The 1,153,433-nt window shown below is 43.4% G+C and overlaps 9 protein-coding genes, 8 long non-coding RNA genes, 2 other non-coding genes and 6 pseudogenes across 63 annotated transcripts in view, besides 15 other annotated features; 10 read left to right on the top strand and 15 right to left on the bottom strand.

Moving 5' to 3' along the window:
* Brip1 (BRCA1 interacting protein C-terminal helicase 1) overlaps positions 1 to 28,349 on the top strand; it is a 143,080-nt gene extending 114,731 nt beyond the window's left edge. Inside the window, exons 17-20 of one of the 2 annotated variants that reach the window (NM_178309.2) lie at positions 8,516 to 8,628; positions 12,124 to 12,206; positions 21,384 to 21,707; positions 24,440 to 28,349. In NM_178309.2, coding sequence (NP_840094.1) covers positions 8,516 to 8,628; positions 12,124 to 12,206; positions 21,384 to 21,707; positions 24,440 to 25,056 — 1,137 coding nt within the window. In that variant the 3' untranslated portion in view covers positions 25,057 to 28,349. Of the gene's footprint in view, positions 1 to 8,515; positions 8,629 to 12,123; positions 12,207 to 21,383; positions 21,708 to 24,439 lie in introns of those variants that run through there. The other variant, XR_879647.2, reaches the window with a different exon arrangement.
* A 33,785-nt stretch (positions 28,350 to 62,134) lies between these two features.
* Positions 62,135 to 83,827, top strand: Gm20759 (predicted gene, 20759). Its single transcript, NR_046030.1, has 5 exons — positions 62,135 to 62,297; positions 63,969 to 64,134; positions 80,921 to 81,014; positions 81,717 to 81,810; positions 83,466 to 83,827. It is a non-coding gene; the product is annotated as a predicted gene, 20759 (long non-coding RNA).
* Positions 122,079 to 125,547: an enhancer, noted in NCBI's record as "pDBM45". NCBI's record gives its function as "enhancer in hindlimb, umbilical cord, genital tubercle" and the evidence as "EXISTENCE:transgenic organism evidence [ECO:0001131][PMID:18579682]".
* Positions 122,442 to 123,095: an enhancer, noted in NCBI's record as "pDBM5". NCBI's record gives its function as "enhancer in hindlimb, genital tubercle" and the evidence as "EXISTENCE:transgenic organism evidence [ECO:0001131][PMID:18579682]".
* Positions 135,512 to 136,017, bottom strand: Gm11443 (annotated as a pseudogene).
* Positions 136,018 to 170,387: 34,370 nt separating this feature from the next.
* On the bottom strand, positions 170,388 to 200,118 carry Tbx4 (T-box 4). 2 transcript variants are annotated; one of them, NM_011536.3, is made up of 9 exons: positions 199,923 to 200,118; positions 196,222 to 196,425; positions 195,534 to 195,628; positions 187,873 to 187,992; positions 186,588 to 186,735; positions 175,226 to 175,378; positions 174,461 to 174,549; positions 174,144 to 174,379; positions 170,388 to 172,356 (listed from the first exon to the last, which is right to left on the bottom strand). In NM_011536.3, the coding sequence occupies exons 2-9, from the start codon at positions 196,420 to 196,422 to the stop codon at positions 171,740 to 171,742; spliced, it is 1,659 nt and encodes a 552-aa protein (NP_035666.2). In that variant the 5' UTR covers positions 196,423 to 196,425; positions 199,923 to 200,118; the 3' UTR covers positions 170,388 to 171,739. The 2 variants fall into 2 exon arrangements, with proteins under 2 accessions (NP_035666.2, NP_766386.1); NM_172798.1 differs by lacking the exons at positions 195,534 to 195,628; positions 196,222 to 196,425; positions 199,923 to 200,118 and adding an exon at positions 189,475 to 189,720.
* Positions 189,602 to 195,146: an enhancer, noted in NCBI's record as "pDBM3". NCBI's record gives its function as "enhancer in lung and trachea" and the evidence as "EXISTENCE:transgenic organism evidence [ECO:0001131][PMID:18579682]".
* Positions 209,363 to 210,435: an enhancer, noted in NCBI's record as "pDBM7". NCBI's record gives its function as "enhancer in hindlimb" and the evidence as "EXISTENCE:transgenic organism evidence [ECO:0001131][PMID:18579682]".
* Positions 226,231 to 229,256: an enhancer, noted in NCBI's record as "VISTA enhancer mm1583". NCBI's record gives its function as "enhancer in: midbrain (mesencephalon)[4/9]" and the evidence as "EXISTENCE:transgenic organism evidence [ECO:0001131][PMID:17130149]".
* On the bottom strand, positions 244,537 to 253,870 carry Tbx2 (T-box 2). The gene is made up of 7 exons (NM_009324.2): positions 252,984 to 253,870; positions 251,598 to 251,865; positions 250,544 to 250,690; positions 249,356 to 249,432; positions 249,096 to 249,259; positions 248,004 to 248,641; positions 244,537 to 245,917 (listed from the first exon to the last, which is right to left on the bottom strand). The coding sequence occupies exons 1-7, from the start codon at positions 253,376 to 253,378 to the stop codon at positions 245,471 to 245,473; spliced, it is 2,136 nt and encodes a 711-aa protein (NP_033350.2). The 5' UTR covers positions 253,379 to 253,870; the 3' UTR covers positions 244,537 to 245,470.
* Positions 253,345 to 254,335: a promoter, noted in NCBI's record as "-859 to +121 promoter; NcoI fragment". NCBI's record gives the evidence for it as "EXISTENCE:reporter gene assay evidence [ECO:0000049][PMID:10770922]".
* Positions 253,345 to 256,350: a biological region, named in NCBI's record as "Tbx2 5' regulatory region". NCBI's record gives its function as "regulatory_interactions: Tbx2".
* Positions 253,641 to 253,660: a response element, noted in NCBI's record as "RARE". NCBI's record gives its function as "mediates induction by retinoic acid" and the evidence as "EXISTENCE:reporter gene assay evidence [ECO:0000049][PMID:15093729]".
* Positions 253,641 to 253,660: a protein binding site, noted in NCBI's record as "RARE". NCBI's record gives the evidence for it as "EXISTENCE:protein binding evidence [ECO:0000024][PMID:15093729]".
* Positions 253,672 to 253,700: a protein binding site, noted in NCBI's record as "E box". NCBI's record gives the evidence for it as "EXISTENCE:protein binding evidence [ECO:0000024][PMID:10770922]".
* Positions 253,672 to 253,700: a protein binding site, noted in NCBI's record as "E box". NCBI's record gives the evidence for it as "EXISTENCE:protein binding evidence [ECO:0000024][PMID:10770922]".
* 2610027K06Rik (RIKEN cDNA 2610027K06 gene) lies at positions 254,097 to 294,825 on the top strand. The gene is made up of 5 exons (NR_077059.1): positions 254,097 to 254,317; positions 280,923 to 281,094; positions 284,472 to 284,696; positions 290,201 to 290,331; positions 293,249 to 294,825. It is a non-coding gene; the product is annotated as an RIKEN cDNA 2610027K06 gene (long non-coding RNA).
* Positions 255,965 to 256,350: an enhancer, noted in NCBI's record as "-2.7 to -2.3 fragment". NCBI's record gives its function as "enhancer in atrioventricular canal, outflow tract" and the evidence as "EXISTENCE:transgenic organism evidence [ECO:0001131][PMID:19661464]".
* Positions 260,427 to 733,375, bottom strand: Bcas3 (breast carcinoma amplified sequence 3). Of its 26 annotated transcripts, none has more exons than XM_030245679.1 (29): positions 733,252 to 733,375; positions 731,806 to 731,891; positions 731,510 to 731,597; positions 726,806 to 726,860; positions 725,423 to 725,461; positions 720,858 to 720,933; positions 715,322 to 715,428; positions 691,065 to 691,146; positions 670,761 to 670,833; positions 634,717 to 634,824; positions 628,541 to 628,617; positions 620,250 to 620,326; positions 615,650 to 615,733; positions 609,677 to 609,847; positions 603,749 to 603,842; positions 590,524 to 590,657; positions 576,793 to 577,057; positions 554,542 to 554,692; positions 542,513 to 542,557; positions 532,171 to 532,295; positions 528,997 to 529,162; positions 527,314 to 527,414; positions 509,603 to 509,703; positions 505,247 to 505,443; positions 502,491 to 502,588; positions 284,533 to 284,700; positions 272,420 to 272,485; positions 264,373 to 264,709; positions 260,427 to 261,283 (listed from the first exon to the last, which is right to left on the bottom strand). In XM_030245679.1, exons 3-29 carry the CDS (start codon positions 731,590 to 731,592, stop codon positions 261,247 to 261,249), a joined length of 3,117 nt encoding a protein of 1,038 aa, XP_030101539.1. In that variant the 5' UTR covers positions 731,593 to 731,597; positions 731,806 to 731,891; positions 733,252 to 733,375; the 3' UTR covers positions 260,427 to 261,246. The 26 variants fall into 26 exon arrangements, 25 of the variants coding, with proteins under 25 accessions (XP_030101539.1, XP_030101540.1, XP_030101538.1 ...); XM_030245680.1 differs by having other exon boundaries at positions 731,824 to 731,891; XM_030245678.1 differs by lacking the exon at positions 731,806 to 731,891.
* On the top strand, positions 310,805 to 319,652 carry Bcas3os2 (breast carcinoma amplified sequence 3 opposite strand 2). Its single transcript, NR_046194.1, has 3 exons — positions 310,805 to 310,950; positions 318,652 to 318,922; positions 319,412 to 319,652. It is a non-coding gene; the product is annotated as a breast carcinoma amplified sequence 3 opposite strand 2 (long non-coding RNA).
* Positions 325,783 to 325,869, top strand: Mir5110 (microRNA 5110). The gene has a single exon (NR_039570.1). It is a non-coding gene; the product is annotated as a microRNA 5110 (primary transcript).
* Positions 362,197 to 368,414: an enhancer, noted in NCBI's record as "pDBM59". NCBI's record gives its function as "enhancer in forelimb/hindlimb" and the evidence as "EXISTENCE:transgenic organism evidence [ECO:0001131][PMID:23201014]".
* Positions 362,197 to 377,990: a biological region, named in NCBI's record as "limb enhancer upstream of Tbx2".
* Positions 366,741 to 384,285, top strand: Bcas3os1 (breast carcinoma amplified sequence 3, opposite strand 1). The gene is made up of 6 exons (NR_045875.1): positions 366,741 to 366,788; positions 377,270 to 379,748; positions 380,205 to 380,290; positions 381,667 to 381,753; positions 381,893 to 382,027; positions 383,983 to 384,285. It is a non-coding gene; the product is annotated as a breast carcinoma amplified sequence 3, opposite strand 1 (long non-coding RNA).
* Positions 370,103 to 377,990: an enhancer, noted in NCBI's record as "pDBM54". NCBI's record gives its function as "enhancer in hindlimb" and the evidence as "EXISTENCE:transgenic organism evidence [ECO:0001131][PMID:23201014]".
* A 6,038-nt stretch (positions 733,376 to 739,413) lies between the features above and the next one.
* Ppm1d (protein phosphatase 1D magnesium-dependent, delta isoform) lies at positions 739,414 to 775,231 on the bottom strand. Its single transcript, NM_016910.3, has 6 exons — positions 774,562 to 775,231; positions 759,393 to 759,621; positions 754,110 to 754,234; positions 749,230 to 749,420; positions 746,689 to 746,931; positions 739,414 to 740,849 (listed from the first exon to the last, which is right to left on the bottom strand). The coding sequence occupies exons 1-6, from the start codon at positions 775,010 to 775,012 to the stop codon at positions 740,292 to 740,294; spliced, it is 1,797 nt and encodes a 598-aa protein (NP_058606.3). The 5' UTR covers positions 775,013 to 775,231; the 3' UTR covers positions 739,414 to 740,291.
* Positions 775,232 to 848,180: 72,949 nt separating this feature from the next.
* On the bottom strand, positions 848,181 to 851,319 carry Appbp2os (amyloid beta precursor protein (cytoplasmic tail) binding protein 2, opposite strand). The gene is made up of 4 exons (NR_028329.1): positions 851,153 to 851,319; positions 849,238 to 849,345; positions 848,971 to 849,074; positions 848,181 to 848,441 (listed from the first exon to the last, which is right to left on the bottom strand). It is a non-coding gene; the product is annotated as an amyloid beta precursor protein (cytoplasmic tail) binding protein 2, opposite strand (long non-coding RNA).
* Positions 851,320 to 851,364: 45 nt separating this feature from the next.
* On the top strand, positions 851,365 to 895,177 carry Appbp2 (amyloid beta precursor protein (cytoplasmic tail) binding protein 2). Its single transcript, NM_025825.3, has 13 exons — positions 851,365 to 851,813; positions 869,961 to 870,049; positions 871,224 to 871,375; positions 872,126 to 872,249; positions 876,377 to 876,545; positions 882,162 to 882,251; positions 884,815 to 884,882; positions 884,964 to 885,069; positions 886,067 to 886,191; positions 888,334 to 888,419; positions 890,229 to 890,419; positions 891,745 to 891,910; positions 894,586 to 895,177. The coding sequence occupies exons 1-13, from the start codon at positions 851,676 to 851,678 to the stop codon at positions 894,837 to 894,839; spliced, it is 1,758 nt and encodes a 585-aa protein (NP_080101.1). The 5' UTR covers positions 851,365 to 851,675; the 3' UTR covers positions 894,840 to 895,177.
* Gm38935 lies at positions 853,763 to 887,588 on the bottom strand. Of its 4 annotated transcripts, XR_003949582.1 has the most exons (4): positions 886,203 to 887,588; positions 881,898 to 881,981; positions 875,965 to 876,091; positions 853,763 to 854,927 (listed from the first exon to the last, which is right to left on the bottom strand). It is a non-coding gene; the product is annotated as a predicted gene, 38935 (long non-coding RNA). The 4 variants fall into 4 exon arrangements; XR_001780282.2 differs by lacking the exon at positions 886,203 to 887,588 and having other exon boundaries at positions 881,898 to 882,162; XR_001780283.2 differs by lacking the exons at positions 853,763 to 854,927; positions 886,203 to 887,588 and adding an exon at positions 855,615 to 855,750 and having other exon boundaries at positions 881,898 to 882,162.
* Gm51947 lies at positions 890,345 to 890,474 on the bottom strand (annotated as a pseudogene).
* Positions 895,178 to 905,330: 10,153 nt separating the features above from the next.
* On the bottom strand, positions 905,331 to 946,312 carry 1700125H20Rik (RIKEN cDNA 1700125H20 gene). 9 transcript variants are annotated; one of them, NM_028589.1, is made up of 6 exons: positions 915,258 to 915,389; positions 913,550 to 913,651; positions 913,122 to 913,297; positions 912,369 to 912,468; positions 908,033 to 908,228; positions 905,331 to 905,599 (listed from the first exon to the last, which is right to left on the bottom strand). In NM_028589.1, the coding sequence occupies exons 1-6, from the start codon at positions 915,306 to 915,308 to the stop codon at positions 905,514 to 905,516; spliced, it is 711 nt and encodes a 236-aa protein (NP_082865.1). In that variant the 5' UTR covers positions 915,309 to 915,389; the 3' UTR covers positions 905,331 to 905,513. The 9 variants fall into 9 exon arrangements, with proteins under 9 accessions (NP_082865.1, XP_006534404.1, XP_011247583.1 ...); XM_006534341.4 differs by having other exon boundaries at positions 905,345 to 905,599; positions 913,122 to 913,324; positions 915,376 to 915,516; XM_011249281.3 differs by lacking the exon at positions 915,258 to 915,389 and adding an exon at positions 946,126 to 946,186 and having other exon boundaries at positions 905,345 to 908,228; positions 913,122 to 913,324.
* Gm23506 lies at positions 923,302 to 923,408 on the bottom strand. The gene has a single exon (XR_003949972.1). It is a non-coding gene; the product is annotated as a U6 spliceosomal RNA (small nuclear RNA).
* Positions 946,204 to 1,102,048, top strand: Usp32 (ubiquitin specific peptidase 32). Of its 5 annotated transcripts, none has more exons than XM_030245970.1 (34): positions 946,204 to 946,382; positions 982,459 to 982,586; positions 1,002,591 to 1,002,696; positions 1,005,236 to 1,005,354; positions 1,009,061 to 1,009,220; positions 1,027,226 to 1,027,357; positions 1,030,612 to 1,030,719; positions 1,032,436 to 1,032,551; positions 1,032,775 to 1,032,837; positions 1,035,211 to 1,035,294; positions 1,036,037 to 1,036,098; positions 1,041,673 to 1,041,775; positions 1,043,805 to 1,043,997; positions 1,046,315 to 1,046,490; positions 1,047,144 to 1,047,284; positions 1,049,846 to 1,049,963; positions 1,054,262 to 1,054,416; positions 1,055,921 to 1,056,002; positions 1,057,350 to 1,057,424; positions 1,059,246 to 1,059,384; positions 1,059,604 to 1,059,709; positions 1,060,793 to 1,060,966; positions 1,063,580 to 1,063,754; positions 1,064,178 to 1,064,329; positions 1,066,609 to 1,066,720; positions 1,068,644 to 1,068,855; positions 1,076,342 to 1,076,526; positions 1,079,406 to 1,079,492; positions 1,080,557 to 1,080,677; positions 1,091,908 to 1,092,099; positions 1,093,744 to 1,094,032; positions 1,097,727 to 1,098,151; positions 1,099,124 to 1,099,216; positions 1,099,902 to 1,102,048. In XM_030245970.1, the coding sequence occupies exons 2-34, from the start codon at positions 982,524 to 982,526 to the stop codon at positions 1,100,073 to 1,100,075; spliced, it is 4,692 nt and encodes a 1,563-aa protein (XP_030101830.1). In that variant the 5' UTR covers positions 946,204 to 946,382; positions 982,459 to 982,523; the 3' UTR covers positions 1,100,076 to 1,102,048. The 5 variants fall into 5 exon arrangements, with proteins under 5 accessions (XP_030101830.1, XP_030101829.1, XP_011247292.1 ...); XM_030245969.1 differs by having other exon boundaries at positions 1,049,846 to 1,050,005; XM_011248990.1 differs by lacking the exon at positions 946,204 to 946,382 and adding an exon at positions 946,443 to 946,774 and having other exon boundaries at positions 1,049,846 to 1,050,005.
* Positions 974,656 to 975,397, top strand: Rpl13-ps1 (ribosomal protein L13, pseudogene 1; annotated as a pseudogene).
* Gm18157 (predicted gene, 18157) lies at positions 974,656 to 975,397 on the bottom strand (annotated as a pseudogene).
* Gm51870 lies at positions 989,203 to 991,467 on the bottom strand (annotated as a pseudogene).
* On the bottom strand, positions 1,013,445 to 1,014,043 carry Gm9365 (predicted gene 9365; annotated as a pseudogene).
* Positions 1,102,049 to 1,120,430: 18,382 nt separating the features above from the next.
* Car4 (carbonic anhydrase 4) lies at positions 1,120,431 to 1,128,731 on the bottom strand. Of its 2 annotated transcripts, none has more exons than NM_007607.2 (8): positions 1,128,544 to 1,128,731; positions 1,124,046 to 1,124,099; positions 1,122,992 to 1,123,147; positions 1,122,247 to 1,122,392; positions 1,122,057 to 1,122,137; positions 1,121,884 to 1,121,950; positions 1,121,609 to 1,121,772; positions 1,120,431 to 1,120,874 (listed from the first exon to the last, which is right to left on the bottom strand). In NM_007607.2, the coding sequence occupies exons 1-8, from the start codon at positions 1,128,596 to 1,128,598 to the stop codon at positions 1,120,680 to 1,120,682; spliced, it is 918 nt and encodes a 305-aa protein (NP_031633.1). In that variant the 5' UTR covers positions 1,128,599 to 1,128,731; the 3' UTR covers positions 1,120,431 to 1,120,679. The 2 variants fall into 2 exon arrangements, with proteins under 2 accessions (NP_031633.1, XP_006532158.1); XM_006532095.4 differs by having other exon boundaries at positions 1,120,441 to 1,120,874; positions 1,128,212 to 1,128,713.
* Positions 1,128,732 to 1,135,421: 6,690 nt separating this feature from the next.
* On the top strand, positions 1,135,422 to 1,142,594 carry Gm32917. The gene is made up of 5 exons (XR_003949581.1): positions 1,135,422 to 1,135,788; positions 1,139,045 to 1,139,226; positions 1,139,496 to 1,141,425; positions 1,142,006 to 1,142,090; positions 1,142,265 to 1,142,594. It is a non-coding gene; the product is annotated as a predicted gene, 32917 (long non-coding RNA).
* A 35-nt stretch (positions 1,142,595 to 1,142,629) lies between these two features.
* Gm33028 lies at positions 1,142,630 to 1,146,777 on the bottom strand. Of its 2 annotated transcripts, none has more exons than XR_388934.3 (3): positions 1,146,083 to 1,146,777; positions 1,145,869 to 1,145,954; positions 1,142,630 to 1,143,382 (listed from the first exon to the last, which is right to left on the bottom strand). It is a non-coding gene; the product is annotated as a predicted gene, 33028 (long non-coding RNA). The 2 variants fall into 2 exon arrangements; XR_388935.2 differs by having other exon boundaries at positions 1,145,869 to 1,145,957; positions 1,146,083 to 1,146,224.
* Between the last annotated feature and the right edge of the window lie 6,656 nt (positions 1,146,778 to 1,153,433).

Below are 1,153,433 nucleotides of genomic sequence, written 5' to 3'. Positions count from 1 at the left end.
GTAGGTACCTTCACTTGCCATTAAATCTGCAGCCGCCTCCTTGCTGTTTTCTTGCTTATATCAGTTAACGTTTGAGGACATACATACATCATTTTAGATACATTTTATTTCTCTAGAAACTACCAAAATAAGGATGCCTTTCGTTTTGAGTGAATTGTGAAATCTGGTAACAATAAAAATGATGTTTTGACAGACCTGTGCAGCATCTGATCCTTGCGTGGTGCACACGTGCTCAGCTGTGATAAACAGGGCGATTTAAATGACTGGGCAAGCTGAGGGAAACAATGAAAAAGCCAAGTATTTAGATGATGGTGAAAGTCCTTCTTTTTCTAAGCCATGACTAAGAGGCACGTCGAGCATGTCCTTGGCTTTCATTTGTATCTTTTGATAAAGGAACTGCCCTCTCACTTCTGTTTACACACTTTTCCAAAATTACACATACAATAAGTAATTTATTACGAATGTGGAGTGGATGGTTTACACTTTTCCCAGATAGCATAGCTGATTATAGTTTTCAATTTGAGGGAAGGCTTGTAAAAAGTATTTGAAAAGTTATGGTAGATGATCTAAAAGATCATCTTTCCAGACCATCTTGAGCCCAGTTTATGGTGTTTACTTGCTGTCAAAACTTAGAAGAAACATTCAGTGTTAACATCCATGATGTAAAATGTCTGTCTTGTTAGGCATTCAAGACGCATTGGTCAACAGGTATAATGTTATTCAACTGATGTGTGTAGCTGATGTGCACGTGGGCATGACCTCCCAAATAGATGAAAGACTAATGGCTTTGACAGTTACTAGATGGCAGAGCTAGCCTTGGGCCCTTTGCTGCTTCATATCCAAACTGTTTGTTTGGAAAGCATGCCTGGGGAATAAGAATGTTTATAAGGATGAGCAGGTAGAAGTAAAAAGGTTGTCTTTTGACATTTCAGTAATCCCTTCCAGCCCTGGCTTTACTTAGCATTTAGGCTATTTGCTGGCAGGAGAAACTGGCTTTTTCACATATGCTATGTGTCATTTTAAATTGAGCATTGGTTTTCATGGCTGATGATCATTGTACATACAGTGAAATTCTAGAACCATTTCTCATCTAATTTAGTTTCCCCGACTCCTGTTTTTAAATAGAAAAAATAATGCAACAGACTTGACCTACCTAATTACATTAGCGAGGGTCATTCAGAAAAGCTATGCAAGTGTTCAGCTCTGCAGCTTTCAGTCCTTAAGAAAGCTAGCTCTGAACTCAAGACTTGATCCAAATCCCAGCGCTACTTTAGTCTTTTCACTCCCCAATTTTCTAGTCTGTAATATAATGTAATATCTTCCTTGGAAAATTATTAGGAAAATTATGTTATTACGGCTAAGCAATATAGATCTATAAAGAAACTCACTGGATATTCTATACTAAAAACTTTGGTTCTCAGGTTTTCCAATTTTGAGATTTCTAGCTAATTCTTAATCTCAATTTTATTTCAAAAACTTTTTTTCCTTGTTTTTCTTGGTTTGAGACAGGGGATTGTTATTTTGGCAGGCTGTCCTTAAACTCCTAGCTATCCTGCTGCTACACCCCCAGCTTAGATCACAGGTATGCACTGCTGTGCCTGGCTTATTGTCAACTTTTACTTTTAGTTTAGACTCTAACCTGGGCTAAGTCAATTTTATCTTTTTCTTTAAATGTACTTATCTTCTCTGGTGCCTGCTGGGCCCCTCTCTAGCTGGAAAGTTCGAGAGCGCTTGGGCATTTTCCATCACTTGTACTCGGTGACTCAGTCCTGTAGGTTGATGCTGTTACAAGCTGGACTCTTCTGTTCCTTTCCTTCTCCAAGCCTGGCCCTCGCTATTTTTGTACTACATTCACAGACTAGCTTCATTTTTAACTATGCTCCCTCCCATACCCTGTAGCTGACATTAATTTTGTAACATTATTTATGTTGTAATAACATAACATTTATTTGATAGCCATTCATACTTACAATCTTTTCTGTTTATTTAAATTCTTGTGAGGCAGAAAACATCTTTACCTCACCTTTATACTCCTATTCTCTAGAAAAACAGCTACAGCTAGTCCAGACTGCTTATGTTTAACTGAATTCAGTGTTTCAGTTTCCATAATTTTTCTGCACTGTTTCGATTCTCATACTCTTAATGCTTTTTAAAAAATATTTTCTGTGGCATTCTTAAGAGCTACTTCAGACTAGCTCCTTCCTTTTTTTCTACACTCAATTAGTATAAAAATTCTGAAATTGTAATCCAGTCAGTCACCTGTCAGCATCTGTGGCAGATTGAATCCAGAAAACACGGAGAAAAGACCGTATTCAGATGGTCAGTTTCCTGTGTAAAATAGTGTAGTGTTGCATCTAATCTATGCCTATTCTCCAGTGCACTTTAAATCATCTCTAAATTATTCATAATACCTAGTATAATGTAAATGCTATAGAGCTGTTTTACTGCATGACTTAGGAAATAATGACAAAAAGTTATAAATGTTCAGGATAGCCCAAGGTGGGGGGTGGGTCTCCTCACTCCGATATTTTCCATCAGTGGTTGGTTAACTCCACTTTCTTAGAACATATTAGAATGGAGGAACAGCTGTCCACTAGAATATTTTGAACTTGAATTATTTTAAGGAGAATTTTTTGTTATGTAAAAAAGCAGTTCATTCTTAGGATGATATAGAGATTGAACTACAAAGACTTATGAGGCTCTTGGGAGTGGGAATAATAGTACTGGGAATTGAATAGACAGCCTCACACATCCCAGCTAAGCACTCCACACTGAGCTGCCCTCTGCCAGCCCATGCATAGTAAATGCCTTGGTGCTATCTTTAACTCTGGCTTGTTTAGACTGCCACTGAGTGACAGGCTTGGAATCTGTTACAGTGTCTTTTCGGCATCCGTGCATTTACTCTGTTCTTCCTGAGGTGCTTGCTGACCATTGCCTCGCTCTCTTACTATATTTTTCACTTGTACCATCCCCATTTGAATTTGTAAAATTTCTACTTCCAGGGTTAAAGAGATGGCTCACTGAGTAAGAGTGCTTGTTCTGTAAGCATGGGATCCTAAGTTTGAATCCCCAGATCCATCTAAAAAGCTGGGCATGGACACGTATAGCTGTAATCTCAACATTGTGGGGCTATAGACAGACAAGAGCTATATGGCCAGCTAGTGTAGCCTGAATGGCAAACTTCAGTTCAGTAAGAGGCCCTGTCCCAAGGCAATAATGCATAGAGAGCTAGAGGAAGACTCTGCCTGTTTGCAACACATGTACAACACAAACACAAATTTTAAAATAAAATAAAAATGTTCACTTCTGCCAAGATTATCCTGAGTTTAGACATTAAACTGTGTGTCTTTTTTCTTAAGATTTGTGGTGTGTGTGTGTGTTTGTGTGTGTGTGCACTCACACACACAGAGGTTTATTTGAACCACATGTATGCAGGTGCTTGACATAAGGGAGGTAGGTTCCCTGAAATTGGTACTACAGGAGGTTATGAGCCACCTGATATAGGTGCTGAAAACTGAACCCAGTTTCTCTGGAAGAACAGTAAGTGCTTTTTAAACTAATGTGCCACCATCCCCCTGAACTATGTGTTTTTGTGTTACTTAAATACATTTTCAATGGCTGCTTTAAAGTCCTTGTCTGTCATTCTCAAAACTGCCGTCATGCTTCCCAACTGGTGTGTTGTTGCTGACTGCCTATTTTTCCTCTTTCCTTAATGTGTGCCATGCCTTCTTAGTAACTTTTAATTGTATATAACACATTATGGTACATTATAGAGATGTTAAGGCCTATCTCTTCTGTGGATTATTGAATTTTGTTTTTATAGGCAATTCAGTTAACATCTGGTCATCTTGAGCTTGTGTAGGTGTGGTTTGATTTGTTATTGAGATCTCAGGAAAACCATCTTTATATTGTTTCCTCAAGGTCGAGTCAGAGTTTGTCTTAATTCTTTGTTGGGGTTGATTGAGAATAGGCCTTACTTTGAATTGCCTTTATTGATAACATAGCACATGGCCTTTTTGATATCTTAAAAGCCTGTCAGGGAGTTATACCAGTACTTATAGCTATCACCAGTCTGGCAATTACAACATCCGTAAGCATTCTTTGACCGTTTATTTGCTGTTTTTATTCTTAACCTGAGTTGGGTGCTGTCTGGTAAACCATGGGTGCATCACTCCAAACACTCACTGTTGAACTTCAACCAGTGGCTGGCAAGCTTGCCCAGCCGGCTGAGACTTCCCCTGCGGCCTCTGTGTTGTAGGCTTGCTAGGATTAGGATGACCTTTCCCACCTGGGATTATAAATAATTCATTGTTTTCCTGAGGATATGTATAGGGATAGGGTTTGAATTGTCTTAAGTGTGTCTATATAAATGATACAAGGACTGTAACTTTATTACGTGTTTCTTCACGTTTCCAAAAGCTGTTCCTAACAGTATTTAATAGCTTATCCTTTCTCCGCTGACTTAAAATTGCCCCTCATTATGCCAACTGTTAGACAATGGTCTGTTTCAGATCCTGTTCTATATCCTGGTGTTCGAGTTTTCAGGTCCTGTTTTGGTATGTTCGCTGACCAAATCACTAGTGCCATTGTAGAGTAATATAAAGTGGCTAAATAACTGCAATTAGAGTCTAAGAAGAGGAAAAGGTGTGGAAGCAGAAAACAATTATAGTAATGGTTAAAAGTTTTTCAAATGTTCTGAAAACCATAAACCCACAGATCCTCCAGCCTACACTCAGAAGACACATACAGGTACACTACAGTTTGACACAGAGCTAGAAAATAGCAAGGCATCATACAGAGGACAAGAACAGCAGCAGACGTCTAAACCTGCACCAGTCCGAGAGTAACTTAGTGCTGTCTTCACATACTGAAAGAAAGAATGTCAGCATGGAATTCCTTGCTCAAAAATGAAGACATAGCTTATAATCCAGCACTTAGGAGGCTGAGGCAAAAAGCGTGAGTGAGGCTAGCCTGAGCTACAGATTAAAGGGCCCTGTGCCAAAATACACACACACACACACACACACACAAACAGGGATGGCTAGCTAAAGTTAATTGCCAGCTAACCTGTTATGAGCAATGTTTATCTCCCTTTAAGTTTATTTACTTATGTAGAGGTAGGGTCTCACAATGTAGACCTGGCTGGTCTGCCTCTGCCTCCCTAGCGCTGGAATTAAAGGCACATACCACCACTTATGGGCAGAATCCTTTTTAAAATAGTCTAGTTTCACACAGAGTAATAGATTTCCCCCATGGTGTCTTCACACACGAGTCATTATGTTTTGTTGTCATTTGAAAATTAAATCTATAGAAGAAAACAAGAAGTTCCAGAAACTTTAAATCTGTGAGTAATCATTTAAAGATACACACATACACACACACGATATTTATTACTGCAAAGGGTAAAAAATGAGTAAAGCACATAGACTAAAGTAATATTCCAATACTTGTTTCTGATTTTGAAGTATGTGCCATAGTAATGTGAGAAATTTAGTACATTGGGAGAAATTTAGTACAAAGCATATGAAATTTCTGTACTTTTTTTTTAACTTTTATGTAAATATAAACATTCAAAAATTTAAAAATAACTTACAATAAGTGGTATTGTTTAAAATAAGAATGTGTTATGGTTTTATAGTATTTGTCAAAGTAAAATGGCATAAAATATATAAAAAGAAATTAAATTCTACTGTGTCCTCATGCCATTTGTGAAGCAGTATAATAGTATTTTAAGGTAGATTGTGTTGTTAAGATGTGTGTTGTAAATTCTAGAGCAGTGGTTCTCAACCTATGGACCACAACCCTTCCCCCTTCTAGGGTTGTATATCAGATATCCTGCAAATCAGGTCTTTACACTGCAGTTCAAATCAGTAGCAACACTACAGTTGGGTGAAACAATGACACAGTTTTATGGCTGGGGTGTCACCTCAGTATGAGGAACTGTATTAAAAGGTCACAGCATTCAGAAGGTTGAGAACCACTGGTCTAGAGCAATCTATAAAAACAAAATGGAAACACTAAATGCTGGAGATATGGCTCAGCAGTTAAGAGCACTGGCTGCTCCTTCAGAGCACCTGGGTTCAGTTCCCAGCACTGACATGGTGGCTTACAATATCTGTAACTTCAATTCCAGGGAATCGAACGCCCTCTTATGGCCTCCAAGGGCACTGTAAATACTCATACACATAAAATTTAAAAGTAAAGAGAAAATTAGAGATGAAAACACTAGAAAAAAATTTTGATACAAAAAAACTGGAATCACAGGTGGGACAATAGGAAAAAATAGCAATATAGTAATTTTAAGTCTGATTATAGCAGTAACTGCATTAATATGAGTGGCATAACCATTCCATTTCAAAAGCAAGGTTCATGGCAGGGCCCAGACATTCCAGGAAACACTGAACTGACACCATAGGCTGCATGCCCGGCCCTCGCCAGGCTGGATGCAGAAGCAAGCAAGAATGGCAGAGTGATGGGAGAGAAAGTGAGCAAATAGGTGGTGGAGGGAAGAAAAACAAAGAAAAGCCAAGTGGTTTGTGTGCTCTGAAAAGAGACGAAGCTGGAGTGGAGACACAAAGGTAGTTGCTGTTCTTGCTTCTTGAGAAACAGTGAATTATACTGCCCATCAATAAATCCAGCAACAAATGCAAGTGCCAGTGGACCTCTGCCTTCTTTCTTTGAGAAAACTGACTGTTCTGTGAGTCACAGTGACTCCCAGGAGGAGGAGTACCTGCAGAGTGAAGATCCACAACTTAATACATTAATCTACTCACTTCTAGAGCTGACATAAGTGAGCCTCCCTGCGGGCATGAGAGGAGAACTGACCCCACCCCTCATCCTGGAAGTGAGAGAGTTGACCCTGGTAGAAGGGGCATATGTGAGCCAGTCCTGCCCCTTGCTGGTTGCCACAGACACAGTGTTGGCCTCACCCCTCATCTGGGCAATGTGGAAGAGCTGGCCCTCACAGCAATGGGTACAAGAGAGCCGGTGGACAGACCAGCTCAGCTACCACCTAGGCCCAGATCCAGGACTTTGAGTTAGCCTATCCCTACATCTCCATCTATGAACTGCACATGGAGGGGATAGTCTTAATGCTGCAAGATCTCTGTGACACAGGACAACAGAATATTCAGAGGAGTCCCAGTAAAGATCTAGTATAGAAAGTGTAGCAGAAGCTAGAGGCCTTGAACCAGACCAATGACTCACTGCAGTGAACAGTTACAAGTGAAGCTGTGTGGACAGAAGTGTGTATTTTGTGACACTGCAGCTACCACAGAAGAGATGGGTTTTTTATTTTGTTTTGTTCTGTCTATTTAGAGAGGTTACAGAGGTGGAAGACAGACATGGGGGGTCAGAGAAATGAGCGGGATTGGGGTACATGATGTAAAATTCACAAAGAATTAAGAAATGTGGTTTTTTTAAATTACGTATTTTCCTCAATTACATTTCCAATGCTATCCCAAAAGTCCCCCCCACCCTCGTCCCCCCCCCCCACTCCCCTACTCACCCACTCCCATTTTTTGGCCCTGGCGTTCCCCTGTACTGGGACATATAAAGTTTGCCTGTCCAATGGGCCTCTCTTTCCAGTGATGGCCGACTAGGCCATCGAAATGTGGTTTTTTAAAAGCAATAATCATGAAACTAAACTAAAACTTAATAAGTAACATAGGTGTGTATATTAGTCACTGATCTTTCGCTGTGAAGAGATTGTGACCAGTGCAGCTCTTTTAAAAGAAAACATTTACCTGGGGTCCTGCTTACTGTTTTAAAGGTTTAGTCCATTATCATGGCAGCAGGCTGCTGTGCCCCTGGGGAAGGAGCTGAGAGTTGATGCACAAGCAGAGAGTGGGTCTGGTGTGGGCTTTTGAAACCTCAACGCCCACACTTTTGTGATACAGCTTTCCAACAAGGCCACACCTACCCTAACAAAGTCATACCTCCTAATCTATCTAAATGTTTCAAACAGCCCCACTCCCTGGTGAGGAAGCATTCAAATATATGAGCCTATGAGGGCTATTCTCATTCAAACCACCACTGTATATACTGGGTATATAAATAAATGGAATATGTGTTTCATTTATGTATTTTAATATGGACAAGTCCCCAAAGTAATATGTGGTCTCTGTAGACACAAACAAATATATACTGTCCAATAGCGTTTATTTGAGATTTCAGAAAAGGCAAACCAAGCAAGTCTGTGGCTGCCACAGTCAATCAAGGCGATCGGCTGACGAGATAGCAGTGCTGAGGGTGTCTGTGGTATCTGGATGGCGGCAGACTGCAGTTGCCAGGGCTTACGTTATACTCTGAGGATGTGTGGGTCTTACTGTGTGGAAGTGCTCTCAGCCACACGAGAGAACTGTGGAAATGTAAGAATGAACAAGACTTAAATAAGCTGAAACACTCACACGTGCAAAACAAGATACCCTAAATCAAATGTAGAATGTTAGATATTCATATGATGTTTAAAATAAGCTTTACTCATCTACCACACTTTTAATGTTTAAATTACTAGGTGGAGCTAAAACGACAATACAATGACCACCACTCAAAATCGAGAGGTCTTCTGCCTGGCCGTCAGTGGTATGAAATTCAAGCATACCGAGCCTTGAATCAGGCTCTAGGCAGGTGAGTAAATTAAAGTGGATTACGGTATTACTGTCTGTGGTTTTGTCTGTGCCCAAGGAGAGGAAGTCACATTTGCTACTTTTAAAAAATCAATGTGGTAAAATTATATTTATAGATCAGAAGTGGGAGTTGAAAACTGTGGCAAGCACTTTGCCAACTGAGACATCCTAGCCTGTGGAATAACAAAAATTACTGTCTCAAAAATGAGTTTTATTGTAGGACATAAGATTCCAGTTTATAAACACAAAGTAGATTTGTGCAAACTGGTTTAAAAATTAGTACGCTCTGTTTGTGACATTACAGTTATCCACGCAAGCTTTCCTTTTCCAGTGGAGCTATAAGATGTTCAGGTAATTCAAATAAAAGAAACAGAGTCCTGACAGGAGGACACTGTAACATATTTAGGGTTCATCAGGAGATCTGTAATTAACCCTTATCTGAACCAAACAGATCCGGAAAAGATTTTTCTCAGGTGTTGTGTGCACTCACATTGCACAAAATTGACAAGATTGTGTTTGCATTCATTTACATGAAGCCAATGACATAGGACATTGGGTAGGACATTCCTGGAACACATTTCTCATGCCACTCACAGTGCCAGGACTTTGTGTGTACTCTTCAGACCAATTACATTGTGAAGCTGCTGCACGGCTGCCTTCCTAGCTGGACGGTCTGTCTCCTTGGCACCCAGTCACACTGCACGTTTTTACACTGTGACGTTGCTGCACGGCTGCCTTCCTAGCTGGACGGTCCGTCTCCTTGGCACCTAGTCACTGCATGTTTTTATTGAAGGCTCTCACTTTCTCTTCCTGATGACTGCCTGTTTTCATTTGAAATTACAATATTCAGCTAATAGTTTTTAGGAAAGCTTGAATATAGATTTTTAAATTCTTAACTTTCACTTGTTACACTTATTTTTATAAAAATAGGTGTTCTTACCTCCATTGATTTTTCTTTTACTTTAATATACATAACACCTGAGCTTCAAGAAAACTTGTGAAGTCCAGGTTCCCTTTGCCTTCTTTATGATTTATAAACTCTTTGTACATATTATCACATTTGGTTCTTCAGTTGATAACACTAATAACAATGCAAGTTTAATTTTCTTGGTTTCTTTTATTTTTTTTATAGATTTATTTATTTATTTATGTGGTTGCTGGAAATTGAACTCAGGACCTCTGGAAGAGCAGTCAGTGCTGAGCCATCTCTCCAGCCCGGTTTGTTTTCAAACTGAAACTGAAACTGAATTACGTTGCTGAGCTCACCTAGTTATCAAGTGGTCCTTCACATATTAGCCCCAGCGGCACTTTTGAAACTACAGACTTGCTTTTTCATCCATAACCCCTACCTCTATCCTCGAACGCTTTCACCATTCCACATACATATATTATCATAAACCTATCATATTCTGCCATGACTTTACAGTTGAAGTCATGTCCTGTGTGGGTGCCTTCTGTTTCTTCCCCTGGAGCTATCTATACCTATATCTAGCAAACACATGAGACTGTATGTTTTCCTGTTGTAGCATATCCCATCATCAGACAGTAGCTTGTTTATGTGTCCCTTCCCAGCATGCGTTCACACTTGCGTTCTCAGCAACCTCCTGGGTCTCAGTGTGACCTGGATGCTCCAGATTTGCTCTGCACATGATGGGGATGTAAGGTTTGCTGCTTTGCCACTGAGCTGCAAAGGACCACAAAAGTCATGCATTTGAGTATCAACATACAGTACTGTGCCGTTTTTCATAAAGAGCATATACTTTTAATAATAAAAGCTTTTAAGGGTTGGCAAGATGGCTCAGTGGGTAAGAGCACTGACTGCTCTTCTGAAGGTCCCGAGTTCAAATCCCAGCAACCACATGGTGGCTCACAACCATCCATAATGAGATCTGATGCCCTCTTCTGGTGGATCAGAAGTCAGCTACAATGTACTTAATAATAAATAAATCTTTGGAGCAGAGCAAGCAGGGCCGACCAGAGCGAGCAGAGGTCTTAAAAATTCAATTCCTAACACCACATGAAGGTTCACAACCATCTCACATACATTTAAAAAAAAAAAAAAAAAAAGCTTTTTAATGAAAAAATAACTATCAAATGAATGTTTTGTGTCATTTCATAAAGCTCATGTGTGCTAACTGATGTAGCAATGCACTCTTATGAGACACATAGAAAAACCAAAGTAGCTGGAGAGATAGATGCCTGAGAGGTTAGGAATGCTGGCTGCTCTTCCAGGGGTCCTGAGTTCAATTCTCAGCAACCACATGGTGGCTCACAACCATCTGTGATGATATCTGGCGCCCTCTTCTGGCATGCAAGCATACATACAGGCAGAATGCTGTATACATAATAAATCAAAAAGAAAAAGAAAACAAGAACCACCAACCCCCCCCCCCCAAAAGAAAAACTGAAGTAAAGAGAAACCAATTGTGTTAATGCTGTGTGTGCATATGGGGGAGGAATATGGGTTATGTGCCCATGTGGAGGCAAAGATTGACACTGGGTGTCTTCCTCTGTCACTCTCCACTGTATGTTTTAGATGGGGGGTGTCTCTCATTAAATTTGGAGCATAACTTGGAGTTATTTAGACCTACTAGCCAGAGAACTCCAGGATGTTCTTGGCTCTGCCCAGCCCAGCCCAGCCCTGGGGTTACAGGAATATGCTACCATCCTGGCTTTTATGTAGGTCCTGGGAATATCAGCTTAGGTTCTCATGCTTGCCCCATAAACATTTTACCATCAGAGTTATCTCCCCAACCCCTTCTTGTTACCTTTTTTAACGGCTACAATGGACATTATAATTATCTGGAGTAATAAAGTCTGAGTATAACAATTCTGAAATATACCATATGGTTTAACAAGCAAGTCACAGGTAAGCATTTTCTCACTCGTCTGCTTCCCTTAAAGTATAATATCATTTTTCAAGTGGTCATGATTCATTTGAGCAAGGCCATATGAAAACAATGGAAAAAATGAAATCTTCTTTCTCTTAAATGTTTTGTTAACTTAAATACCTCTACCGAAAGCCACTTTAGACATAAAGTGAACCCAAAATGGATTTCCCTGGCTTCCTGTTGGATTGTCACCACCATTCTGTAGTGGTGACAGTATAGAACTTCTTCCTGCCCTGCCTTATATTATATGATCTGTTGTCCTGGAACCTGTAGCTTACTTTAAAATAATGTGAAAGAAGAATGTCATGGATTAAAAATTTTTAACTGCAAAAGTTAAACATTTATTATCTTCATTCTCTCAACAACCTCATCTCGGTGAAGGAGTAAAAACATCATATAACAAAGAGTGAGGGGAGAGTGGCAGTCAGAAATGTCATCACCCTTCTAATACTGAAAATCAGTTGAGCGACTAGATGCTTAACAGACTAAATTGATTAGTGACACATAGCTAATACACCATTTTCTTAATTATTAATTAATGTTCTTAATTTTCTCCCCAGAAATCTGGCTTTATTTTCAGTATTTTATTTTCCCCCTTTTTATAGATGTATTCGGCACAAAAATGATTGGGGAGCTCTTATTCTAGTGGACGATCGCTTCAATAACAATCCAAACCGCTATATATCAGGTAAGAATTTCAGTTTAAAGTAAAAGTGGCTAATAGGCTTTTTTTTCCTTAGTGGTTTAAAAAGAAACAGCTATATGAGATCTGCTTATTTGTATAATACATATAGTGTCTGTAATATAATACTAACTGTAAATAATATTGTACATTAAATCTGTAGAACTTGAAATCTTATACCTGAAACTTTACACTGATTGGCCATTTCGCCCTCCCCCATACAGTAGCAACTGCCATTTCTCCTTTGAGTTCAGCAACTTCAGTGGCTCATGCAAAGTTGAGTCCTGCAGTATTTGTGCTGCTGTGACTATCATGCTTCACTTAGTATACCTTCCTCAAGGTTCTTTCCATCTTGAAGTATCCAGTTGGACTTTGTCATTGTCTCTGGCTGCATTGTACAGTGTGTGCAGGGTGCATTTCTGTCCATCTCTAAGTGGGCATGTAGGTTGCTTCTACCTCTGACATACTGGGGACTACAGCAAACATGGGCAAGTGGATACTTTATCATATTTAAGAATGAGGTCACTAGATCCCATATAAGCTCTAGATCAACAGATATCTATGAAGAGCAATATTTTGAAGATTTCTTCTTTTTCTCCTATGATTTTTACAGTGTCAGACTTAGGCTTAATTAGAATACATTTTAAGTAAATTTTTGTGAGTGGTTAAGAATAAAGATCTAGTGGTGATGCACGCCTTTAATCCCAGCACTAGGGAGGCAGAGGCAGGCGGATCTCTGTGAGTTTAAGAACAGCCTGATCTACAAGGGTAGTTCCAGGACAGCCAGGGCTACATAGGAAACCTGTCTTGAAAAAACAAAGAAAAAAAAGAAAAGAATAAAGCCCCAATCTCACTTGTATATGCATGTCCTGTTTTCTCAGCATCTTTTCACCTCTTTCTTTTTGGTTTGTGTTGAGGTGCCCCCGACCAACCGCCAGCATAGCTGTAGCCATTTTGTTCCATGCCCACCAGCTATTTCATATTGTTTCTATATATGCCCGTCATTAATGCAGAAAAATAACTTGATTCAGAGGAGGGTCATGCTGACTATATGACCATCTGAGGTTTGTTACTCTTAAATTCTACAACTATAAGCTTCACATAGGACCCATCAAATTAAAGGTCAACATGAACTGTTATGTTGAAAATAGCTTGAATCAGGGCCGACCACCAGGCACCTCATTGTGCTCATTGTGGGTTTTGCAGTTTAGCCTTTATAAGCTGGCCCTGAGAAATGTCCAGCACAACCTTTGCGCTCTTGAGCCTGAGCTGTTGCCCTGGTGGATCAGTTGTTTAGTATGTGTTCAATACCATCCCTGTCTGACTGAGATCAGTGTTCATGTGGTCTGTGGAATGACTCCTGAACCCCAACAGTTTTTTGAGTCAGTGCCTTTTTAGGGAGCCAAAGTTGGCCTGAAACTTATATATAACCCAGCCTGACCTAAACTTGAGTTTCTCTTGCCTGAACCTCCTCATGCTGTGATTATAGGTGTGCTGTACCATTGGGCCTCACCAGAAATCTTTATTTTATTTTGGGTTTTTTGTTTGCTTGTTTGTTTGTTTGAGATAGGATCTTACTATGTAACTCAGACTGGTCTAGAATTTACTATATATAATTTAGGCTGGCCTGAAATTCTTGCCTTTCTACCTCTGTCCTTGGTGTACAGGGCTTATAACCATTTTGTTACTGGCATAAGGAAAAGCTATGGTTTTTTTATATGTTAATTATGTATCCTACTGTTGTGTGACACTATTCCTAGGAAGACATGAACAAAAATCTACTCACTCAGCCAGACACAGTGGCACACGCCTTTAATCCCAGCACTTGGGAGGCAGAGGCAGGCGGATTTCTGAGTTCAAGGCCAGCCTGGTCTACAGAGTGAGTTCCAGGACAGCCGGAGCTACACAGAGAAACCCTGACTCGGAAAAAAAAAAATCTACTCACTCCAGATAGGGAGCCAACAATAGGCCAAAGTAAGGATGCTACCAAAGCCCAACCTAGTGAGCCACAGGGTTTACTTAGGTTATTTACAGGAGTGGGAATGACCCAAAGACTGCTGCCTCACCAAAAGCCCACCCCTGCATGGGTGATAGTTCACAAAGGCTGGAAACCAGGCTCACTGCTCAGCCTGCAGGCACTCAACAGACTGCAGAATACATTTTCCAGGTGGCTCAGTTGGTCTGAACCTCTTCCAAGCTGATTGGCTGGAATCTGTCTCTTTGGGCAGCTCAGGCAGTCTCTGCCCCTTCCAGGCAGCTTGCCTGGTCTGAGAGTATTTTTCAATAGTTGTTACTGCTTATATACACTTGGAGGAGGAGGAAACTGGTATATCCAGTCAGTTTTGGGAACTTCAGAAGCCTTTGAGCTCTGCTTCTAGAGTAGATAGGAATGCTTTACCTCTCTTTAAAACAGTGGTCCTCAACCTGTGGGGCACTTTGGGGGTCCAAAGACCCTTTTGCAGGGGTCGAATATCAGATAACCCTGCACATCAGGTATTTACAATTCATAACAATAGCACTGAGAATATTTTTATGGTTGGGGGTCACCACAACATTAGGAACTATGTTAAAGGGAAGGTTGAGAACCATTGTTTTAGAACATTTCTGTATGTTAGTGAGCTTCCCTCTAAGATGGAAGGTTTTTATCTCAGAGGAAAATGCTACACAACACTTGCCACTCTACTAAACATTTGTGTGTATGTGTGTACAGTGTGTATGGAGGAGGGTGATGTGTTCCTGTGTGAATGTGGGCACTCACATGACATGCATGTGTAGAGGTTAGAGTACACCCTGGGATATCTGTTCTCACCTCTACCTTGTTTAAAGCAAGGTCTCCATTATCCCACTGTGTGCACCAGTTTAGCTGGACCAAGGACTCCAGGGGATTCTCCTATCTCTGCCTGCCATTATTGCTGTAGGAGTACAGGGATTGCTCATCTGCTTTTCACATGGGTTCTGAGAATTAAAACTCAGTTCCTCACTGTTGTATGGTAAGTGTGTTTACCCACTGAACCATCTCCCCAACCCAAAAATTTACTTCCCTTTCACCAATGTTTATTTTAAAGTTGAAAATCATCCCTTTTAGATGGACAGTGGTGGGGCACGCCTTTAATTTCAGCATTCAGGAAATAGAGGCAGGAGGATCTCTGAGTTTGAGGCTAGCCTACTTTACTGAGTGAGATCCAGGACAGTCAGGGCTATACAGAGAAATCCTGTCTTGAGAAAGGGGAAAAAAGGGAAGGAAGGAAAGAAGGAAGGAAGGAAGGACAAGACAGATAGACACAGACAGACAGACAGACAGACAGAAAGAAAGAAAGAAAGAAAGAAAGAAAGAAAGAAAGAAAGAACAAATTCCCCCTTTTAAAATTATGTATATATCTATATATTTTATACTAATTATTTTTTATACTTTTAGATTCTGTGCCAAAATTGAGTGATTTGTGATGCTTGGATATAGCTCAATGGTCAACTATTTACCTAGCATAAATGGGTCCTGGGTTCAGGGGGAGGAGGTGTCATTACTATACTTAGGTATTTGCTAACCACCTACATTTACCTTCATTGGCAAGCTGTACTTGAATGCACGACTGTGTTTCTTTTACCAGTTAAGAAGAAGATCTAGTCATGAACTCTCTCAGCCTTTGTTAATCTGGGAAGGCCTTTATCTCACCTGCAGTTTGATGGACAGTTTTGTCAGATACAGCGTTGCTAGTCAGTGGTTAGAGCTTTTCTTTCCAGCACTTTGAATGTGTCATGTCCTTCCCTTGTAGCCTGTGATCTTTCTCCTGGGAAATCGAGGCAGTCTTTGGAAGCTTACTTGCTTTTCTCATGCTGCTTTTAAGTTTTCTTTTGCTTTGTCCTTAGACAATTTGATTATATTTTATTTTATTGCTCCTTTTAAGAGAGAGCCTTACTCTGTGTACCAAGCTGGCCTAGAACTCGGTGTGTACTCCAAGGTGGCCCTGGACTTGTGGCAGTTTGTCTACCGTGGCTTTCCAAGTACTGGCATTACAAGCACGAAGCCATTTTGCCTCACTAAACTGTTTTGTTTTTGTTGTTTTGAGACAGCCTCTTACTCTACCGCCCAAGCTGGCCTAGAATTCACTATGTAGACCAGGCTGGACTCAAACTCAGAGATCTATTTACCTCTACATCTAGAATGTTCTCATTAAAGGCATGTACGTGTGTTTTGCTTTGCTTTGCTTTGCTTTGCTTTGCTTTGCTTTGCTTTGCTTTGCTTTGCTTTGCTTTGCTTTGCTTTGCTTTGAGGGCTTCACACAGCTTAGACTGGCTGTAAACCTATGGGTTTACAAGTCAAGGTTGTTAGACTCAAATTCCTGATCCTTTCATCTTGCTATAAATGGACTTCTAACTGTTACACCTTTCCCAAGAGTCCCGAAGTACGTGCTCTCCTCTGCTGCTTTTTTCTCTCTCCGTCTCTGTGATGATTAATTCTCACGTGCTCTCTCTAACTCCCTCCCTCCTCTCATCCTTTTCATGGGTAGCTTGCTCCTGTAATGGAGCTATGCCCATGTGTCTTTGTAATGTTGTATTGGTCTCTTCACTTTTGATTAAAAACAGTCAGCCACCTCTCAGTTCTTAATCCACCAGCTTCACACAGAAAGACCTTCACTCATCAGCCCCGCTAGGCATCTAGTAGTAGCCCTTGGATCTTTTGTTTGGATCTACTGTCTCTGGACTCGCCTGTGTGCATGCCTGATCAGATGACTAGTTTCTTAGCCCTCTTCTCTTCTCTTCTCTTCTCTTCTCTTCTCTTCTCTTCTCTTCTCTTCTCTTCTCTTCTCTTCTCTTCTCTTCTCTTCTCTTCTTTCTCTTCTCTTCCTTCTCTTCTCTTCCTTCCTTCCTTTCTTTCTTTCTTTCTTTGAGACAGGGTTTCTCTGTGTAGCCCTGGCTGTCCTGGAACTCACTCTGTAAACCAGGTTGGCCTTGAACTCAGAAATCCACCTGCCTCTGCCTCCCGAGTGCTGGGATCCAAGGCGTGCGCCACCACTGCCCGGCTTCTTAGCCCTTTTCATCTCCCTGGATATCAGAACCTCTTGTACATGCTTGTCTGCCTCTTGTGTTGTGAGGCCTCTTAAGCAGCAGCGTGCTCCCCAACCAACTCCTTTGTTCTCAGTGGCCTCTGTGTTATGTACTGTCTGTGCTCCCTAATGACTACGACCATCTAGTCCTAGGCAGTTCTCTAAAAGCCAGCATCCCTGATACACCAGTCTCTTTCCTGAGGTACTGCTGGGCTGGACAGCCTGTCTCCTATACTGTCGTTCTGGAGCAGCCGCCTGCTGTCAGCTCTTTTGTTCTTAGTTGTCTCCAGGCCTGAGTCTGCCTGTTCATGTCAGCATTTCAAGACAGAACAGAAGCAAACGCTTCAGAACTTTGGGGCTCGTCCAGTCTTCTTCCCAGGGACGTCACTCCTAGCCTCCTGGCTCTGTTCCAGGAGAGGGGCTATGGTGAGAAGGTTCCATACATTTTCCTGCTTGTGTTGATGCAGCTGGTTTTGCACTAGCCTGGGTTCCAGAACTTTTTAACTTGTTTCTGGATTTCTCATAAAGGGATTTAGTCCATGAATTATTGAATCCATAGGAGGAACGTGGGATCTGGGGTTTCCTGTTCTGCCATCATAAATCTTTTGTATTTTATGGCTTCTATTTTTATTACTTGCGTGCGTGAGTAGGTGCATGTACATGGGGATACAAATGCACATGTGTATGGGGATACAAATGCACATGCCTCAGCTGTGGTTTCTCAGAAGCCATCAGCTTGATTTTGAAATAGGATTTCTTTCACTGGCCCGGGGCTTGCTCATCAGGCTAGACTAGCCAGCCACCGCGTGCCAGGGATCTGCCTGTTTCCACGTCCCCAGCACTGGAATTACAAGTGTGTGCCATCACTTCCAGCTTTGTTATATGAGTTCTGAGGACCACATTCAGGTCTCTGCATTTGTCAGGAAGCACTGTATTGACTGAGCCGTCTCTCCAGACCTCTATAGCTTCATTTTTAAAGATTAATAGTTGGAGTGAGCATTGAATCACGAGATCAAACATGTATAATTCCCACTAACTGGAAGACTAATCTTTGAACTTTTAGAGTCATCAACTATTAAACCAATTATTATTTTTCAGCTTATAAAATGTGATATATAATTTAATGTAGCAATATTTTGTTTACCATTGTCAAAGAAAAGATTCTTCCTCAAAAATGAATTGTTCAAAAAATTCTAAATTTTTTCATTTATGTAAGTACATCTCTTTTGGTTTCTTGATTGATTTTTTTCCAAGTTTTCTATTATATTTATTTGCTTGTTTCTTTAAATATGTTCCATTATTCAGAAGTTGACTTAGAGGCTAGGGAGATAGCTCAGTTGGTAAGTGCTTGTAATGCACTTTAGCACCAGAGTTTAAGTCTCCAGCACCCACATAAAAGCCTGATGCAGGGGACACTTCTGAAACTTCTGTGCTGCAGGGAAAGAGGCAGGCAGATTGCTACAGCCTAGCGCTTGATGGCCATGCGAGATAACCAAACTGGGAAGCTTTTGATTCAGGGAGAGACCCTGTCTCAAAAACATAAAATGGAGAACAATCTCCAGTGTCCACATATATAGTCATACATGCAGTTGTGCACACACATATACCATACACAGGAAATGAAGTTCATGTTAATCAGAGCAAGTATTTCCTAGAGGGAGATACAGAGCATACGGGCAGAGAAGCGGGTGTTACTTAACCGATATTCCATGCCCATGGTTTTCATCCAGCTGTGACAGTCTTTCAGTCGACGTCAGAAACGCGCTGTTGTCGGAGCTGTGGTGCTTTTAGGGTTTTTTTTCCCTCCTGTTTTGTGTCTTAACCAAAGCAGCACCTCAGACTAAGCATAAGAAGAGAAACACAAAGTACTCGTGCTTAGTCAGTAGGTGGAGCTCAGACTCTGCAAGTGTTCAGAGACCAGCAAAGCTAGCTTGTGCTGAAAAGACTGTCTTTGATTATAAAAAGGTCAAAATGAAGAAACTATAGTACTAAAATTTTCCAGTTTCAGAGAATTTCACATTTTCATTTTATATCATTTTTTCAAAATAAAGTTAATGTGAATGCTTTTTTAAAAATACTCGCATTTTTATTTCATAGCTCAGATTTGTTAATGTTTTAGAATCAAATCTTTCCCAATTTCTAGATTATTTTAATTTCTTTTTTAGACATTCATAAATTATAAAGTGTTTTCATAGTTTAGTAATATTAACATGATAAATAAATTTAATGGCAAATTTTGTTTAAATTCAGTTTTCATAAATAGATAACTCAGAAAAATTCTGTTCTAAGAACACAAATACACATAAGGACTAGAGAGATGGCTCAGCGGTTAAGAGCACTGGTTGCTCTTCCAGAGGTCCTGAGTTCAAATCCCAGCACCCACATGGTGGCTCAGAACCATCTGTAATGGGATCTGATGCCCTCCCTGTTCTGTCTTTCAGACATACAGGAGGGCAGAGCACTCATGTACATAAATAAATAATTTTTAAAAAAAGAAATATACTTGAGATTACAATATAGTAATTTAGGTTACATGGGGCCTTGTTTTATCTTTCTGAAGTTTATAAACCCATGGTGACGTTTTAAGCAATTTGTTGCAGGGCCAGGGAGATGGCTCAGTGGATAACATGCTTGCTGTTCAAGCCTGTGGAGCGAGGGTGCGGATTCTCAGCACACGTGTAAAAGCCAGCTTCAGTTGTGCACAGTTGTGAGACAGAGCAGGGAAGGGGATGAGCAGATCTTGGGGACTTGCTTGGCTAACCAATGTAGCCAAAACTGTGACCTCAAGGTTCAGTGAGGAGAGACCTTGTTTCAAAAACCCAACCGCCTTGGACCTTCATGAGCACACTAGCCACATTCACATGTGTATAGCACATGTGTATAGCACATGTGAATAGCACATGTGAATAGACAGACAGACAGACAGACAGATAGATTTTAGAAGCCTAATTGTTAAAAAGGCAGTGCCTTTTTTTTTAGCATTATCCAAGGAACATTTATTTTATGATAATCTGGGCATTTTTTTTAATCCAAATAATTTTTATTTTGGTGTAAAACTAACCACACTACAAAACACCTTAAGCTCTTAATATGGTTCACTCTATATCTTATAGATACCATTATAACATCCCTGATCAAGTCATATCTCTTTCATTCACTATTGGGTAAATAAATAACAGTGTACATAGACATGATTTTTCCAGGACAGTGTTGCTTCTTCACTTCCACAGTAGTTTAAGGAGTGAGTAGAAGAAAGGACAAAAAAAGAAGAAAAAACCAAACAAACAAACAAAAAATAAGCTTTGAGACTGGCATCTGGAATTCATTTCTAGAAAAGAAACCAAATTTTGATAGATGACATGGAAAGTTGTGTTACTTACAACTGCTTACCCTGCATGGTATTGATAGGCAGAATTTGAGGGGTTTGAACTTTTATTCTGCTCATCATTACTGTTTAGGAGCATGAATGGTGTAGTGTTAGTGAGGGTGCCATGCTACATGTGTGGATGCCAGGGCACAACTTGGTAGAGTCGGTTCTTTTCTGTCCTTACATGGGTTCCAGGGGTTGAACTCAGGCTACCGGGCTTGCACAGAACTTATACAGAGTCATATTGCCGACCCAGTTCTGATAGGACTAAATGTGTCATGTTCCCCAGCTGTCCTCACCTGAGCAGTACAGACAATTCCCAATCTACAGTGATTCAGCTTTGCAGTACTGTGAAAATAACACACATTCAGAAGTAAGGGCACTTCAGAGCGGTTAGCCCTTTTTCTGGCTGGTGATCAGTGTGTCCTGAGATGCCAGCACCAGCAATGAGCTGCAGGTCGCCGTGTGTCCCTTGATCACAGCAGCAAACAGCTGGTGCTCTGCAGTGCACTGTGTGGTTAAGCTCCGACTGTGGCTTACGAACACTGCCTGCATTTTCAACTTTCAATACTTTGAAACTAATGATTTATTTATCAGGCTATAATCCCTTCATAACTCTTGTGCATGAAAAATATCATATCAAAAGATTGGAAGCTATTCCATATGTTGAAATGCAAATGAGGTTGTTTCACTAGAAAAGGTAAAGTTCGTCTTTACTACATGAATGTTTTGGTAACTGAGTAACGAGTGTCCCCCTTGGACCTGCTGTTTCAGGACTTTCTAAATGGGTGAGGCAGCAGATTCAGCACCACTCAAGCTTTGCAAGTGCCCTGGAGTCGCTGACCGAGTTCTCCAGAAGACACCAGAAAGTTACTAATAGATCCAAAAAAGACGAAAAATGTACAAAAGACAATGAGCCTACTCTGGAAGTGGCCTGTTTGGAGGATAGCACTTTTACAAGTGTGTCAGAATCAAGTCATCAGTCACCAGAAAACTCGACAGAAGAAGCAGAAGTGTGTGTCCAGGAGCTTCAGTGTCCCCAGGTGGCTACTAAAAGCCCCTCAGTAGCAAGCCACGGTGTTTCCAGAAGGAAGAAAAGTATGTTGAATTCTGCCCATTTACAGTAGACAGAAAAATCTTCTATTATGTAACAGTGAAATGATAATGGCTTAGGTGCACATTAATTTCCTGAAATATATGGGTTTATGACATGAAGTGTTCACAAAGTAATACTAGGTATGCTTGAATGAGAACAGATTTTTTTTTTTAGGATACCAAAGTATATTTTTGTGGTTTCCATTGGCTTTGCCACTTATCTAGTGAGATTGTCAACACCACTTAACCCTTTAAGTTATAATAGAAAAGTGGATATCCCACCTACTTGTCCCTCTGAGCTCTAAACCATCTAAACAGTCCCATAACCCCTAGAGAAATAGCCACAGTCATTAAAAGTCTCCCAACCATAAAAAGCCCAGGACCAGATGGTTTTAATGCAGAATTCTATCAGACCTTCAAAGAAGACCTAATAACAATTCTCTTCAAACTATTCCACAACATAGAAACAGAAGGAACACTACCCAGTTCATTCTATGAAGCCACAATTACACCTGTACCTAAACCGCACAAAGACCCAACAAAGAAAGATAACTTCAGACCAATTTCCCTTATGAATATCAATGCAAAAATACTCAATAAAATTCTCACAAACTGAATCCAAAAGCACATCAAAACAATCATCCATCGTGATTAAGTAGGCTTTATCCCAGGAATGCCAGGATGGTTCAATATACGGAAATCCATCAATGTAATCCACTATATAAACAAACTCAAAGAAAAAAAACAACAACACATGATCATCTCATTAGATGCGAGAAAGCATTTGACAAAATTCAACACCCCTTCATGGTTAAAGTCTTGGAAAGATCAGGAATTCAAAGCCCACACCTAAACACAGAAAAAGTAATATACAACAAACCAGTAGGCAAACTGACTAAATGGAGAGAAACTTGAAGCATCTCACTAAAATCAGGGACTAGACAAGGCTGCCCACTCTCTCCCTACCAATTCAATATAGTACTCGAAGTCCTAGCCAGAGCAATTAGACAACAAAGTGTGGAGCAGAAACTGAAGGAAAGGCCATCCAGAGACTGCCCCACTTGGGGATCCTTCCCATATACAGTCACCAAATCCAGACACTATCGTAGAGGCCAAGAGGTGCATGCTGACAGGAGCCTGATGTAGTTGTCTCCTGAGAAGCTCTGCCAGAGCCTGACATATACAGAGGCAGATGCTTACAGCCATCCATTGAACTGAGCACATAGTCCCAATGGAGGGAGAAGTTAGAGAAAGGACTGAAAGAGCTAAACGAGTTTGCAATCCCATAGGAAGAACAACAATATCAACCAACCAGAGCTCCTAGGGTCTAAACCACCAACCAAAGAGTACACATAGAGGGACCCATGGCTCCAGCTGTATATGTAGCAGAGGATGGCCTTGTTGGGCATCAATAGGAGAAGAGGCCTTGGTTCCATGAAGGCTTGATGCCCTAGTGTAGGGGAATTTGAGGGCGGGGAGGCGGGAGTGAGTAGGTGGGGTGGGGCAGGAGGACGGGGTGGGGGGGGATAGAGGGTTTCTGTGGGGGAAATGGAGAAAGGGGATAGTATTTGAAATGTAAAAAAACAAAATATCCAATAAAATGTAAAAAAAAAAAAAAAAAGGAAAAAATAATGTTACAAAGCATTAGAAATCATGGTCTGTACCAGGGGTTGATGAACCCTGGCCCATCCTGTTGGCTTGTGTTGTGTTTGAAGCTTAGTGCAACTATTCATTTGCTTTTACATAAAAAAAAAAAAAAAACTAACAAAGTTAAGTAATTGTATTTTAATTCTAGAATAACCTACTTTAATAGTTGAAGCAGACATAATATGGACCACAAAGCCTAAAATATTTGCTATCTGACTTGTAACAACAACAACAGCAAAATCAAAACCTGCCATATATGGATATAATTTTAATTTGTGTATCAATGTAGCTTAACATACCTATTCAAATAATCTGTGCTATGTGCCTTTAAATAAGTATCAGAGTGACTTCAAGGCTATTACAGTGGTGGTCTGGAAACCTAGGGTCCACTTCTAGTCTTGCATGCTGACCAGCTCTGTAATTTGACAAATAGCACACATAACTTCACAAGTATCAGTGCCCTTATTTTTTTAACTAAGAAGGTTACCCTTGGGCAGATTTTCTTGGTCACTAATGAGTGGATTTTTGAGGCAGATTTGTCCTTTTTCTCTTCCCTCCTTCAGTGCTGAGGTCTGGCACACGCTAAGGCATTGCTCTACACTGAAGAGCTTTCCCATTCTTCACTGGGTCATCTTCCTCTTTTTATCCTTCCTCTTCTTGTGCAGCGTTGTGGTCTCCATTGTGTTTATATGATCATTTGCAAATAGCATTATAACTCAGGACAGGAAAGACTGGAGAGCCACTGTTCTCTTCAGGGTTAACATTCTCTCCTTTAAATTCTAAGATGAAAGTGGTGGTAGGTATTGAACTATTGCTATTTAAAAATATTTCTAATAAAAAACACCTTGGGCCTGGCGGTGGTGGTGCGTTCATGCCTTTAATCCCAGCACTTAGGAGGCAGGAACAGGTGGATCTCTGAGTTTGAGACCAGCCTTGTCTACAAAGCAAGTTCTAGGATGGCCAGGACTACATAGTGAGCCTGTCTCAAACAAAAATAAAATGAAATAAATACACTTAAAATAATAGTTACTGTTACTATTATAATAGCAGCAGCACAGAGTTGACAATTTAAAATTTTGTATTCTTAGGTGATCCAGGACTAAGAGGAGAGTCTCTTCAGACAATGAAAACAGAAAAAAATGAGATTTCCCGATCTTCAAGCCCAACTTTTGGAAAGCAAACAGAGCCAGTCAACTGGCCTATCTTTAATTCTCTAAGACGGCATTTCAATAGTAAAGTAAAAAATTGCACACCAGTACTCAAGTCATCAAAGAACCGTGCCCCTGGTTCTTCCACTTTCAATAAAACTGCTTTGCCACTCACAGGTAACTGTGTGCCCTCAAACGAAACAGCAGACACATCACTGGGACCTTGCCTTCAGTCAGAAGTCATAATTTCACCAGTGAAGATTGAAGCTACTCCTGCTACGAATTATTCCAAACAGGTGTTCTGCTGTGAGAAAGACCTACTCCCGGATACTGAATTGTCGCCAGGAACTGAAGAAGCCAAGTGTCCCAGCTCAAACAAAGCTGCTGAAACAGAAGTGGATGATGACTCTGAGTGTTTTACACCTGAACTTTTTGATCCTGTCGATACCAACGAAGAAAACGGTGAACTGGTTGAAACTGATAGATCAAGTCATAGTTCAGATTGTTTTTCAGCGGAAGAGCTTTTTGAAACTGCAACTGGATTTGGGCAGAAGTGAAAGTCGAAGGTTGCACAGACACATAGTTGAATGGAGTCACACCAGTGGAAGAGAGCAGCGCTGGCAACTTGTATAAGTGAATTAGATCTGGGGAAACTCTTGAATAGACACGAGGGCCTGTAAGCAGTGGGGGCTCCCTGGGATTAGCTGATGCTGGCGGGCTTTTGTTAAGCCTTGTGTAAATAATAATTTGTATACTGGATAAATGTTATCATTTTAACTTTTAAGATATATTCTTCATTGGAATTCATTATCGGATTTTAAGTATGTTATTTCAGAAATACAGGTTTTATTCTAGAGTTTTAAGTAATCTATACAAAGTACTTTCCTCTGATACTTAGTTGCCTGGGACACTGATATTCTCACACAATTACTCATATTTTGAAGTTCACTTAATGTAGTTTCATACTGATACAGGAAAATTAATCTCAGTTAAATTGAGGATGGAGAGATGGCTCAGTGGTTAAGAGCACTGACTGCTCTTCCAAAGGTCTGGAGTTCAAATTCCAGCAACTACATGGTAGCTCACAACCATCTGTAACAAGATCTGACACCCTCTTCTGGAGTGTCTGAAGACAGCTACAGTGCACCTACATATTATAAATAAATCTTTTAAAAAAGATCTCATTTAAATCTAGCCACACTTTAGCCATATGTCACTGTGTATTTTAATTCACCGGCTATGCTTTATAAAAATCGTAGTTTGTCTCAAAAAAATTGTTGTCTCATTAACCTTCCTTAGATCAGGCATAGAGCACACAGCTACTATCCCAGCACGAGGAAGACTGGTTTACAGCCAGCCAGGGCTGTGAAATGAAACTGTTTTAAAGTCAAAAGAAAAAAAATGTTTAAAATTAGTTTACTAGAAAAATTAAAGGAAAGAACATTCATATTTAATTGAAGTTGGGGTTTTGTTGATGTAGTTTGTTTGCTAAGACTAAAATATCAGAAACAAAATTATATGCAGTTATAGAATACCATTTGGAATATTCTAAATAGCAGTTCTAATAATTTCACTTTACTGTCCTCATAGAAAGTGATGTGCCTCAACCTCTGGCCTCCATACGCAAATACACAGATCCTAGCAGTACCAAAGACATACTGTACTGGCTGGTTTTGTGTGTCAATTTGACACAAGCTAGAGTTATCACAGAGAAAGGAGCCTCCCTTGAGGAAATGACTCCATGAGATCCAGCTGTAAGGCATTTTTTTCTCAATTAGTGATCAAAGGTGGGAAGGCCCATTGTGGGTGGTGCCATCCCTGGGCTGGAAGTCTTGGGTTCTAAAAGCAAGCTGAGCAAGCTAGGGAAAGCAAGCCAGTAACATCCCTCCATGACCTCTGCATCAGCTCCTGCTTCCTGACCTGCTTGAGTTCCAGTCCTGACTTCCTTTGGTGATGAACAGCAATGTGGAAGTGTAAGCTGAATAAACCCTTTCCTCCCCTACTTGCTTCTTGGTCATGGTGTTTGTGCAGGAATAGAAACCCTGACTAAGACACATACATTCTAGTATAAAGTTTTAGTTCCATAATGATTAAGATAGAAAACTTGCCGGGTGGTGGTGGCACATGCCTTTAATCTCAGCACTTAGGGCAGAGGCAGCTCTCTATGTGTTTCAGGCCATCCTGGTCTACATAGTAAGTTCTAAGACAGCCAGGACTACTCAGAGAAACTCTGTCTTGAGAAACCAAAAAAGGAAAAGGAACATTTGGTATGTACATTTAAAAAATAAGTAAATGTTGCATACACACACACATATAAAACGGACCCTGAAATAATGGTCCATTAAAAAACAAGAATCTACTGTGAATTTTGAGTGCATGTTTTAGAGAGTGAAACAATGTCTGATCAAAAATGTTTATAAATGATGGTCATCTCTGACATTCCAAAACTACACTGATTTACCCACCCCCAAAGAATGGACATTTAGACTTTTTATATGGTGATTTGAATTGAGAGTGTGGTGTGGTGTGTAAATGCAACTTTTATTGTTGTCTCGGAGGCTTACAGCCTTTGGCTGCTATCCTAAGCGTTTAGCTTCCGTACAATCTTATCTAGGCCTAGAATGTCTTCAGCCTCTGAGACTCACTGCTGAATAAGCTCACCCCTTCCGAGTTCTTTCTGACCTCTGGCTGGCTGAGTCAACTCAGCTTTTCTGGCTCAAACTCCTCTCCAAGCTGATTTAATCAGGCTTCTCACTCTGAGTCTCTCCTGAATTGCTCTGTTTGACCTCATATTAACTTTGGCAATATGTTCTAACCTTCTGGCCCTTCATTTTCTAGCTCATTCTATCTTTACCTGTGTCTAGCTTGTTCTTTCTTCAACCTGTTTCTGTAAAACTTTCCTGGTAAAACCGCCTGGCTGCTTCTTCCTCACCACACTGTTCTGGTAAGTAGTTTCCCTTTCTTCTCTCATGAGAGTTCTGCATATCCTATTCTATCAAATGTTTCTCTGATTCATAACTTTGTCTGCCACTCAATTAGACATCACTTTCAAACATGGGTGCCTCCTTCTACAAACTAACTTTCATTATTTATGACTAAAGGTGTATGCTAAGGCCATGTCTGTATTCCAGCCAGAAGAATTAAAGGTGTGTACTAAGGGCTGAGCCACACCAGAACTAAAAATAGGGCTTTTTAGTAAATTACACAATCTCAGGGTTCAAATTTGGTTAAATATCCTACAACATGTGTGTATGTGTAGCTGGAGATCAAGCCCAGGGCTTTGTATGCTAAGTAGGGGTTCTAACTTTAAGCTGTCTCCAGACTCTACTGAAATTTTGTAAGCTGTTTAACTACTCATGTTTTATTATCAAGTCAAAATTCCCAGTAATTCTATTTCTATATTCATTTGAATAAGTGAATTGTTAAGTCTGCACATGTTTGCTTTCATTTTAATAGCATTTAGATTTGACACATGAAATTTGAATTAATGGATTACCAAGTAAAGGATGTTTCTGTGGATTTAGAAGGTGATTTCTAAATTGTTTTGAAAAAGAGAAACCATTTTTCCTATTATGCATCTTAAATCTTAGATAGGGGTAGTAGGTTGGTCCTGGAACAAATTTGTGGTAGAAGAGGAAACACAGCCTCTGTCCCTGGTTGTACCTCTGACTTGCTATTTATATCACAGTACCATGCCTTTCATGGAATTGGTTTCATTTATAAAATACAGACTTTAATAATATAAAGATTTGCAAATCTCTTTAGGCAATTTAAAGAAAATATTTTGGTATTTCTTTTTCTGAGTCAGTTTTTGTTCCAAAATACTTACAATAAAGTGAATCATTATGTGAAAAAGGTCCGATGACTTATCTACATTCTGGGAAGATAAGTATGTGCAGTAACTTAGGAAGCTGAGTATTTATTTTAACTGATACAGCTTAAACATTTTTTTATATCTTTGGAGCCCCCCCCCCCCCCCACACACACACACTTTTATTGTTTGGGTGCTCTGGCTTCGGTTTTGAGGTTGGGTCTCATAGATTCCACTCTGGCCTTGAGTTCCCAGTCCTCCCGTGTTCCCCTCCCTGTGTGCTATCTTATACCAGCTTGAAATTGCCTTTAGAAGAATCACTAAACTACACGAAAACATCAAGCAAATCATTTTACAGCCAGGCACCCAACTTAATCACAAATACCACTAGTGCTGGAAGTAACATGATGACCACAGCAACTCCTATAAAGGACAACATTTAATTGGGGCTGGCTTACAAGTTCAGAGGTTCACTATATTGTCATGTAGGAAGCATGGCAGCATGCAGGCAGACATGGTGCTGCAAGAGCCGAGAGATCTACATCTTGATCCACAGGCAACAGAGAGAGACTCTGTACCACACTGGCATAGCTTGAGCATAGGAGACCTCAAAGCCCACCCTGACAGTGGCTCACTTCTTCCAACAATACCACACCTCTTAATAGTGCCACTCGAACACATGAGTCTACGGAGGACATTCCTATTCAAACCACCAGACAATCTTCTTCCCTACATTATTTTTTTCCAAAAGCTAATACTCTCTGCATATTATTAAATAGTTCGCAGAGATGTTCCACAAGGTCTCAGTATTTCAAAAATGTCTAAACTTTTTAATACAATAGATCAAGGAGTCTCCTCAGACCGTCATTCTGAACAAGGTAATCACCCAAATAAACCACTGGCCTTTTGAGAGTAAGAAACAGATCGTTCTCACTAGTGATAAAAAGATGAAAGTTTTGAGTTAAAATCGAAACATAGAAAGTCCCTTAAGGGAGCAGGAGAGATGGCTCGACAGTTAAGAGCACTGACTGCTCTTCCAGAGAGGTCCTGGCTTCAATTCCCAGCACCTACATGGCTGCTCACAACTGTCTGTGACTCCAGTTCCAAGGGTTCTGACTCCCTCTCAGACATGCAGGCAGGCAAAACACCAGCGTAAATAAATTAAAAGAAATGAGACAAGAAAGTCATGTAAAAGTGTACCTAGCACATGGTCAGTCATAGTCATTACTGAGGTCACCCAGGCCTCTGCAGTGCACCCTGGCTTCTATGATGCCTTCCCTAACTATGGACAGATCAACTGGCAATAAAGATCTGCTAGAGACCAAAGGGAAGGGTCTTTGGCTGGTTTATTTTTCAAACTTGATATATGTAGTAGAAAGTACCACACAGTTTGTCTTAAATGTTTAATACATGTAAAGTGGTTATTTACCATTGCATTTATCCAAAGATTGAAAGTATATACAGCACATAGCCATGCGCCATGGAGAATGGAGAATGGAGAATGGCCTTTGTTCATGAAAGGTAGAATTTAAAGAGTAGATTCATGATTCAATAGCTGAAGAATCACAAAAAGTTTTCTCAAATTGTGTAGACCTCTTACCTATTTCCCTACTGTTCATTTTATTATTGGTTTTGAAATTGGGTATTGTTGTGGGAAATATTTTTTAAAAGCCGGCTTGTCCCTGTACTAGTGCCACTAACTCTGTCCCAGCGGCCTGGCCTGCCATGCATTGGCAGGCAGTGGCCGACTTGTTTTTATCTCATGGAGACTCTGACTCAGGGCTCCAAAATCTCTCCACCCAGCTTGCTAGGTTCCCACTGGCGGGTCACTACCACGCCAGCACCATGCTTCAAATCCCCCCACAGCCTTTGTGGTGCACCTCAGGTAAACCCTTGCTTTGCCACTGTATCTTTCTCTCTTGGACCCGGACGAGCTGCCACGTGAAGGAAGACACAACATAAACTTAGTTCTGAAACAACAGTAACTCAATCGCTGGGCACAACAAGTAAAATCCTAACTTGTAAGCCTTATTAAATCTAAGTCCTCTGGTGGCGAATCCTGACGGATCCTCCATTGAAACCGGGAGACACTAGTGATTACATCTTGTCCTCAGGCTATCCCCAGCCAAAATGAACCTCACTCTCTCCTGCTTCCTCTCTTCCTCCATCCAACCCAGAAGTCCCTCCTACTCGCCCAGTGATTGGCTCCTTTATTCATTAGGGATTGGTTCACATGAACAGCACCGGGCCATCCACAACAAGGTACTGTTTCTGTGTTTTCCCAAAACTTTATTACTCTTCTTTCGATCTTTATTTTCAATACATTAATTATTTAAAAGGAGCCATTCCCACATTTTTTTTTCTGAAATAGGGCTTTGCCATGTTTTCTGCTTATAATAAAGCACGTTCAAAGTATTTAATCTTTCATGATTCCTTATAAATGTCTCTACAAAGTGCTTGCTGTGCAATCACTTGAAGGTCTGGCTGTTGTAGCTATCAGAAATTAATGGTGTGATTTTTATATTGGATTGCCACACAATTCTCTTTAATCTTGGCTTTCTCAGTGAGATACACAGAAATTTGATTTTTATGAATTTTTGGTAGTCTTGGGTATCTGCATAGGGAAAGGCACTGGTATCTTTTGCAAAGAAGTATTTATAATGAAATATTAAGGTCATATCAGACAGTGCATGCTTAAGGAAGCTAAAGCCTTCTTGTGAAATATCCATACTATGAAACAACATCACAGAAAGGGTACTTAGGACAAAAGTGGTATGATCCACTCAACCTAAATGATTTCATTTTATTTTCTAAAATTTTGTATTTATTTATATTTTTTTGTGGTTTTTCAAGACAGTGTTTGTATAATAGCCCTGGTTGTCCTGGACTTGCTTTGTAGACCAGAATGACCTCAAACTCACAGAACTCTGTCTGCCTCTGCCTCTAGGGGATTAAAGACATGTGCCACCATGCCTGGCTTGCCAGGACTTTTTTTAAAGAGTTGTTTAGCAAGGTTTCATTTGATAGCACAAATAGTAAGCCTGCCTTGCTGTGTCTCATTTTGGAGCTTTGCTATAATGTCAATAAGATTTGAGCTATTGGATCATCTTATTGATAAAGCCACCGTTTAATAACTCAGTGTACTTGGAGTAGATCCAAATAACCCATCTTAAAACAAAGTCCACTCTAATAAACAAGTTTCATTGCATTAGAAAGAAAAAAATTACATGAAATTTGCTTTTTTTCCAGATACAAATAATTGAAAATCTAACAGACATAATGACTAAAGGAATATTTTTAACAATTAATACTTTTTAGCTTATTTATTTATTTATTTATTGAGACATAGTATCACTAAATTGTTGGGTTCAGTCTCTAGCAATGGAAAACAGTAAGAGTTATGCATATAGATACAGACAGACAGGCAGGCAGGCAGGCAGGCAGGCAGACATAGGTGCTAGAACTAGAACTTGGATCCTGTGGAAGTACAGCCAGTGCTATTAGCCACTGAGCCATCTCTCCAGCCCAAGATTTTATTCATTACTGTTGTCAACGTTTTTGTTTTCCCTAATGTTATAGTTGCTGACTAAATGGATTGGAGGGAGTCTTTTCTGTTGTTTTGCTGTTTTGTGGTTTTGGGCACGGTCTCATGCAGCTCAGGCTGGCTTTAAGTTTGATACATAGTTGAAACTGGTCTCGAACACCTGAGCTGCCACTGCTTTGTACCAAGTGCAGGAGTGAGAGGCGTGTGTTGCCACACCCAGCTTGAGAGGAGCACTCTCATATAATGCATTGCTTGGCCCTCACTTGGGCTCACTTCATTTGGCTGGCTTCTGGACTCTTAACTTTCTTTTTCCTAAATTCTTTTCCTAACATTTAATTCTTCTACTCTTTCTCAAGTCATATTATTAGACTTTTATCTCTTTAATGTGGGCCAGAATTTTCTTTACAATGAAGAATGTATCTTTATCAAATTTAAATATGAAAGAATTCTGGGTTCTTGCAATTTTTTTGGAGAAAAGCAGCATTGGTCTGATGTAGTTGAATTCTAAAATATGAATTGTATTTCAACTAATTGATTAGCTATGATATCAGCCTTTTGGTAAATCTCATTACTATCCTGCAACAAAATTAATTATCTTGTTTACTTACATCCAAAGAAAGAATTTATTTGTCATATCTTGTATATTTAAACTATATGATATACAATTCATTATTTAATTTATGATATACAATTAATTGTCCTATATATTGTGACAGTTCAAAAATAAGAATAGCTCTATGCTGGGTAGTGGTGGTACATTTAATTCCAGCACTCAGGAAGCAGAGGCAGGCTCTATGAGTTTGAGGCCAGCCTGGTCTACAGATTGAGTTCCAGGACAGCCAGTTACACAGAGAAACCCTGTCTTGAAAAACAAAACCAACAACAACAAAATAGCTTTCCATATGACTGCCATGGATCTATCCACTCATCCAGCTAACATACTTTGTCTCCTTTGCATCTAGAGCTGTGCTGCACACAGGATATCAAAGCTATCTCCACCAGGAATTCACATCGTAGCTCACACAGAAGTGAACATGGTGAAGGCTGTAATGGGAACACGGCACAGAACACTGTTTTGTTGAGTGTGGGCATATATCAATATGTATGTACTAAGATTATGCTAGATCTGTAGACAAATTTTTTGGCGTAGGAAACATCTTAGCAAATTTTCTATTTTAATTACTTTGCTACATGTTTTATCTGTGTGTGTCCAGTCAGGAGTAGAGCGGTTCCAGGACAACTTACAGGAGTTAACTCTAGCCTTCCACCACACCGGTCCTGGGATCAAACTTGGGTTGTCAGTTGGTAACAAGTGCCTTCACCTACTGAGCCATCTCACCAGCCCTTGACTTATTTCCTGTATTTTAAAAATTGACTACAGTGCTTACAGCCTTGCAGTATGTTCTCGAATCCAATACAAGATGCACTGTTTTTCCTGATTCTGCCTTCAGATCTTGTAGGCCCTCTCCAGGAAGAGTTTGTGTAACTTACGAATGGGAAAGCATGAGACGGAATCCTCCCCAGGAGCTGCTGAGCCGTGAGTGCAGCCATGCTGTAGAACTTTCCCGACCTTGGCTTGTTTGGTTATCTCAGCAGCCTGACAGAGCCAGTAACACACGTGAGACTTTGTTATATTAAATGTTACTTTGTTATATTAAATGATACTTTGTACCAAGGCCCAGAGAGACTCATGCTTCGAGCAGAGTCAGATCATAGCAATGCCCTACATTGTTTTTAGTGTAGTTGACCTCATGCTGACTTTCTCAAGCCACTGTTGGGGGAAAGTTACAACTGCAGATAACTCAAAAGTGAAAGAGCTAATAAGCTAATTAGAAAGACACAGTCACAGTTTTTGGAATGGCATATAGCAGGAAGTTATTGTGGCAAGCAATAGACTGTTAACAATAAATTTTAGTGATATTGTGTCTGCCTGTTTTACTGTTATCACGATAGGATTATCTTCTGATTAATTAGCAAACATCTACAAACATAACTTAACAGATTACTGTGGGGTACAAAGGTACCTGCTTATTTTGCTAACTGCTTAGGAGCCTGAGGCAACAAACAAACAAACAAAACAAAACAACACTTGAACCCTGGAATTAAGGCCAGCCTGTCTCATAACAAAAAACCTATGTGCAATCAGGACTACTTTTAAAGAAAATTAACATGATTATTTCTGTGATATGCCTTCTCTAAATCATATTTAACCTTATTTTCAGGAATAGTCTTAAAGCTTTGTCTGAGACTATTGGGCTGATAAAAATCTAAAGTGTTCCTAAATGCTAGTTAGATTAGATTTAACAAAATCCCTTTGTCAGAGCTTAAGTGAGTCAGTACGGAGCAGAAACAAAAATGTGTGTTCTCTATGATAGTTCTGCTTACACTCTCCCAAATGACAGCAGCTCGCTGGGCTTTCCTAAAGATTGAACGTAAGTTAGTTGCTAAATTGCTTACGGTTTTCTGAAATTTTTAAGTGAATAAGTCTTCTTTTTCATTTTCATGGGAATTCTGAACTGAAAAGCAATATTGAAATTATTTTTTTTAAATAATTTCACTGGTCTGGAGCTGGGTTTCAAGCACTGGCTGCTCTTCCGGAGGACCTGGGTTCGATTCCCAGCACCCACATGGCAGCTCAAAGCTGTCTGTAACTTCAGTTCCAAGGGAACCAACACCCTCTTCTGCCTCCTCAAGAACCAAGCATATACATGGTACACAGAGGGAAAATCACATCTCTTAAAGAAAATTCTCACCATCCTAAAAATTTCGAATTAAAAACCAAGCCAGAACCTCAAGTTCAGTTTATTCCAAAACAAAGAACTGTGCAAATATCCACACCATGCTGGCACAGACAAGGCATTGATCCATCTGTTTCTGATCACCACTGCAAAGAGAACTGCGGCAAAGGTTTGGGAATCCACTCCTGTGTTAGCAGGCTCAGCCTGTGAGGAGGATGGGCAGTAACTCATGGGGACAGCTCACGGGATAAAAGGGAGGGGGCTTTAGCAGCTGTTCTGAAAAGACAATAGCGGTGCCTGTATACAAATGACCTCATCCCCTTTGTGTGGACTTACCACATTGCTTACCACCTGTTGTGCTTTCCCAACTGATTCCCAGAAGGTTCATCATGTTCCTTTCTATCCTGCTAATATCTGTCTCTAATGTTGGCTAGCAGTGACTAGTATGTATTTACCCCAGACCTCGAGCGTACCCTGAAATACACGGCTACATTCCATGCATTTCTGGCAGCTATTATGTCCCTGTTTTCAAAACTCAGTAGATCCACTTAAACTCTCTTTGCCTGTTTAAAACAAACATAGCAAGTTCTATGATAATATCCACCAATTGACACTTTATATGAAAGACTCAGCTAAAACATGAAGTTTTCCCTGCTGCCTTTCCTCTCAAAAGTGACCCATTCAGGACAAATTTCAATGTTTACTTTGCTTACAAATGCCTGCAGGAACATATGGTCAGATCATATGGTTCTAATCATTTTTCCCTCTCGTACTTTGCAGCTTTGCCCAATTTCAATATTTTTTCTGGAGTTGGGAATTCTTTCTTGTGGTAATGTACTCATTTATCAAAAAATGAATATGTGGTTGTAAGGAATTTCGGGCTTATTGCAATATGGGAGATTGTAAGACGTTCTTCTGAGAACTCCAACTTTGCTCAGTCTCATGGTTGTACACAATCCAGTCCATGTTCAGCTGAGTACCCTTGAGGTTGAAGTGAAGGGCCGTGTTGTTACTTCTTCTCTGAGTGGCCTTGTTAGTGTCTTCTCGGTTATGGGTCTCCACTTCTCTTTGTAATCAATGCATGGTGACTTCCAGCATAACAGTTCCATCCTAGATAAAGCGGAGGCGATGGGAAGCCAAGATAAGTGAGAGAGGTTTCCTTTTGGCCTGCTGTCTCTTCCAGGCCAAGAGCACTAATGTTCTACACTCCACTGATTACTCTGGAAGGCTGGATCACTGAGTCATCTGGCATCTGCAGCTCTCACGTCCTCCATAAAAACTTGTAATTGAGGCTAGAGAGATGACTCAGGTTAAAAGCACTCTGAGCCCTTTTAGGGAACCTAATTTGGTTTCCAGCACTTGAGGTAGGTGGTTCACAACATCCTATAAGTATACTCTAGGGAAGCCAAGCTTAGTGGTACATGCAGAGGCAGGAAGAGCTCTGTGAGTTCAAGGCCAACCTGCTCTGCATAGTGAATACCAGGGCTGCAAAGCTACATAGTTAAGACCCTGTCATGATGATGATAATGATGATGATAATTTAATATTAAACCTTCTGGACTCTTTTGGGTACCTGCTTTCACATACATATACCCCTACACACGTGTACACAACTACACACAAATAATATCTTTTTTTTTTTAAGATAACACTTTAGCAGGGCATGCCTGTAATCCTAGCTCTCTTGAGGCTAAGGTAGGAGCTACAGTGTACTTATGTATAATAATAAATACATCTTTGGGCTTGAGCAAGCAGGGACTGAGTGAGTGGGGCCGACTGGAGCAAGCAGAGGTCCTAAAAAAATTCAATTTCCAACAACCACAATGAAGGCTCACAACATCTGCACAGCTACAGTATACTCACATACATAAATAAATAAATCTTTAAAAAATAATTCATAGAGCAACTGTGGGGATAAAATTTATACATCAGGCATTTTTAAGAACCCATCTATAATCTTTTGTACCATGTTAAACTCCAGACTCTTACAGCTTTTCACCAAAATAGATCAAGCTGCTGCTTTTCAAAAGGTGTTTCACAGTCTTCACATCCAATTCCACTTTTTATCAGACACTCCCAAATGGAACTGAGATGTTGAATCTAGTATGAAAAGTTTTAAAATATTTTGTAGGCATGGAGACAGGTTTATCTTTAAATGGCACCTGGAATAGCCAGCCACTTACAGTGTAGAAATTGCATAAACCAGCTCATATTTATGTATCCTGTATCTTTTCATTGGGGCTGAAATAACTGGCCTTAGACACTACTGACTCAAGGGTGAGTTTATATATGTTTGCGTTCAAAATCGCGTATGTAACTGTTTATATATAGCTATTTTATACAATAGCAAGGTATAAACGTATCTCTATGCTGTGGGCTAGCATGGCCTAATTCTCTTATTGGTACAATATACAATATGGTATAATATGCAAAGAAAGAGGAGTTATTATGAGCTACAGTACTTCAGTAAATATATAATTAAATCGTAACTATCATAACTAAAAAGGAACCTTATGAAGCAACATCAAACGCCTAGATGTGTGCACTGCACTGCAGTGAAACCACACTCAAAAAACTTGCACTGGTAATTTAGACATCTTCTCCTGTGTGTTGTTAGCCTGCTCCTTTAAACCGAATTGGGATTGAATACACATCAAAGACAAAGATGTGATCTCATGATTAGCTCAGTAAAATAAGAGTCAGATTTTTGACTCAGTATGTATTTAGATCTAAAGTAATAGCAGTAATGCAAACTCTTTGGTTATAAGTGTAGACACATCAGACAATATTTTCTATGGATAAAAATGGGTCTATTCTTAGAGTCCTATAAATGATGACACTAAATCAAGTTAAGGGTTTTTTTTTATTTAAAACAATTATGTGTATAGTTATTTTTCCTGCATACATTTTATGCACCATCAGTGTGCCTGGTGCCCAAAAAGGCAAGAAGAGGGTGTCAGATTTTCTGGAACTATATAACAGTTGGCTGTGAGCTGCCATGTTAGTGCTAGGATTCAAATCTGCATCCTCTGGAAGAGCAGCCAGTACTCTTACTCTCTGAGCCATCTCTCCAGCTACCACCAGTCCCTGTGTGTGTGTGTGTGTGTATGTGACAGAGAGAGAGAGAGAGAGAGAGAGAGAGAGAGAGAGAGAGAGAGAGAGAGAGAGAGAGAGAGAGAATGGTGTGACATCTAACAATGTGAACAGTGCAGTAAGACTGGCTGGATGTAAATGCTCACCTATGCCATTTAAATCAATCACAAGACTTTGGGGAAGGCTGCTAACTTTTTCTGCCTCATTTTTGTGCAAATTATGGAAATTACGCCTAAGCAGAATTGTTATGTGGATTTCAAGAGCTCATCCACGCAAGCCCCTTAGAGCAGTCCTGGTGCGCAGCCATTGTAATAGCAGTAATGCAAACTCTTTGGTTATAAGTGTAGACCCATCAGACAATATTTTCTATGGATAAAAATGGGTCTATTCTTAGAGTCCTATAAATTATGACACTAAATCAAGTTAAGGGTTTTTTTTTATTTAAAACAATTATGTGTATAGTTATTTTTCTCTGTAGTTATTAGCAGCAGTGATTATACTGACAGGCCGTTCCTTCTCACCACCGACACTACCTTAAACTACCTTTTAGTTCTAAGAATTAGAATTCTTATTTGTCCCAGCATTAAACATTCTAAAGTTTAGAACATTTTATTGTTTGATGTTTAAATCGTCTCCTGATAACAAGATGTATGAACAATTCAAAGTATAATTCTCCTATTTTAACCTCGTGCACGACGACGTCATAGTCCCTGAGCAACAGGAAAGGCTCTGCCTCGGGGACATTTTATAAGGTGAATTTCAGTACACAGTTGGGGGAAATGCTGCTCACAAGCATATTAATTGAGTGCTCATAAGGAAGAGCATAATTAAATACTATTCCTTTGTGGGCTGATGAATTATACATTACAATTAATACCTCTCTGTGGGGAAAAAAAATAGAACTTGTCTTTCTTCCCAGGAAGGAAAAATTGGCAGTGTGGGATGTTTAAAAGCTCTCCTAGTGCTGCGTGTTTTATTCTCCAAAATTTACCCTTCCCAATTGGAAATGTAATAAAGATTCCACACTAGGGTTTTGTTCTATTGTCTTGCCTGGTATAAAATTTGGATCTTAGGGTAAACATAACCTTTTCTACATGAAAATGGGTGAGAGTTGCCTTTCAATTGTGGCTTTCTCTTATTCCACTTTAAACTCACTGTTTCCTAGTTTGCTAGCTAGCGTTTGTAGAACAAATCGGCAGAGACCCGATCTCTTCTGTAATAGGCACTCTTTCTCACGGTTGCTGAAGGTAAAGGTCTGTGATAACGTTTGGGTGGGGCTGGTTTCTTCAGAGGCGTCTTTCCTGCTGTGGGATGCTACCTTTTTCCTGTGCTCTACTGAGCCCAACCCTTGATGAGACTGCATATGTCTAGGAGTTCTTCCATATCCCAGTTTCCTCTCATAAAGACATTGGATTAGGTCAATGACCCCAGTTTAGCTTAACTAATTCCAAAGGTCCTGTGTCTGATTTCAGTCACATTCTAAGGCACTGTACATCAGGAATTCACACAGAAATTTTGCGAGCACAATTCAACATTAATTTACATCCTTTTATTCTTTCTAAAGAGTTCCTTGCCAGGTCAGTGTCCTGGAGACAAGTTCCTTCATTTCTTATTTATCTCAGGAAGAATTTATTTATCCTTTATTTGAAAAATAATTTAGCTGGATATAGAATTCTAAGTTGGGAGTTTTTCTTTGAGCAATTTAGATATGTCTTCTTACTTGCATGCTTTCTGAAGAGAAATTCCCATTGCCTTTAGCAATGTACACCCTTCTCCCGGCTTCTTCGAGGGTTGTTCGACTGTTTTGATTTTCTGTAATTTGGATACATTTTGTCTTAATGTACAGAGTGTACAGTTTGGATACATTATGTCTTCTGTAGAAAGGGTACAGGTTGGATACATTATGTCTTCATGTATACACAGTGTGCGGCTGAGATAGGTTATGTCTTAGATATAGAACTTTCCATGGTACCTCAGTTATCCTCTCCTACCTACCTGCATCTATCCTTCAGTTGGGAAAGGTCTCAATCATTGAAGATCTCATTGTATCAAAGATTTCTTCTATTTCTTTTTTTTAAAGAGTTTTTAATTTAATGTATGAGTATCTATATGTATACTTACATGCCAGAAGAGGGTCCAAGATTTCACTATATATGCTTGTTAGCCACCATGTGGTTGCTGGGAATTGAACTCAGGACCTCTGGAAGGGCAGCCAGTGCTCTTAACCACTGAGCCATCTCTCCAGCCCTCTTCTATTTCTTTTTCTCTTTATTTTTTCCATGTCCTCATCATATCAATATTATATCTTTTGTAGTTGTTCCATAGTTTTCGTTCCTTTATTTATTTATTTATTTATTTATTTATTTATTTATTTATTATTAGCTTTTTGCATTTTTGGCACTCAGGATTGAACCCAGGCTGCTTCACACGGTAGGTGAGCACCCTTGGCCCCTTAGCTAAATTTGAATCCCTGATTCATTCTTATCTTTGTATTTCAGGGATTTATATTTAGGATTAACACTTCTTGAGACTCGCTGATTATTTCCTCAGCTCTGTATATTGGTGAATCAAATAAAAGCATTTTTAAGTCACACTGTTCTGGGTGTCAATCATTTCCCTTTTTTCTTTAGAACATCCATCTGCATATTTTCTATCCTCACACAGTTTACTCTCCACACTACAGACATTAGTTATGCTTTTGTTATCTTATTTTATTTTATGCAGATAGCTATTTTTTTATATGTATGTGCACCATGTGAGCGCCTGGTGTCCAGGGAGAGCAGAAGAGAATACTGGATCCTCTGGAAATTATATTACAGATACTGTGTAATGCTGGGAATTGAACCTGGGTCCTCTGGAAGAATAGCCAGTATATTTTCTGACTTATTATTATTATTTATTATTATTACTATTATTACTAACCCAATGATTTCAACATCTCTCCCACATCTGAATCCTCTTTTGATACTTTTCTGTGTGTTTTTATCATTTATCACTTTTTATTGTTTAATATTCTTTGTGATACTTTTATTACAAATTACATGTAGTATCTCCTCCTTAGGTTTTTAAATTTTTGACTCTCACTAAGTTGCAGGCTAGCCTTGATATTCCTGGATATCCCAGACAGTCTTCACACTCGGGATCTCCCTGCCTCAGCTTGAGTAGTTGCTATTCCAAGCGCGTGTCCCCATGCCTGGCTTCAGACTTCTTAAATGATACATGGGATCTTTCGTTCCTATTTCCCTGTTATCAAACAGGAACTCTACAAGTGTAGCGGTAAGGTCTGTAGGAGGAAAATAACTCTGTAGTTTTATGAGTCTTCATCTCTTAATAAGCCTGAGCCTCTGAGATGTATGTAACCTTTACAACTGCTCTTCAGTGTGACTTTGTTTTGTTTTCCCCAGCAGGTTAGCCAGGAAGGCTAGACCAAGTTACAGTCCAATATTTCCTCCCCATAGATCAGTTAGGCTCTAATAAAACTCCCCATGCTTTGTGCATTAAGTTACGTTCTCTATAGAAGAGAACCAATGTGTGCATTATAAAAGTGACTTACTGTGTTGGCTTACACGATAGGTAACCCTGCTAATGGCTGCCTCCACACAGGACAGGCAAAGAACTAGGTGGCTGTACATTCTAAGAAACTGGGCATCTCAGCTATCCTAACCTAGCCCCGAAGGCCTGGAGGCTCCCTGGAGAGTCCCTAGTGTGAGTCTATGCTGAAGAGTTGAAGAAGCTGGAGTCTGATGTCTTGGGACCATAGAAGCAGGTGTATATGCTGTCACTTAGCTGAGAAAGGGGCTCACTAGTCGCATGTTCACTGCCTTCCCAGAACTTCTTTTCACTCAGGTCGCCAGCCAGCTTGTGGGAGGCACTGCTCACGTTCAGGGTGCGTCTCCCCGACCCCCATTACTGTGCCACACATCAATCCTTTCTGGAAGGGATTCACTGGCACAGAGGTGTGTTTCTCTTGTAGAATTAAAAATGCTTTTATTTGACTCACCAATAGACAGAGCTGAGGAAATAATCAGCGAGTCTCAAGAAGTGTTAATCCCAAATATAAATCCCTGAGAGAAACACACAACCAACCAACCAACCAACCAACCAACCAACACAGACTGATAAAGCGTAACGTTAGACCCTAAGAGCAGACTCCCTGAGCCTACTTCATAATGACTGTTTTCCCCTTCATCACTTGAAAACAATAGGAGTTTATCCTAATTTTAAAACCAAAAAAACTCAAACTTACTGTGTCAGCCAAGCTGATCTCAAACTTGCAATCCTGCCACAGCTTTCCAATATGCTAGGATTACAGGTATGTAATCCTAGAGCATTGTTCACCTTCATTTCTGAAGAAATTTTCAGTCTATAAAGTTCTAGATTGATGGGACATTTTCCCCTTAGCACTTTTTTTTAACTCTTTTTTTTTTTAATTTTTATTTATTTATTTATTTATTTAATGTAAGTACACTGTAGCTGTCTTCAGATGCACCAGAAGAGGGCATCAGGATCTCGGGTGGTTGTGAGCCACCATGTGGTTGCTGGGATTTGAACTTCGGACCTTCGGAAGAGCAGTCGGGTGCTCTTACCCACTGAACCATCTCACCAGCCCCCTTCTTTTAAACTCTTATAAGGACATCATTTAACTGGGGCTGGCTTACAGGTTCAGAGGTTTAGTCTATTATCATCAAGGTGGGAGCATGGCAGCTAGGATGAGGGCTTGTTTGTTTGTTTGTAGAACATGATTTTAATATTTTCAGCTGTTAACATTCAACAGACAGAATAATTATTTTAAGATATATTTCGTTGCTATGTCTCCCTTTTCTTTGTTTGTTTGTTTGTTTGTTTGTTTGTTTTTCGAGACAGGGTTTCTCTGTATAGCCCTGGCTGTCCTGGAACTCACTTTGTAGATGAGGCCGGCCGCGAACTCAGAAATCCGCCTGCCTCTGCCTCCCCAGTGCTGGGATTAAAGGCGTGCGCCACCACGCCCAGCTATGTCTCCCTTTTCATTTCTGATTTTATTAATTGGGATACTGTCTCTGAGTCCTTTGCTTAGTCTGGCTAAGGGTTTATCTACCTTGGTGATTTTCTCAAAGAACCAACTTCTGGCTTTGTTGATTCTTTATATAGTTCTTTTTGTTTCTATTTGGTTGATTTCAACCCTGGGTTTGATTATTTTCTGCCATCTACTCCTCTTGGGTGTATTTGCTTCTTTTTGTTCTAGAGCTTTCAGGTGTGCTGTCAAGCTGCAGTATAAGCTCTCTTCAGTTTTCTTTTGGAAACACTTAGAGCTATGAGTTTTCCTCTTACCAGTGATTTCATTGTGTCCCATAAGTTTTGGTTTGATGTGTCTTCATTTCCATTAAATTCTAAAAAGCCTTTAATTTCTTTCTTTCTCTCTCTCTCTCTCTCTCTCTCTCTCTTTCTTTCTTTCTTTCTTTCTTTCTTGACCAAGTAATCATTGAGTAGAGCATTGTTCTGCTTTCATGTGTATATATGCTTTCCGTATTTAAGATCAGCCTTAGTCCATGGTGATCTGATAGGGTGCATGGGATTATTTCAATATTCTTGTATCTGTTGAGGCCTATTTTGTGACCAATTATATGGTTAATTTGGAGAAGGTACCCTGAGGTGCTGAGAAGCAGGTATATTCTTTTGCTTTAGGATGAAATGTTCTATACATATCTGTTAGATCCATTTGGTTCATAACTTTTATTAGTTTCTCTGTGTTTCTGTTTAGTTCTGTTTCCATGATCTGCCCGTTGGTGAGAGAGCGTGTTGAAGTCTCCCACTATTATTGTGTGAGATGCAATGTGTGAGTGGGGGTGCCCTTGCATTTGGAACATAGATGTTCAGAATTGAGAGTTCATCTTGGTAGATTTTTCCTTTGACCAGTATGAAGTGTCCTTCTTTATCTTTTTTTAAAACTTTCGGTTGAAAGTCAATTTTATTCGATATTAGAATGGCTGCTCCAGCTTATTTCTTGGGACCATTTGCTTGGAAAATTCTTTTCCAACCTTTTACTCTGAGGTAGTGTCTGTCTTTGCCACTTATGTCATTTCCTGTATGCAGTAAAATGCTGGGTCCTGTTTACATATCCAGTCTGTTAGTCTATGTCTTTTTGGGGGAGTTGAGTCCATTGATATTAAGAGATATTAAGAAAAAGTGATTGTTACTTCCTGTTATTTTTGTTGTTAGAGATGGAATCATGTTTGTGTGGCTATCTTCCTTTGGGTTTGTTGAAAGATTACTTTCTTGCTTTTACTAGGGTGTAGTTTCCCTCCTTGTGTTGATGTTTTCCATCTATTATCCTTTGTAGGGCTGGATTTACGGAAAGATTGTGTAAATTTGTTTTGTCATGAAATATCTTGTTTTCTCCTTATATGGGAATTGAGAGTTTTGCTGGGTATAGTAGCCTGGGCTGGCATTTGTGTTCCCTTAGGATCTGTATGACATCTGCCCAGGATCTTCTAGCCTTTACCTGCTGAATCATCTCACCATCCCTGGTCCAAAAGATTTGTTCCGTTTTGTTTTTCTTTTTTGAGTTTTTCAAGATGGGATTTCACTGTGTAGTCCCAGCTGTCCTGGAACTCACTCTGTAGACCAGGCTGGCCTTGAACTCAGATCTCCCTACCTTTCCCTCTCAAATGCTGGGATTAAAGGTGTGAGCCACCACTGCTCGACTTGGGCCTAGGTTTTATGAAAGGTCTATAGTTGTTCCTATGCTCTGTATGTTGTATGTTATATATTTTCCTGCCTAGAAATATTTTGTCTTTGATTTTTGTTAGTTTGGCTCTGATGTTTCTAGGTATGATTTTCTATGCAATCTTCTGTGGGACTGACTGGATTTCTTGGGTCTGAGGGTAGATATCTTACATGAAATTTGAAATTATTATTTTTTCTTATTTAATCTCTCCTCCCCGCCCCTTGAAGCTCTAGTTGTGTGTGTTGGGCCAGTTGCTATCAGCCTACGGGTCACTAAAGCCTGTTTATTTTCCCTCAGTGAGTTTTCTCTTGGAATCTCTATTACTTTGTCTTCTGATTTGCTGATTGCCAGTTTTGCTGTGCTGTCAAAGACCACCCAATACCATGAGCACTGCAGATATTATTCATCCCTGTGGGGTGAATATTTGTTTTCTCCAAGTCTCAAATATTTCCTAAAAGTCCCCTGTCAGTTTGCTCATTATATCTATCCTTTCCTGTAAAATCTTTAACTCGTTTACAGGTGTTAATTTAATGCCTTTGTCAGGTAATTCTGACATTTGGTCACCCATGGGCCCCTTTCACTTTGGAGCTCATTTTCATGTTTTTATTTTATACTGAAAGTTTGGGTAATAAATTATAAGACTCTGTTCTGCTATCTTTCCCTCTGAAGAGTTTGGTTTTCATTTTGAAAGGCAGTTAATTGCTGGAGGACACACTAATATAGAAGTTTGGTTTCTAACAGGATTTCCTTCCCTTACCGTTAGTAGCTTTCATCACTTCACATAAAGGAATCTGGATGCTGTTTCTTTTCAGAGTCTCTAAATGCAGCATCACTACCTATGAGCTCTGGGACCACTAAGGAAAGGAAAGGCTACTGGAACTCAGGTTCCAGGGGATCCAATGCCCTCTCCTGACTTCTGCAGGCATCAGCCATGCACAGGGTACATGGACATACAATCAGACAGAGCATTCATATCTATAAAATAAATAAAGGCAAAACAGCTTTTAATCTAAAATAAAACAAAAACTCAAATTGTACTTAGTCACTACTTAATATAAACACATTGAGGAATTGTTATGGTTTGTCTTTGAACACAAAATGGGAATCAAAGGCACGAATGGCACTTTCATCAGGAAAATGCAAATTAAAGTCATGATACATCACTTTCCACCCACCAAAATAGCTAAACTAAAAGCAGGCTATTCTAAGAAATTCATAAGAATATAGAAGAATGGAATTCTCAGTACTCTGTTAATAGCAATGTGAATTTGTATAATCATTTTAGAAAACTATTTCAAACTACCTACTACAACTAGCACATGTGAATCCATGCCCTATCAATATTTTTGAATATACCTAATAGAAATACACACACATACATACACAGACACAGACACACACACACACACACACACATACACAGAGACATAAACATACACACACACATGCATGCACATACAATTGTAGCAGCACAATTCATAATAGCAAGAAAGAAGAAACAATAATTGAAAAGCTAAGTAATAAAAAATTTATTATCACAAGTATGCAAAAATTATGGTATATTGACACAGAGAATAGATGAACTATGCTTACATTCAAAAATACATATGAACCTCACAAACATAATGTTGAGAAGAGTAATGGAAATGTAAAAATAGACAAAACCATGTATAGTATTTAAAGTTGGGCTAGTGGGCTGTTGGGTGGGAATCTGGTGATCGGAAATGGTTTGCAGGACACTGTGAGTGCTATTTTATTTATCTGATTATACATTAAGGGGTAAGCTCACTGAAAAAAAATCTATTGAATTCTTAAAATTATTTCTATACTTTGAAATGTATTTATTTTTATTTCTGTATTTGAGTGTTTTGGCTGCATTGTATGCCAGTGCACCGTGTGCCTGCAGAGGCCAGAAGAGGGCATAAGAACCCGGGGAACTAAGAATCCGACTGATTATGAACTAAGACGTAGGTGTTGGGAACCAAACCCATGTCCTCTACAAGAGCAGTAAGTGCCCTTAACTGCTTCACCATCTATCTGTTTTCTGTAAAGTGTGATTAAAGTACATGTCATAGTCTCACTTAACTAGTTCTGTACCTTATTAAGCAGTGTTTATTTATAATAAGAAACCATTCTCAAATCCCATCAGACCCAGAGCACTCTAGGAATATAAGGAACACGGTCCTTCCAAGTTGCACACAATGTGCCATTGATGGGAAGTCTGGAGCGACGAATCTGCTCTGTGACATGGTATCACCACGCTCTCCGTGTTTGGAGATCAAGTCAAGCTATTTTAAAACTACTTTAACAGTTAAATGCATGCAGCTCGTAGGAAACGTTTAGTCTGTAAACTTCACATCTGCTCAGGCATGTTAGTTACAGAAGGCAGCCCTTCTGGAGCGCTGTCCAGGTTCCTGGGGGATCCGCGCTAACACATTTGATGACCTTTAATACGCCTTCATGGAATTCCAGCCTGACCCGAATCTGAACAAAGCCTTAGTTGATGGTGTTTGCAGGAGGCTGGCTCCGTCATTTTCTCCGCCTGTGTGTTTATTATTGAGTGTTAATCAGATTCATCATTAGAGATTTCATCTGCCTCACAAATGCATAATTGGCTCTGTCTGAGAGACCATCCTTTGTCCTGGGCAGATTGCTAAAACTGCCTTAAGCATCATTAGACCAAAATGATGACCGTATTAATTTGTCTTTTGCTTGGTTTTCAACAGATTAGGCCTCATTATTATGCAAGCCCACTATGGAGAATTGTCTGCAGGAAGGCTTTTATGCTGACGGATATGTGAAATGATAACTGTTTATCATTAAACCATCCCAATTATTCTATGTATTATAAAACAGCATTAGAGGTTAGAAGTGGAAATGTGAGGAATTTGCAAGCTGGGGATTGCTTTTCCATTTTATTCTGTTACCATCTACTTAAAGGGGGAAACGTCTAAATATATTACTTGTTGGTTTTCTCATAAGATGAATCAGCGAGATTGATAATCATGGAAGTATAACTTTAAGCAGTGCATCTGTTAAGTGCTCCGTCTCCTTACGTGTGTTTTTATTAAGGTCACGTTTGCTGAGCTGCTTCAGATACGAACCTCACAGCTAAATACTCCTGGCTGAATGCTCACGTAAGGTTTGAGTTTCCCCACGAAGTTGACCTGTGACGACAACTTTCTTGCTTTATTTCTTTTGCCGCAGTTATGCAAGTTTGGTGGAAATGTAATACACAAAATTGGCTGTCACCTGCTATCTAACAATATCTAGCGTAATTGGTTTGAGCAGAACATGCTTTGTGGTGACCGCCAGAACGTCTCAGCAATCTGTCTGCCCTGAGCTGAGGCTTGGCCGCAGATGAAGTTATTGCAGCCTTAGCCATGAAATCCTCGCCCAGTAAGGGTTCAGGTGGGCTTAGCTTTATAATCTGACTTAAAAGCCCTGAGTAGACAGATTTAATGTTTATCCTTCTTTCCTGACCAGTAAGCCTCAAGGAAAGAAAAGGTATTTATGATTTTATACTTTATCAAGGAGCCAAATCCCCTCTCAAGCACCACAGATAAGATTTTGTCAAGAATCTTATAAAGTCTGACTGTGGGGTGTGCAATCAATCACTGTTACAGTATCCACTTAAGCGAGACTACTCACTCTCGGGATGAATTTTTTATTTAATTATTTTTTATTTTGGTAGTATCTGAACCAAACATTCCCAGAACTGTGTTCAACAGAGCTGATGTGTGGATGCTGTGTTTGGTATTCTAAGTGAGATAGATTAGTTGTTAAAGTGCAGGAAGAGCTCATTGTGGGTTAGGAAAAGGTATACGATTAAAACAAAACAAGTGTGATTCACTATAGCCTAAACAAATACCATTCAACAAAGCTAACTTGTTTCCTTTTACAGGTTTTTGGGTGTGTGATTGTTTTTGTGTAAGTTTGTCTCTGGGTTATACCTTTCCTTCCATTTTGACTCTCTTGCTTTTCCTGTGGTGATGGTAAATTTCTTATTATTTAACTTTTTGATTATTGTTTCCTCTTTCATGCTACTATGAATTGTGCTGCTACAATTGTACATCCCCCTGTCTCTTTCTGTGTGTGTGTGTGTGTGTGTGTGTGTGTGTGTGTATTAGGAACACCCAAGAATAGATTCACCTATATCTAATTATAGTAGGTAGCTTGGATTCATCTCCTTTGTGATTTCTGCACATTTAGTAACTTAATCATGTGTAGCCTTGTATTCACCGTTTAAATGGCTTTCTACTTCCCTTGAGAAATGGGTTCAGAAACAACTACTTGAGAATGGATGGATAAATAGGTGGGTAGGTGAGTACATGGATAGATGAAAGAGTGGGTGGATATGTGGATGGATGAATAGATAGACAGACAGATAGATGATGGTTGGTAGGTAGGTAGATAGATAGATAGATAGATAGATAGATAGATAGATAGATAGATAATACTCAGCATGCATCAAGGTAAATTTCATACCCACTGTAAAAGTTCAGTCCTGGTTCTTTCTCCCAGCCCCATGCTCCCCAAAATAAGACTCAGACTCAAAATATATTTACAAAGCACATTTAAAACACAAATTTACCTTGGCCATATAGCTAAGCTCTTCTCTTGCTAGAATAATAACTCATGATAAACCACCCATTTATTTTAATTCTGCCATGTGGCTGGTTACCTGTGCTCAGGTACCATGTGTCTGTCTCCTCACATCTTCAAGGGCAAATCTCCCCACGCCTGGCTCTATCCCAGAATTCTCTCTGCCTCTTGGATGTCCCACCTCCCATATCCTGTCTAAGCCATAGACCATAAGCTTTTTAATTGAAAGGCGATGCAACCATACAAACATAAGATATTCTCTCTACCCCCTACAACATCTCTAAATTAGCTAGACCTCAAACCTCTCATTATTTCTGGTCTTATTTCTTGGGGTTTCTTGGTTTTGTTTTTACTGACTTGCCCAACTTGACCTCAAGCTTTGGGGTTAAAGCAAGTTTCCTACTTTAGCCTTCTGAGTAGCTAGGACTATGTGTCCATGGCACTGAACCTATATTTTACTGCTTAAAATGATATTTGCAAGTATAAATGTCAATCAGGTATAGGTGGAAACTTGTATATAATATGTACACAATGTATTAGTTCACTTCTAAATGGTCCTGACATTCAATGGTGTAATTTTGTGCATAATATTTAGTGGGTAGACAACTAGCAAGTAATGTCTGATTTTTTTTTAATCTTCATTATTGTGTGTATAGGTGTTTTGTATGCATGGGAGTCTGTACACCAAGTACATTTTAGATATACTTTCTATAGACTTTGGCTTTTAATATATTTTTCAAATTTTCTATATGGGTATTTATGTCTACGGGTATGCCTGTGCATCGCCTGTGTGCCTTGTGCCTGCGGAGGTCAGAAGAGGGTGTTAGACCCCCTGGAACTGGAGAGTTACATGTGGTTGTGAGCTACTATCTGGGTACTGGGTACTGGGAACCAAATTAGTTCTCTGCAAGAGCGTAAGTGCTCTTAATATCCAGCCTACCTCTCCAGCTCCTTTGTACACCTTCTTTATGAAAAACAAATACATCAAAATCCCGTATCTAACCGCCAGGAGAGTCAGCTCTAACCTGTGCTCCAGAACTGGCGAGCTTGCTAGTCCAGACCATCTACATTAACAATTCCAAGTTATTGAGAAATACTGAGATGTCAAGCATTGTCAAAATACTAAATCAGCAGAGTATAATATTTTAGAACTATTTAAAATACAAATATTGGAATGTTCTAAATAATTACATTTCTCAGCTTAAGAACTCTAGTTTTGAAGAACTAGGCCAATTCATGGAGATTTTGATATGCTATTTTTTTTTTGTCTTTTAAGAAACTTAAAGCAAATTTTGTAATATATCTCTCACTGTACAGATGTTGACAACTGAAGCTAAGAGGACTAAAATAATTTATTGATACTCTAAATATTCATTACTGTCTAAACAATCTTTACTGTATATACTCTATATCCCAGGCATCAACACTTTTGACCAGAATTCAAAATCCTGGCAAGATCCTTTAAACGTAGATAAGTTAGGAATATGCATCAACTTGTTTGGGATTGCGAGGTAAATAGGTGAATATTAAACAACTTTTCTAACACAATAGGTATGTAATTTCTTTGATCATTATGTCCTAGCTGAAACTTTTTGGTTTAATTTTTTTTTAGCTAACATATACATCGTTGTACTTGGGGCCACCACTTGGCTTCAGCCATTAAAAATACATTTATATATAACATTTTTTATAAACTGCTCTAATGGCTCAGTGGTCAAGAGCACTGGCTGCTCTTGCAAAGGACCTGGGTTCAATTCTCAGCACCCACATGGCAGCTTGCAACTGCCTGTAGCTCCAGTTCCAGGGGATCCATGGCACCAGGCAGGCATGCATGTGGTACATATATCTATGTATGCAGGCAAAATACTCATACACATAAAATAAAATAAAATAAAATAAAATAAAAAAAGAAATCTTTCTTAAAAAAATAAAGAATGAACCATATGTATTTTTGTCTTTTATTATTTAATTTTTTTACACTCCAGATTTTATCCCCCCCATCTACCCTCCCCTCTGACTATTCCACATCCCATACCTCCTCCCTATGCCCCCACCCCCATCTCCACGAGGATGTCCCCCTCCCACCCCCCTACCCAAACAGACCTCTAAATTCCCTGGGGCCTCCAGTCTCTTGAGGGTTAGGTACCTCTTTTCTAACTGAACCCAGACCTGGCAGTCCTCTGCTGTATATGTGATGGAGGCCTCATATCAGCTGGTGTACGCTGCCTCTTTGATGGTCCTGTGTTTGAGAGATCTCCGGGGTCCAGGTTGAGACTGCTGGTCCTCCTACAGGGTCAACCTCCTCCTCTGCTTCTTCCAGCCTTTCCCTAATTCAACCACAGGGGTCAGCAGCTTCTGTCCATTGGTTGGGTGCAAATATCTGCATCTGACTCTTTCAGCGCTTGTTGGGTCTTCCAGAGTGCGGTCATGTCAGGTCCCTTTTTGTAAGCGCTCTAAACCTCAGTAGTAGTGTCAGACCTTGGAGCCTCCCCTTGAACTGGATCCCACTTTGGACCTGTCGCTGGACCTTCTTTTCCTCAGGCTCCTCTCCATTTCCATCCCTGCAGTTCTTCAGAGGTTTGACTGTGGGATGGCAGCCCCTTCCCTCACTTGATGCCCTGTCTTCCTGCTGGAGGTGGGCTCTATAAGTTCCCTCTCCCTACTGTCTGGCATTTCATCAAAGGTCCCTCCCTTTGAGTCCTGAGAGTCTCTCACCTCCCAGGTCTCTGGAGGGTCCCCCCAACCTCCTACCTCCTGGGGTTCTGTTCCTGTTCTTTCTGCTGGCCCTCATGGTTTCAGCGCTTTTCCCTTGCCCAATACCAGATCAGGTTCTCCTCTCTCCCCTCACCCCTGTTCACTTTCCCTCCCAGGTCCCTCCCTCCCTCCCTACTTGTGATTGCTTTCTTCTCTCTCCCTAGTGGGACTGAGGCGTCCTCACTTGGGCCCTTCAGCTTGTTAACCTTTTTGAGTCCTATGGATTGTATCTTGGGTATTCTGTACTTTTTTTTTTTTTTTGACTAATATCCACTTATTAGTGAGTACTTACAATGCACGTCCTTTTGGGTCTGAGTTACCTCACTCAGGATGATATTTTTGCATTTGCTTTAAAAAATTAAATAAACTGCTTGAAAATAAAGCTGATAAATTTTGCCTTGTAATAACTTCTTAAGTTGTGATATGATCCACTTTCAATGGATCCAAAAAGAAAGCTCTTTTTGTCTTCAAATTTCATTATACGTAATTGTCACATGCAAGTTGCAACAGAGTGCTAAAAAATTAGCATAATGTTTTTAGAAGTATTATCCCATATCTGCCATCCTGAACTGAGATGTAGGGTTCTGTGGTCCTAAGCAAACTTTAAAAAAAGAAAAAAAATTAGGAAATTAGGATATAGTTAAATATTATAAAACAGCTGGAAAAATTAGGAATTGAACAGCCTGGTGTGCATAGTGCTGCATTCCCATAAATCTGAGCACTAAGGAATCGGAGGGAAATGGGGAATATGACCATATTTCATCTGATGCATATATGAAATACACACACACATTTAGAGTAAAGTAAATAGCAACACAAAGTTGAGGCTAGCCTGGTCTACATAGTGAGACCTTGTTAGAAGGAGAAAAATTAAGTCGAGTTAAAAATGTAAACACAGAGTTGTTGTGTATGCTAACAAGTGTGGATCGGCCGGTGCTAAATCAGCGGGGAGTTTCCATGGCCTCCCTTAAGTAGGGTTATTCTGAGGCTGGGAGACATAGCTAGAAGGATCACATGGAACAGTGTTCACACTGATGGCAGTCAGAGAAAGATTAGAGGTGGCGTAGGATGGAGAAGACATCTGAAGGCAGAGGGAAGTCTACTCCATCCGAAGGTTGATCAGTAAGTGATCAGAGGGATCTCTAAGAACGGCATGTGCCACCATACCCAGCTTTTACATCAGTCAGGAGACCTGAGCCACCCTTACAGACTCTGCTCTCTTGTTTTTAATTGATACATAACTGTCTCATATAACCTTATGTTTAAATATGAAAGGAATTAAATATAGTTTCAGGCTTTTAAAAGTAGATAATAGGTTTATCCCAAGAATATTTGTTAATACTACACCCAAAAAACAAATCACTTGTGTGTGTGTGTGTCTGTGTGTGTGTGTGTGTGTGTGTGTGTGTGTGTGTGTGTGTGTGTGTGTGTGTCTGTGTGTGTGTGTGTGACAGACTGGTACTTGTATGCCTCAGGATCTGTATGGAGGTCAGAGGACAACTCTAAGGAGTCTGCTACCGTGTAGGATGTGGGATCAAACACAAGCAGTCAGGGCTGGTGTTAGCACCTCTACCCAGTGAGACGTCTCACCGCCTATGAATCACTTTTAACAGCAGTTTGAATGATTCACCAAGTCAAATAGCCCCATCTGTTGACATTTCATGATAAAGGACAACTGCCACTATTTTACAGACATGCTTTCTACTACCCAGGTGTCAATGCTCCACACACCTCCTTGCCCTAGGGACATCCTTCCTCTACTTATGTCCCCGTGGACTGCTATCCTGCCTTGTTTTCTAGTCCCTTATGGGGATAGTGAGGCCCACTTTCCATTTTCTCCAACAGATGAGATGCCCCAGTTCCCACCTGCTAAGAGTTCCTGAAGGACCAAGATCACTGCTACACACTACATATCTTATTCCCTAAGTCCAGGGGCAGGGGGTGGGGGGTGATCAAGCACACTGTGTGCAGGATTGCTGAGGTAACCAGCCACCTTCACTTTGTGAGCTAGTGTTGCTCCACTCTTGCCTGCAGCCAGCCCAGAGACTTCTTGGAACACTTCAGTAAGACCTGCTTTTCAAGCCCCCACTCTGGACCCAACAGTCACACCGCCTTTGAGAGTTAGCTTGCTCCTTACCTCACAGAGAATTTTGTCAGTCTGAGGTTTCCATCAGCTGCCTCCAAACCTCCACCAATTGCTTTCTAGGCAGATTCAGCAGGATTTACCCATGTCCAGTCTTTCTCACCTGTCTTGGCATCAAGGGTTTTGTTTGAAAACAGTGGCTTGGTTTTGTGCAAGGTCTTGGGTTATAACCACAAGGGACTTGAGGATGAGAATTCTCTTTGGGTTTTGTATATTTGTGTGTTGTAGTAACAAACAACAATGGAGTCAGAGGTAACTATTTAAAGACGAGGAGGGAGCAGCAGCAGCAGCAGAAGGGTGACAAATGACAAGAGGCAGAGTTGCAATGGTTGGTGTGACTGTCAGCTGCCCTGGATTGGGGATATTCAGATGGCTGAGGAGTCGTTGCTGGTTTCCGGTGTTTCAGCAGGCCTTGTGACCACCTCTCTTCCACTGGAAAGGAAATGCAGATTTGCTTTAAGTGACAGCTGTCAGGATGCTCTGGGGAGGCGGTCTCCAATGTAGATTGGTATGTAACAGATCTGCCCTCATCGGAAACCAGTACTGTCCAAAGGGTGAGCCCGGATGAAGTGAAATGGTGGAGAGTGAGTGTTATCTCTTCCTTCAGGAGTTCAGACACCTTCTCCTTTTGCAGTTGGACATCAGAACTCCAGGCTCTCTGCCCTTTGGATTTTAGGACTCACAGAAAATGGCCTCCCAGGCTCTTAAGCCTTTGACTCAGACTGAGAACCGGCATCAGCTTCCTTGTTATGCGGAGGCCACTGTTTCCATACCACTGAGCCACCGTGCTCCAGCTGAGCCACTGTACACCTGCTGAGCCACCGGGCAGCTCCTATTCCCAGATGGAGCCTGTGAGACTTCCTCTCTGTATACATATATGTGGATATGCACATGAGTGTGTGTACATATGTATACATATAAGTGTATTATATAAACATATGTATCCCTTCATTGATGTATTTATTGTGCATGTGTGTCATTGGTTCTGTCTCCCTGGAGAGCCTTAAGTAAAACACACACTACGTGAGTCTGTTTCTATGATGCTCTAGGAATGACAAAAACACGAATTTTTTAAACAATTTTTTAGAGGTCTTTGGAAGTTAGAGTTGGTAGCAAGGAAGGCTATAAACAGGTAGCATAAAGGAGTCCTCTGTAGAATAGTTCTGTGTCTTTGTTGTAATAGCAATGGTTACATGAATCTATGGAAACATCTCATGGGCCTATATTCACACTTTAAGACCATTCTCAACTTCTTGGTTTTGATATTTGTGTTAGTTAGCTTTCTATCACTATAACAAATACTTGAGATAACCAGGTATTTCTCCTGATAAATAAAAAGGTTCTTTGGGCTCACAGTTTAGAGATCACAGTGTACCATTTGACCCTATGGCATTCGACAGGGTGGCACATCACTGCTGAGGAAGCACCCAGTGGAAGCAAAATGGATTCCTTGAAGGTCAAGGAAGTAAAGAAAGAAGGGGGCCAGGGATCCACAGTGGCTTTTGAGGATATGCTTAGGGTGATCTGAAGTCCCTCCACTAGACTGTCACCTCCCAGAGGCGCTACCACACCTCCCGAGAGCTCCAAGTTAGGCACCAAGCCTTTAACATGTAGAGGGAGGGATGCCAGGTTGGAATGCAGCAATAGTGCACTGTAATTATATACCCAGGACCACTGTGTATTGGTTTAGCAATTTGCACACATCTTTAACTATGTTCTTTCAGATTTTTTATTGGGTAATTTATTTATTTACATTTCAAATGTTATCCCATTTTCCGATCCTTCCCCCAGAAACTCCCTATCCCATCTTCCCTCCCCCTGCTTCTATGAGGGTGTTCCCCCACCCACCCACCCACCCACATACTCCAGCCTCCCCACCCTCACATTCCCCTTCACTGGGGCATCGAGCCTTCACAGGACCAAGGGCCTCTTCTCCCACTGATACCCAACAAGGCCATCCTCTGCTACATATGTGGCTGGAGCCATGGGTCCCTCCATGTGCATATTCTTTCAGTTTTTAAATGTTTAATTAATAAAATCATATATAGCATGGAAATATATTAAGAAAAGTCATTTGGGCAGGGCAGTAATGGCGCATGCCTTTAATCCCAGCGCTTGGGAGGCAGAGGCAGGTGAATTTCTGAGTTTGAGGCCAGCCTGGTCTACAGAGTGAGTTCCAGGACAACCAGGGCTATAAAAAAAAAAAAAAACAAAAAAAAAAAAACAAAAAACAAAAACCTGTCTTGAAAACAAACAAACAAACAAAACAAAACAAAAAGTCATTTGGAAAATGTACCATCCACTTACTTTCAACAAGTCAGGAAAAGGAATCTATGAACCCACAGCTAAGAACATGTTTAGTTATGGTAGAAGAGTGTATGCTTCCTCATAGCAGAAAGAATGAGAGCACTTTCCTAGCTACTTCTCTTCATTATTGTATGGAATGTTCTAGCCAGGGCAACAAGGGAAGAAAACAATAAGGAAAGGCTTAGTTACAGACAATATGGCCACCTATGTAGAAAATTACAACAGACACCCCACACATACACAAAAGCAAAAGCAAAACAAAAACAATAAAAAAAATCTATTCGAACTAGCAAGTGTCTTTACAAAGGTTATAGCATGTGAGATCAAAGTCTGTAGAAAGAAGACCTTGTGTCTGCATGGATGTGATACCTGTTGTTTAAAAAAACAGTGGTCTATAGGAAAGGGTAGAATAGAAGGTGGGACATCTGGGAGGCAGAAAGGATTGTGGGATAGAGTGAGGTGGGGAGATTCCCCCAGGAAGATGGTGAGTAACAAGACAGACACATGATACCTGCGCACAGTTAACCAGCCACATGGCAGAATGTAGATTAGAATAAATGGGATATTTTGTTATGATCTCACCAGAAAAGAGCCTAGCTGTATGATCAAGGTATTTGTAGATATATTTTGAGGCTGTCTTATTTCTGGAAGCATGGAGTTGGGAGGGAAAAACCAGACCTAACTTCTACAAAACCCCAAAAGTAAATGATATTTTATAACAATGCTTTAATATTAAATTGCTGGTCATGAATTCTTTCAGTGTTTAATTGTATTTTTAAAAGTCTTTATTATGTTCATTTTTTTAAAAAAGAATATTTTCACTTAGTATAAAAGTCTAGAGTAGCATGGGGGAGGAGACTGAAGGGATGGCTCAGAGGTTAAGAGTACTTCTTGTTCTTGCAGAGGTCCTGGGTTCAATCCCCAGACCCACATGGTGGCTCACAGCTGTCCATAAGTCCAGTTCCAGGGGATCCAGTGTCCTCTTCAGACCTCCACAGGCACCAGGCACACACACATATATATGCATATAAATATAAATATATATATAAATATATATATACATATATATATATACACACACACACACATACATACATACAACATATATTTGTCAGTGCTGGGAATGGAGCAAGCCCAGATCCTTGAACAGGCTAGATAACCACTTTCCTAGGAAACAGTGCCCCCAGCTCTTGGAGCGATTCTCTTGACTTTGAACGTCCTCCAGCCATGGCCAACTTCCGTTGCTTTCATTGGAATGTCAAGTGACCTGTCTTCCAGCTACTCACATCTTTTTCTCTTTGCTTTTGGTTTTCAGTCCTTTTACCGTGATGTTATGACTGTCATTTATTGGTGTTTATTGCTCCTGGGGAATATAATTCCTCCTGGCTGTCTACCTTGATATCTCCACTTCCAGGGGAGTCTCCGGCTTTCTTTCGCCACCACCCCCCCCCACACACACACACACACTGCTTCTGACACATCCACAGTTCCCTCTTCTTCTGGAATTTCAACATGAGTCCCCAAACTTTGCACACACCCCACGCACACTAGAACAACCCATCTCACGGGTCCTTTGCCTCTCCGTATTAATGCTCTAGACCATTATATCATGGCTATGTTGCATATCATAAAGGAAGCAAGCCTTTACTCAAGGACGGACCCAAAGTTTCTGTACAGGAATTACAAAATTTCTTTCAAGGAATTAGTGTACAGCCTCTTTATTTGATTTTTTACCTTCTCGGGAATTAAATGTATGCTTCTGCTTTAAAAAGACGAGAAGCATCAACCCCAAATGCTGCTTTCATACTTAAACTGTACTTTACAAGCACTAGCCTCTACTCACCCACACTGACGGAAAGTCTGTATCCTCCATTTATTGCCGACAGCCAGACATCTACGGTTGTGGATGCAGATTTTCTGTTTCAGCCTTTGTTTGGACAGCTTCCAAAACATCATCCTATAGGTTTTTGGAATCTGTGCCAAGTTCAGCTCGGATTAAGTTTCTTTGTTGGAATTGCTTTTTAAAGCATCTGGACCAGAAATCATACACTGCGCTGCACAGCCGAGGAACATTTGGAAACCATCAGAGACATCATGATGAGGGGTGACTACTATTGTGTGCTGTCCTTAGGGTAGGTAAAGACTGTCTCTCACACACACACACATACACACACACACACACACACACACACACACACACTGATCTCATTAAGAATTTAAGGAATGCTAGGCTCTTAGCATTTAGAAATGAAGCCCCTCATGACTTTACTTGAAAGTGATATTATTCTACAGTATTATTTGTTTCTAAAGTCATCATGAAAGACTTCAGAGTAAAAAGGAGGATGTCTTTTTAAACCTCCTCTCAGCAGCATGCACGCAGGTTGCCGGCAAGATTTAGATTGTGTAAGTTAATATCATCATTTTTATTTTGTTTTCTTTTTTAAACTTCAGGTTGCATCATTTGGATAAAGAGGTTGGCTTAGATCTCTAGCCAGTAATAATCTACCCACTTTCTGAAAGATGAAGGGTCATTCTTTAACTTAAAGAAAAAAAAGGAAACAACTCTCATTTCTCGTGTGATAACTGTGTCACACTCAGAAGGCCAAGCCAGACATTCACCATGAGCCTCTGGGCTCTTGTGCTCCTGAAAGGAACCTCGGCTATGAGTTTTAGGCTTTTCAATAGTTTCCACAGTGATTGATGGGTCTTGGAGAGATCATTTGATTATCCCGTATATCACCACAAGGAGAGACATTTTAGGTTGACATCCAAGTGATTTAGTGGCTAAGCTTTAGACCCAGAAACCAAAAGAAAAGAGTTCTTTTTCTGTTTGGAGGGCGGCCTTTGTCATTCTCTCTTTTGGGTTACTCTTGCATTTAGAAATAACTCTCCTCTCCATGTTCACTTCAAAAAGATAGTGTGACCCTATGAGCTCGTATTTCAACCTGAGTGGACCTTCTCATGCCGCATATGGAGTAATCCAAGAATCCCTTCAAAGTCCCTTCTACCAGGAAATCATCCATTGACCATTTGAGTATTAATTAAAATGTTTATAGGTTGTGTGTGCATGCCTCTCTGTATGTATATGTACGTATGCATACACACATATGTGTGTCTATGTGTAGGTATGTGTATATTAGATCCCTCATATGGAGGTAGTTTTTTTCTTTCAAAATCCATAGTATATGTTTATTTTTCATCATCTCATAAGCAAGAAAATATTACTGAAAAGGGAAGATGGACAGATCCTTCAGAAAATGAGGAAATAGATTTCTGTGTCTTCACAGCCTCCCTTATCTCTGCCTCAAAGTGTGACCCTGAGCTGTATGCTGCAATGAAGTTTTTATAGATGGATGTCTATTTGGCTTTGTTCAGCCGAATGCCACTGGTAGGAGTTCCTGGAGTATGTAATACATTATCTTATTACACTCATTTTTATGGAAGCTGATCCTGAAGGGACAGTGGAAAGAGAGCTTACTCCAGCTTTCTGGAAAAGCAATTAATGCTGCCGCTCCTGCAGCAGCCACGGCCTGGCTGGGGCCAGCGTGCTGGCGCCCTCTCTCCTTTTATTAAAGCCGAGCTGCAGCTGCTGAGCAGAGGGGCAGCTCCAAGTGGTACTTTCATCGCTGCTAAGAGATTCCTACCCAGGGCTGACATCATTTCAGTTGTGGCCTTCTCATTATTAGAGTTTGGGGCTTCTAGTTTGTTTATTGAAGATTTAAAGCTATAGGTTAAATCACCAAATTGAAATCTACTTATTTTCCTCTACTACAGTAAGTGGATAAGGTGTGTTGGGAAATGTAGTGTTCAAATCTTAGCGCCAGCTGAAGTCCTTCCGTGGAGAAAATACTTGTACCAAAAAGAGGTGGAAGGCCCCATCTCTCTTTAGTGTTTCTTCACTGTAAGGAATGCTCACACCGTCTATTTTATATCCATTTTAGCAAATGCTTTAAGGCTGTTGACTATTAAATGTTAGTAAAAATAGTGGCCCGGACTTTTATTTAGCCCTTGTGGCAACTTTACTGTGTGCCTCATCTGTTTCTTATCAGCCTCTAAAATCGCTAATTCTTTAAGACGCACGGAATCCACGGTGTTTATGAAGACTTTTAATTCTCCCTATCGTCTTGTCTTCAGTGTCTCTTCACGTATGAGTCAACCTTTATCATGGTTGTGCATCTTATATAGAAAAAACATAAACTAGGACAATACTTTTTTGTCTATGTTCTAATGTAAATTCTATTTTAAGTAGAATCAACATGGCATCTGTCACAAAGACTTTTATAATGACATTAATGAAACAAGAAGTTCCTAATTTAAAACACCTCCCTCTGGGGGATTAGAGCTTTTGTCTTCTTATTACATCATAGTAGTCTGTTCTGTTGGGCTTAATAAATTATTATTGTCCAATGGCTCTGTGTGTGTGTGTGTTCCTGTCCAGTGCACTCTTCATTTGTTGTAGCTAAATGGAATTTGTTTTTGATAATTATTAATTGATAAAAACTGATTAAAGTTAATAACTATTCATTAAATGTGAGAAAAACATTTAGGAAAAATGGATTAGGGACTGTGACATCAAACTGATTTATTTAAAAGCCATTGCAATGTTCAGTCACCCTTCTGCTGGCCTCCCTTCATGTGCTTAACCTCCTTCAGACTCGTGTGAGACCTGGGACTTCCGTCCTTAACTGGAGGCAGAAGGAAGTCAATCCAAGCGCTCACAGTTCTTCCGTACAAGCCCTGCCGCTGCATTGCATCCCCCAACTGTGTCTCACTACAGGGCACTCAGTAGGCCCGTGCAATTCTGCTGCCCTTAATGAATGTGTGGGCTCCCCTCCTACTCAGCTGTGTTGACAAATAAGCCATCAGCGCTAGCAGTAGCCAGGAAGTTTTATTAAAGACCCAACAAGCGACGGTGAGGAGAGCGCGTACTGTAAAAGCACCTTCCCCCTGAGCAGGGCTTGGGTTTGTTTTTTTACAACTGCTTGGATGTCAGGCCATGTGGACACTAGCACTGACTGAAGCTTCTTACAGGAAGGGAGGGATCAGAATAACGACCTCGTCTTTTCCCCCGTGTGAGCATGCTCAGATCTGTCAAGGCACTGGTGGGTGTGGCTTTCACCATTATAACAAGCCCTGGGTCGTCTGGGGTATAAACATGAGGTCCAGACAAGATTGAGCCAGTCTGGAGCTCCCTTAGCATTTGGAAATATGTGATGGGTTGATGGGGAGGAGCTGGGGTGTAAAGTTTTCACTACCCACCATAACTTCCTGTAAGCAGGCAAACAGCCCGCAGAACAACGAATGGTTAGTAATCTCAGCTGGCAACAAACCCCTCCTCTCTCTTGGAGGGTCATTGGGCAGTGATGGCCCATCTTCTGCTGGTTACCATCCTTTCCCAGTTAGATGACCAAAACCTCCCCCTGACTGATTGTAGGCAGGTGTGTCACCAGGCTGTAGCTCCAGCTGTTTGTTTAGGGACATCAGTAGTGAATGATGGCCAATTGCCTGGACTATCTCCCAGATGAGCAACATGCAGCCTAACGGGCTAAGACTATGCAGGTAAGTGCTCTACAGCTGAGCTGTTTCTCCACACCTGAGAGAAATATAAAGAAATAGTTAAGGGTGGAAGTCCCAGGCGGCACACAAGCCTGAAGGAAGCTAAGCACAGCAGTGGAGGCCAGCAGAAGGGTATTTCCCAAAACTGAGGTGAGATCTGGCCAACTATTGGGAAAGGGGCGGGTATGGAGGTGAGCATAGACTCCCTGTCTGCATTCCAAGCGTTGGGATTTATTTCAAACACTGAGGCATGAGGTGGGCTCACAGGTGAAAGGCCTTTTCTCTATGAGCAAGGCTTAGGTGAAGCACCCGCAAGCCTCATGCAGGTCACCTGATGTCCTGCTGACCTACAAATGATACCAGCATGCAACACAGGAAGCCAGAGACTCTCCTAATGGCGGCCAGGCTGCTTGAGTGGCACTTTCAATGCAGGTCAGGAATCTCGTCCATCTGGAAAAAGCTTCCGTAATTGCCAGAAGGTCCCTGGGGTTTCTGGGGACCCAGGACACAGAAGTTCAAAGTCAATTTGACAGTCTTCTCCTAGGTAAGGCCTCCTTCTCTGGACAGTGAGGGTTGGTAACTGGTTTGGTATAAAGGGCAGCTCTCTGAAGCCCGTTGTACTATTTCAGATGGGTTAAGGGCTGTCATAGGTGTGTCACTTGGGGGTTCATGTCTTTTCCATACCAAGTGTTCTGTGCTGCCTTGGTAACCTGGGTAGCTGTTGCTTAAACCCCTCACCCATGCTGGTCTTCAAACCATCCTGGGCATTGGCTGTTCCTTTAAGTCCCTGGATAGCTCTTCTTTCTTTTTCAGAACATACTCACTACTTCATAGGTCAAAGGACTCAGAGGTATAGGAACACACATACCACCAGAAAACTTTTTTTCTGGGTAGTGTTGGCACACACCTTTAGTTCCAGCACTTGGGAGGCAGAAGCAAGAAGATCTCTGAGATCAGGCCAGCCTGGTCTACAGATTGAGTTCCAGGACAGCTCGGGCTGTGCAGGCCCTTTGCAGGGCATGGTCAGCTGTTTCCCGGGAAGCTGCACCAACTCTAACCATGTTAGTACAAGAGGGAGCTGTTGTTTTCCGATACCAGCACTCCTCATCCAGATGGGCCTGTTGCGTGCACATCAGAGAGGAGCCCATTAATGCTTTAGTGTGAAGGTCTCCATGGGGAGGCCTGGCTTCAGCCGTTTCCTCCAGCGCCACACCCCATATTCAGCCATCTTTGTTCTACAACATAGCTACTCCCATCTGTGACTCAGGCATCCTGCATGAATTGGTAGGCTGTTTAAAAGATGAGGCCTATACAAACAGATTTACCCAGTAACCTCCAGGCACCTGCAAGCCACCTGGGAGAACCTAACAGGCAGTGAAGGGCTAGGTTTAGCATTGCCCAGGTCATTAAGGTCATCTCTGGGTTATTCAAAAGCATTTAATTCTAGCTTTCGGAGGTTGGCGGATAGGACCCCCTCTAAACGATGCATGTAGGTTCTTAAGTGGCTAGGGCAGGACAATCCTACAGAGATGATGCTTTTGGGTGAGAATGCTGAATCCTGAGAGTGAGCGTCAGGCCACAGTTTCTTTTCTCTATCTATCTATCTATCTATCTATCTATCTATCTACCTACCTACCCACCTACCTATCTACCTATCTATCTATCTATCTATCTATCTACCTACCTACCTATCTACCTACCTACCTATCTATCTATCTATCTATCTATCTATCTACCTACCTACCTACCTACCTATCTATCTATCATTCCTGTCGTTTGCATCTCAAATGACATCCCCCTTCCCTGTTACCCCTCCACAACCCCCCTCCCCATCCCATCAGGCCACACAGTTTCAACAGCATGTTTTGAGCTCGATGAAGGGTCTCAAATGTAAGGAGTTAGCCAAACATTGCTTCATGGCCCTCTTGTAGTGGGTGTTTGGTAGGAGCAGCAGCTGCTGCAGCCTTGAGAAGCAAGCAGGCCTGGCTGTCTGGCCCAGTTCCTTTGGGAATTATGCTGCTATCCAGTCTCACAGTGCTGTTAGAGGAAGCACTCTTGCACAGTGGCTTGTCTCTCAAGACTGGGTGGGTCAAGTAGTTCAGGGAACTCAACCCCCTCCCCCAGTGCAGCTCCCTGCAGGAGCCGATGATTCAGCTTTTGGAAAGCTGCTTTCATACCCCAGTCCACAGCCAGGCTCACGGTCTTTTTCCTTCAGATATTCATATGGAGTTTCTGTCATCGAGCCAAAATGGAGAACTGTGTGTTGTAATCGTGCAGGGCCTGGAAACTGCTGCAGCCACTTTAGAAGGGGCTGCTGAACTGCAAACGGCCTCAGTCTATTCCACGGGACACCTCTTCGTTCTGTCTCTGAGGAACCCCAAGTGAGTGACGACTTTTTGAAATCTAGGCTTTTTAAAAGGTAGTTTATATTGACCACGCATGAGTTTGCATTTGTGAAGGTGAGAGGCCACCTTGCAGGAGTCAGTTCTCTGTGTCCGTCATGCATGTTCTGGAGATCATTAGCTCAGGTAGTCAGCCTTGGTAACAAGTGTCTTTACCAGCAGCACTGTCTCAAAAGCCCTGGGACCATGCCGCCCGCCGCCAACTCCTCCTCCTCCTCTTCCATAACCTACCTTTCAGCTGCCAAGTAGTTAAAGGTGGATAATATGTTCAAATCTGACAGTTCTTTTGATGGACTAACAGTAAGTATAGGATCACTATATCACAAGATCCTGACTTGGTTATGGGTTTCCGGCGACACAGATGAGTAGATCCTTACAGCCCTGCTACACAAGTGTGCATCAGCGCTACGGCTACTACCTCAGAATGAACAGAGTTCGGACCAAGTCCTTTTCTGCGCTCATCTTACATCTAGGATGTTATCAGTCAGATGCAAACTGGGGCTCCGCTGCCGCCACTGGTAACTCCCTTGCAATCTATAGTTCGCTAGAATAACTCATAAAACTCAGGAAAGCCTTGCCCTTGAAAGTAGTACAGTGTTCTAGTGAGTACAAATAAACCATTAATGAAAGAGAAGAGATGCTTGGAACGGAGGCTAGCAGGGTCCTGACACAGGAGCTTCTGTTCCTGTGGAATCAGGGTGGGTCACTGGCACCTCTGTGAACTCACAGGCTAGAAAACCCACCTCTCTCAAGACTGAACCATTATGAGGGCATTGTGGAACCTGTTGGCTCCAGCTCACCTCCACAACTCCCCTATGGCTGGGCTGGTTCAAAGCTTCAGCTCCTTTTGCGACAGCATCTCCGTCTGTATCCCGGGAGTTGGCCTCTAATGGGGGATGTTCCTGCCTCCGTTACAATCACAGGCATCTGCCACCATGTAGGCGTAGCTTTTGAGCCCAGTGGTTAGTCTCTCTACCACCCCTCATCCTGACGCTTCCCAGCAGTCACCATATGAACACGAAGTATAGTCTATGCCTTCTGGGGGGGGGGGGCGGTCAGAACTAGAAATTGGGAGGGGGACAGTGTACATGCATTCCCTCCCACACACATTTCAAAACCATAATTTGTTGTAACAATGGCTACAGTTAGAAATACTTATTTTGGAAGAAATAAAGAGACACTATGTTTATCTATAATGCAAGGAAATTTTATATGCACTGGTTATCACTAAACTAATGGTAGATGCACTGGATAAGTCTGGAGTGAGAGATGCAATGTTTTCTACGTTAAAAGTAGGTTTAAAGATCCATAAACCCAGGGCTACGCAGAGAAACCCTGTCTCAACCCCCCCCAATCCATAAAAAAATACTTTTTTGAAGTGGAAATGGCATTTTGAGCCCCATTTCTGTTTTTTAAGACCTTAAATTTACAATAGTCACAAAACACCATTTAGGATACTTCTGTCTACTGGAAGATTTATTTATCTGTAGCCAGATCACAGCTAGGGTGTGATATTTTGAATGATAATGGCCCCCATAAACTCATGTATTTGAATATTTAGTCCCCCATTGGTAGAACTATTTAGTGATTAGGAGGTGTGGCCTTGTTGGGGGGGGGGATGTATCACTGGGGATAGGCTTTCATCTTTCAAAATCTCACAGTATTCGCTGGTAGCTCTCTCTCTGCCTTGTGGTAACTGTCTCAAGATGTGAGCTCTTGGCTCTTGTTCCAGCGCCATGCCTACCTGTCTGCTGCCATGTTCTTTATCAAGATAATCATATACTTTACTCTTTGGAACTATAAACCCCAAATAAACTCTTTCTTCTAAAAGTAGCCTTGACTTCATAGTACCAAAAAAAAGGAAAAAAAAAAAAAAAGTAACCAAAGCATAGTTTTCTCACTGCAGTTTGCTAATGTAAGGTCTTGTGTTTCTTCAGGCACACACTGCTGGTGCCAGTGCCATGGTGTGAAAATTGAGTGTCCCTTCCCTCCAAGGCATGTAAGTCAAAGGCTTGGTTCCCAGGATGCCACTATGGGGAGGTAGTGGAACTTTTGAGACATGAGTCCTAGAGGCAAGTGTTCCAGTCACTGGGCCTTGTCAGGATTATGTGGCTTTCTTTTTGACTGTGTTTCCTGGTCATGAGAGGGACAGCTGTATTCTTTACAGCCTCCTGCTGTGATGTAGCCTTACTACAGGCCCCAAACAGGAAAAAACCAGCTGTGGACTGAAACCTCCAAAGCTGTGACCCCAAATGAACCTCTCTTCTCGTTAAGATCACTATCTCAGGTCTTTTGTTACACTGACAGAAAGCCATTTAATGCAACCCAAAACTTGGATCAGAAGACCACATTGTATCAGCTTACCTAAAAAGAGTTTATCAATAGGACAGTTTCAATTTCAGAAACAATTTCAAAATATGTTTATGCTCAAATTATAGCATGATAGATTAGTGGTTTCCAGGCAGTATTTGTTTGCTAATATGACAACCACCACAATATATTTCTTTTTTAATCGTGAATGAATGATAGTATCCAATATTTTAGCTGCAGAAACTGAGCAACCAGGTAGGTTTTTTACTTAGGCTTATTTACCATGTGCGTCTCTGTCATGTCACAGCATGCATATGGAGGTCAGGGGACAGTTTATGGAAGTTGGTTCTTGTGTTGGTTTCTTTGATAATGATTTCGTAAAACACGGCGATCAAGGCAATGCATAAAACAACTCATTTAATTGGGCTTACAGTTCCAGAGGGTTGGAGTTTATAATGGCGGGCAAAGACACGGTGCCAGGTGGCTGGAACAGCAGATGAGAGCTCACATCTTGATCTACAACCAGAAGGCAAGGGACATAATGGAAATGGCAGGAGCCTTCTGAAACCTCAACCCCACCCCACCCCACTCCGCCCAGCGATACACCACCTCTAACAAGGCCACTTCCTAATCCTCCCTGAACATTTCAACCAACTAGGGACCAAGTGTTCAAACATATGGGCCTATGGGAATCCATCTCATTCAAACCACCAGAGTGTTCTTCCACTCACAGGAGAGGCATGGGTTCTACTGATTGAACACAGGTTCTCAGGTCTGACAGCAGGTTGTTATTTTCCACTATCTCAGCAGCCCACAATTCTAGGTTTAATATTGTAAAAGTATGTGTTGAATTTAGATTCCTCGAGTCCTAAGTCTCCATATCAATTTTTAGGTTAGATATGTTTTCCAAATAATCGGGAATCTCAAGTCCTGTGTTACGTGAGGGATGGCCTGAGGTTCACATAAGATTGCTAGCACCACTAGTAAGAAGATGAAATAAAGAACTTTTCTTTTTCGAGATAGGGTTTCTGTGTAGCCCTGGCTTTCCTGGAACTCTTTGTAGACCAGGCTGGCCTCAAACTCACAGAAATCCACCTGCCTCTGCCTCCCAAGTGCTGGGATCAAAGGTGTGCACCACCACACCCGGCTCGAAATAAAGAACTTTTCATTTTTTTAAATTGTAGTTTAACTTGATAGCTCATCCCTGTAATTCTGGCACTCAAGAGGCTGGGGGAGGGGGAGAGATTCCATGAGTTGAGGCCAATATGGGTTCAAAAGTGAGACTGTCTCAAAACAAAACAAAGAGGAAAATCCTCATGTTAGAATCAACTGGTTCTCTTCAATGGAATTGGCAAACACATCAGCACATACTTGACAAAGAACTAATAATATTAGACATTTTGAGTAAGCAAAGTGGCATTGATAGAATCATTGTTATGGTCTGGGATATGTAGAATAACCGTCAGAAGAAAAGATCCTCTATTTTAGGGGTGAAAATGAATTTAAGATAGCCCCCAAATAATTTGTTTAGTACTTTAAATTTCTTCTAAAGTAGCAAAAGCAAAATATGCTCAGTGTTTATATATAAAGGCAATAATCAACTATATTGATTATATCTTAACTAATTTTGTAAGTATGTCATACTTGATTGTGTGTGTGTGTGTGTGTGTGTGTGTGTGTGTGTGTATGAAGAGAAAGAAAAAGGACAAAGACTATGATACAGGAAAAGACAGGCACACTTAGACAATTGGTGTATGAGAGTGGCCACATATCTAGGTTTTCAAGTAGATTTATGGCAGCAGCCTCACACTAGGCACACTCTGTGCTTAGCATGGCACTGATATGGGGACTGAAGGGAGTCTAAGGCCTGAGCCTCACTTTCCAAGAATGTAAGGTGAGTAGATAGATCTGACCAGACTAACAACTAGGAAGCAAGAGGACTGAGTTCCATAGTGCTGGGCACAGTGAGCCACATTTCAAATGAGGTACACTTGGCACACAGCTGTTCTATAATCTGCTCCTTTCTGCATCCATTAGAACATTTTAAGCCTTTTGCTTAACAAGGGTGATGCGTTACAACTCCTTGTATGGAGAAGCAAGTCTGTTCCAAGGCTCTGACATCACTCTGTCATGTTTCCTGCCATGGAACACCTAAAGATCTGTGTATCCCTACTGGCATGTACTCTCAGAACCAGAATGGGAAAATGAGCCTGGTGTTGTGATTCGAGCCCTGGAAGAGGAATAGACACCCTTGGTCTTTTTTCCCATATATCCATGTACATTGGACAAAGAAAAAAATATTAACAGAGAGGAAGATAAATTTGCAGGGAAATTTTCCTCGAGTCACTGCAATACTATTAACATCAGACGTATACAAAGACTCAAATTAGCATCTTGATGAATGCCACTGCTTCTAGGACTGTTTAGACCAGGATTGTCTTACAACAGGGAAGTCATTTGCGGTCAGTGGTGTATGAAATGTGGGTTTCCATGCCAAAGTGTAATGAAGTCAAATTTATGTCACACTCCTTTTCTCCCTAAGAACTACCATGAATCTAATATGTTGCTTGAGTTCACATAACAGCGGGTGCTGATGAAAAGACACTGGTCTTAATATATAGTAAGGATAGTTATATAGACCCAGTACAATATGCTGAAAATGTTTATGATCCAATTCGTAATGTACATGTGAACTTGTCAAAAGAAATCAATATTTTAGTGAGAGTAAATTGGGTGGAGGAACGTTCTGAGCCAGGATGTATTATTCTTTCATTTTTTAAAAAAAAGAATGTTAAAATTATATGAAGACTACATTTGTATACGTCTAACTGTTGTTTCGCTTGCTTAGCAAACAAACACAAAAATTCCTTCTTAGTAACCTTGCCCCAGTCAGATGGTTCTATATGTTTAAAAAATTAGGTATGATGATATTAATTTACTGTTAACTAATGTCGTACAATGTTGCTAAATGACACTCCATCTGTCACATTAACGTCACGACCTTCTACTTGTTGTTTTAATATGCTATGAGGATGAAATGTGGTTTTTAGATATGTTTTACATTTGCACTAAGTAATGGAAAGTACAATATATTATGTGCCTGCGCCCTGAGGAAAGTTTTTAACCAAAATAATTGAAGGCAATAAATCTTCCCCACCCCTTCCCCCATGTGCCCCTCCTCCAGCATCCTTTCTGGAGTTTTTATCTTCTAAACCCAGCAAGCCTCTTAGGTAGTAACTAAGGCTGGGCATTACTGTTCCAGAACAAAGCCGACTTTACCTGATGAAGGTTTTTGTTGCCCCGGAATGTTGATTTAACCTTCTCTATGCCACGCTGGGGGCTGACCGGGTTCCCTTTCCTAAGATCGAAGTGCATTCTCGAATGATGTTGGGAGTGAACCTGAGACAAGTTTTTCAAATAATTAGGAACATCTCCTTGCTAATAAATCTCTCGTACAGCTTTAATTTGATTGTGCACTCGGTAGGTGTTTGACTTAAGAGAGTGTGGACGGAGTGGGTGATTTATAATGTGTTTGGGGGTTTTGTGTTGAGATTGTCATAGGCAGCGGTGGTAAAATTTGGTGCAGAGAAATGAGGCAATTCGTGTTTGATATATAACTTACTGTCTTTAATTACTCCTCGCACATGCCGCCATTCCCCAGTGTGGATTTGTCAGGTTGGGAGATGGTTCTCTTTCAGACATATTCCTGAGCAGTCTCCCTCAGAGGGTTCGTTTGCCCATCTGAATCTGCCACGCATTTGGTTTTTTACGTAGCTTTTCAGACACGATGGTGGGGTCTTGGAGTCTTGTGTTACACTATGCAAAGCGTTCTCCTTCTGTGACAATATATTGTGCAAATTGAATTTTCAACTAAATGGAATGCTTTTCAACAAGAATGATGATGAGGATGTAAGCTAATGCGATATATATGAGCGTAGCCCGGGCTTGCAATATTGGTTTATCCATTAATTTTCCTAGCCCAGGTGTTTGTTTAGTGGGATGTCACCTCGAGACTCGATGATAGATGTGTTTGACTTGGGGCGGTTATATTAGTCCCACATCTTGTACTTCTTATGCTCAGACTTGTTTGCTTAAGAACTATTGCCCATAAAGCCTAAAAATCGCCATTCAAGAACATTATTCGTAGCCTTTCAGTAGAAGAAACTCTGTCTAAAAGCTTTCAGTGAACAAAATAGACCATTTAAAACCCTCGGCATGAATGAATTTTACTGAAAAATTCTTATTGGATATATTAAGCCAGATTTTTTACCCCAAAATGAATTCATCTACTAACTTTTCACACTTAAAAATGATACTTTTTTTTTTCATAAAACTCATATGTTGCAGAAACTTCAAGAGTGGAAATTCCATATGCAATCTCACCATGGTTAACCCTTTGCTGTACATCCTGGATAAGATTTTAATTTTTTTTCACAAAATAGTTTTCAAATTTCATTATTCTCCTGCATTATACCTGTTTTTTTGAGCCAAGATCTCTTTATATACATAGCCCTGGCTGTCCTGGAACTCACTGTGCAGACCAGGTTGGCCTTAACTCACAGCGATCCTCCTGCCATTGCCCCCACAAGTGGCACGAGCCATGATGCCTGGCTAGTGGTACATTTTATGTACTTTTTAAGTCTATTTTATGTGTATGGGTGTTTTGTCTGCATGTATGTCTGTTCACCATATGTGTGCCTCGTCCCTGCAGAGGTCATAAGAGGGCAGCAGATCCCCTGAGACTGTTCTGAGCCATGAGGTGCTGGACAGTGCACTGTGTCCTCTGGTCCTCTGGAGACCAGGCAGAGCTCCTAAACACTGCACCATCTCTTCAGTCCCTCCCTCCCCCCCAGCGCCTTTTAAACTATGATTTAGCACTTAATGGCTGTCTTTCCATGTCAATGTGTGCAGATCTCAATTTTCTTTCTTTGTTTTGCTCTTCTTTCCTGTGCTGGGAGCTGAACCGAGGCCTGGTGCATGTAAGGCAAGTGGCCCACCACTAAACCGAAATCCTAGCCTGGGGCTCAGTAACTTTTCACGAAGTCATGGTAGTTCAATCAAGATTAAACCACATATAAATAGCCACAATTTTCTTAATGAATATTTGTATTGATAGGCATTTAGCCCCCCCCCCTTCTTTAAAAAAAACTTGTATTTGGTCAGGTGTAGTGGCTCAAGCTTCCCCCCACCCCCACCCCCGGAACTCTGGAGGCAGAGGCAGGCAGAGCTCTTGTGAGTTCAAGGCCAGCCTGATCTACATAGTGAGTTTCAGGTCAGCCAAGTGCCCTTCTGTCTGGAAACAAAACATACAACAAAACCTTTGTATTTAATGATTTCCTTTAAGAAAAGTTTGTGAAAATTCAAATTACTTGATTTAAGTGTTGAACTATCTAAAATGTTTATAAGGCTGGATATGTAGCTGACTTGGTACAGTGCTTCGCACATACGAAGCTTGGCTTCTCCACATAGCAGTGCACAGGTGGGGCGGTGCACGAGTGCAGTCCCAGCCCTTAGGAGATGTAGCCTGCAGAACTGGGAGTTCAAGGTCATCTGTTGCTACTTGAGACTTTGTCTCTGAGCACCAAGCTGTCTCTCCAGCCCTCCTTTCAAAACATTGTACACAGAGACCTTAAAATGCATGTATTTATATATTTTAAATACTTTTTTAAAAACTAGAGTGGGCATGGTGGCTCACACCTGAAATTTCAACACTCATGTGGCTGAGGCAGGAGGATTATTGTGAGTACAAAACCAGCCTGGGCTATGGAATGAGACTCAGTCTCAAAACAAAACAAACTGTCTGGGAGAGATGGCTCACTGAGTACAGGTGCTAGCTGTAAAAATCCTACATGGCTGCACATGCCTGTAAGCCCTGTGCTTCTGGCAGAAGACAGGCTGACTCTAAGAGCTCACTAGCCAGCCAGCCTGGCCAAACAGTGAACTCCCAGCATCGAGCCAGCTTCCATTTCAATAATATGGCAGACAGTGATAAAGAGAGTTCCCCACTGTCCTCCTCTGACTTCCATATAGACACATATACCTATACACTCATGTGCATGCACACACATGCAGGCACACACACACACAAATACAACTACAGAGTTTCACCATACATAACATTCCCCTTGATATGTAAGTCTGATACTTTCCATGTCGGTTTACAAATGAATATTCATCATAACCCAGTAAATTGATTTAATGACCAATAGTGGATTACCGTTCTTGAAAAAGGCTGTGCACGGATAATAGGCTGAGGGATTGAGGACCTCACTAAGTGGAGGAGTGGTGGGAAAGGGCTTGCCTGTCATGTGTAAGACTGATAGCGGTTGCTCCCCAGCACCACAGAAACGAAGGTGGGATTAGAGGTGACGTCAGAGTAGCTGTTTGGAAAGAGAATCAGATATATTTCCGAAGTGGGATGAACTGAACCAAGGCATGGAGAAAGGGGATAAAGAAATGGCTGTTGAATTACTTATTCTTCATTCAGCAAGATACAAAACCAACTCAACTCACAGGAACAAATCAGGGATTTTTTTTTTATAGAAGGAAATGAGAAAAGTCAAAAATTAAATGAAAATGTCTGAGAAGCCTGACTGGAAATGACTGAGAGCTGCTTCAGGCCATCACCATGGGGATGGAAGAAGTCCAGCTGATTATCCCTGTCTCCATCTACTTAGCGTTCAAGTGGGGAGGAAGGTGAGGGTTTATAGTGTAGCAAGGAAAAAAGCTGAGTCATGACTTCTCTGGGCAGAACACAGGAAAATACTTTATAGACGTAAAGTCACTAGGATGTTGAAATTAATAGTTTTTGAAGCAGGATTTCACTATGTAGCTCCTGACTGGCCTAGATCTTGCTGTGTAGACCAGACTGGCCTCAAACACACAGGGATCTGCCTGCTCCTGCCTCTCCAGTGCTGAGATTAAATGGGCATATACCCAGAAGAAGTTCCAACTGGTAATAAGAACACATGGTCCACTATGTTCATAGCAGCCTTATTTATAATAGCCAGAAGCTGGAAAGAACCCAGATGTCCCTCAACAGAAGAATGGATACAGAAAATGTGGTACATTTACATAGTGGGGTACTACTCAGCTATTAAAAACAATGGATTTATGAAATTCTTGGACAAATGGATGTATCTGGAGGATATCATTCTTAGTGAGGTAACCCAATCACAAAAGAAGTCATTAGATATGCACTCACTGATAAGTGGATATTAGCCCAGAAACATAGAACACCCAAGATACAATTTGCAAAACACAAGAAAATCAAGAAGAGGGAAGACCAATGGGTGGATACTTCATTCCTTCTTAGAAGATGGAAAAAAATACCCAAGAAAGGAGTTACAGAGACAAAGTTTGGAGCTGAGACGAAAGGATGGACTATCCAGAGACTACCCCACCCGGGGATCCATCCCATAATCAGCCACGAAAGCCAGACACTATTGCATATGCCAGAAAGATTTTGCTGAAGGGACCCTGTTATAGCTGTCTCATATGAGGCTATGCCAGTGCCTGGCAAATACAGAAGTGGATGCTCACAGTCATCTATAGGATGGAACACAGGGCTCCCAATAGAGGCACTAGAGAAAGTACCCAAGGAGCTGAAGGGATCTGCAACTCTATAGGTGGAACAACAATATGAACTAACCAGTACCCCCAGAGCTGTGTCTCTAGCTGCATATGTAGCAGAAGATGGCCTAGTCGACCATCATTGGGAAGAGAGGCCCCCTTGGTCTTGCAAACTTTATATGCCCCAGTACAGGGGAATGCCAGGGCCAAGAAGCGGGAGTGGGTGGGTAGGGGAGCAGGGCAGGGGGAGGGTATAGGGAACTTTCAGGATAGCATTTGAAATGTATATAAAGAAAATATCTAATAAAAAAATAAATTAAAAAAAATACTTGCACCACCACACTTGGCTGAAGTTCAGGTCTGGATGATCTTTCTCATTCTCTCACACTGGAGACTCAGAGATCATCACAGCAGAGGCGGTAGTGGGCCTGTGCGGGTGGTGGGCATGTACAGTGACAGGGCCATTCCCACATGCACTTAGAAGCAGTGACTACATGTACAAGGCTTGTACAAGATCAAGTCAGCTAATATCCCAGCATGGGTGGGGGAAGGGTTCGTGATATCCCGCCTCTTCCTGAAGAGGAGCTCTTGGGAATTGATGGCTACTTGGGAAAGGGAGAGTCGGTTTTCTGCGTAGTTGTGGGCCTCTGAGAGCCTGCCCACACACACACACACACACACACACACACACTCTGGCAGCACTAAGTGGACTCAATAGGTTTAAAACCAAGCAAAATGCATGAAATTAGGAGGGAAATGAAGAGTATGGGAATTTGATCAAAACACATTATATTCATAAGTGGAATTCAAGCCCAGCAAGAATTCTACCAAGCAAAGGACAGGGGAATTGTCTTAGGTAGAGTGTTACTGTGAACAGACACCATGACCAAGGCAACTCTTATAAGGATGACATTTAATTGGGACTGGCTTACAGTTCAGAGGTTCAGTCCATTATCATCAAGATGGGAACATGGCAGCATCCAGGCAAATGTGGGACTGGAGAAGCTGAGAGTTCTACCTCTTGTTCCAAAGGCAGCTAGGAGAAGACTGGCTTCCAAGCAGCTAGGAGGAGGGTATTAGAACCCATGCCTACAGTGACACACCTAATCTAACAAGGCCACACCTACTAATAGTGCCACTCCCTGGGCCAAGCATGTATAAACCATCATAGGAATCAGCTGTTAAAACTTGGAAAACCGCTGGGCGGTGGTGATGCACGCCTTTGATCCCAGCACTTGGGAGGTAGAAGCAGGCGGATTTCTGAGTTTGAGGCCAGCCTGGTCTACAAAGTAAGTTCCAGGATAGCCAAGACTATACAGAGAAACCCTGTCTTGGAAAAACAAAAACAAAAACAAAAACAAAGAAAAACCCAAAACAAAACAAAAAAACAACTTGGAAAAACATGGAATATTATACAAAAGAATTGCACTCCATAAACAAAAATAGCTAAATTGCCAGCAAATATAATATTTTTGATAGTAAAAGAGTTGAGTTGTAGAGGAAGCATTCTAGCTGCCCAACATCGACTCACATAGTTGGACAGCAATGGTCGAGTTTATGGAAGGGATGTCAAGCCACAACCAGAATCACTGTCTTTTGTAAATGTAACTTTTATTCTCCTGTTGTATATCTCATGCTGCTATCCTAGGCGTAGACCTGGAAGCATTTAGCTTCTGTAAAATCTTATCTAGGCCTAGAATGTCTTCAGCCTCTGAGACTTACTGCTGAATGAGCTCACCCTTTCCGAGTTCTGAGCTCTGGCTGGCTGAGTCAGTTCAGCTTTTCTGGCTCAAACTCCTCTCCAATCTGACTGACTGAATCTGGCTTCTCTTAGCTTCTCTTGAATTTCTCTGCCTGGCTTTATATACTAACTCTGGCAATTTGTTCTAACCTCCTGGCTCCCGCTCATTCGCTGGCTCTTTCTGTCTTTCCCTGTGTCTAGCTTGTTCTCTCTCTCCAACATGTCTCTCTATAACTGTCCTAGTAAAACTGCCTTCTTCCTCTCCCTTTCCCTCTCCCTCTCCCTTTCCCTCTACCCTTCCCCCTCCCCCTCTCCTTCCCTCTTCCCCTGTTCCTTAAGTGTGCTTCCATTTTCATGCTACTTCAGTGAGCTCAGGTCTTAACCTCACTGGGCTGGTGAGATGGCTCAGTTGTCAGAAGTGCTTCCTACATAAGCCAGACAAGAGAGGGACAGACCTGACTCCTTAAAGTTGTCCTCTGCCTGCTACATGCCGTGGCATGCCCCTACCTATTCCCGCACATAACTGATAGTAATTAATAAAATAAAACTCAAAAATAAATCCATTAATTTTATCATTAATACTATTGTTTGTCCATTTTATTAAGATTTTTCTTATTTTGTATATATGAGTACACTGTAACTGTCTTCAGACACACCAGAAAACATCATTGATTCCCGTTACAGATGGTTGTGAGCCACCATGTGCTTGCTGGGAATTGAACTCAGGAGCTCTAGAAGAGCAATCATTGCTCTTAACGATTGAGCCCTCTCTTCAGGCCCTTTGTCTGTCCATTTTTATTATTTTGTGGTTACTCTTTTCTGGTCCCCACCATCTGACCAGGACACCCATATGGTCTTTTCTGTCATCACCCTTTGTCTATAATATGATGAACAAATTTAGTGTCTCAAAATTTTATAGGCAGATCTGAAAGAGGCCAATATTGACAACTTCCCACTGGGTGGAGTAGGAAAGGGTGGGGGTGGGGTGGAGTAGGGTGGGGTGGGGTGTGCTGTCACCATAATTAAACAGGATTGTTAAAGGATGCAGCATCTAAAAGGTGCTGTGGACATAAAGCAAACATCACAAGAGTTAGATTGAAGCTTGAGTAACAGCAGGCATTGCACGGTGCTGGGTCTTAGGTGCTCCTCTGAGTACTTACACAGTCTGACTCAGATCTAAGGACGCTAATAAACCTGCAGCTGGGCCGGGCGTGGTGGCGCACGCCTTTAATCCCAGCACTTGGGAGGCAGAGACAGGCGAATTTCTGAGTTCGAGGCCAGCCTGGTCTCCAGAGTGAGTTCCAGGACAGCCAGGGCTATACAGAGAAACCCTGTCTCAAAAAAAAAAAAACTAAAATAAGCAAACAAACAAAAAAACTAAAACAAACAAACAAACAAAAAAAAAAACAAAAAAAAACCTTCATCTGAAATCACAACACAAACCTGTAATCCCAGCACCTGTGAGGCTAAGACAGAAGAACCACAAGTTCAAAGCCATTTTAGGAGAGAGAGATGCCTCACACACACCCCAAAACAGAGCCTAAAGTGGGGGGATTAATAACATCTAATCTATAACAAAGGGACTATCATAAGTCACACAAAAGCCTCACTTATAAATTCTCATCTGTAAGAAAGAAGATTGAATGAATACTATTTCACTGTCAAATATGATCAGAAAAGGAATCAAGATTAGACTTGCTGGAGTGATTTCAACTACCTACAGTTATCAGCCAAAACTTATTTTTGACCAGTGTGGACCAATCATAGGTGACTTTTCCCATTCAAAGGAGATAAATTCTTCCAGGAACGTGGCTGCTTCTCTAGACACAAGGCACATACAAGGGAAGAGAAGAGACGCTTTCCCCCTCATGGAAACGGGAGGGCCTAAGCCCTTGACTAGCGACAAAGCAGGAGCGGAGCCTCTGTGGCAGATTCAGGAGCAGCATAATCTCTCCATGGAGACGTGGGAAAGACCCGGCACTTGGCCATCTTACCCAAAATCCATAAGGACCTGGCACTGGTCCATGGGTTTGATGTGACTTAACCGCATTGATCAGATGTATTTGTAATAGCCTTGCAGGTAGCTAAGGCAGCAAGAGGTAGAATAATTACTGTTAATTGTGGTTAATTTCAAATGACCTCTAACTAAGGAAACTGTCCTTTGAAAATTGGTGACAGCCTTTCCATTTACAGTGCTGTGAGTCCCTGTGGTGCACCAATTAAAACCAGAGGTGGATGGATATCTCTTTGGGACCACTTACATGAAATGACTAATAGGGTTAAATTAAAAAAAAAATCCAAAGACGTTTCCCAGAAGTTATGCATAAGCCTTCATTAGGTACAGTTTCCATTTTGGATTCTTGTGTTTGAGCCAATGGGCTGGCAAAGCTAGCATCACATACTGTAACATACTCAGTACTTGAATGCGAAGTGTTTGAATCTTGGGCTTTTCTGGCTGGGCATAAAGTAATGCCATTCTAGCCAAGTTTGAGTAATAAAAGAAAGGAAGCTTTATGGGGAGCAAAATACTTCCCCAATTCTAATAAGATGGACCAATCTCTGAACGCTTTGGTACCCGACCCAAAGTTTTTATGGCATGGAAAGATACTTTTCTTTGATGGCTTTTGTTTCTGTTCTTAAGCCTTCAGCCCTAAGTATTTTAGTAAAGAAGACAATAGAATTAACCCATACTTACAGTAGCTGAAAGGCTAGTTGAGAAAAACAGTGACAGGAACTAGGATGGATACAAGCTGGCTGTGTGATGGCTTTCCTTTTGCTTTTCTGTGGCTCCTTCTGAGAAACTGATGCCCGCAGAATGTTAGAGACCAAAGGTGAGCGGGACAGAAATCTTGTTATTCTTAGCCAGATATCAAGACACAAGCAAAGAGAATACATGCTCTTTGTTTCCAGCTGTCTGTCCAATCTCCTCCCCTCAGAGCCCCTTATTTCTCTTCAATGGTCTCAGTGAGAGAAAAAGTGTGATATTGTAGGTATACTCCAGACCTTCATTAAGTCAGACTAGGTAGTGATTGAAAATACTGACAAATTTTTGTAGAGCAAAAGAGACAAGGAATTTTTTAGATTGAAGAGATTCTCAAATGCAGATAGGTCTTGATGAGATTTAAGAACTAGAAAGAGCTGGCTCAGTGGTTAAGAGCACTGACTGCTCTTTCAGAGGTCCCGAGTTCAATTCCCAGCAACCACATGGTGGCTCACAACCATCTATAATGGGATTTGATGCTGTCTTCTGTGTGTCTGAAGACAGTGACAGTGTACCCACATACAAGAACTAGAAAAGAGCCCTTTCCAAGAACGTAGCCCTTCCTGGGGACACAGCCCTTCCTGGGGACACTCAGAGCATCTTGAAGCTCTCTGCCCCCAACAAATACAAGACTTTGCTGAACCCTGACCCCTTTAACTGAAATTCCTGGCACAATTTTAGATTTAGCAATTGGGAGTAATTATAGATTCATGCTCATTGCCATTAGAAAACTTTGTTTCTCTGTGAAGCACAGAATTTATGTTTATCCAGAATTACAATATTCCCAACCATGAGCCAATTTGCCCTCATTACATGGAAATCAAGATGTATGCATAAACCACATACTTCTAGTTTGAATACAGATTCCGTCCATGACTCAAATCTCACTTCTCAAAAGATGATGGTACCGTTCAGCTTCTGCTCCTAGGTCTGAAACAGGAAACCAGGCTTCATTCTGATCGCTGCAAAACTTCGGCATTTTAGCTTCTGGCCATTGTAGCCCAGGGGAAGGCAACCCTGACTTGCAGGAAGAAGAGAGAACAGGCATCCAAGATGCATCTACATCTCATCCAGAGGTGGTCACTAACCAAGTGTCCTCGGGCATATTCTGTAGCCTTCCAAACCTCAGTTGTTCTGTGTGCCTCTGTGTGTGTGTGTGTGTGTGTAGACCAGAGGTCTCATTCTCTGTTGCTCTCCACCTTTTGTTTCAGACCAAGTCTCTTACTAAGCCTAGAGCTTGCTCGTTTGGCTAGCCTGGGTGGACAAATAGCTTCAGGCCTCCTCCTAGCTCTGCCTCTCTATAGCTGGAGCTGTGCCCACCCACATTCAAATAGAGTTTTAAAAGTCTATTTAAAGTTCAGATGAAGTAGATAATAATACCATAGCCATCATAGCTGACTGTGATACAAAACAAGTAATGAGGTTGAAGTTCCGTCCCACAGAACCATCTGAGTAAAGAATCAGTCCAAAGGAAAAGGGTCGCTCCCATGCTCAAGGTACCAGACACATTCCTTGCTGCCCAAAATGTAACCTACAAATTCAATAGCGCTATTTCCCTATTTGTTAATTCTCAGCGACTCCCTGATGACTCTAAGCCTGAAACCACGCCTCATGGCATTAAAAGAGAAACTTTAAACCAATCTGATGGCTTACTCTCCATTCTTCGACTCATCAGCCCCAGTGACCTTGGTTCTGCAAGCCAGCCAGCTTTCTCCCTGCAGAGTCTTTGCAGTGCTTTTTCCTCTGTCTGCCAGGGTGTATTCTCCCTGTCATGACTCAAAACAGGAGGCGAGAGAGAGCAACGCTATCTAAAGCTGGAATAAAACCGACAAGGAGGCTACCGTTAGTCCCAGCATTTGGGAGGCAGAGGCAGGTGGATCTCTGTGAGTTTGAGGCCACCATAGCCTTCATAAGGAGGGACAGCCAGAGCTATGTAATAGAGAAATCCTGTTTCAAGAAAAATTAGTAAAAATAAAACAAAGGCAGATTCTGGATCCTGGTATGTGTCCTCGAGACTGTAACACTGAGAAAGTAAATCATGTCTCCAGGCCTCCAATTCTGTCGCAAACAGGAAATGAAATGTGTATCTCATTGAACTGCAAAAATTAAGCTAAAAGCAGATTACAATGTCAGTGACATAGGAATAACTAGCTGCCATTCATTTATTACTATTTCATAATTTTGTTTATATGCGTGTGCAGGTTCACATGTGTATAGAGGCTGGAGGGACAGCCTTGGGTATCAGGCACTGCGCACCTTTCTTCCTTTTCTTTTAAATACAGGACTTCCTTGACCTGGAGCTCACTAAGTAGGCTGGCCTGGCAGCCCTAGGGAGCCCTGTCTCCACCCCCTCAGCACCTGACTACCTTTTTTTTCCCCAGTTAACCAGCCCTGGCTGTCCTGGACTTTGTAGAGGAGAGGCTGGCCTTGAACCGAGGTTTGCCTGCCTCTGCCTCCTGAGTGCTTAGATTAAAGGTAAGCGCCACCATGCTGTGCTTTAATTCTTTCTTTCTTTCTTTTTTTTTTTTTAAAGCATAGACTCTGGGGTGGAACTTGAGTACTTGTGCTTACAAGACAAGCACTTTACCAAGTGAGCCCTCTTCTCAGCCTGCTATTGTTAGCTGTTTCCTGTTCCATGAACTCTTTCCTGACACTCTCAGAGAGCGTTGAGGATATATCTTCACAGTGCTTTTCTCACACTCTCATAGCATAAGTAGTTAATAGAAGTAGTTAGAGTTGTCCTTTGGTCTCTACACATGCATACAACACACACACACACACACACACACACACACACACACACACAAGCAGCCACAGCTTGGTAAGAGCCACTGTGGCTCCTGCAGTCCCCAGCAGCTCTGTGGCAGTCATCCTTAGCTTCCCGGCTGTCATCTCTGCCTCTGTCCTTGTGGCTGTCTTCTAAGCACTCCCTGGAGCTGTCTGTTTTCACCATCACTCTCCTCTGGGTGTGTATTTGTTTGTTTGTTTTTTGTTTGTCTTTCTCATAATTGAGGCTGGTCTCAAATTTGCCTCCCTTCTTGTTCAGCCTCCAAAGTACTACAAGTGCAGGTGAGCGCCATCGCGCCTGCTTCCGTCCTAGAGTTTTATTTAACAGCTTCCCTCCCTCTCCACTCTTTTTCATTTCCTCTGTAACTCTGTTTCCTTTCCTCTGCATAGGTTTCTCTCTGAGGTGGTTGTGGTCCTGGAACTCACCTGGCCTCAAACTAGCAACAATCCTCCTGCCTCGGCATTCCAAATGCTGGAACCACAGGTATGGACCACTACATTCAGCTTGCACATGTTTGCTCTGTGTGTGTGTGTGTGTGTGTGCGTTCGTGTACAGGTGAGTTCCAGGTCATGTATGACCCACTCTAATCTCCCACTGTCTCCCTAAGAGCTATAGTCGCATGTCACTCATGTCTGTCCTGTAATACCCGAGACTCTCTGCTCTGATATTAACATTAGAGTTTCTTCAGGGATGCTCTCCTCATCCTCAGACCAGCTTAGCTCTCTCCCTGAGAGAAATTCCTTTTGAGGCTCTTTTTGACAACTGCTCATTTATTGTTTGACTTCCTAACTGGATGAAGCCTCACTTGAGTGTGTACCCTACACACCTTGAGATCAAGTAAGGTTTCCAGTAGACGGGCACTGGACAAAGGTGAGTCAATAAAGTTGTTTGCGAGAACAAATTGCCAATAACTAGTTCTGTCATTCAGTTCTGTTGAATGAACAGTCTAAGGAACAAACAGACTCTACTTGCAGCCCACAGGACACCTTACTGCCATGGGGATCCGATTCTGGTATCTAAGGTTCTACAATTCTCTGTGGGACTGTCCCCAGAATATGTGATATCCTCTTCCACATCCTCTGGATAGTGGCAAGTGGGTCTCATTTTCAGGTTGGGTTGTTTTCTGGAAATAGCAAAACCATTACTTAGCCAAGGGAGGTGGGGTGGGGGATAAAAGTGCGTCATACTATCAGAAGTGAAAAATGGAGTCTGACTGTAAATAAGTCTGGCTCTTCATACAGCTCATAAACTGGCAATCCCTCTGGAGAAACTCCAGGATGTCCTGAGCCGTGGCCGGATTGCTAGCATGTTTAACTTCCCAAGGGAATGTCTTCATTCAGTTGGTCATGGTCAGGAATCGGTTAAGAATTCCTTTCCCACTCTAATCTTATGTGCATTCTCTGTGTACGCGTGAGCGATTCCCGAAGCTTTGGGAATAGTATAATATAGTAGACAGAACCCAGAAATCAGTGAAAACTTGTGAAATTCAAATTAACATCATTGTAATTTGTCCAAATAGCACTACAAAGCATAGTTAACTCTAGTCTGGCCTCCCTGGACAAAGGCATGAGATAGAGACTGATCCTCTGCCAAGAACATGTTCCCTGCGGCGTAAACCTCTGTGGCATGGAATTGGTCAGCTCACTGAAGCTAATGAGAGCCCGGGGTTCACTACCCAGATGGTGCCCTTCAACTGGTCAGCTATCTCAAAATATGTCTTGTGGGTCACAAGGGAAATGATATTGGGAACAGAACTACAGAACGATCGAGCTTTCCCATTAAGAACAACAATAATAGACGTCATTTAGATCCCCTGCTGTAGTCCAGAAAGCATGCTAAGTACTTAACGCACAAGTGTTATTTTTATAGTTTGAAGCCAAAGCTCGAGAAGGTTAATGGACTTGGCTATGGTCACACAGCTAGCAGGTGGGAGAGGCAGACTGAGCGCATGTTAGGGACATGAATCCAAAACCCTGTTCTTCCTAAGTCACTCCAAGCACTTGACCCAGAGCCATGCCATCAGCTGACAAAGATGGAAGGACAGGTCAGACCACATCTGGATTGCTTTCCATGGTATCTTGGTGGTCCTGAGAGTCGCCCTTCAACAGTTTTCAGTTATCTTCAACTTCTTGTTACAGAATTGAGTGTTTTCCAGATCTTACCTTGTTGTCCAAAAAAGTTGTTCTGGGACTAAGATGGACCCCGTCTTGGTCATGTGACCTGCCCTATGACTGCCAGCTTACCATGACCTTTGCTCCTTGTATCATGATGGCACCACTGGGAAAATTTGTTGTCTGGTTGTTTTGTTGCTTGCTGAGTCTGGCCTGGGAAAGGACAGAAAATGTCTGCTACTAACTCTGATGCCTGTGAGGGGCTGGATTTTGCTGCAAGGTGATGCTGGTCCCCAGGGATCACAACATTTGCCATACCAGCTCCATCATGTCTTTATGGATGTGATACCATATTATCATATGTAATAAACCATATTATGCTATTGTTGATTTGTTTAACTTTGTGTCCTTTCTGAGGATATATATAGAGCGCCTGAGGTGTGATCTTTCTCCTAGGACCCTTTGTACCCAACATCAGGAGATTTCCATGTAGATTCCCTGGTTCTCAGCCTTCCTCAAGCTGTGACCCTCATGTTGTAGTGACTCCCACATCATACAGTTATTTTCACTACTACTTCATAAGTGTAAATTTGCTACTTTGTAAGTTGCAATGTAAATGTCCAATATGCAGGGTATTTGATATGTGACCCTGTAAAAGGATTGAGACCTCTCCCCCAAAAGGAGTCACAACCCACAGGTTGAGAGCCACTGATGTAAAGGAAATGAATGAGGGGGAATCAGTAGTTTGGTTCACACAAATTAGCACTATGGGTTTGTTTTGTTTGTTTTGTTGTTTGAGGCAGAGTCTCATGTATCTCAGCTGGCTCGAACTTGCTGTGTGGCTAAGGACAACCTCATCCTCCTGCCTCTACCTCCAAAGTTCTGGGATTTTAGGGCTATTGCACCTCTATTTCTATTTATGCAGTGCTGGGATCGAACCTAGGGCTTCAGGCAGTCAGGCAAGCACCCTACCTACTAAACTAAAGCCCCAGCTCAAGCGATGCTTGTAAATATATACGAAACCACGAACCTGTTTCTTTCTACCAAATTACAAGCAGTGCACCCCAATCTGGTCTCTCTTGTAAATCTTTTCTGTGTTTATTCTTGATGAGTTTCTGGTGTTTGCTTTAAGGTCAGTGGATTGATTCTGTTTCCGGGTTATCATACATTTTAGCTCTTCATCTATTCCTTACCACCTGCCACTTTAAGTATCTCTCGGGTTGGTTGCCTTTGTCCACAGGGCTTTGGGGTGGGGGAGGGGAGCCCTAAGCTATGCTCCAGACTCTGTAGGAGCCCCCTATACCTCACTGAGAAGACGGAGCACACTCAGAACAAAACTTACCTAAGAGAGATGCTGCCAAGGATACAGGAAACCATCGGAGGGAAACCTTCCTGAGGAGAAGTCACTGAAGTCTTGTGCCCTGGCAGGTCTCTCTCCATCCATCTATACATTTAGCCATCATGCCACTCAGATCAGACTAAAAAGTACTGTTAATCTGCTAATATCAATTTCCCAAGCATTCTAGAGCATAACTTGGAAGCAAGAATTGCTGTTCTCATCAAGTGTACACGGGAAGGAAATCACAAAGAGCTTGCACAGTGGTATTTAGGCGTCTTGAAGTTGACATTTAGAGATGCTCAGTTCACAGGTTCCTTTCTTCTCGGCGAGTGTGAGCACTGGAAACTGAATTTCATGATAGGAGAGGGTTGAGGAACCAAGGGTTGCCAAGAAATGAACAAAAAAGGAGAAATATATATAGGCAAATGTTGAACAAGTTAGAAATAATTTTGGCAGTTGTTCTAATCTTAAATCATTGCCTTTCAGACATTCAGTCACTGTTGGTAATAACAAATATGCTTTGGTAAAGGTGCAGACACACACCTGTGATTCCACACTGGGGGAAGTAGAGGCAGGAGGACCAGGAGCTTTAGGTCATCTTTGACAATATGGCAAGGTCAAGACTAGGCTAAGATACACGAGACTTCGTCTTAATTTTTTTTTTTTTTTTTGCCTTACCATTAGAAGTAGACTTTGCCTTACATAGTAGTTGTCCAAGACAATGTATGGCATGCCTTATATACATAGTCTAGTTCACTTCTTAAATTTTTAGTTAGAATCGAAAAAGAATGAGTAATAAGTCATAATTTAAAAAAAAAATCTGCTGGAGAGATGGCTCAGAGGTTAAGAGCACTGGCTGCTCTGCTAGAGGTCCTGAGTTCAATTCTCAACAACCACATGGTGGCTCACAACCATCTGGAATGGGATTCCATGCCCTCTTCTGGTGTGCAGGCATACATGCAGGCGGAACACTGGATACATAGTAAGTAAATCTTTTTTTTTTAATTCTCATTTAAATTATTAACAGCTTTTTGTTTGTTTTGTCTTTGAGACAGGATCTTAAACAGTGACCCTAAACTTCTGCCCCCTCCCCCTCTGCCTCATAAGTGCTAGAATTACAGGTGTCCACCACCATCCACACCCACTTTTAACATGCTCAAACCTGGGCCTTGGCACATGCTAAGCAAGCTCTATACCAACAGAGCCACATGAATACATGTTAGTGATGACACAGACTGGACCAAGCCAACCTTAATAAGAGAGAGATTTACCATGATCTAAATGTGCACATTTTCTTTAAAAAGAAAACTAGTGTTCTTTGCTTAATATTTTATTATTAGACTCATCTGAGAACTGAGAGCATCTTGTTTGGCATTTATGGATCAGACAAGAAGCATCCTTTCTTAGTTTTACGCCCACTTTTAAACAAAGGAAATGGTGCGGGTGGTATTCTAATTGCTTTTTAAAACTTTCTCAAAGGAAGGGAGCCGCATGCGCTCAGCATTGCAGCAAAGATGTGTTTATTGTTGTTGTTTAATTATTAGCCCATATGGATCTTAACAGCGGAGTCTGCTTTCTCAAATACATCACTTGTATCAAATTCATGAAACCTTCTTGCATGGGACAGCCCAGGCCACACACACGTGGGGTACAGCTGGCTGCATTACTAACAAGAACTTGGACTTTACTAACAGCCTCACTGAAAGATCCCTGCCCACTCTGGGGGCTTCTTCACCACAGTACACACTGAACATGGCTTTTGCACAATTATTTAAAGCTCTCTCAATTAGAAATTGCAAGATAGCTGTCATCAGACTTATATATTTTAGACTCGCCAAGTGTCTGACAGAATTCATATGTGCAACAGATTTAAAACATAGATTGTGTTCTCATCTTGAAGCAAATACATTGCTTTTATAGCTAACAGAAAAGTCAGAAGTATTTCCATTATCTTGGTCTTAAAAATAGACACACAAAAGACCGAATATCAAAGTCAAATGTATGGTGTTTTCTTTTTTTAGAAAAAAAAAATCACACTTAGAGAGTGGATAAAGTGGCTTTGTTTCCAACTGAGTGAAATTTATCATCAATTTTAAAACATAAAATAAAAATTACGAGGGATAGGCGGCTTTTGAGAGAGTAGCATAATGACCTTGCCTGTCTGGAAAGACCATTTAAAATTCACTCTTCTTTTAAACAATATTATGTCATATATTAGAAGCTACCCGGGGAGGTAGAAAGGGCCTGGAGTCTGGGCTCAGCTCAGCAGTTCACTGAAGGTGTAACCTCGGGTGATTTAATTAACCTTTCTAGGTCTTGGGTTCCTAAGTTTAAGAATGAAGACATGGAGTCGTATGATTTTTCAATCCAAAGTATCTTGGGAATGGTCAGCTTCAAGACCATTCGTGACTTAGTGTATGAATGTCGGCAAACAAGAATTCTCCAAAAATATTCAGTCATCCAGGGGGAAGGGCCAGAGGTATTGAACCATATCAGAGGGGAATACAAGAAAGTTTGAAACATTGTTTTTACATCTCTAAGCTGTCCTAGAGACAAATCAAAATGAGGTCCCCACCAGTCAGTCGGTGTTGGTTTTACATGTGATGGCTTTTCTGAAAGAGTGAATCACACAGAAAAATACATCCGCAAATACTGAAGATAGCAATGTGCTCCTCTGCCCTTAGTGGGAAACGGCAATGTGTTTTTGTACAATTGAATTGAATGAAAATTATGCTCGCTTACGGATTCTAGTACTTCCAGAGGGAGGGGATGGTCGCCATCTGGAGCTAAGAAGTTTCTTCTTCATATAATCACAGTGATGACATCATTCACGAGAGGCAGAACATAGGAAAGCGGTTATCTTTCATTCCGCAAGGTGGTGTGTTTTATGTAGACGCTCGCTGCCGGCGTGGTGTTTTTCTTCTGACTCTAATGGTGTGCTTTTTAAATGGTTCCCTTATTTTTGCCTTGTTTGTACATCACTTACAATCCTGCCTCAGGGTCCAACAAACTGTCTGATACTGACGCAGATCCACGTACTTGCTCACAAATGGGTAGCAGATGCCGAGATATTCTGTATTGTCTTCAAGAAACTCAACCTGGGCATGTTGTGGATCCTGGTCCCAGTGAGGACTCCAAATGTGTCCCTTTCTGCAAGATCAGCTTCCTTTGTGGTTTTCCAAATGTGCTGAAGGTTTAAAAAAAAACACAACTAAAACACATAGAAAAATAATATGCTCTTTTCCCTGTGACTAGTATTTGCATGGACAGAATAGGACTTCTATAGGAAAATACTGCAAAATTATTTGAAACAAAAGTTTAAAATTCACTGGAAATTTACAAACTCAAAGAATCTACCTAAGGGGGCTCGGGGGCTGGAGAGATAGCTTAGTGGTTAGGCTCACACACATACAAATAGAAAATAAAATTGACTTAAATCTACCTAGGGCTTTTTAATTGTGTGTGTGTGTGTGTGTGTGTGTGTGTGTGTGTGTGTGTAATATGCATGTGTGGCAGTCAGAGGACAACCTCAAGGTGTTGGCCCCACCTTCTACCTTGTTGAGACAGAGTCTCTTGTTTGTTGCTGTTAGTACCAAGCTAGCTGGCCTGTGAGTTTTGAGGGATGCTCCTGAGCCTACACACCCTCTCTGTGGAGGAAGAGTGGGTCACAGATGAGTACTTCTGTGTCCACCCAACTTCAGTGAGTGCTGGGAATTCAAACCAGGGCCTCATGCTTCATGGCTTTTACCCACTGGGCCATCTCCCCCAGCCCAGGCCTTTTCAGATACCTAAGGATCTGTCCTTCCCTCTCCCCTACTCAGCAGTTGTCCATCCATTCTCTCTCTCATTTGTCAGATATCCCAATACCTTGTCTTGCTGAGGGCTAGCAACACAAAGGGGCTGACCACTGATGCTTAAGTCAACAAGCTGAATGAATCAGAGAGAGGTCCCTATCTCCTGTAAGGTTCTTGTTTTCTATTTCTGAGATGGGTTGGCATTTCTTTTCTTTCTACTTCTTTGTGTCACTATAGCATAAGTTCCTTGTATCTCATGGGCTACCTCTTCCCAGGGCCAGGAACCACGGTAAATACATTGCAAAATGTTTTATGGGTTTCACTGTCACACCATCCTAATTACTTCTATTAAAACATTTTATATTCTTGGTGTAGGCTTAAAGAATTTATTAAAAAAAAATGGAGGGGATGGGAAATGGCTTTCCCCACAGGTCCTTTGGGAACAGAGCTTGGCATTGTTTATTTAGAGGATTGTAGGAGGTAGAGCTCAGAGATCAAACTACAAGAGCAAACACACTAATAGTAATGGTAATGGAAGGTTTCACTGTGTCTACAGCAGACATAAGCAGTCATCGTCCACTCTGAGAATGGCTGATGTTCCTATTCCTGTTGAAATCAGTGCTCAAATCCTCTCCTAACCTGGAGATTAGCCCAACGGCCTTTCTACCCAGAACATGAAAGATGGCATGTTAGGATGAAAGGGCTGCTCTTTGTAGGGGAGGAAACAAACTGCTAAATGGAAGAGTAAATCTTATTCAGACTGAAAATGTCTGTCTCTCACTCAAATTGAGTCATCAAAATGTATTAGGCTTAAGCCAATAAAAGGAAGAAAGAATAAGGTTCTCAGAAGAAAAACATGTCCATACTTTGACAGCTTCAAGTTTGAAACAGTTGAATTATCTTATTCAGTTGTGATCCACTGTCATGCTCTGCGCAAAAACAGTGCACAAAATGACTTATAACACTCTCCAGTGTGTGTGGCTGCTGAGTTCTCAAGGGCGGAAATCCTCTGATCATTCGTGTGAGTGGCCTGGAAGACCTCCAGCAAGGTCAAGAGAAACTCATTCACTAGCCGGCCCTGTTCTAGAGGTGAACACATACTTTGGAACAATGGAAGAATAGCTCAAGATGGGGTCTCATGATTACAAAACACAATAGACCAGCAGAAAGTGGCTGGAATCTGGATCCAAGCTCCATCTTGCTGCAAAGAACTATTTTTTTTTTAATTTTTTTGTGGGTTGGAGTAGGGAGACTGGGTCTCAGATAGCCCAGGTTGGCCTTGAACTTGAACTGGACATGTAGCCAAGAATGACCTTCCTGTCTCTGCCTCCTTAGTGCTGGGATTACGGGTACACACACCACAGCAGGGCCAGGATTAAACCCAGGCCATGTAACTGCCGAGCTCCACCCCAGACTGTGTTTTGCTTCTCAGGGAACAGAAGGTCTCAGTGGGCTGCATTTCCTCCTATACCCTAACTACCCCATGGTTATGTGGAGATCACAGGAAGGCAGGTACTTTCCTCTGCTGACTCTGAGTACATCTGTAACTATAACAAACTATACTTTGTACTGGGAGAGCCATTGCTTCAGCATCTGAGATCAGGGAGCAACTGAGATGGGTGGACCCTGTGTATCTTTCCTCAAAGTTAAAAAAAACCATCCACCCTCCAGGAGCAGATCTCCTTTTTAAACCAATGTTGCTCATCCATCCGATTTCTAATGCATTTTTGGACATCTGGTGCAGAGCATAAAGGTACTGGATTTATTTCTGGGAAAAGGAAACTGATTCAAACAGTCCCTCTGAAATTATTCAGCGATGTCAGAAGTCAGAACTTCTTTTTGTCACTCTGGATTCGCAAAATTGCCTCAGGGGAAGACAGACGCTGAGCTGATTGCTCCCAGGCACACATTTCTCTCTTGCGCCGAGGGTCTGAAATCATACAAAGACGGAAACCTTCATTCTTGCGGTTGCAGTGGCTCTCTTCCAGAAAGGGTTCCCGTGGACTGTTGAGCCCGTGAGATGGTAAGAACACATCCTAACACCATGCACGTTCTGTCTAGCACCTACCACCTCAAGTAGCTCTGCGGTGAAGACAACCGGCTCTCTTGTGTTGCTTGTACCTGGTGAGGATTGGAAGGGTGAGCAGGGAAATGTGGGCACGAACATATGAAAAAAAATCAAAAGGACGAACAGTCAAAATTGCTCAATAATAGACCGGTTCTGATACCACAGAGAATGGGATTCTTGTGTGTTGGGATGAGCAGGGCAAGATGTAAAGCGCACTGTAAATTGAATAGAGAGAAAGCCCACGCTGGACCGCTGCCAAGTGCCGCGGAGGACGAAGTCCAGGAAGAGTCCCTCCCACGTGCATGCGTTAGCCATGCAATTAAGCAGCAGGAGACACTGTTGCACTGTGTTTGGATCCCGGCAAGAGAGGCCTGGGGATGAAATCAGAGATCGGCTGCTTGTGAATACGGGGGAGGATCCCATTTTTACTGCCCGGATTTAAAGTGATGTGATGGTGAGTGACGTGGTCACTGAAAGCAGATGCCATCTGGAGTCTCGCTGATTGATGCGCAAATCTCTGACAGCAGAAACTCGGGCTTGTCAGTTTGCCTTCATGCTTGTCTCATTTAGACCTGGTCAGGAAAGGGTCCTTCGGCATTTCAAATTCGGGAGCCTGAGCCATGCTGACAGCAACAGCGTGTTCTTCTCTCGGGCCTTATTATATTGCAAAGTGTACGCAGTAGAGGGACTTCCTCCAAAGGTGAGAGGCAGCGATGTGAAATTCCCCGTGAAAAATTTTCAAGTACATGAAGACCATTTTGGCTTAAAAGTTCAAGGGACCTTGTTTTCTTGGTCAGAGTAGTGTTTTATTAATACTTTAGACAATTCAAGGTGTTTGCTGTCATTACACACGAGGAGTGTGACCACCTCATTTAGTATGGGGTTTTGTGGAAGGGAGGAGCTGTGGCCCTTCCTACTGTTGTGTGAGTTTAAATGCTGCCACAGCACAGGAACAAAACGTGGCTGACTTAAATTAGGAAAGCCTCAGCTGGGGCGGCCCCTCTACCTGAACTGAGTTTGGGAGACGTATGCAGCTTGCTTTTAGTTGGTACTTGCCAACGAAGCAAACCAAAGGAATTACGGATGTATTTATAAGCACAGGAGGGAATGGTATTCTGTAGGCTCTCAAAGAACTTTGTATCACCCGAGGTCTCAATCGTACCTGATTCTGTAAAGAGAAGCCTTTAGCGGCATGATGAGAAATGATGGTGTTCAGTGTGCTGTACAGAGTCCTGAAGCCTATGTGGTTATAGTTTCAGTTTTGTTGTTTTGTTTTATGGACTAGCTGGTTCTATGTTTGCTTCAGTAATAAAATTTTATTATAAATGTTTCTATTACCAAACCAATATATAGCCGGGCAGTGGTGGTGCATGTCTTTAATCCCAGCACTTGGGAGGCAGAGGCAAGTGGACTTCTGAGTTCAAGGCCAGCCTGGTCTACAGAGTGAGTTCTAGGACAGCCAGGACTAAAGCAATATATATTTCCCATCAATAAAGGAGCTATAACAAAACTCACTCCTATTTTGATATCCTAAAACAACTACTATATTTTCCTATGTATGTTTTTACATTAAGAAAAGCACACCATGTAAATAATTTGAACATAAGTCTATAGCACACAAATTTTGTATTAAAGTCTTATTTGCTGGAATAATTTCTATGGTGTTCATAACTATTCCTTTATTTACCAAACTTTATCATAGTAAATGCTGCCGTGAGAATTTGTTTGCAGAATTCTATTTATGGATCTTAGTTTATATTGACATAATCGGTTCCCAGACAAAATTTCTGGGTTAAACTATAAACATGTTTTCAATGGCTTTAGATAGCAAGTGTGGATTTTTTTCCCCCACAACGTTCCTTTTCTTCTGATTCACACTCTGTGGCGTTCTGTAGTACTGTTCGTTTCCCATCCAGTTCACATGGCTGAGTTTTGCGACTCTGGATTTATGTGGGCGGTAAACTCTGGGAGCAAATGTGGCTGCTATCTGACCCTTTTCCTCAACCCCTCCCTCTAATCCCAAGTCCAATTGTATTGTGAAATTAATTACCAAATATCTCATGAAACTCCTGCATGAGCAAAAAGGTTTTTTTAAATGGAAAATGACTTACAATATTTTACATTAAAAGCACCTGTTGGACACGAAGTGATACTATATATAGTTTGTAAATTGAGAATGTCTAATGTTTTTATTGCAACACATGAAAGTCTAGAGAAGGGGTTCTCAACCTGGTGGTCGAACGACCCTCTCACAGGGCTCACCTAAGACCATCAGAAAAGACAGATATTTACATTATGATTCATAACAGTAGTAAAATTACAGTTATGAAGTAGCAACAAAAGTAATTTTATGTTTGGGGGTCAGCACAACATGAGGGACAGTTTAAAGGTCACAGCTTTAGGAAAGTAGAAAGCCACTGCTCTGGAAATTGAAAGACTGAAAAGCCAGGAAAAGTCAGGAAACAAGAGGCCTCCCATCTCATTCCTTCATAACTTGTGACCTTCAGCAAACTACTTAGCCTGTTTGGAGTTTATTTCTTTACCAAGAAGGACGTTGGATTTAACTAGATCATCCCTGACTCTAACTCCCTGATCCTATCAGAACCATTTTTCCAGAATGGAATAATTCTTCTATGTGCTCCCTTTAAACTCCAAGTGGACACTGCCTGCAACTCTTATTCCAGGAGCTGTCATTTAGTCTAAATCTCTTCTGTGGTATTCGGTGACTCCCATTTCTATATTATGATGAGGCCATAACCTTCACCCAGTCCTTTTGTCGGTTAAACAGAAGCAGATGAATGTCACGACAAGAAATCCTTCAAAAATATAGCTATAAGGCAGATTGGACCAAATGATAGCCTGAGCTTTGCAGCGGATGGCTCTCTGGTTTCAGTGGGAATTTTCACACAAATATTTAGGATCAAGATTGGAGCTTTGTAATTACAGGTCAGAGGACTCACTGCTGTAAACAGATAGTGTCATCTCCTCTGGCTGCAATGAACACTTGTTTATTTCCCTTTTGAATATACTCTTAAATACGGTGTTAGCAAGGGGAAAATTATACGCTATTTTTCTAACAGGATTTTAGTTAGATATGTTCTTAAAAATAGTCCTATTGAGACATAGTTCCCCTATCATAAAATTCCCCCCTGCAAGAGTATAATTCCATGGCCTTTGGCCTCTTCACACCACTGAAGATATATTTTTAAAACACAAAATGAAAAGTCTAGACAATGCTCCAAGTGTCTGCTTTGTTTGTTGAACTTAGCTCCATACGTGGGTTGTTTTCCATTTAAGAGCTTGTTTGGTTGTCAACTGTTCAGGGTTAGGGAAATAACTGGGTCTTCATACAGGCATTCGGGTCTCACTGCAAATCTACCACCTACCAAATCTTGCCTGGAAGTCTTTGCCACTTACATAAAAAATCAGAAATTAATGTCCGTGGTTAAGATGAGCAAGATACTGAGGAGAGCTTGTGTATTGCTGAACACATTTTAAATACAATTTAAGTAAATTTACTTGAAAGAGCTATTTGAAATTTTTGGGTTTTCTTATTATTTTAATGGATAGTTTAAAAAAAACAAAACAAAACAAAAAGCATATCCAGGGTGGGGTGATAGGAAGCGAAGCAGCAGAGCTCGCATCTAGGATCTGTGAGGCACCAGGTTCTACCCTCAGCACAGAAAAAGAAAATCCTATCTTGGTAAAACCACCCCACAGACAAGCATCTGGGCTAAGAAGGATGCTAATTACATTTTCTCTTGAAGCCTTGCAAAGTAAAAGCAAAAACAAAAAAACAAAAAAAAAAAAAAACCTGCTCATGTCTTGAAAAGCACAGAGATGATTTAAAATGTAATAACTGCTGAAATATTTATATGCTATTCTAAGTATTTTATAAGATACTAATGAAAGCAGTAGCCGGATTGTTCTACTTTGCATTAAAGTTGCCAGCAAACATGTCCTTGGCGCTTTCCTTCACAGGCAAATAATTTGTATACTAAATGTCTGCCTCATAATAGATACTTTGTATTTTAAAATGGAACAATTTTAAAATTAGACAAGACCCTTTCTCTTAATGCCAAGTAAACTGCTCAGTATATATCTCATTTTCTTATGACCATGAATGGATGCTCATAAGCTGCTTTCATTGTTCCAATGTGAGAAAATATTAGCCACTTTATAACAGATGATAGTCTGATACTCTTGATAGGAGCTAAGTACAGCCCAGAGGTGTACCTCTGCCCTTAGGTGTTCCCGCAGAGCACCTGAGATGGCTATGAGGAAACTATGTAACCCATCCCTGTCTTGTCTTATTTTCTCTCAAAGATGCATAGGCCCATGTTACATACATGTTTGCTCCAGATAGCAAACACGTGTAACATGTGTAACATCTTGTCACTACAAACATCAGTGAGCTCGGGGGTGGTGGGGGGGGGTCTTTTTGTAAATTTTCTGAGATCTTTATCTGAGTTTTAAAAGGTAGTCACTTTAAAAAAACAAAACAAAAGGAAAAAAATTCTGGTTGTGCTTGAGTGCATTCGTGTGTGCGTGCCTGTGTTTGTTTGTGTGTGTGTACACCAGCTCATGTGCAAGCATATGTGCATTCATGCATGCGTGCAGGTCAGAGGACAACTTTGGGTGTCAGGCCTTGCCTGTTATCTTGTTTGTGACTGGGTCTCTTTTTTGTTCCCAGCTGTGGACACCAGGCTAGAAGTTCGTGGGGTTTCTCCATCTTGGAGGAGCTCTGGGATGCAAGCTACCACATCCAGTTTTGTATGGATTTGGGGGTTCTGACCTCTGGTCCTCATGCCCCCGGTGCGTTAGCCACTGACTGAGCCATCTCCCTCTTAGTCTAAGACACACAGGCACAAATGAGCTGGCCCAAATGGTGGTGCTCTGCAGAGATCATAAACACTAACTTTTGTTATTCTTCAGTGAGCAGAGAGATGTATGAGAAGCAGACTTCGCATGAAGAAAATAAGATGACCCACAGTGAGGCGGAGGAGAGACTGTAGATGTGGACTAGGAAATTTAAGTATGATAATTAAATTTATACAAAAAATAAAATAATTAGTAATAATAAGATAAAATACACAGGCGGCGGAGCAGAGGAGAATGGACCGGAAGCAGAGGGAATAAGTCAGAGGCTAGAAATAATAGGCATGTTATTTCTGAAAGTGTTCTGTTTCATGCATGTGATTGACAGGTCAGTCTTGTGCTCACCACTGAAGTAGCATGGCCCTCTAGAACAGTGGCAAGGCTCTCTGCTGTCCTCTTTTCCTCTGCTTGCTGTCAATTTAAGAACGGGAAAAGCTAAAACCGATGTCCAGGGAGTCGGGGATAAATTCTGGCCCATGGGTGCGTCACCTGACGGTACGTGACTCTTCTGTGACTGCACTCCAGCAGAAGCTACCACACAGGCTTAGCAGTGGTGTTTGTGGTCACACACCTGAGGTGACCGCATCCTCCTGGGGTTTTCCTTACAGGGAAGTTCAGATAGTACTAGGGAATTCAGCTCCCCCACCCCCAACCCGCCACACATACACACACACACAAAATCCCTCTGCGAGGACTAATGAGATTAAATCTGATGCTGACTGGACAGGCAGAGGAGTGTTGCTTCTTTTTGTTGTTGATTTATCAAGGCTGTAGATGGCAGCCTCGCACTAAGGCATCCTTCCTAAAACCCCTCCCTTCCCCTCCCCTCGCCTCGCCTCACCTCGCCTCCCCTCCCCTCCCTGGCACTTTTGTAAGAAGGAAACTAAAAGCTCTATGGTGCCTGGGGACTTTGCTCACTCACTAGAAAACAGCCAGCTTGTCTTTGTTGGGAGTGAAACTTGTCGGCCCTGCGGTCCAGCACCTCTAAACCCACCTCAATCAGACATCCCCCCACCATACCCATCCTCCTCTGAGTTTTATTAGCGCTCCCGAAAATGCCCACTGTAGGGCTTTGAAAACACGACTTTGTCGGCTCCTCACATTAATGGGCCTTTTTATTTGTTTGTTTTTCTTCCTGATTTATAGACAGCACCCCATTATGCAGGCGGTCTATCTTCCTTTAAATAACTCTCCGGTTATTTATGACTAGCACTGACTTTGAGGCGGGAGCAGGTCACTTTATTTGCTTATGTTAACGGATTCATTCTAGGGCTGTTGCTAACAGTGAGTGGAGCCTGAAAGAAAAGTGGAAGCTCTCAACCGGCCAGAATAATCTGAATTAACTGCAGGGCAGATCCCAAATGCTCATGGGAAGGTTTTGGTTTTTTTTGTTCTTTCGTTTCTGGGGATAGTCTAATGGAATGTTTATAACAACAACAAAATGAGTAATTAATAAATGAAGACTCAATGAATGGCAGGATAGATGAAGCTAGTTTCTGTATTACTTCATTTCACCCCCACTACACGTTCACTGTTGCTCTTGTTTTGTACCTGAAAAAAGCAAGAGCAGAGAAACTCAAAGGCTCACACACAATGATAAAAATTAATAGCAATATAATGTGAAGCTCGATAGAGGAAGATACTTCCTGCTGACTTCTAACCTCCACACATATACACATGGGCACTCATGCAAGCATGCGTGTGTACCAACACACACACACAATCCAAAGACTTGCCTACCCTCTTCTGGTGTGTCTGAAAATAGCTACAGTGTACTCATATACATGGAATAAATAAATAAGTAAATCTTAATAAATAAGTAAATCTTTTTTTTTTTTAATCATCCCCTATCTGCTTGGGTTCCATTCGCACCTCCTGCTCTATACTCTCATGAAAGTAACCCTGACTTTATTTGTGTACTTAACCATTTTTTAAACCAACATAAAACTTTATTTAAAGAAACAGATGAAGCTAGCCAGGCCCTTATCTTAGAGGATTAACTGGCCAGAAGGAATTAGTGTTACGCACACATTCAGGAGCGTCCTCCTGGCTGCGTTTGCCTGAGCTCTGGGTGAAGTGCACACTCAGGAACTGCTAGGGAGCACACAGGAGAACGTCCATGCACACCACACTCAGGAACTGTTAGGGAGCACACAGGAGAACGTCCATGCACACCACACTTAGGTGTTCGCCAGATGCTTGCACAGAGTACACATTTCACAGCGAACTGGAGAGAGTTAGCTGACCGTGTGCTTGTTTTTGTTGGTGTTTTAGAAGAGGGTGTCTAACGAGAGGAGTTTGGGCTTCAGGCTCACAGACTGTGCAGTGAGCCCAGTCTGGACTCTGTTAGATGCATATTATACTCTCTTCTACCAAACATCACAAGATTTCGGGGACTGACTGCTCTGGAAGATTCAACCAACACTTGTTGGAGTTCTTGCCTGAGGAATAGATCTGCTCAGAGTAGAGTTCATCAGGCCTCACGACAGTGTCCAGCTGAGGTAATGACAGTACAGAGACTGTCGTGTTCTTTGACCTTGAGCGGTGCGCATCCACACCTTTTCAGTGTTCAGCTTGGGGTATGAAAGTCACGAGCAGTTGCTTATAAACAACCAAGGTGGACACAGAATGCTTGTGGAGTGAATACAGGACAGCTCTCTGAATCCACAGAGGCATCAAAGACAGTGAGCTAGACCGGGCACAGTGATGCGATGCGCACCCATAAACCTAAGCACTCCAGAGTCAGGAGGATCCTGAGTTCAAGTCCACCCTGGGCTATGTAGTAAGACCATGTCTCAAAAAGGAGAGGGAGAAAATGTGATTTCATGTTGTGATAGACATACTGAATAGAGCAAAACACAACAGCTCTCAGTAAGCGAAAGCTAACAAAGGAGGGTAAATGTTGGGCAGTGGTGGAGCACACCTGAAACCCCAGCACTTGGGAGGCAAAGAAAGGCAGATCCCTTGAGTTTGAGGCCAGCCTGGCTACAGAGCAAGTTCCAGAAGAGCCAGGACTCCACTGAGAAACACTGCCTCAGAAAAACAAAACAAGTAAAATGTAAATAATTTAAAATTCCATCTAGAGTTACTTATAAGAAAGTCAAGCATCCTGTTTGGTTAGATGGACTCTGAGGTGGCTCTAGATACTACACATCCAATATGATGCTGACAACCACCACCCTGTGTCATGATGAAAGAATGTACAGTTTGTTCTATACAGCCTATTTACCTATATGTACAGTGCTTCAGTAAAGGTACAGGCCAACACAGTCCAGATGATGCAATATATGTATGTATGTTTAAATATATTTATTAATATAACTATTAATATTTGTACTATATTACATGTCAAATGTATTTAAGTAAATATATTTATATTTAAATATTTAGCATATTTAATTTTTACTATATAACTAGTAGTACGGTTCAGTGTGGTTTTAAATTCTTTAATGAAAGGTATCTTAGCTATGCCACTGCAGTTCACTTTTTTCACCCAATATTTTAAGTATATTATAAATTTCATTATGCAGTTTTAAAATAACAAAAGCCTCAAAAGTTGCAGGAAAGATTGCTCAGTCAGTAAAGTGGATGTTATAAAACCTGAATACCTGCTCTGGAGAGATGGCTCAGCGGTTAAGAGCACTAACTGCTCTTCCAGAGGTCCTGAGTTCAAATCCCAGCAACTACATGGTGGCTCACAACCAGCAATATCAGGATCTGATGCCCTCTTCTGGTGTGTCTGAAGGCAGCAACAGTGTAGTCATGTACAACAAATAAATAAATTTTTAAAAAAACGAGGCCCCCAAGTAAGATCTGCAGCATTCCTGTAAAAAGCTCAGCATGACGATGGGTGCTCACAACCCACAGTTCCAGCGCTCAGGAGGCAGAGGCAGGAGAATTGCTAGAGCTTTGCTAGGGGCTGGATTAGCTGAGTCAAGTTCTAGATGCAGTGAGAGACACTGTTTCAAAAACAAGGTAGAATAGCAGTTGAAGAAGGCACCTGATGTTGATCTCTGGCCCTATTTGTATGTCTCCGAACACATTTGTACTTTTACGCGTACACACACACATGTGCACAAGCACACACAAAAATCCATCCCAACTGTAGGATGTACTCCTGCCTGTAGTGCTCAGATAGCTACAGTGCAGCTCTGGTTCCCTACGCAGCAGGCAAAGCTTACAGTTGATACATGGTTGCTTTTCATAACCTGTATGCTTATCAAAGACTTTGACATAGAGTAGCCGTTGCTCTGATGTGAGATGGGATGTGTCTCCCTGGTCTTCCTGTGTTCACACTGTCAGCAGTAAGAACTCAGAGGTTTGGCAGGAATCCCTGTCGCCTGGCACCTGCACCATTAGGCTGGCGATTGGCTTATCCACTGTTCTGGCTCTCTCTTCCCCATGCTCTCATGCCCGCTGTGGCAGTGGTGCTAAAATGCAGGCTTCTTATTTTTCCTGAGTCACTGTGTCAACACGGGTGCGGTTGGTTCAGAGAGAAATGAAGTTCACCTGAACCTGTTGAGACACTCTCGTCTTGATGCTTAGAGAAATGACTTGCACACTTCTTTTGTTAATTAAACACGTTCTATGACAACTTCATGCATGTCTACAACACATTTGGATTCTCTCACCGCCTACCTTTCCTACGCCCCTCCCACCCCTGAAGCTTGGTGAGGGCGATCTCTCCAGAGGGTACACCTGAAGGCAAGGACACATCTTCCCCTCCCCCACACTCCTTTCCCTGAATCCTCCAGTAGCTTACGTGGGATGGGATGGGAAGCCCTCCATCATCTACGACTGATGTTGCACATTTTAATGGGTTTTTTTTTCTGGCTCTTTTTCCATGTATTAACTATAGATGTTATTTTGAAGTTTCAGAGGTGGTTTGGGGGTAGTTGGGAGTGTTTCCCATCTCTAGTTCAAGACAGCAGAAAAGAGGTTTAGCCTTTGAGTAATAAGAAAAGTGTGTATTAAACCCTTAAAACAAAAGGCTAGGGGTTTGACTCAATTGTCACACTCCTAGGGTTCTTGGATAGCATGCAGCCAGCACAGGGTCTGATCTCCAGCACTGCATGAACCTGGCTTCAGAGTACATGTGACTTCATAGTATATCCCAGCAAAGAGGTGCTAGAGTCTGAGGATCTGAAATTAAAGGTTATCACTGGCTAAATAGTTTGATGCCAGCCTGGGCTACATAAGACCTTGCCTAAAACAAAACAAAACCAGATATCCAGTAGGTCTCAGGCAGATTTGTCAGTAAAACTGCGTAATCATTCGCTGAATGTCCTGTCTCTTTGGACAGTGGATGAAATCTGTGTTAATTATGATGCTTTTTCTTGGAAAATCAACAGGCCAGTCAAAACTGGGTAGGGAACTCAGCCTCAGCGCAAATCTGGGGTGTCTGGAACACTCTTAACTTTGAAGGGCTTTTAAAGTCTCCAGTCTCTTGGCTCCATGGAACAAAGGTGTTTGTTGAGGAAGACAAACTTTTATTACAGACTCACTGCACATTTTCATACAGATAATAATCCCTAGAGATAATTGTTCCCAGTGAACAGGCCTTTTAATGTGTGTTTGAATGAACCCAAGCCATCCACAGTTACTATAGAGTGTGCTCCTATTCAGAGTAAGGGTACACCCTTACTCACCCTCCACTCGGTCTGGCCATTGTTGACATAGGTACAAGATCAATGACTTAGCCTGACAATGCTTTGCACTTTCAAGTGTGTTTCTTGTTGGCTTACCTGCTTTTAACGTGACGGAATCATAGCCCAAGAGAAAGAAGATCCCCGACGCCCCCATTCTGGGTTACACCCATGAACACAAAAGTTGTAATGTTTTCTGAAACATCTTCATCCAATTACCACGTACCCATCAGTGTGAGTCACTAAAGTGAATGCAACTGGGTGTAGATGAGGACAAAAGACAGAGACAGAAGATCCAGCCTCCGGGGCAAACGGGGGATTTTTCAAAAGGCACAAAGAAGTCACCTTTTATTGACTCCCTATGCTAGAAGAGAAGAGCATCAGAAAAGCACGGGAGTGCTGCGCCCTGCGAGCAGATGTGGAAAACAAACAACCCAACAGGTGTGTACAGCTTTGTTCCTTCATCCCAGCCACCCTTTGCTGAGTCTCTGAAAAGGCTTTTCTTCCCGGACAGCATCACGATGATTTCCCTTAAAGGTACAGGGCATCAAATATGACCCATTGGTATCTATGGCTGCCTGGCCTTCTATGTGGTGCTGGGTAGGCCAGGTTTCAGCATCACAGACAAGAAGCCCAGAACAGGCGCATTGGGGCCACGGAATCAGCAAAGAGGAGGCCACACGCTGGTTCCAGCAGGAGTATGACGGGATCGTCCTTCCTGGAAAATAAATTGTATCCAAAAGGCCAATAAAATTTTCTCAGAAGAAAAAAAAGAAAGGGTACAGTATCCTTTCCTGGAATGTCTTGGCATCCTTATTCCTTTTTGTCTTCTGGATTTAAAACCTCCATTAACAAGATTTGGGAAGTAGTCACCAGCCGTGGTGAGAATATTTGCTTTTCAAATTTCTCCTATTTGCCACTTCTGCCATGAGTCTGCCATAAGCCAATAGAAAGCAATGTCACGGTCAGAATTATACGATCATAGCATATTAATATCACCAAGGTTCACAAAGCAGCAAGTATTTATAGCATGCCTAATATCCAAGACAGGGCTATGAATTGTTACATAAACAAAAGGAAAGGTACCACCTCTAAGTGTTTTAAGGCCACAGTATCAGAGAGAGAGAGAGGGAGAGAGAGAGAGGGAGAGAGAGAGAGGGAGAATGAGAGAGAGGATGAGAGAGAGAGAAAGAGAGAATGAGAGAGAGAGAGAGAATGGTAGATAAAATAGTTGTCAACAAATAGAAAAGCTTGTCTAGGCAAGCTGGCAGTATATTACTGTGTTTGAAGGCAGTTTCCATTACAGACTATTTGCCTTCCTCTGGTTTGGAGCTGAGTATAGATGGTTGTGAGCCACCGTGTGGTTGCTGCGAATTGAACTCATGACCTCTGGAAGAGCTCTTAACCAGAGAGCCATCTCTCCAGCCCCTATCACTGAGTTTTTTTAAGAGATGTATCATATAGTCTGGGCTAGCCTCAAACTTATAATGCTCCTGCCTCCGCCTCCCGAGTACTGGAACTACAAGTGTTCTTCATTACATTGCCATGCCTCACGAAATATTTCTGGCAGTTTTACAGGTTCTGAGTGTCCTGTGGCCACAGCCTAAGCACAGACCTCTCCATCTCTACTATGAGCCTGTATCCTAGCCTCTCCTGTGGATAGCCAGGCTCTTACTTCCCTTTCAGTCTGCCACCTCTGTGTCACCAAGCTATATTCAGCAACCTGCCTAAATCATCTCACAATTCTTTAGAGGGGTCTGGAGAGATGGCTCAGTGGTTAGGAGCAATGGCTGCTCCTCCATGAGGTGGACTTCCATCCCGGTAACAGCAACTCATAACCATCTGTAACTGTAGTTCCAGATCCGATGCCCTCTTCTGGCCTGTGAAGGCATCAGGAATGCCTGTGGTACACAGACACATATCTAGCCAAAAACCCATACACACACACACACACACACACACACACACACACACATACACACACACACACCAAACAACCACAGTGCTGACTGATTAAAATCCCAAGTACTTTCATGTCAAAGAACTTGTGTGTGTCATGGGACATGTGCAGAGGTCAGAAGACAACTTACAAGAGTCTGTTCTCTCCTTCCGTTGTGTTAGTCCCAGAGATCAAACTCAGGTCTTGGGCTCAGCAGCAAATACCTTTACCTGCTGAGCCATCCTGATGGCCCTGTACCAGTCAGTAATTTTTTGCTAATCCCCCCCCTCCAGAACCGCCCTTCCCATCCTTGCTTGGAGTTTTACCCATCATTCTAGAATCCATTCAGGTGTCATTGCTCCCTAGGGTTTTAGGGTGAACTTTGAAGGCCCTTTCTCTGCAATCCTATAGCAATCTCTGCAAACCTCTTTCTAGCATTATATTGAAGCTACTGATGTGTATTTAGAGAGCACGTCTTCATTTTGTACCCTTAGAAGATTTGTACATCTTGGGGGCAAAGCATGCTAAATATTTTTCCCTTTTTTCTTAGCTATGTGCTCTTGGGCTAATTACTTACCTCTTTTTAAAATTATTTTTTAATTTTATGCACATTAGTGCATATGTGTCTGTATGAGGGTGTTGGATCCCCTGAAACAGGACTTACAGACAGTTGGGAGCTGCCATGTGGTTGCTGGGAATTGAACCTGAGTCCTTTAGAAGAGCAGCCAGTGCTCTTAACTGCTGAGCCATCTCTCTAGCTCCCAATCACTTGCCTCTTTAAAAGTTGTGTTGCGGGCTGGAGAGATGGCTCAGCGGTTAAGAGCACTGACTGCTCTTCTGAAGGTCCTGAATTCAAATCCCAGAAACCACATGGTGGCTCACAACCATCCGTAAGGAGATCTGATGCCCTCTTCTGGAGTGTCCGAAGACAGCTACAGTGTACTTACATATAAATAAATAAGTCTTTAAAAAAAAAAAAGTTGTGTTGCATCTTTGTGTGCATGTGTGTGGAGGTGAGTGTTTATGCTGTGGGTGGGTGGAGGTCAGAGGTCAACATTGGATGTCTATCAATCACTCTGCACCTTATTTTCTGAGACAGAGTCTCACTGAGCCTGGAACTTACCAAATAGCTAGGCTGGGTAAGCAGCAAGCTCCTTAGCATATTCTTTGTCACCTCCCAGCCTTTATTGGCTGCTGAAATCTAAACTCAGGTCTTGTGTTTGCACAACTATCTCCCCAAGTTCATTCATATATATATATGAATATATATGGGAGGTAATGAGAGTTAATATTTTTTTCAGACACCTTCTATGTTAATAAATACTGGTCTAGGTACTTTTCCTATTCACAGCATAGTGTTCTGAGATAGGCAGACACTATTCCCACCTGCCTTCTAGCTAAGAAACTAATTCATGAGAAAAGAGAAAAAAAAGTAGCCACTTAGCAAGGATTGGAGGTCATGCTGCCATCAGCTGTGCTACACTAAATCTCAGGATGGAGAGACACTCAGGACACTTGGAAGCACAGAGTGCCATAAGGCTGGGAGTGGCCATCTTGGAAGGCTGGTATTTTGGGCACAATATGCGTGGTAGTTCCCACGTGTGTATTCATTTACTCCTCCGAAGTCACAGTCAGCCAGCCAGCCAAGTCAGTGTCTGCGTGGCAAGAGTTGACAGAGCCAAAACTCAAACACAGCAGAAGGGGCCTACCACCAACACAGAACTGTGAGGCTGTCCCACACCCTCCTTAGGGATGCTTTCTGTCCCCAAAACCTTGTCACTCACACTGTGTACCTAAAACTATACATGCTTTGATCAAAGTGGTTCGAATTCGTTGAGAAACAAAAGAAATGCACCTGACACGCCAGTAAGGACAATTGGCTGGAGATCTGTAAATAACCCATTGGCTTCCTTAGTACACAGAAATTTAAAGGGAGACATACACTCACTCATATGTTATCAGGCAAGAACATTTCTGTTGTGTAGGAGCCAACGCGAAGTTATAACTCCTTAAATAGGAAACAACAAGCCAGGCAGTGGTGGCGGTGGATCTCTGAGTTCGAGGCCAGCCTGGTCTACAGAGTGAGTTCCAGGACAGCCAGGGCTACACAGAGAAAGTCTATCCTGAGAAGGAAGGAAGGGAAGAAGGAAAGAAAAGGAACAAACTACCTGTTTTTCTGAGTCACAGCATTCAAAGCAGATCGATATCTTTTTAAAATCTTAGCCTGAGACCCATAGCTCAGCGGAGACCGGGTATTGTGAACTTCACACACTCCAACTGTGGACCGGTCGGGTGAGAATAGCAGAGTGCCTGTACTTCGCTGTTGGTTTTAACACTTGATTTCCTTTTCTAAGAAGTAGTTTGACCTTTGTGGAACCTAGGGAATGTGGAAAAGCTGGGGAGATTGGGAATCCAAGATGTCCCTCCCATCCTTCTAGAACATCTCCTCCCAAGACCCTGGGAGCAGCTCGTAGGCTTTAGTCTGCGGCCCTCAGGCAGTGAGGCTTGTGTGTCTCGCAGCAGAGATGCTTCCTGGATCTCTGACCCTGCAGGATGACCTGCTTTTCAGCAGCCCCTATCCCTGACACACACACAGAGCGGCATGTCTCCCTAAGAACTCTGTGTGCTTAGGCTGCAAGGTTATTTTTTTTTCATGGCTGTTTGTTTCTGTTGGACTGTATGTGTTTAAAAATAATATAAGGTCAAATTCCATAAGGAAGTATGGTTCTGATTGAATTTCCAGTCTCCAAATCTGGATCCGCGCCAGTGAGACCCGGCCGGGACTGTGGCAAAGATGGCGTGCTTTCCGCCAGCCGAGTTTAGGAGTGGCCGCTCAGGTTGATTAACTAGGGCTGGGGATTGGCTTGGAAAGGCATTTCAACCAGGCTAATTAGAAGCGGTCAGACATGACAGAAAAGGGGGTAAAATATATGCGCCCTCTGGAAGTGAGCCCAAAGAGTGTGCTGGGCAAAGATGGAAGTGAGGCAGATAAGCCTCAAAGCTGAGGAAGAAAAGCTGGCATCGTTTGGAGCTTTCTGCCACTGGTGAATAAAATCGAGGTCCGTTAGTTCTTTTAAAATTTACACGTATGTGCGAGTGCATGCCACAGTGTGCCTGTGGAGGTCAGAGGGCAACTTTACTTGGAGTAGTTTTCTTTCCTTTCACCCGGTTTAAGACAGGGTCTCTCTTACTGTTCCTGCCTCTTCCAAGCTAGATGGCCTTGAACTTCAGGATGATTCTCCAGTTCCCGCTCTCTGGAGGAGTTGTTGAGGTGACTGCTGTGCACCTCTGCATCCGTCTTGGTATGTGGGTTCCAGGAACCAACCTCAGGTTTTTAGGCTTACATTCACACATATGCAAACACATGCAGACACCACACAAAAACAGGAAAACAGGATGAAGAGGGCTATCACTGATAAGTAGCCTGCTAGCCCTGAACTTGTGATCCTCCTGCCTCAGCCTCCTTCCCGAGTGCTGGGATTGCAGGCGTGTACCAGCACACCTGATCCAAACTAGATTTTTAGCTGCAGGGTCTATGGGTCAATTCATTATATGTAATGATGCCTATTTTAGGACACAAAAATATAAAATGTGTTTTCTAAAGCTATCTGATGCCCCCAAACTACTTTAGTCTACAGTTAAGCTATGTAAGGATCAGTTGCTAGACTTTTAGTTTCCTTTGTAAAGCATGCAGCAAGATAAACAAACCTGCGCTGACTCTGGGAAGCAACCTTGAGGTTTGACAGTTAACCCATCAACACCACCTCCTACGCGGTAGGTTAGTGAAGGTGGCCCCTCTCCTTGTCTGGCTCAAACAGTTAAGAGTTTAACCATTGCTTAGTCACTATTCTCCTCAGCGTTTACTAATTGGACTTAATTCTCCTTCATAATTTCATTATAGATCACTTTTTTTTTCCAGTCATCCACCTGGATCCTATGCTTGTATTGCTTAATGAATCCTAGTCCTCGGTCAACATGTAGGTTAAATGTTGTCTCCTGTGGACAGACAGTCTCTGTCCCCCGCCCTCCTTGGGCCCAGCCAGTCATTCCTTTAAATGAGGGTCCAACGGCACTTCTATTGAGTTCTGATTAGATCCTAAATAGTTTGTCAGTGTCTCTGGCTCTATGCTGGTATTTATTTATTTATTTATTTATTTATTTATTTATTTATTGGCCAACTTTACATTAGCCGGAGTTCTCAGGAACCTCAGTTAGGAAACCACCTCCATCAGATTGGCCTGTAGGTAAGTGAGTCTGTAGAGGACATCTTCTTGATTACTGATGGAGATGGAGAAGCACTTTGGGTGGTTCCATCCCATGGCAGATGATCCTGGGTGGTATATAAAAAGCAGGCTGAGCAAACCTTGGGGAAAGCACATAGTTTGTGAAACTTGTCTGTCACTGAGTCAAGAGATCTTGACAAGAATATCCTTTGTCTAACCTGGATATTGCTATGAGTTCACCTACCTGTTAGGACTGCCTTTGAGCTCCAACTAACTTCAATGAATAATGTTGAATTTTAGATTATCGGGTCTCTATGGAATGTGAGAGATCACCTTCCTACTACAGGTCAAGTACACCAGCGTGAGGAAGAGATGCACAGACATGGCCTCTATGCCAGGCACTCTTCATGGATAGCAGAGTGAAAACTGAAATAGCCTTTGTCTTCTGGATCCTAGTTCTGTGTTCTAGCTGCTACCTGGCTACCTCTGGGCACAGTTTGAATATAATACTCTCCATTTTTATTGGTTTTTTTTTTTTTTTTGAGAAACCCTGTTTACTCACACTGTAAAAGAGACCTGATTAATTAGCATAACACTGGTTTTGTCCATATTGTGATTTGTGTATTTATATATTCTCTCTCTCTCTCTCTCTCTCTCACTCTCTCTCTCTTGTTTGGTTGTTTCACCAATTAGCCCAGGCTGGCCTTGAACTTTAGACCCTCTTGAGTGTGGGATTGCAGGCATGTGGCCCCTTATTCTCCTGTTCTGTTTTCCTTTGTCTGCCTTTGATTTCTGAAATGGGTTCACACCCACGCGCGCTCGCGCGCACACACACACACACACACACACACACACACACACATCCCCATGATGACATCATTTCTGTGTGATTTCTCTGGAAGATTTTTATCTGTCTCGTTTGTTAATATCAAGTTTTTAAGTTTCCTGGTTTGAATATTCAGAGTCAGCTGGGCAGTCTCATGGTGTTTATTCCTGGTCTGATGAGAGCCCTGGGTGAGGCATGCAGACCATCAGTTGGAAAAACTGGGGATTTTCCACTGAAATGACTTCTTAGAGACACTTGGTGGTGTCACTGTTTTATGCATGAGGAAAATGAGCTGGGGTCAGGGAGAGGCTGTGTGTGACTGCACTGTTACACAGCACAAGCACAAACCCAGGGCTTGCACAGTGGTTTTCCCCTTTGGCATGTTTCTCTACTGTGTGGGAGTAAGATCTCTGACTGAGGAGCTGGAGAGATAACTCAGTGGCGTAGAATGCTGTCTGCTCTTTCAGTGGACCCGGGTTTGATTCCCAGCATCAGCATGGCAGATCACAACCATCTGTAACTCCAGTTTCAGTCTCCTGGCCTCCTGGGCCACAAGGCACACACCTGATGCAAATACATACATGTAGGAAAAACACCCATACATATTAAATAATAATAGCTAAAAAAAAAAAAAAATCAAAACTGGAGGCATGCTTAAAGTGGCATCAAACTAAAACCAGAACCAAAGCAAAACAAACCCCCTCCGGACAACAAGTGTTTTGCTGATTATGGAGAAGGGAACCAAAGACTTCATTGGCTGTGAAGGCCCCAAACTTCATCATCCCAACTGGTCAAACTTTTAAATAATTGGAGAATTCTGGCCATAAAAGCTGACCTTAATTTGCAACAAACCCTAGACAAGTCTTTCGAAAGCCCCAACAAGCCTTCGATCCTGTTCCAATTTACCAGATTACTCCAAAATGTATAAATTTTTTTTCCTTAAGGAAAATGATTTTTATGTGACAATTTCCTGGCACTTTCTGCCATTTTATGTTGAAATGGCCGTTTTCCTCTCTTCCTGGTTCACTGTGGGGAATCTGGTGGTGCCTCACCCAACACCAGCTGAACTCACACATACCCTGTGAACTCTTTGTAATTTATTAACAAGACCCCCGCCCACAGCCCGGGTTTTCTAAAGCTGGGTTCTGTGGAGCAGAGTCTTTTGCCTTGATTTAAGATGCCTACCTTCACAGGCTGAAACTTTCCAGGCTTGGGGGTGCTCACATTTTCAGAGCTTAATTGTAAATCATCTCTCATTGGGAAGATTTAAAGACAGACACAGGCCTAAATCTTTTCTAGTCACCTTTCCTGACTGGGAACAGCCCCTCCACGAATCGCCCTATGTTTTTCCCAGTGGATAAGAACCAAGGGCCCCGACAGTGTTCAGGTGGGACAGATACAGCAGCAGGAGTGTAAAGTGTGACGTCATCGTTGGGCATTTGGAAGACATCTTGCGTTGCCTACGCAGGCCAATCCACCCGACTGTGGTGGGCGGTAAATCAGAACCCGAAGGCCGGCGGGCAAGGCTTGTTGTGGGCTGTTTGTTTTGCCTCGTTCTGCTTGATTATTTTGGCAAGGGCTAGCTGAACCATGGATGCACCGAAGTTCTCTGTAAACGTAGGCTTTTCATTAGGTAAAAAGAGTCCGGCGCAGCCCTGGTCAGAGCGCTCGCTTTGTGCCTGGGATGCTATATTGCATTCTTGGCTCCGTTCTGAAAACACTTGTGGTACCCTAAACCTCAAGTAGCCATAAAACCCCTCCAGCGTCATCTACCTGGCTGTGGTCCTGATGCGCCTGACGCATGTGAACATCGCTTGGATTTCTCTGTTCATAGATCATGATAAAAAGAAGCCAAATGCTACTTCCTAAAGCTAATAATTCCAAGTTTTTCATTTCACATAAACAGTCTTTTTTTTTTTTAAGGCTTTCTCTCCCTGCCCCCTGACCCCCATAAAGTCAGTATTTTCAATTCTTCTGCTAGTATTTTCTGAAATTTAGTTGACATTTGTTTTTGTAAGTGCGGTTCAAACTAACATACATATACATAAAAAAAAGTTGTCAAATGATACTGCAAAGAAGAGAGCTAGATGTATTAAAAAAAAAGTTTGACAGTCTTGAAATCGGTCTCCCATTTGCATGAGTCGATCTCTAGTGCTGGAGACTGCAGATGTGGACCTAAGCGATGCACAGTTTGGGAAGGAAGCAATGATAGGACGTAATAAATAGAACAATCTCTCTGTAACCCCCAGTCACGTGTGCGGTTCATTCTAGCTGCGGAAGTCTTTAAACCAACCTCCTTCTGAAATAGTAAGTGCTTATTTATGAATCAGTAGCCAGAGTTAGAGGGTACTCTGCTTGTTAGAAGCTCGTCTGCTTTTTAAGCCTGGAATATAACATTATATACATTAGATAAAATGCAGCTACTCTTACGCAGATGAGCCCCGAAATATCTGCATTAATGTTCAAATAAAACAACCCCACCTCCCTCCCGCCCCAGGTAGTGTCTGCTCACTGCTGTAAACATGCCTCAGCTGATTGGTGAGGTTTTTTTTTTTCCAGTGTTCTATTTGTCAGGGTTTAGTTTCCTGCCACACAGATGTTCTCTTGTTTCGAGATTTGTGTGATTAGATGCACGAAATGACAAACATGGCTGGCTGGCACTTGTCTTCCCTCCTTAAGCAATGAGGTACCTTTGGATTCTGAGCTCTGTTGGTGATCAAGTCTTCCATGGTATGCTGTATCTTAGCAGCCTCAGTCTTGGGTTGAGATATCTCAGAGGATGAGTTTAGTCCGGATTTGTGATGCTAATGTATACAGTTCCCCTGGTCCATAAGAGCGTCTTTCTTCCTACACAGCTCTACATCACAATCCTAACCCCACTGTGTGGTCAAGATGTAGAGCTTCAGGAGAGCCAAGTGGGCCAATGCCCATCTTCTCAGAGCAGTGATGTTACTTAGAATCCAGAGCCAGTTATTCTTTAAAGAAAATGTCCACAAAGAGTACCTGAGGCGCATAGTCACCCACACCAGAGTCATTTTACATACTCCTATGTGGCTTTGTGACATGCTGAAGGGAATGTGCATTTTTTAGCAGCTGTCTTCCAGGGGATGTCTGCTCCCTGGGGCTGCTGCCATCCTTATGGGAAAGGTGACTACGATCTGCGCCACACTGTTTCAAGAAAGAATGTAGCATTTGGTGTTCAGAGTCTCCTCCCTTTTGGATACAAGCCTGACTTGTCTAAAACATCTGGGTAGGAAAACTGCATTCCCAAAGCCTGCCCGAGGTGAGGTCTCTGAGACTCACTAGAAGTGTGGTTTCAGTCTCTGGTCGCTTGCTGTTGTTCCTCTACCTGGTAACCCTTCGATTCCTGGTGCTGCCCCCACTTTGCTGCTCTCAGGCCAGCACACATGGGCAGGACCATGGTAACCACACACTCCCAACAGTAGAAATAAAGGCTCCTGAGCTCACTTGAGTTCATAGTGTTCACTACATGTGTTTGACATGTTTTGTTGCTGTTGTTAAATAACAACAGGATAACCTGTGTCCTTCAAGTGAGGTTCCAGAGCTGTGGACTTTTTGGTTAGAGTACCTATGGTTCCACGCAGTGGGTGTGGCTGGCTGGTCTAGGCAAGAGGCAGGCTCCTTGGTGTTTGGACTTTCAGGTTCTCTCGATTTCAGCTCTCATAGGCTCTTTTCCTTCATCATGCCCTGGTCCGCACTCACGATCCACATACGATTGTCTAGTTGACCAGACCTTGGTAGAAAATTAGTTTTGTCTTTGACATCCAAGCTGCTAATGCCTGATTCCTTTTGTAAGTAGGTGCCCTAATTTGAGCATTTGTTGTTGTTGTTAAAAAACAAAAACAAAGACAAGAATTGGTTTGCCTTACACTTCTCTTGAATATGTGTTGTTACTAAGTAACCCCATGTATTTTCTTTTCTTTTATCTTATTTTGACAGGGTCTCATAGCCCTGGCTGGTCTTGAACTCCTGATCCGCCTGCCTCCACCTCCCTAGGGCTACAGACTTGCACCATCACACCTGTCCTAAACATATTTTTAAACACAGATCTCTCTCACGTTGAATGTATTATTTCATGTGTTCGTTATTATGTAAAGAGAAAGGAAGAGCAGAAAAAACAAACTCATTGAGCATTAATTTAATGCCATGCTCTCTGCATGTTTTCACAAACCCACTTTATCTAAGCCCCATAAACCCGTCAAGATAAATATTATTTTCCATGATTTGAACAGAGATGATAATAGTGAGTCAGAGAAACTAAGCAACTTAACACAGTCCCTTGCAATCAGCTGATAAATGGCAGAGCCCAAATCTGAGCCTAGTGTCTCTGGCAATTATTAGCCAGACTCTAGCTGGAGAGGCTCATGGGTCAACCTAATGGCCATTAACGAGCATCGTGGGAAACCTGAGCCATTTAGTTTCCTTTAAGGCATATGCTCACTGTATAGAGAGCCAGGCCTGTGAAGATACTAAACACAAACACAAAATAAATATAAATCTCTCCAGCCCTGTACCCGGTGGCATTTGAGACAAGCTTCTCCCAGAGACACGCCCTGCCCTTTTTAAGGAAACTACACCACAATGTCTGAGCTAACTGGAAGTAAACAAGGAGAATGCCTGTCCCTGGCTTACAGGCTCGGCAGACTCAGGCATCTTTTGGATTCAGAAGTTGTAGGAACATCTCATTATCATCTTAGGATCTATATTGAGTTTTGTTTCTTTTGTTTTAAACAACAGAAAATGGGAGTGTTTCCATTAGCCAGTTCTGGGCACTAATCATCACAAACAGAACTATTCTCTGTAAGTTGTAAGTAGACAGATAAAACATAGTTAAATAGTTATATGTATTGCTGGGCAGTGGTGGCACTCATCTTTGATCCCAGCACTTGGTAGGCAGAAGCAGGCAGATCTCTGTGAGTTCAAGGCCAGCCTGGTCTACAGAGTGAGTTTAGGACAGCCAGGGCTACACAGAGAAACCCTGTCTCACCCGCCTACCCCCCAAAAGTATTACATTTATTGTGCATGCAGGTGCCACAGCACTGTGTAGAGGTTAGCGGATAACTTGTAAGATTCTCTCCTTCCACCAAGTGGATCCAGGCGTCACATCATACCATCAGGCTTGGTGGCGAGTGCCTTCCCTTAGTGACCTTCCCGCTGGCCCTTTTGCTTACTTGCTTTCATTCTTTCTTTTTGAGACCATCTCAAGTAGCCCAGGCTGACCTCGAACTGTTTGCATAGCCAAGGATAACCTAAAACTTCTAGTTCTCCTGCCTCCATTTCCCCAGCGCTGGAGTTACAAACTTATATCCTCACACCTGGCTTAGGTGGCAGTCAGGATACGATGCATGTTAGGTAAGCACTCTACTAGCTAAGTACAGCCCTGGTCCCAAACACTTCCTTTCTAAACATATCTAAGCATAAATGAGAGGGCAGTAGCTACTATTATCTCCAACCCTCATCCATAAATTTAAATTCTGTTAATGTTCAATTGTCTTATGCGTATACTGCAAAAGAGCCTCAGAAACGCTTTCGATATCAGACCAAATAAAGACTCGAGCACGAGAGAGCTGTGGACACTGGTCACCTGCAGTGAGTAAACTGAGGGGTAATAGAGACTAAACCTTGTTTTCTTAGCATCTCCAAACAGGCTCTGTTAAAATGCTAGGCGGTGTGCCTCTGAGACTATTTCTGGAGGCGAGCAGCTGGCTCCTGCCTGATTCACCCTTACTGCGGAGCTGTTCTCCTTCTCTCCAGTAGGGGGCCTCGGTGCCACAGTTCTTCAGAGAGACTGAAACATTCTGCCCAGAGTTATTGGGCACTTAGGCTGCTTTAAGGAACTTAAGTCATTTTATGGGTACAGTTGTCTGTTTTCTGTCATTAAAAATAATAATAATAAAATAAAGCTGTTAGTCCTCATTGTCTGATCTTGGCCTAAAATTTCACAATCTTCCATAACATCTGAAATAATGTGTCAAAAATGAGTTGAGTCAACAGAGGAATATTTGAGGGAAAAAAAATGTATAAGCCATTCTCTTAAAATTTAGAATAAAAAGCCCATGAGAGAACATGTAGAGACGATTTAAAAGCTTCTTGGGATAGAGAAAAACAATGGAGGGGAGGGCTGGTCCGTTCTGGTTTTCTGGAAATGGACAATTTACTTATTGTCTATTGTATTTTGAACTACAGAGCTACAACAAGACATGTATGATTTTTTTTCTCCTTTGGCTTTGTTTTATTTCTTGCTTTTGTTTATGGTGCTTTTATTTGACGTTTCTGTCTCCAAACACAATTTACTAAGACCATCTTCATTTTCTCCCTTCTCTTCTTTAACAAAATATGAGATTGTCCTGAATATGCCCATGTCTCTTACCCCTCACCCCAACTTTCATTAGTAGGACCTCCTATGTGCTGTGTGCACAGTCCCCGTCCTTTAAGTTGTGTGTGTGTGTGTGTTATACATTATAACATTTTCTCAGTGTCCAGGTTCAGTCTACACCATCCATCATGTATTTGCAAGATGGCCTTTCTTTTCTGTTTGTTTTCTTACTTTTTTTTTCTTCTCACTTTGGCCCCGCTTGTTCGAGCCCAAAGATTGATTTATTTATTATAAATAAGTACACTGTAGCTGTCTTCAGACACACCAGAAGAGGGCGTTAGATCTCATTACAGATGGTTGTGAGCCACCATGTGGTTGCTGGGATTTGAACTCAGGACCTTCGGAAAGACAGTCAATGCTCTTCGCGGAGCCATCTCTCCAACCCCAAGATGGCCTTTCATAAAGCACCCCACTTAGTGCTTCCAGTGTGTTGCCATTACTACTGAATGAAGCACACAGTTTTTTAAAATTCATTCATTCATTCATTCATTCATTCACTCATTTGTTTATTTATATTTGGGTTTTTCAAGACAGAGTTTCTCTGTGTAGCCCTGGATGTCCTGGAAGTCACTCTTCAGACCAGACAGGTCTTGAACCCAGAGAGTTGGCCTGCACTGGGATCAAAGGGCTCATTTCCTTGTTTGGCCTACAGATTTCTTTACAGCCTCGTCCCTAACTGCCCTTTAGCTAAGGCGTTTCTTTGCCCTTTTATCTCAGCCTTCAGCTCTTCTCCGACCACATGGATAAGTGTCCGAATCTCACCCATTTTGTCTTTTTTTCATCTTAGCATACTATTTTTCACTTAGATACCATTGTTCTTTCCTGTCCCTGTCCCTGTCCTTGTCTATCTGACAAACACCTTAACTGTTTCCTAAGACACAGGCCAAGTATCTTCAGCTTTATTATACACAGGCTTCCGCAAAGAAATCATTGCTTTCTCTGTGTGGGCACTGTACTGTGCATACAGTCTGGCCCCTCCCACTTTGCCCCTCCCGACCCCCAATGCACTCTCCACACCACACCCCCACCCTGCTGTCATTCAGTCCATGGTATGCTGTTTATCCTAACAGACCAGTGGCTCTCCATGACAGAACAGGTTACTAAGGAAGTGTGGTCGTGCCCATGCAGAGACATTTGGCAATAGGGGCTGGGCATTTGTTGTCCTCATGGTCAGTGCTTATCACTAGTGGTTTTTAGGATTTATCCTTTTAGCCATGATATCCATGTGGAGATTAGAAGATAGTTTGTAGTAGCTGGTTCTCTCCTCCTACCATGTAGGTTCTGGGGCTGGAACCTGGGTTATCAGGCTCTGTGGCAAGCATCTTTACCCACTGAGTCATCCCCCGTGTGCAGAGATGCTAAGCATACTAACAATCCCCATGACAATCTCCATAGCAAGGAAGTATCTGGACAAAAGTACCAGCAGAGCTCAACACTTCAAACTTGTTCCTGATCACTCAAGTTGGACTCTCAAGAGCTAGAATATGATGCCAAAAAGTAATTTGACACTACATGAATTCTGACTAAGTGAAAACATTTCCATAAGTTTCTATGAATGGAAGCCATCCAGCGTTAGAAAAATAAGATCTTTGGGGAGGAAAAAAAAAAAGCAAAAATAAAACAGGAACTGAATTCATTCAATCATATTCAAGGGTGTAATTTAAAATCTATTTTTAGATGTCCTTAATATTGGATGGAGGGATTTGATCAAAATTATAAACTGATTATATGACTAATCCTCATCCCCCCAATCCATAAAATGTCATAAAACCAGAAAAGGTTAACGAGATTATATACTTTGAATCACTCCTGAAAGCTCAGAGGATACGACAGAAGAAATAATCAAAGAAACAATAGAAGAAAATTTCCATGAGCTAAGGGAACACAGAAGATTTCAGAGTATAAGGACCAACAGCATAAGCATACTTGAGAATATTGAAAGAGAAAAACAAAGTATAAAATAAGATGTATTACACTGGTCGTAAATGTCTCCTTACTAAGACTAGGTACCAAAATTATATTGAAATTAAAAAAATATCAATATAATGAAATATTTTAAAACTATAACCTTACTCATGGTTAACATTTAGCTTATACTTTATTTTATACTTAATATTTAAGTAGTGAGGCAAGATTAAGACATTTTCAGACACAGCAAGATTTGGAAGCTTGTCACACATAATCCTTGTATATAGAGAATCCCCCAAATCTCTCACTCCCAAAAGCCAGAGGAGTGCAAGAGAAAAGAAACAAATGACATGCAAAGAAACAGTCCAGGGATGCCCTGTGTCCTGAAGAGTAACCACCTACTACTAAAGGACCAGGTGCACAATAACCACCTGCTACTAAAGGACCAGGTGCACAATAACCACCTGCTACAGAAACACCAGGTGTAGCAGACAGGGTAAAAGGACCGGTGAGAACAGAATGATCGTGGAAGTGTTCTTACCTACACCGCTGTGTTGGGATGGAAAGTGATGAGGACACATATGGATTATGAGAAATAGGATAGAATAAAGACTAGAAATCAACTTGAGAAATAACAGTGGGGCAGAGGTGTAGAGTATTGGTCTGGTTTGTGCAAAGCCCTGAGTTTGTTCTCCAGCCCTGGGTGAGGAAAAAGTGAAAGCAACTGAGAGAAAAACCGAATACATTATTTTCTTTGTGTGTGTGTTTGAGGCACAGTCTTTTCATGTAGCCCTAGTTGTCCTGGAGCTCTCTATGTAGACCAGGCTGGCCTTGAATTCACAGAGATTCTCCTGCCTCTGCTTCCCAAGTACTGGGATTAACGGCATGGACAATCACAGCTGGCTAGCATACAACATTTTCGTGACAATAAATAAAGGGAGAACTGAATTCAGCAAAAAAGAAAAAAGAAAAAAAGAAAGAAAAAGGAAACAAGAAATCATAATAAATTTAAAAAACAGGTGGTACCAGTGAGTCTAAATATACCAATTATTCCAATAAACATACATAGTTTAAGTTTTTTCACTTGGAGAGTAGAACACCTAATTGAGGTTTCAAAAAAACTTTTGTCATGTGCTGTTTACAAAAGACATTCATATGTAAAAAATTTAAGTGAAAAAATAGATCCCATGAAAATATTAAAAATATAAATTAGATAAAAGCCTTAATAAAATATCAGTTTCATTCTAAAATGTTTTGTTAAAAGCAACAAAAAAAATGTTTTTTTCAATTTGATAAAAGACACAGATCACCAAAGGAAATAAAGCTTTGGGAAACAAGAATGTGGCTTTCAAAAGTTCAGCCTTCACTAAGTGGATTCAAGTAGTTGACAAATTTATAATTAGAGTATGGTGGGTTATTTTAAATTTTTACCTTTTAAATCACACACTCACACAAAGATACAGGATCTCTGTGGGTTCAAAGCCAGCATGTTCTACATAGCAAGTTCCAGGTCAACCAGAACTATAGAGTGAGATCCTAACTAGCAAAAGATGGGCAGAGGGAGGGAGAAAGAAAGAAATTGAATCAACGATGAATGCATTCCAAACAGAAGCCAACATTTCTAAACAAGTCCATGGGCGAGTTCTAGACATTACTGTGTGAGTGAGGTTTGCACTGCTTTAACAAATGTCTGCAATCAACCCACTGAAGGTTTCTGTTGGCCCGCAGCTTTGACAGTTTCATTCCATGGTTGGTCGGTTAGTTTCTATGCCTGTGGAGTTATGGTAGTGCATGCTGGAGGGAGGGCATGCCAGAGGAAGGACGGGACTGGGTTCTGTTGCCTCCTTTTAGAGTACACCTCTAATGACCACTCAGCCCTACTTTTTAAAGACATCTACCACTTACTTACAGTGGCTGACTTTAAGATCTCACAGCCAACATCTTACTTAATGGTGAGAAAGCCAGAGCCTTCCCATTAAGATTCGGAGTCAAGCAAGGGATGACTGACCAAAACAATTTCCAATGCCAGGAAATGATTATAGCAGAATGTGCAGTTGCAGAATGTGACATTAAATACAAAAGCAAGTTGATTTCTTACATACTAGCAACAAGCTAGTGAAACTTAGAATTTAAAACACAATGCCATTTGTATTAGCATCCTCAAAAGGATGTACTTTGGTATAAATATAACAAAGTATAAACCAATTCTATGTAGCTGTAATGTGAAGAAGGAAAAAACATAAATAAGTGGAGAGGGGAGTCCATTCCATGAACAGGAAGATCAATGTTATGATGACAGCAATTCTTCTCACATGACTTACCGACTAAGTATGATCCCAGTTATAACTGATCCCAGCCAGTTGGGACTCGGGAAATGGCTAACTCTGAAAAGTGTTAGCTGTACAAAATAAGGACTTTCATCTAGACCCCCAACACCCATACACAAGCCAGGCATGGTAGTGTGTGTTCATAAGCCCAGCACTGAAGAGGCAAAGACTGGTGGGTCCCTGGAATTCCCCAGCTAGCCTATCCAGTCAGTTGGTGAACTTAACTTTTGGTGAGAGATCTCACCTCAAAAAAAAAAAGAGTAGGGGGCAATTGAGAGAGCACACCCAATGCCAACCTCTGGCCTCTACACACACATACACACACTAATTCCAGAAAGTAATTTTGTGGCTGTGGTAGTTTGAATGAGATGTCTTCCATAGTCTAGGATATTTGAATGCTTCGTCCCAAGTTGGTGGTACTGTTTGGAGACGCTTAGGGAGTATGGCCTTGTTGGGGGATTCTGTCACTGCAGAGTGGGTTTTAAGACTTCAAAGTTAAATGCTTTCTCGGTGGGCTTTCTCTGCTCTGTTTTTGTGGCTGAAGTCATGAGCCCTCAGCTTCCTGCTCCTGTCACCCACCATGCCCGCTTCCCAGCCGTGATGGACGCTCTGTAACCATGGGCCCAAATGAGCTCCCCTTCTCTAAGTTACGTTTGTCAATGCGTTTTATCACAACAATAGAAAACAACTGACCTAGTGATAAGTCAGACTGATTGTAAAGTTTGTATGAAGAAGCAAAGACCCAGAATCGTTAACCAAATAGTGACTGAGAACGAAGTTGGAGGTCTCACGGTTCTTAAGCTCAAAGTCTATTATACAGCTAGACAACAGCAGTTGGCAAAGGACAACGTTGGCAAAGGACAGGGAATCCGTCAGTGGGATAGACTGGAAAGTCCAGACATGAGAGAGCCACAGAAATATAGCCAACCCACCCCTGATGAAGGTTCAAAAGCAAGAAATGGATGGCTCATGCAGACTACGAGATCTACATGCAAGCCCACTCCACTCAAGCCAATCCACTCTAAAACACCAGACCATAATTCCTGGTTAAGAGAAAATCTACAACTTGGAACTGGCACTAACTTCTTAAATGTGACAGATGCATGACAGTTTGCTGCTTTGTGCTCTGGACAGACAGCTGGACAAACTTGCCCTTAGCGGTTAGGGATGATGTGGTGCGGGATCAAAGTCTCAGACTCTGGAAGCAGGTAAGAACTCAGCAGCAAGTTCATTTATTAAGTCTCTAGGAGCACCCTTTATACCCTCCACCTGTGTCCCATTGGTCCTAAGCAAGACTGTCTTCCAAGTGGCAGTTCCCAATTGGCTGTCATTGTCTGCGTCATCAATCTCTAGGCTCTCAGACAGGCTTCAGTTTGGCCCTGAGGCAGAAGTTTCCTCAGCAGGAGGTGGTCACCACTTTGTCAGTGAGGCCTGACGGTGGGTCCTCCTACAACGGTTAAAAGAATTGTTTGATTGGGTGGCATTAAAACTGAACTTTTCTGTGTTGTGAAAAACACTGTCAAGAAAGAAAAGAGGCAAATCAGAGTGAAAACACTTATCAAAAACTTATCATAAAGGACTGTCGTTCAAAGTCGGGAAAGAACTCACGACACTCACTCAGAAAGCAACCAGATTTTTAGAAAAGAGGCCATAGCAGACAGCTCAGCAAACAGGATGTAGAAGCGCTGGTTACACACATCACAAAAAAAATATTCAGAATACATGAGCAGGGGAGGACCAGGAGTGTAGTGCAGGTCCATAGCCTCAGTGCTTAGGAGCAGAAGCAGGGGGCTTGCTGCAAGTTCGAGGCTAGCCTGGGCCACATAGCAAGTTCTATGTCAGCCAGGGCTGCATATCAGAGACCCTATCTCTGAAAACCAACACACATGGAAAACACAGGGAAGTGCAACCCTTTCAGAGAAGATTTGTATCAGCACTCATCTGTAATCTCAACACTCCAGTGGCTGAAGCAGGAGGATCAAGAGTTTGAGGCCAGCCTGGGCAACAGTAAGACCCTGTCTCAACAAATAACAGCAAAAAGTATATAGAGAAGAGTGAGGCTCGGTTGATAAAGTATCGGGTGCCTTGCAAGTACACAAACCTGGTTTGATCTCAGAACGCGTGTAAAAAGGTGCGTTGGGATATTTATTTATTTATTTATTTATTTATTTATTTATTGTTCTTTTTATTTTGCGTTGGGATTCTTAATCCTAACACTGGGAAAGCAGAAACTGCAGAATCCCCAGGGCTCACTGGCCCAGCATGATTGGTGAATTCAAGGCCAATAGGAGATCCTTTTCTCACAGGAGGTAGACAGCTCTCAAGGTTGTCCTGTGTTCTCCACAGGCACACATAGATGTCTCACCTCATATGTGCACTTGCACACACTATTGTATATTAAACACAGAGAGAGGGGTTGCTGGAGATATAGCTTCATAGAAGAGTGCTTTACCTAGTTAGTATGCTCAAGGCCCTGGGTCCTACCCCTAAGACAAAGGAAGTGTTCATTCATTTTGCTCACTCAATATTGGGAATTCCATTGTGAATGTAAGCTCAATGGGTTCTATTGTCTATTGTGGTCTCTTTTAATTTTTCTCAATATTTCACTAGTAGATTCAGTGTGGAAATGTCCCCATAACTAAATGCTAGTCATGGTCGTTGCCCGAGATGAGAGCCCTCTATTGCTGGCATTGCTCTTGCTGGGTCCAAGATATTGTGCTTTTTCTAAGTCTTTGATATAAATATTGGTATTTTGTTTTCAAAAGTGCTTTTTAAAATTGTTTTTAGGGCTGGGTGGTGGTGGCACACGCCTTTAATCCCAGCACTTGGGAGGCAGAGGCAGGCGGATTTCTGAGTTCGAGGCCAGCCTGGTCTACAGAGTGAGTTCCAGGACAGCCAGGGCTACACAGAGAAACCTTGTCTCGAAAAACCAAAAAAAAAAAAAAAATTGCTATTAGGGCTAGAGGGACAGTTCTTGGGGTTTGGTTCCTAGCACATACCTGTAGCTCACAATCATCTATAACTCCAGTGCCAGGGGATCGGATGCTCTCTTTTAACCTCCAAGAACACCAGGGATGCACATGGTGCACAAACATGCAGGTAAAATATTCCAATGAAATGCAGAGATTGCTGCTGAGCATGGTGGTATGTGATTTAATCCCAGCAGTTGGGAGACAGAGGCAGATCTCTGAGTTTGAGCAAGCCTGAGCTACAAAATGAGTGCCAGGCTAGCCAGGGCTAAGTAGTGTGAAACTGTCTCAAGAGAAAAATAAAATGAATAACTACTGAGCACCCACCATCAGTGGCTTAGAGCACTGGCTCCCCATCACTCTGGCCAGTAATAAATGTTTTTAAAACTCGAATTTGAAAAAAAAGTCAAATCTGAAATTCTATTTTTGCCACTGAAGTTTTTAATTCTTGAATCGCAAAGGAGGTTTAAATGAAAGGTATTGACCCTTTGACAACACGTTGCAAATACAAATCGATTTTCCCAGTCCCCGATAGTACACTGAAGTTATGTCTGATTGGTTTTGGGTTCTGTGTGGTGCTAGTTACATAGGCATGCTACCGAGCATGGGTTGTGTGCTCTGCATTCGCATGAGACATAACACCGTGTACACACACACACACACACACACACACACACACACACACACAAATTCCTGTCATATTTTCTTGTGAGAAAATTGATTTATTTTCAATCTATTATTGATACCTTAAAAAGTGAAAAATCTTGAAAACCCCATTTTTTTTTTTGAGAAAGAGCTTTCTTTGTGAGAAATTAAAACCTGCTTTAGCATTTTCTGTGGATTAAGTTTTAAATTAACATAGAAGAATAACAATATGAATCAATATGATCAAAGAAAGAGTGTCAGTAATCATTTAAACAAGACACTTAGAGCAGGGGTTTAAAGGCGGAGAGACGGATTTCCCTTGCATGTGGATCGAATCAGAAGTATCCCATAATTGACTCTTTACAAGACCCCGCTTTAGCATAATGGACTAGATATTAAAGCTTTAAGTATTTAAAGCGAGTTTCCGTCCCTCTCTAAACGGAGACCGCCACTAAGAGCTATTTTACAAGCCTGACACATTAGCTGCATCCAGGGGAAATACACGGCCTGGCTTCCCTGGCCGGGAATTTGAAGTGCTTTCAATAGTTAACTGGTGTGAAATGGGTGACATTGAACCTGTGAGAAGCAATGAGTGTCTTAAAAAATAAATTCCAGATGGGAGAGTTGATAGGAAGGGATATGGATACTGTGATGATTCTTTTCAACAAATTAATTCCAAAAAGAGCTCATACCTCATTCATATATATATATATATATATATATATATATATATATAGTCTCCTGAGCCAACTTATTTGTGTGACTTTGTGAGGGAAAATGCCATTTTTCCCCTCCTCTGATTATTTAACACGATTTGGGAACAAAGGAAGTTTTGTAAACTGTAGCTGTCAGATCAAACACAGGGGCAGAATAAGAGGCGTATACAGAATATTTTATAACTTTGTTACCACAGTGAGTCACCAGGTCAAGGCAATACCACAGATCTCCCTAACAGTGTATATTAGACTAAACAGCCTCTTTTCTCATACTCTTGCTGCTAATGGAATTTCTGATTCCTGCCACTATAGTGATTGTGTGGGGGAACATAACTGGCCTCACCGTATCCAAATGCCTCGCCCTCCCAGTATCTTCAGATGTTCACATAGCAAACTACTCTGATGAAGTATTATAGTGTAGTAAAAAGGGCTTTAATGTTTGGCCAGATGTCAGTTCTAATCCCAAGTCTGCTTTGTGCATGTGTGGACCTGGAGCAAGTCACTAAGTCTCTGGAGACCTTGGTTCCCCCATTGAGAAAACGGGGGTTGTGTTCAAACCAGCGGGAGCAATAAGAGGGTGGGAATCACAAAAAAAAAATCTGCAAAGACCAAATGGGCATCTATTTGGTAAGCTCTTGGAGATTACTGAGTGTAGTTTCTTGTTATTTTTCTTCCCAACAATCCTAATATTAGGCTAAAGGATACAAAAAGAGGCCCTGAGTTGTGCGTGGTTCAGTGGATGAGGATGCTTGTTGCTAAACCTAATAACCTGGGTTTAATTTCTGGGTACCGCATGCTCTCTATCTATATTTCTATACCCATTTCTATGTCTATATCTATCTCTCATACACACACATAAGTAAATATAATATTTTAAAAAAGAGTCCAACACCCAAACACAGACTGCTCGTTCCTTTTCTGCTATGAAATTGCATGTTAGGTACTAAAATCCTCTGCTCCCTTTAATGAGAACAAATAGAACTGGGGGTTAGCTCACCCCCAGATGGGATCTCTGCTCCCCGTCTTCATACCCCCATATGCCACCCCATCAACTAATATCTCTAAGACACAGCAGCATCCCTCATGAATGATGCTCCCACTGTCACTGGGGAGTGGGTCAGTGATGGCTGGTTTCTTAGAGCAGGGACTGTGCTGGGTAAAAGGTACCCAGGTCTCCAGCTAGTGTCCGCTGTGGTTTTCTAACATGTTCTTTACTTTATTCTTCTTAAGGGTTCCCTCCCAGCGATGCCTCTCACACATCTAAAAGCAGCTTTTAGCCTTGACTAGCAGTGAAGCTGCCTGCAGATGCATTTTTCTTAAAATGAGCATAGAAATGGTTTAAAAAAAAAAAAAAAACAACAACAAACCTGTCAGGCGTCAAGCAGCCTCACAAATCATTTTTACATGGCTTCCTGCATCTTTGTTTCTAGCAAATCCCTTAACGGGAGGGTGACTCATTGTGTATTTCTTCAAAGAAACGATTTTGCAGGTAGTTGACGTGATTGGGAGAAAGAGTTTTAAATGAGTCGTGTGTTTATTCTGGGGGAGTTGTTGTTTGTTACCTGTGGCCATTAGCTTGATATCTAAACTGCTGGCAATCTCTGGAGTTAGCATCTGTCTGGGCAGCCCTGTAAACCCGGCCCCACGGCCTGACTGCTCAGTGCCTGGCTGCTGTCGCAGCGCCCCATTAGCTGTTCATAAATGCCCTTGCTCCCACTAACCCAAGAACTGATCGCACCTTAGTTTACAAACAGGAACTCTGTGGCACCACATCAGCTTCAAAAGCAGAAACCCCACAGACACCACAAAATTATTTATCTTCCCTCCATGTTGTACTTTTGAAATAAACCCATGTAGGTGACATTTTGATGGCGAGTGCCTCCGAGTTAAAACATAAACAGATCTACACAGCCAAAAACCTCACATTTATCCTCATTTTATTAGGCAGGTGGTGTACACAGCAGCCGATTCCCGCTCAGGTTTTACACGTACTTCATGTGTGTTTCTCCAAAAAACAGGAGTTCCTCTGTCAGAAGTGTGGAGGTGGACGCTGGGTGACGGGGATACTGCAATTTCTGCTCCCGGCAGATGTGATTTACAGGTCCTTAAGATGCCAGGGTTCTCTTTGTCTTTTACATTGCAATTTATAGCCAAGGAATTTCCGAGTTTCCCTTCCTCTTGCTGAACAGTCTGAACAAACAAACGGTGTGCACTCGGGGTCTGTTTCCCAGCCCACTTTCCAGGCACTGGTCTTATTTTTCCTCCCCTGACCTCACGTGTGACATAAACTGGGTTCTGCGTTGAGTTGTTTGAACCCAGAAGGCAGGCACATCGTGGAAAACTTAACTGGTGAGAATGAGCTTTTGTGTTGTTGGGTTTTTTTTTGTTGTTGTTGTTTTTCTTAAAACTATGCCTCAGAGTGACCGGTCTGATAAAACCCAATATTCTCAATACAAGGGGCAAGGAGGGACTCTTAGTGCCCCACACATGCCCCACTTCCCAATACATCTTTGATACACTTAAAGAATGAAGATTTTCCTTTTTTTTTTTTTTAGATGTTTGCCCTTGAAGTTAAAAATAAACTATATCACAACATGAAGAAAACTGTGTGGAAAAATAATAGAATGGAGGCCTCTTGCTACTGTCTAGGTGCGGGAACCCAGTAGTTCCCATTTCCAGCTGCTTCTGTATATTGTACTGTATGCATACTTTAACAATATGGACTTTCAATATGTATTTTTTATCTGAACGGTACAATGCTACGCATATTCTCACGAAGCTTGCTTTGTTTCTCTCCATATTCCAACCCATGCAGATTCGACTCCTTCACTTCCTCTCTGAGACAGTATCATGTCCAGCCACCCTATGAGAACCCATGTATGAACTTCCTGTTGGTGAGGACAGCCTCCTTGCTGCCCCTTGCTACTGTGAACATTCCTGTGCCTGTGTTTCATACACACATTGTAAACATTTCTCTGGGCCGTATCCTGACCAGAGACCGAATGTTCACTGCTTCAATTATCAGTGGAGTCTCCAAGGGGGAGGGACAAAGTTACTGTCCATCCTGAGGGCCTGTTTCATTATCTTCCCAACACTCTGGTTACAAGGCCTTTTTATGTTAGCTAATCTGATGCAGGACGAGTACCTCATTTCCCTGTTTACTTAGTGAGGTTTGGTGTCTATTTCTTTATTGACCACTGTGGTTTTCATCTTTTGTGAAGTTTACGTTTGTAACTCTGTGTCTAGGCGGCATGGCCTTTTTCGGCCTTGTCTGTAGAGATTCTCTGTAAAACCTGAGCCCTTGTTCTTGACTGGGTCTCTGTGTTTCAGATATCTTTCCCTAGGTTCCTTTTCCTCTTTCCTGTGGTGTGTCACTGATAAACTTGAGCCTTTCAAAGCAGTCAAGTAATCTCTTTCTCATCTGTGTACGCATTTGTGTCTTAATGACTTTGACTTTATGCTATGTCATCACTTCAGGTGGGACAGATGTCCCTTCCTTGTTTCCTTCAAAATGATGATGCCCTTGGATTTATGGATGTATTTCTTATTCTTGCTCCTGGCTTTTCTAGTTAGATGCCTTGGCTTTGAATATCAGTTTCTAGACATCTGATGATTTCCACAGACACACTGAAGATCTTTCTGGAGTGCAGACTGCAGCAGCCATCTCTCCCCTGACCCTGCCTCTCTTCCCTCTGTATAGTTCAGCCCCACTTTGGCCATTTCTGACTTTCAGAGTGTATCCCTCCACATAGCTGGCTAAATAACTGGTCAGAGAAAAATATCAAAGAACTTCAACTCTGTGTGGTTGATTTTCAGTACTAGGAATCAAACCCTCTAGCCTTGAAGAGTAGGCACACACTCTACCAACCAAGCTCAACCAGCCCGAAAACTGGACAAGAGACAAAGAGTGCTTTAAGACAGCAGAGCTTGCCAGCTGTCTCCAGGTGTCAGGGTCCCCACCTGTAGCCTATTAGGGTTTTTATAAGGGTTACAGGGTAAGTATCTCTATGTCAATAGTAAGCACCATGCTAGAGAAATCTAGGCTTTGTGGATTGGGGACAGCTTCCCAGAGCAGGAGAGGCCTTGGCTGAGACTTTGAGATCACATAGCAGGTAAGGGTAATGAAGAGAGATGTGGGGTCTGGACAAGGAATAGGGACTGGGAGCTGCTTAATAATTATGGAATGACGCCCCTTAGGTTGTTTGCTATGGTGTCTTGTTGGCTTGGTATTTGTCTGTCTTGCATTGTTTTGCAAACAGGGTCTCCCTAGGTGTTCCAGACTAGCCTGGGACTTTAGATCCTCCTGTCTCAGCTCCTTGGTATTGGGAATACATGTGTGTGCCACCAATCCCAGCTGGGGCTGTCCTAGGCTTTGAGCTTGGATTTCAGTCCCCCAAGACCCTCTCAGGGTCCCCCAAGGGCAACCCGATTTCCTTTGTAATACTATGGTGTGTTTGGCCCTCCTCAGCCTTTTAACCTTTGCCTTCATGGTTGAAGAACAAAAGCAGATATGTTATCGCCACCAAATTATAACAGTGGCCACTGAGTTCTTCCCCACTAACTTGGGAAAACTATCAACAAAGGAGCAAACACTGCAACCGGTTTCCCTGCAGTGTGTCTCTGACAAAGAAGTCACAATTAGCTTAGTAAATCTCAACTCTTGCTACAAGATATTCACTTTCACTCTAAGGGCTGGAGCCAGGGCTTCCTGCATGCTAAGCTAGCCCTGGATTGGAGCCACACCACTATAGCTGTCATCTGTGACAGGATGGGAAATCCACGCATGCATCTTCAGTCACACACCAAAGTGCACAGCCTGTGCATGGCCTCTCAAGGAAAGTATCTCGGCAAAGACTTGAATTGTCAGCTTCTCACAGCTTTCTTCACAAGCAAGGGGGTGGGGCTGGAGAGAGAGAGGCGCTTGCTGCTCTTACAGAAGGCCCAGGTTTGGTTCCCTGAGCTCACAACCATTCATGACTTTATTCCAGGGGATCGGACCCCTTCTTTTGGCCCCCACAGATGCTGAGGACAACATGACATACTTATGCACTCACAGGCAGAACTCTCATGCACGCTTAAAACCAACACTTTAACATGAAAGACAGATGGATGACAGACAGGTTATGTTTATTCAGTTTGGGCCACAGTTTCTCAGGATGGAAGCCTGTCACTTTGTCAGCTACCGTCATATTTGGTGCTTGGTGCTGATGATGAGAGTTCTCCATCTGTGTGCAATAGAATTTTGAAAACCTTTATGGATTTTTTTTCTTAATCACATCAGTGGTCATATTACAAATTTAAATTTTCAATGAGAAATGAAGTGTGATGGGCCAGGGTTTATAGGAATATTTAGTTTGGGTTCTGTAACCAGCATTCTGAGTAGTAGCTTTCGTTAAGACATTTTCATATATGTTTTGTTTGGGTTGAGCCTCCACCCCTGCTCCTGCCTCCACTCCCTGCTTGAACCCCCCTGCCCTCAACATTCCCTATTCTGGACCAGTGAGATGGGTTTGTAGGTAGAAGCATTTGCCACACAAATCTGACATACTCTGAGTTCAGTCCTCAGGATGTACATGGGAGGACAGCCCACTTGGTATGCGTGTGCTCGTGTATGTGTGCGCACACACACACAAATTAATAAAACAAACTTAAAATATTTTCCTTCCCACTGCATGTCATATGCTGAACCAGAACTTTCCAATGATTTTCTTTTCCCACTGCTGGGTATCGAACCTGAGACCACATGCATACTAAGCCAGTAATCTCCCACTGAGCTACATCCCTAGCAAAGCACTATTTTCCAAATTACTAATGAATGAAGTTGTGAAACCATTCATGAGTGAAAAACCCACTCAGAGTGCTTGAGAGAGCAGTGATCTTAAAGTCAAACAGCACAAGACGCCCTTTCATAAGATTTTAGAGTCTACACTGTAATTAACCTTTTAGACAGTACTTGACAGGTTTTTAAAAGAGCAAAACCATCCATGGCTTTCTCCCACAGCTGCTTAGAAAATACTCTCTGCCTTTGAGCCCCACCTCTGTAGGAAGCTGCTTTCTCTTGGCACACTCCAACCAAAACCATGTTTCAAAAACAGATAAAAATGCAGAAGTGGCTATCAGAATCTAATTATTTTTCTTCAGTTATAGTTTCTAGTATTAAAAAAATAATAATGCTGGTAGCTCTAAGTCCATATAAAAGAATCTTTTGAGAGGGCTGAGGATATTCTTCAATGATAAAATCCCTGTCTGGTACTCGGAAGGCTTGAAACCCAATTTCTAGCAACATGCAAAAAAAAAAAAAAAAAGAAGTTAAAAAAAATAAAACCTCCACCTCTTTGTTTATAAAACTAAGGGTCAGGAGACAGAAAAGGTTGATTCTGCTGTTTCAGAGGGAGGAATAACTGAGCTCTAAAAAGAAAGATCGACTGAGAACGGTGGGATTAGATGTGGATGGATGGATGGAGAGGGTACTAAAGTTATGAAGGAGCAGAGCTATCAGGACCGTGTTCAGATGAGGATGGGCATGGGTTTTACAGGTCAGACGCAGAGTCAGGATGCTGCTGGACAGAGAGTCGATGGCTCCTCTCTCCTACGGTTCAGCTTCAAGTCAAGTAGCTGGAAGGCACTTCCTTTCAGAGTTGCCAGGTTCAGCAAATAAAAGTATAGGGCACCCATTAAATTAGAATTCCAGATAAACAAGGAAGCGTTCGTTAGTGTGCCTCAGATACTGCATGGGATTCGGCTTTCACAGCACGTCCGTTATTTTATCTGGCAACCCCACTTCCCCTTGCAGGTCTTAATCTTCTCATGGTAAAGGCTTGGGCAGATTCCTATATGTTTACCTTGTCCTGCTGCAGGCCTGGGATGCCAAAAGGGAGAAATTAGGAAAACACAGTATATTCGTGCGTATGCCTTAATAGCAGGCTGCAGCTGGATCGCTGTAGATGGGCATCTATCCTGGTATCCACCTCTGGCACTAACTGCCTCCTCTTTTGTGAGATGGCAGTGCTTTTGTCTAATGTCCTTTCCTGGGTGACATCTGTAACTCTTAAAATTGTTTGGAAATCTGACTTACAAATGAAGTCAGTGCCTGGAAAAGGAAGCTCTAGGTGGTGTCTAAGTTGTCTCCCAACTTCCACACGCCATGGCCTTTCCGGAGCAGAGGACACAGGACACCCGGAGACTCTTTGACCTGGTGTCCTGTGTGACACTAACAGAATTTCCTCCCTGGGCACGCTCTCTCCATAGAGTGCAAACCCTGCTCTTCTCTCTGGCTATTGGAGAGCAAATGAAGTCACGTCTGGAAAACAGGGCTGAACTCTTCAGAGGAGGACCTGAAGCGGAGGGAAGAGTGGCTGCCCAGACCTTTCAGGAATACCCGGGCTTTGGGACGAGCCTAAAGGCGGATGGGATGTTTAAAGTATTGTTTTTGATTTGCACATCTTTAGTTTGATCCCTAACAACATGTTTGCTCGGGTTCCAGGAATTTTGTGATCTTGGTTCAGTGTTGACATTTTACATCCTTCCCAGCACGCTAAGTACTCTTTCAGGAATGTGCGGTTAATGTTGTAGAGAGAAAAAAAAATCCAAAATTACACTGCAGCTCTGAGCCAGAGAGTCGCAGCCTGTTCGCTGGCTTCCAATGCCAACCTTAAATAAACACGACTCCTCTTCCTGGAAACACCTGTCAGCTCACGGCGTTGGAGGAGGACAAAGCCAAAATCTTCGAGGTTTGCTGAAGAGCTAAGTCAGACATCATTTCTGTTCTTCCAAATGGTGTAACTATTATTTTTTTCATCCAGTTTCTCAGGCTAACATTTTACCAAGATTAAATGCACCCTGTGATACCCCATGGACAGAAAGCCTTTGGTCCAAAAACCCCACAGATTACCCTACAAATGCTGTATTCTCAACCAAAATAGACTTCTTTTTAAAGAGAATCCAATTTCCAATGGGTTTAACCTAGAAAAACAGCACAAAGCTAATAAAAGCTCAAAGGAAGGTCCAAGAAAAGCACATGGCGGCGGCTGCAGGCGTGGAGCCCCGGTCCAGAGCAGGGGTTTGGAAGCTCTGCCGGCTACTCTGGTGAGTGCGCTGGTCCTGGGCTGTGGACGAGGATACTCCTGGCTAATAGATGATCCTTGGTTCCTCCCCTAGCTGCCAAAGCTTAGGCTGTAGAGATAGGAAGTCTACGGCCCTCATCTTTGGCAAGAGAGATTGAGTTCAGGATAAAGCCAGCTTCCTCCTCCTCCTCATTCTTCGGCACCCTAGTTAAAGTTGGGTTCAGACTTCATGGTGCCTCTGACAACCACGTTTCTTTAAATGCTTGGAATCAGGCCTGCCCTGCCCCTATTTCTTCCCTGCTTTGATATTCCATAGTCTTGGGCTATTTTTCTAAGAAGCAGAACCTGTCACCCCATTCCATCCTAAAACGATTCTTCTGGTACCTGGATAACCTGAGCAACCTCCAGACAAGCTTTTTTCTCTTGAGAATATGTCATCTCTGCTGCTGGGTAGTGGTGGTGCAAGGCTTTAATCCCATGCAGAAGCAGGCGGATCTATTGAGTTAGAGGCCAGCCTGGTCTGCAGAGTGAGTTCCAGGACAGCCATGGCTGTATAGAGGAACCCCCCCCCCCAAAAAAAAACCCCTCTCATCCCACCATTGTCACAAGCTTTGTAGAACTTATATCTACACAAATTCTGTGTTATACAGTGCAGGGAGTTGAACTCAGGGTCTCAGGCCTGCCAGTCCAGTGCTCTAGGCCTGAGCTCAGCCACCACCCTCCCCTGCTGAGGGATGCAGCCCTTCATAGCTACCTAAGTTGTGTGGTAAGTTTTATAACAACATTCGTGAATATATCTCATGATCTGATTTATAATTTCTTCCTCCCGCTGGGTTTCAAGTCCTTGTATTGGGGGGGGGGATACTCATAATCTTAGCACTCATAAAGCTGAGGCAGGGGGATTGCACAATCTACCTTATTTTCCTATTGTCCAACTGTATTCACTAAAGACATAGCCATGTGCAATTGATGTCAACTCAAGATTGAGGGAGTCTGGGGAAACTGGCTTTGGGGATCTCACATGTACCAATACTTCATTAGTATCAGGTTTCTTTGGCTGCTTGTCCATACTTTGGGAGTCAGGTCATATACAGTGGTGGAAGAAAGAAGTTCTCAATACCAAGGAGCTATAAAGCAAACAGTTATGGAGCACAGGACCCTAAGAGTATCACTTGGTTAAAAATCGCACTGTGTTGGGTGATGTGGTGGTGTTGATCTCAACACAGACTGGAAGGTCAGGGGTTCAAAGTCAGCCTCTACTATCCAGTGAGCCCAGGGTGAATTACCTGAGACCCTATCTTAGAAAGCAAGACAACAAAACTCCATTGAAGCTCTGACTGAGGCTATCTCAAGATGCTCTGCTTTAGTGTCTGGTACCTTTGGATTCTAAGATCATCTGGGGGCCTTAGAGCTGAAAGTCAGACAAGAGAAGTTCTTGGCCTCCTGGCTTAATGTTGGTCCTTAATTACTTAGACATGTGTTTAAACAGCTTGAGAAACCTTACCTGTACTGTCGGGGTGAATCTGCCGGTCTCTCCAACAATGGCAGCCATCTTCTTCTAAAACCAAATGGAAAAGGAGCCTGGTTCTTGAGAGACTCCACACAACAGTAATTAGCATGTGCTGTTCTGGCTTCTCTCTCTCTCTCTCTTTCTTTCTTTCTTTCTTTCTTTCTTTCTTTCTTTCTTTCTTTCTTCCTTTCTTTCTTTCGAGATGTAAATGTTTAATTCAAGTGTATGACTATTTTGGCTTTGTGTATATATGTAGAGTGTGTACAGTGTGCCTAGTGACTGGCAGGGCTAGAAGAGAACATTGGATGCCCTAGAACTGGAGTTAGAGATGTTTTGCCAGCTGTCCGCTGGGTGATGGGAGTCAATCCTGGCTTCTCTGGTAGAGCCGACATTGCTTTTGACTGGTAAGCCACCTCTCAGACTCCCAGGCCATTCATTCTTAACTGAAAACTACAGTGTGTGGATTCCTGTTTTAAAGATAAACTTTGCTTCAGAGAGATTAAGGGATTTATTCCAGCTAGTGGGAAAATTTAGAGAATAAACCCATTGCTGTGGCCTTAGAAGTCTGCTGATCTAAACTAGCCCCTTGTCTACAGATAGGCACAGTGAGTCACAGAGGGCAAATGGGCTTTCCCAAGCCACGTTGTGACCAGTGACTCATCACCAGACACCAAGCACGTCATCTTAGGATCTTCATAATCTGTAGGTCAAAATAGGACCGGGATAACCACTCACCCATAAATAAACAATGCATGTTAAAGGGTAAAGATAACACAGAATATTCTACCATAATGAAATGAAATTAGCAAGCAGGGAAAATTAGAAACTGATGTGTTTAAAAATCTATGAGACAAGATTAGAAGATACTTTGAAATGAACGAAAATGAAGGCACAGCCTACTGAATCTTGTGGGATGTAAATGAAGAAATGTTCTGGGGGGGGGCCATTTTTAGCCCATATTTTTAAACGATCACAAAGCCATAAACACTCATCTAAAGATACTAGATGAAAGAGGAAATCAACGTTCCTCACATTGGCCCATGTGACTATCACATGCATGCCTTGGCACGTGTACTCATACTTTCATGTATGCATGAATAAATAGAAGGGTTTTTTTTTAATTTCCAAAATAAAAAATAAACCTTTGCTGGGCATGGTGGTACACACCTTTAATCCCAGCACTCAAGAGGCAGAGACAGGCAGATCTCTGTGAGTACCAGGACAACCTGGTCTACATACATACATAGAGTTTCAGAACAGGCAGGGCAACACAGAGAAACCCTGTCTCAAACTAACAAACAAACAAATAAACCTTTATCTTGATTGACTAAGGAAAAAAAAGACCCAAATTAGGAGAATCATAAATGAAAAGAGGGGGTTTATAAAGGAATACTATTAATAATTTTACACCATGAAATTAGATAACCTAAATAAAATGAAAGAATCCCCAAAGACACTAAAATTATCAACACTGAGTCAAGGTGAAATCAACAATTGGAAAGAAAGAGAGAAAGAGAGAGAGAAAGAGAGAAAGAGAGGAAGGAAGGAAGGAAGGAAGGAAGGAAGAAAGAAAGAAAGAAAGAAAGAAAGAAAGAAAGAAAGAAAGAAAGAGAAAATCAAAACTATGACAAATACAAAATGAATAATTTTATAAAATTACTAACAAATTATCCGGGACCTGTTGTCTTTACTGGAGAATCCCACAAAGGTATAAAGAACTAACCTAAATTCCTTTTAGAAAACTGAAGAGAGAAGAAAGAAATCTGTGTTTGCTATTGGTCTGTGTAAAAAATTCTAAGAAACTCCTTACGATAGAATTAGAACTGACAGATGGGTCCAAGGTGTTGAGCTACTCAGTGAAAAGGAACCACGCAGGCTTCCAAAGGAGAGAAGCAAGCAACATCCCTCCCCAGATCTGATGCCCATGAGCCGCAATAATGATTCGAGAGGCACTGTAACCCAGGGGTGCACGAGTGGCACGCACGCACGCCTTGGTGGTAACCAACAGCTCTCTAACTGGAGGTATGGCTTGCTCAACAGGAAGACAAGCATGCCAAGACCTGGAAACCTAGCCAACTCCCCAGGGCTAACACAGTCATGGATCAGTACTTACAACCACCACTGTACTGAGCCAGCATGTTACCTAAGTACATTTTAAATACTTACCATTATACCCACAGATATGGGTAGTGTTTGTCCCTCATCAAGGAAACTTAGGATTTTTTGCAACAGATGTAGGCCATTACAGAATGTCATAACTGATTCAAATTCAGAGTTGTGGAGCCCAGCCCCAACAGACACATCACAGTTCCTGCACTTAAGGCTCAGGGATCTTTACAGAAAAGAGGGAGGGAAGACTCTAAGAGCCGGAAGATCAGGAAGTTTCTTGTGAGACTGTGTCTCATGGAAATATCAGAAGCTACCCTCATAGAAGTCTCACCAATATGGCTGCCTAAAGACCTGAACAAGGCTGATACTAACAGACCTGATAAAACGAACAGAGGAAAGTGCACGGGGCCTCAGCCCTACAAAGAACTACCAGCAACTGATGACTGCTAGGAGCAGGAGAGATTGTCTTCCTCAGGGAAGAGCGTGGCAATACCGAATGTCAGCCAGCCCTGAAAACATGCTCACACAGGCAATACTACAGACTAAGATGTAGATGTAAATATACATGTATATATGAATATATTTTTTAAGTCCATGAATTTGAGAGAGGGCAGGGGAGGTACATGGGTGGGATTGGAGGGAGGAAAAGGAAGGACATGATGTAAATATATATATATATATATATTACAGTCTTGGTCCTTTATTTCTTTGTGTACATTAGGCCATGAATTCCTATGGAGTGGGCTCCAACAGCTCAGGCTCTTTTCTGTTAGTCCTCACAAAGTGTGCTTCTCTGGGTGGCACAGGCTGGGGCTTCAGCTGCACCCAGGTGCCCTTCTCTTTGGCTTCCTTTTTCTTCTGATCATTCTCCTTCACCCGCTTCCGGAAGCTCTCCCTGCTCTTTGAGTGCTTGATGTGCTCAGTCTGCTCATTGATCCTCTTGGCCGGAACCTTGCCCTGATTTGCTTGTTTACAATGCCCACGGCATGCTGGGTGACATTGTAGACTCTTCCGGTTTTGCCACGGTAGCACTTATGGGGCATTCCTTTTTGAACAGTGCCCATTCCCTCGATGTCCACAATATCACCCTTCTTGTAGATTTGAATGTATGTGGCCAAAGGAAGAACTCTATGTTTCCTAAAAGGCCTAGAGAACATATACCGGGTGCCTTTCCTCTTTCCCTTTGTGTTCGTCATTTTGGCGAGTTAGTGGAAGATGGCTGCGGTGGCCCGTAATTATATTATAATCTCAAAAACTTAAAGTGTAAAAGAAAAGTGAACTAACACAGTCGATAAACAATGTGAAAAAAGAGAATTTGTCAAGTGTTCTAAAATAGTCATTCAGCACAGGATGTGGTAGTGTTTGGTCACAATCCCAGCACAGGGGAGATAGAGGAAGGAGAAAGAAGCATTTAAAGCCAACTTCAACCACACAGGTAGTGCAAGGTCAGCATGGGCTCCATGAGACCCTGCCTTAAAAAAAGAGACTATTCAGAACTTCCTGGTCCAGTACTTGCCCACAGGATCTCCCTGTGTTGTCTAGGCAATCCTTAAACTGTCACCGTTTCCCAAGTAGCTAGGATTTCAGGCAAGTGTTACTAGGTTTGGATTGCAGGGCCCAGGTTTGATCTCCATACACCACCCCCACCAAAGACATAAAAATAAAATAAAGACATAAGGGAACACCCAGCGATTCAGAACCAATGTAAAGTGTCTCAGAAGTCATAGCACTGCACTGCCCCCTAGATTCTTGATGGAAAACCACAAACTGACTCTAAATTTCATAGAGAATGTTGACAGACTTTAAAGTAACCAACACAATGTTGAAAAAAAGAAGTCCAGACATAAACCTGCACTAACAAATTTTCAACAGAAGCCCCAAGTCCATCCCCCAGGGAGAGTTGACTTTTCAACAATGGAAGTGTAAGGCTGAGTTGTCTGGCATGTTCACCACCCTGAGTTCCATCTCCTGCCCAGGGTGAGGGGTGTGGTTCCTGCCTGAGACCTCAGCATTCAGAACCAACGCAGGACAGTTGCAAGTTAGAAGCCGGCCTGGGCACACGGTGACATCCTGTCTCCATAAAATAAAATAAAAGCCCATTTGCTTCAAAGGACACTGTCAAAGACAACCCAGTTATAATTGTATTTCTGACTTGTACTTAGGATATGGGAAGAATTCTAATATCTCTGGGATAAAGTGAGCAACAGCCCAGTTTTTAAGGGGGTAAATGATCCAGAGATTTCTACAAAGAAAATGGACAAATGACTGACAGAAATACTCAGCATCCTTCATTTTCAAGTAAACAGTCAAATGCTCATGTGCATTTGTGTACACACACACACATGCACACACATGTACACGCACACACATGCACACATAAACACATGCACGCGCACACACACACACGCACACACATAAACACACACCAAGAGACTAGAATCGGATACCAGTCAGATACCAGTAAGTCTCAGGCTGTGGGGGTTGTGCCAAATCAGTTCGGCCCCAGGCCTCTGGGAGAGTGGAAAACGTGCAGCCAGTTTTGGCTGACACTCTGGAAGTTCCTCAGGCAGTTGCCATAGCTAACATACAGCCGAGCAACTCCACTCTTAGATATCTACCCAACAGCAACAAAAACATGTCCACACAGAACTTATGCTTGGCTGAGAAAGTGGCTCGAGAGCAGAGCACATGCCTGGCACGTGCACGGCCCCTAAGCTCGCACCCCAGCACACAGGCATGCACATGTGCACAGTACACAGGCATATGCATGCACACATGCACACAGGCATGAGCATGTGCACACACTAGAGTTTTAAAACTTGGACTTGAATATTCAAAACTATCACTCATCAGAGATGAAATGTGAAAGCCGGCTCGGGTCAGGTTTATGATGCTCGCTCTGGGAGTTCAGTGCCTGCCGCCCAAGCAGGAAGAGTTGAGCTGGGAACCCCAGCAGCCATGTTTGTCTCCAAGCTCAGCTTCTAGACCTATGACCCCAGTTCTGGGGGTAGGGCAGCACAGAGAGCCCCAGAGATCGCTGGCCAAATTCTCAATGAGCTCTGGATTCACTGAGAGTCCCTGTCTCAACAGCTACGGCAGAGAGTGATAGAAGAAACCCAATATCAACCTCTGGCCTCCATGTCACATGCATGTGTGCACATGCATGCGAGCACACACACACACGGCATATGATAACCAGTATTACAGTTACAGCTATTAATATTAAGTACTACAGCACCCAATAGGGAGCTGTCAACTAGAAGTTCTTTGAAGGTGAAGAAGAGGGGCAGAGAGAGGAGAAGGGGAAGGGAAAAGAAGGAAGGGTGAGACTTTTCTTCCTTCAGGCTCTGTCCTTTGAAGTTCATCTTTCCTTGTGTTTCAGCATCTTGGGGCTGACGCCACGTGTGCTGGGTCACACCTGTAATCCTAGCTCCCAGGAGGCTGAAGAAAGAGGATAGCTAGTTAGATAGAGGTCAGCCTGGTGTGTAGTATGCATGCAGTGATGGGCAGAGGCTATGAGGGGGTAGAGTAGAGTGTGTGTGTATGTGTGTGCATGTGGTAGAGGTATAGAAGTGTGTGGTATGTGAGTATGGTATGGGGGGCTCAAGGGCTGTATAGATGTGTGAGTCCGTGGTGTGTGTTTGGTAGGGGTATTGGGCTGTGTGTGTATGTGAGTGTGGTATGGAGGGCTCAGGGGCTGTGTGTGTGTGGGGGGGTGAAGTTATTTAACGGTAACTATGAAAGAAGAGGGAGATAGACGCCTTCTGTGAGATTCCTATATGGTTTTGTGCTAGATTCTATAGTGAGAATAAAGGCGAGTAACCTAATACTTTTGCTCATAAAGGACGTACAGACTCTAGGATACATTTACTAGAGCATTGGGGCTGGAGAGAAAAATATCTACCATGATATTTCCTGGCAAACAAACCTCCAAGGTTTAGGAAGGAAAAATCACTGAGTGGGGTGTTCAGCTTCCAGCTCAGGACAACCTAAACTTTCCGTTTAGACTTGAAGAGGAAGAGGAGCAAAAGGAGGAGGAGGAAGAAGAGGAAGAGGAGGAGGGGAGGAGGAAGAAGAGGAGGAAAAAGAAGAGGAGGAGGGAGAAGAAGAGGAGGAAAAAGAAGAGGAGGAAAAAGAAGAGGAGAAGAAGAAATCCACTGTGTAGATTCTCCTCTAGGCCCAATCTTTTTCTTCATCTTGCACATCTAAAGGGCCTCGGGCATCCTGTAGATGCTATGGAGGCCTGTCTGCATACCCAGCCATGGATAACCCCTGGGAACCTCAAATTGGTGACTTGTTACTCTCAGGGTTTCTGTTGCTGCTTTTTTCTCTTGTTAACGGGGCCTGCGATGCTCTGATGACCCTGCGGTTAGCTCTGGACTGCCTCTGAATCTCAGTAGTTTTATTAGCTGTGTGTTTGGTTCTGGGATATTCTCTGTAGCTATTGTCGTTGTTAAGATGACTAGTGTCTCCAGTGGATGTCTCCTAAATCCCTGGTTGTTATCTGTCCCGGGTATGAGTGTCTACCAGAAGGCTACATTCTTGTCTGAGACATGTCCTGACTCTGATAGCAGCCACGGCTGACCCGACTTTACTGGGGCCTCAGATTGATATGATTAAGTTTAATGAGGTCCACTTTCTGCCCTGAACCTATTCAAGGATAAACTTGTAAATCCAATGAATTCTGAAGATGACAAGCATCTGCTTACCCTTCAACCTTTAAGGGATTTGAGGGACGATTTATAACCAGCCCTCCTTACAGTATCATTAGGAAGGGCTCCAGAAAGCCAACTGCTATTGCAGCCCACAGCTTCTTATTCATAACAAGGGTGATCTTAGGAGTAAAGTTCATGTATTTGTGCGGATCTTTCTAAAGAAGTCCTGGCCACCAAAGCAGACAGCGTGCACACACACACACACACACACACACACACACACACACACGTTGTTCAAGTACTGTGAGATCCTTCCCAATGGATTTTCTTCCAACTGTGCTCCCAGACAACATGTAAGAGTATCTATAAGAAAAATACATGAAAATGATGTAACTATACCAGAGAAGGAAAGGTGTCGGGTCTAGGTTTATTAACCAGATCCCATCTTCCTGAGCATCTGATTGTTGTGGGCAGCCAAGGTGTCTCTGGGCTGGCCACTGAGGCTCACTTCCTTTCAATTCAACCAAAGCAATTGCCCTGGTTCCTCACACAGTCCTCCGTTATCTTCCTTTAATGACCCAGAGCCATCTCTGTAGATGTGAGGACTCCGCTACCCTCGTGGGAACATGCTGGCTCTGGAGTCAGCAAGCCTGCCCCTTAGTCCTGGTTCCCACTGTTAAGAGCGTGTGATCCTGGGCAAACAGCTTAACGCTCCAGTTTCTCATCTATAAAATGGGAATGGCAGATCATACTCGCCCATGCTGGCTCCAAGATGATATGACTGCTAATCCTGTTGTTGTTGTTGGGTTTTTTGTTTTGTTTTGTTTTAAGGGCTTTTCCTCCCAAACATCCTGATCAATGATATCTGCAAAGCCTCCTTGTGAATAAGTGGAAGCCCTGGCTTTTTCTGTTCCATCCGGGCGGAACACAATAGTTGGTATCTAAGCACCATCCTCCTCTGACTTCAGCTTTGCTCTACTCATCCTGTGACTTCAGTCTGACAGCTGCTTTTTAGCATGGTTCTCAGCAATACTTCCAAGCTCTCCTCTGTCCATTCTCTATAACCAGTACCCTCGTTCACAGAATGCCTCTCCCATCTTTGGGTTTCGGTTATTGGGCTTTCCTCCCTGTTTTTGTTTCGCATGCCTTTGGCAGTTCCTAGGGTCGAACCAGGACCTTGGTTTGAGCTAGGCGAATGCTCTCCCACTAAACTACACCCCGGGCAACCCTGTCTTTAGTGTGTGCCTCTTAGAAACAGACAGCACATCTCAGAATTAAGTGTAAAGTAAGAGCAGCCATGTTCCACTCAGTCCATGAACAGTGTTCAGACAGCACCCCCATCTAACCATTTCCAACTGGTCGATGATGGGAAAGCCCTCTGCACCCACTAGAAACTTCAAATTTTGAAGTTTGACCTTTTCTCAGGGTGGCGAAATATAGTTCAGTATTAGCTCAGGATTCTGTCACCTAGTCACAAGGGGAAAGGGTATTCTAGAGTGGACCATGTGGCTAGCATGCATTGGACAGATACTCCGTAAAATTACCAGGGAGAGCTGATACTCCCTTGATCATTGGCTCCATCAGATGAATTTACTCAAGTGTTCTCAGCATCTTTGCAGACAGCTGTGCTGAGCTAGGGTGTTGGTAGCTTTGCAGTTTTGACTTAGATCTTTTCAAACCACAATAGTCCCATTATATCTTAAGGGATGTCTCTGCACATGACCGACATTTTGAATTATTCGTGTAATGGGAATCTTAGCTATTCTGAGACCTTATGTGGAAGACAGTGTGACATGGTGCGATGAGCCTGAGTTTTGCAGGCAGAGCTAAGTCTGAGTTTCCATTCCTGCGCTTGTTCACTGTGAGACTTAGGACTTGACCACCCAGGTCTGCAAACTCATCATCTGTAAATAGAGAAAATAAACTCGGTATCACAGAATCACAACGGTTAAGTGAACAGATCAGTGCGATGAAGCAACATAAAAAATAAAGGGTAGAATGGAGCCCTGGATGCATAGCCAGTGTCAGGGACCTCCACTCCCTCTTAGTCAGCCTTCATATTTTCCTTTCCTCCTGGTTTTGAGTCTGTTTTTGGATAGAGTAAGATACTTGCCAGCTCTGGTGAGATTCGTAAATAAATGGGATAAATTATGGACTGTATTTAGAAAGGAGTAGCGATAATATAAGAATAGACTAACCTCAAGACAGGGTCTCATTATGTAATCTTGGCTGGCCTAGAACTCACTGTGGCAACCATTCTGGCCTTGAACTTGCAGCAATCCCCTGCCTCAGCCTCAAGATGCTGGAATTACCACATTCAGCTTGAGCTGTTTATATCATCGGGGGTTCAAGACAGGGTTTCTCTGTATAGCCCTGGCTGTCCTGGAACTCGATCTGTAGACCAGGCTGGTCTCAAACTCAGACATCCACCTGTGTCTGCCTCCCAAGTGCTGGGATTAAAGGTGTGTGCCACCACTGCCCAGCTATCTGCTAACTTTTAACATCTAAACCTTGTCTGTCACTGAGCTCGAAGCTATCAATAGAGTAATTTGTCTGTCTGAACTCAAGGTTTCATAAAGACTCTTAAAGAATGGGACTAATCCTTTTAATGAATGGGCTAGAGATGTGACAACTGACTATAGATCATAGCATAAGGTATACTTTATCAAATAGCTAATTTGAATGAATCTATAAGCATAGCTATGACAATAGTAACTATCACACCTCTGAAGCCCCTGCCAGTCCCCTCACTCTGAGGCTCTGTGCTTTTGTCTCCTGGACCCTGTTGACCATCTTGGTCCCCTGGATCTTACACTCCCCACTGGTCCACTTTGTCCAAATGTGTTTCAGTGTTTGCAGTAAATTAGCTTCTCTGTTAACTGTTGTTCAATGTTACTACTTCATTCTGGTCCTCTTGAGCTGTAGTTCCGCAATACCAGTGGTGCTACTGCCCTCTGCCTCTGAGCTGATCTCTTGGAGGTAGGATATACAATGTTCTCGGTTGTGCATCCTGCAAGATGCAAGGTGTGCCCTGACTTTCTACCTTGCATGGCACTGGCTGTCTACTTTTAATGATCTTATTTCTGGTTCTTGGTTTTTGTCTGGTTTGTTTGTTTGTTTGTTCGTTTGATTGTTTGTTTGTTTAAAAAATAACATTTATTTGGGCATGGCGCTGTGTACCCACACTGCCAACACTAGAACAGCGGAGGAGAATCTCAAATCAAAGTCGGTCTGGACTGCAGAGTGAATCTGCCTCGTGTCAGGGGAGCAGGGAGATGGGAGGAGGGAGAAAAGGCGGCAATGAAAATGAATATACAAGGTAGCAATGAAAATGAATACACATGAGAAAACAAAGACAATTTCCAATTTCTGTAGCAATGTACAAAATTCTCCATGTTACAGAAGACATGATGACCCCCGAATGACTCCATGTCTTCCTTTGAGATTCCAGCACACAAACACTGTTATTCTCCAGTTACATTCTGACCATGGCCTAAAGGATTTCTAAGATAACCTCAGAGAGAAAGGTAATCTCTAAAACTAACATTTGAGAAAACATAAAAGAAATGAAGCTCAGAAAAACTAGATATAATTTCTTTTTCAAACTAATACACTGACCTGGTATGTAGCTCAGAGAGAGACCATTCACTTAGCATGTGGGAGGCTCTGAATGAATTTAATCCTTAGAATAGAAAAAAAAAAAAAAAAAAGCTGGAGGCCGGGGGGTGAGGGGAGCTTATTTTCTGAATTCTCAGAGATAAAGAAAATGTGATATACTCTTTTTAGGTAGAGAGCCATTTTTAAAGGTATAAGAATCGGTTTTGTGGGGCTTAGGCTGTGGCTCCTTTGGTAGGGTACTTACTTAACATGCATGAAGACCACCATTTGACTCTCAGCACTGCATAAACAGGGGCATGGTGAGGACGGTGGTGCACGTCGACATACCCGGCCCTGGGGAGGGAGAGGGGGGTGAAGGCAGGAAGAGTAACAGTTCAAGTTCATTCCTCACTATATAGCAAGTTCCAGATCAACCAAGGCTGGGTAAGACCCTGTCTATAATTAATTCATGCATTTTTAGCCTAAGTCTGTACATTAAGGAGTCATCAGGCAATCAGAACTCCAGCATCCTCACCAGCCTCTGCTTGGTGCCCTGTGGAATCTGTGAATCAGTAGAGTGCCAGCCTCGGTGCCCGGGTGCTCAGTTCTAGCCTGGGCTCCCCATTTCCTCCCCTTTTGTCCTTGGCCAGGTCACTTAGCTCCTCAGAGCCATACTCTTTAAAGTAGAGATTAAACTCACCTCCCAGAGATGTTGGGATGCAATGGCTCCAACTGTAAACTGTAAAGCACCATGCAAACAAAACTGCTCTCTGCAGTCATCAGTGTCCAGTCCTCCCGTCCCTCTCCCTCTTGACTTCCCTCACGGGCAGGTCCCCAAGACCTGACCCCTTCAGCTCCTGTCCCTTCCTCTCCCCTCCCTTCAGCTCCTGCCCCATCCTGCCTCTGGTTTCCAAGAGAAAAGGGCCTTCCTCATCCAGGTCTTCCTAGGGAATGCCAAGCCTTTTGCCTAAATTGAACAGTAGTCCCATGAGGTTAGGTAGTGAGGTTTTGAATCTGGGCAGTATGACTCAGTCTCCATGCTTGGAGCCTGGCTAGCGCTGAGTAACTTTTCAGACAGCAGTCATTACAGATCTCTTTGTTGCCATGAGAGAGAAAGCTTTTGATACACACTTGCCTTCTAGAGGGACACTAACTCAGTTCCAGCCAGGAGCCATTAGTGAGCCCAGCCTGGATACTTTAGAGATGGCTGCTTCCTCCGCCACAGAAGAGCCTCAGAGGAAAAGTGCTGACTGGTCCTAGAAAGAGCATAGATCTGCAACGTGCCTTGGAAGGCTTCAGGTTCAAAGCGGCTGGGGCCCAGCCAGTCAGGGCAGCACCAGGGAGCCTGGAAACCAGAGAGGCCCCAGCAGGCTGGGCTCTGCAGCCTGGCGGGGCCTCACCCTGAGCATCTCCAGATGGGCCTGGATCTGAGCTGCCTTTTCCAGCCAGGCCACAGTGGGGCTGGGGAGGTCTGAGAAGAGAATCAGAGGCCCCAAAGCTGGACAGGAAGTTTCCTCCTGCTGCAAGGGACTTCCCCACCCCCCACTTCCCTACAGCAGGAAGCAGAAAGCTCTGCCCCCACGGGTCCTTGACATTCTAAGACGTGCAGATTGTGTCAGCATTTCCATTTTAAACCCCTAATTTCATAGGTTTACAGCTTGAGTCGTAAAAACTCACTCTGGGCTGAAGTTTGGCACCCAGTCTCTGAGCTGTTTTTAAGCTGGGCACTCAGAAAATTGATACATTTTGGTTTTTTTGTTTTTGTTTTTTGTTTTTTTAGTTTCAGACATTCTTTTTAGTTTCAGACATTCGGGGGACTTCTCTGTAAATACTCCCAAAGCTTTGTTGGGTTAAAATGAGTTTCTAAATCATTGGTGGACAACGCCACAAAGATCTGCCTCGGAAGTCTCAGTCAATGTGTTTTGAGAGAATAGTGTCTGCTCACCAGAAAGATGGATGGCTCCCCAGAAAGATGGATTCCCACTACACAAAGCCAAGGCAGTACAGACCAGCAGGACCAGTGTAATTGCAGAGCAGGGTACTTTGTAACTGGCCTGCCCCACTTCCAGGGCCTCCAGCTGCTCAGCCTTGAACCACATCTAGATTCTCAACTTCAGGCACCCTGACAGGGATGCTCAACTGATTCCAAGGCTTTTACTGTTGTTTAGTTTTCATGTGTTTTATTTTTGAGATGGAGTCTCACTATGTAGCCCCGGGCTGGGCTCAGATTCGTAATCCTCCTGATTCAGTCTCTAGAGTGCTGGGATGACAGGCATGCAACACCAAGCTTGGGCCTCTAAATCAAGTGTCACAGCTTATGTAGCCTGGACCAGTATAGACTCAAATCTCCATTTCCCTTTTTAAAAATAAAGTAGGGATAATTATCCTTTCTTGGAAGTTTAGTGTAAACAGCAAAGATTTATTCATTTACACAGCCCCTGTGCTAGACTGACGACACAGCCCCTGTGCTAGACTGACGACGGGGTTTGGTGCCAAGGTGTAAGCATCAGGGAACAAGGAGGACATTTCTGCAGTAGATAGTCAGGAAAGGATCCCGAAACACTTCAGTTAAGATTTCCACTGCTAAGCCCCGCATGGTGGCACATGTCTTTAACCCCAGCGCTTGGGAGGCAGAGGCAGGAGGATCACTGTGAATTCGAGGCCAGCCTGGTCTACAAAGTAAGCCCAGGACTGCTAGGGCCAGGGCTGATTACACGGAGAAACCTTGTTTTGGAAAAACAAAACAAAACAAAACAAAAACAAAACAAAACAACAATCCACTGCAGATCTCTGTGAGTTCAAGGCCTGCCTGGTGTACATAGTTCTACTATAAGCATAGCCAGACTGGCTTTCTCTGTGTAGCCCTGGCTGTCCTAGAATTCACTCTGTAGACCAGGCTGGCCTCAAACTCAGAGATCTGCCTGCTTCTGCCTCTTGAGTGCTGGAATTAAAGGCATTCACCAGGACTACCCTTCAAAACCCTGCCTTTTAAAAATAAAATAAAATAATATTCCCTCTAGCAACTCTCTGGCCACTGAAACCATTAAAGACTTTCAAAGCACCAGCTTACTTAAAAACAAATTGCTTATTTATTTATCTCTCTGTTTATTTATCTCTCTGTGTTCCCTCAAACTGTCCTGGACCCCTCAATACGTAGTCTATGTTGACCCTGGATTGATGCTCCTGCTGCCTTGACTTTTTGAGTACTGGAATTACATCAGTGCCACCAGACCCAACTTGGAAGAAGTCTTTTCTTCCTCCTTTTGTGTCCTCACATACAAGGCAAATGCTTAGCATGCGGCTGAACCCATTCCTCCAAGGGCCTTTGAAAATCCCAGCATAACAAGGAGCTAGTGAACGTTTAGCTATGGCAGGGTGCCTGCGGGTGTGAGAGCTGAGGGACACACACACACACACACACACACACACACACACACACACACACACATATCTCTTCGCAGTTAATGCACCCTCAGACGACCTGGGTCTCGCAGTCAGCCACCTCAGCTCAAGGCCACTGAAAGAATACCATCTCCTCAAAGGTCTCAAAGGTGGCATTGTCAACTTAGGTCAGCAGGTGCCCATCGCAGACAGGAGGGACATCCAGGTTGGATGCCCACCCAGGGCCACCAACATGATCTGTTTCTGGGGAGAACATTCCAGCCAGGAAAGAGACTCTTAGGAACAACGCCATCAGTCCATGGACTTCAGACTGCACAGAGGACAGTCCAACCTCAGAGTCCCCTTTGGATAATTCCCCAGAGAAATGCAAACCTACCAGCTGCTGCTGACTGTGTGTTTGCTCCGTGGCCTCCGAAATCCCTCCGAAAAGAATAAAGACAAAGTATTGGATGAACATGAACTGACTAGGGAGAACACGAGAGAGGATCCCGTTAAAGTCAGTCCTTGTGAACCCTGGATATGACTTTTGTTTGTTTGTTTTTCGAGACAGGGTCTCTCTGTGTAGCCCTGGCTGTCCTGGAACTCACTCTGTAGACCAGGCTGGCCTCGAATTTAGAAATCTGCCTGCCTCTGCCTCCCGAGTGCTGGGATTAAAGGTGTGCTCCACCACTGCCCGGCTTGGATATGACTTTCTAATTGAGCTTTTAAATTCATATCCAAAGGGATACGCCAATGGCACAGGTCTATAATCCTAACACTTGGGTAACTGAGGCAGGGAGGACCTTGGGTTCCAGAACAGCTGATGCTACATAATGATCCCCTATCTCTACATAAACAAACAACCAAGGAACATAAATAATGCATCTATTAGGTGAAAGGCTGAGGAGATAAACACACATGTTCCCCAAACAAAGGCTTAAAAAAAATTGTCGCCCATTATCACCAAAGAGTCCTGAGCACCCGCCCCATTCCTCTTTCCTAGTGACCTGAATCCTGTTCATTTACTTCGCATGTCAGCCCCCAGCAGCCCCCCACCATAGAAGTACATATCCCTAGCCTGCGCCTGCGCTGTTCTGAGTTTTGTTTGGAGTTTCCTAAAATGATGCCATGCTGAACATGTCCTGAAATTTCTCCATGCCTGTGGTACCCATCCCCTCGGACATGAGCAGTTAGAGTTCACTTGTTTTTGCGGCTGTGCGGAGTTCCATTAGTCAACAATGCTGACGTTTATTTAACCATTGTCCATGCCCCTGCTAATCCGCATTTGGATAAATCTGTTTTTTTTTGTTTTTTTTTGTTTTTTTTAACCACTGCAGATAATCCTGCTCTGAGAAGTTGCCTACCTGTCCCCCTGGCAGGCACATCAAGAGCATCTCTAGAGACGTCTTCCCACTGGATCATAGAGCCTGCCCATTAGCTTCCCAGACAGCACCACATTGGTTTCCAGTAGGTCTCAGGCAGTCGCTAGCAGCATAAGAGTGTATCCGTTGTCTTCATTCATGTGAGTCACAGCTTCTTTTGTTCTGGGTCTGACCTGGCACTTCAGGCCCTGGTGGTCTAAGGGATATGAAATGGCCCTGTGGCTCTCAGTTGTGTATCCGTGATTTTCTACCTTTCGCATTTCTTGGTCAGTTCTACTTGCTCTTCAGAGTCTGATTTCAATTCTCCCGGCTTCCCTTCAGATGTGATTTTTATTTATCGATTTATAGATGTCTTTGCATATTCTCCACCTTGACCAGTGCTTCCCCCTGACAGTGCTGCATCTTCTCTAACTTGCGTCTTGTTTATCTGTGCTGACCTCTGCAAAGCAGAAACCTGAGTACAGTTGTTCCGACTGCCTGCATCCTTTCCTTACATACCCACTGCTCAAGGAACAAAAAGGAGGCTGGAATTTAGTGACCCTGAATAAGCTGCTTCTCTGCTCCCTCTAAGATACAGTCGACTGGGAGGAATCTGGAGTTGATTCTGTTTATTTTACGCATTTCTTTCTCCAAAGCTGGAGTCTTGTCTCTAGAGGCCCCCCAAAAAGTACGGGTTTTGGTTGATAACTTTCACCTGTTCTAAAGGAAATTCTGGTTAGTATCAGGTAACCAACAGAGCCCCCAAGTTGGTTTTTTTTTTTTTCCTAAGAGTCAGTAGGAAATTGTAAAAAGGAATGCCTAGCTTTCCTTAGGATGGTGGGCAAGTGAAAACCAGAGCTGTAAAAAGCTGGCGTCTATCTTTTTTGTGCACTTTTGAGTGTATAGTCTATGTATGACAAGCCAGAGGAGGACATTTGGGGCCCTCCTGTATCATTCTCTGCCTTATCTCTTTAACACAATCTTTTACTGAACCTAGAGCTTGCTGGTTTGGGGTAGGCCAGTTGTCCAACAATCCCCAGCCATCCTCCTATCTCTACACCCCCTCCCCACCAGTGTCAGGCTTATAAGCATAAGCAGCCATGTCTGCCTTTTTAGGTGGATGCTGGGGATTTGAACTCAAGCCATCATGCTTGCACAGAAAAAAAAAAAAAAAAAAGGCTTTAACCACTGAGCCATCCTCCCAGCATCATAAACCTAGTGTGTAAACCACACCTCAGTTGTGATATACAAGCTCTTAGGCCCGTGATTGGACCTGTCTTCCTCCCTTAGGAAACCCGTACAGATGATTCAGAAAGTGATCTAGTGCTCACACGGAACCCAGCTCTCCAGTCGTCCGTTCTGATCAGGTAGGAGAGGTGAGCCCTGAGCTGCAGTCACAGCTCAGGCCACCTGTGCGCTTGGCCTTCCTTCCACCATGATCCCAGACTTGGGCTGCTCGCCACTCGTCGTATGTGAAGGCTGTTATGTAGCAGCAGAGGAGTTGTAGCCACAGCTTACTGATGCTTTTCTTTAAGCAGTGAAACATTTTGAACACTTAAAGGAAGCTGTTCTAACTCAGCACACCACGTGTCGTGTGCGTGTCCTATGAAACCCTGGCTTGTTTTTTATTTTTTTGTTTTTTTGTTTTTGGGGTTTTTTTCCCCCAGCAAACCTTAGGGAAGATCTCTTATGGCAAAGTACAGGAGAGCATTCTGACTCACAGACTCCACTCACAAATAGCATATAGATTCTCTCTCCCTGTCATGCATAGCATACTACCAAGTACACACACACAAGTACACACACATGAGAGAGAGAGAGACAGACAGACAGACAGACAGACAGACAGACAGACAGAAACAGACCCTTGCATGGTTGGTACCACAATCTACTCTTCAATGGTGGCTGAGAATGAACTAGACTCTTTTCAGAGCTTTTAGTTCAGAGCCTCCAGCTCCACCTTCCCTACACTTTATTGCAGGCTCTGAGGGCCTTTTCCCCTGCCTCAGTCTTTTCCCCCTGCCTCAGCCGCTACCACAACTGCTGATTTTTGTTGTTGTTCGTGTGTCGGGTTCAGCTTCGCAAGAGCTGGGATTCCAGCCTGGTACCACCATATCTCCCAGATTTCCGGTCTTAGCACAGTACTTACATCCACCTAGGTTCTTTGGTGTTCATTATTGAGCGTTTTCCCCAGGTCTCAAATTCTCTCCTCAAGTCATTTGTTTCTTATTTTATTCTCTCCCGCTTGGTCTGTGACATCTGTTCATTTATCAGGTCCCCATTCCAAGTTACTTTAACAAATTCTTCATTCATTAGTTAGCAAATACTGAGCATAAGTTGGGCTTTTGTTTTGAGATAGAGCCTTGCTGCTCAGTCTAGACAGACCTCACACCCTTGGTCCTTCTGCCTCCAGTATGCTAAGATTACAGGTGGGCACCATGGCAACCGGCTAAGCCTTTTACAAAAGCAGAGCTTGAGGGATGGTGGAGATAGCTCAGCAGGTAAAGTGCTCACCATGCAAACATGAGGATATGAGTTCAAATCCTCAGCACATGCATAAATACCAGTTAGACCTGCCTATGATTCCACATTCAGAAGACAGAAAGGAATTCCCTAGAGCAAGCTAACTTCCATAACTGCCTGATACAGTCATTTCTACTCACCGGAGACTCCACCTCAATGAACAGAGATGAAAGAGAGAAGAGAAAGATTCCTGTCAGCCTCTGACCTCTACAAGCATGCGCATAAACATTTGTATGCACCTCCTCGTCACATGCACCCATATATACACATACATACACACACACACACACACACACACACACACACACACACACACACACACAAAACCTCCCATGTTGGTCTGTAGGCATTATGCACTATACTTTTTCTCATATGTGGTGGTTTTCATGTACTTCAATTTCATTTTATTTTTATTACTATTAATACTCTTTCCTGACACAGTGACTTGGTGAGCTACTATCCTCTGCATAAGCCACCCATCCCATGGTGCTTGGCGGTAAACTTCTGCTCTGCCTCCACCTCAAGCCCCGCCCCAACCACAGTCCTGTTCCTTGAGGAAAGGACTGGGTCCTGAGCTGTCCTTCTTGGGCTCTGGGTTGCCGCCAGACCTGCAGCCTCAAGGGAGGTGAGAGAGGTGATGTGAGGAGACCACACTTCGTTTTATTGCCTTCACCCTCAGTTTCCTTCAGCGCCACCACACCAGGCAGTTCTGCATAGTATACTTTTATGAGGGTCCCTGGGGAGCGACCTACACCGCTCCAGCAGCAGCAGAGGCGGAAGCGAGCATGGGGTGTCAATGTCCTAATGTCCCCACTACAGAGGAGGTTTCCAAGAGAAAGAGCCTTTCTCTGTTCTGGTCTGGGTTTCTGACATCTTCTGCCTTCATCTTTCTTTCCTTTCCCATGGCAACACCAACTTCCAGGTCACCCCATCCTCCATTTCTCCTGATTCTCTGCCCAATGCAGGTCTTCTAACTTTATCACAGACAAAGTCAGCTCTACCAAACCTTTCACAGGGAGAAAACAATTCTGCCAATAAGCAATGTTACAATGTTACTGTCTGCTCTGAAAGCCACCTTTGCTACTTCCTTGTGGTATAATGTCTGTACTTAGTTTTGTTGGTTTTATTTCTGTCTGGGTTGTTTTGTTTTGTTGTTTGTAGTCATTTGTTTTGCTTCTGAGACGAAGTCTGCCGTAAGTCAGGCTGACTTTGAACTCACGGTGGCACAGATAAGCTTGATTTTTAGACCCCTTTGCCTCTACATCCGAAATGTTAGGATTTCAGGCTTGCATCACCATACCCAGTTTTTGGGGGTGCTGGGGATTGAACCCAGGGTCTCACACATGCTAAGAAAGCACTCTACCAAATGAGCTGCATCTCCAGCCCTGGTTTCTGTTTTGAACTGTATTTTCTCTTTTTCTGGTTTGATTTTTTTTCAAGGCAGGGTTTCTCTGTGTAACAGAGCCCTTTGCTGTCCTGGAACTTGATTTGTAGACCAGGCTAGCCTTGAACTCACAGAGATCTGCCTGCCGCTGCCTCCCGAGTGCTGGGATTAAAGGCGTGCGCCACCACGCCTGGCTTGGACTGTATTTTTGCTCTTGTTCCGATGTGTGTTGGGACCGTGTCACCTCCATGCCATTCATAGTGACTTACACATGAGGAGTTCTGGTTCTGTTCTCCTCAAGCTTTAGTCTTGCATAAAAGCACTTCCTTGTCAAACTGTGTGAGGAGAGGGGAGAGACAGAGAGAGACAAAGATGATCAGGTTCCTGACTCCGATTGGCCAGGGTTAGTAAGTACATCATCAGAGGTAGCCTAGAACCTACAAGGGGAGTGACTTCCTTTGACAGGGACTGAGTTTAGCTTTGAAGGCATCCACTGTGAATTATCTACAGCATCTACAGCACAGGGTAACAGGAATGCAGGCGTCTACACTCAGGAGAATAGAGGTCTCTTTATTGGACGTGGACGTCATGCAAGCACAGGGTATTGGTTTAGCCATAAACAAAATCATACAGAAAGGCAAGACAAAGGAACAGTGAGGGGAGATGGACTTTAGACAACAAGCAAATGGAAACAGATGTAATAACCAAAGATGCAGTAAATGAAGGCGGAAAGATAAAGCCCTGGGAGGGAGGGGGCTGAGAGATGAGCACCTATGTCTCTAGCACCATCGAAGAGCCAGGAATGGTAGCATTCCTCTGTAGCCCCAATGCTGGGTGCAGAGAGATGGGGGCATCCCTGCGTCTTATTAGTCAGCCTAGCTGAATCAATGAGCTCCAAGTTCAGTGAGAGACCCTGTCTCAAGAGGTATGATGGAGAGTGATCAAGGAAGACACGCTATGTTGACCTTTTGCCTCCACATATGTGCTCACACACCAACACGAACACACGCATGCATACCACATATGTGCACAGAGAAGAAAGCACCAGAAGGATTTCAATGTAAAAGTCAGGACAAAGGACTGGAGAGCTTTGCTCAGTGGTTAAGAACACTCACTGGCTGGTCTTCCAGAGGACCCAGGTTCAATTCCCACCTACACGACAGCTTACTGACGATCTGTAATCGCAGTTCCAAGAGTTCTAATTCTCTCTTCTGGTCTCCATGGGTACCAGGCACACACATGGTGTACATGCATGCATGCAGTCAAAGTATCCTGCACACAAAAAGTTTAATGGAAAAAGTCAGAATGCACAGTCTATTACTATTATTACGCTTGGTTATCATTGTGGTCAAAGTCATTTTTTTTTCTAGCAACAAAAATTAGGGGAAAAATGAAGGGAGACAAGTGGAGCAGAGAAAGAGGGTTGTATTAACCTCATAACCAATGTTGTATTGTTTAATTGGAAAGGTCAAGAAAACCAAATAAGCCAGGTCTGGTGACTCATGTCTTTCAACCCAAGACTAGGAAGGTCGAGGCAGGTGGCTCTACACAGTGGCTCCCATCTCAAGAAGAAAGAAGTAAAAGAAGAAAGAGGATAGAAAATGACCACCACCAAATAAAAGCTGCTGGACCTAAAGATGAATGCGTAGCCACGTTAAACTAGAAAGTGCGGTCCCACTCCATCTCAGAAACACTCACTTAGAAAACCAGAAAGGGAGCATAGTCAAAGAAAAGCTTTGCACAACTTAAGCACAAATATGAAAGCATTAGGTTTTCAGACACGTGGCCAGGGACTCACGGACACTCCTCTCTTGTGGCCCACGCTGTGGGAGATGATCATCCTGAAGGTTTGGCTTTGGTGGCACATGTGACAAAGCCCCTAGGCTGCGGACCTGTGCCCACCTTGCTTCTTGGAGCGCAGAGGAAGAAGCTGCAGCTATTTTTTCCTGGGTTTATGCATTTCTCTCTCAATGTCACCAAAGCATAGAGTCCAAACAGTAGGGAGGCAGTCATTCTGTAGAATAATGAGAAGAGGATATCAAAAGCATTAATGTAGCTCCCCACCCCAGCCTGAGACCTAACTGTTGCACACCACACCACGTGGTGTCTGCTTTCCTGTTACATTTCTTTCCTTCAACTAAGTGCATGTTATTTTTTAAAAGAAAGAAAAAAAATCTCTTCAGGCGTGAATGCGGAGTTTTTAAGCCTTTGCAGGGTCATTGAAGCACCTGAGTTCTGCCTCCAGCTCTCTGTTCTGCCTCCAGGTCTCTGTTCTGCCTCCAGGTCTCTGTTCTACCTCCAGGTCTCTGCATGTGGAAACCCCTCCTTCTTGTCTGTGATCCACTGCAGCAACCACTGAAACTTTGATGTGGACATCAGAACAAGTTAGTCAAATCGAATTTCCGTTGTTTGCCTATGTTGTGATCAAAATGCTAAAATATTTGGTGCCCTGGGAGTACAAAGTGGTCACTCTTAACTGTCAACTTGATGGGACCGAGACTCACCATAGGATCAGGGCTCTGGGGATATCTGCAAGGGCATTTCTAAATCAGGGTTAATTGAGGTATGAAGAGCCACCCAAAGTGTGAGCCGCCATTCCAAGGACTGGAGACCCTGAACTCTATAAAGTGAGAGATCAAGCTATCCTCAGCATCTCTCAGCTTCCCGACAGACTCGATGGGACCAGCTCCCCCAGGCTCCTGCTGCCCGTGTCTCTCTGCCACAGTGGACTGCACCCTCAAACAGTGAACCCAAATAAACTCTCCCTTCCTTAAGTTGCAAAACTCAAGTACAGCAATGAAAAAGGTAACCAATCCAGAATTTCATCCACACCTGGGGAAATTTTACCATTTTAAACCATGTTCTTTCTACTGAAGTATTAGAAATGTGTACCACAGTGTGACCTTCTCAAACCAAAGAAGGGAAGATGGAGGAAATATTTATCGTGAGAGAGTCTGAAGATGAAAATATCTAAGAACAACAAAACCACCACTAACATCCAGGATATTAGTGAGTGAGAGAATTTCCAAGTCAGTGTAGTGAATGTCCACATTCTTAAAGGACCTCAGTAGTGCCTGAACCTTCTTACCTTCCTTGTCCTCAGAGATGGCTGTGGGGTGTTGGACTGGTCATGGTCTAAAGAGTAGATGTCATGATTGGTTGAGTTTGTTGAGCATGGCTACTGTAGGCCAATGTAAGAAGTTCTCAATGTTTTATCAAGACAGTGTGGACTCCACATCTGAATGGGTGATGTGTGGTATCTGGTCACATACTTACAGAGATAGGTGTGGCAAGGACTCTGAAGTGACAAGTGACAGGAGAAAGACCCGCCCACTGGGGCACTGCAGAATGTAGAGAACGGAAGGAAGCGGGCAAGCAGGAGTGTTCCCAAGAGGTGGCCTGGTGACACTCGTCCAGATTTCCCTAAGGATGCAGTTACAGATTTTAAAAGTTTGTATGTACTTTTATTAATGAAAGATATTGGGGAAATTGGAAATACCTTCTTGTCCAGTCCCAGAACTGAGGGATGGCTGTTCAAAGGTTTAAAGATACATAGGTAGAGTCCCAGAGCTACTTTGAGGAGGCAGATGTATTCAGATTGCAAGCTACAGCCGCAAGTCCCGTGCTAGACATCAGTGCTTGGAAACTGAATATGTTGTTTGAATTGGCAGAGAGCAACCAACAGTTGCCTGGAGGCTCTGGAAATGGATCAACCAAAGTGCTATACACAAAATTCAAGGATGGCAAGGAGTAAATGAATCTGACCAGGACTGGAAAGATGGCTCAGTGGTTAAGAGCACTGGTTGCTCTTCCAGGTTCATCTCCTAGCACCCACATGGCAGCTCACAACTGTGTGTAACTCCAGTTTCAGGAAATCCATGGTGTGCTAGGTGCACATATATGTACATGCAGGCAAAATACCCAAACATGAACTATATCCTTTTTTTAAAAAGTTTAAATGAGTCTGACCGAGGAACTGGGGACACAGTTCAGTAGGTAAAACATCTTCTGTGTATGCCTGAGGTTCTGAGTTTAAATTTCAAACACGGATTTCAGGTTCAGAGAAGAGTAGCCCTGTCTAAGAACAAATATGGTGGACAGGGTGGGGGCAGAGGGGTTGGTGGTGGGGAAAAACACTAGCTATGTAAGTCCTGATGCCTGGAGCCCATGTACAACTGAGCTTGATGACTCCTATGTGTAATCCTGGTTATCCCACTGCAAAATGCAAAATGGGAGGGAGAGAATTCCCTTGATGCTCAAGGTCTAGCTTGGAGTACACAGTGGCAGACAACAAGGGAGACTCTGCCTCAAACATAGCAGAGGGAAGGACTGACATTCTAGATTTCCTTCAACTTCCACAAACACATCACGGTGTGCCTATATTCTCACATACAGGTATACACACATGAATAGGTAATAAAGTAGAGAATCAATTGAAGACATCCCAAAATCTATCATCAATTACCAATGGCATGTATGAGTCTTTTACTATTCTTTTGCATTCATTCTAGATTTGACTGTAAAGACATGTGTATATGAATAAACATATATGTATATGAATAAACATGTGTGTTTGAATAAGCATGTATGTGTATGTGTATAAGAGTAAACATACATGTGTGTTTTATGAATAAACATGTGTACACGTATGCATGTATAACATCTTAATTGTCTTTTGTTCTGCTCTGAGCTCCTTGTTGTGTTAGTGGCATGTTTTAAAACACATAGTATTGTAGTTGATTATGTGTCAGTCTTTTATGGTGGTTAGTGGACTTTGTGTGACTAAGCTCAAGATCACAGAGATGTCTTCCAAGTCTTTAAACATGCTGTTGTTTCATATCTGGACCACATCAATCGGAAATGAATGCACACAGTGTGAGTCAGGCCTCACACTTTATTTAGTTTCTTACGAGTACCCATGGGCACAGCACCATCCTTCCCCCACTGTGACACTGTCCTTCTGTAGTCCAGATATCACCCGTGTGGAGCTGTGTCTGAGTCTGCTCCATGCAGCACATGGTACTATGCCATCTGTCACCGCAGACTTCTGACGGTTTCTCACCTTGTGTGTAAGTCTCCACTTCTGTCTTCAGGAAGGCCAGGAGCTTGAACGCTGACTGAGGTAAGCCTAGTAGAAGACTGACTTGTCAGAATGGCTAAACCAAAACCAAAAACTCCTACCCACAACAAGGAAAATCATTTTTTGCAAGTTTATCAGATTTGTGGGCTTGTGTACATGTTGGGGGGTGGGGCAGTGACTACCAGAGGACAACATGCAGGACTCAGCTCTCTCCTACCACCATTCATGCCTGATTGTGTGGGTCTGGGGAGTGAGCTCAGATTCTCAGGCTTGGACACAAATGCCATAGTTGTCATCTCAGGACAAAGAAAGTGTGCCCTTCATTATGTTTATGCTTTATACAAAATGAGGAGTCTAATAATCTCCAAGCTGAAAAATCAACAGAAAAGGTTTTTGTTTTATAGCAGCAGCAGCAGCAGCCCCAGCAGCAGCCTCTGAGGCCCAGGCTAGCCTTTCCTTTGCCTCCCAAGGCTGTGATTACGGGCAGGTGCCACTACACTAACAACTTTTAGTTTTTCTAATGAAATTGTTCTGAAACAAACTAGCTGTAGGTAAAATCTGGCTTAGGATGAGGTTCTATAAAACTCATATAAAATAGTAGAAGGAAATATTCTGTTGCGTAGTGTCTTTTGACTCAGTAAATAGCAGACTCAGTAGTGCCCCTCCCCCCCCCAGAGCCTGACAGAGTAATTAGTGTCTACAGATCGTTTTAAAGTATGTTTAAGAATAATTAAATGCAAAAAGGGAGAGATCGTGAACATCAGAAAAAGTGATTTTTTTTTTTAAAGGTTGAGCTGTCTTTAAAAGAAATCAAACTGAATTTCAGGGGTTGAAACAATATTTCTTGAAATGAAAGTAACCATTGAGTGCATGGGAATGGAAAGTCTTAGTTAAATAAATGGCTGGCTTTAACCATAGACACATGAACTTGAGTCCTCATTAACGATCCCTTCCTACTGCAGGCTTTGAGCTGCTTCCTTCCGTCTTTGCCTAATGCCAGCAGACATGAAGCAGGGAGTGCTCTCCTAAGCTCCACATCTTTGCCCAGGGATATGGTCCTAAACGTTAAAAGTGGTATTTTTAATGAAACGCCATGGAGACAGTAATGCTCAAAAATGATCCAGTAAAGTCAAAAGCGAAAGAGAGATTTCTAGTGGTCAAGCGGGTTAGCCTGGGAAGGGTGGTGATGGTGATGCCACCCAAATAGGATGAGGGGCGGAGTCCATCTGAAGCTGCACGACAGAGGCTGGGTTCATGTCAACATAGCCCTGATATGGACAGTAGAGCCTGCCTAGCTTTAGAGCAGATCTAAGTTCCCACTGCTGTTCTACAGCTTACAGTTGCACATGGCTCACATCCTGACTCAGTGCTGGGGCCTCCCATCCCCCAAACCCTGGGCCCTATCTAGAAGCAGCATAAGGTGATGGCTCTCCTTCTGCACGTCAGAGTCCTGAAGTACCTCCTGAAGGAGGGAGGTCTTTGTGATGTATCAACACTAGCACCAGTCACTGAGTCCTCCTGCTGGTTGGTTGGTTTGGTTTGGTTTGGTTTGGTTTGGTTTTCAGTCAAGAGATCAAACCCAGGACCCTGCTCATGCCGGGCAAGGACTGAATGTTTATATATACCAAAGGAGTCCTTAAGATTTTGGTAACAACAGTGCAATATATTCACATGTAACTTTTCTTCATATTTTATCTTATTTAATTTTTAAATATTTTTATTAATTATACAAAACAAAGGATTTCATCCCAACATTTTCATCTAAATATAATCACTCTACTCTGCTTATCTTTGCCCCAACACTATTTTCTCCATAAATATTTGTTTATTGAGATGAGGTTTCACATACCCCAGGCTGGCCTTGAATTCCCTATGTAGGAGAGAATGACCTTAAGCTAGTGCTATCCCTGCGTGCAGCTCCTGAATACTGGCATAGGCGTGTGCTATCGCACCTAATCGTATGTGATGCAGGGGAACAAACCCAAAGCTTTATGCATCAGAGGCCAGCACTGTATCAACTGAGCTACACTCCCAACCCTAAAATTCTTTTCATTTTTGAATGAAGAAACTGGGATTGGGTTTTGTTGCCATCATCTGTCTTGAGGTTTGTGCATATGTGCGTGTGTTTTTGTGTGTGCACATGAGTGTGCGTGCATGCTCACATGCGCACACTTGTATACATGTATGTGTTGTCTTTCACAGAGTAACCTAACCTGTGACTTCCTGTATGGCCTAAATTGAGCTTCCATGTCCAAAACAACAATATATTTTCATCAACCCTTAAACACTGTCACAGAAACATAGAGCTCAGCTGATTTCCTTCTTGAGGTTTCCATGGTCTTCAGACATCCATCTTCCTTAAGCAGGTCCAGTTGCTGTCTCCCACAGCTCTTCTGTAAACTCCACCTCCAGGGTGCACTTTATGGATGACATCTTCAAAGCCAAGGCAACCGCCTGAGAGGTCAGAAGTAAAAGATGGCGTTGTGGGGAGCCATCCCAGGTAGGCTATGTTTTTATGTCCTGGCACATTTGTGGGGCAAACTCGTCGCCCTGAGAAGGGCAGTTAATGAATAGAGAGTTCAGTTCAGTCCTAGTGTAAGCAAGAAAGAGGGCCCGTGTCTGTAATTCTGACAGCATCAGGGTCACTTCAGAGCTGGTGGGGCTCTATTTGTCTTAGGAAATCTCGAAAACTTTTATAGGGAATTTGGAAAATATTTTTGGCCAGCAGGAAAGATAAAAATCCCTGCACACAAAGTACAGGCATGGGCCCAGAGACTGCACAGACAGACTGCTGTAAAACCCCTGTTTAATAAGGCATTAAAATGCCATCGACCTGGACACATTAAAAAAAAGAGAGGGAGAGAAAGAGAGAGCTATGAAAACAAATACCATTCAAATAATTAGGATCTTATGCCTGAGGCCAGCCTCGATGCCAAGCAGGGACTCCCCTGCAGGAATCAGAGACCAGCCCGATCCCAAAAGGAGCACTGGGCCAAGACAAAGGCAGCTCAGGCAGGGCCCTTCCCCTTCCCGGGGAGGAAGTCGTGAGAGCACAGAACCCAAGGGTGGGCACCGCTCCTTTCGGCTCGGCAAGGACAAGGAGGCATTTGAAAGCCTGCTCTAGTTGGGCAAATAGGTGCCAAATTGGGTTGAGAGTTGGCAAGTACCCGTTTGTTTTGTTTACGAACGTAGCGGCAAGGCGAGGGGAAAAGATGTCTTTTCACAAGCTCATACAGGTACGGAAGCTGCTACGGAGAGATTTCCGCTGGGCTGCTGAGCCTTTGGAGGCCAGGTGCCTGGCAGCCCAGTTTCGGCCCCTCCTCCACCCCGCCCCCAGGTTAGTTTCCAAGGACTCAACTCTTATGGTCTGAAAAATTAAGAATTTGTACTCATTATGTCTGTAGGATCACCAGTGTTGTGTAGGCTTGGAAGGTCCGACAGACCTGATTGAAAAGTACATTCATAAGTTGGAATTTTAAATCGGAATGAGTCTCAGGTGCCACTCGCTTTGCAGTTCTGTTGTGGTGTTTGCTTTCTCAGTCTCTCTTAAAATTTGTAACAGTGCTCAGTAACACTCCTTAAGGGATCCCACAGAGAAGTTTGTACCCGATCAGAGTACGCGGCTTCATCCTTTTCTTCAAAGAGAGATTGTAATCCAGTGAAATTTGAAAACGAGAATGTGAAAAGGGGGAGAAAGAGAGAAAGAGAGAAAGGAAGGAAGAAAGGAAGGAAAAGAAAGAAAGAAAGAAAGAAAGAAAGGAAGAAAGAGAAAGAAAAAGAAAGAAAGAAAGAAAGAAAGAAAGAAAGAAAGAAAGAAAGAAAGAAAGAAAGAAAGAAAGAAAATTAAAAATCTATGGGGTTTTTTTCCTGGGGTTAATTTGAATTGGGCCAGTTGGTTTCGTTTTGTAATACAAAAGAAAAATTCAGGCCTTAGGGCCCATGATTTTCATTAAGTTCAGCTTTAGTGAGCTCTAATAATACGGTGGTTTATTAAAAGCGTGAAAAATGTCATCGCGGAGGCCTTCCCTCAACAGCAGCCGCGCCTCCGCCTCTGACTCACGCTTCCTCCGTGGCAGGCTGGGCTGTAAATTTGTGGTCAGGATATTTAAGGTCCACTGAACAGGCTCCTTGAAATCTTTCTTGCCATTTGGCTGAGCTCACGTCCCAATTAGCCATCTATACGGCAGTACGGCAGTACGGGGCAGTAGCTGGACAGCAAACTTGAGCAAGTGGCTGGGTGCTCAGGGCTGTGGTGAATGATTGGTCTGAGAGAGTAGCAGAGAACTCAGAACCCAGTGCCCCGGCAGGAGCCCGCTGGAGGAAATGAAAGGATCAACAGCAGGCAGGGAGCGCACTGTGGCCGATTGTTCCCTGCCACAGCCGTGGGCTTTCTTGTGTGTGCCGGAAATTGACCTCCTCAGAAGCCAAGGATGCAGGCGGCTCAAGGATAACGATAAGGCAGGTGATGATGCTAAATCATCTGCCTCTTATAGCCAATGAGATTGGCCCGCACCTCGGTAATCGTTTCCCTGCCTTAAGCTTATTATAAAAAGCCACATTTTGGGTTGGGTTTGGTTTTCCTCCCATGGAAATGTAGAAATGAGCTGGTGCTAACGGGCCAGGAAGTGCCATGGTTACCGCTCTTTTGCTTATTGTTGTTTTATTTAGAAGCAACTCATTTGGCCCTTAAATGAAGTCTAGAAGGTTGGCTGTTTAAAATGGAAGAAACTAAGAACAAGAAAAATTTGCCTAAGGTTTCCGATCACACCGTGGTAAAGCTGGGAAGCACTTTAGCAAGGGTCGGGAGTGAGGGTGGGGGAATATGGGAGGAGCTTGTATTTTAATGCAAGATCCCAGACAGCCCAGGCTGATCTCCAGCTTGGTCTATAGTCAAGACTAACCTTGAACTTCTTGATCCTCTTCCCTCTACCTCTAGAGTGCTGGAGTTATAGTTGTGTGCCACCGCACCCAGCCTTCCTTAACAACCGATTTATTCCCAGTGTCATCTAGTTTGCCGTGGATTTTGAATGAGAAGCAAACTTTCAAGCCGTCCCTTTCTCTCAGAAGCCTTGAAGAGGATTGGTTAGAAGCAGACCCCTCCCTTCAATATCCTGTGCCACTGAGCCCAAAGGCCCAGGTAGGGAGAGGTGCTCAGGGTACTGAAAAGACCAGGTGTGAGTCTTCCTTCTCAGGCTCCCCTGTCTGCTGCCTGCATTTGGCATTGTACACCTACCTACACATGGGTCCAGGTCTTGGCATCTGGTACAGCAGGCTTAACTGTGGCAGCCTCCAATAAAGCCCCCAAAAGCAATAAATAGAATTTCCCTGAAAAAAAAAAAGAGTCCCACATCTTTTAAGCATCTAAAAGCAAACTGCTGTAGACTGGTGTCCCCGGTTGGGGGAAGGGCAGCAACTTGGATTGTGCACATGTTTTATCTGCATTATTTCAGTGTAAGCCTAAGAGATGGACCGTATTTATTACCCCTAATTAGCATGCCTAGCGACTGACTCACAGAGACTAGGCTCGTGCCTACTAAGTGGCAGATTTCAGCTCATCCTCTGTCCCCTGCCTGGCCAGGCCTCTCCACCCAAAGCTCTGGTAAACCATCCCTGGGAGGATGGCAAAGAGTCCAGAGTATCACAGTAGTGGCAGAGAGCCTGGCCTTTGCACAGAGCCCCAACTTTGCTTGCTGGTCCCTCTGCACTTTGGCTCTCGGCTCCCCTGAGGAGGGAAAATCACCTCCTATCAATATAGGACTTATACATTCATCTACAATCCAGATGTGGTGGTGAACTCCTGTAAGGGCCAGCACTCCAGAGGACAAAGGGACAATCGTGTCAGGGTAGCCTGGGCAACATATGGAGACAGTCAAATATACAAACTAAAATAAACAAGCTTTTAAGATAGACAGCCGTCCTAACAAACATTAGCTATTTGAAAAGAATGAAGTAAAATTCAAAACGCAAGTTCAGTCTTTACTTTGGAAAGCCCTACCAGGTCATGGTGAAGAAATGCATCACTGCAGATATTCTTCATAGGATTGAACTCCCGAACTGCTACAAGGGGTGGAAGAAGGAAGGTGGCTCAGGGAAAGGACAAGTCCCGCAGCCACTAACTAGCCTCATACCCGGTGTCAAGCTCTTTTTACTGCCTCATACTGATGATATAAAAAGGATGGGGAATGACATTCAGGTCTCCAGTCTACCAGGCCAGAGCTTAGGGCCTGAGTTGGCCATGCTGAGTCTTGAGTAGATTGAAGTCCACTCAGCTACTCTGAGGAAACACCAAAACTCTTGATCCAGGCAGCTGAGCATGTGGAGCCTAGAGAGAGGGAAGGCTGTGCCAAGCTGCATTAAATGCTATTAAATGCGGCTCACATAGTTTCCACTATCCCTAATGGAGCCATGTCATTTTACAGACCCAGCCCTTGCTCCAGGCATCTGGCTAGGAATTATGGGTATTTAAGAGAAGCAATTCCCAAACAAGTCTCTTTCAGGTCACTCTAAGGAAGTATGCTGCATCCAGACATGGAAAAGGCACGAGAAGGCCACCCTAGCTCTGCTACTAAAGGCGCATGGCTTTGAAGCCTTCTCCCAAGAATACCCAGTTGTTTGGAGGCATCTCGATAATTTGTCAAGTCTGCCAGTGACATCTCTGTGGAGAGAGTAATACAGCATCAGATACCTGTATATGTCCGTTGGGAGCTTCGGGAATAGGCAACCCCATAGGCTGGTTGGTAGCTGAGGTTTGAGGAGGTTGCTGTAAGTCATCAGCCCCTAAAAGGGTAAGTTTCTGCCGCTTTGGACACTTTAAGTCATAGAACTAGATATGTGTGTTTATTTCCCTGATCGTTAATGTGAAAGCCATGGAAGTATGCACCTTTTGGACCCAGCAACCTCAGAGGAAAGATGGCAGAGTCTCGGGTAGTAACAGTCCTGCTGCTAAAAGTGGCAGAAGCTTCCCAACGCTGGGACCCTTTAACACCATTCCTCATGTTATGGCGGCCCCCCACCCATAAGTTATTTTTGTTGCTATTCATTGCTACTGTAATTTTTGCTATGGTTATGAATGCATGTAAGAGATATCTGATATGTGACCTCAGAGAGATTGCAACCAGTTGGGGCCCCAAAGCCCAGAGCCTACGGGCTGATGATTAACAAACTAAGTGGCGATTTCAGTTTTCTTCTCTCACAATACAGATGAGAACGATAAATCACTTTCCATCATCCAACTCCACAAAGCAAAAGGGTTGTCCTTCCCTTAAGGGAAGCAGAGAAGTGAGACACAGGGTTGACATCTTTCCTCCATGAACGTCAGGGGTCAGGGTCTATGCGAGGTGCTTTCACACAATGAAAACCACCAGCAGGGTGATTTTAAGTTCAAGGCTAATCTGAGCTACATGGTGGAACTCTTTCACAGAGGAGAAGGAAGGGAGAGGAAGGGAAGAAACCCTCCACAATCCTAAGAAACAGGTGTACTTAGACATTATCTCCAAATCCCTAACATAAACAAAGAAATGCCCTTGTTCCTTAAAAACATAAGCAGAAGGTGACAGGGCCAGTCTTAAGCCCGGGATATTTGACTCACAGGTGGCAGTGTTTCTAAGGATGCACTGTCTTTAGAATAGAAACACAGAGAGCAGAGTCCTCCAGGGTAGAAAGGCTCAAAAACCACCTGGCTCAGTTGTCCACAAGCTGGATGCTCAGAAGGACCTTCTACAGATCGGCCATCTGTGCCAACAAAGACCACTGAGCTTGATGGCTCAGGCCCATAACCATCATACTTGAGAGGCTGAAGCAGAAAGATTGCTGTGAGTTTGAGACCAGCCTTGACTACATAGCAAGTCCCAGACCAACACTCCCCCACACCCCCACCAGACCCTGTCACAACTAAAGAAAAGAAAAGAAAAACCAAAAGCCGTTGGTCTCTGAACTCCTGCTCATCCCAGTTCTGAACAATACCACTAGACACAGTCCTACTTGGAATGACCTGCTGGAATCCCCAGACCCAGGAGACCTCAAGCAGCCCCAAGGCCAAGCTCTACCCCCTGCTGCTCTTTCTGCCGCAGGTATTTTGTCCAATCAAAACTCAGAACCTCACTTTCCACTTTCCACTTTCCAAACAGCGGCGAAGCTTGGGGTCTCAGAGTACTCGTGAGATTTTGTTGGAAAAGTCTTCCAATTCCTTCAACCCAAAAGGTCTAGACGAGAGCCTCCTGGGCTGGGATCCATGTAGCCGCCAGCCTGTCTGAGGGAGGATGGTGGGTGACGCTTGGGCTGTTACCCCACCCCCACCCCCACCCCCGTCCTGCACAAGAACAGGAAAGACACCAGTCTGTGAAGGAATGATGGAGGGAAAATGATGGCATTTTCTGAGCATGATCCCTTACATGGGGAGCCATGTTTGAATGTGTCTTGTCTTTGGTAAGCATGGATTGAGTGTGGTTCCTGCAGAATTGCCTCCTCTAAGAGAGCAGACTACTTGACACGTCCGAGGGATGAGAGGTGTCCAGGCATAGAGGATAGATACGGGAAACATCCCTGATTGAGTCTTCCTGGGCCTACTTGCCTCTAGGAAACAAGGAAGAATAGACTGACAGCTGTCATTATGCACACCATACTCTAGTTGGAGGCCTGTTAGGCAGGAAAGTGCTCAAATAGCCCATAATAATCCTATGGGTAGCCTGTGATCAGAAACCTGGGCTCTCTTGCTTCCTATGGGATGCTAACCCTGGCTGAAGGCAGGGACAGCCATGAAGGTAGCACTCCCATCTCTGACAGCAAGTTCCCTGGCTTCACAGGTCTCGGTGGCCATTACACATGGATGACACGTACAGGTCACTCAACAATAATCCCAAAGCTCTAACTGAAGGGAGACGATAGCCCAGATGGAGGTATTTGCCAGTGGATGGAGACACTGTTAGGCCTGATGGACGGAGAGAAAGGCTCACATGGAAGAGAGCTTTGGGAGGCAGATTCTGCATCATTTAGCATGGGCTTGAAGGGAGCACAAGGACTGGGTACCATGCCCAAAACATGGATAGGAAGGTGCACTGTGCTGGCTTGGGTCAGAACAGGGTGGGGTGGAATGCCCTTTGAGTGCTTAGTAGAAACAACCCAGGAGTTGATATCAGGAGAGGAGAATGAGGTGGGACTTTAAGGTTCATGGGCATGTTTGGTGGGAGGAGCTATACACATAGATGGTGTTGGACCAAATACTCAATGAGCTAGAAGGTTGTAGCCCTAGGCATCACCCAACAGCAGCACTGAAGGCCTGAGTGAGTTAGAAGAAAGGACGTGGGGCAGTCCCCCAAGGCAGCCTGTCCAGTTGAGTCTCCAGCAGGGGCCTTTTCCTGCGACTATTGCTCCCAGCATTTGGGCAGTTTGTTTTAGTTCTGCAAGGAATTCTATAATTACCTTACTTTTCTTTTGTTTGTTTGTTTTTTGTTATATTTGTAATTGCAGGGGTGCTTGTGTGCTTTTTGTAACAGAAAGATGGATGAGAACTCTGAAATGGGTCCTTTCTGCATCATCTACCTCTGACTCGTGCTCGTTCATGTGGATGCCACGCCCACAAAAGTGCATGTGCGCACACATAGGTCTGATCTGGGTTCTGTGCTGTATAAAAATGGGAGACCACATCATCACTCACTTTTTTCACCTAAGAAAAGAAGCCCAGCCAGGCAGTGGTGGTGCATGCCTTTAATCCCAGCACTTGGGAGGCAGAGGCAGAGGCAGAGGCAGAGGCAGAGGCAGAGGCAGAGGCAGAGGCAGAGGCAGAGGCAGAGGCAGAGGCAGGCAGATTTTTGAGTTCTACAGCCTCAGCCTGGTCTACAGAGTGAGTTCCAGGACAGCCAGGGCTACACAGAGAAACCCAGTCTCGGGAAAAGAAAAAAAGAAAGAAAGAAAGAAAAGAAAAAGGAAAAGGAAAAGAAAAGAAAAGTGTGTTTTATTCACTTATTAATTACTACATAATGATACAGTTTGGCTACCCCAATTTTTTTTATAACCTAAATATTCTGGAGACCATATTCTATTACGCCTCTCCTATTTACTTAATTATTCTGTTCTGGAGACCATATTCTATTATGCCTCTCCTATTTACTTAATTATCAGTCCATTCCCGTGCCATTAAAGACTTTGTGATTATAATTCCATTGGCAGCATCATATCCCAGAATACGAAGCAATCATTATTTACCAATTTGTTTTCTGCCGGTGGGGACATTTAAAAAAATTGATAGTACAATGAACAGTATCCGACATCCCGCTGTGAACTCATCTCCAGCTATTCTCTCAAGCTGCGAATACTTTTAGAGTCATTGTCCAGGCTACCAAATTGCTTTTTCCAGAAAAACTAGCAGTCTATTATAATGGTTATTAAACTATAAAAACTAGTTTAATAACCATTAAAGGCTCCCCTTTCTTTTCTTTCTTTTACTAATTGTTAGACAGGAGTGGCAATCTGCCACTCTGTGCATTTTGCATTGCTATGAGGTTGGTTTAATCATCTTTGTAATTCTTGTTGTAAGAGCTGGCACCTCTCTTTCTGGTTCTCTATGTCAGCCCTTTCTCCCTCATCCCCAGCCCAGCCGAGAGCTCTCCGTTCTAACATTGCCTCCAGATTGGCCCCTCCCCTCCTATTTCTGCATCCCAGTGTCCTTGCTCACTAGCTTCATCCATTTCTCTATAGCCCTACACTGGCTGCTCTCTCCTGGCTTCTGTGCCTACGGGCATCCCTTGTTCTGTGTCCAGAGGTCCCCATAGCAGAGACTAGAGCAACCAAATCTGAACCTAGAATTTTGCTGCTGGCTGCCATCAGGCTAGGATTAGTGTTGATAGGCAGCAGATGCAATAGAGGAGTCTGGCGGCTCTGACCTTGGTCCAGGAAAAGTGGGAGTGGGCACTTCCTGTGTCCTACCTGCTGAGCTCCACACAACCCTCCCATCTTTTTCTCCTCCGTGTCCCTCTCCGCCTCATTATTCTAGCGCAGGCTTTAATTTTCACAAATGATACAGTTTGGAGTTTCTGCAAGAGAATGCCTGTGATCCTCAGAGCCCTGGGGCCTGTTTGCCATTGTTGGAGAAAAGGGACCCTGGATGCTCTGCAGGCCCCATCAGACTGCGGTAATCGGCAGGGGCTGGTGGGCTGCTGTATAAAGTCGGTCCTTCGCAGTGAGACGTTGCAGAAATCCCGCTGGAGCTTTTTCTGCTCTTGCCCTGTCTACTTTCCTTCATAATGATGAATGGCTGAAAAGAAAACTATCTAATCTCCAAACTGCTGGCTTTTTTCCCCCTTCTCTTTCTTCAAGGAAAGGAGGAAGAACACGGTCACATAAAACAGAGTCCTTCATCGCAGGCTCCTCAGGAGACGTCCATTCCCTTTTCATCCCGGGGCCTGTTTCTGATCTGTGATGGGCTTGCATTGAAAGCTCCAGGCTGGCCTTCTCTAATCGGCAGCGACAGACGCTGCAGTTGCGAGGGCTGCCCATTGAAATTGAATTGATTACCCGGGCCCCTCTGCCATTTTGTTCTGCGCGCGATTGCTTAATAGCTGTCACCTTGGCTTTCAGTCCCAGCCGGCTTGGGGCTGACTGGTTCCCATTACTCAGGATAGCCAGTGCAAGTTCACCACCCTTGACAGGATGTCCCTGATTGATTCCGTATGCCTTGGAGACCTGTGAGAGATTTGCATAGGGGTTGCTTTGGGGGTGGGGGTGGAGTAGGAACCTCTGGGCCACAGAGGCTGCCAGGTTTTGGCTGTGGGGCTCACCATATTTGAATCATTACCTGAATTGAGTCTGGCCTCTGCTGACATAACTGCTAATGAATTTGTAAATTTTGCAAAACTAGAAAACTTAGCCTGTTCTAACCTTGGCTGTCACCACCTGCCCCTTCCCTACACACACACACACACACCCCGCCCCGGCCCCACCTCCATCATTGGGGGCCACAAGCAGTGCTTTTCTGGCCTGAGCTCTTTGAAATGACAATCTCTCCCTCCCTGCCACCCCTGCCCTAGCAGGCAGGAGAGCCAGGCTTGGAGGGAGACATCTTTCAAGTAAAATCCTTTGCACTGGGAACTCCTTCAATTAGACAGCAGGCGGAATGTTAACATGCCCTCCGGCCTTTTAAGTGGGTTTTAATTTTATGTTGTAAGATAAGACACTGCATGGCTACTCCTCTAGCAGGCTCCATTAGAGGAGCCAGTAGAGGCCTCTTGACCCCCCGAGGCCCTGCTGAGGCAAGAAATCGCTTTGGTTTTTTAACAATTTGTCAGTCTGACCCAACTTCTTCTTTGTGATTCTAGGACCTTCCGTTGCAGAGGGTTGTGGGGTAGCTGCCCGAGGCCGAGGCCTTGAGCCCTTGGCTATAGTGGAACCCTGGGATTACTGGCCACAGAATGGAGCAGTAATCGGCTATTTTTTTCCTCCCCAAGCAGGGCACAGCAGAAGCAGGCAGTGTCATGTGGCAGGCTTCTGAGCCGATGATGTATGGCCTGCTGGTGCTACTGAATGGTGCCCTTTGTTCCACGGGGTCCCATGTGCACCCTTTTTATTGAGTTGTTGATTCAGAGGGGCAGGAAAAGTTCCACAAATCCCACTGCAGGCCCTGCTCTTGCCATGCCCAGGTGGGGCAGCCAGGGTAGCTTATGCTTCCCAGAAAGTCAGGAGGACTCTGTGGGCTGCTCAAAGCTGAACACCTCTTTTGAGACGATTCTCTTACTGAGCCGAGTAGGTGCTTAGAGAGAATCTAGGAACGCACACCCAGCCCTCCGAGTTCCAGGGGGGGGGGGGGGGGCGGGGAGCATCCTGGCAGGGTACCATCTTTGGAAAGATACAGGCAGGGACCTGGGAGTGAAGAGCCATCTTCCCTGTCCCTGAGCCAAATCCAGGTTTTGTCTGTGAGGGAGTAATACAAAGCTGCCGACCAGAGGTCCCACAGAGCCACAAGGCAGAGCCAGGGCAAGAGGCCTTAAAAGCATCCCTCTTCTGGCCTCTCTGAGTTTCATGACCATCTTAAGTGGAGACCATGGTGCTGGAGAGAACATTTTAGGGGATGGACGAGCGTGTGGGTGAGAGTCACATAGACACTTGTCCATGCATGGCTGTCACCTCTCTGCGGGTTCCTTTTCTTCACCTGATGTGGCAAAAGCCCAAGTTGGAGTTCCTCTCCCTCAATCCCTCCATCCTGAGGCCAGGGTTTCTCTTCATATTTATGAGGATGAAGTTGGCTGACAGCTTCGCACAGCCAGCTGCCCCAGGAAGTGCCAGACCGAGGCTCAAAGCTACAGTTACTCTTCAGAAACAAGTGCACAAAGAGCATCAGAGGCTCTCTACTTAGGAGACGGTCCCCCCCCCCAACTGCAGGCTTGTGCTGATGTTAACAGAGATGAGAGCCACACTGCCTGCCTGTTCTGCTTTTCAGGGGTCTTTGTGAACCTAGCCCCGTAACCCAGGGAGGAACACGAGATGGAGGAGACTTTGAACGAACTTCACTCTGAGGGCCCATGGTTACAAACAGAGAGGCACCGAGGCCCCACCCACTTGAAAGGAAAGGCAGACACTATTGCCAGGCAACGGCAAGATGTTAACAAAGGACAAACACACACTTCACAGTTGTAAGATGGCTTTATGTTCCAATATGCAAAACAAAATGTCCATGCTATATATCAAAAACACTTGAAGTTTCATACCGCCTGTCAGCTAGTGTGTTTTCTAATAAAGCTTTATCTGCAGTGTGCATTTATAATATATATATATGTTTTATCTTTAACATCAAACGTAATAAAAATTTAAATAGATGTCTTTCCAAATACTTCCTTCAGCATTTGTTTTCAGTAAGTTTATTTGTAAAAAAAGCAAAGCTGAATTTGACATGTGGCCCGCATTTGTGAGATATATATTTATTTATATATTTATTTATTTATATAATATATAAATAGCTATTCAGCATGCAAAGAGTTTAGTGATCTCCAGAGTTCATACCGGCCGCCCTGACGTTCTGGTGACGTGTGATGCTGATGGACCAAGGATACTCCCCTCCCTACTCTGAAGGGATGATATGCTCCTCTGAGCTTGAACACTCAAGTACTTTCTCTCAGCTGTCCATCTTCTGCCAGCCGGCATCCTCGCTCCAGGCATGTATGTAGGTTTTCTGGGAGCAGAGCCAGTCCAGCGGATATGTGACATCAGTCCAGTGAGATCTCCAAGGGACACTGCCGGGTAAGGGGCGTCTGACTGCCCATCCTGGGATGCAGACGGTGTCTCCCAGGCTGAGAGGGAGGCCACATGCTAGCACTGGGAGGGGAGGGACTCTGTACGAATCATGAGGTGATGGCGCATGACTCCTTTTTGAAAGTCATGCTTCAGACCCTGGGGCTTCAAGAATCCAAGTCCAGGCCAACTCCACTCTCAAAACACTCTAAGGCTCAGGTAGTATCAACACAATCTCCAGAAGCTAAGGGAAGGGGGTGCTTCTGTTCCCCAAAGTGGCAGCTCCCCGTGCTGGTGGAAGACCAGGGAGTCTATGGTAAGCATGGATACCCCACCCCTACCCAGGCAAAAGAAAGGCCCTCCCTGTGCCAGAGATCTCACTTGGCCCCTGAGTAAAACCAAAGTACATTTCAGAAAGCTCCAGGTGACTCCTGAGCCCTCTACTTCTATCCCACCCAGGGCATGCCAAGAGATGTCAGCTAATGGTGGACTCGGCTCCTGTAGCCAAAGTCACTTCTTAGATAATTGCATTTTTTTCTTGTTTTGGCCTTAGTTGCATGTCAGAAGACAGATGCTCTCTGACCACATGTGTGTAGAAGTTCAAGCACGCGCACACACCACACACACACACACACACACACACACACATTCTGAAATACCTTTCCATGTTTCTTGGCAGTGCTGGCCACCCACAGAGATTAACACTGGATTGACATGGCCCTGGGGCTGTTAAGGATACAGGTAGTCTCGTCATCCATCGGTCCAGTTCTCCACAGTCCCCATCCCTGAATGATACTGTAAGGATGACTCCCGGGTCAAGGAGAAGCTCTGTGAGTAGAGGAACTCGTTGGCAGTGTTCAGGTGAGGTGAGGGTGGCTTCCTCTCACACATCCCAGGGAGGCCACGCTCTCTAGGGAAGGAAGCAGAGGGCCCCCGCTCTCGGACCTGAGACTGGGATAGCTGATTGTACACACTAAAGTGGGCATTTCCTGGTGGCTGGGCGCTCTGGGCGGCGATGGTGGGCAGCCGAGGCATCACTGTGGTGGCAGTAAAGTGTGCGGGGAAGGGCTGGTAAGGCACAGTCTCCATGGTCTGAACGCTGTAGCTGGTGTATGGCGACACCGACGTCCACATGTTACAGCTCAGTGGGGGTGGGGGCAGGTCGTCCACGGCTGACACCCCTGCGATCTCAGGCCCCGAACTCGAGTACATACAGGCTTCTCTGGGGGTCACCTCACTGCAATAAGAAGGGCTCAGCATCTGCTGGTCGTAGGGAGGGGGAGAACGGAAATAGTGATCGTCCCCCACTGAAGAGGGGGTTTCCAGGTAGGATCGCTTGCAGGGCAAGTCCAGGTGGCGGGCACTGTCTGCCGAAAGAGAGAGAAGTGCTCAGAAAGAGGCCGTTCCCGCCAGCCCAGGGCCTGGTGTCCTCCCCAGCCCCACCCCCACATGCCAGGACATCCTGCCCTTTTCACTCAGCACCCACCCTGGTCCCCCATGTTGCCTGGCACTCCCAGAACCATTTGAATAAGCTGCAGCTTTTATAAGGTGGCAATGACCAAGAAGCGGTCAATTTATGGACCCTTGCCAAAGGCCAAGGGGGACACCACATCCCTGGACACCGAGGGATGTGCTGCATCGGGCAGCACTCGGCTCTGATCCTTTGCCAACCGGACTCTCGGGATGCAGAGCGGCCCTTGTTCACACTGGCATTTCTCAGACTAGTGCAACCTTGGCCCAGGAAAGCAGAAACAACTGCCAGGTCGAACCAGGCCCAGAGACCACATCTGTCAGAACTAGCCAGCAAATTAAGGCCAAGATGTTACTGCCTCAACCCTCAGTGCCTGTGGAGAGCCTCAGGAAGTGGGAGGTGGGCCAAAGAGCTTGTAAGCAAGCTTTTGCTGTTTTGAGAAGAGCAGTTTAACCCTACTATGTTCAAAGAAGACACATCAGCTGCTGTCAGGCCAATCCCCACATAACAAGTGAAAAGGCTTATATGTGCAGGCTACTTTGATGCTCTCTGGAAAGATGCCACCAGCCAACACAAACCACCCCTCTGCATCTTCCCCCAACTGTGTGGGCTCAACTCTCTAGAGTGGCATGTCTTCTCCTGGAACCTAGGATATCGGAGGCTTGAGGGCTAGGGCGGCAGCCCTCTCAACAAATTTAAGAACACTTTCCTCTTGGCTTTTCTTGGCCGCCCTCCTGTGCTTTCTCTAGGGATCCATTCAGGGAGCCATGTATACAGAGATGGACAGCCTAGAGGAGGGAGGGGCTGAGCACCTAACCCTGCTGCAGATTGATTCAAGGCTGCCTGGGGACACCAACTCTCCTTTCTCCAACATCCGCCCCTGAGCTACATTCCTGTAGTTGGCAGGTGACCTAGCACTCTGGGTCAGGGAAGGCCAGACAGGTAGTATATAGGCCTTAAGGCCACCCAGTTTGTACCACAATTACTCACTTTTGTTGCCGGATTATGACAATGACTGTAGAACAAATACAGGTATGGCTAAACTCCAACAAAGCCTTATTTATAGATGCTAAAATATGAATTTTATATAATAACATGAGAAGCCCCCATTTTTAATATCTAGCAGCATCCGGCCTAACTAGGCCCAAGGGCCAGTCTTATGTCTAAGAGTGGGCTGAGAGAACATTCTGGACGATGAGCAAGAGTCTCCAGACTCACTCCCAAGAGGATCTTGAGGACCCACGAAGAACCTTTGGCAAGGTAACATGAGTCAAACCCAAATCTGTCTGTGGAAAACACAGGGCTGGCAGCTGAGCCTTGGACACACTGGTCCCAGGTCAGTGTTGTAGAGAAGCCAAGTGCCCAGGGTGTGGTCACCTGAAATCTGTTTCCAATCACTCATTTTGGCACCCAAGAACCTGTGTGCATCCTTAAGGGACCGGTAGAGAGCACCACCCACGGCACTGTGGGTGCCCCCTGCTCTGGGGCTGAGACTACCAACCATCCAGCTTCCCCCTACCTCCCAACAGGAGCAACACTACTCATGGAGAACCCCAAATCAACCCCTGGGGCTGGCCAGCATACCAGGAACACCAAGGGCTGTTGGGGGGCTGTCGGGGGCCACAGGAATCAGAACCAGCATGCCTGCAGGTCAGACACTCGTGTATCATCCCAGAACCCTACCTCTACGCTTCAGGCAGTGGTAGAAGAGGCTGGAGTCCCTCTGAGTTGGGAAGGTGTTGAGGGGCAGGTCCTGGGGCTCTGCAGCAGCAAACTGCATGTGGGCCCCATTCTCATACTGGTAGTGCTGCAGGGCCTGGTGTGCGCTGTGCAGGGGGCTGACATCTGGCTTAGCCGAGAGTTGGCTGGAAACGAGCCTCTGCCTCATGATGCTTTTGGAGATCACGGGATACTCCTTGCTGGAGGAGCAGGGAGAAAGTGAAGATGCTTTGAGGGTCCCTGGGTCTTCCCTGTCCCACCCCTGGCCAGAGCAGCCCCACCTCTGCAACCGGGCCACACGCAGGTCACTGTCATCGCTGCCCCGGAATCCCTTGGCAAAAGGGTTGTTCTCAATTTTCAGCTGGGTGATCTGTTAGAAAAGGACACACAAAGTCATGGGAGGAGGGAGGACAAGGTGACTAGTAGCCCTCTTTCCCTAGCTCAGGTCTAATGATAACTTAGAACAGCCTGGAAAAGCTACATCCCCCTCTTAAGTCAGCTCAGAGCCAGGACCAACTTGGGTCTTCCTTGATCTGGGTGCTTGCTGGGAGCTTGTCTTTGGCTCAGTTCTACTGTTTCAGACCTTCTAGTGCTTTCTCCAGAACCCTGTGACAGCTTCCTTCCTGTGCATGTCAACCCCTTTACAGATCGTGAAAGACTGTAATCTGACTTGGGGGCTTGGCCTATAATCAGGGGTAAGAAGCAAACAGGCAGGAAAGTGATGTGGGCAGGGGATTTAGCAAACACCTCCTAATTGACAGGACCCAGGTGGCTCTCCTGGATAGGCCAGACCTGTACCTACAGGAAGATGCTAGAAGAAAAGAGTCCCGTCCCAAGGAAGACTCCATGTCTCCAGGTTTCCGTTGCTGGCCATGGGCTCTGCCCTTACCAGTTAAACTGCTGTTCAGTTTAACTCGCTGGCTCTGTTTCCCAGTATGGCAGTTTCTCTGTTTATCTGGACTACTCTGCTTTTCTGTTCCTCGCTTAATGTACCCTGGGGTCATCAGGCAGGTATGGTGGTGTTCCAGTGTGGGTTGAGGTTATACCTTGTGGTTCTGGTAGGAGGTCACAGAGATGAAGGAGGTCTCTGGGAACACGTGGGTGCAAAAGGCTGTGTTTTTGGAGCCAAAAGCATTGTTCTCGTCGGCCTTAACGATGTGCAGCCTTGGCTGGTACTTATGCATGGAGTTGAGGATGATCTGTGAGAGACGGACTCAGTCAGAGCTCCAGGCCCTGCCCAGCTTCATCCTGAAAGCCTAGGGCCCAAGCCTGAGCCCAGAAATGTCTCAAAGCTCCCAAGGAAAGGAAATGGGGTCCCAACTCCCATCTCTCACGTCCCCACCTGGCCTCTTGTTCTAGAGACACCTTACCACAGCTTCTGTGGTATGGGAGTGTTTCCCTGTGACAGTGTGCCCGTCCTACACCTTCTTGGGACTTCCTCTAAGAGATGCTAATATGTAGCCTTCCCTTAAGCCTACAGGTACCCTGCCTTTCCTAGAACCGCTGCTGTAAGTGTTCAGCCACTGCCTCTCATATCTTCCAGTAACTGCAGGGCAGAAGAAAGTGGGGAAGCTATGAGGGACATGTCCTACTGTCGCTTGGGACCTGAGGGGAGACGAGCTGCTTGCTTCCCTTAAAGCTGTTCAAGGCACTTCCTAGCCTGAGGGGAACATCACCACGACATGGGGGAGCCCCTGTGCCACTGCCTGGGCCCACAGGAGACCTTGAGCACCCAAGAGCAGTCGGGCTGGGGAGGCAGGTCAGCCCAGCTGACACGAGTTCAGGGAAGAGCAGACGCTTGGTCATCAGAGCCCAGGCAGAAACACACAGTAGTTGTTGCCCCAGACCTGCTTCATGTGGCTGTGCCCCCACAGTAGTGGCTGCATCACGTGCCATTAAAATGTATTTTTTATCGTTGACATTTGCCAGACGCCCTCTCATTGGAGGCCCAACCAGGAATTTGGGGCATTTTATCAGCGCTGCTCCATCTGTTAACCCTTTGCTTTCTATGTCAGCTGCTGGCCCTCAACTCCTCTTCTCCTAATGCTTCCCTCTGCCCCGGGTGCCCCTTCCAGGCTAGGCTTGCTGCTGCCTCTGCAGAATGAAATATTTAACCCTTAGGTTGCCACGGCGCCAAGAGAATAAGGCCCAGCGTGAAAGCTCTTTCCTGGAAAGCCTTGCTGAGTTCTGAGTCCCAGAAGGTTCCACACTTATCCTGTGCCTGGCCAGAGGTTAGCTGTAGGCTTTAGCCTGCTCTGTCCTGCCTTCCAAAGTTCACCTTGGTGGCTTCTGGTCTCAGCCTTTCTGTCTTGTAGACCAGGCTTTACCCCTTGTGGGGAGGTGTGACCTCCCTTGTGACCCTGGACTGGAGCTCAACGAGGCTGAAGAACACAGTCCTTTCCCAGGAGCCAGGAGGGTCCTGAGACAGCACCTCCGGATTCTGTCATTATGTACAAGTCATCAAGACACACGTATTCACTGAGGGCCACTATTTCCTGAACTCAGCAAGTGGCTCCCCAAGAGGCAGCCTGGGTGTTGCAGGAGGGCTGGGCTCTCTCACCTGCAGTTCCTGCTGCTCTCCCTTCTGCAAGGACCCACCTCTGCCTTGCCCATGCCATGTGGCTTCCTGTTTTGTTTTGGGTTTTTTTTTTTTTTTTTTTTTTTTTTTTGACTCTTCAAACTACAAACTCACCCAGGGCTGGAAATAGGGGCTCAGTTCCCAATACCACTAAAATAAGCAAACTTCCGCAAAGGGCCCTATCTTCTGTTTTTCCGCACCTTGGGCTTCTTGAGTACAGAGTCAGGCTAGGCCTCTGTGCCTCTTCTCTGTAAGATCTTGCTTCGCTCACTAGAGACAAGTTAAGCTGGGCATTTATTTCCAGGCAGAATTTAAAAGTGAACATGTATACACTCTTTCTATGGGCACTCATGTGCTGCAGCTCCCCGCAAATGCTGGCTAGACCCAGGCTTTCTGGTTCTCCTAAGCTGGCATTACAAAGGCAGACCAGCCAGAACCCTAAACCACAGCCCTTGTACCCACACCCCAGGGACAGACTGCAGCAGCCACAGGCTATTCATGAGTACAGGTTCCTTCTTTCCCTCCTCCCAGGGCCACTTCTAGCAGCTACTTGACTCTTATGTTCAGAATGCCACCACTTCAGCCTACAAGACAGTGTTCTGGATGACTTGGGTTGAGACTGCCAAAGACACCTTCCAAAGAACAGAACCTGCCGTATCTGCAGAGGCAGGTAGGAACTGCCACGAGAGTAGTGGTTCTCAACTTGTGGGTTGTGATGCCTTTAGGGATCTCACCACTCTTTCACAGAGGTCTTCTAGGGCCATTGGAAAAATAGCCAATCTTTATGATTCATAACAGTAGCAAAATTATAGTTATGAAGTAGAAACAATAATTTTATGGTGGGGGTCACCACAGCTTGAGGGACTGTGTTAAAGGGTCGCAGCATTAGGAAGCTTGAGAACCACTGCGCTAGAGGGTACAACCAAGGCCATAGAGAAGTCCAGAAGAGTGAAGACGTCTCCACGGTCTCCACCATACCCCAAGTCCTGAGCAAGCTCTTCTCTAGACACGGGAGTCTGCATCTGTTGAAGGACAGCCCTCAACCAGGTGGTCCCAAACACCCTTCAAGCTCCTGACAGTCTGGCACCTGTCTAGAGGGAAACCCACCCATCAAACCAATGCCCGTGTAAACCTGAACCCTGGTCCTACCAGCCTGAGAGAAGATGAACGCAACTAAGTGGCTCACACACCTGGCTTTGGTCACAAGTTCCACGGGCACCATGTTCAACTAATCTGCCAGAGTCTCACGTTTACATCTGTTACAGAGTGATACTGTGCCAAATGGGCTAGCCATGTCAGCCACCCTACTACATGACGAGTCCCATCATCATCATCGTTCCACAGAAATGGGATTCATTATGTCCTGGCCACAATTCAGAAGCCTGCTCTGTTTTAACAGTTGTAATAGCGCCAAGCATCCGTCTCCCCGCAAGCTTGCCAGGGCATGCTTTGCCACCGAGGTCCAGATTTATCCCCGTTAGAATCCAAGAACTGAAAGACAGAGTGCAGGGAGTACTTTGACCCAGCCCCCTGGATCCGGATCGACAATGAGGAACAGAAGGTCTGGAGTGGGAATGTGACTCGCCCAAGGACACACAGCTGGATGAAGACAGGCAGCCCGGCGGAAACCAGATGGCCTTGGAAGAGGCGACCCTGCTCTCAATGAACTTCATGGCTAATACTAAGGTGTCCGCTAGACACTGCAAGGGACATGGACTTCTATGCGTGTCTGGACACTAGCCACACAATGGTAGGCTAACGTTCGTATGGTAAAACCAGATCTGCCCAGCATCAGGCTCTCACTAAGGACACTTCCTCCACCCTGTCGAAATTAGAATAGAACAGAGGTGGCATCTGCAGCAGAGTGGACGTGGTACCTCGCACCTGTAACCCCAGGACTTGGGAGTCTGGGGCAAGAGGGACCCCAGAAAAATCAAGGCCAGCCTAGGCTGCAGAATGAAATACCATCAAAAAGAAAGGGAAGAGAAATGGAAGGACAGGAGAGAGAACTGAATAGAGTCAGGCAAATCTCCAGCCCATTCAAGAAGCCTTGGACCTCACTCCCTGGACAGCAACCTGGGTCTCTCATACATAGCCAGGAACATTTTGTTTGTTTGTTTGTTGCTTTTTGTTTTTGCCTTCTTCCATGGCAACAGCACTGGCAGTCAAGGGTCAGAAGAACAGAAGAATTCATGCCAGGCCTGGCCTAGGTATTTTACATACATCATAATCAATCTTAGCAATGTCTTTACAAAGTCAATATCAAGGCCGCTCACTCTCATTTTAACAGACCATGGGTTGAATGTCGGAAGACATCTGACAGCAATCTGAGGCAGAGGCAGAGGCAGTACTAACTCCTAAGCTGACGCCCCTTTATACAGGCTGTGGGGGGTGACCTGATCGGGGAGTGCTGAGGTCCGCTATTAGTCAGGAAATGGGGGCCACAAAGAGGGGACACAGAGCTATGGGGGAGGGGAGGGCAGCAGCTGCTGGCACAGAAAAGGCTGCCTGTCTAAACACCACCCCTCGTGTGGGTTCACTACTCGCGTGCTGTCTACCAGCACCCACTGGCTTTCCAGGCGTCCGGACACAATGCGAGTCAGGCCATCACCAATACTCAAATGAAAATAAGCATCGAGAAATGGTGGAAGAAGCCTGCAGTAATGGTGGCGGTGGCGGCTGCACAAGAATGTGTAGTGCCTTCAGGAGGACACCTGAACCTGAATGTGTAGTGCTCCAGAGGGCAGAGAGGTGACTCCAGCAAAGAAGAGGGCATCCCTTGCAATCTTCCCAAAGCCAGTTTATAATTTAGAGAAATTACAGTAGAAACACAAGTTTCTTTTTCAGCTCTACATGCTGAGCCTACAGTTCAAATGAAACACACATACACAACTCACCAAGAAAACTGAATTAAGCAGAGCCAAGAGGACAAGCCCTGCCAAACACTAAATGCATCGAGAAGTCTCAGCAGTTAAAGCAACTGGCACGTGAACAGACAAATTCACCTGGGGACCAGAACGCAGAAGGCATCCTACCACAGGAAAAGAGGGCTCTCTACTGATGTTGGAATAACTGGGTAGCTCTCTCAAAAACAGAAAAAAGTCAAGATTGACACCTCCCATCAAATGCCAGAATAGTTCTAAAAGGATCCCCGTTTTATATTTAAAAATAAATCAAGGGGCTAGCAAGATGGCTCAGTGGTTAAAGGCTTCTGCCGACAAGCCTGACCACCTGAGTGATCATGAGAGTCCACATAATGCATAAAACAGACTCCTCAAGGCACTGGGGAAGCTGAAGCAGAAGGGTCATGAGTTTGAGGTTAACCTGGGCCATTCAGAAAAATTCTGAAAAGCACTGTTCCCGCTCAAAGAAGAAATGACTGAGGCCCTTCCAGAACCTATAAAGGAAGAAAGGATAAATTCAATCAAAAACTTCTTCCAAGGAAAACCACTACTACCGTGGGCCAGATCAAGTGACAAACTGGCAAACACATTAGACAAGGCCTAAATCTTCCAAATTTATAAAGGTTCCTAAAAATGATGAACTCAAAAGTCTGAGAGGAAAATGAAGAATCACAACGGTTCACAGAAAAGGAGATTTGTGTGAAAAGATGTGCGTGCTCCCAGGGAAGGAGACGTGAATTAAAACTAAAATTGGTATCTGCAGTTCACTGTCAAACTATCTGGAATCTGACAAGCTGGAGTCGGGGGGTGGCTCCATCAGTGCAACCCTGAGGACCCACGTTTAACCCCCAGTACACATGCTAAAAGCCAGGCACGCCCAATGCTCATGATCTCCAAGCCAAGGCAGAGACAGGAGGATCCCTGAGGTTGGCAGCCAGGCTTAGCCAGACCAATGAGCTCCAGGACCAGTGAGAGCCAGTCTCGGCCAAAAAGGCAGATGGGTTCTAAGGGACAACAACCTAGACCAGCTGACCTCTGACCTCCACATGCATGTGTGCACACAGGTGTAAATATACCACAAAAAAAAAGTTAGAGAACAAAGTCTGCCATCCCACCCTGCTGGTCAGGTCAGGGTGGGCACACACATCTCTATGATGCCCCTCAGAAGAGGGGTGACTTTTTAAAACTCTCAATTCCAACTGTGAACAGGTCATTTACTACAGACACACACACACATTTGGCACAGTGCAAAATGAAACCCACCTAAGCTGAATCAAAAGAATGAAAAGAGTCTGAGGACATCCTGGTCTATATAGCAAAGACCAGGCTAGCCAAAGCTAGAGTGAAGGCAGGAGGATCCCAAGTTCAAGACCAGCCTGGGCTACCATATCTCAGAAAACAAAAACAAAAACAAAAAACCCTGAAACACATGATAACAAAATGCCCAATCCTTTCAGTAAAGACCAGCAAAGCAAATCATAGAACAACAAAAAAGTGGAACTCCACTAGGGAGAGGAAGCTCTCTCTGAGTGAAAGGCTTCCAGGCTACCTTGTTCCCAGGGCAAGGTCTAAAAGGTGTTGCTGTAGCAGCCTATTCGACCTGCGTGCGCCAACGAGAGTGGCTGACCACATCCCAGCAAAGACACTTTAATTCAGTGACTAATTCCTTGTGTGCTGTGCTGTGCTGTATGAGTGTGTGTGTGTGTGTGTGCAGTATCCAGTGTTGACCTCGGTTCTTCTCCACCTTACTCTGAGACAGGGTCCCTCACTGAAAATGAACAAATGAATGAATGAATGAATGACTCTGGAGCTCATTCATCTGGTAATTATCCAGTGAGTTCCAGGGGCCCACCTGTCTCTACACCATAGCACTGGGGCTGACTGATACATGGCACTGTGCAGGGCTTTTGAGATGAATGCTGTGGACCTAGAGCAGGTCCTCAGGCTTACGGGGGTGGGGGAAGGGGAGAGTTGAGCCATCTCCCCAGTCTACTTGGTGGCTTATTTTTAAACCATGTGAGTGTATTTCTGATTCAAAAATTAATTGTAGCGGTATAAATAAATACTCAGTTATAACTTTGTAAGCAGAGGATGGAAAGATGAGTGCCAAAAGCACACAGAGAACCCGCACTTCTGTCCCCAGAGGGACTGCATTTGACCTCAGAACCAAGAATAAGAAATGACTAAGGGTGAAGGGATGGGACAGTCATCCAAGCCTGGGGTGGTGGTAGTGGTGGTTTGAATAGGTTTGGCCCCCATAGATTCATGTGTTTGAATGTTTGGCACTATTAGGAGTTGTGTCCTTATTGGAGTTGGTATGGCCTTGTTGAAGGAAGTGTGTCCCTGTGGAGGTGGGCTTTGAGGTCTTAGATATCCTCAAGGTCTATGTGGCACAGTCTCCTGCTGCCTGAGGATCAAGATCTCGGCTCCTCTAGCACCACATCTGCCTACACTCTGCCGTGCTTCCTGCCATGAAGATAATGAACTGAACCTCTGAAACTATAAGCCAGCCCCAATTAAATGGTGTCCTTTATAAGAATTTCCCTGGTCATGGTGTCGCATCACAGCAATAGAAACCCTAAGACAGGGTGGCAGGATGTTAGGCAGGCACAGTGCTGTATAGGACTGCCCTCTGAGCCAAACTGCCACCATCTTCATGGGCTCAGCTGTGTCTGCTTGCAAAAGATCCTGGCTGGGTTTGTTGACTGTTGAGTCATGGGACCCCCAGCCAGCTGTATGCAATTCCGTCCTAACTGCATGTGGCCTCTGGGGGTGGGGGGTAGGGAGGGAGAGAGAAGATTCCATCTATGAAGCTATGGGGAAGCCATCATCCTGATTGAGTATAGATTTTTCCAGGTGTTCTGGGAGTGCAGCACCCACATTCCTGTCAGTAATCCACATCTGCTAAGTAAACCAATAATCTCACTTTCTCCTGGGAGGGTGAGAAGAGGGGAAGACATCATTGATGCTTCCATCCTTCGCCCCCAGTGTATCCTGTCTCCTTAAGAAACCCAGATGAGGGCTAACTCAGTCCCTCTAGTCAGATTTACCCTGTGAGATGGCCCTTTCTCCTCAGCCAGCTGAAAGGCCTGGCACACAGATGACACTAACCATCTTCCTGACACATATGGATACACAACCTACACGTCTGCTTCCTGCCTCCAGATGAGCAGAAAAGGCAGACCCGAGTGCCAGCCATTGAGGACCTAGTTCAGCCCTATTTGACTTCTTGAAGCCCAAGTATTGCTAGACTCTTCGGAGACTAGAAAAGAGGGGGAGAGGCCTCTTTCTGCCATGTGGTCACCTAACGCGAGCTGCTGGAGGGTCAGGGGTAGGAAGGGAGACGGACAGTTCTGATGTCATCAGATTGACTGGAGCGGGGCTGAAGGTATGCCATGCTGATGCAGTGGCTGTCCTGCTTCCCTCCCATGATCCTTTCTGTTCCTGCTGCCTGTTCTTCCTCTAACAAAAATCCATACCCTGCACCTGCACCTGCCCTGCCCTCCTAAGCCGCCGCCTCCACTGTTCTTATGAGAAATTTCCTTGTGGGATATTACTGCAGATCCCTACAACTTGAGACTGGAGAGTCAGCAGCAATTAACATGGCACTCGCTGCTCTTCCAGAAGATTTGGGTTCCGTTCCCAGCACCCACATGACAGCTTACAATAATTTGTAATTTCAGTTCTGGGAGATCTAACACCTTTTAAAAAAAGATTTATTTATTTATTTATTAAACATAAGTACACTATAGCTGTCTTCAGACACCCCAGAAGAGGGCATCAGATCTCATTATGGATGAGATGATGTGAGATGGTGTGAGCCACCAGTGGTTGCTGGGATATGAACTCAGGACCTTCGTAGGAAGAGCAGTCAGTGCTCTTAACTGCTGAGCCATCTCTTCAGCCCCCCCCCCACACCTTTTTTTAAGCTCCTCTGGTACCAGGCATGTACCCTCAACACCCACATACATTTTTTTAAGTTTTTTTTTAAACCCCACAGGTCCTCCAACCCTAAATTTGGAAGCATGTAGCCACATGGTCTGAGAGAGAGTCCTGTTTTCAATTCCATCTGCTACGTAAGACCACTGCCAAACCCAAACCCTCACACCTGGTCCTAGTCCCCTTTCTTGGTCCTCAGAGAATTAAGAATTGGGGGCATGGGTAAAATGATTGCCCATCACATACAATGCCCTTCATCCCATTTGAAGAGGAAGAAGAAGAGGGGGAAGAAAGGGGAAGGAGGGGAAGGGAAAAGGGGGAAAGGAGGAAGAGGAGGAGAAAGAAGAGGAAGAGGAGGAGGAAGATGGAAAGGTGAGGAAAGAGGAGGGAAGATGGGGGGAAGGAAAGAAAAGAGGAGGGGGGAGAAGATACCAAAATGAGCATCATGGAGGGAGGAAGCCCCGAAGATGAAGGATCTAAATAAAACAGATAACCCAAAATGGCTGCTGAACGCTTCCTACACTCGCAACTCTCTTCTTGCTTTTATGCAATGGCAGACATGTGCCCAACCAGTTGGCCACTTCTGAAGTGAGGGGATGGGGTAGGTTGGCCCAGAGGCTTTCTAAGCTAGAGTTCCTAAACCCACATCAAGGTCCCCAGGGTAATTCACAACACTGGCACTAGCTGTGACCACTTCTAAGACAGGGCAGTCCCATCTTGTTGTCCTTTCCCAAGAAGAGGTGCCAGCCACGTTGGTGACAGTGGAAAAGACTAAGTAGACCTGCTAGAGGTCTGAGAATCTCAGGGATAAGTCTCCCAGGTCCATTGGGCTGGGGAAAGTTCCTTCGGGACTGGAAGCTTTTAAGTTTGAGTGTGTGAGTTTTGCAGAACAAAGGGCATGTTTGAGGCAAATTCATAGTACAAGATGGCTTTCCCAGGCTCCCAGACTGAGAAGCCAAGAACGATGACTTCTCCTTTCCTGGAAGCTCACAACTCCCTCCCTCGGGCACAAGTCAAGGTTAGAAATCTATAGTCATAAGAGATGCCCTGCCCTAAGGCAGCCAGAAAGTGAGCCTGCGTAGCACACCCCGTGTCTTCACGGCCACAGCCTGCTCCCTCTACAGCAATACTACCAATACCAAAGAAAGATGGCCCGAGCCCTGGATCCAAGCACCTACCCTCTCTACTCTTGGCTCCTCATTCTCATCTCCTTGGGACTAACAGTGTAAGGGGTGTGGTAGCCAATGAAGTGCCAAGTGCTGGGCACAAGACAGACATAAGGTAGACAGATGTACTTCATCTATCCCTAGGGGGGTGAAAGCTTAAGTACACAGGTAAAATTTCTATTGCCAAAGAAATAAACCTCAGTGGGCAGGACCAGTGGATCCAGGAGCCCCCACAGCCTTACAACCCTGCAAAGTAGCCCTACTGACCCTAACTTTAAAAAGTATGCAGGGTTACAGAGCTTGAAGAACTACCAGGAAGACAGGTGGAGAAAACACAGTACTCTCTCCTACTTATAAAGAAGGCCCACCTCGGGCACCCTCTCCTCTCACCTTCTGCAGGGACAAGAGAGGCAGAAATGTCTTGGCAAGCATCCTTGCATCTGGAAGCCATGGTAACAATCAAGTGCACCCAAAATCCCATCCAAACTCTTAATCTCAAGGTACTTTCACCTGCCAAGCTCTGGACTCACCCCACCCTGCCAGGGCAGCACAATACTGCAGGTGCAGTTAGAGGCTGCCTGTCTCTCCATCCCCCCCGCTGGCCTCAGAAGCCTCATGAGCCTGATACCACAATCCAGCCAGGCAAAGTCCAGCAGGAGTCAAGTGTGGGCAGAGACCTGGCTAAGATTTGCTCTAGGAGCTGGGGCTTGTCTGCCCCTCTCTCTCACGGGGATCTTCATGCCCTGCGTGAGAAACTTGTGAAACAGAGAAGGGTTAGTCATATTGGCATTCTAGGTACAAATTCCCATCACCAATAGCCAAGAAGGAAACCGAACAGATGCAGAAGCTGAAACCAAGAGCTTGATTGATCAGGATGGAGTGCTTCTGGCATTTTTGCATAGGGAACTTCTCAGAAAAGTTCTGACTAGTCCACAGCCTCCTGCCCGGGGGGCTCATCTATGCCATCAAGCCACACCTACACACTCGTCCCTGTCTTCACCCTCAGTGTTGGGTGTGCAGCATATTGAGCACCTGGCAGCCCTGCTGGGCTCCCCAGCACCCCTGCCCTAAACTACCAAAGACTCACAGGAGTCCTTGGAGGCAGGGTGGAAGCCCTGGAAGAAAATACCAGCTGCTAGGCTTCTGTTTACAACACATTTGAGCTCAAGATTTCCACATGAAAAGCTCCTTTTTGTGGGCCTGCTAGAACCAGATGGGGAAAGAATGATCCTGGGAAGCTGGAGTTAGGATGCTCACAGTGTCTACCACTGCCACCTCCTACCACTGTCCTGAGCTGTGAACAAGACCCCAGGAAGCCAGGCAGAGGCTGAGTTAGGAGGCAGAGAGAATGCTCCCTTCCAGAGGTCAGAAGGGCAGACCATGCAAAAAGGGACTTCAGAATTCACATCAGTAGAGCCTACCAGGCTTTGGAGAACCAGACATGAGAGATTTAATCTGCCATCCCCATGATCCTGTTTATCACCAGTGTGGTTCTAACCATCCCCATCCCCATTTTCATCTCCATTGACATCACCATCAAAGTTATCATCAGCATCATTTTCAGTCAATGCTCTCCAATCCCCCTCATCCCCATCAGCATCTCCATTGCCACATCTGCCCTCACTTAGCTCCTCTCTGTAAGGTACTTCCTGTATAGTCTCTCATCTAGGCTTCACAGCCACAAAGTTTACTAGTCAACTCCATTCTCTATACAAGGAAAGGGGGACTGAAGATGCTTGCCCAGGCTCATTAGCTAGTGGGAGAGGGGTGCATACAGCTGATCTGCAGGATCAGCTCCCACCACTAACACCCCCGTTCTTACATGGCCAAAGGGGTCCAGGTGGTTGTTTGTCAGCTTCAGCTTCTGGAAAGAGACCAACTGCCGCATCCAGTGAGCCCCGGTGGCAGGAGAATCCGGGTGCACATAAAGTCTTCCTGGCATGGCCGGCTCAGCCTTCCCTGCGACCATCCTGCCAACGAAGTAGACAGCAGGAACAGGTGAGTACACCGGGGTCCGGGGTCCGTCCCCTCTGAGAGCAAACCAAGCCCCACTGGAATAATAGCTGGTTTTCTATCCAGTATTAATGCAGAGAGGAGGGAAGGAGAGAGGAAGGGAGGGGAGGGGGGGGAGGGGAGGGGGGGGAGGGGAGGGGAGGGGAGGGGAGAGGAGGAGTCGCACTTCTCAGCTTCTTCCCTGGAAGGCAAGAGGGAGATGCAGGAAAGCAAGAGCGTCAACTTCCCAGACTGAGGCTGTTTGTGAAGATGCTCCAGGGAGAGTCGGGCACTTCTGCAGGTTTTACTTACGAGTTGTATTTATTTACTGTTGGTGCTTTAACCCCTGAGCTACCGCCACCCCATGCGTGTGTGCGTGTGTGTGTGTGTGTGTGTGTGTGTGTGTATGTATATATGTGTGTATATATACATACATATATGTGTGTGTATATATATGTGTGTGTGTATATATATATATACATATACATATACATATACATATATATATATATATATGCTCTAAATGTGTCAGCTGGAACTTCTCAAAGGACCTAAACAACTTTTCCAACCCAGAGCTTGTTCTGGCTTCTAATTTAGCTTCTGCTTCTATGACCTCCACCACGGAGCCCAGGGTCCCAGCCCCATGTGTGAGGGACAAGTACAGTTCTAAGGTGTGATACCCACTTGTCCCTCCAACCTGCCCATCTCTTCCCCAGACCCTTTAGCAAACCCCTCAGTCTGAGAGGGTCAGACTCTGAAGCCAGGCAGAGAAACAAAAGAGCCTCAAACCAAGTAAGATCACCAAACTATTAATTTCTCAAGAAAAAAAAAAAAAAGGTTGCCACTTTGCACCCCAGTGAGGCATTGCCAGTGTTACTACTAGATGTTAGTGTTCCTGCCACCAGACAGCACCAGGCTGCCCGTGACTGAGTGAGTATGGCCCCTCGAGGTCCAGCAAGCCTGCGTGTCTGCTATAGACAGTGCTGATGCTAAAAGCATCTGGGTCCGGTCTCAGCCCCTGCCCAGGTGCAGGCAGGGGACCAGCGAAGCAGAAGCAGAGTGGCTGGGGACAGGAGTACCAATAGCAGCTGAGGAGGAACAGGCCCGGCTCTCACCATTTGTTGTCACAGAACTTGTAGCGATGGTCATCTGCGGGGACGATGTCGATGAGAAGTATGTACTTGGTCTTGGGGTTCATGCCTGTGACTTTTACCTTGTAGCTGGGGAACATCCTCCTGAAGGAGTCAAGAGTTGAAGTGGTACACCAGGAGAAGTGTCAAGAGTACAGCAAGGGCAGACAGCGGAGCCCTTTGACCCATAGGTCCTGACCCATTTCTCTCTTGTCCTCGCTATACCACAGGACAGAGCTATACCGGACTCCACCAGCTCTCAATCGACATCCAGAAAGACAATTTATGCCTTTTCCCAAATTTCCAGCCCTAGAAATCCCCCCAAGATTAGGAGACAGGGTGGTGAGGGAGGAAACCAGTAGCCATCTGCTCTCTTTAAATCGCCCCCAGTCCTTGGTCAGTTTACAATGTGCAGCTAAAATTCTGAGATGCCACCATAGGGTGCTAGGGCAGCTGACCTGGAAGTCCCAGTCAGCTACTCCCATAATCAGTAAGATGCCTCTCTCATGGAAAAGAGAGCTTCCTTGACTAGGAATCAAGGAAGTCAGTGGAGAAGCCTCGTGGATGAGAAATCAGCCTGCCATCCGTAGTTCATAGCCAGGTCCACCAGGGACCACCTAAGGCCTCAGGCCTGGGTCTCCTGCCTGGGTCTCCTGTGCCTTGGTGTCTCCACCTCTCAAGCGAGGATAAATTAACCCCACTGCCTCCAGCTCCTCCTCTGTCCCACCTTCCACAGGCCAGTGGTGTGGCCTATTTCTAGGAAAGCAGACCCAACAAAAATAGTCTTCTGGTTCCCGTAGCTTGTGATGAAGCTGTCTAGAACATTCTAGAGAAGAACTTCCCACGGCCCTCAGCACATACACGCAAGCCTGCAGTGCATAAGTCCCTTGGCTCCTGCTTAACCAGAGGCAGGCAGAGAGAATAGCCACACACACCCCACACCCCACTCCCACGCAGGTGCCTCTGGTCTCTCCCCAGCTGACTTCCAACACATAATGGCTGGAGATGGAAGCTCAGATGTAGACCATTTGCCTAGCCTGTGCTGGGTTAGATCACCAATTATACAAGTCACTCAGTTTAAACTGTTTAAACTCAGTAAGACCATACTGACTTATAATTCTAGTGCTCAGGGAGGCTGAAGCAGGATTGTTGGTTTGAGGCCAATCTAGACTACATATCAAAACCTTGTCTAAAAAAAAAAAATGCAAAAACAAAACCAAAAATGGCAGAGTGATGGTGGTGCACACCTTTAACTTGGGAGGCAGAAGCAGGCTGACCTCTGAGTTCGAGGCCAGACTAGTCTACAGAGTGAATTCTGGGGCAGCCAGGACTACACAACGAAACCCTGTCTCTTAAAACAAAACAAAACAAAAACAAAACCAAAAACACACTCCAGAAGAGAAGCAGGGTCCAAAGCTGTCTGAAGCTATAAAGAGGGGGGAGCCTCAATCTGCCCTCCACTGTTAGTACTGCAAATCAAGTCAACACTGAGCCAAAGTAGGACAGAGAACCTCACAAGAAGCTGCTCTGAACATATTAAACACTTTGGACGCCTCCTCCCCCGTTTTGTTATCAATATTAGCTTACCTGGGTAGGGCAGGACTTCCTGAAAGAATAAAGGTCTCCACAAGCTGGCAGACCCCACAGCAAGTTGGGACCCTGAGCAGAAGGGTTCCGGAAAGCTTGGTTCCCTCCAGGACCTGCCTAGCCCGACCAAACCCCTCTCCCACTACAGGAGAGCCTGGTACACACAGTGTAGAAAGAAAGGGCCGCTATGCTGGCCCAAGCACCAGGCGCATGTGCATGAGCATGTGGGGGGAGTGCGCATGTGTGCCTGTATGCGTGCCTGGAGGGCGGGGGGGGGGGGGGGAGGGGGGGGTCCGGCACAGTTTTAGCTGCAAGTCTAGGGACTTATAAACCGTGTGGAAGAATTTGTCTCAGATGTCAATTGAAAGCGTTTTTCAAATATCCACCCCACCCCCTCTCCAAGGATGAGGAGGAAAGCCAGAGGACTCAGGAAGCCAACCCAGCCTCCTCCTTCCACCAAGCCCTCTGCTCAGCATAGGGGCACAGCTGGCGTGGGCGCCACCCTGTTTCCTGGCCCTGCCTCACTCCTAGTGGGCCTAAAAACTAAAGGAGGAGGGCAGCAGCTGCTTGGCCTCACCCTCCCTGGGGGAAGGCCAAGAACCCTGTCCCCCTTCAGGCCATTTCACAACCGCTAGAGAAACAGCAACAAAATGGGGGCAGCCCTGCTGAATTTGGGCTAGCTAGGCCCAGGTAGTAGCTACAGGTGGCAACAGCAGAGGTCTGGCCCTAGCCTCCTTCCAGGGCCAGTGCTCACATAAAAGGACCAGGAAGAAATGCCTAACTTCCACTACAACCTTGTGTAGAGCCTGGGCAGAAAAATGGACTGAAGGGCCCTGACCATCCAATTCTCCTCTGTGTCGCACTGGGCCTCAACAGCTCAGAGAGCCAGGCAGACACTGAGTGCTCCTCAGAACCCCCCCCCCCCCCAGATGCTCAGGGCCTGGGTCTATCCCCTTCCAGAGGGTGACCATGGAGAAGCCACTTTAGGGAGGTCTTGAGGCCCTGGTGTAGGGAAAGAAGAATATCCCCTGTCCTCTGCCTCTTCTGACCACTGATGCCCCTCTTCTGAGGGCAGCCAGGATATCTGGGGTGGGTCCCTCAGCCAACCAAGCCTCTTAGGGCTTGCTTGCTTCAAGCACCTGAAGTTCTGGGGGAGGGGGGAGGGGGAGGGCCTAAATGCTGCCACTCATCCTATCCCCGGCACCCAGTAGTCTGTCCAAGGTGAAAATACTGCTGCATGAGAAGAGGAAGGTATACATACCATCCCCAAATGCAAAAGGCTAATGATGGAACCCAAAGGTCCAGCTCACCCGCCTGGTCATCAGGAGAGCAGGCCTCCAAGCAGAGGCCAGACTGAGTTTGGGAGCTATGACTTCCTCTACTGGCAAAGTAAAGATCCTCCCTAATCAAACACAGGGGCCGATCCGATCGAGTGAGCTATAAGTTATTTCTGACTTACAACATTAAAAAACATGAAACGTACCTGAAAACCAACACCCTATAGTGGGTGGGGGCCTGAGGAGGGCGGAGCAGGAGGGGAGGTCGTCACTAGCTCTAGCTCTCACAGCACCCCACTCGGCCGGCTCCCTTGGCTCCCTTCCACGCCCTTCTGCACTTGCCCCGGCGTCTTCTCTGTCCCCACTGCCCCGGGTCCCCACACCCGCTCAGTCCCCAGACAACTGCGGCGGCCAGCACGCTCGGAAGCGGCTCCGCCAGGGGAATAAACACGCCGGCCGCCTGGCCGCCCGCCGGGAGCAGATGAAAGCCGGGACCTCCCCTCTGGTCAGCAGCCGGCTCTGAGAGGGTACAGGCTCCGAGCCTTTATCTGCTTCATACTCGGAAATGGCTTTAGAATGAGCTGCTAGGATAAGCTTCCTCCATGGTGCAGGCCCGAGGCTTGCGGGGCGTTGAGAATTTGGCCACAGATCTGTAACCGTGAACTCCGTGCCGGGAGGGGACGCATTGAGGATGACTGGACTCTTAGATCTCAAGGTTGTCAATCCAAGGAGCCTAATTAGTGCACAACCCCTATCCCGAGGACGAGGACGGAGTGGAAATCAAGATCTTAGAACCCACCAGCCTCTCCCTACCTAGCTGGATCCCATAGCAGCCCCAGCTTCCCTGATGGAGGCCTGAAGCAGTTCCGTGTGCCTTCGCTTAAACACAGGCGTTAGAACCACCGCGGCAGGCGGGAAGTGTGGAAAGTGGTTTTCAGGGTGGCAGCCGTGGTGACTGACCTGCAGGGCATGCATGAGGAATGCTAAGGAGGTTCTCCCTCATCTGGATGGTGGCTACGCCCTGGGCTCCTGTTTTCTATAGGGCTGTAAACTTCAGTTGCCCAGTATTCTCTTACAGAAATATTTCACTTCAAAGAAGAAATCTATATTTAAATGACGTAAGCTTTTACTTACACACACACACACACACACACACACACACAGAGAGAGAGAGAGAGAGAGAGAGAGACAGAGAGAGAGAGAGAGAGATCCTACCTTATAACCTTCAAGGGAAACAAAGTGCAAAATGAGTTTCAGGGGAAAGGGGGGATCACTCGAGAACCCACCAATCATTCTGTTCTTAAAATCTTAAAATTCTGGGGTCTTGCTGGGAAGGGGTGGGCAGCAACCAAAGCTGGGGCACTGCCTCAATTCAGCTTTTGGAGCCAAATGATTTCTGAAAACACAACTAAGAGACTCACTCAGTCAACTTGAGAGAGAGAGAGAGAGAGAGATTGAGCCTTTTTAATATATCCAAAGCATTTTTAAAGACGTGTTCTCCCAGAGGGGAGGGTAGCTGAAATGGATGCTGTTTGGGTCCGAGTTTTTGCCTTTTTTTTAAGGCACTTCCTTCTGATAGACTTTTGCTTTCAGAAAATACTTTAAGAAGAGATCAAAGCGCTCTCTCTCCGACCCACTTTCCCAGTGTCTTCAACCCTTACTTCTCTTATCATCCACGCCACTGGGCTCTGACGCTCTGTATACAGAGCAAAGGCAATTGGCTTTGAAGCCCGGGATTAAGCCGGGCCAAATCCTTGCCTCAGAATAACAAACAATACAGGTTCAACAGGAGTTCTCATCGGTAGTTCATTTTTCAAACGCAAATTCACTGTCACTAACACAAGCAACATTGAACTCCACAGGCTGTGAAGGCTGATAGTGGAGATTTATCTGGTGGCAAAACCGCGACCCAAGCGTAGGGCAGTCGGATGGGTAGGAAATGTTCATTTTAGGAAGGTTTATATTTAAATTTTTGTGAAGCTCACTTTTATCTGTGTTTGGGAGAAAAATGCAGTTTCTCACATGTATCAAGCTTAGAAAAGACAGAAATCTGTTCTCTGCCAACAAGAGCACTCTGGGTACAAGGGTCTGAGAGGAATTGAAACTGCCCAGGGAGGATTTGGCTCTCCTGTGACAGACACCTGGCATCACAGGTTCTTGAGCATTTTAGTCAAAGCCACCATCCAATGAGGCTGATTCTCTTTTTCCTTTGGCCTTCCTATTTTTTCAAGAACCCAATGAGCAGGAGACTTGGGAAACCACGACCTCAAACAGACTTGAGAACATTCTGGTTCCCTTCATTCCCTTCCCTTCACTCCCTGACTAGACAGCAGTTACCATGCCCTAAGCTCACACTGCACAGGACCTCCGTTTAAAGGGATTAAAACAAAAAACAAACAAAAACCAAAACAAAACAAAACAAAAAAAAAAAAAACACTGAAAAATTTCAAAGTTAGGGTCTTGTTCTGGAGGGTGGGAGGATATATGAGTTGCTTGGCTTGCACAATCCTGGCAATTCCCTTCTCTAGGGGGTTGGTTTGTTCTTTCTGGTTTTTGTTTTTGTTTTCCAATTTTTACATCTATGATGCAGAGGTCAGGAAAAAGTACCAGGCCATCTGCTGAGAACTGTACACATCCCAGGAAGGGTACTAGGTAGACTTGCAGAGTTAGGGAAGCACCGACTAAGTGGAGTGCCAAAGAGTCCTGAGCTCACACTACCTGGGCACAGTGAGCTGGCAATGAAGGTGGTCTCTGACGACAGTGGGGGTCGAGGAGTGTAGCTCAGCGCCTTAGCAGCCTGTTTACCATGTTCAGGATGGGGGTGGTGGATCCTAGCACCCTAGGATCCTAGTGGCTGAAGCTAGTGCGTTTTCCCAATTATACTTCGCATATGCTTTCACTGGAGAAATGAAAGGATGTGAGAACTGACCAGCATCCTCACAGTCATTTTTAAACTCTCAGCACCATCCCCAAGCTCCACCCCTGGCTGGGAGGAGGGAAGGAGGAGGACCCAGGCAGGTATAGAAAGCCTGCTGAACACCACAAACTCACATACCCAGCGGTATATGTTTCCAAGATGCTAAAAACTACAAATGTCAATTCTGGAGTGTTCCTTATTTTTTTTTTACTCCCCTCCATATCAGCAGGCACAAAGGAACAACCCCCCTTCCTCCACTCCTGTAATGCACCTGACATTTTTACCAGCACCATTCACAGGAACCCCTGGTTTGAGTCCCATAGTTAAGGAGGACAGCAGGTACACATACGGTTACCTGCTTCAAACAGCTGGTACCACAGAGCCGCAGGACAGTAGTTACTCAGTGAAGTGCACCCAGCTGGAAAAGGATATGACTAGCCCACAAGGTCACTCTGCCAGGAATACTAAAGTGTCCTTTTTTCCATCCCCCAAATGCAGCAAACTTGGGCCCTAAAAACAGCCTTCCCCCTCCCCTGATAGAAGCCCTAGGTGACCACGACATTTTTTTTTTTTTTTTTTGACGAAGACAAGAGGGTGGCCAAGTGTTCACGTTTCCATGTTCAACAGCGAACCAAGTTCACAATGCCTGCCAGGGACCCCCTGCACCTGTGCACCGTGCACACAACACAAAACAAGCCCTGGTTTCTTTTGAAACGAAATTTTGTCAAGTGCTTTATGGGCAGCTGAGTGATGTGGGACCTTTTCTCTTGTGGGTGAAATGGAAGCAGGTAGAGACCGCTATGGCTCTTATCTGAGGGTTGCACAGATGGAAACAGTTGAGTTGGTAAGAGAACACTCTTCCTACATTCTAGTCTGACTTCATAACTCTGTTCCTTGATGGTTTACCATCTTCTTTCTCCAAACAACAATTCTGAGGGAATGGACGTTTCTCATCTAACTTGTCCCTAGAGACCAAAACCAAGTGTATGGATGCAGAAAGGGCTGAGGACCAACAAGTTTCCTAAACCTTAACTCTCCTGTGTCTGTAGCCTTCTCCTTCACCTGACAACTGCTCTATTGGGCCACTACTGTCCCATGTCAGAAACTGCAGCACAGCCAATGTCTGCTTTACACACACTCACAGGCATGTGACTACTGGAGCATAGCATACACATACACACACACACACACACACACACACACACACACACACTGCTCTGTCTTTCTCTTCTCACCCTCTCCTCCCTCTTCTCTCCCACAGACACTAGTGCATTTTAAAGATGTTTCCACTTTATAAATCACCCTTCCCTGGCAGCCGCTGAGAGCTAGGGAGGTTCCCCAGCAACACACAGAACCGCCGGCGCCTTCCCCTAGGCTGAGGAGGGTGTTGCCCTGGGATAAGTATATTGGGGTTCACGCAGCTACCAAAAAGTTAGGGCAATTGAGACACACAACCTCATCATCCCTTCTATCAGCGGAAAGCAGATCAGGCCAGAGAAATTCACCGGAGGGCAAGCATCCCAGCAGGTGGCCCCTGGGCTGTGGCTGCCCTTATTTGCATCAGCTTTTGCCATCAGCATAATATAGCCTTTCTTTTTGAGCCTTCACAACCTCCTCCCCACTCCCGGGTCCTCAGAAGGTGTAAAAACACTTGAGGGCCCTGACCGCTGCTGTAGGGTGTGGTGCGGGGATTCCAGTGGCAGATAAATTTCCCAGTGATCCCCAGACCAGCAACCCGGAGGACCCCAGCCCCTTCAGATCCTCCTGGCTCCCACCTCCGCCCTCCACCTCCGCCCTGCCTGTGTCACTCTCCCCGGGTGACCTGCCCACCTGCCGCCCTCCCCACGGCACGCTCCCCGGCTGACCTGCCGGCCTTGGTGATGATCATCTCCGTGCCTGCCTCGTGGAACTTCTTCCACAGCTCCTTCTCATGCAGCCCCACCTTGATGTTCTCGATGGTCTGGGGATGGGAGGGAGGGAAACTGGTCTGTCTAGCTGGCCCACGGCTGGGCTCCACGCGGAGCCTGCATAGACCAACCAAGCGTGCAGATCTTGCCTGCCCCAGAGCCCACTCCTCAAGATTTCGTTTCACAAAATTATTTTGAACCGTTGGCGAATTGGAAGTCAGATTCAAACTCCCTCCTTTGGGGCTTCACCTACGGATAGGCCTACAGAGGAGTAGAGGCGACACTGCTGGCCCGAGGGACACCGAAAAAGGCTCGGAAGGTGTAGGTTGTGGTCGTGTGCAGGGTAGCGGCTCCAAAGCCGCCTCGGTGCCGCTTCTATGGCCTTCCTGTCTGTCTCCCTCCCTGGCTTTCGCCCTCTCGGGGTCCTCAGAGCTGGACATTGGTTTGGGTTCGTCCCCTGAAGCAAAGATCTCCCTACCTGGGCTGCGGCAGAGTCAGCCCCGAGGGTTGGAGGTGAGAAGGGCTCTCCCTCGAAAGCAAGACCCATGCCCCGTAGAGAATTTAAGAGCCAATAGACTCTGACCCCAGGAGTCCAGTCTGCGATCCAGGACGGGTCCAGCACAAGCAGACAGCCCAATGGCCTTACCTGCTCCGCGGCGGCAGCGGCGGCGGCGGCGACGTCGGCGCCCTGGCCCGGTGGGCTGCTGAGCGCTGCTCCACTAAGGCCCGGCGTGGCCAGCGCGGGTTCGGGGGCGTTGGTGGTGCTAGTGTTGCTGGCCTCCCCGAGAGCTGGGCCCGGGGCCCTGAAGGCCTCCTCGCTCTCGGACAGGCCCTTATCCTGCAGCATCTCCTGCGGGCACAGCACACGCCGAGTTACTCGGCCAGATCCACACTGGCTAGAGGCCCTGTGGCCCTGTGAAGAGTCCCCCAGGCTTTGAGTGGGCACCCCTGCACACGTGGACCCCGCCCCCTTCTGAGCTGGGGGAGGGAGCATGCTGGAGGGCAGGACACTAGCCTCCTCCCTTCAGGTTCTGGACCGGGGAGGGTCTACGTGCAGTTTAAGGTCTGACTGCCCCCAAGGCTTGGGGCTGTATGAGGAGTAGGTCTTGAAGAAAGACCGCCTTCTAGGCATGGTCTCAGCTCGTTCGGGGTCCCTCCCTCTTTCAACTACAGTCTAAGGCCTGGGTCTTCTTGTCCATTCAGAAATAGCTAGGGTCTCACTTTTGGCCCAGGGTATCCAGGACACTCCTGGGACTTACAGGAGAGGAGACCTAGGCCTGAAATTAGGAACCGGGTTCCTGCAGCCCCATATCCGAGGGCCCCAACCCCAAACTGTGGTGCTTCAGGCCTGCTTATTCCAGGTTCTCGGAATAAGGCTTCTAACCTCACACCACATTCTCCTCAGCCAAGAAGCGCCCTCTCTCTTGGGGTCCCTCTGATCCAGACCCTGAACTCTGCCAGGGGGCTCCCCAACCTGTCCTCACATTCGCACAAGCTGGCTCACACATTCCCTCTTTAATTCCAAAAAAGAAATCTTCCTTGGGCCAAAGGATTCAAAACCTTGTTAGCTAACCACTAGTCCAGTAAGGCAGGTCCATTTCACAGAGTCTGGCCTTGCCTCAGGGCACAGCTAAAATTTCCCCTAGGTATCCCTGCCTCTTCACCTGCCTGCCCATGTGCACAGTATGATCTTGGGAGCACCAAAGGTGAACTCTAGCTTACAAGAACCAGCCAGTCCTGTATCCCTCGGGGTCCAGCCATGTACTGTTCTGCGTTTCCCTTCCCTTCCCGCCACCCTCTACTCTTCCTCCAGGATCTGGCCAAGTTTTAGTAGGTTTTGTGTATCTTGGCTAACTAAATCTCTCCCCTTTCTCCTCCCACAAGCTTTCTGTTCTACCCCAGATCTCTTTGGCTATCCCCAGACTCAGGCCTCTTGCCTACCCAGCTCACCAGCCTCTGCGCCCAGGTTTAGACTCCCAGGGCCTCCAAAGTAAACAAGCCAAGTGCAACTGAGGAGATAAAAGGGGGCCGGGGCCAGCCAGGGCTGGGAAAAGCCCATAAAGATAAGGCTGACAGCCCAGCCGGTCTCGGCCACAGCCCGCCTTGAACAAGCCAGACTCGATGGACATGGCCTGCCCCTGCACCCGCCTTGAGCCACGTGCTGGTTCCCCAGCGAGCTTCGAAAATCCAGGATTCTCACAAACGGGGACGCTGCAAGGTCCCGGCAAATGCACCGGCTTCCACCCTGTTTGGGCGCCAACCAACGCCCGCCCCAGGTGCGGAGGCTTGTGGGACCAGGAGCAGGGTCTGCCTGCTGCTCTACGGAGGTCTCCCATCACCCAGAGCCTAGCAGCGGCCTTGCAACTCTTCACCCTGCCTGCGCTGAGCGGGCTGCCCTCCTGCGCCCGCTGGCAGAGTTACTCTGCGCTTTCCTTTCCGACCATCCCTTTCCTCTGCCTATGAGCTGACCTACCACTGAGAGAAGCCCCTAGATTCCCCTTTTTTTACTTGCTCCTCTGGGCGCTCCTCTACGTCCCTGAAGGCTCCAATACTGGGATATTGGGTCCCATGCTCGCCCCCGGCCCTTCACGTCTACCCTTTGCAGAGTGGCCCGCGGGCGAGCTCCGCTGCCTCTAAGCCTAGGATGGTCGCTTTGAGCTACTTAATTTTCCGAAGGGGAACAAAAGGGCGTAGCGTTTTTCTTTTCATATTTGTTACTAGTGATTTTTTTCCTTACACTAAGGGAGTTTTTAATTTGTCTTTTTGTGTGTGTGTGTGTGCTTTGACTGTTATTATTTAAGTAAAACTCTGGTCAGTTTAGTAATTTTGTCCCTAGTTCTGGGATTATTCGTGACTTTAACACTGTAAGGGTAAAGCGGAAGGTTTGATTATCATTGTAGACTATGCTGTTGCTTTGCTGTTACTGTTTCGCCCTTCAGGGCTCCCCTGGCACATTAGTAACACTGTTACCAATATCTAGACAATTGGATGCAGTGTTCAGTTAGTCCTGGTAATCAAACATTGTTTTACATCCCATTCCTGTTCCCACTTCTAGCTCTTCAGACTATCTAAATTTTCAAACGATGTTATTTAGCTTAGTTGTAATATTACTGTCCCAGATATCTCTCAGGTTAATTTTCTTTATATCATTATAATCGTTCTTGTTATCTTACCACAATTCGTTTTGTTAGGATTGTTTATGATATTCTAGGCATCATCATTATTCATCGTATCTCCCCGTAACTCTGTCATTATTTGCCACGGTATGGATCTTAATTTGCCTGCTATTTTTTTTTTTCATCACAAATGGCTGCTTGCTACTTTGTCACCATCTGTGATACTGCCGTAGCCTTTAATATTCTGGTTATTTCTCAGCGCATTGGTATAATACTTATTACTTGGGCATTATTTACAATGTTATGACTACTAATACTTGCTCATAAATTGTCATTACTCCAGCAATCCTCATCAATGTGTCTCTACAAGCATTAAGGTTACTTGTTAATGTTCTGGTTAACATAATATTGATAGGAGATCAACAATGCATCATGTGATAGTCTCGCAATGATACCGAAGGAACTTCCCATGATATATATGTTGTTCATCTTTTCCCTAGCTCATTTCCTACAGTACTTCAGTTCAGTATTTTGCTATATCAGTATTATTTCTTATATACTATGGATAGTGACTTTACGGTTACTTTTTCTCCGTACTGAAGTTATTTTGACTTCAACCCTTTTCAAATTGTTATTACTATTTTCATTTGATTCTGAAAAAAAAAACTATTGTTCTAACAAAAATCCTAAGGATTTCATCAGTTAACGGTTTCGTTCTTTCTTTGGTAATTGTTCACATTGTGGTCATTTTGAGCTACTGTTACATTACTGTTACTTAAGTAACGGCCACTGATTTAAATCTGAGGAGCCTGTGGTATCAAACAGCCCACAGTTCTGATTACCCACATTTCTGCGTGGATTTTCAGTGTGCACCGCTAGTCCCAAGACTTTTTTTTTTCCCTTTCTTATTCTGTAAATTCGAATTTCAAGGCCACAGCTCTTGTCCTTAGAAAGCCATCTCTTAAGCGATAATACTCTTAGGTCCCTAGACCCATTTAGTCCCATTACTCTAGATTATGGGGCTTGTGCCCTTGCTACTGGGTGTCGCCGGGGCAAGTACCTGGCTACCGAGGCACGGTCGCGATCCTCCTGCGACTTTTGACTACCCCAGGCCCTTACCCTAGTTGCCCGCTATTTAGCTCATCCCTCTGGATCCTGCTGCTTAAACCTGAGCTGAATGACCCCAGCCCCGCACCCTGCTCACCGGCGACGGGCTGGAGCCCACACTCACCCTAACTGCGCCGCAGCATGCGGAGGCTCCTGCGGCCCCAGGTCTGCAACCAGCTCAGGTCCTAGAGGAACGGGACCGCAGGGAGTCTGCCTGGGCCTCTGGGTCACCGTCCGGCTGCCTGCTGCGCCCTCGGGGCCCAGCACATCCCGGGTGTAGAGCGGGCCCTTGATCTCCGAGGCTGCACTTTGGGGCCTCTGCTCCCTCCTCCTGGTCCTCCCTCCCTCCGGGGCCGCCCCCCCCTCCGTGCTGACGTCGCAGCTGTCAATCAGTTCTCGCCTGCCGCCCCCCCCCCCCGGAGAGGGGGAATTCTAGGGTCCTGGGACTCTTCGGTCCTCCCAGACCCCAAGCCTCAATTGGGCTGCGGGATTCTCAGCAGTACAAAAGGGTGTCCTCGCCTTGGTCCTAGGGCTGGGCAGGGGCCTGGAGCCCCGCATGGTTTAGATTAGAGAGGAGGGAAGAGGGGACGGGCAGCTGGGTCGCTGTGCCCTGTTCCCACTGAGGCTGGACAGCCCGGCCTACTCCTAGGCCTGGGCCTGGCTACTTGCCGGGTCACCTCCCTGCACCGGCTCTCCCACAGCCCCGCCTGCACGCAGTGGACTTAGGAGCCCTGTGACCGAGGACATATATGCCCTGTACGGCCCCTGATCACCCGTGCTTACATCTACAGCCCTGTGCCCTAGATCTGGCCAGAGGATCACGGGCTGCCGGCAGGCCTATGAGTCCATGGCAGGGGAGTGCAAGGAGGAGGTTGGATGGCTGGACCTGGCCTGATATCAGAGAGAGATGCTTAACTAGCCTCAGTGGGAGCTTGGCCCCTAACCTAGCCACAGCTGGATTTGAGGGTGCGGGAATAGCTGAACCCTTTGAGGAAACTGCAGCTGAGAGGCAGGCTTGGGCCAGGAGGTCCCCAAGATCCAACTCAATGCATACTTCAGCTTGCAGCACTGAGATGGCAGATGGTGCCTTCTGCTCGGAGCCAGAAAAAGTGAGGCCTGCTTAGTAGTCTAGACCTTGAGACTGCCTGCCTCCCTCTTGATCCACTTACCTTTCTTTTTCTTTACATCTATGTACACCTCCTACAGCCTCTGAGGTCCAGACTCCTGTGGCCTTGGCCCCATCCCTGTCTGGACTTCATAGCCTGCCACATGCCCAGGAAACTTGGTCAAGAATATACCTATCCAATCATCTCCAACGGTCCCCCAAATCTGTTAGTAGGGATCCCCGCCATTAGTTTTCAGTTCTCAGCAGGGTCCGTGTCCCTTGACCGACTGGGTCATCACCTGATCATCACCTTCCCAATCCGTTTAGGATTTGTCCTCAGAAGCAGATTGAAGGCACGCTACTACCAAGAAGATTTCCTGAAGGGACTTGCCCCCTTTTCAAAGTTGAAAGGCAAGCCAGCATCTGTATCTTCTTGGCTCAAAAAAGAAGCAAAACAGGGGTCTTGGGAAAAACAAACTGTAGAGAGTATATCTTATGTCTGTATGGACAGGACTGGGAGGAAGAGCCAGACTTAACTCCTACAACCAACCAACCAACACCCACTGCTGTTAGGAGCCAGTGGCCCAGCTTAGGAGTGGTCTATTATCATCTATGGATGCAATCCTTCCCCCCATAAGCCAGACCCTCTTGGCTCACCTTTAATCCCACCACTCCAGGAGGCAGAGACAGCAGATACATGGGAATTAAAGGCTAACCTGGTCTACAGAGCCAGTTCCAGGACAGCCAGGGCTACACGGAGAAACCTTGTCTCAAAAAACAAAACAACAACAAAAATTCCTCCCATAGAATCCCAAACTAAGGAGAGGAAGCAAGCTCTAAGAGGGCCAGAGATGCTTTGTTCCAGCACTCTGTCTCCTGGAGTGAAGAAAGAAAAGGCCCTGGTGTTTCAGAGTATGCCCGGGAGCCATGTTTCCTGTGCTAGAGAAAACTGGATGACAGTCCGAAGCTTCCGCCCCCAGGCCCACACTTGTCTTCTTCAACAGCTTGCCTGTAGGGAAATCTTTCCCATGTCCATAGGCAGGCTGACCAAGCAACTGTGTGGGATAGGCAAACAGTGCTGGTGGTGAATTAGCAGGGACTGTAGGAAGAACAGAGTTAGGCCAGACCCTGGAAAGAATTTGTTGACAGTCACCGGAGGAAGTTCCTAATGACACACCGTGTAGTGAGGCTCTTAAATAATTAGGCTGTGGTCTTCCTATAAGTGCATGTCTTTCTGGAGACTCATGGGAAATGGTCTAAATCAGTATCAACTGGTTCATGATGATGTGGAGACATGAGATATGGAAGAGACAGGCAAGGTTTTGGCACTGAAAATAAAGCAGCAAACTAGCCAGCAAGTAAGTGACTGAGTGGGAAAGAAAAAGCTCTCTCTCTCTCTCTCACACACACACACACACACACACACACACATCATTATCATCATCATCATCAAAAGAATAGAATAATTCCTACACACACTTTTTTTTTATATTACTGTGAAACTGGGATGTTCCTTAGAGTCAATGTTGTGTGATATTTAGTGAACTGTGTGGGTTCACAAATATGTTAGCCTATAGCAGATGAAGTACAGTACTCATCAATGAACGTACAGAAAGTGTCTTTCCCTTCTCTTTTCTTCTAAATCAGCTTTCAGAAGTTCCAAATACAGGCAAACACACACACACACACACACACACACACACACACACACACTACACCTCAACTAACTAAACAATATCATTATATCCAACAAACATTAGCACACTGGTTTGGACTGGCTTAGGGGAAAGCTCTCAGGTTTGGTGTTAGGCTAGCCTTGGTTTTGAGCCAGGCTTGAATCTTGAACCAGCAATTAGCAGCTGTGTGACCTTCGGCAAGTCTCTAAACACCCACATCAATGGGGAGATCATGGCCTACCAGCTATGGCAAAGACTAGCTGAATCTGTACATGTAGATGACTGACCTGTGATAGGCGGGCGCTTCATAAAGTGCCCGATTTCTAAATTTTACCTCATTCCCTCTTTTTCAAAAGCCCAAGGTGTTTTATAACAAACATAAGCCAGTGAAAATACAAATAGGAAGACAAATTAGGACCAAGGCAAAGGAGAAAGTGTGTGTGCTCTCTTAAGGGCAGGAGAGCCATAATTAAAGCCAAATCTAGTGTACCAGCAGAGAAGACCAGGCAAGAATGGGGTTACTCCACTGCAGAAATGTATGAGCAATACTTCCTTTCTCATTTTTATTTTTTATTTTGTATATGTGCCTGTGTGTGTGTGTGTGTGTGTGTGTGACTGTGAGTGTGAGAGTGTAGGTATAGTGTGAATAAGAGCACATGTGTGAGAATGTGTGTGTGTAAGTTTGTGTATGTGTATATGAATGTATATGTATGTGTGTGTGTGAGTGTATGTGTATGCATGTGTGTGTGAGTGTTCTGTATGAGTGTGTGTGAGTGTGTATGTATGTGTGTGTTAGTGTGTGCATTAGTGTGTATGTATATGTGTATATGTGAGTGGGTATGTGAGGATGTGTGTGTGTGTGTATATGTGTAAGTATGTATGTATGTGTGTTAGTATGTATGTATATGTGTGTAAGTGTGTGTGTGAGTGTGTAAGTGGGTATGTATGTGTGTGTTAGTGTGTATGTATATGTGTGTAAGTGAGTGTGTGTCTGTGTATGTGTGTGTGTGGTCACTGTGTCTGTTTGTTGTTTGTTTTGCAACAGGATCTCTCACCGCCCTGGGCTCTTCACATAGGCTAGGCTGGTTGGCCATGGAGCTCCAGGGATTCTCTGTCTCTAGCACTGGGATTACAAATATGTCAGGATCCCAGCTTTTTTGCATGGATTCTGGAGCTGAAATTCAGTTCCTCAGGTGTGCAAGGCAGACACTCACTGACAGGGCTCTCCCAGCCCAGAGGCAGCAATTCTCTGGTGAAGGATGTAGGAACAGATTTTTTTTCCAGCCCTACCTAACTTTTGAAAGCAGTTATTTCCCATAAAAATGTTTATTCTTCTATTTGCACAGAATTTGGTTAAAAAGTGGTTGGTGGCTGCACTCTCATTTGATGCTGGTTTAGGACTCCATTTTTAATGTTTATTCTATGAATTTACTCTAAATATTTACCCGGTGCTTAATGTGTGCCACGTTCATAAATAAGAACGAAGGCTAAGCCACTGTCCTATTTGCCAGCCAGCTAATTACCTGCAAATCATTAAGAAATAGCCCATAAGCTCAGTCATCCCTGTATCAAAACTTGTGGCGGGTGTGGGACTCCAGGAAGGGTAGGGGAGCCTCGGCTGGCATTCTACGGTGACCTGCCTAAAACCTGAGGTAGATGTGGTCATGGCTGACTACTTGAGCCTGCAGTGTGGTGTAGTTGTTATAATTTTCCGTTTTGTTTACTTTACGGGTCTGGGGGTTTTGCCTGCATGTATGTCTGTGAACCATGGCTGTGCCCAAGGAACCCTGAAGAGGGCATTGGATTCCCTAGAACTGGCCTTTCAGACAACATAAACCACCATGTGTATGTCGGGAACCTAACCCTCTGGGAAAGCATTTGATGTTCTTAACAACTGAGCCATCTCTCTAGTCCCTTATTTTGCTTAAAAAAAAAAAAAAAAGAGTCCTATGTAGCCATGGCTGATCTTGAACGAATCCTTCTGCCTTCACCTCCCAAGTGATGGGATTATACTATGTGCACTACACCCAGTTAGCTAGCCACTGCAACTTAAAAAAAAAATCTGGGCTGGGTTGTAGCTCAGTTAGTAAAGTGCCTGAGTAGCCTGCAGGAAAGCCTGGGTTCTGTAACCTCAGAAGTCTATAGGTAAAGACAGGATGACCAGGATTCAAAGTCATCCTCTTATACACGAGGAATTTAAAGGCAGCATGAGCTACGCAAGACCCCACCTCAAAAAGAAAAGTGGTTTGGGCAACATTTAATAAATGCCTAAGACCAACCGAGTCACATTCTGTGAGCAAAGTCCAAGTGGGAACTGTCCCTCTAAGCCAGGAGGTTCTGATGTCCACTCTCCTCTGATACCCTGCAGCTGGAAATGACACATACATGACCCCCTCGCTGGCCAAGGACACCTAAGCAGAAGACTGGAGGAATGACTATTATGAAAATCATTTATTTTTCCTTTACAGCAGGGAACAAAGTGAAGCCACTCAGTTGCCCTCATTGCTCAACCCCCTCCGCCCCATTCCTTGTGGGTGAGACCCTCAGAGCTCCCATACTTCAGAGAAGGATGAACACTGTTCCGCTGAGGATGTCAGAGCTAATTCAGTGGGTGACTGTGGCATCCCTAACGGGGAATCCTGATCTAGTTGCCACTTGTGATGAGAGAGACCTAAGCCCCGTTTCTTTCCATCATTGTTCATCTGGATCTGTATTTTTTGGCCAAAGAAACTTGTAAGACCCGTAACTAGGTCCCAGGGCAGTGCTGAGCTGTTAGGCACTGTACAGGGAAAGACCCGTCTGAAGGTCTGAGTGGCCCTTACATAACATGCCTTCCCACCCAAGACCAGGAAAACAAAGCCCTCCTACCCCACCCCCACCCCTCTCAGTCACCTCAAGTTGTGTGTGCTGGGATCCAAGGACTGGGATCCTTATCAAGTCTCTCAAGGGAAAGGATGGGTGAAGTCATGGGGCTTTACCTGTCCCCTGAAGTTTTAGTATCTCCTAGTGGCCCAGGCTCTTGGTTCCAGGTTCCTCAGCCCACCTCCCATTGGGGATAGCAAACTCCCGCAGCTGTGTGGGGGCAGGGATTTGAGCCCACTCTAGAGGGTGGGGGATGGGGGACAGGAGAAGGTGGCAGCGGCTGGGGCTGCAGGTGCTTCCCCTTGCTTCCCAGATGAGGGCTGCTCACTGACCTCTCACCCCAGTCTCCCCAGGGCCTTCTTCCACTAGAGAGAATTAGGAAACTTCCAGTTAGAAGAAAGGGAGGCCTGGATGGCTGGATCCCTGAGCCGGTATGTCAGGCTAGGCGGTCCTCTCGGGAGTGAGGTGGTAGTGGTATCTTCCACAGATGCATTGCAAAGCCAAAGCCCAATGTGGATTGTGCTATGTGGACCTCAGCTTCCTATGTCCACAGTACCCCACTCACCTAAAATGCCACTTCCTTCTGTTTGCACCAAAAAGGCTTCTCTGAAATACAAGAGCCTTTCACTGTCTGAGGAACGTTTGGGTACTAGGCTTGGGTGAGTTTACAGGTATTCTGAGTTAGAGAAATTAATTAATTAGTTAATTAATTAACTTTTGTTTTTCACAACAAGGTCTCACTATGTAACTCTGACTGTCCTAGAACTCACTATGCGAATCAGGCTACTCACAGGAATCCACCTGCCTCTGCCTCCAGAGTGTTAGGATTAAAGGCAATGAGCCGCCAAGGCCAGAAGGCTGCATAATTCTTTTCCATTCCATTTTTCTTAAGCACGAATAATCCAAAAAGCCCTCGGGCTCAGAAATGCAAAACACTCAGAATACAGAGCTGTCCGGTTAAAAGCCCTGAGCTCAATTCCTAACGGTGCAATAAATAAATAAATAAATAAATAGTAGGTAAAACCCAGGATTTAGAGCTGAACATGGTGGCATGCCTTTAGCCCTAGCCTAAGAAAGACTGAGGCAGGGAGATCACTTGAGCAGAGGGGTTCAAGCCCAGCCTGGGCCATAGAGTAAGACCCAATTTCAGAACAAAGAAATCCAGCCTGATTTAATGCCCTCTGCCCTGTTTGCAGAGCCGGGGAGCCAGAACACCTTTGAGGGCATTCCTCATTCACAGAATGAATTTGATAACCAGGTCCCAGAACAGCTGAAGGGAAACAATGACGTCCCACAAAGGTGCTTTGAGGTCTCATCAAATAGTTTGCATGTCCTGGGCACCTACAGCATGACATCCGAATTCAGGGTGCAGTGTCTCCGTTCACCCCTATCATCCTATCAGGTGGGTGCCATCATTAACCTCATTTTACAGATAAAGAAACTGAGGTCAGATAACTTGCGGAAGGTCAGACAGGCAGGAAATGAATTCAGGATTGGAAGTCAATGAGTCTGAATCTCCAGCACCACGCTCTTAGACATATTGCTCCGAGCTCACTTTTACGATTTGCATGGGAAGTATCTCCCCCAGAAAGGCCCACACATTGAGGACTACCCCCTCCCCAGCTGGTGAGATTATCATTACAAGGTGAGCTGCCCAGGATGGCTCTGTCCTGATGAACGGATGGATCGCTGATGAATTCATAATTTAATAGAGTTTGAAGTGGAGGATGGCTAGACAATCGTTAGGGCATGTCCTTGGGGTCTACATCTTGTCCCAGGAACCTCTCTGTTTCTCTTCTTTTCTGCAACCTGGCTGCTATCTGGTGACCAGCTCTGCTCCATTAAACCCTCTCCACTATATGTCCTTTCTTACCATAGGCCTAGAAAAAATAGAGCCAGTGACCATGGTCTTAAGCCCTTGAGACCATGAGTCAAAAGAAAAGAAAAAAAAAAAAACCCAACAAACAAACAAAACTCTCCCTTTTTCAAATAATTTCTCTTGACTAAGTTGTCATAGCAGCAAAAAGCAAAACATTAACACAGCCACTTAACACAGTTGTTTTACTTATTAGCAGAGGACAAAAGTACCTTTTTCACACTCCTGCTGTCAGAGTAACAGGCATGGCACCCTCTACCTTGAGTGAGTCCCAATTACTCAGGAATCCAAGGCAGGAGAATCACTTGAACACTGGAGTTTAGAGCCTTTCTGGACAGCACAGGGAGGCTTTACCACTGGGGGTGGGGGGAGTGACTGTGCCTTACACACAGGAACCCTCTGGGACTGCTATCTCCATTACAAGTAAGACTTGCCCAGGGTCTATGTGAAGGACCATTAGAGTAATAGAACTCAAGAAACAACAACTTAACCTACCAAACTGTTTCATGGTTCATTTTGTTTGAAGTGTTGGGTATCAAACCCAGATTTTTGTAGATACTACATTTTCTTTCTTTTCTTTCTTTCTTTCCCTTTTGATGTTTGAGACAAGGTCTCACTTTATAAGTCAGGCTTGCCTGGAACTCACTATGTAGCCCAGGTTATCCTCAAGCACTTAGTGACCCTCTCTACCTCAGCCTTCCATGTGCTGTTATTACAGGCATAGTAAGTCTCACACCTAGATATACTAAATTCTCTAATTAAAAAAAAAAATCTACCCAGAGACCAAAAACTTAATTTCCTCTCCTGTTAGACTCCCAGAAGAGAGCCACCTCTTGGGACTGTCAAGGTGGTTTCAGCAGGTAAAGACGTGTTTGCTACAAAAGCCTGCAGGCACAAGGTTCGATTCTCAGAACCCATGTAGGTGGGGAAGGAGGGGAGTTCACAAAGCTGTCCTCTGACATCCACATGACCATGAAAAAAGTAAGTGGGGAGACAGAGAGAGAGGCAAATAGAGAGGGAGAAAGCGGGAGAGGTAGGGGGAGGGGAAGGGAGAGAGAGAGAGAGAGAGAGAGAGAGAGAGAGAGAGAGAGAGAATATGAATCCTTCATGGGCCCAAAAGTATCATGTTCTGTAACCATGCTGATGCCACCAAGCCAGCTGTTCAAGAAAACGGACTGTTCTGTCTCTGGGCCCTGTTGTTGGCAGGAGGAGAGGTTAACACACACGTGCTCTATAGCAAAGTTGCGTGAGGAGAGATGACGTAGAGGGGCCCTTTCTAGTGGGACATTAGCCTTGACTCAGAAGTTAAAATTGTATTGTACCAAACACAAGCAAGGGAAGATGTGCCCCCATTGGGTTGAATCCATTACAGGCCATTGAGGGCCACACCCTATATCCTTGGGCCCAGACCTGATACCCCAGAGGAAATCCATCTCTGGACCCAGAGGGACTCAGAAGGTTTGCAAAGAGCTCTGATCGCCCCCTCTTCTAATATGATTGGCTAGCACAAAGACACCATAGCTATTCAACCAAGGAAAGTGTCTGAGCCTCATTCTAGAAAAGAGTACTTAAGAATGCCTGATGTAGACATTGATGGGAAGAGTTGGAAGAAACTGGAAACGGGCGCTTGCTCAGTGTTCAGTGAAGGACAGCTTTTTCTAGCATATTACCTGATGAGAAGATGTTGGGCTGGAAGCCTAGTTGAGAAAATGGACCTTGCCTCCAAGACCCATAGGTGTATCCATCTAATGTTTGGGGAAACGCCTTCTAACATCCAGCCCCAACCCACTCGCTGCCGTTAGTCTTTTCCCTAAGGAATCAAGAGGCAAGCTGCAGTTCGGTTAACAGGTTAGACTTCCACAATAAGAGTTTCCATTCCCTCATTCTATCCCAGAGCCGGGGGTGGGGGTGGGAGGAATGGAGCTGTCCGAGGAATGCCATGCCTCAAAGCTAAGCCAATGCTGGCACAGCAAAGGGTACAGATTCTGGGTTGCAGGCTAGAACTGTGACTTCTCCAAGAGTCAACAGGCCCTAGACTGGACTCTGCCTCTTTGCATTTTCTGAAGCTCGTTCAGAAACATGTCCTTTTATTTATTGGGCTTCATTTAACCTCAGCCATGTCCTTCTGGGATCATTTATCTGGTAACTGTCACTCAGACGGCTCTGGCATTAACCTCATAATCCTATCGATTTCCTCCAGGATAGTTGGAGGTTTTCCCATCTTCTCGATGGTCTGGCTAGAGATTAAATCCCAGTTCAGATCACAATCGTAGCAGACACCCCAGGTTAAGAAAGGCATCTGCCCAGAAGATATCTGGGGGTCCCTGCCTTCACGTTTGCTCTTCCCAGCCTCAGAAGGCCTCAGTTGCTTACGTCCAAGAGTAGGTGGGTGAGTTTACAGCCACCTCCGCAGCTGCCCACCGCCATCACTAGGAGTGCCCTGAGTGGCTGCTGAGTCTGTCCTTCAGTCAGAGGGACCTAGATTCACCAATCACAGCACTAATCTTTCAGGAAGGTTGAGAGAGCCAATCACTGATAAAAAAAAAGGCAGAGCGGGTGGAGCGGAGGCCCAGGCATGCGCCACCACGTGGCCTCAGGCCCGTGTCTTCCCGCCACCTGCGGCTGGTAGTCTGGCCCCTGTCGAGCTGCAGCTGCAACTCCCAGACGCCACCCCAGCCCGTCGCCAGGGGATTAGTGCCCGTCTGTTGGTGGGGACAGCCTCAGTGGGGGTTGTCCCGGCCAGACAAGGGTCGCCATTTCGCCCTTCCATAGACTTCCTTCTTTCAGACCAGTATGGAGCAGGGGGATTGCTTTGAGGAGGAAGAGGAGGGTCTCACTGACTGGGGGTGGGAGGTGCAGATCACTTCTAGAGTGGGGGTGACTGGAGACCCCCACCCTCCCTGTCACGCCTGGGCCACATGTGCTGGGAAGTTCATTTCCCCTTGTCTTGCAGCACAGGCTCTGGGATTGACCCTGCGAGTGACCCCGGTGTCAGGAGGCATTAATGATCTCCATACGGGCAATAAACAGGCAGCCCGGCTGGCTTGGTGTGGAGGGACCCTGCAATGGGGCCGCCTTATTAGCCTCACATTCGCTTGTGGGTATAGGCTTAATTAGCTGGGTTCCCTCTCTTCGGCCTCCTCCCCCAAGCAGCCTGGAGCTCCATGGGAATATAGCTGGAGACCAGGAGTCTTCAGCCAGGTTCCTCTGCTCCTGGTGGACTCCCTCAAAAGGCAATGTCTCCCCAGCTTGGCTCAGCCATTTGCCTACCTCGAATAGAACCTGAAAGTCTCCCGGATAGACACCATCTTGGGTTTTAAAGCCTCCAGTGAGCCAAGTCCTCAGGCATTTCAAGTCAACACCCTTTTGTCTACCAGACCCAGGAACAAGACGCTCTTCCTCATAGTTAAATGAAAGTCCTCCTCCCACCTGGGTTTTTGAGTCAGCTGAACCTTATTTTTCCCACTAAGAAGGTGGCTGGTGACCACCCTTCCCCTCCAGGGTCTACCAACTGCCCAGGCTATTACATAGCACAATCTGATTTATCACTACCTTTTCAGAATCCATTTCCACGTATGAAGTGGCTGGTCCCTAAGTGTGTGACTTGACCTCTTAGGGCTCCAGTTTCCTTGTCTGGACAGCTCATTGGACCTACAAGCTACTCACAGTGCTAAATACTAGAAGCTGGGGAAGGCTGAGAAAACAGGCTGCACAGTCAGGGGAGTCCCCCATCTCCAGAAGGAGCCGGATTCCTTGTGAGCGTATGCTGCTCAAGGCTAAAATCAAATCCATACTGAAGAGAGTAAGGGAGAAGGACTAGCCAGTTCATCCTGGCTGGCTGAAGCGGGTTTCTTGAGAGAAGATCCTTTGAATAGAATCCTGTGAGGCAGAGAATAGTGAAGGACATTGGCAGGAAGACTGTGTGCAAACCAGGGAGAGTCACGTTTAAGGAGCAGGGGGGAGCCAGGAAGAAGAGGCAAAGACTTGAGAAGATTTGTGTTTTAGAAGACCTCTGTTGGTGAGGAAGGTCTGTGTGTTCGTAGGGACTGGAGCTGTGAAAGCAGGAAATCACTAGACAGATGTTTAAAGTAGAGTATTAAGCGGCAGGAAATAAGGATGTCTCTGGACTTGTAGGATGGATTGTGGCATTCAGAGTCTGTTCCCCTTCTTCAGGTTCCAGACCCCGTGTAGGTAGTGGTTTGAAGGAGGATGGGCCTCTGTCTGGCTAGTTTTATGTAAACCTGACACAAGCTAAAGTCATCTGAGAGGAGGGAACTTCAATGGAAAAAACAAAACAAAACACCTCTTATGAAGGCTGCAGGCAAGCCTATAGGCATTTTCTTAAGTAGTGATTCACAGGGATGGGCCTGGCCCATTGTGGGTGGCGCCATCCTTAGGCTGGTGGTCCTAGGTTCTATAAGACTGAACCAAAGCCATGTGAAACAAGACAGTAAGTGACACCCCTCCATAGCTTCTGTATCAGCTCCTGCCTCCAGGTTCCTGCCCTGTTTGAGTTCTTTCAATAATGAACAGTAATGTGGAAGTGTAAGCCAAATAAGCCCTTTCCTCCCCAACTTCTTTAGATTATGGTATTCCATCACAGCAATAGTAATCCTAAATAGGATACCCCCATAGGTTCATATGTTTGAATACTTGGTCTCCAGTGAGTGGAACTCTTTGGGAAGGATTAGGAGGTGTGGTCTAGTTGGTGGGGGGTGTGCCACTGCAAGGTGGGGGCTTTGAGATTTCAAGACTCCTGTGATTCCTAGATGCCTCTCTGCCTCCTACTTGCAGATCAAGATGTGAATTCTTAGCAGTTCCTGCTGCCGTGCCTTTTCTGGATCATCACAGTCTATAAGCTTGTAAAAACGTAAATCCAATTAAATGCTTTCTTTTATAAGTTGCCTTGGTCGTGAGGTTTTGTCACAGCAATAGAAAAATAGCTAAGTCACCTAGTATAGTTTTAAGAGAGAAAATTGTTCCTAATGAGTACAATTTAGTCAAACCATCAATGCTGGAGGTCTGCCTGGCCTCAGCCAAGACACGTGACTCACATGCTCCCTTCCTAGAATTCTGATCTTGCTCATCATGAAAGAAAGAAGTTGAGCCATCCTCCTTTGGCTAAGCCGATACAGTTTATCTTAGACTCAGCAAAAACACTACACCGTTAGTAGCATTCTTTTACTGTATTCTCTGTGTCCTAAAGAAGCTGTATGGGTGTGCCCAGTGCTCAGCTCTCCCTTTCTAGGCCTGAATCCTCATCTTTCCAATAAGTCCCTCCCTGGTAAGGTCAACCAAGGACATCTGCACAGCTTTGACAACAAAACCCTACCTAGACATGGAAACTTTAAGTGAGACAGTGAGTGTAGGCAAAAAAGGTAAGTTTCACGTTGGTCACGGTGCCAACTAAAGTTAGAACTGTCAGAGCTGTGGATCCTGATTTAAGGCACTTAAGTACATGGTAGGATCTTATACTGGTCATGGAGAGGCCGCTACGGGAGAATTCATAGAAAGAGGAAAAGAACACCAAGAATAGATCCTTTGGAGATGTGGAAAAGGAAAACAGAAGAAAAGTTAAGGTGAGCCAAGAAAGAATGCAGTCCTGCAGAGCGAGGGAGTCAACCCTGTAAACTACGGATAGGATGTGAAGGAGGGAAGTGGATCCAATTAGGGGAGGGGGCCATTGGAGGCCAGTCGGAGCAGACTGCAGGCAGGAGGATCACAGTTCATTGCCTTCCCACACGGCTGGTCCAAGTGCAGTTGCTAGCAAACATTAGGATCAGCCACCATCAGAAAGGCTCCAACTCTTGATTTCCTTGGACTTCTGGATAGCCCCTTCCCTTGTGGGCAGTGGCTGAGACTTAGCAACAGACTCCTGCAGATCTCTGGAGTCCTCACCTGCCCCAGAGGGGTTCTATACCATGAGCCCAATAGAGAAACTAAGATAAAGCTAAGAAGAAAACTAGACATCCACACAAAAGAAAGAAACCAGACCACCATACTCCAGCCTGTATAAAACTAATTCAAGGGGCTGATGGGATGAGTCAACAGGTGAGAGCGCTTGCCACCAAGACTGGTGACCTGAGTTCAATCCTGGGACCCACAGAGTAGAGAAAACTGAGTCCCAAAATTACCCTCTGATCTCCATACATGTACCATAGTGTGCCCACCCCCATGCCCGACACAATGAATAAATGTAATAAGAAGCTTTAAAGTAACTTAAGAATGTAAAGTAAAGTAAGAATGGATTAAATTCATAAATATGAGATATGAAACCAAAGATAGCCTAGAAGTTAACCCAGGAGAAATCTTTGATACTGGCAACAGTTTCTTTGGAAGGCCCCACCAAATGCAGAGGCAACCAACGCTAAAAGAAACAAATAGAACTCTCTCAAGTTAAGCCCTCTACACAACAAAGGAGACAATAAAAATGAAAAGGGAAGCCCGAAGAGTGGGAGAAAATATTTGCAAACCATGTAAGGGAGTTAGGAGGTTAATAAACAAATATAATAAACTCACACCACACAATAGCAAGGTTTGAAACATAAGGCAAAAGGACTGTTTGCTTGTTTGGCTGGTTTTGCTGCTGTTGGTTTTTGTTTTGTTTTGTTTTAGTTGTTCAAGACAGGGGGCTTCTCTGTGTAGACATTTTTATAAAGAAGATATACAGAGGGCCAGCAAGATGGCCCAGCGGGTAAAAGCGCTTGCCCTGTGCCTCGCTTTGATCACGGGAACCCATATAAAAGTTCAAATGAAGTGGCTCCCATCTGTAATCCCAGCCAGATGAGAGAGGAATCGTCCAGACGGTCACATTGGCAGAAAGGAGGAAAGAGACCCTTCCTCAGAAACAAGGTAGCAGGAGAGCTCCCACAAAGTGTCCCCAGCCAAAAGTGCACATAATCTTTTTGAAAAAGAAGATAAATGAATAATGACTACATTGCTTAACATGAGTAATCAGAGGAATGCAAATCAAAGTCACAATTAGGAACTCCCTCACACCTTGAGAACTGCTTTCTTTATTTGCTTAGGGGCTTGTTTTTGAGACAGTGTCTCCTGAGCCCAGGCTGGCCTTGAACTCACGGTTATAGCTAAGAATGACCTTGAACTCCTGTTTGTTTGTTTGTTTGTTTTTGTTTGTTGAGACAGGGTTTCTCTGTGTAGCCTTGGCTGTCCCAGAATTAGCTCTGTAGACCAGGCTGGCCTCCAACTTGGAGATAAATCTGTCTCTGCCTCTGCCTCTGCCTCTGAGTGCTGGGATTAAAGGCATGCAACACCACACCCAATTTACAGTACTTTTTTTTTTTTTTTTGGTTTTTCAAGACAGGGATTCTCTGTATAGCCCTGCCTGTCCTGGAGCTCACTTTATAGACAGTACTTTTTTTTTTTTTAAATATCAAGCTAGGCGGGTGGTGGCTCACACCTTAATATTACCACAGTAGTAATATTAAGCACTCAGGAGGCAGAGGCAGGCAGATCTCTGTGAGTTCAAGGCCAGCCAGCCTGGTGTCTGGTTTTGTGTGTGTGTGTGTGTATGTATTGTGTTGCTGAGGATATAGAAAGGGGAAATTTTATGCCACATGGGAATATGAATCGATTCAGCTGCTATGCAAAGTAGTATGGAGGTGCCTCAGTAATTAATGGAACTACCGGCAATCTCACTTCTGAATCCAAAGAAGTTGAAATCAGATTTTTTGCTTTGTTTTGTTTTCAAGATAGGATTTCTCTGTGTAGCCCTCACTGTCCAGGAACTCAACTGTAGACCAGACTGACCTTGAACTCAGAGATCTGCCTGCCTCTGTCTCCTGTGTTTAATATTACTGCTGCCACCACCCAGCGGAAATCAGATATGAAAGTGAATCCTGCTGGAATAGTCTCCATGAGAGACTACTAATGGTTTGAATATGCTTGGCCCAGGAAGTGGTACTATTAAGAGGTGTGGTCTTGTTAGAGTAGATGTGGCCTTGGCAGAGGAAGTGTGTCACTTTGGGGGGTGGGCTAAGAGACCCTTCTAGCTGCCTGGAAGACAGTCTTCTCCTTCAGATCAAGATATAGAACTTTCAGCTCCTTCTGAGGTGTGCCTGTCTGGACATTGCCATGCTCCCACCTTGACGTTAAAGGAGTGAACCTCTGAACCTGTAAGCCAGGCCCAATTAAATCTCCTTTATAAGAGTTGCTGTGGTCATGGTGTCTCTTCATAGCATTGGAAACTCTAACTAAGACAACCACTGTGGTAATATTAAAAAGTAGGTCTCCACCTGAAACCTCACCTCTCTAGTATAGCTGAGGCAGAAGAAAAACAAGTGGGGACCTAGGGGAATCGATTAAATCCTAAAGGGTCAGCTGCCACAGGTGGCTCCCATCAAAGGCTGGCTCTCTGCTCTTCTTTCACTACTTGAGGCTAGTGTTTGTTTCCCCCCACCCCCACCTTCTGTTCTATATACTGTTAATGGACCTTACAGTGACTCTGCTGGCACCTTGACCTCAGATATCCAGCCTCCAGGACTGTGACAGAAACCTTTCTGTTCTTTGTCACCCAGTCTCAAGGGTTTTGTTGTAGGAAGCACAAACAAGGGAAAACAGGAGCAGCCCTGTGCTCACGGTGGCATTTGCCACCAACAACCTAAGTGTTCATCAATAGATTGGTAGATTAAATCAGATGTGATCGTGTGCATGTGGATGTATAAGCACAATAAAATAGTTCTTAGCTTTAAGAGACGAAAACCACGCCAGTCACAACAGGATGACGGACCTGGAGGACATGATGCCAAGCAGAACAAGACAGGCACAGAAAGACGTGAACTATATCCTCTCACTTAACGAGTGGAATTTGAAATGGTCAAACTTACTGAAGCAGAGAATGGACTCTAGAGGAGAGGAAACAGGGAGGTTTTGGTCAAGTAGTTAGAAAATGTAGCTAGCTATGCCAGAGGAATATATTCTGGAGCTCTAGTGTGTATTGTGATTTGGAAACAATACTGTATTATGTAGTAGTTGACATTTATAAAGAAGGTAGATCTTCAGTATTCTCTCTTTCACACACACACAAGTAATGGCTATGTAAGATGACAAATATGTTAATTAGATTTACTGTGGTGATTTCCATTATATAGAATATATGTCACATAGTCATATAATATATAATACATGTCATATATTTAATATATATTTGTATATATACACATATATGTATACATGTATGCCTTCCATACACACCATTCTATTCTAAAAGATAAACTGGGAACAGCACTCTGTGAGTTCAAGGCCAGCCTGGTCTACAGAGGATTAAAGAATTCCAGGACAGCCAAAATTATTCAGAGAAACCCTGTCTTTAAAAATATATATATATATATATATATATATATATATATATATATATAGAAGTCGAGGTGGAGGAAAAGAAAATGAAGAAGGAAGATGACAGTGGCTTGAAAAGATGGCTCAGTAGTTAAAAGCACTTGTTGCCCTCTTGAAGGACTGACAACTGCCTGTGACTCCAGTTCCGTGGAATCTGACACCATCTTCTGAATCTCTGCAGGCACAAAGCACACACACGGGTCACACCCACACACACAGGCAAAACACTAATATACATCAAATAAATAACTCCCGTTTCGGTGTGCACCTACATAATCTCAGGACTCAATAGGTTTAGAAAGGAAAATCCCTGCAAGTTCAAGGCTACCCTGGGACACACAGTGAGATCTAAGCCAGTCTGGGCCTGGGCCACACAGTGAAATCAAGGTCTGCCTGGGATACAGAACCTATCCTAGAGACAAGTAAACAAAACGGTGTAATGCCTAGAGATACAAGATAAAATGACACCTTAAAATAAATAAATATGGCTGTGGGTGTGGCCAGTGCACTTGCCTGGGACACAGAAAAGAAAATAATTACAAAAGAATGCACAAGTAGGAAGAAAAGCCCACACAATTCCTCCACTGAGCAGTTTCATGTCTTTCCCACAATCCTCACCATCAGTGAAATGAAGTGGTCATTTTCTGAAAAAGACTCTGCAGGCAAAGGCCTTGCCATCCAGCCCGAGGGCCTGATGTTCCCCAGGACCCACATGGTGGAAGGGGAGAACCAACTCCAGCAAGTTGTCCTCTGACCTCTGGTGGCATACTTGAGTGTCCATGTGTGTATGCGCACATGAACAAAATAAGTATATTTTAAAACTTATGATTCTATTTTTTTAAGATTTATTTTATGTATAATTACAGATGGATGTGAGCCACCATGTTGTTGCTGGGAACTGAGCTCAGAAAGCAGTCAGTGCTCTTACCTGCTGGGCCATCTCTCCAGCCCAGATTCTATATTATTTTTCTTTACTCTTGTTTTGTTTTGTTTTGTTTTGTTTTGTTTTGTTTTGTTTCAAGACAAGGTCGCTCTGTGCAGCCCTGGCTGTCCTGGAACTCAGTTTGTAAACCAGGCTGGCTTCAAACTCAGAAATCTGCCTGCCTCTGCTTCCCAAGAACTGGGACTAAAGGTGTGTGCCAGCAAAAGTATTTTCTTAAATATTAGACAGAATTGGTACAGGTCATGGTGGTGGCGCACGCCTTTAACCCCAGCACTCAGGAGGCAGAGGCAGGCAGATCTCTGAGTTCAAGGCCAGCTTGGTTTATAGAGTTCCAGGATAGCCAGAACTACACAGAGAAACCCTGTCTCAAAAAAAAACAAAACTAAGCCGGGTGTGGTGGCACACGCCTTTAATCCTAGCACTCAGGAGGCAGAGGCAGGCATATTTCTGAGTTGCTATACAGAGAAACTCCGTCTCAAAAAAAAAAACCAAAAAAAAAAACAAACAAAAAAACCTAAACTAAAAGTACATTTACTCTTTCTGAACCTGGCTATTCAGAAAGCCTCGTAAGGAGAATTTCATCATGGGGACACGGATGGAGAGACTTTAGTGCTTACACAAAGAACTACCCCCGAGTTGTTGGCCAATCTGCTCAAGGTCCGGCCAGATGAACCAGCCCCATCTTCAACCACATTGTTTGGGAGAGATTGTCTGTGTGTCACATCAACCTACCAACTGCAGTTCTGTTCCAGATAACCCCAAAGGAGAGACTCTGTGTCCCTGAATTAAAATTGCTGTGGGTCAGTGACGGTGTACAGATCAGGAGGAGCCCAGACAGCAGGAATGGTCCTGTACCCGGCATCGTTAAGGGCTGGACAGCTCAGCTTCACCAACTGCTTGTGGAGTTTCCCCCAGGCCTGAGGGACCACCCAGCTCTGACAAAGTGTTGATGCCACTGTCCTGCAGCAGACAAAAATGTATGGGCAAGACTCATGGGAGAAGAGTCAAATGCATCTGTCTGTGAGCTCAGATGATTCACACAGCACCCCTACGTGGGACGGGAGGAATTATTATAAGAGCAAGGCAACCTTATTCTATAAAATCCCCAGGAGACCTTGAAAGAGCTAAGAGGTGAGTGACTCTGCATTTCAGCAAGGCCCCAGTGTTTGGCACAGCCATGGCAATCCCTATATCCACTCAAAGGCTGGAAGTTCTAAATTCAGGCTACCTAGCTAACAGCAGCTAAAAAATCTAGCTGGGGGCTTTACACTAAAAGATGACTGGCAGGCTAGCAAGATGGTGTGGCAGGTAAAGGTGCTTGCCACACAAGCCTGGCCACCTGAGTTTGATTCCTGGAACTCACACAGGTGGAAGAAGAAAGCAGATTTACAGAGTTGTCCCCTAACTTCTACATGGCGCGCACACACACACAGATAGAACTTCATGATAGTAAAGATTTGGGGATGCTAAAAATAAATCTTCTAATTTAAAAATAAATTATAGATCATACACAGAATTAACCATGCTTCTTCTTTCTGGGGTCCTAACCAAGCTAGCACATACTTAGTCACCGTGTCTCCTTAGGCTCCTCTCCTCTGTAACAGTTTCTCAGTATGGGTGAGAATGATCTTGACAATTTATTTTCTTTTATTTATTTATTATTTTATATGCATCGATGGTGTGCCTGTATTTGTCGGTATGAGGGTATCCAATTCCTCGGAACTGTAGTTACAGTCAGTTGTGGTTGCTGGGAATTGAACCTGGGTCCTCTTGAAGGGCAGCCAGTGCTCTTAACCACTGAGCCATCTCTCCAGCCCCGACCTGACAATTTTAAAGAGGGCTAGCCACATATTTTGGAGAATGTCCCTTGGTTGGGGATTTTGTTTGATTTCTGTTGTTTTTATGATTAGATTGGGGTTGTGGTAGAGGGAAGAAGACCCCAGAAGAGATGCATCATTTCCCCTTGTAGCAGAAGTCTGATAGCCTGGCTGTGCTGTCCTCTGCTGGCTCGTTTGTACCTGCCTAGACACTGATGTTATCCGGAAGACTCACTGTTGCACAGCCTCACAGGTGAGGGGGAGAGTTGCTCTCTGCCTCATGTGACAGAGGCCTGTGCAAACACCTGGGATTCTCCCCATCACAATGTCTTCTCAGTCACTTATTTACACCAGTGTAGCCTTGGATACTTTTTTAATCTTTAGCTTAAAATCCAGTACCATGATTTTGTTATCCAAGGATTCTACTTTGTCCATTAAGTGCTCTTCTGGGTGACTTCTGCCTCCTTTGTATAAAATGTCACTATCATCCTCCTTTTACAGATGACAGCAGCAGGTGTGACCACTGTAGACACTGCTCCTTCTAACACACACACACGGCCATGAAAAGGAAATCACAGTCAAAGATTAGGGATTAAAATAAATTATAAGAACCAGAAGTAGCTTAGCTGGTAGAATGCTTGGTTAGCATGCATAACACTATTGATACTTGATACAGACAGGCAGATAGCCAGACAGATAGAAAGAAAACAAGGCTGAGGGTCTTATAGCCCAAGGATAGAATACTTGCCTAACATATACCTAGAATCACAAAGCAAATCTTTTGAGTAAATAATTAAAAAGTTAGTTTCAAACTGGGCTGGAGAGATGGCTTAGTGGTTAAAAGCACTGACTGCTCTTCCCAGGTTCCTGAGTTCAAATCCCAGCAATCACATGGTGGCTCACAACCATCCATAATGAGATCTGACACCCTCTTCTGGTGTGTCTGAAGACAGCTACGTGTACTTACATATAATAAATAAATAAATCTTTGGGCCAGAATGAGCAGGGCTGTTGCAAAAAGAAAAAAAATTAAAAAAACAAAACAAACAAAAAACCCAAGGTTTCAAACTCCTGAGATATTAAAAATATGGTAGTGTGTGTATGTGTGTGTGTTTGTGCGCGTGCATGTGCACGAGCACTGTATTCCTGCAAATCTTCACTATTGGTTATTTCATTTTGTTCCAACAGTCTTTTTATTTTTAGGTTTTTTTTTTGTTGTTTTGTTTTTGGTTTTTCGAGACAGGGTTTCTCTGTATAGCCCTGGCTGTGCTGGACCTCACTTTGTAGACCAGGCTGGCCTCGAACTCAGAAATCCACCTGCCTCTGCCTCTGCTTCCCGAGTGCTGGGATTAAAGGCGTACGCCACCACGCCCGGCTAGCATTTTTAAAAAAAGATTTATTTATTATTATACATAAGTTCACTGTAGCTGACTTCAGATGCACCAGAAGGGGGCATCAGATCTCATTGCTGGTGGTGTGAGCCATCCATCATGTGGTTGTGGGGATTTGAACTCAGGACCTATTAGAAGAGCATTCAGACCCACTGAGCCATCTCACCAGTTCTCAACAAAGTCTTAATTCCTGGTCAGGGTTGTATTTTATAAAACTGCAGTATAGTGTGGCAGGAGGGAACACCTCAGCGGGCCTAACCAAGGAGTTTCTCTGACGAATCATCACCTAGCACAAAAGGAAGTTTACCAGGGGAAGGGAAGGGGACTTGGAGAAGGGGTAGAAGCAGAGAAAGGAGGGGGCCTGAGAAGGACAGACAGAGACAGGGGTGGGGAGGTTGGGGGGGGGAGAGGGGAAAGAGGAGTTGATGGAGGGAGACTGAGAGAGGGAAGAAGGAAGGGGGAAGGGGGAGAGTATACTGTGTGCAAGTATGCACTGCCCTTCTTAAATGCCATGTTGGTTCACACCTGGCAGGTGGCTACCAAAGCTGTTGCTAGGTAACTGTTGGGCAGAGCCTAGAGGAATGCCAACAGTCAGTCCAAGTTTTTGCTAATTTACACAAAAGAATTAAAAAAGATTAAGAAAAATCGCCTGGCAGTGGTGGCACACACCTTTAATCCCAGCACTTGGGAGGCAGAGGCAGGCAGATTTCTGAGTTTGAGGCCAGCCTGGTCTACAAAGTGAGTTCCAGGACAGCCAGGGCTATACAGAGAAACCCTATCTCCAAAAAAACCAAACCAAAACAAACAAACAAAAAAATAGGGGTCCATCTTTAATTCCAGTATTTATTAGACAGAGGCAGGTTGGAGCTCTGTGATTTCAAACCAGCATGCTTTACACAGAGAGTTCAGACCAGCCAAGACTGCATAGTGAGACCCTGACTCAACCACCACCACCAAAAACAACAAACTGGGGCAGGTGGGGTGGGGTGGGGTTGGAGCTTTGGGGAGGTTTAAAAACATTTAAGTGTTTAAGAACATTTCTTGCCCTTCCAGTAGACCTAAGTTTGGTTCCGAGGACCCAGGTCAGGCTGCGTCCAGGGCCTCAGACGCCCTCTTCTGGCCTCTACTGGAACTTGCGCACATATGGCATACAGTCACAAAGACATGCATATACAAAAATAAAAATATTTTTAAACGTTAAAATGTGTTTTAAAGCCGGGTATTGGTGGCAAACACCTTTAATCCCAACACTTGAGAGGCAGAGGCAGGCGGGTTTCTGAGTTTGAGGCCAGCCTGGTCTACAGAATGAGTTCCAGGACAGCCAGGGCTATACAAAGAAACCCTGTCTTGAAAACACCAAAAATAATTTTAAAAAAAATGTGTTTTAAACACCTTGAAAATGTAAAAAGAAATAGTTAAAGGCACACAAAGAACCCCTTTTATAGGAAACTTAAAGTATCAATACTTTCAAAACCATAGCTGAAAGTATCTCTGTGGTTTCCCAGGTCCCACGCGATTTATCAGTCAGCATGTAGCCATGGATACAGGTTCGGACTGCTCCAGCCTCTCTCTGCAACTCTCACCTCCGCAGGGGAGCTACCTTGATCCTGCACCTCAGCTCCCTGTGTCCCCGGCTAGCAAGTAAAGCAACCTCCTTAAGCACAAGGCTCCACCTGCTGCCCAGCCATGGACAGCCTGCCACTCCTCTCTGCACAGCTCAAACCGGGCGGTTGGTTAAGTCTCTGGAACTACAGAAGGAACACAGAATGGATTATGGTATCTATTCTGATCAAAATGACCTTCCTGCCAGCCAACCCACCGGGGAAACTTCTGCCAGCATTGCCCGCTACGCTTGGTAACTGTTGCTTCCCAGTCTCCGCGCTTTCTGCCTCCCTGTCACAGGCCTCATCTCCCCTAAGCTCCACTAGCCTATGAGGCAGGCAGGGAGCCTCTACACTAAAACACAAAGGAGGCATCTGAGTTAGAGATTAAATGGGCAGATAGAAGCAGCCAGCCTTTCCCTCTGATCTGGCAGTCTTCCTATAGCAGCCAGTATCCAGTGTCTTCTGGGGAGTATGTTCTCTCAGCACCTCTTTCCAGGCTTGGCTTAAGACCTGGGAACCTCTTTTGGGGCAGTTCTCTTTGCACCTGCCTATAGAGGAAGGAGCTGTGGGCCTGGGGATGCAGCTAGTGGGTAGTGGGGTTGTGTAGTTGGTGCAAAAACTGGGGGTAGGTCAAGGAGAAGAGGAGGAGAGGGAGGAGAGGGAAAGGAGGAAGGAGGGAGGAATAAAGAGGCCCAAGCTCCTTTCCACTAATGGCAACAGCAAGGCCAAGCCCACTACAGATGCAAGGAAAAGTCCGCCCGAGACTGACACCCAGAGGCCCATGCAGCACCCACGCGCCAGAGGGTCTCAAGCTCACCGCTGTCAGTCTTGACCCCACTAGGAATTTGGGGTGCTGACCCTAGGTGGTGGGGGCACCCTGTGTATTACAGTAGGTTCAGCATGATCCCTCTGCCCCCTAGATGGCAGAGGCAGCCTCCACCCCAGGTTATGAAAAAGACATAGGTCTCCAAACACTGTCAAATGTCCCCAAACCACCCCCAGTTAGACCAGTCCATTGTAGGTTGTCTGGTGTGGTATCTATCTTACTTGTGTTCCTTTCCAGGAATGGGAATTCATTAATATATACTTCATTGATATATAGGCTGAGGGGTTTATAGCCCAGGGATAGAATACTTGCCTAGCATATACTTGGCCCCAGATTCTATCTCTCCCTAGAATCACAAAGCAAATCTTTGAGTAAACAAATAATGAGGAAGCTTCAAGGGCTGGAGAGATGGCTCAGTGGTTAAGAGCACTAACTGCTCTTCCGGAGGTCCTGAGTTCAAATCCCAGCAACCACATGGTGGCTCACAACCATCCATAATGAGGAACAAATAAAAAAGCCTATGGGCTGGAGGGAGTGGGGACCTAGAGAGAGAGAGAGAGGGAAAAAGGAAAAGGGGGAGGGGAGAGAAAGTTTCAAACTCCCGAGGTATTGTATCAGACTATATACAGCTATCCCTTTTTATCTGCTGCGGACTATTGAGCAAACTGCTTTCCCAGAAAGGTGTAAGCAATACCTACCCACTCCTCATAAGGCTCCAGGGATAAACCAAAGTACAATCCCACCAAAGTTCATTTTAAGGAACTAATGCGTCAATGGTGATTCTCACAGACTGTGGGTGAGATGAGGTAGGTGATCCCAGAGCTGCCACACTGGAAAGTCTTCACCCCACGCAGACGACGGCTTCCTCATAGCTGCATAGACGCCGTCTCCTTCAAGTACCTTCCCCAGCTTTTGTTCCCTAACACCTCCAGAGACACCTACCTGTCCCCACCTCCACCTCCACCCCACCCCCACCTGTGCAATTGCGGCAGAGTAACCTACAAATGCCTGGGGGTGGGGGTGGCTGGATTCTCACATGTGGATCCAAGAGTCATGTTGCTACTCTAGAGAATGTCAACGGAACAGTCAAGAAGCCATCATGGACGCCTGAGAGTGGACAGAGCTGCTGAGGAAGCCAACAGCTGTTTTACCAGGAAGGCTGCATTCAGCAAGAGGAGCTTACCCCAGGGTCTCAAAGATATCCAGATCTGCAAGTGTCCAGTGTCTCATATAAAATGGGGCCACGTTTGCATAGGCCCTGCATCTATCTGTATGCACCTCTGATCATCTCTGTATTGCTTATACCACCTATGGCAGATAGTGGCTATGCATGTTCTTACATTGTGAGGTCTTGGGATTTTTTATTTACTTTATTTTCTATGTATGTGTGAGCTTGCACGTGCACATGTATATGTGGGCAACCACACAGTCCAGAGGTGGCCATCAGATCCTTTGGATCTGGAGTTAACTGCCCCACGTGGTTGCTGGAATCTCCGGTCCCATGGCAGAGTAGCAGGCACTCTTAACTGCGGTCTCTCTAGCCCCTCTGATTGCTTTCATTTTGCTTTTTGAGATAGGTTCTTACCGTGCAGCTCAGACTGACCTTAAAGTCGCCATTTCCTTCCTTGGCCCCTCAATTTCTGGTTTTGCAAACGTACACTGCCATGCCCAGCTTTCTTACCCTGTTTAGGGAATAATGATAAGAGGAAAGTCTGCATATATTCAGTGTAGACACATTCTTCATTGGGTGATATATTAGTTAGGGTCTTACTGTTGTGAACAGACACCATGACCAAGGCAACTCTTACAAGGACAACATTTAATTGGGGCTGGCTTACAGGTTCAGTCCATTATCATCAAAGCAGGAGCTTGGCAGCATCCAGGCAGTTGTGGTGCAGGAGGAGCTGAGAGTTCTACATCTTCATCTGAAGGCTGCTAGGAGAAGACTGGCTCCCATGTGGTTAGGAGGAGGGTCTTAAAGTCCACGCCCACAGTGACACACTTCCTCCAACAAAGCCACACCTCCAAATAGTGCCACTCCCTGGACCAAGCCTATTTGAACCACTCAGGTGATGCTCTAACTTGTGATATTAAAATCTGGTCTCATGACATATACATAGAGCACAGTTGTCCACTTCTATGGAAGAGGAGGGCATCAAAGACATGAAACCATGGGTTAAGGGAAGCCCCTTGATCCAATGCCTGGCTTGTAGAATGTCCCAAATTCAATCCCTAGTACTCAAGCATGGGGAGGGTAGCTACTGGAAAATCTGAGTACTTGTCCCCCAGCCAAAGCCTGTTGTGCGTCTGCGGTGCTCTCTCCCAGTCTTCGCAGAGGACTTAGCTGCTGACTCTGCAGTGCCCTGGCTAAGGGACACTCTTTCCCTCACCGTCTCTCCATCATCAACACGTCTTCCTTGTGGAGGAGTTTAACTCATGAGAACAAAATGGCTGCCTGCAGTGCAAGAGGTGCCATGGTCCCCTTTATCTCCAGTAAACAAAAGCTAGTTTCCCTAAATACCCATATACTCACCATTCTCATCCCGTGCACTTTCTAGATGAGCCTGGAGTCCTCAGGTCAAGGGAGCAAAAGCTTGGTCAACTCAAAGGATCCCCATGGGAGCCAGTTCTACAGAGCCACTTCCTTGACCTTTGCCCTCTGAAGACAAGGAGGGATGAAGAGGGAGGGCTCTGTTCTAGCTGAGCATGGACTCAGGGTGTGAGTGTTCCCTGAAGGAAATTTAAGTAGCCTGGGCAGCTCTTGGCAGCCAGGGTATGAGGCTATGATTGTGGAGAGAAGAGATGTTGGATTCCTGTTGGTGGAGTGTGGATGCATGACCCTGACCACGCGAAAGGTTCGAAGGTCTCTCTTTGACTTTGGACAATGACCGTGATCTAGGCCAGAGTTGGAGACACAGCCACGCCCTTCCTGACTCTGTTGGTCTAGGGAGGAGCCCAGGTGCTTCAGTTACTGTAACTAGCACCCTGGGCAAGATTGAAAACATGGAGGACACAGTTCAACCTTTGGCTTTGCCATGTCCTCCTCACCTCAGCTCCCCTGACTCTGAGAACTTGGCATGTTCTGCTGCAGTGTTGGCCCTTCTGAGACCACCTGTGTTACCACCACCCCGCTATACCAACCAGAGCTTGCCTTGAACTGTGCTTAATGCATAAGTGTTGGTAAAACGGGTTGTCAGATAGCTTGCCAAATGCTCGTCCTTTTGAAAAGAAAAAAAAATTTTTTTTGTTTGTTTGTTTTTTTGGAGACAAGGGTCTCATGTGTCCCACACTGGCTTCCAACTTACTGTGTGGCTAATAGCCGTGAACTTCTGATTCTCCTGCTTCCACGTTCCAAGTACAGAGATTATGAGCATGTGCCACTGAGCCCAGTTTATATTGTGCTGGGGAATATACCCAGGGTTTTGTATATGCTAAGCAAGCACGTTACCAACTGAAGTGCACCCCCAGTGTTTTATTATAAATAATATGTATGTATAAAATGTTTAGTGGATTTCTGAGTTTGAGCCCAGCCTGGTCTACAAAGTGAGTTCCAGGACAGCCAGGGCTATACAGAGAAACCCTGTCTTGAAAAAAAAACCCTCAAAAAAGTTTATATAATAATAATAATAATGCTTATAAGTATATACATGTGAGTACACTGTCACTATCTTCAGATGCACCAGAAGAGGGCACCGGATCCCATTACAGATGGTTGTGAGCCACCATGTGGTTGCTGAGAATTGAACTCAGAACCTTTGGAAGAGCAGTCAGTGCTCTTAACTGCTGAGCCATCTTTCCAGCCCTTACACCACCAGTTTCAAGTTGATACCAAATGAAAGAAAAATGCAGACACGCCTTCCCAATCATCAGTGTCAATCACCACAATCATGTCCTATTTGTACTGAAATGGCAGGCAGAGTATGCAGAGTCTATGGGTTTACAGGGTTTTTCGTTTTTAATAATAATAATGGCGACACCATTATTTGTGTGTGGTATATGCACATGTTTATGTGTGCACATATGTATGTGTTCATGTGTGTCTACCTTGATCACTACTTTTTTAAAAAAAGATTTATTTATTAACATTGTAGCTGACTTCAGACGCACCAGATGAGGGCATAAGATCTCATTACGGGTGGTTGTGAGCCACAATGTGGTTGCTGGGATTTGAACTCAGGACCTTTGGAAGGGCAGTCAGTGCTCTTACCCGCTGAGCCATCTTGCCAGCCCCCTTGATCACTAACTTACCTTACTCTTTGAGACAGGGTGTCTCAGTGAGCCTGGCATTCATAGACTTAGCTGGATTAGCCAAATGAGCTCTCTGGGTCTGCCTGTCTCTGCCCTCCATTCTCCAGTGCAGAGCTTCAGGTGTGCATTGCCGTGCCCAGCTTTTTCTCCAGTGCAGGGCTTGGGTCTTGACTGACTGAGCCATCTCACCAGCCCCTTCTTCATTTAAAAAATAGCCTTTACTTCAGGTTAACCATATTCATTGGTATCAATTGAATGAGTTTTGAGAAATGTATTACCTGGTATAACCATGATTCCATTGGTGACAGAATATTCCCATCTTCCCCGGGAGCCCCATGTCCCTTTGCTGTCACTCCCTACTTCCCAAATCCCCAGACAGCCTCTGATTTTTGTTGTAGCCTAATTTGCATGTTGGAGAACTTCAGGCAAACAGCCTCACCGTGGTGGTATGTGTTTCTTTGTGTCTGTCTGGTTCCTGAGCACTTCTGCATAATGACTTCAGCTTTCATTCCTCCTTCGGGGCAGAGCTGTCCTTCCCCCCCTGACGTGCAGTATTCCACTGTGCAGAGACACTGAATATTTGTTCATTCACCTGTTGGTGGCCTTCTATAAACATCTGTGTCCCAGTTTTCTTGTGGACCTATATTTTCAATTTTCACAGAATTTTCTAGACCAAGGACCAGGACTGGCACATCAGGAAAAACAAAACAACAGCCCTCCATGAAACTCGCTTAGTAAGTCAATAAATATTCATTAGGACAAGTGGGCGTGAGGCTTGCAGTTCAGGCTACAGAAAGCCAGAACAAAGCCAGCTCTCATCATGGCTGCCTGTGTGGTCAGCCTGGCTGAAGAGCTGCTGCCCTCTGTGGTGGAGCCTGCCTAACCAGGGAGACCACCAGGGAGTCAGGAATCTTCACTTTCCACTCCACCAGCTCCACATTCTGAAGACAGGTGTGAGGGAAAGGTTTTAGTGGCTCCAAAGGAGAGAACCTAAATTACCTAAATTCTCTCTCTCTCTCTGTCTGTCTGTCTGTCTGTCTCTCTCTCTCTCTCTCTCTCTCTCTCTCTCTCTCTCACACACACACACACACACACACACACACACACACACACACACACACCTCTTAAGCCCAAGGTTGGCTTCTCTGAGCATGGGACCTCCCATTGTGGGGAAGGGAGCTATGTGGGCCTAACGGAGAAGGCTGTAAATACAGACTGAGCCTGGGTCCTTTCCTCAGGCACCCAGAACACATCATCAAAATAGGGTGGTGGGAGTCACTTGGCAGCTGGTTATTCTCATGATCTGAAGCTGGGCGCTGAAGGCTCCAACTCACCCACACTCTGCTAAAGACTGAGGGAGGGGCTGGTGAGATGGCTCAGCAGGTAAGAGCACCCGACTGCTCTTCCGAAGGTCCGGAGTTCAAATCCCAGCAACCACATGGTGGCTCACAACCATCCGTAACGAGATCTGACTCCCTCTTCTGGAGTGTCTGAAGACAGCTACAGTGGACTTACTTAAATAATAAATAAATCTTAAAAAAAAAAAAACTTTAAAAAAAAAAAAAAAAGACTGAGGGAGACTCCTTCTACCCCCAGGTGGCTGTTGGCAGCTTCAGCAGGTCTTTGGTTGGCAAAACCATCACTTCCAGCTCTGCCTGTGTCCCCCCAGTGCCTCCTGTGTGTGGGGTCTCTCTTTGTGGCCTTCAAAGGACATTGTCATTAGCTCTGAGGCCCACTTTAATCCCAGGGTGGCGTCACCTTGAGGTCTGTAGTTAGTTATGATCACATCTACAGAAGTCCCTACTTGTAAATAAGGTCACACTCGCAGGTCGTAAGATTTGGGGACACTGGTATTCATTGTGTATCAGTTGGGGACCCTGTATCAATTGTGTTCAAAAGGACACAATTCAACTGATTCCAACAGGAGAGTGAATATGAATGTGGGAAAGATTCTGAAACAGATGTGTCAATAAAAAACCAATATCAAGGCTGAAGGTATAGATCAGTGAGAATTTATGAGGCTGTGCATTCAATCCTCAGCAATACATGAATGCATACACACAGAGACACACACGTATACACACTGATACACAGACATATACATGGACACATACACACAGACACCACCCCCCCCACAGAGTTTCTTCTCAGCAGTTCAAAGGTAGGCTGGGTCCATTTGACAAGGAAGTGTCTCTCAGTCCTTAGCTTTGCTGGGTGTCCTGTTGCCCAGCTGCTGTGTCTAAGAAATTGCCTTCCACTGTTCCCTCAGGTTTTATGTGTTGGAAGCTTTCTCCTCAGAGGCGATTGGAGACATGGTATGGGAACCAGTTGGAGTTTGAAGGGTGAGCCTTGCTTGGGGTCACTGGGGACAGACTCCCAGAAGGGACTAAAGTATTTCTTCTGGGAGACCAATCACAGGTGGGTTGCTTTAAAACCTTGGCTCTAGCCCCTACTCAGCCTCTCTCTCACTTCCTATTGGAGATTTTCCTGTCTTGTATATGTTCCCATCTTGTATATGTCAGCCATGAGGCCTCATGAGAGGTAAGCCAATATCCACACCATTCCCGGTGAACCTTCAAATCTGTGAATTCGGTAAACCTCTTTTCTTTATAAAATTAGCCTGCCTGCGTATTTCATTATAGCAATGAAAACTGGACTGAGCCAACAGTCACTAGGCAGGCCTGTCCTAAAACCACCCCATTGTCTCACTGAGTAGGGTGCACAGAGAGGTGTCTTCTGGTACAAGCACTACCCTGAAGTTCTGGGAAGCTTTGGACTTCATCTTCCTTCAGGGTCTTGGGGAGCTCAGATCTGAAGCTCTCCACTGAGGCAGAAGTTCTGAGACACCAGGCAAGGCCCACAACCTGGACACAAGAAGCTGAGGCAACATTCAGTTTTGAAAATGAGACCAAGGGCAGGACTGAGAGCCTACCTCTGAGGAACTCAGGGACAAGTCAGCCTGAGGGGAGCCCTGATGAGCTACTGTGGTAGCCTCACCCATTCCTCCATTCATCTGAGGCAAAGGTTTGCCCTGCCTTGTTGTCAGAGATAGGCTATAGGCCCTACCACACTGAGTATACAGCAAGTGTCCAGGAGGACAAAGAGAGAAAGTGGTAGAGGCTCCCCTCCCAGTGCTTACCATTCCTGCCTTCCACTGGACAGATGCCATCCATCGCTTCTCCCAACTCAGCCTCAGTTAATCAACCCACTTCTTTCAGATAAGCCGTTCTGAGCCATACTTACCACATTGATCAGGCCAGTAAACCTCCCTTTACCAACATGTACATTGGTCATTCACTCTATGAACTACTTAGAAAAGCAGCTGGGACAGTCTCACTTAGTAGGCTTGTTCATAGAAGGATCAAGATCTGGGGACTAGCCTGGTGGCACCCACCAGTAATCCCAGCACTCAGGAGTCAGAGACAAAAGGATCCCACGTTCAAGGGCAGCCCAGGCTATAGAGCAAGATCATGTCTAGGGAAATAACAAAAGGGGCTAGAGAGATGGCTCAGTGGTTAAGATCGCTGGCTGCTCTTCCAGAAATCCTGGGTTTGATTGTCAGCAACCACAGGGCAGCTCAGAACCATCTGTAACTCCAGTTCCAGGGGACCTGATGTCCCACCTCCATGAGTGCCATCAACACAAGTGGTACATAGAAATTCATGCAGACAAAACACCCTTATACATAAAATAAAATAAGATAAGATAAAATAAAATAAAATAAAATAAATAGTCAAGATATGGTAGCACATGTTTGTACAATCCTTGTACTCTGGAGAATGAATTAGGAGGGTTGTTTAGAGTTTGAGGGCACCCTGAACTACACAGTGAGCACCAGGCCCTCCAGAGTTATATAGCAAGACCCTGTTTTCAAAATATAGAGTCAAAACAGAACAACAAAAGACAAATAGGTCACACGTGGGGGTAGCGCAGTTGGTGGAATATTTACCTAGCATCCACAAAGGCCAGGCTCAGTTCCCAACACTGCATAAGCCAGGCACGATGGTGCACACCTACAATCCCAGCACTCCTGAGAAGGCGGCTTTGGCCTTCCAACCTTAACCGAAGATCAGCTCACTAGCAATCCGCTGGCCTTCAGGACCAGTTGGCAATACTTGATATCCTCAAGGATGGAGCAGTTACTGGGGTCTCAGCCCTGCTCAGTAAGGGCAGCTATTGTTACACTCCCAAGACAGCATCATGCAAGCTGGTCGGTAAATCCCTCTAGGATGTGTATCAGTCCATGGGCCTTGCTCCTCTAGAGACTCCTGACTAATATAGAATTTTACTTTTAATGTTTGTACATCATATAAGGTGAGGCTCCAACTTCATTCTTTGGCATATACAGTTTTCCCAGAACCATTTGTTGAAAGGGGTGTCTGTCCTTTCCTCCATGGGATATTTTTGTCACTACTGCCAAAAACCAAACCCCAGGGATGGAGAGAAGGCTCAGTTATTAAGAAAACAAATTGCTCTTCCACAGGACTGAGTTTGGCTCCAGCACCCACATTGCAACTCATAACCAACCATTACTCCGATCCCAGGGAATCCAATGCCCTCTTCTGGCCTCTGTGAGGATTTATACACACATGGTATATATATACTTACATTCTCATTCTCTCTCTCTCTCTCTCTCTCTCTCTCTCTCTCTCTCTCTCTCTCTCTCTTACACACACACACACACACACACACACACACACACACACAGAGAGAGAGAGAGAGAGAGAGAGAGAGAGAGAGAGAGAGAGAGAGAGAGAGACAAACTAAATCTTTAAAATTATATAACCAGAGAGCAGTTCAGTAGTTAAGAGCATTTACTGCAGGGGACCCAGGTTCAATTCCAATCATACTCACAGTGGCTCACAACTGTCTATAACTCCAGTTCCAGGGGATCCAAGGTGCTCTTCTGGACCCCACAGGCACCATGTGGTACATATACATACATGCAGACAAAACACTTATACATATAAAAAATTAACAAATCTTTAAAAAAAAGTTTTAAGTACTCAAGTCTCTAAAATTAAAAAAAAAAAAAGATCAAATCCTGTAATCTTAGAAGTTAGAGAGCCGAGGAAGGAGGGTAATAAGTCACGGCTATCCTGGGCTATATAGCATGATTGTGTGTGTGTGTGTGCCTGTGCGTGAGGGTAATAAGTCACGGCTAGCCTGGGCTATATAGCATGATTTTGTGTGTGTGTGCCTGTGCGTGAGGGTAATAAGTCACGGCTAGCCTGGGCTATATAGCATGATTGTGTGTGTGTGTGTGTGTGTGTGTGTGTGTGTGTGTGTGTGCCTGTGCATGTGTGCATGTACCTGCGTGTAAAATCAGTGTGCAGTGATAGACCACTGAGTAAGAGCCTTGCTGAGTATGGAGCTCAGCATCCGGGTAAATAGCCCAGTGTGGACAGGTGCACTTAGAACCCCAGCACTTTGTGGGGTAGAGACAGGAGGATTGCCGGGGCTACCAGGCTGCCAGCCTAGCTCCAGGTTCAGTGAGAGACCCTGTCCCAAATGAATAACGCAAAAAGTGATCAAGTGGGACACCAAATGTTCTTCTCCAGCCTCCATAGGCACACATGAGCATGCACACACACACACACACACACACACACACACACACACACAGAGACACATATATACATACATACATACATACATACATACATACATACATACATAGACACAGACACTCATACAGACACACACGCACACAAAACATTGTGTAGATTATTAGTTCAAATGGACAGTGGAGTCAGTAGCCTTAAAGACCCTTTCTGGGGCTGGTGAGATGGCTCAGTGGGTAAGAGCACCTGACTGCTCTTCCAAAAGTCCGGAGTTCAAACCCCAGCAACCACATGGTGGCTCACAACCATCCATAATGAGATCTGACTCCCTCTTCTGGAGTGTCTGAAGACAGCTACAGTGTACTTATGTATAATAAATAAATAAATAAATAAATAAATCTTTTAAAAAAGACCTCCTCTTCTGGAGTGTCTGAAGACAGCTACAGTGTACTTATGTATAATAAATAAATAAACAAACAAACAAATCTTTTGAAGAAGACCCTTTCTGTCACAGAGAAGAACTGACAGGACCTTTGGGAGACCATCCTTTCTGTGACAAGGGGCCGAGTAATGTGGCTTGACTGAGAAGTGTCCCCCAGAGGCTCACTTGTTTGAACACCCGGAGCCCGAATGCTTGCTGTTTTAGAGGTTGTGGAACTTTTAGGAGGCAGGGCCTTGCTGGAAAAAGTGGCTCATGGGAGCCCTGCCTTGAAGTTTTATAGCCCAACCTCATTTCCTGTCCACTCTCTGCTTCCTGACTGCAGATGCGTGTGATCGGCCGCTTCACACTCAGGCTGCCAGGCCTTCCCCACCATGAGTGACTGCGTTCCTTCTTAAAGTGCGGGCCAAAACAAACCCCTCTCTCCTTAAAATATGACATTATAAATGTATTTAAATGTAAATGTCTCCTTAAAATAAAATATAATAAATGAATAGAAGTAAAGGCAAGCAAGGCAGAGTTCTGGGAGGAGCCGGTGGACCTGCATTTAAGGTTCCGTCACTCTGTGCCTCAGCAAGTGACCTAGCTCTTTGTACTACATTCTCCAGGCCTGGAGAAGAAAATTCAGGCCAGCTAGAGATGGCCATATGCCATCTGTCTGTCCCTTCCCTGCTCTGGCAGCCAACCCCCCACAGCCTGTTTCTCAGCCTCTTGCCTGAAGGGTGGATAGATGACCCAGCCTGACCAATTTTCCTGTCTCTCAAGGGAATATATGACCCTCACTGGGGCCAACAAGTCCTCAAGTGATTTGTTCTATTCACAGAGAGCAGGGGACTTTCTCACCCCATGAGAATGTGCCTGAAAACCAAGTATATATGTGTGTGTGTTTGTATATGTATGTATATGTATGTGTATGTATATGTGTGTATACACACACACACACACACACACACACACACACATATATATATAGATATATATATACTCTTGCTTTTCTCATTCATGTAGAAGAACACATTCCACTTTTGACTTAGGTTCATTTGAGTTGGGCTTTGATGACCAGGAATCCACCCACCCCTGTGACCAGTATATCTCTCTAGTGACACTGTGGAATATCTGGCTCTGACCAAACCTGGCTTTGTGGCATAGCCATCCCTGACCGCAGTGATGGATAGGGGGTTGTTTGTGTGGAAGTAGGTGGGATGTAGGCATGTGACTACAGAGGGGCCATCGCTCTGGGATTGTCAAGGTGGGGCTAGAGAGAGATCCCCTTCCCTCTCAGCCCTTCAGCTGAGTTCCATAGCTCCCAACTGTCTGCAGCCAGACTCCCTGTCCCGAGAGGCTCATCTGGGGTTGGAGAGAGTGATACCAAAACAGAAAAGAAGGCATGAAGGAGAAGGCATGAAGGTCAGAGCCCAGGACAGATGTGGCTGGGCCCCCAGCCCTCTGCAGGCCACTCCCCCTCCCAGCCACTCCTCCTCCCAGCCACTCCTCCCAGGGGTGTGAATGATGCCCTGGATCGTCTCAATAGCTGGGACTTTCTGTCCTGGTGCATGACATGGAAAAGGCCAGCATCCCTCTGGCCACATGGCTCTCGATGCCAGGTGTCTGAAGAAGACCAAGTCTTCAACAGAAAGAGGTAAAGCTGAAGTGCATTTGGGACCCTTCTCTGCCACCTTACTGAGCACTTACTATGTACCAAGCTCTGTCACATGAGTAGACAAAGTAATGCTAGCGTTGTGGTGGGGGAGGCGTGCAAACAAGCAAATAGAGCACAACATGACTAAACCGGAAGGCAGGGCAGGCATGCAGATGCTGAAGTGATGATCAAGGACACCATCCCCAAGAGACAAAGCGGGGACCAAGGAGGAGTGTGCATTCCTGGCAGGATCAGGAAGTGCAGGGTTGGAAAAATCACAGTGGTTCCTCCCAGGAAGCGAATCCCAGGGGGTGGAGAGATGGCTCAGTGGGGAAGACCCAGGTTCCCTGCCCAGTACCCACACGGCTGCTCACACACACCATCTGCAAACACTCCGAAGCTTTAGCGGCTCTGACGCCCCCTTCTGGCCTCCTCAGGCTCCTGCATGTCTGTGGTACATGCAGATTAACTCCTGAAGGGTTCCTGCATACATACACCAAAAACAAAACAAAAATCTTCTTACAAGCTTTAAAAAAAAAAAAAAAAGCATAGGAAAGAAAAGGGCCTCTGGGAGAGAATGTGCACTCTTGGTGTAGCTGCATCAGGGCCTATGGTGGTCCTTTGGTGGTGGTAATACACAGCCAGCCTGTTACCATGGGAATAGAGAACCATGGAAAAGGGGCTGCCTCTGGGTGAGGCAGGCACATGAATCCTTCCACTTAGATGTACGTGAGCCTGAGTCTTCATCAAGGACACCCGACATGAAGGAACAATCCCAGGGGCCTTCCCTGTTCCCCAACACTACCACCACTTCCCTCGAGTCACCCTTTATAGAACCCCCCTGGATCTGGGTTTTCCCTGCCTGGAATAGGGAGAAGGAGAGACCCGAGCACTGGCCCAGGGTATCACAGAGAACCATTGCCCTGGCAGTGGGAGAGGGCCTAGAAACATTCTGAGCTTCTAGAATGTTGTCAGGAACCCAGACAAGAGTCTGATCGCCATGGGCACTGGTGGGAGCCAGAAGGCGAGCACCTGGAAAGAACATATATCAATGAAGAGAAGGGATCCCTTTATCAGCAAGACCTGGAGAACTGGGTTGTTGATAGGTCAGTGTGCCCCAGCAAAGGACAGGATAGGATAGGAAGGTTCCAAAAAAGGTCCGCAGGGAGTGCAGGGCACAGAAAAGGACACAGGCCATCCAGAGGTTGAGCCCAGCAGAAAGACAGCTGCCCTGTGAAGGTGACAGTGGAGGACCGGGTACACCTGGGACACTGCAGGGAACAGCACAGAGATCTCTCAGACTTAGCTGTCTGCCCCACAGCCGAAGGACACAGCATCCTGATGAAGCCAAGTGGTTGCTTCACTATCTACACCCTAGCAGACTTCTCCATTGGCCCTCTTCAAACTAAGGAGATATAGTCTATTCCCAGACAAGAACACTTTTTGAGGCTCAAGACAGTTAAGACACAAGTTGGGTGTGGTGTTAGTCCCATCACTTAAGAGACAGAGACAGGAGGATCTCTGTGAGTTCAAGGTCAGCCTGATCTACAATTCCTGGACAACCAGAGTTACATAAGCAGACCTTATCCCCCCCCCCCCAAAAAAAAAGAAAGAAAAGAAAAAAAAAGAAAAGAAAAAAGAAAGGAAGGAGAGAGAGGGAGAGAGAGGGAGAGGGAGAAAGAGAGAAAGAAAGAAAGAAAGAGAGAGAGAAAGAGAGAGAGAGAGAGAGAGAGAGAGAGAGAAGGAAGGAAGGAAGGAAGGAAGGAAGGAAGGAAGGAAGGAAGGAAGGAAAGAAAGAAAGAAAGAAAGAAAGAAAGAAAGAAAGAAAGAAAGAAAGAAAGAAAAGGAGGAGGAGGAGGAGGAGGAGGAGGAGGAGGAAGGGATTTGAACCAGGGGCTCACTGGCTGCCGCACAAGGCCCGTGCACTTAGTCACGTCCTGCAGCACTGCTAAGCAGAATGTGGAGGGAGGCACCTAGAGAGGGCCAGACCAGAGAAGGCAAGGAAACCTTGGTTTTTGCCTGTGACAAGACAGATAGCGACTGTCTGGACGACCCTAGATCCCCACCTAGTGGTCGGAAAGAGCCATTGTTTTTAACGGCTGGCGTTACCGATCCAAGCAGGTCATTTCACCCACTGGCAAAGGAACACATCGGTCTGAGCCAGAGTTCAGGAGAAAGAAGAGTTCCGCCAGCCGGCGCAGGCGCACACGCACTAACACTCGTAACCTTCCTCCGGGGAGGTGGCGAGGAATTTATTAACTCCTAGATTTTGTCCCCGAGTCTTCCACGCTGGCTTGCCCTTCACGAGAGGCAGTGCGCCCCCAGGCATTATACACAGAATCGCCTGATCTAATGTGATCTCTGCTGAAGTAACTGGGGATGGTAAAATGACACAGTCAATGACAGCTATCTGCAAAACATTGTGCTAGGTATCCATCCAGCTCAGAACAAAGGTGACCAGAACAACCCTGGAGGAACCAGAGGGCCCAGTTTTGAAGGAAGACAGCCCAGCACTTTGCAGAAGAAGGCCCTGAGACAAGGTCACTAAGAGTAGGCTAGAGCAGAGCCTGGAACACGGTTCTGGGAGTAGGCAGGACCCACAAGGACCCCATTGCTAGGCTAAAGGGCCGGGACCACCCTGAAAATTCTATAGCCTTTGAAGGGCTTCCTCATCTCAGGATATGCAGGGAAGGCTTAACCAGCAGACAGCAGGGAAGCTTCCCAAAGGTGGCCTGCAAAGACACATGCCCTGGGTGGCAGGAGCAAAGTTTTTGCTCCAAAACACATAGGGTACCAAACTCCCAGGGGACAAAGAATTATCAGCCTTGCCGGAGAGCACAGTTGAAAGGCTAGTCGTACATGTAGATAGCCTGGAACCTTCTATAGCAAAAAGACGTCCTCTGGGAAGACACTTATTCCCACGTGCGCGCGCACGCATGCACACTCACGCGCAATCACCCAACCTGAGCCTTGGTTCTGAGGAGGCCTTGTCTGGCTAGGACTGAAGCTGAAGGCCAACAGGAATTCTCTACAACTTACTCCAAGTGGGCTTGGAAGACGACCTTTGGTCCAGGGCTTGAGCAGGACTGTCCTGTAGGCCCTGCTTCCAGATGGTAAAATTCATTCATTGGTTCATTCACTCATTCATTTCTTCTTCGAATGCTTTCTGTAGCCCTCTTCTTTGTTTGAGCAGTTTTCAGTCTGGGGTCCGAGCAATGAGCAAAAGAAACACCAACTTGGGCTGGAAAGATGGCTCAGCGGGTAAGAGCACCGACTGCTCTTCCAACGGTCCTGAGTTCAAATCCCAGCAACCACATGGTGGCTCACAACCATCCCTCGTAACAAATCTGACTCCTGGAGTGTCTGAAGATGGCTACAGTGTTCTTACACATAATAAGTAAGTAAATCTTTAAAAAAAAAATAGAAAACAAAAAAAAAAAAAAAAAAAAGAAACACCAACCATGCCAACTATGCCTTAAGGAAGTCAATGACCTTGTAGGTCACAGAGATTTGATGAAATATCTACCCTCCCCAGAGGAGACATGGCAGACATGGGGTCTGGTAGAAAAGACTGAGCCCCAGAAGGCAGGGGCAGGAGAGAGCCCACCTGTCTGTCTTTAAGACAGGATATCATTATATTGTACAGGGTAGCCCAGTGCTCCCCCCCCCCGCCCCGGTCTCTCTCTCTCTCTCTCTCTCTCTCTCTCTCTGTGTGTGTGTGTGTGTGTGTGTGTGTGTGTGTGTATTGTTGTTGTTGTTGGAAGAGGGAGTTTGTTCTTCGAGATAGGAATGTCACTGTGTAACCAGTATAACCAGGAATGTCACCGAGTAACCAGGCTTTCATCTATTGGCAGTCCTCCTGCCTCAGCCTCCTAAATGCTGGGATTACTGGCATGAGGCACCACACACAACTAACCTCAAACCCTGTCCTTTCCTGTCTCTGCTTCCTCTATGCCTAAGTGTATGCAAACAAGACTGTGTTTGCACGTGGTCCAGCGGGAAGGGGCACCTGTACAGATATATACTTATGGCTATTGGTGTGCATGCGGTCTCTCCACGCGCCTGTGTGCACAGGTGACTGTGGTGGTGTGGGGGATGGGTGAGGGATGACCTAAGAGGTGTCTATTGCACAGGATATCAGTGATGCGACCAGCAATCTTATGGGCAAACCCAGAAAGCCTAAGGGCAGACACAGCTGCTCTGAGAAGGGAGGAAGACCCTGGGTGGGGACAAGAAGGAAGGACTGTGCATGTGCTCTGCGACTAGATAAAAATTACCCAATGGCATCTCTCATGTCCAGAGACCACAGAGCAGGAACCCTCGAGGCTCTGGGAAAGAACACTGGCTTGGGAAGATTCTGTGACCTCTCTTCAACCGGAACAGGTCTAAGCCTTGGTTTTTCTCTCTGGAACGGAAGTTCCCATTCCAAGAATGAGAAGGAAATGTGTTTGGCATGGGGTGGTGGCCCACAGCTCCTCTTGTCAAGCTGAGGAGCAGCTGCCATGGAGCCAGAGGACATCCTGTTCTCAAGAAATAAAAACAAGAGTGAAGACGGGCCGTGGCTACGTTCCCCTGCTAGACTGATGTGAAGCCAGCAGCCATCTTGGTCTCCTGGGCTTGTCTCTAAATCAGGCTACTTCTCCCACAGCCAGACCCTGGCCAGGACACCAGGGCTCAGCATCCGGCAGTCAGCAGAGGTCATGCACCCAGCCCTTTTGTCCCTTCCCAGCTGGGAGCCTGACTTATACCCACCATCACCTCATTAGCTGCTGCTGCCAAGGGCCCTGCTCACTGAATTGTGAAAGAGCCTTTTCCTTTATTTACTGGAAATCCTGGAACCCTTCATTTCTCTGAACCCCAATGTCATCCTCCGCGGTTCATGGTCACTATACTGCCCCTGACTTAGCCTTCACTGAGAGCGAGCCCTCATGAGAAAGTACTCTGAATACCATCAAGCCTTCAGTTCAGGGAAGGATTGAGCCCATGTAAATAGCCCAGATCTAGGGGATACCCTTTAGGAAGGGGCCTCAGAAGACCCTCCACTGGTACCGTTTTCTCTCCTTGGGGAGAACCTGCATTCAGTCTGTCAGCAACCCCATGGTGCTGGAGGCCAGAGTCACCTCACAACCCATAGGATGTGCCCCCTCCCAACTGTGCTTGGTGGGAAGGTTGAACTGTGACAGCCACATCCCACAGGGACTGGAGGCAGCTGGAGCCAGCTGGTTCCCCGAGGGTTTCAGAACCTGGAATGCTATTTCCTAATCGGGAATTCATCCAGGCCACCAATCCTGACCCCAGTCCAAGAAGCTTAGCAACAGTCAAAGTTCCCAAGGTCTGTGAGTGGCTCTGCCTATGTCTCAGGCCCAGGTTCCTCAAGGGTTAGGTCCTTGTTCAGGAGCCTTTGATGTCGGGGAGGGGAACGTTTCAACTAGTCTCTCACATATCACTTTGGGTTTGGTCCACACCATTTACTTTGCCAACCGGGATCCTGGAGCTCAGAAAAGAGAGTCGTACTGTTCAGGATCTCATGGCTAGAGGCAAAGGTTGGCTTTGAACTTCTCATTCAGTTTTCCTACTGAACATCTGCTTTGCAATAGATGGGCATCAAGTGACTGTTAGATTACCAAAGGTCTCATCCTATCCTCTGGTATGCCTTGAAGGTGCCGAGACTCTGGCTGGGGGGAGGCAACAAGTTGCTGGCTAAGGAAGAGATGCAAGACTGATGGGAACTGGGCAGGTTTCTATCCGTGTGCTCTTAAAAAGCGTATGTAGACTTATTCTGCCCGTTTGTCGAGCTGCTGGCATCTTTGGTACTTAGCTCCCCCAAATTTTCCCCACTCTGAGTGTGCCATTTGTTAGTGATCAGGTTTCCCCTCTTTACCCACGAGCATCCGACTCAAACCTGACTCAAACTCTGGTGGCTCACTTCTGAGTCCTTCTTACTTAGCATCTTCGGGAACTACTGAAGACCCAAAGCCTCCTCAAGACCTTTGGTTGTCTTGTAAGATTTAACCCTTGGTCCTCAAGTGCACTGGTCCCTGGTGCATACCTAACAGTCTCTTCGTGTGACCTTGAGGAGCTGAGGAGGTGGAGGTAGGAGCTGAGGAATGTCTTAGCCAACACTTACACCCAAGCTTGCATGGTTCAGTGGAGCTTCACACTCCAAAAGGGCCAGAGGCGTGTTTTCCAGTGCTCATAGATCCCAGCCCTGACTGTGTTTCCAAGAGGCCAGGAAAGCCAGAGGCAAGCGCCTTCCCTGTCCCAAGAAGAATCTGAGTCCAGCCAGGCACATCGAAGACCATAGCTTCTAGGAGCTGGCACTGCAGGGCAGCTCCAAGAGAAAAACCCACATTAAGTTTTGAGCTCCCTCGTCGGTGCCCGCAGTCGGCAGCCCACTCAAGTCCCTGGGCCTGGACCTACAGTGGATCTGAGATCCCTCTCCGTGCCCATTTCTCTGGACTCACTGCACCTTGGGCTCTGGCAGGGAGTGCTGGCCGGCTGCTTGACCGGGCCCTGTCCTGGAGCGCCATCTCGTGGGAACGTGGGGAGTTCCTGAGGCCTGGGACCTGGGAAGGCTCCCGAGTCCGGAGCAGCCAAGTGAGTTCGGGGTCCTTAGCCCATCAAACCCGATGGACAGACACGCACCCCAAGGGAGCCTAAAAGAAACTCGGAGGGGAAAACAGTCATCCGGGCACCAACACTTTCCCTGGTGGGTAACTTGTCTGCTCTCCAGAGGACGCGACACAATGCCCTGAGATCACCCGGAGCGCCCAGCCCCCTCCAACGCACGGGGTCGTTCTCCCCGCTGACTCTTGATCGTTGGCTGGACTCAGCCTACCGGGAGAGTGTTCCAAACTTCTCGGTCAAGGGCGGAGAGGCGGAAGGAGAATGGGAAAAGGAAACGAAGTTGGATTTAGGGTCGCTCCCAAGGTAGGAAGGAGGGCTCAGAGTTGCAATTCTGATCTCTCCCAAACCGTTCCCTCCGCGGCGGCCTTCACCTAGAGAAGCGGGGGGCGGGGCCAGAGCCCAGGCGGGGCGGGGCCCGAGCTCAGGCGGGACGGGATCGCTGTCGCGCCGCGGCGTGCTCCTCCCCGCGTCAGTGAATCCACAGTGGGCTGGGGAGGCTGAACCCGGTTCAACGCCCTCCAGGAGGACAGGGCCTTCTGCCGAGGCTCAGAAGCTCTGCACCGCAGCGGGAAGTTTGGAAGGAAGAAATGGCTCGAGGGTTCGGAAGCCTCGGATTAACCGCGTGGAAAATGCAGTGTCCAACATCTCGGAATCTATTCAGTTGCGCTGCTAGGGGTCTCACGAAGGCTCCAAATGCTGAATCTTCGAGTTCTCGGGTGTTATCACACCCAGTCCTAAACCAGCACAGTTCTCTAAGACCCCACACTCCCCATTGAGTCTCTTGGCGACACGCTTGGTCACCCACTTAACAGACCTCAGAGGCCCCTTGGTCACCCACTTAACAGACCTCAGAGGCCCCTTGGTCACCCACTTAACAGACCTCAGAAGCCCCTCGATACCCATCGCTCACACACTCCTCTCTGCTGACGGATTTGCCATCCAATGGCCCTGGTTGGGCAGGTCCTGAAGGGTTAAGGCAGCGGGTACACGGGCGCTTGAGCTAATTGGCGACCCCCAGAGACAATGAAGACTGGAAGGCTGGGAAGGCTGGTGGCTTAATTGGGCCTGGGAGTGGCCAGGCCTTTGTCTGGGACAAGGCCCAGCCCGTCAGCTGCAGGATTCCCCAAGCCGCACTTGGCCTTGCAGCTGGGGCCCAGCGGAGCACTGTAGTGGCAATCCCGGGAGGGGGGTGTGTACGGCCGAAAGCAGGGGAGCGGGAGGATTCTCCAAGCCGCGCTGCAGGCTCGGAAATAACACCAGACCCGAGTTGCTGCGGCCCTGCCCACCACCGCGTGTGCTGCCCCCTGGTGTCCGCAGGCCGAGGGGGCCCCACAGCCAAACTCTCGGCATTCTTTCCTGGTTGAAAGCGAGAGGCAGCAAGATGCCAGTGCACACGTTGCTTTGGGATTTTTTATTTTTATTTTTTACGGGGAGTTTCAACCCAAAGTGACCTCAAATAAACGTAGAGATAGGGAGAGACTCTATGCGAAGTAGGGAGGGACTTTCCTTGTTCCTGCTTGGTTCGTGAACCACATTGCCTAATCAGTCCAGGCGGAGCAGAACAGGGGAGCCATAGCTCACCTACGGTTGGGATGAGACCATCTACACACAGGCACGCACACGCACGCGCGCGCACACTCCACACTCTCTACCCAGGGAAACTTGAGGCAGCCCTGTCTCAGAGGAGTTGGACAAAGTTTTTTCCTTGTAAGTGTGTCAGCCCAGGAAGGTGTTCGGAGCATTAGGAGTTCCTGAAACTTTCAAGTCTACCTACATCTTCACTCTGCCCTTCAAATCATTGCTGATGTCCCCGGGCGAGTGGAAAGTCATACACGCCCCAGAGGTTCACAATGTCTAACAAGGCAATCTTTTGGGGTTGGACGTCAAAACCTCCTGGACTTAAAGGGATGAAGACGGGGTGCTCAACGACCACAAATCCAGAGACATGTAATCAGCTCCCGGAGGCACCTGCCAGCTGGATGAGGTTACTAGCTGTGGCCTTCTGGAGCGGCGTGGATGGGAGCTCTCCTTAACAGAGGGGGTCTTAGGGAAGCACCAGCCCAATGGGGCCAGTGGGACACAGTGGGACTCCCTTGAAAGTCGCCAGCAAGTTGATGCAAGGAGGGGATCGAAGATAAACAAGCTGTAAGGAGGGATTTTTAGGCCAGATTTTCCCAGCACCCCAAGCACCGAGTGATTCCAGAAGGCAGAGTGATGGGACAGAATTCTGGAGTTGGTGGTACTGAAGAAAGTTGGCCACTACCTCCTCCCCAACACACACACACACACACACACACACACACACACACACACACACACACACACACACGAAAGGAGAAAGAGAAGAGAGCAGGGCCCCGTTTCCCAGATCATGTACCCAGGAAGGTTGAAAGGAGGGGTGAGGAGCAGGTCCACAGTGTCCTAGAAAGGGAGTCGGGAGTCCAGGCCACTCTGTGCGTTTTGCGTTAATCCTGTGACTAGGTGCGGGGAGTGGCAGGAGCTGCGGTCACACAGAGTGGCCAGCAGGGGGAGCCCGGGCCGCGGGCCTGGGTCGCGGGGGCTGCGGAGCGGAGTGGCGCCTCCAGGCCTGGCCTGAGCCGGGCGCCGACGTCGGCGCCTCGGAGCCTCGCGGATCTGCTCGAGGCCGGGCTGCCGGGCCGCCATCGCCGAGGTGCAGCTGAGGGCCAGAAAGGGGCGCCCGTGTCCCCGCCTCAGTCCCTTCTTCAGAGCCCCAGCCCCGCGCGGCCCACAGAGCGCACAGCGCGGGTCAAATCGCATGATAGCGTTTTTATTATTTTCTCGCTTCGTTCTCCCTCTGGAGCAAAAAGTGAAAACCTGAGGTGGGGCCCGTGGGCCGGGCGGGCAAAACCGGGGTGCAGAGGCTGAGGGGTCCGCAGGGTGGGCCTTCCCTGGGGTTCGGTGCCTCCCCTTCCCCAGCAGCCAAGGATCCTGGGGCCCTGTACAATATAGATGCTCATGTAAAATGAAAAAAAAATTAAATGCTATGAGTTAATCTCTAAATATATGTACACAGCAATGTACACCTTCGAATAAATTAATACGAATTTGTATCCTCTGGGAACCTTAAAGCTTATTTACACAAATTACCATTTATTTCATAAATATCTTTTGCCCCCTGGGGACTCAAAGAAGAAGTGCAACTTCCTCCGCTGATCCAGAAGTGGACATAGGAATGGCGCCTGTCTTTTGTGGGGTAGAGGTGGGAAGACCAAGCGGACATGACTCCTCCTAGCTCAAGTCTACGCTGACTTCAGGCTCCCCTGGCTCCAGCATCCTCCACACCAGTTTCTCAATGACACTCAAGCCCAAGGCCAGAGATCCTGGGATGCTTTCCGAAGGAACACCTCTACCCTATGCACCTTCTGGCTTCCAATGGGACCACTGGAAGGAGGCCACCCCCACAGTGTTGAAAGAAGGAGGTGCCCTGGTAGTTGACTCTCGAACAGAAATTTGCATCAAATCCAGGGATTCCAGAGTGACTTGTGTTCTGGATAGACTGACTCCTCGTTTAGACCCCAGACCCCCGACCTGCCACGCGAGGCTCTATTCTGACCGCTGAAGCCTGCTTTTGCTTCTTTATTTAAATAAATACCCATTCTGTGCTGTACACGTCCTAGACAGCCGAGGCAGAGAGCCCAGCCCGGGAGGCTCGTGTGGCAGCGCAGCAGCCAAGCAGCCCCTCACTTGGGCGACTCCCGGCCGGGGGAGAGGGCTCGCTGGCTCTCTAGCCCACTCACCAGTCTCTGGATGCTCTGCAGTTCACTGGCCGCCTCTTTGGCTGAGCCGCTGGGCGATAGGGCCCCGCGGGATGGGCCCCCCACTTTTCGGAGAGCCAGCTCAGGCAGCGGACTGGGCTCACGGCTATTTCCGCCCTTGGAGCCCTCCGCCGCCAGCCCGGTGGTAAGGAGGCTAGTGCTAGGTGGGATGGTGACAGGGATCTGGTAAGGACTGAAGCGCAGACGGGGCCGGGCACTGCCCAGAAATGGGCTCCGTGATAATGAACCAGCGGCTGCGGCGGCGGCAGCTGCAGCGCTGGTGGCGGGTAAAGCGGAGGCGGCGGCGGCCGCTGCTGCCATGTAAGTGTACGGGTAGGGAAAGAGGCCTCCGAAAGTGGGCATTGGGATTCCCTGGAAGAAACAGAAGGCAAGAAGGGTTAGACATCTGTCCGAAGTGTCTTTAAAGGTGGTAGCCTGAATACTGCAGATAACCTTTGCCTTACACCTTTAGGCTATAAAGCCAGAATTCACATAGCTATAAAACCTCATGCTCACATGAGGAGATAAATGAGCCAGCGTGCCAGGGCCAAATCCAGCGAGTGTGTCCATCACCTAGGGTGAGATGCAAAGGCCTGGTGTCTCCCTGCTCTGCGCTGTTTGGTTCGGTAGGGATAAGGGAACGAGCAGCAGTTGGCTGAACTAGTATGGGCCTAGAGAGAAAAACCAAGACAGGCTTGGGGCCAGGTGGCAAGCAAGTAGCTGGGACTATCATATGAGGTCCTGCTCATTTAGGACAGTAGTTCTTCCATGCCTTCTGTTTGCAGGCCGGAGTTGTGGCTTAGAACACAGGCTTAGAAAAAAGGATGATCGAGTCTCTTGCTTGCTCGCCTGCCCAGGGGTCTCCTGCCTTAGCTGGGATCAAGTCACAAGTGACAACCAGTTCATAAACTGGCCTGAACGTTTGACAGAGAACTGGCAGGGCTTCTGTGGCAGCTGAGGACGGAATGCAGGCTTTACTGGTGGATAGCAGAGCAGCCAGGACACCCTGGACACAGGACACTCAGTTCATAAGGCCCCGATTGCTATGGTCTGACCTTTGAGATAATGGCTTATATTCTAGCGTGTGCGCCTGTGGAATGGGTGATACCCCTCCACCCCCAACAGTGCTAGAGACAGAGGAAGCCCAAGTCCTGGTTCAAGCAGGGAGAGCCCAAGAAGCAGCTTAGTCTGTAGGAATAGAAAGGCTTGCAAGCCCCACTGTGCACTTCAGACCTGGCACCTCAGGTTGGAAGGAGGGGAGGAAACGTCAACTTTCCCAAAATTTGGCTTTACCTGACATACAACTATGGCCTTATCACCTAACAATTATACCAATTGATTTCTCATGAGTTCTGGGGTACTCTTTCCCTGGATTTCTGCCTATTGGCCAGGCCAGAAGCCCCAGGCTTCCCCATGTCCTCTGTAATGACTATGGTTTATTGGGAAAGAGGCATTCACATCCACAGAAAGCCAGAGCTGCAGCTCAACCCTCCAGCCCAGAGTCATGGGGATTCGTGTATCACAGGCATTGCACAGACCCAGATGATAAGCTCTGTTCAAAACTCATTTCAGACTCCCCCTTACACACATATTCACTTCTGAACCAAAGCCATTTTCTCAAAAAAAAAAAAAAATCTAAACTCCTGTTTTCCTTCCCTGAAGATATGATCTCAAGGGTTCAATTTGCCAGAAACCTCAGAGGGAAGAAACCGAATGAAGGAATTCCAAATCTTTCCGCAGGGGATATTCCACCCAAGTAACTAAAGAGGTTGCTGTGCGCATCCGATCTCCTTATGCCTCTGGCCACATTTTCATAAACTCTCCCCTGGGAATTTAGAATTTCAGTAGGAGGTTGTGGGGGAGCTAAGGCCCCTTCCCTGGATGTGGCGGGAGAGTTAGGGACTCAGAGTAGGGCAAAGACCAGGCTTGTCACTTGTCACTGGCGACTTCCTAGAGGACCTCAAAGGGGCCAGAAATATCTGAGAGGTGAGTCATTTGGGGAGTCAACTGTCCAGAAAATAACTCAAAATTCCCTCCTTCGTTCGTTCGTCCAGCCTACAGTTTTTCAGAGCCGATCATGAGATAAAGATTTTTCTTTCTCAAAAATTTCCTAAGACCAGAAAAGTGAACCCCATAAAATCCAGGAGCAACCCTCATTGGTCATTCAGAAGAGTTTTTGAAATGTGCTCTCTCACTTCTTGCTGGGGTTATGGAGGAGCAAACAGGTCCAGAGAGGACGAGGAACATTCTTAAGGTCACACAGGGTTCAGAAGCAATGTCTTGGTTAGATCATGGGCAGTTTTAACCTTTCAGGTCTAGATGGCTTTCCTGCCTATAGGTTTTGGTTTCTCGGAGGATCTGAGTACCTATAACCTCTCTCAAGTTCTCCCGCGCACCTCAGCCACCAACAAGCCGCTGCGCCCCCCTCCTTTGGCTGCCGGCAAATCACAGGCCTTACCTGAGATGCCAGCATATGCTGGGAGAGGTGGAACGGGAAGGGAGCCGCGGTGCTTGCTGCGCTGGCTGCGGGACCTAGCCCGCCTGCGTCCAGCCCCGCCGCGGTTCCGGGACCGGCGCCTCCGCTACTGCCACTGCCGCCTGCCACCGAGGCTAGCAGATGACCCATGCCCATGGCGGAGAAGGCTCCGGGGCCCATGGCGAATTGTCCTGGGTGCAGGAAGAGGGGCTGGCCAGCTCCCAGCGGCCCAAAGAACTGCTGCCCATGCAGGTGGCTGGAGAAGGCCAGGCCAGGCAGATGGCCCGCACCCAGGGGGGACGCACTGTCTGTCTGCACCACCAGCGGCGCCAGGCTGGGCTCCTTGCCCTCACCCACGTCCTTGCGCCCCTCGTCCTTCCTCCGGGCCTCGGGACGCTCCTTCTCCAGGCTCCGCAGGCTAAACGGGCCGTCCCCACCGCCCTCCGTCGGTTCCTTGCTGCACCTCTCCGGGCTGCGCCGCTCCCGGGAGCGTTCGGGTTCGGTCAAGCGAGCGGGGCTGGCGTCCCGCGAAGGGCTGCGGCCCAGGGGCGCTGCGGAGCGCTCCTCCCCCGTCCGCTCCGGCTCAGGATCGCTGTCGGCTGCGCCCGGCTTCTCCTCGGCTACGGGGAGAGAGGGAGGGAGCACGGGTTATCCGGACGCCGCCGGAGACAGACGTGGCGCCCAGTCCCCGGGAACCTGGACCTGGTCACCGACACTTCAGACAGACCAGCTGTTAGGAAGGTCAAGTTGAGAGAGCTTCTAGGGGCAGCTGCAGGTCACATAAATCAAGACCCCATTCTTACACTGGAAGAAAATGAGCCCTGGAGGAGAAAGCTTATTTCCGACCACATATCCCACAAGGGGTCCAGCTCAAAATTCTACCAAATGTCCTGGCTGCCAGGGACAGTCCTTATATGGGAGTACCAGATTGGAAGTCCTAGCCACATTCCGGTAACTTTTATCCAGGACTTTGAGATTAGCCGATCACTGAGCAAAAGACCGACTTTATGGTGCACCCTAAGGGGACACTTCCTTGGTCCTTCCCTCCAGACTCGGATCAACTATGCCGCTCACCTCGGGCCCGGTGTAGGCGCAGAGGGCTGGGCGCTGCGCTGGGGGAGGGCGGTGGTTCTCGCGCAGGCGGAGGGTCGCAGGACGAGGCATCGGATTCAGCGCCATCACGCTCCGGCTTACAGTGCTCCTCATACAAACGGAGAGTGGGCAGCGTTAGCTGCTTCCTGTGGGTGAGCAGAGGGAGCGGTCAGCCACCATTGCATCCTCCCTGCTTCCTGCGACCAGGGGTACGCACAACAGGCCATCGGCTCCTGTCTCACCTTTTCTCCCGACGGCCGTTCCCAGTGTCCCGGAAGCCCTTGGCAAAGGGGTTGTTGTCGATCTTCAGCTGTGTAATCTGCGGGGCCGAGGAAGCGGTACTAAGTCAAGACCTGATTCTTCAAGGCTGGCCGGGGGCACCCCGAGGTCAGCGGCTACAAGCTACACAGTAGAGAGCCGGGGTTGGGGGTTGGGTCGTGCCACCCGCCTGGGGTAGTACGCAGAGAGGTGAGGCCGGCAGGCAAGCATCTAGGAAAATGACGGGATCTTTGCATCTCCAAAAGCCTTATTCAAGAAATAATCCCTCAACACGCACATACAGGCCGGAGCAAGCATAAAGGCTCACATAGTCACAAAGGTTAAACTATTCCTCACTGAACACAGACAAACCCAGTGCCCGCACACCCAAGTCCGCAGGTCTAGGCAAAGTCAAGTCATTGCACCACTCACAGGCCCAGAAGGGCAAGTTCGCAAAAAATTAAAAATAAACAAACAAGCTTGTATAGAATTCAACGAATTCACTTGCTTCCACATAGAGCTAATACACTCCATACAATGTACCTGGCCAGGCAGACCCCTGGTTTACAAAGACACAACCAAAGACACTGGGACCCTCTCATTTAATCTATGGTGATCTACGAGACCATTTCACTTGAAGGAGAATTCTCTCAGCCTCCCCCAAAGGGCCTAGGGCCTGGATGGACCCAGACAAGTGGCTTAGAGGAGCTCGCCAGGGTTGTGCCACCTGTCCCACTCTTTGGCTCCCTTGGAGAGTAAAATTTGGACCCTGCGTTCCTAGCATCTGTAGAGCTTGGGCAGATTGCCCCAGGCGCCCTCTTTTCATTTAGATTCCCAGTCCTGAGCCAAGAAACGAAGGAATAAAATGTAAAAATGTCAGCGGGAGCCTGAGTCTCTACTAATTGCTAAGTAAACATCTCCACTCCAACTATGGCCCAGCTGTGTTGAGTGCCTCGGGGGAGTATGTGTGTCTGTGTGGGTATGAGGGGGAGCCGGGGGATTTATGTGGGTGCTGCTCTTCTGAATCTGAGTGGGTGGTGAGTTCTTGAAGCTCTCTGCAATGCTGCTGCTATCAGGTGGGTTTGAATGGAGGGTTGGTGTCTGTAAATGTTGGGGGGATAGAGACGGAGGGGAGGTAGGGGCCAAGTCCACTCCCCACTCCCACAGCACACCTTGTCATTCTGGTAGGCAGTGACAGCGATGAAGTCGGTCTCTGGGAAGACATAGGTGCGGAAGGTGCTGTATGGGAGCTTCAAGATGTCATTGGCTCGCACGATGTGGAATCGCGGCTGGTACTTGTGCATGGAGTTCAGGATGGTCTGTGAGGAGCAAGGATTCAGCCAGCAGTTCCCTGCTATTGGACCAACAGCTCTCTCTCTCTCTCTCTCTCTCTCTCTCTCTCTCTCTCTCTCTCGTTTTTTTTTGTTGGTTCACTTGCACTTCATTTTATATTTTCTCATGCTCCCCCCCTTCTTCACAGCTATTCTTTCTTTCTTTGACGCTGCCCAGTTGGAAAAAGAAATGAAACAAAACGGAAGAAGACAAATAACACCGTCTCCATTCTTTCACTTCACTGTCCCCTGGCATTTCTGGGTCCTGAGATACAAGGGAAGAAAACTGTGTGTGTGGAGGGGTGCTCGAGGACTAGCTATAATGCACTGGGAGGCTCTCTTTGTCCAATGAACCCCCCATCATTCGCTAGGAGCTTGGCTCAGGTAGAAATGAGGAGTTCCTCATTATGTTCCCTGGCTGGACATCTGCCTTAATAGAGCAGAGATCTCCAGAAGGCTGGAGGAGAGCAGATTTAATGTCTGGATTCCCTCACCATAGGGTAAGGGTTAGCTACAGGAGACAAGCAGGTGTCCAAGCTGCATATCTCCAAGTCCTTAGCAGGGTGACCTCCACAGGACTCGGGCGGCTTGACCCATTCCTTACAGCACCTGCTTCACCCTTGATTCTAGGAGGGGCTCTCAAAATTCTGTTAGAAAGAAACTGAGATTGAGAGCAGCCTGGAGCTTTCCACAAACAGTCGACATACTTTTCCTCAGGCTTGCAGAACAGGGCTCTGGAAGCCTAGGCCCAGTTTGCCTGGGCCACAGACAGGGGCACTGTGGGTGGGGGGTGTTCAACTAATGCTCCCCTCTAGAAATCCTCTAGCTTCCTTCTACCCACTCGACTGTGGGGGCCCCTGGGCTCTCAACACCTTCCCAACCTGCCCACACTCACAAAGCCATGCTTGTCAGAAATGTTGTTGGTCAGCTTCAGTTTGTGGAAGGCCACAGGCTTGGCCATCCACTGTTCCCCTGTGGCCGGACTGTCCGGGTGGATGTACATGCGTTTAGGCATCTCGGGGTCGGCTTTGCCTGCCACCATCCAGCGGGAGTTGTGAAACTTATAGCGGCAGTCATCGGCAGCCACGATGTCCATTAGCAGGATGTATTTGGCTTTCTTGTCCAGGCCGCTGACTCGCACCTTGAAGGGGGGGAACATCCGCCTCGGAGGGAGGGAAGGGGGACATGCCATTGGGACCCGGCTCTTTTTTGTCCCTTTACCTTCCCGACAATGACATGACATCCTACTTGAAGCTTCCCTATCTACATAATTTGTCACAATGTCCTCCACTTGTGCTGTGTTGCTACCTGGAAAGACCCAGCCTGTGCTTCTTACTCCCAAGACATCCTATTTCTGCCGGCCAGAGCCTGTTTTGTAAAGCTTTGGATGCGTTTTGCACTCAGTCTGGAGACCTTTCCTCCACTCTGATCTAAGATGAGGGTTGATGCCCAGGAAAGGAAACTAGGCCCTTTAGAGATACACTAGGCTTTTCTGAATTGCCTTGAAATTCGTAGAGAGGAAATAAACTCTTGGGACAGGGCTTGAAGAAATAAACTATCAAGGTCTTTGTCTGGGAGAAACGATTTAGAGGCTTAATCAGGGAACCCTAGCCTAGAATTTCGGGGGAACAGGGTGAACCTGAGGCCTGGACTTTCAGAGACTGGAGTGCTGGGAAGATTGGGGATTTTATTTTTCTTCTGGCTTTAAGGCCTCAAGAGGTGGCTGGTCCAGTGCTCCAAGCTCCAAGGACAAGCAAGACTCTCTCCAAGGCCTAGCTGTGGGCTGGACAACTCTCTGCCGGAACCAAGTGGTCAGCCTGGAGCTAGCAGGAGGCGGGATGCTAGTCCCACTATGGACTCCAGTGATCAGAGCGGAGAATCCGGGAAAGATCCCTTTTCTTAGGAACTTCCAGACCGTCCAGGAGACGGAAAAAACAAAAACAAAAACAAAACAAAACAAAACAAAACAAAACAAAAAAAAAACAGTGAGACCGCAAGGGGCTGTGGAGACCCGCCAGAGTCTCCGGGGCTTTGAGACTCAGAACAGTTGGGACTATTCTTTAGGAACGTGTTTTCGTTTTATTTCAATCGAGAGATGTTTGCTTTTCTTTTTCTTTTTTAATTCGCTCCGGAGCCAAACGGAAAAAAAAAAAAGTCAGCTTGCTTGTCTGTGGAAAGGAGTGTGGCGCCAGGGCCGGAGCGGGGGCAATCCGAGAGAGCATCGACCCAGTGGTGGTGGGTGCTGTGCGGTCCCCGAGCCCGCCCGCCCGGCCCGTCCTACCTCCCGGACTTGGTGATGACCATCTCGGTGCCCAGCTTGTGGAACTGGTCCCACAGCTCCTTGGCCTCCAGCGTCACCTTGGGGTCGTCCTCCACCTCGTCCTCGGGTTCCAGGCTCTTGAGCGAGCGCAGATGCGCGGCGGGCGGGTGCGGGCCGAGTGCCGAGACGTGCAGCCCCGCCTCGGCCGCCGCCGCCGCCGCTGCTGCCGCGGCCGCCGCCCCCGCCAGGCCCGGGTCCGGCAGAGGCTTGCCTAGCGCGCCGGGCGGCAGCGCTAGCGCCGGGAAGAAGGAGGGCTGCGCTGCCGCCAGGAAGGCGGACATGGGGAAGTCGGCGGGCCGTGGCGCGTGGAACGGGTGGTAAGCCATGGCGCTGGCTGCCAGCGCCGGCTCTCTCATCGGGACATCCGGCCCAGGCTCCTGGGAGCCGGGGCCGGGGCCGGGGGCGCGCGCCTCGGACCCCCGGCCCGGGCGGCGGCGCGCGCGGAGGACGGACGGCCCGGGCGGCGGGCGCGGCAGCGGCTTCTCCCGGCTCCCCGTCCCGCGCACCTCAAGGGGCGCAGGGCTCTGGACGCGGGGGCGGAGGGGGCGCTGCGCGGGGCTGGGCTGGGCTGGGCTGGGCTGGGCTGGCCGGCTCCGGCGCCGGGGACCACGCGCGACTGGTTAGATCTTGTCCTGATCTCTGGAAAACTGTGACTATCTCACATGTCCTGCCCTGTTCGGATCCCCTGCGCTAACGAGCCAGGCCCCCCTTGATTGCTGATTTTACGCTTTTTGGACCAATTGTGGGTCTCCGGGGGCGGGGTTTTGACAGCTCAGGCCAAGCTCTGGACGGGAGGGGAGGCCAGGGAGAAGGTGTCGGAAGCCTCAGCAGTAAGAAAACATGTCAACAGAATAAAATATTAACCAATGACGGGCCAGCGGGCCCCGAGACCCCTCCCCCTGGCCTGGCCCCCACCTCGCCGCCCGCGCCCGCCGCTGCCTGGGCGAGGGCTGGAAAGCGCAGAGGACCGATCTGACCCGCCGTAAGGGCCTGAGGCAGGGGGCGCCCGGGTCCCGGGGCCTTGGGGAAGGACCCCCTAGCCGCATGCCGGCCCCAAGTGCAAAGCATTGACACGTTCCGGAGAGGAGAGGGGGCGCCCTTTCCCTCCCGCGCCGGGAGGCCCGGCCGCTCTTGCCTGCGACCCAGCCTGGCCTCCCACCCCACTCCCGGTCACCGCCCCGGGTCCATGCACTTCAGAGGGAGGCTGCGGGCACTGGAAAGCGAGGCCGGTGGGCGGGCAAATCAGGAGGCTCGGGCGGCCGAGGTCCCGGAGCCGAATCAGGTGTCCGGAGCCGGTGAGTGGGGAGCCATGGCAGAACCCTGATGGGGCCGGCACGGGCGGGAACGGGACGCCGCCTTGCGCTGGGGAAACGAAGGGTCCCCACCCCCACCTGCTCCTCCCCTCGTAGACTCAGGAACCTGGGGTTCCAGAAGGGCCGGGCATTTAGCCTAAAGAAGGTCTGTGTCAGGTCACTAAGCCAAAACCTTCTGGCGAGTAGGAAAATGGATCCTTGGGACCAGGTAGGTGAGCGCACCTTCTACAGAGCCCAAGGCGGTGCCGCGCTAGTTGATCCTAGAACTCAGATTCTCCACACGCGCCAGAAGGAATTTTCGCCGCATCCGGTACTGGAGATGCAAGCCCATCTATCTCTTCCTAAACTCTGGCATCTTTTCTTCTCAGTCACTTCTCTAGAGATTGTTTCCGTCCCTTGGAAGCTCAAGGCTCCCTAGTTCAGGAAAGCTGAGTAATGCGGATGGGAATCGAGGTGTTTGCCAGCAAGTGTGAACACCCCCTTCGACGATCAGTCTTCGTTATCTCTCTGGCAACAGCCCCAATGCATCTTCCTCTCTCTCTCTCTCTCTCTCTCTCTCTCTCTCTCTCTCTCTCTCTCTCTCTCTCTCTCTCTCTTTCTCTCTCTCTCTCTCTCTCTCTGTGTGTGTGTGTGTGTAAAACCATAATCAGGTGTGCCCAGAGTAAAACGATCATACACTTGCCTGTTTAGGGTTGAGGCTCACACCCTTGTGCTTGTTGGGGAGGGGAAGCAGGGTGTGAACTAGCCACAGTGGATACTCCCACCCTCCCAACCAGTATAAGCGAATTCTGCCGCTCCAGCCCTATGTCCCCGTGGTAGGCACCTACCACGTAAGTGGCCCAGGCAGCTTGCCCCTCCGCTGCATACACCAGGTCTTCAGGCACTTGGTAGCTGACCGCCCAGAAAGGCGTTTAAAAGCTAGTTGCCCCCGGCAGTACGGGGTTGAGACCAGCAGGAGTCGTTTGGCCTCCACGACCTTTTTTCCTATACATCTGAGCCAACACCAGGCGCTTGTAATTCTTCATAACCCTGTGCGCGCCTGCCCCACTGGGTTTTTCTTCAGGACCTTACTCCTAGGTCGCTTTTCTCACTCTTTTCTCTGCCCACAGTGAACCTTCAGCTCTAGCTTCGCGGTGTTCGCAGCCGGTGAGAGATCCATTGCAGCTTTGCACTGCTTCCAATTCAGACAGGATGTGGCTCCTCCAGGAGAGATGTGTCTGAACACACTTGGACAGTTAGTGAGGTGAACAAGAAGTAGTCAGTTCAGCTTTCCGAGTTGGCAGGACATTTGCTAAGTTGTGTGTATGGGGACAGGCACTTTAGTACCTTGTAAAAATGTGTATGTATCGAAGTATGTATTTTGGTCATTTTCCTGGGTAGCATACAGTAGCTGGTCTACCCGTTTAGGCCTGAGAGTTAAAACATGAAGGTCTGAGTTATTGGTCCACGAAATCGGACAGCTGTCGCCCAGTGGCTACATTAGGGGATCTGAATCCCACCTATAGAGCTAAGGACCTGCGACTGGTCAGAGACGTTTTCAGGGCAGGTTGGGTTTCCACCAACAGCTCCAGCCACCCCCCCACCCCCACCCCCATCACGTAGTCACCTGGATGACCTGCTTTAGCCGCTCTTAAGATTCTTTATCGACCCATCCCCAACAAAATTTTCTTAGAATATCCTTGTAGCATCGAAAACTGGTGCTGGGGCGGCCTAAGCAGCCTCTCGAGCGGCGCCTTGCGGCTCGCAACTCCTGCTTCGCCCTACCCCCGCCTGGGTCTACCCCCACTCATCTCCCCTTCCCAGGAACAGGCGCCCCTGGGGGAGTCCCCTGGGCAGAGTGTGCGTGTCTCTTTAAGAGGCCCCGGGGGGCGCCTCGCGGGCCGCCCGGGGCTGGAGGGGGAGGGCACGGACGAGGGCGCCTGGCGCCAGGCGGCCGAGGCTCCACAACAAAGCTCCGGCCCCTGTCACTTCGCATCGGCCGGGACCCGCAGACGGGTGGGGGACGCGCGCTCAGCCGCCCCTCCCTCTCCCAGGCAGTTCTGGGCGGGGGCGTCGGGCAGGCGCTGGCTTCGTGGTCCCAGGCCCCTTTCACGTGGTCTGTAGTCTTAGCTTCCCGCAACAATCAAATCCAGCACCAGTAGCCTGGGCCGGAGGGGACTGCCCTCCCAAGCCTGGCAGGGCTGCCGGGTCCGTCTTTTGGCCGAGTTACATCGAGAATGGTCAAGAGATAAGGCTAAGTCCTCTCTCAAGAGTTGATCTCTAAATAGCATAGGTCCCTGCGGATGTCTGCATGCGTGAAGATTTGCCTGAGCCCTCATAGAATGGATGCGGGAAGGCTGGGGAATGTGTAGTCCTGTGGCAGAGTTGAGTGAGGGCACGTGAGCACCAATAACTGGGTACTAAGCGCGCCTTGACTTATAAATGTGCCCGGGAAAAGCTGGGGTGACATGTGTGGCCCTATGCTTAGGAAAAGTGGTCGGTAGAAGACACTAGGTGCATTCGTTGTTCCCATCCATGGCTTCTCCACCGGACCCGCGCCTTCCAGAGCCTTGGCGCCAGCTAGCCCGGTTAAGCAGTAGGGCTGGGCTCCCCCGCGGTCCTGGGTCTGGCCAGGCTGGGGGCCGCGGCCTCGGTGACCCCAGCCCCCGGCGGCCCAGCCTGTCCCGTCCACTTAAACAAATTGTGGCTGACAGGCTTGCAGTCTCCCTGGAGCCGCTCGCCGGCCGGCTCTCTTCGTCCCAATTACCCAGCGCAGGGTCTGGCCAACAGGCTGGGGTGCGGCAGGCGGCGCGGGAAGAGTGGGCTGCCCGACCTTCTTTCTGGTGACGCTGTGCCCCTAGTCTGGTGCCAGGACCAGCCGCGGGACCACTTCCTCATCAGGTTATGGGAAGTATTGGAACAGTTACCTCCTGTATGGCCACTGCCTTCCAGGTTAATGCAAAGGCGAGGCCCAACCAAACTGTCTCTGTCAGGGACACACTTGCTCCGGTGGGCGGGCATTTCTTTGCATAGTGAGAGATCACGCGGTTAGGAAGATAGGTTATAGTCGATTTGGGGGAGCTTTAGGAATCGTATAACTCCTAAAAAACTGCTAAATACTTGCTACCCTGAGCCTTGGTCCCAGGAGGTGCAGCTGTCGCTCTTGGTACACACTGGGTGGCAAAAGTGAGGTGCCAGTCTTGAACTTGAGCCTGGACGTGGTGCGTGTTTGGGATCTCACAAGAGCGAACCGACTTGAGAAGGGTCCCCAATATAGGCCTACCGACAACAGTGGGGCGGGGCTGGTCTGTGGGCACTGCAGGCTGGTTCTCAAGAGTACCTGGGGTACAGCGCGGTCACAATCTGTGGGTGTCCCCGCAGTCCCACCCCTACCAAAGAGCTACGGGGCAGTAGCCTCTAAGCACCTTTCTGACCCACAGCGGTCCCTTTTCGTCTGCCATGCCAGTCTCTGCTGCTCTTCACAGTCCCTCTCCTTACAGATGAGAATCAGAAGCCTACCTAGAGGCTAATTTGCCTAAGGTCACATGGCTCCAGGTGGAAAAGCCAGAATGGAATCCCACATCCACTCCTTAGAAAGGTGGTATTGCTGTCCTGCTCAGAGAGCAAAGCCACACTGGCATCCCAGAAACTCCACTGGTTCTGGCTTTACAGACCAGGTCTGCGGGAGGGTCTGCAGGTGTGTGTGTGTGTGTGTGTGTGTGTGTGTGTGTGTGTGTGTGTGAAGTCTGGGAATGTCCTGGGGGCACGAGAGAGAGAGAGAGAGAGAGAGAGAGAGAGAGAGAGAGAGAGAGAGAGAGAGAGAGAGGGAGGGAGGGAGAGAGAGAGAGAGAGAGAGAGAGAGAGAGAGAGAGAGAGAGAGAGATCAGCTGGGCTTCAGGTGGCTGAACAGGAACAAGACACAGCTCACAGGGTAGCAAGGTGCAGACAGGGGTCAGCTGACTAGCTGTGACTCCATGACCTTGGCAAAGTCCCTGCCCTTCTTGGGGGCTCAGGCTTGTCATCAATAAAAGGAGGGTGGAATGAGTGGGGGTTAGTCTCCGATCTTTAACATTTAGAACCGATCACTAGGAAATTATCCTCAGTTACAGCCCAGTGGCTGTCTTCTGCATGCTCCTGGCAGAGTCGGCCCTTGTGTCTGTGTTTTGTGTGATTTTTGCTCTTGGACCATTGGGCTTTTTACTGATTCACTCCCAGACAGTGCCATACCTTATGAGTGGCCAGTTCCCAGCAGCCTCTTCCTCCCAGATTGAAAGGGAGCCCCGTAAGTAGGTAGTGCTGTGAGAAGTAGGAGGTCACTTGCCTTCCTCAAGGTCACCTGGCCCAGTCACAATTAGATTCATGTTCTGATGGCTTTCTGAGTGATGGTATCATGCGGTCTAGGGGTTAAGGGGGGGGGGGGAGAGGTTGAGGTTGTTTCGGATGTTATCTGTAGAGGATAAGAAGCTGGCCCCTCTAGGGTTAGTGGCAGTAAGGTCCCCGGTCTAGCTCTCACCTTCAGCTGATTACAGGCTGTGGCTGGGTCCCTAACCTTCCCAATTAGCTGGAGGCCAGGCCCAGGGCCTTTCAGATAACCTGAACTGCAACCCGCAGCCGCTATGGGGCCGGCTTATCTAAGCTCTCTGATCCTCACCCTTCCCCCATTTACTTAGACTTGCCCTGACTGCAAGCAGATGAATAACCAGATTGTCCTGCAAGCTCAGCCAGCACGTCCAGCGCTACACCCACTGCTTTCCCTGACTGGAGGAGGCCACATCTGTTTTTTTGCCCACTGTAAAGGGCTGGGCCAGGGTCCGTAGGTCCCCTGCGGGGCTGAGAAAGGTCCCATCTTTGTGTAGCAGAAGGGTGGGTGCAGGGGTCATGCTATGCAGAGCTTCTCTACCATCCCTGATCAGCCAAGCCACCAGCTCTGTGCAAAGAGCAGCCCATGGCACCCTCCTCTGTCCTCTATTGACTAAAGTGCTGCTCCAGCTGGGGACAGGGGTTGTGCCAGACATATCTATGTTGAATGCTCCCCAAACGGGAAAAGCTGCTCCTCTGGGGAGTCCCAGCTTGCTGGGCCTAGGTCTTGGGTTGTCACTCCTGTCTTTCTCCCAAGCTTTCTTCTGACACAGGGTTTCTCAGCTCCCAGGAGCCCAGGTAGGAGCAAAGTGTGATTTCAGATCTGGTGAAAGAGCCTAAATATTAAATTTTCTCTTCAGGTACTAGGGGTTGAATGTGGGCTATGGAAAGGACAGGGGCCCAGATGCTGGCCCAGCTCTGACTGGGAGGCTGCTTGTCTGTGAACTTAACCGTTCCATTAAAAACTCCACCTTAAGGCACACCTGGCTCAGTGGGTTTCTTTCCGTCCTTCCAGGACTTCTCTGGGGTCTCTGGGAGGTGCAGGTGAAGGAAGAGGGGCCAGAACTGCATCAGTCTCTTTCCTGATCACCATGCTTGTCTGTGGACAGCTGTCTCTCTGTCGCCACTCAGGTCCACAATAGGAGGGAGGAAACAGAAGCAAGAATTTAGGCATATGGTGGCTCATGCCTCAAATCTCAGCCCTTGAGGGGTGCCAGCACAGGAGGTAGCAAGATCAGTTCAGGGTTATACTTGGCTGCACAGAGCTACCTGAGGTTAGCCTGAGTTACCTGAAACCTGGGCTCAGAAGCAAAACAAAACAACAAAACCCAAGAACTTGCTATCAGAGGTGTTCCAACTTTCAGAGGATACCCAACTTTAGTCAACAGGCTCTCCATCTTCTCGGAGTGAGAGAGAGGTTCTCAAGTGCTCTAAGACAAGGCCACAGGCAAGGGCAAGCTCTCTTCCTTGAGCAACCCACCACATAGTAGGGGCAGGACTTGGAAGGAGGTCCAAGCTTGGCTCCTCCAGAAGTCAGAGGCTCTGGTAACAGGCAAGAATCTTAGAGACTGGACTTCAGTGAGGCCACACCTAAATTCCAGTGGGAAGGTTTTCCTCCCCTTTTCTTCCCAAGACAGGCTCCCTGGACACTTGTGTATAGTGAGGGTGTGGGTGTTGGGAGCCAGTGCCACGGTCAGACCTACAGGACTTTGCTCCGTGTTTGGATAGGACCCTGACCCCAGCAACTCAGGAATGAACACCAATTGCAGCGAGATTTATTGGACAAGACGTGCACTTTTGACACGGCCTCGGTAACTGCACTTCCCTTCATGGAACAGTACAGGACCAGGGGACAAGGGCTTAAAGATAAGACAGACAAATCTCTCCATGAGCCAACAGGGAAGCAAGGGCAAGGGGAGGCCTCTTTCCTTCTTCCTCTCTATCGCTCTAGGTCTCAGTTCACTCCTGTTTTAGAACTGAGCAGGGGTACCTGGGGGCAATGTGCATCCCAGCCTGAACTGGGCTAGGGCTGATGTCCACCAAAATGCCTGGCTGGATCTTTCAACTCTCCCCTACCAGAGGCCCTAAGATCTGGCCCCTGTTCCAGTCCCCTGTGAGTAGTTAGAAAATACAAAAGCGGATCCAGTGCGGGACGTTGTGTGCAAAGAGAGAAGGGACTGAGTTTCTGCAGTCTCTTTGGGCCACAGCCCCCACTGACAGGAGTGGGGGAGGTCAGGGTGTACCGAGGTGTTCTGAAGGTCTCTTCTCGTCCAGTTTGGGATGAACAGCTGTTGCCACTAAGCTTAGGGAAGGTGGGGTTGAGGAGACTGAAAAGGGTGGGAACAGAGGCGTGCGGGACAGGGGTGGTGGTGGTGGTGTAGGGAGATGGGGGTACTCCCCCCTCCCAGTCAGTCCCTCTAGGGGTGAGCGGGCCAGCCAGTCAGAAGCAGGTGGCTGGTGCCTAGGGGAAGCCAGTGGGGAAGAGGCTGAGCGGCTGGCTCTCGTTGGTAGGGAGCGGAGATCGGTAGCCATCGAAGTTTCTTGGGATGCTGCCGCTGGTGGAGCCGGAGCTGTTACTCAGAGTCTCGATGCTTCCCTCTCGCTGAAGTTCTGCAGAACAGAGGAGAGGGCCAGGCCTGGTCAGAGTCAGCTGGAGATGGGGCACACCCTGGACTTGGCCTCTCACCATGAGGCCCCATTGTGGGTCCATCCATGTGCTTTTGTAGGGAGGCTCCTCCCACCTGCTCTCCATGTGGGCCAAGTGGCAGCTCAGGTCACAAGGGGCTCAGTTGGGAGAAGAAGCCCCCTTGGCTAGCAGCCTCTAGCTTTTGACCTGGGTGTTTCTTTCACTGTGGGGAAGTCTTCAGGCCATTATGCGGTATAAAGCCCTATGCAATGACACTGCTTCTCACGGGGTGCTCCTGCTCACGCACTCATGCTCCGCCAGCATTCTGCCTCAACCCTTAGTCACACTATCCAGGATCAGTAGGTGGGCACAAGCCAGGACAAGAGAGGAGACAGTATGCCTGATCTGTCCCGACTGCTGTCCCAGCTGACTTGTCTCGAGCCCTGTCCCAGCTCAGCCCCACTGTTCCCTTGCTCTCTCACAAGTTCTACCTGCTAGCAGGGCTTGAGCTTGTAGAAACTATATGGCTTCTCTGTATAACGGGATCCTTTGTGGGAGTCTCTTCCACTGAAGAGAGAGGCCCTTACTTGCGTCAGTCTTTCCTCTTAGCCTTACCCCACCGCAGCCAAGTTTCCTGGGGACCCACAGAATTTATATGCTGAGTTGGTCTGTAGAGTAGCAAGGCCTGCTGCCCTGGTTCTTGTACCTCCACACTGCTATTTTGGATATGGAAGCCAGATCTATTTACCTATGATAACCTTAACTGATTCACCATCTCTTCAACCAACTGGGGTGGGCAGAGGGCTGGGAATAGGAGACCCTACTTGCTGGATCAATTCACTGGCTTTCTAAGGTCAGTTCCTACTCTCTCTTTGCTTTGAGCTGTTGCCTCTAAAACGTGGGCAAGCACAGGCATAGACATTTCTGGCGTCTTCTCCAAACTCAGATGTGACCTACGGCTTAGCTTCTTCCTCTGCAGTCTGCCTGTCTGTGTTTTACAGTTTTGCTTGCCTACCTCAGGAAAACAGGACCTTAAGAAGTTACTCAAAACATCAAGGTATATTCAGCGATACACTCATCTGGTTTCAGAGCTCAGTATCCAGCCTGTACCTGCCCCAGTCCCCTGCCACCAAACACATGCAGCACAGCTGGCTTTGGTTAGGGAGTGAGGGTCATGGCCCCCACTAGGCTGGCCATCATCATCCAGCCACTCCCGCCCTCTGAAGGTCACACTGTAGCCCAAGTTGGGCTGCCCAGAAGCAGCAGCAGCCGCCACGGAATGGGTCAGGGAAATGCTAACCATGCCAGTCATATCTGGGCCTAGCCCAGGTAGATGGGTACACAGCATTATCAGTCCTAGCAGGTTGGGACTGTTGTGAGGAGGAGGAGGAGGAGGAGGAAGAGGAAGAGGAGAAGGACTGTGGATAAAGGCTGAGGGACTGGTTGTGGTGCCTGATCCCCAAGAGACACTGGCTTCCTGCGGGGGGCCTTGGCTCTGGGAAAGCCATGAGATAACTCTATATGGACAGAAAGATGAGGCCGAGGGCTGCTCAGATCTTTTCCTCCAGCTTGCTTTCAGGTTCACCTTCATCTGGGGACAGGAGGGAGAAGGCTATCGAGCAAAGGGAGGCCCTAGGCATCAGCAAGCAGAAGGGCTTCCCAGGAGGAACATCCAATAGAGTCCATTTTCTCTCCTCCTTTCCCCACAAGCAAGCCCAGGAGTGTCCCAGAAAGACCGGAAGGACCTGAGAGGCTTGCAGAGGCCATGCCCTCCCGCGCAGCCATCCTAGCACTAGGGGGCGCTGACAGCAGGGCCAGGAAGGGCAGGAGAGGAGCAGGCAGTAGCAAGAAAAGCAGGGGCCTCTTAGTGATACAGATAGGATGGATGCAGGCCCAAGGAAAGCCGCCCCAGATAAAGGAGCAGGAGAGGCCATCAGTGAGGGAAGAGGGGCTTCTTTGCTGAGCAGAGAGAGAGTCCCAGCAGTCTTGATACAAATGCAACATATCCACACTGCCAAGAAAGCTAAGGAATCCACAGCCCAGGCCGCAGCTCTGCACCCCACTGTCCCTCTGCACAGGCCCCAGCAACATCCCCAGCCAACCTGGTGACCCCACCACATAAGTCTGAGTGGACACACCCCATCCATCAAGTGACAGTGCAGGGAGAGTTGCCAAGGGGTTACAAGATGGAGGCCAGGTGTGGCTGAGCTGCCTGGCCCATTTTTTCTCTTTCTTGCTTAGGCCTGGGAGAGATGGGGCCGGACAGGAGTGTTTAGTGGCCCCACATCTCAGGGTACCTAAGATTTTGCTGACTGTCTTCTTTAAACATTGCACTGGTTAGTCTGAAATGGCCACTGGGTCCCAAGATCATATTCTCACTCCAAGTCCGGAAACTGTGAACCTCATCTTGTTATCCCTCTAAAGGCATCCATTCACTCCTTATGGTCCCCAGGTATAAATTCCCTGGCATACCAATGGCTGTTCACAGCCTGCCGCCCTGTCTGACTTCACTGGTGTTTCCTATTTGAATGAGGAGCTTGCTATGGACAGCTTTAGGCCGCCGAGCTCCAACATGCCTGCTTCTCTTCCTGAGCTTTCCGTGAGTGTCTGCTCTTTTGCGAACCACGGTGTCCACTGCAGAGCACCTAGGCTCGGAACTCCTCATTTGACTCCTAGTTAGCTCTCAGGAAGACAGGCCCTGGTCGGGAATGTGTGCCTCAGTCCCTGCTTCTCCAGTCACAATCCCCAGGCCTGAGAAGTAGCTTGTGCTGAAAAATAATTTCTGGAATGAATGAATGGTGTGGTGGGAGACATGGGACCTCTCTCCAGCTCGGACAGTCAGTGAGAGGCCCAGGGGCCCAGCTGGTCCGGCTGGGACGGTTTCTTTGGCACTTTACTAGCGACTTCTATCAAACCCAATCTCTTTCTATTCCTCCAAAGACACCAGAGTGAGAGTGTGTGGTGTGGGGTGAGAACATGGAGGAGGGCAGATGCACACGGGATCCCCACTCGAGTCACCCCCCAGCCCTGGAGCAAGTGGCGAGTAGAACCGTGTGGAAGTGCGTGGCCTTACCTTCCTCCGTCTCGAACGCACGCTTTGTTACTGTTGGGCTGTTCACGCACGCTGGGCTGTTGGCATTGTTTTTTTTTTCCTTTTTTTTTCCCTTTTGGAAAGAAAAGCATTGAGGAATCTTTTTCTGTGTTTTCTTTGAGAGATCTGGACAATGCTCCAGAAGTACACGGATCTCCACAAGCAGGAGGAGGAGGTGGAGGGAGGTGCAGGGGTGACACACGGGCAAAGGGCGGTCTTGCAGGGACACTCTGCTGTCCAGGACACTGACATGCACGTGAGGCGGCAGGAGGCTGACTGGTCATGGAGGGGCGGGCCCAGAGGCAGAAGTGTTGTGAATCTTTCAGTATGGGGTAGGGAAGAGGAGTCACACAGTAAGCATAGAACACATAAAACGACGGTTTCTAGAAGGGGATACACAGGGACCTATGGCCCATGCAGTGACAGACGGGGCCCCATGCAGGTGGGTTGCTGGGAGAGGAAGAGGAAGGAGGCAGGCTGACAAGTTTTCAGAGGGAACCCTGGACATTTTAACATAGTAGCCTGGTTTCAGTTCACCATTGCCCTCCCTCTGCCCCCACCTCCCCAACCCCACCTTCCCTAAGTCCCAGCAGCTTACTGCAGTGTAAGTAGACGCCAGATAAAGCCTAGCAGAACCAGCTAGGGCCAGTCAACTAGGGAGGTTCTCCAAGCATCACGGAGTCTGGCCCATGCTTTAAGAAAGCTTGTTCTCCTATCCCCAGCCCTCCCCACAGCAGGGCAGCACATAAGGAGGAGCCTCAAGCAAGTTCTCAGACTCAGGCTGTGCCCTCATATTCTCCAGGGACTTGGTGACCCTGAGCTCACCGGAGGGAGAACTGGTCTTAGGGCAGGCCACTAATACTACTGCCCATGACCCCACACCACATTGGTCTTACGAGAAACCAGGCTTGTTACCACAGCTGATCCCCAGTAGCAGAGACTAGGCAGGCCACAGGGGACAGGAGTGGACAGCAGAGCCAGCAATGAGAAGGGCGAGGCCTCTGCTTTCATGAAATAAATAAGCCTGAAGCAGAGGAGGCCTTGTCTGCATGTTACCCCCATTCTACACTGTGTCTGTCAAACTCCTAAGGCATATGAGGGACAAAGAGAGGTGGCTGGCCTCTCAGAAGGTCTCTGGCTACTTGGGAACATCTGCGAGGAACAAGAAAAGGAGCCACAGTCAATCTCTGAAGAGATAGGTACAGTTGCCCCTGTTCCTCATCCTAGAGTGGGCACAGCCCTTTGGCCAGGCATGAATTGCTGTGCCTGGCCCTTGGAAGCTCTAGGAGGGAGCTGATGAGTGAAGGGGTGTTGGGGAGGGGGGTACAATGACTTCATGCATCATGAGGTCTAGCTTCCCATTCCCTGAGGAGGGAGGGAGACACTGAAGATACGAGGCCTTAGTGAGACCTGAGACTGCTGTGCAAGTCTTAGTAGGAAGAAGGCTTCAGCAGAAGGCCAAAGTGAATTCTGCTGTGGGCTGGGTAGTTTTCAGGTCTGTCTAGTCTAGGGATCCTGGGCAGTACAGCACTGTGGGGACCCCAAGTCTCCAGGATCGAGAAGGACCCCAGGGACCTGCAAAAGTAATGCTGTGTGTGTTTGGAAGAGGGTACCTGGGGCCCAGGCTCAGTTTTGGAGCAGCCCTGGGACTTCTGCCACCATTAATCCATCGGCATCTACTGCCTTCCCCAGCCAACCTTGCTGTGTGCATGAGTGCCAAGATGCTGCTCATTAAAAGGATTAGCAGAGCATTTTTATTAGGTCCTGGCTGTAGCAGCATACCCTACTCCTAAACTAACCACCCAAGCAGCCCAGTAGGCCTGGGATTAGACCTGGTGGGAAGGGGAGTCTGCCCCTGCTGAGGCTCTGGCCACTTCCTGCAGTGAAGAGGGGGTAAGCCTTCCCTAAATGTCTGACTCAGAATTCAACCTGAGAAGACAGGTAGGATGGAGCAAGCAGTCTAGGCAAGCTGCTAAGAACACAGGCTCTGGCCACCTGCTTCCTGGGTGCTTTGGGTTCCTGAGCACGAGGATAAGGATGTCTGTTTCATAGTCTGGCTGTAGGAATGAAATTAAATAATGCATGGGGAGCCCGTCCCAGAGTGCTCAAAGCTTCCAGTCAGCAAATGTGAGTTACTATTATTGTTGCAATCGAATTAGTCACTGTGATTATCTCCAGGACTTCAGGGGCCCTCTGCAGCCTCCTCCCCAGCAGGTGGCCCTGCCACCCAGGCCCCTACTAGCTCTGCCTCCATTGCAACCTGGGCAAAGAGTCTTTTAAATCAAGAAATGGCCCAGGGCAGTTGGCAGATGCCCGTTCACAGCTTTGCATTTCCTGCCTTCCCTCTTTCAAAACACCCTCTCCCAAGATGGAGAATAAATCCCCAACCCTGTTGACACACATTGATTTCTCTCTCCTCCTGCATCTACCTCCCAGTCCTCCTTTCTTGGGGTTGGCTTGGTGGGAGCTCAGGGCAATGAATGGATACAGAGAAGCCAGCCAAATGCCCTGTCTTACCCAGTGCCTAACATAGGAAAGATTTGTAAAGAATAAAACAGTTTTCAGTTCCTTTCTTCTTGAAGGTTCTTGGGTGGGGAGTCAGGTATGTGATGGGTGGGGGTGGGGGTGTCCTCTCATTAAAAAGTCAGGGTGACCAGCACTTTCCCTTGAAGGGATAAAAATAATGAGGAGACCAGATGACCACAGGACAGTGAAAAGTTCAGTAAATTGGTTCAGAAGAGGTCTGGTCCAAGCAAGCCATTTTATTAATAAGAAGCTTACACACAGGGGCAAAACAGTACAGAAAGGAAGAGGGGACAATGGGGGGGGGGGAGAGGGGGAAGGGAGAAGGAGGGAAAACCAGATACACAGAGAGACAGACAAACACAGAGAAACAAACACAGACAGATACAGGGATAAATGAGAGTCTTGAGTGCTTCCTGGGGCTAAGACCTGTGCAGCTGGCCCTGATGTCACCTGGGAGGTGGGTGGGCCTGGCAGACATGGTCAGGGCCTGTATGAGGCCATTCCCTGAGTGTGGTGATGAGGTAGGGGCATGTTCAGTGGGGACATGGGGACATGGGGACATGGATGGTGTTGGCTGAGATCCCTGAGACTGTGACCATCATCAGAGTCCACCATACTCTGGGCTGGAGGCAGCCTCAGCCTCTGGGGCCCTTTCTTAGGAGGTTCAAAGTCCTGCAGTTAAAGGGAGCATCCTGGGAGAGATGGCCTCCCTTGGCATTTAGCACACCTCTCAGCTCTAGGGTTGGCTGCCTGGCTCTCTAGACCTTCCCTCTGTGCCCTCTCCAGCCTTCCCTCCCCTCAGGCTTCTAAGCTTGTAAGGATGCCAGTAGTCAAAGGGCTTCCTATCCTGGGGAGGTCTGGAAAAACTGGGTGCTAAAGCTAGTGGAGACAGAGACAGGAGTCACCTTAGTCACCTTGCTCCTCCAGCAGGGCCTCTGGGACCTTGCCAGGCTTGCCCTCAGAAGCTGCAAGGCAAAGGCTGAAAAGGCTCCACCCACTCACATCACAGGAATCCTGGTTTGGAGATGAAAAGCAGGGCTAGCTCTGGCCTGCTCTTATCTCTGGGGCTTAACACCTATGTCTGAACCCAGATCCCTGGCTGGCTGACGCCAGTCTTCTGGTGTCTTACACTACACACACGCCTGGCGCCCTGAGTGCTTTCAGAGTGCAGCTGCCTGGAGCAACAGAAGCCTCCTTCCTGGACAGGTCAGCCCTCCAGACCCCATCAACACACTTGCCCTTCTCTCTGCTCAGCTTTTGTCCCGACTCAGATACACAAAGGGACAAAATGAGGGTCCACCATGAGAAAATGAGGCTATTTTTCTAGGGCCTATCTTGACTCCCTAGCTGCCAGCTGCCAGTGGTAAAGGCAGATCTCAGGTGTTTTTAGCTCAGGGAGCCTTGGTCACAGGGCCATGCAGGGTGACTAAGAGCCTCAGCTACCAGTGAGGAGAGACCCAGGCCTAGAAGAACCTAAATGCTCCTGCATAAGCAGTTAGACCTTGAGAGTGGTGGTCAGTACGCAGGGAAACAGGTGGAGCAGCAGAGCCGGGCTTTACCTTCAACCCAAACACCTGGCGTAGAGCCCCTGAGAACTTGGTTCTCAACAGCAGGCCAGGGTGGTGCCAACACCATGGCTTGGGGCCTGAGGCAGACCAGACAGTTTAAGCCCTCCCTAGTGGGTCTATGTGAGAGGCACATGGTGACAGGAGACATGTGCATGGGAAACCAGAGGTAGGAGAATAAAGAAGCTGGGGAGGAGTTCACAGAAGGAGACCTCTTGCAGAGTCCTGTGCCATGGCCACTCGGTCTCTAGCCTCTCTGCTAGAGCTGACTAAATGTGTCTGTGCATGCACATGTGTATCCTTATGTGTGTATGTGTGTGGTGAGGGCAGGGCTCTGAAGTTCCAGGCAGAGCTGATTACAGCATGGCCCCACATCTACACAGCTTTTGACGTGTCATGAGAACCGCTGGTCGGGCTGGGGGCTGGAGCCTACCCACCCAGGCAGTCATAGTCTTGAACTATCAAGTATGAACTTTCAGAAACTGATTCCCAGGAAACCCACAGCATCAGAACCTCCCTAAGTCTTAGCTTCCAAGGACAAGGCAAAACAACCAGCAACATGCTACATCACTCAGCACTTGGTGACCCTCTCAGCACCCACCATATTAAAATAACACTAAATGTTGACCAAGGCCAAATCCATCCAGTCACAAGAATCTGTGAAGGGACAGAAAACATGGAGTTGACCTGGCTCACACTTCCTCTCTGAGGTGTTTGATGACTGGCTAAAACTAAGTTTTAGTTGGCCCTGACTGAGCTCCATACAGAAAGCCATGAGGAAAAGGGGTGTAAGAGGGTCATTGTTCTGGCCCTAGGACATCAGAGAGTGCTCAGTAACCTGGGCAAGCCATTTTCATCAGCAGACCATGAGGGGAGGGAGGGAGGGAAGATGCCATGGGCTATGTAAGGCTGTCAGGCAATAGGGTGCTAGGGGCCTTCATCAGAGAGTACCCCTTAAATGCCTGGGAACTTCAGTGGGCTGAAGGACCTAGAGTAGACACCTCACAGGGGGAACACTAGATCCTGGTGCTGTTTAAGGCTGACTCAGAGTTGAGCAGCATGGCAGATACCTCTTTGGAGATGGAGAATGCCAGGCCTGGTGCTATGGCACAACCTCTTCATGTAGGCACTAACAAGGGGCTGGGATGAGTCTTGTGAGCTGGGCATGTGGGTCCCATTTCACACAGTCCTAAAGAAGACACAGGGCTGCAAGACCTATCTTAAGCCCCAGTCAGGGTATATCACAAGTTAGTCTCCAGCCTTATGAGATAGCAGAGCCTGCAGACCACAGGAGAGATGCTATTGACCGGTGGGGGCCAGAGCCACATCTGGTTCTCATTCAGATGTTCAAGCGTAATTAAATTCTCTACGACGCAGCGGAAGAGTTTGCTAAGATGTGGCTTACCCCCTTTCCATGAGGCCTAAGAAATCACAGTTCTTGTTCTATCAAGAGACTCACCCTCTTTCCTGCCACTATCCTGCCCTAAACAGAGAGGGCAAAGGCCTACCCCACCCTCATCTGTTTGTCTCTATGCTTCCTTCTCTCCCTGTCTCCTTCCTTCCTTCCCTCCCTCCCTCCCTCCCTCCCTTCCTCCCTCCCTCCCTCCCTCCCTCCCTCCCTCCTCTCTTTTCCTTCCTTTGGCACACAGGCTCTTACTATGTTAAAAAGGCTGGTCTTGAACCCTTACATTTAAGGGATCCTCCTGCCTTGGCTTCTTGAGTAGTTTGAACTACAGGTATGTGTTTGGCCTCTCTTTCTATTTTGTAGAATGGACAGGCTGGGGGCAGCATTAGGTATATGATTTACAGGAGACCCTCCTCCCCCTCAACCATGCTGTCTACCTATCTGAGAGGACTAAACCAGAGACTGAGACCAAGCAAGTGTCCACTGGGGCTGGTGGGTTGGGGGAGGTTACTGTCACCATTCCTCTTGTGAGGCTCTTCCCTGGGCCTGAGGAGGCAGACTCTGTAAGGCTGACTTACTTCAGTGATGCCCATCTCTGTCCATGGGATAAACTGGGTGTCCTATAAGACTGTGCTAAGGGAGTACTAATGACAGTGACTGAGGGAGGGGCTGAGACAAGAGACTCTCCCTACCCTGGGACTGGCCCTAGAGCCCAAAGCAGGGTGAGCATGCTGCCTCCTAGTACACTACCTGTCCCTCACTCTGTCCCTCAAGATTGCTGTTTGGTGAGTGAGTGCCCCTTCTCCAGCTTTCGATGCCCTCATCAGAGGCATCCATCTGCAGATGAGGCAAAGGGTGATGTCCTGAAAGGAGAGCCTAAGAGTGTGGAACAGCAGGGACGGCAGAGCCTGAGGAGACTGCCCAGCTCCCTTCCACAGCTTCAGGCAACTTCCTTCCAGGCACCCCTCAGGACCTCCTTACAGCCAAACAGAAGGCTCTTGGGATAGCTACTTCCCCAGCCTCCCTGCCCACCCGAGCATCTTCGGTTTACAGCATCTTTTTACTCAGGGATTTATGGCTTTCATGGTAATGGCTTCCATTCTATTTCCTCCGTGCCGATATTTCGAATCATTATGGTGCAGGCTTTATGAGTGTTTCTTAATAAGCAGAGGTATTTTGTTTCCCCTTTGAAACAAACTGTCCTGTGAGTTAATGACTTGTGGGTGTGGGTGCAACCCAGAGACAAGCAGGAGTTGAGGAGAGGATGACAAGGGCCATGCAGAACCCTCTGGATTTAAAAACAAAGCTCTGTCGAGGTCCTTTAAGTCTCACTAAGCACTCACAAGTGACCAGGACCACTCAGTCAGTGGGCTGGACAGCACTTCCCTGGAGGATGGGCGGCTACACAAACACCTGGGTAGGAACCCATCAATCTCAATGTTTTTGTGAGAGTCGATTTAACTTTTTGGTGGCATTTAGGTTAGGGCCCCATGTTTGCTAGCCTTTTCACTGATGAATAAAGTTTTAAGGAAACTGACCAAATTCCCTGTCCTGCAGTCCTATGCTAAGTCTGACAAAAGATACACATCAGGATGAGGCCTCTGTGGCCTCTGTTAGGGTCTCAGGCTGTACTGTAGAGCCTGTGCGCCTGTGCCATGGTGAGTGGGGGTGGGTGGGGGTGGGGGTGGGGGTGGGGTCTCATGTAACTGCGGTGGTGCCACCCTTCCCTGACTGCAGCCCAGGCTGGGCTGGTATGGCTCCCTCTGCCTCTGTGTTGATCTCACAGACAGGCTGCTGGTGCCGGGCCCTATTCATTATTCAATTCAGCTGGCTCGGACTTTGAGCCTTTCCATTTGCTCCTCCAGGAGGGATAACAAATCTAGAAATGCAATTCCACTTTGGTGTATTAAGATATTGATTTGCCTGTCGAGCAGAAGTGCATTTGTTCTGCCAGCCCTCCTGTGGGTAGGAAGGGGTTAACCAAATGTTTATCACAAGGCTGGCTTCAGAGTTGAAAGTAATGTGATCAGTAATGAATTTTGTGTTACATTAGGTTGTATAAATGGACAGACAAGCGCAGACAACAAGTGGCCAGGAGTCGGGGCTAATCTAATGATGTAAAAATAGAGACAGCACCAATTATACTAGGGGCCAGCTCCAGGCTCCTGCAGGGACTGCAAATGAATAGGTACAAATCAAATTACTCACTAATAGACGCACTACAAGAGGGGCAGTCAATGGTAAATGCATTAGAGCCCAGTGACCTCTCTGCTCTGCACAGCAGAGTCCCAAAATTTGACTTGCATCTTCAGAGTGGGGGGCAGGGAGTGGCACTCTCAAAGAAACTCTTGTTGGGTGAAAGATAGCCACCACTCCCCACCCCAGTCCCCTGCAGAAGAGACCTCCTGTCCTAACTGACTTTCCGTGCTTTCTGAGGCCTGAGCTCTGGGGGCAGAGGACACCCACGTGAGGGGAATGGGAGCAGTGGGACCAAGCCTTCTTTCTGTGTAGGCAAAGACAGGAAGTTACATACCCAAACACTTCACAGCCATGGGTCTCTCGGGGGTGCTGTTTTTGACTGCTACGTCAAGGGCTGTGTCTGCATTGGAAATAAAATAATTCTTTAAAGAGCATCAGACAACGGACCTTCTAAGAGTCCAACAATAGCTGAGATCGAACTGAGTAGATATCAAATCTGGTTTGACCACTCATATTTGTAGGGGAGAATTCTGGGGTGTGTTCCAAGGTCCAGCACATCTAGATTTTCATTAGCCAAAGCTAGCAATCACCATCTCTTCCTTCTTCCTCCCCAGTCTCCACGGACTGAGTTCCTCTATTCCTGCCTGCTATTGGGGGTGGGGAGGGAAGGACGAGGATGTAGGCTCATGTTGGGGTAGCTCCTTGGATTTTCTTTAATGGTTCTACGGATTTAGACCCCAGGCCTGAAGTCCAAAGCTGCTTGACAATGTGCAGGGCTGCTTTGCTTTGTGGAGATATGCTCAGAGCTAGCCTGATATCCCTAACATCAGTTCTTAGTGGCTGTGGATGACTAAACAAAGAAGCTCTTAGACTTCTGAGGACCAGTCCAAGCTCCATGGAGGTGTGGCCCCAGAGGCTTGGTTCACACTCCCCCAGCCACCCTAAAGCCAACACCACACAGTCGTACACAGAGTGGAAATGATATGCTGGTCCTGGCCAGGGAGGCCTAGAGACACAGGGAATGTGCCAATATAATGGGCACAGGGGAGGTGAGGGGAAAGAATGGAAAAAGTCGTCCTGAATGAATGAAGCAATTGGAAGGCCAGTCTCTCCAAACTTGATTAATTACAGAGCTACTTAGCTACAATAAGAGGACATATGTGGGGATGAGGAAGGAGACAGCTATGAGAACTGCTGGAGGATTCAGCCAGCAGACTTAAGTTGTCTCAGGCAGTGGGACCTCCAAGTTCCTGGGGCCAGGGTCGTACAGGAAGAGCAAGCAGCAACAAAATCAGCCAAGGCTGGAGACGCATCGCTGTCTTTGCTATGGGCAATCCACAATGTCTCATATTTAGTGTAACCAAGGGCCATGTCTAACCTTTCTTTCCTGTGGGTGTACCTGTTTTGTAGCCCACAGCTCCTTGCCATCTGAGAAGCTGGGCACCTAAGCCACCGTGTGCTGGTGCGCCGCTTTGCTGGGCCTCACACCTTACACAAGGGCCGGTGATTAAAGGTGAAGTCTGGCAGAGGAGGAGGCACCAAGGAGAATCCTCCCTTGGGTTAACCATTTACCCATTGTAATGATCTAGGGAAGGCCCCTGGCAACTGTCCTGCAGCCCGCTACCCTCTGCTCAAGCCCGCACATGCTCCACAGTCGCTTTACTTGGGCAGCCCGTGTAAAGGGTATGCCAAAGAGTCACCAAAGAGGCCACACCAGCACTTCCTCATTGTGGACAAGAATCAGCATGTTATGCAATGGGCATGCATGGAAAAAAATGTATTAGCCTGGGTGTCTACTGTGGTTCCTCCTCTGGATGCAGCTCCGGAGGGGGCAGAGGAGAGGGGCAGAGAAAACAACCTAGCTGGAGCTGGATCCAAGTCTTGGCCTGGAACTAAGAAGTATGCCTTTTAAGCATGGAAATTATTCCCATGGCTCTGGCTGCCTTTCATTTACCTCTCAGAGGCCACAAAAACCCAATCAGTCATTCAACAAACATTAACTGAGGTTCAGCTTGGCATTCATCCCAGGGCTGGATGCTGGGCAAGGAGAACTGATGGCTGAAGGTAACAAAGAGGAATCAGGTTGGGTCCAAGGAACAAGAACTGGGTCAAGATGCACTCTCGGCTATGGATGAGGGAGGAGCTGAAGGACCCACGGAGCTGGCCCTTCCCTAAGTGGCATGAGAAGGATGTCAGCCGTGGCTCGTTAATGGGAAAGTAAGATCCTTGCCTGGGGCCAAGCATCCTAGATGCAGTTGGCTCAGGAACACTATGTGAGCGAGGAAGTTGAGTCACAGAGGACACTATGAATGTGGTCTGGAGAAATGACCTTGCCCAGAGAGTGGTCGGCTTTAGGGTGGTCCAGCGTGCTGGCAGGGTTGGGAAGCTGGAGTCACATGCTTACACAGGAGGTGGTGGGATCTGAAGTGGGATGGGGAAGGTGGGTCAGGCAGGAGAGGCCACAGACATTGAAAAAAAACCCCAACATGGTAAAAGCCTGGGTTGGGCTATGAAGGCAGTTAGCATTTCTAAGTAGGGAAGTGACCTCGGCCTCCCTGGGGATGGGGTCCCCTTCCTCTATGGGAGTCCCTGTTTTGAATAAAAGGCAGGTCACATTCTGAGTAGGTGAGGCTAGCAAGATGGTCAGCATTCGGTACTCCTATTTGAGCAATAATGTTTCTTTTGGCGATGCTGGAGACTGGACTCAGAACCCTGTGCAGTGTGGACCAGCTCTATAGGGAGCTCCATCCCCACCCCCTTTAGTGCCTGTCTTAATTCTTTTTAAAAGTTATTTCAAGCATGTCATCTCTTGCTTCGGAAGCTGAAGGGAAGAATATCTCACAGCCAGGTAGAAGGTGCTGAGAGGACACTGCCACAGCAGGTGGAGTCTCCAGCACAGGAGTCCTTAAGGATCCATTCTCCTGTTCAGAGTGAGGGTGATAAAGACTACTGTGTGCAGTGTTCAGGGCGTGCACAGTATGAGAGGAAGCACGTGCTCTGGATTTCCTGTTTCACTCCTACTAGCAGAGGAGAAGGAAAGGCCCGGGGGCCACATGCTTTCCTCTATTTCTTGAATCCAAATCTTGTCAGAAGAGAAACTGACTTTTCCCAGCAGTAGCAATTGGCACTGGAAGCTGAAGGGACTCAAGGCTTGGTCTTTGCTCCTGCTGGAAAATAGCTGGGGACAGGCGCTAGGACACTGAACTGGGGGCAGGCGCTAGGACACTAAGCTGGGGACAGGAGCTAGGACACTGAGCTGGGGACAGGAGCTAGGATACTGAACAGGGACACTAATAGCAACACCCATGGCCACCCTTGAGGCTGCAGCTCTCCACAACCCCACAGTTGTGCTCCCTCACTATGCAGGGGCCCTGGTCTTTGGAAGCTATTTCTTCTCTCACTCTTAGCAATCAAGGTATTGGACCTGTTGTGGTTTGCATGTGAAATGTCCCAAAAGGCTCTCACGCTGGGCATGTGGTTCTCCAGCCAGTGTGCTGTCTGGGGAGGTGGTGCTAGCTTTGGCAAGTGGCTCACTCTGCTCTGTCTGACAGGAGGTTGCTTCTCGACCATCCACTCCGGAGCAAGCGTGGACTGACCCCTCTGACATCATGAGCCAACATGAACCTTTGCTTTAATTTGTTCTCCCGAATCTCTCATAGCAGTCAGAAAACTAAGACAGCGCGGTGATTACGTTTATGAGCCGGCAGTTTTGAAATCGCCTGGACTCCACCTGGCATGTCTGTCAGGGCGTTTCTAGGGAGCTTTAGTTGAGGCGGGATCCTTCCCATGGCCTGGGGTTCCGGAAAGAATAAAAAGGAGGAAGGAGCAGAGTGCCAGCACTTCATCCCACTCTCTGCTTCCACAGATGTAACATGATCAGCTGCCTAAGGCTCCTGTCACTGTCCCGCTGAGATGAGACCATGAGCCCAGATCAATCCTTCTTGCCATTAGTTGCTTCTGTCAGGTATTCTGTCACAGCAGTGAGAAGACTGACTAAGACACAAGTGTTCTAGAAAGACCATGCACGCCCTGTGGCTAGGGAGAGAAGCCAGAGAGGAAAAGACCACAGCTCAGTGCCATCACCTCCCCTGGGGCTTTTGTCAATTCCAAGAAAGGAATTGTGGCTTACCTATTCTCGCCTACTCTTGTAAGAGATGTGACAGATGCTTAGAGAGTCAGCCTGCCTATTGCAACCACAGAGAGGGTGTGTGGGGACACCAAAGAGGCCATTGAGAGAAGACACTAAAACCATTCTTTGTGTGTGTGTGTGTGTGAATGCTATACAAGGAAAAACCCTGGGTACATACAGACAAAGCAGAGGAGAAGGCCCAGACACCTGACTAAATTAGCTTGATGATAATGGCATCTTCCAGGGAGCCTGTTACTGAGAGGAACAGGCAATAGTGGGCACTGAGACCAGAGATGCTCAGAGTCCTTGGTAAGGGAGCAAGGCCCAGCCTAGAGAATGGTGGGTTAGATAGATCACTCTCTTCCATCTGGATAAGGGAGAGGAAGAGAGGTAAGAGAGAGAGAATGTAAGAAAAGACTGGGCCATATACATTGACTACACTGGTGGTCAGGGGAGGAGAGATACTGTCGTTCTCAAGAGACCAGAAAGAAGCCCAGAGAGATGGCTCAGTAGGTGAAGGCAACTGCCAACAAGTCTAACAACCTGCATTCAGTTTCCAGGACCCACATGGTGGAAGGAGAGACTGGCTTCTTCAAGCTGTCCAGTACTTCTACATGCACCTCACTCATAAATAAAAAATAAATAAAGTCATTTAAAATATCTTTAACGAACAGGGTGAAGATGGAAACCTTTTCCTGGGTACTTTGGAGATAACCACTGAAACGAAGAGGGGCTAAGGAGAAGGAGGGGACAGGAAGATTATATGGGGTGATCGATCAGAGCTTCTTGGTGGTCATGCATGGCAGATAGCGCATGTGACCTATGGTAGAAGGAGCCACCCTGGCCTTGTATCTTGAGCCTGCTCAGGATAAGGATAGGTTGGCTAACCTGGGACTGGAGAAGGGCCCAACCTTCACTAATATCATCTCAGTGTTGTCTCTGTCTTCTCTTACATGTTTCCATGAGGGTGGTATGTATGTGTGCATGCGTGCATGTTTGTTGTGTTTAGGCACACGTGTGTGCACATGCTCATGGAGGCCCAAGGCTGATATCAAGAGTCTTCCCTAATTCACTGTCCATCTAGTTTTTGAGGCAGTGTCTCTCAATATGGAGCCTGCTTCAGGGCTCCTTGTCTATGCTCTTTCCCAGTGCTGAAACTGTGGCTATGCCACCATGCCATCTGGAATTTACACAGGTTCTGGGATTTACACTTTAGTCCTCACATTTGCATGAACAAACACTTTGTCCACTGAGCCTTCTCCACAGGCCCAGCACTGGTCATCCCTGCCTCTGTCTACCACAAGGTGAGCATTCTCATTCTGCCTGATGCTCTGCCGCACCACAGTCTAGAAACAACAGACCCATGAGATCAGGCATGGGGACTTCTGAACTCTAAGTCCCAATGTCTGTTTCTTCTTTTAAGAATGAAAAAGAAGAGAGAGAGGAAAAGAGAAGAGAATGAACCACAGCATTGGAAAAGGAACACGAGGGACCCATACACCATACTGCTAGCTCCTACACCACTGGCAAGGAGAGAGTGCTCCAGGGTATAGCATTCTCCCGAGTTGTAACTTTTTCTGAGTACAAAAAGAAAATATTTTATTTAAAATATTTAAATAGAAAATATATTTAAAAAGAAAATATTTTATTTATTTTTATCCATGTGTATGAATATTACCTGCTTGTATGTATGTGTACCACATACATTCCTGGTGCACACAGTTGCCAGAAAGAGATGTTGGATTTACAGATGGTTATGAGTCACCATGTGCGTGTTGTAGGTCCTATACAGAACCAGCGAATGCTGTTAACCACTAAGTCATCTCTGCAGCCCTCTACCTGTACAAGCATGACAAGGTCTCATGTAGCCCAGATGGGCCTTGAACTCACTACGTAGCAGAGAATGACCCTGTACTTCTGATCCTCTGGCCAGTACCTTCTGGGATGTACAGATATGCACACCAACATTTTTCTATAAATCCTTCACCTTCTGATTGTCTACAAAGTCCAACACGAGTAGCTAGGTTTTATGAAGACCAGTGATGACCCAATTATCTGCTTTGAATGGGGTAAAGCAACACGTCGGGTCCTGTGAAGGCTTGGCAAATGAGTTCACTATCTGAGTACTTGTAATTGTCACGACCTGTGCGGTACCTTGTGATGTGCTGGGGCTGTCTCCTCCCAGAAATATAAGAAACTATCTCTAGTCATCAGCAGGGGGACAAGCAAGAGGCCCATGGCCTACTGGGATTGCCAATCTTCATGGCAGCATTGGGCTGCAACACAAAGAGGTTCTAGAATTAGTATAGACACTTAACCATCTCCTCACAAAAGCTCCCATTCATTTTTATTTACTAATTAAAAAACCCAGTATGGGTGTTTTGCCTGCATGTGTACCTATGTGTGCATGGTGAGTGTGCGTGTGTGTTAGTGTGTCCTATGTGTGCATGGTGAGTGTGCGTGTGTGTGAGTGTGTCATCTGCAGAGAGAAGAAGAGGGTATCAGATCTTCTGGGGCTGGAGCAACAGACACAGATATGCGAGCTCTGTCTGAGTGCTGGGATCCGAACATGGGTTCTCTGGAGGAGTATCCAGGCCTCTGAAGCACTGCGCTGTCTCTCCAGCCTCAGCGGCCATCCTTGAGACGTTACTGTGCACAGCCCAGAGCGAAGGTCAGCAGTGAAGCACGTGCTCTCCACGTGCACACACAGCTTATTAAAATCATCGTGTGCAAAGCATGGGAAATCACAGACATTTGTTAATGAACTGACTGAGACTTCCTGTAACCATCGAAAAACTATGTGATGCTCAAAATATGCTTCTCATGTTAAGAAGGGGGAGGGGTGAGCCAGTCCTTTCAATAAATAAACGTTAACTGAAAATAGTTTTTCAGGCTTGGATGCTGGGTCACTGATAGACAGATAGGGAACTTGGAGGATCTAGCAGAACCAACTACAGCCTTGGTTTTCAAGTAGCAAATCTTAATTCAGGGAAGTATCATGAAATCAAAGCAGTGTGCCTAGCGTGCACATCTGGGGCACTGTACTGTGAAAGACTGAGTGTTTGGCAAACTGGGTCAGGGTGTGATCCGTATTTACAGCAGAAAGTGTCAGGTGGAGATTCGGCATTTCTGGATAGAGTTAAGGCGATGGTGGATGGAATAAGACGGCGCCTCTCCTTGACTGATAATTTAGTAGGGACTGGAAAGGAGACTAGAACATCACAGGCAAAGACAGCCCTTCTTGGCCTCGAGAGCAAGTGGCTTGGGCTTCTGATGTTAGGTGTTGGAGAAGACAAGAAAGAACGAGGGTTTGAATTAGTGATCAGAAGAGCTTAAGTTTAAAATGTACTCTACATATATCCAGGTGTTTATTTAAATTCCCCCTTTAATAGGGAGTAGTAAATTATATATTTACCTAGACAGAAAACAATTGTGATAAGTCCATATTTTGTCTATTTAAAGAGTGCTGCCGGGTGTGGTGGCGCACACCTTTAATCCCAGCACTTGGGAGGCAGAGGCAGGTGGATTTCTGAGTTCGAGGCCAGCCTTGTCTACAAAGTGAGTTCCAGGACAGCCAGGGCTATACAGAGAAACTCTGTCTCAAAAAAAAAAAAAAAAAAAAAAAAAAAGAGTGCTATGTTTTTGAAGTAAAGGCAGTATTAAAAGGAATGTCTGCTAAGCAGGAATTAGTTCAGTAATTTTGGGGGAGACAGTTGAGAGGGAAGAGGGCTCAGGGAGACAACATTCCAGACAGGAGGAAAAGGATATGCAGAGAGCCTTACATGTGTCCAGGGTCCCAGCCTGACTAGCTCAGAGGCAGTGGAAATAGGTCTGGAGAGAGTCGCCTAGTCAGGATGGCTTTGTATACATGGAGTAGAGAAGGAACAGCTAAGGCCATGGGTTAGCTCTCAGAAGTGTGGGTTTACCAGCAAGTGACTGGATAGACTGTTATGGAAATCAGGTGAGAGGCTGGCTTGGAAGCCACAGAAGCAGAGATTGTCATGTGCTGAAGGAGAAGGGAAGGGCCTTTAGCAGCATTCTGGAAGATGGGAAGGGATAAAGGACAGTCAGAGGCATCAGAAGAGCTAGGAGCTGGAGAAAGATGGAGCCAGCCCTGGAAGGGTGGGGGCTCACAGGCCCAGATACAGGCCCCCAAGATGACCAGTGATGACTCCAGGGGGAACAGTGCTGGGCTGGGGTCAGAGAATGCTCCTCTTTGGCAAGAGGGATAGTTAGGATCTGGGTGGTAGGAAGTTGACAAAATTCTCAAATGATAACCATTCTCTGACAGTGTGATTTGAAGAGAGCTGGGTGGTGGTGGGCGGGCTGAAACAGTGTCACTGCAGAAGGAAAGTGGCTGATGTTAAGGTGGAGACTGAGTATTGGACTAAACAAACAGCAGTGACAGGATCAGGGAGCTGCTGGGGGTGTCTGCAAGAAGGGAAAGGCCAGAAACCCCATTAACAAGGAGGGGCTATGTAGAGCTTCAGGAACCTAGGTGGGCATAGATGCCCATTAGTAAGCAACTGGCACCTAGCTGGGTGCAGACCTCAGTAAACAGCATTCAGGTGGAGGCAGACCTCAGTCAGTTGGCATACAGGTGGGTGTAGACCCTCCTTAGTAAGCAACTGGCACTAGGTAGATGTAGACCTCAGGAAACAGTGGGCAGACAGATGCTGTATCTGTGATAAGCACGATTCTTTTCCAGGTACTGGTGTCTGCAGCAGACAGGTGCCAACTGAGAATGGAAGAGGGGACACTATGAACTGCTCAGCTCAGCTCAGGGGCAGGGAACCACTGTGCAGGCCCAAGCGAACAAGAGCAGGGCTAGATGGCCCTCAAGCTGGCACATTATGGAAAGGATGATGCAGAGGTGACAGGTAAGATGGGCGCTGGGCGATCGATCAGCAAGAAAGCAATTTGGCCAATTACATCACAGATGGACTTGCAATTCACATGTGGAAGCTAGTCGGATCAACTGGCCAGCAGTCACCACAGAGGGCTGAACTGACATCTGCATTTCATGTTCACCACATTTTAAACAGATCTTCTCAAACATTAATATATGCATGTTAAGATGCCGCTGCTGGGCTGGAGTTATAGCTTAGTGGTAAAGTGCTTGCCTGGTGTGTGTGAGGCTCTGGGTTCAATCCCCAGCACTGGAAGAAAAAGGACAAGTGTCGATGCTGATAGACCAGGGCTGGGTTCTGCCTTTCTCCTCTTCCCTCTTTAGTTCTGAAGACCAAACTGAAGGACTTGTACAGGCTACACCCTCAACCAACTTTGCAAACTTCATCAGCTCCTGGGCAAGAATGGTACTGCCTTCTGCAGAGCACTTTAGAAAATGATTTGAATAAAACAAGTATATTCCCATTATGTACAGCATGATGTTTTGTAACACACAGACATTGTGGAATGACTAAACAGAGCTAATTAACACACATTACCTTACATACTTACCTTGGTTTTTGCTGGTGAGGACATTTAACATATTTGACTCGCCATTTTAAGAACATGGCATGTTATTATTCTCAATGGCTAACACATGGTGCAACAGCCCTCAATGCACTTGTCCTATTTAACCAAAGTTTTGCTTCCTTGATCAACAGCTCTCCACCTCCCGGCATTGGACAGGAGGGCTTTCCTTTCCTTTGTGAGAGCTCATTTGTCCTATGGCTCTTCGGGAGATCCTGGAGCCAGCGACTGTTGACTGTTATGCTTTCAGGCACCCAGTGACCTGTCTGACATGCTGATAGCTTTTAATAAACAACGATAATAGGAGTTTTCACACTGCTGATATCTACAAGTCGGGATGCTGTCTGTTTGGGGGAGGGTTGCTCTTTGCATCCCTGTGGAGAGCTGGGTGTTAGGCAGTTTGTATACCCAGTGCAGGCCAACCCAGCCTTGACAGTGTTAACACGACAGGAGGGCCACTGTGTGAGAGGTCTGGAGAGCAAGCTCTGAGATGGCCTCAGTCACAAGCTGATAAGGGGTAAATTTAGTCACATGACATACATCAACACGAAGGTGCCTGGGAAGGCACAGGAGGCCCAACTTATCTAGTGCCAGACTGCCCAACAGAGGCACGCACCCAGGACTGCCCTATCTGTGTGCTGGTGAGTCACCAAGAGAAGCAGAGCTGGGGTGAAAGAAGACCAGAGGCGTGATGGGCACAGGGACTCGCTGGAAATTCTCATCTACAGGCACTGCACTGTCTTGCCTTTGCTGTACCAGGTGGACACATCAGCAAAGAAGGGGGGTGGTGCTTGTCAGCCACAGAGGAGGCAATGAGTTAGTTTTTATCTGCTTTGCTTACTGACCTAAAAAAATGGAGGCAAGTTAAACTAAACCAAACCAACCAACCAACCAAACATTCATCTAATATGGCCAAGGAAAACCAAAGGAATCCCTTTTGGTGACCATGTGAGGAGGACAATGGGAAGTTAGCTGGAATAAATAAGGGGGCAGGGGCGGGAAATCTATTTTTTTTAGCCTGCCCTTTTAATTTCCTCTGCCTTTTTTCTTTAAATTCTTTTAAATTTCACATCCTAGTTATTAAGATCACAAACTCCTGTCCCTCAGCTGTCTGACAGATGAATCAGGTTACTCTCTGAGAAGCTGAAGCGCCTGTGACTAAATTTACCTGCTAAACTGCCCACAGACGCGGCTGAGGTGTCCACAAGACTTTGAAGAAGGTGGTGGCAGGCGGGGTCATCCTAGGAGCTCCCAGTCCCTAGAAGAGGGAGGCTCCTGGTGGTGGGGGAGCTCTGGGACAGAGACTCTAGTTCTTGGGAACCATGGCTGACCAGAAGTGCTGACATAACACTGTTACTGGGTTAGCTCCCAGGGTGATATCTGGGAAGGGGATGAGCTGCTACCTCTGGGATTAGAGGGAGGACAGAGGCCTTGGGATAAATTTGATATGCATTTAGGGTGTGAGGATGCAGGTGGTCTATGCATGAGTGTGTCTGATGGGGGGGGGGGGTACAGTTTGCTGTAGCTTTGGAGGTCCACATCTCCTTTTCTTGCAGGGAAGATGGGTTTAGGGTAGACTAGGCCTCTGAGATAGCTGTCATCCAGGACCTGGTAAGTGCTCCCTATCTCTAGCTTAACCCCTCTCCCCCATCCACTGCACTCTGCAGGAGCCGATGGCTATCTAGGCAGGAGCCACTAGGCTATACAGATGCTACACTCTGTTCTCTTAGTAAAGGAACAGAAGAACTAGACCAGAGGGTGTGTGTGTGTGTGTGTGTGTGTGTGTGTGTGTGTGTGTGTATGCGCGCGTGTGTAGGCTCACTGTTGAACTCAAGAACCCACCGAACAGCAGGGCAGATTACCAATGTCAGGCATGTCACACCCAAGGATTCTAAATTTCTCTTTATTAGGACCCTCTTCTACAGTAGAGTGGGGCCAGGATGGGACAGGTCACAGTGGAGATGATGCTCTTAGCGGACTCAGGGGAGAGAGAGAAGGCCTGAAATCAGGGAACCCATCCACTCCAGCAAACTGGGACAGGGCCTGTTAGGTGGATGTGAATGTAGGGATGGAGCATTAGTAATGAGAGAGGGAGGGAGAGGGGGGAAGGGGGGAGAGAGAGAGAGAGAGAGGGAGAGGGAGAGAGAGAGAGAGGGGGGGGGGGAGGGAGAGGTGTTTTAGAAATAGGAGGGACAGAAGAATCCTGTATTATAGTTGAATAGTGATGGATGACTACGGTGTGTGTGTGTGTGTGTGTGTATTCACTTAGGTGGGGTAGAGCTCACTTCCAGTCAAAGGATGTCTTATAATTAGCATATGGATGCAGGAAGCCACTTTGGACTTACTGGACTTTCAGGTACTAGTCCTGGGTTAAAGGGACATGAAAGAAAAGTGTGTGTGGGTGTGGGTGTGCACTTGAGCTTGCTCTGCCTGCTTGCTGGCAGGTCCTGGTCTGTGGAAACTGGAGCATGAAGGAAAGGTATGCTACTTCTTAGGTCTTTTTTCCCTTGGAGATGGTTTTGGGAATGACTAACAAGTACAATTGTCTGTCTGTCTGTCTTGTGGTGTTAGGGACCATGCATGCCATGCGTGGACTCCAGTGTGGAGCTACAGCCCCAGGCCTAAAGTTGTATTTCCCCAGGTATCTATGTATGCTGCTCTAGGTAGGAGAGGGGGTTCTGCTGGGATTTCCCAGTAGCAGAGGTTTCTATAATGGGCAGCACTCAGGCTGCCTAGCCAGGGAAACATGGTTAAAAACCAACAGATGTCCTCTCCCCTCCAGCTCAATGCCAACAGGCTCCAGTCACAACCAAGTCAGGCTACAAGTCTGTTGACGCCTTTACCTGTTCCAGATCCCACAACGTCTCGGCTTGGTGACTCGGCCATGGCATCTGCAAGCCGTTCCCGGAGGCCCTCCTCTGAGTGCTCCATGGAGGACATATGCCGCAGCCCGAAGCCCTCAGGCCAGCTCCCACACACCTCCAGCAGGGTCACGCTCCGGTCAAAGGTACCTGTGATACAGGCAGGACAGACGATGTTGAGTCTGTACCTTCAGAGGGCAGGCTGTTCTCTGTCTACCCACCCTTGTGTCCTGTCATGTCCAGGGCCACTAAGTCTTTCCACCAGAAGAATGAGGGGTGTGTTCCCCAGGCACAGGAATGTGTATGATCTGAGAGTACACGCGTAGGGCTGACTGCTACATCAGAGAGTACACGTGTAAGGCTGACTGCTATATCACAGGAATGCGTATGTGAAGTCCAACAGCCTGTGACAGCGGATCAGAGTACACACGGGCCGACTGCTGCACAGTCTGAGGAGTTATGGGAGTCAGAGACTGAAAGCTAAGGCAGAGGAAAGGAACCCTCCCCGGTTCAACCCAAACAACCCTGCTTTTCTCTGACCCGATCGCTCTCCATTTACAACCCTGAATGGTTACAGGTTACAGGCGAGAGATGTAGCTCAGCTCAAGGAATGCTCTCCTAGCATGCATGAGGTCATACAGTTTCCCCCGCCAAATTCAGATATGGAGACCTGGTGGCACACCAGCACTTGGGAGGCTGAGGCCAGAGGATCAGAAGTCCAAGGTCATCTTCAGCTCTACAGTGAGGTTTAGGCTAGACTCTGATACTCTATGACACTTTAGACACTGTCTAAAATAAAAGAAGGCCTGGGAGGATGGCTCAGTGGCTAGAGCCCTTGAACTCAAGTGTAAGTACCTAGGTTTGGATCTCCAGAACTTGGGTAGGGCTGGGTGCAGTAGAGCAAGCACCTTTAATCTCAGGACTCCTACGGTGAGACAAGAGGCAGAGACAGGAGAGTTCCTAGAAACTTGTGGGCTGGCTAACATAGTGAGCAACAAAGACACTCTATATCATGCAAAGTGGAAGGTAACGACTGTCCTGTGAAATAGATGTAAGCGTGTACACACACACACACACACACACACACACACACACACACACACCCCACTACCACCACTATCAAGATCAATAATGAAGGGGATGTTTGCACAGACTAACTTAAAAGCAAAAGCCTTCCTAAGCCACTGTCCTTTATAACCTATCCCCAGCCTCATTTACAGGTGAGGCTTAGAGAGGTCAAGGGCTTAGCATAAACAGCAGGCCATGACAGACCTGGTGCCAGGACGCAGATGTGCTGATGCCTAGGTCTGGAACTCGTTCTGCTTCACTGCAGCTTGGCTCCTAGCCGTCAGGGACATAGGCATATCCGGGATACCGTTTCAAGGATGTGAGCGATACAGCTGGGTGATAGCATCTTCAACAAGGATCCTTCCTTAATCCAAACCTGGTTCCCAAGTCCCAGAAAGTACACGGCGTTCCGCTGGATGCCAAGATTAGATGTTACGTGCAAGATCACTTCAAAGACTGAATTGAAATGATTTGACTTTATTCTACGGCAAGTTCACTGAGAAATCTTATTTCATCCAGTCTCTCTTGGAAAGAGATTATGGTCATGGTCTGCTGCTTTAAGCACATACCATTTCCCTAGCGATTAGGTAACTGAATCCACTACATTTATTGAGCTTGGTTCCTGCCAGCACCAGGAAGACCAGAAAAAAATGCAAATGCCGATGTTTCCCCAAAGTTAAAAGTACACGAAACGCACACTCTTTATCAGGTCTTGTTTCTTCTCTTTGATCAGCCGTCAGAAACTATCTTTCCTTGCCGGGCAGGACTGGGCAGTGTCAGCACACACTCGCGGCCACTGACAGGTGGTAATAGAGAGGGTGCGAGCCTCGGCCCCGGCGGGCGGCCCTGCCTGTGATAACGGCCGAAGCATGGAGGTGATAACCGTTAGTAAACACTCCGACAGCCGGTGCCTCCAAACATCAGCAAAGTGGGCCTGATAATCCTGAACTCTCTGACCAGACAAAGGCCCTTGGCCGGCCCGTGGGGATTTATATGTGTGGCAAGGGTCACTGCTGGCTCCTGAATTTCATCAGGCAACTTTGGCTTTGATTTATTTCTCACCTAATTGTGAGGTAGATTCCTGGCACAGGGAGAGTGGACAGCATCTACCGATAAACCTCCTCAGGAAGGAGCCTGACTCGAGGGTGTGGTACTTGCGCTCAGCTTATCAGGTGGGCCCTTAACATGCAGAGCTGCCCTCCACTGGGCAGGGTTGGAATGGGGGGCTGAGGAACCACGCACTGGACTTGGGTGGTTGGGAATGAGTGTCACTGGATCCTCAAAGAGCCTAAGCTGAACTACAGCTATGCACTAGCAGGAGCCAAGGCCCCAGCTGACACTCCAGTGTTAGCAACAGCTCCCAGGAGTGTGTCCTCAAGAGATTAAGCTTGCAGATGTAGTCCTACTCCACTAGCTGCTTCATCCACGTCTGAGGTGGCAGCCATGACTCTTTGGGACTGACAGGAGAAGTACTCTCTACTCCTGTCTCAAGGAACGAAAACACTCAACAAGGCTCTCCTGAGGAAGCTGAGCTCCTCTATGCTCTAGTGAGAAGATCCGAGAGTCAACCTGGGGCATCTACACTTAGTAACAGCAGAAGAAAAGGTGGCCATTCTTTCTCTGTTTACCTAGCTTCCGTTCAGAGCTTGGAAGCCTAGGCAAGGAGTGACCCACTCTCCTGTCACAAGCGCAGGGTGCCTGCCTCTAGAAGGGTGTTCACACATGCTGTGTTTGCAAGTCAGGGAAGGGAGCTAGAAGTAGGGACAAGAGGACTGAAGTCAAGCAGGGGAAAAGAAAAAAAAATTCAGAAAAAAAGTTATAGCGAGAAGGGTTGGGAGAGAGGGCCCAGTCCACAGAGGGTAAAAGCCACAGCAGCGTGTACTCTTTGGTATCTTTGAGACCGGCTCTTACTGGGTAGCCCAGGCTGGTCTTGCATTAGCGACCTCAGCCTCCTATGGGATGAGGTTGTGGGGGCTGGAAACTGACCTTGGCTAGGACACTCATTCAGCTGTACTAGCTGCCTAACTCAAGGCAAGAGCCTCGGAATCCTCACCCTGCAGAGCGCAAAAGGACCAGAGCCTCAGAGCTGCGGCAAGGATTGTGCTGGTTAAAAGAAAGCACCTGGCACATGAGGGTGCCACACAGAATGGGTGTGTCTGCAGGCATGTTAATACCACGGGGTATGGCTCAGTGGCAGAGTCTTGGCATAGCATGTGGGAGGCCCTGGGTTTGATTCCCAGCACTGCAGGCTATGACAACAGTACCTGTGTTGATGGTAACAGTGCCAAGTAAGTTCACCTTTCACCACTGGAGGCAGCGCCATACATTCTGACCATCACAATGACCCCGGGTGTGGTACAGGTATTGCCTTAATTTATAGGGGAGTTGAAGCATGGGAAGCTTAAGTGACACATTTGGAGTCTGTAAATGACAGATCTGGAACACATCTCTTAATTCCTAGTGTGGAGCTTGTCCCATTAGCTCCCATAGCGCTTCTTTTAGTGGCACCTGCTGTGGAAAAGTTATATGTAAAAATCAACTCCATCTTCCCTAATGTGTGTTGAAAATACATGTTACCTTCAACCGATGCCTTTCAAAAGCCTGCACACCCCGAGACCAGTCCACGTTCCTTACAATATTGTAGTCACGGCAATGAGTCACCCTGTCTACCTGATGGCACTCAGGAGAACACAAACCAATAGATCTAGTCTCTTAACACAGGCACAGCTAAGGAGCCGAGGGCAGGGTGTGAGGGAACCCAAGAGTGCTCAGTGATGGAGCTCTCAGTGCTTTCCATTGTCCTGAGATGCTGCAGAGAGGAAACAGCCTCCCTCATCCTGCTAGGAGGAGGCCCTAAGGAGGCTCTGAGACCCTTTCCTGGGGCAGCCCTAGTCTGATGAGCCTCCCACAGTGGGATGTGAGCAGGGTTGCAGGCACGTAGGAATCAGCAGGTGCTGGGTGAAGAGGCTAAGCCCTTGGAGGATGAGGTCACTTCTGGCGCTTAGGAAACTGTCCATCTTGTCAGCATTGTTGTTTGATTAGCCCAAGACACTCCTTTGGACAGGGGATGCTTGTGTCCCATTATGGAGATAGGACTGTTTCAGGGAGCCAGGAAATGCTCACCTAGAGCAGGCTATTTGGAAAACTCAGGGTACACCGCTTAGCAACGGTGTTGGTTTAGGGCCTGGTGCTGAAGCTGTTTTCAGACTCTCTCATGCCCACTGTTCCATCTGACTCAAATCCATCAAACATTGATTAGTGTCCACTCTGATATGAGTCAAGCCTTGCTCTGAGGAATGGGGAAATAGTGTAAGGGGGAAAGGAGCTGAGTTCACAGAACTCTGGGAAGACGCAGCTACCTACATCTGAGCCAGAGAGACAAAGGGTAACTGGCTTTAATTGGTCTTCATTTGGGAAATGGTCCCTCTCGGGTTGCCTCTTCTGCTATAATTCTCGAAATCTCATTTTCTAAGGTTGGGTTCAAGTCTGACCTGCTCGGGGAGACCCTGGGCAATGACCCAAGGGGCAGTGAGCACAGAGCCCCGGAGTCTGACAGTGCAGAAGGCAACTTTATCTTTTGGAGTAGAGCTGGTGAAAGCTATGCATTTACCAATTAAAATTTGTAACTGGGTCTGAGGGTACAGCTCAGGGGTAGGATGCCTTCCCAGCTTACTTGAAGCTCTACATTCAACCCTCCACCTCCCCCACACACAGAGGAGGGGGAGACAGACATGTACCTGTAAGGGCTGGGATGTGGCTCAGTGGCAGGATGCCTGGCTAATAAATGTGAGCTACAGAGACTCTGGGGTTTGGTCTCTAGCACTGGGGGAAATTATGTTTGCATATAAAAATTATGCAAGTGATTTCAGGATGTTTAGGGATGGTTTGAAGCTCATGTGTGGACCCAGGCTAATCTGGGGAGCCAACCGATCATCCCCATCCATGTCCCCATGCTGTTTACACACTTGGCCCTCTGGATAGCTCAGAAGTTCCTAGGGGGCTTGGATTCCTCTAGGGTCCAAGGAGCCCAGACTTCACTGGTCATGCTCACTCCAACAGATCTGGGAACTGAGTGATCATGTTCATCTGGGAAAGGTGACAGTCACTTGAGTAGGGAGCCACTGGACTAAGTGCCAGAGCCTGGTCATCCGGGGCCAAGACAGGCAGAAGACAGAACTAAGATTAAAAAGAGGAGGAAGGGGTAAGATGGTAAGTGGCCGGGAAGGGAAAGCAGGCTCCTCCCCTGCTCCCTGTGCACTTAGGGGTTGATGCTGAGATTCGGAAAGCACCAGGCCTGGGGTGGTCCAGTGTCTGTAGCTCCCAGCTTGGCAGCCTGTGCTAGCCACTCTTCCCAGGTTCCTGAGTTTCATAAGCTCAGGGTGGCCTGTCCATCTATAGAACCCCCACCGGCTCTATCCCCCAGAGGACTGTGACTAATATGACTGGTTACTAGCTGTGCTGTGTCCCCAAGCATACCGTTAACAAGTCAGCGGTATGTTACCTATACCAGCGTGGCTCCTGATAGAAGGGTAGGTAGGGTGAGAGGATGTAAAGATTTCATCTTCTCCTCTTGATCCTTTAGGCTGGCTCCCAAAGAAACTCCATTCACCCGCCACACAACGTAGAAGATGGTGTTCCACGAGTTAACGGAATTGGACAGCCCATCATCAAGTGACACACAGCCATTATCCCAGGGCAACGCATCACGGACAGGTCTGTGGGATGTCGGTAAAAGCACAGCCCCCCTAGCCCCCAGCCCCATGCTTTCAGTCACCCAGAAGCATGATTCGAGCAGGGCTCATGCCTGTAGCTCCAGCACTCAGGAGGCTGAAGTAAGAGGGCTGCCATGACTTCCTGGACAGCCTAGGCTACAGAACAAAGCCTGTCTAAGTATATTATATGCATGTACTGCAATGTCCTTCTATAACCCAGTACCATGTACAATGAAGATACTTCAAGGAAGGACAACTGTTAATTGTGTGCAGTATACTTGGTAGTGATAATGAGCAGCTGTTATTAGTTTATATATCATTGCTACTTTAGAGAGCATACTTCTATTTATTAAAAAGAAGTTGACTATATAATAGTTATTGGGTTCCTCAAGCAGCAGCCTCCCATAGCTTGTGTTTACTGTATCCCCTAATTCCAAGAGATATCAGAGCTCGTGCCTGTAATCCTGGTACTTGAGAGGCTGAAGCCAGTGGTCACTGTGAACTCCAGGCCTCTCTGCGCCACATATCAAAATCCTGCCATACAACAAACAAAACCCAACCAACCGATCGACTAACCAACCAAACAAAAAAGGTGGTGGGGGGGGGGGGCAACACCAGTGAGTGGCTTGTGTGTGCTATTTTGACTTGTACCAGAAAGTAGGGTTAGGATATTCAAAGAACAAACTTCCAGACAATGAACAAATTTCTCAGCACCTACCTCTGTGACAAATGACTGCATGATCCACACACAGACAGATGTGCTACACAGCAAAGGGGCCTGGACTCCAGAGATCTGCCACGACTCGTGAATGTATGTATGACATACACATATTTTTACTCAGATTATTTTTAATGATCTATGACAATTAGTGAGCCAAGCTAATCCCATGCACAGCCACTTGATTGTGAGGTTTGGGCTATGGCCATTAGGTTATTTTGAAAAGATCTAGTCTTCCAGCTTTGGAAGTGAACTGAGAGAAAAGAAAAGAAAAACACAATATAAAACAAAACAAAGCAACCCCCCAAGCACCAGCATGGTAAAGGAACACCAGCACTAACACTGACTGCCGGGTATGTTGGTGGCGCATCTTCTTGCTTTGCACAGGTCCTTATAACTGCTGTGAGAAAGGGCGGGTTGCTGGTCAAAGGCTCATGGACCAGTGTGCCACGTGTGGCCATGTTTATGGGGTTGGGTTTGGGGTTGCTGAATTGAACACGGGAAATTACCAGGCACTGTTAAACAGTGACGGATGTACTAAGCACTTTGTGGTGAATTAACACAGCATAGTCACTAGGACAATCAAGCTATGTTTATAATTTGTAATATCAATGACAACACACATGTTAAAAGTTAGAATAGAGATTGTGAATCAAAATGTTACAACCAGAATTCCCCCATAACTTTTCTGGTTACTCTAGACAAGTCACCCAGGCCCGGTGGGTGAATGTGACCATATGAATATAAGGGAGTGACTCCCACCTAAGGGATTCCATCTGCACTAATGGCTTCAATGTCATTGTCAATATTACAGTAAGGGAGCAATGGTGAGAGGATGTCCAAGGTATCTTAGGGTAATAGCCACCAAATCTCATTTCCTACGAGGCAGATAACAACATAACCAAGCACAATGGGGCTGCAGTCATGTTCTTAACAAATTAAAGGCACACGATAAGCAGAGGACCTGGGTTCCAATGCCAATTCTTGTTACTTTCTCACTTTGTGACCTGGGGGAAGTCATCTCCCCAGTGGCAGCGACCTTGGTAGCTTCACCTACTGCAGATTCACCTTCCCAAATACATGTCCAGCTGCAGACTCTAGAGGTGACCTTATTTAGAAAGAATATCTTTGTGCTGGGGAGATGGCTCAGTGGGAAGAACATTTGCCATGCAAATAATACACTGTAGGGTTCTGAGCTTGGTTTGGGCTCCCAGAGCCCGGGTAAGAAGCTGCACACATTTGCAATTCCTACAGGAAGAAAGGGGAGACAGAGCTAGGAGAATGGAGGACAACTCATGGGCCAGGTAGTCTGGCTCAGCCTCAACATGATGGAGAGTGAGGACAGACAGATATCTGAGCAGACACACATACACTCCCCACACTTCTCAGATGAGAAGACAAGTGGTGTGAGGAGCAGTCTTGAGGCGGGCGGTACCATATCAGCCTCTGGCCGGGAACCTCTGCACTGAAGATGACTGCTGACGTGTGAGGTGCACAGGAGCCTTGGACGGGGAGTCAGAGCACATGGGTGGGTATGTGTACCCCACTTCACTGAGACTATCTGCCTGGGGCTCAAAAGGCAGGTGAAGTGGCTCCAATGAAGGCCATGTCTCTCACATCCAATGGTCATCCACACCTGAGGGTGGGAACAGAAATTCCCAAGTCTTTTAGTTATATTTAAAGGCAGGCCTCACGATGCAGCCCTGGCTTGCCTGGAACTCACTGGCCTTAAACTGACAGAGAACCAACCAACTGCCTCTGCCTCCCGAGTGCTGGGATTTTAAAAGTGTGCACCACCACACCCGACAGCTTCCTAAAGTTTTAAATAAATAAATAAATAAATAAAGAAGTAAGTAAGCAAACAGAACTCGGGACTGAGGCTACAAATGGCTCAGGGATTGGGAGCACAGGCTGCTTTTCCACAGGACGTATGTCCACGCTCCAGTACCTACATGGTGGCTCGCAATTGTCCGTAACTATACTTTCAGGGGTTCTGGTCTTCTGAGAATACCTTGGAACATGAAAATGTGTGCTTGTGTGGAGGGGTGGGGGGTGGGACACACACATAATTAAAACAATATGAATTAACAAATAATAAAAACGTAAGACAAATGTTAAGCACGTTTGCCTCTGGGTAGGTTGGGTTATAGGAGATCCTTTTGCTATTTGCTTTCCACCGTCTTACATGTGTTTCCTATAGTTTTTATAATCAGGGGAAGAATGGTTGAAGAGAGAATGGGCCTGAGAAACGCATACAGGCTGGGCCAGGAGGCTGCTAAGCACTGGAGGGAGCCTGGACCTGCCCAGCTGGCTCCCTGGTAGTTCCTGCACAGGGCTTGCCTCAGTGGGAGGCAGGTGAGCTCGCAGCTCCGTGGCTGACTCTTCTCCCAGTGGCCACGGCTGGCTGCACGCAATGTTGACTCACCCCTGTGTACACACATTATTTCTCTTTAAAGTGTGTCAGGAATGTGAACCAACTTGCACTGAAAGATGGCGAAAACTGTTCTACCTTTGAACAAACTTCATATGCCAGGTCAGGAAGCGCCAGCACAACCCTGGAAGGAGTCCCATCCCCCCACCTCAATCCTCTGTATGTTCAGGCACAGCTACCAAGGAACCATCCTTCGATGACCAGCCAGGGACATGGGCCCTTTACACATCACTAGGTCACTTACCAGAGCCCCTGTTGTCTGCCTGTGGGTCTGAGTAAGGCCCCAACACAGGCAGTTCCCATGGCTCTATAGTCACACAGTCTGGGGCTGCAGAGAACAGGAGAGCTCTGCAGACCAGGCAGTTGCTGGCCGGAAGCAATGATCTCCGTAGCTAGATTGCAAAGGCACCATTTCCTCCTGTATGCTCTGGTCTGCTGCTGAGATCTCGGGTCAGTGTCCACCATGCGCCATGTCACATGTTCCTATGTAGCAAGGCTGAACTCTCTGCTATGCCGACTTAGGAACCTAGCAACTCCCTGGATGGAAAAACTTCTCAGAACTATGTATTCCCAGGACAGCAAGTATCCATGCTGGTTTCCCTAGGACAGTTCGCATAGCAAAGAATAAGGTCTGGGATCAGAGGGGTATCAAATGAAGAGAACAGACATTCACTGAGCCTGTTGTGGGACAGATACAGGCAGTTGCTTTATGTAGACTGTCTCTCAATCAGAGGTTGCCCACAGCTGAGACCGACTTCCAATTTACAGACTGAAGAGCGGAGGCAGAGAGAGGCAGAAGGTAATGGCGTGAGGGTACGGCCAGGATTCTGGCTCCAGGTCCACCCAGAGCCAAAGCCTGTGCTTTTCCCCACTAAGACCTTTGATTGGATTCAGTTTGGGTGAGACCGGAGCATACCCACTAAAAATACAGCTGTGACATACAGCTGCAGTGCCAGCAAGGGGCTTGATTTCCTCTTTGGGCAACAAGCATTTCCCACTGAGCCACACCCCTAGAGTTTTCAAACTACTCCAGAGTTTGAAAGTGGTTCTTGCAGCCGGGCACTGGGAGTATGATTTCTGTTCCCTACAGCAAAGCTGATGTGAAGTGCTCAGCTGGGAACTCTGAGGTCAAACCTGGAGCTGAGAAGTCTTCTGCTTGCAAACTCAAGGATGATGTTTTAAAACCATCAGTATCAGCAGGGAAAGATGCTTGCTGTCAAGCCTGATAAACGGAGTTCAATGCCCACATGGTAGAAGGAAAGCATCCACTTCTATTAATTGGCCTCTGACCTCTACATAAGCATTCCATGGCACTCCCCCAACTCCCAAATAAAAATGTTAAAAAGAAAAAGGTTTTTACGACAACTTCATGTGTGAAGCCAATATACACAGACACAGTGGCTTGTCCTTTAGGGCTGTACTTGACTGTTGACTCTCTTTTCTGAGAACCCTCACTTCCTCAGGTGAGAAGTCTTTATTTCCTCAGTATGCCAAGGGTGTTTGCAGGCCTGGCTTTGCAAGGCCTGGTTGCTGCCTGACCTGAATGGTTTTCAAAGGCCTGGGAGGGACAGCGGGCAAACTGGCTGCTGAAATGGAGGGAAGGTCACTTGCTCCTGTAAGCTTGCAGCAAGCAGTGTTTGTGAAAAGGAAGGGAGAAACCTGTCCTGCAGGAAGGGGCAGGTCCTGGATGCTGCTGAAGGTACTAGAGTTGACTGGTTTGAGGCCCAGCCATTCTTTAATTACACTAATCTTAATAATTACCTAACTATAAGACAGACTTTAAAAATTGTGTTCTCAGCTAGATTTTATGGCGCATGCCTGTGACCCCAGCAGACAGATCTCTGTGAGTTTGAGGACAGCATGGTCTACATAGTGAGTTTCAGGCTAGTCAGGATTATGCAGCGAGACCCTGCCAACAAAACAAACGATTTTCTTTTGAACCTGGGTTTTGGTCTGTTGATCAGGCTGGCCTTAGATCTCCTGGGCTCAAGTAATCCTCCTGCCTCAGACTTTCACATACCCTCGCAAACCAGCATTACTTTTGTCTGCAGTGTGGTCAGCTGTCCCCTTCCACCTGCCATCTGAACCCATAGATGTTCTCCCTCTTAGGTGAAGAGCTGAAGCAAACCTGGCATTAGGGATGAGGTTTAGCTGGGAAAGTGCATGCCTTGATTGCAAGAAGCCCTGAGAGTGATCCCCGCCCTGCATAGACCGGGCTCAGTGGCCATGCCTGTGACCCTAGGGGCTGGGATGCAGAGCAGGAGGATCAAGCGTTTGAGCTCATCCTTGCTACACAGGGAATTTTAGAGTTTGAGGCTAGTCTTGGCCAAAGATTCTGTTTCAAAACAAAAAAGCAAGTGAGCAAGCAACAGGAACAGCAGCAAGGGAAGCAGATTCTGAGTGGCAGTGAAGGGTTTTGGAGGAAGAAGGTCTGGCCTGGTCTGCTATCCACATGCCAGGTGCAGTATATTAGAGCAGCTCTTTGCTTCTGAGACTGCAAAGGGGTGGTACCAGGGCCTGTGCAGAGATAACCACAGGCAGCTCTGTTTGCACAGATGGGTGTTCCCCGGGGCTGGGGTGACTGGGGCAGAAAGTGGGGACAGAGTAGGTGAGAGGTGTCTGGAACCAATGCTGCTCACAACAGCTCACACTCTGACATAATAACTTCACCTGGACTACAGAATCACTGCTGCTTCCTCCACAGGCCGACCCTGCTGACAGCTCCACTTTACACATTAGGATACTAAGGTTCTCACCTACCATGGCAGTTCAGAAATCACCTGTGAGGCTCCCAGTGGCCACCTGAGGTAGGCAGAAGTTGGATCACTGGGTAGACTGATGACTGACAGGTACTTGCTTGGACCCTTGTCTTACAGGGACTTTGCTGACAGCCTCACCTCTTGGTCTTGGTAACATACGGGTATGGCATGGGGCTCAGCCTGGGATTTCTTGAATTATCACACAAGCAGTGTTCCAGGCCCTTCCGTGCTTGAAACGGCTAGTACCTGGGAACTGTCATTTCCTGTCCTGACATGTCAAAGCTTTCTGGCTGGTCACACTGACTCAGCCAGCGAGGCATGGAAGCCAAGGAAGGTGTACGGAAAAGCTGGCAACCCTCAAGCCTGTGCCCTTCCCCGAGCCTTTCCCAGGCCTGGGGAGAGAGACAGGAAGCTGTCTTCAGTTCCCACCTCAGGCCTGGGGAAGCTCAGGGAATTGAAGGGTGGGGCGGGATCTAGGATGAAGAACTCAGGTCTTGGGCTGCCCACCTTTGCTATTTGGTGTGTGCTCCATCCACTGCTGAGGGATCTATGGTGGTTGGAGGTTGGTTAGATAAGTTTCAAGCCAGGCATGGAGGTGATTGATTATCTGTAATTCTGGCAGTTTGGAGGCAGAAATGGGGGAGGACTGTATGTCTGAGGCCAGCCTAGGCTACAAAGTGAGATCTGTGGTCGAAACCAACCAACAACCAACCAACAACCAAACAACCAACCAAACAACCAAACACCCTCTGGGGTAAAGAGGGAAGAACCACCTCAGATCCTACCCAGGTTTACTGCACACGAACCTGCATCTCAAAAGGTCTCTGGGACAGAGGCTGGGTACGTAGCCTAGTAGAGGGTTTGCCTGGCACGCAAGGAGTCCTACCCTGGGTTGAATCCTCAGCATCACATAAACTAGGTGTGATAACACAGACCTGTAAGCCTAGCATCTGGGAGGTAGAGGCAGGAGGACCGGAAGTCCAAGGTCAATCTTGGCTACATGGTGATTTTGAGGCGAGCCACGGCTATATGAGTTCCTGTCTTCAGAAAAATAAAAATACTTCCAGGGCACCCAGCACACACAAAAACTGGAGAGTCACTGCATATCTCACCATAGCCTGGTTTTCCCATAAAGTAATTGCCAGCTGTTGGTCTTAGGGTCGGTCTGGTTCTCAGAACTCTTAAAAACAAGGCCTATGTTAGGGATGGGGCATGGGCTGAGACAGAAGCAGGACAGGTATGTTTGTCTTGAGAGCAGACCTGGGTCTGTCCCGTTGGCCGCTCTCAATGGGTCTCCCTTCCCGTCCTCCCCACTCTATGCTCAGGTTCAACTTCTGGCTCCCTGTCGCAGCTTGCCCTCGGTGTTGAGTCTTAACCCAGGTTTCAGGGACCTCAATTAACACTCTCTTTAGGCAAACCAGGGAACTTCCAGCCTTGTGCTCCAGTATAGGCTTCGGATAGGGCTCCTGGGCTGTCTGTGCACACACACAGGGCAAGCCAAGGCTCCTGTCATTTCTTTTCCTTCTCAGGCCTTCTTGCTTAGAGGGGAGACTTTAGTAACCCCAGCTAATACTCACAGGCCTGTTGAGAGCCTTTTAAAAAGTTTACTTCATTAGTAAGTGTGAAAAATGCCCAAACTACAGTGTGAACCTGGTTATGATTTCCCCGGGGCCCATTCGCCTCACGGGTGCCAAGTTTGATGTCTGTGGGTAAAGAGATTTTTTTTTTTTAGGCCAGAGCCTGCCCCTGCCCCCAACTGCTTCCCCTCACTTCTATCCCATGGAGGCCAATCAGGATGTTATTCATATTCCTCTCTAAGAGGCCAGTTCAAAAAGGCCAGAAGACACCCCCTCCCATTCCTTGTTAAAAAAAATGCCACGGGGCTGGTGAGATGGGCTCAGTGGGTAAGAGCACCCGACTGCTCTTCCAAAGGTCCGGAGTTCAAATCCCAGCAACCACATGGTGGCTCATAACCATCTGTAACAAGATCTGACTCCCTCTTCTGGTGCATCTGAAGACAGCTACAGTGTACTTACATATAATAAATAAATAAATCTTAAAAAAAAACCCTCATCATTCTTTTAAAAAAAAAATGCCAGTTCCCCCATGAGGAGGAAGCAACATATTTTGTTTTTGCTACATCTAGGCAAAGATCAGATTTATAGTCAGCCCAGAATGACTGTTGGTACATGTAGCTACCTATCTATCTTTTCATCTTTGGATCTGAGGTATGCCATGGTTTAGAGGAAGAACAGATTCTTCCGTAAGGAGAGGGCACCAAGGCATCCCAGGAGGGGCCTGGAGACCTCATGCTACTCTATCGGACACAGGCCTGCCATCTAACTGGGAATGAGGGGGGACAGATGGGTGAAGGAATTAACTTCCTGCATGCATTTGAGTTTTAGAAATGCCGTTAGGGTTAAAAGCTACTAAAATAGCTTCCTGCTATCCCTTGGCCTGAGGGGAGAGAAGCATGTAAAAGTGTGTCTGTAGTAGAAATACTCCACCACTGGCTCAATGAACCTGCAAACTCACCCCCACCTTCCTTGGCCAGCCATTAATTCCTTCCAGGCAGCCCTTTAGGAGGCCTGGCACCAGCACTGGAGTCCTGATGCCGGAGGCAGCTCCCTCTCCTCAGGATGCACAGTGTGGGAACATCCCTGTCTGCCCAGCCCTGCTTTGGAGCCTGCCCTTGGGGCTTATGGAGCCTTTGGATCTGGCTAGAACCACTTCTCTTCACTGGGCACCCTCTTAGACCTTGCCTCTGAAGCCACCGGGGTGGAGGTGGATCCTCTGCGGAGATGAGAGATGGTGATGAGGCCACAGGCGTGCTGCTCTGCACAGTCCTCGGGTCAAGACAGGAGGAAAAGGGGGAATGCTAATCTTATGGGACCTGGTGTAGACTAGCCTCCTGGAACCTTTGATTTCTCCGCTGGGTAAAAAGAACAATAATGCTAGTTATTCATAAGTCTAAATCACACTGACATTTAAGTGCACGTGTATGCTACGGAACCTTCAAGACTATCATGGTTATCGGAGTGTAGCAGGCTAGGTGGCCTTAGGCTCATTCTTGAGTCAGTCCATTCGAGCTTCTTTGACACACAAGGAATACACTTGGCTGCTCCTTAGACTCTCTTTGTTCTTTATTTTTGAGAGGGTCTCACTAAGTAGCTCAGGCTGTCCTCCAATTCACCAATCCGCCTGCCTCAGCCTCTCAGGGGCAGGAATTACAGGCATATGATCCTGGAAACCCTCACATCTCATTAGGGGTACACTCCTGAGTTTTCTATTCCATAGGTCCAGTCTTCCCCATATATTAAAATAAGTAAAACTTATGCCTCTGTGCATCTTGGAAGGGTAAGATTCCAGTTGTTTGGAAAGGATTATTTAGCCCAACTATTAAAAATACATGGCAGTATATGAACTTTACAAATTGCAGTTCCAAACACTGGGCACATCTTCCAGGCTGTTTACCTATTTATTTTCGAGATGTCCTCTTGCTTTGCATTACAAGCTTGTCTGAAATCCACTCTGTAGCCCCTGGCTATGAAGATCCTCCAGTTCTTGCCTCTGGGTGCTACGATTACAGTGTGAGCTGGCCCTCTGAACCACCTCTAGGCCTAGTAAAGACAAAGGCTTTATTTACACAGGAGTCCTGAGAGTGTATGAATCAGGCATACTTCATGAACTCACCACTAGGGACACTGAGCACATTAGGCCTCAAACATGTAAACAAAATGAGCCTGGGTTTTCCATGGCAACAACCCAAAAGTGTCCTTTGTCTACATATGGTACTTCTTCTGCACTTCTCTTACAGTTAGTTTCTAAACATATGGTGCCTTGGTTTTGAAATGCTGGATCATGTTCAGATTTGTTGCTCCAAAGACAAAGTGGACAAGCAGACTGTCTACAGCAGAGGGCAGTGAGAGACACCAGCCCAGGCCAGTCAGTACTGTGCCATCTCTGCTGTACTCCTGAATGTCTCCTCTCTCCGGAACTCTCATGCAGGTCAGCAGCTGAGCATGTCCGTCTCCAGGTGTCTAAGGGACTCACAACACCAGCCCCATCAGGTACACTGGTCCAGGCCATGAGAAGTATCCATAACTTGGAGGAGATCCACCATTGGAAAGGTCAGGTGGTGTCTGTGTGTACACTGGAGAGCAGGAGTGACCTGGGTGCTTGACAGGAGCCCCAGGTTACTGTAAAATGACCCTAGTTCAGGGCATCTTTCCTAGACTTCCTTAAAGAGAAAAGCCAAGCCACAGGGCATGGTGATGTATGACTGCAATCCCAGCACTTGGGAGGCAGAGGCAGAAAGATCAGGAATACATGCTGATCCTTAGCTACATAGTGAATTTGAGGCCATTGTGGGCCACACAAGATTTTGTACAATAGAAAGAAAATCCAAGATAGGAAGAAAAAAAAAAAATCACTGAGGCTAGAAAAGCCCGTGGGTGTTTGTTCACAGTCACGGCAGCTTAGGGGACAATGGGGTCCCTTGAGGAGCTGCATACTATAGAGAAAAGCAGGCTTTATCGGGGGTCCTGTGAACTACCCCACCTTTCTTCTGTGCCATCTGGCTCTCTTCTCCTCTCTCACTGCCCTTAAGCCTCTGTAAAGCCTTGTTTCTGCGATTCTAGGGACCCGCACTTGTATGGCTAATACAGCAACTAGGAGACATCAGAGTTCCCTAGGGGAGAGACTTGTGGGCATGTCTGTGAAGGAATGTGTAGGCTTGCTGACTGAGGTGATAAGACCCGCCTTAAGTGTGGGTAGCCTAACGCCAGCCTTCACTGAGCTGGTTCCTGACTATGGATGCAGAGTGACCAGCTGCTTCATGCTCCTGCCTCTGCCTTTCTTACTATGATGGACCTTGGAGCTGTGTGTCAAAATGAATCTTTCTTTCCTTAAGTTGATTCTGTCAGGCATTTTGCCGGAGCAGTAAGAAAAGCAATTACTATGGATCTCTTCTCTTTCCCCTCTGACACTTTTCCTGGATGAGCTCCTCGGCCGTTATGTCACAACAACAATCACTTACATGCCAGAGACTTCCCAAACTGTCTCATGAGCTTCTCCTTCAGGCTCCAAGTACATCCCTGTAGGAGCAAATGCCTTCCTGTCAATGCCCACAGGCACCTCCAACCTGGAGGCCTCAGGGCAGTTTCACCATTGCCCTTCCCCCTTGGGTGACTGGCAGTGTTCTCCTCACTGTCCCCACTGGCTTGTCCCTTCCTGTTTAGGCTCTCTTGAATCTATCTCTTACTCTCCACAGCCCTGGCCTTGATCGCTGGTCCTCACTGGAATCATTTTAAGCCAGCCTCCTGCTGCGTTCATATGGTTCCCTCCAGTCTCTTCCTTCAGCAACAGCAGCGACCTTTTCTGTGATGCAAATCTGAACACTTTGCTCATCGGTCCTTAGGAAGAAGGCCTCGCAGAATAGCCACCACCTTACCCCACTGGCTCTCCAAACTCTACCTCTTCCTTGCCTCTGCATCTGGAATGTTCTTCCCTGACCAAGTCCTATCCATTCTTGATAACCTGGATGGACACAGGCTTTCCAACAGCCCCCTAGCACCATAGCCTCGATTTCTACTTTGTACCATAGATCAATCAGTGTAAACACCGAAGGTGCCTAGTGGGATGCTGATAAGGATTTTTATAAAAGTCACAGATTAGGAACAGGAGCAAGAACCATAAAATAGTTTCTGCTCCATCCTTCCCAGGAGATTATGAGTCCCTGAAGGGCAACATCTGTTCGTTCTTTCTTTTTTTAGGACTGTGCCTCCCATGCAGGCTTGTTTCCTGGCAGCTGGCAGAGGGAGAACAAGGAAGAAATCAAGGTTGTCACCCTGAAGAAGAGGGTAAGAGCATTGTGACACCAGGATCCAAATAGTTAGCATGTGAAGATCAGCCTTATAGAGAAGGAAACAGCTTTGACTGTTTGTTTGTGTGGCTTGAGACAGCACACAGTGAGGAGACTAGAGCCGGTGAGTTTCAGATCAGTGTGAGAGGGGGTGCCAGGTGAGCAGATGGGCGGCCCCTGCAGCTTCAAGACTCAGTCCCAGCATCAGCTCCTTAGGAAGTCTTTCTGGGGGCCCCACGCAGCATGGTCATACCTACTGCTCTCTCTGTGGCACAAGTTGGGTTCGGGGAATGATCTACTTGACTTCAGTTCTGTAGACCCTGGCAGAGCATTCCAGGAAATGGTGAGTGGGCTTCCCGGTCCCTTGTTCTATCACTTATGAATCGTGTAACTAGAACAAGTTCCTTACCTCGCAGGGCTCGCTTTTGTCATCTATAAAATGGGAATAGCAAAATATACGAGAGCTTAGATACATGGGCTCAGAAAAGTGTCTGGAATCTAGTAAATATTTCACTGTGCCCCTCCTCGTTGGTCTGCATGGTAACCTGTGACACTCCTCTGTCTCAGGTCTGCAGAGACTGGACTCAGAGGCCAAGCCTATGGGCATTTCAGACAATTTTCTCCATAGGCATTAAACAGAACTTTTCTCCCTGGTTTTTCAATTACACTAAAATGATCCATCAATCAAAGGACTTGCTTTTCCAAGGGAATATAAATGCACTGTGAATTACACCACCTCTTCCTGAGGGATGGTCTGCCAATCAGGAGAGATCAGTGCTTACATCTGCAAGGGACCAGTGCTTCCCTTCTTTGCCACTGGCCTTGGTAGACCTTCTAAGTCAGTCTCTGACTTCAGAGAGGACTATGGTACCTCCACTACAGTCACCTCCTCAACCATCCTTGACAACTGCCAGGGAAGTGTGATGCTCAGGTGCAGGGCTAACTTTGGCTTCAACTGGTGAGATGCTCAGTAGGGAAAGGCGCTTGCTGCCAAGCCTGATGCCCTGAGTTTGAGCCCTGGAACTTGCATGGCATGAAGAGAGAACTGGCTCCTAGGAGTTCTTCTCCGACAATGTGGTGTGTGGTGCATGTGCTTGTTTGCTGTCACATCTACAGTACATGCTCACAATTAGTAAAGTGCAATAAAAAGCAATGAACTTGACCATGAAACCCACATGCTAATGCCTGTCACGTCCACACCAGCAGGCCATTTACCTGGATCTTGACATGTGCAATCGGAACACTTAGTTATTGTAAGTTCAGAAATCCCACATTTTCTCATGGAACTTCCTACTGGTCCAGCTCTGTTGCTTCCTTACTCTTAGTAATAAGACTGTCTGACCTCACTGAACTAGCTAGCTCCTAGAGCCCTCCCCTAAATCCACTGGTTTTCTCTTTTTGACAGTTTTTCAATCTGTGCTGGCTAGTTTTATGTCAACTTGACACAAGCTAGAATCACTGGAGAAGAGGGAATCTTAATTGAGAGAATGCCTCCATAAGACTGGGCTGTAGCAAGCTTGTAGGGCATTTTCTTTCTCTTTCTTTCTCTTTCTTTCTTTCTTTCTTCCTTCCTTCCTTCCTTCCTTCCTTCCTTTCTTTCTTTCTTTCTTTCTTTCTTTCTTTCTTTCTGTTTTTTTGAGACAAGGTTTCTCTGTGTAGCCCTGGCTGGCCTCGAAAGGAAGGCCTGGCCCACTGACATTGGGGCCAGCCATGGGCAGGTGGTCCTGGGTTCTATAAGAAAGCAAACTGAGTAAGCCATGGGGAGCAAGCTGCATCAGCTCCTGCCTCCAGGTTCCTGCCATGTTTGAGCTCCTGTTCTGACTTCCTTCAGTATGAACAGAAGTGTAAGCCTAATCAACTCCTTCCTCCCCAAGTTGTTTTGGTCATGGTGTTTTCAACATAGCAATAACCTTAACTATATCCCAGAGTTCAGGCCTTATGAGGAAGCACTGGAACCACCTGGTTGCATCCTTTCCCCCTCGTGGTGTGTTTGCCTTGCCTGGGGTTTGCCATCCAACCACACATTCCCACACTGCTCAGCTCCAGGGCTCCAGGGCTCCAGGGCTCCAGGGCTCCAGGGCTCCAGGGCTCCAGGGCTCCAGGGCTCCAGGGCTCCAGGGCTCCAGGACTCCAGGGCTGTGAGGCAGGAAAGCTGCACTTGGGTCAACCGGCACCATGAGAAATTTATCAGCTGGACCCTGCTTGCTCCCAACCTTTATTTAGTCCTTCCATTTGTTTCTGGCCAGTTCCCTCCTGTATTTCCCCCCTCTTTCCAAGGCCCCCAAACCTGTCACTGCTCTCTCTTCATTCTTGGCAGATGACCTACTAACTAACTGCCTTTGGGATTTCTTTTCTAGTTCTTTTAAAGATTCAGAAGTCTGTGCATCTTAAAAGCGACTCAATGTAGGAGTGACAAACCCAGAACACAGCCCATGAACAATCTCCCAGCAACCAACTGGGCATGACGGAGTCACCTCTGATGATGATGAGGAGGTGGGGGAAGGAGGCAGGGCACCACAGGGCTTCTCTGCCTGCTTCTTCTTCCCACTGAACATGCTCTGCAGAGGTTTGGGTTTTGCCCTTGTCACTTTTGTTCTATATCAAATAGCGGGTGCTGTGTGAAGCCAAGTGGCATTCTAAGATGGTGACAATAATGGCAGCAGGCAAGCCCCTGACCTAGGCAGAGGGTTCATAATCCAGTTTACCCTGAGTCTTCTCTAAATGAGAAGGGATAGACTAGCCATGGCTTCTGAAAGGGGTCTAAGAGTGTATGTGTTCAGTTTATGAGAAAATACCCATACTGGGTGGCAAACACGAGATTGGAGTGACAGCCCATCTTGGCCATGGCCACTAGCTTTGTTGGTAACATGGGCCCTGGAACTCCACCAGACTCATCTTTCATACTCTTTGCCTTTTGGTAAGCCCCCAAAACACCGTGCTTCCTTCCACCTTGGACCTTACAGCTCCTCAGAGCTCTCCTTTTGATCTCAGGCAAACAGTTGCTTCTGGGAGGCCATCTCTGACTGACCGCATTTGGGTTAGGTCAGGTGTGCATGTCAGCGAACACAGTCTGCTGGCCCCGCTGGCCCCACTGGCCCCGCTGGCCCCGCTGGCTTAGCTTCTCTTCTAGAACATCAGCCTCACGAAAGCAGAGAGATCACCTAGCATGTTCTCTGCCGTAGCCCCAAAACTTAGCAGCTGCTGCCTTTCATGTCTGGGTGTCGGTCTCAGAGAATTAGTTTCCACATGTCAATAAAACAATCATATACATGCACAGAGGGAAGAAAGTCTCAGTGAGGTCACAACTGAGCCCGAGAGAGTTGCAGAATCACACTTGGTGTCACATGTATGGCTGCGGCTCTCGGCACAGGAGCTTGAAGGAAGCAGCAGCTGGTAAGCGGCTGGGCTTTTTTAACCATCAGAGGATGATCAGTGCAGGTGAGCAGGCTCCTCTAAGTGGAGAAGGCTCGCTGGCTTCACTAGGTTTATGATAGAGAGGCTCCTTGGGAGGGTCCTCTAGGCTTCACCAAAAAGTTCATTTGGATTGGAGCTTTGTGCCATTCCTCAGTTTCCTCTACTTGCCCCCTAGGCTTCCAGCTCAGGTCACCTTAGCAAGGGACCTTACTACTGACTCTTGCCCAAGCCCAGGCAGGGTTTTCTCCCCACACACATTTCAACTGGCCAACTGCATATGTGCCTGCATCCAAGCCGGGGCAGAATGACCTCACTCCTGCACCCAGGTACCCCAGAGCCCCAGACCTTATGGAAGGGGAAGGATTGGGGTGGGGTGGTCTGGAGAGGTGTTCGTGGAGGCTGAGCTGAACACACACACTGACACAGATTCACTTCTTTTTCTAGGCAGAACGCCCAACTGGCACTGTTTTTAGAGGAATTAAGCAGCTTTTGACTTAGACAGAGGATAATCACAAGTTCCTGGAGGATAATGCCGAGAAGGGAATCTGTCAGGGGAGACATCTGATCACACTCAGAACCAGGAGTGTGGAATGTTAGTGCTCTTGTAGCCATTTGCTGGGCACAACCTCTGCATGTGCCTGCACAACTGGTACTCTGTTTTGTTTTTATTTTGTAGCACAGGCTAGCCTTAAACTCCTGGTGACTCCCCTACCTCAGCTCTAAAGTGCTTCGATTGTAGGCATGAGCTACCATAATTGCCTTTAATTAGTACTTCTTGTACTCTATAATTACTTTTAGTTACTAGTACTAGTGATTAGTAATAACTACTAGTTATTACTATTATAGCAGTACTATGGATTGAGACAGAGACTTGCCCAGCGTTCTACCACTGAGATACAGCTTGAGGCCCCTCTGCCTGTACCGCTCACGTGGGGCTATCCGTCAGCTGGGGAGCTTTCCTAATTGTTTGTTTTGTAGTTGGAGACAGGGTAGTGCTGTGTAGCACAGGCTTTGCTTGTCTCGAGCTTGGGAGCCCTCTCTCTCAGCCTTTTAAGAGTTGGTATTCCAGGTGTGCACTTTCATATCCAGGGAGCTTTTCAAATCTATGGGCTAGAGCACAATCAGGATTAGGTTTAAGCCTGGGGCTCTGGCACCCAAGTCTGTAAAAGGCTCAGCAGGTGCTTCTCTCTGTCACCTGAAACCAGGCCCAGATCTCAGTCCTGTTAAGTTGGGGCATCACTGTCTTGGTTCATTAGTACACAGGGACAGGGGCAATCCTGTAAATGTCTATCTGAGGCCACCATGGCACCATATACAATGGTGGGTTCAATAGAAAGGGCTCATTCTGCTGGTCTGAATGGCATTTCCTAGAAACATTACCATCCCTAGCCTGTAGAGCACTATGAAAGCCCTGGCTAGTGTGCCAGGAAGAATCACAGAGGCCATGCTGGCCTATATATTGAGTACAGCCAGGGCTTTCATAGAGAGACCTTGTCTCAAAGCAATCATCATCAACAACAATTTTGACCCCAATTTGACCCTCATGTTGTGAGATTATACCACCTACTACCACTCCTAGCTAGGGTCTAGTTCCCCACCTCGGTGACCTCTCCACTGATGCACTAGGCCCCGCCCACTATGCACTAGGCTATCAATATACTAGTATCCTTTCCATTAATAAAAAGAAAGAGACTCTCTAGACCCAATTTCCACGTCCTCTAGCCACTGCCTCATGTCTCTTCTGCCTCTAATGAAAATTTGAAAGAAAAAGCTGGCCTTGATGTCTAAGATTTCTTTTTCTTTTCCCTTTTTCGCTTTGAATCCGTTCCAACCAGGTTTTTGCCTTTACCTCTCTTGAATCTACTCTTCCTAAGTCACTGATTGCTATGTTTTTTAAATCCCCCCAGCAGTTTCTCACCTGATTGGGTGTATTAGCAGGTCACGTGTGCATCTAAAAGTGGACTCCTTGCTAGGATTCGACATTTACCCACTACTCCTCCAATCCACACCTACCTCATTACCTATCACTTATTTCTTCTCTATGCCTGTAGCACCTCCTATTCCCAGGCAGCCTTCTATTCAAGGATAAAGAGGTTCGATCTGTTTTACTTCCGTGGTCAGCCCAAACTGGGTATAGTCAGAGTATAGTGCATCAGTGGAATGGTCAGCACGGTGGGGAAAGGGGCACAGTTCTCTGATACAGACTTCAAATCCCTTTTCCCCTCCTTGTCCCTTCCTATTCTTGGTGAAGTCGTGGTCTAAGCCCTCAGCTGAAAGTGAGAATGGTCGAGAGGTCAGAGATGCCAATCTTCAGGTGCTAAGATTCCCAAGTTCCCATGACAAGCTTTGGTCAGGGCGACACGGTATCAAAAATCCACAGGTGTTTGAGCTACATGAGTAAAGTGCAATGACAGTCAGGAAGATGAGACATTTATAACAACAAACAAACAAACAAGAAACCTAACATTACACAAAAGAGGAAGAATCTGAATGCCCAGGACTCTGAGACCCTGTAGACTGTCTCTCCCATCACGTCTTCTGATGTGACCCAGTGTCCGGTTCTTACTCACTGAGCCCCAGCCTTTCCTTCACTGGCTTCTTAGGGTACCCTAGGGATGGAAGATGGGTGGACACCAGGAGTGTGGCAGTAAGCCAGACCAAGGGCAAAGGGGTAACTGCCACCATTGGAGTGTGGGCTCAGGCCAAGTACTAGGATGCCTAGCTGATGCAAGTTCTTCAGAACGACTGCACCAGGAGGCAGTGCACAAAAGCACACAAGGAAATGGGAGAGTCAGACCAGCTTTTGCAATGTTCTGTTTGGAGATCAAGATATTAGACTCTGGCTGGAACTGTGGTGTGAAGAGGCCCGGTGGTAGAGACAAGGGTTTGTTCTTTTGCTAAGGGCCCTAGTCAGCCTTCCCATTCTGAAGACTGATAATGGTGCACAGCTTTGTCAATGTCCCAGAGGAAAAATGTACCCTTCCTGGGGAAGGAAAAAGTCATAAATCAGGATGTGGATGGCTGGTGCCATGCCCGCCCCCCTCTAGGCCCCCTTTGCCAGGGCTATGGTGATGGTAGCCTCCTACTCTGGGAAGAGCCTTCGCCTTTAGCCTGGGTGGAGTCCAACTCAGCTCAGCGAGCCCTACCTCCACTCAGCCAACAATGCTAGAGAAACATCTGCTACCCCTAACCTTCTCCTTCCCCAAAGAAATGATTAAAAAGTTAAAGAAACACTTCCATATGGAAGACTCCGATCCCAACAGGTCACCACAAGATACTTCAAACACAATAAAACAGGAAGAGCTAAAAAAAAAAAAAAGGCAGAGAGAACCCACATGATCTTTTCTATAAGAAAAAAGAACAAAATAAAGCGCTGGGTAACTTTACACAGTTCAGAACACCATTTGGCAGTTAAGTATGTCCTTAATCTGCCCAATTTGCTTATTACAGTCAAGGTTTAAAGGAACGAGAGCCTTGGCCAAAAATGCTGCACTAACTTTTATTCCTAAAGTAAACTCACAAAGTGAATTAACTTGCTCATCTGAAATACTTCAAAGTTGAAAGTGCTCATGTCCCCTCCCCAGCATGCCCCTGACAGAGACTGTCCTAGGAAACACAGAGTCCTTTTAACATCAGAACCACTCAAGTGGATTGATGGGTATTCATCCAACATCCACTTACTGGAGGCCCCTGTAATAAGCGGGATCCAGGGCTGGTCGTTGTGGTACCACATCAAGGGTGACTCTCGGCCTAGCTTTGAGGGGCTAAGACATGGGGAAGACACTGTGGTTCCCAGGTCAAAAACTCAGACCAAACATATAAGCAGAGTTTGAGTGCAGGAGGGGAGAGGCCGCCCGGAGCCAGACCTGGCTGACTCAGTCTTAGTTCTGAACCAGCTAAGGACTGAAGCCGGTACATTACATCATCTCCAGTTCCCCATGGGCATTCTGACAGCTGTGAACTTTAATCCCAATCTCTCTCTCTCTCTCTCTCTCTCTCTCTCTCTCTCTCTCTCTCTCTCTCTCTCTCTCTCTCTGTCTTTAGAAATGTGTGGCATATGTAACACGCTTATCATAAACACTGTGGACATTTTAAAACCAAAGGGGGCAGGGAGAGATTGGATCATCAAGAACTTTTAAGGAACGAGCAAAAAAGAAGAAAACGAAAAGAAAGACGGCACCTCCCCCCAGATCTCAGCTGTCTTCACCCTAGAAGTAATGGTAGTCTTCTTCAGAGAGGAAGCAGTTCACACAGAGCCTGTGGAATCAAAGGCCAGTGGGGAGTCTGTCAAGAATTGGCAGAGAGATGGCTAGGGGGAAGTCCTGGGGCAGTGGCATTCCATGGGCAGAGGTGAGCCTCCCATCCTGGAGGCTGAAAGCTGACTTCTCTGGCCACCTCCCTTGGGCCTTAAATTGCTTCCTGAGGTGAGGACCCTGGCTAATGGTTTATTTACAACAGGAAGAGGCAATTACCTTGGGGAACACTGAGTCATCTGTCCCACCATCAGCCAGGACATCGACACTCTTTACCAATAACCCCCAAGATATATGAACCAGTAATGGCCTCACTTAAAGACCTGACCACGGCTCCCTCCTCCTCCTCCCACTCAGGTGAGGGGTTTAAATAAAGCATAAGAAGGGCAACAGAGCCAGCTTTGAGTGTGGCTGTCTTCCATCTGCTGAGGCCTTTTTTTGTTGGGCAACATGATGTGGTGTATTCCTGCTTGCAAAGAACGGTCAGGGATGCTAAACTAAACAGCGGGTGCAGAAGACCCTTGCAAATGGACCTGACAGCACAAAATACTAAGTGCATAGGGTAGGGTGATGTGTATTTTCCTCATTAGACTAAGACTGCCTGTTAGGTAAAAATTACCATGGCTGATACCAGGATGGCTGGGCTGGGGATGGAGATAGGGGGAAAACTTCTGGGAAGAGCATGGAAATTAGGAGAACCTGAAGTGCTCGGAGGGAGAAGGCTGACAAGCCCAATGAGGAGGAAGCTTGAGAGCACGCAGGCTGTCTGTCCTGATATTTAACACACGGAAACTAAAGGCAGAAGAGGTGCAAAAAGCTTAATAGTATTTGTAGTTTAAATTAAAGTGTTCAGAGCCCGTTATAGAGCAGGGTAATGTACGCAATGACATCTGGGGCTGTAATCAGTGAAGCGCTTTCAAGAGCTGCCAAAGCAAACAGCCAAATAACAAATCCACTTTACAGATCATCAATCCGGCCCTGGACTTGCCAAGGTAAATAGTAAAAGGCTGAAGTTTGCTTTGCAAACCGGGGAGCTGGGAGTTGAGCAGGGCCCTGATCCACAGCTGCACCGCTGGGGCAGGGCCCCTGGAGCTCCAGGCATGGAAGAAGGCCAACAAGCCAGGCAGCCCAGCTTCTTGAGGTGGAGGCTGCCATAGGTCTGGATACCTAGCAACCCAGAAGGTAGGTAGACATGGCTGCCAGGTGAGGTGGCCACTCTCGATCCAGCCCAGAGGTAGGGGCGGGGCTTGGCAGTTTATGGACTTTGGAGAAGAGAGTATAACCCAAAGCTGCAGTCTTCCTGCTTGCTGCCAGGCTTCATGAAAGGGAATTAAAGCTCCTGGCCAGAATGATATTTTTCTGAGAAGCCAGTCAATGTCCAGAGGAGAAGGTGCAGGACGAAGGATAGCTGCTGTCCAGTAGATCCAAGTGCCCGGAGATGAACACTGCTGCTTCTGAGTCCAGAACTTTCCAGAAGAAATCAGGGTTACGGTTACTGTAGGGTCATTGTGAGATTCTTAAAACCTGAAGTGCTAAAGCTTTCGGTTAATCCCCAGCATTTTGGGGGTGATACAGGGAGGAAGGCTTGCTCTGAGAGTATCAGTGTCCTGGCAAAAGGCAGGTGTGAGCCAGCTAGAAGAGCAGGACTCTGCATGTTAGGCCAGAGAGGACCGTTCCCGCCATACCCTGGAAAGAAACACTTGCTTTGATTTTCTATCACAGACGTAAGACCGCAGGGCTTTAAGGGAACCATAGCCACAGAGTCGGCTCCCTAAAGGGCAGTTTGCCTGTGTCACGTGGGTGAGAAAAGGGAAGATCAGAAAATGATGCAAGGCTGAAGGAAGAGGCACCCTCTGGCTTGTTCTGAGTACCCCAGGGTAATGACTGAGCCTCTGGGCTGGATGCTGGAGCCTCTGGGCTCTCTATGCCTACAGACTGACACTGTTTAGGAAGACTGTGCAGAAAAGGCCCCAGCCTCAGGGCCTGGGAGCCACAGGCTATGAATGGGTCACACATCTGCTTGCACTAATTAACTCTAACTGCTGTTGTAATTAGTTGTCGCTGTCACATTTATTTGTTGACTTTTTTTAGCATACATACCTGTAAAAGAGTATTTTTTGGTGGTTCTTTTGCCCTGTCATGTGTAAGGCTTAATGACTGAATTTGTTGTTGCCCTTACATTTTAACTATTCAAGGCTTATATCATCCCATTTTACAGGTACAGAAACTGAGGGTTCATAAAAGTTCTGTAACTTGACCCATGCTGTCTAGCTCAGTACTATCCCCTACGTGATTTTCTTTGAAGTCTAAAGGATAAAATATTGATCCCCACATCCTCTTTCTACCAAGGGCTTTCCCAGGAAACAGTTGGCACGTGCAGGGAAGCCCTCTATTGATGTCCCTATTGTACCCTGAGCCTCTGTTTACACATCTGTCTTCCCTGTTAGACCTCGGACATCTGGAGATTATGTCTAATTACCCTCCTGAGTCTGAGGCTTCTGTTGGGGATTCCATACACTGTATGCTGAAGAAATGTGCACGAGTGGATGATCTGACGAACACATGCATGCAGGCTCATCACCCCAACAGAAAATAAAGGACCTGAAAGGGTCAGGAACATGCTAAAACTTTAGAGCTAGCAGAGTGGTCAAAGCCTGGGCTCCTGGGCTCAGAAAGACAATGAGAGCTGAGAACACTGTGTGAAATCCACAGGATGGCAAGTGCTGGGTGTGGGAAAGAGGGTGGCGAGAGGAGGTGTGTCTGGTGGTGATGAGGGGCAGGACCCATCTCCCTTACAAATGTCTCCATTTTGTCCTTGGCCTGGCTTGAGGTCATGGACAGTTCATTCCAGTGACAGATGGTATCAGTTCTGTTAAGATTACAGTTGGATTTAATCCTAGTAGCTAGAAAGCTGAGGCAGGAGGATTGCCATAGTTTGAGGCACACTTAGACTACACAGTGAGTTACAGGGCACTTGGTATATAGTGTTAGGCTCTATCTCTCTTTCTAAAAAAAAAAAAAAAAGAAAAAGAAAAAAATTCAAGTGGAAACCATCGTGAACACAAAGGCCTCTGCCCCGACTCCTTCAGTTGCCACAGAAGCTGCCAATGACCTCTGTGTCCCTCACAAACATGGCAAGCAGGAATTCCCAGGAGGAGGAGAAGGAGAAACATGTGGTTTGAGCAGGAAGTTCCTTCCTCGTATAAGGGTCACCTTACTTGAGAGCTGAATAGACCTTAGCCACACTGTGCTAGAAGTGGGCTCCTAGGCAGGATCTGTTCAAACAGATTTCTCACACCCACAAAGGCTCGAGGAGAGACCACCTGGGTGTTCCCCCGCAGAGGCTTCTGGCAAGAGAGGTGGTAAGGGCAGATTTCCCCTGCAAAGAGTGGCCAGAGGCTTGGCTCAAGCATCAGTGGGATGATGGGTGGCTACTCTGACTCCACACTCGTCTGAGGCAGCCTCTCCCTGCTCATGGGAGGTCAGGACCCACATGCCAAGCCAGACATACATATGGAAAAGATTAGCCCAAACATGCAAACAGGCAGACAAGCACAGGATGATACATGGAAAAGGTTGGTTTGGAACAGACCAAAAAGCACACCACCCAAACCCATGTGCTTAATTATAGGCAGACAACGCTTCTGTCAGCCCTAGTGAGGGGCTGAGGGTGTGGAAGGGTGGGCACCTTGAGCCAACAAGTATAAGCTGCACACCTGCCACATGGCCCTGCATCCACAGCGGGAAGCCCACAGCAGACTGAAATGATGCTAAGACATGCTCTTTGATCACTGGCTTTCTTTTCTCTTGCCCTCATCGTTTGGCTCTTTCCCTGTCTTAAGAGAATGTAGGCTTACCCCGGGCAACCTTCTCTGCCCAAGTGGGCAGTTAGGGTTTTCTTTGGAATAAAGGTATGGGGGACTGTGGCTAATTTCCAACCTTCTCTACCCTTCCAAGGGGATTTCAGAATTACCAGTGTCCACACCTTGCAGATGCTGTAACAGAGAATGCAGTATCCTGGATGAAAAAGGGGACAGAGCTGGCCATACACCTCATGAAAGTACATCTCCCAGGGTCAGCAAGCACCCTTAGAAATCTCCCTAAGAGACCATCTCCTAGTCCTCACCCCCAGTCTTCACCATGCAAACCCTTTGTTGTTCAAAGATGGCTACCATTTGATGAGTTCTTCCCAAGCCTTGTCCTGCTGTGACACTCAGCACACACAGTAAGTTTACAACAAGGACTCAAGAGCCTGCAGGTGTTACTGTGCTATGTGCCCAGCATGGTTCTAGGCTCTGTGCACTCCCAGGACTCAGTATTCACTTTTAACCAAGAGGGGCCCATGGGAAATGGCAGGTTCATCTCTCCATGATTATCAGGTGTCAAAACTGGCAAAGTGGGAGTAGGGGGAGAAAGAGAGACTATATGAATATAGTTTTTTTTCCAGGTCAGGCTATGAGCAAAGTGGTAATGCTGGTGTTAGCAGTTGGGTTTCTTCCCTATACGCTCCTTGGCATATGTTACTGGAGTAACTGGGAAGAGTGGGGGCCTCTTCAGGGTAGGACTGTAAAGGCCTGTGGGGAAGGAACGTTGATCTTGGCTTTATCACCAGATTAGGCAATTGGCTACATATCCCTTGGGGCTTCCTCCATGAGGTCCCCCTGTAATACAGCCCTATCACACTTGAAAAACATAACAGATTTGTAATACACTAATTGGTAAATGTCTCCTTGACTTTGCAGTCTTATTACCTTTTCACATGTGTGTGTATACATGCGTATACATACATACATACATACATCTATATCTATATATTGAGTCAGTGTGGGACCATGAAAGGCAATCTGGTTCTCTGTTGCACTAAGGCTAGAAGCCCCGGTGACCCTGAAGGGACTGTAGGTGCTCCTGATTCCGGAGCACCAGGCTCCTTTCACTAGCTGCAGCCCTCCATAGATTGTAGCCATCAGTCATGTAAAGGTAATTCCCCAAGCCTCTCCACAGGTAGAGGATGTGACCACAGCTCACTTAGGCTGAAGACAGATCTCCATTTTAATGAGGTACCTGAAGGCCTGGAGGCTTAGCCAATAAGCTTTCCTTCCTAGACATTCCTCCCTGCAAAAGGTGTTTAACCTCAGGCCCACCCTGAGAAGTGGGGTATGGTTTCACTCATCTACTTTACTGCCATTGACAGTAAATGCCTTAAAATCATGGACTGCCTCTTCTCGTTGGGACCCACGTGACCGCCATGGGGAACCATGGAGATGGCCTTTGCCTATAGAGCTGCTGTCTAATCTTCTGCAGAAAGCCTCTCTGTGTTCCCAGCCATGACTGCCACCAAGCCAAGCACAAGCCCATTGCCATCAAACCAAGGACTCCCCCAGTGGGACCAGCCAGAGCTCCTCCCTTCTTTGCCTCACCCTAGCCCCCGGTTAGATGCAGCCCGCAGGCCCCTATTGCATTCTCAGCCCTTCTGAGACTCCTCCCGGCAGCGCCTCAGTGTCCAAGAGCCTGAGAACCAGATGGCCCAGGCCTCCTTGCAGGCTCGGGGGACCCCTGAGCCAGCTCCAGCACCTCAGACTGTGCTTCCTCACCCTGGAGCAGAGTGGTGTCCTGGGGCTGCCTGATACCTGCCCGGTGTGGGGTGAGCGCAGTCAACTTCTAGTGTCCTGTCTCTCCGAGGGGCCGAACCTGAGGTGGAGCAGATTCAGGACCCATAACCCTCCAAGTCAGGGTTTATCATGTCACCCAGTCCTCCCGAGCACTGAAAATAATCATTTTTTTTTTTTTTAAACTCTTCCTTCCCAAGGAAACATCTAGCCCAAATGCCTCTGCTGTTCTGCAGACCCCTGGATCCAACTGTGGCTTCACCACTTCATCTCCACTGGCAACTGTCAGTGAATGAAGAGGACCACCCTCAATACCTCCTCCCCTTCCATGCAGGCATCTCCTCTCAGTGTCTTCATGGCCTGTCTTCATGGCCAGAGATTTCTTTCTTTTTTTTTTTTTTTTTTCTTTTTGGTTTTTCAAAACAGGGTTTCTCTGTGTAGCCCTGGCTGTCCTGGAACTCACTTTGTAGACCAGGCTGACCTCGAACTCAGAAATCCGTCTGCCTCTGCCTCCCAAGTGCTGGGATTAAAGGCGTGTGCCACGCTGGGCTTGGCCATAGATTTCTATCTGTGGGTGATACCAGTCTAATCCTCTCCAGCATCTTTTCTGCTGGACTTTCAGAGTAGTCCTCTGCCATGCTGTTACTAAAGTGATCTTTAAAACCCATTAGGACCAAGATATCAGCTTCAGATCAGAGAGCACATCTCCTTGTTCTCAGTGTAGGATTCAGACACAGTGGCCTACAGTTTATGAGACCAAGATAGAAGGACTGTTGAAATGAGGCCAGCATGGGATACATAGTGAGTTCAAGGCTAGCCTGGGTAACCATGAGAGACTTTATCAAAACAAAACAAAATGAAATACAACACAACACAACACAACAGTGAGATCCAGGTGATCAGAGAGTCCCCAGTGTTCAGCTCCTGCCACTGTTCCTTGGGTAACCAGCTCCAAATACAGACACTTCTGGACCATTTAATTTCTGTTCCCTCTGTACCCTGTTCCCTCAGCTTGCATGTCACTGCCTCAGAGAAATTCCCTAAGCATTCCTTTCAGACTGCATGGACATGTTTTTCTTTACAATATTTCACATATTTTATAATTTGAATAATGTATTTTACCCTCCCTTATCTACCCACTCCACATTTCCACTGTCTGAGCACAGCTGTATCACACAGGGGTACCTAACAGACACTAGTTGGCTGCTGAACTGATGATATTTTCAGCTATTATTATGGTATTTCCAGACACTGAACTTTTGGTGAGAGAGGCACTCATGGATGGCAATGGGGTCCAAATGACAGCCTCCAGGGCCGACCCTATTTTGTTTATTCCGTCAGAGAAGAAACAAGATGCTCTTCAGAGCTCCCTCCTTGCAAGATCCTCTATGGAACCAGCACGCTGTCATGGTCAAGCTGGTCCTTCTGGAGTTTAGCCAGTCATTTTCTGAGAAAGAAACCCTTGTCACTTTAAGATTTCAGTCCCTTGTTGGGGCCATATATCAATGCTCCCTGTGGTCATGGCTGTGCTGCCTGCTGTTCAAATTTGTCCAATTAGACACAGTCCCGTGTGCTAAAATTCAGTGTGAGATGTGCCTGCCACTGGCCAGAGTAGGTCTATTGGGCAAAGACCCTCACCCTGGGGCCATGTCCCCTGAGGCTTGATAACTGCTAGGGACAAGTCCTGCAGAAGCTGCCCTGAGCATGGGTGGGTTGGGGTAGAACTTGAGAACTAGCCTTCACTAGGGAAGTGTCATATGCTACACGTATGGGGGGACGGTGTCTGGTAATGGTCTCTATAGACCTCAGAAACCTGCTTTAAATGTGACAGTGATACAGCCAATGGCTAGTGCTGTGAACCACAGAGACAGTTATGAGGTCAGAAGCGACCAATACAAACTCAGCTGACAGCACAGGGGGAGGAGTGGCTTCTGTAGGCAAACTGTTTGTATATGCGGGAGGTGGACTTATTTAGACAAGCTTTATTTAATCCGCCCCTCGGGCTGGTTATGAACCTGATATGTAGCTCTAGCTGGCCTCAAACTTCTGGTGACTCTCCTGCCTCAGTCTCCTAAGGGCTGAGATTACAGGTCTGTACCACCAAGTCTGGCTAAAAAAATTTTTTTAACAACTTTATCAAAAACTATTTTTTCAAGAGTCAGTCTCTCTCTCTCTCTCTCTCTCTCTCTCTCCCCTTCCCTCCCTCTTCCTCTCTGTGCATGCGTGTGTATATGGGGGGGGGGTATCATGTATTTCAAGATGACACAGAATTCACTACATAGTGAAAAAGGACCTTGAACTTGTTGTCTTGGTTTCCACCTCCTGAGTGCTGAGATTATAGGTGTGTGTGCCTACAGGCTGGGTCCATGCTGGAGATCAAATGCAGGGCTTCATGCGTCTGTCCTCTTTTTGTTTTTAAATGTTCTATTTCTCCTCAAGAAGCTCAACTTTGATATCTGCAGAACATCTGACTCTTGAACACACAAAACTTGCTAGAGCATGCCATCGAAACCCTAATTTCATAAATGAGGTGGAAGAGGCTGTGATTAATGGAGGCCACAGACTTGGTCAGTCAGCCCAGGGCTGTCAGCAGCGGGGTTACACTCCAGGCTAGTTCTTGCTTTACTGTTGAAAGGCTGCTCTTTTTTGGAAGGTAATTGATTAATTAACTAATTCGTTTTTGAAAGTTTTACTCTGTAGTCCAGGCTGGCTTTAAACTCATAGCAATCCTCCTGTCTCAGGCTCCTAAGTATTGTCATTACAGGTATGAACTACTCTGTCACCCTCACTTTACTTTTAAAAAACATTTATTTATCTTATTTATGTGTGTGAGTGTTCTGCCTTCATGCGCCTATGTATGTGTACCATGTGTGTGCCTGGTACCTGTGGAGGCCAGAGGCAGGCATGAGATCCCCTAGTGCCACGAGAGGATGCTGGGAATTAGAACTGTGTTAACTATTGTCTCTAGCCCCTCACTATATATTTTTTTTCTAAGCAGGAGAGCTAATTCTCTGCTCTAATTTTCTCTGTGGTCAGTTCCCATGTCAGCTTTGGGTTTGGGATCTGCTGATATATACAGTGGAGGAGGCTGGGCCCTTCTCATATCCATCTATCCACTGTTCTGAGCATTATGGAGTACTGAGCCATAATGTGACAACTGTTCTCATCACTACAGGGCGCTTGCCCTGTGCCCATTGCTCTGGAAGCTAGGGTGAAGGAATGTTCTTCACCTTGCAGACACGAAGGGTCTCATCTTTCCTCCCCTATCCTTTCACAGGGAACCATCACTTTCTTCCAGGGACAACATACAAATGAGAATGGAGAAGTGCCTAGGAAAGAGGAGGGAGAAACCCACCGGGCACACAGGAGCTCCAAGGATAAGTGAGGGGTTGCCCCACTAGCTGGGCAGCACCACAGGTCAATCACAGCCTTGGCACCAGGAATGATTAATCTGGGTCCTGGGAGGAAAGGGCACATTCAGGAGACAGACCCACCATCTGGACTGAGGCCACCAGTTCCCTGTCCACACTCATCAACCCTGCACATCGGTAAGACAGTAACTTGGAGAGTATCTTCGCTGCTTCTCAAGGTACTCTGACATTCCCAACTAAGCTTTTCTTCCAAAGCAGTCTTCCCTGTTTCAGTTCTCAAGGGGGAAGAGTAAGGTTGGGCTCACTCCTAGACGGGGCGGCTTTCTGGGTAAGGTCATATCTTCAACCAGAACCCAGAGCCAGGTCCCTCATGCCAGTTTCCCGTGGCTCTATATTTCCATGGTGTAGCCCAAGGCTGCATAGTGAACTTGTGAGATTTAGGAGGAAAAGACTCAGCAGAGTGGGTTATAAATGAGTCCTTCCCCCTCGGGAAGTTTAGGCTCTAGACAAAAGTCTTCTCATCTTTAAAAGACTCTCCTTTGTAAAATGAACAATCTGGCCTGTGGTCATCAGCTGTCTGAAAGGCTGTGGGGTCACAGTGAATCTCCCCCTGTGATGCTAAGTCCATGTGACCATTATCCTCTCTTTCTCTCCTTCTTTTTCCAGAGCCAAGTGCTTAGCAGCTCAATCAAATTAACTGTGACACTTTCAAAAGCATCAAAATAGCTACAAGTCTCCCTAAAAAGAAGGCAGGCGCCTTGTTTTCAAGAAAAGATACGAAGTCATCACCCGGAGATCAGGAAACAAATATTCATTCTATGCCGGTACATCCCCCCGCCCCCCCCCCCTTTTCTTCCATGCTCCCCTCTCCCCCTGGAAAAAAAAAAGGTTTAAAAATATCAGCACCAACGCTTACTTCTGGCCAAATTTATTTCCAGCTTTGAGTAACTGGGTGTTCTTTATGGTCAAGGACAAAAAACCCAAGAGGCTGGAAAAACCTCATTAAAAAACCCACAAACACAACTCATTTGTTTGAAATGAAGTGGAGGCAGGAGGGAAGGAAAGGAACAGGGAGTGGGAGGGAGAGTGAGCCCGCTTCTTGGCCAAGCCTCAGTTCTGAAGAACTGTCACAGCCCAATAGTGGCCAAAGTACAATTTCACTCCTAAGAAGATGGTGGAGGCTTGGCCGGATGGGTGGGAACCACAATCAGTAACACGTCTCCTCACAGGAGAGAGGAGACAAAGGAATTCTTTCTGATCTAAAGAACTGCTCAGTTTGGCAGCCTGTGTGAAACCGCCTCAGGCTGAGGGAGTAGCCAATGGTGGAGCTCTGGCCTAGAGTGCATCAAGTCCTGGGTTAGATCCCAAAGTGGGAACACGGAGGGAGGAGACTAGATGCTCAGAGCCTTGCAGTAACACAGAACGGGTCTGCAGACTTCAGCAATCAGCAAACTGCCTCCATACAAGAGCTCAACCTGAGAAATGAGCAATGACTGGTACAGCTACACACACTGCATCTCAGACGAGAGCAGGCTAAAGCTAGGAGATCAAAGGACTCTCCTAAGGTCACAGAGTCTGAAGCACTAAAGTCTAGGCCACCAGGGTTTTCCAAAAGCTTTTCTCTCATCTCACAGCTAAAGTCTGGGCCAGTGTGGACATACTCTAATCTCAGAGTCCAGGGCAGCGGTCACATTTGTCACAAGCCTATGGCTTGTTCCAGTGGGAACAATTCCTGATGACAGGGACCAAATATCAACCTAAGTGACAGTCAGCAGAGTCAGGTTCCCTGAAGGCAAAGGAATAAGGACACAAAGAGCCCTTGCCTTGCAGGACTATCCAGGCAGTCTTGAGGAGGAAAGCCCCTGACCTTCCTCAACCAGGGGCCTCTTCTCAGGGCCCTCCACCACTCACCAGCCCTGCTTTTGCGCCTGCATTTCCTCCCAGTCCAGACTCACAATCAGGCTCTGAAGACAGAGGTCAGGAGCTTCCCTCCAAGAAGTCAGAGGACAGGAGGATAAGGAAGAGCTGAGATGGGTACATACAGCACCATGACATACATAAACAATTTAAAAATAATAAAAATACACTACCAAGCCTGATTTTTAAAAAATTGAAAGAAGTCAGAAATAAGAGATATATGCCTTTAATTATGTTTGTAAGACTCATGGGGGTAGGAAGGGGACTAAAAAGAACCAGGTTAAAGTCTTTGAAGATGTGAGTTCTAGCCTCAGTGTTACTATATACTATTGTGTGATATAAAAAATACCTTAAATTCTCTGAACCTCTTTTGCCACAACCCAGCATTTGTTAAGGATCATCCGAGCTCCGTGTGAAGGCTAAAACATTTAAACATGTGATCTATGGTTATTGTGGCTGAAGAGCTGATAACATGTGTTTCAGGCAGCCGAGGAAACCCTCTTGCCAATTAAGAAAACATAAGAAACATCCAAAACAAATACTCAAAAAGTCTAATTGCACCCTCTGGGTCTTGTCATTAAAGTCAGTAAATGTTTTGTGACTTGAGAAAACTGAAGAGAAACTGGCTGGAAAATTTATCGTTAAATATATTCCTTCAGCAGCATTCCCTGCTAGGAACCTAGGGGATGAGTCAGGGAACCCAAATCTTTCTGGTTCACAACACACCTCTCTAGGAATAGTTTATCCTACAAAGAAGAAAGACAGAGCTTGACAGTGAAGGTCCCACACTCAAAACCCACCAGAAAATTTGTATAATAAATGTACATGAAAAAGAACCCTGACTGCTCTCTGAAAAACTGTGAGGTTTTGCATAGAAAAGGAACTTTTATATCTGCCTTCAGAGAGTCATCCCATGCCTCCCTCTAATGTCATTACAGCTACTTAGTCTGAGCAAAGGCTAAATACTGTATTGTACTAGGGAGGAAAAAGAAATTACTTTAGTCAATGTCAAAATGACAAACCATCAAAAAAAAGTGTGGTTTATTCAGGAAAAAAAAAAATCTCTTAAATGAACTTAGATGGCTTGGCAAACTTTTGATTTTAATCTTGTGATACAGTGTAACAACAGAAGGCCACTGCAGCATATCAAGCGAATGTATAAGGATATGATCAATATACTTGACATATTATTTAATTACAATCTTTAGTGACAGAGACAGTATGGGAACCTAGCATCAACATTCTGACAGCAGAATGAATAGATAGGATTATTCTTCTTACTAATACAGCAGAATTGTAAGTTATCAAGCCAGACTGTAGATGTGAGCCCCAAGGTCACCTTAGTATAGTAAGTTTGATGCAGGGTGCCAGAGCACCAATGCCGAGCCCATTGTAAAGAACTAGAAGACGAGGGTTACAAGTTCAAATGTTTAGCAGGTCCTTATTTCTACCTGTCTCTCCAAAGTCTCCTGTAGCCCAGGATGACCTTAAACCGGCTATGTAGTCAGAATAACTTTGAAGTTCTGGTCCTTTCCACTCTGCCACCCAAGCGCTGGCACTACAGTTAAGTGCCAGGATGGTTTTTACATGTTAGGGATCACACACCAGGCTCTGTTCATGCTAGAATAGCACTCTATCCCAGGAGCTGATTCTCAGTGCACTGCTTTCATGCCCAGATCCCCTTGAGCTACTGGGGCTTAAGGAGACGAATAAATGTGTGTCCTCTAACTCTTGGGACCACAGCTTACATATGCAACAGTTTCAGAGCTCTGTGAGCCCTATGCTTCACAGTGCAGGACAATGAGGACCAGAGGAGAGAAAAGACATGCACAAGGTCACATGGCTTCCCAGTACAAGCAGGTCAAGACCCAGGTTTCAGGATGTCTGGTACAAAGCTCTTTCTGTGCTGAGGTGGTCAGCTAGAACACAGCCAATATAGCTGTGGTGATTATCATGCCAACAGCAAGGAATGCACTCTCCAGCATGGGCCAAGGGAATGATGGTTAACATTTAACATCATGGAAACAACTTCAAAGACACTGCAGCTGGACTCTAATAATGGGGATGAAAATGCTGAGACGAGCAGAAAGCTGCAGGTGGACATCTTCGGCTGGAAATAGCATATGGCCCCAGAGCAGGAGTTCTCAGAAGCCCGAACTGGTCCTTACCATGGGGTCAGGAGATGGGAACTGTCCCACAGTCTGTGGTTCAATGTGCTCTTAAGCTGTGTACCCCTTACTAATGCCACAGGACACGGATGAATGTCTATGCCTGCCATCTAGGGGAGAGTGTGGCTGCCGTGGACAAGGTGGGGGGAGGAGGGGAGAGATGGCGCTTCCTGGGTGGGCTTCTAGAAAGGCCAAGGATGGCAGGAAGGCAGGGATCAGAGCCTTTCTCATAAAAGCCTAGCAATGACATGCACCAATTAATCAAATATAGGGGTAGGAGTGGGGAGACAGGACAGGGAAACTGAATGCAATACTGACGTACAGTCGCCCCTGTGTTCTGCAAGGTATTGGATCCAGGCCCCACTGAAGATACCAAAATGAGTGCTGTGCAAGACCCTTGTATAACACAGTATAGTATGTGCATGTAGCCTATGCATACGCTCCTGCAACTCACACATCTCCATGGCCTCTAATACCTGATACAACATGAATGGCATGTAAACAGTTGTTAAGCTGTATTACTTAGGAAATAATTCTTACAAGTAAAGTCTTTAAAACTTCTATATAGATGCATTTTTCCTGAATATGTCCACCCTCCCACCCATCCATCCACCCACCCATCCATCCATCCACCCACCTACCCACCCTTTCATCTATCTAGATAGGGTCTTTTTATGTACACTGGCTGTCCTGGTACACCCTATGTAAAACAGGTCATTTTCTTTTGAGACGGGATCTTATGTTGAATCCCAGGCTAGCCTTGAGCTCATGACAGTCCTCTTACCTCAGTCTCCTAGTGCCTGACTGCAGGCATGCACTTGAATGCCCATTTTTTTTAAAAAAAAAAATAAATTAGACTCAGAGATAAGACAGTAGTCTTTAGATACTTGGAATTCTCCAAAGTATAGTGGTACATATGTCTATAACCCTAGTACTCAGAAGGTTGAGGCAGGAGAATTGCTAAAAGCTGGAAGCCAGCCTGGTCTATATGTAGCTCTGTGTCAAAACCAAACTAGTGGAGTGTGGTAAGGCACTCCTGTAATTCTGAAACCTTGGTAGGCTTGTGCAGAAGAACTGCTTCAATTTTAGCCTCAGAATAAGAGAAGGGAGCTCAGAGTTTTTAAGAACGCAAAGCAGTGAAAAGAAGTACGATGCGATATTCACCTCGGGACTGCGGAAGAGGTTCCCAAATGACACCAGCATTATCAGAGTCTTGTGTGGAAAAAGGGATTTTGTATCATGTGATAGCAGTTTCATAAAAGGGCCAGCAGTGGTTGGAGTGAGCTTCTTGCTATTGAACACATGAGAAAATTCCTTATAGGGAAAATGGTGAAACATAATTTAAGTTGAAACTGTTAATGTACTAATCTTAAATAGCAGAACTGTTGAACGTTACCAGAGGAGCCTAGCCTAGCGCGTAGTGCCTTACATGCAGTTTAGCAGATAGATGCTGGGTAGAGAAGGAACTGCAGCCTCTTCTATTCATCTCTTCCTTCCATCTCAGAAACCAATGAAGTACAGCTCTAAGAGCAGCCTTGTGATCATGGCCTCTGCAGCTCTAAGAATGGCAGCTGAGATCCTTGTCAAAGTGTACCTCCCACTGGGGCAAGGAGCTGTGGGGCTTTAAATCAGACATTATTCTAGGGAGCAGAGGATAGCAAATATAAAAGGAAAAACCCTAGCCTTGAAGTACTCAGAGAAGAAGAGACACGGGACCCGCCGTGACTAAGAAGGTGGCACCAAAGTGGTGGCACTTAGGGTGACACATGAAGGAGAAGTGAGTGGCATCTGGCAATGGAAGAGAAGGTGAGGTCTAGGGCACAACAAGGGACATCCTAGGAACTGGTGTGAGCAAAGGCACGGGGTACCAAGCAGGGTCGTGGTAAGAACACAGGCTCCATGTCAGGGAGGGCGGAGAATGGAAGCTGCAGAATCCTCGACGTGAGGGTGGAGGCTGCACAGGATCCCAGGAGGCGCTGGGCCACCTTTCCCAGGGGCTTCTTTGCTCTCTGGGAAGCCCACTAACTGAGGTGAGAACAGAGGCTGCATAGTTGGGGCAGGTGAGTCTGTGACACAGAGTGTGTGCCAAGCAGGTGGGCAGGAGCGCAGAGGGCAGCACGGGGATGCTTGAGAGAGGATTAAACGCATGTCCTCACAGAAGGAGGCTGAGGTCCAACAGCAGCAGACAGATGTGGTGGCTTCTGACAGTGTTTGCATCTGGAATCCCCTCCCCCCATAGTGGCTCAAATCAGTAATGTCTCCTAAAGGGAACCCAGATGGAGATGGTGTGTGAAGAGGATTATCTCCTCCCTGTCTATAATTTATTGGTCCTGAATATCAGGTTAGCAAGCTGAAGCAATTAAACATCAGGCCAGCTGTTTCAGGCAATTAGGTAACATTTTTCATTTAGAAGACCACACAACAGAGAAAAGACTACAGAGATAAGACCTGTGTTTTGATTTGCTAAGTCTCTGCTGCAGATAAAACCCAGCTTTTTGGAACCCTTCAGGCAATTACTATTTCAGGCTTGGCAGGAACTGGAGTCTGAAAGTAACTATTGGGCTTCTCTTGGCAAGGCTCAAAGCCACTGTAGCTGTGTGAATGTCCTAGGCAGTGGTAGAAGGGCAGGAGGAACCCAGGAGCCATAGAGCTATTAGGATGGCTGCTGCAGGCCCCATGGCTCAGAGGCGGCCAAACTGGGTCCTCCCACATGTTCTTAGAGAGGGAGTGTGGTCGGACGGTGGAGGCCCAGCCTACTCATGGGGATTCTGTGGCTGCCTGCCTGGCATGTGCTCTCGGCAATGCTGTGGGCCCTGCTTCCCCTCCCAGCCTTAGCTTCTTTTCTTTCAGAAGAAGGCTGAGGAGAATTCTTCTGCCTGAGGTGGGGGTGAGGGGTGTCAGAGGAAACAGGGGTGACTGGCAAGGTGCCAACTGGTACAGGCTTAGTACAAAAGCGGAGGAGGTAGAGGGTGGTGGAATTTGATGTCATCTCTGCCACTACTGGACAGGGCTACGTTGTTCTAGCCACTTGCCCTGAGTGGGCCTCAGTTTCCACAAAATCAAAGTGTGAGGAGCTGGATTCTTAAGGAGCCTTTGAGTTTTGATATTCTCCTATTCTGAGATGCCAAGAGAGATAAATCAGCAGGCTGAAGGCAAGCAAGCTTTTCTTTGAATGGAAAAGGGGGACAGGCTTTATGCTGCCAGCTGACTTCCCCACAGGATTCTGGGGCTGGCCCGGAGCAGGGAGACGGGGGCAGCTCAAGGAGACAGAGGGCTGCGTGCGGTTGCAGGCTGCCCAGCCTTGGAACCTCTCTTGCCTGAACTCTTCCACTTAATTGGGAGCTTGCCTTCCCAGCTGTGTATTTTTATCCTGGGCCCCAGAACCCAAACCCTGAGGTTTGTAGCCAGAGGCCGCTGCTTGTTTTCTCGTTAACCGCCTCAGCTCTGAGGTGCTTCCCAGGAAGTCATCACCCCGATGCAAGGCCTCTCCAGCAAGCAGGCCTCCAGGGAGGATGCTGAGTGAGAGGCACTGGAATCCAAGAGCTGTCCTCCAGCCTCGGAAATAAATCCCCCACACTGTCTGGCCCACACAAATCCCAGTTCAGCCCGGCCTCTCCTGTGGGGTTATTCTGGTAACAAAATGCTTGAGATCAGCAATTCTTTTCTACTCTTACCCACTCCCAGAGAGGAGCCAACTGGGCTATTCCTTAGGCTCCACTTTCTGTGTCTGAAATGTGGTTGAAAACTAATATTCCAGATGTTTCCTCAGATTTTAAGTTGAACCACAGATTAAGCTTCCTATAGGAAGACGGTCTGGCACAGGCTGGGAGGACAGTAAGTCTTCGAGGCTGGGTGTTTAAGCCACTCCACCCTTTGCCAGCTGCCTCGCCTTCAGAAGGTGCTGTAGAGTTTTTTTTCCAACCCCAGTTTCTTCTAGCAAAATAACAGCCTTTCCCTTTCTACCACACAATAACCACTGTGAGCCCAAGGACTGCTTAGTTCAACACTGTGCAGTCTAACGTTGATGGCTTCCTTAGCTGCTGAACCAGTGAGATCAACAAGACCAGAGACGCCAAGTGTCCAGCATCTTAGGGAAATCCATTTCTTTTCCCCAAGTGGTGGGTTCTCAGTGAAGAAGGAAGTCCTTCCTGTGACTATGGAAGTTACAGAAGGGCCAGCACATGAAAGAAAAGATAGTTAAATTTCTTTCTTCCTCCTTTCCTCCTCCTCTTTCTTTCTTTCTTTCCTTTTTTTTTTTTTTTTGTGTGTGTGTGTGTGTTAAGAACAGAGCCCAAGGACTTCTATGTTAAACCAGCTTTCTACCACTGAGTACATCCCCTGGCCCCAATTATTTATTATTTTATTTTGAGACAAGATCTTACAAAGTTGCTCAGTTGGCCTTGAGCTTGCTTGGTAGCCCAGGCTACAAATTCCAACTTGCAAACTTCCTGCCTCAGTCTCCTGAGTACCTGGGATTACAGGCCCATACTGTTACGTCAAGCTTCAGAGAGCCCCTTGACGGTAGTGTTATCTGCCCATGTCAGTGTTGACTCTGCGGCTGTGGCTAGAGCCTATGCTGGCAGTGGAAAAGGCTGATCATGGACTGATATTACACAGGGTGGCAGGAGCGTCTTCATTAGACCAATGGCTTCCTGGCCTTAGGGTCTTCCAAAGAGACTCACACAACCAGACTCGGGCACGGAACCCGGATTCTCGAAGGCTGCCGACACACTGGGCCATTGTTCTTGGACAGCAGCAACTCAGATCAAACTGGTGAGTGGGATTTTCCTTGCATTGGCTACAATACACATGTTTGTTCAAGAAAAAACAGTTGGAGCAAGAAGGCATGAATGTCTGCTGCGAAAGAAAAGCCGGTTTGTGTCAATTACAGTGGCAGATTATTCAGAGTTCATCCTGAAAGTCCAATTACCCCCCAAAGCATGAGCAAGGTCAGTGTCGCTCTGCAGTGCACCAACCACTCCAGCCACTTAGGCACAGATGTAAACTACACAGATCTGCCTGTTGGGAGAGGAGAGCGGCGGCCCACTAGCTTCCTGGCCAGTCTGTGTGGACACCACCATTCTCCTATTCCTGGGAGGATTTATCTGTCCAAAGAGGATCTCTGCAATGTGCAGATCTGGGACTCATCTTATTGCACTGTATCCACTGTTACTGGTGTGTGTGTGTGTGTGTGTGTGTGTGTGTGTGTGTGTGTGAGAGAGAGAGAGAGAGAGAGAGAGAGAGAGAGAGAGAGAACGAACATGAACAGTGGCCTTCAGAAGGACCCACAGCCCATCCTGATGATGAGTGAGGGTGTAAGCTTCAGGAGCAAAAGATCAAAGATCTGTCCCTGTTTTATTTCGAGCAGCACACCCCAAGCCATAGCCATTAGCAGATGAGATGTGAAATGACCTATTTACCTTATACTTGACTGAACTATGGCTAGGAAGCCCTAGGGATCTGCTTACCTCCACCCCCCAGTGCTGGGATTGTAACCGTGTGCTACTATGCCTTCCCTTTCTAATGTGGGAGCTGGAGATTAGCCTAGGGTCTTTGTGTTAGCAAGGCAAGTGATGCCTGAGCCAGGTTCCCAGTCCCCTTTTAGGGAGATTTAAGAGCAGCATTCCCCCATACCTGCTACTTCTTAAAGCAACACAGAAATTATTATACAATAAGTTTCTCAAAACAGTGAACAGCATGTCCTAATATGGACTTCAAAACAAATATGTAATATTTTCACAAGCCAGACAGCTTCAATAGAGATTCTAAGTTTAGACAGTGAAGGATCCATCCATCAACCACAGCAAGATCTAGTCTTTGAGATATGCTATTGTATAGAATCTCTCTCCTCTGCTAGAGTTAGCTGTTAAATTCCCCAGGACAGAGTCAGTATTTTAATCAGAATCTAATCTCTATGTATAATATCTCAAATATGAGGAAAATTTGTATATTTATAAAATAGGAATAAAATAGTTAACATTATTGAGAGTTAAACATTAAAAAAATTAGTTATTTTTATGTGTATGAGTGTTAGTTATTTTTATGTGTATGAGTGTTCTGCCTTCATACCTAGTGTCCTCAGAGGTGGGAAGGGGGGGGGGGTCAGACCTGAGACTGGGGTCCGAGATGGTGGCAAGCCATATGTAAGTGCTGGGAACTGAACCTGTGAGTCTTCAAGAAAAACAAATATTCCTCACAGCTGAGCCATCTCTCCAGCTCTGCAAATAAAGTTTTTATGGGTGGCTCCAGGCAATATTTTAAGTGTTCTACAGATAGGAACCCACTGAATTATCCTAACAATGCTAGAAGGAAGGTATGCTATGTTACAGATGCAAACATGGAAGCAGAAGTAGACACACATAAGGACCCCAAGCCATGCAAGGGAAAGAACCAAGGATACAATTTTAAAGATAGACAAATGACCCAAACCTGACACTTCTTAAAAGAAAACATACCAGTGAGCAGTGAATGCAATCCAAACCACTACGGAGTCATCACCTCACCCTGGTGAGGATAGAGAAGGCTGGTGAGGGCAAGAAGGGGGTTCCCACACACGGTGGGGAGAAAGTGGGGTTCCCACACACGGTAGGGAGAAAATGGACTCCCACACACTATGGGGGGGATAGTTTAGTATCACCGTGAAAATAATACGAAGGTTCAGAAAAAAACAACCAAACAACCACCATCACCATTTGGTGATTCTACCACTGGGTTTGTAGCCAAAGGAAATGAAATTAGCATATAAAAGAGGAATTTACACTCTCATCTTTACTATAGCCAAGACAGAATCAACCTGGGTGTCCACCAATGGGTGAATGGGTGAAGGAATGTTGTATTATAAAAAACTGATCTCATAAAAGAGTAGAATAAAGGCCAGTGGAGTCTAGGAGGGAGAGGGAGATGGAGGATGCAAAGGGGGTTGCAATAGAGAGCAAACTACAGTTAGGTAGGAGGAACCAGTTTAAAGTCTTACTTTCCAAAAGATTTCCAACAGAGAAAATTATAAATGCTAATTACTCAAAATTGATCATTACATTTACATATATCTAATTACCATAATTTATCCCATGAATACATATATGTGATTTAAAATAAAAAAGGCAGGCTGGGAACTGAAGTCCAGGGTCCAGGTGTTGTCCACTGAGGAGCCACACTGTCCTCACAGGTCACTTGGATCTTAGCCCTTTCTCTTGGAGACACCTCCCTCCTCCTGGCTGCCCTGCTCCAGACACAGGGCCCACAGCCTTGACAGCCCGTCCTCTGGAAGAGGCTAAGGCACCATACTACTCTGCTCAGATGCCAGTGTCTGCAACGAGACTGAGAGCGTTGTCAGGTAGCACAGGCTTGTTCCGTCTTCTAAGCCATTCACTCCTCAAGAGTTTTGGTCAATTCCTTGACTCCATAACTGAGTTGGAAATATTAATTCCTAAGAGATATAGGCTAGACAGGCAAGCAGGAGTCGGGAGAGGAAGAAGGCCAAGGACATAGTTCTATGCCGTGTCCTTCCTGTCACTATGTCGGGCCCACAGGTCTAACCCTTTGAATGGTTCCGGATATCTCCTTGAGAAAAGGCAAACTTGGAGAAGTGACACTGAGGCTAGCATTCAAATGTCCTATCTGCCCATACTTTCTCTAGACATGACTACCTGTCATGCATCCCTTATTATCCTGTTCTGAATGGGGAGGAAGATGGAGGCTGCCTTATGTCTTGAAAACTCTGAGAGATGCTTACAAGTCAGTGAAGAATCAGCCGAGCCCTTTCTGTCCAACCCACACAAGCTAAGGCTCTCTCCCCCTTACACTCAAGGCAAAGCTAAGAAAAGCATCATTTCTTATAGTGGGGAAAGGATGAGGTAGGTGGAATTAACACTGTTTGAATCATGAATCCAAAGGCAATAGGATTCCACACTGAAAACACTTAGAGGACAGGGTGGGAGAAGTCCCCAGGATCTGCCTGAAGCCGCATGGACAGAGGGAGTCATGCACAGTACTTCCCCAGCCTACTAACACTTTGGTACATAAACTTTATAAGTATAATGTTGGCAGATTCTAGTGCATAAAAAAAGTAGCTAAAAAAACTCAAACCATAAATAATGCCAAGTAATAAAGGAGGTGAATGTTTCTGTTATTAGATTCTTTCATTGTATAAATCTATTTAATAAGCTGGCTTGGAATCTCTGATAGAAAACAGACTTAGTGTGGTGTGACAGACCAATCTGTTCTAGAAGGCTAGCACAGGGGACTCATGCCAAGTTATACTTCTCTGTTCTTAACCAATGCAACTTAAAATGTAATTGTTGTTTCCTTGCTCAGAAATGGAAAATGTCTTGGGAGGCTGCACTTGCAGGGAGAGAGCATGCTCCGTGGGTGTCACGGAGCGCTCCCTCCTGCTTTCTCCCTCTCGATGCCATCTGCAGCCGCATCCTTGAAAGCACTGTACTGTATTTATAGAGCCTGCTGCCTTTTGTCTTACTCACCGAGAGGGGCCGGGGGTTTGTGGATGCCTCCTGGTTTTTAGAGTGTGCTTTCTCAACATTTAATAGAATGTGTTTAGAAAAGTTCCTCCAAATAGCCTCCTTTGACCCAAGACCCATGGCAACCACTTTGGGTAGAAAAATCCACTGAATGCGTGAGGGGGTGGGAGAGTGGGGAGGAGGGGATGGGATGGGGCCTCCGGGGTCACATCCATCTTCTGACACCATAGTTTCTAACGGCTTGTTGATGTTTGCTGGGGTTACTATCATTATGATGGGCTGTAAAATGAAATGCTATAAACCAACCGAAGGCCTGAGTAGAAATATTTGCCGAATGGCATAAGCGACACCTTCAAGAGCCCCCACACACTCAGCCATGCTTCAGGGCTTGGCTGGTTATATACACTGCTGTTTATAGCACTGGGATGCACAAATTCTGTCACCTGGCCAGCTTCTGACCCAAATACCCTGGTCCCACACCACACTCTTCCAAGTGGTTGTTAAACAGGTAAAACAAAAATCAATGAGACAAAATACCTTACTTATTTGTTCAATTTTACCCCTGTATGGAAGCTGCAAGACACCATGGTATAAAGATGCATTATTTAGCATTTGTGTCACATCTGTATGTAAATAGCTGATGTTTTGCAATGCACTTTATCTAGATAGTATTAACAATAGGGTTTGGTGACTCATGCCCACAGTCTCAGCACTTGAGAGGTAAAAGAAAGAAGATCTAGGTTCAAGGACAACTACAGAGCAAGTTAGAGCCCAGCCTGGGACACAAAAGACCCTGTCTAAAAAGGAGGGAAAAGAAAAGAAAGAGTGCTGGAGAGATGGATGGCTCGACAGTTAAGAGTGCATTCTGCGCTGGGCAGTGGTGGAGCACCGCCTTTAATCCCAGCACTTGGGAGGTAGAGGCAGGCAGATTTCTGAGTTCAAGGCCAGCCTGGTCTACACAGTGAGTTCCAGGACAGCAGGACAGCCTGAACTATACAGAGAAACCCTGCCTCAGAAAACCAAAAAAAAAAAAAAAAAAAAAAGTATATTCTGCTTTTGTTGAGGACCTAAGTTCAGTTCTCTTGTTGGGTGATTCCAGCTCCAGAGGATACAGTACCCTCTTCTGGCCTCCACAGGCACAGCACTCCTATGCACAAATCCATACACAGATACACTCTTTTTAAGAATAAAAAGTCTTAAAAATCCATAAATTTTAAGACAGTGGTGATGCACACCTTTAATCCCAGCACTTGGGAGGCAGAGGCAGGCAGATTTCTGAGTTCCGAGTCCAGCCTGATCTATAGAGTGAATTCCAGGATAGCCAGGGCTACACAGAGAAACCCTGTCTCAAAAAACAAAAACAAATCTGTAATAGAAGGTCATATAAAATTAATCACAAGTTTGAATTAGATACTTTATCTAGTTATTTCCTGAATTAGTTATTAAGTCCTTATCCAGGAATGTTTGGGGAAATGTAGAACACTTAGACATGAAATTAGCCAGAGGTCCCTCCACGGTTTCTCAGAATTATAGTTTCTTTTATTTCTGAATATTTTACTAATGTACTCTGGCACACTCCCACTGAGGAAGAACGGGATTATTTCTGTCTTATACAACTAGAAAGACATCAAATAGAAGAAGATGCAGTTCAAAGGAACTGCTTGCATCTTAGCTGGAGGCCAGACAGAGGCCAGGCAGCTCTGGTTAGGCTCTCTGTTGTTGTGAACCCCGTGGGAAGGGAAAGCTGGACTCATGTCCACACTAAGGCCCCAAGTATTCAAGCAAACTCCAGTATCTCTTGTAATAGAAGCAAGGAATGGGAAGGCTCCTTTGTTCCTCAAAAAGGAACCTGAAGACAATCAGAGACATCCCTTGGGGTGTAGCTCCAAGGGAGCCCCAGGACCAAGGCAAAGAACACCGAAGCTGGGAGGCACAAGGGTGGGCACCACTGAGCCAGGCCCTGGACTTGGCCCCTTCTTCTCTCTGATCAAGCCAGCTGGTTTTTGAGAGAATCACAAAGCTGGTGAAACTGGCCCAACGATATCAAGCCTAGAACTGTTCTAGAAAGATCTGAAGCAGGAAAAATGACAGATTTGGAAATAATCATCTAATTGAAGCCTGAAGAAAAACCCAGAGTTCCACTAAATAGCAGTTAGCAAAAGTGCCTAGGCCTTCCTGCAGAGCAGTCTCTTAGAGAGCAGCCTTCTCAGGTCGGGTCTTAATGCTGCCTGTGCTAATGCTTAGCCCAAAATTTGTTTTCCTTTAAAAGCCACAAGGGGGGCAAGGGTAATGGTTAATGGTTTGCCGCTCTTCCAGAAGACCTGGGTTCGATGCCTAGCAACCACATGGGGACTCAAGTTGTATGTAGCTCTAGATGACCCCTCTTCTGGCCTCTGTGGGCACCATGTATGCACACTGTGCACAGGCATCCATACAGACAAAATACCTATACACAGAAAATAAAAATAAGTGAAAAAAAGACAAAGAGTCTGCAATTTTCCAACAGCTCTATGTCAGACTATATTCCAACTAACAGAGTTGCAGACAGAGTACCACACCAGTGCCAAGGCACTACAATTTGAAGTAAAATGTCCATAGGGTGGACCTGTGGGCATAAGCCTCAGGGCCAAGTTCAGAGTTCACAAACCCAAGGAATATTCTTATTTTATTCACTGTATCAAGACAGGGAAAATTGTACCAAATATAGCCATCACACGTAATCTGGTTTGTAGTTCACTGTGTTAGACAGTATGCACATTAACACACTGGAAGATGGCTTAAGAAGTTAACTCAAGTTTACATGCAAAGTGAGAAAATATGGCTTTGAACCCATGTTTATCAGTCTTTCAGAGTCAGTGTCATGGAACAGGTAAGTGGAATCCAATGTGAAGGTCAGAAGAGGGATGGCTCAGCAGGCAGTCACACTGCCACTCACAATGAGGCTCATAACTCTAGTCCCAGGGGATCTGACCCCTTGCATGCACATGATGTGCACACACATGTTAGTGAAACACCCATACACACTAAATACAAAATTAAGTTGTGTGTGTGGGGGGGGGGGGAGTGGGAATGGGAGGAAAGGAAAAAGACCTAATATGAGAAGTATCTGAAGTGTAATTATCCTTTGACATCGAGACATTAGTGTTGTTATCTCTAAAGAACTGCACACAAAACTACAAACATGAAACAAACTCACAATTTTTTTTTAAATTAAGGGTATAATTGTGTTGGGCTGTATTCATAGCTATCCTGGGTGCAAAAACCCAGGGGCTGAAGGTTGAGTACCCCGGAGAGGGAGGAAAAGGTAGCAGGAACTCGGGGCATGTCTTATGGAGACATGGAGGAGGACGGGGCGATGACGTCAGTGTTATCAGCTGGGCCTGGGATTCAGACCTAACCCACAGGGCTCTGAGGAGGCGTAGGTAATGATTAGAATAGAGAAGTCAGGGACATTATGCCTCCCCCATTCACCTACTGAAAATGGTCCTGGGTAGTCTCAGCTTTCTAGGAGTTTAGGATCCAGGAGGTCAGAGACATTCACAGGAAACCCCAGCACAGGCTCCATCGGCTCAACCCAGGAGAACCGAAATGGACTGGAATGACACTGCTGCTTCAAGCTGTGCCAGTCGGACACTGGCAAACTCGAGAGGAAATGCTCACGTGTACCTGCGCCCTCTTTCTCGGGGCTGGCCAGGTCCCACTCTCCCACTCCCAGAAAAGGAAGTCAGGGGCGGTAATGAGAGATGACAGCGGGAGGAGAGAACACAGGCATCCAATGAACAACAGGTGGGAAGGCTGTCAGTTGAAATCAGCATCCTGAAACGGGGCAGGGTTGGAGCCACAGCGAGATGGCTCTCAGATAAAAGTGGATCAGTGACACTCACTGCTCAGACAGCTTAGTGGGCTTCTGCCTACCCACTGCAGCCCAGGGCAGCCCAGACGGCACAGGCTGTTGGCACCCCAAGCACAGGCTCGCATTCTTTCCCCACTCTCAGATGTGAGGAATTGTGTTGGGCTTGTGTCTTTCCACTTATGTTTAGGCGCATACAAGATGTCAACAGACCGGGGCTCCTGCAGCAGCAGCCTGCAGCTCTAGCTTCCCATCAATCCTCTTTATTTGATCTCAGTGAGATGACATTCAAATACTATCTGGAAAATCAATACTCTCTGAGCTTTGCTGCATCAGCAGGATCACTCAGTGCCTGGGAGAATGGCCACTACTGACCCATCTCAGGGGCCCACTATCTGGCAAGGGTTGCTTTCCTAGGCAGTATGAAAGCTGGGTAAGGTTCTACAAGTTGGGTTGTCTCAGATATCTGAGGACCGCAGCTGATCACATGGCCCTGGGAGGGATCTTATGGGGGTTTCCCTCTACAAGTCCTTAATTCATAGAAATGAAAGGAAGGAAGCAATGAAGACCCTAGATCTCTCAGCCAACGGTCAGAGCCGGTCCATCTCACTGCCTTCTCCAGGGCTTAAGCTACAGGATCCTCTGAGGAAGCACAGCCAAGGATGACAGCTGATCCTGGAAATGAAGGCTGAGGTGAAAGTAAGGCTGGCTTTTTTTCCTGAAAGCTGGGGAAAATAAATTCTAGAATCCCAGCACCCGTCACTGTCATCTAAACTCCTGGCACCTTCCTCTTCTGAGCAGCACAATAGGAGCAGTAATAGTAGGGACCTTGTAGATTAAACCAGATACTGGTTTAATGGGGCTATCTGTTGTAGTCTGGATGTAGGACAGGAGGGTGGCCATATGGGAGGTATGGAATCTGTAGGAGGAGGTCCTTAGGTCATTATGGTCAAACCCTAATCTCTGTTCTCTCTCCCTATTTTACAACTCCTGTATGATCACTTATGTCTATGCATTCCCACCACAGCTCCAAAGCAATGGGGCTGGTTATTATAACTAGATCCCTCAAACTGGTCCAGACTGTACCTTTTTGCTTTACAAGTTCCTGTGTGTTATCCTGATGTAACCACACTGATGTGGCTGATTACCACACAAAAGTTAGTTGTCAGGTATGGCAACAGATAACTATAGTCCCTAGTCTTGAGAGGTTAGGGCAGGAGAAAAGACTTTGGGTCAGGCCAGGCTAATCTACATAGTAGTAGCTTATCTGAAAACAAAACAAAACAAGGGGCTGGAGAGATGGCTTAGAAGCTAAGAGCATGCACTGCTTTTTCAGAGGACACAGCGCCAGGGACTCTGACCTCTTCTGGCCTTCATGGGTACCTGCACTCAAGGGCAGACAAACACGCACCTCTATTCGAAAATAAAATATATCTTAAGATAACAAAAAAATCAAAATAAAATATATTAGAATAAGAATATTCTGAATCAGCCGGGCATGGTGGTGCACGCCTTTAATCCCAGCACTAGGGAGGCAGAGGCAGGCGGATTTCTGAGTTCGAGGCCAGCCTGGTCTACAAAGTGAGTTCCAGGACAGCCAGGGATATACAGAGAAACCCTGTCTCAAAAAGCCAAAAAAAAAAAAAAAAAAAAAAAAAAAAAAGAATATTCTGAATCAACTTCTGGCTCTAAATTTACATTAAAGAGAATATTCTAATAGCCAAGAGTCTAAAATGTGCTAGCAAAATGCGCACATGGGTGCAATGTTGGTATGTCTGCTCTCTGGTAACCAACTGCTTTCTCTCTGGATCTAAGGCCTGCTCCACAGGAGGGAACCCATGTCTGGCACTAGGAACCCGGTCTAAAGTCACAGCTGGAGGGGACACATGCCCTCGGAGAGGAATCTGCCATGGTTGTTTTCATAAGTGGATATGCTGTTTTCAACCTTCATTAGGGTAGCGTCTTTATGTAGTGGGCAGAGTCGATGCAGAGATGCATAACTTGTCAAAGTGCGGAGAATAAGAAACTGTTGGGCGCTCAGCCCTAAGCAGAACATTTCCATCAATCCACACAAGGCTCAGGGAACCATAAAGAGGGAGCAGAAAGAACCTAAGAGCTATGACATTCTGTCTTCTGGGGACATGCCAGGCCCTTTTCATGTATGACGTCACTACAGCAGTTCTAGTCTCCTTCAGAAACCAGATCAAGCCAGTCAAGAATTCCAACATGGATTCTGGAGGAGCACGTGTGGCTCCACACCTGAAACCTGGAGGCTGTTGGGTGGGTGTGGTGGGGTGAGGTAGCCATGCTCTGGCAGGGAGCACTGATTGGACCCAGTAGATTACAGAGGAAACAAAGGACACAAAGATGGGAGAGACCCAGGGGAGGGAAAGGAGATGTGGGATGGACAGAATCAAGATATACTGTATATATGTACAACATTGTCAATTAATTTTTAAAGAGTCTAAAACAATCACATTATGAAAGCAGACAAATTTGCATTTTATTAGTGAAATGGTGTGGTTAGCATGTTGAAGGTTCTATTAGATGGTACCAATTTTCACATTAGGTGGACATGAGTTATTGGTGATTACTAGAAACATCCTTGGAGAAAAAAAGACATCATAGCCACCACATAAATGGAAAGCCAGGTTCTGTGGTACATCTCGATATGACATTAAAAAACAAGATGAGAAAAACCAAGTTCTATATCAGAGAGCAAAGAGCAGCCTGGGAAAATTCTGTCCTTGTCTCCTGGCATGGGAGGAACAGGGGATTGTTGTTAATAACTATTTGTGTAAAGAAGAATCTCAAGACTATTCTTTGTGTGTTATATGTGTTCCTGTGCATGCACATGTATGTTGGTACATGTGTACTTGGGTGAAAAAGCCAGGGGGTCATGTTGGATATCTTTCTCAATCCTATTTTTAAGAATGGATCTGAGACTGACTGGCCAGTGAGCTTTGGGGATGCCTGACTTTGCTCCCACAGTGCTGGGATTATAGGAACAAGCTCAGGTTCTCATGATTGTGTGGCAAGCACCTTGGTGACTGAGCCAGCTCGCCAGTCCCAAAACTCAAATTTTCTCTATGTTAGATGGCAGAACTGGACTTCTTTAAGCAAGATAGCATTGTTGTGGCATAGAGCATACATGCAGACGTAGCTGCTCATCTAATCCCAGAGAAGACTTGACTTCTCTGACTTACTACCTAAAGCTCCTTTATATAAAAATATGCTGAACGGAGAGGAATGCAAAGGTGCAGGTGTTTTACATGGCAGAGGCATGACCGACTTCCTTCTGCGAAAACATCTACTCAACTTTAATTCCATTCAGAAATCCCTAACCCGGGACCACAGGCCTCTAAGGGGTGCCTGAATGGAATTCAGGTGGTCTCAGATGGAAAACAAATCACACCTCTATTTTCACCAGCTTCTCACTGTAGTTGAGCATTTATATCATTGATTAATGTGGGGGAAATCCAGTAGCTAGCAGGCCCTGTGACTGTCAGCAATAAAAATTGGTATGTTTATTGCGTACTATTATTGTTGCAATTTAAACCAAGGATTGAAAGGGTTTTTCTCTGTGAGTCCAGATGGCAAATATCTTAGGGTTTGGGGACCATACTGAACCATATGAACTCTGTTCCTGAAGAATGAACGCAGATCTGATAATATACAGAGATGTGTACATGGCTGCATCCCAATAAAACTTTATTTATAAAAGCAAACTGTGGATTATTGTTTGCTCATTCTTGGGTGTTCACAAATTACAGCTTTGAAACTATGGATGTAATTCTGCTCATTTACTAAGTAAAAATATACCAAGTGTATATATTACTACTTCATAAATATGTAGTTATTTAAAATGTTAGTAATTATGTTCCTAAACTTTTATTTTATTCATTTAAAAAATTCTGAAAGGCTAAGGATATAGCTCCCCTGAAGGAGAGCTTGCCTAGAAGGCACAAAACTGGCTTTGACCTCTACCATTACATAACCGGGTATATGCCCATTACATAACCAGGTATATGCCCATTACCCCAAGACTCAGAGGCAGAGAGGCAAGGGGATCAGGAGCTCAGTGTTGTCCTCGGCTGAAACACTAGTCTGAGGAGAGCCTAGGAGAGGTGTAAATCTGCCTCAAAAATCAGCCGGGCGCGGTGGCACACGCCTTTAATCTCAGCACTCGGGAGGCAGAGACAGGTGGATTTCTGAGTTCAAGGTCAGCCAGGCTACAGAGAAACCCTGTCTAGAGCTCCCCCCCCAAATAAATAAATAAAATAAAAATCAATAACCAATTAGGGGCTAGAAAATTAGCAGCTAAAAGCTCCTACCACTTTTGTAGAGGGCCCGAGTATTCCTACACCGACCCCAGGTAGCTTGGGGACACTGACACCTCTGCCCCATAGGCACCTACTCGCACGCCCTCATGTCCTCCCCACCATGCACATAATAAAAAAATAAAAATAAAAAAAGTGCCAGATGCGGTGGCACAGCTTTAATATCAGTTCTTGAGAAGCAGAAACAGGAGGATCTCTGTAAGTTTGAGGCCAGCCTGGTCTACAAAGTGAGATCATGTCTCAAAAGCAACAGACAGACAGACACTATTCCAAGTATGAAGATGCCTTGTGTCATCACAGAAACAAGGCTGATTTATGAAAGACTGCAGACAGAGAAGGGATGAGGGCGAGCACAACAAGATCTAGTGGCCTGAGCTGAGCCAGCTGAAGCTAATTAGACCGGAAGTAGAAGCTTGGCCAGACTCTCTGCGGCAGTTGACAGACTGAGGAGAGCAGGCCTTCTCTCCTCCGTTTAAGCAGCTGCATAAGCTCCAGTCTTTGCGCATTTCTTCTCCCATCCTGCCTCCCCGTGCCATGCTGTGGTCATGAGATCTCCTAGCCGACTCATCCATGCTGTTACACACCATGCCCTACAGATCCCAAATCAAAATCCACCATGCTGATCCTCCTGCCTCAAGAGTCACCTGAATAATGTCTCCTGCAGCCTGGTGGGCGCTGACCGAGCCAGCCTGCTCTTTGAAGGCGTCAGGAAGGAATTGCAGGGGTGGAAGGCAGGCGTGGGCACCAGACCCTGTGTATGCCTGATCAAGGTTAAAGCCACATGGAAACATGGACAGCAGAGCCCTGTGGGATGGCAGCTAGTGAGCCCCATCTTTCTCCCTGAAGCCTGGCTCTTTTGTCTTTAGCTGTATTTACTTCTAATAATGTGAAGGCAAAGTCTAATGGGAGGAGAAAGGCGCCTCCTGCTTGGAGCTGTACTAAACAGCTCTGGGTTACATTTACAGTTTTAATAAACTGATTTGTCAAGACTGTCAGAATCAAGGGGGATCATCTGGATACCAGATGAACGAAAATATCTGTAATTATAAGTTGTCCATTTTTCTCTTTCATCTTCTATATATGTATCTGTGAGTGGCCACATATTTTCATGCACGTACATATACATAAATTTTACATCATTTAAAAAAAAAACCCAAAGCTGTCATACTAGAATTCAGGAAAGTAGAAAATACAGTTCCCCTGGGAGAGCAAGGGGACCTGGAGGTGATGCTGCATGCCCCTTCTGTGGACTGACGTCCTTTTCCTGAACTGTGCTGTCAGAGTCCAAACATTTCAGTTTCGCTACCACCTGGATCCTGTCTGATGCTTTCTGATCACTTGCTGTGTGACCACAGGCCTGTAACGCAACCTCTCTGGATCTCTGATCTATGTGAGAGAAACAAACATTTGATACAGGGCAGTTGCCACCAGAAGATGACAATGGCTTCCCCTGAAAAGAATCCCAGGCCCTCTAAAGATGGAAATGGCCTGTTATATGAATTAATTCAAATGCTATCTCACTCTTACTCAAACTCCCATCTTTTTCAATGTAAGATGGTTTTTGTTTCTCTCCCCGCCTTACTCCATGGCCCAGCCCTTAAGAAATGGCTTCATAGATCCCAGATTGCCCTCAATTTACTATGTAGCTAAGGATGACGTCCGAGCTTCCCATCTCTATTGAGGACTGGGATTCCAAGTGTCTACAGCTGTGCCCTGTTTGCAATGTTAAGTCTTAAACTACGTGACTTTAAAATGGCCTGCATTTCGAGGGCACTAAGCTGCCTGCTGCCATAGAAGCAGAAGAGCCACAGGAATAAATATGGAGGAGGCACCCTTAAATGCTGAAAGTGACAGGCCACATCTCAGGTCTCTCTCTGGGGAGGTCTGGGTTCTGAGTCTCCTTTGGAGGAACGTGGAAAACCTGTGCCTAGTCATCCACTGTCTCCATCAACAGCACTCCCACGGGCGTTCTCATGGACACAGGCACATGCTTCGGGCACTGTTCCCCTATACTGGATACTACATTCTGTTCACTTGCTTTTATTTAAGCCTGGTCTACAGAGTGAGTTCCAGGACAGCCGGAGCTAAACAGAGAAACCCAGTCTCGAAAAACCAAACAAAAAAACAAAACAAAACAAAAGGTTATAAAGCAACACATAGACAAAACTGATTCAAAATCTGACCATCTCTCTGTTGTTGTTATTGTTGGTTATTTTGGGGGATGGTCTGCAGTTGATGTTTAGTCCTAGCATCCTCTATGAACCCCAGTGGAATCAGACCTGGTGACTTCCCAGCCCCAGTACTTACACCTGCACAGCACGTACACAGTCACTGCAGTGGTCTGCTGCTGTCCAGGCCTACATCTCTGGTGAGAATGGAGAATCTACTATCCTAAGCAGGGCTCGTGGGCTTTTCAAACCACTAATGGACAGATATGAATGAAAGTGTTGAATTCGACCCTAGACATCTGCTAGGATGGGTGATTAACTTTGAGGATAATTTACTTGCCCACACCCTACCTGAAGTTATAGGTTTATTTTGCTTTGACAAAATGTCATCAATTGCTTCTCTGCAGCACTTGGAGACTATCGTTTTTTGGAGGTTTGACAAGGCCTTACTTTATAGCCCAGACTGTCTTACAAATTTGATCCTAGTGTCTGTTCTCCAAAATGTTAGGACTACACCAAACACATTTAGCCACATCCACCTTGAACACATTAGAAATATTTAACTTTTTAAAAAATTCTTTGTGTATGTGTTCTGCATGTGTGTATGCATATGGCTGTTTTACTGTTTGCTCCTCTGTGGCTCACCAACTTGTATGCCAGGCAAGCCTCTGCAAGTCTCCTGCCTCTACATCCCATCTCCATGTAGGAAGGCTGGAATTATAGACACCCAGTTGTGTGTGGGTTCTAGAGCTCTGAACTTAGGTCTTCACCCTTCTGTGGCAAACACTTCACCCATGGTACCATCTCGCAAGCACAAATACCATCTTTTAAAGTACTGAACTAGCATACAATGTGTTACTAACTATGGATGGAATGACTAGCCCCTGGGCACATGAGATTCTTAGACTGAACACAACACTGGTACTCCTTCTATCCTCCCTGATCGGCCCTCTCCTGATCCAGCTTCCCTGGATTTGGCTCTGCCCATCCACCTTCAGGGACTCCTAGCAGACTAAGCTCTCTACCCGTGAGAACACCAGGGCAAGGCTCTCTCTTAGTCTTGCATCTCTGCTGATTCCCACAGGGGTCTAGGTCTAAGCCGACTGCTGCTTTAATCATTTGCTAATTTGCTTAAACATCTGGTCAAATTTTGGAAAATAGTCTCAACAAGAGGATTTATGCTAACTTCTCTTAGATGCTGAAGAGTTCCCACATGCCCTTCTACACGTCCCCACCCCCAACAAAGCATTTCATAGTCTACATGAATAAAGAAAAGTCAAAAAAGGTGTGTGACTCTGCCCTCTATTTCTCTTAGTAGTGACGATGGTACCCCCTCCCTTTCTCCTCAGATTTTTTAGAGCTGGGTGAAGAAGCCACTGCCCATGAATCTCATACATACTAAGTGCTCTGTCACTGGGCTGCACTCCTAGTTCTCCTTTAAGCTCCCTAGATCCACTGTGTTCCACAGTCTTCCCTCCACCCTCCTCTCCTCTGTGCACACCTCTGCTCTCTACTGAGCTATGAAGCCAGAACCTAACTTTCCAGGTTTCTTGCTTCCTCTGGCCTCCACATGTACATCCGCCCCTAAGCACATAACGTGGACTGCTGACCTCCACTGTGCAGACTCCCAAGCGCACACACACAAATGTGAAGAATTAAACAGAGAACTTTCTTCTTTGCCTCAAGGTGCGCCCAGGCACAGGACTGACACAATAGCTTCCCCCAGAGAGACACATTTGGTCATGCAACAGAACTCTCACCCTGTCCTTTGCCTTGAGGACAGTGCTAAGCAATGGCAGTCTCAATGACAGCTGTCCATCCTTGTTCTCCCCTACAGAGTCAGACTGCTCTGACGAAGCTCCTGTCACACACACCTCCGGCTGTGATCACCTGCTCCTTAGATCACAAGCCCTTTACTTGAGACTAGGTTTCAGGAAGGATGGGATGACTGCACCATCACTCTAGATGTCGGGACCACTTCAAGGATGTTCCCTGTCCAGACATCCTGGGGGAACTGTGGTCTCCAAACAAGGCTTTGCCATGCAACAGGTGCTATTTAAAAGGTGGGATTCTCAGCCTATCTCTTCCCTAAAGTAGCAGCCCCTCAGCAAGAACTATGGCTCTGGCCACATGGGTGAAAGTGTTTTTAACTCTATCACCAGGATGGCTGAATGCTTAACTGCTCTGCCCTTCTGCAGACTCCGAAGGAGCAGAGTGGACTAGCCTGGGGCAAAGGACTCAAATGCAAGGAACCATTTCAAAAGAAACATCTGTTTGGGAAAGTCTCCTATCTTTCAAGCTTTATCAAATGCAGGCTAAACCCCAAGGGCAGGCCTGGATGGTGCAGGCTAAATCCAAATGGGTGGGGGGGATGCCCCACTCCATTTTGTTACTCTTATTCCAGAATCTTGACAAACTGTGGGGCAGGAAAGACGAACCACACACAGGACTACCCAGTGGGACCCACCACTGCTGCCACCCAACCTGGGTCTGAGAGCCATCTGGGCTTCTCAAGGCCTTTCAAAGCCAGCTTGTCCAACACCTGAAGCGGTTCATTAAAACAGCACCAGACAAAAGCCCCACTTCTTATCCCTGCTCAGGCTTCCTGAACCCAAACGACCAGTGTGGAATTTTTTAATAACAAAAGGAATTCTGAATGCCATGCTGTGGCTAACATAACTCTGCTCATTCCTCATTGGGCTTAGTCTGATGTTTAAAGAGACTTGGGATGGGTGAGCTTTCCCAGGCAGGGAGGATGTTCTCTGTCCTCCCGACAGGTACAACCTCTGTGAAGGTAGGGCACCATGGTCCGACTGCACAGCTCAGAGCAAAAATGAAAACACAGGCATTCTATTTTAGGAGTTGGTATTTCTTCTATACAGTTATTGTCTTCATTTATTTAATTAAAAAGACAAGAAATGATCTATTATAGAAGATTTATTTTATGTGTATGAGTGTTTGTCTGCCAGAAGAGGGTGTTAGAGTCCCTGGGCCTGGAGTTACTGACAGTTGTGAGCCACTATGTGGGTGCTGGGAACAGAAATCTTGGTCTTCTGTTCTTACCCCAGGCATCTCTCCAGTCTCTGTTTATTGAGCTTTACATAGCCCAGGTTGACTTCAAACTTACAATCCTCCTGGCATAGCTCTCAAGTAGCTGGGATTCATTAAAAGTACATATTTCTGTGCTTACTTTCTTCTTCTTTTCAAACAGGCCTTAAGTTTGGTGGTTGGAATTCTGTAGTGAACCACTACGTTGTCTTGGTCACAGACACTGTGACCCACCAAAGTACAATTTCTAGTTGATCTCCTGAATCCTACTGCACAGGATGGAATGGGAGCATATGGCCATGTGCAGTTCTGCACTTGGTCTACCAAAACCGGTGGCCTTGACCATTGGTGATCCCTGACCACATGGTAATGGCCTGAGGGCATGTGAGCTGTGAAAATCTCCAGCCCACATGTAAAAGCCAGGTATACACCTGTAACCCTAGTGGTAGGTGACAAAGTCAGGTAGAACTTGGAAGATGACAGGCCAGGCAGCCTATCAGTAATGGTGAGCTTCAGGCTTTAGTGACATTAACAGAGAAGGACCCCAGACATCCTCCTGTGGCTTCTGCCTGCACATGCACGAAGATGCACACCTACATATTCATGTGTGTATACACTATACCACACCTACCGCACATCAAAAGGAATTCAAAGTCATCTTTGATCATATAGGAAGTTTGAAGTCAGACTGGCTTGAGACCCTGCCACAAACAAACAAATAGAAGTGACCATGTATCTATGCTCTAATAAATAACCTTTAACTCTTTGTCATGTAAGCAGTCAGTTATTCAACTCAGTGAGTCATACATACACAAAGACTTGAAAGTGGTGGGAGAAGGGCCTGGAAAAAGGGCTTCCATGATGGGGGTTGGGTGATGAGAGAGGGTAACAGGGTAAACATGACTAAGACTCACTGTACATGTTTGACACCGCTATGGGGGTGGGGGATGTTAAAGGACAGTTCCTGACTTGTCTCTCCATCTTAACACGGCTGAAGTATGCGCAGCTCTCCAAGGAGTCGGAATGGGGATGGTTTTTAAACGGTATAGACCAAAAAAGGAGGAGAAATGTGACTAGCCTCCCCGGAGTTAGAAGCACAGAAACGGTTCCATAGGCTGTGAGAAGAGTACCTTCTAAATATGCATTGTGACTGTTACCATTCCCACCTCCTAGCCCTCCCACACCCTGTCCTCTGCCCATAAGGCTGGGGCCCCATCACTTCCAGGGTCCTATCAGCAGTCACTGACATGCCGCTGGTCTCTGAGCATGCTCACAGCTCACAAGAATTCTCCCAGCCAACAACCTTCATTCTTTGGCATTGGCTCTTTGAGAAAGCATTATCAAAATTTTTTACATACATATCAAATAATACATTTGTCAAGAATAACCCGTCGTAAATAACTTTTCTTCTGGCTTATGTGAACAATGCTTATTGCTTGACTTTATAGGATTTAATTGGAGAAATTTAAAGTTGAGGGGTTCAACTTTGCAAGTACTCTCCATGTGCTGATGAGAAACAGACATGCCAGGTAGATTTCACAAAAAGAAACTCACACACTTTGTTACTTTCATGACATCATGCAAGCAATGGTCTGCAAACTACGGCAACTTATTAAGTGTAGGCACTGTGGGCAAGAGTGGGATGAGCCCCTGAGTTCTCCCAACCCAGTCTTACTTGCCCAACCCCCAAGCATGCAAGATCTTTCTTTTCTCTTTAAATCACACTAGGGGGCTGTCCGCTTCTAATTCTCTCAAACCTACCTGAAAACAAAAGAGAATGAATACAGGAACCGCAGTGAGAGCAGGGTAGGAACTTATCTAAAGAAAACACTGGTGACCCTAGAGTCCCACTGCTGCAGGAGTGGGTGCCAAGTTCTGCGTCTCCACTGAAGGATCCCAGCAGCTGCAGTGTGTTACTTGTGGCAACTCTTCTAGGATCGCAAAGGGTTTCAAAGTCATCCTGGCAGCTGCCTCCTGTCGCCCACTCTGTAATGATTGAACCTCTTGTTCCTTTTATAGACTTGTTCTCTCCTAATAAAACACTAAATGCTGCTCTGAGCAACTGTTCCAAGATGGTTAGGTGCAGGCCTCCCCCTCTTCCTCCTCTCCCCCCACACCAGGCATTTGCTCTCACAATGGATCCTGTGTAAATGGTCCTATGGAGTACACACACAGTCACATGAGCACCCACACAGGCATGCAAGTGAGCACACATGCAAGCGCCTGCAAATCCCTTTAACTAAACCTGAACTTTGCATCCATTTCCAGCTATTTTAAGAGCAGCTACTTTAAGACTGGGCAGCCATCCTAGAGCCATGAAAGCTAGTGTGCAGCACAGCCTGCTATGAACGAAGAACCATGTGGATTCACTGTGGCAGGACTCTGCAGAAACAGCATCTCCAGACTGTATCTCAGAAGAAAGCGCTTCAACCTGTGAGTGAGTGGGTGGGAAATGCTGCAAAACAGGCTGGTTTCCCCACTTGGAAATCTGAACCACATTTTAAAGGTGTGAACCCCTTTTACAGTTGAAAATGCAGAAGGGAATCACATCATACCAGAACAACGCAAGAATCGGCTCAAAGAGGTTCATTAGATCTAAACACATTGTATTCATGTATGAAATACCAAATATTAAATAAAATAAAAACTGAAGAATAGAAATTCCCAGCCCCTCTCAAAGCTCACACTTTTTCCTTAGCTCATACTCTGGCAGCTATACAAATAGAGTAAATGTCTTCCTTCAATTGAGTACAACAACATTTGAAACTGACCCTTACTTTTAAAGCTTCACTGTGACTTTACATTTAATCTGCATTCGATTTTTCTCTCCTTTGAAACAGAATCTTCCTATGTAGCTCAGGCTGGTCTTGAACTTGGTCTCCTCTCTCAGCCTCCTGAGCTTACAGGCACCAATCACCACAACCAGACTCATTTATATTTTTACCGGCCTGCTGAAGCTTGCAAGCCCCTCACACAGCGGGAGCTCTGGCTACTAGTTATCTTACCACTGGCGGCCAGCAAAGGCTCTGCTGGCATAGCAGTTGTTAGTCAATCGTTTGTTGAATAAACAAAAGAAACTTTAAAAACAAAATGCTCTTGGCTAAAACAGGCAAGCTAACAAAATCCCTTGAACACTTTTTGTTCCTTAGACTCTGAAGGCTTTTAATGAGGAATCCTGCCCTCTTGAAATAATTCTGCTTAAGTAATTGCCATTTGACTGAAAGAGACAAATACAAGGAACCTTTAGACTCTGACTAGTAGAAAGTTAGAGGCGACCAATTCTCTGTGAGGCTTTGTTCATCCTAAGACCTCTCTGAAAGTATAGATTAAAATGCTGTAATTGGTGATTTAAGATGTTAGCTCACGTCAAGTTTATTTTTGCATTTAGTGCTAAGCATTTTAGTCAAACTGATTTGTTTTTCTGTTATGACATTTTAACAAACCCGTAAGCAGAGAGAATGGCGTAATGAAGGCCATGCACTCAGCATTAGCTTTACAAATTAGCAGCTCTCGCCACTCTGACTTCACCTATAGAAACTGGTTCCGACTTCAGCTCTGTGACAATCAGATTGCTGCCAGTGCTAGCCAATTAGCTTATAATTACTATGGACTTCTAGGTCTCAAGAAACCTCCCACTTGGAAGGTGGAAGTTTTGAGCCAAAATATGACATCTGACATGGTTGCAGCTGCTTGAAATATGTCTTCATTAAAGTCAGATGAAGGAGATAAGCCTAGCCTCAAACCAACACAGTCTGCATTTTTTCTTTTAAGTACAAAAGTAGAACTCTTTCCCTGACTGTACTCCCTCCTGAGCCCCCTCCTCTTCTCCTCTCCTCGCCCTTCCTAATTCTAAAACATTTAGCCACAAAAGTGTATTCCCAGACTTGCTCTTGCTCTCACTAATGTTCACGCCATTTTCCCAGGGCCTCAGCTCAGCCTTTGAAGAAGCTAGAAGGCAAGGACACAGGGTGACATAAACTCTCCAGCAAGTTGGTTCTAAGGAATGGACCTTTATACTTCTCTCTTGCTCTCTCTTTTATGGCTTAAGATGGTGCAAAAATGTTACTTATTCCCTAAACAGTTATTAGTCTCCGTAATGTAACATAACAGATACTTTCTAAATCCTTTTAGCCTTCTCCCCCTTACTGGAAAGATCATCTTTTATATATATATATATATATTTCAAAGTGGATTTAATAAAGAAAGGAGTGCTGTTAAAGTAATACGTGAGGCTTTGACATTAAGCAGTGCAACCCTGCGGAGTCGGCAAGAACAGGGCCTCTAATCTCCAGTGATTTATAGAGGCTCTTCCTTCATCTCTGTACTTGGGGAGGGCCAAAAAATTTAGAGACAGCCTGGCGTCCCTTGTACTCCACACCACTAACTCCTGCTGGCCAGTCTGCCTGCTAAAACTTTTAACCCTGGAGCTGCCGCTGTAGCTGAACACCCATTAAAGCCAGTTTATTTGCTGTCAGAAGACAGAGCGGTTTCGTGTTGCAGCGATGTACAGGGAGGTAAACATCCACGCTGGAGGTTGAGAAGTTACAAATAAAGAGCAGAAGGGAAGCTCAGAATCAAATGGGGGCTGGAGATGACCAGAAATCCTAGCCAGACTGAGAGGGGCTGGCCCGGCATGACCGCCCCACAATCTCAAGGAGCTAGCTGAGGCATGAGACACATCCTCTCCTCCACAGCATTTAGAAATATAACTCAAGGTCGAAGTTAAAGTTCCAAAATGACATTAGAGAGGCAAGAGAACACAGACAGTCAGAAACAACCTGTTCTACCATTGGGACTAAAGGGTGGGAAAATGGCAAGCTTGCCCTGTGTGGTTCATCTAGCAGGAGAGATGCTAGGAAGTGGAGAGGGGTGGCTTTAAATGTTTTGTTGGTTGGTAAATACCATGAGCGTGTTTCTTTCTCAATCTCACCCATATCTTTCAAGATCCTAATGTGGCCCAGGCCCTTTAATACCAAGGCACCACCAAACCTCCAGCAACCACCTGAGCATCACCAGGACCTGGTAGGTCACAGCACAGCACAAGGCCTGCTGTGAGGACTGGTATCCATAGTCCCCTCTACGAGCTCTGCATTAAAACTATCAGAGAAGCATCTTGATGAATGGGTTGATCCTATGTTGTGATTGCTGTCTGTGCACCTCATCTTCCCTCCCTCCTTTCATGGGTCTAACACAGGCTGGCCTTGCAGGTGTGCATGGGGCGCCTCTACAGTTAAATGAACACTCACACCTCCTTCCTAATCCACCAGGAAAGACAAACTTACCTTAGCAAGGTCTTAGCCTGAACAGCATCTCTTAAAAGATGACAGTGCTACTTCTGCCATTACGACCTGGGGTTTGAAGGAGATGCAGGCTGGCTTGAGGCTAGGGCAGTCTGTGGCAGAGATGGCCCTGGATCAAAGCTCTTGAACTTGATAACTTGGGCCTCACTGCTTAGTCTATTTCTGACAAGAAAAGACACTGAGTCCTTTTAAAGAGGCTTTCTGGAATCAAGTACACAGGTCAAGAAGACTAACAAAGATCAATATTGCCTTTAGGCCAGGCAGAAGGCAGGCTGAGGTCACAAAACTCAGAGCTGCAGCACCAAGGGCAAGCAGTGAAAGGCCCTCACAGCCTAGCCCAGGCCTCATCTGAAGAGGGAACCCGGGCAGAGATTGGGAGTGACTTTCTCAAGAGGTCATGGCCAGGGCCTGGGATTTCTGGGATCACTCCTCCACGAAGGAAAGCGATTTCCAGGCGTAGCTGTAAGAACTGAGTTCATGGTCCTGCTCCTCCACATCTGTGAGATCACTGGCGAGGTACTCATCAATTCTGACATCACTGGACCCCTTGAAACGAATAACTACACGGTCTAATGCTCCGAAGTCATGGGTGAGAAAGAAAGCGCTAAGAACATTATCTGACATATCTGCACACTAAATAGATGCTAGGATAGTGTTTTATGAATTTTCAGAGACAAGATGGAGCCACTCAAGGACTAGCAAGTGCACTCTTCTGGAATAGCACATGGTCCTGAGCTGACTCTGAAATGCTTTGAACCTCTGACGTATGACAGACAGTAGCCCATTACCACAAGCTCCACTTCTGCCACACACCACACTCAATTGTCAGAGCGTATTCCTAGCTATATCTCTAGGTCGTGGCTCAGTAGGTAGCTCATGAGTAGCCCCTGAATGAGAAAGAAATGGATGGAGTTTGGTGGGCCTGCAAAGCATCCCCGTCTTGTCTTTACCAGCTCTGGCCAGCATCTCTGCAGTGTTAACTTGTCTAAATAGGCTCTGCCTTCTCACTCCAAGCCCAGGGCAGAGTTTAGAGACCCAACATATTTATGGTTGAATGTCCTCTGAAGGTGACACACTCAAGGAACCCTCTGGCTGCTCTGGGCGCCACTTTCATAGGGTGTGAACTGAGTAGTTAACTCGCCCTGCTAACAGCATTCCCACCGGGGCTGGCAACTGTTAGCACTCTTGCCTGGTGTGAAAATCCCTCTGCCATGCTGGGTTTCTGGGCCTACACCAAGCAGTAGCATGTTAATGTGCAAGATAAACCTGGAGAAACCCCACCTAGAGCTAATTGTGAAAGGCCTCCAGGGTCATAAACACCAAGTCCAACCCTGCTCCCACTTCCCAGGCCTTTCATGGGACCAATCTTCCCCAGGACAGAAAGAGCCAATACACATGCAGCTATTGCTGCTTTGATCTGCCACAAATGCAAATTCAGAGACCTTGGGGATTAGATGAAATGCACAGTATTCCAGCCTCGCCAACGCAAAGACCCACCCTTGAACTTGTGTGCAAAGCCATCCTGCAGGAAGCTGTAGAGAGGAAGCTGTTCTGAGAAATTTGTTGATTCACACCACCCACTGGGAACTTTTCTGGGAGGTGATCTTCCCATCAGTTGTTTGCCTTTTTAAAATGCTTCTGGTTTCTCACGAAAAGAAGGTGCCGTGCTATTCTGACAGCCAGTGGCAGTGCCTGGTGCTGGTTTAGTCTCCAAGGTCTCACGAGGCAGACTCCAATGTGCCAATGATCCACTTATTTATTTATGTACTCATTTTAATTTTTTTTTTTTTTTTTGCAGACAGGGCCTCAAGTAGCCCAGGCATCCTAGCTGAGGATGCCCGTGAACTTCCTGATCCCCTGCCTTTCAGGCATGCACCACTACACTGGGCTTTAATTTATGTGGTGCTGAGGATAGAACCCAGGGCTTTCTTTATTCATTGCTGGGCAAGCATTCCTCCAACTGAGCTCAGCCAGAGGTGAGAGCAGAAGTAGGAAGGGAGACGTCAAGTGTCAGCTCCAGACTCTCTACCTTTGGGAAACTGCAGATCCCAGCTTCAGCCTCAACTCCTGGGTAAACAAACCTTTTGGCCACCCAGGGAACTTCAGTTTGTAAAAGGGCTTAGGAATGTAAATCACACAGGAGTGAAGTGTGATCCTAATTTGCACTTAATCAAAGCCAATTAGAGGTACATTATTTACACAAAGCCCATGCATCTCAATTATACCTAGCATAGGCCTAGACAGTTCGGAGCTCAGGCCTTAATTCTGCTTAATTAGAGAAGTAAACATTTTCACTGCGTGATCCCTCAGTCTGGTCTAGAGTCCTTGGGTAGATGCAACCAAGTTTGCAGGGTTTCACTTCAGGGCCAAGGAAGCTTAACCGATACCTGTTGAAAACACCTGCGGAGACAAGGGTCAGTCCTAGTAGGTGCCACTGTCCTGTCATGTGCACCTCTGGCTTGCACTGAATGTTAATGTTTAGTTCCGCTTCCTCCTCTGCATTTTAGGTTTTGTCATTTGCCAGGAAGGTAGGCGAATCAAAGAACCCAACTGGCTTGATCAGTGCTAACAATCCATTTCCCAGAGTAAAGTGGCCCCCGGCCAACACTTTCAGGGCAGCTGGTTTGGATCACTAGGTGGCAGAAGATGCCCTGAGGTCAGTGCCACCTATAGGCCTCAGGGCCACAGTACATCAATGGGGACAGGAATTCAGGGTAGCAAAGCTCTGGGAACACAAAGTTCCATAGCCTGCAGAGGGCTTCAGTCACAACTGCTTCAAAACCTCTCTCACACTCCATTTAGCAAATGGACATTAGCTAGGAGCTAGGAAAGCTCCTGCTACCCCTCAGAACAGGCTCTGGGTCCCTGGGAGGCCTGGCCACGCAGAGTTCCTCTCTGGGAACTGAGACCCAGACAGATGGACTATTCTCTGCAGGCTGCGGGGATTAAAGGCATGTGCCACCACCGCCCGGCACAGTATGATTTCTAAAGGTAATGCCATGTCCTGGCTGTCCAAGGGGTTCTACCACACAACAGAATAGAGTGCAGCAAGATAACCCCAATTCCCATACAGCTTTTTCAGGAGGGCAAGACATTTGGAATTAATTTGGTTGGCAGAGTGCTTATCTAGCATGTCCAATCACTTACAACACATCCAACTGGGAGCATGGTAACACTGATCTGTAATACCAGGTCTTTCAAGTTGGAGGCAGGTAGATCAGAAATTCAAGGTTGTCCTTAGCTACACAGTGAGTTTGAGGCTAATCAGGATTAGAAACCCTTATAAAGAGGGGAGTGTGGAAGGCAAAAATCACATACATTTCAGCTTGTTAAAATAAAGTTTTAATTCAGCCAGATGCTTAAAATGCACATTTTTGGGTAGATAATGATTCAATGTAATTTGAACAACTCAATGATCTGAATGACACTCCCAAAGTGAGAGCTGAAAGACTTGTAAAAGGGCCTGTTCCATGATCTACTGTGTTGTGACTGCCTCCTTCTCTAGTTAATTATTTTGTTTTTTGTCTTTCTACGCAGCTCAGGTTGGCTTGTGATCTTTCTGCCTCAGCCTCCCATCCTTCCTTTATGATACTTACTTACAAGGGCCAATCCAAACACAGAGTTTAGCTTGGGTGTTCAAGCGATCTTTGAAATCCCCACAGGTCAAGCTGTAGAATGTTCCCTTGCTGACACAGGAAGTCCCATCTCAGAGTGACCAACTTCCCAAGATTCTGCCTTTGAACTCTTTCAGCAAAATACAAACAAACTGGGCTCTCTGATCCTGAATAGTTTCCAAATTTCCCGCCTACTTTTCCTGACTTCCTCCAACTGTGAAGAGGCTCAGCTCTCAGGGAAAGTCTCTGCAGGCTCATTCGCTCCTCATTTTTCAGCTCCCACCCAGGGCTCAGGAAACCCTCTTATTGATAAGGGAGTCCTATGAAAACAATAGAAGAGATTCAAAATCTGTGAGATTTGCTCTTTTCTAGAGACAGATTTTACTTCAAACCTGAGACCGATTATGGCAAAAAATAACAAAAATCATGTGTGAATGTGTTCACTAAAAAATGGTTCCAAGTTATGCATTAGACGTTAACAGGACTTTCTCATATACAACTTTTGAGATCTTACAAGTATGTACAGAAATAGAAGAGGCAGAGCATGGTATGTGTGTGTGTGAGTGTGTGTGAGAGTGTGTGTGTTTGTGTGTTCATCAGTGAAGACGTCAGAATTCAAATTTAACGTGTCTTTTCCTAGCCCGAGTTGGAATGGAAATTGGAAACGAGTCTTTGACTCTCTACTACAAGTGCAAGGTTCATGTACAAAGGAAGAGGGAAGGAAAGGCACACATGAAAGCAATCTTTCAACAATAGAGAAATGGAAAATGCCATTTCAAATGTGAGGCAAACACCAGAAACCATTTAAAATGCTGTGTGGCAAAAATCTTAGAAATATACTCTAGGATAGTGACCAACTTGAATGAATGTAATTATGTCGAGCAAATTAAAAGCCAATTTGAAGAGAACTCCTTTAAATCAATGAAAGTCCAATAAACCCACAGATAAACAGGCAGGGGCTAGAGGGATGGCTCAGTGGTTAAAAGCACCACAGTCTATTGTTTAGGGGAATATAAATTAATATAGCTAATATCTAGTATCTGATGGGAAACTGATGTTATGTGAATTACAAAAACATTTTGTGGTCACATATCTTTTACCTTGTGGATTCTGCTTCCAAGAACTAATTGTAGCAGTGACTAGATGTTTATAAGTTTGTTATGAATAACACAAGTACTCAGATCTAAATAATGACATATTTGACAAGCTATGGCTATAATGATACCCATTTAGCCCTATTATAAAAACAAAAGACAAAAAGACTGAGCACTCCCTGTATGTCCAATAAGATGTGCTAAGTGAATCTTGAAAAACCACAATTCTCTTTAAAAATAAGAAGAAAAATCTTAATAAATATTAAGAAAAGTAAATATTTCTAACACACATACACACACACTGAAACAGTGTTCCTAGGTATGGTGGGTGGTTCATGTCAATATTCCCAACACTCAGGGAACCAAGGTAAGAGGATCACCATGGGTAGCCTGGGCTACAGAGCGAGTGCTGATCAGCCTGAGTGTGAGACACTTGGTCTTAAAAAACAAGGAAAGAGAAGATATATACTAGGATGTCCTTTTAATGTAAAAATGTAACAGTGATTCAATATGTGGTGGGTACTAGAGAGGTGGGTTTTTTGGTTTGTGTGTGTGTGTGTGTGTGTGTGTTTGCTACTTGGTCTTTAAAATTTCAAAAGCTGAGAAAACATAGGACTCAAATAAGCAAACGAGTTGGGAGTCCCCTCAGAAAAACTTCAGCTCCATCTTTGATGCCCACATTAATGAGTCTGGTAGACGCCTTTGCTCTGGCACTGCCCATTTAAGAATTCATCTCTACTTGGAGGAGCCCCCTCTCGATAGGTGCACACACACACACACACACACACACACACACAAGACACCATGTGAACAAGCTTTTCATTTCATCAAATCCATAAACACTTTCCAAAGTAAGTACAGCACCGTCCTGTCACAGAGACCTGACAAATCGTCACCTAAGGTATAAAATTGTGGCAGAGCTGTGACTTGAGCATGTACAATATCAGATTCAAACCTTGTGTTCTCTTCCAGAGACAAATCTGGTTACTCCCTGGTAGCCAGTCAGTGGTATCCAACAGGCCTTGGCACAAGGAACATAACTGCCTGTCCTTATCATCAGGGACACTTCCAAGTGGTGGGAGCATGCCCACTTTGAGACAAAGTCTCATGTAGCCCAGGGTAGTCTTGAACTCACTATGTACCCGAAGACAACATTGTCCTTCTGACCCTCTTGTCTCCACCTCCCAAGTGCTATTCCAGGCTTGTGCCAACCCACACATGCTTTTATGTGGTGCTAGGCACTCAATTTAGTATTTTATGTGAACTAGGCAAGCACTCTACCAAATTCCCAGTCCCAAATTCTGCTTCTTAATAGAGTGTGCATCTTTTTTCTGGAGGTGGTCCGTGTTTAGCATGTGCAAGGCGCAGGGTCTGATTCTCAAGAGGTCTATTAAGATAAAGTGCCTAGGTACTATTCACTCATGTGGGGAGACAGACAAAGCAGCAGAAGACAGAGCCAGAATTAACAGCACCAACCTCAGTTTTACCTTAACTTGCTGGGTAAATCTGATGTGCAAAGTAGTCTGCATGGAGGGTTTGGACTGAGAGGGTTCTGAGGTCCCTCACAACTTACTCTTTGTTAAGCCAGAGTGTTTCTTGAGTTCTGCTGACAGTGGAGAGTGAATTACCACAGAGATGAACATTTCACTAAAGGGAAGTACCCAAGCTCTAGGGCCAAGCTAAATAAAGAGTTAATGTGGGGAGAGAGACATGGGGGAGGACTTGAGCCAAAGGAGGCTTAATGGTCTTGCCCTGCCACCGCCAGCCAGGAAGCTGGAACAGCCAAGCCCAACTTGGCTTGTGGTGACCTGCCTGGTTCTTTTTTCCTTCTTCACAACTCAAGCAGAAGGGACCAGTGCCACCTCACCATGGAGGCCTGACAGCTGGGCCCACTACTTTAAGCACGGTTTGTGGTCTACACCAGGATGGACTGAACAACAACACTGTGTGCTCCAGGATTAGGACTGATTGTAATGTATGCTTATCCCAGTGGCAGCAATGGGCACTAATAAACAGACACAGGCCACATCAAAATTAGAACCAGTTTTTCCTAAGAATAACCTCCGCTAAAGCTCTGGGAGAGACACGGCAGAAACGTGAAGCCATTTGTGGTTGTCTTAGTTGCTAAGGCTATGCAGAAGTACCTTCAAGAAGCCAACTGAAAGGAATCAGAACTTACCATTCACATCCATGCACACAAAGCATCAGTGAAGAAATAAGCAAGAGCTTTTATGATGGTAGGTATGCAACATTAAACCCCATGCCCCCAGAATTCCTAAGATATAACTTACCTATCACACACTTCATCTATTTAAAACAGCAATTCTCAACAGGTGGAATACAATCCCTTTGGGGTTGCACATCAGATAGCCTTCATATCAGATATTTACACAACAGTCCATAACAGTAGCAAAATTATAGTTATGAAGTAGCAACAAAAGAATTTTATAGTTAGGGGTCATCATAGCATGAGAAACTATATGAAAGGGCCACAGCATTGGGAAGGTTGAGAACCACTGATTTAAAAGATATAATTCAATGGTGTTTCAGCATTTTTTGGAATTGAACAAAGATTATTATAATCTAGCTCTCACCATTCTGCATACTCTCAGGAGCTCTGTACTCCTCTGCTGGCACCTCCTCATCTCCCTGTGCTCCTAACTGTGGGAGTACAGTCTCTCTCTCTTCCTATCTCTTCCATCTATAAGATGGAACCGTATAACATGGAGCCCTTTGTGACCAACTTCTCATTACAGATGTTTACAAAGTGCATCTATGAAGTGGTTTGTGTGAGAACTTCATTCCTAGCAGAAGGTGATGGTGCACACCTGTAATCTCGCCCACTCAGGAAGCTGATGCTAGAGAGGACCTTGAGTTTGAGGCCAGACTAGACAACTTACTGAAAGTGTGGTTGAAAACAAAATTAGGGGTGGAAATGCACCTTGCTGGTAAGTGCTTGCCATGAATATGCAAGGCACTGAGATTAACCCTCCTTACCACATACAAAATCATCAAAGTCAAACCAAAACCTTAAGCACTAAGCTTCATTTCTGTGTATGTAATAATGGTCCATTGTAGAGACATAGCACATTTTGTTTCATCTGTTGACAGATATTTGGGTTGGTTCTATTGTTTGGCTACTTCAATGATACTGAAACAAATATCCTTGTACACACACATACAACCCCCACTCCCACCTCACATACATATACCTTCCCACCTCCCATACCACACACACCACACACACACACACACACCACATACACCACATACACCCCATACTACAACATATCACACACACTCACACTCACCACACACATGATTTCTATGTCTATTTTCAATTCCTTTGGGTATTTCCATTTGCCAATTGATAGGACTGCGTTAATTCTTTGGGGTTCATACAATTGTCTGTGTGGCTATGTGGCATGTTTTGGATTGTTGTATAATTTGGTAACCCCCCCTTACCGTCTTAAGAGTTCCCAGAGTTTGCTCCAGAGGCAGCACCATCTCATATTTCTGCCTGTAAACCATGAGGGTCACAACTTCTTTGCCATTGACCACATCTGCCACCATCATCGATCAGACACCTGGGTGCCAAGCTATGGTAACTCAAGGGAGTCTTGAGCTGAACAGCACCAATGGCTAATCATGTTAGAGTCATCTTTTCTTTTGTCATTTAATTTTGAGAACTTCACAGATTGTTCTATTTCAAGTTTTATTTTTATGTGTTTGAGTATTTTGTCTATATGTATATATTATGCATAGGTGTAATATTTGTGATAATTTTTATTCTATATTCTTAAATTCCCATGTTATATATGCTATTAGAAATGGTATTGCTTTTAAATTTCTATTTCAGATGGCTGATATCATATATATACCTCTGATAAGTTTTATTAGTTATAATAACTTTTAAGTATCTGTTCCATAAGATCTTATATTTAGGTAAACTGTTATCTATGTATAAGACCAGCTTCATTTCTTCTCTGCCAGTTGAGTCTTTGTCTCCCCTTTCTGTCAGAATATCCAGCACATGACTGGTGAGGTGTGGGGACTGGAGAAGCAGCTTAGTTGTTAAGAGCACTAGCTGCTCTTCCAGAGGACCAGGGTTTCACTTCTAGCACCCCCATGATGGCTCACAATGGCCTATAAATCTAGTTCCAGGGGATCCAATACTCTCTTCTGTGAGCACCAGGCACTCACATAGGGTACAGACATACATACAGAAAAAGTACCCATAAGAGTAAATTAAATATTTTTAACATGAAGAAAGAAAGAGAGAGGGAAGGAAGGAAGGAAGGAAGGAAGGAAGGAAGGAAGGAAGGAAGGAAGGTGGTAGCCAAGCAGTTGTGGCACACATCTTTAATCCCAGCACTCAGGAGGCTGAGGCAGGTATCTCTGAGTTCGAGGCCAGCCTAGTCTACAGAGCAAGTTCCAGGACAGCCAGGGTTGCATGGAAAAACCCTGTCTCAAAAAGAAACAAAGGAAGGAAGGAAGGAAGGAAGGGAGGGAGGAAGGAAGGAAGGAAGGAAGGAAGGAAGGAAGGAAGGAAAGAGTCACAGTGAACATCACTACATCTTTCCTGACCATAGAGAAAACATTCAAATTCTCTTCATTATGTATAATGCCTACTATAGAATTTTCATAAAATGAGGTTCTAATAGTATTTAATACATGTTCAGAGATTTACAAGGATACAATGAAGATATATAGGAGATATAAAACGTGAAGAGTTCACTGTATAGAGTCAACAACTGATTAAGCACTGTAGAGACCTACAGACATAAAGACACATGCAAACAGACTCAAAGAGTATACATAGACCAGCCCACAAATAAACAGACAAGAGGAATGAAAGACCTGGTGATGGCACAGTAGCCTAAGCCATGAAACTGGACTCTTCGGAAAAGTGTTAAGTATGAATAATACTTGGAAAAATAGCCATACGAATGTAAAACTTGATGAAAATTATAAACTCAAAAACTTAAGTTTAACAAGTTGAGAAAGGGGATAGATACACATAAATAAGACAGTGCCAGGGCATGTTGTCAGAATGAGAAATAACAAATTAGAAACAAATTTTAAGAGAAGCCACAGACAACAAAGAGATAATAGTACACTTTCTACGGTTCGGTCAGAATCCATCATGTCTGTAAAAACAGACATGTTTTTCACTCTAACGGAAGTGTCCCAGATGCTGGATATACAGTGCTCTAGGCCTAACTAGTAGCAAATGTAACGAGCAACTTGCACTGTGAGACAATAGCCTAATGTTTTGTTCCCAATTGTTCAAACAAAGTCTATTAATTTCATTTCCCTGTATTTCTGGCCACACACTCATCAACTGTCTCTGTATAAACCAGGACATTTACAATAATTTCTACAGAAAACAAAGATATTTTAGTTTTTTTCTAACAACAGTCTGAAGAGGATCTCTCCCATCAACAGTATGGGCAAAACTGGCTGCCACCCATTAAGTTCCATGTTTTCCCTATATCATGGGCAAAGACCATCTTAAAATGGATGAAGGGCATAAATTTGAAATGGCAAAGTGACTAGAAACTTCCCCAAGGAGAAGCTTTCTATCATAAGATTTCTGATGTCTTATGAAATACGACATCAAGAGTATGGGTAACACAAGAAAACTAGAAAATGGGTCACATGACATTCAAAAGCCATGCAGTCAAGGAGTGAAACCCTGTGGGGTGTGAGGAGACACTTTAAGCCTCAAGGATGACGACGAGCTAAGGGTAGAGAATCTAGAAAGACCTAGTACTTAACAGCACAGCCCACTCCCAAGTAACTATTAAAAAGCAAGCAAGCGATTCCAGTGGCCTGGCGTGGGTGGAGGCAGGAGACCTCCTGGCCAGGAACCCCACTACACAGCAAGTAAGAGGCCAGCCTGGGCTACATGAGATTCTGGCGCAAAGACTCGAAAAGATATTTACACGAAGAATATAAATAAATAGGCAATGGGAATATAAAAAGACACTTACCACTAATTACCAGGGAAATACAAGTTAAAACCACAAAGATATATCATTTCCCACCAATATCAAAATATATACAAGCAAAACCCAGGAACAGAAAGTACCCATGCACATTAGAGAAAGTGAAACCCTTATGCACTGTTAAGAATATAAAATACTTCCAGCACAGGTCCTGTGGAAAACAGTATCAAAAACCACAGAACATGTAATCCAATGCAAGCCTATTACTGGGCAAATAGTTGAAAGAACTAAAATTGAATTTCAAAGAAATAACTGTATACTTGCACAGGGCAGCATTACTCACTGTAGCCAAGATAAAGAAACCACCTACTGTGTAAGTGAAATATTTTACACCGTAAGAGGGAAATCCTGCCCTAAACTACAGTGCGAATGAACAAACCCCATGGACGTTATACAAAGTGAAGTAGGCCAGTCACAAGAGAGCCAGCACTATCATTCACTTCTATATGGGATCTAGTCACATCCATAGAAATATAAAGCAGACTGTGAGTGCTGGGACTGAGGGGTGGGGAAGGAATGGGGGTTAGGTACTGAGTAGTAGGTACCGAGTTCTTATGGGCAGAAAATATGATGAGTGTCTTCTGTCACCTTCCACCTTATCTTCAGAGAGAGAGAGAGAGAGAGAGAGAGAGAGAGACAGACAGACAGAGACAGAGAGAGACAGAGAGAGACAGAGAAAGACAGAGAGAGAGAGACTGACTCTCACTGAGGCTTACTGATTGGCCAGACTGGCCAGCAAATGAGCTCCTGGGATTCCGCTGCCACTGTGTGTCAGCACTGGGGTTACAGTATGCACCGCCATGCATAGCTTCCTCTTATATGCATGCTGGGGATCTAAACTCAAGTCTCATGCTAAGAGAATCTTCAGCTTATAAGAGAATGAAGAATGAATGAATGAATGACAAAATACAAGACAGCCAAGAGTGGAAGGAGTTGAGTTATAGAAAGAACTCAAGAGTAAATATAACTGAAGACACTGAATCTGTAGCCAATGAGAACACATCGGAAACCCAAGTGACGTCTACAAAGGCACAAAATGTAGGCCATGACATTAAGTATTCAAGAGCCCCATGGCCTACATTTTAGCTTGGTGAGAGTCGGGTGTGGACTTCCAACTAGCTTTAAGCACAGGCACACCTATGTAGGACAGGGTCTCCCCCACAGAGGAGAACCAGGAGAGAGCAGAGTCTTTCATCCCATGGGTCAGGTTTCAGGTCAAATATCTCTTTCTGGTATAATCCTTCTCAATTTTGTTCTGGAAAATTCCACGTATCACTTCCTTGCCACCTTCCCTTGAGTTCTGAATCCAACTGTAAACCTACAGTCTTATCATGCCTTTCAGCGACATGCCATTCAGTCAGTCGCTTGCTCTCCCACAGGAACTGAGATAGAGGAGCTGTGGTCACTGCAGCTGGTGGGGTCTGGATGTGTCTGTGGCCAAATGATCACTGTTTATTTCCAAAGAAACGAAAGCCTTTGCATCACCACCCACTGTGGCAATGGAAAAAATCAGCCTTCCCGCCTTCCCTGAAAGGGGACAAGAAGACAAGGACCCTGCTTTTGTTAATTCTGGGTCATCTTTAGCAGTGCGGAGTGTGCGTGTGAGAACACTGTTTATTCTGGCCCTTCTCGAAATTTACAAATTGAAACAAATAATAGTGGAGACATTTGCAACTATGGAAAAAAGGGTGTTTACAGAGTGGGAGAAAACAGACTAAATAGGCTTAGATTACCGACAATTTCTAACACGGCATGGATGGGCTGCACAAGCGGAGGTGCAGAGGGCACTAAGTCAGCTCCCTGCAGCAGCCAGACGCCAGCATCTGCATGTGACGTTGCTGGGTAACCCCGGGCACATGGACAGGAACATTTTCCTAAGCCTCCTGTTTCATCGCCCCTCTCTTAGATACTACTTCTCGGATGCCCGTCCTAGTGGAATGTTAAATCATTCAGGCCCAGGCGCTTCTCACACTTGCCCCTGGAAACTAAGTCTCCAATCTTTTCTGCAAATGAGATTGCTCGGGAGAACGGCCCTGGTTCGAGGAGCCAGTAAGGACAGTGACCACTCTTTTCAAATACCCACCTGCGGCCATTTCTTTGCTCACTTATGGGTCAACAGTAACCAAACACTGCTTTAGTGAGCCTCTGTGAAAGCACATGGGCTTCCACAAGATGCAGACCTGGCCTTCACAGAGGAAAAGGACATGTGCACAGTTAGCAAGTTCAGGTGCGTGTTTACAAGTGCTTATTATGAAAATCTGTGAGGATGAAGGTACAGGCCATAGATATTTTAGACTTTTATACACAGAGGCATTAGCAACAACTGGACATCAAACACAGGGAAATCTACAACTTACTAGGGAATGATGGCTTTGTATGGCATGATCCTGAAGTTCATTCCTTTTTTTTTTTTTTTTCTTTTTTTTCTGGTGATTGTGGTGTGTGTTTGTGTGTGGCTGTGATGTGTGTATGTGTGTGACTATGATGTGTGTGTGTGTGTGTGTGTGTGTGTGTGTGTGACTGTGATGTGTATGTGTGTGTACAGGAGCACACTGGAAGACCCGCTCAAGCACTCACTATCTTAGTCCTTTGAGACAGGGTCTCACACTGAACCTGAACTAAGACAATGGTTAGTAAGCCCCAGATATCCCGTTGTCTCATTAGGGTCACACTTAAATGACCACATCTAGCCGCCCTCACTGGGGCTAGAATGGAACCTGAACTAAATCTAGGCATGGGTCATAATCCTCACATGAGGTCCACATGCATCCTAGCCCAGCAGACCACACTATCGCATTGCTGACTGGTTCAGGAAGGAAAGGAAAGAAACAATTGCTAGGTATCTGTTACCTCTGGTGACATGCATTGCCTCAGATGATCTTCAAATGTCCCAGTGCGGTACCTAACATAATGGGACGAAGTGGACCATTGAGATGGTTCAGTGGTGAAGGCTCACACTGGCAAGCCTGACCACCTGAATCGTTAGAACCTGCAGGTGGAGGAGGAGAATTAACTCCTACAAGATGTTCTCTGACCTCTACACATGCTATGGTATGAACAAATGCAGACCCATATGTACTTACAAAAAAATAATAAATAGCCGGGCGTGGTGGCACACGCCTTTAATCCCAGCACTCAGGAGGCAGAGACAGGCGGATTTCTGAGTTTGAGGCCAGCCTGGTCTACAGAGTGAGTTCCAGGACAGCCAGGGCTATACAGAGAAACCCTGTCTCAAAAAAAAAAAAAAAAAACAAAAAAACAAAAAAACAAAAAAAAAACCCAAAAAAGACAAAAAACAAAACAAAACAAAAATAATAATAATAAATAAATCTACAATTAAAGTATAGCTGTCCCCTGAGAGGCTTTGCCAGAGCCTGACCAATACAGATAGAGAGGCTCTCAGCCAACCATCAGACTGAGCACAGGGACCCCAGTGGAATAGTTAGGGGAAGGACTGAAGGAACTGAAGGTGTTTGCAATCTCATATGAAGAACAACAATACCAACTAACCAGACCCACCCCCCCCCCGCCCCCAGGTCCCAGAGTACACATGGAGGGACCCAAAGCTCCAGCTACATATGTAGCAGAGGATGGCCTTATATGGCATCAATGGGAGGGGAGGCCCTTGGTCCTGTGAAGGCTTGATGTCCCAGCATAGGGAAGGGAGTGAGTGGCTGGGTGGCGACCCCCTCGTAGAAGCAGGGAGGTCTCGTCTTTTCCCTTTCCTATAGGATTATCATTTGATTATAGAGTAACTGCTGAATTACTCTATTGGGTTTATCCTTTTATTTCCCATCACTGCCGACTTAGGTACAGACTGAAACCAGGGTTTCATGTGCTCAGCAAGTGCTTGGCAGCTGAGCTACACACCCAGTCTGCATTCCCCCGGACTTTCCAAACAGCAGCTACATGGCCTCTAGAGAGGCCAAGGCAGAAAGATGAGTGTTCAGCTTTGTCCTTTCAATTTATTTTGTTTGTCTTTTGTTTTTGAGACTGGGTCTCACTTTGTAGCCATGGCTGGCCTAAAACTCATTATGTATATAGGGGCTGGCCTTGAATTCATAGAGATCTGCCTGCTTCTGCTTCCTGAGGGCTGGGATTCAAGTCACCATACCTAGCTTTGTCTCTCTCCATTTCTTACCTTTTCTCAATATACTGTATAGCTCGCATAGAAATGGTGTGAATAGACACCCTTGTTTCATTTCTCTTCATAAAAGAAACCTCAAGTGACAGGTGGTGGCACACACCTTTAATATCAGTGCTCAGGAGACAGAGGCTTAGAGCCAAGGCTACTGAGGGAAAACATGTCTTGGAAAACCAACAAAACAACCCCCCTAAAGAACAAAACCACCTCTGGCTTCATAAAACCAAAACAAAGCCCACCCTAAACACTAGGGCTCTGCCTGTTTCCTTCTATCTTTGAATCGTTAAACTAAGCCTAAAGTGCCGAAGAGTCATGCTAACGCCACACCAGTTGCTATGCCATCTCCGGATACCTCCGAAAGAACACATTCGAGGCGTTGGTAGTCCAGGCTAGCCTTAGAATACTGGAGGTAGCCAAGGTGCTCTTAAACTTCTGATCCTCCTGTCTCAGCCTCTCAAGTTCAAGGGCGATTAAGCATGAACCTCTGTGCCCAGATTCTAGAACCAGAAGCCTGCCAGGCTCTGGCCCAGCTGTGACCCCTGACTCAGGCATAGCTAGTTCAAACAAGAAGGTTCAATCTATTCCTGTGCATTTATGCGAAGACCAGCATGTCCACCCGAGATCATGAAGATGGTCCCATCCAACAGCACATCAGTTACCATTTTAGGTTTTGAAACTCGGGGGGAAAACATGCAGGGAAGAAATAAACAGCTTTTTTTTTTTTTTAATGTAATAACTGAAGAGTAATGAGGTTGGAAAACAGATGTGGACAGAGGGGAAATCTTGCTACAGTGTGGCCCACACAATCTGGGGAGGAATGATAAAAAGAAAAAACAACACAACTTTACAAGCTGTTTTGAGCCTGGAATTAAAAGGAGTAATCAAGCAAGGCTGCCTTATAAAGGGTCAAGGGGTAGCATCCTGCAGCGGAGAATAAGCAGAGCCCCTGCTCCTGGCCAGCTCAGGCCTCAGCCTGGGAAGAAAGGCTTCCCGGGGCAGCAGCTCTGCAGAGCAGATTCTTGATTCAGTGTTTAATAACTGCCATCTAACCTCCTTCCCCTGCCCACCCGCTCCCCAGGGAGGTACTTCCCTAATGGGTTAGCCCTTTTTAGTCTGGTTTTAGTCTCTGGCTCTTTATATTCTGAGTCGGGCAAGGGGGGGTGGGGTGGGGACCTCAGTCTATTCCTGTGACTTCCAGGCAAAATGTGTCAAATTAGATAAATGTGTCCGAGGCTGGGTTGCGAGCAGAGCACACTCACTCTTTCAATGGTCTCTTCCCACACCCCTTTCACCATGTCTGCCTCTCAGAGTCTATTCAAATGCATAAAACAATTCCAACTGAATCTTCACATGGGGTGTCTAGGGTTTTTTTGTTTGTTTGTTTGTTTGTTTGTTTTGTTTTTGTTTTTTTAAGCTTAGTATACATCACATTTGGGGAGCAACAGAGAGATGTGAATAGAGAGACCCCCAAGCCTGCCCTGTTTCTGAGGTTACCCACAGGAAGGCAACTCCCTTCTACGCCTGTGGCATTGTTTTGTTTATTACGCAGTGACTGTCAGGACACTTATCAGTTTACTAAACTGTGTTAGTCTGTACAGAGTGTCTCCCGACGTGGGGCTGTGAGAGAGCAGCCGTTGCAGTTGTCTGACTTGGCTTCTGAAAGCCTTCAACTACTGAAGTCCAGCCAGCATCTAATTTTACCCGTGAGTTCCAGGAGAGAAGAAAGCTGGTGGGAAGATTACAGAGTTCCTTGAAGCCCTGACCTACAACAGGAAGAGAGTTGTCAGCCGTCATGTCTCTCACCCTAAATTCCAAGGCAAACAACAGTGGCTGAACATTTTATAACACGTTCCCATTGTAAAATTGCATATTCCAGAAACCCGATGCTGGCTCCCTCATTTTCCATAGACCTCATGTAAGTACCAGCGCATGATCTTAAACTGAATATTTTTACTTGAGCTTTTCACTTCCAATTTGTCGAATGTACTTTGGCTTCTCTGACTTTCTTGTAAGGCGGTGGCAATCTGTTTTCACACTAACTCTTGTATGCATTCGGCTCATATCACTGAATTGGCGACCTGGGAATCTCTGAGGACACTGGTGTAAACGAATCACCACCGGGGTCTCAGGGGCTTTCTGTAAAGAGCGGGAGAAGGAGACTTTCCAGGTCTTTCGGCTCACCCGTCAGCAAGTTACTTCACTTCTCCTACACTCACCTGTGAAACGGGTGTATGAACAGCCGCGGCAGGGCAAATGTGAGGACTGATGACAGCCTACTTCGAGGGAGCTGCGCACAGTGCTTAACACAGAGAGGCATTGTCAAGTCTGTCCAAAGCAATGGGGAGAGTACCCACAGTCCTGCTCGGTGAGATGCCACAGTGGCACTCCTTTGGACAAAAGATGACCTCAAGTGCCCTAGAAGCACTAAGGGGATCAGCCAACAGGAGAGTTGGAGAGATAGGGGGTGTCTGGTGTCTACGGGAGATCTCCAACCTGATTGCCCTAGGCCAGGAATGGACAAGTGCCCACTCGAAGGCTGGTGCCCTTGGAACAGAACATGAGCCTCTTAGAAGTAGGTTGATGGAAAGGAAAAAACAAAATGGCTGGAAAAGTTCAACAGGTTCATTGAGCTCCAGATGCTAACCAACCTGCTTTCAGGGGTAGCACTTCCCATTGTTGCCAGAGACCGGTAAAGGACGGTAACAGACAACCTCAGCTTGGCCTGTGAGACAGATCACCTGGGCCCAAGCCCTGCAGCAATTACTGTGCTATGAAAGGCGGAGCTGGACTCTAATAAGTGAGAACAAAGAGCCAACCACCCTGGAACATTTAGCAGACCTCTGGGTCATTATCTGGCTCAGTTTCAGTGTTCTCAAATTCTGTGTGCTCTCGAGAAGAATGGAGATCCACAGATTAGTCCTCTGGGCACCCCTTATTATCCTCAGGTCCCTTCAAAATAAAAACACAAGTAAAAGTAAAACCCATCTAGCAGCTGCTACTACTTCAGCACTGACAGCATACTGGGTGCTACCTTTGCAAGAGGGAACCAGTTAGAAAGGGCTCAGATATAGAAAAGTGATATCCAGTACCAGCCAGGGAACAGCAAGGTTCTTTCTGGCACCCAAACAAGCTCTTTAGGAGAGAAGGGCTGTGCATACATAGACCCTTGGGTTTAAGAAGGAAACTCATCATCTAATCAGAAATGAAACAAGAATCCTCAAGAGCTCAAGGCTCATGGCAACATCTGTCAGTCTAGAATGGATTAATAAAATTACAAGGGATGGTAAAAATCTTATCTCAGAGGAATTACAAACACAAGTCCATATGCTACAACAGGATGGGACAGTCAGTGGTCAATATTTGGCCAGTGTTCTCTGTTTCCTCCCCTGTAAGACCAGAACACATGACAGAGGGCATATCCCAGGCCCATCACCCTTATTAGAAGGCCAGGGCGTAAGGAGTGAGCATCTTTCTGCTATAATACTTAATCCATTTTGTGATGTGTTCATGGGAATTTTGGGGAAGACCCTGCTGGAAGGAGGGCTCGTCAGAGGCGAGGGGCACGAGCACATGAATGAAGCTAGGAAGGTAAGGCATGCTAGGGAGATGCTTAGTAACAAGTCTGTCACACACACAGGGCTCCTCTAGGCAAGAAGTGGGAGTCGAGACGGAAAGCATCAGTTAGAACTGAAGTGGAAACAAGAGTTTGGGAAGTGTGTGCACACGGCATGTGCATTTCACTGAACAGTCATGAGCCCCCTGAGCAGCTTGTTGCTCGTGTTTGAACAGACTAAACGAAGGTCTCATATTTGTTGCAAGGCTGTCACTTCTTGGATTATATGATGGGTGGTCCCAGATCCATTTCTTCCATCATACCTCAATTGAGACATTATTTAAAGGCAGCAACATATAAGTCAACTGTCTTTCATCTCTAGGATGGAACCCCAGGGTCCTGAACATGTTACACAAACCTTTACCACTGAATTATGTTCCTAACCCTTGGCTTTGAAAGACAGTGTATGTTAGACTTGAACTTGCTAAAAGCCCTGGATGGCCTTGAGCTGACAATCCTCCACCTCCAACTCTAGAATGCTAGGCTCACAGGTATGTACCACCATCTGGTTCATTAAGGTTTTTGAGGAGAAAAATGCGTTGACATGAGAAAACTTCAGTTATTTTGGTTAAGATTCTTGCATGACTACTGGAGTATTCTAGTTAGGAGAGATTGAGTATATTTGTAAAGAAATGATTGAGTGCATGTGAAGAAATGACTGAAGATGTGTCAAAAGCCAGGATCAGTCTCTTTATCAGCTATATCATTTTTGTGCTGTTTTCTAAGCTTTAAGGCAAACATCTAGAGGTTTTTGAGAGGACCTGATGACTTTCATGGAACCATACTTAAGAACTACACTGAGTTCTTGCCTTTCTGCAGGTTGACGCCTGGGGTTGCTAATAGTTCTTGGGCCATAGGACAGAAATAACCCTAAACCTCTTAGGTTCCTTATGAAGTGACTGTTTTATGTGGCCCTGTCTCCAGCTGGCATTACCATCTAACTCCTCTGTGCCTTCCTTGGCTATCTCCAGCTGGCATTACCATCTAACTCCTCTGTGCCTTCTGGCTATCTTCAGCTGGCATTGCCATCTAACTCCTCTGTGCCTTCCTTGGCTATCTCCAGCTGGCATTACCATCTAACTCCTCTGTGCCTTCTGGCTATCTTCAGCTGGCATTGCCATCTAACTCCTCTGTGCCTTCCTTGGCTATCTCCAGCTGGCATTACCATCTAACTCCTCTGTGCCTTCCTGACTCAGCGTCTTCAAAGGAACCAGGCAGACATCGATCTCTGACACCTTGAACTCCCCAGACAAAGACATCCACAGAAAGCAAACCAGAGAAGAAACTGCTTAGGGCTTGATGGCAAGAGACTTAATGACCTCTGTAGGGTGGTCTAGGTCAGGGCCTCTGAAAGTAAATCTACAACTTTCCTGTCAAAAAGTGCCTCCATCGCATAAAGCCACCGGGCCACTTGGCTCATGCCTACCAGCAGAGGTTGAGGGTGTGGTGGGTAACATACAGTCACTAAGGAAGGTTTAAGAAAAAGTCAGAAAGTATAATATAAAGGATATAATTGTGATTTGGAGGTTCAGAAATCTGTTTAACCAGGATCCATTTTTAAGGGGAATGAGTGGTACAGTCTTTAAAAGTCTAGGAGGAAATATGTATACAGTAGCTTGCCAAGAAAACCATCAAGAACTCAAGTTTCCTTCAAGTTAAAGCCCATCACTTAATAAAATAATAAGGTATCATTCACTGAACATCTAAACAAATTGCTAGGATGTTACCACAAACAGCTCAGGGAAGAGAATACTGTGGTGAGCTTCCCACATAAGCAGCTACAGCAGAAATCCTCTAAACCCTACACACAGTATGGCTAAAACAGTCTATAAAAGAATGCTGAAGAACGACCTTTCTGTTGGAAAAGCTTCGCCCTCAGCAGACACAGCAGTAAAGCCATCTACCCAGGGAGAGGTACGGAGCCAAGTCTCCTCTGATTTCAGGGCTGACACCTACTCCTTGCTCATGAGGATATGCACACTGTGGTGCAGAAGTCTCTGCCTCCCTAGTAGCTGCATGTGATGCTTTGGCAACAGTGGCATGGAGAGGAAACAGGAAAGCAGAATGCAGAGCCAAATAGAGCATGGCTGGGGAAAGCAGTTTAGTCCCGCTCATCCAACTGCCCTCCTTCCTTCCTCCCCCCCCCCCCCCCCCGACTCTCTGAGACAGTATCTCAGTACACACCTGGGGCAAGCTTGTACCCTGTGATCCAAGGCTTCTGTCTCCCAGCTGCTGGGGTTACACACCCACCCAGTGCATCCAGCCTCAGGTTCTCTGCGGCACGTCTAACCTCAAGGTCTCTTCTTACCTTGTCCGAGGTAACCCAGAGGTGAGTAGTGACCCCCTGTGCTTGGGTTCTGATCCTTGGCAAATCCTATGTGAGATTAGCTTGGGAAAGTATTTGTGACAAGTGACAGAAGACGGAAACCGCTGATATTTTCATCCACTTCTGGGGTGGAGAAAAAGGTGAAGGATCTTCGCTGATCTCTGGTAGTTGAGAGCAAGCAACATACGAAACTTCAATAAGTCATTGTGCTCCTTCTGAGGCAATTACAGCTTTTTGAGAAAAATGTTCCCCAGTGCCTTGAGAACAAACTCAGATTAATGTAATGAAACAAGAGGCCCACAGAGGAAGGTATCAGGAAAAAAATAAGTGAGGTGACAAAATAGGTCATTTCACAGTGACCAGGCAAAATACAGGAACTGAATGATATAAGTTGGAAAAAAAAACCAAAAAACAAAAAAGTTCTCACTGAAGTCACATGAGCTTGCAGTTGACTTTTTTTTAGGTAAATGATGGCTTTGTTATAGCCCTGCTGTCAGGTGGTGGCAGAGGGATAGGAGCCCAAAGGGAAGGTCACCGAGACACTGGCTGAGGTAACAATTCTACTTTCTAAGCCCATGAGTCCTGTATTTAAAAAGAAATATGCTGCTCATAGCTGCGTAGGCAGCTAGAAAGTTAAGTCATCTTCAGAGTAGGGTTATTACCGCAAGCCTCCAGGGTCCTGCTGAGGGAGGCCGGCAGCAACCCAGCAGGGCTAAGCCTCTTCAAGGTTTTAAATGAAAAACATCCACTTAACTTTTATAGGGGATTGTTCCCTAATAACACACGAGGAAGGCGGCTGGCTCTCTTGAGTTTTCCAGCAGGGTTGTCTCTATGTTGACTAAGGAACAAGGGTACAACTGCCATTTTAACTAGGGCCCCAGTGGGCCAAACAGAGAAGAAAGCCTAAAGGATTTAGGTCTCTGGCAAATTAGCTGAAGGCTGTTTCTCCAACAGAGTTCCTTTTATATGTAAATTAGACAAGATTCCATCCAATGACTTCGCTAGGCTAGCAGAAGTAAAGCCAGGCTAGGTCTGAGCCTCAATTTTCCCAGGGAAGCCAAGGAGAATGAATTACAAAAGATACTCCACAACTCCGGAGGAACAAAGTTAACCCAGGAACCAAACAGAACAGGAACAAGGAGGAGCCCTGGGGACCTGGGGACCTGGGTTCCACAGCTGGCATCTGATCGCAGGACTCCTGGCAGCCTTGGGCTAGACTTTTGGTGGCTTTATGACCTCTTTACTCTCTCTGCCTTAGGCAACCCTGGTTCTGACAGTCTACTCACAAGGCCACATTCCTAACAGTGACTCTGTATTCAGCAACTGCACAAGTTAACAGTCGTGAAAAACAAACGTGGCACAACCTGAATGGTATTACTAACAACAGACTCACATCAAGCCAGGTGCTGGAGTATGTCTGTCACATGCACTTATTTAACCGTCTTGATGACAGTGAAGCAGAGGTTCACAGGATGGTTTGTAGAAGCAGCAGCTTCTCAGAGAAGTTACAAAGTTTGTAGGTACAACATGGGGTGAACCCCTAGAGTCAAAACCAAGAGGGAGAGGATGGAAGACAATGAGGCTGGCCCCGAGAGCACTCTGGAGCACACAGGACACCAGGCTGATCCCAGTGACAGTCAGTCTAGCAGCCAGAGAGCTCAGGGACAGGGACTTCAGGGCTGCTCCCATGCCACTGCCAAGGAATGAGGACAGAGAATGAGATAACCCTTAGGGCCCTTTTACCCCTAACACTTGGCACAAGGGACCCTGTTCTGTAAGGATCCAGGAACTGTTTAATTCCCAGGCTCAAAAAAAAAAGTTCTTCATTTCTATTTTAAAAATTGCTTGTTCCCGTGGCCCCGGAATGCCTGCCTCTGGCCCCTCTGGAGCCCTGGGTTATGTGAAAGCCGCCGTGCCCAGCTGGCCCGGGGGCGGGGCTAAGCCTCCCTGGCTGGCTTGTGACATGCTCCTGACGTACTGTGTGGTCAAGGAGCTGGAACTGGGGGGGCTGAATAAGGGCCAAGCCTTGCACTTCAGCTTCCTGACCTGGCAGCCATTCAGAGAGACCCTGCTAAGTGCTATTTCCTAAATACACTCTCTTTTCATAACAATCTTACCACATTGCTTTCCTTTACAAGCGCTCTTAAAAAAGGGAACTGGACTCCTTCTGGTTAATCTACACAGACTACATTTGGAAACCATCAGAAACTGAACTCTAAACAAAACGTTATTAATGTGTTGTAATCTGCCCTCTATGTTGCAGATGAAAAGAAAATGTTTTATAGTTTTGGAGCATACGTTTTAATTGCCTTTTAAGAGTGCATATACTTTTAGTACTTCATGTTATAAAACTGTAGTATCTGTTTCTTGATAACTGTTGAGTGATCTCAGCTATTTTTATTAGTTGTCCCGCCCCCCTCCATTTCTCATCCTTTGCTCCCTTTTTCTCCTAAACTGCCACCCATGGGAAGTTCCTTTAGATCAAGCTTAATATGAAGCTCACGTATTTGGGGGTCTTCATTATAAATAGCTTCTTTACAGCCTCCGCCTCGCTATAAAACACGTGTGCCTGAAAACGAGTTCCATAAACAAAGATGGACTGGGTGGCTTTGTACAGTAATCCAGCCGCGCTGGGAACGCAGCAGTCTAGCCTTTTCCCCAGTGCGATGGCTTTTTTATGGGGGCCAGATGACCTGTGGAGATCTGATGCTCCTGCTACTTTTCTCAACTGTGCAGCCCTGTCCCAGGAGACTAACACATCAGTCAACAATGCCAAGTCTTGGATGCACCAGGATCCAGTCTTTTTTCCAGCAGTGAGTCCCAAATTCATCCACAAAATCTCCGCCAGCCTGCCACTAGGCTGACAGGTCCTTGGAAAGTCAGGTCACATGCCAGCGTCTTCGGGAGTCGAGGCTTTGGTTGTTTTGCCTTCCAAGTGGGCTTACAACACCTAGACCTAGCACTAGTGATCTGTGACTGGTGTATAGGAAATGACATGGCTGTTCTGGGCTAAGAGTTTGCTGGGGTAGGGCCAGGGCCTGGAGGCAGTGGTGGAATTGTTGTGTTGGGCTCCTGAGTCATCTCTAGCATGAAGAGTGCCTACTGCTCTGAAGCATCTCAAGGTAGCCATCAGTCACAAAAGCCTTCGGAGATCAGCCAATCTAGGACTCATTTTCAAAGGCCAGATTCACAGATTCCTTGAACCAGAAAGACATTCCTAGTGGTTATCTGGCCTACCTCACTTTTGGTTAGGGAGCAGAAGCTGAGGTCAGTAACTCTTGAAGAGCTCTGAGTGTTTCTTACTATCTAGAGCTCAGCTCAGAAGCCTGGCTTCCCGGTCTTCCCACCAGCTCTCGGCCCAACCCATGTGTTCGTAGGAACTCCTTGCTGAGAGTGCCCTGCAGTGGTCTTAAAATGGGAGGCTGCTTTCTTTCTCTTTCTTGGTTGTACCATCACCCTTATTCTTCTGAGGTCTCTGGCACTCCCTCGTGCTTTCTGATCCCCTGGGCATTAGGCACTGACACAGAAGAGAGGTGCTTAGCTATGGCCTAGTTCTCTGAAGCAGAGTCTCTTCTCTCTTCCTCTCTCACAAAAGCACTAGAATTTGCCCAACAGCTCAGCAGACATGATGGCTGTACTCATTCATAAGGAGCTCATAAGGGGCGCTTGTTTATAGATCTAGGTTTGAAATCACTAGAACTTGTGTTTACTTATATTAGTTTTAGTGTTGGTGTTTTGAGGCAGAGTCTCATGCTACCAAGCTTGCCAAACTTACCCTGTACCCAAGGTTACTTCTTCCCTCCTGCTGGGATTACAGGTCTGCAGCCAGAACCTTAGAATTTGTGTTTCAAGTTAGATTTTCATCTCTTCCTTTCTTTTAGTAACCCATTACTTTACATACATACTGAAGAAGGCAAATTAATTAGAAATACATTCAGCCAAGAAGACACATCTCTCTCCAGGGCCCAAGCTATGAGCTCTCCACAAAGCTTCTCGCACCAATCCAAGGAGAATAGCAGCGCATTTCATAACCTTCTTCCCTTCTACAGTGGCCGCTGCTGCTCATATTAATTACCTTGATTTGTGTGTGTGTGTGTGGGGGGGGCTTTTCAAACTTTCCTCATTTAATTTCAGTTGAGAATCTTTGTGGCAGTGATATCTGAATGCCTTGGGTCATCCCAAAAGAAAGCTTCAAGAACGTCAAGTGTGGTTGTGTATGTATGTGTGTGTATACACACACATACAGAGTTTTGCATCTATCGGCTAGCTATAGAAAGGACTTTTTCTTTTGGACACATAACAAGTTGGTTATAAAAACACTGGGAGCTGGGTATGGTAGATCCTAGTTCTAGGGAGGCTGAGGTGAGATGGATTTTATGAATTCAAGGCCAGCCTGGGCTACACAGTGAGGCTTTATCTCAAAAACCCTAAAACCAAAACATCAGGCAGAGAGAAAGCTACCCAGAGACTCTTGGCCATAACACGCCATCATTTTATAAAGTCTTGAAAAGAACTGTCTTCTGAAACTCCTGAAATAATAGAGGGTTTGGGTGGGGGCTTCCCCTTACATCAGTAAGGGGAGACTGCTTCCATTCCATAACTTTTGGATTAATGGAGTTTCTGAGAGAGACTCAACAGTTCTGTTGAGACTCTGCTAACATCTCTGCTTAAGGCTTCAGCAATACCGTTTTGGGGTGTGTGCTTCATGACCTTTTGTGCTAGCAAATAAGCCCTTGGAGGATTAAAATTAACGTTTCTCATCCCTATTTAAGAAGAGCTCGGTCTGGGAACAGAATCCAGTGGGGGAGGGGGGGGGGCAGGCCTGAGTAAGATACCAGTGCAGCAGGGAACGCAGCCACTGCTTTAAGGTCTGTATTTTTAAAATTAAAATTTTACAGGAGTAGTAGAAAAAAAAGAGGAAAATATTAATCTAAAAAAAGTCATGGAATAATGAACCTTTACGTTTCTAGCGTTCGTATGTATACATTTTTTGAGGTCACTGGTGGAGCTTGAACACAGGGGTATCGTTCTTGCTGAGCTGCATCCCCAACCCTCATGAAAACATTCGAAAAAGCGAATGTTTGACTTGAAACTTCTTGACCTATGCACGCAACATATCCTATGCCCCTTGTGCAGACCACACAGAATAGTCAATGAGGTTCTGGTGTCCGGTGCGGTGAGAAGCCTTATTACCGGGCTATCAGGATTGGTCGTCTGCCTGCCAGAAAGCTGGTCAGATCAATTCCCACAGTGACATGCTCTGGAACTGAGTGTCACTAACACTTCCTGTCTGCTGAGGAACCACAGACCAGGCACATTCTCACATGGCCTCTGCCCTCTGATCTTGTATCTGACCCTTCCTCCCAAGGCCCGAGGCGCTGTGGGAATGTATGCCATGCTTATACCCTCAGCTGCTAGTATCTTGCTTTTCTGAAAAGTTCCTGGGAAACAGTCTGCAATTATTGAGAATTCTCTCCCTCCTCCTCCATCACCGTCTCCCCCCACTCCTCTGCTAGGTAGGGGCTTACTAAATAGCTCCCACTGTCCTGGAGCTTGCTCTGTAGCCTAGGTTGGCCCAGAACATCAAACTAAAGGTCTTCCTGGGATCTGGATGTGGCTGGACCTTTCTGCCTTCCTCCTACTGTTGTAAAGTACCAGCTACAATTCACAGAATCATCCCTTTATCCAGGGACAAGGGACTCACAATAAGCATGTCAGAGCAGAAGCAGACCTTTGAATTGCCAGTGTCAAAAGGACCCCCAGAGATCCCACTTAACAGACACTGTCTTAGACTATATCATTTTCTTCAGGGCCTCTACAAGCACGATTTAAGAAGTGCCCAGAGAGCCAGAGAGGTCTCCAAAAGAAGCTAATTCAAGAGAGATTTCCAAGCCCACATCCAAACCAGACGAGATGTGGAACTCAGGGAAGTGTCCTAACAAAACAGCCCAACAAGGCGCCCTTGCTCCTTTTGTCAACCCGCAGAAGGGAGAGCAAAGTGCCAACTCAACAGCCTTTCAGAGCAGCCAGTCGCAACCGCAAGTGGGGCTCCTCTTCCAGTACATGGGTGGCTAGGGAAGCAAACCCACCACAGCTCCAGTAGACAAGCCCTGAAGCCTGCCAAGTGAGATGCACATGCCCTAGGGGTTGGGCCTGTGGGCAGCCCAGACAGATCCAATGGTGTTGCACAAAGTGGCTGTGATCTCCAGCCATCCTCAGGTAGAATATGCTACCCTGAATTTGCAAAACTGCTCAATAAAATTTTACTGCCAAGGCGAAAGGAGAAACATCTGCTCTGCTCAGGAGCAGCTGTGGTCAGCAATAAGGCAGCTGGTCTAGGGCCAAGGCCGCCGCTGCCCCCCGTAGGTGGTATTGTGGTCACCAGTAATTAGTTTGGAGAATTTCATGGAGTCAAGGTTAACTAAATGGACAAGGAAGATTTTATTTCATCTTCTAGCTTCAGTCCCTAAAGAAGAAAACGGTGACAAGAAATCGGAAGTCCAATGCAGTCTGTACTCTTCATGGATGAACTTCTCATGTTAAGTGCAAGTATTTATATGGTACATGTCTGACAAAGGAAGCCTTCCTACAATCATTACTGATTGGACAGCTCCTATAGACAGCATCAGTTTATAAGTGTTTCCTTTCTGATACACGTTACAGAATACTGTAAAGAAATTATGAAAATTATATTGAACAAATCAAGAAGTGGTTCAAGTTTTTGAAAACCTCAATTTAAAGTTTACATATTTTCAAAGTTGAATAATTTTACACTGGGGTGGGAAGTGAAGTATAAATAAACATTTGCTTAAAGGTACTGAGTTGTGATAATTTTTCATGGAATGAGACTGTCAGGCAGTAGCAGTTAAATTAATATATACTGTACTTAAAAAATTAAACACTTGAGAAATAACCTTTTTAGCCACTGGAAAATGGCAAAGTCTAAGACATTTCAATCAAGTTAATTTGGGTATTAGAGAAATGCATTTTCCCACCAGAAACTATGTGAAGAAACAAATTAAACAAAATGGCCCTCCGGATGCTCGGGTAGCCCTGGGCGAGGAGCGGCACCATTGCTTGTCAATTAGGTTATTATACACACACATTCCCTCATTTTAAATCACGCCAAAGCTGAACGGTTGAAGGTATATCAAAATGAAGCATGACTTGCAATTTAAATGGTTTTTTGTTTCTTTGTTTTAACTTTCTTTTTACTCCTGGACAAAGGGTCCTGCTGGGTTTCTCAGGTTGGGCTGTCTAATTTCTTAGCTCCAAAGAGCCTCCTGCCTCAGTCCCCTGCACAACAGCTGAGACTACAGGCTTGAACCCACTGTAGTAGCTTGAACCCACTGTAGCTTGAACCCACTGTAGCTTGAACCCACTGTAGTAGCTTGAACCCACTGTAGTAGCTTGAACCCACTGTAGTAGCTTGAACCCACTGTAGTAGCTTGAACCCACTGTAGTAGCTTGAACCCACTGTAGCTTGAACCCACTGTAGTAGCTTGAACCCACTGTAGTAGCTTGAACCCACTGTAGTAGCTTGAACCCACTGTAGTAGCTTGAACCCACTGTAGTAGCTTGAACCCACTGTAGCTTGAACCCACTGTAGTAGCTTGAACCCACTGTAGTAGCTTGAACCCACTGTAGTAGCTTGAACCCACTGTAGTAGCTTGAACCCACTGTAGTAGGCTCAGAGTTTCTCTTTAACAAGCACTAACCTAGAGCAACTAGTCTAATTCAGCTATGTGTTCTAGGATCTTTCCCTAGCTCACCCTGGCATGCTAAAGTTCCTAGAACAAAAGTTCCTGAGCAGTCTTGGAAGTAGAAGAAGAGGCCAGGAGAACACTTTAACCAGCTCTGAAGTTACCTCAAAGACACCAGCATGGAGACAGATCAGTTTTTCTGGCCACACTAGCTGCAGGGCTCAGGCCCAGACTTCCCAAGGCAGGACAGTGGCAATTTGGACAGGTTACTTAACTCCCTCACCCCACCCCAACTTCCGTTTCTTTTACTTGTCAAGGTCTAGCCTTGGACTGGGTCCCCAACAAATATGCAACAGACCCTGAGAGCTGCTCACAGCCCCACTACACTGCAGAAGGCAGGGAAGGCAGGCAGGCTGTCCTTTTGCTTTTGTTTTCAACAACACCTTGAGACTAAGAAACAACAGAAGTAACTTTAGGATTGCCGTAGGAGCTGAGTGTTTCTGTTAAATTATTTATTTTATTTATATGAGTACACTGTCACTGACACATCAGAAAAGGGCATCAAATACCATTACAGATGGTTGAGATGATGTGGTTGCTGGGAATTGAACTCAGGGCCTCTGGAAGAGCAGTCAGTGCTCTTAACCACTGAGCCCTCTCTCCAGCATGGAGCTGAGTTTTTAAGGGCTAGGTTAAAGCCCTTCATCTAAAACCACCGAATGTAGGCAGGCACAGGAGACCCGGTGACTTCAGTTTGGGCACATAAAATTTTCTACTAAAGAGAAAATTCCTCTGACACCAGAGGGGGCAACTTTTTAAAATAAGCAATGTTATATAGATCAGTAATATTTGATTAGATACTTCCTTATAGTTGACCAGGCTCCAACAAGAAAGATGAGTAGCAAATCAGAAACACCACCAAATGGGAAGTAGATCTAACATCCTGTTGCCTCTTGGTACATTCTATTGCCTGTTCAAAATGGAGTCTCATAAAGTCAGGTTACCTTGAAATTCTTACATTGAAATGTTGGAATTTATAATCATGAGCCACCAAATCTAACTTAGTATCTTTTTCTCCTACATGCTCAGTGGGCAAGAGCTTGTTGCTCTTGCAGAGGACCAGCACCCACATGGTGGCTCACAACTGTCTGTAACTCCAATTACTGGGGATCTGACGCCCTCTTCTGGACTGCACAGGCACTGCATTCATATAACATACATCCATGCACTCAGGTTTGTTTTTTTTTTTTTTTAAGGAAGAATAAGTAAAGAATATAAGAATGAGGCAATTTTCCCCATTGCTCATGGATGATGTAATTTTTAACAACTCCTAGTCACTCTGTCTCCAGGATCATCTTATTCACACCGTCTCTTGAGACTGAATGGGTTTCTCTATCACTTTTCACCTTAACCCACTGAAAACCAATTTCTTTGTCTTTTAGTTAATGCCTTTTAAAAGACTGGCAAAGTAAATCTAAAGTTGGAGTATGTGCTTGTTAATAATGATATTAAACAATAATGGCAAAGGATTTATAAGTAGTTTCAACTTCCTTCTATTTGTCTTATATTTTTCCTATAATAAATGTAGCTTGGGAGGAAAAGTGGCTTTTAGATGCTCTGGGTTTGAAGTTCCTATGTAACTGAGGATGGCCTGGATCCAGCTCCTTACCCTCTTCCTCTGCCTCCTAGGGCTGGGACTGCAGGCAAGTGCCATGTGTCGCCTTGACCAGGACATGGGATGCTGGGGCTCAAAACCAAGAATTCCTGCACAGCGGGCAAGTGTTCGAGTTCCACCAACTGAACAACATTCTCATCCTGACATACTCTTTTTGGGGGTTGAAGCGAACAATGACCCAACATCTCCTAGCTCCCCACACAATGAGCAATTAAATTACTCCTTTCGGTTTCTGAAGTTTCAGCCAGTGGATGAATCCGTTCAGGTAAAGGAAAACCCTGAAGGTCACGACAACGGTGCTCACTCTAGTCAGAAAGTATCTGTGGTTTTGTTGTTGCTGGGTGTGCTGGAATTTTATGTCAAGTTCTCACTAGTTGTAGTCACTTTAGAGGAGGGAATCTCAATTGAGAAAATACCTCTATACAATGATGCTTACAGGCAGGCAAGCCTGTGGGGCAATTTCTTAATTCGTGATTGACTGGGGAGGGCCCAGCCCATTGTGAGTGATGCCATCCCTGGGCTGGTGGTCCTTGGTTCTATAAGAAAGCAGACTGAGCAAGCCCCGGGAGCAAGCCAGTAAGCAGCATTCCTCCATGGCCTCTGCATCAGCTCCTGCCTCCAGGTTCCTGCCCTCTCTTCCTTCAGTGATAGACTACAATGAGGAAGTATAAGCCAATTAACTTTCCTCCAGTTGCTCCTGGTCACGTGTTTTGTCACAGCAATAGTAACCCTAAGAAGACATTGCTTGTGCTATTGGAAATGGAACCTAGCACCTTACTCAGGCTAAGCACACACACTGTGCCCTGAGCTGCATCTCGAGAGTCTGCAATTTCTTGAGATGGAACTCTGTAGAAGTCCAAGTCTGTGTGACAAACTGAACAGACATCAGAATCCAGGACTCAGAATTTGGGTCTGGGTTTCTACCCCTAGAGGAGTTTCATGGAAAATCATTTCTTGTCTACTGTGAAGTTTAGGGAGAACCTGCAACAAATAACCTGCGGTTAAAGATAAAGATTATAAATTAATTTCTCAGTAAGAATGAAATTGGGGCAGGCTTGGTGGTACACGCCTTTAATCCTAGCAGTAGGGAGGCAGTGGTAGGCAGATGTCTTCTGAGGCGAGCCTGATCTACACGGTGAGTTTCTAGCCCAAAAAGAAATAAGGACTCTCACTATGTACCTTGCCCTCCCCCCACCCACACACAAAGCCTGCCTTTAGTATAGGGCCTGAAAAGGTGAGAGTCGTAAGAGGAAACCGGAGAGGCAATGGCGCTGGCCTGAGCAATGGCTCTTGGATGTGTGTGCAGCAGAAGGGGCGACAAGCAGGAGCCACAACGAAGGAGGCCCAGCAAAGCCTTGGTGTTTCAGAGTGCAGATGCTGCGGACATTAGCTTGCTTGGGACATGCTCTTAACACATTTACACACTTATAGGTGTGTGGCACCACATTCAGCTTGTCGGACTCTGTAATTCTACAGGCTGACGGCTGAGGCGGAAGGACGGTGAGCTCTAGGCCAGCCTGGACTACACAGTGAAGCCCAGCTTAAAAAAGAAAAAAACGGCCAGTAAGTGTTGGGATGGGATCCAAGGATGGATTCATGGGAAGTCAATTCTTAGTGCTTGTGAGAAAGCTACAAGAAAACAAGACAAGTCTTGTGACCTCAGTTTCTTCAAATGACAGAACTGTTCTTGTGCTCCTCCCAGGTGTCTTGGAGAAAACTGAGTTTCCAGCAGCTGGTACTCATGTCCTTGTGACTCAGACAGCTTGGGCTCATGAGCTCTACTCAGCTGACCTGTTGTAATCGTCTGGGTATAAATTGTCTGATGTTCTGAATACGGGTGGGTATTGAAGGAGACTTCAGGTTTGTTTTTTTTTTTTTTTTTTTAGCACCCCCTATCTCCTAGGTTCATGCAATAGATAAATAAGTATTAAAATGTGCTCAGTATCACTAACCAAGGAAACTCAAAGCACAATTACTGCCTCTTATCTGTTATGGCTATTACAAAAACCATAAAAGAAACAAATACTGACACGTGTGCATAGAAAAGGGACTCAGTGTAGACTGTGAGTGGACTGTGAACTGGTGCAGTCACATGAAAAACAGTACAAAGCACCTTTTTTTTTTTTTTTTTCAAATTAAAAATCTAGTAACTATACTTCTGGGTACCTATCAAAAAAGAACAGAAATCTGGATCTTGATGAGAGACCTGTCTTCCTGCCTTCACCCTAGCATTTGTCAGTCATGAAAACACACAAGCAAAATGAACAGAGGAGAATGGATAATGAAAATACGATATGTAGATCCAATGAAATATCCATCTCTAAAAAAGAGAAATATTTCCAGTTATGACAAACTGGATGTAAGGTAAATGAAATGAAGTGAGCTAGTTACAGAAGTGTGAATCCTACCTGATTCCATTTATATAATAAATCTAAAATCTACATGGTGGTTACCTGGAACCTAGGAAAGGGATGTTTAGGAGGCATTACTCACAGGGTACAAAACGCTGGCTATAAAAGATGAGTAAGGAATGAGATGTGGAAACATACACAGAGTGGGAGAGCGGGAGAGTGGGAGAGAGGGGGGAGAAAAGGAGAAGGAGACAGAGAGGGAGAGGGAGAGGGAGAGGGAGAGGGAGAGGGAGAGGGAGAGGGAGAGGGAGAGGGAGAGGGAGAGGGAGAGGGAGAGGGGACAGATTATGGTATGGAGCCCTGCTTCTTAAACTGATTTAAGAATCCCACATGGAGCTGGGCTGGGCGTAGTGGCACACGCCTTTAATCCCAGCACTCAAGAGGCAGAGGCAGGCGGATTTCTGAGTTCGAGGCCAGCCTGGTCTACAGAGTGAGTTCCAGAACAGCCAGGGGAACACAGAGAAACCCTGTCTCAAAAAACCAAAAAAAAAAAAAAAAAAAAAAAAAAAGAATCCATTTGTCAATTCTTGATCATACAGCACAAGCCATTGCTGTTCTGTTTAGGAATTTTTCCCCTGTGCCCATATCTTCGAGGCTTTTCCCCACTTTCTCCTCTATAAGTTCCAGTGTCTCTGGTTTTATGTGGAGGTCTTTGATCCACTTAGACTTGAGCTTTGTACAAGGAGATAAGAATGGATCAATTCCCATTCTTCTACATGATAACTGTCAGTTGTGCCAGCACCATTTGTTGAAAATGCTGTCTTTTTTTCCACTGGATGGTTTTAGCTCCCTTGTCAAAGATCAAGTGACCATAGGTGTGTGGATTCATTTCTAGGTCTTCAATTCTATTCCATTGATCTACCTGTCTGTCACTGTACCAGTACCATGCAGTTTTTATCACAATTGCTCTGTAGTACAGCTTTAGGTCAGGCATGGTGATTCCACCAGAGGCTCTTTTATTGTTGAGAATAGTTTTTGCTATCCTAGGTTTTTTATTATTCCAGATGGTGGTTAGGGGAGCAGGGCGGGGGGGGGGGGGGAGGGTATAGAGAACTTTCGGGATAGCATTTGAAATTTTGAAATGTATATAAAGAAAATATCTAATAAAAAAAGAGAGAAAAAGATTCCAAAGCAGTTTTATCTCATGAGAAATAATAATAATAGTAATAGTAATAATAATAATAATAATAATAATAAATCCCACATGGGGATCGCGTAAATGAATCTAGGGCTGTGAGAGCTTCAGGAGCAGCAAATGGCTTCTGAACGTGTAAAACTTAAGATTTAACTTCATGTCAAGCACAGAACGAATCTGCTGTTTTCTGTCAGCACTCTGTGTTGCACAGTGAGACTTCACTGAGAATTTGCTTCTGAACAGAAGCCATGACACCAAGGAACCCCGCCTGAAAACTTCAGCTCAGACTTCAGACAACTGTGCTACAGCACGTACCAATTTTACTGCACATCTGACACATTCTGTTCTTATAGAAACATAATTGTTTAATTAGAGAAAATAAACGTTTTAATATTTTCCTACTATCATTCTTTAATATACAAGTACAAATTAATCTGTGTTTAAACTGTATCATGTTAGAACATTTATTTTTAAGTGAATATTTTCAAATAATAAATATTTTCATTTTAAAAGGAAAATTTTAAAAATTAAAGGTGCTGAATTGAACTGAATTAAAAAATTATTTAATGAGTTTTTGTTTTAGGATTAGATCAGAACTTCTACCAATATTTCAAATGGCCCTGTATTGTGTGTGTGTGTGTGTGTGTGTGTGTGTGTGTGTGTGTGTATGTGTGTATATGTGTGTGTGTGTGTGTGTGTATGTGTGTGTATGGTGTTTATTAGAACAGCTTACAGGCTGTGGTACAGCTAGCCCAACTATGGCTGTCTATCAACAGAAGATACAACAATCTAGCAGTTGTTGAGGCCAGGAAGCCGGGTGTCTCAGCTGGTCTTCTGTATATGTAGGAATCCCCAAAACGTAGGCTCTAATGCTAGTGAAGGAATGAGAGCAAGCAGGCAAAAAGAAAGCCAGCTTCCTTCTTCCATGTCCCTCACAGAGGCTGCCAGCAGAAGGTGTAGCCCAGATTAAATGTCTTCCTACCTCGAAGATCCAGATTAGAAGTTGGTCTTTCCACTTTGAATGATTTAATTAAGGAGAAAAAAAATCTCTATGACTGGAGCACTGGCTGCTCTTCCAGAGGACCTGGGTTCAATCCCCAGTACTTACACGATGGCTCACACCTGTCTATTACTCCAGTTCCAGGGCTTCTGACACCCTAACAGACATACATGAAGGCAAAACACCAGCGAACATAAAATAAAAATAAATTATATACTAAAAAAAAAAATTCCTCACAGGTGTGCCTAGCTATTTGGGTTTTAGTTAGTTCCAGATTGTAATCAAGTTGACGAACAAAATAGCCATCACAGGCCTAATATAGTTCTGCCATTCTGTACTAGAATAGCATTCTCAGCACTGCCGATTTAAAATTAAAATATGATGAACTCTGAAAAGTGTTGCATATGCCTGATAGTCTTTAGAGTCACATACTCAGGCAAAACTTAGTTGTTTTATAAAAATTTAAAAGCACATTGATCGAATTCATATGGAAATTTGATTTAAAATTTTTGAGATACAGTTTCCTGTATTCCAGGCTGGCCTCAAACAACCGTGAACTTCTGATCCCCTGTGCAGACTTACAGGTGTGCACCAGGCTTTACGTAGAACTCAAACCAAAGCCAGGGCTATGCGTACAAAGCAAACACTCTAGCAACTGGGCTACTTCCCGCGGGCTTCTTTCATCTTTAATAAATTATAAAATGTATGCATACCAAAGAAGCATTGGGTGTATATTTACTGCTAAACTCATTAAGGTATATACATTAAAAATGTACATCTTGCCAAGCCTTTCATCCCAGCACTCAGGAGGGCAGAGGGACACAGACCTCTGTGAGTTCCAGGCCAGCCTGTTTCACATAGCAAGTTTTAGTCCAGGCAGAGCTACGTAGTGAGACCCTGCCTAAAAGATGCCTCCCAAATCCCCCCACAAAAACCCCCAAAATTAATAAAACAATCCTGTCTCTATAAAGCAGTGGAGATTTTTCAAAAACTGTTTGGTCTACACATTGTCTTCTGAAGATATTATTTGTGACCTTTCCGCTGTGATAAAAGCCCATGTCCAAAAGCCACTTAAGAAGAAGAGAGTTTATTTTGGCTTATGGGACAAGTTCATTATGGTAGGGAGGCGTGGCAGCAAGGGGCAGACATAACGGCAGGAGAGGGAAACTGAGAGACCACATGCTTAGCCACAAGCAAGAGACGCAGAGTGTTCTGGAAGAGCAATGGACTTTAAACTCTCCAAGGCCACCTCCAGTGGCGTACGTCTCTCCCAATGGCATCACTAACTAGGGACTAAGTGCTCAAATGCTGAAGCTACAGGGACACCCTCACTCAAAGCACCATAGAAGAAACTGAGGCTGCCCAGAGGAGACAGCGGGAAAAGCAAGGCTCTCTGCAGGGAAAAGTACAAGTACAGATCTTAAACTGCTTGTCTACTTTTAAATGATTATTGTTGTTGTTTTCTGAGGCAGGGTTTCTCTGTGTAACCCTGGCTTTCCTGAAACTCACAGAGATCCATCCACCTGCTTCTGCCTCCCAAGTGCAGAGATTAAAAGGTATGTGCCACCACTGCCCAACAAGGCTTATTGACTATTACATTTCATCCACCATTAACAAACAGTTGGCTGCGGCTGATGGCTACAATTTAAATTGTAGCAGGAAACAACAAGCAGATAGGCTGGTCCTGGGCTCCTGACTTCTTGCCTCAAACTCCCCGTCCAACCAAAGCCCATACATCTTCCTTCTCCTCCTTGGTTTTTTCCTTTATATCCTAAGCCTCTTGCTTTAGTCTCCTGAGTGCTGAGATGACAGATGTGAGGCACCACCTGGCATTACAGAGCTTAAAGAACAGCAGCTCAAATGTGTTCCTTTCAGTGTCATGGTGTAGCGAAAAGCCTATGGATCCGAGTCTCTAGAACCCAGCTTCAAAGTCGGTTCCTACTATGCATCCTTTATAGGCTCAGCCTTCTTATCTATGGAACAAAAACATTAATCTACCAGCAGGATTACTGTGAAAAGAAGAAACTACACAATGAGGGGCGGGGCCTAGTATGTGTGCGCATGTGCGTGCGTGTGTGTGTGTGTGTGTGTGTGTGTGTGTGTGTGTGTGTGTGTGTCTCATGGTGTGCATTGCTTTGGTGGCATTGCTCAAAGGTCCCTGACACCCAGAAGGTATTCTTACCTTCCCCCAAGTTATCAGGAGAATGTGATCTTCACACTCAACCCCAAGTGAAACACACTTCCCAAAAAATATTTAAGATGCAGGGAAAGGCTTTTAGGGCTGTGAACTTTCAACACAGGAATGATGTGCCCACTCTTTAAGAGTGTTCTCTTAAAGAAGCATATTCCCATTTAAAAGGTCACATTGTGAGCCATTTGGTTAAAATAGTAACACAGAATAAACATTAACCAGAGCTTCTCTTTGGTCTTTACTACTCCAAGTGTATCACCCCGAGAGTAAGTTGTACCTTAAGACATTTTAGGATTATCTTGATTAAAATCTTTGAGTTCTTAGTTTTAAGTAGGAAAAAGCTAATCTCTGAAAGCCAAGTTTAATACTTTTAGCATGATCGAGATCTTAACAGTTGCATGTTATCCTCTGTTACTCCTGAGTGACGTGCTGAAACATGATCACCAAAGGGAATGAAGTCCTTTCTGTGTTAATCTTCTAGTCACTGATAACAGAGAGATGATTAACATCAGACAGGGAAAGTAACTCATCCTTAGACCACCACACTCATCACCACTGCAGGACAAGGAAAGCTGCTCCCTGCCCTTTTAATAGCTTCTCTGAGGGGCTCAGTGCTTTCGGCTAAAAACTTTGAGGACCGAGTAAAACCCAAACCCGGAAATCTGTAGAGCTACAGTCAGCTCACAGCCAGGCTTTCCTCTAGGGTAAATGGGCATCTTCCACAGGCCTACCATCGAAACTCCATGCAGGGGGCTGTCCTCTCAGCTAATCAAAGATGGTGGTGCCGATTAACCACATCTATCAATTCTATGGTGGCTTGCACCTTCACATTCGAAAACTGAGCAGACACAATCAGCTTGGAAGAACTGTATCCCCACCATGTCTACTGCTCGGAGGAGAAGCTGGCTTGGAGGTGTACTAGTTTGCTTCAGTTGTGAAAAACCGAAAAAACTACCGATAAAAATGTAAAGTCTTAGGTTTCCAAGCATTTGGATTTCTTGTTTGCGTGTCTGGACTCTGCAATATCCATTTTGATTTTGCTATTTCTAGCCCATAAAGCCGTCACGGGAGCTTGGCCTCGGCGCCCTGAGAGGAAATCTGGCTTCCACCTCTGGGACACACGTCTCAGTGCTTAAGTCTCTCTGACCCTGCCAATCACTCCTCCCAGAAGCCACAGCCTGGCTTACAATAACAGAGTATATCAAAGAAGACAGGAAAGAAAACAAGACAGTGGCAAGGTCAACAGAGGACAAGAACATGGTGCCGATACCCCACGGAATCTGGGAAGCAGAGAGCCATACACTAACGGCATCAGATGTATTTCCCAGAAAAGGCAAAGCCGTAAAGGCCGATACCTCGCCAAAGGCGGCTCTTGCTGCTTTCAAAGCTCTGTGGGAAGTAACTATAAGACTGGACTGTGACAGAGTCAGTCAGATGGCAGAACCATTTGCTGAGTTTCATTGCAGCCCACAAGTTTAAACCAGTGTAGGGTGGCAACTGTCACACCCAGGTCCTCTCCAGTGTGGCAGTCACCCGTGCACAGAAATCTTCTCACAATTGCCATTCTACACGGAGGCCTCTACATGAAAGCACACCTAGTCCATGATCATAAAGTCAGCAAGATAAAGGGAGAGAGCCTGGTGCTAAGAAGTTGGGATCTGAAGTTACCTAGGTTTAAGACATCATTCTTGCTGCATGGACTTGGGAAAGTCACTAGGATTCGTTGAGTCTCTCAGAGAGTTATTTTGATAATTTAGTGTCCTGGCGTATGGTACAGTCCCAATACGTGTTAGTTTATTAAAGACAGCAACTTCAAAAAAGAAGGGGAACTGTGGATGGCCACTTCCTCTTTCTTCTGACCCCCTGACCTTGATGCAGGCTCTCAGCTACTCTCTCACACTGCCTTCTGTATTTCCTGCCTAAGTCCCTTTGCCCTTATCTGGCTCACTCTGAATGTTGGTCCATACATAGTGACTAAATCACTCCAAAGATGCTCATCTTCACTGACACATCACCAAATCACTAAGGCAACTTTTGTTTAATGGAAGGTCTCATTACGCCACTCTCACTGGCCTAGAAGTTGCTGTGCAGACCAGGTTGGCTTTGAACTCAGATACCTTCCTTCCTCTGCCTCCCAAGGGCTAAGATTAAAGAAGTGCATCACCACTGCCCAGTTTTTGTAAGCTTTATCCAGCATGGAGCTTTCTCAATCATAGCACTTAATAAAATCAGTTAATGGAATAAATGAGTATCAACTATTCTCTCTCTAGTATAAGATCTAAGGAAAAGAATCTCTTGCTCTCGCCCTCCCGCCTTCTCACAGAGCAGCAGCAAAATGCGGCTGGTCACCACCTCAGGCACCGCAGGACGCGGAAGTTGCCAGCACTCCAAACTATGATAGTTGGCACACTGCTCTTTGCATCCAAGGAGTTAAATGGAGTCCTGGGGAGATAGAAATCTCTGGTTTTGTTGTTCAGTGAGGCTGCCTGACAAATGAAGATCCAGCTGCAATTGAAACATTCCAAGCTCACAAGGCGCCAAGTTTTACTAACTATAATTTAACTGGTCCAACTGCTGCAGCCCAAATTCTTGTTTAAATAATCAGCCTTTGTTTGAATACGCTCACAAACAGCACAGGCTAGCATTAGCCTCTGAGTATGTCATGTGAGCTGATTACCCCAGCTCGCAGTAGCAGAAACTCATACACAGAGGAGGATTATTCTCCTGGTATTACTGTTAGCTAACATATAATCAGTACCCCCACCCCAGTCTGCATCTCTCTTCCATAGTCTTCCCCAACCAACCAACCTCTCCCCCACCTCACCCCACACTCCCCTCTCCCCACACCCTCCTTGCTTCAAAAGTCTTCCAAGTTCAAACAAAGTTGAAGGGTGAAAAGGTCAGGAAAGTTTCGTGGCTGTGGCTGCTTAGAGAGAGGTAGGCTGAGCCAGGGTCTCGCACTCAACATCCACTAAAAGCTCAAGACTCTCATATTTCACTGTATTCCGCAGTGCACGGGCGCCTTGACACAATCTGTTTGGAATGAAATTAAGCCCTTGTTAATAAATTTTAACATAATAGAATAACTCCACCTGCCAAACCATCAAATCCGTGCATGAGCAACTCAAGTGGCTAACTCATTTGTCAAAAATGCCAAATTCTCAAACTTGTCCATTTGAGACAAAAGATACTCATTTGGGACCAGTGCAGTCTGCCTGTCTGCAAGCCACTGGCTATAAATACCTGAGGAAGACCGTGGAAACCCTGTACCTATTCTGTCTTCCAGCCTCTACCCGGCCAGTCACAGAGTCTGGAAGAATCAACACATCTGAAGTGCCTGGGACAGAGCAGGGCTGACTTAGAAAACAGTATTCCTTTTTGGTGGGAAGTTTCGAGTCAGATGTGTGGTTCTCACAATCAGTGCAAAAGCTGTTGGCTAGTCAACACCACAGCTCACGGTGAGCCGGCGGCATCGGCCAAAGGAACGTGGTTGATTACAGTGATGCAATTCAGAAAACTGTGAGTGAGACTGCAAGGCAGTCTGGACGTGGAGGTGCCCGTCCCTCCCAGCAGCCACTGTGACGGCAGCCACAGGGCACCCCAGGGAAGGACAGTCCTTTCCTTTGTAGGGAAGCCTGCGATTTCTTCAGCAGTTTACAAGAGTCTGCAAGGTCTCTATTAAGAAGATGGGTAGGAATCGAAACATGTCAGCCTGCTCACAATCAGAGAGGGGGCATGGGGAATCAAGGCAATCCCTTCGAGTTCCAAAGTCCACAGCTTTCCTTGTGCGTGGTCACGGGGCCTTGGGCAAACAAAGGCGGGAGCTGGGAACTAGGACCAGTGGGCAGAGTCCAGCAATCCAGGGTATCTGTCTCCTCTCTCTTCACAGAGATGAGGGTTTCTGCTGTAAATCTGTGGTTTCCACATGCTTACACCCATGCTAGTTCTTTGTGTTGATGTATTACAGTGATTACTACCTTAAGTCACACAGTACAGCTCAAGACATCTCTCCCTGATATGAGTAGAGAACAAAAAGAAAAAATATAACTAAGACTCAGTTCACATTAATCAGAATTATGGACTGGCACAGCTGGAGGAAAGCTCACCTAAACTGGAGCAAGAAAGCACCCAGAGCTAGCAGCAGAGCCAGAAAGGGCTTCTCCCAGCACGCACCCGCGTTAGCCAAAGCGTCTTCTCTCACGTCTGTTTGGGATCCTGCAGAAAACTTTATCAGAAAATAGTATCTGCTGTTCGGAGAGATAGAATGAGAGGCAGGTTCAAAAGTGAAAGAACTTGCTGATATTTCATTTTTAAGTTACACAAAAACAAAACAAAAACTAGAGGGGCAGGGGGACAAGGGCTGCAGCTTGGCCAGAGTCCCTGGGTGAACTGGGGAGGGTTCCTAGAACCCATTCGGGCTTCAGATCTGGAGCAGGGGGCTTACCCCTTGTCTTGGTCCTCTCTTTACTCAACCTGGACAGGGAAGAGCACCAGGCTCTCTCCCTTTATCATGCTGACTTTATGATCATGGACAGTTAAAATAGAAATATTCCTAGGGATATTTACCTTGCACAGGAGGCCACACTAACGTTCTATTTTAGAACTGGATGATGACCTATGAGGAGCTGGGCTGATGGGCTGGCTTCAGGTAGAAACTTGTTTCTGCAAAAGCTATTAGCCACACAAGGGTCTGGGAAACTCAGATTTTATTAGGAAATCTGTAAAAGCTTGGGGGTCAAAACTCTTCCCTGGGGCACAAAGGTGTGAAGCTTCTGAGAGGAGATTTGAGCTTTCAGGGCCTGCCCCATCAGCTCTAACCTTCATTGCCCCACCCCACCCCTCATTTCCACTGCTCCCTTAAGAGTACAGCCAGATAATACAGAGGGGAAGTATTTTCAGAGCCTTCTTAAGTAGTAATGAAGTTTATCACACTCCTACTCCAAATAGCCACTCCTTTAGTCCCCAGGGAGTGTCACTCAGCTGCAGATCCTTACAAAGCAATGACTTCTTCTAGGCATGAAACAAACACAGGGGCACAGGGCTCCATCTGGAAACACAGTCAGACTGAGGCAAACTCCATGAAATCCCAACTGAGACAGACAAAGCACTTTTACTAGCTCAAATCTTGCAGTAGTGATATGTTAAGCAGATACCTGATTCTCAAACAGCAATAAGAAAGATACTGTAATAATGATAATAACTATCCTTTCTGCAGGTGGCACTACAGGGGTTCAAAACATGCATAAAGCAGGAAGACTTAACCCAGACTGAAGTAGGTCTTGAAGGAACTGTCCATCACTCTGGTCCCAGCCCTCTTTTCTTAATATAAAGTCTCAGATAACCCAGGTTGGCCTCAGATTTACTATGCAGCCAACTGGACTGTCCTGTTTCCACTTTCCAGTTGCTGAAGTTATAGGCATTGCGTCACCAGGCCTGGTTTATGTAGTGTTAGGGACTGAACCTACGGCTTTGTATATGCTAGGCACCCAAAGGCCTTTCTCCACTTAAGAAAACACTCGTCCTGGGTTGTCGGAAGTTAGGGGTGTATACCAGGGATGTGAAAAATGTAATATTCCAAGGAGTTCCAAAACTAAAAGAAAAATAATCCCCGACTCTGTTAGATAATAATATTTAGGAAAGTGACCCTTTTGTTGATGTGTCTCTAATTCTAAACCACTACCTTCAGTCCCCACAGTTATACAGGATACTCTCAGAATAAAGAGCCCCTAGGCTGTAGGGAACACACAGCACGGTGAAGACAACCCACAGCCACCACTGCCTCCTCGCCTTTCCTGAGGACACAGTTCCGACATGCCTAGCATGGGTCTGCATCTCAGCTCTAGACCTGAAAGGAGGGACCAGCTTAAATGGCTTTGCCACATGTAGGACACTAAGGTAGTTCTAAAATCTGTATAAACCTGGTTTTGCTCTGTGAAATGGGGCAACAACAGAAAGATAATTCCTACAAGTGTGTGTGTGTGTGTGTGTGTGTGTGTGTGTGTGTGTGTGTGTGTAATATAGGATCAACAGGAATTTTTTTTAAAGAAACCCGATAGCAGGTTGTGGTCTGGTCACATGGGACACAGTTAGCAGCTCTCTGCTACTGCTCCTCTGCACCGGTGAAATGAGCCGATGTTACTCAGATTAGATTATATTAAAGGCGTGTTTATTGGGAAGCTGCTTCACTGGCCCCAAGGATGATTCCAGGGAAGTCGCCATGGGGGGTGGGGGCGGGGCAGGGGAGAAGAGAAAGAAAGAAAGGGCAAGGGAGCAGAGAGAGAAGGAGGAGGACAGACCAACCCCTGGGCTGGGAAGTTCAGGGCTGGAGGAAGGATATGTATGCCAGGGAGGGACTGAGGGAGGCTAGGGGACCTGGAGGCCAGGTCTGTTTTGATGAGTAAAATATGTGCCTCAGTCCCTTGTCCCAGGGTCTGAAACCAAACAGCGGTATTTAAAAGAATAATTTAGAAGCGTAAGAAAGTGATTCACCAATTTGGACTGGGCCTGCCTCAAAACCATGATAAATTATAGTTTCCTGTGCAGGCAGCATCAGTTTAGAGATTTCAGAATGCCTACAGTCTCCATAGGTTTTCAGTATAACTGGGCTTAAGAGAATCTCAAAGAAAAACAGTAAAGGATTTCCCTTCACAAAAACAGTTCAGCTAAAGCCCAAGGTCTTCCAAATAGGAGTCATGTCTGTGAGAGGGAGGAGGAGAAGGGCCAGAGAAGAAGAGGAAAGGAGGGAGAAGCCAAGTATGAGCTGGAGAAAGAGCTTGGGTTTTACCGGCTTGCATGCATGTCCACCACATGCAGGTCTGATGCCTAGGGATTAGGAGTGAGATCCCCCAGGGTTGGGGACAGGTGGTTTTGAGCCTCCATGTGGGTGGGTGCTGGGAACTAAATTCCAGTCCTCAGTTAGAGCAACGAGTTCTCTGAACTGATGACCCATCTCCCTTACTCCAGGTTAAAATATTTTTTAAATTACGTGAAAGTTTCTTTTCCAACTATGAAAATAAAAGCCCAAACTATTGGCATAGTTTAAATTCTTCCAATATTGCTCCATTTAGTGGAGGAGCGAGCTGGATTTACTTGAAAAGCAGGTAGCAAAGAACTAGTATTTCCTGAATTCTCTACAGAATATTTTGAAAGTGGGGCCTAGGTACACACAATTGTGGAAGCAGTCCTGTTAGGGCAGTTCACTGAATCTGAACACAGATGATCAAAGTAGGGGCAATATGTGATGTAGAAAATGTGAACCTGTTTCTAGTGTGTAATCTAACACATCTGATAGCTAAGAACAAGATGGCTTATCTGTTTTTTAAAAATTATTATTATAATTCCACATATAAGGAAAATAATGGAGTGTGGTAAAATGCACCTTTAATCTCAGGGTTGGGGAGGCAGAGTTAGGCAGATAGATCTCTGTGAGTTCAAGGCCAGCCTTGGCTACAAAGCAAGTCATAGGCTAATCAGAGCTACATGGTGAGTCTGACTTTAAAAATAATAATAAAAGTAGTAAATCCTTTGAGCTATCGCTAATAACTAATCTATACTCTCTCTGCCTTGGTTTCCCTCTTTTAAAATAAGAATTAGTATCTTCTTCAGTGCCACACTAGATTGAATGAAACTTTTAGGTCAAAAAATGACACAGAGAGAGCAAACTGCCATCAGGACCATCAAACAGAAGGACACATGAGCATCTCCAAATGACTCTGGCTAGGATGCCCTGAGCTTACCGATGCTTCTTGATCCAGAGATTAGGAATCTGTTTTCAATTAAAAGCTCTAAGCTGGTAAAATATCATCCATGAAGACACAGTTATAGAAAGACTTAAGAATAATCAAGATGCTGAGGACGCTGAGGCACTCAGTTCCTCTTGTTTCTCCTCTCCCCCAACTGCTGTTACTGAAATAATAAAGGCCCTTTTGATTTTATGAGCAGATCAGTGGCAGCAGAATCAAACAAGCAGACACAGAACCATCTTGGCGCCTGGACACCATACTGAGAATCTCTGTGAGGAAGTGGACAAGTTCATGACCTCTGACACAATAGCCACTGGCTAAAACCAACACAAGCGTCAAAGGTAAACTTTAGAAGTGACTGGAATTAGATCAGTGCGGGCAATTCGGAAGGTCATGTGCTAAGTGAAGAGAGGTAACATATTTAGCATGTAGTCTGTGCTCCTCCAAGGTCATTAGACCTGAATGCGGAGGCAGGCATGGCCAGGGAGGAAAGGAGAAAGTCCTAGAACTATAAAGAAAGGAAATGGCTGAACAAAGTTCCTGAGGAGAGACTTGCTACATGCATTGGCTTCTTCACTATGGAATGCCTTACAAATCTCGCGCAAATGATGATGAGCACCTATTATGTGAATTAACACCTGCCATGTCAGAACATCTATAAATGGTCAACAGAGCTATCAGCAAGCCAGGACTGAGTTCAAGCCTCGTGTTTCCCTTTGCATTCATAAAAGCAAAGCAGGAGAACAAAACGTGGGGTCTGTGTTCCAGCTCTGTGCTAATCAATACAGTAGCTACAAAGCTTTTGAAACAGGCCAGTCTGAGGGAGATGTACTGTAAATCTTAAATATATAGTGGGCTAGAAAACTGAGCATGAAAAAAAATCCAACATATTCATGCATCGTTTTTATATTGATGAGATCTCAACATGACAGCATTTGTTAAATGAAATACATTCTTAAAATTCACTTTGCTTAAGCTGGGTACATGTCTATAACCACAGCACCCAGGAACAACATAGAAAGACCCTGCCTCACTCCCACCCACTCAAGGAACAAAACACTCAACCACCACCAACCCCCCCCCACCCCCCAACGCACGTTAAGTGTATACAGAGAAACTGAAGCACACAGGCAACCTGCAACAAAACCAAGACCAACAGGCGGCACACGCCTTCAATCCCAGTACTCAGGAGGCAAAGGAGAGCAGATCTCTGTGAGTTTGAAGCCAGGCTGGTCTATCCAGTGAGTTTCAGAACAGCTAGAGCTACACAGTGAGACCTTGTCTTATCAACAAACAAACTTCCTATCAACTGATTCCAGAGCTATAAGAACGTTCAAAGCTATATATTCTCCATTTGACTTCCCAAACCTCCCCTCCCTCTCTGGTCCTTGACACACCCTGTAGAACAGGCAAAAACAACCACACACCTTTTCTGCCTATCTCAGAGTTTAGGCTCGCTCAGTTATCTACTTTAGTACTCAAAGTTCAAAGCAGAAAGAAGGGCTAACTATTCCTCTGTCCACTTAATAATGACCATGGTTAATGACAGTTTTCACCTGGACATCCGCAAGTGGTGAATGAAGCAGGAGAATGCCAGACTCGAGGGCGCAGCACCCCAGGAAGCACCGGAGAGGGATGAGGTTGACTGTCCAGAACTTGATGAAAAATGCCTATAAACTTTGTAATGTTTTAAGTATTTCTATTTTTAAAAAGCTTTGTACCCTGTCATATATTGGAAGGAAAATTAACCTTAGCAAGAAACATGTCCCACAATTGTCAAATGCAGTTGTAAAAGGGAAGGCTGCTACACTGTATTCTTCACATCTGGAAATTGTACTAATCCAATGGGAAAGCATCAGGGAACACCGGTGTGGTGGGACACCGCCACCAAGGGGAATCTAGAGACTCACAGGGCCAGCGATGTTTCTCTCTCAGAGAGGGAGCAAACAGAAAAGCCTTGGGAATCTATTGGGGCACTGTGACTGAAGTGACCCTCAAAACACAGCACAGCCAGGCACATACCTGTAACCCCAGCAGCTGGGAGGTAGAAACAAGAGGCTCAGTAAAAACTCAAGGCTGGTACTAAGATCAAAACCAAAATAAAGAAAGCCAACCAAAACCAAACATCTACCAGGCAGGGAATCTGCCTGGGGCCACGGAGTGCCCTGCTTCCCCTTATCCAAGAACACTAGGCCACCCTTGTGGAGTTACATGAGGCAGGAGACTGACATGTCAAGCCTGCACTGGTTGATGTATGTTATGAACATGTAAGGACAGAGCTTTTCAGCAGGGAACTCTGTCTGACAAGCCTCCGTAGGCTCTTAGGCTTACAGGTCCTCAGTTCTCATCCCCTGACTCCCCACTGCGGTCTCTTGGTCTGCAGGAGTCACGGTGCCACCCATCATTTCCTCTTTTCTTCATGGATCTGTCATTTCTGCCCCATTCATTTATTAGTTCAATTCAACACTCATCCCATTAGCAACATTACAACGGGTGAAACCTCTGCCACTTTCTAGAGAACACTACAGAAGAGGGGGCTGAAAGACTGTAGGAGCTGCACCATGAGCACCACGGTCAGTAACACACTGCAGCCTCGGCTGCTGGATAAGCCCCTTGAGAGTCAGAATGTGCTAGAGGGATGTGCTAGGAGGTCTACATGACTTGGAAAGATCTTGTTCTTGGGTGGGTGAGTAGCCTTAGAGGTTCATATTTTAATAAAAGGGTTCTTGCTTTAATCATTTTCTCCCCAAGTCAGCAGGGAGGAGTACTGAGATGGATCCAGTTGCTTCTGTAATGCTGGTCAGTCCAGTGGTGGGGACAGCTAGGACAGGAGAGCCCAAACCAGCCTGACAGCTAGCAATTTCCCTAAAATTCATATTTAGTGAATGCCAGTCTTATGCACACAATGGCTTCAGCCCCTCAAATTAGGGTCTTACTATGTAGCTCTGGCTGGCCTGAAACTCACTAAGTAGACCAGGCTAGCTTTCAATTTTCAGAGATCTGCCTGCCTCTGCCTCCTGACTGCTGAGGTTAAACAAGTACGCACCATAGCAGCCGGCTTGTTTTCCTTATAGAGTTTCTTGCAAAAAACTCCCAAGCCAGGCCCACCTCACAGGCCCTTTTGCGTGATCATAGTTAGGGGGAACAGTTCTGGAAGTGCCCTGTGATCAGCACAGCAGCTTCAGAGAGGTGCTCAATCTAAGACAGCAACATGCAAACAAGGCTCAGGCTTCCCAAGAACGTGAGAACAGCCCCGGAGGTGTAATGGCTTCCTTTGCTCTCCAGGCTCCATAATCAGATTTATCTCTTAATAGCTGAAGTCATGCCTCTGCTGGTGACAACAGTTAAGAATCTTAAATCTCCAAAGGGCAGACGATAACCCAAGACTGTCAGCGTGCTTTAGAACGAGGATGCTGTGAAATGGCCCTAAGTGTCTGACAGGAGCCTTTTCTCAGGCAGCCTGAAAACACTGCCAAGAGTGATAACGATGAGAAAAAAAAAAAAAAAAAAAAAAAAAAAACAAACAATTCTAAGTAGGTAGAGCTTGAAGGGAAGGGTCTGGCTCTGACACTAGGAGGGAATATTCTTAGCTCTCCTTGAAAAACAGCCAGCCAGCGAGAAGGAAAGCAATGCAGAGAAACAATGGCAGTCGTGGGGTCTGCTCCAAGGGACCTCCCAGCTCCCAACCCACTGTGAGAACATATACCCGCTAGAGGGAGGACACACCCCTTTCTTCCAGAGGCCCCTCTTGACTAGGCTTTGCCACCGGTTTCTTCCATTTTCCCCCTGGCTCCTTGGTGGCTGCTCAGCTGTTCTTTGGTGCAGGTGTGAGAACTCTGGTGTGGCTGGCAGGGAGGGAATCAACCTCAGTCACTCTCACCTCATTTCACTACGCCATTGTTTGGTAAGGAGGATGAGTGGCAACCCACCACTCTTCATCCTGTGACATGGCATTGCTGACCCAGATAACAGAATCCAAGTGGGCACCTCTGTATTGGTTCACCATGCTTTAACTCTTGGGACTGGATCTAAGATCAGAGATTTTTTTTCCCAGTATTTTATGGTAAACAAACAAACAAACAAACAAACCAAAAAAACCCCAAAACCTCCATGTGTGGATAGGTAGCTTTCCTCCGTTGCATGCCTACCAGCCATTAAGTAAACACTGAAACTGGGTGAGCTACAGAATGGGATTTAAGAATGACAGTCTGTAGATCTCTGTGACCCCATCAAATATGGAAACTGCAGTTGTAATAACACACCAAGATTGTTCTCTGAAAGTTCTGGGAACAGCAGATGTATTTCTAACTAGACCTTATTTCTTGCCCTATGTGTACCCTATGTGACCCCCCACCCCCTTTTTCCTGCCTTCATCAGGATGGGAAGAAATCGTCCTTAGAAGACCTTTCCTTTTTTATATTACACTCTCATTGCTGGAATTTGAGTCCTAGCCCTCTACAGCCCAAATAAGAAGTGCTTGTCACCAGGAAGGAGACCATCTAAATAAGCCGTTGGATGGATGAGAAAAGAGGGCATGTCAGCCCAGAACAGCGGAGATGGTTTCTCACGGCAGCTATTTGCAACCCTCCAAGGATCTACAGGGGCTGCCCATTAAAACCCTGTTAAAACACTTCTGATGTTGTCAGCAGCAGAAAGCTGAAATAGTCCAGCCATTGCAGAGATGCTATCTGCCTCCAGCAATTCCAGTGCTGTCAATACTATGAGCAGGAAGGTACAAGATAAGCAACAACCTAATTTCTACATCAAAATTTCATAGGCTCTCTGAGCTGGCAGCACTGCTGATGTGGGTATGCAGGGACCAAGGCAGGGACCCCCTTCCGGAGAGAAAGATCTGGGTCAAGAGCTGACCCCTAAGTCTTCAATTTACACACTGGGTGACTCAAAACTCCTGCTCTATACACCTTGTGAAGAACCACAGGAATGTTCTTATTCAGGACATTGCTGGCTACCACTTGAAGTGTGTCACTTCTGAATAGAGTTGGATTTTGTTGTTGTTGTTGTTTTGTTTTGTTTTTAAAGAAGTATCTAGAAGACAAGCTGTGTGTGCATCACCTATCTAACCTTTACCACCCATGAGAAAAGTCCACTATCACTGAAGGGTTTATAACCCACCTGATTTTTATACTTAGATGTTCCCGATTATCTATTAAAATTTCATTACAGACCTCAGATCTGTAATTTCTAGATACCCGCTGTGGGTAAACAAAGAATGAGGAAGATGTCTGTTACTGTAGTCATGTGACACGCTGTACTGAGCAATAGGATGCACATGGTATGTGCAAGGAGCTTGGTATTATTATAATGACCTCCATAGACACATAGATTAGAACACCCACTCCCCAGCTGGTGGCACTGCTGGTGGCAAAGTTATGGAATATTTAGGAGGCGGACACATTGGTTTGATGTGTCAGAGCCTTGCCTTACTGCCTGTTCTCACTGTCTTGTGTGCTGAAGGAATGTGACCAGTCACTTCCTGCCCCTCCTTCCGGGCCTTCCTTGCCATTGCAGACATTACACCTCTGACACAGTGAAGCAAAACAAACCCTCTTCCTCAAGCTACCTAACAAAAAAATACCAGGCTTTCTGAAACACTGTGTAGCTATGATGCTGACCCTCTTTAGTGAGAAGTGATCTAGCAGCAAAATAAAGAAAATGCAACACAATTTCTCCATGCAGCTTTGCCTACAGGAGTGCATTTCCATATACTAATTAGACACCGAGCACATGAAGGTTTCAGAGGACTCCTCTTGGGCTGGGTGGTGCAGCTCATCGGTTAGAACACCTGCACAGCATATGAGAGATCCTGAGTTCAATGCCCAGCACTGCAAAAATCCCCTTTCTCTGGCTCTAAGAACAGACAGACTGGGCTGGGTTATTTTCTATTTTGCTACAAGAATTTAAACTAAACTAATCCCAACAATCTGAAGAAAATCCTCAGTCCTAAGACTCCGAGACCTACGCTCTGCCGGATTTTCTGAATGTTACTAGTAGTAGCCACTGTAGTAATGGATTCACAGTGGCCCACCCACAGGGAAATAGGAGAGGACAGAGATGGGAGAAAGGCTTGATGAGCCAATGAGGGTCCCAGTTTTAATCTCACAAAGCCAACATTGGACATTTCCCCCCTTTAATTGCCTGGGCTCTCCTTGTCCTGGGTGGCTCAATATTGCGATGTCATAAATGTACTGAAACCACAATATTAAAGGGGGAGCTACTTGGACAGGGTCAGATAATCCATAAATTCTACCAAAATTACCAGGAACTTCTTATGGCACCATTCACACAAAACAATGAAAGTCTCTCAGTGATATCATGAAGTTTGCCACTGACATATGTTTAAAGAAGCCTGACATTTGAACATCTAACTAGGATTTTATTTTTTTAATAACCACATTGAGGAACAGAAGGGAGGGAAAGCATAGGTGAATACAGGCAAAGCAGCTTGGGTGGCACACGATGAAGGAAAACCTTTCTCAGGCAGACCAACCCTTCCAAGGAATCTGGCTAATGGCACCAAGTCTGAAAACAAAACAAAACAAAACCTAATGGAATAAAACATGGAATTCTGGAGTGCATCCAGGATTTGCCCATTCCTTTAGTGGGTCAAATAACTATGATGGGGTGAAGAATGCTTCCACTCTTACTTCCTGTTTATCTTTTTCAAGAGAGGTTGCATATAATTTACATTATGGGGACAAGCCAAACTGTCTAAGCCACAGTAACTTCTGAGCAACAGTATTCCTCACAAATGCTTCCAAACCATTATAGAGACTGGAAGCTGTCCAGGTGGAAAAGCGCAATCTATTCTTTTTAGGAATCTAGACTTTTCCCTATCGTCAAAGTAGAAGACATTGTTAAAAGCTAATGGTAGCTTTCCACCATACACAGGCGGTACACATATACACATGCAGGCAAAACACCAAACACATTAAGTAAACAAACCATCCGGAGTGCAGACTAGGAATGGGGGCTTTCTGGAATCTTTAAGAAATTCCTGTGTGGAGTCCAGGTTTAAAATTATTGCTTTTACAGAATGACATTTGCAATGAATGGAGTCTGAGTGAAAAGAACTGACGGGCTAGTGGAAGAAGAAACAACAATGCACAGAGATGGAAAGCAGAAGTTTCATGTCCATCTTTACCTTAGTCTGCGATCAAGTACCCTAAACCCACGCAAAGAAGCACCTCTCAGCATCACCAGCACAATGGATGCAGGTTCTCACTCGATGCAGGTATCTGATGCTTCAAGGGGTCTCAAGTGATACATCAACAAAATTTCTATAGATCTAGAAGGGAACTGGGTGTCATCTAGTTTAGATGCTTCCTTCATGAAACAGAAACCAAAAAGAGACAGGAAGCTGGGCACAATGAAGTCTCAAGTGTTCAGGAGGCTGAGACGGGAAGACCACCCATGCCAAGGAGTTGAAGGCCTACTTGGACAACATAGCAAGACCCCATCCCAAAAATAAAATAAACAGAAATGCAAATAAAAATAAAAATAATGGAGATAGGAAGTGTCAAATGGACAGAGGCTATAGGTGGCAGACAGGAAAGTCAGATATGTAGACTCCCCACTCCGAGCAAAAGCCACAAGCGAGCTATTGTATTTGGCCCCGTGATCCTAGTGACTCCAGACATAGCCTCTCCTATCAATATGCTCCAAAAGATGCCCCCTTCTCTCTCACTAGAGTTAAAGCACTGGGCATAGGTGAGATTTATCCCTGTCCCCGATTCTCAGCGAGCTCAGCCAGCTCCCTAAGCTGAAAAGAATTAGATCAACTCAAGGACTGATTAAGGGAACAAGAATAATAGACAATATGTGAAATTAATCCTGGTTACTTATATTTTCTGCTTATCTGCTCCGGTTCTCGAGCGATCCAGATTAGTCCGTTAATTTCCATCTGTTACTGGTGAAGGCGTTCCATCGTTGTGCAGGCTGTTTCTTGAGGGTGGGCTGTGCCTTAAGTACATGCAAGTGGAAAGTTTGAGATGAAGCCAGTGTGTTGGCTCCTGCTAGATGCTGCTCACCACTGTTAGCACAGTCGGCAGGCACATTCCTCTGAGTACTTATCCCTCAGTCCCCCCTAGAAAAGCCACTAATGAGTTAATTCTAAAGACAGAGTCTATTAAAATGTTCCTCTAGTTGGAACGAGCCTCAGAACTGGCTTTAGAGAAGTGTGAGAGGTTAATGAATTTCTTAAAGCACCACATGAGCCCAGCCATCACTGGCAGCCCTCACTCTCCTTGCCTTCCAGTCTGGGAGACTCTGGCTGCCCTCACTCCTCACTGATCCTTGCTTTGAGCCACATTACTACAGGCCTTTCTGTGCAACCCCGGGGCATTTACAGAAGGGCAGAAGCAGACTTGAGTACCTCATTCAATTCTTTTCTGGCTGTTTCCTTCGAGCTTGCTGGGAGTTGAGATTTGATACACTTCCTGCACTAAGTAAACCATAACCTGAAAACTCTAAGTCTGTGAATTTTAATCTCTTCTCTGTCCCTCTGTCTATAATGATGATTTTCTAATGGTCATTATAAAGACACTGGAGAGGCTGAGCCATGAGTTTCACAGCAGCGTGGGTCACATAATGGATGTGAAGCCAGTGTGGGGCTAACAAAGTAAGACCCCTGTTTCACATAAAGAAAAGTAAGACAACAACAGAAAAGAAACGGCTCCTCCAGAAACATGAGGTAGGATGCCATGGCACTGGTCTGCTTCACATTCCCTAGGGTTAGACAAGTGGTAAACTGTTGTTCAAGGCTCACTTTACTACATGGAAGGCAGCCTACTAAGGAAGGGAAAGTAACACTGTGTGCTACAGAGTGCTATATGTTTCTGAGGAAAATAGAAGAGCTGGGACCTGGATCCTGCATCAAAGACGTTGCTACTGAGCTGAGATTCTGTTCTGAAATGTAAGAGCACTTATATACATATAATAAAGCAGGAATTATCCATCTAGAAACGGATGAAGACAAGAAGGGAGTGAAGAACATAGAGATAGAGGCAACATTCGTGCAGGGTGCCTAGAGAAACAAGACTAGCCAAAACACTGCTGGCTAAAAAGGGGCATCCACAAAGCCAATGCATTTCCCGTGGTGGTTTACAAGACGTGTTGAGACAGAACCTGGAAACGCACTAAAAACTGCAGGCAAAGCTGGCAGGGTCTCACTGTGACACAGTAGTAAAGTTTACGTTCCGGCCACCTCACGGTGCTCATGCTCCTATGCCACAGCCAATCCAGGCTGCTCAAGACAAAGCACTTTCTTCTCCATAGACTGTTGGCTTCACTGACACACCTTCTTAGGTTAGAGCTACTTCAGTGTCAACAGAGAGTGCCTTTCCAATAGAACACATCTCTTCCCAGGTTTCCATGTATACAATCTTTAAGGAGCAAGTTGAGAATATAAATCTGTCAAGTCTAGAATATTCCTATTGAGTATTCTCCACAAGTGGTGGAGAACAACAGTATCCCAGCTCTTACCACATAAGCTACTTTGTTTCTCCTCACGCTCTCAGAGAGTATTCACAGTCTTCACATCCTTACAAAATATTCAGACTCCTCAATGAAATGAGTTTCCCACATTGTGAAAACACCCACACAGCAAACTGCAGCAGTGAATGAAATGGATTATAGTCAAGTCTCTGGCAACACTCTTTATGCCAAAACCCTGCTCTGGTGGGCAGCTTTCTCCCTAAACCTATGCCTGGACATTTAACCCAGCAAGCATACCCTGCATCCGTCATAAGGAACTGTTTAGGAGTTGATCACAGCATTTCCTGTGTGGGAACAGATGGTAGTGAAGACAATGATAGCTCCTTGGCTGAAATGTCAGGGGCATTTCGGGGAAAATGGCCTGGGCTCAGCGAGAACATCTTCAGTCTAATGCTGCAGATTCCTACTAGGCCAAGGCCTTTATGCAAGACCGGCCTTGGAGAGCCTGCCTGCTCTCCCCAGCCACCTTTACTCCTGCACAGCATGCTCTTCAGTCCGGCGCTCTTACTGGGAGCAACACTCAATTCACATTAGCTTTCCAGAACTTACTCATCCGAGGGAGGCCAACAGAAAGCGGAGTCAACTTAGACACCAGGATAATTGCAGTCAGAGACATGAGGAATAAAGTCAAAGAGATCAGAGAAGAGGCTCTCAGTACTGACCATAGCTATCGATATATCAATCTATAATCCATTCATCCATCCATCTATCTGTGTGTGCGTATGTATGTATGTATATATTCATGCATGTATATGTCTGTCTGTCTATCTGTCTCTCTCTCTCTCTCTCTCTCTCTCTCTCTCTCTCATCTTTTTAGAAAGGGTTTCCTTGTATATTGCTAGCAGTCCTAGAACTAGCTTTGTAGACTAGGCTGGCATTGAGCTTACAGAGATCCACCTGCCTCTGATTCCCGAGTTCTGAGATTAAAGGCATGTACTACCACTACCTGGCTATATTTTATTTTTAACATAGACTGATTTGCATGTGTGTACATGCACATTTGTGTGTGCAGAGGTCGGATGGCAACCTTGTATATTGTTCCTAAGGGATTGAACAATCTACCTATTTTGTTTTGTATTTGGGACAGGGCCTTCCATTGGCCTGGAACTCACCGATTATGCTACGATGGCTGGCTAGTAAGACACAGAAATCTGTTTCGGCTTCCCCTATGCTGGGATTACTACAAACACTCGGCATTTCACACATGGGTTATGGGGACTGAATACATGTCCTTGTGCTTATAAGGCAAGTATAACCTCTGGGTGTTCTCTGGAGCACCTTAAACACACACACACACACATCTAACAATATCCTTACAATGTATGCATATGTATGTGGTATATATGTGTGTATGAGGATATAAACATACACATGGCATACATGCGCCAAGAGGAAGAAACTGAAAGTCTTCACTGGCTGTTCTTTGCCTTGTTCCCTATGAAGTCTCTCACTGAATATGAAGCTTGCCAGTTCGGGGCAAGGCTAGTGGCTAGAAAGCCCCAGCAATCCCCCTATGTATGCCACTTCACTTCGTTGCTGAGATTACAGGGCTGAGTTGCCACAGCAAGGTTTGTCCATGGCTGCTGGGAAATTGGATTTACATCCTATGTTTGTGCAACCATCTCATTCATACCCTAAAACTGTATTCCAACAGCCTTCAGCCACAAATACAATGAGTGACCAACTGAATGACAGCAGAGCAAGTAAGGCCTTTTGATTACAGAGAAGAGAAAGCACAGGGGAGCTGAGGGGATGTTAAAATCACTCCCTGTCCTCTGAGGACAGAGAAGGTCTCCTCACTGACCCTCGCCCTCTCTCCTTCAGGGTAAGGAGGCCTGAAGGCAGGGAGCCGATGACCCATGATAGGCAGTGAGAAAATCCTTTTGGTTTTGAGGAATGAGGGCTGCACACCACTTCATCCACCTGTGAGGAACCCGTCTTGACCAGGAAAGAAGGAAGTCCTGGAAAGTGGAGTCTCCATGTCCCTCAGTACTTCTGGATGAGGGATGGCTTGGGGCACTAGGAGCTGAGAAGGTCCTTTGGCTCCAGGCAGTCAGTATGTAATTACTCAGCTAGAAAAACACCTTATGATCCTCTTTAACAGCAGCTGCTGGCCGGGGAGAACGTTCAGTGACTAGTTAGTGTTCAACACCCTGATTTAGTGGCTTTGAGGCTTTTGCTTATCTGACTCTTGGCCACAAGGCATGAAGACATTCAGATTTTTCCTCTTTTAATTTTCTACTACACTGCATGTATATATGTACGTACAGATGCATGCACACACACCACAGCAGTGTTACAGTTGAGGTCAGAGGACAACTTGCAGGAGTCCCAGATATCAAATTGAGCTCACCAGGCATGGCGGCATGTGCTTCTACCCAACTAACCCATCCCTCCTTCCCTCCCTCCCTCCCTCCCTCCCTCCCTCCCTCCCTCCCTCCCTCCCTCCCTCCCTTCCTCCCTCTCTCCCCCCTCTCCCTCTCCCTCTCCCTCTCCCTCTCCCTCTCCCTCTCCCTCTCCCTCTCTCTCTCTCTGACACAAGGTTTCTCTGTGAACACAGTGAACTCACTCTATAGACTGGGCTGGTCTCAAACTTGGCCATTTACCTTCCTATGCCTCCTGAATGCTGGGCGATGCACTATTACCTCTTGGCTTTTTTTCTCTTGAGAATAGGTCTTCTTTTGTAGCTTAGGCTGTCTCTGAACTTATAATACTCCTGCCTTCCCCTCTCTACTAGCTAGGTTATAGGTTCATGATATTGTACATATTTATAAGTGTTGCCTTTCTAATGCTAGCTCTTTTTTTCAAAGCTTATCCCCAGCATTCACTCTTTAAAGAGTACTGAATATAACTGAACACACTCTGAGGGAACATTTCTATATGGCTCCCTGAGGGACACTTCGAGAATCAACAAGCCACCATAAGAGAGACACTGCACATGCCCTTGCACAAAGGGACCCCTCCTCTTCCTGGACATTTCCTTCCCCCGTAGCAATGATTTTACACCTACTGAATCAATGGGTGCTGATAGTTCTGATGAGACAGGGTTACAGTTTAGCCTTTCTACTATTCTATATTTTGGCAAAATCTGACTCTTTCTTCTTGAAACTGACAGGGACAGCTACCAACCCTGGGTCTCATTAGCACCCATCCTGCCTCAAATGCAGGCTGCATTGCTTTCACCCCAGCTCAGCCTCTTTAAGAAGGAACCGCAGTAGTTCCACTACAAAATGGTGCAAGGGAGCCACCTAAAAGGGTGGGCGGTCTTCGTAAATGGACAGGAAACAGAAGATGAATATTGGGCGGATGACAGACCCCTTCACTGGCCTTCAAAATACAAGCTGTTCTATTAAACATAGGGCCATTATGCTGGCTGGCCATCCACTTTAAACCCCACAGTGATTAAAATGCTGGCAGGAAATGAAAGCTCTCTATTGAAGGTCCTTCCCTGAGGTCCTAATTTCAAACCAACTTTTACAGCACCGCACAGGAACAAAGGAGGCCCAGTCTTCTCAGCCCTCTCTTTGTCACTTTGGACAAAGACACCCCCTCATATTCCTCAAGGAACAATGGCCTCTGTAGAGCCATAGCCACGCCAAGAATGGGCACAAACCATACAGCAACACATTTTAAAAATACATTTTACACTGCCCTTGACATTTCAGATAAATAGAAACCACTGCGTTGAAATTCCAACTATTCCATCCTTTCCCTCCACCCTTCGTCTTTATAATGAGAATTTTCCCATTTTCCCAGTCTACTTGATCTTTGGCATTCTGGCCTCTGTGACTGGAGGACACAGACGAGTAGTCAAATAAATGAATTATTCAGATAATTACATTCTATTAAATAATCACCGTAACTGAGACAATCGCATGGTTTTTCAGTACACAGTAAGGAGACAAGGTCGCCTCCAAACCTTTTAAAATTGATGTCACTCTTGGGCCATCTGTACTCCACAGCACAACATAAGCAAGGCAGGAAAACATGCTTATCAGAATGGAATTTTCTTTTTCTTCACTAGTTGTTGTTTCGGGGTGGCCTTTTGTTGTTGTTACATTTTTTTTTTCCTGCTTCTTCCTCAAACAGCTTTTGGGTTTTTACTTAACCTCCCCAGACTCACCCTTCTACACAGGCGATGTTTACTTGGGGTTGGCAAGCTGGGAGCAGCTGCTGGTTTCGGAGGGATGGAACAGGAGCCCACATGTTTAACACGGGTGCAGTCTGGAAGGTGAGGTATTACTCGGGGTATCCCTTGTTGAGAATACACATTAAACATCTAAAGGATCGACCCGGGGGTCCATGGGAGATGCCATGTGGTTGTTCTCTGCTGTTTCTTTCTTTCTGTTTCTTTTAGCATTTTGTCTGTAGCAACAAAGCTGCTCCTGGAGCACTTCCGTCGGATGTGTGCCATGTGTCTGCAGAGAGAACTCAGTGGGCTTCCAAAGGTTCCGAGTTCAAACCCCAGCAACCACATGGTGGCTCACAACCACCTGTAATGAGATCTTACGCCCTCCTCTGGTGCGTCTGAAATCAGCTACAGTGTACTCATGTACAATAATAAATAAATCCTTTTAAAAAAGAAAGAAAAAGCCACAAGGAAATATTCCTGAGGGTGGTCACTGTAATTGTGTTTATGAAGCACAAGGATGAACAGCACTCTATAGGACAGAGGACTGTGGGTGCTCCTGGGCTAGCAACCGGGAACAAGACTAAGGGTTGTGTTGCCCATATTCATAATCTTGAATTGGCTCCCATCTGTCAGAACAGTAACAATGACTACTACACTAAGTGCTATGGTGAGCAGTCGATGACTGGACACGCCTGTGCCTGTGCGTTACCCATTACTGCTGATGAGCAGAGCAGACATGTGCACTGAAGAGCAGGGATGAGGAACACAGGAGACAGAACCACTGATACAACAGGGCGAGGATAGGGAAGGAAGCAGGACCGAACTCTTTGTGCATTGAACAGTTTGGGGTCCTGTTTTAGAAGCAGCGACTCTGTTGTAATTATTTGGAGTCTGGCTGAGATGGCATCTTGATCTACACAGGACTCACCTGTTTAGTCACCTGGTCATCTGACACATTTAGGAAGTGCCTACCATTAGGAGTGCTAGAAAGAATGAACTACACAAATGCAGGAACACATCCTACAGAAGCTAAAGGGAGCCAGAAGTTAGGATTGTACTAGGTGCACATCTCAATTGACTCTTCAGTGGGGAAGAAGTCCAAATTCTATTGGTCTGCTGGGGAGAGATTGCCAGGAGCTTTGGGAGAATAACTCCTTTCTCCTTTGATCCTCTGCTCCCGAATATGAGCACAGACTGAGGGCTCAGGGACCATGAACCTACTCAGCTATGGGCTAAGAAGAGGTGAGCGTAGAGCACTAGCAACTTTCCATTTCCCACTTTAATACTGGGCAGAGCAGGCTGTGCCTGCTTGCCAAGGGCTTAAGAACAGGAAAGAGGCATAGCCTGGCTCTCACTGGGCCCAAAGCGGGGCAGGCCTGACAGCATGTGGGAGTAATCACCAACAGCAATTTGTTCCCCGTATGTCAAGGTCATCAACGTTCCTGCTGGGGAGCTGTTTCGGCCACGGCACCAGTTCCTGAGGATCACACAGGATCACCTATGGTGTTTGTCTGCCACTTCCCTCTACTGGCCTTCTCCAGAACGTTCTCTCTCTCTCTCTCTCTCTCTCTCTCTCTCTCTCTCTCTCTCTCTCTCTCTCGTGGTCTTGTTGGCCAATGGACAGTTCTATAGCTGCTCACTGTGTGGGGCCCACCAGAAGACCAGCTGGATTTGTTGAAATAAAACAAATTTTCCTTCCTTCCTAAACCACTTTTCCCCTCTGGCTGCATGGCTCTTAGGCAACACTGCTCTGCCTTGGGAAGGCGGGAAGAGAGAATTTGCTGTTTGTTTTGTTGCTTGCCCCTCCCCCCCCCCTTTAAGGCAGAAAAGAGAAAAACATCACACGTCTTTTCATATTTCCAAGTTTTGTGAATTGAAGAGAAAGCCAGGTGTAGCTGTTGCTTTTGGAACAGTGGCCTGAAGAGCTGAGGCAGGTGGCTGGCAGTCTATGTCTCAGTGCCCACTCCCTCCTTTCAGGCTTGGGCCTTGATTTCAGAGGGACTCAGCATTCCTAATACTCTCTTCTATCAGCCTGACTTTTTTTTTCAAATTTAAAAAATTTACTAGTTTCCACGCTCAGCTGACGAAAAGACGAACTGATATGGTGGGAAGTAGACCTGAAGGGAGGAAACAAGCCACTGTGTTTTCAAAGCAATTATATTCTAGAAATATTTAATGAAACAGCTATAAATCCTGCTTTTAAGAAAGTCACAGCAACCAATCTTGTTATTTTTAACATGGGTATTTTGGGTTTGAAAGATTCCACTTCAAGTTTCCCAAATTCAAGTTTTTCACATAATGCTTGGTCTGATACGTGTGGGAAAAAGGGACAAATCCAAACATGGAATATTATTTTTGAAAAATCCTGCACTATATGTAAAGGTCCCGTAACATGGGATATCTGAGTCTTCTGAACTGTTCACATGACCTCCCTTCTATTTATAGGCTGCAGCAATTCCCATTTGAATATGGAGGGATACCTTGTAGGAGAGCTTGGTTTAGTGCAAATAAACTTGAGGAAAGTGTTGACTTAAAAATAAAATGCTGGAGAGCATGGAGCGCTTCTTCCCCTCTGTGAAAATTTCCGTTATAGTTGTAAACAAAGGCAGGTTTGGCTCCCGAGGAGGCTCAGCTGAGCTGAGGAGGGCTAGGAGCACATCAAACCTCCCAGGGTGAGGAAATGTTTGTAAAACAGTTAGTAAATCACAGGCTGCTTGGGTCACCATGCTAAACAGCCGGGGACAGACTGCCAAAAGCCCAGCTGGGAACCAAGGGGGCTAGGCATGGCTGCACAGCCTGAACCCCTACTCCTAATGGTCTACTGGTTCCATCCCTCTGCCTCATTAGAGCTTCTGTGGCCATGGCTCATCACTGCTGTCCCCTATGGGAAGCCAAGATGGGACTTCTCCAGAGGGACACTTACTTAGCCCTTGGGTCCTAGGGACAAGACTGAGGGTTCCAGCTGGAAGCAAGAACAACCACCAGTGAAAAGAAGAGCATTGGCAGAGATGGAGCTAGAGTTGCTGGGAGTTACAAACTACCTTTTAAGTGTGTATACTTACTACTTCCCCACAGAGGCCATGCGGTTTCCCTCGGTTCTTCTGCAGATTTTCTAGGAATGTGGAACCAGTAAGCTGTTCAAAAGCTCACTGGGCCTCCTCTTCTCCACAAAGAACTGCCCAATGAATACACTCTAAAGTCTTGCTGCAGTGGGGTTTGATGACTAACATTCAGTTCTCTTCCTCCAAAAAAATACCTTCTTAAAACGGTGTATTTGTTTTCTACAGTGAAAGCAGTCTGCCCATGAACTGCTACTGTGTACTACAGCTAGGTTATGAATGCAGAATAAAAAGCAGCCTTCAAAGGAGAAGGATCGTGTAGATAAAATGAATGTGGGATACACAGAAGGATGTACCCTTAAAAAAAAATGAAGGAGAGGGGAAGGGAAGGAAGGGGAGGCAGGGGGAGCAGAGATGGGAGAAGGGAAGGCAGACCAGACAGGAGGGAAGGAGGGAAGGAGGGAAGGAGGGAAGGAGGGAAGGAGGGAAGATGACGGAAGGGAGAAAAAGAAAGAAGGGAGAGAGTCATCTTGAAATTGTAAAGAAAAGCACTCTTCCTAGGAGCTGCCTAAAAAGTAAGCTTTGTTTTTACAGAGCTTGGATAATAGGCACAGGCACAGGCACAGGCACAGGCACAGGCACAGGCACAGCAGGCACAGGCACAGCAGGCACAGGCACAGGCACAGGCACAGCAGGCACAGGCACAGGCACAGCAGGCACAGGCACAGGCACAGGCACAGGCACAGCAGGCACAGGCACAGGCACAGGCACAGCAGGCACAGGCACAGGCACAGGCACAGGCACAGCAGGCACAGGCACAGGCACAGGCACAGGCACAGCAGGCACAGGCACAGGCACAGGCACAGGCACAGGCACAGGCACAGGCACAGGCACAGGCACAGCAGGCACAGGCACAGCAGGCACAGGCACAGCAGGCACAGGCACAGCAGGCACAGGCACAGCAGGCACAGGCACAGCAGGCACAGGCACAGCAGGCACAGGCACAGGCACAGGCACAGGCACAGGCACAGCAGGCACAGGAACAGACACAGGAACAGGCACAGGCACAGGCACAGGCACAGGCACAGGCACAGGCACAGCAGGCACAGGTAACTCTTCACAAGCACAGTTCACACCAAGTTCACACAGCATCACGTTTGTGAGGCCACCCATGCTGTTCCTTTTCAGAGAAAATTCAGTACCTTGATTTTTCCCAAATTGCAACATGACAAACACTGGTCTGTCACCTCTGATAGAGGTGGATGAATCTATTCCCCCACCCCCACCCCCTCCACCCACCCTCACCCCCGGTAGACAACAAGCACAATCAGGGATTACTTGGGGATCTTGTTAGCCCAGGGCCAGCCTGTATCTCAGCACCTCCTATAAGGCAGGCTTCTCAGCTGGCATCTAAAAGTTAACCTGCTCTATCCAGAGATCAAATGAGATTTGGGGTCCAATAAGATCATATTCTAATCTAGGCAGTTTCAGTCTGAGAAAAACAATGAGATCCAGAAGCAAATCGAACTTATTGCTAGGAAGAAAAAATGAGGAAAGACTAGTATTTTTGAAATTTCTAATAAATGCTTCAGGGCAGGTGACAAAAGGCATAAGGTGACAGACTTGGGACCAAATCTTGACTCAACCTCTATCATGTTCCAGTCTGGGTTGTTTGTGTTAGATGGGGCTGATCATTTCAGATATTATAAGCTTCTGCAAAATGGGGCAAACTCATCACCTTAGGAGCTGCTGACCGTATTAACGTGAGGGGTCCTGGACTGCAAGGCCGTGCCTTCAGTGAGGCAATGTGTGTCGGTGTCGGCACTCACTTGCTGCTGCCTTCCCTCTCTTCCCGGGACCGAGAAGCACAGAGATGAATGTTTTCTATGGGTTTCAGCTGACGCAGCAGAGGAAGTGTACCTACCCACCCTGCACTATGAACCACACCCCAAGCAGAAGAATGTGAACCTCACACAATGGATGGACTTGACTCCGAGTTTGGACATTTAGCAACTCAAACATGTTGCTCACAGCTCATGTTCCCAGTGTCAGGAATTCCTCTTGGATCCTCTCTGCAGGAGCAAATGATGGTTTCCACATTACATGGATCACACCATTATTCTGCTGGCAGCCAAAACAAGTTCAGAACACACACACTTCAATGGGCTTGTGAGTCAAAAAGTGGGTGATTAACACTGGGTGGAACAATGACTTTTCCCTAGTCCGATTTGTCACTGGTAGGCACTTGAAATGTAGAGAAAACATTGCCCCTACTGATTTTGACACAGAGTTAAATGAATTTATTTATGTTATATAAAGTTTAAAAAGAAAGAACCTATAATTTTATTGGAACTAAAAGACAACTGAATAATGATCTATAATTTAAAAAGCTAGCAGTCCTCTTTTGTTCAGTTTGGTAGATGACAAAGAGATTTAAGTAAGAATAATAAGTGCCAGTTTTGCTCAGAGTTCAAAAGGTGTCTCCACAATCATATAAGGGCTCTAGGCTTTTGAACCAGGGCCTCATGTAACCTGGTTGCTATCAAATTTGCTATGTAGTGAAAATGACTTAGAATTTAGTGTGTGTCACACTACAGTGTGTCAGCCATACCTAGTTTGTTTGCTTGCTTATTTTAGACAACTTGCAGCCCTGGCGGGCCTTGAACTCATAGAGAACTGCCTGCCTCTGTCCCATTCTACTGGGAATGGAGGTCTGTGTGCCACCATACCTGTCTCACATCTAGTTTTATGTAGTTCTGGAGATTAAATCCAAGGCTTTACACATGTAGATAAGTGCTAAACCAACCAAGAGGTCTTATCATGTTGCCTGGACTGGCATTGGGCTCAAAAGTATTTTACTTCTGCCTCTGAAAAAAGTGCTACTGTTACAGGTATGTACCAGCACACCTGGCTATGTTTTCTACTTATATTTTTCATTATTCAGCTAGAGTGGTGAACTGTACTTGTCTGTAGGCTTATGCAAAGAAACAAAACCCAAATAACTGCCAAAATAAAAGCAATGTGGTAGTAAAAGACAACAGGGCAGTGAGCAAGCTGAGGTGGTCTAGCTCCGAGGCACAGAGCACCTGCCTACACATGCGTGCTGGGTGTGGTTCCTAGCATCTGTGACATGTACAGCAGCAGCAGGGGAGGGTGACACTGCAAAATGAAGACCAGCCAGATAAACTAAAGATAAAACCACTATGGTTACGAATCAGAAAGGGGTGAGGGAATCAGATCGTTTGTAAAACACCTGCTTGGCACGCACAAAGACCTGAGTTCTATCCCCAGAATCCATGTACAAAAGATGGGCATGGTGGTACAGACTGGTACTGAGGAATTCTGATTGGCCTGGAACCAGCTGACCAGTTCCAGGTCAACCAGAGACACTGTCTCAAAATACAGGGTGGACAGCTCCTGAAGAATGACACCTGAGGTTGTCCTCTGACCTACACACATATCTGTGGATGTATGCGGACACAGAGGACACACACAGACACATACAAAAGAAATCTGCTCCAATAAGGATCAAGATCGGAGCCAGCATTCCATACCAGTGCTGCTCCTGGTTTACACGGTCTTAGCACATCCAGAGCGTCTGTGAAACCCAGGTTCTAGTGTTATGGAATGAAGATGGCAAACTCTCTGCATTACTGTGCCTAGAAGATCATAAATGTGGAGACGTTTTACCCATAGTGTGTGCCACATTACTATCACGAACAGAATATAACTGGCTGCTAAAGAAGCAAAGACCGAGTAAACTGTTCATTTCATGGGTTTAGTTCTCATTTTCTTAGACTCTGACTTCCTCTAATATCCTGAGCAGGTCACACTGGAGTCTGTATAAAAACGTTCTATTTTAAGTCAACAGTGTGATCTCAGTAGTTTTGTTTGTTTGCCTGCTCACTTATTTTAAAAGAGAATATAAGACATAAAGAATCAGTTTCAAACTGCTCACATGGAAGCCAAAGTTAGTTTTGTTCATTTTTTGACAAAGTGTGTTTCCATTTAAAGTCATCTTTTTGTATTATTCTAGGAGGCAAGTTAACTTATCTCATCCAAAATGGTGTTTCCAATTTCCTTATATAACAAGGCTTGAATGTTTAGGAGGAAGTAGGTAAAAACTAAGGAACCAAGAGAGATCAAAAGGCAAAAGACCTCTAACCTGTAAGGTTAGGAGGTCATGACCCTAGTGCCCTCCACTACGGTGGATGTCTGAAAAGACATCCTCAGGTAGTTTTTAGCAAACCAACTTTCCAGGGCTTTTGAAAGGAGATGGAGATAGGATCTAACGCCAAGCACATGACTGGCATGAACACATTTACAAAGATCACAGGGTCCAGGGGAAGCTTGCCACTGTTGCTGGGGAGGCGAGGACAGCTCGGGGAAGCCATCGGCCCTGGAGATTACTGAGAAAATTAACATCTGTGCACACCAAAAGAACTCCCTTTGACTTACTCACTGAAGTTACTGTTATCCCTGACCTAAACCTTTGACAAGGTGCAGTCAAGCCACAGATGTGAGAATGTAATTGCAGGGAACCACAGACACGGGAGGAACAGTGTCAATCGAAGCCTTGCTTTGACTCTGATAGCTAAGAGTGACCTCTGAACTAAAAAAACGGAAGCAAGGCCTGCCATTACTGTCAAGCCACATGCTGGGGTCTTCCTTGTTTTTCTAGTGTCTGTAAGGGATGCAGCTAGAGCAGTGTGGGGAGGAAAGGGCATGGAAGGTGGGGAGCATGTTTGACATGGACAACAGAACAGACCCAATGTCTACATTTTGTGTCTATATGTGGGATATGGAGATCTGTAAGAAGAGGGAGAAGTAGAGAGAGGAGAGGGAGTGTGTTCTTGGCATATCTAAGCACACATGTATCTTAGGAAGGGAGAGTTAGGAAAGTAAGTAAAGAGAGGCCTACTTTTAAGTTGAGGGAGTGCTGACTGTTTTAAATTTTTTCTTCCTTATGGATCTCAAAGCAGAGAACTTGCTTGCTTCAGTTATGTTATTTCTGGTAATCAAAGTGAGATACATTAAAGATTATGGAACATATAAGTATGGATGAAAGATACCAGTCCTCAGGGAAGCATCACTGAGCTCTGAGCTTTACCATCTTAAAGGCTTCAGGGGCATATGCCTATCAAACTTCTCATGATGGAAAACTAGGCAGCAGCACTCTGACCAGAAACAAGTGGTTTCAGGGTCATGTGAGTGGATGGGTGGGGGTCATATTGTGGACACAGGGGCATGTGTATGGACACAGGGCCAGGGAATGAACCAGTTTTCAAGTTCTGAGCACATTCCTGAACCTGCCTTATTTTCACATTCAAAGTACGTAGTAGATACATGCCAAAGTGCTTGTGGCAAATTGGACAATGTTTTAAAGGCAAATAGCTTGACTGAAATAAAGGCATAGGAACTCAGAGAGATGGCCAGGTGACAGGAGAATGCAGAAAGCATGCTAGTGGGAACCATTTTGTCTCACACTCCTGCAAAATAACAGACCTACTGTGTAAACTGAGATAATAGATCTGTGGAGGGAGGGGATTTCCTGGTGTTGGTATGCAATGATGTAACAACAGAAGACCGTACTTAGTTTAAAATGTCCCATGCTTAAATCACACCAAGCATTCTTGAGTCGCTCTTACTTGCCAGCATTAGCAGCTACCACATCAGTAATCCTACTTCTCATGTTCTACAGAAGGTTAAAATCTAGAACCAGATCAAGACTCTCTGACCAGCGCCTACTATATTAATCTATAATTTACCCATGAAGTTACCTATCTAATCATTACCTAGAAGCCATCATAATTTCTACTAAAACATTGGGGTGTGAGCAGTATTTGCTTTGCTACTAAAGAACAGAACAAAGCAGCAAGAGAAGCAGATACAACTGTGTAGTAAGCCTGAGGCAGTCAGGAAGCACTGTGCATGTTCACAGTTATGTATGCCCCACAGGCTCTGTAAGATCTGGCTCTACACCATTTCTCTTAGCATCTCAGAGAGCAGATGCACATCCGATTTAAGAGTCCATTCCTCCCCAAGTCATACTTACTAATATCTCTCCCATCACCACTACTCTAGATGTAAGCATTCGTGGGGGGGTTGGGGGGTGGTGGAAGAGGGTGTTTGCTCTCTGACAAGATCATCATATCTCCTCTGGTCTTGACAGACTGAGAGTAAGGCTGCAACGCTTGTTTCAGGGAGAAGACAAATGCATTATTTAACTCCTATGTCTCTAAGACTGCCTCAACTTTGGCATAAGACCCTGCTTAATGTCTCTTTCTGGATCCTGACGTAAGGGGGAGGGGAGGAAAGCTCCGCGCTGCTTCATTTAGCTCCTGCAGAGCTCTCAAACATGAGGACAGGCCGTCTGCTTTTTGATAATGACAATTTTTCCGAACCACTGTGGTCCCTTTTATTTCCCAGCATCACTTCAGAGCCAGAGAGCCCGGGGCTCTCACCTTTGCCTTTCAGAGCATCAGCAGCTTACAAAGATAACACGTGCTTGTGGTGTGCAACCTTAAGGTGAACCCAGGAAAGTGGCCCTTGTTATTCCTCTGGATATATTAGATGTACTATAATGATGCATTATAAAGCAAATCAAATTACAAAAACGAACCCTATCCTTTGGATAAAATTCTGGGAGTGAGCCAGCACCGCAATTATTATCTTCTCTAGCATTCAATGTTCTACATAAGTGTTTGGAAGATGTAAACAGGACATAAATCTGAGATTGGTTCTTCAATCTGTCTACAAATAACCATGACATTATATATAAACTATACTTTACAGCATATATGCTTTCTGTTTAAGCAGTTAAGGAGTGTATCAGACGCTACGATAAACAGAAAAAACGGAGCGTGAATACCGATAAATGCAAGCCTTCCGTCTCGGAAAGTCTCCGCTTATTTGATTAAGTTAGGTGAAAAACAGAGCAGTCATGCTTGTAGCCTTTCTTCCTTTTCCCTTTCCTCTCCTCTTTTCATTTCTAATGCGAATCGGAAGTCTATGTGGAGCAGCCTGGCTAGCCCCAGTCTAACCTCCCCATCTGGAAGGGGACTAACCAGCCTCGGGGCTACTTCCAACCCTTCCCAGCTGTTGGGTTGGGGTTTTTTGTTTTTGTGGGCTTGAGAAAGCATATTTATATAAATGATTGCCATATCCTTTGCCAGCTGTTGACCCTGCTCTTGTCCCGGTTGGGGCATGGTTTTCATTTTTAGCAGCCACAGACTGGAACTGACCCTGATAGAGTTAGCACGCTATGCAAACAGCTTTACGCGCTATTCTTGTGACAGTTCAGACAATGGCTGCACAGTGCAATCCGTGGGACCGGAGTTTCCCTTTGGGCAAATGTCACCAAATCCAGAACTGGAAGTATCAGTTGAAAAAATAAATTCTGAGATTCACTATGTTATGGGATTGCTTCTCTTTGGACTTCCCTGTTTCAGGGAGGATCAGAGCAGGGCTCTGTCAGCAGCAAGAAATGATACTTGTCCACGTGTGAAGCTGAGATATTCTTTAGATGGAGTTGCAGTTGTAACTCGTTTCTGTACTTTGGAGAAGGAGAAAAGAATTGAAACTATGTTTCTGGTATCACTGTCTAGCAAGAAACAAATTAGATCCTCATTCTTTAACAGGACACAAAGTTTAAAAAAAATCAGTCTAGGCTTTGATCATTACTGCTGATTGTAAACACTGCTGCCTAGAGCCAGGTCATTACTTCTGCTCAAAGTAGAGAGGGCAAGTCCACGATCAAGCTGCAGAGAGCTGTAATCACTCGGAATCAGAATCTTCCAAAACAGCTTTAGAGAAAGTATGGGGGCGGGGGCGGGGTTGGGGGTGGGGGAAGGATCGGAAAGAATGGTATAATAAATACTCCATTAGGGACGAATTATCCTGGATGGCTTACATTTTATCTGCAGTTAAATGGAAATAAGAAAATAAATAGCACATCTTCACAACTTTCATATATTGTCCTTTTGGCCAAAAGTGCAATTGATGTTTATGAAGAAGGAAAAAATGTAATTAAAAGTAAATTTGTTAGTGTGTACAATGTAGTACCTACACTAAAGGCTTATTGTATTCCTTCATTCATTCTCAGAATCATTCAGTCACTGGCACCACTCTGAGAGTCTAACTGAGACAGAGAGTTGGTAAGCTGGTTTGTGACAGAAGGGCAACCTTCAACTCTTTCCTCCTCATTTCCCACCTGGCAGGCTGACTAGTCATGGCTGAGGGAGACTCTCATCCGCAACTGTACTTTAAAATGTGAACCCCATCTTAGAGGTCAGAACAGCTGAGAAACAGGGTGGGAATGGGGGGCTGCTCGATGGAAAGTGAAGGTATTTCCTGACATAGGCATTTTCCATCTTTGAAAGCAATCCAAAAGGAAATTTAGCTACGAGTTAAGAGGCACATACGCGGCACAGCGTTAAACCCTCGGAAGCTGAGGTCTGGAAGTGCTTGAAAGGCAACTCCAAAGTCTAGGCTGCTCTCCCAGGAGATGATGGGAATTTTATCTACTGAGGAGTTCACTGATGGGATCGTTGAAGCCTCTATGAACTCTGATTAGCGAACGATGAACTTGGTGAAACTCCAAGGCTGTGTTTTCTTACTCTAACTCAATGTGCTCATCCAGTCAGAATGGCTAAGATCAAAAATTCAGGTGACAGCAGATGCTGGCGAGGATGTGGAGAAAGAGGAACACTCCTCCATTGTTGGTGGGAGTGCAGGCTTGTACAACCACTCTGGAAATCAGTCTGGCGGTTCCTCAGAAAACTGGACATAGTACTACCGGAGGATCCAGCAATACCTCTCCTGGGCATATATCCAGAAGATGCCCCAACAGGTAAGAAGGACACATGCTCCACTATGTTCATAGCAGCCTTATTTATAATAGCCAGAAGCTGGAAAGAACCTAGATGCCCCTCAACAGAGGAATGGATACAGAAAATGTGGTACATCTACACAATGGAGTACTACTCAGCTATTAAAAAGAATGAATTTATGAAATTCCTAGCCAAATGGATGGACCTGGAGGGCATCATCCTGAGTGAGGTAACACATTCACAAAGAAACTCACACAATATGTATTCACTGATAAGTGGATATTAGCCCCAAACCTAGGATACCCAAGATATAAGATATAATTTGCTAAACACATGAAACTCAAGGAGAATGAAGACTGAAGTGTGGACACTATGCCCCTCCTTAGATTTGGGAACAAAACACCCATGGAAGGAGTTACAGAGACGGAGTTTGGAGCTGAGATGAAAGGATGGACCATGTAGAGACTGCCATAGCCAGGGATCCACCCCATAATCAGCATCCAAACGCTGACACCATTGCATACACTAGCAAGATCTTATTGAAAGGACGCAGATGTAGCTGTCTCTTGTGAGACTATGCCGGGGCCCAGCAAACACAGAAGTGGATGCTCACAGTCAGCTAATGGATGGATCATAGGGCTCCCAATGGAGGAGCTAGAGAAAGTAGCCAAGGAGCTAAAGGGATCTGCAACCCTATAGGTGGAACAACATTATGAGCTAACCAGTACCCCGGAGCTCTTGACTCTAGCTGCATATATATCAAAAGATGGCCTAGTCGGCCATCACTGGAAAGAGAGGCCCATTGGACTTGCAAACTTTATATGCCCCAGTACAGGGGAATACCAGGGCCAAAAAGGGGGAGTGGGTGGGCAGGGGAGTGGGGGTGGGTGGATATGGGGGACTTTTGGTATAGCATTGGAAATGTAAATGAGTTAAATACCTAATAAAAAATGGAAAAAAAAAAAGTGAAGAAAAGACAATGACTGCTTGCTGCTAACAGAACATGCCTCAACATTCCCAACCACAGGCATAAGCAAATGGCACGGCCTGAAGGCCGCTTTCCTAAGGTCAGAATTTAAAACTCTAATGTTATGGACCCTTTGTTACTAATAAATTGGGACAATGTCTATCATGTGATTTTATAGTATCTCCTGCTTTTCATTCTACTACTTGCCTCTAGTCTGTCTATCTTCTGTCTGTGCTTATAAGCCCTGTAAGTGATTCCCTTCAATAGCCATTACAGTACACCAGTACTCTTTAGCCACCATGCCCAAGTCCCCAGGTTACTCAGCATCTATTTGTTCTTGAGTATGCTTCCACTGTCACTAAGCATCCCCAAATCTTCCTCACCATTAATGTCATGGCTGAATAAATTATAACACTGAAGCTACTACTACTGTTATTATAACACTTAAAGTTAATCCTCAATATAGTTCTATAATCTGCACATCAGTTTTTTTACACTTATATTTTCATAGTGAAGTATGCCTTTAAAAGATCTCTAGCTGGTACTAGAGTAGTACTAAAGTCCTAGAAGTCTTGCTTCCTTAGAAGGCTGAAGCAAGTGCATGACTTAATCCCAGAGTTGCATATCAGACTAGGCAACAAATATTCAGTCTCACAAAAACATAACACACAAATAGCTTCTTGAGAAAAAGTGCAATAGTTGTCAGCTCTTGCCACTGTGTGAAAGAACTGAATGATTATGTTAGCTGGGTATAGAACTGAAACAAAGATTCTTTATCAATAAGTCCCATATATTAACATTTTAATAAGGACTAGGGTTCTTAGCATTCACAAAACCCTAGGTTCAATCCCTCGCCCCTCTCCTTCTTTGAATACATTCATCTCAGGGCTCCCCTCTGACAAGCTGAACATTAAGCATCGTTTCTTGCTTGTACACACACTGCACACATTATGTGCTTATTCAAAAGGTAAGATGTACATTCTGCTGAGATTATACAGAGAAAGGAAATCACCAAGAATTGTTAAAGATACATAAAAATTCAAGTAATCAAAAAAGCTGAGATCTAAGAGGAAGACTGTTGGTATAAAAGACCTAAAATCCACTTAGTTCTTCATAGGGTGGCCTATACATGCACAAAGTAGGCACTGTCTGCAAGTTCTCCTGTGAGGAAATAGCAGAGAATATTCACAATACAAGGAGCCTCTTTCCATTCAGACAGCTTTCAAAGGCAAATGTACTTTAAGAGAAGACACCTCTCCTTGCAGAATAGTTAGAAGAGCTTCCCTACAGTCAGGGCCCAAACAGATCATTAAAGTTAAACAGAAACAGAAGCTGCCAGTCTAAGAGCTGGAGACTATTTAAACTAAGATGAACTGTCCTGGACAAAGACACATAAATGTAACCCTGAAATTTTGCTCTGCACTGGCAATTTGGTGTGGAAGTGCAGAGAAAATCCAGAATGATGACTGCATTTGAACACTAGCATCTGGTGCCAAAGAGAGGAAAGGTTTTAAACCTTAGAGTCAGCACAGCTTTATGGCCTAGGACATTTGCTAGAAAGGGACTTGGATAGGAAAGAAAAATACCTTGATGATAAAAACTCAGGCCAGAAAGGAGAAACAGTCTACAACTGGGCAAGATTAGTTAATTCAGCACGTCACTAAAATAGGAAGAAATCTGTTAAGAAAAACAACATCACAGGCAAGAAACCCCCACAAACTTCTAACCTCAGGTTAATAGCAAGTGACCCATCTACTCTTAACCTCAAAGTCTGACCTCTTGACCCACAGCCAGTGGCCCTGTTCAGAAACATGTTGCCACCAGAGTAAATAAAAAAGAATGTAATGTGCTGAAATTGTTACTGCTAATGACAAGTGACACACACTTCATACTGCCCATAGCAAAATCATCAATAAATAACCCGGAACATGTCAGCCCATGGTATCGTTTCCTGCCCTGGGTCTAAAACTCTATTTATTTATTACTGTGAAAGGGGAAAAACATTCCCTTCAGCTCCAGGAACTGAAAGATGAAAAATTTTCAGGCAGAAAAATAAGGGGAAATATCAAGTGTGACTGTGCTGGCAAGCAGTGCTCCTCAATAATTCATATCCATGCTCTCTGTCCCTTGTAAAGGACAATGACAAGAGACTTCCACAGATAGCCCAGAAACCTTTCTGAGAATTAATGCACACCAGAGACACAGGCCCAACACAGAAGGCTCTGAAGAGTATTTTGAGTGACTTCTTAACATATCTTAGTGAAGGGTCTATCCTGATGTCCTGATAACTTTTCAAATCTTAAGAGTTGGTTATCAAGTTGAGTCTGTAAAGAATTCACATGTAGAAAGCAAAAGCACTTAGAAACTTCCAAAGGCTTGAACAAGTAAGACTTGTTTCACTCACCCTGACCCCAGCCAAATGTATTCCACATAAACACTTCTGGAAAAAATTCAGAGCAACAAATAGAACGAATTATGAGCATATCTATGACCGAATTTAAACAGCAGGAAAAACCACGTATACATAGGAAAAGGTATAAACAGAGCTGGCTCTGGGCAACACAGGGTAAAGCTGTGTGCATACACAGAAAAACAAAGTGAAGGTACAGGGACAGGCAGGTATTTCAAATAACATACACCTTAAAACAAAACCCACGTATACAATGTGTATGGCTTCATAAATAACCTACATTGCATAACACACAAAAAAGAAAAAAGGCTGTCTCTCAAAGTATCTGGGTTAAGGTGTGCACATGCACAAACACATGTTCTGTCTTCCTATCACATCTCTCATCAAGAAATACTATTTAGGAAAAGACAATAGAGAAGCAAACTGTACATCTGTGAAATAGGCTATTTGCTATTCAACTTGAAGACGAGATGGAAAAATCAAGGGAATTTGTTTGGCACAAGGCTAATACTTGTAGTCAAATGGAAACACAGAATATAAACTAACCACAATTCAAACAGATGATACTAAATTGTGTTTAACTGTAAAAGGTAAGTAATTTTTCATCTAGGCATATAATTTTTTTTTTTTTTACAAATACTTCTGTGCTAAAACTTCTCAAGAGTCAAAGATGCTGTGACATGCTTTTAATTGATTCGTTTTACACTCAGAGGGAGGATAACAGTGATTTGTGAAAGGACTTTTTTCCTTGCCTTGCACACATCTCTCATTTGTCCATCTTAATTCAATTAAAGGAAATAAGGACAGTTTGACCGATGAATGAACCATATTTTAACCGAGGACACTTCTATTTAAACTGGAGTGTATCAGCCACTGTAATTGTCAGTTAGTTACTTCCGTTCCCTAACTTTTGTTTTTCGAGGTCACAGCGTGGTCACAGAAGAGAAGAACATGGTACGATATGGATCACTACTCCAACCATTAGCTTGTTAGCCTGTACTCAAAAAGAGAAAACTTCAGGGAGCGACTGCTGCCTTATAGAGAAGGCTCAACCCTGACCATACCAATGCCCTTGGAAGCCAACTCAATAGTTCTTTATTGGGCTTTTGGTGATACAACTCTTGCCTCTACAGCACTGCTTTTTCTAGACTTTCATAGGGATGAAATTATACATATTATAGTCCTTTATGTGTAGCTTGTCATTTTAGCACAATGTTTTAAATTTATCCACATTTATGGGCATATAAGCATTCCTCCCCCTTTCTACATATGCATAGATCTTACCCAGGCTTAGGATACTACATCCATCACAGCTGGAATTCAATAGTTCCAAGGTTTCATAAGAAATAAGGTGAAAAAAGCCAAGGTTATAGGCAAGGCAGGCTCTGAAAATGTGAGGACATCTCAAACTGTCAGCAAGGTGTTGCCCAAGAAAGAGACTCTGTGGAGGAGAGCTTCCATATAAATCCAGGCATCCACAGATCTCAGAGCGTTTGTTCATCCCTTGAGCATGGATGAAATGTTGAGATATTTTCAGTGTGTGAACAAGGCTAACAGGGACACTCATGTACAAATTCATATACATGCAGATACTTATCCTGCAAGAAAACACAAACTATTTTGTTGTTGGTGGTGGTATTTTTTCAGAGATGAGGACCAAACCCAAGGCCTTGTGCTTGCTAGGTAAGCTCTCTACCACTGATCCCCAATCCAACACAAACTATTTTTAAAGGAGATATGCCATTCAAAACCTCAAAGATTCTCCCCACCTTACCCACGCTTGGTGCTGTCAGGCTCGGATTTGAGCCACTCTAGTGGCATCTGGTGTCATTTGTCCTAACAACAAGTGACAGAGCATCACTTTCCTTGTGATCTTAAAATCTTCTTGGTGATTGTTGTGTCATCACTGAGTTATAAAACTCCTTTCACAATCTGCATACAATTTGTTCATGAATATGGTCATCTCTTGTTCTCTGGGGAAGGGTGTCATACAAAGTCAGTGAAGGTGAATGTCAACACTCAGGTTTTCCACAGAAAAGACTGGGCTTGGTTTCTTCAAGACTCTAGCCAGACACTCTGTTAACTATTTACATCATATTGGTTTCTCTGCCAATGTCTGATCAGCAAGGAACACGACCAGTCCCAGCACTACTAAATTAAGACCCTTTTTCCATATAGTTTCTTCCATATGGTTTTGGGTAACACCTTGCTGACAGTTTGAGATGTCCTCACATTTTCAGAACCTGTCTTGCCTATCACCTTGGCATTTCTTATGAAATAAGGTAACCTTGGAACCAGCGAGCTCTGGCTGAGAAGGACAAGTGTTTTCCTGAGCCTGGGTCATGTATCGGCTTCCTGCCCCCAACAATGTGGCTCATTGTTTTTCTGAAATCAGCTGTTATCTCATGAATCCACAGATTTAGCTGCTCTTCTGCAGTCTTATCAAGTTCTAGACATTTCCCTAACATGTCCCCCATGTTCCCACATGCATACTGTCAAAGGTCCCTTTACAGACACTGCGGAATCACTAACATCTAATCCACAGCCAACAGCTACACAAAGCGGATACTAACACATGTAGTTCTCTCCCAGCTTCAGCCAATGAGATACAGAAATTACAGAAATAAGAGCAAATTTCTCATTAATTTGAAACTACATGGACTTGAAAGCAAAGTTACCTAAATATTATACTAAGTCAAGGTTTAGTTCATGGTGTTAGCAAGGTCTTTTCCTTTATTGTACCGAGACAAGCTCTGTCTCTATGCATCCCAGACCAGCCTCAGTTCATGGTCCTTCTACCTCCAGCTCTTAAGTGCAGGGCTGGAAAGGGAATGACACTGGGCCTGGCCATAACGAACTATTGATAATGAACTTGGACCCACGAAAACTGAAACATGGAAAAGATGGTAAAAATTTCTTTTCTAAAACCAAGATGTTACACATTTTTAATTAAAGAAAAAAATTTCTTTTTGTAAAAGTGTAATGATAATTAAAAAAAAACCAAACTTCTATCTAAGAACCCTAGAAGAATGACAAGAGAACACTCAGTTATTTTCCACCCAGAATCACAACTAAAAGGTGAGTGGGAGACAAACTGTGACAGCTCATCTTCAGGTCACCCTGCCTGGACTCAGAAGAGCCAGGAGACAGTCACGGGTGTGTCTGTGAGGGCATGCCTTCATAATTAACAGTTAGCAGGAAGTCCTGCTCTGAATGTAGGCAGAATTATCTCATGGGCTAGGGTCCCAGACTCAATACATGAGAGAAGATTCTGGAAAAGCCACTAGACACCAGCATTCTTTGGTTTTGCTTCTAGCTCTCCCAGTCAGGAGTCCTGGGACCATGGACTCTGCCGTCTCCTCCCTGCCCCGTGAGTTCTATCCTCACCTGTACAGTCTTTCCCCAAGAGGTTTCCCTCAGATTATTTGGCCACAACAATGACCAAAGTAATTAACAATTCCTCTACAAGGGAGTTATGTCCTTGAACAATGAAACTTTCAGTGTGAACTCACAGGAAATAGGCCATGGAAATAATTATGTCCTTAAATTGATATTGAAAGTAAAAGGAAAGGTATTCAGAACACAGCCTACAAATTCCAGCTAAATTTAAAGAAAGGCCAAGGACACTAAACTTATGGGCTCCTCAGCGGAAGCAGAAAATGCTATAAGGCACTCTGCACTCTACAGCGTGGGAAAAGCCTGAAGCAGAAGACGTAAATGGTGTAGTGCCACAGACAAAAGTGTCTGGGAAATGACAGAGTGACAAACAGGGCCAGAAATCCTCACAGTGTCTGCCCAGGGAGGGGCAGGTGTAAGGCTTTGTGGTAAAGGGCACAGGGGAATGCGGTGCGAAAGGAATCTCAGACTCTGCTGTGTGGTTACATGATGCTGAAAGGTTATGTATAAATAAAACTGTGCACTTTGAGTGTTTACTGTTATGTACTTACAAAAGATTATTAGAATAAAATAAATATTAAAAATGAAATAAAATTTAAAAATGGAGCAAAATAAAAAATAATCAGTGAGGTGAAGGGTCAAAACCAAGAAAGAAACAGTCCTTCCCCCTCCCCAAGCAGACACACTTTCACACACATAGTAATATAATTTACAAAGTTAAACCAAATCATCATGGGCTGGGCACAGTTCCCACTGTTGTCCATACTGTGACAGGTGAGGGCCTGGCCTCACAGACCTGCTAGCCTGTCTGCTCTATCCAGTCACCTTAAAATTATCCCATTGTCTCCTGGAAGCAGTGGGTCCTAGAAGCAGTTTGTTTGACAAAGGAAGCAAACATCACCTGCCACAATGTTTCTCGCTTGCTACCAGACACCTGCTCTCCAGGTGACCTGAAGATTAACCCCAGGATTCTCCGAGAACCTGGCTGCTTCTTTCCCTCTGACTGCAGTGCCCACGTGTTAGCTGGGTTTGTCTCTACCTATTGGCTCCCAGTGTAATATAAAATTGGCTCTGTGTTTATTTATTTATGGCAGCTTGTTGGCTGAACAGTTTAATCTCATCTGTAGGCATAATCATTTTCTGTCTTCCAGGATTTTAAAATATGAAATACTATATCATCTCCTCAGACTCCTCATTAAGAAAGAGAAAAGAGAACACTGGGAAGCCCATGAGATTAACATAAAAACTGTACACGAGCTTTCCTGAGCTCTTAATCGGTCCTCACACTAACGACTTAACAGTGTCTGGCAAAATGGGGAAACTCAATCTAGTCTCTGACTCCATCTCAATACTGAGAATTAATTACACAGAAAATCTATGTGCAAGTTTCACAATTCCACCCTGCCACAGCTTGCAGGTCCATTTTTATAAAATATGGCACAGATTACACAAAGGGCTCTACAGGAACTTCGGGCAAACATTGTCCTGAAGGTATCTAAAGTGAGCTGTTCTTCGTGGCTACGCCCCCGGGGTGAGAAGTAGGCAGTGACACTTGATGGTGGCTTTGTACTAACAACAGGACCAGCCTGCCCGGTGGAGGCCATGAGGATATTCTTGGGGTAATGATCACACACCGCAGTCTCTGCTTTTCTCTTATGCAGGGTGATTTCTCTAAAGCCAGTGGTGGGCAAGATGCCACTAATACTGCCATAAAGCCCCTGAGACACTGGGCGGGAGAGGGGTTAGGGGCAATCAAGCTTACAGATTAAGCCTCAGTAAAGCTACAAGATGAACACAGCTCTTGGTGTTTATTAACTCTTCTAGCTCTGAGGGTTCCTCCCCCAAACTCTCTGCACCCAGCACAGACATGTCTGTCAAGGGGTCTCACTTTAGCGTTTGGCTTCCAGAGGCACAGTTCCCACTGAGAACATCTCCATCACCCTCCTCTGGGGCCCAGAGGAGACCTCAAGCTCTGCTGTTCCACCTCACGTCATGCACTTGTTCAGACAACATAAATACTCTCCCGACAGGTAGGGTAGTATTGACAACGTACTCCAGACTAAATTAAAAAGCAACATGGTATTTTTTTCTGTGCCTATAGGATGTGGATGGTGAAGAAAAACAATAAAGCTAAAGGCAAAGAGAATCAAGCTGGAGTAACACTCACAAGCGTCCCCAGCACCATGCTTATGCTGCTACTCCATGGATGTTTTGGAAGGGTTGATTTATGCAGACATAAAATATACATATATGTTTTAAAATAAAAGACGCTAATGTTTGGCTGACTGACCTAATATTCCCAGTGATGACACCTTAGCCATGGAGCAATTAAACCAAGTGAGCAATAGGTTTCTAGCTCTCCAACTCCCCAAGTCCAGATAAAAACAGTATTATTTAAAGCAAGGACCACCTGTGGGGCCCATAATAAGCTGCACTTAACTATTTGTAGCTTCAGCCTCTTTTTATAGGTGATTTAAACATCATTTATCATTTTTACTTTTTTATATCTTAAAAAGCCATACTGAGGTCAATACATTTGGTGATACTAAGTCCTAGGAGACAGTTGACATACTTCTTTGATAAATTATATTCTTTCATTTTACAACTAACTTAAAACAATTCTGTACTGTAACAAATTTGTCTTGTAACATTGTTAAGCAAATGAGCTAAGAATGACTCCAGCTTCCCAATCATAGCCTGAGACAGATGACTCTGCTTCACTGACAGTCGGCACATGGAGGTCTAATAGCGGCACGCCGGCAAGCCTGCCTTCTGTAGGCTAATGACCCTTCTCTACATTCATAACAACAATCTCATTCATCATAATTCAGATTTTAAAAAAAAGAAGAAGAAGAACTCAAGTCAAGCTAATGGAGGAAATGTGTGAAAAGTGATTGGCTGGGGGAAGTCAGAACGCAGCTGCAGGGTCCTAATTGATTACACTGTGCGGCAACTCAGCCTCCTGCCTTGGGCCTCAGATCTTCATCTAACTACATTTCAATTGATTTTCACTGATAGTCTTCTTTTTTATGTCTCAGGCTTAAAGTACTAAACCAATAAAAGGATAAAAGACCTTGCAATTACAGATTTCAAAACACAATGTCTGAGCAGAATACATGGAATACAATAGCAGATTGGGTAGGGTGGCTCACAGAGCACAGCCTGCACATTTGGGGGAGTAATTGAAAAAATTGACTGGAATTTATATCTGCATTTGAAGAGTCCAAAGTAAAGCAAACTGAAACATTTAAAGACACATACCCAATGTCTGTCTTATCATAGAATGTACTGACAGAGGGCAAAAGGTTGCCCATATACTAATTGTAATATGCAGAGATTATTTTGTGTTCATCTCTATTTTTTTTCTTGTTTTTAAAACATGCTATACATTCCCAGGATGGCTTTAAACGAAGTTTCTCCCGCCCCTGCCCTTTGAATGAAGGGATTTGGGTACATACTGTCATACTTTTAAAGGATGTATTTTTATATTCTCTCTCCCCCCCTCCCTCTCTCTTCCTCCCCCCCACCCCCTGAGTGTATGCATATAAGAGCAGGTGCCCTCAGATGGCAGTTGTCGGACTTGGAAGAGGAGAGCCAGGAGGATGCGAGTCAGCTTCTTCGGATGCAGGAAATGAACCCAGGTCCTCTGGAAGAACAATCGTGATGTTGGCCAACTCCAGCCCTCAAACACTTATACTAATTATTTATTCTGAATTCAAATTTCTGTAGTTTTACTTGTCCTATGATGGATGGGTTTCCTCTCAAGTCAGGCACCATGGCTAGACACTACTTAATATAAGCTGAAAGACCTCCCTGGTCAATTGGTCCAAAAAAGATTCAAGTCTTAAAACAGCATTCCAGTTTAACAGATCTACTGTACACATTTAAAGTGTACAGTTTACACACATTCACCATCACCACTATAAAGACAATGAGCATGCCCATGGCCTTCTTTCCTGATGGCCACAGTGACCTCTCCCCTGATCTGTATATCCAGGAGCCATTCATCTGTTTCCATTATCATGGACTAGTTCCCTTCTTCCAGTACTTCATAGAAATGTAACCAGATGGCACATATCCAGGCCCCTTAATCATTTGAGAGCCGCGTATGCTGTTGTGTCCGTCACAAGTTCTTTCTTCAGTAGGAACATCAAAGTCCAAGACCAGCCTGCCACAAACCATGAGACCATCCCAAAAATATCTCTATGCCATTTTCACTGCTAAGTAGTATTCTATTTTATGGATAAGTGACAATTTCTCTACCCATTCGCCTGCTCATAAAGATCTGAGTTGCTCCAAGTCTTGACTACTACAGATAGGTCAGATGGGACCTTTCACACACCGTATTATTCTTTGGCTATAGACTAGGAAGTGTAATGGCTAGAGCCCATACAAGGTGCATGTCTAATGTTTTCAGACACGTATAGATCTGGCTGAGTAGCGTATGGGTAGAAGATGTTTCACATATGTATGAGACTTAGCTACTTGGGGGTTAGGTTTTCTTTCTCTTTTAGTTTTTTCTTGCAAACTTTTTGCTATCAGTAAAGAACAGTAAAAGCTGTCACTGAGTAACAAGGGAATAAATAAGGAGTGTGCACAATTTTGTTGACATTACCATCTCTTCCTTAAATGGTCAGCATATTAGGCTTTCATCCTATTGTTGACTGGTTTGTTTCTATTGTTGTCATAATTGTAGTGGTCACTGTTTCCCTCTGATGGAGTTTTGTATATGCATTTTTCTGCATTATGGTTTGGATATAAAAGGTCCTCACCAGCCAATGCTTCATGCCCAGAAGGGGCACTATTTTGGGAGGTTGTTGAAACTTTAAAAGCTAAGGTTCTTACTGAACGGCAGAGGTCACCTGGCAAATCCCCTTGGGTTATGTCCGTGCTCCTCAGCTGCTCACCCTTCTGCTTTATGTGCACTCTCAGGTGACCTGACCAGCCTGCCACCATAGGACGGACGGAACCCCTGCAGCTACAGCTAAAGAAAACAATTCCTTCCCCAGGTGCTTTCGGGGATTCAGGCACAGCGAGGAGAAAAGTGCTGTGGACCTAATCCTTAATCAGATAAGTGGTTTCAAAATATTTTCTCTCAAGTATTTGTCTTGTGTTAGTAACTTCTTCCAGGACACGCAGAGACATTACTGGTGGAGATATAAGTTAACCCAGTATAGAAGCACCACGAAAAGAAGAAATACTTCATCACTTGTGAAATGATTCCAAACACGTACGTTACCTGAATGACATGGGCTTTGGTGTGATATGTAGATGGGGTGGGGTATCAAATATTCCTCTCCTTAAGAATTCTGCACCATGTCTAATCAGACCACTTATGTGAATTACTGGCCTTAGGTGCTGGCTTCCAAAACAAGTATAAACCCAAGATTCCGACACAACACACTGACAGCTTCAGCCACAGAGGGCCACTCTGAGAGGCTTTCAGCCACCTTCCAAACCATCAAGAGATCTGATATGCCTGGGAGCCACACGGTGCTTATCAAAGCATCTTTGCCAAAGACTTCTTGCAGACTCCGTGTCCATCGAGGCCTGATACCAACCTAATTGAGCAACTGGATTTTAAAAATTGGAGGCTAAATGAAATTAGGACTCACTGTATGTGCTTAGTATGCCTCATCTATCAGCTGGGTCCTCATAAGTCCTGTTCTCATTATTCTCCCTTCCTTTGAACACAGAAAGAAAGGATCTATTTTTATGGCAATAAGCTAAATGCTCATGATATCTTACTTTGATCATGTCCTTAATTTTAAACATACAAAAACAATACCACAACTGCATACATATCCAGGGAAAATGAAATTAGTGTTGAAGAGGTATGTGCACTCCTATATTTGGGGGCAGTGCTAATTCCCATCAATGCATGGACGGATAAAGAAAATGTCCTGTCATTTGCAGCGACATGGATGAGTAAAGAAGACATTATGCTAAGTGAAACAAGCTAGACAGGAAGAGAAAACTACCTGATCTGAGACACGCAATCTACAGGTCAGAGAAGAAAGGAGCATGGTGGCTGCTGACCCAGGAGGACAAAGTTTCAGACAGCATGGTAACTGTTAATGCTGTATTATATACTGCAAAGGTTTCCATTAAACACACAAAGTCATGCTACATACAAGTGTGACATCCTATTACTAGTGGTAAATCACTAGGAGATGATGTTTTTAAAATTGATGAAATTTAATTTCACATGTGTGTGTGCAACAAGATATAGATATCTTGATCTTCATTTTAGATGTTTACAATTCTGTTCTAGAGATTGAACCCAGAGTCTGCCATGCATCAAGCACAGTGAACTGATAGCCAGCACCTATTCTAGCCGTTTAAGACGTGAGCTGAGGCTGCCCTTGGGACCTGTCTTCTTGTATGAGAGCAGCTTTTAGTGCACAAATTTTCTCCAGGTTCTATTTTACTCTATCTGGCAAACTTTACTTTTTATTTTCATTTCATTTCTTTGGTCCTGAATTATATTTTCACTTCATCGTGGTCTGAGAATTCTTTTATTCCAATCCTTCCTTTAAATACATCATGGCTGCTCAGCTCAGGAAAGAAATTCCTGTGGAAAAAAATCTGTGTGCCCCTCAAAAAAGGACGTGACTTTGCTGATTGTAGTGAGCTGGGCTTTATTTTTTTATTTTTGTTGTTGTTGTTTTTTAATAAATATTACTTCATTAGGCTGGTGCTTGTAGTTGCTAAAACATCTTTTCTCCTTCAAATTTTGTTAGTCCAATCAAATATTGAGAAAAGGACATTGAAGTCTCTGACGGTAATTAAGCATTTACCTAATTTTATGTACAGCTCCATGAGTTTGCCTCACATTCTACAGTTGTGTTAGCAGAGCACAGATATGCAGTGCTGACATCTCTGTCATGGGCTGACAGCTCTGTAATTATGAAGTGCCTCCTTGTTCTTTGAAAATAGTCTTGGTTCTAAAGACTGTCTTTAAGTATCACTACACTTGCTTTCTTAAAATTGGTATTAGCACATACTCCAGCCTTTCCATACCTTTTCCCTCTTTTTATTTAAGTGGATTTCTTACAGGAAGCATATAGTTGGATACTAATGTTTTGTATCCAATTGACACTTCTTGCCTTTTAGCTGGAAGTGAGGTTACCTATGTAAAGCATGATTTTTCATATAGCTGAGTTTATATCTTGTTATTTCCTCTTTGTATATAAGCTCTGTGCTTCCTTTTTCGTTGAGCCCTTTCCAAATCAACTTTTGAGGAACAGGTTTGTACATGGGTTTTTGTGTGCACATGTGGTGTGTGTGTGTGTGTGTGTGTGTGTGTGAGAGAGAGAGAGAGAGAGAGAGAGAGAGAGAGAGAGAGAGAGAGAGAGAGATTGCGTGTACATTTGTGTAAGGGTTTTGGAGTTTCCTTTAACACAAGTTGGCTTATGAGCCTTTATCTACACACTGATAGTCTTTCTTAGACTTCTAGAACACTTGTGTAATTTATCAACTCTTTTGTGGGATGTATGGGAATACAGACCTTATGAGATACTTACATTTCCACTTCATTATTAGTTTAGATCAATTTAATTATGATGTCTTCCTTCTAAGTTAGGGAAAACTGAAAGAAATTTAGCCCATTTTGTGACATAAACCTTCTCTCTGTTTGTCTATAAACCATAAAGTTTTCTATTCTGGATGGTGTGACAGAAATGACAGTCCTGAAAGCCGGGCAGTGGTGGCACATGTCTTTAATCCTAGCACTTGGGAGGCAGAGGCAGGTGGATTTCTGAGTTTGAGGCCACCCTGGTCCACAGAGTGAGTTCCAGGACAGCCAGGGCTACACAGAGAAACCCTGTCTCGAAAAAAAAACAAAAAACCCCAAAAAAAAACCAAAAAGAAAAAAGAAAGCTGACAGTCCTGTCTGACAGCCAGTGAATGCTGAATGTCTCCTCTGATATTCTACAGTAATAGTTCTCTCCTAGGCCTTAGGTAGTTTCCCACATGCTGAACCACGATCAGTGCTTAGCTGAAGGCTATAAGATCCTTCCTGTCTGTGACTCTCTGGAGATGGATTTTTTTTTTTTTTTTTTTTTTTTTTTTTTTTTGGTTTTTCGAGACAGGGTTTCTCTGTGTAGCTCTGGCTGTCCTAGAACTCACTCTGTAGACCAGGCTGGCCTTGAACGCAGAAATCCGCCTGCCTCTGCCTCCCAAGTGTTGGGATTAAAGGCGTGCGCCACCACGCCCATCTTGGAGCACTGATTCTTAACCTTCTTTATACCCTGACACGTATACACTTCCTCATGTTGTAGTGATCCCCAACATAAAATTATTTCTGTTGCTACTTCAACTGTTATGTTGCTACTGTTATACATCATAAAGTAAATATCTGTCAATTCTTATAGTCTTAGACAAGCCCTCCAAAAGAGTCCTTTGACCCACAGGCTGAGAACCACTGTTCTAGAACATGCATTAGAGTCTGCTCTTGCCTACATTCTTTCCCAGTTTTTTCATATGACTTTGCTCACGAACAATTTTTTTCTTTTCTTTTTTTTAAAAAAAGATTTATTTATTTATTATTATATATAAGTACACTGTAATTGTCTTCAGACACACCAGAAAAGGGCATCAGATCTCATTACAGGTGGTTGTGAGCCACCATGTGGTTGCTGGGATTTGAACTCAGAACCTCTAGAAGAGCAGTCAGTGCTCTTAATCATCTCTCCAGCCCCGCTCACGAATTCTTGAGACACCCTGGAACACCAGCTTCCCTTTGTCTATTCAGGGCCCACTTCATCTAATTCCCATCTTATGGTGGTTGGGGGGATCATTAGATGTTTGACATCCAATACTTTTCAAATCATTATTACCATATAATTATCTACATTTTTTTTTAACCAGGTGGAAAGGCCAGCCCTATACCTGCACTTGTTGAAGGTCTCATACAGTTTTGTGTATAAAGCAATACATGCTTAGAAAATGCACAGTAGTAATTTCACTTTAGAAAAACTAACATACAAATAGGAAGGAGCAAAGTGCACTGTGAGTGTGACCAGGAAACAGTCCACCACACAAGACTTCTTGGTGCACCAGCATGAATACATTACCTAGCTTCACCACTACTGCCCGTTACTCAAACAGTCTTTAACATGTAGCTAACAAATGGAAAAAATGATTTTGAGATTTGGAATTTACTTACAAAAAAGTAGCATGGAGAGTCTCTTACAAGGAGGAATGCTTACACAAAGAAGTCCCACAGCACAGTTAGCTTATCTAGACATAAAAACAACACAGAGCTATGCTTCTAGGTAAGGAACTGAGCACAAATATAGTAACTATTTTCTTTCTAGATTTTTAAAAAGTATTAAGATTATATTTATGTCATATTGCTTCAAGTGAAATATTCCAAAGGTCTTTTAAAAGTAGACTTATTAGTAAATAATGTCAAAAGAGTTTACAGTACTATTTGAGAAGAACAAAAGTAGTATTAGGATTGTTGAGAAAATAGATTTTTAGTGGTTCCGTATTTACATTTACTATAAAATACATTCCAGTTTTAGTGATGTGTTACCTGAAAGAAGAACGGGGACCTCTGTATATTCATCTTCAAAAAAGATGAATTTGAAATACTGAATTAGACCTAGGTCCTATCTAATTTTAGAATAAAGAAAAGTATTTTCCTACATATACACCTTTGAAGGTGAGATTATTTTTTCTTTAAATCCAGTTATGAACAGTAAGAAACTAGGCAAAAAAGCCAGGAATCAGCTAATGTTATAGGTCGCTCAGCATCCGACACATTTCAAGACATAAGTGGCGTGAACTGAAGTCATCCCCTAAGCGTATCATTCTGTAACTGCAGTATAAGGTACGAGTGGTTATATTTACAGTGACCATGAGCCTTAGGAGTTAATGAACTGAGACTGACCTTGATCACTGACTCAGATCCCACAGCACAGGGCAGTACCCGCTCCCTCGCCCGCATTTGCCAACCTTTGCTACAACAGTAATCAATTTGCCGTCTTGATCTTTCAAGCATAGCAGGCATTTTTTGATCTACCATTAGGCCTCAAACTTGTGGCCTAATTAAATTACTGAGGAAAAAAACACTCTGGAATTCTAGAGTTTGGCAGGAGGAAAAACTTAACATAAATATTTGAAAGAGTGAGAATATTAAGATCTAATCTGTGTACGTTCAAAGTTGCTGTTAAAAAGAAATTAACTTCAATTTGATTGCTTTCTAATAGAATATGATACAAACTCATCTAGAAGCATGGTGAATGCAGACCAAAGGCAAACATGTGTGGGAAGGGAGAGACAGAAAAGGCTGAAGGAACAAACCTGGTATAGATACAGACACAGGGGCTGGTGTCAGCGTCACCAAAAGGACCTCGAAGTGTGGGAGAGTTACAGATGAGAAACTATGGTAGGGCAGAAGGCCCAAGTTAGAGAGAGGACAGACAGGAAACCCGGGTGAAACAAGGTGACAATGAGGAGCTCTGTGTGAGCTAAGTTCTTCCTGCTATAAAGGCTGGCAGGGTCACATTATACCAAAAAAGAGGGAACATGTCAGAGCCTGATGAAATGAGTCACAGCAAGTTTTGGAAAGTAGGTTCTGGCAGCAAGGTATGCATGAGTGTCTAAGAAGGTTTAAAAAGAGACAGACACACAGAAAACAGGAGACTAGAGGGAGGGGTGAAGAGACATAAGTGCTAAAGAAGAAAGCAGGGCTGGGCGGTGCTGGCACACGCCTTTAATCCCAGCACTTGGGAGGCAGAGGCAGGTGGATTTCTGAGTTCGAGGCCAGCCTGGCCTACAAAGCAAGTTCCAGGATAGCCAGGGCTATGAAAAGGAAAGGAAAGGAAAGGAAAGGAAAGGAAAGGAAAGGAAAGGAAAGGAAAGGAAAGGAAAGGAAAGAACCAATGAAGAAGCAACTGACGGGTGAGACTCCTGCCTGAGCCCAAGCTCGGGAATGGCTCCTGGAGAAGCCCTAGGCCTCATAAGCAGGGCTTGTTCCCCACTTCTGGACTCGGACAGCACACTAAGATGTGCTTCTCTTTGAAATTTGGTTACATCTGACGTTTACTTCTCCCTTCCCCAAAAGGCTATTAGACTATAAAATAGTTACATTGGGGAATACTTTTTATAGAGCCTAGTCCCTGACATCCTGGGCACTGCAGGAGGTCCCAAAGCTAGCCAGTTTAAAAGTTTAGAGGTTTAAAACTACTGATAGCAATATTCAAGTCTCAAAAATGGAAGATTCTACAGGTGGTAGAGGTAGTTCAGGAGAGGCGCCAAGAATAACTTGTTTGTGGGTGGTGCTGTCTTTACCCTTGTGTGTGTGTGTGTGTGTGTGTGTAAACACCTCTTGCTTGGATGCAAATTATTTACTAGTACTGCAGCATGCTGGGTTATTTCTTCAACATCTAAGTGATGCAAATGCCTTCATGTCTTAAGTTGACAAACATACACTGTCATCACTTCCCATATGATGAAGAGCACAGTAAGCATTTGACAAATATTTATCTATTTCATAAGATGAATGTATGTTCACAGGGCAGTAAGCTAGGGGACCAGGCTCTCTGGTGCAAGCACACTCTTACCTAGTAGGTGAGAGGATCGACTTTGTGAAAGCTATCAGTTATATGAGCTCCTTTATGGTGTAGAAATATGACACAGGGGAATATAAGGCATAAGGAATATGGATGTTGATGTTCCAGCAGAAGGAGCTGTAGAAAAGGCATTTTGTCTTTTCAAAGACAGAAGTAGCCATAATGAAGGAAACTTATCACTCAGCTTCGTCAGGAAACCAAAAGAGCAATGCTAGGACCCCTCCTAAGGGCTATAACGTGCAGGAGTCCACCAAACCTCAGTGGGACTTCCAGCAGCCTGTCACTCTGTACCTGGGCTAGAGTTAGTTAACACCTTTAGACCTCAGTTTAAAATCATGCAGGTGTTCTGAGTGGCCATACTCAGTGGTGGCAGGGACTAAGCCATCCTGAGGAGAGGATCTTGGATTGTTAGGTGAGTTCTTCTAGTTGCTTTCGATCCCAAGGCTTTACCTTTTCTCTGGGAGAGAAGAGTCTAACTTAAGCACACTTGTTTCTAACAGGACTAATTTGGAAAATCTCAGGTAAATGTAGGAACCAGCTTACAGAGGAGTGAGACCTTAAGGGGGGAAACCATTACTGTATGCATTTTTTTAGGCGGCTCAGCTCAGACACCAGCCATAGAGAACCAACTAGGGACTATGACTTTTTCATCCAAATACCCAGTGTGGGGACTTTAGGTTCAGCTTCCTCTTAATGGTCCATGAAACTATTCTAACTCTAATACTCTCTCTCTCTCTCTCTCTCTCTCTCTCTCTCTCTCTCTCTCACACACACACACACACACACACACACACACACACACACACACCGTGGGTCTGTTTGTCTGTCTTTTAAGATAGGGTCTGAAACTCCATGCAGACCAAGCTGTTCTCCTTTGTCTTACAAACGCTGGGGTTAAAAGGAGTGTCCCATTGCCACCTTTAATCCCAGCACTGGGAGGCAAAGGCAGGTAGATTTCTGTGAATTTGAGAGCAGAGATGGTCTACAGAGCAATTTCCCAGACAGCCAGGGTAGTTACGTGGAGAAATCCTGTCTCAAAAAAACAAAAAGCAAAGCAAAACAAACAAAAGAGTCTATCATCACACTGGACCTAGCAAACGTTCTAACGGCACATCTTACCTATTAGATGGGGATACTAATTCACAGGAACTAGAAAATGATGAAACATCCTTAATGCAAAACCCATACTGAGTATCATGTAACACATCTTTAGTGATGTAGACTACACTTCAACATCCTGGTGTCCCAGATTATCCATGTGTATGATTTCATGGTACCCTTATCGCCTTGTGTTAAGTTCTATAAATTCATCAATATTGATGTTTTTCAAAGTTACCATTTGTTGCTAGATCACCTGCCAGACAATATGAACACAATGATTAAAACTTTTATTTTTTCTGTCTTTTTATTTGGAACCTGGATAAATAGAGTATCACTAATTTTTAAGTCTCTCTCTCCAAAGGACTTTGGAACAAAACAATCTTAATTGAGGACTCAGGAGAGTTGCCCATTAGGAAGTTATAATCTGTAGTTATATCTTCAAACTTAAAGGGTTGAGATAACTCAAAGGTTAAGAAAATAGAAGTTGGGGCTGGCGACATGGCTCAGTGGGTAAGAGCACTGACTGCTCTTCCGAAGATCCTCAGTTCAAATCCCAGCAACCACATGGTGGCTCACAACCATCTGTAATGAGATCTGATGCCCTCTTCTCGAGTGTCTGAAGACAGCTACAGTGGACTTATGTATAATAATAGTAACTTTAGTGCAGAAGAAGATTTTATTGAATACTATTCCCATATGTGCAGCAGCATTCACTCACACAATGCAAACACTGAGCGTGACAAATCTATTTTGGGTACTGCCATGTTTCTAGGTACTCAAGAAACACTTGCTTAAGCAATTGTAAGCAGAACAGTGTGATGGGTGTGACTACGTTCAGTGAGAGATGCTCAACACTGTGGAGAGGCTCCTGTCTACACAATGTTAAAGAACAATTCTAACACGCCTTGGTTCTATTGATGTCCTAAATAACAAGAAAGGGGAGGCACATTAAGAGCATAAAACCCCCCTCTCCTCTGGCATCCCACAGGAGCCCTCACTGCTTCTCCCACGCCCCCCACCCCCACCCTCCAGCAGGGCACTAGGACACACAGTCAGTTGCACAAAGAAACAGAGCCCTGGACTGGTTTACTTATTATTTGTCTTTCCAACACAAATAGCTGAAAGCTGCAAAATGCTATCAGAGAAGTCTGCTAAAATAAATGCAGAGTCCAAAAAACCCACTGAACCATACCAATAAGGTCTATTACTGGGATGACCCTGGTCACCTGCAGCCTGAGAAAAAGGCATAAACAGTCCGTCAGGACGTCTCCAAAAAGACACAGACCAGTCTGCCTTTGCTGTCTGCTGCGGCAGTGAAAGCTTCCCAACAACGTTCATTTGTTGGGGGTAAGAAGAAACTTACCTGGCAAGAGCACTGCAGTGCTTTCTGAGTATCCTCTCCTAAGGTGGCTCTCCACCTGCTGTGCCCTCTTGGCGGGGCTTCCCATTCCAAAAGACATCTACATGCCTCTGTACCAGGCATGGCTCCATATGCATTTCAGTCATGTGACCAGGAAAGTTACTAAGAGGAGCTTCAATTTTTACCTAAGCAGGAATAAGAATGTCACAGATCCAGGATCCAAGTCTCATTTAGGATGGTGAACTGTCTACATATAGACCCTGTTTCATACTCTATCGGATACACAGCCAGTCTGAAAATGTAAATCAGCTCTGTAGTAAGCTGGCTAAACATAAATTTAGAGCTTTTTAGTACTGAGGATAAATTCAGTTATGGCGTCAAATGTGTGCCTTTCCCCTTCTGGGAGAGTAATGTAATTGGATTGTTCCCGTCACAGCAGACCATGCCGCTCATCTTTTTCTAGCCAGAGAAGGCTTGGGCTGATGTTCCCCAGCCCAAGCGACTATCAGCTAACTATCAGTTAACTATCAGCTAACTATCAGTTAACTATCAGCTGGGAGCATGAGTTCAAGCAGCCAGAGAGCAGCTCAGGCACCGTGACGCTACATCTGCGGAAGTGGTGGAGGGTGGCTGGCCACCAACCTGCCACACCCTTGCCTCTGCTGATGTCACCTTCAGGTGGCCCTCTAACCCATTACTGCTGTGTCTACACTGGGAATATCGTCTATCTTTCCATTCAGAGCTACGCACACTGGAACAAAATGGAAGAAAATAAAATACTGTCTGAACACACAGTACGCTCTGTGCTGCCACCTCTGCCTTTTCAAGAGTAAAATAGAAAATACTATGGTCTGTGGTAATGAAAGTAAGACAACTGTTTTACATTAAATACAACAAGTGGACCTTGTAACGTGACCAAAATCCACCCCAGGACTTTTTCTAAACTCCAAATGCAAATATAACTGCGCTTGAAACAATATTTGATAAGAAATGTTTAGCACGTTTCATGTATTTCCTGTAATTATACATTTATGACAAACTGAGGATTGACGTGGTAGCCAAACCCCAGTGCTCATATGGCTGAGGCTGCAGCCTGTCTGCTGAGGTGCAGATTCCAAATGTGAAATAACAGCCATTTAAATGTGTTCTAAGCTTCCTGCTAGGCTGCCGCCTGACGGAGACCTCTGAGGCTTGCTATCTATCCCTCAGCAGCTGCAGTGTTCCAACTGTAGCTTTCTCACCCTTCCCAGAGTTGACAGAGGGGAGGGGGCAGGGTGGGGAGAGAAGGGCCACTTTATCAAAGTCAGTGGAAATACAAGGTATTAATTACGTTAAATGAAGAAATATGGGCACTTGGATACTTTCGTGGGTCAGAAGTATTTTAATCTGTGGCTGCCAGTCAGTCACCTCTCCCAGACACCCCTACCGCCATTTATATCAGCTGCAGGGAAACATCAAAGTTCCAAAAAGTGAGAAACGCAGACACCAGGCAGGCTGTTCCCACCAGAAGCCCCTTTCAAGGTCACAGTTTTAACCAGAGTGATCTCAGTGCTATCTGTTAAGAGACAGTAGTAAGGCCCCTTTTTAATGTCTATATTTTGGAGGCTTAGATGTCTGAAACACTGGTAAACCTCAGCCTAAGGCAATTAAAAAAAAAAAAAGGAGGCTCTAGTGAATGGCCAATAAAACTTTGGAGATATTTAGAAATGAAAGCAAGAGCTGTACCGCGGTGCTCTCGGTCAAAGCAGGCTGCACTGCACAGAAGGCTGATGTCTGTGTTAGCTACGCGCAGGCCTGTGTGGTGCACCGCAGCAGAGAGGGAGACACAGGAGTCTGCCATGATGGACGGCTCAGCAAGCTTCTCCCAAAGCAGTGCTCAAAAAGCCCATGTTAGAAACAGGGAACGCAACAATGGCAGGAGCAGAAATGAAATAGACGAGGGTAAAGTCACTTAGAAATTCTTTCTAAAAATCTACTCAGAATATTTCTAATATTTTTCTGATCAAGGAGGAAAGAAATATGTTAAGAAGTCAGATCACTGAAACATTCAACTATTTCTACAAAAAAAAAAAAAAAAAAAAACCAAAAACAGCTTTAAATGATAAAAGCCAATTTATCGGTGAAAAGTAATTTTTCTACACTTACCTGAAATCTGATTCTAGTAATAGAAAGATTTTTCATGACTATTTATAGGAGATTTCACTTTAACCTTTTTTTATTTTTTACTTAAAGATAACAACCACATACTTCCTTTTACTTCTGTTGCATAAAACGTCTCAGCTGGGCTGCTTAAATCATGGCACTATGGAGGCCCACATACAAGGCATCAGAACTGACCTGCTCTAGGACTGCGCTGATAATTCTTATGGCAAATTTTATTTAGAACATGGGAATAATTCAGAATGAGGCATGGATGAACCACATTGGTCTCGAACAGTACGATGATTTTCAGGTAGAAAGGGACATGCTTTAGGGGAAACTAGAATAAGCAAAACATAAAGCACGAGTCACGAGTGGAGACATAAAGGCCTCCCTGGGAAGCCTTCAAAGCAACAGGCTAGGACGGAAGGCCTCGTCATGGCCTCAGAGCTGGAGTCTGCATCCTCCCCATTGACTGACTCAGCCCAGGCTGGCCACCCTCCCTCCACACTTCCTCAGTGATGCACAAGGCTTCTCCCACTCTCTGTTACTGCAGTTTCCATAATTGTAACAATCCACTGAATGCGTGCCCACGTGTGGGTTTACTTACAAGTGCTTTGAAAGTCAGAATAACAGAATTTAGGAAGATGTTCCCTTGAAATCACCCCAGAAACTAAGCTCTCATTTCATGCATTATTTCTTATGTGTGTGTAAATTTTACTTTTGTTGATGATTAATTTCTGTTTAAAGTAACTCCCACAAGTATAAGGAATGTAAAAATAAGCCAAACACAATCTCTCAAAGCTGACGGTGGGTATAGCCTCTCTGATATCAAACCACAGCAACATTTAATTTTGAAAATGAGTAGAGGAAAACATATTGATTTTCTGTTCCTATGTGTAATTCTTACTGAGTAATCAGAGGCTAAAGGAAAAAGAATACTACTCATGGTTGCGAACGTGAGCACTGTAACTCCTTCTTGGACTTTAAAGGGCACAGATTATGAATACATACTAATTCACAGGCTTGTCCTTGTAGTAGAAAGTTATAGCAACATATTTTAATTTGTTAAATTGTGCCGAGAAAATATATAAGCTGAATATGAATTCCCTCTATACACACAGAGAGGGATGCATTTCTAACAATAAAATGTGAACTTCACGTGAAATATCTGAGCTTAGAATTTGGTCATTTCCTGGCTTTTGTATTTTGGTTATCATTATTTTAAAAAACATAAGCGCCTTTCTTTGAACAGGCTAAGCTGTCCACCATCTACACAGGATTCCTTCTGAAAAGCGGCCTTTCCCGCTTTTGTGGGCTGCTTTCCCTCTTCAAACAAATACCAGTGTCAGTTAACTGGCTCTTTGTGTGACTTGAGTTTTCTTGTGAAGACTTGAGTGTTGAAAATACTTAGAAGTCTGGTTGCAGATAACCTGATATTTGATATCATATTAATGTGATCTGCCTAATCTCAAAGATTCACTTCCTAAACTCCCAACAACTGTATCAGCTCCACAAATTCAGTAAAACACTTTGGAGAGGGTGGCAGCCCTGCTAAGTCTAATTTGATTTTTAAAATGACTCAGAGATTTAGTTTAACTACATTATAGCGGTTGATGGTGGGTTAAATCAAAAAACAAATATCAACCACAGAAAGTCATGTGCACACTCTATCACTCTCTCTGAGACATGACTGAAACCCTTGGGCAAAACATGGCACAAAGGGCAACGCGCTAACACAATGAGACATTTGATGGGCTCTGCAGAGGATGAGAAATCATCTCTCAGATGTCCGTAAAATGTGGAAACAAATCTTCTCATAGATGTTAGAAAATAAATAAATCAAGCATATAAACAAAATATCCATGATTAAATAAAATTTTAGGTGATTGAAACTGACTAGCATTTTACAATATTAATGCTAATGGAATACTGTAGGCTAATTTACATATTTAACAGCTCCCATTAAAAAAGAAAAAAGGAGCTGAATGCAGGAAGGAGAAGTAAGTGGAAAAGTCCAGCCACACACGATAAGGAGTCAGGACAGGAGAGACATCAAATCAGTCAGAAATACACAAGAGCAGTTGCTAATGCTGCGTCAGGAAATAAGGTAGTTAGAGAAAGGTTGCAATCTAAAGAGAAAACACTTTTAGGAAATGGCAAAATTAAAACAGAAGTAGATATGTAAAATAGATGAATGAAGACAAGGTCTTCCTGCACCAAGGGAGTTGTTTAGGAGAAACAGTGTCCGTTTGTGGCCAGCGATAATACTTTCCATTCAATAGACTTTGCAGCTTGCTGATTCATATGATTGCAGGCTGGCGCCCTGCTGGCGAGCCTCTCCACTGAAATTAAATCCACTCTCTTCAGTTATAAATTATAATGCTCTATAAACAACACTCCCATTGGGAATGGGGGAGGGAGAGAGAAAGGGAGGGAGGGAGGGAGAAAGAGAGGAAGAGAATGAGAGGAACAAGTGAGACAGAAGAGGCAGGCAGGGAGGGAGGCAGGGAGGGAGGGCAAGCTTGCTTTCTGCACAGCCCACTCACTGTTTCATGTCCTGCTCTTCAGCAACAAACAAGGCGAGCAGTCCTCCACACGGCAGGCACTCTGCTGTAATTCATACACTGTTTGATGTGGCGCCCAGAAAGGAACATGGGATAGTAAGGCGAGTCTAGAGGGAAAGCACTTAGGAGGCGGTGAGTACTCCCGCACAAGGAGAGAGAGCCCGTTTCATATATGGATTTTTTTCAAATATATTATTGAATAGATCTTTGGAGTCTCCAGGGACAGCCAAAATGAATAAAATCCTGAATTCTACTTAGATAAACCAGACCTCCCCGTTGGGCATCTTTTCATATCCAAATCAATAGGAGATAGATGTCCCCTCCCCATAAGATGCACAAGAAAAGCAAAGAAGGAGGAACACAGAGTTAAAAATAATCAATCCCAAATGGCTTCAGCCGCAGAGTCCAGAGCAAAGACCATGGTCAATGATCTATCTGATCACCATGGCAGCCAGAGATGGACATGTCTGCTGTCTTGTTAGGAACATCTACTTCAGAACTCAATCAGTGTGTGATGTTGATTAGAGACTTCAGAAACTACTTCTTCAAGAAAGCGTTTTCAAATGGGGTGGGAGGAACAACCCCACAAACAGTAAATCAGCCAACTACTCTGTGAAGGGACCTACTGCTGATCTGTCTGCATGCAACCAGTTCCCAAGACTAACCTGTAGCCACAGTCCAGATTCTTCAATGCATGTGAGCCTTAAAAGTGTTATATATGCTCCAATGAAGGGAAAAGAATAATCCACTAGCTGCCACCTAGCACCCCAAGTTTCACTCCACAACATTACCCATCAACTACAAAAAACACAATTGCAGATTTAAAAAATAAAAAAAATCAGCCCTGCAATCTCTTCCCAAATGCTGAAGCTGGACATAAAAATAAAGGTGGGGGAAGGAGTCAGAGAGAGGGAGTGGGAGGGGCAAGCTGTCAAACACAGGTATAAGGATGGCCTGGGAAAGGGGCCATCGACAGAGATGCCACCACCAGTGGGGATCCAGGAAGCAGGACTCCACAAGCTACAGCTCCCATTTCTCCACTTTTATGTGTATACAGAGCAGACACTACTCTAAGTTTACCCCAAAGAAGCAGACAGAAGAGATGCCACCTTCCCTGAAGCCACAGAATAAAAAAAGAAAAAGAAAAGAAAAAGAAAAGAAAAAGGACAGGCAACTGCCATTCCAAGTTTTGGCTGGAAGTATTTTTACCTGTTTAAATTCCAATCCCTGGATAGAAGACTTTAAAATTAATATCACTGACCCAAACCTTAATCAGAGAATTAAAGACTTAGTAACAACTCTAGGGTTTTTTCTTTTTGATATTCTCTTTCCCTCTCCTTCTTCCTCTTCTTCCCCTCCCTCTCCCCTCCCCCTCCCTCCCTCTCTTTTAAACATGTCTGGCTGACTGACTGTCTCTGCTTTTGTCTGTGGTGCACACCAAGTAAATGATTTGCTGACAGGTGAGGTTCAGCAAATGCCTTTTCCCTCTGAGCCTGGTGAGCATGTTGGGAAGAGTCATTTAAGTCACTTAAGACAATCCCATGAAAAGTAAAGCTCGATTCTGAAATAAGAGTATAAGTTAGAGTTTAAAAATAAATTAAATAAAGGAAACATTAAAAGATAAATGGCGCAGGATGCTCTGTGGCTGAGGTAATCGGAGTGGAGAGGGGAGGAGGGTTACGTTAATAAATGATTAAAAGGCCTTAACAAGGGCCTATCAGGTTGACCGGGAAAGCATTCCTCCGCCCTGCTCCTCCCCCAGACCACCTTTTTTACATTTGTTCTCAATGCAGATCAATATGGTTTTCATTTGCTGATTTCCATAATGCCGTATGTGATCTGCCAGCCTGACATAATGAAGCTGGAAAGAGCTGAAGTCATTCGAACGTTCTCGCTTGCATGACTGTCGCCAGTTCTCCAAATGTCTGTTATCCGAGAGCCAATATCTCCCTCCTGCTTATTGACAAATACCAGAAAGGTTTGCCTTGGGGCAGACATCAGAATCCAGTCCTGGGTGGCAGATCTATGTTGAAATTCAGCTAAAAAGCACCCTTTCTCAGTAGCTCCTTTTACCTCATCGCGTTAACTGCAGCTTAGCTTGGTTAAATGAGAAAAAAAAGATTTAAGTGTGAATTATCCATTTCTAAATGCAAATGCTCTGTTTCTTGATCAAATAATAAATCTATAAGAAGAAAGCATGAATACTTGACAGGGGGTGGGGGAGGGGTGGTAACCAAAGCCCAGGGACTAGTGACTGCTCCAGGCCACGTTTTCCAGGAGAAACAGCATAAGAACCTTTTACATAAACTTTATGTAAAAACTAAGTTATGAGTTTTTTTTCACACTTTGCTAAACCCAAAGTGTGGTTTATACATGGACCCACATTTTTAACTCTAACACACACACACATACACACACAGAGTCTCAGTCTGTCTCTCTCGCTCTCTCTCTCTCTCTCTCTCTCTCTCTCTCTCTCTCTCAGTAGGTCTCCTACACCTTCTTCATCATACAGTAACATGGGTTTGTTGAAGTCATCCCACGAATCACTTGTATATTCTTTAATTTCCTATTAAAAATCCTCTCATTGTTTGTTGATCACCTTTCGAGGCTGGGAAGACAATTACTTCAAACGGTACACTTCTGAAATGAACTCTTTTGTCTTTTGCAAACTAAAACCCATAGCAAATGAAACGAGTAAGTGCGCCAGGTAAGGACGGGTCAACATTCCCACTGCAGGGACGGAGATGCACTCCGTGCCAGTGTCTGTATTTATGGCACAAGTCACTTCTTCTAACTTGAACACACTGAATAAGAAGCTGGGCTGTGGTGGCACACACCTTTAACCCCAGCATTCAGAGGCAGGTGGATCTCTGAGATTTCAAGGCCAGCCTTGTCTACAGAGAGGGTTCCAGGACAGCTAGAGTTATGTAAAAAGCTACACAGTCATTCCTTTTTTAAAACAACAACGAAGACAACAAAGCCCAAAAGCCAATGGGCAGTTAGATCCTACATTGGTTTTAAAAAAACAACTCCACACCAAGTTTGTTGTTGTTGTTTTTTTGTTTGTTTGTTTGTTTGTTTGTTTTTTCAAGACAGGGTTTCTCTGTATAGCCCTGGCTGTCCTGGAACTCACTCTGTAGACCAGGCTGGCCTTGAACTCAGAAATCCACCTGCCTCTGCCTCCCAAGTGCTGGGATTAAAGGCGTGTGCTACCATGCCCAGCTTCACACCAAGTTTTAAAAATCAGCTAGGTTTCTAAATATTAAGTGCATTCCAACCTCAGCTCATGTCAGCAACATAAATTTTTCTCTTTCTTTCCCCCTCTTCTCTCTACAAGTGGATGAAAGTGCTGCTGTTATCAAAAGCTTTAAGCAGACTAACAATGAGGCATGGAAAACAGTTATTTTTAGAGCAGGGACTGTCCAGTTTTGGTGTTGGTTGCTCATTTTCCTGGAAAATAGTAGCAGATTCTGCCCCCAAATGGGAGCAGAGCAGTCGACATTACCACAACAATTTACTATAGAAGCTGACGAGTTGCTATCAAGTTGCCTGAGAGGTTTAGGAAAATGAATCAAAAGGAAAAACGGGAGGAAGGAAAGCGAAGGAAGATTGCAAAGGCACAAGATGCCAGCCAACCAGCACTTGGGAGGCTGAGGCTGGAGGGCGTGGAATCGAGGAGTTGAGGCTATCCAGGAACAATATTGTCATGGCTGGGGTGGGTACAGGGGCACAGAGATGCTGGAGAGAGGCATTTCAGGGGCCTCGGCCATTTCAAAACTGAGTGAAGAGAAGTTGCTGTTAACACTGGGGCTTGGTGAGCTTGGGAATGTTTTTGGGGTAGCATCTTTTAAGGGGTAGCATCTTTTAAGGGGTAGCATCTTTTAAGCACATTGAGCCACCGCTTCCCGAGGCTCAGAATAAAAACAATGATTAAAACAGCATGAAGGTTTCCGTCCTTGTATTGGTTTTTTTCTGTTATTATGAACTAACCAGTACCCCCGGAGTTCGTGTCTCTAGCTGCATATGTATCAGAAGATGGCCTAGTCGGCCATCAGTGGAAAGAGAGGCCCATTGGTCGTGCAAACTTTATATGCCTCAGTACAGGGGAACGCCAGGGCCAAAAAGTGGGAGTGGGTGGGTAGGGGAGTGGGAGGGAGAGGGTATGGGGGACTTTTGGGATAGCACTGGAAATGTAAATGAGGAAAACACCTAATAAAAAAATTCTTAAAAAAAATATCATGAAGGAGAGGTAAGATGGCTTAGCAGCCGGACGTGGAGGTGCACACCTTTAATCCCAGCACTCAGGAGGCAGAGGCAGGTGGATTTCTGAGTTCGAGGCCAGCCTGGCCTACAGAGTGAGTTCCAGGACAGCCAGGGCTACACAGAGAAACCCTGTCTGGAAAAACCAAAAAAAAAAAAAAAAAAAAAAAAAAAAAAAAAAAAAAAAATAGAAATTAAAAAAAAAAAAAAGAAAGAAAAAATAAATTAAAAAAAAAAGATGGCTTAGCAGATAAAGGTGCTTGCTTGCCAAGTCTGACAACCTGACGCCCTGAGCTCAATCCCCAGAATCACAGGGTGGAAGGAGAGAACCAGGTTCTGCAAGCTATCATCCAACATCCCCATCTGAGCCTCAACTCTGATGCTGCACTCCCCCTCCCTGGACAAATAAATGAATGGAAAAAGGGTTTCTCTGTGTAGCTCTGCATGTCTTAGAACTCACTCTGTAGACCAGGCTGGGCTTGAACTTAGAGAATTCTGCCTGACTCTGCCTTATGAATGCTGGGACTAAAGGTGTGTGTCACTACCACCTAGCTAGGGAAAAAAATGTAAAACTAAGAAAATGGAGAGAGAAAAAGTTCTATTGCAGATGAACCAGGATGAAAGGTTCCTGTGGTGCCCTTGAGACCAGTGGAGCTGGAGCTGGGTTCCTTAGAAGAGAAACCCTGATTGCCATGATCAGAGAGGGGCTTCTAGGGGGAGGCAATAATGTCAGGAAGGAAAGACCTGCTATTCTGTAAAACAAGGATGGAGAAAACACTGAAAGTTCTTTCCAGAAGAAAAACAAACAAAAACAAAAACAAAAAACAACAACAAAAAAACCAACCCAACAACAACAACAACAAAAACCCAAAAACCCAAAAAACAAAAAACTCGATATAGGACAGAGGTGTTTTATTTTATTTATTCTATATGCAGCATAGGCTAGCCCAAACTTGTCATTCTCTTGCTTCAGTCTCCCAAGTGCTAGAATTGTGGAGTGTCTACCATGCCTGATCAGAAAGTGTTAAAACGAATGAGGAAAGGTATGAAACCCATGTGGTATTAAAACAACAACAGCAACAACGCCAGACCATCAAGCAATGGTTTCCTGAAGAGGGCATCTATTCTGAGAGGAGGCAGGCCTGCCTCAACCAGGCTGTCACTCAGCACTCTGTAGGGAGACAGGATGGTGTGGAAAGATCCATGGGTTTGGAAGTTATAGCTTCCTCTCTTTTGTTTTTCTGAAAGATAACTTCAATCTTTTACTGCCATCTTAAATTTTAAACAAACAAACAAAAAAGCACAGGGGAAGCTATGGTACTATAGTGCTCCCTCAGGGATGTGGCACTGTAGAGTGTGCTCCCTCAGGGATGTGGCACTGTAGAGAGTGCTCCCTCAGGGATATGGCACTGTAGAGTGTGCTCCCTCAGGGATGTGGCACTGTAGAGTGCTCCCTCAGGAATGTGGCACTGTAGAGTGTGCTCCCTCAGAGATGTGGCACTGTAGAGTGTGCTCCCTCAGGGATGTGGCACTGTAGAGTGCTCCCTCAGGAATGTGGCACTGTAGAGTGTGCTCCCTCAGAGATGTGGCACTGTAGAGTGCTCCCTCAGGGATGTGGCACTGTAGAGTGCTCCCTCGGGTTGTGATCCTGGCAAGGCCAGGACAATGACAGTGAAGTTTAGGGTTATCTGCCTTTCTCCTCTGCTCATCATCTACTGCTCCTGTGATGTCATGTCAACATTCTTTAGACATGTATGGCAGCCACATCTTCTTCCTGGTTTTAGAACCCTCCTTACCAGTGGTTTTCAAGCTTCTTAATGCTGCGACCCTTTAGTACAATTTCTTATATTGTGGTGATCCCAACCATAAAATTATTTCTTACATTACATTTATTATTATGTATTATTATTACATTTTAACTGTAATTTTGCTACCGTTAAGAATCATAATGTAGCCGGGCAGTGGTGGCACACGCCTTTAGTCCCAGCATTTGGGAGGCAGAGGCAGGTGGATTTCTGAGTTCAAGGCCAGCCTGGTTTACAGAATTCCAGGACATCCAGGGCTACACAGAGAAACACTGTCTCAAAAAAACAACAACAACGGGCTGGAGAGATGGCTCAGTGGTTAAGAGCACTGACTGCTCTTCCAGAGGTCCTGAGTTCAATTCCCAGCAGCCACATGGTGGCTCACAACCATCTGTAATGGGGTCTGGTGCCCTCTTCTGGTGTGTCTGAAGAGAGCAATGGTGGTGTACTCATATGCATAAAATAAATTAAAAACAACAACAGCAACAACAAAGAATCATAATGTAAAGCTGGGTATGGTGGTGTACGCCTTTAGTCCCAGCACTTGGGAGGCAGAGGCAGGTGGATTTCTGAGTTCAAGGCCAGCCTGGTCTACAGAGTGAGTTCCAGGACAGCCAGGGCTACACTGAGAAACCCTGCCTCGAAAAACAAAAAACAAAACAAAACAAAAGAATCATAATGTAAGTATCTTATGTCTGACTCCTGTAAAAGGGTCTCTCAGCCTCAAAGGGGGCTTCGACCATTTGTTGGTACAGAGGATCTCTGACCTTGTAGAACTATGTTGCCTGGATGGCTGGTACTTGCCACACTTCCTACAGAAAGAGTTCCTTGTCTTCCACAGGAATCCTGTGGTCCAGCCCAGGAGTTCTGCATCCACAGGTGCTAAACAGTGGGTCCCTGGAGGCAATGAGGAGGTGTGCACAAGTTCTTAACCTTTAAATTAACAGTGGTAATGTAAGATTTAGAAAGGAAGAGTTAGTAAGAGCAGGACAAACTGTTGTCACTTTCGTTTTCAGGAACACACTAGAAGGGCAGGTGAAAGCTTATGGTCTCGAGGTGACCCCACTGAAAGCTCTTGCTTGAGGGCCACATCTGAGATTCGCTCCCCTTTCGCCAGGCTCCCAGAGAACTCAACTACAAAAGGAGGTTTGAGCAAGGGGAAAGAACCAATATCAGGAGCTCATGGAAAGATGGAAGGATTTCTAGTCACGGTCAGTGAGTGAAATGAAATCATGAGGTAAGAGACGTATTAGTGATGCTAAGGTCAGGACCAGGTCAGGATGTGTTAAGACAGAGGAGGCCTGTCATGGGATCAGAGGCAGCCTCGTGACTCGAAAACATTTTGAACTTGGCCTCAGTTTCCTTAACTCTAAATATACCTGCCACCAAATCTAATTATTATTAATTACAAGAAGAGGAACTGAAGTCTAATAATTCACTAGGGAGCCGGGTGTGTCTGGGGGGACAGACACAAGGCAGACTGCAGACTTTTTCCATCTTCGGGGATGGTACTGGTGGCAGCGCTGCTTGACCCAGAGCAGGTAGAACTCTGTCTCACACATCTCCACTTTCCCACTTTCCACTTGGGTGGTGGTTATTATTTTTAATGTATTCCTACTGCAGTAAGTCATAAATAAGCTTACCTATTCAAATGACCACAATAAATGATGCGGAGTAGCACACAGGCCGTGAGCAGCAAAGACCCAGAAGGCAACACTTAAAACATAAACTGCCAACAGTAACCTGATCAGGTTTCATAAATCAGAGCAGCAATGGCCCTAAAGAGTGGCAATGAGCGCTCCAGTAATTGCAGCCTCCTGTCTAGGAGCATACTGTAAAAATAGCCACAGTAAGCAATCCTCCTGGCCAATCAATAGACTCCTATTAACCTCCTGGCCAATTACAGGATGATTGCCTAAGCAAACAAAGAATTATTGGCTGTTTAGTTGGGACTTTATTCAGGCCCCCTCTTCCCCTGTTTCTCATTCTGTTCCGCCTCTCCTACCCACCCCCTTTCCTGTTAGGAAAAAAACATCTGCAAACACCTGATATTCATCTAAGTCCCTGCAGTTGTACAGTCTTGTTAAATTGTTACCACCTTTTCCACAAGCAGTTTTGGCAATTAACCTCGTGGCCAGAGACTTCAAAGAAAACAACTGTTGAGTTTAACCTCTCTGAGCTACCATAGATTCTTTTATGATTTTTCCTGAGACACTTTCATCCACAGAGGAAAAATGCAGACTGATAAAATTAATGTTTATTTTAATATTTGCTTAATTTATTAAGGCAAACGCCACAGACGTTGGGACACAGCAGGATTCACCGAGTCTCCTCGCTACCACAGAATGGGGGCTTATTTTAATTTACATTCCCAGAGCATGTGTGTGCTCCTTTGCTCTTCCACAAAGCCTACGCTTGCTGGAACCCAAGGATTTGATACATTTGACCCCCTCTTGCCCTTGTTCACAAATCTCTCATATGTTTTTCAAAACTGTTTAAAAGTTCAGGATGAAAAATGCATGTGAAATGAATACTAAAAACCCCAGTTGCCATTAAAAATCTATTTTCATTTTATATTTTTACCCTCGCAGATACACTTTTTACCTTAAAAGCAGGGCTAATCCCCCAATTCTCATGAGAATAAACTACTTGCAATAAAGATCAAAATATATGACTGGGCAAGCAACACAATTCTTCTCCAGTAATCGTGGAGCCTGTGTATTTCTACGCAATTTATGCTGTGTAACCTGTCCAGCTGTGGACAACAGCAGCCATGGGCCTATTCTACCAGCTGAAGGCAGGCTTGTGGAGGTAGGTGTATTAACTCCTTCAGGCTACAGAGTTCATTTAGGATTTTAATAAAAGTGATTAAACATTTAGTAGATTCTGAGAACTACGGAAGCCTCCTCTCTCCCTGGCAATGTGAAGCCCTGGAAAATTGCCACTCTTATGAAATCTGAAGAACTCTGCTAATGATGTGGAATACTCATACTGAGATCTAGACATGAACATGAGGTTGACAGAACAAACGTGTAGCCAAGTTGAAAGAGCTTTTGTTTGATATTTACGGTCACCAGCATCGATATGTTTATAATTAGTTCCACCAAAGCTATACGTAACTGCTTCTCAAAAGATGACACTCTGTGGTGCAATACCGTATGATCTGACAATGGAGTTAAGGGCTTTCATAGGACAAAACAGCAGGTACTACAAGAACACCAAGCATTGAAGAGCAGAGATGGAGGCACAGTAGTCTGCAGGGAGTCAGAACAATGTAGATTCCCCATGAAGTTCCTTGTTCACTGGTCTGTGAGCAGCCAAGCGTAGCACTGGGCCTATAAGGGAGACTGGGAGAATAGAATGGAGTTGTGTACATAAGACAAAAACCACTGAACTGTTTTTAAAATGGGAACCATCTATAAAAATGTGAATCCCCTGTCTCTCTTGACTAATACAGGGTCTACAAATCCACAACAGTACTGTGGGATGGACGAGGAGCAAGCTGGAGCCCCTGCCACTAAGCCTGGCCTACCCTGCTCTAACTCTCTTATACATGCTGGAAGAACTGTCTAGCACGTAGCATTCAGTACACAGTACTCAAAAGGGGTCTTCAATAGCTGCAATGCCAACTCTATTTGAGGAAAGCATAGAGATGGTTAGGATGTTTGCGAGGCAGAGAATGCACCATCTTCTGGACACAGTGGAATGTGTGAGGCACATATGAGGTCTCATTTTATTTGATACTATTTTTTTTGAGACAGGATCTGTGCTGTCAAGTTTTATGTACATTTGACACAAGCTAGAGTCATCAGAGTGGAGGGGGCCTCATTTGAGAAAATGCAACTAGGCTGTAGGCTAGACAGTACAGTATTTTCCTAATTTACGATTGATGGGGGAGGCCAGTCTACTGTGGGTGGGACCCTCCCTGGGCTGATGGTTCTGGGTTCTATAAAAAATCAGGCTGATCAAGTCATGAGGAGCAGGCCAGTAAGCACCACCCCTCCGTGGCTGATGCATCAGCTCCTACCTCCAAGTTTCTGCCCTGTTCCAGTTCCTGTCCTGGCTTCCTTCAACGATGAACAGTGATACAGTGTAAGCCCAAAAACCCTTTTCCTGCCCAGCTTGCTTTGACTGTGGTGTTTTATTGTAGCAATAGTAATCCTAACTAGGACAGGGTCTCACCCTGTAGATCAAGCTAGTCTTAAACCTCCTGCCTCAGCTTCTTGAGTCTAAGGGGGAAATACATGAGCCATGATGCCCAGCTCTATACTCAAGAATTTCCTAAAACTTCCATGTTCCCTAGCTAAAATTCCCACAGCACTAAGAATGTTACAATGTTTCTTGTGGAATTTGGTAAATAACTAGAATTGGTTTTGGATAAGTACTCTTAGCCCTCAGGTGTGTCTCTTTAGACAACTGGGAAATAGCTAGTCTGAACCAGGGAACCAGGTGAGTGACATTGAAGACCAAGTCCTTAGAAATAGGTGCCATTAGCTCTGCCTTGATAAAGACAAGGCTGGAGGTAAGAGAGCTTGCTGCTCTTTTAGAAGATCTAAGGCTGGCACCCACAGACCATGTTCAGTGACTCAGAGCATCCTCTAACAACCATTCTGGAAGTCCAATACTCTCTTGGGTCATAACCCCTCCATAACATACAAACACACAAACATACACACGTGCATCTTGTCATAGGAGCACACCTGTGCAGTTTCCTTTCCTTCAGTTGGTTTCCCTTAGAAATAGTGTTTCTCAGTCACAGTTCACACATTCTCAACATGTGGGGTCCAAAATGGGGGCTTGGTTGTCCATTGCTGACAGTTCCATCCTTGTATTGCATGTGAGGAAGGAGAAAGCAGAACACTAGTTGTACACGCAGTCTAGAATCCAGTCTGTCCCCAACCTCGGGATTCTTTCATGTCAGCCTCTAAGCCCCCTCTGCCAGTGGAGCTCAGGAGTCAAGGGTGACACTAAGGGGATACCCGGGAATGCTGTGAGGATGTGGGCTGCACTGTATCAGGGACTGAGACATTAGACAATATGCTTTGGAGAGCAGGTTTCCCGGAAGCCCAAACTGGTAAAGTAAGCCACGCTAGAGCTGAACCTCCACAGCTTTGTGGTGATTACACACGGGGTCAGTCTTTCCTGGAGGAAAAGTCCAGCTGCAGGAGGATATAAGGTTCTGGTACTCATGAGGCAGAGGCAAGTGGATCTCTGTGAGTTTGAAGCCAACCTGGTCTACACAGGGTGTTTCCTATGCAAACAAATACCATCCAAAGGCCAAGAAGAAAAGAACAGGCAGTTTTGTTGAGGAGTAGCCTGGAAGAAGACAGTTGGTGGTTTGTGCAAACTAGTGGTCTGGGTTCAAATAAGTCGGGCAAGAAAAAAAATGTCTCATATACACGAAGTTCAATCAAATCTAAAACTTCCTCTGTCTACTCTTGTTAGAAAATTCTTTCAATAATCGACTGACCTCTCTCGGGAACACAATTCCTGGTTATTCTCATGGTAACATGTAGCAGTATGATTCCCTTTTAACTTTCATATTCTTGTTTGACCCTCAGTCGAGGGGAGGGGGCTATTTGTGCTGAACATTTAAGCACCATTTTTAAAAGCAACATTAAATGACACGAGGGCCTGGTGCTATGCTACACAGTTGAGTGAACTCCCGCACAGATCAGCGAGATGGCTGGAGATGCCTCTCTCCGTCTGTTTTTCATCTCCAAAGTCTATGTATTCAGCAGAGTGTGAAGAGAGCCTCTCTTCCCCTCCCAACCCTCTCCCCACGGTCCTCCCCAGCCCCCACCTCTCTCCAGAGCCCCGCAGCAGAGAGCAGGAACTAGAGCAAATGCTTTTGTGAATTAAGAGATCTCGTGAGCGTAAATTTGGTCAGGCTGCTCCCTTCTGCAGGCCAGCCCCTGCTGCTGCCCCAGGATGTGAACTGTCAGTTTGCATAGCTGGTGATGAGTTGCAGAGCCATCAGCAAAGGTGAGGACGGCAGGAACAAGAAGGATGCAAGACTGGTGGAAATCATTTCACAAGGAAAATTTCAGCCATCAGTGGGAGGAAGCTTTGAAAAATGCTGCCATTTCCGAGTCAGAATGAAGGAAAAATTAAATTACTGCCGGTGAGGTGAGCCAAAGATGCATCTTCCTCCAGGGAGAGGTTTGATAATGGTAAACACTTGACAGCTGGCCTGAGTTGTTATCTTGTTCTAACAGTTGTTATGGTCTAAATGAATATTTCTGATAAGGGAAGAGAAGGAAAAATTTAAACACTTAAATATTTTTAAGTTTTAAAACATACAGTGCTGAGCCAAACAGGTTTGGGTCACTTTGTCACTAGCCGCTACGCTACTGTCAAGGCTGTGATGACGGGACTGGAGTTTTACCAATAACAGGATCTCAGCTAATCCATAAGAAGCAATTCTTTGATGTAAATCAACTTACTAAGAAAATATTTTTAACCTTTGGCTGCCTCAACAACCAGTAAGAAGCACTTCCAAGGGGGCATGAAAATGTCAAGAAAATAAAGTTATTTAAAACAGCTTCCAGTGATACATTAACAAACAGGCAGAAAATACTGTATTGTTGGATGAGATTTGTAAGCTACTGACAACTGACAATCATCAGATTTCAAACTTTCACAGATCTTATTTTATTTCTTATAAAAGAATTAATCCAAATACCTCAGAAAAATAACAGATCAAGGAACCAACATTTTAAATGTTCAAAAACAAAACGAAACAAAACAAAAAATCCTATTTATTGGGTCACTGGCAATTCCACAATCCACCAAAATTTAGAGATCCTGGAGGGACGTCTTGTTTTAAATCTCCTGCTCTGTTCCTATAGATAGCAAATGAAAACAAGTCTGAGTTGCTTCCCCGAGTCTTCCCAGCATAGGATCAGCCACACTGTCTAGACATCTGTGGACGGTCACTGGACAGGTGGAGTCCCTTGCCTTCCTTATACAAGTTGCTGTTATGTCTTTAGAAAGAGAAGTGGAGTCCTGAGAGTGCCCTCAGGACCCTCAATCTACTGAAACAGTCACAGTCACAGTCCTAACTTAGCCTGCCTTGTGCATTTCACTAGACTTGAGATGGCCAGTGGCCAAGAAACGAAACAAGGTGGGGGGAGGGCGATGCAGAAATGCTGGAGAGGAAGGTCTAGGAAATCTTGCACAGAAGATTATTAAAAAATTAATTTTCATGTCTTTCTTCAACATGATTTGATTGTTAATTGCCTAAAATAGAATCAGCATAAGTAAGGGACTTCATTATTTAATATGTAGAAAAATTCCATGGAGTCCTAACTTGGTGTTCCACATTTGGTCTCTAACCCAGCAGTTTGGGGACATTTTGTATCTTTTTTGTGACAGAGTACACTTTAGCATGCATTTGTAAGCACTATGCTCTGTCCAGAGGAAAACTTTAGCCGAATCCTTTCCCCTAAGTATCTTTGAAAACCAAAATCAGAGGATGTATCTTTACTTTGTATTAGTGGGAAGTCAGAATTTCATCCCCTCCTCAACTCTGGGACCTTGACCTGCCTTAATATGAAAGTATATAAATTGATATTAAAGTATGGTATTTTAAGAATGTTTCAAAGTAAGGTCAAACTGGTGTTAAGAACCCTAGTGGTGAAGGCTGAAACAACAGTCTGGCTGAGCAGTCTTAAGTGCAGCTGCCTCCAATTACTAAGCACATCTTAGCCTTGGTTTCTACTGAGGAAACAATGCAACCAAGGCCTGCAGTCAAAAAGTAAAGTCAGAGAACTTACTAACAAGACAAACTGGACAAGTGTCAGGGTGCTGAGGCCGTTCCAGCCAGACACGTTACCTGACTCTCACCAAGGATGAAGCCAAGAGCAAACACTGGAGAGAATGTTCTGACAGCATCTCTAAGAACCTGCAACACTACACCCATGCAGACACCCCTACAGCATCAAGCGTCGCTCCCAAATACATTGATAGAAAGAAAACAAGACAAAGCATGTAGTCTATCCTGACACCAACAGCCGCCGCACTGGGCCATCCTGCTGCATCCATACCCTATTTCCAGTCTCCAAATCCACATATCAGCAAGTCCATTATGTCCAGTACAGTACACAAAACACCACAGATCATCCAAGCACATTATTTCATATCGACTTCCCCTTCCTGCCTTCACTTGCATTCCAAACTCCCTCATGACAACACCCTATCCCCCCAAGTGAAAAATCTTTGGCTAGTACAAACTTGTATCCCTGGAAACACAAAAACGGAGGCCATTTAACTGATATGCCAAATTTTTATTTTATACAAAGGTTGATAATGTCCATGACCCTTCCATTCCTAAAATTCTCTAAGTGCCAAAATCCACTTCAGTTTTCCCTTACCTAGTGCCATGTAAAGACAAACAGGAGGCAAGGCGCCAGCTTCAGTCACTCATATCTGAGTGACATCTGGTCCTGCTGATGACTAACCCTGTCTCCTTAGTCAGACTGTACATCCCTCTAGAGTCTTTTCTACAATGAACTTAATCCTCTAACTTCAAAAACTGGGCAGGCAAGAGGATTAAATGAGATACCCTATACAAACGTAATGTCACTTCTTTCTCAAGGCTGCCCAGCCTTCTGACATAGAAACCTGACATTGTCATTGTCTGAATTGGGGTTTCTATTGCTGCAACAACACACCATGATCAAGCCACTCAGGTGTAACCTGTGGGGTGCCAAATGTTACACTGATGTTTCACAGTAAAAGAATGGATATAAATTTTGTCCAAGAATTATCTACCTGGCTACTAATTTAAAAATCACAAACTAAAAGGTCTCCATTGACTAATAAGAAAGTTCATTTCTCTGGTTTTTTTTGTTGTTGTTGTTTTTTGTTTTCTTGTACATTTTAACTTTCAGAGATGGCAGAACACCAAAATACAAAATTGGAAAAAAGGAACTAGTATGTGGCTTTAACAAACTGTGACTAGAGAGCTTTGGTTATCTGGTAACTGAGTACACCAAGCTCTTAATGGACGTTCTTTCTTGACATCTTTCCCACATGTACTCCATCCTGCCACTAGAATACGCCACATTTCCAAACCTTCCTCTCTTGTCCCTTGTCCCCACGCTTCCAGCACTTCCCATCCAGTCTAGTTCTAACCTCCCCCCGACATTCGGATCCCACCCCTCATCTTCTCTAATATGTATCCAAAGCAGGCCTGTCCTTTCCCCAAATTAGTCCAGTATGTGTGGCTCTCGCCAGCAGGAGTTCTCCTCAATCTTCATTTTCACCTGTCAACATCCTCCATCCCTCACAGTCAGCTCTCAGTGGCGCCCTCTTCCCACTGAGGAAACTGACCAGCCATTCCCTCCCTTGCTGAGAGAGCTCTGTCAGCCTGGTCTATGGTTACCAGGATTTTGTTGCCAGCCACTGTGCCCTTTTCTCTTTTTGTTGCCTCCCAGAGCAAGGAGCATGGCTCTGTGACTCACTGACCTGTGCTCTGCTACTCCTATGACACTGGGAAAGTTCATCAGTGGAACCATTCACACCTCTGTTCGGGCTGAGTAAACACGGGGACTCACTTAATGGAGCCCCTACATCAGCTTTGCCAACAAGAGGCCACTATGGTTCAGATTACAGACAAGGCTTGCACGCACCTCAGATGATATGAGTCCAGAATAGAAACGGGCAGCCAATCTCCCTCCTCTCTTAATTTTTTATTGAAAACAGATTTTTTTTTCCATTCGGTATATTCTGATTATGGCTCCCCTCCTCCAAACCCTCCCAATCCTCCCCAATCACTCTGATCCAAAACTTATTTGCTCTCATTAGAATACAGCCAATGAGCAAAGACACAATTCTCACAAATACAGAGATGGTATTAGAAACCTCTCAGGCCAACTGCAGCCGCCTATAACCTCCTGGCTTTACTGCAAAGGAAGAAGGATCTTTGTGCTTACTCTCCTCTGTCTCTGTAACAGTCTTGCTATGTAATGCTGGCTGACCTCAAACTCACAGCAATTCCCCTGATTTAGCCTTCCAAGTGCTGCAATTCTATAATCCCATGAGACACCACACCTGCTTTATACATAGATTCCCCCCCACTTTAATTTGGATCAAACAACCTATTAGTTTAAGGGAAAATGTGTACTGTTTAGATTAAAAACTATAACATATCCATAATCCAGAAGTTGAAGCACAAGTACCTTATATGAAGTCAGCATGGGAGAAAATATATAAAAGGAAGATTATTCTTGAAAATCTAAGACTCAAAACCTAACATGTTTCCATTATACTTTAGTTGCTTTCTTTTTTCTAGGCATAATAATTTAATGTGTACTTGTAATCAAAAATATAGAGTGAGTGTCCATGTAACAAGCAGCTGGGTGAGGGGCCACACTTTCCAGCACTCAGGAAGTGGAGCTAGGGTGCTCACTGAGCTCAAGGCCAGCCTGGGATATACAATTAGACCCTACCTTTAAAAAAAATCAAAATTCAAAGATTATAGTGAAAGTAGAACAATGCCTGATGTATATATATATGTATATGTATCCTTTTCTGCTTGTAAGCCTGTAGTACTGGCTATGGTCCCTTTCCATTCACTTTTGTGGAATAAATAATATGGGCATGAAAAGGTATTGGAAATTCTTCGGGGGGAAAAAAGGTCCAATAAGAAAAACTGCTAGTTTCCCACTGAATGCAGAAACAGCCACCACATGTGCCGAAAGGCCAGAAGAAACAAATGTTCAAGCAACATACGTTTAGCTTCAAATAAGGAATTCTCTATGCCAACAACATTTCTTACGTGTCTCATAAATCATACCTATCATATAATCCAGATTTTCTTCAACGTCTTAACGCTTCCCCTGAGCAGACCATTACTTTGTATTAATAATCGAATACAAAGAAAGGCACACAAGACTTTTACTCAAAGAAGCTAAAGAAACCCTAGACATGAACTTGCCATGGCCAGAGGCCTGATCTCCATGAGCAGGTCCAATCAGTCCTGTGTACTGAGGTAGCTCCACACTTTCCCAATACTCAGCACCACTATCTGTCCTTTGTACAGTATGGATGTGTCCAGCCTCTAACATACTTCCCAGGTTATTAGAACTAAGGCTTGTGGTTTTATTGACATAGAGATCTGAACACTTACGTTGTCTAATATGATAGCTATTAGCAACTTATGGCTAAATATAATTACAATGATATTAACCTGCTCCATAGATCCAGCACTCACCAGGTGTGTGGCACTGTCACAGAGGACAGTGCAGACAGCAGAGTGCTCCCATCATTACAGAAAGTTCCAGAAGACAGTGATACCCCAATTACCAGTTGCAGAGGTTACATCTTAGCACCATTGTCTCAAAGCGCCACTGATAATGGCATGTCTTTTAAGTTTTGTACACTGAGTGTAAGAGTGCTTATTCTCTACCACCTAAGCAGATGAAGACATGTGAGAGAAAATTGGCCCTGAGGACTCAAAACAAACTGCCATGTCAGCAAAGAACCCATCTCCATTGTCCTAGCTTGGGTGGCGATGTCCCCAAGACTATTTGTTAAAAGCTAGGTTCTTGGAGGTGGTAGCACATTCAAAAGATGGAAACTTATGTGATGGGCTTCCCTGTGGACATGTGCTCAAAGGTGATCCTGAAACCCGGACTCTTCCTGCTGTGCTCCCTAGCAAGGGGGCTTTGTCTTGCCAAACGCTCTGCCCACAGGCCAGCCTTGCCATAGCCTAAAGCAAAGGCTCCTGAGTGCTACAAAACTGTGAGCCCCAGTAAACTTGTCTATTTAGAAGCTGGTTTTCTTGGGCACTTTGATCCTGGAATGAAAATCCAAGTGACAGAACTATTTACAGAACATGTACAGAGTTGTCATGGTAAGAAATGGCATTTCACATTTTGAACAAAATCAATACAACTGTAGTTTGGGACACGAGTTGCTCAGATCTGCTATGCACATATACCATTTTAAGTAGGTCCATGCATTTTTACCTAAAAAGGTTTACTGCATGGCAAACATCTGACCAATATGTAACAGGGTTAAGCAGATGCGGGCTGTGGAAACAAGCACTAAGTCCTTTGAGCCTTGGTAGATGCTTGCTAGTTGTGTGCCTTTTGAGCAATATACTGGATTGTGTGATTTCTCCCAAAAAGAAACAATAATTAGGTCATCTTTCATAGCCTACATTCATACTCAGGCTGAGAGACCTCATTCTAGAGAGAGACAGACAGACAAAACATGCTCCCAATCTTGAAATGCTCACAGCCAAAAGCAAACTGTAGCCAGAATGCTGGCTAGGGATGCACAGAGTAAGTGATGCTTGTGCCAAAAATTGGAAGCCATAATACAGGAAGGGATGGCATGGGCAGACGTACAGAGAGTGTGCGGAGTCTGGGATGAACCAGCTATTCAGAATGGCAAGAGGGAGAAAAGGAGGGAGGACAAGGAAGAGGCTTTGTACATCAAGTGTGGAGCTAACCTTTGCTTGGCAAGCACTTTCCATAAAGAGCCAGAAAGACTAGCTGGGCCATATGGTGTCTGTTAACATTGCTCAACTCTGCACGCGGAGAGCGGCCGCAGATACGGACAGCACATGGATGCCAACCGTGTGGCTGCCATCACCAAACCTTTGAGGATGAGCACAGACATCTGATCTCACAGAATTGTCAGGGTTTATGAAACTCTTCTTCATTTGATTTCTTTCCCTATCCTGTAAAACTATGAAACTGTTCTTAGCCTCTGGGCTAAATATGAACTTGTGGTAGCAGTAGCTTGCCAGCCCCTGCTAGAGTGTGCACACAGGACTTCAAGGTGACAACTTCACTGGTCAAATAATAAATACAGCAGTGCAGCTGCCCTCAGAGCTCTGGAAGCACCGGGTATCTTGCAGCTATTTTGTGCTGAAGAACAAATGAGCATGACATATGACCTGTCATTATCTTCTCTGTGATACTTACAATGAGATGGAATGCTACTCAGGGGAATAAAAAGGCTTATTTCAGGCCACTGTGGTGAAATGACATTTACCTAATGCAGATACAAATTTTGTGTTAATTAGTGGGCACTTGACATTGATGTGATCTGATTAATGGGGCAAAGTCAGCCTTAAACTAGCTCGACAGAACTAACATAGTATGCCCTTGAATTGTGAGAGTTAGGGAAGTGTCAAAAAGCACCAGCCAATGAGAAACCACTCAGAGTCACCTGCTATACTCTGAGAATACTAACCACCTTATAATGACCTACTAGTGTCCGTATGTGAATCCTGACACAGGGCATCTGGCACATCATTTAAGAGCCTCAGTGCTCTTACCATATCACACAACCCAGTCTTTATCAGGGACACGATGATGTAAGAAAATGGTATTAGATAAGATGTTTATACATTTAATTACAATTAACTATACATAAGAATATGCTCAACTAATGTTAGCTCTCATTAACTTATAATGTAATCACACGATCGCAGCTCCTTCCTCTTTCTAAAAATGTTTCTCCCATGATGGTTTCCCCAACTTTGTAATATTTCTCTATAATTCTAGAACCAAAATAATCCAGAACTTTGTCTAGTCCGAATTTCTCATTTTAAGGATTAATTAACTGCCCTTGGCAGCTAGAAGAGGGTGCCAGGTGCCCTGGAGCTGGAGTTACGAGCGGCTGTGAACTCCTTTACATGGGTGCTTGAAATCAGTCTCAGGCCCTTGGTAAGAGCAGTGCATGCTCTTAACCATTGAGCCATCTCTTCAGACGAAGAGAAAATCATTGACAAATTCATAGAGGAGGTGACACAACCTGGTCTGAAAGGTAAAGGCCTAGTTTGGAAAGTCTGGTAGAGGAGGAGAAAGAGAGCAGTCAATGGGTTATGGCTTGGCTGAATAGCAGGAATAACTTGCAGTGTTCTACTGAACAAGAAGGTAAATGGTTGACAGCGACTGCTTGAAAATATCAAACTAGCAAGCAGGATTTTGAATACTGCCTACACAAAGAGAGATCAATGGAAGAGGTGATGGATAAGATGGTAACCTAAGCATTACATGGAGTGTTTACTTAAAGTCATGCCATCTCCTGTTTATTACCTGTTTATTACTACGTGACAACTAACCTTGTTCCTTTCTTTTAAACAAGGATGTAGAGTGGCCTGTAGAGTTCTGGGTCCTGCCTCTATCAGTCTCAGTGGCCATCATCTAGGCACAAGGCTTCCCAAAGTTCCTCAGAGCATCGGATTCTTCATTTATTAAATGGAGATTAAATTAGAAGTGCCCAGAGAACAAAGACCACTGTACTTAACAAATATTTTAAAAATCATACATGTTCCTGTTACTACCAATCTAACTTATATTGATATTCTATGTCTTCCATTTCTCAAAGGAAGACATGTGTGTACATATAGCACCTATGTTAATTCCTAACATTGCTCTAACCTGTACTTGCCTCACTAAAACTAATACTACTTATTTTCCAATTAAGGCAAAAATCTCTCCCTTCGTGAGAATAACTCCCCCTTCTTTGCTATATCCCTCAAGGTATATTTTAAATACCTTGTGGTCTTTAAATGCTTTCTTTAGGATGCCAGATTATGGGCCAATGTTGGGCATTTTCCTGTCTGTGGTTGACAGTGTCCCTTCACAGTGGATGGAGGGGTGGACTATGTCTTTTATCTTTCCTTTGTCTATCTCCACTATGCCTTTAACAAAAGTGCTTAACAAAGTATGCAAAGGTGCTATACAGGTGTATTCATCTTTCTCCTTAGAGTACCGCCAGGCTTCCGGGTCACATATACTCTTCCCCAAGTATAGCTATAGGTGAAATTTTGACCATTCAATGAAATCTTCTGATTCACTGTGCAAATGTAGCATAATTAATCTCTATTAGCATTGACCTTGCCATATATACCATTGTTAGAGAACATTCCTAAAGAAAACAGAATTTGGTGTTCACTTGGTGAGTGGCAGGTAGGGGGTCATCATTGTACAGACTTGAAATTACTGATTTCTGAGATACCCAAAGGCCAAGCTCAAGAAATGGTACTTATCTGAAAAGTTCTCATTCGTGTTCTCAACTGTGGAATGGTGTCATTCCACAGTGTGTCATGGGCATACCGTTACCTGCAAAGCTTTGACCCAGTCACGCTGAAAACTGTCAGTGGACCAGAATTGGTTTCTTTTTCTTCTGTCAGCATTCTCTCTTGTAAAAATACTAAGAAGGGAAAGTGATTATGGGCATCTAACATCAGATTTAGTAAAAATCACTAGAGAAAATATAAAGAGCAGTGTGATTTAACGATCTGAGAAAGTAGGCGAAAGTGTCAAGTCTAAAGACTTTTCAGTGGGTATAGGCTGGGGGTGGAGCAGCTTGGAGGGGAGGGGAGCACAGCAAGGCATCTGCCAGGGGCTAATCACAACCCTGCATGAAAAGCAGTTAACAAGTGAGAATCAGAACACCCAGGAGGAAAGGAAAGCCAGCTCCATCACCAGGAGAAATAAACAACAAAGAAGAAATATTTCCTTTGGCTACCACCACCTCCTTTTCAAAAGCTCAGAGGGCTGTGGGGAACGCCAAGGACTGGTTTTCTCTCAACTCCCTCTGAAGCATTTGTCTTCATCACCACTCTTTTTAATCAGGGTTCCTTCATGAGTGCTGCTGCTCAGCCCCTGAGGGGCAGCTCTGCTCTGTGATAAATCAGAATCCACACCGCAAGTCACTACTCAGCACTCTCGGGGAAAGAAAAACAGACAAGTGCCCACCACAGGCTGAAAAGGCCCAGAGGTCACAAGAAGGAAAGGCCCCAGTGCAGGAAAAAGGCGGGCAGGGCCAGCAGGACGCCAAGGCAAACAGAGATTGGATAGACTTAATTACAGGAGTTTGGAATATCATTTCATTTTAACTACAAATGATCACAAATTTGTTTAATAGATTGTAATTTGTAGCCTTAATAATTTCACACCTAAATCAAAACTTGGTAGCCCCAATGGAACCTCAGATAAATTAGACTATTACCATCAAAACTTCCTTCTTACCTGTATTCAATGACATCACTAAGAAAGAAACCATTCTGGCCTAAGAACCTTCTAGTATTTACTTTACAAAGTATAGTTTCTAGTTTATAAAGTTATAAAGACGTAGTATTATCCCCTACTAAAAAGTATCTTGGAGATAACCCAAGTTAACTATAATTGGTTAGAGATCATTGATGATTTCTTTATTCAAGTTAACTGAGCTGGCTAGGTGCAGAAGATTGTTTAGAACCGATGGTTCTCAACCTTCCCAATGCTGTGACCTTCCTAATGCTGTGACCTTCCTAATGCTGTGACCCCTTAATACAGTTGCTCATGTTGTGGTGACACCCTCATAAAATTATTTTTCTTGCTACTTCATAACTGTAATTTTGTTACTATTATGAATCGTAATGATAGTATCTGATATGCAGGTACCTCATATGTGACCCCAAATGGGTCCCAAACCCCAGGTTGAAAACTGCTACTCTAGAGCCTAGAATTCTATTCCCCATATAAACAATCTCAGGTCTTACGAATGGCTTAAAAGCTGAAAGAATGCCAATTATGGAGAAGGTGCAGGCAGAAAGTAGAATATGAGTTATTTATTAACCTGATTTTCTGGCTTTCCCTGTGTAGCCCAGGCTGGATCTCACCGTCATAATCCTCCTACCTCTGCCTCCCACACGCTAGGGTCACAGACATGCCCCAACCTGCCAGGTTCTAATGCCCCAGTTCTTTATCTCTAAAACACACTTCATTTATTTCTTATGCATGCTACTGAGTTGCTAAGACTCCCCAAAATTCAGGGATATTTTAATTTCTGAACATTTATTCTAAGTGTCTTAATGGGCTGGAGTGCTAAAAAGATTTATGTAAATACAGAAACTAACTTCCTTTATTTTTAGAAGGAATATAGTCTAGTATAGTGGTAAGTTCTTCTAGGACACTAGAAAGCAAATTCTGCTATAAACCAACCGAGACGGTGATTCTGCAAATGAACAAGCTAAGAGCTGAGGCCATGACTCCCAAAAGAAAAATCAGCTTTCCTAATGTGAAATTTAAAACGCCCTTAACCTATCCGCCTGTGAAAGACTGTACACAGGTCGGGCTATTCAAAGACATCACAGGTAGCCCTTAGCCAAAGACCTACTGTTTATGTCAGACATCTGCTCAGGAGCTAAGACTCACTGTTCCAACTACACTGTACTCTGCTCCTTCGTGTCTTCGTGTAAGGTTTCATGGGGGTGACACTTCCCACATGGTTGGGTGCCCCATAGACCTTGCCCTCCACACCAAGGAGCTCGATTCCATGCCAGCCAACCGTGGTTTATAAGCACAAGTATGTGTGTCATTAAATTTTACTGAAGACCCTACAACAACAAAGAGCAAAGGACCCAAAATCATGAAAGCAAGACCCACCTTCTAATCTATATTTAAAAAAACAGCCCCCATTTTCCTCTTTGGAACTGAAACTATCACCTGTTGTGATTCTGGGATGAAAAACTCTGCCAAGATCTTAGGATGCTGGGACGGGTGTAAAGCAAGCACCATCTACATCCCCACTCCAAACATGTCAGGTTGTAAAATAGCAGACAAGCAAAGGTCCTCGAGGGCAGAAGTGAGATGGAAAAAATCTACACTATGGCTAGGGTTTTTGGGGGGCTGTACTGGAGAAAGTGGCAGGGTTACAATGACTAATGGCCTTGGGACCAGTCTGGATACAGTGCTCCAGGCAACAAGTAATTAAGAATCAGTTGTGTGGTATTCTGATGAATGGGGTCTAAGGGTTGTATTGATTATTCTTTTGGATATAAGAGAGTTAAAATGACAAGGAAATTGTAGTGAATAGTTTCCCATAATTAACTGGGAAGACATTTTGTTTGCTGGGTTTTTTTTAGGAGCCCTGGGAGACAGAATTCAAATACTTGTGTGATGATGATTAAGTCCTGATAAGCAATTGAGTGAGCTTTACACTGAGGTGTCACAGTGATCTAAAAACAGGCATAGAAACTTGGTAAAGGTGAAGGCGGTCTTTCAGCTATCTCCAAAGTATGTGGCTATATCTTGCAGATCCCATGGGCCAGCACTAACATACACTCCATGAGGGAAATACCAGCTGTCTACAGAAGGGCAGCCGCAGTGTGGGTGATGAGGCCGTGGGATACGGCAGTACCTCTTATGAACAAAAGTAACAAAGCAAGAGGCGCTGCTGGTCTAAGCAGAGCTGCACATCCCCCTGCCAACAGAAGGGGATTTTCCTTCTCATTTTCAGTCTGCAACACTGCCTTACACAACTGAAACGTTGGCTGTGAGCAACAGCTAGGTCTGACTCCTGCAGACTTCTGAAAGATTTGGACGAATCAAAGAGTCATTTCCAAGGAGAGACATTAAAAAATAATAATAATTTTTAAAAAGTCTGTGGGTGACAAAACCGTGGGCAGGAAGCTCTTCTCCAACAGGATCCCTAAGGACAGCACAGCCCCTCTATGCTGCCAGAGGGCGTCAGCGATGTCGAAAATCCTAGAAGCTGAAACTCCAATCTGGCCGCTATAAAGCAGCCTGACTCCGACATATTCTCATTCTTGACAAATACCCACCCACCGACAGGGCTGGGAGACACATGGCGGCCAGGCCAAGTTGTCAAAATTGATCATTATAAAATGTCTATCTTACGAAAGTACAACCTTTGTTCAATGTGCTGCTTCCCTTGGAAGAGTGATCTTCCGAGAGCTGTAGAAAGGTGGTCAGAAAGGACGGGGCTTGTACTGGTTTTCTAGGTTAACAACCTTGTTAAGAATGGAAGGAAAGGTGAACGGTGGCCTTGGAATGTTGAACAGCAAACAAGAAATGAATCATCTAGTAAGGTCCTCTACTTCAAAGAAATTTGTAATTTTTGAGGCTCCCCAGAAAATTTCCTAGGCCTTTAGCTCCTTTGATTTCCTTTCCTTCCCTCTCCCCTCGGGTCCCCAGCACAGTGCTGCAAGGCCTAGGCAATGTGGAAAGTTCACAGCTAGTCGCCTGATCTCATGATCCTCTATCAAAACAGCACTTTCAAAAGTGCTTCCTGTCTAGCCCCGCACTTGCAGGAGTGTTTCCTTGGCTCAATCAGCTGCCAAACCAAATCCCCTCGGTGCAGAACTGGCAAGCACTCAGCACAGCCCGTCCCCTCTCCACCTTGGGCCTGACATCCGGAAGTGACTTAGGAAGCACTCTAATGGTTACCAAATTTTTGGAAACTGACTTAGCTTTCCTGGGCAAGTCACGTGTTTAGGGGAGATGGAACCACTAATCATCACTTGACCCTGTGACAGACCAAAAGTTGCCCTTTTCCCCCCACCCCCCGGGAAAAAAAACGAAAAGAAATGTACCAGCTAGAACAATGATGCAGACGCACAACCATGCTGGAGGAGACGGCAGACATGCCGTCGCCTTCCAGATGTCGGACATGATGGTGCACAGGCAACACAAAGAAGCCAAGAGATTCTGCTGCACACCCTGCACACTCGCTGGCTTGCTCTTTTCCTACATCCTTTCTTCAAGTGCTGGGAACTTTCTATGGCCATTCAGGGACTCAGAACAGAGAAGAGCTGAAGATCTGTCCATCACTTCTCTGTCTCTGAAATACAACTGCATAGTTGTAAGCAGCGACAGAGGCAGTGTGATTTGTCTGAATGCCTCCTGGTGCCCCACACACTCTGCACTTCACTACCTTGTGTATCACCAAGTCAAGCCTGGACCTAAAGGAGACTCTGCACACCCACTAAAATCACCTCCTGCTTCTGAATCATGCACAGAACCTGAGAGAAGCCAAAGCTGACTCCACTCAGGCCTCCTGTAGGACTGCTTCTATGCGCTTATCCTTGCTCACACTTCTACTGGTGGAAGGCTTCCCAAAAAAAAAAAAAAAAAAAAAAAAAAACGGATTCAGCTGTCAGACTTAGATTATCAGGGAATCTCTAAGATGAATGGGTCCTTTAAAAGAAAAGCCAAACTTGAGGTAATTACGTTCGAATTCTTTAATCACTTTTTCCAAGCTCAGGGGGAATTGTGGTGTTTCTCTGAGGAGTGTCTTCCACTATGCCACACAAATGCGCTGCAGGTTCCTCCTTCAGAGGGGTACCGAATAGAAGGGCGTCCCCTGCACAGTGTTCAGGAGTGTGCTTCTTGGCTTGTCCTTTTTGGATAGCAGAGGTTGTGTGTGAATGTGCAATTATCAATACAATTCTCATTTTGTCTCCTTTCTTCAACAATAAAGCAATAAGAAAAAGGAAGGGAGACGGGAGGGGGGCAGGAGGGAGGGGAGGGAGGAAGGGAGGGAAGGAGGAAGGGAGGGAGGGAGGGAAGGAAGAAGGGAGGGACACTTAAGTACTGAACATGGGTTTCATACCATACCAGCCTTAACAGACCTCATCTAAACTGCTCAGGGTCAGAGTATCTTGCATTCTAGAATATATATGCAGGCTTAATTAATTAAATATTCCTAATCAAAACCTCCTAAATATTCCAATACCCCAATGTATTGAGTGGTAGATTTCAGATTAGGGATCAGTCTACTCTGTACTATGGTAACTTGTTCATTTCCATCTCTGGGAAATTCAGACAAATGGGCCTTGGAATCCCTGTGAAACTGAAGTTCCACTGTATCCCACAGGGCTCTGCATACACTGTGTTGCTCATCATTAGGACATGATATGGTATCATGATAAGATAATGTAGCTGGTGCAGTTGGGGAATTAATTACAAGTAGACAATGTAGCTGGAAGCCATTCATTGTACAGCACTACTAGAACAGGAGCAATGGACAGAGATAATCACCAAGGCCACCCTGTCATAGACATCTGAGATAACTGAACACTAAATCGTCCATCAACCCAGGCCTTTGCATAGAGATAGAGCCCAAAATAGACAAGATTTAGCAAAAGCTTGGCCAGAGAGGTCACTGAGTGTACAAGAGAAAATCTAGCAAGCACTGAACTTTGTCCGTGCACCATGGGTCAGATATCACCCATGAAAACGTCAAAGAGCTTCTACCTCATGTGTGGTGGTTAGACAGGGAGAGAGGCAGGACATATGGCTGTTCAAGTGGACTGACCTAATCTCTAAAGGTATGCATTAATATAAAACTTAAGAGCCTGTGATAAGGGAGGTTAATCCAGGGTGTTTTACTGACTGCTTGGGTAAATAGCCCAGAAAGAAATCTTAACACATTTGACAATATTGGTGTCCTGCAAATAACATACTTCTGCATGCAAAGTGATAACATGAATTTGTATTGCTTCCTACAAAGGAAAAGGCCTGGTTCTGAAAGAGTTAAGAAAGACCAAAATTAGACACAGTTCATGTTAAAGGTTAGAAGAATAATCAGTCACTTGAAAAAACGCTACATAAACATTTTTCCGGATGCAATTTTCAGTCCAAGGATACATTTCCCAGTAGAAATCAACAGCTAAAAAGGAAATCATTTCGTCTCCGTAAGTGCCAAATTGTATCCTGATTTTCCCTGGCCTGGCTCAACTTTCAAAACCAGTGGTTCAACTTCTGCAATCTTTCACCCAATGGCTATATAAACACATCTTACAAGGCAGACATAATCCTTGGGTGGGCCAATTTATGTTGGATTATGAAAATACTTAAAATACAAAATCGTATAATGACTGTTGTCCTTCAGTTTTTCACTAAAGAAAGGGGGGGTGGTGGTGGAGACATTTAATAAAAGGCCTTGGTTTGCACACAGATAACGGACCACAATCACTTTCTTTTCTTTTTCTCCCCCTCAGAAGGTAAATAATACTAAAGGATGGTGTTCTGGCCTGGTGATGGTCTGGAGTTTATGAATACAGTTCTGATGCACGCAAGGCAGTCACCGGCACAACTGGAATGAGTTACGCTGCTTGCAACAGGCGAGGAAAAATTTCACCCTTGGAAGTATGCTGGATCTTCTGTACTTGGTCAGAGGTTACAGAAACATTAGTTTTAAGGATAAAGTAATCTTAAGTAAAAACCAAAAGATTCATTCAGAATTTATTACTGCTCCACTCCATACATATCCCACAATATACACGAGTCTCCATAGCACCAGCCCAGCAGAAGCTCAAGCCCCTAACTAGAGAAATCATAAATTCTGAACATTCATGCAAAGGTGAACTCTGTTTTTCTACTTCTTCCTTGAAATTCCAGAGATTTTAAGGCAGCTACGGAAGCACACAGAAAAGCTCACCCCCAGCATTAGATGGGGAGGGCAAGAATTTTAACTTTTCCTCCAATGGATAAAGCTATGTAAAGGAAGACGTTCTGGAAGTCTTTGGAGAGAGCACAGAATAAATCATAGCTGTGAGATCTGGAAAAGCTTGGTTGAACATAAAGAGAGTTTCACTTCTGTGCCTGTACATTTTGCCTTGGGGATAACGGATCTTCTCAGCCATTCACAGAACGATGCTGTAATGCCCCATCCTTAACCAGCAAAACTAAGAGTTGCATTTGCAACCGTGCATTTCATTAGCTGTTAACTGAGAATTTCATCAAATATCCATGAAACTATCATAAAAATGTCTTCAGCAACAATCACCAAGAGCTCCATCAAAGTAGAGAGCTCAACCAGCTGCATGAACTTTTGGGGAGTCGTGGTGCACCTCTATGAATGATCTTCCGATGCCTGAGAACAGAGAGTAGTGGCACTGAGGCAGCCTGTACACTGGAAAGGAACGCACACAACAGTACAGCTTAATGTCACATGCAGAGAGGCTGGGGACACTATAGCCTCACTCACAGAGCTCTCAGTACAGGACGTGTTAGGGACCCACTTGCCATCTCCACAGGATAGTTCTGCCTAAACCTGCAGAAAGTGTTTGAGTATTTTCATTTAAATGTAAGACATTTGAGGCCAGCCTGGGCAAACACTATGAAGTAGTCTTTGGAATTAAAAGTAATGAAAATAGAAAGGCTCTCCAATTGTTTTCCAAAATCAGAGACTTCTCTGCATAGGAAGACATTCAAACTAAAACTTAAAGGTTGACTACTCAAATCTGCGTTTTTGGTTCAGATATTTTGCATTCCTTTCTCATTTAAGACACTGGCTCATGAAAGCCACCATTATTTAAAAGTGAAGAAAGAAAAGGGAATTGGTCTTCCTTTCCTGCTGGATCTGCTATTATCACCTGTATCTGTTTCCAGGAAGCCAATCTTCATTAGGGTTAATCTGCCTACTAAATGAATAAACAAAGGATTTCTCTGTCATTTGGAGGCCAGGTGAGCCGATAGCATCTTCTAACACAGAAAAGCATCTGTACTTGACTGCTGAGGAAATTACCTGCTGCAACCCCACACCTGAGGATCACTTGGCAGGCAGATCAGTGATGCTGAGCAACATACAGAAAATGGACTAGAACTATAATGTTCAAAGCATTTAAACCTGCCCTTGTTTTTAAAATGAAAAACAATTTTATGTAAGTTTTCACTAAGGAACACTAGACAAATAAGTAAATAAATAAATAAATAAAAATCAAGTAATTAAGGTAATTTCCCATTCTGTTCCACTTCTACCCTCCAGCCTCAATAACTTAAAAGATGTAAGAGTCACACCCCAACATCAACACAATGAACAAAATAAAGACTTGAAACATCTCTATGTCAAGTACTTGACAGTAACATTCTAAACACTATGACATTAACAAACTAAGGTGTGCTGTTAGATTATCATTCCTTTGCTAGACTGATAAATTCAGACCAAGAAAACTATATGACCTTAGTAATTAAACATAGCAAAACAAAGAACCCAAGACCAACCATTGTTGACTTATTAAATTATTAATAAGACTACCCTTGTTTTAACTTGTGGAACAAAATCTTATTGCCCTGAGAAATGATTTTGCTATCTAAATAATCCAACAGGAAACCACTGGTGTTAAATAAATAAAGACAAACAATGTGAAAGAAATGAGGTCAAAGATATCTGACCTGGCTCTAGACTGAGTGTGCAGATGGGGGGTGGGGGGGAGAGATACAGGCGCAGATACAAGTTAACAGCAACATCTGACAGACTGAAAACACCAGCACACCCATTCCTAAAGCCTGCAAACCAACCATCCTCAGAGATGCTGGACTCAGAAGGACCAGGGTGTGATGCAGAATGAAATAAGAACAATCCACCAAAACGCTACCCTTGGCTCAGGCCCCTAAGTTGCTGACACAGGTGTTGCTACTTTATTTAGCTTCTAATAATAAACATGTAGAGGAAGAAGCCAAACTGTCGGGCAGGTTATGCATGGTTCTCTGGAGGGATCAGGAACTGAAGAATGAGGCAAGAGAGGAGAAAGGTCAGTCGACATTTAATGAGTGCCTACTGTGCGTCAAGTCCCCTGTGAGAATGACTGGGCTTGCTCAAGAGTGATAAAAAACAGATTCACTCTTCACATACACTAGGTCATCATTGCCTATGAAAGTAGGAGCCTTTCAGGTGCACGAGGGCATCCTAGCAGTTTTCACAGGGCATGGGTAAGATGGATCTCAGAGACAAGAAAAACACTAAGAGGTGTGTTCACCTGGAGGACATCATCAATGGAGAAGTTGCACACTGCACTTCAGGAGGTGCACAGGAGAAAAAGCAGAAAGGACAGGCTGAGAATATGCAATCTTTCATGGTCTTCATCTGTCAGACCAGGTTTTCAAAGATAAGCCATTTAAACATAAATGCAAACTGCTTGTGATCCCCACCAGCCACCGGCCTGCACTGGAACACTGATGACAGATGCTATACACGAATGTCACATATGTATTCTGAAATCTATTTTCACTGAGTGATTTTGGAGTACGTGGGGAAATTCAGCATGTCAGTTTAAGGAAATAGGTAAGGTTTCCCTTTTAAGACCCTAAAAAAACCATATGGGAGCAAGATAATGTTTGCCCTGACCTGCCAAGATTCTGTGGCATTCATCCCAGCCGGTCCGTATTGCATTCCTGAGTACTAAGGCTCACTCTGGGGCCTGGCCAGGTGCAGATGTGTGAAAATGCATGTACCCAGAGAACTCCCTCACAGCTCCACATCTGAGGATGCTCCTCATAAGGCTATTCGAGCCGACAGCCACAGGAGGCTTCCAGGTCCACTATACTGTCCTTTAAGCTAGTCTGGACACAGGAATCCAGAGAAGGTTTTGTTACCTGGCTCAAAGCCAAGAGGAGACTCCTGTGCTCAGCCTGCACAGAATTCTCAAGCCACATCACACTCTGCTAACTCTTTCCTTACTCACCAGGCCATTTCAAAAGCACCAAAATTTGTCTGCTCAGAATGAGTCACATACATGATTTCTAACTATTTATAATCATGACCATATTAAATGTGGAGGAGAAAAAAAAAAGGACAGCTAGAAATGCTAAAAAGCAGAGCTGGAGAAATGGCTTAGTGGTTAAAAATGTCTTTCAAGCACCCTTATAGATAGGCAGCTCACAGCTGCCTTATAGGTAAGTCTAGCTCCAAAGGACCTGATGCCCTTTTCTGGGCTCTGATGGTACTGCACTCATGTGCAAAAGTCTCTCCCCACTACCCCCATCAACACAAACAAATAAATTATTTTTAAAAATAGCTATGAGTATTCACATAAAAATATTTAGTGTATATTATATAGAAATAACTCCAAAAATAAAAAGAAAAGATATATTAGTAGGGAAAAGTTCTACTTCAATTTTAAATTTTGCTGTCTTGTTAAACAGATCAAACCAGTTGGGAACCTGTGGTCCTTCTGTTTTAGCCTTCAAAGTATGGGCAGTACTGTGAGTATAGGTGCAAAGTCCTACCCAGATCAAACTAATGCAGGATGAGCTGTGTGTGTGTGTGTGAGACACCAGAGGTTGTTGATTATATTCATGACATTATTAGTGACATTGAAAATATACCTCATAATTCATTCATTCATAAATTTAAGTTCTATTCTGAGGATATATCATACAAAGCTACAGCCTTGAATCTTGTGAGCTCACAGAGTGTACTATACATAGGTTTTTTTTTAATTGTTGCTGTCCTGTTTTTATTTGTTTGTGTTTGTAGATGAAATTATTTGACATAAAATGTTGGAAAATAAATGTCCTCTTCACTGTCATGCTATCAATTGCTAGCTATTTATACCTTTAGATGCATAGAGGATTATCAGAATTCTTTTATTTATTTATTTATTTATTTATTTATTTATTTATTTATTTATTTAAGTGCACTGTAGCTGTCTTCAGACACTCCAGAAGAGAGCATCAGATTTCCTTATGGATGGTTGTGAGCCACCATGTGGTTGCTGGGATTTGAACTCAGGACCTTTGGAAGAGCAGTCAGCGCTCTTAACCACTGAGCCATCTCACCAGCCCCGATTCTCAGAATTCTAAATATAATTTTCATAGGACTGCATTAAAGTTCTAAAATAAGAAATACCTGCATAAGTCGGGCAGTGGTGGTGCACGTCTTTAATCCCAGCACTTGGGAGGCAGAGGCAGGTGGATTTCTGAGTTTGAGGCCAGCCTGGTCTACAGAGTGAGTTCCAGGACAGCCAGGGCTACACAGAGAAACCTGTCTCAAAAAAAAAAAAAAAAAAAAGAAAGAAAGAAAAAAAATAAAAATATAGTCTGTATATTCAGAATGTACTATATATATATATATATATATATATATATATATATTTATATTTTTTACTTTGAAGAGATGTGAGGGCTCATTAGTATTTATTTATATTTCCTTATTGTGCTTACTAGTTTTTACAGCAACATGACACAAACTAAAGTCGTCTGAGAAGAGGAACCTCCAAAGGAGGTGACATTTTCTAATTCAGTGAGTGATGGAGTGATTGTGGAGGGCCCTGTCCATTAGGGGCTACCCTGGGCTGGTAGTAATGGGTTCTGGAAGAAGACAGGCTAAGCAAGCCACGAGGAACAAGCCAGTAAGCATGTTCCTCCTTCATGGCCTCTTTGTCAGCTTCCATATACATCCCTGTGGGGCTGGTTTGAGTTCCATCCTAGGCTTCCCTTAGTGGACTGTGATTTGGGATAGGAACACTAAATAACCCCTTTCTTGCCCGAGTTGCTGTGGGGCAATATTTCATCACAGCAATATTCATTCTAACTAAGGCATGTACGTTATTGGGCTGGGATTCTAACTCATTGTGTAGCCCAGGCTGGCCTTGAATTCATGATCCTATCTCAATTTCCCAGTGCTAGAACAAACTAGCACACAATTATAAGCTGTATGTAGTTTCATTATACAGTCTCTGGTGTCTTTCTCAGGACCATTCCTAAGGATGATGGTCTTCTGGTACTGTCGTGCTGAGATCATAAAGATTACAGTATCGTCTTATGTGGAAAAATGATAAGACGACCAGTTAATAAGTTTTAAAAGTTGATGGTCTGGAACGTTTAAGGTAAAAATAATGTTTTGCCTACAAATGATGAGTTTTGTAGTTGTATCTCTTGTTTTTTAAAAAGTTTATTACTTACTTCTGTGTGGGACTGCAGGAGTTTATGTGCACCATGTGTATGTAGATACCCAGAGACCAGATCCTCTGAACTGGGGTTACAGATGAGTGTGGGTGCCTTGTGGGTACCGGGAACCTAAGCCAGGTCCTCCACGAGAGCTATCTTTCTAGCATTCTCTATGTTTTATATATTAATACATTGTCTGTAACATCCACAGTAATTATATAATAACAGTTTTCCTATAATGTTGAAGAGCTTGCTGACAGGAGACTAATATAGCTGTCTCCTGAGAGGCTCTGCCAGTGCCTGGCAAATACAGAAGTGGATGCTCACAGCCATCCATTAGACAGAGCACAGGGTCCCCAATGAAGGAGCTAGAGAAAGAACCCAAGGAGCTGAAGGGGTTTGCAACCCCATAGGAGGAACATCAATATGAACTAACCAGTACCCCCAGAGCTCCTTGGAACTAAACCACCAACCAAAGAAAACACATGGTGGGACTTGTGGCTCTAGCTGCATATGTAGCAGAGGATGGCCTAGTTGGTCATGAATGGAAGGAGAGGTTCTAGGTCCTGTGAAGGGTCTATGCCCCAGTATAGGGGAAAGCCAGGGATGCCAGGAATGGGAGTGAGGGGGTTGGGAAGCAGGGGGATGGGGAAGGGATAGGGGATTTTTGGAGGGGAAACTAGGAAAGGGGATAAGATTTGAAATGTAAATAAAGAAAATATCTAATTAAAAAAAGTAAAAAGAATAAATCCAAACAGACCTCCCATTAAATCCAATATTGATCTGTGTTTTAATATAGCAAGTCTTCATTAGGAATACATGATTCTATCCCTAGTTATCTCAGATAACTTACAGGAAGAAGTGCTAATCTCAGCAAAGGATATTTTAGCATTGAGGATAATACATTTTTCTTATTGTATCAACTAACAGTGATATAGTATAGTAACAGGAAATATGGAAAAACTCCTATTTGATCATGGTAGATAGGACTTTTATTACAGTGTTGGATTTGGTTAAAACTGTATTTGGGTTTCTAGATGGAAATCCATATAAGATTGGTGTATAGCTCCCTTTTTTGTTTTCTAGGACTCTGGCTTGTTTTTAAAAGCCTTGCTTAGAGTGAATTAGGGACATGGGTTGTCAATAGGTGTTGAAAAGTTCCTCAGAGCTGACACTGTTTATTATGGGACAGGAAAAGGCCACAGGCTGTGCACACAGAGGTGAGATAATGGCTTCTGCCTCACTTCACTGTCGGTCTCACTCAGCCTGAAGTGCTGTGTCTGGAGACTCCCAGCCAAGCATCATTTAAGGGCAGAGAATACTGAAGTTACTGTCAGACTGTCAACACTCGAGGAGATAATACCAAAGCCATGTTGAACTTCTATAGGGCTAATGTAGACTAAGAAACAAGACAGGTAAGAGAGCAACTGCAAGGTTTATCTCAAACACTGGCACTAGAGGCTCAAGAAGGTGATTCCAAGAATAGATGGCCATTCTAGGGCTCACACTCCCCCATGGTTTTGCTGCCATCAACAAAAGCTCACCTAGCCTTGTGTGACAGCACATGCTATAACCCCAAGACTCAGAAAGCTGAGGCAGGACGATAGCAAATTCTTTTCTCCTGAGAGTCTGAGGTAGAGAAAGATACATACATTTTCAAATTGACATCTTAGAATGAAGAGACAGCACATGCTCCTGTACTCGTGACTACTTGGAAGGTTGAGGCAGGAGAATCATTCAGTGCAGGAGTCACAGGCCAGCAGAATGGAGGGACACAATGAAGAACTGGCAAATTAAAACACAAAACAAAGGAAGCCACAAAACAGTCCTAGTTATGTCACCACAGGCATGGCAGGAGTTAAAGAAGGAAGCAGGGTAAAAAGATATGAGGAAAAGAACAATGGACAATTACCCTACTTCACAATAGATGCGATCTACGTATGTGTTGAAGAAGCCCAACAGACCCTCACACACACATACACAAAGCCCATTAGAAGATACAGAGGAATTCTAATTAGTTTCTCTTTTTAAACTACACATATGGGTGTGTGGATGTGTACATGGCAGTGCAGGTGTCTGCAGACACGCTTAATCTACTGTAAGCTGCCTAATAGAGATGGGGGATTGAACCCGGGTCCTCTGCAAGAGCAGCCAGGGCCATCTTGAGCCATCTTTCCAGCTGCATAGGCTTACTCTACTAGCTTTAGTTTGTAGCTGCACTGAGGATCGAACCCAAGGCACTGTGTAAGTTAGGCAAGAGCTGAACACTGAGCCACAGCCTCAGCCCAGGGCTGAACTTCTGAAGACCAAAAACAAGGAAAGAGTCTGGAAGGCAGAGAGGAGACAGGTGCAGATGGGCACATTCTGAAAGCTATCAGACTCTTATCAGAAAGGGCAGGATAAAAGGAAGCCATAGCATGTATATTTCAATGCTTTATTTTTTCCCCACACATACTTGTACATATTTGTGGGGTATCGAGTGATGCTTAGATATGGCAAAATTTTTTGAGTGCTGAGAGGCAAGAACTGTAGACTGTGAACTCACACCCAGCTGGAACATCCTCCAAGAATGAATGGCACATTGGGGGCTTCTCAGATAAAGAAAAATTAGGTGAGTTTACTCCCAGAATAGTTGTAGAAGAATGACTACAGAAGTTCTCCTGACACAAGGAAACCAAAGAAAGGAGCCCGGAGGGCCTGGGGGGTGGGGGGTGGAGAAGCCAGAGAGGCCAAGGTTAATAAAAACAAGCTTTCCTCTCATGCTTCAATTTCTAAATTATGTGTGACATCACTCGCTGATGCCATCCAAGTTTATATAAGGTAATTTAAAAGATAACTACATTAGAAATAGTGGAAGAAAGAACTATAGAGGAGAAAATATTACCAAAATTGGTGAATAATGAATAGTAGATAGAGAAAAAAATAGGTATTTATATTATAATACCCATAACTACAAAGAAATACAACATAAACATTGGATAAGCATACTGTATCTGCATGCCTAAATAACAAAGCTGCATAGTCATGGGTAATGTACACAGGACTGGAAGGAGGTGGAGGACATGGGTAATGTACGTAGGGCTGGGAGGAGGAGGATCATGGGTAATGTATACAGGGCTGGAGGGAGGAGGATCATGGGTAATGTACACAGGGCTGGAAGGAGGATCATGGGTAATGTACACAAGGCTGGAAGGAGGAGGAAGAGGGTCATGGGTAATGTACATAGGGGTGGAAGGAAGTGGAGGATCATAGGTAATGTATACAGGGGTGGAAGGAGGAGGATCATGGGTAATGTACACAGGACTGGAAGGAGGAGGATCATGAGTAATGTACACAGGGCTGGAAAGAGGTGGAGGAGGATCATGGGTAATGTACACAGGGCTGGAAAGGAAGTGGAGGATCATGGGTAATGTACACAGGTCTGAGAGGAGGAGGAGGAGGACCATGGGTAATGTACACAGGGCTGGAAAGGAGGTGGAGGATCATGGGTAATGTACACAGGGCTGAGAGGAGGAGGAGGAGGATCATGGGTAATGTACACAAGGCTGGAAGGCGGAGGAATGCACATGGCTTTTGCTGGAGAACCCATTTCAATAAGCCTCATGCAACATCTGGAACTCCCGCATTGCTGATGGGAACAGAAGATGATGGAGCCACTATGATGGTTAGGCAACTTTGTGAAATTAAACATACAGTCACAAATCAGGTGGCTGTTCAGAGCAATGTTACTTGAAACTGCCATGAACTGAAGACAACAATGTCCAAATGTCCTCCAACAGGTGAAACTTCCGTGGTCCATCAGTGTCATAGAATACCAGTCAACAGTGAAAAGGAAAACTGGGGTATGTGTCCCAGGGTTAAACCTATGGTTTAACACAAGCTTAACACGTGCCTCCCTCTCCCTAGCCATAAGAATTAATATATGGAAAACATAGATTTACCTCAAAGGCATTATGTTCAGCTATTAAAAAAACAAAAAGGAAGTATCAAAGGCCATATATGGCATGATCTAATTTATTTAACATCCTCAAAATAATAAAATTGTACAAATGCAGACTAGTTAAGTAGTTGCTATGGACTAGGACAGGTTGTAGGGAGGGAACTGAGTATTGTTATAAGGGGGAATATATGAACCTACACGTGTGAAAGATACTTGTGCTCCATAGCCCAGCGCCAACCTCATTTCACCCTGTCCACATAATTTAGATACTATGGGCTCCACAAAAGAACAACCTTTTATTTTGATCTCCAGACATCAGTTTTTAAATCTCGCAAGCTACATGGTATCCTTGAAAGCTTGAGGCTGGTGCTGAAGAGCTGAAGCCTCTGGATCCCAGCTCTGTCACTGAATGTGACACCTTGCAGAGGTGGCTAAGAGGGATCATCTCCCCATGTCAGCTCCCTGCATCAAAGATGATCCTTGTTGAGAAAAGTGAGACTCGCCTCCTGCAGTCCTTCCAGCCTGGGCTGGGCATGACTCCTTTGGAAAGTGATCCATAGCACCAATGACTGCTGTCAAACTTTACAGAGGAAGAGTTAATTAAAATTGAGGTCAGGGTACATAATTTGTAGTACATGCATCAAGAAAAACAGTACATTCATTAAACAAATGGTGTGGTAGGAGGTTTGTGGTATATTTGGAATAATAACATCTGGAAGGGTCATCTTTAGGGACTGAATTTCGTGCCTTCTTTTGACATATTCAGTTCCAGTACCCTCTTCATTTTGTCTTTTCTAGGCATTACACAAACTCTTCTAAGGACAGCCATGGCTCATCAGCAACACCAACAAGTGCACCACAGGATACAACTCATGTGCACCTTAGACCAGCAAGGGAAGGGGAACAGCAAAACATGATAGCCAATGGTGAACTGGGATGCCCTCTCTCTCTCTCTCTCTCTCTCTCTCTCTCTCTCTCTCTCTCTCTCTCTCTCTCCTTCCTTTCTTTCTTTCTCTTTCTTTCTTTCTCTATTTCTCTCTCTCTCTCTCTCTCTCTCTCTCTCTCTCTCTCTCTCTCTCTTTCTTTTTCTAGTTTTTTTTTTTTTTTTGAGATAGGGTTTCTGGCTGTTCTGGAACACACTTTGTAGACCAGGCTGGCCTTGAACTGGCTCTCTGCCTCTTGACTGTTGAGATTTATAGATTAAAGGTGAGTGCCAGTGAACTGCTATATATTTCAATGTTCAAATCCAATGGAAATAAAATAAATATCTAAACTAAAATGACTTTCTCCACTAAAGGCAACTTATATATTTTTAAATTGAGGTTAACATAGTATAAAACAAACAAACAAACATATGTTTATTTATTTTAAAAAGGCAGGGTATTATGAGGCCTAGGCTGGGTTGGTGTGTTACTATCTATGTAAGCAAGGATAGCCTTGAGCCTTCACACTCTGTACCATCATATAGAAAGTCTGGGCACTAAACTCCGGGATTTCTGTATTCCACACAAGTACACTACCAACTGAGTTGTATCCCTACCCCAAGGTTTATAACACACACACACACACACACACACACACACACACACACCCCTCTTCCACTAATAAATAAAAATAAAATCCCATGAGTATGTAACAAACTCACCACACAAACTCACCACACTAGCCCAGTTTGCCTCTGTCTCCATGAGTCCAGGATGGACCAAAGCACTGCCTCTGTTTAATTTTGTCCCAACTCTGAACCCACAAGGTGTAAGAGGCCTGTAGGTTTTCCTCTGGTGTCAGCACAGTCGCCACTTTTCCTGGCTTTGGTTTTCTACCCACACTCCACTTTGGTTTTATTGAAAACCTCACACATGAAACTAGGCTCCACCCAGGTTCGGCTGTGATCATTTGGTTTAAAAGAACTGCAGGCCTAACGGATGCCAAGTTCAGATTTGGGTTAAATACTTGGTTGGAAAAGCAAGCTGGAGCAAGGCAGTTTTCCAAAAAGCTGTGCCCTATGGTGGGCAGCTTTCAATAAATATTATTAAACACTACCCAACTCACTGTTTTATTCTCATGAGAAATGGGGGAAGAAAGAGATGGAGGGAAAGAACAGCTCCATTAAGAGCCATAGCTGAGCCAACAGTGGGACCAAATCTTCACAAAGCTTCAACTGCTCAGCTACGCCTTACAAACAGGACTTATGCTACCCAAAAATGTTACAGAGGCCTCCTCAGAAGCTTGGGTCAAGAAGTTTTAACTTACTTTTTATTATTTGTATTTATGTGTACACAGGTATGGGTATATGTATGTGTAATTGCAGTGCCCAAGGAGTCCAGAAGAAGAAGCTGGAACCCCTGTGGCTGAGTTACAGGTGATTGTAAGCCACCCAACAGGAGTGCTGGGACTCAAACCTGGGGCTTACAGAAGAGCAGTAAGTGTTCTGTACTGCTGAACCATCTCCTTAGATCTAAGGTGTAAGGTTTTGTTTTATTTCTTTATGCATAAAAGAAATACTTGCTTTCTCTTGAGCCTAAGAGTAGAAGAATAGTTTGGAGCACTTTAAACATCTGTTTTGAAGGTCATGGCGCTAACATGAATCCTAAGTTACCAAGACCTTAAATCAGTCCAATAACTCAAGTATGAGATTAAGTGCAGATCTGAAGGACACAGATCTCAGTAGCATCAAGGTTTCCTGAAGCTGCCACCACTGCTGCCACAGGGACCTTCCTTCTCACTAAATGTTTTCCTTTATTCAGTTACATAAAGTGGGAACATTCTAATGATTTGTATTTTTAAAATGTTTCTTTAAACAAAAGAAAAAATTTATGACTTGATTATTCCTTCTCAAAGTTCTGCCTATCTCAAACGTGGAATAAAGTCCTTAGCATCTGTTAGTGCAGATGTGTGGGCTGGGAGGTGGAGGGTGAGAGAGGACACCAAGCCCACCCATCTCCTGAAGTTTCTTCAGAAAAGACAAAACTTTCCAAGTGAAATAGTCATTTTGGTAAATGAAACCAGTTGTAAATTTAGACAAGTTTTCTTTCTTTCATTCCAAAGTATCACAAGAAAACATACCCTGTGCTTTAAAGGCCATAAAGCTCTGGCTTAGAACAGGGTCAACAAGAGCTGAAACCACTAATGTCATACTCTCACCAGCAAGAACAAAGGGCACTGACGCCTCGGCACCACTGGGACCCCCGCTCAGCAGCCCCGCCCAGGCAAAAACCATATGCCAAGAACATGCCAGGAACAGAGTTTTACAGCCCAGGGAAAAATCTGTCCATTTAGGGACCATAATAAACATCCAACATCCTCAAGAGACATAAAACAAGAATATCAAAATAGGAAGAGAGGCACTGGGAATGGAGAGAGGGATAAACAAGGCTGGGACAAAGGTAGACACAGAAGCACAAGCAGTGCATCCGGAGATCGGTCGCTGCTGCAGTCATCTTAATGGTGTCCTAGATTTTACTTGTTGTAGGATGAGAAAACTGTGTTTATCTTTAAAAACATGTATGACTTGAATCCAGTCTCCTCTGACTGGAAGACATATACAAATGACAAGGATTAACTCTGGCTCTGGGACAGAACTCCAGGATTAGCTGGGACAACAGTATAGTTCGTATTATACACATATGATGCATAAGAAATGGAAGACTATCACTGTGGGACCAACACTTAGTGAGCCCTTTAGGTGTTTGAACTGTGAACAAAAGCATTTAGATGTCATATTCCAATAATCATCACAACACAGGAGACAGACATTTAGTTATTTTAAAAAATATTTATTTTATATATGTATGCATGTATGTTTGTGCATGAACTTATTTCCACATGCATGCCTGGTGGCCCTCAGGCCACAAGAGGAGGTCAGAGCCTTTGAGACTGGAGTCACAGCAGTTGTCAACTGCCATTGTTTTGCATTCTTAAGAACTAAGATCCTGAACTTCATCAGGTATGAGAACAGGAATCAAACCTACACTTAATTACAGAAATCACACATTCTCAGGACAGATCTGACAATTCTAAAAGTGCATTCATCAACAATATTTTCAATGAAAACCTGTGTAAAGACATTCAGGGGAAATAAATTATACTGTTTTTGAATTCTCCTTTCAAAGGAGGTGGTATGATGCACTTACATGTTTCTGACTCATGGCTCCCCCTGAAGAACAGAACTAATAGCAGCGCCGTTAACTCATGGGATTTTATAAGGATGGTGGAAGTGGAGAGATGCTTGGCAAAACTTGGTATTGTTTGCTATTGTGAGCTATTTGCATAATTATCATGCATAATTTAATATGTAAATCAGAACTAAGACTTAGAAGCAAGGTACTAATATCTTATTTAGTAAGCCAGCCCAAATCATTTTTCAAGAACATGAAAAGATAATAAAAGCTTTAAAAAACTTTAAAAACCAAGCAATATTTTCCTTTTTAAAAGAACATCTACTAAGTTGCATATATCAATAGGTTCTTTTTGTTAGATTGTTTGTTTGTTGAGGCAGGGTTTCTCTGTGTAGTCCTGGCTGTCCTGGAACTCACTCTGTAGACCAACCTGGCCTTGACCTCCACCTGCCTCTGCCTCTCAAGTGATGGGATTAAAGGTGTGCATTTCCATGCCTGGCTTTGTTTGTTTGTTTTTTAAAGATAGAGTCTCCTGCATCCTGGGCTGGCCAGGAACTCACTATGAAGACAAGAATGACCTTGACCTTCTGAACCTTCTACTTGGACCATACACAGTTTCTTTAGTTCTGGGAATCAAGGCCATGGCTTTTTGTACTCTAGGGAACTGCTCTACAAACTCTACATCTGAGGCCGCAAGAGATTCTTCAACACAATTATCCTTGAAACTATATGTGTTAAAGCAAACTACAGTGGGATTGCACCAGCAGTAGCAATGACTGATGAAGGCATTACACAGAGCCCTTAGACTTATTAATAGTTTGAACACATCAACCAAGCAGTTAGCTTTCTGCAAACATAAAAAAGTGGAGAACTTAAAACTGACTAGGAGTTGCGAAACTTCAATGATCAGGAAATGGAAAATTAATACATTTGCGTCTTAGGTTTATTTTCAGTTTCTTTTGAGAGGGTATTGCTCTGTAGCCCATGCTGCTAGATAGACCAAGTTAGCCTTGAACTTAGAGAGCAATGTCTACCTCTGTTCGAAAATGATGAGATTAAACTCATACACACAACTCAGGTACACTTTCCTATCAGGTTTCTTTTTTAAGCTTATTGAAAAGCTAAGCATTATCACTTATTCTGAGGATGTGGTAGAAGAACAGGTCTGAATAGACACTACAACAAGACAAAAAGCAACCATCATTTTAACATGTGAAAACACAGGTCGAGAGGATGGGATCTGAAGAGCCTTTACACATTTCCAAGTGGCTAAGAGCTCTGCGATCTTTACAGTGATAAATATTGTAGGGGCTGGCAGTCCATGGGGACGCCCCACTCATACGCTATTCCACAATTGAGGAGCAAGGTGTCAGCTCCATTTAGGATCACTGTGCGTTTGGCTTTTTTGAAAGCTTTAACACATATTTTGAAAAAGCAATTAATAATTCTCAGGGAAGCAGCATTCCTTTGCCTCCTCCATTGCCCTCAGCACTGGCTAGAAAGAATGAGCTGGGAGCTTCAGACACCTTATTTCTTTTAGTTTGCATTCTCACACTGGGTGACAGAGAAGACATGTGACCTTGAGTGAGCACTACTTCAGTGGGAAATCTTTTCTGAGTGAAGAGCCCTTACATGTAAACGTGCTAACTGGAATTAGGAACTGTTCATAACTTAAAGGTCTCTCTGTGACCTGCATGTGAACCCAGGTGAGCCACTAATACAGGAGTCTGACATCATCAGGACTGTATTAGGGAGGTTTGTCAATGGCTGTCTGAGGTGATACTGCTACAACTTTTTCCTTCTAGGATATACATACTCACTATATAATAGTGACTATAAGTATACTGGGAGGCTAAGGCCATGAGAAGTTGGGTAACAAAAATGGTGTGTGGGGCTGGAGAGGTGGAGAGCAGTTAAAAGCACTGGATGCTTTTCCAGAGGACTCAGGTTGTATTTGCAGCATGGTACAGGCAGTTTACAACCCTCTGTTACTACAGTTCCAGGATCCAATGTCTTCTCTGGCTTCTTTGGGCATCTTCAGATATCAGACATTCATGATGTGCACAGACACACACTCAAGGAAAACATCCATTCACATGTAATAACAATAAGAGAATATTTTAAAGTGTGTGTGTGTAACACACACTTCCTAGGTGTAACACACACATACCCACACTCCCTGATTACTTCAGGAATACAAAATTGGCAGTCTTGATCAACACATTAGCCAAGATCCTAGAGGATGCAAGGAAGTCCCAGAAGCACACTAGTGAACAACCAATCCTACAGAACTACAGAACAGCAGACAACAGTCATTCATCTTGACCTTGGCTGCTTTTCTTTTCTTTTCTTTTCTTTTCTTTTCTTTTCTTTTCTTTTCTTTTCTTTTCTTTGTAAAACATAATAAAAAAAAATCTGTAAGCACTTAAATTTTTTTCAAATTTTGTTTTGCAAAAATACGACATGTATGTAGTCTAAAAGACTCCAAGGGAAGAAAAATTTCCACGTCTTGCTGCTGCACAGTAGTCTCGAGGTAAGTACTATTTGCATCAAATATAAAAATGTGGTTCCAATGTTCTATTTGGAAATGTTGAATTCATTACCCTTACTGTATTTTGGGAATTATTTAGGGGTCAACAGAACATAAAGAAGGTGATGATCCAGTTACTTTAATATTTGATAAGTGTTAAGAGGAGATGTTTAAGAAGAGAGGAAGAACCAAGGCAGCAGAGTAACAAGAGAGGCCGCAGAGCCTCCAACACCACAGCAAGTTCTCACTTAGGACCCGGCCCTTCTTTGTTTTTTGGGTTTTTTTTTGTTTTCTTTTGTTGTTGTTGTTGTTGTTCTTTCGAGACAAGAGTTTCTCAACCCTGGCTGTCCTAGAACTCACTCTGTAGACCAGGCTGGCCTCGACCTCAGAAATCAACCTGCCTCTGCCTCCCAAGTGCCCAGGCCTTCTCATGTTATAAAATCAGACATTTCAGATACAGGGGTGGTGGAGGTGGGTGTAAAGGGGTTTTCTGAGACCTCTGCATGCTGAGAAAAGCATGGGTAAAAGCAGTCTTTTCTTTGGCATGCACACAGTCTACATTTTAAATAATATGGTCTGGAGAAGATGTAAGTGGGGAACTGTGCTGAAATTTCAAGCTTAGCTTGAAGGTTTTGTGTCCACATCTATCTCTATGGAAATTTCTCTTTGAGACAGCATCCCCATGTTGTCCATCTGAGCTTGAGGAGCCAAGGAGACACCATCGTAATTTTCTTGGACAAGTCTTAACCATGAGCAACAGGTACTTTCCAGATTTGCCAAAGACTCCATACACCATACAAAACCCAACCACACCCTCTCTTGGTGTTGCCTAAAACAAAAGCATATGCTGATAAATATAATTTTGCAATTCTATTACTAATTCTGGAACGTTCTAATAGTTCTTTTTTTCTCTCTTTTCTTTTTGGTTTCTCTGTGTAGCCCTGGCTGCACTGGAACTCACTCTGTAGACCAGGCCGGCCTTGAACTCAGAAATCCACCTGCCTCTGCCTCCCAAGTGCTGGGATTAACGGCGTGTGCCACCACTGCCCAGCTTGAAATAGTAGTTCTTTAAATTCCCTCAAGGAAAGCTGAAGTCAAGTTAGCACAGCCAAAAAAGCTACATCAATTATTTTACTGTATGCTTGCTAGCTCTGACCACAGATCCTAGCAAGCAGAAGTGTGTTCGCGTCAATGAGGTACAAAGGTAAATCCAATCTGCTAGGGCACCACCGAGTACAGTGCTCTAAAACCTTAAGTTTTATTGTTGCTCGCAATAGGAAACAGTCTGGGTAAACATATGCAGATTTTTTTCTAACTTTAAAATTTGACTTATTTACTTTATGTTTACAAGTGTTTTCCCTACATGTGTATATGTATGTACCATATGTGTACCTAGTGTCTATGGAATTAAGAAGGTGTCAGATTCCCTAGAACTGTGAGCCACTATATGGTGCTGTGAACTGAAAACAGGCCTCTAAAGGAACAGCAAGAGCTTTTAATAGCCAAGCTACCTGTCCAGTCCCAACACATGCATTTTTAAAAGAATGATATAAAATCTAACTTGAAACATTCTGAACTTTTGTTGTACATGAAGGAACAATGACCATAGTAAAATGACAAGCCTAATTAATAAAGGAATATAAGCCAAGAAAGTTTTCCAGGCTTAGTCATATAATAGAACTAAAGACTCAGCATACAAACTTCTAACCACTTGATGGTAGAATGCCTCATGTGTGATTGGAAGTCAGTGGCTCTGCTAGAACAATCTTTGTTCTGTAGTGTGTAAAACATGTATGAAGAGATTTTTAGTCTCTTAGACTTTCTTGTTTATAAAAATTAGATTTATCATGTATTGCCAGATGTATGGAAGTGGGAGATAACTGTCCACTTTCACCATGTGTTCTCTGGGGATCAAACTCCGGCCTTTATCCACTGAACCATCTTGGTAGCCCAGAGAGAGCCCATTACAAAGCATGGCTTGCCCTTTGCCCAAGGTTGGATCCTAAGATTCTACAGAACAGAATCCATACCTGCACCTCCCTCTCCACCCACTTCTTTCTGCCTATACTCCACTATTTCATGAGGCGCAGTGATCTACAGCACGGTCCACAGAACAAGGAACCCCATCCTTATCCTTGTGGCTGCCCTTGGATCACACCACAGATTCCGATTTCTCAACTCACTTTCTCAGCGTGGTATTTGATGGTACAGAGAGTGCCAAATCTAAAGTATTATTAAAACCTCTACTCAAATCTAGGTATTTGGCTCAATGAAATTTGAAAACTTCACAACCACAAGCTGTTCATTAAGGTTATAACTTGTGCAAGAGTCAAGATGGTTTCAGAGCTGATGCATAAACTTCCTTCTGTACCCAATGTCCTGAAGGTACAATGTTCTAATCTCATCTAATCTTACACCGCCACACCAAAGCCTCTTAAATGTAATGAAGAACACAGAGACAAAGGTTCTTTTTTGTTTGGTTGGGTTTTTTTTTCTTTTTGTTTTTGTTTTTTTTTTTTTGTCTCCATGCACAACTGAGCCCCACAACTCTGAATGTGAGTGTGTGTGTGTGTGTGTGTGTGTGTGTGTGTGTGTGTGTGTGTGAATGCCCAAATAATTATAGGTTCAGGTCAAGAACTCCAGACCTCCAGACCATATTGCTTACATCTCCATGGAGGAAGGACCCTCCAGCATAGTTTTTATCCACCCTAACAGGGATGGCTTTTAAGTATCTGTGACACAAAGAATTTCATTCCTATAAGTGCCAGAACTAGAAAGCCAATGACCAGTCAGGCCTGTCAGTTGTTGCCCAAAGCAACAAGGACAAGATGGGAATTCATTGTTCTGGAATGTCATCTGCCAGCTGCGTTCACACATTTTCACCACCCGAATAGCTGATTCTCTTGGCTCCCACATGGCTCATTTCAGCACACACGGATTTGAAATGAATATTTGATCAAGTAGAACAGAAAGAGATTTAGACTTACTGAGGTGTCACCATAATGCACTTTTAAGTAATTCTAAGCACCAGGAGCAAGGTGTCTTAGGATTTATTCTTGGGATATTTGGGAAATGGACCTGTGATCTTAAATGAGGAAATTAAATGAGATAAGACATGTGAAGACACTGAATACAATGTTGAGCATCTTGCTGCCTATAAACTGCTTCCTGATAGTGTTTCCTTCTGTAGGCTGGTGAAGACCCTACAAACGTCTCACAAAGCCTTATCTATGAGACAGGAGTCTCATGCTGACAGGGAAAGTTGAAAAATCAGCTCCTCTTTCCAATGTCCAGTTTTATCAAAACTGAAAGCCATCACCCAAACCTGGGGAAAGAAAAAGACAGTTGGTTCACACCTGGGAAGAGAGAGTGGTGCATTCACACCTGGGGGGGGGGGAGAGAGAGAGACAGTGGTGCATTCATACCTGTGGGGGGAGAGAGAGACAGTGGTGCATTCATACCTGTGGGGGGAGAGAGAGACAGTGGTGCATTCACACCTGTGGGGGGAGAGAGAGACAGTGGTGCATTCACACCTGTGGGGGAAGAGACAGTGGTGTATTCACACCTGGGGAAAGAGACAGGTGGATTCACTTTTCTTTCTAGCAACCGCTCTCAGAATTGTGCGTTTGCAGCCCTTCATATATTTCTTTTTACCTTATAAAAGCCCCTCCCTAACGTGTCTGCAAGACTTAGATGGCTACTGGCAACCACAAACCTGCTGGTGAAGCTGCTCCATTTCTGGTCTACTCTCTTCATCGTTTTGCTAAGTTTTGACCTGTTTTTGAAGGCATGGTTCTTTCAGCGACCTTGGTATGCGACCTTCAATTATTATTTTCTTGATTTCTGAGACGTGGTGTTTCAGTTACTTTTCTCTTTCTGCATGGAGACACCATGATCAAGGCAACTTATAAAATAAAGCAATTAATTGGGGGGCTTGATTACTGCTTCTGAGGGTTAATCAGTGACCATCGTGGCGGGAGGCATTGCACCAGGCATGAATGGAGCTAGAGCAGGTAGCTAAGGTCTACATCTTTTTTTTTGGGGGGGGGGGGGAGTCAAGATAGGGTTTCTCTGTATAGCCCTGGCTGTCCTGGAACTCACTCTGTAGACCAGGCTGACCTCAAACTAAGAAATCCGCCTGCCTCTGCCTCCCAAGTGCTGAGATTAAAGGCGTGTGCCACCACTGCCTGGCGATCTTATTCACAAGTTGGAGGCAGGGAACAATGGGACTGGGACTGGTGTAGGCTTTTGAAACTGACATACCTCCTCCAACAAAGCCATACCTCCTAATCTTCCTGAAACAGTTTCTCCAGCTAGGGACCAAGCATCCAAATCTATGAGGCTATGAGGGCCAATCTCATCCAAACCATCACACAAGGACTCATGTAGACAGGACTGGCCTGGAACTCCTAATCACCCTGCCTCAGCCTCCCGAGTCATAGTCATGCCTGGCTCAATGAACTATCTCTTGTAACATAGTTTATACTTTTGACTCACAAAATATCACTTCATATCTTTTTCAAATTTCATCCATTTTCTTCAGAGAAAATTTTATTATAAATATAATACAGGGCTGGTGAGATGACTCAGTGGGTAAGAGCACCCGACTGCTCTTCCGAAGGTCTGAAGTTCAAATCCCAGCAACCACATGGTGGCTCATAACCATCCGTAACAAGATCTGACACGCTCTTCTGGAGTGTCTGAAGACAGCTACAGTGTACTTACATGTAATAAATAAATCTTTAAAAAAAATACAAAGACCCTCTAACTAAGATCATATTTAATAGTAAAATGTTAATTCTTCACCCTAGGACTTGGACAATCATGCTAAATGACGCTATTTTGGTTCAGCAGATTCATGGAAATCCAAGCAAGTGTGATAAGGACAAATAGAAATAATGGGGAGAAAGAAAATCATCTTTACACAGTGACAACTATAAAAATTCTAGTGTTATTAAAAACATTTAGGTTTCTGGATATAACTAAAACATATAAAAAGTACTTCATTCTAGATAATGAAGACTGAAAATAAAATATGCTAACATGTTAGCATCAGGGACATTAATAAATAAGTTTTATTAATGATATAGAAACATATCAGGTAACAGGGAGATTGAAGGAGGTCTAAAAAAGGCATAGCTCTGAGGGGCTGGAGACATGGCTCAGTGGTTAATTAAGAGCACTGGCTGCTATGCATTTAACAATCTGACTTCTTTCAGAGACACAGGTACAGGCTCAGGGACCCTTCCTGTCTTGGCCTCCTACACTGTTGTAACTACAGCGTGTCTGGCTACATTCAGTATCTTTTTTTTGTTTTGTTTTGTTTTGTTTTGTTGTTTTTTTGTTTGTTTGTTTGTTTTTCGAGAAAGGGTTTCTCTGTATAGTCCTGGCTGTCCTGGAACTCACTCTGTAGACCAGGCTGGCCTCGAACTCAGAAATTCACCTGCCTCTGCCTCCCAAGTGCTGGGATTAAAGGCATGCGCCACCACGCCCGGCTACATTCAACATCTTAAAGATGGCAGCTCTCCAAAAGTACAGACATGATGAAACCTCAAGCAAATGTCATCTGAATTTCAGGTCCAGTATTCAGTGTGTGTGTGGGAACTCATACATAGCAGTGATTTACAATCAGTTTTTGTCAGAATTCCTTTGTATTGATCCACACACCACCCATAGAAGTTTCATTTATGTACCTTACACCAGTCAGCATTTAAAATACTTATGTAATATTTAATCTTAAGGTTAATAAAATCTTTTATGACACTTTTAAAAAAATTTTTTTTTGGTTTTTCGAGGCAGGCAGGGTTTCTCTGTGTAGCCCTGGCTGTCTTGGAACTCTCTCTGTAGACCAGGCTGGCCTCAAACTCAGAAATCTGCCTGCTTCTGCCTCCCAAGTTCTTTAATCCTCCAAGTGGATTAAAGGTGGGGGCCACCAATGTCTGGCATGACAGTTATTTTTATGTAGCTAGGGCTGACCCTGAATTTACAATTCTCCAACCTCAGCCTCCTTATGGCTAAGACTACAGATACATGCCGCTACACATAGCTAAAATTCTTATAGATTAAAACAGCCTTTGGTTGAACCATGTCAAGAAAAGTTGGCTGCACTCAGGCCTGCGATGGAAAGAACAGATCACTAACAGCATCTTAACTGTGGGATGATCTATGGATGTGAAGCTGACACCTTAGCTCCAGTCACTTTTCCTTCCTTATAACATTAAATTCTTTGGGAAGAAATACATAAAAACCTACTACAGCACAACATGAATTTGATCATTTGAAAAGAGCTGCATCTTTCATAACAATGTATGCTTTACTATATGATCTGAGAAATTATACTGGTTAATATCACACATTTAACTAGAAATCTCCTCAAGTATTGGGTCCAAAAGGGAGGACAGTAAGATACAAGGTTCTCAGTTTTCTAATTTTCAGTAGAAAGGTTTAATTTGATTTTTAAAATTATTATGATTATGATTAATCATTTTTCTCAAAGTGAAAGAAACATATTTTTTTTTTTTTTAAATCACCAGCCAGGCATGGTGGCACACGCCTTTAATCCCAGCACTTGGGAGGCAGAGGCAGGTGGATTTCTGAGTTCAAGGCCAGCCTGGTTTACAGAGTGAGTTCTAGGACAGCCAGGACTACACAGAGAAACCCTGTCTTGAAAAACAAAACAAAACAAAACATCACCAAAATACTAATTTACTGTTAACTGGTCTTTCAAGGAGAATTGTATTCTTCAAAAACACTTGCTAAGTCCAAATACAACTCTAATAATTAAATTATTATAGTAGTTTCTATCAGTGCAATAGCTAGGTGCATTCATTCTTGCATTAACTAGTGATAAACATACAAGGATCTCAAATCATTAACCAAAATGCTTTAAGTATATGTGTGAAATGATTCAATTACAACAAGTTCCAAAAAGGCAAAGCTAATTATGGTGCATTAGAGTCAGTACTGACTGAGGTAGGACATGGTAACTCCTTTATTGATAGAAATATTCTGTTGGTCTGAATGGTCTTTATATGATTGTAAAGATTCACTGGGCTGTATGATTAGCATATGTATAAAGTAGCAAATTGTACAGTAAATTTAAAAATGCCTCTAAGTTGACCCAAAGCAAGTCACATTTCCAAGCTGAAACAGACTGAATAAACCTAGCTCAGTTCTTCTTTTAATAAAGGACACTTTAACAAGGGTTTTGTTCATTTATTTGCCACTGGGTCTTGCTAGCTGTTCAGGATCCCCTCATATTCATGGGCTCAAGCAATCCTCCTGCTTTACTGTCACAGGGAGCTGTGGGGACACACACCTCAGAAGTGCTTTAATTCTGAAATCACTTATTTATAGGTAGAGCTGTGAAAGGAGTCCCAGCCGTCCTTGTTCTTGGCACCACAAGCTTCCAGAACTAGTCTTTTCTCAGGAACAACCATTTTCATTTTGATTATTTCCTTTAGCCTTTTCTGTGGCCATTCTCAAGCACATGCAGTAGATTATCAGGAGACCAGGTTCCAGCGTGTTGCCTTGGACACAACTGAGAACAGCATCACACTAACAATTTAACACTCATGTCACTGAACAGTCTCATTATTGGGGTGGCACTACTGCCTCAGGCTTCCAACTCCATGAACATTCCAACCTCATTCTTTCCTTAGGCTCAAACAGAGGTTTATATTTTGTTTTTGTTTAACCTATTCTCTAAAACTTACTTTTAAATTTTATACAGATGATAGTGTTCAAACAATGAGAGCAGATATATTGCCCATACTTGAGCATCTCTGATTTAAAACGCTAGTCTTAATAACTGAGTTTGGTACTTTCCTCCTCAGAAGGGCTGCTCACAGGTCAGCACTGAGCCTTCTCATTTCACCTTAATTCTCATTTCTCCTTAATCCTCTTATTGTTCCAACACAAGCTTTGAAGACCTAAGAGACAAGCCTAAAGTTTTCGTCACTTTATAATCACTCGCAATGTCTGGAACTTGCAAACCTTATCATTTTTTCAAAAAAAAAACTACCTTTGTATTTCTAAAGAACATTATATATTTTATATTTGGGAAATCACCTTAGGAAATTACTGGAATACATCTCTTAGAAGTAAAGAGAATCCAAAGTCTGTGTAGGAATTCTCATTTTCCACTTGAGAGCTCAGAGAACAAGAAGCTAGGTAGAAAAGATAACTTATTGAAGATTTGAGCATGAATATAAAAATCCCAGCTTCTCAGCTGCAGTTTTGTAACCACTGACCCACACTGCTGCACCAGGTAGATCTTCTTGTCAGCACCTTAGATGGTTTAGGATTATGATGGCTAAAAAGGTATACCTCTGATCCGAATGGCAACTGTGGATCAATTTACAAGCTCTGTCTCCTCTGAATGCAGATCCAGAATATCTGTCCTTTAATCTCAGTCCTTTGAATTTTTTGTTGGTAAGCATCAACCTCTAGGCAGACTAGGACACAATGTGACCTGGATCTCCAGAGGCTCTTCAATTTAATTATGCAAATCAAGAAACTACGACACCACTGTCTTTAAAGTAAGATGGACAAACCAAAGAACAAACAAGCGCATGTCTGTGCTCCCTGCATTGGGAGGGCTACAGCAGGACTGCTGGCTCTACATGGGAAGACTGTAGGAGGGGGGAACGGAGAAGCTAAATTCAAATGAGACACCAATTAAAATAATAGGTATAAACAATGAGAAAAGTGGGGTATTAAAAGTGTAAAAATTTATAGAGAAAATGTGAAGAAATTAACCTAAGGTTTTGCTCAAGAATATTATTTATGATTTAAAACCACAGTTTCTTAAATTATTTGGGTGTGTGTGAATATGAGCAATCAGGGCAGACCTATCTGCAATTGGGTGGTTTGTGCCATAGGGTAAAAGTGCAGAGACTTTGCTCCATAATGGTGCTCTTAAGATGGAAACAGCTCACAACCAAACACAATGTCTGCTATCAGTCACCCGTGGCCCCGGTGAGAAGCTAACATGCACATGCGTGCAGAGACAGGGTTCCCTGTGCTTAAACCATGGAAGTTCACAGGCTTTGTGTGTGTGTGTGTGTGTGTGTGTGTGTGTGTGTTCTACATGAAGGAATGGAATGGCAATAAGTACGTGGCAAATTGTGAAAGAAAGCTCTTAAGCAAATTGGAATAACATCCAGCTTATCTCTTTTGGTATCAACATACTGTCCTTTATGTGGTGCCACATCACACACAGACAGCCAAAATAAAAATTTCACATACAAGGTTTAAGAATCTTCCCCCTTTATTACTTTACTTTGTGTGTATGAGGTTTTGGCTGCCTGCATGTCTATGAACCCCATCTGTGCAGTGTTCACAGAGGCCTGAAGAGAACACTAGATCCCTTGGTACTCGACTGACAGATGGTTGTGAGATGTCATGTGAGTGCTGCAAACTCAACCCATGTCCTCAGGAAGAGCAGTAAGGGCTCCTAAGAGAAGAGACATCTTTCCAGCTCCCAATTACAAGGTTTAAAAAAGGTATTTTCACTTTGAAATTTACTGTCAGAAAAGTGTGTGCGATATTAAAGTTCATTTTACTATCTTTGTAAGGTTTTTATATAAAAAGGATCCCCACCACAGAGTTAGATAGAGAAGGTTCTGTCCCAGAAACTGAAGGCCAGCTCTAACACATGCCATAGGAGAAATGTAAATACATCCCGTGAAGCAGTATAAAATGGAAGAAGGAAATGCAGAGCAATGAAGTCTAAAGGAGGAGCTCCCATGCTGCGGATTTTCTGTACGTAACAGTTCACCAAACTTCAAAACACAACTCAAATGTGTGGGCTACATTGAAATCTGCACTTCCTGGTTCAGGGACAATTTCAACAAATTTATTGCCTTAAAAAAAATGATGGCCGGGCTCTTCATCTTCAGCATCGTCTTCTTGCACATGAAGGAGAAGGAAAAGTCTGACTGAGCCAGAACCTGGGATCCACACAGCACAGCCAAGGCCATCACGAATGGATTGGTCGGGTTCTGTTTTATTTTGTATAGGCCATGGGAAAATGGCACAGCCTTACGTCAGAGGGCGAGGACTATGGGGTGGGGGGCAGGGAACTTTTTTTTTTTCTGTAAGTTTTCCAAGTTTGAATCACTCTGTGGCAATTTTTGTATGTGCAGCCACCCCCATTTCTAAAATAAAGAGAATCACTGCCCTAAAAAAAAAAAAAGGATTAAAAAAATTAAAGTATTTGGGCTGGAGAGATGGCTCAGCAGTTAAGAGCACCAACTGCTCTTCCAGAGATCTTGAGTTCAATTCCCAGCAACCACATGGTGGCTCACAACTATTTGTAATGGGATCTGATGTCCTCTTCTGGTGTGTCTGAAGACAGCAACAGTGTCATGAACATAAATAAATCTTTTCTTTTTAAAAATAGGATCTATTCAAATTTACTCATAAATATCTTTCCACAAAGAACTATAATCAGTTAGTCTCACTGTGTTAATCATTTGCAGGACAGTAGTTCTGTTAACAGCAGTGCTCTGATTCAAGAAGATGGAGGCTGGATACAGAATATTATATACTCAACCAAAGTAATGAGCAACACAGACTCTTATCAAAAGGGGCCGAACCATGTGAGGTGTCCCAGGAGAATAACACAGAAATCTGATTCCCCACGGCTAAGGTCTCTTTGCTCACTGTCCTGCTGGTTCATGAAGGAAACAGATTTCAAAAGGAAAAATGGGCCGAGAATAAAAACGGGGCTTAGGCACGAAAAGATTGCAATTTCAGAGGGTCAAGGCCGCAGAACAACAACCCACAAACTCTCAGGCTTTGACAGTGGCAGAAGCAGATCGAGTGTGAAAACGTACTACTCAGTGCTGCTCAAAAATCAACCTATTCTGTTTTTGCTACATAAACAAACAAACAAACAAACAACAATACCTAATACAATGTATTACATGGTTCACTGAACTTTTTCTGTATTCATGAAACAACTTAACCTAGAGCAAAAATTATTTTATGATCAACATAATATGTATTATTACCTCAGGTTATCATATCAAATATGCCTAACACAAGGTAATCACTTTATCAACACATATTACAAGTACCTAATAGTTTGAGTGCAAAATTAATAATATTGTAGAGTTTAAGAATATAATAAAGGCCTAATAAGGCCTCATCTTGTTTTTTAAAGATTTATTTATTTATTTTATGTATATAAACATCTATACACTGTAGCTGTACAGATGGTTGTGAGCCTTCATGTGGTTGTTGGGAATTGAATTTAGGACCTCTGCTCATTCCGGTCAACTCTGCTTCCTCAGTCCCTGCTCACTCTGGCCCAAAGATTTATTTATTATTATAAATAAGTACACTGCAGCTGTATTTAGACACACCAGAAGATGGCATCAGATCTCACTATGGGTGGTTGTGAGCCACCATGTGGTTGCTGGGATTTGAACTCAGGACCTTCAGAAGAGCAGTCAGTACTCTTACCCGCTAAGCCACCTCACCAGCCCATAAGGCCTCATCTTAACCAGCACTCTCTGTTAGCACTGGAAGATCAAGGCTACCCAAATGTTTGTTCCTTACTGATCTCCAAAGTCCGATTTGATGATCTGATGCAGAAACGCCAGTATGGCTCTTACTCACCTCCCTGCCTGTTGCATGCGACAGCCATATTTTTAACTTAGAGCAGAAAAACAAGAATGAACTTTCTAATAGAAAACCCTACATTAAAGTTAAGGTATAAACCTGGATATAGACAGTTTGATAAGATCTAACGTACAATCAATGAACCCAAATGAACAAATAGCATTAGAAAACAGGCAACGCCTGTGCATGCTGAGCTAGAGTCAAGCAGCAGTTTTTAACGATTCCCTCTCTCTTTCAGTTTAAGCCTCAATCAAATCAGCCATTTGTGGGGATTTTGAAACCACCAAAAGATTAAAATTTGCTCTAATTCAACCCTTTTGACTACTGTAGAATTACTGATGAATGCACTTGTGGGAGACTTGGGACACACCCCTCCTGTGAGATCTTTAGACGTTCCCCACCACAGCAATGTTCTCCCTTTCTAACTGATCTTAGACACACAAAAGCTCATTACCACAAACAACCCAGGGATTCACCAGGCTTTGCTGAGAACACCTCTATAATTCAAAGGATGCAACTGTCACCAAAAAAATCAGAAATTAATGCAACACATGCACAGGCTGATTGCAAGGCTAGGAAATGAATAACTGTACTAGATATAGCAGGGTTAAGCTGATGAATTTCTAGGCTTCACGATCTCCACAATGAAACTAGCTAAGACAGCATTTGGACTGTCTCCACTGCCACACATCAGGCACGCTGATACTGCACAGGTTGAGTCAATTGAATCCATACACTGTATTTACGCTCTCTGTCGAGGTTGCTGCTTGACATTCCAAGTGATCAAAGGCAAACAGTCGTCAACCCCGTAGCCTTCGGTACCATGTTCATTACATTTAATCAAGGGCCAGTTCCACGGCCCACCCCCCACTCATAGACACCAGGAATGTTTGAGTGCCCAGCAGTTTTCAGTAGCAAACAGAGGCACACTGCTGTAAAAAGACATAGAAAACTCCAAACAACAAAACAAAGGAGGAAAGAAAATAAGCATCATCCTCTATAATGTGTAAGAAAATAAATTTCAAGAGCAAAGAAATGCTGTGTAAGCATCCTACCTGAGGCAGCATCGGTCACTGTGGAAACTCCCCTCCGATCAGAGACAGCACGGGATGACCCTGGCATGCTGACTGGGTCAGAGCGGACAGGCTGGATCCTGCAATGCAATTTAATTTAGTTCACATATGTTACTGGCAAGGAAACTAACAGACCTTAAATCATGAATGCTGGTATGGCTCAATCCATTAAAGAACCATACCTTTTAATAACAGACAGAAAAAGGAGCCTCAGTCCCAAACTCACACACAAAAGTAAAGCGGCAAGAGCTTGCCATTCTCCTGCCCACCCCACTCCAACCTATTGTTAACTCGTGGTGTTTGGTGGCTTAAGAAAGGAGTTGAAAAGTTAAAACCGAAGTAAAAAAAAGTAATAGAACTGAAAAAGAAGCAAGATAATTTACAGTGAATATTTTCCAAAGCACACATGCAAACAGCTCTGACACTCTTCAGTTTCATGAACAACATCAGAGAGAACAGCAAAAATTCAGGAGTGTGTGTGTGTGTGTGTGTGTGTGTGTGTGGTCTCTTTATGTAGTGTAGCCCTATCCTGGAACTCAACGTAGACCAGGCTGGCCTCAAACTCATTGAGATTATCCTGACTCTGCCTCCCCCAGGGGTTGGGATTAAAGATGTGCACAACCACATTCTGCCATAATTTTAAAACTCTGAGATACCACCCCCCATCATCACTGATAGCACTTTATTTGGAAGGATAAGACAGGATAACAGGTTGTGTTGTGCCTGTTATCACAGAGGTCAGACCATGCAGCTATTAAATAACTTCCTTAAAATTATCAATAATAATGTAATAATCAACTTGGACCTCAGCAAACTGACTTATTAAACACAATATCAAAAGGCTATCAAAAGAAAGATAATATATAAATGCTGAGTCTCCAGAGGCTTCAGAACAAATACTATTAAGATAATAACTACAATTGAAAGGTCTGCGCACCAGGCAATGTAGAGGAATAATGCATGTATGTACTTCTGGCAATCACACGGTGAGGGTTTACTGCATATATGCATAGTGCTATTTTACAAGCAACAGAATGAAATGTAAAACACGAAGAAAAGAGATGATAGACTGTGGTGAATCAGATCACACTACACAGTGGCAATATACTGTTCACAACAACAGAGTCATCACAGGACAATTTCACACCTAGGAATCCATTACTGCTCACATTAGATGGGCTTCTCTTAGAGGCAAGGCAGGATCTGATCTGTTCTGCTATGCAGACCAGACTGGGCTTGAGAAATCTACTGCATTTCTGCTGCGATTAAATGTAACTCTACCTTTAGAATTAGAAGTAAACGCGCAATTACACCCAGCACAACACCAACCTTAATGGTATATGAAGCAAAGGATGGTGTAATGAACATGAAGAATGTATTGTGATTTTTAAAAAATGGACGTCATAGTTTTAAACAAACAGTGAAGCCAATGTCCTGCCATGTGACCAGAGGCCAGAAGGACTGAAAGCACACATGATATCCACGGTGCCCACAGGGGACAGAGTCTCAAATTCCCAGATATACTGTGGGATATAAATGGCATAACTCAATGAACATATGTTCTGGGAGAAAAGAGAAGTGAAGAATAAGCCTAGGCCAGGTGAACTATATCACATCCCAAATCTCAGCATTCAACAGGAGGCTGAGGCAGGAGGACATCCACAAGTTCAAAACCATGTGGACTACACAGTGAATTCCAAGATAACCTGGGCTACAGAATCAGTCTCTAAACAAACAGGCACATAAAAATTTTAAAATTAAGAAGACACCCTGGATTCTGACTTCAGCAGCAGCTCTGAGTGGTTAGTGAAGGCAAGACAGCCGGGGAATGAGAGAAAGAGCTAATGCTCAGACATTTAAGTGGCCAATGCTCTGGAGACCACCAGAAGGAAAGTCAGGAGGGCTTTTATGTCTCCACCCCTCTAGACATGGATCCCATTTAAATTTTTGAGAGTCTAATTTAATTTAGCCTGGCAACAATTTTGTTTGTTTTGTTTTGAGAAAGGGTCTCTAGCACAAAGTCCTGCTAGCATCGAACTCACAGAGATTCAGGTGACTCAGTTCCCCGTGTTTGAATTGAAGCTATGTGCCATCACAGCTAGCTTAGCTTTATTATTTTTAAAAGCTGTTACTGCTGTTGACAAAGATAAAGCCATTTTGTCATGTGGCTGGAATATAATTTCCTATAATTTCATTGTAAAAGATACACAAGGAAGGTCAGAAGGCTATTTTAAAGCAAACTCTCGATGTGTAACAGGTATTTTTAAATTGTGCACAGGATGTTCTTATGCCTTGTACTCACAAACCACCAGTCAGACTGCTGAGACTAAAGATGTGGGCAACTACACCAAGTCAAAGCTTATTAACTGACTGGTAACTCTGCGGACGGAGACACAGACTGCACTCATTTAAGGTAACCCACTACCACCTAGCCATATTCCACTCTGATTTGAACAGGAAGATAAGTAGATATTGTATTACATTAAAATAAGCCCCTCAGCACATTCACACATATGCACAAAGCATAAATTGGCTGGCTTTTTAAAGTGTTCCATTTAAGAACTAAAATATGTGTTGCACTGATCAGCTCCTAATCGATGACAACAAATGACAGGTAACATGGAGTCAGCAACAGGACACTGTGTCAAAAGGAGAAGTGTGAATACTGAGAGGACACTCATCTCAAAGGAAGACTTGAAGCCTGTCTTGCATGCAACTTCCTGTTTCCCCTCTCCTACCTGAGGCTGTTAAGATCTAGATCATCCGTATCAAAGTCCAAGAGCGGCTGTGGTGTGTCGCTAGGTCCGTGCGATTGTAACACAGAAGAACTAGTTGATATGACCGTGGTCTGGCCTGAGGTTTGGATGGTTTTGAAATGGAATTGTGGGCCCATCCACAGGCGCCTGTGGGGTCCGGTGTGTGTCACAATTTCAACCTGAAAAAGAGACACAGTCATGGTTTCAAGGTACTATGGCCTTAACACCCACTTTCCATCTGAGTGAAATAAAGGCAGCCAGAGCGCCCAGAGCAAAATACAATCAACATTACGGCCTACATGGGCATTTCTGAAATCTTTTGACTGGATTTCATGGACATTAAGAATAAACTGTAGGAGGCTTGAGAGATGGCTCAGTGGTTTAGAGCATGCACTGTTCTTGCAGAGGACTTCAGTTAGTTCCCGATACCCACAATGGGTGCCTTGCAATGGCTTATGGCGCAAATTCTAGATGACACAGAACTCTTTCTGAATTCTCAAGTACATAACCCCATACACAAGCATATTAAATTAAATTATTTAAAATTAAATCTTAAAATAATCAAACTGTTCCCACAAGAGCCATATATAGTAGGACAAAAGCCCCAATACCAGGGATGAGAAGCCTTTTGAATTCTTGGTCAGCATTCTCCAGGAGACTCACAAAACATTATAGACTATGGCTATTGCCCTGGTATGTGATCAGATGTGAAAGGAAGACACCATGTACTTCAGACACAGAACCCACAGGGTCTGAGCTTGATTTGACCTTAAGGTGAGTACCCCGAGGACCAGCTTTCCTGCACCAAATTTGTCACGTGAGCTCCCAGCTATGCAAACCAGCTATGACATTTATGAACCACAACAATGACCAGCATGTTACAAAACATTAAGGGCACACTAGTGGCACCTTTGCCTTGGTGGTAAGCAACAGCTTGCTAATTGGACCAAGACCTGCTTAAAAAGGAACATCATTCCTGGTACTGAAAGCCCAGCCAACCATCTGGGACTACACCAGGCATACAATTGTGAGGACAACCTACAGCCTCCACTTTTACTAGGCCAGCACAATCCCTAGCTAATAGTTTCAATATTTATCATTATACCTACAGGTAGGTTACTTCTCAACTTTCATCAAGGAAACTTCTCTTTGCAACAGAAGAAAGACCGTTACAGAAAGCTATAAAATATCAAAATGCAGAGTTGTAGAGTCCAGTCCCAATGAATATATATCTACAATAAAGGCTCAGGGATGATTATGGAAGAGGAAACTGAATGATTCTAAGAGCCAGAGGTACAGGAAGTTTGCTGTGAGATTGTGTCTTCTACAAAGTGTATGCCCATGAAGTCTCACCAATATGGCTGCCTAACATAACCTAGACAAGGATAACACCAACAGACAAGGTAGTATGGAAAGGGGAGTATTCAGAAAGCCTCAACTCTACACAAAACCCTACAAGCAACTAAGGACTACAGAGGGGGAGAAATAGTCTTTCCTAAGGAAGAGCACACAAATGACCGCCCAATACTAAATGGTCAGCCTGGAAAACATACAAGTAACATTATGCAGATTGAGCAGGCTGCATTCATACTCTTGTGAATAAACATACACCACCAACACCAACACCAACAATTAAAGAGAAAGAGGCCATGGAGTTTAAAGACAATGGAAGGTGGGGGACTTGTACAAAGGAAGGTTTGAAAGGAGGGAAGAGAAAGGGAAAATAATGTAATTATATTATTATCTCAAGAAAAATTTAACCCCAAATTGTAGAAATATAAACACATTAACATACCCACAATATACACAACCACACCATGTATCCCAAACCACCAAAATCCCGAGAGGAAAAGGAGCTATAGATTTGAAAGTGCGGGTTGTCTGTCTCATGGAACTACTATGAGGTCCTTAGGGACTGACAAATTTGTAGATTTAGCTAAGTCAGTAGTTACCCCATGTGGGCATGCAGTGACAGTGACTAAAAGCAATCCTTTCAAGTTCTTGAAAACTGTGCAGTTATTTTTGGCTCTCCAATGCTAAGGTAAGGAATCCAATAATTCCACATATGAAGCTGCTTTCCATGTATAATACTGCAATATATTGATGTTGCTTTCAATTATTCTTATATCTAATTTTATGTAAGTTTTATTTATGTGTATGGATCTGTGTGAGGACAAGTCACATGTGTGAACGTGCCTAGGGAGGGCAAAAGATAGCACAGGATCCCTAGGAACACAGTTACAGGCAGCTGTGAGCCAGCTGATGTGGGAGCTGGGGACTCAGGTCCTCTGGAAGAGTCAGTGCTCTTAACCACTAAGCTGTCTCTCCATCCCTCACATCTATTTTTACATAAAGGAGTTGTTATGTTTTCTCTCATGTAACCGACACTTGATCAAAATGTTTTCTCAACTGTCATAAACATTGACACAGGGATCTACACACAGTAAAACAGCAATGCAAACTTATAAGCATCCCGCTCCATGTAAAGGGTGGGGGAGTTGCTAGGATTATACTCAATAGTGTGAGAAAAAAAGCAAATTGAAGACGGGGCGGGTGGGGGGGGGACCCAAATATCATTACAAATGATCTTTGGAATAACAGTTTAAATAAATCTTCAGGAAAAATCAACCGACGATACTTCTACCAGACTTGACAGCGCTGTATTCACCTCTGTGAAAAGGCTTTATGAAGTGGCTTCCCACATTCCTTGAGTGTCCTGATTGTTTATATTTAATTAAGTTTCTCAGATTATGACAATTGAGTCTGAACAAAAACACAACTGACAAGGTTTGGAATGCGGTTGTGTGCAAGGCTGAGAGGATGCAGGCTCCCAATCTAATGTCGGGAAAGACAACACAGATCAAGGACAGTGATTTCCGTTTCTGGGAGTTGCATTCAGCAATGTAAATTAGGCCACAGATAAAGAACTGTGTGTATTTTAAGCTCCAAACCATGAGTGTCACAGAGCCGAGAGGTAAACAGATGCCTGTGCAATCTCACTGAGGCCGTAGCCAGATGTTGCCATGCTCACGCTCCTGTTGTGTGCAGGACGAACATATTGTATACACTTTCACACTGACAGCACACATTACCCCTGCTTCTAACGGAAAAGCTGAAGTGAAGGACAGTGGTTTCTTTGCCAGAGCTCTTGGACCAAGCTTGTGCACAATGGGATATTTTGTCTTGAGATCACAAGGAGAGGAAGGGCCTCAGCATGTGGGGAGCCGGACCGCTGATTACAGAGCATCTGTGAGCATAGCTGCGGTCATGGAATAAATACACGCTATGTAGAAATGGTTTATTCCTCCAGTTTCTAGAGTCACTTCAGCTTTCAGGCTATCTTCCCTGAGAACACCACAAAGGGTTCCACTTCTCAGAGGCACCTGTCTGATAAAAGCTGTCACACTGGTAATGTGATACAGGTCATTATCCTCCCCTGTGATGTCAGACTGGAGACAGACACAACAGCATCTGTAAGGAAGTCACTGTAATCGCTCCACTGTGAAATCTGCCTGAGTCTCTTTTATTTCAAAGCCCTTCACTTGAAGACCCAGTCACCTGGTAAGGCAAGGAGTGGCTGGCTGAAGCTGTTTTAGGAAAGGTTTAGAGGCCAATGACTGCAGCACGTCAAGGACAGGGATCCCAGGGGGAACTATGCACAAAATAATGTTCAGCTTCCCGTACAAACACATTTGGACATTTGTATGTGCTACGGCAAAGCAAACACTGGAGATAAATGTCAATAAAATCCAATGTGTGGAAACTTACAGCAACATTTCTGAGACATTATTTTCCTCATTAATTTATTTATTCACTTTACATGCCGATTGCAGACCCTACCTTCTCTCAGTTCTCTCTTCCCCTTCTCCTCTAAGAAAAGGAGAGCCCCTGTGAGCACCAACCAACCCTGATACATCAAGTTTATGCAAATCCTCTCCCACTGAGGCCAGACAAGGCAGCCCAGTGGGGGGAACAGGATCCACAGGCAGGCAACACAGTCAGTGACAGCCCCCTCTCCAGTTGTTGGGGGACCCATATGAAGACCAAGCTGCATATCTACTATATTAAGTGTAGAGGACCTAGGTCCAGCCCATGTATGCTCTTTGGTTGGTGGTTTAGTCTCTGGGAACACCAAAGAGTCCAGGCTAGTTGACTCTGTTGGTTTTCTTATAGAGTCCCTATCACCTCCTGGTCCCTCAAACCTTCCCCCAACTTGAGACATTCTTAATATGGAAATAATAATAATACCCAGTGACCAATTCTCTTCGTTTTCCAGTAAGGAAAAGAATAAACACAGATTTCTGTTCTCCCTTATTGTAGTAGCCCCGATATATTTACCTGGGAAAGCCATTCTTCATCTTCCTGTCCACTATGGTCAGAGGCTAAGCTGTCATAGGACCCATGTCGAGTAATGGGGCCAGGACTTCCAGGGGGAAGAGCTACAGGAGAAAGGAAAAAAAAAAAAGAACTTAGACCTTTGTGCACTGGAGATACAAATAATAGCATAATCAGCTCAGATAGATTCTATAACATAAAACACAGGAGCAATTCAAAGAACTAATGATCACACAAGTTCATAGAAATATTTCCCAATTAACAGTAAATGCTGGCCAGGCATGCTACTCAGAAGGCTGCTGGAGAGGATCTCCTGAGGTCGGCTGGGGCAAAAGGAGGGGGATTCATTAAAACAAACAAACAAACAAACAAACAAACAACAGTTGTGGAGACTTAGTGATGGGAAGAGCAGAAAAGAGCAACTAAATCCATCAGAACACGCACAACCTCAATTCACTGAGGTGACACACCTGTCTGCTGGAGGGTGGCCGGCTATGGATTCAAAGAACCCGGAACCCATACATAAAAATGCATGACATTTGATTGAGAAACACTTTCAATCACAGCAAAAACTCATTTATTCAGATATTGTCTTTCTCGGCTATTTCAAGTAATTTCCAGTAATCCTCAGCACTAAGATACAGTTGAAACTAGTCTGTATTCTTCTACAAAGGGAACCTTTAGTTAGTAAAAGCAATAGACTTTTTTTTTTTTTTTTTCATTTACGGGTGTCTGCTTGTTGGAAACAGACTTTTTTTTTTTTTAATGCAGCCCAGGATGGCCTCAAAGTCACTATGCAGCTAAAGTAAGCATGAATTTTGAACTACACAGGGTCTTACTGTGTACCTGTGGCTGGTCTAAAACTCATAGAGAACCTCCTGCCTCTGCCTTCTGAACGTCAGACCCAGGCTTGACTTTTTGCTGGGACTACAGCATCTGAACGAACACTAGGATTCTGCAGTGCTAGGAATCCAACCAAGGGCTTCCTGCACACTAAACAAGTACTGCACATGCAACCAAACACTTCTAACAGTCCCAGAGTTTACATGTCCACAGCCTCACTGCTCTTCTTCACTTGATCTTAGCCAAAAGGCCGAGAAGCGATCTCACTGCTCTTCTTGAAGGTACAATTATTCCTGATTTCTATGCATCTCTCTCTATCCCTACTTTAAGAAAAGACTTCATTTTAGGTTCACAGCAGAACTGGATTTCTCCCTCCAGAGAAAACAAGCAATGGGGTTAACTGGGAAACAGAACAAAAGAGAAGATATGGGGTGCAGGGGAGGGAAGGCAGGAGATGGGTAATAAAGAACCACAGATTAGGACAGGAAACAATCTCACCCAAAAGTTCCTTAGGCTAAACTGCTAAAAGGAAAATGAGCAATTTAAATATGCTTCATACAAATTCCACGAAATACTTAATACATACTCCCATGTAATACATACTCCCAGTAAAGGTGATGTCAATCTTATTTGATGATGCCAGATAAGGTATGGAAAGAACAAACTCAAGAAATAGATAGAGGAGGAGGAGGAGGAGGAGGAGGAGGAGGAGGAGGAAAAGACAATAACAACAATGACAAGGTACGACTCAAGGCAAGATTTTAAAAGACTCAAGCCCATAAAACTTTATCTGAACTTGTTTCAAGAAATGAAGTAAGATCTAATTTAGTAGTTATGGCCAGACATGAACATAGTGTTGAAATGTAAGATTTGCAATCGTCCAAACCATGAACTGCTAGCTCTACAAAATCATGGCTCTCTAGCACAGGCATGCTGATGTTTAGCAAGAAGCCCAAATGATCACAAAGCCACACAGCCACTTCGTTTATGAGGGCAAACAAAAGAGTAACATAACAATTTTCCATTATTTTCCATTGTTCCAACATTCTTTTGGAACGAATTCTGTTCTATACTGCACAGATGTTAAGTCAACTGATGTTTTCAAGAACAATGTTCCTGAATCATTCATCACCTTTGTTTGATGTTTGTTTGATTCTTGTCACAGACAGAACCAAGAGGAACCCTCAATTTCCTGTCCTCCGTTAAGTGTAAGGCTTAAGTTTTGTATTCTAGATAGAGCAAGTGACAGCAACAGATGGTTTGGCACTTACTAGGACTTATGAAGGTGGCAGGGATGGACTTAGAGCCTGGCTGCAGTGGAACCACAGCCAGACGACAGGGGCCTTGAGCTGGCCGTTTATTGGTTTACTGTGCTATTGTTATCTGGATATGGGTATGCTTGGAATTTCCCACGGGGGGGGGGGGGGAGGATGAGGAAGTGGGGTGGGGGAGGGGCCTCTCTGTCCTGTCTGCTTTACAAAGGAAGTAGTAAATATTCCAGATATACAACTCAGAAATGAATTCTTTGTATATGTGAAATAGTGACAATAAATAAGTCTCCTTTAAACTGCCAGAAGAAAAAGACAAGGAAATCATGAATTTGAACCTCCTTCACGGAGATTTTAAGGCCTTTTGCTCACCAGTTTGCTCTGGAAATATCACAATATAGAAAATTAAAATAAAGTGTACTTTTCATATTTAATGAGTATCTGGGCTGGAGAGATGGCTCAGCTGTTGAGAGCATTGGATGCTCTTCCTAAAGTCTGGGGTTCAATTCCCAGGACCCACGTGGCAGCTCATAGCTGTCTTAACACCTGTTCCAGGGGATCCAACAGATGTTAAGTACATCTCATACAGACATACCCAAAGGTAAAACACTAATGTATATACAAAATAAAAATAAATATATTATAAAAATTAAATGAATATCCTTTTTTTTCTCCCCTAGACTTATTGACATTTTAAATGTTCTCCAATCCCAGCAGGGAGGGTATTCAACATTTATGTCTTAGGGAGGGAATTAACACAGGAGACATTTATGTCTTAGGAGGGAGGTCACATGGAAAAATAACTGCAAATGCTGAAGCTAGTAGGAAGGGGAAAAAAACGTCAAAAGGAAAGTCTGACTGAACTAGGACTATCCACTTTGGTTAGAAATGAACCCAATCCTATGCTGAGGGATATGGGATGTGGTTGGGAGTTGACAGAATCTCAGCCACTCTGTTAGAGACTGCATCACTGCTGAATGGATTCAGGAAAGCAAGACAAACATCTGGTCTATCACCATGTCAAGATGCTCACTTCAGCAGGCAGAGCATTTCCTACACGTTTAAAAGTAGCAGGCAAAGTTCAGGAGCACGAAACAAGGAGCAGAGACTGGGTGCTAGGGAACACTGTGTATTGATTACCAATAATCTCATTAGAAACTAGATGATACCAAAAGGGATGAAATGTCACCAAACCTTATGTTACAGCTTTTTTTATACAAAATTCAGATGCAACATTAGAAAGGATTACAGTGAGTCATTGTTCACATTTTTAATAATGTACGCTAAAGAACTATTGTAATTTCAAAATGAGAGTTTTCCTTTAATTCATTTTTATGTATGTGTGTATTCTTGAGTGTATGTTCATATATAAGCCTCACACATTCAAGGGCCTATAGAGGTAAGAAGGGGCTTATAGATCTTTAGGAACTAGAGCTATAGGCTACAAGGGATGCCATGTGGGTGCTAAGAACTGAAACCAGGTCCTCTACAAGGGCAATAAGCATTGTTATCCACCAAGCCATCTCGGCAGCACCAAAAATGAGACTATTCTTGATCCTACTTAATACTTTGTGTATCTTGCAAGCCCAATCTGAAAGAAACAAGACACAGACCAACTACCTGAAGAAAAATTGTTAGCACCTTTACAAACATTTGTCAGCCTTATTATTTTTCTAGATTTATTTTATGTATATGAGTGTGTTGCTTGCATGTATCTATGTGTACCACACGTTGTGCCCGTTACCTTCCCATGGAGGTAAGAAAAGAGAGTAAGACCCCCTGGAATTAGAGTCACAGCTGTAAGCCAGCATGGAATGCTGGGACCTCTACAAGAGCAGCAAGTGCTCAGCAGCCTTTCTAGTCTCTTATCAGCTATTTTTAGATAATAAACAAAGAAAAGGAGAAGGAACTTCAAGATATACAGCTCACCATTTATATCCCTACTATAGCTACAAGGATTAACAGTGCGTCTTATCACGCTACATGCAAAGGAAATACTGTCAAGTTACTTTAAAATAGCACCAGGCAGGCCAGGATGAGCACATGAGCACATGGTTACAAGGTAACTTTGAAGCAGACTGTTTATAGTATGTGTTCTCAGAGAAGCAAACATGCAGAGAGCAAGTAAACAGAAACAACAACAACAACCTCACCTAGTGTATTTTGATGTCACACGTTGACTAATTGCAAGAGACTGAGATAAGGGAGCATTGCTCACAAACACAGCTGCCCTCATCCAACCTCCCTTCCCAAGTGACAGAGTCCTTCCTACTTTAAAGCTATGCTGAAAAACTGAACAAAATTTAGATCTACTTAAGAACACAACCAACAGTTAGAAATCCACATTCTACGTGTATCAGGAGCACCAGCAAGGTCAGGCCAGCAGTGGACTGTTGTGAATACACTTTAGATTCAGGGTCAGAGTGTTTGTTTTCCATACCCTATGAAATCCCCACCCCACAGAAAAAGATGAAAAGCCCCTTGAAGCTGAAGTACTTAGTGAAGACCTAAGAAGCCAATAATGCGCCAGCAGTTTTGAGTCCTTTAGGTTATTTCAGGGAACAATGAGTCTTTTTCTAGCTACAGAGAACTTTGTGAATTCGATGACATCATGCTGCCCTGAATGAAGCAGCTCCCACTGAAGGTTCACCCAAAGGGCAACGGTGATAAACTCTCATTCAAGGACAAACTTTCACATATATTTGGTTCTTATTAAAAGCAGCATTTCTTTAACGGGCCTACAATATGAATGTGCTCTGAAGCAAACTCTGCTTCCAATGAGAAAGCACTTCGGCCTCCAGGGAGAACTGGTGGGCAATGCAGCTTCTTATTGTAAAAATGAAAATCTGCCTCTATAAACTAAGTCTCCAGAGCAAACAACCAGCAAAGTGAACACGCAGTTCCCAATGAGCCAAGCATCCCAGAAGGAACACGACCACCGTCTGTGCCTAAAGTAGTAACGAGTCCAAACAGCTAAGCAAGTCATTTTCTACCTATCAACGTAACAACATTTGTTAATTTTCAATGACTATGAAAAAAAGGAGAAAGTCATCATCTAAAAAGATAACACGCCTAAAATCCCTGAAAGCATGGTTAGTATCAGACTCCACTGCTACTGACAACATGGATGGAGCACCAGCAGTGCACTGAACCTGTGAGGTTGCAACCTCATTTCCGGCCTGCTTATTAGCAGGCATGCTTTGCAACAGCCCAACAGTAGTGTGACAATACATACAGAAACAAGTGTCTCCAAGGTTTATATTAAATGGATCAATGATCTTCCCTGCACCTAGGCCCTAGGGTACCATAGATGCTCACTAATTAATTATTAAAATTTTCTAGCATTCACTCATTGCCCATCTCTGGTTTCACTTTCCTTTTCTTCCACATTCCCAGAAGAACAGTCACCAGCAATGTATAATTAGAAAAATGACATATACTTATTGTCTGCAAGAGAATACACTTCCCTGAATAGCCTTCAACTCCGGGTACATCTTATCCCTCTCTCGCCAGTTTCCTTTTCCAGATTCTCAAAGTCTCATTCAACCACATGACTAAGGACCTTTCATTTGTTATTCTTGTTGCCCTAGAGGTCATTTTGCATTGTGTGTCTGGACAAGTGATATCTGGAGGCAGCCTGGCAGGGCTCAGTATGACCATAAAGATCTCGTAAAGTGAAGTACATAACAGAGCCTAATGGACTGCCTGCAGTTCTGGCTAGATCAGCAACTCTGCTGAACAAAAGTTCAAAACCATCCCAATGCACAACTTGGAACTGAACAGACTTTGGCAACGTCTTCAAGACATCTGCAACTAAGGTCAAGGAAGAGCTAGACACAACCGCATGTCCATAATGCCAACTTAATATGTGCATCTGCAACTCACTCAGCAGAAGACTTCAACACACACACATGTGAAATGACAGCACGGGAACTAAAATGTAACTCCTCCCTTACTGCAGTGTCTACAAAATCTTGCTGAGAACTTCTGAATTAACACTATCATGTTACAGTGTGGGCACATGCAAAGGGGCATGGGTAGGGGGTGGGGGATGGGTCACGGGGAGGTGAGCAGTGGGGAAAAGAGGCTTAGGGTGCAGCTCAACAGTAAAGTGTTGCTCTAGCACATGCAAAGATCTGCATCCAGGCCCCAGGGATTGAAATTAAAGAGAAGAGGGGACAGAGGCAAGGGAGGAAGATGTAGGGAGGGAGGGAGGGATGGAGGGAAGGGGGGAGGGAGGGGGGAGAGAGAGAGAAGAGAGAGACAGAGACATGAAGAGAGAGAGACAGAGACTGATCTGAGTAGATCAGTAACAGTAGCTGCAGCCTTACAACCAATTACTTTAATTCACATACATGCATTATAGTTGTACTTCTTACACCAATAATCAGGTCTTTATTTTACAGTCAAAGATTATAAATGTGCCAGACTTTATAAAAGAATAACGTAAGAAAGGGTATATACTTTGAACTAATGAAAAATGAAAGAAACACTCATTTGGCTCTTTAATAATCGGACATCAAGATTTTATACAAAAAACAAAACAAAACAAATTCTGGGGTGACAGAACTCGTCTGGAAACTCGGTGGCCTGGGCCTGATCACCAGCACCACGAGACACACCCACAAAACCAAAACAGAGCAGAGGGACCATTTACAAAAGCAAAAATTATTTTGCACAGAGTTAATGCAGTGTCTTCCATACTTTACTTGTTTACTGCTGAATATTATTCTAGGAAAGTCTAGGTCATTATACAGCAGAAAGAAAGAAATAGACATTTTCTCTTGCATAAGCGAAAGAGGCAAAGTTATCTTGGCATGAAAAGAGAAAAGCTTTTAAACCCTGGAAGACAGCAACATTTTTAACCCATACAAAGGAACACATTTCAGAATCCTTATAAACAATCCTTAAAGATACACAACGTGTTCCTTTAGGTCCAAATAGATCAGTTAAAAACACAGAAGCAAGAATCACTAACAATCACCTAAGGGCTCTGTCCAAAAACAAAACAACATTCTCCAAAGTTGATCTTCTACTGTGACACAATGCCAGCCACCAGGAGCTCTCCAAACCACTGTGTCCATGGCACCTATAGTTATAGAGTTTAATCAGCAGATGCATAGTGAAGTGCTCAGGGGAAAGGCACAGCAAAAGGCTTCCCTCTTACACCTTGTGCACGTGCACGAAGAAACAAAACCAAGGACAGGTACCAGGTAGATCCACAAAACAATCTGCTGTATTTTGTGAATTTTAGACCATTTCTATTATTTTTCCTAACTTTATTTTATTCTTTTTCCAATGCTGGGGATCAAACAGAGAACCTGAGAGGCATCCCCATTCCCAACATTTGAAAAGAACTGGATCTGTGACTTCTCATGGGAGTACTGACCATCATCTTGACTCCTTTCTTAGCTATGGGGTGAACCATGTGAACGAGGGTAGATTATTCAAAGAGCCACAACTGAACTAAATCAGAACAATGTCTTTCTAAAACATTTCTTTGTGTAACCCTCACTATTGTGTACCTTCCATGTCTTTATGTGAAGAACCCATGAGCTCTGATCCCCATGCCTGCTGTCTGATGGTGGCAATCCCCATGCCTGCTGTCTGACTCTGGTGAGCCCCGTGCCTGCTGTCTGAGAGTGGTGATCCTCATGCCTGTCTGACAGTGGTGATCTCCTTGCCTGCTGTCTGACAGTTGCTTTCTGTCCTTTAACAACCTACTTTTCCCCTCCTCCTCCATCATGCCTGTCCTGTTCTTTACTTTGTGTTTACTGTTTCTCATGCATTTCCTTTTTACTTCATAAAACTTTAATTTTCTTGGAAAAATAAGTTATTAGTGCAGTATGACTTTATTCATTGTTAACTTAAAAAATATTGAATTAAAAATGAAAGCTGTTCCAAACCCCCTCAACTCAATGAAACAAATGTTCTTCTTACACTTCAGAACTTTTCTTTTCTTTCTTTCTTTTTTTTTTTTTTTTTAATATCTATGGGCTGGAGAGATGTCTCACTGGTTTAGAGCACCAAATCCTCTTCCAGCAACCACCTGGTGGCTCACAACCATCTGTAACAGGATATGATGCACACTGATGATGTGTCTGAAGACAACTAAAGTGTACTCATATACATAAAATAAAATAAATCTTCATTCCATAAAATAGAATAAGACTTCACTCCATTGTGGCTTGTAACAACAGCACCCTCCTGCCCTATGCAAGCTAGAGGTGATGTGTTTTAAATGAACAATCTCACTTAATCTAACAAACCTCTAACAGAGGCCTCATTAATTCCCATTTGATAAAAGGATGCAAGAACATAGCAAAGTTTTAAATTAGCTATTGTTATCATTACTTTGGCATTATTAGGGGGGTGGAAGCAGGGTTTCATGTCTGTTAAGCAAGTGCTTAACTCCTACTGACCTATACAATGCTAGCAACCTTTACACTTTAATTTGGAAAAGAAGGAACTAACACTAGGAATCCTAGGAATAAAAGAAAGGATGAAAATATTGTTTAAAATATACAGCAGTTACCTTTGAGCCACGAAATCAAAGTTCTATCAATTTTTTGTTAGAAAATAAAAGGTGGCTGATCAGGCACTGTTTATGGTGTTATGTCCTTCTCTTTTGTATATGGCTGCTCTGCCTGTATACCTGAATGCACACCCTGTAATTGGTGTGCATGATTGGGAGCAGCCATGTGGGGGTGCTGGGACCAAACCCCAAGTCCCATACAAAAACAGTAAATGCTCTTAACTGCCGAGCTTGCTCTCCAGCCTCCTAGGCACTGAGTTTTTATGACATTCAGGATAAGTTACAAAAATCTTGGGTAAGGATTGTACAAGTTGTAGAGTTGTCAAGGAGTTTTCATTGCCTAATCATAAAGATGAGAAGCCCAAGGCACAGAAAACATTAACTCAAAGTAACCACTGAAGGAAAATGGAACTACCTCCTTCCATATTTCCTGTTCCCAAAAGGAAGGCCCTACCTTCTGTGCAGAGTTAAACAAGACAGACGCTAACATAGAACAGGGCACAAGTGAGAATGGAGACCAAGAGCTGAGCTACATGGTTCTCCTGTAGTCTCCTGGAGCAACAGAAGAAAAAAAAAAGAGTACTATGGTATTAGTCAAGAGAGCAATATAGTGTTCACACAGCAGGAAAATGTTGTCATCCACAGGACAGGAGCTGAGAGAAGCGGCTCTATTAATGGCACAGAGGCGTGGATGCACACGGAAGAAGCACTGCTGGGAGGGGAGAGCTGGGCTGTAGCAAGATCCATATTTATATGATTACCTTTCCCATAGTTGAGAGCAGCTATAATTAATGGCTTTCCCTCCCCTTCTTAATGTAGCCATTTGTCAATTCAAAAACAGAATGCCCAATCAATTTTGATGTATTTAGTAAGCAGTTTGTCAAACAGTGCTATAATCTAGTTAATATATTAATTCTTACCATGGAGAGAATGCTAACAACTATTAGGTTTTCTATAACTGGTTTGGGGAGAAAAATTTGTGCCTGGATTCATGGCCATGCTTAAGCCAAAATCAAATCACTCTTCTATCTCCTTCATGATCCATGTCTGTCTATGAACCGTGAACTGGAAGCAAAACCATTAGCTGTGCAGTGCTTCTTGGGAGCTGCTCCAAATTCACAGCACAAAAGAAACCCGAAGTTGGGCAAAAGACTGGCTTTTCAGTGTCACCAATAATCTCAAGAGCAATCCTGAGTCTATGAAGTTCATTCACTACATCTAAGACAGTGTGTATTTCTGTACCAGTAAACGTGAAATTACAGAGGAAGCAAACCACTTCTAGGAGACAAAATTTTCTGAATTGGAATAAAAGAGAGCAACACTGAATACTACACTCATGTTCCTTTTATTAGGTCCTCACTGGCCCCTTTCTGAATCAGCGAAGACCAAGGAAGGAAACTGACCATACTGACTTGGTGCAAGGTTGTGTATTCATTAAAAACCTGCAGTGTAAACTAGTCCTCCAGACTATCAGATATGCCAGTGTTTTATGTCTGCTGAGAAAGGTGCCCTATGTGTCAGAAAAGCACACTGAATATTCTTCTATGACCCAGAGGGCAGAGGTCACCTATTATAAATGGATAATGAGACCTAATGCAGTGCTCTGAGGATGGACAAAGAAAGGGTCTATCCATAGCCCCTGGTGGATTGGTTGTTGAGGCTTTTATTTCCTCTGCACACTTAATGGAGTCAAACAATTGACAGAAATTCTATAGAGAGGGCTGAAACTGAGAGAAACGACTGTATTCTAAGTCTGACAGACACATACAAATAGTGATCCTGAAATGGCGCCAGAGCTCCTGCTACCACTAACAGAGCAGACAGCTGAAGCATTCCCCTAAATTCCCATTTAGCCATTTCTTAGCAATTAACCATACTGATGGAGGCACCAGCACATCAAACCATGAGGTCCTGCCAATACCAACCCATTACGTCACTGCAGGTAAGCCAAGCCCAGCCGTTATATTCCAGCCCCGTGGTTTTTTGGAGAAAATGGTGAACATGTATTGCTGGTACCCTCTCTCTTCTATCCTCCTACCCACCTATGAGAAAGTACAATCCACAGCAGAAGGATCTACTTAAGAACCATAAATGTCACTCTAACAGAGTAAATGACATCAGATGCACAGAGCTTAATGGCCTACAGTCTTCTGACCAATAGTTTCTTTTCTCTCGATCAATGTCCTGTACCATTGAAATCTGCCGAGTCACTGCAATAAATATTAACATCATCAATAGAAAAGAGCCTACTCTGAACTGTACTTGGAAACATCACAGATTGTAAAACAATCAGAAAGGATACTGAGATCCTGTAAGAGCACAGAAGAATACTGTAACATTAACAGATGCTTGCAGGGTAGACACCTTCCCTCTGTTTCATTTCAGTTTCAGAAAGAAAGAGAGAGAGAGAGAGAGAGAGAGAGAGAGAGAGAGAGAGAGAGAGAGAGAGAGAGAAAGAGAGAGAGAGTGATTTGTGTGTACAAAGATTAATTTGATGCTCCAGGTAAAAACAGGAAATGAATGGAAGCATAGATGCCAAGTCCAGGGGCTGATATAATCCAAACTGTCAAACTTACATAGTTTAAGTTACCCATTTCATACCATTTTCATAATGGGAATTAATAATTTCATAAGGGTCATCAGGCCATAGAGCACACACAGTTCAAATGAGACCCTGTAGGTCTCCACCTTAGCTCCTCACAGAAAAGACCAAATTGTATGAAAATAACCTCTCTGTTGGGACAGCATATGCCAATTAGACGGTTTGAATAAGTGAAATATTCCAAGGTAATTTACGATTAAGAGTCAAACTATACAGGGCACCATGACACACCCTGTGGCCAACAATGGACTATAAATACTCTGTAAATAAGCCCTACATTACAAGTTTCCTCTACAAGAGAAAAACACTTCACTCTTCCTTTTCCACCTCTCCCCAGGACTGGGCAAACATTTATAATGAACAATGTAAGGAAATACTGCCGAGTGCCTCCTCCACACTCCATATACCACTCCATATACCACACCATAAGGCAAGCCAAGCCAGGGTGCCAGACCAGCACAACATGACACTGAGGGAAGAAGAAAACCCAGAAGAAAGGCAGCACAGAAGAAAACTGATGCATTTAGCTGGTTTCCCATGGCAATGATAATGTCACTCATGGACAAGAGGGATGTATGTGTGTGCGTGTGCGTGTGTCTGTGTGTGTGCATGTGTGTCTGTGTGTACATGCATGAAGGCAGAGCCAACCACTGTGTCTAGAGTAGTAGTGTTCAAAAAAGGATATCTCTATTCAAATGCAAAAAAAGTGGAAAGAAATTCACCCAAATACATAAATTAGAACTTGAAAGAAAATAGTGATGCTTTGTAGTCTAAGAATTTTATGTGTCAGACAAGCAAAATATAATTTATTGGGAATAAAGATGCTTAAAATCTAATGATTCCTGATTTTTAAAATTTCATTCATCCTACATATACATTCTTCATCCAGTAAAAACTATCTTTGTCCCAAATCCAAGATATCACTTATCTGGTGACTACCTCTTTTGTTTTGAAACTTGATAAATGATATGTGTGTATATATATATACACATATACATATACATATACATACATACATACATACATATATATACATACATACATACATACATATATATATATGTATATATATAAAAGCAAAATGAAGCTCAATATTAGATCTGAAGTAAAACATTTTTTTACAAGCAGACCAAGCAGCAGCAGCACAGGGAGGAGGCCTCAGTGCATTCAATGTGTGTCATGTAAGCAGGACAATTCTAGCACCTGTGGGGAAAACACCAGCCTCTCACAGCAGGGCCAACCTTTTGGAAACAATTTCTCAATAGAGACTTCCTGGTCTCATGTATGTTATGATGGCAACAAAGATTAGCCATAACACCCTCACCCTCACACACATAAATATTCATAAAGCTACATAAAGCCACTGGTGATTATGTAGCCACAATTGCAGTAGAGATGCCATGATATTGGCACTGTGTATGTATGTGTGTGTGTGTGTGTGTGTGTGTGTGTGTTGCAAGTGGCAGAATAGGAGCTGCCCAAGCCCTTTGGAGCCTGAAATATCATGAAGGAGCTCCAGATATTAAATGTGGTGCCTTTTACACCATTAGATTTTGGGTTTGATTTGATCTGAGTGTATCAGAAGAATTGCACTCCCATTCTTCACTTTTTAAAAAAAGATTTATTTATTTTGTTTATATGAGTACATTATAGCTGTCTTTAGACACACCAGAAGAGGGCATCAGATCCCAATACAGATGGTTGTGAGCTACCAAGTGGTTTTTGGGAAAAGCAAGCAGCCAGTGCTCTTAATCACTAAAACATCTCTCCAGTCCCATTTTTCACTTTTTAAATAAGAAACTACATGGCTTAATTTTATTTTATAAGAACTCATAAGAGACTTAAGATATTTTGAAGAGCATTCAACTTTTAAAGCATTGGAATGCTTAAAGGCTATGGGACAAATTTAAAATTATACCTCTTTATATTATAATATAAACGTGAGATAATGGGGATCAACAAGAAAAGAAAGGTTACAGCTTAGTAGGGTATATCAATGTGTCACACACAGAAGGCTTAAACTTATAATGGCTAATCTTGGTTGTCACACTAAAATACCTAAGAAGTGTGTCACAATTGAGAAATTGCCTCCACCAGACTGGCCTGCAGATGGGACATTTTCTTGACTGCTAATTGATACAGAGCTCCTAAGCTCTGTGGGGAGTACCACCAGAGCTGGCAGGCCTGGGCTGTATAAAGACAGCTGAGCAGGACCGTAAGCAGTGCTTCCTGTCTCAGCGTCTTGCAATGGTGGCCTGTAGTCTTGGAGATGATATAAACTGTTCCTTTCATGTTGTTTATGATTATGGTATTTATCACAGCAACTCACATTCAAGTTGTACAAATTTGTTATCATATCCATGGGTGAATATATAGATGCATGGTTAAGAACACTTGCAGTTCTTTCAAGAAGTACTAAGTTTGGTTCCTAGTACCTACATGTGATGACTCACACAACCTGCAACATCAGTGACAGCAAATCCAACACCTTCTAGGCTCTTCATGTAATTGTGAAAATGCACAGGCTTGTACACACACACAGACACTTACTTTTTTTTTTAACATTTTTTTTTAAGATTTATTTATTTATTATATGTAAGTACACTGTAGCTGTCTTCAGACACTCCAGAAGAGGGCGTCAGATCTTGTTACAGATGGTTGTGAGCCACCATGTGGTTGCTGGGATTTGAACTCTGGACCTTCGGAAGAACAGTCGGGTGCTCTTACCCACTGAGCCATCTCACCAGCCCCAACACTTACTTTTTTAAAAAAAGATATTAAATTGTTCCATCAAAATGAAGAGTTACAATGTACCAAGCTTCCAGAAATAAATTCTTCTTTCTTCTACCCCACAAAAAGAGAGCCCCATGGAACTATCAACAGTGCAAAATTTTGAGGTTGCTTTTTTTTCTCTCTTTTGCATAATTTCCTTGAGAGTTATCAAACTATGGCATGTATTAACAATTAATTAAGCCTTTCATTTAAAAGAGATATGAAATTCTAATATATGGATATGCTCTCATTTAAATGTCACTCAGTTCAATACGCTTTATATTCTTTATGACTTTTCCATGGAATATGGGTTCCCATGGGATCATACGGCCATGGACTATTTAGAAAGTGGTCCAAAGTCTGACACCACCTCAGGGCTGTGGCTGAGTGGTGCTTTATGCACTACCTGTCCTCTAGTAAGCTTTCAAAACCCTAACCCAGGCACTGCTTTACATTTACAAATTAGAAGGGGAGAGCAGGTTAAGGACAAGTTACTAAGTCTTTTCAACTGGAAGTCAAATCTGATAGGGTCTACTGGGCACTTTAAGGGCTAGTTTCAGTTTTGGCAAAGAAATATACTACAATGAAATGAGCTTGATTTCGGGAAAAGAAAAACATAGTATGAACAATAAATCCCTAGTCTCTACAATAATTTTATTTTTTATAAATTTATTTATTTATATTTAAGTAACACACACACACACACACACACACACACACACACACACACACACACACACCAGGGTGTCAGATCCCCAGAGTTGGAGTTACAGGCATTTATGATGCCTGACGAGGGTGGTGGGACTTGAACTCAGGTCCTATCAAACAGCAGGACGTGCTTTTCACCACTGAGTGATCTCTCCCGCTCAGAATATACAGTCTGGATTTCTACCTCTGCTATCTAAAAACATTTTGTTGTGTTTTGTTTTTTGAGATAGGATTGCTCTTGTAGCCTTGGCTGTCCTGGAACTCACTCTGTAGAACAGGCTGGCCTTGAACTCAGAGAAATCTGCCTGCCTCTGCCTCCTGAGTGCTAAGATCAAAGGTGTGCACCACCATTATCTGGCTTATATTATGCTTTTTTAAATTATTAAAAACAGCAATCTTCAATGGTCCAACAAAGCAACTTGATGTCCTCTCAGCCTCCAGTGTGACACCTGAATGAACCATTTGGATGTATGTGATCCTGTCCTCCACTGTCAGGGCCCCTCAACATTGGTATTCTCCTAAATGCAGAGGGGACAGCGACAAAGGTGAGGCTTTGCTTGCTTCGTCTCAGAGGTGAGTGAGACGTCATCGGGACACAGGGCAGGTCTCCAGTCTCTGCCCTAAGCTGCATCCATGCTTCAGTGTGGAACAGACTGTTTATGAAAACAGTGTATGTGTTGTGCTAACATCCTGATGTACTGCTCTCCTCCCCAAGACAGTCTCTTTCCTATTTATATTTACATCAGCCTTGCCTATTGCTGTATCATTTCCTGAGTTTCTGGAAGTTTGCTACACTTTTTCTACAAACACAAGAAGAACAAAAAAACCAAAATAACCCTGCAACATTTATGAAGTTTATATTAGAGTACAAAGTTCAATCAAAAATAGTTTTAAAAAGATATTTAAGTGAAAAATGAAGGGTAATTCCTCACCATCACCTGGTCATTGCTAAGGACCAATCACAGAGTCCAGCACATTGAAGATGAGGATTCTACCAGACATCAAAAGCCCCTGGCTGAAAGGTGATTTTAAACTTGGGTAAGTAATACACAATGAATAATAAACTTGGGTAAGTAATACACAATAAGTACACCCAAAGAACCAGAAATATTAAACGCGGTTGTGTGAGGTAGAATATCTTCCAGAGGCTTCTGTGAGGGGACTTGCAGATGAAGAGAGTCACAGCGGCTCCTGAATGAGATTCTCACAGGGGTAAATGGTGTGTGTGTGTGTGTGTGTGTGTGTGTGTGTGTGTGTGCGTGTGTGTAGGCATGGTTTAAACTGACACTGTACTGCCATACTGCACTGGAGACCCAATGTCCATAATCTGCAGCTAGTAGCTTCAGTTGCGTAAAACAGTGGCAGACCCAGAACTCTTTGGCAAATACCTTGAGTGTGCATGTAAAACTTTAAAATCCAGGTTGATCCTGTATCATTTCCATCAATGTAGAGAGGCAATAGAAGCATCAGAGATGGTTCACTTGGCAAAGGTCTCTTGGTGTAAGATTGCCTTCAGTATCTCACAGTCCTGCTTAGGTGAAGATCTCATCTTACTTCAGGAGTATTTGCCCCAATCACTGTCTTTTAAGTGTCTGGCAGCCAGAGGAGTGAGCTTTATACAAACGCCATCCACTGGTGGCAGAGGGAGACTTACTTGGTAGTGAAACGCTCATTACTACTATGTGCAAGGCCTTAGGTTCAACCTGCAGTACATGCACAGTAACTTTGATGGTGTCATTACTGTGCATGAAAGCACTGGATGGCCCAGTTATCGCCAGCAGAGATAGGTTTTGTTGAACGGGACAAAAGTGTCAGGGGGAGCTACATTGAAGGATATCAACTAGCTTACTCTAGTACGAAAAATGAAGAGATGTAGTTGTGGTTTTTAGCTTAGCTTTTCTTTATCTTCTTGATACTTATCACGGTGTGTCAGCTAATCAGAACTAACAGATACCAAATCAACAAGACCAACCCAGATTAACTGAGCCAACCACACTTCAATAATTCAATAATTAGGCTTCTGACTTTTATAAATAAGTAATAAAGCTGGGTGGTGGTGGTGCACACCTTGAATCCCAGTACTCCGGGGAGGCAGAGAAGGAGGATCTCTGTGAATTTGAAGCCAGCCTGGCCTATAGAGTGAGTTCCAGGACAGCCAGGGCTACACAGAGAAACTCATTCTCAAACAAACCAAAAACCAAAAATGTCATTGTTGATTTACAGGAAATTTCTAAAAGCATTCAGTACTCAGGGCCCTCCAGTTCAATTAGGATTCATTGTATTCTACAAAAAAAGTAATAATAATTGTAAAGCATTTTTAAGTCTATGAAGACTGGGTACTAACTAAGTATTAAATTGTCTCTTCATGCCTCTCACATAAAGTCTCCATCTGGTTGGATGAACCTCTATCATTATCTACAAATGGCAAAAGGAACACAAAGCCCCACTTAGTCAGAGCGCTTGTACAAAACCCTGTTCTAATCCCAGCATCATACCCTGTCCCAACAAAGCTAGGAGCATGAGCTACGAGTCCAAACGAAGCTGCACCACAGGCAGAGGCTGTTGTCTTGGTGTCCTGTGATGAAGAGCTTGTTCTTGTTCTCTCAGAAACAGGTCCTAGGCTCTGCAAAGCTGTTCTCCATATCCGGCTAGGCCACATATTACAGGCATTTTGCTTGTTTAATGGTTTTTGGTTTTGTTTTGGAAAATGCTAGCTGAAGACATACAGGCTATGGCCCTCGCTTGGTGTTGATGACCCACACCTTTAATCTCAGCACTGGTGAAGGCAGAGGCAGGTGGATCTGAGTTCAGGATGAGTCTGGTCTATGTTCCAGGACAGCCAGGGCTACACAGAGAACCCCTGTCTGGAAAAATAGACAAAACAAACAAATACCTTACAGCCTATGAACTGGCTCTATGGCCATTTACTCAGCAAGTTCTGAGACGATCATATGGAAGAAAGCATAAGCTGATGAGAAGTACTCACAGCCGGCCAGCAGGAGCTGGTAATACTGCACTGCTTCTGCAGCGAGGAGCAGAGGGTGATTCGCATTGAATGGCGGCTGCAGTTCATTCCACTGAGGCGTTCTAAGGAAACAGCAGAAGAATATTAATATTCAATCTTCAGAGATGGGGTGTAAATCAGCCACAGAGCCTGACAGAGACTTGCACAAATCAACGTGTAACCATTAAAACCAATGCTCTTTAACCTGACGCATAAATCCAGGAAAACGTTATACACTAAAGTTGTGGCGATGTGCCGCACAGGTAATGTAGATCTTCAGTGAAACAGACAGTGATCAGCTTGGTAAGACAGACAGAGAAAAGGAACATCAGCGATAGGGAGGCCATCTTATCTCATTGTTGACCAACATCAGACATTGTCAACATGAAACAAAGTAGCTAAAAGTGGTGGGAAGACAAAAGGAATTGCTTAAACTGACAACTTCCTTTGGATCTAATTAGCTACTTCAACAGTGAGACTGCCAAAGTTTAATCACATCTGCCCAATTTTGAATAAGCTTGATAAATCAGATATGGACCAGATCAATCCAGCACATTGAGTACTAGTAAAGAATGCTGGGGCCTCCAGAAAATCAATAGACTATTTTAAAATGTCAAAGGAGAGGAGTCCTTTTCATATCCATTTTTATCTGTTTCCTCTCATACATGCTGGGTGATTTTTTTTCTCTCCCTTGCACAATTCATTATATTAAATGGGTTTTATTCTAGGTTTCCTTTCTTCCTCTTTCTGCTAGCTTATAAAAATTCTGCTCATTGGATGCATTCTTAAACATTTCTAGATTGCTTAGCCATTGGATCCTGGATTATCACTTAAAGGAGACCGTAGGCTCTCTTTGTATTAGTTTATATTTCCCTTAGTGGTATTCTTTACAAGGAGCATGTGGCACTTCAATAAGGGAAACACAAACCAAGAAATGGATACATAGAGACAACAAAAAGTTCAAAAGGCTGGAGAGTAAAGGCAAGGCTCACAACCACAAATACAGAACGCTCAAACAAGAGATACTTTCTGATTACATTCCTGAGACAGTGCAAAATATCACCATGCACAGTTATGCATGTGAATACTTGCAGCAACGATATTAGTGACAGCTACAGAGCGGAAAAGTCCTCCACCTAATGAATGGGCAAACAAAATGTGGTACACCTACATAACACACTGCACTAATATGGATCTTCAAAATATGCTGAAAGAAATCAGATATGAAAGATAGCATAGCACATGATTCCATCATTTAGTGGCCAGAGCAGGCAAAGGCGGTAATACAGAGTAAGCTGTGGTTGGCTACAGCTCAAGGGGAAATGGAAAGCAAGGGAGCAGGATTTCTTTACCTGACAAGGAAAAGTGATTCAGGGGGTGCACACAGGACTTGCAGTGCTTACCTTTCACTGATGTAGAACCTACTACCCAATAGAAACAAAATGGACTAAAGGCTTCCCAGGTTACAAAACCAGGAAATACAGTATAATCCCAATTGCACAATATTCTAAAACCAACTTCAAGAATCAAGGTCAATATATGCAAGTAAGCATATCCTTGTGGATGAATATACTTCAGAGCCAGGTATTTACATTGAGATTTCACAAAGGGCACATTGTCTATCTTTTTGCAGCAGGGGTTGGGGGAGGTAGGATGGAGAACTACCTAACAAGTGTCCAGCTGGCACGGGGTGACGTCATTATCTCCAGTGGTGTGTCGTCACTTATCTTGGGAGCAGTACTGATCGGCCGGGGCTCAATCATGTGCTCCACTAAGGTCCCGTAGCAGCTGATGATGTAAAGAGATTCAACTACAACTTGTTTGGACTGATCTGCAAACAGAGAATCAAAATGAGACTTGGAAAGATGTCAGGGAAAGGTCACAGTGGGACTGCTACTTTACTGACCCCACTGTCTGACATGGAAAGGGAAGAGCTTTGTCCCACCGTGTCAGTACATCCTCAGAGGGTGCCTAGCATAAGCAGCTGCCAGTGAACATGCCACCAACATTATGGGATATACATCAATTGGTTTCAACAATTATACCATGATGTTCAAAATTGTATTATAGATAAACACTATGTTGTAAAATTTTGTATTTCTATACTATGGATTTTTGCATATTTTATGAAAAATATAAGGCATTGGTAGGACATGAAATGACTACCTGAAAATGAGGAATCTAGCCAACAAAATTTCATTACCCTGGCTTAAAAAATGAACTATTCCTTAAATAAGGAAAAGTTATGTGTGGAATTAAGTTATCTGAAAAGTTCAACTATGCTTTCTTGGTAGAATTAAGTTTGGCAGCTGGGGAGATAAGAATGCTTACTATGCAAACTCTAGAGCATGAATTTAAATTCTCTAACACAGCAAACAAACAAACAAACAAACCCCACCCAAAAAACAAACAAACAAAAGCCAAACCACCAACAGGCACAGTCAAACACAAGTCTGTAATCCCAACGCTGAAAAGGGGAAGAAAATGCAAGAAAAACAGAGCTCTCTGGAATCTGTGCATACACACACACACTCAGCACACACTCATTAAACATGGAGATGAAAACATACAAGCAAACAACACAAAAACATTTGTCTGTGGAAGGTCATCAGTTGAAATACGACTAAAACCAAGTGGGACAAGAAGCAAACAGAAATTCTCCAGTAAACAGGGAACAACATGGAAAAAAAAAAAAAAAAAAAAAAAAAGGAAAGGTCCCTCCTCCAATAGTTAGTTCCTAATCCATTTCTCAATGAGATTGTGGGCTCCAGTAGTAAAGGAAGGCCAGCCATCCTCAGAGACATCAGTGTTGGGTTTGAATGTCATCGAATGACTTTAAGGAATGCACATGTACTCGCTGCCCGAGCAGGCTCAGTGCTAAATCTCACGTTTTACAGTAAACCAAGGAGACTGTCTTATGAAACCTGTGTGGGTCATCTTATCTCTGTGTCAGACGAATCAATTACAGCTGATCTGAGAAAATGCCCAGTGACCAGCCAGAGGGACATAAAGGAGTAGCAAGCTAAAGGGGTAATTAGGACAGATGGGAGAAGCATTTGAAATCGAGCTTTGCAGAAGGTTTGAATGAATAACAAAAAGTCCTTTCGATAGCATCATCAAACCAAAGGCAGTAACAAAAAAATAAAGATTGGATAAGAAAATGGGAAACTTGCCTGCTCCACAAGCCCTTCCCATGGGAAGGGACTAGCTGTGCTAAGGTCCAATTACAAGGGAGTGGTCATGAAAGGTGATAGCAAGGGAAGAGGCTGAGATCTGACTGCCAGTCAAGAGTGGGGAGGAGAGCCACTTTTGCCAAGAACAAAACCAACTGTGGAACATCAGGGGAAAGCCAGTGCATGACCTAATTGAATCACAATAAAGTAATCAGGGGAAAACCCTAGCAAAGCTATATACTTGGTGTATAAATGTAGACATTCTCTTCTATACAGAGACCACAGACCCTAATTTCAAGCTCTGTAACTGGAAAAAGAAAAAAAAAAAAAAAAAAAAAACCCAAAACTCTCTTCCCTCCTTCCTCCGTCCCTCCCCCCTCTCTTCCTCTCTCCATATGTATATGACAGAGAATAGTCACACAAACATTCCAGGTAGTGATTCTGATGATCAAAGCAGGGATTAAAAACAGCAAATGGGGCTAAAGAATGGACTCAGTGGGTAAGAGCAAGCACTTCTGCAAAGGCCTCAAGCACCCACATAGTAGCTCACTCCTGTTTGGGGACCCAAAGCCCTCTCCTAACTGCCATGAGTATCAGTTGGTGTACATGTGCACATGCAGGCAAAATAGTCACACACTTAGATTCGGGAGAAAGAACTTCTTAAAAATTTACACCTGATAAATAAATAAATAAATGTAAACATAGCAGTACCAATGACTCAGAGGACCAATGATAACCACAGGAAGTGACAGTTATCTCTCAGGAACAGTCTGCCCTTTTTTTTTTTTTTTTTTTTTTTTATTTTGGAGCTCAGGGGGAGGTTGTTTGTTTTGTTTTCTTTTACCATGTTATTGTTTCTGTTTTTGATTTCAAGTGTGGTATAGCCCAGCAGTTGAGAGCAATTGCTACACTTGCAAAGAGCTGAACTCAGTACCCAGAACAAACAATTTGCCACTCACAAGCCCTGACTCCAGGGGATCAGCCAGGGTCCGCAGGCAAATGCATTCACACATGCTTGTACGTGTACACACACACACACACACACACACACTCCCATGTGTATAAATTAGCTAACATTAGCGAGACTGGTTGATTCCAAGTCTCCCAACTTTCTCCTTCCGAGATCAGAGGCAACAATGTGAAATTAGCTTGTGCAGAGGTAGAAGAAATGCAGTGGGCACAGCACTGTCAGCCCTGAGATCAATATGTGAATATAATTAGGAATAAGGAAGTGAAAGGCAAACCGGTCAATGCACCTAGGTGTGGTGGTACACAAATTTAAATGCCAGCATTGGAGAGGCAGAGGATGGAGTTCAAGGGCAGCCTTGGCTACATGTTGAATTTAAAAACAAGGTACAGAGACTTTGTTTTGAAAATATCAGTTGATAGCAAATTTATTTCCCATTTGTGTGAGAAAATAATTGTAATTCTTTGAGAAACTTGACTAGTGAAGGCCACTAGTGTTTATTTATTTTATTAGTTTTTATCTTAGTAAAAACCACTAGGTTATTAGATATAAAAATATTCTAATATATATATATGTATATATATATATATGTATATATATATATATGTATATATTCATTCATTCTAGAGGAGCTCCCAGCGCCGTGCCCTCAGTGGTGAAACACTGCACAGCAAATTTAAGCATCAACAAAGGACATACCTTTTTCCCGTTTCAGACCAGCGTTGTTTGCAAACCACGACCTGGAAGTCCCAAACACTGCAGCCACGCAAAACTCACCGCCCATTGATTTGCTTGGAGAAATTTGTGGAGGTGATTTAACTTTGCTTAAAAAGTAAAAGGACATTTAGAAATTACCATGTGAACCCTCAGTCTTCCAAATCATGAACGATTTTCCCAAAATTAAGTTCTAAGGCACAGTCATGCACATCCCTTCAAAGAATGGTTGGCCAGTGACATGAGATGACACCAATGGGTAAAATTTCAATGATACCAATGTTAAAAAGTCTTGCTACGGGAGCTGGGAACACTGGCACATGCCTGTGGTCCCCGCTACACAAGAGCCCAGGCAGGAAGGACACCTTTTTTTTTTGGGCCCAGGTTCCAGTTCTATCCTAGGCAACAAAGTAAGACAGTGAGTGTGTCAACAAAATGAAACAAGTTCTTCGGCACTAGGTGCTGGTTTTGGAATTATAGTCAATCCTTTCAGATGGCTAACATTTCACTGCATATTTAAAGATGGAGTAAAAGAAGGGGCAGACACACCTCCAGCATGAAAAGCTCATTCTGACATCAAGACAAGAGACTACCCACAGAGCACATAGAGACAGCATGCATGAAATGGCGATGACTCGAAATGAAGATGTGGCGGTGCCTGATGCTCCGAGGCTACAGTGTCAGCACGCTACAAGTTCTAATGCAGTGACCTCCTGCAATGAATCAGCCACATTTGTGGCTCTCCTTTCTTTTCTTCCTGGACTCCCGATTTAACCATTTTGTTCATTGAAAACACTAAGACAGAGTTAAATACTCACAGCTTATCAAATGCATATATGTTCTCTCTTTGCTGTGGCGGAGGACATGCTAACTGAGGTTGCCAAGCGACTTCCATAAGAACCTGCTTTCCAGAAGGCCCTCCCAACCTTCAATTTCCTGAGGTTGCCTATTTCCTTCCATTCTTTCTGTTGGCCTTCAGGGCTTTAGTCCTATTCCCTCACCCAATACCATATCAGGTTCCCCTCTCTCCACCACTCCCATCCCACCCCGTCCACTTTCCCTCCCCACTTGTGATTGCTTTCTTCTCTCTCCCAAGTGGGACTAAGGCGTCCTCACTTGGGCACATCAGCTAGTTGACCTTTTTAAGTTATGTGGACTGTATCTTGGGTATTCATTCTGTGCTTTTTTTTTTTTGGCTAATATCCACTTATTAGTGAGTAAATACCATGCACGCATCCTTTTGGGTCTGAGTTATCTCACTCAGAATGATATTTTCTAGTTCCATCCATTTGCCTGCAAAACTCAGGATGTTCTCATTCTTAACAGCTGAGTAGTATTGCATTGTGTAAATGATCCACATTTTCTGTATCAGTTCTTCTGTCCTGGGACATCTAGGCTGTTTCTAGCTTCTGGATATCACAAACAAGGCCACTATGAGCATAGTGGAACATGTGCCCCTATGGCATAGTGGGGCATCTTTTGGGTATATTCCCAAGAGTGGTATAGCTGGGTCTTCAGGTAGATCTACTTCCAATTTTCTGAGGAACCTCCAGGTTGATTTCCAGAGTGGTTGTACCAGTTTGCAATCCCACCAGCAATGGAGGAGTGCTCCTCTTTCTCCACATCCTCTCCAACATGTGCTGTCACTGAGGATTTGATCTTAGCCATTCTGATTGGTGTAAGGTAGAATCTCAGGGTCGTTTTGATTTGCATTTCTCTGATCACTAAGGACTCTGAACATTTCTTTAGGTGCTTCTCAGCCATTTGAGATTCTTTAGTTGTGAATTCTTGGTTTAGTTCTTTCTATACCCCATTTTTTGATTGGGTTCTTTGGTTTTTTGGTGATTAACTTCTTGAGTTCTTTATATACTTTGGATATTAGCCCTCTATCAGATGTGGGGTTAATGAAGACTTTTTTTCCCAATCTGTACATTGCTGATTTGTCTTGTTGACTATGTCCTTTGCCTTACAGAGCTTTCCACTTTCATGAGGTCCCATTTATAATTTTTGATCTTAGAGCATGAGTCACTGGAGTTCTGTTTAGGAAACTTCCCCCTGTGCCAATGAGTTCAAGGCTCTTTCCCACTTTCTCTTCTATTTGATTCAGTGTATCTGGCTTTATGTTGAGGCCCTTGATCCACTTGGACTTGAGCTTTGTACAAGGTGACAAATATGGGTCTATTTTCATTCTTTTACATACAGACAGCCAGTTAGTCCAGCACCATTTATTGAAGATGCTTTCTTTTTTCCATTGTATATTTTTGGCGTCTTTGTCAAAGATCAAGTGACTGTAAGTGTGTGGTTTTATTTCTAGGTCTTCAATTCTATTCCATTGATCAACATGTCTGTCTCTGTACCAATACCATGCAGTTTTTATCACTATTGCTCTGTAGTAGAGCTTCAGATCTGGAATGGTGATTCCCCCAGCTGTTCTTTTAGAGACTCTCAGGAATTAAAAGAGGGACCTTAGATGGAATGTCTGACAGTTGGAAGAGTAACTTATAGAGCCCACCTCCAGCAGGAAGGCAGGGCATCAAGTGAAGGATGGGGCTGCCATCCCACAGTCACACCACTGAACCAAAATTGTTCCTGTCTGAAAGAATTACAGGGATGGAAATGGAGAGGAGCCCGAGGAAAAGAAGATCCAGCCACAGCCCCAAAGTAGAATCCAGTTCAAGGGGAGGTTCCAAGCTCTGACTCTATCACTGAGGCTATGGAGAGCTTACAAAAAGAGACCTATCATGACCGCACTCTGGAAGACCCAACAAGCAGCTGAAAGAGTCAGATGCAGATATTTGCACCCAACCAGTGGACAGAAGCAGCTGACCCCTGTTGTTGGATTAGGGAAGGCTGAAAGAAGCTGAGGAGAAGGGTAATCCTATAGGAGAACCAGTAGTCTCAATCTGGACCCCCCCCCCCCATCTCCCAAATACAGGACCACCAAACACACAGCACATACCAGCTGATATGAGACCCCCAACACACATACGTTAGAGGGCTTCCAGGTCTGTGTTCATTCAGAGATGATGCACCTAACCCTCAAGAGACTGGAGGCCCCAGGGAGTTTAGAGGTCAGGTGGGGTGTGGTATGGGGGCATCCACGTGGAGACGAGGGATGGGGAGTGGGGAGGTGGGAGGAGGTGTGGGATGTGGAGCAGTCAGAGGGTGGATGGGGGTGCAGGGAATGGAATATGGAGTATAAAAAATTAATTAAAAAATAAATTTTAAAAAAATCCACTTTCCTCTGTTGTCCACAACAGGTTCTCATATCCTTGGTGTTCTACTTTCGAGCTTTCATCTTCTGTCAAATCTTGAATTTCTGTTCTCTTGTGGATTATCAAATTTCTCAAAGCTAAATAGAAATTATGTAGCCACCTTCCATAGATTGTCTCTCTAATTCCTTGCCCAGAAAACCACCTCACTGGCAAGAGCATAGGCCTGGATTGATACTATGAGGGTAGCTCTTTGAGGCTTGGCTGTACAGTGGGTCCTACTGTGAGCCAGTGTGCCTGCTACCCCTTCTGTTGCCTTTCTTCATCTTCTTATCTCTCACAAGCTGTGCTGGGAAGGGAAGGTTGTTTCTTGAGTTAAGAAGAAACCTGAAACGGAAGGTCCCACGCTGCAGTTCTTTAGTCATGATGCTGTTAGGCAGGTACCTTCCCACTCAGAGCTCAGACTACTAGAATGCATAACACAAAAGGGAAGGCCTAGTGTGCAGAGTTATGGGCATATTTGCTCTCACAGTATCATCTCCGAACAGTACAACCACGGAGAATTTCTCAGATACTTGAGTAAATCCTAATCAGTCCACATTCCAGATGTCATAAAGCAGAACTTTACAACAATTTCTGCAAATATAATTCTCTGAGCACCTCCTTGTCCCCTTCTTGTGTGTTTAAGAATAAGAACCTACTATGTTAGAGAAAGTAAGCCACGCTACCAGGGGTGGACCTCCAGGGTTGTAGAACTCAAGACACATTTAACCTACAGCTAACAGGTGTGTGTGTGTGTGTGTGTCTGTGTGTGTGTATACACTGGAACAGATGCTGCCTGATTGGCCCACCTAGCCTTCCATTTTGAACCATATCCATGGTGATACACACTGTAGTATATAAAAAGTCTTTCACCCACTATTAATACTCACAGAACACATCGTTCCCACAATATCCAAAGAAAATGTAAAAATCAATTGTGGTCAGACTCACAGAGAAGAAAAACATTGTGTCCATCTTTGAAGAACAATTTCTGAGACATCATGGGTAAGGTCCTACACTTTCTCTTCTACACAGCTGCTCTGCTAGAGTGACCCACCAGACGGGCAATCACATATGTGCCCATGTATCCTCCTCTGCTATCTTGATCACCAATCTTCTGGCTGCACTTCTCATGAATTACCTTAGAGTGTGGGCTGCCCTCCAACACTTCTCACCTGTCACTGAATCACAAACACTGAACTGACAAGCTCCTGTGACTGCCATCTGTGACAAGCCCCTGGCCACTGTCGCCCTTAGGGACTTCAAAGGCTAGCGGGAAGAGGAGAGAGAAACCAACTGGAGTTTTTCATTTCTTTGAATTAGTGTGTATAAAGGTGTATGTACATTTGTGGACACCAGAAGCCCACATCAGGAGTCTTCCTTCCTCTATTGCTCCCTACAACGCTGCTGCTGCTGCTGCTGCTGCTGCTGCTGCTGCTGCTGCTGTTGTCAAGACAGTTCTCTCACTGAGCCTAAGCCTACCAACTCAACAGTGGACTAGCAAGATGCAGAGATCCACATATTGCCTCACCTCCACTCTACCCCCTACTAACTGGAATTACAGTTATCTGAAAACATGCTTTACTTTTTATACAGGTGCTGGAAAACTAAATTCTGGTCCTCTTGCTTGCACTAAATCCCCAGCCTCCACTAAAGAGTTTCTTAGCAGAGTATTTGCAGTTGTGGGACTACAGCATCAGGTACCCATGAAGCTACAGTGCATGAGCATATATCCCAGAGACAAGTTCAAATTTGCAAATCACCGGATAAGATTTTGCTGTGGTCAGTGTTATTTAACCCTGCAATAATATCAAGTAGCCACGCCCTCTTGAGAAAAGTTACTATAGATCTTCTAAAGTACCTTTTAAAAAAGATTTATTTATTTTATGTTTGTAAGTATACTATCACTGTCTTCGGACATGCCAGATGAGAGCATCAGATCCCATTACAGATGGTTGTGAGGCACCATGTAGTTGTTGGGAATTGAACTCAAGGTCTTCTGGAAGGGCAGTCAGTGGTCTTAACCACTGAGCCATCTCTCCAGCCCTAAATAGACTCAAAAATAGAAAGACTGGCTTTCTAACAGAATCATGAGAAGTGGAAAAATGATTGAGTATCAATGTATTCTTTAGACATTCTCTCCATTTGTCGTCGTCTTACATTCCACAAGGCCTGGCCACAGCCAAACCTTAATCCCTCCCACAGGCTTCACAGCGCTCCACTGGGAAACTCAGCACCAAGGAGCGGCATTTCATACAAACTCATGTGTGCTATGTATGAGAAAGTGTATTTTATGGTAAGAATTATGTTGAATTTATGAAAAAACCTATAACTTTATTCATATATTTCACCATTTATCCTTTATCCACTGATAAGGCACCACACAATCTCATGACTTAAGATGTCAAGTTGAATAAAGATCTTCCCCCCCCCTGCTTGTCACACACTGCAGTGCTGCACACGAAGGAAGCATATTGGAGGGCACGCAGTCATTCCTACCAACTTATTTCCACCATCAGTCTACATCTGGCATGGTTTTGTCATTTATGTAAAACAGAAACATAAAATATGTACATGTATGAATCTTCTAGAGAAATAAAAAGATAATGTAATAAAAAAGATTGCTACTTGGAAAACATTTCTGATGTGATCTACTCAAAAGTTAGAAATTCTAACCCTGGCTTTGCTTGTTCCTAATCTTAATTTTTAAAAACTATGTGCTAGAATGCCTTGCAGGAGCAAAATAGTCTTTCTCTTACGTGTCTGCAATAGGCTGCACATGAACCTCTCTACAAGAAGCCAGAGCCTCTCTATCACAAAATGACCTTCTGTTGACAGAAGAATAAAGCAGAAAGACGTTATGCCAGTAACAGGACGATAAGGCGCTGCCCTGTAAACCGAGCAGCAGTACAGCCTGCTGGCCTGACCCACACAGCAGTCTCTAACAGGAACCTCATTTTTTGTTTGCTCTCAACATCTTTCTCCTCAGTGAGGGGTATCAACAAGTCCCAGTAGAAAACACTGGACTCTTGTGTGTGTATAACGAACTTAATTTATTTAACCTTATTACACTTATTATGCTGAAACACAATGATATCAAATACTACTTCCATTTTAATTGTTGCACAGAAATTTAACTGGATTGATTATGTGGATTCCTTCATGAGTTTAAAGAGACCTAGAACAGAACACAACATGCATTCTGATAGTTTATAGAGACATATGGGAGAACACAGCACATAGACAGTCCCTCAGATGCCATCCTACTGATATGTCCTGCCTCTTTACTACATGGAGAGCTTAGATTAACATTTTAGCAAAGCATGAAAGAAAAATAAAACGAACACATTTGCCAATCATGACAAAATAATAGTCATAAAATTCCACATGCAACAAGCCCTTCCTAAGAAACCCACGAGAAAAACAGAACACAAGCACAGAGCAAAATAAACACATGGCACATAAAAAGCAGGATTTAATTCTGTCACATTCTCTGAGAAAGCTTAAGAATGGGAACCAGTCTTGCCACCAGCTCACCAATAGCTCACCACTTCCCAAATATTTGAAGTCTGAAGAGCCTCCATCACTATCAAATTCAATTTCTCTTGTCTGCTTTACAATCGAGTGCACATGAAAAGAAAGAACAAAACCCTCACTTCTAGAGACACCTGCTTTATACTAAATAAAGGGCAATGATTTCCACCTGGACAACTGTGCCATGTACCACAGGGAGGGGCCTGAGGCTGCAGAAGAGGGTGGCACACTCAGCTGCAAGGAAGCCCCAAGTGCTGAGAGAGGGCACATCATGGCAGGGGCTAAGACAGTCACATCTCTTTTATTTTCAAAGACAAAAGTGAACTGTCAGTATTTGAGTTTGAATGGTAACAAACATTAGGAACTTCAACAGATACAAAAAGGACTGAAAATTAGTTTTCTTTATGAGCCTTATTAGTTTCTATGTGATAAATCTTTACAAAGGAATTTGGAAATTTTCTCTAATTTTTTCCCCTCAAATTAGACTTGAGAGGCAATCAGAACTATTTTATTTAAATAATTAAAAACATTAATAATCCACCCAAATCTACTTATGTTGTGAAATCATAGTTATTCTCAAAGGTGTAAGAGATACAGGATCTCCCTAACACAAACACTACCTTTCAAAGAGTGAAGCTGTAAAATATTGTCAAAGAACAGGGCTACAGTTCAGCCAACCACTCTCAGAGATTGGTTACCAAACAAAACAAAAACTGACTACAATTCTATACATAAATGTCACTTCTTTAAATTCTTCTTCATAAATAATACACAAGCCATTCATAAGTAATGGTAATTTTCCCAGGATATAACCATGACTGTCTGCTACATAAACATACAGCTTTTGAAAAGCACTTTAGAAAGAGAAGCTAATACCTAGCACTACACACACACTAATACAATACTGTTAACATGAAAATTAAAATTCCATTTTAAATGTCCCAACAAGCTGAGGCAGGTGGACTTTCAAAACATTTAGGCCAGCCTGGGCTACATGGTAATTTCTAGGACAGCATAGGCTAGTATAGTACGGGATAGATTTTGTCTCAAACATTTTTTTCTATAGTAATTAAAAAAAATCAAATATTCTACATAAACATAGAAAGTACTGGAAACTTCTAGGTTGCCTACTGATGTCAAAGGTGGCCTGCACCATTTAATTACCAGCCTGCTGTGATATCAAAGGAGAAAATGCTATTTTAAAATGGACTCCTCTGAAAGTGCATTTATTTAAAGACTTTGAAAAGTCCTTTACTGAAAAATAAAGAATTAGTGCAAACTGTGGTATATCAAAAGCAAAAACCTTAACTAGGTACAAATGTTGTAACCCAAAACTAATTTTTGAAAATTGTAAGAAATTTACATTTTAAAAAAAGCTGTAAAGATTTCATGTTCATCCAACATATATGTATTGCCTTACAACTGAAAGTACTATAAACATACTTATTTAGCATAATGTTTTGTTTTAGACCAGTAAATAAAAACATTCCCTAGTTGAATGTGAAGTATCATGGAAAACAGCAAGCACTGCAGAAACAAAGCAGCTCTTATAAACAACATGGAAGAAGTTGTCAAATCTATATTCATTTTGCTGCCTTAATTTGAGGTTTCATTAAGATCTTAATGGAAAAAACATGCACCCTGGTAATGTAACATATTTAAAAGGAGGACCTTTCAGTCTAGTGTAAGTGACTAAAAACGAGTTTCCTGTGGGCTAACGACAGCATCAAACAAACCACAGAGCCGTCCTCTAAAGGACGGGCAGGGATTTAAAAGTCGACCATATTTCATAGATCCCCTTCTTTAATCTGGCTCTTTTAATCTTGTTTCAACCTCAAATCATTTCTGGTTGACAAGTGCTTTTGCTTAAATGTGAGGAACACATAAGCTTTTGGGGTTGGACTTTTCCTAGTTAACATGCATTTGTTACTCCATCTTTAGTTGCATGTCGAAATTTCAATCTTTATTAACATGCTAAAACTCTGCTTTGTACTCAGAGTGTGGAATTTATCCTCAAATGGAATTTAATTCCACATTTACTACACAAAGACATTTAATACTATTTTGGATGTGGCATTTAAAATGACCTATTCACTCTGAGCCAACAAAATCCATGTATCTTACTAGTTTTGAGAAGAAATCTGGCTTATAAAAAGCAAGATCAACTTTCAAAGGATCTGTCTCTGTTTACTCTGAATTTGTTAAGAACAGTTTTGTTGACGTTCTTCCAATTATGATGCTGAACAAAAGGTGAATATTTGATGGAGATTCATTTTTCTATTAACTAGCCCTACGTGATCATGAGAGCTGCCATTCCCAGAGTACAGGAACACTGAATGCATTCTGTGAAACAACAGTCACTGTAAAAGACTGGTTGGTTGTAGAAACAGAATCTCACTACACGCCTCAAGCTGGACTTGAACTTGCTGTCTCACCGCCTCAGCTTCCTCCTGGGTGCTGCAATCACATGCATGCAGCACATGCCTACATAAAACATGGTTCAAAATATAAAGGCACAGTGAAGACGACCAGACAAAAGTTCACATACCTTACATTTCTACAAATTTACTCTGGCCTGATATGTTCTTAAAAAATAAAGCTAGGTGGACATGCTGGCACATGCCTTCGATCACAGCACTCAGGAAGCTGAGGCAGGAGGATTCTGGTTTATGTAGGAGTTCTAGCAAGGCAGGACTACATGTCTGCTTTTCAGACAGTGTCTACCCCAAGCACTGAAGTCCTCAGGGCAGTTATTATCTATTGAGTGGCTACTATGAACACTGTCATTATGGATAGCAATGCATTTATACATTACATTTCATTACATATATTTATAAAAAAAAACCAGGAAACAGAAAGTTCTAAGTATCTGAGATCACAGTGCTCATAAACGTATAAGCTGACATGTAAGGGCGAGACAGTTCTATTCTAGAACCCAGACTCAGAATTATTAAAGCATTTGATATCAGATTTTTTAACCCATCCTAACTGGTATCTTCAAACGAAACTATGAAATATACTCTGTCTTTTCTAGAGTTATCATGCTTTACGCTGACAACAGAACAGCATGGAAAGATCTGTATCAAAATATGTTTACCTTGCATTTTCTTAAATACCTAATCTATTCAAACAGAGTTCAACAGTCTTTGTGACCAAATAAAATACACTGCGACTTTGCTCTCAATACAGTTGCATTTAAAAACAAACTTCATACCAGTATCAACCAGTGTATCTAAGGAACTTCCTATTAAACATTCTCAACCTGGGGCTAGACATGCCGTGTTACTCACCAGCATGGTGAGAGAATTCTTCTGCCTTCTTTCAAAGCAAAGCAAAGCAAAGCAAATCAAATCTAATTTTTGTTTTGATTCAAGTAAGACCAAAGAAACTGCTTTTTAAAGATTTAAATATGTCTATTTGTCTGGAAACTCGGTGCATCTATCTGTGATCAGGTCATGCAACTGAAAACAAACTATAGAACAGTTATTCTTTGAGAGTACAGCAAATGAATTAGGCATGCGGGACTGAACGGGACTCACCATGGAGCCTTTATGGAAAAACACCCCGCTCCAAAGAGATAAGGCCTTGGTGGAAAAGGGGGGAAAATGCACAAAAAATTAGAGGAAAACTCATTCAACATTAGTAAATAAATGTACATTGTACTGTTATAGAGTATGATAAAAATAACGCAAATTAATATTCATTTGCAATTCTGCCACATATACTGTGATAGAACCAATATATATATATGAGGTACAGAAACAAGGCCCTTAGTTTCCATACAAATGTAGATTTGATTTTTTTCTATTTCTCCCCCTTTTCTGGAGCACCCCTGTGGCACTTCCAGTTTAAAATGAAGTTCATGGCTGAGCCCTTAGACATAAAGTACACATTAATCAGAGGGATGATCAGAGGGAGAATAATACATACTATATGCCACACAAAGTATCCAGTGTCAGCTGAAGACAACTGCACCATGACATGACAATGTGCACCTAGCGGCTGTCTCTCAGCCACACAGTTGTCATACTGCTTATCAGCAGTGAGCTGAGCTGCTTGCTATTCTGTGGATCACTAGCAAAAACAATGGAATGATTTCTAATTCTCGTAACATTCCAGAAAACGAGTACAAGAATACAGCCTCCTCTACCTGACTGCAAGTGGTGATGGTAGACAACGTGTTTAGGGATGCAAAGTCAGAATTCAATGATACATGTATTTCTGCTTAAAATTCCCAGTTATTTAAGACATGCTATGCACAAATAGACCTTGGTGATTTAATTATATTCATAAAAAATTTTTCCTATGGCATCTGACAATTGAAAGACACAAGAAATTGAAGAGGAACACATATTCATAAGCCATGGTTATTTCCTTTTCCAAAACTAGAGACTGGAATATTAAGAAGAAACATAATCCTGCTAATTAGCATTAATTTCCAAACAAACAGAATACATTCCAGAACAAATCAAAGGTTGAGCAAAATGTTCTCATAACAGTGAGCATGATTCTGGGATTCAAAATGCAACAGATACAAAGATAGACATAAACGTGGGCAGTTACTGGAGGGAGGGAGAGAGACAGGAGCATGAACCATGACAATAGGAGAAAGGTAGGGGGAGCTGAGGGGAGAGGGAGAGAGAGGGAGGGGTACACTAACCTGCCCACACTCAGGAAGATTTAAAGGGTTAGTTACAGACACCTGACGCCTTTAATCCCAGCACTCAAGAGGCAGAGACAAGGGGAACTCTGTGAGGCCTCATCTACAAAGTTACATAGAAAAACCAAAAACAGAAACAAAAAACAAAAACAAACAGACAAAGGTGTAGTTAACTGTCCACCCAAGCAGGAAGATCAACAGTGTGGCCTTCCATTGATTTCCCCAGTGACCCACAGAACATTATCTTTTAGCTGCATTAAAATATCACTGTAGGCCAGGTGTGGTGCTCACTCCTTTAATCCCAGCACTCGGGAGGCAGAGGCAGGCGGATTTCTGAGTTCGAGGCCAGCCTGGTCTACAAAGTGAGCTCCAGGACAGCCGGGGCTACGCAGAGAAGTCTTGTCTCGGGAAAAAAAAAATCACTGTAAGTATCAAAATACTGCTGATCTAAATACTGACAGGGCACACTGGATACTCTAATATTCACAGATATACTGCAAAGTAAAGAATTTGAAACTTTGTTTTGAAATTATCCACTCATTCCTCTATAACTCAAGACTTCTTCAAGTGTCAAACAAAACAAAAACAAAAACAAACAAAAATGGAACAAAATCTATCTGTTCCTAACATTTAGAGTTTTAAGTTTCCTGATTTATAAAACAGAAACATACTTCATCCCAAAAAGTGATGAGTAAACTTTAAAACAAACAAACGACCGAACGACAGACCGACCGACCCCCTTGATAATTTCCCAGGAAATTACACCATGTTCCTAGTGTCTCCAGTCATATACTCGCCCACCAGGCACAGTGACACCGAGTGAGCAGACCCTTGGTCAGTATCAGCACAGTGTGGCCTGGCTGCTTTAGTTGAAAGATATCCGGGCCAACAGCTACACAGAAAGGATGATGCCGGGCTGGGGACAGGGTGAGGACCTATGCTGGTATGTAGACCTAGCATGCATCTGACTCTCATTTGCCCACTCCTTGCCCAGTCTGGCAAACTGGAGCTCTGCTACACACATGTGAAAGATCTCCCGACTCCACAGGCACAGGGACTCACATCACTGCCGACTGAGGGTAGTGCCAGCTGCACTTTTAAAATGCTGCTGCTTAATCTTTCTTCAAGAGCAAAAGAATGAAAAAATGAAGTCACAAAGTCCGGGTCCATGATGCAGCTGTCTTCACCTGTGATTGTCCTCACACACCCGCCTCTGAAAGCCACAGCTGTGGTTCCCACTGAAGTGCAGGAAGGGAGGAGATCACAGAGTGAACTAGTGGGAGTGTTGGGTGGAATAAAGAAAGTCACAAGTCAGCTCAGAGCAGTAGAGACAGCTCTGAAGAATCTGCAGTCACTATCAGTTTTTCAGCCTTAACAATCTCATCACAGAAAACAGGCTCCATGTCATAACATGTTCCTGTGGGTCTGAATTCCAACCGACAAACCGAAAGGAAAAATAACTATTCAATGAATGAAAAACCCAGCAGTGGTTATTAGAGAAGTATAATCCTTTAGAAACTAATATAAAATTACCTATTAATTCTAACTCAGAGAATCTCACAAACGGTAATGAACAGTACTTTAAAGAGAGGCTGGAGGGGTTGTTCAGTGGTTAGAGAACTACTGTTCTTCCTGGGGACTTGGGTTCAGCACTCACAGCGGCTCGAAGCTGCCTATAACTCCAGTTCCAACAGATCTCATTTGAACATAATCCTCTATAACCTGGTTTCAGTGGTAAAAGGTAACTATTAAGATTTGATCAGTAATCAACGTGGCTTTCTATGTTTCCTAGGCTGGTTTCAAGTTTGTGATCCTTCTGTCTCAGCTTCCTGAGTTCTGAGACTACAGAGTGTACTACCAGCCTACCCAAGCCTGTCTGTCCCACTTCAGAGCTAAAGCAGCAACTGGAATTTACAAGATGAATCTATACACATACCCCATCGTGCTATTCTTTAGCTGATCAAGTTCTGTAATCAACTGAAAAAGCAGGGCTTACAATGATGTAATGATCAGCACACAGAGGTGAAGGGTAAACAGAAGGGAAAGGCTAGAAAACTCTAGCACGACACTTCAGTGACATGGTACTTAAAGCGTCTACTGCCTCTGTGTACCTTCTCTTAAGCAAATGATGTGACCAAATACTTCCTCTCTCAGTCCTGCAAATTAGCCCCAACATTTAATTTGTTCATTAATGGAATTTTAATTTCTCCCTAGCAGACAGGTCTATGGCATTGGTGGTTTTCAATCTGCAGATCTGTAAGACAAACTGAAGCCGAACCAGACAGCTGACTAATTTGAGACATATTTGGCATGCCAATTTAAATTACAAACTCAAGATGTAAAAGATTTTCATTAGAAAAAGATAGATAATGTTGAAGTTCTTCCATATGCAACAGAAGAGAGACTAGCATAGCATAAATAATGTCAAACTTCTGTCGACTGCTATGCCTGCTGACTTTCAATATGGTATATAGTAGACTTCTTTCAAATAAGGAATCCCCAGATTTACAGCAAAATGCAATAAACTATCGTATGGTTTAAGTACTCTACTTATTTGGCGCAAAAACTAGAAACTGAAACTATGGTAAATACATTACACATGTAGACAAAGCACACACACTCAAATGAACACACACTCTATTATTTTATATCGGGAACCAAACACACAGAGTTTAATTAAGCAACTAATGGCTACAGAAGAAAAAGATAGAGGTGGCAAATTTCCATAGCTATGATATCCAGGAGACTTTTGTCAGCTCTTCCATCCTTACTTCTCTGAACTTGGCTTGTAAGGTTCCAGGCTCAGATGCAAAGGTCAAGGTGAACTGAATTGAACTGAATCAAAATAAGGAATGGACTTTTTCATTTATTAGATGAAAATGTCATTTACTGTGAAAAGAAGAATTAATGATAAACCTGCCTTACAAATATCAACTTGAGATGTTCAAATAAATGCTATTAAGTGCTTCAATGTATGTGAGAACCACACACCTGTTTACTAAGCGTGGTTCACCAGTCAGGTTTACACGAGGCAATGAGATCAAGAGCCTACATCCACACACTGGCATTCTCGTCATATGAGAAAACTTGCTTAGGACATGGATAATAAGCCCAAGTGCAACACCAGAAGCCAAAGCTACCCAATACTCACTCTGTTTTACAAGGACAGGGCCCCAGGTTTCCAGACACTCACAGAGCAATGAGTACATGGGGGGTGGGGTTGGGGGGGGAGGCAAAACTGGATCATTAAGAATAAGTCATACTTCTGGTCACTTCCAACAGGGTCGAGCTAACTACAAGTAAGGAATAACTTCACTATCAATCTTTATGCCTTCATCCCTGAAAACTGTTCAACCTCATTCTAGCATCTTCTGTTCTCCTCCTGTGACCAAAGGATTTCCATATATCATGTTAGACATAAAGAAAATATATCTTAATTATTACTCAGCATTTAGATTTTTTCTCATTTGATACAACTGAAACAAATGACTGTGAAATGCTGCTCATATATTCTACCGCAAAAAAATCTAACCCCCAAACAACAATCCCTAATGCTGATTCCCATTTAATGGAGAACCTTCCTTCCTACCTACCTTCCTTCCTTCCTTCCTTCCTTCCTTCCTTCCTTCCTTCCTTCCTACCTTCCTACCTTCCTTCCTTCCTTCCTTCCCTCCCTCCCTCCCTCCCTCCCTCCCTCCCTCCCTCCCTCCCATTCTTCCTCTCATCCTTTCTTCCTTCCCTGTGGTGCACAGAACTGAACACAGAGACTCATACATGCAAGGAAAATGCCATTCCACTGAACTCAAGGTTTTCTTCTTTATTGAGCTCTATTAAAACCCGGTGATGTGGTGAGGGGCTTTCCAGTCCGCCTGTATTATACCAACAGAAAATGGACTCTGTTTACATGAGTGTTCTCTGAAGCCAAATAATTCCTTGCACTGCTTTTGCCTTCGTCCAAGCTCAGCCTCAGAGCTAAGCAGCAGCTGTTGCCATCAGAGGCTGTCCTTCCTCCAAGAGATGCTGCGAGGTATTCAACAGGAAGGTGTAAATACAGCTGTCTTCTGCCATTTGTAGTTATACTGGCCTCATGTGTGCAGAGAAGTGAGACAGATGGTCCCCAACACTGCACAGGCTTTCAGGGACATGGATTTGCAAAAATAAAAGGGCAGATGTTAAGTGTGGTAAAGACCTATTTTGTACCCTGAAGAGTTAAGCTGAGGTTTGTACGTCAACTTGGATGTCTGAACTCTTGAGTCCTAGGCACTCTTCATAATTCTGCACAAAATTCTAATACTTTGTGGCTATCTTATGCCTTCACACAAAATACCAACACAGGACAAATGGCAGGTGCTCCAGGAAACAACAATAACATTACCAGGAGTATCTGAAAGTCACAGCATTTACAGGGCTGCAATAGGTGAGCTCTGAGTGGTCTTTGTAAATCATCTATGGGACCATTTCTTGTTAGTTCTTCTAAAAGCACTAGGAAGGCACAGGTGATTCAGCATTTTAGGAATGAAGAAAATTGGAAAATAAAAACTCTGCTCGCTTATTACAGTGGTTACCTTCATGAGAAAAATCAAATTTCCCAGTAAATAAAACAAAATGGGGTAGAAATAATTAAGGTTAAATAGCCAGCTGCAATGTTGAGTGTTAGTCACAGTTTGGAAAATGTTTCAAAAGAATAAATAAATGCGTCTGTACACGCTAGCGAGTATAAAATCTAAGGGATGAAACTATCTGGCATTGACTTCAAAACAGTCTGTGACAAACTGAGCATTGCATTCTCAAGTCTTCTGTTCACTGTGGGGCTGCGATGGGACTGAGGCCTCACACATGCTAGGCAAGACAACCAGGCTCTCTGTGGCTCTGACCTTGGCTAGCTTTGAGCCTGAGATCCTCTGCTGGGATTGAGATTACAAGTCTGCACCACCAAGCCCAGACAGAAAATATATTCTTATGAATCAAACATTAATCTTAACAAGGCAAAATTTACATTTTAATAAACTCCTTTAAGACAAAAATTAAAAATCACATTCAGAAAACTATCCACAAATAGGTGGCTAGCATGCAGTATAAGAATAAGAAAAGTGACAAGAGCATGTTCTGAGTGTAGTCAACAAACACTTGAGACAGTGGCACATAAAGGAGCTACGATGGAGGCTGGATCGGTGGCTCAGCCATTACTAGAGCATGCGACCACCGGTTTGGATCCTAGGACCCAAGTCAGACACTGTAACTCCAGCCCAGAGGATCTGATTCCCCCAGCATCCATGAACACCCAACGCTGCCCCCAACACACAGATACACACAGTATTATTAAAAAGTAGCTGTGATGATGGTGACCATTTGTAATATCAGAACTCAGTACTGGGGTGGCAGTATCCCAAGCTCAAGGCCAGTTTCAGACAATTAACAAGACATTGTGAACAAAAATTAGATGGATAGGAAGGAAGGAAGGAAGGAAGGAAGGAAGGAAGGAAGGAAGGAAAAAAGTAAAAGGGAAAAAAAGAACCAAGTGTCTTCGGTGAACTAACTTGCAATCTGCAAATGGTCAGACATAAACTACAATCAAAGTGTCTTATCAGTCACTATCAGCTGTCAGTATCAGGAAACCTGTGCTAACTCAGAGCTCTGCTACAGAAGTAAATAACTCATTACAGACTGTAATTCCCTGTAATTATTAAAAATAATGAATAAGAATTCCTCTGAAAGCACACCCAACAACTGTAAACTGTACCTGTACCCTGTGCTCAATTCCCTGCCCCACAAGTCTGCCTCCTTTCTAGATAAGACAACCTCCCGTCCAAATCTTGCCCACCAACTCCCCTGAAAGCACCCCTACCAGTGTGGTACGCCGCAGCCCATACCCAGCCAGGAAATGGAAACAACCTAGACGTCCTTTAACCAAAGAAAAGACAAATAAAGACAGTTTATAATTTATAAAATGAAATATCACCTAGCTATTAAAAATAATGCCATCATGAAACTTGCAAGCAAATAGATGGAACTAGAAAAGACCATCCTGAGTAAGATAACCTAGACCCAGAAAAACAAACATGGTGTATACCAAGTGGCGATTAGCCATAAAGTACAAGATAACCATACTATAATCCATAGACCCAAAGAAGATAAGTAACAAGGAGGAAGATACTTGGATCTTACTGAGAATGACAAATAGAATAAACATCAGAAGTGGATGGAGTAAGGAGACTAGGGAGGGGAAGAGATGGGGATCAAGGATAGGGAGGAGAGAGGGGGAGAATACTGAAAGAGAAAACTGGAACCCTTAGGGCCCACATCTCTGGGGCAAGCTAGAAACCTAGAACAAACTCCCAGGACCCTATCTGGTGACCCACTGAGGTTACCATAGCTAAGAGGCTATGGAACCTGAAATGGCCTCTCCTATAACCAATCAAGACTTCCAATAGAGGAATTGGGATACCAACCCAGCCACAAAACCTTTGACCCTGCCTACAAGATATGCAGGGATAAAAGACTGAGCAGGACTTGAGGGAACAGTCAACTGATGACTAGCCTAGCTTAAGAACCATGCCATGAGAGGGAGCCCGCTCCTGACACTATTAATGACATTCTGCTGTACGTGCACACAGAAGCCTAACATAACTGTCGTTAGAGAGGCTTCACCCAGCAACTGCTGGAAACAGATGCAGAGACCCACAGCCAAACATTAGGCAGAGCCTGAGGATTCCTGTGGAAGAAGGGGTGGGGGGAAGGAGCCAGAGATATTAAGGAGACTATATAAGAAAATCTACAGAATCAACTAACCTGGGCTCATAGGGCCTCGCAGAAAGTGAATGACCAACCAGAAAGCATGCATAGGATGGAGCTAGGCCCTCTGCACATATGTCACAGTTGTATAGTTTGGTCTTCATGAAGGTCTCCTAACAGCAGGAACAGGGGATATCTCTTACTCTGTTGTCTGCCTTTGGATCCTTTCTCCCCAGCTGGGATGTCTTGTCTAGCCTCAATGGGAAAAGCTGTACCTAGTCCTACCGCGACTTGGTACGCCAAAGCAGACTGACATACCGGGGAAGCCTCCCCTTTTCTGAGGCAAAAGAGAGGAAGGGGATGAGGGGAGGAGAGGAGTGTCTTAGTTAGGTTTCCGCTGCTGTGAAAAGACACATGACCATAGCCATTCTTATAAAGGACAACATGGAGCTTTGTTATAGGTTCAGAGGTTCAGTCCATTATCATCAAGGCAGGAGCATGGCTGTGTCCAGGCAGGCATCACACTGGAGGAGCTGAGAGTTCTACATCTTCATATGAAGGCCAGTAGGAGGAGACTGCCTCTTCTGCACTGGGTGGAACTTCAAAGCCCACCCTCATAGTGACACACTTCCTCCAAAAAGACCACATCTACTCCACCAAGGCCATGCCTATTAATAGTACCACTCCCTGGGACAAGCATATTCAAATTATCGCACAGGAGAATCTGTGATTGAGGTGTAAAGTAAATAATTAATAAATAAGGTATAAATAAAATGAGGTATAAGGTGAATAATGACTAGAATTCTTCTTTTGATGTTTTCAGTGTAGCCATGTAGCAGAGTGCATCCTCCAAGTTTAGGATGGAAGACAAAGGGGGAAAGGGTCATTAACCTGAAAGTTATTCTGAAACATTTAGAAAAGTATCGTGTTTTGATGCATGAAAAATGTCAATGATAAATTTAGCATTTTTAACATTGGAAGATTTGGGGATACAAGAATTTTTGTTATCAGACTTTGCTATATTGCTGAAGTGGAAACTATGTCAAAAATATTAGAATCAAAGGTTCATTTTGAGACATGTCTAAAATTATTTGGCAACAATACCTGAAGACAGCACATTCTGAAAGGAATTTGAAATTCCTTTTAACATTCATCAAGTTAAAAGAAAACTGATGAAGTTCTGAGCCTGTTCGAAAATTCAAGCATCATACACTTGTGGTAGTCTGGATGAGAATTCTGCCCACTCTCTGCTTAGTCCCCAAGTGTGTCCTTGTTGGAGTGGGTGTGTCTATGGAGGTGTCTTCGAGATTTCAAAAGCCCAAGCCAAGCCCACTGTGTCTTTCTCCTTGCAGATTAGGATGTGAGACTCTCAGCTACCCCTACAGCACCTTCATGCCAGCCTGTCTGTCACCATCCTCCCTGCCAGGAGTGATCAGGGACGAATTCTCTAAAACTGTGAAGCAGCCCCAATTAAATGTTTTCTTTAATGAGAGCTGCCTTGGCCATAGCTGTCACTTCACAGCAGCAGCACAGTGACTGGGCATATATTAACGCTGGTTTCAAGGCACATAAAATTATTCAGATTCCCAATGCATTCATCAATAAGTTTTAAAGGAATCTAAGAGGGAGCACCGGGCCAGCCTGCACTGAGTGGTGGAATACTTTGCATGCCTGCATGCAGCCCCATGTACAGTCTGACACTGCAGGGGTAGTAGTAAATAATCACGATGAGACACGTAGCATGTATAGGCTCTAAGTCTGAGACCTTAAAGAAACATATTTGATTTGTCTCTCTACATAGCCCTGGCTGTCTACAAACTCACAGGGATCCTCTACCTGGGCCTCTTAGTGCTGGGATTAAATAAAGGTGTTCTTTTTATAGGGATGGGTGTTTTGCCTGAATGTATGTTTGTGTACCACATGAGCGTAGAAGAGGTTGCTGGGTATCCCAACTGGAGTTACAAATGGCTTTGAGGATCTGGGAATGCAAATGCTGAGTAATGATCTCATGTCCTCTGAAAAAGCAGTCAATTCTCCTAACCACTGAGCTATCTCTCCAGCCAGGAAAGGAGATGTAGAATCTTCTAACATCATCTACACCTGCCACCGTGCTGGCAGAGAGCATGAGAGAGCACAAGTGTCTCATCAGGGAACTTTCAAATTCAGAGAAAGGAAAATGTACATCCCAACACCAGGTATAAATATGTGTAATTAAATGCTAACATCTGCCCTGTGTGCCTAACACATCTGCACCAATCTTGGAGCTGTTTAAAAAGCCTATGGGAGAAGAGAGCTAAGTCTTTGTAGTGGATACAGTATGTCCTGTGCTAGTAACAACAAGAACTAAGTCTCCAGAGACAAACAACAGAATGTGCTGTGTGTCCCCAGGAAGCTGCTAGGGCTTCTTCTCAGAGAGTCCCTCACTCACTCGGAACGGGCAGCTGAATCAGAGGAACATTTAAAATACGCTCTCACTGAGATCCAGGAAAATAGATTTCTACCTGGAATTATATATTGCTGAAGTGAATAACATAAAATAACATTCAGGCACACTTCAGTGTGTCAAAAATACACTTTAAAATTGTTTTTCGGCCAGGTGTGGTGGCGCATGCCTTTAATCCCAGCACTCGGGAGGCAGAGGCAGGTGAATTTCTGAGTTCAAGGCCAGCCTGGTCTACAAAGTGAGTTCCAGGACAGCCAGGGCTACACAGAGAAACCCTGTCTCGAAACACCCCCCCCCCCAAAATTGTTTTTCAAGGCTAAGAACCATTTTTACTTGATACTACACACAGAGAGGACACTGGTTCAAAGCTTAGGGGAGGAGGGGACATCATAGTCAACATCTCTAAAACCAACAAAAAAAAACAAAAAACAAAAAACAAACAAAAAAAACAAAACGAACACACCGCTTAAAATTACATTTCTACTGAGCACAAAGAGTTAAACTACATGGCACCCAGGTCTAAGGATGGTGCAATGAGCTGTCATTTGGGAAGTTGGTTTTCAGGATTTTTTCCCCCCTTTTATTCCCCTTAAAACGTTATAAACTCAGCCTACTTCTGTCAACAGGCCTGCCTCACTCATAAACACCGTGTCAACTAGGCTAAGAGCCTATGTGACAGTGCAATCTGGTACCTGGGAACCATAATAGTTCTAAGAAAAGTGACTTCTATAAGCACTTTTACATTAGCAGTGTGTCAGTGCAGTGGCCAGATAATTTAATCTATTTTTTTCATGGGGGAAAACTAAGGACTATTTGGGACCAAGACAGGGCTTTCTCTATATTATTTTAATACAGATTTTAAATATACAGCTTGTCCCACTTCTAACACAATTAAATACTGGTATTGTATGTTGAGTAAAACAAATAATTTGGCTATAGACATGACTACAGAAATACAAATTCAATAGTCCAAAATGGATAGTCAGTCTCACCATAATACAGAATATCTAATGATATCATGTCAATGAATGCTGTAATTCATTTATAAGCTCAAATCCACATATGCCAAACAAGTAGAGATCAGCTAAAATGAACCCTGGAAAGAATTCAAGAACGCTACGAGGGTCTTGGAGAGGGTCAGGGAACAATCTTGTACTGGTTTTCAGCTATGTGCAATAGCACAGTCTCTAGACTCTAACAATAGATGTAGCTATGTGCAATAGCACAGTCCCTAGACTCTAACAATAGATGAGGGATGTAAATATGTTGGGGAGGGGTAATACACCCACACCAAATGAGTAGGTGAGTCTCATAAACTTCAGCTGTCATCTAGAAAACTTTTCTTAATATTTGACTCTATCAAAATGTGTTGTATTGTGGGCAGTGTGATGGCAAGGGCCAAAAAAATCAAACTGTACAATCAAACAATGCCATGCCACAAAGCAGAAAGTATGGCTGTGTGGAGGAGCCTGGTTTTCATTAGCCAATACTGGTTTTCAAAACTTTGTCGCTGCTATAGATCCGTGTACACAGCTGTGTGTGAGCATGTCTGTGTGTGTAAGCATGTTTGTGTGCATTCTGAACTCTGTACTAACTCAGTTGCCACTGAGACTCATGTGGGCTGGAAATGAAGAACATAATCAAAAACACACAATGAAAAGAAAGCACATTCAACTCCTATCCATCCCGCCTTTCCAGTGGCTGTGGAAACAGCATCAAGCTTGAGGCCTTACCCTGTTCGCTTCGTGATGGTTCCCAGTGTCATTGGCTGTTTGATTTGCGCAAGAGGCGTCACTACCATCAAGCTGGGGAGGGGAGAAAGCCGGGGATTGCCAGGGTTGTTGTTTGTAAAGTTATTGTAAGAGTCTTGGCTGGTCAGCTTCCCTACAAAAAGAAACAGAAAGCAGAGCATCAGGAATGGAAGCACCCCTCCTGAAAAGGGTTTTGTTTAAGAAAGAAATCAGGGCTGGTGTATAGCTAAGTGGGGAAAGGCATTTGCTCCCAAGTCCCGATAACCTGGGTGGTCTCCAGAGTCACATGGTAAAAGAAATCAACTTCCTACACGTTGTCATCTACTATCTACACACATACAAATGAATGTATGAACAAATGAATGAAAAAAAAAGCAAGATAAAATTTAAAGGAAATTGGTACAAGTATTATGAAACTTCATACAGACTGGAAGCAACCAACATTACAGGTCACTGAAGTAACCATAGCAACTAGTTTTAGAAATTGCAGATGGATTTTTGTTTTTCACTTTGCTGTGTACATGTGCACAAAGGTACACTCATGCGTGTGTGCACATAAAGGTCCATGTCAGGCATTTCCTTGGTCACTTTTCACTTTACACTCTAAGACAGGGCATTGGACTGAACCTAACCCACGCACGCGCTGACTCGGGTAGGTAGGCTGGATAGGGAGCTCTCAGGTAGGTTTCAGCCCTCAACACTGGGAATATCTGTGCTGTTGGACATGGCTTTGTAGATGAGTGCTACAAACCGAAACCTCAGGTTTTCACACTTATACATCAGCAATTTACCAGGTTTCATAGCCCCCAGAATTCTTGTTTCTAAATGCAGTATGGTTTTTTGTTCATCCTTAGAAAGGCCACTGTTTTGATAAAAATTCACTATTTCTCCTTACTATGAGAACTGTAAAAGAAGCTGGTTTGCCTTTTGATGGGTACTGAGAAGTAAGGATAGTTTTTCCTAATTTGTACCACAAATACAGATTCAATAAAAAATAGTGTCAGGAAGAGAATTCCAGAAAGTTCCATGTCCTAAAACTTGAATATATACAATTCAATGAGCACCACCTGAAGACATGTCAATGGGGTGGAATCTCAGTAGACACAGCCTGTGGTACGCTCCCACAATTTTAGAGTGTCTCTCTACTATTGCTAAGCATGACCTTGTTTGTGCAGTTAAGCCAAGAGGCTATGACTATATCAATGCTCAGACTAACTATACAGCCCTGAAAGATAAGAACAGCCACTTTCTAATCCTACCAGGAAGATGCTGACTTCAAAAGCAGACAAGGGTGGCAAAGTGCTGCTCTTCAAGGACACAGGTCCAACAGCTTGTATCATTCCCTGGAATTAATTAGTTAAGCTATGCTAGGGCTGAGAAGAAACTCAAGCACAACAATCTCTGACCTCCCCCCCCATACTAGCAAATTCCAATTTCATAAAAGTAGTGAAGCAATTCACACCTTGGCTGTGATACAAAAGGTAGCAGTTACAATACACACAGACAGACTATGTTTCACACACATAAGAGAGAGCCTTAAGGAAAAGATGAATGGATATTTGTAATACAATAAAGGAGAAAACGTTTTAATAGTTGAGTCACTGAGTGACTTAAATTCTCAAGGTCGGTAGAGACAATAGTTGACAATTCATTATCAGATGACTGTGATTGTATTGAAATGAGGATCCAACATTAATATGTCACAAGCTAATAAAACTCAGGATGTGTCTGTCATATACATTTATCAGCTACTAAGCACAGATCTGATGAGTGTCCCAGCCTAAGATAAGGCTCTGTGAGGGCTCCTATCCCTCTTATCACAAACCTTACAGCACACAGAATGAAGATAAGTACATGTGGCAACAACTACTTGGAAATGGGTTCATAGACCACACGGGAAGTAACCTGGGTAGACAGTGGGAGGACAGGGCAGCTCAGGGCCTGAAGGACAACATAAAGAAGTATACAGGGATGCCATTGTGGGAGCAAAAGTAGTATCTAAATACTACTGCTGAGGTGTACCATGACACTGTGGGAGATAAATTTATTTGCCTTTTAGAATCTCCCTCCCTCCCTCCCCCCTCCTTCCCCCCCCTCCCAACACTATGCATCCTAGGCTGGCCTCTAGCTCAAGGTCCTGCTGCTTCAGCCACCCTAACACTGCAGTTACAAATGTGTCCTATGTTGGCAGGCAGGCTTAGGAGAAACAGTACACACTAACAAAAGTTCTTGCGCAAGCAAACAGCACACAGACGGTGAGCTCACTGAACAGTACTGATCAGACTTTTTTTGGGGGGGGGAGGGGCGGGTTTCGAGACAGGGTTTCTCTGTGTGTCCTCCTGGCTGTCCTGGAACTCACTCTATAGACCAGGCTGGCCTCAAACTCAGAAATCCACCCGCCTCTGCCTCTCAAGTGCTGGGATTAAAGGCGTGTGCCACCACGCCCGGCTCTGATCAGACATTTTTAAGCTTTGGAATACACCTTAGTGGTAGAGCCCTTGCCGGGCACAGAACTCTACAACAGGAAATAAAAGAAAGACAAGTAAACATGAGTGAGAGAGGCACAATGTGATTCCATGGGAGTGTTCCCAATGGGATGCTTTCAGTGGCCAGCACGCAGCAGCTTCACTGCCTCCCTAGGAGACAGAACAGCACAGAAGGGTCTAGCCTCTCCTCAGCCTGCTCCTGCATTCTGGAGCACTATTCGCCTGTAGTCTCCTCCTCCTGGACTGTGTGTTTAAGATGTAGCCTCCATCTGCGAGACAGTATGCAGGAGTGTGTAGAGTTGTGAAGACTTTATGTTAACGGGGTAGGAAGAGTGGCAGTGTCTTTCTTACAAGGTACTAGATTTGGAAGAAGTTTATAAACAGATCTCCTTAATAGCATGGCTTAAATATGTTCTACAAAAGCTCAGTAACTCTCTTTTACATAATTCCCAAATAGACTGCCTGAACTTGAATCAGTATATTAACCAGAAATCTTATTTATAATAGCTGTTAAAGAAATAGCTAAAGGCTGAGAATGGAGTTCAACTGGTAGAGAATCACCTCACATTACCCAAACCCTAGGCTTGCTCCCATCACCGCATAAACCAGACAAGGTACACATAACTGTGATCACAGCATTGGGAAAGGATACAGGAAGACCAGAATGTCTAAAGCTGTTCTTAGCTATATATTAAGTTCAAAGTTAACCTGGGCTACATAACACTATCAGAAAACACAGAAATGAAGAGGGAATGAAAGGGGGAAGGAATGGGGAAAGGGAAAGAGGGAAGGAGGGATAAGAAAAGAAAGGAGAGTGAAAGAAAAAAATTAAAAGAATAAATTTAGCTAGAGAAAAGAAAGATCTCTCAGATGGAATGTGCCTAAGACACAGTATGCTAGGGATTTTAAAAGAAAACAAATTTAGGAAAGCAATCTATTCTTGTGGATTAAAACATTCATCATCATTAAAATGCCCTGCTTCCCAAAGCAAATTTAATACAATGCCAATTAAATATCTATGACCTCCTTCTCAGAGCTAGGAATGAGAATTCCAATACTAAGGATTCTCAGAAAACAAAGAATATCCAACAGCTTCTTAAGCAAAACCAACCTAGTAGAAAGCAATGCAAAGCTAGGGTGTGAAAACAAGGAAGCCTTCTTCTGGATGCTAATATGACAATTTGGCTCACAAACATCTATAACTCTAGATTCAAAGGATCTAACACCCTCTTCTGGCCTCTTTGGGTACCAGGCATATACATGGTACACATACAAATATGCAGGAAAATACTCATAAAAATACATATGAAGTAATAAATAAAAAGCCAAGCTCTGCCTGGTACCTGTAAATATGCATAACTTTTATATTTTCATGGATTTGGAGGTAGCTCTGTGCAGAAAGTATGAAGACCTCAGTTCAATTCCTTGAAACCATGAAAAAAACAAACAAAAAAAACCCCAATAATCAAAACAAACAAACAAAACAAAAAAAAACGGTGAGGGTAATGGCGGGGCTTACAATCTCAGCACAGGGGAAGCAGAGGCAGGAAGATTACTGGAACACAGTGGTCATTCTGACCTACTTGCTGGGTTCTAAGACAATGAGAGATACTCAAAGGGTATATCGTGTTCCTCTAGACAGACTGATGGCCACGCACACCATCCACCACCATCTGTACACAGAAACACAAATGAATACAATTTCAACTAAGAAAGAGGACTATGTAAGTTACCAAATGAACCATTAATGAGGCAACCTAGTATCTGGTAAGCTTCCATAGGAAAGTCCTACTACACAGGTGGAGAAGCCAATTGTTACGGAAAAGAAACCTGGGATCAGAAATGCCCTGTAACCGGTGTAGACGTGAGATTAAATGACTGTGACTGCAAAGAAGACACTAACAAGGGAGACAATGAGTCTCTCAGTATCCTTGCCTCTTTAACTCCACAGCAGGAGGCTGACTGGGATCACAGCCTGAGCTCAGCCCTGATCAGCAAGTCCATGGTGGTGGAGTGGGGGGAGGGAGGAGAAGAAAATGAACAGATGATGGGAAAAACATGTTACCACTGACATCTGAGAAACCGCTCGGAGACAAAGAGAAGGAGTTACTGTTATTGTTTTAAAGGACAACTTAAAAAGGGAGATGAAGCACATAAATTTTGCACACACAGGAGTTTCCTTGTCAAATAGAAATTGAAGGATAAAAAGAAAGAATCATGAATGATGGTATCAGGTTAGTAATCGAGGGACAGCACAGACAAGCCTCAGTAGCAGACACAGCGATCAACAGTTCAATAAGCATTGCCAAATGAATTTTCCAGGGGAGGAAGGGGAGAGGAGCTGACAGCCCCCCTGGCCCCCAACAATAGGGAAAAATACATTTTTGGAGAGATCTCAAAATACTTTAGAAAAGGCCAAACATGGTAGCATAGGCAAAAATCTCAGCAATTGAAAGGCCCAGGCAGAGGCTCAAAACCAGCAAAAGCTATGTAATGAACCCTGTCGCAATTAACAGGGGAGGGGATAAAAAGACAAGTGAGCGAGCCGATGGATTTGTGCCCTGCTCAGACTCATGCTGATCTGGAAAAGGAGTGGCAACTCCATACCTTTAGGAACACACAGAGACACTTGTCTGCAGTACCGAGGCTAGCTCTCTGTGCCACAGTCTCACAGTGAGAGTGAGCACAAAGGTGTTCTAAGTATACTGTCTATGGACTTGGAGTCCATCTTCCCTACCCTTTTCTTTGTGCCAACTCCAGGAAATAGTTTAGGAAAATAGGAAAACTGAAGAATTCAAGGAGATGCCACCGCACCGCTGAGTGCTTACATCAGCGAGGCGCCTCCCTTCCTGTCCCTGTCTCTCTTCACCACAGAACAGAAACTGCCTAGCTGCAGCCTCAGAGAAAGACTTCATGAAGCCTTAAGACCCATAAAACACTTCCACACGATCATACTTTCCCATCCCGGCAGACACGAGACCTGCAAGTGAAAAATGCAGTGAGAAAGAATGGATATTCTCACAGGGTTCCTGGCACAACCAGACAGAGGAAGTCCCAAAAATCTCCTGAGAAAATGAGCTCTTCTAAGACTCCTATCCAGCTTTCCAGGGTTAGGCTATATAGATAAACTTGCATAAGCCTTCGGGCTTTCGGGTCTTTATCCAAATCCACCAGAGCTTTGATCCCTTAGAGGGAAACCAGTCTCCACGATAGATGGGCATCTCACTGGGGGTGGGGGAGGAAAGACCAAATTCCAATAAGATGGTTTCTTGACAAATTAAAGCAGAAATTCTATGGCAAAACAGGACATCATTTAAAAATCTGAATTGAAAGGAAAAAAAAAAAAACTCATCATGCTGAAAGCTCTGATTCTTCGGTTTGACCTGTTTTCAGTTGTGTTTACTGTCACTGATCTTACAGTGGAAAGTGAAATAGAATCATGAGCTTCAGGATTCCAGCACTGCCTTACTAAGCGTATCTGAAACAAATTTCTATCTCTGGAAAGGAAACCACCTCACATGGTCTTTCTTGGCTCCTGCCACTTGCACAGAAAGACGTGGCTTATGCTTCATACGGACACAAGGTCCCACAGACGCAGGTGAGGGGGGCTAGGAACCACACAGCATTTCCTCAAACATTTTATACTACAAAGCTCACAGGCAAATGGATTACGTTGAGGATGAAAATGGACAGAGGGGAAGCACCAGCGTGCTTTGTGGCTGCTCCGGAGGAGCGGCATCCCAGGTCAGGTTTGCAGAGCGTCATATTCCCAAACCAGTCATCATTAACGGACTCACTTCCACAGGAAAGGAAAAAAAGCCAAGAGTCTGAAAACTCCGGACAAAAGAAATCCCTGCAGACAGAGTAAAAACAAATTAAAAGACCCATTATAAAACACAGATGCTACAAGGAAAATAAACTTTCCAAGATTTACTGGGCTTTGACAAACCCGGACATTTGTGGAAAAGCCATCAACAGCAACTCCCAGGTAATGTGGGAGGAAGCTTGGCTCCTTTCTGCTTTATCTTTAGCCTCTGTGCAGAAGCTGCCAGGACTGGATTCCCAGCTTCTGGATGCAGGGAAGTGAGAACATGTGAACGAGGCAAACTGCCAAGCACGAGACATTTCTAAGGGAAGCAAGACCCCGAAAGTGCTGAGCACTTCACATTCTGCTGAACGCTAGAGCTACTATCAGCATACTCTGTGCATGGACTTCTTCAGGACACGTGAGAGGAAACGAATGAACAAATGAATGAGGCCATCGCTCCTCCTGATCCTCTTTGCTGCCCAATCACACCATGAAGTAAGGAAAAGAAAACCACCAAGCATGATGTGCAGCAGTCACAGCTCTGGAATCTCCTGCAAGGGGGAACTCAGAGTGGGAGACAGCCGAAAACCCGTGCCAGGTTAGCAGAAGCGTGAGATACACGTGGTCATGAGTGGGAGCCTTAGAAAGACTCCTTAAGAAAGAGGGCTGTGAGAAAGAACACAGACAACGAACAATGGGGTGTCCGGTGAGCCTCTTAGGAGGTCACTGGGGATCCGAGGACAAACAGGCATAGAGATGTTAAGATTCCTTTACAAGAGCAAATTAGCGTGCCCATGGGACAGCATAGTTAGGAGGTCTGCAGTTTTCTGGGTTTTCCTGTGCTCCTTAGACATAGGGCCCTAACCCACATCAGGCATCAGGCAGGCTATTTAAAAGGGCTTATGACAGACACCATCCATGTCTCAGCAAACCAGATGCCTCAGTCCAGTCCGTTTTCATCAATCTCCACAGACTAAAGGGATCTGCCACAGTTGAGGGGCTCTGCTTCTCACCCCATCAAGCTCCTGGCTGCAAGTAATGGAAATTGTATTTGGAAATTAAAATAACAAGGGTACCCCTCAAACCCAAACTCGCGGGTTCCTGGCACTCCCAACCCTATAGAAACATCCTTTCTCCCAATATTTCCTCATCTCCATCCTCCTCCCAACACTCTCGCTATTCTGAGGACAGCGTACAAGCGTCCTCCTGTCTACCCAGTCCCAGAGGAAAGCTGGGTAAGAAGCGCTCAGAGCCTCTGCGCATGCGCACAGTCCGTCCCACACAAAAGCAAAACTGCCGGTCTGCTTTTACTATCCGGCCCTGGACTTGGCGGGTATAAAGCAGCAAAATTTACCAAAGAGTTTTAAGTTAATTCTGGAGTTGAAAAGTTGACTTCTTGACTCTGTTAAAAAGAATACAATGGTAGCTTGTCCTAAAACAATCACTGGATAGCTGAGCTCTGCAAAGCTAGAAAGCATGCTTAGCTCTTGCTTGTGGTCTAATTTAACATTAAAGCATTCTCAACTAAATCTCAACTATTATTTAATCAAAATCAAATAAAATCCTTTAAAACATATATATGTATATTTATTTTTTTTAAGTGCTCAGTACAAACTGGAATTTCTAGTATATGGGTTGCTTTTGGTCAGAAAGGGAGTGTCTGTCCCTCCCTCCCTCCCTCCAGCTCTGCTCTCCCTCCCTCAGGCCCCTAGCCCGCCTCCTTTCCCTCACAGATGAGGATGACAAGCTTCCCAGCTGCAGTTCCTGGACTCTCAGCCTTCTTTCTGACCTTTTCTCAGGCATGTTCCAGTATATTCTGCAATCTACTCAGTAGGAAAAGGAAACAGCAGCGCCCTGGTGTGAGACAGTGCCTTCTGACCCGCAGACCAGGCTGCACAGGCCTGGGATCTCAGCAGGAGATGGAAGGAAAGAAAATTAGCTCTGGACATGGAGGCTGGACACGCTTTACCAAACAACTGCGCGGACTTAAACAGAGGCAGAATCTCCAAGGATGATCCCAACTGCAGTTCTTATTGCTGTGATTGTTGCTCCTTGGGAAGGCAGCAGATGACAAAACATTGCAACAGAAATCTAGCAAAAGCATTGGTTGCTTTTTCTAAGAAAGCTTCCTGGTACCACAGTAACCACTACGGGTACAGAGGAGGAAAACAATCCATGTTTTTCAGGTGGAGACAGTTATTAGTGATGTTCTGCTACAGCACACAGAATGGTCCAGAACTCACCATCTGGTGTTCTCCAGTGTCAAGGAGAATTAAAAGTATACCTCCAAGAGAATTGGTGGTCTGCCATCATGTGACTGTTTTGAACATATATTTATACATAACACATTATACTTGTGTCAATAGCACAACAGTTAATTCTCTAGCTGTTCTCTCCTGATTCTCAGAATATCCTCACCTGTTCCTTACTCTTAAAGTACTGTATGCTATTTTAATGTGTAATACAAGTACTTCCTGGAAGCTAAAATGAATTTTGGATTTAGGAGCCTGATTTATAAGAGTAAAATTTAAAAAGAAAGTCACTATTACAAAGCTTGTATGTACAGTAAGTATAATTTACTCTAAAAGGGCAGTTTGTGGCTAGAATGAGGGGTGAGGAGAAGTAGGGAGAAATAAGGCTGCCAGGGGGTTGTACCAAGGAGCTGGGATGGCTACATGGCTCTAGTACACAGAGGGAGAAAAGAACACAAAAGAGAAAATGGGAGAAATTCTACTGAATTAAAAAAAAAAATTGAACAACATTTTAACATTAATAAAAAACGTTTATTTACTTATTTATTTCGGTTTTACGAGAACAGGGTTTCTCTGTGTAGCCCTGGCTGTCTTGGAACTCACTCTGTAGACCAGGCTGGCCTCGAACTCAGAGATCCGCCAGCCTCTGCCTCCAGAGTGCTGGGATAAAAGGTGTGCGCCACCATGCCCGGCTAGTAAAAAACTTTTAAGTAAGTGATCTATTCATGACCACACAAACAAACAAGTTAATATCAAATGAATAAAAACCGTGGCACGTTCCTTCACTCCTTCAGTTTATTATCTCAGAGCACCCTACACTGTGCGACCAGAGAAATGGTTTAAGAGCTCACACTCACTGTTTAACATTAAGATTAGACTATGGTACCCACTCAACAGAGTTCATTGAAAACCCAGAAAATGACCAATATTTATATGGATATTCATGGAAAAAGTGAGACAGACAGAGAGTGACTATACACCCTCTAAACATGATGCATATTCTTCACATAAATAAAGAACAAAGAGAAAAGATTCTGAGCCTTTTCCCCTAAGATTCAAATTCCTGCCCCAAGTTGCAGTTCCAGCATATCACACTAGCGCTTGAAAGGCTGAGGCAGACTTGCCTTGAATTGAAGCAAGCAATGGCTAAACAGCCAGTACCAGGCCAGCAGGGCTACACAGCAATAATCCATCTTGAAATAACCAAATGGAGCACCCTGGGACACTGCACTTGCCTCTGAAGCAAGCTCCGTTCAAAGATAAAAACTGTATTATTTCAAAACATCAGAGTCTGACATCCCTGAGAGCAGTCGGGCACAAGCACGGCACAGGCGCAGCATCCCACCTCAGCAGCCAGCCTCAGTAGCCCTGAGCACCTACTCTTCATCCTTATCTCACAATTGATTTGTACCATGACACAGAGGAGGTAGATTTACAAAATACTACCTCATTTACATGGGTACACATATGATGTATAAAAGTATCAGGAATTCAGTCAGAAGCAAAAACAAACAAACAAACAAGCAACCACACTGTGCACTGAATTAGCTGCAATCCATAAAATATACCTTGTTTTTCTTTATGCAGTTAGCAAGTTTGTTTGAACATTTTCCCAGTATGACCTTGAATTCATGGAAACCCTCCTTTCTCTATTACCCAAGTTCAGAGACTGCAGAGAAGTACCAGCATAAAACCCTATAAAAACAGTACTAAGTAACACATGGAAAACTAATATGAACAATATGAGTTTTTTTAACCATTCCTTCTGAGGGACAATCACATTTTAAAATCGGAAGTTTCACACGGTGACAACACCTGAATCCTGGTACTCCTCAGGAGGAAGCTGGTGGATCAAAGATTGAGGTCACCCTTGGCTACATAGGAATTTTAAGGACAGCCTGGGCTACGAGACAATTTCTTAAAAACAATTTTTAAAAATAGTAAATACATATGTTGTGTTGAATAACAAATATAACTAGAAAATATAACCAACTTTCTTAATAATAAAAAATTAAAGATTCAAAATTTAAATGGTAGCCTTTCTTCTCTGCACATCCCCCAGGCCCCAGGCACTACTGTTCTCTGGCCCTTCACCCTCCTCCACTGCTAACGGAAGCCTTCCTGCTTATTACCCATGACTGTTAAGAATATTTTCTGGCTCTATTTCAGCATCATGACTCAGGTCATGAGAAGTGTCAAAGATGCATTTCCTTCAGCTGGGAACGAGCACCAGATCTCAAGGGCACAGAGAGGCTGGAGCGTGGTGTAGAAGGCCACATCAGCAGTTCCTGATGAGGAAGAGAAACCCTTTGTACTCGAATGCATTTTCATTCCCAGCTTGAAAACAGGTGCTTACACACACCAGTTAAGGAAAACAAACAGGAAACTGATGCTCAATTATAGCTCCCTAAATAACCAACAAATCCTGAAATAAAACTGTAAGCAAATAAATAAATAAATGGTATAAATTTAGCACATTTTACAAATATTAGAATGAAATCAAGATCTAGATGGCTAGCTCCAAGTTTGCAAAGGTGCATTTATGAATTAACCTCTGTGCTGTAGAATGTCCTTGAGCACTAGAAGCATGGGGTTCTTCGACAACAGCCTTGGACGCAGCACACCTGCAAGGGAGAAAGCCCTAGCCTCCTGGGACCCTCGACTGTGAGGGCCTGGGTGACTGCAGGAATGTCCTATTCATCTATCTATACGACAGACACCTGATCTTTTTTCCACATCTATGACTTTTATAAAAGGTGAAGCTGTTTCATCCCGTGCCGTGTCAATGCTAGAATGAAAAGCGATAAATCGTTTGCTACCCAGGATAGACCTTGACACTGAACATGAAAAGCTGGTCTCTTCTGCAGTCACCAGGAGGAGCCATGCCCTCAGGACTCCTCTGTCCACTCTGAAATACTTCTCTCTGGTGCCTCATTGTGGCTTGAGAAATTCTCACCTGCACAAACACTTGAGCCCAAGTGAGCAGCTCTTCCAATGAACCGGAAATCCCTTCCCTTTCCTCGTCGCCTCCCAGCTCCCACGCCATCCACCGTGGAGCACGGGGACCCCTCCCACCTCCCACGTGCACATAACCCTGACACAGTGTGAACCCACTCTTCTTTTTCTCGTCTTTCTTCATATTTTAACCATTTTGTAAGCTAACATTACCAACACCAGATTTACAATTCCTCTTCAGATAGTCAAACCGCAATACTAGTCTGCCTGTTCCACTCAGCTCCAACTTGTCACTTGGGTGTTTTAGTAATTAACAGCTCTAAGAGGCATCTGTCCTGAGAGGGTTACTGACTCTCATTGCCTTCTGTACTTTCTTCAAGACCAAATACTGAAAACATTGCTTCCAAATGTCTTTCTCTGGAGTACAAAGGGGACACCTTCCTGGTCCCCTCTGGGATGAGTTATCTACCTAACATTTTGTCTTTCTCGGAAACAACTAAAATGTCTTCCTCTGTAATTCACAGAAATCTCTCTAGAGCAACAGAACTAGGACAGAGTACTTACTCACAGAAAAGGAAAGAATAAGAACAGGATCCCTCACTCAGAGAAAAGTAAGTTTTCGCAGTTTTCTAGATCTTTTTTAACTCTTAACACTAAAATATTTTACCTTCCAAAATTATCAAAACCAACTTCAGTGTTTGTAGTCTTTTTTTTTTTCTTCTTTTTGAGGCAGGGTTTCTCTGTGTAGCCCTGGGGGTCCTGGAACTCACTCTGTAGACCAGGCTGGCCTTGAACTCAGAAATCCGCCTGCCTCTGCCTCCCAAGTGCTGGGATTAAAGGCGTGCTCCACCACCGCCCAGCTCAGAGTTTGTAGTCTTAATCCTGTTTTTATGCCTGAAATGGAAGATAGACTGATCCCTTCACAGGGAAGATAATCAATCATTCTGTATTGACTTTTACTTCACAGGTATGAGTGTTTACATGCATGAGTGAGTGTGTGTGTGTGTGTGTGTATACCACCTGCAATGACATTAAATTCCTGGGAACTGAACTTACAGACAATTGTGAGTCAACATGTAGGTAACAGGAGTTGAACATAGGTACTCTGGAAGATCAGACAGTGCTCATAACGACAGAGTTGGAGGGGCTGGAGAGAAGGCTCAACAATTTTAAAAAATTAAATAATGAAATAAAAGCAAATTAGTAAGTAATAAAACTAAAGACTGAAACAGTCATTTTCATGTAGTGGTCAAGGATATTTTGGCTTCATCACAGCAATGAGTCTAGGTGTCAGTACTTCAAAATCTATCCAGTGTGAGCACAATGTCAGTCAGAACTACAATGCCAGTCAGAACTACAATGCCAGTCAGAACTACAATGTCAGTCAGAACTACAATGCCAGTCAAAACTACAATGCCAGTCAGAACTACAATGCCAGTCAGAACTACAATGTCAGTCAGACAAAGAAGAAAATTAAACAATGGAGATAATAGCTTAAAAAAAAGACAAAAACCTGTAAAAACATTAAACAATAGAAAATAACATAAGAAAAGACATGATAGTAAGAGAAATGTTCAAAGAAAAGTCTCTGTTAGAACACACTGTGGGGACAAGAATGCAGTAGGACATGGGATGGTGGCAATGGGGAATCTCTCACAAATACAAAAACACAAAGCACAAACAGGAGCTCCAGGCCCAGACAGGAGAGCCAAGATTCATCTCACAGCAGCTTTAGAAAGGGGCATACAGGAAAACAGTGGAGAAGAAACAAGAAGTGGAAAGCAGAGGCTACTGGGGACTAGATAAGGGAAGGAAGGACAGGGCCAATCAGTGGTAAGAACAGAGAGATGAGCTGACAGCACTAACAGTGCCTGAATCATGGCATCCAGACAACTGCTGGTTTACAAAAAAGCAGGACACACATGCTCCGGGACAGGAGGGCTGGGAGCACACTGACAGCACTTAGGAAATAACACAACTAAAATGTTTCCATTCACAGCAGTCGTCAAGAGTCACACACAGGAAATGAACATCTGTACAAAGTACTCAAAAGAGCTGTAAGTTGGTGATAATACAGAGTCCACATCCTTGTGAAGAATTTGGAGAAGAAAACACAGAAAACACAAGAAAACGAAGAGATGCCATGGTGGTATCTGCTCCCAAGATACCCAGGTTCAAGCCCTGATGACAGGAACAGAAAAGCTGAGAGCACACTGCCCTCTAGAGGTAGCATGTTTCATTAACCATTAAATGCTAAACCCAAACTGTTCATGATTTGCAAATGCAAATTTGTATTCATAAGCAAAAAAAGCAAATTGAAAGATTGTATTTGCATCAAGTGATAATTACATTAAATTTATATTTATTTTATATTTTCTTGTTGCATTTATTTTAAAGGAGTTTATCTAAACAACATAAAAGATTACAGTAGTTAAATTGGGTTTAATTTTATGTTTAAAACATTTTTAGACAGCACTGTACACTAACAGGCTCCTGAGGGTTCTCATAGCTTACTTTACTTCTCTCACACATGGGACTACGTATGCCTCCATTTGGCTGGTGTGAGTAGTGCCTGTGTATGTGTGTGCACACAGACATTCCACGACATGTTTCTTGTTCTAGTGCTTCCCTGCTCAAAGAGTCTCTCACAGACCCCAGAGCTTTGCAGGCCCAAGACTGGCTACCCAGTCAGCTTGCTCCGGGGATCTTCGTGACTACTCCTCCCAAGTGCTGGAACTAGAGGCGGCTCCTGCAAGATAAACGTCCATGTGTGTAGCAAAACTACACACTGAGCCATATCCTTATGCACTCTATGTCCCTCTTAATACTTCTGTGAACTACACACTGCTATAAAGATTATGAACTACTAGAGGTGCTATCTTTCTTTAATAGTTTTTTTCAATTAGTGACTTAAAAAGGATAATTTGAGATGGGATATCACCTATCAGCATTAGGCTGGTCCCAAATTCATGACAATCCTCCTGCCTCAGCATCCAGAGTACTTAATCACAGACTTGTGTCATATCTTGGCTTCTTATGTGGTTTTTAAATTAGACATCTTGCTGTGTGAGGCTACCCTTTCCCAAACATTTGCATAAAGAACTCATCCTCTATCTCTGCACAATTACAGAAAATGACATGAAAATATTGAAAATGTGGGTGGTGTTGGTGTATAGTAAATGTCAAAATGAGCATAGAGTTATGCCAACGTTTTCAGAGGATGCCTCGGGAACCAGGAAAACATTAGGTTTTTACAACAGATTAGAAGCAAGGCTTCACTGACCTCAGGCAACAGGCTACAAGGAGAGAGCAAACTCCAGGTGCTAAGCGACCCAAGGAGGGCTCTCCCACATGGCGTGTCTGCACCATTTATATACTCTGTGTCAGATGAGGCATGGAATTTAAAGCAGAACTTCAGCGCACATGATTGATTTTTCTTGGCAAAAATTAAAACACTTATGGAAACTCCACTCCACAAGTAAACAGTGACTAGAAGGAACAGTCAGGACATGGCACTCTGGTGCTGCTGACTCCCAAGGAGGTGAAGCTATGTGAGGAGCTGGGTGGCTGCTGCATATTTACAATAGGATGCGGTCTATATCAAGAAAACTCCCTATCGACCAAAGTAAATAACTACAATAAACCATCAAATGAAGGCTGTAAACAGTCTCCAAGTGGTAAGACGGGAGTGCCGTACACACAGATGCTAAAAAGACAGAAAGACTGCTGGACTTGTAAGCCATTTGCTGAAATATAGCAGCTCTGGGTCCAAGAAATGAGAGGCCTCCTTCAAAGTCCTCAAACCTCAGGTTGGGAGGGAGCAGGGTCTGGAATTCAGTTGTCAGATGCTGCAGGCCTGGCACAACTCCTTCTCCAGACCAAGCCAGAAAGAAGCTGGGTTAGGGGACATACTCAAACCTTGGGAGGTGGAGGCAGGAAGGGAGAATCAGTGATAAAGGGTAGCCTTGGCTACGTAAGGGGTCACATAGTTACACATAACTACTAGTGAGGCCAGTCTGGGTTATCCAATGAGACCTAGGAAGAACGGAGGGAAAAAGAGGGAGGGACAAGAGAGGCAAAGGGAGGTCAGTGAGTCCTTAAAAATCTCAGGACAGGGCAGACACTATATTCTTAAACCTAAAAGGAAAACCTACTTCACAAGATAAAGAAACAGGAAAAGTAAGCAGGGCCAGTGTGGTGGGTGAGCAAGGGCTTGCAGCCAAAGTCTGACTCTTCACTTGAGCTCAATCCCTAGGCCCACACAGTGAAGGGAAGACAGGCAACTCCCAAAGATTATCAGAAACACGTACGTACATATACAACCACACACACATACACACGCAGACACAAGCACGCACCTAAAGAAACAAATGTAAAAAGCACATCTATCAACTATGTGAGCTCACGTGTGGAACCGTGACTAGTGCCACTTTCAACTGCGGATTTGTATCATCTCCCACTTTAGAAATACTCACAAGCTAATGTCCATACTGAAAGCAATTAAAAGCAAAGAAATAAATTCAAATTTTTATTTCATTCAGTAATATTGTTTACTTACATTGTTTTGTTAAAAAAAAAAAACATGAGAAATGAATCAATCCTGCACACTGCTGACGAACAGCAGCAAAGTTTGAGTGACAGCAGTTGATCCATACGCACTAAGCACTATTCTAAACACTGAAATTTCAAAGGTAACCGTGCAAGACTGGGCATATTATTACCTCTGCTTCATAGGTAGCGAAAACCAGGTCTCAGTAGGGAGACGGAGCAATTTGTCTAAGATTACAGCCCGGAAGAAGTCTAACCCTAGGTCCTCTATTACCCTAGGCCCTCTATCCACACACAGCTCAGTCACAGAGACTAGGAAAGTCATCAGCAGAAAGGTGAAAGGCCCTGGATTTGATCTCAGCATCACAAATAAACGGAAAAGCCAGATGGAAATGCTGAGCAATTGATGCAGGAAACAGAACAGAAAAGACAGCTTTTCTTAGGAAAAAGCAGGACTGTATAACTGCAGGAGGTAAGAGTGCAACTCCAGATGTAGCAGGACAGACAGACAGAAAGACAGTTAAGCTAGCTGGAAGGCCGTTGCCACATCATAATTTAAGTGGTGAACCTACAGTCTACGTCCCACCTTGGTCTTGATCATTCAGCTGCACTGGCCATCATCCACTGCCAGCACCTACATCTGGGAAAACAGACCAAGTCGCCTGCAGCCCTAACTTTCTCCCACTATCTTGCCCCTGTTAATATTACATTCTAAAAGAAGGAATAAAAACATGACACCATCAATACTTGTGGTGCCAATTTTCTAACTAAAATCCCCTTAGACAAATTCCTTACACCCCAGCAAACTGTTCTGTCTTCTCTGTCACTAAACTGACTGTCAGCTCCAACCTTCACCTAACCAGATGCTGGAACTTAGCACAGTCACCACCATCCTCCTGGCTACTGGCTACCTCCTGTATATGGTTTCCCACTTCGTGTCACTTGCTAGTAACTTCTGGATGACACTTCTTACCAGGAGCTCCAATCCTGCAGGTGCTGTCAATTGAAGCCTTCCTCCCGGTCACTATCCCCATGCAGATGCATTCCCAGTGATTCCAACCGTGCTAGGAACACGGGAAGCCTTACCCAGTGTCCAGATACACACAGGTCACCCCAGCATGCCACCCGGGCTACAATAGGAGACCCCGTCTCCCAAGAGATGTAGAAAGACAGGATAGAAAGACCCTGTCTCCACTCTCAGAGTGCGCTCTCCTCCATACAAGTCCTCCCTCAGAGCACCCAAACCAGTCTTCTCTCACTCCTGTTTCCAAAACCCACCACGGAGTTCCCATCAGCTAAGTAGATACATCACTACATGGGACCCTCTGTGCTTGACCAGAGCAGCTGTCTTACTGCCCCCTTAGTACAGCAGGTGTATTCTCAGCTCAGCATTTAGAAGTGCTGCTGTCCACTCATAGCCATTAGATCTTTGCTCAATATCACTGTGGTGACATCCACAAACAGGATGGTAATTTAAAGTTGAAATCATTTCAAGACATTTCCTAACTTCTATTCTTTTTTGAGACAGGGTCTAAGGATATATACCTGACTGGCCTTGAACCCACATACATCTGTCTCTAACTCGGGAATTCAAGTACTAAAGGTATGCAATACCACAGCCTGTATTCCCTCCCCTTCTTTAAAGTTGTCAATAGCTGCAAGAAAACAGACTTATTTTGATTGGTCACCATATTTACTTGCTCTCAGAAGAGCTTCGACACATATATTAAAAAATAATAATAATTAATTCACAGTGGCTGAGTAAGTGACCATCTTACATGCATCAAATGAAAAGCAATGTTACTATGAATAAAAATCTCTTCAATTTGACAAGTTTAAATTATTTAAATTATTATTTAAATCCAAATTGGTTTTTAATACACAAGTGAAAATGTCATAATTCAACTGTTTATGTCAACTTAAAGAATAACTTAGAAAAAATATCAAAATACACTGTTTCTCTGGGAATAACTTCTTTGATTCTACATGGTACACAAGGGGCCAAGATAACAGGTGGAAATGCAAAGATTCTGCCATCCCCTGAGTTTGATTTCCAGGATCCACTTGATAAAAGTGATTCACAGCTTGTCTTTTAGCCTCCACACAAATGCAGTGGGGCACATGTGCACACATGCATACAGTATTGCATACATTAAAAATAGAGGGCTGACACCACTTTGTTAAGGATGATTTTGTTACAGGAATGGTCACACTGGGGGAATGGAGGTTAAGCTTGGCCTTTGAGCAGATGCTGTTACCAGGTGATGGAGGTGGGCTAGGGCAAAGCTTAGTGCTCAGAAAGAGGCACTGTAGCTGTTGGTTGGTTCGAGTTGTCTAGCCATTGGTTGGGTGTGCACTTCACTTAATGTTGCCAGGTAGTAGAGGTAAGTCCCAGTGCATAAAGGATGTTAGAAGTAGCAAGAGTCACTAAAGGCCAGGCTCATCTTTGGGGAGGACCGTCTTCTGGGCGTGGCCTTTGTTAATCCTCTCACTAGCATCATCTGCACTTAGGAGGTGCAGTGAAGAGGATGGCTGAGGGAAAGGCTGCTGGCGCCTCTGTCCAGAGGACAGCTCTACCCAGGGGCCCTATGTGCATCTTGGTAAAATCTGTGTTCATTATGCATAGTCGTCGTCTGAATGTTACATCCTAAAGGAGAGCACATGGTTAAGAGCAGAGCTAATGGCTATGGTGTTCCTCTTGAACATGGAACTGCTAAGCCATGTCTGGACAATGTGGGGAAATTCATGTTGCTAGGCTGACTGGAGGGACAGAGAAGTTCACAGGACGAGGTCTGCAGGTGTGTTGAGACTGACATCCTGAGAGCCCCTGCTGTAGGTGCGTCTCCCAGCTGCTCCGTGTGGAATACATTTGTTGAGTGGGAAGATCCCTTCTACATATACTAGTATATAGATCTGATGTTAAACTTAGGAATGCTATACTTAGTGTGGTCTGTTGCTCTGTGTTTCCTTGTAAGCTGAGACTGAGTGAATGCAGAATTTAATTGTAGCTTTGCCAGTACATCTATCTAGAAGCCTGCTGCCATTTTTGTCTTCTATGAAATTTCTGTTGCCAAGGAAGACAGGATTACAATTTTGTCTGACAGATTGAGATGGCATGGTACATACTGTATAATCTCAATTACCCAAGTGTGTGTATGCTTGCAAGATCTAGAACAACATATCAAGCTGAGCTGCTTGTGACTGGGTGACTTTGTTCTTGCTTTCTTGTGTTTTGTTTCCTGTAATGCATATACTAAAAGAATAAACAAAAGCTTCTTTAAAGAAGAAAAAAAAGATTCTGCCATCCTTAACATCAATAAGAGATACCAACATGTCAATAATTAATTCCTATATTCAAAAAAGAGCAACACTGAGACTTACACCTGCAATGATAGCACTAAGTAGTGCTTGAGAAGTGCAGTTGTACGTGGAGTTTGATAAGCAGCGGAGCTGCAGAGACATCTGCAGGTAAGGAAACACAAAATGAGGGAGCTTCCCATGGGTGACTGCCATGTGGGCTGAATCCTTGGTAAGGTGAGGTGGAAATCAGATTTGGGACATTCTCCACCCTAACCAGCTAACAGCTTGATGAGACAATTTCCACCAGAGTTAGAGAATCATAATATGGGTTCATGAAGAGACCGGTTTCATTCGTTTCTTTCAAATAAGGATAGAGGCAACTAGCTGGACGTGGTGGTGCACTCAGGAGGCAGAGGCAGGCGGATTTCTGAGTTTGAGGCCAGCCTGGTCTACAAAGTGAGTTCCAGGACAGCCAGGGCTACACAGAGAAACCCTGTCTCAAAAAACCAAAAAAAAAAAAAAAAAAAAAAAAAGATAGAGGTTAACTGAAATGGGTGAGAAGAAAAAGTCAAAGAGTCAGTATTTCTGAATGACGGAGCATTTGCAAATCTAGAAAAGGCTGTGTTCTCTGGGAATAATAATTATCTATTATAAATAAACGTAACTATTAAGGAAAACGGCACTCTGGTACAGTCATTCTATGTTTTACCGTGGTGTCATAGTGGTACCTGAGTCACATTAAAGTCAAAGGTAACTGCAAAGCCGTGGTAACGCCTACACTCAGTAACTGCAGCCCCTCCATGTATTACCCCAGATATAATGGTTAATGTGAGAAGGGACTAGGGCCCTTGCCTCCGGCCACTGCTCGTCACTGTCACGTGTTTCTCACAGTCAGAGTGAAAGCTGAAGACTGCTATGCCTCAAGAATCTCAACCTGAGAGAGAGATTTATAAAGAATACACTTCAAGTAAATAAACATCCTCTGGAAAATTTAAAAAAAAAAAAAAAAAAAGATAACATAATCCTAACCTAAACTGGATTGGCTCCAAAGAACGAAAAGGAAATGCCCTATATCAATTGTTATTTAACAGTTTCCTTTACTTTGCTAAAGAGAGCACAGACAAACAATGCAATGCAGCCAAGACATGATTCATTTTCAAGATGAATCCCTCCCTGCTCCAAGGTTTACATTGTTTTTAACCAGCATCAGACTGTTTACCCACACAAACTGTAAATACATCATTTTTAGAACTAACCAACAACAATGCCCATTTTGTTTTGACATGAAAGACACAACGAGAACATGAAGAGAAACAACCACTGATTGAGGTCTGTTCCTCTAAGACAAGATATCCCCAAAAGAGTAAGGGTGAGCTATAAGAAAACGTCATGCCGTGTTGCCAGGAGAAAAGGCTGCATGGAAAGGCACCTGACCAGCTTAGAGGCACAGAAAAAGCAGGGGTCTGGGGTGAAGAATAAAGAGTAAGAGACTTCTTGAAGCATAACCGCTCCCTGCTGCAGACGGAGATATTTGAGAGATGGGGGTAGCAGCTGACAGAATGAGTTCACATTTAAATGATATTCTATTTTATAAGAGTCTTTACTGTGGTTGCCATAATCTCTCCATGTAAAATAACTCAGGCTTAAAATCGGGCACTACTAAGGAGACCATGCAACTCTCCAGAAAATAAGTATCAACGCATGAAGTCCTCCTGGAGGACTGAAATGTCATAGCCAGACTGGGGTCACCTTGGCTGGGGATGCTGCAGCACATCTGTGACATAGCTCTCCAGAGGGAAAGGCAGGAGGGCTATGAGTTCCAGGCCACTGTGTGCTGTCTGTGTGAGACCTTATAAACATGCAACAGAAAAAGAAAATACCATAAAAGCTCCACAGATGGAATGACTGCGAATTTTCAATCCAAAATGAATATACATTTTTAACAAGAAACATTAGAAAATGATCATTGCATCAACAGAATTAATAATTTCCAACTAGAAACCACATGCGTGTACTTTAGTAACATCAGGCACAGTAACCAACAGCCAGTGGCAGCATGTCTGCATACAGAAACGAGGGAGCTGCTGAAGCAGAACCTTTCAAAAGGGTTAGCCTCGAACACTTCAAAACCGACTGAGCTAACTGTCAGCCACATAAAACAACTCAGCACAGGAAGGGGCAGGGCAGAGTCTAAGGTGGAAAGCACAAACTCAAAGTTAGCCATTTGAAGAGTAACCATCTTCCAACATGAACAGAACTTATAAAATGATATTACAGAAACAAAACACATCAACACCATAAAGGCCATTTACATCAAATGGAATGTACTTACTTAAGGGCTTCTCTGGAGTAAAAGTATTTTTCAAATTCAAATGAATACCATAAAAGCCAGAACTATGGTTTAGTATTTTAAAGAAGTGGACAGGGAATGATTTTGGTGATGTTTCATTTACTGACCAGGATGATGGCATTGGGGTAGGATATTTTGTCCTGCGATACCATATGGGAGGAATCCCAGAGAACTTTACACAAACATGAAGTACAAGTACAGAGATGATGACAGGCCTACTGGAGGAACAACAAATATTTCTTACTGAATGGCAGTACCAGGCCAGTACATTAAGAATGTTCTGAAATACATACTTCAAATGTTATGAAAACAGACTCAATCTCAAACCCAATATCCCTTACACACTGAGAAAGAACACCCGTTAGAATACCATGAAAAAGATCACCGTAGTCACTGTGGATCATACTTATTAATTGATTTAATGAATGTGAATTTCTTAACTATGCTCAGCACAAACAGAATAAAAATTTGCATCTGATCCCAGGTGATAGAGCAAGAATCTACTGGAAAGCAGCATGAGAGGAAAGTGTTTACCATGCAGCGGGGAGCCAGAAGGGCTGCTGGACAGGCCTGGAACAGGACTACAGCGGCCGCCTTGCTTAGATGTCAGCTCTTGTTCAATCTCTTCCAGCCCAGCACTTTTCTGGAAACGGCTCATGCGATTGACTACTCGTGGTGACATGTGTGTGCGGACACAAGGCTGGCCACCATAAGGATTGATGGGGAAAACGTGGGACGTACCCCGGAGGGTACTGACCACCACCCAACGACAATCATGGCTGAAACAGATGTCCTGAACCTAGGAAGGAGGAAAGAGACAAAAACAGCTGTAGTCACTCGGGTGTATCTAAGGACAGGCATAAATGGAAATGCAAATAGAAATGGTTGCCTCTTTAGCAGATTTGCATAAGAATAGATGACAAATGTATAAAATATTTGATAGGTCACCAGGACTCCATGTGGGGATCAGATAAAACCTGGAGTGAAGGGTTCTATTCCCTGCTATTCAAAGTGAGAGGCAGGAATTAGGACCTCCACGTCTCCTGCACCTGACCCACAGAGCTTTGTAAAATAGATACCGCGTGTTTCAAGGCAGGGCACTGGCTCTGAGTAATGACCCTGCCATAAAGAATATGACAGCCTGGGCTCAGAGCACCAGAAGCATTAAAATAAAGTCAGGCATAGCGGTATATAGCTATAACCAAAGTGCTACAGTTGGGAGGAGGGGCCTGGGTGGGTCCCAGAGCTTGCTGGTAAGCTAGTCTAACAAATCAGAGCACAACAGCTAGGTGGGGCCTCTCATCTCAAATGGTAAGGGGGAGAAGGAAGGTAGGTGGAGTCTAACTCTGGCCTACACAGGATTAAAGACTATACACACTCACTTATATGGCACATGCTCCCAAAAGGATTTCTATTAAGTACAAAAAAGTAGATAATGCAGTCAATGTTACTAATTCAATCACTTGCTTAAAACAAACAATTCACCAGGAATGAAGAGATAAGTGTTTGTGGATACGGTTCTCAGGAGACATAAGTCCTTGTCTCAATAAATAAAACAAGACGAAAGGCCTGAGATGTCCTGTGTATCAATACAAGACACATCAACATAGTTGGGTGTGCGTGGTGTTCAAGAACTGAGGCAGGAGGACTGCAGTGGTTTCAAAGTCACATAGACCTACACAGCAAGATTACTTCAAAGTAAAACTTTTTAAATCCAACCAATGTATTTAAAAGCTAAAGGATTCCTTAGAGACCACTGTTTTCACAGTGAAAATTCTGGTTCCATCTCTGAAGACAGCTTATGAGTCTGTGGTAATTTAGGAGACATATTTCTAGAACTAAAAGAGTCACTGTGCACCTACTAACTCAGGGCCTAAGCATCTCTGCATAGCAGGAAATAAACTATGTTCTTGGTACCACATTCCTCAATGCTATTAAGAATTAGGTATGGTGGTATACACTCCTGGGACTCCCAACACTGCGAAGAGGCTGCAGCCAGTGGGATTTCTCCATCAAAGTGAGACCCTATTTCACTACAAAAACAAAACCCTGACTGCTACAGAAATTCAGCGGAGAAAGGATGCTTCCGTGAGTACAAGTCCTTTGCATCTGAGGTCAACAAGCTTGGCCTTAGCAAGCTCTGAGTGTAACAGGCCAGACAGTTAACATTTCCCTCTATAGAGGCATTGTGTATGTGCTTGCCAAAACACAGAAGAGAGTAAGATATGGCTGAAAGAAGAGTTTGGGCTGTTAGATCATCTTCATTATGATCACTGAGGAACTGAAAGTAGAAAAGGCCTCAGAACTCTACATTAAACAGTCAGGACTTGAGGTGGCTATAGTTTAGAAGATTCACCACAGCTTGCATGTACACACACACACACACACACACACACACACACACACACACACACACAATTCACAGAAAGCTTTGGCAGGAAGACCTGCAATGAGTTAGAACAGGAGGCTTGATGACATGAAGGCTACAAGTTCAACAGCAATAAATGCTTTGTAGTGAAGGTGTAAGATGGCGCATCCTGACTTTAAATGATGGGATACACCACAGGCTGTGTCTAGGAGGATGTTTGCAGAGATGTTTAACTGACAGAGAGAGAACCATAGGGAATGTGGGTGGTACCAGTCTGGGGTCCAGACTTATAAACAGGAGAAGAAGGGTGAAGCACCCATGTCCAGTCTCTGATTCCTCTGAGGTCACACTGTGACCAGTCATATCCCACTCCTGCTACCCTGACTTTCCCACCATGGTCTCCACCCACCGTCAACTGTCAGGCAAGACAAGTTTCTGAGTTACTTCTGGTCAGGCGTTTCAACACAGCAGTGAGAAACATAACTCACAGTTGGTAAGAACACATGATATCTACGGAAAATTACATTAAAGACACATTTAAATCCAACACCCAGAGATGGCTACTTATTATCTAGAAGTACAAGTATTTCTTAATGCATGATGTATAAGTACATACCACATAAAACATGAGACTCTAAAAGTAATCCCAAAAAAGAACCAGTTAGCAAAAAAAAAAAAAAAAAAAAAAAAGCTTATGCCCTCTTTTGCCTCATTTTCAGACATGCCTTAAAGAAAGTTCACCTTCACTGCCTCGCCAACCCTGGCAGATGCTTTGGTACAGCCTGCCCTGCATCTCCTCTCCTACCAGTGTGTGTGGTGACCTCAGAGTCGGTATCAGGTTGGGCTACTGATTCTGGGAAAGTCACAGAAAATAATAGCACTGGGGTTTGGGATGACAAGACTGAGACGGGGTGGAGCAGCCCATGTATGACAGTAGTGTAGTAGAGGCTGAGTCAGAAGACGGAGCCCCCAAAAGTAAGAGGAGCACACGAGGAAACACAGCAGAAGACTTCTTACATTCTGATGAGAACAACCCAACTTTTGAAAAGAATCTATTGCCTCTGTTCCCTGCTCACTGTAAAAAGCAGAGTATTAGGCTAATGGCTGAACTAGGGAACCCATGAGAGAAGGAGTGAGGCGGGAGAGAGGCAAGCAGAAGAAAGAGAATGCTCGGGTACCAATTCTAAAGATCAAAAAACCTCAACTCTTAGATGCCCCCGAAAAGGACAACTTTAAAAAACTAAAACTAAAAAATAACAAAAAAGAACTCTAAGTCAGCATGGGCTGGAGAGGCAAGAGGATCTCAGGAGGGTCTGAATTTGAGGCTAACTTCCTCTAAAAAGTCAGTTCCAGGAAAGCAGGGAACACAGAGAGAACTGTCTCAAAGAACAAACAGATAGAAAAGAAAGGAGTTACTCAATACTGAAGAGCCTGAGTCTAAACCATCAGAGGTCATGACATTTATTTAGGGAAATCAGATGAAAGCAGAGAGTGGAGATATTGGTATGAGAACTGAAACACAAATTCAGGTCCCAACTACACATTTGAGCTTTTTAAAAATTTATTTATCATTTGGAATCAAGAAAAACACCTTTCTCCCATAAGGCTGTATATGCACAAAAATTATGACCAATTTAATGGAAATAAAGGCATGTTTAATGAGAACATTATTGACATATGAGTAAATGGGGTTTGGAGTTTGCTATATAAATCTTTTATTTATTATTTATATTTCTTTTCTCCTAACTTTATTTGTTCAATATAGGACAGAAAGACCACTGGGAGATTCATAGGTTGGTTTTTTTCATGTAAAAATTGATATGGAAGTTGGAAATGACTTGAAGCAGAAAAGGGAAGTGGTGCTCGGAGTCAGACCTCTCCTGTCCTGCAGAGGCGTGCAACCTTCTAAGTGGATACCTGACAAAATACTGCACAACTCTAAGACAGTGTTGGCAAAGTCAGCAAGCTTGTATCTATGCACAGCACACGGAATTATACCTGGCTGTCTCAGTGGTATGGTGGTGAGTGGTACGGTATTATTATGTCACTGTAACAGACATGCTGGTATACATAAACCTCAAAGTTCAAAATACTCCTAGGAATGAAGTCTGTATGCTAAGTGACAGGCTTGGATTATTTTTAATTCATAAGTAGAGATTTCAAAATTAACTGAGATGCTAATTCTGTTTGGTCTTAAAGACTTTTAGCAGAGCTTCAAATAAGGAACTCACTTTGTTGGCTACTTTTCTGTCCCTGTATTTAATGAAAGAGATGAAAACCAATCCTAGGAAGGGTTGGGGAGGCATATTAAATAAGCAATAGGAAAAAGGGAAAAGACAATTTCACCACAGTGCAGACCAGGAGCTCAACACTCTCACATTTCTAAGTTGAAAATATGTGCTTAGCCACCAAGGATGTTAAATTTTTGACATTAATTTATTTAAAAAAAAAACAACCATTATAAAAAGCAGTAACTTTAAATTATCTTTAGTACAACTATTAAAATTTTCTTCATCAAAGACATGAAAACCTCCATGTTTTCTGACAATAATCTAACCACAAATTAACAGAAATAAAGGAATTGGGGGACTAGCATGGTCATTAAACAACTCATTATTAAGTCACCCACAGATCAAAGCAAAAGCCTCACAAACACTGACAGACACATGGGGACAAATGAAGATGAATCAGAAGATACAGCAACCCCAGTGCAGTGTGGGAGAGTCACAGGCAGAGTCTGTTTACCTAGGAAGGACTCAGTGAGCAAGCTCTGACACCCAAGGAATCGGAAGAAGGAAAGAGAGACGACAAGAGTGCAAGTAGGAGAGCGGCCAGGATGAGAGTGAAAACCAATGGTATGCAAAACAAACAAAACCAAACAGATCAGGAACTAGTCAAAACGGAAAGGAAAGGGGAAGGGAAAGGGGAAGGGAAAGGGAAAGGGAAAGGGAAAGGGAAAGGGAAAGGGAAAGGGAAAGGGAAAGGGAAAGGGAAAGGGAAAGGGAAAGGGAAAGGGAAAGGGAAAGGGAAAGGGAAAGGGAAAGGGAAAGGGAAAGGGAAAGGGAAAGGGAAAGGGAAAGGGAAAGGGAGGGAAGGGGAAGGGAAAGGGAAAGGGAAAGGGAAAGGGAAAGGGAAAGGGAAAGGGAAAGGGAAAGGGAAAGGGAAAGGGAAAGGGAAAGGGAAAGGGAAAGGGAAAGGGAGGGAAGGGGAAGGGAAAGGGAAAGGGAAAGGGAAAGGGAAAGGGAAAGGGAAAGGGAAAGGGAAAGGGAAAGGGAAAGGGAAAGGGAAAGGGAAAGGGAAAGGGAAAGGGAAAGGGAAAGGGAAAGGGAAAGGGAAAGGGAAAGGGAAAGGGAAAGGGAAAGGGAAAGGGAAAGGGAAAGGGAAAGGGAAAGGGAGGGAAGGGGAAGGGGAAAGGGGAAGGGAAGGGAAAAGGAAAGGAAAGGGAAAGGGAAAGGAAAGGGGAAGGGGAAGGGGAAGGGGAAGGGGAAGGGGAAGGAAAGGTGGGGAGGGGAGAAGAGGGGAGAGGAGGGGAGAGGAGGGGAGAAGGGACAGGGCAGAGGAGAGGGGAAAAGAGGGGGAGGGGAGAGGAAAGAGGGGAGAGGGAACAGGGGAGAGGAGAGGGTAAAAGAGAGGAGTGGAGAGGGGAGACGAGGGGAGAAGATTCCCAAGAGAAGGGCACTCACAACTAAAGGACAGTGTAGGGGTGAGAGCCACACCCAGCAGACACTGTGCATGGAAAATAGCCATAACCTGAACATTTGTACCTAAGTAAACTAACAAACTCAGAAAAAAATACAGCAGTTCAAAAGCTATAAACTGTCAGGTACAGGAAAGGAACTTAGAGCTTATAACTTCTATTTGAGACATAGAACAGTCCCCACAGTGATTTTTCTGCAGCAACTGCACCCTGACTGTGTAAATGTACAGGAGAAAAAGCCTTCAGGTTTGAGGTCAGGTAACCATTCTCCATCCTACTAACATGAGAAGGGTACACTCACAATCTATGCACATCAAACTAAGTTTTACTCTGAGTTAACATCAGAAAAAGGTAAGAGACAGGTTACTGGGGGGAGGGGAGAGACTGCAAATCTCTTGCTTTACACTGCTGGAGAAAGTGAAGAAATCTCATCAAAAACAAAAGAAAGGACTGGGGAGACAAATCAGCCAGACACACGCATTCATTTTCTGCCTGCCTGCCTGCCTGTCTGTCTTTGTGCATGTGAATATATGTAATAATAACTAAAATTTAAGAAGTTATAACAAGAGAATTCCTGGTATTCCTGATCTGCAACTGAGTCTGGACTGCGCAGTGAGACACTGGCTTAAAAAAAATAATAATAAAATAAGCCAGGTGTGGTGGCATAAAACATATAATCTCAGCATTTGTGAGGTGGAGACAAGACAAGATTTCAAAGATAGCCTGGGCTACAGAAGGCCCTGTCTCAAACACATCAACAAATTCAACAAAAGACCCCAAAACACCTTTTTTTTTTTTATGAATTTTATTTTATTCATTTAATTTTTTTAGATTTATTTATTTATTATATGTAAGTACACTGTAGCTGTCTTCAGACACTCCAGAAGAGGGAGTCAGATCTCGTTACGGATGGTTGTGAGCCACCATGTGGTTGCTGGGACTTGAACTCCAGACCTTCGGAAGAGCAGTCGGGTGCTCTTACCCACTGAGCCATCTCACCAGCCCCACCCAAAACACCTTTAAGAGGTAAGCATTCCAACAAACTGAGCAAGGTAGGCAGGACAAGAGATAAGCCTGCCACAATGAGGGATCAGGTAAGTATTTTAAAATTGGTGGTACAGACACAACCTACACATACAAAAAAAAAATGCTACAAAATTGAATATACACACGTTAGAACAATGACTCCATGTAAATCTGGTTTATCTAAAAGAGAATGGTAGAATCAATCAAATGTTATATAATATTATGGAACATTTTTCTCTGAAGTTGTGAAAATTATCAGGGCATATTAAAAGATTTATGGAATTTTCTAATTTTCTAATTTTCTGTACAAGTGCACATAAAACTATAATCATTTCAATTTAAAAACAGAATGTGTTGCCATGGACCTGGTTCCTGTGACCAAGTATCCACTCATGGTAGACATGAAGGAAGGGCAGACAGAAATGCCAGAGAGTGAGGTTGAATAACCTTGCTTATAGAAAGAAGGTATATCCTGTTGTGTGTGGATGCTCCCTGGACCCCACCACAACATCTTGGAACTGTGGCTCTAAGACCAAAGTTCTCAACCTATCCACAAGTTTGATTCACTTGCCACCCACGGAGTGGATAGCACCACCTCATTACAGTTGTCTTCACCTCATGAAGGCTAAGGATCACACTGAATATGCGGTGTTTCCATAAGGGACACACACAGGCACATGTAGGTAAAGGGTGGGATCCCGTCGTTCAGATCAAGCAGCTACACACCACTGACTAAGGCTGAACTGGTTTAAATGCTTGTTTCAGAAATCTTCACCACCCACAGGCTCACCACTGACCGCCAACCAGCCTTCCAGTTCTTTCCTGTGCTGTCCAGCAAGACCAATGTATAGTTCCATAAGGAACTCTGGGTGAGATTAAGGCTACTGAGACGTTGAGGCACTATCTCAGCGCAACATCACCACCTACCAGAGGGAGAGGCTAAGTACACATGGGGTTTTTGTTTTGTTTTGAGGTTAGCCATTTAAGGAGTTGCTTAGTTCTAACCAGGACTGAAGAGCTGACCCAAGGAGGGCAGGGGCATGCTGGTTCCACTTTGGGATGGGCAACTGTGAAGGTGAAAGAGGTCAGAAGTGAGTAGGATCAAAGTCTCCAAGAGGAGAGTGTGATCTCAAGGTCCAGGCTCCTACATCATCTTCTCTGCCATCGGTTCAATAGCCACTTGACCCACAGAGCTCCTTCCCAAAGTTCTTGATGCCTTGACTAAAAGATGGACATGATGGTGCCCCATGGCCAGGAGAGGTGTGTAGCCTCAGTAACCCAGGAAGACAGAGGTAAGCCGCAATTGGCACTGGGGAAACAAAAATGGACATTTGTCTTGCCTATCTCTGAATCAGAGAAAGACAGTGAACCTGGGCCAAGCATGCCAGCTCAATTAATATTGTCTACAAAGGCTATTGGTTAACAAAATGAGCCAGTCCAAAGGCAGAGACGAGCAAAGATGTGCAAAGTAAGTCCAGTAAAATGTATCTACACACAAAATTAAGAAGGGAAGACGACCCAGACTGGGAAGACCCACAGTGACCCCACCGGTAGAACTGGAGAGAGTTGCAAGGAATGGCACCTTGATCATAACCTGTGTGTTTGGACTTCCATGAACGGTATGATCATGGCAACATACATCTCATGTCCCAGCACACAAGTGGTGAGGGTATAGTATAAGGATCAGGAGGAGCCTGTGGTCATCTACACATGGTTCCAAAGTCAAGGAGGTCCAAAGAGGTCCAGGATAGATGGTTCAGCAATCAAGGCATTTCTACCAACTCTGATGGAAAAACTGGGACAGAAGGAGAGAACTCACTCTAATTTCTACAAAAGCAAGCGTGTGAAACCACATGCCCACACACGTATGCACATGCACTAAACACACACACACACACACACACATTTTTTACACTGAGCCCAGGCATTCATTCCTCCCTGCTCTCTGTGGACACAGGAGCAGCTGCCTCCTGAGACCATCACTCTCCTATCATGATGGATTGCCCTCCAGAACTTCCAGACAAAAATGCAGCCTTCCTTCCTCAAGTTTCTTTTGTCAGTATTTTGTCACACCTACAAGGGTAACTGACCCACTAGGCAAGCACTCTGCCAACTGAACTTGCTGATGGTTCTTAAATGGAATCACAGATTCAAGGCAGTCTTCTCCTTCTAATGGATTCCTTTAGAAGACAAGTGTTTTACTTTAATGAGCCTAAGTTTATAAATTGCATGCTTTAATGGATTTTACTATTAGTGTCACATTTTAAAAAATCTGTGGCAAACCTAAGGGACATTAGTTTCTTTAGTTTCCTTATAAAAGCTATGTGGTCATTGGTTTCACACTTGTCCATCACTCCCCTGAGTAGACAATCAAGTGCCAAAATCCCTCCAAATTATTTGTATTTGTTTGGTGGTTTTTGATTTGTATTGAGACAGAGTCTCACTATGTATCCTGGAGGGCCTAGAACTCACTATGAAGACTAGGGTGAACGTGCTGTTTTCTCTGCCCTTCCCTTCTGAGTGCTGCAATCCTAGGCATGCATCATCATACCAGACTGGATTCACGTAAATACAATAAGGCTTTCTATAAGGTATATACTACAGAAGAAAAAAATCTCACTGAGATTTCCATAGAAATTACAAGTAAACTCAGAGGAAACTAACACTATAACGCTATAATGTATTCCAGAGTCAGGCATTTACTGATTTTCAGCAGTGCTTTCTAGCTCTCCCAGGATGGATATAATGTAGTATTTTAGACACTGAGATATATTTAATTATCAACTAATTGTTAGGAGAGAGTGAGAGAAACAGATAGAGACAGAGAGTGAGCCCTTCTGTAACAGTAAGTGAACTCAGGGTTTTGCCCATGCTAGGCAAATACTGTAACTGCTAACCTCCATCCCAGCCCCTTTTTGAGCTTTTAAGGCAGCATCTTTCTGTTTTGCATTCCTAAATCACTGGGATTTTAGGCCTTCAGATTTGGTCTTTATGCACTAACTTTTACCTTCTAATGTTTTTAAAATAACTTACTGTGTGCTATTTTAAAAGCGAAATTTATATTTTTCTGCCAAGGCACTCATGTCTTCCATGCATATAGCTTTATTCACTCATTTCCTGATGACAGATGTGCCTTTCACATTTTCAGATGTCCCTGGTGCATCTCTGGCATGTTCCCTCTTTCCAGTTCTCTGTCCTGAGAATCTGTGACTTTGGATGCCTAGAGCTGAATCTCATTAACACAGGGAGACAGCAAACCCAACAGGAGCTCCCTTGCCTGTCCTCAGTAAGCCCCAATGAAACATCATGTACAGACTACCACTTTTCTAGATAATTAACCTGAAGCTTAAAGAAAGTAATCTGCTTATCTCAGCAAAATACACAGGGCAGCTGGAGGCACAGGATGCAGAAGGAGGGCTATGACGGAGTGTGTATTTTCAGAGACGAGAAAGGGACAGAAACCAAACACAGATGACAGTCTAGACCACCGATAATATACTAAGGTGCCTGGGAACTGTACACTTCAACAGTCTGTGAACAATATCTTAATAAAATGGCGGTTTGGCGGATCTATATGAATGACTGGGATAACCAGTAAATCACAGGTTTACCATGATTCCAAACCACAACCAAGTGGCATTTCTTCATAAGCATAAGCACACAGTGTTTGGAACATATAGACATTAAAAATTAACTTTTATCCCAAACACAAATAGTTTTAAATAATAATATAGTTAGGTTCATTTCAACTTCAGAACTAAAAAGGTGTTAATCATACTACATTGTAAAACTGTTTTAACATGAAAATATTTACATGTTTCAAAAATGATATTGCTACTTATCAAATAAATTACAAAATAACAACAGTGGGCTTGAGTGAGGCATGACGTAGTCTATGAAAAAGGTCTTGGTATGGAGGGTTGAGCAAGCCACACTGGAGCCTACTGACAAGGTATCTGTATAGAGGACCTGAGCAAGCCAGGCTGGAGCCTACTGACAAGGTATCAGTGAGACTCAAGCCGCTGCTGGAACAAGGGCATTCTCCTCAGAGCATATGTGCTTCAAGGGGAAAATTACTGTCAGATGCAGAGGATATCCCCAGTCAAAGACCACAAAACAACTTAATTCAGCATAATTAGATCCATATACTTTTTTTATTCCCTTGCCTGATTAAAGTGCCCTTGGAGTTCTTGGAAGAATTCAGAATAATATGATTTTTCAAGTACTAAAAGATGGCCAGATAAATCATGTGCCAGACAGATTTCATGATCGGTATTAAATTTTATCAGTTCAAAATAATTTCAGTAGACTTTATAACGATTAATTTTATGGTTACCAACTTATATCCTTATATCTTTATGTTTGGTTTTTAGAAATTCCAAATTACAGGGTAGGCCCTGAGCAAAATCATTGTTAGCAATTTCTAGTTCATTTGCCTACCTGATCAATGGACAAATGGCTGGCAATACCAGATATCAAGGGGGCAGCCACTGCCCTAAGACTTACAAGATCTTGATTCCTCACGGAACGCCTAGGGTTGAAGTTAAATAACAAATAATACTCAGAGAAACAAGGCATTAAAAACAGGGGTCAGGTGCTGAAACATTCAGTCTCAATGGTTTTGATGAGGCTGGGGGATGCCTTAAGGCAAAGCAGGTTTAAAAAAAAAGAGAATAGGACTGTGTCTAGAGATATGAAATAAACACAGGATGCTTGTCTCACACTGCACCACTGCACAAAGCAAAGCATGACGCTGGAAATAAAGAAGTCAGCTCCTTGGCAAAGAATGCTCAAGACATGACAGGTATGTCAAGACATGTCTGAGATACATTCGAGGCCATGTCAATAGCTGCCCACTTTCCAAATCTGGACCACTCTAAATGCTAAAATAACTATTGAGCAAGGATATGCTTTCTAAAGAAGAATGAAAAATTAAAATATTGGTATCCTGACCAAATAATTAGCAGAACTGAAGACCTGTTATACCAACAGAGGAAAGAGGAAAGAGGCTTCCAGGCCAGCCTAGAGAACAAAATGAGACCCTATCTCAAAAGCCACAGTCTACCTCAGAATAGAGTGAGAATACAGACACCTGTCACTACTGAGGAAGACACCACAGAAGAAATGGGCTGTAACATTCAATGTGCTGAAATCATAAATGGCTGAGAAATAATGAGCAGTTCCTGAAAGAACCAGACTTAAAACACGACAGCTCACTTTTCTGAGTTAGATCCTTCTGCTACTTTTTGGAACAATGACAAATGACATTGAGCTGGGGTTTGACAGTTAAAAGGGCAGAATTATTTTTACTTAGTCTTTTAGAAGCTCCTTATGGCTATGAGAGAAGATGTTCTTATTTGCAGTAGACGCAGGCTCACAGAGGGAGCCAGGGCCATGCTGACCATTAAGAGCTGAGCTGGGCCGTAGCTCAGGGGTACAAGTGCTTGCCAAACATTGTAAGAGGTCCTGAGTTTGACTGCTGGTCCAGCAATAATAAAAATAAAAACCTGAGAGAAAATTATGTCTGGTTTACTAAAAGCCTAAAATATACAGGAATCATTAAGGAACAACTTGTTTTTAAAATAAAATTCCAGTATTGAGATAGACAAGTATCACAAAGTTAAAACAGTTTGACATATTACAAAATAAAGCGCCTCTGGCTGTGCCTCCTCACCTCCTTTCAAATGCACATTAACAAGCTGGTGTCACCAGGTGTGGTGGCTCACGTCTTTAATCTCAGCACTTGGGAGGCAGAGGCAGGTGGATTTCTGAGTTCGAGGCCAGCCTGGTCTACAAAGTGAGTTCCAGGACAGCCAGGGCTACACAGAGAAACCCTGTCTCAAAAAACCAAAAAAGAAAAAAAAAAACAAAACAAAACAAAAAAACAAGCTGATGTCAAAACACATGATGGAGCCTCAGCTGGTTCCCTTTGCTTTCACCTCGCCAGTGGTGAAAACACAGATACTGTCACCATATCTAGTATTTTAACAATGATGAATTCTAAAGTGTAGCTTTAAGTAGTGAGGGCTGGGATGTGCAGAGCCACCAGCTTGGGGGAAATAAATCACCATGAGATTTTATGAGAAGAAGAAAACATGGTGCCTGCATTGCGATGTTACAAATATTGGCCAGGCATGTTGGTGGTGTATGTCTTTATTTCCAGCACTTAGGAGGCAGAGGCAGTCAGATCTCTGTGAGTTCAAGAACAGGCTGATCTATAGAGTAAGTTCCAGAACAGCCAAAGCAAGCTAGTGAAACCCAGTCTAAAAAAAACAAAATGAACAAAAACCAAAATTGAGTACAAGTAAGAATCCCGGTACCATACCTAATAAGATAACCATTAGATTCTATAAAGGAAAGTATAGTGAAACGCATGCTTACATAGCATTTACATATCTGTATCCATAAGTGTTTAAAAATTAATTCCTGCATACTATGGTGGTACACAGCTGTAATCCAAGCACTGGGGAAGTGGAGACAGGAGGACCTGGAGATCAAGGCTATACATAGCTACACAGCAAGTTCAAAGCCAATCTGTATAATGAGACCCTGTCTCAAAATACAACTGAAAACACTCTCTTAAAAGAAAATATGTATGTATCTACTATACTGGCCAATTTACATAAAAAAGCTTAAAAAACACAAAGTGCCTAGCAAAAAGGCCCTCAGAAACAGACATCAGCTGGCAGCAGGGTTTCCTTTGGAGCAAAAAAAAGGGAGACAGGATAAAGAATAAGGTCAGGCTGATCTACTTACATGTCAGCATTTTTAAAAAGATAACTTTATTGTTTAACTGTGTGGATGTTTATGAGTGTCACACGAGTGTGTGCAGGTGCCTACAGACAGTAAAAGAGAACACTGGCTCTCCTTGATCTTCTCCTGCGGCTGCAGGAGGTTGCGAGCTGCTGGGTGTAGGTTCTAGGATTTGAACATAGGTCCACTGAAGAACAGCAAGAACCATTTCTCTAGTCCTCAATAACAATGAGGTAGAGTTTTTTCACTATGAATCATTAGGTAGACTAGGTATCTTTCCACAATTTACTAGAACTTACTCTAAAACAGAGAATATTGTTTTCTCATAAATACTAATCTCCAAATTGGTATGAATCTCCAATTACCTTAAATGCCATACTGCACCAAGAAATCAATCCCTTCAGGGAGAGCGCACACTTACTTTGGCCTCGGTCTCTCCCCTGTGAAGTGTGTACAGATGATGGACAGCACACTGTGATGATGACCAAGGATGAGTCAGGATTTGGAAGACATGAAAGTCATGGCCAAGAGTATCTGTTGTGACTAAAAGCATTCCTGGAAGATAAAAAAGTAAAGGATAAAAATAAAAGTGATTATGTATGTGGATAAGATATTTACAGAACAACCAGTGCTATTCTTAAGTATTAAGAATAGGGAAAAGGATATTAGTTATAAAATAAAATGATTAAAATAAAGCACATTCTTTCTATAATATCACACCAGTACCAACAGAGAAGCTACTAAACAGAGGAAGCAGGATGTCCTTTATGAGCAGCAGGAAGAAATTTTATATCCAAAAATTACCAAGTTCTCAGCAATTGTCAGAACATGTTGAGACTTGGGAAGATGGTTGGGCTGGTGTGGTGCCATGATGGTTTTTATGTGGAGATCAAACCTTTAGAATTCACGTAAAAATGCCCACCCTGGTGGTGCACACTGAAGACAAAGAATAGAAGTTTCCCAAACCCACTAGCCAGTCTAGCCTAGGTGGTGAGCTCCAGGCCAACGAGAGACCTTGCTTCAAAGGAAGTGGAAAGCACCCTGAGCATGGCTGCCAAAGCTGCCTCTGACTTAGATACATATGCACATATGCAACCAACACAAAATTTAAAAAGTACAATCAAGATGAAAATGTTTCAATATATACTAATGAAACTGATGTAATTTACTCAATTAAACATAACCATCACGGAGTTAGGGTGGTGTCATACATCTCTACTCTCAGCTAGTCAAGAGACAGAGGCAGAGGGATCATTTGCACTCAGGAATTCAAGACCTACCTGGACAAAAGCTGAGATCCTGTCCATAAAATAAATAAACAAAAGATGTGCAACACACACACAAGTGCACAATACATAGATAGGTGTAATCTTAGTAATTAATACAGCAAAAAATAATCTCTACTCTTGCACGGTATTAACAGAAACTGCCAACAGTACTTTCTATAAAGTATACTCTTGACTTTGCAAAGTTGTCCATGGTCATGAGTTACAAAGATGTCCTAGTTTCATGTTTTAAGCCAGTGAATCATGAAATAACACATCTAACCACAACCGAAAGGAAAAAATTACAAAGGGCTACAGGTAGTAAACAGGTTTTGGGTGTGTGCATATCTGTTTGAGTATTTAAACCATTTCTGCAGAGTTCCTGCTTTTCACACAGAAGTCTCTGGGGGAAGACTTACACATACTTTGTGAACATGCAGTTTCATTTGGTCCCCTGCAGTTAAGCTGCTGTCCACAGCACAGCGACCTCCTTGGGTAACCAATGAATGTGAGACTGCAGATGCTGTGTGTGAGATTGCTTGTCTTTGTGCTTCTGTGCCTGTCTACTTCAAACAGCAATGTGCTGTCTCTTTCCTGAATATTATCCCATCATGTAGAGGAGTCCCTGTATTAATTGCTAACCTGAATTCTGAAATTCAATCCTCCTGCCTGGGAGGACAGGAAAAGCTACTGCGTGGTGCCGCTTTGTCAAATTATGGACCACTGGCATCTCTCTATAATCCAATATGACTTTAATTATTTCATTCCCTACATTCTCATGTAGGACATTAATTAGTGGAGTGAAATTTAAGTTCATGTTGATTAATTTATCTGCTTGTCTGCGTACTTTTTCTTTGCTTGAGTAGAAGAACGTTTATTTTTACTTTGGGTTCTTACTATACTACTACTATTACTACAACTATCCTCCTCTTCCTCCTCCTCCTCTTCCTCCTTCTCCTCCTCTTCCTCCTCCTCTTCCTCACCATCATCACCACCACCACCATCATCATCATTTTTCGAGACAGGGTTTCTCTGTGTAGCCCTGGCTGTCCTGGAAATCACTCTGTGGACCAGGCTGGCCTCGAACTCAGAGATCCTCCTGCCTCTGCATCATCCCCAAAGCACCTAAATCTTTAGCCTAATGACACAAGAGCGCTGGGGGAAGGCATGTCCCACCACAGGCTGGCGCTTTAGAATTATTTTAAGTGGGCTGGGGAAGAATGAGAACACGGTTTCCAGCTACCGTAAATTAGCAGTTGAGTTTCCCGTTTTTGAGGAAATCCCAGGGTTGGCAGAGCCATAGTGCAACAGATGGAAATGGCCTTCTTGGTCATGGTATCTGCCCTTCTAGGGAAATAAGAAAATTCTCTTTTTAATATTGAGCTTTAAGCTGTTGTTCTGAGAAATAATCCCTTTTTATTCTAAATTGACTGTTCCATAGTGCATGCTGCACACACCTAACTTCCAAGGTCTGTTCTTTTCTTTTATTGTGTTGAGTGTTTTGTTGACACACAGTAATAAAGGGCATGAGTAAGTGGCACAGAAGTAAGGCCTATCACTAACATGGGAGGATACAGTCCATCTAAAGGTGAGATTTCCCTGGCTAACCATTTTTCTGGCTATATACATTTTAATCAATGAAAAGTAGCAACCATTATATTAATTTAATAATGGGTAATAATTAATAGACACATTAGGTTCTCTCCCACCATATCTAGGAATGGCCATGAGGTGCCCTCACATGCCTGTCTTACTGAGAGCCACCCTGTGTGTGTCTATGCTCCGTCCCAGCCATGCTGAGACTCAAGGCATGCATGCTGTTCCCACTCCTGCTTTCTGCTCAGTCACAGAAGTCTGAATAAGCCAACTCAGCTGCCATCTTCTGATTCTACCTTTCCACAAAAATCAGTTTGGGGCACTTAACAAACAACAGAAACATTTTGTAATGGGAGAGAGAGAGGGAGGAAGGGAGGGAGGGAGGGAGAGAGGGAGGAACGGAGGGAGGGAGGGAGGGAGAGGGAGAGGGAGAGGGTGAGTGTGTGTGTGTAAATGTACACTCACAACATTCTCCTCAGAATGAGCATGTAAATGAAGGGCTGACTGAATCAGGCCACTACTGTTCTACATGTGAGTAGCAATCACAGCTGAGCATTTTAAATATGGTCTTTCTGGTTGTTTCTAAGTCAACCTCTCTTGTAGAGCAATAGTCCTTACCATCTGCACCTCTATATGCACACAAATCCTACCTCAGATGCTGTCCTCTTCCATTCATCCAAATTTGGCTTCCTAGTCTGTAATGAGTCTATACGCTCCACAAAACGTTTAGAACATAAGCACTTGAAAAGGCAGAGGAAAGGAAGAAACAGCTAGTGCCTGTCTACAGAATCAAGTGCTTTTCTTAATATACAGTTTCCTCTTTTACATACGTACTGAAAACAGTAAGCTCTTTTTTTTTTTCTGGAAAACAAGTTTTAAAGCACATATACATAAAAGGAAAAAGTCATACAGCATAGACTGCGGCTTGAGAACTATTTATGCAGCATCAGAAGACTAAACCAGACGCTGGCCTGGCCATAAACTAAACCCACGCCCCAAACGAGGTGCCAAGCCACAAAAAGCATTTGCGTCATCTGGGAATACAAGGAAAAGAAGGGCTTCTAATTATAGGGCCTGGAAGCGGAAGCCCAGAGTGATTAGCTATTTAGGCGCTGCTGTGTGTTTATCTGGAAGCTTCCTCTCGCTCACTTGAAGCCTCAAGTTTGATAGATGAGCTTCAGTGTTGGCGGGTGGGGGCTGACGCCCTGATAGTACGTGGTGTTCTCTAGCGTCTGAGGGGGCTGCAGAGAGTGAGCTTAGCTGAGGCTGTTGTGGCTTCTGCAGAGCTAAGTCTTTTCACATGGGCGAAGCTGGTCAGACCAAAGAGTGAAATTAAAGACTAGCAAAACAGCAGTGAGCACAGGCTATAAAATCTTGGAAACATGATTTGCCCTTTTTTCCAAAATCCTATTTATAACACCTATCTAATTGAATGGTTCTTCAACATGTACACACACGGGAATTCAAAGACAAATTACCAGTTATTCACACTCTCTTCCAAAAGAGTCATAAGCAGAGGACAGGGTCAGACACAAGTCTTAATGGGACATCACACTGTAGTACTCATAAAACAAGATTTACCAATTATATTTTATCATTAATTTTTGCAAGGTGTTATATCTGACCTATACTTGTAAACTTTCAGTGGCACAAAGTCAAATTTGTAAAATAAATAAAAAGTAGAATCTCAGTATTGATAGAAAACCAGTGGTCTCAAAGCTCAAAGTCCCCAAGTACACAGAGTCCACTTCTGAATTGCTTTCTCCCACCACAGTTATCTGTCTGTCTCTCTGTCTCTCCCCCTCTCGGAAGCTTTGGTTTTGTTGTTGTTGTTTGTTTGTTTTTGTTTGCCATGTTGTAGCTAGAGCCACATAACGCACGCTCCCTATTTCCGGCCTAAGCATCTAACCCTAGAGCATGAATTTCTCCAGCAGTCACTTAGGCTTTTTAAAGACACTGATAATCAACCCCATCAATGTACTCTTCCGATTTAGGAAACAAGAATGTAAATCTTTATAAAATGCACTACAAAACATCCTGTGAGAAACACTGAAGGAAACAGCGCTAAGAAAACAAAAGAGATGATTGAGTTGATGTCATTCCTAGAGTTGTCTATATCTGTAACCAACATAGGTTCAAAAGAAGGACGATATTACACACATACATTGCACTTCTGACTCATTTTTTCCTTTAACATACATGCAGCCACCTAACCTCAGCAGTTAGAGAATAAAAGATTGAACTCTGAGGTTTTTAGGATTATGGAAGTGCCTATGGCTCTCTCCCTCCGGTTTCAGTGTTGAACACTGTGACCTGGGCATGCCTGCACCAACAAAACGCCAGGCCTCAGGCCTGAGCTGCACAACAGAGCCTATGTCATAATCCCCAAAATAATTACTGTAACGTTACAATCTGCAGTAGGTCTGTGTTATCAAATAGAAAATTGTAATATACTTATATTTAAGTATATGTTTATAAGTCCCTTATTTTTCCAAATGTTTAAGTTATTCTTATTATACATCAGAATATATTCCTATTTTCTTGAGCCTTATTACAATGAATGTATTCATTTTTAAGAGCTCATTTTTATGAGTCTAATACATCAACACAGTTGTTATCAAAACTAAGACAGAGGCGTCAGAAATGTATTGCTAATGTGTGCAACTGTCCATCGCCTCCCCATCACCAGGCTAACCACAGACCTCTTTCTTGAAATGAATTCATACTGCCTGCTTTAGGACTGAGACGGTGTGTAAGACCTTGTCAAAGAGCACCCACACAGGAGTTCTGGGTCTGTTCACCAGAAGCAACAGCAGCAGTTGGCTTGCTTACAGCACAGAATAGGACATGCTGCGGTCTCTGTATCCATTCTCCAGTGGTCCCCGCTTTCTGAACACTGTCACTCAAACTGACTGCTATTTATTCAGTATTCAACACTACTTTCTGTGTGGCTGCTTTACTTCTATGAGTTTATTATGGAAAGGCAAGATGCTGTGGTCAGATATTAAATGCTTGACAATGCCAAACTCTGTTTTGAAAATGACAATCATCTTACATTTCCCAGATGCTTACAAATTTCAACCACTGTCTATCCTTTGAAATTGTAATCATCCTAGTGGCCAATCTGTTATGTTTCCTGGTTTTACTTTGCATGTTGCTCCACTCTACGGATATTTACATCGTGACTTTCACAAATTTCAAACTGAGTTTTCTTTTCACATATCTTGTTTGCTTAGAATTTATTTTACTATTTCTAGCTCTGAGCAAGCAGAGACACGTGAGTGAGGGCAGTCATCCCCCCTCTGCGTCCAGGGGAGAGCACTGGGGCCGCTGGAGCTGCCCTTGTTTTGGATGACAGCTAATTCTTTAACAGCGAGAGGCATTTCCCCCATCTCTGAGTCAGGGGGTATATAACCTGCACTCTCTTTTTTGAAGTTTCCCTGTCTCAGATTTAAAATTCTGTGATCTATTCCAAGTTGATTGTGTGTATGTTTTTAATTAAAGGAATATCCTGTTTTCCCAGCCAAATTCACTAAGAACATTATACTTGTCTTGATAAATTAATTCTATTTTTCTTAAAAAAATTAATAGATTATTCTATTCCTACCTGTGTTTAACCATACAGTCTTTATTTTGTATATATAAATAGTTTTATTCATCTTTCACATGATTAGTTTGACTAATTTTATATTCTTTGCAACTCCATATAAGACCAGACATTATCAAGCAGACATTATGCCAGCAATCCCAGGATGTGCAGAGGCACAGATCTCTGTGGATTCAAGGCTGACTCAGTCTACAAAGCAAGTTCCAAGCCAGCCAAGGCTGCACAATGAGACCCTGTCAGAGACAGGAAAGAGAAAGAGGGGAGGAGGGAGACAGAGGTGAGAGGAGGGAAGAAAGAGGTGAAAGGAGGAGAGACAGAGCAGAGAGGGGGAGTGGAGAGACAGAGTCGATTATATTTAGCATAAACACTCTCAAAAATTAACCATTAGCAAAAAGTAAAGACAGAAAAAAAAAAAACCCTACAAGTGCAACAAGGGATAAACTTGATAAAAATGTCCCTACCCTACCATTACTAAATGAAAGCTGATGAGAGGGCAGCAATATTAAATCATAGAAAAGGTGAATCCAGGGAGGTAACTATGGCGCAGGGAGGTGGGGATAAATTACAGCCTGGTTGACAGATGAGTGGAAACGTCTCGAGGTTTATCTCTGTAAAACCCGAGGAGCAGCATGCTTAGCTGCCATCCACATTCAGAAGCACGGAAACCCAGACAGCAAGCAATGTATGTTCTGAAGTCTAAGGAGAAAACCATTTGTGTCCTCTATGAATACAGAACAAAGTAATACTAAATCCTCAAGATCTGTAAGTGGCCAGACCTGGTGAGATTATACCTCTAAACCCAGAGCTTGTATGATGAATACATAGCAATTTTATCCCATGGAAAATTATACACAGACATATACTCAACTACAGCTAAGTTAATATCTCAACTAATATTTAATTTATAGCAAGAAAATAGACTAATCTGAACGAAGCGAGCTCCAGGCTGAAGCACCTCACTGGAGAGCAGAGGGGCAAAGCAAGAGACCAGGTACCGAGCAAGGGCCCTGGTGCTTTAACACACAGGCAGAGTGCACAAGCAAATCATCAAATAAATCTTGGGTTTTTTTTTGTAATGTATGTATTTGAATATATTTGGGTACACCCCTCTTTAGGTTCAATAATATGTGTTATAGGTACATCTAGACAGTTACATAATATTGATATCTCTCTCTCTCTCTCTCTCTCGTATGTGTTTACTTATAGAGGTTGAATTTGGTTATCTTTGAATTTAAATCAGTTTCTCTCTGTATTTTTTGAGACAGTGTCTCTCATTGAATCTGGAGTCCAGCAATTCACCCAGCTGACTCCCAGCTAGCAAGAGTCTAGACACACTGACTGCCACACCCAGCTTTACCCATATGGGTGGTGGGGATCCAAACTTGATCCTTCATATTTTTGTGGCAAACATTTCACTGACTGAGCCATCCACCTGTGCCTTGTAGGTCCAAGTCTACACAGTACCCACTGCATACATTCCCACTGCCTACTAATTCAGTGTCACCCAACCATAGCTACTCAATCAAGTATGGATGGGCTACTGCAAATTCAGAGTTGCTTTAGAATTTGCATAGCACTAACATGAAAAGATATTTGAAATTATGTTATATAGATGTTTTATCATGTTACTTAATATAATAAGATATTTACATTGTATAATGTATTCACATACATTATATAATGTATAAGATGTGTAAAACAAAAATACAATTTCTTCTTTTCAAAGTATCAGGTACTACACTCATTAATCCTAATCCCCACCAAGCTCTCTCTACTCTCACAGGATGACACTATGACAACTAAAAAGGAACAAAAATATCAAAGAAGACATAATACATGCGTATATGAAATCATCAAAGAACAAATAGTTTTAAAGAATAACCTTTTAAACCATGAGTTTGAGATGAGGCTAGGTTTGAGGTACAAAGTAGTTTAGACTATACAGTAAAATTATAAAATATGACTTGAAAATACAACTGTGAGTCCTTATTGTTGTTAGTAAAATAAAGACAGGGAGTCTCATGACACTTTGCATCGAGCAATAGGAATAGCTTCTGTGGGGAAAATATCCAATTAAAACCTCTTTAACAATTAACTGCCAAATGGCCACCTCCTCTCAAAACACAGCATTAGAGTAACTAGGAGAACTTCTATTCTGTTAAAGACGCAGGAACCGTCCAGAGGCGGAATGTTTAATCTACTTTGCTGGAGCCCTGACATTCATGTTCCCCTTGTTAATGCATGGAAAAGCAGCGTGCCTGCTGAGGAGGAAATCATTAACATGTCACCGTGCTTCACTTCATAGCCCCAGCAGCTTAGCTGGCAGAAGTGATGCCTCTGCAGAGCATGACACTCTCACTGAATGCCAGTGAGGAGGTTTAGCCCACAGGTGCCCTCAGCGCTGCACCCAGTCAGTAACTCACTTTCATTCCTGCTTCCCAATGTAATACATCTGTCTTGACATCTAAGCCGATACAGTGTGGAACATACTCACCTACTGTTTTTATTTCTCAAATAAAATGTAGTTTTCACAGGATATTTATAATTCATATCTATTATAGAGTTTAATTTTGAATATCTTTATAATGTCTACATGCCAGCGTGAACCACCCAAACAATTCAGATGAGGCAATAACTGCTACTTAAGGAATAACTTAGAAATGAGTGGATTTTATTCAACACATGAATTGAAAATAATTTAACTTGGCAGTGCTAATGGAATTAATAAACTTAGCTTTTCAGTGTAAATTCATGAAGAACTAAACAGCTCAGTAAGCAAAGGGAGCTTACTTCTACTCAGAATGCCTAAGGAAATATCCTTACTGGTGAAAACCTCAAAACATCACAGTGAAGGAGGCAAAAAGAGGAGCAAACAACACCTGGTGGGGGTCACTATGTGTTCAGACGCTGTTTGAGATGGCAATTTTATACCCTCTTTATTGATTAGAAAAGGGAGGCAGTATTGGTGCAGGGCCAAGAAGATACAGTAATTGTTCATGTGAACTGAAATAGGAAGGAATGCGGAGGACATAACATTTCATGAGCTTCAGAGAAGGCTTCTTATATAGCATCTAAAATGAGGCCAGACAACAAATGGTGCCACATGGGGTGGTGGGAAGCTTGAAATTGGTTGCCTCTGTTCCTCTACACTTTACTTTTTTTAAAAAAACAGGGTCTCTCATGGGATTCCTAGACTGAAGCAGGAAGATACCAAGTTACAGCTGAAATTTGGCAAAAGTGGGAGGTGGGAGAAAGACTAGACAAATACAAACTTCAAACCGGGCAGTGGTGGCTCAGGCCTTTAATCCCAGCACTCGGGAGGCAGAGGCAGGCAGATTTCTGAGTTCGAGGCCAGCCTGGTCTAAAAAGTGAGTTCCAGGACAGCCAGGGCTACACAGAGAAACCCTGTCTCGAAAAACCAAAAATAAAAAATAAAAATTAAAGATAATAAAAAAGAAAAGAAAAGAAAAAGAAAAAAAATGTCTTTTCCTCTGAGAAAAATCATTAAGACGAAAGAAATGCAATTTCTTACTGATTGGATAAGAAAACTGTGTCCATAACAAAAATGGAAAGGAGGAGAACACTCTTCACTAAGCAGAGAGGACTGACTAAAGGTGGAACATAGAGGGAGGAAGGGAGAGCAAAGAGCAAAACAAAAATGAATCAAGTCCTGACCATAGGTTGACCTGGCACAGAAGTTCAGCTGTGCAGACCCAGCTGAGGAAAAGGCAGGGCCTCTTAGACCTGTGAGCACAAAGCAGGGTTCTGTAATCTCCCAGAGGTTACAGCTCACACATGTGAGCAGATTATAGTAAGAGACAACAGCTCAGTGGCTGCAGACACGGCTCCGAGGACCAGAATTAGGTTTCCAGCATCCATACTGTGGCCAAAAACTGTCCCTAACAGCAGTTCTGAGGGATCAGACGCCCTGTCCTGGCTTCTGCGAGCATCAGTCACTCATGGTACACACAGATACAGACCAAACACCCATATACATATATAATGAAATAAACACATCTATTTTTTTTTTAAGCAACAGCTTAAAAGTTCTAAATTTGGTAGGAATAAGTGGGCCATACACTAAACTGGAGGGTGGGTGCTGATCTGGGGAAGGGCCAGGTCCTGTCCCCGATGCTCTCTGAGATACAGAGGGACTGATACAGGGGAAGGGGAGCGCTCATGGGGAGAATGGCCCTGTGCAGACTCGACTTCTTGCTCAACTGTGCTAAAAACCTAAAACTGCCCTCAAAAGTAGAACACAAAAGTTCTCTAGAAAATGTTACTCATTTTGTACCTAAATAATTGAAAGCAAAAGACATATACCACCCATATTGAACCTACAACGTCTCAGCAAGGCATCTCCAAACAAATCATAAATACTACCATTAAAATATTTGTTTTGATTCTGGACTCAGAGTCTCAGCTAATAAACAAGTGTGGGAATGCTAAATTAAAAAGCAAACTGAACACAGCTGCTCAACAAGAAGTTTCACAAGCCTGTTTACTGGCATCCCTTAATTTTGTTTCTGAAAGAAACACAGAGCACAAAGGCAGCAGTAATGCACCATGGGTCCACTTCCCCTGCTAACCCGCACCATGGTGGTACGCCACCATTCATGGCTTACAGAAGTTTAACATTGCCCAGGAGATGGCCAAAGGTCTGGTTTTTTTTCTTACCTCTATTGTCCAGACATATTATATCATATAACTGTCATCTGAGACTATGTCTCTTTCTAAAGAAAAACACTAAAACAAGTTATATATACATATATATATACATAACTATATATATACATATATATATATATAATATGATTCATGAAGTAAGCTGGGCTGAGAAGGCCCAGCTTTAGAAACAAAATGCCAAAAACTTCTTTTACATGTCTTGATTGTTTAAGAACCTCCCTAACTGCAATATTCCAACAAGCACTATTGTTATTTGTTATCTATTACAATTCCCATAAAAATATCACTTTTAAATAGCAAGGCATGCTTAGTGGGCTCATACAGGTAAAAATCTCATGATATAAATGAAACATCCTTGGCAAAAGATGAACTGCTTCATTTAGTAAAGAATCTAAAACTTACTGTTCAATAAAAACCCATCAATTGATATGAAAGAATCAAATACATCAACTATGTCGATCTGAATACAAAAGGTGCATATTGCATTACCATTCAACTTATACAACTCAAGACCTAACAATATAATTCTGCCAGTGAAGGGGGAAAAACTCATTTCATATCCTCATGCTTAATACCCAGCTTAGTAATGAATCTGTAAAGCAGAATTCAAATGGAAAGTAACAAAAAACCTCTCTGCTACCCTGAACCCTGAACCTAAAGAGAGGAAAAGGAATCTCAGTCATTGGCTTAGACACCTGTGCAGGAGGGCACTGCGCATGCACACACACCTAAATGCAATTAGGAACAGAACACACTGAGAAGCCAGACAAATAAATTTGGGAATAGTGGACCAAGCCCACCATCCCAGACTAAGGATGGAGGCCAGCCTGGGCTACATATGAGAGAGAGAAAAAAATCACCCAATGACAAGTACTTACTAAAAAGCCATGGCTAACCAGGTGACTCTTTGTAAGAGAGAAGTGAATGTTTTCTATCCCTCTGTGCCTCAGTAAGTAACAGCAGCATTCCCAACAGGAGAAACATCCCTAGCCAAACAGTAACAACCTCAGATGGATGTAAGCAACTGCATACACCTCTGTAGGGGCAGGAGAAAAAGGTAGCTTCCCATGGCAGAAGTGCTCAGGGGTGATGTGAAATATGTAAGAATCCAAAGGGAAGTGGGCATTACAGACAGAATTTAAAACGAATCACACTGGTAACCAAGGGACAGTGACAAGAGCACAAACTTCCAAAGCATGTCTCCAAATGTAACTCAAACTTTCAGAGAATCTCAATAGATAGTCATCTGTGCTAATTAAATCAATCCTACTGATGCCCAACAACTATAACAAAAAATCTCTTTTCATAAAAAATTAACTATATCAGACAGGATATTAATCAAAAGTGCTCAGTATGATACTCATTTTCATCCTTCATTTGAAAATGGGGGGCAAACACAGATCATTCCATCAATTCAAGAGATATGATCACTTCTAAAACTAAGCTAAGAGTGGTAAAACTCTCAGATACATAACCCAAGCGAGCAGGACCCGAAGCCTGGACATCAGCAAAGGCCGAATCAGCTTTGAAACAAAGAGCGGTTCCATCTTCTGTTTAGAAACCAAGCAGTCAGTATTATCCTGGACAGAACTCAAACCAAGAAACTGGCATTCGTCCTGTTCATGCTAACAGTGAAAACTGGCTTTTCTTGCTAGGTGAGATGGCTAGAAAACTACTGTTCTAGCTCACAGGTCAATATTTTCTTTATATAAAAAACAAAAAAAAAGTTTAAAGGAAGAGCGGATAATAGGGCATTCCACATTTTTTTTTCCCCCGAGACAGGGTTTCTCTGTGTCACCCTGGCTGTCCTGAAACTCAGTCTGTAGACCAGGCTGGCCTTGAACTCAGAAATCCGCCTGCCTCTGCCTCCCAAGTGCTGGGCTTAAAGGTGTGTGCTACCACTGCCCAGCCACATTTTTGTTAAATTAGTCATCATCACATGCTTTGGGAGCAACAAGAAGGCAGAACAGTGAGGGAAACACAGAGAAAATTAAAAGTAAGTTATTACACTGTCGTGTGAAAAAACAACTCTTGTAACAAAATTTCAAGTTAGCAATAATGGAATTTGAGGCATGGCTATAAGGCAAAAATTAATGCTACCTCAGGAGCACTGCTTGCCAACTGATGCATTTCAAACATCATTTTCCAGATGATGAAACTTTGGATGGATGAGGTGGAATGAAATTGAAGCCTGAGTCATTCACAGACCACTTACTGGCCCTACTATTATCTATGATACACATGCACTATGTGTTTCTCCACGTGGGTTTGTGTGCATGGATGCAGTGCCCATGGAGCCCAGAAGAGGGCATCAGATCCCTTGGAGCTAGAGATACATGTGGGTGCTGGCCGCTGAATCCCTGGCCTCTGCAAGCACAGCAAGGGCTTTAACTGTTGGGCTCTCGCCAATCCCCAACCCCATTACACATTTTCAATGTCCAAACTTATTTCCTAGAAAACTATGAGATACATGGTTTTTACAAAAAACTTACCACTAGTATTAAAAGCCATACAGCATACTGGCTTCTCATGGGCAGGGAAGTGGGCCACAATGCCATCACTGTCCGAGTCCTCACTTACAAGCACCTGCAGAGAAAGACAGAATGTTTAACCTTAGTCTCTAACAGCATGCAGCCACAACACACATTCCTCAATCCCTTAAAGGAAATGCCCACACTACACTGAAAGGTGTTCTCATCCAATTGACCTCAACTTCATCAATCCATATATGCCCCTCCCAGACGGTTTATAAACTCCAAAATAAACACTTGACATGACTATAGATAGAGACTTTGTTAGAAAAAAAAATCACCTTTTCCCAATATTAAAGAGGTCAGAGAGTGAAAAGTACAAATAAAGCAAATAATAATGAATTATTAATTGCAATTTATATTGTTTGATGTTTTACACTCTTATTATATACTTTTGTGTCCACTCAAGCGGAAGTCAGAGCATAACTTGCAAAAGTCAGTTCTTTCCTATCAAGTAGATCTCCAGGCAGCAGGCTTTGGCAGCAGGCACCTTTACCAGCTGAGCCATCTTGGATTTGGAAATATACGGTTCTATGGTGTTACGGACACACAGGAAGATGAGGCAGTAAGATTCCTGGCCAGCCTGAGAACAAATCAGGAATCTAGACTGTAAGGATGCTGGTAATGTCCTATGAGCATATACCTAAGTAACACCTGCCTTGAAAGACAAAGTAAATTCTTTGCCTAATAGGCACAAGGACTGCACTGTTGTCAAGCCTACGCCTGACAGGTTTACTTGGGCACAATTCACAAGCCATAGTTCAATGATTTAAATAAACTAAACTGTCAGTAATCAGCTGCTACATAAAATGTACTCAACTGTTACCATACATTTTCTTGTCATATTGCTTGGACAAACCTCTAACTCAGTCTTTGAATATAATCATTCTGTTATCTTTTCAAAGACTTCTAAGATCTTTATTATTTTTTCTGATTTTTGTTCATCTTATTATTTTTTTGCTTCATCTTTAAAAGGATGTCCTGCTCTCTGCGCTATGTCCTTGAGGAAGAAGTATCCCCCTCTCCTAACAAGCTGGAGTCTACTTTGTTCTACCCACTACCAGAAAGTTCAGGACAGTTTATCTCCATCAAGTTCAAAACACTTCCTAATTGTATTAAGAGTCTTTGATCTGCCTGTGATTTATTTACAAATCCACTGCTTATTAACAATTATTTAGAGATTTCCTAAGTTTGTTTATTTTGTATGTGCAAAGAAAACAAAAACTATCGAGAAGACTAAGTAGGTAAAAATCCTTGCCCCACAAACCTGACTACTTGAGTTCCAGCCCTGGAACCCACAACAGAAAAAAAAACTGCCACCTCTAAGTTGTCTTCTGACGCCTACAGGTATGACATTGGCAGGCCTGCATTTGTGTGTATGTGTAAGTGCAAGAAGACAGACAGAAGGCAGACAGACACTCTCCATAGAATAGCATGAATATAAACATTCAAATACTATTGTTTTCATGGTGTTTGTACTTTAATAAAAAGTTAGTTTTCAATCTAATCTTAATCTAGATACCTTTGAATTTGATTCTACTTATAATAGTAACAGAGATTACTGATATTGTTAAACTTAAATATGCTACAAATTTTAATATATCAAAACTAGTTGTTATCCCAATGGTCCTCTTTTGTGTTTTTTTAAAAAAATAGCTTTAGCTAGGGATCCTACTACAAACCAATAATCCTTTGAATCATGAAGCTAAGGCAGAAAGATTTCAAATATAAGACAAGTTTGGGCTATACAAAGACACCTTGTCTCAAACTGTGTGTGTGTGTGTGTGCACACGTGTGCGCACGTGCTTGTATGTGTTACTACTTCTTAGTAGTCCCTGAGTAGACCATGATGTGTATACCAACATATATTTTCATTGATATTGAACGAATTTTAGTAAAATGTGAACCTTTATTCAATGGCACATTTCCATCAGAGATATAACAGTCATGTGCAATATCAACTCAAAGAGTGGCCAATATACCCTTTTTCAGATATTAATATTAAACAAATGAAGGAGCTAGAGAGATGGCTCAGGAGTCAGAAACTCTGGCTGCTCTTTCAGAGGTCCTGAGTTCAATTCCCAGAAACCACAAAGTGGCTCACAACCATCCATAAAGAGATCTGATGCCCTCTTTTTCCATGCAGGTGTATATGCAGACAACTCTATATAAACTATAGTTTACATATAACTAAAATAAATCTTTAAAAAGAAGAAATAAAGCACAGGGAAGCATGTATGTGTATGTATAGATCTTGCTTTCTGATTCATAGATGATTACTATTTTTCTATCTGTGTTTAAAGACAAAAGTCTTGCTGTAACTCAGAGTCAATCTGTTTTAAGCTAAGAATCGCCTTGAAATTCTGATCCTCCTGACTCCACCTTGTGACCCTTGCACTATAACTGGTGTATTTCTTCTAATATTGTTTTTGTCCTTCTCTTTCACATTCTTCGAGATTTCAAATGCAAGTGCCTACTTGCATGGTATCATTCCGAAGGCTTCCAGGCTGACACTTGCAAGTGTCAGAGGTGACCTGCACCTCACAATGCCAGTACTGGACAGCATCAACATGCTTTACCTGCCAATTCTGAATTCTTTACAAAATATACCAAACACCTTGGGGGGGGTGTCATTAGTCCAACTAAAGTAAGAGTCTCTCTAGCAGAAATCTCTTAATTCTACAGTCAAACAGAGATTGTGGAAAAGAATGTTGACAAATGGACAGTTCTAGAAGTATACATCAAACACTTGACTCGGTTTATGTGAGATGTTCAAAACCACACTATGGAGAAGTATCTTCATAGTTGTGAAGAAAAGGAGGTGACAGAAGCAATGGCACAAAAGTCAGTCAGGACATGGGAGACAGAAGCAGGCAGTCTCTGAGTTCATGGACAGCCTGGTCTAGATACATAGAAAGTTCAGGGCCAGCCAAGGATACAAAGATAGACACTATCTCAAAAATAAATAAATAATCACCAAGTAGCCTCCAAATATGAATGAAGAGAATGGGATGTAGTTAGGGTTGAGGTATGGGAGTGAATTATTTTTAAAATAATAGAAACATATTGAATATATTGACAAACTTTTGCGTTTCTCAGACTCTAGTGTGTAGTTTTAACTTGAAAATTTCTTACAATGAGTTGTGAAGATTTCGTTTATGGATTATTTTTCTGTGAAATGTTTGTCATCTGTTTATTTTCTGTGTTAAATATTATAAATCCTCATCACATTTATACCCTAGCCCCTAAACATGTCCTTGGGAGGCAGTTAATACTGCATACTCAACTAGATATCAATAATAAAAACAGAAGCAAAAAAGGACATTAGTGTTGACATGTAGCAAACTCAAGCTATGCTATAGAAAACTATGACTGTTCTACATACAGAATGCACAAAAATAAACACTAATACGCTCTTGGAAGGGTTCTCTGTATTGTTTCATTACTGTGCCTAAAGCTTCAAGTCACTAAACCATCATTAGTGCAGGATAGTTTTCCTACAATAGGAGCTGACTACTTATCTAAGCAGGATGAAGTCATAATTTGCATCAAAAACTGTACTAAAGGACACAGCACAAATTAACTAATAAAAGCTGTTGGAGGATACCTGGTCAGAGGCAAAGCCCAGCTCAGTTTTAGACGGCCAGTCTGAGGGATTTGATTTCATTTATTGGTTCTGCCACATTGCTAACTTCGATTACATAAATGTGTAAAAGGCAAATCATACCACTTAACTTCTCCAGTCAAGAAATGCTTTTAAATAAACCATGAAAGTAACAAAGATGAAAATGGACACAAAGTCAATTAAATCCATTCCTCCTTAATGCAGTTCCCATGCGATGATCCCATCGCCATAAAATCAAATTAATCAATACAGCAACAGAAAGATGGTGAATCAGATTTTATATGCTGCCAGAGTGAACGTGAAACTATATTAAAGTCTCAGTGGATTTAAATCAGAGGACAGTGTGCAACTGCTGAGATGTACGTGGAGGGAAGAGCATGGCAGAGATGGGCACAAAGCAACAGAACTTGTTAGAACTGGTGCTGCGTTCCCCCTCATGCTCTGCAGTACGATGGAAAGCAGTCTGCTTCTCCAAACTATCTCAGACAAAGCTGTCTTGCCGAAAAAAGGATTCATGTAAATGAACAAAAGAGGCAGCATTGTACTACAGGGTTCTGATTGCTTTGAAAAAAAACATAGTTCTGTGAAACTGGCATACTATTTATTCCTGTCCTAGAAATTAGACAGATGATAGAGAGAGAGAGACAGACAGACAGACAGAGACAGAGACAGAGAGACAGACAGGATAGGATAGATAATAGATAGATGATAGACAGACAGACACAGGGACAGACATAGGATACTAGACAGAAAGACAGACAAACAGACACAGAAAAACTGTGGTGTTCCCTGAACTACAGTGATAAAAACTGGGAAAAACAATAATCTTTCTTGTAATACTTCTCAATAAGCACCGTTGGTTCAAGGATGATCCATTTGTTCACCATAGGAAACAAGACTCATATCCCCTGACTATTTTACAGAGTGGCCCCTGAAATCCAGGACTCAGGCAGGCAGGCAGACAGACAGACAGACAAAAACAGATATGTCAGTTCACATTAAGTTTTTTCTATCTCTCTAAATATTTTTCTCTAATAGTCAATAGAAAAACACATACAAAACATTAATACAAGCAATGTACTTAGTTAGGTTCAATGCTGAGAAGGAAGAAGCAGAAAATTACTATTATTTAAAAATTAACACAACCAATCAACATAAAATTTCAAAGAATTTTTTGTTTTAATTGCATTGAAGTCTACTCTTTCTCAAAGTGCCTTTTGATCCTTCTACAGCACTCAAGTAGCTGCCAAAAGTAATTTTTCACCAAGATGCTGACCCATATACTGTGGACGCAGACATCTCAACAAAATATGCAATATTAAAGTCAATACTTTAGAAACTCATTTTCTGAATGTAATATAAATACATACTCTCTATTAACAGTGTTTTAATAAACTTACTACCTTTTGTTCTAGAAATACCTAGTATTTGTTATAATGATAACTTTAAGCAATAAGATTTTAAAATTATGCCATTACAGAAATATTTTAACTACAATATGAAAGAAACTGAAAAGGAGAGAAAATGTGGGAGGCATTTTGCCAAAAACATCTCTTGATCAACAATACAAAGGCAAATCCTCTTTTGTGTTTCATTGAGTCACCTTCTAAATGATTCTAACTAGATTTATTGTCTGCAGATATGGGATTTTATAGCAGGAAATTATCTTATATATTTTCTGGCTTGAGATTTCAATTTTCTATGTTGCAATGTGTTATCTGGGCATGGTAGCTCTTGCCTGTAAGCCCAGCACATGAAACACTGAGGAAGGAGGACTGTCAAACACCCTGGGGGACAGTGAGACCTTGTCCTTCAAAAGCTAAAAATACAAAATCCTTTCAAAATTTCAAACAATACACTAAACTAAGGTAACTACTGTTACTTATTTTCTTATTTCCATCATACATGTAAGTTTTTCAGACTGCTTTCCTATCTTTCCATGTCTTTAGGAGAAATGTATTAATTTGGTGGTATAGATTATACCATGACATTGTACCAAAAACCAGTGTAAACATAATACTGCAAATAGGTGCGAAAAAGTGTTTATAAAACACATGTAGGTAAGAGGCAATTTCTTCAGATTTGCGTATTAAACATTCATGACTGAAAATAATGCTTGCTTTCCTAGAATGGGTGAGAAAAATCAGGCAAGAAATGACTTATAAAACTACAAATCGCTTTGGGCAATGCACCTTTGGGTTGACTCTAGCACCGGCTCCACCTTTCAGATAACACAACGTCTTTCGTCCGGGGTGCTTGCTTACCTGGCCCTCTCCAACCGTCTCAGTGTCTATGACTGTGATGATGCCTGGAACCAAGGGGCTCCGTCTTGAGTTGCAGTGTAGGGCAACGTCATCTTCTGTCACCCCTGAGGGCAGTGTGCCTGTCAGTTGAGTCACCACTTTCCCAACCATCGTCAGGCCACTTTTCAGTGTCTACATAATAAGAGACAAAACATAAGACTTACAACAAAATGTGAGGTCTAAACAGGAATATGTACTTGAATCAATTTCCTAGCCTCAAGCCCTTACAATATCTTACGTAGAAATAAACACCACAGATGTTCAGTTAGCCATTCAACGTGATTGGAAATGTCAGCAAAAACAGCACCAACATTACTATGCTGCAATAATACCATAAGTAAGTGACAATAATTACAAGAACAGAGCTAGTTCATTTAATAGGGGTACAACTATATATTTACAAAAATATTTCTTTTATTGTATCCTCTTAATGTACATATTTTAGAACATATGATTTAGAAAAGAGCAGGACATGTGACAATGTTTTTTAAATATTATAATTCAATATCTAAGTGGGAAAAGATTCTAACTCTAAAATAGACCTGTGCCATTATAAAAGACTACACATTGAGAAGAATGATAGTAACTATACTTATTTCTATAGAGAAAACTATACAAGTAACAAATTATTAAAAGAGATAATTTTCATAGGAGCCAGAACAGGCAGTCTAGAGTACAATATTAAAGAACAGTTCTTCTGACTGTGGTGCTGATGAAAGCCTGTCATTATGGGGAAAATAACCTTACCTGGAATATGGAATGTATTCTCTCATTCATTCATATTCATTCTCTCTCTTTCTCTCTCTCTCACACACACACACTCTCCCCCTCTTTCCCTCTCTTCCTCCCTGACCCCCTCCCTCCCTCCCTCCCTCCTTCCCATTTCGTCCCTCCTGTGGGTGGGTGTGAGTGCCCGTGTTTCTTAGTGGTCACTTACTTAGGTTTAGTGCTGTTTGCCTCTTTTTTGTTGTTTGTTTTTTTGGTTTTTGTCTTACTAGATTACTATAAAGATAAACCTATTATTTCATAGATACTTAGAGCCCCAATATGGAAATAAGACTTTCTACATTTTCTTGATTTCAGAGCAGCACTCAAGACCAATTTTTATACTTTTAGATTTTTTTCCCCTCTGTTTACCCATTCCATCTGAATTTCCTTATGTAGACAGAAAAAAAAGTTAACTTTCCATGCTAGGGCTAAGGAAAAAATTGTGCAAATGAGATTCTCTGATTACAATTATAAAATCTTGACTTGTGTTTACCAGTTCTCTCCTCACAGACTTATATCCATGTGTTTTCTCCCCACTGTGGTCAATTGATTTAATAAAAATTCCCAGGGTTTCTTCTTGTTATCTGATAACTTAACACCAACAGTCTTAACAGAGCAACACCATTAGCACTAATGGATATAAGACAACTGATAGGGCAGGAAAGGTTCAAAACGGCAGGGGAGCCTGCGGCAGATCTGCCTGCAATGCAAGAGAACATGTAATATGTCTACACTTTATTACAATCACATGGTCAGCTGCCTTGCTTTTACAATACTGTTTTGTGAGAGCACTTGTTCAAAATAATCCGGGATTGAAGGAAATTTAAATATATTAAATATACTCCAGATTGTACAAAAACGCCATCCAATTTATCATCTCTATTCCTAGGTTGTATCTTGCTCTAACCATATTTTTGTAGCAAGTCTTTGTGCCTCTTACCTACTTGGATAAAGTGGGAAGACAAACAGACCACCAGTGTCCAAGGACTATAGAATCATATCTGCTACCCTTGGGAACAAGTGCTTAACGATATACTTCATTCTCATAGGATATGGATGTCACGAAAGACTGCTAAAATTTTACTTGAGTTATTTCTAAAGCAAAGTCTTCCTTGGTGCAGAAAGCACTCACCTTCCCTGGTTTCCTTACCGCTAATTTGAATGGCTTTATCACACACTTGGTGACTATAAAATTCAGGGGTGCATTTTGCTTTAAAGATCGTTTTATCAAGTCATTCCAACGACACACGCATTCTTCGGGCCCTCGTGGATGAGGAACACCGCTTTCCTCTGTGTTTGTGCTGACTCTTCGTCTACCTTCTGCCCTGCTCCCCTGCACTTGCACTTTTTACATGCCCCAGTTCTAGTGCTATTCATTGGCATAAAAGCGTGAGGCGATACGCTCAGGGGCAAACACAGAGGATATACAACCAGACACGTTCACACTGAAAGGCTTGCTTGATAAGGCTTGGCTGCATCTGCCCGGGAACAGCTCCATTAGCACTGATGGCGTGAGAGCGGCAGCTGAGGCATCTCAGAGGTTAACAGGCTTCCTGCTCGGCTCTCACATCAATACACTGGCGCCGGGTTCCCTTGGTCCTTTTCAGAGGCTTACTCAACAACACTAACAGAATTGGTGTAAGTCATTTCTTGTGAATTATTGAAACAAACATTTGGCTGCTAATTGAGGAACACTAATGTGTTTTATAATCACTGCAGTTTGAGATTTTAGCACAAAACAAAACAGTTGCAATTGATTTGTGGGTTTGTGACCCCCTTGGCTTTGGTTCTTTGTGCTAGAATTCAGCAGAGAGAACTTTGCTGGTCATCTTATTCATGTATATTTTACTATGGAACTTTTGAGACCGGGGGGGGGGGGGGGGGAGGGCTCCTCAACCACAGATGAGTTAGAATAAAAGAATCAAAGAAATCCAGGACCCCTGGTGGGATACCCAGGCCTAGGGATAATCTGTTTTTCTAGAAAGGGTCTAAAGATACTACGTGACACACTTACCACATTTTTAGAATTAGGAAGTCATGTATTGTAATTACCCTTGTCAGAAACTACCATCTCCTCCCATGGTTTGGATTGAAACATAAAGGGGCATGCAGTGTGGCCGAGTGTTGGCACTGCCTGCAGTTTTGGCAGTCTGGGGACTGAGGTAGGATGATACCCCTGAGTTCAGTGAAGTGTTGATGGGTTTCAGGAAACCGTGTGACTGTAGTCCTAATGGGATTAGGGTTCTGCCTCTTCAGGGGTGGAGGGTACTTACAACAGAAGAGTTAACCTCTGTTTGTATGCAATAGAGCTTTTAAACAAATCTTCTGAAAAATATGGAGGTAAACATCGAGAGAACCTGAGGGCGTATTCAACAAAGACAGGAATAGAAAGCTTGATTTGCTCAAAGAGTTCAGTCATTTAACATGTAATCATTTTAAAAATTAGGCATAATCTTATTGCTCTTATTCTTATTAACTGCACTATTTATTCAGTCTTGTTTATTTTTGTATTTGTGTATCTGAGCAAGATAGAGACAGACAGACAGACAGAAACAGACAGACATGGTATTGCCATGTTGCACGGGAAGTCTCAAGCATATGAGCTCAAATGAGCCTACCAAATAGCTGAGACAACAGGTATACAAGCACCATACCTGCCGCATAATTATTTATCCTTAAATTACAGAAAGAACACTAAAGTAATCTTTGGAAGTTATGTCTCTTTGTGTGTATAGAGGCATGCAGAGAACATGGTGAGGCAAACTCAGATGGAGGCCAGAGGCTGATTCAGTTATCTTCCTCTACTGCAGTCCACCTTCCTTTATGGTTGAAATGGAATCTCTCACTTGAGTCTAGAGCTTGCTATTTGGCCAAAATGCCCAACAAGTAAGCCCCCAGGAGCCTTCTGTTTCCAATCTCCCCGGCAATGGAGTACATACCAGGCATTACCTTAGCCTGTAAGGGGCGGTGCTTCTGTGTGAGTGGGAGTTGGGGCAAAGCACCTCATCTACTGAGCCATCTCCTTAGCCCCTTTATTTTAAATAAATTTAATACACTCTGAACCAAAAAAGTACACTGCCCATACCAACAATACAACAGCAATAAGCAAAGGAAGGCTTCTGGATTATACTAATTCGTATATTTACCATGCAAAATTGGAACTACTGCATTTCTTAGAAGGTCAGTTTAACAATAGATAATATGCAGTACCTTACAAGGAAAAACTAGCATCTAGAGTAGAAATTACTGCAACATTGCAATTCTCTCTATGTACAAAAACCCACAGAACGGATATAAATTAAAATCACTCTGTGTCTGGGAGGTGGAGGCAGGAGAATAAGAATTTTCGGGTCATCTTCAGCCATACTAAGTTTGAGACTAGCAGGGGCTACATGAAAGCCTATCTTAAAAATAATAAAAATACCATTAAATGAATTTTTAATGATTTGACAATAATTTAAAGGAACTTTAAAATACTCGTGCTTTCAAATATAAATCCAAATAAATAGATGCTATATATGGAATTTTTTCTGTTCAGTTTTCAAAACTAATGACAGACATTTAAGTTGGTTATAAATATAACTTAACTCAGGATTTAATACATGATTGAATGAAAAGTATACCTAAAATTTTAACCTGTAGAGCTGTGGATACAGAACAGGAATGGAATACATGCTTATCACACATAAATTCACTCAATAATAAATGCCCCTTTGAAATTAATTGGACAAAAGTGTTTTAAATTTAGTATCTTCAGGGAGACCAACAGTGTATACTCAGTGTCACATTATGTAGCCTAGGCTGGCCTTGGTCTCACCCCTAGACTAACCTGAATTTGCAGCAACTCTCATGCCTCAGTCTCCCAAGTGTAACGATTACAATTGTAAGGCAACAGGACATGTTAAACTTAATTTCTTAGAGCCTAAATCAGGAAGCCTGAATACACACCTTATATCCCAACGTGGAGGTGTGGGATGTACAGGGTTCAGACTTTGTCATTTTGAACTCATTACATCGAGCCTCATTTCTATATACCCACAACAAAACATTTTCTTAATGAATGCAGGGCCCTTCCCAGAACAAAAAAGAAAAAACAAAAACAAAAAAATTAAATCCTCTAGCAACAAAGTACTAAACTGCAGCCCCAGTAGGTCACTAAAAGTGATGTACAGCCAGATCCACTAGTACAGACAGTTGAGTTCAATAATTCAACATTCAAAACAGTATCCCTTTGTTAAATGCAGGGGGACGGAGGGACACTCATGAGTCTGCCTAATTACTGTCTTTCTATATAAGAAAAGTAGAAATATAAACATACAGTGCTGTAAGTGTAAAGACATTTCCTTACTCTGCTTTGGACTGGAAAGTATGTAACGGTTCTCATCGAGCCCAGGGACATATTCTAATGCACATCATGCAAGCATTTGTGACAATCTTGAAGTATTTTTGTATTTAACATGAAACAGTGTGACCTTTGATTCCTTCTCTGTGGTCGACTTAGACTGTTGTCCCCCGAGCAGTTGTGCTTTTGATTACATGCTGTCATTCAGATTCACTCTGTCATCCCTATTATTAGAATTGCTCTGTTGTAGACTTCACAATTCAAAAGAATGGTGGTTGTAAGAAACCTTATAATCAGCTCAAAGTTTCACGGGCACCATCAAAATTAACCCTCACAAGCACAGAGAGAATTCACTGGGCAAACATCAAGGGGGCCAGCCTCTAGATATGAAAGAATCTTTGAATGTGTCAGGGGACCAACTCAAGTTTTCATGAGGAATTTTTGGAGCCAAGAAATTCAAAACTAGTCAAAGATGCACAGGGATGTCCGTGAGGCTGTCAGTGTAGTGGCCAATGCACATCACAGAAGAACCCAAGTGTCTAGCTCAACCATGTACAGTCTGTTGCAATGTGGGATTAATTAGTTACCAGACTTGAATCCAGTTGCAATACACCTAACTTTTTAATGGAGTAAGTACAAACCATACAATCTTGACAATAAAACTATTAACCTCAAAAGATTAATTCTCACAGTTGGCAAAACATTCTGACTTCCCACATGTATTCGACACTTGTGAATGAGAGCAGATCTCATCACAATTCAGCAGTGGAACCTGGTAATTGTTGCACATGATCACAACTTGTAGAAACTTGTGAGGTACTCACTTTAGCAGCACTAAGGACAGTGGCAGTGTAAGACTGAATGTTGTCTCCACAGGCTCCTCCACGGGACTGGTGACAGCGAATCAGCTGTGATGAGGAGGGGAGAACAGAGTCATTTTCTATTAAGCTGTTTAACTCTGCGTGCTATTAGACAGCAGCTATTTACCATGCATAATAAGGACGCTGGGTGGGAATGTTTGCATTGAGTGTATTGCAGACAAAACAGCTGAAAGCCCTGCTGAGACACATTTACCCCTTTTTATATAATCTTCTGGTGCCACTAAGGCAGTTTCATGCTCAACTGTGGTTTTAATTACATGATGAACAGGCTTTAAGAATTCATAAACTCTGAAATGGTAGGATTCAGGGTCTGGCAGCCTTTCCATAAATAAATTAAAAAAACATAATCAAAGGACTTACATATAACTTCCTAACATTAAATATTTGACATACTAGCAAATTGGATGTTTTCTCCTCTTAATTCCTTACAAAAATTATAAAAAGAAACCTAAAACAACAAGCAAATATTTTAGGATATTTGCATATCCAATTGTGTCTGTGGGAAAGTGGACAGAATGTGCAGAAACCAAGCCCACACACGCACACAAACTGTCCATGTCTGAGAGGCCACTGCATCACGAACAGATTGAGCTTCCAATTATCAATGTTAATCGCAATTTTAATTCTCAGGTGCTCAGCAGAAACTCGGGTTCTAACTCTTCACTGGCAACAACACGCTTGTATTTGCCAAAAATGATGATAATTAAGATTCAGGTGAACATTTTTAAAGTTGGGTCAACATCAGAGAATTAGGACAATATGATATTGTGATAGTTATTTTCAAGTCCTATGAAATTAATTCAAGAAAAAATACCAGCCTTATATGACCTGTATCAGATTTACATATAATCCTTTTATTCCTCACATTAATATGAATATAACAGACTAGAACACCTGGTACATGAAGATAAGCTATTATTGAGTCACGATGAGTAGATTGCAAGGTATCTGATCAGTAAACATATCTGTCACAAATTACAATGTGGCAAGTGACTATTTTAGCTAATAGAAAGAATGGCTTCTTCATTCAACCACAGATCCACATTCAAAAATTATGAAAATTATTCCTCTGCTGCCTCCTGCTGCTTAAAAAGAGAAAGGCAGGATTGCAAAGATTGAAACCTGCTCCCTGCAACAAGGTATCAGAGTACTCTTGGACAGCAAACATCCTTGCCCACTAAACCAGCTCACCATTGGAACAAGAGCAAAGCAAATACATATATTAAAAAAAAATACATAAAAAGTAAAAATAAATGATCTCATATTAAAAGTAGACTTAAAATATTTAAAGTCAAATGGAAAAATAACCAATATAGTCAGAAACACAGTATACAAAAATTTATATTCACATCATTTTTTAAACTAAATTAGCACATAGGTGGACATAAAATAATCTTAAGAAACATGGCCATTAATGAGCAAATAAACTATTTTATGTTTGTAAAAGGAAAATAAATAGCTACATGAACATATTATATATATTGGTATAGAAAATATGAATATATAAGGAATTATACACATTAAATCATAGTCCAAGTAAAGTGGAGGAAGACCAGAAGAAAAAGATGACCAAAAAATAAATAAATAAGACGAGGAGATGGTGACACAGCTCAGCAGATGAGGGCATTTGCTGCCACACCTGAGTTCAATGTTCAGAAACTACATGGTAAAGGGAAAAAGATGACTCCTCTAGATTGTTCTCTGCTCCATACATGCTTATGTACATGTATACATGCAAATACACACACACACACACACACCATAACAAATTGTACCCTATGAGGACAGCTGAACTGTGCACCTGCAGTTTCAGGCAGTAGTGGCAGTAGGCACGCCTGTTGAGGTGGAACAGGTGAGCAGTTCTGTACCACTTTTGAAATACAGGAACTGAATAAAAGATGCCGACATCCAAGTCTCCCATGCAAAGGAAAGGAAAGATGAAGTGGGGAACTTGGGGCCAGTATGAACACAAACACTTTATATTTATATCATGAGAATGTGCATATATAGATGAACAAATATGTACACGTTCCCATTTTCTATATGTAAGTAGCACGTATGTATATATTAGATGTTTCCATTGAAGAGTTCTATAAAGACACACACTGGAGCACAGAACAAAGCTGACTTTCTAAAAAGAACCAGACAGAGACTGGAGGGAGAGATGGAGCCTACCAATTAACTCCCAGCTTCCTGTGATTGCTCCAGGAAGATGTGACAGCTCTGGCCTCCTAGGGCACTTGCAGATATGCACATACCCACACACAGACAGATACACACAACACACAAGCAACTCACAAACAAATAAAAACAGTAAAATAAAACCTTTAATAAGTGCAAGGAGAAAGAAGATCCAGGAAAATGGTTCTGTGGGTAAGAGCATTTGCAACTATGCACACGTGAATTAGGATCTTCAGGGAAGCACAAAAGTGCCCAGCAGGGCCACACAGATTGTGAGGAGCCAAGACAGGAAGCATGCTGGCCACCAGCCTACCTTCAGGTTCAGTGAAACCTTTGTCTCAAAAAAGAATAAGAGAAGATGGCACCTAACATCAACCACACACACATACACTCAAACACACGGAGTAAAAATGTTCTTCTAAAATTTAGTTCAAATTTGCAATGTCAAAGTAGGCCTCATGGCCCAAGTGCCCAAAACTCCATGTAAGTAACTGTACTGTGCAGCTTTTCTGTCCAGCATGCACATACATACACTGCTTCACATTATGTGACAGGAAACATTCAAGTGTGTGTCTGCAAAGCCCTGCAACTACCAAGGGAGTTGCTTCTCCACAAAAACAGTATGTAACTAATTGTAGCTCCAACTGCAAATGTGCAGCTTCCCACACGTGCCAAGGGACAGTTTACACACTTTCTTCATGCATGTCTCCAGCACTCAAGGGAAATGCATGACGAATATAAACACTAGGAGACACCACTATGTCACCCTATTTAACTGTAAGACTCTTGCATTATTTGAAAAGAATCGTTTGAAAAGAGCTATTTTTATGGGAAAATAAAGAGACCAGAAGAGAAGGAGTATAAATAGAGCACTCAGTAACATGCAAAATATCTTAATTTTTGCAGACAGGCTTTTGGAAAAGGAATTAAGGACTTCATCTAGAAAAATGGTATTTGTGAGCCCATTCTTGATTCTGTGCATTCCGGAGGCCAGTTGATTTGAGTTCTGTGGCTTTACCAAGTGCTTACTTACTGCACCACATCCTGATTTTGTCAAGAACTGTTTTGTATTATTTCATAATAATCTCAAGACACAATAACCATGTAACCAAGAAAAATGAAACAAGAATGCTAATCCTCAAAACCAACAGGACTTCTTAGACTTTATTCTACATTTACAGGTAGAGTCCTAAATGGTATAAGAAGAATATACCTTATTTTGTAATTCAAAATTTATGATTTGCACTGGACTATATATAAAGATATTAAAAATATGTGTGGCAACCTTTAATATTATGACAAACCAAGTTAATATATATAAATAGTAAATATATATATTTATATCTCTGTAAATACATATAAATACACACGCACATATATATATATATATGCGTGTGTGTGTGTGTGTGTCCTACAAGGCCTTGTGTGTGCTTTAATTATTAAAACAAATATAGAATCTAGTTGTTGACCGTATAGGGGCAATAAAATTTTCCCGTATCATATGACTCCAATCTAGTCAAGATAAAAGGCTTCACAATTATTCCTGGAAACTGGTGTCTTTTAGTAAGCATTGCTAAGATAATCTATCTCAATGCTTTAATTAATACCGAATAATCTCTGGGCAAAAGTTCCGTGAAGAAGCCAGATTAGAACAACAAAGGCTCTACGAAGCCTTTATTTAAGGACAACTACCATGTGGTGACACATGCTGCTAATCCCATTACTTCAGGACATCAAGTTCAGCCTGAGCTGAAAAGACCCTGTCACAACAACAAAGGAAGAAAATAGGATTTTTCTGTTTTAGGACATTACCTAATCTCTAATTAGGTAATGGACTGTTTTAGGGCTTACAATATAAGGCTGGCCTGGGCACCCCAGGTATGGTGGTTAGAATATGCTTGGCCCAAGGTGTGGCCCTGTTGGAAGAAGTGTGTCACTGTATGGATGGCCTTTGAGAGACTCCTCCGAACTGCCTGGAAGTCAGTCATAGTGGCCTTCAGATGAAGATGTAGAACTCTCAGCTCCTCCTGTACCACACCAGCCATGTTCCCACCTTGATGATAATGGACTGAACATCCGAACCTATATGCCAGCCCCTTGTAAGAGTCATGGTGTCTGTTAACAGCAGTAAAACTCTAACTAAGACACCAGGTGAGCCCTGATCTTGAGGTGACCATCCTGACTATGACTTCCAAGTGCTACATACACAGCTATGTGTGACCAGACACAGCTATGGATCCTTAACAGTCAGAGTAGCAGTGCATAAGTAAAGGCAAACAAAATAAAACATTCACAACTAGTATTCATCAACAGTATCAATAATAGTCAACCAAAACTAACCCACATCTGGGCCAAGTCTTACCTTATTTTCTGCATAAGCAAGCCAGCGGCTCCCAAGAGCAATGGGATTCATGTTTGGCCCAGGACAAGGATAACAACCTGCAAGTTCCAAAAAACAGTATTAAGAATTTCTATAATACCTTTTCCATGAATGTATCACTTCTTGGGGAAAATAAAAAAATTTTTTAACTACTTAAAATTCAAATAATAGTATTCATTGATTTGTTTTGCTTTGGGGCAGGGTCTCTCTATGTACTCCTGGCTGTCGTGAAATTCACTACGTAGACCAAGTAGGCTTGAACTCATACGAATCTGCCTGTTTCTGCCTCCCAAGTGCTGGGGTCAAATGCGTGCACAACCATGCCCAGCCCAATAGTCCTTTTTTTTTTTTTTTAAAGATTTATTTATTTATTATATGTAAGTACACTGTAGTTGTCTTCAGATACACCAGAAGAGGGCATCAGATCTCATTACGGGTGGTTGTGAGCCACCATGTGGTTGCTGGGATTTGAACTCCGGACCTTCAGAAGAGCAGTCGGGTGCTCTTACCCACTGAGCCATCTCACCAGCCCCCAATAGTCCTTATTATAATACTTAAATACTTATACTTTCCCCACTTCTTAGTGACTCTCCTGCAACTAAAGCAGGAAGACCTGGAAGTCACGTTTCATTAACTAAAGCCTCTATACTGTAATTCCTGAAGAACAAGATTAAGTTACAAGGAAATGACGCAAGTTCCTAAGTAAAGTTCAAAAATTTAATAAGACTTTTTGGAGAGGACAGGAAAGTCTAAAATGGTAGGAAGGGCGAAAGAGCAATTATAACCATGTGCAAACGTATCAGAAAGAAAATGATGCTACAACGGTAGAAAGGGAGGGTGAAGAAACGTGGGCAGTGGGCAGTGAGCAACATCAAAGGATGCCTCTGTAGCAGGATGCGGGAAAACCAGATGATGTCATATAGTCTGCTAGCATGTCTTCTCCCAGTACCAGCTGCTGAAACCAACGAGTGTGCTAGGATGTGCCTACTATTGTTACTTCTAAGTTCTTAGTTAGGGGCTCACAGGGATCTGCCCTCTTCTCTTCATGTTTGATCTCTCCTGCCTATCAGGGTGTCTAGGGATTCAGGATGGTGCTGTCACTGCTGAAGGCATGTTGTGCTGGCACACAGAAAACGCGGGCATCCTAAAGACTGTACAAAGACAACACACACAAACAAAAGTGCCCTACTATGTAGTATGAAGTACTTGGAGATTTGAAATTCGCATCATTTCTGTTATAATGAGACATCTAAATGCTAAAATCACATTAGAGGTAGTTATTCTCCAGAATTAGCTTTAAAAACCAAAAAGGAAGGTTTAGGAGACAGCAGGACATATAGTCCATGCTAAGACTAGAGACTGAACTAAAACCAAGAAAGATTGCCTCAAAAAAAAACCTAAAAATCTAAACAACCTAATTTTAAATCAACTCCCATAACCATTCCCACTGATACATGATGCTTCTCCAAATCTTCTTTGATTCCAACCTAAGGAAGACACCTACTGGCTCCAGGCTCTCAGAGTAGTGGCGTAAAATTGTTTTCAAAACACTATTTTTCAGGTAGAATCAGCCACAGATCATTATCCCAGACTTATAAGCATAACGCCTCTAACAATTAACTGTGACCTCTAGCTAACTATAAAAACAAGTGAACTGTGTCGAGAGTAGAGATTTAAAACTCTGAAATATTACAAGGAATTCAAAGATGTTTACAATGCCATTTTAAAAAGTAAACAGAGGCAACTGGGCATTAGCAGAACTGGGGCTTTCAAATTAAAATCAAGATAGATAGAATCCAAGATCCCCATATCAATTCCTATCCCACCGAAGACAATTGTAGTGACCACACAGTTAATGGGAACACTAAGGGCACTGAGGAAGGGGGGTTGCAGGGAGACTGGCCTAATTTCTTGTTCGAGTAAAGAATCTTAAAGGCACAAGAAAATGATGCAATTTTACCAGAAAGCAGGCCAGAAAGCTGTTCTGAACAGAGGTATAACTTGAACATAGTTAGGAAAACAAGACTTCAATACTCTGAGGCCTATAGGCCTGAGAGGACCAGAAAGACCTCAAACTCTGCGGATCTGCCTGCCTCTTCCTCCCAAAAGCCAACACAGAGGCTAAAGGTAACACTACCCCATCATGCCCACCTCAGTCCACTAACCTTTAACAAACATACTCAAGCAAATCAATGGTCAAAGTTACCTATATGCTAATGAACCTGGACACCACATACAAAAAGTCCTTCAGAGCTATAAGACTGATGAGCAGTTAAGAGCACTTCTTGTTCTTGCAAGGGACCCAGCTCAGTTCCACCCCATATCCCCATGGCATCCCTCAGCCTTCTGCAGCCCTAGTCACAGGGGGTCTGAAGCTTTCTTCTGACCTTTAAGGACATCAGGCTAAAGACTCATAAACATAAAAATAGTAAAATAAATCTTTAAAAAAACTGTTTAATTTGTTCAGAAAAGATGATATTTAAAAGTACAACATGAAGCCAGGTGTGACCTGCACGCCTTTAGTCCTAGCACTAGGGAGGCAGAGGTAGATGGACCTCTGAGTTGGAGGCAAACCAGGTCTACAGCGTAAGTTCCAGAGCAGCCAAGGCTAAACAGAGAAACCTTGTCTCTAAAAACAAAACAAATAAAAACCAAAATGAGGAACTCTGCGTGTGTCCTCAGGTTTAGAATAACAGTTTCATACATTTGACAATACACAGCTTTGGCTGAAAAAATTTTTTAAAGAACCCCATCAATATGAAAAACAGGCGCTGGAGAGATGGCGCAGTGGTTAAGAACATCTGCAGAGGAGTTCGGTTCAATACCAGTACCCACATGGCTTACAATCTCCTATAAACTCAGGGCCAGAGATCCAATCCTTGCTCTGCCATCTGTATGCAGAAGGTACACATATAACACAAATATACAGATACAGTCAAAACACTCAAAACAGAATCAGGAAGTAAAAGGACAAGCAGCAGAATGGAGGGACATATATCTGTAACCTAGAAGTGACAGGTGACACATTTTAGAAAACAAGTCAATATTGAGATACTTTTAAATTAAAAATGAACTAAGGCATAAATTATCAAAGGTATGAAAAGTAACCAGAATAACTGACCATCAGGAAAATATATATAATTACAAAAACTTGCAATCAAATGTTCATAGACAAGAAAACAGAAAACACGCATACACATAAAAGCTGGAATGTTCTCAGGTTCACACGAATGGCACCCATAACATTCCAGAAGGATACAGAAAGCAGTTTCCATTATCGATTTACAGATACATGTCTAATACCCATGAAATTTAGGATTATTATACAAGAACTAAGAACTGATGATCAGGTGTGATGGTGGGTGTGTCTATAAACCACCCTTGGAAAGCAAAGGCAGGAGTATAAGGACTACATAAACCCAGGCTAAGGGGTGAAAGGGGAGTGGAAGGGGAGAGGAAGGACACAGACAGTGAGAGGGTGGAGGGATAATGAAGGCTGCAAACAGGGCCGAAGGATATCTCTAAGCTCTTTTAGACAGCAGCCATAAGATCCAATGTTAGATCAGAGTACTCTGAGCGCAACCCAGAAATATGCACACAATTTGGAAGCTGACTGAGACATCATGCCTATGATTAACCTTTTAAGGTTCTGTGAGCTTAGAGAAACTGTATTTTTTCTCTGTTCGTCTGTGTGTATATGAAACGTATGATTTTGAGCACTATGCCATCCAAGATCTCAAGAGGTGGGAATAACGGGCAGTGAACAGAAAGCGACAGTTGAGGTCACCACACATATACATATGTGTAGTCTTCTGCACAGGACCAGGAAACAGCAGAGAAGCCCTCTTGCCTTATGAATAACCCAAAGCCACTGAGGTAAATTTAACATATAAACTGACCCAGAAGGCAGGGCTTACCAATCCTTTCTGATTCATACTACAAACGTAGGGAGTGGTAGTTACAAGGCAGCCTGGATAAATACCAAGGCACTGCCTTCCCAAAATGAAAAATATATAAATCAAGCAAGCTTCTCTTACCCGAAATTATAATTTTGCATTTTAAAGCTACTTTAAACTCATTTCCATGTGTTCCATGTGTTGCTCATCATTAACATAAACAAAGAACAGACATTCTAACACTAATAACATTAGGACTGCACAAAGTAACTTTCCTTCTCAAACTGAAAACACAGGCAGATGCAAGGAGACTGTTTATCAGACACTCTGGTCTCTCTGGAGACTGCATCTGCCTTTCAACTTCAAAGGATCCTTAAATGACTACTAATGACATCTATCAGTCTTTGTCTTTTGTTTTCCTAATCATCCCTGGGTTTTAGATTTCCACACTGGACAGCTGCTTAAGTCCAACTTCTCTGTACATCCAAACAAAGGTGTCTCCTTTCTTGTCCTGTTGGATGCGCTCTGTTACCAGTTCTCTATCAGCTCCCTTTACCCCGTCCATCTACTCTTTGGCACAAATCCCCATGATGCCCGCTCTGATGGGCACCGAAGACTCTGCTCATTTTACAATACTCACATTGTTTTCATGCATAACTAAGGCCTTCAGCTAAGGCTGCATTATGCAAAAGCTTCCCATTCTACTTCAGAAGCTAAATGTCTGCACGATCAAAATGACATCCTCACTAAGTAGAGATCTCGTAACTCTTCGCAGGGCACAATCTTACTTCTTTCTGAACAAAGTACCAGGCTGGAGATGCAGCTGAGTTGGTATATGCCTTCCCTGCCTCATGCCAAACTACAGGCTCCATCTACAGCACTGTAAAACTAGGCATGACAGACCTATAATCCCAGCACTCCAAAAATGGAGGCATGGAGATAAAGATGAGGCCACCCTGAACTACATGAAACACTTTTTAACATACAAACTACCACAGTGGGTATAATAAATGAAGAGCAGACACATGCTACAGGCGAATGCGCTACCTCAAAAGCCAATGCAGTGTGCCCACCTCCCAACACCTCTGTCAATCTCTGCATCAATCAAAATTAAAGCATAGAAAAATACGTGAGATCTGTATCAACTTAAACAGTTAAGAAACTACCTGAAAGTCTGGAGTAGAAACTGGAGAAAAACAAGGCTCAATAACGTTATGGAGTGGCACTGTTTGCCAACTGCATATGAATTTAATCACACTGAATTTGGTTTGAAATGTTTTTATTAGTGGTGAGGGTATGTTAAATTTTGCTTTATTTGAAATAGAGTCTCAATAGCTAAAGCTGTCCTGGAACACACTTATGTAGCCCAGGCTTCAAATTCTCAGCAATTATTTTGTTTCTGCTTCCGAAATGCTAGAATTTCAGGTAGAAGCCACCACCATGCCAGAAATCATGACTTAAATGTATTGAATGATGGTGTGATGCAATGATCCTAACTCTTGCTGAATGTCATCAATCTTTGTTAACTACAAGTCACTTGGATAAACTCAATCCCTGGAGTTCAGAACTGAGACCGCTAAGTCCCAGAGGGGTGTACGACAGGGACAAGGACTGACTGCAGGCATTACTTATGGTAGGAAGCAAGAAATCAAAGGTTCCTATTGTTGTTTTCTAAACACTTGATGATTTGTTTGTTTGTTTGCTTGGTTTAGTTTGGTTTGGTTTGGTTTGGTTTGGTTTGGTTTGGTTTGGTTTGGTTTGGTTTGGATTGGATTGGATTATTTCTTTCTTTTTCAGTTCTGGGGACTGAGCCCAGTGCCTCACACAAGCTACACAAGTGCCCTAATATATCCAACCCCAGTTCCTTTTTACTTTTTATTGAAAAAGTTTCTCACTAAATTACATGGACATGACTTGAACTTGAAATCCTCCTGCCTCATCTCTCTATTAGTTTGTCAGAATGACTGTAATCTCTTTAAGGCATCCCCAGTACATAAGCGTCATTGCACATATTCTGAGAGAGTATGTGAGAATCCCCTGGTGACAGAATACATGACAATAATGGCTTAGCTGTCAGTTGTATGTCACTTACAAGGGACCAGAAATACTGTAGACACTTGCTCATCTCTGAACAATTCACATACTATGCAAGGGTACAGAAATGCAAGGTTAAATATTTAGAAATATTCAGTAAGGAACACCCACTGAGACACACACACAAGGATGGAAAAAGACAAAGAAATAAAGACTAGAGAGGGAAAAAAAACAGTAAGAAATGCCTATAACCCACTCAGGGGCTGAGGCAGAAGGATGACAACTTTACTGTTATTGTGGGTACAAACTGAGAAAGATTCTGTTGAAAGGGAAGAAACAGAACAAGACAAGAGAGAAAGGGAAGGAGGAGATGGGAGGAGGAAGGACAGGAGGGGAAAGGATAATAAATAAGTAAATAAATAAATCTACGTTATTATATTAGCATTAATACAAAGAAATTTCATTGAAATATAGAGTGCAAATCACCAACTCTAGCTTCTTCAGTGCATCCAAAATATTAAGTATAAAATATTAATCCAATGCTAATAATAAATAACAAAAATTATATATTTGTTTTAATTTGAATGTTACAAAATAATTAAGCCTCTGTGTTCTTTAAGTCAAACAGTTAATATAAATATAAACAGATAATATAAAAATGTAATTAATATAATTATGTATGTGTTGCTAGCACTCATGAAAAGGCTACATGCATTTGCTAACTAAGTTGCTAACTAAATACCATACCAATAAAACATACCCTAAGCCTACCTGGCTTAATTATTTGTCCATAATGAAAGTATATTTTAAAGTGTATGTTAAATGAATTGCTGATTTTGCAGCTAAATATCCACTTAAAAAGTAAATTATAACTCAGTAAGTTAGGTCAGGAAGCCAAGCTGGAGATGTCTGAGTTCCAGTCAAGCCTGACTCTGTCATATGGATAAGGATAAAAAAAAATTTAAAAAGGCCCGGCAGTGGTGGCACACGCCTTTAATCCCAGCACTTGGGAGGCAGAGGCAGGCAAATTTCTGAGTTTGAGACCAACCTGGAACTCACCTGGCTGTCCTGGTGAGTTCCAGGACAGCCAGGACTATACAGAGAAACCCTGTCTGGAAAAAAAAAAAAAGAAAGGAAGGAAGGAAGGAAGGAAGGAAGGAAGGAAGGAAGGAAGGAAGAAAGAAAGAAAGAAAGAAAGAAAGAAAGAAAGAAAGAAAGAAAGAAAGAAAGAAAGCCAATCCTGTTAGTCTCCGTCACCCTTTAATGTTGTAAGACCCTGAATTGATGGAGAAGTAACAACCAAGGAATATACGCTGGGGTCAAGTTAGAAGGGACTCCACAGAGACTCCTAGCACTGAAAATAGTAATAATCACAAAGTCAGAGAAAACAATTAAGGGAATGAGGGGATAGGACAGTTTTACAATTCTTTATGGTCTACAAAATGTGACACATGCACTGTACTGAATTGTCACATCTTACTGAATATAGTACCAGATGCATGTAATTATCTATAATATATAGTGCAGTTATAACAAAGAAATTGTCCATTAAGTAAAGGAACAATATCGATATACACTACTACCTGAAGCCTGATATAGGGTAGCTACTCGGCAAACATCTGTGTAAGTCTGTAATGTATTTCAAGTTCACTGCAAAATGGAGACCCACTAAACTATTTCTGTAAGATATACATATCGGACTCACTGGGGAAAACTGTTAACTTAGTTGGCTGCAGGAAAAACAAAATTAAAAAACTGCTCTGTCACAGACTCACTAGGGTACAGGACAGCTAGCTGACCCTGGTTGGCATGTCCGGATTGTCTCTGTCCTGTACAAATGAGTATGGCAAGCCTGCATATTGCAGCTCTCAATATTATCTATCTATCCCTTACTTCCCACCCTCCCATTTCAATCCTCTCCTTCTCTTTAAAACCTAGCACTGAATTCATGTTTGAAAACAGCTTGAAACTAGATGCTATGCTAATTTCTGAGCTCCTGACAGCAGTGAAAGTCACGGAGCAAGACAGGGGAGAGTGAAAAGTGCAAATGGAAAACCCTTCCCACAGCACCACCGGTCACTTTTTTAAGTATGCATAACATTTAGTGATGTGACAGCAGCTTCATAAAAACAGCTACAGCAACCAGTGAGAACCACTCAGTTCAAGTGCAGGAGAAAACCTTACACCGTGTACAGAAAGACCAGGAAAGCACTCTGCCTTATAAGTAATGGTGCCCACAGGAATCACAGGAGGAGGCAGTGTCGAAACCCATGGCTGACAGCATCAAGTCAGCAACAGAGACACAAACGCACAAGACACAAAGTAAAAGGATTTGGTACATACTTGTGACAAAAAATTTTTTTGTGAAAGTACAGCTATCAAAGGCAGCAATTTTCTCCTGCAAGACTACGACGAGGATCCTAAAAGTAAAGAGGAAAAAACCGGAAAAGGGACGTGAGTAAACGTGAGATTCTATGAACTGAATCATAAATAATTAAATTATACGTTTAAAACAGAACATTTTAATACATAGAATAAAAAAAGCAAACTCTAAAAATCTCAAAGTAAAAACAATGAAAATTTTCATATAAACAAAGAAAGTGACAGTTATTCTACAGCTGAAAAGTGGCCTACAAACACTTTCATTTTCATATTCTCAAATTAAACAGACGGCATTGAGAATGAATAACATTAACCAGTTGGGTGCTTACTAAAAGCAGTGTTCAATGATATTTAAAGGCAGCATTAAATATAAAATGGCTTTATGTAATCTATCGCTCTAAAGATTGTAGAATTTCTCAGCACATCCAACAAAACCAGAGACATTTGCAGTGAGCATAAGTCAGAATTTCTCAATGAGTCAGTATATTAGAATTTAGCAACAATCGGCATAAACAGTAATTTCAGAGAACAAAGTTTACAAATAATCAGGGTAATAATTTGTAAAATAAAGAATGTATAATTCCACTAATACTTTGATGTAAGGTAAAATTGCTAAAATACATCACAAATATTGAATTAAGAGTTTACTATTTCTTGCAGAAATACAAAAAACACAAACTTAATGATTATTTTAAAAAATCATCCTTAATATTAGATAATCCAAATAAATCTTATTTTAACTTAACATGCAAATCTAATTGACAAATGCTAAAAACTGATCAGGAAAATATTATGATTTATTGTGTAAAAACACACCAAACAAGTCTTGTAAAAGTAGAAAACTTCCACTTACTGATGCAGAAGAATTCTAAATACTATTACTCCTATTATGCCATTGCTATTATTATTCAGCTGTCTGTTGAAAACTCATCTGGTGTTTGTTAGCTGTTTTATTGTTACTAATTACATAATCTGTGGAATGTTCTATATATTATACACTTGTGCATATATAATAGACAGAGACATTGTCCCCATAAAGTACACAATACAAACTTCATTTGTGTCCTATCTGTAAAGACTGTCCCAAGCCCTCCCACATCCTTCCTCAACTCCTCACACTCCCAGCACCTTACAGAGGCAGTATCAAGGTTCCTGTTGTTCCCTCACAGACAATATCCATCATTTTTTTTAAAAAGTCACATAATGGAGTGCACAAAAAAAATTTAAAAACAAACAAACAAACAAAGCCAGACCCTATTCAGTGAGCAGAACCTTCCCTTCCCCAGGCGTGGTGAAGCAGGCCAGCAGGCTGAGGAAGGAGGATCAAAAGTTCAAGAGCTCCTCAAACTATATATATAGTAAGATCGTATCTGAAAAATTATGAAATCAAGAGACCATGAAACTACAAAATAATCAAGCTAAATTATACGTAAATCAATATATAAAAACACAGATAATTTCAAGTATCCTATTTTTAAAAGTACCTTAAATCTGTAAAGTGGAAGAATAAGAATATAAATAGTAACCAACCAAGTTAAGGTTGCATGCAAGTCACTGCAGTACTTGCCACTAGTCACAGTCAGTGCATAAAAGAGTGGCATAATCACAAAACATAACCAAACATATATAGATGGGACCAATAACAGAAACTCAAAGTAAGCAAATGGGCACCGGAATTTAAAAAAAAAAAAAAAAAAGGAGGAGGAGGAGGAAGAGGAGGAAGGGGTCATGCATTCCACCAATTCCACTTATAAACCTGGCAGGACTGATAAAAGAAAGGAGAAAGAGCTCCGTCCTCACCTATCGCCCGACACTCCAGTCACCACACAGATCAAACACAATCGCTACAAACAGCCTAGTGCCCAGGGGTCAATAAAGACAAAGATAACCGAAAACTATACCAGCAAAATGTAATGTCCATGAATAAAATGCTAAACAATTTTTAAAGTACCAAAAAGAATTTTTAATACTAACTAGCCGGGGCTCTGGTCCTAGATCTGGATCTGGCAATAAATTGTTCTGCTTGCCTTCTCCGCACCACACTCCACCCTGTCATCCATCAGAAATCATGAAAAGCGCCTAACTAAAACCCCGGTGTGTATACAATTCTGAGGTAGAAAAGTTTTACATTTACAAGAAACAGGACACCAGATGGCAAGGAAGAAACTCTCAGTAGATAAAGTCAGGTGAGCAGGGAGCAAAAAGGTGTGACACATTACTGTCAGCTACAGGAAGGAGTGCACAGGAGAATTCAGAGCAGAGAGAACTCATGTCCACCTTAAACTTGAGGGATAAATTTTGGTAGTATAATAAAAGTGGGTGTGCCTGGTGGAATACAGACATTGAAACAGCATACAGACAGTGGGTTAGATCAGGATGGAAGCAGGTGTAGTGAGAACTGATCAAGCTCTATACGCAATAGGAAAGAAGAGGTGGGTGGAACAAACCTTTGGCCAATGGTTTTAGAAGATGGGTTCAGTGAGTCCAATGTGAAGACTGACCCTGATACATCAAATCATAGGAACTACGGTTAACTAGAACAGGAACAGAGGTCAACCAAGGACAAATGACAGTTCCTACTTTCAGACCTTGAGGTGGTACCTGGAAGGACATATCTAATAAGGATGGAAAGATATGGATGACAGCTAGGCCTGTGGGGCAGACTTATAATCCCAGGTACTCAGAGGCAAACATAGAAGAACAGGGTATTCAAGATGAGCCTAATCTACACATTGAAGCGGAAAGGTATGGTCAGGACCCTAATGGTAACAGGCTATATAGCACCTGTGAGGCCATGGGTTCAATCCCAAGCACTGAAAATTACTAATGAGGGTAAAGACCATGATGATGGGAGTTTTATGGAAGCCAAGGAAATCTGTCATACATGCTCCAGTTCGGATACAAGGAATAAAAGGGCATTCACCAGAGTGAGCAGCCACACATGGTAGCCTGCAATCATGCACAACTGAAACCACATAAAAGCACATGTTACATAAGAAGTGGAATTAGACTGCAAGGGTGGGAAGCAGAGACCCACGGCTCCAGCGCACAGCACTCCGCTGCCCACTGCACAGAATGCACTCTCTCGGGACATATTGTCGCCGAGTTGTCCTCATTGGCCTTGGGTTTTACCTGAAAATAGTTTTGTCTCTTGGGCTCTGTATACATAAATTTATGCTCTTCAGGAAATGTATAGATCCATCTGGCTTCCTGTTAAACTTTCTACTCTTCTTTCCTATGCTCATGGGCTCCAGTAACTTTTTCTTATTTTTAGTGCCTCTTTTCCTTCTTCCCGCTTGGATTTATGAGACGGTGACATGTATCACAGACTAGCCTCAGGCTGGCGACTTAGAAGAGGATGTCCTCCTGCCTTATCACTCATGTTCTGGAATTACATGGCTGTGTCAGCATGTCCAGCAAACTGCATAATCTCTACAGACCAATATTAATTCTCCCTGCACTGAGTTAACTTGGTACACCCAGTCAGAAGTGCTTGGTGGGCCAGGCGTGGTGGCAAAAGGACAGCCAGGGCTCGTTACATTGAGGAACCCTGCCTTGAAAGACCAGATGTGCTTGGTGCATGCCACTCTCAACACCTTTCAGCATCAAGGGGGCTAGGCCTTGAGCACATTGCTATCTGTGCTTTCAGTGTGCGTCAATCCACTAGCAGGACTGACATGCCTGGTCTCTGCTCCTCTTCACACTGTGGGTAGTGGAGAGAGGGCTTCCTCCCCTGCTCCCCAGTGCTGCGGGCTGCATCTCTTATCTCAGTCCATCTAAAGCTGTGAACTTGTGTCGGCCAATCAGGTGGCAAACAGGAGGGCCTGCTCTGTGAACAGCTACTGGCACTCTCACACTGTTCTAGTCACCTGCTTGTGTGAGCAGCCTGACACTCGGGGTGGAGGAACTCAATTCTGACAGCAGAAAGGAAAACGTGTAACAGCATCAGGAATATTTTAAGTCACAATAGTTGCTTTACTTAAATTATGTAATTACTGAAATGACTTCACAGAAACAGTGTCTGCACTTCCTCTCCCATGACTTTATAGTACCTGACTAAAGTCTCATCATCAAATCAAGTGGAGATGACAACAGCAGGTCATTCTGAGAACTCCCTGAATGAACCTCTTCGTGAACAGTCCCGGAAGTACGCACTGAGATACCTAGTCAGCCCTCAAAAGGTCCAGAGCCCCTGATGAAGGCAGGAGGGGCCTCTGTGTTAGTGCTGCTACCCTGAACCACAGGACTGTGCTCACCTCCCCTCTGCACACTTTTGCCCAGAAAATGCTGCACTGCACAAAAAAAAAAAAAAAAAAAAAAAGAGTTTGCATACACACACCCATCTGGTCCTGCACGAATCCCCAGTCTCTGAGGATTCTCTCAGGTACCTGTCAGCTATATACTTGCCTCTGAGGAGGTGGAGCATGAGGAAGGATCTCTGACATTGTCCTAAAAGGTCTCCTGAACCCTTGTTGCGGATCTCAGAATTGTCCTGTGTAGTTACAGCATTCACTCCTGAATCATTGTGTAATACAGCTGTGGTGATTTTGTGTGCAGCTGTTAAGGATCTGTGTGCTTTCTGAAGAAAGGCAGGTCCAGACCCAGGTGACTATGAAGATTTGGGGGGAATCAGGAGCTTTACTGTGAAGCTTTTGGCTACACATACACTATGGTATTAATATTTAAACAGCAACTATATATTGTTGATTTCCTCTCTAACTTAAGTTCAGCAAACAATTTAAACAAAAAAAGAGTCAGAGTTTTGCTGCTCTGTGTAAATGTTCATGAATTTATAATATATAAAGAAAGAATGTATATTCTGATGTTGCATTCTAATAAATCCATTTGGGAAAGCTTGGAAAGTTCCTGGCCGCAAACCGTTCCCCACACAGCTCTGAGACAGGGTGAACACAGTGTACTGTTTCTAGTTCACTAAGTCCTTCCTCGGCATCTACAACTCGCAACTTGAGTTTGAGTGTACTCACAGACACAGAATTGATTTCAGGGCTTCCCACACACAAAAGACAAATTTCTTATGCCCCATGTTTGGGGCTTTTTTGTAAGATTTACTTATTTACACTCATTTTTGAGAATGTGGGTTGGCATGGACATACTGTCAGAACGGTGTGGATGTGTGCGGAGCTCAAAAGACAATGTCAGATATCCTTCCTCATGCTCCACCTCCTTAGAGGCATCTTGTACCCAGACTAGCGGGCCCATGAGCATCCCAGGATTCCGCTGGCCCTGCCTCCCACCTTGCCTTAGGATTGTTAGGGCAACCGGTGCCTGTGGTTCCTCCCTGGGTTCTTGGGGTTGAATTCCTGGAGCTGTTTTTCACAGAGCCACTCTCCCATCTTAAGTGTCTGCTCTTAGTGGCAGAAGATTTGCACTTGGTATCTCTGACTCTGGTCAAGGTTTTTCTCTTCCCTCCTATGAAGCAAAGTGCCACACAGACTGAATTCCTAAGATTCTTTCTTCTCTAACAGCTTGTGTAAAAATGTTATTAACACTAGAATTCACACAGCTTAATCTACATTTGAATATTTTCTCATAATTTTAAAGAAAGAAAACTGATCACAACCACTATTGTGAAATGTTAAGGAATAAAAAAGCATACTAAATCATTAGGCAAAATGCAGTCATGCATGCCTAAAACCCAACACTGAAGACACTAAGCCCAGAGGACAACAAGACCAAGGAGAGCCTGGGTAACCTGGCAAGACTTTGTAACAAAATAATATAAAGTTAGAGGGGGCAGAGGGCAGCCCAGTCCTCAAACTAATGCTTAAGGGCTCAGGTTGAAGTTTTATGCATGAGTATTTGCATATGTAACATCCAGGTTTGACCTCACCACTGAAAAGGAAGAGAAACGCCCCATTCCAATACTTGATTTCCTGTACTCTCAAGAACACCGCCTGTGATCCTCCATTTATATAAATTCCACTCATATCTCTCTACATCGAATAACAACTCGTGGCTAGATCAGGAGGCTGGAAAGTACTCAATGTGAAATCTTAACTGTTTCATTGGAAAGAAATTTGAACTTATTTTCAAATTCAATGACTAGAAATCACCTGCCTTCTACATGTCAAAGAGACACATTATAATTTGAACATAAGCTTATGAAAAACACTTACCGCTTGTTACAGTGAAGATCATAAATGGGTGTTTTAAACTGAATGGACTTGACCATTTCCCCAGTCCGGAGTGAATACAGATCCACACAGCAGTACGGTGGTGTCGTGCTAAAAAACAAACATTACTTTAAGTTAAGGAGAAAAGACAGCACAATAAACATTTTCTCAGCACATGATACCAAGAAATATATTTAGTGGTTATCACACAGAATAAAAATAATACAGCCAGGCAACTCATTTTTTAAAATGTAGCATCAGGTCCAGGAGGGTGACCCAGGCCTTTATTTCCAACACTGCAGAGGCAGAGGCAGGCAGAACTAAGAGCTCCACACCAGGAATGGCTGTAGAACTAATGCTGTGAAGGAGAACATCTCAATTTTGTAAACAGATTAGTAACATGCTCATGGTAAGAAATGCTTCCTAGATTTGATTAAAGGATTAAAATGATTTCAAAATGAACAAATAAAATTGGTAGATAATGTATATGGATGTAAAAGTACTGCAGAGTATGATGCAAAAATTAAGTGGTAGAGAAAAGGCTCATTTTCTCAGTTGAGCTCAGCACAGGAAGTCAGTTCTGTGCATAACTGAAAACCCAGTTTACAGGGAAGAAAGCTGCCTGTATTTACCATAAACTTGGTTTTGTGTGTATATAAAGCTCAAAGGTGTGAAGAGAAGGACACAGATTATGTCCCTGAACGTTAAAGAAAACTGCTGTGGCTGATACATACTTGCCACCCGAGCTCCAGCCCTAGTTGTCTCTCACCTATACCTACACCATGTACCCCAAGAGACCCAAGATACTGTTTAAACACACACACACAGAATTAAAATTGTAAAACAAATATCATTTTAAAGCACAAAAACAGTAAGATTCATTAGAAACTGGCTTCCTCTCTGTATAAAAATAGACAGCAGTTGAGTGACAGCAGGGAGCAGTGTGGCACAGAGCACTAAGTGGGCTGAGCAACCCTTGGTGTTGGGGAACTGCTGTCCTCCATGACAGTAAGGTATTACCTTGCATGTACACAGCAACTCAAGAGGGAGAAATTTTCTGAAATCTTGAAATTTAGTTTCTAAAATTAACAAAAGTAAAATACTACACCCAAAATTAATCTGACCCTTTACTGCTAAGAGAACAAGTTAGCAACCAATGAAGCAGTGTGTCCTTTCCAGTGAAGTGCTCATGGCAGTGGAAGCCAACTGCTTCACTGGTCCCATGCAAAGAATTCTTTTCCAAAATCCCCAGACAGGAGGAGAACTGCCACAAAGCCTCACTTCAATACTAACTGAACTAACAAGACAACACTATAAACAATGTACATACTGGGGAACCACTTAACCATTAGTAAAAAGAAGTTATCTTTTAAAGTAAGATTTCTTATTAATTCATGAGGCAGCCAAAATCTTCCCGACACGTTCTCTTGTTCAGTGATTGATTCACAGACAGCTGACGAGAAAGTTCCCATTAAACTCTGGGTCTATATATCTCACAACTTGCTACACTGCAAGACAAGCTCTGCTTTGTCCTGCCACCCCCCCCCCCCAACATGTGTGCCAAAGAAGCCAATACCATAATAAAGTTATATATATATATAATAAAGTAGTCCAGGTTCTAGAAAGCTCAGTGATCGGGCCACTGGACCAGACCTCGCATCAAAATGATGCTGATTTTTAAAGAAACCCAAGGATGTAACTAGTTATTTCGAGTGAAAGGTTGAGTCTATAGGCTCAACAGATTGGATACAACTAAATTAGAAAATGAGTGTATAAAATCCTCTGAATCAGTACAGAGAGACTGTCTTTTAACACACATGTATCAAAATGAACAATAAATATAGTTTGTAATTTTTATGATAAATACAGTGATGGATGTAATTTGGCTCAATTGAATTTTCCTTATATAAATGAGGTGTTTTATAGTAAGTTACAAAGCAACAATTGGTTAGCAGTTGTACACGACTCATATCCATGACAGGGGTTGTTAATATTTCATAGGGAAAGGCCTGATTTTCATATATTATGATAGCCAAAGGAATGGAATTTCCAGACATTTAAGTGAGAAAGGTTGATTATGTCTAGTTAAAGGCCAAGGCTTTTTTCCTTACTAATGAAAAAGTTTTCTCTAGAAGCAATTGTAAACCACAGGACAACCTGGATCCCATGATGAGAAAATATTGAAAATATAATGAATACAGGACAGGCATCAATAAGAGCCCAGCAACATTATATATATGAATATATATATAATGAATGAATATATAGTTGAAATTACCCCAAGCAAGCAAAAATAACTGTACTTACCAACTCTGAATAATCATATACAATAAAGCCAGCCTAAACTCTCCAATTCAGAATTAACTGTGAAAACCTACTTCCAGCTCTATTCCTTATAGTCTTTCCTTCACATTCTCCTTGATAATTAGATGTTTCCAATATAACTTCTGTGTGTTGACTCTTATGTGAATTTGACACGGGCTAGAGTCATCTGAGAGGAGGGAACCACAATTTAGAAAATGCCTCCATGACCATCCAGAAACTGCCCTACCTAGGGATCCATCCCATAAACAACCACCAAACCCAGACCCTATTGCAGATACCAACAAGAGCTTGCTGACAGGTGCGAATAAAGCTGTCTCCTGAGAGGCTCTGCCAGTGCCTGACAAATACAGAAGGGGATGCTCACAACCATCCATTGGATGGAGCACAGGGTCCCCAATGAAGGAGCTAGAGAAAGTACCCAAGGAGCTGAAGGGGCTTGCAGCCTTCTAGGAGAAACAACAATATGAACTAACCAGTAACCTCAGAGCTCCCTAGAACTAAACCACCAACCAAAGAAAATACATGGTGGGACCCATCGCTCTAGCTGCATATGCAGCAGAGGATGGCCTAGTCAGTCATCAATAGGAGGAGAGGCCCTTAGTCCTTCGAAGGTTCTATGCCCCAGTATATGGCAATGCCAGGGTCAGGAAGCAGGAGTAGGTGAGCAAGGGGAGTGGGGAGGGGACTTTCGGAGGGGAAACTAGGAAAGGGGATAACACTTAAAATAATAATAATAAAAGGATAAATGCAAAAAAGGGGGGATGGAATTCCTGTTGTCAGGTTTGCAGAACAAACACATTTATCCATAAGACATCCCATGATCTAAATGACTGATTCTGGATAATAAATCTCTTACTTATAAAGAAAAAAAAAAAAAAAAAGAAAAGAAAATGCCTCCATAAGATCAGGCTGTAGGCAATACTGTAGAGCATTCTCGTAATTAGTGAATGATGTGGAAGGAAGCAGCCTTACTGTGGGTGGCGCCATCCCCAGGCTGGTGGTACTGGGGTCTCTAAGAACACAGGCTGAGGAGCCTAGTAAGCACTCCTGTGTGGACTCTGCATGAGCACCCACCTCCAGGGTCCTGCCCTGACTTACTTTGGTGTAAACTTTTCCTCTTCGACTTCCCTTTGGTTTTTGTGTTTCGTCTCAACAGGAGAAACCCTGCTGTGTTGAGAGCTCACTTGGCTGTTCAAATGGTATTTTTTTAAAATTAACTAGGAAAAGATCTTGTCTCAAAACAATAAAATGGGCACAATGTCACTCTAATTAGATTGGGCACAATCTTAAAAGTAAAAATAAAGGAAAAAAAAACTCTCAGAGAAACTGGAAATCTGCCCCACAGGTGTTGGTAATGTAGTTGGAATTTGAAATAACCTCCATATGATCTCTGTTCAGAGTACCTGGTTTCTACCCTGTGCCAATATGCTCATGTACATATACTTCCTATGTGTGTGTGCACATGTGTACACTTGCATGTGGAATATCTACCTCAATCATCCTCCCCATTTTTTTGGCAGGTCAGGTCTTTTAGTGAACCTATGGCTCACCAATTTGGCTGCCTGCATGTCAGTGAACATTCAGAATAAGCTTGCCTCTACTTCTCAGCCCTGATCCTTCACCCCGCTTTTACATGGGTGCTGGGGATCTAAACTCAGATCTTCATGTTTACACAACACCTTCTGAGCCATCGCCACAACCCCACCACACTATCTGGAAAGCTGTGGGGCCTACAGCTGGAATCAAGTCACTAGCAGGTGTGCCTTTGAAGGGTATTTATTCCTCAGCCTCCTTCTGCCCTTGGGTCTGGGCTGGTGGTCAGCTGTGAAGAGTCACATGCTCCCATCACTGACTCTGCTGCCACCACAGATGCCACAAACCACACACTCCCTAGCAGAGGGACTGAAACCCCTCTGCTGACATGAGGCACTAAGCACCTTCCAACAGGTGCTGTGAAACAGTACAGAAGTGACTCTCGCGGGTGGGAATCCAGGATGGTGGACCGCCTGTGGGAGACAGGCTGGCAGACCTCAACATAAGGCGGTACCATCTGAGGTCTGACAACTCCACTCCTAAACCTACACCCAGGAGAAGTGAAAGCATATGTCTATGCAATGTTGCTACATTAATACCCACGACAGCATTATTCATAATAACTCATGCCCATAACACACAAATAACAATGGGATAAGCACAGACAAGACTATTCTCCAATAAAAGTAAAAGTACTGACATGTTCTGCCATGTGGATGAACCTCAAAAACATTATGCTAAGTGAAAGTAGCAGAGACTTGCATGGCCTCATCCTGTAGAAATGCATTTGTCTCAGGTGTCCTGAGTGGAAATCCATTGAGACGAGAGCAGGCTGGGGGCTGCCTTGACCAGAGAGAGGAGGAGATGAGGAGGACTTACTAATGCGAGTGCTTTCCATCAGTGTGAGGAACGGGGGCGGGCTGCTAACAGGTAACTGTTCTGCAACATTTCCAATGAACTACAGTTTAGCAGGGTATGTTGTATTTTATGAATTCAATTTTAGCAAAAGAAAGCAGGCAGAGTGCATGCCTGACAGAGTAATAAAACCACAGAGCTAATAAAAGCTATAGAAACTGGGGGTGGGGACATAATGGCAAGTCTTCAATATTAGGGAAGACACAGACAACTAAACCAAACAACAGAGATGTAAGACATGAGGCAAAACCTAGAAAGTGAGAATGACATAATATACTAGATTTCAATATGACAATCAAACGGGAAACCCAGGAGAGAGGAAATGGAAGACAGAAGGATCTATGGAAGGCTATATGGAGACATATTTTCCTCCAACTCAATTAAAACTTAAATCCTAGGACAGGACATGGTAGCATAAACCTTTATTCCCAGCCCTTAGACAGTCAAACAGATCTCTGAGTCTGAATGGAGGCCAAGATCTACATTGTGAGATCTTTTCTTTTTAAAAGTTATATACATACCTAAATAAACAAGAGGGGCTAATGTGCATGACACAACAAAGGGCAGAGGTAAAGTTCTGATTAAAGGGCAGGGCCAGAGGAATAAGAGAAGAGAGATGGAGAAGTGGACCCTACATGAAAGGACATTGTTGCTCCCAGAAGTCATGAGTTGTTAATGCCCAGTCACTGAAACCTCTGTATGCATTATTGGCCAGGAAGGAGCCAGAGGCCACTGCCTTTGCTCTCAGTTACCACCATAAATAGAAGAAGATAAGTGGGCCTATTGTCAATGATGCAGCAAAAAACAACAACAAAAACAAAAAAACAAAACAAAAAAAAAACAAACTCAACCAACCAGGAAACTTCCTACATCTTGCAGGCTATTGTTCAATACTAACCTACAAGGCAAGATATGCCCACTGGCACAATGGTGGCATGACTGATAGATAGTAACCAACAACAGTCTGATTACATTTGAAGCCTGTTCCGAGGGAGGGAATGCATGCTTGGTTCTTTCTTTCTTTTCTTCTTCTCCTTCTTCTTCTTCTTTTTCTCACTTCTTTTTTATTAGATATTTTCTTTATATACATTTCAAATTTCAAATGCTATTCTGAAAGTTCCTTATACCCCCCCTACCGCCCTGCTCCCCTACCCACCCACTCCTGCTTCTTGGCCCTGGCATTCCCCTGTACTGGGGCATATAAAGTTTGCAATACCAAGGGGCCTCTCTTCCCAGTGATGGCTGACTAGGCCATCTTCTTCTACATATGCAGCTAGAGACATGAGCTCCAGGGGTACTGGTTAGTTCATATTGTTGTTCCACCTATAGGGTTGCTTGGTACTTTCAATCTGGTCAATAGTCCATAGCACTACAGGTGCTGAGGACGGACAAGTTTTGACATGTCAAACTGCCTTCTAAATACTTATGTTTAAATCTTAATACACTGGTCATGGTTAAGCCAGTGATCATCTATTTTGTGTACTTAAGAAATGTGTCTAGAATATAATAAGCTGTTAATAAAGAAAAAACTACTCCTGAATAAGATGCAATGCCCATAATTAAGAATAAGAGTATGGAAACATCTAGACCATCTACTGAATTATATCATACTCAAAATCCTCACTGGTTAAGAGCATGTACTGCTCTTTAAGGACCTGAGTTCAGTGCCCAGCACCCCATGCCCAAATGGAAAACTGACAGGGCACTGGCAGCTGCTGAGAGGCATATTTAAAATACCTACAAAAACAAGGAGTGCACAGGGGTGTATTTTAATTAAACATAAAGTGCAGAGAAAAAAAATACATTTGCAGGATCTTGAAATTTGTCCTCACACCCTAAAAGGCTCTCAACAGACTCATTTTGTGGTGCCAAAGGATGTATGTTGGAAATTCCCCATGAAGGCACTGCAGATACCAATTCTAGACACTACAAGTAGCCTCTAGATCATAGGACAACACCGTCTTCCATAATTGTTTAAGGAAAATAAACTAAGTTAAAAATTTTCCCCCAGATGAATCTTGGGCATGCTGACTGCAGCCTATGAAGCTTAAAACCCTGTAAGCCGGCATGGACTCCTCACACAGAAAGTAATAAGACAGATCAACTCTGAGCTAACAGGCTGCCCAGCACTAGGTAACCAGGCAGTGCTCCCTCTCCTGAGCAAAACAATCTTTAGATGCATGTCAATCTCCAGTGAGGGCAGAGGTCTTGTGGTGATATTCAGCAACATTTAAATTCTTGTTATTAAGCCACGTCCCAAGCATGGGGGGTGGGGCGCGAGGGGAACTTGCTTGCTCAGATGGCCACATTTGATGAGAAGAATAATCTAAGCATACAAATAAGGTTAGACTTAATTGATCATCAAAAACTATTAATAAACACTATTTTAGAAATAAAATTTATTCTAAGTACCTAAGCAGACTTACATCATTAAAGCTATTTTTTAAAAAACTGAATTTTTTCCCTATGTGCACATTTTCTGTAACAATAAAAAAAACAATTTTCAAAGGAAAGGGGGCATGCTTATTGGGCGCTAAGCAATTCCACCTTGTTTGATATTTCCCATGTAGTGCCAGGAATTAAACCTGGATCCTAAGGCACACTACACAGGAGTTCTACTATGGACCAAACTCACGACACAGCAAATGATTTTCATCCAAAGTCATTTTACTTTTTGAAAGTCCTATCAGCAACATATTATTAATTAATTGAAGATAATCAGTTCAATAATTTTATCAAACATATATGAAATAACATTGAGATAAGTTGTACACATAAAATATACAACAGTTTTCAGTTTAAGTGAAAGATGATGGTGAGGATTAAATCAAAGAACCCAAAATGGGAAAAGACCAAAAGCTAGAAATTATATAGGAGTTTAAGTTAGGTACACTATATACTTGAGAATTCTTGTGCAGTAATTCTTTTTTTTTTTAAGAGTCAAAATATCTTTATTTGCAGATGAAATTATTGTATACATAAATGACCCTAAAGACTCCACCAGGGAACTTCTACGGCTGAGAAAGACTTTTAGCAATGTAGCTGTATACAAAGTTAACACACAAAAGTCAGTAGTAGCCTTCCTATATACAAATTACACACATAGACGTCAGGAAAAGAATACCCTTCCAGTAGACTCGTGTGTGTGTGTGTGTGTGTGTGTGTGTGTGTGTGTGTGTGTATATATGTATATATATGAATATTTATTAGAGGCTCAAATACACACACACACATATATATGTATATATGTGAAAGATTTATAAAAAACTTATAGTAAGTTTTATCACAGATATGTCAAGTTCTTTTTTTTTTTAATTAGGTATTTTCCTCGTTTACATTTTCAATGCTATCCCAAAGGTCCCCCATACCCACCCCCCCAATCCCCTACCCACCCACTCCCCCTTTTTGGCCCTGGTGTTCCCCTGTACTGGGGCATATAAAGTTTGCAAGTCCAGTGGGCCTCTCTTTCCAGTGACGACCGACTAGGCCATCTTTTGATACATATGCACCTAAAGACAAGAGCTCCCGGGAACTGGTTAGTTCATATTGTTGTTCCACCTATAGGGTTGCAGTTCCCTTTAGCTCCTTGGGTAATTTCTCTAGCTCCTCCATAAGGGGCCGTGTGACCCATCCAATAGCTGACTGTGATCATCCACTTCTGTGTTTGCTAGGCCCCGGCATAGTCTCACAAGAGAGAGCTATATCTGGGTCCCTTCAGCAAAATCCCACTAGTGTATGCAATGGTGTCAGCATTTGGAAGCTGATCATGGGATGGATCCCCGCATATGGCAATCACCAGATGGTCCATCCTTTCGTCACAGCTCCAAATTTTGTCTCTGTAACTCCTTCCATGGGTGTTTGGTTCCCATTTCTAAGAAAGGGTAGAGTGTCCACACTTTGGTCTTCGTTCTTCTTGAATTTCATGCGTTTGGCAAGTTGTATCTTATATCTTGGGTATCCTAAGTTTCTGGGCTAATATCCACTTATCAGTGAGTACATATTGTGCGAGTTCCTTTGTGATTGGGTTACTTCACTCAGGATGATACCCTCCAGGTCCATCCATTTGCCTAGGAATTTCATAAATTCATTTTTTTAATAGCTGAGTAGTATTCCATTGTGTAAATGTACCACATTTTCTGTATCCATTCCTCTGTTGAGGGGCATCTGGGTTCTTTCCAGCTTCTGGCTATTATAAACAAGGCTGCTATGAACATAGTGGAGCATGTGTTCTTCTTACCGGTTGGGACATCTTCTGGATATATGCCCAGGAGAGGTATTGCGGGATCCTCCGGTAGTACTATGTCCAATTTTCTGAGGAATCACCAGACTGATTTCCAGAGTGGTTGTACAAGCTTGCAATCCCACCAACAATGGAGGAGTGTTCCCCTTTCTCCACATCCTCGCCAGCATCTGCTGTCACCTGAGTTTTTGATCTTAGCCATTCTGACTGGAGTGAAGTGGAATCTCAGTATTGTTTTGATTTGCATTTCCCTGATGATTAAGGATGTTGAACATTTTTTCAGGTGCTTCTCTGCCATTCGGTATTCCTCAGGTGAGAATTCTTTGTTCAGCTCTGAGCCCCATTTTTTAATGGGGTTATTTGATTTTCTGGAGTCCACCTTCTTGAGTTCTTTATATATATTGGGTATTAGTCCCCTATCCGATTTGGGATAGGTAAAGATCCTTTCCCAATCTGTTGGTGGCCTTTTTGTCTTATTGACGGTTGTGGGAAGCCGCCCTCACATTCGCCGTTGCAAGATGGCGCTGACATCCTGTGTTCTAAGTGGTAAACAAATAATCTGCGCATGTGCCAAGGGTAGTTTTCCACCCCATGTGCTCTGCCTTCCCTGTGACGACAACTCGGCCGATGGGCTGCAGCCAATCAAGGAGTAATACGTCCTAGGCGGAGAATAATTCTCCTTAAAAGGGACGGGGTTTCGCCATTCTCCCCTCTTGCTCTCTTGCTTTTGCTCTTGCGCTCTGGCTCCTAAAGATGTAAGCAATAGAGCTCTTGCTCTCTTGCTCTCTGGCTCCTGAAGATGTAAGCAATAAAGCTTTGCCGCAGAAGATTCCGGTTTGTTGCATTCTTCCTGGCCGGTCGCGTGAACGCGTGTAAGAGTTGGTGCTGAGACCCGGGACGAGAAGACCCGGGACGAGAAGACCTGGGACGAGAAAACCCAGGGAGGTTACCATCACCAGTGCAAGGAAGATCCCTCATTCCGGAACCAGAACTGCGGGTCATGGTAATGAAGTGTTCCCGTAAAACAGACTGTTGAGAAGGATTCAACTGCATGAATTCAGAACTCTTCAGCTGGGGAATGGTGGTAATAAAGTGTTCCCGCAACACAGACTGTTGAGAAGGATTCAACTGCGTGAATTCAGAACTCTTCAGCTGGGGAACAGGGTACCCGTAAGTATAGCTTTACAAGGTAAGTCTGGTCTTGAACTTTCTAACGAAATTCAAGACAGTCTATCAGAAGTAAAGTGGGGAATAGCTTTACAAGGTACGCCTGGCCTTGAACTTTCTAACGAAATTCAAGACAGTCTATCAGAAGTAAAGTGGGAAATAGCTTTACAAGGTATGTTTGGCCTTGAACTTTCTCTAGTGTTAGGAGCCCTTTTGTTCCTTTTCACATGTTATCAAGCGGTTAAGGCAGGGCTGAAAATTCTGGATGAAATTCAGGGCAATCTATCAGAAGTAAAGCGGGGAGAGAGAGTAGGAGCAAAGAGGAAATATGGTACACAAAATAAGTATACAGGCCTTTCCAAGGGTCTTGAACCCGAGGAAAAGTTTAGGTCAGGTAAGAATACCTGGGGAGAGATTGGAAGGAAGGAGAAGGAAAAAGAAAAGAAAAAAGATCAATCAGCAGAGGTTTCTAGGAGAAGGAGCCTATACTCATCACTAGATGAGCTCAAGGAGCCAGTTCTTAATAGTTCTGAATCAGATGAAAAGGCTATTAGGGCCTGGAAGGCGCTCTCCCGAGCAGGTGAAGCCACTGGACAACTAACAAAGATCGTCCAGAGACCTCAGGAGTCATTCTCAGATTTTGTGGCCAGAATGACAGAGGCAGCAGAGCGTATTTTTGCAGATTCAGAGCAAGCCGCACCTCTGGTAGAATAGCTCATTTATGAGCAAGCCACACCTCTGGTAGAATAGCTCATTTATGAGCAAGCCACGCAGGAATGCAGAGTGGCCATAGCCCCAAGAAAGAACAAAGGTTTACAAGACTGGCTCAGGGTTTGTCGGGAGCTCGGGGGACCTCTCACCAATGCAGGCTTAGCGGCCGCCATCCTCCGATCCCAAAAACGCTCCATGGGCAGAAATTAATCAACGCATAGATCTTGTCCAGAAACAACTAGATGTATTATGGCAAATAGCTCAGCTGGGATGTGAACAAAAGTTTCCGGGATTGTGCGTTACTTCCATTCAGTATGAGAAATTTACTAGGGCAGCTAATTTGTCAAAAAAGTCTTTCTCAGTATATGTTACAGAATTGGACGGCTGAATTTGAACAGACCCTTCGGGAATTGAGACTTGCCATCATTCAGGTCAACTCCACGCGCTTGGACCTGTCCCTGACCAAAGGATTACCCAATTGGATCTCCTCAGCATTTTCCTTCGTTAAAGAATGGGTGGGATTGATATTATTTGGAGATACACTTTGCTGTGGATTAGTGTTGCTTCTTTGGTTGGTCTGTAAGCTTAAAGCCCAAACTAGGAGAGACAAGGTGGTTATTGCCCAGGCACTTGCAGCTCTAGAACATGGTGCTTCCCCTGATATATGGTTATCTATGCTTAAGCAATAGGTCGCTGGCCATTCAGCTCTTGCACCCCACGAGGCTAGTCTCATTGCACAGGATAGAGTGAGTGTGCTTCAGCAGCCCGAGAGAGTTGCACGGCTAAGCACTGCAGTAGAAGGGCTCTGCGGCATATATGAGCCTATTCTAGGGAGACATGTCATCTTTCAAGAAGGTTGAGTGTCCAAGTGCCCTTCTCCCCAGGTAAAACGACACGGGACCAGACCAGGACCCCTCTGGGTGATAAACCTGGAAGGAGGTTATGTGTACGGCTCCTTTACCTGCACACTGGGGATTTGACCTCTATCTCCACTCTCATTAATATGGGTGGCCTATTGCTCTTATTAAAAGAAAAGGGGGATATGTGGGAAGCCGCCCTCACATTCGCCGTTGCAAGATGGCGCTGACATCCTGTGTTCTAAGTGGTAAACAAATAATCTGCGCATGTGCCAAGGGTAGTTTTCCACCCCATGTGCTCTGCCTTCCCTGTGACGACAACTTGGCCGATGGGCTGCAGCCAATCAAGGAGTAATACGTCCTAGGCGGAGAATAATTCTCCTTAAAAGGGACGGGGTTTCGCCATTCTCCCCTCTTGCTCTCTTGCTTTTGCTCTTGCGCTCTGGCTCCTAAAGATGTAAGCAATAGAGCTCTTGCTCTCTTGCTCTCTGGCTCCTGAAGATGTAAGCAATAAAGCTTTGCCGCAGAAGGTTCCGGTTTGTTGCGTTCTTCCTGGCCGGTCGCGTGAACGCGTGTAAGAGACGGTGTCTTTTGCTTTGCAGAAGCTTTGCAATTTTATGAGGTCCCATTTATCGATTCTTGATCTTACAGCACAAGCCATTGCTGTTCTATTCAGTAATTTTTCCCCTGTACCCATATCTTCGAGGCTTTTCCCTACTTTCTCCTCTATAAGTTTCAGTGTCTCTGGTTTTATGTGGAGTTCCTTAATCCACTTAGATTTGACCTTAGTACAAGGAGATAGAAATGGATCAATTCGCATTCTTCTACATGATAACCGCCAGTTGTGCCAGCACCATTTGTTGAAAATGCTGTCTTTTTTCCACTGGATGGTTTTAGCTCCCTTGTCAAAGATCAAGTGACCATAGGTATGTGGATTCATCTCTGGGTCTTCAATTCTGTTCCATTGGTCTACTTGTCTGTCACTATACCAGTACCATGCAGTTTTGATCACAATTGCTCTGTAGTACAGTTTTAGGTCCAGCATGGTGATTCCACCAGAGGTTCTTTTATCCTTGAGAAGAGTTTTTGCTATCCTCGGTTTTTTGTTATTCCAGATGAATCTGCCGATTGCCCTTTCTAATTCGTTGAAGAATTGAGTTGGAATTTTGATGGGGATTGCATTGAATCTGTAGATTGCTTTTGGCAAGATGGCCATTTTTACAATGTTGATCCTGCCAATCCATGAGCATGGGAGATCTTTCCATCTTCTGAGATCTTCTTTAATTTCTTTCTTTAGAGACTTGAAGTTCTTATCATACAGATCTTTCATTTCCTTAGTTAGAGTCACGCCAAGGTATTTTATATTATTTGTGACTATTGAGAAGGGTGTTGTTTCCCTAATTTCTTTCTCAGCCTGTTTATTCTTTGTGTAGAGAAAGGCCATTGACTTGTTTGAGTTAATTTTATATCCAGCTACTTCATTGAAGCTGTTTATCAGGCTTAGGAGTTCTCTGGTGGAATTTTTAGGGTCACTTATATATACTATCATATCATCTGCAAAAAGTGATATTTTGACTTCTTCCTTCCCAATTTGTATCCCCTTGATCTCCTTTTGTTGTCTAATTGCTCTGGCTAGGACTTCAAGTACAATGTTGAATAGGTAGGGCGAGAGTGGACAGCCTTGTCTAGTCCCTGATTTTAGTGGGATTGCTTCCAGCTTCTCACCATTTACTTTGATGTTGGCTATTGGTTTGCTGTAGATTGCTTTTATCATGTTTAGGTATGGGCCTTGAATTCCTGATCTTGCCAAGACTTTTATCATGAATGGATGTTGGATTTTATCAAATGCTTTCTCAGCATCTAACGAGACGATCGTGTGGTTTTTGTCTTTGAGTTTGTTTATATCCTGGATTACATTGGATTAAGGCTTGAAAATCTATTCTCTAGGTCATAAACTAGGCTTCAAGAATCCACAGACAAGGACTCACTAAGACTGCAAACATTACTACTGTGCTGAAAACTCAGCATTTTTCCTTGTAATATATGAAGTCATCCATGGTAACCAATACTGTATCTTCAAATTTTGAATATTACACAAAGAAGAGGCAGCAGACAAATGTAAAAAGACATTTTAAGCCTAAGAAAGAGGCAGGCAAGACAGCTCAGCAAGCAAAGGTATTAGCCACCAAGCCAGATAACCTCGTGTCAATCCTGGTACAGAAGGGATAAAAGGGAGGAAGGAAACAACTCCCACAAGTTGTCTTCTGCCACTACTGACATTCCAAGGTGCATGTGCCCCACAAGTGCACATACAATTACTAGACAAAGAGATAAAAGTAAATAATTTAAAGCATGATGGGAACTGGGAATAACAACTCATTGCATATTACATTTAATTCCTAAATTTAATAAAATACATAATCTTTATCTCGAGTCTGATTTTGAATTACTAAGACACCATAAGTCCAGGTAAGAGGAGAGTTAGAGCCATGTTGAAACCTGGAAGGTGTTTTCAAAACAGCTTTTAAAAAAAAGGAACACAATGACCATCACCTTAATGCCAAGTGAAATACAGCTTTTATGATTTCAAAATCCTAAACATTAATACCATTTCCTTTACAAAGACCATCATTATTTCCATTCATGATATTTAACAGATTGGAAAGAAATTAGGAAAAGTACAACAAAGTATCTGAGAAACTGACATTTTCCAAGAATGTGCAATGTTTAAGAAAAATACAAAATAGCAAAGACATTTAAAATCTACCAGGAATTGTAAGAAGCATGGAAACACTTATTTTTAAATAAGAAAAAGCCATACAATCCTCAACATGTGTTACTAAATCTAATCCTTTAACTGTAAGGGGAATTTTGATAGCATTATATTGTATTGTAGTATTGTATTGTATTCTCATTCAGAGCTTGACGAACAAAAGCATGTTGGTCTTATTCTTTATTAACTAGTACTTTTTTAAAAAAAGGAAAATGGAAACTTAGTCATATTAAAAGCTAAAGCTGTGATTAGCTTACTTAGTAATTCTTTATTCTCTCTGAGTAAGACCAGGTGATTCCAATGCGTGCTAATAAGGATGCTGTCACAGGGAGGGCTCGAGCCAAGGAAAGAGCAACACCATCTTCACACACAAACAGGAGGGGAGCTAGAAGTGAAGCCAGAGTCAACACAGTCATTTTCTTGTTTTGTTTTGAAAGGGGGTGTTCTATGTCACCCTCTATGTAGGCCACCTCTGACTCCCACGTACTGAGATTGAAAGCCTGCACAGCCACACCTGAATTCTGATATTTTTCTGGAAATAACTTGGTACCACAGTTGGAAAATACCACACCACACTGGTTACCATCAAATATACTTTTAAAAGTATAAAAACTGAAGGCTAGAGATGGCTCATTGGAAGCTCATAGGAAGAGCTTGTTCCTCTTCCATAGGAACTGAGTTCAGTTCCCAGCAACCTCTTGATGGCTCACAACCACATGTAACTACAATTTCAAGGGACTTCTTCCTCTTTAGGCCTCCTGATGCTCTATGCATGAGTGCACATACACATACATACATACATACATACATACATACATACACACACACACACATGAATAAATAATTTTTAAAACTTACAAGTATTGCATACCAATTATATGTATGATATGTACATTAAATAAAATTAACATATGAATAGAAAATTTAGCACATTTTAAAAACTTTCACCTGATTTTAGACCAATAAAGTACAAGTAAAATATTATATAGCAGGAAGGAGTAAACAAGAGTAGTAAGGAAAGTGAAATTGTAACACATTTCCAATCCATGGGTCCATGCATTACAGAATACATCACAATTCAGTAATCAAGGAGACGCATGTAACAGTAAGAGGATGCCCAGTGATAAAAAGCCCCAACATTCTGAAGAGCAACGAATCAGGCAAGTTCAAGCTGTTCCATCAAATAACTGCTATCAAAACGGACATGTTTTATCTTATGCAAAAGTTATTAAAACATTCTCAGTGATAGAATCAAACAGATTAAACAAATCCTGTTAGTACCATTGGTACATGTCTGAGATTTATAGGGCCTTACACTAAATTTTGGGCTTTCAGAGGTTCCCTGTTTTTCTTAGACATAGTATTGCTAGTGAATGAATGAAGGATGTTTTCTGTGAGCTGAAAGAAAGGATTAATGTCAAGAACCCTAGAAGATGGCGGCTGCTCTGTCTGACACATTTCTGGCCATCCCATGACACTACACTTTCATCCTAACTCAGAGAAAGTACACTACAGGAGCAAGAGGGGCCCTGATGTGAACTACAGATTGTGGATAAGAAAGACATGTCACTGGAGGCTGGGGAGATACAGCCTACCACATCATTCTTTAATCAAGGAAACACCCCCACAGACTTGCCTACAAACCAATCTGATGGAGGCATTTTCTCAATTCAGATTCCCAATCCCCACATGGCACTAGCTTATGGTAAGCTGACAAAAAGCTAAGCAGCACAATCTTCAATTCACTTTTTCTGATGTTCTGAAATTGCCTTTCAAATAAATCTCTCTTTTTATTGGGCATGGCAATACATGCCTAAAATCGAAGCGCTGGCCCTGAGGCTGGGTAATTCCAGGTAAAGGCCATCATGGGCTACATAGTACGATGCTCTCTCAAAACCACAGCGAACAGAACATGTTCTTTAAAGACCTATTTTGAAGTCGATCTTATAACTGATGAACGAATGAAGTCAAGATAGCTGCTCTGTAAATGTCCATCCATGAAATAAATACCCTGATATTATAAATCTTTCCCCTGGTGATCCTGACTTCTCTCTTAATCCTTCTGATATTCTATATTCCTTTAGTTAATCATGAAAACTGTGCACTTGAATTGTTCCAGATATCACCATAAAGCCTTTACATGTACAGTACAATTTTATATCAGAAAGCTTTTCTTTAAATATCAGATTCATTCCTCATCACTGAGAACTGTGATCTATAATTTTCTGCATCAAATATTGTGAAAATTAATTCTTACAAGAGCATAAATTTTAGTTCCTCAACATGGAATATTTATTTAAATTGCTGATATTAATCTAATGGTGATTAACACAGCAAAAAAAAAAACTTTTCATAAAAAGATTAAACTTTTAGATTTGCTATAATGGTGTTTGTCTATAATTCTAGAACCTGGGAGACTGAAGCAGGAGGATTACTCTAAGTTTGGAGCTACCCTGGGCTAAATAACAAGTACTAGACCAACCACTGATACAGAGAAGGAAACTGTAGCCCTAGCTTCATTAACATTAGTTTTCCAAATAACCAGAGAAAACTCATGCATTGCCAGGGAGTCAGGTAGTGAATATTGCAATGAATAACACTTAACTGTGTTTGTAGTTTAAATTTGGAACACTAAACTTTCTCTTTGCTAAATTCCTTCAGTAAACAAAGATAAGTTCACGCTAGTAATAGACGGAGGGAGACTGGTATTGGGATGTGATGTGAATAAAAATAATAAAGTATGGGGGGGAAAAGGAAAAAAGTAAGATTACATGAATAATAAAAATACGAATTAGCACGAAATCCTACACATGTGCCCCCAGGAAGAACAGATCTAGGAAATTCTTCAGTTGAATTTCCTTCATTCCAAATAAAATGAACCAGTACAATGCATTTACCAGGAAGTTGTATCAGAATGTTCACTTAAGCAGCACATATACTTTAGAAAAAGCTAGAAAACATAAACAGTTCTACTTATTTTCCCATTTTATTAGATAATCCTAATTATTAGACAACAAAATATGGAAAACCAATAGTGAGAGATTTAGGAAAAAGAAAACAGCGGCTATGGCTCAGCTATTAAAGAGTATGAAGGGGCTGCTATTCCAGCACCCACCTGGTAGAAGCACATAACCTTCTGTAACTCCAGTTCCAGGGCCTCTGGGGCATGAGACACGCATGTGGTCCACAGACATCCATGCAGGCAAAATAGTCATACACATAAAAAAGTAAAATTGAAGATACTGGATATAGGATGCCAACACATTGGGAGGTTAAAGCAGAAGCATCATGACAAGTCTGAGGCAGCCTGGGCTATCTAGTGAGACTATGTCAGGGAGAGAAAGATGTCTCAGTCTGTGAAGGTCATTTGCCATACAGACAGACTGCCCAGGCTCAAATCACAGGACCTCAAGGTGGAACATGACAACCCATCTCCAAAAGTCTTCATAAGTAAAAAATACAATATAGAACAAAGAGCACAGGCCAGTACTTGTCTAACAAGCAGTAAGACATGACTGCCTCACAGTTTAAGGTTCGGGGGTTTTGAGGATCTCATTGTATGGATTCCTTGTGAGTGCTAAAATTACAGGTGTGTACTACCACATCCAGATAGGATACTGGCATACTAATTTGGAGCCATGGAATTTTAAAGAAACAGTGAAGAGTAAGAAAATACGAGAAAAATATAAGAATTGGTTATGGTGAAAGAACTCTCATACACATGTACACAGAATATTGTTCAGATTTATTTTCCTAAAAGCAAGAGAACTTACTACTTCTCTATTATTATAAATAAAAACCAGAAATCGTTTTGCTCATCAACAGTCTTGTATTTCCATAGTTGAATTAAAAAAAAACATTATAAAGCTGAAATGAGAATATTTATGGCTGGCTCAACCACCAAAAGCAACTAATGATACAATCAAAGCAAGCTCAGAGACCACAAGTAGAACCCACCATGGAACAGTCTGCCTACTTTTCTTACTCCACTGTCACTGAAAAATCCAGAATCTATTACTGTGTGTGACATTTAAGTATAAATGAAATCAACATACACCAGGTCCTGCTCCCAGGCATCTGGACTCAGTGCCAGCAGGTCCCAGACCTCCTCAGGCTCTACCAGGCATCAGGCACACACATGAACATTAACAATAAAATAATTTTCAACTGTTTACACAAGGAGTGGGTCAGGAGCCAGTTGTGCCTCAAACACTGATGCCTTACTTCTATTTTGGGTGTGATTCAAACCTCTCACTATCTACACCTTCTGCATGGCCTAACAGGCTCGCTCGCTCTTCTGTTCCAAGAGCCTCAGACTAGACTCGACTCCCCTGATTTTCCAGAGTGCTGCGATTATTCTGTGCCACAATACCGGAATAACACTATTCAGCTTGTAGAACCTGAACCGGTGCTACTAAACAGTACTGAATACACAAATGTTAGCTGTCTGCTACCGAGGAACACCCAGGTATAGTGTTAAACCTAGTTACTCTTCATGAAACTATTTTGCACCTGGCACAGCTGTTCACACCTTTATCCCAGCACTCCAGGCAGAGGCTGGAGATCTCTGTGGTTTAGTCTGGTCTACACAATGAGTTTCAGACCAACAGGACTATGTATGTAGTAAGATTGTCTAAAAATAAAGGTTTATAATTATTTAAAAATTTACAGAAACAGATATATAACTAAACAAAGCCTGTTAAAATGTCTTGACAATACCATTACTTATTAGACAGACACATACACAGTTTGACTCACAGGTAGAACGGAGCAAAGCAAGGGAACGTAAAATAACAAGGGGACTGTAAGCTGCATATTGCCTTTAACATGAGCAATTTAATTCTGAAGTAATCCATTAGATGTGAACACATATCATTGTCTTGGGACTGAATACAACTTACCCTGGGTAGAGAAGAAGACAGTAATTATTTGTAACATGATTTGAAATTTGGGAGTTCAAAGAAATACCCTCATACACAAAACCATGCAGTTGCATGGTCACAGGTGAAAAAGAAAAATGCCACCGTTACACTGGAGCAATTAGTGACCTAATCACACAAGGATGTGGGTCTCAGCACAGCCTTGAATGAAATTTAATATTCTGTTACAAGGAATAAAAATTCACTTTACTGCCCAGGATCAAAAAAAAAAAAATTCACAGCATCCGAACTGTAAAAATTATAGCCGTCCTTTCTGGCCGCCAAACCAGGTTTCTCCCTGAAGTGATGACTTCCATGGCTTTAAGAAGCCATCACGCTGCTGCCCTTCCTTCTGCCATGAATTACCTAAAAAGTCCTTCAGGAAGACTGGGAAAGCCTGGAACTGGAGATCCGAGGTCACAGAGACCTGGACACCAGGCTGGATAATATTCCATCTTGGCGCCTACACCTGTGGCTAGAGCACAGAAACGCTCTCTGCAGAGAATTTTCCACACATGTATACAGGAGGCCAGCAATCTTCTGCAAGACTGACGAATCCTCTGGACCTCAGGGGATACTGGGAGCTTTCCCTCTGCTCCTTCTCAGTCCCCAGAGTACTAACAATGGAGTCTGCAAATTCCCATCTCTGCTTCGAGGACTAAGCCAGTAAACTGTGGTCACACTGACACTAAATGTCTTCAGAATTCATTTCATAAAGCACGCGTTAGGGCCTGAGTTCTCCTTTTTAAAGGGGGACTTTAACACACACACACAAAGCTTCTTTATACTTTTGGACCCAAATCTTAAAGTAGAAACTTTGAAAAGGAAAAAAAAATTAAAATAAAAACCTAAGTCTAGCAAGCCTCAGCTTACTGGCTCTCTGTCACATTGATTTATGACAGTTATTTCTTAGGGGAAAGGAAGACACAGATGCAAACAATTACTCTATTTTTGCAGGCAACAAGTGAGGTGGGTGGTAACTGAGAAATTTTTTTTTAATTCTGTCACAATATTCTGCTTTTTCTTAAGAAACCCTCCTCACACAACAAACGTTCGCCACATCAGAGAATTTCCAGGGCCTGAAGCGCCGCTTTGATTCCAGACCGCTGCAGGCATTAGCAGGAGGTAATTAGGGTAAAAAGTTCAGCCACAGTTCCATGGCTAGAGTCCTGCCAGAAATAAATTTCCTCCCTGTTCACTGTACCCCTCCCTACAGATCATATTGAAAACACATTTATCTTTGTAGAGCTTGTTCCTCTTCTAATTAACTTTATGGCGTTTACAGCATTTAATAATTTAAAATGGCTGCGATCGCAGCAGTTTTATCTTTCATGGTAGATGAGTGTGTTATCATTTCTCCCACACTGCTGTTTGACGAGTGACTCACAGACCTGCACTGCAGCTGTTTATCCCACTCTCTGATTCTTCCTAACCAAAGCTTTTCTTTTCCCTTGTTAGAGAAAGAAACAAAGCTGACAAACCTATCCATAGGTATCCTCTCAATTCTCACCAAAACCGGAAATGATTCGGGAGTAAAGTGAATTTACAGTCAAGGCAGAGATCTCTCACTGTTTTTTACAGTGTTTCAGATTTTTCACACAGAGAAATATAGACTGTTATATTCAAGACATAAAAGACATATTAGACACGTGAGTTTCAATAATTTAAAACTGCAGGGCAATCAAAGCACCTTCTCCATCTCATCCTTACAAGTGCCTTTGCCTACACCCACATCAGGACAGTTAGCTCTCTGCTTTAACCCTCACTGAACTTGCTGTTTGAAAAACAAAATGCTAATAGAGTCTGAGCCATAGCCCTCACCATCATGATTTTGTGACAGAATAAAATCAGTATCAAGAACTCAATCCAATGCCTTTGTAAACAATGAACTTAAGGGGAATAAAACTGCCTTATGATAGAATAACAGTAATAACCCTTGAATACAAAAATATATTTTTAAATAATATCCATTTGTTTATGAGCATAAAACAATAATACTTTGATGGGATTATGATGTTGTCAATGTTTTCCAATAAAATAAGAAAAAATACAAAAGAATTCTTTTTCAAAAGCCAAACTACTTGGTCCACACTACTGTGCAGTATGAGTAAGAACTACCCAGGCATAAAGGGGCACCATGGCTCCACGGAGCACACAGCAGAACGAACCTCCAAGGGCCCTGCAAAACACAGCCTCCTCACTTCACGCCATATGACCTTTCCCACTAAGTGACTATGCACAACTTCCTGTCTCACCTCTTTCCCATTCATGGTCTAAAAGACACTGGGGACTTATGCTGCAATCTAGGGTCTGTTCTACCCAGGCCTGTGCCACAAAATCATGTTTTGTGCTATTACAGTTGAACTGACATTGCTCAAACATAAAGAGACACTAATTGACAGCATTCAGTAGCTGGAATGCCAGTAGGGGACAGCAAAGGTAATTGATTCTAAGTGACTACAAATGGAAAGATGTGATTTCAGAACCCAACCTCATGGGAAACCTCCTGGAACAGAGGCAAGGAAGGACACATACTCCCTACCTGTCCTGGCCACTGGAATCCCATACTGATCTACAGAGGTTCCTAGAATGCATAAAACTACCCACACACATCTAAAGCGACGTCACCCAGCAATTCTGCTCCTAGTTATCAATGCCAAAGAATCAGAAATGAACACTGTGTGAGGAAGTATGTGCGTGTGCACTTGTGCATATGTGCATTCGTGTATCTAGAAATTAGCACTCAAAGCCACTGGAAGAAATAAATAAAGATGGTACTTGAGAGTTAGGAAGAGCAAGACATTTAAAAGTGGTTCATACCACTATTAGTTTTTATTAGCCCCTACTAACTTTTTATCTCTGCACAGCTTGTTGCCTGCAAAGATGAGGTTGTCTTTAACCTTAATGACACTAGCACATGTAATTCTTTGCTCTCAAGGGTTGATCTGCACTTTTTAGGACGTTTCTCAGCACCCTTGATTCTATCCATTATAGAAGCCACACGCCTCCTCCTACCCTCCCACACAACTGTCACAAGAAACTGTCAAGCAACCTGTGAGGACAGCCTTTTCTTCTTCCCATGTGGAAACAGTACCTTGTCTTACTACTGGAGAAGTAGATGGTAGAGGCCCCAGTGTGCCACAAAAACAACATTAAAAACTCTTCTTAGAATTAAAAGAGCAAGCATTTGAATCAGGCAGTTCTTTGAGACTGCTATCTAAATGGCACGCTAGGTGACCTACAAGAAGCATCTTAAAATCATATACACAATGTATGATTAACCCAGTAGCAAACAAAGATCCCTTATATTTTACTGTGTCTGTGTTATAATTTACTCAGTAAATTACATCCATATAGTCTTTGATTATAACAGATTTCAACCTTAGTTAAAGCAAATTACCTTCCTAGAAACCTCAGTTCTCTAATACAATAAAATCATCAAGTAACACAATTAGTGACATTTGGAAAGCTTTTATTCTGGTTAAATACCATATACTATATCAGCACAAGATCTGGCTGGAAGTGACGCTGCAGGCACTCATATTGTTCCAGATATTGAAAAGAACTGATAGAGCCTGGGAGTTCGAGACCATTCAGGACACCAAAGAGGGCCTTTATCACAACAAAACACACACACACACACACACACACACACACACACACGTCTTCCTGGAATATGACTTTAAAACTAAGCCATGTGAAAACCCCATGTTGCTCATGTTAACTGCTGGTCTCTCTCCACTGCATCCTTAAGATAATCACAGCAGACCAGTGCTCTCTTTGCAGAATTACTCACTGCACACACGCTCTGTTCTGCCAGCAGAGTAAGCGTGCCTGGGTGGAATTCCACAAAGTCAGAATCTATGCAGATGTTCCTTCCCGTTTGGTTTCCTTTAATTTGCAAATCTTGTAATCTAAGCCTGAAGTTGACTGAACCAACATTTAAACCAGCAGAGCAATATCAGCCAAAAACTCAATCTGTTTTCTATTTAAATGTCAAGACTGCATCCTTTTTGGTGGCTGAAAAAAAACTGTTGTTTTGAAATGATTACACAGTGGAACTGCAAGCCCTTTAGTAGTTTTATGAACTGCTTCTAAAAGGAAAGCTATGCTTTTAAAAGCCTTGAGGTTATGGAGCGGAAGGGAAACGTGGAACACAGAGATGCTTACTTTTATATTTCTAACTACCCATTGAAGGTACCTTAAACTAGACAACAGCAAAGAAACTTTCTTAAAGTTTATCACCGAGTCAAGATTGAAGTGCTACCCTGAGCCTTACTATCTTGAAGCAAGCTTCTTCCACCAAGGGGAGGGACACACAAGGATGCATTACAGCTGGGCATGAGAAAACTAATGTGGGGGTGGCCATGCTCATTATCTTGATTGGAGTGATGGTTTCACGGGTATATACAGATGTCAAAATGTATCAAACTGCACACATTAAGGAGGTGCAGTTAATCATGTTTCAATTATGCCTCAATAAAGATATATGTACAGCATTATACACATGAGCTTCTGTAGGGAATATAAACAAATTACAATTTTTCCGTGGAAGTAAAGATCCCTAAAAAGCAGTCCTAGCGTAGCCCACGAGGACTGGCAAAACAGAACAAAAACAGCAGAGGTGAACAAGCTCCACCCCCCAAAAGCTTTTATCCCAACTCAAAATCAGATAACTACATCAATATACAGAAAAGGCATTCCCAACAGTGAATAGAACTCTCTACTGTTCCTATCCTGGGATTCAAATCAGCGACTATGTGCCACGCCTAATGCATACCAGACTGCAGTGAAAACTCTGCCTCACCTAATCAGCATGGTGCCCCTGGATCACTCCCACGGTTCAAGATTACGGATCCCAAGAACAAGGACTGACAAGAACTGCTGCTCTTCATCTGCAATTTACTTCTGAATCTTTTCTCTAAAGTCTTCACAGTTTCCATTATTCCTATACATTTAGCCATAGCATGGAGACTAACTATAAAGCATCAATTTTAGGTTAATCCTTAGTGAAAAAAACTATAGAACAAGGAACAAGCAGAAATGAAACAAGATTCACCATTGATGGGTCAGCATCTTGTGTCATTACATCCAAGTTTCCTTCAAAAACATCTTTATTCAAATCTGAGTTCAGTCCCTAGAACTTACTTTAAAAAAAAAAAGGAGCAGTAGCAGCAACATTCTTACAGTAAAACGGGAGGCAAACACAGAACTTGTGAGAAGCTTGCTGACCAGTACCTCACAGGCCACACAGAGTAGAAAAGACAAGACGGAGCCTGTCTCAAAGGGGAGTGGAGGAAAGGTGACAACAAGAGGTGTCATCTGACTCACACGCATACACTGTGGCATGCACCTAAATATACATGCAACATATATACTAACAATTAATTAGTGACTTAGTCAGTCGGTTAAAGGAGCGTGCCTTAAATGCCAGCATTCAAGAGGCAGGAGAATAATAATAATAATTCAAGGCAGTCTGATCTACATAACAAGTTTCAGGCCAACATGTGTGACCTGTCTTTAAAAAAAAAAAAAGAAGAAGAAAAAAGACGAAGAGGATCCCCTTAAATACCACACAATAAAAACAAGAACAACAGCATAATTACTTGAGGCTCTACATAGTGACTAGAATCCTTTTCTTTATAATGTCTGTAAATGAAGAGAGATTAAATAGAAAATCAGAGCTGGAGAGATAGCTCAGCGGTTAAGAGCTGACTCTCTTCCAAGGGTCCTGAGTTCAATTCCCAGCAACCACATGGTGGCTCACCACCATCTGTCTGTAACGAGATCTGATACCCTCTTCTGGAGTGTCTAAAGGCAGCAACAGTGTGCCCACATACATGAAATAAATAAATATTTTTAAAAACTTTTCCATGAGAATCTTAATTTAATTGTATTCCAACTCAAAATTTTCTCAGAGAAAAAAATATTAGCTGCATGCCAAACTGACTTTGTATGGTAAATATAAATTAAGAAGGAAATATGAAGTCAGGCATGGTGGCACACACCTATTATCCCAGAAAAATCAGGAGGCTAAAAAAAAGGACTGCCATGAGTTCAAAGTCACCCTGGGCTACAAAATAAGCTTTGGGCTGGCCAGAACACGACCGGGCCATGCCTCAAGATAAAAATATTGTAAAACCTGGCTATATATCCCACATTCACCCCAAGTACTCAAAAGAGACAGGTAAGTCTGAGTTTGGGCCTAGCCTGATCTACACAGAGTCCAGGCCAGATGGGGATACACAGTTTGAACCCTGTCTGTATATGTCTGTGGGGGGAGGGGCTTAGGGGGGAGAGGGAAAGGGAGAGACGAAGAGAGGGAAAGAGGAGGGAGGAAAAGGAGAAAAAGAAAAAAGAGAGAACGGAGGGGAAAAGGAAGGGAGGACGAGAGAGAAGGAATTAAAGGGGGAGAGAGGGAGGGAGGGAAGGAGGTCGAAAGGAAGGAAGGGAGGGGAAGTCTGTCCTACTTATTATAATACACAGCCTGATTGTTGTTGGGGGCAGAGAAAGGGTGCTGGGGAAGCCCTCTGTGAAGTGTAAATCACATGATCCACTGTGTAGCAGACATTCAGTATCAGCATCACAGGAGTCTGGTGAGCAGCTGATGGGAGCAGATCACCAACACTGGAAGAGAGAGCCCAAGTTAGAGATCTCCACCAGGTCCATGGCAGTTGGAGCTCAGGGAACCCCATGGAAGAGGGGAAGGAAGAGTCATAGGAGAAACGGGCCAACAACAGCAGAAGAACACAGCCCACACAAAAATCAACTAAGCAGGACTCACAGAGCCTATGAGGGTCTGAGCTAGGTCCTCTGCATGTGTTATGGTTGTTATCTTGGTGTTTTTGTGAGACTCCTAACAGTGAGAGTGGTGGTGACTCTAACTCTTTCACCTGCTCTTTAGAGCATTTTCCTGCTACTGGGTGGCCTCACCCAGCCTTAATGTGCAGGTCTGGGCCTTTGGTTGATGGTCCTGGGAGGCGTGTTCTTTTCTGCAGGGAAAAGAAGGAGTGAATCTGGTGGAGATGGGAATTGGAGGAGGGAGACTGAGAGGAGGGAGGGAGGGAAAACTGCAGTTAGTATGGATTATATGAAAAAATAATTCATTTGAAGAATTTTTTGATTGTCCTGATTTGAAAACTACCACGTGCACTCGCACACACGCACTTGCACACAACAATGCAAATGCACACACACACACATTACATAACCACAATTTTTAAGTGAAATCAGCACAATAAAAGCCTCTCAGATGATAATGCCAATGTACCATTGGTCATGATATCCATTTAGTATACTGCAAATATTTTGTGTTTCTTAAATACCATTGGTGACCTCAAGACAATTTTCTAGATCCCACAAAGATCTCTGTAAAGTCCGTCAACTCTCCAGTTAATTTCCTTCCTGTTCTAGGTGCAATTTCCATCCTGGACAGGGTCCCTTTTGCTCAGCCTTTTCCCCTCCTCTTTTTTCATCTGCACCAATCTTGCTCATTCATGACCCCCTCACCCACAACCTACATGATGGCTTAGACAAAATGTAAGCTAAAATCAAGAATGCTCAGAAACACATGCAATCAGTAAGTTCAAGAACTGTGATATCACCAGTCCACCCTTTTTGGGCAGACAGAAGAAAGCTGATATTTTTAGTTTCAATACAAGCAGTTACTGAATGAAAAACCACTAAGTCGCAATGGCTTAGAACAACCACCACTCACTTCTGCTCAATGGACAGGATGGGTAGTTCTTGTGAGCACTCCTTCACACATTTAAACATCTATACTCCCATTTGGGGTTGGCTGGTAAGTAAGGATGTCCGGCTCTCTTTTTAAGTGATCTTCCACCCTCATATGACCACGACAGAGGTGGTCAAGCTCCTGTTTAAGAACACTGTAAAAGTGCTGGGCTTGCCACAAAACTGTGAGAGCCTTAGTTCTTTTCTAAGCACATGTGTGATGCTGGTGATCACTGACGAGCATGGCTAGCCCAGTCAAAGAGCTCCAGGTTCAGGACAAAGCACGAGACCCAACCTCAATTTCTGCCCGGTAAGCAAACAGACAAAGAAGGGAATGTCCCTATGACATGAGTGTGTGAGGGCACTGATATGCATATACCATACACACACAGGGTGAAGCCGTGAATCAAGCATCCATTTGTGGTGTTGTCAAGCAAGTCTTCCCAGCAAGTGCAAGGGCAAGGAAGGATTGCCAGCAAGTAACTGAAGCAGAACACATTTCAAAATACTATGCTATGACATTATCTAACAAAAAGCTAAGATGTTTATTAAAATTCCAATAATGAGTCTGGGGAGATGGATCAATAAGTGTCTGCCACGCAAGCATTAGAAGCTGAGCATGACTCACAAGCCATGGTGTGGTGCATGTATTTGGATGCTATGTTCTGGACCAGATAGCCTAGCATCCACAGCACAAAAGACGATGCATCTCAAAACAAGATAGAATCCCAATGATAGAGTCTGAAGGGTGTCCTCTGACTTATGTACATACACATACCTACCTACCTACCTACAAAACACCAATGTATATAAAAATAGAATAAACTGGGGGAAAATAAAAATACATTAAAATGGAGGCTGGAGCACTGGTTCAGCAGTTAAGAGCACTGGCTGCTCATCTTTCATTCTTTGTTTTGGCACAGGGTTTCACTTCTTCGCATTTATTTATGCACCTTGCTCCCTGGGCAATCATCATGTCGACTGCATCACTACCCAAACTTAACTTTACAACGGAGGCCAGACGAGTGGCTGGCAGAGGAATGGGAATGTGTAGAACACCCACGGTGCCTTTCTATATCCTCCTGAGTCCCCCTAGAGCCACTCTTCATCCAGCACATTCTGGTGATGGCTCTCCCTCACTGAGAAGACAACAGACTTCATGTGTGATAACTGCTGAGTGTGAATGTTTTATATGATCCAGCCAAGTCTCAGAAAGCACTAAATATATACTATCGTATTATAGCAAGTGAAACCTACCTTTAAAAAATAAAGCCAAGGCTGAGAAGATGGCTCGGAGTACTAGCTGCTCTCCTTGAGGATCAGGGTTCAGTTCCAAGCACCCGTAATGTGGCTCATAAACACCCTTAATTCCAACTCCAGGGGCTCCAAGGCCTCTTCTGACTTCCAGTTACCAGAAATGTATGTGGCACACATATATACATATGGGTAAAACTCTCACAGGCTAAAATAAAAATCTTAAATTTTTAAAAATAAATAAATAACAAAGTAAATATTTCTACTATATGATCGCTAGCAAATATTCTGTCAGGAAATTTGAGCAAACTTATTAGGTGTGCTTATAATTTAAACTTTTAATCTTAATTTTTTTATTTTATCTACATTGATGTTCTGCCTCCATGCATAGACTCTGTGTAAGGGTGTGAAATCCCCTGGCACTAGAACTGCAGACAGTTGTGAGCTGCCATGTTGGTGCAGGGATTTGAACCTTGATCCTTTGGTAGAGCAGCCAGTGCTCTTAACTGCTGAACCAGTGCTCCAGCCTCCATTTTAATGTATTTTTATTTTCCCCCAGTTTATTCTATTTTTATATACATTGGTGTTTTGTAGGTAGGTAGGTAGGTATGTGGGTGTTAGATACTTAAGTTACAGAGAATTGTGAGCTGCCATGTGGGTGCTGGGAATTGAATCTGGGTCGGCTAGAAGAGCAGTCAGTGTTCTTAACCACTGAGACATCTCCTTAACCACTAAATTTATAATTTTAGACAAATAAACACAATTGAGGTTGCAGTGTAGTATAACAGCACATTCTCAGTTTACACTAACACACACTTACCGCACACTAAGACCTGTCCACCGAGTATTGTAGAACTACATTAAGCATAAATCAAGTGTATAATGTACTAGCTTTCTGCCTTACCCTCTCATGGAAACTATAATTTTTTTCTTAAATGATGAAGAGAACTCAAGTCATGATAAACATTGTATATATACATTTATGCTTTCTCATTTATTAATAGAACTTTTCAAGATCTATAAAGACCATATCTTAAGGCATGAGAAAAAGTAATAGCACTGCCCTCTTCTTTTCTCAAGATCTCCTGACTTCCACAGTTAAGATTACTGTGATCACATCTCATGTAAGATGACTTGAAAGTCAAAGGCTACACCATCTTAGAAGTGTTTCACACTCAGTAGTCATGAAGCGATATTGGCATAGACTTTACCAATCTACAATCTAAAACCAGAAATTTAATTATTCATTAATTTACTAGTATATAAGTTTTTTGTTTGTTGTTGTTTGTAGTGCTAAGGGTCAAGTCTGGGGTTTTGCACATACTAGACAATCACTCTACAGCATATGTAAGCATCATTGGTTCTTTTATACTAAAATTGAATTTTCTTTATCATTTTATAACCTCTTCTCCGTCCTACCCCTTACACAGACACACACCTCCATAACAATACAAAAGGCAGGACCCGTAGTCTTTACTTTGCAAGCTAGCTACACTAAGCTAAATCCCTAATCGTCACCCCATACTAGAATCTAGGTCTCAAAGCTCCCATCAACCTGCTGGCCAGTGCCATCATCATACCTGCCATGCTAGCGCTTGGCATATGCTATACCAAAAATAAGTAAGCCCAGTCTTTGAAGGGTAAAAAGGGGCAGAAATCCAAGGGGAAAGAGCTAGGGGAAGAGTCCCTACAAGAGGCCTGTCTGATTCTAGACAGACAGAAAAGTGCAGGAGCTAGGGTCTAGCAAACAGCTCTTACCTATAAGCAGCAAAACTGGCAGAGTTCTCCTGTGTTGCCTGCAGAAGTAATACTATCTAATCTGTGATTCCATCAGACCTCAGAAAAACAATTCAAAAAGAATTAAAGGTGGCAGGCATTATTTGTAAAGGGCACTTGATGGCAAAAAAAGAAAAGTCACATTCCTGTTATCCCAAGGATCTCCAACCTCTAATGAACATAACCTTTATTAAGATGACATAAAACTGTGATGAAACTCAGGCAGTAAGATTACTGTGAATTCAAGGCCAACCTGAGCTACAGAACTCAGCTCAGAACAATGTTAATTTGGAGCTAGAGAGATGGATCCAGCTTTAAAGTATCGGGTGTTCTTCCAGAGGATCTGAGTTTGATGCTCAGCATGGACAGAAGTCAGCTCCCAACCACTTGCTACTCTAACTACAGTCGCTCTATTACCTCTCCTGGCTGCCGAGAGCACATACAGACAGAAACATGCATATACATAAGTTGTGCACATCCGAAGAACCCCTCAAATCAAAAGGTTTAGATTACTGATTCTATTTCTCTGAAGGGTCCTGAGAAATAAGCCCCTTATCATCAAAATTCACTCCTCAGTAAATCACCTCATCACAGAATACAACACACTGCTCTTCCTCTAGGACATTCTCTTATGACAAACGATACTGGCATCAATGAATTGTGTTAACAACAAATTCTTTAATTACCACATTGGCAATGTTTATAAGGAAAGGAAAATACTTTTTAAATTGGAAAAGAAGACAATGTTTCTTGAGAGCTCAGTTACACACACAGGTGCACGCATGCACACCCACCCATACCACACACACACACACACACACACACACACACACCCCTTCATCTGGAGATTCCAAGTCTCTATAAAAATCTGTAAATCAAAAGCCACACACTCCACCCCAACATCACCTTCAGCTATCCTGTAAAGTCTTTTGTTTGTTTTTTCTTTTATGCTACTCTGAATATAGTGCTGAGTAACTCTCCTGAGTTTATTTTCTTATAAATCCTTTTTTTTTTAATTTGTTGAATTGTTGCTCTTTTCCCTTAAAATTTTAAGTGCAGTTCATGTAATTTTTAGAAAATATTTAGATTAACTGTTATAAAATATTTGCAAGATTTAACATCTCAAAACACACAACCATGCTCTTGCTTTATCTTAAGGCCTGGCTTTCAGGGAACTGCCTCTGTATTTAAGTAACTAGTTGATCCATTAAGGAGTCAACAGAAAGTTTGTTTAAACTCATGAGTCAGCCAAGGTTATGCCTTTTACAAAACTCCACGGCCTCCTGCTTTTTCTGTTCCCCTAGACTGCTCTTAGCCCTGTACCCTCGTATGACTCTTCTCCACAGTCATGAAGCCTGCTCTAGTGACAGCCTTAAGCTGTGCCATCCATGGGCTCTGGACACTCACATGCCCAAAAGTTAGTAGTTTTCAGCAGTTTCAGTGCGTGGGCCTTGACCACCTGACGCATAAAGCCAAGTGTCTCAGAGGAGAAGGGGCCTGGTAGAACCTCTTCACCAACCATCAGGAAAGGCTTAGCTGTGGACAGGAGAAGCTTCGGGCGTGAATCCCTCACAATCCCATTATTACTGTTAGTTTGGCAGCTGCTCAGACTGCCTGATGTCTCTTTTGACTTCCACAGCAATCGATGTCTCACCTGTTGTGCAGATGGCTAGGCTCTACCTCACAGACTCTAATCATTTTGAATCCATTCACTCTGGTTTGTCCACCTGTAATGCCATGACCCTCTGCAGAGGTAACTCAATCTTCAGCATCTACCCCAGACTCTTCAATCTTACGGCCTAGCTTCATGGATCCTTTCCCGAGGCCTCTGCCACTAACCTACCTTTACCACCTCTCTCTTCTCTTAGCTATACCCCATGGCAATATCCTAGTTATATGAATACACTGTGCTTTGGATTTTACATAACAGCTGCATGTCTGTGGACAAAGGGGTTGGGTTTTCATGCTTTTTACCTGGCATAGTGCAGCATACAAGTAACTCCCCAAAGCCTATCGTTTTTTTGTTAGTTTGTTTGTTTGTTTGTTTGTTTTTTATGTAATATCCATCTTTATTGTTAAAAGTTGTTGACACACTGGGCAGGTGAGATGGCATGACTTTGGTAATATTAATAAGTGCTTTTGGATTGTTCTCTTAAGTTGTAGCCTCCCCTTCAATTTTTTTTTATTAGATATTTTCTTTATTTACATTTCAAATGTTATCCCCTTTCCTAGTTTCACTTCCAAAAACCTCCTATACCCTCCCACCTCCCCCTGCTCCCCGACCCACCCATTCCCATTCCCAGTCCTGGCCTTCCCCTATACTGGGGCATAGAACCTTCACAGGACCTAGGGTCTCTCCTTCTATTGATGAACAACTTGGTCATCCTCTGCTACATATATAGCTAGAGCCACATGTCCCACCATGTGTTGTCTTTGATTCATCGTTTAGTTCCAAGGAGCTCTGGGGGTACTGGTTAGTTCATATTGATGTTCTTCCTATGGGACTGCAAACCCCTTGAGCTCCTTGGGTACTTTCTCTAGCTCCTTCATTAGGGACCTTGTGCTCCATCCAATAGATGATTGTGAGCATCCACTTCTGTATTTGCCAGGCACTGGCAAAGGCCCTCAGTAGACAGTTATATCAGGCTCCTGTCAGCAGGCTCTTGTTGGCATCTGCCATAGAGTCTGGGTTTGGTGGTTGTTTATGGGATGGATCCCCAAGTGGGGCAGTCTCTGAATAGTTGTTCCTTCAGTCTCTGCTCCGAACTTTGTCTCTGTAACTCCTTCCATGGGTATTTTGTTCCCCCTTCTAAGAAGGATTCTGAGCTTCTGGGTTAATATCCACTTATCAGTGAGTGCATATAATTTGTGTTCTTTTGTGATTAGGTTACCTCACTCAAGATGATATCTTCCAGATCCATCCATTTGTCTAAGAATTTCATAAACTCATTGTTTTTAATAGCTGAGTAGTACTCCATTGTATAAAGGTACCACATTTTCTGTATCCATTCCTCTGTTGAGGGACATCTGGGTTCTTTCCAGCTTCTGACTACTATAAATAAGGCTGCTATGAACATAGTGGAGCATGTGTCCTTACTACATGTTGGAGCATCTTCTGGGTATATGCCCAGGAGTGGTATTGCTGGATCTCCTTGTAGAACTATGTCCAATTTTCTGAGGAACCACCAAACTTATTTCCAGAGTGGTTGTACCAGCTTGCAGTCCCACCAGCATTGGAGAAGTGTTCCTCTTTCTCCACATCCTCTCCAGCATCTGCTGTCACCCTGAGTTTTTGGTCTAAAAAAGTTTACACTTCTAGAAATGCAATAGTTCTCAACCTGACTAGATCTGGAATCAACTAAATAGCAAGCTGCTGGACACACCTACGAGAGATTTTCTTAATCAGGTTACTTGAAGTGAGAAGACCCACCTAAAATGTGGGTGGCACCTTCCAGTGGAAGCGCAAATTAATGGAGGTCAAAGAAAGAAAGGACCGCTTTGCTGTTGCCTGCTTGCTGCTGCTCTCCCTGACTGACTGTCTACCCTGTCAAGGCTGTAGTTTCTGCCTGTGGTTCCAATTCCTTTTATAATGTCTCCAAACACACGCCTGTGTCCTCACCGGGTGTGCCCTGTGAATGGCTGACTGAAGATGAAGAAGACAAGAGCCTGGTTTACAGAGCACCCTAAATACTTTGCAGGCAACACCCAGAAATGGAGAGGTGAAACATTTACAGTCACTTTCTGGGACAACTCTAAAGGGCACTCACTGGTGAGTGGGTATCTTCACAGGAAAGAATTTTGGACTGTGCACATGGTGATACGTTTTCCTTGGTTTGGCTGGATGGTCGGGACATGGAAGACCCATCCATGGAAACTGTTGAGAACAATGTCTAGGGAAGAGGTGTGTGCATAGATCACAGATGGGCAGAAGATGGAAAGATATTTGTGTTCCATATAAATTCTCATCAGAAGGTAAGTTAGCAGAGTGAGAGTCAACAATCCAGTAGACAAGACAACCCTTTCTTTGGGCAGACAGCCTCTCTCCATGGAGCCATCCTTGCCACAGCCCAACAGGCCCATGAACAAAGGGAACGAATGGCGTGGAGGTGAAGACTGTGCTTGAGCTCAACAACATAGATATCCAATCACCAAGGCTGACCCAACTATGGCTGCTGCTAAGTCTCCCAGCAGAGGCCAAAACTAAGCCCAGTACACTACCATTCCTGGAGTGACCAACCAGCAACCTCGTGGCTGGCTAACTACACTGGACCACTTCCACCAAGGAAAAGGCAGCACTTTGTTCTTACTGGAATAGATGATCCAAACTGGGCTTATATCCCCCTGAACAGAGGCACAGGGTAGGACATGAGACTCTTGGAGGAAGGAATTTTAGCAAGACATGTACAAAGACTGCTTTCTCCAAAACTGGTCTCCTTTGGACTTACAGAATGCTTTATCCATCATCACAGAATTCTACACAGCAATTCATATTGTGCAAGCCAGTCTTTTAGTATACACTTACTTATTATCAGTACTACAACTCCAGTGAACCCTAGCACATATTCCATAATGTCAACCATATTCACAAGTAATAATAATCAAGACTTCATTATTTGGCTGGATATGATGGCTCAAGTCTGTAATCCCAACCCAGGATGTTATCACAGGAAGCCTTTAGGAGCTACACAGTGACTTCATAGCCAGCCTAAACTACAAACATGTCTTGAAACGGAGAGGGACTGGAGAGATGTCTATACTGACTGCTCTTCCAGAAGAACCAGGTTTGAGTCCCCAGCACCCATAAGTAACTACAGCTCTAGTTCCAGGCAACCTGACACCATCTTCCAGCCTCCTCAGGCACCAGGCACAAAGTGGTATACAGACACACATGTAAGCAAAACACCCATAAACATAAAATAATTAAAATTTTCATCTGGACATAATTCCATGTCTAAAAATGTATGTCATTAGAAGAGCTTCCTTTTCCTAAGCCCATAAAGTGTACACCATGCATTGGAAGCACATGGCACAAACTACCCGCTGCCTGTCTAATATTCATCAGACCATCTTCCTACCAAACCAGGAACAAATACTTCTCAACTCTTCTTGCAACTGAGAATCCCAAGTGAACACGTTGGGCATTTCAGGGATTATGAAAGAAAACAGCTTTGAACAAATGACAAAGCTCTAGAGAAGGTAGGTCCCTGGAGCATCCTGAGAAGACTGCATTAGCTCTGAGCTGTCTACCTACAGACTTTTCCCTAACTCTGTACAGAGCTGCAGCTTTACTAAACATATTCCCAACTGGAATTATGCAGAGGGTTGAAACTCAAGGAGCACAATGGATAGTTAATTGAAAGTCACCAGAAAGAGTATGGCTCCCATATAATACCTGCAGGAAGCAGATAAACTCCTGAAAATAGCCCCCTCATTCACAGTAATCAACATGAACATGGCAGCATTTAACACACAGCTGGATGAGGTCAGCAAATCAGTCCTCTGAATGTGTGAAGAGGAAGAATAGTACTCAGAATCATAGGGGTTAGAGAGAGAACCAAGCAATACCTCTAGAGCAACCTCAGGCACAAACCCCAGCATCAATACACTGCCAGAAATTAATAATTTGATGAAATAACATTGTTACTATTAACACCTGATAGTGACTTCTGCAGTAAAAGCTTGCATATTAATAATGAATGTACAACAATTGACCTTTTTTCTTGATGCTGACAATGTTTTACTCCGAGATAGCACTGTGATTTATCATCACATATGAAAAGCGGAAGGAAGGTAATCCATACATCACAGCTACTTGTTTTAAGCTTCAACTTAAATATCCTTACCCTGAAGATCCAATGCTCTTACAAACACCAAGAAGAGGTCTTTTCTCAGCAAAGTTATCACACTTTTGGGCACCTGTTAGAAAGCATAAAACAAAATATATGTTGAGAAACTCTTGAATATTTCCCATTATTTGAAAATATTTCCAATAGAGGACAAAGTGGATGGGTGGCAGATCACTTGTTGGCAATGTACAGAACAATGTGCATGTGTATGTATATCTATACATGTTTGTGTACATTTGTATACACACAACAGAAATGTATTCAGTATAACTCAATCTACACATTTAGCTGTACAAAATGAAAAATAGTTCAAACATTAAAAATAGTGGCAGACATCTTATTAAAGAAGTTTTGTTTAACTGGCACCTGTTTCAATCTTATCAACACTCTCTGTGAGATCAAAAAACAAAACAAAAACAAAAACAAAAAAAACCCTATCCTACAGTGATGACAAGCTCCTTAAGACTGGTACACACTTTTGAGTCTAGAACTCAGGAGACAGAGGCCGGTGAACCTCAGAGTTTGAGGCCAGAGTTTTAGGATAGTCAGGGTTACACAGAGAAACCTTTTTTCAACAAACCAAAAAGAAAAAAAGAAAGAAAACTGTGTTCACCAAGTAAGAAATAAAGCTATGTTCACCAAGTAAACTCTACATAAAATCACCTATGAAATTAGACCAACCCTTGCTAGCTGTTGGGTAAATACAAATGCTCAAGTAATCAGACTAACTCCTAACACCTTCACGTTACAAATTCTTCCAGTTCAGCATATATAGAATAAGATTGACTAGCCGCTATACCTAATCACTGAAACAAAAGAAAACAGCAAAATCAACTTGTTTTGTTTTGCCTTGAAGACAGCAACTTTTCTGTACCTACAGCCTGTTTCCTACACCTAGTTTCCAATTTTCTTCTTTTTATTACATTATTTTATTTTTATGTATATGTGTCTTTTGCCAGCCTGTATGTCTGTACACTCATTGCCTGCAATATTCAAGAGAGCAGAACAGGGTGTCTGCTCCCCTGGAATGGAGTAACAGATGGTTAATTGTGCGCCACCATGTGGATTCTGGGACATGAACCTGAATCCTTTAGAAAAGTAGCCAGTACTCTGATCCATTTCCCAGCCCAAATTTTCTTTCTTCCTTTTTTTTTTTTCCTACTCCCTTTGATAAGGTCTTGCATAGCCAAGATTGGCTTTTAACTTACCATGAAGCCAAGGCTACCTTTAAACATTTGATCCTCCTGCCTCGACATCCCTTGGGAGCTCAAATTTCCTTAATAATGACTATTTACCCAAGCCTGAGATTAAAATAATAGTTAACGGTTCATATATTCCCATTCAAGTCAGTAATGACACAAGAATACTCATCACTGTTGTTCACATTCAAATCTATGCCAAAAATACAAGTCCACTAATACAACTAAACGAACACTGTTCCTTCATAGAAAGCGAAGTGCAGGGCTGGAGAGACTCTTCAGTAGGTGCTTGCCTTGCATGCACAGGCCAGAGGTTGAATCCCAGAACCCACATTAAAAACAGCAGCATGTGGGGCTGGACTGATAGCTCACAGTTATGTTCTTGTTGGCTTTGGTTCCCAGCACTGCATGGCAGTTGACAACCTTCCGTACCTCCAGTTCCAAAGGACGTGGATTCTCACACTAGCCTCATTAGACACCAGGCACACATGCAATTCACATACACATAATTAAACACAAACCTTTTAACAAATATAAGTACGGGCTGGCTAGATGGCACAGCAGGTAAGAGCACTGACTGCTCTTCCAAAGGTCCTGAGTTCAAATCCCAGCAATTACATGGTGGCTCACAACCACCCATAATGAGATCTGATGCCCTCTTCTGGTGCATCTGAAGACAGCTACAGTGTACTTACATATAATAACAAATAAATCTTTGAAAAAATGTAATTAAAATAATATCAATATATTATGGGTCTAAATGACATGAAAGGATGTTCAACCACACAAGAGAAATTTCTGATTTTAATTAAGTCACCTAAAGAACAGAGAGCTATGAGGACAGTCAGACTACCCTCTTCATACATCCTGAAAAGAGGGAAACTCCACATGGCAGACTCTCCCTCACTTCCCTGGGAGGAAAGAATGAAAGACAAGCAAACCTGAGTGAGTGCAGTTAAGTCAATTCTTGACTCCACAAATGCCAACAGGACTGTCAGCCACTTTTTGTCTCTACTTTCCTGGGGAGATGCCAACACTGATGCAAAACTCTGTCACACACCATGTGCAAGTTTCTCTGCCATGCCTGTCTCTCACACCATCCTAATCTGCAGTCACCAACTATGTGAGGTCAAGAGATCAGAAGAGAAACTTTTTGCTCCTTCACAATATTGTTGCTAAATTTTAAGGAGTTGGTATGTTTGTATTAGGTATGTATGTATGTGGATGCAAGGTCTTTCGCTGTATAGCTCGGGCTGGCCTAGAATTTGCTTTGTAGAGCAGCCTAGCAGGCCTTGAGCTCAAAGAAATCTGCCTGCCTCTGTCTACTGAGTGCCACTGACCTGGTCAAGATTCTTTAGATCAAAAATAGATAAATAAAACTATCCAGAATGATCTCATAGGAGAGGAATTGATAGTGATACAAACAAATGGATCATCACCTGATCCATCTTATAGATTATTCCTAATACTTTGGATAAAAGTCTGTTTGCTGGGCAAGAACTGACATCCTGAGTTAAATCCCCAGAACCCACAAAAGGAGAGAACAAATTCCCACGAGTTGTCCTCTGACTCCATATGTACTTCCAAGGGACATATATGCACCCCTCCTTCCTCTTCCTCTCTCATACACACACACACACACACAGTGTCATAAACACAATCATGCAAATAATATATAAAATAAATCTCTTAAATAATTTCCACTTAAAATGTAATTATAGTCCTATGATTTTATGTTCATCAAACACAAGATTTAAATTTTGATAGATTTATCAAATTTAATTAATCAAAATTATAAATTCAAAAAGTATTGAATGCACAAATATTGCCCCTGCAATTTTATCCTACAGGTACACTCAGAGATGAGAGAGAACTCACATACATGATTACTTACTCCAGCAATGTTTAAAATAGTGAAGGAAGAAAGAGTCAAATGTGCAGGGAAACGTCCATGCCGCACAGCTGCAGACAAGCCGTGCTGAATGTAAACACTGCCAAGGCAGCAGCTAGAGTGGGGAAGGGGGAGCACACAACAGTGGGAAGACGCAGACCCTCCAGCATCTATACTGATGTCCACACTTCCCGAGGCACAGAAAAGTCATGCTCACTGTTGACAGGAGAGGCAACGGAAATTAGAACACAGGGAAGTGGAAAGAAACTTGTCAATGAGGAAATAGTTTCTGCCTTCTGGTTTTCAGTCCGTGTGATACATAAATTTACTATAAAATGTCTGTGTTCACTTTAAGCAAGAAGCCAAGAAGCGGGAGTGGATGGGTAGGGGAGCAGGGCGGAGGGAGGGTATAGGGAACTTTCAGGATAGCATTTGAAATGTATATAAAGAAAATATCTAAAAAAAAAAAAAAACAAGAAGCCAAATGTCAGGAGTCAAGCTAGTGTTTGTTTTAAATAGGAACACAAGCTGGGCGGATGAAAACATGCTCTTAAGTTATTCTCTCTAAAAATTCTAGAAAAGCAATTACTAAATAAAGTTTTTAAATATGTAATAACCCCAACAAATTTTACAAAGAGATGAGTACTGGTGAATTTAGCAGCTCTAGGTAAAAGCTGAAGGCCCCAGTGGTGGAAAAACACCCAAAGACTAAAGAGACTTTATCTACAGGGTTATAAAAGGCACAGTAAGTGATTGTACCAGGTACACTTGGGACTGGATGTGAAGGAACCCATCTAAATAAAATAAAAAGGGCTGGCTTGTCAGCGGCTACTTGAGAGACTCTCAGATGGCAAAACCTTTACTTCCAGACAACTTAACTCACCCTCCCCATTCCCAACCAACTGAAAGGCAGCTCTCCAGAGAGCAGAGCCCAAAGCTCCAGGTGAGCAAGGATTAAATGACAGCATTAATGCTTAATATTGAACCCACCTTTCCCATGCCTGGGACTCCTCCATCTCTGAGCTTCCCAAACACTAATGTCAGATCTTTATCATGTGTGTCTCCTCTGGGAAAGAGAACAGGCCCAGGACGAAAAACAGACAGAAAAGCACTATCCACCTGAAGACTGCAGGAAACAGGCTCCACAGGGCGATGAAGGTGAGGCTTCAGAGCTGGGAGTCAGCTGGGAGTTTGGCGAGGACAACTATATACAGTCAAGGCTCTACAGTAAGTAGTTTTAAAAAGTGTCTCGACAGGGAAAATTATATCACCATCTTTACTGATTTCCAGGAAATGGGCAGATAGTGATGATAAGAAAAACTGAAATGGATGCAGAAGCCTTGAAGGGCGCTCTGGGACAGCAGAAGCTCAGCCAAGCAGTGCCTGCCCAGAGGCTCAAGGCCCGAGGTTCCATTCCTAGTACTGTGGACGTACTAGGCTTGGCAGCTCATGGCTGCAGACCTAGCACTCTGGACGTAGAGGCAGGAGGTCCAGATCAAGGTCATCCTCAGCTACAAACAAAGACAGGAAAAGAGAGGAATGGAGGGAGGATGTAGGGAGGAGAGGAGGCAGAGGGGGGAGAAGAAACTTCTGAGAAATTTCAAACGGTAAATATTATTTTTAAACTTGAAAATAAGCACCAGAGATATACTGAAGAAAACTTTTCAGAATACTATAAACTATGCACAAGAAATCTTCAAAGTCTGAGTTCAGAGACTCAACGTGGAAGTGGAACCAAAAAGGAAAACCAAAAGTCAGGTGTGCTGGGCGCCTCTCAGGCTCAGCACAGGGAAAGCTGAGGCAGGAGGAACTCCGCAAATTAAGGGCCTGACTCTGTCTCCAAAGCTAAAAAGGAACAAACAAACAAACAAACAAACAAAATATTTGTTCAAGATCCAAACACTACATGGTACTCCAAAATACATGGTTTTTGTTACTATATAAAAATTTTTAAATAAAATAACATGTCTGTTCAAACATATTTTAGAATGGATTATTTCTGCTTCTCCTACAAATCGGATTTAACAATTAATAATCTGACTTTTAAATCCAAGCATGAGTTGAAATTTAACTGATCCAAAGCCTACACTATTTCTATACAAAATTAATTACAATTGAAGTCCATCTACACAGAGCCAATCCTTCACTCCTTCAACACTGGATCTACTTCCTGGTCTTTCCAGTTTGCAGCTGTCATTTCAATAGAGGAAACATCAGGTTTAAATAGTACAACACTGGCAAAACTGGCTTGCTGATTCACTTTTCTAAGATGCAACTGAAGAACTCCTCTGGTGTCTACTGGCCACAGTGTAGCAGGTTTAACCACAACACTCCCCTAAGATTTATGCTCTTTGCCCTATAGGAGGAACAACAATATGAACTAACCAGTACCCCCAGAGCTCATGTCTCTATCTGCATATATAGCAGAGAATATCCTAGTCAGCCATCAATGGGAGGCTCTTGGTCTTGCGAAGATTCTATGCCACAGTATAGGGGAATGCCAGGGCTAGGAAGTGGGAGTGGGTGGGTTGGGGAGCAGGGAGATGGGGGGAAGGTATAGGGGATTTTCGGAGAGGAAACTAGGAAAGGGGATAGCATTTGAAATGTATATTTAAAAAAAAAAAAGAATGGCTATGAACCTATATTTACAAAAAAAAAGATTTATGCTCTTTTTGAACAGTCGAAGCCAAATTTGTAAGACTCAGAAGAGAAGCCTACCTCGGGCACAGTGCCCACCAGGTGCCCACTACAAAAGTCAATGCGAGCTAAAATAACTGGACCACAAGAAACAAGGATCCCAAAATATCTAAATGCATTGGAGGCAAAACCCTCTACAAACTGGAGAAGTGCAAGCATATAAATTCTACCCACTCATAAACAGTGCGGTATTCACTTGGCGATTGTTGTTGTTGTTGTTGTTGTGTTGTTGTTGTATGGGTATAAATAGCAGCCTGCACTCTTCCTGAAGCCTAATGGAGCCATCGCCCTCCGGTAATGTAATCCTCTAAATTGGAGCGGATTAACTTTTTATATATAAATTCTGTGTGTATTTGCATGCACAATGGAGAGAATGACGTGACACACACCTGCTCCACAGCACTTGACAGAATGTACGATGATTGAAATGAAATGCGGCTCACTAAATCCATCAAATACAAGAACTACTGCAATCCTGTTGCAAAGTCCTTTTGTTAAACTCCTTTTATTCTAAATCCTTTTAATTCTGTTCTATAACACTAAAACATTTATAAAAAGCTTAAAATCCTAATAAATCACACAATTAAAGTAATGAAAGTGGGCCTGCACACCAAGTCACCAACTCCTCCACCACTCAACAAAATTCAAAACAGTTTGCTTGTCAGAAAACGTTAACTAATATCCCCCATCACGAATACCACTGTAAACTCATTTAAACCAAAGAGCTTAAGCTCATAAATCAGCCTTGAGATTTCAAGACATCAACTAGAAACAGCTTCTACCTTAGTCCGAAAGCAGATCCAGAGGCAAATAAAACCCCAACTGGTGATGAAATATTACGCCTCTCCCTTTTGATATTGAAGATGATGTCCTGCATATAAAGACTATACAACAGTATGTCCTCACTAATAAATTTTTACTGTGAAAATCTTTTCCAGAAGTATTTCTTTGAACAACTAAATTCATTTAAACCATTCAGCTAAAACATCCTAAAAACCTCCCTACCTCCTCTCTTAAAGGCAGGGTTTCATGTTGTCTAGGCTGTCTTCAACCTCACTCCATAGCTGACAGTGATGCTGGAACACGAATCCTCTTGCCCTCACCTCCCACACTCTGAGGGCACTTTTAGTTTTATCTGAAAATTCATTCTCTTTGTAACAGACATCACTGGCTTGTCCTTGTGGCTCTCACAGAGTCGCTCACTGGGACACTTCGGACATGGACAGGATGTCCAACTTAAGGTGACTACTGTCAAAAAATCTCATGTCAGTTTGGAGGCTCTCAAGATTTTTGCATGGCACAATTTCTATTTCTTACCAGATTTTCCATAAATAATCTCCAGCATAAATTGGATAATCCTCTTATTTCTCTTTTTCTTATCTAAACAGGAAGATGTTGAGTGAGCAACTTTTTTCAACAGAGAAAACAGGGATGACACATGAAGGAAAAGGACCCGGTGGCTCCATGGATCTGGACCAGACACAAGAGAGCCTTCAACTATCCAACCTAAAAATGATCACAAAACCTCCTTGGCATTGGCCCTCAATATTCAAAACACATGCATAACTTTAGCCTCCCAGTGAACTCAAACACCATACTAAAGCAGACACAGGCTTCTAAGTCTAAGGCTGAAGTGAGGGTCTCATGTGCTGTTGCTCATGTCCCCCTCAGTCCCTAAGCATCACTCTAGCCCAAAACATCATCTCTTTGAACACTTAGCAAGTGAAGTGTCCTTTAACCCATCGGTTACTCAGTATTTCACACTGACAACCAGGCCTTCCTTCACAGACGAGACTTGTTACAAATTCAAAGCCACCAAATCCATCCACTGTTCTATGGAGGACTTAGCTGATCATGAGAAGGTTAAACAGTTTCTGCTCATTGTTGTACAATAACTACCACATCTACTCTGAACAGCTCAGCTCTGGCCTCTGACTACTGAGAAAAACAGGGAACACAAAGAGGAAAATGTATGTCAAACTGCTCTACTAGCACTGTAAGCCACGTCACTGACAAAGGCTAATTACTCAACTCATTACTGCTCTTGTACAAGGGAATGGCCACCAATATACCACAGAGGCTCACTATGACTGTTGAAAGGGGACACATGCCGGGGAAGGGGGGGGGGGGTGAAGGGTGAGACTGTGTGATGCCAGCCCTGCTCCTGCTCTGACCAGCACCGTGATCCTTTGATGCCTATCCACTACTCACTCTGCACACACTGGGCCTTCCCAGGATCTCCTGCTTCACAGAGCAGCCCTCTCTACTCTCTGCTCAACACTCTAACTTATGTCCTACACATCTTGGCCAAAACATCCCCGAGTCAGAAAGGCCTCCCTGTCTCCCATCTTTCATCACATTCTATCTCTGAACCCCAATTTATTTCTTCATGGCACCTGTACGAAATACTGCACACATTACATTGTTTATCTACTTCTCTGTGCAGCACACCCATGTCACAATATTCACACCAAAAAAAAAAAACATGTTCAAGCACATCCCAAGGGGTAAGGGCATTATACCATTCAGTGGAAAACCACCACTCAGTGATAGAAAGGAAAATTGTCTAAATAGGAAAAGCAGTTTCCTCTGATATGAAAGATATCAGAAAACAAAAGCAAGCAAGCACTGGAGAAGAGTTGGGTGGGAAAAGCAAACAACTGAGAAAGATCTGGGTTGTTGTAAATTCTGTCTGTTTGAACACCTAGGGAGTGGCACTGTTGGAAGGTGTGGCCTTGTTGCTAGAAGTATGTCACTGTGGGATTGGGCTTTGAGACCGTCCTCCTAGATGCCTGAAAGACAGCAGTCTTCTCCTGTTTGACTTTGGAACAAGATGTAGAACTGTCAGCAACTCCAGCGCCATGCCTGCCTGGACACTCCCATGTTTGATGATAATGGGCAGAACCTCTGAACCTGTAAGCTACCCCCAATTAAATGCTGTCATTTGTAAGAGTTGCCTTGGTCATGGTGTCTCTTCACAGCAATGGGAACCCTAACTAAGACACCTGTCAAAATTCAGACTGAAGCCAGGCATGGTGGCTTACAAGGGCCAGCTTATGTTCCCCTCCTCAAAACAAGCTTGAAACACACAAAGCTTTGCATCTGCATGCTACAAAGTACAGTTAAAGTAAGCAGGTAAGAAATGCCCTCAGTAGTCGGAGACTCTAACAGCAGGTGAATGTGCTGACAGAGCTGAGCACTCTGCCAGCAGGAGCTGTGCCAGAACAAAGGCTAGGAAGCCGGAAGCCCTAGCAGGAGAAACGAGAGCATCTATGAAGTGGACAGAGCACAAAACATGACCAGAGTCACATTCAGGTAAAGGGGAAAAGTGATTTAACATGCTCTGTAAAGTACACTATTAAAAACACCAGACTATGAGAAAACACATGCAGAAAACACAGCAGACATAGGACCAGTGGTCAAAACACAAAGGAACTGGAGTCTGGGAATTATTGTTTAGTTGCCTGGTTTGGTGTTTTCTTTGTTTTGGGTTTTTTCTGGGTTTTGGAAGTAACAGTCTTGCACAGACTAACCACACCTTCTACTACAAGGCTAAGCCCCTAGAATCAACACTTTAAATCAACAACAAAAAAAATACGCTATTTAAAAATGGGCAAAAGACCTGGAAAGTCCACAACTTTGACCCCAGCACTTAGGAAACAGGAGAGAGAACTATAGGGAGAGGGAACTATAGGCCATCCAAGGCTGCATAGCAAGATCTTCATAGCAAGGCTTCATGTCATTGTGGAACTGCCTATCACAACTGTAAGGTGCCCAACACAGCTCTTTCAGGGGACAACACTGACAGCAGCAGGTGGGCAGGACACACAGCAACAACACTCTCGTTCATTACTATACAACTAAAAAGATGGAAGACAGTGTGACAGTTCCTTCAAAACTAAACATGCTCTACCACACGAGGACCACAGCTTCCTGGATACTTATGTAGAAGTTTGAATACCCATGGTAGTTTTATTTACTTCTAACAGACATACTGAGCTAAACATGGATGAAACCAGCATGTCCTCCTGTAGGTGAATGGATAAACCACCCTTGCTTGTGGTAAAATATTCAGAACTGAAAGGAAAGGAATGAGCTATCAAATATGAAGCAAAGTTAACTACATTTCACTCTATGAAAGAAGCCGAGAGGAAAGCAAGTGTACTGACTGAGTCCTGCCACGTGACATTCAGAGAAAGGCAAGACGATGAACTTCTAAACACAATGAAGAAATATTAGTCAAGTACTTCGATTTTTTTAGAGATTTATGTATACTAAAGTGTATGTGTTTACTGTACAAGTATACCCCATGTGTGAGAAAAGAGCCTCCACAATGGCAGTCTTCATGTACCCCAAATGCTCTCAAGGCTGGGACAGGAAAATCACAAATTCAAGACTTACTGGAGTACAGAAGCAGCTCAACTCTGAACTGGGCATAAAGCTCAAAGGTTTAGATAGCACTCACCCAGATCACAGGCCAGAAAGAACTCAACGGCATTGAGAAAAGAAACACTGCTGGAAATTAACAAGATTTGCAATATAGTTTATCAATGTCTAATAAAACCAAGCATATGCTTACACATCCCAGCAATCACACTTGTAAATAAAGACCCATGAGAAATCAATACATACATCACACAGTACTAAGGGCAGTTTAACCTAACCACTAAACTGGAAATAACCAAAATACCATGGCAAGTACAACACAGCCAAACAGTGGGAAGGAAGCTACCCAAAACTGAAATGGGAGTTACAATCTAACCCAGGGCTAGGGAGATGGCTCAGTCAGTAAGAGTGCTTGCTTGTACTTCAAGGAGGAGGATGAGCGGTTACTAAGTCATGGCTGTGTCTGCAGGTAATACCAGAGTTGGGAGAACAGCCAAGACAATGACTCCTGGGAACTCAGTAACCAGTCAGCCTAACTGAACATGCAGCTTCTGGTTCAGTGACAAACCCTATCTTTAAAGGAGTAAGCTGAAGCAAGACAGAGAAAAACACCCGACGACCTTCTCCAGGCCAGCGTGGCAATGTGCAAGCACACACCACAACTATTAAAATTAAGGTTTCTGAACAGTATGACACAGATGACTCTCAAAAGCATGACACAAAACTTAGACAAGCATGATAATGTACGCCTGCAATCTTTTAACTTGAAAAGCTGAGGCTGGGGGGTCAAAGAACAACAGGGAAAGGAAAGAAGGCAGCAGAAGTGGAGGAGAAGAGAGGGGAAGGAAAAGAAGAGGAAAGGAGGAGAGATGACTCAGCCACTGGTAACTCATAGCAGAACTTTAGTTAGTCCCAAAATGAGACTCTATGGTAGAGTGCTTTACTAGAACCTGAAGCCAGACAAAGCACTACTAAACAAACCAAGTAGAAACCCACTCAATGACCAAGTAATGGGCCAAAGAACAGACTGTGTGGATATACCACAGTCTACCAACTGATAAATACTTGGATAATTTCCATATTCGTGTAATGCTGCTATGAAATTCATGTATACATTCTTGAATGGACATATATTTTCAATCTTATATGGACATTATATTTCATTTCTTGGTTGTATACCTAGTAACAGAATTGATGGGTTCATGTGGTAACTCTATATATAACATTTTAAGGAACATCAAACTAGTTTTCAACATAACTACACTAATGATACATTCCCAAGGACCATGATTGAAGGTTCCAATTTTTCCACATCCTTCCCACATGTGTTTTATTCTGCTGTGTGTTGTAACTGTCCTAGGGCATTCCAGGTTGACAGTGGGGCTCTCTGAAATCATGACAGGCCTACATGCTGAATGTGGTAGCAGTGACATAACTACAGCTACTTGTTTGCTCATCAAACAGTGCTCCTCAAATTCATTAATTTTGAGGTAAATAAGTTTTATTTCAATAAAGGTAAATTTTACTTATTTTATACAAGGTATTACTTAGCAAATGTCGAGTTTCAGGTTTCATGCCAAAGAATATGTCACAAATACAGATTTTTAGGAACAATGAGATGTCCATGAAGACCCAGTCTCAGTGAGAGCATTTAACCCGTGACAGTCATCTGTTTATTTGGGTCACTATCATTAAACCCACAGTAATTTCACAGCCACTCATTATACCTGATTTCCTAAACCTGGACTGAGATAGCCAATGTTGTGAGTTCATTTCAAGCCACAAAAAAGCAATCAAATATTTCTTCTAAAGACTTATTAAAAACATACAAAATTCACTGCTGTATTTTTGACAATTAAATGCAGTAATGGAAGAAAATGGGTTCTCTGTGTATTTGACCCCGTGTCCCCCTTTTTTTTTTAAAGATGTATTTATTTATTTTAAGTATATGAGTACACTTTAGTTGTGAGCCTTCACGTGGTTGTTGGGAATTGAACTCAGGACCTCTGCTTGCTCCAGTCAACCCCGCTCACTCCAGCCCAAAGATCTATTTATTATTATACATAAGTACACGGTAGCTATCTTCAGACACACCAAAAGAGGGCATCAGATCTCATTACTGGAGCCACCATGTGGTTGCTGGGACTTGAACTCAGGACCTTCAGAAGGGCAGTCAGTGTTCTTACCCTCTGTCATCTTGCCAGCCTGTCCCCGTGTCTGTTATGTTCACATCCCTCCAAGTGTGACAGAGACACTGAAGGTATTTTATATCTTCACAGTGAAATATAAATACAGAATAAGCTAAAAAGACACAATTCTCTACATAGAGGCCCAGTTGGCCTGTAACTTGCTATGTAGACCAAGCTGGACTTGAATTCAGAGGTCCACCAGGAGCAGTATACTAACTGCTATATCTGGCCTCAAAATAAAACCACACTAATAGGTAAGTACGCAGTTCTTAGAGCCTAGAAACACCTGGATTTGATAAAAATATATCCTGACATTAAAACCAAACTAATGAGGATGCTGACATGGAGGTAACGTGCAATTGCAGCCTTCAACCAGAAAAGCATTCACACAGGTCACTAAGTTAGAATCCTCTTCTAGATCCCTCCTTGGCAGGGGGTGGGGGGTATTTACACAGCATTTACATGTGTTGTACCATACATCAAAGCACATGCCACACCCCGCCAAAAACAGAATTGGCAGACATTCTCATTCCTCTGAACAGGACCCGGATGAACAGAGCCACCTAAAGCATAGGCTTGGAAAACAGATGGTCCTAAATTACTCGAATCAGTATGGCTTCCATGCTAAAGAGGAGGTGCTAGAAACAAACACACACCACCCATGGACACAGAGAAGTAAATAGAGCAGAAAACAGGAGGGAAGGCCCAAATCTCAGAGTTCAGCCATTTAAAATGTCAATAAGCCTGTTCCTCTTCTGTGTAGCATAGTGCTGATAACTGTGAGCACGTGGCAGCTGGCCTACTGCTGGAGGTGCGTGTGCGTGTGCGTGTGCGTGTGTGTGTGTGCGCCCGCGTGTGTGCATGTGTTTGCATGCACTCATGTCTTTAACCACATTTGTTTAACCACAGCCATAAAAATGTTACATCAAAAATATCACACCAGCATTTCTTTAGAATTTAGTCATAAATTCTGACTTCATACAGCTGAACAAATCAAATGATTCTCCTTTGAACATGACAAAAACCAGATTTAACTTATAACTAATACAGCTGTATGTATATGGAAGTTTGTGAGATCAGAAAACTACAGTAAGGAAAAAGTTAAAAACAATGAGCTGTATAAAAGATGAAATATAACAGTTTTTAGAAACAATGAAAAAATTCTAGGTTTTGAAAGAGAACAGGGTTCACAATATAAAAATCAGCATGTGTGTGTGTGTACACACACAAGCCACATATATAAAGAACATAAAGCAGGTCTGTGGGTTAGGTACATAAATTAGTTTTACATATGCATGAATGATAAGGGAGAAAATGCAGCCACTTTACACGTGTTCTGCTCAGGCTCGGAACAGCCATCTCCTCCCCCAGAAATAACTCACTGAGTCACTGTTTTAATTTTTGGTTTTTCTTTTTTGTTTCGTGTGTGTGTGTGTGTGTGTGTGTGTGTGTGTGTGTGTGTGTGTATACTTGTGTGTATACATGTACTTGTGTAGAGTTCTTGTAGAACCCAGAAGAAGACACGAGATCCCTAGAGCTGGCATTTGTGATCCTAAATACTGGAACCTCCGCAAGAACAGTACAGCCCTCAACCCCTGAGCCATTGCTTCAGCACCATCACTTTCTCTCTTTCTTTTCCATCCTTCCTTCTTTCCTTCCTTCCTCAAAATAGTAACAGTAAGCTAGCCAATAGGGATCCTAGGAACTAAATCGAGGTCCTCTGCAAGGTCAGCAGATGCTGTCAAACACTAAACCATCTCTCTAGCCCCCGATTTTGTTTTCTGAGATAGAGTCTCAAGTAGCCCAGGGCTGTCTCATATTCACCATACAGCCACTACAGAGCCTCCATGATGGTTTCTATCGACTGTCAACCTGAAAAGATCATAATCACCTAGCAAACAGGCCTGTGGGTGTGCCAGTGAGGGGCTACCTAGGTTAGCCTTGAAGCATATCTGCCATGGAACATAGAGAGCAGGTTAATGGGGGCAGGAAGACTACTCTGAATGCAGTTGGCAATATCCTGTTTGCTGGGACCCCAGACAGCACAGAAGGGAAAGGAATAGCTGAGGAATAGCTTGGTGCTCTGCTTCCTGCAGATGCAATGTGCACTCTGCTTCAAGCTCCTCCTTCACTACTCTGGGAATTATAACCTTCAACCACAAGCCAAAAGGAATCTTTCCTTGAAGTTTGTTTTTTCAGGTATTTTATTAAACAGTAAGGAAAGTCACTATTAGAAATAATGCCTCCAGGGCTGGAGACATGCGTGGCTCAGTGTTTAAGAGCACTGGCTGCTCTTCCAAAGGTCCTGAGTTCAATTCTCAGCAAGCAAATGGTGGCTCACAACCATCTGTAATGATTCGATGGCCTCTTCTGGTGTGTCTGAAACAGCTACAGTGTACTCACATACAAAATAAATAAATAAATAATTTTTTAAAAAAGAATGAGAGAGTGCCTCTACCTCCTGTTTCTCCTGCCTTCACCTCCCAGTGCTGAGGAATGTTATCAACACCACTAAAAGTTGAATTTATTTCCAGACAGGGGCTCAACATGTAGCCCACGCTGCGCTCAACCTCTACAGCCAACACAACTAGCAACTCACCTGCCTCAGGCTCCAAAGTGCTGGGATAACAGATGTTAGTCACCAAGCTCAGATTAAAGAAATTATCATAAACTCAAGCACAATAACTACATAAAAATCATCACTTATATAAAAATATACACAATGCATTCAATTGTACAAGTGAGTTTCCAAAACTAAACTCACTACTTAGATTAATACAAAAATCGAATTTACGTTTCAAGACAAATATTCAAGGAATATCAGCATCAAGTTTCTTCTTTGTTATTATTATTACCTTTATGTGAACCTTAAGAGTCTTTTTAATCATTTCAAATTAGCATGTAAGATCTTAAATCATTAAAGTATTTCTTGTTTGTTTGATTTTTAGATTTCTTTCTGTAGCCCTGGCTGTCCTGGAACCCACTCTGTACACCAAGCTGACCTCCAATCTGCCTGCCTCTGCCCTCCAAGTACTGCGATTAAAGGTGAGCACCACCACCCTCAGCGTCATTAAAACATTTTCAAATAGATGATGTTTTAGCAGTTTCTATTTCCCCCTTACTTCCCACCTACTTCAAATTTTTATTGATATAAAAATTGATTGGTTATAGCTTTTTACATTTCTTTAACAGATGACCTCATGCACCCGGGCTGGCATACAACTCTCTATAGAACTGAAGATCACTCTGAACTCCCTACACTCCCTGAATGCTGGGATTACAGATATGTAAACCATATCTGGTTTTGCAGGACCTAGGGGCCCACACATGTTGGACAAACTCACCACCAACAGAACTACACTATAGTTTTGTTTTATAAGACCTTTAATTGGAAAAAAATTAATGATTTGGATTCACTAAGAATGTACTGAGGGGTTGGATAGTGGCTCAGTGAAGAGCACTGACTGCTTTGTCAAGAGCAGCCTGGTTTGATTCCCAGCACTTACAAGTCAGCTCAAAACTATCTATAACTACAGCTCCAGGGGATTCAAGCCTTTCACACAGACATTCATCCAGGCAAACAACAATGCACAGAAAAGCAAATTATTAAAAACTATTAGTTTAAAAAAATGTGACAGCCCCCTTGGCGCACACTTTTAATCCCAGAACTCGGGAGGCAGAGGCAGGAGGATTTCTGAGTTTGAGGCCAGCCTGGTCTACAAAGTGAGTTCCAGGACAGTCAGAGCTATACAGAGAAACCCTGTCTCGAAAAAAAACAAAACAAAAAAAAAAAAGTATTGGTAGTGACGTACTCCAGAGGCAGAGACAGATGGATCTCTGAGTTCAAGGCCAACTTGATCTACAGAGTATGTTTTAGGACAGCCAGAGCTGCACAGAGAAACCTTGTCTTGAAACAAGAAAGAAAGAAAGAAAGAAAGAAAGAAAGAAAGAAAGAAAGAAAGAAAGAGAGAGAGAGAGAGAGAGAGAGAGAGAGAGAGAGGAAAGAGAGAGAGGAAAGAGAGAGAGAGAGAGGAGGGGAGGGGAGGGGAGGAGAGGGGAGGGGAGGGGAGGGGACAGGAGAAGAGAAGAGAAAAGAGAAGAGAAGAGAAGAGAAGAGAAGAGAAGAGAAGAGAAGAGAAGAGAAGAGAAGAGACGAGACGAGACGAGACGAGACGAGACGAGACGAGACGAGACGAGACGAGACGAGACGAGACTGCACTGAAGCACAGGAGACAGGAGAAATGCTCAATGGCTGAGAGTGCTTGCAGCTCCTTCAAAGGGCAGCTCGAAGCACCCACATCAGTCAGACCGCCCACAGCTCCAGGAAATCTGACAACATCTTCTGGCATTTGTAAATACTTACACACACATGGATATGCATATGTTTACACATAGACATAGCACACATACACATAAACAATAAGTCATTCAAAGAATATACTGAAACCCTGATAATGTCCAAATAAGCAGAGACCCATACTGTAGCAGCACAGAGAGATACCCACCTACTGCACCATTACAGCACATAGTGCTGGCCATACACATCACACCCCCACAGCACCACAGGGCTGACCATTAGCTGTTACACCCTTACAGCACCAGTGCTGATCTCCTACAGGATAAAACCACATTCAACTTGTTCAGGTTCTTTTTTGTTTTTGTTTTTAACCAGAGGGCAGATTTACCAAAAAAAATTAGGCCTCAACTTCCAAGAGCACACCATATAATAATATTCAACAAATATTCATTAGGACTTCATAACAAGCACTCTAATGAACCACAGAATGTATCAGGCTGGCAAGATGACTCAATGGACAAAGCATTTACCACACAAAACAACTCAAGGACCTGGACCCTGTAAAAAGAGAAAACCAACTCCGACCTCTCCATCTATGCTATGGTACATACATCATATGCATGTTCACATACACACACGATACATTGTTTTAAAACAATGACAAGTCTACAAGTGTACACTGACGAGCAGCAGCACGGTGAGAACACACACTTCACAGAGTGCAGGGTCAGGAGGGTCAGCGGGACTGTTCTAAAGGAGGAACAGCACCAGGTCTAGTGACTATACCTGTAAGGCTGAAGCAACAAGAGGCAGCCTGGGCTGCAGAGATGAGACTCTGATCAGCATCCTGAATTTAATCCCAAAAGACAGAAATCCCAGCAACCACATGGTTGAGATCTGACGTCCTCTTCTGGTGTGTCTGAAGACAGCTATAGTGTATTTAGATATAATAATAAATAAATCTTTAGGCCGGTCAGAGCGAGTGGGGCTAACTGGAGCAAGCAACCTTTGGTCCTAGCAACCACATGATGGCTCACAACCATCAGTACAGCTACAGTGTACCCATAAACATTAAATAAATAAATCTTTAGAAAGGAAGGGGAAGGGGAAAGGGAAGGGGAAGGGGAAGGGGAAGGGGAAGGGGAAAGGGAAGGGGAAGGAAAGGGAAGGGAAGGGAAGGGAAGGGAAGGGAAGGGAAGGGAAGGGAAGGGAAGGGAAGGAAAGGAAAGGAAAGGAAAGGAAAGGAAAGGAAAGGAAAAAAAGAAATTGTAACAAAAACCAAAAAGATGCAGACTAGCTGACTGGATTTTAAAAGTCCATGACAGCAGAAAGGGATTGCTCGGCGTGTCAAGGATTTGAGTCAATGGGAGAGTGCTTGCCTAAAAAGCACAAGGCCCTGAGTGTCAGTCTTTAGTCCTGGAAGATTAGAAAATAAAATTAAGAATATAAACTACAGAAAGAGAGAGCAAACAAACCTCACCAGGACTACAAGCCTAGCACGGGCAATTTGGTGAGCCTCTGCCTCAGAATGCAAAGGTGACAGGACAACTGGGCACACAGCTCAGCAACGCAGTACTTGCCTAACATGACTGAGACCCTGAGTTTAGTCCCTACTGCATATATAGGATTTAAATAAAACTTAGGTGACAAAAACATGCACCCCAATTGAAGGCAGTTCCCACAACTATAGACTCCACATCAGTACACTGAAGGTGCCCCTAACACTACAAAGTATATGAACACAGGGAACAAAGCCACATTCCTGACAGAGTAACAGGATACATAAAAAGAAAAAGATGTCAAAATGTCTTCAGACTCTTCCACATAACTCAAAACTAATGCCTACAAAACTCGGAAATAATGTGATGATAACCAAGCAGTTGCTGGGCAGCCAAGCATTCAGAGAGAATAAAGACATTTCACACAATGGGTACGAGCTCTCCCTAACTTGTGTTTGCAGAAAGCTACAGAAGGACCACCCCCAAAATGTACGAGTGAAGCATGATGGGACAACCCCAGGAGGACTGTTTATTTTTTAACTTAAATTTTATGAGTTCTGTCCCATGTATTACATTTAATAAAAACAAATATTAAAACTTAACCAAATACATTAAGATGACATATAAAGAGGTTTTGTCAGAACATTTATCCTGTAAAACTGTACTTTAGATCTAAAAGAGTCTATTAGTGGAAATAATTTATTGACTAACAAAGCAATTTAAAGCAACTTTAATACAAGCAAAAGTTGAGAAATATTGATTAGTAACTTAATAAGCAAAAGAACTTCATAAATAAAATGAAAAAGTCAGAAATCTGCTTCTGTTAATTACACATGAGAGAAAGAACAGTCTGTTATTGTTACAAGTCCTTGTGGACAACCCTAAGGATCCCAAAACAGAGAAGGACAGTCTGTTAGAACCGTCTGTGTCAAAACATTGCACAAAAATATAAATGCAACACAAGAAAAAATACCCAAGAAAATCCAGGGCAAGTAGCAAGGGGTATGTAGGGGGAACAGAGGGAGAGGGGAAAGGGAGATGGGGGGGAGGGCTCTACAGATGAAGGCTTTGAGGGGTACACAGCTGAACTGCAAGGGGAAAACCACATGACTGTGGGGTAGTGTCCAGTTGTCCTTCCCAATTCATTAAAGAAAACCTAATTACATTATCCCTAAAATTACGTATGCACAATCAAGCTCTGAGTTTTAGTAAGCATCACTCTCACTAATTTAGAGAATTAACAGCTACATGAAGTCTTAATGAGATACTTAATTTCAGGATAATCTTTCAGATGATAATAGAATTAAGATATTTTATATCCTTATTTTAGAGAAACTTTAAAGTGTCCCATGTGATTAATATAATTATTTGCAACACATGTAAAATGTACTTTAATGAACATATGAAACAAGGAAAAAATAACTTTCTCTGATCTCATAATATGAAAGACTCAGAAAATTAAATAGGAACATATATTGGGACATTTCTACATAAATACAGCATATGTAACATTTAGCAGAATTTTCACGAAACATGGAGGGGGAATAGATTCAAAGAGCACTGTATACACAAAAATGTCAAAGTTTCATTCTTTTCTACAATGACTATACATTAATATATTTTAAAGAAGCAGTTGCCATAAAAGCAAGAGTTACAAGTTTAAAAGCCCACAACACCTTTCTGCCACAGCGAAGGCTCTGACCCACAGCAGAGACAATACTGAAAAGCAAGCTCTCTGGGGCAGCAAGTCCAACTGAGAAGGGAGAGGCTTGCAGGGGAGACCTGGGGGATACCCATAGAAAGAGGACGCCAGCAGCAGAACAAAGGCGGCCCAGAAGGATGCCCACAAAGCCAAGAAAGAAGACGGCTCGGAGAAATAGCTAGCAAAGGCACAGGCCAAATTGAGATCAAAGAGGATGGAGATAAATCAAAACCACAACAGAAAGTGAATAGCCATATTGAAATGGTTAAGATTACCTATTTCCCTGCAACTGAGAGCACTAAGGGTTTGTCTTGGGGGAGGAGAGAGGCAGAATGGACCTTTGCAGCACAGCAGCCCTGGGTTATCAGGCTTGCTGTCTGTAGTCCAAAACCAACAAAAGAGAAACCGTGTGACTTGCTTTTTCTTAAGGGCTACACTCACCCAACTGTGGAGCAGGCAAGATTCTAGCTGCTCGGACTGGACCATGTCGTACAGAGAAGAGCTCCTGGGCTTCCCCGCTGATCTGCATAAGGGAAAGCAGAAAATATCTCAGTATATTAATTAAACTGTGGGTCACAATGCTATTAGGCAAAAACAACATCGAAATTTTGTTGTGAATAGCTAGAAACACACACACACAAAAAACACTTTAGGATCATAGGCCCCTCGTGCACATCAAATACATCACTATCTTAAACCACCGTAAGCATTTTCAGGAAAACGTTAGAATTCTTTCTTAGTATGAACTTGGAAAAAAGTATGTTCTGTAAGTGTGTGATTTCTCCGCATTAAGCCATGAGGAGTCCGTGCAGTCCCTGCGCTCACTCTCCATGTTAGGGCCGGGGAGCTACAAGACTGTTCTGCAATATTCACGTTTGGTCATTACAGGCAATTATCTTTCCAGAACTGTTACTCTCAGTAAATCATTCCAATCTATCAGCTACGTTCTTTTGTGATTACAAAAATGGCTACTAAGAACAATAAAAACAAACAAACAAAAAACCAGGACCTCCCAGACTGCAATATTCTGTAAATAAGGGAATAATAAAGTTGTGAGCAACTTTGGAAGTCATCTCTTCTAATATAAACAAAGATCAACCACTTTGTCCATTCCCTTGGTAAGGTCAGATTCAATGCTTGGACATAAAGACATTAGTATTCTGTTTGTCCAAATGGCAAAGGGGGTATGTGAGTGTGCATCAAGTTTTTAAAAAATGCCTTTCAACTACTGGTTGATCTGATGAGCACATTAAAATAGAATTAGCAAGTAACAATTTTCTAGGCTGACTGTGGGAGGTGTTATTAATAGGGTCTCTAACACACTGCAGTAACTACCCAATGTTTGATGGAAAAAATATACAACATCATAAAAAACTGTACACATTATAAAACTGGTCCTAAAGACTCAAGAAATCTAATAGACAAAAGAAGTATCTCATAGAAGATTCACACTGTTGATTTTCTAATAGGCTTTCCTCAACAAGTGGCTTAGAATTCCAAGAATCTATCCATTATAAAGGGCTGGCCAACCTTCCAAAGTAAACATATATTCAGAGGAGCTCTTACAGAGAGAAAGAACTCACATCTTCCGCGGCTCTCCTATGTACCCTTTAGAGCTGTGAGCTGCAGGGTTTTCCTTTCCTGTAAATATTCCCATGAGGAACCCCAGCCCAGACAGTGCTACAACAGCACCACCTACCCAAAGGCTCTAAGAAGTCAGAAAGCAGGCCTGGGTTGCAGGGCTCCACAAGCCTTTCATTTCGGTAACAAAATCCATGAGCAAAACACAGTGGGGCTCTCAAGTCTCCATCTTATAACAACAGATAAGAAGGAAACTGTTTAATAAAAAACTGGAAGAAATTATTTGGTGAAATCTTCCACCCAATGCAGCAATCAAACATTTTTCTGAAATCTTAAAATGTACCACTTCTTTGGTTTCTAGACACACATATATGAATGGACTAAGAAATGGTATTGCCTACTTCTATTAAAGATGTGTTGTTAAGTTCTGAGTCTCCACCTCTTGAGAATAAACAAAGAAGGGCAAAGCAGAGAATGTTGAGTAAGCAATTACATTTTGAAAATACAGTAAAGATAAAAAAATAAGTCTATTTTCATAGAATTAAAAATAAGGTAAAACTTACAGTTGTAATAAGAAGGGTAATGAAAAATCGCACTTGTGAAATTTACACACATAACAAACTACAATGTGAACACGAAATCTCCTGTTCTGTGCTTTCATTTCCATGGGCCTGAGCAGGCATTTGTGGCTCGATCTAACAAAATTCTAACGTTAAAAAATATAATCTTATTACCCTGAGCCTCTGTGCTCCAATATACTATTGTTTTAAGATCTCTCAACATAATTGCAATACGTTTGTCCTCACTGAATTTAATACACTAGAGCAGAAAACATAGAAAAAATCCAAACACATGAAGCTTTACAATAAAACAATTTTCAAAACAAAGCAACCTCCTTATTCTAACCTGAACACATCTTTACATGTACAGCAACAGGTGAGAACAAAAACCAGGAGGATAACAAAAATGCACCCCCACATTCACTGCGGGAGCCCGCACTGAGTTGGGGAGCTGAGCTAGAATCCTCAGGTACAGCCTAGGAAAGGGAATGGAGGAGGCACTGTGCCATACACAGAGAGCTGGGGACATCCTAGACGCCTGACTCTATGCTGCTGAAATCAGAAGCATAGTTCTAACTGCAGAACGTAAGTCGCAAGTATCAGCCTCCCGGGAAAGAACCCTCCAACCATCCGTGAAAATCCTACATGAGAACAACACTGCGCGCAGACAGCACTACTCGGCATAGCCAGACAGGGCCTTCACATCAGAAAGCACACAGACGGGGATGGCTCCCAGCTGCCTCTAATACTTTCATCCAGCATGTTCATGGGTAACTTTGCTTTCAAATAAATACCAAAACAAGGTTAACTCAGTCAAAACTACTTTTGGGTTTCCCAGAAAAAAAGATCTTAGAAAATGGCAAAGAATCTCAATGAGGGAGAGCGTGTGGCCTGAAAAGTGAGCTGCAAGCTTACTTCTAAACTGAACAGCAGGGGCACGAGAGAGTGGACCCAGGACTCCAGGCTGGAGAGGAGGGTACACAGGAGGCCGCTCCCTCCCAGAGTTCCTCCTGGTCTCCGCCTTTGTCCTGCTGGCATTTAATTTCTGATGACAGACTTTTGTTGTTTAGGGCATAAACCGGACGTACCAGTTTGAAGGCACAATAAGGAGAACAAAGAATGATTTGTTCACACTGTAGGAAAAAAAATCTTTTCCAACCATAGAAAATAGCTTTCGCATGGTGAAAATATGCAAATTACATACCAAACTGGAAGGGAGTTGGGGAATACAAGTTTAGAATCTCACAACTCAACCTAAGGAAAAGGAAATTACAGTGCAAAAGACAGCGATCCACACACAGAATCATCTGGGAGACCTCTGAGAGCCAGCCTGCTCTGAAACCCTGGCGTGTCACGGACAACAGAATGGATCCCGGGTGAGCCCCAGGACACACACAGTGCTCTGCTCTACAGAGACAGAGAACTAGAATCCAAAGACTTTTTTGGCAAACTCTACTGACAGACAGCTTTCTATTTAAAATGTACGTGTCATCAGTTATACATGTACAGGCTAATGAATGTTCCATAAAGCATCTATGCTACTGACATACACCTCAAAAAAATTAGGCTGGTAACAAATGCAGAGGCAGGCGAATCTTGACCACATCTTGGAAGCCAAGCTTGCCTATACAAGAAATTTCACACCAGCTCAGACTAAAAGTTGACACTCTATCTCCAAAAAAATTAATAAATAAAACAACAAAAAGTTACAAGGCTTCAGAAGGCTTGCCACATCCCTCCCCGGTTATAGCCACAATCTTAACTTTCAAGACTGGGCACACATTTGCATTACTGGACACAGTGTAACTGGGGTCATATAGTATACTCTTATAGAACCTCTTCCACATTACTATGATTATAAATTAATTCATGTCAATGAATATGATTACAAGTCTTTCTTTCATTGGATGAAAACACTATGATTTTACATATCCCACCACTGACAGGCCTCTAATACATTTCTAGTTTGGACCCAGCAGAATTCCAGCTTCCTGGCCACCACAGTAACACAAGAGAAAGTTGGACATAATGATACACACCAATAACCCAGCACTTGAATGCTGAAACCTTTGAAATTACAGTTTCAAGGGCAACCTGGGCTGTGGAACAAAATCTTGTCTCAAAAAACGAAAACCAAACAAAGGCAGCTGGGCTGATGAGCATTACTGTGATCTTACTCAGAAGACCCAAGTCTTGTGTTTCTTGGTCACAGGTTCAGGCTCTGCCTGCTGGACTATACAGAGTGGCATCAAAAATCACCAAGGCGACTTAGTGAGAACCTATCTCAAAAACAACATTGTTAATAAACAGTGCGAGGATACAGCGCAGTGTGGGGATGATTATGTAACGTGAGGCCCTAGGATCAATATCTAATTCCACCAAACAATCGTACAAACAAATCAAGAAAAATTATATAAGAATTCACTAATTCTTCCAGTGGACTACCTGCCAGGCCACCATGATGTCATCTAATTTACAGCAATCTATACCACTTTATTTGTGCTATTTTACAATACTGTACAATACTAAATATCAAAAACTGACAGTAATGGTTCTTTGAGTTTTTAGAAATTGAACCCAGGACCTTGTACACACCAGGAAGGACTCAACCATGAGCCACATCTCTTGCCCTGCAACTTCTTGCTAAACAGACATGCAAATAAACTTTGGTAAAAAGACAACTTGACCTGCTCTGAACCTGCTACAGGAGCAGTGCCTGCACCTGTAGCAATCGAGAGGCTGTAGCAGGAGAATCTCTTACATATAAGCTAAAAGCCATATTTGGCGACACAGGAAGACCAGAGTACAAAAAGCTTACTGTTGTTAGTATTTTTTAGCCTGCTTTAACCTTTGACGGGGAAGGGAGGACACTGGAGACTGATCCCAGATAGGAAGGCAAGCCCACTGCTCCTGCTGGGCAGTCACTGTCCAGTGAGCTACTTTCCAGCCCAAACGCGTGTTATTACAAAGAGGATATTAATGAGGTTTGCATTTATTAGATTGAATGTCCACATCCCTAACTGCCTCCAGATCTTCACACTGTCCTCTGAACTACCTATAACAAGTTCCCAATTTGTTCCTTAGTTACAGTTAAATAAGATCTAGGCCATCTGTACTGTTTTACAGTCGTACCTAGTACACAGATTACACAACTGTGATATTACTGCAGATGGCTCCAGTGAATATGTGTATGTAGCCCTCTGCAGAGACCTATCAATATAGTTGCTTCCATTTTCAAGATGATCAAGGGGCTGGAGAGACCTCTCGGGAATTAAGACCACTTATTGCTCTTGCAGAAGACCAGAGTTTCATTCCCAGCACTCATACACAGTTCTTGTAATAGAATATCTGATGCCTTTTGTTGGCTTTTGTGGATATCACCATGTATACACAAATACAGAGATGCTTAAATAAAAATTAAAAATATGTCAGGCATGGTAAAACATGCCATTAAACTCAGCATTCAAGAGGCAGAGGCAGGTGAACCATTGAGTTCCAGGCCAGCCAGGGTTACACAGTGAGCCCTGTCTCGATGTAAAAATAAAATAAAATAAATAAAAAGCAGGGGCTGGAGAGATGGTTCGGTGGTTAAGAGTACTGACTACTATTCCAGAGGTCCTGAGTTCAAATCCCAGCAACCACAGGGTGGCTCACAACCATCTGTAATGGGATCCGATGCCCTCTTCTGGTGTGTATGAAGACAGCTACATACTCATATAAATAAAATAAATCTTTTAAAAATAAAATAAGAAAATAAAGACCAGAGCATGAAACAAGGCTCCAGTTAAAATCACTGACCGCTCTCAAAGAGGACTCAGGTTTGATTCCTAACACCAACCTGATTTCTCACAGCTATCTGTAACCTCAGTCCCAGGGGATCCAATGCCCTCTATGAGCACAAGTTTGTACAAATGATGTACACACATACAAGCAGGCAGGATACACAACACAAATCAATAGTGTTTGTAAAACACAGAGGAAGGCATAAACACAGCTTTCATAGATTAGCAAGACTGTTTTCCAACGTTGTCACATCACTTCACAAGTCCACTAGCAAAGTATGAGGGTTCTTTTTGTTCCCACTCTGGTGAGCCATTGATGTGAGCCAATCTAATAGAGAACTGAAATAAGAGATTTATGTAGCTCATGAATGAAAAGCATGAAGGCAACCTGTGCATATGCCAGTCAGCCCCAAACCAAGTATATAAGCTAACAGCATTTACTATGAGTTTGTGATGCCAGATGATTCTCAAGTGAGATCCTGAATGTGTCATGTACAGAGGCAGATAAGACAGCACACAACACCAATTAGATGCAGAGACTCATCTCAGCATCTCTGAGGAAGACAAATCCTTAACTTAATTCTAAATACAGGAAGAACCAATCTCCTGCCACCCTGAGGTTAGGTTTAGTGACACTGTGCTTGATAAAGAAACTGTGAAACTTGAGGTATTCACCTTATAGATGATAAATACACCTAAACAAGCTTAAGGGAACAGAAACCACAGAAACCCACTTACAATGGAACGACATAAGAAATTAGTAACAGCAGGACATCTGGAAAATAACAAAACACTAGTGAGATTAAGCAACCAAATTATAAACAACACAAAGTTCAAAGAAGAAAGTTTCAAATTTTTTAAAAAATATTTTGTTTATGGTTTATTTTCTCTGTTTTTATTTGAGCCAGGGTCTAATGTAACCCACACTGTCCTCGAACTCCTGACCCTCACAAGTGCTCGAATTATAAGCATGTGTCACCAAGCTGAGCCTGAAAACATTTTTAACTAAATGAAAATAAAAACCAATTGAAGCTAGTGGTATGCAGTCACAGAGTGAAATCCATACCACTAAATGCACAGAGCTGAAAAAGAGGCTCTAACTGTGAAACTTAAAACTACCTATGAAATGAGAAAAGAACCAAATCAAAGCAAGTAGGCACAAGTAAACATCAATTAGAAATGAAATCAATAAAATTGAAAAAAGGAAATCAATGGGGGAAAAAAAAATCAATGAAATCAAAAGCTGGTTCTGAGAAAAGATCGATAAAATCCTAAAGACTGTCGCAGGTATAAGAAGCAGGCAAAGGTGTCAGACAACTAAAACCTAGCATGTGAGAGGCAGGTGGAGAAAGATGCAGAGCTGGGCATCACCAAGGGATACAGAATGGCTTCTGGCATGGTGACATATCATTATAACCCCAATACTGAGAAGGTAAGGTAGGAAGACTGACACAGTGTCAAAACCAAATTGAGATACACAGAGAATTCAAGGTAATCCTAAACTGAGCTAGCGCCCAGGCCCCACCCTCTGATGGGTATGGGTTGGGGGAGAGTGTGGCTAGGCTGGCCACTGAGCCTAAGACCCAGGATCTGCCTTTCTCTGCCTACACAACACAAGAACTACAAATAGTTCAAGGCAGTTTTTCACATGGGTGCCTAGGATTTAACTCGGGGCCTCATGCTTACATGGAAAAAACTGAGCTATTTTCCCAACATCCAAAATCTGAATTTTTATGTGAGCCATGAGACTTGGAACACAGAATTTCTCAGGTTACCTCAAGCACATTTTGCCTTTAAATCAAAAACTCCATTTGTCTCAGAGTGGTCAAGTGAACAGCTCTAACTCCACCTTGGGAAGAAGTCGACAGCAAAACTGTGTTCCTTACAGAGTTTTACTCTTACTGCCCAAATCACACACAGCAAGGTCAGCACTCAAACAACTTGACTATGTTTATTAAATATATGAATTTGCTACATCATAATAGCCCTGAAATAAGCAAAATAACATCTATAGCAATGTGACTATTATAAGACTGTGTGTTTAAAGCATATAGTACATAATTAATACTAAATGAGAGGTAACCAGGGATCTGGTTTTTTGTAGGAATAAAAGACAAATGACTGCACTTATATATCTTAATGTTTATCAGGTTGTGACTTTAAGTCGCTATTCTTAAATCTTGTTGTAAATAATAAATGTATAATAAATGTTGTAAATTATAATGTATCCAAATATATAAAAGAACACGTTATTGAGACCAACCTAATTCATGGAACCATAGGACTGTTACCACCTGTACTTTATAGCCCTGGTTTTAAAAACATCCATACTAGGTCAGGTGTGGTCGTACATGCCTCTAATCTCAGGGCAGCCAAAGGCAGGAAGATCTGTCAGTTCCAGGTCAGCCTAGTCTACATAGTGAGCGCTCCAGCCAATCTTGTCTCAAAGAGCAAAAGACCATTGCCAGAGAATTTACTCAGTGTTTAAAAGCATCGGCTGTTCTTCCAGAAGACCTGAGTTCAAGTCCCATCACCTACATGGTGGCTCACAGCATTTTGTTAACATCGGTCCAAGAGGACCCAAAACCCTTTTCTGGCCTCTAAAAGTACCAGGCACTCAGTGGTGCACAGACGTAATTTGGCAAAACAGCCATACAAAATAAAAATATGAAAATTCTTTAAGAAAACAAAGTAAACATTGGCTCATCTACTGGAACAGGCACAGCACAATCTTTGGCGATGTTACTAACAGAAAGATGGAGTGAGTTGGTACAGAAACCCTTTCAGTTTAATTCCTGTGTAAACCTAAAACTACTTGAAAACTATAATTTAAATGTATATAGAATACATGAGAAATCATTATAAACCCCAAAATTAATGTTTACCTAATAGCAAAGGGATACGGACATAAAAAAGCAAAAACTAGAGAGGAAAGGAAAGAGTGCAAAGAAAATTTGATATTTCAGAACTTCATTTCTGGCTCTTCCAGAGGGCACAGGTTCAGTTCCCTGCATCCACATGGTGAGTCAACTCTGGTTCCAAAGGACTGGATGCCCTCTTCTCAACTCTATAGGCACACCAGGCATTCACAGGGCGCATATAGAAACATGCAGGCAAAACATCCATAAACATAAAGTAAAAAATAAACCTAAAAATATTTTACTTAAATTCATAAAGCAACAAAAAGTCATAAACTCCATATAAATAGACTACTGTGCTATTATCAATTTACAAACTGCTAACAATCCTGCACTATTTGAACTGAATAAAATTGCTTAAAAGGAAACCTGTAACATTATAGTTTGCCTTGAAAAGTAACAACAAAAATCTTTTGCATGGGTTTTAGTTTTGCACTCGTAAGTGAAAGATCATAATGCTGTCTCTTGGGATGCCTTAATGATTCTTCGTTTTGCCTGCTGGACTGTAAACGCAGTGAGGCCGGTGGGCGGGGATCAGACTCATTCGGCTCAGCTATGTATCTTCAGTAACTAGCATGTAGACGTTCAAAACATATTCGTTGAATGAATGAGTCAGAAGAGATCTACCCCTGACATCAACCAGGGAAAGCGCTTTGCACAGTTACTGGAAGATATACCCGTGTGTTGGCTGTTCCTATGCAGGAACATTCTAGGCACATTCATTAATCTGCACCACAGAGGAGAGAAGACATGCCTACATCACTAGCTCACACATGCAGAAGGATCTTAATAAATGTCTTATCGGTGGAAGAAGCATCTTCCAAGCAAAAAAAAAAAAAAAAAAAAAAAAAAAAAAAAAATCTTTTGCATTAAGGAAAAATGGATACCAGGCAGTGGTGGCACACACCTATAATCCTAGCACTCCGGAGGCAGAGGCAGGCAGATTTCTGAGTTCAGGGCTACAAAGTGAGTTCTAGGACAGCCATGGCTCTTCAGAGAAACCCTGTCTCAAAAAACCAAAAAAAAATAAAAATAAAAAAGGAAAAGTGGATTTAGATCACGACAGGGTAAGGCAATGGTGGGCATCATCACAGCTTCCTAACTCAGTAAGGAAGCCAAAATGGCCACGCATGAGCTGGCACATAGCTACAATGACAGCTCTAAGGAGTCGAGGCAGACTGACCAGGTATTCAGTACCACAGAAGCAAGGAGATTTTAATTAGCTATTATGTAGCCAGAGCAATCACAAAGCAAATAATAGTAGCTCACAGACTCTGCTTGGAATACCCTGTGCCCTTGCTGCTGTGCAGTCAGCCCTGTGTGGCCACAGCATCATCTGCGTTCCAACACCATCCCAAAGCAGGTGTGGGCACATCTGTACTGACCACAAATAACTTCTTTGTTATTACTGAAACATTACACCAAACAGCTGTTAATATAGGCTTAATATTATTAATGTTAATATAGGCTTGATATTGTACTAGATATAAGAACATAAAAGTGACCTAAAGAACACAGGGTAATGTGGCTGAGTTATATGCATATGCCACAGTCTGCCAGACAGGGGTGGTGCACGCCTTTAATCCCAGCTCTGGAGAGCAGACACAGATGGATTTCTGAGTTCAAGGCCAGCCTGCTCTACAGAATAAATTCTAGGACAGCCAGTGCTGCACAGAGAAACCCTGTCTCAAAACAAACAAACAAACAAAAACATATCCTGCACAGTTTTATAAAGAAGACAGAGGTATCTACACATTTTATATATATTGGAAGGAGTATGGATTCTTGCAACCAATCCTTCCATGGACATGGGATCATACTTTTACTATAAAAATTAAAGGAAAAAGGAAGAAAAACTACCCAAAACTTTCAACCTCAAAAGACACCAGCATCTCCTACAGTTCTCAGCCAGGCATATACACATGACTGTAATACCCAGCTAGGGAGGCTGAGGCAGGAGGATCACCATAGCTGAAGAATTTATGATGCCTTGGCATCACAGTGAGAAAGCACCTTGAAGGTCAACCTAATTAATAGCTTTTATTTGGGAGGCTTTCTGCTCTAACCAGGTGTGGCCAGTGTTCCACGTTACAGCTCTGCCTGACGATTTCAGAGCCTTAAGACAGCACGGTTGAGGAATGCATCCCTGCAGGCAAGGGCAGTCCTTCAAGCTCCTACAATAGGGGACAAGAGGAGAATACATTTTCTATTTTATTTCTGCTGCCCAACCACAAATGATTTGGCTGATGCCAGAGTGTCAGTGTCTCCACAGCAGATTCTATGCCAGCAAGAAAGAAAACACAAACCGCAAAAACCACCTAAAATGTGTATTTGTGAGAACTTACAACTTAAAGAACAGATATTTGCTGACCACATGAAGGAGACAGCAAGCCAGTCAGTCTGTATTTTGGTCTTGACACTAACAACAAAACACAAAACTTGAAGCAAGAAGGCAGTGAGTCTCAGGAACAGTATGAAAACCACAGAACATAAATAATGAATGGAACGGTTACTCATACTTTCATACTTCCAAATTTTCACACACACTGAGAAAGCACTGAGGCAGCTCCGACCCTGCCCCTCCAGCCTGCTTTTCCAGAGGAGGAAAGCAGAGCGGCATGTGGCCCTTGGCTAAGCACGCACGGCTGATCCAGACCTCACAGCCCCAGCCATGACTTCAGCACACACCAATCTAAGTATCGGGCCTTTGAAGCTGCTCTAATGGTATCTTCCATTTGCAACTAACACTTCTGTAGTCAAAAGATCTTCCTTGGGGTAGATGTTAATGCAAAAGCACTCAGACAGCCTGACATGTGTGCCAGGAGGCAGACTGGAAGGTGCTCAGAAGTCAATGTAACACCATTACAGAGGGTGTTGGCCTAAGCAGCTGTCATAAACACTTCACAGTCACTCAAGCACACAAACTTCATTGCCTCTAATTCATTCTTTGTACTACAGCTTGAATGGGTTGAATCTAAAATATACACTGAGCAAAAGAATACAGACAAGACAAGGAAGACTCCATAGTGCATAAATTTAAATTGTTTAAAACTGCCAAGCTAATCTGTGGTCAGGACAATGACTGTTTTACCCATGGGGGAGGGAACTACATGAGAAAGAAAAGGATCCTTAAATGCCATCCAGTGTGTTTGTTCCACTTACTTGTCTGTGTGCATACATGCACAATCACACATACACAGGAAAAAGTCAAGCTATAAACATGAGCTTTATATAGCTTGTGGTATTATAAACTATATTTACAATGGTATATGACGTCTATAAACTATCAATTCATGAAAGAAACAAGAGGACGCTTATATGCATATTCAATATAACAGAAACCAATCTGAAATGGCCACTCCAAGTATGGCAAATGACATTTGCCAAATACAATATCAAGTAATGAGAAAAATGATGGCCTCTATTCAAGGTGTGGGGACATGAGTGAACAATGCTCAGTGACTCGTGTCATGGCACATCTGTCAAAGCCCCTCATACAGCACTGAAATGAACCCTGACTGTGGGTGGCAATAACATGTGAACTCAGGTTCAGAGACTCCAACCACATCACTCTGCTTTAGACTGTTGGTAAACAGGAGTCACATGTACCCATGGGACATACAGCAACTCCGTCCTTCTCCTCCAGTCTACTTTTTCAAGAAGTATTTACTTCTGCCCAACAGTGAGAGGCAGAAACAGGCAGCTGTGAAGACCTCCCTGGCCAGACAGTAGAGCTGAAACCACAGCTTCTGGTTCAAAAAGAGACCCCATCTCAGGGCAATTAAGACAGAGAAACAACTGAGAAAAAGAGCCCATGCCTTTTTTCTCCTAATGGAAACACACACTCATGCACATTCAAGAACATGCACCACACATCCACATACAAACAAACAAAAACCAACTATACATACATATTCCTAGAAAGCAAAAAAAAAAAGGGGGGGGGCTCTCATTTAAGAAAGATCCCAACTTAGGATAAACTTCAATTATGAAGTAACAATCAGCCTACAAATTAGCAAAATTTGCATAATGCTATTAGAACACACTTGGGCTTGTCTAAAAGACGGCCTTAGGAGTCATACTACAGGGGAAGGAAGGAATGAGAGCAAGGACACAAGTCTAAAGATGCCAGAAATGACATTCATTACTTTGTATGTTTATATTAATGTCAATAAAAGAAACTAATAAAAATTTTAAGAATGTATTATAGAGTCAGACACAGTGACACATGCCTATAACCCCAGCTCTTGGGAGGCTACACAGGATGACTGCCAAAAGTTTGAGACCAGTATGGGTTAGAGGAAAAGTCTGACTCAAAAAAATAAAAGAAAAATATAGAAAAACTTTCAGTTCAATAATCTGGGCAGATTCAACATGTTCCTTCGTCTATGCTGCTATTCTATCTGACACCCAGCACAGACCTGCCCATCACTTCTCCTTCCTGTAAGGAAAGCAGAGAACAAACACAAGGCCTGTGCTCAACAACAGCATATGCAGCCTGAATGGACTCCAAACCTCTGCTTACCAATGCACTCAAATCACCAACTTAATATTACTCCCAAATGAAACCTATAAAAATGTTTCCTGGCTAACAATCTCAATGCGGCAAGGTCTACTGGCATATAGCTTCTAATAAATAATGGACTAATTGCTTTCTACCTCAAATATGCCCTCATGTGTTTGCTCTGCAGGTTTTGGTATGCAAAGCTTCACATTAAGCTTCAGGTCATGCTTTCTGTAGATCGGTGTGGCAGTGACACCTAGTGTCCAACATCCGAAGCACACGCAAACAGAACCAGGCACAGTGGCACACACCCATAACCCCAGCTCTTGGAAGGCTATGCAGGACAACTACCAAAACTTTGAGAGTAGTATGGGTTAGATGGAAACTCTGGCTCAAACAAAAAAAACAAAAAAAAAAAAACAAAACAAAACAAAACAAAAAAAATTCAATAACATTTGTAAACCCAGAAGGTTTTATTTTTATAATGATTTATTTATTTATTTTTGTGCTATGTGCATTGGTGTTTTACCTGCATGTATGTCTGTGTGAAGATGTCAGATCCCCTATAAATGCAGACAGTTGTGAGCTGCCATGTGAGTGCTAGGAATTTAACCCCAGTCCTCTGGAAAAGCAACCAGTGGTCTTAACCACAGAGCCATCTGTCTAGCCTCTTGCTGGCTTTCTTGTTTTGGTTTGTTTGTTTGTATTTTAACAGGCTTGACAATCTAACGATGGCCAGTCTTAAACTCACAATCCTCTGCCACACCACCATAAGTTGGGATCACCTGTGTATAACATACATCCAACCCTACATAGGTTTTAAAAAAAAAAAAGAACAAAACTCTCAAACTCTGACCCTTCCAGTCCTGGCTTCCTGAGTAGCTGGGATCACAGATGCTCAAATTTTATTTCTTCAAAAGTGATGCAAAGACTAAGGAGATGGCCCAGAGTGCACAGGAACACTGGCTCTACAAGCATGAAGACCCGAGTTCAAATCCCCTGTACTCACCGGAAAAACCAGGTATGATGTGTGACTGTATTGTAGGCCGAGAGCTCACTGAACAACAAGACTACTCCAAAATGTACAGTTCCAGTTAGTGAGATATCCTAGCTAACACCAAAAGTCCTGCTCTGGCTTCTGAATGCACACGTGGGTACGAGCACTTGCACACTCACTCACTCACATGCACACTCATGTACACACAAACATACTAACATGTACCCATATATGCATACTTAACATAACAAATACACACATACATGCACTTGCATGTACACATTATTTTTGGTATTATTATTGCTATTATCATTATTATCATGCCAACTCATATCACACAGCACCAAGCTAGCCAAGAAATTGGAGAAACTGACTTCTAAATCTCAGGGTTTTCATAATCCTCTTACAACAAACCCCCAAACAAACGTTTGGACAATGAAAACTGTTGACAGACTACACAACACATTGAGCTATTAGGGTAGACACATTGGTTTAGTTTATTGAGGCATAGTCTCACCTGTAATCTAAGACAGCCTGGAACTTGCAGCACTCCTCCTTCCTCAGCCCCTCAATGCTGAGATTATAGGTCTGAGCCATGTGGCTCAGCTAGAATGATTTTATTTTTCTTATTTTTTACTTTTGACACTACAAAATCATACTCTACTAATAACAGGGTCTTAGTTACTTTTCTACTGCTGTGGCAAAATACCATGACCATGGCAACATATTTAAAAAAAAAAACATTTAATTTTGATTTTACAGTTCCATTGGTGATCCCTTGAAAATCAGAGCAGAGAGCATTGAAGCAGGTAGGCAGGCATGTGCTGGAGCAAAAGCTGAGAGCTTACATCTGATCCACAAATTCCCATTCCCACAATTAACTTTTAACTGCAAATATGTTTCAATAGACATAAGGGAGTTCTCTGCCTTAGACAAAATAAAACAAGGGCTAGAAATGTCCCTCCATGATATGCAAGGCATCCACCAGGTCCTGGGTTCAAATCCAAGAACACAAATGGGAACTGAGGTATAGTTCAGTTGGTAGAATGTTGGCCTAGCATGCAAAAGCCCTAGTGGCATTCCCAACACTGCATAGTGGTCAGACCTGCAATCTCAGTTCAAGGCAATCCACAGAAATAAAAGCAGCCTGAGCTACATGTGGTCCTGTCTACCAATAAGTTCCCAATAAGAAAAAGAAACAAGGAGGCTGGAAAGATGGCTCAGCAGTTACAGAGCACTGACTGCTCTTCCAAAGGTCCTGAGTTCATATCCCAGCAACCACATGGTGGCTCACAACATCCATAATGGGATCTGACGCCCTCTGCTGGTGTGTCTGAAGACAGCTACAGTGTACTTAGATATAACAATAAATAAATCTTTAAAAAAAAACACTGAAAGTATTATAAGATACCTACAACATATTCACTATCTCTTCACACCCTTTTTATAACAGCAGAAATATGGAAATGCTTCCTCTCCTACCTAGCACAGATACTTCTAAAACCCACAAATAAAGTCAGATGCTGTGCAGCAGCAGAGATACAAGTCTCCAGATAGAGCAGGTACTGTTTTCTGCACTGTTTCGATCAATATCAAACAAGTCACTCACCAGACTGTGGCCCACACACTTAAATCAAACTCACTATCCTGCCACTGAAATCTGTTCTGCCCATAGCTTTCTCACTTTTAGAATTAGCAGTGTCTTCCTCTGTTCAAAATCCTGCAATATCCTCTAAGACCCAGTGTGGATGGGGACCCTTAGGTCAGTAGTAAAGGAAAAACATTTCCTTTTAAATAACTTATGTTCACTGGTGTTTTGCCTGCATGGATGTCTGTGTGAGGGTGCCAGAAGCATTGGAACAGGATAACAGGCAGCTGTGAGCCACCATGTGGCTGCTGGGAATTGAATCCCAGTACTCTGGAAGAGGAGTCAGTCTCTTAACCACTGAGCCATGTCTAGCCCCCAAAAAATATTTCTTGATGGGAAAATTTTGTGCAGAATATTACTAAAAGACACATGAGGAAAAACACACAAAAAGTGCTCATTCTCAGTTATCAGGGAAACAGTAAATCTAATTAATTTCTCAAGTTACCATCTATCAGAATACTCAAATTCTGAAGATAGATGACATCAAACATTGGGAAGAATGTAAAACAATTCATACACTGTTATAAGTGTAAAAATGGTAGCAACCACATTCCAAGCACATGACTCAGCAAACCCACACATAGGCAGTTTCAAAGAGAGATGGGTTCATATGCGTAAGTCTAGGATTCTCCAAGATTTCATATATTCTTCATATATTCATAACAACCAGAAACTGAAAACCAGTAAGGGTGGGCAGGAGGTGTGGGTGGCGGGTGTGTGGCTCCGTGCTGTGGACTGGGGAGTGGAGGGGGGGTGCTATGTGGTGAGTGCTATGTGGTGGAGTACCTGGCATATGGTTCTAGGGTCAATGTCCAACATACAAATATTTTTTCTTTTTAGTAATCAGAGTGAGAAACTTTAATAGAATTAAAAGAAACAACATGATAGACTCTCAGAAACAACATGTAGAGAAAAAAAAAAGTCGAGGAGCAAATAATCCATAAGGGTGTAAGAATCTCTACAACAGGCAAAAGGAATCTACAGTGGGGTGACTTGAGTACAGTAAGGACGAGCAGACAGAGTGGAACCTACGTTCATTGGGGACAGGTAATTTCCTTGAGCAATGTCATGGTCACCATCTTCTTCTTCCATGAAACAGTATCTCCTTATTAGTAGCCCAGAATAGGCTCAAATTTCCCGGGATCCCTCTGCCTCTGCCTCCCAAGTGAGCATCATTACCCAGCTTACTCTTCCTCTTGACAGAGACTTGGGATTCCTAGGTACGAGAACCTGTCAGAACTCAGAAAAAGTTGTACCTGAGTTGAGGAGAGAGCCAGGAAAAGTGTGTATTCCTGTAATCCCAACATGTGGCAACATGTGGCAGGTTTAGGCAAAGGGACCATAAATTAGAAGCTAGCCTGTTAAGTCTAAGAAAACACTGGTTTAAAAAAAAAAAAAAAAAAAGGTGGGGAGGCAGGATTCATATATTTATATGTAAATTTTACTTAAGAAAATTAAGCTAAATACTAAATACTGGAAAATACACAAGATCCCAATCCTATGAACTCAGCTGATGTCTGCATTTACTTTGAAAGACACTGAGTAAGATAAATAAGAATAATCTAGGGCAGGAGGTGTGACTCAGTGGTTAAGAGAACTGACTTCCAGGACTTTCTAGCACCAGGACAGCAACTCACAGCCACCTGTGAACCCAGCCCCAAGGGGTCTGACACCATCTCCTGGCCTTCAGCAACACCAGGCACACATCTGGCTCACAGACACACCTACAGACAAAAATTAGTAATATAAGATAGAAAGCCTAGCAATTGGTTCAGCGAGTGAAGATACTTTGCCACCAAGCCTGATGACTTGAGTTTCATCTCTGAGAGCCACATAATAGGAGAAACCTCCTCCTACAAACTATCTTCTGACCCCCACAGGCACGCTGTGCTATATGCATACACACATGTACAGACACACATAAGTAAATAAAATATAAGGTACAGAAAACATAGTGATTTGTTTGGAATTTTGAATGGATGTATATATTTTGAATGGATGTATATATGTACCTGTGTGATATTATATGCACCATACGTGTACAAGATTCCAACCTCCTTGGAATTGGAATTATAAGCAATTATGAGCAAACGTGAGATGCTGAGAACCAAAGGGGTTTTTCTGAAAGAACAGTAAGCACCTTTATGCTGAGCCATCTCTCTAGCCCCAGTAAAGGAAAATTTCTGTGAGCTTATCCAGATGTTAGATACGCATGTTTCAACTTAGATCTATATGCAAATTTTTTGAAGTCCTTGCCAAAGCCTTAATCCACTATAACCACTTAGGTTTAACACCCTCTCTCAAAACAGAGTTTTGCTATATACAGCACAGGCTAGCCTGGAACTCACTAGCTTCCTGCCTCCTGCCTCATGGGTACTACCACTTCTTGCTCATGGCCTCCTCTTGACCTTCACATTGCCACAGAGCTCCCCTTACTGTTCTAATCTGAAGCATATTGCCAGCAGTTTGCACTGCCTTGGAATGACCCTTCTGCAAATACTCACCTGCGTACTGTTCATCTGAGACTCCGAGTGCCTGTACACGTCTAGCATCTCTCTGGTCAGCATCTACACAGAACGCACAATGGCTAACTCTCTTCCTCATTTTCCAGGTACCAAAAATAGAAATTCCAAAAACAGAATGACTTTGTTTTGCTCGTCTTGTTTTCCCAGCACCTTCTCAATGCAGTCTGGCATGTTATGGACAATCAATAAATCTTTGCTAAGTAAATGAGTTAATGAATGAGCAGGACATATAAATGGCATGGCTTTACAAGAATGCAATTTGGCAAAACTAACAAGAGCCTTAGTTGTATTGATCTCCCAAAATTATATAACCATGGAGATATTTATCTCAATATTCCTGAAATTAAAATAACAAAATTAGAAATCTAAATCGATATTTCATTATAAAGAAAAGTCTGTTTCTGGAGATGGGGCCATTTATAGCCCCTGGACCTTGAACTCCTGATCCTCCTGCTTCCTCCTGAGTGGTGGGATCACAGGCATGACCCACCAAACCTGAGGTTTTGGGCATATGGCTTTTTAAATAAGCTGGTTCACAGAACTCAAGAAGTAGCCAGGGATGACTTTAAATCCTGATATTACATCTCTATCTCCCAAGTAGTAAGATTACCACACAAGTCACCTGACCCATCTCTTGTCATATCTCAGCTCATTATAACTTTCAGGGGGCACCAGGCAAGTGCTAAACAACAGATCTGCGTCCCCGGCCGTTTCATAAATTTAATCTAGATACAGGGTCTCCTCATTTCCCACAGTTAACCTTGATCTCATGATCTACCTGTCCCAGCCTCCTAAAACATCTGGAAATGCATATCTGAGCCATAATATACAGCTTAACTGACAAAACTCTATTTCTTTATATTATAAATTGTGTCAATTTTTGTTTATTAAAGTCTCTCTCCAAGCTCTGCAATCACAAAGACAAAAAATACATGTTCCTTTTTCTGCATTGCTTTTGTTTTTAAAAGGCTCATTACTCAATCTAGTAATGTAGCAAGGTAATGAAGCCCTTCCTCATCTTCCTGCCTCCACCTCCCTCAGTGCCAAGTATGGGCCACCACTTCTTCAGGTGTGGTGCACAATCATGCATGTAGGCAAAACACTCATATTCATAAAATAAATTCTGAAAGTTTAACCTGATGTTTGGAGATGGTCGACTCAGAGCAGACCCTGTGCCTGCCGTGCTGCCCTCTCCCATCAGGTAGTCCTCAGTCCTATAGTCTCCATGGGAAGACTCACACTTAAGAGAATGAAATAGCCAGGCAGTGGTGGCGCATGGCTTTAATCCCAGCACTTCGGAGGCAGAGGGAGGCGGAACTCTGAGTTCGAGGCCAGCCTGGTCTACAGAGTGAGTTCCAGGACAGCCAGGGCTACACAGAGAAACTCTGTCTTGAAAAACCAAAAAAAAAAAAAAAAAAAAGAGAGAGAGAGAGAGAGAGAGAGAATGAAATAAAATCAGGCAACAGGGGCCAGGGACTCAGGTCAGTAATTACAGGTATTACTCTGAATCGTTTCAAAGCTAGTTTGTATCATCCATGAGGCCCTGACAGTCATAAAACCATTGACTAAAATCAACAAACGGTAGTGGTGTACACACAGTAGGCGCAGTGACCCACAGTCTGGATGTAGTTTGAAAAGCATCAGCTGGTATCAGCTAAGATCTGTGAAAGCCACTTTCTGACCAACATAAGCTCCCCACTGTGTAGGTTAGGACTGTTGAACAAATGAGCTGTCTCCATGCTGAGACTGTGTAGTAACTGAAGGGACTGCATGCTAGTCTAGCCCAGCCCTTCAGAGGTGGTGCGAGATCATCAGCAGAGGCCTGCCTTGCAGACAGGAAGCCCTCATCAACCTCCAGTACTGTCAAAAAAAAATGTTTACAAATGAAAATAAGAACTACTTTACGGCCATGGTCTATTTTCTGCTGTCCTACTTGGGAAGTAATGACAGACAGCTATTGGATTGGGCTAAACTAGATTGAAAATATAATGCCCACTCACAAGCAGAGGCACCTTCCCACTCAAATGAGAGTACCTGGGATAATGTCGGAGAATGCCCCAAAAACTCTGCACAACCCAAGTGAGCTCTCTTCTTTCTCACCAGCATGCAGCTGGTCAGGGCACGTCCATCAAGAGAAGACACTGTAGCTCCCCAAACACAATTGGAGAAGTGGAGGATTAAATACTTTCAAGATATCCACAGATGATACAAACTAGCTTTGAAACAATTCAGAGTAATACCTGTAATTATAACCAAAACAAGTGGGTGTCAAAGCCAACTAAGTCCCAACAAAAGAATGTACTCCATCCAGTCAGCACTACTAAGCCGACTGGACCATCATGTCAATATGATGTCATCAGGCATCATCAGCACCCCTCATTCTAATGTAAACAAACAGCACGTGGAGCAGCATGCAGTCACTTCCCTATTAATACAGAAGTCACACTAGTCTAGCTGTGTGTTTCCTCTTGACAGAGTGAAAACAAGGCAAGACCTTGAACTCATGACCAGAGTGGAGCTGCTTTACACCCAGAACTCCTGCCCCCATGAAAGCGGCCCAGGATTTATCCACGTCACACGGGAGCACAAGAGGAAACTATTTGTTCCTGGAGGCAGCAGCATTCTCCTGCCCCACAAACTCTTCAACATGATTCTCCTACAGCCAGAATGGTACATAAACAGTTCATGGAACAAGTTTTAAAATTGTTATTACATTTATGTATTTTTTGTGTTGGCATTTATATGAGGTCACAGGACAACTAATGAGAGGTGGTTCTCTCCTTCACCCTGAGGGGCATGGCAGAAAGCACTTTTTCCTGATGAGCAATCTTACTGGCCCTTAAACAAATATTTTAGATCAAAATATTAAAGAAATATGAGTGTAATGTGTTTGTATCATAATGTTTTTTGGGGTCAAATTCTATACTCTAGAGCAGTGGTTCTTAGCCTTCCTAATACTGAGACCCTTTTATGCAGTTCCTCATGTTGTGCTGACCCCAACCATTGAATTATTTTTGACCCCTGTGAAAAGGTTGTTCAACCCCCAAAGAGGTCACAACACACAGGTTGAGAACCGCTACTCTAGAGTATTCCCACTTCCATTAAATCTACAGTGAAAAAGATATGGCTAATGAATGCTTCCATGAAAGATCATGTTACCTACGGGAACAATAGACAAAATAAAAATGCCAGGCCCAATGGCATATGCCTTTGATTCCAGCACTTTTCTAAACACCATCTGTTGGGGACAAAAAGCCCTTGGAGGTTGAAGAACAAACTTACTCAGTACTGGGCCATTTCCTGTCTTACTTTACGTGTCATTTTCCCACCTACATTAGAGAGGCACCATTACCCTCAAGAATCTGCATATATATGACAAGAAAAGGAGTTAGAGGGCTGGAGTCATACAGTTCAGTGGTAGAATTTTTGCCTGCCCCGCATCCAAGTACAACCCTCGCATCATAAAAAGCAACAACAAAAATATAAATATGTCTTCCTGGTAGGGCTGGAGGGAGGGACAGCTCAGGTTAAGAGTACTGGCTACTTGGATATTCCTCCAGGACCCAAGTTCAAGTACAGGCACCCTTCTGGGCAGCTCACAACCACCCGGAACACCAGCTCCAATGGCTCCAACACCATTTTCTACCCTCCAAGAACACAGACCCACACACAGCAGGCACCCTGCACAAAAGTGAAAAACAAAAAAGCAAATAAAGTCTAAGCCACAAATGCATGCAGCATTGAGGCAGCAACTCCACATACAGAATTTACCCAAGCAAAGCAGGTCAATGTGTTTGCAGAGCAGTGACCAAAGCACTGAGGTGGCTGAGCAGGACTGCTGTGAGTTCAAAGCCAACCTAAGAGTCACAATAAAATCCTATTTCAAAGATGAGAAGGGACATTTCTACAAAAATATGCAGGCATAAAATATAGTTTCGGGAGCCAGGCGTGGTGGCACACGCCTTTAATCCCAGCACTCAGGAGGCAGAGGCAGGCAGATTTCTGAGTTTGAGGCTAGCCTGGTCTACAAAGTGAATTCCAGGACAGCCAGGGCTATACAGAGAAACCCTGTCTCGAGAAAAATAAAATATATATATATATATAGTTTCAGAGCCAGGCTGAGTGGCCCACATTAGAGATACAGAACTCCAAGCAAAGACAGAAAGAGCACCCACAAGCCTGAGCCAGGTGAGCCTCAACAAGACTGCCAAGATAATCAGCATCGCAAAGGTAGTCTCAAAATACCAAACCTATATATAGATAGGTAGACAGAAAGGCAAACACACACACACACACACACACACACACACACACATCTTCAAGTTCATTACAACACTGTGTTGTTTTTTGAGACACTATCTCACTAAGCTGCTTAGGTAGTCCCTGAATTTACCATCCATCTGCCTCAGACTAGTAAGTAACTGGGATTACAACCTGTAACATCTAGCCCCATATTACAACACTTTAATATCAAATTTATAGACATTTATAGTATTTGTACTATTCAAAAACACTGTTAATTTTTAAAAATCAGAATAAGAGATACAAATGTCAAAGTCCATCAAACAGCTCATGAACAGCAACATATGAAATAAACATCGAACCTCTCAGACAGTGACAGTGAGCGTTTTCATTCCTGCACATAAAATCCAGACAAAGACCCCACAAAACAAGTAAGTGATTTAAATTTAAAGATCATTACTTCCCATATATGAATATTTGCTTGCATGCATGCTTATCTGCACACTAGATGTGTGCCTGGTGCCCTCAGAGGCCAGAAGAGAATGTCAGGGTCCCTGGAACTGGAGTTACAGATGGTTGCAAACTGCCATGTGGGTGCTGGAACCCAGGTCCTCTGGAAGAGCAGCCTGTGCTCTTAACTGCTAAGCCATCTGTCCAACCCCCAAAAGTTTTATTTTAATTCACTTGGTAAAAATTCAAGTGGTAACAGAGTAAGACTGCTGTGCTGCCATTTGCTGCTGACCTCTGCTCCTCCTACCTCCAGGAATCAGGTTTCTACTTTGAGGGGTGGTATTTCCTTAATCATTTATTTATATTTCTTTTGAGACAGGGTTTCTCTGTGTAGCCCTAGCTGTCCAGGAAATATGTAGCCCAGGCTTGCCTTGAACCCAAAGAGATCCTCTTGACTCTGCCTGGGATTAAAGGCATAGAACACTATGTGGGGCTCTTTCTTTTAAACTGTCTTCATTATTTTTATTTGTCTATGCTTGAAGGCAGGCGTGCATGTGTGCTAGCATGTGCACGTCACATTGTAAAATTGTCAGAGGACAACTCTCAGGAGTTAACTAACTCTTCTGTAGGGATTAGGGCAGGGGCTGCACTCAAGTTTCGAGGCTTGCCAGGCAGTGGTGGTGCACGCCTTTAATCCCAGTACTTAGGAGGTAGAGGCAGGTGGATTTCTGAGTTCGAGGCCAGCCAGGTCTACAGAGTGAGTTCCAGGACAGCCAGGGCTACACAGAGAAAGCCTGACTCAAAAAACAAAACAAAACAAAACAAAACAAAACAAAACAAAAAGTTGTGAGGCTTAACAACAACTTTACCTGCTGAGCCATCTTATTGGTCCCAGTAGATTCTTTAACATACACAAAACAATTGATATATTGTTAACATTTGCTATGGTTGCACATGCCTTTAATCCCAGCACTCAGAGGCAAAGGCAATTGAATCTCTGTGAGTTTGAATATAGCCTGCCTTACAGAGTCCAGGATAGCCAAGGCTACAAAGAGAAATGCTGTCTCAAAAAAACAAAAAAAACAAAAAAACAACTTTTCTCCCAAATCTCGGTTTACTCCCCTATAAATTAGAAAACAGAGAAACAACCCCATTGAACAGGATCACATTGAATAAAACTGAGGCCTGCATGTACCATGAATCCCACAACTGCTGCTACTTGCCTCTCATTCTACCTAACTCTCAATAAGGCCTTAATAATGTGTAAAGATTACTAACCCCAGCACTGAGGAGGCAGAAACAGGCGGGTCTCTGTGAGTTTAAGGCCAGCCTGGTCTACATAGGGAGTTCCAGGACAGCCAGGGCTACAAAGAGAAACCCTGTCTCAAAAAACATAACAATAATAATAACAATAGTAGTCATAGTAGTAGTGTATAAACACATCTGCAGAGCGTATGCTGGGCAGTCAGGTTGCCCCTTCTGTATACTCACAGGGATGCCCCAGACCTGCATTCCGTCACTGTAGCCGATCATAACCAGCAGAGGAGGCTCATTTCCAGTGCTATGCAGTTCATGAAATTCTAGATTCCGTGATGTGTCTGCATTAGGATTAACAAAGAAACAAAATAAAAAGACAGCATGAACCAAGAAAACTACTTTTTAGCCCTATTAATGTTTAGCTTGGGTTAAGAGAATAGAAAGCACGGCACAGTGGTTAAGAGCACATGCTGCTCTTCCAGAGTTGGGGTCCCAGCACCGACATCAGTCAGCCAGTAACTGCACCCGCAGAGCATCCAAAGCCTCTGAGGTCTGGGGCAATGCACATGCACTGACAAAGCTACACATAACACTTTTCTTTAGGGCTGGTGAGATGGCTCAGCAGGTAAGAGCACCTGACTGCTCTTCCGAAGGTCCAGAGTTCAAGTCCCAGCAACCACATGGTGGCTCACAACCATCCGTAACAAGATCTGACTCCCTCTTCTGGTGTGTCTGAAGACAGCTACAGTGTGCTTACATACAATAATAAATAAATCTTTAAAAAAAAAAAACACTTTTCTTTAATTTTTTAAAAAGTTCAGAGGCCAAAATGACATCTCTGGCCTACAAGTCAAGCAGGTAAGGAGGCTGAAGCAGGAAGATCACCAGAGCCAACCTGGACTACATAGCAAATTCTAAGCCACACTAGCTACACCATGACTCTTGGTTTGGTTCTACATTTTGTAGCACTGGAGATTGAACCCTCACATGTGCTAGGCAAACGTGCAAATGCTCAACTGTAACCCCAACGTGCTTTTTCCTTTTTGGGTGTGAGAAAGATACCCAAATTGCATAGGCTAGCTTTGGGATAAGGTGCACAGGTTGATTCATAGTAGCATTATTTGTAAACAGCCAAAAGATGAAAACAATACCAACATTCACCAAAGGAATAATAGTTGGACCATGATACATAGATAAAATGGAATTCCATCAAAGAAAAGTAATGAATTTCTACAGACTACACTGTACAGAGGACTCACACAGACACACTAGGCAAAGAAGCCAGGCAAAAGACAATAGTAATGAAAGACTTCTGAACATTCAGGTAGCAACAGAATGTTTTGGGTTTTGGTTTTTAGTTGGAGAGAGGGGTGTTTCTCCTGTAGCCCTGGGTGTTCTGGAGGCCCCTATGTAAAGCAGGCTGGCCTGGAACTCACAGACCCTTCTGCTTCCCTGCAATGCTGGGATTAAAGGCGTGGACCACTACTCTGGGTTAACAATGTACTTTTCAAAAACACTAAATTTTGTTTGTTTTCCTGTTCTTTTGAGACAAAGTCTAACTCAGGCTGGCCTGAAACTTGCTGTGTAGCTGAAAAACATCCTTTGTCTCATGTTACTTTCCTGTTGGTCTGATAAATTCTATGACAACAGGAGAAAGGGGCTATAGTTCCCAGTTCAAGGAATAGTGGATGGAGGCAGGAGATCAAGCAGCTGCTCACATCTGACCTTGGCAGGAAGCAGAGAGGGAAGAACTTGTCCAGCTGCTCACTCCCTTCTCCTGGAGCCCTTAGGGAAGGAATGACCTGCCTAGAATTAGCTAACCAAGAGAAGCCTCACTGATGACAATGACCAACCCCAGTTGCCTGTGCTGGCTAACAATGGATGGACGCTCTGCTCTAACTGCTAACAATCAAGCTAAAAGCCAAGTTGAAGGAGATAACAGCCAAATTCTTCCTTTCATTGACTCCTTATTAAACACCGAAATGCAAGCTAAGCCCAGGAAGGCAATCCTGGAGTGCCACCACTCTGTGGGCTAAGGATGTGGTGAACTGGTAGCTGATACAAAGCCACCTCAGGGTCTGTATTCAGTTCCCAGGTCCAAGTATGTTATTTTGGATCTGTCCCCATTGAGGGGAGGGGCCAGTGAGGCGGCTAGGTAGGAGAAGGGCACTAGCTGCCAAGCCTAAAGACCTGGGTTTGACCAACATGGTGGAAGTTGTTCTCTGACCTCCACACTTCAGAGAGTTACATACAGGAGTAATTCACTTGTGATGTCTTCCCACCTTTCTAGTCTCTGTTCTGGCCACCTGAACATTTTTTACTTTATGAATGGAGAAATAAATCCTACTGAAACCTTTAATTGTATCTCTTATAAATATTAATAAAATAAAAACAAGACAAAACTACAAGGAAAAAATACAGTAGACCAGCATGACAAAGAGAAATTAAAACCACAATGTCCTTCCAAAAACTCAGATCAGGCCAGGCAGTGGTGGCTCACGCATTTAATCCCAGCACTTGGGAGGCAGAGGCAGGAGGATTTCTGAGTTCGAAGCCTGCCTGGTCTACAAAGTGAGTTCCAGAACAGCCAGGGCTACACAGAGAAACCCTGTCTGGAAAAAAAAAAAAAAAAAAAAAAAAAAAGCCACTCAACTCAGGGCTGTAACTCCATTCCAGAGGACCTGCCGAGCTTGCTGATTCAGCTGCTAGGGGCAATGACTGCCCACATGTCAGCCCCCACATGGCAGCTCACAACCTTTTGTAACTCCAGCCCCAGTGGATCCGATGCCCTCTTCTGGCCACTTGGCCTTGCCCATTAGTGCTGTAGGAACAGAGATTCAGGCAACACTCATACACATAAATCTAAAGAAAACCTTTTGTAAAAAGTGAAAAGGAGGGCAATCCAAAATCCTCACACAGGGCCTGCACAGACATTTCTCTAAAGACATCCATTAGACATCTCCTTTGATGTAGCCAAGCTCAGCACCAAACCGGTGACTGAATGTCTGTGAGAGCATGTCACCGTGTCACAACTATGCAGCTTGAGGTGTTAGGGCAAATTTAGAACAATTCAGCAGAATTTCATGGGAATTTTAAGAATTTCATTCTTTGTTTTGTTTGTTTGTTATTTTTTGTTTTTCGAGACAGGGTTTCTCTGTGTATCTCTGGCTGTCCTGGAACTCACTCTGTAGACCAGGCTGGCCTCGAACTCAGAAATTCCCCTGCCTCTGCCTCCCTCTGGGATTAAAGGCCCTGCTTGGCAGCTGAGAGCAGCAGCACACTACCCTCCCTCTACAGACCCCAAGGTTACTTGAACTCCAGCCCTGCAGTGCTCCACAGGGATCAGAGCACCAGGAAGCTACTGTGTGACTAACAGGCTGAGGCAAGCAGCGTGGATATGGAGACAAAGGGTGACTCACAGCTCAGGCAGAAGAGAAAAGGCTGGGGCAGGACGGCACAAGATTCCATCAGCCTACTCAGACCAGCACACAATTGTAAAGGCTACACTTTTTGTTTCAGGAATATGCTACTGAATACCTTTAGACATTGGTAGCTGAAACCTTGGAGAGCAATGCCACACTAAGAGAAGGTGCTCTGCATACAAGTAAGCAGTATGCACTCGGTATTGTTCACAAAGGAAACAAATCAAAACTACAGCTCAAACCCTGTAAGATGGCTTCATTATAAAACAACACATGTGAGGGGGTACTGGCTGCTTTTCCAAAGGACCCAGGTTCAATTCCCAGCACCCACATGACAGCTCCCAACTGTGTGTAACACCAGTTCCAGGGGATCTGACATCCTCATACACACATACAAGAATAGCAATGTATATAAAATAAATAAGTCATTTAAAATAAATAAATAAAATGGTACATGCAGAATGTACTGAAATCTGAGGAGCTAGCAGTGCAGGGCAGTTACACACCAGACTGTGCCTCTCTTACTTAATGACCTGGAGATTCAATCACCAATGTCAAGAAAATACCCTTGTGCATTGCCATTAGGAACCTATTATACTGGAAAGGCACTATAGCATAGTGGTTCCTTTAAGAATTAACATTGGAATTACCACATGGATTCCAGCAATTTCCCTTCTAGTTATAAGCCAGACAGAAACAGTCTTGACACAGACACCAATGGCTATTCACATAATTACAAGCTGGAGGGAGCCTTGTGAACAAGCATATCCCACTAGCTGCTCGGGGGACTGAGGATGGATGACTGTAGCAGGTTAAAGGCCAGCCCGGACTACAATGTGAGTTATGGCCAATGGTCAATTTAGTGAGTCCTTTCCTCAAAATGAAAAATCAGTCCAGTGCTGAAGATGTACCTCAGTTGTTAAATGCTTGGCTGGCACACAGACGTCTAACATCCATTCCTTGCACCCCAAAAAGGGGGCAGAAGAATCAAAAGTTCAAGGTCATCAACTACTTTACTCAAGTTTCAGGATAGTCTGTCTGGACCACACCTGTCTCAAAAACAGTTTGTCCACTTGGAACACATGTTTACTTCCTGTACAGAGAAGTACAGTTAGGTGAAACTCTGTGACTTACTGGCCAGAACGCACTACATACTGAGTCCCAAGCCAACCAGCAAATTCAGTACTTGGGAAATAGAGGCATGAAGAGCAGGAGGCCAAACCCAGGCTGATCCATATGACACCCTGCCTCAAAAAATGAAGAAGTAAAAGGAATTCTAGGGCACAGCTCAGTGTGGTCCACTACACAGCACACACAGCTCAGTATGGTCCACTACACAGCATGCACACTGCTCTTGGTTCACTGACCAACAGTTTTTAAAAAAACGGCACATAACTCAGGTTTCTGAGGAGGCCGGGGAAAAAGACTTGTTTGTTTGAGGTCAGGAGTCTAATATTATCCTGAGCAATCCCAGTTTACTATAGTAAGTGGATGGTGGCATGCACACAGTGGGATATTAGTCAACCTTTAAAAAGAAGCAAGGACATTCTGACATATGCTCCATTGTGGGTAAACAGCGAACATGAAACCATTTCTATGAGATGCCTACATAAGTCAGTCATAACGAAAGTAGAAGGGCTGGAGAGATGGCTCAGGGTCTAATAGGACAGGCTGCTCTTTCAGGGAACTGAGGTCTTATTTCCAGCATTCACTTGGTGGCTGACAACATCTGTCACTCTACTTAGAGGGGATCACACTCCCTCTTCTAGCCTCCATGGTGCACAGACACACATGAAGGAAAGCACACATCCACACAAAATAACTTTCTTTAAAGAAGAAAATAGGATGGTGGTTAGAAGGACTGGGCATGAGGATCCAGAACACACTTTAAGAAATCTAGTTTGGGCCGGGTGTGGTGGTGCATGCCTTTAATCCCAGCACTCGGGAGGCAGAGGCAGGCGGATTTCTGAGTTCGAGGCCAGCCTGGTCTACAAATTGAGTTCCACTGTCTCGGAAAAAAAGAGAGAGAGAGAGAGAGAAAGAAATCTAGTTTATTCCCCAGATGAAAATGCTCTAAGACTGATGACCACCGACTGCAATGGTTATACACAACAGCACGGCTGGTTTCCAGACGGGTCTTACTATGCCCCAGACTCACCTCCAACTAGGGATCCTCCTACCTCCGCCTGTGAGCCCTGAGATGATAAGCATGTGCTACTATTCCCAGCCAAAGATGAATTTATTTAGTATAAGCAAAATAGCCTGACTGAACTTGGGGTTCCCTTTCTAAAATCAGGTCAGCCCCAAAAGAGCATTTAATATACACATCCCAGAAAAGTTAGTCATACCGTTCAGATCTGCATTCTCAAATCTGACCCAGACTATCTTCTCCTTTTCTTCTGTTAGGGGAGACCCACTGTAAGCCTGCAAATTAAACAGAAATGTTTTCATTAAAATACAGTACAACTCTAAAACCACAGAAGTTCAAAGCAAAAGATGACACCAACGCAACTAATTCTATCCCTCTCTGTCCCTCCCTGCTGCTGACCAGCACAGTGTGGAATGTCATTACTCCAAGAATGCCTGTCCAGGAATAATATCAAAGGCAAGTTCTTAACCTCCACAGAATCACAGATGCCTAAATACACTGATCATAATAAGCCATCCATTACCATCTCTTCTCATCAATAAGGCTTACAGAGTAACCAAACTCTACCCAACACCTACACTTCTCAAGAATATGGCTTTTTTAGTCAGCTACCTGGCTTTCACACCCAAAGAAGCAGTTAATTCTTGTAAGACTGCTAGAATCAGGAGGATAAGCATTCATGGATAGAGTGGTATCAATAACCATCAGTGTACAAAAGAACTCATCTCTCCACAAAAAGCACATTCCCATTTACAACGCTCAGGAGGGCTGGAGATGTAGCTCAGTAGGTGCTTATCTATCTTCCAGGAAGCCCTGGGCTTGACTCCTGGTGCTACATAAAACCAGGGCTGGAAGCGAGGAGACACGAGGAGCAAACAAGTTCAAGATCATTCTGGGCTGCACAGAAACTCTGTCTCAAAACACACACACATACACACACACACACATTAAGATCATATAGAGGAAGCTGGGCAGTGGTGGCACACACCTTTAATCCAGCACTTGGGAGGCAGAGGCAGGAGGATTTCTGGGTTCAAGGCCAGCCTGGTCTACAGAGTTAGTTCCAGGACAGCCAGGGCTACAGAGAGAAACCGTTTCGAAAAACAAAACAAAAAACAAAAAGAAAACTTGCCAGAAATGAACAAGACCCTAGGTTGATCCCTAGTACAAAAAAATAAACTGTGTGTCTGTGCATGTGGGTGTGCGTTTGTCTTCCTCAAGAGCCACCTTATTTGAGTTCTTTAAAAAAAATTTAAATAATTAATCAATTTTACACTCCATCATATTTTATCCCCCACCCCACCCCATCCACCTCCCACTGTTCCACCTCCTCCCCACCCCCCTTGTCACTACATGAATGCCCCCACCCCCACCCCACCTGACCTTTCAGCCTTCCCTAATTCAACAACAGGGGTCAGCTGCTTCTGTCCATTGGTTGGGTGCAAATATCTGCATCTGACTCTTTCTTTCAGCTGCTTGTTCGGTGTTCCGGGGTGCAGTTATGCTAGGTCCCTGTGTGTTTGTGCATGCAGGTGTGTGTTGGTCTTCCTCAGGAGGCGCCTTATTTGATTTTAGGTACAGGGCCTCTCACTAAGCTGGAGCTCACAAATCAGGGAAGGATAGGCCATCCTCTGTCTTCACTTCCCCATGCTGGGTCTAAAGTGCTTGCCCCCAAGCCTGCCATGTGCCTGTCCTTTTAATGTGGGTCCTGGGCCAAACTCAGGTTTTCATGCTTGCATGACAAGCACTTTACCAAATGAGCTATCTCCCCAGATAATTAGGTTTGGAGCTCAGGCTGAAACAAATTTGAAGGCCTCCTGCCTTAGGTTCCCAGTGATGGGATTCCAGGCACAGCTGTGGTTGTCATCTTGACACCTGGGAAAAGGGAACTTCAGCTGAGCAATTGCCCTGTGAGACCGCCCAGTGAGCTTGCCTGAGAAGCAGTTTCTTGATTACTAATTGAGGTAATCGGGTCCGGCCCACTGTGAGCAGATGAGACTGGACTGTTAAGAAAGGTAGCTGAACGGAAGCCAGGAAGCAAGCCAGTGAGCAGCCTTCCTCCACAGCTTCTGCCTGCAGTTTCCAGCCTTGGCTTCCCTCGATGGTAGACTTCAACCTGTGAGTCAAGTAAACCTTTCCTCCCCAGGCTGCCTCCGCCACAGCAACAGAGAACACACTAGGACACTAGGACACTAGGACACTAGGACACTAGGACACCAGTCTTCAGCTGAGGGGAGGGGTGTGGCTCGGGAAGAGAATGACCTCGGTGTGTAAGGCCTAGTGTAATGCCTACCACTGAGACACTAGAACTAAGCAAGGGTGTAGTGGCTCACGATTCTCGAGAGGAAGGACTGAGAGTTCGGGGCCACTGGAATACACAGCGACAGTCAGGCCTGGTTGTGCAGGCCTGTAAACCCAGATGCTTACAAGACTGAGACAAATAGATCCCAAAGTTAAGGCTACAGAGTTCGTTCAAGTAAAGTAAAAAGAGGCCAGGGATATAGGTCAGTGGATAAAGGAACCTGCAGCAGACACTTGACAGTCTGAGTCAAGGCTACTGCTCACTGACATTTGGCTGGCCACAATTTTACATTGAAAATATGAAAAATTTTATTACACACAGAAGTAAAAGTTTAGCACATCTCTGAATTGCATTTAAAATAAGTATTCCTAACTGAAATGAGCAGATCAAAGGGCACAGCAAAGGGCTCCTCGTAGTAAGCAACACAACTCCATGAGTGGTGACAACGGAGCTAGTATCTAGTAACACGCTGCCCTCTGTACAGGACATCTGCACATGCAAAGGACTTTCTAGACTCTGCCTTTACTCCCCAGTATTCTGGAGGTGGAGGCCAGGCTGGTCAACAGAGTGAGACCCTTTCTCAAAATAAATAAATTTTAAAATCTCACCAAAAAAAAACCTAAGTATTAGTGTTCAAGGGACAATAAGATTGTTCACCTGGATCCTTGGGACACACTGGTGGAAGGAGAAAAAAAAAACCCTGAAAGTTCTTTTCTACCCTCTCTGCATGCCCTCTGAGCTCCCTGCAGACCCAAGCATAAACACACGATATATACATGTAAAAAAAAAAAAAAAAAAACTGTGATGCTCAGATCCTGTAACCAAGCCTCTAGGAGGCTAAGTGGGGAAGGGCTAAGAATTTGAAGCCAGCAGGGAATACAAAGACTCTATGTTAGAAACAGAAGAGAGAGAGGAAGGGAGGGGGAGGGAGGAGAAGGAAAGGGGGGAAATGAAGCAGAAGTGGGGAGAGGGGAGAAAGTGGGAGAGAGGGGAGAGGGCTCTCTGGATTGGGCTCATCTGACTGCTGCAGCCACTTACATAAAACCATAAACCTACATCTCCGGCTTGGATCCTCAGTCTCCTGAGGCTCCCTCGAAGAGAAACAACTTAATATTTGTTTTGATTTCTTTTATCCTATATGTACATAGCTTCCTTTAAACCTCACACAAGCCCACAGTGAACACAATGAGCTGTCGGACAAACTAGGACAGTGAGTTGGAAGAAGGCGCAATGACTTGCCCAGCACTAGGAACACACCCACCTGCGATGGAAAGCCATCCACACTAGGGCCCTGCTCTTCAGACACTAAGTCACGCTGAGCCTGAAACAACCATACTGTCCCTATTTCCTACCCAAATTCACCAAGGCTGCAGTATGGTCTTCCTTACTCCTCAATTCAAACAACATCTGATTCATTAGACCTGGTTGTCTAGTTTCTCTCACGATGCAGCCCAGGCTAGCCTTAAACTTTGTTTCTCTGTGTAGTCCTGGATGTCTGAGAACTCACTCTGTAGACCGGCCAGGCCTCCAACTCAAAAATCCGCCTTCCTCTGCCTCCCAAGTGCTGGGATTAAAGGCGTGTGTTACTAATGCCAGGCTAGCCTTAAACTCTTGGTCATGGTGTCTGAGCCTCCCCAAGTACAAAAACAAAAGGCATGTGACCCACACCCAGCCTCCAGGCTCAAATGAACTGATTTCCTTCCCTCGGTGTTACAAGGGTGTAACCAGGCACTTTATCCTTTTACTATAGCGCTTCTATGTGGCCTTGTATTCATTCTACGGAGACCCGTGTGGAGGAAGCAACAACCACGCTGGTTCCTTTATACAGAGTGCTAAGTAGCTTGCTGGGAAAACTTAGCTTTAGGGCTGGAGAGATGGCTCAGCAGTTAAGAGCAGTGATTGATCTTCCAGAGATCCTAGGTTCAATTCCCAGCAACCACATGGTGGCTCACAACTGTCTGTGATGGGGTCTGATGGCCTATTCTGGTGTGTCTGAAGACAGCGACAGTGTACTCGCATATATGAAATAAATAAATAAGTAAATCTTTAAAAAGAAGAAAATCCTTAGCTTGAGAGGAAAGCACAAAAGAACAGACTGAGACTCTTCACCTCAGCCCAGGGCCTGGCCTGAAAGCCCAGGTAAATGCTATCTGCTCAAGTTTCACCTTCAACATGGACAGAACACAAACAACAGAATTTCTGGCTGGACATTGTAATTGTTAGATCAATGTCTTAGAGTTTCCTTTCATAGTGCAATGAGCCACATTTTTACAGCCAGCTTCACAGCATCTCCTTCCTAACATATTATGTTCAGAAAACCTAGAATTTTTGTCATTTTCTCCATCGGCTCAGCTTCCTATTTTCTCTGTTCCTGTTCCATTCCAACCGCTCACACAAGGAAAGAATCCTCAAAGATTCTGATCACAGCATGTCCCCTCCAGCCAAAAACATAATAAACCTACCTCCTTGTTACACAGGGCTCTTGACCACACATAAGACACCTGTATAATATTTGATAAATGTGACAAATGTTTCATAAATGCTGTAGAAATACCAAACAAAATGTAAAAATAAATAAATTCAGTCACTTTCTGTGATCTGAGCCTCACGCCAGGGCTCACCAGCCCCACTACCCGCCCTGCCCCTCAGCCTGGCCACCGCAGGCACCAGACCCTCCACTGGCACGCTGACCAGCTGCCCCGTTCCCTCACTGCCACTAGCAATGTTTCTACAGTGCTTCCAAAGTCCCTCCCTTCTCTCTGCATCCCCTCACCAATCCAACATTCCGTGTGCGCTAGCTACATGGCAACAGTGCTGCTTTGTTGCTATGAATAATCTCTGCCTGGTTCAAGCAATTTGACTTACTAAGCAAGTGCCTTGGGAAAGGGGAGCACTTTTCCTCACATGCACCACAGACCTCAATACTGGGGCTTATTTTCATTCAAATTAACTAAATATAATAAAGCAGTACTGACAGTCCTCACTTGAAGAATACATTTTGCAAACAAAAGGAAAACTCTAGACTTTGGGCCTTTCTGGGATATTCCTGTAAAACTGGTATAAGGGTCCATGAAAGGTCCTCTTCAAGCAGCTCAGGTGCAGGCGCTGTGGCAGTCAGGGAGGACTGTCTGTCAGGGAGGACCGTCATCCTCTTGGAATAAAATAAGCAAGCTTGCCTTTAAGTCCCACCAGAACAGCATTGCCCACCCGTGTCCCACAGCAAACACCTCCTACAATACAGGTGCCGTACAGGCAAGTCAAATAACACTTAGGTGAATTAAATGTGGGCGTTACTATATACTACATACTACGGAATACACTAGATTCCTTTGAGGCTACTTGCTGTCTTTAAAAGAGTATCACACAAGTAGCCGGGCGTGGTGGCACACACCTTTAATCCCAGCACTCGGGAGGCTGAGGCAGGCAGATTTCTGAGTTCGAGGCCAGCCTGGGCTACAAAGTGAGTTCCAGGCTATACAGAGAAATCCTGTCTCGAAACCAAAAAAAAAAAAAAAGTATCATGGGAAAATGGCCTATCGTGAGCTTCGTTCCAAGCCCCAGAGTCTCTTATCTTACACTGGAACACTATTTAGGAAATGGAAAGGGTTATGAGGTCACCCACTGGAGAGGTGTGTGACCAGAACCTACAAAGCCATGGGTTTGATTCCTAGCACTGCCAGGAAAGTGAGTCACATCTCACAACCACAGCACAGCTCCACACTACTGGCCCTCAGCCAAAACAAAACTCCCAAAACCACTCACCCTTAGTCAAGCGTAGGAACCAAGACTCCAGTGCTTCCTGACCCAAATGTGAAGCAACCATTTCTGTGCTCACACCTGCTTACCTGTGGCACAACATCCTGCAGAAAAGTCACGACGCTCTCCATGTAGGACTGCTCCCTGGCAAAGGACAGACAGACAAAAACTGTCAGAAGGAGAGAAGCACAGCCTACAAAGTCTAATCAACTCACTATCACAGAAAAATGATGGGGAAGATGCAGACGATCTTATGTATAGGCTGGGAGGGAGAACCAAGAATAACTTCATCAGGAAAAATAAAAGACACAAGGCCAGCTCTCATCCTGTGAGCTTGCTCACCCATTGTCTCATCCACCAGTCTGCACACATTCTATCTACATAAAACACCTCTTGCTAAAGGCTTGACTACAGGGAACTGTGGAGGACTGGTGGCAGAAGACCCAACTAAAGCAGGGCTGGATGATGATGCCCCAGCCAGAGAGAGTAAACTTGCTAACTCGGAATGTCCTGGCCTCTCTTTAAATTGGCTATGAACCTTGTCCCTTACCTCTGTGTGGCAAAGTGAATGTGCAAAGGTTAAGAGCACTGTCCTATAGATGCAGACATTAGAGCTCAAAAGCCCAACATCTTAGAGCAGCTGGGGAGATGGCTTACTGCGCTTAGACCTGTTCAAATCCTCAGTTGGCAAGGTGGTGCAGGCATAGAATCCTAGACTGGAGGAGAGACAGGAGGGTCCCTAGAGCTCACCCGTCAGCCCCTGCAGCAGACTCAGGTAGGTCCAGGATAGTATAAGCCTGTCTCAAAACAGGAGGCCAGCAGGAAAGGACGGGTAGCATGTCAGGTGCTGTAACCCTAGCACTTGGAAAGCTGACACACGAGGATCATGAGTTCCAGGCTAGCCTGGCCTATATAACTAAACCTTGTATCAAAAACAAAAAGTCAGGTTATGATAACACATGCCGCTAATCCCAGCCCTGGGGAGGCAGAAGCAGGCAGATTTGGCAGATTTCTGTGAGTTCAAAGTAGCCTGGTCTATAGTGTAAGCTACTGGACAGCCAGGACCCTGCCTCCAAAAAAAAAAAAAAAAAAAAAAAAGGAAAGCATAAGATGATAGAGACGTGTATGAGACCTTAGGCCTAACATCCAGCATTGGGGGACGGAGGGGGAGGCAGGCAGGCAGGCAGGCAGGCAGGCAGGCAGGCAGGCAGGCAGGCAAGGGGAAGGAAATAATCATGTTGGGCTGCAGAGATGGCTCAGCGGTTAAGAGCACTGACTGTTCTTCTAGAAGTCCTGAGTTCAACTCCTAACAACCACATGGTGGCTCACAACCATCTGTAATGGGATTGATGCTTCTGGTGTGTCTGAGACAGCTACAATATACTCACATACATTAAATAAGTCAATCTTAAAATAATTATAATACAGCCGGGCGTGGTGGCGCACACCTTTATCCCAGCACTTGGGAGGCAGAGGCAGGGGGATTTCTGAGTTCGAGGCCAGCCCGGTCTACAAAGTGAGTTCCAGGACAGCCAGGGCTACAGAGAAACACTGTCTCAAAAACCAAAATAATAATAATAATAATAATAATGTTAAGGACACTAAATGATGATATTTTGTTTCCTTTTTTGCAGTCCTAGGGATGGACCCAGAGCCATCACAGCTAGGAAAATAGACAACAGACTATCACAAAATAAAAGCCCCAGCTTTGAAGTTACTTGAAATAGTAAGTATATGGATGTAAGTAAGGCAAGAAAAATAACTTCCTCAAAATACTAAAACTTTCTGAAAGACATGAGTAATTGTCACTGAAAAGGATGGGGCTCGATTTAATGTAATGGCTTATGCCTACAATCTCAGCACTGAGGGAGGCTAGCCATTACTTTGCAGGCCAGTCTTGGCTATAGTGAGATCCTGTTTCAAAGAACCAAATTTAAAAAAAAAAAAATGGGGCTGGAGGGAGAACTCAAAGGTTAAGAGCACTCTACTGGCTGCTTCTCCAGCACCCCCCGCTCGGCGGCAGGTAACAGCCATCTGTAACTCCAGCTCTGAGGGATCCTACACCCTCACACAGACATACACACAGGCAAAGCACCAATGCATGTGGAATAAAAATAAATGTTTAGATGTCGGGCATGTAGGTTAGGCGTCCATCCCAGCACTGTATAAAGCAGGCGTGATGATACACACTTGTTAGGTCAGCACTCAGAGGTAGAAGCAGGGGGGTCAGAGGTTCAGGAAGGCCAGCCTGGGCTACAAGGCCCTACCTCAGAAAAGAAAAGAATAAGAATTTTTCCTAAACCCTTTAAAAACAAAACAAAATGCCCTAGAGACCTATAAAAGTAGGCCAAGAAAAAACAAAATCAAAAAAGTCACTGAGCCAACTCTGCCAGGCACATTCTTCATCACCACCCTCCTTGTCCTCAGTCACAGGCAGCTCCAATTCCTAAGGCTTGCCACCCTCTGTGCCAGGTCAGGGTCTTATGCCATCCTTCCTCCTTCGTCCCATCCGCTCCTTTTCTTCTAACACCCTTCCTCCCACCCACATTCCCAGTTCTGTGTGGCTTCCTCAAGTCACCCTTATACATACATCCCCTTCCACCCTCCAGCAAGGCTCAGACAGCATCCTTATCTATTTCCCCAAGCAGAGTATAGGCTCCCGTAAGGAAAGTAACCTATCTCTCATATTTACCTTTCACATCAGAACCTGCTAACCAGTACAAGTGAGAAATTGGTGCTCAAGCATCATTTTTCAAAAGAACACAGGATGCTGTACCCAAAATTATTTTTTCTAACCCTAAAAACATCTATGCAACAAAAATAATTACTATGGTGTAAACACCATACGGTGGGGTTGCAGAGAATACTAAATGGGAATACAAGATGCTGCAGACCCACTAACTGGAATCCATCCTGGCTCCCATCCTGGCTATTCCCAATGACAAGTTAACTCCTCTGTGCTTTGTTTCCCTCACCTATAAAGGCAGATAAAAATAGTAGCCTAACTCACAGCTAATAACATGTTTAACTTGATAACACAGCAAATGTCACAAAGAAACTCAGCTCTAGAGAATACAGAAGGGGGAAGGCAACACTGTGACATCACTGTGCACATTGATGTTTTAATCTGCAAAGACTGTCCCTAAGATATAAATTCCAAAGGAAACCATCTAAAATATATTCCCTCCAAGCAACTTTTTTGAGGCAGCATCTTGCTGCATGGCTCAGACTGGCCTGGAACTCATTCTCTCTAGTCCAAGATGTCCTCAAACTCACTACACAGCCTCCCAAGTACTAGGACTACAGGTCTGAGCCACTCTCCCTTGCTTGCTAAGATAATTTTGAAACACACAAGATATGACCTGCATTTGTAACCTCAGCTCTATGGATGCAGAAGACAGATACCTAGTGTGAGTTTGAAGACACTGTGGACTATATCCTAAAACAGTTAAAACGTAAAAGCCAGATGAGCATAATAGCCCACGCCTTTAACCTCAGGACTCAGGAGGCAAGAGGCAGGGGCATCACTGCCAGCATGGTCTACATAGAGTTCTAGGACAGTCAGAGCTACATAGTGAGATGCTGCCTTGAAAAACACAAGATGAACAAATAACAACAAAAAGTCAGAAGGCACAGCACATGTCAGTAATCCGAGCACCTGGAAGGCCAAGCCAGGACAGCCACTGGTTCAAGGACAGCCTGGGATAAGTCATTGTCAGGTCAGCTAGGACCACACAGAAAACACCTCTCAAAAAAAAAAAAAAAAAGCCGGGCGTGGTAGTGCACGCCTTTAATCCCAGCATTCGGGAGGCAGAGGCAGGCAGATTTCTGTGGATTTCGAGGCCAGCCTGGTCTACAAAGTGAGTTTCAGGACAGCCAGGGCTATGCAGAGAAACCCTGTCTGGAAAAAACAAGAAAAAAAGGTTGGACATGGCAATGTATGTTTTTAATCCCAGCAATTGGAGGTAGGGATCTTGAGACCAGCCTGGTCAATATAGTGTGTTTCAGACTAGCCAGAGCTACATAGAAAGAACCTGTCTCAAAAAAAAAAAAAAAAAAAAAAAAAAACCTGGGAGTGAACCTGGGAGTGGGGATTGGCAGCACATATTTGGAATCTCAGCTTTGAATGATGGAGGCAGGATCTGTTCTGCTATATAACAATTGTTAAAACAAATAGGAACTTGTCTCAAAATCCCAAAGAAAAAGCAGTTTGCCTGTTTCTTATATTATTCTATTGTCTTTGCTGAGTCCAAGTATCCAAATTCTAGCCTTTAAAGATGAACTCAAAATGTAAACCTTCTTTTAAGTTTTTTAAATTATACTATTTTTTATTTATTTATCTACTTATTTAGTGGTGCATGGGGGGGGGGGTATGGGCCATGAACTTGGAATTGGTCCCCTCCTCCTAACCTGTGGGACCCAGGGATCAAACTCAGCCCCTCAGGCTTACGGCAAGCTCAGCCCCACTGAGAGTGTTCCCTTCTTGTGAAGCCTTGTTACTACTACTATAGCCTTCCAAATACACAAAAAGTGCAAAGTGTTTACAGAAGCAACCACTATCCGAATGGACACTCTGGGAGTTTTGGAGGAGAGTCTGCTTGTTTTCAGACAGGGTTTCTTTATGTAGTCCCAGCGGGCCTAGAACTTGTTTTGTAGACCAAGCAGGCCTCAAACTCAGAGATCTGCTTCTGGCTCCGAAGTGCTGGGACTAAAGACATGTGCTACTACCACCCAGCTCAAACAGATATTCTGAGTGGGAACTGTTTTCTAGAATACTGCTTTCTTCAGCTTACGTGACGGCCTGAGGGCGGACCACGACTCCGCCAGTACAACGACTGGGTCTCCGAGGAGAATCTGTAGCCATTGTTTCATTCATGAGACCTGTTTCCAGAGAAAAGAAAAGTGTCAGAAGGAGAGGTGTACGATTATTCATTAAATATCCCTTTGCCAAACTGTGACAAACCATGAATTTTCCCAGAAACTTGTGGCCTAGATCTCTCAGAGACCTGCCAGCCCAACTGATAGGATTATAGGTGTGTACCCACCACACCCAGGAAGTTACTTTTCTTTTTTTAAGATAGGGTCTTACCCAGGAATTGAGGCTGACCTTGAACTATGCAGTATCTGAAAGTCAAGACAGTTCAGTCTTTGGCAGAATCTTCCTATAATTTATAACTAGGAGGAAAAGAGACAGAGAACTAAATGGGAACTATATAACACAGGATCACTTAGAAAAACAAATATAGGGCTGAAGAGATGGTTCAGGGGTTAAGAGCACTGACTGCTCTTCCACAGGTCCTGAGTTCAATTCCCAGCAACCACATGGTGGCTCACAACCATCTGTAATGGGTTATGAAGCGCTCTTCTGGTATATCTGAAGACAGCGACAGTGTACTTACATATATAAAAATAAATAAATCTTTAAAAAAAGAAAAATAAAGAAATGCAAATATAAAGCTCAGTGGGACATAACATACCAGCAGTTCCAGTTCCCAGGAGGCTGAGGCAAGGAAATTGCCTTGAGTTCAAGGGCAATGTAAGCCTGAGATTCTTAGTATTTTATTTTTAAAAATATAATAATAATAATAATAATAATAATAATTTAAAAAGCTGGTCACAGGTGGTGATGCATATGCATGCCTGAGAGGCAGAGGCAGGAGGATCAGGAGTTCAAAGTCAACCTTAAGGGCACAGCCATATAAAGACCAGATGGCCCATGTGAGCCTCAGAACAAATACACGTAACAGGATACCACTCTGCCTTCAGATAAATCTGTTGAGGACAGATAAAACTGTGTAGCCACATTTAAATAATATTTTAACCTCCAGCTATTGTAACGTAATCACCAGCGTGTAAACAAATTTGGAATATAAACTCGTATAATATAAGGAGCCTCTGGATTTTCCCACAGTCTAAGTAAGTCCCAGACCTTGACTATCTAATGAGTTTCTGAATCATAGAGGTGGTTTGGAGAGTACAGAGTCTGCTTCATTATGGTTAAAGGGGGACTGGCAACAGAACTAAAGATGTCTTACAAGGCTCAGGAAAGCCCACAGCCTAAAAGCATCACTTTTAAGAAGGGTTCACTGTACCACCTCATTTGAAAAACCCCAAACTGTTGATCCCCACATTCCTATACAACCCAAACAACCCATTGTCCCAACTAGTCCAGCTACCCCTTTCTTAGGCAGTACCTTTCACCAGACCCCTCAGTACTCTCATCTTCATTCCACCCTCTATTACCCGAACCAGTCTCCCCACCTCTGTCCTTTAAAGGCCTTGTCACTTGAGAACAGCTCCTCGAAAGCCCCTCGGGCCCCACTCTCCCCAAAGTCACGGGAACAACACTCCACACTTCACCTCCAAAGCCCTACCACCACTGCCCCCGGCCGCCCTCTGGCCTCTTGCCCAGCTCTCCTCCAGTTTCAGCACCTTTCCCCGTCAACTGGGGCTGGTCAAGCCCTGTTTCCTCATGCTGCCTGTCCCTTTCCCTCTCCAAACCTCCCCTAAGCCAAAGACCCGCCAGCCCTCTCACCGGCCGCTCCGCCGGTAAACGCTGTTCTCCAGCTTCAGGCTCACTGTTTGGAGTCTCCCTCGTGATTGACGGCTAGCACTTCCTACCACGCCTCGGCGGAACCACCGCATCAGCCAATCCCAGGAGCAAACTGGCCCCGGCGCGGCACCGCCCTTGGAGGTCAGCTTCGCCAACCAGCGAGTAGGAAAGAGGCGGACCCGCCTTCAGAATCCATCCAATCCGCTGGGGCTGGAGGGAAAACACAACAGTATGGAAGTTCGGGTGAAGCGGGTGGGTCAGGTTCGGTTGTGAATGCAGGCGGCAGGGGAGAAAAGGCAGGCGTGTCTGCGGGCCTGGAAGAGGCACCTTGGTGGATTTTCTGTTTTAAGGAAACGCTACATGCACCAAATACCTGCGGACCTCAGCCAGAAGTCTCCAGCGAGGAGCCCGAAGCCAGGTATACTGGTGTGTTTACATCGAATTCTCGCGACAGCTGATTTGAAGCTAAAAGCACGTGGACGTGGCAGCTGCCAATCACTTTTACCTGACCACTCAGGCTGCCCGAGCCCGCCCTCCACCCCGCCCGCGGCGCTGTGTTTACCTTCCGGGAGTCTAGGCTGGCAGTCCGTGTTCAGTCCCCTGCTGAGTACGTCTTGCTCTGAATAAGGGGGCCTGTAAGAAATTTTGTTGGAGTCCTTAATGGTTACTGTCATAGGAATGGATGTTCGTGAACATCTGGAAATGGAGAGGCCCCAGACTTTGGAAGGGGGAACTTGTTGCACAATATAGGGATCCATAGAGAGTCTAAGAAGACTACCTGGGGCTTTGCAAGATGGCATTGGATACGTCTTAAGGGTTCATGGAGTCTCAAGTAGTCGTAGGCCGGGAGCTCTTGCTTAAAGAAACCCACAATCACACTCCTAGCTTTCCCATATATCTTTCCCCTGAGCACCTAGTAACCTGTACCAAAATCTCTTTTTATGGGATTCCAGTAACACATGCACTATATTCCCTATATTCCCAGCACTGGTGTACATAACAAGTTCTAAGCCAGTCCAGTGCCACCAAGTTTGAAAACACTGTCCCTTCCAAAAAATCTTTTTTAATAAGATATAATTCTTTTAAAAATAATAAACGGGCCTGGAATTTGGACATGATGCTCCTGCCTAGATGTGGACTAGGCGGCTAGGTATGACCAACAAGGAATTCGTAAAAGTACCTTTGCCTATCATACAGGTTAAAGTAGACTTTTTAGGCATGTCATCAGTGTCAAGAGTTAGCTGGAGGTCGTGGTCAAGGCCAAAAAAACTCATTTCCATGGCCATATGTCTTAGTTAGGGTTTCTATTGCTGTGACGAAACACCAAGACCAAAAGAAACTCGCTGGCTGGGCAATGGTGGGGCACTCCGAACTCCGAGCACTTGGGAGGCAGAGGAAGGCAGATTTCTGAGTTCGAGGCCAGCCTGGTCTACAGAGTGAGTTCCAGGACAGCCAGAGCTACACAGAGAAACCCTGTCTCGAAAAAATAAACAAACAAAAAACTTGTTGAAGAAAGGCTTTATTTGACATACAGATCCTAAGTCCACTGAGGGAAGCCAAGACAGAAATTTAAACCAGGCAGAAACCTTGAGACAGGAGCTGTAAAAAGGCCTAGAAAAAGTACTGCTTACTGGCTTACTACTCATGGCTTGCCCTGCCTGATTTTTTATAGACTCCAGGACCACCACTCCAGATACAGCACTATCCACCATGGCCTCAATCACTAATTAAAATGCCCTACAGGCCCGCCTAAGAGCCAGATCTTATCTTGTGGAAGCATTTTTTTTTCAACTGAGGTTACCTCCCCAAAAATGACCATATCATTCACCCAAATGATAAGGGACGTTTTTCCTTATTGAGCTCTTCATAGCTTAGAATCAAAAGAAGAGGGAATGAGTGGGAATGTTTATGAATAAGAACATTACTTCTATCCATCTCCAACTTGCAGTGTGGACATGGATCCAAGGTAGACATACAGTCCAGTGGCTACGAACATTCCTGACTTAAATGTCTTAGTGGACCGCAGTAGCAACAGGAAAGGATTTTTTTTTTCCTCTTCTGATTCTCTCAGACTAGGCAAGTTGTCTCTGGATGAGGCTCTAGGGTTTCCTGAGATAGGCAGAAAATGGGCAGATGCTGTAGCCATGTGATGAACTGATACAGCTGTCTTCTAGTTTTAACCCTTTGTGGTCTCAAAACCTCCTCTCAGGGCTTGTGAGATGGTTCAGCAGGTAGAGGTCCTTGCTGCCAAGCCTGACTATCCGAGGTCACTCCCCAGAACTTACATGGAAAAAGAAATTAAGTTGTCCTCTGATCCCACCCCCAAACATGTAACATAGCATCCCCCACACACACCCAAAAATGCATAGTGATTTTAAAAAATTAAAGGCCTCCTCTTAGTCGTTATTAGCAGATGAAAAAAAAAACCTATGTTCAGGGCCATTCTTCCCTACATAGGGGATTCAAGACAATCTCTGCTATACAAGGAAGGCCTTAATATACATAACTATATATGAATGAAAAAGGCAATCATGTGCTTGTAGCAGACATAAGGAAAGGAACATGAGCCTAAACGGTGCTCAGGACTCCTGCAAAGGAAAATCTTTTCCAAATGAAGATTGTGTCACTTTTTAGTTATTCTCAGGTCTCCCTGAACACAGAACTTGAGGGGAATGGAGTGTGTGTGTGTGTGTGTGTGTCTGTGTCTGTGTGTATATACAGAAGGGGAGTGCTGGGGAAAGATCAATACTCAGAGCTGGGAACAGAGGTACAAGCTAGAGAAGGATAGTGGTGGAGAGGCTATAGTGGTGGAGAGGCTAGGTGTTGAACCCTGGGTTATGCAGGTTGGAAGCCAGCCTGGGCTACATGAGGTTCAATCTGAATAAACAAACGTCATAGCTTAGTCTTGGTAGTTCACTTGTATTTAACCACTGCACTTAGGTTGAGGCCTGAGTGAATCTGATGTCACAGTCAGATCCTCAGTGAATTTAAAGCCAGCCTGTGACATCTGGTGAGACAGTACCTCAAAAAAATAAAAGGGAAGGGAAATCCTAGAATACTCACTCTTCATTTGCTTTGGTATCTGCTTTTATCACCAATCTGAGGTAACACCCATTAGCATTGTCCTGTGATAGATAATGGTTGTTTCAAGTAATCAACTTTGGTTCCTCCCAGTGAGCATGGTGACCTCACTAAAGGGCTGAGGATGAACTTGAACCCCTGACCTTATCTCACCCCCCCCCATAGGTAAGTATTACACTGTATCTAGATACTTCCTTCTTAACCATGACTATGGTGTTCATTTTCAGTGGAAGAGTTAGTTCTTTGTTCTGATTGTTACCAAGTATTATTTTAACAAATTATTAGCTGAGCATGTGTAAGATTCATTAGTGTGTTAGATTACCTTTCAAATGACTACAAATCAAAGCCCTAAAGTTGCCACCTGTTGTGGTAGTTCATGCCTAAAACCCAGCATTCCAGGGACTGAGGCAGGTTGGTAGCAAGTCCAAGGTGAGTCTGGCCTACATACCAAGACTGTCTCAAAGAACAGAATAAGAAAATGAATTAAAAGCAGATGAAAATTTTAAACCTAAAAAAAATATAACAAAGAAAAGTAAAGGAAAATTAAAACATAAAAATGTGGTATTAAATTGGAAGGTCAGAGGTGCACCTCACCTGGGCAAAACAGTGGAGCTAGCCCTGATGGTGAAGGCAGCGGTGAGCCAGCCCCAAGGGCATGAGAGCAGGAGAGCTGACCCTGCCTCCTACATAGCTCACCCTGGTGATACAGATAAGGGAAAGCCCACACACTAACCACCTCAGCTAACACCCAGGCCCAGATCCAGAGCCTTGAATTGGCCCATCCAAAATCTCAACCATCTGCAAACCGTTGGGTTGTGTAAAAGGGCCAGTCCTGCTGATCTGAAGGGGCAGGATCTCCATAGCACAGACACGGGGTAGCAACAGGATAACAGAAGGCCCAATGAGAATCCAATATCGATGGTGTCACAGAAGCCAGAGATCTCGAACCAGGCCAGTGATTCATTGAACACTTTCGAGTGAAGATGTGGACAGAGTGGTATCCTGTGGGACACGCTGTGACATACTACAGCTTCCACGGTGAGATGGTTTCTATGCTTTTGGGGTTTTGTTTGTTTTTTATCTGTGGGGGGAGTTGCAAGTTCGAAGAACGAACATGAGGGGCCTGGGAGATGAGCCAGACTGGGGTGCATGGTGTGCAACTGGAAAGAATCAATAAAAAGGATAGTGTTAGAAAAAGTTGATAATAGCTAAAAGATTCCTAAATTTGGTAAAGAATACAAACCTAAGCCCAGAAATCCGGCCTCAGCACTCGGGAGGCAGAGGCAGGCGGATTTCTGAGTTTGAGGCCAGCCTGGTCTACAAAGTGAGTTCCAGGACAGCCAGGGGCTACACAGAGAAACCCTGTCTGGGGGGGGGGGGGGGAATACAAACCTACAGATCCAAAGTCAGGCAACCAAAAGAATTTAACTCAGGAACTATTCAGGACTGGGCAGAGGCAGATATGAGAAGGAAAGACAGTTGAAAGATAGACCTAAAGTTGCAGGGTAGCCTCATGAGACATGTCAATGAAACCAATTTATACAATTTACATATTTAATAATTATCAGAAGGGTCCTATAACTCCCTTTAAGTGCATTCCCATAGTCATCCTAGTGGGTCCACTTCCTAAAGGTTTCAGTATTTCAACGGTGCCATCCCAGGAGTCAGTACCGAAATATAGTAGGCCACGGAGCATATCCAAATCAGCCTTTATTTTGCTAGGGTTACAGATCAAATACCAGGCATTATGGCCAGAGAGATGGCTCAGAAGTTAAGAACACTAGCTGGTCTTCCTGAAGGTCTCTTTTTGATTTCCAGTACCCACTTACTGGTTTACAACCTGCCTTTATAGGCTGGAGAGATGACTCAGTGGTTAAGAGCACTGACTGCTCTACCAGAGATCCTGAGTTCAATTTCCAGCAACCACATGGTGGCTCACAACCATCTGTAATGGGTTCTGATGCCCTCTTCTGGAATGTCTGAAGACAGCGACAATGTACTCATATAAAATAAACCATGAAAAATAATAAATAAATACATGTAAAAAAATTACTTTAAAAAAAAAAAAGCCTGGTGTGGTGGCACATGCCTTTAATCCCAGTACTTGGGAGGCAGAGGCAAGCAGATTTCTGAGTTCGAGTTTGGTCTACAAAGTGAGATCCAGGACAGCCAGGGCTATACAGAGAAACCCTGTTTCGAAAAATCAAAAAAAAAAAAAAAAAAAAAAAAAAAACACAAAACAAAACAAAAAACCAAAAAAACAAAAAACAAAACAACAACAAAAAAAAAACCTTGCCTTTAAATCCAGTTCCAGGAGATCTGACACCCTCTTAGGCCTCTAAGCTCACTAAGTATATACGTAGTACATGTACTTAGATGCAAGCAAAATGATCATACACATAAAATACTAATGAATTTCTCTTCCCTCACCCTGCTTCACCAGAGCTGAGGACCAAACCCAGGGCCTTAAGCACTTTACCAACAAGCTAACGCCCCAACCCCTAACTATATTTTTAAATACAGGGCCTTGCACCTGTTGAGCAAACCCTCCCACTAGTCCTTCTCTTAGTTCTCCTGAGCCTCGTTTCTCTCTCTGCTTTTGTTTTATCCACTACTGTTTTGAGGCCCTGTCTCATGATTCTCGGGTTGACCTAAAACTTTGTAACTGGGGATGACTTTGGATCCCTGATCCTCCTGCCTCTGGTTTATGCAATGCTGGGATCAAGCCTAGGGCTTCCTGTGTGTAAGGCACGCACTCTTCCAACTCAGGCACACCCAAAGCCCTCAAGGAGGCTGCTTGTTCCAAATCAAGAGCACAACTGCACACATAGCACATTTATAGAATCTCGGCGCTTCAGTATTTCCCGTCAGAATGGAGCCGGAGCTTTACTGAACACTCAGAAGCTGTACCTGAATCGTGTTGTTAGGTATTTAGTTTGTTTCTAAGTGTTCTGTATTAAAATAAAGAATGAGCACTGTATGTATTTCAAGTCAAGAAAGCACAGTTACATTACATATCTAACTGATGGTACCTACCATGAAGAGTCACCAACAAAACGCCAGCAACATAAATTCAGTGATTTATTGGGTAGACATACTCATATAACCAATGAAAACTGTATGATAGAAAATAATTTAGGAAATGTTGGGTGTTAGCAGCACCATTTGTTATTGAAATAGCAAGAAAAACTTCACATATTTTAAGCAAACACTAGAAGAGAATATATGGCCTAATGCCACTGGTCTGGGACAAATGGTGTGTGAGGCAAACACACTTCCTTCTGTGCCAGAGATTTCAGTAAATACAGCAAATGTACTGTTCTAGCAGAGTGCACTGAAGTTAGGAGATACTGCATAGTGTAAGTGGGACAAGGAGACTAAAATCAGCTACATTAGCACAGCTCAGTATTTTTCCTATGAAAGGTTTACTTCTGAATTATGAAATGTGAAATAAAATGTAATTTTAAAAAGACACTAATGGTCCCTGGGAAACATTAAGTGGAGCACAGATCACTATGAAAATACTTCACTTTTCCAGTTTGCTTAGTAATTTTCTTTAAAAAGTCATGTGTTCTTCACAAGGGGTGTATATAAGTATGTAGTAAGCATTTTAAAAACTTTAAAGACATTTTTAAAATCTTAAAGATTCTTCTGACTTTTCTTCAACATTAGCCCTGCTGTCACAATTACTATGTGTCAGAGTAAGAGACTAAACTTGTGTAAAGGATACAAATTTACACACATTTTACAGCAACTTATTCCCTACATCTACAAAATTCACATTATAATACAGGCAAGTACAAGGCCAAAATAAAACTGTTAAATTCCAAAAAGTCAAACTGTATTCTCTTTATTTTATCCCCTTAAAAAAGTTCAACTTCGCACCAAGTTTAAAAAGCCCTCAGTCGTAGGTAGGGAGACCCCCACTTCCCAGGCCCATCTCAGCACACACACACTGTTTTCCGGTGCTGGTGGAGAAGAGGATTTCCCATCTTCCTCTGGCCCCTGAGTCTGCGCCTCAGGGTCAGTTTGACAGAGTGCCTGCGCTGGGATGCTGTAGGGAGACTGGAAGCCTGGGCCCCGCTACTTCGACTTAAGCCATTTCGTCGGTGCTTCTTCATAAGGGGGCCAGAGTTGGATTCTTCTAATGTCCTTTTAAAATTGGCTGGAGGGGTTCTTTCAACTTCTTGAGCTTTCATTTGACCTGGAGTTGACATCTTTAAGTTTTTTTGGTCCATGATAGTATTTGTTGAATTGGTTGGAATGAGGCCAACTGACAGAGTATTATTCAAAGAATCATGAATCCTTAAAGTCAGGGCTTTGGGGCAATTTTCTTCAAGTGTCTCTGAGTCTTTTGAGGTCATCACTACAGTCTGGATATTCCCTCTAGCTATCTCAGCTGGGACCTCTAAAAACTTCTCTGAGAAGGCATTACTGCGAACAAGGGCAGGTATATGGTCCTTAGAGCTCAGCCTTGGCCATGCATCTTCTTCCGGTGACTGGGGAGTGGGAGGGAAGGAAAAATAAATATTTATTCTATGCACAATAAACTGACACAGACAGTAAGTTCTTTTTAAGACATTGTTAAGATAGTAAAACCAGCTGGGCAGTGGTGGCACACTCCTGTAGTCCCAGCACTCAGGAGACAGAGGCAAGTGGATCTCTGTGAGTCTGAGGCCAGCCTGGTATACAAAGCAAGTTCAGGACAGCCAGGGCTCCAGAGAAAAACCTTATCTCAAACACAAACAAACAGATGGCAAAAGCATGGCACGAACTCACTTCCTCACCCTAAGTTGGGGTTTGGGGGATTGCAAAGAAGGCAGTCGGTACAAAGGATTCACAGAAGGAACCCATCTCATCACAAGAGAGGGCATCACACACCCAAGGGGAGAAGACCATGGGCTCATAGGCATTTCCCAACCACAGCTGGGACCAAGGAAAATACTTTAAGGCTTCAAAAAAGACCTATTAAAATAGCCACAAGCACACACTCTATCAAGACATTCACTCTGTGCCCAGATGCAGAATAAGGCAAAATTACTGCTTTTGATATTTTAATTTCTTTATCAAAACTCTACATTGTTTTTTTTCACTCACTCATTGTTTGCTTTTTTGGTTTTTTTTTTAGATTTATTTATATATATGTAAGTACACTGTAGCTGTCTTCAGACACTCCAGAAGAGGGAGTCAGATCTCATTACGGATGGTTGTGAGCCACCATGTGGTTGCTGGGATTTGAACTCCAGACCTTCGGAAAGCAGTTGGGTGCTCTTACCCACTGAGCCATCTCACCAGCCCATCATTATTTGTTTTTAATGAGACAGAATTTTTCACTATAGCCCTGGCTGTCCTGAATCTGGCTATGTAGACCAGGCTGGTTTCAAACTCTAAGATCTGCCTGCTTCTGTCTCCCCAGTGCTAAAATTAAAGTTATATATAACCACTGCCAGCTGAAATTCTGTGTTTTAATTTTATGTGTAATAATATACTACTGATGAACTAGCACTAATTATTTTACATAAAATCCCTATTTTTTGACATAAGCCCATGAAAAACAAGCTGACATACCAACTTTCTGGTAAATCAAATAATGCCTACCTACATAAACTCGTTTTCAATTTTAACTGAAATATGACATGTGACAAAATGATGACATAATTAGGGTGAAAAAGAGTAAATTCCTCTTCAATGCATTAAGAACCACAGGCTTATATTATTGTCCTGCCATGGCATGTGTGTGGGAAAACAAATACAGACACACAAAATAAATGCAATTCAAAATTGTTAATTAACAATTTTCAAAAACGTCTATGTGAGAGTGCACACACAACAATATGCATATGCAGAGGTCAGGGGGCAAGTTACATATGACCTCTCCTCACATCATGAAGATCCTAGGAATGAATCAGGCAGCAAGCAAACTATCTCGATGCCTCTCAATGGCCTTTTTAGAAAAACATTTGATCATGTAACCCAGGCTGGCTTTGAACTTGCTATATAACTAGGGATGATCACAGCTTTGACTCTCCTGCCTCTACTTTATAGTGCTAGATTACAGACCGAGGCCAATACTCAGCTTATATAGACAGGGAATCAAGCCCAGGGCTTCGTGCATGCTGGGCAAGCAAGCTCTCTATCACCTGAACTCTAGATCTCCAGTCCTATAAATGGCTTCTTGACAAAAACTAATTAAAACTGTAAGTGAAGAGTGTTCTTTTAAAAAATGTCACTTTCCTAGATTCTAATTTGTGACTATTATACATCTAGGAACTGTGAAGTACAACAGTAAAGCAATTATGTCATAATGGAAAGACAGATGTAATTCCCCACCCCATGAACATTAGACACCAGACATCAACTGGGAAAACGGGCTACTGAGGGACTTCAGTAAGAATAGTAATAGATCCCCTTCTTTTTTTGAGACAGGGTTTCACCATGTAGCCTACAATTATCTCAGACTCTCCATATTGCCCTTGAACTTGAGATTCCTACTATCTCAGCTTCCCAAGCACTAGGATTACAGGTGCACAACACTTCTGAGTGGGTATGTGTGTATGTAACAAATATGTGTGAAAGCAGGTATTAGAATGCCATAACATGGATGAAGGTCAGAGGATAACCTAGGGTGTTAGTCCTAGTCTTGTTTGAGACAAGGTCACTTTGTTTTTGTTGTCTGTGGTGTATGCCGGCTAAGCTGCCCATGATCTTCCATGAATTCCCCTTTCTCTAGATGCCATCTCCCACAGGTGTGCTAGGATTACAAATGCTCCTGATGTATGCCCGGCTCACACATGGATTCTGGGGATTAGGAGATGAGTGAGCCTGCTTACACATCACCCATTACCCATCAGACATATATGCAGCCCCTCCCTTCTCTTTCTAGGACAGGGTCTTGATAATATTACCCAGTATCTCACTCTGTAGTCCAGGCTGCTCTAAGACTTGCAGTGATCCTCCTGTCTAAGCCTCCTAGATCTTGAGATTACAGCAGGAATCACTTCGTGCCTGGATCCCTAACCCTAAGAGATCCTCTCTATTTGCCTAAGTGGCAACTCCATAAGCACACTAGGGAACAAGTAAGTAATTCACATAGTCACTAGTCACAAATAGGTACAGAGCTTCGAAGCCTTAAATAAATGAAACTGTAACAGGTACCATTCTGTACTATTATTTTAAACTTTTCAGTGAAAAGTCTTTTTTTTCTGAGCTATAACTTCATATGTAGCTACCCATATTAATCTGTTAGCTTTGCATGCTCTAATTAAGCCAGGCTCATGGCAATCTTCCTGAGGAAGAGTCTTGCTATTAGCTCAAGGTAGCCTTGAATCCAGGGTCCTTCTACCCCAGCTGTCAGAGAGGCACACACAACCATGCCTGGCTTGAAAAGAAACGTCTAACATAAAGTTTCTTTTAAGAAAGCCAAGTGTACAAGTGCATACCTGTAACTTCAGCACTTGGAAGATGAAGGCAAAACAATCATGAGGTCACGGCCAGCTTCTGATATATAAAGAGTTTGAAGCCAGCCTGTGGTACAGAAGACCCTATTTCAAAACACTAACATCAAATAAACAAAAATTTTATTTTAAGTCCTGTGGGCTGTTGAGACGTTCAATCTGTAAGATAAAGATGCTTCCAACATGAGTCTGGCAAATGGAGCTCAATCCCCAGCACCCACATAAAAGCAAGAGGAGAAAACAGCCTAACGTCCTCCTCTGACCTCCATGTGAACGCTGTGGCGTGCACACCCACACTCACATAGCTGGGAGTTCATGGTGCTACACATGTCTAATCAACATTTGGAGGCAGAGGCAGAGACATCTCCGTGAGTTCAAGGCCAGCTTGGTCGACATTGTAAGTTTCAGGACAGCCAGAACTATATATAGAAAGTCACTGTCTCAAAAAAACAAAAAGAAAATAAAATTAGAATAGGGGAAGAGGGTGTAACTCTGTGGCTTGACCAAACTTTCTGGGTTTGATAACCAACACAGAAAACTTTAATGCTATGAATCAGCTCAAACTATGAAACAAGCCTGTGATCATAGCTACTCAGGTGTCTAAGGCAAGAGAACCACAAAGTCAATGTGAACCTAGGCTATACATTAAGTTCAAGGCTAACCAAAAGTAATGAACTAGTATATAACTTAGTAGAGTGTTTATGCTTCATTCATTAGACCCTGAGGTCTATCGTAGTACAAAAACAAGCAAACTAAACCAAGGGGTGAAGAAAGGAAAAAAAAACCTGTCAATTACTGCTCACAGACTACACTTCTCTTCCTTGCATGTCTATTTTTGCCATTTATGTGAATTAAGAGATGGCATAGTAATGATAAATTCCAGTCATTGCCTTACACAACCACAGTATCCAAAATAAAAGTCCTTCCAAAGCCTTTGTCTAGAACAGGCCTGTATCCCGGGAGTCAAGGCTTGCCTGGGCTACATGACAGCCTGTCTAAAAGCAAAACAGTTCACTGGCCCTTTGAAAATTTGCTTAATTGATGATGTAGCATAATGCTTTATTTCCTACTTTAATTGCCAGTCTCCTAAAAAATAAACTCTTAACAAAGCCAGGTTAACTGAGTTCTAAATAAATCAGGAAACAGAAATGCTGTACTCACTTAAGTGTGTTCCTCAGCTTACATTTTTTATAAAAGATTTAATTTGTTTGTATATATGTGTGTCTATGTGTGTGGGGATACCCTAGGAATCCAGAAGAGGGAATCAGACCCACTTGTGCTAGAGTCACACATGGTTTTGTGCTGCCTGGTATGGATGCTGGGAACCAAACTCAAGTCCTCTGAAGTTTTTCAGATAAGTACTTGTAACCAGTGAGCTGTCTCTCTCTAGCACAACTCAAACACATTCCATTTTCATTTACACTAAGAAATTGAATAGTCAGGCATGGTGGCATGCTTCTGTAATCCTGGCACTCTGATAGGAGGATCAGGTTGGAGGCCTGAAATCGTGTGTCAAATAAGAAGATAATGCTGTTTCTTACCCATGCTAATTAAAAAAAAAAAAAAAAAAAAAAAAAAACATGTCTAAGTTCCAATATCCTAAGGGCCAGTTCAATCTTAATTCTGTATGACTTGGCTCAAAATATTTAATCTTTCAGTGTCGTTATTGATAACATGGATCCTATCAGGATAGCTCTGTTTTATAGGTTTAAATGAACTATTATGTATACACGTGGTTCACAGACTTATAAATGTTTTACAAATGTCCATAGATTCATAAAAGGGATCAATAAGTTTCACATATTAACAGTTTTCAGTGGCCAAAATAATTTTTCTATTAAGTTATATCCATACACCTGACTTCAGATAGGTCCCGTGTGAAGATGGATCTTTGAAGAACTGAGAATATGGTTTATCTGGGCAGAGGGGAAAAGGATTCTTTCCAGCAATGAATTATAGAGCAAAGATCCATCATTTTCTTGAACTTAATTCAAATCCAAAATTCTGTCTTAATTAACCAATTATGACTGTAAACACTGTAATCTCAACATGTGGGAGATAAAAGTAGAAAGATCAGGAATTCAAGATCATCCTTGTCACCATGGACCACACCATGAGACCTCATCTCAAAAGCAAACAAGATGTGCTGGGATGAATGAGAACAACCCTGCTCCCCAGACATCTGAACACTTGCTCCCTAACTGGTACAACTGTTGGCAAAGAATTAGGAGGAGTGGCCTTTGTTGAGGGAGGTGTGTATCTGAGAGTAGGCTTTGAGGTTTCAAAAGACTTGAGACTCCCAGTGCACGCTCGCTCTCGCTTGCTCTCTCTCTCTCCCCCCTCTCTCAGTGCACACTCGCTCGCTCTCTCTCCCCTCCCCCCCTTCTCTCTCTCTCAGTTTTGGATCAAGATATGAGCTCTCAGGGCTGGCAAAATGGCTCAGCAGTTAAGAGTACTTGTGCTTGCAGAGGAACCAGGTTCACGACCCAATACCACATGGCAGTTCACAACCGTCCATATTTCCAGCTCCAGGGGATTCACTCCTAACCTCAACCAGCACCAGGCATGCACATGGTAAGCAGGCTTACATTCAAGCAAAACACTCATACACATAAAATGAAATCTTAGAGAGAGAGAGAGAGAGAGAGAGAGAGAGAGAGAGAGAGAGAGAGAAATATCTCAGCTGTTCTTTCACTGTCCTCATAGACTCTGACCCTCTGAAACCACAAGCCAGATTAACAAAGTAAACACTTTCTTGTATAAGTTAGTCTTGGTCATGGTGCTTTATCAGGAATAGAAAAATAAACCACACACATACGCACACACACACACACACACACACACACACACACACACACACCCCTACCCCTGTAGTACTTTGTACCTTGATTGGTGGTGTAGAACTTGGAGAAGAAGTCATCACACAGGTCTCCTGGCTGTTGTAAGTAGGGCTATCAGTCAGGTTCAGAAAGAGCTCATCTTCATTGGTGAAGTTCCCTTGGTTGTCTACTTCTGGAGAGATGCAGATTACGATGGCACTTGTGTTATCTGCCCGAAGCATACGCTGCCTCCAGCGGCCAAGTGCTCGATTCACAAGCATTTTGGCACAGGACTGTCCTTGCTCACCCTATATTTAAAAGAACAAGAAGGAAGAACATTAACTCTCAATTACTTACCATTGCATATGATTCAAATTAAAGACCTGGTAGATCTGGTGAGATGGCTCAGTAGGTAAGGGTGCTGCCAAGCCTGATGACTCAAGGTCTCCAGTTCAATCCACTAGACTTACATGATAGGAGTCACCAGCTCCTCTTCAAACTGCCCTCTGACCAACACATACGCATACACACCATATGCATGCATAAACACAATAAAACAAAAATTTAAAAATAAAAAAGCTACAGTATGGCCAAATAAGTTAATAAAATTCAGATTCTCAAGCATGATCTAAAATGTTTATAATCACATTAAACTAATGCACCTCTAAATTTATTTTAAAAATACAGTTTGGGGCAGGGCATGGTGGTGCAAGCCTTTAATTCAAGCATTCCAAGACAGAGGGAGATGCATTTCTGTGAGTTCAAAGCCTACATCTCGAGTTCCAGCACAGCCAGCACTTACAGACCCTGCCTCGGGAGGGAGGGAGGGACGGAGGGACGGAGGGACGGAGGGACGGAGGGAGGAAGATAGATAGAGGCTGAAGCAGGAGGATCAACCAGTATGGAATATAAAGGGTGTGTTTTTATTTCTTAATCAAGAAATTTGGTCTACCCTAAAGAAAGGTACAGAGAAGTCTTTTTTCTAAAATTTTTGGTTATTTATTATATAATTAACAAATAAGACAATTAGTCATGGTAGGAAAAAAAAAAACCCACTGCAGGGCTGACTTCCACACAACTGAGGAGCCCACCACAGTGACCTGGTCCAGTAGTGCCAGCTACCCGGGATACCATAAGGAAGTTCACTGGTGCCCAAGAACAGGGAACCACACTGACAATACACAGAGATAGCCTAGAACATCCTAGAGCTCACTGTGTAGCCCAGGCTGGTCTGGAACAACTGGTGGTCCTCCTGCCTCACATCCCAGGTACTATAATTTCAGATATGGACTATCATGAGCTCTGAGTTATAGAAATAACATTTTGTGTGCCATAAAAGAAAAATCACTGTCAAATTATAATACAGCATTTGGAAAAAGGATTCTAATTTTAGTGATGTTAAAAGAAGAGCCATACACGAGGATGCACACCTATAATCCTACCACTTGTGAAGTTTAGACACAAGGATCAAGAGTTCAAGGCTAGCCTCAGCTGCCTAAGTATAAAACCAGAGGGCTTCATGAGAGCCTGTCTCAAAAAACCTAAACATAACAAAAGGTGGAAAGTATGCATCTAAACTGACTGAGGGCAGGGTCCATGTTCCCTGCTAATTACTGACTCTCTCTCGAAACCTCTTCTGGGTACATGGTTCACACAGCAGCACCAGCCATCAGGACTCAGTGTGAAGCACTCCTTTGGCCTTCTCTTTTTCAGCATATCTGCTTTGTTTCTCAGCAAAGCTCTATGGAGAAAAATAATTCCATACAAGCTATTTCTTTCATTTGTTCTTTTTGTTTTTCTTGTTTCTTGAGACAGAGTCTTACTATATACATATATAGCTCTGGTTCTCCTGAAATTCACTATGTAGATCAGGCTGGTCTCCAACTCAAGAGATCTACCTCTCTCTGCCTCCGGAGTGCTGGGATCAAAGGTATGCGCCACCACCACCCAGCAAGTTATTTCATCTCTGTTATTATCTGATAATCACTAACTGCAAAACATTAAGTCTGGGTAATAAATAAGACTGAATGTTGAAATAACAACTCTTAGCTTTAACAAACTCTTAGTTTGATGGGATTGCCATTTATAGTCTTGTTTTCAGATTAGGTGCTGAGGACGGAGCGTGAGGCAAGGTGATGCATGTCTGTCATCTCTACTATCGGGAAGTAAGACAGGAGAATTAATCCCAAAATTTAGGTCAGCCTATGCAATCTAGAAGACATGCAGTCTTAAAGGGAGGAAAAAGAAAAGACTAAAGGTATATATAGCTCAGAGCTTATGTATTTGCCTAGCATCTGTTAAATTCTGAGTTCAATGCTCAGTGCCAGAAAACAAACATTACTTCACATGTTATGCTAAGTGAATGCTAGATTTAAAAGGCCATTTGGTATATGATCATATGTATAGGAAAAATCCAAAGTAGGCAAGTCCATAAAAACAGAAAAGCCCAGAGGTTGCAAGGCATATAGGAAAGGAGAAAAGTCACTGGGAATGGTTATGAATTTATTCAGAGCAATGATACGACACAAGACAAACCTCCTTAGCTAGACTCACAGCCATGGACAACAAGACCACAACACTCCAGACAACGTCAAACCACTTCTCACCATCAAGTATTTTTTCTCCTCTTGGTCTTGGCACATGGAGATGGCATCTTGAGGTGGAACCATATTCCAAAGTCCATCACTTCCCAGGATAATATACTTGTGCTTCCGGGGGTCAAGAGTGTGGACACTGGTGTCTGGTTCAGGTGACACCACAAACTTACCACTGAAGAAATCATAGCTCCACAAGTCACCTAGGGAAAGGGGGCAGAAGAAGCACTATTACTTTCAAGAGAGGCACATCACTGACTAAAGGACAGTCCCTAGTCTGTTCCTATAGGTGCACAACAACTGACAATATTTAAAACCCATACAATCACACTAGGGACAAGAGAATTCCCTCGACATGCTCAAGAACCAGCATGGGGATTTGCAGCAAACGCCCTCCGTAACCTTCAAGTAGGGCTAAAGAAAACTGCAAAGCGAACTAAGCACTCTCAGAATACCCGTGTTTTCTCTCATTTGTGGTTCTGAGATTTTAAGCAGATATATAAGTTCATGTATTTATAGAATGAAGTTAGAAATGAAACTATCTAGGGGAAACATTGGGGACTAGTGAAAGAGGGATGTCAGGAATGAGATAGGAGGACGTGCTGAACAATATACCCAAAGTACAAAAACACTTAAATAAAAATGACCTGCTGTAGGTTAAGGTCAGGGCTTGTAACCCTGTACAATTTAAATACCAATGAAAAAATATAAATCAAAACTATGCCGTGGGGTAGAGATATGCATCAGAAATAAGTGTACTTGCATAGAACGTACAAAGACGTAGGTTTGAGCCCCAGAATCAGGAAAATAATTAAGGACATAACTTCTTGAACAACAACAAAAGAATACTATGTCTTGACTGCCACCTTTCTCCCAATACTACGCTGGAGTTCTTTCTCAGCCCAGTAGGATGATTAAAAACACAGATGAATTGAATAGGAGGAAATTATTCATGGGTAATTTCATTGCACAAAGAAAACCAAATAAGTTATTAAAGCTAAGTATAATAGCACACACACCGAATCCCACTCTTCTGAGGAATGGGGGAGGAGGGTTGATTCCAAGTTTGAGCCAGCCATGGCAACTCAGTAGGACCCCATTATGAAATTAAAAAGGACTCACAGTGCAGCTCAGCAGCAGAATGCTTGCTAGCATATGAGGCCCTGGGTTCAAACCCCAGCACCACAAACAGCCCTGCAAGCTTGTTAAACCCAACAGAGAGAAGTCAATATATACATATATACATATATGGTTTTTGAGACAGGGTCTCTCTGTATAGCCTGGCTGTCCTGGAACTCACTTTGCAGACCAAGATGACATCAAACTCAGAGATTTGCCTTGCCTCTCCCTCCCAAGTACACACACCAACAAGTTTAGAATAAATATTTTAAAATGAAGCATGGTTGACATTTGCTTTTGAATGACTATCATCTTCTCAGCCCACTTCCACCCCTAGAGAATGCCTTTTTCTTTCTTAATTAAATATAGAGAATATAGATTTAATAGGCACTGGGCCAGTGAGAAGGTTCAGTAGCTAAGGGTGACTGACATCCTGAGCTTGATCCTCTGGACCCACATACTAGAAGGACAGAACTGTCTCTCAAAAGTTGTCCTCTGACCTCTGCATGTATGCGGTGGCATGAATGCACACACACAAATGCATAAATAAATGAAAAAATTATAAAGAACAGGCATTAAGAAGACAGAGGGGTTGGAGAGTTGGCTCAGTAGTTAAGAACACACTGGCTGTTCTTCCAGAGGATCATAGTTCAAGTCCCAGTATCCACATGATGGCTCACAGCCAACAATAACTCTAGTCTCATGGGATCTGAAACCCTCTTCTGGCCTCTAAGGGCACACTGCACATATACATGTTGCAGACACATATGTGTAAGGAAAATAGCCATACACATAAAATTTGTTAAAAAGAAAGAAATTTAAAGCAGGCTAAAGAAGAGGCACTTAGGAAAAGGGCAGAACACACATTCCCAAGATACAGATGACAAGCTAAGAGAGTTATCTGAAAAGTACTTGAGATTGGGGTTTGAAATTGCTTTGAATTCATTAGTAAAAATCCCTAGAGTCTAAAAATTTTAATTCATCACGACATACTTATAGCCAGCTCCCTAATAGCATCACAGGATGTCTTTTCTGTAGATCAAAGGGGAAGCCTTGGGAACTGGCAGCTGCTTGCCTGCTGGCGGTCATGCCCCTTTGCATCAGTAGAGGGTGCTGAAAGGACACCAGGAGCGCTCCTCTGGTTCCAGGGCTTGCTCCCAGAACACCTGACAGCTCACAAGTCCAAGTATCAGCAACTGTCAGACCACTAACCAACTTCCCCAAACGGTCATCAACTCTGTGGCCACTGGCCTCCCCCCTGTGGCTGACCTACCACAAGGATTCCCAATACCTGCTTCAGTGATCTAGTATCAAAACTATAATCAAAATAACCTTTTATGACATAAATGTTGAGGTGAGTCATGGTGAGTAGTCACTGACTATAATAGCAGCACTTGTGAGGTAGAGGCAGGAGAATCAGGAGTTTAAAGACAGCTCAGGGGCTGGAGAGATGGCTCAGTGGTTAAAAGCACCGACTGCTCTTCCAGGGGTTCTGAGTTCAAATCCCAGCAACCAGAGGGTGGCTCACAACCACCTGTAATGGGATCCAATGCCCTCTTCTGGTATGTATGAAGAGAGCAATGGTGTACTCATATAGAAGGAAGGAAGGAAGGAAGGAAGGAAGGAAGGAAGGAAGGAAGGAAGAGAGGAGAGAGCAAGCTCAACTACATACCCAATTCTTCACGTCAGCCTGTGCTATAAGAGACCCCATCTAAAAAAATTTTTTTTTAATTTTTTATAAAATGACTAGAGAGAATGGGTCAGTGAGTGATTTGGTGGGTAAAAGGACTTGCACCAAGCCTGACATCCTAAAATAAATCCCCAGCACACAAATGATGGAAAAAAAAATTCTTGAAGATGGTCTCAAACCTCCTTAAGAGCACTGTGGCATGCGTATAGCTGCATAATTTTCATTCCCAGCCTAAAGACCATGATACTCTTAGTACACCTGTGTCTTGAAACTCATCATGGCTACCTCACCAACTCAAGCCTTTTTGCTTATTTTTGAGACAGGGTGTCTTGTATGCCAATAGATCTTGACTCAGAGTCATTATGTAGCTGAAGAAGACCTTAAACTTCTGATCCTTCTGCCTCCACCTCCCAAGTCCTGGGATTGCATGTGTGCACTCTGACAGCTCGTTTATTCAGTACTGGGATGTAACACAGGCTGTGTGATGCTAGGCAGGTACTCTAGCATCTGAGCCACATGCCCAGCCTAATTCCAGCACTGTGATAATTTCTGATAACACTATATCATCTTTCCCACATCGGGATCCACTTCTGAAATATTTTTCACAAAACTAGTCCACTCTCCACTTTCCAGATGGAGCTAACACAATACTTCCTAAAAGTGGCATTTCTATCACAATGTATAAAGTATTTTTTTCTTTCTAAAAAAGTTTTTTAAAAAAATCAGCACTGTCTCTTTCTTTCAAGGGATTTCCTGGTGTAAAATTACTTCATTTACTTCTTCACTGTCTTCACTCCCAGCTGCAAGGCATTGTTCCATGACAGCAGTCTTCTGCATTACACATCCAAGGCTTACCAAAACACCTGACACTAGGGGACTCAGCTATCTACTTAAAGAAAACAAACTTATTTCCTCATAGAATTTTTTTTATTCATTTTTATTTTATGTGCATTGGTGTTTTGCCTCCATATATATCTGTATGAGGATGTAATATCCCCTGTAACTGGAATTACAGACAGTTGTGAGCTGTCGTATAGATTCTGGGAATTGAAATAGGGTTTTTTGGAAGAGCAGGCAATGCTCTTAACTGCTAAGCCGTATCCCAGCCCCAAGAGTTTTCTTTAGAAAAACTACCCCTATGTAGAAGAGGCAAAGCAGGTATTTCATTAGTTCTGACTCAGGAGTCTCAGCTACACATCGTGATAACACCTGTAGTTCCAGGCAGTTGGGAAAGAGAGAAAGGATGTTCATTATGAGAACAAGGCTATGGGGGCCGTACATTTATATCAGGCCAGCCTGGGCTACAATGAGATCTCAAGAATAAAACAAAACAAGAATACTTCTCCCATGCAGTCCCCCCTACTCTTAGGAGTTCTCTCTCAATTTTCCATAAAAAAATCAATGTTCATCCTGTTCAAAAAAAAAAAAAAAAAATCTAGTCTTCATTCTAAAACCAGAAGACTAGGAAAAAATTATTTTCATTTTGGCATGAACAATTTATTTTGCTAAAGAAAAACAGACAAACAAGCAAACTAACAAACAAAAAACTTCTGAAGCTTAAGAATACTAAGGGCTAGCCAGGCAGTGGTGGCACATGCCTTTAATCCCAGCACTTGGAAGGCAGAGGCAGGCAGATTTCTGAGTTCAAGGCCAGCCTGGTCTACAGAGTGAGTTCTAGTACAGCCAGGGAAACACAGAGAAACCCTGTCTCGGAAAAAAAAAAGGAACACTAAGGGCTGACATGAACAAGAATATTGAAAATGGTTTATAATCATAGCATGAAGCCTGGACAGGCATGCAGGTATATAGGTATCTGATGAGTACTGGCAGATTCTGAGATCTCTGAGTATTCCTAAGTACAGAGGAAAACAAGTAAGACCGCAGACATTAATCTTAAGAAAGAGCAAGCAGTGCTGAAATACAGGCTTTACCTCTTCCCTCGCATTTAAAATACTGTCATGCAGTTTCATCATCTCTAATCTCACCATGTAAGGTCTCATCTCTCCATAGCATCTTTCCTCTCACCACTGTATAGAGCAGAAATAAATACAACATGATTTTACCAAATGTAAGTCCATCTTACCAAGCGCTCTTGCTACAGCCAGAAAAGGAATCTGGTCAATGACTGTGCTCCTTCTGACAGGTCCACTGTGAGTGAGCCGGGGCCTTTTCCAAACTACTCGGTTCACTCCAGACTTGTTCATCACACTAGAAAGTGAACAGAGTCGTAAGCAGTGTAAATGATTAAAATACAACTAAGCCTGACATGTTAGGAATTCATACAATGAGACTATAGTATCACAAAATAATGACACCTATTCAAGTACAAAGATATCATAAGCCAAGGTTCTTGCTATAAAAAGACAGACAAAGCAGGATAAGATTTATATGAGAGGAATTTGACTAGCTTAGGCCAAACAGAACCAACTGCAAATAACATGAAAATGAAGAGACAGGTCAAAGAAAAACACAGGATGACAGGACTCAGACAATAAGGCGGGTGAAAGAGCCTTGATAAGTGAACAACACTTATATACAACAAATTTAAAAGGGTTTTCTGGTTTCGTTGGGGGATGAGGGAAACAGAAGAAGTCAGCTGCACTGTTTCTGGTTTGAAGCAACAGGAGCCGGGCATGCGGAATCTGACATCTGGGCCCCTGGAAGGTTGTGGTAGAAGGCTCAGCACCTCTTTGGAGTACAGATTCCTATATATGTAGATGGTTCTGTAATTCAAAGCATGAAACTAGACGTGGAGAACACAACAGCTTTGTAGATACATATCTGGGAGTCACAGGATAGGAAAATTCTCCTACAACTTTGCCAAAGAAGCAATAAAAATCTTTATAAAGGAGTTAGTCACCTCAGAGTACCTAAAACTTTTGTAAATATGGTTATTTTTTTTTAAATCAAAGTAAAATGAAGATGATTGCTAATTCTGTGTTTGGTGTGACTGAATGGGACTTACTTAAAAGAAACTGACCCTTATTTCAAAGTAACCATGGTTTCTCTGTGTCATGCCCTCCAACACACACACACACACACACACACACACACCCACACAGCTGCTTCTCTGGTTTTTTTTTTTGTTTGTTTGTTTTTTTTTTTAATGTCAATAGAGGTGCTAGAGAGATGGCTGAGTCTGTAAAGTGCCTGCCATGAAAACAGGAGATCTTTGGGCATGCTGGTGCTGCTGGTACGTGCTTAAGATGAATGCAGGCTGGGGAGGCAGGCAGCAGGATCCCTGGAGGTCAGCCTACACAAGGCAGCAAGGCCAGGCCAAAGACAGAGACATCTCAACCACCAGGTGAACCAACCAGTTCCCGAGGAGTGGTGACATGGGTGCCTGGGTGGGAGGATCATGAAATTTCAGGTCACCTGGACAACATAATGAGAACCCCATCTTCAACTATAACCAAAGGGAGCAGCAAGATATTCTGCTTGCCACCAAGCCTGAAGACTTAAGCTCAATCCACTGGGTCCACATATTAGAAGGAAAAAGCTGGTTCTGCAAGGTGTTCTCTGACCTTTATGCATGCCTAAACACACAAATAAATGTAATAAAAAAAACTATACATAGACAGAAGATATGTAAACCAGATGATATGAAGCCTTTCCCGTCCCCATTGCTGGGAACTGAACACTGAGCCTTGGGCATGGCACCCACCTGACTTGCCTCTAGCCCAACATACAGATTTGCCAGATAGTCTCACTGTTCATAAGAAATCTGACACACTGCTACATGTGTCACCTTCTTATAAGTTTACTGTATGTGAGCAGCAGGACTCTATCTCCCTAAACAAAATGAACATTAACTGGCTTCACAGCCTGGAAAACTAGATTAGGGATACAGCTCAGTTGTAGAGCACTTGGCTAACATACATGAGCCCTTAGGTTCAATACCCAGTACTGCAGAATAAAAGAAAAAACAAAAACCTATCCCCGAGGACAGGATAGTAGTGATGGCTGGATACACTGAGGCCTTTGACGGTGCAAACCTGTCCACCTGAACTGAGACCTCCAGGACTTATGTAAAGCCAGACATAAATGCAGGGACGTCTGTAATCCCCGCACTCCTCCTCCAGGGAGATAGAAGACAGAGAAGGGGGAATCCTTGGAAGCTTTCTGGTCATCTAGCATGGGGAATTCAGCAGGAAAACAGCAAAGAAACCCTGTGTTACAAGGCAGGGAGCAATGTCCTAGTTGTCCTCTGACCTCCACACTTAGCCGGGTACACACACTCCCAGACAAGACTGACAGGGAGAGAATCCGTAGACAAGTTCACCTAAAGAGAGAACGCAATAAAATCAAAGGCCACACCAGGAGAGCCGAGCAGCTGTAGGAAATGGTCAATCTGCCCTGTCCTCCGTTAACACAGGGCTAGAAAACACTGTGAGTAGGACAAGGGAACTGGTTCTATGGCTTAATTTTTATTAAACTTAAGCAGTCACATGTGGCCAGTGGTTATCACTGATACGGTGACAGTTGAGCTGAAACACATTAAAACAGAGTATCCAAAAATGTCAATATAAAGCAGAGTTGCAGAAAGTCCCTTGTTCACCTTCCTTTTGGAGACTAAGTTCATCTTTCAGTTCTAACACCAAGGAGAGGTGGAAGACAAACGGCGGTTGCTTTCTTACTTTTCTTCAAAGCTGAAGCTCAGTGGGTAGAATGAAGTAAACTGGCCACTCACAAGAACATCGTCACACAGGAGATCGCACTGAGGATGAATGCCAGCATTCTGTCTTCCAACCGCCTTAAAGCCCAAGTGTTCTCTCTAAACATCTAACATGACAGGTGAGCCTCAGCACAGAGCAATTCCAGGAGCTGTCCCCAATACAAATGTACTGAGAGGTCCCCTGATACTTTATTGGCAAGGATATTATGGTCTTTGTGTGTCTGAGAAACAAGACAAATAATGGTACTGTTTGCTTAAGAAAAAGTCTAAAACCAAAGCAATGTTACAAGATACTACTTTTCCCGCACACTCTGTTGTTGCTCTGTATTAAAAGGCAAATGGAGAGGAACAGCCTGCCATGCAGAGAGCTGACTGCGCATCAACAGAAGGCTACAAAAACAAGAGTGCTGGCCAACAGCCTAGGCTGGGACTGAGGGAAGACAGGAAATAACTTATCATAAAATGGCTCAATTTTTGCAAAAATACACCTGCTCCCAAATGGCAAAAGGCATGTATCCAACTGTCCAGATGGTATTTTTAAGTGAAAAGGCAAAAACTATAAACTCTTTCTTTTTAATGAGATTAAAAATCAAAGAAAAAAGAAAAAAAAATCAAATCAAATAACTTTAAAAATTCAAGTTAAAAAAATAAGAAAATACTCAAGAAAAAAAAATCTTCTTAATATAATGAAAAAGCAAAAGGCCTTCCAATATTAAACATGTACAGGAAAAGACCAGTGGCACAATTAAATGGCAGAGATTGCCTACATGTGCAAGGACTGGGTTTGATCTCCAGAAATGTCAAAAAAAAAAAAAAAATGCCTCAATTTAAAAGATTGTGAGGGCCAAGTATGGTGGCCCAATCAGGAAGCATTCACATACAATCTCTGTGAGATCAGAGCCAACCTGGTCTACCGCCAGAGCTACATAGTGAGACCCTGTCTCAAAAAATAATAAGTAGGTTGGAGAGATGGTTCAGCGGGTAAGAGCACTGACTGCTATTTTGAAGGTCCTGAGTTCAAATCCCAGCAACCACATGGTGGCTCACAACCATCCATAACGAGATCTGACGCCCTCTTCTGGTGCATCTGAAAACAGCTACAGTATACTTACATATGATTGACTGATAGATAGATAGATAGATAGATAGATAGATAGATAGATAGATAGATAGATAGATTGATAGATTGATTGATTATGGGGAACTGGGAATCCAAGTCAGCAGGAGGTGCTTGCTTAGCTTGCATAAGACTCTCAGTTCAATCCCAAGTAACACACACACAATCTACCACAAAGAAAGAGAGGGAGATGGGCTGGTGAGATGGCTCAGTGGGTAAGAGCACCCGACTGCTCTTCCAAAGGTCTGGAGTTCAAATCCCAGCAACCATATGGTGGCTCACAACCATCTGTAACAAGATCTGACTCCCTCTTCTGGAGTGTCTGAAGACAGCTACAGTGTACTTACATATAATAAATAAATCTTTAAAAAAAAAAAAAAAAGAAAGAAAAAAGAAAGAGAGGGAGGAGCTTGGTGGCACATACTTTAGTCCCAGTACAAGTAGGAGGACCTCTGTGAGTTTGAGGCTGGCCCATACTGTGTCTCAAAATAAATAAATAAACAAACAAACAATTGCATTGAAATGTGTGTGTAACCAGCTATTGCAACCAAAGGTAACATTCCATGACAGTCTAAAGACAGAAGATATGAAAGACTAGCTGTCACCTACTAAACACTGCGAGTTCTGCAAAAATGCCAAAGCATACCAGTTCTGTCAATGAAGCATTTTCTCTCACTGTAGACACATACATACATACATATATACATACATACATACATACATACATACATACATGTCCCAAGAGACTTAAAAAGAAGAATGCTTTTCTAAATATCTAGGATTATGATAAGCTGTAAGAATAGTATCTGCCAGGCACATGGCATACTCTAACTGTTCTGCTCCATGCAGATTCTGAAGGTCTTATGTCAGTATTTATTTGAAAGGCTTTCAATAAAATTTTACCTATTGTTACTTGAGATATTACTTCTCATTTAGAGCCATTTTCATCAATAAAGCAATTCAAAATAATAATGTAAATGTGATATTTTTACAACAAGCAAATAAAACCGCATAATACTAGAAGATTAACTGCTTTAAAAAGGAAAACAGAGCAAGTATAGTTGCCCATGCATGTAATCCCAGCAAAGCACTTGGGAGGAAGAGGCAGGAAGATCAGAGTTCCAGGTCAGGCTCAGCTATATAAGATTCTATCTCAGCCAGGCGTGGTGATGCACGCCTTTAATCCCAGCACTTGGGAGGCAGAGGCAGGCGGATTTCTGAGTTCGAGGCCAGCCTGGTCTACAAAGTTGAGTTCCAAGACAGCCAGAGCTACTCAGACAAACCCTTTCTCAAAAACACCAAAAAAAAAAAAAAAAAAAGATTCTATCTCAAAAAGAGAGTGGAAGGCAAGAGGAAGGATTCATGTATAATCCCAGACCTGCGGAAACTACAGCAAAGGGCAACAAGCTGAAGACCAGCCTAGGCTACACAGTGAGTTACAGACCAGGCTGGCCTACACAACTACCTTGCCTCAATTAAAAGGGAGTAGTGGGGGAGATGTAGAAAGACAAAAGACAGAGTAGACACAGTTAGCTAACCAGAACCAAAATAAGACAGACAAAACAAATGATCACCTGCCGCCAAGTCCTTCGATTCTTTCTCTTTCCTTGGGAAGTTCTGGCTTGTGATCTTGTGTCACCTCCACAGCTCTCACAAAATCATCCTTTGGGTCATCCTGAATTCCAAGGACCACCCCAGAGTCACCTACATGCGCTACATACATCTTCATGCCCCGTATTATAACCACACTGGCAGTTGTCCCGGACGTGCTGGGAAGACCTGTCATAGTCTTTGGCCATTCTGCTGTAATAAGGAAGAAAACATTTTATATTTTACTTCTCCACATTAGAACAGTTATCGGAATATAAAAAGCAACTTATCTTGAATTAGCATGTTAACACTTGAGTTTGAACAGCAAAAAATTTAAGAAAAACATCTTGAACTGGAGGGAGGTGAAGGGAGGGAGGGAGAAGGCTTAGAATCGACTTGGCTGAGGTAGGGTTTCTGTTGCTATGATAAAACACCATGACCAGCGGTGGCGCACGCCTATAATCCTAGCACTTGGGAGGCAGAGGCAGGCAGATTTCTGAGTTCAAGGCCAGCCTGGTCTACAGAGTGAGTTCCAGGACAGCCAGGACGACATACAACCCTGTCTTAAGGGGAAAAAAAATGACCAAAACAAGCATTAGTAGAAAAGAACAGGCTTTAAAAAAAAATGATTTATTTATTTATTGTGTACAGTGTTCTGTCTGCACACCAGAAGAGGGTACCAGATCTCATTATAGATGGTTGTGAGCCACCATGTGGTTGCTGGGAATTGACCTCAGAACCTTTGGAAGAGCAGTCAATGCTCTCAACCACTGAGCCATCTCTCCAGCCCCAAGAAAGGGCTTATTTCATCTTACATTTCCACATTATATTCTATCATCAAAGCCAGGGCAGGTAAGAACTGATGGCAGAGACCATGGAGGAGGTCTTGCTCCTCTTGGCTTTCCCACCCTACCTTCTTAGCTAACCCTGGACTACCAGCCCAGGGGTGGTACTGCCTAGTGAACTGGGCCCTACCACATTGACCATCAAGCAAGAAAATGCACTACAGGCTTGTCCAGGTCTATCTGGTCAGGTTTTTTCTCAGTTGAGATTCCCTCTTCCAAAATGATTCTATTTTGTGCCAAGATGACATAAAACTAACTAGAACACTACCTGAGAATTTAAATTAATTCCTCTAATCAATAAATTTATAAATAACTATAATAAAACTATAAACCAATACTGAGAGAGAAAAAAATTACAGGATAGATTTTCTATTTCCATGTACTACATAGAGAAGCAAAGGTATACTAAGTTTTCTTTGTTAGGAACCAAACCCAAGGCCTCCTACATGCCATTCAAGTTTACCATTAAGCAACAACCAAGCTTTGCAGTACAGTTGGTTATAATACCATTTCGTCAAATTCCAGCACTTGTATCTTTCCAGAAATAGCCACTTGGTTTTATTTTTAAACAACTTTTAAATATTCTAATTTTAGTAATTTTAATTTATTTACTTAGTTTTGACTTGAGTTGTTGTTGTTGTTTGGGGGGGGGGGGGTGGAAACAAGATATCACTATGTAGCCCTGACTGGCTTGGAACTTGCTATGTAGATCATGCTAACCTAATCTTGAACTCAGAGACTCTACCTCGGCCTCTCTGCCTCTGCCTCCCATATTTTCATTTGTGTGTGTGTATGTGTGTGTGTGTGTGTGTGTGTATACATGTGCATATGTATGTGGTTGACAATTATGTATACCATGTGTACAGAGCCCAAACAGGCCAAAAGAGGCCATCAAATTCCCTGGAGCTGGAGTTACAGGCAGTTGTTAGTCTCCTGATGGGTGCTGAGAACTGAGGCAGGTCCTCTGCAAAAGCAGGATGTGCTCTTAACTGCTAAACCATCTCCCCACCCACCCAACAACATTTACTCATCACCAAAGTCCTATACAAAGAAGCTTGCACGTACTACTTCAAATAATATTTACAGTAAGCCAATAAGACATAAAATTCTTCCCTAGCCAGGCAGTGGTGGTGTGCACCTTTAATCTCAGCACTAAGAAGGCAGAGGCAGGTAGATGTCTGAGTTTGAGGCCAGCCTGGTCTACAAAGTTAAGTTCCAGACAGCCAAAACTATATAGAGAAACCCTGTCTTGAAAAACAAAAAGAAAAACAAATTATTCCTATTTTCATCTTACAAATGAAGAAATAAATACTTTGCATGGTTAAGAAGCTTGCTTAAGATAACTTAAAAATTAAATAACAGAACTCTCAAATCAATTCCAAACCATATACTGTCTAGTTAAATTCAGTGACAACAACAATTTAGTATTACAACAACTCTGTAATACTAAACTCCAACTGTAAATTCATGATAGCAGATTGAATCACTTACTTACATACTCTGCCCACTGGAACTCTACTGAAAGGACAAAATATAAAAGTCACCCCATAGCACAGTAAAGGTCACAGCAAAATGAGGGAGTCCTGTAAGTTTGAGCAAACAGTTATACTAGGATAACTGCAGAGGGCAGTCAAATGATAAGCAAGAAAAGCTAGTAAGAGGGAATAAATTGGTTCTCCTTAATTAGGCAATGGGTGGTAAACTGAGGCTCAGTAGTGACAAGCCCCTGCTGCTCAATCATGAGGTCACAGCAGCACCCACACCTCTAACTCCAGCCCTAAGGAACCCAACACCTTCTGGCCTCCTTGTGTACCCACAAGTTTACTTAGTAAGTTACCAGGAGCAGAATCAGACTACTTCACTGACGTATACAAAGTCTACAAAATGTCCCCACAACTGAAATCAGTCAGACAGGCCACCTGAAGGAAAAAAGAAAGGCCTAAATAGGCCTTGAACCAAAGAGAAAACTCAGACAAAAAGCACGCAAAGGCATTCAAGTTTTCTTCAGTCATCCGGTAAATAGTAATTAAAAACCACAAGAGAACACAGCATGAGAACAAGTGCTTAAAGGATGACACAGCACATGTGGTCGGAAATGCGGAAGCAACACACACTTCAGTCAGCTACTGAGGACAGCATGAACACTGCAGGGACACTTGGGTATCATGTGGGAGGAAGACAGGACCTCCTCAACCACCCCAGGAGTACCACACATCACTGCAGAAACACATGGCCAGAGTAGCACTGCTCACAGAGTGAAGAAACCCTGAGGCGCTCCTCATTCTACACAATGCCTAAGAATCTCAGAAACTCCGGAGATAAAGGACATCATGTACAGAACTTACCTGGTCAGACGACTAAAATCATCAGCAAGCAGTACAGAATGGAGGCTCAAGAGATGGTTACTCCTTGGAAGGAGAAACATGAAGCCACAGTGGCAGGAAACTAATCCTACCTACTAGAAGGCCGAAGTGGAAGGACCAACAACAGTTCAAGGCAAGGGCTGGAGAGATGGCTCAGAGGTTAAGAGCACTGACTGCTCTTCCAGAGGTCCTGAGTTCAATTCCCAGCAACCACATGGTGGCTCACAACCATCGGTAATGGGGTCTGATGCCCTCTTCTGGTGTGTCTGAGACAGCTACAGTGTACTCACACATACATAAAATAAACCTTTTTAAAAAAAAGTAGATTTGTTTTAAAAAAAAACACAAACCATAGATTTGTTTTTAAAAAAAAACACAAACCAGTCCAAAGCAAGTGTGGGCAACTTCATGAGACTATCTCTAGAAAGTAAAAAGGAAAGCCTATCTAGAATACACTGACTTCCATATTCAAAACCCAGCACCACACAGGGACAACACAAGTAAGACCAGCATAGATATTCAGGTACGTGTGCAATACAGGCAATGTCCTCTTCTCTATCTGGACAGTATATACACTTATTTGTTATTGACATTTAGTTATCTGTGATGCTAGACACCTAGTTCTAGCTCTAGGGAGACAGAGACAGAGAGTTGATGAGTTCACAACCAGCCTGGTCTACATATCATATCCTAAGCCAACCAGGGCTACACAAAAAGACCCTGTGTGTCTAAATAAATAAATAAATAATAACAAAAGGCAAATTCAGAAAAACAAAAATTTACTAAAAGCATACAAGTAATTGAGTCATGTTCAAAATTCACCTAAAATAAAATGGGTGTGTGTGCGCGCAAATAAGACAGTCAAAGCAACAATATTATTTAATATCACATCTCTGAACCTGATCTGACGGAACACACCTGTAATATCAGCACTTGGGAGGTAAAAGAAGGAGGATCAAGAGTTCAAGATTATCTTCAGCTACATACAGACTTCCAGGGCAACCTGGGCTATATGGACCTCTGATTCAAAAAAGAAAATTTAAAGTCTGGCATAGTGGTGAATGCCTTTAGTCTAGAAGAGAAAAGCAGGTGGATCTCTGGTTGACATGGTGAGAGTACCAGGTCAACCAGGGCTATGTAGGTATGTAGGGAGACCATATCTCCAAGAAAGAAAGAAAGAAAGAAAGAAAGAAAGAGAGAGAGAGAGAGAGAGAGAGAGAGAGAGAGAAGAGAAATTTTTAAAAAGATGGCTCAGTGAACAAAGGTACTTGCCCCCAAGTCCCTGGAATCCATGAGGCCAAGAGCACCAGCTCCTACAAAGCGCCCTCTGAACTTCATAAGCTGCTGTACCACATGTATCCATACACGTACACAAAATACATACACAGATAAATGTCAAAGAACCCCATGAGCAAATTGTATGAACAAATAGATATTCTGCAATGGACTAAAAATAATGTAATTCACTTGAAATGCCACTTTTATCATGTTATAATTTGTCTCAGATGTAGTACTGAATTTAAACTAATCTATTTATAGCATTTGATAACTGAGTTAAAGCAATCCTACACCTGTTCGTTAATATTCTCTTACATATGTTTAAAACAAACAAACAAACCTATAAACTTGTTTTTTAGTGTTTTGTGAAGGTTTTGTTGTTTGTAAGGTGAAGTTTCTCACTGTTTTTCAGGCTAGAGGGAACACACAATCGTTCTACATCTTCCAAACAAATGAAATAGAATCATGGGCTATGCACCACTGCACCAGACCCAGGATAAATATTTAACATAACTAGCTTCACACCTATATGGGTGGCTAAGGCAGGAAGATCACCAGAGTCCCTGAGTTCAAGGCTGTACTATGCTATGCTGACCAAGTGTGTGCACTTGCAAAGAACCCTGTCCTTCAGTTCGAGTATCACAGGAATGAGGCATGGGGGCGGGGGTGGGGTGTTGTTGCTATTGTTTTATTAACCAGACGGGGAACCACCACCAAATCATCTTGCCTCAACCTCCCTGCAAACTGGAACTTCAGTCTTACCCTGAACCAGGTAAGACTCATTACCTCTCTTGTTTTTATTCATTTATTTTTAAATATTTGTTTGTTTTGGTGTTGCTGGAGAATGAACCCAAGATCTTACGCATCCTAGGCAAGCGAGCCACCTCCAGTGTCTTTTTGTTTGTTTTCTAAGGGTTTTTCATTTTTATGTATGTGTGGGTGTCTGCATGCATGTCTGTGAATTACATGTATGCCTCATGCCTGTGCGGGCAGAAAAAAAGGGCCTTTGGATTCCCTAGAACTGGAAACCTGGGTCCCCTGCAGGAGCAGTGAATACACTTAACTGCTGAACCATCATTCTAGCCCCAATTTTTGAGATTGGATTTCATTATATAGCACTGGCTGGCTATGCAACTCAAACCAACCCTGAACTCATAGTAGCAATCTTACTGTCTCAGCCTTTGGAGTTGCTGGGATTACATTCCCAAGCCATCTTGCTCAGCTAAAACTCAGTCTTCTAAAAAAAATTAATAATTTTTTGAATTTGGAATGGTGACATACACCTGTAATCTAAGCTCCTGGGAAGTAGAGTCAAGGAATCATTCATGTTCAAGCAGGGTCTGAGTTATGTGAGATAAATGAAAGGAAGCGGGCAAGAGAGGAAAGGGGGAAGAGAATGATTTTAATAAAGAAAAAATTAGCCGGGCGTAGTGGCACACGCCTTCAATTCCAGCACTCGGGAGGCAGAGGCAGGTGGATTTCTTAGTTCAAGGCTAGCCTGGTCTACAGAGTGAGTTCCAGGACAGCCAGAGCTATACAGAGAAACTCTGTCTCAAAAAAATCACAAAAAAAAAAAAAAAATTACAGGTAAGCAAAAATTGTAATTGTGTATGTGTACTTTGTGGCAAATATAAAACTTGGGGCACATATTGTATACCTGCTGCCAATATACTCATTCCATCTTAGGAGGTGGGCAGTACTGTCATCAGCTCCACCTTACAGATAAGGACACTCTGGCACAATAGTCTTATGCAAAGTCACAGCACAAGTAAGAAAAGCTGGATTCAAAACAAGCCGAAAATCCCTCCCTAGCTCTTGCCATGTTTGGAAGCCTATTATGGGGAGAATAGATTGTGTATAGGTCTTTGGGGCATGGTGAAAGTAACTCACCTCCAAAAAACATAGCAATTATTGCAATTTCCCTAGAAATCATAAAGACTGGCACAGATAGTAAAACACAAAAGAGCAGAGCAGATAAGCATATATATTTGTATAAAGTTTATTCATTGCAACAATATGAGAGAGGTAGCCAAGCATAGCAGCTCAACTGTGTAGTCCAGCACTTGGGAGTCTGAGGCAGAAAGATGACCATGTGAATTCAAGGCTAGCCTAGGATGTATAGTGAGGTCCAGGCCAGCCCAAACTCCAGAGTGAATGCTTGTCTCAAAAAGAAAAAAGAAAGTCTGAAAACCCTTGGAAAATGACACAATTATAAATCAAATGATACTTAGAAAATGAAACGAGGCTGCAATTTCTGATTCCTATTCTTTATTGAAATAAATACAGACTATTACAGCAAAGAGACCTTAAGAAAACTCTCCTAGAATCTGGCCGAGCCCCGGGTTTGACCTTCCTGAGAGCTGTGCTTAGGTTTTGCATTTTCCTTTCTGCTCCAGCAAAAAGCTAACTTATTTTCTTGAACTAATACTGAGCTATTACTCATAGTACCTAATTCCTACAAACAGGAGACTTCTACATCACTAATCTTAAACTGGTTTCCACTGCTATAAAAAGTACTTAAGACTGGGTAATTTGTTATTTATTTCATTTTGAAACAAGGTGTCACTCCTTACCCCAAAAGTGGCTCAAACGTCTAGTGACCCTTGAGCTAGGATTACAGGCATTCACCAACAAACACAGCCACACAGTGAGGCCCTATTTAAAAAAATAAATCCACTTTAAAAAATTTAAACCATTGCTATATTTGATAACTTAAGAGGTATTTGTCAAGTTTTCCATTGTAGTCTATTTCCTTTGGAATTAACTATTTGGGGGGAAGGTATCTGAGGAGATAAAAATACATTTTTAGTGGGCTGTTATCCTTCTGAAACCTGTGACAACGGCTTTTTTTTCAGAAAGGGGTCTTTGCAGATGAATGTAGGTTAAGATCCTTAAAAAGAGATCATCCTGGATTAGAGTGGGCACTTAGAAGAGAGAAGTGAAGACAATGCAAGAAGGGGATAGAAAAAGAAAAGGCTGAGATACAGAGATGCATCCATCTTCAAGCCAAAAAAAGGCAAAAGATGGCTGACAGCTACCAGAGGCAGGCGCAGAACAGATTCTCCCCAAGGAACCCACTCTCATGACGCTTGATTCCCCAAGGAACCCACTCTCATGACGCTTGATTCCCCAAGGAACCCACCCACTCTCATGACTGCTTGATTTCCAACTTTTGACATCCAAAGGCATAAAAGCCTAAGTCTCTATTGTTTCAAACCACCCAGTTATTGGTTATTTGAGAGAGCATTCCTAGGAAGCTAACATAACTCTGTTGCATAAATTTTCACTAATGAGTTTTGTTTTTTATGCTTGCTTATTTATTTTGTGGGCAGGAGGAGATGTGAGCCACAGTTTACAGGTCTTAAGACAACTTGGAAGGAGTCAGTTCTCTCATTCCACCAAGTGTTTGATTCCTAGAAAGGGATCAAACCCAAGTAATTAGGTTTCCCAGCAAGCAACGCTATCCACTGAGTCATCTTGCTGCCCCAATTCACAATTAGTTTTGTATGTCTAGGTACACATGTGCAGTACACAGGCATGTGTGCGTACACACGAACATATGTAGGAGACAGGACTGGTCCCTAGCAGCCTAGGAAGCCGCTGCTAACACTCCCCGGCTTTCCTCCCCAGCACAGTGAACCTGTTCCACAGGCAGAGGTGCTTTCTGACAACCCTGACAACCTGAACTATCGTCAGGGCTCAGATAACACTGAGGAACAAGAACCCATTCCTACCAATTGTCTGTCCTCTGACCTATGCCCACCCCCCACACATAATAATAAAGTAACAAACGGATCCATGTGTTTATTAAAATATAAAGGAGCTGATTTATTTCATCACTATACTGGACAGAAACAACTATTCTGCTGACCGTTCATTACACATTACTTCATGTGCTACATGGACAACCCTAGTCTTAGTTACAAGTAAGGCAATTACCTTTGCAGCCAAAAACCTCAAGCTTCAGCTAAGAGGCAGACAGAAGGACGTGCTGGTCTCTCAGTGGTCAACTGATCTTTCCAGCAGCTCCTCCTAATAATTCTAAGAGCTCAGCTGCCCTCTGGGCTGTGTTGACCCATGCACATGTACAAAGCAATGCTTGGTAAAACTTGGAGTGCCTGATCGATCAGTGGTCATGGCAGAAGCCTCAAAGTAAGCTAGTTGCCACTGTATTCTTCATAGCTACACCCTTATAAGCTGGGCATAGGGGAAGACTTGGTAAGGCATACCTGTAAACCTAGCATAGAAAAGGTAAAACAACAGTATTAAAATCTCATAACCAGGGGGCTGGAGAGATGGCTCGGCGGTTAAGAGCACCGACTGTTCTTCCAAAAGTCCTGAGTTCAAATCCCAGCAACCACATGGTGGCTCACAACCATCCGTAACAAATAACAAAAATCTGATGCCCTCTTCTGGAGTGTCTGAAGACAGCTACAGTGTACACACATATAATAAGTAAGTAAATAAATAAATAAATCTTTAAAAAAATATTTCATAACGAAGGGACTGGGAAGACAGTCAGTTGGTAAAGTAATGCAAGACCTACGCAGACAGAGTGCTCATAAACATGAAAACCTTTTCATTTAAAAAAAAAAAAAGAGTCGCCAGGCAGTAGTGGCGCACGCCTTTAATCCGAGCACTTGGGAGGCAGGAGCAGGCGGATTTCTGAGTTCGAGGCCAGCCTGGTCTACAAAGTGAAACCCTGTCTCGAAAAAACAAACAATATAGGTGGAATAACATTATGAACTAACCAGTACCCCGGAGCTCTTGACTCTAGCTGCATATGTATCAAAAGATGGCCTAGTTGGCCATCACTGGAAAGAGAGGCCCATTGGACTTGCAAACTTTATATCCCCCAGTACAGGGGAACACCAGGGCCAAAAAGTAGGAGTGGGTGGGTACGGGGGTGGGGGGGAGGGTATGGAGGACTTTTGGGATAGCATTGGAAATGTAAATGAGGAAAATACCTAATTAAAAAAAGATTTAAGTAAATTAATAAAAAAAAAGAAAGAAAAAAACAAACAAACAAAAAAAGTCAGGTGTGGGGCTAGAGAGATGGCTCAGTGGTTAAGAACACTGACTGCTCTTCCAAAGTCCTGAGTTCAAATCCCAGCAACCACATGGTGGCTCACAACCATCTGTAATGAGATCTGACACCTTCTTCTGGTGCGTCTGGAAACAGCTACAGTGTACTTAGATATAATAAATCTTTAGAACAGAGTGAGCAGGGTCCAATGGGGCCAAATGGAATGAGAAGAGGTCCTGAATTCAAATTCCCATCAAGCACATGATGGCTCATAACCATCGGTACAGCTACAGTGTACTCATATATACATAAAATAAGTAAATAAATTAAAAAAAAAAGGTCAGGTGCACTAAGAGCTTGTGATCCCATTCCTAGAGAGACAGAAAAAGATGCCTAGGGTCTATGGTAGCTCTAGCCTAATTAGTGAGCTTTACCATAGCAAGAGACCCTGTCTCTTGTACACCTGAGGAATGATACCAAAGGTTATCCTCTAGTCCACACATGCAGATTTCAAAGGTAGCCTAGGCTACATACTGTAGCCCTATCTCCTTTTACTTTGTTTAAAAAAAAAAAAAATGTCAGGCGTGGTGGCACCCGCATTTAATCCCAGCACTTGGGAAGCAGAGGCAGGCGAAATTCTGAGTTCGAGGCCAGCCTGGTCTACAGAGTGAGTTCTGGGACAGCCAGGGCTACACAGAAAAACCCTGTCTTGAAAAACAAAGAAAAAAAAAAAACTTACGTGGTAGCACAGGGCTGTAATCCCAACTTTGGGAAGACAAGAGGACCAGAAATTCATGTGCAGCAAATTTGAGATACCCACCACCCACTCCCCCAACTATTTGAAACCATGGCTCAGGAGGAAAAAGGAAAACAAGACAGAAAAGATGAACAGACCAATGGTGGTGGTGATTCATGCCTGAAATCTCAGCACCCCAGAGCCTTAGAAAGGAAGAGCAAAGTCAAGGCCCCTGGGCTCTATGGCAGATAAGATCCTAGCAGAAAACAGAAAGCTTGGTTATTTGATATGTATTGTCTTCAAAGAAAAGCATGATGGATTTCTAATTGCCATTTGGAAGACTCAAATGCATATCTAGCAGGGTAGCCTTCAGCTTCCAATAAAATCTTTTCTCATGACATCAATAAAAATAGTCTTACTTATTTTTTTGTATCACATGCTGAAATGTACCAATATTCAGAAGATATTAACTCACGGTACCATTACACCCTGTTAAAACTCACACATAGGCAAAAATTGATTCAAACCCCAGGAGAGAAGGCTGGGGCCTCGAACCCAGTAGCAGACTTGCCTACCATATACAAGACCCCAAGTCTGATAAGGGGAAAGAATGTTTTGTTTATTTTGGTTTTAGAAGATGGGACAGATGATTTCCAGGGGTCACTTCATGAGGAGCTATAAACAAGACATATTGCAGGAGGAGTCATTCTTTCAGTAACTTTTTTATTTTCATTTTTAGATTATAGTTTAATTACATCATCTCTCCCTTCCCCCTTCCTTCCTCCAAAACCTCCCATGCACACACACACACCCTCAAACTCAACGAGTTAGGATCTTAATACAAGACTACAAAGTTTTCATTACTGAGGTTTCAGACCACAGTTCAACTAAACTTAAAATGCAAACACTTGACACAGACTACTCAATGATCTGAAAACACTAATAAAATATTCCTTTTCCTACTACACCTGTATATAAAAGGCCCCTTTTTTTTTTTAAATCTACTTCAACCAACTAGTAAAAGAAACTAAGTGCAGAAACAGATAGGAACTAAGATGTCTTCTATTAAGACATACATTAAGAGATTTGAAAAAAATATATATATGCAATGCCATTCTTTACATTAGGAATTCTTATTTGGAAATAATATATACTTTGGAATATTGTTCTTATTTTTTTACTTTTTAAAGAAGACTGAATTAACCGTAACTAAGTACATATGTGTCTAGGCTGTGTGGATGTGTACATACGAGTACTGGTGCCTGTGAGGGTTGGAGGTATTGGATCCTCCCAGAGCTGAAGTAACAAGTGGTTGTAAGTTGACCAATGTGGGTGCTGGGAATCCAACTCTGGGCCTCTGCTCTCTCCCCAAGCCTGGTTAGTATCACTTTATTGAGACAGGTTCTCACTGTGTAACCTGGAGTGGCCCAGAACTAGTAAGGAAGACCAGACTACCTCAAACTGACAAAGATCCAACTGCATCCCAAGCACTGGAACTAACGACATGCATTGCTTTCCTTTTTAAGTAGGACTTTTATCTACACTGATAGATGCTGCCCACATGAACAGTAGCTCTTGGGTCACTAGTGACTTAACAGTACAGGAGCCTGGAGTAATAGCTCAGCACTAGAGCCATACATAACGCATGAGGCTCTGAGTTTAATCCCCAGCACAAAGAAATAGCTGTCTAAAAAGCAAAATAGTTGCTGGGGGGGGGGGGGGTGACGCACACCTTTAATCCCAGGACTTGGGAGGCAGAGGCAGGTGGATTTCTGAGTTCGAGGCCAACCTGGTCTACAGAGTGAATTCCAGGATAGCCAGGGCTACACAGAGAAACCCTGTCTCAAAAACCAAAAAAAAAAAAAAAAAAAGTTAAGAACTGCTATTAATCCAGTGAGTATAACAGAGAAAGGAGAATGCTCGATTTCAAAAGAAACTGTAGTGTCACATAAGAAAATACTGTCTGGCAGTCTATATGATCAATATAGTTTTAGTTGGGGGGGGGGGCAATAAGCCTAAAAATGAAAAATGTTTTATTTATTTATATGTTTGTTTGAGTTTTCTTTGCATGTACATTTGTGCATCATGTGTGTGCCTGGTGCCCAGGAAGATCAGAAGAGGGTGCTGAATCCACTGGGAATGAAGTTACAGATGCCTGGGAGCTGCTATGTGGGTGCTGGGAACAGAGCCCAGGTCTTCTGAAGCAGCAGCAAGCGCTTTTAACCACTGACCCATCTGTGCAGTTGCCCTAATCCCTGAAATATATGTGTGGTGTTTTCTAGATGTATATATATGTTTTGTTTTGCTTTGCTTTGCTTTGTTTTACACAGGTCTCATTATGAAACCCTGACTGACCAGAAACTCGCTCTGTACACCAGGCTGGCCTTGAACTCAGAGATTCGCCAGTTTCTGCCTCCCATTGGTTAGTATTAAAGACATGAGCCACCATGCCAATCAAAAGTGAAATATGTTAATGTGCCTTGGAAAAGGTGTCTTGTCAAAGATGACAGAAAAAAAAATGCTAATTAACACAAGTGCAGAGGGAGGGTGAACAGGGACTGAAAGGACCTTGGCCTGAGGATGGATGACAGGCTGCAAACGCTAACTCTGTTTAATTGGTAGAAAATCAAGAGCTGAACAAAAATTAAGAGCTGCAATTTTTTTAATTTGTATTTCCTATATCATGGTTCTCAAAATACTTTAATTCTTTTAAATCTAAGTTTTGAATATGGCGTTCATTTAAGGTTTCACTCAGTAAAAAAAAAAAAGCATGACTCAAAAAGTATTTGTATGTAGGGCTGGAGAGGTGGCACACAGGGTTAGAGCATGGTCTCTTCTAAAGTACCCAAGTGCCAAGAGCTCAGTCCCCAGACACCACAGCCCACATCCCACAACCACCTGTATTGTAACCTTAGCCTTCAGGAGAGCTCACGTCTCTGATTTTTTTTTGGGGGGGGGGGCATCTGCACTCACATGCATACATCCACACATAATTTAAAAATACAAATGTCTTTTGAAGCTTTTGAAGTATGTGCATGTATAAAAACACATTTAAATTAACAGCATGACCCCTGCTTTATTAAAGGGACGCTCGGGCATCACAGAGGTAGGGCTTGTGCTTATGTGAGAGACCCTGTGTTCAATTCAACACCAGCACAAGTCAGGTTAAAATAAACCAAATATAAAGTTCAAACTGCTGCTTCCCTTTGTGATAGTCTACCTTGCTGTCCTGGCCCTGAACTTGCACCGGTCCTCCTGGCCTGCCACCCAAGTGCTAGGATTACCAGCATTAGCTACCACACTTCAATATGAAGGGTCAATCTTTTTTTTCCCCCCCTTTAAAGAAAGGGTCTCTTTACTAGGCATGGCTGTCCTTGAAACTCTCTCTGTAGAGTAGACCAGGCTGGCCTCAAACTCAGAGATATCTGCCTACCTTGGCCTCTCAAGGACTAGTATTAAAGGCATGTACCACCACACCTAGCTAAAGTTCAACTATTAAAGGCTTTTGATTTTTAAAGCATATGGGAAATTCATATGCCCCAAGTGTACTGCAAAATAAATGAACTCTGTAATAGGTCTTTGTGTCTAATCTTAATCTTCTTTGTCTCCCTATCCACTTTTAATTCCTCTTCAGCCAATAATATAATGCATTTCTAGAATAAACTACAATGCTTTCAAGCTCTACTCAGCCCACACGAAAACAAAATAAATCCATGATAGGGGCCCAAGGGATTTGCTGGGACCTGCCTCCAAAACCCTCAGTGGCTGGTCTTCAAGTCAATCAAATACTTGGCAAAAGGCCCAACAGATGGAAAACAGATTTGAAACCAGCTAGCCTATACTGTATGACAATGCCTTTCTAAAAATACTGTGTATTTTACAAATCTGTAACAGCACTGAGTCTCTGTCTCTTTAATGAAAATAGAGTGACTTTCTTACACCACTATAAACGAAGGGTTTTTAGTGGCAGGAACATAAATTCTTTTCTGTAACAAAAATATGCACCATATACCCAGGGCAAAATAAGCAGCCATATAACCCTCGGGCATTTCTGTTATCTACAGAAGTACTGTCTGTCTCAGAGAGATTCAAAATTTAGATGGGACTACAATCACACTTAACTTTTAGGAATTAAAATACCTGTTACCAAAAACTACTTTGATGAGTAGTGACATGAGTGCTTTTCAGTATGAACTTTTGGAAAACTGAATGCAATTCTAAGTATCCCACACACACACACCAAGAAGTTAACACATGCCCCTAACATGGAGCCAATTTAATATTTAACACGTTGCACACCTTTCTCATAAACAATTCAAGGGATTACCCCAAAACACTATCACAAAAGTAAGTTGCCTATGTTACACTTCAGCCCTTCTAAATTGACTTACATCGAGCCAGAGCCATTCAGGTCAATCTGAAGAAGTGACACCACCGGTAGGAGGCAACCAAGAGGAACAAGCCCAACAAGAACAAAATTATGACAGATGCTAAGGGAACGCTCCAATTCTTGCCACCTCCTGCTTCTTTCACCTAGCCCGTGTAGAAACGTTTCTTAAATTTATCCCTCGGTTACAATCTGGCGCCGGCATTCAAACACTTCTGAGCGTGCTGCTACCAAAGTGAATTAGCGAAGGGAGAGGGGAGACTGTTGCCCCCTGATCGTAGGAGGGAGGAGATAATGCAAGGAGCGGTTGCTGGGAGACAAGCCATCCTAGCGTTTCCGAGGCCACTCGGTGTGCCTAGAACTCCAACCATGACAGTCTTCACTCGCATCCCTTGTTGGACAGCGTCGCTTGATGGATAGCGCTCTTGGTACCGGGGAGGCCCACGCGGTGCTGATGCTATAAAAAGCCCAGGGGGATAAGGGGAGAAAAGAAAAAAAGAGGCGGGCGGGGAACTTACCCAGTTTCTTCCACATGGCGAGGTGACAGGCGAGGAAACCTTTGCGGATGGCAGCGCACACCTTGGCGGGCTCGGACGAGGTGAAGCCTTTCTGCTTCTTGATGAAACCCCACAAGTGCTCCCGGGCAAACTGTGCCGCCTCCCGACCGCCGTGCCCGTCGCACACTGCAAAGAAGGCCACCGAAGAGCGGCGGCGACAGCAGCGGCCAGCGGGTAGCGAGGCCGCGGCGTCCGGGGCAGGGTCGCGGGCCGCCGCCGGGCCTTTTTCCGATGGCCCGACGCCGGCGAGAGTGGGGGTCGCCGGCAACCCGAGCGCCCGCCGCGGTACCGGCGCCGGCTTGTCCTCCGCAGCCGGCTCGGGCTCCACCACGATCTGAGTTACGTCCTCCATGTACTTCCTCCCGCCCTGGTCCGAGAAGACGCTCACTCCCAGCGAGTACAGCCCCGCCATGGCCGGCTGCCCGGGATCCCGCCGTTCCCACGCAGCCCGCCGAATTCCGAGGCGGGAGACACACTCGCCGCTCGCCGGCCAACTATTGTTTATCTTCGACGAAGCCGAGAGTGAAGAGGAGGCGGTCCCCGCGGCGGTGGGGGGGGGCGCGTGATGTCGGGACTTGTCCGCGAGAGCTGGGCCGGTCGAGTCGCGGGCGAGAGGAGCCGAGCAGCTGCGCCTGCGCACTGAACTCGCTCCCCGCCCGCCCGCGCCCACCATACAAATCAGACGTTCTTTCCCCCCCTTTCTCCTGATGACGTCACTCGGCTCGCTGAGACAGACCAATCAGGAGTCAAGAAGAGCAAGCTCGCCCCCGCCCTCCTTCCACCCCCGCATCTCTCTGCAACCGCTGATCTCGCTCGGCCCGCCGACCGGGGGAGCGCGCTCCTTGCCCGGTTTGTTTTCTCCAGCCTAGGGCTTCTGTACCCTGGGGGTTTTCCGCTGTTACTAAGCGGCTGAAGCCTCAACCTGTCATCTTTTTTTCCCCTTAAATCCCTAACGTGAGACTTCTGGCTTTTCCCCTTTGGTCCTTTTGCAGAGCCAGTTTTGCCTCCCGCGATTGTGGAAAATTTGCAGAGGTCAAAGGTAGACTTGACCTTCCACTTATTTCAAGCGAAATGGCGCGAAAATGCCCTGCAAAGTCGTTGGTCCGTGCGCTAGACCAGCGTAGCACGCGTGAACTGGCTTGGGTGGGACTTGTCCGGCTGGGAGTTAAGGGAAGCAGTCGGGTTTACTTAAGAAGACTTGGAATTTTCCACCGCCAGTTGCACAGCCCTGTTTTCCGCGATAACGTTAGGTCGGAGACCTGTCGGCGAGTTTAATTCCTAACACTTTACAGCCCTTTTTTTTTTTTAAGTATTTTGCATATTTCTTCCTCTTTTCAGCGTCGTTAATACTTTTTCGGACTCGTCTTGAATACAGCTATTACTGCAGAATCTAAGTTACCGTTTGGAAAAGGAGCATACAACAGGATCTCCATGCCCTAAAGACACGGTTATTTCCCTCCGTTCACAGAAGTTGACAGTCCCAACAACAAAATGAATGCTTTTAGACTGATTTCCACGAAATTGAAATAAGTTCTCGAGTGATCAACTTAATATTTTCTTAGCACCATATTCTTTTGAGGGAGTCAACGTGTTCCTTTATTATTTTCTGTACAGCCTTTGAGATTTCACAAAAAGCGTAATGGAAACTTATTTACAGCAGCATGGGAAATGCAAACAACAAGGAAAGGCTTTATGCTGGCCTGCCTTTCAACAACAGTTTCTATACCTCCCAAGACAATTCCTTTTAAAATTGTCATTAAATATTTATTTCATTTTCATTATGTGTGTATCTCTGTGGATGTTGTGTGGAGTCCCAACCCTCCGCCTACAACTGGAGTTACAGGTGGTTGTGAGCCAGATAGGCGCTCCAAACCAAAAAGCAGTGCAGGCTCTTAACCACTGAGCCATCTCTCCACTCCCCTAAAACAGCATTCTGAAATAACTGGGCCTTAACTTTTTTTAATTACTTTTTTTTTATGTACATTGGTGTTTTGCCTGTATGTGTGAGGGAGTCAGATTTCCTGGAACAGAAGTTACATACAGTTGTGAGCTGCCTTGTAGGTGCTGAAAATTGAACCTGGGTCCTCTGGAAATCCAGCCAGTGCTTCCAACCACCATCTATCTCCCCGGTCCCTTTAACAGTTTTTTTTCCCCATTTTTTATTAGGTATTTAGCTCATTTACATTTCCAATGCTATACCAAAAGTCCCCCTACCCACCCACCCCCACTCCCCTACGCACCCACTCCCCCTTTTTGGCCCTGGCGTTCCCCTGTACTGGGGCATATAAAGTTTGCGTGTCCAATGGGCCTCTCTTTCCAGTGATGGCCGACTATGCCATCTTTTGATACATATGCAGCTAGAGTCAAGAGCTCTGGGGTACTGGTTAGTTCATAATGTTGTTCCACCTATAGGGTTGCAGATCCCTTTAGCTCCTTGGGTACTTTCTCTAGCTCCTCCATTGGGAGCCCTGTGATCCATCCATTAGCTGACTGTGAGCATCCACTTCTGTGTTTGCTAGGCCCCGGCATAGTCTCACAAGAGACAGCTACATCTGGGTCCTTTCGATAAAATCTTGCTAGTGTATGCAATGGTGTCAGCGTTTGGATGCTGATTATGGGGTGGATCCCTGGATATGGCAGTCTCTACATGGTCCATCCTTTCGTCTCCCTTTAACAGTTTTTAATTCATTTATTTGTTAGAATTGAACAGAACCCTTAACATGTTTAGCAATTATTGGAGCAATTTTGTGTTTTGGGGTGTGGGGGAGATGTTGAGACAGGGTTTCTCTGTGTAGTCCTAGTAGACCAGGATGGCCTCGAAGTCAGATCTGCCTGCTCAGCCCCTGGAGTACTAGAATTAAAAGCCTGTGCCAACACTGACCAGCAGGGGCAACTATTTTAAACTACAATTTTAAGACATCTCACAGTGTAGCCCTGGCAACGATAGAGTCCTGGCAGGTTTTAAACTCATTGCTTCCAGAGTGCAGGGAATAAAGGGGTGTGACACACCTAACTAAAGACTTGGGCAATTTTTTTTTTTTTTTAACCAGGAGTAAAGCTGGGAACCAGCAAAGTGACTCAGCCAGTAAAGGCCCTTGGTGACAAACCTGGCCACCTGAGTATTGTCCCCACAACACACACAGTAGAAGAGAATAGCACATGTAAGTTGTCCTCAGACATCCAGATTCAGAACATGGCATTCTCAAGCCTACATACATACAATAAAATTATTGGTAGGCAGAGGCAGGAGGATCTCTGGGAGGCCAGCTTGGTCTACAGAGAGAGTTTCAGGGCAGTCAGGGATACACAGAGCTCCTGTCTCAAAAAAAAAAAAAAAAAAAAAGAGGAGGAGGAAGAAAGTACACATACTGACATCTTTTATTGTTTTTGTTTTTAAATTAAATATAATTACATCATTTCCTCTTCTTTTCTTCCCTTTAACCCCTCCTATGTGTCACATCCACTAACTTGTGTGTGTGTGTGTGTATACACACATATGTACACATATATATACATGTATATTCATATGCAAGATCAGTTTAAGAACATACAGAAAAAGGTCTAAGTAGATAGGCTAGGCATAGCCATACAGATCTATAATTATAGTATTTGAAAAGCAGAGGCAAGAGAATCAAGAGTTCAAGATCAGGGCTGGAGAGATGACTCAGTGGTTAAGAGCACTGACTGCTCTTCCAGAGGTCCTGAGTTCAATTCCCAACAACCACATAGTGACTCACAGCCATCTGTAATGGGATCTGATGCCCTCTTCTGGTGTGTCTGAAGATAGTTACAGTGTTCTTACATAAAACAAATAAATAGAGGCAGGCAGTGTTGGCACACACCTTTAATTCCAGTGCTTGTTTTGTTTTTTGGGTTTTTTGTTTTGTATATTTGGTTTTTTTCAAGACAGGGTTTCTCTGTGTAGCCCTGGCTGTCCTGGAACTCACTCTGTAGACCAGGCTGGCCTCGAATTCAGAAATTCGCCTGCCTCTGCCTCCCAAGTGCTGGGATTAAAAAAAACAAAAAACAAAAAAATTTAAATTATATATAGATAGATAGATAGATATAGAGAAAGAGAGCGAAAGAGAGAGAAGAGAGAGAGTTCAAGGTATCTTCCTCTTCAGTTACTTCAGAAAAAGCCCTTTTCACCAACTCTCTAAATTCAATCCCTGGAATCCACTCACAGAGTGGTAGAGGAGAACCAACCCTGCACACTTCTCCTCAGGGGAAATGTGGACCATCACAGGAGGCCCTGACCATCATACACACACTCGGGATTCTAATACACCAGAATAAAATTAAAATGCCATCCAAAATAACACCTGGTAACAAAGTAGCAAGAATGTCGGGCTTGGCTGGGGTGGGGGGACGGGGACGGGGACAGGGACGGGACACCCTTCAATCCCAGCATTCAGAAGAGGCTTGGGGGATCTCCTGGTCAGAAGCTAGTGTACTCTACATAGTGAGTTCCAGGCCAGCCCCCCCCTCTGTAGTGAGACCTCGTTTTAAAGAAGTAAACAAAACACTTGGGTCCAAGAAGGAATCTCATCTTCTTTCAATCAGTAATCATAACATTATCATAACCTAGCAAAAGTGCCAATGTATAGATCGTATTTTATAACTGAATTGTAAAATTCTAAATGAGATGGTGGCAGTGGTCCTTCAGCAGCTTCTATCCCACAAGACCTGCAAGAAAGAACTGTGTATTTACCTCCCCCTTAGATTAGTCACCTTAGTTCGCCTACCTTTGCCCCAAGAGAACACCAAAAGGCAATTCCCTCAGGAACCTTGACACATTTCCTCCCAGGCTCAGCCCACCGGCTCCAGTCAACCATTATCTCTGGACTAAACTCCAACTCCAACCTTTCATCCCACAGTCTGCCTAAGTGTTTCAACTTCTCTTGCCAAAGATTTCCACCTTATTCAAGCCTCCAGTGCCAAAGATTTCCACCTTATTCAAGCCTCCAGTGCCAAAGATTTCCATGTTATTCAAGTCTCCAGTGCCAAAGATTTCCATGTTATTCAAGCCTTATCTGGAAACGTTTGAATCAACCAACTTCCTGTCCCAGACACTTTTCAAGTATGGGCTGGTGTTTTCTTCCATCACAGTAGACTGCTATCTCCTTCACCTCTTAGCGCCTCCCCACCCCCACCTCCTTTGTAAATCACTGAAGCTCTGACTCAGTCTTCATCCCTCCTAGCTCTTTTACTCTTGGCCTCCTATCTGTCCCAGGCTGCCTCTCTGTTGCTGTGATAAAACACTGACTGACCAACCTGAGGAGGAAACAGGCAGGTCAGAACTCAAGGCAGGGACTGAAGGGCTGGACTGAAGCGACCACTGAGGAGTACCGCTTACTGGCTTGCTCAGCTATTTTTCTTTTTTATTTAATTTTTTTAATTTACTCATTTTATGTGTATGAGTTTCATGGTATGTCTGTGCACCATGTATGTGCCTGGTACCAGAGGAAGCCAGAAGAGGACATTGGATCCCTTAAGAATGGAGTCATAAATGGTTATGAGCCTCCGTGTGGATACTGGAAATGGAAGAGCAGCTAGTGCTCTTAACTTCTGAATCAACACTCCAGCCCCATTCTCTTCTTAATCTTTGCCTGAGGAATGTATCTTAGTTGGTAGGGTGTTACTCTAGCATAAATGAAGCCCCGGGCTTGATCCCCAGCACCTACTAAACTAGTTGCAATCCCAGCACTTGGAAGATAGAGGCTGGACGATCAGAAAGTCTAGGTCAGCCTTTGTACATCCTGGGATACAGGAAACTCTACCTCAGAAACCATCAGCTGTTAAGTCATTCTTGTTCCTGCCATTTATGTTCTCCAGTTTATCGGTTTTGGTGGGTTGGTTGGTTTTGATGTTGGTTTGGTTTGATTTTGTTTCTTTTTTTTTTTTTTTTTTTAAGAAAGGGTTTTTCTGTCTATCTCTAGCTGTCTTGGAACTCACTCCTTAGACAGGGCTGGCCTCAGACTTGGAGATGCATCCCTCTGCCTCCCAAGTCCTGAGACTAAATATGCATGCCACCACTGCCCAGCTATTTCTTGTTTTGTTTTTTGTTTTGTTTTTAAATGAATCTTCTCCATTTGTATGCAAGTATGGTTTCAGCCTAGTATGGTGGCACACACACCTGAAGACCTAATACTCAAGAGATTGAGGCAAGAGAATTGCCACAAGTTCAAGTCCAGCCTGGACTATACAGTGAGATTGAGAGCAGCCTGTACAACAGAGTGAGGCCTGCATTAAAAAGATCAACAATAAATAAATACCACCATGCTTTGTTTTATACACACACACACACACAAATACTTTAACATACCCTGCACACTCTCTTTCTCCCTCAAGCTCTTACTCTGTGGACCTAATTGGCCTAGAGCTCTCTGTGTAGTCCAAGTTGGCTCAAACTCATTGAGACCTATCTTGTGTCTCTCGAGTGCTGAGTTCAAAGGCCTGTGCCACAATGGCTGACTTACTTCTCTTTCTTAAAAGACAGTGTCTTTCTGTGTAGCCCAGGCTGGCCTTAAACTCAGGACCTTCCTGCTCAAGCTCAGCTCCTGGGATTACAAGTTGCACCACCACCCAGACTTACCTCTTTTTTTTAAAAAAGATTTATTTATTTTTATTTATATGAGTACACTGTAGCTGTCTTCAGGCACATCAGAAGAGGACATCATATCCCATTACAGATGGTTTTGAGGCACCATGAGGTTGCTGGGAATTGAACTCAGGATCTCTGGAAGAGCAGTCAGTGCTCTTAACTGCTGAGCCATCTCTACAGCCCCCTAGACTTACCTCTCTATATCAGCTCATTTTTGTGTTCCTCTTTAGAGGTAAAAAGAAGAATTTAAAATAAAAGTCTTGTATCTAATTGTCCTTTCCAATGACTAAGTCATAGCTGACTCCACACTACTTCCAATCAAGCAACCACTGCATTAAACCATGAAGGTTGCTTTTATGACAGCCAGATCTGCCTGGCTCCATAACTAATCATAGCGTTTATGGTTTGGTTTGGCTTGCCTTGGATTTTTGTTTCTTCTTGTTTTGTATTCAAGTTCTGGGTGTGAGAAGTGAACGGGGGCTGTGGGAGGGGCTGTGGGTGTGGCTGTGCACTCTAGTGCTCTAGTGCAGAGATCAAAAGAGAAAGTCTGGCATCCTTCTCCAGCATTCTCCACCATATTCCTTAGAAACAGGGTCTTCTCCACTGGTTGTGACATTTTTTTCTATTGGGATCTACTTCAGGATTAGGTGCCTCATTCTATTGGTTGGGTGATTTTGAAGTCATAGCTTGCATTTAATGACCCTTTAGTATGTTCCTACTAGCATACAAAATTGGCAAACATGCTTTATTTTCCTTCCTTCTTTCCTTCCTTCCTTCCTTCCTTCCTCTCTCTCTCTCTCTCTCTCTCTCTCTCTCTCTCTCTTTTCTTTCCTTTTTTTAACTTGTTGTTAGCCAGGTGAGAGGTTCTCACTGCCTGCAGGCAGGTGGTGTGGGGGCCATAGAAGGAGCGCACCCGCCACAGAATTTTTGTTTGTTTGTTTTTAAACACACTTTTCTTAAACATGTACTTTAAGAATCAATTTTAGTATAAGAATCTAATCAAAGATGCCGTGGTGGCATAACCCTTTAATGCCAGCACTTGGGAAGCAGAAATGGACCTCTTATGAGTTCAAGATCAGTCTCTTCTACATATTGAGTTTCAGGACAACCAGAACTACATAACAGAGAGACCCTGTCTCAAAACAAAAACAAAGCAAAACAAAAAACTCTAACCTGTTTGCTACTGTTGATTTCTGTAAGTCTATAGTCTAGTTCATCTACTAGAGCCACCTGCATATTAACAAGGGCAGATAAATGAGATAAATGTGTCTCAAGATGTTAAGTTCTGTATGTCTGCTTTTACTGTAACACTGCTGTGTCTGTAACTCAGGGTTTAACAAAATAGTCTAATATGGTCACTGCTGTCACATGCCTAAACAAGTGGGAGACACAGAACTGCTGTGGCCAGACTGGCAAAGGTGTCAGCCCTGTATGTGCTCCCAATTAGGGAAAATCAACGTCATGTGTCCTACAGATAGCCGGGTTGAGTCAAGAATATGAGAAGAACATTCATGCCTTCTCTCTCCTGATAGCTTGTGTTACACACCTTCGAGTAAAGGCTTGTTCTCCTATGCCTTACTTGGTTGGTTTTTTGTTTGTTTGTTTTTGTTTTTGTTTTTCTCAAAGTAGTATAGGTTAGACTGTAGCCCAGGATGGCCTTGAAGCCACAGCAATCTTCCTGCATCTTCCTCCAAAGAGCTAGGATTACAGGCCTGGCTAAATGTATTGTTTTTCCTTAGTGATATGTTTCTTTTTGGGTTTTTTTTTTTTCATTTCCTAAGAAGTTAAACAAAAATTTTATTTTCTATTTGGGCAGCTGAGATAAGAGGTTCTGCAAACAACTCAGGGAACACAGTGGGAACCCCGAATCTCAAGCCAAGTGTAGTGTGGGGCAGGCCTGTAATCCCAGCGTGTAGCCAGTGAAAAACAGTTTTCAGTTGGCATTGGCTACCTGTGACCCATGGGAGTAACTCAGTGGTAGCACACTTGACAAGTGTGTGCTGGGTTCCAGGTTTAGTCTCCAGCACTGGAATAATGAAAGGTTGGTTGGTTGGTTGGTTTTTAATAATTTGAAAGTAAGACTTGGTGGTAGGAACCTGCAATCAGAACAGCGGAGAAGTGGAGACAGGAACTCCTAGAGTTCAAGGCCATCCTTGACTACATATTGAGCTTGCTTAGGCTGTGTGAGAACCTGTCTCAAAAGGGAAAAACAAATCCAAAACCAGAAACAAGTGAGAAGTATTTTCTTGAAGTAATTACTACATTTCTTTTTTTTAAAGTTTATATATATGAAGTTTGTGTGCATTGAATGTAGGCACCAGAGGAGTTCAGAAAAGGGAGCCCAATCCTCTGGAAATGAATTTACAGGAGGTGGTAAGCTGCCTGTTACACGTGATGGGACCCCCAAAAGGAGTCTTCTACAAGGAGCAGAAAATGCTCTGGACTGTTGAGCTGTCTCTCCAGCCTGTGCTATGTAGCATTTTAACTCAGCAGTATAATTCATTAAACCTGTTGCAGAAACCTCTAGGCCCGGAGTAACTTGCCCTTCAAATGTTGATACAAAATTGGCAAAGAACACCTTCAAAACACAACTAGTAAATTGTATCGCCCACACCACCCACTCTTTTCTTGAGGAAAAGGCTCCCTGGGTTGCATAAGTCAGCTTTTGTGGTTGGGTGGTCTTCCTACATCCTCCTTCAGGGTGACTGCAGGTGGACCAAGCCACACCCAGCTGTAGTCAAATTTAAGCTCAGCATTTGCTTTAAGGTGAACTCCACAAGTCTGTTTCTGAACTACTATAGAAACAGGTCATTTCAGACTACTCACTACCTCTTCTGTGTTAAACAAGACATACTTCCCCCTGCGTCTTCTGCTCCCATCCAATTTGTGAGACCTGGGTGAACTTAAGAATGGACTTCCCTAAGCTGGGCGTGCACGCCTTTAATCGCAGCACTTGGGAGGCAGAGGCAGGTGGATGTCTGAGTTTGAGGCCAGCCTGGTCTACAGAGTGAGTTCCAGGACAGCCAGGGCTACACAGAGAAACCCTGTCTCGAAAAACCAAAAAAAAAAAAAAAAAAAAAAAAAAAAAACCCCAAAAAAAAGAATGGTCTTCCCTGAGGGTGAGATGCTCCACAGGTAAAGGCTTGATACACCTGAGTCTGGTAATGAGTTCAAAACCCAGGACCCACCTAAAGGTTGAAGGAGAGAACCAGTTCCAAAGTATGTTATCCTTTGATCTCTACATACACTCATGCCCCGGGTGCTTCTCTCTCTCTCTCTCTCTCTCTCTCTCTCTCTCTCTCTCTCTCTCTCTCTCTCTCTCTCTCTCTCTCTGTCTCTCTCTCTCTCTCACACACACACTTTTATTTTTTTAAAGAAGGAACTTCAAGTTGGGTGATGATGTGCATGGTGTCTTGAAAAAAGCAGAAAAGGAACTTGCTATTTAGCCCAGGCTGGCCCTAAACTCCTGGTCTTCCTGCCTCCACCTCCCAAATGCTGAGATTAGTGTCACTGAGCTCATCTGCCCTTCACCTTCTAAGTCCTTAGCCTGGCCTAAGTAAATGCCTGGAGGATCGAGCCATCCATGGTGCTGCATTCTTTAACCTCCACACTCAGGAAACAGAGGCAGACAAAATGTCTGTCAGCTGGAGGCTAACCTGGGCTACAGAGTGAGACCTTGTCTAGAAAGAAAGAAACAAACAAAAGAAAACTCAGCCTACCATAGTGCCCATATACAATAAGCTGTGTCAGCTTGTCTCATTTTTTTATGAGTGTTTTGCCGGCCTGTATATCTGTGTACTGTTCCTGTGCCTGGTCCTACAGAGATCAGAGGACTGTGTCAGCTCTGCTGAGACTGGAGTGGAGACACTTATGAACCACCATGTGGGTGTTGGGAACTAAACCCAGGTCCTCCAGAAAAGCAGCCAGTTCTCTTAACCACAGAGCCACCTATCAGCCCCAGCTCTTATCATTAGTAATAGCTTTTTTCTACTACCTTTTTTTTTTTTAAGATTTATTTATTATATGTAAGTACACTGTAGCTGTCCTCAGACACTCCAGAAGAGAAAGTCAGATCTCGGTACGGATGGTTGTGAGCCACCATGTGGTTGCTGGGATTTGAACTCCTGACCTTCGGAAGAGCAGTCGGGTGCTCTTACCCACTGAGCCATCTCACCAGCCCCCTCTACTACCTTTTTAAATTAAATTTTCTCAAGAGCTTTATTTTTTTATTCTCCTATGATAGGACCTCCACATCCTCTGTTCTAACTTGACAGATGCTATGTCCTGATTTTTTGAACTTTCTTCCTATGTCCTAACCCTTTGCCATCTGTTTTTCATTTGACAGTTCTCGCCATACAGATTTTTTTTTTCCAAGACAGGGTTTCTCTGTGTAGCCCTGGCTGTCCTGGAACTCAGAAATCTGCCTGCCTCTGCCTCCCAAGTGCTGGGATCAAAGGCGTGCGCCACCATGCCCGGCTGTCATACAGATTTTTAGGTGCCTCATTTTATTTTAACTAACAGTACCAACACATGGACTTGCCAGTCTCCTGCTGTTGACCAGCACCCTTACTTCAGATGCATCTCCTGTTAGGTGTTCAGCAACCCCTTCCTGCTGTAACCATGCCAGCAGAGAGTTGTCTACATCTTTCCGCTTTGATCTCTTTAAATTAGAATAAGAACTTTACAAACACCATGTGCTTCCAACACAAACTCACTCGTGTTTTATGATTTCCTTATTCTTTTAAAAAGATTAAATTGGGGCTGGTGAGATGGCTCAGTGGGTAAGAGCACCCGACTGCTCTTCCGAAGGTCAGGAGTTCAAATCCCAGCAACCACATGGTGGCTCACAACCATCCGTAACAAGATCTGACTCCCTTTTCTGGAGTGTCTGAAGACAGCTACAGTGTACTTACATATAATCAATAAATAAATCTTTAAAAAAAAAAAAAAAAAAAAAAAAAAAGATTAAATTGAACTCAGGGCCCAGGACCTCTGGAAGAGCACTTAGAGCTCTTAACCACTGAGCCAAGTCTTCAGCCCCCTGATTTCCCTATTCTACCAACAATTACTTATAGGTAGCCTCAGCTGAACCTAAACAGCTGCACTCTGTGTGTGTGTGTGTGTGTGTGTGTGTGTGTGTGTTACATGTGTGCAGTATCTGCACAGGGATGTTGCCTGCAGAGGAGGTGCTGAGTGGCTCGATAAGTTGAGGTCCTTCCCTATCACTCTCCTCCTCACTCCCCCGAGGCATGCTCTCTCCTTGAGGAGCCTGGAACTAGGCCAGTGGCAAGCAAGCTCAGTCAGTCCCCTACTCTTTGCCTCTTCTATAGTGCTGGGGCTACAGATGGAGGTGCCATGCATGGCCTTTTTACAAGTCTGAGAAATTGAATTTAGGTCTTCCCGATTTCAAAACAAACTCTCCCCTGCTGAGCTATCAGATCAGTGCTTTTTTTTTTTCTCTCTCTCTTTTAAACGGCAAGTGGATTAGGAATTCAGTTATTCTCAGTTCCATAATAATCTCAAGGTCAACCTAGACTCGATTGAAAAAAAAATGGGGGAGATAGATAGGGTCTTGCTACGTTGCCTATATTAGCCTTGAACTCACTCTGTAACCCAGATAGGCTTTGAACTTTCGATTATCATGTCTCCACCTCCTGAAGAGCTGGGATTACAGGCTTGTACCACCAACCCTGACTCTAAATTGCATTAAAAAAAAAAAAATTGAGCCGGGTGGTGGTGGCACATGCATTTTTCCCAGCACTTGGGAGGCAGAGGCAGGCAGATTTCTGAGTTCAAGGCCAGCCTGGTCTACAGAGTGAGTTCCAGGACAGCCTAGGACTACACAGAGAAATCCTGTCTTGAAAAAAAAAATTGATTTGCCTTGGGTCTTAGAGATGACTTACCAGTGAAGAGAACTTGTTACTCTTTCAGAGGACCCAGTTCAGCAACCAGCATCAACATGGTGGCTCACAACCATCCATTACTCCAGTTCCAGGAATCAACTGGCCTCTTCTGACCTTCAAAGGCATGCACATACATAAGGAAATCTAAACTTTTTTGAATAAAAAGACTGCTTTGGCTTTATGGAGTCTCTCTAAAATATTCAATTTATTTTTTCATAAAGAGAAATAATTTTCCTATATTCATACTGTACATGTTATGTAACATTTAATTAAATATCCACTTAAAACAAGAATAACTAGAATAAACCGGTTTGTGCACAAGCACTGAACAAGCACGTGGGATAGTATGTAGGTTTATCTCAGCTAAAGTCTGTTCCCAGGGGTTCAGTGTCACCTTTGAGGCAGTGAAGAGAAAGCATTGTTGAGTCAGGTATATCATCCAAGTAGTGGGATCCTCGTTAAAGGAGCTTCGATTGGATTGCTTCCAGATGGGCTTCAAATACTAATGAGGTGAAGTAGTCAAGATCACTGCAAGTTCTAAGCCAACCTGGTCTATACAGCTGGAAGTTCCAGAGCAGCCAGGACCACACAGAGAGACCCTATGTGGGTCTTAACATTCCCATGAGCCCTCCCCAAGCTCCCCAAAAGAATTTCAGAAAATATAAGACAATATGTCTTAAAACAAAGATTAGGGGGCTGGTGAGATGGCTCAGCTGGCAAGAGCACTGACTGCTCTTCCAGAGGTCCTGAGTTCAAATCCCAGAAACCACATGGTGGCTCACAACTACCTATAATGAGATCTGACGCCCTTTTCTGGTGTGTCTGAAGACAGCTACAGTGTATTTGTGTATAATATAAATAAATAATTTAAAAAAAAAAACAAAGATTAGAAAAAAGGAAGGAAGGAAGACAGAAAAAGAGAGAGAGAAAAAGAGAAAGAGTGGAGAGAGGGAGACAAAGGGGGAAAAGGGAGAGAGAGAGAGAGAGAGAGAAAGGGAGAGAGAGAGAGAGAAGAAAAAAGAAAGCATCTTTTTCTTCCATGAAGCATCTGAGGGGATACCGAGAAGCATCTCTCCCCTGCCGAGAGCAACACAACAATCTTGAGGCAGAGCCAAGTTACAAATCGAGAAGGCCCAGGTTGAGAACCAAGATAAGGAAAACACCCCGTTCAGTCAGCAGCCTCTGATAGTCAAGGCAAGCAGCTTCAGGGCGCAGGCACTCTGTCCTCCTACGTCATCCAGAAAGAGTCTACACCGCCCGCACCTGGTGCTGCGCCTGCATGATGGCGCCACCCAGTCGCCCATCCTCCACCTCCACCAGAACAACTGACAAAAGTGATCTGCTGCATAATTTACAGGCACCTGCATTCCTGGGCTGTGAAGCCACACAAGGATCGAGGGCGCACACAATCTCCAAGAATAGGGTCGAAGCAGAGAACTGCCTGCAGGCCCATGACCCTGGAGCCTTTAAACTAAAACAGAGCCAGAAGTCGGCCTAAACTTGCAAGTCCAGCATTCAAGATCTGGATCAAGTGGATCTGGAGTTGAAAGCCATCCTTAGTTAGCTGTTAGCTACACAACTGGTTCAAAACCAGCCTGTGATCCGTAAGATTCTTTTTCAAACAACACATGTGTGAGGGCAATCTGGCTGCCAACCCCATTCATTGGCAGGGCTGATCTGGCAGCTGATCGGGCTGGCTAGGCGGGTTATCCCTCTTCCCTCACCACTATCTTACACACGTGCACACACACACACACACACACACACACCCCAGGATGCCGGGCTGCATCCAAGACAGCCACCTTCCCTGAACAGAGGAGTGGACAGTCTTCAGTGAAGGATATCCTGGTATCTGTGCCTCCTGTAGAACCTGTAAAGTCCCATAAAACAAACACCAGCTGAGCATGGTGGCACATGCCTTTGGTTCCAGCACTTGGAGGAGGCAGAGGCCCTGATTTACAAAGTAAGTTCCAGGACAACCAGGGCTGTTACACAGAGAAAGCCTGTGTCAAACAGACAAACAAAAGCAAAAAACAAACACACCACCACCAGCAGCAGCGCAAATCAGAAGATTCACAGATAGTGACTAACAATGCATTTGTAATGAGAATACTATGCTTTCCTCTGCCTACTTACATAAATTAAAACTTAACATAAAGTATGTTCTACTCTGATGGCCCCTTTTATTCTCCTGTACGGTGTCTAGTCATCTATTTTCTTCTAGGTGAGCACTCCCTGTCCCACTCTGAGGCCAAGAGGCTGAGGAGTAATGGGCCCACATCCAGCTTTGGAAAACAGCTCAGACAGTGTTGGGTCAGTCCGCACTTCCATCTCCGTGGTTTTAGGGATCGGTTCATTAATGAACCAGAAGCCCATGAGGCCTAAGAGCTGTGCTGGAGCTCGAGGGAACAGGGGACTCATTCCTACCAGCAGAGCTACTCAGGACTACTCAGCTACAGGCTTCTCAGGACTCTGGGATCCAGGGATGTAAAACTGACCCCTGCCACCATCCTGCTACCAGAGGTGAGAGGTGAACCGGTGTCAGGAGGAAGCCCTGTGTCCCCCGTGGCCCAGGCTGGCCTCAGACTTGTTATGGTTCTGCTGCTGTCTTCCTAGTTGGTGTGCGTGTGCACCTGCGTTCCTAGTTGGTGTGCGCGTGCGTGTGAGTTACAGGAATTTGCTTCCTCCAGTGTTACTTGCATTCTGCTTGGCCTTTGATCTGTTCTAGCCTTGCTTACGTACAACACCAGCATAAAGTTATTTTTGCTTGCTTACTGCTGCTTGTTTTTTTGTTACTGAAAAACATCTCCTTCTGTCTCCTACAGTGATCTGGAACTCATGGAATCCAGGCTGATCTCGAACGAGTGGCACTCCTCCCGCCTCAGCCTCCTCAGTGCTATGGTTGCAGGCATGAGGAAACACGCCCAGCCTCTTAAACTCTTAAGTGTTAATTATCGCTTTCGATCTTTTTCTTGGGCTTACCAGTTTGCACACTCGGACTATCTACCGCCCTGTGACCCTTCTCTCTCTTGCTTGTGTTTAGGCCTCAGGAGAATAAGAATGTTAAATGTTCAGTTTTTTGTTTCAAAACTCTTGATCTCACCGTTAGCCCACCAGGCAAATGCAAATAAAAACTCCAGTGAGATTCTATTTCATGTATTCTGTCGGAATAACTATTACAAACAAATAAGAAATGCTAGCGCAGGTCTGGGGAGAAGGGAAAACCTTATCACTGTTGGTGAGAATGTTATAGAGTAAAACAGGATAGGAGATTCGTTCATTAAATAAATAAATAATGTCATAGGATCCATACAGTGGTTTGAATATGGTTGGCCCAGGGAGTGGCACTGTTAGGAGATGTGGCCTTTTTAGAGGAAGCACGTCACTGTGGGAGTGGGCAATGGGAGCCTCCTCCTAACCACGTGGGAGCCAGTCTTCTCCTATTGCCTTCAGATGAAGATGTAGAACTCTCAGCTCCTCCTGCACCACGCCTGCCTGGATGCTGCCATACTCCTGCCTTGATATTAATGGACTGAACCTCTGAACCTGTCAGGCAGCCCCAATTAAATGCTGTCCTTTATGACACCATGGTCATGGTGTCTGTTCACAACAGTAAAATCCTAAAACAATCCAGCTATATCACACACACACACACATTTCCAAAAGAGAGGAAATCAGCATACACGCACATGCTCACTGCAACGGTAATCACAACAACCAAGTAGGAGTCCAACCTCAGATGAGCAGATCAGGAGAATCTGGTGTGCACACACAGAGGAGAATCTCGAGCCATAAAGAAGAAGAAAGTTCCTTTAATCCCAGCACTTGGGAGGCAGAGGCAGGTGGATTTCTGAGTTCGAGGCCAGCCTGGTCTAGAGTGAGTTCCAGGACAGCCAGGGCTACACAGAGAAACCCTGTCTCGAAAAAAAAAAAAAAAGAAGAAGAAGAAAGTTACTTGCAAGAAAATATTGGAATAGATATATGTGTGGTAGAGTTTACCTCAAATATTCCAGGCCCTGGATTCAATATCTAGTACCATTTTTTAAATAATCAATAAGCTGCAGGTTATTTTAAAAAGTTCTCAATGCCAGCAATTTGCCAAGGAGACCCCAAAGCCTCCAATACAATACATGGAACTGCCACCAGTTTGGGTTGCCCACCAGAACCAGCTAGTAAGATCTTATTGCCCTGTTTGAAGGATGTGGTGGCTTGACTGAGAGTGGCCCCACAGGTGCACATTGTCGTGCCTGTTTGAAAGCCCCAAGAGACCATAAAGGAGCCAATGGCCAATGTGGATGTAACTGCATTGGAGCCAACGTCGATGTAACCGGCTCTTTATTACAAGCTCAAGCTGCCATCCCTGAGGACAGGAGGAAGGTGGAGCAGTCCTAAGCCCTAAGCTTGCATCCGTCATCAGGATAGGGTTTGTAGGGAATGGCAAGCAAGCAAGGGGGTTTAAGCCAACAGGTGGGTGCTTTTTTTTTTTTTTTTTTTTTTTGGTTTTTCAAGACAGGGTTTCTCTGAGTAGCCCTGGCTGCCCTGGAGCTTACTTTGTAGACTAGGCTGGCCTCGAACTCAGAAATCCGCCTGCCTCTGCTTCCCAAGTGCTGGAATTAAAGGCGTGTGCACCACCACTGCCCGGAAGGTGGGTGCTTTGAAGCAAAACCATGAACAATCACAAACAGGCTGAAAATACATCTGAAACAATCAGACTAATCTTTGATTGGCTGTTGCTAGGAAGTAGCTAGGGAGTAACTCTGGCAAAGAACAAGCCGTGGAGTCCTTCCTGGTACTCGGATGTAGCTTGGAGCTCAGCTGCAGGTCAAATTCTCAGGCTCTTTTTTTTTTTTTTTTTTTTTAATGAATATTGGTGTCCACATGGAGTAGGTTTGGCTTCTCAATATCTCTGAGTGCTGAATCACCAGAGAGTGGAATTCGTTGAAATGCTTAGAAGGATTGGAGGTGTGGCCTTGTTAGAGGAAGTGTGTCACTAGGGTACACTTTGAGGTTTCAAAAGCCCATAGCAGGCCTGGCCTGTCTCTCTTCCTTTCCGTTCCTCTCCCCATCCTCTGCTTACAGATTAGGATGTGTAGCTCTCAGCCACCTCTCCAACATCATGCTTGCCTGCAACTGTGCTCCTCGCCATGATGATAAAGGACTAATCGTCTGAACCTGAAAGCCAGCCTCCAGTTAAATGATTTCTTTTATAAGATGTTGGGAGCCGCCCTCACATTTGCCATTATAAGATGGCGCTGACAGCTGTGTTCTAAGTGGTAAACATAATCTGCACACGTGCAGGGGCAGTTTTCCCGCCATGTGTTCTGCCTTTCTCGTGATGACAACTGGGCCGATGGGCTGCAGCCAATCAGGGAGTAATACGTCCTAGGCGGAGGATAATTCTCCTTAAAAGGGACGGGGTTTTGCCATTCTTTTTCTCTCTCTTGCTTTCTTGTTCTTTTTCTTTCTCTCTCTTGCTCTCTTGCTCTCTGGCTCCTGGAGATGTAAGCAATAAAGCTTTTGCCGCAGAAGATTCCGGTTTGCTGCGTTCTTCCTGGCCGGTCGTGAACGCGTGTAAGAATAAGAGTTTCCTTTGTTAAGAGAAAATCAGGGAGAAGGGTTGAAAGGGGAAAAGGGTAATATAGGAATAAGATAAAGGGTGGGTTATTGAATCTACTTTTAGACCAAAGAGTGTTAACTGTTTTAGGATAACTAAGAGATTCAAGTTAGTAGTCAATCAATCAAACTCAAAATCATGTTAGATACTAGTTTAGTTAATTACAGAAATATGTTTTCCTAGAAACAAGCAAAGTTTGCCTTTTCAGATATACTATGCATAAACAGATGGTCTTCAAAAAACCTCACAGATTACAGAATATAGCATTTAAAGTTGTTTTATTAATAAAAAGACTTTTCATGACAGAGATATGTCAGCTCCTAGAAGCACCCCTATTCTACTTCAAAGATGATAAGAATCAAAGAACCTCTTTTTGGACTTAGCTTCAAATGTAGGAAGCTAGCCGACAGGCAAAAAACTACCCTTGCCTCAACCACAGAATGCTATCCAAGCTGTGGACAAACATGGTCACAAGGAAGTCTATTGTCGAGATTTGCCAAGACAAAGTAAGTAGTCCATCTTAATTCCTGCTTCACAAAATAGTCTGTCAAATATTCTGAGCCAGAGGACTGAAGATGATGCTCTGATGACACAGAGAAATTTTGGTGGACTGTCCAGGCAGCCTGCACCTCTGTTATTCCTGTAGTTTTGGAAGCTGCTTGTTCTGCACTTCCTGCACACTCAGGTAATATTTATTCCTTCTCAGGTCTCTAATGGGGGCTCATAATTGTTCTTAATATATATAATTCATTAATATAAGAAAAAGAACACTTTAGCCAGGCATGGTGGCACACACCTTTAATCCCAGCACTCAGGAGGCAAAGGCAGGCGAATTTCTGAGTTTGAGGCCAGCCTGGTCTACAGAGTGAGTTCCAGGACAGCCAGGGATATACAGAGAAACCCTGTCTCAAAAAAACCAAAAAAAAAAAAAAAAAAAGAAAAAAGAAAAAAGAAAAAGAACCTTTTGTTGGACTAAAAGGGGGGAATTGGAGAATGGTTTTTTGAGCCCTGTGTATTCAAATGCTGATTTCTATGCCCAGACATCTGTTTGCAGTCCAGATGATGGCATGATCAAACATCTCTTGTTGGGAGCCGCGCCCACATTCGCCGTTACAAGATGGCGCTGACAGCTGTGTTCTAAGTGGTAAACAAATAATCTGCGCATGTGCCGAGGGTGGTTCTTCACTCCATGTGCTCTGCCTTCCCCGTGACGTCAACTCGGCCGATGGGCTGCAGCCAATCAGGGAGTGACACGTCCTAGGCGAAGGAGAATTCTCCTTAAGAGGGACGGGGTTTCGTTTTCTCTCTCTCTTGCTTCTTGCTCTCTTGCTTCTTGCACTCTGGCTCCTGAAGATGTAAGCAATAAAGTTTTGCCGCAGAAGATTCTGGTCTGTGGTGTTCTTCCTGGCCGGTCGTGAGAACGCGTCTAATAACAATTGGTGCCGAATTCCGGGACGAGAAAAAAACTCGGGACTGGCGCAAGGAAGATCCCTCATTCCAGAACCAGAACTGCGGGTCGCGGTAATAAAGGTTCCCGTAAAGCAGACTGTTAAGAAGGATTCAACTGTATGAATTCAGAACTTTTCAGCTGGGGAACGAGAGTACCAGTGAGTATAGCTTTACGAGGTAAGCCTGGCCTTGAACGTTCTAAGGAAATTCAAGACAGTCTATCAGAAGTAAAGTGGAAAATGGCTTTACAAGTTATGTTTGGCCTTGAATTTTTTCTAGTGTTAGAAGCCCTTTTGTTCCTTTTCACATGTTATCAAGTGGTTAAGGCAGGGAGGATTCTGGATGAAATTCAGGACAAGCTATCAGAAGTAAAGTGGGGAGAGAGAGTAGGAGCAAAGAGAAAATATGGTACACAAAATAAGTATACAGGCCTTTCCAAGGGTCTTGAACCCGAGGAAAAGTTAAGGTTAGGTAGGAATACCTGGAGAGAGATTAGAAGAAAAAGAGGAAAAAGGGAAAAGAAGAAAGATCAATTAGCGGAGGTCTCTAGGAAAAGGAGCCTGTGCTCATCGCTGGATGGGCTCGGGGAGCCAGCTCTTAGTAGCTCTGAAGCAGATGAAGAATTCTCCTCTGAAGAAACAGACTGGGAGGAAGAAGCAGCTCATTATGAGAAAAAAGGGTACCAGCCAGGTAAAGTGCTAGCTAATCAGTTAAGGAAGCCAAAAGCGGCTGGCGAAGGCCAGTTTGCTGATTGGCCTCAGGGCAGTCGGCTTCAAGGTCCGCCCTATGCGGAGTCCCCGCCCTGCGTAGTGCGTCAGCCCTGCGCAGAGAGGCAGTGCGCAGACTCATTCATTCCCAGAGAGGAACAAAGGAAAATACAACAGGCATTTCCGGTCTTTGAAGGAGCCGAGGGTGGGCGTGTCCACGCTCCGGTAGAATACTTACAAATTAAAGAGCTTGCCGAGTCGGTCCGTAAATACGGAACCAATGCTAATTTTACCTTGGTGCAGTTAGACAGGCTTGCCGGCATGGCACTAACTCCTGCCGACTGGCAAACGGTTGTAAAAGCCGCTCTCCCTAGTATGGGCAAATATATGGAATGGAGAGCTCTTTGGCATGAAACTGCACAAGCGCAGGCCCGAGCAAACGCAGCTGCTTTGACTCCAGAGCAGAGAGATTGGACTTTTGACTTGTTAACGGGTCAGGGAGCTTATTCTGCTGATCAAACAAACTACCATTGGGGAGCTTATGCCCAAGTTTCCTCCACGGCTATTAGGGCCTGGAAGGCGCTCTCCCGAGCAGGTGAAACCACTGGTCAATTAACAAAGATAATCCAGGGACCTCAGGAATCCTTCTCAGATTTTGTGGCCAGAATGACAGAGGCAGCAGAGCGTATTTTTGGAGAGTCAGAGCAAGCCGCGCCTCTGGTAGAACAGCTAATCTATGAGCAAGCCACAAAGGAGTGCCGAGCGGCCATAGCCCCAAGAAAGAACAAAGGCTTACAAGACTGGCTCAGGGTCTGTCGAGAGCTTGGGGGACCTCTCACCAATGCAGGCTTAGCGGCCGCCATCCTCCAATCTCAGAACCGCTCCATGGGCAGAAATAATCAGAGGACATGTTTTAACTGCGGAAAGCCTGGGCATTTTAAGAAAGATTGCAGAGCTCCAGATAAACAGGGAGGGACTCTCACTCTTTGCTCTAAGTGTGGCAAGGGTTATCATAGAGCTGACCAGTGTCGCTCTGTGAGGGATATAAAGGGCAGAGTCCTTCCCCCACCTGATAGTCAATCAACTGATGTGCCAAAAAACGGGTCATCGGGCCCTCGGTCCCAGGGCCCTCAAAGATATGGGAACCGGTTTGTCAGGACCCAGGAAGCAGTCAGAGAGGCGACCCAGGAAGACCCACAAGGGTGGACCTGCGTGCCGCCTCCGACTTCCTATTAATGCCTCAAATGAGTATTCAGCCGGTGCCGGTGGAGCCTATACCATCCTTGCCCCTGGGAACCATGGGCCTTATTCTCGGCCGGGGTTCACTCACCTTGCAGGGCTTAGTAGTCCACCCTGGAGTTATGGATTGTCAACATTCCCCTGAAATACAGGTCCTGTGCTCAAGCCCTAAAGGCGTTTTTTCTATTAGTAAAGGAGATAGGATAGCTCAGCTGCTGCTCCTCCCTGATAATACCAGGGAGAAATCTGCAGGACCTGAGATAAAGAAGATGGGCTCCTCAGGAAATGATTCTGCCTATTTGGTTGTATCTTTGAATAATAGACCTAAGCTCTGCCTTAAGATTAACGGAAAAGAGTTTGAAGGCATCCTTGATACCGGAGCAGATAAAAGTATAATTTCTACACATTGGTGGCCCAAAGCATGGCCCACCACAGAGTCATCTCATTCATTACAGGGCCTAGGATATCAATCATGTCCCACTATAAGCTCCATTGCCTTGACGTGGGAATCCTCTGAAGGACAGCAAGGGAAATTCATACCTTATGTGCTCCCACTCCCGGTTAACCTCTGGGGAAGGGATATTATGCAGCATTTGGGCCTTATTTTGTCCAATGAAAACGCCCCATCGGGAGGGTATTCAGCTAAAGCAAAAAATATCATGGCAAAGATGGGTTATAAAGAAGGAAAAGGGTTAGGACATCAAGAACAGGGAAGGATAGAGCCCATCTCACCTAATGGAAACCAAGACAGACAGGGTCTGGGTTTTCCTTAGCGGCCATTGGGGCAGCACGACCCATACCATGGAAAACAGGGGACCCAGTGTGGGTTCCTCAATGGCACCTATCCTCTGAAAAACTAGAAGCTGTGATTCAACTGGTAGAGGAACAATTAAAACTAGGCCATATTGAACCCTCTACCTCACCTTGGAATACTCCAATTTTTGTAATTAAGAAAAAGTCAGGAAAGTGGAGACTGCTCCATGACCTCAGAGCCATTAATGAGCAAATGAACTTATTTGGCCCAGTACAGAGGGGTCTCCCTGTACTTTCCGCCTTACCACGTGGCTGGAATTTAATTATTATAGATATTAAAGATTGTTTCTTTTCTATACCTTTGTGTCCAAGGGATAGGCCCAGATTTGCCTTTACCATCCCCTCTATTAATCACATGGAACCTGATAAGAGGTATCAATGGAAGGTCTTACCACAGGGAATGTCCAATAGTCCTACAATGTGCCAACTTTATGTGCAAGAAGCTCTTTTGCCAGTGAGGGAACAATTCCCCTCTTTAATTTTGCTCCTTTACATGGATGACATCCTCCTGTGCCATAAAGACCTTACCATGCTACAAAAGGCATATCCTTTTCTACTTAAAACTTTAAGTCAGTGGGGTTTACAGATAGCCACAGAAAAGGTCCAAATTTCTGATACAGGACAATTCTTGGGCTCTGTGGTGTCCCCAGATAAGATTGTGCCCCAAAAGGTAGAGATAAGAAGAGATCACCTCCATACCTTAAATGATTTTCAAAAGCTGTTGGGAGATATTAATTGGCTCAGACCTTTTTTAAAGATTCCTTCCGCTGAGTTAAGGCCTTTGTTTAGTATTTTAGAAGGAGATCCTCATATCTCCTCCCCTAGGACTCTTACTCTAGCTGCTAACCAGGCCTTACAAAAAGTGGAAAATGCCTTACAGAATGCACAATTACAACGTATTGAGGATTCGCAGCCTTTCAGTTTGTGTGTCTTTAAGACAGCACAATTGCCAACTGCAGTTTTGTGGCAGAATGGGCCATTGTTGTGGATCCATCCAAACGTATCCCCAGCTAAAATAATAGATTGGTATCCTGATGCAATTGCACAGCTTGCCCTTAAAGGTCTAAAAGCAGCAATCACCCACTTTGGGCAAAGTCCATATCTTTTAATTGTACCTTATACCGCTGCACAGGTTCAAACCTTGGCAGCCACATCTAATGATTGGGCAGTTTTAGTTACCTCCTTTTCAGGAAAAATAGATAACCATTATCCAAAACATCCAATCTTACAGTTTGCCCAAAATCAATCTGTTGTTTTTCCACAAATAACAGTAAGAAACCCACTTAAAAATGGGATTGTGGTATATACTGATGGATCAAAAACTGGCATAGGTGCCTATGTGGCTAATGGTAAAGTGGTATCCAAACAATATAATGAAAATTCACCTCAAGTGGTAGAATGTTTAGTGGTTTTAGAAGTTTTAAAAACCTTTTTAGAACCCCTTAATATTGTGTCAGATTCCTGTTATGTGGTTAATGCAGTAAATCTTTTAGAAGTGGCTGGAGTGATTAAGCCTTCCAGTAGAGTTGCCAATATTTTTCAGCAAATACAATTAGTTTTGTTATCTAGAAGATTTCCTGTTTATATTACTCATGTTAGAGCCCATTCAGGCCTACCTGGCCCCATGGCTCTGGGAAATGATTTGGCAGATAAGGCCACTAAAGTGGTGGCTGCTGCCCTATCATCCCCGGTAGAGGCTGCAAGAAATTTTCATAACAATTTTCATGTGACGGCTGAAACATTACGCAGTCGTTTCTCCCTGACAAGAAAAGAAGCCCGTGACATTGTTACTCAATGTCAAAGCTGCTGTGAGTTCTTGCCAGTTCCTCATGTGGGAATTAACCCACGCGGTATTCGACCTCTACAGGTCTGGCAAATGGATGTTACACATGTTTCTTCCTTTGGAAAACTTCAATATCTCCATGTGTCCATTGACACATGTTCTGGCATCATGTTTGCTTCTCCGTTAACCGGAGAAAAAGCCTCACATGTGATTCAACATTGCCTTGAGGCATGGAGTGCTTGGGGGAAACCCAAACTCCTTAAGACTGATAATGGACCAGCTTATACGTCTCAAAAATTTCAGCAGTTCTGCCGTCAGATGGACGTAACCCACCTGACTGGACTTCCATACAACCCTCAAGGACAGGGTATTGTTGAGCGTGCGCATCGCACCCTCAAAGCCTATCTTATAAAACAGAAGAGGGGAACTTTTGAGGAGACTGTACCCCGAGCACCAAGAGTGTCTGTGTCTTTGGCACTCTTTACACTCAATTTTTTAAATATTGATGCTCATGGCCATACTGCGGCTGAACGTCATTGTTCAGAGCCAGATAGGCCCAATGAGATGGTTAAATGGAAAAATGTCCTTGATAATAAATGGTATGGCCCGGATCCTATCTTGATAAGATCCAGGGGAGCTGTCTGTGTTTTCCCACAGAATGAAGACAACCCATTTTGGATACCAGAAAGACTCACCCGAAAAATCCAGACTGACCAAGGGAATACTAATGTCCCTCGTCTTGGTGATGTCCAGGGCGTCAATAATAAAGAGAGAGCAGCGTTGGGGGATAATGTCGACATTTCCACTCCCAATGACGGTGATGTATAATGCTCAAGTATTCTCCTGCTTTTTTACCACTAACTAGGAACTGGGTTTAGCCTTAATTCAGACAGCCTTGGCTCTGTCTGGACAGGTCCAGACGACTGACACCATTAACACTTTGTCAGCCTCAGTGACTACAGTCATAGATAAACAGGCCTCAGCTAATGTCAAGATACAGAGAGGTCTCATGCTGGTTAATCAACTCATAGATCTTGTCCAGATACAACTAGATGTATTATGACAAATAACTCAGCAGGGATGTGAACAAAAGTTTCCGGGATTGTGTGTTATTTCCATTCAGTATGTTAAATTTACTAGGGCAGCTAATTTGTCAAAAAGTCTTTTTCAGTATATGTTACAGAATTGGATGGCTGAATTTGAACAGATCCTTCGGGAATTGAGACTTCAGGTCAACTCCACGCGCTTGGACCTGTCGCTGACCAAAGGATTACCCAATTGGATCTCCTCAGCATTTTCTTTCTTTAAAAAATGGGTGGGATTAATATTATTTGGAGATACACTTTGCTGTGGATTAGTGTTGCTTCTTTGATTGGTCTGTAAGCTTAAGGCCCAAACTAGGAGAGACAAGGTGGTTATTGCCCAGGCGCTTGCAGGACTAGAACATGGAGCTCCCCCTGATATATGGTTATCTATGCTTAGGCAATAGGTCGCTGGCCACTCAGCTCTTACATCTCACGAGGCTAGACTCATTGCACGGGATAGAGTGAGTGTGCTTCAGCAGCCCGAGAGAGTTGCACGGCTAAGCACTGCAATGGAAAGGCTCTGCGGCATATATGAGCCTATTCTAGGGAGACATGTCATCTTTCATGAAGGTTCAGTGTCCTAGTTCCCTTCCCCCAGGCAAAACGACACGGGAGCAGGTCAGGGTTGCTCTGGGTAAAAGCCTGTGAGCCTAAGAGCTAATCCTGTACATGGCTCCTTTACCTACACACTGGGGATTTGACCTCTATCTCCACTCTCATTAATATGGGTGGCCTATTTGCTCTTATTAAAAGGAAAGGGGGAGATGTTGGGAGCCGCGCCCACATTCGCCGTTACAAGATGGCGCTGACAGCTGTGTTCTAAGTGGTAAACAAATAATCTGCGCATGTGCCGAGGGTGGTTCTTCACTCCATGTGCTCTGCCTTCCCCGTGACGTCAACTCGGCCGATGGGCTGCAGCCAATCAGGGAGTGACACGTCCTAGGCGAAGGAGAATTCTCCTTAAGAGGGACGGGGTTTCGTTTTCTCTCTCTCTTGCTTCTTGCTCTCTTGCTTCTTGCACTCTGGCTCCTGAAGATGTAAGCAATAAAGTTTTGCCGCAGAAGATTCTGGTCTGTGGTGTTCTTCCTGGCCGGTCGTGAGAACGCGTCTAATAACAATCTCTGATCTCAGTGTTAGGTAAAAGTGATCAGCCAATTACCTGGGCAGAAGAGCATAGGGCAGGACTTCCAATCACAGAGAGGGGGTCTCAGAGAGACCAGAGTAGAGGGGGAGAGGAGGAAGAGAAGAAAAAGGTGTGGAGAGATCTTATGGATGAACCAGAAGGTTTTGCCATGCAGTCTCGATGAGAGAGCAGCAATGAGGACACACATGGGACCAGGGCAAGCCACGGCAAGACTCAGATCGCAGACTAAGGACCATGTGGCCAGGTAGTAGCAGCCTAGATGAGTTAGAATAGCTCAGAACCTGTCCAGCTAGTGCTTGAAGCTTGTTAATAAAAACACCAGGTCTCCATGTCTTTATTCAGGAGCTAGAAAGGAATAGAGCAGGCATAGAAACATCCTGCTGTCATTTGAGAACAAGGGGGCTTAAGAAAACCCCCAAGAATTACCCCCCACATGTCTTGGTCATGGTGTCTCTTCACAGAAACAGAACAGTGACTAAGACAAGACACAAGACAGGAAAAAAACCAAGCTGAGATAAAAGCCTCCTCCCTGCCTCCCCTCTCATAGTGCCGCATGGATCTCGGAAGGCTGCGGAGGACAGACGTGTCATCCATTAACAGTCTTACTTAGCTGTGGGCCCTGCCGGCAGCAAGACAGCAATACCAACTAACAAAGCAAGATGCGAGCCTTACCAGAGGCCACACTGACTTCCAGGATGACCAGGTCATTGTGCTCTTGAGCTCAGAGAAGCTGCACAAGATATTGTTAATATTGCCCATTAATATTGTGCCAGGGAAGGGGGAAGGGCCATGGGACCCCACACTTTACTGAAGCGTTATATGCAGATAATGGTTGCTCAAGGGAAGGACGTTTTCCTCACTAGTGTAGGCACTGGAAAGGAACTCATGTCCTATAAACAAATTCCTTCCCACGTACCTGTAAACAACTCTAGTGAAACTATTGAGTCACAAAAAAAGTGTGGGTACATCAAAGTAGAAAAGGGGGGCTGGTAACTGGGAAGAGGAAAGGGTAACAGTGGGAGGGAGACAAGGTGAAGGTAAGGGGGGTTGAATATGTTCTAAATATATCATGTACATGTATGAAAATGTCATAATGAAACTTACTATCATGTATCACTAACTTGATAGTTTCCTTCACACATGTGATCTAGGGGGGAAATGGCAATGACCTGAAGGCAGAGGAAGGAAAGGGGATGGAAGTGGGGAGGGAAGGAAGAGAGGAGGAAGAAAATATGATTCATAGATGTATAAAATTACCACTGAGGAAATCCATTATTCTATATAACTGATAAGAGTTAATTTGAAAAATAAAAGTTTGTTCTTATTATACAAAAACAGCAACTCATGAGGCTGGAGAGATGGCTCAGGAGTTAGTAGCACTGACTGCTCCTCCAGAGGACCCAAGTTCAACACCAGCACTCCCACAGCAGCTTACAACTGTCTGTAACGCCAATTCCAGGGCATCTGATGATCTCTTTCACTCTGCAGGATCCTGCATGCATAAGCTCACACACACACCAAAGATAAATGAATGTTTAAAAATTTAAAGTGAAGCCGAGTGGTGGTGGCAGCAGAGGTGGACGCTTTTGATCCCAGCTCTTGAGAGGCAGCAGCAGGCGAATCTTTGAGTTTGAGGCCAGCCTGGATTACAGAGTGAGTTTCAGGGCAGCCAGAGCCACTCAGAGAAACCCTGTCTTGAGAAAACAAACTAAATTACTAACTGAAAGAAAAAGGCAGTCCACAAGATGGTTCAGATGGTAACGTGCTTGCCTTGCCAGCATGAGGATCTAAGTTCAATCCTCAGAACGAATGTAAAAACCAAGGTACTTCAGCATCCCTAGCACTGTGGTGGGGGCTGGGAGGAAGAGACAGGAGGATCCCACGGACTCTCCAGCCTGACAGACAGTCTAACTTAATCTGCAAGCTCCCAGTTCAGGGAGAATCCCTGTCTCAAAAAATTATGTGGGAAACTACTGAGATCACCTGATGTCAAGTACTGGCTTCCACTCATACACATGAACACACACACACACACACACACACACACACACACACACACACGAGTTTCAAAAGTTAATAGGCAGGTGATGGTATGGCTCAGTGGTTAAGAGCACATACTGCTCTTACAAAGAACCCAAGTTCAGTTCCCAGCACTAACAGGTGGCTCACATCTGGATATAATTGGAGCTCAATGAGATCCAGTAAAACCTTCTGTACTCCACGGTCCGCCTCATATAAATAAAAAATAAAACCCCTAAAACAGTGGAACCGATAGGAGAGTATGGCCCCATTCACAACTCTTTTTTTTTTTTTTAAAGATTTATTTATTTATTATATGTAAGTACACTGTAGCTGTCTTCAGATACTCCAGAAGAGGGCGTCAGATCTCATTACAGATGGTTGTGAGCCACCATGTGGTTGCTGGGATTTGAAGTCCGGACCTTCGGAAGAGCAGTCGGGTGCTCTTACCCACTGAGCCATCTCACCAGCCCCCATTCACAACTCTTAACAGCAGTAGCTGTAAAGGGTTTGGTTTTTGTTTTTTGTTTTTTGGGGGTTTTTTTTGTTTTTTTTTTTTTTTTTGGCTTTTTCGAGACATGGTTTCTCTGTGTTGCCCTGGCTGTCCTGAAACTCACTCTGTAGACCAGGCTGGCCTCGAACTCAGAAATCCACCTGCCTCTGCCTCCCAAGTGCTGGGATTAAAGGCGTGCATCACCACAGCCCGGCTCCCTCTTTATTTTTTACTCTCCTTTTCCTCCAGAGGAACTCATGTAGCCAAGGCTTGCCCTTGAACTGATCTTCCTTGCTGCATCTCCCAAGTACTGAGATTTCAGGTCAGTTCCCCATGTCCAGACTTTTACATTTATTTTTAAAGGTATTTTTCCACTTGCAGAGCTCCCATCAGGCAACACTGCAGAGTCTTTTTTTTTCCTTCAGAACTGACCAGAGCCTGGCCATGTACTCCCTAGCAGTTCAAGCTCCTTACTCATTCTCTGACCCGACTAGCCCTCTCCCCAGCCTTCAGCAATAAAAAATAAAATTTATCTTTCTTTAGGGTTTTTTTATGTATGTAGGTAAGAGGTTTTAAAGCCCTATTTCTGAACTACTATCTGGAAACCAGAGACAGCTGTGTGCATCACTGCATGCTTGTAACTGCAGCACTTGGGAAGCAGAGGCAGGACGATCAAAAGTTCATGCACAGCTTCAGCTACACACAGACTTCAAGACCAGTCTGTGCTTTGTGTGACTGTCTCAAAGCAAAAATAGAACATATCTGTACACACACACACACACACACACACACACACACACACACTGTGAGAGAGGCCACGCAATAAAATGCTCAGCACTTCAATAAACCCACTATCATGTTCTTCCTGCTTTGAGGAGACAGGGCACGCAGAGATGGGGACTGAGCAGTAACGCCTATTTTAAATGGCCTTTTCTTTTTTCTGGTTTTCAGAAATTTTTAAGACAGGGTCTCACTATGTAGCCCAGGCTAGCCTCAAACTCTCACCAATCCTCCTGCCTCAGCCTCTCCAGTTCTAAGACTTCAGGCAGTGTCCTTTCCTTGTATTTTCTTGTGCAGGAGAGTCTTGGTGGTGGTTGTCATGGATGCCTATAGTTTATCCAGATTCTGAGTAAGATTTCTAGAGATGATTTAAATGATACCGAGAATATAGACAAATAACAAGATTGAAAAGTAATAATGCTGAACAAGGCATCATTCCTCAAGGAGGATAGTCATTTGCTAACCATAAATTCTCTATAGGCAGCCAGGATGGGTGCCGTAGTCTCAGCAGGAAGTGTATGGCTTGGGCATCTTTGATTATCCATGTCACGTGGCAGGTGTGCCCATGCATTTCTGTGGCTGGAGAGCAATGGCCTTAGAGAGTCTTCAGGAGCAAAGTCCTGTCATGCACACAGGTTCAGGAAACTGCTAAAGACATGAAACACCAGGCAAAGCGTAGTGAGAAAGTTTAGAAGAAAAACATCAGCAGAATGGTCACATCCCGCCAAGCTCCTAACCCTACGCAGAGGCAAGCCCGAGTCAGACGCAGCCAGGGGTTGGACGGGCAGTACTGCGGGAAAAGAATCTGACCTCAGGCTGCCCTGTGTGCGTGTGTGTGTGTGTGTGTGTGTGTGTGTAGTTATCAGTTAGTGACGTCATCACCCTTCTCTATGAGCTCGCTCTTTGTTAAACTACTCAGAGCCCACCCCAGCCACCCAGCGCCCCACACCTTTGTTTTTCTTTGGTGGTGCTGAGGATCAAGCCTCTTTGTCTTTGTCACTGAGCTGCACCGACCCCAGCCCCTCTCCCTCTTCTCGTTTCTTCTCTTCTATTTGCTTGTTTGTGTTTTCATTTGTTTTATCCAGATCCCATCTCCCTCACTCTCGTGTGAGTTTCTGGGCCTGGCCTTTACCCTTTTCTGTTTTTGAGGCAGGGTCTTCATACTGAGCTCAAGCTGGCTTTGGACTCACAGCAATCCTCCTGCTTCAGCGTCCCAAGCACTGCACCACTCCAGACTTCTTTCCTCCCTCCCTCCCTTCCTTCCTTCCTTCCTCTTCCTTCCTCCCTTCCTCCCTCCCTCCCCCTCCCTTCCTTCCTTCCTTCCTTCCTTCCTTCCTTCCTTCCTTCCGGGGATAACCTCAGATCTCAGAACCTTCAGCTTCCAAGGTCCTGGGATTACAAGTGTGTCTTCCTTCAGTTTAGACAGAGTTTAAATGGAAGCAATGGTTAGAAAGCAATGGACCACACACATAGCAGTGGCTTGGCAGTGATTGGTGAGGGACGGATGAGGTCAGGAATTAAAATGTGCACTGCAAGGACAACATGAGAAACACAGGGGTGTGTTGTGTGGCCTCTGAGGAGTCTAGGGATCTTTGGCTCCTAGTTTCTTCGTCTTTGAGAACCAGGGATCCCCAGGTATCTTGGTTGCTTTTCTGGTGCCATGGTAAAATGAAGGGTTTGTTTTGACTCATAATTCAAAACTCTCTAGTCCGTCTCTGGGAAAGTGACGCTGGCAGGAGCTTGTGGTAGCTGGTCACACTGCTTCCGAAGCCAAGAGGCAGAGAGGGATGAGAACATGCCTTCGGCTTTCTCCTTTGTCTACCCAGGAAGGGCACTGCCTAGTTTTAGATTTCTGTCCTCCCACCTCAAGGACCCTATGTCAGCACACACTCTCACAGGCGCCCAAAGAGGCTAAATAGTTCCTTGAAGGGATGCTTCTAGGCTTTACTCCTGGAGAGGGGTTGGGGATTCCAGATCAGTCAAGTTGCTAATTAACACTAGCCACCCTGCCAGGTTGATCTTTAAGCCATGTGCAGCTATTCGAGTGGAGTCTAACATATGTACGCCTTGTAGAACCAGCCCAGAAAACTTCTGCTTGGATTCTGTTGACCAGCTCTTAATCACATGACCATATCTAATTTACAGAAAGCTAAGAAATTAATTCATTTGTCCAAGTGGGCCATATGCTCAGATTAAGACCTTTGTTGCTCTCTGAAAAGGCTGGCAATGTATGCTAAACCTCTCAGATGGTATAAACAAAATGGAACCTGTTATTCTGATTCCTGAGTGTCCCATGGAACTTAGGGGTCAGGAAGCCAACCATGCTCAATGAGAACCTTGACAGGACTGGTCAGGGACTAAGGAAGTTACTCTCCTCGTCTTTTTAGGCGCATGGAAAGTCTCAACTATGCCATCCTTGGCAGACTAGGTTTTGCTTGCCCGTTGGCTCACATCCATCCACTCAGCAAGTATTTACTGAACACCTCCTGTGGGCTAGGACTTTTCCAGGCACTGGGAGGAGAGAGGGAGGGAATCAGACAAAAATTACATGTCTGAGTCCCTGGAGCCTTCCGGTCCTTTCAATTCCAAAGACTTGTCCCATCTGAATTTCCTATTTCTGCTTCTCAATCTAGCTCCTCAATAGGAGAGTCTGGTGCTACAACCAGCTACAAGGTTTAGGTTGGGGTTATTCCAGCTCCTGACCTAGAAACAGCTCCAGGGCCCACTGTGCCGCAGGTGACGGAAAGGTTGCTGTACCCCAGCAAAATAGTCTCTTCTTCTGTGCTCCAGGGACCCCTCAGCTGTGCAGAGATGTTGGTAAGATATCAGGTGGACTCAGAGAGCTGGGTTATCCTGACAGTGGTGACAGTCCTGGCCCCCATGCTGAATTTGGAGAAGGAAAGAGTTAAAGCCAGCATCCTCTGGGGAAACTAAGGCAGAGAGCCAAGGAGTGTGAGTGCAACATCCCTCTGAAAAGAGGGACACAAAAGAACACAAGGCACCCAGAGACAGGGAGACAAGTCAGGAAGCTGGATTAGTGAAGATGGAATCTAGAGGAAGCCCAGCAGTGGGGCTGGTAGGGCCATCGATCCAGTGACACTATCAGAATGCGTCTTTCTTCATCCAGTGTCAAGTGTCACCTATAGCACCAACACTAGGTGCCTCTCCAGGTAGGGTGAGAGAAACAGCCCCTCAGCTTGCTCACTTGCTATCTATCTATCTATCTATCTATCTATCTATCTATCTATCTTCTGTCCCTGTCTCTCTTTCCTTCCTTTCTCCTTTCTTTCTTCGGTTTTTTTGAGGCCCTGGCTATCCTAGAACTCTCTCTCTCTCTGTAGAGCAAGATGGCCTCGAACTCACAGACATCCACCTGCCTCTGCCTCTGCCTCCCAAGTGCTGGAATTAAAGGCATGAACCACCACCTCCTGCCCCACCCCCAGCTCTTTCTAAAGTAAAGAACTTTCTTAGAAACCCTTACCAAGCCCGTGTGTCTGCAAGCTAGTCAAATGGATTCTTTCTGTTTTTCTGCAGTATTGGAAAGAGAATCCCGGACCTCACATGTGGACAGCAAGGGCTCTGTCTCTAAGCTACATTCTCAAGCCACATCTTTTGTTTGTTTGCTTCTCTCTCTCTCTCTCTCTCTCTCTCTCTCTCTCTCTCTCTCTCTCTTGACCTGGATGTCCTCACACTCAGAGATTCACCTACCTAGTGGTGGAATCAAGGGCGTGCACCACCACTGCCTGGCTTCAACCCACATCTTAAAGCCAACAGTTCTCAACTACAGGCAGTGTTTTCCCCAAAGGGACAATTAGCAACATCTAGAGACAGCACTGGCTGTCAAAATTGGGAGAAACAGCTACTGACTGGCATCTAGTGGGTAGATGCTGGAGTTACTGCTAAACATGGTTGAGTGCAGGGGCAATCTCCCACAGTGGAGAGAGGATGGATACTGAGGCTAGAAAATGGATTTTGATAGTAAACCTTCTCTCTGTTGTGGCCTCCCACAGGATAAGACCCTGGGTGAAACCAGAAGTTGGTCATGAGTGTCTAGAAAGGCAGAAAAAAATGTCCTTCTCAAAGCCAGAGGAAGATTCTCAGAAGCACACATGATTGAGAGTGTGGAGTGATACAAAGAGAACTCATCATCTGAAATCACCCATTCTGGGGCTGTGGCTCAGCGGTAGAGGACTTATCTAGCATGCACTAAGGCCCTGGGTTCAGCTCCCCACAGCACTGCAGAAGGCAGCAATATCATCCAGTGAATGCATCCAAAAGGGATACAACTTATCTTTTACCCAGGATGTTCCAGGAGAGCAGCGCTGATGAATCATAGATGAGGAAGTGAGGTCTGTGGTAAGTGACAAGGAACAGGCTGTGATTCCAACACAGGCATGTCCTGTGGGACCCGTGTCTGTGAACAGGAGAAGGGCAGTAAAGGGCTGTTCTAGGAGAGCAGTGCGGATGAATCATAGGTGAGGAAGTGAGGTCTGTGGTAAGTGACAAGGAACAGGCTGTGATTCCAACACGGGTAGGTCCTGTGGGACCCATGTCTGTGAACAGGAGGGCAGTAAAGGGCGACCAGAACAGAGACTGTTCTTAATTATGTGCATGTGTGCACTTGTGTGCTGGTATGTGAAGGTGAGTGTGCGTGCACATGTTCTCGGAGCCCAGACAAAAGTGGCAGATCACCCTGGAGTCGGAGTCGGACTTAGAGCCATTTGTGAGCTACCCAATGTGGTTACAGGGAACCCATTTGGGTCCCACGAGTCCTCTTAATCCCTGAGCTGTCTCTCCAGCCCAGCGGCCATCTTTTAAAATTGCTGAAATACACAGAAGATGGAGAACAATAAAAAAACAGAGAAGGAAAGTATGGGGTGGACCCCGAGAAAAGCCTTTTATATAAAATGCTATAAAGCATCTGGGAACCTTGACCCCATCAAGGACTCCCCCTGGGTGCAGATTCTGACTCATTAGGTCTTGAGGAAGAGTACCCAAGACCTGCTGTGTCTTTCCACTTGAAAGGGAGCCTTGTGGTGCTTCGCTCAAACTCACTGCACTCCCGTGATCTTGCTTTAACTCACCTCCCAGCTGGAGCCTTCAGGAATGCAGCACCATTCTCACCACCATAACTACATTCCTGTCTGTATGTTATCTGATACAAGAGTTTGCTGTGGAGCTTAGGCCTTGAGCTCACAATGCCCCTGTCTCAGCCTCCTGAGTACTGAGATTGTAGGTATGCACCACAGTATCTGGCTCACAGTCTTTGTTGCTTTGTTTGGGAGGCAGGGTCTCCTACAGCCCAGGCTGGTCTCAAACTGTCTTTAAACTTACTGCGGAGCCAAGGCCAGCCTTGAAATCATGGTAGTTTTCCTTCTAAGTGGTAGAAGTATTCCAATGAGCCTCCACCATGCCAGCTGTGTCTATGCTATGTGTATGTTATTACCCTCCTCCTCCCCCCTCCCCCTGCCCCTCCTCCTCTTCTTCCTCCCTCCTCCCTCTTCTTTTTTCCTGGTAGGGACTGCCCTTGGAGCCTTATACATGCTATGCAAGGCCCCAACCATTCGTCTATATCTCCAGTCCTGTATTTTTTCTATCTGTCTCAGAATCGCAGACCACTTGTAGCCTCATTATTTGTGTCTGTCTGGAAGAACAAAGCTACAGTGAGTCAACAAACAGCATCCCAGAAGGCCTAGCAGCTGCAGGTTATGTTTTTATTTTTTTAATTTTACTTTTTGTGCCTACGAGTTAAGAACAGTTTTTGTATCTTTAACATATTACATTTTAAAACACGTGGATAGCTACACAGGAACCCTGTTTGTGCCTGTTGACCCACAAAACCTAAGCTATTCACCTATTTTTCCTTATAAAAATTACGTTTCCATTTCCTGATTAGATTGGTACGATAACTATAAACACTCTGGGTTTGTTTTCCAGGGCCTCTCACGCTGACCTGAATGCGGACGGAGTCTTTCATTACATAGCCTGTAATAACCAGTTCACCAATTCACCGTCCTACACAGAGTTCAAAGGAAACCAGAGGCATGGGTCACCACCTCTGGAAGTTTGCCAGTGTGGTCTTCTTCTGATTGTTTGTTCAAATCGCTGGTCTATTTGGGGGGAGTGGAGAGACTCACACACCTGCAATCCCAGCACTTAGGTAGTAGAGACAGAAAGAGTACATGAGTTCAACTCCAGTTCTGGGACTGCCAGAGCTACCGAAGAACTTGGGGGTTTTTGGGGGGGGGGCGTGGGAGGGAGGTGAGACAGGGTTTCTCTGTATAGCCCTGGCTGTCCTAGAACTCACTTTGTAGACCAGGCTGGCCTTGAATTCAGAAATCCGCCTGCCTCTGCCTCCCAAGTGCTGGGATCTCATTACAGATGGTTGTGAGCCACCATGTGGTTGCTGGGATTTGAACTCAGGACCTCCAGAAGAGCAGTCAGTGCTCTTACCTGTTGAGCCATCCCTCTAGCCTGGAGAACTTGTTTTGATAAATAAATGAATAAAGAAATGCCAATGTGGCTCAGCAGGTAAAGCTCTTGCCAAAGCTCTTGGTGGGGGAAGGATATGCGTTCAGATTCTAGAACGCACAGACAGCCAACCCCAGTGAGTGCATTCCTAAGTCCAGCATGTAAGGCAGAGTGGAGGATTCCTGGAGGCTTGTGGGCCTGCCAGCTTTGGAAGCAAGGACCAACACCTAGGGCCTCTGACATCATAGATTGCTGTGCATTTATGCATGAACACACATATACATGTCTTTGTTAAAACAAGGCTAAATTGTTGTGATAGTGTGCATACATTTTCTTGTTTGGATTTTCTGCTCTGTGCTTCAGCATTGTGAGCATACATGAATCATTACTGGTGTTGTAAGCCGAGTTGCGGGAAACTATTCTTGAGATAAGGAGTCTTCTCAGAGTGTTGCAATGAGCTACCGGCTCTAATGAGATGTTTCATCAGGGAAGGACTTTACCATAAATATTTCTGCTTTTGTGGCCTCCATGTCTTCTGTCCTCAACTCCGTAATTATTTACCTTCAGGAACTATCAGTTGCAGCATCAAGAGAGATCATGGGGGCGGGAGAGATGGCTTAGTGGTTAAGAGCACTGGCTGCTCTTCAGAGGACTCGGGTTCAATTCCCAGTACTCACATGGTGGCTCACAACCATCTTAACTTCAGTTCCAGCTCATCCGATGCCTTTTTCTGACTTTTGGGGGCACCAGGCACATACAAGGTGCACACACACCTACATGCAGGCAAACATTCATCATACCCATAAAATAAATCAAAGAGAAGCATTTTAATTTAAGAGAAATCCCAGGGACTGGAGAAATAGCTCAGCAGTTAGGATCACAGCCTACTCCTCTAGAGGAGCCAGGTTCAATTCCCAGCACCCACATAATGGATCATTACTGTCATAACTGTCTATGATTCCTGTCCCAGGGTATCTATGGCACTAGGCATGTGCATGGTGTACATATATATGCATGCAGGCAAAATATCCACACACATAAAATGTATCTTTTAAAAAACAGGGAGGGGGTGAGAGAGAGATGGAGAGGGAGGGGGGGGAGAGAAAGAGGAGATAAAATGGCCATGCACCCCCTCAAATAATAGCTGCTTCTTCTTCTTCTTCTTCTTCTTCTTCTTCTTCTTCTTCTTCTTCTTCTTCTTCTTCTTCTTCTTCTTCTTTTTCTGGAAGAGCTTGCTCCTGTGATTGGTGCACGTTGGCAGGACATGTGCCAGGGTTTCCTGCACTCAGTTCTCAAGAAAGCACACCCCACTCTTAGGAACAGGTATAGAGTTTCGTGGTATTAGTGAGAGGCTGTGAGAACTACATTGTTGGGCGACTCTGTCATGTGAACGTCGGGAGTGGAACTGTACAGACTCAGAAGGTACCTGTCAGTCCTGGGTGATTCAGCCTCTCGACACAATCCACAGATGAGGCGTAACCCGAGAGATGAGGCAGCTCTTGGTTTCCTGTGGCGTACTAGTCCATGATAAACATTTTTCTACAAGGGGAGTGCACCCTAAAATAAAGATGCTGATGAAAATAACCAAACTAACACTTGCCGAGTCTGTGTGGGGCTTGAGGTTTAATCTCCAGCCTGGGAAAATGTTTAAAGTGTACAAACTAATAAAGCTAGCAGGAGTCATTGGTTACCACCATCGGGTATCAGGTATGGTGCATGCCTGTGCCTGCTATACTTGTGTATGACTAGCAGTCCAGCAGGTTTATTCACACCAGCGTCACTTCATATGCATGAGTGATGCATACTACAAATAAATAGCTTGACTGTAGGACAGGGATATTATTTGGAGAGTGGGACTCTTTCAGCTCAGTCACAATCTTACAGTCTCCATTGTACAGGGGTCTGTCTTTGTCTAAAGTGTTAGCTAGTGCATGACTGTATATCAGGTTTGCTGTAGCATTTGACACAGGATGACAGTTATCAAGCAAAAGTTCCCACTGGGATCTACACCCTGCCCCCCTCCATCAAGATGCTTGTTCTCATGGATTTTAGTTTTCCTTTGATCGTTTTAACTTCGTAGAAGCGGAGTCTTTTTCCTCATCTCTGCTCAACCCTTAGAGGATAACAAAACATATTAAATATTACAGAAGGGGGCTGGAGAAATAGTTCAGTGGTTAAGAACACTTGTTGCTCTTCCAAAGGACCTAGATTTGTCTCCCAGCACCTACCGCTCACAATGATCTGTAACTCCAGTTTCAGAGGATCTGATGCCCTCTTCTGGCCTCCGTGGGCACTGCATGCACATGATGCAGAGACATACACGCGCACATAATACTCATACACATAAAATAAAAATAGATAAATAAACAGATATTATAGAAAGTCTATTTCGAGCTGAATGGATATGATAGTGTATACCTGTAATCCCAGCAAGGGGATGGAGGCAGGAAGATTAAGAGTTCAAGGTTAGACTTAATGTAAGTGAGACCTGTCTCAATAGCTCAAAAAGGATGGGGTGGGGAACAGACTTCATGTTAGATTCCACCTGGACCCCAAATAGGAACAGTACAAGTCTCAGGGGTAAAGCCATGGAATGACTGTGGACAGTGTAAACTGGTTCTCGGAGTACAGAGGACAAGCATTATTGACAGACTCCACTAAATGCAGAGAAGAATGAAAGGCAAGCGCCAGGCATGGTGTTGCTGGCCTTTAATCCCGGCACTCAGGAAGCAGAGGCAGGCAGTTGTCTGTGAGTTCAAGGCCAGTCTTGTCTACAAATGGAGTTCCAGGGTACATCCAGGGCTACCCAGAGAAATCTTGTCTCAAGAATTTAAAAACAAAACAACAGCAAAAAAGGCAACAATTATGTAGAATACATTAGCATTTCACCCAAGTGGAAAAAGCCCACAATGCTTTTTTTTTTCTTCCTGACACTAATGATGGATTAAGAAGCAATACACCCTGGGGCTGGGATGTAGCTCAATGATGCTTGAAATGCACAAAGCCCTGGGCTCCATCCCTAGCACTGAAACCAACCAAGCAAGCAAAAACTAAATAAACCTAGACCCAATGGGGCAAGAATCTCATCTAATTTTGAATGTTGAGGCTGGAGGAATACAAGTTCAATGCTAGCCTGGAATATATAGATCAGCCTATGATTACCATATTCTTCCTCGACATTTAAAAAGGGTGAAGGTATTGGCTGAGGTTAGTGGTAGAGTACTTATCTAGCAGGAGTGAGACTCTGGGTTCAGTTCCCAGTACAATATATAATTTTTAAACTGAGGACTAAGAATATCGACTCGTTGGTAGAATGGTTGCCTTGCATGCATTGAGGCCCTGGGCTTGATTCTCAGTACTGCTTAAACCCAGGCAGGGTGATACATACCTGTAGCACCTGTAATGCTAACACTCACGAGGTTGGGCCAAGACAGTCTAGAGTTCTGGGTCATGCTCAGATTCGCCAGAACTTGAAAGTTAGCCTGGGCTACATAGACTCAGTTTCAAAAACAAACAACACCTCCCACCCATCCACCCAATAGCAGATAACCCTGTTGTACAGAGAACTTGACAGTACTTAGGACCATGGATTCTGTTCTGGGATTGATTTTAAGTAACCTGCCTTGTGCAATAAGGATGTTTTCCAGCTGGATCAGCACATGTGCACACACACACACACACACACACATACACAAATACATACACATATTTACACACACGAAACACACACAAATAAATAGATAAATGTAATCTTTTTTTTTTAAAGATGCATCATGGTCTTTGGCAAAGCCTTTTGGGGTTACCTCATTGCTTTGGGGTTACAAAACCCCAAAGGTTCCTCTAACCTTTCAAACCAAGTTGCTTATAGCCTGAGTCAAGTTTAGATAGAAACAGGACAAGCTTTAGGTCAGACCTTTCTCTGGAGCTCTAGGAAAACCAGGAGATTAATTTCCATCAGAGCCCAGTGAGATCCTTGGTGGAAACACACTCTCCCACAAAAACAATAAAACTACCCGCAAGGCCTTTGAAATCTGCTTGGGAACTTTGAAAATCAAGCAAAGCCAAAGAACAAACTGAAAACTGTCTGACCTTGGTAATTATTGACCTTTGGTATCCCAGGGAGTCTGCGCTGTGTTAGCTTTTGGGGGGTGCTGCACCTCCTCCTCAGCAGCTCTGCAGGGGCAGCCTCAAAGCCAGAGGGGCTGGGCCAGACATCTTGTGACTTACTTAAAAGAAAAAAAAAAAAATGTGAGCACAGTCGATATTTTGTTCAAACTTGCAGCTGCTTGGAAATTTTCTATTCCTTGAGAGTTGTAACTATTTGATTTGACTCAGAACTCAGCCGAACTGAAGAAAACTGCCTTACCCTTGCACAGTTATTTAGTGGGGGGAGGGGAATGGTAGTGTATGCCTTCAGTGCCATAAGAGGCAAAGTCAGGTGGATCTCTGTGAGTTTGAGGCCAGCCTGGTCTACAGAGAGACTTTCAGGACGGTCAGGGAAGTTATACAGAGAAACCCTGTCTCGAAAAACCAAACAAAACAACACAAACAAAAAAGTTTTCCTTAGCTGGGCAGTGGTGGCGCGGGCCTTTAATCCCAGCATTTGGGAGGCAGAGGCAGGTGGATTTCTGAGTTCGAGGCCCGCCTGGTCTACAGAGTGAGTTACAGGACAGGCAGGGCTACACAGAGAAACCCTGTCTCAAAAAAAAAAAAAAAAAGTTTTTTCTTGAGTCGGCTTTTAGTTGGGGTGAGGTAGTCATTGAGACTGGAAAGATGAACCACATATTTTAGAACCTGACAACCAGGAGCTTTCAAAAGCCTCCGCATGGATTCTGGAACTTGGCTGGTCTTCCAAGGGATCCATGTTTCATCCCTAGCACACACATGATTGTAACCTTACTCCAGTCCCGAGGAGATATGATGCCCTCTTCTGGCCTTTTATGGCACTGCATGCTTCTGATACATAAGACATGTACAGGCAAAACACAGCCATATACATATAAAGTAATTAAAAATTAAAAGCAAAGGTACTGGAGAGATGGTTCAGCGGTTAAGAGCACTGACTGCTCTTCCAGAGGTCCTGAGTTCAAATCCCAGCAACCACATGGTGGCTCTCCACCATCTGTAATGGAATCTGAAGCCCTCTTCTGGTGTGTCTGAAGACAGCGACAGTGTACTCATATACATAAAATAAATAAATAAATCTTTGGGCTGGAGCAAGTGGGGTGGAGAGAGAAGAAAAAGTGTCTGAAGAAAGCTACAGTGTACTTACATATAATAAATAAATAAATCTTTTTTAAAAATAAAAAATAAGGGGCTGGTGAGATGGCTCAACAGGTAAGAGCACCCGACTGCTCTTCCAAAGGTCCTGAGTTCAAATCCCAGCAACCACATGGTGGCTCAAAACCATCCGTAATGAGATCTGACTCCCTCTTCTGGTGTGTCTGAAGACAGCTACAGCGTACTTACATATAATAAATAAATAAATCTTTAAAAAAGATAAATAAAAAAATAAGATGCTGAGAATAAAAGTTATTTTTAAAATGAAAAAAATAACAAAAATGAATAACTCACAGAGAACTCAGTTGTCACAGAATTAGTTCAAGGAAATCATCAAACAAAAAATACAAAGAAACAAAAACATATCTTGGAAAGTATGTCGCATGCATAGGGCCAAAAACTGGATGGAAAGTGTCCGAGAGGGGTCTAGATTTTGGGCCTACAAACTTTAGCTGTTCCAAAACCATTCAGAGAACACAAAGGAACCGCAGTGACAGAGGTACAGGAGCACAGGACACATGTCACTGGAGAGACCCAGCTCACAGGGCTGGAGAGATGCTGAGGACCTGAGTTCGTTTCCCAGCACCCACCTGGTGGCTTGAAGACATCTGTAGCTTCAGGTCTAAGGGATCTAACACCCTCTTCTGGCCTTTGTGGACTCCTTCATGAAAGTGATGCATGTGTGAGCACGCGCGCACACACACACACACACACACACACACACACACACACACACAGAAATCTGCTCACAATAGAATTTTCAGAATTCATATAATTACAAACACGAAAATTCACTAAAGGTAGTCAACAGGTTTGAACTGACAGAAGAAACAGCAAGCTTACCTTGCATTTAGAATAATCTACCCAGCAGACAGGAGAGACAGGAAAGGTGGAAGAGGTGGAAAAGAGTATTGGGAGGAACTGAAGTTACTGCCCAAATTCCAAGAATTTGTCTCTCACAAGGTCTCTTTATGCAGCCCAGACTTTATGCAGCCTGAACTCAAAATCCTGGCCAGGCTACAATTCCTGGCTTTGCTCTTTAACTGTGTTTTGAACATAATATTCCTGTGTGGGGGTTAGAAGCTCCAAAAGCATGCAAAGACACACAATGAAAGGTTTAGTGTAGCTTTCATTTTTTTCAAACCTTATTAAAAAAAAAAAAAAGATTTATAGGGGTTGGGGATTTAGCTCAGTGGTAGAGCACTTGCCTAGCAAGTGCAAGGCCCTGGGTTCGGTCCTCAGCTCTGGAAAAAAAAAAGATTTATTTATTGATTTTATATATGTGACCACACTGACGCTCTCTTCAGACACCCCTGAAGAGAGCATCAGATCGCTTTGCAGATGGTTGTGAGCCACCATGTGGTTGCTGGGAACTGAACTCAGGACCTCTGGAAAAGCAATCAATGCTCTTAACCTCTCCAGCCCTCAAACTTTATTTTTAATGATGGTTCTTAAGCGCTTTAACCTCCTTTGCAGCCCACCACCCACCAGAGGTAGTAGAAAAGAAGGATGGAGGCGGCGGTAGAAGGGAGTGGACCTGTATAGTAAGGTTCTTTGGAGCAACTCCCATCTCTGTTATCTGGAAATCGGCAGTTTGGTTCACAAGTTAGCAGGCAGTGGCAGCTCAATCTACTCGCAACACTGCACGGATACACCAGCAGTCCAGTTCGGTAGAGTCAGAATAGCAGCGGTGACTCAGTCTAGCAGAGACAGCCCGGCCTCTGCCTAGGGCAGCAGGAGGAACCAACAGGAACACCAGGAAAAGTTCTCGGCTGTGCGTCTCTCAGGGAAGCGAAGATCATCAAAGACACGAGACCCACAAGTGTTGCACAGCTAGCTGTACCAGCAAGGCAAGCTCTATCTCTGTTGGGCCCTATTTATACCCCCAAACATCACGCGTCCTCCACAGGCCTTGCCTCAGCACAGGTCGGGCCTCAGCAAGTGCATCCAATCAGTCTGAGCCGGAGGAAGCACAAAGAAACTGCAGTCCACCACCAGACAGTTTTTGGTGTGTTTCTCTCTGTGGAGTCCGAAAAATGCAGCTCAACTACAAAATGTAAGGCAGACCAATTCATGCATGTCACTAGCAAAGAATCCTTCATGATGTGTCCTTTCACGTGTTTGTTTTAGCAGAACACCCTCTCCTGTGTCTGCTTCAGTGACACGTTCCTTCCCGAGTCTGCCTCTCATACCCGTGCCCTCTTTTAGGCGCCGTGCCTTCACATGGTTACCCTAGCAAAACACCAGCCAACAGACTTTCCAAAGAACTCCACTCCAGTTTCGGTGTCTCCTCACATCTCCACCATTCAGTCATTCAATTCCCCTCCCTTACAGGCCACGGAAATTAATTGTTTTATGTGTCCTTTCCAGAATATTTGAATTTACAAAAAAAACCAAAAAACAAAAACAAAAACAAAAAACAAAAACCCTCTTCAATATGGGCCAGGAAGATGCTTCAGTGGGTAAAGACACTTTGCCGTGTGAGGCTGACCACCAGAGTTTGATTCCCGGAACATAAGGGTGGAAGGGGCGAACTGGTTCCATGAAATTTTAGATCTCATGGGGGTGCTATAGCAAGCTCCTACACTCCCACCCCATCCATCCATCCATCCATCTTTCTGTCTTTCTATCCATCTATCTATTGTTAAACCTGAAAGCCCCCAAGAGAAAGACCAGCTCCACAACTGTTCAATTAAAGCAAGCTGTATTCTGAGACACACCCAGGACTGTCCAGATGGCTACCTAACCCTAAGTCCAGCTTTAAGAGAGCAACCTGTCCTGGTCTCCTGAAGCCATTTTCTAGGAGCCCTAAGGCCAGAGACTTGGCTGTTACACACTGTGAGAAAGATACAATAAAAGGGGAGGAACAAAGCAAGGATTACATCTTGCGAATGGGGTTGCAAGCAGTTTACATCAGCTCTAAGATCTAACTTATTCTTAATTACAAACAGAAACCTTATTTTTCAAGGTTTTAACACAGGGCAAACAAGGACTTATTCTTTAACTAGAAATTAGGACAGGACAAACAGGAACTTGTTCTTAATTACAAATGTAAACCTTAACTTGCAAGGACTTAACATAGGACAAACAGGGGTTTTTTGTTTTGTTTTGTTTTCCGAGACAGGGTTTCTCTGTGTACCCCTGGCTGTCCAAGAACTCACTCTGTAGACCAGGCTGGCCTCGAACTCAGAAATCTGCCTGCCTCTGCCTCCCGAGTGCTGGGATTAAAGGTGTGCGCCACCATGCCCGGCTAGGGATTTATTTTTAACTGTCTTAACTGCAAGCAGAACTCTTAACATTGCAAGATATATTTTTTCCTGTTTTGGTCTCCTGTTAATTTGCAAAGTATACAGCTCCTGTTTCCCACACACACACACACACACACACACCAACATACGCACGCTCAAATAACACAACATCTCCATATGGCTCTTTGAGGAAGCTGTGTTACAGATGCTGAGGGACTCTGTCTACTCTTGCTCCTGGAACCACTGTTGGCCGCTGCTGAGGAACAGGTCGGTCACAAAGCCACATCTCAGCCATGGCTCTTTCTTTAGAAGACACTCCTGGGTCTCGAGGCTGTTATTTTAGCTTATTAGAGTTACCCTAGACAGAGTGTGGTACCTCATGCCTTTAATCCCAGTACTTGAGAGGCAGAGGCAGGTGGATCTCTGAGTTTGAGGCCAGCCTGGTCTACAGAGTGAGTTCCAGGACAGTCAGATCCAGACAAAGAAACCCCGTTTTGCAAAACACAATAAACAAACCAAAAAAAAGTTACCCTATCAAGGTGTGGTAACCTGATCAGAGGCACAAAGGAAAATTATCTCTGAGTGAAGCAGGGCAGCTCAGATCAGACTCAAATAAAAATAGTGACCTTGCTGGGACAAACCAAAAAACAAACCCCAAAACCCCAAACAGCAAGAAATCGGAACCAACCCTAGCAAGTTCTCAAGCCCTAAAGCCACAAACCGCCTCTGTCACAATGTATGGAATGGGAACGCGCCTGTCCCTTATCACCAGAGGAGGAAAAAATTCACCAGGTGCAAGACAGGGCCAGGAAGTCTCCAAAAGCAATCTGCTCACTGACTCCATGGGAGAACCTCCTCTAACTATGAGGAAGAAATACCTTAAAAATACCATCCTCATGATTCACATAATGACCTCTCTGACAGCCAGATGCAAGGACTGCTCTGTCCCTGTGAGGGACAGCTGCACCTCCCCTGCTGGTGCTGTCCCTATCCCATGACCCTTTTTTCCTTACAATTACGTCTTCCCTCAAAGTTTGTTATCTACTTTCCAGACTTTCTTTCTCTCTCTCTCTCTCTCTCTCTCTCTCTCTCTCTCTCTCTCTCTCTCTCTCTCTGTGTGTGTGTGTGTGTGTGTGTGTGTATGTTTCACACATGATCTCCAACCTGGAGTCCCCCTGTTTCAAGACTGGGGATGGAGGCATCACCACCATGCCCATCTTAGGAAAGGCAAAGCACTTTTCTCTTTTCTTTTAAAAACTACGTTCATTTTTCATTGTGTATGTTTGTGCACCTAAGTGCTGGTGCCCTGGGAGGTAGATTGCCCTGGAGCTAGAGCTACAGCTGCCTGTGCAACACCCAACAGGAGGGCTGGAAATTGAACTCCGGTTCCCCGGAAGAGCGGCGTTCTTAAGCAATGAGCCCCCAAGGGCACAGATCTTAACCCTCCCCCCAACAGTTGTTTTTCCATTCATAACCACACACAGGCGCGTGCACACACACACACACACACACACACACATACACACACACATACACACACATACACACACACACACACACATACACACACACACACACATACACACACACACACACACACACACAGGCACGTGCACACACACACACACACACACACACACACACACACACACACACACACAGCAGTCACACAGAGGAATGAACACTCTGCCCCACCCCTGAACCAGACATCTTTCTAGCTCCTCATCTGAAAAACAGGCACATTTGTAGAATGTATCTCACCTCAGCCATAAATTACAGGTTGCCATCCTGTAACCTGGAACGCCCTATACACTGGATAGTTATGATATTTGTCTTTGAGGTACTAGTTCCTCAGACAGAAGGTGGCTCACACCTTTAAAATCTTGGCACTGAGGCTGGACAGTGGTGGCACATGCCTGTAGTCCCAGCACTTGGGAGGCAGAGGCAGGCAGATCTCTGAGTTCGAGGCCAGCCTGGTCTACAGTGAATTCCAGGACAGCCAGGTCTACACAGAGAAAGCCTGTCTCGAAAAAAAAAAAAAATCTTAGCACTGAGAAGCAGAGGCAGGCAGATCTCTGAGTTCGAGACCAGCCTGGACTACAGAGTTCCAGGACAGGCAGGGCTACACAGAGAAAACCTGTCTCAAAAATACAAAAAAGCAAAGCCAAACAAACAAATAACCCCCCCCACACACACACACAAGCAACCCAACTGAAGAGCTATGGAACACAGTCCTGATTCACTCATCAGAGCAGCCAGAGATGGACCATTTCTAGTGGAGGGGAATCCAAGAATGAGAGGCCACTGGCCCGCACAACCGTGACCACTGAACTGGTGAGAGAATGGATTCTGGCAAGAGGAAAGAAATTCCTACATAGGCTGGAACCACGGGTGTCAGAGGTCGAGCTGAGTTCTCAACTGCCAGGACCAGGCCTCCACAGCCTTAGCCACAGACAGACCGAGATGACAGACCAGGCAGCTTGTGGGGGGGGGCACCCCTCCCCCTTCCTTCCCCTCCTTCTTCCTTGTGTGTAACCCAGGAACAGCACTCTCTCTCAGTAACCCTCCCACCCTGCCTGTCAGCAGCCTGAAAGTCCACAGAACTACCCAGGCATTCATGCATGCTGAGGAATGGCTGTCTTTAGTCAATATTCAAAATGAGTCTTGGTTGGACAGACAAACTTTTCCCACATATCAAGATTATGTTATTTAAAAATAATTTTTTAAGTTGTGTGCAAAAGAGTTGGAGGGGCACCAGTGGAGGCCAGAAGAGGGCGTTGGACCCCTATGGAAGTAAGTGCTCTTAACAACTGGGCTGTTTTTTTCTGCCCCAAATATTTGGGGGTGGGTGTTTTCTTTGTTTGTTTGTTTGTTTTCAGTTTTTTTCCTCTTTGGCCTGGAACTACTTATGTAAACTAATCTGACCTTTTAAAAATTAATTAATTAATTATATATAAGTACACTGTAGCTGTCATCCAGAAGAGGGTGTCAGATCCCATTACAGATGGTTTTGAGCCACCACTTGGTTGCTGGGATTTGAACTCAGGACCTTTGGAAAAGCAGTCAGTGCCCTTAACTGCTGAGCCATCTCTCCAGCCCTAAACTCTTAAAGATCATCCTGACTCTACCTTTCAAGTATATTATAAAAGTTGTGCACCATCATGCCTAGGCCAAGTTATTGGTTTTTAAAAAGTTCTTTAATTGTTCCAGGATACGCCACAGGGTCAGAAGCGATAAAATAACTTAAGTAAACCAGCACTCCAAAATGTAACCCTTCCTCCATCAACATCACTGGTCATTCAACCCCACAACAAAGCAAGATTCGTATTTGGACAGTTTCCATTTCATTTACAGGAGCAGACTGGAATAGATAACGTTATCCCGAGCTGGAGACACGGACAAGAGTGCAGGCTGCTTTTCCAGAGGACCTTCGTTCAGATGCCGCCCTCAGGTGTGGGAGCAGGTGTTGATGACATAGTAAGTTACAGGCCAGCCTGGGCTACAAAAGACCCTGCTACAAGTAAAAACAAAACAGACACACAAAAACAAAACAACAACAAGGAAAAAAACAAAACCAAGGCCCCAGCAGGGTGGCTCATAAGGTACCTGGTGCCCGCTATCAAGCCTGATGGCTGGAGTGTCATCCCTGGGTCACACAGAATAGGAGAGAACCAACTCTCAAAAGTTGTTCTCTTCAAACTACGGAAAGAAGTCATCAGATCCTGGTTCTTCACTCAGCGTCAAAGAGAGATGAGGCACAGACGGTTTTTGATGGGCTACAGGGATTGGATAACGTGCTGTGAGTACTCTACAAGAAGGATCGCCAGGCAGAAGAACTCCAAGGAGTGCTCTCAGAATGACCCTGGACTCTCCGAAGCGTTGGAAGCCATGGAGAGGCTCAAGCTCTCTTCTGGGTACCAAAGCAGAGATGGCATGTCATAGGATTTCTGACTTTTCAACTTCTTTGTTGGGGCAGGCGTCTGTCTATGGGAGAAGGTACATTAATAATAAAGCTTGCATTCATAGAATCGAAAAAAAAAAAGTTGTTCTCTGACCTTCACCTTCACATCCCACACCCCACATAACAAATTAATTCTAGGAGCTGGGTAGTGGTGGCGCACGCCTTTAATCCCAGCACTTGGAAGACAGAGGCAGGCAAATTTCTGAGTTTGAGGCCAGCCTGGTCTACAGAGTGAGTTCCAGGATAGCCAGGGCTATACAGAGAAACCCTGTCTCAAAAAAAAAAAAAAAAAAAAAAAGAAAGAAAGAAAGAAAAAGAAAGAAAAAAATTTTACATAGATAGATAGATAGATAGATAGATAGATAGATAGATAGATAGGATTACAAAATATAGACAGGGCTGATTGGTTGGGGTATTGGCCTAGCATGTTTCCGACCCTGTATTTAATCTCCAATATGACAATCCCCTTCCCCGCTGTACTAGCTAGTTTTATATCAACTTGACACAAGCTAAAAAACTCTGAAAGGAGGAAACCTCAGTAGAGAAAATGCTTGTATAAATCAGGCTTCCTTCGGGTAAGCCTGTAGAGCATTTTCCTAACTACTGACTGATGGAGGAGAGCCAGCTCATTGATGAATGGTGCCATCCTTCGGCTGCTGGTGATCCTGGATTCTATAAGAAAGCAGGCTGAGCATGCCATGAGACACAAGCCAGTAAGCACCCCACCACCACCATGATACTTGCATCAGCTCCTATCCCCAGGTTCCTGCCCTGCTTGGGTTCCAGTCCTGACTTCCTTCAATGATGGACTATAGTGTCAAAGTATAAGCCAGCGCTGGTGAGATGGCTCAGCGGTTAAGAGCACCAACTGCTCTTTCTAAGGTCCTGAATTCAAATCCCAGCAACCACATGGTGGCTCACAACCATCTGTAATGAGATCTGACTCCCTCTTCTGGAGTGTCTGAAGACAGCTACAGTGTAATAAATAAATAAATAAATAAATAAATAAATATTTTTTTAAAAAGTATAAGCCAAAGCCAGGTGTGGTGGCGCACGCCTTTAATCCCAGCACTCGAGAGGTAGAGGCAGGCGGATTTCTGAGTTCGAGGCCAGCCTCATCTACAGAGTGAGTTCCAGGACAGCCAGGGCTACACAGAGAAACCCTGTCTCGGAAACAAACAAACAAACAAACAAAAAAGAATCCTTCTGCAGTGTGGGGCTACCACTTAATTAGAGGACCATGACTTCAAAAGTAACCCCACAGTCACCAAAAAAAGAAACAACCAATCAGCCATTACCTGGCTTACCTGCATTAACATTTGTGAAGTCTCGCTTCTTTGAGACATACATACAGTCAGGGAGCCTGACGTTGGCCCTGGGTAGGGCCTGTCACATGCTCTTTGTCCTATAGCTTAGTTCAGATGTCTCAGATGACATGGCCATATGAGATGTGAACCATAGTCACCATGCCCTGGGCTTTCCCAAAGGCACCCTGCATTCCTGAATGGAGCCACGATTAGGAAAAGCACCTATATGTAGCTTACTACGTAGCTTAGGATAGCCTTGACTTCCTGATTCTCCTGCTCCCACCTGCAAGTGTTGGGATTACAGGCATTTGCCACCACGACCAATGATCCCTGGAATATCATCACGCCAGGAAAGCAGCAAACAACATGGGTAGCAAAATAAGAAGAATTGGAGGAATGAACACTTTTTTTTAAGTTAATGACTGTATCGTGATTAAAATTTGTAGGTAAGGAAGCAAGAAAAGACATGGTGGCATTAAGACAGATGATTACGGCTGGTTTGCTTAACAAAGTGGACCTCGCTGGAGGGTCTGCTAACCCCTGAGCTCCCTTGTGACTTCCTTGGTTAACATTAGAAGCAACACTGAATGTGTCCACCAGGGGGCGCTTCCAGAGTACGATACATAAAGTTATGCAGCTAGATGTATTCTTTGGAAAATGAGCCAAAGGTTGAGTGCTCGTTTTAGAAACCTTCATGAAGAAACCCATCTTTTTAAGACTTGTTATAGAGTGTCAGTAAAGTGCTTACTTCGGTTTCCTAATCCTGGGTGTGGTAGTTAAACTTGACTGTGAAGTAGATGGGATTTAGAGTCACTATGGAGACAGGTCCATGAAGGAAGCTACAGGGAGGGGATTTCAAGAGTAGGTTAAGTGAGGTGGGAAGACCCATCCTAAATGTGGGTAGCACTACTCCATGGGATAGGGGCCTGGAGTACATACAAGATGAAGGTCTCTACCTGGTAGAGGACACAATGTGAGCCGCCAGCTCACACTTCTGCTGCCAAACCTTTCCCTCCCATGGTAGACTGGCTTCCCTGAAACTGTGAGCCAAAATGACCTTCCTTAAGCTGCTTCTGCTGGGTATTTTGTTACAGTAACGAGACAAGTAACTAGCACACCATCGTGATGTTAATAATAACTAATACACCATGGTGATATTAATGGTAACGGGGACTTTCTGGCCAGGCAGTACTTATCTGGTTAATGAACTCTAGGCCAGTGAGAGACCTTGTCTCAAAGGAAGTAGATGGTGTTTCTGAAGACCACACCCAAGGCTGTACACACACACACACACACACACACACACACTACTTGCATGTATACACACATGCACACGTTGTTTGAATGAAAGGGGGTTTTGTTACCAGCCCTCAAAGAAAAAGGGATGTAAGAAGAAATGTCCACTTGGATCTAACAGCCATGAAAATAGCCAACAGAGAGGCTTCCTGGGACCTAGACAGGAACTCACAGAGTAGGTCAAGTCGTTTGTGATGTAGCTGGATGTCCCTGAGGAAAAGCCAAAGGGAATGTTGAAAGGTTCCCTGTGTAAACAGCAAATAAAGATGGAGATGAGGGAGACCTAGGAAGAGCAGTGTTACGGAGCTAGAGGCCAGCAGGATGGCTCAGTGTCGAGGGCACTTGCCTCTAAGTGAGGTGGGTTCAATCCCCAGGCCCCACATGGGAGGTCTAAAGAAAACATGTTTCCTGAACAGTCTCCTCTCACCTTGACATGTGCATAGTGACCCACACACAATAAAAAAGCAGATACAATGTAATAGAAAGTGTTTTAAAGGGGAGAGGGCAAGAAAGCACAAGAGGTAAAAGCACTGCTGCCAAGCCTGAAGACCTGAGTTCAATCCCCAGGATTCCTCACATGGTGGAAGGAGAAAACACACACACACACACACAAGCTAACTAATTGAAGTTTAATGTATTTTTTTAAAGGCCCCATTCAAGGGCCTGCAAGTGCCAGTATCTACACAATGTAACTTTTCTAACAATTTAATCTTACATTTTTGTTCTTGAGTCCCATGTTGATACAGAAAACAACCTCACTGATTTATTACAAGTTCAACTCCATCCCAAACCAGGCTGAAAATGCTTTGTGAAGCCCAGCAGTAGTGGCATATGACTTTAATCTCAGCGCTTCCAGGAGGCAGAGGTAGGCAAAGCAGGAGTTTGAGGCCGGCCTGGTCTGCAAAGTGAGTTCTAGGACAATCAAGGCCACACAGAGAAACTCTGCCTTGAAAAACCAACCAACCAACCAACCAACCAAATAAAACAAAACAAAGCCAGACAGACAGACAGAAAGACAGGGCATTGTGTTTGGGTTTGGTGCCTTTTCACTTGGGTTGGAGAAGGTGGGGGGAAGAGATCAAATTATTAATCTCCTTTTCTGAAGATAAGAACCAAAATTTGTTCTCTTTCATTCCAGACATTCTCAAAACAATGGGAAATTCAGAATTCTGAGTTTTGGGAGAGTTCTGCAAAGAGACAAACAAATGCTTATAGAGAAGGAAAGGAACTACGCATTCATGTTGAAAATTGAGTATGGCCCCTCCCTCCACACACAAAGGTCAGCTCTTCTCTGTGTGCAGTCTTCCTTGGCTGGAGCTGAAAAGCAAGCTCTTCCTTAGCTCCAGTTCCTAGTGTTTGCTGAAGTCCTTGGCTTGCTTTGTTTTAGATGGAAAACTCCAGTATCGGTCTTTGTCAGCACATGGTGTTCTTGTTGGCTTGTCTCTCTGCCTAATTTCCAGGCACAAATGACTTGTCTCTAGAGGAGGGCCTCCACTAAGCCATTGTGACCTTGTCTTGGCTTGATTGCTTCTGTTCCTAAGTTAGATCACATTCTGAAATACTGGTGGAAAGAATTGCAACATACGCGAGGACTGCAGAGAGAATAGTCCTTGGACTTCCAGCCAAAGATCCACGGCGTTGCTGCAGGCTGCCCTTTCATAGGTCTGTGCGCTGAGCTCGGTAGTTCAGCAACGTAGAGCCGTCCTTTGCAACGGTCTCATCGTGACTTCCAAGACCTTCAAACCTTCTGATTTCTAAGTGTTATTTATTACAGGAGACAGGACATAAACATGCCCCAGCCCACAGGTGGACGTCAGAGTTGGTTCTGTCTCTATCATCAGTTGACAGGGATCCTCAGGTGGTCAGACTTGCTGGCTATGTTGACTAGTTTTGGGGGTTTTTTGGTTTTGTTTTCTCAGCTTGATGAAAGAAAAGGACATTTGATAAAAGGGAGCCTCAACTGAGAAAATGTGCTCCTCAGTCTAGCCTGAGGGGCATTTTTTCTTGATTAATATTTGATGCAGGAGGGCCCAGCACACTGTGAGTCATGCAAACTCCAGGCAGGTGGTCCTGAGGAGCACAAGAAAGCAGGCTGAGGAAGTGGTGAGGAACAAGACAATAAGCAGCTCTCTTCTATGGCTCTCTATCTTGCCTCCAGGTTTCTGCCTGGAGCTCCTGCCCTGGCTTCTCTCAGTGATGGAGTGTGACCAGAGTTGTAAACTGAAATAAACCCTTTGGTTCCCAAGGAACACTAAGGAAGGCACTGGGCAAGCTCTAACTCTCAGAGCTACCTCACAACCTTCCAGATTTCTGATAAGGACAAGAAAGGTCAGACACAAACATATACGTTGTCTTGAATTTTGGTTTTCTTCTGGGCATCATACATTTAGAACTTTGTAAGATAAGAACTTGCAATGAGCTATGGTGGTTTACATTTCTACTCCTAGTACTTTGGGAGTTTGAGGCAAAAGAATTGCCATGATTTTCAGGCTAATCTAGGCTATGCAATAAGTTCCAGGCCACCTTGAAATTAGAAGGTGAGATTATAAGATGTCGCAAAAATACAAACTACATGGGGTTGGAGAGGTGGCTCAGCAGTTAAGAATATTGGCAGCTCTTCCGAAGGACCAAGGTTCAAATCCCAGCACTCACATGGCAGTTCACAACTGTCTGTAATTCCAGTTCCAGGGCATCCAACCCTCACACAGACATACCTGGAAGCAGAGTATAATGTAAATAAAAATTTAAGGGGGCTGGAGAGATGGCTCAGTGGTTAAGAGCAGTGACTGCTCTTTCGAAGGCCCTGAGTTCAAATCCCAGCAAACACATGGTGACTCACAACCATCCATAATGAGATGTCTGCCATATAATAATAAATAAAGCTTTAAAAAATTTTAAAATACAGATTACAGGGTGAAGAAATGGCTGTTAAAGCACATGGTGGTTTTTTGTTTGTTTGTTTGTTTTTTATTTTTTGAGACAGAGTTTCTCTGTGTAGCCCTGGCTGTCCTGGAACTCACTCTGTAGACCAGGCTGGCTTTGAACTCAGGGGTCCATCTGCCTTGTTTTCCAGGTGCTGGGATTAAAGGTGTGGCTCATCATGCCCGGCTCCATCTCTGGTTTTTAAAATTTGAGTCTTCTTTCTTTTGTTGGTTAGTTTGGCTAAGGTTTTGAGTGTCTTCTTTACATTTTCACAGAACTAAGTCTGCATTTTATTGATTCTTTGTATTGCTCCTTTTGTTTCTATGCCATCAATTTCTGCCCCAATCGTACTGATCCCTTTGTATCTTGTGATTTGACTTTGGCTTTGTTCTTCCTTGTCTAGAGCTCTGAGGTGTATCATTAAGTTACTGATTTGAGCTTTCTTTCTGACTCCCCTGACTGACTGGAACCACCACCCTCCTCTTTTAGACTGTTTGCATTTGTGTTCCATAGAGTCTGCTTGGTGTGTTGTTATTTTTAGTTGGTTTTAGTGATTTTATTATTTCAAGGATCCACTCATTGCTGAATAGTGTGTTGTTTAATCTCATGAGTTTGTGTGTGGTCCAGGGCTTTTCTTGCTATTGATTTGTAGTCTGATTCCATTGCGATCAGAGAGAATAGAGGAAATTATTTTATGTTGTTGAATTCCTCTTTCAGATCATGTATCATTTTCCTTTTTTCGGGCAGCTCTGTGTCTTTGACATACTTATAACCATTATAAATTCTCTTTTGGGGACTTAATGTAACTAATTTTCACTAGATGCCATTACTATAGGGTTATTGATTTTTTTAAGGGCATATATATAGTGTCTTGATTTTTTTTTCATGTTTCCTATGTTACTGTATTGAGATTTAAACATGTTACTTTGTTGCTCAACTTTTTTCTTCTCTGCCATATTCTTTTAGCTGAAACATTTGCAGTGTTTAAGGGAGACCTGAATATGTACTCTTTTTTTTTTTTTTGTTTTTTTAATTTTTTTGGTTTTTTGAGACAGGGTTTCTCTGTGTAGCCCTGGCTGTCCTGGAATTCACTTTGTAGACCAGGCTGGCCTCGAACTCAGAAATCCGCCTGCCTCTGCCTCCCGAGTGCTGGGATTAAAGGCGTGCACCACCACGCCCGGCCCGAATATGTACTCTTGAGTGTGTAATCAGAGAACGATCCCTCAGCTCAGGAACTTGAGAGTGCCTGGGTCAGTTCTACAGTATCCCTGAGATGGTTATCAAGTGGAAGAACAACCACCGCTGCTTGCTATCACTGCTCTGCAAACGTACTAACCCAGCAACACAGTGGCCCTTTCAGCCTCAGTAACTGTCAGAGCTTAAATAACCAAGGAGACTATGGGGTTTGCGTACATTTTAGTTAATAAGATTAGAAGTGGAAAGAAAGTAGGGTGGGTAAAGCTAAGGATTAAATATTAGTCAACTTTGAAAAGAAAAGAGAAAAAATCAAGGTGGGTAAAGTATTTGGTAAGGGAGTTGGGATGCCCATAGGGCCAACAGATTTTAGAGATTGTGAACTCTGTGGAAGGTTTAATTACGAAGTAAAATGAGAACAGCTGGGCGTAGGTGCACGCTTTGAATCCTAGCACCGGGGAAGCAGAGGCGGGTTGATGTCTGAGTTCCAGGCCAGCCCGGTCTATTACCGTATGAGTTTCAGAACAGTTAGGGCTACACAGAGAAACCCTGTCTTGGAGAAAAAATAAAATAAAATAAAACAAAATAAAATAAAATAGAGATAAGGATAAGAGAAAGAAGAAAGATTAGGAAAAAGAGCATATGAGATGTGGCTGAAGAGGGACGAATGCTATATGGTAAACAAGATAGAGAAAAGAACCAGCCCTAACATCTGAAAGAGGCCAGAAACACATGTGCAGGGGTGGAGTTTAAATAGTAGGAACTATGAGATAAAACAGATCCCCAGGTATTGACCTGCTGCACTGAGCTGAAAGGTTAAATTCTCAGATCCCTCTGGCACTAGCAAATTCCATGTTGGGGGGAAGGGGACCCTGTGACCTCTGTAGCCTCAGGGTTCTTAGGCATCTGGAGGGAGAGGTGGTTGCAAGTCCTTTTCTGGTAGTTCCCAGAGCGCCTGTTTGCTCTGGTCCTACAGGTCTGGTGTTTGTGAGGACCAGCCACCACTCTTGCAGATTCCACAGCTATCTTTTATCAACAAGTATTTACCCTTCATTCCTTCCTGTGAATGGATCCTGACCTGCAGTTCGTTTCCACAACCCTTTTGCAACAGGATGATTCCAGTGGAGGACCCTGTGTTTGGTCTTGTGAAGTTCTGGCTGCTGGGGCGGGGTGGGGTTGGGTGAGGGGTGGCTTTGCTGGGGTTTTGTTATTGTTGTTGTTGTTTGTTTTTGTAGTGTGTGCTGAACACTCCCCATGGAAAAGGTTGGATGATAAGAATTTAACAAAAACTTATATTATTTTCTGTGTGTGTGCACAAGTGGTACAGTGTATGTTTGTACACACACACACACACACACACACACACACACAGATCAGAGAACAACTTTCAGGAGTCAAGATTCTCTTCTACCATGAGGGTCTTAGAGATGGAAAGTTGTGAGGTTTAACCACAAGAGCCTTTACACTAAACCATCTTACCGGCTGATGGTGGGTTGTTTAAACACACAGCAGACCGTGGGTGAGAGAGTTTTAGGAATAAATGTTTTCAATTTCTTTACTTTTTTTTTCTTTTTCGATTTTGATTTTTCAACACAGGGTTTCTCTGATTAACTCATTTTTGCAAAGACACAAAAGTTGAGTCTAGGAATGTAGTTTAGTGGCAGACAACTTGCCTGATACTCACAGGGTCCTGTGTTCACCCCTGCATTTTATTTTGTTTTTAAGATTTATTTATTTATATTTAAGTACAGTATAGCTATCTTCAGACACACCAGAAGAGGGCATCAGATCTCATTACAGATGGTTGTGAGCCACCATGTGGTTGCTGGAAATTTAACTCAGAACTCTGAAAGAACTCTGGAAGAACAGTCAGTGCTCTTAACCAGAGTCATCTCTCCACCCCAACCCCCGAATTTTAAAAGAAAACTCCAAGTGCCACTGTGAAAGAAGTAGAGGTTTACTGTCAGTATAAACTAAACGCCGCGTCTGCACTGTACTGTTATGCCTCCTCTCTCCCATGAGGAGCACTGCGCTGCACATGTGATTGTGGATATCCTCTCTCCAGTTGACTTATTTTTATTTATTTGTCCATTAATTTTGTGGTGTTGTGATTGAACCCAGAACTCTGCCCAAGCCAGAGTTCTACAATCAAGCACTATATATATATATATTCAATATATTATATAAGTTAATATATTAAATACAAAATATAATTTATCAATTTATAAGTTACATTAGTATATTTATATAGTACTATATAATATATATGTATATATATATACATATATATATATATATAATGTTGTTATTTTGTGTTATTTTTTTGAGATAGGGTTTCTCTATGTAGCCCTGGCTGTCCTGCAACTTGCTCTATAGACCGGGCTGGCCTTGAACTCTGAAAGGTGTGCTCCAATACTGCTTCACTCTAAATATTCTTTTTCCCTCTCAATTGAACTGTTTCGGAGCAGCGTCTCAGTAGCCTAAGCAGGCCTGAAACTTGCCACGTAGCCTAGATTGACCTCTGCCTCCTGATTCTCCTATCTCCACCTCTGAGGTTCTGGGATAACAGGCAGGTACCGGGTCTCAGTTGAATTTTAACTTCTTGTGTGGCAAGCTCTCAGTAGTTAGAAGGAACAGACACCACTCCCTGCAAATCTAAAACAAAGACCATTTGTCTCTTTGTCTCTTTTCTCCCCCCAACAACATGACTTCTGCTGATGAACAATGATTGGCACCTCGCCCGTGGACTCGATGGTTCTACTTGGTTACAGAAAATCAGGACTACTTGGGAAAGGAAGCTTTGTGGGCGAGGATGTTTTGCAGGCTCACTGTCCTGACTCCTTTTAGAATTCAGAAAAGTGCAGAATTGGGATGGAACATCCCACGGAAAGATGGAGGAACCATCTACATCGGTCAGGAGATAGACAAAGGCACTACTATCCAGAAGGAAGGACCACCTCCAGCTATCCTCCCGTGAAAGAAGAGCTGAGAGTGTGGAAGCCGGCGGATTATAGTGTTTCTTTGAGGGGGAAAAAAAAGTAGAGAGGTAGCTCAATTGGGAAACATAAATTTCCCTTTAAACATAAAGGGGAAAAACATGCTATTGAATTTTAAATGTTAACGTTTCACAAAACTGGTGTTGTGTCACCCCAGTGGCATCCAATAAATTAAATGTGAAAAATGTGGCTGAGAAAAAGAAGCTGTGAGTGCCCACTCTGGGCAGAAGGAGGTTAATGAATACAACAGAAGTGAGTGTTCTCCTGGATTGTCTGCAAAGCTTTGTGTCAAAGCAGCATTCACGACAGGCCTGAGAAGCTAGTGTGCTCCTCTTAGTGTCCCTGGCCAGAGCCGGGAAGGCCGACCCAAGGAGTGTGGGAAGGGCTTGTCTGATATGACCCTGATCTCCTCCCCTGGACCCTCGCTGAGTACACAGTGTTCCTGGAAGAACCGATACACAAGTTCTGAAAATGTTGCCTATTAGTCAAGTCTAAAAAGATAGCAGGAAACATTAGAAACAAGACTGTAACATACATTTTTAAACATTTTTTAAGATCCCCCCCAATAGCCACAAAATAAAGATAAGTTCCAAAGAACAACCCAGGGAAAATACATGGGAGTAGGGGGACAAACCCAAAGAAGGAGGCCATCAAGGGCCACGTGTGGTGGTGCACAACTTTATTCCCAGCACTGGACAGCAGAGGCAGGTGGATCACTGTGAGTTTGAGGTTGGGATGGTCTACAGAGTGAGTTCCAGGACAGCCAAGGCTACACAGAGAAACCCTGTCTTGAAGAAACAAACCAAACAGCAACAAGAGGTTGACAAGATGGGTTGGAAGTTAAAAGCATGTGTTGCTATTGCAGAGAGGACCCAGGTTCAGTTCCCAGCACCTGTAAATGATCTCAAAACTGTCCATAAACTCGAGTTGCAAGGGATCTGACATTCACTTCTGACCTCCTTGTGCACAAAGCATGTATGTGATACATACATACATACATACATGCATGCATGCACATACACACACACAACCAAACAACCACCACCAGCAACAACCAAAAACAGCTGATGAACAAGGTTCTCAAAATCATCCATGGTTTAAAAACATGAATGAAGCCAGGCGTGGTGGCGCATACAGAGGCAGGTGAATTTCTGAATTCAAAGCCAGCCTGGTCTACAAAGTGAGTTCCAGGACAGCCAGGGCTACACAGAGAAATCCTGCCTCGAAAAACCAAAAAAAAAAAAAAAAAAAAAAAGTTATTCTTGAGACAGAGCTTCCTATGGTGCCTCTGTTGGCCTGGAGCTTTTTAAGAGTTTTTAAAAAATAATTAATTAATGAAAGGGGGATCTTAAGTCACCATTCCAAATATGAATGGCAAATAGCAAATATGAAGTATCACCCAGTCAAAGCTTACAAACAAAAACTCACTGTTGGAGCTGGTGAGATGGCTCAGCAGGGTAAGAGCACTGACTGTTCTTCCGAAGGTCCTGAGTTCAAATCCCAGCAACCACATGGTGGCTCACAACCACCCATAGTGAGATTATAAATAGTGTACTTATTTATAATAAATGTTTTAGGGCCGGGCGTGGTGGTGCACGCCTTTAATCCCAGCACTTGGGAGGCAGAGGCAGGTGGATTTCTGAGTTCGAGGCCAGCCTGGTCTACAAAGTGAGTTCCAGGACAGCCAGGGCTATACAGAGAAACCCTGTCTCGAAAAACCAAAAAAAATAAAAAAATAAAATAAAAATAAAATAAATGTTTTAAAAAAACCTCACTGTCAATTTACAGATTTGTTTCTCTTCATTTTTAATTATTTGTAGGTGTTTGCTGCATGTGAATAGAGGTGCCCATGGAGACCAGAGACGTCAGATCCTGTGGAGCTGGAGTCACAAACGCCTGTAAGCCACCTGATGAGGCTCTGTGTCCTCATCCTCTGGACAAGCAGCCCGTGAGCTTAACCACTGAGCTATTTCTCCAGCCCCTGGACCAGACTGTCCTCCACCCTGACCTCCACCTTTTTTTAAAAAAAGATTTATTATATGTAAGTTCGCTGTAGCTGTCATCAGACACTCCAGAAAGAGGGAGTCAGATCTCCTTATGGATGGTTGTAAGCTACCATATGGTTGCTGGGATTTGAACTCAGGACCTTGGGAAGAGCAGTTGAGTGCTCTTACCCACTGAGCCATCTCACTAGCCCCTGACCTCCTCCTTCTTTAACCTCCTAATTGCTGGGACTACCGTTGTGTGCTACCACACCTGGCTGTCATTAAGCATTAATTTTAAATAAAAATAATTTTTGTTCAATTGATGTTTTGTTTTAGACAGGCTCTATGTAACCCATACCAACTTCTGATTTGCTAGGTAGCTAAGAATAACTCGGACCTCCTGATTCTCCCTTCCAAGGGATTACAGGCATTTGCCATTTTGTCCAGCAAAACTCATTCTGTAGACCAGGCTGGCTTCGAACTCAGAAATCCACCTGCCTCTGCCTCCCAAGTGCTGGGATTACAGGCATGCGCCACCACTGCTCAGCTTAAATTCCTCTTCCTTCCTTCCTTCCTTCCTTCCTTCCTTCCTTCCTTCCTTCCTTCCTTCCTTCCTTCCTTCCTTCCTTCCTTCCTTCCTTCGTTTCTTTCTTTAGGCACGGCTTCATGGATATGTATCCTTGTGTGGCCTTGTCCTGGAACTCATCATACAACTTTGAAGGCCTCAAACTTGCTTCAGTTCAAAGAAATTGAAGAAGATAAAAATTGGGCGAGTAAGAATGACTACACAACAAGCATGAGCTTGGGTTACCTAGTAACCCGGGCAGGACACACCCTGAGTAATTCAGGGTACAAAGGACTTGTCAGTATTGATAACAAGTGTGGAGAGTGAGGGAGATGATTTGTGCCGAGCTGTGTGGTTAGGCAGTGACTAGGCATGTGTGTTTAATATAGTTGGACAGGTTACAAAAAAAAAAAGCTACTGTTGCAAGATGCAAACACTGCAATTTGGGCAACAATGAATCACCCACCAGACCTCTTTAAGCAGGGAAGTAAAATGGTTTAGAAGTATTGCTTCCTCTCCTATGACCAGATCTTGAACTCCCAATACTGCTGAAGATGACTGTGATTTTCTGATCTTCTTGCTTCTGCTTCTCCAGCATTAGAGTTGCAGAACTGAGGCACCACAGTTGATTTACAGTGTCCTGGGAACTGAACCTATGGTTTCATGCATGAGAGGCAAGCACTCTAACTACTGAACCACACTCTCTTCTTTTCTTTTCTCTTTTCCTTTCTTTTCTTTTCTTTCTTTTTTTTTTTTTTTTTTTTTTTTGGTTTTTCGAGACAGGGTTTCTCTGTGTAGCTCTGGCTGTCCTGGAACTCATTCTATAGACCAGGCTGGCCTTGAACTCAGAAATCCGCCTGCCTCTGCCTCCCAAGTGCTGGGATCAGAGGCGTGCGCCACCATGCCCAGCTTAACATTTTCAAATATGATCCCTAAAAGGCAAAGCATGGTAGAGTATATCTTCCATCTTACCACATTTGAGGCTAGAAGATCTCTGGGGGTTCAAAGCCATGAACTATGTAGGGAGTTCCAGATTAGCTATGTCTTCCTAGGGAGACCCTGTTCAAAACAAACCAAACCCAAGAAACAAGAAAGGATTAGTCCCAAAGACATCAAACTTCATAGAAGGAAATCTGCTAGTAGAATTGTCAATGTATAGACTCCAGAAGTAAAGTTAAGAAAACATTATTTACACCTTTTGTGGGTGGGGATGATGTTCAATTGATGGCGTGCTTGCCAAGGAAGCACAAAACCCTGGTACAACAACCGAATGGCATCTCCAGACCTCTGTTCATATTCTAAGTTCCAAGAATGCCTTTGCTCTCCAAGTTTAAGTCTTTCCTTATAAAACAACTTCTCTTCTTCCTCTTCCTCCTTTAATTGAAGAAATATCTCTAAAAGTGTCTCACTGAGAGTTACTATTCCTGTGATGAAACACCATGACCAAAAGCAAGTTGAGGAGGAAAGGGTGTGTTTGGATTACACATCATTGGAGGAAGTCAGGACAGGAACTCAAGCAGGGACAGAATCTGGAGGCGAGAGCTGATGCAGAGGCCATGGAAGGGTGCTGCTTACTGGCTTGTTTGTCATGGCTTGCCCAGCTTGCGTTCATATAGAACCCAGGACTACCAGCCTAGGGTTGGCCCCCACGCTGGGCTGGTCCCTTCCATGTCAATCACTAGTTAAGAAAATGCCCATCTGTGTGTGGTGGCCCACAGAGGCAAGAGGATCTCTGAAAACTCCAAGACAGCCAGGACTATACAGAGAAACCCTATCTTTAAAAAGAAAAAGAAAAGAAAAAAAAAAAAAGGAAAAAGAAAATGGCCACAGGCTTGCCCATAGCTCGATCCCTTAGAGGCATTTTCTCAACTGAAACCCCCTTTTCTCTGCTAACTCTAGCTTGTGTGTGTCAAATTGACATAAAATTCAGCCAGAAAAGTATGAGTAATTTTTGCTTGCTGTCTTCACTCTTGGGTTTCAGACTTCTTACCTTTGCTACTGCTGGTTTTGTTTGTTAGTTTGTTTGTTGTTGTTTTGTTTGCTTCTTATGTCCCAGGACCCTTCATGCATGTGAGATGGCAACCTGGCCAAGTGCTCCCATGTAATCCAAGATGTCTGTAGGGTCCACATGCTGACAGAGGGGGGAAGCTAAAGACATCACTTTCTTTAGCTCTTATTGGCTGCTCAGACTCTGTCAGGAAGCTTCTTCCTGGAGCATGCAGGTCTGGTTGTTACCATTTTAGAAGCTGAGACAGGAAGGTTTCAGGAGTGGAACATCTCAGCACTAGAGCCAAGATACATATTGTCACCAGTCCCTCAGGTGTTTTTAAAAATAAGCTTAGTAAGGTCTTTATGTGTTTAGTAATACATATCATGTCAATTCTATTCTTTCCATTATTGTCTTAAATGTGTGTGTGTGTGTGACCAAGGCAGCTCTTATAAGGATGACTTTAATTGGGGCTGGCTTACAGGCTCAGAGGTTCAGTCCATTATCATCAAGGAGGGAGCATGGCAGTGTCCAGGTAGACATGGGGCTGGAGGAGCAGAGAGTTCCACCTCTTGTTCTGAAGGCAGCTAGGAGAAGACTGGCTTCCAGGCAGCTAGGACAAGGGTCTTAAAGGCCACACCCAAGTGACACACACTGCCTTCAGCAAGGCCACACCTTCTCCAACAAAGCCACAACTCCAAATAGCACCACTCCCTGGGTTACGCATATTCAAACCACCACATTGTGTCAGTCTGTAATACAGTCTGTGTGCAGAAGCCAGACATCAACACTGGGTATCCTCTTCACCTGAGACACACAGGTTCTCTCACTGGACATGAGCTCCCTGATTCAGCTAGAATGGCTAGTGGTCCTCTGCTGTCGCCACCTCCCCAGTGCTGGGATCACAGGTGCCTGTTTCTACACCCAACTTTTTAAGTGGGTAAGGGAACTGAGCTCAGGGTCTAAAAGTACTTCACCAACTGAGCCATCTCAGGCCCAAGTCTGTGCTTTTCTAGGTCTATTAAGACAGTTGGTACTGGGGCTAGGGCGATGGCTCAGCAGTCAGAAGCATCTGCCATCCTTTGAGAGGAGTAAGACTCAGTTCCCTGCACCTACATGGGGCAGCTCACAGTCACCTCTGGTAACTCCAGTTCCAGAGGATCAGACATCCTCTTATGGCCTATCTATACAAAGACATATAATATACATATAATACAAATACATACAATACATATAATCCAAACACACATATAATATACATATAATACATATAATCCACACACATATAATATACATATAATACAAATACATACATACAATACATATAATCCAAACACACATATAAAAGAAATACATAATTAAATTTAAAGGACCAGTTAATGGGGCCAGAGGGGATCAGTGGTTAAGAGTCCCCGTTGCTCTTATAGAGGACCTAGGCTTGATTCCCAGCACCCACATGGCACCCGCATGGCAGCACATACATGCAGGTAAGACACTCAACACATAAAATAAATTTAACAGTTTTCTAAAATAAATAAGAGTTAATATCCAGCCACCCACATTCCAGCTGGGGACAGTTTGATACTTTGTTTTCATTCCTTCTTTTCTTTATCTTATCAATTCATATAAGAAAACAAAAACCTTGACTGTTGTTATTCTGTAGTTTGGCAAGGAAGGACATTTTTGGCAGTAAAACACGGTGGTTGAAACTACCTTTTTTATTGTTGTTTGTTTTTAACTAAAAGCCAGGAATATTTTAAATACTATTTTGTACGAAATAAAAAAAAACAGCACAAGTTGGTCGCAGCGGGGAAAGCACTGCTCCGCTCCACTTCCTGTCTCCCCAAAGTCTCCATGAAGTCTTTCAGACTTGTAAAAAGAAAAGATTCCCCTTGCAGCTAAAAAACAAAGAGGAGGGCTGGAGAGATGGCTCAGCAGTTAAGAGCACCAAGGTCTTCTGAAGGTCCTGAGTTCAAATCCCAGCAACCACATGATGGCTCACAACCATCAGTAATGAGATTTGATACCCTCTTCTGGGGTGTCTGAAGACAGCTACAGTGTACTTACATATAATAAATTAATAAATCTTTTTCTTTTTCTCTCTCTCTCTCTCTTTTTTTTTTTTTCTTCCTCGAGACAGGGTTTCTCTGTATAGCTCTGGCTGTCCTGGAACTCACTTTGTAGACCAGGCTGCCCTCGAACTCAGAAATCCGCCTGCCTCTACCTCCCGAGTGCTGGGATTAAAGGCGTGCGCCACCACATTCAGTTTATTTTTACTGTTTCATTTATTGTTTTATTTAGTGAAGCAATTCCTTAGTTTGACATAATTATATTTGGAGGCTGCTCACTAATATCTTTTCCACAGTTGACCTCTACTTGGGGAAAAACAAAAGACACCGTATAAATTTTGGGTACCCAAACAGAGAAGCCAGGAAGTTAAATAGCATTAGTAGCCCTGATATTAGTGTCAGAGGAACCTGTATGCCCTGTTGACTCAGTTCGGCACACACTTACTGAGCCACCCCATACTGGGACTCTTCTACTCACAGGATCCTGAGAAGTAAATCAAAAAGGACAAAACTCCCTACTGTTGGGGAACCTCCGTAAGAGCTGTAGAGAGGCAGTAAAAAGTAAATGTAATAGCTGGGGGTGTAGCTCAGTAGGAGAGTGCCTGGCTACCAGGTGTGAAGTCCTGGGTTCAAGTCTTCTCAGTACTGCAGTAACAACCACAACCACAACAACAACAACAACAACTAGTTTATTTGAAATGTTAGAAAGTGGGTATGTGAAGCCGGGCGGTGGTGGCGCACGCCTTTAATCCCAGTACTCGGGAGGCAGAGGCAAGCAGATTTCTGAGTTCGAGGCCAGCCTGGTCTACATACAGAGTGAGTTCCAGGACAGAAAAAGACTACACAGAGAAGCCCTGTCTCAAAAAAAAAAAAAAAAAGAAAAGAAAAGAAAGAAAAAAAGAAAGAAAAAGGGGGGGGGGCGTGGAGGAGGGTTTAAAACAGCAGCATTTGAAACACTGAGGAAACTGATGTATGAGGGCTTGGAGCTAGACAGGAAGAGGGACAGGGCTCTGAGGCAGCTACAGCAGGCTGTCCGGTCTCCTGAAGCCCTGGAGGAATAAGCCTAAGGTACTTACGGATAGCACTGACTCAAATACAGTAAACAGGCAGACTAGATTGTAAATAAAGATGGTTTCTAATAAGAAGCTTCCACTCAGGAGACCACCCTATGAACACAGAGCCACAAGTGAAATAACTCCTTAGCCACCTCTTGGCATATGAGATAGAGTTAACTATCAGCTACAAACTGTCCCTTAGATATGAGAACGGAGAACTTAGTGTAATAGCCAGCACACCTGCAAGGATGGGGTAGAAATACTGGCCAGTCAGTAGCAGTCAGCAGATGGTCAAGGTTACAGCTACAGTCAGGGATGGACAGAGACCACAGTACTTGATCATCTCCTGAGTGGGTCAACCCATGGCAGCCCAGAGAATTAACAATCTCAGTAGAAATTACCTCAGCCATGCTCAGAAATGCCATTGCTCTAAAATGTCCTCCACACAATGGTTCCCTCCCTTTTCTCAGAAACCCCTTCTCAACTCGCAGGAATTCCTTTCGCTTTTCCTTAATTTCTCACTTTTCCTCACTTTCTATTCTATTAAATATATATATTTTCATGTTACTGTTCATCATCACAGGGCAAAGGACCTATCAGCAGGGGCTAATGCAGAGGCCATGGAGGGGTGCTGCTTACTGGTTTGCTCCTCATAGCTTGCTCAGCCTGTAGAATCCAGGACCAGCAGCTGCCCAGGCATGGCATCACTCACAGCGTACTGCGCCCTTCTCCATCAATCATTAATTAGGAAAATGTCCTACAGCATTGCCTTCAGCCTGATCTTATGGAAACCTTTTTTTTTTAATTGAGATTCCCTCCACTCAGATAACTTTAGCTTGTGTCAAGTTGGCATAAAACTACCCAGCATGATAGACCTTCTGTTGACTTGACACAAACATATCACAATAAAGGCACAACATTTCCATCCCATCATCCCCAAGACTCCCCATTAAAACATAAATAACATTAAAAGTCCCAAGATAGCCCTAGGCTAATTTTATTTGATGTTAGTTCCGTTCTCCAGTGTGGGGCTGCAAACAAGAAATGAGTCAGCACTCAGGTGATTTCCTGTAAACCTGCTTCCCACCTTAATGGATAAAATAAAGGCTAGAGCCGGTGATTGAATGGAGAAAGAGGGGAAGGTGGAGCTGAAGGTTTTGGGAGAGAAAGAGAAAGGGAGAGAGGACTATGGAGGACAGAGGAGGAGGAGGAGGAGGAAGGAAAGCAGAGCAGAAGCACGGGGCCTGGAGAAACAGAAAGTTATAAGGGGTCTCACAGATGGGAAAGATGGCAGTGTAGTGGTAGATCTGCCCAATCTAGGCGTACAGCTTGTATTCATATTAATTGAGTTGTGTTTTCATTGCCCGGGCATATTTCGGCTGGAGATTCACTGCAACAGTTTAGTTTCTTTAAAATACCAGTCTCTTAAAATCCAAATTCTCCATAAAACTCCAAAATCTCTCAACTGTGAGCTCCTATAAAATAAAAAATAAATTAAGCACCTTTTTACTTCAAAATGGAAGACCTGATCTGTACTGGCTGATTTTGTGTGTCAACTTGACACAGCTGGAGTTGTCACAGAGAAAGGAGCCTCCCTTGAGGAAATGCCTCCATGAGATCCAGCTGTAAGGCATTTTCTCAATTAGTGATCAAGGGGGAAAGGCCCCTTGTGGGTGGTGCCAACCCTGGGCTAGTAGTCTTGGTTCTATAAGAGAGCAGGCTGAGCAAGCCAGGGGAAGCAAGCCAGTAAGGAACATCTCTCCATGGCCTCTGCATCAGCTCCTGCTTCCTGACCTGCTTGAGTTCCAGTCCCGACTTCCTTTGGTGATGAACAGCAATGTGGAAGTGTAAGCTGAATGAACCCTTTTCTCCCCAACTTGCTTCTTGGTCATGATGTTTGTGCAGGAATAGAAACCCTGACTAAGACATGATCTCTTCTTAATCACTGCTAATTTCTCAGCTCCAGCTGACCAGCAAAGGGAAGGTTTCCTTGTAGTAGTTCTGGTATCTTGTTAATAACAGATGATTATTCAGCCCCAGTTATCCAGGACCACAGAATCTTAATTCAAAATGACGAACGGCCCCACGGAGTCTTTACTCTTCCCTCTGAGACTTCACAAGCGAGGCCTTCACAGTCTTCACTGCTCTCAACTTCTCCTCTTCCAAGCTCACTGAGCTCTCAACACTCAATGGCCTCGCTAGCCCAAATTTCCAAAGTCTTTCCACTATCTCATCCAGAGCAACATGCTTAGACCTGCCACAGCAATACCCTGTATCAACTTGCCTTAGTTAGGGTTACTACTGCTGTGATGAAAGACCACGACCAACGAAACCTGGGGGGAAGAGGGTTTATTCAGCTTTGCTTCTTCATCACTGTCTACTGAAGGAAGTCAACAGGAACTCAAGCAGGGCAGGAGGAGGAGTGCTGCCTACCGGTTTGCTGCCCCTGCTTTCTTATGGAGATTTCCTCCCCCTTCTCTCAAGGGCCCTCTCGGACACTGCAACGTTATCAGACTTTGTTGTGACCGAGCGCCAATCTAAAGTCCTTCAACATAGAAATTATTCTGAAAACTCTGAGGCTGTCACAGAAATGTCACAGAGGCTGGTTACCGGCCGGTCTCCAATAGTCTGTGCACCACGTTAGCAGAATGCTGTGGAGTCTGGGGTGTTGTCTAAGGCCCTATGCCCTCCTGTCTCACTAGCTCTGCTCTGTGGTCTGATTTCATCCACACTTTCTGAGTTATGACAGTGTTCCCTGTGTGTGCAAGCTTCTCGCAAATCTCTATCTTCCTCAGCTTCACTCTCTGCCCCTCGGGACTGGGACAGTGTGGCAATGAGGGAATAGGATGAATGTGTGCACTTCCTCTATAGTTTCCAGTTTTCCTGTGTGAGCTTTGCTCCATCATCCTTCTTTGCAGGGAAACTGGCTGCTCTCAAAAACTGGGAAACCTCTATTTCAGTCCTAGGTCTACTGTGCTGAGCTGTTTGTGCCCTCAGACTGTTATTCCCTCAGAACAAAGTTTTGAATGCAAAAGCAAGAAAAAAAAATCTACATTTCTTTCACTTAAAACATGTTTTCACATAGAACCAGGCTGTGGTTGGATTTGAGTCCAAGGCCTGGAGCTTATTATGTAGATCAGGCTGGTCTTGAACTCAGAAATCTGCTTGCCTCTGCCTCTTGAGTGCTTGGAATAAAGGCATGTGCCACCATGTCCAGCTCCTCTAAGGTAAATTTTTATGACATATCAAAATATTTCCAAAGCCTTTCACACACATTAGAATGGCTATAATATATATTTTTTTCAAAAATGGAAAATAACTAGTACTGACCAGGTTGTAGAGAGCCTGGGACCCTCCTGCATGGCCTGTGTGGATGGAATGTAGACGTGCACATGGGTGGAAAATAGTTTGGCAGTTCTTCAAAAAGTTACACATAGCCCGGTGGTCGTGGCACACGCTTTTAATCCCAGCACTTGGGAGGCAGAGGCAGGTGGATTTCTGAGTTGGAGGCTAGCCTGGTCTACAAAGTGAGTTCCAGGACAGCCAAGGCTACACAGAGAAACCTTGTCACGAAAAACCAAAAAAAAAAAAAAAAAAAAAAAAAAAGTTACACATAGAATTACCATATGGTCCAGCAGTTCTACTTCTGAGCATATTCTCCAGACATCTGAAAGTAGGGGTGCAAACAGATCAATGAGCTTTTTGCTCATAGCAATGGTAGTCTCACTTGCCAAAAGGTAGAACAACCCAAATGTTCATCAAGACAGGAATATTAAAAATAAACAAAATAAACAAAAGCAGGGTATGCATACACAGTGGAATATTAGTAAGTCTTAAAAAAGAATCTGAGCTGGAAACGTGGCTCAGTTACATGCTTACAGTGGAAGCATAAGGACCTGACCAAGCCTGCTCAGTCAGTCAAAAGGATTAAAAAGAAAAAAAAAAGACAGTTAGACAACATTGTAGTAAGACCCCAGTCAATTCTGAGACTGAAGGCAGGTTTAATTTTTTCCAATCCACTTTTTATACCATTTTAATTACATTGAAGTATTAAGGGCGAGTAGCACAATGAGGAATCCAGCAAGACAATAAATAGTCAAGGATCAAGCAAGACAATAAATACAAAGCACCATGATCACTCTGGTGATAGCAGTTTCTAAGGATGATCAAGATATCTGAGCCTACTTTATTCTACCTAAAATCAGATTCTTTTTTTTTTCTTTTTTTTCTTTTTTTTTTTTGGTTTTTTGAGACAGGGTTTCTCTGTGTAGCCCTGGCTGTCCTGGAACTCACTTTTCTCATGGTCTTTGTAGACCAGGCTGTCCTCGAACTCAGAAATCCACCTGCCTCTGCTCCCAAGTGCTGGGATTAAAGGCGTGTGCCACCGCACCGGGCTAAAATCAGATTCTTACTTCCTTGTCCTTGGGCAATGTTAGGTCCCTGCCCGAACTTACTTCATTGTCATGCTCTAATGTCAGGTCCCTGCCTGAATTTACTTCATTGTCATGCCCTAAGGTCAGATTCCTGCCAAGCCGCACCACAACAGGCTCTCCACAAGAACCCAAGAGTCTTCTGAACACAGGTTAAAACAAGACAAACAAACAGCAAGAACAATGACCAGGTGCGGTAGCACATGCCTTCAATCCCAGCTCTGGGGAGGCAGGCATACCTGAGGCTCGAGAGCCAGCAAGCCTCGGTTACTTGGAAAGCTCCAGGCCAACAAGACACTCTGCCTCAGAAAATGAGGCTGATGTGTTCCTGAGAATAACACATGAAGTTGCTTTCTGGCCTCCAAATGCATGGGCACAGATTCAGGTTCACATACACATACACCCACACACAATGCAAGTCTGATGACTGTTATAACATGGATGTTACTTGAAAACATCTTCATAATCCCCCTGCTTTACACCCCTGAGTTGAGACTGAAGGCACGAGTCACACGGCCAGCTATATTAGAACAGGCAAAGTCAGAGACAGACAGTAGGAGAAGGTGGAGTAGGAAGCTTCCGAATGTTTTATTAGGATGATGATAAAATTCTGGAAACATATCTGATAATGGTTGCACAACACCAACCATGTAATCTATGCTAATGTTATAGTAATTATTTAATCTCAACTGGGCCTTTCTTCTCTACCTTAGACCATTCAGTTCCCAGATAAAAGATACAAAACCTTTATATTTATGATAAGCCTTTAAAGTACTAGAGCTGGGCAGATATCAACCCTCTAAGCTATTAGTATCTACTTCCCTATCAATAACCCTGAGTTATAACTCCTCATATTCCATCTGGGCCGCTCTTCACTCTAATTGGCCAGTCCTCAAGGTCATGCTTTCAAGATTCGCCTACCCCATTATGTCTGTTCCTCTCTCTTCCTTCTTTCTTGGAAGGTTCTCCTGTCTCAGACCCCAAGCCTGGGAACTAAAACTCCACCTCTCTCTCTCTTCTGCCCAGTTATAGGCTATAGACATCTTTATTGACCAATCAGGGATAACTTCGGGGGCAAGGTTACCCAGCATCACTTAGGGTATCTGCGGATCTTCTCATTGGCAGGCAACCAGGACTAGTATTTAGCATTACAATACCTCAACAGTTTTACATTAAGGAGCAAGGTCTGCCCAACAGAGTCTGGTAGATGTGTGAATTCACCTTTGGGTACAGAGTTCAGCATTACAATACATAGCAATAGACCAAGCCTCAATAACCTGTCCATTTAAAAACAGTAAAAGATGGCTCAGCAGGTAAAGATGCTAACACTCAAGTCAGCCAAGCAGACTTGGTTCCCAAGTGATAACACTTACTGTTATGTTCTCAAGATGCTTATGGAGGAAAAGATGTGAAAGAACAGAGCAGACACAGCGGCAGACAGACTTGAAACATCTGGCTTGCTTTGTTTCTCTAAGTATTAACTCAAGGAACAGAGATATGGGTCCATATACTGAAATTTAATCTTATTTTAGACAACAGACCTTCTCAGCCCACCCTTCCTTGTTCTCTCCAGATGACATAAGATCAATGTTAAGAAACAAATGGAGCTGGAGAGATGGATGCCTCAGGGGTTACGAGAACTGACTGCTTTTCAGAGGACCCAGGTTTGAGTGCCCTTAGCTTTAACCTTAACTGTCTGTTAACTGTTACTCACTGGCCAGTGTTTCTACCCCACACCAGGCAGTTCTCAACTTCCTGTAACTCTAGCTGCAGGCGGATCCAACGAAGGTACCAAAGGTATTGCACTTAGGTACATGGGCATACCCAGATCTTGAATTTCTGACCTTCCTGTAGAACAACCATTTTAAGCTTATCCCTGATTGCTGGCTTACAAATAAATGAGACTCAGACTATGGTTATTTTATTTGACTTTGACAAATTACTGGTAGGAGGGGGGGGTAACCCCTAATATACTCTTCTTCTCTTTCTCCTTCTCCCTTTTTTTTTTTTTTTTTTCCAAGACAGGGTTTCTCTGTATAGCCCTGGCTGTCCTGGAACTCACTTTATAGACCAGTCTGGCCTCGAATTCAGAAATCTGCCTGCCTCTGCCTCCCAAGTGCAGATCAGGCGTGCACCACCTGGCTTAATTTACTTTTCTCACTGTGGATCTGGTCACCTCCCCAACGGCATACCCCAGATACTTGCTGTTTCTCCTGGCCTCATGCTCATGGAGCAACTCCACTCATGGTGGCTTCCTCTGCTCCTCTCGCTCTCCTCCTTCTTTCCTGTTCCTCTCTCTTCTCCACCCCCCAACCAGGTAACTCAAAGTCCATCTACCTCTAATCCCTCCAGTAATTGGCTGTAGCCAATTTTATTTAACTGAATAGTTTTAAACCAAGGGAGAAGGTTTGCACAACAAAAGCTTGTAAATGTGAGAATTGGCTTGTAGGCCTAGGCCTTCCAGTACAGAATTTAGCACTACAACACCTAACAACAGACCAAGCCTCAGCACTTTCCCCCCTCTCCAGTGCCACCACGTTACATTCATTTGGTTCCTACCATATTTATGTGGTTCTGGGAATTAAACCCAAGGCTTTATAAATAAGTACTCTATCAAATGAGCTATACTGCTAGCCCAATAGGTCTTGACTAATAGAATGTTATGTGTAGTAATCAGGGAGAATTTAAAGAAGAAAAAAAAATCTATGGGACAGTAGTTGCAAACATGTCCAGAAATTTCATTTTCTGTAGACGTAGGTGAGAGGTAAGAATTAGACTTTTCCTATATGCATCCTTCCCTAGTGGGTAGAACTTGAGCCCCATTGGTCACTTATGGTGTAGCTTCTATGATGTGATGACATGTGGTACCGTAGCTATGTCTTGAAAACTCAGCTTTCGGATCCATGCAGCCATTACTCCGTGGTGGATCAGTCTTGAATATGTGGATTTAGACCTGGTCTTCAGGAAAATACTTCAGATTTAGGACAAAAACGGTCACTGTGACCGTTTCAATATTCCTGCGTGTAACAGAGGCAAGGATGGGCGTGCAGGGCTGGAGTGGCAATAACTGTGAGGCCAGGGCAGGAAGATGTGATTTCAAGGCCAGCATATGCTACAAAGCAACATCCCTATCACAAAAGAATAAGGGCAATAGCAGAAAGTTGTCCTGCTCAGGCCACCATACTGTATGCATCACTTTAATTTTCATTAATTTTGATATATTGGGGATTGAGTCAAAGGTCTCTCAGCTGCGAGGCACTAGACCTCCGCAATGTGAGCCCATTCCCATCTCCACTTCTATCGGTTTGTTTTGTTAAAATTTAAGACAGTCTAAGTTGCTCACTGTATGGCTCTGGCAGGTCTGAGTCTGTGATCCTCACGCTTCATCCTCAGTAGCTGGGATGACAGGCCTGTGCCGCTCGTTCCAGCATGTCTCCTTCTCCTGAGGAAAGTCACACGTTTATCACATGTAGCCATGAGAAACATAAGGGTCATCACGGAGTCTAAGGTGATAAGTACCTAGCAACCTTAGGGGGCTGAAATGGGGTTTTCTAGTTATCTATGGTATGTATATAATAAACCACTTCGACCCTAGTGATTGTAAAATGTGGTGAGAATTTTGGTTTCTTTAAAAACATAGAAATATTATAAGAATGTGTTTTCATTTTAATCCCCAGTGTGGTATGTGGGGTTGCCCACCGAAGCTGGCTATGATCTGCCTCATGCTCTAGCCAGGGTGCCATTTTGTCAGCTGCAGGTAGTCTTGGCAAGTGTGTGCTATTTGGAATTCTGGGGACTTTTCCGAGCGTATATAAATGCTAGGGCCCCCGAGAGGGAGAGGTGGGGTTGGTGGTGGTGGGTTGTTGTTTGCTAGGTAGTTGTGGGAAGTGAAGAAACAAGAAGAAGAAATCAGATATCCTGGTGGCAAAGATCAACCTTGTCCCAAGGAACTTGATGCCCCTACTACTCACCCCGCCTGTGACCCAGGCTGTGTCCTCTTGACCAAGGCTCCCAAGGGCATCTTGCATGTTTTAATAACATCTTCTGTTTCAAAGCCATAAAGGAATCAAGAGGTCTGTTCCCAAATTAAAGACAGAGTTCAAATGCAGGGCTTGTGCATGCCTATGCTTCTCTGCCAAGCTGCTCCCAGCCCTCTTTTTAAATCTCTAATTTTGACTATCAGCATCTACGATTTTACAGCGATGGATATGTTTGTCTGACACCCTTCATCTACTCACAGAATCTGCATCCCGGTTCTGATTCTGATGAAATATCCTAAGAGATCTGCATTCTTTCACGAATCCCTTGAATATAGATGCTGGATAAAATATAGGTATTCACTTAAACTGGAAGTGGAGATAGATAATAATGTTTTAATAGGTCATAGTGAATAGTTATATAGTTTTATACGAAAGGGATCCAAAAATATATTTGAGCCCGAAAACTAATGTAGGATTTGCTAAAGGAACTATGTTTTTTCTTTTTCTTTCTTTTGTTGTTGTTTTGTTTTTTTGGGGGGGACAGAATTTTTCTGTGTAACCCTGGCTGTGCTGGAACTTCCTTTGGAGACCAGGCTGGCCTTGATATCTGCCTGCCTCTGCCTCTCTGTACTGGGACTAAAGGTGAGTGGCACCACAGCCCAGCAGGAACTATGTTCTTTATGATCTTAAAGGGGTAGGTAAAACTACGTCATGGCTCATACATCTTAAAAACTTTCAACAGAGCATGGCTGCAGGGGCCTGTAATCCTAGCTCTCAGTAGACTGAGACAAGATTCCCTGTTCCATGTCAGTTTGGACTCCAAAGCAAAGCTCCAGTTCTACTTCTAAAAAACAAACAAATAACACCCCCCCCCCCATCGTTCCCCAAAACAAAAACAACCAAACAACAGAAATTTGAGTTCACTGCTACCCACCAGCCTCCACCCCCACCCCCTGTCTTGGGAGATAGAGAATCAGTGCAAGTTTAAATCCAAAGCTAACAAGTTATTGTTCCAGGCCAGCCATGCCCATAAGTAGGACCCTGACTCAAAATCAATCATCAATCAATCAATCAAAGGGTGTTTTAGAGGTTTCTATGTTTTTTTTTTAAACTTGATAAATCTGTCAACCCTATTTTGAGGCTGACTACAGCTTTCCCAGGTTTGTCAATTATAGCCTAAGAAATCACAGGACTGAAGAAGTTTAAATGTGTGTATGGTTAATCAGTTTCACTGGATTTAAAGTGCATTTCTCCATTTGTTTGACATGCATTCTCAGACTACTAGAAGAATTTGGTAGGCAAGCCAAAACATTTAATAGATTCTTTTTTTTTTCAATGCAAAAATGGGGAAACGGGGCTTGAATGATTGCTCAGTAAAAAAATGCTGGCAACTACCTTTGATCCCAGCACTAGCGAGGCAGAGGCAGCAAGATCTCTGTGACTTGAGGCTAGCCTGGTCTACAGATAAAGTTCTAGGAGAGCCAGGGCATGTTAAACAAATTTTTCTTCTTTTAAAAAAAAAGAAAAAAGAAAATTGTCCCAGCACTCGGGAGGCAGAGGTAGGCAGATTTCTGAGTTCGAGGCCAGCCTGGTCTACAAAGTGAGTTCCAAGACAGCCAGGGCTATACAGAGAAACCCTGTCTCGAAAAACCAAAATTTAAAATAAAATAAAATTGGATAGGGGCTGGTGAGATGGCTCAGTTGATTAAGAGCACCGACTGCTCTTCCGGAGGTCATGAGTTCAAATCCCAGCAACTACATGGTGGCTCACAACCATCCCCAATGAAAAAGAATCTATGAGCTAGGGCTGAGCGAGTAGAGCAGGAGACAACAGGGCCAGAGCAAGAGGGACAGGCCTGGAACTCACACTGTAGACCAGGCTGGCCTGGAGCTCACAGAAATCCACCTGCCTCTGTCTCTGCAGTGCTGGGATAAAAGTGATGGGCCACCACATCCCTCAATATAGATTTTCTTTGTTTGAGACAGGGTCTCACTCCATAGACCTTGACCTCAGGAGATACCCCTGCCTCTGCCTCCCAAGCGATCCATTCCAAGTGCACCACCATGCCCCGTCCGTGCTGTGCACTTTTGTGAAAAAAAGATCAGTCCTAAAGTTCGTTGATCTAAAAGATCAATTCTTAAAGTTGAAGAGGGCTGTCGTCGAAAAACTCACTGAAACGAGACTGTGTTGGAGAGCCACAGCACGCTGGATAAAACACCACTCCAACTACCGCCCAGCTTCCCCGGTGTCTCGTCCTTTAGGAACAAGCACCCAGCGCCCCTCAGACGCTCCGCGCTCTTTCTCCGCAAGTTTTCCGCCTGCCGCATTCCTTCCCGGGCGCGTCGGCGCGTCGCGCGTTGACGTCATGACGCACACACGCAGCCCCGCCCATGCAGAGCTGAGAGCCTGGACGGAACTGGGCTCGCTCTCCTGTTGGGAATGTGAGGCTCTCGGTACGGTCGTGGTCTGCGTTCGTCCGGATCTTCCGTGGCCGCCGCTACCGCCGCTACCGCCAGCACCATCTGCCCTCAGGCCGCGCGCGCACGCAGAGGCCCGGCAGCCGGGTCCGAGAGGCGCGCGCACGCCCGCTCGCCCGCGTGGTCGCCGCCCCTCGGAAGCCTCCGGAGCCTCACACGGGTTCGCTACGGAGGGAGGCGGAGGCCTGCGGGAGGAGGCGGAGGAGGAGCGAGGGAAGATGGCGGCCGTGGAGCTCGAGTGGATCCCGGAGACGCTCTACAACACCGCCATCTCCGCTGTCGTGGACAACTACATCCGCTCGCGCCGCGACATCCGCTCCTTGCCGGAGAATATCCAGTTCGACGTTTACTACAAGGTACAGGCGATCTGTTCTATCGGACCCCGCCGCTGCTCCTGGGCCGCACCCCCTTCCACGTCCACGGCCCGGCCTGTAGCTCTCGAGGTAGCGTCGGCTGCGGTGGCCGCTTTCCGATACGCCGCCACCCCCGCGTCTGCCTCCCGGTCTGTGCGGCCCGGGGGGGTTCTTGTGTGAGAGCTATCCGCCATCCCCTTAGGGGCCCCAGGGTAGGCCTGCGGGAATGCCTGACCCAGCCGAGTCCCACCCGGTCCTCTAGTCGCTGGGGTATTTTCTGTCTTCTCTAGTGTTTGTATCAGCTGGACTTTTTTGTTCCGCTCCACCCCTAATTCTCCCTACTTTGTCATCTCGTCGATCCTCTTTACCCGAGTAACTGCTTTCTTTCTTTTTCTTTTTTTTTTCCCCTCCCTTCTCTAATCCGAGTTTCGTCCCTTTCCTTTCTTTCAATCCGAAATGATTTAGTTAGGGCTTAATGAAAATGGTCTGTGGGCTTCATTTGCATATCCTTGAAAGCTTTTTTGTGTGGTTTCTAGGTTTGTTTTGGTTTTTCGGTTTACACTTTGGGTTAAATTGGGAATTTTACTAATAGATTAGTAATAGACTGGATCTTTAGAAAGGACGCAGTGAAATTCCCTGAAAGCAAGAAGTAGAAATCTGAATTATACCAATGTGTATGAAAAGTGCGATTTTGCAGCATTCTTGCGTCGCTCCCTCTCAAAAATCTGCACAGAAAGTCCCAAGTTGCTCTCCAAGGAGTTTCAAGGGTAAGTGTTCATAGACGTGGACAATTTTTGCAGTGTTCTGAGAGGGAGGAGAACTTTATGGACTCGGAGCCTCCCTTTTCCTCTCCCCCACGTTTGAGTGTGAACACTGGCCTTATTCAGGGATCCTTGCTTTGAGTCAGCGAGAATTTCAGTTTCCAGTAGCCACTTTTGCAAAATATGACCAGTAGAGCTTTTATTTTTAGATCTTTAGTATTACTTGATTAGTTAGTTGTCTCCCAGCAGTGTAATTTGATATTTAGCAGATTTGTATATTCTTATCTTTGTTCGGTGTTTTAGGGCGTTTGTTTTATTAGAGAGATTGTCTGCTTTTTCCAGCTTGAGAACATTCTTTCAGAATTAGCAACTGACATACTGCAGTCTATAAACCCTGCTGCTGCTTTGCACCAACCCTTACTTAACAGGTAAACTCATTTCTCTCCTAAATACCTGGAGAAGATTCATCTTGACAGCATGTGTTAAAATTTTTCGATTTAGAAGGAAACCTCCCTCCATTCCAAATGGTTTTGATACATTGATTACTTGTGTGTGACTAATGTTAGTTTTATGCATTTAGGCTACATCGGTACCAAGGACAAATTAATTTGTTTTGCTCAACCTGGAAAACTGCTGCAGTATGTGCTATTTCTGTTGATTTTATTAAGTCATATGTATAGTGTACACCTTCTAGAGCAAGTCACTGGGAATCTAACCAGTAAAAATACCCTTACTCTCTGAATTCTGTCAAAATGCTTTTAGTATCTTTTAGTACCCTCCACTGAAATTAAAGCCTTTCCTTTGAAGATTATTGTTAGTGAGTATGCTTTGGCCTGTGTCCTGTCTCTGTGTAGGTCAGAGTTTTCATATTGCTTTTTTGGGAACATTTTATTTTTTAGTCAGATACTTGATGTGGACCTTGGTGCAGGGCTTGGAGCTGGGTTAAATACGGTCATCTGTTACATTTGTTTACGTCTTATAACTAAATTCACCTGTATAGTAGAGTATAACCCTGCAAAAACTTGTTTCCTTTTTTTTTAAAATAAGAATTACTTGTTTTATTTATGAGTACACACTGTATCTATCTTCAGACACACCGGAAGAGGGCATCAGATCCAATTACAGATGGTTGTGAGCCACCAGGTTGTTGCCGGGATTTGAATTCAGGACCTGGAAGAACAGTCAGTGTTCTTAACTGCTCAGCTATCTCTCTAGCCCTTCTTTGTCTTATTTATGCTTTTACTGTTCTGGAAGTTGAATCTAGGGTCTAGTTCATGCTACACAAGCAGTCTACTACACTACATCCCCAGATTTTTTTTTAAAGAGATGTATTTATTTATTTATTTTATGTATGTGAATACATTGTAGCTGAACAGATGGCTGTAAGCCTTCATGTGGTTGTTGAGAATTGAATTTTTAGGACCTCTGCCTGCTCCGGTTGTCTCCGCCATTCTGGTCAACTCTGCTCACTCAGTCCCTGCTTGCTCCGGCCCAAAGATTTATTATTATACATGAGTACACTGTAGCTGACTTCAGATGCACCAGAAGAGGGGGTCAGATCTCATTATGGGTGGTTGTGAGCCACCATGTGGTTGCTGGGATTTGAACTCAGGACCTTCGAAAGAGCAGTCAGTGCTCTTACCCGCTGAGCCATCTCACCAGCCCTTCTCTTAACTTTTTATGTATTTATTTTAAGACAGAATTTTTTTGGCGGGCCTGGAACTCTATGAAGACCAGACTGGTTTCTTGACTCAGAGATACACCTGCCTCTGCCTCCTGGTGCTGAGATTTAAGGGCCTTAGTGCCAGACAAATCTCCGTGAGTTGAGGCCAGCCTGGTCTATACATATGTGAGGAGTTCCAAGCTAGTCAGAACTATGCAGAGAGACCTTGTCTTAAAAAATTTATTTATTTAAAGATTTTATTTATTTTATGTATATGAGAACACTATAGCTGCCTTCAGACACAGCAGAAGAGGGCATCAGATCCCAGTACAGATGGTTGTGAGCCACCATGTGGTTGCTGGGACTTGAACTCAGGAACTTTGGAAGAGCAGTCAGTGCTCCTTTTTTTTTTTTTTTTTTTTGGTTTTTCGAGACAGGGTTTTTTTGTGTAGCCCTGGCTGTCCTGGAACTCACTTTGTAGACCAGGCTGGCCTCGAACTCAGAAATCCGCCTGCCTCTGCCTCCCGAGTGCTGGGATTAAAGGTGTGCGCCACCACGCCTGGTGAGAAGACTTTTCTAAGTGTGAAGCCAGAAGCCATATGACCCTGCTTCAAGTGAATGAGGTGGTCAGTGTCCTGAGGGACAACACTCAATGTTGTCCTCTGTGTCCCATGTGCCCAGTCAAAATACAACCTGAGAGAAAAAAAGAATATTAATTAATAGAAGCTACTACCATGCTTATGGAGTACAAACTGACATATCTTTGTTGTTTTTGGTTTTTTGAGACATGGTTTCATTGTATAGCCCTGGCTGTCCTGGAACTCAAAAACTCTGCCTGCCTCTGCCTCCTGAGTGCTGGGATTAAAGGCATGCACCACCACTGCCTGGCTGGCAACATATCTTTTTGGTTTTTCAAGGCAGGGTTTCTCTGCTGTCCTGGAACTCTGCAGACCAGGTTGGCCTTGAGCTCAGAAATCCGCCTGTCTCTGCTTCCCAAGTGCTGGGATTGAAGGCGTGTGCCACCACTACCCGGCTAACATATCATTTTTAATGTTTAAAGTTTATACTTGTGTGTGTTCCATGTATCCATATATACACCTGAGTATGGAGGCCAGACAGAGAACAACCTAGGGTATCATCCTCAAGATGACCACCCATTTCTTTGGACTCAGTGTCTCATTGGCTAGACTGGCTGACTACAGTGTCTCAGGGATCTTACTGTCTCCACCTTCAAGTGCTTTGATTATTCAGCAGAGTGCCTTACATGGATGCTAGGGTTTAACTCTGGTCCTCATGCTTACAAGCAAGCAAGCACTTTATTGATGAAGCTAACTCCCCTGCCTCCATTTCCTTCCTCCCTCTGCTCCCCTACCTACCTTTCCCTTCTCTTCCCAGCCTCTGATGCTGTTGATTCATAGTCTCTTGTAGCCAGTGCTGCCATAAAACTCATGAGCTTCTAGCCCAGTGGTTCTCAACCCGTGTGTTGAAATCCTTTTTTGATTTCATATCAGATATCCTATATATTATATTAGACAGTAGCAAAATAACAGTTATGAAGTAGCAACAACTTTATGGTTGGAGTCACTACAACATGAGGAACTGCATTAAAGGGTTGTAGCATTAGGAAGGTTGAGAACCGCTGATTTAGCCTCTTCCTCCTAAGTGGTAGGATTGTGATTGTGTGTACATACTACCATGTTTAGTTTAGTTTTGTTTTTTGGTTTTGGAGTTTTCTGTTTGTTGTTTTTTTTTTTTTCCCCGAGACAGGGTTTCTCTGTATAGCCCAGCTGTCCTGGAACTCACTCTGTAGATCAGGCTGACCTCGAACTCAGAAATCTGCCTGCCTCTGCCTCTCAAGTGCTGGCATCAAAGGCCTGCGCTACCACTGCCTGGCTTCTCTTCCATTCGTGAGCCTCAGAGAGCAAATTCAGGTCAGGCTTGGTGGCAAGAATCTTCAGCTGCTGAGCTGCATTGCCTGCCATGCTTTATTCCTATTTTACTTTTTTTTTAAAGATTTATTTATTTATTATATGTAAGTACACTGTAGCTGTCTTCTGACACTCCAGAAGAGGGTGTCAGAGCTCATTAGGGATGGTTGTAAGCCACCATGTGGTTGCTGGGATTTGAACTCAGAACCTCTGGAAGAGCAGTCGGTGCTCTTAACCACTGAGCCATCTCTCTCTACACCCCCCCCCCCCCATTTTACTTTTTAAATGATGCAGATGATGCAGTTACACTTGGAGCGCAGAAGTGTGGCATCCCCTGAAGCTGGGAGTTAGGTGTGGTTATAAATGAACTTGTGTCCTCTGTAAGAACAGTTGTGCGTCTAACTGCTAAGCCATCTTCAGCTTCTCTTCCCTGCTAGAAGTAGAGTGCTTGCCAGCATGTTGAGGTCTTCTCTAGCTGGATCCGTACAACCATAAAATAAACTTTTCATGTTAAATTAAACACATACATAGAATAGGGTGATGGATGGACCTGCATGTGTCTTGTACACAGCTCTAAAAGTGACTATTTCATTCATATATATATATGTGTGTGTGTGTGTGTATACACACATACATACATACATACATATATACATAGGTATATGTATGCAAATACATGCATACATACATGTTTATCTATTGTGTGCGTATGCATGTGGAGATCAGAGAAGCCTTTGCAAGTGTTGGTTCTCTCCCTCCACTGTGTGTGTTCTGGGGATCAAACTTGGGTCCTCAGCCTTGGCAGCAAGCCTTTGCTCACTGAAACATCTTGTTAGCACAGAGGTACCATTTCTTATAATCTAGCATGGTAGCATATGCCAAACTTCCAGCAGTCAGGAAGCTAAGACGGGGTGGGAGTCAAGAAATTAAAGGCCAACCTGGTAGCCTGATGTAAATAGTGAGATCCTGGTATTATTGTCATGTCCTCGTTATTTTTATTATATAATCTAATTTCTCACCCATTTTACCCCGTCTTGTATTTGGGTGCAAATCTAGATATTATTTCACCTATGTTTTTTTTTTTTTTTTTTTTTTTTTTTTGAGACAGGGTTTCTCTGTGTAGCCCTGGCTGTCCTGGAACTCACTTTGTAGACCAGGCTGTCCTCGAACTCAGAAATCCACCTGCCTCTGCCTCCCGAGTGCTGGGATTAAAGGCGTGTGCCACCACGCCCGGCTCTATGATATTTTAATAACTAATACTTGAGCATAATGCGTGTCTGATTTCAAATTGCTTGTTTCAATTAGGACCTTGAGTTCTACTACTTAGTAATGGAACTTATTTGGAGATAGAATCTCATATATCATATAGCCCATGGTTGCCTTGAACTTCATATGTGGCTAATAATGGTCCTGTTCTGGGCTGGAGAGATGGCTCAATGGTTAAGAGCACTGACTGCTCTTCCAGAGGTCCTGAGTTCAAATTCCAGTAACCACATGGTGGCTCACAACCATCTATAACAACATCTGATGTTCTCTTATGGGGTGTCTGAAGACAGCTACAGTGTACTTACATATAATAAATAAATAAATCTTAAAATAAAAAAGAATGATCCTGTTCTGATCCTTCTGCATCTTACGTAGTGGGATTACAGATATGTACCACCATGCGCAGGTCTGCCAAACACACTATTGAGCTACAGCCCCAGTGGTCCTGGAATATATCTTTTGTGTGCTTGTATTGAATGTATGTAACATGTAATGATATGTAATATATGTGCACGTGCACACATGTGTACACTAAGACACTGGGGGTCCTACTTTGTCACTATGCCTTATTATCTTGAGAGTTTGTCACTAGACCCGGAGCCAGGCTATTAGCCAGCAAGTTGCAGTGGTACAACTGTCTACACTCCCACAGTGATGGTGTTATACTCACATGTGCCAAGTCTTATGTTAGTGATGGCAATCTGAATTTAGGTCCTCTTGCTTGGGCAGTAGGTACTCTTTAGCCACTGAGCAGTCTCCTCAGACCAGATATCTCTCTTAAGTCTCTTTTTAGCTGTAAGTTCATTTTCTTCTTTTTTTCTTTTCATTTCTTTTTTCCTTTTTTAGAAATGGGTTATTTTGTTCTGTGAACAGAATTTTATATATTCTGGAGGGTTTTTTTGTTTTTGTTTTTTATTCTGGAGTTTTGATGGTTACTAGATGATGAATGTCATCTCCCCACCTGGGTGTTTTTACATTTGTCTCTGAGAACTTCATGAGTTTCATAACAGATTTGTTTGGTTTTGTGTAGAAGTGTGGTTGTAGGTTATGCAGTTAAGGTGTGGTGTACATGTGGAGGCCAGAGGTATGTATGGTAGTCCTCAGGCCTTGTGGACCTTGGTCCTTTTGTTTGTTTGTTTCTTACTATTTAGACCATTCTGGCCTGGAACTCAGAGATATGCCTGCCTCTGCCTCCCGCATGCTTGGTTTAAAGATGTGGGCCACCATGCCCTCTCCACCTTGGTTTTTGAGAATGGGTCCCTCATAGCCATATGCACAAATGCATGGGTGTGTGCTTGTATGAATGTGTATGTGTGCATTTCAGACCAGCCAGCTAGGGCTTTGAAATCTTGTTTTAAGAAAGGGGGGGCGGGATCTGGGGTAAGTGGGACTAGCTGGCCAGGAGCTCCAGCTGCCCCCACTGCCCCCCAGCCTCCCCGGTGCTGGGATTATAGGAGATGTTGGGCATTGAACTCAGGGCGACATGCTTGCTCTGCAACTGTTTTTGATGACTGAGCTCACTCTTGAGCTCCTTTTTCAATTTTTTGTTTATGTTTTTCTGTGACAGCGTCATTAATTCAGAGTGGCCTGGAATTAGAATCTTCCCACCTCAGCCTCCGGTCTGATACCGGAGTTACAGATGTGCACTACTGCACTTTGCTGGTAGGCCAGGTTTTTGTTTTGTAGCCCCGACTCTCCTGGAACTTACTATGCAAAACTCAAGAGATCCATCTGCTTCTGTTTCCCAAGTGCTGGGCTTAACCACCACCAGCTCAAGTTTTATCTTCTTAATTTTTGGCAACTGTAGATTTTCTGTGTTCAAAAGCTTCAAACCAGTCAGGCAGTGGTGGTGCACACCTTTAATTTCAGTGCTCAGGAGTCAGATCTCTATGCGTTTGAGGCCAGCCAGGGCTACAAAGAGAGACCCTGTCTTAGGAGGAGGGAAAAAAAGAAACATATTTTTGTCTATGAATTAAAGCAGCCATATTCAGAATTTGTTTTCAAGTTTTCCATCTTTGTTATATTCTATAGTAGAAAACTGAGGCTGCTGTTCACCAGCTACTAGCACCTTGCTCTAAAAAGGTTAGTTAGATCACATATGGCAGTTAACACAGAGACCCACAGCTGGTTGAGGTGCAGAGAATAAGGCTATGGGATGCTTAGCCCCTTCTTCCCAAAAAGTGGAGTAAGGAACTGAAGCCTGTGAGGGTCAGAGGGAGGAGATGGCCACAGTGAGACAGCAGGGCAGCTGCACGTGTGAACTTTCGGCATCTGTGACAGCATGCACAAGTCCTGCTTCCAGCCAGATGGTAGCCACTGGGAGAAGAAGAGTCACTTCTCTTTGAGGATGTGGCCCTTGGAGAGTAACCCAAGCACCAGTGGATAGCCTACAATCAAGAGGGTGTGGACACCGCAAACTGAATTCTATGTTTTGTTTTGTTTTCAGTTTTCTTTGAAGAGGGCACAGAATGGTGTTGACAAGTAAGGAAGCTGGATCTGAAAGGAACTGGGCAAGGAAGAATTGAATATGATCAAAATACATTGTATAATAGTGTCAAAGAATTAATAAACATTTTTAAAGGGGGATGGAGAGATGGCTCAGTGGTTAGGTTAAAAGAATTTACTGTTTTTGCAGAGGACCAAGGTTCAGTTCCCAGAATCCACTTGATGGCTCAGAATGACGTGTAACTCCAGTTCCAGGGGCTATGATGCCGCCTTCTAAACTCTGTGGGCTCCTGTATGGATGTGGTACGCACACACACACACACACACACACACACACACACACACACATATTAAGGTCCATACACATAGTCAGATAATACAGTTTTTTAAAATACTTTTTTTAAAAAAAGAAAACAATAAAGCCAAGTACTTAAAAAATTTTTGGAAGTTACTGTGAAAACTTAAGCATGTGAGATTCACTGTTAGATCTTTCTTATAAATTGTTCATAACATGGTTGGGATGACATATCTATGTGTAAAAATTGGGGTTTTCCTTAGGATCATATTTACCAACTTCTGAACTATTTCAAAAAAAATAATAGAATAACAACAGTACTGAATACTTGGTTGCTAATTATAAACTATAGAATAGAGACTGTCTTGAGTTTGTCTCTTCTGAGTTTCAAGTTCATCCAAAGTTGGGAACTAACAAAATTATTCATTCCAAAAATTTAAATGCATATCTAGTACCAGGAATCATGCTAAAGATTGGGAATATAGTAGCGACTGAAGCCACTTAATAGGTTATAGGATGTTATGGAGTGATGGTTAACAAATACCTTCCCCTCATTTCTTCTTTGAAATATAAATATACTTTTTTTTTCATTTATTCTCCTCACTTCCCCTCTCTCCCAGATCAACTCCTTCTCTGTTTCCCTAAAAAAAAAAAAAAAAAGGAACAGAAAGAAACAGTGGGCCTACAGGGATATCCACCACACAAGGCCTAAAAAGATACAATGACTGGGCTCAAACCCATATCACAGCTGGATGAGGCAACCCAGGAGGAAAAGGGTTCCAAGCACAGGCAAAAGAGCCAGAGACACCCCCACTCTCATTGTTGGGAGTCCCACAGGAACACCAAGCTACATAGCTAGAGGGTATATACAGAAGACCTGGCTCAGACCCATACAGAGCCCCTGTTTGCTACTTCATTTTCTGTGAGCCCCCATGAGCCCTGATTAGTTGCTTCAGTGGCTTGTGTTCTTGTAATGTCCTCTGGCTCCTCCAAGCCTTCCTCCCCCTCTTCTGAGGAGCTCTCCTGGCTCTGCCTAGTGTTTGACTGAGGGTCCATGCACTCGCTCCCATCATTTGCCTCTCTGAAGACAATACAATCTGTGAGTGTAGCACAGTATCATTAGGACCATTTCATTGCCTTTTTTCTCTTCTGCTAGTTGTGTTTGGTTCTATCCTGACAAATACCTTTTTAGGTTAATGCTTGTTTGTCTTGAACCTGCTTGGAAGAAAGCACACTGTATCATAGGGAGAATATAATGAATGGAATTTGAATTGAGAACTCTGAAAGAGCTCCATGAGGAAGTAACATCTTAGTAGAGACAACTTAAGTTATAAATTAACCAAAGAATTCTGGCCAGTCACAAGATTGGCGGCTGGAAGATCACTGCACAGTGAGTTCAAGGCCAGTCTGGGTTATATGAAACTTAGTCTCAAAAGACAACAAAACCCAAAAATCACCTCTTAATCAGGCAGGTTTTTTTAGACTGATAATTTATCAAGCAATTATCTATATATAGGCATACCCTACTTTGGAAATTAAAACATCAGGGATGTTGTTTCTTCCTGGGATCTTGGATGAGAAGAAAGAGAGGAAGCTTTGGAAAAACAGGCCAGGAACAGGATACACCCAGTGAAGGAACAGATTGGATAGTGCAAACTTAGGTAGGTAGATTTTGTTCTACTTACATGTATGTCTGTGAGGGTATCAGATCCCCTGGAATTGGAATTACAAAAGTGGTGAGCTGTCACATGGGTGCTAGGAACTGAACGCAGGTCCTTTGGAAGTTTCCTTTATAATTTTCTTTAAAGAGAAAAGAGCTCTATTTATAAGGGCTTTAGGGCAGCTGGAGGAGATGAAGGCCTTGGGAGAAAAGGAGGAGCTGAGTAGAAGGTCCTTGTATTTCTACCCCCCCCCCCCCGTCCTCCTTTCTCTTCCCTCCTCACATCTGGTTAGAGTCTGTTTAAAAGTTCACTACAGCATTGAGATTGGTAATGGAGTGCCTAGAGGTTGGAGGTAAGGATTCATTTACCTCTGCCCTTTGTTCCTGGGGTCTATCTGCAGCAAAAGCTTAATGGGCTATAGCCCCATTTCCAGCTCCACTTGGGACTTCTGGATGGATGTGGAGGGTGGTTGGGGACCTCAGAAAAAGTGACATCAGGCACCTGCCGATTGGGATAATGAGGCTCACAGTCATGTTGTGTGTTATCGTGCCCATATCCCCCTAGGACCTCAAGTCGGAAGGTGCTTTGCTGAAGTGTTAGATGATAGTAAGGTCACCAGGATTGAAACTGAAGAGGGGTCAGAGAAGTGAGCATTTGCTGAGGAGCTGAGACTCTACAGTTTATCAAAGAAGCTATTGACCTAGGCTTCTAGTAAGGAGAGCCTTGAGGCAGCTATGGGCTCCAGAAAAGCCAGGTGGCTTTAGGTGTCATCTGAGATTTGGATACCTTTGTGCAGGCATGACCCTTGATGTTGGAGAACTTAAAATCTGTGTAGTTGGAGTTCATCTTCCAGATTTATTCTTGGGTTGGTGTTCCTAGTACCATCATTTCTTTTTTTTTTTTTTTAAAGATTTATTTATTTATTATTATATGTAAGTATACTGTAGCTGTCTTCAGACACACCAGAAGAGGGAGTCAGATCTTGTTACGGATGGTTGTGAGCCACCATGTGGTTGCTGGGATTTGAACTCTGGACCTTCGGAAGAGCAGTCGGGTGCTCTTACCCACTGAGCCATCTCACCAGCCCAGTACCATCATTTCTATGAGAAATAGTTTACATACTGCCCCCAGGGAGCATGAGCTGTCCAAGTAGAGGGCAGTCAGTGTTTAGCCAGTATTCAGCCTCTGACCACATGATAGAGACAAGGCTTAATCATTGACCCCAAAGATGAGCTCTGGAGAGCAGTAGTACCAAAAACAAATGCAGGAAACCCTGGACTTCACAGGGAGATAGTAGTGTTGAGATCCACCAGTATGTTCTGGACTGATAGGTGACATGTACCGTGTGAATTGATGTAGCCAATTTCTAAAACTGTTGTGTAAACCTTAACCTAGGTATAAGGATAATCAGCTCAGCCTTTGGGCCACTAGGAACTCTCTCAGCCATGTGACCCCATACCAGATTAAAGTACAGTTCATCTTTTTGGAGAGCAAAGATGTCTTGATTAGGGTTTTATTGCTATGAAGAGACACCATGACCAAGGCAACTTTTTTTTTTTTTTTTTTTTTGGTTTTTCGAGACAGGGTTTCTCTGTATAGCCCTGGCTGTCTTGGACCTCACTTTGTAGACCAGGCTGGCCTCGAACTCAGAAATCCGCCTGCTTCTGCCTCCCGAGTGCTGGGATTAAAGGTGTGCGCCACCACGCCCGGCGCAAGGCAACTTTTTATAAAGGACAACATTTAGTTGGGGCTGGCTTACAGTTTCAGAGGTTCAGTCCATTATCACTCTGGTGAGAAGCATGGCAGCAGCTAGGCAGACATGATGCTGGAGGATCTGAGAGTTCTACATCTTTATCGGAAGGCAGCCAGGAAGAAGGACTGGTCTCTGTGCTTGGCAGAGAGCCTGAGCATAGGACCTTAAAACTCACCTCCCACAGTGACAGGACTTTCTCCCAACAAGGCCACACCTCCTAATAGTGCCACTTCCCATGGGCCAAGCATATTCAAACTACCTCAAAAAGGAGAGATGTGAGAAAAAAGCGAGGCAGAGGCTGGGAAGGTGTGTAGAGAATAATGAGAGAGGAACTGGGCTTATTGGAAAGGCAGGTAAGAAAACATGGGATTAGAGTGGAGCAGTCCCTGGGTACCCTAAGGACTTAATACCTTCCCACTGGAGTAGAAAGTGTCATGGCCTCACAGTGTGGCAGTGGTTCATCTTGAACATAACCATAACCTTGTTGATGGGGACCAGTTCCCTTGTGTCTAGTATATTCCAAATGAGCCTTGTCACTTTGATATCTGAGCCACCTCTTAGGAGTGCTCTAGGTTTTGGTCTAGGGTGAATACCACTGTGGTCACCTTTCTACTGTCACAGGCAGCCCTACTCTGAGTGACAGGAAATTGGTAGGTTTAAGGTTTTTATGCCTCCAGCCATGTCCCTTAGCTAATGCTTCTGCCACCTAGTTCTGCTAGTAGCTGACCCCCCCCCCACACCCAAACACACCACACATGCACACCCCTATGACCTACCAACACCTTGGCTGCAGGGCTCAGCTGCTAGGCTCCTGCTTCTTCCAGGTTCCCCCTGTCAGACTCCCCAGTTCATCTTTTTATTGGCTCTCCATGTAACTAATTCTCACTTATTAGTGTTACGGGTTTTTATTTTTTTGTAGTATTTTATATTCATGAATATTTTAGGTTTTTGGTTTTTGAGATAAAAGAGTCTTAGACTGTAGCCCAGATTGACCCAGAATTTACTAACTTGCTTTGACTAGCTTTGAACTTGTGACAGTTGTCCTGCCTCAGCTTTTTGAGTGCTGAGATTACAGGTATAAGCTACCACGCCTGTTACATTTTAGAATTTTATGTGATCATTTAACTCCTTGGTATTTTTGACTGGGATATAGTGGTTGCAAAGTCAATGTTGCTAGGTTCCTTTTAATATCCTGATGTGTTTATATGTTCATATATATAGGTTGCCTGTATCTGCACAAAGTGGAAACCAGAGGTCTGTTTCAACTCTCTAACCTTGGGTTTTGGTTTGGTTTTGGTTTGATTTCTTCAGACAGGGTTTCTCTGTGTAGCCCTGGCTGTCCTGGAACTCACTGTGTAGACCAGGCTGGCCTTGAACTCAGAAATCTTCCTGCCTCTGCCTCCCAAGTGCTGGGATTAAAGGGGTGCACCACCACTGCCCAACCCCTAACTTTGGGTTTTTGTTCTTTGTTGAGACAGGGTTTCTTCACTGGCCTGGAACTCACTAAGCAGGTCGGATAGACTGGCTAGCCTGTGAGTCCCAAAGGATCCTCCAGTCCCCGCCTTCCCTGTGCTGGGATTACAGGCACTTATCCCCACCCTTGTTTTTCTCAGGGCTTCTGAAGTTAGAGCTCAGGCTCTCGTGCTTGCACTAGCTACCACTCTACAGTGGAGCTCACCCCCAGGCCTAATTTAATTTTTAACATTTAAAAATTTGGAGTTGTTGAATTAGCCCAGTGGAAAAATAAAAGCCTTCCGTGCAAGCCTGGTGTTCAGTCTCCAGAACCTGTAGTGGAAGGAGAAAATGTTTAAGAAAGAAGAAAATCTTCCTAGAAGATGTTCTTGCAATCACACCAAAAATTATGAATAAGATTAAAAAGTAAAACATTTTTTAGGGGTCAGATAATATTTTTATCAAAAGTTCATATCTCCAACAACCTTTTTGGTCTGCCAATTGCATTGATTTTTACTTTGGGACAAACTTAAGGGTTAAACAGAATGCAACTGTTAAGTCATTACCCTGTCTGATAATTTAAATATGAATCACTGAGACAGGTTTTCAAACTCATAGAAGCAGCTCCTTACATTGGTTTCAAATCCTACATAGTAGGTTAGACAGATTTTCAATTAAAGGATATTGAGAACTGCACAATATATACAATTGAGTTTGTTTTTATTTAACTTCCAAGTACAGGCAAAATGGTTATATAACTAGTTTTCATTTTCTTTATTTTATAAAAGAAAGTTTAAGTGATAATGATGAGCCAGTTGTTTTGGCGAGGGTTAAGGGGGAACATGTTTATATATGACATGCACGTTTGAACGTTCATTTGTGTGTGAATGTGCATATGTGCTGTGGGACACTTGTTGCAGAGTGTATATGGAAGTCTGAGGATAACCTTGGGTGTCAGTCCTTCCTCACCATCCTTCTTGCTTTCCTTCTGTGTGCTATTCTCCTGTCTCCACCTCCTATCTTCCCCATAGGGTTGTTGTGATTACAGCCTGGGGATTCAAACTCACCCTCACACTTGTGTGGCAAATGCTTTAGCCATGGAGCCATTGGAAAAAGATTTTTGTCTTAGTGTTTTTTTTTTGTTTTTTGTTTTTTTTTTTTTTTTTGGTGGGGAAATGTCTGAGTATCTTGGTTAGTAGTTTTTTGGTTCTGCTTTACATTATTTTGCCCATAAAATTGGGATTTGGTTATAAATTCTCAGCTTTATTTTTCCTTAATTATTCTGTAATGCTTAATTGACAAGTAAGTATAACTGATTATTGGTACTAGCTCTTATTTTTCTGAGTACAAGAGTCATTTCCGAGATTAGCAGTTTTCTACTTATGAGCCAGTTTTTTGTTGTTGTTGTTGTTGTTGTTTTTAAAGACTTATTTATTTGTATGTGAGTACACTGTTGTCTTCAGACACACCAGAAGAGGGCAGCATATCCAATTACAGATGGTTGTGAGCCACATTGTGGTTGCTGGAAATTGAACTCAAACCTCTGGAAGAGCAGTCAGTGCTCTTAACCTCTGAGCCATCTCTGCAGCACATGAACCAGGTTTTAATGGTAACTTGAAAGCTCATCATTCCACGGGCATCACAGTCTGCTCCCCTCCCCAGCGCTGGCTGGGTCCGCAGAAATGTGCACCTGTTTCTCTTCCCTCTCTCATGGTGGAAATGGAACCTAGGGCTTAATCTGGCCTTTTTGTGTTACTGATAATCTTAAGTCCAAGAGTATGCTTAATTTGTAGTTTGCCTTCCTCATTTATTTATTTATTTATTTATTTGCAACTAATGTTCTCATCAATTGAGTTAAATATTAAGGAGCTGTAAATACAAACTGAACTATTCTGTTTTTGTTTTTATTTTGTTTTTGTATGAATGATTTGACTGCCTATATATCTGTGTACCATGTTTGCCTGGTGCCAAGGAAGCCAGAAGAATGAGTTATATTCTACTATGTCGTTGGAGTTACAGACAGTTGAGAGCCACCATGTGGGTGCTAGGAATCAAACCTGGGTCCCCTGAAGAGCAGTCAGTCTTTTAAGCCATCTCTCCAGCCCTTTTTCATATGTGTTTCTCTTTAACGATGTTATTAGTTATTTTTACTGTTTTTACATTTGTGCGCATATGTGGAGCTCAGAAGACAGTTGAAGGAGTCTGTTCTCTCCTTCCACCCTGTGGGTCCCTGTGACTGAGTTCCCGTTATCAGATTTAGGTAGAAAGTTCCTCACCCACTAAGCCATCTTGTCAGTTCCTAAATTGTTCTTTTAAAAAACCAGTTCTAACAAGTCAGACTATATGAATCCTGTCATCCCTGGATCTATAGATAGATGTACTATATAAAGTTAGTGCTTGTGAAATTTATGCAGAACTAAACTGAGGATTTGAAATGGGCTGAAGGGCCCAGTGTAGCATCTTGACAGGCTGTTTTCTAGATGCTAGCCTTGCTGTTAGTGACTTAAAATTATCTAGTTTTGGTTAAAGAAAAAAAGAGGCAGATTTAAGTTTCTCAAATTATAGACTTACTTAGGCTAGTAATATACTTACATACCACTTCCTGGTACTTTACCATGTTCCAGATGCTTCTGTTTCACAGTAGTAATCCTGAGCAGTTATGTGCAATTGTTAAAGTTTTTAATATGTCACAGAAATTTATTCATTATATTTTTCTTTGTGGAGCTGGGCAGTAGTTACACATTGCGAATATCTTTAATCCTAGGCAGATGGATCTGTGACTTCAAGGCACAGTTGGTCTAGACTTGAGTTCTAGGACACCCAGGACTACAGACAGAAACCCTGTCTAAAATAGTAATAGTAATAATAATTCTTTTATTTTTTTTAAACAAATAGCTTAAGTATTTTATTCGTTTGCAACTAAGCTTGTTAACACTATATAATGAAAATGTACAAAGAATAATGTTGCAGGTTTTGGTTAGATTTAAATCAAAGACATTCATTAATAAGGAATCTTCAGATGTGAATACCCCAGAAATGTCCGCAAGCCAGCTGATCACAACAACTGTCTCTGAATATCACCTTACTTTGTAAGGTATTAGCAAACATTTGAATTAAAACTCAAGATTTTTCCAAAATAAAGCCGTAATTAATATAACTATTCTGTATTCAAACTAAAACAGTTTTCATAAAACTTTCCTTTCCAAAACAACAGTAAAGGAACCAAGGCATTTTGTAAAATGTGGTCCTGAACAAGTCACAGTAAAAATAAATGTATACTTAAATCCCACCTCCTCAAAACAGAGGCTGCTTTCTGCTCACAACCTTGGGACCAAGGCAAAGAACAGCCAATAAGCAACTTCCGGCAGGGTATTGCCAAAACCAAGCTCTAAGGGTTGAACACGGACACCTCAGGAGAGTTTGGGGTAACCTGGACAAAGGGTCCAGATTCTATGTTGAAACTGATGCTAAGGTGAGCGGCTCCTCCCGGGTAGCAGTGCTGTGAGCCTGGCCCAGCCCCGCACTCGTTACATGCTCCGAGGACACCCTGATCTTCCGCTCCAGGGGAGATCTTTTCCCTGTAGAAGTTCAGCGTTCAGGGAGCTCCGTGACTGTATGAATGAGGTGAGCTCAGACTCCACAGGATATTTTAAGGCTTGGAGTCAAAGTATTTTTCCAGCACAGCTAGGCAGAGTCCATGTACTGATAGCCTGTCTCAGTTTGTTCTAATTTCTCACTACGTATTTGCAGATTCAGGACTGCAGACCTTCCCTAGATCATCATAATCACATCTAATGTCCATCCTAACTCACATTTCAAATTCTATGCCTGGGAACAGTCCCTGTATTTAACGATAATACCTACAAATAAGCAACCCACTGTTACAACCTATATGGTCACCAAACATTAATGATATTCTGTAGACCAAGAAAATGTTTTTAACCATAATTGTCGTGCATCAAATTCACAGCCAGAATCCCCAAGATCAAAAAAATTTTTTTTGCACAATACAAATAATAACTTAAAACACAGACACACACACGCACACACTCTCACTTCTCACAGAGCTGTGCTTGGGGAGACTCCACGTGTTGAGTGCCACTGAAGGCATTCTTTGCTAGACTGCTGTTGCAGGTACTTTGTCTGGAAAACCTATCACAGTAGGGCACAGCTGTTTAGTGGATGAACAGAAAAGAAAGATATGCTTGTGGCAACCAGAAAGGTTTAAGGTCTTTCAAGTTGTATAAAATGGACCTGCAGAGACATTTAAGTGTTCTCAGGGTGCAAAGTTGGAGCTGAAATGTGATATCAAACCAGTTGCAAAAAGTGTACAGCAGCCATCTCTTGAGGTCACACCTGGTACCAGATAGGCAAGAAGGCTTCAGGATACACCTGGGAGTTTGGTACTGAGGGTCTGCTCATACTCCTCTCGGACTTTATCTCATAGTATTTTAAGAGACGCTCACACATTAACCCCACTTGTCGAAGGGTAAAGGTGGGCTGGCCCTTCTTCATCCAGAAAGCACCTGGAGAACCTGGTGCAGTGAGTGCCGAGGAGGAAGGCTGACTTTCTGAAGTATAGGCTTCGCTTTGACTGAGAACAACTTCTAAATGTCTCCATCTCTGGTAACGATTATATTCTTGTTTTATGTTCTGAAAAATTTGCTCGGGAGTTGGAAGACAACTCTCGCTGCCGGGCGGGGCAGGCTGCTGGAGGCTCGCCGGTGGCGTCTGCATCTGAAGTGGTGGCGGCTCGGCGTCCGGGGGGCCTGAGGCCCGGAGTGGGGCCGGGCAGAGGGGCGCAGCGTTGCCGATTCGGGGAACCGGGCTAATAATTCCTTTATTAGGATCCATTTTTTTCTATCACAAAGTTGAAAGTTAAAACGTTTGAAATAGTTATTTTTCTTTTTTTTATTATTATTACAGCTTTACCAACAGGGACGCTTGTGTCAGCTCGGCAGTGAATTCTGTGAATTGGAAGTTTTTGCTAAAGTTTTGAGAGCTTTGGATAAAAGGTAAATTTGTGTGTATGTGTATAAGCTTTCTTGCTTCCTTCCTTCCTTTCTTGTCTCATGTGGATCAAGATGGCCTTGAACTTGTTAAACTTCTGATCCTCCTGCCTCTATTTAAATGCTTGGATTACAGATAATGGACAGGGTCACCCCCTTGCCCCCAAAATATCCACCACCACTACAACAAAAACCTGCTAAAATGTATATAACATAAAATTTGCCACTTGTATCATTTTAAAATGCATAATTCAAGGACTAGAGAGATGTCTCAGTGGTCAGGAGCACTGGCTGTTCTTCCTGCAGACCTGGGTTCAATCCCCAGTATTACCTGTGAGCTCACACCTGTCTGCAGTTCCACTTCCAGGGCTTCTGACACCCGTATGCAGATATACATGCAGGCAAAACACCAATGGACATAAAAATAAATTATTAAAAATGCACACAATTCAATAATATTAAGTATACTTCCCTTGTTTGACCATTTAGTAATAGACATTGCCAGAATGTTTTCACTGTCAAGACAAAAGTTATGAGTAAACAAGCCACCACTGAGTGCTATGATAGCAAATGCCATGGCGTGGGAAGTAGAGCTCAATGAAAAGTCTTGAAGAACAGAATGATGATAGCCACACTTTCTCTATAGTGGGAGGAAGTCAGAGAGCACGCTTTATAAATGCACAGAACACTTGCTGAGGGGTCAGGCGGTTTTGTTTTGTTCTGAAGCAAGGGGCTCATGTGTGGGCATTGGTCCTCGCCTTACACCTTCTTGAGCCAATATTTCTCTTCGTGTTCTCTGTTGAATTTGCCAGGCTGGCTGACCTGTGAGCCTCCAGCAAGTCTGTTGTTCAAGCCTCCATGCTCTTCTAGGGTGCACTGGGATTATTGGTGCTTGTGCTGCTGTGTCCAGCTCTGTGTGTGCTCTGCAGTGCAGACTCAGGTTGTCAGGCTTGTGAGGCAAGGATGAGCCGTTTCCCTAGCTCATTGTCTTTTTATTTTGGAATGTATGTGACATTTTTTTTTTCAGACTTAGCTTCAACTCACCTTATTCTTTTGGGGAAAACTAATACACAAATATGTATGTACACACATATTTACTAGGTATATTAATGGAGGAGCAGCTAGCTCCAAAGGGATACCATCAGTGACTTCTCAAGAACTGCTTTTCTTTTTTCTGCAGACATTTGCTCCACCACTGTTTTCAGGCTCTGATGGACCATGGCGTTAAGGTAGCTTCCGTCTTGGCCTACTCCTTCAGTAGACGGTGCTCTTACATAGCAGAGTCCGACGCTGCAGTAAAGGAGAAGGCCATCCAGGTTGGCTTTGTCTTAGGTGAGTAATGGCAAAGGAGAGGGCATTTGACTCTGCAGTGGGCCTGTAGTTAAACCTTCTAACCAGAAGGCTTCTTCCAAGAGTTCCCAGTCTGTACAGGCAGGTTGTGAGCAACTGTTATACCTGTGGCCTACTCATATTTAGTCTTAAGTCCTAAACCTTTCTGGCATTCTATCCTAGGGAGGTAACTTAACGACAGCGTTTACATATGAGGAAGTAGACTTAGAGAAGCTGAGTAAGTGAAGCAGCCCATAGCTTTGAGTGAGCTATGTTTAGCATGAGTTATGTCTGTGATCCCAAGCATGCCATTCAGCAGTGTCAGGGCAGCACCACCCCAAACTCCTTAGCTACTGACTACTTACTGTATGCTGTGGCATGAGGCATACATCTTCTCAGGGACCGGTTTTGGTTTTCATTTCTAAAAGTAGTTATTTTTAATTTTGGGCGAGCTACTGTAAGGATAGCAGAAACATCGCTTTATAATATCCTGGAAAGATTTTTACATATAGAAAAATACTGTTCCATAACTTTGTAGTGAGTAGTTTCACAACTGTACAGAGTGAAAAAGTATGTTTTAGGCAATTATTTATTCAAATTATTTCCTCCTTCTGTCCAGATCATACTTTTTAAAAGTTAACTATATACGATGTTAATATTATGGAGTTTTTAGCTCAGTGATTTAGTGTAAGCGTGTCTCTAACGTTCAGGCAGCTTACTGAGTCATTTAATGCTGCTGCTTTTGTTCTTCAGGTGGCTTTCTTTCTGATGCAGGCTGGTACAGTGATGCTGAAAAGGTTTTTCTGTCCTGCCTTCAGTTGTGTACGCTACATGATGAGATGCTCCACTGGTTCCGAGCAGTGGAGTGTTGTGTGAGGTAAGCAGAGCAAATCCTGTGATTAAGTGCTACTTAGTTATAGTGGTACTTAGTGCTAGTGGTGCTTAGTTATAGTGGTACTCAGTGCTAGTGCTTTGGGCTTAGAATTCTGTCCTTGTTCCCAACAGTTGATTAAATCTTTACATCATGGTCTCATTAGTCTAATCTCGCATCTCCAAAACACACACACACACACACACACACACACACACACACACACACACACACAAAACGTATCACCTACACACAGGCATAGTCCAGGCGAGTCTCAAACTCTGCCTCCCAAGTACTGGAATTAAAGTGTGCAACACCATGCCTAGCCTATTTTGTTTTTTATTTTTTATTTTATTTTTTTTATTTTTGGTTTTTCAAGACAGGGTTTCTCTGTATAGCCCTGGCTGTCCTGGAACTCACTCTGTAGACCAGGCTGGCCTCGAACTCAGAAATCTGCCTGCCTCCTGAGTGCTGGGATTAAAGGCATGGGCACCACGCCTGGCTAGGAAACAATTTTAACATGGATTTAAAGAGAATCAGAATTTCATATCTCAATTTCCTAAAGTTCAAAGGTAAATAGAAATGAGAAGCTAAAAGAAAATAGTGGTATCTCAGTGTTTGAAAGAAAATAGTATATATACCTCACTGAATTTTTAGGACAAAGGAAAATATTTCAAATCCAAGATCCAGCAGGTCCTAATGTGTACAGGTAGATACCCTGTGAGTCTTAGAAGGCAAACCCTCTGAGTCAGTCACTAGCACAGGGTGTGGCATCCTTACTGTGATACTGCTTCAGGTTAGTCCCAGCTTATCTACCCCTCGGTCCTGTGCAGTTGTTAGTGCCTCTGCTCAGGCTCTCTCATCAAGCAGGAGGAATAGGAATGGCTGACAGAGAGCTGGCTGTGTGCTGCATCGCACAGTGGTTTCTTTATTAGCTTAAATCCAACTAAGTGAAACAGGACAGAATCAGAATTGAGCCATGGCTGCTGACCTAGAGGTTAAAGTCTCCTATGGGAATCTTATGGGAAGTTGTACATTATCAATCGGAAATTTAGAATAAAGGAACACATTTCTAGACATGTACAAACTATCCAAATGATGATATAAAAAAATTGAACATCTCAACAGACCCATAACAGGTAGAGATTGCAAGTTTGTATTAACAAATAGAAATTGCAAATTTTCTTATATCAAAGACAATCCAGGACAGAAGATTTTGCTGGTGAATTGTAAGAGTTAGCTCTGGTCCATTCCAAACTACTAGAATACTGAAGAGGAATTCCTTTCCAACTCATTTTATGAGGTCATTATGACCTCATTAATGAAAGCCCAGGAAATACATAAGATACTTAGAGACTAGTGCCTCCTTAAATACAGATCAGAAATCCTTAACAAAATACTAATAAATAAAACCTAAAAAAAATCTAGAACAATTTATTCTGTGATCTTAATTAAAGTGAGGTCTAAACCAAGAATGCAAGAGTACTTTGACATACGAAAATCAAGAAATACACTATACCGTTATAATATAGACTGAATAAGAAGTATGATAAGTTTTCAACAGTGGACGTTGAAAAGTATTTGACAAAATCGGCTATCCTTATTTAGTAAAAACATGTAGAAAGCTAGGACTAGAAGAGAACCTCCTTGCTTTGACAAAGAACATTTATGACAGACCTACAGGACATCAGGCTATAACACTAGCCTGAGCTACATAGCAGGACACTGTCTGAAAGAAAAAATAGGGTGGTACTATGTGAGGGAGTTCGGGATGGGGAAGAGAGAACAGTTAACTTGGTAATACACTGGATGGTTTTTCTCCTTGGATCAAGAGAAAGGTAAAGGATGTCTTCTACTGGAGGTAGTCAATATTATGTTGTAATTTTTAGTCAAAGTAGGCAAGAAAAAGAAATAAAGAACATCTGAATTGGAAATGGGAAAAGGACTGCATTCATTGAACTCAGAGACTTGTGACTGGGTGCAGTGGTGCACATCTGTAATCCCTGCAATCGGGAGGTAGCGGTATTGGCATTGCTGAGAACAACCAAAACCCCCGGAAACTTTGCAGAGGACACTATCAAGACAGTGCTTTATTTTTGTAATCTCAGCACTCAGGGGACATTCCTTCCTGTCTTTTCACCCAGCTTGTTCTTACTTATTTCCTTTCAGATAGGATCTCAGTATATATCCAAGGCTGGCCAGAAACTCAGTCTCTTACCCGAGCCTTCTGAATGTCAGAACAGGGTACACATCATTCTCACTGATCCTGACTCAAATAAAGACAGCTTGCAGACTGGGGAATGGTATTTACAGCTTGCAGACTGGGAAATGGTATTTACAGATCAGGTATTGGACAAGGGTCCAGGATCCAGAGTGTACCAAGTGTACAACTTAACAGCAAATGACCCAAGGTTTTAAAAAGACAGGGACTTGAGTAGACCCTTTCCAAAGAACCTGTGTAGATTACTGTTGTGCATGTGAAGAAATGTTAGTGATAGACCTGCACGTCTGTGACTTAAGGGAACTGTAAGTCACACATGTTCCATACCACTTCACATGGACCAAAGCCATGCAGGATTTTTTTGTTTTTGTTTTATTGCTTTTTTATCTGTTTCTTTTTTTGTTGTTGTTTTTTAGATTTATTTATTGATTTTATGTATATGAGTACACTGTAGCTGTCTTCTGGAACGAGCAGAGGTACTAAAATTCAACTTCATGTGGCTTCTCAACAGCCGCATGAAGGCTCACAACCATTTGTACAGCTACAGTGAACTCATACATTAAATAAATAAATCTTTAAAAAAAATCCAAGTCTCTATCTGCAGATAAAAAGATACTTGTTCTGTGTATACATGAGATCACTCCATTACCCAGGCTGACCTTGAACTCATTCTGTAATCCAGGCAAGTTACTGTGCAAGCCTTGAGCAAATTGCCTCATTCAAGTATCTGTTGAGTTTTACTCTTGTGTGCTTCTTTATACTTGAGTTCCCTGCTCTAAAACAGTCATTCCACCTACCATTCTAGAGCAGTGTAATTAATTATCCCTCTCTCTCTCTTTGTCTTCTGCAGAGTGGTAGGTAATGAACGTAGGGCCTCACATATGGTAGGCAAAGGTCCTACCACCTAGTTATGCCTGCCTCTTAGGTGGTTTTGTTTATTCTTAGTTTCATTATCTAGGCCTAGCTTTGTGTCTAGAGTGTGCTGGTATAAATGCCATGCTCTTTTTTCTTTTTTTTTTTTTGTTTGTTTGTTTCTTGAGACAGGGTTTCTCTGTATAGCCTTGGCTGTCCTGGAACTCACTCTGTAGACCAGGCTGGCCTCGAACTCAGAAATCTGCCTGCCTCTGCCTCCCAAGTGCTGGGATTAAAGGTGCGCGCTACCACTCCCCGGCCATGCTCTGTTTTCTTTGAGATGTCTTTTATGCTTTTATTGTCTCTAAGCATTTTCAAAAAATTGTATTGGCCCTATAGATGATTGTGGCATTCAACCAGCAGTGTAATAAATGAGTATTTGTTCTAATAACTATCTTTCTTGTTTCATATAGTCTGTAGATGTATAGTCTACTACTGCCTAGCATTTAGTCTGATCTAAAGCATGTGGATACTCTTTCATAATTTGATTGTTAGCAGGCTGCACTTTATTTTGTGTAGCATACTCAGGATTTTCTGTCACAGGGGGTAGAGGACAAATAGGTCTCCCAGTTGTATCATTGACTCTACCTTAGTGGGCAGTCAGCAGAAATGAACACTTAGGAAGCAGCCTGACCGGGAGCAGCGGCAAGTGCTGAAGTGACGGCAGGTGGGACTGGGTCACATTCATCTGTCTTCACTATTTTCTGTGTTAGATCTGAATTTGGAACAGAAAGGATTTTTGTGTATTTGTTTGGTTAGCACATGTTGGGTACACAAACTATTTGAATATTTAGAGAAACTGGACGAGATTAATCACAAAAAGCTTTCAGCACTATCAGTGCCTCTCTAGAGAAAATGGTTCTTTCAAATACAGAAACAGGGCCTGTCTCTGTCTCTGCCTTGTTGGCGCTGCCTGGTTGGCGCTGCTGCATCATTGTAAGAGGTGGTCAGGGTCACTGTCCTGGCAGCACCCAAAGTAAAGAACTTTTGTTTTCTACAGGTTGCTTCATGTGCGAAATGGAAATTGTAAATATCATCTAGGTGAAGAAACATTTAAATTAGCTCAGACATACATGGATAAGCTGTCTAAACATGGCCAGCAAGCAAATAGAGCTGCTCTCTACGGAGAACTATGTGCACTCCTGTTTGCAAAAAGCCACTATGATGAGGTAAGTTGGCTTTTTGTTTTGAGACAGGGCCTGTTTCTAGCCCACACTGGCCTTGAAAATGTGATGTTCTCACCTCAGCCTCTAAAGTGCTGGGGTTGCAGGCACGTGCCACACAGTGAAATAAGTCCCTCTTTTACACGTCTTCTAAATTGCATTTCATGTATTGGGTGTCTTCAGGGTTATTTTTCTGTTTAGTTTTTCAAATAAGACATAGACCAGGTAGCCCCGACCAAGTGCAGGCTCATGATCCTTCTGTTTCTGCCTCTTGAGTGCTTCAATCAGGTTAAAGGCCTGAACCACTATTCCCAGCTTTCACATATTAGGTTCATGTAATAGATTTTTGTTGGGCCAGGCAGTGGTGACGCACGCCTTTAATCCCAGCACTTGGGAGGCAGAGGCAGGAGGATCTCTGAATTCGAGGCCAGCCGGATCTGCCGAGTGAGTTCTAGGACAGCCAGGGCTACACAGAGAAACCCTGTCTATAAAGACAAAACAAAACAAACAAACAAACAAAAAAAAAGATTTTTATTACAAAGTGGAAAAATACTTAATTTTCTAATGAAATATATAACAACCAAGAGTGTTTGTGAGGTGGACCTTAAGTACTGCAAGTGAAATATATGGCTTTTAAAGTTTTTGTACGGGTGTTTGTCTGCCCAACTTGCTTTAAGGGAAATCCTGGTGAATCGTAATGCATTTGGTTATGTCATTCTGAGTTAAGTATTTAAACATGAGTTCGAACATAAGTATTTAATTTGCCAAGCACCCTACTACAGAAATGTTTTAAAACTTCATTATATTTAACATAGTTCTAAAAATGTTTTTGTACTACTTTGAGACAAAATTAGAGGTCTTAGCCTTTCTATTGCTGTGATAAAATGCCGTGACCAAGAAAGAACTTTATTTCATCTTAGCATCAGGGTAAGAACTCAGGGCAGAAGCCTGGAGGTCTCACCCACATCAGTCATCAGTCAAGCAAACGCACCATAGGCTTGCCCACAGGCCAATCAAGTTGGGCATTTTATTAAATTTCCTTCCTCTCAGATGACTTATCCCTGTCAAACTGACATAAAAACTAGATAGCACAGTCTCTTAAAATTGCAAACCAGGTTTTGGAATCCAAGTCTGGTGAAGTTAGTAGCTCTTATTTTTACATTAGTTATTTTGAATAGCATTGTTTCTTAAGTGAAATAGAAAAACCCGGAACTTTCAGAAGATAACAAATAATTCTCTTTCTCCATCCTTTTTGTGGGTGTGTTGTGAAGGGGGTGCATAAGCACATGACTGGAGGCTGGAGGTCAGTGGTGGGGTGGTCTTCGGAAGCTGTCTGCCTTGAGTAGATTTCTTCTTACGTGTTTGCATGTATGTGTGTCTGTTGCTATGTGCACATGAGTACAGAGATTCCAGAGGAGGCTAGAAGAGTTTGTTGGACCCTTGTTACAGTAGGCAGTTGTGAGCAGTCTAATCTGGATGCTGGGAACTGAATTTGTTTTGTGTGAAAGAGCAGCAGGTCCTCTTAACCACTATGATATTATGTTTGCATGTTTAGTATGCATGAGTGTGCATGTATGTGTTCACATGGGTGTGAGAGCATGTATGTGGGCAAGTACATGTGCAGGCATGCATGTGGAAGTCCAGGGTTTGAACAGGAAATCTCAGTCCCTGTTCCACCTTGAGATAGGCCCTCTCAGTTAAACCCAGGCTTTATCAATATGGGTAGTCTAGTCAGTCAGATTGATGGGGCAGAACTCCCCTATCTCCACCTCCTGAGGCTAGAAAAAGAGGTGAGTTTACCCCCACCCCACCCCAACCCCAGCATTTAAGACAGATTCTCTCATGGGTACCTGGTGCTCCATGAGCAGGCCCAGGTAAGCCACTGGGATAAGTGCATACCACCTCAGTGAACGTTTTGCCTGGGTTTGGGAGATGAGACTCTCAGGTCCTCAACTGCGCAGTATACACTTTACTGAAGTATCTCCCTGTCCCCAGAAACTTTTCTTGATATAATAGCAATTGTCACTATCCAGGATAATTTCTTTTCCCTTTATTTTTAACCTGATAATCACTAAGAAAAGGTCCTTTTTGTTTATTTCGCCTCAAATTACATAGATGCTAGCTCATTCCCTGCCACTTGACCTCTATGCCAGAAGCCAGCTCTGGCATTCTGGTTTGCTCTTGAAAGATTGTCAGCAGGGGGAAGAATTGGTCTTGTGAGAAATTAGGGTTGCTTTTTAATACTAAAACAGTTACCTATCTCAAGTCTAAATTACTTTGCCGTGAGAGCCTACGTGTCTGAGTTCCTCCTAGTCCCAACACTGCAGAATCTTTGGTGTTTAGCACCTTATTATAAACAGTGGGGGCTAAGTAAAGGGTTAATTGTTAGGATTTTTTTTTCTTGTCGGGAACAGAGAAGGAGGTTTGGAGCAATAACTTTTTTTTTTAAAGATTTATTTACTATTATACATAAGTACACTGTAACTGATTTCAGACGCACCAGAAGAGGGCGTCAGATCTCATTACTGATGGTTGTGAGCCACCATGTGGTTGCTGGGATTTGAACTCAGGACCTTTGAAAGAGCAGTCAGTGCTCTTACCTGCTAAGCCATCTCTCCAGCCCAGCAATAAACTTTTAATTGAACCAAGAGAAGAGAGTCAATTGCAGAAGGAAAAACTTTTACACAAGCAAATATGCATAAACTCACGTTCATAGACAAATTTATAAACACACAAACACCTTCATGCAATCCAGTTGGGTCCACCTACTTATCTCATAATTACATACTTATATACACATCCATCCATTCCTGCATGTGCATATGGAGCCCAAGCACCAGTGCAGAAAGGACTCACTTATTATGAATGGAAAGTGAGCTCCAGTCTTTACTGCATAGAGAAAGAAAACTTCTCTACCCTTTTATTGCTAAATGAATTTAACCCACATTTGTAAGAAAAAAAGCTTTGTCCTCTTTAGTAAGACTAATCCTCCTTTGCTGTTAAGAAAAGACCTGAGCTGTCCCGTGGTGCCTGCTGCTTCTGCTCTCTGCACCTCTTCTCTGCCCCTCTTTCTCTGCATTCTGGGTATTGTTCTCTTCTGCCCCTGCCCCAATGCCCTCTTTATTTTTAAGGGAAGTAAAGGGGGAAGACCTCTCAGGCTATAGATGCTCGCTAGATTTCTCTAGTTACTCTATGCTGCTGTCTTCCCTGTCCCAGTGCCATGCAGTGTAATTGCCCTTAGTTTTTTGTACCTTTTCTAGGAGAATAGATAATGGTTTTTTTTCAAGCATCCTTTTTTTTTTTAAACAAAAGTTCACTAAAACTTCAAACATGAATTCAAATCATAAATTAAATAAGAAATTTACAACAGAGATATATACATGTGTTAAGACTAGACATTATCTCACTAGCTTCATAGGTTCATGGAGAGTAAAAGATCTTAATTTTTGTATCTAAGTTGACACTGAAGTTTTGTATAGATAAACCCAGTCAATATTTTATCTTCTGTCCTTGTACCCACAATAAATTGTTAGTTCCCCTTTATGACATTTGGTTAATTGTTTTACAGCCTCTCCTAAGTTGTAAATGCCTGCTTTCTATCTCAGAAGCAATTCACTCTTGACACTTGAAGACACTTGAAGGTTCTAACTACAGTATTCATATCATAGAAGACTTACAATAGCAGTCCTATTACAAAGGGCTTAATAGTTATTAGTATAATTTTTTAAAATTCTTTAAAAGGATCATCATTAAGAATTAAGAAATCGGGCTGGTGAGATGGCTCAGTGGGTAAGAGCACCGGACTGCTCTTCCGAAGGTCCGGAGTTCAAATCCCAGCAACCACATGGTGGCTCACAACCATCCATAACAAGATCTGACTCCCTCTTCTGGAGTGTCTGAAGACAGCTACAGTGTACTTACATATTAAAAAAAAAATAAATAAATAAATAAAATCTTTTAAAAAAAGAATTAAGAAATCTAAGTTTCTGGGCTAATATCTACTTATCAGTGAGTACATATCATGTGAGTTCTTTTGTGATTGGGTTACCTCACTCAGGATGATGTCCTCCAGGTCCATCCATTTGCCTAGGGATTTCATAAATTCATTCTTTTTAATAGCTGAGTAGTACTCCATTGTACCCCCCCCGGAGCTCATGTCTCTTGCTGCATATGTATCAGAAGATGGCCTAGTCGGCCATCATTGGAAAGAGAGGCTGATTGGTATTGCAAACTTTATATGCCTCAGTACAGGGGAATGCCAGGGCCAAGAAGTAGGAGTGGGTGGTTAGGGGAGTGGGGGGCTGGGTATGGGGGACTTTTGGGATAGCATTGGAAATGTAAATGAAGAAAATACCTAATTAAAAAAAAAGAATTAAATCATTTATTTGTCTATTTAGCATTACTACAAGTCATTACATCTTCATTAATACACAGAAATCTGCCTAATAGAGTAAGCTAACACCTAGTGATTATTCTATATATTTAATAATAACAGGAAGTCGTATTAATAGTAGGAATCTTTCTTAAGATATGGCCTTGCTCGGCCTTGCCTAGAATGGCTCCTCCATCGTGCTGTTATAGTGCATGGTGAATTCGTCTCAGGAAGATCACCTCCTAGTTTTCAGTCTCTTTAGATAGCTCCTGGCACCTTTCTATCCCATTTTTGTTTTTTCTTTGTGTAGCCCTCACTATCTTGGAACTCATTCTGTAGACCAGGCTGACCTCAAACTCAGAGATTTGCTTGCTCAGCTGGGATTAAAGGTGTGTGCTACCACTGCCTAGCTGTACCTTAGTTGTTTGTTTGTTTGTTTGTTTGTTTGTTTGTTTGTTTTTAATAATAATAATAATAATAGTGCATGTCATGATGCTGTGGTATCAGTTAAATGCATTAATGAACATGAATTGCTTATTAGAACAATAGCATAAAGGAGGCACTACTAAACAGACAATAGTAGCTGGATATAATAGCACATACCTTTAATCCTAACACCTAGGAGACAGGCCAGTTGGCTTGGATTTCTCTGAGTCTATATAGCAAGCTCCAGGCTAACCAGGGCTACATAGTGAACCCTGTCTCAGATATAAAGGAGAGAGTGAGTAGAAGAGTGGGAGATGGGGGAGGGGAGAGAATGATAAAGTGTTACAGAAGGGAAAGGAAAATACAGGAAACAATCTAGGACTGACATCTAAAAGATGAGCTTGGTAGACTAAGGGGCTGGAAGAAGGGGAATGGTTCCTAAGGCAGTAGGGGATCCTATATACCAAGGCCTCTGGGAAAACTAGAATGTGTCTGTAATAGTATAATTTAGGAAAATTGTGGTTTTGAGGGGGAGTGTTTCATAGGACTCCTAGACTCACCTCCATTGAACACGGGAACATCCTTCTTCTGCCTCCTTGATTTTGAAATTGTAAGTATGCACCACCACACTTGGCTTCAGAAAACTTGTGGATGTAAAAATACAAATAGGGTGATCAGTTCATACTTCCAAAAAATTGTCTCAGAGAATTTCAGTTGTAAATATTTTGTGTGTGTATTTAAGTATTTGTGGGGTAACTTCACAGTTTTATTAAAGACGATCATTAACTGTGTCGCTGTTCTTTCGCTTTTCAATTCTTTCAAAGGCATACAAGTGGTGCGTTGAGGCAATGAAGGAAATTACAGCAGGCTTACCAGTCAAAGTTGTGGTGGATGTTTTAAGACAAGCTTCTAAGGTGAGTATGATGTTTATAACATTAAATGTATCATAACACTTAATTGCCTTTAAATAGTTAATCAAGTCTTCATAATAACTTACTTAGTTGATTTATTAACTAGATCTGTTTTCTAAGCTTCTCTGCTTAGTTTTAGAAACTTAGTTTCTAATCTAAACTGTCTTATGGCTGTGTAGTGCCTTTAATCCCAATACTTGGGAGACAGAGACAAGTTGGTTTCTGGGGTTAACCTGGTCTACATAGTGAGTTCTAGGACAGCCGAGACTGCATAGAGAAACCCTATCCCAAAAAACAAGCTTACAAAAAGAAAACTATCTCATCTGCTTTATTTAATTTTCCTTTATAAAAGAAACCTGAGAAGATAATTATGAAGTTCACATGGTGCTAATTTGGCTTGAATGCTTGTTTTTCCTAAATCTGTGTGGGGACCTCAATTTCTCATTCAGAAGTCATGTGGGACCTGATGACATTTCTGTAGGCTGCAGGCTGGAACTTCTAGTGTGTTTAACTTTCTCCTAAGATTGTGTTTCACTCAAGATAGCTTGTTACATTCGACCTGCTAGACTGTCTTTGTTTCTTTTCCCCCTGTAGTTTCTTTTTCTGTAAATGAGTATATGAATGTTTCGAAGCTGTTTATTAGTACCTCAAAGTTACTGCTTCAGTGTGTAATAGTTAAAGCTTTGGTGAACTTTCACACACTCTCTTTGTCTAGAAGTTTCTCACATTTGAATAGTCCATTTTGGTTGGTATAATCTTAGTTCAAAATTTTGGATTAGAAGACACCATTGTTTTTGTGAAATACTAAAAAAGTTGTTTATTGCTCTGTAACCTTGGCTATCCTTCAGCTTGCTAATAGTTATAATTGTCCTCCAATTGTAACTCTCCTTAGGCTTCAGGCTTGTCCCAGTCATTCACTTTAGAAGGAGAATAGCAGCATAGTCAGGTAGAGTCTTTCTGAGAAAAAAATGTTAGCATACTTATTTAAAACATTAAATATGTGTTTGTATGAAATAATAGCATGCAAATTTTATATATGCACATGATATTAGAGTTTAGAAACTGGTAGTCCGGCCTGGAGAGATGGCACAGTGGTTAAGAGCACGGACTGTTCTTCCGAAGGTCCTAAGTTCAAATCCCAGCAACCACATGGTGGCTCACAACCATCTGTAATGAGATCTGACGCCCTCTTCTGGTGCATCTGAAGACAGCTACAGTGTACTTACATATAATAATAAAGAAATCTTTAAAAAAAAGAAAAGAAAAGAAACTGGTAATCTTCATGGTTCAAATATTTTTTAAATAATTGAAAACTTGGATTTCTTCTGTACATATAAAAATTATTGTGTGAACCTGTGGCCGTGATAACCATATGTCTCAGATCTTGTTTGATCTCATAAGCTGAGGGGGGAAAGCCCTGAATAGCATAAGCTGTAAACAGCAGATGGCAGGTAACAAAAAGGTCTGGTTAGATGACTCGGTGGGTAGAGACATCAAGCATGGCAGCTGAGTTGAACCCTGCAGGACTCATTGGTAGAAGGGAAGAAAGAGCTGCTGCAAGCTGGCCTCTCACCTTCACAGATTCTCTTATGCTGTGCTTATGTGCACGTGTGCACTCTAAATAATTAATAAGTAGTGTTAAAGTGTGGGACCAGAGAAGCAGCTCAGCAGTTAGGCACTGGCTGCTTCTCCAGAGGACCTCGGTCTGATTTTCAGTACCCACATGGCAGCTCACAAACACCAGATCCAGGAGCTCAACGTCTAGCATGCTGTGGGCATAGTACCTACACACACATAAAGACAGTGAAAAAGCTTATTAGAATTCATCCCATAAATGGAGTGTGTGTGTATGTTTGTACACTTAAAAATACTATGCTGAGTCCTCTCCACAACATTTTATTTTAATATTATAAAATGCACTAGCTCGTGGATTACCTTTGTACATCAGGGTTATTTTTGGGGGGTGGGTTTTTTTGTTTTGTTTTGTTTTGTTTTCTGAGGCAAGGTTTCTTTCCTAGTTCCAGCTGTACTGGTGCTTGCCCTTTTAGACCACTGTAGGTTGGCCTGGATCTGAGAAATCAACCTGCCTCTGCCTTCTGAGTGCTGGGACTAATGGTGTGCACCACGGCAGCCTGACTGTTACAACAGGTTTATACTGGAAATGTCTCAGAATTTCCCCAAATTGTTTACAGATCTGTTCCTTATAAAATTACTAGAGATTTGGAAAGAAATTAAAAATTGAAAGAATCATTGAAGGTTTTGGGTTTTTTTTGTTGGTTTTTTTATTGTTGTTGGTTTTTTTGTTTTGGTTTGTTTTGGTTTTTCCAGACAGGGTTTCTCTGTGTAGCCCTGGCTGTCCTGGAACTCACCCTGTAGACCAGGCTGGCCTTGAACTCAGAAATCTGCCTGCCTCTGCCTCCTGAGTGCTGGGATTAAAGGCATGCACCACCACCGCCCGACAAAGTTTTTTTTTTTTTAATTATTAACTATTACATAGTGAACTCAAGCTATAGAACACTAATGAAGCATTTGAGAGTTATTTAATAATTTCCCTCTTTATTTTTAGGCTTGTGTAGTCAAACGTGAATTTAAGAAGGCAGAACAGTTAATTAAACATGCAGTGTATTTGGCACGGTAAGTGATTGTTACTCAAGGTGCTGTTTTAATGTGTTTCTCAACATTAGATACTAATACTTCTTCTATATCTTTTCATAGAGATCATTTCGGATCCAAACACCCAAAATACTCTGACACACTGCTAGATTATGGGTTCTACTTACTCAATGTAGACAATATCTGTCAGTCTGTTGCAATTTACCAGGTATGTTAATAGTTATCTCTCTTTGCTTTTACCCTAAGTTGACTTGTTTGTCATCTGTAAATCATATGTAAGATAACTCTTGGAGGAACTGGAGAGATGGCTCAGCAGTTAACGACACTGGCTGCCCTTCCAAAGGACCAGGTTCAGTTCCCAGCACCCAATTGCCACTTCAAAACTGTCTGTCACGGGTGTGTGTTTGTGTGTGTGTGTGTGTGTGTGTGTGTGTGTGTGTGTGTCTGGGGGACTTTTGGGATAGCATTTGAAATGTAAATGAAGAAAATACCTAATTTTTAAAAAATGTAGATTATAGGACATTTATCTGGAAATAAAAAACTGTCACTGCAGTCTGACACGCTCACACAGACATACATGCAGGCAAAACTTCAATACATATTTTTAAAAAGCAATAGCAGACCAATTTTAAAAAATAAATAACTCTGTGAGCACCCCTTTCTTTCTCCTGTAGGCCCCACCATTACTTTACTAAGTGTTCCTCCATAGAAGGCCTCAGAGTCAAATGTCTTAAGCATCGTTCAGGATTGAAACCATCAGGCAGCAAGCGGATCTGGTTTCCACTGGACTCCTGTCTGTAATTTGCCCAGATGATGGCCTAACTTTGTGGAGGATTTATAAACTGTCAATCTAGCAGTAATTTTAGATCTTGCAGTTGTTATTTCAGGTAAAAGTACTCTACCATGACACTAGACAGGATGTCACTGACTTTACAGTTGTTTATTAAAGAAGGGTGTTAGAAGAAGCTGTTAGGCCCGAGGCCTTGACACTGGTGGAACCAACTTACTGCAGAAAAGTAGCCAGTGTGGTTTCTCAGACAGTGTCTTCACAGAACCAGGTCTTTCAGGGCAACTTTGAGATTCTGCCCTTCTGGCAGGACTGTCCTGTTTGAAATTTAAGGGACTAGGTACATAGAGTGTGTGTATATAGTTTGTTGAACTTAGGTAGTGTACCATATTATTAAATGTCTTTATGATTCTTTTAGGCAGCCCTCGACATTCGACAGTCAGTGTTTGGTGGCAAAAATATTCATGTAGCAACAGCTCATGAAGACCTGGCCTACTCTTCCTACGTTCACCAGTACAGCTCTGGAAAATTCGACAATGCACTGTAAGTCCCACCTTTCTCTCTGCGAAGGCTGATGCTGCTCCCAGGACAGTAGTCCTTAAGGATTTGTATGGATAGCTTTGTCTTCCTGGGGGGATAAAATGGTTTTGAAGTCATTTAAAAACCATCCTAATTTTTAAGACATACATTTATGCTTGTCTTGGTTTCAAACTAAGATTTATGCATTTCTATATCAGAATGGGCTTTTTTTTTCAGTATTTTCTTCATATGTTTGTGTTTGTTTGTTTGTTTGTTTGTTGAGTAATTAGTAGCCTTTGTGTCAATGGTAAATTTAACAACCTACAAACTTATTGATGGAGAAAAAAACCCAAAAAAGTGGGTCAGACATGCTCATTTATTCCTGTTTCCTACGACTGTTTCATGCCGTGACAGCAGAGTTAAATAGTTGTGAAAGACTATTGCCAATGTTAACAAAGTATTCACTGTATAGCCCCTAACAAATTAGCTTTCTGGATCTGATAAAAACGAAACTTGTAATATTTTGGAGGAAAATTGTAGCCAAAAATAGGCCAAGCATTATAGAACAGAGCCATAATCCTAGCCCTAATGCTGGGTTTGGAAGACCAAGAACTCCAGGTACTTGGTGCCAAGTATGACTGCCTGAGTTCCATACTTGAGACAACCAATGTGGAAGGAGAAAACTGACTCCAGCTAGCTCTCTTCTAACAGGGCCAGCTTGGGCTACACAGTGAGTTCCAGGCCAACTTAGGCTATACAGCAAGACACCTTTCTCCAGAAAAACCCAAACATTTCCAAAGGCAGACTTGACTTTCTCGAAGGGGTTCTAGCTGTTAACAAGGCTGGCCTTATACTCTGGGCTCACACAGTCTCCTTGCATCCTCTTCAGAGCTGGGAATTTTAAACAAAACAAGATAAAAAGGATTAGATTCTATGTGGTTTAATCTGTTTATGTCCAGAGCGACAAATCTATAGCCAGAAAGGGAATGATCCTCAGAGGTGGGGTGTTGGAAGGATTTGGGAATTGCTGGGTATATATATATTTAGACTTTTTTTTTTAAGGTCACAGATAACCAGATGTTACTGTGGACAGACAATTAGAGAGGAGAGGGATTTGGGGGACTTGATGTGCTCTGGTTAGTGACAGTGAACCACCAGCATGTGGAGGGGAAAATCCCACAGAGAAGGAAGAGCAGATGCTGGAGGTGTGTGTGGCTCGGGGCTAAGAGGGTTGCTATGGGGATGGCAGAAAATGATGTCAGAGAGGTGGCAGGGAGACTGAGTTTTATAGACCATAATGCAGACTTTTATCTTGAGGGAGGTGAGAATACATTGGTGTTAAAAGTTAATTCATGGGCTGGCGAGATGGCTTAGCAGTAAAGAGCACTAACTGCTCTTCCAGAGGTCCTGAATTCAAATCCCAGAAACCATATGGTGACTCACAACCACCCATAATGAGATCTACAGTGTACTTACATATAATAAATAAAATCTTTAAAAAAAAAAAGTTTAATTCACAACAAAATGAAGTTTTGGCACTGAGAATGAAGTCATGTTTGCTAGCATGTGTGAGATACTGAGTTTGAATTTTCATCCCTCAAAACAAAACTGATTCTCTCTCTCTCTTTTTTTTTTTTTGGTTTTTCCAGACAGGGTTTCTCTGTGTAGCCCAGGCTATCCTGGAACTCACTCTGTAGACCAGGTTGGCCTCGAACTCAGAAATCCGCCTGCCTCTGCCTCCCTCGTGCTGGGATTAAAGGCGTGCGCCACCACGCCCGGCTCACAAAACTGATTCTTAAAACTTTTTTTTTAAGATTTATGTGGATTTGTGGGGGTGTGTGTGTGTGTGTATGTGTGTGTATGTATGTATGAATGTATACGTACCCATGCATGCCAGATGATTGATTGTAAATGCCCACGGAGGCTAAGAAAAGGGTGCCATCCTCTGGAGCTGAAGTTACAGCCATTTGTGAGCCACCCAATCTGTGTGCATTCTGGGACCTGAACTTGGGTCCTATGGGAGAGTAACAAGTGCTTTTAATTGCTGAGCCATCTTCTGGCCCAAAAACTCTTACTCGTTTTTATAGTTTTATTAGTACTTTCTGTTAATGTCATAACATGTGTTGTTTAACTAAAGAGAGACGCTAAACTCTGTGTGTATTGCAGATTTCATGCAGAAAGAGCCATTGGTATCATTACTCACATCCTACCTGAAGATCATCTTCTTCTGGCTTCTTCAAAGAGGGTGAAAGGTACCTTTGTGATCCAGTCTCAATGATTGTAAAGTGATATGCGGCATAAATAAAAGAAGGCTGTTAGATTGTTTGCATATGTGACTAAAATAGTTCCCTCAGCTCTGCTTCACTTGAGCCCTTTGATACAGTGGTGTTGTTTGCTCATCTGTCTTCCTCCTGCCTCTGAGTAAGGCTGAGAGTAATGCAGGTGATTCCACAGGCTTGCTTACAGTGGGGCATCCTTTTACCTCAACTTGTAACTTTATTGCTAATTCTCATCTATGCTTTCTCTTAATGCATTGATTCTGTTTTGACTGCATCACCCTTGTGGTCCTTGTGTGCATGTGATGGGTCTAACCCTAATTCTGGGTTTCCTTGCTTCAGTTTAACACTTGCACATAAGTGAGATAGGAAAGAGAAAGAGTAAAGTTACCAAAGCCTCACTAATACTAATCACCATTTTGTTGATTAGTCTGTCCCTCCCCCCTCCCTCCCCCTCCTTCCTTCCTGCCCTCCCTCCCTTCCTCCTCCTCCTCCTCCTCCTCTCTTTCTCTCTCTCTCTCTCTCTCTCTCTCTCTCTTTCTTTCTTTCTTTCTTTCAAGTTAAATTAAGGTCCAGTGATATGGCTAAAGGTGAGTGGGCAGCTGCCAGGCTTATATCCTAAGTCAGTCCCTACCACATACAGGTAGCAGAGAGAGCTCCCACACAATGTTGGGGGGGGGGGAATTAGTAACTCTTCCAGCTTTATAACTTGATATTTTTCACCTCTTACATCATGAGTTTTTTTCATTTCAATACACATAATTTTCCTCTAGGCTCCTTAATCTGTTCTCTGGTATCAAAACTGTTTTAAACCTTCTTTTTAAAAAAAATGCTGCCATGAGGTAGCTTTCTGTTCACTACCTTTATATAAGTCGGTGCTAAGAAATAAAATTAGTTGATAATATCTATATTCTTAAGGTTTTATATTGGGTTTGAAATCCTTGAATAGAACTTTGAAATTAAAATGTCTCCTGGCCTGATTGGGTTGTTCAAATAAGTAAGGAAAGAAGCTGGGGTTGGTTGGTTTGTTTGTTTGTTTGTTTGTTTGTTTTTGGTTATGTTTGGTTAGAGATTTTGTTTTATAAAGACTGGTTGCAGAATTGTAAGAATTACTGAAAGCACTCCTTGGCAGTTGGATAGCTTTAACTTTCATGTCTCCTATCATTTTACTCTTTGTTTCTTGTTTATGTATTTGGTTGGTTTGGTTTTTTGAGACAAGGTCTCATATAGTCTAGGCTGCTCTTGAATTTGTCTTGCATCCAAGGCTTCTAGTCCTGTTGCCTTGGCCTCCCAGTTGCTTACATAGGCATTCACCGCCATTCCCAGGTGACCATTCTCTTTTAAAAGCTAATTTCCATCTATAAAAGGTAGCAGGTTAATACAGTAGAGGCTGATTCTGCAAGATAATTTAAGGTACACCATTTTCCCCTTAATTTAAATGAATATTTTCTATGAATAGAACAACTTTCCCAAAAGTGTACTGTTGAAGAAGTCTTGGGGTGGACCACAACTGCACACACATGGAATCCTAGCACTAGTTGAAGCAGGAGGATTGCCATGAATTCAAAGCCAGCCTGGGCTACAAATCAAGAGCCCAGTTCAAAAACAAAGAAAACAAACCCTACAAATGTGGAAAGCTTTGACCTTGGCCAGTTCTTAACTACAGTCAGTTATGTCTTCGGTACTCAGTAAATACTACATTCCTTAATTTTCAGTTAAGTGTTGGGCCCTGGGACGTGGGTTTTTGGTCTGTTGATGTGTCACTCGCCTGCTCTCTTTGTGCAGCACTTATTCTAGAGGAGATTGCGATTGACTGTCACAACAAGGAGACGGAGCAGCGGCTGCTTCAGGAGGCACACGACTTGCACTTGTCTTCGCTGCAGCTGGCTAAGAAAGCATTTGGGGAATTTAATGTACAGACTGCAAAGCACTATGGGAACCTCGGAAGGCTCTATCAGTCAATGAGAAAATTTAAGGTAAAAAAGGTTTTATATTCTACACTTGATCTTAGCCAAAAGGCTGAGAAGCGATAAGGTTTTATATTCTTTGTCTCTGAATAATTAGTAAATTTAATGTGATAAATTTTCAGTAATCTTAAATAATACCCCAAAGGAGCTGAGAGAAAACTGAGCTAGTGTAAAAACCCTGTAGTGAAATTATAAGAGAGATTACAGAGACAAGACCATAAAGCTGGTATTACTGTAACAGGCTCGTCACAGCTCTCAGCTCAGTTGTTTAGGTTTAACCAAATGTCTGACCTACATTAAGTGTTCAGTGAGACTGCAGTTAATTCTACAGTTATCAAGAATTAGGAGCTAAAAAATTTAACAATACACTTACACTCATTTTCTTTTGGAATTTTCAGTTCTAGTTCATTGTAGTAGTGCATTCCTTTACGTTTAATACTGGGAAGGCTGAGGCAAGGGGATTCTTCATTTGGTGCCAGCCTGGGCTATATAGGAACTCTTAACAATCCCCTCCCCCTTTGTCTCTGCATGTCACCACTGCTCATGCATTGAGCATGCAAGATCATTAGGCAATAAGATCAAAGAACATCATTTGCCTTTTCTGAAAGCTGCTGCTGAGAAATAATACTGGTTTTGGTAAACTGGACCAAGTTGATGACAGTGATGGTCCTAAAGCCTAAAATGATAAAGTTAGAAACTGTCAACATTCTAAGCTAGGTGTGGGGATACATGTCTGCACGTATGTGTGCATGCACATGTCTGCATAAGTCAGCACCACCTTAACAAGTCTAAGTTAATTTTGGGGATGTAGTAATTCAAATTATTATGATGATGATGTTGTTGTTTGTTTTTCAGACAGGGTCTCACTATATAGCTCTGCCTGTCCTAGAAATCACTATATAGACCAGGCTGGCCTCAAACTCAGACTGGTCTGCCTCTGCTGGAATTGAAGGTGTGTGCAATCACACCCATCTTTATGTTCATTTCATTTTGATGGTTTTGTTGTTTTTGTGACAGCATCTTCTCTATGTAGCCTAAGTTGGCTTTAAGCTGTCAGTCCTGCTGCCTCTGCCTGCCTGCTGTTGGAAATACAGACACATATTCCCACACCTTGCTTAGAATGCCTTGGTCTTCAGGACCATCGCTGTCATCAGCTTGGCACAGTTTACCAAAACCAGTAATGTTTTGCAGCAGCAGCAGCTTTCGGAAAAGGCAGATGGTGTTCTTTGATCTTACTGCATAAGCTGTGGTGATGTTTAGAACAAACTCTTTCATTGAGTAGAATTGTCCTAAGAAACAGTGCAATCTAATATTCCACTTGGCCTGTTTTTCAGGAAGCTGAAGAAATGCACATAAAAGCAATTCAGATTAAGGAGCAGCTCCTTGGCCAAGAAGATTATGAAGTGGCCCTTTCAGTGGGACACCTGGCATCTCTGTATAATTATGACATGAATCAGTATGAAAATGCTGAGAAACTGTACCTGCGGTCGATAGCCATTGGTATGTTACCTTTCCGTCCGTCTTCCTTAGTTGAGGTCTAGAGAGCTTGTCTGTGCTCCTAGATCCTGCTGACAAGTAAGTGCCGCATGCACGAGGCAGCCATAGCAGAGCAGAGCACAGTGCTCTCTCTCTGCGCCACTCCTCTCAGGCTCTTCCTCCGCACTGAAGCCAACAAGCACAGCCTGTGATACAAGCCACCATTTAAGGTGTCTGTCCTGCTGCTGCCCCCGAGCCTCCTGCCTCCTGGAGCTCTTACATCCTCACCTCTGTGTATTGTTGCATCACAGTCGATGGTGACTTCCATGACTGAGGAATGTTTGACTGAACTTGCATGTCGCCATCATCTAGTCTATGTTGAATGAACACAGAGCATTTGAACTGTTGTCATTTGACAGCATTACCTCATTGTATGAAATTGTTGTGGTTCGAGCTCATTTTGAATTGTCTATATCTCCTGTAACTGAGGCCTCTTGGTCACCTGTGCGTCAAGGTCTCTCATCCTGTGGCTTGTTTTCTTGAGAGCGCCTGGATAGGACAGTTCATTTCGCTTCATTTTATTTTGGTTAGTTGGTGTTGACACAGGGACTTGTAGCTCCTGCTTCTTCCTAATGCTGGGTCCCAGGATGCACTACCACACCCTGCCTAAGGATGCCTGTGTTTCTATAGAATGCCTTGATGTCTTTAATTTATCACCAGTACTTTTTAAATTTTGTTTGAGGAATTTTGGTTTTCCTACCAGTTATGAAGTTACTTTGCTAAAATATCATCTTTTAGACACTTTACTTATATTCATGTTTTGATCTGCAATACTAAGATTAGCGTGTTCATCTTAGAAGAAACTTTACTTTTACTGTGTATATAGTTGACCTGGAACCATTTCTTCAATGCTCTGTCCTGTCCCCTTTGCTGTCTTTGTTACAAACAGTGGTCCATATATTTGTGTGCTAGTCAGTTATACATTGACTTACTTGATAAATCCGAGTGTTGGAAATACTAATGTTCTTTTTTTTTTTTAAAGATTTATTTATTTTTATTATATATAAGTACACTGTAGCTATCTTCAGACACTCCAGAAGAGGGAGTCAGATCTCATTACGGATGGTTGTGAGCCACCATGTGGTTGCTGGGATTGAACTTCGGACCTTCGGAAGAGCAGTCGGGTGCTCTTACCCGTTGAGCCATCTCACCAGCCCACTAATGTTCTTAAAATCAAAAAGTAATAGGCAAGCACTTTCCTTGTGATGTGTAGTTTCCTTAATTTTCTTCTACCTAATTTTCAACACTTGTTTGTTTATAGCTTATTTTTCTATATATGATTTTACATAAAGGCACATGCATAAGTATTTTCTTATATTTCCTTTTCATACAAAATGAGCATCGTGTGGCTGTCCACTATGCTTTTGTTTTTCTGTTGCTGTGACAGAAACATCGTGACTAAAGACAACTTGGGCGGAGAGGGTTCATTTCAGCTCACACTGCAGATTAACCTGTCATTGAGGGAAGTCATGGCAGTGACTGAAGGCAGGCACCATGGAGAAACCCTGCTTGCTGGCTAGCTTACTGGCTCACCATGGCCAGCTAGTTTTCTTTGATAGCCCCAGATACTGCCTGTCTAAGGTATTGCCCACTATAGCCAGGCTTTGCCAAATCAGTCATCAATCTACATCTCTCGTAGGCAGTGACCACAGACCAATCTGGTTCAAGCAGTTCCTCAGTTAAGCTTTCTTCTTCTTGCCTGTCACTTTAAAGTTGTATCAACTTGGTGGGGGGAGGGGGGATACTTGCTTTAAAAACAAAATTTACTGGGTGGTAGTGGAACACAACTTTAATCCCAGCTCTCAGGAGGCAGAGATAGACAGATCTCTGTGAGTTGGAGTCCAGTGTTGTCTACAGATTGAGTTCCAGAACAACCAGGGCTACACAGAGAAACCCTGCCTTGAAAAGCCAAACACCAAAACGAAATTTGTCAGAGATGATGTCGCACCCCTTTAATCCCAGCACTGGGGAGGCAGAGGCTGTGATAGCATGCGAGTTTGAGGTCTGTGTAGTGAGTTCCAAAACAGGCAGGGCTACACATAAAGATTCTACAAATCTTTCATGTTATTTAAAAATATCTTTAAAAACATTAGTCCTAAACCTGAACTTTGGACTGGTAGGTGGCTCATCACCCTAGATGACTTGAAGTCTTTCTTGAGAAGTCTCATGATAGGAGGGAAGGAGACGCCTGAAAGGCAGGATCCCCAGGCCTCCACACATGCAGTAGCTTGAGTGTGTGAGTACACAGAAACACACATGTAAAATAAGTACAACCTTTTTTTAAACCGGTGAAATTTAGCGTTCTAGTAAAGCCAGTTCCTTGAAGTCTTTAGAGACATTGCAGGGATGAAAGTAGGTAAGAGCAGTGATAGAGGGACTGCACCTCTTTCCTTCCATAGGACTAAAACCAAGTCAGCCTACTGAAAGAGGAGAACCTGGGCCAGGGGTGATGGCTCATGCCTTTAATCCCAGCACTTGGGAGGCAGAGGCAGGAGGATCTCTTTGAGTTCCAGGTCAGCCTGGTATGAATGGCTACACAGAGAAACCCTGTCTCAAACAAACAAACAAACAAATTGTATTGAAATCTAAACAAAAAAGTATTGTAATTATTTGATCTAAGTCTTTTTGTGTTGCTTTAGGGAAGAAACTGTTTGGTGAAGGCTACAGTGGACTAGAATATGATTACCGGGGCCTCATTAAACTTTACAACTCCATTGGGAATTATGAGAAAGTGTTCGAGTATCACAACGTTCTGTCTAACTGGAACCGGTTGCGAGATCGACAGTATTCAGTGACCGATGCCCTTGAAGACGTCAGCAGCAGCCCCCAGTCCACTGAAGAAGTGGTGCAGTCCTTTCTGATGGCTCAGAATGTTGAGGGACCAAGCTGCTGAGGGACAGCCTCAGCTAACAATTACCTTTCCCAGATTCCGGGGAATTCATACTGTGAAATCAAACCATGTTGTTTTTAGGGCTGGCATTTGCATTGAAACACTGGTCCAGTCCACCCAAGACCCTATTTCGGGTAGTCCTGTATTGCAGTTCCTGTAGAATAAGCATATATTGAGTTATATCAGCATGTGCCGCGTGTATAAGTAGTCCCACATTCTCACCCCAGTAGAACAACAGGAAACCGTTTTTTTTTTCTTTTTAAAAAATAATTCGTTTTTCAGAAAGTCTGAAAGAAAAAAAAAAAAAGAACCCCTAAATAAAACTATTTAAGAGTTTAAAAGAGTTGCATTCTTATTATGTAAGGATGATTTCAAAAACTTTTTAACATATAGTTAATTCTTCCATGTGGAGGTATTCAATACTGTATTGTAAGGAAATCTTATGGAAAACTCTTTATATGCAGTATAGAAAAGTAACATAGATACTAGTAAGAGGGGAGGGGCACCCTGACCTAGATTTGGCCGTCTTTTCCAAATCAGGGCATTCAGCCATTCCAGAACTGTCTCAGTGACGGACTGTCAGGTTCGTCTGACTGGACCAACGTTGATCTGTCGGTCCGTCTCAGAACCCCACGTAGACCAGCAGTTGTAACTCTGTATTTGGTACCACGGTGAGATGCTCTAAAGTGATTGCTGACAGGACCAGAAGGACTAAAAGGACCAGGCAGCCGTGGACGGTGTGACTTGGACCAGCGGCTTTCAGTTGTGGCTTTAGTGACTGCAGTTGCCTTGCCAGTAGAATGCAGAGTACTAATGCAAGAGCTTCATTTACATCAGAGATACCAAACTGTGGGATGTGGGCAACGCCAGTGGCAAATATTTAGTCCTGGTACATGGATGGCAATATCATAAGCACACCAATGTCTAACCATCTCTGCAGCCACTCCCTTTAATCTTTGCCCTGAATCTCCATGTAGTTAAAAAACATACTGGCTAAGAGTCATGAAATCAGTCATGTTCAGATGAGAATTTTAGGTTTACTGTATGGTGTGTGGGGATTAAAAAGATGAATGCACACAAAAAGAAATCTTAGAAAATTTGTTATTGTTGAAAATAATTGTACAACTAAGTCATTTTAACGGAAATCTCGGACTCCTTCAGTTGCAATGTTTCACTGATTGGGGCTTTGATTTTTCTAAGTTTTTCAAGCTAGCCAGATTACTCAATGTGGGGCTAATGCTCAGTTCCTAAGTTGTGACATGTAACAAAAGAAAAAGACCTTCTGTTGTTACCTCAATTCTTAGCACAGTGGCCCCTCTGGTCTGGCACCTCTGTGGTTAAGAATCTGGGTTTCTCCCCTATTTTCAGGGGCTCTGACTTGGCTGTTAGCTACACTGCTCCCGGCAGTGCTTGGAGGTGTGAGTGAATGGGTATGTGTCAGATTCTGTTTTGTTAGCATGTTTGTATGTCGGTGAGGGGAAAACAAAGCTATCATGGAGAATACAGAAACATTATTTAAGATTTGCCTGAACTTTTTGTTTTAACTTACCCTTTTTTGTGTTTTTTTTTGTTTTTTTCGAGACAGGGTTTCTCTGTAGCCCTGGCTGTCCTGGAACTCACTCTGTAGACCAGGCTGGCCTCGAACTCAGAAATCCGCCTGCCTCTGCCTCCCGCGTGCTGGGATTAAAGGCGTGCGCCACCACGCCCGACTAACTTCCCAATGTTTAGCTTGGTTTGAAACTGCTCTTTGTGGACTTAGTGGTAAGCCAGTGTGGTATGGCCTTTAGAAGGGACTTTCGTGGAGATGCACCCCGCAGATGAGGCAGGCTCTCTGTCATCCTGACACAACCACTCAAACTTATTCCTCCAACTGAATTTCCTTTAAAATTCTTCAAAGAACTCAATTTGGCACACTTGCAGTTTATGCAGCTGGCTCTCCCCTTCCCCCTTAATTACTGTTTTGTGAGAGTCACCTTTATTTCCACATAGTCTGTGTGACCAAGGAGTAGCATCCGGTTACTCAGCTGGAGCCCCACAAGCCTATATAGTTAATCCCTCCAAAGACAGTTTCAGGAGAGGCTTTTTGTATACTTTTATTGGATATTTAGCGTCCTGTGGTATGTTTGTGGTATAGGAATGTCATGGTAAATTGTTTTTCAATAAATGTTTTAAAACTTAAGTTTTCACATGGATTATTTGTATTTAATCTTCATTTTTGGTGGTGTGCACATACAGTGTTTTGTATAGTCAGATAACTTCCGGGCTCATCTTCCTTAGCTCAGTTCAACTGAACTCGCACTCAGTGATAAAGGAACATGGTCTTAGAAGCCTTGACTACAGGGTGATAATGTCAGTTGGCAACCAGCCCCCACCGCCAGCAGCAGCTCTATCAGCTGCTCCATCTGACCATTCCTTAATATTGTTCTCTGTAAGTTACTAAAGGCTACTCTAATGCCTACACTCTAGCACTCCATCTTCTTAGTGATATGACTTTATATGTTCTGATTCTAGTGAAAAGAATGCCCTGATCGTTTCAAGGGTGGGATTCATCCCTCAGCAAGGGTGATGTAGTGAGAGGAACGCCACCGTAATTTTATTTTAAATATTATTAAAGCAGGGTGTGGCACATATCTATAATGTCAGTATTCAGGAGACTGAGTGAGGTAAGAGACTGAGTTCCAGGCAGCCTGGGCTACAAAGGGAGATTGTCTCCAAACTCTAAAAGGAAAAACTGAATAAAATTTACCTCAGAATAATCAGTGGCTTGCATGTAATTTTAAATAAGGGCCTCTGCTCTCACCCTCCCCTGGATTCTCGTGTTCCTAAAGTCTGGTGCTATTCCATTTGGGGGCATGAGGAGCCTGTGCATGCATGTGACCCAGGGAGTCACTTGTTCGGTGTAATAGCGCCAACTGAGTAAAAGCTCAGTGCACAACATTTATGGTCCTCAAACTAGGCTTTGCCCTGAGGATTTAAACCCTTTCTTTCTCCATCCATGTACATTCATTTTTATAAACATCTCACCAGCACCCTGCCCGGGTATTGCTGCCTGTGAGAATCAATGATTTGAATGGAGCCCTTTGTCCTAGACCATGGGAATGTCTTGTGAGCATTCAGTACAGGGAACTGCACGTGCTGGCACAAGTTCAATCCCAACTCCATGGGAGGCTGAAACAGGAGAATCACTTGGGATGCCCCAGGATGGCCTAGTGATAAGACCCTGTCTCAAGAAATGCAGTAGTGCACCAGCTGCCAGCCTGGAAGTCTGAGCAGCCATTGAACTTGATTGTCTTTATAGGCAAAACGCGATGCAAGCTTTTGGCCAAAATTTTGCAAATTCAAAGAATGTTTTGCTAAGTTACAGATGTTGTTAACTGCCATCTTTTTTCTTTTTTATATATATGTTTTCCCCTAGGGTGTTTAGCCTTGCTGCTTCCAATCTTCTTTTTCTGGATGGCAAAGTTACTACTGGAAAGAAATTATTTATAATTACTGAATTTTAAGAGTTTTATTTTGTTTTAAAAATTAACACTTTTCACCTCTTGGCTTTAGAGGACTTCAGATTAGCTGGAATTAAAAAAAAAAAGATTTAAGTAGAACATTTGGATTAGTGTACAGATCTTAACACTAGTATTTCTTTTGTCCCAAATCTCAGGAATGTTTTAGGCAGAAAACTGGCTTTTCCCCTGATGGTGATTGAAGGAGGGTGCTTTAGGATTGATTAAATAGCACTGTTTTAATTGCAGTTCTAGGTATCTATAGCATGAGTGGCCTTAATGAGTTTGTTGAAGTGCACATGTTTTTCAGAAGTAAAATTTAAGATTAAATATATATGCTATATATAGATATCTAGAAAACTTGGTTGTGGTGCACAAAGTGTTGAATCACTGAATCGCAGGTACCATTTGTATAACATCACTTGTTTCTGTATATTCCTTTTATGGGAAAATATGTTGCCATGGTGACTAAAAACTTTTCAATTTAGTTTTACTTTTATGTGAATGCTACATTTTATTAAATATTACCAGGTCAGTACTATTTTTATACCTTATTAAGTAACGGGTTTTAGTTTAATAGGCTCAAAATAAAAAGAAAAACCCTTAATGGAATAATTACAAATGAATCACTAACATTCTTTACAGGAAAATCCCCACTACTAGTGCCACAGTAATTTCTATAGTAATATCTCTGGTCATTAATAAATTCTGAAGACAGCTCATTGAGTCAGAACGGCCTTTCATATCATTCTCACTTGTAGTGCCCACCGTTATTTGTAATTATTAAACCACACTAAGTATGTTTGTAACCAGCATTGTGATATATTCTGTACTTGTATTGCTAAATGAATTATTGACCTAATAAATAGTGTTCCTGCATTCGTAGTGTATGCTTCCGATTGAATTGTGATTGCTTTGGGTTAGAATTTTGGCTTTTAGTTTGTAGACTGTGTGAGAGAAACGTGAAGCTAGAACAAAAGTGTGGTCAAGAAAAGGAAGCTGTGGGGGCTGGTGAGATGGCTCAGTGGGTAAGAGCACCCGACTGCTCTTCCGAAGGTCAGGAGTTCAAATCCCAGCAACCACATGGTGGCTCACAACCATCCGATCACGAGATCTGACTCCCTCTTCTGGAGTGTCTGAAGACAGCTACAGTGTACTTACATATAATAAATAAATAAATAAATCAAAAAAAAAAAAAAAAAAAAAAGAAAAGGAAGCTGTGCTGCAGAGGCTCATGGAGACAGATCTCTAACCTTGCCCTCGGCAGCCCTTGGAAATGACAGCTTTAGAGGAAAGTGACCATCTCTCTTCAGTAGCTTTCCTAGTACAAAAAGCTGTGGATGGTTAAGAGACTTGGTGGAGGTCAGTTAAAAGGATGACAGAATTCTCCAGTCTCCCCATGTCTGGGTTTCAGTTCCAACTGCCCCGTAACTGTAAGGATTTTAACCCTCTTTTCCACATGTGAAGTAGATCTTTTAAAGAGAACTATACCATGAAACAACCAATCAAAAGAATTACAGAAAATGAGGCCATATTTTAAATGGTTTGGTTTGGTTTGGTTTGGTTTTTCGAGACAGGGTTTCTCTGTGTAGCTCTGGCTGTCCTGGAACTCTGTAGACCAGGATTAAAGGCGTGCGCCATCACCGCCCGGTGTAACAGGATCTGATGACCTCTTCTGGTGTGTCTGAAGAGAGTGACAGTGTGCTCATATACATAATTAAATCTTTTTTTAAAAAGATTTATGTATATATCTATATAGATACACGTATGTATATATGTGTATGTATGTATATATGCATACACACGTGTGTGTATACATATACATTATATATATGTATATATATTTTATGTATACACACACACACACATACATATAATGACTATTTTAACATGCATGGACTTCAATATACTAAGAAGCCAAACAGCTGAGCGAGAGTCAGGAGACATGAGGATCCTTGGCTGCATACCAAGTTGGAAGCCAGTCTAGCCTACATGAGACTGAATCAAAATGACAACAAAGACAAATAAAATGACCATATAATTTTAGTGTTACATTCACCACAGAAGCAGTGGGGAAGGGAAAATGGGAAATGATTGCTTAATGGTTTCCATTTTACACCATGAAGAAGTTATGGAGATTAGCTGCACAGTAAATGGAGACATAATTGCAGTAAAAATGGTCAAGATGCAACACATTGAAGGCAGGAAGATAGTATGGTAAATCTTCTGTGTATTTAGAACTTTGTTTTTTAACACTTAGGTGTTTTGTTTGTTTTTTTAATGCTTTCAGTCTCTCTAGGCAGGGCTGGCAGAGATGGCTCAGTGGGTACAGACCCTTGTCATGCAGCCTGCTGGCTGACTACAGCCTCCAGTTCTCACATAAAAAGAGAAGCAACTCCTGTAAGGCATCCTCTGACCTCCACAAGCATGCCCTTGTAAGTGTGGGCATGCAGCCACTAAAGTACAAAACATTTCTTTTTAACACTTGCCTGGCAGTTAAGTCCGCCATGATGCTGCATTTGGAAGAATGGCCGTGAGGGCCAGGGACAGGTGTGCACTCTAAGTCCTGGAGAAACAGGAGCAGGGCTGGGGTGGGGTTGGCTGTCTCTGCCAGTTTGGTCTACGTAGTTTCAGACCAGGCCAGAGCTACACATGCAAATAAATGTAAAGCAACTATAACAACAAAACACAGTTTCTTTCCAAATCCGTTACTTCCAATTTGTTAGGGTTTGTGCTCACTCTTTCTCATTAAATTTCGACACAAAATACAGAACTAATCCACAAAATAGGACAGAAAATTCAGGAAACAGACCCAAGTAAGCCAGAAATGTGATAGAAGAGCTACGTCTAAAACTGGCCATAGAAAAGATGGCTTTGCCCTAAATGCTACAGTCTATAAGTACACACACCTACATATACAGACACACCCGTGGACAAGTGTTGAACCAATTGAAAAGCACACACACTAAGGCTCCGAGTGAGACACAGAAATCTGATGAAGAACACAGAGTGCTCCCCCTTCTCCTGAACTACAAGTGTAGACACAAGAAAGAGACTGGAGCAGCCATGCGGGCTGGGGTCAGAGTGGGCTGGGCAATGAGCCGTCACAGTTCTGGTTGGGAGCCTTTTCCACTTTGTTTTAGGGAGGAGCTGGAAATTCAGCTGAGTTGGTGATACTGCACACCTAGCATTCATGAAGCCATGGGTCTCATCTCTAGCACTGCTTAAACTAGGCATGAATGGGACGCCTATAAGCCCAGAGCTAGGGAGATAGGGGCAGAAGGATCGGAAGTTCAGGTTCAATCTTGACCACTTCGGGATTTCAAGGTCATACTATTGCAGTTCCATCTACTTGGGAGGCTAAAGCAGGAGGAGGACCAACTGAACTAGGCTGTCAAAGGCTGGTCTGCACAATTAAACCAAGTCTCACCCCCCACACACACACCCCAAAAACCCTTCAGAGAAGACCTCTTCTCTGGAAGGTCTCCTCTTGAGGCCTGCTGCCATGACACTGGTGAGGCTTTTTTGTTTTTGTTTTCTCCTTGGGGTTAGCTTTATCATAAAAGCATAGAGCAACATACTATGTCAACAGCTAACTCCTCTTCCATACCGCTTCCCTAGCTACTCTCTGACATCCTTACTACCACTCCAAGGTCATCCATTGGGTTGGACACACCTTAGCTGAGAACGTGCAACTAACTTTAGGAATAATGCATTGGAGGGCTGAAGCGGTGGCTTGGCAGCTAAGACCTGGGTTCAGTTCCCAGCATCTATCTACATAGCTGCTCACACCTTAACTAGTTAGTTCTTATTCTAGGGGATTTGGCGCCATCTTCTGGTCATGGAAGGCACAAGGTACACACACCTTGGACTTGGAATCAGGCCTAAACTACTTAAAGTAACCAATCAACCTATCAATCAAGAACACATTAGTCTCCCAGTTGTTTACATGTCATGAAAAATGTCAGGCTGGCCAAGATCAGGAGTCATAGTGTCACTGTGTACTGTCATTTGCAGCCAGTAGGTCATCAGCCCGAATCCTTACACCGACTTCCAGTACAGGAGACATTCATTGCCTTTATTCTTGGGGCTGTCTTTTCTCCTCTAGACAGTAGTTGAAAAAGTGCTGTTTGGGGCTGGTGAGATGGCTCAGTGGGTAAGAGCACCCGACTGCTCTTCCAAAGGTCTGGAGTTCAAATCCCAGCAACCACATGGTGGCTAACAACCATCTGTAATGAGATCTGACTCCCTCTTCTGGAGTGTCTGAAGACAGCTACAGTGTACTTACATACAATAAATAAATAAATCTTTTAAAAAAAAAAAAAGTGCTGTTTGGCTATGCTCTTTCTTTTGTTAATTCAACAGAATGCTAAATGACTAATATGGGCTGTTCACTATTATAATTGCTTAGGATATACCGATAAGCAAGTTAGTTATCTTCTGGCCATGTGAAAATATAATTTACAAATTTTAAAAAGAGGAAACTCTTTGTAAGCTTATTCTCTCATGTGTTTTGTCACAGGAATATAAAATTGAAACGGCGCCAGGCCTGACGGGCTCGGGGAAAGCAAGGGTTGGAGGAGCTGTGGGAGTGGATCAGACTGGACCTAGCAGATAACTTAGGCGTTCTTTGTATTGTTTAGCTGATTTTGAGACAGGCTAAATGATGTCGCACAAGCTGTCCTCCTGCCTTCCCTCCCCATCGCTGAGATTAGAGGTGTGCACCACACCAAGGCAGAGCTGACCCTGACTTCAGATGAATTGAGGAACGTTGGAGTTTTAAGCAGAGAAACCTGTGATCTGCCGTTTTAGAATTCTAAGATCGTACTGCGTTTGAGGAAAGAGGACACCAAACCCAGCCTCCGCTGTTGCCTTAAGGAGAGCTCCCCAGCACCTCTACCCGGGGTTTTGCGCGCGGGAGCCAGGTTGGAAGGCAGCGGTACTCCCCACAGTTCCTGTAGGTGGCGGTGCTGCCCCACGGACCATGACCAGCACCCTATTTTGCTGGGAGCCCCTCCGTATCACGCAGTTTCCGGTAGGCCGCCCCTCTCTCCGTGGTCCTCCTGCTTTGTCAAAATTGTTGTGATCCAGCCAGGCAAGGGTTAAAGGGAAAGAGCGAGCTGCTCCCGCACCACGTGACCTTCCTGCTACACACATTTACCCTGGCCCTGAAGTACCTGGTTCCCATTTGCCTTGGGCAGGGTCCTCATGTCTTGTCGCTTGTGTTGGGGGGGGGGGGGGGGGGAAGAGGAAAAATATAAAGGAAAACTGAAGTGAGTGGTGCATGCCTTGAAGGGGCAAAGGCAGACAACTCTCTGTGAGTTCGAGTGGTCTACAGAGTGTTCGGACAGCCAGAGATACATAGATAAACTCTGTCTCATAAAACAAACAAAATCGCTGGGCCTTGGAGGCTGGAGAGAGAAGGCTATCAGCGATAGCCTGTGCTTCTTGCCTTTCCAGAGGAAGATGTGGGTATTCCCAGCACCCACATCAGTTGGCTCAAAACCACTTATGAACTACAGTTCCAGAGAATCCCACATGCTCCATATATTCACACACACACACACACACACCACACCACACCACACACACACGCGCGCGCACACGCACACTTAGAGAGAAAATCACCGAGCCCACTTCCTTGCTTGGAGACTCCAGGTAAATGGTTTCTGGAGCTGGAAGCAATGTGCATTTTTTTAAGTCTCTAGTTTCCTCTTTTCCTTTCTTGCCTCTCATGGGTATCATCCAAACCCATCAACTGACTGCTGAAGGTGTGATTCATGTTGTCCGGAATGTGCAAGGCCCTAGTTTGGATTTCCAGCACTGTATAACAAAAGAGGACAAGAGGGCTTAGCGGGTAAAGGTGCTCGCCTTCCAGCCTGACGGTCTGGGTTCCATCTTGGGTCCATTTGGTGGTGGAAGGAAAGAACTGATTCCCTAATGTCCTCACAGTGGATCCTCACAGTATCCACTGACACAAAGGCACACACAATAAATAAATGAACAAATAAAAAATGAATGAATGAATGAATGAATGTAGCCAAGTGTTTTTGAACCTAAGTTTGTCATTCTTGTTGCATACCTGTGTTGCTTCTGTGTACTTTGGGGATATCAAATAACAACGGCCCCAAGAGTTGCACAGGAGTTGTAGATGTGTGAAGTCCATTGTTCAAGGCACAGGGTTGGGAGGAGCCATAGTAAACTAGGAAGCATATCAGAAAGGCTGATGCAACTGCTCCTCCACTCCAGCACCTGCCACATAGGACGCAATTCAAAAGTGGGTAGCTGTATGAGAGGCTAGAAGTCTGACTTTTCATTTAATGGGAAATGACAGTTATAATATTGGCAACTAATATTTTTAAAATGATGTGTGCAAGTGGAACTCCTCGTTGGTAATTAAATGCATTAGTAGCTGCCAAATTTTGATCACTAACCCAACTCACCATTCTGCTAAGACTATTGGTATTTCTTCTTTGGGATTCTATTTCTAGCCTCTCTCACGGTCATTTGGAAATCTCCCCAATACCCGAGCAGCATCGGTTCATTCCATTGTACCTCTCCTCCCTTGGCACTGCCTGCCCCACGCTACAGAGAAGATGGAGTCTAGATGATTCAGAGGCTGCTAGACTTGTCACTGACTGACCCGGTTCAATCAGTTATCCCATCCTGTGCTTTCCTGTGGCTAACATTGATAAAATCCTTCGTTCTTTTCCCCATTGGACTCTGATAATCCTCCACACAGGTGACCACAACTATTTACTTTGCAAAAAAATGTGCTACCTGCCACTTAGGAAGTGGCTGTAAACATTTTTTCCTTTGAGACAGGGTCTTATTGTATAGCTTTGGCTGGCCTGGAACTTCTTGTGTAGACCAGGCTGGACTTAAGACACACAGAAACCCAACTGCCTCTGCTGAGATTAAAAGAGGGACCACCAAGTCTGGCTTCAAATGTTTTTAAGCAAATGAAAGATGAATGAAGTTCAGACAAGTAAAGTACCACTGTCTTAAGAATTATTATTTCCCATTTATTATTATTTCCCATTTATTTATACTTAGAAATTGAGTATCCTTTTGATGAAGTAAACCTTCTTTACCCTCTTCAACCCCTTCATCCTCCAGAGTATACATGCAAGTGCCCAAGGGAGCCAGAGAGAGCTGCCCTCCACCCCTGTGGGTCTTCTTAGGAGCAGCTCTTGGGAGATTCTAGTCTTTCCTTAATCCTCTTTTTCTTCAGCTTTGGTTTTTGAGGAAGTTTCCTTAAAGAATCTGAAAGAATAAAAGGCAGAGAGGGTCCCAATGACATTGCAGCTTGTAAGAAACATCTGCAGGGTAGAAAGGGGAGAGCAATAAGGAAAGTTTGTCTCCCTGCCGTCTGTGTCCCTTGCTCTTTCTTTCACTGAGCCCTGTGAGGTGACGAGATGATATCACCCTCTGTGTACAGATGAGGATGTTCACCCAAGCACAGGGCAAGCATGTGGCATGTCCGAAGCTTTATAACAAGCTAGAGCTGCAGCTCCACTTCCCCTGCGCCCCTCTCAGTTCTCACCACCAATTCCAAGTGCTTTGAAAACACACGTCTGTAAGCAAACTGCCAAGTTTTAATCAATTTATGAATACAGTGCCAAAGAAACACCATACCTGTCACTGTAACGTAGACTCTGTACTGGTGGATTACAAATGACGGGCCTGCCGGTGTTATATGCCTTCCTTGTGTAACATGCGGGGAGGGCATCCTACATCTTCTCTAACCTCTAACATTTTCACCAGGCAAGTGTGTGTGTGTGTGTGTGTGTGTGTGTGTGTTACTGGGGATTGAACCCAGGTCTTCACATATGCTACAAGCATTCTACCTGAGCTATGTTCACAGCCCCTATCTCCAAGCTCCAACATCGAGAAACACACACACACACACTGAGAGAGACAGAGACTCCTCCAACAGGTCAGGTTAAAAAGACAGCAAGTTTGTCAAACTGAGGTGTGACCAGGTGAGACACCTGGTGTGAGCATCCCATGCAGCAGTTACCACTGAAACTTGAATATGGATTCTTTGATTCTACAAAGAGAGCACATTGCCCCGGGAAGGCCTGATGCCATTCATTTTAAAAAAAAAAAAAAAAAAAGCAAGTTTAGAGGCTGGAGGTGTGCTTCAGAGGTTAAAAGCACAAGCTGCTCTCCAGACAGCCTGGGCTTGGTTCCCAACATCCACATGGCGGCTATAACTGCTTGTAACTGCAGCTCCAGGGGATTTGATGCCCTCTTCTGACCTCCATAGGCTCTAAGATGTATATGGTACATAAAAACTCATGCAGGTACTCACACAAACAGAAATGAATAGCAAAGAAATAAAAAGCAAGTTCAGAGATGGGAGGTGGCTCAGTCTAAAAGAATTTGCCATGCAAGAATAAAGCCTAAGTTTGAGTCCTCAGCAGGCACACATCTGTGATGCCATTCTGGGGAGGCTGGGACTGGGCGATCAGCTTAGCTTAGTCAGGCTAGCCAGCCAGAGCTCCAGATTCAGTGAGAGACCCTTAGCTTCAAAAATAAGGTTGGGGAGTGACTGGGATGATTCATCTCCTACTGGTACCCCCCACCCCAGACATGAAGCAAGTTATCTGCAGTGTATAAAGTGTTAATCATGCAATAGTGGATGATGATAATGTGATGTTTATATCTTCCTATTTTTATTTATGTTTTTAATGTTCTGTTTATAATAATTAAAAGTAGGCTTAGCTGGGCGAGGTGGCACATGCCTTTAATCCCAGCACTCGGGAGGCAGAGGCAGGCGGATTTCTGGGTTCAAGGCCAGCCTGGTCTACAAAGTGAGTTCCAGGACAGCCAGGGCTATGCAGAGAAACCCTGTCTCGAAAAACAAAACAAAACAAAACAAAAAACAAAACAAAACAACAAAAACAAGGTAGGCTGGAGGCATAGTTCAGTTGGTAGAATCCTTGAGTGCACAAAGCCTTGGGTTTGATCACCAGCACCACATAAATCAGGTGGCTTTAATCCTAATTCTTACAAGGCCGGGGCAGTAGATCAGAATTTGAGGCCAGCTTGGACTACATGAGACCCTGTCTCAAAAAAAATTTTTTTTATTGTTTTAAATTCTTAAATTTACATTTATGTATGGGCCATCAGTATGGAGATCATAGGACAATTTGTGGGAAGAATTATTTCTGCCCTTCTACCCCATGGGTCCCAGATATCAATTGAGGTAATCAGGCTTAAGAACGAGGTCTTTACCCACTGAGCCTATTTGTTAGCCCATCTTTGCTCTCCAGTAAGGCCTCACACACTGTAGCCGAGGCTGGACTGGTAACTATGTAGTATGGGCTGATCTGAAACTCATGGCAACTGTCCTGACTCAGGCTTCGAAAAAGAGCTGGGATTACAGGCACAAGCCACCATGGGGGACTGCTTATGTTAATCCTTGCTTGAAGATACTGGGAATGTTGCTCAAGGATGTAGTACTTACTCAGCACACGTGACACCCTTGGTTATCTCCAGCTTCTCAGTCCACTGTCCAAGGCTTTCCCCCAGTGTCCCTGACATATACCTAACCTCTCCAATTTGCACTGTGTCACTCACGGCCAGGAAGGAAGAGAGCTGTCAGGCTCAGACTGAGAGAGGAGGCTGCAGCCTGTTGCAGAGAAACCCTCAGACTCTTCCGCAGCCCCTTATTCAGATAGTGGGCATCACCTCCTCTGGAGCAGTGTGAGGACCTTGGCTCCTCCAGCATGACAACTTCTTGGCCAGGGGCTTGCATCTTGGACAACCTCTCCTTCATGCCGCTGATATTTCCATGCAAGCCCCAGGCACTGCAGAGCCTGGGAAGACAGTCCTCTTGGTTGGCAAGCAGTGATCTCTCCGGTGCATCCAAGGGGCAGAGTGCGGCCTGAAATGGAATCCATTGTTGAGGAGACACTAGAGCAGAGATGAGCCTTAGTGCTACAGAAGCAGCCCCACCCAACCGCACCCCCAGCTGCTGAGGAACGATGGGATCTCCCTTTTGCCTAAAATGAGGTGAGAGTCACAGGAAACCTGATGGTGTGGGGTGAGCCAGGCTGCCACCTGTGTAGTCCAGGTAAGTCTCTCCGTGCTAAGTCATCTCAGCACAGACCTCCTGAGTCAGCCCATGGAATGCAGTGACCACTGCACCCATTGACGTCACTTCCTTGCTTCCTGCAGTGCTGAGGGTGGACACCAGGGCTTCATGCGTGGCAAGTGTTCTGCTGCCCGCACAGACAGAGCACCTTTGATTTTATGACCACAGCTTCCCTTTAAGAGTGGTGGGTGTCTTGTTTGCTTCTTGTAATGAGACAGTATGCTTTGTTTTTAAAATACTAACTCAAAAATTTTAAACTGAGATCCCGAAGATAGATTTTGCAGTTTTTCTGGCCAGTGAAGCCAAGAAAGGCAGGAGTCACTATAATGGCAACTTGTGTGTGTGTGTGTGTGTGTGTGTGTGTGTGTGTGTGTGTGTGTGTTGCTTGAGACAGGCTTTCTTTGTGTGGCTCTGGCTGTCCTGGAACTCACTTTGTAGACCAGGCTGGCCTCGAACTCAGAGATCCGCCTGCCTCTGCCTCCCAAATGCTGGGATTAAAGGCGTGCGCCACCACCACCCAGCAAATGGCAACTACTTATAGTTAGAAAAGGAACTACTAGAGCCAGACATGGAGTCAAATCATCACTCAAGCCCAGGAGTGAGGGTCAGCCCAGGCAACACAGCAGGACCCCCTCCCTTCTCTTAAAGAAAAGATGGGGCTATGTCAGTAAACCTATAGTGGGACGTGCCTACTTGTGTAAGGCCCTGAGTTCAGTCTCAGCATTGCAAAAAATAAAATAAATAAGAGGAAAGGAAAGAAAAAGGATTAACAAAATGATCCAAGTATTCATGTTCAAGAGCAGCAGAGATGCAGAGATGGGGAGGGCCCACAAAGCAGGTTAGGAGGGCAGTCACACAGGCAGCCTGGGGTTAGTCTTCCCACTGTGTGCCCTGACACAGTTATCTCACCTCCCTGTGCCTGGATGCTTCCTTTACAAATTGTGGGTAATAATTCTAATTGCTACTTAGAGTTACTTGTGACGATCACAGGAAGGAGCAGAAAGTGCTTGACACAAAGGCAATTTTCACTGTTGTTATTTAGGGTATTTGGGTGTGTGTGTGTGTGTGTGTGTCTTTTCCAGACAGGGTTCTCTGTGTAGCCCTTGCTTGTCACAAGTAGGCAAGTATGCACTACAGATTTACCAACATAGCCCTGAAAGATCCTGGCAGAATGTAAAAGGACACAGAAGCCCTGAAATTGGCAAGATAGACGTCAGTGTTAGCAGAACTAGCTTCACTGATTTAGAAAAATAGAGGTGCACAATGCTCTGGCCACTCCTTGAACCTGTGTGTCTGCCAAAGTTCTGACCAGGTGTGTGCCCATTGCTGCACCTTCATTAGACTCTTTCTTTGTACCCCTCCCATACCCATTTCTTGAAAATAGACATTGTTTAGATCTGGAAATCCCCTAATCTCCCCCTTCTCCTTTCCCCCCTGAGGGCCTATAAAAACTGGGACCTCTTTCCCCTCGAGGACGAATCCTCTACCCCTGTGTGGGATATGAGTCGTCCCCAGAGCTCTGGCTTTCCCCGAATAAAGCCTCATGTGGTTTGCAACAAGCTCGGTCTGTCGTGAGTTCTTGGGTGTCCGCTATTGTCCTGAGGCCTGAGCGAGGGGCTCCTCTCGGAGTCTTTCAGCCCCATCTTTTCTTTAAGTGAAGGGGAAGGGGTCCTGCTGTGTCGCCCTGGTCTCTAGACCAGGCTGGCCTGGAACCTGCCTCTGCCTCTGGAGTGCTGGGATTGAAGGCATTGCCTCCATGCCTGGCAGGCTTCTTATTTTGAACCAGAGGCTCAAATCAAAATCTGTACTGAAGCTTTGAGCGAGGCCTGAAAGTGAGGTCTGTTTAACATGCAAAAGATTGAGCAATGGATTCTGAGGAAACAGTAAAGAGTTCATTGGCATTGAACTCTCTGCAGCGATGAGAGGCTCTGGAAGGTAAAACTGTGAGTCAGTGAGTAGAGCAGTTTGCCAAGAGCTTGAAGGAAGGAAGGAAGGAGAGTGGGCAAGGGGATCACACAAAATTGGCGAAGGGCACCTATTCTGGAAGACACTGTAATGGTTGGGACATCCACCAAACACATCAAATCCTGTAACATGAGCTGGGTGTGGTGGTGCATGCCTATAATCCTACCACTTGGGAGACTGAGGCAGGGGCATTATAAGTTTGAGGTCAACCAGGACTCAACAGCAAGATCCCATTTAAAAGAAAAAAACAGGGGAGGAGCTCACAAGGCCTCCCCTCCCCTGAGGGGCTATAGACTGTCCGTGGCTGCTAGAGAGGGAGGGACACTTTTCCATCCCATCGGTATCACTTTTCAAATAACCCCTTACCATGTAGCTATAAGCAACCCTAATTACATCTTACACACACACACACACACACACACACACACACAGAGAGAGAGAGAGAGAGAGAGAGAGAGAGAGAGAGAGGGAGAGAGAGAGAGAGAGAGAGGGAGAGAGGAGAGCAGAAAGAATGAGTTGGGAAAAGATCAGTTGGAGACTGCTGGGGTCAGAAAACAGTGTGGAGAGAGAATGTGATCAAAACAACAAAACTCAATGTATAATTAATATGTTAATTTTGTTAATTTTAAAAGTTTTAGAAATTAAATAGAGACTATAGAATATGTACAACATAAAGCCTAAATCCTGATGTACACTATCGGCCTTCTCTATTAAGAATCTATTGATGTCTTACAAGTCTTGACAAGGGTTGGAGAGAGGGCTCAGCGGTTGAGAGCACTGAGTGCTCTTCCAGAGGTCCTGAGTTCAGTTCCCAGCAACCACATGGTGGCTCACAACCATCTGTAATGGGACCTGATGCCCTCTTCTGGTGTGTCTGAAGACAGCTACAGTGTACTTATAGCCAGGCAGTGGTGGCACATGCCTTTAATCTCAGCACTTGGGAGGCAGAGGCAGGTGGATCTCTGAGTTCAAGGCCAGCTTGGTCTACAGAGTGAGTTCCAGGACAGCCAGGGCTACACAGAGAAACCCTGTCTCAAAAAACAAACAAACAAAAACACGTCTTGACAAATGTGCCTGAAGACAGCCTCTATGGATGGGGAAGAGCTTTGCATTGACTGTCCTTTATAGTGGTTTTAAGTCTATTATTACTATTATTGTTGTTGTTGCTTTTGACCTTGTTATGTAGACAAGGGTGTCCTCAAACTCATAGATCACAAAACTCTGCTGGCTTCTGCTTCTTGGTGCTAGGATTAAAGATGTGACCAGCATACCTGGCTAGAAGTCTTTTTTTTTCTCTTTTTTAGCTGATCACAGTAGCACACTCCCTGGATCCTAGCACCCTAAGTCTAAGGCAGGCAGACTGCAGATCTGACACCAGTCTATACGATACAGAGTAGGTTCAAGTGAGACCTTCTCTCAAAACAAATAATCAAAGCCTATTAATTTTTAAAAGTTTATCAATCTGGTTCAAATTCCACATCACAATTAAGAAACTACTATTTGTTGTAATTTTGGTAGGACAGCAAAGAAAAATATCTGTTCTTCTGTAGATAAGAGACTGACTATGGAAGCTGACCTGAGAGTGCAGCTCCTTCCCTGAGCCAGATGCTAGAAAAAGCTCAAAATATAACATTATTACTTTCTGATTTTTTTGAAAGGCAGTTACTTTTTCATAAATATTTTTTTCATAGAATATCTGTGTATAAAATAGATATTTTAATTTTCAAAGAGTTTAATAAACACATGCTTAAAATTTCCTTATCTAAAATCTTTAGTAAATATTAATAGCTATAATATAATCACATCTTTTGGAGTTCTTTCTGATTTCAAGAAGTAAACGTGTCCAAGAGCAGGGTATCTGAGAGCCACTGTATGAGGACAGAGCTGGGGTCCTACCCTCATGATCTAAAAGTACATTAATCAAACTCCTACTGGACCTCAGAGGAGTTTTCTGGAAGGCCTCACCAGGAACTTGGCCGTCTGGTTCGTCTTGGTGTACTTATAGAGCCGACGAAGCTGCTTTGCTTCCAGCTCTGAGAAGAGGGAGACAAACCGCCACAGCATTCTGCAGAGAGAAACCCGAGACCAGTGTGAGAGAGGCTGACTAGGACCCGTTCTTCCTAGGCACTGTCCTGTGACCAGGATCTACCTGGCAGAAATAGGCTACAAGGTGCTTCCTCCGTCTCAGGTTGAGGGGATAGGGATGGAGACCAGAACAGAAATACCATGTGCTGGTATCAAACACCTGCACACAGCAGCTCTTCATCTAAAGGTGAAAGGGCTCTTAGGAGAAGCTTAAAAATGTGTGTGTGTGTGTGTGTGTGTGTGTGTGTGTGTGTGTATCTGTCTGTCTGTCTGTCTGTCTGTCTGTCTGTCTGTCTGTCTATGTGTATGTCTGCCACAGTGCATGTGTGGAGGTCAGAGGACAACCAATAGGAGTGGATTTCTCCTTCTACCATGTGAGTATAAGGGATAGAACTCAGATAATCTGGCTTAGTAACAAATGCCTTACCCACTGAGGCACCTGGAGGTTCTTGGGAACGGCTTTTGTCTACTGTGTGTACAGCTAAGGTACAATCAGTGCTATCCTGACGGCTAGAGGGACCTATTTTTTAAACATCAGCTATCTCCCAGGATCTTAACCCTCTTCATGCCTGGAGAATCTTGACAATAGCATAATCTTGAATGGAGGTGGGATAAGGCTAGGAAGCTGCCTACTTTTTCCAGTGCTTGATCTCCCAGGCTCGGCAATAATGCTGCAGAAAGGTGTTAATATGGCCCCCTAGGGCCTCAAGGCTCTGCTTCGTATACTTTATCCTTTTCTTCTGGGGAAGGTCCTTGGGCAGGTTCAACTTTCGAAGGAACTTCTTCAGAGGCCTCAGGTATTCTTTACACTGAGAGGTCACAGGCAAGGTGAGGGGCTGAGGGGTGTGGAGGAAAGGCAGGTGGACAGACCCCAGTGCCTGACAAGTTGGCCTGACTACAGTTCTTAATGGACCACAAAGGGCTGTGTGCTCACAAGGCTCCAGTGGGTCCCCTCCCCATTTCCATCCTGACTGTGACAGATCAGGTGGTGGGAGAGGAGGGTCAGAAGCCTCCTGATCCCTCCCAGGCTAGGGGGACAAGGTTTCAGGCTGGCTCCTTACAATTTTGAAGGTATCCTGGCTCAGGCCCTTGGCATGACGGACCAGAGCATCTCCCGTGGGCACGGTGCTGGAGCTCCTCTCTAAACAGGGAACGCTCCCCACCTGGAAGGAGGGGCACAGTCAGAGAGGGGCTTGGGCCTGAGGACCAGTGCTGGGCAGATACTGGCAAATGACAACCAAGGCCTTCTTTATTTTCCCTATGATCTCTCTCTCTCTCTCTCTCTCTCCCTCCCTCTCTCAAAACATTGCCAGGTCAGTGAGTCTGGCCCAAAAGACCCCATCTTTGAAAACCTCTCCTTGGAAAACCTAAAATATTTTACCTATTTCTTTCATAATTATTCTTGGCTATACTGAGAAACATTGTAAAGCTCTTGATAAACATTTACTAATTTTCTTTTCCCACAAAGACTGTGAGGTTAGCTACCATTTCCTCTGGTTATAACTGAGAACTCCCAGGCACAGAAAGAATTCTGTGACTCCTCAGGGGGATGGGCAACAACCATGTTTCCTTTCTTTTCTTCTTCTTCTTCTTCTTTTTTTTTTTTTTTTTTTTTTTTTTTTTTTTTTTTTTTTTTGGTTTTTTGAGACACAGTTTCTCTGTGTAGCCCTGGCTGTCCTGGAACTCACTCTGTAGATCAGGCTGGCCTCGAACTCAGAGATCTGCCTGCCTTTGCCTCCTGAGTGCTGGGATTAAAGGTGTGTACCACCATGCCCGGCCCATGTCTCCTTTCATTTGGACATACCGAGGTGCCAGGCCAATGTCTATGCATCTCTAAATGTTAGCATCATGGCATGCATGAAGGGCACCCGGTAAAGGGTGGTGGTGGTAACAAGGGACTTGTGACACAAAGTGAAGCAAAGGGAACTGAAAACTAGTGGTGACAAAGGGTCTGAAATATTACTGATTTAGCACAGGATTATTAGACTGGTGTTAACTGGGTTTGAAACTTAAAGTTTCTTGTCTTTTTTCATTTTTGTTTGCTTGTGTTTTGGGATTTTTGTTTGTTGTTTAGGATTTTTTGTTTGCTTGCTTTTTTTCCTCCCCCAAACAATGAAACCACTTTCTCTGTGCAGCCCTAGCCGTCCTGGAACTCACTCTGTAGACCAGGCTGGTCTTGAATTCACAGAGCTCCATCTGCCTCTGCCTCCTAAGTGCTAGGGTTAAACTCACATTTTCAAAGCCTCTCAGAACAATTGGATTACTTGCCGTTGGAGTTCAGGAGAGGAAGAGCCACACTCAGAGCACTCTGAAGGGAAGCTAGGTAAAGTAGGTACAGGACAGGTTCCCCCCAACTGTAGAGAGTGGGGGACTTTGGCTAACTCCATAAACACAGCACATAACTGAACAGAGACCGTAACACATACGTGTGCTCACATGGACATGGGTAACCCTTTATAACTAATGATCAAATGGGACTTCTCACTGTCTTGACAGAAACACAGCTTTGATAAACACGTTTCCTACTTGCTTACCCCTGCTTTGCGGCTCTGGGGAGTCAAACCCAGGACTAGGGCAGGCAAGCTCTCTACTCCTGAGCTACACCCTGGCCCAACTGTCTGAAGGAATTGTGTTCTCTTGTTCTTTGGGGCTTTTGCCAACCCACATACTCCACCATTTTCTCATCTTGTCTCCTTCCTTGAATTTCATGTTCGTGGCTTTCCAAAACCAGCCCTTCCCTGGTTCCCTCACATCCCAGCCTCACTTCACCTTCTCTAGTGGCTTGTCTCCTTCACCCCCTTGCCAATCTGAGGCTTCCATCTCAACAGCTGGGTGGGCAGACACCAGGATAGCACAGTCTCAGGTTCCCCACAGACTTCTAACTTACTGCTTCTGTGACCTGAGTGCCCCAGGTAGTGGGCAGGTTGGCTCCAGAACTCGGAGCAAAACCATGGCAACTGCCAACACAGAGCTCAGGCCCCTCTCTACCCTGTTCACTCATGCCTCAGGGTGGCAGCCAACTATCTCCTTCAGCTGGGATCTGGACTAGGTAAGTCAGTGAGCCACGTGTGCTGTCCCCCCCACCCCACTTTTTTTTGGGGGGGTTGTGTGTCAGTGCTTACAGCTGACTAGGACCAAATGGCACACCTCTGGCCAGAAGCTATTGATTTTAAACCTCGGTAAAGTTTCTGAAGTAATTTTCCTGGATGGACACCACTCCGCAGTTATTCCGGAGGCTTATTGAGAGAGAAAGTGTGTGTATTGGGGGCGCGGGGGCGGGGAGGGGAGAGTTGTAACAGTCTTTTCCAGAACAAAGGACTAAAAGGTGTGCTGAAAGAGAGAATGGAATATAATAAATCTCTACTGAAATACACTGCTAGCGCCCTGTAGCCATCTAGTTAATAAATGATTGTGTGGAGTGATGTTTGGGTTGCTTTAAGGGCACTTACAAAAGTACCAGCTGGCATGTATTTCATTAATCTCACCAAAACCTTCCTGGGAGTAGGTGCCAAGTAGTGACCCTGTTTCATAATGAGCCTGGGTAGCCGAGGTCCTATCACTTGCCTTAAGTCAGTGGCCACTGAAACAGAAGTAAGGCTTTTGGTTGGATTCGGAGTGCTCTGGCTTCTCCAGCATGCCAGCGGGAGGCCGGGGCGACCGAGCAAACACTTATCAGCAGTGTCTTGAGCTGCAGGCATGGTTCCGGCTGATGGGTGCTCAGCCGCTCGGTCAGGACAAGCTTTGTCCCTAGCAGGGCACCAGCGCCCCCTCGTGTCTTTCCCCAGCTAGCGTAGCGAGTTGCCCGGTGTAAAAGACCGTTGCAGCTGCAGTTTATCCATTTAAGCCATGTTTCCCCTGGAACGCTGGGTTCCATCTCCAGGGCCTCTTGGATGTCGCTCAGTTTGATCATGTTCTCCCTATTCTTTGGTGGCCTCTGGGTCAGCCAATAGAACTTCCCTCTGTCCATCTAGCCTCACAGGTCAGGACATGGCAGCTCTTACCAGCTCCAAGGCTGGACAGGCCAGGAGACCCTGGGGTTTGGGGCGAGTTCCTTTTCTGTCCAGAAATAAACTATTCTCTGTACTATTATGTTTAGCAAATTGTGGAGAGGAGATGGGGACAATCAAAGTCCCTACTTCTCTGCTTCACTTTGGAAGACCTGCTCCCTGAGGATTATTTCACAGCTAAGGACAACCATGTTGGTAAGAGGAAGGCAAAAGAAAGCCTCCTAGACACTCTATAAAATTGTCAGTAAACAATGTGTTTGAAAATGTAGAACATGCATTACCTCTGTCCATCCTGGGGAGAGCCTTAAGGAGAAAAAAATTGACAATAGTGGCATTCTGAAGATGTCACTAGGATAAATAAAATGTTATGTCACATATCTGTCCCCCGTGTCCAAGTGCTATTCTACGCCTAAAGCTCCTGAGCTGAGAGCAGCAGCATGTGCACACGGTTCCGTTTTTGAATATGCACTAAAAAGGTGTTGGAGTATATGCTCCAAAAGCCCCCAGGGGATGGCCCTCATTCTGCTTCCTCTGTCCTGCTGCTAAGCTGGCCAGGGCGGGACCTTGTAATAGTCGTGTCCAGGAAGGCACAAGACCTAGGACTGTTGTAAGGTCAAGGCCAGTCTGGACAACACAGCACAATTTTGTCTCAAAAAACAAAACTTAAAAATGTATTATGAAGAGACAGTGGAAAGACTGGAGTGGGAGGACAAACTAGGAGGGGGATAGTTGGCAGAGTGCTTTCTTATCACGCAGAATGTCCTGGGTTTCATGCCCAGCACTACAGAAACCAGACGCACATGCCTGTAATCTCAGCATTCTGGAGAAGGGAGAAGACTATTACAAGTTCAAGTCCAGCCTGGCCTATTGTCAGTACAGATTCAGTTTTAGTCACCCAGACTACATGGATATTCTGTCTCAACAAATAAACAAACAAACAAACAAAACCCCAAACCCCCAAAATTGTCACATACATCATCCAAAAGTGGCATGAGATATGAAATAACACTGAAAAAAATTTTAAAAAGATTTGAATAAACACATACATGTGTATATTACTTGTATATACACACACCTACATTTGAAAAAGAAACAGATGTTTTAAAAACAAAAGGCTTAGCTATTCTGGTCTCTTCATTCACTCTCTTCTCCAACCCCTTTCACTCCAAAAGCCTCCAGTAAGTCCCAAGCTCTGCATGGCTGCCCTATTTACATGATGGCTTACTCTCAAGCCTGGGGAGTAGCCTGAACCGACAATTGATAACAGCCAGAGAAGTGGCTCAAATACAACTGTAAGTAAAACCAAACACAAATCCATTGCTTTTGGGAAACATTCAAAATTCAATTGGTCAGAATAAAATTTTTCTGTAGGGCAAGTTAACTCATCTAACAGTGTTATTCATTGCAACATATATTTCTAAAAGCTATAAATCATGGGATAGTGAGATGGTTCAGTGGATAAGGGCTTTGCCTCCAAGTGTGATGACAGCCTGAGTTTGACCACTAGGACCCACATGTGCAAGCAAAGAATCAACCCTCCAAATTGTCCTTTGGCCAGATGGTGGTGGCACATGCCTTTAGTCCCAGAACTTGGGAGACAGAGGCAGGAGGATCTCTGTCTTTGAACCCAGCCAGGTCTACAAATCAAGTTTCAGGACAGCCAGTGATGCACAGAGAAACTCTGTCTCAAAAAACAAAACAAAAATTGTCCTCTGATCTACACACACACACACACACACACACACACACCTCCCCACAAAGTGTTTTTTAAACCTACTCACCAGGTTTATTAGATATCTGTGAGGTGGGTGAGAGCTGAGGCCTGTTAGTTTGCCCACAGTTCATTTTATACAGGTTGGCATTCTTTACTACATAGACTGGCCTCATAGTAATTATATGTTACTCCCTACCATAGGTCCACAAAACAGAGCTTCCAATTTTCTTGTTATATTATTTGAATTAAGCATAGAAAGCAGTTCTTAGTATCTCCTTGAACTTTGCATCACAGATCTGAAGATCCGTTTCTCTCCTCTTCTAAGTGGCACAGAAACTTTTTATTCCCGCAAAGAACTCTTCTCTATCTCTTTCCTTAATGAGAAACTCAAGGGTATCTTTAGAATTGCTAAAGAAGGTGTTTTGATTATAAGGCAAATGATTCAATTGTGTAACTAAAGTTTTATCAAAACCCCTAGAAAAGGAAGGCATTCAATTCTTATCACGGTTGTAGCACTGTATCAGCAAACCTTGTGGACTGCTCCCAGACAAGGCCTTGGCACCCCTACTCCAAGGTCACCAGGGTCTGAATCATTACTTAAGTAGGGCTTGAGGGAATCAAGAAAGCTCTGAAACTGTATGTGAGAACTCATTAAAGACTTAGGAAGCAGGCTCCAACAGCTATAATCTAGGTATGTGCACCTTTCAACAGTGGTTTGGAGGATTAGGTAGGTCTTTAAGTCTAAGTCATGGAAGCCCTCAAACAGAGGCACTGAAGAGTACCCCATTCAGGCTCGTGTTGAGAGGAGAGGTGCAGGGGAAGACTGCAAGATTGGCAATCTAACTAACCGTAGTTCAGCCTCAAATCAAGTATCTGGGGATTAAAGTAAGTCCAGAGCTTTCATGACCACATACAGTGAAGTTCAAATGTCATAGGCTTTCCTTGAGCTGTGCACAGGGGATTAGCTTTGCCTGGGCCAATCTAAGGCATCTGGGCCTGTCAAAACTGGCTGTAAGGTTAGGGCCTTTCCTCCCTGGCTCACAGGATAAAGATCCCTCCAAACACACAGGGCATAAACAACTCTTTACCCCAGATACTGCTGCTCTCCAAACAGTTCTCCAAGCATATTTTGTAGTTATTTCCCCTGCTTTTAGCTGAACTTCTGCTGTAGTTTTCCATTTAATGAAGGTTTACTTAATTTTACCTTTTTGTCATAATGTTTTAATTTGGGCTTCTTGCTCTAAAAATATCTTGTTGAGGTATCAAAATAACATGGCAGAATGGCAACCTCAGAATTTCAGAGCATGTTTCTAAATAGTCTAATAAAATGCAAATGTCTAGGATGCTGTCAAACTGCTGGGCCTAAAGATTTCTAATCTTTTACAGGAAGATTTTCTTTCTTGAGATGAGATTTAGGGACATGAGTCAGAATGAATGCAGTGAGCCAACACGTGAGTTGGGAATGTTTTTAGAGAGAAAAAAAAAATTTAATCTACAATTTTGTAACCATTTCTCCCAGGCACTCACTTTTGCCTCCTCTCTATCAGGGTACTGGATTTTGTCTACCTCCTATCCAAGCCCAGATTGGTGGTTCTAGAAGCAGTGCTAATATCAAAGTTTTCTAGACTGTGAAAAAGAAATCACCTTGTGGGCTGGAGAGATGGCTCAGTGGTTAAGAGCACTGACCGCTCTTCTAAAGGTCCTGAGTTCAAATCCCAGCAACCACATGGTGGCTCACAACCATCCATAATGAGATCTGACACCCTCTTCTGGTGTCTGAAGACAGCTACAGTGTACTTACACATAATAAATAAATAAATCTTAAAAAAGAAAAAGAAACCACCTTGTAAACCTCTGGGGGTAGAATCCTTGTTAAATCAGCAATCCATGATCCTAGTTTCTAGCCCAGAGCTCAACAGATATTTGTTGAATTGAATGAATGATTGAAAGAATAGATGTTCCTGGTATTAATGAAGAGAACGTTGTTAACTGCTGGTACCAGGACTCCTTGTAGGAAAGGAAACAGCTTCAAAAGCTGCTAAGACAGAAGATACCTGAGCTTATGGCCAGAGAGAGTCAGCTGAGCCAATCTGAAGTAGGAAATGAGAGACTGGGCTGGGTTTTTTTTTTTTTTTTTTTTTTTTTTGTTTGATCTGGAAAGTTTTCAAAAGAGACAATTCCAAAGAAAGTTTCCCAAAGAGCTAGATGGGCTCTGTAGAGATAAAAGATTTCCAAGTAGACAGGATGGGAAACTGTGGGGAAGCTGAGAACACGTTGGGTAAAACATTCATGGAGCTTAGGTAAAATATTTATATATTTATATATTTATTTATTTATTTATTTATTATGAGTACATTGTAGCTGTCTTCAGAAGCTCCAGAAGAGGGCATCAGATCTCATTACAGGTGGTTGTGAACCACCATGTGGTTGCTGGATTTGAACTCAGGACCTCTGGAAGAGCAGTCAGTGCTCTTAACCGCTGAGCCATCTCTCCAGCCCCCGAACATATTATTAATGTGGATTGTATGTGTTAATGTGTGATATAAGATACACAATTCATACACAAATATTCAGTAACTCCCAGTCTAGTAGAAAGCCTTGGATATATGTTTGGTTTGGAATGGGATGAGTCAACTTCCATCTAAGAGATAAAAGGGCAGAGGTAGATGCAAGAGAAGTCATATTGAAAGGGAGGGTAGAAATAATATATAGTAGTAATAAAAGAAATGCTAAAAATTTAAAATTTAAAAGGCAATAAAAGGACAATGATAAAAAATAGTGATGCAGAGTAAAACAAAGCAGGCATCAAAAAGGCTAAGGCAGAGCAGGAAGCAATTAGAAGACACCATTATAATGAGATAAGTTTCTAAGAATTTAGAGACACCCTGAGAAGCACTTTAAACTTCCATGGTCTATGGGTTGGTGACCCAACTCAATTTCTCTACAATTTAAGGAGCTGGGGAACCCAGGAACTAAAAGGTTACATTTCATTATCTTGAAAATTTCAGAGCTATATAATGTTCCATTGCTTAACCAGCGTGTCTTAATACACTGGCTCATTCTTTGGTTCAGTGAGAGGATTCTTTGCCTTTTTGAACTCCAGGTATGAATTAAGTGTCCTGAGTAAATCCATAAGCCCAAGGTCATCATGGTGTCAAATCAGTATTCTCTCCTTTGAAATGGCTTTTGATGCCCACCAAAATCTGATGCTGAATATAGTGGCACATACACTTAACTGCATCACTGAGAAGTAGAGGCAAGCAGTTAGCTGTGAGTTTCAGGTCAGGCTGGTCTACATAGTGAGTTCCAGGACAGCTAAAGCTACATAGTGAGCGTCTGTATCAAAAAAAACAAACCAAATCAAACAAACAAATAAACAACCAACAACAACAAAAGTCAGAGCTATATAGCACCTGTGGGCACAGCTCATTGGTGGAGCAGCTATCTAACATATACAAGACCCAAGTGTAAGCCTGACAATGGTGGGGCATCCCTTTAATTCCAGCACTTGGGAGGCAGAGTCAGGCAGATCTCTGGGAGTTTGAGGCCAGGGTGGTCTACATTGTGAGTTCCAGGACAATAGGGGCTACACAGAGAAACCCTGTCTTTCAAAAAAACTAAACTAAAACCAAAAGAACAGCAACAACAAAACTACCCAAAGAACAGAGTAGGAAAAGGGAAGTACAGTAATTTTGAATGGAGAAATGGAAAGTACTACAGCAACCAAGTGACAGAGACAACACACATCTTTGGACACTCTGTACTCACATAATGTCAAAAACAGATGAGGACACTTCTGCCCTAGTTGTCTAATAGAAACACACACACACCTAAATGAAATAAAAAACCATTGCCCTAGTCTAACTATGAGAGAAACATTAGATAAATGCAAGTAAAGAGACAGCCTGGTCAGTCCTACTTGAGACAATAAGGAACATAAAAATAAGAAAAGAGAATAAATTGTTGCAAAGAAAAGGCAGGGAAACACAATGGCTAAGCTACAAGGCAGCACCCTCAAGTGGAACAGAAAACAAGGCTCAGTAGAAAAAGTTGTGAAATCAGGAAGAACCATGAGTTACTTAATAGTATTCCAATGTATAAATCTAGCTTTAAAAATTGTATCATGCCGGGCAGTGGTGGCTCACGCCTTTAATCCCAGCACTTGGGAGGCAGAGGCAGGTGGATTTCTAAGTTTGAGGCCAGCCTGGTCTACAGAGTGAGTTCCAGAACAGTCAGGGCTACACAGAGAAACCCTGTCTGGAAAAACAAAAAACAAAACAAACAAACAAAAAGTGTATCACGATACTATATTAACAGTGGATTAAATGACTAAGGCATATTACAGGAACTCTATATATAATCTTTATACCTTTTTTTTTTTTACAAAAATCTAAGATTTTTGTAAACCTAGAATTATTTCAAAATTTAAGAAATTGGAAATGAAAACTAGCTATGTCATATAATCTAGCTATTCCAGTCTTGGGAAACATCCAAAGGAATAAAAACCAGCTTGTAATAGAGATGCCTGTGGACTCATGAGAATGGCAGCACTGTTCCCAGTGAGTGTTACAATCAGCCTGCATACCTATCAAGAAATGAACTGATAACAAAAACGTATCTATACACAATGAAGTATTTATCAGCCAAAAGCCTATATAGAAAAATGGATGGAACTGGAGATCATCATGTGAACAAAATAAGCCAGACTCAGAAGGACAGCCATCACATTTCTCTCACATGTGGGATCTTGATTTTAAAAGCAACACACTGGGCTGGAGAGATGGCTCAGCAGTTAAGAGCACTGACTGCTCTTCCAGAGGTCCTGAGTTCAAATTCCAGCAACCACATGGTGGTTCACAACCATCTGTAATGGGATCTGATGCCTTCTTCTGGTGTGTCTGAAGACAGCTATAGTGTATTCACATACATGAAATAAATAAATAAATCTATTTAAATAAAAAAAAAAGAGGTCCTGAGTTCAAATCCCAGCAACCACATGGTGGCTCACAACCATCAGTAATGAGATCTGATGCCCTCTTCTGGTGCGTCTGAAGACAGCTGTAGTGTACTTTTTTTTTTTTTTTTCTTTTTCAAAAATATGGACTGCTTCACAAATTTGTATGTCATCCTTGTGCAGGGGCCATGCTAATCTTCTCTGTATCATTCCAATTTTAGTATATGTGCTGCCAAAGCAAGCACTACAGTGTACTTATGGTTTTTTGTTTGTTTGGTTGGTTGGTTGGTTTTTTTCAAGACAGGGTTTCTCTGTGTAGCCCTGGCTGTCCTGGAACTCACTCTGTAGACCAGGCTGGCCTCGAACTCAGAAATCAGCCTGCCTCTGCCTCCCAAATGCTGGAATTAAAGGCATGGCCACCACTGTCCAGCAGTGTACTTATTTATGATAATAAATAAATCTTTGGGCTGGAGCAAGCAGGGCTGACTGGAGTGAGCAGAGGTCCTAGATTCAACCACATGAAGGTTCACAACCATCAGTACAACTACAGTTTACTCATATACCTAAAATAAATAAATAAAAAGTAAATAAAATAAAATAAATAAAAAACAACACACACACACCTGTGCAAGCATAAGTAGAAGGGAACTAGGAAAGGAAGGGAGATAAGTACAGTGGAAGGAAGATGTGATTAGAGCATATTATATGCATGTAGGAAAATGAGTACATTTACACAATGGAGTACTACTCAGCTATTAAAAAGAATGAATTTATGAAATTCCTAGGCAAATGTATGGACCTGGAGGGCATCATCCTGGGTGAGGTAACCCAATCACAAAAGAACTCACATGATATGTACTCACTGATAAGTGGATATTAGCCCAGAAACTTAGAATACCCAAGATACAAGATAAAATTTGCGAAACACATGAAGCTTGGGAAGAACGAAGACCAATGTGTGGATACTTTGCTCCTTCTTGAAATTGGGAGCAAGGCACCCATGGAAGGAGTTACAGAGACAAAGTTTGGAGCTAAGACGAAAGGATGGACCATCTAGAGACTGCCATACACAGTGATCCATCCCATAATCAGCCTCCAAACGCTGACACCATTGCATACACTAGCAAGATTTTGCTGAAAGGACCCTGATATAGCTGTCTCTTGTGAGACTACGCCAGGGCCTAGCAAACACAGAAGTGGGTGCTCATAGTCAGCTATTGGATGGATCACAGTGTCCCCAGTGGAGGAGCTGGAGGAAGTACCCAGGGAGCTGGGGTTATCTGCAAGCCTATAGGTGGAACAACAATATGAACTAAGCAGTACCCCTGCCCAGAGCTCTTGACTCTAGCTGCATATGTATCATAAGATGGCCTGGACAGTCATCAGTGGAAAGAGAGGCCCATTGGTCGTGCAAACTTTATATGCCTCAGTACAGGGGAAAGCCAGGGCCAAGAGGTGAGAGTGGGTGGGTGGGGGAGTGGGTGTGGGAGGGTGTGGGGGACTTTTGGGATAACATTGAAAATGTAAGTGAAATAAATGCCTAATAATTTTTAAAAAAAGAATAAAAAATTTTAAAACTGAAAAAAAAATATAACATCACACAAATACATTTTTATGTGTAATTAACATGTGCAATTAAAAATTTTTACGAAGCCTGGTGTGGTGGCACACGTCTTTAATCCCAGCACTCGGGAGGCAGAGGTAGGCGGACTTATGAGTTCGAGGCCAGCCTGGTCTACAAAGTGAGTTCCAGGATAGCCAGGGCTTTACAGAGAAACCCTGTCTCAACACCCCCTGCCAAAAAAAAAATTATTACAAATTTGGAATTGGGTTCAGCTCAGTGGTGGAGGAGCTTGAATAGTATGTTCAAGGTCCTAGGTTTGATCCTCAGCACCACAGATACCCAAAATAAATAAAACTTGAGTTGTAAAAAAAAAAAAAAAACTGGAAAAAAGCCGGGCATGGTGGCACACGCCTTTAATCCCAGCACTTGGGAGGCAGAGGCAGGCAGATTTCTGAGTTCGAGGCCAGCCTGGTCTACAGAGTGAGTTCCAGGACAGCCAGGGCTATACAGAGAAACCTTGTCTCGAAAAACCAAAACCAAACCAAAACAAAACAAAACCCTTGAGTTGTATGGCCTTTGGTCAGACACAGAGAGAACATATACCATATGATCTGAACTTTTCTGCTTTAAGGGGCAGTAATCATACTGGTTTGTTTGTGCTATGTGACAGAGTAGGTTTGAAGGAATCTTAATTGACAAACAAGACCCTTTCCTCCTAGATTCTCAGACTACAAGAAGATTTGGGGCTCAGGGTAAAGCCCAGTCATAGATTTCTTGCTCATCCATCTAAGTGTCCTAAGCTTGATTTTAAGTGTAAGAGAGGCAGAGAGAGGGACAGAAATAGGTAGAAAGGTTTTCTCATCCCTGTGCCAAGGAAAATGCTCTTTTTTTTTGTTTTTTGTTTTTGTTTTTAGAGACAGGGTTTCTCTGTATAGCCCTGGCTGTCCTGGAACTCACTTTGTAGACCAGGCTGGCCTCGAACTCAGAAATCTGCCTGCCTCTGCCTCCCGAGTGCTGGGATTAAAGGCGTGAGCTACCACCGCCTGGCAGATGCTCTTATTTAAGGAGTTAAACCTGGTCTCCTTGCTGCACTCTGAAGGAATTACCCACAGATGTTTGATTTGTGTATCAACTTCATATTGAGATAGCTCTCAAGGCTGTAACTCTGTCCAGAGTAGTTGAACAAAAAGAAATTGATGCACCAGACAGAGGCTAACAGACTCCATCTGGGGGAGTTTAGAGTTGGTGGAAAGTATCATAATTACATACGAATCTGTTATGATACACGTGAGTAGCACAGTTAGAAATGTGAGGTCCTTGTGCCTCACATTGGATGGATTCAAAGGTCTGGGAGAAGCACAGCACATGGAAGTTAAGAGGTGTTAGCCAAGGATGTTTTTCTAAAATAAAACACAGAGCAGCCAAATATGGTGGGATAGGATGGGGAGAACATGATCACTTTTCTGGTGGAAGGAATGACATCATTAAATTACAGAGATGGTGTGGTGAGAAGAATTGTGTAGAGGAAGTGGAATCTCTGTATTTTCACTAGAGTGGAGAAACCAGATCAGAAAATAATAAGAATATCAAGGAAGGAAGTCCCAAACTGAGTCTTAATTTTGTCTCTAGGTAAAGGATTTACTCCCATGGGTTATAGCAGAAAGATGGGTTATGGAAGAGAAGTGAGAAGGCTAAAGGAAGAAAGAAAGGAACACACACAAGGACTTGACAGAGTTATGTGTTTGGGGACAAGTGTTTCTGTAGCCATTTGATTCAAGGAAAGGTTTTTTTTTTTTTTTTTTTTTTTTTTTTGCCACTTTCCAAAGGAAACCAGACTTTGTTTATAAGCTTAGTCTGTGACTCTTCTATACCTTGGAGAATTCATTCATCAAATATGTATTGATGGGATACACACCCCCAGGGATATAGAAGTGAGTGGCAAGCTGTTATTTGAAACAGTTACCCCTGGAGGAAGGAGGGAGGTTCCTAAGACTCAGGAAACTAAGAAAACCTATCAGGCTCAGAGAGCTCAAGAACCTTATAGGACTGGGGTAGTTATAGGAGCTTCAAGACCAGTCTCAAAGGCCATATAGGCATCATAGTGATTGCTGGAAGAGAGGAGACTCTGGGTGGAGTTGCCTACAAGTTGAGCAGGGAACTTCAGCATGGTAGATGTGCAGGTTATCATCTATGCTGGGTGATATTTTTTGGTGGCAGAGCTGCCTTTGAGTCACACATGCTGAAATGACCACTTGTTGATGTTTGTGTAAGTAACCTTAGTAGGTTTGTCGGCTCATCAAGGTAAACTTTGGTGGAACTGTTTCTTTGTCTGACACTGCTATCTTCCCTGGAGTGAAAAAGATTTCAGATCTCCCCAGAAAGTGTCAAAAATATGGCACCCGACAGAATGACAGAAGACTGGTTGTTAGGAGCATGTGCATGGCTCCTATGATGGAGATAAGGCATGGGACTGAGGCTGATCTATCTTGGGTAGAGTATCAATGGGGGTAACTTCAGCACAGTTACTTTTCCTCACGTGGTATGGGATGCTGTATGTCTTTGTTGTAGTGGCATTTGCACATTCTTTGGGTCATGTAGCGAAGGCTGAGTCATCTGAGAATGGAGCATTCATTAAATGTTCATTTTTCTCTGCAAGCATGGTGAATGCAATCTGCCATGGGAGTATGGGGATGCCCCATGATGGCTGATGGAATAGTGGGTATATTGCAATCCCTGAAAGCATCATGGATAAGATGGGACAGGATCATTAGCAGGCTGTGGCAGCAGTTGTGTGGCCTTTGCTGTGGATGATAAGGCATGGAACTAAGGCCCAGCTGTCAGTCCAGAAAGCACTTTCCTGTATTAGGGAGGAATCACAAAGATAAAAGAACAGATGCTAATATCTGCATTAACCTCTGATTTGGCAGGAAAAATGGGAGAAGGGGAGGATGAAAGGGAGGTGTTGGCTTGATATTTCTCATAGCTTAGCAGAAGTATGGGGAAGAAACTACAAATTAGATCTACAAAGTCCTCCCTGAGTATGGCATCCCCCATACTCCCATCTCCCTGAGATACAAGACTTAGAACCCGTGGGAAGAATCAGAGGTAGAAGCACTAAGCAGAAATGATAGCAAATATCCCTCGGGGCTACCTTTAATAGAGGGGCGGGGGGAGCATGACTTAGTACACACTGTGGGCTGCAATAATGATCCAGTACAGGAAACTTTTGTAATCATGGAATGCTCTACATCCGAGAAATTGGAGAACAAGGGATCAAAGAGCCCTCACTACCTGGTTCGTGATGCTGTGGGACACAGGGTGGAAGACTGAGTGGCTCCTTGAGACAATGATTACATAATCTGAGGTAGCATGAGGATAATCAGTACCTGATGAGCTGGCTCAAATGAGTAGTTAGGCACACTGGGTTATCAGCAGCTGAAATCTTTGTGTATGTGTGACAGGCAGTCAAAAGACAGGCAGGAACAACAGGACTGCACATATGAGTGGAAATGTTGGTGCCTACTTCATCAAAATTGGTAGGATTATGTTCACAGAATATTTAAGAAAACTTGGTTCAGTGTGAACTCTGGGACTGGTGTAGGACTGCAGTGGCTTTTCTAAGTCCCATGGTGGGACATGATCTTTATGAGGTATGACTCTAGGAGATCTTAGAGACGTTGAGAGGCAAACCAAAAGGGTTCATAAGGTGCCAAACATTCAAGAGGTTATAAGGATGGTGGAAAAGGCTGAACAGATAAAAAGATACTGGTTCATTCAAAGGCAAATGTAGTAAGGTTAGTGTTGAGTTAGAGTTTCTAGAGAAAAATCTGATGGAAAGCCAAAGGTTGTGCTTCTGGGTCTGTGAAATACTTCAGAGCCCGGACAAGAGTGCACCAGAGGACTGAAAGGAGTAAGTGATAGAGGTACACAGGAAAACATGTAAGATTCTTACGATTACACATTCAGAGGGTTCTATATACATTCTCTCCTGCAAGAAAGTATACAGGGGCCAGGTATTGTTCACCCAGCTGAGTGCTCTTTGCAAAGCTAGGAGTGAGCAGTAGAGAGAAGGTGACCCTTGCACAGGAGTCTATTAGACCTCTGAAGCAGGTTCTAGCAACATGCACAGTAGTCACAAACATAGTCCTCCTTCTTTTCCGCCCTGGGCCAGGCCAAGCAATGTTAGCAGGCTGTGGTGACATCATTAGGTCTGGGGCACTGTACAGAAGCTGCATAGCAGAGCTCTGGGGCAAGGAAGCTGGATGACTAATTTAAAATGACTGTGACTTGGGGAGGACCTTGTGATTTAAAAAACAACCCTCCTCCTGAAGCTGATAAATTCCAAGATCAACCAGCAGTTACTTGGAACTTGAAAAGATTATTTATGAGTTGTGTGTGCATTTTATATTTCATGTGCCACAGGGCCAGAAAACAGCCGTGGTAGCTGCCTCTCTCCCTTCACCATGTGAGTTCTGGGAATTGAATTCAGATCTTCAGGCTTAGGGCTTGGAGGCAAGACCTTTACCTGCTGAGTCATCTTACAAACCCTTTCCCTGGAGCTAGAAGGTAAGTCACACACTTTGTAAAAAGGTTTCAGTGCTAACTCTTGATTGAATATCTTACAGATTTGGAAAAACATCGGAAAGAACAGGTGAAAATACCAGTTAAAGATTTTTAAAGAAGATATCATGCTTGGATGAAAAAAAAAAAAACCCAAACAAACAAAAAACAAAAAAGCCAACCTCCCAGGAGCCATAGATTATTGAGTACAATCCAAAAAGGAAGAACTTCCTGTAAATTGTTGGTCAAGGATTCTTGAAGTGCCCAAAACAATTGCCCCTGCTGTTGTACACCAGACCTAGAATATTAGACTCAGTTCCTGAAGATACCACACTATATGCTTTGGTTAAAGAGAAGGGAGAAAATAAGCTGGAATGAGCTGCAAGCTCTCTCTCTCTCCCTTGTTGGCTGGTTTCCATGGGCTGGAAGGTGCTCTGTAGGCTGCTGGGAAGAGTTGATGGCAAACCTTCTCGGTTATGAACCCTGGATTCTCTCCTCTCAAACTTCTAGGCAAGATGTGCTTACTGGCTAGACAGTGACACAACCACTATGGATGTGAGCCTAGTTTTGTAGTTGGACCTGGGGTTCATTCATGCCACAGGAGGGAAATTATGATACAAAATTATGATAGAACACCATGACCAAAAGCAACTTGGGAAGGAAAGGGTTTATTTCAACCTCTAGGACCCAAACACAGTCCATCATGAAGAGAAGTGAGGGCCAGAACTCAAGGCAGGAACCTGGGGTCAGGAGCTAATACAGAGGCCATGGGGAAGTTCTGCTTACCAGCTTGCTTCCATGGCTTCTTCAACTTGCTTTCTCATAGAATTCAGGACCACCAGCCCAGAGGTGACACTGTCCACAGTGATCTGGGCCCTTCCACATCAATGGGAATCAAGAAAACGTACTATAGGCTTGCCCACAAAACAATCTGGTGGGTGTAATTTTCTCAGTCTCTTCCCTAATGACTCTGACATATGTCAAGTTGACAAAAAACTAGCCAGGTACTGTAAGTCAGTACAAAATCTTGTAACTGGGAAGGTCACAGGGAAGTTACTATTGTTGTTTTGCTTAACATATGGTATGATGTCAAATTATATTCTAAATATATGCTTATGCCCATAGATTACTGCTGCCATCAGGTTTCTTCATAGAGAATAACATTTCACTTTGCTTGATGGTGATTACCGAGACTTATACCTGGGCAAGCTATTGTGAAAAAGTGACTTGTTATGACACAATGCAAACCTTCGTAAATGAAGGAAAATATTCAGACATTTGTATCACCTCCTCCAGGTGCCAGGGACATAGTATATGATGTGGCAAACAGAACGAAAGAGGTGGAAGAAAGAGTGTTGTATGGTTATCTCCTACACGTTGAAACATTCCCTTCTGAACCAGGTATGGGGCATGTTACTATAATCCTGGTACCTGGAAGGAAGAAGCAGAGGGTCAGGAATGCAAGGTCATCCCTAACTACACAGTAAGCTTGAGACCAATATGAGATCTTATGGGGGTGGGGGGTGGGGGGGGGACCTTATGGGTAAAAGAGAAGGGAAGTGAAAGGGAAGGGAAGAAAGATAAAAAAGAAAAAGGGTAAAGGAAGAAAGATTTTTTAGAAAGAAAGAAAGAGAAAGAAAGAAAGAAAGAAAGAAAGAAAGAAAGAAAGGAAGGAAGGAAGGAAGGAAGGAAGGAAGAAAGAAAGAAAGGAAGGAAGGAAGAAAGGAAGAAAGGAAGAAAGAAAGGAAGAAGAAAAAAAAAGAGAGTCTCACAAGACTTGGGAAGCTAAAGAAACAGGCTCAAGAAACTTTTAAAACTCTCAAGGTAGCTAGGTGAGATGGAATACACCCTTTATCCCAGTCTTCAGGAGGCAGAGGCAGCAGAACTCTGAGCTCCTGGTCAGCTTGATCTACAGAGTTCCAGGGCAGCCAGGGCTACACAGAGACACCTTTACATAAGAGGTAAAAAACTGCTGGGAGAAAGGAACCTTTACCTTTCTGATAGAAGATGCCTTCAGGAAGGGCAGAGAGGACCAGGGCTGCAGTTTTTGTGAAATCATCACACATGCTGTGGTGGGGCTTTGTGGTGATGGTACCTACCTCCTCTGTAAGCAACCCAATAAACTCACAGCCTCACCAAGTTAGGCTTGGGTGGGATAATTTCTTTGGTCTGACACAGGCGTTTTAACCAGAACGAACAGACATCTGTTCACGTCTCAGAAGCAGTCACACAAAACAAGGCCAGTATTTGTCCTTAGAGAGCTGTCTGTCAAACTAGGGGAGGGAGACAAGGCTAAGTATCTCAGAGTGTGGTGATTATGAGAAGGGATGTAGCTCAGTTGGTAGATTGCCTTCCCAGTAAAGCATAATCCTCTGGGTTTGATTCCCCAGTACTGCCTAAACCATGTGAGACCAGAAGGGTACTCCTGTAATCCCAGATCCCTAGTGACAAAAGGCTAAGCAGTCAAAGGCAGGAAGAGCAGAGGTTTAAGGTCATCCTTGGCCATCTTTAGCTAGAGTTAGTTCAAGGCCATATCTAAAAAATAAAAGTCAAATACAAGATAGTTATATTTATTTCACAGAATTAAAAAAAATATTTTTGGTTTTTGAGACAGGGTCTCACTGTATAGCTTGGGATAACCTCAAATATACAATTTTCCTGCCTTGGCCTGTCAAGTGTTAGGATGTGAATTTAGCTGTTTTGTTTTGTTTTGAATTTTTAGAAAATCTTTTCAGAAGGTTAAGGTAGGATGATTAACTTGAGTCCATCCCAGAGTTCAAGACTAGAGTGGTCAACAATAGTAGAATCCTATGTCCAATAAACAGAATTTTAAAAAAATTAAGTGTAAAGATCTGTGGAATATGGACACACACACACGCACACACACACACACACACACACACACACACACACACACACACACATATTTTAGACAATGTCTCATATATTTCAGGCTGGTCTTAAACTCATACCCATGTAACTGAGACTGAACTTGAAATTCTGACCCTTCTGCTTGTACCTGTCAGTGCTGGAATTACAGCATCACACCATACCTAGTTTATGAGGTCCAGTGGATCAAACCCAGAGCTTCATGCATGCTAGGCAAAGTGGTTTTTGTTTTGTTTTGTTTTAATGTGTATGGGTGGTTTTTGCCCACATACATTTCTAGTGCCCTTGGAAGCCAGAAGAGAGTAATGGGTCTTGTAGAACTGGAGTTAGAGACTGCTATCAGTCTGCCATGTGGGTGCTGGGAAACCAAACTCAGGTCCTCTGGAAGACCAGTGTTCTTAACCCCTGAGCCATCTTTTCAGCCCCAAATTTTCCATTGTTTAAGCTACATCCTTAGATACTACTGATTCACATTTTTGAAATAGGGTTTCAAATGTTGTGTAGGCTGTTTCTAGAGCAACTGAGATTACTAATGCCCACAGCCACACCTGGTTCAGTATTTTAAGTATAGAGCTTAGTGAGTTTTAACAAAGATATATTTATAATCTGAGTAGTCACAATCAAAGTAGAGAGTGTTCTCATCATTCCCCAAGTTTTCTTACTCTTCTCCCTCTGCTTTTCTGCTCACAGCTCCATGTAACCTTCACTTTGCTTTTCACTATTCTGGGTTAATTTTTTCTAAAATTTCAGCTGGATAAACCAAACACACAGTATACTTTCCCCTATCTGATTTATTTTGCTTTTGTTTTTTGTTTTGTTGTTTGTTTGTTTGTTTGAGGCAGGATGTCATGTAGCCCAGACAGGCTTCAACCTCTCTGTATAACTAAAACTGACTTTGAACTCCTGATCCTCTTGTCTCTACCTCTTAAGTGTTAGGATAACAAGCAAAACCCACTAAGCCTGGCTCAAGTATAATGTTTTTGAGATTCCTCCATATTGTTGCATGTTCTTTTAAGCTGTACTCTGCTTTTGTTTCAACTCAGGATCTCTCTCTCTCTCTCTCTCTCTCTCTCTCTCTCTCTCTCTCTCTTTTGGTTTTTTGTTTTGTTTTGTTTTGTTTTTTGAGACAGGGTTTCTCTGTGTAGCCCTGGCTGTCCTGGAACTCACTTTGTAGACCAGGCTGGCCTCGAACTCAGAAATTCGCCTGCCTCTGCCTCCCAGGTGCTGGGATTAAAGGCATGCGCCACCACGCCCGGCCAACTCAGGATCTCTTATGCCCAAGCTGGCCTCTAACTTTGTAGTCAAGGATGACTTTAAACTCCTGATTTTCCTTTCTCCACCTTCCAAGTGCTGTGCTTATAGGAATGTGCCACAATATCCAGTTTTACGCAGTACTAGGGATGGAACCCAAGGTCTTAAGGAAAGCATTTTACTAACTAAGCCATATACTCTAAGCCCCCCTCTTTCATTATTAACATTATCATTATTTTGAAACAAGTCTTAATCTGTGTTCCATACTGGCCTGGAGCTTACTTTGAGCAATTACGTCTGGCCTCAGCCTCCTGAGACTGGTATGAATCACCATGCCTGGCTTAGATTATAAGTACACACACACACACACACACACACACACACACACACACACACACACACACATTTGTGTGTATATCTAGCTGCTCCAGAGCCATTTGTTGAAGATATTTTTGTATTTGCTATTTACTGTTAGGGGACAAATCATTTAGTTTAAAACAGTAGTTTTCCCATGGCAGTAGCTCAGTTTTGTAACTGAATTCAGTGTTACTTCAACACTGCAATCAAGATGATAGCTTGGGGTGGGGGAGGGGATAGTCATCTGAAGATTGGACAGGATCTAGGCATCCACTTCCAACATGCCTCATCCACATGCCTGGCAACTTAGTAATGGCTGTTGGCTGTTGGCTGGAGGTTTTAGTTCTTCACTACATTGATATGTCCATAGAGTTTATTCAAACTTCTTCCAACATTACAGTCATGCCAGATTTCTATAGAAGATAATACATTTGTTGGAGGAATCCACTGAGTATGTGTGCGTGTGTGTACATATGGAGGTCAAAAGACAACTTGGAATAGATTCTCTTCTTCCCCCATATGGGACCTGGGGCTTGAACTCAGGTCATTAGGCTTGGTAGCAAACACCTTTACCCACTGAACATTTTGCTTGTCCTATGTATTTTTTTTTTCAACTCTAAAGGCATTCTTCCTTTTTATGTCTTCTTTTCTGTACTTTAAATACTTGAATATTATTATAATACTTTTATCAGTACTGCACACCAATTATGTGATTCTGTTTCTGTTGACTGACTTTTCTCCTTTTAGTTTTTGTTAAGTTTTGCTTCTTAGCATATATAGTATTTTATTTATTATTTTTTTAAGTGTCTGCTAGTGTGTGACACCAGTAAAGGTCTATACTTGTCTTAAAGACTATAGGTTTTGTTTTTTTTTTTTGTTTGACTGAGACAGGGTTTATACTGTATCTCTGATTGACATGAAACTATTTAGGCTAGGCTGTTTTTTTTTTTGTTTTTGTTTTTTTTTCCAGTTTTTTCGAGACAGGGTTTCTCTGTGTAGCCCCGGCTGTCCTGGAACTCACTTTGTAGACCAGGCTGGCCTCGAACTCAGAAATCCACCTGCCTCTGCCTCCCGAGTGCTGGGATTAAAGGCGTGCACCACCACGCCCGGCTAGGCTGTTCTCAAACTCATGAAAACACTCCTGCTTCAGACTCCTGAATGCTGAGGTTACGGGCAGGAACTATTGTGTTCAGGTTTTGCCCTGAATTTTATTATTTCTGGTTACTGCTTTTGGGTTTGGTTTGCTCATACTTTTCTAAGACCTTGAGATGCATCACCAAGTTCTTATTTTATTTATTTATTTATTTATTTATTTATTTATTTATTTATTTATCTATTTATCTATTTATCTATTTATCTATTTATCTATTTATTGGTTTTTCGAGACAGGGTTTCTCTGCACAATCCTGGCTGTATTGGAACTCACTCTGTAGACCAGGCTGGTCTTCAACTCAGAAATCCACCTGCCTCTGCCTCCCAAGTGCTGGGATTACAGGCGTGCGCCACCACTGCCCGGCCCCAAGTTCTTATTTTGAGGTCTTAACTTTTTTTTTTCTTTTTTTCTGTTTAGATGAACTCTTATGTAATCCAGGCTGGCCTCAAAGTCTTTATTGTAGTTGAAATTGGCCTTGAAATCCTGATCTTCAGACTTTGCCTCCAAAGTATACACTAACACGCTCAGTTTTTAACAACTTCTTCTTCTTCTTCTTCTTCTTCTTCTTCTTCTTCTTCTTCTTCTTCTTCTTCTTCTTCTTCTTCTTCTTCTTCTTCTTCTCCTCCTCCTCCTCCTCCTCCTCCTCCTCCTCCTCCTCCTCCTCCTCTTCTTCTCCTTCTCCTTCTCCTTCTCCTTCTCCTTCTCCTTCTCCTTCTCCTTCTCCTTCTCCTTCTCCTTCTCCTTCTCCTTCTCCTTCTCCTTCTTCTTTTTTTTGAGACAGGGTTTCTCTGTGTAGCCCTGGTTGTCCTGGAACTCACTCTGTAGACCAGGCTGGCCTGGATTAAAGGCATTCGACACCACTGCCCGGCATCAACTGACTTTTAAAGATAGTAAACATTCATAAATTGAGGGTTTTAGCGGTGTTTATTCCTTGTTTGGGGATTGTGGCACTAGTTAAAAAGATTTATTTAAGAATCCTACTCAAACTGGAGACATGAGGTTGTATCTCAGCAGCTACCATCATGGAACTGGATGGCAGTGTTTCTCTCTTCCTAGGCAGGGAGCTAATCCCAGGCTCTTTCTTTACAAAGAGGATGGCAGGTTTCCTTCTACAAGTCTACAATTTCACTACAAGCTAAAGGAAGATTCAACTTGTCTTTACTTGTTCAAGCAATTAAGAGTACTAAAAAACTGTTTCAATTTTCTGGTTAACTTTTTCCTTTCCAAGAACTGTTTCCAGAATGGGGTATGTTTTCTTTTGTACATATTTTATATACATCTGGTAAAGTGCCTTCCGTTAATCCCTAATGTTACTATGAAAGTCAAGTCACAGTTTGACTCTGATTTAAAAATATGAAAGTACTGATGTTCAAGACTTATTTCATGTCCATCACATTAAAAGAACTTTTTGTTTGGAAGGAATCTGGCTTATAGGGAAGATACAAGAGAACAATCCAAAGACTACATATCTAGAGTCAAAGAAACTAACAGTTCTTTCATTGTTTTTAACCATATGAGTTCTCTCTTGGTATTTCTTTTTTTTTCTTTTTTAAAAAATTATTCTTATTCTTATTCGTATTCTTCTTATTATTATTATATGTAAGTACACTGTAGCTGTCTTAAGACACACCAGAAGAGGGCATCAGATCTCATTACGGGTGGTTGTGAGGCACCATGTGGTTGCTGGGATTTGAACTCAGGACCTTCAGAAGAGCAGTCATTGCTCTTACCTGCTGAGCCATCTCACCAGCCCCCATCTCTTGGTATTTCTATCACAGTATTTCTACTGATTAAAGCAGTCACATGATCCTACCCATGCTCCAGAGATGGAAAAATAATTTCTATAAACCTATCTTCACAGAAATGTATAAATATGTTTAAAAACACCCTTTTTTCTGAACTATCTTAAAGTATACTGCATAATGTCTTTCCTTCTAAATAAACTCAGTATAAACTTATTAATAACAGGATTTTGGTCAAAAGCACTCAGGAAGAAGGTAGGTTGTTACTGACAGTATTTATGGAGATGATTTCTCCTCCCCTTGAGGCTCTGCAGCACTTTGTGCCTGTTTTAATGGCTAGAATGCAGCAGAGGTGATGCTGGGTTGACATCTCAAACTAAGTCTTAAAGGCAATGCTGTGCCCCACCCCCTATCTTTCTCAACCCCCTATCTTTCTCACCTCAGCAATCCAGCCACAATATGGTGGGGCATGAGGAAGCACAGTAGGCACAGCTATCTAGCTAACAGCTCCAATTATGGTCTTAGCTGACAACCAGTATCAAGTATATGATTGATTCATAAGACCCCAGTTCCTAGCTCTCGACCCATCACGGCTAACAGTACATGGGACAGTGGTTGGCTAACCCCAAAGAGCCTTGATCAATTGGAGATTCATAAGCAACATAATTTTTTTTTTTTTTTTGAGACAGGGTTTCTCTGTGGCCCTGGCTGTCCTGGAACTCACTTTGTAGACCAGGCTGGCCTCGAACTCAGAAATCCGCCTGCCTCTGCCTCCCGAGTGCTGGGATCAAAGGCGTGTGCCACCACGCCCAGCTAAATGTTGTTGTTTTAAAGGTAACTTTTTTGTGTGTGCAGCAATGATGATTCAGAAAAACACAGAATTTTCTATTAGAATGTGATTTTTATTTCAGAGGCAGGATTAAGCTGGATGTTGCCATTTATGCCTGTGATCCTAGCACTTGGGAGGCTGAGATTGAAAGACTGTCATGTGTTTGAGTCTAGTCAGTATTATAGAGACCCTGTCTCAACAAACAACCTAAGAGGATAAAAACTAATGCTGCCGCAATGAGGATGAAAACAATTCTGTTTCCCTATCAGGACATATGCACCTTTTGAGAGTCAACTGTTAGAATGGAATTCCTTATATCAGTTTGTATAAGACATTTGAGCTAATAAATGTACACAATGACCTGTTAACTACCATTAAAGCCTGTCCTTGTTTTTCATTCTGTATTTAGAAAAACTAGATGATTTGGAATAATTTAGCAGCTTTTAGCCAGAAAGAATACCCATTAAGAGAGTGTCTTAGTGTTTGTTTCGACAATACACTATGACCAGAAAGCAAGTTGGGGAGGAAAGGGTTTATTTGGCTTACACTACCAGATCATAATCCATCACTGGAGGAAGTCAGTAAGCAGCACCATGGTCTCTGCATCAGCCCCTGCTTCTGGGTTTCAGACCTGTTTGAGTTCCCGTCCTGACTTCCTTCAATGATGGATTATGATCTGGAAGTGTATGTCAAAATGATAGTATATGGGCAGAGCTCCTAACGAGGGTACAGTTTGTTTTGGTGGGGGATACTTGAACCCTTTTCTTAAGGACTTTTTGGGATAATATCTACAGGCTACTACCTACCTGCGCGCTCGCGCGCGCGCGCGCACACACACACACACACACACACACACACACATGTCCCATATGCATGTGAAGGTCAGAGGGCAACTGGTGGAAACCAACTCTCTCTTTTGACCTTACGTGTGTCTTAGTATTGAACTCATGTCATCTAGGGTTGATGGCAAGTGTCTTTAACAGCTGGGCTATCTTAACCAGCCTAGCACCTTATTTTTTGAATGATGTTAGGGTGTATACCTAGGACTTCCTGTCAGGTGCTGCCATTGACAACTTAAATGTCACAGCAAAGCAGAAATCTGACAAAAACCAATGAAACACTTGAAGTCTGTAAGCATTCAACTACTTACAATTCTTAACAAGTGTTAAGTGTACCTTGCTAGTTAATAATGGACTTTGTTCTATAATTTGCTTTAATAGATAGCTTTGATTTTGTCTGTGCCAAAGGCAACTCTGATGAGAATAAGCTGCTCTGAGTTCTCTTTTATATTCTGTGCCTTCACTCATAATTGTTCTTGCCCTTTATTTGTTTTCCTACCTTACTGGCTTTATATTCTCAATCGTCTTTCTAGTTCCTCACCCTCCAGAATTCTGGTTATTTTATTTTATTGAAACAGGGTCCCTCTAGGTAGCTGTGGCTGTCCTGGAGCCACAGCTACCTAGAGCACACCAGGCTGGTCTTGAACTTACAGAAATCCACCTGTAATTATCAGTGCTGAGGTTAAAGGTGTGTGCCACTATTCCCAGCTCAGAACTTTTCTTGTTAAAATCTCCAATTACCAGGTCAGTATGGTGACTCACACATGAAATCCCAGCACTCGGTAGGCTGGAAAACTGTAGTGAATTTGAGCCCACTCTAAACTATATAGTAAGTTTCTGGCTAGCCTGAACTAGACTGAGACTCTGTTTCATAGAACAAACAAAAAATTCCATTCCTTTGGGAGAAGACTATGTCCTTTGAAATCTTTTAGACAGATAGATATCTTTAAATACCATCAACTTCTAATGACTTCACTCAGATTTCCAACCTGGACCTTTTCTTGCTTCATACTTAAAACTCTATTCAAGCCTGGCAGTGGTGGTGCATACCTTTGATCCCAGCACTCAGGAGGCAGAGGCAGGTGGATCTCTTCTCTGTGAGTTAAAGGACAACCTGGTATATACCCCCCTCACACACTCCCCCTTGCACACACACATACACAGAGCAGGGTTGGGGAGAGTGAGTTAGTTTTAGAACAGCCAGGGCTACACAGAGAAACTATCTTGAAAAACAAGATAAAACAAACAAACAAACAAACAACCCCTCACAAAACTCTATTCAAAATCTCAACTTGGATGTCTAATTAGGTAGAGCTTCTGCCCTTGAACCATAAACTTTCTCTTCCCATTGTCTTCCTTACTTCACTAGCAATCCTATCCCTCAAATTACTGACACCATTAACTTTTGAATAATCCTTGACTATTCACCCATCCCAATCTATACTCTGGACACATTCATATGACATTTATGTGTATGTGTGTGCTAATGCACAGAGGCCAGTATGCGTCTTCTATTACTCTCTGCCTATTCCTTTGAGGCAGGCTCGCTCTCTGTACTTGGGGCCCACCTTCACAGCTAGGCTAGAAGCCAGTGAACGCTATCAATCCACGTCTCTACCCATGTTAAGAGTTGGGATTCCAGGTTTGCACGTGATGCCCGGCTTAGTATGTGGGTTCTGGTATCTAAACTCTGATTGTACAGCAAGTACTCTTAACCACTGAGCCATTATTTCCAGCCCAGTTGGCTTTTACTACAAAATATCTGGAATACAACCTTTTACCCATAAACCTCATTGCTTGAAGGCAGTGGAGATGACATCCTAACCTTGTTTTTTCTCTTCTCAATCTAGATTCTGTGTTTGTGTATATATACTGGGAAACGTATTCTTTTAAAATATCTGATCTGTGGATATAGTTCAATGATGAGAATCCTTATCTACCAAACCCAAGTCTTGGGTTTGATGCCCAGCAACATTAAGAAAAAAGTATGACATTTTTTCACTAGGAAATCTGCAATAGCATCCTAGTTTCTGAAGTGTAAGAGAGAAAGTCTTATGAGGAATGACCGATATTCATTTCCCTCGCCGCAGCCATGCTTGCTTCCTTGTTGATTACAGCTGTCAAATGCATCGCTGTTTTCCCTTGGCCATCTACAGGACTTTTCACTTGTCTCCTTCATACTTTAGCACCCTGCCCATTTCTACTTTACATTGTAATTCTAATCTCAACATTTTCTCTCTCCTCTGGAATTTTTCCCATAGAATTTCCTAACCACTATTAATTTTCTCAAACTTTTTTTACTACTAGAGCTTAAAATCTATGTGGGAAGTTTTACCTTGCTCAGTTCTAACATATAGTATGCACTTTGGCTTTCTTGGCATGAATAAAAGGCTGATTCCTTATTTGTCCTTTAAGAGTCACATCCCACAGGGTTTCTTCCTTGACCCCATTCCTTTGATTTGAACCTCTGTCTACTGCAGGTTCCCACACTGCCCTATACTATTCTTGGTTATAGTAATTCCAAAGACAAAACAACACACACACACACCCCTCCCTTCTGGGGCTGGTGAGATGGTACATTGGGAAAGATACTTGTACCAAGCCTAACAACTTGTTTGATTCTGGGAATCCACATGGTAGAAGGAAAAATCTGATTCTCAAAAGTTGTCCTATGATTGCAACAAACCCAACAGGAGCACCACAGCAGAATCAGGCTTGCATGCATACACACACACACACACACACACACACACACACACACACGCAAACATGTATGCACAAAATTAAACCAGAAAACATTTTTGTATTATGATTTAGCACGCAAAATTTTCTTTATATATATTAAAATGAATTACTTTCAACATTCATACTAAATGTGGGAAAATACTAAGTAGGTACAAGTGAAGGCCCAGTCAACATCCTTTTTATTTATTTATTTATGTATATGAGTACACTGTAGCAGTCTTCAGACACACCAGAAGAGGGCATCAGATTCCATTACAGATGGTTGTGAGACACCATGTGGTTGCTGGGAATTGAACTCAGGACCTTAGGGAGAGCAGTCAGTGTTCTTAACCGTTGCCAAGCCATCTCTCCAGCTCCCAACATCCTCTTTTTTACATTAATTTCCTTCCTCCCTTCTAGGAAATCCACGTTTGATTCTCTTCTTTACCTTTACCAGAGTACTAGAACTTACACAGGACTGCCAAATTTTTTTTTGTCCAAAATGCTATTTTCTGGGTTTGTTTGTTTGTTTGTTTGTTTGTTTTTTGAGACAGGGTTTCTCTATGTAGCTCTGATTGTCCTGGATCTCACTCTGTAGACCACGCTGGCCTCAAACTCAAAGAGATCTGCTTGCCTCTGCCTCCCAATTGTGAGCTACTACCACCTGGCTTATGTCTTATTTTCTAGCTTTTTTTTTTTGTTTTTGTTTTTGTTTTTTTGTTTTTTTGAGACATGGTTTCTCTGTGTAGCTCTGGCTGTCCTGGAACTTACTCTGTAGACCAGGCTGGCCTCGAACTCAGAAATTCGCCTGCCTCTGCCTCCCAAGTGCTGGGATTAAAGGCGTGCTTTTCTAGCTTTTAAGAATCTATTTAGAGGAAAATACTAGGATGGATTGGGTTTTGGATATTAATTATTGTATCAAGCAATACTATAAAAAATTCACCTATTATGTAACTTAATTTCCTAAGTCCTTTAAAGATTCTAGTAATTTTTGTCTTTATTTCCACTGGAGTTACCTTTTTGTAAATGGGAACATATCTCAGCTTTTTTTTTTTTTTTTGGTTTTTCGAGACAGGGTTTCTCTGTGTAGCCCTGGCTGTCCTGGAACTCACTTTGTAGACCAGGCTGGCCTCGAACTCAGAAGTCCGCCTGCCTCTGCCTCCCAAGTGCTGGGATTAAAGGTATGTGCCACCGCACCTGGCATATCTCAGCTTTTTTTATGTGTATGTGTGTGCCAAGTGTAGGTGCTAGTGGAGGCTAGAAGGCACCAAATTCCCTGGAGGTGGAGTTACATAGGTGGTGGAAACTGAACTCAGATCCTCTGGAGAGCAGGAAGTGCTCTTAAACATGAAGCCATCTTTTGTGGTTTGATAATTTGTTCATTATTATGTCCTTGAGTGTCAGGTTAATTGTTTTTGTTGTTTTTGAGACAAGTTCTTACACAGCACAGACAGGCCTAGAACTGAATATGTAGCTAAAGATAACCTTGAATTCCCGATCCTTCTACCCGGTGCCACCATGTGCTAAATGACAATGGGATTTTACAAGTGTAGGCCACACACTCCACAGCACAATAGTTACTGATAAAGATTCAGAGCCTAGGAAGGAAAGATAATTAGAAAAACAAAATACATGCACTGGCATTTTATGCACGTTTAAAAGAATTACAATTTAAAAAGAACAAGGATCATTGTACAGAAAAAGTCTGATACAGGAATGGATGAAATAACCGCCTCTGCAGTTCAGAATGTAGACTACAGAGGTTGTATATAAGACTATAATGTTATATACAGGGAAAATATGGTGTGTGCAGTCATGAGCAACGCCTACCTTTAGGGAGTAAGACTCAGTGAAGCAGTGCAGTTTACACTGTAGACACTTGAATACCAAGTTGTTTTTGGGGCCGGGCGGTGGTGGCGCATGTCTTTAATCCCAGCACTTGGGAGGCAGAGGCAGGCGGATTTTTGAGTTCGAGGCCAGCTTGGTCTACAAAGTGAGTTAAAAAAAGTTGTTTTTGGAGACAAGGTCTCATCATTTAGCATCATTTACATGGCTGGCCTGGAACTTGGAATTTCGCATACCTTAGCCTCTTGAGTGCTTGGGTTAAAGGTGTGTTCTACTGTACTCAGCAGAAAATATCTTGAAATGTATTATCTGCATAAAATAGTTGATGTACTGCAAATACAATTATAATACAAGTGTTTTCATCTTTAGGCTATGTAAACTATAAGGTAAGAAGTCCATAATACTGAAAAATCAATTCACTTACTGGATAGTCAAGACTTCATAGGGCACTGGCCTCTCTGGCAGTCAAGTTACTCATAGATCAGGTTGATCTACCCTTCTTTATTATATTGGCTTATCTCTATTGTAGCTATGGTTTTTTGGCAAGTACTACAATGACTCTGACCTCTTCTTATGTCATTCTCCAGGAATAAAAACTAAAGAACATTGTCATTTACGTTGCCCTCTCATAAGCACAAATGACACACTAATCTCTCATGCTTTAAATATTTGTATGGATAACCTTTTCACAGGCATGTAATTACAGCTAAAGGAATGGTTTCCTAAGTACAACTTAATGCTTAAAGTGAGGTAGCTGGCTAACTCTTCAATGGATTAAGTGAAATTGAACAAACTAAATGATTAATAGAATTCCTTCAGCATGACAGGAAGACTATATTTTCTGCATCATCAAACATAAGTATTGTATCAATTTTAAGTTATAGGGAGACGGTTAACATTTGACTACATGATGTGATACAAACCAGAGGCGGGTTCTTATCCCAGTTTAACATTTAAAATTCTCATCAGACATAACTATTCTCCCTGCTTTCTTTAATAATGTGTAATAATGGAATGAAACATTTTTATGATCTTCGGGACAAGCTAGGCCTGTATTCCAAGAATAAAATCTTTTTAAAATATACATTGTGTTTTAAGACAGGACATTGTTATGTATATGCAACTGGCCTTGAACTTTGTGATTCTCTTGCCTCTATGGCCCAGGTACTGGAATTATAGGTGCAAGCAGACACTCCCAGGAAAGGACAAAGTCTTGAAAGTTTTACGCATTACTTTAAACTTGATTAAGTTTTAATCTAGTCTTCCCAGATGTTTTTGTGGCAATTAACTCTTAATTCAAATTCTAACAAAAGTCCCAGCTTTCGAGTGGGGTAGTGCCACAAGGGGAGAAAATAATTTGCTCTGAACTAATTCAACTGTGCAGTTTTACAGCCAGACCCGTGCTTAGTAAAGTGAGAGCATCTTAATGTACTATTTGATAAGGCGGCAACGCATACTGTATCTTGCATCTGAACTCGTAAGGATTTTTGCTCCTCACAGCTGAAAGCTTTAGTTTCCCTTCAAAATAATCTATTTCAGAATTCATACTGTATAGGATGACTGTTTTGTCTGAGGCTACACTGAACGGATCACATGGAAATGAAAGGGTTTGGATTATATCCTCAACTTCCTGATCCATGGGCTTTTAGTACTACAACTAATCTCAGGTCTTACTGAGTGCCTCAGAGAACTGGAAAAGGCAGTGTTGTGACTAAGGCTACCACGCTGGAGATCTGGTCCACCAGGAAAGTAGAGAAACACTTTTCGCTGGCAGGGCATGTGACTATCAGTCGGCTTCAGGAACTGAAATCATTTTTTGCCGGGCCTAAATGATCTAATTGGCACCTCCAGTCTCCTCAGATCAAACAGCTATTGTTTTCAATGTTTCCTTATTGAGAAGCTTCATGGCATGACTTTCTTTTTTTTTTTTTTTTTTCTGTTTTCTTTTGCCAGTATTTATTTTTATTTTTATTTTTTTTTCCATTTTTTATTAGGTATTTAACTCATTTACATTTCCAATGCTATACCAAAAGTCCCCCATATCCACCCACCCAATGGCATGACTTTCATGGTGAAGACAGATACACATCAGAGTGAAAATGAAATGGGAACCAGGTGTGGGGCATAGGCTTCCAACATCTGGAGGCAGAGACAGGAGGACTGCCACAAGTCCCAGTCCAGGCAACTGCTAGAACTTGTCTCACTGGTTCCCCCACCCAGAAAAAGGAAATGGAAAAACATTCCATTGTGTTTATACACCACATTTTGTTTACTAACTTATGACATTTATTTTTAACGTTTTGACTATTGTATATACTATAAATGCTGAGTGCATAAATAGCTGTTCACACATCCCTTTAAAGACATACTTCGGGACTATATACTGAGAAGTGGAATTGCTGAACCACATGCCTGATATGCTACAACACAATGAGCCATGTTAAGTGAAATAAGCCAGTCACAGGAGAAATGTAGTTGCCTTGATGAACCAACATTACTGTTGAAAGTTTCAGTTCTCTACTAGATCAAGTAGTCCTGAAGATAAACTAAGACTGAATAACGATGTAAATGTTAATGCTACTAAATTCACACACACACACTATATACATATGTATTATACATAAAATATATGTATTTTAAAGCAAGCTACTCAGTTTTGAACTGTCTCATTTTTAGAGGGCAAGTGTTTGGTTGAAGCATGAAGGTGGCAGGGCTGGGTGTGGTGTTTCTTGTAGAACCAGTACATGGGAAACTGAGGCACGCGAATCTACAAGTTCGAGGACAGCCTGGGTTACAAAGCAGAACCCTGCGTCAGAAACAAACACCCAAAACAAAACATCTAATGCGGCTTAAAAAAATTGGGGGAGGGAGGCAACAGGTTCAGAGGGAAAAATGGACCAACATAGTGGCTTGGGCCTCTGAAAGAAAAGCTAAGGCAGCCGCGTTTGGAGAATGGGAAGGCGTAGAAAGTAAAATACTGCGACAAGGTCCACTGCCCTGTCCTGAGGCTCCATCTCTAGAAGGAAAAAGAGGTATCTTCTCAGAGAAGCCGTGAGTCTCATCTTCCACTTCTGCCAACATCCCCCGAACGTTAGGGGTCCCCCGCCTGCCCGCTCCTTTTGTCGCCCGCACCGCTTTCCTCAGACCCCCCCTGCTCCCTAACATTCCCCTAGTCTTCCAAGGTGGGTCGCGGCCACCGCAGCACCAACCGTCATCGCTCCGGCCCCGCCCGTCGAACGCCAGAACGTGGGGGGCGGGAAGACCCGTCCTCGGGCGCCCCGGAAGTCACTGCCCTCTTGGCCAGCTGAGCGCCGCGGCGGGATTCGAGGCCTAGGATTGGCAGGAAGATAGGGATGACGTGCTACGTGTGGCGAGGCCGCCCCGCCCCCCCTGCGCGCTCTTAGCGTGGGGTGGGGCGGAGCGTGGCCCCCCGGCGGCCATTACCCGGAACCGTCCCGGGCCTTGGGTCAGGTGACCCGCGGCGGTGCTGGCGGGAGGGCGGGGTGGGGGCGGAAGGGAGGAGAGGAGGAGTGAGGCGAGACGCGAAGGGAGGAGAGAGAGGAGAAGGGCGGAGTAGGAGGGAGGGGAAGGGGGCGGGGTGGGAGCGGGTCACGTGACTCGGCATGGAGGCGGCGGCGGCGGCCGGGAGGAGTCGCTGGGGCAGAAGCCGCACTTGTTAGTGTTGGGGGAGGAGGGGGCCGGGGACGCCGACACCGTCAGCCGGCGACGCCGCGAAGGAGGCGGGAGGGGGGTGGGGGCGAAAGCAGGCTCCGACCCCCGGCCGAGGGGATGAGGGGAGCATGGGCGCCAAGGAGTCACGGATCGGATTCCTCAGCTACGAGGAGGCGCTGAGGAGAGGTGAGGGGGAGGGGTCGAGTGAGCTGCGGGGAGGCCAGCGCGGAGCGCCCAGGGGTGGGTGGCCGGAGGGAGAGGAGGCTGGGGCGTGGGGTGCCTGGCGAAGGACCCGGGAGGCCAGCCGTGGGAATATCGAGGGCAGGGAGGTGGAAGGGGAAGCGGGGTGTGGGAATTGGGGCACTAGGGGAGGGGGCGAAGCTTTGGCAGTGACGGGGGTACCGGGCGCTGGCTGGCCATTGCCGGTGCACTCGGTTGGCGTTGTTATCTTGTTTAGGTGCAGGGAAGCCCTGACCATCGGTTCTTGGGTGGCTCAACCCTTCCAGGCCCCCTCATCCTTCAGTGCCATTTTCTCATATCACTCTTTCATTTAAAAAAAAAAAAAAAAGCCTCCGACAACATCCTAATCTGGTTTCTAACAGCATTGGCTGGAGGAGAAGACAGGGCGTTCTGTTTTGCTCCTGGAAGTCCTTTTCTATTAGGGAGCCTCTGGTTTTCCCAGGGTCTTTGCCTCTCTGTTGAGGGCGATGACTATCCTTCCATTTACTCCTGCCATCCTTCACCCTTTGAGCGGTTGACTTTGATTAAGAACGACCTGAAAGTGAAGTTGTGTTTAAGGTGAGAACAGATTAGACAGCTGATGTTCATAAGACCTTGTCTTAGGTTTCCTCTCCTCGGACATTGATCAGACGGTTTTAGTACACTTGATTCCCAGTTCTTACCCCCTCGCTCCCTTAAAATGGCATTCGGAAACCCAGCATTGTGATACTGTATTACAGCTCCCTTCAGAGACTGGCCTTGCTGTCAACGGCTGCTGCTCTTGGCTCTGATTCACACTGTGTTGTTAATAGCCCCCAACCCCCTACCACTTACTCTGATACGATTGTCAGTGTAAAGCTCGTGCTAACTGGAAGTGTCTTGCACAGTTTATGGCCGGAATGTGACTTAATTTTTCATGACTGAGATTTGAGAGTGTGTCTGTGTGGTGCTTGTAGTTCTCTTTGATGTTTAATGGATTTTCTTGGTAAGAAGTGAAAAACATTAAGCAGATTAGTGGCCAGACATTATTGTTAACAGATTTCTAAGACCAAAATAAATAAATAAATAAATAAATAAGTAAATTCAGTCATGCGCCAGGTGTTTTTAGTAGCTTGGGATAGAAACTTAAAATATGATGAAAAAGACATTTTAAAGTGAGGATTTAGAAATGAGATCTAGTTCATATACAAAGAGAAATAAGTTCATTGGACCCACAACCTAATAAACAGAAAATAAGATACAGAATTGTAGCTGCATCAATTTTGGGGCTGAGCAGAATAGCGAAAATACACCTTTTAGTGGTTCTTCCTTACCATATCTGCATGATGATTATTCTTTTTTTTTTTTGTTTTGTTTTGTTTTGTTTTTTCGAGACAGGGTTTCTCTGTGTAGCCCTGGCTGTCCTGGAACTCACTTTGTAGACCAGGCTGGCCTCGAACTCAGAAATCCACCTGCCTCTGCCCCCCCAAGTGCTGGGATTAAAGGCGTGCACCTCCACCGCCCGGCTGCATGATGATTATTCTTAAGTACAATCTTACTTGAACTTTTTCTCTCTGTTTCAGTATGAGAAATATTCCAAATTCTTGATTTATTTCCAACCCTAGTAGACCAGTCACTTCCTGAATTCTGTTGAGCTTGACAGGTCTGGGGGCAATTAGTCTATGGCTTACATGGCATGAAATAGGGCACAGTCAAATGATTTACAGCTGTTCAGAAGTGTTCCTTAAGTTTAAGGGTGTGAATACCAGTGATATACCTGGCGTTAAGAAATTCTAAAATTAAACTTTTATTCCAGCTCTTGTTGATTTACTTTATATCAAATTAAGATTGTGTATTTTGTTTTTTTGAGACAGGGTTTCTCTATGTAGGCCTGACTGTCTGAACATCATTTTGTAGATCATGCTGGCCTTAAACTCAGAGATTCACCTGCCTCTTCCTCCCAAGTGCAGGATAAAAAGCATTCAGCACCATGCCTTGCAAGACTGTACATTTTAAAATATAAATGGAATCAATACATTTAAAAATGATCTGGTGAAAGGTTTTTGTTTAACGTGTTATGAAATGTGCCCGTGAAATTTTAAAATGCATATTTGAAGAAGTATCAAGGTATGAATTAAAGTCTTAGTTGTTTGAATGGGTTTGTTTTTGTCAGGTTTTTTTTGTTGTTGTTGTTTTTTCGAGACAGGGTTTCTCTGTGTAGCCCTGGCTGTCCTGGAACTCACTCTGTAGACCAGGCTGGCCTTGAACTCAGAGATCCGCCTGCCTCTGTTTTTGTCAGTTTTGCTGCAGGGAAATTAAACCAAAGAGGAGCAAGGTGATAAAGTAGTTTCTAAGTGTAGGCTGGGGTATGTTTAAAACAGGCAAATTAGATGTCAGACTTTAACTACAGAAAGATTTTGTAAGCTTTTGCTGAATGGTTTGAGAACCTTTTGGGGGTGCCTGAATAAATAGGTACTAATACCTGCATCAGTTTTGTTTATCTGTTTACATTGGATAAGGTGAGTTGGGGCAAATAGGATTTGACAAGTATAGAACAAGCCTCATAGAACTATTTGACCCTTTGGCTTTAATTTAAATGAGCATTGCCTACTACCTGTTCATAATTACACAACATTAAAAAGAAATCTGATGCATTAATGCAAACAAGAAATATCAGGCAGTTTGTCTAGTAAAGTGGGGCCTTGACTACAGTGTTAGTGACAGATGACACTGGACTTGAGTGAGAGGCCAGTCTAGTCTGTTTGAGGCTCTAGAAATCAGGATGAATTTTGGGTTTATATCCTATTTTGCCAGATTGCCAATTATTTCAACTTTTACTTTTCTGAAAGTATATAGTGTTAGACAAATTTTAGAAGATTTTTTTTGGCTGATATCATAAATATCTTGAGTAGCATATAAGAGGCTTAACTTATTAAAATGTTTGTATTATATTTATTTGTATGTGTTTACTTGCCATAGTGTATTTATGGAGGTCACAGGACAATTGGGACTCAGGAGTCAATTGTCTCACTGTACCATGTGGATCCCTGGATCCCAGGGAGTGAACTGAAGTTAGCAGGTTTGACAGTGATCACCTTTATCCTCTGATCCGTTTCACTAACCTAGCTTGATTTTTTTTTTCATTAAATTACTTATTTTTATCTTATGAGCATTGTTTGGTGTTTTGTCTCTCCCCCTCTCTTAGAGAATGCATGTGTTATCTAAGGAAGCATGCCTGTTTGCATGGATACTGAGAATTTTAAAAGCTTTGCTTGACATGTCTATTTTACCATGTTACATCAGTTTATAACTTGTGTGTGTTTTATGTATGTGTATTGTTTTAGACAAGATCTAACTATGTAGACTTTCTCCTCCTAGAACTCACTATACACACCAGGATAGTGTTGAATTTACATAGATCTGCCTGCCTCTACCTGTTAGTGCTGGGATTACAGGTGTTTACCAACAGGTCTGGGTTGTAGTTTCCAGTCCCTCCCACCCCTCCTTCTGTCCCCTCCACCCCTGCCCCCCCCCCCCCCCCCCCGTGTGTGTGTGTGTGTGTGTGTGTGTACCTGAACTTGGATGGGTAGGCTAAGGACAAGTTCAGGTGTGAATCTTACTCAGGTGCCTTTCACCAGTGTGGGGCTCAGTGATTAGGTCAGTTATCAAAAGTCTCAGTTTACCACCTCCCGTTACTGGGCTTACCAGCACAGTCTACCACGTATAGCTTTGTTACTTGAGTATTGGGATGGGTTCTGTACTTTCATGGCCATCACTTTACCACCTGAGCTACCTTCCTAGCGCTTGAAGCTTGCATGTTCTTGGGTTTTTTGTTTGCTTGATTTTGTTTTTTTGTTTTTTGTTTTTTGTTTTTGAGACAGGGTCTCTATGTAGCCTTGGTTGTCCTGGATTACTGTATAGACAAGGCTGGCCTCAAACTCAAGAGATCTGCCTGCTCTGCCTCCTGAGTGCCGGGGTCAATGGCATGTGCCACCACCACCACCACCACTACCACCACCACCGGGCTAAAACTTGTATATTTAAAAAAACGTATCCTAAGTCTTCAGAGCACAACAATTAAAAAAACGCTGGATGAGGGTTGGGCATAGTGGCATATGATTTAGGAATTGCAGTACTCAGGAAACAGAAACTCTGTGAGTTTGAAGCCAGCTGGTCTATATAGTGAATTTTAGGCCATCAGGGCTTCACAGTAAGACCATATCTCAAAGAAAAGTTGGGTGATAAACAATTTAGAATTCAAACCAAAATTAAATATTTTCCATAATTATTTCTTCTTTGCACCTCCTCCCTTTCATCTTTGTGGAAACAGGATTATGCTTTATCCCTGTTTGAATCAAGAATTGACAGATTTAAAATACTCTTGCCTTTAATCTCAGCACTTGGGAGGCGGAGGCAGGTGAATCTGAGTTCTAGGCCAGCATGGTCTACTGAGTGAGTTTCAGGACAGCCAGGGTTATTAAACAGAGAAAAAAAACCCTGTCTCAACTCCCCCCACTCCAAAGTTTTTGACTGTATAGAGAGTATTGATTTCTTAATCCTTTCTTAGTGCTGGGACTTTAACCTGGGACCTTTTGCATCTAGGCAGGGCCCTAACCCTGAGGGACTCTTCTAGCTCTGCCTTTTTTGATACAATCTTATGATGTAGTGCAGGTTGAACTTGAATTTGTTAGGTTATCTACACTGGCCTCTAGCCCTTGGTTTTCCTGTATAACTAACCTCCTGAGTGCTAGGATTACAGGTTGAGCCACTGTGCACAGCTGTGGAATCACTTTTTTTTTCTTTTTCTTTCTTACAGCAACCGACCACTGCCTGGCTTAAATATGTGATAGAATTATACTATTTTCCTTTTTCCAGACCCTCCTACATTCCCTGTACTCTCAAGTTCATGGCCTCTTTCTTCAATTTTTATTGTTATGTGTATGTGTGTGTATACATGCATCTGAAAAATATATATCCTGCCAAATCTGTTATTGTTTATATGTGTATGGTTTCAGAGCTGACCACTTTGTTGAACCAGTAAAAGGGCTTATCCTTGGGAAAGGCTCATTCTTCCAGCAACCATTAGTTACCTGTAGTTCTTGGTCTAGAGGGTGATGGGGGAGGTGGACAGATAGAACCCTGTGAAATTTTCTTCCTTCATGTTAACATTGATATTGCCATTGTTCTGGTATTGTCTATGAGCCCATTTTTAGAAGCAACTGGTTTACAGCTGACTTTTGGTATTTTGGTGCTTACAGTCTTTCCCTTTTCTTTTTCTTTTTAAAGATTTTTAAAAATTTTATGTATGTAAATACACTGTAGCTGTACAGATGGATGTGAGCCTTCATGTGGCTGTTAGGAATTGAATTTTTAGGACCTTTGCTCACTCTGATCAGCCTTGCTCTGGTTGGCTCCTGCTTGCTTCGGTCAACCCCTCTCTCTCAGTCTCTGCTTGCTATGGCCCAAAGATTTATTTATTATTAGTAGTAGTTAGAAGTACATTGTAGCTGACTTCAGATGCACCAGAAGAGGGTGGTTGTGAACTACCATGTGGTTGGGATTTGAACTCAGGACCTTCAGAAGAACAGTCAGTGCTCTTGCCCACTGAACCACCTCACCAGCTCAGTCTTTCCCTTTTCTCTTCTCTTCTCTTCTCTTCTCTTCTCTTCTCTTCTCTTCTCTTCTCTTCTCTTCTCTTCTCTTCTCTTCTCTTCTCTTCTCTTCTTTTCTTTTGAGACAGGGTTTCTCTGTATAGCCCTGGCTGTCCTGGAACTCACTCTGTAGACCAGGCTGGCCTCGAACTCAGAAATTCGCCTGCCTCTACCTCCCGAGTGCTGGGATTAAAGGCGTGTGCCACCATGCCCGGCTAGTGTTTCCTATTTCTTGATGCTCTCTGAGCCATGGATGTAGAAGCTATGACACATACGTTTGGACTGGGGTCCCCATAATCTGTTGATCTCTGTATTGTGTCCAGTTGTGGTTTTCTGTGTTTGTCTTTATTTGCTATAGAGGATTCTTTGAGTAGTAGTAGCTACACTTATCCAGGAATGGTAGCTCAGCACAGATTGACATTTTAGTGTTCCTTTGCTCATTTTATATATGTGTGTGTATGTGTGTGTATGTACACACATACACACACATAACGTACATACACACACATACATATATGCCTTACTTTTAACTAAACAGTGGTTAAAAATAAGACACAGAAAAATAAAAAGAAAAATAACTAAGTCACTCTCTATAGGATTAAATGGCCTGGGTCAATAATTTTCACTAAAATGGATGTGTAACATATCCATAAGGAGGACTTTCGAGTTTGCTCAGCGGGTAAGAGTACTGGTTGCTCTTCCAGAGTACTGGTTGCTCTTCCAGAGGTCCTGAGTTCAATTCCCAGCAAACATATGGCTCACAGCCATCTATAATGTGATATAATGCCCTCTTCTGACATGCAGGTGTATGTGCAGACAGATTTATTTTATTTATACATAAATCTAAAAAATCTATAAGGAGTGGGAATAAAACATCAGAGTTTTAGTTATAATTTGAAATATTTAGTAATGTACATAATTATTAAATACTATTTACATATATCATTTATAAACTATATATATAGTATCTTTAGTATATTGATAATTGATAATAGTAACTTTAGTACTAGAGAGATGTAGAATGTGGGTTAATGGCCATGATGGCTTGGAAGTACCATAGCATTGTACTCATTTTCTCGTATGTGCTCAATAATTACCTGTAAAGAATTTACTTTCTTAGTCTCTTAGAGGTTAGGTTTGTAGACAGTGATTTAGCATGGAGTAGTTGAAGTTCTAAGTATGGTTTTGCTTGCCAAACTTCTCAGTGTTAATTGTAAACTTTTACTAGATTAATACTACCTATGATAAAATAGTAGGTAGTTTGCCATAATCCATCATTCTGTAAGGGAAAACTGAATTTCACAGTTGGTACCTTCTGTGGTGCACTAGTTTTTGTTTGTTTGTTTGTTTGTTTGTTTGTATTTGTATGTTTGAGACAGGGTCTTGTGGCCTGGAGCTGAATATAGCTAGATCGCTAGCTTATCTAGCCTCCTGCTTCTGCTGGCTACATGCTGGGATCACCGGTGTGTGCCACTTTAGCTAGCTGTAATGCACAATTTATTCTCTTCTCTAAAAGTACCAATCTTTCATCACCTGAACTTGTTAAATTCATTAGTAAACTCTTTGGTGTTAGCACTGTAAAAGAAAAATATAGAGCAGTTTTAAATTAATGTGCTTCTATAGCATTCTCTATGGCGTTACAGAGGGTGTTGCTTCTCCCTTTATAGTCTCATGCATTTAGGTTATGTGAGTGACAAAGAGGAGATAAATTCACTGATGAAGCCGGCAGTTTAGAGCATGAACATAATGATGTGACATCATTTGCTGGTCAGTGACCTTCCCATTTATTAAACTAGACAGCTGTTGTTTGTTTTTTGTTTTTCATTTTCTTTCTTAGAGTTTATTTACAGTGACAATACTCAGGGTTGCTTTTCAAAATGATGTGCAATTTAGAGTTGGGACTGTGATGCCTGACTAATAGCCACAAACTTTCTCTGGAAAAGGGAAATTTTTGGCACTTGATTATATGCTAAATCACAAGAGAAGTTAGGGAATTTTTTTACTATTATTGAAGCAACAATAAAAGATCTGCTATCACTTGAGAAGTAGAGATAAAGGCTGACAGTTTGGTAGTTGTAATATTAAGCAGCTGTAATGGTGAAGGGATTTTTACTTGTGAGTTAGAAGTTGGTGGTTTGAGCGACAGGAACAGTGGTACAGACCTGTAATAGCACTCAAGAGGTTAAAGCAGAAGGTACTAAGTTCAAAGTTAGCTTGGCTCACATAAGCAAGAGCCTGTTCCAGTTTAGTGGTTTATAGTGGTATTTAAAAGACCAAGTAGGACTGGCAGGGTTTTTTATACTGTATCTAGGAAGCATGACTTCTCTTTTCAGGACTTGTTTATGCTTCTGCTTTTCACATTTCGACCTCATGGTATTTGTGTTTGGATTGAGCTATTCCATCTCTTTCCTGAATGCCAATCAGTGTGGATCTTTACAGAGTTAGTGGTAGGTAGTTAATTATTGACACAGATGCTTGATAAAGCTAGGTTCTTTAGAATGTACTATTATAAATAGAGACCTAAATGTTCTAAGACCTATTCAAAGATAACCAGCATTCAAGCCCAGCTCTTAATGCCTTTCTTTATTAGGAATTTAATAATCACTAACATGAAACTTTCAAGTTCACCAGTGGTTTTCAAGCTTTTCTACGACTTGGGATCCATGATACTAAATTGTTTTAAAACAAAATCATACAGAATGTGGTTTTACAGTGGAGGTTTTATAGCTTCTTTTCCATTTCTTTATAGAAGGTGGTTGTTTAGTTATCTAATATCTATGGGAAAAGCCACTTAATTGTATTTTTGTGGTGTGTCAAGTATTGGACTTGCTTGGCCTTTTATGTCTGGGCAAGTGCTCTATCACTGAGTTACATCCCAGTGCTTGCTTTTTGAGACAAGCTCTCACTAAGGTGCCTGGGCTGCCTTTGGAATTGCTGTCCTCTTGTCTAAATCTTTTGAGTTATGGTATTATTGGTATATGTTGTGATATCTGGCAGAATAAGTCTTTTAATATTCACTGTGGTTGACTTGATAATGAAGTATGAAAAGTTCTGGAGAAAATTCCTTTGTGGAAAGGATTCTTTTATTAAAATAGGCCTCTTTTAATCTCTCATGACAATAAAGGGAATCATTGTCCCTACCCTGTTGTTTATGGCCAAAGTATAGACATGCCTGCATATCTTTAGTTCCTCTCTGCTCATCTTGTTCATTTGGTGTCCTTTCTGTTGTTTTCTGCCCAGCTCTCCTACCCTCTACCTCTCCTCTATCTAGTTTCAGCTGCCATTGTCTCACAATATTGTCTCACAATAGCCATTGTGGTCTTAAAATCCAAGTCTTGTAATTCCTCCCCTTCTGCCTTTTTTCTTAAATGTATCCCAGGTTAGTTTTGAATTTTGAATTCTTCAGTGCTGAGGTTATAGTCTTGCACCACAACAGATTATAAATTCGTTATTTAAAGCTTGTTAGTTGCTACTTGAGGGCAAAAATGTACCTCTTATAATGAGCTGTAATGCAGTTTCTTCTTGAAACTCCAGCCTGTTTATCCACCCCCATCCCTGCTCCCCAAACACACACACTCATTTTTGAGACTTAGTCTCACTTTGTAACCAAGGCTGGTCTGGCACTCTTTTTTTTTTTTTTAATTTATTTTATGTATGTGAGTACACTGTAGCAGTACAGATGGTTGTGAGCCTTCATGTGGCTGTTGGGAATTGAATTTAGGACCTCTGCTCCCTCTGGTTGGCCCCGCTCACTCCAGAAATGGGCATCAGATCTCATTACAGGTGGTTGTGAGCTACCATGTGGTTGCTGGGATTTGAACTCAGAACATTCGGAAGAGCAGTCAGTGCTCTTACCCGCTGAGCCATCTCACCAGTCCCTGGCCTGGCACTCTTATGGACTAGGCTGACCTTGAACTCACAGAGATCTGCCTGCTTCTGTTTCCTGAGTACTGAGAGTAAAGGTGTTCACCACCACTCTTGGTTCTACTACTTTCTCACTTATTTATAAACATTACGGTGTTTTGTTTTGTTTTGGTTCTTAAAGCATAGTTCTAGCTTGCTGCCTTTGTATTTGTTACTGTCAGATAGGAAAGGCTGTTTACTTTTGTAATTGTTTTGAAGCAGGATCTCATGTCACCCAAGATGGCATCTTTGAGGATGACATTGGACTCCTGATTCACCCTCTTCCTTTTTAAAAATAAGTGATGAGAATTCTTCTGTGTTGTTCATTTGTCTTTTGTTTAAGACAGACATTTTTTTTTCTGTGTAGTCCTGGCTATCCTGGAATGTTCTATATCTTTGCTTAGACCAGGCTGTCCTTGAATTCAAAGAGATACATCTATCTCTGCTGGGACTAAAGATGTGGTTTTTGTTGTTGTTTTAAAGATTTATTTAGGGCTGGTGAGATGGCTCAGTGGGTAAGAGCACCCGACTGCTCTTCCAAAGGTCCAGAGTTCAAATTCCAGCAACCACATGGTGGCTCACAACCATCTGTAACAAGATCTGACTCCCTCTTCTGGTGTGTCTGAAGACAGCTACAGTGTACTTACATATAATAATAAATAAATCTTTAAAAAAAAAAAAGATTTATTTATTTTATGTATATAGGTGCTCTGTCTGCATGCATATCTATCTACATACCACAAGAGATCATCTGATCCCATGAGACTACAGTTGTAGATGGTTGTGAGCCACCATGTGTGCTGGAGTCCAGATAGAATACCAACAGTTATAGTGATGTTCTTTGTGTACATTATTAGAGATTGTCAGATATTCTTACATCTTTTCCAGAAGTTTTTATCTTTCACATTTTAATATATTTATTTCTTTACTTTTTGTGTCTATGCACTTATGAACAAGAGTGTGGAGATCAGAGGAGAACATTTGAGAATTGTTCCTCTTCTTCCACCATGTGGCTTCTGGAGACACAGCCAGTACGTTGTCAGTCAGGGTGACTGCAAGTACCATATCTACTGAGCCACCTGTAGGCCCAAGCTTTTCTTTTTCCTTTTTCTTTTCTTTCTTTATGTTCCCTTCCCTTCTTTCCACCTCTTTCATTCCTTTTTTGTGATACTGGTGATAGAGCCTTTCCCACAAGTTAGGAAAGTGTTCTACAGTTCACTCAGCTGTATATCTCTCCCAGAAGTTTCTGTTTCTTGGTAGTAGGTACTTTACAACTTAATATATTAGAGGAAACATTTTCTATACTCTGGGCTGATATGCCAGTGTGTGTGTATAAAACTTTGCACACATTTTGAACTTTGAGTGGCTTTATTTAATAATGGATTGATATTGTGCATTAAGCACTAACGTTTCAGCTACTTCAGTATAGGACAATTATAGTAAAAATTTCCAAAGAAGTTAAGGTTTTAATAATTTTTTAAGAGCATATTCCTTTTCATAAGAAACCAGATATAATTGGCAAAAAAATTGGGTGTATGTGAAATACAGTACATATTCTAATTTATTGTTTTTATCAAATATATGAAGTTAACCTAGAAATTAAAGATTTATTGGAAAAATTACAGTAGATAAAAATAAATGTTTTCTTTTAATTCAGGGCCCTTACACATGCTAGGCAAACACTACCCTGAATTACTTCTCTAGCGCCTCTATTCTATTGATTTTATGATCTACATCTATATCTATATCTATCTATATATACACACATACATACACACACATACACAATATATATGAAATATGTATATTTCACAACCAATTCTAGCCTCTAAAGGTAGCTCTAAGTTTGACTTTATATGTAGGGTTTTCTTAGCTCTTCTGCACCTCAAAGAAGGGGAAAATAATATTAACAAAGATATTTTCTATGCATACTTCTTGGTTTACATATATGTATTTAATCCTGTAATAAAATCCCAACATTGTGCTATATGTTTCATAGTATAGATATTGTGCTATATGTTTCATATTTTTAGATAATTCCTCTACATGGTCAATAATAATAAAAATGTTAAAATTACTAAGGTGAAAAGTAAATCTCCAAGTATGATGATGCATATCTGAAATTACAGTATTAGGAAGCTGAGACAGGAAGATCTAGTGTTAGAGGCCAGCCTGAGTGACATAATTACTTAGACTATCCCAACAACAACTGGCAAAATCGGGCCATGAGAGGGCTCAGTGGGAAAAGCACCTGCTGTCAAGCCTGAAGTCCTGAGTTTGTTCTCTGGGACTCACACAGAGGAAGGAGAGAACCGACTCTGAAATTGTCCTCTGATTTCCACACATGTGCTGTGGCACACATGTACACAAACAAATAAAATGTAATCATTAAAATAATTTATGTTATATGTAGGAAGTTAATTGATTTGCATAGTAGTGTGGGACTGTATAAAGAACCTTACAGTGTAAGGCTATTCAGAGTTATAATTAATGGGAAAAGTTACTGTTGTCTTATTTTTGAAAGCATTAAAAGTGGTTAGAAATGTTACAAATGTATAGGGAAATTAATTTTTTTTTTTTTTAAGATAAGGTCTCATTGTGTAACCCAGGCATTCCTGGAACTGACTGTATTTTCCAGGCTGGCCTGGAGCACAGAATAATACTCTATCAGTCTTCCCCAGTACTGAGACTGTAAGCTACCATACCTGGCTTGTGTTTGTTTTGAAATCTAAAATAATATAATACATATTGAGTGTCATTTGTGTTCATGTACCTTTCTATATTTATATTAGCCTTTAAGATTAATACTTATAAGCCGGGCGGTGGTGGCTCATGCCTTTAATCCCAGCACTTGGGAGAGGCAGGTGGATTTCTGAGTTCGAGGCCAGCCTGGTCTACAGAGTGAGTTGCAAGATAGCTGGGGCTACACAGAAAAACCCTGTCTCAAAAAAAAAAAAAAGATTAATACTTGTTTTTATTTTATGTGTATGGAAGCTTTACTTGCATGTGTGTGACCCACATGTGTGCCTAAGGAGGACAGAAGAGGGTGTCAGACATCATAGAACTGCAGTTATAGATGGTTGTGGGTGTTAGGAATCAAGCCAGGTCCTCTGGTATAGCAACTGGTACTTTTAATCTCTGAGCCATCTCTCTAGTTTCAATCTAAGGTGGTTTCATTTTCAATTTCAGTGTTGCAAAAATACTTTTGACAGTTCCTTTAATGTTGTTTGTCCCAGCATTGCTACCTCTTGTCACCTTCATACTCTTTCCCACCTTCCTTTTCTTCTAACCACAGACCTCACTTACATCAAGATTACCTTTCACTAAGTCCCTCTGGCTGTATACTAAGAGTCTTGGCTTTCTTGACTGTATTTTTCATGTTTGTTGGGCTATTCCCTTTAATTTTAAAATCACATTTTATTTGTGTATGTGCCACGTGTACATGTGGAATGCAGAGAATGGCTTGCAGGAATCAGTTCTTGTGAGTGGACACATTAACCCACTGAGTCATGCTTGCCCTTCTCTGTCCTTTGAGGTAGAGTTATTTCCTGGCCTAGAGCTTATCCAAGTAGAATAGGTAGAGGCGATCTATCTGTCTCCATCTCCCCAGTTCTGGGTTTATAAACTAATGCTATCCTATAGCAGTAGGCTTTTTATCATGGGTTCTAGGGATTGGGCTCAGGTCCTCATGCTTGCTGACAAGACATTCCTGACTGAGTCCTCCCTCTTTTTTTTTTTTTTTTTTTTTTTTTTTTAAAGAAAAAGTTGTGTTTTGTTTTCTTTTTTTCACTTGAGTTTATTTAATAGGTTTGTTTGTATGATTGATTTTTTTTTTTTATGGTTCTTCTTTGTGTGTTTCTGTGGGATTGTATTCTTTTTGTAAATTTTGGGGGTTTAGTTTTTTTGTTTGTTTCAGACAGGGTCTCAAATGTATCCTTGGCTATCCTGGAACTCACTATGTAGAACAATAGGGCTGGCTTCTAACTCCTGCCTCTGCCTTCTGAGTGCTGGGATTAAAGTTGTGTGCCACCATGCCTGGCTGGACTTAGTTTTTGTAAGGCTAGCATTTTTTTTCAGGTTCATACATGAATGCTTTGTGTGTGAACTTATTAATTATATGTTTTAATATAAATGAAAAATCTAAAAGTTGAAAACATTTAATATGAGTTTATAGAACTATTTGATAGCTCTTTCATTAGTGTGTAAGGGATTTGTCTGAAGGATTTAAGATATTTAAGCTTATCCTTAAGGAATTCTAAATATTCTAATACAGATTTGAAAAATACTATGCCAATCTTTATTCTACAGAGAAAGTCAGAGAGAGTTTATTTTTAAACATTTTGTTTTTTTGTAACAGGGTCATTCTGTGTAGCTTTGGCTGTCCTGGATCTAGCTCTGTAGATCAGACTGGCCTTAAACTCAGATTATCTCCCTCGGCCTCCTGCTTTATTGGGATTAAAGGGACATGCCCTGAAATACTGTGTTTAAAATTGCATTTTATTTATTTTCTGTATCAGGAGGTAATGGGGTGTACCTGTGCCCCAGCACATGTTTGACTGTCAGAGGACAGAAGTTAGTTCCCTGCTTACATCATGGAGAACTCTAGGTCTTCAGGCTTGGCAGTAGATGGATGCCTCTACCCACAGACCTATTTTGATGGCTCCAAATACTATTTTTAATCAGTATTATATGTATATTAAAATATTAAAAATAAATATATTAATAATAAAAATAGTAAAATTGTAAGATTTGTTAAATGAGAATGTAGAATGATCCCCTGGGTAAACGTATAGCAGTGCATGCTGAGTGACCTAAGTTCTAGCTCTAGAACCCATGTAAAAGTGGAAGGAGAAGGGGCTGGAGAGATGGCTCAGTGGGTAAGAGCTCTGACTGCTCTTACAGAGGTCCTGAGTTTGGTTCCCAGCAACCACATGGTGGCTCACAACCATCTGTAATGGGATCAGATGGCCTCTGAAGATGTGCGTCTGAAAACAGCTACAGTGTGCTCATATACATAAAATAAATATTTTTTTTTAAAAAAGTGGAAGGTGAGAACCAACTCCACAGAGTTGTCACTTAACCTTTCCTAGACTCTCATGGGCATGTCCTGTTTCCCTGTCATAATACACAGACACATACAATCCGTTTTTAAAATTTTAAGTGAGAACCAGTTTTCTCTATGTCTTGGCATTTTCTTGTTTTTCTGAGGAGACTGTTATATATTTTCATAGTTGGACTCTGATATTTGATATTGGTTGTATTTAGATTTGGGTATTTTCTGTTGGTTCTTTTCTTAGAAGCTTAAGAATAAAACTTATATTTCTCTTTACCCTGCACTACTTCTCTCCTCCCTTCCCCTACTACTTCATTCTAACAATAGTGGCATGGTAGCTTTAGTTAAATAGTCATGTTTGCCTTATAGAATGTTATTCACATGTGAAGTTAGGTTAGCAAGCTCTGATTACCTTTTTTTTTTTTTTAAAGATTTATTTATTTATTATATGTAAATACACTGTAGCTGTCTTCAGACACTCCAGAAGAGGGCATCAGATCTTGTTACAGATGGTTGTGAGCCACCATGTGGTTGCTGGGATTTGAACTCTGGACCTTTGGAAGAACAGTCGGGTGCTCTTACCGACTGAGCCATCTCACCAGCCCTCTGATTACCTTTTTAGCTCATCTTTTCTTTCTCCTGGAGCTAATATTTGTTGTGGTTTTATTTACTTTTATTTGGTATTCCTACTTCAAACTTTAACTTACTCATTGCACCTTTCAATGATGTCTTATGATTTATAATCCCAGCACTCAGGAAATAGAGGCAAGCAGTTCTCTTGAGGCCAGCCTGGTTTACATAGCCAGTTTCAGGTCAGTCAAAACTATACAGTAAGACTTTGTCTCAGAAAAACCAAACCAACCAACCAATCAATCAAAAAACCAACCCAAAAACCTAACAAACACCCACCTACAAAAACTTTATTTTTATGTATAGTGGTGTTTTGCCTGCATGCATATTTGTGAAGGTGTTGCATCCCCTGGAACTGGAGTTATAGACACTGTGAGCTTCCATGTAGTTATTAGGAATTGATCCTGGGTTCTCTGTGGCTTTTAACCACAGAGCCATCTCTCCAGCCCCTATGTATTAGTTCTTATTCTGCAACACGAATTCTGTGATGTTTGTTTGTGTATTTGAGATAGGCTCTTATATATATATATAGTTCAGGCTATCCTGAAACTTATGTGATTGATAATGGCTATGGATTTCTAATTTTTCTAGCTCTACTTCCCAAGTGCTGAGTGAAATAGGTGTGACATCAGATGTAGTTATATAGTCTTGCACCAGAAACTTGCATGTTTTTCTCTGAGAAACTTTTCATTGCATCATCTGAAGTCCATACTTCCTTATTTTAACTATTTGGTTCTGCTTTGGTTGTTTGTGAAATGATATACAATTTTACTTTGTTTTAATTATTATTATTATTATTATCATTATTATATTTTGAGACAGGGTATCACTGGCACTATCTGGCTTGCAACTTGCTATGTAGACTAGGTTGGCCTCAAACTTAAAGAGCTCTTCCTGCCTCTGCCTCCCGAGTGCTGGGATTAAAGGCTTGAGCCACCACCCTCAACTTGTTTACATGCTTTGGCTTTTATGTAACAGAACTTCAGAATGTTGTCATCTTGAGGTTGTATAGAACCATGTTTAGGTATGAGGAAATTGTTGACAAGCACAGAATAGTATATGCAGCAGACTGTAAGTCCCTAGACTTTTTATGTTTTTGGCGCCAAGATTTAATTTGTGAGTTTTTTCTTCTTTTAAGCCATGTTTTTTTTTCTTGGTTTGATCTTCTTGTATGCTAATACACACACCTGTGTTTTTGTTCTCTGAGGGCAGAAGAGGATGCTTAGTGTTCTGCTTTTTCACTCTTAGCCTTATTCCTCTGAGATGGCCTTCTACTGAGCTGGAAACGAGACTGGGAGGATGTCTGTGCCCACCATGGCACTAGGGTTATAGATCTAGCCTTAGTTTGTTGATTGGTTTGTTTGAGACAGAGGCTCATTATGTAGCCTTGGATGGCCTTAAATTCACCTTATAGATCAGACTAGCCTCAAACTCTCTTCAAGTGCATGTGCTACCAACCCCAGCCCCAAGCACAGCTTTTGTATATAGGTGCTGAGATCTGAGCTCAGATCCTCATGCTTACATAGCTGATAGCCTACTGAGCTGTCTCTACAGCCTTTTCCTTTTTTACAAGGTTTATTTATTTGTTTGTTTGTTTGTATGCAGAGGGGATTATTCATACTAGGGTGCCATAGTACAGGTATGAAGGTCAGAAAATGACCCCTAGGAGTCTGTTCTACCATGTGGGTCCTGGGGATTGAACTCAGGTCATCAGGCTTGGTAGTAAGCACCCTGACCTGCTGAGCCATCTCCCTGGTACCAGCCCTCCCCCCTTTTTGTTTTTGTTTTTCATTTATTTATTATTATAAGTTCACTGTAGCTGTCTTCAAACGCACCAGAAGAGGGTATTAGATCTCATTATAGGTGGTTGTGAGCCACCACGTGGTTGCTGGGATTTGAACTCAGTACCTTTGGAAGAGCAGTCGGTGCTCTTACCCACTGAACCATCTCACCAGCCCTTGTTTTTTGTTTTTTAAATTAATCATTTTATTCATTTACATTTCAAATGATATCCCCCTTTCCAGTTACCCCTCCACAAACCCTCCATCCCATCTCCTTTCCCCCCCCCCTTCCCTTTGACTCTATGAGAGTGCTCCTCCACCCATTCACCCACTCTCAATTCACCCCTTTAGCATCCCCTTACAATGGGGCATCAAGCCTCCTTCCCCTCCTGTTGATGTAGATAAGGCCATCCTCTACTACATATGTATGTATCTGGAGTCATGACTTTTCTCCACGTGTACTCTGGTTGGTGGTTTAGTCCCTGGGAGCTCTGGGTGGTCCAGTTAGTTGATACTGTTCTTCATATGGCATTGCAATTCCCTTTAGCTTCTTGAGTCTTTCCCCTAGCTCTTCCATTATGGTCCCTGGGCTCAGTCCAATGGTTGGCTGTGATTATCTGCATCTGTATTGGTCAGGGTCTTGTAGAATCACTCAGGGAACAGCCACAACAGGCTATGTCACCTAGTGCTTTTTGGCATCAGCAATAGTGTGGGGGTTTGGTGTCTGCAGATGGGATGGATCCCTAGGTGGGTAGTCTTTGGATGGCCTTTCCTTCAGTCTCTGTTCCATTTTTGTCTCTGTCTTTTATTTGGACAGGAACATTTTTTGGGTTAAAAATTTTGAGCTGGGTAGCCCCATCCCTCAACTGGGGGCCGTGCCTATCTACTAGAGGTGATCTCTACAGGTTGTATCTTCCCTTTGTTGAGTAGTTCAGCTAAAGTCATCACCATTGGGTCCTGGGAGACTCTTGCTTCTCTGGAGTCTGGGACTTTGTATAACTCCCAGTTCCCCAACCCCCACTGCTACATGTTTCTGTTCCATTTTCTGCCATCTGTACTTTTCTCCTGTCCCTTCTAATACCTGTTCCTGTCCCTTTTCTCCTTTTTCCTCCCCCACTCTCTCCCTCTCAGGTCCCTCTCTCCCTCTCTCTCCTGTTATTATTTTGTTCCCTGTTTTATGTAGGATTGAGGCATCTACATTTTGGTTTTCCTTCTTAAGCTCCATATGGGTTTTGGATTGTATTGTGGGTATTTTGACCTTTTGGGCTAATACCCACTGATCAGTTAGTACATACCATGTGTATTTTTTTGTGACTGGGTTACCTCACTCAGGATAATATTTTCTAGTTCCATCCATTTGCTTGCGAATTTCCTGAAGTCATTGTTTTTAATAGCTGAGTAGTACTCCATTGTGTAAATGAACTGCATCTTCTGTATCCATTCTTCTGTTGAAGGACACCTGGGTTGTTTCCAGCTTCTGGCTATTATAAATAAGGCTGCTATAAACATAGTGGAGCATGTGTCCCTTTGGTATGGTGGGGCATCTTTTGGCTATATGCTCAGTAGTGGAATAGCTGGGTCTTCAGGAGAACTATTTCCAAATTTCTGAGGAACTGCCAGATTGATTTCCAAAGTAGTTTTACCAGCTTGCAGTCCTACCAGTAATGGAGAAGCGTTCCCCTTTTTCTACATCCTTGCCAGCATCTGCTGTTGCCTGAGTTTTTGATCTTAGCCATTCTGACTGGTGTGAGGTAGAATCTCAGGGCTGTTTTGATATGTTTCCCTGATGACTAAGGATGGTGAACATTTCTTTAAGTGCTTCTCAGCCATTCGAGATTCCTCAGTTGAGAATTCTTTGTTTAGCTCTGTACCCCGTTTTTAGTAGTTTTCTTTGTGTCCTACTTCTTTGACTGTCCTAGAACTAGCTTTGTATACCAGGCTGGTCTTGAACTCACTGAGATCTGCCTCCCTCTGCCTCCTCCTGCCTCCCTAGTGCTGGAAGTAAAAGCACTGCCCAGCTCTAGCCTGTGTTTTTATTTTTAACTGGTACCTCTTTATTTCTTAGTGTTTTTTAGTTTTGTTTTTATTTTCCTTTTTAATACTATAAGCAATTTCCTCTAATAGAATTAGATCTCCTTTCCTTTTGTTTGGTTGAGACAATGTTTCACTGTAGCTATGCTAGCCTGAAACTTGGATACAGAGCTGAGGCTTGACCTTTACTCGAATCCTCCTGCCTGTACCTCGCAAATGCTAGAAATACAGATGTGTGCCACCATACCTAGTTTCTCTTAGGTATTTATATCAGATTTCTTACTAACTACAATTTTATACCTATGAAAAATAGTTACCTCATAAAGAAATAAAAAGTGTCCTGATTATAATATGATGAAAGGGTGATTCTTTTTTCTTTTTCTTTTTCTTTTGTTTTTGATTTTTGAGACAGGATCTCATGTATAGGCCAGGTTTTGAATTTGATAAAAAGCTGAGGTTGTACTTGAATACTATTGATCCTTTTGTCTTCATCTCTGAAATTCTGGGATAATTGTCCATTCATTTTTTTCTTTGCATGTGTGTTGTGCATACAGGTGTGTGCACACACACACACACATATATGTACATGTACATATGCATGTCTGTGTCCATGTATCCATGCCTAGCTTTTTTTATGATGGGAGTTCAAATTCAGGTACTCATGCCTGCTTAGCAAGTGCTCTCCTGAGCCATCTTTCCAGCTCATATTTCCTTTTGTTTTATCATGTAATGTTTTTAATTGAAATAGAATTACATCATCTCCCTCCTCTTTTTTCCACCAGCTCCTTCCAGGTATGCTTCCTCCCACCTCTCCTCTCAAATCTTGCAAGTTAAAAGCTTCTTTTTTATCATCATCATCACCACTACCACCACCATCATCACACACACACACACACACACACACACACACACACACACACACACAAGTATGTATGTTTGTATAAGCTTGTGTCAAGTTGACATAAAACTAGCTGGTACATCTATATTTTCAGAATTGTAGATATTGGGAATCACAAAAGACTGTTAACAAATCTTAATAAAATTACATTTCTTCTTTGTAAAAGCACAGAAAATATTCATTCTAATTTTACATGTCAGAAACTTACAAACGGTAAGTGTATGCAAGAATTACAAATGATTGTGAGTGCAGAGCTGTCTCTCCAGCCCTATTTTTTAACCAGAAAGGAAGAAATAAAAGCTTTCAAGGCTGGAGAAATGGTTCAGGGGGAAGTCACTTGTTACCCAAGCATGAACTGCAGTTTGAATCCCTAGCACCCATTGAAGAAAAGATACTTTGGCAGTCTGACTACCTAGACTAGCTAAAACTGGTAAGCTCTGGATATTATAGCAAGTGACCCTGTATATCAGAGAGTAATATCGGAAGACACCCAGCATGCCTCTGGTCTCTACATGTGTGACAACAGGCACATATGCATACACAACCAGCCACATGTACACATACACAAGGAAAACCAAAACTAAATCTGGTGTTCATAATTGAAATAGCTTTTCATTTTCTTCAAATGAGATTGGATCATTTTTTATTTACTACCAAGTGCTGATGTAGACTTAATAATCAAAAGCTTGGTTATCAGTTATTTCATGGGCATATCCAAAGCAAGAAGAGCTCAATTTGACAATGTCAGTGCAGTGTGAATTTCCTTAACTCATTCAGACTTGCTGATACCTGACTCCTGTCCGTGTAAATAATTCTTTCAAAATTGGTTTTGATATCAAAGGGAGCAATAAATTGGTTATTACATATTTTTAAAGAGGTTTTATATTACTACCATTAATAGTAATAAGCCACCTTTTCTTGTTAAATACTAGATGTAATGGTTGCAGAGACATCAGTTTTCCAATATTGTTTCTTCTGGACTACTGCAGTGTTGAGATGTGTAAAGTGTATGCTTTCTTTTCCTCCCTCCCTGCCTGTTTCCCTCCCTCCCTCCTTTCCTCCCTCCCTTTTTGATTGATTGCTTGTTTCCAGATAGGATTTCTCTGTTTTATTTTTGTTTTTAGTTTTGTTTTTTAAGACAGAGTTTCTCTGTATAGTCCTAGCTGTCCTCGAATTCTCTCTGTAGAGTAGGCTTGCACTGAACTCACAGGGATCTGCCTGCCTCTGCCTCCTGAGTGCTGGGAATAAAGGTGTGCACCACCAACTCCCAGCAGTATATACTTAGTTTTCATTAGTTTTCCAAAGAATATGCTTATAAATTCTAGTTACTTCTTTTTTGCATGGAAAGAATAATTCCATATTTTATTAATATATTGTTTGACTATACTTTTATGTTGCATCTAAATTTTATGAAATTGTTCTCTTCTAAGGTTATTAATCATATTATTCTGTCAACAAGGATTTTTTGTGAATTCTGAAAATTATAGGAAATATTTCATGATTGCCAAACTAAAATTAGGTATAAGGAATTAGCTTTTAGTTTGAAAATTGTGGGCTCAGCTCTCTGCTAGTACAGTGTAAAAAAGTTAGAACCACTTTCCAGAAGCATTGATGAAGATCTATATCTGATCGACTATGGTGAGGCACATCTTTAATCCCAGCACTAAGAAGCCAGAGACAGCTGGGGCTGCATAGTGAGGCCCTGTCCTCCCAGCTCTCCTCCCCCACTTTCCTAAACTATATATTGTCATTTGTAGTTTTTTTTTTTTAATAAAAAACTATGTGGTTTTGAGTTGTATATAGGTGATAGATCTTATCAGAACCATTGGGCTTTTCTGACAAAGATCTTAGTTGATGGTGAAATTAATGGGGTAAATTTGTTGTTTTTTTAAATTATGTTGTGAAAGATTTCTCTTTAAAATGAAATAGAATGGAGGAAATAAATGTGTGTAGATTTCTGAATGTTAATTGTGATTGGTTTAGTGAGCCCTGTGCTCTGAATGTGTATGTCTGCTCCAAAATTCATGTGTTGAAACCTAATTTTTGAGTGATGGCATTAAGGGCATAGTCTTTGGGAGGTGGTCAGATCATGAAGATATAATTGTCACAAATAAGGTGATGTGTTTTGAACTTTTGATCCTCTGCCTCTCTTTCCCAAGAGCTGAGATTATAGGCATGGGCCATGACACCTGCCTTGAAATACTTTTTTAAAGATTAAAATAGCAAGTTAGGTGTAACTTTTGTTATTAATTTTGTTCAGTAGGTTAAAGACACTGAGATTTATAAAGGAATTTGGGCTACTAGATGCCTTTTGACTAACCCCTCCCTCTCTGTTGGAGGAGGTGAGGATACTTGGAAATATACAATGTCACTGAACTGATGAATGGTATGTTGCTGATAGCTTCAGAAGTTTATGAACTAAGAGAATGATAAATCATGTTTGGTTTGAGAAACTGCTAGAAGCAAGTGAGTAAACTAGAAAACTTATCAACATGTTAAAGAGTCATTTTGTTGTAGTGCAGAAAATATGAGAAGCTAATGAAGACTTAAGGGCATTTTTTTTAGTCATATTTTAAAAATTCTATTTTTGTATCTAAGCATACAGCAAATTTCCTGTGACTGTTAACTAAGTTTTGTCTTTTTTGATTCATATTCTGTTCTTACAGGCAGTTTTCAAAGACACAATCTACCCCAGAAGTTATTTTAAGTTAACTTTATAGTGGCATATTTGACATGTTTCAGAATGGGAACTGTCACTCCTGTAGAAAAAAAATTTTACAACTTGAGTGTTTCTCTATCTGTGCCCTAAAATTTGCTGTAACTATTTCATTTATTCACAAAGTAGTTTGGTTTTTTTACACAAAGATCCCAGTCTATATTTTTTTCTTCACATTTTTATATACTAAAAAGAATTTTGTAACAGGAACAAGGAAGCCAAAGTTCCTTTTAGATTAGTTCAATTTTTCATATGATATAGGCAAGCTCAGAGGATGCTTGGGAACAGAAATAGAGGCAGATGGATGCTGATGCTCTGTAAGGGTGGCGTGGCTCCTTTTGATTACAGATACTTGTGGTCTGAGAGGTGAAGATATGGAGCCACATCCATTTACAGTCTACACTAACCATGTGTGCTGTGGTAAAGCCAAGAACAACTTCATGTGTCAAGTAGAGAGAGCCACTTTTAGTTTTCTAGTACAGAGTTTCTTAGTATATCGCAACCCTGGCAGCACTGTCTTTGAACATTTGAGGCCAAATGCTATAGAAACTGCTATACTTTAATTCCTGCTTTGAATTACAGATGATTTGCTCTGAAATGTTAATTAGCATGTACTACTAGTGGACCATTTTTACACTTTTTCAAAAAACAAAAGCACATTTATTTATTTATTTTTAAAATTTTTTTATATGGGTATGTATGTGGGTATACTGTTACTGTCTTCAGACACACCAGAAGACAGCATTGGATGCCCATTACAGATGGTTGTGAGCCACCATGTGGTTGCTGGGAATTGAACTCAGGATCTCTGGAAGAACAGTCAGTGCTCTTAACTGCTGAACCATCTCGCCAGCCCTTATTTATTTATTTATTTATTTATTTATTTATTTATTTATTTATTTATAAGATTAATTTTTAGCTGGATGCTGGTGGCACACACCTTTAATCCCAGCACTCAGGAGGCCCAAGCAGGCTGATCTCTGAGCAGCAGAATAACAAGGAGTTGCAGAATGGCAAGAACTACAAAGGGAAACCCTGTCTCAAAAAAACTAAAAATAAATATTTGCTTTTTTAGTTTTTATGTGCATGGATACTTGGCTTGTGTGTTTGTCTGTGTACCACTTGCATGTTTGGTGCCTTGGAGGCCAAAAGAGGGTATTGGGGCCCCTGGAACTGGAGTGACAAATTGTTGTCAGTTGTGGGTACTGAGGATTGAACCTGGGGCTTAATGAATGTTAGCCAGCTACTGAGCCCTATTTTATCTTATGTGTGTGAGTGTTTTGCCTGCATCTATCTGCAAACTTTAGGCAAAAAGAAGGTGTAAATCTTCTGAGACAGGAGTTACAGATAGTTGTGAGCAATTGTATGGGGGTTTAAATTAAACCACGGCCAAAAGAGCACCCAGTGCTATCTCTTGGCTCAGGACACCCCCCCCCCCCCATTTGAAGTTGGTGCTGGGGATCAGAACCCAGGGCCTCATGCTTATGCAGCAAGTATTTTACCAACTGAGTCATCCATCTCCCTAGCCATAATAGCTTTCTTTATAAATAATTTTTTTTTTAATTTTGAAATTTTGCTTTTGCCCTTTCTATAAAAACCTGTGACCATGGAGAAATGACTTAGTGGTTCAGAGCATTTGTTGCCTTTCCAGAAGACCCAGACACATGCCTAGAACTTACATGGTGGTTAACAACTGTGCAGGGGTCTGACACCTTCTGGCACCAGGTACATACATGGTGCACAGATAAAACAAACATACACACAAACAAAACAAATACACACACACACACACACACACACACACACACACACATATAAATGAAAAATAGTTTAAAAATTATGAGAAAACTTTATTTTATTTTAATTAGGTATTTCCTTCATTTACATTTCCAATGCTACCCCAAAAGTCCCCCATACCCCCCACTCCCTTACCCCCTCCCCTTCTTGGCCCTGGCATTCCCCTTTACTGTGGCATATAAAGTTTGCAAGACCAATGGGCCTCTCTTTCCACTGATGGCTGACTAGGCCATCTTATGATACATATGCAGCTAGAGACACGAGCTCTGGGGGGTACTGGTTAGTTCATATTGTTGTTCGATCTATAGGGTTGCAGACCCCTTTAGCTCCTTGGGTACTTTCTCTAGCTCCTCCATTGGGGGCCCTGTGATCCATCCAATAGCTTACTGTGAGCATCCACTTCTGTGTTTGCTAGAGAAAACTTTTGTTTTTGTTTTTTTGTTTTTTTTTTTTTGAGACAGGGTTTCTCTGTATAGCCCTGGCTGTCCTGGAAAACACTTTGTAGACCAGGCTGGCCTGGAACTCAGAAATCTGCCTGCCTCTGCCTCCCGAGTGCTGGGATTAAAGGTGTGCGCCCCCACACCTGGCATGAGAAAACTCTTAGCTCTCTTTTTTTTTATCTTTCATTTTTCTTTCCCATAATAGCATGGCTGTTGCCTTATTAAATAGTATACTTTATTGTAGAACTAATTAAGTACAGGAAAAGATTTCCTTTTTTTTAAAGATTTATTTATTTATTATATGTAAGTACACTGTAGCTGTCTTCAGACACACCAGAAGAGGACATCCAACCTCATTACAGATGGTTGTGAGCCACTATGTGGTTGCTGGGATAAGAACTTGGGACCTTTGGAAGAGCAGTCAGTGCTCTTAACTGATGAGCCATCTCTCCAGCCCAAGATTTCCTTTTTATTAACCCCATAGAATATACCTAGAGCTTTGGATCACTACTTCATCTAAAGATGGCCTAAGTACTTTTCATTCTTGTGCTTGGGTTCCCCCCCCCCCCGCCCTTTTCTCTTCTTGGTCTTGGGTAAATCTTAGATATTGAAAGTTTTGTATCTTTGTTTTGATGAAAAAATAGGTTGCAATCCCTGCTCAATCCCCCTTACTTTTTAAGGCTGTATTATGTACCATACCTGAAATGGTGCCATTTGGTACGGATCAGATAGGAATTTGTTCTCTCCTGAGGAGGCCACAGTTTACATGGTTTTGTTCAGTGTCTATTCTGCTACTTGGTCCTGTACTTTCCAAAAGTGCCAGGTTGGAAATTTAAATATTTAGTTTAGCTCTAACTCTGCCTAGATATAATTCTGTATTGCTGTTTTTTGTTATTTGCTTGTTTGTTTGTTTGTTTTTTCTGAGACAGGGTCTTTCTGTGTAGCCCTGGCCATTCTGGAACTCTGTAGACCAGTCTGGCCTTGAATTCACAGAGATCTACCTGCCTCTGTCTCCCAAGTGCTAGGATTAAAGTCATGCACAACTACCACCCCAACAGTTTAACTCTTCTTAATCTGACCTCTGCAATAGCACTCCTGTTTTACAGAGTACCATTATCTTTTGTACTTAGATATCTAAGCTGTCATGACAGGATTTGTAAAAGGAAATTACATGAGTTGTTTAGGAACCTATGGAAAAAGAAAACCCAATCCAAGTAATGATAATAATTTATTAATATGAGTATTTCCTACTCATATATATGACATATTTTCAAAAAGTGGCTATGACAACAGGCTTCTTATAATATAGCTTTGACATTCATTCTCTCGTGGTCCTTGAATCTGAACAGCCTTGTGACTTAGACATGACACTATTTTTTTAAACTGTGAGTAGCAGTGAAATGTTGATTTTATTTTTATGTTCCTTTCTTATTTTAAAAACTTATTTTTATTATTTGTATGTGTATGGTGATACACATGTGTAAGTGCATCTGGAGGTCAGAGCTGGTCTCCCTCCACCTTTTTTGAGAGAGGATCTTTCACTTTATACACACCTCGGGATTCCTGTCTCCATTTCCTATTTCTGCCCCTCAGTGCTGGGATTATAGGTGCATCTTGTGAGTTCATCTTTTTTTTTTTTTTAAATTATTCTCTCGTTTTACATCCCAACTGCAGTTTCCCCCTCCCTTCCCCTCCAGGCCCCCACCTCCAGTCTTCCCATTCCCCCAGAGTCACCTCACCTCTGCCTCCCCTCAAATAAGAGTGGGCCTCCCAGGAACATCAGCCAAATAGCCAACCTCAGTAAGACTAGGCATATACCATCACATCACACAAGGTCAGGAAGAGGCAACCCCAGTAGGAGAAGTGTCTGCAAGCAGGCAAAAGAGTCAGAGACAATCCTACTTCCACTGTTAGGAGCCCTCACAAGGATACCAAGATACTCAGCTATAACATACAATCAGAGGACCTAGGTCAGACCCTCTACAGGCTCCCTGATCTTTGCAAGTCCCCATGAGTCCCAGTCAGTTGATCCTGTGGGCCCTGTTCTTATAGCATCTGGGACCTTTCTGGTTCATCCTATTCTTCCTCCTCCTGATGTTTGGCTGTGGGACTCTGCATTTTCTCCCATCAGTTGCTGGATGAAGTCTCTGATCTTTGGCGACAATTATGGTAGGTTCTCTCCATGGATTCTATTAGAGTAAGCCTAGCAAAGATTTAACCCTAGTAATGAGGGACACAGAGCCTGAACCAGCCTCTTCTGTAATCAGGCAAGGCCTCAAGTGGAAGGACAAAACCAGTTACAAAACCTTCCATCTACAGTTTGTACTGCAGAATGTTCTTGGATGTTCAGCCTTTTAAGGTGGATACTGGAGAATCTTATTTAGGTCCTTATGCTTGTACAGCAAGCACTTTATCTCCTAAATTCCTCCAATTCCTTTCTTGAAACAGGTCTTTATAGCACAGAACCCTTTGCATTAGCTTCCAGAGTGCTGGGTTTGCTGGTGTCTTACCCCAGCTTCCTTCATATCTTTTGTGCATTGTTTATCTTTTAAAACTTCGTTAAATTTCTTAACCTTGATTTCTTCCATCCTGTTTTCTTTTGGTGAAACATGTTCTCGAGCAGGAACCCCATTAAATTTTCTTTCTTCTGTTAGCAGAAAATGAAAAGAATGGGAAGCAGTGGATTGCTTACCTCTGTAGGCTTTCTTTTTCAAAATGTCAACTTTTCCATTAGGGAATATTTTGTTTATCTATGGACATCAAACATTTTAATAGAACATTAGAATAAGATTTAGTTTTCAGTAGATTCTAGAATTATCGAAAAATTTTAGTGGGAAGGGACAGGGAAGAGAGAGGAAGGAGGGCAAACTGGTTGGGATGTAAATATGAAAGAAGAATAAATGAAAAAGGAGACAGTTTTACACTCATTACACTGCTTTCATTCTTTTTCTAGAATAATTTTTTTTTGTTTTATGGAAAATTTATTGCAACTCTCCAACACGGAATTATTTTTTCTTTTCAACATCTTGCTCTGCAGCTTCCTTCGCCCTTTTTGCTCGGATGCCAAAGAGTCGGGCATTGGAACGGGCCATTAGGAGACTGGCAAAAGCCTTAAAGTTCTTCTCTTCTTCTGTGATAACTCTGGCCTTTTCCTTTTTGTACACATTCCGGATGGGCATTACGGGTCCTATCAGCTGGGTGGCCAGCTTAATTTCTTCAGCAGAACTGTCTCCCTTCTTCGGAGCAGAAGGCTTCCTGGGGAACCGGATGAGCTTGGAGCGGTACTCCTCAACAGCGCTGCACGTTGGCCTGCAGTGACTCCGTGGACTTGTTTCGCCTCCTGGGGTCCACAGAGATGCCGATAGTGCGAGCCATTTTCTTGTGGATGCCAGCCACCCTGAGCTCCTCCAGGCTGAAGCCCCTGCCAGCCCGGACCTTGGTGTGGTATCTCACTGTAGGGCACCTCACGATCGGCCTGATGGGACCGGACGCGGGCCGAGGGGCGATGCGACGCGCTTTCGCCTCTGCCGGGCCTTGCGCCTGTGGATCTTGCGCACCGGGCCTTGCGCCTGTGGATCTTGCGCGCCGGCTGGTTGAACCAAGTGTCCACTCGCTCCTGCCAATCCTTGTGGAAGTGGGGCTTCAGGATCATGCCATTCCGGCTGGGCGTCATGGCTGCCTCCTATACAGGAGAACGGCCGAGCGGAAAGGCCTAGAATAATTTTTAAGAATAACTTCTTTAAAAACCCAAACTTGGGCTGGAGCTATGGCTCAGAGGTTAAGAGCTCTGACTGCTCTTTCCGAGGTCCTGAGTTCAAATCCCATCAACCACATTGTGGATCTCAATCATCTGTAATGGGATCTGATGTCCTCTTTTGGTGTGTCTGAAGACAGCTACAGTGTACTCATCATATATATTATATAGAAAATAAATAAAATCTTTAAAAAAAAAAAAGAGCCCAAACTTACCAAGCATATTTATTCCTTTCTTTCCTGCCTTTGGACGTATTCCTCAGGTCTCTTTTTCTGTTTGTTGGCTTGTTTGTTTTGACAGAATCTTGCTACTTAGTGCTGCCTGGCCTCATGCTTTGATACTCACTCCTGCCTCTGATTCCCTAGTGCTGATGTTACAGATGTGCATGTCTAGGCAGGCTTTTCTCTGTTGATTTTTAAAAAAAAATTTTTTTGTCATGTGAATTCCCATTTTCCAAGATTCTTTCATGAAAGTTTCTTCATCTGTATTCCCTTTGCACCTTTTACTTGTTATGTTCCTTATTACTTTGTATAAACTTGAGTTGTTATGCATTTGAACTCTAGTGCCCTTCCTCTGGCAGACATGTCCAACCCACTGCTCAAGATAGCTGTGCATGAATCCCATCACAGACCTGTAAATTTCCTATAAAAATATGTGTTTTATGAAAAAAATCTTTTGGCAACTCTAATGTGAAGTTCTTAAATATGAACTTTGTATTGGTTGGTTGGGGAAGGGGTGTTGGACATGAATTCTTTAAATACTCCACAGTGAGTGTAGTTATAGTTGAGATCATTCCACAATGTATGAATAACTGAAGAAAAGGGGAACTACTAGACCAAAGAGATTAAAGCCTCACAGTAACTGACTTGGAGCAAGACTCAGATTATTGACATTTATCTTTTTAGCTCCCTTAGCATCCAGCACACTGTTGCCAGTTATGATTGACAAAATGTATTTACCTATTCATTTGTGTGGTATTTTATGTAGCTGTGTAGGCTACTCTGATTGTATTTAGTTTCCTTTTTTTTTTTTTGGGTCTTAGATGGGGTTTCACTCTGGCTCAGAATGGCCTTGAACTCCTGATCCCTCTGCTTGTATATCCCCAGTGCTGGGATGACAGGAATGCACTACCTTGAAGGGCTTGAATAACTTTTGTAGCAGAAATTGCTGGACTACAAGATTGTGAAGTGCCTTTAGGAAGCAACAAACAAAAACAAGGTCTTACTATGTAGCCTTGGCTGTTCTAGAACTCATTATGTAGATCAGGCTGGCCTTGAAAATCTGCCTGCCTCTGCCTCCAGAGTGCTAGGATTAAAAGCATAGACTTCTACAATTCAAGGCCAGTGACTCTTTCCTTTTTTCTTTGATGCAATATTAATTACTTGTAGTAGTTTTTTGTTTGTTTATGGTGTTGAGAACTGAACCCAGTGCCTTTGTGTGTCAATAACTACTTTACCACTGAGCCAGTACTAGCTTGTAAAATGTATTTTTTGAAGGGAGATTTCATTTACTTTTTTATGGACTGTTAGTTTTCGTTTAGTGTTGTGAGTGCTCAATGATGTGACTTAACTGTCTTTAGACCGCACTCATGTTCAAATCTAAAGCAATGATGAGTCCATTCTTTACAACTTATGACAGGGGTGTGTGTGTGTGTGTGTGTGTGTGTGTGTGTGTGTACACATGCAAGGAGATCAGAAGAAGACATTGGGTTTCCTGTTCTATCACTTTCTGCCTTGTTCTCTAGAGACAGGGTTACACTCATTGAACCCGGAGCTATTGAACCTGGAGAGCTACACTAACAACCAGCAAGCCTGTCTGCCCCTTCCCCTGTGCTAGGAATACAAGTGAAGGAGTAGTTAGGTGTGCCTGGCTTTTTACCTGCGCACTACAGATTCAGTTTGAGTTCCTCATGCTTCTGCAGCAAGTGCTCTTACTCACTGAGCCAACCTGGACTCCTTTCCTCTTTTTAAAAGTGAGTTTTTGGGGTGGGAGATGGCTCAGTGGTTAAGAGCGCCGACTGCTCTTCCAAAGGTCCTGAGTTCAAATCCCAGCAACCACATGGTGGCTCACAACCATCCATAACGAAATCTGATGCCCTCTTCTGGAGTGTCTGAAGACAGCTACAGTGTACTTACATATAATAAAATAAATAAATATATATATATTTTAAAAGTGAGTTTTTATCTAGTTAGTTACTATTGTTTGTGTATATATGATTCATGGGGTACAAGGGTTGTGCACCTATGCCATTTGCATGTAGAGATTAGAGCACAACTTCATTGAATTGCTTATTTTCCTTCTACCATGTGGGCCTGGGGATTGAACTCACATCATCAGGCTTGGTGGCAAATGTTGAGCCATCTCACTGGACCCTGGCAGTTCTCTTTTTGATACTCTTCTTCCTTCCTTCCTTCCTTCCTTCCTTCCTTCCTTCCTTCCTTCCTTTCTTTCTCTCTTTCTCTCTTTCTCTCTTTCTCTCTTTCTCTCTCTCTTTCTTTCTCTCTCTTTCTTTTTCTTTCTAATTCTCTCTCTCTCTCTCTCTCCCTTTATTCCAGTGTTTGTTTTGGGGTACTTACAGTCTTATGCATGCTAAGCAAGAGCTATTACAGACTTAAATTCTGAATTCCAAGCCCTAAAAATTACCTTCTTAGCCCCCAAGTGAATGCTTTGTTGAGATAGGGTATTGTTTTATATTCTGGCTGACTTAAACTGTGTAGACCAAGCTGCCCTCAAACTCACAAAGATCTACCTGCCTCTGCCTTCTGAGAGCTGGCATTAAAGGCATGCACCACTATATCTGCCAAACCAATGAACATTTTATGCACTGTCTGTCTACTGATTGATAAAATGTTTGTGTACTGTTTTTAGTAAATAAAAATATAATTTTCAATATTGGATATATGTGGCAGCATTTTTGTGTCATATTTTGAGTACATACAATAATTTATTTGATCTTTTTGTTGATGGGACATTGTTTATTATAAACACTTTAAAAGGTTTCTGTACACATTTTATTCTCCATTATTAGTGAATAAATTTATTATTCATCAGTTTGATGTCGTCAGTACACAGTGGGGATTGAAACCAGGGCCTTCAGAATGTTACTCTATTGGTAAGCTATAATCCCATCACAAGCATGCTGATTTTTGAATAGAAATTAATAGTTTTTCAAGTAATTTTTTAAACAAACAATAGAAGATTGCAGTATTATATTCTAAAATAATATTCTAATTTATTTTGCCTCCACTAGATCAGAAGTAACTTCATTTGTTAGTAAAGCCATTAACGAATTAGATATCTTGAAGAAATATAGTAGTTCTAGTAGCAAAGTTTTCTCTCTAATTACTATAATTAATGAGATGAGCTTTGTTCTATGTTCTGTTTTCACACCTAAAAACAAAAACAACATACTGAGTTGTTATATTGTAGATGTTAGTAAATTCGATTTCTGATGAACTACGTTTTGGTAACTATTTGAAATATATATATATATTTTTTTTTTTTTTTCCTTTTTAATCATTGCCCCACATGTTGTTGAACCTGGAACCCTCCCTGCATATAACAAACATTTATTGAGTGATTAGCTGTGTGCCAAGCCCTTTCCATCTTTATCTTGCTGGCCATTTCTACCTTGGGACCGCTTATCAGGAACTTCTTTCTGGCCTTTGGAGAACATGTTTTTAGGTTTTCTTTGCCATTCTTTTCATTTACTCCTTTTTAGACATTGTAAATTTTGGTTTCTTTCAGTTTTATGTTTTTTTATACAGTGTTTTAGTTAACTTTATGCCCTGGACTCCCAACAAACCTATCTAAGCTTTATACTCAAGAAATTAAAAAGCTAATGTAATTTCCCAAAGTTACCATATGTCTTTCATAGAGTTGCCTTATATTTTGACTTACTCCTTTTGCTTTCCTTCAAGTTTCCAAGGATGGAAACTTAGTGTTGCTCTAGACTGCTTCTATTCTCAGAACAGATTTGACATCTACCTACTTTTTTGTTTCCTCTTCTAATAATGGTTTGCTTTTTGCTCTCTTCTGCACTGTTTCAGAGCAAAAGTTCTGCATTTTGTGCTTGTTTCCAGTGGGCTTAGAGTTTGTCTGAGTTGTATCCCTCCCCATTGGTAAAGTACTGTAACTGTATCTTCACAGTTGTAGACTTCATCTCCCTATCTTCTTTTCTCCTCCTCTTCCTTCCTCCTTCCTCTGCCCTCCTTCTTCTTCCTTCTTCCTCCTCTTCCCTCCTCCTCCCTCCTCATCCTTCTTTGCTTAAGCCTGCCTTATGTTGCCGTAGTGGCATATGGTATAATTCCAAACATTAATAGAAAATGTTCCCTTTGTTTGGCATGCTCTTGACCCTTTCACATGGCTTCACCTTTAAAAAATAATGTAATTCTCTTCTGCATCTAGAAGTCTTCTTTGTTTCTTCCAACTTGAGCCAAAGCCAACCATTTTTGTATTTTCATTGGAATTGTTGCTCATTTCTCTCTCTCTTTTTCTCTTTTTTTTGGGGGGGGGGGGGTTTCGAGACAGGGTTTCTCTGTGTAGCCCCGGCTGTCCTGGAACTCACTTTGTAGACCAGGCTGGCCTTGAACTCAGAAATCCACCTGCCTTTGCCTCCCGAGTTCTGGGATTAAAGGCGTGCGCCACCATGCCCGGCTGCTCATTTCTCTTTTAATTAACTTTATTACTACTGTTTGTGTGCTCCTTAAATTTTGTCAACTTGATTCAAACTAGGGTCATCTAGGAAAAGGAAATTAACTTCAGAAAGTGTTTCCAGTAGATTGTCTTGTGGGCAAGCCTGTGGGGAATTTTCTTGATTAATGATTGATATGGAGGGTCCGGCAAACTATCTGGGTGGCGTTACTGTGGGCAGGTGGTCCTTAGTTTTATAAAAACTGAGCAACCCATGGTTGCAAGCCAGTAAGCCCAGTTTTTGTGCCTCAGTTCTTGTCCCCAAGGTTTCCTGCCTTGAGTTCCTGTGCTGGCCTCCTTTGATAATGCAGTGTAAACCAGATTAAACCCCTTTTCTATGTTCCTTTTGGCCATGGTATTTTATCATAGTAAGAGAAACCAAACAAAGATAGTGCCAGTGCATGGTATGTGTTGGCATGTATCCTGTGCCCCACATCTTGTGTCAAGGTCAGAGGGACAACCTTGTGGAGTTGATTTTTTTTTTTTAAAGGCATGCTTTTTGTGGGTTTTGGCTTTGTTTTTTTTTTGTTTGTTTGTTTGTTTTTCAATATTTATTTAATGTAAGTACACTGTAGCTGTCTTCAGACACACCAGAAGAGAACATCAGATTTCATTACAGATGGTTGTGAGCCACCATGTGGTTGCTGGGATTTGAACTCAGGACCTTTGGAAGAGTAGGTGCTCTTACCGCTGAGCATCTCACCAGCCCGGAGTTGATTTTTCTACTTCCACATTTATTTGCATTTTTGCAGAGATCTAACTAAGGTTACCAGGCTTTTGCAGCAAACACCTTTACCCAATGACCTATCTCACTAGTCCTTCTTTGTTTAGACAGGTTATTGTATAAAGTGAAAGATGTCTTAAATGCCTAAAGGGATAGGATACATAAATTAGATAGATAAGTAGATAGGAATCTGTGTGCATCTAGTATATGCCTACTTGTATTTAGGAGTGCTTACCTCTGTGTGTGGCAGAGGAGAGTATCAAATGTCCTTTTCTCTTTCTTCCTACTTTTTTATTTTGTTATGGGGTCTCACTGAACCTGGACCTCACATTTTTCTGGCCAGCAAGCCCCAGTGATCCTCTTGTTCTATCCACCGCAGTACTGGGGTTACAAAAGTGTTTATATATAGGTGCTGGGATCTGAACTTCCTCTTGATTGTTTAGCAATGCTCTTAACTTTTTAACCCGGTTCTGAATAAATATCATTATATATATAAATATATTAATATATAATGTATATTCATAATTAGATTAAGATAATTAAAAAATATTATGTGTGTGGGTTTGTGCACTGAGTACAGGTGATCAAGTGTATTGGCTCTCCCCAGAGCTAGAATTACAGATGGCTTTGAGTCACCTGACAAGGTACTAGGAACCTTTATATGTTCTTAGCCATTGAGCCATCTTTCCATCTCTCCAGTTTTAAATTACTAAGTATCATTTAAGTATCATCTGTTTATAATTTTTTGTGTATGTACGAGATAGCAAGGATCTAAATTGGAGACTGTTCAAATAATGTACTTTTCTTATGAAGGAAATGTGTATGTTTCCCAATGCCCCCCAAAAAAACATTGATACCAGAATCTAATGTCATTTTGCCTGTCTGTCTGAAATATATGCTATTTTTTGCTTTCCCTGGCCTGAAGTTTCTATGCATATTTTAAAGTTTTGTCTTATTTAAAATAAAATTTTATGTGTATGAGTGTCCTCTGGGACTGGAATTATAGATAATTATACGGGCCACCATGTGGTAGCTAGGAATTAACTCAGGACCTACAGAATAGTAGAAAGTGCTCTTAAGTTCTGAGCTATCCTCATCCCCCCCCCCTTTTTTTTTTAACTTATTTTTATCGTTTTTTGTTTTGTTTTTGAGGCAGGGTTTTGTGACTCTAGCTTTCCTGAAACTCACTGTGTAGACCAGACTGGCTTCAGACTTAGATTCCCTTGCCTCTGGGATTAAAGGTCTATGCCCTATGCCTACTCATGTGCCCCCCCCCCCTTTTTTTTTTCTTTTTGAGACAGGGTTTTTCTGTGTAGCCCTGGCTGTCCTGGAACTCACTCTGTAGACCAGGCTGGCCTCGAACTCAGAAATCCATCTGCCTCTGCCTCCCAAGTGCTGGGATTAAAGGCGTGCGCCACCACTGCCTGGCTTTTTTTCTTTTTAATAAAAGACATTCCATATAGCTCAAGTTGGCCTCAGACTCCATTATTCTCTCAGCCTCCAAGTACTGGGATCACAGGTGTGTGCTGTGAGGAGCTAGCTGGGTTGTGAAAGCCTTTTTCCTTTCTGGTTTCTTACCCATCTTCTGTTTCTGACTTGTAGTTACAGATGTTGAGCTGAAACGACTCAAAGATGCCTTCAAGAGGACCTGCGGCCTCTCCTATTACATGAGTCAGCACTGCTTCATCAGGGAAGTGCTTGGGGATGGAGTACCTCCTAAAGTTGCTGAGGTAATCCTTATGCTGCTGCCTTTCTCTCATAGATGTCTGCCAGCTTAAATTAAGTACTTTTTACATTTCAAGTTATTTAAATTCTTTTCTGATATTAAATGCTTTATTTTGAGACAGGATCTATTGTAGCTGAGACTGGCTTCCAACTCATTGTGTAGCTGAGGCTTACCTTGAACTTCTTACGCTCCCTCATGCTTTCCTCTCCTGAGAGCTGGGTTTACAGGTGTAGGCTACCCTCCCTGTGCTCTTGTCCCTATTGCTTTTAAAATTCTGCAGGAGTTTCCTCTTAAAAGATTTCATCTTCCTTACAGTTATTTTTCTTGCTAAGTAGGTAAGCAACCAAGTCCTGGTTTAGATGTGTTTTATTCTTGAAGGTTGAATGGAAATCCTCTACAGCCACACTTTTGCTTTTTGGTGCGTTTGCGTCTGATAAATAACTATATGAACTGTATATATGATTGCCTCCTTATTTTAAATATCATCTGTGACATTTAATTTTTATGTTGTATGTTTTACAAATTTTTTATTGAGTAAAGTTGAGTCCGTAAATCTTATAAATGAAATAAGAGCTTATTAGAACTTACTTAAATTCTTATTTAAATTGTAAAATGCTTAAGTAAAAATAAACTATGCTGTCGGGTGGTGGTGGCACATGCCTTTATTCCCAGCATTAAGGCAGGCAGATCTCTGTAAGTTTGAGGCCAGCCTGGTCTACAGAGTTAGTTCCAGGACAGCCAGGGCTATCTAAAGAAACCCTGTCTAGAAAAACAAACAAACAAACAAGATGGTAAGTTTGTAAACATTCTCTTTTTAAAAATAATAATATCTTGTAGTTATGGACATAGATGCATTGTTATTCTAAGTATGACTGAGAATAAAATTTATAAGACAGTAAAAGTTATAATAGGAATTTTAAGCTTGATATGACATGGAACCTTAAATTTCTGCTTTTTTAAAGCTTGTTTTTAGCAGTTTTTTAGATTATTTTATTTTATGTATATGAACATTTTGCCTGAATACACACACACACACACACACACACACACACACACACACACACACACACACTATATGTATGCCTAGTGCCTATGGAGGCCAGAAGATGTTGGATTTCCTGGAACTGGAGTTCCAGATGGTTGTGAGCCACCATGTTGTTGCTGGGTACTGAATTTAGTTCTTCTGCAAGAGAAGCAGGTGTTCTTAACCACTAAGCTGTTCTTTCAGCCCCTCTGCTTTTAAATTTTTTAAAATAAACTTTATTTTTAAAAATCGTAAATAAATAAAATCTGCTTTTAATTAAATAATACTTGTATTTCTAAACTATGTTCTATACTTCTGTCATTTATATAATAAATATTGTATCTGATATTTTGTTTTTAAAGATTTTTATTTATTTTTTGTACATGAGTACACTGTTGCTGTCTTCAGACACACCAGAAGAGGGCATTGGATCCCGTTACATATGGTTGTGAGCTACCATGTAGGTGCTGGGAATTGAACTCAGGATCTCTAAAAGAGCAGTTAATACTCTTAACTTCTGAGCCATCTCTCCAGCTCTAGGTTTTTGTTTGTTTGTTTTAATGTTTGTTTTTTGGTTGAGGATATATGTTATTTTACATCTCTATAAAATTTTGTTTATTGTTTGTATCTCTTTACATTGTTTATTGGGATCTGTTTTAGTATGGGCTTCTATAACCCATATCCTTGCTTCCTCTTTATAAGTTTGTCTTGAATACTAGTATAGTACAAAAATGTTGACAAGTAATTTAATACTACAGGATGACCTGCCAATTAAAAAAAGTGGCATAGCCAGGTATGGTGGTACATGCCTTTAATCCTAGTACTTGAGAGGCAGAGGCAAGTGAATCTTTTGACAAGGATAGCCAGTCCTACACAGTGAGACCTTGTTTCAAAAAATAAACAAAATAATGAAGGGACTTAAAGTTCATAATAATGAATAGAAAATGTTTCCAAATTCAAAGATTGTTCAGCTGTTTTTCTCTCTGCTCTTTTGCTTAAACAGAACTGTCTCATGGTGCTGGGAGACATTAGGTCACATTATTTGATCTCTTTGGATTGTGTATAAACATCTATCTGTACATATACATGTGTACCCAAAAGCAGATTCGCATCCATTTTTAAATTGGCTTGTCTTTATTGGAATGCAAGACTAAATATAGGCCCTTTTATAAGATACATTACTTGCAAACATTTTCCCCATTCTTTAGGTAGTTTCTCATTCTCTCCATGGTGCTTTTTGAATCACAAAACTTAAAATTGGTGAAGTCCATTTTTCACTTGTACTGTTTCTTTTTTTGTTTAAGAAACCATTGCTTTATGCTGGGCAGTGGTGGCGCGTGCCGTTAATCCCAGCACTTGGGAGGCAGAGGCAGAGGCAGGTGAATCTCTGAGTTCGAGGCCAGCCTGGTCTACAGAGTGAGTTCCAGGACAGCCATGGCTGTATAGAGAAACCCTGTCTTGAAAAACCCAAAAAAAAAAAAAAAAAAAAAAAAAAAAAAAAGTGAAAGGAAGAAAGAAAAAGAAACCATTGTTTTACCTATACAAAGATCTACTCCTGTATTCCCTAAGCATTTTTACCTAAGCTTACAAAGATCTACTGTATTCCCTAAGCATTTTATAGTGTTATCTTTTATCATTTTCTCCCTGTCCCCACACAATCTTGGTAACTGAAATTTTGTATGTTTTAAAATCAGAAGGGAAGCATCATTATTTCAACTCTATTCTTGGTTTTGACTATTCTGGATCCCTTGCATCTCCATAAGAATTTTAGGATCAATTCACAGTTTCTGCAAAAGGAAAAAAAAAAAGGATACTGACTTAATAGGAATTATATTGAATCTGTAGATTCATTTGGAAGAATTATCATTTAAACAATTATGTATTTTGGATCCAGTAAATTAGAAAGACTCTTCAATGGCATTTTATAATTTTCAGTATATAACAAATACCTATCAACCAAATAGCTCATGATGTTTATATGATTGAATATTTGTAAAAAATTTTATCTTCTGAACTTTAAAGAATTTGTATGTATGTATTTGTTTGTATATGTGCAGGTACACCTGTGCAGGTGCCTGCAGAAGTTAAGAGGGTGTTGTTGGCTCCCCCAGAGCTGGGCTTACAGGTATTTGTGAACTACCTGATGTGGATGGTGGGAACTGAACTGTAGTCCTCTGAAAAAGCAACAAGTGTGCTTAACTACTGAGCCATCTATCCAGCCCCTGAAGGAATTTTTTAAATCTATTTTTTTACTGTAGGGTATGTGTGTTATAGAGATCATAGCATAGTTTTTGGTCATTGGTTTATTTTCCATGTTATTCCCAGAAAATAAATTCAGTTTGTAACTCCTGGCAGTAGGTGCCTTCATCTGCTGAACCTTCCATTTTAATATTATTTTGTAGTTGGCAGTACTGAAAGGATTAATAGTGGCAAAATTATTTGCTTAAATTATTTTATGAGTGGATAGAAAACTTCTATTTCTGCTCTGAATAGTAATTTCAAATTTGAAAACTTTTATTTAAGAATACCTTAATTTTCCTCCTTTTCCTCTTGTCTTTTATCTTTTATTCTCTTTCCCATGTAGCTGTCTGGAACTTGCTGAGTAGCTCAGACTGTTCTTGAACTCACTCTGCCTGCTTCAGTCTCCCCAGTGCTGGGGATCATAACTGTCAGTCACCATGCCCAGGTAATAACAGTGCTTTAAACAGCTAAATGTCACTTAGGCCTGTAGCTATTAGGCCTTCTCACTTTAAAGAGGTAGGATGTTGGATGTTACGATACCTTAAGTTCATCTTATAAAATAGTACATCTGTTGTATATTCTGTAGTCATAGTTTACTTATTTTACTCTGTGTTAACTATTTTCCGTAGCCATAGACTGCCCCCTATGTTCTGAAAACAGGTGACTAAACATCAACAAAGCCTGATGTGGTAGTGTTCACCTTTGTCTTAGTTAAGGTCACTACTGCTATGAAGAAACCCCATGAGCAAAAGCAAGTTGGGGAAGAAAAGATTCCTTTGGTTTCCACATTGTAATTCATCACTGAAGTTAGCCAGAACAGGAACTGAAGCAGGGCAGGAACCTGGAGAAAGGAGCTGATGCAGAGCTGATGATGGAGGGGAACTGTTTACTGGCTTACCATCATGGCTTGCTTAGCCTGCTTTATTATAGAACCCAGGGCCACCAGCCCAGGGATGGCACCATCAACCATGGCTAGACCCTCCTCTATTGGTCACTAATTAAGAAAATTCCCCATTGGTTTACCTGAAATCCAAGATCTTATGGATACATTTTCCTAGTTGAGATTCCTTCCTTTCAGAATAACTCTAGCTTATGTCAAATTGACATAAAATTAGCCAGTACAACCTTTAATCCCAGCACTTAGGAGCCAGAGACAGGCAGATTTCTGTAACTTTGACACTGACCACATAGTAAGCTATGGCCTACCTTGTCGTTCCCCCACCTCCACTCCCACTCCAAAATTATAGGGACGAAGTTAGCTCAGTGGTTAAGAGCACTGGATGCCTTTCCAGGAAATCCAGGTTTGATTCCCAGCACCAATGTGAGGGTACACAAGTGTCTATAACTCAGGAATGCCCTTTCCTTGGATCCCTGAGATGGACACCTTAATGCACATAATATATGGAGACAGAATACCCATATACATGACAGTAAATAATTTTTTAAAAAGTTTTGGCGAAGTTGAAGCACAGTTTTTTTTCCTACTTAGTATTAGTAGAGCTATGAAAATAGTCATCCGATTAAAGTAACATGGTGTTAATAATTAATAGAATTAGCTGTTCAAGTCATGGTTACCCTTAAAAGAGGAGCATCCTCCCCAACCCAGGTTTTAAATTAGATGATTAGTAATACTAAATTACTAGACTAAAGTTTAGGGGATAGATGTTATATTTATATTATAAAATTTCCATATGACCCCTTTATATCTTCTCTATGATGTGACATTTATCTCCCAGCTTATTTTAAGAGTATTTGCCTCAATTTCTTTGGCTGTTTTTAATGATAGACTTTTTAAAGTTCTTATCTAGTAACTATAGTACTTGTGTCATCAGTTTGTTAGTACCTGTTATTATTTCCTAATTGGGTATAAATTTTCTTGGTTCTTTTATGTTGAGGAATTTTTAATTCCAGTCTAGACATTTGGAATGTTCAGAGACTCTAGTTCTCAGAGATGTTAACATGTTTTATCAAAGTATGATGACAGTGGACTCAGGCTATAACTTTGTACTTGTCATTATTGGTTGTTTTATAATGACAGTTACCTTTCAAAGCCTGTGTATCCCCATTTGTATTTATCACACAACGGCTTATCTTAGACTCAGTTTTATTTAGTTCAGACTGGTTTGCCTTTTAGGGTTTAGGCAAACCCAGTAGTTACAAAATAATCTTCTGGAGCTCTTTCAGAGAGATGGAGACTTCTCTAGCTTGCTTGCTTGTCACACACTTGAGGTTACCTTGTCTGTATTCATGGAGGAGATATAGGAGGAAAGAAGACAGAGAGGAAGTGAGGAAACAATGGAAATTCACCTTATTCTCTTGGAACTATAACATCATCTGTGTTTAGAGACTGTGGTAGACTAAACAATGTCTCCCAAAGATTTCCAGGTCCTAGTGCCTGGAAGTTGCATATAACACGTGTCTGGAATTCCAGGGGATCTTTCATGTTTGAGAATTTGAAGTTTACTTCTTCTTATTCTATGTGAAACTTTTTTTTTTTAAGATTTATTTATTTATTTATATATTACATGTAAGTACACTGTAGCTGTCTTCAGACCCTCCAGAAGAGGGAGTCAGATCTCATTATGGATGGTTGTGAGCCACCATGTGGTTGCTGGGATTTGAACTTCGGACCTTCGGGAAGAGCAGTCCGGTGCTCTTATCCACTGAGCCATCTCACCAGCCCAGTTTTTTAGAATTAGAGAAACCCTTTTTAGCACTAGCAGGAGATTCTTGTAGCCATGTAGTCTTGGTCATTTGCTTAAATGTCAGTTTGAGATATTCATCATATTACTTGGAAAATTTACTGTGTGGGTAAATTATTTTAATGCTAATACTGAAGATAATTATTTACTATCTCTTGTGATGGGTGAAACATTATAGTTGCCCTTGTGATTGAATCAAATAAAACTCTTCTCTTAATAACAGTGTTATATACTGTCATAAAATTTATTAAGTCTTGATTTTTCCTCTTTCTTATAATTACTTAATAGTTGAATAATACAATATAGATCGGTACAAGATACTAAAGATTCTAGGCTAGGCTATGAGCTGGTGTGGCCTTAGAAAGAACGTGGCTTGATCTTGCCTGACTGTTACTTTGGAAGGACAGGTCAAGGTAATAACTATAGCACACTGTAGTTTGCTTAATAATTGTTTAAACAGGACAGTTTTGGGTTTTTTTGTTTGTTTGTTTGTTTTGGGTTTTTGTTTTTACCATATTTTGACTCTTGTTTACTACACATTTTACATTTAAGAAAACAAGAACACTGAGGGGGAGTAACTTAGTAATTAGAGCAGCTTGCCTAACAGAGCTTTCTTTGTTCTCTTTCTAACACTGAGAGAGAAGCTAGGGGGAACAACATGCTACTAGTTCAAGAATTTTTATGTTCCAAGGGCTTGCAAAAAAGTAGGGAAGCAGCCCAGTTTACCTTCAGAACTGGGAGGATTATCAGTGAGATGAGGAAGATAGTGTGAACCTGTGGGGGTTATTTTGGTGCTGCTGGTGGTGGTGGTGGTGGTGGTGGTGGTAGTAGTTGTGGTTGGCTAGCTTTTAGTTGTTTGAAACAGGGCCTCAAGTTTACTATATAGCAAGACGTGACCTTGAACTACTACTGATCCTCTACTTTCTGAATGCTGGGATACAGGCACGCACTACCATGACAGATTTTCAGAAGTCTTTTTTATTTATGTACTTTTTTTTTTTTTTAATGTATGAGTGCTCTGTCCCCATGCCTGATTCAGGTTGATTATAGCATTCCTATACTTACCCTCAGACTTAATTAGTTTATACTGTAGTGTCAGGAGTCATCTAGGAAAGGCTAAAGGCATGAAAGTAAGTTCTGAAGATGGCCCATCACTTTGCATGACTGTAGTGGGTAAGCTCTGAATTGTAGGGCCTTCAGAGATTTTTATCCCAGGATTGCTTCTTGCTGCTGATAAGCCTTTCCTGCCACTATTACATAGTCTAATGATTCCTGGGCATCAGCCCACCCTATTGGGCAGATTTTCTACAGATCAACAAAGATGTTCTCTTATGTTATGTAGACAAATTGATGGTTCCAAAATTCCTAATAATGATTCTATAGAATTCCTAAATTTATACAAGTAATTTTGAGGCCTCTATAGTATGAAAGCTGCAATTAGAGCTCTGCAAACCTTCATGTGTCATGGCTAATTGCACTCGGATAAGAAAGCAGGCTTGGAACAATTTACAGTCAGGGAAAACATTCTTTCTAGGTTAGCTATGAGATCACTGTCTGGTAACTGAAGGTCATAAACTGGGAATGGACAATTTATTGTAGGTGCAAGGACAGAAAATAAAATTCTGATTGGTATGTGTATGTATGTGTATGTATGTATGTGTATATATATATATATATATATATATATCTTCCAAACTAATGAAACACAAGGAAGTTAGTCTGCCTCTTTGCAAAACATAATAATTCTTAGAATATAAGAATTATTGTTTTAAACTTTTAATGAATTTATGGAGTTAATAATAGATAATGAATATTTAGTCAGGTACTAATTTTAATGGAAACATACATAAACATTTCTGCTGTAACTCCTTATTGATTTATGACTTGAATTAGTATCCTTAACTTGCTATGAACTTACAGAATGTAAAGCTGCTTGGAAAACTATGTGATCAGTTATCCTGAGACAGCATAAGAGCTAACTAAGAATAAGAGCTAAGAAGAATGACAATAATGGAAAAGTGTTTCTTTCTCTCAGCAATAAAGGTTGGAGCTTATTTTTTTTTTCTTTTGCTCCATTCAGAATGAGTGAGTTTTTCTTTCTGTGTGTGTGACTTTCTTTTCCTTTTTCTCTGACTCACAAAAAAACTAATGAGACTTTTAACCTTTAGCTAATCAGTTAGGGGCTCCCAATAAAAGAACAAAGAGACTGAATAAGCTAATTCCTTTTCTTTTCTTTTTTCTTATTAGTACAGTATTTATTTGTCTTCTCTCTGTTAAACCCTGAGCCAAGCACTTTCCCCAGACTTTTTGGGAAAGGAACATACAGGGCAGACAAGACGCAAAAGAACCATGGGAGGTGGAAGTGGAGATAGCTGCTTCACGTGGTGAAGAGGATGAGAAAGGCCACCTTTAGGCAAAAGAGCCCCATGGACTCTGAGGAGGGCAAAGCCCAGAATACATACAAGAAGGGTTGCTTCAGAGAAGGGTTCCTTGCATAGTCAATGATGAGACTGCCAAAACAGTCCCAGTCGCTGCACCAGAGCCGCCACCCCAACTATCACAGCCCCAGCTCCAATGAACTTGGCAGCTGTGTTGATGTCCCTGAAATGGTGCTGGTTTGGGAGCTGCAGCTAGGGATTAGTGAGGTCAGAGGCCGCCAGACCTCCAAGCTCCTGAGTCTTTCATCTGTTGTCATCTGTGGTCAAGTTAGTCCACTGCAGACAGCAACAACTCAGCAGCTGAGAGGTGCTCCCGATCTGGGGGCGGGCAGAGAGGAATTTGGAGCAGGCATACATTTTCAGGGAGAAGGGGAGAGCTGCTCCCAGGGTAGAGAAGACAGCTAATTCCTTTTCTTAATCCCCTGCTGCTGAACAGCAGGAGTTATCAAAAACCGGCAGCTTCTTGCCTTAGAATAGCAAAGAGGTAAAGAAAGGTAAATATTGCCGGGCCTTTAATCCCAGCATTTGGGAAGCAGAGGCAGGAGGATTTCTGAGTTTGAGGCCAGCCTGGTCTACAGAGTTGAGTTCCAGGACAGCCAGGGCTACACAGAGAAACCCTGTCTCACCCCCCCCCCCCCAACAAAGAAAGATAAATATTACCAAAAATAAACAACTTTTATTTTCGTAAAATTAAGTTTTGTCCTTGAAAATGGCTGGTGTACCCATGCATTTCCTCAGTCCTGGCGCTGGACTGGTTCCTGGCAATATAGGTGAAAATACACACAAACATTTGTAGTAGTATGTGTTTAAATCATCTTATAATTATTATTGTTAATTACTCAATATTTTGTCACATTATAATTCAAGTAGAGTTTTGGGGCTAGCCAGGGGAAATCTAATTATAAATGACTAAAAAAAGTTTCCTGTATTTTAGTCATTTTAATAAATGACTGGTTAGTATGGGTGTACATTGGGAATGATTTGTTTATTTCAGATAACTAGAAAGATTTGTGAATTACTTGGGTTAAAGCTTAGTTTTGCTCTTCACTCAGTCTGAATTATCTAGGTAATTTCAATATAAATTATCTAGAGTCCATAGGTTTGGACAGGATAAAACTCACATACAGTCACTTCTCTTTATAGGGAACTACTGAATTTCAAGACGTCAGAGAAATATACCATGCAGAGTGTTCTGTTTCTGTATTTGAAAACTAAGAAAATGTATTTTTCTTTCCAAACCAAAGTATAAATTTTTGATTATTCTTTGATTGACATTTATAGAATGATGTTATTTAATAAATGTAGAAATTATTCTCCTGTCCCATTTTAAATTCCTCAGAGTAATACTCATATGACCGTTTTTTTTTTTTTCTGACTGCATACTTCTTTCTTGAAATATAACTATCAAGATTAGACACACTGGAGAAATGGCTCAGTGGTTAAGAGTGCTTTTGCTCTTCCAGAAGCCCTGAGTTCACTTCCCAACATCCACATCACAGCTGCCTTCATCTCCAGCTCTAGGGGATCCAACTCCCATTATGGCTTCTATGGGCACCCATACACACATGGCATGCGCATGCACACACAGACACAGACACATAGACAAATCTTTTTTTAAAAAAATCAGACACTATAAAATTTTTTTTGAGTTTAATAAGTATTGGCATAAATTTTTTGCAACCTTTTAAAAGATTTATTTATTATATGGAAGTACACTGTAGCTGTTTTCAGACACCCCAGAAGAGGGCATCCATTACAGATGGTTGTGAGCCACCATGTTGTTGTGGGATTTGAACTCAGGACCTCCAGAACAGCAGTCAGTGCCCTTAACTGCTGAGCCAACTCTCCAGCCTGCAACCTACTTTTAATAAGGGTTTAACCTATCATCTAGCCACCACCCAGCAGAAGTAATAGACAAATTATTAGGATATAAGTGAAGTGGACACATAGTTCAGCAATAGTTCTTTGGCAGCAGTTCACTCTCATAGCAAACACCAAATACAATTCTGCAGCTGCTGAATCCAGTCCTCTAGGCAGGCAGACACCAGCCATGAACTGGCAACTACAGTATAGTCCTTAAGAAGCTGCCAGACTAGCCAATTGGCCTGAGGCAAGGCCACAGAAGCAAGCTGCAGGCTGCTGCAGGAACTTTGAGAGCAGTTCTTGAGCAAGTTTCTTTGATGTAGTATTATCACAAGTTGAGCTCAACAATGCTATGTAAGGCAAGCCAATACATGCATGTCTTTGGGGAAGAATAGCGAGGTGGAACAAACCAAACCAAAACTCAGTGCTTGTTTCCCACTGTCTGTGGGGTCATATTTGTACTCCTTCATCCCAGGTCTTTTCGCATGTTTGCTATATCAGAACATAAACATTCTTTTTACCTGTGTCTGCTTTAGGAAAACATTCTTTCACCTGTTTGCTTTAGCAAGATATCCTTTCACCTGTGTGCCCCAGCAAACCATCATTTGACATAGCTTTCGAAAGAAACTGGAAGTTTCCACTTCAAGTCTTTTTGTTTTCCACTTATTTATCCACTTACCTACATCCCAGTTGAAGCCCTCCTCCCTCCTCACCTCCCAGTGCCTCCCTAACAAATTCCATCCATTTCTCAGAGAAGAGGAAGCCCCCCATCGGTACCCTAGGACATCAAGTTGCAGCAGGACTAAGTACATCTTCTCCCACTGAGGCCTGATCAGGCAGTCTAGATAGGAGAAAGAGATCCAATGGAAGGAAGTTAACAGAATTAGAGCCAAGCCCCTGCTCTAATTGTTAGGGGACCCACATGAAGCCCAAGCTGCTTATCTGCAACAAATGTGTAGGGGGCCTAGGTCTAGCACCAGCATGCTCTTTGGTTGGTGGTTCAGTTTCTCTGAGCCCCATGGGCCCAGGTTAGGTGACTCTGTAGGTCTTCTTGTGACGTCCTCAGCCCCTCCAGTTCCCGAAATCCATTCCATCCTCAATTCTCTCACAAAACTCCCTGAGCTCCACCTGATTTTTGGCTATAAGTCTTTGCATGTGTTTCCATCCGCTGCTGGATGTAACCTCACAGGAGATAGTTATGTTAGGCTCCTGTCTGCAAGCATAGGAGATTAATATTAATAGTTTCAGGGGTTGGCTCCCTCCCATGGGGGGGATCTCAAGTTGGGCCAGTCATTGGTTAGCCATTCCCTCAATCTCTGCTCCATCTTTATCCTGCACATCTTCTAGGCAGGACAGATTTGGGTCTTAGGTTTGTGAGTGGATTGATGTACCCTTGACTAGAAGTCCTGCCTGGTTACAGAGGTGGCCACTTTAGTTTTCGTATCCCCAACTGCTAGGAGTCTCAGCTAGGTCAACCCCATAGACTCCCTGAAGCTCCCCAATCCCAGGCCTCCAGCTAGTCCCATAGATGCCCCCCACCAATTTCTTTTCTCTCTCCCAGCCCTTTCCCACCTTCCCTTTCTTTCATCACACCTGATTCCCATTCCTGGTTTCCCAACCCCAATCCCTAGTTCTCTCACGCCATCTACCTCTGATGTCTATTTTATTTCCCCTTTTAATTAAGATTCATGCATCCTCCCCTGGGCCTAGCTTATTACTTAGTTTCTTTGAGTCTGTGGATTGTAGCATGGTTATCCTATACTTTATGGATAATGTCTATTTATAAGTGAGCATCTTTCTGGATCTGGGTTGCCTCACTCAGGATGATATTTTCTAGTTCCATCCATTTGCCTGCAAATTCATTATTTCATTTTTTTAAATAGCCAAGTAATATTCAGTTGTATAGATTACCACATTTTCTTTATCTATTCTTAAGTTGAGGGGACATCTAGGTTGTTTCTAGTTTCTGGCTGTTATGAATAAAGTTGCTATGAACATAGTTGAGCAAGTGTCCTTGTGGTATAGGGGGACCATGTTCTGGGTATATGCCCAGGAGTGGTATAGCTGGGTCTTGGGATAGAACTATTCACAATGTTCTAAGAAACTGCCAAATTGATTTCCAAAGTGGTTGTACTAGTTTGAGCTCCCACCAGCAATGGAGGAGTGTTCTCTTTGCTCCACATCCTCCTCAGCATATGCTGTCTCTTGAGTTTTATACCTCAGCCATTCTGATGTATATAAGATAGAATCTCAGAGTTGTTTTTGTTTGTATTTCCCTACAATAAGGACTAAGGACATTGAAGGGTTCTCTGCCATTAGAGATTCCTCTGTTGAGAATTATGTGAGTCCATTGAGTTGAGATTGAGTCCATTGATGTTGAGAGATATTAATGACCAGCAATTGTTAGTTCTTGTTATTTTAGTGTTGGTAGTGGGAGAGAGAGAGAGAGAGGGAAAGGGGGAGGGGAGAGGGAGAAGGAGAGGGAGATGGAGATGGAGACGGAGACGGAGACGGAATGTCCATCCCCTTTCCTTCCTTTAGTTTGCTGGTGTCAGGTTATTTACTTTGTTTTATTTAGTGTAGACAGCCTACTTGGGTAGTAGTTTTCCTTATAGTGTCTTCTGTAGGACTGGATTTGTAGATAGATACTGTTTAAATTTTGTTTTGTCATCCAATATCTTGTTTTCTCCATCTATGGTGATTGAAAGTTTTGCTGGGTATAGTAGTCTGGCCTGACATCTGTGGTCTCTTAGAGTCTGCAAGACCCAGGCCCTCTGGCTTTTAGAGTCTTTGTTGAGAAGTCAGGCGCAATTCTGATAGGTCTGCCTAAATATGTTACTAGGCCCTTTTCCCTTAGAATTTTTAAATTTTCTTTCTGTCATACAATGTTTTGATGATTATATAGTGGGAGGATTTTCTTCTCTGGTCTAATCTGTTTGGTGTTCTATAAGCTTCTTTTTATGTATATAGGCATCTCTTAAGGTTGGGGAAATTTTCATGTATGATTTTATTGTAAATACTTTCTGGGCCTTGTAGCTGGGGATCTTCTCTTCCTATTATTTTTAGGTTTGGTCTTTTCATAGTGTCCTAGATTTCTTGGATGTTTTGTGTCATGAACTTTTTAGATTCAGCATTTTCTTTGACTAATGTAATGATTTCTTCTCTCGGATCTTCTATGCCTGAGATTCTTCCATCTTCTGTATTCAGTTGGTGATGCTTGCACCTGTAGTTCCTGTTCTCGTCCCTAGGTTGTCCATGTCCAGGATTCCCTCAGTTTATGTTTTCTTTATTGCTTCTATTTCCATTTTCAGTCCTTGGACAGTTTATTCATTTCCTTCACCTATTTGTGTTTTTCTGCATTTCTTTATTTTATTTTATTTTATTTTATTTTTTATTTATTTATTTATTTATTTTGGTTTTTCGAGACAGGGTTTCTCTGTATAGTCCTGGCTGTCCTGGAACTCACTTTGTAGACCAGGCTGGCCTCGAACTCAGAAATCTGCCTGCCTCTGCCTCCCGAGTGCTGGGATTAAAGGCGTGCGCCACCACACCCGGCATTGCATTTCTTTTTAAAAAAGATTTATTTATTTTATGTATATGAGTGTTCTATCTAAATGTAGACCTGCATGCTAGACAGGGGCATCAGATCACATTATAGATGGTTGTGAGCCACCATGTGGTTGCTGGGGATTGAAGTCAGGACTCTGGAAGAGCAGACAGTGCTCTTAACCACTGAGCCATCTCTCTAGCCCCTTCCTGTGTTTCTTTACAAGATTTATTTCCTCTTTAAAGGCCTCTGTCATCTTTATAAGATTGAATGTAAGGTGGTCATTTTCTTGTGCTTCAGCTGTGTTAGGATATCCAGGGCTTGCTGTAGCAGTATAGCTGGTCTCTGGTGGTGCCATATTGCCCTGGCTCTTGTTGATTGTATTCTTAACTGTCCTTTAGCCATCTGGTTGTCTCTGGTGATGGCTGGATGTTCCTGATGCCAGCAAGACTCCTCAGGGAGGCAGGTAGAACCTGGATCTCAGGAAACAGGACAGTGCTCACATTTGCTGGCTGTACCCCAGGTGGACCCAGCGGGTAGAGGATTGGCTGGTTAGGGGTCTAAGGTGGATGCTCCTAGAGCCCCCACAGGCCTCCTTGGAGAAGCAGGACGCTCCTGGGGTTCCACAAAGCTCCTCTGGATGGCAGGGAAACTATGGACCAGAAAATGGAAGTCTAGGGACAGCACGAAAGTCAATTCTGCTGGCGGTGCCCCATGTAGACATGACTGGCTGGGGATTGGTGGAGGAAGAGGTGTAAGCTGGATGTCATCACAGGCTTCCTCTGGTAAGCAGGGAAAGCCATGGGCCAAAAGATGGAGGTCAGGGTAAACCTCTGCTGACTGTACCCCAGGTAGATCCAACTGGGCAAGGGTTCTAAGCTGGATGTTCCTTGTCCTTCGTGCCCCCCCCCCCATCCTGTCCCTTCCTCCTTCCCCCAGCTCCAGGCCTCCTAGGGGGAAGCAGGGACAGCCTTGCGCTTCAGACAATGGAGGTCTGGGGATAGCATGCAACTTACCTCTCCTGGCGGACCCTACTCGTGTTTAATCAGTCTTATAGCAGTGACTTCTAGTACAATCAATAATTGAGCTAGAAAATGTGATGTCACTTCAATGATAAGAAATCTGGATTCCTTCCTGAAGGTATTTATTATGATTAAGAGTATTTAGGAGTTCAAAATAAAGATAATGTTTTCTCCATTTCATTTTTTATTGAAAATAGATTTTTTTTTTGTACAATATATTCTGATCATAGTTTTCCCTCCTCATCTCCTTCCAGATCCTCTACACCTTTCCACTCTTCAAATTCTATGCCTGCTTATCCGTATTAGGAGAACAAACAGGCAGCTGAGTGGTGGTGGCACACATTTCATTAATCTCAGCATTTGAGAGGCAGAGGCAGGCAGATCTCTGAATTCAAGGCCATCTTGGTCAACACAGTGAGTTCTAGGACAGCCAAGGCTACACAGAGAAACTGTCTCAAAAAACAAAACCCATAAGAACATAAAATCTACAACTAGTTTACGAGCAAAGGACCAGTAAAGAGGGAGGGAGGGAGGGAGGGAGAATACCCAAACAAAACATTATGAGACAAACAGTCCAAAAAAACCTCTAAAAGTACCTTTGAGTTCACATTGTGTTGGTTGTCTACTAAAGGGCATAGGGCCTGCTCTTATAAAAGTATTGTTTGTATACCTGGTGAGACTCTCTTGAAGAAACTAATTTTTCCTTTGCGAGCAGTTGCTAACTTGCAAACTCTCGTAGCTTCTTGTTTGGGAATGGAAGCTTGTATCTGCTTCCCCATCTCAGTGCTGGGACCCCCATCTGGTTTTGGATCTGTGCAGGTCATATGCATAGTCTTTGAGTTTCTATGCACATGTCTGGGGTGTGGGGCATCCTATGGGTACCTTTTGGCTAATTGCCAAAGTCTGAGTTCATATGTACATCAATTTTGTTTTCTCTGCAAGATACTGTTTTCTTTTTATCATCCATCTCCTCTGTCTATTACAATCTTTCCAGCCTCCCTTTTTTGCAGACTTCTTTGAGCCCTGAAAGTTTTGATAATGACATCCCATTTAGGACTGAGTCTTACAAGATCTCTCAATCTCTGCACATTGTCCAACTGTGAGTTTCTGTATTAGTTTCCATATATTGCAGCAGGAAGCTTCTCTGATGATGGCTCAGTGAGACCATGATCTATGTATATAGCAGAATGTCATTAGGTGTCATTGTTATGTACCTTTAGTACAGAAATAGTATCTGATTTTCCCCTAGGTCCACAGCCTATCTAGTTTCAGATTACTGCCACCTGAGCAGTATCAGACATTGTTTCCATCTGTAGTGGCTCTTAGATCCAATCAGACAGTGGTTGGTTACTCCCACAATGTCTGGGCCAGTATTATACCAATAGTCACTTGTACATGGAGGATTTGTTGCACAGTTGGTATTACCTTTCTGCTCTGGAGAACTCTTGCCAGTAGGGGTAAAGACTCTAGTTAGGTACCATCTCAACTTGTTAATGTTCAGTGAAATATGTAAGTGTCATCTAATAGGGCCTTAACATCAATTTGTGTAGAGTAGCCAATAATAGCCTTGGCAGTAACCACCACCACCCAAAACAGAGAGCAGCCTTTCTGCATTCGTGCTATTGTCAATATAACTCTGAGCTGTCCTGAAAAACAAAACTCTAACCAAATGGTCAAGACTCTGATTTTTATGTTAAACCTCAATATTTTAATTCTGTTTATATAAGTTCATAATCAGAATTTTTTATTTGAAGGTAATATTATAAAATTCTTTGGAATTTGAGGTTAATATCCAAGAACTATATTGTTTTCTTTCCTAATTGAACTGACTATGATGCTTTTATTGCTTTTTATGAATCCATAGGTAAGACATAATTTTTGATAAAATATTTCTTCTTTAAATTGTACAAGGACAAGAGAGATGGTACGAAAGCTTGATGTGCAAGCACAAGGACCAGAGTTCAAACCCAGTGCCATGGTTTTTTATTTTGTTTTTTTTTTTTTTGGGGGGGGGTATTTTTCCCCTTTTAAAAAAAAAAAAAAAAAGCTGGGCAGTGGTGGCACACGCCTTTAATCTCAGCATTTGGGGGATTTCTGAGTTCCAGGACAGTCAGGGCTACACAGAGAAACCCTGTCTTGTAAAACAAACAAACAAAAAAACCCAAAACAACAACAAAGGCAGATATGGCAGCATGTGAGCCTTCAGGGAGGAGAGAAGGTGATGTCTGGCCATCAACCCAGCTCCAGGTTCAGTGAGAGACCCTTCTTCAGGGAAAAAGGGTAGCAGAACACGCCACCTAATGTCTCTCTTTAGTCTTTTTATACATTTACACATACTTACAGCAAGCACACACAAAAAAATCAAAATTATGAAAGTTTTAAAATCTTGTCTTTGTTTTTAACTTTTTTTTTTCTTTCAGAAATAGAGTTTCTCTTTGTATCCCTTGCTGTTCTGGAACTCACTCCATAGACCAGGCTGGCCTCAAACTCAGGGATCTACCTGCCTCTGCTGCCTGAGTGCTAGGAGTAAGGATGTGTGAAACCACTGCCCAGCTAATTTTTTTACTGTTCTTACTGTACTCTAGTTGTGTGTGTGTGTGTGTGTGTTCTAAGATAAGGTCTCTCTACATAGATCTGACTGGCTAAGTACTCAGGCCAAGATCTGGTCACCCTTGAACTCACAGAGATCCTTAGCATTATCAAATACAACAGAGCTTTAAAAATGAGTAATTTCTACCATGTTCCCATAAGTTTTAAAGAAATCCTTAAGTTTTGGTTTGTTTATCTCATGAGGCAGGTTGCCAATGAAGGATCAGTTACAGTTCTTCAAGGTCCAATATCCCCGTTCTCATGGATTGTTCTGGTCCCCTTGGAGATGACTATTTGTTTATATACTGTTTGATGTCTCTGAGGCCTCTGCAGTGGAATCTGAGTTTTATGTTTAGGTTTTGTGCTGCTCTAAAAAGCACAGGGTGGGATCCCTTTCACTGGAGAGAAGGCTCTGAATGGTCACAGGGCCCAAGACATCCTCATGTACTGCCTGAGCCATCTTTCTTAGTGTTGGGGAATAACTGGTAGGGAATACTTTTTTTTTCCCTAATGATCAGTGTGTATGTGTGTGTGTGGTTTATTTTTGTTTTTGAGCTAGGGTTTCTCTGTGTAGCACTAGCTGTCCTGGTACTCTCTCTTTAGACCAGGCTGGCCTCAAACTCAAAGATCCCCCTGCTTTTGCCACCAAAGTGCTGGGATTAAAGGCATGTGCCACCACTACCACCCTGTTGACTGTTAGGTTTTTCTCTTTTATTACTTTTTTTCTTTCTTTTTTTTTTTTTTTCTTCCAAGACAGGGTTTCTCTGTGTAGCCCTGGCTGTCCTGGAACTCACTTTGTAGACCAGGCTGGCCTCAAATTCAGAAATCCACCTGCCTCTGCCTCCCGAGTGCTGGGATTAAAGGCGTGCGCCACCACGCCCGGCCACTACTTTTTTTTGAGATTATAATATAACACATAGTTTTCCATCCTTTCCTCCCTCCAAATCCACAGTGTTACCTGCTAGCTTTCAATTTTTTTAAAAGATTTATTTATTTATTTATTTATTTATTTAATGTAAGTACACTGTAGCTGTCTTCAGACACCCCAGAAGAGGGCATCGGATCTCATTACGTTGTGAGCCATCATGTGGTTGCTGGGATTTGAACTCACCACCTTCAGAAGAGCAGTCGGCGATCTTAACCGCTGAGCCATCTCTCCAGCCCTAGCTTTCAATTTTTATCTAACCCCTTATGGATACAAACAGTTCTTTTCATAACATTTTTGCATTTGTCACAAATTCCTACCCATTCAGCAGAGGACTTCGTGACCATTGCTCTAGTTAATTCAACCTGAGTGAGGGAGAAACTTTGTGTATGAAGGATGGCAGGAACCCTTCACACAAAACAGCTCTGTCAACTTGAAGCTCAGTATTGGTTAGATATTTCCTGAAAAATTATCTCTTCATTAAGAAATTTAGATTTGCCTGATAGATTATTTTTCTACCACCACTGGTGAAATGAGCCAATCCAAGCCAGATTAGATTATATTAAAGGCAGGTCTATTGGGAAGCTGCATTTAGGCTGTCAAGTTCACTGGTCCCAAGAACTGAGGGGAGTCGGGGGATGGAGAAAGAAAGAGAGAAGAGGCATGTTCACAGAGAAGGGAAGAGAGAGGGAGAGGGGGGAGGGAGCGTGTGAGAGTGCAAAATGTCTGGATTATATAGGGAAGAACCTCTGGGGGAAGGGCAGCCCAGCCGCTGGGCTGGAAAGTTCAGATGGGGGGCAGTGTATGCTAGGTAGAGACTGAGGGATGCTGGGAGAACCTGGAGGCCAGGTCTGCTTTGGTGTGTAAAATATGCACCTCAGTTCCTTGTCCCCAAAATATTGCCAAATTTGCTGTGAGAAATTGAATTTTAATAGATTAATATTTTCAAAAGATTGTCTAGAAAAAGGTTTTGTAGATGTTCACTAAAAACTCAAATGGAAAAGCATTCTCTTGAAAATTACATAAAGTTTTAAAAACATTAACTTGATGCCATTGACTATTTACTTTTCCTTCAATGTTAGGGATTGAGCCAGTGCCTTGCACATGTCAGTCTGGTGCTTTATCAGTTAAGATATATATACACGCACGCACGCACGCACGCATGCATGCATGCACACATATACCAAGGCCTGGTGACTTTTAGTCAGGTGCTTTAAAAGATATTTTAAAGTTTAGTCAGAAAACAATATTTTCTGAAGCAAATGTCATGAATTTATACCAAGCAGTTGAGATTATAAGCCCACACCACCATGCCAAGTCTTACTCCTTCTTTTTGGTTTTGAGACAGCCTTGTTCTCTCCCCTGTTAAGTTATTAGCAGATCAGCCTCTTACTGGCCAACCAGGTAAGAATTGGGAAGCAATGTTTACACTACATTGAGACAGGTGATTCTCAAAATAAAGATTGCAGTCAGATATGGGGGCACAGAAATCAGCATTTGAATAACTATACAGGGCACAGATACATCATTGTCTCACTAAAATTAATCAGTATTGTCTGGAGGTGGAGACAAGGTAGTTTAGTTAAGGATAATGACACCTCATATTCTTGGTAACTGAAACATCTCTAAGGCTGGCTTTCTCTTGTTATTTCTTCAGGTGATTTACTGTTCTTTTGGTGGAACATCCAAAGGGCTGCATTTCAATAACTTAATAGTTGGACTCGTCCTCCTTACAAGAGGCAAAGATGAAGAGAAAGCAAAATGTAAGTTCTTTTATCTTACATGATAATAGTATCACGTGTGTAGAATAATCAACCTCAAAATATGGAAATTCTAATGGCTTTTTCTCCAAAGATACAAAGTGACCAGTAAACACTTGACATTATATGCTAGTCACCAAAGTGAACTAAAACTATTGATACCATATCATATTTTTAATTAAATGTAATAACTGTACTAACAAATATTTATAAAAATTCTAGCCCTTGATCTATGCTGTTGAAAGTGTAAAATGACAGTGCAACCACTTTAGTTTTTTGTATTTGTTTTTTTTTTTTTTTTTTTTTTTATTCACGTACTTATCCGTTCTGGGAATTAAACTCAGGGCCTATCTGGATTGATAAATGTCGGTTTTTGCACAATAAACCTTACTGTAGAAGGAAAGGAAGCAAAGTACTGATCCATGGTCAAACATAGAGAAGCCGTAAAAATACTTTACTTGAGGGACTGGAGAGTTGGTTCAGCAGTTAAGAGCATGTATATCTAGCTCTTCCAGAGGACCTGAGTTTAATTTCCAACACCCATGTCATGAGGCTTACAGCCTATAGTTCCAGGGGATCTAACATTCTCTTCTATCCTCTGTAGGTACCTGCCTTCCCATATGCACATATACACATAAATAAAAACAAATATTTTTAAAACATATGTGTATATATTACTGAATAATGGGTGCTATTTAGAGTGGTCCACACATTATGATTATAGTTATGTGATGTTTTTAGAATAAGCAAACCAAAAGAGGCAGAATATAGTAGATGAGACTGTCATATTTGGTGGACAGGGAAATGGAGAATGAATAGCTCCTGGTGGGTATGAGAGTTTGGGTTTATGTTTTGCTTTCCCCTTTCTGTGGTACTGGAGATTGACAGTGCTTTGCCACTCAGCTGTATTGTTAGTAGATTTGAAATTTATTTTTAGGTTGATGAAAATGGTCTGAAATTAGTGGTAATTGTTGTACAGCCATGTACTTATACTAAAAATTACTAAACTGTACTAAGATAAATGTTTTTAAAAGATTAATTTTTCAGAATGTGGCCTATATCACTAAGGCTGTTAACTTAAAAAAAAATCTGGCTATGTTTGGTGGTACATACCTTTAATTCCAGCAGTGGGAGGCAGAAGCAGAGGCAGGTGGATATCTATGAGTCTGAAGCCAGCCTGGTCTATATCATGAGTTCCAGGACAGCCAGGACTACATAGTGAGGTTTTGTCTCAGAAAACTTAAAACACAACAAAATGAAACCCCGGAAACAAACAAAAAGAAAAAAATAAAGAAAGGAAAGAAAAATATTTGGGTTTTTCTGTTTTGTTTTGTTTTGTTGTTGTTGTTGTTGTTGTTGTTTTTTTTTTTTTTTTTTCACAAGACAGGGTTTCTCTATGGAGCCCTGGCTGTCCTGGAACTCACTTTGTAGACCAGGCTGGCCTCGAACTCAGAAATCTGCCTGCCTCTGCCTCCCGAGAGCTGGGATTAAAGGCCACTACGCCCAGCAAGAAAAATATTTGAAGACTTAAACTTAATAGTCTGTTTTTTCATTACTTTATAAAATCAAAAGTTAATTTAATTCTGTAAATTAGCTATGGTCAGAAAGTGTAGGTCCTCCTTTCTGTAAGTTTTATTATATAGCCTAGATTGGCCTAGAATATCATGTATCAGCCTTCTGTCTTTCCAGGCTAATTTAAAATATAGAGAGCTAACCACATATGGTGACACATGCTGTCATTGCAGCACTGGGGAAGCAGATGCAGGAGAATGGCTGAGCAGAGGCCAGTCTGGGCTTTATAGTGAGACCTAATTTAAAACAACAACACACAGAACACAGTAAAAATAAAACAAATGTTAAGATGGAATTGTTTAGAAGTAGAGTTTCTGACACACATCTTTTTCTAGATTTTGACAAATCTAGACTGATTACATTTATTTATATGCTCATCACATTTTGTAAGAGATCCTGGTGGGGAGGGTGTGTGTGTGTGTGTGTGTGTGTGTGTGTGTGTGTGTGTGCGCGCGCGCAAATCTTTTATCCCAGCAGTCTGGAGGCAGAGACGGGGAGATCTCTTGAGATGGAGGCTAGAAGCCAGCCTGGTCTATAGAGTGAGTTCCAGGACAGCCAGGGCTACACAGAGAAACCCTGTCTTGAAAAAACTAAAAAGGGGAGGGGCGAAAGAGGGAGAGATCCAGATCACATTTCTCCTGTTCTTTGCTAATACTTGGTATTAACCTCATGTATGAAAAATACCATACAATTATTTTGAAGATAAACAGACAGGCATGGAACACACACTTGTAATCACAGCTCTCAGGAGACTGAGGCACGAGTTTTGTGAATTTTAAGACCAGATTGGGTTATATAGTTTTAGCCCAACCAAGACTGCAGAGCAAGACCATCTCAGGAGGAGGAAGAGGTCATTGAAGATGACAACAACAATAACAAAGTGTACTCAGGATGTGCAATGAATTGTGCCTTTCTCTTTTTAACTGAACTGTACTTAATGTGAAGATTAATTTATTTTTCTCTTTCTCAGATATTTTTAGTCTTTTTTCAAGTGAATCCGGGAGCTATGTTGTACGGGAAGAAATGGAGAGAATGCTCCATGTGGTGGATGGTAAAGTCCCAGATACACTCAGGAAGTGTTTCTCAGAGGTACACTTGAAGATTTATATTTTGTTTCTTTGTGTCGATGAAGTGTTAACACTTTGTGATAAATGTTGCTATATGGATGCTTATATACAGAGTGTTATTGGTATTTTTTTATTTAATGATTGTTTTAAGTCTTTATGTGATGTGTTCAATAAAGAATACTTGTATTATCTAATAGGCCTATAGGAAAATAAACTAGAATAAGGGAACTGGGTATTGATGGGGAGAAGTCAGTTGAGTATTGCTTTTTAAGATAATTGGGAAAATCTGTCAGATAAAGTGAAATTCAAGAGTTCATGCTTCCTATTACGCCTATGTTTATGGATTAGAAAAATTCTTGATTCTAGGACCAAAGAGACGGCTCAGTGGCTAAGAGTTCATGTTACTCTTCCAGAGGACCCTAGTTTGATTTTCAGCACCCAACTGAAGTGGTTCACAACTTCACAGGTGCAGTCAATCTGGTAATTGCACTCTTTGGGGCATCTGCCTCATATGCACATACTCATACATGTGCATAATTTAATAAAAATAAAACTTAGAAAAAAGAGAGAAAATCCTCAGTTCAACTATAAAGACTATTACTTGTTTATACTTATAATGCTACACTCTCCCACTCAGGTACACTGATACCATTGCAGACTCAGGCCCCTGCAGAGATAATAGGTGTAACACCACATTAGATCTATTTAGTGTTCCCATGTGTTAGGTGCTAGAGGATAGACTTCCTATATTTTTGGCTCTGTTATACTTACTTGAATTTGCTGTAATAGTGTTTTAGCATAAATTGGGCTATACATTGTTTCTTTCTGGTAACAAAAAGTTAATGGTCAGGAAAAAAGTCTTTGCAAATCAAAGTAATGGATTTTTCACAAAGATAGCAAGCACATTAACAATATTCTTTTTTTTTCAGAGAAAATATAATGTTTCACATTTAAGTAAGGCTTATTTAGACATTCCTGTTTTGCTGAAGGGAACTATAAGTGTTTGGCTACCTGTTCCTTAAAATTATTGGTAATAGCATATGTATTAGGTAGTGATTAGTGCTATAAGGAAGCTAAATAGAATGAGAGATAGGTGCTGAGTCATCTCTCAACCACCCTTATAGTGACAATATTGGAGTTTCGATTTCTTTGAAAAATACAAAAATGTTTTGGGAGTATGTTTTCATTTTATCTCAGATATGGTGGTGCGGGGCTGCTTTACACGGTCCACAGCAGCTGACTATGATTTGTTCCACATTCTAGTAGAGGTGTGGTTTGCCCCCTGCAGATAGTTTCTGGGATTATGTGATGTTTGGAATTCTGGGGATTTTTCAGAGGGTATATAAATGCTAGGCCCCAAGCAGCATTGTGGGTTGTTGGTTATTGTTGGTTGCTGTTTGTTAATAGTCATCATAAAAAAGAAACAAGAAAAAGAAATCAGAGATCCTGACAGCAAAGGTCAAATTTGCCCCAAGGAGCTCAACACCCCCAATCATCAGAAAGTAGTCTAATGATAGCGTTGCCCCCTTTCTGAACCCTGACTTTATTTGGGATCTCTTTCCTTTCCTTTCTATCCTTCTTTCTCTTCTATCTAGTGATGGGGGGCGTGTAAAATGGGTGAAGTGAGAGGGGGGTAAAATAAAGGGTGGGCAAAAGAACCTACAAGGTTGCCAAAGGCCAGCTACACATCCCCTTTTGAATTTTTACAAACGTTTCATTATATAGTCATGATTGATTACATGACCATTGGTGATGAATGTAGCCTTCAGCCTCCTTTCTTCTCCAGTGTTTGGCAGAGGAGCTTAAAATTAATTGTCACTATCAGTTACTAATACTGTAATCAACATTAGTGAAGTTACCCAGGCTGTGAGTTGTCACACAGACATTTTATAGAGCTCAAGAATTTTAAGGTGTATGTCAGGGAAAAAGGGGGAAAGCCAAGTATAGAATTAATAAAATCACATCTGTCTTTTTAAAAAGCTTATTGTAATAAATGATGCCAATACTATTTAGACTTATCCCAGTATCTTAAGAGTTAACTGTGTAAACGTGTACAAATCTGTGGACTTAATACTTCTTTATTTTTAAACAAACTTGGATAGAGTAAGAATATGATAGAATCCTTAATCTACAACATGTTTATAGTGTCCTCTTGGGCCCCTGTCTCAAATATGAGACAAGGCTCTCAGTATTGACTCCATAGTTTGCATTGCATTGATGCTAAGTGTTCTCAAACTAGTAGGCTAAGCATATGATTGTACTTAGTAGGATCCTACTGAACAATATAGACATTGTTTTATGTCTTTTAACATTTCTGTTAGGGTTGGACTTGTTAGGCCCCTGAATGTCAGTCTTTGTTACATTTGCAATGAGGTTTTTTTTTTCTTTTTCTCAGAGAAATATCCAGTCTTTATTAAACTTAGGAGCTATTGTCCAAGCAGAGGACTTGATTAGAGAGCAATGTCAGCACACTTTTTTTCAACCTAGATAGTTTTCTTCTCTAAAGATTTAGTAAAACAAATACTGTAAAAGATAGGAAGTTCAGAAGAGTATATGAGGAGGGGATTTAGAGGAAGTTAGAGGGGTGAGATAGGGAGGTAAAGGTGATCATATTTTATTTCTTAAAAGGAAAGCAAAAAAATGGAAATTAATTTGTTTCTTTAGTGGGGGGGGGGGGTTGTTGAGACCAAGTTTTGTGTATCTCTGGCTGTCCAAAGGGCTGTCCTTGCTGTGTAGACCAGGCTGGCATAGAACTCACAGAGATCCTCCTGCCTGTGCCACTAAGCCTGTCTAACTTGTTTGTTTTTGAACTCTAATTGATGTATGGGATTTTTATTATCTACTCCAGGCAAGACTTCTGGATAACTTTTTAACTGCAAATGAAGTTTAAGTGTTTTAATTTAGGCAACTTTAGTTAAAATATACTAATTTAGCAGCTGGGCATGGCAGTGCATTTAATCCCAGCACTCGGGAGACAGAGGCAGGCGGATTTCTGAGTTCGAGGCCATCCTGGTCTACAGAGTGAGTTCCAGGACAGCCAGGGCTACACAGAGAAACCCTGTCTCGAAAAACCAAACCAAAACCAAAACCTAATTTAGGTTACAGAGTATTCAAGATGAGGGATAAGTGAAAATTTGAACTAATTAAGAACTTTTCTTAAAAATAAGAGAAAAATTTTTATTATTTATTTTTATTTTATGTGTATGCCTCTTTGCCTACGTGCATGTATGTGCTCCACACGTGTTCCTGGTTCCTGAAAAGCTAAAAGAAGGTTTTGGATCCTCTGAAATTGGAGTTAAGAAAATTATGAGCCACTGTGTAGGTGCTTGGAACTGACCCTGAGTCCTCTGCACAAGCAGCCTATATTCATAGTTAGTCATTCCTCAAGCACTAGGTTTACTAAAAATTGAAACAAATATAAATATAGCCTTCAGATTTCAGATATATTGTAACAAATAAAATATAATTTATAATTGGCAATTGACTGCTTTAACAAATTGATAATAATTTACAGTTAGCACATAGATTTTAACTGAAATGCAGCTGTTTTGTTTTTCAAATAATAGTTTGCTTTCCAAGTATGGGCATTTTTGTAGTGTTATTTTAGTAGCCTTTAGTTTTAGGTAGTAGATGGGGAAATGTCAACCACTAATACATTTAAAATTGTTCAGGCTCTAAGTACTTTACCTTAAAATTGTACTAAAAATCTTTTATTATTTCAATTTTAGGGTGAAAAGGTAAACTATGAAAAATTCAGAAATTGGCTTCTTCTAAACAAAGATGCTTTTACCTTCTCTCGCTGGCTGTTGTCTGGGGGTGTATATGTGACCCTCACTGATGACAGTGACACTCCTACTTTCTACCAAACTCTGGCTGGAGTCACACATTGTAAGTAATGAGATTATATTGTTTCCGTTCACCTTTAATAATTTGCCTGATAATAACAATATGCTTAAAAAGATGAAAGGGTTTTTGTCACTGTTTTTTTCTTCCAGTAAATAATCAGTGAGATGCTGGAGTATGGAAAGAATAGCCCTTTACTAATTGTCCTTAATAAAGCTGTATTACTTTCTTGAGCTGTTTGCTGCAGATTACCATATTCATTTATAAACTGAAACAAGAGAGAACTATAGTATCTAGGAGTTCCACTGGTTGAAGGGACTCCTGGTAGAGGAAGAACTCATCCTTCTCCCTGCTGTCAGGAATCCAAAGCATTCCTTACCTGTTACTGGTTTGTTGTTGTTGTTGTTGTTTGTGCTTTTGGTTTTTCAAGACAGGGTTTCTCTGTGTAGCCCTGTTTGTTCTGGAACTTGCTCTGTAGACCAGCCTGGCCTGCCTCTCCCTCCCGAGTGCTGAGATTAAAAGTGTGCACCACCATAGCCCAGGTGCCTGGCTTTTTTAAAATATGGTTTCAGGATTTTGAACTCTGGTCCTCATAACTGCACAGCAAGCATTTCACCAACTTAGTTGTCTGTCCTATCAGAAGGTTTTTTTCTTCCTTGAGTTTTTTAAATTTTATTTTGGGTGTATGGATGAGTATATGTATGTGTACCACATATGTACAGAAGCCTGCAAAGGTCAGAAGAGGCATTGGGTTCCCGGGAACCAGAGTTAGAGATGTTTACAAGCCCCACATGGGTGCTGGACACTCAACCTGGTCCTCTGTAAGAATAGCAAGCACTCTTTTTTAAAATTAATTAATTAATTAATTAATTAATTAATTAATGTATATGAGTACACTGTTGCTCTCTTCAGACATACCAGAAGAGGGCATCCCATCCCATTACAGATGGTTGTGAGCCACCATGTGGTTGCTGAGATTTGAACTCAGGACCTCTGGAAGAGCAGTCAGTGCTCTTAACCTCTGAGCCATCTCTCCAGCCCGATAGTAAGCACTCTTAACCACTGAGCTATCTCTCTCTGTCCCCTTTCCAAGGTGGTGGTAATATTATTATTCAGTCTAGTTGTTACCAGGTCTGCCCTCCCACAGTTTTTCATCCCATTCCTCCTCCCCCATCTCCAAGAGGATCTCCCCCCACCCCTTGCAGCCAGGCCTCCCCACTCTTTGGGGCCTCAAGGGCCTCAAGTCTCTCGAGGGTTAGGCACATCTTCTCCCACTGAAGCCAGACCAGGTAGTCCTCTGCTGTATATGTCAGGCGCCTTGGGCCAGCTCATTTATGCTGCCTGGTTGGTGGCTCAGTGTTTGAGAGATCACAGGGTTAGTTGAGACTGCTGGTCTTCCTGTAGGGTTGCCCTCCTCCTCAGCTTCTTCCAGCCTTTCCCTTATTCAGCCACAGAGGTCCCTGACTTCAGTCCAACGGTTGGGTATAAGTATCCGTGTCTGTCTCAGTCAGCTGCATGTTGGGCCTCTGGGAGGGCAGCCATATTAGGCTCCTGTCTGTAAGCACACTGTAGCATCAGTAATAGTGTCAGGCCTTGGGTCCTCCCTTGAGATGGATCCCAAGTTGGACCTGTTACTGGACTGCTTTTCCCTCAGTCTCTTCTTCATTTTTTGTCCCTGCAGTTCTTTTTAGACAGGAACAATTCTGGGTCAGAGTTTTTAGACTGTGGGATGGGAACCCTATCCCTCCACTTTATGCCCTGTCTTACTACTGGAGGTAGATTCTACAAGTTCCCTCTTTCCACTGTTGGGCATTTTATCTAGGGTCCCTCCCTTTGAGTCCTGAGAGTCTCTCACCTCCCGGGTCTCTGATACTTTCTAGAGGGTCCCCCCACCTGCCACCCCCTCCCCCGAGGTTGCATATTTCCATTCATTCTGCTGGCCCTCAGGACTTCTCTCCTGTCCCCCCACCCAATACCTGGTCATTTTCCCATTTTCCCCTCCCCTCTCCCACCCAGGTCCCTCCGTCCCTCTGACCCCTGTGACTGCTTTCTTCTTCCTCTCAAGTGGGATTGAGGCATCCTCACTTGGGCCCTTCAGCTTGTTCACCTTCTTGAGTTCTGTGGATTGTATCCTAGGTATTCTGTACTTTTTGGCTAATATCCACTTATTAGTGAGTAGATACCATGCACGTCCTTTTGGGTCTGAGTTACCTCAATCAGGATGATATTTTCTAGTTCCATCTATTTGCTCGCAAAACTCTTAATGCCCTCATTCTTTTTGTTTGTTTGTTTGTTTGTTTGTTTGTTTGTTTGTTTTTGAGGCAGGGTTTCTTTGTGTAGCCCTGGCTGTCCTGGAACTAACTTTATAGACCAGGCTGGCCTCGAATTCAGAAGTCTGCCTGCCTCTGTCTCCCAAGTGCTGGGACTAAAGGCGTGCGCCATCACTGCCCGGCTATTTTGAATATTTTTATATCAAAAAAATATTGTTCTTGTTAGCATTTGTCTCACTATAAAATCTGCATGTTCTATTCCCTCGTCACATCTCATATTAGAGACTTCTTTTAATAGGGGAAGGGTGTTCCAGTAACAGTAAGACCATAGACTGCCTACTAAACCTGTATCTCATTCACTACTCTCTTACTTATCTGTAATGATGTAAGGCTTGTAGCTATCCTACATAATCTCAGAAGGCCGTTGCTCCTGAGAGCAGGTTGTCTCCTCAGAAATGTTAGGACTGTGTTATTATATGAAAATACTTGAATAGTGAGCTTGGCCTTTTCCATGAGTATCTGTTCTGACATTAAAGAGCTCTTGTAGAGTTGGAGCCTTCTGCGAGGTGAGACTTAGTTAGAATGGCCCAAAGTCAGGCCAAATAGTTTAGAATGATGGGAATATGGTGTGCTGTGGTAGTCCCAGAAAGAATTGTATTTACAGGTGGATGTAGATGCATTCATGTTGAGCCATTGGAGTGTGAGTTTTGTTATACATTTATTTAACACCTACAAATAAAAGTATTGAATTTGTTGTCTCTAACTTTCATTTTTAAAAACATGAATTTTTTTAAAATTTGCATTGGTGTTTTCCTGCATGGATGTCTGTGTGAGAGTGTTGGACTCTCTGGAACTGGAGTTACAGACAGTTAGGGGCTTCCGTATGGGCGCTGCGAATTGAACTGAGGTTTCCTTGGTGTTCTTAGCTGCTAAGCCATCTCTCCAGCCCTGTTGCTATTTTTCTTAAGTAAAAACAAGATTATTGAATCTTTTCCAAAAGTTCAGTTGCCAGTTCTTATGATATTTGAGGAATTTGTAGTCTATATTCAAAAAATGAACAGTGTATGTGTGCTAGCACTAACGTGTGTTTCTAGAAAGTGGCCAGTACCACTCCCATCTCTTTCCTTCTGAATATATTGTTTCTCTCTCTCTCTCTCTCTCTCTCTCTCTCTCTCTCTCTCTCTCTCTCTCACACACACACACACACACACACACACACACACACCCTGCATCTTTATTACAAAGGGGGAAATGTATTTTTACAGAGTTAATAAAAAATTTACAAAGTTAAAATCAGTTAATGTAATTTTTCTGTGTTGAATTTTTTTCATTTGATGAATTCATTTTAAACATGTATTGGTGTTTTTGCGTGTGTGTGTGTGTGTGTGTGTGTGTGTAACTAATGTTTGCCTGGTGCCCTAGGTGTCCAGATAAGGGCATTAGAGCTCTTAAGACTGGAGTTACAGATGTGAGCCATCATGTAGGTGCTAGGAATCAAACCCAAGTCCTTCAGAATAACAGCCAGTGTTAACTGCTGAGCTATCTCTCCAACCCCATCTGTTTAAACTTCTGTATTAGATACCTATTGTGTGCTCAATACTGAGAGGTATAGGAATGTGACTATAGCTTCTGTTGTCATCATTTCTTTCAGGATCAGATATTTTATATTGCTAATTCATTACTTGAAAGAAAGCTTGGGAGAAGGCTTGATACTTTACCTAGTGTTTCTCTAAAGAAAAGAAGACAGTTTCTTTTTTATAATCATCATACCTCATCATAGAATAAACAGACATATTATTTATGAATAGAGGAGAGAAGTGACAGCTCATTTAGATATCAGGTTCCAACTCCTCTGCTTGCTAAAATTTTAGGTTATTTTTTGTTTTGTTCATGACTTAGAATAGTTTTCTTTATGAATTTTTAAAATTAGCATGCAAAGTAATACATGCTTCATTGCAGCACATTCATATCTTTATCTCACTTTTTTTTTTTTTTTTTGACCATCAACATCCAAAGCTTTTTTTATTAACAGTAAGATCCAGGGTTAGTTTTTGTAGCCTCGGCTGGCCCTTCGGCCTCTGGCATGCTCAAACTTCCAGCCCTTGGAATGAACATAGGGTTTAGTATAACTGTTTGGGGTTCCTGGGGCCTTGCCAAAATGTTGGTACACCTCTCGGCCCTTCCGAGGACTGGACAGGAACACAGTACCTCTGCCCTTGGGAGACTCCAGGGCCAGCTGGTGAGGATCTTACCCCCAGCCTTGAGGATTCCACTCAGGGCCCTGCTACTCACCCACAGTGCACACACTTGGGTACTTTCAGAATCCGCACATCATCTGTGACTGTTCCCACAAGGAAGCTTCATCTTTTGGATCATCCGGGACAGGGACAGAGGTGGCCGGTTGGTTCGGCTCATAACAACCTCTTCAGCACAACCTGATTGAAAGGTGGAGTTGGTCTGTCTGGCCAAAAACCTGTACAGCTTGACTAGCAGCCTCAGGTAGATGTCCTGGCTCTTGGGCTCCTTGCGCTGAACCTTTCGGTCCTTGTTGTGACGAATGTCAACACCCATGATGGCGCCTCCTGCTCTGCCAGGTCCTTATCTTTTACCTTTACACCTCCCTCCCATCTCTCCTCACTTCTCTCCTTCCTCCTTCCAGATAGCTCACTCCCTACTGCCATGGCAAATGGAAAAATACTGTCTTCTTGTTGTAGTTTTGACATAGGGTTTCTCTGTGTAGCCCTGGCTGTTGTGGAATTTACTCTGTAGACCAGGCTGGTCTCAAACTAAGCGATCCACATACCTTTGCTAGGATTAATGGTGTATAACACTATGCCCAGATAGGAAGCAATATTCTTAAGTAGAAGTTTTGTGTTTTAAAAACTAGTTTCCTTTCCAATGACTTTTACAGTATTGTCTCCCTAAGAGGTCATAATGTGGAGTGTATTTGCTATTTCTTTAAACTACCTCCTCACAAGTTAGATGGCCCAGCTTGATTCCTGAAATTCTCATAAAGATGGAATGAGAGAACTGGCTTCATAAAGTTGTCCTGTGCCTCACATGCACGCCTTCTACCCCCATGTATACCTACCAATAATAACATTAATAAAATTAAAGATAAAAAACCTAGGGGCTCAGTTGGTAAAGTTCTTGCTGCATAATCATGAATTCAGATACCTACCACCCATGGTAGTGCACGTCTATAATCCTAGTACTGGCGAGGCAGAGACAGGAAGATTCCCCAGAGCTCACTGTCCAGTTATTTTTGCTAAATTAATAAGTTCCAAGTTCATTGAGAGACCATATCTCAAAACATAAGATAGAAGAGGCTAATGAGATTACTCATTTGGTAAAGTACTTTCTGTACACATGTGGACACCTGAGTTGGATCCCTGGTACCCACTGAACAGACAGCTGCTGTGATATAGATCTGTAACTCTGATGTATTAGTAGAGGCAGAGACAAGTGAATTACCCAGGCTTGCCAGAAGGCTTAGCTCCAGGTTCAATGAGAGGGTTTGTCTCACAAAATAAGATCGAGAGCAACAAAGGAAGACACTTGACCTCCACCTCTGGCCTCCACATATCCATACATAGACATAGACACCTACATGCACAGCTACACACACATGCATATGCCACACACCCAAACACACGCAATTATTTTAAAACTATCTGGTAGTTTCATATATTTATATTATTTTAATCATTTTGCTACTCCTTCTCAAGTCCTGTGACTCACACCCTCCCTCTCCCATTTGAACCCTTCTGAACAACTCTCCTGCCTACTTTAAAAAAAAAGATTTATTTATTATTTATTATGTATACAGCATTCCTCCTGCAAGTGTCTATCTGCAAGCCAGAAGAGGGCATCAGATCCCATTATAGTTGGTTGTGAGCCACCATGTGGTTGCTGAGAATTTAACGTAGGACCTCTGGAAGAGCAGCTAGTACTCTTACCTCTGAGCCATCTCTCCAGCCCCTCTCCTGCCTACTTTTATGTCTGCTTTTTGCCCAATCATTGAGAGTAAGTGGAAGGTGGAGCAAGGGTAACTTATCTATGGCTGCACTACTGAAGAAATGACCCTTCTACTCAAGAATGCCTAGCTGCTAATACACTTTCTAGGGCTTCACGGGACTCTTCCCCATCTGAATGCAGTGTTGGAAGGCTCAGTCTTGTGCAGGTCTTATGCAGAGAACCACAGCTGCAGTGCGTTCATGAGAGCTATAGCTGTGTTATATCTAGAGACATCTTTTGGATACATATTTCAGTAATAGTCTTGACTTTTATAGCCTTTCCATTCTTTCCCCCATGGTATTCACTAATAGCTGTCCCAGTTAGGGCCAAGAACGCCACCATCCCCTCTTTCTCAGCGTGTTGGCCAGTATGGGTTTCTGAATTAGCTGCTGCCCACTGCAGTAAGAGGTTTCTCTGATGAAGACGGGACACAGCAGTAGTCTGTAGGTATAAACATGAATATTTAGGCTAAGGTAAGAACTTTGCAGAAGAGTATTCAATGTCCTTGATCATAAGTACCTATTGAACTCTGTTTCTTACTGTATATATGAAATAAAAGCTCAACAGATGGTTATTATTCCTTAAAGTTATTTATTGAATGTTTAAGTGAGTTTAGTTAAATTCAGGAACATTGCTATGAACAAAACAAAGTGAAAACTTTAGCTTAAGCATATTTCTAATTGGGAGAAGCAAAAATAAACAAAGGTAGGTAAACAAACTATATCAGATGTTGATAAGCATATGGAGTGGAGGAGAATCTTTGAATGTGGTAGTTTAGATGGTTTGAGGATGTGACATCTGAATAAAGTCTGAAGGAGTCTGAGATTAAGCTATTCATGTATCTCAGAGACGAATGTTGTGAAGCCTTGAAACAGAGTAATGGAAGAACCCTATTAATATTTTTTCTTTTCCCATATTTTGTGTTCTGTCTGACTTGTGCTTTTTTTTAATTTATTTTTTTATTAGATATTTTCCTTATATACATTTCAAATAACCCCATAAACCAAATTATCATGTTCTTTTTTTAAAGCCACTAAAGACATGGAGATGCAAAGAAATCTGTAAAAGAGCAAAACTGAGCTGCACATGAGTGCCCTTCTTAGTTGATGTGAAGGGATGTAAGAAATTTTCGGTCTAGAGCAGACACTGAAGTTCCAGAAAGGCTAATGAATGATAGTTCTGGCTAGGAGGTTAAGAAACCAAATTTGAGCGAAATCCTTTTCAGATTTAAATTTGAAGAAACACTGAATGGAAAGACTATCCTCTCTGCTCGTTTAGTCTCTCAATTAGAAACACTGCTGTGGCTGGATTCTGTCTAAACACTAAAAAGACATCTATGGGAGCAGTTTCCCAGGGACTAGGGGAGGACGGGTGAATAGGAGGAACACAGAGGACTCTTAGGGAAGTGTGAAATAACTCTGTGATACTACAGTAGTAGATACTATATCATTTTCCCAGACCAGTAAATACACAACACAAAAGAAGTCTAATGTAAATTGTCGACTTGGAGTGAAATTGTATCAGTGTATTTTCAGCAGTTACAAGATGTACCATGCTGGTGGGAGGGGTCACAGTCAAAGTGTGTGAGGATAAGGGTATGTGGGAAATCACTACCTTTACTCGATGTTGCTGTAAACCCAAAACTTCTCTCTAAAAAAGTAAGTCTGGGGCTGGTGAGATGGCTCAGTGGGTAAGAGTACCCGACTGCTCTTCCAAAGGTCCAGTGTTCAAGTCCCAGCAACCACATGGTGGTTCACAACCATCCGTAACAAGATCTGACGCCCTCTTCTGGTGTGTCTGAAGACAGCTACAGTGTACTTACATATAATAAATAAATAAATCTTTAAAAAAAAAAGTAAGTCTGATTTATAAAACAGAGAAAGACCTTGGGATCTTATAGTTTCAGAATATCACAGGTTTAAACTGAAACTTTGTTTCATGACTCCATGGTTCTAATGTCCAGATGTTTTATGATGTTTTACATTTTTTTACAGTCTCTAGTTTCAAAGACTTAATAAAAAGGCTTACCAAACATTTTATTTTATTTTATGATGTATTGTTATGTGTACTGATTGGTGTTTTGCCTGCATGTGTGTCTGTGTGAGGGTGTTGGATCTGCTGGAGCTGGAGTTACAGGCACTTGTGAGCCACCATGTGGATGCTGGGAATTGAACCTGGGTCCTCTGGAAGAACAGCAGTAGTGCTCTTTACCTCAGAGCCATCTGTCCAGCCCCTCAAACATTTTGGCAAATAGTCATAAGGTTGTTGATAGGATATCTGTGGCAGTAAGAGCCTAAAAGCTTCCTTTGTTTCTTACTTGTTTGTTCCATGTTCTTTTCTATAGATGTTGATTCTAACTAGTGTCTCTCTTCTATCTGAAGAATGTATTTAGCGTTCCTTTTTGTACAGTTCTTTTATTTATTTTTAGATTTATTATAAGTACACTGTAGCTGTCTTCAGACACACCACAAGAGGGCATCAGATCTCACTACAGCTCTTTGTGAGCCACCATGTGGTTGCTGGGATTTGAACTCAGGACCTCTGGAAGAACACTCAGTGCTCTTAATCAATGAGCCATCTCTCCAGCCCTTCTGTTTTTGTTAAATACTGTGTTGCTTCACAAAGCCCTCATATTTCCTGTATTTTTTAGAATGATTTTAATAGTTTTTGTTGTTGTTTTACTACTGTCTTTTTACTTTTTGCCCCTTTTTATCAGAAGATAATTTATCTTATTTTCTTTGCTAAGTTTGTAATATTTATCTTGATTTTGTTACTTTCCCCTATTCCTCTACCCAACAAGAGTTTTCTCTGTGTAGCACTAGCTCTCCTGGAACTCAGAGATGAGCCTTGAACTGCTTCCTGAGTATTGGGGTTGACAGTGTATGCCACCCACGGCCTGGTCTTGAACATTCTTGTCCTTCTTCCCTTCCTCCCTCTTTCTGCGCTAGGGCTCTAACTCAGGGCCTCACATCTGCTAGGCGTGTCACATCTCTAAGGCACTCATGAAATTGTTTTCACTACCGGCAATTTGATTATATCTTGAATTAGTGTGGTTAGGTGTGGGGGATAAGTTCTCACCAAATTTTGAAAAATTTCAGGCTGGAGAGATGGCTTGTCTCAGTAATGAGTTCCAGTCCACCCTGGGCTACATAGTTCTTAAACGCGTTTTCACGACCGGCCAGGAAGAACACAACAAACCAGAATCTTCTGCGGCAAAACTTTATTGCTTACATCTTCAGGAGCAGGAGCGCAAGCCCCCAAGCCCAAAAACGAAAGCCCCCCCCCCTTACATTTTTAGGAGCCAGAGCGCCAGCGCGCCAGAGCGCCAGTGCCAGAGCGCAAAAGCGCAAGTAAGAGAGAGAATGGCGGAAACCCCGTCCCCTTTTAAGGAGAATTATCCTTCGCCTAGGACGCATCACTCCCTGATTGGCTGCAGCCCATGGCCGAGTAAAGGCAGAGTACATGTAGTGGAAAATTACTCTTGGCACATGCGCAGATTATTTGTTTACCACTTAGAACACAGGATGTCAGCGCCATCTTGTGACGGCGAATGTGGGGGCGGCTCCCAACATCTCCCCCTTTCCTTTTAATAAGAGCAATAGGCCACCCATATTAATGAGAGTGGAGATAGAGGTCAAATCCCCAGTGTGTAGGTAAAGGAGCCATGTACAGGATTAGCTCTTAGGCTCACAGGCTTTTACCCAGAGCAACCCTGACCTGCTCCCGTGTCGTTTTGCCTGGAGAGAAGGACACTTGGACACTCAACCTTCTTGAAAGATGACATGTCTCCCTAGAATAGGCTCATATATGCCGCAGAGCCCTTCTACTGCAGTGCTTAGCCATGCAACTCTCTCGGGCTGCTGAAGCACACTCACTCTATCCCGTGCAATGAGACTAGCCTCGTGAGATGTAAGAGCTGAGTGGCCAGCGACCTATTGCCTAAGCATAGATATCAGGGGAAGCACCATGTTCTAGTACTGCAAGTGCCTGGGCAATAACCACCTTGTCTCTCTTAGTTTAGGCCTTAAGCTTACAGACCAACCAGAGAAGCAACACTAATCCACAGCAAAGTGTATCTCCAAATAATATCAATCCCACCCATTCTTTAAAGAAGGGAAATGCTGAGGAGATCCAATTGGGTAATCCTTTGGTTAGGGACAGGTCCAAGCGCGTGGAGTTGACCTGAAGTCTCAATTTCCGAAGGATCTGTTTAAATTCAGCCGTCCAATTCTGTAACATATACTGAAAAAGACTTTTTGACAAATTAGCTGCCCTAGTACTGAATGGAAGTAACACACAATCCCGGAAACTTTTGTTCACATCTCAGTTGAGCTATTTGCCATAATACATCTAGTTGTTTCTGGACAAGATCTATGAGTTGATTAACCAGCATGAGACCTCCCTGTATCTTGACATTAGCTGAGGCCTGTTTATCTATGACTGTAGTCACTGAGGCTGACAAAGTGTTAATGGTGTCAGTCGTCTGGACCTGTCCAGACAGAGCCAAGGCTGTCTGAATTAAGGCCAAACTCAGTTCCTAGTTAGTGGTAAAAAAGCAGGGGAATACTTGAGCATTATACATCACCGTCATTAGGAGTGGAAATGTCGACATTATCCCCCAACGCTGCTCTCTCTTTATTATTGACGCCCTGGACATCACCAAGACGAGGGACATCAGTATTCCCTTGGTCAGTCTGGATTTTTCGGGTGAGTCTTTCTGGTATCCAAAATGGGTTGTCTTCATTCTGTGGGAAAACACAGATAGCTCCCCTGGATCTTATCAAAATAGGATCTGGGCCATACCATTTATTATTAAGGACATTTTTCCATTTAACCATCTCATTGGGCCTATCTGGCTCTGAACAATGACGTTCAGCCGCAGTATGGCCATGAGCATTAATATTTAAAAAATTGAGTGTAAAGAGTGCCATAGACACAGACACTCTTGGTGCTCGGGGTAGAGTCTCGATTCCCCTCTTCTGTTTTATAAGATAGGCTTTGAGGGTGCGATGCGCACGCTCAACAATACCCTGTCCTTGAGGGTTGTATGGAAGTCCAGTCAGGTGGGTCACGTCCATCTGACGGCAGAACTGCTGGAATTTTTGAGACGTATAAGCTGGTCCATTATCAGTCTTAAGGAGTTTGGGTTTCCCCCAAGCACTCCATGCCTCAAGACAATGTTGAATCACATGTGAGGCTTTTTCTCCGGTTAACGGAGAAGCAAACATGATGTCAGAACATGTGTCAATGGACACATGGAGATATTGAAGTTTTCCAAAGGAAGAAACATGTGTAACATCCATTTGCCAGACCTGTAGAGGTCGAATACCGCGTGGGTTAATTTCCACATGAGGAACTGGCAAGAACTCACAGCAGCTTTGACATTGAGTAACAATGTCACGGGCTTCTTTTCTTGTCAAGGAGAAACGACTGTGTAATGTTTCAGCCGTCACATGAAAATTGTTATGAAAATTTCTTGCAGCCTCTACCGGGGATGATAGGGCAGCAGCCACCACTTTAGTGGCCTTATCTGCCAAATCATTTTTTAGAGCCATGGGGCCAGGTAGGCCTGAATGGGCTCTAACATGAGTAATATAAACAGGAAATTTTCTAGATAACAAAACTAATTGTATCTGCTGAAAAATATTGGCAACTCTACTGGAAGGCTTAATCACTCTAGCCACTTTTAAAAGATTTACTGCATTAACCACATAACAGGAATCTGACACAATATTAAGGGGTTCTAAAAAGGTTTTTAAAACTTCTAAAACCACTAAACATTCTACCACTTGAGGTGAATTTTCATTATATTGTTTGGATACCACTTTACCATTAGCCACATAGGCACCTATGCCAGTTTTTGATCTATCAGTATATACCACAATCCCATTTTTAAGTAGGTTTCTTACTGTTATTTGTGGAAACACAACAGATTGATTTTGGGCAAACTGTAAAATTGGATGTTTTGGATAATGGTTATCTATTTGTCCTGAAAAGGAGGTAACTAAAACTGCCCAATCATTAGATGTGGCTGCCAAGGTTTGAACCTGTGCAGCGGTATAAGGTATAATTAAAAGATATGGACTTTGCCCAAAGTGGGTGATTGCTGCTTTTAGGCCTTTAAGGGCAAGCTGTGTAATTGCATCAGGATACCAATCTATTATTTTAGCTGGGGATACGTTTGGATGGATCCACAACAATGGCCCATTCTGCCACAAAACTGCGGTTGGCAATTGTGCTGTCTTAAAGACACACAAACTGAAAGGCTGCGAATCCTCAATACGTTGTAATTGTGCATTCTGTAAGGCTTTTTCCACCTTTTGTAAGGCCTGGTTAGCAGCTAGAGTAAGAGCCCTAGGGGAGGAGATATGAGGATCTCCTTCTAAAATACCAAACAAAGGCCTTAACTCAGCGGAAGGAATCTTTAAAAAAGGTCTGAGCCAATTAATATCTCCCAACAGCTTTTGAAAATCATTTAAGGTATGGAGGTGATCTCTTCTTATCTCTATCTTTTGGGGCACAATCTTATCTGGGGACACCACAGAGCCCAAGAATTGTCTTGTATCAGAAATTTGGACTTTTTCTGTGGCTATCTGTAAATCCCACTGACTTAAAGTTTTAAGTAGAAAAGGATATGCCTTTTGTAGCATGGTAAGGTCTTTATGGCACAGGAGGATGTCATCCATGTAAAGGAGCAAAATTAAAGAGAGGAATTGTTCCCTCACTGGCAAAAGAGCTTCTTGCACATAAAGTTGGCACATAGTAGGACTATTGGACATTCCCTGTGGTAAGACCTTCCATTGATACCTCTTATCAGGTTCCATGTGATTAATAGAGGGGATGGTAAAGGCAAATCTGGGCCTATCCCTTGGATACAAAGGTATAGAAAAGAAACAATCTTTAATATCTATAATAATTAAATTTCAGCCACGTGGTAAGGCGGAAAGTACAGGGAGACCCCTCTGTACTGGGCCAAATAAGTTCATTTGCTCATTAATGGCTCTGAGGTCATGGAGCAGTCTCCACTTTCCTGACTTTTTCTTAATTACAAAAATTGGAGTATTTCAAGGTGAGGTAGAGGGTTCAATATGGCCTAGTTTTAATTGTTCCTCTACCAGTTGAATCACAGCTTCCAGTTTTTCAGAGGATAGGGGCCATTGAGGAACCCACACTGGATCCCCTGTTTTCCATGGTATGGGCCGTGCTGCCCCAATGGCCACTAAGGAAAACCCAGACCCTGTCTGTCTTGGTTTCCATTAGGTGAGATGGGCTCTATCCTTCCCTGTTTTTGATGTCCTAACCCTTTTCCTTCTTTATAACCCATCTTTGCCATGATATTTTTTGCTTTAGCTGAATACCCTCCCGATGGGGCGTTTTCATTGGACAAAATAAGGCCCAAATGCTGCATAATATCCCTTCTCCAGAGGTTAACCGGGAGTGGGAGCACATAAGGTATGAATTTCCCTTGCTGCCCTTCAGAGGATTCCCACGTCAAGGCAATGGAGCTTATAGTGGGACATGATTGATAACCTAGGCCCTGTAATGAATGAGATGACTCTGTGGTGGGCCATGCTTTGGGCCACCAATGTGTAGAAATTATACTTTTATCTGCTCCGGTATCAAGGATGCCTTTAAACTCTTTTCCGTTGATCTTAAGGCGGAGCTTAGGTCTATCATTCAAAGATACAACCAAATAGGCAGAATCATTTCCTGAGGAGCCCATTTTCTTTATCTCAGGTCCTGCAAATTTCTCCCTGGTATTATCAGGGAGGAGCAGCAGCTGAGCTATCCTATCTCCTTTACTAATAGAAAAAACGCCCTTAGGGCTTGAGCACAGGACCTGTATTTCAGGGGAATGTTGACAATCCATAACTCCAGGGTGGACTACTAAGCCCTGCAAGGTGAGTGAACCCCGGCCGAGAATAAGGCCCATGGTTCCCGGGGGCAAGGATGGTATAGGCTCCACTGGCACCGGCTGAATACTCATTTGAGGCATTAATAGGAAGTCGGAGGCGGCATGCAGGTCCACCCTTGTGGGTCTTCCTGGGTCGCCTCTCTGACTGCTTCCTGGGTCCTGACAAACCGGTTCCCATATCTTTGAGGGCCCTGGGACCGAGGGCCCGATGACCCGTTTTTTGGCACATAAGCTGATTGACTATCAGGTGGGGGAAGGATTCTGCCCTTTATATCCCTCACAGAGTGACACTGGTCGGCTCTATGATAACCCTTGCCACACCTAGAGCAAAGAGTGAGAGTCCCTCCCTGTTTATCTGGAGCTCTGTAATCTTTCTTAAAATGCCCAGGCTTTCCGCAGTTAAAACATGTCCTCTGATCATTTCTGCCCATGGAGCGGTTTTGGGATTGAAGGATGGCAGCCGCTAAACCTGCATTGCTGAGAGGTCCCCCAAGCTCTCGACAAACCCTGAGCCAGTCTTGTAAGCCTTCGTTCTTTCTTGGGGCTATGGCCGCTCGGCACTCCTTTGTGGCTTGCTCATAGATGAGCTGTTCTATCAGAGGCGCAGCTTGCTCTGACTCTCCAAAAATACGCTCTGCTGCCTCTGTCATTCTGGCCACAAAATCTGAGAAGGACTCCTGAGGTCCCTGGACTATCTTTGTTAATTGCCCAGTGGCTTCACCTGCTCGGGAGAGCGCCTTCCAGGCCCTAATAGCCGTGGAGGAAATTTGGGCATAAGCTCCCCAATGGTAGTTTGTCTGATCAGCAGAATAAGCTCCCTGACCCATTAACAAGTCAAAAGTCCAATCTCTCTGTTCTGGAGTCAAAGCAGCTGCGTTTGCTCGGGCCTGCGCTTGTGCAGCTTCGTGCCAAAGCGCTCTCAATTCCATATACTTGCCCATACTAGGGAGAGCGGCTTTTACAATCGTTTGTCAGTCGGCAGGAGTTAGTGCCATGCCGGCAAGCCTGTCTAACTGCACCAAGGTAAAATTAGCATTGGTTCCGTATTTACGGATCGACTCGGCGAGTTCTTTAATCTGCACGTATTATACCGGAGCGTGGACACGCCCACCCTCGGCTCCTTCAAAGACCGGAAATGCCTGTTGTATTTTCTTTTGTTCCTCTCTGGGAATGAATGAGTCTGCGCATTGCCTCTCTGCGCATTGTCTCTCTGCGCATTGCCTCTCAGCACCAACTCTTAAACGCGTTTTCACGACCGGCCAGGAAGAACACAACAAACCAGAATCTTCTGCGGCAAAACTTTATTGCTTACATCTTCAGGAGCAGGAGCGCAAGCCCCTAAGCCCAAAAACGAAAGCCCCCCCCCCCCCCCCGCTTACATTTTTAGGAGCCAGAGTGCCAGCGCGCCAGAGCGCCAGTGCCAGAGCGCAAAAGCGCAAGTAAGAGAGAGAATGGCGGAAACCCCGTCCCCTTTTAAGGAGAATTATCCTTCGCCTAGGACGCATCACTCCCTGATTGGCTGCAGCCCATGGCCGAGTAAAGGCAGAGTACATGTAGTGGAAAATTACTCTTGGCACATGCGCAGATTATTTGTTTACCACTTAGAACACAGGATGTCAGCGCCATCTTGTGACGGCGAATGTGGGGGCGGCTCCCAACACATAGTGAGATCCTGTCTCAAAGACAAAAACAAAAACAAAACAAACAAAAAACCCAAAACACTTAAGAGACTGAGGCAGGATCATTGTGAGTTTGAAGCCAGATTGCTGCATACCAAGTTTCTGTCTCCAAAGAAAATTTTCAACTATAAATATTTCTAATACTTTCTTCCTGTTTTTGGTTCCTTCATAGTTGTATCTATGTTTGATATTTCCTTATAGTCACTTTAGTTCTGATGAGTTACTAAGCCTGTTTTCTCTTTGTTCTTTCATTAGAATAGTTTCTGTGATCCAGTGTTCATGTTTTCTCATCTCTCCCTTTGTCTAGTCCCTAATCTGCTGAGTCTTCTAATGGGTATATTTTAATTTTAAATGTTATTTTTCATCTTTGTTAGTTCCAAGTGGTTCATGCTTTATAGTTGCCATGTCTTACCTCAGTATATTTCTTTAATTCTGTTTTTTTTTTTTTTTTTTTTTGCTTTTCTTTTGGGGGATGGAGGGGGAGGAGTGTTGTTTTTTCTCAAGACAGTTTTTCTGTGTAGCCCTGGCTACCCTGGAACTTTGTAGACCAGTCTGTCCTGGAACTCATACATTGACTGAGGCTGGTCTCAAACTCAGATATCCACCTGTCTCTACCTCCCCAATGGTGAGATCAAAGATGTACACCACCACTGTCCAGCTAATTATAGATATTTATAACTCATAGTTCTTAAGCCTTGTCTAGTTCTATTGTCTCTTATTTTTTTGGCCTTTGTGTTGATTGTGTCATATCTTCTTACTTTTTTCATTATTTCCTTTATATATTCTCTCTCTCTCTCTCTCTCTCTCTCTCTCTCTCTCTGTGTGTGTGTGTGTGTGCGCGTTGTATGTGTGGAGGTCAAAGGAAAGCTTGTGGGAATTCCTTCCTCTCTTTACACTATGTGGATTCCCAGATCAAATTCAGGTTGTCAGACTTGGTGGTAAGTAAGCTCCTTTACCTGCTGAGCCATCTGCTGGCCCTCTTTCTTTCACGTGTTGTTCTCCCCCCCCCCCCCATGCTAGACATTGTGAAAGCTGTGTGGTATCTCCCCAGCTGCCTACATGCTGGATTTTTTTCTTTGAGTTTCTAGGCAAGCTTCAGTGGGTTTCACTCTGTATAACACAAATTAGCTGCCAAAACAACATGCAGTTGTTCAGGTTTCTGGAATTCTATGCATAACTTTTTTTCTATCACTTTCTCCTCCAACTTTTCAGCTACTTCAACCTCCCTGCAGTGACCTCCATTGGTAACAGAGTGCAATCTCTGAATAGAAACTCCTTACCTTTTGCCTCCTTGAAAATGTAGGCACAGGCAAAAGCAGGACAGTAGACATGCTCACCTGATAGTGATCTTGATCTCAGGATTGAAGTCCTGCACTGCCTGTTCTCCAGTTTCTGTGACTGCTTGATTTATATAGTTGTATAAATAGTTTCTAGCCATTTATGGCCAGAGGACAAGTCTGATGCCAGTTGCTGTTTCATTATGCCCCAAAGGGGACAGTCCCAGAGTTATATTTTAGTATGATAACTTTGAGTACCATGCTTCACTGAGAATAAAATATCTTCATGCTTCCTAAATTTTACTTTAATTGCTTGGGAGGGAGACAAACATTTAAAATGATTATTCACCAGGAGTGATGGCATGTGCCTTTAATCCCAGCATTTGGGAAGCAGAGGCAGGCAGGTGTCTCTGAGTTTGAGGCCATCCTGTTCTACAAAGGGAGTTCCAGGACAGCCAGGGCTGTTATACAGAAAGATCCTATCTCAAAAGCCAAAAGGCCAAAAAAAGGAAAAATGTAACCACACTTGGAGTTTGTCTCTATTCATATTCATCCTTTCATGATTTTACTGTTTGTTATCATGCATATTATGTTAGCTGTGTGAATTAAATCTGGTCCCTGCTCTTCTTATAGTTACTCTCTAACCAGGAGAGAAGATATGCATACAAAATTTAAATCTAAGGTGGAGGTTGAAAATGACTAGAATAAATTAGTAGTATATGATTTTAGATTTTAGCAATCTGCTTAATGGGAAATAATGTGGGTTTTGGTAATAATTGGTTTTAGTAGTTGAATTGAGAATATATGCCCTTAAAAGATATATATATTCAGGATAAACTAACGGGCCAAAAGGGCATTTTGAGTTTATAATCTTGTTTGATTTGATTCTTAGTGGAAGAGTCAGACATCATCGATCTGGAGAAACGGTATTGGCTACTGAAGGCCCAATCCCGAACTGGACGTTTTGACTTAGAGACCTTTGGTCCATTGGTTTCACCACCTATTCGCCCTTCTCTGAGTGAAGGTAGGAAATGTTCCTTGTTTTTTTTATTTTGGTTTTGGTTTTGTTTTTTTTTTTTAAACAAGCAAAACCCAAATGTCCATTCGGTAAGTAAATAGACTAAATCAAGTAAATAAATTGAATCAATCTTATTTCTAACCAAAACAGATTTAACTCTGACAAACTATATTCCTGTAGATTTCATAGCTCTTTGCTTAATAGTGTAGTGATGAGGTCATTGTCTTTAGTTTCATATTTTACTTTTGTGGCCTTGCCTGAGTCAGTTAGTCCTGTGTACCTGAATGTCCTTCCTACGATTGATGTACGTAGGTATCAGTAGTATGACAGTGCTCTACTAAGGAGTGCCACTGGGTAGGATTGTGCAAAGGGCGGGCGAGCTCCAGGTCTCCTCAGGTGATCTGTTTCTTCCTCAGCCACCTGTTTTTCATTCACATAAGACTTCACTGGTGCTCCCTCCCCTAAAAAGAAAATGGAAGGTTCTAGATAAGAGTATCTCTCCCTAGTCATGTTCCTAGGAAAAAGCATACTTTGCCCTTTCTGCAACTTCATCTCACTAAGCTATGAGAAATCATTTACATTGTAAAGTCAATAAAACTTAAGTCAATTTTAAAAAAAAAGAGAGAGTATCTCTGTGATCTGGTATAGATATCTTCAGTATGTGTTTTTTTCCCTTTTAAAAATAAAGACTATTGGGTGTTGAGGCACACACATTTAACCCCAGCACTGCAAGCATATCTCTGAATTTGAGAAACCCTGTTTTGAAAAGCCAAAATAATAAAAAATAAATAAAAGAATAAAATAAAAGAATATAAAGAAGCATTGTGGATGACACTGTTAAACATCATATTTGAAATCTGAATGCTTCGGTTTTGCTTTTGATTATTACGTGGTTTTTGGCCTTTGACTTTTTTTTTCTTTAGACTTATTGTTTTGCCTGAATATATGTGTATGTGCTCCATGTGCATGCCTGGGCCTTTGAGATGGGATCCCCTGAAACTGGAGTTACAGATGGTTGTAGCCACCATGTAGGTGCTGAGAAGTAAATCTGAGTCCTCTGTAAGAACACAGTGCTATAACCAGTTGAGCCATCTCTCTAGCCTAGTTTATTGCTTAAGGTTTTGGACTTTTCTTGGGAAATTTATCTTTCTAATTTTATTACTTTGTTTTTGTTTTCATTTTCTTGTTTTTGTTTTCTGTGTATAGGTATTTTGTCTACATGTATATATGTGCACCATGAATGTTCCTGGTGCCTTCACAAAGGCCATTAGGAGGACCTTAGGTTCCCTAGGACTGGACTTAAACATGGTAGTTATGAGCTACCATGTGAGTGCTGGGACACAAGCCCAAGTCTTCCAGAAGTGCATTCAGTGCTTTTAACTGCTGAGTCATCTCTCTAACTCAGTTTTGTTTTTGAGACAGCATCTCATACAACATAAACTCACTTCAAACTCAATAACTAGCTAAGGTGATCTTTAATTCTGTCTCCGCAAGTGCTAGGATTATAAGCATGTACCACTGTGCCTGGCTTAGTTCTCTAATACTGAAACTGAGACAGTAAAAGTTAAATAGATTCTTGAAACATAGGATCTATTTTTTTTTAAATACCCAGGATATTTCAATAGTAGTCCTTAGTGGAGCTAGAACACATAGCATTCTGGGTTGGTTTCTCTCTTTCTCTCTTTCTTTCTTTCTTTCTTTCTTTCTTTCTTTCTTTCTTTCTTTCTTTCTTTCTTTCTTTCTTTCTTTCTTTCTCTCTTCCTTTCTCTCTCTCCCCTCCCCTCCCTTTCTCTATCCTCTTTTTTTTTACTCTGTGTGTGTGTGTGTATGAGAGAGAGAGAGGAGAGAGAGAGAGAGAGAGAGAGAGAGAGGGAGAGGGAGAGAGAGATGTGTTTGCATCTTCACATGAGCATATGCACACACGTGTATGGAGCACGTATGGCGCTTAGAGGACAGCTTGAGAGCAGGTTCTCTTCTTCCACAATGTGGATTTCAGGAATCTAATTAAGTCGTCTGGCAGCCTCAGCCTGCTCAGACATCTTTCTGGCAAGTACCCGGGTTTCTACCTGTTCAACAATGAAGTTCTATTTTTATCTTTTGGGAATTAGGTGGTTGGTGTGGTGGATTGTTGGTGTTCTTGGAGAGAGTGGAAGTGGAGAAAGATTGGCTGATTAATATACATTGTTTACATGTATGAAATTGTCAAAAAGTAAGATAAATTAAATTCTAATAGAAAAAAGAATTGGGATGTTTGTACATAATTTTATTTGAAAAAGTCCATAGTTTACTTAAAAAAATGAAAAATCACAAGATGAAATTTTAAGTCCCTGTCTTCTTCTTAAATTTAAAATACTTACATGTGAAAGATTAAGTTTTACAAAAATGGTACTGTAGTAGAGTTTCTAACAGTAATTTATTTCTTTTTCCAGGAAAAGTTTTATGAAAGTTTATTAATGATGCAGTAATATATATTTGAATATTCACATTATAAGCTCAATTTTCTCCTTTTGCCATATTCTTCTGTCTTTATATGGATAATTGTTACACTATTTCTGACCTTTCTGGATACTTAATTTTCATTTGTCATCTTTGAAAAACGAGGTGTCGTTAAGCTTTTGGATAATTTGTACTAGAGAAAGTAAAAATAGACATAAGCAAACATTAAAGGAGTGTAGTATATTCTGCTGGAGGAGTGAGTTTCGGTTGTAATTATACTACAGGAAAAAAGAAATGTTTCCTTAGAAAATTAGAAGCTTTTTGGTTATGTTTTGTTTTTTGTTTTTGTTTTTTTTAATGTAGTCACTTGTCTTAGTGTTTTATTGCTGTGAAAGACACTATGGCAACAGCAACTCTTAAAAAGGCAAACATTTCATTGGGGTTGGCTTATAGTTTCACAGGTTTAGTCCATTATCATGGGAGGAAGCGTGACAGACATGGTGCTGTAGCTGAGACTTCTTTCTACATCTTGATCCACTGGAAGCAGAAGAGGACTGTGTGACACATTGGCCATAGCTTGGACATAAGAGACCTCAAAGGCCATCCCCATAGTAACACAGTGACATAGTGGCAAGGCCACACCTGCTAATAGTGTCATTCCCTATGAACCAAGCATTTAAATGCATGAGTCTGAGGATCATTCCTATTCAAAACACTACACCACTTTATAAGAGACATTCTTGACTTCATAAACGTGTTAACATAACATTAGAAAGTTTGTTGACTATGATTCATAGTATCTATTATTATTATTATTATTATAGGATTATTTAATGCTTTTGATGAAAATCGTGACAATCACATAGACTTCAAGGAGATATCCTGTGGGTTATCAGCCTGCTGCAGGGGCCCCCTGGCTGAAAGACAAAAATGTAAGTGTGATAAACAGTGTCTGTAAAGTGTCAGGTTATGATATTATGTAAAGACAGAATTAGCTATTATCCATTTAACATCATTTGTGGATTAAGGATTGAGTTTCTTAACTCTCAGGTTGTCAAATAATGACCTGATAATTGGTGATTTGTGAGTTAAGTCTAAGGAAGCATCAACCTAGTTTGGATTCTTTTAAGTTGCTAATATAATTGGTTTTCTTGGAAAAATCTGTAATTCATAATAAATTTTGATAAATGGGGAAACAGTTTTTTCGGGTCCGGGTCTTTTTTTTTTTTTTTCCCCAGTTTTTTCGAGACAGGGTTTCTCTGTATAGCCCTGGCTGTCCTGGAACTCACTCTGTAGACCAGGCTGTTCTCGAACTCAGAAATCTGCCTGCCTCTGCCTCTCAAGCGCTGGGATTAAAGGCGTGCGCCACCTCACCCGGCCCAGGCTGGTCTTGAACTCAAGAGATCTACCACTCCCTGCCTTCCTGAATCCTGTGATTAAAGGTGTACAAATCTAGGTTTCTTTTTTTATTCATTATTCCAAACTGGTTAAATATCTGTATTTATTTGTTTGCTTTGTTGAAATGGGGTCTTAACTATGTAGCTCAGAGTAACCTTGAACTCATAAAAATCCACCTGCTTCCCAAGTACTGGGATTAAAGGCATATATCAACACACCCAGCAAAATTCTTTTCATTGAAATTTAATGTCTGTAAGGAAATTAAAACCTCTTTTGTTCACTTGATGTTAATTATTGCCTTTCAAAATTTAAAGCTTTGGGTCAATGAAGTGACTCATTGGGTAAGAGAGCTTGCCACCAAGTCAGACAACTTGCATTGGATCAGAGGGAACCCCCACATTGTAGAGAGAGAGGATTGACTCACACAGGTGTCCTCAGACTTTCGTGTACACTCAAATATACACACTAAGTAAATACATGTAATTGAAAATAGTTTTTTAATTTTAAATCATCTTTGGTGTTTTGTTTTTGCTGGTCAACAAGAAATTAATAAACCAGAGTGATTTATTTAGAGTTAGTTAATTATATAGTAATTGTCTCTTTCCATATAAAGTTTGTCCATAAACTTTACTAAGGAATTGAGATTACACTTGATAAAAATAATATTATATGTAAATTATATTCTTTAGACAGATAAAATAGAAGTTGGGAGTCTTATTCTCAATGCAGATGGAATTTTAAGCATAGGAGAAAAAAGTCTTCAGTGATGAGTCTTGAGTGAGAAACTAACTTAAGGGGATACAGCTGACTAAGTGCAAAGACTAACTTAAGGGAGGGCATGTAGCTGAGAGCAAAAAAAGGCATGTGCATAGCATGTCCAAGGCTTAGGTTTAATTCAGCAGCACCAGGGAGAAGAGAGAAATTCAAAGATGTGTTTTGCCTCTTGAAAATCTGTAAGGTAACGTTTCTTATAGAATGACTTCGCCCTTTCTTTCTAGTATATAAGAAAGGTAGCTCTGGATTTGGCTGATGGAGAGATAGTCATGAGGTCTGTTCACAATTCTACATGTTACAATAATGGTAATAATATAATGCTAATATATAGTATGGTCTATTCCTTATGGGAACTGCTACAGCACATACTGACTTAGAAAACCAAGTAATTAATTGTATAGGGTAGCTTCTAATGAAATGCATCATAGTTCAGAATCTAAAAGTGAGTTCCCTTTATAAGAGTATCTTGTCATTAGTTTGCTTCAAGGTGTTTGATGTTGACCGTGATGGAGTTCTCTCCAGGGTTGAACTGAAAGACATGGTAGTTGCACTTTTGGAGGTCTGGAAAGATAACCGCACTGATGATATTCCTGTAAGTTCTGATTCTTTTTGTTTGTTGGTTGGTTTTTGAAGCAGGATTTTAATGTTGCTAAAACTGATATGTGATATGCCCCATGTCCTGCGAAGTTCTGATTTTTTGCTAGGTAGATGGAATGAATGTCTGGAAAAAAAGAAAGAAAAGAAAAATGAATTGTTTTTTATATGTCAAGGGACTAAAAATTATATGCATTACTCTTTTGGATTTCTTTTTAAAGGAATTGCATATGGATTTGTCAGACATTGTAGAAAGGATATTGAATGCACATGATACCACAAAGGTGAGACTGGCTATAAGTAAATTTTTTCTAAAAATACTATGTGTGCTAAATCAAGATGTATAATTTATATTATATGTATAATTAAATGACTCTTCTACATTATCACCACTTATCTGGTCCAGTGGTAAAATACCTTTACCTTTACATCGTCTTTAAAAATAGAGGTCTATTCCATCCTCAACAGCAACTCAGTGAAGTCTAATATATGAATTAAGTAGATACTTCCCTTTAGAGCTTTAGTTTAAATTTTTTTTTCTTCCATTTAATAAATTATGCTAGGGACTGGAGAGATGGCTCAGTGGTTAAGAGCACTGACCACTCTTCCAAAAGTCCTGAGTTCAAATCCCAGCAACCACATGGTGGTTCACAACCATCCATAATGAGATCTGACACCCTCTTCTGGAGTGTATGAAGACAGCTACAGTGTACTTACATATAATAAATAAATCTTTTAAAATAAGTAAGTAAGTAAATAAATAATACTAAGGCTAGCTTTATTCTGAATAAAGGAAACCAAACCATAAATGGTTCTATTATATTAATTTAAAAACAGAAGAAAAGCTAACAGTGGTAGAACTTGAGGTTGTGATTTCTGGGGTGAAAGACCTTTTAGGAAATTGTATCTTATATCTTGGGTATACTAGACACATGAAACTCAAGAAAAATGAAGACTGAAGTGTGGACACTATGCCCCTCCTTAGAAGTGGGAACAAAACACCCTTGGAAGGAGTTACAGAGACAAAGTTTGGAGCTGAGATGAAAGGATGGACCATGTAGAGACTGCCATATCCAGGGATCCACCCTATAATCAGCATCCAAACGCTGACACCATTGCATACACTAGCAAGATTTTATCGAAAGGACCCAGATGTAGCTGTCTCTTGTGAGACTATGCCGGGGCCTAGCAAACACAGAAGTGGATGCTCACAGTCAGCTAATGGATGGATCACAGGGCTCCCAATGGAGGAGCTAGAGAAAGTAGCCAAGGAGCTAAAGGGATCTGCAACCCTATAGGTGGAACAACATTATGAACTAACCAGTACCCCGGAGCTCTTGACTCTAGCTGCATATGTATCAAAAGATGGCCTAGTCGGCCATCACTGCAAAGAGAGGCCCATTGGACACGCAAATTTTATATGCCCCAGTACAGGGGAACGCCAGGGCCAAAAAGGGGGAGTGGGTGGGTAGGGGAGTGGGGGTGGGCGGGTATGGGGGACTTTTGGTATAGCATTGGAAATGTAAATGAGCTAAATACCTAATAAAAAATTAAAAAAAAAAAAAACAAAAGAAAGACCTTTTAGATGACCATGGGGCCATGGAAGTTTATTTTACAAATAATAACTTCTTTGAATTACTTAGTTTGGTAAGACTTATTGGTAGCAGTATCATAACAGATTTACCTCTGGAGCTTGATAGTTTTATTGGTCTCTATGAAATTGAAAATAATTTATGTGAAAAAATATGTGAAGTACATTTGAAGTAATTTGAATCTTTTAATTCAAATACTGACATGTACTTATTAGCAAACTAGTAAAGAATAGTCCATAATGGTGTTATATAATTGAGGTTTATAAAAAATTAAGTAAGTTTTGTTTGTTTGTTTGTTTGCTTGCTTGTTTTGCATTTGCATTTTGAGACAGGTTTCTCTGTGTATCCCTGGATGACCAAACTGGTCTAGAACTCAGAGATCTCCCTGCCTCTGCCTTCTGAGTGCTAGGATTAAAGGCATGAGCCACAATCACCTGGCTTTAGTATTATATTTTTATGTTTAATGGAATTTCTATTTCTGGCTCCAGTGACCATTGGGCAGATTGTTTAGGGCCTCAAATTGCCATGTAACCATGATAATAAAGTAGTGACAGTTTAGAGTAGGACTTGGATATTTTACTGACTCAACTGGTGTTAAACTCTACACTGTACCAATGATATCTCACAGTTTATCTAAAACATCTTTTGTTGATTTTTGTTTTTTGTTATCACTGGTTTTTAAAACAGGATCTCACTATATGTAGCTCAGGCTGGTCTCAGATCTGAGAAACCAGAAGTGACCTTGAACTTCTGGATCCTCCTGCTTTTTCTACTCTCCAAGTATGGGAATTGAAGATTTGTGCCAGTGTGCTCAGGTTATTTACAAAATTTTATTGAAGAAAGGAAATTGTTAATAAAAGCTTCATTTTCACTGGCTACTTATTAAAATTACAGGTTTTTTTTTATTATTTTATCACTTGTAAGCTCATACTAATTGTGATATGTCTTATGTGATCCCATAGTATCTTCTGTATATCACTGGCTTGCTTTTGAAAATATTTCATTCTTGTGCTGTAATAAGTGACATTATTGACAGGAGATGATTTTTGAATGTCCCTTTTTTAGGTGGGCCATCTTACTCTTGAAGACTATCAGATATGGAGTGTGAAAAATGTTCTTGCCAATGAGTTTTTGAATCTCCTCTTCCAGGTATGTTTAAGGCAAATGCAAGATTTGGGAAGGATAACGGTATACTAGTAATTCCATGTCTTCTATCATGTGTCTCTGTGAGCATATCCAGACTACAGATCATGTCTTATAAAAACACATAGCTACATTATCTTGAATTCAATAATGATTATTTTAATCTTTTAAATTTTCTCGTTTTTGTTAAAATGCTGTAGGTTGTAATGGTTTGGTATATCTGTATTCCTTACGATTTTTCATTTTTTGTTAGTTTTTGGTTTTGTTTTTCAAGACAGGGTTTCTCTGTATAGCCCTGGCTGTCCTGGAACTCACTTTGTAGACCAGGCTGGCCTCGAACTCAGAAATTCACCTGCCTCTGCCTACCAAGTGCTGGGATTACAGACGTGTGCCACCACCGCCCAGCTACGATTTTTCATTTTTAATGAGGTATAACTTCCATGTTATACCATGTAAAACAGTTGTGTGAATAAATGGAAATTGGTCTCTTCTTGACAACTAATATCTAATTGTTATAGATCTAAAACATACACTGCTTGGCTATTGGTGATTTGGAAGTTAGCCTCCATTTTTAAAAAAGTTAAAAACCAATCAACTAAGTTAAATTTTTTTCAGGTAATAATAAATAATTCACCAGTTATCAGATTCCCATCTAAAAAGTAGATTTCAGGTAAATAACATCAAATATTATACAGTTTAATCATTAGCACCCCTAGTAAGGTGTGGTTATCCTTTTGTTTTTCCCTAGGTATGCCACATAGTTCTGGGGTTAAGACCAGCTACTCCAGAAGAAGAAGGACAAATTATTAGGTAAGTTTATAGTTTCTAGGCTTTTTATTACATAGCTAAAATTTCTAATACTTGAATACATTAGTTATTAAGGAACAGTTTATCTTGCTTTAATTATAACAGTAAAGTTGTTTTTTAAAATTGCATGTAGAGACCAACATGGTGGCCCATGCTTTTATTCTTAGCACTTGGGAGGGCTAGGTAATTAGACTCAAAAAACAAGTCTCAAAAAAGGAAAAAAAAAGAAAGCCAGGTGTGGTGATAGGCACTTTAAGTCTTAAATCTTAGCACTGATAAATCAGAGACAAGAAAACTCAGTTGGAAGCCAGCCTAGTCTACCCTAGTGGGTTCCAAGATAGCCAGGGCTACACAGAGAAACCCTGTGTGAAAAATGAAAATTAGAAATAGAAATAATTTTTTAATTATATTCCTAGCAGGTGGGCAGTATGCTGCACGCCTTTAATCCCAGCACTGGGAAGACAGAAGCAGGCGAATCTCTGTGAGTTTGAGGCCATCGAGTCTATAGAGCAAGTTCCAGGACAGCCAAGGCCACATAGAAAAATCCTGTCTGGAAAAACAAACAAACTCCCTAAGCTAAGAAACTAGAATAATTTAAAAGTCAAATTATGTTTAGCATTAAAATTATACTGGGACTGTCTCTCAGAGGTAGAAAACTTGCAGTCTCGTAAAATTATCAAAAGAATTTTCAGAGCAGCAAGAAAAAAGCAAGTGTCCTAATGGAAGAACTTCAGTAAGGGTAGCCAACTTTGTCATCAAAAAGCATAGAACTAATAAGGGTAGAAAAACAACTAAGAATTTTATATTGAACAAAACTCTCTTTAAATGACTTGCACAAGGATAGGGAAAGAGGTAAAGGAAAGGAGGAAGGAAAAAGAAATGATTTAGGTTTCCAGTTAACTTCCAGATAATGGCTCCAAAAGTATTCACTTACAAAGTAACTTAGACTTCCTCACAATCTAAAACTTCTGTATCTAAAAGTCAACCCAGCTCATTCTATGTAGCCACAATTACTCTGATACCTAAACCATAAAAAGACCCAGCAAAGATAGAGAACTTCAGACCAATTTCCCTTATGAGTATCAATGCAAAAATCCTCAATAAAGTTCTCGCTAACAGAATCCAAGAACACATCAAAACAATCATCCATCCTGACCAAGTAGGTTTCATCCCAGGGATGCAGGGATGGTTCAATATACGGAAATCCATCAACGTAATCCAGTACATAAACAAACTCAAAGACAAAAACCACATGATCATCTCGTTAGATGCGGAGAAAGCATTTGACAAAATCCAACATCCATTCATGATAAAAGTCTTGGAAAGATCAGGAATTCAAGGCCCATACCTAAACATGATAAAAGCAATCTACAGCAAACCAGTAGCCAACATCAAAGTAAATGGTGAGAAGCTGGAAGCAATCCCACTAAAATCAGGGACTAGACAAGCCTGCCCACTTTCTCCCTACCTATTTATTCAACATTGTACTTGAAGTCCTAGCCAGAGCAATTCGACAACAAAAGGAGATCAAGGGGATACAAATTGAAAAGGAAGAAGTCAAAATATCACTTTTTGCAGATGATATGATAGTATATATAAGTGACCCTAAAAATTCCACCAGTGAACTCCTAAGCCTGATAAACAGCTTCAATGAAGTAGCTGGATATAAAATTAACTCAAACAAGTCAATGGCCTTTCTGTACACAAAGGATAAACAGTCTGAGAAAGAAATTAGGGAAACAACACCCTTCTCAATAGTCACAAATAATATAAAATACCTTGGCGTGACTCTAACTAAGGAAGTGAAAGATCTGTATGATAAAAATTTCAAGTCTCTGAAGAAAGAAATTAAAGAAGATCTCAGAAGATGGAAAGATCTCCCATGCTCATGGATTGGCAGGATCAATATAGTAAAAATGGCTATCTTGCCAAAAGCAATCTACAGATTCAATGCAATCCCCATCAAAATTCCAACTCAGTTCTTCAACGAATTAGAAAGGGCAATCTGCAAATTCATCTGGAATAACAAAAAACCTAGGATAGCAAAAACTCTTCTCAAGGATAAAAGAACCTCTGGTGGAATCACCATGCCCGACCTAAAGCTGTACTACAGGGCAATTGTGATAAAAACTGCATGGTACTGGTATAGCGACAGACAAGTAGACCAATGGAATAGAATTTTGAAGACTCAGAAATGAACCCACACACCTATGGTCACTTGATCTTTGACAAGGGAGCAAAAACCACCCAGTGGAAAAAAAAACAGCATTTTCAACAAATGGTGCTGGCAAAACTGGTGGTTATCATGTGGAAGAATGCAAATCGATCCATTCCTATCTCCTTGTACTAAAGTCAAATCTAAGTGGATTAAGGAACTCCACATAAAACCAGATACTATGAAACTTATAGAGGAGAAAGTAGGGAAAAGCCTCAAAGATATGGGTACAGGGGGAAAATTCCTGAATAGAACAGCAATGGCTTGTGCTGTAAGATCGAGAATCAACAAATGGGACCTCATAAAATTGCAAAGCTTCTGCAAGGCAAAAAACACAGTCAATAAGACAAAAAGGCCACCAACAGATTGGGAAAGGATCTTTACCTATCCTAAATCAGATAGAGGACTAATATCCAATATATATGAAAAACTCAAGAAGGTGGACTCCAGAAAATCAAATAACCCCATTAAAAAGTGGGGCTCAGAGCTAAACAAAGAATTCTCACCTGAGGAATACTGAATGGCTGAGAAGCACGTGAAAAAATATTCAACATCCTTAATCATCAGGGAAATGCAAATCAAAACAACCCTGAGATTCCACCTCACACCAGTCAGAATGGCTAAGATCAAAAATTCAGGTGACAGCAGATGCTGGCGAGGATGTGGAGAAAGAGGAACACTAAGACTCCTCCATTGTTGGTGGGATTGCAAGTTTGTACAACCACTCTGGAAGTCAGTCTGGCAGTTCCTCAGAAAATTGGACATAGTACTACCGGAGGATCCCGCAATACCTCTCCTGGGCATATATCCAGAAGATGTTCCAACCGGTAAGAAGGACACATGCTCCACTATGTTCATAGCAGCCTTATTTATAATAGCCAGAAGCTGGAAAGAACCCAGATGCCCCTCAACAGAGGAATGGATACAGAAAATGTGGTACATTTACATAGTGGAGTACTACTCAGCTATTAAAAAGAATGAATTTATGAAATTCCTAGGCAAATGGATGGACCTGGAGGGCATCATCCTGAGTGAGGTAACCCAATCACAAAAGAACTCACACAATATGTACTCACTGATAAGTGGATATTAGCCCAGAAACTTAGAATACCCAAGATACAAGATACAATTTGCTAAACACATGAAACTCAAGAATAACGAAGACCAAAGTGTGCACACTTTGCCCCTTCTTAGAATTGGGATCAAAACACCCATGGAAGGAATTACAGAGGCACAGTTTGGAGCTGAGACGAAAGGATGGACCATCTAGAGACTGCCATATCCGGGGATCCATCCCATAATCAGCCTCTGAACGCTGACATCATTGCATACACTAGCAAGATTTTGTTGAAAGGACCCAGATATAGCTGTCTCTTGTGAGACTATGCTGGGGACTAGCAAACAGAGAAGTGGATGCTCACAGTCAGCTATTGGATGGATCACAGGGCCCCCAATGGAGGAGCTAGAAAAAGTAACCAAGGAGCTAAAGGGATCTGCAACCCTATAGGTGGAACAACAATATGAACTACCCAGTACCCCGGAGCTCATGTCTCTAGCTGCATATGTATCAAAAGATGGCCTAGTCGGCCATCACTGGAAAGAGAGGCCCATTGGTCATGCAAACTTTATCTGCCTCAGTACAGGGGAACGCCAGGGCCAAGAAGTGGGAGTGGGTGGGTGGGGGAGCAGGTGGGGGACTTTTGGGATAGCATTGGAAATGTAAATGAAATAAATACCTAATTAAAAAAAACAAAATAAAAAAATTAAAAAAGAAAAAACCTTTTAATTATTTGTTTCACATCACACACTCCAGTCCCACTCATCTACCTCCCCTCATTCACCCTCCACCCTTGCAACCTCTCCCCCAAAATAGAAAACACACAAATGAACAAACAAAAATTAAACAAGACAAAATATAGAAACCATTTGATCATGAAAGCTGTAGTGTGTCTGTGTATCCCACGGTATACCCCTCTGTCCACACATCTTCACTTGCAAATCTTCATTGTAATAAGTCACTTACCTGGTTCAAGGTTTCTGGCTATGTGACACCATCAGTATCCTCACTGGGGTCCTCACTGAGACACCTCCTGTTGTTGCCCTCTGTCATGGAGATCCTGCAACTTTGGGTCAACAGGACCTGCTCTTTCATGCACCCAACAGTCCACAGATAATGTAGATTTTGAGGTGGGCCAACTCACAGCCCTGGATCTGGGGCTGAGTAACAGCTGAGCTGGCTCTCCCTTATCCACACCACCAAGATGAGCTCTCCAACACTTCTCTAGCTAGGCCACCCAATGCTGCCATCAGCAGGAGGCAGGGTCAGTTCTTCAGCTCTCATGCCTTCAAGGCCAGCTCATCCCAACCCATGCTTCTAGACCCAGCTCCACTGTGCTACCCAGTCAAGCCAGGAAGCCCACTCTCCCAAGCACTGCAGCCAGCCAGTGAGGGTTATTACGGAATTTTTCAAACAAAATTTGCACTGCATCTTATTTTTGTGAGGAAGGGAATGTGATGAGGTATTTGTAGCAGTCAGAGGACAGCTTACAGGAGTCTTTTTTCCTCTCATCATGTAGGTCACTGTTTTAGTTACTCTTCTATTGCTGTGACAAAACACTGTGACCAAGGCAACTTACAGAAGCTTTAACTTGGTGCTTGCTTACCTTTTCAGAGGATTAGTCCATGACCATCTTGTCAGGGAGCTTCATGGCAAGCATGGTACTTGAGTAGTAGCTAAGAGCTTACATCCTGATCTACAGGCAGCAGGTAGAAAAGGGGAGAAAAACTGATCCTGGTGTAGGCTTTCCAAATCTCAAAGCCCACCCCAGTGACAGACCTCCAACAAGGCCACACCTCCTAATCCTTTCCAAACAGTTCCATTAACCAGGGACCAAGCAGTCAAACATATGAGCCTGTGGGAGCCATTCTCACTCAAACCATCACCGTAACCTGTTGGCTAGGCCATTGGCCTCAAGCTCCAGGAGTCTACCTGTTACAACTTTTGTGTTTGAACTTTAGGCATGCATTACTCCACCTGAGTTTTCTATAGTGCTAGAGATCCAAAGTGGGGTCCTTGTACTTGTTTGTTAAGTACTTTATCCACTGAGCTATTTTTCTAACCTCAAACTGTTTGTGAATGGTATTTCATAGTGGCCAGTAACTATTTAGATTGACTTACTGGTAGAATAGTGTTCCACTGCACTAATTGAAGTGGTGACAGTCTCTACTGAGTACATTTTCTTTTTTGTTTTTCTATTTTGAAATTTCTAAGGAAAGAGAGGACGTTTCTAGTGATAAACTGCAGTCTTGCATTCAGTTTGAAATTTTTCTTCTCATGTATTGGATTTCTTTTGTATGTGCAGAGGATGGTTGGAACGAGAAAGCAGGTATGGTCTGCAGCCAGGACACAATTGGTTTATCATCTCCATGCAGTGGTGGCAACAGTGGAAAGAATATGTCAAATATGTGAGTTAAATTCCTGTGTACATATACTTCTTAGTAAGACTTTGAACTATCAGACTGTAGAACTACTATCCAGTAATAAAATGTGCCAACTTAGACCAAGATTTTAAGGACAAGGAAATGATATTTATAAAAATTGATATAGAACAGGCTCAGTGTATGCATTTCTACACAGATTTTTTGCTTGTCACCAACCCTTTAAAAAAATGCCTACTTATGTTATATGTTGTTTGTGTTATTTAATTCTTATATCTCTGTAAGGAAGATGATAATATATTCATTTTACCTGTGAGGAATTTGGTACTGAGAGAAAAAGAGACCTGGATATCTTCCTCAGTGTAGACCTGGGATCCAGTATAGGAACTGCTTTTTAAAGTATGTATTGTCAACACATTATTTATATTGTTCTTCGCCTTTTGCATTAAAAAAACTGAGGTAGAGGTTGCGCCATGATGCCCCACACCTTTCATCCTAGCGTTTGGAAGGCAGAGTCAGATGAAGCTCTGTGAGTCTCCATAGGGAGTTTTTAGACTGTTAGAACTACCTAGACTTTTTCTCAAAAAACAAAACAAAACAAAACAAAAATTAAAGGGTGGTAGTGTCCCTCACCTTTAATCTCAGCACCTAAGGAGGCAGAGGCAGGTGGATCTCTGTGAGTTCAAGGCCAGCCTGGTCTACAGAGCAAATTCCAGGACATCCAGGGCAACACAGAGAAACCCAGTCAAATCATCTGTATCAAATGTGCTTTTTGATTACTTGGAATACCTTTTTTTATTCTTTTTCCCCTAAGGTAGTATCTGTCCTTTATGATAAAGTGTGTTTCTTGGAGACATATGAAAGATGAATCCTGAGCTGGAGAGATGGCTCAGCGGGTAAGAGCACTGACTGCTCTTCCGAAGGTCCTCAGTTCAAATCCCAGCAACCACGTGGTGGCTCACAAATTTTTCACAAATGAGATCTGACGCCCTCTTCCCGTGCGCCTGAAGTCAGCTATAATGTACTTATGTATAATAATAAATAAATCTTTGGGCCGAAGCAAGCAGGGACTGAACGAGCAGAGTTGACCAGAGCAAACAGAGGTCCTAAAATCCAATTCCTAACAACCATCTGTACAGATACAGTGTACTCACATACATTAAATAAATCTGAGAGAGAGAGCGCTGGAGTGCATGCGCACGCCAGCACACGCCAGCCAGCCAGCCCTGTTTTCTAAGCCTGTCTGTCTTTTTGTTAGGGAATTAAGACTATTGATATTGATACTGAGTTTTTGTTAAACAGTGTTTGTTAATTCCTGCTGTTTTGTTGTGGTGGTGGTGGTGGTGGTGGTGGTGGCGGCAGTGGTCTTTTGTTGTTGTTTTGTTGTTGTTGTTGTTGTTAAATGTTCTGAGATTATTCCTTTTGTCCTTCTGGTGTCCTATGTAGAGCTAACCTTGTGGACATAAATGTCTTAAATTTGTTTTTATAATGAACTTTTTTCTTCTCCTTTGATGTGACAGTTTTGCTGTATGTAATAATCAGGTCTGGCAACTCTGGCCTTTCAGAGCTTGTTTATGTGGTCTTTTCTCAGTGCCCTGATGAGTATATGTGACTATATTATATGAATATATTGAGGGCATTGTATATGTGCATATACATACTTATTCCTCCCTTAAGGAAGTAAATTTTAATTATATAGCAAATGGCTTTATCAACTCACAATGATAAAAATATTAAATATTTATGACATTTGTTATATTAAGATTAATTCTTGAGGAGGTGCAAAGATGGTTCAGTGGTTAAGAACACTTTAACTTCTCTACCATAAGGTCTAGGTTCAATTCCCATGACCCACATGGCTATTTACAACCATCTGTAACTCCAATTCCAAAGGATTCAACAGCCTTCTCTAACCTACAGGGCACAAGTGTTACAGAGACACATGGAGGCAAAACACCCATACACATAAAATACAACAGAATAAGCCCTTAAAAATTAATCCTTTAATAGCTACATACTTGTCAGATTGTTAAATTTGGCTTCTCTATGGTTTTAGGATGCCAGCCCTGTTGTAATTGAGCCATCATCTGTTCTAAATGGAGGAAAATTTTCATTTGGAACAGCAGCACATCCTATAGAGCATGGAGAAGATAGAATCAGTAATAACCTTGGTTATATGAATACCACAGAAGAGAAATACTCAGACAACATTTCTTCTGCATCTGAAGCCTCAGAGTCTACTGGCAGTGGTAAGTATAGTTTGGTTCCCATGGGGCTCAGCAATGTTTTTGACACAGGTTCTCATATAACTCAAACTAGCCTTGAACTTGCTCTGTAGGAAGTCCTGTGGTCCTGGGGAAGATCTTGAACTTCTAAAACTCCTGCCTTTACTTCCTAAGGACTGGGATTACAGGCATGTACTACACAATACTCATGACTATTCTTAGCTGATCTATTTTTGAGGTTAGAGTATTGAAATCACGCTTCAATTCAAAGAAATATGTTTTGAATTAAATGGTTAATTATAAAATCCTTGAAAATATTAGAGCTTTTTAAGTAAACTCATAATTTTGCAATATGAAAGTATTCACCTTTCATTAGCCAAGGCATATTGCTATTTAATCTACTTTGTCAATAAATTCAGTACAGTGAAAACAGATTTTTAAGAAAATAAAGTTACCAGTCTCCAGAACTCTTTAACCATAAACATGCCTTTAAAGGATTCAGATCTTTGCATCAGACTGGCTCAACAGCACAGTCTAGAATTTTGAAGGTTAAATACCACATTAATACTTTCCATAATTCACTTCTGTCATCTATACTTTAGAGACTATCCATAAGTTCTGTGACTCTAGAGAACCCTGACTAATACAGAAGTTGGTACCAGGAGTGGTCCTAGAGTAACAGAAGTACAAGGATGAATCTTTTAAAATATTGGAATTGGCTTGTTGATCCACCAGCACTTTCAACTATTGAAACCTCTCCAGATTCACTCCCTTCTGGGAGCTCAGAGAATTTTGAAGACCCATGGTTGAAACTATATTCCGAACTTAAAGAAGCCAATGCCCTTGATTTTCTTAATGAATTAGGTGATTCAGTGCACAAAGCTTATCTGAAACTTCATGGTTCTGTACTTACGGAGAAGATAATTTGGTACTATTGAAATACATCCAATTGAGAATGATCCCTCTTAATTGCCTATAAGTTAACAAAACTCTCAAACATATCCCATCTTTATTTTCTCTTCTGACATTTTCTCCCATTGTCTGTGGGAGTAGTAAGCAAACTGGCAAAGCTAGCATGCTCATTTCATTCTGTTTAGAGTCTACTATCTACTGTTTCTCTTCCCTGTCTGGCACTACAGAAATCATTTAGCACTTCTAGTATTATGCTCTGCTTTAACACCACATTTCACTCTTCATGCTTTCTCTCCATTTCCCTTTCCTTTTCCTTCCACTTTTGATGCTAAGAGTTGTGTCCAGTGTATCATATGTGTTAATAACTTCATGTTCTGCTATAAATCTTATTAGAAGCCTTAGTCCTTCACCTAAAAGAAACAAGATTATTTCTTAACCCTGTCTAAATTTCTGTCTAATGTGTATTTTATTATATAGCATTGCTACCCAGAAATAGAGGGTTACAAAGCAGTTGATAACTAGAATTGAAATATTTAAAAATATCAGGTTCAAACTCTGCCATCATTAGTCATTTTTCTCTGTATATTTTCTTATTATAACAATCATCATTTTCTTTTAAATAGATACATTAAGAAAATAGGCATCAGCTCGGTGGTGATGGTGTACACCTTTAATCCCAGCACTTGAGAGGCAGAGGCTGGCAAATTTCTATGAGTTCAAGGCCAGCCTAGTCTACAGAGTGAGTTTCAGTACAGCCAGGACTACATAAAGAAACCCTGTCTTGAAAAGCAAAAACAAAACAACAACAAGAAGAAAATAGACACTGAGTGTGGTGGCACATGAACCCCTTTAATGCGTGTAGTAGGCAGGTAGATCTCTGAGTTAAAGGCCAGCCTGGTCTACATAATGTAAGTACCAGGCTAGCTAGAGATACACAGTGAAACCTTGTCCCAGAAAAAGAGAAGAGAGGAAGAGAGGTTTAGAGGTTGCTAATGCTGTTTTCTGCCAAGAATATTTGGAATAATGCTTGCAATAGAAGAATTTTAGGGCCTGCCTGCCTGCCTGCCTGCCTGCCTGCCTGCCTGCCTTCCTTCCTTCCTTCCTTCCTTCCTTCCTTCCTTCCTTCCTTCCTTCCCAACAGGAGATCTATAATTCTCATTATAAATTATATATTCTAGGAAGGTGGGCAAATATTTGCACTTGGTAACATTTTTGAAAACTCTAATCCTGTTACTGTCTTCTGTCTAGTAAGGAATACATCTGTCCTTTCTATCTACTATATATCAAAATGTAAAACTTTAGTGACATACCAGAATAATAGCATTAACACAGTGCATTGACATCTGAGTTTGTATCTTCAAACCTATGTATATATAAAAACAAAAAGTAAGAAACTCCATCATTGTTGTTTTGTTTTGTTTCTTGATAGGCTTTCTGTATTCTGGCACACCAGGGGCAGATATGTGCTTTGCAAGGCAGCATAACACTTCTGACAATAACAACCAGTGTTTACTAGGAGCCAATGGGAATATCCTTTTGCACCTTAATCCTCAGAAGCCAGGAGCAATTGATAACCAGCCACTAGTAACTCAGGAACCAGTAAAGGTAGGTGTTTAACATCAAACCCTATTGTTCTCTTCCAAGTAGCCATTAAATTTAGAGGTTTTAGCACAAAGAAAGGAATTGTAGTATACCTAGTTTAGCCTCTTGTAGGTGTGATGTCTTCTCATAGTACATCTCTATGAGAGAGAATATGCTAAAGAGCCCTGGCTGTCCTGGAACTTGCTATGTAGACTGAGCATACCTGGAACTCACAGAGCTCCACCTGCCTTTGCTTCCTAAGTGCTGGCACTAAATGCATGTGCCACTGTACCCAGCCATTTCTTAAATAATTAATTGGAAAGTAAAACCTATAAAACTCTGAGAAAAATCCTATTTTCTCAGGTTTAGGCTGGGAATATAGCTCAGCAGCAGTTACCTTTTTTACAGTACAGGATCCATCAAAAATTGAAAAAAAGTATTTTTCAGCAATATTAAACTAGGAAGTAACATGAATTTTGTTCTGTCTAGATTGGTGGATTGTTTTTTTTTTTTTTTTTTTTTTTTTTTTTGCGGGGGTTGGGGATTTTGTTTTTTGGTTCTGTTTTGTTTTTTTGTTTTGGTTTGGGTTTTTTTTTTTTTTTTTTTTTTTTTTTGGTTTTTCAAGACAGGGTACAAGAGACTATAAAATTAAAACACAATATGTAATTCTTTCTAAGGCTACATCATTAACACTAGAAGGAGGGCGATTAAAACGAACTCCACAGCTAATCCATGGAAGAGATTATGAAATGGTCCCAGAACCCGTGTGGAGAGCACTTTATCATTGGTATGGATCAAACCTGGCCCTTCCTAGACCAGTAAGTATAGCTGATAGTGCCTTCTATAAGGGGTAGTAATAGAAGAATGTGTGTGGGTATGTGTGCTGTATGAAAGCCAGAGGTTAATATTTTCTTTTTTTTTTTTTTTTTTGAATAAACAAGTTTATTTGTAAATTTAGTCAACATTCATAATATTTTCTTTTCTGTGTGAATTTTCCTAGTTGAAATTTAGTTCTTTCCTTATGGTAGCAGAGTTCTTAAAACCTATTCAAATTTTTTTAAAATTTTTTTTTCCTATTCAAATTATTTGAACAAAACCTGTAGGTTCCTATACATTTTATTTATTCAATTAGTATTTAGGTAATATTTAAGGCTTTGGAAGGGTATTAAAATACAATTATTATTTCTCTCCACCCTCTTTTCTTCTTCCAACTCTTCCAATCATCACTTACTCCATCCCAAACTCTGGGCCTCTTCCTTCCCAGTTGTTTGTTATTTACAGACATGTTCATCTTAATGCATATGCACATGCAAGTGTGTGCTCACACATGCCCGTGCGTGGATATGTTCTGTTAAGTATGTTTAATGTTGCATTGCATGATTTCAAAGCTGGCTACTTGGTGTTAACTAATCAATTAGTGACCTCCTTCATGGTGGAAAACTTTTTCTCTCTCTGTTAGCATGATTTTGTTGCTTATAGTTCTTTTGTCTAGGGGTGTGTTAGGGAGGGGCTGCTTTAGTTTTCCCCTTCCATGTAGACCTGCCTTGGCATTGTTGTCCTTATTCAGGTATTGTTTAGGCAGCCTTACTGTTGAGGTATCATAAATAATACTTCTTTGGGCAGTTGTGATTTATTTACTTTTTTTTTTTTTTTTTTTTTTTTTTTTTTGGTAGTGGTCTGTCTGTTTTGAAGAGAATCTTTGAGGGTTGAATGTTACACTTATATCTGAGATTTGGTTGTAGGCTTTGTTATTGTTGTTTTGGGATGGGGGGTTCTAATTTATTCTTATGTTATGTGCATCGATGTTTTGTGTGAAGGAGTCAGGCCCCCTATAACTGGAGTTAAAGACAGTTGTAAACTGCCATATGTGTGCTGGGAATTGAATCTGGGTCCTCTGGAAAAGCCGCTAATGCTCTTAACCTCTGAGCCATCTCTCTAAACCTGCCCACCCCCCCTTTAACTGCTGGGATTAAAGGCGTGCGCCACCATGCCTGGCTCCTTTAACTTTTAATTTTGTTTGTGAATGGAAGATGGGATGCAAATGTCTAAAAATTCTAATCTTGAAAGATTAATTTAGGAGCGAAAACCTGAGCATTTTCAAATTTATGTAACTTAAATGTATTAGTAAGCCACTAAAATATAGGGAATGAATTTGTTAAACATTTTAAAATTAGTATCAGAGCTTATCGTGGTGACACATGACTATAATATCAATCAATACTTAAAGGTCAAAGGTTCAGGGCAGACCACTATATAAAGCAACACTGTCTTTAAGAGCTGTAGGTTGAAGGCTAGAAACATCTCAGTGGCTGATCTTGCAAAAGAACTTGAGTTTGCTTCCTAGCTCCTCCACGGTAGCTTACATCTGTCTGACACTTCAGTTTCAAGGGATCTGACAACCTCTTCTGGCCTCTGTAGGCACCAGGCACACATGTGGTACATTTATGAAGGCAAAATACCCATGTACACATAGGGGTTGGAGTGATAGCTTACTGGTCAAGAACACCAGTTTCTTGTTCTTTTAGAGGACCTGGGTTTGATCCCAAACAACCAACCACATGTTTATAGCTCCAGCTTCAGGGGAACCTCTCCTTTGGGCCTTCAAAGGTATTGTATTAATGTGGTGAACAGATAATCACCATACACTCAGTATAATAATTAAAAAATGGTCTTTTGGTTGGGGTAAGCAAGGGTCTTTTTACATAGCCCTGGCTTGCCTGGAATTCCCTTGGTAAACCAAGGTAACCTCTAAGTCACATGGATATACCTACCTCTGCCTCCTGAGTACTGGGATTAAAGGTATGAGCTACCACACCTAGCTTAGAAAACTTTTTAAGGAGTGTATATATTAATTTCTTTTAAAAAAAAAAAAAACAATTCGGCCAGGCGTGGTGGCGCACGCCTTTAATCCCAGCACTCGGGAGGCAGAGGCAGGTGGATTTCTAAGTCCGAGGCCAGCCTGGTCTACAGAGTGAGTTCCAGGATCAGCCAGGACTATACAGAGAAACCCTGTCTCGAAAAACCAAAAAAAAAAAAAAAAATCATAAAATAAAAATAGTTTTTAAAAAACCACCAAAGGGGGCTAAAGAAATGGTTCAGAGTTTAAGAGCACTTACTGTTCTTTCAGCAGAGTGGGTGTGTTTCCTTAACCACATGGCAGCTAACAGCCATCTGTATCTCCAGTTCCAGAGGATCTGATCCCCTCTTTTGGCCTATGCACACACCAGGCACACATGTAGTATACATGCATATAGGCAAGCAAAATAGTCATACACATAAATGCATCCATAAAACTTTTAAATAGAAGCTTAAGTTTGATTAAAGGGTTTTCTTTCTTTTAGAGTCATCACTACTTTTTTTTTATCTTTCGTAAAAATAGGTAATCAAGAATAGCAAAACGGACATCCCAGAACTAGAATTATTTCCTCGCTATCTTCTCTTCCTTCGACAGCAGCCTGCCACACGGACACAGCAATCTAACATCTGGGTGAATATGGGTATGATGAGCCTGAGAATGTTTCCTCAGCATTTGCCTAGAGGTAATTTAAGAATGCAGCAAGAATACCATGTATTTCCCTAAAAATAAACTGAAAATCGTATTGCTCAGAGTTTGGTGCCACTGTGCTAATATATGCCATCTGCTTTCATATGGAATCAGTAAATCACTTGTGAGCTTAGATCTGTGGTCATGCACAAGATTGGATGGGGATAGAGGCAAAGTCTTAGGAGCAAACTAAGACAGACAAGATTCTCTCTTCTCTTCCCTCCCCTCCCCTCCCCTCCCCTCCCCTCCCCTCCCCTTCCCTCCCTCCCTCCCTCCCTTCCTTCCTTCCTTTCTTGGTTGTAAGCTTTTGAAAATAAATAAAATAGATTTTACACGTTTTGTTTTTGAAGTAAGCCATTGTCAATTGTCATTATAACTAAGCTGCAGTTCACCAATAATTGACGGGTCTTTCAGCCTCACTCTTAATTTATTGAAATACTCTGTTCTGAACTAGTGTTGTTTTGACAAAATGAGAAACATTTCTCATGTTCTAAGAGTGTTTTATAAGAGAAATATTACAGAGAAAAAGTATATTTGAAAATGATACCTTTCCTTTGAATTTTGAGGTTTTGTTGTATTTTGGTTGGGTTTTTGTTTTTGTTTTGTTTTGTTTTTTTTCTTTCCTTTTTTCAGTAGTGGTGATAAATGTTAAACCCAGAACCTTGTTTATGCTAGATATCTGTCTGTCACTTAGTTACATCCCCAGACAAATATTGTGGCTTGGAAAATGCCAAGCTCTCCCTCAACAAAGGAGGGGAAGAGCCCCAATATCTACTTATCTATCATATCTATCTATCTATCTATCTATCTATCTATCTATCTATCTACACACAAACACACACACACACACACACACACACACACACACGCACCCTCAGCCAGATTCGGTGACAACACACCTTGAATCCCAGCAATTGAGAGGTAGAGGCAGGTGGATCTCTCTGAGATCAGAGCCAGCCTGGTCTATATACCAAGTTCCAAGCCACCAAAAACCATGTAGTAAGACCTTGTCTCAAAATAGACAGGCAAGACACATAAAATGTTTCCCTTAATATATACCATGCATAAGGTTCCCTTTTGATTTCGAGCTAAAGTTAAATTTTATTGATGGAGAATACTTGTGTACTTTTCCCTTGCAAATATTTGAAATTATTCTTCAGTAACAAAACAGTAAAAAATTTGAGCTGGCTAGATAACTCCCTAGGTAGAAACTTTTTCCACCAGTCTGACAACCTACATTTGATCCCCAGACCCACATGGTGGAAGGCGAAAACTAACTTCTTTAAGTTGTTTTCTGACCTTTACATGCACACCTGGTGCACTTGAATACACATAGATACATACTAAATAAATAAATATAAAATAAAATTTTTAATTCATCAATTCACAGAATCTCAGGCTATGTTTAACATTGTTAGAATGTTTTTCTTTGTTTGTTTTGTTTTTAAAGATTTATTTATTTATTATATGTAAGTACACTGTAGCTGTCTTCAGACACTCCAGAAGAGGGCATCAGATCTCATTATGGATGGTTGTGAGCCACCATGTGGTTGTGGGATTTGAACTCAGGACCTTCGGAAGAGCAGTCAGTGCTCTTACCCGCTGAGCCATCTCGCAGCCCGTTAGAATGTTTTAACTGTCTCTAAACCTAAACTACCACTCCTGTATAAGTACTAACTCTCCTATGATTTTGAACAAGGTTATTTTCCTGAAGGGATTGGAGAGATGGCTTCATGGTTAAAAGCATTTGTTGTTCTTGCAGACGACCCAGGTTCAGTTCCAAGCACCCACATGGTGCCTCACAGCCATTCTTAACTCCAGTTCTGAGGGATCTGACACCTCTTCTAATATCTACAAGCACCAGGCACACAAATACATGTGCACATATAGGTAAAACACTCATACACATAGAATAAAAATTTTTTAAATCTTTTTTTAAAAGGCTATGTTCAGATAGTATATGAAGATGATTCACATATTGTTTGGTGACAATTAGGACAAAACAGTGTTCACTGTCTAACTAAACCTTGTCTTTGGGGAAACTTTTTAAATCAGGAAAAATGAAATACAATTTAAGAAACATTCTTAATTTAACTTTCTGGTAAATAGAAATATTAGCATACCTTCCATGGCACCCATAGCATGTCTTTTTTGATTCTCTTTGAAAGATAACATGAGAGGCAAGATGCGTTGTTGCATTTTTAGTAAGTATTTGTAACTCTTGTGCAGATCCTAGATTTTTGCTGCTTCTGTAAATTCCTGATTTGCTGGTTCTCTTCAAAAGCAAAAAATTATGCATAAGTGGCTGCCTTGCTTGATGAGCTAAAAACTGTGTAGACACTAGAATTCAGTTATCCTTTTTGTGGCCTAGGACAGTGGCGATTGGCTGGGGCACTATGCTTGCTGATGCTTCTGAATCCTAGAGTGGGATAGTTCTGATGCTCCAAATTTCTTAATTTGAAAATTTATTCCTGACTAATTATGAAATCAATCATTAATCATTTTGAATTTTATGAAACTACTTTCTTGCTGTAATCTTAAAATTAATTGTATAATTGGAGAAATCTGTTCTTTTGTTTTAAGAGTTATTCTTTGCTTGCTAATGGACAAAGATTTGCTTTGCTACATGTTTAAAAATTATGGTTGAGTGTTTACATGATATGCTTCTTGGTCAAATACTCAGTTATTACCTGTATTCACTAGGCTTTTAAAAAATGACTTCTTTCAAAGTAAGAAGTATGCACTCTTTTCATGGCTGCGATAACTGAGATAGAGTTATTAAGTCATTCCTTAGATGCCTTTTCAGCCTCTTAACTGAGTAGGTTCTTCTTGGAAGATCTTAAAAAGAAAATGATGATTAAGAATTAAAGTCTCTCCAGTCACTGGTGGCATATGCCTTTAATCCCAGCACTTGGGAGGCAGAGGCAGGTAGATTTCTGATTTCTAGAACAGCCAGGGCTACACAGAGAAACCCTGTCTTAAAAAAAAAAAAAAGAAAAGAAAGACTCACTAAAAACATATTACATTAGAGAAAAAAAGGAATGAATGGGTTAAAAAATGACCTGGAATGGAAACATGTACTCCAGCAGGGCTATATTAACATGTTAAGTTTTTACTTTTGCTTGGAGTCACTTAACAAAATCTAGCCTCTTATAGACAGAGATAACCGTTGTAAACTACAGCTTTTGTCTGGATTTTTGACTAAGTAGTTGACCAGTATTTAGCACATTTACAACCTGGCTTTGATTTCCGTAATGCCTTGTCATTCTATCACTTCATGTTTTAACTGTACCCAGACTTAGCATATTGGTGCCTATGTATGTAAAGTCCTCAGATCAGCCCTTCTGAGACAACTGTAACGCCAGTCTTTTCATTTCTACCTTGAACACTTCAGGAATATAAAGCCATGGAGTTGCCACCCTGTTTGGTAGGCAAAGATAATTTTCTCCTGTTTTCCAACAGAATAATTGTTTGGTCAGAAAAGGTTCTTAGCTTCATTTAAGAATAATATCTGGCCATATATAACCTGTACCAATTTCACTATTCTATGATTGCTATTATATAATTAGGCCACTCAATGATAAAGGGTGATGGGATTAGTAATTCTGAATTTTAAAATCTAGATTGAGTGAGCTCAGCTAATTGTGGAGTTCACATTCCATTCTATTTCAGCCACCCTCACTCTTCCTTTTATTTTATTTTCTACTTCTGGGCATTAAACCCAAGTCTTTTATACATGCTAAGCAAGCTCTTTACTTCCTGAGCTAAATCCCTAGCCCCCTGCCAATTCTTAAGTAGAATTCTGTTTTATTTTGCTATTGAGTATGACCAAATTGAGGACAGCCATCGATTGATATCAATTTTTTATCAGTATGGATTCTTGAGATCCAGCTGTGTCAGTTATTTAAATCTCTACGCTATTATTTTTGTCCTTCCAGAGTTGAAGCTGTAAGATACTTGGGTTCCTGTTTTCTCATATAGCCCCTACTTTGGGTTTTTTGAGACAGGGTCAGACTGACCTTTATGTAGCTGAACTCAATTCTTTTATGCTGGAATTACATGCCGCCCATCTATGTTCAAGTTTTTCATAGTATTTTTCATTTATAAAATTATTAAATCTATACTTCTTATTTTTCATCATTATTTCCTAAATTACTACAGTCGCTGTTGCTGAGGCCAATGTTTTATGTTTGTTTGTCTATTTGTTTTTTATGTCTCCCTTTTCCCCTATGGTGGTTACGATAACTATAGGAAATGTACCCTCTCCAAATGCGCCTCTAAAGCGAGTGTTAGCCTATACAGGCTGTTTTAGTAGAATGCAAACCATCAAGGAAATTCATGAATATCTGTCTCAAAGGCTTCGCATTAAAGAGGAAGATATGCGGCTGTGGCTGTACAATAGTGAGGTAAGCTTCTTAGAGTCATGGAAAGTCTGATGTTAAATCCTGCTGGGAATATAGGCCAGTGGGAGAGCATTTTTCCACTATATACTAGGCTCTGGGTTTTAAAAAGAGTTAAATCGTATTTCATAAATATGAGAGTTTGAATGTAATATAGTTATGCTAAATGCCATGTCTGGGGTATCAATGAAAACTTTAGACTTTTAAGTTGTACATATATACATGAAAACATTTGTCTCCTGAGATCATAATGACAGATGATCAACATGAGCTGTACCATCTTAAAAAGATTGCTGTTGTATTATAAAGTAAGAACAAAGCCAGGCGTGGTGGTGCACGCCTTTAATCCCAGCACTTGGGAGGCAGAGGCAGGCGGATTTCTGAGTTCGAGGCCAGCCTGGTCTACAAAGTGAGTTCCAGGACAGCCAGGGCTGCACAGAGAAACCCTGTCTCGAAAAATCACACAATAAATAAATAAATAAATAAATAAATAAATAAATAAATAAATAAATAAATAAATGTATGTATGTATGTATGCATGTAAGAGCAAGCTGATTTTACATTGTATTTTACCTGCATGTGTATCTGTTGCATGCCTGGTGCCCATGGAAGCCAAAAGAGATGGTCAGATTCTCTAGAGTTATAGAGGGTTGTAAATCATCATATGGGTGCAAGGATGGAACACTGGTAATCTGCAAAGAAAAACAAGTGCTCTTAACCACTGAGCCATCTCTTTAGCCTGATTTTGTTTGTTTGTTTTTAACCTAAATAGATTTCTTGTTAGATTTATTTTGGAGTTGCTTATACACATTAAAAAAATACAAAGTACATCGTGAAAACTCTTCATTTCCATCTCTGACCTTTGTATTCCTTAGAGGCAATGCTATCAAATGTTTTTATGTTTTTCCCAGTGTTTCATTATTTCTTGTACTCTGAAGCTAATTCAAAAGTACAGTTTTCCCCAGTTCACTGTTCCCTAGAACATTCTTTCTTATGTCCTGCTTTAGTTACCATTGAGAAAGCATAATCTTACAGTTTACACTAATTAAGGGAATGGTTTGTGTGACCAGGAAAGGAAAATGTGGGTAGCAACAGGTAAATTCAGTTACAAGTTACAAAGTTACATTGCCAGGAATTAAATTCTGACTTTGCCACTTTGTTTAACTGAGGCAAGTCACTTAATGCTCTATACCCCAGTTTTCACAGAAAGGGGAAATGAAGATTTCTTTTCTGCAAGTTCTGTAGTGTCAGTGAACTTTGGTTTGGTCTTTGATGACCTAACTCTCTCTACTCTCTCCACAAATAACATATAATTTTGTTTCGATAACATGAGAACATTTATAAGATGGTAGGACACATTATCATTCCTTCACTTTGGCACCTAAACTATAGATTTGAACAACTAAGTATCCGTAACATGAATTATGTAAGTGCAAAGGAACAGTAACTGTCATTCATTTTTATTATTGGATTTGTTTCAAAGTAAAACATTCCCCCCGCCCCCCTACAGAACTACCTGACTCTTCTGGATGATGAGGATCACAGATTGGAATATTTGAAAATCCAGGATGAGCAGCACCTGGTAATTGAAGGTACAAAATGGAAATGTGCATCTATATTAGATTGAGAAAGCAATTGTGGTTGCTATTGTGGTTTGGCTTGTTATGGGATTTTTGGTGCATTTGGTGTTTTGGTTTGGTATTTATTTTTGTATTTTTGAGATAGAGTAGTCCAGGCTGTAGACCTTGAACTACACAGAATAGCTGAGGAAAACCTCTGACTTCTGATCCTTTTGCCTCTGCCTCCCAAATGATGGCATCGATTTTTAGTTTAGGGTAAGACTTTAAAGAATTACTCACTAGAAATCCCATCTTAAAATTTTTCTTAAGATAGTTAGCATTATATTTTTTATGTTAAAGTAGACCCACTGAACTTCTAGTATCTCTCACCTGCTAGATTTTTTTCAAAAGAAGAATGATCTGTTTGTAGCCTTAGGCTAACCGAGGAAGAAAAATGTGGATGGCAACAGGTAAATTAACTTGTAAGTTATGAAGTTTTATAAAATTTTCAGACTACCACTTTGAGTTTGAATGAATATACCAATATTTTCCTCTCAATACTAGAGATTGAATTTAGGATCTCATGTATGTGAGATAATTATGTTATGTTCTCAGCTCCTCTCTTACACTTCCATTATCCATCAGCACTGGTCCCTTGACCAACAGTGTGATTTCCACATTCAGCCATAATTTACAAATGGGCACATTCATGTTGTTGAAATTGTGGCATCCTTTCCCATAATATCTCATGGAAACACTGCTAGGTACACCTGATTCAATTAGTATATCACCTCTATCGGTGATTGTAAGTTTAACAAAAAGGTTTTCATATTTCTGATGTTTTAAATTTGGGAAATTTTACTAAGCTTAATTTACTTTTGTAGATGGTTAAATATAATTTTACTTTAAATTGGTAATTGAATTATAACTTTAAGGTCCTCAGAAGAAAGAGTTATAAATGAACAAACTATAATAACATGCATGTGTGAAGATTTTTTGTATACTAACCTGGAAAAAAAAATCAATGAGAAAAAAAAAAGTAATGATGTAGCTCTGTTTGAGTACTTGCCTAGCATGCTAGCATGCATGAATTTTATTACTTCACCACATAAAGCCAGCCATAGGGTGTGTACCTGTAATCCCAGCACTCGGGAAGTGGAGCCTGGTTAATTTTGACTATATATAACAAGTTTGGGACCAGCCTGGGCTACATGAAATACTCAGACTATAAAAAGACTTGCAGTTGTTTCAGAGCTAGTTACTAAAATATACTTAATTGTTTTTAAAGTTCTGATTTAGCAATAACTTTTGTAACATAGAACTTGAATGAATATTAATTGTTTGAACAATAAGTTAATACATTCCAATCTGTCTTTCCAGTTCGAAACAAAGATATGAGTTGGCCTGAAGAAATGTCTTTTATAGCAAACAGTAGCAAAATAGATAGACATAAAGGTAAGTCAGCATATTATTTTCAGTCTTTTTTGTTGTAGTTGGAAACACTCTCACTATGTCAACTAGGCTATGCTTGAACACTTGATCCTCCCCCTGCCTCTAAAAAGCTAAGATTATAGGTGTTTGCCACCAGCCCTGGCTTAGAGACAGTCCAAAACTTACTCTTTCTTGTTCTTGTTGAGTAAACTCTGTCAAGTTGTTTTTCTGATTTCTTTCTAACTCTGCAAATAAATAATTTATATACTAGATGATAAACTTTTGGTGGTGATATACTTTGTAACTCCATCTTTTGAGATGAAGCAGCATTCTAGACCAGGCTGGGCTCAAAGTAAAACCCTGTCTCAAAACAAAATTAGTAAGATCCAGGAAAGTATCTCAGATGATAAAGTACTTAGTATACAATTGTGAGGATCCAAATTCAGATCACTAGAACCCATGTAAAAACTCAGGCACAGTAGTATACACTTAAAAATCTCAGCAGTGGGTCGACAAAAATAGGATTCCTGGCCAGGCAACCCAGCCAATTGATGAGCATAATTTCTATGATCCTATCATAAAAGTAAACCCACATCAACCTCTGATCTTCAAATACCACATATGTATACATACAAATAATTATCCACATACATATTTTTTGTTGTTTTGTTTGAAAACAGTGTCTGGTAAGAAATGTTAAGGTAGATATGACCAAATTATATTGTATTACATATATGAAATTCTCAAAAGAATAATCTTTTTAATTTTTAAATTTTATTTTTTACTTTATGTGTATGGGTGTTTTGAATGCAAGTATAAAGTATGTCTGTGCACCACAGGTGTGCCTGGTACCCTCAGGGTTCAACATTAGTAGATTTTTGGGTCTGGAGTTATAAATAGTTGTGAACCTCTACCTGGGTGCTAAGAATCAAAACCAGGTCCTCTGGAAAAGCAGCAAGTGCTCTTAACTACTGGACCACTCCTCAAAGAATAAGTTAGTTAGTTAGTTAGACCACCCCTCAAAGTTAGGTTGGTTTGGTTTTTTGAGACAGGGTTTCTCTGTGTATCCCTTGCTGTCCTGAAACTCAATGAGAAGGTCAGACTGGCTTGAACTCAGAGATTTAGCCTGGCTCTGTCTCCTAAGTGCTGGGATTAAGGCATGCACAATCACTGACTGGCTTTTTTTTTTTTAATAAATTGTTTTAAATTTCTTTTTCTTTTTGAAATCTAAGATTTTACTATATGGCCCAGAGTACATGATTTTTCCAGTCCAACCTTCCTAGTACTAGAATCACAGGTGTATACAATCCTTGGAGAACTTAACTCTAGGATGTTTTTCTTGTTGTTTTAAACAGGATCTCAATTGAACTCTTAATCCTCTTGCTTCCACCTCCCAAGTATTGCGATTATGTGTGTGTGCTACCATGACTAGCATGAGATACCAACAGCCACACAATAGGAAGCATTTCTAGGTCACAGATGAGCAAGGATCATCATGATTGGCAAAGACACTCCATGGAAAACGTACATAAAAGACCCTGATGCAATTGGTTTTTTTTTTTGTTTTTTTTTTTTTTTAAAGATTAGCACCATTTATCTGACTAAAAGAATTTTTTTAAATCACCATGTTGAAAAGTGTAGTAGCACATATGGTAACACATGCCTATAAGGCCTGTACATGGAAGGGTAACGCAGGAGGATTCCAGCATTACCCTTTGAGGGCCAGCTTCTGTTATTCAGTAAGTCTGTCAAAAAAAGAAAGGAAAACCAGAATAACTAAATTAAATACAAATAACGATTCCACAGCATATTACTATTGCTAGTCTTTTGTGTTATTTGTTGCAGTTCCCACAGAAAAGGGCGCCACAGGTCTGAGTAACCTGGGAAACACATGCTTCATGAACTCAAGCATCCAGTGTGTCAGCAATACACAACCACTGACACAGTACTTTATCTCAGGGAGGCATCTTTATGAACTCAACAGGTAATCTTTGGACCCACCAGCAGTTTTCCTTCTGTAGCTTTGATCTGAAATCTAGTACTGCTTAAATCTCCTTTTCCTTTAACTTTAAAGACGAAACGTTATGCCATTGCCTTGTCAAATATGGAATAAGGGCCTATCTCTTGATAGGTAGTTTTGTGCCCACATGAGTGTGAATTATGGAGAAATCTTTGGCGACAAATTTTTCTCTCAAACTTCTAGGACAAATCCCATTGGTATGAAAGGCCATATGGCTAAATGTTATGGCGATTTGGTGCAAGAACTTTGGAGTGGAACTCAGAAGAATGTTGCCCCCTTAAAGCTCCGGGTAAGCAGACTAAAATACTACGAAATGTGTAATTCCTTAATATTTCTTTTACTACTTTTATTACATTTTCTCTATTTAACTTTTTCAATAATTTTTTTAAATCTTTCACTAAGTGTAGCCTAAATACCCAATGTTTGTATGTGTTCAAGTAAATGAAAAATACTGTTGTATATGTAGATAACAGGAAGAAAAGACTAAAGAAATAGTCCTTCTTTGAGATATTGTTCATTTTACAAACTTAACAACTGCTTTTCTTGTAAGAAGAGTAAACCCTTTTGATACTCTTTGACTACTAGCATTGCTAAGTTATTTGTAAATCTTGAACGTTAAAAAATATGCTCTTAGGCCTCTAACAGTAAAAACTAAGATAAAACAAGACAAGAGTAGGTAAATAGAAGAAAACATTTATATAGACTAAGACATCTTTCCATGTGAGGAATTGCCATTTTACTATTTATATAAATACAAATTTATAAATATAAATTAAATATCTGTGTGAATGAATAGATAATTTGCTTCAGTAGTGTTTTAGGGTTTTATTGCTGTGTTGAGACATCATGACCACAGTAACTCTTATGAAGGAAAGCTTTAATTGGGACTGGTTTACAGTTTAGAGGTTTAGTCCATTATCACCATGTTGGGAAACATGGCAGCATGCAGACAGAGATGGTGCTGGAGAAGGATCTGAGAGTTCTACATCTGTATCCATAGGCAGCAGGAAGAGAGAGCAGCACTGGACCTGGCTTGAGATTCTGAAACCTCAGAGCCACCCCCAGTGACACATTTTCTCCAACAAGACCACACACCCCAAATAGTGCCACTCCCTATGGGTTTATAGGGACCATTTTCATTCAAACCACCACAGATGGTATCAATGGCCAAAATGCCTCTTATTTTTCTGGTTACTTGAGATTAAAGTTAGAATAACTCTTAACTAGAACTTGTTTGCTGAAATAGAAGAAGACTAAATATTGTGCCATATATTTATTTTTTCTGATGCTTATCTGTGATTGAATTGTGGAACATGCTCATTCCAAATTTTATAGGATAGTAAATAGTGACAATTACTTCTCATTTTTATAGTGGACCATAGCAAAATATGCTCCCAGGTTTAATGGATTCCAGCAACAAGACTCCCAAGAACTTCTGGCTTTCCTCTTGGATGGTCTTCATGAAGATCTCAACCGAGTCCACGAGAAACCATATGTAGAACTAAAAGACAGTGACGGCCGACCCGACTGGGAAGTAGCTGCAGAGGTTTGTTAGTTTTGAGTGTCTTTTGTTGTTTTTAAAAAGTCTTGTGTTCTACCTACTTAGCTGGGCAACTCCTTTTCTTTTTCCTTTTCCTTTTCCCTTTTCTTTTCTTTTCTTTTCTTTTTTTATGCCTTTTGGTGGGTAAGCTGGGCAGTGTATATGTACACAGGCAATGTATAGGCTAGAGGTTCATGTTGAATATCTTACCTATGTCCCACCTTATTTTGGAGATAGTGTCTTTCACTGAACTTCGCTGCTTTAGGGGACTGGCTAACCAGCAGGCTCCAGGGAGTTTCCTGTCTGTACTTCCTAGCACTAATATTATAGACATGCACCAAGACCCTATGTTAATATGGAGTAGTTTTTGTTGGCCAACTATTGCTGAGTGTGTGCCTCCCCTGGGGTATGGTTAACATACCCAGTGTCAATCTATTCAAGAAAACTAATTTTGACACTTCTAGTAGCTATCAACCTCAAATAGCTTCTTGATTGGGGCTTAGATTTTATGCCCTCTTCTCTTTCTCTGTGCTAGGATGTTCCTGGTTTGAACTGGGGCAGGTCTTATATGTACAGTCAAAATTTCTGTGACTTTGTATGTGCATCTAGCCCTGTTGTGTCTAGAAAACACTGGAGTGGTTTTTTTTTTTTTTTTTTTTTAATCTCATCTTTCACCTCTTGGATCTTGTAATCTTCCTCATAGATCTCTGAGGCTTGAGGAGAAGGATGAGATAAAGACATACTATTTAGTAATGAGCTCTCCAGAGTCTCTTATTCTATGCATGTTGTCTAATTATGAATCTCTGTCTTAATTCTCATCTGCAAGAAGAGGCTTCTCTGATGACAGCTCAGTAAGACACTGACCCATAGGGGTATAACAGTATGTTGGCAGGAATCATTTTGCTATGTTCACTTAATAGAAAATTATAGGTTTTCCTGTAGGGCCTATGACTTATCTAGTCTCAGATTCTTAGCCCCATTAACAGCGTCAAGTATGGGTTCTATCTTATGGAGCAGGCCTTCTATCCAATCAAAAGGTAGTTGTTTGTTCCCAATATGTTTGTGCCACTATTGCATAAATAGGTATATCTTGCAGGTGGGTCACTATTACAGCTCACAAGGTTCATAGATGAGTAAGATAATTGTTTACTTTTCCTGTAGCTTTTATAATGCCTTCCAACACTGTAAACATAAGTCAATAAAGGTGAAGCTTGGGCTGGTGAGATGGCTCAGTTGGTAAGAGCACCCGACTGCTCTTCCGAAGGTCTGAAGTTCAAATCCCAGCAACCACATGGTGGCTTACAACCATCCGTAAAGAGATCTGACTCCCTCTTCTGGAGTATCTGAGGATCGCTACAGTGTACTTATATGTAATAAATAAATATTTTAAAAAAAATAAAATAAAGGTGAAGCTTATAATTAAGAACCAGCTCAATTTCTCTATGTTCAATGACATAACCATGTGGTATCTTGCCAGGCAGTGGTCGTGCACGCCTTTAATCCCAGCACTTGGGAGGCAGAGACAGGCAGAGTTCGAGGTTAGACTGATCTACAGAGTGAGTTCCAAGATAGCCAGGGCTACACAGAGGAACCCTGTCTCAAAAAACCAAAAGAATGTGGTATCTTCAGCATCTTCAGCAGTAGGGTCTTACATCAGATTGTTGAGGGTAACCAGAAATAATGACAATAACGTGTAATGTTTGGGAGAATCTATGAGATAACCTTTGGCCAACAATTCAGAAAGATATAAGAAATTCGTGGAATTTATTTGGTTTTGTTTGGTAATATATGATGGGTAATTGGAGCTCTCTATGAAGCCCTGGCTGTCCTGGGATTTGCTGTGTAGACCAGGCTAGCCTCGAACTCACAGAGATCTGCTTATTCTGCCTTAAGAGTGCTAAGATTAGGCTGGGCGTGGTGACGCATGCCTTTGATCCCAGCACTCGGGAGGCAGAGGCAGGTGGATTTCTGAGTTCAAGGCCAGCCTGGTCTACAAAGTGAGGTCCAGGACAGCCAGGGCTATACAGAGAAACCCTGTCTCAAAAAACCAAAAAAAAAAAAAAAGAGTGCTAAGATTGGGGGGTGGGGTTTGGGGGACTTTTGGGGTAGCATTGGAAATGTAAATGAAGAAAATACCTAATTAAAGAAGAAAGAAAGGAAGGAAGGAAGGAAGGAAGGAAGGAAGGAAGGGTGTTAAGATTAAAGATGTATACCAACCATGCTCTGCTTGGTTTTGAGTTTCTTATAAAAGCAATAAATGCAATGTTTTGACCACAAATATATGTGGCACAATTTAAATTTGAACAAAAGTGTTCTGTGGTTAGAGTTTAAATCCAATATACTCAACCAGTATTTTTAGATTGTATTGAAAGGCTTATCTTTTGAATTTTGAAAATAAAATTTTATAATTCTTTTCCTTGATAGGCCTGGGACAACCATCTAAGGAGAAATAGATCAATTGTTGTACCACAAATATATGTGGCACAATTTAAATTTGAACAAAAGTGTTCTGTGGTTAGAGTTTAAATCCAATATACTCAACCAGTATTTTTAGATTGTATTGAAAGGCTTATCTTTTGAATTTTGAAAATAAAATTTTATAATTCTTTTCCTTGATAGGCCTGGGACAACCATCTAAGGAGAAATAGATCAATTGTTGTGGACTTGTTCCATGGTCAGCTAAGATCCCAAGTCAAATGCAAGACATGTGGGCATATAAGTGTCCGATTCGACCCTTTTAATTTTTTGTCTTTACCACTACCAATGGACAGTTACATGCATTTAGAAATAACAGGTAGGTCACAGAGTTCTGAAAAACTGATTCATTTTTTTTTCTTTATTTGGTAGCCTGACTTCATAGTTATGTGTTTGCAATGAGTTTTCATCAATGTGAGAAGTCAGCATGTTAATAATCCACATTAAGGCACTATTTCAGGTTTCAAAGGTTTGGAGGCTGTTGCTGTGATCATTAATGCGTTTCTTAAATTCCAGACGTGGAAGAAACTTCACAAAGTGTGTTAAGCCAATCAGAAGTCTTTATCAGATAGACATAAAAAAAATCTTGTATTATTATTATTCCTGTTTTATTTTAGTATTTACATTTTTAAAAAAATTGTAAACTTGAATGTTTGCTATTTGCAAGTCAGGTATATATCCATTATGTAAGACTTTTATTGTAATCTGCATTTTACTAATAAAAGGTCTTTTTCTTTACTAGTAATTAAATTAGATGGTACTACCCCCATACGATATGGACTAAGACTGAATATGGATGAAAAGTATACAGGTTTGAAAAAGCAGCTGAGTGATCTCTGTGGACTTAAATCAGAACAAATCCTTTTTGCAGAAGTGCATAGTTCAAACATAAAGGTAATATCAATTGCTTTTTCTAGAAAATCTGATTTTATTCTTCAAAGATAGGTTTCTTAATGATTTCAGTTATTATGTTAATATCTTAGTCAATATTCTGTTGATAGGCTCCCATAGTCCACATTAACCTCAGCACCACTGTCTTCCATGTTCCTACTAGAATGGTCTGAGTTAATTCTCTAGGACCCATATGGTAGATAGAGAGAATTGACTCCTGAAAGTTGTCCTCTGACTGACATACATGAGCTCACACACACCTAAATCAGAACAAAAAATGTTTCCCCTTTCTCCTTTTCTCTTCTCCCTTTCCTCTTTTCCCTTTTCCCTTTCCCTTTTTATCTTGAGTCAGAGGCTCACTATGTACTTCTGGCTGTCCTGGAGCTCTCTATATAAAACAGGCTGGCCCTTAACTCTTAAGAGGTCCACTTGCTTCTGCTGAGATAAAGGCATTTAGCATCACACCCAGATTGTATACAATTTTCTAATCAAGAAATTTGAAAATGTTGTCTACCAGAAAAGAGAAATAATAAATAAGGAAAATAATAAATAATAAAAAGAGAAATAAATAAAAGAGAAATAATAAATAAGAGAAATAATAAATAAGCATTTTGAGAGAAGGGAATTATCTAAGACTGCTTATATGAAGGGTAGCCACTACAGTCTAGTGTTAAGATTCCCCCATCAACTGTCACTAAAATTTTTCTCTGGTTATTTTCTATATTTTAAAAAATTTTATTTCGTTTTAGTTTTATTTTAAATGTATATGTATGTGTGTCTCTGTGTGGGTATATGCATTTAAGTGGCGATGCCTTCAGAGGTACCCCAGGAACTAGGGTTATCTGATACTGTTCTGGGAGTTAAACCCAGATCCTTTGGAAAAATAAGTGCTCTTAACCACAGAGCCATCTCTCTGGCCCTTTTTCTTTTTGATGTATGGGTGTTTTGCCTATGTGTATATCTTTGTATCGGCGACATACGTGTCTGGTGCCTGCAGAGGCCAGAAGATACCCCTGGAATTGGAACTTCAAACATTTGTGATCTGCCATGTAAGTGCTGAGAATCATCATTCTTGGGTCCTCTGGAGGAGCAGCCAGTATTCTGAACCATCTCTCTAGCTCCTTCTATATTTAGGAATATGTATTTATAAACATAAATCAGCCCTTTACACTAGAAGCCTTTGTTTTAGCCTCTTACCCAGTCACAGATCAAAGATAACTCAGAAAGTAAAATAGGGCATCGAAACATGTTTAGATTTTTTTCCTTGTCATTATTCCTTAAACAATAGTCTTTACAACTATTTACATCACATTTTTTTTCTGTTAAGTATTAGGTAATGGTGATTTAGATGAAGTGTATAAACAATATGCAATACTCTTCCATTGCATCTACAGGCAGTGGAAGGTCAGCAAAGGGCATCGAATGTCCTAGAACTGCAGTTCTGGTAGTTGTGGACTGCCTTGTGAGTGCTGAGGGCCCATTCTGGGTCGTCCATAAGAACAACCGTTTCTCTTAACTGATGAGCTAGCTAGCTCTCCAGTTTCCATTGACTATGTTTTACTTTTCAAAATGCTAATAAATTAGAAAATAAGTAAATTCACCTTCCTCCTACCTCAACCTTCCAAGAAGCTATGATTACAGACACCTGTCCTCTGAACAGAACCTTGCCAGGTTGACATTTTTTGTTAATGTTGGGTTTTTTTGAGACAGAGTTTCACTCTATGTAGCCTACCTAGCTTGTGTCTCACTGTGTAGACCAGCCTGGCCTTGAACTCAAAGAGATTCCCCTTCTCTGCTGGAATTAAAGGTGTGTGCCATCACACCCAGGCTGAGTTGACTTTAAAAAAAAAAAAAAAAAAAAAAAAGTAAAGAGATCTGCCAGGGGCCAGGGTTTCCAGTTTAGATAGTTGAGACAAAAGGCAAAACTTCCAGGCACCCACAGCATACTGTGGACAGCGACAAGTGTTTTCTTTGTAAGTTATTGTATCCACCATTCACCTTCAGTTAGCCAAAGAAGATTGTTTTTACTAACGTGGAGATTTATACCTTTAATCCCAGCAGAAGTAGAGGTAGGCAGATCTCTGTGAGCTGGAGATGATCTTGATCTACAAAGTGAGTTCCAGAACTATATAATGAGAACTTGTCTTTAAAAAAAATGCTGTACATCACAGAGATAATTTTTCTATCTTATCTAAAACCTTTTCTTTCTTATTTGCTTATTTTTGTTTTTTTGGTTTTGTTTGTTTGTTTGTTTGTTTGTTTTTCTTTCTTTCTTTCTGTAGAACTTCCCTCAGGACAACCAAAAAGTTCGACTCTCAGTGAGTGGATTTTTGTGTGCATTTGAAATTCCTATTCCTGCATCTCCAGTTTCAGCTTGCAGTCCAATTCAAACAGGTAAGATAGAACTTGAGTTCCTTCTTATGAGTGCAGTGTTGAACATTGATCTAGGGCCAGCAAAACGGTTCAGCTGATAAAGAAAGAGGTTTGCAGCCAAGTCTAATGACCTGAGTTCAGCCTCAGCACTCCTAAAGGAGAAAACTGAGTCCTGCAAATTGTTCTCTGACTTCCACATGCATACTGTGGTATGTGCTTATATTCACATATGTGCATATATACATAAATATAGTCAACATTGGTCTAAGAGTTAAAATCTTTTTTATATATGTTATGCTCAAAAGAATTTTTGAGCCCAGAAGAAACCTTTGACTGGAGAATTTTCTAAGAACTCTTAATAACCATTTGACTCATATCTTTCTTTTGATTAATAGAAAATCTAAAATTCAGAAACAGTAAACAAACCAAGTAGGTAGCTCTTAGCTCATATATACACCATTAACATTCACATCTAATAGTAAAATGGCACAGATGGTCTGAAAGGAACCTACTACCAGAAAATATAAACAACAAACTTAGCTAAATAGGAATTTGTCATCTAGTTATTACACATGCTTTAATATGATTGGTCAATCAGTCCTTTTGGCTTCATATACTTTGTCCTTTTATTGTGGTGCTAAGTGTCTAACCTAAGGTTTTAGACATGCTAGGCCAATGCTGTGCCTCTTAGCAGCCTCTTGTGTAAGAGTATTTTGCCAAGAAGATGCAAGCAACCATGTACATGTCTACTTACCCCAGAAAGTAAGCCATGGCAGATCAAAAGTATCGACAGTACCAAAGTCCAATTAGGTGAACCAATAAGTTTTTATTGGTGTTACTATAGGACTATTGGTGAGGGGTTACTTACAGGAGCAGGGATGACTCAAAAAAGCAGCTGCATCACCAAGAAGCCCATCGTAGCCCTAGTGAAGACTCAAGAAATCTATATCTCAAAGCTCTCTGCACAGCTTGAGGCTGCTCCCATAGTCTGAGAAATCTCTGCACTCAGCAGATTTGCTGTTAAGTCTCCTTCCCCAAACTTACTGCTTCTATAAGGCTGCAAGTTTCCACTTTGTCACACATGTGACATTTTGTTTGTTGCCTGATCTTCTGGGCCTCGCCTTTCTTCTTGGAAGAATGTTTCAACTAGGAGGAAAAATGCTATTTGAGACAGTGTTACACTTGTGTCTCAGATTGGCCATGGTCTTACTGTTTAGTCTAAGATATCCTTGAATTTATGATCCTTCTCCCTCTGTCTTCTAAGTGCTGAGATTATATGTATAAACCTGTTATGCCCAGGGATTCTTCCTTGACAGCTTATCATTAGGTTGATTCTCCTACTATAAAGTACTTCATAGAAAGTGAAGGTCTTCTCATTGTAAGAATGATGGTGAAGGTGAGTCAGTAGATGATTTCATGTTTTCTGTTTAGCACATCACTGTTAAGTGATGGAAACTATCATCTCTGTCCTCCAATATGGTATCCATAGTTACATAGGCTATCGAGCATTTGAAATGTAGGTAGCTAGCTAGACTCAACCCTACTCACTAAGAGAATACATTTTTATCTGAATTTTCATTTAAAAAATAACAACTGGCTTAAAGCCAAATTGGATAGAATATTTTGAGAGAAATGGAGAGTTTTAAAAAAGAGGAAAGAGCAGATGAATGATAGAGACATTTGTACACCACATACTCAAGGGATTGTTGCAGAAGCTCTACTGGACAGTTACCACAGTTCTTTCTTTGCCCTTTAGTCATAAGCATGAGTTATAAAAATAAATTCTAAACTTTAAAATTGTCAATAAATTTAGAATTACTTGGTCTATGCCTTCTCTCTGTCCTGAAAGTCAACCCTGTCAATGTTCAAGACTCACAATACTTGAGAAAAGAGCAAACATAATGATACAAGGTTGTGATATTGTGCACATCTCTGCATTTATAGATTGCTCTTCTTCTCCATCTACAAATGGACTGTTTACCTTGACTACCAATGGGGATCTGCCTCGACCTATATTCATCCCCAATGGAATGCCAAATACAGTTGTACCATGTGGAACTGAGAAGAATGTCACAAATGGAATAGTGAATGGTCATATGCCGCCTCTTCCTGATGACCCCTTTACAGGCTACATCATTGCAGTCCACCGAAAAATGGTTAGTTAAATATAATGCAACTTACTGTTGGTCATGTCAGCCCTCATTGGTGAAATGCAGTTATTTTGTTGCTTTCAAGTGTTTCTTGAACATACTCTCATTATATCATATATGCTTATCCATGTCATATGTGATTGCTGTTATAGGAAATAATGTTCCTTACTATATATATATATATATATATATATATATTTTTTTTTTTTTTGAGACAGGGTTTCTCTGTATAGCCCTGACTGTCCTAGAACTCACTTTGTAGACCAGGCTGGCCTTGAACTCAGAAATCTGCCTGCCTCTGCCTCCCAAGTGCTGGGATTAAAGGCGTGCGCCACCATGCCCAGCTCCTTACTATATTTTAAGAGGCAGCAGAATGCTGGGTGAGAGGTGATGCCCACCTCCAATCCGAACACTGGAAAGACTGAGATGAGAGAATCATGAGTTGGAGGCCATAGGCCTCCAACTCATGATTAAGACTATGCTTCAAACATACCAAAACTAAGAGTGCAAGGTAGCCAGTACACACAAGTAATGCTTTCCTTTTGGGTTGATGAGATGGCTCAGTGGTTAAGAGCACTGACTGTTCTTCTGGAGGTCATGAGTTCAAATCCCAGCAACCACATGGTGGCTCACAACCATCCGTAATGAGAAACAAATAAAACATCTATGGGCCGGAGCAAGCAAGAGGGAGAAGGGAAAGGGGGAGTAATGCTTTTCCTAAAATGTGTGTTGCACATGTTTAGGCTTATACATCTCTGTCATGTAAATGTGGGTTTCTTTGGAAAATATTTTATTATTACCATTGTGTGGTTTTTGGAGGACATAAGAATCATCTTTTTTTTTTAATTATTTATTTTATTTATATGAATACACTGTAGCTGTCTTGCATCAGAAGAGGGCTTCAGATCCCATTATAGATGGTTGTGAGCCACCATGTGGTTGCTGGGATTTGAACTCAGGACCTTCAGAAGAGCAGCAGTGCTCTTAACAGCCAAGCCATCTCTCCAGCCCCACAAGAATGTTCTTTGACAAGTTTTTGGTAATTCTTCCTTGCTAAATCAACTCCTTCCATTGAAGGCTAATTTTCAAATTTTTTAAATTAAAATACTTGAGGGTGGGACTGAAGAGATTGTTTTTTAGTGAAGAGCACTGACTGCTCTTCTAGAAGACCCAAGTTTGGATTCTTGTATCTACATTGCAGCTCATGACCTACTGTTACTCTAGTTTCAGGGGATCCAGTGCTGTCTTCTGGACGTCCATGGGCACTGCATGCATGTGCTATACAAACGTAACATGCGAGAAAAACACCCATACACATAAAACAAAAATAAATATTTTTTTTAATGTGTGGGAAGGTGAGGTTGGTAAGATGTCTTAGTAGTTATAGCACTTGCCAGACAACCATGAGGATAAGTTAAGAGTTTGGATTCCCAGAACCTGTGTAATGCCAGCTGGGGGTCTTAGCTAGCCAACTTGTCATTGCAGCTCAGAAGACAGACACAGGAAATTCCCAGAGCAAACTGGCTAGCAAGACTGGCTGTGTCAGCAAACTTCGGGTTTAATTAAGACAACCTGCCTCATCCCAGCACTTGGAGAGCAGAGGCAGGCAGATCTTTGAGTGTGAGGCCAACCTGGTCTACAGAGGAAGTTCTAGGACAGCCAGGGATACACAGAGAAATCCTGTCTGGAAAAAACCAAAACAAAAACAAACAAAGCAAAATAAGAACCTGCTTCCATGAACTAACTGTAAGAGTGATCAAAGATTGTTTCCACCATCAACCTTGGGCCTTAATGGGTGTGTGAACACATATGAAAACGAAAAAAAGACTTGAAAACTGGTTAGTAAGTGATCGGGTCATAGTGGCAACTTAGAAAAAGAAAAAGAGAACTATACCAGTAATTGCACAAACTGTACTATAGCTCTAATTCTGCTACTGGACAATCAGTTGAACCCTTTAGGCTTTGATATCAGCATCTTGTAAAACAAAAGAGTTGGAGTTATGTACACATTTAATCCAGCGCTTTAGAGGCAGAGACAGGTGAATCTCTCAGAGTTTGAGGCCAGCCTGGTCGACACAACAAATTTCAGGACAGCTGTGACTACACAGTGAGACCCTGTTTCAAAAATTTTAAATTAATAAGAGAGTCAGTTTGTTAGGTAACTTCTAAGAGCTATTAGTTACCTCTGCCACTGTTTATAACTCACTCTTTGGCTAGGGGGTATTGTTTAGTAATAGAGTATTTACTTCGCACCAAAAGTGGGGAGAGAAAAGAAAAAGAGAACAAATTGTATCCTCATTTATTATATTTATTGGCTAAAATATACTACCCTGATCATAAGAAGAGAATAAAAGTCATTGCATACCTGTAAACTCAGCCCTTAAGCTGCTGAAACAGGATGACCTTGAGTTCTGGCCAGTCTTGGCATACATAGTAAGACTCTTTTTTTGTTTGTTTGTTTGTTTTTGTTTTAAAGATTTATTTATTTATTATATGCAAGTACACTGTGGCTGTCTTCAGACACTCCAGAAGAGGGCACCAGATCTCATTACAGATAGTTGTGAGCCACCATGTGGTTGCTGGGAATTGAACTCAGGACCTTCGGAAGAGCAGTCAGTGCTCTTAACTGCTGAGCCATCTCTCCAGCCACAAGACTCTGTTTTTAAAAAAACAAAAAGCAAAAATTGTTGGGACTAGAGAGATGGCTCAGCACTTAAGAGCATTGGCTGCTCTTCCAGACCATTGTTCAATTCCCAGCATCTACATAGCAGCTCACACCTGCCTGTAACAGCAGTGGGCTTCTGGCAAACACCCTCGCACATGCAGGCAGAAAACCAATGAACATAAAATAAAAATAAATTACATATATTTTAAATGTTTAAAGGGAAATTAGGAAGGAGGAGAAAGGAAAGGGAAATGAGCTTTGTGGAGAGACAATATTAGTGTGTTTAAAAAAACAAGCATATTAATTCTTCAATTATGTAAATGACAATAAATGAGTTAATGTTTTATTTTCCAAGGACTTTTATAACAACTTAAAAACAAGGTATGATTTAACAAAAATTCCTTTACAGTCTAGAAACTAAAAGTCTGAAATCAAGGTGCCAAGAGATGACTCCCTCCAAAAGACTCTAGCAGACTTTTCCTTGGCTCCTCTACCTTCTGTTTCTGAGCATCCCTTAGCTTGTGGCTATGTAACTGCGCATTTCCTACCTGTTCATCTGAACTTTTCCTTCTGCCTCTGCCTTTCTCTAACAAAGATATGTGCCATTTGATTTTCTTATATTATTTGATCTTATTTTAAGACTATCAACTTGGGGCTGGAGAGATGGCTCAGCAGTCAAAAGTGTTTGTTACCTAACACTCAGGTCAGTGGCTCACAACCTCCTGTAAATCCAGCTGCAGGGTATCTAGTGTCCTCTTCTGTCGTCTACTGGTACCTGAACATATGTGGCATATTCACAGATACACACACAGATATACACAAATAAAAATAATATAAACTGACTCTCTTTTTCAAAAAATAAATGAGGTAGGCAGTGGTGGTGCATGCCTTTAATCCCAGCACTTGGGAGGCAAAGGCAGGCAGATCTCTAAGAGTTTGAAGCTAGCCCGGTCTACAGAGTGAGTTTCAGGACAGCCAAGGTTACACAGAGAAACCGTGTTGAGCGGGGGTTGGTGGGGGGGGGGGGGTGAAAAAATTTGGCAGGGTGTATGTGAAGGACTCATAATTATATATGTAAAAACTCTTTGCCATTAAGATTGAATTTACCAATTACAGAATTTAGACAAATACACACCATTTATCTCTATAAATACTTTAACCATATTTTTTAAATTGTGTATCTAAAACCCCATTTCAGTACAAATAAACTTCACAAATCACACAGGAAGCATCTATATAGAAAACAATAGTGGAAATAGAATAATAGGGGCTGGAGAGATGGCTCAGCAGTTAAAAGCACTGACCACTCTTCCAGAGGTCCTGAGTTCAATTCCCAGCAACCACATGGTGGCTCACAATCATCTGTAATGGGATCCAATGAACTCTTTTGGAGTATGCCTGAAGACAGCTACAGTGTACGCATATAAATAAAAAGGAATAAATCTTTAAGAACAACAGTAGTTTTAAAAAAGCATTTTTATAAAAAAGAAAAATGAAATAGAATAATAGAAATCTAAAATATTGGTGCTGGAGAAATTGCTCATTAGTTAAAATCCACTTGCTATTCTTCAGGAAGACTCAGGTTTAATTTGCAGCACCATGTCACTATTCACAACCTTCTGGATCTCTAGGATCTTTGGCCCCATCTTCTGGCCTCTTTGGGTACCAGCCACAAACATGCCCAGACATACATGCAGGCAAAACACCCATAACACAGTATTTTTAACTTTTTAAAAACAAAGGGGCTGGAGGAATGGAATCAGGAGCAGTCAGGAGTGGTTGTCTACTCTTACAGAAGGCCTGAGTTTGACTCATGTCATACACATAGTGGTCCACAACTGTCTGCAACTACAATCCCAAGATATCTGATGCCCTTGTCTGGCCTCCACAGGCACTAGGCCTAGGCCCTCTTGTGGTCTACATACATATATGCAGAAAAAATGCACATATAAATAAATAGATAGATAAATAGATAGGTAGGTAAGTGAATGTTAAGCAACTTAAAGTGATAATGTCAGAGAAATGGTTCAGTGAGTAAAGGTGTTTGCCAGGTGACCTAAGTTCCACCTCAAGATCACATAAAAGTGAAAAGAGAGGGGCTGGAGAGATGGCTCAGCAGTTAAGAGCACTCACTATTCTTCCGAAGGTTCTGAGTTCAACTCCCAGCAACCACATGGTAGGTCACAGCCATTTGTAGTGGGATCTGACCTTCTGGTGTGTCTGAGACAGCTACAGTGTACTCATATAAATAAATGAATCTTTTTTTTTTAAAGAGGTGAAAAGAGAGGACTGGAGAAGTGGCATGGCTATTAAGAGTATATATTGCTCCTGCAAAATGACCTGAGTTAATTTCCCAGCACCCATGTCAGATGGCTCACAAGCCTGTAACTTCAACACCAAGGTATCCTATGACCTCTTCTGAACTTCAAAGGACACATAATCTGATATGTGCACAAACTTACATAGATACATACACATTTTAAAAAGTGGGGAACTAGAGAGATGGCTTACTGATTAAGAGTGTATATTGCTTTTCTGGAGGATATGAGTTCAGTTCCCTGTATCCATGCCAGACAGTGCACAACTGCCTGTAGCTCCAACTCCAGGGATCCGACACCTCTGGCTTCTGTGAGCATCTGCATATATGTGGTGCTCACACACATACAAATGCACGCACGAATGCATGCATGTGTACGCAGGCACACACACTTCAAAATAAATCAAATAATAAAGTAGGAGGAGTGATTCAACTCTATAGAGTTGTTCTTTAGCCTCTGCACATACCATGGTGCGCACACACACACACACACTCATGCACACATACAATACTAATTAAATTTAAAATGATAAATCAGGTTCTTGCACTAAATGTAAATATTTGAAGATGTTAGTTCTCTGCAAACTTACCCAGAAACTTGATGAACAATTCTAGTAAAAATGTTAAATGTGTGTATGCATTCTTCTTATACTTTTTTTTCATTTTGGTTTATGAGTATGGGTGTCTTGCCTATATGTATATCTTCACTCCATGTGGATGCAGTGCCCAAAGAGGGTGTTGGCTCCCTCATTTGTATGCATTCTTGTGTATGTATGAGTTCATAAACCAAGCACCAAGAGGAGTTAGAGGGATGGCTCAGCAGTGAAGAACGCTTCCTGCTCTTGCAAAGGCCTTAGGTTCAGTTCCTAGCTTCTACGCTACTCACAACTACCTGTAACTCTTATCTCCCTGGGATCCACTGTTCTTTTTGGCCTTCTTGGGGACCAGGCATACAAGTGGTTCACATATATACAGACACTCAAATACATAAAACAAAATAAATTTTTAAACAATAAACAAGATGTTCTTAAAGGGTAAAACGTAAGAAGTGAGGCTACCAAATTGCAATTTATTTTATAAGCTGGCATGTAAGACAGTGATATTAGTGAAATGGGACAGATAATTCAGTGCAATAGAATGTAAAAGAATCAGTTTTCATACCCATCGAACTCTTCTAAGCCTCAGTCTCCTTAGGTAGTTATGAGCTACTACCATGCCCAGCTTGAAATAAAATCTTAATTAAAATTAAATATTGTAACTAAGTTTAAGTTAATAGTGGCAAAATAAAACACTTGAGAATTAGCACACCTATAATCCCTTCATTTAAGAGGTGGATACAGGAGGACCCGAGTTCAAGGCTATCTTTGACTGCATATTAAGTAGAAGCCAACCAGACCTACATGAGACCCTGTGTCAACAAGAAATATATAGAGCTGGCAAGATGGGTTAACAGGTGGGAGTGCTTGTTGCACAATCATAGGACCAGAGTTTGGATCGCAGCTCACATATGACATACAGCTGTGACCCCAACTCTGGGGACAGAGGAGAGTAGGGGCAGAAGGAGGAGATCTGGGATTTGCTGGCTTCCAGCTATACAGGAAAGCACAGGTTCAAGAGAGAACACCTGATGCCTCTCCCTGTGTGTACCCACACACAAATGTGTACAGACTCACACATATATTCATACGTAAAATATTTTAAATAAGTAGTATAACAGATCGATAGGTCAACAGAAATATAATAGCAAAGGACAAATTAGAAAGAAGATTGATTGACAGCTAAGTACACTTGGGTGTGCACTAGGAAGTCTTCTACAAGATACTCTAGATCAATGGAAGACTACCCTTGAGAGTTCAGGATGGTTTAGGGTGGGGGGGGGGGGTGTTTCGAGACAGGGTTTCTCTGTGTAGCCCTGGCTGTCCTGGAACTCAAATTGTAGACCAGGCTGGCCTCGAACTCAGAAATCCACCTGCCTCTGCCTCCCAAGTGCTGGGATTGAAGGCGTGTGCCACCAGGCCCCGCGGTTTGGGGGGGTTTTTTGTTTGTTTTTTTGTTTGTTTGGTTTTTTTCACAGCTGCTTTCTCCAATATCCTCCTTTCCTATGATTAATGACTATTTTCGTCATTGCCACCCTGGCATTCTTTCCAGAGAAAGACTAAGTATTAATTATTTTAAAAGAATGAGCTATGCAACTGTGTATAGTCTTTACATATGATTCATGAGATTTATCTGAAATCCTAGTTTAACTCTGAAATGAGCAGTACCTAAACCTTTCTGTGGGTCTCCACTTTAAATGGTAGTGGTGTTATACCTTTAATCTTGGTACTTGGGAGGCAGAGGCAATGGATTTCAGTGAGTTTAAGGCCAGCCTGGTTTACAGAATTAGTTCCAGGACAGCCAGGTCTACACAGAGAGAAACCCTGACTTAGGGGTAGAAGGGGAAGAAAATGGGTATAAATGTTAACTGGAAGCCTGTCTTGTCATCTCTCTTCTCTTGTTTGTACATATAGATGAGGACAGAACTGTATTTCCTGTCATCTCAGAAGAATCGCCCCAGTCTCTTTGGGATGCCACTGATTGTTCCATGTACTGTACATACCCGGAAAAAAGATCTCTATGATGCAGTTTGGATTCAAGTATCTCGATTAGCCAGTCCGCTCCCACCTCAAGAAGCTAGCAACCATGCACAGGATTGGTAGGTTCTGGGGATAAGCTAAGTCCTGTGATTTCTAAATACTAAGAATAACTTTTATGACTATGTAGTGATTTAAAAAATTGTTTTATATATCAACTAACCATCCTAGTATCTAATGATTTTTTTTTCGTTCTTTACTCTCACCTAAATCCCTCCTGTAATGCCTCAAGTAATATCCTTATCTTCTCTTGTAAAAGTCAAAAGTATGAATTTACTGGGAAATTTAAATCATCTCAATTCTCTGAAATTTAGAATGGGAATGATATATCTAGATATGTAATCATTGAGACTTGGTGTCATCTATCAAAGTTGAATTGCAGCTCATTATTTTGCTATTGTGGCAATGAAAGCTTAGCTTCTGTAATAACAGAATTGACAAAAGTTTGTTCCTTATGATAGAGTCTTTTGATATTAGGATACAAGGTTAAGGTGTGTCTTCAACCTGTGAATAATTCATAAGCAAATTAGTTAATGGGTTTGTGGTTTTAGTAGAAGTGACATTTGGGCAGGATTAAATTTGAATTAAGGAGCCAGGCGTGGAGGCGAACGCCTTTAATCCCAGCACTCGGGAGGCTGAGGCAGTCGGATTTCTGAGTTCAAGGCCAGCCTGGTCTACAAAGTGAGTTCCAGGACAGCCAGGGCTATACAGAGAAATCCTGTCTCAAAAAAACATACATACATACATACATACATACATACATAAATTTGAATTAAGGGACTTGTGGGTGAGGACTTTTCCCTGGATTTGCTACTGAACTGGGTATAGATATTTGAGAAAAAGGACAACTTTCCAGCATGACAGTGGTTTGTAAGTGATTATTTCCTTTTGTGAAATGAGCTCATAAAGGGGCAGGAATCAGATTAAACAGATAGCTGTTATGCATGTGGGAAGTGAATTTAAATGAATTTAAATGTCCTTTAAATGAATTTAATTGTCCTCTGATACAGGTGTCACCAACAAGTAGATATATAAAGTCCTAAGATGAGGGACTATTGATTAAGAGAGTAAATGTTAGATAGAAAAAAAAAGTCCAAGACAATTCCTGAAGCATTTCAGCATTAGAAGTTAAGAGAGGAAAGAAAAGGAAGCATCCAGTAATGTCTGATCAATCAAGACTAAATGGTGAACACCTTTAATCCCAACATTCAAGAGGCAGAAGCAGAAGGATCTGCCTGGTCCACACAGATAGTTCAGAGCGAGCTGGAGCTACATAGAGAGACCCTGTCTCAAAAAAAGCAATCAAAGGGAGTAAATGGTTAACCAAAAATAAATAAATGAATGAATGAATGAATGAATAAATAAATAAATAAATAAATAAGCAATTGTTTGAAGTCAGAGAGACTAAATAAGACAAGAGTGAACACTGCCCACTGTGTTACTCCCACAAAACAAGAGTAAAGACCACCAACCCAAAAATATTGAATTGAGTTATACAAGCTTTATTTTCTGTCGGACAGGGTTATCTCTCTAAGATGGAATTCTCCTGTGGCATCAAACACAGGAGAATGTGGTGTGTATATTAACACTAAAACTGAAAGACTGGGTGTTTTCAAGGGTTGGGAGATTTCAAGAGGAATTTTGGTTATATAGGAAATTAGCTGAACATTTCAAAATTATTTGGCAGAACATCTGCCTATCTCTGCCGCTCAAGTGCTGGGCTTAAATTAAAGACATGTGCCATCATACATCTGAATGGCTTTACTCTTCAAAAGTATCCATAAGAAAATAGGGACAGAAAACAACAGAGAAACAGGATCTAGGGGAGTTGAAGGGCTTTCCCTACAAATACCTGTGCTAGTCAGAGTTGAAAGGGAAGGCTTACTTTGGCTCATACTTCTCAGTTTTTAGTCCATGATCAGTGGCCTTGATGCTTTGCACCTCCTGTAGTATATCTTGATGGGGAATATGCAGTTGAGTAACCTGCTTACTTCAGTGTGGCCAAGAAACAGGAGGTTAAAAAGGGACCAAGATCCCAACCAATATCCACTTCAGGATGTGTAACCCAACTTGTTTCTCTAGGCCTAGACTCCTAAAGGTTCCTTTGCTGCTCAATAGTGCTGCAGTCTGGGAACCAGGCCTTTAATATATGGTCCATTAAGGGACTTTGAAAACATCTCTCATGAAGCTAAGCCTAGTGGCTCATTCTCATGATTCCAGATGTTCCCAGGCTGAGGCAGTAGGATAACAGTCTCTAGTAGTAGACTTTCTCTACTGCTGTGAGTTTGCAGCTAGCCTGGGCAACTTAGTGTGCCCTATCTCCAGATAAAAATGGAAGAAAATCTAAAGATAAAGCTCAGTGATGTGGTGCCAGCCTAGCAGGCACAGTAGCCTGGGTATAATCCCTACCGCTGAAAACTATAGACAACTGTGACAGGAGGGATAGGGTTATCTTAGCTTAATATCTGCTTTGTCCTCTGTTAGGGTGCTCTTTGATCATTTTTTATTCCTTTCTTTGGATGCCTTGGTTTGCTGCTCACTTGCTTTGAATGTGCTAGTAGTCATTTGGGTTATACAGAAAGAGCTCCTGTGCCAGACACTCGGGAGGTAGAGCAAGTGGAACTCTGTGAATTGGAGACAGCCTGGTCTACAGAGCAAGTTCCAGGACAGCCAGGGCTGTACAGAGAAGCTTGAATAACAAAACAAAATAAACAAAAAAAGAAATAGAACTATCAAAGACTTCTGGGTGGGTTGAGGATGTAACTCAGTTGGGAAAGAACTTGTCTGGCATATAAAAGACCTAGGATTCACTCTGTGACATGACTTAACCCAGGTGTAGTGTTGCACACCTGTAATCTCAGCAGGGGCACACTGACTGCTGTGGAAGGTGAATCTTCCTCAGAATAACGCTTCTTAGACTTTGGTGTGTTTCTTCTTACAGTGATGACAGCATGGGCTATCAATATCCATTCACTCTCCGAGTTGTGCAGAAAGATGGAAACTCCTGTGCCTGGTGTCCATGGTATAGGTAAAGTCACCTGTAAAACCAGTCTCACAGAGTCAATTTCAAACATAATACTTTTTTATAAAATTCCTTGATTTAGAATGTAATCATGAATAATAAGAAACTTGATATAAACATGAGAATTGTCCATCTCTTCTTTGTGAAATCCAGAGTACAAGTTTGTTTTTCAGGCATGTAATTTTACAGGTTACATTCCACTCCAAATTCATAACCCATAATAAGTGTTTGTATTCTAAATTTTGTTTTTTGAGTTTTGGGTTTTATGTTTTTTGAGTTTTTTTGTCCTTTTTAAATAGAGTCTCATTTGTGTTGCTAGGCTGATCTCAATATCCAGTGCTCAGCCTCCTCAGACTGAAGCATTGTGGCTTCAGTCATATATACATGTCTATTATTAGTCCAAAAATTCTTTCTAAGCCAATAGAACATAATCTGTTCACTAACCTGGCTGGTAATCTTTCCTGAGGTTTTACAAGTCTTTGATGGGTCATTGCTGGGACAGATTCTAAAGTTAGACTTCGACAAATTTTGAAGCCAAGAGACATTGAAGAATATTTCTAATTGAGAACATCTTAATTCCTTAGGGACAGTATCTGATAGTAATGAAGTCAGATTTTAGGAAGCTGTAATAGACATAACAATAAACGAAGTGTGGTAGCCATTAGAGCCGTGACTATGTCTTGTCCTTGTACCTGCCTCTGTAAATTTGTATACATATCTACTTAAGGTGCTATTTTATAACAGATAAGCATTGTTAGATCTCTCATCTTACAACATTATAGAAATGAATTTATAGTTTCTTTTGAGTCAGTTTATATTAAATACCAGTTAGTTTCTGTATCATTTTACTTGCCATAAAACTCGTATCTTTCTATATATTAACAACTGTTAAGTGCTTTATAAAACCAAAGACTTGACGTTATAAACATGATTCCTGAAATTCTTAACTTAATGTTACTACATCTGTCAGATTCCAAAGCTAGAATTTGACAAATTATGAAGCCAAGAGACATTGAAGAACATCTTAATTCCTTATTATTTATTCCTCTGTGAATGCTTTCCCCTTTTAGATTTTGCAGAGGCTGTAAAATCGATTGTGGAGAAGACAGAGCTTTCATTGGAAATGCCTGTATTGCTGTGGATTGGGACCCTACAGCCCTTCACCTCCGCTATCAAACATCACAGGAAAGAGTGAGTGCTGGGGGTGGCCATAGGGTGGTGGGTAATGTTCCCCAGTTTAACTGTATCATAACAAACTAAAGTCAGAAATACAGCTAGCTACATTCTCTGTGGTACTTAATATACTGACATTTTTGCTTGGCTCTCTGCCCCCCAACTTCTAGAATCAATTGTATTAGGGTATTAAGTATAGAAATATTAATAACAAATCTTGGAACAAAACAGTGTTATTAAGTTTATGGGTGGTGCTAAAGAAATGGCTCAACAGGAACACTTCTACTCTTGGAGAAGACCTGGGTTTGGTTCCCAGTACCACATGCCAAATAATAGCAGGGTTTGCAACTCCTGTTCCAGATGGTCCAGAACACTCTGCTGCCTTCTACGGGCACTGCATTCACACTGTATGCCAACCAGACCAATACACATAAACAAATCTTTTTTAAAAAATTAAGATTTTTAAAGGAAGTTTCAGAAGCTAGAGAGATGGCTCAGCAGTTAAGAGTATTTGCAGCACTCACAGAGGTCCTGGGTTCAGTTTCGGCACACACATCAGATGGTTTACATCCCCTTTGCAACCCCAGCTTCAGTGAACCCAGCTTCAGAGGCTTTTATGGCCTCTGTGCAGATATGCACACCGAGAAATACACATAACACATAAATAAATAATTTTAAATATCAATATCTTTTTAGAGTATTAGGTAAGGCATATCTGTAATTCCACTGGGCATGAGCAGACCTCTATATTAAAATCCCCAGCATCTAAAAAGAAAAGGAAAACCCAAAAAGAATTTAGTGGAGATGTACACAAAATCAAAGGGGTTTCTAATGGATTGTACTGAGTTTATTATATGCCTCTTAACTTGTCAGAAATTTATTTATAAAAAGTATTTCTTTAGGTAAGTCAGTAATAGTAACTGATTTTTCTGGCTCTTTATTTTAATATATTTATTTATTATTATTTGGTGGGACATATATATGTAGATGTCAGAGAACAACTTGAGAGAACATCTTTTTCCTGCCATGTAAGTCTCAGAATCAAATAATTTCTGAGCCATCTCACCAGCTTTAATTTATGCTGCTTTGGAATGGGAGGACTACCAGTACTAGCCTGCTTCCTTGTTTAGATCCCCAAATTTACCACTGCAAACCCAGATCTTTGTACCCAAGAGTGGATGTACTGTGGATTTGTTTTTGTTTTTGTTTTTTGAAGCAGGGTGTGTGTGTGTGTGTGTGTGTGTGTGTGTGTGTGTGTGTGTGTTGGTGGGTGGGTGGCTCTGGCTGTCCTGGAACTCATTCTGTAGACCAGACTAGCTTTGATATCAGCGATTCACATGCTTCTGCCTCCTGAGTGCAGGGATTAAAGGAATGTACCACCACTGCCTGGCATACCACGTACTCTTACCAAACGGTCACTATGCTCAGCTGGGAGAAGTAGTATACCCCTATAATCCTAGCACTCAAGAGGTTGAAGCAGAAGGATCAGGAGTTCAAAGCCTAGATTGAATGCACAGCAAGTTCAAGGCCAGTCAGTGTTACATAAAATCTTGTCTCAAAACAGGGAAAGAGGAAGAAAGATATTAGGCTAAAAGCTAAGGAAAATGTGAAAAGATATAGGTCAGGCTCACTGTAGCAAGGCATTTCAGAAACTTTAGCCATGCTTTTTTAAAATATTTATTTATTTATTTATTTATTTATTTATTTATTTATTTATTATATGTAAATACACTGTAGCTGTCTCCAGACACTCCAGAAGTGGGCATCAGATTTCCTGACAGATGGTTGTGAGCCACCATGTGGTTGCTGGGATTTGAACTCAGGATCTTTGGAAGAGCAGTCGGCGCTCTTAACCACTGAGCCATCTCACCAGCCCGCCATGCTTTTTTTGAAGATGGAAAATTTCAGCAATGGACAGATTTACAAGTTTCTGTCATCACAAATTATAACAAGACATTATCCCGACAAGGATCCTATCAAAGATAGATTATTTAGCCATCTGTACTACTTCCCCTTTTTAACAAGCCTGTTGTGCAAGCTGAGAGGCTGTGGAGGACATCACTTAGAGGAAGCGCCTACATGCAACCTGTCACTCTCACCCACTTCCACTTTCAATGATACAACACAGTGGGAACTCTGGAGCTATTGAGATTTCTCATCTTACTGGGGAATGGAAACATGACTAATCTGGGTTCTTACTAAATGTGGTTCCTGCCCCAGCTTAGAAGGTCATGTAAGAGTGTACTACACAATTGGGGTTATTACTCACTTGCATTACTTTTTTTATTTCAGTGGTTTCCCATCTAGGAATTTTCCTTGGGAAATAATATTCTTTTCGCTATGTAGCATCATTTAAAATGGTAAATAATTAGAAATGTGTTTATTCCATATTAGAAGTATGGTTAAATAAAGTATAATGTATTCTTTATGTAAATTATTATGTAGTCACTGAAAATGATTATTGATTTTTTACTACGAAACAAGATACCAGTTTTCTAATTTTGTAAAACATTTTTAATATTATTTATTGATAATTTCATAGATATATTAAATGTATTTTGATCACATCCCCCCTCAACTCTCCTCTTTCAAGCTCCTCAAAACTTCCTACAACAGGTCTCTTTCTCTCAACTTTGTGTTCTCTTTTTTTAATCTTTCTATGTATTTAGATGTTTTGCCTACATCTATGTCTGTGCATCACTGTGTTCCTGGTACTCACAGAGTCCAGAAGTTCCTTGGAACTCAAGTTAAAACAATTTTGAGCTGCCATTGGTTCCTGGGAATTGAACACCAGATCCTCTTAAAGGAGCAGTCAATGCTCTAACCTTTTGAACCATCTCTCCAGCCCCACTTTTTAAGTGTGTGTGTGTGTGAGAGAGAGACAGAGACAGAGACAGAGAGAGACAGAGAGAGAGAGACAGAACAAAGCTCAGGAATTGGTTTTCTCCTTCTATAGTGTGGGTTCTGGGAATTGAACAGACTTGTCAGTGCTTTTACCCACACATACCAAGTTTTATGGGTAAGGTTTTGGGTGTTTTTGTTGTTTAGCATCAAGTGGTTTGTTTGTTTGTTTGTTTGTTTGACTAGTTGTCTGGTTTTTTTGAGATAGGGTTTCTCTGTGTAGCCTTAGGTGTCCTGAAATTCACATAGACCAGGCTAGCCTCGGACTCACAGTGCTAGGATTAAAGACACCACACCTAACAGAAAGCTACAGGTTTAGAACCTGCACTCCAGACTGCTGAGAATCATTTGGGCTTTTTAACACCCAATAGTATGGACTGAGGATGTAATGTAGTTTGTTGAGTGCTTGCCTTGTATGTATGAAGCCCTAGCTTTGACCCCTAGCACTAAATATCAGGCATAATGACAAATGCCTATAATCCCAGCACTTGGGAGGCAGAGGCAGGCCTGGTCTACAGAGTAAGTTCCAGGACAGCCAGGGCTACACAGAGAAACCCTGTCTCGAAAAACAAAACAAAACCAAAGATTGATTGAAGGCTTGTGCCACCATGCTGGGTCAATATCTTCATGGTGGTTTCCTTTCTTAAGGATATAGGGCCATGAATTAGTCAGCAGATAAGGGTACTGAACAGCCAAGCCTGACAGCCCAAGTTCAATCCCCAGAACCCACATGGTAGAAAGGAGACAACTGATTCCCGCAGATTGTCCTCTGACGGCCACATATACTGTGGCCAAAAAGACAGATAAATAAAACAAGGAAATTTGTTTTAGAAGAATATGAAAGACCAGGCAGAGTTTTGTACACTTTTAATGCCAGAACTAGAGAGGCAGAGACAGGCAGATCTTGATCTACAGAGAAAGTTCTAGGCCAACCAGAACTATACAATATGATTCTGTCTCAAAAAATTTTTAAATTTTAATTAATATTTATATTGCTTATATATTTTACATATGGGGTTGTAAAGGTGGCTCGGTAGTTAAGAGCATTTACTGCTATTTCAAAGGACCCAGGTGGCTCACAGCCATTTGTAACTCCAACTCTAGGAGATTCAAACACTCTCCTGGACCCCACAAGCACCTGAATTCATATGTGCACATTCACACACACACATATACATGATTTAAAATAGAATAAAAACAAAAGTAATAAAAGATTTCTATGTTTTTAACAAGGTTTGAAGAGGGTTTTCATAAATAATATATTATTTGAATAGTAGAGGATCTAGCCACGGAGCCCAAGAGGTAAAGTAAATTTTTATCATTAAGGGAAATTGTATTGATAAGTGTCACACAAAAATTTTATCAGTCTTTCAGTTCTCAACTACTTTCATAGTCCCAAGTAGTCAAAACAAACAAACAAACAAACAAACAAACAAACAAAACCAGTATTCTTTACTAGTGTCGTAGCATGTCATAAAGCATCCATGATTAAGAGAATAAACATAAATTTCACTGGCTATGAAAAGAGAGACATCACAGATATTTTGTACACTTACGTTTCTGCAAAGCAGGCAGCCCCGATATAGGGTTGGTTTGTGTACGTTGATGTTAGGGGCCAGAGGTCAGCCTCTGGTATGATTTCTCAGTAACAGTCTACCTTAGTTTTATTTTATCTGTTTGCTTTGAGACAAGGTGTCTCATTTACTAATCTGAAATTTAACAGTTAGGCTAGGCTAGTTGACCATGGAGCCCAAAAGATCTGTCCTTCTGCCTTCCCAGCACTGACTTTTCAAGCACATGTCACCACACTTACGTATTGTTTTCGTTTTTAGAGATTGAACTCAAGTTCTCATGTGAACACATGGCCAGCACTTTATAAACAGAACTTTCTTCCTAACTTAATATATTTTTTGTTTTATTGAGACCTGATCTCACTGTGTAGCCCAGGCTGGTCTTAATATAGTGATCCACTTAGCCCCCTGAGTGCTAAGATTATAGGTGTGTGTATCCACCCATGTTTCTGTAGCATATCCACTTTTCCTTAAGGTGACCAGCTCAAAAGATATTAAGAGAGCTGGCCACAGTAGCACATTCTTAATACCTGCTCTCAGGAAGTTCAAACAGGAAAATCAGGAGTTTGAGGCCACCTGGCTACCTAGGGTGGGCAGTGCAAACCCTGAAGTGCATAACCAGACCCTGTCACAGAGAAACAGAAATAGCCTGAGAGACTGTTAGTTCATTGTTACTATGTATTTGTTTTCAGAGCCAGTGACCCCAAAAAATTATCTTTTTAAATACAAAAACATACTTTTCCCCTGAAGTTCCTCTAAATGGGATTCTTTAGACCAGATAGTGTTATATTAAAGCCTTCATTGCGGGATGAACTCCAACCTTGATAGTTTATTGACATATTTGACAGCCTGTGACTCAGCTATCTCCTCTGTAGGGAAAAAGTCTCACCTGAAGACCTGGAGTAAATGAAATGGCCAATTTATAAACCAAGCAGCCCAGTGTTCCCAAGAGTTTAGAGAAAGCTAACAGGAAATTCCCTTGGGTGAGGAGAAGCAGTTCACCTGTGAGCACTGGGAACTCTAACAGGAAGAAGCAGGCATTGGTGGGTTTGTAGTCCAGGCTCTGCCTTGGAAGAAAAACTTCATATTCATATGTGAAGTCTCAGATAGCCTTCATGTCACTGATGGCATGCCTTTCCTACCTTCTCTTTCATAATAGAGACAAGCAAGTCTCGTCTCAGCTCATGGTTCTTGATTGCTCGTTGGGTTTTAGGCAAGAGTATGAGATTGGGGAGGGAACCCTTGACTGCTGCTGTCTTGGTCCTTCTCTCAGTCCTCTGTTCTACTTCACCCTTCCCACCTTTATGCTCCTCTTTCTTTTTGTTTGCACTTAAGATTTTCCTTTAGAGATTGAAGCCAGAGCCCCAAAACACCCTAGGCAAATACTCTACTGCTGATTTACACGCCTAGCCTTGGCACTCTCTTCTGAAACTTAACTCCTTCTTGTCCCAAAGCATATCATACTGGTTCTCTGGACCCAAAAGTTTTGGCCAGAAATTAAAGGTTGTATCAACAAATCATTATTCTTTTAAGTTTGCTGTTCATTTTCTTGCCATCACAGAAAAAAGAACATTCATTAAACTGAGGTGACTCAATGGTAGACTACTTGCCTAATGTTCATGAGGGATTCGATCCACTTTACTCTCCTGTACTCACTCCAAAACAACAGTGTCACTAAACATAATGATAAGTCTCTTACATATGTATATGCAAATGAGTTTTATATTAGGGTTTAATGTCTAGTATATTGTTTTCTCATGAGTTTTTTTTTCTTTTTGAGGATTTTTTTCTTAAAATTTTTTATTATTTAAATGCATTTTATAAATCAAACATATTCATAACATTGAGTATTTTTTTTAAAGATTTATTTATTATATGTAAGTACACTGTAGCTGTCTTCAGACACTCCAGAAGGGGGAGTCAGATCTCATTACAGATGGTTGTGAGCCACCATGTGGTTGCTGGGATTTGAACTCCAGACCTTCAGAAGAGCAGTCGGGTGCTCTTACCTGCTGAGCCATCTCACCAGCCCAACATTGAGTATTTTGAGAATCAAAGAATACATAAAAATTAGTTCAACTTTTATAAATCATATGCTTTCATATCCTAAAAATATCATTAATGAATACTTAATACTACCCATAACTGAGGATCCTATATCTAATGTTGAATACTAAATTGTTTTAAAACATATAAAATATTCTTTGGGAATTAATCATAGTAAAAGAGCATAAAATATTAAAAATGAATCACTATGGAACATATTCAAAAGCCCTTATATGATACCAACTGACATAGTGAAAGAGTATTTAAAATGTATTTTATATCTGTGTACATTGTCTAACAATCCGTTTACTTAAAAAAGATTATCAGGGTTTCTAGGAGAGAAATTATTTTATCAGTAAATATATTTTTAAAATTTCAAAATAGCAAAAAGTCTTTGAAGTTAAACATTAAGAAAATGCTAATTTCAAGCACAGTCAGTTTGGGAGAAGGTACCATAAAGAAGTTATATTCTTTTGCTTTAGGATGAAATATTCTATAAGTATCTGTTAGCTCCATTTGATTCCTAACTTCTATTAGTTTCACTGTGTCTCCGTTTAGTTTCTGTTTTCCATGATTTGTCCATTGCTAAGAGTGGAGTATTGAAGTCTCCCACTATTATTGTGTGGGGTGATGTGTGCTTTGAAAAGTTTCTTTTATGAATGTGGGTGCCCTTGCATTTGGAGCATAGATGTTCAGAATTGAGAGTTCATCTTGGTGGATTTTTCCTTTGACCAGTATGAAGTGTCCTTCCTTATCTTTTTTGATAACTTTTGGTTGAAAGTTGATTTTATTCAATATTAGAATAGCTACTCTAGCTTGATTCTTGGGACCATTTGCTTGGAAAATTGTTTTCCAACCTTTTACTCTGAGATGATGTCTGTCTTTGTCACTGAGGTGCATTTCCTGTATGCAGCAAATTCTGGGTCCTGTTTACATATCCAGTCTGTTAGTCTATGTCTTTTTATTGGGGAATTGAGTCCATTGATATTAAGAGATATTAAGGAAAAGTGATTGTTACTTCCTGTTATTTTTTTTTAAGATTTATTTACTATTTTATCTAATTACACTGTAGCTGTCTTCAGCTGCACCAGAAAAGGGCGTCAGATCTCTTTATGGGTGGTTGTGGGCCACCATGTGGTTGCTGGGATTTGAACTCAGGACTTTCAGAAGAGCAGTCAGTGCTCTTAACCACTGAGCCAACTCTCCAGCCCCACTTCCTGTTATTTTTGTTGTTAGAAGTGGAATTAAGTTTGTGTGGCTATCTTCTTTGGGGTTTGTTGAAATATTATTTTCTTGCTTTTTCTAGGGTATAGTTTCCTTCCTTGTGTTGGCCTTTTCTATCTATTATCCTTTATAGGGCTGGATTTGTGGAAAGATATTGTGTAAATTTGTATTTGTCATAGAATATCTTGTTTTCTCTTGCTTTCTAATTATCTTATGGTAATTGAGAGTTTTGCTGGGTATAGTAGCCTGGGCTGGCGTTTGTGTTCTCTTAGGGTCTATATGACATCTGCCAGGATCTTCTAGCTTTCATAGTCTCTGGTGAGAAGTCTGATGTAATTCTGATAGGTCTGCCTTTTTATGTTACTTGACCTTTTTCCCTTACTGCTTTTAATATTCTTTCTTTGTTTTATGCATTTGGTGTTTTGATTATTATGTGACGGGAAGAATTTCTTTTCTGGTCCAGTCTATTTGGAGTTCTGTAGGATTCTTTCTTGTATGTTCATGGGCATCTCTTTCTTTAGGGTAGGGAAGTTTTCTTCAATTTTGTTGAAGATATTTACTGGTCCTTTAAGTTGGGAATCTTCACTCTCTTCTATACCTATTATCTTTAGGTTTGGTCTTCTCATTGTGTCCTGGATTTCCTGGATGTTTTGGCTTAGGAGCTTTTTGTCTTTTGTATTTTCTTTGACTGTTGTGTCAATGTTTTCTATATTGTCCTCTGTCCCTGAGAATTTCTCTTCTATATCTTGTATTCTGTTGGCAGTGCTTGCATCTATGACTCCTGATCTCTTTCCTAGGATTTTTGTCTCTGGGATTGTCTCCCTTTGTGATTTCTTTATTGTTTCTATTTCCATTTTTAGATCTTGGATGTTTTTGCTCATTTCCTTTGCCTGTTTGATTGTGTTTTCCTGTACTTCTTTAAGGGATTTTTGTGGTTTCTCTTTAAGGGCTTCTAGCTGTTTACCTGTGTTCTCCTGTATTTCTTTAAGGGAGTTATTAAAGTCCTCTATCACCATCATGATAAGTGATTTTAGATCCAAATCTTGCTTTTCTGGTGTGATGGTATCCAGGGCTTGCTATGGTGGGAGAATTGGGTTCTGATGGTTTCTGTTGATTATGTTCTTATGCTCGCCTCTCGCCATCTGGTTATCTCTAGTGCTATCTGCCCTCGCTATATCTGACTGGAGCCTGTCCTTCCTGTGATCCTGGTTATGTGACTCCTGGGACCCTGAGATCCTGGTGTGACCAAGCTCCTGGGATCCTGGGATCCTGGGCATGTTAGAGTGCCTGCATGTGGAGCTTCCTCTGGGTGTTGAGAGACTGGCTGCAGAGTTTGTGCCCACAGTCTTCGGAAACTATCCATTGTATATCACACATATTTAGTCTCATACAAGCTTGCCAGGTAGTTTGTAGTCCAACTAACCCAACAGTGGGCAGCTGTAGATGGGAAGTCCAAGAATCTAGTAGTTGCTCAGTCCCACGAGGCTAGTTGTTTCAGCTGGTATTCTGTAAAAGTAAGTTCCAGCGGATGTACTGACAAGTAAGTGCAAGCAGTCGAAGAAGAGTCGAGGGTTTTGTTTGTTTTTTATGTACATTGGTGTTTTACTTGCATGTATGTCTGTGTGAGGATGTCAGAGTCCCTTGAACTGGAGTTACAGACAGGTATAAGCTGCCATGTGGGTGCTGGGAATTGAAACCAGGTCCTCTGGAAGAACAGGCAATGATCTTAATCTCTATGCCATCTCTCTAGCCCCTTCTGGATCTTTTGTTTTTTTATTTCATCCATATCTGGCTTCACTATTCTGCATTATTTCCCTAACTGTTACATATGCAGTATTCTAAGACTTCTTTCTGCCTAAAATATGCTTGCTTTTACTACTATTTTCTTGAAGGCTAGTTCACATTTAAACTGTCCTAAGGATTTCAAAATTGTGAAGTAAGCAGGCATTTTTAACTGTTACTTTTGTTGTTGTTGTTGTTTTGTTTTGTTTTGGGTTTGTTTTCTCATTTTAAGGATTTAGAACAATTTTTAAGAGACTGGAGAGGTAGCTTATTTGATAGAGTGCTTCTCTAGAGCTCATAGAACCCTGGATTCACTTCCCATCACAGCATAAAGTCATGTGTGGTGGCACACACCTGTTTTCCCAGGGTTATACAGCATGCACGCTCACCTACTCACCCCAGAAAAAGAACCCACTACAGACAAAAGTAAGAATTACTCCAAAGTCCAACATGGTGAACCACTGAATTTTTATTGGAGTTACTAACAGAAGTATGGGTGAGAGAAACAGGTACTGAATTATGCAGCTCTATCAGAGCTAGAAAGTAGTTAAGAGCACTACTCTCTTCCAGAGGACCCTGGTTCAATTCCCAGTACCCACCTGGTGGCTCTACAGGATCTGCTCTCTTCTGACTTCTGCCCAAGCTGGGTAGGTCAAAAAAAAAATCTCTTAGCATTTTGGCTGGTCAGTCTTCTCAGGCAATTGTTTGTGGGTTGTATACAGCTGGGGCAGGGGCACTTTGAAGATCTTGGCAGGTTTCAGCTTTATGTGAAGTTTAACAACCTGAATCTCATAAGCCTTCTGCGACCACATCTTGGAGGGAATATATTATGTACATGTGCTATGCTTGCAGAGGCCAGAAAAGGGCATCAGATCCCCTTGGACTTAGAACTTCAGCTAGTTGTTATACATCATGTGGGTACTGGAAATTAAACCCAGTTCCTCAGAAAGAGCAGCCAGTTTTCTTTTCTCTCTCTCTCTCTCTCTCTTTCTCTCTCTCTCTCTCTCAAGATTTATTTATTTCATGTCTATGAGTACACTGTATCTGTACAGATGGTTGTGAGCCTTCATGTGGTTGTTGGGAATTGAATTTTAGGACCTCTGCTCACTCTGGTCAACCCCGCTCGCTCAGTCCCCACTTGCTCCAGCCCAAAGATTTATTTATTATTATACATAAATATACATAAATACACTGTAACTGTCTTCAGACGCACCAGAAGAGGGCCTCCCTCAGATCTCATTATAAGTAGTTGTGAGCCAACATGTGGTTGCTAGGATTTGAACTAAGGACCTTCGGAAGAGCAGTCAGTGCTTTTACCCTCTGAGCCATCTCGCCAGTACTCTTAATGGCTGAATCATCTCTTTAGTTTCACAGGGAGACTATTTCAGTTCTGGGGAAATTGCTACACAAACAAACTGAGGATCAGAAGTTCAAAGTTATCTTAGTGAATTCTGGACCAGCCTGAACTACATGAGACCCTGTCTCAAAAGAAAAAATCTAGCTGTATAAATAGTCATTTAATCCAGGTATTATTGATAGGGTGTGGTGTGGTGTGTGTGTGTGTGTGTGTGTGTGTTGCATTGCTCAAAGACTAGTTTGGATTGTACTTCACCACCACATGTAGACCATATATGAGTTTGTGACTAAGAAGATGTTGTATGGCTAGGTGTTCATTTTAAATGCCCTCAGCACAACTCTGTGTATCCTGTTTCCCCCTCTAATAGGTTGTAGAGGAGCATGAAAGTGTGGAACAGAGTCGGCGAGCACAAGCTGAGCCCATCAACCTGGACAGCTGTCTCCGTGCCTTCACCAGTGAGGAGGAACTGGGGGAAAATGAGATGTACTACTGCTCCAAATGTAAAACACACTGTTTGGCAACCAAGAAACTGGACCTCTGGAGGCTTCCTCCAATCCTGGTATGTTAATAGCCCTGTCTATGAGAAGAATCTAGTGTGAGTTAGAGGAGTCATTAGCAGGATTTCAGGGCTACTTTTGAAGATAAGGTATTTCCTATAACTGTGTTTAGAAACTTTTCTACCTGGGTATGGTGGCACATGCCTTTAATCCCAGAATGTGAGAGGCTGAGACAGGAGGATCACCAAAAACTTAAAGCAAGCCTAGGCTACATAGTGAGTTCCAACCTAACCTAGACAAAGTAAGGCCCTGATTCCAAAAATAAAGAAAGTAAGGTTGGGGTTATAAAAGTTGCCTAAAGTAATTGCTTTCTCTGAGGCTTGCTTGTCTGCTAACCTAAGCCTAGTCCTGGAAGCTTCTAGCCTTTGTGCAGTCTTATCTAGGCCTAGAATGTTTTCAGCCTCTGAGACTTACTGCTGAATAAGCTCACCCCTTCCGAGTTCTGAGCTCTGGCTGGCTGATTCAACTCAGCTGTTCTGGCTCAAACTCCTTTCCAAGCTGATTTAATCAGGCTTCTCACTCTGAGTCTCTCCTGAATTGCAGAAAACCTCAGCTTTTCTGGCTCATTTTCATTCTCTGGCTCATCTCTCTTCATCCTGTCTCTGTACAATGGTCCTGGTAAAACTGCTTCTACTTCCCTCTCTGCACTACTAGCTCTTAAGTAGCTTCCCTTTTCTCTCTCTTTAAGAGTTGAGCATATCCTATTCTGTTAATCTTTTTTGATTCATCATATTCATCATCAATTAGACATCACTTTCAAATATGTGTGCTTCTTTCTCCAAACTAACTTTACTTTCACTATTTTCAATTAAGGGTATGTCTGTATTCCAAACAGGTCGATTAAAGATGTGTCATTACAGCTTGATTACACAGACCTAAAAGGTCTTTTGATTTGATCCTTTGCCAGAGTAGCCATGTTGCTGGATTAAAATTCCTCTACAGACAGAATCTTACTATGTAGTGCTGGTTGGCCTGAAACTTGCTATATATAGATCAGGCTGGCCTCAAACTAAGAGATCCACTGCTTCTGCCTCCCTAGTTCTGGGATTAAAGGTGGGCACTACCACAATCTGTTCCAGTATTAGGAAGTTTTCTATTTATTTTTATTTTATATGTGTGGATGTTTTTGCCTGCATATCCATGCACCAAATACATCATGTGCACGAAGTGCCCCCAGAGACCAGAAGAGGGCACTGAATACTCTGAAAATGGGTTTATAGAGGGTTGTTAACTACCACATGGGCACTGGGAACAATCTCTGAGCTATTTCTCCAGCACCAGCACTCCTAGTATACTGTGAACATAATAGCTTCTCAAGAATGAATATACAAGAAATTGATGACATTCATTTGGCTAGCTCCAGAAATGAAAACTGAAAGAAAGGAAGATATAGGCATGGGCAGACCTAGGAACCCAGTAGATGAGGAAGTGGGAATTTTTTAAATATAAGGTATGATTAATAAGCAGCTAAATTTGATTTTTCAATGTCAGGCTTGATGTCTTTGCCAATTGCATATATACATATAACAATGACATAATCAAGGAATAATATCATTTATTTAAAAAATATAATTGAGATTGTTAACAATGCACGAATGTTACATGTTCTTCAGAACCCTTGAATGTTCCTACCTTTTCTTCTTCAGATTATTCACCTTAAACGATTTCAGTTTGTAAATGGACGGTGGATAAAATCACAGAAAATTGTTAAATTTCCTCGTGAAAGTTTTGACCCTAGTGCTTTTTTAGTACCAAGAGACCCAACTCTTTGCCAGCATAAACCACTCACACCCCAGGGGGATGACTTCTCTGAGCTAAGGATCCCAGCAGGAGATGTGAAGAAAGTGGATATCCAGAGCTCAGCAGGGGAGGAGGATGTGCTCCTGAGCAAGAGCCCATCTTCACTCAGTGCAAATGTCACCAGTAGCCCAAAAGGTAAGGGGAAGGGCTTCCATCTCTATTTCAGCATTGTTACTTTGAGCACAAGACAACAGCCTCCTTAAATCTAGATTCTCGTTGGTCATTCATAAAATGAAGAAAATACCAAGTTACAGCGAGAGGATTTGAAATACCAGGAGTAGTGGCGCTTTAAGTCACAAACCAGAGAAACATCAGTGCTGGTGTGCAGCCAGTTTCTTTTCCCATTTTTTTGCTTTAAGTTCAGGATTCCAGCCTACAAGATGATAAAACCCATGGTGGGTCTTTGTTCTTAATTAAATCTTCCTGGAAGCACTCTGAAGCACACTCAAGAGGTGTGTCTCCTGGTGATTCTAAACCTACTCAGATCCAAGATGACAATGATTAACCATCACAAATACCAAAAACCATGGATATTCAAGTACCTTAAGTAAAGTATTGTGTTATTTACATATAACCTGCTCATATAGCCTCTGCACATTTTAAATCATCTCTATTTCTTTTATAATACTCAATACAAGATACAGGTGGGATATAATACACACCTATAACCCCAACTCTTGGAAAACTAAGACAGGGAAATGTCAAGGTTTTTTTGTTGTTGTTTGTTTTAAAGATTTATTTATTTTATGTATATGAGTACATCGTCAATGTCTTCAGACACACCAGAAGAGGGCATCAGACCCCATTACAGATGGTTGTAATCCACCATGTGGTTGCTGGGAATTGAACTCTGGACCTCTGGAAGAGCAGTCAGTGCTCTTATCCGCTGAGCCATCTCTCCAACCACCCAGAAATTTTACATTTCTTTGTTTTTTTTAAATGTATTTATTTATTATATGTAAGTACACTGTAGCTGTTCTCAGACACTCCAGAAGAAGACATTGAATCCCATTACAGATAGTTGTGAGCCACCATGTGGTGCTGGGATTTGAACTCAGGACCTTTGGAAGAGCAGTCAGTGTTCTTAACAGCTGAGCCATCTCTCCAGCCCAAAATTTTACATTTCAAGCCAGCTGGTCTACATACATTCTATCTTTAAAAATATAGATAAGAAGCCGGGCCTGGTGGCACACACCTTTAATCCCAGCACTCGGGAGGCAAAGGCAATCGGATTTCTGAGTTCGAGGCCAGCCTGGTCTACAAAGCCAGTTCCAGGACAGCCAGAGAAACCCTGACTCATAAATAAATAAATTAATAAATAAATTAATAAATAAATGTAAATATATGCACACGTATGTATACTTATATGTATAGTTACATATACATATGTGATTTTTTATGTATATGCATAAGTAAATTGCTGTGTTATGTTAATAGCTTATTTATAAAATCATACAAAAGAAGTCTGTGTTTTAGTACAAATACAGTTTTATTTCTGTTGTTAGCTTGTTTGGTTTTAGTTTTCAAGACTGGGTTTCTCTGTGTAGTTCTGGCTCTCCTGGAACTCTGTGGGTCAGACTGACCTCGAACTCAAGAGATTCACCTGCCTCTGCCTCCTGAGAGCTGGGATTATAGATGTATACCACCACTAGCTGGCACAATTGAGATTTTTATTTTTTTGGATTTTTCGAGACAGGATTTCTCTGTGTAGCCCTGGCTGTCCTGGGACTCACTCTTTAGAACAGGCTGGCCTCAAACTCAGAAATCTGCCTACCTCCGCCTCCCAAGTGCTGGGATTAAAGGCATGCGCCACCATGCCTGGCTGAGATTTTTATTTTTTTATTAAGTCTGATTTATACTTTTCTGGATCTTGTGGGGCCCACAGATGAAGACTAAGCGTGTATGATTCTTTTTACCATCTCTTGCTAACTATAGCTCCAACCCTGTATGTGAACTTTATTTTCATTCTCTCAAAAATATACAGTGGAATAAGTACCCTTTTCATTTTTTTTTTTTCCTTTTGGGTTTTTTGAGACAGGGTTTCTCTGTGTAGTCCTGGCTGTCCTGAAACTCACTCTATAGACAAGGCTTCCTTAACTCGAAGAGATCTGCCTGCCTCTGCCTCCTGAGTGCTGGGATTAAAGAAGTGCACCACCACTGCCCTGCTCCTTTTAATCTTTTAATCTTAATCTAAGGAAAAGATGTTTGAGTATTGTGTAGTTTTAATTCCTCAGTTTTTATATGGTTTGGTGGTTTTTGTTTGGTTTGTTTGGGTTTTTTTTCCCTCTTGCTTCATTTTGCTAGGTATTGAACCCAGGATTTCATACATGCTAGACAAGTGCTTTACCACTTGAATACTTCTCCAGGCGTTTTTTATTTTTATTTTTGAGATAGTACTTCACTAAGTATCCTGAACGGAATCCAGCTTAACATTGTCTAGACTGACCTTGAATTTAAATCCTCTTTCTTGAGTAGCTGGAGTTACAGGCGTGTGCCACCAGGTCTTGACCTCAGTTTTCATCTCTAACATGAGAAATCATTACAAGTAAATTGTATATGGATTCTAAGGGTCCTTGGTAATTTGTTTTTCTTTGTTTTGTTTTTTTTGCTTTTTGAAATAGGATTTTGCTGTAGTGGTACAAGTTGGCCTGGAACTCACTGTGTAACCCAGGCTATCCTTGAACCCAGAGTCTGTCTGCTTTTGTTTCCTGAGTATCAGGATGACAGGTGTACGCCACCACACCCAATCTAAGAATGTATTTATAAAATTCATTGTTTTGAGCTGAATGTGACATAAATCACCTTTCTGTGATTTTATAATTCCTATAATGTGTTCTGCATTTTGCTGCTGCCTATCTGATTAGCTGTTCTTATTAGGGTTCTCTAGAGGGATTAGAATGACTAATAGGCTGTGGTCCAGCTACCCCAACAATGGCTGTCTACCAATGGAAGGTCCAAGAATTAGTAGTTGTTCAGTCCATGAGACAAGGTGTCTCAGCTGGTCTTCAGTAAACCCCAGAATCCCAAAGGAGTAGGCATTAATGCCAGTAAAGAAATGGACATGCCATCATGAGCAAGAGCAAACAGGCAAAGAATGAAAGCTCTCTCCTTCCATGTCCTTTATACAAGTCATCAGCAGAAGGTGTAGCCCAGATTAAAAGTGCATTTTGCCACCCCAAAAGATGTAGATTTTGAGGCACTGGTATCACACACCTTTAATTCTGTCACTCTGGAAGGAGAGGCAGGTGGATCTCAGAGTTCCTGACTATCCTGGTTTACAGAGCATGTTCTAGAACAGCCAGGACTATACAGAGTCCTAAAAATTATATATACAGGCTAAAATAAATATAGGCTAAACCCTATCTCAAAAAAGAAAAACAAAAACTAAAAACCTGGATTAAAGGTTTATCTTCCAACCTCAAAAGATCTAAATTAAATCAGTTTTAAAGGTGGTGCACGTCTTTAGTCTCTGCTCTCTGAAGGCAGAGGAAGGCAGATCTCAAGTTTTAGACCAGCCTTGTCTACAGTGTGAGTTCCAGGACAGCCAGGGTTACACAGAGAAACCCTGTCTTGTGGGGATTAAAAAAATTAATATAGGTAATTTTTTAAAATCCTTATAGATGTCCACTTCAGTTTTAGTACATTTCAGATGTAGTCAGGTTTACAGCCAACAATAACTATCACAAGCTCTGTAATAAGGAGTAAGAGTAGGCAGCCAGCATTCTTGTCTTTGTATGTACATTAAGGAAGCTAGCTTCAGAGTTAGCATTTGGCATCAAACTTAACTTGTGGCATTTGGACTTAACAATTCTCCCTCTCTCTTTCACAGGTTCACCTTCTTCATCAAGAAAAAGTGGAGCCAGCTGTCCCTCCAGCAAAAATAGCAGCCCTAACAGCAGCCCACGGACCTTGGGGAGGAACAAAGGGAGGCTCCGGCTGCCTCAAATTGGCAGCAAAAATAAATTGTCCAATAGTAAGGAGAATTTGGATACCAGCAAAGAGAATGGGGCTGGGCAGATCTGTGAACTGGCTGACACCTTGAACCGAAGACATGTATTGGGAGGCAGCCAGCCTGAGCTGGTCACTCCTCTGGATCATGAGATCACTTTGGCTAATGGATTTCTTTATGAGCATGAGGCATGTGGCAATGGCTATAGCAATGGTCAGCTTGGAAACCATAGTGAAGAAGACAGCACTGATGACCAAAGAGAAGAAACACACAGTAAACCTATTTATAATCTATATGCAATTTCGGTAAGTGATGTATTACACAGATTTCAACTAATATTTCTCAAGCTGGGCATGATGACACATGCTTTTAATCCCAGCACTTGAGAGGCAGAGACAGTCAGATCTCTAAATTCAAGGACAGCCAAGAATATACTGAGAAACTCTTGAAAAAAAAAAAAAAAACAGGGGCTGGGGAGATGGCTCAGCAGTTAAGAGCACTGGCTGTTCTTCCAGAGGTCCTGAGTTCAATTCCCAGCAACCACATGGTGGCTCACAACCATCTGCAGTGGGATCTAATACCCTCTTCTGGTGTATCTAGAGACATCAATGTACTCACATTAAATAAATAAATAAATAAATAAATAAATAAATAAATAAATCTTTTTTAAAAAAAAGGAAGAAAAGAAACCAAGATGGCCATGTAATTAGTATAATTTGAGTCAGAGATTCAAATAATCCTATATTAAGTGTTACTTGTTACTAAGGGATGTTTTTCTTTCTAAATAACTATTACAGGACCAGACCTGGTGACACATGCCTCTAACCTTACTACTTACAAATCTCAAGTTTAGGCCAGGGCTGGCGAGATGGCTCAGTGGGTAAGAGCACCCGACTGCTCTTCCGAAGGTCCAGAGTTCAAATCCCAGCAACCACATGGTGGCTTACAACCATCCCCAACAAGATCTGACTCCCTCTTCTAGAGTGTCTGAAGACAGCTACAGTGTACTTACATATAATCAATAAATAAATTTAAAAAAAAAAAAAAAAAAAAAAAAAAAGTTTAGGCCAACCTAGACTACATAGCAAGATAACTGTCTTTTTAAAAAGAAAATTTCACACAGATATTTGAAATAGAATTTATTTTTTGAAAAATTAGGTGATGGTAAACATTTTTTTCCTTACTACCTAGGTGGTCATCTTGCTTAGATCTTAGCACTGTGCCTTGGCTGGAGTACTGTTAATTACTAACACACCACCACTCTCTTCTTTCTTTAGTGCCATTCAGGAATTCTGGGTGGGGGCCATTACGTCACTTATGCCAAAAACCCAAACTGCAAGTGGTACTGTTACAATGACAGCAGCTGTAAGGTAAATATTCTAAATCTTTAAATGAAAGTTAGAAACAGAATGCCAACAATTTGGGGACATAGTTGAAATAATAGCCCTTCTAGTGAGCAGGAAATAGTGTCTGTATGAAGGAGGTCTCTACATAGATGCTGTTCAGCGTTAAGGAACCAGAGGTGATGGCAAAACTAGGGATGAACAGAAAATATGAACAGTGAACAAAAAAAAGGTGCTATATAATGAGAAATTGAATCTTTTAGGTTTGAGTTGGTCATGTCCTGTCATCTGGCTGTATGTCTCCCCATGCTGACCATAAAACCCAGGGCAGCACATGTTAGGAAAGCACTTATACTAAAGAACTCTGCAGTGCTGATTTTTTTTTTCAACCATTCGAATTTGATGAGGTTTGTTGGATGTGGTGGCTACCCCTTTGATGGAAGTGAAGGCAGGAGGATCAGGAGCTCAATCAAGGTCATGTTGAAGTCAGTGCCACCCCCCTCCCAAATAAATAAATAATTTGATGAGGTTTAGAGCATTCCTTAGCCTATGATTAGAATATTTTCAAAAAAAACCAAAGGTTGAAAATAATGAGATACATTTTTAGGGCAGGTGTGAGACAATTGATTCAAGACTAACTTAGAGTTGGCCTTCCTGATAGCATTGAGAGCCCACACAGGCCTGTTGTTAAAGGCATTTCTTGTCCTTTTAGGAGCTTCACCCTGATGAGATAGACACCGACTCTGCCTACATTCTTTTCTATGAGCAGCAGGGGATAGACTGTGCACAGTTTCTGCCAAAGACAGACGGCAAGAAGATGGCGGACACGAGCAGCATGGACGAAGACTTTGAGTCTGACTACAAGAAGTACTGTGTGCTACAGTAAAGCTACACTTGGGCTGCTACTGGGCTGCTGGGAAGGGAAGTGACTCCTTGTAGCTGGCATTTGGCAGAACCATCCCTGAAAAGCAAGCTACATGTAGTTATTTTATCCTGTGACCTGAAGCACAAAATAAAGTCCTAATTAAAATAGCAGTCAACTTTAAGAATAGTAATAATTTTGTTTTGAAGTCTCTTACAAGCTGTCTGGTAGAGAACTTTCAGGCAGATCCCACCATTAGCCTGTAAACAAGAGGGTTTGGCACCAATCACCTGGGACCAATTAAGAATTTAATTGTGCTTTCCAAATAATGAACAAACTTGTAGTGAGTATAGAGTTTACCAATAATCATAATAGGATACTAAGGATTTCCTTGGAATCAAAGTTAAAAACAACAACAAAAACCGTAATACCATAATGTTGTCTGGGGACAACATGATATGCTACCTCCTTTTTCCTGAAGTTTCATTCCGTTGTGTTACAAATGGAGAAAGCAAAACCATGCAGGAATGCAGATAGTTCTTATGGAATGGACACAAAGAGTTTTCAGTTTTTTGAATCATTTCCCCTATCTCTCTGTGTCTTTCTTGCTTTTTGTTCTTGTTGGTTTTGTGTTTGAAACAGTGATTGGTGGCAGAGGCATATGACGGTCAGTCTGAACCGAAGAGTCTCTGAAGACTATGTGCCTTCTACCCACACTCAGTTCTGAGAACCAGGAGAAAGGAAAGGCAGCCATGGTGTCCAGCTCAGATGGCCCTCCTGTAGAGGCGCACTGCTGGGTGTGGCAGCTGCCACAGGGTTTGCACCATAGGTCCCAAGCTGATGTTGCACACAGCTTCTAGGAAGGTAGGCGGCTGCGAAGCCAGACTGTTTCCTGTTAGTGGTGGGATTGTTTTCCCCTTTGTTTCTCGTTTTGCACTTTAAAAGAGAGAACACATGCAAACAACTGTGCTTGTACTTTAATGGCTCTAAGGGCTATAAATTAACTCCATTAGCGTGTAAAATTTAAAAACAAAAATACATCCAACATTAATAGTTTCTAAGAATTGTTTAAGAAACTCTGGGTTTAGCAAACTCTAGTTGTTTGCCTGTCTGTTCCTTACCAACTTTTTTTTTTGCACTGGTCATCAGAAGTTTCTTTGCTCACTTTTTTTTTTCTAACTATTCAAAACTGGAACAAAAGTATAAATGTTATTTATTTCTGGCAGCATTTTTCCCTGTGTTGTGTTTTAGTATATAGTTAAAAGAAATTTTCACCTATTTTTGGTCCATTAAAAATATTCATCAAGACCCTGGGAATTGATTCTGGTTTGTTGTCAGATCCTCTTACCCCCTCGTCATGGGTAGTAAATACCAATGTAGTCAGTGTTCGTGTTGTGATAGCTGAGATCAGTAACCGCCTAGTTCTCGGCACAGTTGGAGCAGTTGTCTTAAACAACTGCCTAGGTTGACCCCCTTCCCAGAAGAGTGAGTATACTTGCAAGGAAGGAGTGGCCTAAAGGAGTGATGCATATGTCATAGATTCAAGGTTTTCAGTGTATGAAGTCATCCAGCCCTGCCTGGACAAGTTCCATGAGAAAGTAGATTTTCAGTAATTTCCTTACAGATGTTTTAGTTGAACAGGTAGCACAATCTACTAATGTTGTTTGATCTGTGTTTGTTATATTGGTTGTAATTAATTTTTTAATTCAAGAACTAGCAGAAAATTTATTAAATTAACTATTAACGACATTCACCTTGTAAATTTCTGTATAAAACTTGTTGACAATGCACTGACTTTAGGAAGACATTAATGTACATAGAGTGTAAATAAGATAGTGTTGATGTACTGAAATATGAACTGTATAAAAGTATTGGTCATTGTATATGGCGTGTACCTGTTTATCTGTAACTATTACCCAAACAAATTAAATACTGCAGATGTCCAATGTGGTTTTTCCTTGTACAAGTAAACACAAAAAGTCTGTTTCTTCAGCCTTTCTCTTTGTGATCCTGTTTTATTTCTTCTGTGTGCATAATATCAGTCCTATTTACAAAGAGGATGTTTCACTTTAGAGGGGATAGAAACTGTTGAGGTAGAAGGATGAACCTGCAGTGACCGGGTGAATGTTACTTAAATTTGGCTCACATTCACAGGGTATGGTGCTGGTATAAACTGAAAATTCACGAAAGAGATGGTTTTCATACTAATCAAGATATAAGATGAGGGGCCGGGCATGGTGGCTCACGCCTTTAATCCCAGCACTTGGGAGGCAGAGGCAGGCGAATTTCTGAGTTCGAGGCCAGCCTGGTCTACAAAGTGAGTTCCAGGACAGCCAGGGCTATACAGAGAAACCCTGTCTCGAAAAAAGAAACAAACAAACAAAATATATAAGATGAAGAAACTTCCATTTCTATAATACTTTGAAATGGACCTAATTATAGGGACAAGGGGTTAGAGCACTAAGAAACTAGAAATGTACCTGGTTGCTTTTTCTTAAGATTTCTTTTAATGCTGGTCATGGTGGCACATGCTTTTAGTCCCAGCATTGAGGAAGCAGAGGCAGGCAGATCTTTGTGAATTCAAGGCCAGCTTGATCTACACAAAGCAAGTTCTAGGGCATCCATGTCTACACAGAAAAACTGTCTTGAAACCCTCCCAAATAATTACTTTGTTTTGTTTTGTTTATGTGTCTGTCTGAGATGTGTATGGTTGTCCAAGGGAGCCAGAAAAGGCCGTTGATTTCCCTGGAGTGGAGGTTGATGAGCCTCTGAGAGATACTGGAAACCAAGCCCCAGTCCCTCTAAAACAGCAGCAAATGCTTTACACTGAGTCAACATTCCAGCACCATAAAACTTATTTTATATTTAATTATGTATACTGGTGTGTGTATATGAGATATGCCATGTTTGAATGTAGGTACCCATGGAGTTGAGAAGAGGTCATGGGATGCCTGAAGCTGAGTTACAGTGGTTGTGAGCTACCTCTTGTGGGTGCTGGGAACCAAAGGTGGGTCTTCTGCAAGAGCAGCAAGCAGTAGCCTTCTCTGTAGCACCACTGTTGTCTTTCTAAGAACTCTCCAAAGACACTTTGGCATTTTTACTAACAATGAAGAGCTAGAGCTGTCAATTACCCTGTAGTAATTTTGTTCCTACAGTAATTTTATTTACCTCAAAAATTAGATATTTACCTCAAATATCTAATAAATACTCAAGTTTACAGGAAGTGAAATACATAAATTTCATGTAAGTACTCAGTGAAAAAAGCCTGTCCTCATGATGTGTGGTCCTGTTTTGCAGGGGGGGAGGGGTTGGGTTTTTTTGTTGTTTTGCTTTTGTTTTTTAAGCCTTAACTATATTGGTACTAAGAAAATTTAATGACTCTCAGCTCGCATTCTTCAGAAATAAGCATACATATTAAACATACAAGTGAACTATTGAATCAGTAGCAACTGCACTTGAAAGAGCAAACAGGAAGTAGATCCCAAAAAGCCCTAAAAATGAGCACAGCTTTTCAAGTACCAGTCTGCATTCCCAGCTTTAAAGGCCTTGAGGAACCAGTGAGTGCAGCAAGCTCTGGTTCCTTCTGAGCATCCTCATTTAGAGGGCCTCTGGCTCCAAGGACTCTCTCCACCACTTGGTGGTATTACTTAATTTTTTTTTCTTCCTTGCAGCCTCCTTGAATTGGAGCAAGTAGTTGACTTGTCATGTTGTTTCTGACTACTTTTTAAACATTACGTAATTTATTATTGGGCCAGGATGTACACATGTGAAAATCAGAGTAGAGTTTGCAAGATTTGTTTTTTTCCTTTGGCCCTGTGGGTCCAAGGGGGATCGAACTTAATTAAAGCTTGGTGGCAAGGGTTTTTACTGAACCACTTGCCAGTCTCTACCCACTCCCCATCTCACCACTGCCCAGCTACTTTTAAAGGTTGAGTATAGGAGCCCCCTGGAATGAGCCAGGATGCAGAGCTTGAGAAACAGTGATCTCAGTGTTACCTGATAATGTACCAGTGGGTTCCTTAACGTTTATACCATAAAGTCAGAAATGCCATTCCTCTGTAGTCAGAGACCTGACCAGGGCAAATCAACTAAAAGAAGCCATCCTTAGGTCCATTTGCCTCCAGCAAATGGAGGATGTACAGGAGACAAATTCAGACCTGTAGAAATCAGGTCAGCAGATGAGGAACGGGTCTGGCCATGGTTGAGGTGAGAAGCAATAGAACCTAAAATTATTGGGGGGGGGGGGTAACGCCACCTGATTGTTTTAGAAGAACGTGGGTTTAAAAAAAAAAAATAAGAAATTAGCCGGGCGGTGGTGGTGCACGCCTTTAATCCCAGCACTTGGGAGGCAGAGGCAGGCAGATTTCTGAGTTCAAGGCCAGCCTGGTCTACAAAGTGAGTTCCAGGACAGCCAGGGCTATACAGAGAAACCCTGTCTCGAAAAAAAATATCAGAAATCCAGACTAATGTAAAATAATTCCATTTAGAAATTAAAAGCAAGGAAACCAATGGGCTAGAGAGATGGTTCAGCAGTTAAGAGCACTGAGTCTTCCAGAGGTCCTGAGTTCAGTTCCCAGCAACCACATGGTGGCTCACAACCATCTGTAATGAGATCCAATGTCCTCTTCTGGTGTGTCTGAAGATAGCTACAGTGTAGTCACATATATAAATAAGTAAATCTTAAAAAGGCAGGCGGGATAGCCAGTAATCCCAGCAAAATTGAGGCTAACCTGGGCTATATATAGCAAGTTCTGTGACAGCCTGGGCTCTATAGGGAGTGCCAGCTCTTAAAATTGCAAATTAAGCAAGGAGAGACTTCTTGTTGGAGATAAGGAATGGAGTAGGGTACATACTTGTCCTCAGAGGCTGCTGAAGCCCCAGGTTCAGTGCTGGATTGCTGTGAAAAGCAGAGGTGTGGAACTCCTGGCCATGCTCTTATGGACAGGTCACTTCCCTCTGCACTTCAGGTCCCCTTGGGAGTAATTATGACGTTGATGGGAGTAAGTATGACAGCATCAGAACTGGATCCTTTCTTCTACATAATAATTGCTAAGGCAAGCTCAGGATGGGATTGCTCAGGTTGATGTCCGAGTGGAAAGTAGGTACTGCCTGAACATGGGATCAAATGTCATTCATTAAAGCACCTTTCACCCCCTAAGTGTGCAAGAAACCCAGGGTGCAGGACTGCAGCAACCTTTGAGGTGCTAGCTCCCAGCGTTGGAGTGGCTTCCTGCAAGAGACTTATGAAGCTCTAAAGCAAGGCCTAGGAAACACCTCGGTGGCTCAGTGGGCTTTGCAGAGGCCATTTTGCTTTTCCAGTTGTGGGCAAGAGAGGAAGAACAACCAGGGAGAAACCATCCCTGAATGAGACAATGCAGAATCCTTAGCAACCAGCACAATGTTGTTGCTTAAGGCCAGATAAAGCTCTTACTGTGGAGATGCAGGTAGTGCCTGGAGCAGCCTGCTGCCTGGCAGCTGTCCTAGGGACAGGGCACCTGTAAATAACCAGCCCACGACCTGTGTCCTTAAACTGTGCCAGCTGGAGAAAGTCCCTGCTGCCACTCCTTGTTTGCATAGCTCGCTGCAGCTTGGAATTACAAATCAACATCATCTCATTTTTTAAAAGAACAAACTTTGGGCCTTGAAGGTAGTCCTGAGCCTAGACCTGGGTGGAAGTGTGCTACTTAGTTTTTTGTCCATTTAACACTAGCTAAAAACATCTGGGGGAAAGGATGACCCAATTGAGAATATGCCACCAGCAGACTGGCCTGTAGGCATGTCTAATGGTTGGTTAATGCAGAAGGACCCAATCCACTGTGAGCAGTGCCAACTCTTGAGAAAATGGTCCTGGGTTATTATCAAAATGTGCTGGGCAGTGATGGTGCACACCTTTAATCCCAGCACTTGGGAGGCAGAGGCAGGCAGATTTCTGAGTTCGAGGCCAGCCTGGTCTACAGAGTGAGTTCCAGGACAGCCAGGGCTACACAGAGAAACCCTGTCTTGTGAGGAAAAAAAAGCAAAACGTATGAGTCTTAGAAAGCAAACCAGTAAGCATGATCTATGCTATGCTTGAGTTCCTTCCCTGGCTTCTCTTGACGATAGACTGTAAAGTGTACGCTGAAATACACTCTCAGCCCTTTCTTCCCCCACGTTGAATTAGTCAGCATTTTATCACAACAAAGAACTCAACTAAGATGGGAAGAAAAGTTGGAAAGCCACTTAAATCTCAAATGATGTTTTTGTTCTATTTTTGTTGTTTTCGTTGTTTTGTTTTGAAATAAAATCACTTTTATCCCAGGGTAGATTCAAACTAACTATGTAACCAAGGATTGCCTTGAACTCCTGGTTCTGTTCCACCTTCAGAATGCTGGGATTCCAAGCAGACACCACCATGTCTGGATTGTACAGTGCTAAGGTTCAGGGCTTCCGTGCATGCTAGGCAAGCACTCTACCCACTAAACTACATCCCCAGGCCCTATTTAGAAGATCTGTTTGCGTATGCTATGTGTGTTCCACTGGTTACTGAACAACTCTCAACATGCATAGCTCTGTGAGGGGTGAACTTCATCCCTTTTTATGGATGAATTGGAGACTAGGTGTGGTTAAATCACCTGCCCAAGATGTTGGTGTCCCACTGGTAGAGTGTTTCTGAGCTGGATGCAAACCAAGATTCGAGGAGGAGACAGAATGGAATCAAACCCAGTTGCTGCTTTGTACCCCATTCCTGGGAAAATGGTCGACCTACAATGAGTTTCTGTAGCTTCCTCTTTGACAAGGTCACTAAGCCCTTGACTACTTCACAGTACAGTGATAACACAATGAACAAGTCAGTTGCACTTGTGCAAATACAGCATTGCAGCATCAGGAGAGGAAGTGGCTATCCTAATAGCAAAGCCTCCCCCAGTTCCTGGAAGATGACAAGGCCTCAGATCCAGGAAGTCTGCAGTGGCTCCTGAGGGACACTTAACATCTTAGGTTTGTTCCTTGCCTGAGGTGGCCCAGGGACCTCAGGAAGTAGATAGAAGAAGAAAGAGGGGAGTAGAGGGGGAGATGGGACCAGGAAAAGAAAAGGACTCTGGCTAGGGTAAAAGTCACTTGTTCCCAGCTGCATTCTGGAGCACCTGTGACAGAAGTCATCTAGGAAAGGCAAGCACGTGAGTTTCCTGGAGATGGCCCACCATTTGGCATGGCTGTGATGGACGCACCCTGGAGAGGCACAGCCCCAGAGACTTTGCCCCAGGATTGCTCTCACTGCTGATATGCCTTTCCTGTCACTGTTACACAGCCTGATGATTCCTGGGCATCAGTCCACCCCATTGGGTAAATTTCCTGCAGATCAACATGAAGATGAACTTTGATGAATTAATGCTGTTTAGATGAATTAATGACTTAATAGAATTCCTAATTTGATTCAAATAATTTTAGGAAGAAAGTTTAAGGAGATGGTTTTAGTTGTTCTGCCAGAAAGATGTAGTACAGTTAGAATCAAGAATAGGATGAAGCCGGCGTGGTGGCGCACGCCTTTAATCCCAGCACTTGGGAAGCAGAGGCAGGTGGATTTCTGAGTTCAAGGCCAGCCTGGTCTACAGAGTGAGTTCCAGGACAGCCAGAGCTACACAGAGAAACCCTGTCTCGAAAAACAAAATAAAACAACAACAAAAAGATTATAATGTGCCCCCACCTCATAGAATAGTAAGTAAAGGCCTAACAATAAGGAATACAGTGAGCTTTCATAAATGCACTAAGAGAAATAGGCTTGGGACAGATTTGTGATCAAGGAAAAACATTCATTCTAGGTCAGGTCCAAGGATGAGGCCACAGGTGTGCACTGTGATAAAGCAAGGCCATGTGAAACTTGCTTTGAACTTATAATGAAAATGAAACATTGCTTTGAACTTACTATTGATACCCTTCAGTAACTCTCTGTAACATTGTATCTGTGAGGTGATTTTTATAAAGAATTTTTAAGAAAGTAAAAAAAGGCTGAGAGAAAATAAAGTGTGACTATTGGGGCTCTTCAGATTCACCAAATGTATGTCTGTCTGTTTGTATGTATGTATGTACATATATACAGATGTATGAGCATACATGCAGTGCTCAAAGAGGCCAGAAGAGGGCAACCCTGGAACTGGAGTTGCACACGGTTGTGAATCACCATGTCAGTCCTCTCCTAGGAAGGACATCCAGGTCCTCTGTAAGAGCAGCCAGTGCTCATCTATCTGCTTTGTCCCCTGAGAGGTGTCAGTTTTGGATGGAGGTCTACCATTTCTAGCATCATCACCAGGGAAAGGGAAGCACCAGGTATGGTAAAGCACCGGTCTTTAATCCCAGTACTTGGGAGGCAGAGACAGATAGATCTCTGTCTCTTTGAGGCAAGCCTACTTTACAAAGTGAGACCCTATCTTCTTAAAAAAAAAATTTTTTTAAAAAAGGAAAGAAGAGAAAGCTAAAATTGGGCTCAATACCATACAGAAGAGGCACTTCTGGCTCTTCCTATGGAACTCAGCAGTTAGCATCAAAAATCTGCAGGCAGTTGGGGAGTTAGCCTGGTGTGTGCTGGCCTGCCGTGATAGCCGGATGGACATATGGTATTTGTGTTAAAGCCCAGGCTGCTGGGGATCAACCTCTGGGGACAAGGGGTCCAACTCAATTGTTCTCCCTCCCTTCTCAGGGAGGGCCAGGAAGGAAAGGAAGGAGAAGCTATTGTCCTCAGTGGGTTAAGCATCATCAGGTAGCCTGGCTGGCATGGGGCCAGTGGGAACGCTTTGATAGGCACTCTGATATCCTTTAAGGTTCACTCAAACCCCTGTCTTCCCCATGCTGCCTCTTAGACTGCTGTAAATCTCTGATAAGACACTATCAGGTGTGCAAAAGGCTAGCACTGATACCACACACTACCATGCAGGGTTTCACTGTATAGCTATGGCTCTCCTGAAACTTACTCTGTAGACCAGAATGGCTTCAAACTCACATAGATCTGCTTCCCTTTGCCTCTCAAGCACATGTGCCACTACACTTGGCACACATGGTGTTCATACATGCTAATAAAACAGTCACACACATAAAATATAAATTATTATTATTATTATTTAAAGCAGAAAATGACCAATCAGGACTAATTTGGTGTCTAGGGAAGTAGCCAGTATCAATTTTTTTTAATATTAATATTTATTATATGTAAATACACTGTAGCTGTCTTCAGACACTCCAGAAAAAGGAGTCAGATCTCATTACAGATGGTTGTGAGCCACCATGTGGTTACTGGGATTTGAACTCTGGACCTTTGGAAGAGCAGTCGGGTGCTTTTACCCACTGAGCCATCTCTCCAGCCCAGCCAGTATCAATTTGAAGAAAACTCTAAACTCCTTGTGTGACTTGGGAAGAAATGTTAAAAATCAGCCTGCTGCACTGCCTGACTAGTATCCTTAGCACCCATCTGGAAGGACAGCACAGGCTCTGTGCCTGCAGAGTCTTGAGACATCTCATCCACAGTTCGTTTGCATTGGTCCTGGGCTCATCTATTCTCACCAAACTCCAAACATTGGCATCTGCTGTCATACTCCCTCTCTGCTGCAGATGTTATCCCCGCTACCGTGAATCCTACCCATACCTTCTGCAAACTCCCACCCCCCTCTAATCACTGAAGGCAGCCCCCAGGACATATCTCATACACACTCTTTTTCTAATATTTAATTTTATTATTTTATGTATATGAGTGCTTCACCTGCATGTACACATCTGCACCACATATGTACCTGGAACCCAAGGAGGTGGTGAGCCTCCACATGGGTGCTGCAAATTAAACCTAGGTCCTTTGCAAGAACAAGTGCTCTTAACCACTGAGCCAACTCTCCAGCTCCTCAAACACACTCTGAAAGTAGTTCTATCCGTTGCCATGTAGTGTCTACTGCGCATGCCTGCTTCATCTTCAGGGTGCTCCCTAACTAAAAACACTATTACTGGCCCCTCAACACCTCACAGACTGGGCACCTCCTACTTCATTGCAGTGTTCCCAAAGGCAAAGCTGCTGTCCCCACATGTTACTGTCTTAATGAAATCACTGTTTTGTGAGTATCTTTCTGATTCTTGCTACTGTAATGAAATGCCTGAGTCAAACTGCTTTAAAAAGCAGAGGTTTATTTACACTATTGGTTCTAGACATACATAAATTACATAGATATACATAGATTACATAGACATACATAGATTACATAGACATACATAGATTACATAGACATACATAGATTAAAGGGATGGCAGAATTGGTACTGAGTCTGTGTATGGGGGGGGGTCTGGTTTTGGTTTCTCTTTTCTCTTATAAATCTCTCATTATTTAGTTATGGGGAGATTTCACCCTGATAACCTTATCTACTCCTAATCACCTTTCTTTTCTTTCTTTCTTTTTTTTTTTTAAAGATTTATTTATTTATTACACCCCAGAAGAGGGCACCAGATCTCATTACAGATGGTTGTGAGCCACCATGTGGTTGCTGGAGTTTGAACTCAGGACCTTCAGAAGAGCAGCGAATGCTCTTTTTTTTTTTTTAAAGATTTATTTATTATATATAAGTACACTGTAGCTGTCTTCAGACACACCAGAAGAGGGAGGCAGATCTTGTTACGGATGGTTGTGAGCCACCATGTGGTTGCTGGGATTTGAACTCTGGACCGTCAGAAGAGCAGTCGGGTGCTCTTACCCACTGAGCCATTTCACCAGCCCGAATGCTCTTAACCACTGAGCCATCTCTCCATCTCTCCAGCTCCCACTAATCACCTTTCAAAAGCCCCAACTTTTTACAATGTGTTGTCTAACTTGGGAGGGTGCATGTGGCTGCACATAAACATGCATGTATCTATGTAGAGACCACTGGCCCAGAGCTCACCAATTAGGCTAGAATGGTTGGCTAGTGAGCCCTCAGAGATCCTCTTGTCTCTGCCTCCCAGCAGTGGAATTACAAAAACACATCACCATGGCTGCCAATCTTATGTGGGTGCTGGGACTGAATTCAGATCCTCCTACATGGTGATCCCTTTACTAGCTGAACTATCTTTCTGGTCCCACCAATGTCCTACTTCTTATTTAATTGATTAACTTATTAGTAGGTGAGGGAGGGAATACACAGCACGGGGATAGAGTTTCAGGGGTCAGCTCTCTGCTGTCTTGTTGAGGCAGGATCTCTCTTGGTGTGTCTGCTCCTACAGAATACTATTCTTTCTCTTCTGAGTTCACTGTAGGAGCACTGGGATTACAGATGTATGCCACCATATCAGGCCTTTATGTAGGTTCTGGGGATCGAACTTGGGTCGTCAGGCTAGCACAGCAAGCAATACCTGCTTAACCCCAGTAGCCCCACTCCTAAACACAGAGACAGACTGTTTCTGCCATGCCTTTAATGTTACTGCCTCACATGTGAACCCTTTCAGAACACACCAAACTCCTATCCAAACTCCAGCACCCCATGCTGGTTTCATCTGCCTCAGAACTCCAACGTGAATCCAAGAGAAAAACAGGACTTCACACCTCTCCTCTGCAGTTCAGAAGTTTGATTCAGACCCTTGTCACATCCAAACCTATTTCCTCATGGGAGTGTCCCGAGAAGCCGGAAGCAGTCTCAATACAAGTCCATCCTATTCCACATCGGGCAGTTCCTCCTGTCACCTAACTCATGCCAGAATGTGGGTGGGCAGCTTAAGGGACATCGAAACTCCACTTTGACCAGCAGCCAGACACAGAGAGCAGAACACATTACCAAAGCCTCCCGGAGCACAATGATCGCATAGCAGATTCCCTGAGGACACAGAGAGCAGAAGCACTGAAGATCAAACATCTCCTATGCCCAGGCACCATGTGTGGAAACAGGTGTTCAAACTGTAGTACGACCCAGTTGATTATGTCTGCCACTGAGGGCAAGACAGCATAAATAGGCCTTAGAAAGCCAGGCTTATCCCAGGATTTCCCAGTGAGCAAGGTAAATATTTGGTTCCAGCCCCAGAATGATGTCTGATAATCCCGTTCCCTCCTGTCAGTTCTCCCTCATTCACCCATCCTGCAAGCTCTGTTGTGCCTGCCCTGCTCTGTGTGGTCGGTGTTGACCTAGTCAGTGACACTCGCATGCTTGTGAGTGATCCTTCCCTCGGGGTGGGAGGAACAGAGAACAGAAATCAACATAAAGTGGAGCTCCTGCCGGGTCTGAGCTGCTGTGCAGGGTTGAGACAGAGCAGAGCATTCAGCTCTGGGTGGGCAACGTGTCCTGGCCTGGTGGTCCCTATGGTCCCCTTTCTCGCTAAGTGGTACTCCCAGAAGGAACTCTCAGGCCAGCAGCAGTTTGAGGGGAGCAGCCCAGCAGGGACTGTGGGCTTTGTAGATCTGTGCTGAGCTACTAGCTTACTCATTATCCAGCCAAGGAGGTGCCCCTTTGCTTCTCCAAGAGCCTGTTTTCTCTGAAAGTGTGTTCTATAGCTCAGATCAGCAGCATCTCCCACAGGCTTAACATTTGAATGATGGCTCTCCAGCTTGCAGCGCCTTGCAGTGCCTTTTAGGATGCTGTGGAGCCTTTTCGAGGTGGGGCATGGCTCGTGGAAGCCCCTGGAGCCCAGCCTTTGAAGGTAATACCCGTCCCAGGTTCCAAGTAGGTCTTGCTTCCCAATTGGTCCCACCCATGGCCACACAGAGAAGGAGCTACAGACGGAAACTCTGGGTCACATCCTCCCAGCTGTAAGCCAAATGAGTCTTTCTTTTAGATATTGTTTCTGTCCAGTATGGCAGTCACAGGGACACAGAAATAAGTAACATACCTAGATATTCTAGAGAGCAAACTTGAGTTCCAAAGTTCCATTATTTGTTTGCCCTGTGTCCTATGCACCTAACTGCCTTCACTGAAGATGAAAACAAGTGGGCTAGCCGGGCGTGGTGGCGCACGCCTTTGATCCCAGCACTTGAGAGGCAGAGGCAGGCAGATTTCTGAGTTCGAGGCCAGCCTGGTCTACAAAGTGAGTTCCAGGACAGCCAGGGCTATCTGTCTCAAAAAACCAAAAAAAAAAAAAAAACCAAAAAAACAAGAAACAAGAGGACTGGAGTGATGGCTCAGTTGGTTAAGAGTGCTGACTGCTCTTCCAGAGGTCCTGAGTTCAATTCCCAGCAACCACGTGGTGGCTCACAACCATCTGTAATGGGATCTCTTCTGGTGTGTGTCTGAAAATAGCTACAGTGTACTCACATAAATAATCTAAAAAATTAAAAAAAAAAGATGATGAAAACAAGCACTCAAGCTTCCATTATTGAACACGGGTTGAGGTGTAAGCGACTTTTAGCTGAGTAGGTGCTAAGCTGTTGTCACTATGCCGTCCCACAGCTTTCATCCAGGCTACTGTACTTTTAGAACTTGCCATGTGTTCTACGTTGTTCTGGGAGTGCTTGGGCATACAGCTGCTGTGGCATTTATTAATGAGGATCCTTTGGACCCATCTCTGGGGAAAGAAAGTGGAACTAGGAACAGGGAGAAGCGGGATTGTCACATAGGGTCAACGGTGACCTTGACTGCCCCATGGGGAGCTCCAGGGCTGGAATGAGCCTCTGGAATCATCTTGAATCGAGCCATGCATCCATCTGAGTCTGGCCACCCCAAAGGCATCTGTGCCCTGTCACAGCAACGGGGGCCACCCTTCCTCAGGGGGGACTGCCCCTCACAGTGCCCACCACAGGCAGTAAGCAAGGGCTAAGACCTGCCACTGAGAGGAAGCTGTTCCAGTAGTTTCTGCTCTAAAGGTTGCTGTCAGAATCAGTTAGGCAACAGATATAAAGTACCTTGGAAAGGGCCTGGCATAAGATAATGGGTGAATGAATAATGATAGCCAGAGGCAGTAAATGAGATGGAGATTACCAGGTGAGAAGAGCTGGAAGGAGAACTTTGAATTTGGACAGGAGGTACTCAGTTCCCCTTTAGTGACTGCATGGCATCCATCCGGCACTCCAGGCTGTGATGTGAACACACAACTAAGTGTCTCTTTGGCTTGTAAATGAACCCTTGGCTTCAAGCTCATCCTCACGATACCCAGGAGGGTGGCTGGGTGCTGCCTGGGAGTTTTATTACACGGGAGGGCAGTTGTGATGGTGGGTGTTGCCAGAAGATAGCTGTGAGTCCTCCAGCAGAGCCAGGCTGGCATCAGGCCAAGGCCAAAGGATGAGAAAGAGATCCTGGCCTCTCCCAGCTACTGGGAAACTGCAGGAGGAAATCCACAGGCAGGTGGGCTGCTCCAATGCTCTGTGCCACATAGCCGGCTGCCCTCCTCACAGGTAGCCTCACACCAGAACTGCTCTGGAGGGGAAACCCTTGGGCTAGGTTGCCCTTGGTCTGCTCCTGAAGTCATGGCCAGCAGAAGAGAGGACAGGAAACAGTGGGAGGAGTCTCAGTTGGTAGGTTCCCCCAACCCCCACACCTCTTACTCTCTTCTCTATATCTCAGCTTCCCTGAGGTAGGTAGAAATGGAGTAAGGCTACCAGACCTAAAATATAAAAGTGACAATAAAAATTATCACAGCCATCCGCTTGTGTAGTAGAACTCCTAGGTAGCACCTAGCCACCCTCCTAGGTCCAGTGATGAACGGCTTGATGCCAGGGGGTTATTTATAAACCAAAGAGAGCTGGGCAGTGGTGCTGAACACCTTTAATCCCAGCACTTGGGAGGCAGAGGCAGGTGGATTTCTGAGTTTGAGGCTAGCCTGGTCTACAGAGTGAGTTCCAGGACAGCCAGGGCTATATAGAGAAACTCTGTCTCAAAAAAAAACAAAACAAAACAACAAAAACCAAAAAAAAAAAAAAAAAAAACACAAAAAACAAAGAGACCCATCTGCGTGCTCACATCACAGCCTGGAGTGTACTGTCCAGGCACCGTGAGGGGGCATCTGGAGAGAGTTAAGAGGACTTACCGCTCTTCCAGAGAACCCGAACAAGGTTCCAACGCCCATGGCATGCAGCTCACAACCTCCCTGTATCTCCAGTCCAGGATATCCAATACTCTCTCCTGGCCTCCAAGGTCATCCATATACAGATGGTTTACGTGCACACAGTTAAACATACATACACATAAGTAAAAATAAATCTTAAAAAAAAAAATCGAATAACCAGGCCCTTAGTTAAAGTTAAATTTCAGATAAACAAGAAACAATGTTTTGGTGTAAGTATTTCCTAAGTGCTATTAAGGATACACCAAAACAGTTCTTAGTTGTTTCTCTGAAATTCAAAGGCAGCCAGGCTTCCTTTGTTTACGTAGATGGGCCCAGGCCGTGGCCTGCAAGTCTGAGTGGCAGACTGTGGAAGGGACATCCCCAAGATAGAGAGGAGGCTATGAAAAGGGCACCTTTGTTGCCCCTGTGGCTCCCCGGGAAGGCAGAAATGAAGCAGCCACAGTCTGGATAATCCCCTCATGGAGAAAGCTGGTGGGGCCCCAGGGAGGCTCAGCCAGACTCCATTCCTGACCCCACCAGCAAAGGCAGGGACTCCTTTTTCTTGTCCCTGGCATACGGGGCGAAGTCTGTGCAAACACTGGGCTGACACACTTACCTCAGTAGGCACTGGGAGTCCCTGTCTTGAGTGGACAGTGGCTTCACAAGGACCCTTGATGTTTGCCCACCGTGAATGGGAGACGAATGGGAGAGAGAGCCAGCCAGTTCCCACCTGCTGCTTCCTGTCCCCCACATCCCCCACCCCAGAAGCCCAGGCTGTGGGTCCTGCCTACCCTTTAACACCTTTTCTAAAAAGAACGGTAGTAACTGCCAATACTGAACATTCTCTCTTGCTCGGGCATGATGTTGTGTCTTCAAAGCACCCTCTGAGATGAATGCTGTCAGAATCTCCACTCGAGACAGAAGTAAGAAGATCTTTGAGTTCAAGGCCAGCCTGGTCTACAGAGTGAGCTCCAGAACAGCCAGGGCTACATAGAGAGACCCTGTCTCAAAATTAAAAACAAACAAACAAACAAACAAAAACTGGAAACAAGCATGAGCAAGCTTTAATCATAGCAGAGACAGGAGGAGCCTGGTCTACAGAGTGGCTCATACATTTAGTGAGACCCTGCCAATAAATTTTTTTAAACTATGAGCTTGGGGATTTAGTTTAGTGGTTCAACGTTCTGAGGAAAATAAAAAGACAAAAACAAAAAGTGTAGACATTTACATATTTATGTGTGCGTGTGTGTGCTTATATGTGGAGGTGGTATACATATTGGGGAACACACAGGCACATGTTATGAATGTGTATGTGGAAGCCAGAGATATCAATTGGTCACCCAGCTTGCTGTTTTCTTTTAAGTGAATAGGTGTGTGTGTGTGTGTGTGTGTGTGTGTGTGTGTGTGTGTGTGTAGACCAGAGAGGTCAATGTAAGATATCTTTCTCAATCACCCTCTACCCTGCTTTTTTTGAGACAGGATTTCACAACTGAACATGGTGGCATACACCGTTAATCGCAGCACTCCAGAGGCAGAGGCAGGCTGATCTCTGAATTCTAGGCCAGCCTGGTCTACAAAATGAGTTCCAGGACAGTCAGGGCTGTTACACAGAGAGAAAAGAAAAGAGGGGTTCACATTGAACCTGTAGCTCACTCTCTGGGCTGGGCAGCCAGCAATCTCCAGGGATCTCCTTGCCTTTGCCTCCCCAGTGCTGGGATCATAGCCAGACACCACTGTGCTCGGGATTAAACTCTGCAAGCCGAGTAAGCCATCTCAGCAGCCCCCACCTTCTTTAGGGGGCCTCTCCTTTAGGAGAGACTGGCCGTCAGCCTCCCTAGTCCTGGAATTACAAGTGAGGGCAGTCACAGCCTGGCTTTCTGACTCGGGTCCTCGTGATTGCACAGCGCATTTTCCTGACTTACCTCCACAGCTTTCTTCATCCCCATTTAATAGACAAGGAAACTGAGGTTCTGATGACTTAAATTAATAAAGTACCTGGCTAGTTTTCAGTAGGAAAGGATTCCGCTCCAGCTCTGTGTGTCTCTGGGAGCCCAGGCTCCAGGGTGTTGGCAACCTACTCCCAGCCTGTTCCTATACCTAGCATCTGTCTTCACTGTATTTGGCCTGTGGTTAGGAATCTTGCAGGAATGGCCTGAGCTAGGCTCCTTCTGCCTGGATCCCCATCTCTAGCCTGAAGGATGTAGTAGCGGTTGTTGAACGATTAAATCTTGTTGAAAATAGACTGTTCCAATATCCACTCAATAACCCTTCCTGTGTGCTGTGCCTCTAAACAACCTGCAAAGCCAGCAGCAGAGGAAGGAACCAGCTTGTGACTTATCTGTCCTTCAGCTTCTCCTTCAGAGGAAGCCCTTCCCAGAGCCTGCCTAGAGCCCACCCCAGAACATCACAGGAGGCCAAGTCTTTGTCCCTACTTAGATAAACAAACAAAGCGACTGAGACATGTGTACCGCACAAGGTCCAGGAGCCACGCCCCACCCACAGGCAGGCTTGGCCTTCCTCCCTGGGCAGCACTAGCCCAGGGCCTATGAGGTCAGTTAGGCAGAAGCTCATTCCCACGTCTGGGAATGGATAACTCAAGACTCTGGAGAAGCCTGGCACCCTGCCATTTGGGCCAGGAGCTTTTTTTGTCTCTTCCCACCCAGTACACATAGAAGCTTGGTACCTATGGGTTACCTCCCACGGGAGCAGCGTTCAGTGATGTGTGTGTGTGTAGACCATACGGTTATCCCCTGAAGCCTTGTGACTTAGCAGCCTCACATGAGACCCCCATGACTCTGGGTCTGGCAGATCTTCCATTCCTACCCTCTCTTCCCCCCCCCCCCCCATCCAGTCAAATGAGAGCCACAGGAAGAAGACCAGCAAGTGTGCAAAATGAGAGCCACAATGGGGGAAGTTTATTCTCTTAAGAATCATCTAAACATGCGGGAGAGTATTTTTAGCCCATGACTCCTACCGGGATGCCAAACCTAAACACAGGGAAGGAGAGGTGGCCCCTTGGGGATAGAAGCAGCCACTGGAAATAGGGTGGGAAAAGGTACAGCAGACCCCACCCTGTCCCTCAGAGTGGCCTATCTGCCTGGATGGTTTTGATGAAGAGAGTTGGCTATGGACGTTGCAGAGTGACCCTGGGCTGTGGCCCGAGGGTCTGACAGGTTTCTTGCCTCTGCTGTATTGCAGCTTCTTTATCCATGCAATGGAAGAAGACCTCACTCGCAAAATGGTAGAGCAGCCCATAGTCAGCACATAGTAGGCTTTCAATAAATGTGCTTTATAGTCTGTGCTGAGAACCTTCCAGAAATGGGCCAATGGACCTCAGAGAAGTCTTTGTGCTTTCCCCAGGCTTGGCATCTGCAGGGAAGCACACATGTGCAAGTGTGTGTGTGTGTGTGTGTGTGTGTGTGCATCCAATGCAACCAGCTAAGGAGATGAATAAAAGAGAAAGTCAGGATGGGGAGGGGGGCAGACAGACTAGACCTCCCTTGTAAATAAAGAACAATTAATTGGTAGCCTATTACCCATGGAGAGAACTGCCTTATGAGGCAGGCAGGCTGGGTATAAAGGGCACTTAGGCCACCTTCTCCAGGTGGCGGTCAGCACAGATCCAGTGAGTTTACTCTGAAGAGGAAGCTCTTCAGTGACACACACTGACAGGAAGAAATGTCCCTAAACTCTTTGTGTGGGGCCACAGTCAAGAGAGCAAACTCCCCACCTGTGGAGGCCAGCCCCTGAGTAGCTTTGCTAGGAGTGCCTCCAGGACACACAGAGCTGGTCTGAGGCGTGCACAAGCACTACCTGACTCTGGCTTCCACTTGGTTCATTATGGGAAACAACCCTGTGCCTTCCACCTGGGGTGGAAAAGCCAGACCTCCTCTGGCCCACTTGCAGAGAGCTGGAACTTCCTGGTCAGCTGCTACGTTATTCTCTGAAGACCACATGAAGGACAAGGTTACAGGGGAGGGAAATGGGGGTGGGGAGTATGAGGGAGAGAAAGGTGGGAAGAGGGGGGAAGTTGTCCAGTGCAGGAACGGCTGTGCTGACCTCAGAGCTCAGACTCTGGAGAGGAGGCAGCTGAGAACCCCTGCAGGCCTAGTGGGAACTAAAGGAGAAGGAATGAGCTTGGACCACACACTGCACGCCCCACCCCCCACCCCGCTGTTGCCATGGCTACACAATACCAACACCGCCATCCCAGCTGCATGGTCATTGGTGAAGCTAGAAGGTACTTATTATTGGTCACAAATAGAAAAGGGTAGTTAGAGGAGCGGGGAATGGCCATCTTACCCTAGGCTGATTGGGGGAGCTGGGGTAATCACCCCCTCCAACTAGTCACCCCCACAGCAGGATCTTCTAGGCCTCAAGTGTCCCAGTGATTTGTATCTTCCTCTAGGGGACACGTACCTCAGCTCTAGCTAGAAAAGCCTGGCTCCAGCTCTCCTGTTTGCTCAAGGCCTGTGACCTTATGGGCACTTCTTTTGTTGTGGCTCAGAACTCCAACACTGCTATGGATGGTGAATACCATCTTTCCTTCTGTCTACACACACACACACACACACACACAGTCTCCCTGCTGTTCCTCCACTAGAGAGACATAGTGGGAGGAGGAAGCCTGATTCTCTTCCTGTCACAACTCCTGCTGACCTATGAGCAGATCCTGCCTGAGACATGAGCCTAGAAACCTGGGAACTGGTTCTGCCCTGCCCTCATCTCTGCAACCTTTTGGAAGAGCGACATGCTGGCCCTGTGCGTGAGATCACTAAGGGATCCGGCATCTACAATGTTCACAAACGGTCCACTCCCACCCCTCTGTTCTTCCCTCCCTCCTCCTCTCCATCCTCCCTGATGCTTCCTGACAGGAGTCCTCCCTCCCTCCCTGCCTGAGCACTCATGGCCTCCTTCCCTTGCAGATCCTGGCCCTGACAGTGTGAGACTTTTGTCAAAGCACTGGGCTGAGAACCTCAGGCCGAGGCATCTCTCTAGTTTGTTTGCTCCTGTAATCTGCCCAGTTTTAGGGCAAGCTCAAGAGGTACTTGAGCAAATGGGTGAGTCCATTCCTCACTACACAGTGCAGTGCTCCATCTGAGGGGTGGGCACCCAGGACCTCAAGTCAGCTCCACTCTGGCTATAATATGTAGCTTTCAGCCAGCCTCTATTCTTGGGTCTCATTCCACCCCCACCCCCTATCCACCCACCCCGTAAAACAAAGAGCCTGGAAGAGAAGCCCTCCGGCTTTCTTTGTGTTGGCGCTCCAAGGTACCTTCAACATCTTTCTGAGGTTGGGTGCGTGTTGATAGTATTCACATACATGGGTAGGGTGATTCATGCCTGGTTGGTAGAAATCTCCAGGCTTTAATGTCCCCACCCTGTCATGGAACAGGGCAATTGCAGAGAATTACCAAAAAACAAACAACTAAAAACTTGCCAAGGGTTTTTCTAAAAACATATCCATATTTTATTTCATTTAATTGGGGGGCTGGGGAGGAGGTCAGAGATCCACATGTCCCTGTCACCCTCCCTCCACCCCCAAGGCTGGGATTAAAGGTGTGCACACCACAGCCAGTTCCTCATATTTTAATAGTCCCCAAAGTTCAACCTGGAAAGATTAAGAAAGATAAGCCATGTCCTCTAAAGGCTGAGGTCAGAGGTCAGATATCCAGAAGTGGGCCATTACTGGAGGAAGTTGGCTACCAGGCAGGTGAGTGTGGGGACCAACAGAGTGGGCAGGGGCAAAGACAGCAGCTGTCCTGGGGCATGGGACTTGAACACCTGGCGTTTTCCCAGCGGCTGCAGGGGCCTCACATTGTCCTTCATGTTCAACTTCTGATCTTCGTCATAGTACAGATTTTTTGAGAATTCCAGGAACTGTGAAAGAGACTGGGCTCAGCAGGTGGAGCTATGAATGCTCTTTGCCAGGTGACCTCAGACCAGACAGCTCATATCGGCAAGGAAGAGAGGAGCTCAGAATGATTACCAAGAGTGTCAAGTGTGGCATTTGTGGGAAGCTGAGCGCCACTGTCTCTCCCTGTCCTCCACAGGTACTTTTTCAAGCCTATTACCATCATTCTTGGAGGTTGGCATCCTTTAGTATCAGCTGAAGGAGCTCACCAGGTGCCTGGATCCTGGCCCCAGGATATCTGATTCGATAGAGTGAGCCCATGAATGGTCATTCCTAAAGCATTCTCACTGGTGATGATGGTGACACCACACTGAGACTCGCTGCTATAAGCCCAAGGGAGTTTGGTCCTCTGGGTTTCCTGCTGTCTTCCCAGAGGCTATTGTAAACTCAAGTGTTGTTTGCTGAGCAACTTCCCAACAGCACTAAGGAAGTCCAACCTCAGGTCCCCACATGAACCAGCCAGCTCTCTCCCACTTTTCTGGAAGCCCATTCCAAGCATCCTCCAGGATGTCTCACTGGGCCCTCTATTCAGGAAAGTGGTACTCAGAGCTTTCTTTCTTGTCTGTGTCCACCAGTAGAAACCAAAAGTCTAACTCAATGAATCTTATCTTCCCACCCCAGGGACCTGTGGAGCAAATAGATAGGGCTTTAAGGAACTAGACTCCCTATGGGAGAGTGCACCTTGCCCAAGCCTGGGTACCTGGTTTTTGTGGATCTTGATGGGTTGTTTGTACACAGTCCAGATGACAGTCTCATCACAGTTTGGTGTGGTTAGTGAGCCATTGTAACGGAAGTAGGTATACATTTTGGTGCTCGGGGGAAGCATGTCCTGCAAACTGCTCTCCCTCACTGTAGAGGTTGAATCTGGGGTGAGAGACAAAACCTTATATATGGCTCTCTTTAAAGCAGCTGTCCTAGAGCCTCTAGCCCTCTCATCATGGAAAAAAAGCCATCCCCTCCCCCAACCTGACTCACGGGGTTTGGAGATACTGGGCAGTGCTTCCACCAGGGGCTGGAAGCCCTTGTTCACCTTGTCTCCTACCTGGAACAGGAGAGAAAGAAACATGATATGGGTTCTTTGGGAGCTGCTGTGGCCAAGCAGCTCCTTCTGGAGGATGGGTGACCCCCAGGATGGGGGGGGGGGCTACCTCAATCATAAATGCCAGCACTGCAAACTTGTCCTTCGAGTCCTCCTTGCTAGATGTCAACTTCTTGTGCACGATGTGCATCTAGAAGGCACATGCAGATGGAGGACTTAGGCAAGCTGGACCACCTATCCTCCCCAAGGTGGGTACACACCTGGAATCCAGCCCAGGACCCAGCTCCATGGCTTCTTACCTCCATGGCAAAGTGTCTCCCATCAATACTGTGCTCTGAACCGTTGTCATTCCCATTTGACCAGTGCAGGTGCAACTGTACAGCCTCGTACCGGGCGGGCAGGTCTCCTCCGATAATGCACGCACCTCCCCCCAGCGTCATCTCCACTGGGAGATACCAGAGTGGGCAGAGTCCTTACTCCGGCCTACCATTAGCCCTCTCAGTTCCCACCCTAGGTTTTTCCTCTCACCTTTGCTGTTTGAGGCCTGGGCACTGAGGGATGGGAGGTGAGTGGTAGCCAGCCGGCACTCTGCCTACCTGCTCATTGCTTCCCCCCCCCCACCACCACCTCTCATATACCTATCCCAAAATGTAGCCCTGTCCTGGGCCTGATGGGTTCTGACTCCCACCCGTGGTATCCTGGTATCCCCACAATAATGTCTAAACTCCTTAGCCCTGGTGACCTGCTCTGGACCTTGGTCAGCTCCTCCTAGTTTCCCTCTATGGCCTCCATCCACACTCAGCTGCTCCTACTCACGGTTCAACAAACACCTAAGCAGTTTCACACCTCTTAGTTTTCAAAGAGGTTTTTCCCTCCTTCCGGGAAGGTTCCTTCCCTTTGCCCCTACTGTTCTGATGAAATGACTGAAAACCCAACTAGCTACAGTATCCTCTCCTCTACAAGTTTCTCTGGTGGCTTCTCCCATCTCCAGGCTTGAGGGACTCATCATCCCTGAACAATTAGCCCAACCCACAAGGGACCCACCTGTGTGTTGATTGTTCTTAATTGGCCACTGTTGCTTTTGGTCATAGCCGACGAGGATGAAGGGTGTCAGTCTGGGGTTCACCTTTGTCCTAGCAGTGACAATGTTGATGGGGGACTGCTGATTCTCCTTACAGGCTCCAGGCCACTTCTCAGGCCCTGACGGGGGGTGGGGGTGGGGTGGGGGGGGTGGAGAGAGAAGTCTGAGAGTCCAGAGCACATTGACCCATTGTTGTGGATTAAGACCCTAGAATGCTGGTGAGGTCTCACTTCGGGGAATGAATCTCAGAATCCTGCCCTGGCCTTCCTCTTCTTCCTCCCACATGATGACATGATATAGGCAGGCTAGTGGGTCTCTGATGTGGCTGAGGGTTGAGGGGTTGTGGAGAGAGAGGTGGAGGGAGAAAAAGGCTTGCCATTGATGGCTAAGAGCTCTGGGATTGGAATAACTTCATGATGCTGAGCTCTGGCTTTCTCAGGGGGAATCTGGGCATGAATAAAGGAGCTTCCAGGGCGTGCTGGTAAGTTTCCAAGCTGCTGAGTGGGAGATGGCTTCTCAGCTTTGGACATTGTAGAGGAGGTCCTTGTGGAAGAGATGTTATGGAAAGACCCTGGACCTGACAAGGCAATCTCTAAGGAGTGGGGATAGGGTGGGGAGGAAGAGCCAGGCAGGCAACTCCAACATCCAGCTAGGGAGGGGCAAGAGAGCAGAGTCCTTCAACAGAGCAAGCTACAGGGAAATCGGTCAACATTAGAAAAAGTGCCAGGGAAGCCGTGGGGGCGTGGTTCGGTGGTAGAATGCTTCTTGTCTAGCATGTGCAAGGTACTGGATGCCTCAGCACTCAATAAACAAACTACCAAGAACCATCTCCCACTTCCATCTCAAAGGGCTTGACCAGACTCAGCCCTCCATTTTGTTGGGGGAAAAAAAAAAAAAAGCAAAAGAGGTTGCTAATTTAGCTCCCAGTGTCATTCATTGTCCCCTGTTTACTGAGCGCTGGAAATGCGAGCATGTGCCTGTATTGGAAGTTCCTGGTGAAAGACTGGTGGTGCTCACCCAAGCAACTGCTTCTAGGATCCTTGGTTTGAATCTCATAGCACCAGCCTGAGTCTGGAACAAAGAAAGGAAGAATGTGAGCCTTAGGTGAGCCCGTAACTTCTTCATCCAGAGCCTGGGGGAAACTCTGGCGTTAAAGCCCTCTTTGGGGTTGAGACAGCAGGTTTCTGAGTGTGGGATTGAGGTGCCCAGGGAGGTAGACTTAATAGGGATGGCCAGCTGGTGGTGGCACGTGGGAGGCAGAGTCAGGAGTTCAAGGCCAGCATGGTCAACAGAATGGGGTCCAGAATAGCCAGGGAAACCCTGTCTCAAAAAAAAACAAAAAACAAAAAACAAAAATAATAAAACAATCATAGGAATGTCAGCTACGCAGACTGCCCCACCCATCGTGCCCAGCATGCCAATCTTCTGGGATCCCGCGCTGCTCTGACACAGCTCTGTTCATCCTCCCTTCTGTATCCTTCCAGTAACCTAAGAGGAGGTCAGTTGAGAGTGAAGGATTAGGACCGTCCTCCTTTCTGGAACAATGGAGTGGGTTTCCAGTTTTCCAATCAGAATGCCTTGAGGGGAGAGGGAATTCAGAGAAGGGGTGCTGACCCAAGCCATGGGGGATCAGCAAGGCCTCCTCAATGCCCCTCTTGCTTCCTCAAGGCCCACCCTGAATTGTCACACTTCTGAAGACAGAGCCATCAGCACTCCTGAAGAAAGCACCAACACAATCCTGCCACACAGCGGTGCAAGCTACTGATGGGGGGACCCATGCAGGGGCACGGCACGTTCAGGTATCCTGCTCCACTTCTCCTGTAAGACTAAATCTGCTCTAGAAATATGGTCTACAGGAGAGAGAGAGAGACAAAGACACAGAGAGAGAGACAGAGACAGAGAGACAAGAAGAGACAGAGACAGAGAGAGACAGAGACAGAAATAAAACAACATGCCACCAACAGGGTAAATGAAGCACTTCTAAATTAGAATTTTTTTTTTAAAGATGTACTTATTTTATGCATGTGAGTACACTGTTTCTGTCTTCAGACACACTAGGAAAAGGCATTGGATCCCATTACAGATGGTTGTAAGCCACAATGTGGGAGCTGGGAATTGAACTCAGGACCTCTGGAAGAGCAGTCAGTGCTTTTAACCACTGAGGCATCTCTCCAGCCCCGAAATTAGAATTCTTGTTGGAGCCATTTAGGAACCTTGTATTTAAAGGATGATCCCTTATTCTGACTGACCAGTAGAAATCCTATGTTTGAAGATGGTCCCCTACTCTGGTTTTGTCATCTGTAAAATGGAGCTAACATGGCCACCCATGACACTGTGGAGAGGATTAATGAGAGGTGATACGAACTCTTCCCCGGCAGCCTATAGTCATTCAGTCATTCGCTGAGTTCACAGACAACTCCTCCCCTCCTTCCTGGCCTACTGTCAGTGAGCAGATGGCCAAAGCTTATCCAAGGCAGGAGAGGAAAAGGCACAGTGTGACTTGGAGAGGACTCACGGATGAGGTCATCCCTAAGAGAAGGGCTCTACTCCTCTGCTCAGCCGTGCTCCTCATACCGACTCATCTGCCTTTCCCTCTTGGGGGCTTTGTGGGATTTTTTTTTTTCTTCCAGTGCTGGGAATCAAACCCAGGGTTTTGCACAACAGAAAAGTGCTCTACTACTGAGCTCCAGACTCAGTCCTCCCCCCACCCCCACCCCCCAACCCAGTTTTGGGGTAGCATCTCCCAGTGTAGTTCAGGCTGGGATTATAGGTATACACCAATGTGCTGTTAGCTTCTCTTTGAGATCTGCATTCCCAAGACCCATCTCCACTTAGTCTGGGCAGGGCATCCATCCCTGAAATGGGGACAGGATGAGCGGGTGAGTATAAAAACCATGCTCTTGGTAGCCAAGAGGAACAAGGTTCTAGGCTAGAAGGGTGAGCCCTCCAGGATACTGGCCTCCTTCTCTTGGCCTCCAAGGGCCACTTTGGATTTATCACTTTCCTAGCACTGTATCAGAATTCATTCCAGCTTAAAGATGCAGGGTCTTCCCCCATGGTGGTTTAGCCCCTGTGAGTTGCTGCACTGGGGGAGAGATACATGAGTCTGTGCGTCTGCAGAGTCTGCAGACAGCAGTGGCCATCGACCCCCCACCCCCACCCCCACCCCAGGTGGGCAGACTGCCGCAGGAAGCTGGAGTCTGTTCCCTCTCCTTCCCAGCCTGCTCTGCCTCTTCTCTGCCTGTTGCTTAATCTCTGCAGAGCGATTCCTTTGTCTGAGCCCAGGCTCTCCAGAGACAGAGGCACTACCCCAAACTCAGACCGGATGAAGGACTGGCCAGTCACGGCGGGGAGAGGGACTATTACATTTTTGTGTCACTGGGCCCGGAAGGAGAACAGGCTTCCAGTGAAGAGTCATGGGAGAGCAGCCCCTCCTTAACACTTGGGGCCCAAGGGGAAGCTATTCCTGGAAAAGGCCAACTCGGAAGGGCAGAGCCGGCAGGCTTGCCTCAGGAGTAGCCCATCTGGGCATTTCTCAGGAATCTTCTCTTCCCTGGCTCTGGCCCCAGATCCCTGGTTTGTAGTGTGACCTCTGATCCACCGTCTTAATCATAGAGCCTTTTGACCTGCTTGGCTGAACACTCTTGTAACGACACTCTCTGGGAGGTGGTGGCCAGAAAAACAATGCTGAGGATGCAGAGCCAGGGGTCAGGGGTCAGAGGTCAGAGGTAAGATGGCAGGGCACCGGTCAGCTCAGGCTCCCACACTTGCTTCTGAGGGGCAACCTTTGCAGAGAATAACAAGCCCACTGCCCCTGGTCACGCCCGTGATAAGGGAGATCAGAGAGGCTCCCAGCTCTGTGTCCTACCTAGACCACCACCAGGGGTTAGAGACAAAAACGTTGCCCCCCTCCCCCCCACTAAGCCACTGTCCTTTGTCCCTAGTTACAAGCCTCCCCCTCCCCCTTTTAAGGTAAGGATTTATTTTTGGCTCATGGTCCAGGAGCCTTTTACAGAGGACTGAATTTTAATGGACCTTGCTCACTCTGACGGAAGGGGGAAAGACTCCAGTAACCAGTTCAGCAGAACAGGGTATGCCCCGAGCAAAGTCTTCGAACTACCTGGCTAGGAATCTCAGTGCTCCAAAGGGCTGGGATATCCCTTCTCTCTGGGATTTAATGCTGAGGATTTGTTTACCAGCTACCTGTGCACTTTCCAGTTCCGCCAGGACTATGCATGAAGGAAGGTGGTCCTGCCACTAAAATGGGAACTGTTGTGTGAAGAAGTCAGCTGAGATGGAGTCCTACCTACATGGCCCCAGGTCACTGGCCAGGTCTCATGACCTTCTTGTAGAGTGCTTTCTGCCCAGAGCCCAAGGACACTGCCTAAACTCTTATACTCTTTATCCTTAAAACAGCACCCAGGAACACAACTACTAAACCCGGTTTGTAAACGACAGAATACTTTATACGTCTTAACCAACGTGAACAGCTACAAGGCACTGGTTAATTTAAAAACATTTTCCTTTTTACTAAGTCGTTTTAAGTGCCCAACCCCTAGACACACACACACACACACACACACACACACACACTCCGCCCTTTAACATTATATTAGTTGCTCTTTTCCCTCCACTAAGAAGGAGTTGTTGCAAGATGCCTTACATCCTCCAAACTAAGTCCTGCAACGGGGAATACTCTCTCTCCTTCTGGTCTGAGAGACCCCTCACGTCCCCACCGTACGCCCCACTATCCATTCCAGGGCAGAGCACCCAACTCTGGAAGGGAGTTCTGGCCCGTTGGACGGGAAAGCTTCCCTGCGGACTAAGAGATGAAGTCTTCGTGAAGAGCTATGGGGTATTGGAGAAGGTGCCAACCGCTAGAATCGCCTTTAGCTCCTTATCAAATATTAACACGCCTCTACCTCCACCTCCCACCTAGAAGAATAATTAAGAGCTCGGTCTCACCATTAATCTTTAAACGAAAATCACCTTGTCTGGAAAGACCGGCTTGGCCAGGGACTTGGGTCTTAGGATGCCCCCCGCCAGGCTCCCAATCCAGCACTGGGGGAAGGGGAGAAGGGAGCTTGAAGCTCAGAGGGCAGGACCCTAGAGTCAGAAGAAGGGAACACCGGGACCCCAATACATCCAACCTGCTGCGCTTGTTCTGGGTGGGCAACAGTTACCGGTTCAGAGTCTCTGCAGGACAGTCGGCCACTCGCCACCCACGGGCAAACCCAGGAGAACCAAGGTGCGAAAAGGACCGTGGATCCAGGCGGGTCAGAGAAGCATCCTCACCACAGATCACACGAGCGTCCAACACGCGGACACCCCGCGGCCACACACATGCGAGCACACATCCCCCTCTCCCGCAGCCTCCCGCGGACACGTGTAGGCGCCCCCGCTCACACAACCAGGTCCGCTGCAGCCTCACGGTTCCCTGCACGAACAACGCGCAGCCGGAGCGCGCTAGCAAGGGTACCGGGTCCTGGGGGCGCAGAGGGTCACCCGAGGATACCTTCAGTAGAGGGGGCCACGTATGCCAGCGCCAGCAGAGCAAGAAGGAGCTGCATGGTGCTTGAGGGGAAAGACGCTGCCCAGCCTAGGGTCAATCACCAATGAAGCCACCCTAGGCGTCGCGATCATGCTGGTGGAGGCTTTATAGCAGAGCCACGACCTAAGGGAGCCCGGACGGCTAGACGTGGGAGTCGGCTCCTCCTCCTGGCGGAGCCTCTCTTCGCCTTGTCCAGTCTCAGATCGGAAAGAATCATCTCCCCGCCTACCTTGCTACCTTGCTACCTTCGCCCATGGCGAAAAGACCCCTCACCCACTCCGCATCTTCAGGGCTTAGAAGCGGAGTATCCCCACCTTGCCCCCATCCTACTCCTGTTAACTGATTCCGGAAGAAAGATGAGCTATCCTCAGGTACCTGACCCACGGGGTATCTTCCCAGACTCGTAACTTCCATCATGCTGCCACCAACTGTTCAGGGTCTCCTAGTGTGTCCTTGTAATAAACTTGATTTGGGGCAAGATGGAGCCAAATGGTCTCAGGGAGACGGAGAATCGAGACGGTTGAAAGCTTTGCAATGCTGTTTGTTGAAGAGATGCCCGGTGAGAGGCTCTTTGAGGAAGCGGTAGCTGACGCTCCAGTCTCATCTTTTTCCTTCCTGGCTATTCCAAACTTGATTTTGTTTTGCGTTTTCTTTCTCGGGACTGGAGATGATGGTTATGATGACGACGACGAAGATCCTCCTCCTCCTCCTCCCCACCCCCACTCCTTTTCGTTCCCTATTTCTCATACTAGGCAAGCACTCTACCACTGAGTTACATCCAAACTCAATTTTAAAGAAACCAAGACCCGTCTTCCTACCTAGAACTAAGCTCCCTAAAACGTGGTTACTGGTGGGTCTTGTGCTAAGCCAAGAAGATGGGGTGGAGTGGAGAGTCGGGGGGCTGGAAAGGGTATGGAATTAAGGGGATGGGAAAGTGAGGAGGGGGCACGGAGACACAGTAGAAAATTGGTTTACTAGAAAAGCCCACGATGTCATAGGGGAAAGGACTGGTGCTTTTGAGATCTGATGACAGTAGATGACAGTTGGGGAAGAGAAAAAAAACTAAGGATCTGGATATATCCCTAATTCTCCCATCAGACAGGAAGAGTCCTCAGCAAAGAGTAAACGGTCTCCCATATCTGGGAAATGGATCTGGCCTCACTTCCAGGCAAGCACTACTTGTTACTCTCTGTGGAGGTCCCTTACATCTCACAGATGGGGAGTCTGCGCATCCCTGGGGAGTTTCTAGGACAAGTCTGGGGAGATGAACAAGGAATAGCAGTACACCTGGACTCCTCCATCAACAGGAAGCCCTATTTTTCTGGTCCAGCTACTTCCCTATCCGTTGCCAAATTCTCTTCACATCACCCTCTCCCTGCCCCAGCACCAGCCTTTGAACCTCTGTAGGGGAACGACTCCATCAGAACAATCCAAGCAAAGGAGCTTCCTCCCTTCTTGAGTCTGGCCTGCTCCTCTCTCTGGCCTAGGATCACAGCCTACACCGGCAGCTTTGATCCTACAGAGAGGTTGGAGGAGGGTGTCCTCACCAGGCTTAGGGTCTCATTGTCTGCTTCTGCTCTGGAATTTAACCTCTAACCTGGGATCCTGGCATTCCACGCTCTTTGAGCCTTATTTGAAGAGTGGATTTGTGTTTGTGGGGCTGACAATGTCCCTTTTAGGAATGACAGAGGAGGAGTTAAGGATCTAGGCTGTCTCTGTGACCTAGGCCAGCCCCCTGACAAGCAGGGGAAAGATTTGATAGCTTGAGCAGGCTATTATCCATCAGTGATTTCTGTATTTATTTCCAAAGACCCATAGCACTGGGACCCCTGGAAGAGAGTATGGGAAGTAGGATGTGTTCGGGGCTTCCAGGAGGCCCCTCTGAGGAAGGTACTTCTGGGGGACACAAGTTATGACACCTCACCCAAGTGTTTCCATCTGACATCTCTGACTCCTTAGTGTCCTTGTTATAACATCCTTCTTCCTGCATGTCCCACCCCCATCTTCCCCCGTTCCCAGGGATTTAATGGGCCATAAACCTGCCAGCTCAGGATGGGAAAGCCCTGCTCAGGGTCTGAGCAGAAGCACTTTCTCCCTCTTTTTTTTTTTTTTTTTTTTTTTTTTTGGTTTTTCGAGACAGGGTTTCTCTGTGTAGCCCTGGCTGTCCTGGAACTCACTTTGTAGACCAGGCTGGCCTCAAACTCAGAAATCCGCCTGCCTCTGCCTCCCGAGTGCTGGGATTAAAAGCATGTGCCACCACGCCCGGCTCACTTTCTTTCTCTTACTTAGCCCAAAATCCTGAGTTCAAGTCTTTGCTCTTCCTCTGACTCAGTGATGGCCTTGGGAAATTTTCCCTTCCTTCTGAGTGCAACTTCCTCCTCTATAAAGGGGGGTGGGGATGGGGAGAAGATGACAGAGTGGAATCCTGTCCCCATGACCTCTACCAATAAACAGATACTGGGAACCCACCCAGTCCTGTCACAACTAAGTTTGCTAGGCCTGGGTGTGACTAGACCCATGGACTATTCAAATGTGAGTCACAGTGCTTGTCCACAGGTTTTCCCTTGTGTGGCCCTGCCTGGGACAGGGAAGACAGTGGAAAGCTAAGGGTTCCACCTTAGTGAAGCAGAAGAAAAAGACAGGACAAATTATGAGGACTGAGAAGAGAAAGGAACCCCTCAGCCCAGGGTCTGGCTGAAACCTCTCCCCAGCTTCAAAAATCCCAGCATAACTGGCATTTACTTTTCTCCTTATGAGTACGCCTGCAGTTTATGAATCTTACCAGAAACCCGCATCATAGAGCCAAAGGATTTCTTTGTTGTGCCCCTAAGTTAGTCCCTGATTTTGCCTCCAGATGTCAGTCGCCTCCAAAGACCCCATAATCTCCCTTATCAAAGATAAATAGAAATGCCAGTGTAATGGCACAGTGAAGTTAAAGCTGACAGGCCAACAACCCAAGTTCCGCCGGGCGTGGTGGTGCATGCCTTTAATCCCAGCACTTGGGAGGCAGAGGCAGGAAGATTTCTGAGTTTGAGGCCAGCCCGGTCTACAGAGTGAGTTCCAGGACAGCCAGGGCTACACAGAGAAACCCTGTCTTGAAAAAAAACAAAAAACAAAACAAAACAAACAAACAAACAACCCTAGTTCCAGCCATCTCCAGGACCCATAGAGTGGAAGGAGAGAAACAACTCCTACAAGTTGTTCTCTGACCTGCACACACACACACACACACACACACACACACTCACGATGCATTCAAAACATTTGAAACATCTCAGGAGAGAGAAGAGGGAATAATGCCTTCTCAGTAACCCCTTGAGCCCCACCAGCTGTGGCTAACTCTAAGACACTTAACTATGAGTCCCCTAGGAAGCCTACACCCACGCCTGGGTATGTCCTGCTTTTCTCTTTCTCTTGACCCCCACCCCCACTCCCACCCCCCTTGGTTTATAGTGACTCTTCTTTGAGCAGCCCACAGTCATGCTTTGGGGTGTATTTTTATTCTTCTCTTGAGTACATTTCTTTCTATTTTTAGTAGATGCCCGACTCTGCTTCATACTGGCTATTTGTGAAATTCTTTTTTGTGTCAAAGACATAGGTTTGCCTGAATCCAGCTTTTGAAAAGATTAAGGGAACTTTTCCGATTGCCTCGGGTAACAATTCAGAGCTCTGCCTGGGTCCCCATCACCACTGACTCCTTGGGAGATTTGTCTGGGCTCTGTCTCAAGTACTGTTGATGAGTTCCCCTGACCATCGCTTAGCTGATCTGCTTTCGTTGCAGCTTAAATATTACCTTGGTTTTTTGTTTTTTTATTTATTTTTTTGTTTGTTTTGCTTCTGTTTCTTGGTGATATGTCCATGTAGTGTTTATTTTATTTTTATACTGTTTTAAGGGTTTTTATTTGTGTGAATGTGTGTATGCCAGGCTGGTGTCTCAGTGAGTGACAGGTCCCAATAAAAGATTTTATCTCTGAAAATAAAGTTGAGGCTGGTGAGTTCAATACCCAGAATGCACATGGTGGGAGGCTCATGAAAATTGTCCTCCAACTTCTACATGTGCATGCATCTCTCTCTCTCTCTCTCTCTCTCTCTCTCTCTCTCTCTCTCTCTCTCTCACACACACACACACACACACACACACATTCTACGACATGCAAGTGGAGGTCAGAGACAATTTTCAGGAATTAGTTCTCTTCCCACCACGTCCCTGGGATCAAACTCAGGTCCTCGGGCTTAGACACCTTTACCCACTGAGCCAGTTCACTGGCCCGCATGCAGTCTTTAATGAGTTACACTAGCAGCAAAGATAGAAATCCCCTAGAGACATTCACAAATGGAACAGTTCACACTAGTCTGAGAGGACAGCACGATGGAGATTTATCCATTCATGTCGTAGGCACCTCTCTTGCTTCCAGAGGAGCAGTCCAAGGTACCACGAGTGAGGAAGTTACTCCCACATGCTGGATCCACTTCTGGGGCATTCAGTAACTGCTCTTCCAGAGGACCCAGGTTTGATTCTCTGTACCCGCATGATGGTAAACAACCATCATAGCTCTAGTCGCAGGGGATCTGACTTCCTCTTCTGACCTCAATCTGTACACTCATTGCTTGTGGATCTCAGACATACGTGCAGATAAAACCCCATCCACATAAAATAATAATAAAAGAATAGCTACTGCTATAATCTTTTGATTCTGAAATCTGTTCGAGTGGTGCATTCGTAGAGTAGTGTGTATGTTTCTGTGTGCACAGATGTGGGGGAGGGAGAAGTGCATGCATGTGTGCGTGCGTGCGTGAGTGCATGTGTGTGTGTGTGTGTGTGTGTGTGTGTGTGTGTGTGTGTGTGTGTGTGTGTGTGTATTGCATGTCACAGCACATGCAGAGGTTGGAGGACAATTTTCAGGAGCCTTCCACCATGTGGGCTCTGGGGATTGAACTCACCAGCCCCCAACTTTATTTTCAGAGGTAAAAATCTCTCATGGGGACCTATCATTCATTCAGTAGCCTGACCCCACCTTCCCAACACTGGGGTGACAAGCCCTTGTCACCATGCCCAGATTTCTACTCAGGTGCTGGGTGTCAAATGCCTATCCTCAAACTGGTGTGGCAAGTATTTTACCACTTGAACTACTCCCGGTCCTCTTGACCCTGAAGTCTAAGGACGTTCTCTAATCCCTCCTCCCTTCCAAAGGCTGTGGCTTTGTAAGCAGCTGTGTGAAAAGCTGATGGTCTTAGGCAAAGAGAACTCTGCCTCCTCAAGTAGCTTTACCTGTTTGTTTTATGGCCTCAATTAAGAAGTCCATGGGCCTTTGAGGTCCAGCCAGACTTTAATCCTTGGGAGACTCTAATCTCCTATCTTTATTTCTAGATTCTCACTAACTGCTGTTTTGAGGACGAGGTTTCTATATAACTCTAAAGCCCAAACAGGTAAATTCCAACACTATCCATTTTTATAAAACCCTCCTGTGTACCTGTCTTTGAACTACTATAAATAGTACTGTACATAGCACAATGATACATACTCAGAAGGCTCAGGACCCCCTGGAGGGAAAACCAGACCCCAGAGCTGCAGGGATGCCCAGTGTCAGGGAAATGGCTCTAAAGGACTGGACAGTGATTTTTTTTTAAGATTTATTTATTTTTATTATATATAAGTATACTGTAGCTGTCTTCAGACACTCCAGAAGAGGGAGTCAGATCTCATTACGGATGGTTGTGAGCCACCATGTGATTGCTGGGATTTGAACTTCGGACCTTCGGAAGAGCAGCCGGGTACTCTTACCCACTGAGCCATCTCACCAGCCCTGGACAGTGATGTTTGATCCAGGTAAGGAACTCAGCACCCGGAGCCCAACCTACTCCATGTTTCCTTTATCTCTCTCTTAAAAAAAACAAAAAAACAAAAAACAAAAAAACAAAAAAAACCAAAAGAAACAAACCAAAAAACCAAAAAACCCCCAAAACTTTGTTTCTTTTAAACACACAAGAAAGCATGGGAGGCTAGGCTTAGCTTCACTGTACATTAGCGGGAAGAGACTTTACCCATTTCCTTTCCTAGGACAGTGCCTCTGCTACTTGGCTCCCGAAACCTTCCAGTTTGGACTTTTGTTCTTTACTGTGCCTCTACTTGGATTTTGAGCTTTATCAATGAAGTGAGGCTTTGGTCTGTGTCTTTAAGATGTAAAGTCTCGTGGGGACTTCAGAGAGGATGCAGTTGGAGAGGGGCTGCGCAAGTCTGATGACCTGAGTTGGGACCCCCTAGTCCTCACATAAAAACACGAGTGCAGCTTCATGCGCTTGCAATTCCAGCCTCGGGGAAGCTGAGACAGGAATAACCCTGGGGCCTGGGGGCCAGTCTTTCTAGATAAATCCATCAGTGAGTACAGGTTGAGGGACTCAAATGGGCCACAGTGTGAGATTTGGATTTTCTTTTGGGGGGGGGACTAACAGCAGGGAGTACAAGGTAGCTAAGACTCTTTACTCCTGGAGCTCCTAGCTGAAGAGAAATCAAAGACAAGCAAGCAACGCAGAAAACCAACATGTCTTATGTTCAAGGATGGGGCTGGACCACAGATGAGAATAGACTTTGGAGCTTCATTGCCCTGGGTTACCATGGCAGCCCCACTGATACCCAAACTTACCTCCCTCAGATCTGACTCTCACGTGGGTACTGTTTGAATTCAACTGAATGATTCTGGGGAAGATCTGATAGAATTCCGGCGACTTTCTAGTAAGAGCTGGAGAAACTTCAGTTGTGACACAAAATAACACTTAACATCCTGTGGCTTAACAGATAAAGTTAGATCTAACATCCTGTAACTATTGGGTAAAAAACCTTTTGTAATATATTAACAAGTTGTAGTTCCACCAACCGAAGGCTTAAAGTTCTCTCAGAATCTCAGACCTACAGCAGCATTCTCTCCATCTGGCTGAAACCACCTCTCTCATGTCTCCTCAAATGAATTTGGAAAGTATCTTGATTTATGACTTTCTTGGTTCTATGACTTACAAAAAGTTCACGAAGTGGCTTCCACCATGGAGCACGGATTTTTCGGGTGACCTAAATCTGAGTTTCTTGGCCACAGTCACTCCTAGCTGGCTTTGGAATAAACTTCTTCTTATCTCAAGAGCCGTGTTTTGGCTTGGACAGTCACGATGCTCAAGCAATGATCCACTTTTTGTGGGAAGAGCCACTTGGATGGAAACAAGGTGGGTCTGAGGCACCAGTTATCTCCTCAGCTGGCTTGTGAAGGCTTTGCAGGCTCTCTCGGCTCCTCTTTGTTTGGTAGATGCCTTTGTAGTTTTGGGTTTGCTTTTGAAATATTTGACTTAAGTGTCTATTTTGTTTGCTTGCTTTGAAAGCTTTTGGTCTCCACAGGCAGCTTGGTTTTTGTTTGTTTTCAGGCTTCTGATTCTGGACTCTGACTTTAGCTAAGCTTGCTGGCTGACTTTTTTTGATGCTGTTTTTGGTGGTAGTGGTGGTGGTGATAGGGTTTGTTCTGGGTTTTGGTTTTTGGTTTTGGCTTTCGGGGCCTGGGATTAAAGGCATGCACCACCTCGCTAGGCTCCAATAGCTGTCTCCCAGCACTCGGGAAGCAGAGGCATGTGGATCTCTGTGAGTTTGAGGCCAGACTGGTCTACACAATGAGTTCTGCAACAGCCTGGTTTCCACAAAACACAAAAAGCAAAACAAAACAAAAAAAAGAAAGAAAGAAAAGTGTCTTGATTTACAATTTTCTTCCTTCTGTTACTATAAAAAAACTTCATAAAACTGCTTCTACAATGGAACATGGAATTTGGGGCAACCTAAATCTGAGTTTCTGGGTCATGGTTAGTCATATCCAGCTGCAGAATAAACTACCTATTCATATCCCCTTTGAATGAGAACTTCGTTTTTTACATTGACAACCTATAACTAATAGCTGGTGTGCATTTCCATGTGCGCATGTATTTGTGTGTGGATAGTGTTTGTACATGTGTGTATATGCATATGTGTGTATGTGTGTATATGTATGTATTGTGTGAGCATGTATGTGTGGTGCATGTACATGTATATGTATATACATATGTGTGTATGTGTGTGCATGTGTGTGGTGTGTGTACATATGTGTATGTGTTTGTATGTGTGTGCTTGTGTGTATATGTATGTGTGTTCATGTGTGTATATGTATGTGTGTGTGTATGTGTGTGGTCGATGTATGTGCACATAGGCACATAGCTAGAGGTCAGTATCCCATGTTGTCTTCAATCCCTCTCCTTACCCTCTTCGGATAGGAATTCTCACTGAACCGCAGCTCACCGCTTTGGGCCCAGCACTGAGGCTATAGAGACTCACCATCATGTGGGTGGTGGGGATCTCAACTTAAGTCCTCACACTAGAGCGAACGGCAGGCACCTCACTGACAGAGCCATAGCCCAAGTCCTTAAATTAATAGCCATTATGGCTAATAATGGCCAGAGTATTCCAGGAACCCAGAGAAGTGCCACCTAAAGAGGCCAGTGGGTAGGAGGCTAGGGGAGTGTCCTGAACTTGAGACCTGACTGAGTCTTTAAAGCTGATGTCTCACATTCACCTACCTATCTGGCATCCTAGTGCACACCTGCAATCCCAGCCCTCACGGAAGGCTGGGGCACCACAGCCAGACCCTCTCTAGGAAAGAGAAAAAAAAGAACAAAGACCTGATCTTTCCTGTGGTGTATCGGCTAAGCCAGCACACACCCCAGAGAAGCTCACCTAACGCCAGAAGGCAGCAAAGATCCTAAGTTACTTTTTTGGCTTATAAACGAGGAAGCTGAGGCTCAGAGAGGCGGATGTCTTGTCTCAATTGTCCAATAAGGAAAGAGCAGAGGTGGATCTGCACCCTGGTCTCTGTCCCCTCTTCCCAGGCCTCTGCATCCTGTCTCCCTGACACCCCCCCCCCCTCCAGAACATCATACTTCCTTCCCACTGGGACCTCATTTCCACCTGGGCTTGTTTTTTGTTTTTTGTTTGTTTGGTTGGTTGGGGTTGTTTTGTTTTGTTTTGTTTTTGGGGTTTTTTTTTGCACCCCCTTAGAGTTAATTAGCAGGGGACTCAGGGAAGGGTGGCAGAGATTCTAACGTTTGTATTCCTGGATGTTGAGATGAAATCCACAGGCCCAGCAAGGTTTAATCAATAGCCTGGCTTCACCACTCCCCAACCTGGAACTCCGCCACGTTCCAGCAGAGCCTAGAGTGCTGCTCTTTTGCCAGCTCTGTGCAGGGCAGGTGGCAGCCCTTCCCACCCACCCTATTTTCCTGACTGTGGAAGAGAAACCTGGAAGGTAGAGAGAAGGGGGCCAGAGAGAGTATCATACTCTCACTAGGCTTCTCTTGAGAAACAAGGCAGAACCTTCTGTCCCCAAACATTTTGAAATAACAGCAACAGGATGTGTGGAAAAATCCAGCAATGGGGGGTGTGTGGGGGGGTGACATATGTTCTGTTCTTGCCCTACAAAAAGTTTAGGAGAAAGCCCCACTAGTTGTCCCTGTCCCTGCCTCTCTTAGTTCCACCTCAGAAGCCAGGCTCAGAGGCCAGCATGAGGTAAGGGTTGGACTGCCTTTGGATTTTTCCAGCCGTATTCATTGACATTCAGATTTTGCTGTGGAAGGATCCCTGAAAGGAGGGGGAGGGGAGGGGGTGCGTGTTGGGGAGGCTGAGCCATACAGGCAGCCTGGGTAGGAAGAAGGAAATTTAAGAAAACAGATAATTGGCTGGGCATGGTGGCCCATATCTTTAATCTCAGCAATCACTCGGGAATCTGAGTTCAAGGCCAGCCTGGTCTCCAGAGTGAGTTCCAGGGCAGCCAGAGCTACACAGAGAAACCCTGTCTTAGGAAAAACACCACCACCACCATGGGCTGTAACTGTAGCTCTGTTGGCTTACACAGGCTCTGGAATTGGTCCCTAGCACCACATATGCCGGGGTTACATCGTAGGGGTGGGGGGTGGGAGGGTGATGGTATATCCCTGTGCTGAAAGATGGAAGCAAGAAGATTGGAAGTTCAGGGCTATCTTCGGTTATATAATGAGTTTGAGGTTAACCTGGGCTACGTGACGCCCTACCTCAAAATAAATAAGAAGAGTCAGGTGGCCCTGACACAGGCAGGCTTTTAATCCCAACACTCTGGAGGCGGATCTCTGAGAGTTTAAGGCCAGTTTGGTGTTTACATTTCCAGGACAGCCAGAGCTACATAGTGAGACCCTGTCATAAAAAAGAAAGAAACAAAGAAACAAGGAAAGGAACAAAGAAGGTCCTTGCAGGGGCATCTGTGTGCTTGTGTGAAATATTCTCAAATCATTCAAATATCTGCTCGTTGTAGACTATTTGGAAGGGAGAAGCCACCAGAAGCCTTATTTCCCAGTTGGTACCATTTTATAATATGTATATGCAAATCTTTTCATTTAGAAAGACTCATTCATGCTTATTCTTCAATGTCCCCTTCAGTCTTCTATTCACAGGCAGATGCTGTTGGCAGAGCCATCCCGTTCCGCTTTTCAGCCTTCACAATTGCATGTAAACGGAGTTGGCATTGCAGGAGAGCTTTCATGGGGCAGCCAAGTGTGCCCTCAGCTCACTTTCCGCTGTAAAATCATCAGCAAGTCTCTGTGCCACGGGAAGGTGGGAAGGTGAGGCCACAGTGTGTACAGAGTTCCAGACTCCCAGCTTCTCACTGAACAGAGGGCCTGCGTTCATGAGCGCAGTGAGAGGTGAGACAGTTCAGGGAACTCTTTAGAAGGTGACCTCCTCGGAGGCCAGCTGGAGGAGAGTCTGAGCCTAAAGTCCAACCCATCTCATCTCCCAGTGCCTGTGAAGTAGGAAGTGCCTGTGTGTGATGCGGAGTGTGCTGAGGCTTTTGTGGTTGGAATTTGGGAGTAACTGGAGGATGTCCTTGCAGGTACCTCCTCTGAGTGCATCGGCACGTGGGTGCCTTCTGCTGCCCCTGACCTTCCGACAGCCCAAGGCCTTTCATAGTTCAGAAGGTACACCAAATAACAGTTGGTTCCCCCTTGGTTTGTCTGTCCTCTTCCTTCTCCTTCCCTCTGTCCCTCTCCTCTTCCTTCCTTGGTGCCATTTAAATCCAGGGTTTAAATCTTGCTCTTCTAGGCAAGCACTCTACACTGAGCCACACACCTGCCCTCTTTTCCAACTCTCAATAGGTTGCCAGGCTGGCCAAGTGGAGACATTCCTGCTGCAAGCTCCCAATAGCAGGGATAAAAGGTGTAGCACCTTGCAGGGCCCTCGTTTCTTTTCTAGGTCGGGGGAAGAACATCACGTAATTACAATGAAATAGCACTTGGAAAGGTGGAAAACAGTTCTTTAGACTCACCCCATAACAGGTACCCTGAACTTTACCTCTTTCAAGAGCTGTTCCAGGGGCTGGAGAGATGGCTCAGCAGTAAACACTTGCTCTTGCATGCATAGGTCTTGAGTTCAGTTTCCAGCACCCATATTAGGCAGTTCATATGTGACTCCAGCCCCAGGGGAGGATCTGATGCCCTCTTCTGGTCTCTTTGTGTATCCAAACTTACTTACTTACGTACATACACACACACACACACACACTCTTTAAAAGAGAGAGAGATCCCAATTACTACTACTATGAACTACCTTATTCTGAACTCTTCTCTTTCTCTAATACTGGAGGGGAAACTGAGGCATGCAGCTGTGACTGAGGCAGCAAGTTTCCTGAAGACCACGCATTGCCTAGTTATTTCCTTCTCCAGGTGTGGTCCTGGCCGCCTGGGGCACTGGGAAGAGATGAAGGCATTCATTACAGCTGCAGAAGGAGCCAAGGGTCAGGCAGGCAGCTAAGGAGTTCACCTGTTTGTTGGAGCTGGTCCTGCATGAGAACGTGCAAGCTGGTTGGATGGGCTGACCTTGCCTCCTTCCTTATTATGGCCACTGAGGAAGAGAAAACTCTTTCATAACAAGTGACTGGGAAGTTAGTTCTCAGAAGTGTAGTTAAAGTTTAATGACACCTACATGGGATGGGTGGGAATGGGCTGGTTTCATTGGTAGGCCTGTGTACAGGCAGAAGGCTGCACATAGATGGAATCTGCACATGTTTAAAGTTTTGCTGTTTCCCTTCTTGAAATGTTTGGAGACAACAGTCTCTACATATTCACTGAGTTATCATTGAGTGGGGCAAGGGACAAGGGCAGATTGATCGTGTTTGCCTCCTGGCGGCATCTTGACCTCCCCAGGGTTATCAAAGGGCATCCGGGCAAATGGGAACGGCAGCCCCCTACATCGGCACACCTGCTTGGTCTCCGGAAATGCTTGCTCCCTATCCACCACATCTAGTGGCTCCAGGTCGGCCAAATCTAGCTCTCAAAGTCTGACTCTGTGCTTGTGACTTCCATCACACTGTCACCTGCTGCAAGCCAGAGTGGTCACCAACCTCTGTTGAGTGCTTGCTCAACAAAGTCTTGTCAGTGCTTGCTGCGGGTTGGGCCCTGGAATGCGGAGGATGTCGCCTGCCAGACTTTGGCTTGCAGTAATCTGGATCTGATATAGCAGGATGCCTAGGGCTGCAGGGGATAAGAGGCAGAGGAGGCCCCTGGTGGGAGCCAGGAAGGGGCCTGGGGGGTGGTGAAGGAATGCACCAGGAACCAGGTTGGAGCGATAGTTTTGTTATCTCCCCCACCCCACCCCCCACCTTCAGGGCAAAAACCAGCCCTAAGACCTTTCCTTGGAATTCTAAACCTCATTCCTCACTCAGAGGGGGTTACTTAAGGTGGACAGAGGCTGTTCGTGAAAGATAGGAGAAGCCTGACGTGGCGGCTCATTCCTCTAATTCCGGCACTTTGGAGACTCAGGCGGAGGTTTGTTCTGTGGATTTGAGGAAAGCCTGGACTATGTAGTGAATTCCAGAATAGTCAAAACTACAGAGCAAGACCTTGTTTTAACCCTTCCCCAAGAAAGAGAGAAGGGAAAAGGGAAGGAAGGAGAGACTGGGGTCGGAGTGGGGGTGGGGGTTGGGAGAGGGAGATGTTAGCACTCTGTCTAAGCTCCACCCCACGTTACCTGGCAACAGCCAGTTAGGCCTGACCCACTATAAAGGGGGCTGCTTGCCCCCTCCTCCCTCTCTTGTTTCTCTCTTGCCCTTTTGGGCAATTCCCTTCCCCCTCCTGTCCCTATTCCCTTCCCCCTCTCTCCACGTGTTCATGGCCCGCCTCTACTTCTCTACCTCTCTCTACCTTTTTCTGCCACTGCTACCCTCATGACTCCCCTCCCCTTGCCCTAAATAAACTCTATTCTATACTATATACTGTTGTGTGGCTGGTCCCTCAGGGGGAAGTGATACCTTGGCATGGGCCCACTGAGACAACCCCTTCCCCCACACTCACCCACACATCCATAGAACACATCTCCTCTCTCTTTATCTTTTTATAAACACATCAGGAGGGAGTCCCAGGTCTTTTAACACCTGCCTGGCAGATAGCTGTGTCTGCTCAGCTTGGAGTGGCGGCGTCTGTCTGGAAACCAGGTACTTTTCCTCTACTTCAATTCATAAGGTAGGTGGGAGAGGCAAGAATCACATCCATAATGAGCAGAGCAGCTCTGGGACAGAACCCTATGCTCAGGAGCTGCCTGGGTCCCATGCAAGTTGTGCACTGTGGCTGGCCTTCCTCAGGCAAGCTTCCTTGTCTTCCGATTCCAGTTCAAACCAATGGCTTAGAGACTTGTAAGGATGCGTTCTGAACTCCACGTGGGGAGCTGAGCAGAGGGGCGAGGCGTTTCAGCACCACAGGGTGGACAGCACTCCTGGGGAGACTTGAGAAGCCTTCTGCGGCGATAGCTGCCGGCCTCCTGCGCCTCCTTCCGCCCTTTTCATCCGGATCTTCACCCAGGTTTATCCCTGCGGAGAGATCGTCTCCTCCCCGCAGAGTTATCCTGCAGGCTTCAACACCAGAGGTTGACGAGGTCCTGGAGCTGTGTGTACTCAGAGTATCATGAATAAAGAGTGCAAGAAGTGGGGAGAGGGCCAAAGTTCCCCGGGGTGGGGGTGGGGGACGGGAGGGGAGGGGGAGCTGCGAGCAGAGCCCTAGTTCCCCGCAGCAGTTTGTTGATTCTCTTGGAATTACAGCGTAGACTTTGTGGATCCTCAGGCTCTTGCAAATCCAGGCCTACAAACAAGCTCACTCTAATCTTTGGCTCCAGGTTAAAAAGTCAAGGAAGCACCTGGAGGGAACTACGGAACTCTGAGGGCTGTTTGAGCTAGCTGGCCCCGTTCCCTGGGAGCCCTGTGGAAGGTCCTCTGCAGGGTTAAGATGACAACCCTCCTTCTGCACAGAAGTCTCCTCTGAGAATCACAACAGCTGGGAGATGTGGGCCCACAGTTCCCGTGGGATCACAGAGTGGGTGGCCAACAGCTCCAAGCTAGACAGCCAGCGCAGCTAGGAGCAGGACTGGAATCCAGTACTCTGAATCTGCTCCTTGTTTTCCAAAACTGTCTGTCTCTCCAGGATCAATGGTTCCTACTTCCTAAGGAGCGTGACAGACAACCAAGAAGCCTGCAGAGACACCACACAGTGTGTCCCTGAGACCCTTAGACTCAGTAGTTGAAAACAGGGTATACTTGGGGTTAGTGGCTGGCAATTTATGTCTTTAGTGTTTCCTTCTGACTCTTGGGAACGGGTACAGGGTTGGGACTTGTTAGTTGGGACTTGTCCAGAACCAGGCACTGGACACAGGCTTGTGGACTTCTTCCAAAGCGTGTTTATGCAACGTGAGGAAATTGTCAGGGACAAATCACACCCAGAAGGTGTGGACTTCAGCCTGGAGGAGGCAAGGTGAGAGACCCTGTTATCTCTAGAAAGTGGGACAGGGCAGGCCAAGCTTCCTGGGGCTAGTAGGATATATTGGAGAGGGGCTCAGTCCTGTGGGACCTACATTTCCCACCAACAATGGCAGATATTTCCTTCTTGGGAGAACCTAGTCCTAATTCCCACTTGCTGCTCAGAGTGTGTGTTCTCTTGCCAGGAAGAGGCATACAGCCCAGAACCCAGAGCCAAGGCTTGTACTGTGAGGTACAGGAAGCAGAGGGCAAGAGGTTGCTAAGGGAGCTGTAGGTTGTTAAGCGATTGTTGAAGTGATCACCAAAGGTGTCACATGTTTTTGTTGTTTGTTTGTTTTGAGACAGGGTTTCACTGTGTAGCCCTGGCTGTCCTGGAACTCACTCTGTAGACCAGGCTGGCCTTGAACTCAGAAACCTGCCTGCCTCTGCCTCCCAACGGCTGGGATTAAAGGTGTGCGCCACCACTGCCCAGCTGGTGTCACATATTTTGAGAAGGGCTGGGATTAAAGGAGTGTGCCACCACTGCCCAGCTGGTGTCACATATTTTGAGAGCAGTGGAGTTTAAAAGACAGTAGCTGCCTTCTTCATGGACAGTCTCAGAGATGTATGGGGGAGTAAGCCCTGCAGGGGAGCCCTCAGCTGGTGGTTTCCTGGGTTCAATCACACTTCATTTTTGTTTAGCTTTTTTATTTTAGTGTTTGTTTTTGCTTGTTTGTTTCTTTCAAGACAGGTTTTCTTTGTGTGTTGTAGAAAGTTTTTTTGGGGGCTGGTGAGATGGCTCAGTGGGTTAGAGCACCCGACTGCTCTTCCGAAGGTCCAGAGTTCAAATCCCAGCAACCACATGGTGGCTCACAACCATCCGTAAAGAGATCTGACTCCCTCTTCTGGAGTGTCTGAAGACAGCTACAATGTACTTACATATAATAAATAAATAAATCTTTAAAAAAAAAAAAGAAAGTTTTTTTGGTTTTTTTTTTGGGGGGGGGTTTCTTTTTGGTTTTTCGAGACAGGGTTTCTCTGTATAGCCCTGGCTGTCCTGGAACTCACTTTGTAGACCAGGGTGGCCTCGAACTCAAAAATCCACCTGCCTCTGCCTCCCAAGTGCTGGGATTAAAGGCGTGAGCCACCACGCCCGGCAGAAAGTTTTAATCTCAATCTGGTGTTTCTACCCTGACTTTGATCATTCAGCTCCTGGATAAAAAACACACAACTTTTATTATTTACAATAAGCCTTAAACAGCACAAGAACTGGGCAGCTATCTACCCTCTATGCTATTAGAATCTACTTTCTTATCGATAACCCTGAGTTACTACTTACTATGTTTCATCTGGGCTGCTCTTAACTCTAATTGGCCGGCCCTCAGGGCCAGGTTTTCATGAACTCATCTAACCCATGGCTGCTTCTCCTCCTCTCCTCTCCTCTCCATCCCCTACGCCCCCATCTCTCCTCCCCAACCAGGACACTCCAAACCCACCTACCTCTAATTCCTCTAGTAATTGGCTGTAGCCAATTTTATTTAACCGAATAGTTTTAAATCAAGGAACAAGGTTTGATAACAAAAGCTTGTGAACAGAAGTCAATGTATGCCTAGACCTTAGGGTACAGAGTTTAATGGGCTGGAGAGATGGCTCAGTGGTTAAGAGCACTGGCTGCTCTTCCAGACGTCCTGAGTTCAATTCCCAGCAACCACATGGTGGCTCACAACCATCTGGAATGGGATCAGATACCCTCTTCTAGTGTGTCTGAAGAGAACAAGATATGTATAAAATAAGTGAGTACATCTTTTTTTTTTTTTTTGAGACAGAGTTTCTCTGTATATCCCTGGCTGTCCTGGAACTCAACTTTGTAAACCAGGCTGGCCTCGAACTCAGAAATCCACCTGCTTCTGCCTCCCGAGTGCTGGGATTAAAGGTGTATGCCACCACACCCTGCTGAATACATCTTTTTTTTTTTTTTTAATTAGCTTTATAATACATAGCAATAGACCAGACCTTTGTTCTGGAAGTCTGTAGACCAGGCTAGCCTCAAACTCACAGAGATCTGCCTGTCTCTGCCTCTTGAGTGCTGGAATCAAAGGCTTGTGCCACCACTGGCCAGCTTTGAGCTAAACAAAAAGTCTCAAGTAATCCAGGCTGACCTCAAACTCACTATGTGCCCAAGAAAAACCTTGAACTTCTGAGCCTTCTGCCTCCATCTCCCATGCACCTGCAGGAGTATACAACCATGCAGGGCCTCATAGATGCTAGGCATAGTCTGCCTACTGAGCTGCACCCCAGTTCCCCTGACTCTATTCCTAGGGCCTCCTGATACGCGTGGCAGGGATTTCTGTCCTTCGAGTGTGTATCAAAAGCCCTGAGGCCCAGGCCATCCTTGGGGCTCTCTCCTGCCCCTCACATTTGCAGTTGGATTTAATTTTTTGAGTCTTGAATCTATGAATCTAGACATTTCTGAGAGGCAGTTGCTTACCTGGGACCCAAGGAGCAGAAGCAGAAATGTCAGAAATAAGAGAAGGCATAGTGGGGTCATCTTCTCATCAGGAGCTGGAAACAAACCTGCTGAATATAACACAATGGGTTAATTGCAGTTTCCAGTTATTGACCAAGTGCTACACGTCCCTTCCAGACAAAACGCTGTGTCACATGAGCCATTCCATTCAATGCTTTCAGTCACTGTGACCTACATGCTCCGATGACGCCCATCACATGTGCAGCTGGTGGGAGTTCCATCACTTCAGGCCACAGCGAGAGAAGCAAAAGCTACAATTTGAACCCGTGCTTTCTGACGTCAGCTGCCTCTTGGATGCTTTCCCAGCTTTGCAGACATTTTTCTTGGTGGAGCCTCGATCCTCAAACTTGCCTGGGCCTTGGGATCAAGACAAACCTCTGAGGAAGAATGCAGAGTGGAAGGCCGTAGGAGAGTCAGGCCCGGTATAGAGGGTGGGTGAGAGCCTTGGGGGTGAGATAGAGAGCTAGAGGGGAGGGCCTCCCCCAAACTTTCAAAGTCCTCTCCAGATTGGACACTCATGAGAAGGTGGCTTCCTCCAGGTCCTCAGGTCTCTTGTCTGTATGTGTGGACTTTGTAGGTGAGAGCCAGTGGCTGACCTGGGAGTCCAAAGGAAGCCCATGCAGATACAGGCCTGGGGATATTGGTGAGATGTCGGGACAGGAGCTACCGTAAGTCCATGCAGTGTGGGTCATTGCAAAACAGAGCCCTTAACTGGGGGGTTGCAAGGACCGTGGCTATTTCACTCAGTGCTGGCCCCTGCCAGACAATAAAAGCATAGTAAAATTTCTTCAACAGACGGGCCCAGTTTTTCTGTATTCCAAGGCTTCAGTTTCCATAGTGATGGCATCCAGGCTGGGGAGGAGCCTGGCTGGTATCCCGGTTCCTATCTGCAAGGCTTCAGAGCATCTGGCCAGAGAAAGACACTGAGACCAGATGGAGAGGCTGGGGTTGATCCTGGGCGTGCAAGTTTGGTACCCAAGGGACTGGGAGAATAGGTTTTATTTTCCTTTTCATCTAGCTCCCGTTTGTTTGACACTGGGACTTTCCAGGTCGCCCTTAAACCTCATATCCCTTTGCTTCAATCTCAAAGTGCTGGAGTTACTAGTAAGTCCCGCACCGGCTCCTCTGATCCATTTTACGTGTAGAGGTATGGCAGAATAGGAAGGCGACATGAGAAGAAGCATGAGAATGGAGATCTAACCTGCCTGTTCTGCTGACTGAGTCAGAAAACATCAGGTGCCACTCACCCATAAATGTGTCTCCTTTTTTTAAAAAACAAAACATGACCCTCCCCAACCCCCCCCCCAAAAAAACAAAACAAAACAAAACAAAATCAAACAACAAAACACTGGGACCTAGAGAGATGGCTCAGAGGTTAAGCAAGGTTTCTCTGTGTACCTTGACTGTCCTGGAACTCACTCTGTAGACCAAGCTGACATCAAACTGGCTGCAGCCCGGCAGTGGTAGCACACGCCTTTATTCCTAGCACTTGGGAGGCAGAGGCAGGCGGATTTCTGAGTTCAAGGCCAGCCTGGGCTACAAAGTGAGTTCCAGGACAGCCAGGGCTATACAGAGAAACCCTGTCTCGAAAAAAGTAAAAAAAGAAAGAAAAAAAGAAAGGAAGGAAGGAAGGAAGAAAGAAAGAAAGGAAGAAAGAAAGAAAGGAAAGAAACCCTGTCTCGAAAAACCAAAACCAAAACCAAAAAAAAAAAAAAAAAAAAAAAAGAACACTGGCTGATCTTTCAGAGGCCCCAAGCACTTACTTGGCTACTCACTACTAACCATAAATCCAGTTCCAGGAATCCAACACTCTCTTTGAACTCCTGAGGAACCACACATGCCTGTGACTTGTGCACACACACACACACACATACACACACACACACCACTCATGCATATATGTAAAATAAATATAAAATTTTACAATAAGTTTTGGGATAGGGTCTCATGTAACCCTGACTGGCCTTCTAACTCAATATGTAGCCAGGATGCTGTTAAATTTATTCTCCTGAATCCACCTCCCAAGTGTCCTGGAACTATAGGCATACCACATTATGTTTAGAATTAACTTAAAAATAAACAAGCCAGGGAGTGGTAACACAAACCTTTTATCTCAGCACTTGGGAGGTAGAGGCAGGTGGATCTCTACGAGTTTGATGTCAGCTTGGTCTACAGAGTGAGTTCCAGGACAGTCAAGGTACACAGAGAAACCTTGCTTTGAAAAATAAAACAAAACAAGACAAGATTTAGTTTAAGATTTCTTTTATGTATATGTGTATGAGTCTGTATGTACATATTTGAGTATGGAACTCTTGGAGACCATGATGGTGCTGGATTCCCTGGAGCCAGAGTTACATGTGGGAGCTGGAAACCCTAGGCTCCTCTGGAAGAGCAGAGAGTTCTTTCTCTTTTGAGATAGGATCTCACTATCTAGTCCCAGCTGGCCTACTACACACAGAAACGTGCCTGCCTCTGCCTGAGGTAGTGGGATTGAAGCCCTGTGTTACCACATCTGGGTCACAGAGCTCTTTGATCCTTAAGCCATCTCTGCAACCCTGGAAACCAACCTTTTAGAGGGTCCCTGTGTGGGGTCCCTGCTCAGGTCCTCTTCTAGAAGCCCCACTAAGATTCTCCATTGTCTTCAATAATCCTCCTTGCTCCTCCAGTCTTTGTTTTGAAGCAGTAGTTTTCAACAACTACGCCTTTGAAAGGGAATCTATTGTAAATGGCCCAATACTTCTGAGAGCAGGGCCAGTGGCCTGGGTTCCCAACATCTCTGTATTTTCAGCTCCAAGAAACACATACCTATGAATGCTTTGTGGAATCCAAGGGACTAGGAGTCCCCTCTCACTAAGTAGTCTCTGCCTTTGCCAGAGTGAGGATGCTGGACACACAGATCTGACCAAACGACTCCCCTAGCTTACTAGCAACCAGCATGGTGGTCCATAGCCCAAGTAGTCCCCTCGCTGAGTGGAGAGAGGTTGATTTGTCTTGCTGATCAGATCTACAACCTTCCTCTTATCCATACCCACTCTGCCCATATTCCTTGCCTTGATACTATCCTGGGTGGGGGTTTAAATAACAATGTCACTGAAATCAAGGTGCTTCTGGGTATGGTGGCACAGCCTTTTGTGAACTGAAGTTCCCAGGGAAAAAAAACAACACCTGTTCTTAAGATGTGACTGACTAGAACTTCTAGAATTATCGAGAGCTGCAACATTATAGATCCAATGCCAAGTTATCCAGGGCTGTCTTTGGCCCACTTAACAGCCATTCATTGTCCACCCCTGACTGTTCTAATACTCTTGTGATGATCATGTGAAACCTTTGAACTATAGTAACAGACCACTATCTCCCACCAACTCAAGGGCTAAGAATGTCACCAGATAGCATCTGCGCTGATCTGTAGCAAACACTGCCCTGCTCTGAGGTAACTTCCCTGATGGTCCCACCAGTGTGTGTGAGATGTGCCCTGATTATGACATGCTTTTGTTCTGTACTGATAGAAACATCATGAGCCCATCACCATGTTGGAACATGCTATTTGGAGCACTCCGAGTCAGTGTATCTGGGTTATTAAGATCAATCATATTTGGCTCCAGAATAAACTTCCTTTGAGATGAGAACTGTATTTTGCATTGACACGTATAGTCCCAGCACTTGGGAGTTGGAATCTGGAGTGTCAAGAGTGCAAGGCCAGCTTTAGCTATATGTCAAGTCTGAGGCCAGCCTTTGGCCACCAAATGAACAATCTTTTTTTTTTTTTTTTTTGGTTTAGAATTGCATTTTGTATTTATATGTTCAATCCCAGTACTTGGGAAATAGAGGCTGGAGTATCAGGAGCTCTAGGCTGGCTTGAGCTACATGAGACCTTGTCTCAAACAAAAACCTAACAACAGCAACAATAAAACCTTAAAACAAAACCAACAACAAAAAGGTTGGAGACAGCACAGTGATTAAGAGCAGTTGTTGCAATTGGGTAGTTGTCTAAGGGTTTTACTGCTGTGAACAGACACCATGACCAAGGCAAGTCTTTTATAAAAGACAACATTTAATTGGGGCTGGTTTACAGGTTCAGAAGTTCAGTCCATTATCATCAAGGTGGGATCATGGCAGCATCCAGACAGGAATGATACAGGAGGAGCTGAGAGTTTTACATCTTCATCTGAAGGCTGCTAGCAGAAGACTGACCTTTAGGATGCGGGTCTTAAAAGCCCACACCCACAGTGACACACATACCTCAACAAGGCCACACCTACCTCAACAAGGCCACACCTACCTCAACAAGGCCACACCTACCTCAACAAGGCCACACCTTCTAATAGTGCCACTCCTGGGCCAAGCATATACAAATCATCACAGTAGTGGTGGCTCATGCCTCTAATCCCAGCACTCAGGAGGCAGTGGCAGGCAGATTTCTGTGAGTTTGAGACCAGTCTGCTCTACAGAGTGAGTTCCAGGACAGCCTGGACTACACAACAGAGAAACCCTGTTTTGAGGGGTGGAGGGTAAGCACCTACTGCTCTTGCAGAGGACCTGGGTTTAGTTTCCAGGGCTTGCCTGGTGGCTCATAACTGTCAGTACCTCCAGTATTAAGGGGTTGTCCTTTTCTAACTGGACATCCTGTGACTCTGTCAAGATAACACCACAAACCAGCCTTTTCAGAAGTGAATTACTGTTGGTTGCTACATGAACCTTGAAGGCATTATACTAAGTGAAGAAACTTGAAAGCATTACATTAAATGAAGGAAGACCACACTCCACGAAGGACCACATATCACCTGATCCCATTTATATGAAATGTTTAAGCCACATAGAGTCAAACACAGAGGCAGAAAGTAACTCGGGGGCCGTCTTGCCTGAGAGAGTAGGAGGGTGTCAGGGATCCTTTGTTCTAGTTCTGACGTGGTGTTGGGATTTGAAGGTGATCTGTCCCTTGAACGAATACAGGCATTAATGACCAAAGTCATGTGCTAATGTTATTAAGGGGATAGAGAGCCAGGGTGGTGGTATATGCCGTTAATCTCAGCTCCTGGGAACAGAGGCAAGAGAACATCTGTACTGAGGCCAGTGTGGTCTACACAATACATTCCAGGCTAGTCAGGTCTACCTGGGGAGAATCCTGCCTCAAAAGACAACAACTGCAACAACAGAAAACTGACAAGCATGGTAGTATGAACTGAAATTCTTAGGATAATGGGAGCCACACCTGTGATAAACGTTTTATGACACTGGCTGATTGATTAAAAGCCACCAGTAACTGTAGGGAGCAGGAATGTTACAGGTTGGGAAGTGAATCATCGTGGGCTCTCTTTAGCTAGCACCTTATCAGCCAGTCAGTGCCCACCACCTCTAGGTGTGACCTAACGTCCTTGTGACTGGCAGGAACATTGGTTCAAAATTTACAAGCGTACATCTAGCTTCCTCTAACCTAAGGGCTATAAATGTCACCAGATAACATCTGAGGTCTGCAGCAGAGATGTCCTTGCTTTGCTGTCACCACCTGCGGGAGCTTGGCATCGAGGAAGGTCAGAGGACAACCTTGAGCAGGTGATTCTGCACTTCCACCTTTATGCTGAGGGCTGGCTACTTGTGGTTGTCAACCAAGATTACCGGAAGAGGGAACCTCAATTTGAGTAATTACCTCCATCCAGTTGGTCTGTGGGCACGACTAAGGTGCATTTTCTTATTGGTTAATTGATGAAAGAAGGGCCAGCCCATGGGGCTGGTGTCATGCCGAGGCACATCAACCTAGACTGTAAGAAAGGTAGATGAGCTGGCTTGTGGTAGTACATGGTGCATGCCTTTAATCCCAGCACTCTGGGGACAGATGCAGGTAGATCTTTGCATTTGAAATCAGCCTGGTCTACAGAGTGAGTTCCAGGAGATCCAGGGCTATTCAGGGGACCCCTGTCTCAAAACTAAACTAAACTAAACTAAACTAAACTAAACTAAACTAAACTAAACCAAATTCCACCACTTGAGAGGTAGAGACAATGGATTTCTTTGAGTTGGAGGCCAGCCTGGTCTACAGCGAACATTCCAGGCCAGATATGGGTAGGTAGAGAGACCCTGCCTTAAAAATAAAACCAACTAAAAGGAAAGGCAGCTGCAGGTGGACCAGAAGGAGCAAGGCAGTATAAGCAGCAACATCCCGCTGGTTTCTGGTCTAAGGTGATGCTTGGAGTTCATGCTATGGCCTTCCCCATTAGAGTGCAGTATGGTGGTCCATTCCTGTGGTCTCAGAACTAAGGAGGTAGAGATAGGAAGATCAAGAGTTCAGGGTTATCCTCAGCTACTTGGTGATTTTGAGGCCAGCTTGGGCTACATGAGACTTGGCCTCAAAAACAAAAGTAAAACAGACCAATACCACAGCCAACCAACCAGGCAATATTTGGTATGTGAATTATATCTCAACAAAGCTGTTAAAGACAGACATTCCTCTTAACCTAGAGAGGGTCTGTTGGTACCTCATGGCTAAGTGACAGCAGTGGCTTTTGTTGTCTTACCTTATGGCCCTTATCCCCCCTTTTATGGGGATGTTTATGTCCAATGGGAGAACAAGATGGTCTGGCTGAGGTCTGGCTGTGAGAATTAGGTCCATTCTGGATGTCTCTGCTTTTGTTCCTTCTCTGATGACACTGGAACGCTCAGCCAAACCCTTGGGGACCACGGGAATGTGAATAAACACTCTGGGAAGGTCCACAGACTAGTTTATCCCAGCCTCCTGCTGCTGTGAGCCTGCTTCCTTTAGTGGCAGGCACATTTGGAGGGGGTAGGGGGGTATGGACCAGAAAGAGGACCCATTCTCCAATTTCAAGGCTTTTAAATGCATCTGTTGCTACTATACAACATTAATGGTGGGTTGTCCTTTCTGAGGTCCTACGCACAACATCCATCTTTTGTCATCAAAGCGTCCCTCAGCCAACAGATCCAGTGGTTCTCAACCTTCCCAATGCTGCGGCCCTTCAATACAGTTCCTCATGTTGTGGTAACCCTTCAACCATAAAATTATTTTCGTTGCTACTTCATAACTGTAATTTTGCTACTGTTATAAATAGGATGTAAATATCTGTGTTTTCCGATGGTCTTAGGTCACCCTGAGGGGTATCGAGATTGAGAATCACTGATCTACTCCATCTAAGGAGGATAATAAGTTGGGTGTGAGAGGAAAAGGAGATGAGCTGCAGCCATTTCCGACCCTGGCAAGGTGGGAAATATGTCTGGCTTCTCCCTCCATCCTAAGAGGCAAGGTTCTTCTCTCAGCAGGTACTGAGGGCCCCTGACATCACTGTATATCTTCCATAATCAGAAAATGTTAGGCAAGTCCTAGAGACAAAGTTGGTTGGAGGCAGAGGAATGGCCTTGAAGGAGCACTGGAGTGAAGTAGATCAGGTTTGGAGTCCCAGCTCCCTCCCTCCCTCCCTCCCTCCCTCCCTCCCTCCCTCCCTCCCTCCCTCCCTCCCTCCCTCCCTCCCTCTACAGCTATCTAGGTAGGTACTTGTCCTGTGTGGGACTCAGCATTC

This window comes from Mus musculus, chromosome 11 (genome assembly GCF_000001635.26).
Source record: "Mus musculus strain C57BL/6J chromosome 11, GRCm38.p6 C57BL/6J".
Taxonomy (NCBI): domain Eukaryota; kingdom Metazoa; phylum Chordata; class Mammalia; order Rodentia; family Muridae; genus Mus; species Mus musculus.
The sequence above is the reverse complement of the archived record's forward strand: the minus strand, read 5'-3'. Positions and strand labels throughout refer to the sequence as shown.

Excerpts from the sequence above, each read along its gene's own strand:
- Car4 (NM_007607.2), bottom strand. The coding sequence starts at position 1,128,598 with ATGCAGCTCCTTCTTGCTCTGCTGGCGCTGGCATACGTGGCCCCCTCT. Across the intron at positions 1,124,100-1,128,543 it reads CGTGGCCCCCTCTACTGAAG|ACTCAGGCTGGTGCTATGAG; the intron begins GTATCCTCGGGT and ends TCTTTGTTCCAG. Across the intron at positions 1,122,138-1,122,246 it reads GGAGACACTTTGCCATGGAG|ATGCACATCGTGCACAAGAA; the intron begins GTAAGAAGCCAT and ends TGTGCCTTCTAG.
- 1700125H20Rik (XM_006534339.4), bottom strand. The coding sequence starts at position 915,489 with ATGAGTGAACAGGGTAGAGAGGGGCCTGAGCTCTGTGTTGGCAGTTGC. Across the intron at positions 913,325-913,549 it reads GCCAGGATACCTTCAAAATT|CCCCTCACCTTGCCTGTGAC; the intron begins GTAAGGAGCCAG and ends CACACCCCTCAG. Across the intron at positions 912,469-913,121 it reads GAGATCAAGCACTGGAAAAA|AATGCTGTGGCGGTTTGTCT; the intron begins GTAGGCAGCTTC and ends TTCTCTCTGCAG.
- Tbx2 (NM_009324.2), bottom strand. The coding sequence starts at position 253,378 with ATGAGAGAGCCGGCGCTGGCAGCCAGCGCCATGGCTTACCACCCGTTC. Across the intron at positions 249,433-250,543 it reads CTGCCTACCAGAATGACAAG|ATTACACAGCTGAAGATCGA; the intron begins GTGTGCTGTGGG and ends TCGGCCCCGCAG. Across the intron at positions 248,642-249,095 it reads GCGCCTACACCGGGCCCGAG|CCGAGGAGAAGCCGGGCGCA; the intron begins GTGAGCGGCATA and ends CTCTCCCCGTAG.
- Tbx4 (NM_011536.3), bottom strand. The coding sequence starts at position 196,422 with ATGCTGCAGGATAAGGGCCTGTCCGAGAGCGAGGAGGCCTTCAGGGCC. Across the intron at positions 187,993-195,533 it reads ATCATCACCAAGGCCGGCAG|GAGGATGTTCCCCAGCTACA; the intron begins GTCAGCCGGGGA and ends TGACTCCTTCAG. Across the intron at positions 174,550-175,225 it reads CCTCCTACCAGAACCACAAG|ATCACCCAGCTGAAAATTGA; the intron begins GTATAACCTCAA and ends CTTTTCTAACAG.
- Bcas3 (XM_030245679.1), bottom strand. The coding sequence starts at position 731,592 with ATGAATGAAACAATGGCTACAGATTCTCCTCGGAGACCCAGTCGTTGT. Across the intron at positions 603,843-609,676 it reads AGACGGTTGGAGAGGGCCAG|GTGCTTGTAAGTGAGGACTC; the intron begins GTAAGCAAGCAC and ends CTTTCTCTGCAG. Across the intron at positions 509,704-527,313 it reads CCAGCTCCTGCTGGCCGGCT|CTCTTCCCCCTGGAAGTCCT; the intron begins GTGAGTACTTCT and ends TTTCTCCTGTAG.
- Ppm1d (NM_016910.3), bottom strand. The coding sequence starts at position 775,012 with ATGGCGGGGCTGTACTCGCTGGGAGTGAGCGTCTTCTCGGACCAGGGC. Across the intron at positions 759,622-774,561 it reads CGCCATGTGGAAGAAACTGG|CAGAATGGCCAAAGACTATG; the intron begins GTAAGTTCCCCG and ends TCCTTATTACAG. Across the intron at positions 740,850-746,688 it reads GTTCTACACCACCAATCAAG|TCACCGGAAGAAGATGCATG; the intron begins GTACAAAGTACT and ends CCCACTCCCCAG.
- Appbp2 (NM_025825.3), top strand. The coding sequence starts at position 851,676 with ATGGCGGCCGTGGAGCTCGAGTGGATCCCGGAGACGCTCTACAACACC. Across the intron at positions 876,546-882,161 it reads CAAAAAGCCACTATGATGAG|GCATACAAGTGGTGCGTTGA; the intron begins GTAAGTTGGCTT and ends ATTCTTTCAAAG. Across the intron at positions 886,192-888,333 it reads GGAAAATTCGACAATGCACT|ATTTCATGCAGAAAGAGCCA; the intron begins GTAAGTCCCACC and ends TGTGTATTGCAG.
- Usp32 (XM_011248990.1), top strand. The coding sequence starts at position 946,717 with ATGGGCGCCAAGGAGTCACGGATCGGATTCCTCAGCTACGAGGAGGCG. Across the intron at positions 982,587-1,002,590 it reads TACCTCCTAAAGTTGCTGAG|GTGATTTACTGTTCTTTTGG; the intron begins GTAATCCTTATG and ends TTATTTCTTCAG. Across the intron at positions 1,041,776-1,043,804 it reads GGAAAGAATATGTCAAATAT|GATGCCAGCCCTGTTGTAAT; the intron begins GTGAGTTAAATT and ends CTATGGTTTTAG.